This window comes from Vulpes lagopus, chromosome 1 (assembly GCF_018345385.1).
Source record: "Vulpes lagopus strain Blue_001 chromosome 1, ASM1834538v1, whole genome shotgun sequence".
NCBI lineage: Eukaryota > Metazoa > Chordata > Mammalia > Carnivora > Canidae > Vulpes > Vulpes lagopus.
The window spans coordinates 111,313,698-112,396,078 of NC_054824.1; the positions used below are offsets into that span (position 1 = coordinate 111,313,698).

The following is a 1,082,381-nucleotide window of genomic DNA, read 5'->3' on the forward strand; positions in this document are numbered from 1 at the left end:
CTGCCCTGTCCCCTCCACCCAGTGTAGGATGGGACCTGAGGCCTCATGACCTTCCATCTGACTGGCTGTGACCTCTTCTCCAGCCAACTCCACTTGAGCCTTCATACCCTAGGAAACAGGACCCCCATGGCTCACCCAGAGGCCAAGCTGTTTGCACCTGCCTGCTTTGTTCATGGGGTTGGCCCTGCCCAGTCTGGCTTTTTCCATGGAGCCTAAAGACTCCGTTTACCATCATTTCCTCTCTGAAGGCCTCAGGGCCCCATCGTGACTGGGCTGGGTGCTTCCTTATGTATTCTCCTGGCACCAGGTGTGCGGGTCTGGCATATTGCTTAAAATGCTACATTGTATGTTCCCTCCTCCTCTGTCTCTTACCCCTCATAGAGGCTGGGAGGCTCTTGAGGTCCTTGGGGATTCTGCAACCCCAGTGCCCAATACAGATCTTAGTACTGGCAGGAGCTCAACAAATGTTTGATTCACAAATGACCATACTCTACCCAAAGGGGTTTGAAGGCCAGATGGGAGTATTGCATTAGCCTGGGTCTGCAACTTCGCAGTTGAGTGATCTTGGTTTTCATTTCCATAAAAGGAGATGGTGATTTTTTTTTTAAGATTTTATTTATTTATTCATGAGACACACACACACACACACACACACACACACACACACACACAGAGAGAGAGAGAGGCAGAGAGAGAAGCAGGCTCCATGCAGGGATCACAACTTGGGACTTGATCCCGGGTCTCCAGGATCAGGCCCTGGGCTGAAGGTGGCGCTAAACCGCTGAGCCACCCAAGCTGCCCAGAGATGGTGATTTTAACTGAGTTCATGCTTGTCCCATGATTAACTAGTAGCTGAAACTCAGTAAGCATTGTTATTGATGGGGGTGTAATCTAGATTCCGTGAGTGAGGATCTGTTTATCAGGACATTAAGGGGAAGGAGGAGAAAATGGCTTTGCCACATGTCTGAATGAGAAGGGAAGAGGAGGGAGAGGAAGGGACAGGGAGACGGTAGTATAAGGGAAATTCTGGGAAAATGTGTAAATAACATACCTTTGTTTAGTCAAGAAGAGGTATGGCTCTTGCTCTCAAAAGACTCAACCTGTTTTTTCCAAGATGATGACAGTAGGGTTGAAGATGCAAATAATCGAAACTAGGTTACCTTAGATGACTAACTTGCATATTTGAAGATATAATATCCCCGCCTTCAGTCTCTGATTAGCTTAATGAATCCAGTCTTCTGATGACTCTGAAGGAAAATGTATTCCTGAGTACAAAGGATGGTCAGGTTTTCATTACCTTCTGGAAATAGGGTGTCCATTGAGGAAAGCTGCATCTGCTGAATAATTCACCAATGAAGAAAAGAGGTTTAAAAGGTTTAAGTGGCCTGATACCAGTTTTTGTCATCCAAGGTGCTAGAAAAAAATTCAATACATAGCCTCATCCTCAAAATATGCGCCCCTAAATTTACCAGTTTATTCCTTCCCTATCTTAAAAATGCCTCTGGACAGCAGTAACTGGCCCTAGCCTCTTTCTCTCCTACTTATTCTACATCTGAAATAGAGCTATCTTGACATATTTGAACAAACTCAAAGTACAAATATAATTTATCCTAAAATGAAGGCCAATTTCCTAATTTTCTAGAGAAGACTGTGAATTTTGTATTAGTAAAAAAAAGTCATTTTTAATGCAAAACACAGAATAAAAATAGTTCCTGGGGCACCTGGGTCGTTCAATCGGTTAAGCATCTACCTTTGGCTCAGGTCATGATCTTGGGATCCAGGGATCAAGCCCTGGTTCGAGCTCCCCGATCAGCAGGAATCTGCTTCTCCCTCTTCCCCTCCCCTATACATACACACACACTCTCTCTCAAATAAATAAATAAATAAAATCTTTTAAAAAAATTTCCCTGATATACCAAAGCAGACCAGATACACTACTTTGATAATGAACATGAATGTCCCCTCCAAGAATCTTAAAATTAGCTCATACATTTTGTCTACTAGCAGCACCTGGCAGCACAGTGGTGGTTTATGTGCTGGAAACACTGCGTTGAAGTGGCTGACGCTGGAGGCAAAGGCAGTAAAGGGGCATGGACACGCTGTGTCAGAGAAGAGTATCAGCTGAGCAAAGACTAGCCCACATTTTCATAAAAGGGCACACTGTAGTTTTTCCTGTTGATCAGTGAGAGAATCAGTAGCGGCTGGGCTTCCTAAGACTTCAAAGCACGTAGTGACTCATTTGATCCTTCAGTTCTGCTGGTGGGAACTCCTTAGCTGCCAGTCCTGGTCATGGGAATTATCCATGTGGTCTGTTCCGAGATGGGAAGACTTCCCAAGCTTGGCAAGTCCCAGAAGATGGCACAGATCCACTAGAATAGTGGTATTTTTCCTTCTGGGGAGAATAGGGGGTTTGAAAATCACTATGCTCTGGGGCAGTCTTTAGACTGTGGGAAAGGGTGGGCCCCTTCATGTACATAGACGAACAGGTTACAGTTTAGTGTACATATTTGACGTGCATTTTCTCAGTTAACCTTCCCAGCCAACCTGTGGAGCCAGCGTTGTTACCTAGGTTAACAGATGAGGAAACAGGCTTTGAGAAACTAAGTGGCTAGACCAATGACGTGCTGATAAACTGGCACACAAAAATATTGTTCTGAGATAAGACCACTCTGATGTGCAGCTTTTGTGGGTTTCCATGGCACAAAAATATCCCCTTTCTGGCCAGTTTCAAGGTACAACCAGTTTACCACTGGCTCACAAAACTCATGCGTATTTAACTCGCAGCTCTCCCAAGCTGATGGAGCTCACTCCAGCATGGCTCTGACTGCTGCTTGAAGGCACTTCCGAATAATCCCTGGACCCCACATCTTACCATATTGCCTTGACGTAGGTATACGTGGGTTCTGTGAGGGCAAGGCCAGTATTCGGAGCAGCTCCCCACTAGATGTAGGAGCGAAGGATTAATGATTCTCTAATTCCTACAACAAACATTTATTGTTTCTGCCGGTTCACAGGATAACCGAGGCCAATAGGATTTTATTTCCTGTAAAAGGATTTTGTCGGATGCAAGAGTGACAGATTTTACTGCCTCGTGGAGGGCACCCCATGGGCAGCTGTGTTGCTGGGGGCTGCAGAGCACAGGGGAGCAGAGGAAACGCACCGAGAAGGGTGGATTCCATGCTCCGTGCCTTGACTACCACCTGCCATCTGGCCATCCAGGTGTTATTTTCTACGTTACCCTGTTAGCGTCATCCGCCAGTGCTGACAGCTTAGTCTTCTATCCAATCCTAAGTTCCTCAGCAGACTCAGAGAGTCAGCCCACTGAGTACCCAGCTCAGCATCTTGCACAAAGTACAGGCTCAAAAACCAGTTAAGGTCCCATCAAAGTGTATACGTATTTCCATAAATGTGTTTTGTTTTGATGATGCCCCAGACAGGTTTTGTGTTGGTCTCGATTTTCCAGCTAAGAACCATCATGCACAGAAAAACTTGTCCCTATCATGATTCGAAACAGGTCACAGTGAAAAATGACCATAAGAGAGCTTGGGTTGAGGTGACCTGACCAGTGTTTGCAATTCCTGTGTCCAGCCTGGCTCTTGGAACTCAGATGTCCTTCCCTGGAAACTACCCAGCAGAGCAACAGTCAGTCCCCGATCAGAGTCAGAGTTGTCCCCCCTTATCTTTGGGGGGGTGGGAACTCTCAGTGGATGCCTGCAGAGTATAAAGAATCCTCTATATACTATGTTTTTTCCTATACATATGTACCCGTGATAAGGTTTAATTTATAAACTAGGCACAGTAAGACATTAACAACACAATAATAGAGCAATTGTAACGATACATTATAAGAAACAATACATTATAAAAACTGGCCAGAAAAGGGATATTTGTGCCATGGAAACCCACAAAAGCTGTGTGAATGTGGTCTTCCTTTCAAAATACCTTATTGCACTGTACTCACTCTTCTTATTATGATGCTGTGAGATGATAAAATGGGGTCAAGCGAGGGCAACCATTAGCCTGTGATGTAGTGTTAGGCTACTGTTGACCTCCTGGTGATCTTTCAGGAGACTCATCTGCTTCTGGACAGAGGTTGATTGTGAGTAACTACAACCACAGAGAGTAAAACCGTGGGTAAAGGGGGACTATTGTACCCCCTCGTCACAACAGTGGAAAGCAGTTCCAACTCTGGAACTTGTTAGAAGGCTGGTATAATGAGGACCAAAAAGCTAGGGGGAGCACAGAGCTCCCCAGATCGGCTGCCAACTGCTAGATGAGCTTCGTGTCAAGGTGGGCACCCGCTGTTCCAAAACACAAGTGCCTGCAGCTGGTCTCCATAGAGATCATGGCAGGAGTCCTGCCCCTTGCCCAGACGAGAGCCCGGGAAAAGGGATGCAAACCTCAGTGCCGACTCAAGCACTGTCATCTCTGTTTCTGCAGCAGAGCCTCGGTTTCATATTGTGGGGTTGATTTCTTTTGTGTCTTGTCAGAGTATCACAGTCCTTCTTCTCAGATGACAAGGCTGAGCCTATTTTGTTCTGGTGACAGCTTCCAGAGTGGTGGCCAAAAGGATGGAGCCAAGCATATGGAGGTGAAAGGCTTGTCTCTCCAGGAGAACTTTTGGGCAAGTCAGTTGCCAACATACCGAGTGGGCTCTCTTGCCAAGTAAGAGTGATGGAACTTTGGGTTAGAGCCTGGCCACAGATGCGGTCGTGGTTCCTCTTTCTCCAGGTAATTTATTTGGCTCATAACCCAGCAGACAGAAAGGAGAGAAAGACAAGCGTTAGGTTTGCATTCACATTGAGTGCCATGGGAATTCAGCAAATAGGATGGAGAAAGGGGTTTTGGTGGCTCTATTCTTAGGAAAGATGCAGGGCAATGCAGAGCATTTTTCCCCTCCTGTTTACTTCATGTAACGTTGTTAGCTCTGATCCCCACAGAGAACTAGGCTGGATAAGAAGACATGCCAAGTCTGGGAGCAAGGAAAACATGGCTCTGATTCCATCACATATCATGACTGTGACCCACTATTAGGCTCAGTATCCTGCCTGGCTCTTTCAGGGCAGCCAGATGACTGTTTGCTTCTAGAAGCTTCTAATCCTTTCTGGAGACCCCTCAGACTATCTTCCAAGCTCTTGTTATTCCTTCTTTCCTTTTGTCAGTCTTTGGATCTCACAGAGAGACAAATCACCAGTGTCTTGTTTCCCGTCTATTTGATCCCCTCCTCTTTGAACTACAAAGGGAAAGTTCAATGAAGGACTTGCCACCAGCTCCTCCCACAATGTGGACTCACCTTAACAACATTAACGACCATGTAACCAGCTGCCGTGAAGTGAATCATTTCTAAGGGTAAATCATAACTCTGCTCCCTGACACAGGTTCCCAAGCCCAAAGCTTTGCTTCTGGTGCCATGAGCAGAAAGCTGCGTCATCCCAGACCAGTGACTGTCACTCTCCCCGCCTGGTTCCGTGGCACCGTATTCCTAATGTACACTCAGGTCAGAGAACTGGCCTGTTATTGAGAAGAGGCTATTCTAGCGATGTGCTGATATTGAATGTGCTGGGAGGAACCATTTCGTTGCTTCCCTGCAGGGCCTCTGTTCACCTGCTGCTCTATTTTACAGTCCACTTCCATCCTATTCCAATCGATAGACACATCAGCATGTTCTGCTGCAACCAGGCACATCGGCAATCTGGGAGGTGGGCTCCCAGAGGTCCCTGGCATGGCGCATTAGGCAGTGGGCCAGCAGGTTCACATCCGAGAAAGCTCTCCATCTCATTAGCTTCTCCCTGTACAGCAAAAAGCATGGTCATCTAGGTTAGAGCAATTAGGGCAGAATTGCTTGCAATTGTGATGGCAGATGCACCAGATTTCGGAGACTTTAGACAATGCTATTCCGTGAACTGTCGAGTTTTAGAGCAGAGCTAATGCAAGGATGGGAAGCGAATTTATCCAGCACAGGGGTTTTGGTTCTTGCTACCATGTTCTGAATGGGCAGCAGAGAAATGCTTACAGGTGTCAGCACAAGATCAACAATCTCAAGGAAGCTCTTGGCTTCCCAGCAGAAATGCCATGTTCCAAGAAAAAAAGCAGAAAAATGTATTTTGCTCTGCTAGGAATCCTCGTAGGAGCTTTAAGAGTCGCATAGCAGCCGGGAGCCAAGAAATCCCTTTATCTGTATGGTTAATAAACTGAATCTGAGGCTAAGGCTCAAAGTCCCACGGTGTCTGGGCATCTGTGGATGGACAAGGGATAAATTGTTTCATGAGGCTATCATCGATCTTGCTGTTGATCTAATTTTCAGTGATCATTCATATTCTTAACTGAAAGAAAGCTAGGGAACCAAGTGAGTAGATGATAGGGTTAACCTTTGTGAACACATTATTTGATTTCTCTGGATAGTTCGGTTCAACACATTGAGAATCTGCTAAATTTCAGCCACGGTGCTGTGCCAAGATTGGTCCTTGAAAACTCCCAGTTGATGAGAAGGCTAGACAGACGCTGAAACATAATTTCAAGGTAATGAGAAATACCATGGCAGTATGCACAAAGGGCTCTGTCAGCCCTCATCCCACTCTGGGGACTAGAGAGCCTCCTGGCTGGAGTGGAGTCCTGAGCTGAGGCTTGGTCTTGACCCACAAAGATTTCCAGCCACGGGCTGGGAAGGTTGTTTACTGGGTGGGTTTGGTCCAGCTGGTCCAGTGGCACCTCCTGCTGGTGGCAGAGACTCAACACTGCCACCTGTTTACAGCAGTTGGTGGAGCCAGGAGTGGAGGCTTTTGGAAACGGACTTTCATGGGTGGGATCTAGGGTCTGGGGGCTGAGTGAGAGATTTCTGGAGAAATCTGCAGGGGGACAAAGTCAACACATGTAGAGGAGATCCCCATTATGCTACAAGGAGTCTGTCTTCTTTCCCATAGGAACCTTCCACCTTGGGACTACAAGTGAACTGTTTTATAGGCTGAAGGGCCCCATGCAGAACTTTAGAGGCGGTTTGCCTTTAAGTCTTTATAAAATATGCAGGGATTCCCAGGTCTCCCTCTTTTGCCTTTCTGGCCTCAGGTGGGCCTTGTGTGGGTTGCGTGAGTAGAGTCTAAGCACCCTGTGTGTGAAGTGGTTGGCAGAAGGACACACTTCTCAGTGGTCCTGGTCCAGGTGCCTTCCTTCTGTTTTCTCTCTGGAGGGGTTTCCTGCAGAGACAGCTGCAATGCAAACCTCAGCCCCAAAGGCCTCAGGGCGAGCTCCCTAGATGACCAAAGGGCGGCCAGGAATGCAGACGCTGGCATTGGTTCAGGAACGGTGGAGACTCAAGGGGAAGTTCTCAGAGGCCCTGAGGGGGAGAATTTGTCCTTGCTCTTCAGAGTGAGCCACTGCAGGGGTGTTCATGCCCCCTGGGGCTGGGGCGGAGGGCCTGAGGCTGGAGCCCCTGTAGCGTTGTCCCCCCTGCTTAGTCATCGGGAGGTCGAGGCAGGATGGACGGAAACCAGGAGGACCTCACAGGCGGGGCGAAGCCAGAGCCTCCATCAGCAGCATTTTCCCCAATTTGGGTCCATCAATCCAATCCCAGCTGTGGTTGAAGCTGATTCCAGGGGACTCCTGTTTGTGTCCTCAAAGCATTCTGATGGAAGTCATCTTTCTCTCACTGAGCCTTTCAGAGCTTCATGACTTACCTGACTTACCTGAACCAGCCCGGCCTCCCCGTGCACCCTGCACACTCGCCCAGAGGGAAGCGCCAACACGCACAACTGCCCTGTCCCTCTCCCCAGTGACCATGGCCCACCCGGGTAAGTGTGGGCCTTCCAGATATGTTCTCCACTCTTCCACCACCTGCCACCGACCAGCTGCTCCCCAGGGCTCCTCATGCTGGTAGGCTTTGGAACGGGCAGGCGTAGGCTGCACGTTCATCCACTGCTCTTCCTGGGATGTCCTCCCCTCCCCACCATTTGTGGGATGACCAGCCCTCTTTGCTTTCCCTGGCTTGGCAGTGTGACCTGGGCAAAGGACTCTCAGTGCCAACACTGAAAAAGCCCCAGGCTCATCGGAATGACTTGGTTGCCCTACCTCTCCACCCTGTGGACTCTTGCCACAAAGCCCAACTTGATGTCCCTTGTTCCATATAGCAGAGACGGTGGCCCACCAAATATTCAAATGCTCCTTATCCTGATGCCCAAAGTTCTGCTCTTTCTACCCTATTAGGCAGCTTCCTAACAACTACCTGGCCTAGCTATGAGAGTAAAAAGAATAAAACAGGATGTTAGAAGTAAACATGTGTTTAGAAAGTCTTATACGTTAGAAGGTATTTGAAATTCCCTGTCATGGAGTTGTCTTGCTCAGAACATGAGTATGATTTTCACCACATTGTTAAGCTTATCCATTTTCTGTTGTGATAAGGAAAAAAGTGCTATACATTCAAACTAGTAGAGACCAGTGTGGGTACTTGTAATTTATATGCAGACTTCTGTAGTGGGATTGGAAACCGTGGCCTTTCCATAGTTCCTATACACCCCCCCCACCCCCGCCCCATGAGCAGAACAGTCACATCATACTAGCAAGTGTCCTTTGGCACACTCCAATCTAGTGCCAATGTGGGTGACTGATGTCTAGGATACAGGTCTATTAAAAAATGCCTAAGCTCTTGGCCAAGAAAATAGAAGAACATAAATCACATGTTGCTTTACACAGAAATTGCATGTTAAAAATTTAATAACCACACAACCCTCCTTCTTCCATTACATTGTGGGGGCAACATTCCCACCTCCCAGCCCTGAGAAGGACTGGAGATTGTCTGGGCCCCCCAAAGTGGTATAAAAATAGTAAAGGCCATCAATAGTGATTGATTAATTTCAATAACATAAATAATGGTTGTAATTGCAATTGAAAGAGAACTGCTTTCCTCTTTGATTAATCTGACCCCCTGGGCCACCGTTAACACAAGCGCATTAGAATGCTAATCAGGACAGAAATGCAACAAACAGCTGCACCACCTCAGGACTCCAGTTCTACTGGGCTCCCCCCACACCTCCCCTGCACTCCATCCCAACCCTGAGTTATATCCCACTGCAGCCCAGAAAGTCCCGCTCTCAGCCTGGAAACATCCCACTTCAGTTTTGAAGCCAGCTCCTCTCTCAGAGCTATCACTACCACAGAAGCATCTCAGTTGGTTGGTACTTCGAACATTGCCCTTGGCGATTTTAGAGCTCTGTGTGACCCCCGGTGGCTGGGTGGCTGGGTGGCTGGGTGGCTGGGTGGCTGGGTGGCTGGATGGTTATCCCCATTTTATAGAGTACTGAGTACAGACGCTGAGAGGTGAGGTGACATCCCCACCCAGCCAGCAGTGGGGAGACAGCCACAGAAGCAAATGTGTTCCTCCACCCTGTATATTCCAGCTGGGTCTCCCCAAGAAGCTGCTGAAGGCTCTCCTGGGCTGCTTGCCCTGCTAACCGACCTTACCATTGCTTCTTCCTGGATCCTCCTCAGGGCTCCTGGGCCTCTCATACCTCCTTTTGTCCCCACCCCTGCCCCACCTGTCACATACAAGCCTGCAGAGTCACTGCTTTTTGATGAGCCATCTGGGTCTCTGAAAGTTCCTTTTCCTATAGCAGTAGGCAGGTCTTTCCCATCTTGACCAAGGAGGCCAGCCAGTTTTCATTGCTTGTGGGCCTGCTCAGGAACACAGCCACTCTGTCCCTGCTCCTTGAGAAGGATGGACCCAAGTGCGAGTCGCAGTAGAAAACGGAAACGGGCAAAATGCAAGCAGAGGAGACCTGTGACCCAGGTGTCCTCACACCTCCCCTGCCGGCTCTCTCCCACATTCTGTTCTCAGAGAGTTCCCTTCCTCCCTGGTTGGCTGCAATTGAAAAGGAGTTCAAGTCTAACCTGAAGAAAACCATCTCCCAATGAGAACATTATGGATCTTTTTTTTTTTTTTTAAGATTTTATTTATTTATTCATGAGAAACACAGAGAGGAGAGAGAGAGAGAGAGGCAGAGACACAGGCAGAGGGAGAAGCAGGCTCCACGCAGGGAGCCCGATGTGGGACCTCGATCCTGGGACTCCAGTATCATACCCTGGGCTGGAGGTGGCGCTAAACTGCTAAGTCACCGGGGCTGCCCCCATTCTGGATCTTTAAGGGGAGAAGGCATCATAGGAAAAAGAAAAGCCAGAAGTTCTTTTTTTTTTTTTTAAGATTTATTTATTTTAGAGAGAGAGAAACAGAGAGAGGGAGAGAAAGAGAACAGGGGGAGAGGCAGAGGGAGAGAAAGAATCTTTAAATGGACTCCTTGCTGAGTGCAGAGCCTGATGCAGGGCTTGATCCCAAGTCCCTGAGATCATGACTGAGCCACCAGAGGTTCTATTCTATTTTGAATGTGGAAGAGCAGACTGGTGCTGTGGGCTGGTTAACGGGAGGACCAGAGGCACATCAGCCCTGGGAACACTTGGAAGCCCTGGGCCTTCAAGGCACCTGGGAAAGACCATGCCCAACAGATCCTGGTCCTGGAAATGCTTTTACAGGAGGTAAAAGCACTCTTAGCACAGGTGAACTATTGAAATTCCTTTTTGAGGTAATCCGTGCCTGAAATATCTTGACTTGAGTTCTAGGCAAATCAGGGCATGTATGTTTTCTTAACCTGTTCCCAGAAACTGGAAACTCTGGATCCCTCCAGAAAAAAAGTGTAGGGGCCACTTGAAAGGATGAAATATCTTCCTGTTGCCAAATTGTCATTACATGTGTGTACTGGTGCTGTGTCAATGTCGAAGCTCTCTTCTTATCTAAACACATTAACAATTGCTTTTTGATAACTGGTTCAAACTTTCAGCAGCTTATACATTCTGGCACCAACTGTCTTGTGGCTGATGGACACTCTGACTGGGTTCTAGAGGATGCCAGAGAGCTGGTGGTGCCAACTCTGCAAACACCCGGTTAGAGTCCTTTCTTTGTTGTAGTGATGGAGAGAGAAGACTCTTACATCTCTGCTTTCAATGTCAGGCCTAAATGAAACCAGTTTTTGTTTTTTTGTGCAGTGAATTCCTGCACTGCCACTTTTATGTGCATCTGCCTTCATCTTTCCCTATCCAGGTCTGAGCCTTTCTCCACATCTGTGTTCACTTCTTTTCTTTTTGTTCTCCTCTCATTACTGTCCTCTTCCATGATCACAATATAAATATGAAATGTATTAAAACATTTTGCTTTATTTGTTTTACATATTTTTCTAAAGTTACAAAAGTTGAATGGAATATTTTTATTCCTCTTTCTGTCCCAGAAAACAAAACCCAACAACTCCATAATGCCCCATCATCATAGAGGCATTATGTGGCCTCTGATGGGGTCTCTACCCATGAGTCAGCAGCTTTCTGGAGACTGTTTCTTCAATTACAAAGGGACACTTACTAAGTATATCTGCTAAATAGTGGAAAGGCTTGAGATTTTCTCAGACATTATTTCCAAAAGTTATGGAGTTGATAATACAACAAAGAACAGGTGAGCAGCATGTGAGATATCCTCATTCAGGTGTTAGGGCCATTAGGAGTTTAGATCACTGCTCAAGGAGCCAGGGAAGGATTCAGCTGCCTGTTTCTCAGGATTGTGTTACATGAAAATACCCATTTATTGCTTTTTTTCTCACTGAGCCAGGTTCTAGCACTGTAGGGAGATTACTTTCCCAAGAACTGACTCTACATGGAAAAACTAGACAAAACTTTATCTTTCTCAGTCTGACTTACTTCATTCAGCATAATACCCTCTAAGTCCATGCACAGTCACACATGGCAAGAACTTACCCTTTTTATGGCTATGTAATATTCCATTGTGTGTGTTTGTGTGTGTGTGTGTGTGTGTGTGTGTGTGTGTGTATCACATATTTCTCATCCATTTGCCTATCAGTGGCCACCTAGGTTGCCATATGTGGAATCACAACAACAAAACAAATGAATTAACAAACAAAAACAGAATCAGGTCTGTAAATACAGAGAACAAACTGATAGTTGCCATAGGGGAGTGGATTGAGGGGTTAGGCAAAACGGGTGAAGAGGAATGGGAGGTACAGGCTTCCAGTGATGGGATGAAGAAGTCACAGGAATACATGGCGAAGCGTAGGGAGTGTGGTCAATGATGTTGTAATAGTGCTGTATGGGGACAGACAGTAGTGACACATGTGGTGAGCACAGCAAATGTATAGAAGTTGGACCACTATGTTGTACACCTGAAACTAATGTAGCACTGTGTGTCGACTACGATAAAAAAAAACTAAAAATAAAATTGAATTTCATAGTAATGGGAAAACAAACTAGATAGAAATGACCCTTCCCACCACACTCACACATATTGTTCTCTATCAAAGGTCTCAAACTCTGAAAGGGGACATTGTGTCCTTTACCTTCATATCCAAGAAGCATAGAGACTATCTTCAAAGCTTGTTCCTCATGATTCATGTCTGCTCTGAGATCCAGGGGTGCAGGAACAAAAATCATTATTATGTCACCGTTGGAGAATGCCAGCTTATACAGTGACCCTGAACACCAGTAATTTGCAGGGGATAGTTATCAAAGGCTGAAGTTAATTCAGAGATTTGTGCCATATTTCTTTTTTTTTTTAAATTTTTTTTTGTGCTGTATTTCTTTTGGTAAGTGAAAACATATATATAATATATATAGTTATTCAAATATATATAATATAATATATAATTATATATATATACTATATATACTATAATATATTAATATATACATACATGTATATAATATATACTATATATAATGTATAATATATATAACATATAATATAATTATATATAGTTATTCAAATATGTTCAAATATAAAAATATAACCCTCTAATATTGAACATATTTGAATAACTATATAATATATGGTTATATATTATATATTATTGATTATATATCAATAATATATTATAATATAATAATATATTATATATTATTATTATTGTAATTCATCTTAAAATTTAAAGTCATTTGAAATAATTTTCTTTCAGGAAGTGACAACCATGACTTGCCTTGCCTGATGGGCAGGTTGGCCACCCCCATCATTTCTAGCAGTTAGCCCCATTTTCCTGTTATAACAGTGCACAGAAAGTGGTGTACGGTTTTCTGCTTCACAGGATGAATTCTCACTAAACCATGGGGAAATGCCTCTAGCATTGACATGATTATTTTTTGTTACCATCAAGCCAACAAAAGACAATTTTTCAAGATCACACTTATCTATGCCTTAGATTTCTTGTGTCAAATTGCAGTAATTTCTTCACAGAGTGAAAAATATTCACTGCTCAAAAATAACATTAAAGTTTTTTTTTTTTTTTTCTCCTTTCTGGGCAATCGCTAAACTTCAAATAGCCACTGGTGAATAGCTTTCCTCCCCATCCTCCTGTCAGATTAAAAATAAAACAAAAAACAGAAAAACACCTTCAACTAGTAGGAAATATGACAACATACCCTGAATTTAAATTCAAGCAAAGAGAAAAATCTAGACTGTATATTTTATTCTGCCCAGGGCTAAGGAAAGTACCTTAGCAAATAAATGTCTCCTATAAATAAAACATTTTCCTTCCTTTTCCAATAGTCAACCTCCTTGGGAAAGGGGATTTCCCCCCAAAAGTTGGAGTACATTACAAAGAAATAAGGCCAGGATATTTTTCAAGGGATATCATTCCAGTGAAATGCCACAGTTCTTTACAGCACAGCACTGCGTGGAAGTCACCTAAACATAAGAACTGCACTCCTCACTCTCAGTCCTGAAGTCTCACAATCAAGAATCTTAGCAATCTTCCAGAAATTGATAGGTTAAGTTTCTAGCTGCTTCCAGAGTTCCTTGTTGCATTCGTTCGTTCGTGTGCCGTCTCCCCTACCTGAAACATCCTTTCCGCTGGTCACTTGCCTCGAGGCAAGGAGTTCTAATTTAAGGGATTGATTTAAAGATTCCATGGTGACTGAGATGTTCATCTCCTGAGGGACACAGTCCGCATCGCTCAAGGAAATGAGCTGAATGCAGAAGCTATTCCTTGTGGGCAGGTCATCAGCTGTGTGACCATGATGGGGAACAGCAAGTGGCTCAGCCTGTCCTGGAGGGGTGCCTGGTTCACCCAGAGAGTGGAGGCTGGGAGGGGCAGGACCCAGCTGATCATTGTCTCAGCTGGACTCACTCAGTTCTGGGACTCCTCTCCAGGTCAGAGCGTCCTGAACTCTAAGGTGCATAAAATCACCAAGTCTTGTAAAAATGCAAACTGTAATTCTGTGGGTCTGGTAATCTGCAGTTCCTAAAGGCTTCCAAGTGATGCTGCTGCTCCTGGTTCTTGGATACTTTTTGAGGAGCTAGGTGTCAGAGGAGTGAGGATTGCAGGGTGCTCCTTGAAGTATGGCCTGTGGATCACAGCACCCCTGAGGGCTTGTCAGAAATGCGGATTACCCAGCCATGCCCAGACCTACAGAGCTGGAACGTCTGGGTGTGGGCCCAGCTCTATGCATCTAACAAACTGTCCCAGGGAGTTCCGTGTGCCCTGAAGTTTGAGAAAGTGCCTTAGAGCCATGCCACTTGGAGATGGTCCTCACTTGGGTAGCATCTGTGTTAACCTAGAAGCTTGAGAAAAATTCAAAATCTTAGACTCTGCCCCAGATATTCTGCGTCAAGAGTCTGCATTTTAACAAAATTCCCTGGCGAGTGGTCTGCTCTCGAGGACTGTTTCAGATAAGAATGACAGCCTTGAGCATTTAAGGTGGGAACAGCTGAAACCTGAGGTGTGGCAGCCCTCCACTGTGTCTTGGCCCACCCATGGCCTTGTCCCTTGTCGGCCTACCTACAGCCTTGACCCTGTGTCAGCCAAGATGGATTTCTCCCAGCACCCACACTGCTCAGAACTAAGCCTCCCTGTCGGGTAAAACTGGGTCCAAGAGGATCACATGTATGCTTAGCCCCGTGCCTCTCCCACCACAGCCCCCTTGGCACCTGCATCAGCTAACTAAGCCAGCAGGCCACCGGCCACTGGGCTATGAAGCTTTCACACTGATGCATTTTCTTCTTCATTTAATATGAAGAGTAAGATATGTCTATTGTAGGACAGCGACAGTATAAAGGAGAGAAAGCCCCACGTAATCCCATCCCCCGGGGAGAATCATCCTTTCTTTATACTTTGCTGTATTTTCTTCTGGTCTTTTTTCCTATTCATTGTTAGAACTTTACCTCTTGTCACTTAATATTGTTTTAGGCCTTAAAAGGGCTTTTTATAAACATAATCTTAATGCCTGTAAATGCTCAACTGGAATAGCAGAAATTATTTTTTTTTAGTCTTAATGTTAGACATTTGGGTCATTAAAATTTTTTCTTTCTATACATGCAAGGATTGCACCTTGCCCTCACAAGCTTTGAATACTACTGTTTTTGGAATATTTGCTAATGTGATGAAAAATACTGTACCATCCTGCTTTCCTGCTTCTTTACGTGATGATGGACACTGTGTGTCGTCACAGCCCACTGTTGTCGAACAGAACTGTTGGAAACATACATTCGAAGGCAATTTTACGTTTTTCCCCTGTGTGTCCTTGAAAAGCTCTCCTTGTTTCTGGGCACCCAGTGGCTGCATCCAGCCTTCTTCTTCAGGACCTCCCCAACCCTCCAGAGCATGCTCTTGGGGAGTTCAAGCTGACCACAGGCCAGTAATTATCCATGTCAGGTTTACCTCTTGATCTGGACCTGATCATGGGCAAGTAGCTCCCAGGCCACCTCTTCCTATAGGTCTTTAGTTCCAGGTGAGTGTGAGTGTGAGTGTGTGTGTGTGTGCGCGCACCATGTGGGCATGTGTGGGAGTGGCATTTGAGAAGAAGTCTTTCCTTCTGAGAGATGTAGCTCCCATAGCAGGATGTGCCAGGCTTGGTGAGGAGACAGGTCTTGATTTCAATCCCCACTTACCTATTGACCAGATGTCCCCGTACAGGGTCGACCTGCATAAGCACACAAGGCAGCCCCGAGATAAAGCTTTCTGGAGGCTTCTTCATGAAAGCTACTAACTAGATTTGAGAAAGTACTCCTCTGTGTCCCAATGGTGGAGAGTCTCTTTCTAGGAAACCTTTCCTCTGATCTTTACATTGCAACAACTCTTTCCCTTAACTGAGTGCTGAGCTAAGGACAACGTGCATAGGGAATTTCTCTCACTTTCTTTTGGAATCAAGAAATCGCTGAGACAACCGGAGGGTATTATGCTGAGTGAAATAAGTCAATCGGAGAAGGACAAACATTATATGTTCTTATTCATTTGGGGAATATAAATAATAGTGAAAAGGAATAGAAGGGAAGGGAGAAGAAATGGGTAGGAAATATCAGAAAGGGAGACAGAACATGAAGAGTTAGTTTCTTCCCTAACTCTGGGAAACGAACTAGGGGTGGTGGAAGGGGAGGAGGGCGGGGGGTGGGGGTGAATGGGTGACGGGCACTGAGGGGGGCACTTGACAGGATGAGCACTGGGTGTTATTCTGTATGTTGGCAAATTGAACACCAATAAAAAATAAATTTATTATTAAAAAAAAAGAAATCGCTGAGACAGACACTCATTTTCACTTCTTGTCACACATCTTTATCACCTATTTGTCATGTTTATCACCTTCTCCTTCTAAGTTAGATCTACTTGTTGACGTTGTATCTGAATGCCTTCCTCCCCCTCTTCCCCCTCATCTGCTGCTCCTGGCCTGGGAGCTGGACCAGCCCACATCTCTCTTGGGAAAAATACAGATGCCATAGCATGAAGGGTGCAGGTCTCTACTTGAGCCTGAGAAGAAGGATAAGGAGGATGGTATGGGGGGTGCTGGCTTTGGGAGAAGAACCACTGGTGGAGAGACTCTCTCTGGCTTGGAAGAAGAGCAGGGAAAATGGAGACATCATGAGCACCAGGTCTAAGTGCCAGTCACTTAGAGGAGGAACTCAGTAGCAGCTTCTTCCTGGTATTAAAAACCATCAGAAATAAACAGAAACGAGAGTGCAAACCCTGCTGCTATCATACCTGAATGTGAGAGATATGCCTCTGAGACACTGACAAGGATCTAAGAGTGGTGGCGGCTATTTTACTGCCACGGGCAGCTAAAAACAGTACAGAAAATTGTTAGGGTTATGCTTTTGTTCCATAATTTACTTTTTTATATATTTTTTTATTGGATTTCGATTTGCCAACATATAGTATAATACTCAGTGCTCATCCCATCAAGTACCTCCCTCAGTGACTGTCACCCAGTCATCCCGTCCCCTCTATCTCCCCTTCCACTACCCCTTGTTCGTTCCCCAGAGTTAGGATTCTCTCATGTTTGTCTTCCTCTCTGATTTTTCCCACTCATTTTCTTTCCTTTCCCCTATAATCCCTTTCACTATTTTTTAATATTCCCTGTATGAGTGAAACCATATAATGTTTCTCCTTCTCCGACTGACTTACTTCATTCAGCATAATACCCTCCAGTTCCATCCACGTCAAAGCAAATGGTGGGTATTTGTCCTTCCTAATGGCTGAGTAATATTCCATTGTACATAGAGACCACAGCTTCTTTATCCATTCATCTGTTGATGGACACCAAGGCTCCTTCCACAGTTTGGCTGTTGTGGACATTGCTGCTGTAAACATTGGGGTGCAGGTGTCCCAGCATTTCACTGCATCTGTATCTTTGGGGTAAATCCCCAGCAGTGCAATTGCTGAGTCGTAGGGCAGGTCTATTTTTAACTCTTTGAGGAACCTCCACACAGTTTTCCAGAGTGGCTGTACCAGTTTACATTCCCACCAACAGTGCAAGATGGTTCCCTTTTCTCCACACCCTCTCCCACATTTGTTGTTTCCTGTCTTGTTAATTTGCACCATTCTCACTGGTGTGAGGTGGGATCTCATTGTGGTTTTAATTTGTATTTCCCTGATGACAAGGGATGCGGAACATTTTCTGATGTGCTTGTTGCCACGTGTATGTCTTCTTTGGTGAAATGTCTGTTCATGTCTTTTGCCCATTTCATGATTGGATTTTTTCTTGGGTGTTGAGCTTAATAGGTTCTTAACTGATCTTGATTACTAGCCCTTTATCTGATACGTCATTTGCAAATATCTTCTCCCATTCTGTAGGTTGTCTTTTAGGTTTGTTGACTGTTTCTTTTGCTGTGCAGAAGCTTTTTATCTTGATGAAGTCCCAATAATTCATTTTTGTTTTTGTTTCCCTTGCCTTCATGGATGTATCTTGCAAGAAGTTGCTGTGGCCAAGTTCAAAAAGGGTGTTGCCTGTGTTCTCCTCTGGGATTTTGATGGATTTTTGTCTCACATTTAGATCTTTCATATATTTTGAGTGTATTTTTGTGTCTGGTATAAGAGAATGGTCTAGTTTCATTCTTCTGCATGCGGCTGTCCAATTTTCCCAGCACCATTTATTGAAGAGACTGTCCTTTTTCCAGTGGATGGTCTTTCCTGCTTGTCAAATAATAGTTGACCATAGAGTTGAGGGCCCATTTCTGGGTTCTCTATTCTGTTCCATTGATCTATGTGTCTGTTTTTGTGCCAGTACCACATTGTCTTGATGACCATAGCTTTGTAGTACAATCTGAAATCTGGCATTGTGATGCCCCCAGCTATGGTTTTCTTTTTTTTTCTTTTTTTTTTTTTTAAGATTTTATTCATTTATTCACGATAGACATAGAGAGGGAGAGAGAGAGGCAGAGACACAGGCAGAGGGAGAAGCAGGCTCCATGCCGGGAGCCCGACGTGGGACTCGATCCCGGTACTCTAGGATTGCACCCTGGGCCAAAGGCAGGCGCCAAACGGCTGAGCCACCCAGGGATCCCTGGTTTCCTTTTTAAATATTCCCCTGGCTATTCGGGGTCTTTTCTGATTCCACACAAATCTTAAGATAATTTGTTCCAACTCTCTGAAGAAAGTCCATGGTATTTTAATAAGGATGGCATTAAATGTGTAAATTGCCCTGAGTTGTGTAGACATTTTCACAATATTAATTCCTTCAATCCATGAGCATGGAATATTTTTCCATTTCTTTGTGTCTTCCTCAATTTCTTTCAGAAGTGTTCTGCAGTTTTTAGAGAATATATCCTTCACCTCTTTGGTTAGGTTTATTCCTGGGTATCTTTTGCTTTTGGGTGCAACTGTAAATGGGATTGACCCCTTAATTTCTCTTTCTTCAGTCTCATTGTTAGTGCATAGAAATTCTACTGATTTCTGGTCATTGACTTTGTATCCTGCCACATTGCCGAATTGCTGTATGAATTCTAGTAATCTCAGAGTTTCTATGTACAATATCATGTCATCCACAAAGAGGGCAAGTTTGACCTCTTGGCCAATTTGAATGCTTTTTATTTCTTTTTTGTTGCCTGATTGCTGAGGCTAGGACTTCTAGTACTATGTTGAATAGCAGTAGTGAGAGTGGACACCCTTGTCGTGTTCCTGATCTTAGGGGGAAAGGCTCTCAGTGTTTCCCCATTGAGAATATTTGCTGTGGGCTATTCATAGATGATTTTTAAGATATTGAGGAATGTTCCCTCTATCCCTACAGTCTGAAGAGTTTTTGATCAGGAATGGATGCTGTATTTTGTCAAATGCTTTCTCTGCATCTATTGAGAGGATCATATGGTTCTTTTTATTTTTTTTCTCTTGTTGATGTGATCTATCACGTTGATTGTTTTACAAGTGTATAACTACCCTTGCATCCCAGGGATAAATCCCACTTGGTCATGGTGAATAATCTTCTTTATGTACTGTTGGATCCTCTTGGCTAGTATCTTTTTTTTTTAAATTTATGATAGTCACAGAGAGAGAGAGAGAGGGGCAGAGACACAGGCAGAGGGAGAAGCAGGCTCCATGCACCGGGAGCCCGGTGTGGGATTCGATCCCAGGTCTCCAGGATCCCGCCCTGGGCCAAAGGCAGGCGCCAAACCGCTGCGCCACCCAGGGATCCTCTTGGCTAGTATCTTGGTGAGAATTTTTGCATCTGTGTTCATCAGGGATATTGGTCTATAATTCTCCTTTTTGGTGGGGTCTTTGTCTAGTTTTGGAACAAGGTGATACTGGCCTCATAGAGTGAGTTTGGAAGTATTCCATCCCTTTCTATCCTTTGGAACAACTTTAATAGAATAGCTATTGTTTCTTCTTTAAATATTTGGTAGAATGACCCTGGGAAGCCATCTGGACCTGGATTTTTGTGTCTTGGGAGGTTTTTGATGACTGCTTCAATTTTCTCGCTGGTTATTGGCCTGTTAAGGTTTTCTATTTCTTCCTTTTCTAGCTTTCGTAATTTGTGGTTTTCCAGAAATGCATCCATTTCTTCTAGATTGCCTAATTTATTGGCATATAGCTGCTCATAATACATTTTTAAAATTGCTTGTATTTCCTTGGGATTGGTTGTGATCTCTCTTTCATTCATGATTTTATTAATTTGAATCTTTTTTCTTTTTAATAAGGCTGGCTAGGGGCTTTTCTATCTTAATTCTTTCAAAGAACCTCCTGGTTTTGTTGATCTGTTCCACAGTTCTTCTGGTCTCTGTTTCATTGAGTTCTGCTCTGATCTTTATTATCTCTCTTCTTCTACTGGTGTAGGTTTTATTTGCTGTTCTTTCTCCAGTTCTGTTAGGTGGGAGGTTAGCTTGTGTATTTGAGGTTTTTTTTTTCCAATTTTTTGAGGGATGTTTGTATTGTGATGTATTTCCCTCTTAGGACCGCTTCTGCTGTATCCCAAAGATTTTGAACGGTTGTATCTTCATTTTCATTACTTTCCATGAATCTTTTTAATTCTTCTCTAATATCCTGGTTCATGCATTCATCTTTTAGTAGGATGCTCTTTAACCTCAAAGTGTTTGAGTTTCTTCCAAATTTCTTCTTGTGATTGAGTTCTAGTTTCAAAGCATTGTGGTCTGAAAATATGCAGGAGACAATCCCAATCTTTTGGTATCGGTTGAGACTTGGTTTGTGTCCCAGTATGTGGTCTATTCTGGAGAAAGTTCCATGTGCACTTGAGAAAAAAATATGCAGGGGACAATCTCAATCTTTTGGTATTGATTGAGACCTGATTTGTAGTTATGTTGCTTTTTTTCAAAATATCAACACAGACCAGAGATGTGCTTTATTTACATTTTGTATATCATTATGCTTATGCTCAACAATTTTAATTCTTTTGAATCATTGTATAATTCTTCCTTACCAGAAAGTAACACTTGGATATAACACAGAATTCCATTAGAACATAGTAACAGAAGCAAACTTAAAAGATCTGTAGATCACCCAGTCACTGAAGAGTGTTGATTAAGTACTGCATAGAGGTGTTTGGGCGGCCTTTTATGAAAAGCAGAGAGCCACAGTTGGAAGGTCAGGCCGACCACTACCCTTTTCCTGAGGGACAAGCCCAAATCCATCCCTACCACAGTAAGTCCGGAGACTACTGATGTGCAGAAACCTATGGTGAATGGGTATAGAGGAAGGAAAGTGGGGGATGGAGCTGAACGGTGTAGCACCACCCTATGATGGCAGGAACCACATTTCTGCCTGCAACTAGTGGGGGTGGGGGTGGGGGCAGATTTTACAAGGTTTTCCTATGATGGCAAGGACCAAGACTTCGGCCCAAATTTTCGTTTGACATGTGGCCAGGTGTCAACTGCAATATCGGAGTCACCAGTGCAGGAAGACCAAAGGAACCAGGTGACAAGCCATTCTGGGCAAACAACTACATCAAGTGTGATGTGCATTGTCATTTTGGCCAAATTACATTTCAAGTCCCAGGGGCTTTATGCACAATGACTTTGGACTTTTCAGAGGCCCAGAGGTCTGAGGTATCATGTCTTTCAGGAACCCTAGGGAAAGGACTCTCTTGTCCCTAGGCCAACATCAGCCCCAAAGAGGAAATTCCTGCTCTGAGGTTGGCATTGAGCCTCTAAAGGATTTCCTCTCTGGTCAAATATTCTATTGTAAATCACTCTGAATTAACGTTATCATGTTTTTTTCTCTTTTTGACTTAAAATTTATGTTTTGTTAAACATTAAATTGTTTGACTTAAGTTTTTTGAAACTTTCTATTCCTTGGCCCTACTGAATCAACCCAAAGTATAGGCCTGCTTTGTCTTCTTTTCAACTGTTTAGAACAGCTATAATGTTTAAATAATTTTCATTTTCAAGCTTAACACATGCAGTTTTCTCAACTTTTCTTCCTGTAGTATGGACTCTGTTATGGGCATTGCAACTAGACAGTCCTGATTGGAGACCTTGAACAAATTACTAAATCTTTCTGAGTCCATGTTTTCTGTTTTGTAAAATGGGGATAGTAAGGCTGTATTAATTATTTATTGTTTCAAGTGTCATGGGGGAAAAATCATTTATTTAGGTTTATGGGTTCTTCTTGTGTAGGCTGAGCTGGACCCTCTTAACTGGGCTTGTACATGTGTGTGAGGTCAGTTGACAGGCTGGCTGTTGCTGGCTGGTCCAAGGTGGCCTCACTCAAGTGTGGTGGTCAACTGTGGAAGAGGTAATGAGACCATATGCTTCTCAGATCAATCAGGGTTTCTTTACCTGGTGATAATGTTCTAAGAAGCCTCATTACCTATGCCTGTTTGAAGCCTCAGTTTTTACTAACATTCCATTCACCCAGGTAAGTAACATGGCCAACCAGATTCATGGGGTGAGGAACTGGACTCTGCTTTTGTATAGGAAGGGTCAAAAATTGTGGGAGTCTTTATCATCTATCCCCAAATGTTAACCACATAGTGGTGACACAAGAATTAAATAGCAGACAAGATGCAAAAGGCTGAGTGCAGAGCCTGGTACATAGTAGGCATGCAATAAATCTTGGTCTTCCTCCTCCACGACTCGTCATCACCTGGTGAGTGGGGAGGGCCTTGCAGAACCCCTGTCCTCTAAGGAACTTACCCGTCAGAGATGATGATGGGATTAATTAGATTTTAAAAATGCCTGGTAAAGCTCCATTAATTCTATAGAAATATGCAGGATGTAAATTTAAGGTGTTATTACATTATTATGGCTTTCTCATCCTGGCTGGGGCTGCAAAATCAAGACTATCAAATATTATAGGTACTTCATTCTATTTTTACTATTAGAGTACTGGATAATAAATTTAAATGGCACAAACTGGAAACTAAGATGACCTCTTTCCTCCCAATTGTATCTGTTGAGAATTCGGGTCTAAGCTTTGAGAACTGTATCTTTTTTCCACAGGGAAGAAATGACTTGGCAGTTCAGATTCACATACAAGGCTTTCTGCAAATGTGGTAAAAATAGCCTGTCTATGGAGCTGATCCTTCCTTGGGAAATGTTATTGAATGAAATTTAATGACGACCAATCTGAGCCGGACTCGAATTTTTTTCCCCTGTATTTTTCCATTGTGTCTAAGTACATATCTTTCTTGTTCTCTTCTATTTCAAAACATGATTTTAAAATATTGAAGTAATATTTCTCTTTCCCTTTAAAGATACTTGTTCCAAGCTGACAACTTAAGGCTTCTTTTTTCTCCCAGCATTTAATCTGTAATTTTGTAGGTTACACTCATTTGCAGATTTTAGAAAGTGCCTTTTATTCTTCTCTAAGTGTTACAGCTATTTAGATTAATGGGCCTCGGACTCTTTGATACCCGTTTTTAAGGCATTTCAAAATGTGTAGAAGATGATATCCCTTCATACGTGATAAGTAAAAATCTTGGCAGACAGAAGACTTTTTTTTTTTTTGTTTTTGTACAAAAGAAATCTTTGGAACTGCAGGAAAGACTCAGAAAAGAGAGAAAGGTCTTCTGTATTGTAATTTTCTTCTCTTTTTCCCCGTGCTTTTGGAAACCTCTTTGCAGCTGCTTATAGGAAATAAGAAAGGGGTGCAGTTGAGGTCAGGCCCACAGAGAGGAGACAGAGAGGAGGCCAGGTTGCTGCTCATCAAGAGCCACCCCCATGCTCTTCCCCTAATGGTCACCACTTATTCCCAATATGGAATGTTTATAGAGCTTAATATTCCACCTCATGCTCCCTTCATTAGTACAGGATGACTCTCTGTGAGTACCAGTGTTCTCCCATAAATAGTGACCCAGGCCCCTGGAGGGTAGGTTGGCTCATAGATGCACAGAGCATGGTCCTGAGAACCTGGCTTTTGTGTAGTTCCAGTAGCTGGAGCTTAGCCATGGGGGCAAAAAGGTGTTTACTACTGCCAGTCACTTCCTTTGATAAGGACTATCTGATCCCGGGTCTCACTGCCCTTGAGGGGGTGCTGAAGGGAGAGCTGGCTGCATTGCTGCTCTGCTGGAGCTCAGCGTACCCCTATATCTGTGTTCTGTGTGCATGTCTTTCTGCCCATTGTCTGGCTGGTTGTAAATCTGGTTAGTGGTGAGGAGAAAAAGTGGTGAAGAAATCACACATTTGTTTGCTATACTTGGTTGCTGAATCAGCCTTCTTATTCTTTGGTTGAGACAAATGCAAGGATGTGGGTGAATTATAATTTGGTGCCTATGTGAGCAGAAATACCCCAGCCAGATACCAGAGGGGGCTGTAATTAACAGATATTGGGGTGGGGGGGCACATTCTTTTTTATGGCTGAGTTTTATTCCATTATGCATCTATATCTATATCTATATTTATGGCTATGTCTGTACACACACACACACACACCATCTTCTTTATCCATTCATCCATTGATGTACACTTGGGTTATTTCCATAATTTGGTTATTATAAATAATGCTGCAATAAACATTGGGGTGCATGTATCCTTTTTTTTTTTTTTAAAGATTTTATTTATTTATTCATGAGAGACACACAAAGAGAGAGAGAGAGAGAGAGAGAGAGAGAGAGGCAGAGACACAGGCAGAGGTAAAGCAGGCTCTATGCAGGGAGCCCGACATGGGACTTGATCCCCGGTCTCCAGTGATCTCACGCTAAACCGCTGAGCCACCAGGGCTGCCCACATGTATCCTTTGAATTAGTATTTTTGTATCCTTTGAGTAAGTACCCAGTAATGCAATTGCTGGATCATAGGGTAGATCTATTTTTAACTTTTTGAGGACCCTCCATACTGTTTTCCAGCACAGCTGCACCAGCTTGCATTCCCACCATTAGTGCAAGAAGGTTTCCCCTTTCTCTACACAAGGATATCACATTTTGAAAGATTTTGTTTATCAAATTGCACAGTTTTGTTGGAACTGGGGACACCCTGGAGCCTCCAAAAAGTTGAAAATCATAATGCATCTCATTTTACTGATAGGCTTTTAAATTTAAATTTAAAAAAATAAAGTAAATGTTTTCTTTTATGTTAATTAAAAAATACCAAGGATTCTGGGTAGTTGAAGTAATAGCAGCTGCATAAATCTGAATTTCCCAACATATCCTCCAAAAGTCAGCTGAGAGCATCCAGAAGAGCAATGAAACCCAGCTCTTAGCAGAACAGGAGGACAGAGAATGCTGGCGGCTTTGAGAAGAAAAGCAAACGCCAAACTTCAGCAAGCTATTTTTCAGGTTCCTACCTCAAGATGGTGGGAGACAAGGGTACTCTGGGAAAAAAAGCATGGAAGAGAGAAGAGGGAGCCTATTGGTAGGAGTAAGGTTGACCTAAACTGCTAAAAGAGAGTCTTCCTGAAGAGCAAAAATGCCTGGTGAGCGAGCATGACCAGAGGGGGCAGTCTTCAGGAGGTGTTGCTTTGGGGTGGGGTAGGGAAGCTATAAAGGAAGGGAGATGCACCCTTTGGAGGATGGGTGGCATGGAGGAAAGAAGGCAGAGGGAGAAGAGCACCTGGCTGGCTCAGTGGTTGAGCATCTAACATCAGCTCAGGGCATGATCCTGGGCTCCTGGGATCGAGTCCCACATCGGGATCCCAGCAGGGAACCTTCTTCTCCCTCCACCTATGTCTCTGCCTCTCTCTCATGAATGAGTAAGTAAATGAAATATAAAAAAAAAAAAAAAAAAAGAAGGCAAAAGGAGAAAAGGGCAAGAGGGCAAGAGGGAAGCCAAATCTACCTCCCTCAAAAAATCACCAAGCAGGAGTTAACTGTAACAGCACTCAAATTGAATTAAATGTCATCAAACAAGCATTTTAGAATCCAAAGTCCTGCCTTGAAGCAGAAATTCAAATGCCACACCTAAAAACAGACAAAAAAATAGGGAGAAGTGAAAAGTGATTGATCTCAGAGAAGAAAAGGAAGAAAAAGATGAAATGATCTCAGAAATGAAAAAAGGAGTTGTAAGGCATGTCAGGGAGAAGAGGCTCAAATGAAAATTTAATCAAGAGCGCTGAAGAAAAGTAGGAAAGTAGCTGGGAGAATGATAATGATATAAAGAAAAAAGTCAAAAGGCTCAGAGAGAAAGAAACCAGAGTGTGAGAAAGGCAGACAAAACACAACAGACATAATTGGAGACCACGAGGAAGAGAAACAAAACAACAAAAACTAACATCTAAACTGATAAAACAAGAAAAAATGCCAAGTAAAACGGAATCTTGAATCTGGGTGTTGAAAGGACCCACTGAGTATGAGGCGGGAGGGACCAAGAACAGTCAACTCTGAGACACTATCCTAGAGAAATTATTCAAATTTAAAGATTTTTAAAAATCAAGGTTTCCGAGAAAAAGAACATCATTTACACCAGCAGGAGAATGAGACATGCTTCAGAGTTCCCCAAAAAGACAAGGAAGGCAACGATCAAGCTGTATTTAAAACAAAAAAAGTCCTGGAAAATATGAATGAAAGATGTTCCATCAAACCAAACTATTCTTTAAGCGTGAATGGCCCGGAAAATGTTTCAAGCAAACAAGAAGGTAGAGGATCCTCCGTCTGTGGGGCCTTCTTGCGCAAGCCCTGAGCCAGGAGCGTCATCCAGGCAGGAAGGGAAGGGAGAAATTCTGGAGGGGTGGTGGCCACCCAGATGTGGGGAGTAGGGACTGCCCCCCAACCTTTCCCTCGGCTCTGCCCCAGCTCCTTCCTTTGCCTTGAGCTGGGAGGGAGTCGGGTCTGTCTCGAGGGGCAGGTGCCGCAGGTGGCCCCTCTGCTGGGAGAGGGGGGCAGCTCCATCACTGACCTGCTTCCTTCCCCCCAGCGGCTTCCCCAGGACCAGCCCCACGGCCCAGACCCCACGGTTCCAGGCTGCCCTGGAACTTCATCCCCGACACCCCGTCTGCTGGCAGATGGCCATGCCGAAGCTGCAAGACTCCTCGGAGAAGGGCGCACCTTCCAAAAAGGGAAGGGCCCGAGGACAGCCCGGAAGGACACTCACAGGCCCGGAGCACCCAAGGATTTGCCTCCCCACACCCCTCAGTCTCAATGTATGGCAGCTGCGATGCATACACCAAGTGTAAGGTGGGGGGGGGGTGACTGTTCCAGGAGCATGGGGAGGAGAGCAGCGAGATGGGGCTCAGGAGCCAAGAGGCCGTGCTCACGCGGCCTCCGGCCTCTGGGGACGACGAGGCCTGGGGGCTGCCTCCAGACACCTGCTCAGGAGGTCCGCCCACAGCCGCCGCTTGCTCATTTTCGCCAGCCTGACTTTGAAAGCAAGATTGAACTGGCAAAAATCACCGCAGGGTGTTTACATCCCTTGAAACGGGAACCTGGGAAACGCTTTTCCCCTGTTTACAAGATGGTGAAGTTGCAGTTGGTCTTTGGTTTTGGCTTAGTCTCCAGTTTGGGTGCCTGGGCACCAGTGTCCCTGATGGTGGCTTTGCAGAGGCCGGGTCTGCCGTGACATCTCCTGCCTGCGACCTTGCTGCCCACAGCTGTGGCGAACAGTCCTTCCTTTGCTCCTTCCATCACCTCCCCTCTGCCACCACCCAGGCCCGCTTCCATTTCTCCCGCTGGCAGGTGCTTTAAGGATTCTGACTTCCGAAGTACCAAATTAAAGCACCCCTCCGCCCCCTCCCCCTGCCTGGGAGACTGAAGGGGACGATTGAAAGGAGGGGACTTGCAGCGAGTGCTTCATCCGTGTAACTGTAGGTCCAGAAGTCTGGTAAGTCAGAATGAGGGCTGGAGGGTAGTGGTCTGCATGCTGTAGGTTGTGTTATGTGCTCTGTATTCTCACCAAAGAGAAATAATCCAACCAACAGTGGAGAAGGGAGCAGAAAAGAAAGCAGAATAAGCTCACTGATTGTCAAGGAGGCAATCAGTAGGGAACAAAATAAAATAAAATACATAGAGACTAGTGGCAGTTAAACAGGTGTGAGTGCAAGAGGTACCCACTAGAACAAACGTTGACCCGTCCTAAATGTTGTGCCCAAGATTGCGAATCCGAGAAACCACCAAGGAGCTGACACCGATGCAAACACGCGAGGGTTTATTACAAGCTGGAGCTTGGGTCCCAGTGAACTGGACACAGTGGAGCAGGGACTTGGACCCCGAGACTACGAGGCGTAGCAGCTTTATAGGGGCCAGTGGCCAATGGGATTGTAACATACGCAGAAAGTTGCACAGTCACGTCCGTCCACACGAGGTGGCCGATTGAATTACATCTTACCCTATAGTATCCATGTGAGCTGGCCTATTACTTTGGTCAGAATCGGCGCAGTTTTGGCGGGCACAAGGCGGGGTTACATTGTTATGAGCCCATTTCCGATTAGGGTGTGCCCAGCGGCTTGACTAGGGTGGGGCAGCGCCTTAAGCAATAAGCAGGTCATGTGGGGGTCATACAGGAGGTGGCAGGTGCAGCACAAAACGGAGTTAGTCCTGCTCTGCTTGTCCAAGGGTAGGGGATTTTTGTTAAATTTCCTGGGTCCCACACTAAATACCAGAAGAAAATTAAAAACTGCAAGAACAAAGGAAAAGAACATCACATGGAAAAAGAAACATAGCACCTGCAACATAATGTGATTTTAACCTAAGATAATATAAAAGAGTTGAGATCAAACCCAGACTTCTGCCTCCAGAACAAATATTAAGATATCCCTTGTTCTGGGCTAAGGCAACTCGGCAATATAAAGACCGTAAGTTCGGTTTTAACTTATAAATTCAATACAATCCCAACAAAATAACTACAAGCTTTTAAAACCCAGCCAAGTTGATACTACAGCTTATATGAAAAAATAAACATACAGGGATAGCCAAAATATTTTTTAAAAAAAGATATGAAGAGAACTAGCCCTCTCGGACATTAAAATATTTCTGTGTAACCTTTATAATTTAAATGGTTATACTGGTGCATGAGTAGACAAAAGCAGCTGTGGAATAGATCAGAAGTAGACCTAACTACGTGTGAAAAATCTAATCTGTGATAAAGGTGGCACTTAAATCACTGGGGCAAAGACAGACTTACTGGTAAATGGTGCTGGAACAACTGGTTAACATTTGGAAAAAGGTAAAAAAAGGAGATCATATTTCATGCCATCCAGAAAAAGAGATGGGGCAAGGGGTCCAAATGTAGACAGCGAAATCTCATAATAACAAGAGGAAGACATGGATGAATTTCTCCATAACCTATAACCTTGGTAAAGGGAAAAGCTGTGTGTCTATCACTCAAAAGCTGAATAAACTAAAAGAAAAGGTTGGTTAAGTTCAACTACATAAAAATAAAAAGAACTTTTGTGTCTCGAAAGAATATAAAAATCTGGGAGAAAATATTTGCAGCACATACCACAGATGAAGGGCTGATATGATATATACATATGATAGCAAAAATAGGCAAGGATTCAAACAGTCACAAAAATATATAATACTGTTCCTTAAATGTATGAAAGAGTTTAAAGTAGTTCTTAATAACAGGAGGGCAAATTAAAATGAATTAAAGTATACTATTTCTCACCTATCAGATTGGCAAAGCTAAAGTGTGCTATGGTCCAAAATTCAAATGTTGAAAACCATCCCCCAACTGATGGTCTCAGGAGGTGGGGCCTCTGGGGGTGATTAGGTCATGAAGATGGAGCCCGCATGATTGGGGTTAGTGCCCTTAGAATAGAGACCCCAGAGAGCTCCCTCTCCTGCCTCCTCTGTGAGGACACAGCAAGAAGTCTGCCACCCTAATGGGGCTCTCACCCAGCAGGCAGGTATTCAATCTCGGACTTCCAGCATCCAGAACTGTGAGAAATCAATTGTTCTTCATAAGCCACCCAGCTTGCGGTATTTTGTGACGGTGTCCTGAGCAGACTAGGGACGTGTGAGGACACATTCTGTTGGCCAGACCGTGGGGCTGAAGGATTTACCTCCAAGTTTATGAATGTGGTTGTTGATGGGCTTCCATTTCTCCTAAGCTAGTAGGCCAAGGGTTTCATTCCTCACCGTGTCATGTAGGGCTGCTCACCAAACAGCAGGTTGCTTCCACCTGTGTGAAGAATGAGACAGGGAGAGCCAGAGACACAGAGAGGTAAGGTGATGAGGAAAAGGTAGTAACATGTTAGCATTTGGGGCATACGGGTTAAGACATATGAAAGTTCTCATTCTTGCAACTTTCCTCTAAGTCTGAAGCTCTTTTGTTGTTTGTTTTTTCAAAGAAATTATTCTGGAACTATACAAAATTTACCAAAGTACCAGTCAAAGCCTTTGACCGCCACTGAGCTGCCACAGGGCCTTGACATACGTTGAGCACTGTTGGGGCTCACTGTTCCTAAATGCCAGGTGTTCTAATGTGACTGTAAAATCTGAACGTGGGGTGATTTCAGGAGGACCGAGGATCTCAGACTGGGAGTCAGGATTAGTCCCTTCACTTTGCAGATGAAGACAAAGAGGGGGTGTGCCCCTGTCCTGGAGTGAGCCCCCTACCATGCTGACACACAAGGGGATGGAAGGAGAGGATGGTGCAGGGTGGCTGGGCACAGTTACTGTCACCTCCCCAGGAAGAAGTTCCCATCCAGATTGCCTGCCCTCAGTTTCCCTGACCTTTCTAGTTGGAGGGGTGAAAATGTCAGATTTCTCCTACTCTGTTCCATGCTCAGTTCCACCTCTAGTTGCCCCTATGCTAATATGTAACCCAAGGCCAGAGCTAACAGATGCACAAATGTTGGCTCTCCTGAAAGGGAAAGATAAACCCAACTGATTATAGTTGTCCTTGACAAGATTGATGTGTTTAGGGAATAAGCACAGAGTTCCAACACGGTAGTGATGGTTAGTGCCGTAGGCCCCGCCTGTGGCTTCCCCCAGACCTCCTCTCCTTCCACTCCATAGTTCCCTCAGCATCTTTTTAATGTTCTATTTCTCTCTGAACTTTCTGCACAGGAGAGGTGAGAAAATGGGGAGTCGTCTACAACTATTTACCAAGAAACAGTGCCGAGCTCAGTAAATTTGTTTGGATTGGCGCCCTAGGGTGGCTCAGTGGTTGAGCGTCTGGCTTCAGCTCAGGGTGTGATCCAGGGGTCCCGGGATCAAGTCCCACATCGGGCTCCCTCTGCCTCTCTCTCTGTGTCTCTCATGAATAAATAAATAAATAAATAAAATCTTTAAAAAATTGTTTGGATTAATCTCTTTTATTTTTTTATTTTTTTTGGATTAATCTCTTTTAAACATAAAGTATTTTAAAATTCAGAATTTGACTTTCCTCCACTCCTTCCTTGCCTCCCCACTGTTCCTCACACTGCGCCCCCCCTCCCCCCACACACACAGGGGACTCTGGAGGCATTGAAGCGGGTGGCTTCTTCAAGCTGCCTGGCCTTGGCCCCTCAGAGTGACCTGAGTTGGCCTGGGATGGGAATGCTCCTGTGCCAAGGCTGCCATTTTTTAAAAAATTTATTTATTTATTTATTCATGAGAGACAGAGAGAGAGAGAGAGGCAGAGACACAGGCTCCATGCAGGGAGCCTGATGTGGGACTCGATCCTAGACCCTGGTGATCACACCCTGAGCCAAAGGCAGACGCTCAACCGCTGAGCCACCCAGGCGTCCCTAAGGCTGCCATTTTGGAAAACAACTCAGGGAAATCCCAAGCACCATTTCTTCACCTTTAGAAAGCTGGTTTAAATAGCTCTCTATCTGTTGTAAAGGGGCCAGCTAAAATGTGATTGTTATATTTAAGAATTTTTCAAAACTATGTTTTGATTTTTATTTATTTTGCAGTTGGGTCAATAGGAACATGTACTCTAGGATAAGGGATGCCCGTGTTTTATGATGGTTCAAAGGTCTCTTAGTCTTGGGTCTTTACAACCATTTTGAGCAATGCTGCCCACCTCTTCAGGTCTACCCTGTGGGACTACAGTTGGATTTCACTCAAGCTGCTTTACACTTTGAGGCCTCGGTTTCCTCATCTGTAAAATGAGTGGAGAGAGAGTGAAAGTAAAAAGTCCAAGACTTGCATGACCTTTAAAAACCTGTGATGTCGACGTCTGGATGAAGTGTCAGGCCCCTGCCCTCTTCATCCTGTCTGTCTGTGGGCACAACCAGAGGGTCGGCTCTTTCCTACAGCATCACCCCCTCCTTGTCCTCCTACCCATTTAGAAGATCTTTCTTATTCCTCCTTTGTGAGCAAACAGGTAAACATCTTTGGGGCCCATACCAAGATTCTGACCACAAACATGGAGAGGCTGACGTGGATCTCTGAGGTGACTTCCAGCTCTGATATTCATGGCTTGTTCACTCTGGCTTTGAGCTGCCCACTGCCTGTGCCAAACACATGTTTTGGAGAGATTAAGACTTCATGACAGACTTAATGGTGAGTTTAATCCTTACACTTGGTTGTGCAGAGCCCATCTGTACATGTGTTTTCAGCATATCCCTTTTCCCCTCTGGATGATATAAACACACGTCATATATGTGTGATACAGTCAATCTGTACTATGCTTGGTGGTGGTTAGCATGCAGGCTCTTGTCCTGACTGTCTCGTTGTGTCATGTTAGTCTGGGGCAGCACAGCAGTAGGCAGGTATTGGTCTAAGCAGTTCAGCTGGGCCGGCTAAGCCTGCAGCTCTCCAGAGCTGATGGAGCTGGCTTTGGAAGACCAGGCCCCAAAGGCTGTTGGCTTCAGAACTCAGCCACCCTCATAAAAATAGTCAGGGTGGATCCCACCTGGAGACAGGAAAGAAACAGAAATTTGAAAGCTTAATGGAAAGAATCATGAAGTATTACAGGGGACTGGTGTAACAGGAGATTGGCTGGTAAGAGGTGAAGAGGACAAAGACCAAAGATCACAGACAAGGAAGCAGTGAGAAGGAAGCTGAGAAAGAACACCCCAGGAGGAGGCCCCACCCCCGGGGCTGAGATGCAGACCTCACTGGAGGTGGAGGGCATGGTCGCGGCTCAGGGGGAGGCAGAGATGTGACAGAGGTGCTGTCCCAGCAGAACTGGGTGGGAATCTGCCCTCTGGGAAATTGGGGGAGCTTCTGCAAGGAGGGCCTGCATCTCAGAAGTCATTGCAAGGCTATGCTCTAGCAGCTGTCCTCAGAGGCCCTGTCCTGGAGGAACTGCTATCACAACCCCTGTGAGAGATGCGCACAGACACAGAGAGAAGACACCTTCCATGTTCCTCATCCCTCCAGCGCCCCCCACTGGCAAGGAGTATATCAGCCAACCCCAGAAAGATATTTGCAGGGCCCAGCTCCATTTGTTCAGAGCAGACAATAAATTTTGAGTTTGGAACTGAGAGGCAATAATTGATCACTGGTCAAGAAGAGCGAGGTATGGGAAAGGCAGAGATACTTTTCCTTCCTCCTCTCTTCCAGGAGCCAGCACCTGAAGAGCAGGTCATGATCAGGAACGGGATCAGGGCTGCTCTGTAGGGCCACCTAGCCTAAGTACCCATAACTCCAGGGAGTCCATTCACGAAGACTTCATGGGAAATGGCCCCTTGATGTACAGCTTGGCAGTCCTAATTTGGAGAAGTAGGTCATGTTGCCAGATGAGGACCAATGATTCCTAAGGTAGGGACAGAGTTAGTGGCCGAGTCAAGGTGATCCATCTGGGTTGAACAACACCAGGCCACAGTTGTGATGACAGAGGGTAGCCTCAGTTTACCTCGATGAGACTGACTAGTTGTGTGTTCTTGGGGAAGTTACTCCTCTGGGCTTTGGTTTTTACAACTATCAACAAAGGAGCTGAGGCTAGATACTTTTTTAGGTCCGATTAGCTCTGCAAGTATATATGTTTGCACTTCATTTACCCATTCATTTATTCATTATTTATTGACTCAGTGGCAGATTTACTGTGAAGCTATTGAAGTTGAAATCTCAGGGTTTCTTGCTTACCTAGGGCCCTTCCAAAGCCCTGGGTTTTTTTGTGTCTGTAAGTTTCATTCTTTTCCTTCAAGTAGACTCTCCAAATTGTATAAGCTTCATGTCTCCAAACACCTAGGTTCACTTATGACTTCCAAACCTTTCTTGAGCACTCCCTCCATGATTAGACACTGCACCAGTGATGCTAGGGCAACTCCTGTGTCTGCACTGCCCAGAGCAAGTTCTCATCTATAAAGGGCAGGTTCCTGTGAGGACCCCACAAGGGAGCACATGCAAAGGCACTGGGCACTGAGCAAGTCCTCCAGCAATAGCAGCTCTGTCCCCATTCTTTGGAGTAAGGGGATGCTCTGAGAAGTTTGGGCAGGAGGCTCAGGGCTGAGATGTATGCCATAGTGCACAGAGCTGCAGGGGAACCCCTGGGGTGCAAGACGCAGAATTAGCTCCTGGGTAATATGTCAAAGGACCCCTGAATTGCACACACAAGGGTGGTTGCAAATGGGGATCTGGGCACCCCCTGTGGAGGCCAACCTTCTGCAGAGGCTAAGATTCTTTCCTGAGGGAGCATGGAGGGAACCCTGGGGGAGAGCCGGATGCCCTACTAAGCTGGACAGTAGTAACCCTGTAATGCGATCTCACTGATGGTGAATGAGAACCACATGCCTGTCAGGAGAGGGGACACAGGGAGGTGGTCACCAGAACCAAGAGCAGAGGCCAGCAACAGTCTTTCCCAGGCACAGGATAGGTCCCAGAAATAACCACTCCTTGGGTGGGAGGGTCCTGGGAAAATAGTTTTTATGGGGTTTCTGCCTATATCAATACTTCTAATTAAAACATAGTAGAAACTCAGGCCCAGGGACTGTTGGACATTTAGAATAATGGGTGGGAGGAAATACCTCCCTGTGCGTGGCCTGGTCAATGTGTGCTAGGATGCCTTGTAATATGCCGGCACCGTTTCCTCATGTTCTCTCTTGTCATATCCCCATTCCTGGTTAATGTAATAGCTCATTTTGAGAAAACGTAGCCACACATCCCAAAGTCTCAGTGCCATGGCTCTGGGCACCTGTTTGGTGGCACAATGGAAACCTCTTTGCTCTGTGGCCCCCAAAGATCATTTCTGTGATGCTGCTGCAACACCACTCAGGGGCTGCAATGTCCTCTCACTGCTAGTGTGCTATGGACTGAATCGTGTCCCCCCCAAATTCCTGTGCTGAAGGCCTCACCCCAGCACCTCAGAATGTAACTTTATTTGGAGATATGGTATTTACCAAGTTAAAATGAAGCTACCAGGGCAGGCTCTACTGCACTATGACTGGTGTCCTTGTGACAAAGGGGAAATGTGGAGTAAGATTCGCATACAAAAAGAATGCCATGTAAACATGAAGATGGCCCTTGATGAGCCCGGGAGAAAGGCCTGGAATAGGGGTTTCTCTCAAAACCCTTAGAAGGAGCACCTTGGTCCTGGACTTCCAGTCTCAAGAACTATAAGATCAAAAACTTCCACCATTTGAGCCCTTAGCCTGTGGTATTTCATTACAGTAGCTCGAAGTGATTCATACTGGCTTCCAACCACATCTCTCCTGACCTACTCAGGCAGAGTGCTGCCTCCCTAGAATGGGATCTCTGCCAATGTTGACTCCTACCTTAGTTCTTAGTCCTTTTGGTCTGTTATAACAAAGTACTGCAGACTGGGTGGCTTATAAACAGCAGACATTGGTTCTCATGGTTCTGGAGGCTGGAAGTCTGAGAGCAGGGTGTCAGCATGGCTGGGTTCTGGTGAGGGCCCCTCTGCTGACTTCTCAGTGTGTCCTCACGTGGTAGCAAGAGGACTGAGAGAGCTCTGGGGTCTCATTTATAAGGACACTAATCCCATCCATGAGGGCTCCACCATCCTGACCTCATCACCTCCCAAAGGCCCCATCTCCTAACTCTGCCTTGTGGGTTAGGATTTCAATATATGAGTTTGGGGGGGAAACAAATAGTCCATAACAACTGTATCAGGGATGTTAACCAGGGGCCCAGTGGAGCAAGGGAATCAGTCCCATCCTACGAGGAATGCTTGTCCCCCTTGTGGCACACACAGCTCAAGACCAAGCAGGAGGGCAAGATGTCACTACATTGATGGGGGAAGGAGAGGATACAGATCAGAAGGGCCCATGGGTTGCAGGATGATGGCCTCTGAAGGGCTGGGGGGAGGGTGTGGGCACCCAGAGGCCCCCTCGGTGGTAGTGGGGAGCACCCACCTGGATGCCAATGGTGGTGGTGGACGATATGGTGAAGGATGCTTGCGGCCACTTTGCTGCTGCCCCCTTTGCTGCTGTAATCCAGAGGGAGCAGGAATAAAGTTCAAGGCAAAGTTCAGGCCCGAGGACAGGAGGTAGGCGGTCTCTAACCTAGAACTTGAACTTTTCCTGCGTCCTATGCGAGAGAGTCCCTCATAACTAGTGTGTGAGCACCAGCTGGCAGCCCATTTACACAATCCCACACAAAAGTAACTCCAGGCCAGCAGGAGTTGTGAAAGGCACTTCTGGTCCAGGGGGTCCAGCCCTGGGGCCTGGGACAACCCCGTAGGCTCCAGTTCTAGAGCTCCTTGGGGCATCTGGTGAACCCTTGCATAGGAGAGAGGGTCAGAGAGTACCCAGAAAGGGAAGTGGAGATGGGGTCCCGGCGGGGCTTGGGCATCCTGCCTGGACGGTGCTGCTGCCCTTGGCTGGACCCAGGCACCGGATGTGATTTAGGCAATCTCCAGGGAGGTTTGGCTGGTGACAGGGTCCTTGCGGAATCCATTTTGGGTGCCTGCCCGCTACAGGGTGCTGATGGCCTCAGCTGGCTGCGCCCATCAGGGGGGCTTAGACAGTTTCTAGGTAGGTACTTAGACCCTCGCAGGACCACCCGAGCACAGGTTCAGGGAGCCCGGCCCAGACCACCTGTCGGCCTCGGTTAGTCCTGGGCACAGCAGAGAGACGGAAATTCTTTTTTCAAGCTTCTAATTTCAACTACCTAATTTATTTTTTCCAGCTTGATTGAGGTATGATTGACAAATAAAAATTGTCTATATTTACCGTGTACAATGTGATGTTCTGCTATACATATACATCATGAAATGATTACCACAATCGAGCTATTTAACATTTCTATCCCCTCACACAGGGGTGTGTGTGTGTGTGTGTGTGTGTGTGTGTGTGTGTGTCTGTGTGTGGTGAGACCGTTTAAGCAAATTTCAAGTACGTAGTGTAGTATTATCAGAAACGGAATTTTTAGAAAGTCATTCCACAGGGAGGAATGGCAGGAGGGCAGACAAGCCTCCCACAGAGCCAGCCTGGGGCCGGGCTTCAGCTTGCCTGGGTGTAGAGGAGGTACAGCCTGTGGCTAACTTGAATCAGAGATTTAGCGGTCACAGCATGGGCTTGACATTCAGACACGCCTGGGTGGAGACCTGACACTTAGCTCTGTGACCTGGTAAGTTAACTCAGCCTCCCTGAACTTCGGTTTCCTAATGTGTCAACCAAGAAGAGAAATCATACCATTGGCTCCAGGGGGGCTGAGTGGGCATGATCTGGCTCTGACTGCCTGAAACTGGACTCGGGCTCTGTGGTCATTGGCTACCTGTGCCAGCTGGGCACATTACTCAGCCTTTCTAGGCTCCGTTTCCTCACCTACAGAGTGAAGATAATAACAGGGCCTATGTAGTGTGGTTTGTGAAGTTAGTTAGTGCAGTAAAGAATTGGGACACACAGCACATAGCAGGCCCCCACTCGGCATCAGCTGTTGTCACTGCTACCTGGGGACGATGGCAGGATTCCACGTCGTCTTGCATCAGGGCAGCTTACACCGTGCCTGGCACATAGTAGGCACTCAAAGGTCGGCTTGAAAGGGCCTCTCAGCCCATCCCCCAGTCCGTCCCAGTCCATCTCCATGGTCGGTGGAGGGATCCCCAGGCTGGAGTGGGAGATGGCTTGAGGACAGGTGTGTGAGGTTGTGTGTCCGAGCCTGCACTTGGGGAGGCTCTACTTTCTTAGGAGTCACACAAAAGGAACAGAAGGCCAGAAACGGGTGTTGGCCTTCCTGACACCCAAGCCTGTCCCTGCAGAAGTGTTTTCCTTGCTTCCTCTTCCCTTGGTGTCATTTAAAATATAACAATAAGAGCAAATACGTAAGGCCAGATAGAGTTCAAAATACAGGTATTCATTCATCGAGTCCCCTGCACAGCCCTGTAAGTTGTGTGATGATTATTCCCATTCTGCAGAGGGATAAGTGGAGGCCCAGAGGGGATGTAACTGGTTACATACAGTCCCTCAGGAAGCGGCAGGGTTAGAATTCAAGCCTGGCCCTGTCCCCATGCCTCCATCTATGGCAGCACTCCATGCTGGGGGACGTGATGACTTTGGCTTTGTTATTGTTGTTATTTTTAAATTGTATTAGCAGCTCATTTATTTTATACCGCAATAAACTGCTGTTACTTGATGAAAAGGGAAGCAGAATTTCTGTGGCTCTGTAGTTTGGGAAGTTTACTGGTTTGATTGAGATTTAATGAGTAGAAATTAAAAAAATACTTTCAGTATATATACTTATCAGGTAATATATATTCTTTTTTTGTTTGTTTGTTTGTTTTGGTAATATATATTCTAAACGGCATTCAAAAATTAAACATCTGCTTAGATACATTAATTTGTGTGGGAAAGTTATTGCCTCATTCTGATGTAAACTTACTAACAAAATCCGTCACTCTGTATTTACAAATTGGCTTTCAAGTTCTGGGCAGAGGAGCCTCCCTCTGGATGGATGAAGTGTGCTATGTGGCGTCAGTAGGCTAAAATGTCATTAACCCCAAGGAAGGCAAGAATGGTAGCGAGCGGAGCTTTGGGTACGATGGTCAAGTTATGAGCACGCTTCACTGATGGACCGGCAACTTGTCCTGCATGGTTGCTACTCCAGTCAGCTGGGCTCCTGCTCTTGCCAGCCAGAGCTGTGTCCAAGCTCGAGGAACTGGATTTCAAATCACATCAGTGGTGTTGTGACAACTGGTGACATGAGTGTGCTGCTGTAATTAGTCTCTCAAGGCAGACAATTTTATGGCTGAGGACAGGGCCACCCATGTGTCACTCCCAGGATGGCAGCCTGGGCTGGAAGGCATTGGCTGCCACTGTGGGAATGTCCTGGTGCCCTGAAGACCTGGTCTGTTTAGAGGTACACAGTCCTTTGCCTCTGTAGCTTGGCTTGGCCCCCTCGCAGGGAGCATGAGGGCCCAGCGGAGTGTGAAAAGAGGAAGCTTGCGGGCTGTTCTCTCTTTCCAAGGCTGGTAGACTCCAGGCCAGCCATGAATCACTTGGGAAGTAGGTCTGGAATCCATGCTTCCCCAAGAAGACCCAACACTTTCTTGTACTGCAACATGAGGGCCCCAGTGAGGATCGGGGTGTCTAGTTCAGGGTCTGTGGGGAGCCTGGGTGCAATGGAGCTTCATGGAGGAGCAGAAAGATTCCTATTTCCTGCGTTCAGTTTAGAGGAGAGATGAGGTTTGGAGCCAATACTTTATATTACTGTAGAAATATAAATAGATCTACAGAGAGAGATATTAGCTGTTTATCTAATATATCTACATATCTAATGTAGAGAGTAATATAAAGAGGCTCATTTAATGAGACTCACTATCAATTATCCACAAGACATTGGGTGCTGGTTATGCATTATGTGTCCTATAGGCTCTGCAGGAAGTAAAAAAAAATGAGGTCAGTATGCTCCCAACTTTAAGGAGAACCCACAAGGCATATGGACAGCCAGGTGGTGACACCGGTGATGTGCAAGCAACACGCAGGCAAATGTGGAGCTACCTGCCAAGGAGCATGTGCTCTGAGTTGCGAGGAGCCAGTGTGATGGCCACAGCAGGCCGAAGGGCTTCCTGGAGGAGGTGGGACACCTGTGCACCTTGAGTGGTGGGCAGGATTTGTATGGGCACTAGACCCGCTGGAGGCCTTTCTTCCCTCAACCTCCTCTCAGGAAAGGGGTGTGCTGAGTCACTGACTTCGAGTGTGCTGGGTGGCAGAGTGGAAGCTCTGGGCAGCGGCGATGATGTGCCCAAAGGATCCAGAGCAGGCTCACAGGCTCACCTGCTGCCACTGCACAGAAGCTTTGCTTTGAGTAAGAGCCACATTGCTCCAAAAGTCTCAGAAAAGAGGACAAGGGAGAGGAAAGGAGTGGAGGAGACTCACCCTCATTCACAGGATGCATTTTAAACTGTTGAGCTGATAACCGTAGCTACAATTTATTAAGTACTTTTTAGGTGCTTTTCATACTCAATCTGAGTGTTTTGGGTTGCAAATGACAAAACACACTTGAAGCTTGTTGGAATCAAAGGAACGTTATGGCTCACATAACCAAAATAGTACTGGGGTCAGATGTGGCTTAGCTGGGTTCTTCCTCCCTCCCCCCTTCCCACACCCCCCCTCACCCCCCCCACCCCGCCACCCCCATGGTGGGCCTCCTCTCCAGGCCGGCCTCCCTGGCTTACTGGACTCACAGACTCTATACATCAGGACCAAAGTAGAGGTCTCTTCTCCAAACCTTCCAAGTCCTGAGCTTCGCTCTGATTAGACCATCCTAGGCCACATGTCCTGGGTCACATGCCTGGGATTGGGCCAATCAGTCCGGACACGGTCAACGGTGCCCAACGACTTGGTTGACCCTTTAAAAGGATGCCGGGGGGCAACTGTCGTGAAGGGGGCCTACAGTGTGCACACGATCTCATTGAATCCTCCCATCAGCACCATGGCGTGGTTATTAGTTTTCCTCTTTTACAGACGAAGACACTCGGGCTGACGGGCGAAGTAAAGTACTAATGTAGGAACAAGTTAGGGGCAGACGTGGCTGGGCAGGGAAAGGAAGGGAAAGGCCCCAGAGCCAGGCCCCTACCCATCCCCAGGAAACAGAGATAAGACAGTAAAAACAGGAAAATCAAACCTGGCTCCCTAGCTCCAATTGTTAGGGAGTCTCCCCCTTTAATGGCTACTAAGTAATCACAGAAATCCCAGATGTAGGAAATGTTACCGAAGAGATAGTAACCTGAGAGAAGGGAATACCTTGGTTGGGCTCCTGTCATTTACAAAAAAAAGAAAAAGAAAAATCTTGTTTGTTGCTATGACAATTACAAGTCCACGTTTGTTGTAAATATCCACCCTGATATTGACAAGAAATGGACCAAGTTCCCTGGCCAGTTTTCTCTAAAAGGCAGACCCTAAAGGCCCTCAGTGGCAACCCTGTGGGGACCCCCTCACTCCTGGGAGCTGCCTCTGTGTCTCTGCTTAATGAACCTCTATTGTCCCTGAGATTCATTCTTCGGCTCCAGGAGACAAGACTCAAGCTCTCTTGAGTCTCTCCCTGGGCGAGAAGACTGGTTTGTAAGGGAAGAGCTTGGACTGAATCCATGTCAGTGACCCCCCAGCTTATGCTTGCAGTCTCCGCATCTTCTTGTCTCCCGTTTTAGAGACAAGGTTAGGTGCGTGGCCCCGTGGTGGAAACAGGCTGGAGAGACTCGGAAAGGGGCACTCGGGGAGAGCAGCAGCAGGAGGTGGGAGAAGGGTGTGACCAGGGTGGGGGGCCCGGAGGTCGCAAGAACCTGAGAGTGGGGAGTGGCTTCGGAGCAGGTGCAGGCCTGGGGAGGAGGGACGGGGCCACAGCACAGTCCCTGTGACTGAGCAGTGGGCAGGGGGAGTGCGAGGCCTGGGAACGTATACTTGGGGGTGAAATGTCCTAACCATCGATTCTATATACCTGCTTTGTGGACCACTGAATAACACTGCCACTGACACTGGCGTACTGCTTTTTTAGCACTGCATAGTTTTAGATTTCTTCAAAGAGCTTGTTTGGGCTTCATGGACATGGATTTTTATCATATGTCACTCTTGTGCTTACATAAAATTGGGCTAATCACTGAAATACATCAGTTGGGGTATTTCTAAAACGTCTCCCCATTCAGCATCAACCTCCAACTACATGGGATCTGCTTTGGGTTCAGGGTACAGGCCTGTGTTTCCCACGGTGACTGGGCCATCAGGGCAGGAGAGTGTGACATTTCTTATAAAGATCTTTTCAGGGTTTGCTGATTTCCTGCCCTTTGGCTGCATTTCTAATGGAGATAGGCAGTCCTTTCTCTGAGAGCACCTTCCTTTGTTAAGTCACTTGGCGGATGCCTTGCAAGAGAACGTGGAATTGCATTGTGAAATATTTGCTTCGCAAATGAATGAGACCATAGAATGTTTGTCCTTCTCCAACTGACTTACTTCACTCAGCATAATACCCTCCAGGTCTATCCACGTTGAAGCACATGGTGGGTATTTGTTGTTTCTAATGGCTGAGTAATATTCCATTGTATACATAGACCACAGCTTCTTTATCCATTCATTCATTTGGGGAATATAAATAATAGTGAAAGGGAATAGAAGGGAAGGGAGAAGAAATGTGTGGGAAATATCAGAAAGGGAGACAGAACATAAAGACTCCTAACTGGGAAACGAACTAGGGGTGATGGAAGGGGAGGAGGGTGGGGGGTGGGAGTGAATGGGTGACGGGCACTGAGGGGGGCACTTGACGGGACGAGCACTGGGTGTTATTCTGTATGTTGGCAAATTGAACACCAATAAAAAATAAATTTATTATTAAAAAAGAAAAGAAAAGAAAATAAATATTTGCTTCGCTAACATCAGTTTCACACCCCACTGCTCTGTGCCCATGCTCATCACACGCGTGGTATTTTCTCATTTCGAGGCCGAGTCCTAGTATAATATTTTTGAGAATATTTTAAAATAGCAATTAAACTCACTGGGGGCCGTAGCAGTAACGCCAATAACTCAAAGTGATGACCGCAGGATGGAGGTTGTCTTGCCTGTCACTTGTCTTGTGAGAAACGTCCTTCTCTGAATCCAATAATACATCTTAGAATTGACTCGGTAGTCACGTAAGCATGTATTACCAAAGGTGGGAGAGCGCCTACGGAGATGGGAGTGAGAGGGCTGTCAGTGGGTCTAGCTTCCACATTAGAATCACCTGGGGACTTTTAAAAATGACCTATGCCCAGGCCATATATCCAGAATTCTTCTATACATATACATAATAGGTCTAGAATGGGGCTCCCTGCATCGGAAGGGTTTAGAAGGTCCCCAGGGACGTCGATGTGCTGCCAGGGATCCATGTCAGTTGACCATGAGGTTCTAAGGTTTCTGGGAAAGGAGGAGAGTGGCTCCTATCAGGGCTGCCCCTGCTGCCTGAGTGGGCTCCCAAGAGCTGGCTTCATCCCCGCCCCAATACTGTGGCCAATCTCTACCAAAGCACAAAACCTCCAAGGGTGCATGCAGCCGTACCCCTCAGGATTCTCTGCCCAAGGGAAAAGGCAGATTGTCCCTGTCACTTGCTCTGTGGAGCACCTGGAGGAGCACCACAAATGATCCAGGACCAGAGGTCTTTAGGTTCTGTTTTGTGGCCCTGCCCTCCATGGGGGACCAGACACAAGACATTTGTGTGGTCTTCTTTCCACTTTACCCCTTCCCCCAACCTACACACACTCATATGCACACTTGGCTCTGCCCCCAGGTATGCACACCTGAGGACCCATTTCTCATGTGCAAATCACTGTCCACAAAGATGCCTGACCGTCAGGGCACAGATCCTCCAGCACACGTTGCATTGGCACTGCCCCAGCCCCCAGCTCTCTGTTAAATCTAGGAGGACCTTGCATTTTCTGCTCAGATATGGCAGATCTATAGGAACCCTCCTGTCTCAGATGAGACCCTGGCTGGTCACAGCACTCTTGCAGCCCAAGCTGGGTAGTAGCTGCAGCCTTGGTCCGTTCAACTGGCTCTGCTCTTAGATGGAATTATGTTCTGTGCCTGCTGAAGCCCTTCTGGGGCACGGAAACTAGAAGAGTTAGATTGGAAACTAGGGTCTTGGGCAGCCCGGGTGGCTCAGCGGTTTAGCGTCGCCCTCAGCCCAGGGTGTGATCCTGGAGACCCTGGATCGAGTCCCACGTCGGGCTCCCTGCATGGATCCTGCTTCTCTCTCTGCCTGTGTCTCTGCACGCCCCCTCAACTCTGTGTCTCTCATGAATAAATAAATACAATATTAAAAAAAAAAAAAGGAAACTAGGGTCTCTGACTCCCTGACTAATCCCTGGGGAAATGGGAAAATGCTTGTGTTTAAATGAGGATCAACGTGGGGCCCTGTGGCCAGAGCTACCAGTGATCAGAAGGGGAGAGGCAGGCATGGGAAAGACCCCGGTGAGAATGTGTGAAGGGCAAGCTCTCCTCTCAAGCACTTCTTTGTTCCACCTGCTGTCACTGACCTCTGTGTCGGGGATGGGAACCATGTGTTCTGCTTCTAACCTCCCAGGTTCTTCCTCTGCAGAGGCCTTGTAAATCCCCACGGTCATCTTTCTGCTGTGGAATTCAGTGTTAGCGAAGTTCCAAATACAGACATTCGGCTTTATGTAATTGTCAAGCCAGAAGCGATTATTTGCTTTCTTCAGCATTTCGGCCATATAAATCTGATTTACGACTTTTGGGGGAAGAAATTAATTATAGCAGAAATAAACCTATGGTCTAAGTAAGAATGGGCTTCAGGGTGTCCACTGACATGAAAAATGTAATGTTTGTGGGAGTGTGCAATTTTGTTTTTTGATTGGGAGAGTGTTCAAAACTTTTTATATTTTATTTTAATTTTTTTTAAGATTTAATTTATTTATTCATGAGAGACACAGAAAGAAAGGCAGAGACACAGGCAGAGGGAGAAGCAGACTCCATGCAGGGAGCCCGATGTGGGACTAGATCCCAGGACTCTGGTATCACAACCTGAGCCAAAGGCAGATGCTCAACCACTGAGCTACCCAGGTGCCCCTCAAAACTTTTTAGATTCTCAAATGGGTTGGTGATCTCCAAAACGGTAAAGAAGTCTTCTGTACATAGAAAGGCTCATTTGACTTTGGGATCTTACCTCTGACATTGATGTTAGAACTCATGTTGCTTTGGCAGTTTAACCCAGTTTATTGAGGGGCCATGATGCGGTCCAGTGTTAGTCACAGGGAAGCATAAAGTAAACATGGATGAGGAAGAAAAAGAAAAACACATAACTGGAGCATACAACTAAGACCCCTAAGGCTGATAACAGCATTAGCTACAATGGCTAAGAGGTGGGAACAACCCAATGTCCATCAACAAAATGTGGTCTGCATGTACGAGAGGGTATTATTCAGCCTTCAGAAGGAGATTATGACCCGGGCTACACATGCAGGAACCCTGAAGACATTCACTAAGTGGAACAATCCAGTCACAAAAGAACAAATTCTGTATGATTCCACTTCTCTGAGTTACTTAGCGTAGTCAAATCTACAGAGTATGTGGAGTGGTGTCTACTGGGGGCCGGGGGGAGGGAGGCAGGGGAGCCACTAATGGGTGCAGAGCTTCGATTTGGGATGAAAAAATTCTGAAGGGGGATAATGGTGATGGTTGCACATAATGTGAACGTACTTAGTGTCACAGAAGTGAACTTAAAATGGTTAGAATGATTAATTTTACGTTACATACATTCTACCACAATAAAAAAAAATGAAAAGAAATAAAAAGACTCTTGAGGCCAATGTCAAAATGCCAGCATCCTATTGGTGTGTTACCAGTAGATTGCAGATGGGGCTCTAAGCTTCCCAGCAGCCACGTATCAAGCATTTTTCCTTGGAGAGTGAGGGGCTTACCTGACTTATGAAGCAAAACACTTTGTTATAATGGCCACTTAAGTACTGACAATTAAAACCAATACCCATTACACGGTCATTTAAACGTGTGACAATTTGCTAATGCTTTTATAAGCTAATGGGATTGGAAAGAGAAGGTGAGTTATGTTTAAATGGATATATATAATTTAAAATGAGCGTAATATCCAATAAATTGGTGTTCTATGAAATAGATGGAGATGCTGGGAGAGTGTCTGGAAGACGCGAAGACTTGGGCAGGCCGGTACCTTCCCTCGTGAAAGCAGCAGTGTGTTCCCTCCGTGCTCTGCCTTGGGTCAGGGAGGGACAGCCAATGCGTGGGTTGCAAAACCCCAGATCCAATAGGTTTCCCACCCCAGGAAAACCTCTCTGCAGCCTGGGGGAGGAAGTACTAACTAGCTCCTCCCCACTTTGAACCCAATGAGGGGCGGTCAGGTCTGATGATCCGGGATCTGACAGGCCCTGGAAGGATGCAGAAGCCCGCACACAGCACGAGTTGTGCATTGTCTCCCCAGGGCCGCAGCCGCCCCCCTGGGAAGCACAGCTGTCCCTGCTGGCCTGGCTTCAGCACAGAAGTTCTGCAGGCTAGACGCCCACCTGGGGGGGCCAGTCCTGTATTGTCCCTACTGGAGTCACCCCTAGGGGGAGGTCTAGGCTGATGTCTTGTGTCACCAGCCCATACTCTCTGGGGCTGCCTAGGAGGCCCCCAATGCCATCTGGGAGCAGCAGTGGTCCAGGGATGCCAGGGTGCTCCCTCATGCCAGCTGCGCTCTGGGCCTGGACTCTTAGGACAGTCCCTTGCCTGTCCACCTAAGAGATGATTCCTGCAGCCCCACCTCTAGGCTAAACCCACTGTCCCGATTCAGTGCTCGAGGGAAGACCGCTCTGTCGAGAAACTCGTCCTCAGGTGCCGCAGCCGAGGCCAGGGCAGGGATTCTCTGCCTTACAGGAGCTGCATCGCCCTGGCCTGTGGCTGATGGATCCAACCCCGCATCCCCTGGGCTTCCTCCAAAGGAGCAGGCGTGCAGGCCAATGCACTAGCTCAGCCGCAGAAACCCGTAAGGGGAGAGGCCCCCCTTTGCCTCCCCACTGGAGGAGGCCTCACTGCCAGCATTCCTGGCAGGACCACCACTTCTCCATCCTTTGCCAAGGTCAGGGAGGAACGAGGAATGGGTGCTGGCACAGGGGGGTGCAGTGAGAAACCAGGGCCTGCCAGGTGCAGGAGGTGAAGCTGCCAATCATCAGCCTTTCAAGTCCAAAGGGGCCCCTCTGTGCTGCCCCACTCTGGCCTGAGAGCAAAGCAGAGGGTCAGAGTGTCTTTGCAACACTCAGGTGGCCAGGGGACTCTGTAGAAGTCAGAGGCTCAGGAGTGCCTAGCGTGCATGCCAAGGTCTGAGCTGGCATGAGAAGCCCAGGGTGAGCTCTGAACTCTGCTCCTGCTCAGGGCGCTTCTGTCGTCGTAGTGTTCCAGGGCGTGGGCCTTCCAGGCCCCCAGTGCCAGTGCCTCCAGGCAGTGTGCGTCTGGCCTGCTTTCCAGAGCCACTCTTTGACTTAGGCTGCAGTGAAAGCTTTTTCCCTGGCATTCGTCATGTGCTCACAGGCTCGCTGATCTGAGCTGCCTTTTTCTTCATCCTAAGAATTAGCTGCAAATCCACTGTGTCCCACATGGGAGCAAGTGAAAAGAGACGCCTCTGTGGAAATGGTCTGGGGTGAGCCTGCCAAGGCTGTACTAGTGGCGAGACAGTGGTTCACTTTCAACAAAGGGGGAAGGAAGGGTGGAAAAGAACCCACGTATCTTCTTAAAACATGCCAGTTGCCAAGAAGCACCTGATTGAATTGTCTAGATGCGGAAATTGAGACAGAGAGATTAAACTGCACAAGATCAAACAGCCAAGGAGCCGAGTGGCCATGACTTGAACCTAGCAGGCTGGCTCCAGAGCCCAGGCCCTCCAGGGAGGGCCCGGGGGACACATGGGTACAGCTGGCCTGAGTTCAAGTCCTGCCACAACCCCTTGGCACTGGTGCAACTTCAGGGAAACCACAGGATCAGTTTCTGCGCCTGTAAAATGGGGCTGATAAAAGCAGCTTCCTGGGGACATTCTGGGGGACTAGAGGTGCTGTCTGCCACAGAGCTGGTGCAGACAAAGAGCTCCAAGTCTGGTCTTTTGTACACCAGGAACAAGGGGCAACTTCCAGAGATATTCTTAATTAAGTTGCTATGGTAATTACGTTTTCATTCTATTATTTATATGAACATAGAGGGACAAAGTGGCATCTTAATGTTGTTTTAATGAACCAAGAGAAAGCGTCTGCAGACGCCAAGCAGCACATCTGCAGCCTGGTTGTGGTCTTATCTCTGCTTATGGGCCCAGCCGGCTGCTCACTAAGCTCCAGGCCCAGGAGCCCATCTCATTCATGGAAACAGTTGGGAGAGCCCAGAGTCCACGCTGGCATTGCTGCCCAGCTGCTGCAGGGAAGAGCAATTTCTTCCCATGCCCACCCATCGTAGCTACTTCCATTAATGATCATTTTCTTTACCACAACTTTTCCTTTATCTGTGAGAAATTCTTTGGGTAGATCCTAGGTCTGATACTCATATCAGCTGTGGTTTGCATTCCTGGGACTCTTTCCATGTTTACCACACCTTCCTATTTCATTTTGTTCCACGCCACATCCTTGAGAGAAGGAGAGGGAAGACCCTGCCTTCACACAGGTCAGGGAATGGAGGTCTGGACGTGGGTGGCGAGGCAGCCCTCCTTTTTTTTTTTTTTCACTTTTTGAAATATATTTAATTTTCTATATTAAAAGTTATACTGAACCTGTTGTATTTTTATATATAAATTTATTTTTTATTGGTGTTCAATTTGCCAACATATAGAATAACACCCAGTGCTCATCCCATCAATTGCCCCCCTCAGTGCCCGTCACCCAGTCATCCCCACCCACCACCCACCTCCCCTTCCACCACCCCTAGTTCGTTTCCCAGAGTTAGGAGTCTTTCATGTTCTGTCTTCCTTTCTGATATTTCCACTCATTTTTTCTCCTTTCCCCTTTATTCCCTTTAACTTTTTTTTATATTCCCCAAATGAATGAGACCATATAATGTTTGTCCTTCTCCGATTGACTTACTTCACTCAGCATAATACCCTCTGGTTCCATCCGCATCAAAGCAAATGGTGGGTATTTGTCGTTTCTAATGGCTGAGTAATATTCCATTGTATACATAGACCACAGCTTCTTTATCCATTCATCTTTCGATGGACACCAAGGCTCCTTCCACAGTTTGGCTATTGTGGACATTGCTGCTAGAAACACCGGGGTCAGGCAGCCCTCCTGGGGGTGGCAGGTGGTGGCAGTGGCAGGTTGTTTCATTTCCATCTGGCAGTGGGCATCAGGGGCTCTGGAATAGTCTCTGTTCTTGGGAGAAGAGAAAGTGGAGTGAAACGCTGTCTTTTTTTTTTAAGATTTTGTTTGTTTGTTTATTTATTTATTTATTTATTTGACAGAAAGAAAGAGAGAGCACAAGCAGAGGGGAGGGGCAGAGGCAGAGGGAGAGGTAGGTTCCCCGCTGGGCAGGAAGCCTGACATGGGGCTCAATCCTAGGACCCCAGGATCATGACCTGAGCCAAGGGCAGATGCTTAGAAAACTGAGCTACCCAGGTGTCCCTGTCTTGTTCTTTTTGCAAATATACTCAACAAACATCCAATGACATTGGGTTTCTAGGATGACCCATGACTTAAATGGTGGATCAGATTCTTACAACTCAGTAGGATTGAGTTTGGCCATACAGTTTCTCTTACAGGAAAAGGTGAGGGGGTCAAATGGTTACATGCCCCCCACTCTACCCCAGTAGCACATGATTATCCAATCATATTGAAATGACTCTGTTAGGTTGCATCTTTTACTTAGTAGGTTCTAGCTCGTCACTATCACAGTAGCAAGAGCTGGAGGTTCAAGGCCACCGAGTCAGAGACAGCTGTCTCGTAGAAAAGATACATGGAACAGAAGTCCTTGCAGATGGGGAGGATTTGTCACAGGAGCTACTATCCAGTCTGTTTGGGGCTGACATTCACATATGCTGCCTGTCATGGAAGTTTCCTGAAGGATGAGACCCTACTGAGAGACAAAGTGGGGACCACAGGGATCCTGTGGATTGTGGTGAGCTGGAATTATTTGGTCAAGAGGGTCTAGAGGTTTCCACAAGCAAATGTCCCATCACTGTTCTTACCAGTCACCTGCATTTGTTGCTTCATGATGTTCAGAAAAAAAAAAAAAAGCACTCTGATTCCCACTTGAAATCCTATAAAGGCAAACCTAAAATCTATGGGAGCTCTATGCAGAGAGGAAATTCAAGGCCAGAGAACCCTAGAGCACCTGCAGAGGCAAAGGTTGTGATTGGTACTAGGACTGGGTGCGGGGGTGGGGGCAAGTAGTGCACACAGAGAGGCCCACAGGGATTGTTCAATGTGTGCAAGTGGCGGGATGGGAGCCCAGCAAACTCCTCAGACTGGAAGATGCCTCTTCCACGCATTTACTTCACCTGGAAGGGAAGGAGGACATGTTTTTGTTTTGTTTCATATTACTGTGTAAAACTATCCATGGCAAAAATGTATCATTTTAAGCATCTTTTTTCTGGTTGGGTTTTTTTAAAACTTCCATAAATTCAGATAAATTTTTTCTTGCAATATGATTGAAATAAAACCGTGTGTTTGTTGCAGGTGTACAACACGATGTTGTATGTATTGCAAAATGATCATTGCAGTAAGTTTAGTGATACCCATTGTCACATATATATATTTTTTTCTTACTATGAGAACTTTTAATATCTACTGACTTAGCATCTTTCGAATGTAAAATATAGTATTGTTAACTATAGTCACCATGCTACGTATCACATCCTCAGGACTTATTTATAAGTGGAAATTTGTTCTCTTGACCTCCCTCACCCATTTCAACCACCCCCCACCCGTGGAAGTGATGGTTATATGACAATGTGAATGTACTTACTCCTGCTAAACTATACATTTAAAAATGCTTAAAATGGTAAAGCTTATGTTATATGTATTTCACCAGCAAAAAGAAGAAATACACAGTATGTATAAGAAACCAAACCTTGATTTGGGCACAGAGCGGGCAGTTATACAAATGGTAAAAGAAACAAAAGCAGTGCTGTTGTGGGATGTGGTGCTCACCCTTCTGCACAGGGGCCCAAGGACAACTCCCTGGAACAAAATTGGAAAACACCTGAATTAGCCCAATCTCCTCAATTTACAGTTTAAGAAACTTTAAGTTATCAATAAGCTCATTCTTCCAAACTACCATTCTTCCAACTCCTTGGAACAAAATTGGAAAACACCTGAATTAGCCCAATCTCCTCAATTTACCGTTTAAGAAACTTTAAGTTATCAATAAGATCATTCTTCCAAACTACCTCCCCACTACCAACTTTAATTCTGATCAACCAACCACCACCCTGCTCTGGTTGAGATTCTACACTGTTGACCAGAAGGAGCAAGTCTTAGATCTGTTTGGTGAACCCTGGACCCCCATGGGGCCATATGCCCTCTACTTTTGAAGTATCACTGCCTCTAGCCTCTAACTCCCAGCCTCTGTTCTTGATCACCTTGAGTGGAAGGCCAGGCAAGAATGTTCCTTAGGCCACAGCTGAGCTATGCTTCCTGATAGGCCTGTTGTCATGAGTTGACCTGTGTCCCCCCAAAGATATGTTTCAATCATAACCCTTAGGACCTGTGAATGTGACCTTATTTGGAAATAGGGCCACTCCAGATGTAATTAGTTAGGATGGAGTCATACTGGATGGAGTAAGGTGAACCCTTAATCTGAGTGGTGTCCTTAAAAGAAGAGAGAGACACACAGATCCCCTAGAGAAGACAGCCATGTGGTGACACACAGAGATTGGAGTGCTATAACTACAAGCCAAGGAAGCAAGGAAGAACCCTTCCTTACAGGTTTCAAAGGGAGTATGGCCCTGCCAACACCTTAACTTCATACTTCTTGCTTCTAGACCCAAGACAATACATTTTTGATGTTTGACACCTCTCTGTGGTGCTTCTTTGAGGAACTTAATTCACTGTGCTGGGGCGGGGGGCTCACATGTGGACAGACCAGCGGGCAAGTTCAGAGCTTCACTCATTTGTAATCCACTGTGAGGGTGTTGATTGCATCCCAGTGATGTTATTTACAACGTAGTGTTTTAATTGCCTCACTTTTTAGTGTTAAATATCTTTTCAAAGGAAGCTATATAACCTGTAGTGCATCAATCCTGGAGACAATGTCTTGGTGATTGATGGAATCACGTCATTAGACAGATCAGGTAATATGACAAAGCATTAAATTTGGAATGTCAATGTAAATACATGGACTTAAAAGAAGTACCATTGACAGTTATTTTGGAAAAAGTGTCTCAACAACATCAACAGAAATAGCATTGCTTCCAACATTGGCAGCTCACACACAATCGTGGGGCCTACATTTTGGTTTCTTTTTTTTTTTTAAAGATTTTATTTATTTATTCATGAAAGACACACAGTGAGAGAGAGAGAGAGAGAGAGAGAGAGAGAGAGAGAGAGAGAGAGAGGCAGAGACACAGAGACACAGGCAGAGGGAGCCTGACGTGGGACTCGATCCCAGGACTCAGGATCACACCCTAGGCTGCAGGTGACTCTAAACCACTGCGCCACTGGGGCTGCCCTACATTTTGGTTTCTAACACTCATCTCCAATTAAAATGAAAAGACTAAATTGAGGGTTGAATAAGTGTTTTGGAGAAGAATAAAAAACATCTAAAGTATAAAAAAAGGGAGTTATTCCAAGAAAGGGTGGGCTCAATGTCATAGGCCTCCTCCTTGTTATTTTTAATAATGGAAAGTGTCATCTATGCTATCTGTAGGTACCATGTTGCTTTGGTGACCATGTGTCTTTCTGTCAGCTGTAGATATGGACCAGCATACGCAGGATGCAGTGACTTCAAACTGGTGATTCAGCCAAAATAATCCCAGTATAAAAGGGAACTGTACCTCAAACAAGAGAGCAAGTGGGAAGTGAAGTAGCCGTTGGCCAGCACTCATGATCCCACACAGTAACAATTAAAGAATACCCAAATATAGATAACAAATTAGCCAAATGCCCTTAAAAGAAGAAAAAGCAAGCTGCAGACTTACTCCCTTTTTGCTCAAGGAACAAAATCCCTGGATAACTCCACTAATTATCATGAGATAATAAGACCTATGTCCCCAAGCTTCCAATTATGGGGATAGACCAGACCAACAAATCTCAGTTATTGCACGATAAGTAGATGCCACATATGAAACCTAGAGACCAGTTCATTATTGGAAAAGACTTCGAGTCTCAAAGTCAACATTGCTAAGGAAGAAAGGAAGTGAGATGTCTCATAATATAATACCTACTGCTTCTTTCTTTGCATCTGCAAGAAACTCACCCTGATAACCAATGGCTCAGGTTTGAAGGTTTGAATGAACTTGGTCTGTCCAGCCACGTCCCAGCAGACAATCAGTAAGTTGCCAGCACAAGGCCTGCCATCTCCCAGTGGCATCAAAGTGATATCCTCTTACTCTGGAGTCTGGTAAATTTCTAGGGTCCTAGAAAGGTGTAAAATATCAGTTATTGAACTGATGGTGTTATCAAAATCCTAGGACAATGTAAAGCATGTGATACTGGGAATATGCAAGGATAAAATGAACAAATTAAAGCCACGGAACCAGTATCATCATAACCTCTCCTGGTGTAAGGGCATTAATCAGTTTCACATTTCTTGTGTGAACATTTGGCATTTAAAGAGTCTTAGCATATTGAGGGGGAATTAATACGTTAGATGCAAGATTTTAATTAAATGTCTAAAAGTGCTGGGTTAGGTTTGTAATCTAGGGTTTTTTTTTTTATTGATTGGGACCATTTATTTTGTTAAATCTATAATTTTTTTATTTATTAGTGTTAAGTAATTGTAAATATTTAGGGCAATGTTGGTTGTTTAGTATCCAGAAGTATGCTAATTGTCTAATAAATTCCTAAGATTAATAGTTGGAACATCGCTTGAGTTACAATTAGTAGTGAATATTCGTCTCCACGCACAAATGCCCCTCAGACACTAAGAAATCAATCAGCACTGAAAATGGAAAACCAGTACTTTTCTAATACACAGTAAAATAAATTCAGAAATGTTAAAAAAATAAATGTTAATCTTTGTGCCAGCTACAATCATCTCCTGAACCAGCTATGGTCTATGTGCTATACTTTGGGATATAACACTTTTTTAAAAAGATTTTATTTATTTACTCATGAGAGACACACAGAGAGGCAGAGACACTGGCAGAGGGAGAAGCGGGCTCCCTGTGGGGAGCCCGATGATGGACTTGATACCAGGACCCCAGGATCATGTCCTTGGCCAAAGGTAGATGTTCAACCACTGAGCCACCCAGGTGCCCCCTGAGATATAACACTTGCGTAGAAGGTTCCAGAACCTAAGGGATGATATAAAGCCTACATTGACCTACATCTTTACATTTCTAAGCTAGACATACTTCTTTCTGGAACCTCCTGTTAGGTACCCAAATTGGAACCCAAGTCAGAGATACTGAATTATCCTTCAAAATCTAAGCTAAAAATAACAAATATTTACCTTGCAGAGCTTCTGTGGGTGGGGACTCTGGGGGCAGCTTAGGTGGGTGTTTCCAGCTCAGTATACCTCATGAGGTGTAGGCTGGGGTGGGGTCATCGGAAGGCTTCCCCGGGGCCGGAAAATCCTCTTCCCACTTAGTCTACAGATGATTGGCTGAGGACTCAGTCCCTCCCTGGCTGTTGGTTGGGAGCCTCAGCTCCTTGCCAGCAGGGGCCTCTCCAAACAGGTGTTCCTCTGGCCATCTGGCTGTCCCCCAGCCCTGCCCGATGAGTGGTCCACGAGGGGTCCAGGACCCCATGGTGCGTTTTCAAGCCCTCATCTCAGAAATCACACCACACCTCCACTTGCACTTCATCCCATTTGTGAGAAGCACGTCTGGAGAAGAGAAGTCAGGTGCCACCTGTTGCGGGGAGGCTGTCAGAGGCTCTGTGAGCCTAATTGTAAAATCACTGCAGCTCCCTGTCCACGGGAGAGCCAGGGACGCAAACTGGGGTCGTTAGTCTGAGCGGGGGATGCCACAGCCTGTGCCGATGTCCCCGCACACCTCGGATTTCCTGGCGGGTGTGTGGCATTGGGCTGAGACGTGCTGAGTCACCGCCGTCATTTAAATGCCATTAGCTGGAACAGAAGCAGAGCGAAAACGACACTGTCTGCTAATTGCCTGGGTTAGAACTCGTGCTCCTTTGGGCTTTCTTGTTCTCCCTGTGTCAGGGCCAAGATCAATACCGTTGTCTCCTTTCCCTTTAGCGCAGGTGAGCTGGCAGTTTCTAGCAGTTTCTCAAGTAAGAGCACATATTTTTGTTGTGGGATGTCTCGGAGTTTGTGAGCCCCAGGACGGAGTCTCTGGGCCTGCAGGACTTGCCCGTGCCTTCCCAAGCGCGGAGCCCCTTGTCTCTCTGTTCCTTCTGCAGGTCCCAGCACCACCGTGTGGCGTGCCCCGGGTCAGACTCCTCGCCCCCAGAGCTCCTGTCTGGGGGGGACACCACATAAATGGGTAGAGAGGGTGCATGCAGGGTTAGGGTTATAAAGGAGATGGGAAGGTCCTAAGAGGAGGAGCAGTCTAGCCTGCAGGGCCAAGGAAGGCTTTCTGGAACGAAGCAGGATAACTTTTAGAGTTGGGGTCACCTTCTAGTTGGTTTCCACTACTCTTTCCTCATGGAAGCAGGGACCGAGGAGCTCCATTCCTGGCCCTGGGAGGTCTGTGTGGGTAGGAGGAGAGCAGAAGTTGCCCATGAGACCCTCCCACTGGAGCAGTTGTTAGGGGTGTCCTGGGGGGCGTGGTAGGGGGGTGCAGAGGGACATTGAGAGAAATGATGGCTCAGGACTGCATGGGAAGAGAGAGCTGCGGATTCCTGGAGAGCCTGTGGGGGAAGCTATGCAACCCAAGGCGGTGGCAAGACCCCAGAGGGGCTGACAGTGTGATGCTCCCAGAGACAGGACCCTCGATGCCTGGCTGCCCAGATTTCCTGTGTCCTGTGGCTCATACAGGTTGACCTGGCCTGATAATCATGTGGGCTGGACAAGTCCTTCCTGGCTGTCATGAGCACAGGCGGCAGAGGAAATCCTAACTACACAAGACTGGGGATTTTGTACAATCTTGGGGGTGGGTAAAATAAAAGCCTCAAGAAAGATTGAGATCTTGGTGGGGTGGAGAAGAGGACAGAGGGGAGAGCTACTAAGGGGGTGGTCTGACAAGCTCAGGCTTCCTGATTAACCCCCCCGGGGAACAGGGTATCTGTGAGCAGGAGCTCCTAGAACAGAGAGGAAAGAAACCTGCCCCTCCTTCCCACCCGTCCATCGGTTGAACGGTCCTGAGCCCGGGACTTCAATGATGGCTCCTGTGCTCAGGACCTGTCTTTTGAAGGATTCTTTCTTTGAATTTGGTAAAAGAAGTGAGAATGGACATGGAGATAAATGCATGTTTAGCTGTGAGAGTGGACCATTTATTTTTCCAGGGAACTAGGTTATAAAGCTATTGTTGTTGCCGCCTAGGTAGCTTGAGTGCAGAAAGTCTTGAACTATTTGCCACGGAGAGTTAGTAGGAAAAGATGGATCCCAAGAATTTACAGCAGCACTAGTAGGCCCATTGTGTGATTTTCTTCCTACCAGCCTTAGTAGCTTGGGTATATTATAGGAAGCAGATGGATTGGTTTCTTTCATGTTCAAAGTGGGTTTCTTGTAGGCAGCATATAGTTGGGTCTGTGACAATCTTTGGCTTTTAATTGGGGGATTTAGCCCATTTACATTTTAATGTGATTATTGATATAGTCTAGTTTAAATCTACCATCTTGCTCTTTGTTTTCTATTTGTCCCATCTGTTCTTGGTTCCATTTTTCTTTGTCATATTGTGCTTTCTTTTGGATTGAGTCTTTTTTATGATTCAATTTTTATCTCCTTCATTCGTTTAGTAGCCATAACTCTTGTTGTGTGATGTTAGTGGTTGCTGCAGCGCTTATAGTATCTTTACTATAATACCTTTAAGATTCTTGAAGATAGACATTCTTCATGTATTCTAGAAGAATCTTATCGGAGTATATTTCCATTTCTCACCTCTCTGCCTTTATATGATTGTTATCATACCCTCTCTTTCTACCTATGTTATAAACCACACACTACATTGTCATTATTTTTAAAAATTTAAACAGTCCAATATCTTTTAAAGATATTTAAATAATAACAAAAAGGGCCTTTTGCATTTAGCCATTAGTTACTCTTTCCAGTGTTCTTAATTTCTTTGCATAGATGCTGATTTTTACCGGAGACTTTTGACTCATTTCTTTTTTATTATAAATTTATTTTTTATTGGTGTTCAATTTGCCAACATATAGATTAACACCCAGTGCTTATCCCGTCAAGTGCCCACCTCAGTGCCCATCACCCAGTCACCCCCACCCCCTGTCCACCTCCCATTCCACCACCCCTTGTTTCCCAGAGTTAGGAGTCTTTCATATTCTGCCTTCCTTTCTGATATTTCCACTCATTTTTTCTCCTTTCCCCTTTATTCCCTTTAACTTTTTTTTATATTCCCCAAATGAATGAGACCATATAATGTTTGTCCTTCTCCTATTGACTTATTTCACTCAGCATAATACCCTCTGGTTCCATCCGCATCAAAGCAAATGGTGGGTATTTGTCGTTTCTAATGGCTGAGTAATATTCCATTGTATATATAGACCACAGCTTCTTTATCCATTCATCTTTCGATGGACATCGAGGCTCCTTCCACAGTTTGGCCATTGTGGACATTGCTGCTAGAAACATCAGGCTGCAGGTGTCCCAGTGTTTCACTGCATCTGTATCTTTGGGGTAAATCCCCAGCAGTGCAATTCCTGGGTCGTAGGGCAGATCTATTTTTAACTCTTTGAGGAACGACATCTTAAAAGCCATCTACGAAAAGCCCACAGCAAATATCATTCTCAGTGGGGGAGCACTGGGATCCTTTCCCCTAAGATCAGGAACAGGACAGGGATGTCCACTCTCGCCACTGCTATTCAACATAGTACTAGAAGTCCTAGGCTCAGCAATCAGACAACAAAAAGAAATAAAAGGCATTCAGATTGGCAAAGAAGAAGTCAGTCTCTTTGCAGATGACATGATACTGTACTCCACCCCAAGATTGCTAGAACTCATACAGCAATTCGGCAGTGTGGCAGGATACAAAATCAATGCCCAGAAATCAGTGGCATTTCTATACACTAACAATGAGACTGAAGAAAGAGAAATTAAGGAGTCAGTCCCATTTACAATTACACCCAAAAGCATAAGATACCTAGGAATAAACCTAACCAAAGAGGTAAAGATCTATACCCTAAAAACTATAGAACACTGCTGAAAATAAATTGAGAAAGACACAAAGAGATGGAAAAATATTCCATGCTCATGGATTGGAAGAATTAATATAGTGAAAATGTCAATGTTACCCAGGGCAATTTACACATTTAATGCAATCCCTATCAAAATACCATGGACTTTCTTCAGAGAGTTAGAACAAATTATTTTAAGATTTGTGTGGAATCAGAAAAGACCCCTAATAGCCAGGGGAATTTTAAAAAAGAAAACCAGATCTGGGGGCATCACAATGCCAGATTTCAGGTGGTACTACAAAGCTGTGGTCATCAAGACAGTGTGGTACTGGCACAAAAACAGACACGTAGATCAATGGAACAGAATAGAGAATCCAGAAGTGGACCCTCAACTTTATGGTCAACTAATATTTGACAAAGGAGGAAAGACTATCCACTGGAAAAAAGTCTCTTCAATAAATGGTGTTGGGAAAATTGGACATCCACATGCAGAAGAATGAAACTAGACCACTCTCTTGCACCAGACACAAAGATAGACTCAAAATGGATGAAAGATCTAAATGTGAGACAAGATTCCATCAGAATCCTAGAGGAGAACACAGGCAACACCCTTTTTGAACTTGGCCACAGTAACTTCTTGCAAGATTCATCCATGAAGGCAAGAGAAACAAAAGCAAAAATGAACTATTGGGACTTCATCAAGATAAGAAGCTTTTGCAAATCAAAAGTAATAGTCAACAAAATTCAAAGACAACCTACAGAATGGGAGAAGATATTTGCAAATGACGTATCAGATAAAGGGCTAGTTTCCAAGATTTGTAAGGAACTTATTAAACTCAACTGCAAAGAAACAAACAATCCAATCATGAAAGGGGCAAAAGACATGAACAGAAATCTCACAGAGGAAGACATAGACATGGCCAACAAGCACATGAGAAAATGCTCCGCATCACTTGCCATCAGGGAAATACAAATCAAAACCACAATGAGATCCCACCTCACACCAGTGAGAATGGGGAAAATTAACAAGGCAGGAAACAATGAATTTTGGAGAGGATGTGGAGAAAGGGGAACCTTCCTGCACTGTTGGTGGGAATGTGAACTGGTGAAGCCACTCTTGACTCATTTCTTGTACTCATGAGTCTTCCAATGAATTTTTTCAGTTTCCATACATCAGAAAGCATTTTTATTTTACCTTTGTTTTGGGAAATAGTCTTACTGGGTATAGAATTCTAGGCTGACAGTTTTTAATCCATGCAGTACTTTAAATTGTTGCTCTATTATTTCCTGTCTTTTGTTGTGTCCAAAAAGAAGTCTGCTAAAGTTTGTGCCTTTCTCTACTTGCAATATATTTTTTCTCTGGCTGTTTTCCAGATTTTATTTTTGTCATTGGTTTTTAGCAATTTGATTATGATGTATGTCAGTGTAGTTTTATGTTTCTGATGCTTGAGATTTATTGAGCTTCTTGGATCTGTGCATTTATGATCTCCATCAAATTTGGAAAATTTTGCCCCTTTTCTTCAAATATTTTTTCTGTCCCTCTATTCCCCTGCTCTGGGGAGACTTCAATAGTTCACTGATGCTTTGTTCAATTTTGTTCAATCTTTTCTCTCTGTATTTTATTTTTAATGGTTCCTATCAATGTCTTCAAGTCTACTAATTTCTTCTACATTCTAATCTGCTATTAATCCCACTGATACATTTTTTATCTCAGGTTTTGTGATTTTCATCTCTTGAAGTTAGGTTTATATCTTTTTTTATATCTTTCATGTTTTAGTTTAAATCTGCTAAGTCTTTAGTTTCTTGATCATGTAGAATCATATTATAAAATTAGGGCTTTAACGTACTGGTCTACTAATTCTATCATCCCTGTTCTCTTTGGGTGAGTTTTGACTGGTTGATTCCCCCCCCCTTTTTTTTTAATGTGTCATGTTTTCCAGCTTTCCTGTTTTGTGTTCTTAGTAATTTTGGATTGCTTGCTAGACACTGTTAATTCTACTTTCTTGGGTACTGGATATTTTTGTATTTCAATAAATATTCTTGAGCTTTGTTCTGCGATGCAGTTAAGTTACTTGGAGACAGTTTGATCCTTTCAGTTATTGCCTTGCTAGGCAGGATTACAGCTGTGTTTAGTCTAGAGATAATTTTGCGCCACTTACTGAGGCCAAATCTTTCTGGGTGCTCTATCCAGTGGGAACAGGAGCTAATCTGGCTGTGTGTGAACTCTAATTGTTGTTCCCTCTAATTTTGGTGTGGTTCTCTCTTTGGCCTCAGATAATTTTCTTCCATGCTTAATATTATCAGCTCTTAATGGAAGACTCGATGGGGGATCTCTGCAGATGTTCAGAACTCTTTATACAGCTCTCTCATCTCTGCTGCCCTGCTCTAAAAACTAGCCACTTTGATTTTTGGAAACTGTCAGATCAAATAAGAGAACTCTTGTTTCAAAGGGAAACCACTGGGCTATACCTGGCTTCCCTGCCTGCCCCCATTGTCTGGAAAGTCTCTCCAGGCTATAAACTGGTGCAATTCTAGGGCCCACTTAACTTGCTTTCTGTTTTTCCTTTACTAGTTGATGTCCAGTGTCTTGAAAAGCATTGTTTTAAGAGTGCCTGGGTGGCTCAGGTGGCTAAGCATCCAACTCTCGATTTCAGCTCAGGTCATGGTATCAGGGTTGTGAGACTGAGCACCATACCAGGCCCTGTGCTGAGCATGCAGCCTGCTTAAGATTTTCTCTCTCCTTCTCCCACTGCCCCTCCCCCCACACTTACGATCTTTTTTCTCTCTCTCTCTCTAAAAAAAAAAAAAAAAAGTAAAGAAAGCATTTTTCTTTTTTTAAATATGTTTTCTCCCAGTTAGTTGGGTAGGTGGGTAAATCTGGTCTTTGTTACTCTAGCTCGTCTGGGATTAGAAGTATTGGATGAATTTCTCTAAAACTGACCTTTTATAGGATAGATAAGATGGCAGGTGGTGGCCAACCTCTCAGATGGCCTCCAAGGATTCTCACATCCTGGGATTTGTGTCCTTATGCATTTCCTTCTGTACTAAATAGGGCTGACCTTTATAACCAATAGGATATTGTGGAGATGGCAGAGAATGAGACTTCCAAGGTGAGGTCATAAAAGAACTGTTGGGTTCTGCCTTGTTCCATCTTGGATCACTGGGAGAGGCTGGCCCCCGTGCTGCAGGGACACTTATACAGCTTGCATAAGTATGAGGGCTCACATGGAAAGGAATTGAATCTCTGGACAACAGCCAGCATCAACTTGCCAGGTGTGTGAGTGAGCCATCTTGGAAGTCGGGCCCCTCCACCCTTTAGGATCTCAGAAGACTGCAGCCCTGACCCAACATTGGAACAGTCCCTTAGCGAGTGACCTTAGAGCCAGGATCACCCAGATAGGCTACTCCTGAATTTCTGACCCATAGAAAATGCATGAGATCTTAAGTATTTATTGGTATTTTGAACATTTCATTTTAGAACCATTTGTTTTTCAGCAGTAGATAACTAATGATGATTTTTGTACCTGGAACTGGGATGTCTTCACAAAACTTAAAAATAGGGTATGAGTTTGGATCCAGACCACAAGCAGAAGCCAGAAGGATAACAAGTAGAGTGCTGGTGGGCAGCTCATCCACACTGTTACTACCAGCTGGTTCACCTTGTTGGCACATGGCAGTGGTGTGGCTGCAGCTGTTCCCACCTTTTGAGTGTGAAAACCATACAGCTGCTGCCTCATTTCTGCTTCTGCATCTTGCACAAAATGGCCCCTGGGGCTCAGCTAATTGGAAGTACAGAGAGAATGGGAATTTGGGAAATAAGTTCAGTGCAGCCACATATTGCAAAGCCACTTTAGCCTGTACACTGAATTCTGTTAAGTAGTTCCCGAGCAGGACCATGTCAGGAAGCTAGGGGGCAGGATTTCCTGTGTCTCCAGCCTTTGCAGGTGTCGATAGTCTGGGCGGCTGAGGATGCCACTGTAGAGGAGAACCCAGAGTACTGAGAGAAGAAAGAGAAGGGACGCTGAGCCAAGGGATACTTCTTTCCTTGGCAAGGGGCAGAGACTTACTCTGTGTGCTGAAAGAAATGAGAATCTCAACCATGCTGCAAGGCCTCATGGGAAATCGGAAAAAGCCACACAATGTCCCTTTTCTTCTATCACTATTTCTGCTAAGAAGTGAAACCAAGTGAAAGAAAGAAAATTTGAGAGACTCAAAAGTCTAGAGGAAACTACTGGCCTCAATATGAGATGGGGCTTGATCCCTACAAAATGGGGTGAATTGTCAGACTCCCAAATCTCAAGCCACTTCTGCGCCAGGCGGAGGTGGCTTATCTTTTGGCTTAGGGCATGAAGATCCAAGCCATGACTCTGTAGGAGAGAACTGAGGGCATCACGCTTCCCCACCTGTCACAGGCTGGCTGGCCCACAGTGGGTACAGCTTTCCGCATGTCATCCCTAGTCCTGTATCTGGGGGAAGCCATTTTGAAGAGGTATGCAAAGAGCAGTTTTTAACATTTTAGGAGTTTAATTGAAGAGAATTGCGTGGGGATGGTGAGAGGACAGTGTATGGGAGGAGCCCAGCGGTGAGGCATTTAGTCTGGATGCCCAGCTCAGTGCTGGCCTGCTCTCCTGGTTGTGGTGTCCCATCTCCTTCAGGGGCGCTGGGCAATCCCTCATCAGGGCATAGCGATCGTGTCCTCACAGCTCAGCAAAGCACTGCAGGCCTAAGGTGCAGGTGTCAACCTCAGTCCCCTGGGCAGACAACCTCTACTCTTGTTGTCCCTACTCACCAGGGTCCTCAGAGCAGGCAGGAATTCCTGTCAAGCCTCCCCATTTTCCGGAGGGGGTGATGGGTCCCGTATCTCCCTGTCTCAGCAGGAATGGAGTTTCCTTTCACTGTGTGTTGTATCAAGGGTGCCTGTGCTTCTGCTGCCATCCTTCTGCCTCCCCAGGCCTGGAGGCACCTGGCACTGACCAGATGGGGTGGCTTCGGACAAGTATTTGATGTCTTCCAACCTGAGTCTCTCGGGCTGTAAGACGGTTCCATCACTGTCGCAGGGGGGAATGGCTGCCTGTTGGGAAAGCACCCTGCATAGTTTCGGATGCAGAACTGGGTGTCTGGTAAAAGTTCACACTCATCGTCGGTTGGAAGTCACTTAACATAACCCGCAACTCAGTTTGACCTCATATAGTCAGTGCATGGCCTCACCTCCTCCCTCAGAATCAGCCAGAGGCCCTGAGGAGCGAGGTGCAGGCCACTCTGCATGATCGTTCTCTCGGCCAGGGACTGTCTTGTTCAGCTTTATGTCCTGCTTAAACACAGATTTGTGTCCTGATCCTTTAACCCCTTATAAAGTGTTCTCTCAGTTCTCTTAGCAAGTTTCAGGTTTGAATGAAGCCTGGAGAGGACAGAGGTTACCCCACTGACCAAGACAAAAAAGCGAAAGGAAGAGGTTGTCCTGGTCAGGAAGTCACGGCCCTGGGACTGGCCTCTTGCACTCTGCAACAGTTGTGCCCACCAGGTCAGGGGGCAGGCAGCTCCTCCCCCACCAGGGAGGCTCCCAGGATGGGCCAGGATGTCTCACGGACAGAAGTTCTCTCTCAAAAATCCCAACCCTACCTGCTCCAGGCCAACAGACCCCATCTGTCTGCCAGGGGCCTGCGGTGACCGGAGCTGCCCCCCTCGCCGGGGCGCTGGGACACCAGGAATACAGCAAGACTGGTCACGCTCTTTATTTATTGAGGAAGAATTCACACAAGGTCACATCATACAATCAATCATTTCCTGCGCTTCATAAAAATGATTGTCACTCACTGTGCTTCACAAAAATTTCTTTTAATGAATAAATAATTTGATGGAATCAAAAATATTTACAATATAAACAAAGGGAGAAGCTTTGGATCTGTGAATCTCATCATCGAGCTTTGCATTTTTGAACTGACTTCTTCCCAAGCTTTTTCCCTTGGAAACAATACAAATCTGATAGAAACAACAACTCATACAGCGTATCTTTGTTCGTTATATGTTTATCTGTTAGTCTTGGAAAGGTACAGAAGCTTATATTATGCAACATGTTAAAATACAAATATTAACTAAAATAATATATTATCATAATGCCAGGTAGCATTCTCCACAAAACAAAAATGTACACTCAGCCGTAACAATAACAAAGGGTTCACGGGCCACAAAATAATACCCCAAAGGTACAAATTCCTTCATAAGAATATAATTGTGCTCTTGGGTTTACCAGATGTCTACGCTGCTCTAACAAGCCAATGCCGAGGAGGACAGTATTTGATGACTGTGCTGTGTGTGTGCTTCTGTCAGGCAGCAGCATTGCTGGGAGTTGGGCAGTGCAAAGCAGTTTCATAAACGCTTTCTTGGGCTCTTAAAAAGAGCCAATTATGCAAAGCAAAATAAGCATATTGAGAAGTCTTCATCTCATCTACACAAATACCATGGAACGTCTTGGCTTTGTGGGATGAAAGGGTTGGTTTGCAGCGCTGTTTATGCCATCAGCCAGAATTCAAGTATTCCAGGGCCACCTCATAGCAGAACTTGTACTGATCCTAGAAAGCGGAAGGGAGAAGATGTCAGCTATGTGATATCCAAATGCTGGTGCTGTTAGAGCAATTATGCCAGGTTAGGGTTTTAATTGGAAGAAATAAAACTGAGAAGGATTTGAATCAGAAATGAATCAGAAAGTCACGGTTGGGAGCCACAAACATCTGCTGTCTGGAGACATTCCCCACAAGTTGTTTCCCGATGAAAGGTATTTTGACATCTACCTCTTCTAGAATTCCTGGAAAGCTCTGGACAACTGGAACACATATATAGATTTGTCCACACATAAATGTTTACCTGTACATCAACATCCTGAATACAGAGTATGGGAAAAATCAATCAAGAAGTAGAAGGGAAAAAAAAAAAAAAAGACTTTCCCCAAAGTCTGGGAGAAATATTTTGTGATTCGCTCATACAAGGTCCTCAACATATAAATGCGTCACTCCTGGCCCAGCTATACCCCCGATGTCTTCCATTTTGTGAGAATTTACAAGCACCTCTTAAGTACCAAGTACTTGACCTGGTCCCTGACTTTGAGAATTCCATGGTCTGACTAAGACCACTACCCAATGATAACAAGGCTCGGCACGGAACAGGGCCCCCGAATGGTCCCCCAACCTGGGCGTAGAGGGGGAGGGAGCATAACTTCCTAGGGAGGACCTGTAAGAGGCAGCAGGTACCTACAGGCATTCCAGGTAGAGGAACCATGTAACGAAAGGCCCAGAGGGGAAGTGTTGGATTCCCTCTGGGAACCACATGTCAGTTGTTAATCAGGCAGCAAAGTCATTTTTCTTGAGCACAGCTTTCTTAGATCATGGACCTTGGCCTGAGGGAGACCTGCCTGAGGTTCTGGCCCTGGTGGGATCTCAGGTGGTAGGAGAGGGCATTTGCACTTGTGTTTGTGTGGTGTGCTAATGGCACGCTCATCTTAGTGTGGTCTCTGAGCCAAGCAGAGGGACACAGCAGCTGAGGATGCTTCTATTTGCCACCTGGCAGCAGCCTGGCAGCTGAGACAGAGTGGCTCAGCATCTAGAAGGCTCTCTTCCCATCTCCATAAGAGATAAGCTTTCACAAGTTGTTAAGTGTGTGCACCACTGTCTCACTACCCAACACAATGGCCAAAACCAAGGAAATGGATCACTTACTTTGAGTTTGCCAAATTAATTAAAACTAAATTTCCATCTTTTGGATATGTGCCTCTTAATTAGTCATTGCAGTCTTCTTGTCTTCACCTACATTTTGTTCTCTGAATGTCCCACTAGTCCAATCTGTTTATTTGAAGACAAAGAGCCATATTTTATCCCTTTGCATGTAATACACCAGTCTTTAGCACAGAACCTGACATACAGTTGGGAGTGTCAAACGTTGGCCGTATATGTAAATGATAACAAAATATGGGTTTAGCAGCATTTGATTCAACCCAATAAATATTGAAGGCTGGAGACCAGGGATTTTAAGATACAGCTTTTGTTCTTTGGGACTTTACGATCTGGAGGGGAAGACAGGAAGCAAACAGACCATTTCAACATATTAGAAGTGCCACAAGATGAAAATATCAGTAGCATCCACCAGGATGGCTAGGATTAAGAAGACAGTAACAAGTGTTGGTAAGGACGAGGAGAAACTGGAACCTCATACGCTGCTGGTGGGAATGTGAAAGGTGTAGCCACTTCAGAAAATCATCCAACAGTGGAACTGGAGGATATTATGCTAAGTGAAATAAGTCAGTCGGAGAAGGACAAACATCATATGGCCTCATTCATTTGGGGAATATAAAAAATAGTGAAAGGGAATAAAGAGGAAAGGAGAAAAAATGAGTGGGAAATATCATCAGAAAGGGAGACAGAACATGAGAGACTCCTAACTCTAGGAAATGAACAAGGGGTGGTAGAAAGGGAGGTGGGCAGGGGGTGGGGGTGACTGTGACGGGCACTGAGGGGGGCACTTGATGGGATGAGCAATGGGTGTTATTCTATATGTTGGCAAATTGAACTCCAATAAAACTAAATAAATAAAAAGAAAAAAAGAAAAAAAAAAGAAAAGAAAATCATCCAACAGGTCATCAAAAGGTTAAACAGAAGAATTGGCTGATGACCTGGCAACTCCACTCCTAGGTATATGCCCAAGAGAACTGAACATGCATCTATCAAAGATTTCTGATCCATATTTCAGGATTTGATACTTTTATTTTCAAAATATTTAAAAGAAACCATTTACATTTCAAAATTCTAAAAGGCCATGTTGTCAGATGACTGGGCTGAAATGTTGGCTATGAAGTGGTCAATCCTGTTCTCCTGTTTCCTTCACAGAGACAATGTTTTTCATGGAAATCTGAGAGATACAATTACTTATTGCATAAACATGGTCTCGCATAAACCTAACTGTGCAATTTTGGTGACTACTACAAACCATCCTTTTGATGGTTTGTAATATATGAACATGCATCTAGAGGGTCATATAGCCACTGGCCTCCAGCCACAACCCCTAAAAGGATTGTGGGCTTCACTGAAGGGGTTGCTATGTTAGAATCACTGAAGCTGCCCTGTCCCAGGCACGACTATAATTTTCAAAATGAATTTGCTATCATCTTATCCCTCCTAAGCAAACTGTCAATCCCAGTAGATTCTGTGATGACTGGTTTCTGAATCAGCAAAATAAAGGGAAGGAGAAGGAAGACCATAAATTGTTGTGTGGCCTCCCCCAAGCACCCCAGGAAATGCTGGAAAGCAACTGATTACCCTTGATCACCAGGTACAGGCCTGTCTTCTGCAGTTTCCTCTCTCAGCTCACTTGCTTTGGAAGGTATAATTAAGCCACATGAGCTATCTCTGTGGTTCCAGGGGAAAAAAAAGAACATTTCTGCCTGGATCCCACATTCTCCTGATTTGGGCAACATCAGCTGGCTTTGGGCATGCAAAGCCCAAACACGAGCATGGGTCATCCTTGGATAAGGTGGGAACCAAGGTGGCCAGCTATTCCCCTCTAAAGCCCCCAAACCCACCTTCACGGCAGACCCACCTCTGGTTCTCATGAAGAGGGCAAAGTGACATCTAAAGAGGCATCTAGGGCAGCCCCAGTTTAGCGCAGCGGTTTAGCGCTGCCTGCAGCCCAGGGTGTGATCCTGGAGACGGGGGATCGAGTTCCACATCAGGCTCCTTGCATGGAGCCTGCTTCTCTCTCTGCCTATGTCTCTGCCTCTCTCTCTCTCTCTGTGTGTGTTTCTCATGAATAAATAAATTTAAAAATCTTTTAAAAAATAAAAAATAGGGATCCCTGGGTGGCGCAGCGGTTTGGCGCCTGCCTTTGGCCCAGGGCGCGATCCTGGAGACCCGGGATCGAATCCCACATCGGGCTCCCGGCGCATGGAGCCTGCTTCTCCCTCTGCCTGTGTCTCTGCCTCTCTCTCTTTCTCTCTGTATGACTATCATAAATAAATAAAATTTAAAAAAAAATATAAAAAAATAAAAAATAAAGAGGCATCTAAAAGCGAGGTTATGTTTTAGAGCTCCCCAACTCCCCACACCGCTGTTCACTCAGGGAGTACATCACGAGGCTGCAAGGCCTGCAAGTGGCTTTGGGGAGCTTCCTGAAGGGCTTGAGCTGTGCCCGTCTCAGCACATGCTGCCTTGTGTCTGAGGAACCAGGGGTCCTGCGGTCACCCTGGGCACTCGCAGTTCCCATGCTGCCTGTGAGTGGGAATCTCTGACACGATTCAGAGAGCAGTATGCACAGTTCACCTGGGTAACCCTTCTCTCCCCAATGCGCCTGCTCTTTGAACCTGAAACAAATTTCACAATTTCACCTGGGTCCTGGACTGATAGGTCCTACAGTCTGGAAAAAACCCTGACTAATGGCCCTGGCCAGAAGGTCAAGTGGTCCCCAGTGTGCCAATAATCATGAGTGGGGCCATCTGTGTCAATGTTCCCAGGACATTCCCAGCCAGGGACACCCCTCAATGAGACAGCGGTGTGTCTCTGACAATAGACAGAGTGCATCATTACTTTCATCTCTGCCTTGAAAAATGTAGGGAGAATGTTTTTCCCTCAAAGGAAGGGAAGTTTGTGCCTGGTTTCCTACTGAGACTCATCAGTGTGTGGTCACAGCCTCCCCAGGTTCAAGGGCAGCGAGGGGAAGCTCTGTATGGGTGAGGGTCCCTCAGTGCCTGTGTCCTGGACCCCTGCCCCAAGCCAGTAGCTCTGCTGCCTGAGCCAGTTCCTGACTCAAGGAAGTCAGAGTCTGGAGTGGGGGGCAGGGGGAAAGGGCACAGGGCTTTACTGGAGATTACTTTCTGCAGGGTGCAGGAAGACTACACCTGGACTTCCACAGGAGGACTCGGGGAGAATGGGTGCTTCCCAGAGGCTGTGTGTCAAGCCCAGGCCCAAGCCCAGGCCCAAGGGAAGTGGAATGTCCTCAAGTGTCTCCAGAGATGGGCCACACTGGGCCTCTCTGACTCCCCGTCTGGGGCCTATGTCCTCCACTTCAGCACTCGCACATACCCACACCTACACCTACTCCCCCATCTACCTCTATGTATGCGTGCACACGCGTGTACACATACATACATATACTCACATACACATACCCACCCCTATGCATGCACATACACACACGTATACACATACAATACCCGTCGCATATATATACTCACACACATACCCACCTCCCTACACCTACTTCCCCCTCCATCCTTACATATGCACACACACACATCCATATATATGCTCACATACACACGCCCACCCCCCACACCACTATTCATGCCTACACACACACTGACACACACACACTCACATCCACCCCTGCACATGGCATGTACCCCCCCTACACACCCCCACAATCTACTCCTAAACATGTATACATGCACCCCCAATATCCATACACATGCACACCCACCCATACCTACACACAGCCCCCAACATCCACCCATACACATACACATGCACCCACACTTGGTCTGGGGCCTTGGCTTTTGTGACAGTGCCTCAGGTAATTCTGACGTATGGCCCTGGCTGGAGCCATTCTAGACTGGGCACTAAGCTTCTTAACCCTACCACATACTAGAATTACCTGGGGTGCTTTTAACATCTGGCTGCTGCAGCCAGCCCCTAGATCAACTGAATCACGGCCACTGTGGTGAGCCTAGAGCTTAGGATTCTTTAATGCTTTCATTAAAAAAAAAAAAAAAAAAGCCAATTTATAGAAACAGAATAGAATGGTGGTTGCCAGGAGCTGGGGTAGGGGAATGAGGTGATGTTGGTCAAGGGTACACATTTTCAGTTATAAGTAGTTCTTGGGATCTAATGTACAGGCAGGGTGACTACAGTTACTAGTGATACAGTATTATGTATTTGGAAGTTGCTGAGAATAGATCTTAAGCATTCTCACTACAGACTCACAGGAGTCCAGTATGTAGCCTAAGCGGGGTGATGGATGTGTTAATTATCCTGATCTTGGTAACCTTCGACAATGCAGATGTATGTCAAATCCCATCATGTTGGCCAGAGTTCCCCCACCTTCCAGGGGACAATGTTTCTTTAGGAAAGATCTGTCCCCCAAAGGCTGTTTCTCTGTTCAAACAGAGCCCTGGGGGGAAAAAAAACAAAAAAATCATAACGGAGCTCTGGAAACGCCTAAAAGCCAGTGAGGACAAAAAAAGAAAGGAGATGTTTGTTGAAGCAGCCCATTTCCCTAGAAACTTCAAAGGCGCTCAGGCACTGGGGACTCCATCTGAATCTAACCAGGCCAGGAGGAGGTGGCGGGTGGGGGGGGTGGCGACTGAGCCTCCTATGGGACCCAGTCCCTGGCCCTCCACACCCCATCCCCTCTGCCTCCCGACCAGCCAGCACAGAAGTGCGCTCCAGGACTTTCTGGAACACATTTCATCATTCTAAGAAGATGCAGCTAGGCAGACTCAGTACCCTGTGCTTTTCAGTGGCTCGTACAACATTTTGTGCTTAGGAGAGGCTTGGGCTTCAGATGGTCTTCTATGCCCAATGAAATTGTATTGGGTTTTATCACCTGGACCTGAATTAATTAATTCCCTCAGCCAAGGTACACATATATGACTACCAAAGTAACAGAAATTGTACTTGTAAGCAAAAAACAAACAAATGACAGGAGTCCTCATTCAATTCAGGAAGCTTCAAGCCCTCTGAAAAGAGCCCTGTGACATTTGTTCCTCTGGTCACCAGATTTTACCTATTATTTTGCTAACAATCACTGTCACAAATGTATCAGACATTCTTCCAGGAAATTGAAAATACTTTCCTTATATTTTTCAGTACTGACCTTATCCTAAAACTGGTATTGACCCTCAGAAGTTTGGGCATCCAAAGATCTTATTTTCTCTATTAGAGCAACCTAATCACAGAAACTCCTAAATTATTATAGAACAGTGGGCTCTCTGCTGGTCCCACCACCTGCATGTCCATTCAGTCCACAAAGAATCACCTCCATCCTTTAGTCTGTACCACCAATGTGGAAAAAGCTGCACTGTTTCTGCACATAAAAATTCGTGAGTGATGAAAGCTACAGCCAGAGCCATTAGTGGAAAGCCCCGGAAGGGTCTATTACTAATGACCTGCTTAATTCCGGCTGCGGTGAGAGGGAAATGATACATATATTTTTTTCATCAAGGTCAGCTTTGCCCAACTACCAACCAAAGTTTGGAAGCTACACATCGGTCCCTGAATCCCAGAGGTTAAATGCCACTTAAGTCAGAATATTTTAATTTAGGTATTTGCTTCCATCTTCTGCCCACCTTCTTATCTTTTTTTTTTTTTAAGATTTTATTTATTTATTTATGGGAGACACACAGACAGAGGCAGAGACACAGGCAGAGGGAGAAGCAGGCTCCCTGAGCCAAAGGCAGATGCTCAACCACTGAGCCACCCTTCTTATCGGTCTTAAACTCAGGCCACCTCTGATGGCCCAGCTGCCCTATCTCAACTGCCCCCACCCAGCCCCGAAGACGGAGGATTCTGGTACAACTCTTCCAAATTCACGGGTGATCCCAAGGAGTGAGACAGTTCTCTGCCTCTGGGAGGGGCTGGCTCTAGGGACGCCTGCACACGGGACACGCCAGCCAGCCTTAGCCTATTCACTTGAAATCTGCGCCTCTGTAAAAGCCACTGAGTGTGTGGCCTGGCACATATTAAGCACCATGTGAATGACAGCTGCTTGCTGTCATCATGCCACCTCATCCTCCTCACCCAACCAGCTCATATGTACCTGCTGGCTACAGGATGCCCAGTAAACACCTGCACCCTCAAGAACCACTTTCTTACCTTTGCAGTTGCCAAAACACTCTCACACATACTGTCTAGCGGGATCACTTCAACCAGCCAACGTTATCCCTGGTTTACAGGACTTGGGGTCAGGAAAGCTAAGTGACTGGCTCAAGGAGACGTGAATTGCCAGGTTACTTTGTCTGAGGTCACCTGAGTTGAATGAGTAGCAGAGCTGAGAGTAGATTTTGGGTTTTCCTGGGCATCCCCTAGGGCGGGGAGGAGAGGTCAGCAGTCTGGAGGGCATGGTCCTTTTCCACAGAAGCCAAGGTACTAACTGCTGATGGTTCTGGAAGTTGGCACCTGACCAAACAGAGCCCCTCCACCAAATTCTCTGGGCAGCACCCTGCTTCTTGGAAACAGAATAACCCATCAAGCAGGACATGTGTACCTGGGGGAAGCAAATGCCCCAGGACAGTGACTTGGGCGAAGGAGGATGTGTCCCAGGAGTGGGTTGGCAATGGTGACTGTCATTACACAGCCTGGGGCACTGTGATGACTGGGACCACGGCGACTTTCTCAACTTTGGCTCGAAGCTCCATTCCCTCTTTAGTCCCTTTCTTATACGTTAGATTTGAAGCCCACTGACCCAGTGCTGAGGGCCAGGCCATACAGGCTTTCCAGGCCTGTGGTACCAGCCATGTCTTCCTCCCTCTCCCTACCCCAGGCTGTTCTCCTGACCTTGGGATCATCCCATCGTTTCCTTCAGATCCTTCTTCCATCAACACAGAGGTACAAACACCGAATCTGAAAGCTCCCCCCCTTTAAGCTATTCTACTGCTTGCAAGTTGCGGCGGTTGGCATTTAAATAGCTGCACACAAGAAAGATTTCCTGAAATACTCTAATAATTGCCCCTAATCCTTTCTTTCTTGGCTCCTTCATCCTCATCTGGGATATGGCCACTAGACTTAAATGCAATATTTCAATGTCAAACTAAAATTCACAGCTTTGATAAATATTAGATGATTAAGCTATTTATAAAATATATAATTTGAAAATCTAAAAAAAAAAAAAAGAAAATCTGGCACTTGGTGTGCTGTGATTATGTCTTCCCCGTGAAGACTAAGCGCTTAGCCATGTGGAAGGCACTGCCAGGAAGGGAAATTAATAAGGGTGTTCACTTTTGAGTCTCGCCTCTTTCCACAGTGCCAGTGTGTGGAGGTGAAGTCACCCTGTGAAAAGCCAAGTGAGAGAGGGGAGGGAGGAAGGCCCTCGCAAGCACAGTGATTCTACTATGCTTCTGCAGATGAGTCTCCTCGCCCAGGAATCAGTTTTACCACCAACTACGCCAGCCAAGTGGGAAGACACCCGGTTCAGCAGGCCAGAGTGAGGGTCCTACCAGGAGGTCCACCATGTTGGGCTTATTGTTCCTCAGTGTCTTCACCGCATGGAAGACATCCACCGTCCTCTGGTGCCGGAGCATCTCACAGACGATGCTGATGGCGCAGAACGTCCCACTGCGGCCTCCTCCGTTCCTGTTGGAAGAGAAATCAGATGGTCCCATTGGCCCTCACACTGCAACCTCTCGTGGTGCCCAAGCCCAAGCAACAGGTAATGGTGAGGGCCTCAGAGGCTAGGGGAATGCTCCACCTGGGCGGATTCTTTTAATTAAAGCAAATGGTGTCAATGAGCCCAAGCACTGGGCCCACGGGTCACCTGACTGGAGGCGATGATCAACTGGCACGTTCTGCTCTCCTAGCTACGCCTCTGCCCTGGATTCTATAATCTGATATGGCGCCCTATCAGTTTTATTCAGGACCCAGGGCTGAAAATTTTCAGGGAATAAACACCTCATCTAGTATTGGCCATGAAAACTCGTGATGAGTGTTGGGTATGTTCAAAGACGGACTTGGAAAAAAAAAAAAAAAAAAACAAAGACGGACTTGGCCTTAAAACAATCCATGAGTATTTCATTATTTATCTCTAAAATGTAAGGGTTCTCTCTGAATAAAACTTTTCATTCTGAACAAATTTTAGATGTGCAGAATCATTGCAAACACAACACGGCGAGTTCCCTAGCATACTCACCTTCCCCTGATACAAACACCTCTCATAGTCATAGTATGTGATCAGGACCAGGAAATTAACACTGGGGCAGTATTATTAACTCAACTACAGGCCTAGTCCAATGTCACCAGTCAAATGTCACCAATGTCCTTTTTCTGGTCCAGGATCCAATCTCGGACCTTGCCTTGTACTGACTTGTCTTGGCTCCTTAGTCTCCTTGTCTGTGACAGGTCCTCAGTCTTTCCTTTTTTTTTACCTTGATACTTTTTTAAAAAATATTTTTATATATTTATTTGAGAGAGAAAGAGAAAGAGAGGGAGAAAGAACATGAGCAGGAGGAGAGTCAGAGGGTAAGAGAGAAGCAGATTCCCTACTGAGTGGGTAAGCCAGACATGGGACGTGACCCTGAGACCATGAGCTGAGCCAAAGCAGATGCTTAACTGACTGAGCCATGCAGGTGCCCCAATCTTGACACTTTTGAAGAGTACTGGTCAGTTATTTTGTAGAATACAAAATATAGAACGCACCTGTAGACAGTAGCCATGGTCTCCATTCACAGTTTGAGAAGTTATTACAAAATACAAATTGTGGACTGTCCCTTCATTTGGGTTTGATGCTTTCTCATAATTGAGAATGAGGTTATGCATTTTGGCTAGAAAACCACAGAAGGACTGTCCGTCCATCCCTGTAGGGGTTCACGATGCTGAATTGTCTTATTGCTGGTCATGTTGGCCTTGATCACCTTTTAAGATGGTGCCTTGCAATTTTTTTTTCACTGAATAGTTATCTTTTCCTTATAGTCACTATCTTGGGAGAGATACTCTGGAACACTGCAAATGCCTTGTCTCTCCTCAAAGTTTCACCCATTGGCTTTAGGATCTATTGGTGGATTCTGCCTGCAACAATGGTTACTGTGCTGTTTGTCGAATTGATTTTCCACTTCCCTCTCTCCAACATTCTACTGTAAGAGAGAGCTGCCTTTTCTCTGGCATTTGACTTATTTGCTTACCTCTTTTATCTTATTATTTATTTAGAAGTCCATTTAGACTTACACATGTTCATTTTATTCGATGATCTAAAATCCAATAGTATCAATCTTTATTTTGTTGCTGAAATTGTTCTGGTGTTGGCCATTAGGAGTTCCATCAGACCTCCATTCTTTTTTGAGTACTTTCTTACTTTCTGGAACCACAAGGTGTTCCAGACTCATCTTGTACCTTCCCTGCACCAGCTCTGAGATCAACCATTTCTCAAGGAGCTAAGGGATTTTTTAAAAAAATAAACACAGTATAATTATTATATCTAAAATAAATATTACTATATTCATATAATTGAATTTCTAGTCACTGTTCCAATTTCCCAGATTGTTTCAGACATTTTCTTACAGCTGACATTTTCAAATCCACATCCAAGTAAAGTCCACACATTGTAATTGGTCGATATGTCTTACAAGTTTATGTTAATCTATAGGTTCCTCTTTGCTCTTTTTTTTTTCTTGGCAATTTATTTGTTGAGAAAATGGGGTCATCTTTCCTGTAGAGAACCCCATGTCCTGGGTTGTTCTCATTCATTGCATTTCTGTGAATCATTTAACATGTTTCTCTCCCTCATTTCCTATAAACTGAGAGTAAGCTCCACAGCTTCATAAGAATTACATATTCTTTAAGACAAGGATACTTTACAAGTATACTTCGTTGGGAAGCAGGCACAAAATATCAAGTTGTTCCTTGTTTTTGTGATTTTAGGATTGATCATTGTGCTGGAATGCCAGCTTTATCAGTTCATAATTAAGTCCGAAATCAGTTTTTTAAATAAAGTATAATGTACCTACAATTAAGTCCACAAGTGGTAAGTATATATTTTAGTTAATTTCCAAATGCATATGCCACTTAACCATCATTCAGATCAAGATGCAGACCACGATTAGCCTCCTAGGCCTCCCTCAGACTTCTTTCTCATCAATATCATCAATAACTCAAAGATGACCTCTGTTCTCATTTTGGGCATCATAAATTTCTTTGGTCTGTTTTTGAATTTTGTATAAATGGAATCCTGCTATTTTGCTTCTGGCTTATTTTACTTAATATTATCCATGTGAGAATCATCCACCTTTTATCAGTGGTTTGTTCTTTTATATTGCTCAGAAAAATCCCACTGAATAGATACACTACTGTATAATTTATTTACCTATCAGCAGAGGAATGTTTGGGCTGTTTCTAGTTTTCAGTATTCTAAGTAAATCTGCTATAAAAATGTCTCCTGGTGCATATATGACTCAATTCCATAGTCACGTACCTAGGAGGGGAAGAGCTCAGAGAATATATTTATATTTAGCCTTCAGCATTGCTGTCGAACACATCCAAAATGGCAGTACCATATTTACTTCCTGCCAGCAGGGGATGGGAGTTCCCGTTACTCTGCAGCTTCACCAACTCTTGGTATTTTCATTTATTTGTCTTTTCAATTTCACCCATTCTATTTTTTATTAAAGATTTTATTTATTTATTCATAGGCACAGAGAGAGAGGGGCAGAGACACAGGCAGAGGGAGAAGCAGGCTCTCTATGCAGGGAGCCCAATGTGGGACTCGATCCCGGGTCTCCAGGATCACACCCCAGACTGCAGACTGCGCCAAACCGCTGCGCCACCAGGGCTGCCCTATTTCACCCATTCTAGTGAGTGTGTAGGGGGCACCTGATTCTGGTTTTAGTGTGTATTATCCTGAAAATGAATAATGCTGAGTGCCTTTTCTGTGATTACTGGCTATGTACATCTTCTTTGTTTATAAAACGAATCTCTCGTCAAGTCTATTGCTCAAACAATTGGGTCGATCTTTTCTTATTGGCTTGCAGTAGTGAGGCATTCTGGCTGTGAGTCCTTTGTCGGATGCATGTATCACTCGACTCTTTGTCCACTCTCTGTCTTGCATTTTTCACTCTCCTTTGTGTCTTTTGACAAACAGTAGTGCTTAAATTTAATGGAATCCAATTTTTCCACTATTTTCTTTTGTAGCTAGTGTTCTGTGTCTTGGATAACATCATCTTTGGTTGCCTCATGGTCATGAGGATTTTCTCCTGGAAGCTTCATTGTTTTCAGTTTCACATTTTGGTCCATGATCCATCTGGAAATGATTTCTATATGTAGCATGAGGAGGGAGGCCAGGTGCACAACCTGTCTTTTGCTCCTGCCCTGCAGTAGGTATGTTGCTGTGGGGTCTTTGCTGTAATAAGGTGATCGTGACGTGTGGCTCCATTCCAGGATTTTCTCTTCTGCTCCATTAGCCTACTTTCTGTCTCTGCACTGATACCACACTCCTTTTCCCCCACCAGCTTTTCACCTGATGCTTTCAGCAGCTGTTCAGGACCACTGTCTACATCCATTATTTTTGCAAAATGGCAATCCCTTATTTCTATCTATTTCTTCTGGTTTTATGAACTGGGAGATGTATAAAGAAAAAAAGAACACCCCTATTTGCTCACCGTGAGTATATGTGAGGCTCGAAGAACCATCCCAATTACAGCACCTGGAGGTCTGTCTGGGGGCAGGGACTGCTCTGCCCACAACCGTTAGGTGGCACTACGCTATGCTGAATACAATGTTCCTACCTCAGAAATGAACAGCAGAGAGCTTCCGTGGTTCAAAGCATTCTTTCCCACCCTATACTGGAGGATACGAGTTCAACCTAACTTTGTTTCTCACAACTAAAAGATTTATAAATCTAAACAGCCATAAACAGTCTTACCAGGCATAGGTCTCATGTCCACCCTGATGCCAAGAGAGCAAGAGGCAGCCCTGTGGCAACCATGGGGACTTCAGAATTGGGGAAAATGTTTCCCAAAGAAAGATCAATTTCTCCTATCAGAATAGGGGTGGGGTGCTGGGCTGGCAAGAGGACATAAATGACAGGCGCCCACCACTGTACACGATAAAGAACAGCCTGCTGTAGACATCACGTGGAATGGCAATGTGATTGCTTAGTTCTGGGGTCACAGCTGGGTCTTGGGAGGGTATAGTCGGTGGTTGTCTATAAGGTGCAGTAATTTAAGGGGTCTCTGTATCTTTCCCGCAGGCCGTCCCAGTGCCTCAATGTCCCCCAGTGTGACTAGTCCTTTGGGTTATAGCACTGGTCCTTGTTAGAAAGCTGCTGATCAAAGGAGGTACCATGCATGCATTACATTCCAAGTTCCAGACACTGACACACTCCAGACACAGATATGGGGATCTGCAGACTGTTTTTAGTTTTTCAAAAGACCTTACATATAATACAAACCTTAACTAAAATGGCAATTTTCCTTGCTGGGTCTTTATCAATTCACACTGGTGACCCCCTCCCCCCACCAACTGTATTCTGATCAGAAGTTATATCTGCACTTAGAGAAATAAAAATGGGGGTGTGTGCTGCTAATCAATCCTCTTTGACATTTTCTTGGTAGAAATGTTTTTAATGAACTGGGTCTATAAGAAGGAAGGGAAAAGCAGTAAGCAGGGAGGACAAAGGATTGGGGCCTCTGGTTGAGGCTAAGTGTGAATGGGTTCAGAAGACTCTTCTCAAGGGACTGTCAGTTTCTTAGGAAGAAATACTGCCACCTTTCGACTCCTGAGAGGCAGGGCACAGTTCTGAGGTACCACAGACCCTCCTGGGCCCCTGGGCAGGTGGCAGGGCATGAGGGATGGGCCTCAAGGTGAGGGTAACCCATGTCCTTAGGCAAGCTTATCATTTTAACTAGGGTTAGTCTGCCCAGGGTTAAACCTCATTTTCCCTTCAATTTGGGAGAGATCTCACTGTGTGCTAATGACACTCCGCTGAAAAGAGACATAAGCCTATACTTGAAGTTTCAACAAATTCTCTAAACATTTTCCTTAACTGCATGACTTTCTAATTGCTTGCTCCATTAAGCCAATCCCAGCTGGCTGATTAGCTACATATCATCACCAATGAGAAACTGCAGGTGAAAGTGCTCCACAAAGCATGGCTGTCTCTATTCAGTGACTCAACCTTGGCCGCATGTTGAGATAATCTAGTAGTCTGCAAAAACATGGATGTCTGGGGCCTCTCCTCAGGGATTCTGATAAAGCATATTGCTCTGGGTGTGGCCTGGGCACAGTTATTTTTTTCTTTTTTGTTATTGTTGTTGTAGTTTTTAAAAATCTCCCTAAAACACCCTCAAAGTGCAGCCACAATTGGGAAATCACTGCTCTGTAGCAGGGGTTTCTCCCTCTGAGCACCTGCTAGATCTGCTGGCCTGGAGACCATGCTTTGGAGACACCGGCTCTAACCAAATATGTATACATAATCACATATATACACATTCCCAGGCAAAAAACAAGACACAAACAAAATTCTCTCAGAAGACAATTCCTTTGAAAGACAGTTCCTTTGAAACTTCTGACATGATTTCCTAGAGTATTATCAACTAGTGTGATGGTAGGGCAGCTGTGCTATCACCAGCTTTGCCAGGTGGGGCAGGGGCCCTGATTTGCAGCATTTGCTGATGTAGAGGATGTAAATACTTCCACTGTGGATGATTTCAACTTACCAACAGTTTAATAATCAGCTCAGGAAATACCCCTAAACTTAACACTTGGCTCTCATGAGCTGGTAGGAGCCCAGTGAACCCACTCAGGTGTTTCTTGGGAAGGGTGGGGTGGGAGAAGGGCAACACAAGGTCAGGGGTTACTTCTATAGCAGTGATACCTCATGCAATGCAGAATGTGCCTCTCGTTTTCTGCAAAGCAAACCAAATCCTTAGCAAGTAGACAGATGATCTGCATTCACCCAGACCTACTTATTTTCTTCTCCATTTATAGAGACACAAGGGATAGTAAACTAGGGGGACAGTAGACCGTGGCCGGGCCCCTCTGAGGTGCAGAGCCCCTCTTAGCACTTACAAGCAGTGCACAACTGTGCGGCCTTCACCACCGTTGTATTCCTCCTGCCACTTGTCCACTTGGCGAATGAGCTTCAAGAAGGAGCGCTTGGACACCGGTGTATCCCTGTACATGGGCCAGCCCAGGAACTGGAACTGCTGCACCATCCGGTATCCATCCTGGGGCTATAGGGGATTTGGCGACAAGCAGGGAGTGGAAAGAAAAAAGGCATCATTCACGTGTGGAATTCCAGCAGGCTGATTCCACCTGCTTAGACTTCTCAGAAAGCAGCCCGTTAGTAGAGGAGAGGCCTGCCTATAAATAACCCAGGAGGCTTCCACTGGCCTGAAGGGGTATGAGCTTTAATCTGGGGCTGTTATAAAAAACTAGGAGTTTTAAGTGACAGACCAGACAAATAAAAGTGAAGCAGAATGCTTACAGGGTTGTGCAAAAGCCAAGTGACAAGTAACACACGATGTGAGGCACCGACCCCGTTGTGCAGTAAGGGGTAAAATGGGTTGACTTTAATTGTAGGTAATTTAAGGGTAAAGGAAAAAATTATAATCTGGAGATGTCTGTGAGCTTAGGGGGACAGAGGTTTCACAGCGTTGATTGAGCACAACATGGTGTTGCATACTGGTGTGAATCTTGCTACAATGTCCATAGTCAATCTTTACTTAAAACTCAATGGAATTGGAGTATTCCAAGAAAGTGTTAGAAACGTGGCAACGGTTGTCATCTGGCCGCAGCTAAATCACTGGATTACATCTCCCACGGCCTTTGGCACCTTTGACCTGGGTGATCGTTCTCGCTCTCTGAGCCTTTCTTCACCTAGCTGTCTTTCTCCACTCTCTGCCCTCTTCTCGGCCCCCTTTCTCCCTGACCTCTTGCTGATGGAAGCCCAGGTTCAGTCCTCAGGCCCCTTGTCTTCTCTCTCTCTCACCTGATGAGCCCACTCTGTCTCATGGCTTTCAAGACTCCAATAAGTCATCAATTTACATGTCCATCAGTTTACATGTCCAGGGTGCCTCTTCTGAATTTCCCCTCCTAGATCCAGGCCTACTTGACATGTCCACCTAGGTGTCTAAGAGCCATTGCAAACCTGGTCTGCTTCCCACCCTTCTCTCTGGGAAGGAGAGTCCTGTTATACCCACAGCTGTCCCCAACTAGGTTATTGTTACTTCCATTGGGTCATTTCTCAGGGCCCTAATCTTGAGACACACCTCACTACCCCTTGGGATCCAGCCTATTCCCAAATCCCATTGGCTCTGCCATCAGAATCTATCAGGATCTCACTATCTCATTACCTCCAACCGCTGCCACTTCATCCTGCTGTTGTCGCTTCTCACTTGGAATTTTATAATGGCCTCCTGACCTGTTCTCAACCCAGAAGCTAGAGGACTCCTATTTATTTATACTCTATTTATTATTATTTTTTAAAATTTAAATTCATTTTGCCAACATATACTGTAACACCCAGTGCTCATCACATCAGGTGCTAGAGTGTTCCATTATAAAGGTAAATTATATCATGGGATTCTTCTCTACTCAAAATCCTGCACTGACTTCTCATTTCCTTCACAGCAAAAACCCAAATCCTAGCAGTGGCCTGTGAGGCGCTACATGGTCTCTGTCCCCCAGACCTCCCCAATTCCTGGCTACTTTCCCTCTACGTGGACAACTCAATTAGCTACTCTCACCTTTGCTTACTGCGTTTTAGCCACATCAGCCTCCTCACTGTTTCTGAGGAAAGATAAGGCCTTACTTCAGGACCTTTGCACTGACTATTGCTTCTGCCTATAAAGTTGTTTCCACAGAGAGCCATGAGGCTGCTCCCTCACGTCGGTTGGGTCTTTGCTCACAGGGCACATCTATTTAAGACAGGGACTTGTTCTCCCTTCTGTTCATGGCCGTAGTGCTTTCTATCTTCCTATCTTTTCCCACTAGCATTTATTGCTTCTAACATATTGTATCTATTATAATATCTGTTATATCTATTATTTATTGTGTTTTCTCCCATTGGAAATGTAAGCTCCATAAGGTCAGGGAACTTTGTTTTGTTCACAAACACCTAGAATGTATTCCAAACTCCTAACCAGTGACTGACACAGAGCAAGCACTCTAAATGTTCAGTGAATGAGAAAATAATGAACCCGGACATAAGTGACGCTGGCTGATTCTTACCCTGGCTGCGTTATAAATACGGAATATCCTGCTGATGATGTCCTCTTCTAAGTCAGCAGAAACAAATTCCACTTGGATGGGCCCATGTCTGTGAACTCCGTTCTCTGGCCAGTACTGCGGACACAACTGAGTTCACAACACAGAAACGCAAGGTTAATTATAGGAATGAAAGGACTCCTAACAGCTTGGAGGAGGTCACTTTTGATATTCAGTAAGTCTTAATACTTCCTTGATTCACTTCATTTTCTTTCCTCTCCCTCCCTCTTTTCCTCCTGGCAAGTAGATTTAAGGACTTTCTTGTTGGCTGATTCCTCAGCTCCACCTGTCCTTCTACTTTTTTCTTCATTTTCTTAGAAAGCATCTTTAAGCCACAAGCCATTCTGCTTTCCAAGGAGGCCATCTGGATGCTGTTCAATGCATCCCATTGTGAGATCCCTTCTGCATGCCTTTATCAGGCCCTGGGGAGATGGCACTGGCTGCCATTACAAGAGTTAAGATACTTGAGATGGTGCATGTACCTGCTGGCACCCAAATCTCCATCCTCCCCCATGTGGGCTTGCTTTGTACTTTGTAATCACTTTTGGGAATAGGGCCATTCAGTGACAAGATACTGGTAACAGTGTTGGGTTATATTTTCATGATCTGGTCCAAACCCTCTCAGCTGAGATCTAGGAAACCTGATATAATCAGAGCAAAGGCCTTTGTGTTTTACCCGGAGGTGGTTTTAATGAAAATCACAGTTTCCTAGAGTCTCACACACCAGGTATTGATGACACCAGGTAACTGAAACTGTGTGAATGTGATGCACACCTTAGTGTGGAAGAAGGGATGCTGGGAAGGGTGGCTTATGACAGAGGCATCTTAGTTTGCTACCACCCCACAGAAATACTAAACTTGCAGAGAGATGGGGAGAACCCCCACGACTTTTCCCTCTCGTAGACCTTTGAGATGCCTTGAGAGCCTTTAAAGTCTGAAATTAAACTTTTTAAAAGATTTTATTTATTTATTTATGAGAGACATACAGAGAGAGGCAGAGACACAGGCAGAGGGAGAAGCTGGCTCCCTGTAGGGAGCCCGATGTGGGACTTGATCCCCGGACCCCAGGATCACACCCTGAGCCAAAGGCAGACACTCAACTGCTGAGCCACCCAGGTGCCCTGAAATTAAACTTCTTTTGGGACTTGGTATCCAATGATGCTTTTGGGAGTAGAGTTTAATTTTTATCTTTCTGATTTACCAGAGGGACGAGTGGCTTATGGGAGGCAAGAGGGAATTACTTCATTATCTATGGTTTCTATTGGGCCAAGAGCAGATGAAAAATCTATCTCATTTTAAGCAGAATGATGTTACCACAAAAGGAGAATTCACATGTTGAATTTCCTTTTGTTGAATGACTTTTATTTTCCAAGGTACCTAAAATCTTATTGACAGAGGTTGTAAAGATTGATTTACACCCAGGATTGCAAGATAGTTTTCAGTTAACAGTGGGTCAACTGAAACAGCAATCTATTACAAAGAAGTTGGAGGTTTGAACCTTCGTAAGAATGAGGGCGGAGTAAACTAAGGGTACTTTTTACGTTAGCTAAGTCTATAGTATTTTAAAAGTTACATTTATTTATTTTAAAATAAGGCTTCCATAAACATTTCACTTCCTTCATTTCCTGGTGACAAGTTCTAAGACTGCCTTGTCAAATGACAGCACATTGATGTTTATTTTCCCTTCCTAACCAAGTGTACCCACTGTTAAAATTAACAGGCATTATGATGGGAAGTCGAGATGGTAACAGAAGTCCTAACATGCACATCTGAACTGTTCTGCCCATTTTTCTCCAGACTGAGCTGGCTCTGTTTTCTGCTTGCTTTCTCAGTTCAAGCCCTGATTAAAGCTTATCACTTACACCGGAGAAATATGAATGGCCCGAGCCAGCAAGTGGTGCTTGGCACGCTACATTCTGCACTCAGCCCAAGTAAACCGTGTAGAAAATGGCTTAAATGGTGCATAACACGTCCATGAACTGGACCTATAAATACTTAAAATAGTTGAGTGCTATTCTTGTACAACTGCAGAGACTTTAAGTTCAAATGCTCAGTTTAGTGTTTTCTAAATGACTGTGTCCCAGGAGCCTCTTTCTCTCACTCTGAAAATCAGCTCTGTCTGTTGAGTGGAATTGGACTCTTTGTCTTCTCCCACCAGGGTCGGCCAAGGCTTGGTTTGAATCCAGACAGTTAGGGTTTAGAATGCAGCTTTAGAATTCCAACATTATCGTTCTAAAAGAACATGGGGAAGTCACTAATGCCTGATTCACAGATATGAAAAAAGCACTGTATCACTACATTTCAGGATTCACATTAGGGGAAAAGGGATGATTCTGAAGAGGAAACAGTCACTTGTCCCCTAATGGTCTTTGACTGAAGAATCTTGAATTAGTGAAATTTAACCCATGGCACTGTGAGTTAGAAGATCAGGATCCCTGGTGCTATTTTGAGTTGGGCCTTTGAAGTTCCCTGAATTGTAGTGTCTGCTGGTCTTTAAAAATGGCTGCAATCTCTCTTTTGGAGGGGATCAATGTGGAAGACTTCTAAAATATTTAAGCTTCTTAAGTAGAAAGGACTAGATGAGGACAAGGATTATCATTATTATTTCATTCACTAGCTTTCAGGCTAGAGCCTTAACAATATCATGTAGGGCCTCAAACATAATTAAAAACATTAAAGAACTGAAGTGAATGTCCGTGGAACTTATGGCAGATTGATGACAATAAAATGGATTTCAGGAAGGAAAAATCTGTCCAAGTTGGATGCTAAAACTCTTCAGGCCTCTTTTTTTTCTTTTTTAAACTTGTCTCTACCAGATAGAAAATTAATTCAGTTTCAGAACAAGTTTATTCTTTTTTTTTTTTTTTTTTTTTTTTTAGAACAAGTTTATTCTTAAAACACAAGAAGTCCACAGTTCCCATAACACCCTCTGACACGGTGGTTAAGTGTGTAATCGGTGTAGCTGTACCCGAATGCAATAAATTCAGCTCCTAAAGGGCCACTGTGCCAATGCTTGCCGACAATTCCCTTTAAGGGAATGTTTCTAACCCCATTACTAGTACCTAGGCAATACAGCCCTATTCTTTCTCTTTTTATGTGTAAGGACAGCAGCTATGGGGAAGCCCCATTTATCATTCTGAGCTTCTTTTATGTTCAAGTCCCAGTTTTATTTCTTTTTACTATCTTTACCAAAGAGTTGACAAAAGTAATCGTTGTCCCTTAAAATCACTTGCTGGTCTCCACTGTCACCCCAGTGTGACCATCTCGACCTGCAGGCTCCAGTGAGCCATGCCAGGAAGTCCACTGCTGCCCTTGAATGGGAGAAGCTCTGTGCTGGGTGCTGCTGTCCTTTCCTCGGGGCTCCCTGGTTTGCTGGCTCTGTTTGATGCAGGTGTGTGACATTCTTATCCCGCAGCTCTGACTCCACCCATGACCCTGTATCTCCCTCTGGTTTCTATTTCCATCTTTTGGGAATAGCCAATTTCTGACCCTGTCTTGCCTGTCACTTTATGATCTTAATCTTTTGGGTTTCAGATTTCACCCCCAACCCTAATTCCATCTGCTTTTCACATTTGTGCTTTCGCTCCAGCTCCCACCCATCACCTGGCATTTGTGATCCATGTTCTCATTGTGCAAGCAGAAGAAACCCAGATTTGACTCTGGGCACAAGCCTCACCTGGGCAGGATCCACATCATTTAGCATAACCACAGACGTGCAGTGATAATCCAGGACCAGTCTCCAGAAGTCTTTCACTGTGTTTGGCAAAGGGTGCTGGGTGACTATAAAAGCTGAAGGCTGTTTATAGCTCTGCAAACACAAACAAGAAAGATCCAGATATACCCAGGAAAAAGAAAAGGGGGGAAGGCTTCAGTTATCTTGTGCACATGGAAACTTGTGACACAGAACTCTGGGCACATTTAACAACTGCTGAATCCCAGCAGCACTGTCAACACCGAAACAGACTAAATATAGACTTATCTGCAGAATACTAATCATAAAGTATTCTCACATCGACACCCAGAGACCTTAATAAGTAGCTCTTACAAATTTTTTGATGTATCTGCTAGAAAGGCAGTTATCGGCCCTATAGGTAAGCGTCTTAACGGAGAAAAATGTAATTTAATTTGCCAAAAACGTACAATGAAAATACTTCCGCTTTTCCTAAAATTTGTTCAAGGGTCATTTGTATGGGTGACGGCATTACTAATTCCTGCCGCAGAAGGATGCACACGCCTCTTAGGGCTCTGGAGAGCCCTCAGGTAGACTTAAGTACCTTTTCACTGATATCACACCAATAGAGTTTCCATATTAGCCCTGAAAATACCCATTTACTTTTCCCATCAATCGGACGGCAAATGTTCATTCGGTTAGAAGTAAGCGTAGGGACAGAAGGACTGAGTCGTGCGCTACCTGTCCTGACTGACCATTTCCCCACGTTGATTGCTGCCTGAGCTGGGAGGGTGGGGGAGGAAACAACGCTGCGATCCGTATCACCCCCTTCACCGCCTCGCTGCCCTAACGGCTGCCTCTCCGCGGCCGGCGGGTTAAGGCTTTCAGCGCTCGGGCGGTAGCTGGGACGTGTCTCACCGACCAGGGGGTCCCGGCAGGTGGTCTCCCAGGGACCCAGACCCGCGGCATCGCCGCAGGAGCACGTGGAATCCGAAGTGGGCCTCGCGGGCAAGCTCGCTGGCGTCTGGGCAACCAAGGACGAGGGCCGGGAGCGGAGGCAGCCCAGGCCCCGCTTGGCCGCCGCCCGGTGGAGCATCCCCTGGAGGACCGGGACGGGCTGCCCGAGTCCGCGGGGCGGGGCGGGGCTTGGGTCCCTGAGGGCGGGGCTTGGGTCCCTGAGGGCGGGGCTTGGGTCCCTGAGGGCGGGGCGGGCTTACGTCCATGAGGGCCGCGTTGATGTAGTTGCTGCTCTCCCCGTCGATGGTGATGAGGAAGGGCAGGCAGCGGTCGGGGGGCAGGATGTCCATGCAGCGGTTCTTCTCGTGGTTGCGGGGCAGCAGCGCGATGCTGCAGTCCTCCACGCGCAGCGTCGGCGTCACCATGTTCAGGGTCTGCGCGCAGCACACGGGCGTGGGGAGGGGCCCGCTGCGGGCGCACCGGCCCGCGCAGTCTCCGGCCGGGCCAGGCTGCGCGGCGGGAGGTCTGCGCCCCTCCGCTGGCCACCGGTGCTCCCCCACGCCGCCCCCCCAGCCCCTCGCTTATTTCCCTTTCCTTCCCCTGGATTCTGTCCGCAGCCGGTGCCCATCAGATAGAAAGGCCACCGCCGAGGTCCGAGGTCCGGGGACGGCGTGCCCTGTGGCCTAGGGCTGCGCCCCGGGGGGGCAGTGAGAGGCTGGCTATGATTGACTTAGCGCCCCCTCCGCTGGGACGGGCGTCACGATGGGCCTGCAGCGAGGAGCTCCTGCCCAGCGAGCACTGGGAGCGCACCCTGCTCGGTGGGGCGACACCCCCCGGGGAAATAGCCCTGCTACACCACTGGCTCTCAACCAGGTCACCTGGCTCCCACAGGCCACTGGCAATGTCTCTACACAGCGGTTGTGTCACGGCTCGTGAGGAGGTCTCCTGGCATCCAGGGAGGAGAAGCGAGGGGTGCTGCCAAATATCCTACAGGATAGCACCCACAGCCAAGAATTATCCAGCCCAAAATGTCAGTGACGCTGAGGCTGAGAAGCTCTGTGTTGGCTCAGGGGTTCCATAGCTGACTCTGAGATACTTCTGGAGGAGCAAAGCCACAGCCCACGGTTGCCTCTCCCTTTCACAGGACTTACCCGGAATTCCTCTTTGATCTGGCTGGAGTTAGTCTGCGGATCCAGTTTGTTCATGTCATAATACAGAGACCTGACTTGGGAAGCGGGGACCGAGGTGTCTCCACAAAGACAGGCTTCCAGGATGGCATCATGGATAAACACGTACTGCTCCTAAAGAAGCAAAAGGGACTAGTTAGAAACCAGGGTGGGTTGGGAGAACTAGAGAAGAATGGAAGACAGCCAGCCCCCTGCAGACAGGAAAAAGGGACAGCGGTCCATCGTGGACAATTCATTCCAGCCACAGCGAAACCAGGTGTAAGGACCTCACCGCTGGGAGGTGGGGTCCCGCTACCAGAGTAGTGCAGATGCCCACGTGGGATGGCTGGCGTGTATGCTGACTGCCACGTGTGCAGCGCAACAGGAGGAAGAGACACATGGGCTCAATGCAGAAGCATGAAACAGATTGATTAAAACCACTCAGACACTGATAAATCCCAGAGCAAGCACTGTCATGCTGCACCGGCTGGGGCTTAACCACCTCTGTAATTCTGATCCCACGGGTTTGAGACTCAGTATTTCAGGTGAGGAAAGGAGCAGAACCTTATCCGTCCAAAATGGAAAGAGGAATTTGCTAACCAAATCAACAGTGTGAAGGATGTCCAGAGAAACTGGGCATCACTATGAAAATAAATAGTTTCCAGCACTTAGAACTACTTATTTTGAAACATTAATGTGATAATGACAAAAGTCCTTAGGTGTCCAGAGCAGAGCTCTTGTATGTATGCACCAGTCCACAGTATACACAAGGGCCCTCTCATTCTGAATTGGCACGGACTTTCCCTACAATTAATCAGTAGAGTTCCACCATATTTATTATTGATCTTTAATTACAGGAGATGCAAAAAGAGTCTCATTACTTTTTATTTTAATTTCTATAAATTACTAGGATGCTTAATTCTCAAAAACAGACCAGTCCTATTAAACAACACCTCAGGAACAGAGAGCCCCGTGGGAAAGGGGACGTGGCAACATTTGAGCAGCTGTAAAATACACTAAAGAATACATTATTATCATTATCTTCAAAGCAAAGAATCTCTATTACAAAGAAAAAAGATGACAAGAGCCTTTAGAGTTCCTGCTATTTTTTATTTAGGTTATTTGAAAATGGAATTAGGTTCCTGTAAACTTGAAACCAGTGGCTTTTGTAAACTTTAATGTAAAATCTGAATGGAAGGGATTCTTACTTATTCTTCCTTCTGCCTTATGAATCATTTTTTTCCAGGTGGTGGGTGTAATGCCTCCTTAAATCAAGCAGATATTAAGTAAAAATATGAATTTCCTCAGGGCAGGATGTAATTCTTTTCCTCAAACATTTAAATTCCTGACACACCGTGAATTCTAATTTATAGAAGTACTAGGCGGTACGGAGTACTTCCACAATGTGTGCAAATTCCCATGATGCCAAGCCACCGGGCAGAATTTTTAGGGATAGGAGAAGAAAAAAGTGTACAGAGATTACCCTTAAGCCACTTGGCAAATGCCTGGCTATTCTCAAGGAGTCATCTTACTGTGGTTACTAGCTAGTTTAAAAGACATAATAAAAAAAAAAAATAGTACTGAATCCCTGAAAGCTTAATGTAGAGCTTCTACTGGGGCCATTGATGCAGAAGCATGGTCATACTTAGGCTCACTGCAGATTGCTACCTGGGAGACTCCTGGCCTTTTCTGTTAATGAAAGGAGAGAGGGAGGGAAGAAGAGGGAAAGAGATTGCCAGGTGTATCCCTTTTTCTTCCGAGGAGTTTTGAAGAGAGAACTGTCAGTGTTTCTTCCCCCCTTGGCTCTGGGAGGTGGGGTGCAGGGGGCCCAGGGACGAAGCCCAAGTACCTCTGTCTGCACCATGTTCACTCTCCGCGACCGCAGCTCCCGCACGCAGTTATAGATGTCAACCACGCCTTCTCTTTCTGCCATGTCCAACATGATATCGATCACGATGAAGCAGCCAGTCCTCCCTGCACCCGCACTGAGGGAAAAGAGGGGTCTGTCAGTGGAGAAAGGAGGACCCCTGTGCTTCTCCCTCTTTGACCTGTTTGCTATGGTGAAAGTCATCTAAATGAAATAACCATTTTGAAGTATACAGTCCAGTGGCATTTAGCACCTTCATGAGGTTGTCCAACCATACATCTATCAAATTCCAAACCATTGCCATCACCGCCAAAGGAGCCCCTTTATCTTCTGCCCACCGTACTTCCTTTGAGAGGCTCTAGGCACTCTGCTTACCTGCAGTGTACCACCAATGGGCCTGCATTGGGCGGGCTCTTGGATTTGACCTGCCGGACGAACCCCAGCAGCCCTGTGGCATGATAGGGGACCCCGTGATCCGGCCAGCCGGTGAAGTGAAACTGTCTGATCTCTCGGATCTCGTGAACACCTCTCTGCCATCAGTCAATCAGCACAGCAAGGAAGAAAGAGAACAAACGAAAATAAATGATGAGCAACCAGAAGAGCGTCAAGTATCCCTAAGCAGTCAGTAAGCCTAGGGCTAGGAAGCTATGCATTGCTGGGAGGAAGGTCATTCTTAGATTTAAAAAAACACTTGGGAAGCCTTATTCCAGGTAGGAAGATATTCGTGAGGGTGAAAGGGAGGTGACGTTGGGGGAAAATGTCCATTTATAGGTGCAATTGCAGCAAATGGATGCACTCTGATTTCCTTGAAATTCCCTCTAAAGTAGGCTCTATCAACAGTGTGTGTCACTTAGATCCCATGGTGTGAAGTGCAAGTCCACAGAAAGAGAGGCACAGAACAGGGACCTGATGGTCTTCAAGGGTATTTGTGGTCTCAAGACCAGCGACTGAAATGCAGGAGCCTTCTTTAGCTCTTCTGGGTTCTGGTACCTTCTTGCACACACTGTGGATGCACAGAGAATGTCTCTGGAAAAGTGAATGGGGACCAGTGTCCAACTAGATAGGCCAGAGAACTCATGTTCATGTGCATCTCAGGTTTGTTAGGTTTCTCCTTCTATCTATCTATCTATCTATCTATCTATCTATCTATCTATCTATCTTTTAGATATTCTATTTATTTATTCATGAGAGACCCACAGACAGAAGGAGAGACAGAGGGAGAAGCAGGCTCTCACAGGGAGCCTGACGTGGGACTCGATCCCTGGACCCAGGATCATGCCTCAAGCCAAAGGCAGAGGCTCAACCACTGAGCCCCCCAGGCATCGCATAAGTTTCTCTTTCTAATTTGGGTAAACGTTTAATCCACTCATCCAATCACCAACAATCTGAGTGAATGCGATGCTTCAGGCATGACTCCAGATGCTGGGGTCACAGAGCTATGGAGACAGAGTTTCCTGTCTCCATGTGGCCAACACAGCTGGCTTGTGACAGACAGGCAGGGCAGCAAATGTATACCATGGAAATCAAGAGGCATTTTTGCTGGAATTCTACGTTAGATCAGTAAATTGAAGAAGGAGGGTTACGTCCCAGTGAAGTAAAGTGAAGACAGAAGGAAAAAGACTTGCAGAGTTTTTTTCTTTTTAATTTACTCTTGTTTTGAAAATAATAAAGTTGATTTATATCCATCAGTTTTTTTCTTTCAAACTATCAACCTAGATATTAAGGATGTGTTGCAAAACAAAAATCTGTTTTGAAAAAAAAACAAAAAACAAAAAACACATGACTTCCAGAATAAGGCTAGATGGTAAATCTGGGATCAAGTTTGACTTCTCTTTTCCCTTATTTGATGAGCACTTACTGAATACCATCTCTGTGTTGGGCTCTGAATTTGGTTTTACTGTTATCTTAACATTAAATACCCATTACCCTGCTCACTATCACATTGGTCATTGTTTGCATACACTTAGCAAGCAAGTATATTCTTAGGAAGCAAGTAATTCTTCTTCCTAAGTAATTCTTAGGAAGAAATTCAGAATTTTTTTGTTTTTTAGAAATTTGGAATTTTTAATGTGCTTGGAAAAACTAGAAGAGGCAAACAATTATAGATTTTAAGATAAGACTTGTATGCTGCCAACGTGTTAATATGTCTTAGTTTAATAACCCACAAATGCTGAAGCTTTATTTCTCTTTGAAAATCATGCTATTCTTTAATGGAGTTTAAGCACTAAGGAATTAAATCATTCAGGGATTCAGAAATGCAAATCCATACTGTCATCTACTAAATATGCTCTGTGACTCCAGAGTAATACTACTGGGTGGTTAGGAGCCCTCATCTCTTACCACTGAAACCATGGTAACATTTTGGCCAGTCCCAAAATCTCCACCAGAAGACAAACGGTTGAGCCTGTATCACCTTCTAAAGCCCTGGAGAGCCCCTCTGAGCTTTACATGTGACACCTGGAGCAGGGGTAGTTCCATGAAGTGGGAAAGCCTATAATAAATATTTATTTATTCCAAAGAGTACATAGGGCATTTGTTTCTCCCATATACTGTTTTTGTTTGTTTGTTTTAAATTTTTTATTTTTTGAGATCTTTACTTCCTAGCTTTGGTAGATTTCAGCCCCAGCATCCTCCAAGTTCAGAACCCCAGCCACCAGGAGAAGGGCCCCGAACTGAGCTCTTAAGACTCATTTTCTGAGCAAGGTAAATGTCAGTTTCTGGCATGCAGAGACCGTTTTCCTAAAATAAGCCTCTACCCTCTAATATGTTCACTATTGACAAGATTAGCAAAGGCAACTGCTTCTGAGCCAATTCTTGTTTGTGGATGTGGCAATTTCTCCTTTTGCTGTTTTGTAACATATTTTGGTGAAAAGATCATCAATGTGATCGCTGATTGCAGCTCAGATATCCCAACTTGATATCAATTATATTTTTTGTTTACTTTTCATTGTAACAAGTATTAATGATACATAAAAAAGTGACATTTACTTCATTTGCCAAGTAAATACAATAGGAAGGAAGAACCCAAGACGTAATAGTGCCTCGCTCAAAGTGGGTGCTTAATAAATAAGTCTTGTGGAATGAATCAGTCACCAACTACCCTTTCTGCCCTTAAGCGCGCAGGATCATATTTCCACTGCCATCTCTGAGGCACCTCCTGAGTAGAGAGATTTTGGTGGCCAACGTCAACTTCCTTTCTGGCAGGACAGTGAGCGAGAGATTCACCAGGCTGCCTAGATTCATGGAGACTTCTGAGCTGTTTTCTTCCTGACACGATGACAATTTTATTATTTAAAATCTATTTAGCTTTGAGTCATCAACTGCAGGAGAAAGGAAATATGACAATCCCATGCAAAACAAGAACTCGGCAGTTTCAAATTGCAATGTGTCTTCTTGTCTGCGTGTTTGGGGGGTAGAGCCCAAATCCATCTTTCACCTTGAGTCCCTTGGTGCAACATACTCTCAAAATAGAACCTGAATTGCAGGCCTCGCAAAGAATATACTTGACTGTTTTTCTTTTTTTCTTTTTCCTTTCTCTTCTAAGGAGAAAGTTTAAAATCTACAAGAAGTGATCCACAGAAGTACTAATGATTTGTTTGCCTTAAAGATTTCAATTGCCCAGTTAGGAAATCACTAACATGTCATTTTGATTTCCGCCAAATCCTTAATAGGCTCCTTACTCTCTTCCTTCCACCAACTTTTGCTGGTTGTCTGAGGACTAAAATAACTGGATATTTCAGAAACATTTCTGTGCAGCTGGGAATGTAGGAGAGCACAATAAGAGGTTAAAAAAAGAGCAAAGAAACAAACAAACCCTTCCTCTAGCAACAGAGATGCATTTTCAGCTTATTAGAGAGCTGACTATTGTTCAAAGAACTCCATGTTTAAGTGATGGCTTCGGATGATTTTTTTTTTTAAGAAAAAAATATTGAGGGTCTTTTATCACTATCTGTTTTAATGCAGTTATTCATGAGCGCTCTTGCCAAGAGCCATACAAAAATCCTCCACATTTTTTTTTCCAATCCTGCCTAAGAAGAAGAAGAAGAAGAAAAAAAAAGACATCAAAGTGTGAGGTTCAGAACTTGAAGAATTGAGTCAACCAGAACTCCACATTCTTTGAAGTCTCCAAGCCTCCTGCCTACTTATTAAAAAAGACAGGCTAAGGAAAAAAAATGCTAAATAGTATGAGAAACAGATTAAAATAAAGTCTTTTCAGCCTTGTGATTCTATGACAAATATGGATTTGAAAACCGGGATATGTAGTTGAAAACATCAGGGTAAATTAGCCAAAACATGGATGCTGCAATTTCCTTGATTTTCCCAAACTGGTGTTGTTAATCCAAAAAGTGCATTTAGATGCGATGAAAATTAGAGAGGAAGGTCAGGAGCCAACGGCACAGCAGTGCACTTATCACCTAGGTCCTCCAAGGCGACCTGCTGCTATTGAATGAGTGTAGGCTTTTACTGCACCAATTTGTGACAAAATTGTTAGGCCCAGGGCAGGGCTCAGTTATGGGGAATCGTCTCTTGATGGAAAAGGCTGTGGACCTCTGAGACAAAACTGTGTGTCCCCTTCATCAAAGGCAAGATGAGGATCAGAAGGCAGAGTGTTTCTCAGTCACATCACTTCCACTCTCCCCACAGCCTACCTGTGCCACTTCTCTGGATGGACTGCAGTTTGCTTCACCTCCGGCCCCTCCCTATGTCAGCAGAAAGAGGGGGAATAAGGAAATTCCCTGTTATGCCCTACAGTGTGCTTCCCAGAGAAGAGGCCCCATCCATGCACATGGGATGAGGCAAAGTAGAGCCACAGCACAGCATTCATGACCCAACACCAGCAAGTACAAAGGCTGAAACCAGTATGAGAATGAGTATGAATGAAGGGACTAGTGCATGCAAGAGTGTCCTGTATCTGCCTATGTTTCCAGGTAGGTCACTTCCACCAGGAAAAATACACCAGTCCTCATGGAGCCATAGGCCTGAAAAGCCTCAAGGAAGTAGGACCTGGGTCTCAGCACTGACACTAACTCACTACTAGGAAACCCATATGGCTGGACAATATGAAGGACATTTATCGAAGTGTGAACAGAAAAAGAGAGATGGGCCGAACAATATCAACTAGGTTAAACAGAAAAGGGAAATAGATCGGCATTATCTTTTGATTTAGTAGCATAATATAGATTCTTATGAAATGGGAATGATTTGCTTTGAAGATGGAACCGAACCATTATAGAATCGGAGGCAGGATGCAATCTTGACACATCACTAGGCAAAGCCTCCCTGCATTTAGGTGTGACCACATATAAATTATCCAAAGGAAGTTAATGAGGCTGCTACCACTAACATCTGACCATAACTTTTCAAAGTGGTGTGAAAACTTACCTTTTCAACAGCAAATGTTCTTATCACATATTCTGCTAGTAGTTCTGTTTCTATTAGGGTAACTTTAATGTCTTTATATATCTCTGTGTCATCTGGCCAGTACTTGCAGCATTTGACCTTTAGAAAACACAAAGGAAATGAAGGGTTTAGAGGGGATTTTTTTTTTCTTTTTTTGTTTTCTCTTTTGGAGCTACCCAAATGATGGGTCACAGTGCGATTTACAGGATAAAATTTGCACACAAAAACAGAAATTTAGCTCTACACTTCAGAATGAGGTTTATTTATTTTTTAGATCACCTGTGTTTCTTTTCTCACCCTCAGAAGAAAACAAAATTTGAATTATAAGGGTAGTGAAGCCTAAGAAAATTGTCTAAAGTTCACAAGTTGTATTTAAATAGCAAACATCCCAGTTACCATGACCATTCACTTCCTGTTTATCTCTATTCAGGGAAGGGCTTGGAAAAATAAACGATAAAAGGTAGTTTACAACATTTTAGCTCCTCTGAATTTAAAATTCCTTCTAGGACAGAAGTTGCCTAAACAATTTTGAGATTTTTTTCTGGCAAGGGAAGATTTTTTTCTGGCGAGGGAGATTTTTTTCTGGTGAGGGAAGTCACTATGTGGTTTTCCCAAGTTAAAATTACACCTTCATTTTAATCTAAGTAAATTCTACATACAAAACTTGGTAAAATATGAGCAGTAGTCTTTCCACATTGCCAGAAGCCTCTAATCTAAAGATTTTTCAGGTGTAAGAAATTTGTTAACTTGGCCCCCTTCTAACGAATTGATTTTTTGTCCTGTAGCTCTTCCAGACCTCAGTGAATGCCTGGAAGGAGGGAAGAGCAGGAGGGAGGCTGGGGGGGCCAAGGTGGCTGATAGGGGTGGGGGTGGGGTGCTCTCTCCTTAGCATCTGTGATGTAGGAACGAATTAAAGGCGACGGGGCTGGGCAGGGAAAAGTAAGGGAAAGGCCCCAGAGCCAGGCTCCTACCCATCCCCAGGAAACAGAGATAAGATTGTAAAAACAGGAAAATCAAACCAGGCTCTCTAGCTCCAATTGTTAGGGAGTCTCCCTCTTTAATGGCTACTAAGTAATCACAGAAACCTCAGATGTAGGAAATGTTACCGAGGAGATAGTAACCTGAGAGAAGGGAATACCTTGGTTGGGCTCATGTTATTTATTAAAAAAAAAAAAATCTTGTTTGTTGCTATGACAGTTACAAGTTCATGTTTGTTGTAAATATCCACCCTGATATTGACAAGAAATGGACCAAGTTCCCTGGCCAGTTTTCTCTAAAAGGCAGACCCTAAAGGCCCTCAGTGGCAACTCTGTGGGGACCCCCCCTCACTCCTGGGAGCTGCCTCTGTGTCTCTGCTTAAGGAACCTCTATTGTTTGCTCTCTGTTGTCTCTGAGATTCATTCTTTGGCTCCAGGAGACAAGAACCAAGCTCTCCCACATCATCTGCTCTTCTGTCCTGAAGTCCTAACAGCTTTATCCACTCCTGTTGCTCTTCCTCTGTGGATGACTGCTCTACCTCCAGCCCTGTTTCTCCAAGTGCTGAATTTAATTTCTGACTTGTTTTGTGGGCATTTTCTGTGGAAATCTTTCCAAAGACGAAGTACAAAGCCAGTACGTCTAAAACCGAATCCTTGGTCCCTCATGCTCCCACCCCATCTGAATCCCATGGTCAATGACACCATGATTTCTGCAGTTACCCAGGCACAAAATCTGCTGATTCCTTCTACAAAACCATCTGCCAAGTTTTAAGAGTATTTTCAAGTTATTTCTCAAATAACATTCTCCAACTTGTTATTCTCTGTCAGAATATTAGTTCAGGTTCTGGTACTTCCTGCATGGGCATTCTCCCCATACCACCCAAGAACCCTTCCAAAGTGTAATCCCAGGAGCATTCACTTGCCCTGCTTAAGAAGCTTCTATTTCCAACTACAACCCATGAAATTAAAGAGAAATTAAATTTGGCTCAGCATATAAGGACCTTTTATTTACTTGGCCACAACTAACATTTTCTGCTATATCTTTTACTACTGTCCTTTTTATCCACATATATTTTATGTTCAAAGATAAGTGGCTCACTCAGATCCAAACTCCTACTCATGCCATTCCTTCTGCTTGGACTGTTCTCTTCCAACTCGTACCTTGTTCCAGCTGAAGATTTTATTCATTCTTCAAAGTACATCTCAAATACCACACCCCTTCAAAGTCTTTCTTCTATAGATGAGAGCTTTCTCTCTCTCTCTCTCTCTCTCTCTCTCTCTCTCTCTCCCTGATCCTCTGATAACACATGCCTGTCCTGTTAATAGGATCCCTTCTTACACTGCTTGATTCTGCTTATTACCTGTCAGCGTGAAAAGGGTGGTGTATTGCTTTTTTTTTTAAAGATTTTATTTATTTGTTCATGAGAGAGAGAGAGAGAGAGAGAGAGAGAGGCAGAGGGAGAAGCAGGTTCCTCGCAGGGAGCCCGATGTGGGACTCGATCCCGGGACTCCAGGTTCAAGTCCTGTGCCTGGGTGCTAAACCGCTGAGCCACCTGGCTGTCCTGTATTGCTTATTTCTGTAAACCATGCAACATCTGCCACTGTGTCCCGTACACAACACCTAAACATGCAGTAGATCCATACAGGATTGATCTCATGGAGAAAATCATAGAATTGGCATAGGACGTAAAATCCCAGATTGGGAGAGTGCTGAATTTTATTTCTGACTTGTTTTGTGGGCATTTTCCGAGGAAATCCTTCCAAAGAAATCCTTTTTTTTTTTTTTTTTTTTTTTTTTTATAAAAAAAAGAGATGACCTCTTCCAGAATGCCAAACACCTTGGTACACTAATGTTTCCAGTGTGGTACGTGGCTGGTCATTATCTCAGCTGCTTCTTCAAGAAACTTTTTGGCAGCTGATTCGGTATAGTTCTACTTAAGCCTTATTAGCATTACTTGGCAAGATATAAGCCAGACACATTAGGGTTTGGGGATACAGTGGAACCTAAGACAAAGATAGTCCCTGTCCTCATTAAATTTTTAGTCTTTTTTGGGAGTCTTTTTTTTTCCCCCCTCATAGGAACATTATCTGTGACTTTACAGAGTATAAATATTTTTAAGTATTATGGCTTATATATAATGTTTCGAAGATTTACATTATGGATACCTTTGCAGCATTTAAAATACTCTGTGTGAGAAGGAGAATTTCTCTGGTTCCTTTCCTTGGCATAAGGTGAATCTGGGCAGATCATGCATATTTGCGATGATGTCTAACTTGATACTAACCCTAATTTCACGTATAGAATGCCTAATTACTTTCACAATGCTAATTAACAGAGATGCTTAGGTTGTATAGATGCTTAGGTTGTATATACTAGAGTCCCTTCTATATTGGGAGATTTGCCTTTACCTAGAGATTCCAGTTACGCAAGCAGAAGGTAGTGGATAGGTACAATGGGAGTATTTAATGTGTGTTTCTAAAGTTAAACGGTTTTTATTTAAAAAAGGTTTTATTTATTCATGAGAGACACAAAGAGGGATAGAGGTAGAGACACAGGCAGAGGAAGAAGCAGGCCCCATGCAGGGAGCCCGACGTGGGACTCATCCCGGGACTCCAGGATCTGGGCCAAAGGCAGGTGCTCAACTGCTGAGCCTCCCAGGCGTCCCTACAGTTAACCAATTTTCAATAGAATGAATATAGAATCCAAACCCATGTATTTCTCAGAAAATTACAAGAGACCAAAACACACCCACACCTGCATCCTATGCTGTACTGGGTGCATCGTATCTAATAAAGATACCTTATTAGAATGCAATCAGTGTAGGACATATAGCCGGTCACCTTCTATTTTAGACTCCTTACCCTCCCCATCCCAAATTTTCAACAAATATGGGTGCTAGCGGCTTCAACGCCTTGGAGTCAGGGACACCAGAAGTCCTTGCAGTGTATTGAAGGCTTAGCGTTCCATTTTGGGATCGTTCTCCCAACTCCTTGGGAGAGCTAGGGTTCCGCGGGCACGGCGACCCTGTCGGGCCCTGCCCCATCCCCTGTGCGCCCCGCCGGCCAGGTGCAGCGGGGCGCCCCCACGCGTCGGCTGCAGGAAGCGGGGGCGGGGTCGGGGGGGGGGTCGCCGAGGGTCTCTAACTACAGCCCCGCCCCTGCCGGACAGGTGCCACCGCCCTCCCAGGGAAGCGCGTGAGCGGCGAGAGACGGGGGCGCTCTCGGATCCGGCCGGATGCATCACAGGAGCGGTGATTAGCAGAAAGGAAGCCTTGGGGCTGCTTCCTTCCAGAACGTGTTTATGGGTCCAGCCTCTCCGTGCAGAGGCACCTGGCTGGGCGGCGCAGAAGAGGCGGACGAGCCATTCCGAAGCCCGCCCTCTCCATCTCATCTCCCGGAATATCCTGAAATGGCTTGCCACATCTGTTTTTAGCCTACTAAAAACCTTTCTAAATTGGGTTCCTTTTAGTGTCTTTTTAACTACTTGGACTAGTGTCAAGTTACTATTTCGCTAAAAAAATAAGAGGAATGCATCCTTTTCTAGAGCCAGACTTCTTCCTGGGGGCAAAACAAGTGGTGCCTGGGGAATCTGGCCCAAGTCACCTGCTGGCCTCTAGGGTCTGCATACAGAGATGTTAAGATCAGTGGTTTGGGGGCACCTGTTAGAGCCCAGGAACCGCAGAACCAGATGCTGCTTTCCTCTGATCGTCTGCCAGGCTTGGCTGCCTTTTGTAGCCTGGCGCTACCTGCACAGCTTCCAGGATAGGCTGTGCCTCCCATGCATCCCAATTACCTAAGGTAACAGTTTCCATCCTGGAAAGCAAGGCTCTGATCAGGCTCATCTAATGACCTGGATACCTCGGTGATGGTTCCACTGGGCAAGGCTGCCAGCCCATCACCTGGGAAAGCTGCAGGGGGTGCATGAGGAAATCCCTGTCTCCAAGTGTGAGGTAGTCTTTGTTGGCTTCAAAATTCACAAACGTGAAACAGCACAGAAAATAACAATTCCAGGATTTTTAGCAGTCTAAAAAATAACATTCTTCGAGGTTGGTCATTTTTAACCAGCAGCCCAGAAGATCCCAGGTACAATGAGGTCCCAGGACCCCTAGGGGCTTTCTGCACCTTTGGCCAGCAGCACATTACTATTACCATCCGGGCCTCTTGACTTCTCTTGAGCAGGTTCTCAAACTTCAGCAGGCATCAGAATCCCCTGGAGGGCTTGTTAAAACAAGCAAGTCTCCACCCCAGTTTCTGATTCAGTGTGGGGCCCCAGAATTTGCATTTCAGACAAACTTCCAGGTGATGCTGCTGGCCTGTGGACCACACACTGAGTAGCAAGGATTCGACAACATGAGTTGACTGCAGAGGCTGGCTGTCTCATTAAGGTCGATGTGAGGATGTGAGTCAGGCAAGGCACTCAAGTTTGCTCAACTTTTGACTTTCATCTGCAGGGAGGGGCTGATTTTAGTCCCTTTGTCAGAAGTTCTAAGATTATAGTTAGGGGCTGCCAAATTTGCCTGCATATTTGAATCACTCAGGAGGGTGGTTATTAAATTCCCAAGCCCAGGCCACGCTCTGTGCCAATCAGATCATTATTTCTGGGGGTGAGGCAGAGGCATTACTATTCCTTTATATTATAGCTCCCCGGGGTGACTCCGAAGTGCAGAGAGTCTGGGAACCACCGCACTAAGCACTACAATGCAATTAAAACATTTGCTCCAGTGATGTTTCATCAAAAAGGGGAATATCAAAGGGATATTCCTCTTTTCTTTGTATTATTAAGTGCTGATTTTGTGATCTGGACTACAGGTGACCGCAGGAGTTCAGAGAGCCAGAAGTCCACGAAGGTTCTAGAGAGGGGAAAGGGAGGGATTGTCGGGAGAAGGAAGAAGGAAAAGCTTTGACATATGTGCCTGGTTTCTAAAGGGAAAAGAAACAAATAGAAACTCCAGTGCTTCCTCCACTCTTCCCTCCTGCAAAAGGTATGCTGGGGATCCAGCAGACTTGGGAGCAGTCCACTCTTCCACTAGGGTGGCTTGGTGAACTCTCAACAGAGTTTAGGAAATGGTGTCCATGATTTGCAGGGAGGAGATTGCTATTCACCAGAGCTGGCAGGGAATCCCAGAGATAGTCAGGTTCCAAACACTCATTTTCAAGATCATTATAACTGTCACACAGAAGGCTTTTGTACTTGGATTTCAGCACTTGGATTTCACTGTGTTCTCCCGACTGTGGCTGCACATAGTGGCTCAGGGAGGGCGAGTGGTTGGCTGGAGAGAAAGAGCCGGCATGGGCCAGGGCCTGCCTTGGTTCTGTCCTCTTCGTTCCTTCCATTGCTTGTGTCCTAAAATGAAGAAAGGGAATAAAGGGAGGCGCAGGGAGGGCAAGTGACTTGCTGCGGGTAATGAGCTGGATTGGGGTGAGGGAGAGGCTGGAGACTGGACTGTGGGCCCTGGGTCCAAGGCTCTCTGGGAGGAGGGAACTCAAGATGGATTATACTTCCTTCAGTCTTGCCAGGTCTGGCTTCAGGGACTGATACCAGCTGGGAAGCCTTGCAGTAGTTTTATCTACCTTGCCTTTTTAGGAGCAAGAGAGGGCATGACGGGCGCTGGGGGCCAGCGAGAGCAACAGAAGCACACTATTGAAACCATTGCTTATTTTGATCTGGGATCATGAATTGCTACTTTTCTTCTGGTGTCTTCTGTATCACCAACTCTAGCAGCTGCCAGGAAGGTGCCTGGGGCAGAACGTGAAGGTCTGTTTCTGTGCACTGTGCATGGGTCCCAGGACTCATTTTATTAAGAAACTCATAATTAAGAAGGCTTAAGGGATTGAATGTTAGTTCTTAAACTGGGGGCACCATAGTGTGATCTAATAAACATGATTGTAAAGGGGTAAAAGGGAGGAAAAGGAAAAAGTAACTGTAAAAAGTTTGATTCGTCAAGAAGTTTTCTTTTTTTTTTTTAATTTATTTTTTATTGGTGTTCAATTTGCCAACATCTAGAATAACACCCAGTGCTCATCCCATCAAGTGCCCCCCTCAGTGCCCATCACCCAGTCACCCCCACCCCCTGCCCACCTCCCTTTCTATGACCCCTTGTTCGTTTCCCAGAGTTAGGAGTCTCTCATGTTCTGTCTCCCTTTCTGATATTTCCCACTCATTTTTTCTCCTTTCCCCTTTATTCCCTTTCACTACTTTTTATATTCACCAAATGAATGAGATCATATAATCTTTGTCCTTCTCCGATTGACTTATTTCACTCAGCATAATACCCTCCAGTTCCATCCACATTGAAGCAAATGGTGGGTATTTGTCATTTCTAATGGCTGAGTAATATTCCATTGTATACATAAACCACATCTTCTTTATCCATTCATCTTTCGATGGACACGGAGGCTCCTTCCACAGTTTGGCTATTGTGGAAATTGCTGCAGGTGTCCCAACGTTTCACTGCATCTGTATCTTTGGGGTAAATCCCCAGCAGTGCAATTGCTGGGTCCTAGGGCAGATCTATTTTTAACTCCTTGAGGAACCTCCACACAGTTTTCCAGAGTGGCTGCACCAGTTCACATTCCTACCAACAGTGTAAGAGGATTCCCCTTTCTCCACATCCTCTCCCACATTTATTGTTTCCTGTCTCGTTAATTTTCCCCATTCTCACTGGTGTGGTTTTGTATTTCCCTGATGGCAAGTGATGCGGAGCATTTTCTCATGTGCTTGTTGGCCGTGTCTATGTCTTCCTCTGTGAGATTCCTGTTCCTGTCTTTTGCCCATTTCATGATTGGATTGTTTCTTTGCTGTTGAGTTTAATAAGTTCTTCAGAGATCTTGGATACTAGCCCTTTATCTGATAGGTCATTTGCAAATATCTTCTTCCATTCTGTAGGTTGTCTTTTAGTTTTGTTGACTCTTTCTTTCGCTGTGCAGAAGCTTCTTATCTTGATGAAGTCCCAATAGTTCATTTTTTGCTTTTGTTTCTCTTACCTTCGTGGATGTATCTTGCAAGAAGTTACTGTGGCCAACTTCAAAAAGGGTGTTGCCTGTGTTCTGCTCTAGGATTTTGATGGAATCTTGTCTCACATTGAGATATTTCATCCATTTTGAGTTTATCTCCGGTCTAAGGGAATGGTCTAGTTTCATTCTTCTGCATGTGGATGTCCAATTTTCCCAGCACCATTTATTGAAGAGACTGTCTTTTTTCCAGTGGATAGTCTTTCCTCCTTTGTCGAATATTAGTTGACCATAAAGTTGAGGGTCCACTTCTGGATTCTCTATTCTGTTCCATTGATCTGTGTGTCTGTTTCTGTGCCAGTACCACACTGTCTTGATATCCACAGCTTTGTAGTACAACCTGAAATCTGGCATTGTGATGCCCCCAGCTATGGTTTTCTTTTTTAAAATTCCCCTGGCTATTCGGGGTCCTTTCTGATTCCACACAAATCTTAAGATGATTTGTTCTAACTCTCTGAAGAAAGTCCGTGGTATTTTGATAGGGATTGCATTAAACGTGTAAATTGCCCTGGGTAACATTGACATTTTCACAATATTAATTCTGCCAATCCATGAGCATGGAAGATTTCTCCATCTCTTTGTGTCTTCCTCAATTTCTTTCAGAAGTGTTCTATAGTTTTTAGGGTATAGATCCTTTACCTCTTTGGTTAGGTTTATTTCTAGGTACCTTATGCTTTTGGGTGCAATTGTAAATGGGATTGACTCCTTAATTTCTCTTTCTTCAGTCTCATTGTTAGTGTATAGAAATGCCACTGACTTCTGGGCATTGATTTTGTATCCTGCCACACTGCCAAATTCCTGTATGAGTTCTAGCAATCTTGGGGTGGGTGGAGTCTTTTGGTATCATGTCATCTGTGAAGAGGGAGAGTTTGACTTCTTTGCCCATTTGAATGCCTTTTATTTCTTTTTGTTGTCTGATTGCTGAGGCTAGGACTTCTAGTACTATGTTGAATAGCAGTGGTGAGAGTGGACATCCCTGTCTTGTTCCTGATCTTAGGGGAAAGGCTCCCAGTGCTTCCCCATTGTGAATGATATTTGCTGTGGGCTTTTTGTAGATGATTTTTAAGATGCTGAGGAATGTCCCCTCTATCCCCACACTCTGAAGAATTTTGATCAGGAATGGATGCTGTATTTTGTCAAATGCTTTCTCTGCATCTCTTGAGAGGATCATATGGTTCTTGTTTTTTCTCTTGCTGATATGATGAATCACATTGATTGTTTTATGAGTGTTGAACCAGCCTTGCATCCCGGGGATAAATCCCACTTGGTCATGGTGAATAATCTTCTTAATGTATTGTTGGATCCTATTGGCTAGTATCTTGTTGAGAATTTTTGCATCCATGTTCATCAGGGATATTGGTCTATAATTCTCCTTTTTGGTGGGGTCTTTGTCTGGTTTTGGAATTAAGGTGATTGTCAAGAGGTTTTCAACAGACTTTTTTTTCACAAGAGCCATCCAAAGAAATAGTGACCCCAGTTATATTAATAGCTGTGTGCTGGGCTAGCCCAGTATAGCTTCGATAGAGATCTAGGGTAGCAAGTGCTAGAACACTGCTAGAAGCACAGTTACCAAAAAGAGCCCCAGCCAAGAGCAGTTGCCAGCCAACTTTCCAAGAGAACAGACTTATTATAAGCAAAAAAAAAGTTTACAGTGCTCATAGCAATAAAAACATTCATTCATTTAAATACCCTGAAAATATAGGTTGCTTAGGTCTGTGTGATGATGTCATATGGACAAGCATTTGCTTTCTTCCTTGCTAGCTTGTGGTGTTGCAGCCAGTGACTTATACCCTGAGTCTCAGTTTACTCCCGCCATCTTCTGCAATAATAGCACTGATTTTATAGGAAGGTTGGGAAGAGTATCTGACATAATATATATCAAGGCTTTGCATAAGTACTTGGCTTCTAAGAGGTTTCATAGTTCCTAGTTCCAGACCTGTTTTCTTTGGCCCTAGGGTCTCCTTCTGACAACATTCTTGAAAACCATTTGAAACTGGCACTAAATCCGGAACTTCTGGAGGTCTGGATAATTTGAAGTTGGGAAAAGTGGCCAGAGGAAATCCCCCTTTCTCATCTTCAAGCTTCTATTGAACATCCCCTTGCCCAAAGTTCCTGGCTTTCTATCTGGTTTTCCAACTGCACCCATTAATTAATATTATATATGATACTTGTAATAAGGTACAAGGTCCTGCCCATATGCATTATCATTTGTTTTCATCAACTGCAATGAAATGGATGGACTAATAGGGAATTGTAAGAGTACTTTTACAGACCATCTGAGAAATCTGTCTTGTTATTTTTCTCTCCACTTCATGTGGATGAAAAGAATCCTACCCAACTATATCATAAAGCATCAGCTTTTCCAGGGAACACATATGTCCAAACTCTTTGTTTCCACCTTATCCAGTAGATTTGGCTTTGACTTTTAGCCATTTCCCTAAGTTAAGTCCTCCTGCCATGGAAGATCCTCCATCACTGAGGACAATAGGAATGTGTCACGTACTCTAAAGATCATTCTGAAAGATGAGTTTAAGAAATCTTTTAGGCGATAACTTTATATCTGAGTCTATATCTTTGCCTACATCTATATTTATATCTATATATCTCCTGAGGGCACATTTCTTTTTTTTAAGATTAGTTATTTATTCATGACAGACAGAGAGAGAGAGAGGCAGAGAGGGAGAAGCAGGCTCCATGCAGGGAGCCTGATGTGGGACTTGATCCCGGGTCTCCAGGATCAGGCCCTGTGCCAAAGGTGATGCCAAACCCTGAGGGCACATTTCTTTAGAGTGAAATCTGATATATCTTTGAGAAAAAGGATCCATATTTTCTCTCACGGAGGTAACAATTTAGATTTACATAGGAGTTTTCAGGTTTATAGAAGTTTTAAATCTTTTGGCTTTGTGCAAGTCATGAGATAGCTCTGACTAGACCATATGGAGGTTGTAATTATCCTAAGTCCTAGAAGGATCTGATTGCATGCCACTTCACCTAATTTGGGGGGGGTTGTCACAGTATTATCTCTATTTTCTAAACACATAATCTGAAACTCGGAGAGATTAAGAGACAGACTTGGAAATTTAAGGGCTCTACATTGTGCCTTCAATGTGGCCAAGCCTATGTCTGAGCTCAGGGCAGTGGTATCTAGGCTGTCCCGCCAATCATTCAGACAACCCCAAAAGCCCATGACGAGCAGAACCTAGTCCAGGCATTGCTGGAGTACAAGAGAAGAATGAACTATGGTTTTAATGCTCATGAAGAAACAGGTATATAAATAACAAATTAAGTCAGAGCAGAATGAGAGGCAAGGTTAGTAGTCATGAGCACATTACCCAGAGCTACACTGTTTGGGTTCAAAGCTTGGCCTCATTTTTCAGCTGTGTGACCTTGGGCATGTTACCTAAGCTCTCTGTGGTTCCATTTTCCCATTTGTCCAATGGGATAATAATAACAAAACTTTGTGAAGACTAACTAGATTCCTGCTTGCAAAGCTCTTAGAACATGCTTGGTTGGCATAAGTAAACGTTTGCTAAAATTAACAAAATGAAAACTGCTATTGGAAGTCAGAGGAAAGAATATTAATTCTAAAGGAAGAGATTCAAAGCTGCACAAGGGAGCCCACATTACAAATGAGATCAGAAAGATGAAGTTCTGGTTCTATGGATGGATGGAACAGGGGAGGGGTTCTAAATGGAAAAAGTTGCAGAGGCATCTCTAGGAAGCTTGCAAGGTCCTGAGTTCCAGTTGGGGTGGTGATGGGGAGGGGGCCTTGGAAGGATGGGATCTGCCCCAGAGTAGTAGGAACAGTCTCCGTTTCACCATCCCCAGCTGCTTCTGACACTGTCCTGGTTGAACTTTGGTTCTATGTTTTAAAATAGCAGAAATGGTGTTGGCATAAGAAGGTGTATATCGAAGAAGAGGAGGAAAATGCAGGAACTGGATTCCTGCAGGACTTACATTTTTAGAGGGTACTAGTCCCTTTGTGAGAATGTGTGTAGCCCCTAGTAATCAGGGCTGGGTTTGGGGGATCTCAGGGCAGGTGACTGCCCAGGTCCATGTGTCAGGCATCTTTGTCACTAGCTGCTGAGTAGATAGTGGCCAGCTGCTTGCAGAAGCCAGATGGGGTGATTACCATAATGGATACACCTCAGGATTCCTAGAGGTGAGCTCAGGGACTTGGCCTCCTGCCTCTCCTAGGCTGCCAGGATAGGACTTCTCTGGCTTATTTACAGACCAGAAATGTTCTTGAAAACACTACTCCCAATACACACAGACATGCACACACAGACACACATACACATACACATTTTTCTAGGCAGAGGTATAAAATTTTATTTTGAAGGACCACCAATAAAAAAGCTTTTATAGCCTCTTTAGAAAATCACATTTAATGATGACACACAGCATTGGTGTGATGGAAAGGGGCCTGGTTGGCATGCAGGAGAGCATGGGGCTAATTCTAGCTGTATTACAATCTAGCCATGTGACCTTGTACAAGTCACAGAAATATTCTGGTCCTCACTTTGCTTATTTGCAGAAGAGGAGAGTAGCTCATATGACTGTTCATATTATCCCAGGTCTGAGAATTATCCCAATTACATGACTCTAAAATGAGGTTTTTTGGAAGCCATATAGCATAGTGGTCAAGAGTATGGTTTTGGGGTTCTCATCGTGAGCTGACAGTTGCTGGCTTTCAAACTTTGGGCCAATTTCTTAAAGTTTGAAATCTTCATTTGATTATCTGGGAGGTGGGGGTAGCATAATGCTTACATTGCAGAGCCGTGGTGAGGGCCTAAAGACCCACCACATTGGCTAGCATATGAGAAATGTCCACTAGCTCTTAGTGGTAGCTGTCAGTTGTGTCCCCTCTCCCATTTGCCAGCACCTCTGTGATTCAGAAGGGAAGAGCTCGCAGTGTAGCATGCCCTGGCCACATGCTCTATTGGTTACCACAGCTCGCATACTATGGTTGATGCCAGGATTGGGAAGACAATGAGCTTTAATCTCAGAAACACAGATCTGGGCTAAATTCCTGTGAGATAGTCTGAGGATATGCACCTGTTCCAGTGAATCTCTTCGGGAAGGTAAATGGCTCTAGGGGTTCAGGAGGAACATATGTGAGTCCCTGGTTTCCCTGGGACTTCAGTGTCTTCACCTGTCCTTCTGTCCTCTTCCTTAGGTTATGACAGGAGTTGCTAAACAGAGCAAGAGACTTTGAAGAATTTAGGGACACGGATAGATGACCGACCTAATTCCTGACTGAGCATCATAGAAATTATCCTGAGTATGGGAAATATGTGATTCAACCAGTTGAATGAATTGGAACTCACACAAATTCACTCTTGGTTTTGGATTCTCTACCCTATGACATCAGAAAGTCTATGTTTGGTGAGATGATGAATGCACCATGCCAAGAAACTCTCAATGGATGAGAATTTTAAGTTATCAGGGGTCTGTTTCTAGCTCAAAGGAGACAATCTGAAGTTAAGAGATATAAACTCAAAAAGAGAGAAATTGTGTAGATTGATAAAACCACTCAATGGACTATTTTGCCTCTTTGGCCCTCTTCTCTGGGAGGCCCCCAGCATTTACTCACATATTTATTTAGGCAGATAACCCCAGGCCTTTAGGGGAGGCCAGAGCAAGGCCTCAGAAGATGAATGAAGTTAGCCTATCTAGAAAATAGAGAAGGGGAAAAATTTTGCATTCAAGATACGACAGCACTTACTGTGGGTTTCAAAAAATTACTGAGGAATAGGATATAATAGCAGTGTGCAAACTGGGGGAAAAACCAATTTCCAAGTGCTCATGTGAGCAGAACAAAGGTGGAGGGCTACTGCAGCCTTGAGATCATCCCATACTGCATTCAATTACACTGCCAAGAAACTACAGCTGTATGCTGCCCGTGCAGGTACAAATGTGACCGGGGCTGTGCTATAAAACTCTCATGCTAGGATGCTCTAGTCCCGGGTGCGCTGTCCATCTGCTGCACATTCCAGCCCTCCATCCCCTTAAATGCTTTACAGACACTAAGGCAGGTGATCACTTACATGCACCCCAAAGACAACTGCAGATAAAGTTAGTGGTAACAGAGTGAGACAAGAGAGGGTCCAAGGCCAGGCCAGGAAAGCAGTGACTATTCAGGAAGCCCAGACACAGACGAATGTGAGGATATTCCAGGGCCAGTCAGTTGCGGCAACACAGCAAGTGACAGGGCTTGAGAGGGGTGACCATGAAAGCCAGCACCCCCACCAGTCATCTCCATGGGTTCGGCCAGAGAATGTTAAAGAGCTGGACTGCACGACGCATGCAGTTACCCAGGGAGCCCAGAGAGCATGTTCTGAGAGACACCTGGTATTCAGACCTGCAAATTTGCTTTGATCCTGCAATATCCTGCCACTGTGGCAGTACTGGAGATGGCTGATAGGAAAGCATCAGATACCTTATAGCAGGTGAGGCATTGGCTCCAAAGCCTTCTTTATAATCCATCGTCAGATAAAAAAAATCACTTTTTTTTTTTTACACGGACATGATGGATTAGGCTGAACTGTGAAGAATTAATACAAAAGGGCTAATCACGTAGGCTAAATGTAGATTTATTTCTGTCATAACAAAGAGAGCTGCGGTGAACTTCATTCACACACATAATGACCTAGTTGTACATACATGTGTGACTTTAGATTTCAGCCTGTTCTCTCAACATGGAAGACAGCAAGAGAAGGAGGGCAGGAAACAGAAATTCCACTATCTTATATATTCCTTCTTCCACTTTTTCAAAAACATTTATTGACTACTTTCTAACACTTTCTATGTGTCTAGCCTTTCAGGATTCACAGGTGAGATGAGATAAGCTAGTCTTTGCTCACAGGGACCTGTTGCCTGGGGGACAAAATGGTACCCAATGTTCCTTCTTGAGCACAATTGTATGTCATGCCTCTAATATTGGATTGTAAATGTCTTAAAGGCCGGGATCCTCCCATTTATTTTTCTGGCCCTTACCTACAGCAGGTTGAGAGGTCACTGGATACCCATATGTTAACAAGTTGAACAAAAACTCCAAGGGGTTAAGGTTTTTAATGTGGACAACAGTGAAGAAACAGGACATGCATGAAGAAGATATGAGCCAGATCCTGTCTTGCCCTCAGGAAATTCATTAGTTCACTGTGACAGTTCATACCGAATGCAGAAGAAAGACACAGTGGTCTGCACTTACAATGGATGGCAGTTGGCTGTTCCCAACAAGGCAGAGGGCATTTCTGAAACTGAGGTAAGGATGTGTGACTGAATGTGTGTGCGTGTGTGTGTGTGTGTGTGTGTGTGTGTGTGTGTGTGATGAATATATCTAGGAAGAACCTTTTATCAGGTGCAAGGACTGTGGAAGTTGTAAAAGAGGTTTAGTCTAGTTACCCATGTGAGCAAATGTGAGGGGCAGGAATATTTTGCTTTCAAAAAATGCAAGTGTGTACAGACACACACACACACAGATGCACACACACTCACTCTCTCACACAAACACAAATATTTATTTACAGGAACACTATTGGAATAAATTTTCCAGAAATTAGGGTTAACACTGTAGGCACCAAATTTTACATAAGAAGTCTCATTACTAAAAAAAAAAAAAAAAAAAAAAAAAAAAAAAAAAAAAAAAAGAAGTCTCATTACTTTAAGGCTTAAAATGCAGCAGTTAGTATTTAACTTAAAACACATAGGGCAGCCCCGGGTGGCTCAGCAGTTTAGCGCGTGCCTTCAGCCCAGAGCCTGATCCTGGAGACCCAGGATCGAGTCCCGCATCGGGCTCCCTGCATGGAACCTGCTTCTTCCTCTGCCTGTGTCTCTGTCTCTCATGAATAAATAAATGAAAAAATCTAAAAACAAAACAAAAACCCCCACATAATAAGCTTTCAGTAAGACTGAAGAATAAAGCGATGTGGTCCTCTCCTTGCTTTCTTCTGAGAGTATTTATTTTCCTTTCATCTCACATTTTTCAGAATGGTCACCCATTTTAGTGGTCAATAAACTGTTTTTTAGTGGGATGAATTTGTTTTACAATTCTATCTGTGTTTTCATGTCCTTTATACCACAGTTTACCTTTCAATTAAACAGATTTGCTCTCCAAATTGGATTGATGGACATTAAGTAACAAAGATGATTCTCTAATGGATTTTGGGGGAGTAAGATAACTATTTCTATGCACAAGGAGACAGTCTTCCAGATGCAAAAGTCACACTTGCAGCTACACAGAACAAAGCGGGGTTGTGCATACATATCTTTATTAAATGATTGCAAGAGTTCTCTAAAGGAATCATATTCTCCTCCAAATACCTTTCCTGCTGCATGCAGGAGACAGAGGCAGTACCACTGATCAGAAATGTGCATGGATGGTGCAAGAGAGTGGTCTAGTTTCATTCTTTTGCATGTGGATGTCCAATTTTCCCAGCACCATTTATTGAAGAGACTTTCTTCCAATGGATAGTCTTTCCTCCTTTGTCGAATATTAGTTGACCATAAAGTTGAGGGTCCACTTCTGAATTCTCTATTCTGTTCCATTGATCTATGTGTCTGTTTTTGTGCCAGTACCACACTGTCTTGATATCCACAGCTTTGTAGTACAACCTGAAATCTGGCATTGTGATGCCCCCAGCTATGGTTTTCTTTTTTAAAATTCCCCTGGCTATTCGGGGTCCTTTCTGATTCCACACAAATCTTAAGATGATTTGTTCCAACTCTCTGAAGAAAGTCCGTGGTATTTTGATAGGGATTGCATTAAACGTGTAAATTGCCCTGGGTAACATTGACATTTTCACAATATTAATTCTGCCAATCCATGAGCATGGAAGATTTCTCCATCTCTTTGTGTCTTCCTCAATTTCTTTCAGAAGTGTTCTATAGTTTTTAGGGTATAGATCCTTTACCTCTTTGGTTAGGTTTATTCCTAGGTACCTTATGCTTTTGGGTGCAATTGTAAATGGGATTGACTCCTTAATTTCTCTTTCTTCAGTCTCATTGTTAGTGTATAGAAATGCCATTGATTTCTGGGCATTGATTTTGTATCCTGCCACGCTACCAAATTGCTGTATGAGTTCTAGCAATCTTGGGGTGGAGGCTTTTGGGTTTTCTATATATGTTTCTCATTCATTTGGGGAATATAAATAATAGTGAAAGGGAATAGAAGGGAAGGGAGAAGAAATGGGTAGGAAATATTAGAAAGGGAGACAGAACATAAAGACTCCTAACTCTGGGAAATGAACTAGGGGTGGTGGAAGGGGAGGAGGGTGGGGGGTGGGAGTGAATGGGTGACGGGCACCGAGGGGGGCACTTGACGGGATGAGCACTGGGTGTTATTCTGTATGTTGGCAAATTGAACACCAATAAAAAATAAATTTATCATTAAAAAAAAAGAAATGAAAAAGAAAAAGAAATGTGCGTGGAAGGTAAGACTGCTTGATTGTGCCTATTGACAAACCTGTGGATGGTTATAGGCAATTCTGAGAACTTTAGAAAAGAATATCTTCTCTCAAAATAATAATTTACTGTAGTCAGATCGGATCATTTTGAAAAGAAAGTTTATAAATTATAGACTGAGCATCTTTTACGGTCTGCATAAAATAAATATAGATAGAACACCAACAGAATTTGTCCCATCGGTACCTAATCACACATTGCAATATTCCACTCTAGATCTACACAATTCATGTATAAGAGTGTGGAAGAAATAGGAGTGGACAGCTCTCTCCTGAGGAAGCGACACTCATGTCTTTTTACTGAATCACTCCCCTTTGAAAATCCAGACTCCATACTTTCCTCCTGCTGCTGGTGTTCAGAGCCAACACAGTGAGTTCCAGGGAGGTGCCAAGGCCATGGGCATTAAAACAGAACTCAGCTGCAGATGCATCTGTTATTCAAATAGATCTTGGAGCCAGAACATAAACAATAAACATACAAATATTCTTCATATAACCATAGGATTTTAGAGTTCATTGGGTCCATTTCCCTTCATTTCGAGTACGCATAAACTAAGGATGCTAGTGAGAACCGGTTGGTTTAGTCTCTGAGAAATGCCCACAATGCCCTAGTGTGTCGGTTCTGCGAGGACTCTGGCTCCTGGCTGTCCCAGAATTCCTGAGTAGCCTGGCCCTTCTTGCTGCCAACCGAGTCTTGCTTATTCCCTTCCCTATTCTTACCTTCTTCCTAAGACAGGAGCATGTCAGGTTCTACATCAAGCCAACCTCCTTCTCCTGAGCTCTTGGGCCTCCCTAAATAGCTATTTCCCTAATCTCCTCAAGTCTTTTAGCCCATGGCCTTGCTGGTACCATGATCCAGAAAACGAATGTTATCAGGAGAGGGTGCTATTGCCATTGCCACAACTCAAAGTCCATGTCCTCTCTCACTGTGAGTTTTGCTCCAACCTGACTTGTCTCTATGTCTTCTGTCACCTTTCTAACCCTTTCTGCAGTGGATACTAGAATTATGTTTCAACAACACTAGTTAGAACATATATGATTCACCACCTTGATGTCTTCCATTAAAACAACACTACCCACTCCTTGTCTACTTTTACCTCCTCCTCGGAAGGCCATAGCTAGCCTTCCAGCCTCAGTTAGCTGACCTTTCCTATTAGTTCTCTCACACTTGCATCAAACCACTTGTTCTTTCCCATCTTGCCATTTATTCCTGTTCTGTGTTTTTCCTACAATGGTGCTGCTTCGTTTTGCCCAGATGGACCCAGCTCCTTGCTGTGTTCTCATGATGTCTTCTATGTTCCCTCAGGCAGAATTTGGCCTGCACTGGTGCTGTCATCCTTGTGATTCACATGTATTATAGCTCATTGCTTAAATGGTTATGTATTACCGTTTTTATGTTCCTTGAAGACAAGTGCATCATAAACATTTTTGTATTTCTTAGTGCCATGGATACAATAAGTATATTATTAAATGTTGGAGACATTATGCTGAGAGGGAAGTAGAAAGCCTACTTTTAGGGTAATTTGTGAATAAGACAAATTGGGCTCTTTCATTAGTTTTTCTTTTTAAAACATTTTAAAGAGGGGAACTGAGAAAACCTCTGGGCAGAGAAAACCTCAAAGGTCCAGTAGGGCAGCTAGGGAATCATCCTTTCTGGAAGAGCTGGCTGGCATGGAGGGTCCATAGAGGGTCCCTCTCCTCTCTCCTGCTGCTGATAGCTCAGTACCAGCCAGTGCCTTGCTTCCTGGGTGATATACTAGGGGAAGGTGATATGAAGTGTGGTAGTACCTGGGTGGGAATCATCACAGGCTACAGTGCCAAATTACTCTTTTCCCCCCTAGTTTTGTGATAAAGTTATGGAGGGAGATAAGGTTTGAATCAGCTACGTTAATATGATCATTGAAATGGCTGATGGTAGATTGAAATGGAGAGGAATGTCATTGAATTAGTATAGATTAATCAAAGGCTCATACTATAATTACCCAGGTCACAAATTATCAATCATAAATATCCAGTTCATTAAAAAAGATCTATAAAAGGCAATAATGAGAGTTCAAGACAGAAAAATTTTGGGAATGTCTATAAAAAGAATTTGTCTCTTCTCTTTCAAGTATGAGTTTGATGTCTTAGAAGAACTTGAGAGATTTTGTACAAATATTATTGGTATTTTGTACTGTTAGGTATTACCTATGTTATTCTTATGATTCAGCATTATTTCCACATTTTATAAAGGGGTAACTTTGCCTCTCTTTTGCTTCTTCCATTGATCCTGGATCTGATGGCTTTTGGAGAGAAGCAGATGTTCTCTGTTGTATGTGACAAGGGCACTTGGAATCTTAATATACCTTCCTTGCATGTGAATTAGAAAGTTAACTCTGACATTTAGTGTTCATCTGAAGCTTCTTTCCTTTGTTACTCTTTTAGTAACAAGTGTTGTGAAAGCAATCATAAGTCAACCTCTTTGGGTTGATAATAACCTTTAAAGCATCCATTTTGATGGTTTCATGCATCTTCTACATTAATAGAGTTTAACATCTCTGGCCTTGACTTCTCTTAGCTCCAAAACACTATCACCTGTTATCAGAACTCTTTAGAATAACTCAAAAATAATTTTGAGTCCTATATGACTATAAGAGCTCATTTGGATTTTTAATAAACAGTCACATTCTAATGAGGTCTTCATAAAACTGACTAAATGTGTTTAGAAATCATTAGCTTAAATTACCAGTGCAAAAACCTCCTTTGGGAGGTCCGCAGATTTGGTTATAAGATTTTTGGCAGATGGATTAGTACAGCAACCCAACTGAGTTTCTGAATCTCCACACAAACGGTGTAAATGGGAATGTCTGGGAAACTGGCTACTGGATAAAAAGCTAAATGTCCCTCAGGTGGGTTCATTAAAGAGGGAAAACAATCATAACACATTCCAGAGCAATTTAAATGCCAGGTGTGCAGCCGTCGGCAGGTGCCAGGGAAACTGACAAGGGTCCCTTCCCAGAACACATGGGCTGAAAGGGGATGCACAGTGGTGACAAGGAAGTCTTAGATAATGACAGGTCCTGGCAGATGTACCAAGGACCCCGCTGGAGGGAAGTGCAGCGTCTGTGTCTTCTGCACCAGGTGCTGCGACAGGGAGGGCTTCCCAGTGGCTCCAGCACCGGCAATTACAGCCGCCTAATGCTGAGCGCTTCAGGGCAAAAATCGGGAAAGCGGGTTCCCAGCTCTGACTTAATGAATCAGCAGCAAGTCTGTGTAAACAAACAGGCATCCGCCTAGCTCATGCCTAATTCATGAAGGACACACCATGTGCAGTAAACATGTTAAGTAGGTAGTTGTTGCCCTTAAAAACCATGTCATTTTGATTTCTTCGGTGGTTTGCTGTTGCTGTTTTTAAGCATGGAAAATGGGGAAGTAATCTCTAAACAAATGTGCAGGATTAACAATGGGAAGTGGCTTGGAAAAAGGGTAGTGCGTTTTCCGGAGGGAATGTGACCTCTTGTCAAAACCCCCAAATCATGCCAGGCATTTCAAGGACAGATGCCATTAAATTCATTACTAATTGAAGACAGGCAGATCCACGGGGCTGACGGTAATGAGGTGAGCGTTCTTCAGTGTTGACCACATCCCCACAAACCTGGTAAGGATTTTTTTTTTCAATAAGCTTACCAGACCTAAATTGCTGAGTTTCTTTAAGCCTATGGGCTTCCATTTATGGGTAAACCTGAAACCTAGTCACTCTCTCCCCTTCAGCTGCATACTTTTAGCTGGGACTTCCATGGTTACTTGTCCGAAGGAATAGTTTCCATCAAAAAACCAACAGTGACTACCCTGGATAGGATGGGTCCAAGTGCCTGATGGAATGAACAGACCACCACCACATGGACTTTATTTTTTATTTTTCCAAAGCCAGGTAACTTGAAATGAAAATAGGCTCCCTGCCACATATGCCATGTCCAAGAGACAGTGGGCTTTAGCGTATCAGTTTTTTTTTTTTTTTACTACAGTTATTTTCCAGCACAATCTTCTTTTGATCTTGCAGCCAAAGAACTATGCTGTCCTCATCTTTCCCCAAAGTTTATGGGTTTATCATATGAAAATAGCTTACTTCTTCAGTTACTGGGTCTGGAGAGTATATACTTGGGAATTTCAATTAAGCAAGCAAAGAGCATGTGTGCCTTTATTTTATTTTTAATTCAGTAGTATCTGTTACTTTTAAATTCTCTACTTCTCAAATAATTGATCTTGGGATTATGTTCAGTAAGCTCTGATGCAAATATGTAAAATCTGAGGTGGTGAATAACTTTTAAGGATTATGGTGATGGTGAAAATATGGCATTATACCAGTAGTCTCCAGATTTCTCTCTCCTTATCATACACAGGCCGTCAGCAGATATTTGTGAAATGAATGAAGGATTCAGAATCCATCATACATACATTTCAGGGAAAGAAACCCAAGTACATGAAAACAGAGACAATCTTTAGCTTAACTCTTTCACGTTAACCTAGCATAGGCTAACAGCTCTCTGACACTAAGTTGGAAGAAATCTTCATTCATTTCATTATGCAGTTACTGAGTCCCAGAAGGCAGAGACCAAAAATTCTGGTGGCACTGCTCGTTTTTTTTTTTTTTTCCCCAGTAGCCATTACTGCTTTCATAGCAAGAGAATGGGACGAGAAAGGTAAATTATAGACATCACTGTAAGTCTTAGGTAAGGGTGACACTAATCCCTATATTTATTAAGTCCTTAGAATGGGCTGGGAACTTCTCTAACCACCTGACATGCAGAAATTCCCTTAATCTTTACAAGAACCCCATGAAGCAGGTGCTGTGACATCCCCATTGCCCAGGTGAAAGGTGGGTGGCAGAGAGGTTGGGCAGCCCCTTCTATGCCAGGTATGCAGTGAGCACCTGCCACCCCAGGCTCTAAGCCAGCTCCCCTGCTCTGTCTCCCAGTGGAGGGAACTGAAAGACAATAAACAGGTTTTGTTTTTTCAGTACATAAAATATTGCTTTGTAAGTTTTTATACTTTACATAATGGTCTCCTAACTATCAACCCATTGTCTTATCACTTTATATCTTTTATCATACAGAAAGTTTTCCATTTTAATGTGGTCAAATTTTCCCATTCTTATCATGTTGCACTTTTGATATCTTTGAAACATTCTTTTTTAAAAAAAAGGTCATAAATGTTTTCCTTCATATTTTGTTCTAAGTCTGAAAGCTTAATTTAATTAGGTTTTAAAGCTTAATTTAAAGTTATATATTTTGGTCTTTATTTGGTATTCATTTTTGGGTGTTTTATGATTTTTTTTTCTTTTTTGTCCACATGAACAATCAAATGTCCCAACTCATCTGATTGCAAAGCTCATGATTTCTCCACATATGGCCACAGTCAACATCTGGGAGATTTCTCTCTTTGTGGTACCTATAATTTTCTGTTTTCCTATGTTCTTGTCTGGTTTTGATATCAAGGTTATACCAGTCTTCTAAAATAAAGTGAGAGAACAGTTTTGCCTTTTCTTCAAATAATTTTTATTAGATTATCTATGCCTTGAATTTTTAGTAGAACACACCTGTAAATACATCTGGAACTGGTGCTTTTCCATGGGTCACTTTTTAACCATAATTCACTTTTTAACCAAGGCCTATTCAGAATTTCTGTTATTTTTTGAGTAAGTTTGGGAAAACCAAATTTGTTAAGAAACTTATTTAATTTACCTCAATTTTCAAATTTATTGTTAGTCATATCACCTATTATGATAAAAGAATCTTTATCCTATTCCAAATATTGAGAGCTTCTGGCTTTCTATTTATGTTAGATTGCCAGATGTCTGTCTATTTCATGAATATTTTCACAAAACCATTTAGATTCTGTTGATTTTTTTATTATTGTTTCTGTGCTTTATATTGAATGCTTTTCTGCTCTTCTATTTATTTCCTTTTTTCTTTAGTTGTACTCTGTTCTTCACATAACTCCTTGAATTATATGCTTAGTCTCTCTTCTTTTTTTGCATAAGATTTTATTTATTTATTCATGAGACACAGAGAGAGAGAGGCAGGGGCAGAGACATAGGCAGAGGGAGAAGCAGGCTCCTTGGGGAGCCCGATGTAGAACTCGATCCCAGAATCCCAGGATCATGTCCTGAGCCGAAGGCAGATGTTCAACCACTGAGCCACCCATGCATCCCAGTCTCTTTTATTTTCTAACAGCATTTAAAAACATATACACCCTTTTAAGTCCTAGTTTTTTTGCATCCTACAAGTCTACTCTGGTACTTTATGATTCACAGTTTGAACTCTGTTCTGATTTCTATCAGAGCATTTTATTTTGACCCATGAGTTAGTGGAAGTGCTTTCTCGCCCAGACCCTCAGTGAACTGATTTGCCTGCTTGTCAAATCCCTCTTCTGCTTCCCTCCACTTCCCCCTGGACTGACCTTTCTCTAAGTGTTTACCTCTTGCGGGCTTAGGTGTCATGTGGCAATCTCAGTTCAAATTCCTAGTGCTATACAGGCCTAAGACATTATCTCCTGTTCACAGTAGCCTCTAACACCCAAGACCCAAAATCATTGAGGCTGAGGCCCCCCACCCTCCCTCCAAGACTGACCCACACCACCTGCCCAGCCCCTGGAGAACACTGGCAGTGTCCACTCTTGTCTCCAGTCCCACTCTTCTGGTTTCTAGTAGTTTCCATTTTTGGGAGCTAAGTTAAACATTTTTAGCATATATATTTACATTTATACACGATTTACACATACATTATATACACACATTTAAATGTATACTCATATTTTACCTAGAATTTCTAGATGTTTGTAGGAGGAGGGTTTTGAGATTACTTAGTTTGCTATTTTTGCTAGAATTGTAGGTTTTTCCCACTTCTTAATGTCTCTCTTCTTGATTTGCACCTCCTGATACTTCTGAAAATTCTTTTTTTGGAAACAGCTTTATTGAAGTATAATTGATGTATAATTGACCATATACAATGGTTCATGTGTATAACTTGAGTTTTGACACATGTGTACATCCTGATGGCATCACCATGATCAAGGCAGTAAACATAACCAGCACCTCCCCACGTTTCCTGTGTCCCTTTGTTGTTTCATTTTTGTAAGAACACTTACCATGAGACATAAGCTGTTAACAAATTAAGTGCACAAAATTGTATTGCTAACTACATAAGCACTATTTTCTACAGTGGATCTCTCGAATTTATTCATCTAGTGTAACTGAAACCTTAAGCCCACTGAACATCAACTCCAAATTTCTTCCTCCTCCAGCTGTTGGCAACCACCATGGTATTCTTTGCTTCTATGAATTTGACTATTTGGGATAATTTGTATAAGTAGAATCATGTATTCTGTGACTGGTTTATTTCATTTAGCACAATGTCCTCTAGGTCCGTCCATGTTGTATGTGGCAGGACTTCCTTCTTTTTTAAGGCTGACTGAGAATCTTAAGAAACCACCCCTTTATGGTTGCTGCCCCGGTATTTCACTCCTAGGCTAATCTTCTAGGCTACCCTTACTGCTGAGGGTCAGTCTCACAATGACGACCTTCTCTAAGAATTAGTGGGTTCTTGAGTTGAGCAGAGCCATGGAATTGACCCTGCTACAAAACAAAGTGATTGCACCCTGTGTTTTTTCTCATTTTTAAATTCAACTCTGTAATAATCTTATAGCATACTAAAGTTATAACTACTCAAGCATTTCCTGGTTAAATAAAATAGCTCTCATGACCAGTTCCTCCAGATAAAGTAATACAAGACTTTGGGGGCAGGTGATGATCTCTGTTTTACAGGTTAAGAAACAGAGGACCAGGAAAGTAAAATCTAAGCAAGAGGAGATGCAGGAATGCCACATAAAGAATTGCATCCAGAGTCAATTTTCCTGAGTTAGGGAATGCAGTCATGTCGAATACAGCACCTATTGAGTTTTGACACCCCACAACAAGTGTTCATGCTCAGAGGTGTTTTTGTGTGCTCAATATAGCCAGATAACAACTGCTTTTAAATCCTGAGTGCCTTTCCTGTCTGTTGCTATCGCAACAAATGAAAGCAATTCAGTCTATGTTTACTGATAATTTATAAGCAAGTGCAGCAAGCGATAGGAGGAGGTACATTAGTTAATGTTTTCTGGAGTACACATCATACTTCAAAAGCCTACTCTTCCCTTACTTCATGTTACCAACTGAGCAAGGAACAGTGGCCATGTAGGTGGATACCCCACTTACCCTTCCTACTTCCACCAGGTTGGTCACCATTATGATGCTTGCAGTGTTTTCGTGCCACACCATCCTCCAGAAGTCATAGATGGTCTCTTGCATTGGTCCTGCAGTGAAACAGAACACAAAAGACTTAAAAAAAATGTTTGTAAGTTTGCAACCAGAAGATTTCTGGGGCTTGCAAATAAACCTGTTAATATCCTCATTTTGATAGATGGACTTGGCTCTCCTTTCTAGTGTTGATGTAAATGAGGACTCTTCTAAAACAGCACCTATAGAAATACTGACTTTTTCATTCACGGTTGAATTTGCTCATGTCATCAAATGTATCTGCATTTGAGCTCTTTTTACTTACCCTTCTTAAACTACTGCTGTGAAAGTTACTTCTCCATCATTTAGCTATTTATCTCCATAATACTCAAGAGTGAAATTTTAAAAAGTGGATAACATTATTCTTCCTGCTAACAATTGGCAGATATCCCAGGGAAATGGTATATAGAATGAAATGAGCCTCTATAGGAAAAATGGCCTTTTCTTGTTTCTAGTATTTTTCTTATTCTGTGCTATCAGATGAGTCCTTATTTTTTTTCACCTGACTTCCAAAAGTGAGAAAGAAGTTAGACTTTTAAGGCAGTTGAACTTCCTGTCACTGAACATGATCAGCATCTTGGGCTCAGCTCAGCTCTTGGGACCTGAGTATTCAAAAGCTCTTTCTTATGGACTGGGAAAAAAAGGGAGACAGGCATGACAAAATATCATTTCTATAGGTACTAGCAGGTACAAGGAGGTGGAATATAAAATTTCTTTGAATCCAGATTTGTAAAACCCTAATCTCTACCTTATGCTCATGCATATTTGAGGGGGTAAGTGTCACAGTATAAATCTTCCCAAGACAAGGAGAAATGCAAGGAAATGAGAGGAATACAATTTCAAAGGCACAAGAGTCACATGATATGTGTGCAATCATACCAATGTTCAGGCACATGCTGGGACCAGGACCCAGTCTTACTGTAGGATCTTGACATTGCAGATTACTAGATTTGAAGTTCAAATATTTGAATTTGAGATTTGCCTCTGCCTTTTAACTGGTTGTGTGATTTTAGACAAGTTAGCCACTGTGAGCTTCAGGTCAACATTTTCCTTTTTCTACATACTGATTTCAATAACACTTCTCAGGGTTATTTTGAGGATTCATGGAGTTAATGCATACTCAGGCATTTTATAAAGAGCAGAACATCTGAACAAAGAAAAGGTGTGTTTAAAGATATTTATGAGTGGTCTTTCCTTGGCTAAGGCTTAAACACTGTGCAGTGTGTGGCACACCTGGAGGCCCCCTTCAATTGCCTCCCATTCCTCTTGACCAACTGTCAGCTGGTTCTTGTGTGATTTTTCTTCTCCTGCTTCACCATCAAAACCTCCTTCCCTTTTGTCCACAACACAGGCTTCTATCATTTTTCCTTGCTGCTCTGACTACATGCTCACTCTTCCTGTGAAAATTGACTCCACCTCCTGATGTCTCTGAGGCTCGTCCCTTTATAGGACCATGTATACCACCTCTCACAAAGCTGTACCTGCCATTTCAGCCCATGTCCCTTGGCATGTGTGTGTCATTCTCCTGATACACGGGCTGAAGATTTCAATGACGCAAATCTAAGGTTAAAGAGGGGACAAGTAAACATTGGATGCTATCCATCGCTACTTTCATAGCTGGTGGAGAGGAACTTTCACTGTGTACTGAACAGCTTGTCACTTATTCACAAGAAAAAAAATACCCTGAGTCTATCTTTGTGTAAACAGTTTTCCCAGCATGACCCCCAAACAAATGGGTGGCCTCGACACTTCCTGCTTCCTTCAGTACATACACAGGCCTGTGCCACCTACTCTGAAAGTTCCAGAGAAAGTTCTGATGACAGTGGCTGTCGTGGATGACTCAGATGTTCCAGCATCATGGAAGGCGTGTGCCTGCAGAAGAAAAGCTACCTCTCCCTTCTGTGCCTGACAGCAGTCACCCCAGAAATATTCCAGGCTAGGGGCAAGTTCCCAAGTGCAGTTTACTTACCCTTTCTTAGGTTTAGACTCCCATATGGTTACTTAATTCGAGCTCCCCCTGGAGGGAAACATGGCTGTTGTGCTTTACTACAATATCCTTAGTGCCTTATGGACTACCTGGGACATAGCAGGAGCTCAATGAATAAGTGAATCAGTCTGTATGTCTATGTATGAACTGTATTATTATTATTATTAAAATGTATTAAAATATGTATAAATATTAAATAATGTTAATATATTTGTTCAAATCCTCTCCCTGACTGATATTTCAGAGATTATCTGTAGAAGCTAGAAAGCACATTGACTTTACTCCTTTCCAGTTCATTGAAGGGGGGGGGGGCATCTTTTGCAAGGATCTCTTCAGAATGAGAGTGATGATCACACAGGACTCAGGGTGCTGTGATAGAACTGCTCCCAGCCAATAAGCAAGTCACTCCTGTTTCCCAGACTCAAGGTTCTGTATCTCAACTTAACTCAGCCCATTTCTTAGGTAACTAGAGTGCCATCCTGGCCTCCAGTTACTGTTCTCTACTGAGAGCCATGGTTCTCAACTGTGGCTGCATATTACAATTACTATGTAGCTTTTAAAAAATTCTGAGATCTTCTAGTGCCACCCATGTCATTACAAATGGCAAGATTTCATTCTTTTTTTTTTTTAATTTTTTTTTTAATTTTATTTATTTATGATAGGCACACAGTGAGAGAGAGAGAAGCAGAGACATAGGCAGAGGGAGAAGCAGGCTCTATGCACCGGGAGCCCGACGTGGGATTCGATCCCAGGTCTCCAGGATCGCGCCCCGGGCCAAAGGCAGGCGCCAAACCGCTGCGCCACCCAGGGATCCCGATTTCATTCTTTTTGATGGTTGAGTAATACCCCATTGTGTGTGTGTGTGTATATATATATATATATATATACATATCACATCTTCTTTATACATTCATCTGCTGATGGACATCTGTGCTTTTACCATATTTTGGCTATTGTGGACATTGCTGCTATAAACATTGGGGTGCAGGTGCTCCTTCGAATCACTATGTTTGTATCCTTTAGCAAATACCTAGTAGTGCAATTGCTAGGTCGTACAGTAGCTCTATTTTTAACTTTTTGAGGAACCTGCATAGTGTTTTGCAGAGTGGCTGCACCAGCTTGGCATATGCTAAGTGAAATACTTCAGTCAGAGAAAGACAACTACCATATGATCTCACTCACATGTGGAAGTTCAGAAACAAAACAGAGGATCATAGGGGAAGACAGAGGAAACTAAGAGAAGACAAAATAAAAAAAGGTGACAAACTGTAAGAGACTCTTAACTCTAGGAAACAAACTGAAGGTTGCTGGAGGGGTGGTGATTGGGGGATGAAGTAACTGGGTGACAGGTATTAAGGAGGGCAAATGATATAATGAGCACTGTGTTATATGCAACTGATGAATCACTGAACTCTACCTCTGAAACTAATAATACACTATATGTTAATTAATTGAATTTAAATAAAATAAAATAAAATTTAAAAAGTTTTGAGATCCTCACCTCAAAGACTGATTTAATTGGTCTGGGGTGAGGTTAGGTCTGGGTGTGTTTCTAAATCTTTCCTGGTGGAAAACCATAGATCCATAGCATCAGGAATATTTGGCTCCACCTTCTGACCTATCAGGGGGTGTCATATGGAGATGTAACTGTGGAACCAAAGATTTGTTTGTTTTGAATCTACTGATTTGTCTTACTTTGTATACCAGCATTTTGAATCAATGAATCCCAATTCTCTCTGATTTAGAAGGAACTTCACTCATAGAGTATCATTGAGGAACATGGCTGTACCATCTCACTAAGGGGGTGAGGCAGTTTAGGTAATTGGGTGTTGTTTTGTTTTGTTTTTTAATGTTTACATAGGAAAAGATTAGAATAGAAAAATGAAGTAGGTCATTGTTCTTTTCAATGCTAAAATTAGGACAGGTATCCAGAAAAACCAAAACAGTTAAGGTCTGAAAATGAATTTGAGCACAAAGATTATTCTAAGTCGATCCCAGAAGGAAACAAACGGCCATGCAAAGCGAGGGTCCCCATCTCCCCTGGTGTGCTTTTCCTTTGGTCTTCCTCATCTCTTCTTCCCTTACTTCACATGGTACATGTCCTGTGAATATTTGAGAGCAGCCCTTTCTGACACACAGCTTGACCTTCTCCCTGACCTGGTCACTGGTAGTTCACCAACCAAACTACTCAGGGGCGAGCACTAGAGATTCTCATCTTCTTGACTAATGAGTCAAGATATTTTCATGAATGCTTATTCAAATCTTGTTTTTTGTTTTTGTTCATTTGAGGGGGAAGAAAAGAAATGCGAAGACACCTCAATTTAAGGTTTCTAATGCAAAATTGGTCAATCCTAGTCTTCTTTTCTCTTTTAAAGTAGTCAGATTCTACTGAATAATATATTTCAAATTATTTCCCTGAGACATGGAGAAATTATGACTCAGGAGACATATGTCTTCTAACAAAATCATAAAGCAGGCCAGAGGCCAGGTAGGCTTTACTGATATCAAGAGTCACTCCCTTTGATTTTGGCAGCTCCTGGTGGGGTCTAAGAGACCCCACGGCATAAGCTTACAGAAGCAGGCCTGGGACACAAGGCAGCTACCCCTGGGGACCTGCACCCTCACAGGGCTGAAATTTGGGGAGGAACACCAGGCCAGGGTCAGTATTCCTCTGCCTCTCATGTCCCTCTCCCAAAAGCTGGTGTGGCAAATGTCCTTCCCATGAGGACAGTAAAAGGTTACTGGGGAGTGCTCCCAAGCTGGACAAAGGGCTCCCAAGATGAGGAATCTACAATAGCAGACAATAGACTCTGAAAAACCTCCCTCACTCCAGGGACGAATAGCTGTGACCCACACCCCACCGTCTGATTCCTGCAGTTTGTGGCTGGGTGGGAGTCTGAGATTACCATGGCTGTGGATTTACAGATGTTTGTACAACAGGCAAAAGGTTATTCTCAGCAGTCGTCCCCTCGAAGGACTAAAGCGCTTGTGAAAGGTAAGGTAACGAAATTTCAGTGGTATCAGGCCAATAATATATTCCATTTCCCTCAAAATAGCTGGCTTACATGGGCCTCTGCTGAGAAGAAAATGTGCTCGGGGGTCATTCTGATCACCCCCAAGCCCAGAAGGAACAGCAGAGAAAAAGGTCAGGGAGGACTAGAGTGAAATAAAAAAAAAAATTAAAGGCAATGAAAAACATAAGTGAAAAGACACTCAAGGATGGGCTCTACTGTGTTCAGATGAGTTTTCTAGTTCATGGGAAGTAAGAGATATTAAAAATCACAATTTCAGATCTTGATAGAAGACTTGTGTCTCTTCTTTTCACATTCTAATTTCTCTATTCAGCTCTGTGTTAACTAGAGCTGCCGAGAGGTCAAGGTCCTCAGCTCACAGTGGCATATTAGAGTTTTTTGAAGGGAAGAAAGATAGTACAAATTCACATTGTGATTCATGATAAATAGAATAATACCTGACTTCTTCCTGTTTGAAGTATTTTATAGGTCTTATCTCATTAAGTTAAAAAATTGCAGTCCTATGTAATTGGGGCTATGGTTCTCCCCCATTTTGCTGAAAGAAGAGGGGGCCTGGGGAAGTCAGGCATGTGGCTAGTGGGCTGTAGAGCTGGGGTTGGAGGTCCAACTCACTGTGTGACGCTGCCTCTATGCCAACGTCAAAAGCATCTCAGAAGGGTCCTAGCTGACAGGTGTGTGTGTGCAGTCAGCGTAATCCTGGCAAGAAGATAATAGAAGAAAACTCTTGTCAACCACCTGAAACTACCTCTTCAAACATGTGGCTGTTGTTCTTTTTTTTTTTTTAAATCAGGTTGCTTCCTACCTTTAAACCTCCCCTGGGTCCCATTGCCACAGAATCAAATCCAATTTTATGAGCATGGCCAACCCCAGTCCCCTTCTCCACATCCCAATCTCTCTACGTCTTGAGCTGTAGTCACTCAGGAGCATTTCCAGAGCAGAAGCCCTCCTCCAATTGTTATCACTCCCCTCCTATACAGGCTTCAGTTCAAGCCTGCAAGTCCCTCTATCTCAGCTTGGCCCACTGAAGGTCAGCTGGTCAGGCAGGTGTTCCAAGACCTGAGCCATGGCTCCCCATTTCTTCAAACATTTACAGTCAGTTGTGATGCCAGTGTGTTTTTAATGCAGGTCTTCCTCGTTGATCTGTGAATGTGGACCTGCCCATTCAGGTCATTGGTTCTCCGTTTCTAATGGTGTTATACCTAGCTTGTTTCCCTTGTTCATACCCCCTTGCTGGCCCTTGGTGGGACTTTGAGTGTGTGGCCTGTAACTACAGGTGAGCATTCAGCTTGCTCGTGCCAGGCACTCTCAGGTATAGAAGGGACGCCAAGCGAGTTATAGAAACACATCCCCTACTCTCAAGAAGCGAGTACTTATATAAGGTAGAGATAAGTCAAGAACATATTACACTCTCATTTAAAGGGCAGTACGGTAAATATCCTAGGATACTTGAACTTCAAACTGAGCTAGCACACCTCTGGAGTCACATGGAGATATTCCATGGGACACATGACTAGTTTTAAAATGATTCATTTCTAGACATTTAACTCTATATGGATGCTACCAGAACTCATCTCCCTGAGAAAGAGCCCCCATGCACAGCAGTCTTTCTTGCACTTCACAAAACCCTCACTCACCTCAAATACTACTAAGGGGCACTGCTCAGGTATACAACCTACAAGTCTGAAACAAAGCAACTGACTGATATATTGATTCTGAAAACACACAGAGCTTCCTGCCTTCCTTGTCTGAAAGATATTTCTATTACAGGTAAAATCTGATGTTAGAAATGGGGCATATATTTTTTAAATACTAGGAGAATTTTATTTGTTAAAGAATGCCATTCAAGCCTGTACTTGATCATATTAGAGACTGATTCATGTTGAGATGCTCTGAATTCAGAACACCTGAAGCAGTAGAGGCTAGTAATGCAGCTGCTGTTGCTGCTTTTTATTTTTTTATTTCTATTTTATTTTTAAAAAGATTTTATTTATTTATTCATGAGAGACACACAGAAAGAGGCAGAGACACAGGCAGAGGCAGAAGGAGGCTCCATGCAGGGAGCCTGATGTGGGACTCGATCCCAGAGCCCGGGGATCATGCCCTGAGCCAAAGGCAGACACTCAACCACTGAGCCACCCAGGCATCCCAACTTCTTTTTTTTTTAGGGGGTCGAGGAGGGACAGAGAGGGAGAGAGAGTTTTAAGCAGAGTCCACATCAACTGTGGAGCCTTACATGGGCTCAATCTCACCACCCTGAGATCATGACTTGAGCTGAAATCAACAGTCAGTTGCTTTACTGACTAAGTCACCCAGGTGGCCCTGGTAATGCCTATTCTTATAAATGCAAGTGGAATGTTTTGTTGGACCACTGAATTTTTCTGAATGAAAACCATGGCTGAAAGTTTCATGTGTTTTCTTTCAGGTTAGATATGCTTCAATCTGTAAAGCAGCTGAAATATGTTTATCACATATCAAATATTTATTCTAATTACATTTTATCTTAGAAAATATTTACTATTGTTTATCTGCTTTTCACAAGTAGGTCCAGTGGCTGGAAAGGTGAGTCTAGCTACCAAATGGGCAAGTCCAGAGGGAGCCGCTGAGCTCTTCTGTAGGACACAGACACGTATGTGTCCATAGTGGAGGGACCTATTTTATTTATTAAACAAAAACTCCCAAGGATCAGGACTATGTTGATAACAAATAGTAAAAAAGAGTAAATAAAGTGATGGTGCTCTACATTGATTAATGAGAGGGAAACATTCTGAATATTTTACCCTAGATATATTAAGAAATGTTAAAATATTCCAAAGATGGCTCTCTGGGCATGGGGGTGTCTGGCAGAGACAACAGTGGAAATGTCCAGGCGTGGAAATGTCTGGAATCCCAAAGATTGTAGCAGTGTGGATCCAGGTGAGCAGCATATGGAGTATGAGGATGGGAAGGTCAGAACGGTGGTGGGCAGCGAGACAGGCCTCCAGGTGGCCTCACACAGTTGACACACTCAGGGTCACCTAGAGGAGAGACGAGGCTCACATCTCAGTCAGACTGGGGAGACTGAGCTCCCCTGGGGGAAGTTCTGGATGAAACCGAGCAGGATTCTGGCTGCTTTGGTGCAAAGGAGCCAAGCGAGGGCCCTGGGCTGGAAAGGGGATCCGGGAAAGGGAACAACAAGGATGGTGAACAATGAACTGAGGCACAGTGATGAGCCCCTCGGGTCAGATGTGCTTTATGTGTACCCTCCCATTTATTCGCCACTGCAACTGTATAAATTTCCATTTTAAGAGGAGGAACAGTTTTAGGAGAATAAATGCCCTAGAGGCTGGGATTTACAATCCAGAACAATCCAGTTGCACTTTTTAACTTTCAGAATGACCTAAGCAGACTGGGTGAGGCTTGTTAGTGAACATCAATCAGTCCTCCACTGTGCTGGGACTGGTCCTGGGTGCGGGGATCGGGGGTGGTGGTGGCAGTGTGTGGTGTGGGGACCATATTGAATGGAGGCAGCACAGAAGGAAGGAGTGGGGACACTGAGGGCACAAAGGAGCTGCAGAAAACCCAGGAGTCCTTGCTCTGGGCACTGGCCTGGCTTGGGCATCGTCAAGTCCTTCAGCATCTAGTTCACCCCACTAGGATTGAAGACGACTGAAGGAAGAATACAAATGTGGAAAAAAGATGAACTTAGGATTTATGCATTTATTTTAAAGCTCTTGTTCATAAATAAAAGTGGTCCTAAATTCTGATCCGTTATTGTTATTGTTCCTGCTGGCAATAATCGAGAATAAGTATTATAGATGTTAGTTATTCAACGTTCAGAGCATTAGATGTCCCTTCAGTGGGTTCTGAATAAGTTTTTATTACAAAACTTTATGTGATTTCTCAATGTGATACTTCCATAACACGTCTATAATTTTACATTTAGTAGCTTTTCATTTGTGCAGTAGTGAAATGTAAAAGGTAAAATATGCCACCATGTTTTATGGACTGAATCTGCCTCACGTGTCACAAAAGCGATAATGGTGACATAGACAATAGTCAAATTCTGCATTGATAATCCTTAACAGCACTTATTTAATAGGCGCATTTGCTCTCCCCTGAGGCTACTTCTGTTAAAATCATGGAATTTTTATGAGTAATTTTTGGTTTCAGCTGCAGAAATAGAAATCAAAGTTGAGATGGCTGGGTGCATGGGATGTGATATGCTCATCTGCCTGAACTGCTAAGAATACCTGCCCCCCCCCCTCGAAATTACCATTTAAAAGAAACAATATAAATCAACTAAGAAATTAGAAGCAAACACTGAGGATTGTTTTATGGGGAGAAAAACTTGGGAATACTTTATTTAACTTAAATTAAAAAATATAGCTAGTAGCATGTTAAAATAGGATTTCTAAGGATAGCTCTTACGTGATGTACCTTCTACGTCCAGAATTACAGGGTTCAGAATGTTCACTAGTCTATTGGAACTTTCATTTAGTGACAGTAAAAGAGAAAACAGGCACTGGAGCTATAATAAAATACACCTATTTAAAAATAGTGTCAAAAGCAATGACTTAAATAATGACATTAAATAGTGTTTTCAGCTAATAATTTTAGTGGTTCGCACACAAAGATAAATCCCTTCTTACCAGGGAGTAGGCTTTCCCACTGTGAGTCTCTTCCCTTTGCCCGGCCCACTCAGGTTATCAGCTACTTGCCAATTACCCTGTTTCTTCTAAATTGGCTCACAGGTGTGTGTTCTTCTTATAACCTAAAACCAGGCACACACTTCCTGCCATATTCATGAGTAACAGTTCCCCTCAAACACATAATCCACATGTTGATGTTTACACTTCACTCATACCATTCCCTAAAATTGTCCTTTCAGGCTGAAATAACAAAGTGTGCCAACATTGACAGTGCAAATATCCGTGGCTTTCCCTAGATGATTAGTTTCAGGGAATGTTGGTTTCCAGGTGCATTACTAGAACATATGCAATCCTGATTGGATACCAAAAGGTCATGTCAGATCTAATTAAGAGAATATTGGTACAAACCAAACACTAATGCACAAGCTGCACACAGATTCTAAAACAGCCTGGGAAGCTTCTCTCTGTGGCATGAGTCACAACCCCTCAAACATTATTTTTTTTTGTTGTTGTTGTTGTTAATAATGTGTCTTTTGTCTTATTCAGTTATTCAATTAAAGTAGTTAGAAAATATTTAAAAACAAAGATGATCAAGAATAATCTCATAGATACTCCCTTGGTATGTCTTTTTTTTTTTTTAAAAGATTATTCATGAGAGACAGAGAGAGAGAGAGAGAGAGAGAATGAGGCAGAGACACAGGCAGAGGGAGAAGCAGGCTCCATGTGGGGGAGCCCGATGCGGGACTCGATCCCAGAATTATACCCTGAGTGGAAGGCGAGCACTCAACCGCTGAGCCACCCAAGCGTCCCATCTTTTGCTATGTCTTAATAAAGATACACTTAATCAATACCTATTTTCTGCCTAAGAAATATAAGGCACTTGGTATTTTAAAATTTTAATCTTGGGGATCCCTGGGTGGCTCGGCGGTTTGGCACCTGCCTTTGGCCCAGGGCGTGGTCCTGGGGTCCGGGGATCAGGTCCCGCGTCGGGCTCCCTGCATGGAGCCTGCTTCTCCCTCTGCCTGTGTCTCTGCCTCTCTCTCTCTGTCTCTCATGAATAAATAAATAAAATCTTTAAAAAAATAAAATTTTAATCTCTCCTTTCCCATTTTTCATATTCATATTGTCTAGTACCTTAGTTCCAATGTGAGTTCATCCAACCTCGATAAGTCATTATTATAATTCCTTTCTGTTATAAATTTTTATATACCTTCATCCTTTTTATTCTGGTTTTCTCTAATTTACCTTTGCTAAGATAAAGTTCCTGTATTTTCACACCACTGTTTTTTTATTATTAAAGATTTTGTTTATTTATTCATGAGAGACAGAGACAGAGAGAGAGAGAGAGAGACAGGCAGAGACACAGGCAGAGGGAGAAGCAGGCTCCATGCAGGGAGCCCGATGCATGACTCGATCCCAGGCCTCTGGGATCACACCCTGAGCCTAAGGTAGAAGCTCAACCACTGAACCACCCAGACGTCCCTTCACACCACTCTTAACTGTGTCTCAAGTCACAGCAAAAATAAAGGAGCATCTTTTAGAAAAAGTAAACTGAAAACAAAATGAGTCAAGTATTCTGAGTACTTTCTTCCTTTCCCCTACCAGGAATTTTAAGACTTTTAAACAAGGAAATGAAAATAGAGACTCTGAGACCTAAGTTTGTCATAATATTTTTAGAAGTTTTCTTTCTCCTTAAACAAAAGCTACATGTGTTAAGGTTAATTTAAATAAAGCATTTAAAAATAAAATCTGTAAGATCAGCTAAGGGAGCCTTCAAACAAGTAATTGCTGACATGGAAACACATATATTTAACCGTTTAGATATATTAGTGTAGAAATAAAATCACAAATAAAGATGAAAAAATAAAAAGCCATTCAAAAAGTAACTCTGGTGGCTCTCAAACCACATATGCCATATGATGACTTAAATTACAATCATAGGTTTTGTTTAAAAGAAAAATGCCAACATATTTTTATCTATAAAAATGTTGGCACACAAACTCAAAACTAAAAAGTTTTTTGAAAGTAGTATAAATTTTCTGTTAAGAAAATTTAGAAAAGGGGATCCCTGGGTGGCGCAGCGGTTTGGCGCCTGCCTTTGGCCCAGGGCGCGATCCTGGAGACCCGGGATCGAATCCCACGTCGGGCTCCCGGTGCATGGAGCCTGCTTCTCCCTCTGCTTATGTCTCTGCCTCTCTCTCTCTCTGTGACTATCATAAATAAATAAATAAAAATAAAAAAAATTAAAAAAAAAGAAAATTTAGAAAAAAATCTATTTGTCATACAGAAACAGAATGAGGTGATCTGATTTTGTCGCTAGGGAATTTGTTTTGGAAACTTGTTAATAAATTACTGGCGAAGAATTTTAATATTCTGTTTGCTTTCCCCTGTGTGAGTAGTGAGGCTTTGGGTGTGGGTCAGCCACCTTCAACTCAAAGCCAAGGGCACAATTACTCACAAGTGTAGGGTCTACATTTTCTTGCCTACATGTAAATAGTTCATGGGGTATCTAAATATTTTTTTAAAGATTTATTAATTTATTTTTTCATGATAGACATTGAGAGAGAGAGAGAGAGAGAGAGAGAGAGAGAGGCAGAGACACAGGCAGAAGGAGAAGGTAGAAGGTTTGGCAAGCGCCAAACCACTGAGCCACCCAGGGATCCCCTGCATATATATTTTTTAAAGAACATAACTGGTTATGAAACGGTTACATAATTTTAAAAAGAACAATAATTTTTAAACTCATTGTGCACCGACTTGACTGTGGTCCTTTTCCTTATCTGACATGCAGTGCTTGGGGGACACCTGCATTTTCTGGGCCTCTGCTGTGTGGAATGGATTTCAGAAGTGGTCTGAAGGAATTTCTTTTGGTTCAGCACCACACTGTCCACTATCTCTTTGGAGTAGGTTATAACTAACCACTTTCAGGCATCTGGTCAACCTCTAGCCGAGTGGCAGGTGGTTCCTGGTACCTGCCTAATTAACCCCAGCCAACACGTGTAGGTTGAAGGAGACCAAGAGCACACATGTTTCCCCACTCTGCAACTCTGTCATTATTATTCTCTTTCCTCCAAGATCATTTCTCAGCCCTGTTTGTTATCCAGTGGCTTCTTAGCCTTCCAATACTTCTCTCTAAGATATCCTTGTATATTCTTATCTCAGAAATTGGTCTGGACAAAGCCTATTGTGAAGAAACTTGTCTGGCCTTTGGAATTAGTGGTTTTTACTTCCGTGTAATCTGACCCCATGTGTGCTTCAGGGAAGCCTTCAGAACACCAAGACTGGTGCCCTTTGCTGCTATCAGAGCTGCTCAATTTCTGCAAGACTTTCAAAAATGGAAGAAAAAATAGATTTCTCCAAGCTTGTTATGTAGCTTATTGTCTTTCTAACCCACGTCTGTCCTTTGTTTCAAAATGATGATAATCTTTATACTTTGAGGAGGATGCAGGATATTGGTGAAAAAGTAAGTGGTTCCTTTTGCTACATCCTTCTGGAAAGAAGCATGAACAGTGTAGAATTATTAATTTTTGTGAAAACTATATGGATATACACTATACCTGCATTAAAGCCTGAACTGCCTACGTGTTACTAAAAGTATATCTTTTGGTATCCACATGAGGATAATGATAGAGGATAATGATAAGAATTGCAGCTAATATTTATTGAGTAATTGCCTGTGGAGCTGGCATCTGAGCCGAAACAGTCTAACTCTGGAATCCACTCTCTTTAGTCTTTCTTCTCCATTGCCACTTGGAGGGGAAGTCTTATCTTAGCCACTGACATAAAAAAAATATTTCTATATGGAAAGAATTTTGGGACCCCAGTTTCAAAGATTTGATCGTGGCCATGTTGCATAAGCAAAGCAGTATGTGTGGTAGAGCAGATTATTGCCACACGCAGTGGGGTGATACTTAGTATGACCTGCACTTGGAACTGAAATGTTCCAAAGCATTTCTGGAAACCCCATCTACCTCAATGAACCATTATTTGGATTTTGCTATTTGTGGACTATATTCAACCCTCCTCGAGAATCATGCCTCCCTAGCAGTTACATAAACATTTTCAGCTTGCAGTGAATGGGAAGGCAAAGGCTGCTATTATTTCTGATGTGGAAAGCTGAATGATAAAGGCAGACAAATCAGATTTGAGTGATGGGGGTAAAGATTAGGCCTCCAAAGAGAAACTCTTGAATAGAAAAGAATGAAAGGGTTGGTAGGTAGCGTGTGGCAATAATCTGCTCTACCCTGTGGAGAGAGAGGCCCTGCTACTGGAGGGACCTATGGTCCTTGATCCCTGGGAGGGGTTGTATGGCAATATTGCTTGAAGAGCTGGGAAGAGGCACATGAGAAAGTGTTTGTAGCCTCAGATGGGAGGAACATGACAGATGTTCACACCACAAGAGCCTCTTGCTGGCTGAGTCACAGAGCATTCATCAGGCCTGTCTCTAAAGAGAACCCTCATAAACTCATCTTGAGTACTTGTTCATGCTGTAAAGAGGGGACCAGAGAGAAGGCAATCAAGGAGAAAAAAAGAAGAATGGCAGCCTTCAGAATGGAGGGGTTTGGTGACCCAAAGGATCTGGCTGTCTTCTGTCAAGGAGAAATAAAGCAAAGGGAAAAACCTATATTCACATGCTTCAGGGGCCACTGCCAGAGAAATAAAAGCTTCCATTAGTCTCTCTATTCTTTAATTAAGCTTTTCTCAGTATACAAGTGGGATCTTCTTTTATTTAGGAAAAAAGAGAATAAATCTAATAAATGAGTAAAATAGAGATAAGTTAATTCCCTAGACATTCCTCAGTGTAGGCAACCTCGATTTTTCAATGGCAGCATGGGGCACTGCATCAGAGAATTTCCACAAGCATGCTTTGGAGTAAGAAGGCCAGGCACAAAAGTAACTTCCAATGGCCAGAAACTTCCTAACTTGTCTGCCGCAAACTTGTTGAAAACTGAGTGTGTGATAAAGGAACCTGATCACCAGAGTCAGGAAAATGGCTCTGGACCTGCCCTGGGTCTCACTTTTCCACTTGCTAAGGAATATGAGCAAGGGAGAGAAATAGCCTATAGTAGTTCCCAGATCTGGTCTTCCTGCAAAATCAAATTAGTTCTGGTTGTTTATATCTACAACAGCACCATAGAGTTCCGGAGGTAAGTGCTGTATTCCCAACCCCGTCTGAGCCAGACACCTGGTAGGTTCACAGAAATATCTGTTCAGTTTTGGATGAATTAGGTCTGAGAGCAATGTCTTTGCTTTGAAAAAGTCCACTATGTTGCAGGTTCCAGAAGCCAGCACCGGGGACTGTGGCTCTGGGTATTCAGCTACAGCTCTCTATTCTTTCAAAGGGCCAAACCCAGAAGGAAGATGTGACCTCATACTTTTCCTCGATTGGACAAAAGACCCCTCAGGAGACTGGAAACACATTAGGTTGGACACTGCATGCAATCTCTGAAAATATTCATGAATGTTAATCCATACAGTTTGCAAATACTTTTGTATACATGACCCATTTGAACTATATGGATGAAAGTCACTTAAATCAATTTGTGAGTTTAGTTCCCACTGTTTCAATGACAAAACAGGGGAGTTGGACTTCAAGACGTTTAAAGTTTCTACCGGTTTGAAAAGATTCTAGGATTTTCCACTTCAAATGAGCAATACCAGTAAATTATTCTTACAGATTCAAAAAGCATTTTAAAACAATCTAAAACCGGGTGCCTGCTTGACAGCAGCATTGTTTGTTTTCAAATTATTCTGTGTTGGTTTAGATTCCATTACTCGAGGGACATGCTTCCGCAATGGCATCTATAACAATAGGGGTGGATGCCACCTACTGCAATCTATTTTTGGTTTCATCTTTTAATTTGCAACCTGTCTTTAAACATTCTCACTACTAATGAGCAGGTTTATTAAGAGCAGAGGGTGAGCAATGTCTGTGATCTGACCTGTTGGCTAATTGGCCAGTCTCTGTTGAAATTAATCTGGTGAAGAAAAATTATGGTTTCAAAGTAAGTTTGTGGGTAAGCTGTTAATTGCAATTGTTCATTCTTCCTGGAAAACTGTACAGGTAGAGGTAATGGAGAGTTTGGCACTGGGCATATGTAATATGTGGACTTCATGAGGGGTCACTGTTTGGCTGGGTGTAAATGATACTTCCTCAAAGCTTCCCTATTCAAATTTAAAAACTAGAGAATACTCCACTTTACCAGGCAAGGAGTTTAAATTAACCTCAAAGATGATACAATAAGTGAATCCAAACATAGTCTACAATCCATTGGCAATATGAGGACAATGTAAGTGGGAAGAAATGTCAGCTACTGTACTTGTACACACTGGTATTCGAGTGAATAAAAACAAAAGTTGTTTACTGAAGGCTTAGCTTTTGATTAAAACTTTTTTTCTTCCAATTCTACTGAGAAATAATTTCAAGGGTTCATCTCCATCTGGGGGCCAGAATGCAGGAGACAAAAGCTTCTTCACAGAGTATGTAGAACTTGCATTTACACTGACAAGTCTCTGCTCCAAGCGTGACTTGCCGAGGAGAGTTAAGTGTACCTATTCTAAGCACCATTATTTACTGCTTCAGAGGCCAGAGGGAGAATCTGGAGCTAAGAAAATATAAGCCACATTTATCTTTCTGAAAATCCTTATGAAAAATGTTCATACCACAGGGAATATGTGGAAGACATGAAGAAGGAAACTAGATCAAGAGCAAACGGAAGAAAGTCACTCTAGCAAAATTTCAGCTGTAGCTGACAGTTGGGAGGTGTGTGTGCTATAAAACTTCACTGCCCAGGTTTTTGTTATTTTCATGTTAAAAGTTTGCTTCTGGCTCAAGATCTCTGGAGGACATTTATTTTCAGGCTTCTCTTTTTCTCTTTTCCAAATTATCAATAAATAATAATTATGGACAAATAAAATTGATTATATACAGTGTATAGGGGAGGAGGAATATGCACAAGTAGGATCCGGGCAGAGATAAGCTAAAGCGTTTAACAGGATGGGTTATCTCGAAAACCAGTGCCTTGATTGGCTGGCACATTAGAAGAAAAAGTGCTCATAAGAATAGGAGTTGACTAGCTTTAACTCAGAAAAGAAATAGTTGCAGAAGTTGGAGATCATGACCCCCAAATCCACTCAGGTGAGCAGATGCTGTGTCAGGCCAATACGAGATGTCCTTTATGTTTGGTTGGAAAGTTCTATTGCCTAACTGGTGTCTGGCACAACGGTCACCCCAATGCGTTCATGTATCCATTTCTTCCCTCACTCACTCATTCTTGTAATCTCACCGGGCATCTGCTTCGTGCCAGCTCTCCACAGGCAGTGGGTACGGACCTGTTGAATTAGTAAATGAACTCTGGGGCCCTTCTGATGCCAGAACATGAAGTCACCTGCCAAGGCATCTTCCTCTTTAGCTGGCCCACAACGCAGGGTGTCCTTGCCAGGCAGAAGGCAGTCCTGCCTGGCACACAGTGATATTTCTCATAGTAAATAACTATCTGGTAGTTGGTTTTCTTTATCAGCCCCAGTATGACTGCATCCAGAAACATGACACTGGGCAGCCAGAGTTTCTGTGAACAGAGGACGTGCTAACTTCAGATTGTTGAAATCTACATATTTAATTCTTCTTGAGGACAGGTGCCTCTTGACATCGATTTTGTCATTTATTTTGGGGGGAGGTATTGAGCTAATTTGACAGGCCAGGCTACCCCACTGGAATCCTGACCTCAGCCTTGATCTTGCTGCCTTGTCGGCATTAGCTCCCAAGACTGGCGGGTCTCTAAACAGGTGCCCAAGGTCTGCTGGGGAGGGAGACTCTGGAATCGTAGTGTCATATTTTAGGACACCTAAGATAATTTAAATAAGAGGTATTTTCAGATATGACTATATCATAGAAAATTTGTTTTTTGAGGGGAGCAGGATCATAACTTAGAAGGAAGGGACTGGATTTTGAAAGGTGAGCTTCAGTACAGGAGAAAGAGCACAAGCCCTGCGCCTCTTATCCAGGGTGAGAATCACAGGGAATCATGCAGCACTAGACACGAAAAGGCGGAAAAGCATCTAGAACCTTTGTGGGTGCACTGTAGACACTCAACTACATGTTGGTTTTGTTTTCAACCCCTGTTTCTCCCCAGGGCCCTCTTTCTTCCATCTATGAAATAGACGAGTAATACCCAAATTAGTCAGAGGATAGAAGAAAATTAATTATACTAGAAAGTCTAGCACTCAACAGGCACTTAATGTTTACTGAATCAATGGACAAATTAAAATGCTGAGTTTCAAAAAGAAGCATATTATAGCAGGCAAAACTACAAATACAGAAAGAAAATATATTTATCGCTTTTTATTGCATGAGAAGGAACATCCTTAAAAATCAACCGTTTTGATACTATATTTAATATTAGAAAACAGATTTTGGTTGTATGCAACTTAGATTATTGGATAAAAGCGACAACTGCCTTGCTGTCATTATTGTTGTCTGAATCATTTGTGTGTACCCCAGATTTTTGTTTGTGGTTACTCTCTGTTACCTTTGTTTCCAGTTTTCTCTGCAGGATAATTCCATACTAACTCATCTTCTTAAAATACTGTTTTCACCAGCACTCAGAAACACCCATCCTCTCCCATCGCTGCCCTTCTTCCTTTCATTAAATAACACTCAACTCACAGCCTTTATACCAATGTCCTCACCTTCCCCATCAGGCTTTCTTACCCCTGTAACTCAGGGCTTTTATTTTTTTTTAATCTAGGGTATATATATATATATATATATTTTAAAGATTTTATTTATTTATTTATTTATGAGAGACACACAGGGAGAGGCAGAGACACAGGCAGAGGGAGAAGCAGGCTCTATGCAGGGAGCCTGATGTGGGACTTGATCCCAGGATCCTAGGATCACGACCTGAGCCGAAGGCAGATGCTCAACCACTGAGCCACCCAGGTGTCCCCTGGGGCATAGAGATTTTTCAGGCTAGATTTTATTGTCTGTGAATGCCTGAATGCCTATATCAAATTGTGTGTCTGTGTGAGTTTTTCCGGAGAGAAGATCAGCAAGCCACTGAGAAGGCCCAAGATGCCTTGGAGGTGAAGACCCTTCCTATCTCAGACCCTTCCTGCTTATCCCCTCTACCTTGGCTCCTTGCTCTTCTCTGACCTGGCCAGGCATCCTGTTCATCCCATCCTCCATCCTCTGACACAGGAACCCTCCTTCAAGGCTTGCTGAAGACCTGCAGTTTGCACTCACACCACTGATGCCCTTGACCCCTTTCCTGGCTCCCAGAAATTGCAGTCAAGTGCTAGCACACCACCACATGGCTGTGACATGCCCTCTGGATTTCCTGATGCCTGTGGGCTCCCCTGAAGGAAGGACAGGCAAGTTCCTCTCGTAGGACCCTCCTGTATTTGGGTGCACCTCCAGCCCACAGATGAGTGGGACTGTGAGGAAGAGGGGCTGAGTGCCAAGCAGGCTGTGTCCATCTCAGACTGACCTTCCTCAACTAGCAGATGGCATCATTTCTGACTTTTCTATAGCAGGACTTCTGAAGTCAGTTTCTTTCTTTCTTTCTTTTTTAAGATTTTATTTATTTATTCATGAGAGACACACAGAGAGAGGCGGAGACACAGGCAGAGGGAGAAGCAGGCTCCCTGCGGGGGGCCTGATGCGGGACTTGATCCCAGGACCCCAGGATCATGCCCTGAGCCAAAGGCAGATGCTCAGCTATGGAGCCACTCTGGCGTCCCCTGAAATCCATTTCAAAAAGAAAACCAAACAATAGTAAAAAGAATATTTCTTCAGGCCCCCATCATTTGCATACTACGTGGCTGGCAGGTGTTCCCTGAGTCATTTTGGGGGAGCGGTTCTAAACGTGTGCAGCTTCCTCTAGCTCATGGCCCACACTGTGGTCTCCATGGGGTAGCTTTTGATTGTGAGATACGATCGGTTCTGGGCAACCCTACCCACCTGCGTACTCATCTGCCCCTCACTGTGCGCCCTGCTTTTGAAATCCCCACTCTGAGTACAGACATGCAGTTAACAGACAGGACTTCCTCTTCTTTGATTCCTGGTGTGCCAAATCATAAATCCTGAATGCTACAGTTGTATTAACGGCTGGTCAGGCAGATATGATGAAGTGAGTATGGTCACTGATCTATTAGCTGCAGACGGAAAACAATTAAATGGAGCAGGGGAGGGGGGCAGGAAGAAAATACTAGAAAAGCCACAGATCAGGCTTGATTGCAGTCCCTTCAGTCTGTAGAACCATTACCGTCACCCTCAAAGGTCAAAATAGTTACTGGTACAAAAATCAATAAAGTTGAGGTGAGGGAGGAAGAGATCGAAGAGATAAATTCATGACATGTCTTCTAGATTGAAGGGACTTGGTGAAAATCTACGTATTTTAAGCTCTTGGGGATAAAACTGGTTGTCAGTAAATTGGATTGTTCATGTAGTTTCATGGGTTCCTGCTATGAATAGGGTTTAAAGAATTAGATCAGTGCACACTAGGAAAGAAAAAGAGCAAGGAGAGATTTTAAAATTGCACCTGCTTTATTACCCATTTTGCTGAATTCTTAGATGTTTGTGTTTTTGTTTTTGTTTTCGTTTTTTTGTTTTGTTTTTTGTTTTTTACGAAGGCCAATTACTGCATAGGATCAGAAGTCCTCCGGCAGGCTAAGGCTATCAGGTACATTGTGTTTGTGTAATATACTAGAAAAGAGATTCTAACTTTTCAACCCAGACGTCATGGTCGGAATGCATTACTCTTAACATGATGTGTACTGTCCTGATTGAATGTTATACTAAAAAGATTTGCTCATTTCTGGGGTGCCTGGGTGGCTCAGTTGGTTGAGCATCTGACTCTTGATTTCGGCTCAGGTCATGATCTCAGCATCCTGGGATCGAGCCCCGCATGGGGCTCCATGCTTAGTGGAGGGTCTGCTTCTCTCCCTCTCCCTCTGTCCTCTGCGCTCACACTCTCTTTCTCTCTCTAGAAAATAAATACATAAATCATAAGCAAAAATATGCTCATTTCTGCCCCTCTGCCTGCACCAACAGCAGTGACGTAAGTACTGCCAGTTTTGGAAGTGCAATCCCGCTCCGGGAAAGGTGCCATGCTCTGGCAAACAGGACATTATATAGCATCCTTCTCCATTAAGGGCACATGGGTGGCCTACTGCAAAGTGATTACATTTGCCATTTCTTAGCTGCCAACAAATGTATTTACTCATTAACACTCGATAGGTTGAATGCTCCCAGAGAGGACTACTGAGCAATTAAGTATGATTCAGATGAATTCTGAAGACACCAGAAAGTGACTTCTCTAATGGCAGTTTTGTTTTCAAAGCATTATCTCCCTCTGGGAGAGAGGGGCAGAGAGGAAGAGCAATGGAATGCCAGGTGAGAGTTTGCACATAGGCCTTTGGGGGTTTTAATCTCTACTTTGGTTGGCTGTTCAGTCACATTAATCTAGAGGTGTCCTCAATTTTGAAAATTCAAATAAGATTTAACTACAGTCATGTTATTAATAAAAACATGGGTTGATAATTAAGAACTCACTAGTATTTTGTGTATTTTATCTTTAAATTTTCACATATACTTATAAAACTGCTAATTCTAAATTATCATCAAATTTACTAAATCAGATCTGTTATGACTCTTACTGTAGAGTATTCTGAAATCCATTAGCAGGGTTTTAAGGAACTAACAAAGAGATCCTTTATTTATTATTATTATTTTTTTTCAGAGAGATCCTTTAAAAGCATTGATTGATTCAGTTTGGAAGCAGCAGGGTATAGGAGAAGGCAAAAAGGATTGGACTCAGAGGCCCTGGACACATGTCCTTGTTTTGTCCCATCAGGTAGGAGTTTGCACCAGATGCTTGCTCTCTGAAGACCTTAGCAACTCCTCTAAGGATTTGCTTCCTGTCAGGTTCAAGCAGGGCATGCTCCATGCGACCTTTCTTCTGACTAGCCAAGTGACCTTGGAAGGAGCCATTACTGACTTCATTTCAGTTGGGGAAACATACTGGAGGTTAAGTAGGTCACCTAAACCCAGGTGTAGAATCATAAATGGTGACACGAGATTGTGGACTCTATGTATGGTGCCTCCCAGGTTCTGGCTGAGGCTATTAGGGTTGGGAGGACAGAGCCCCACAGTGGCTTCATTCCAGCCATACTTAGAGCTTTTCTATGGCAGGGCTCTGCTGTCCAAAACTACCAGTAGGGAGTAGCCAAATGAAGCTATTTAAAAATCAACACTAAAATCTAAAATTCAGTTCTTCATTCACAGTAGATACTAGTATCTACTAGTGGCTACCTTATTGCTCAGTACAGATATGGAAGATTTCCACCATTATAGAAATTTCTACTGGATAGTGATGTTCTGTGTGTTGGCACTCTGCTCACTGACTACAACCTATGATTCATTAACTGAACCTGACCTTGATCCTTTAGCTACTTCTCTCTTCTCGTGGTCCATCAAACACCTCCAACTATCCTGCCCCTAATCCTACATTTTCTAGCCATGATTTTCTTGGTATCCTTAATTTTCTTGCTCCTTGCTCCCCTGTCAATCCCTAATCATTGGCAATTCATATCCTTTTGATTTCCCTGCTCCTGGTTTTGGGGTATCATGCAATACTGGAAACAATGGTATAATAATATAATGAAGAGAATGCATGCTCTCAACCCTAACTGGGTCCTCCCTGCTGCTCAGCATTTCTTCAGGTCATCCAACAGATGCACAAACACATCCCTTATGATGAATTTTTCCCAACACCTCAGACCTCTCATAGTCCTCATTTTCCCTAGATGGCCCACCTCACAGTCAGTGTCTCAGGAAGATGCTATAAAAGCTGTGGCCCCTACATGTTCCTCTAGGTTTCCCGTCTCCTTTAGCCAAGGCAATCCACCATCTACTTTCCACCCAGGAGCACTAATATCCTGCTTTCGGATCTTGCTCGTGATGTCTCTGCCATTCAGAAGTTCTCCACCCAAGCCCACCGCTGCCACAAAGCAGTTTTTGGATCATCCCATCTGAAAGCAACTTGTGTTTTCTCCAAGTTTTCCTAACATTTTCTCTGCACCTCTCCCACAAATTTCTAACTGGTTAGTGTTGTTTATAATAATGGACCTTCCCCACTAAACCACAATGTGAGAGAGGGTGCTTGATGGATTCAGCCGCACACCTGGCAGCAACTAGCACAGGTCTTTGTATAGACAGCACTCAGCATATATTTATTTAGTGAATATCTATGTACCTATTTATGAGGATATAGGCTTAATTCCTAAGGTAGACAGACTTAATTCAATAATGAATTGATGAATACACTTCTGCTAACAATCACAACACGAAGTTCTAACTAAATGATTGCATTACCAGACCTTCCAACAGGAAAACAAAGCGGGGGAGGGAGGGCGGGGCGGGCGGGAGTGTATTGATGACAAGAACGGCAATAAATAGGACTGTGACAGTGGGGAATATCATTCTGGGGGGGGGGGTGACACACGACAAAGTGATAGAGAGGGGGCAAACAACCAAACAAAGACATCAAAGCTGTAATAGACTTACCTTGGGTAGCAATATAGTGATTGGGTCGATGATAACCCTAAAAATAAATGAGAAAGAATATTTGACCAACTCGAAATCGATAAGCAGCATAGAAGTCACACACTAAGTCTGCCACAATAAATGCACAAATACCAACAATTGCATTAGTGGGAACTTAAATGACCGGACCCAGCACCAGAATTCCTTGTAAAAAGCACCGGTGCATCAAACATCACAGTTTTGCTGCTTATACAGGTGGTGGGAGTAACTTAATCATAGACTGGCTATGAGATGATGGGTGAGCAATAAATACTAACAGCTTATGGATTCTCTCAAATAACATGAGCACGACTCTTATTAGATCGCGAACAGGCTGGGGATGTGCAATAGGATTTCATTTGTGTTTAGGATGTCACTGGCAACATGCCAAGGCGTTAACACATATTCTGTTCTACAGGTATAGGCAGTTCCATCAATAGTAATACTGAACATCATTCTTAAACACTGTTAACTCCATGGCATGCTGCTCTAGCTATGGCCAGAAATTCTGCAAGGCTCCTTCCTTTTATCATGACCCTGTGAGAAGAAAAGAATGAAAGAAGAAAACTGAGACCAAAGAAAGAAAGGAACAAAGAACCCTGAAGGATCAATATCCGGGAAAGAGAAAACCAATGTAGAGAAAATTACATGCAGGTAACAGAATATCAACATGGACCTTAATACTTTCCATTTCTGTCGCCTGAGATGACCCAATATACTGTGCCCAAAGCTAGATGGGAAACAGGAAAAACTTGGAGAGGAAATACAGATTTCTCAGACAATTTAAATGCATATGCTAGATTTTTTTTTCTCTTAGGAACAAGTCATTGAAATGAATAGCAAAAGAAAACACATTCTTTTATGCAACTGACCTGCTGTGGGTCTCAAATATGGACTCTTTGACAGATATTAAATAGGATTATTAAATGCTCACTCATTCCTTGCCAGCTGACAAGCTCCACAAAGCAAGACCCTGTCTGACGTACAGCTCCATGTGTCAGTCCTAGCAAGGCTAGGAGATAGGAGGAACTCAATTTACAAGACAGTCCACGAATGACCTGTGCTGCTAAATGCAGTGGTCATTTTTCAGTTTTCATCTCTGTGACCTATCTCCACCTACTTACCATGATTAATCCCCATTGAAATACTTTCTTCTTTGGCTTCTAGGATATGATCCTGGTTGTCTCCCTCTCCCTCCCTGGTTTGTCCCCCTCATTGATTTGCTCACTCTTCCTCTTCGCCTTGATGTTGATGTTGGGGTGTTCAGTTCTTGGACTCTTTCGTCACCTACTATGGACTCCCTTGGTGATCTCATCTGGCTCCGTGGCCTCCAGTGCCATCTGTATACTGATGGGTTCTGTATCCTCACTTCCAGCCTGGGTTTTTCCCCTCAAAATCCCCATGTGGTATCAATTTCCTCTTTAGCACTTCCACTTGGATATCTAACATATACTTAAGGATTAACATATGTAAAAGTGAATTCCTTATTTCCTCTGTCCCTCCCACCCAAATCAGCTCTGCCCTCAGTCTTCTTCCCAGATAATGGCAACTGCTTCTCAAAGCCACCCTGACCCCTCTCTTGCTCATACACCCGGTAGATAATCTGTCAGCAAATCCAGGGCTCTGTGTTCATCATGAATGCGGGATCCTACCATCTCTCATCTTCCAGTGCCACCACGGTCTGCATGTGATGGGAAATGGTAGGAGGTAGCAGCCCCCCTCTCTCATTGCTCCTTTAGCCTCCTGGAAGGTCCCCTGCTTCTGCTCTCACCCACTTTGGGATCATATCAGCCCTGTGCTCAGATCTTCTGGTGACTGCCGCCATCTCATAGTAAAAGCCCATGTCTGCATGACTGCTTACATTATCTGGCCCCACAATCTCTTCACCTGCTCACCTGTGACTCCACTCCCTCATACCACTCCACCAACCCTTGTCTGCTTACTTCATTTCAACATTGTCAGGCATGCTCCACAGCAAGGCCTTTTCATGGGCTTTTTCTCAGTCTGGAATGCTCTTTCCTTGATTATCTACACGGGACAACCTTTTATTTTCTCCACTCAAATACTACCTTTTCAGTAGAGCTGACCAGCCACTGCATTAAGAAATTACAATCCACCTCCATACTGGTACTTCTGTTATGGCTTTCATTTTCTCCATCATATATAATACTATCTAATATACCATATAGAATTAACTGGCTTAGTTCATTTATTGTCTGTTTCCTCCGATTAAAGCACCAGCTCCATTGAGTCAAGAGGTTTGCTTTTGTTTTTGGTCTGAATGATTCACAATTACAACTCCAATACCTATAACAGTAACTGACATCTAATATAATAGGCTGCTCAATAAAATCTTACTACCTAAGTAAATAAAGGGGCCCTGAATATTGACTCTTTTCTTTGTTAAAATTAAAACTAATTAATCTGGTATTTTCATTACTTTATGTCTTTCCTCCTCTACATCTCTACCTGCCCATTCTTTAAAGCTTAGTTAAAATCACTTCTACCACAAAGCCTAATCTGATTATGTTTACGACTTCTGGCAGAGATTCATCAAACACTTATTAAGTGCTTACAGTATTCAGTATTTCAGTATTCAGTATTTCAGGGTTTCAGGTCTGTGCCAGGTACAGGAGATACACAGATGAGTTGGATACTACCCTGTGCTGAAGGACTCTGCTAGGGCTCTAGAAGCTGGGACTGGAGCATGAGCAGTATTCCCTAGACTCTCTCAAAGGACAGAGTTTTATGAAGAAAACGTTTCTTACTTTAGCTTCTAAACTGTGAGGTCTTGGGGAGAAGGTAACAGGTCTTGGACACCTCTGTATTCTCCCACAAGGTACTCACTAAACATCTGCTGGATAAAAAAAGAAGTGCAATGTACTTTAGGAAGAAATTTTGCTTTAGTAGAAAAAAATCTAACTTGGGTTGGGTATGTTTTGGGTCATTATGAAATGTAGCAGTGTAGGGATCTTCATTTGAGGAATGGGATCTGAATTATTCTTCAAACAGTCATCCTACAGGCCCCACCCTCAGATCCATAACCAATGTGTCAAATCCTTCCAAATTGTACTAAAAATAACATTTCTTCTTGTTATTTTTAGATAACCTTAGAGACTGTGATGCTACTTCTAGTAGCATCTGATTTATATTCAACCAAGATGTATATGAACATATATAGACATATATATATGGTAAAACCTGTCCATGGAAGTATTGATAGACCAGAAGACAATGTGACGGCCCAGCACAGTGCCTTGGGAACTGCAGGAGAGCTAAAGCCTGTTTAATGTGAACCTGGGTCTTGAAGGTAACAGTGACTTTCCCTTCATTTTCAGGCTACTTTTGATTTCATTCATTCTTTCAAATGAAAACATGCTGTCTGCTCAGGAACTTATTCTAATGTAAGACATTAAGTTAACATGATGCAGAATGAACAAAGAAGCCATCTTCAATAATTAAACAGCCTACATATTTAATGACATGTCTTGTGTGCATTAGATGTCCTGGTTAACTAACAGCTGCAGACTACTTTGAAGGCAACTTAAAAGTGCAGTAATGACGAGAGATTGCAAATCATCGAATTAGGAATTAGAGAGTTTTATCCTATTAATATGTAAACAGATTTTTTTAAGTGTCAAATAATCTAAGTTGTTGACTCAAAAATGGAAATAACATTTTCTTGGTCCATAGGAGCACAGGACATCAAAGAAAGCACAGAAGGTTGCAGAGGAGTTCACCAGCCCATGGGCTGACTTGAGAAAAGGAGTGGCCATGTCTTCACTGTACAGTTCTGTAGGGTGTGGGGCGACATGAATGTGTTTTCTCTGGAGCTGGAGCAATGTGTGCCCACCAATATCACAGTAGATACATGAAGTGGAGTGTGTCACAACAGTTGGGCTTACTGACAGTTTCAAAATACATACATCAATATAATTTCCATTGATATAGTCTGAGTTGGTATCTCCTTCTATGGTCTGCAGCCTCACCCGCGAATGATCATCTGCAAAGAGAAAAGAAAACAATGGTTAAAAGCAATCTGTTGGGCTGTGCAGAGCCTCAGAATGTAAGCATGTCACACAGAGATCCTCCACATCCACGTTGCTTTAAAGATAAAGAATTAAATACTACACACCTTCTACATTTCCTATTTTGCTCTTAAAACTAGGAAGGATTTATAATTATTTGCATTTTACAGCAAATCTCATTAACTTATTCTTTGATCATTTACAGACATGAAGCATTGGCAGAGGTATGAAACTTCCACATTTAATCCTGTGAATCACAACAGAATTATTTCTTGGATTGAATGTGTAGCAAACTTCACTAAATCACATACAAAACCTGAGATTTTGACAGCTGCCTATGACATCCACCTTGACAAATGATGGTTATAAACCATGGCCCAGCCTCCTGGGAGGTGCAGACATGGACCCAACCTGGGTTGTCCCTGAATGCTCTCTGCATCATGTGTATGAGGTCCAGAGTTAGGTGGATCGGGAGTTAGGTGTGCAAGTGAGAATCCGCCACTCAGAGTTTGGGGGGATTCTCTCTTTGGGCTTTAGTTTTTCTATCTGTAGACTGGGGATTCACAGTGCCCACCTCATTGGATTATTGTAAGCATTAAAATAAAATAGAAAAGAAGATGAGAAGAGAGCCTGGTATACAGTAAGTGATGGATAAATGTCGGCTGTTGCCACTGTCACATGCCATGTGACAGACATGCAGGACTGTTCTTCTCACTATCTCTACAGCTGATGCCCATACAGAGGGTAGCAACCCGAGAATGGGCCCATGTGCAGTCAGAAGCTTTCCTCGTGGAAAGCTAGCTCTAAGATCTAGTTTCTCAGAGTACATTGTGCTTAAAACCAGAGACCCCCCATCCGTATTTTTGCTGGTGGCATGGGGGAGGTGAGTCATTGGGGTGCCAGGGACGTGTGGATTGTTCAGGCTTTTGTATTTGTTAGGAGAGCCAGCGCACACACACAGCTGCTACAGAGCAGGGTGGTAAAGCAATGCCAGCAGTAAAGCCATTTGAGCCTCCCAAATGAAAGATGCTCCAATAGACCTGAATCATGGCTATTCCACACACATCAGGCTTTTAGTCAGCTTTTCCGAAAGGAGATTAGGTCTGCCTTCCTGTACTCTGTGGCTTTCCCTGGGCAGTTTTTTAAAAGGCAGGCATCACATTAGAGCCTCCCAATCTTTAGAAGCAGTGTTGTCTTAGGATCTATTGTACCTCCTTGTCAGAATCCTCCCTCTTTCACACTTTATTTTTCTTAGAGGTTCAGGATGAATGCAGCCCATTCCCTGTAATTTACCACCGTTGGGCTTCTCAGATTGTTCTGGAATGTTCTGCAAAGGCACTTCCATCTCCGATAAGACTGCACTCTCATTTCCCATAAACAGGGCCTTTGAAATAGTTTCCCCATCATCTCCCAGTGTTCATTTGGTTACTTCTCTCCCTCCATCTTTTTTTTTTTTTTTTTTGACTTGGCTGCCATTTCTCCAGATTTAATCTTTTCACTATCCTCCTCATGGGGAAACCCACAAGACATATGCAGGGCATATTTCCTAAGCAGACTGAACTTGGTTTTACTTCTTTTTATAAGCATGGTAGTATATTCTCCTTATTCTAAAGTTGATTCCATTGGATTATAACCTCTTGGGGTGAGAGACCACATAGTGTCCATTCTGAATATCCCTATGAACGCCTTTCACCCAATGCCCAGCCCATGGCCTCTCTTCACAACACAACCACATGTAGTGGTCGCAACACATAGCAAGTAAGTACAACACATTTAACCCTTCACCTCACAAACAGACACCAGGTCTTGGTCATCACTGTCTCAATGGAGTAAGGGGCTAGTTGTGGTCAGGCAAGGTTCACTGGGGCTTTCTGGGATGCTGGTAAGGGTCCTGTCATGGACTTGCTTAGTGGTTTTATGAGTGTTTGCTTTACAACAAATCTATTAAACTACATTTGGATGCTTTATACCCTGTTCTGTACCTATATTTCACTATTTAAAAATAAAAATGAGGGTATTATGCTCTTTGAAACAAGCCCAACACAGGGCAAATACTGTATGATTCCACTTACATGAGAGATGCCCAGAGAAGTCAAATTCACAGAGACAGAGAGAAGAATGTGGTTGCCAGAGGCTGAAGGGAGGTGGAGGACAGGGAGTCACTGTTAAGTAGCTACAGATTTTCAGTTTGGGAAGATGAAAAAGTTCTGGCAATGAGTGGTGATGGTTGCAATGAACTTGATGACAGTGCAAATGAACTTACTGCCACTGAACCAGACACTTACACAAGGTTCACGTGGTTAAGTCTCATCTTATGTTTATTTTACAATTTTTAAAAAACTGGGAGTGGACTTACTTTCTCTAGCCCTCCCTTGTAGAATACCTCCTCAAGTTCCACTCTAAGCCTGGATGTCCTGAGAAATAGCACTTTCAAAAGTGGGAAGGGCAAGTCAGGGACTCACATTCTTGGAGCCCTTGGGAACTCCCCCTGCTACTTCCCTTTCCATGAAGAAGTAAACTAAAGTCAGTGGTGGCAATGACTCTAGAGTTTGCCACTAAAGGACAACTCTCATGCATTATTAATGTGTACTCCAGAGATGGTTTAGGAATTACTGAAACGAGGCTTAGGAGGTATTTTTTCTTCTAGCGATAAAATGTGTGACTATTGATAAGTCAGTGTATCTTAAGGCAGGGAGAGAGATATTTTAGCAGTGAGAATGGGCTTAATCTCTCAGAGGAAGGAGTCAGCTGTGGAGGAGAGCAAAAGGATGTGAATTGTGCCTGGTGAGAGGAGGCTGGTCATTGCACTATTGCCCTCTTGGCTGCATTTAGCCTGTACTTATCAAGGTACTTATCTGCCTTCTAGCACACCAATGAGAGCACCATCTTTCCTCAACAGCAGTAAAATAAAAAGGAAAAGTCTCACAATCACTCATGCTGAATCAGAGAAAATAAATACAAAAGAAGTAAGATGATCTGTCCCTCCAGCCAGGAGAATTTTCCCTAAATTCCTGCTCCATATCTGAAAATGCCTCGGTGACAGAAACTGGGATTCTGAGGCATCCTCTTTTAAATCAAGCTCAGTTGGTTATGAAAACAATAAATATAGACTATTGGGGAGCAAATAAGTCAGTACAGGTAGGCCCTCTACCATCTTTTCTTGAAATCTCATTTACCTTGAGTCATAAGCCAATTAAGACTATCATATATCATACATCATACATCACACAGTCTTTCAGGAAGCTCAACTCCTTCTCCTGGGGCAGTCTGGAGGTGAAATAGTATCAAACAACTATGAGGAAATGCCTAGAGGACATTTTTGGCATTTGGCAAATATGGGAGACACTCAGGCAAGGGATCCGCAGAAATGCCACTGCCCATTGATTGAAATCTCTATCCTTCCACTTTGTTTTGGAGGCTTTCCCAATACCAGGGGCTATGGCTTGGGTTGAAAGGAGGAAGGTGTTTGGAGAACTCAGCTGTTCAGGTATAAAAGTATGGGAAATCCAATGAGATTTGTGGCTAACAATAGGTCAATTGTTCATGAAAGTCACAGGGTCAAGACTATATGGACCTGGTATTTCCAGGAGACACAGCATAGTAAGGTTGAAGAGACTGGATGGGGCAAATGGGTGATGGACATTAAGGAGGGCACATGATGTAATGAGCACTGAGTGTTATATGAGACTGATGAATCACTGATGCCTGCCTCTGAAACCAATCATACATTATATGTTAATTAGTTGAATTTAAATAAAAAATAACAATTAAAAAAAAGACTTGAGCTTTAGAATTATAAATTGCCATTCTTGTTTCTCCTCCAGTATGGGTGTTTTTGATTATTCCAAAACCATTTCATGTTGATACTATGTAGCGTTTAGCTTTGGTGTCCCAGAGACCCTGATTTGAATACTGGCTCTACTACTCCCCCAGATTATGAACTTAGACAAACTCTGAATTTCACTGAGCTTCATCTGTAAAAAGAGGCTGATGATGGACTACCTTCAGAGGATCTTGCATGTGAGAAGATCCTCTTGCAAGTGAGAAGTACATGTCAAGTACATGGAATATGGGAGAGTTTCCATTAATTAGGAATTACCCCTCTTATGTAAATAAAAGTGCCATCCTTGTTTAGCAATTCAAACCACAAAGATGCTTGTTTGGAGGTCAGCAGAGCAGGATAAAACTGCATACCTTAAGCAGTCAATCTTTGGGAAAAATGAGTTTGAGCTGGTTTTAAAGAGGAAACAGAAAAAAGGTTTGGAAACAAATAGCTCCTATATCTTAAGCCCCTGGCATCTTTTCAGGAACTTGTCTTTTTACTTAAAATTTTTTTCTTAAATCAAAGTATAATTGACATACAACGTTAAATTAGTTTCAAGTGTACAACACAATGATTTGATATTTGTATATATTGTAAATATATACACACCACAATAGGTCACTAGACAAAGTTACACATTTTTTTTTTTTTATTGTATTGAACACTTTAGGATTTACTCTCTTGGCAACTTTCAAGTATGTACTACAATATTGTTGACTATAGTCACCATGCTTACATTACATTCCCATGCCTTATTATTTTATAGTTGGGATTTTGTACCACTTGACTGCCTTCACCTACCCCTCAACTCCTCACCTTCTAGAAACCACAATATTGTGTTAGTTTCAGGTGTTCAACATAGTGATTCAATATTTATGTACATTACAAAATTCTCACCATAGTAAGTCTAGTTACCATCTGTCATCATACAAAGCTGATATAATACTCCCTTTGCTGTATTTTTTTTATCCCCATGTCTTATTTATTTTATAACTTGAAGATTATACCTCTTAATACCCTTCACCTATTTTGTTCTTCCCCCTCACCTCCTCTCTTCTGGTGAATAACAGTTTGTTCTCTACATTTATGGGTCTGTTTTTGTTTTGTTTTGCTTTGTTTTGTTTTTTAGATTCCATATATAAGTGAAATCCTACAGTATCTTTCTCTGCATGACTTAGTTCACTTAGCCTAATACCTTTTAGTTCTACCCGTATTGTCACAAGTGGCAAGGTTTCATTCTTTTTTATGGCTGGATAGTATTCTATTATATATAGATATATCTATATCTCCCTATCTATATGTATATCTATTTATATCTATGTGTATGTATATGTCTATACATCTACATCTATATATCTATCTATCTATCTATAAAGATCTATCTATCTATCTATCTATCATCTATCTATCTATCTATCTATCTATCTATCTATCTATCTCACATCTTCTTTATCTTTATTCATTCATTTGTGGAGGCTGAGAAAAATTAAGGCCATTCCACCTCAAGTTTAGCATTAGCACAAGTACAGCCATCTTAGGTCCCTGGGAATAAGAGCTGTACTTTACAGGAAAAACTGCAGAATGTCCTAGGCAGGGAATCCCATATTGGAAAGACAATAAAGCTCAGAATGCCCTCGGCAGAGAATCCTGTATCAGATCTTAAGAAACTCCCCCATCCTTTCCCCCATATTGGAATGGAAAAAATTCCTTCACCCCTTCTGAAGATCCCCTAGACCAGCCCATAAAAAACCCAGCTGTAACCCACTTCGGGGTCCAAGCCCCTGCTCTGCTGTATGGAGTACACTTGGACCCAAGCTCGAGCTTGTAAATAAACCCTCATGTACTTGCATCGGTGTCAGCTCCTTGGTGGTTTCTCAGATTCGCAATCTTGGGCACAACACATTGATGACCACTTAGGTTGTTTCCATATCTTGGCCATTGTAAATAATGCTGCTGTGAACATAGGAGTGCATGTATCTTTTCAAATCAGTGTTCTTGTTTTCTTTAAATATAAATACCTAGTAGTGGGATTGCTGCATCTTCTGGTAGTTCTGTTTTTAATTTTTTGAGGAAGCTTCATACTGTTTCCACAGTGGCTGCACCAATTCACATTCCCACCAATAGGACATGAGGCTCCCCTTTTTGCCATATGCTTGCCAACACTGGCTATTTCTTGTCATTTTGAAAACAGCCACTCTCACGAGTGTGAGGTGATATCATTTTGTGGTTTTGATTTGCATTTCCCTGATGACTAGTGAAGTGATGTTGAACATTTTTCATGTGCTTGTTGGCAATCTGCATATCTTCTTCAGAAAAAAAAATGTTTATTCAGATCTGTCCATTTTTAAACTGGATTTTTTTTTTGCTAGATTACCTGAGTTATTTATATGATGTGGATATTAACCTCATATCAGATATATGATTTGCAAGTATTTTCTCCCATTCAATAGGTTGCCTTTTCATTTTTTTGATGGTTTCCTTCACTGTGCAGATTTTTATTTTGGTGTAGTCTCATTTATCTATTTTTGCTTGTTGCCTTTGCTTTTGGAGTCAGATCCAAAAAGTCATCAACAAGGAGCTTATCACCTGTGTTTTCTTCTAGGAGTTTTATGGGTTAAAGTCTTATATACAAGTCTTCAATTCATTTTGAGCTAACCTTTATATATAGTGTAATAAAGAGGCCTAGTTTCATTCTTTTACATGTGGTTTCCCAGTTTCTCAACACCATTTATTGAATAAACTATCCTTTCCCATTGATATTCTTGCCTCTTCTGTTATAAATTAATTGACCATATAAGTGTGGGCTTATTTCTGAGATCCCTATTTTGCTTCATTGATCTATGTCTGTTTTTATGCCAATACCATACTGTTTTGATTACTACAGCTTTGTAACGTAGTTTGAAATTAGGGAGAATGATGCCTGTGGCTTTATTTTTCTCAAGACTGCTTTGGCTGTCCAAGGTCTTTTGTGGTCCCACACAAATTCTTAGAATGTTTGTTCTTTTTCTGTAAAAAATGCCATTGTAATTTTGATAGAGATTGCATTGAATCTGTAGATTGCTTTGGGTAGTACAGACATTTAAACAATATTAATTCTTCCAATTCATGAGCACAGAATATCTTTCCATGTATTTGTGTCTTCTTCAATTATTTCATCAATGTCTTACTGTTTACGGAGTATAGGTCTTTCACCTTCTTGGTTACATTTATTCCTAGATATTTTACTGTTTTTAATGAAATTCTAAATGTGATTGCTTTCTTAATTTCTCTTTCTGATAGTTTGTTGTTAGTGTATAGAAAAGCAAAAGATTTTTGTATGTTGATGTTGTACCCTGAAAATTTACTGAATTCGTTTATTAGTTTTAATTTTGTGTGTGTTTGTGTATGTGTATAGCCGTTAGGGGTTTCTATATATAAAATCATGTTATTCATAAATAACTATAATTTTACTTTTTCCTTTCCAATTTGGAAGCTTTTTATTTCTTTTTATTAAGCAATTGCTATGGCTAAAACTGCTAATACTTTGTTAGATAAAAGTGGCAAGAGTGGGTAGGCATCCTTGTCTTGTTCCTGATCGTAGAGGAAAAGTTTTCAGTTTTTCACCACTGGGTGGGCTTTTCACCATTATATTAGCTGTGGGCTTGTCATATCTGGCCCTTATTATGTTGTGGTACATGCCCCCACACCCACTTTGTTGAGAATTTTTAACATAAATGGTAGTTGATCTTTGTCAAATGCTTTTTCTGCATGTATTGAGATGATAATATAATTTTTATCCTTCATTTTGTTAATGTGGTGTGTCACATTGATTGATCTGTGGATATTGAACCATCTCTGCATCCCTGGAATAAATCCCACTTGATCATGATGTATTGATTCTTCTAATGTATTGTTGAATTTGGTTTGTTAATATATCATGAGGATTTTTGCATTTAAGTTCATCAGGGATATTAACTTTTTTTTTTTTTTTTTTTTTACCATCTTTATTCTTATACAGTGTAACATAGGGGTAAGGTCACTGGCTTTGGAGTGTGAATCCCTGAGTTTGAATCCCAATTCTTTCCCTTTCTAGTTATGTGACTTTTTAAAAAAATATTTTATTTGTTTATTCATGAGAGAGAGAAGCAGAGACACAGGCAGAGGGAAAAGCAGGCTCCATGCAGGGAGCCCGATGCGGGACTCGATCCAGGGTCTCCAGGATCACACCCTGGGCTGATGGCAGTGCTAAACCTCTGAGCCACCAGGGCTGCCCTAGTTATGTGACTTTGGACAAGTTTTTTAACCTCTCTGTGATTTAGTTTCTTTCTTTCTTTCTTTCTTTCTTTCTTTCTTTCTTTCTTTCTTTCTTCTTTCTTCTTTTTTTTTTTTTTTTTGATTTTATTTATCCGTGAAAGAGAGAGAGAGAGAGAGAAAGAGGCAGAGACACAGGCAGGGGAAGAAGCAGGCTCCATGCAGGGAGCCTGACGTGGGACTTAATTCCAAGTCTCCAGGATCAGACCCTGGGCTGAAGGCGGCACTAAACCGCTGAGCCACCCGGGCTGCCCTGATTTAGTTTCTTTAATTGCAAAATGGAAATAAAAATAGTGCCTACCTTCAAGAGTTTTTGTGATGATTAAGGGAGTTAATATAAGTAAAGCATTGGTAAGTGGCACATAGGAAGAACTAAGCACAAGTGAGCTGGTTGGTTTTTTTTTTTTTTGTATCATTATTGCCAATAACTTAATTCAAGACCTGGTGACTTATCCCCTGAACTATTTCATTTTTGCTTTCAGACTTTTCTTTCTCTACTGAATTCATGCTGAGGGCTGCTTTTCTAAAACACAACTTACTGTGTCCCCATCGAGTTCATACCATTCAAGAATATTAACAGGAAGTCATCAACAGTAGTCTCTGTTGCAGAAGGTCATCAAAAAGATGTGACTGGTGGTTGACCCATGAGCTGACCTGGACATTTGAAGTTCCTTGCCCATTCCCCATTATCCTTGGAATGTGGGTTCTGTTTGTTTTTCCTGCTCCCTGGGGCTATTCTAAGGACATAGTCTCGAGAGAGTGATATGGTATAGAGAACACTTGCACAATAGAGGTAATTGGACCTAGTTAAGATATCTTCATAAACCTTTAAGTTTGGCAGGCAGACGCAGGGATCCACTCGTCTTGCTGCTGCCCAAGACAAGCCTCGTATCTAAGTTCCCTTTATTTATTAAAATTCCCAACTACCATCCTGGAGTGCCCTGCTTCTTTCTTTGGTGTCTCCCTTCCCTCTGTGTCTGGGAGCTGGTTTCCCCAGGAAGCTCGAAGAGGGTTGTGAACCAAGTTTCATAAAAAAAATATGATACAATCATCAGAAAGTATCACTACAGCTTTAATTTCTTTACCTGGGAAGATCTCTGTGACATATTTTGGAGTGAAGAGGAGGAGGTTATAAAGAATGTCTTGTAAGAGTCTGTTTATATGAAATAATTGTGTATGTGTGTAGAAATGCATAGTGGGAAAAGTAAAAGAGTGAGATTTCTGCTGGGTGGGAAAATTTGGAGTGATACTGATTTTCATCTTTCTGATTTTGTGTACTACTTTGTCTACACAGTTTATACTGTCTTTATAATCAGAAATAAAACAATAAACCTATTTAAATTAAAAATATAAAGCCAACAACTTCAAGGCAGAGAATAGAAAGAGATGAAAGAAACAAACAAAAAAAAACTTTAGTAGGGTTTGAATTTAGTTGGTGAAGTTCTGAGCAATTTTCCCCAACTTTTTGCTACTGTGTAATTTTTCTTTAATGTGTATGAATTGTTTTTATAATTGGGGAAAAAGTTGCCAATTTAGCCATGGATGACTGGAATATGATCAAAATCCAAATAATGTTCATATTATAATCACAATTCAATGTTAGCCTATGACAAAAGATAACAAATTCTGACATGTTGGGAAATCTATTTTAGAGATCTTGGCTATTCCTCTCATTCCTTTCAACAAATCTTGGACTATAAGAAATAGGGCAAAATAATATGTTTGGGTAAGAAACAGGCACATAAAGACCTGGTCTTTACATAAAACGCATAAAAAAACCTTTGCTTACTACAGAAAAATTATAATCTGCTGGTGCATGGGAAACCATGCGTATACTTACATACGCATGTGTGCATGTATTTATCTGTGAATGTGCGTGGGTATTTATGTGTGCGTATTTATGTGTGTGCATGTGTGTTTTTATGGATGTGTAAACACATGGGTTTATGGATGTGTGCATTCATACTCTAGAGGTGGGGTCACCAGACATTTAAAGCAGGTCTCTATGCTTTACTCTATGTCTCTAAAAAGGGTCAATTATGCCCTTTTTGTCATATAACATTATATTTAGAACACCTCTAAATAGTCTCAAATATTTTAACATTTTCATTTTAAACATGATGGATATGGGCAATAGCCTTGCAACTGTCACTTGTATGTAATTAGGTATTACTATAGCAGTAGAAGTGGAGTGTGTCATTGATAATATTTCACCTCTAACCAGTTTTCTCTTTCTGCTAAATATTGATGACGTGCTTAAGGTAAATTGGAATCACAATGATCTAAGTAACATTTGCCCTCTGAAAGGAGACTCAAAATTAATTTTAATTACAATTGATTTCTGCAAATAATGGCTTTGCTCCTCCTGTGGTTATATACTTGCCAAGGACTGCTGCTGCACTGGTTTCAAGGTACAAGATGCAGAAGAGACTAGGAATGGATGGGAAGCGCTCAGTGACCTATCCCTGCACGGCCTGTGTGTCAGCCTAGTGTCCCTGCTTGGGAACACCTGGATGCTCAGGCCATGCCAGTTCTGAGCACCAAGCGTATACGGAATATTCAAGTTTAGTTGTAGGTGGCTCCGTGTTACTATTTGTTTTATGTGTTACTTAGTCTTGCTGTGTTTCTTGTTTACACCTAGACCTCCAATTACAGACCCTTACTCTTTTATCTTCAGTGTCTTAGCAGGATCCATGACTCTTATTTTGCCTAATCTTTCTAGATGTTTTTCTTTGCTTTCCTAAACATATTGTGTTGATTTGCTTCCCCCTTATTCTCATCCATCTGATTTATAATCCCAAAAGCTCTCCCTGCCAGCCCATACTTATCCGGCTAACCCTGTTCCCACCATCCTCCCTTCACCTGCCTTTATTCCTTCACTGGATCATGATTGTAGTAGATTCCTGAGAAGTGACACTGTTAGAGGGGCTCAACTGGTAGAGGAAGCACAGTGCTATGAAACAAAACCTTGGAAGAGTGGTCCTCAGTATGAGCATCAAGATTGGGTCACTGATTAAAAGAATCAGGTAGGATAGATTGGATTAAAGGTTTCACTCTCCTCTTAGACACCTCACTATTAGCTGGGAAAATGGAGTAGGATGGTATGGGTTCCACAGTGAGGATGAAAACTAAAGCTCAGAAGGGACCCCCTTCTTTTCCCCTTCAAAAAGTTGTCTGTCCTCCTGTCATGTCCTCATTCATTGCCTCCTCACCCCTGTCCACTCCAAAGCTCTGTTTACTAATTTCATGAATAATTCTCATGTTGTTACATCAGAGTCTTTACTGCACTAGATCCTATTGACACCCTCTTTTCCCCATGAGACAACGCTCCTTTGTACATGTTAGTCATTATTGTCTCAGTATTTCCCATCATTGAAGCCTCTCCAGGCTAGGTACTAGGCTATCTACACTTCCTCCATTATTATGCCAATGGTTTCAACTACCATTCTGTGCAAGATTCAGTAGTTTATATTTGGGCCCAGATCCCTTGCCTTTAGACTTCAAAGTAGTCTATATAACTGCCTATTGAATATCTCATTTGAATATTTCATAGGCATCTTGGTGTGTCCCCAGATTCAATTTATAAGCTTTCCCTGCTACTGCCAACATCATGCCTATCCCTTAGCTCCCCACCTAATCTGGCTCCCTTATAGTGTTCCCCATTGGAGTAAGTGGCCCATCCTTCTGTGTATACATTCACCATCCATGTACCACTCATCCATCCATCCATCTATTCTCCTAAGAGTCAGAAACATAGAAGCATCTCTGCCCCTCTGTCTTCCTTACTTCACATCCTATCTATTCAATTTAATCAAGTATTTCTTTTTGGAATCCATCTATTTCTCTTCTTTCCAGTCTATATTATCATTGTTTCTCACTTGGGCAATTGAAAGAATCTCTTAAACTAGTGACCCTTTCCAATTCATTTTTCATTTTGCAATCAGATTAAATTTTCCAAATGCAAATTTGATGACCAACCCCCTCCCTCACCCCCACCCCCCAAAAAACCTTTTGATGAGGTTTCCCTTTGTTTTTATAACAAACACTAAAATCCTTAACCTTCCCTAGCAAGCCCTGTAGGCCTGGATTCCACTTGCTTCCCCCTCTCCACACTGGCCTACTCCTCCACACTTCCACCTCTGGCTACCTGGTCTTCCTTTAGTTCCTCAGACCCTCAAGGGGTTCTCTCATATGAAGGGTGTGTTCACAGGATGCACCCCCTATCTGCAACACCCTCTTGCTCTACCCTTTTACTCAATGGTCTTCCATTTCACATCCTCAGGGAAGCCTTCCCATACCTCTTGAAGTCAAGCCCCACATTACAGAGTCTCACATAGCACATGCCTCTTCTTTGTGGCCCTTAACTTTATTTTATTTATTTCAATAATTATTTAATTCCTTTGTATAATTATGTAAGTCTCTCCTCCCCTGCTCCTTCCCTGGAACACATGGGGGCTATGTCCATTTTGGGCCACCATGGTCACCCCAGGTCTTCACATTTCCACCTTTCCCCTTGCTCACCCTCACCCTGCTCCAGGGTCGCCAGTCTCCTTGCTGTGTCCCATGCTGACACAGGCCTGTCGCCCCACCCTTTCGGCCTCTGCCTGGCCCTGGCTCCCTTCCTCACCTGTGTTAGGCCTTGGCTTGCATCTCTCAGGGAGGCCTTTCTTGACCACAATTTAAAACTTGCAACCTGGGGATCCCTGGGTGGCTCAGCGGTTGAGCTCCTGCCTTGGGCCCAGGGCGTGATCCTGGAGTCCCGGGACAGAGTCCCACATTGGGCTCCCTGCATGGAGCCTGCTTATCTCTCTGCCTGTGTCTCTGCCTCTCTCTCTAACTCTCTCTGTCTCTCATGAATAAATAAATAAAATCTTAAAAAAAAAAAAACCTGCAACCTTTGCCCCACGTGATTCCTTTCCCTGTCACCTGCCTCACTTCCTAACACACATATTATGCGGTGTACTTAGTGACCTTTTCTATTGCCCCCATGGGAATGTCAAGTGCTATATGGGCAAAAGATTTTGTTCTATTCCCTGCTCTGTCTCTGACACCTGGGATAGTGCCTCGCATGTTAATAGGCACTCAATAATATCTGTTGAAAGGATGCCTTTAGCTTGGCACAGAGCCTGGCACACGGCAGACCAATGTGTCTTTGTTGAATGGACTACACAGAGTGGGGAAGGAGCCTGGGAAGGTTCTGCAGATTTCTGGCTCCTTATCTTCAACTGCCAGCCCCCAGAAAAGAGGACCCCAGGCTCCAAGGGGTTCCCGTTAGCCAGGAAATTTGGTGTGTATCTTAAGCTCAATGTTAATTATAATTAGGAACTACAGAGAAAATCAGGAGGGCTGTTTTTGTGGTGTGGTTTATATTTGGAAAGGACCAGCTCAGCAAATTCATAATGTAAATAAGGGAAAAGTTTAATTCACTAAGAGCAAAAACCAATAAACAGTTTTTAAGCACCATTAAAACCATTTTATATGCAAATGATGTTGCCAAACAATGAATGTGATCATTACCAACAGGAATGTTCTCTGAAAAGCACTAAAGAGATTTTCTAAGATAGATGGACTGAACCCCCTAGTTCCTCCTCCTGGTTGGTGGTCATTCTGGATGCCTAGGTACTGGGAAGCAGGCTTCTCTGGCAGCAAAACCAACTTTTTTACAATTACACCATTTCTTAGGATGGAAGGGGATAGTAATACTTTTCCCCATGCCTATAAAGAAACTGAGATGGGTGCATACGTAAGTGGGATTTGGGTAAGTATTTTTATTCTTTTTATCTCAAATCCTTCCACAAACTCTAAAATATTGAAGACTTATTTTCACTGCTGTAACTAAAGATGCATAGAGTCTCAAACGAAGCAGCTCCCATATGAAACAATTCCTCAGAACAACCTGGGGCCACTCCCCTAACGAAACAGCACTCAGCCTGCAAGCCTGACTTGGAGGCTGGGTGAGGGTTGGCCCAGGGCAGTTCTGAGATTCTTTTTTTTTTTTTCTTAAGATTTTATTTATTTATTTATTTATTTATTTATTTATTTATTTATTTATGAGAGACACACAGAGAGAGCCAAAAACACAGGCAGAGAGAGAAGCAGGCTCCACCCACGGAGCCCAATGCAAGACTGGATACCAGGTCTCCAGGACCACGCCCTGAGCCAAAGGCAGGCGCTCAACTGCTGAGCCACCCAGGCATCCCCAGTTCTGGGATTCAAGGCAACAGCAGTGGTGTTTCTGCAAGCCACTGGTGGTATCAAACTATCCTACTTAGCTGGAGTGAGTTGTCAGTGGTCTCTAAGGATTTGGATACCCTACTTAAAAAGCATTAATAATTGTCTGTCTGGAGAAGGCCTGCTATCTCAGGATATGCCAGCACAGAGCATCGTACAGAATTACATAAATAATCACAGACAGTTCTAGAGGGATTTTAGAAAACAACAGAAAACTAGGTGAAAAGATGACAATTTGCAACAATGCAGAGGAGCCTTGGAGGCCTCGTCCTAAGTGAAATAAGCTGGGCACAAAAAGAAAAAAACTGCATGATTTCACTTATATATGGAATCTACAACAGTGGAACACAGAGAGAAACAGAGTAGAAGGGCGATTCCATGAGTGGGCAGGGGAAATGGGGGGATGTTGGCCAGAGGATACAAAGATGCAATTATGAGGTATGGATAAGTCTAGAGATCTTATGTATAATGACTATATTAAAGGAGACTGTATTAAATACTAGAAATATGCCAAGAGAGTAGATTTCACGTGCTCTCACTGCACACACACAAATGGCAACTATGTGAGAAGATCTGTTAACTAGCTTGATTATAGTGATCCTTTCCTATGTATCTGTATGTGAAACCATCATGTGAACACAGCATAAGGAACACACACTTGTCTCATGGCTGTGTTGTACACTTGGAACTAATGTAACGTTGTGTGTCAGCTATACTTCAATAAAAAACAGAATAGAATAGAATAGAATAGAATAGAATAGAATAGAATAATTCTGCACGTAAAAGATGATACATGTACACAGGGAAAGGCTTCCAGATACCACAGAAACCGAGAAGTTAGAATAGGAGACGGGATGATAGTGTAGACTTCTGTAGACAGAGTTTTCATCTTGATGTTGTCTTTAGAAAAGCCCAAGAACAAACAATGCAACCGGATGAAGAAATACTGAAAGACGGGAGGGAACAGGATGGAGGGCAGGTGAGAGGCAGAAAATTAGCCAGGTGATAGCCAGGCAAACTACCCAGAAATGGAGCCCAGAGTCACAGCCTGTCAGGAGCCGGGTCACTGTGCAGTGTCGAGTTAACAATCAGGGAGCAAGATGAGGCCTGCAATTACCTACCAGCTCATCCTCTGGAACTTGAGGTTTCCAAATGCTGATTTAAAAAATTTTTTAAAATAATTTTTAAAGATTTTATTTATTTATTTGTTTGAGAGAGAGAGAGAGAGAGAGAGAGAGAGAGAGAGAGAGAGCACCCAAGCCACGGGGGAGAGGCAGAGGGAGAAGTGGGCTCCTCTGCTGAGCAGGGAGCCGATTTGGGGACTCGATCCCAGGATCCTGGGATCATGACTTGAGCTGAAGGCAGATGCTTAACCGATTTGGGCACCCCCCAAATGCTGATTTTTAAAAGAATTTTTAGATAACCTACAGAATCTTCTAAGCTGAAGAGTAAAGAACAACACAGGAAAAATGGGGAAGATGTGATTTTTTTTTTCAGCTGACAACAATCAGTGTTCTTTTATGTCACATTTAAGTTTGTTTCCATAATAGATGAAATTCTGAAACTGACTTTGAGAATGTTCATGACTGACCCAAGGTCACTCAATTAGTATATGGTGAGGCCAAGACCTCAACTCTGTCAGCTAGCTCCAAATCCTGTGTTCTTCTCTTTTGTCCAAAAGGTCTTTCCTCTTTAGCTCACCCCTCACTAGTGTACCTTTTTCCAATCCGTCCATGCATATCTTGCTCTGCTCTGGCCCCCAGACTGTAACGTCCTGGAACAGTCACTGTCTACACAGGTGGGTATAAAATCATCGGTCCTAGGTGTGGGGTCTTGAGGGCTGAAGATGATGATGGTGGTGGTAGAAGTGTGCTCTGGGTGGTAGAAATGAGAAGCTGTCCCAGCACTATCTGTTCTTCATGCCCGATTGTGTTTAATCATCCTTCTGTAACAGTGCCTAGTGTGGTGTCTCACAAATAGGACGCGATCAGTAAATATCTGTTCAATGAAGGCATAAATTATTTGTCTATCTGACCACACATTCTCAGTCCAGCCATGGGAAGAAATCAGGTAGAGGAATGAGATTCAACGCTTCTATGGAAAACAGCTACACACCCAATATCCAGAAGGTCAAGGTAGAGACAAGGTGGGTGGGGCTTCTGGAAGCTGAACAGAATTTTATAGGAGAGAATCTACTTGGAATGTCACGGACAGCCTACAGACTTTTCACAGAAAGAAAGCAATCAATGTAGGCCATTCTTGTGTGTGCCTGGAGGGGCCATCCCTCTACCTAGGTCTATAAAAACAAACTTTCCTAAGCAATTAAATTAGAGAAAAATATTTTTTTACATCACAAAAGGATGACTACCTCTTCATGAGATCATAGGCACATTATTTTGTCTCTCTGTGCCTCAATTTGAAAAGGAGAACAGCACACAGTAGAATTAAAATATTTTATATTTGTTTAGGATTTGTGACTTTTCAATGCCTTCCAAAAAAAGACAGCATAAATTTTTATTTCAATGATGTTGGGAGGTAGGTTAGTCCACGCTTATCTTTTGTTCTGTTTCCCTGCCTACTCTATGTTCCAGTGTGCTAGCCCCTGCCCTCCAGCCAGTGGTCCCCTAGGCTAGAACAGGGGACCTGGACTATAATTAAATGTCCTCTGACATCCTGTTCCTCTCAGCACCCATTCTGAGCAAGGGGACAATGAATGGTAATCACACTCTTTGACACTGCCTTCTGTGTGCACAGCAGGGGCCCACATCTGGGATATTACGGGGACTGCAGGTCAAAGGCCACCATCATCTCCTTCCACCTGGCATGGAGGGAGGCCCAGGGCATATTGAGAACTCTCCATTGTACCTTGTGAAACCCCCTTGGAGCTGGCTGCAGTGCTAAGAGAGCTCCTGGAACCCTTTAAGCCATTATGAGAAATCTGGATTCTTCTAAGTGCAAAGCTTTAGCTGCTCCCAGAGAATATGAAGGAACTTGGAAGGATCTATATCGGTCAACCCATTCTTCCCATGACCACTCTCTGGCAGGAAGTCACGTTTCCCCTCCCTAATCTGATGGCTTTGCACATGCAGCTCCAGCCCAGCACTGTGTCATCTCCTGGTACCGGCGTCACAGTGCTCTGTTACCTGCCTGCGTCACCCTGTCCTGAAGGTGAGCACACCATCCCTGTCATCTTGGAATCCTCACTGTGGGCCTGGTGCTGGGTGCTCCGTAAGTGTTGACTGAATCCACTCAGGAGCAACGAAGCCTTAGATCTTAGGGAAGCATCTTCTGCCTAACAGAGACTCTGATATTACCATTCAAAGCACTAAGTAACTGAACAGAAAAAACACTCGAAGCTAGAACTTGTCACCTGCAAAACCAGGGGTGGGGACTTAGGAGCGGTCAGAGGGAGAACAGGGCATGCTCATGTTCAGTGGGGATGGTTCGTTCCTTTTATGTGTAAACCCCACCCCCTCCTTTTTTCACGATAAAACACACTGTTGATCTGCACTGTCCAACAGTGGGAGCCACAAGTCTCAGGTACTATTTAAATTCAAAATAATTATAGTCAAATACAATTTCAATCTCAGTTCATCAGTGGCATCAGCCACATTTCAAGTGCTCATGTGGCAGGTGGCTACTGTTTCAGAGAATGTAGACTCAGAACACTTCTACAATCACCGAAACTTCTATTGGCAGTCTCTGCTGTCCTTCCAAGAAATGTTAACTTGGACAAATAAAATTTCACTGCACTTTCACAATCAATAAAGCTAATACATCGTTCCCTGGACTACCCCAACATTTCCAGTGTGTTCTCTCAACAGCTACATGATGAGCTACAAGCTCTCCAGCTCTATTCCTGCATTGTTGTTTGTTTGTTTGAATTTATGTATCTTCAGAAGTGGTATTAATTCTGTTAGTACCTGTCAGCACCTTGGGGCAGTCCTGTGTGACTTGGAGCAGTTTAGCGCAGGGGATGGATGGCTCCAGCCCTGGGAGAAGGAGGCTCATCAATCTACCATGCGTCTCAGCATTGTTACAGAACATTAATGAGGTTGGGCTCGATTTAAAAACCGTCCAAGGCATTACGGATTGGTAACATTCAGCTTCACAGGAACTGGGAATTTCTGAGATACAATCCTCACTCTTTTGCTAATGAGTGTTGTGATATGGGGACTATCATTTAACTTCTGAGTTTCAGTTTCCTGTCTTTAAAATGGGGCTATTACTGACCTACCTAACCCAAGTGTCTGGAGGATTAATTTGTTAATGCTTGCTGAGAACTCTGAGCTCCTTGCATTAAGGAGTGTTGCACATCATTATTTCTATTCATTCTCATGTAGCAGCTGGGAAACATTAGGACTATTATGTTTACTCCTAAAATGCATTTTCTTTCTCAGCATTTTAGCATTACCTGTGTTACCCAAACCTTAAATCTGAAAGTAAAACTAGCCCCGCAGCAAGACACATTGACGTAGTGGGGGTATTTAGGTAGTTTTCCCTTTCTTTAATATGAGCATAACACCGGCTTTTCCAGAAAGATGAAGGTGGTAATTGCACTGTAAATTCTCACTGTGTGAGGCTGGTGGTCAATCTTAGCAGATGCGAAAAGAAAGTTATACCACAGCACAATTACACTGTCAACACTTACATGCAATGATATTCCCATATCTGTTCTTCATTCTGTTCTCATCTTTCTTGGCGGAGTCCCATGGTGCAGACTGCCCTTCAAAGAAGCTCTGGAAGAAAGAGAAAAGTGACACAAAGAATTACAATTCGGTGCGGTAAACACAGGATCTTAACGATGGAGGATGTTTTTAAGAAATGTACAGCAAAGGTCAAGAAGGGAGAAGGATGTTCACAGGAATGAGAGGATGGATTAAATACCTTGTTTTGCTTTTTGTTTTTCTTTACTTAATATATTACACACACAGATGGGGGCTGAAGAGTGAGCCCACAATTTATCATACAATCCATTAAAATGGTGGTGTTCATGCTATCCTACTTTAATTTAATACAGAAAAAATTAACATGTCTCTCAATTTCTTAATTATATTGCCATTTTTCAATATTCTCTTAAGAGATACAAAGATACTGTTTTTTCCTCACAACCGCTAACCAAAAGAATGTTATTTTTGGTTAAAACTGTGAAGGTGGGGGAAACTATGACTTCATGCCTTCAAGGCTCAAATCCTGTAATAACTTCTGCCAGAGTTTTCTCTTCATTTCTAATGGAGCTTAGATGTCCATTTATTTAAGGATTTGGCGTTATTATGCCCAGGATCTTTAATCTTCATGTTATTAGTCAGATATATATTTTTTCTGTTTCAGTTAAAATGAAAATGTCCTTTGGTATCAGTTGACAAGTGAAAAAAAATCTGGGACTTTTATTTCCACTTTAGTTCACATTCCCTTCTATCCTTGTGTAGCCAAGCATATAAAAGGCAACAGGAAGAAGGATGGAAGCAAGAAGCAGTTAGTCAAACTGATTTCTTGTCTTTGCCACAGCTACTCTTATACTTCTTGGTATCAACTGGGAAAGAAGAGAGGAAGAGAAAGAAAACATAAAGGTAGAGCTGATGAAGAGAGCACCATTCTGAGATGCTTCAGGGCCAGAGAACATGGTGGTAGGAACTCACACCCTCAAACACACCCAGAATGGCATTTCAAATTCTTTTCTAACCGAAGCTCCCAATTCCTGTCTCTCTTGGAGTGTTGGGCCATCTTGGCCATTTCCGACCATTACTGATATTCAGTGATTAGTCTGAGGTTTAACAGAACCTATTTATTATCCCTTTTCTATGGGTCCAGTTTGGCCTATTAGTTAAACCTCACAGCTGCTGCAGCAGTGAGTACAGCATCTGTTTACAGACTCCACAAGGGAGCATCCCCTGCTGGCATGCTGCACAGACCTGACCACGCTGTGGATGGTGCTCGGCTCATTTCAGTGTCTCTGCCACCAGTCCCTGAGACTCTACAGGGACTATAGAGGACTGTGTGCTTGTCACTGTTGTTTGTGCAGAGCCTATGCCTCATGGGAGGAATCCAGTAATTAGTTATTACGTGAATGAGCCATCACGGTGTTTGGTGATGGTCTCAAAATGAAGCTTTACTTGTACAGCTCAAGTGTGCAAGGGGCTCAAATACCTGGACAATCTGCCTATTACAGTTTGTGAAGTCCATGCCTTTTCCATGATCTGATGTGTGTTGATCCTGCTGTTACTGTATAGGGATAGCTCAGTGCCCATTGGAGAGTGGCTGGAAGAGAACCCTGTCCCAGCACCAGTCCCTTCATGCAAGAAAGCAGGAGGACCTCCCATTTTATGACATACGAGAGCAAAAAAATAACACTGTGACCAGAAGTGTTACGGTTTTAAATGGCCTGTCTTAATTTAAGGTACCCGAGTCACAATCATCCTTGACACCTAATTACCATAATAGTTTGTGCATTATATTTATCATTTCTAAAAAATGTGGTGGCAGACCAAGATCAGATGTACTATATATCTACAGTTCTATTAATAGAGTCACACCACATATTGGTAATTGAAGGGTAAATACTGCACGATGCAGGGCAAATATAAGGAAAAACATTTCCAGGTTATTAATAAATTAAGTCAACAGAAATACTAGCAGTAAAAATCACTAGTTAATTCCCTCAAGAACAAGACCATCATATGATGAAGGATTTATTCAGACATGTAACTTCTATTCTGTTATGAAATATGCATTTAAAAATAGCTTCAGGGCTTTTAGAGTCATACTCTTTTTCTGAATAGTGTCTTTGTTACTCTATAAATGACAATTATTTTACAGTTGAGTAATAACTTTTATCTGACTGCCCTCATAACAATTTAATTCCACTTTGAGTGTGTCGTGATGTAATTGCCAATTTCAATTCCCTCTGCCTTTTCTACCCATCTAAAGGTTTCCAGGTTTTGTTTTTTGTAGGAAGACGAAGAAGGGAATAGCCTCTGTGGGGGACCTTTAAGTCTTCTAAGAGAATCTATGGCCCTTGGTGAGCATGATCACAGGGCACATGTGTATGTGTGCACACACACGCTCATGTGCGTGTGTGTGTCTGTGTGTGCATGGGTATGTGTGTGAGAAAGAGGAGTATCAACAGTAGACTAGGGGGAGAGGCACTGGTACAACTAGTAAAGATAATGCTCCCAGGTCACCTGAGGCAAAGCCACATGAATCTCTTCCCTTCCTGAGAAGATGCTCTCCTATGGAGATGGTATGCACATCACAGCTGTTTCTTAGCATTTATGACAACCTCAGGTCTTCCAATACGATAGCCCTTGTTTTGACTTATTTTTATTTATTTAAAATGTTTATTTATTTTTAAAGATCTGTTGATTTATTTTTAGAGAGAGAGAGAGGCTCCAGCAGACATCCTGCTGAGTGTGGAGCCTGACCCAGGGCTCTATCTCATGACCCTGGGATCATGACCTGAGTCAGAACCAAGAGTTGGACACTCAACCTACTGAGACCCCCAGATGTTCCATGATAGCCCTTGCTTTTACAAACAGTTATTTTAATCTCATTGTTTCCATGTAACTGGTGACCAGGAAACAGACAGAAACCAACGATGAAACAATAATGATCCCCTGTCACTGAGCTCAGGCACTGTAGCTCATGGCATGTTTTCAAAGGTGGGGCCCAAGCACTATCCGACTCCAAACACTTGCTGCAGTGCACTTACTAAGTGCTTTCTGAATGAACAAGTCCACTGTCTCAACTAAAGCTCATGAGATTGGTCGGTCCGGCATGGAGGGATGCCTCCCTGCTCTAAAAGCAGAGGGACATGAGATGTAGAGAGAATGCAACCAACTCCTAACACCTGGGCCTGGGTCAGACCTCAATGTTTTTTTGACTCTTGATCCACTTCTGTACTACACCTCCCCTGACCAAGACTTTCAAGGAGAAACAGTGTTAAACCTACTTAAATAGACGGGGCCAACAATTGCTTTCCACACCTGATCACATCTCCTTGTCTCTAAATGAAGGATTACAACAAGAGAATATAAAAGATGTCAAGTAAACTTCATTTAACTGTTAATTACTTTTACAAAACAGGAAATTTTCTTATCTCATAGGATAACGTGATCGTGGCAGGGAAGCATTAGCTGGAGAGCAGAAGTGGGAGGGTATCCTTGCCATAATCCTCCCCAATTCCCTATCCAGGAATTATGTGAATTACTTTTAAGTGGCAGATTGTATTTTTTCTTAAAAGCAAAACAAAACATAACAAAAAGAGTTGCTCCAAGGAAAAGATGAAATGACGAGTACCATCCATAGTTACCTGACTCCCTATGGACATTGTGACCAGGTCTTGCATTTTCTGGAACAATTCTGCTTCTAATATATAGCCAACTCCTCATGAATACATTTGCAATTATTAGAAACACATGTCCTTATCTTTGGCTTGGAAAATACGTAATGTACCTATGCGGAGCACAGAGAGAGGAAAAAAGAGCTTTCTAGACTGACTAATTTGGCTTTTGTTTCCTTTTGTTATGGTGATTATTATTATTTTCTATTATGGACCCAGTTTTAAATATTAGAGCTTTTTGTCAGCATACATTATCTGTTTAAATTTCTAGTTAGAAAATAAAATTTTATCTATAGCCCTAGAGCCATTGGGAATTCCCAGAAACTGTGACATGTTACATTGGCCTGCCACACTGTGAGCCCCTCCTTTCCTGGTTTAGGAATTCTAAGCAAGAATAATCACCAAGGCAGGAAGGCAGTTCATTGAGGCTATCTGGTCCACAGGGAGGCCTGGCACAGCTGTGTGACTCCAGAGGCAGCAGATATACTTGCTTCCTGTACTCCTCATTATCCCAAGAGACTGAGACTTTCTGACTATCTGTCACCCACTTCTCTCTCTTTCTTTCCTTTTTGGAAGACTACGAGATGGACAGATGATCACTGATAAGCCCATCAGTGAAACATATCTGACGAAAATTAAGTAATTTGACTATGCAATCATTCTATTATGTCCTATTTCACATAACTTTTGGCTTTTAAGTATTTTTTTCTTTTTCCAGTTTTACTGAGATATACTTGATATACAGCATTATGTAAGTTTAAGGAGTACAGCATAATGGTTTGAATTACATATCTTGTGAAATGATTACTGATGCAAGTTTAGTTAGCATCCATCAACTCATATAGGTACTTAAATATTTTTTAATAAATTAAGAAAATCAACACACATTTTATGTGCCTTTCTTCTGTGGATTTTCTTCTTTGGACAAGGTTCTTTAGCTATCTTTTTTTTTTTTTTTTTTTAATCTTCAAGAAGGTCAAAAGTTTTACGTGGCCTTTAAAAATTATATAAATTGCCTGAATGTTTTAAGAAGAATTCTACTCTGAACCAATTTTTTGGCACGTGAGTAATCACTATATACTTTATGTGGTACCTAGAGAAGGGCTGTTTCTATCAGATTTTTTTAAAGTAAAGCCCATGAAGTTTTGAATTCTCTTAGTGCTGAGAAAATAGAACTCTGGTCCCTTACAAACATAGTGGTCTGAAGGGGCACCTGCATCCCAATGTTCATATATGCAATGTCCACAATAACCAAACTGTGGAAGGAGCCCAGATGTCCATCGACAGATGAATGAATAAAAAAGATGTGGTACATATGTACAATGGAATATTACTCAGCCATCAAAAAATGAAATCTTGCCATTTGCAAAGACATGGATGGAACTAGAAGATATTATGCTAAGCAAAATAAGTCAATCAGAGAAAGACAATTATCATGTGATTTCACTCATAGGTGGAATTAAAAAAATTTTTTTTAAAGATTAATTTATTTATTCATGATAGAGAGAGAGAGAGAGAGAGAGAGAGAGGCAGAGACACAAGCAGAGGGAGAAGCAGGCTCCACGCAGGGAGCCCGACACGGGACTCGATCCCGGGACTCCAGGATCGCGTCCCAGGCCAAAGGCAGGTGCCAAACCAGCTGAGCCACCCAGAGATCCCCTATAGATGGAATTTAAGAAACAAAACCGAGGATCATAGGAAGTGAGGGAAAAATAAAATAAGAGGAAATCAGAGAGGGAGACAAATCATAAAGACTACTAATTACAGGAAACAAACTGAGGGCTACAGGGGTAACTCGTGATGGGCATTAAAGAGGGCATGTGATGGAATGAGAACTGGGTGTTATATGCAATTGATAAATCCCTGAACTCTACCTCTGAAATTAGTAATACATTATAGGTTTAAAAAAAAAGAAGAACTCTGATCCTTGAAGGAACCAGAGGATTCCTAAGCACACGTCAATGTCTGGCATCTGTTTGGGGGTTCTCTGCTAACTGTCCCTCACGTTTCCCTGAAATGTTTGTCTGAGACAAACCCTTATAGTCAAGTTGAAGTACAACCTTTAACTCATTCATCTCTCATCTTATAGTTTCTGCTTGATGGTTATAAGCAGATTGGCTAAAATCAAGTTCAAGCAAAGCACAAGCATGCTTTTGCAAAAGAGGTCCAATGAGAGATAAAGTGATGGGCAAGGGAAGAAGAACACAGCTAAAATCATCCTGTAGCAACCAATGACTTCCTATCCTTTGGGCAGCCACATAAGGACAAGCTTGGGAGACAGACAATGACAGCCCATGCTCCCAGGACACTTTCTATAAGAGGAATTTAAAATACAATATGGACATTTAGGCAATATTTAATGCTTAGTGTGGATTTTTAATATGCAGATACAATTTAACATGCCAATGCTGGACTTTTTATTATGAAAAAACACTTTATGTATTTTGGGGATTTAAGTTAATGGTCTCACTGCGCCTTCTGTTAGAATTTTCATAAATATACTTATGCTTTGACTCTACTTAAAAGGTAATTAAAGTGTTTCCTCAGACTACTTTAGCTCATATATACTGAGAAAAGGCAGCAAACCTGGGAACCACTCTGAAAGAGTAATAAGTCTCGGAAACAATAAAAATGAAACCAGGCAAGCTCCAGTGAATACCAATGACTTTTCCACTTTAAGATGCTGGGCTCTCCATGGGCGCAGAGCAGAAGGAAATTGAACATCCCACATATAGTCATTTTTTTCTGAATGGGAAACATGTTTTTGTGATCCAATAACCTCCTTCCCTAGCCCACACACCACTATCATTTTCCACGGGATATAATTATCCATCTTGGTTGCCCACCTTGAGAGAACGTTACTCCAAAATGATGCAGTCTGTTACAAATGCCACAGCTCCTAGATATTAAAAAGGAGAGAAAAAAAATCCTATTCAACAGAAAAGCTGCCAGGAAGAAAAGGATTCAGGTCAAGGCTGTACATAATGTACAGGATGTTTTCAGGCAGTGCAGGGTCAAAGTTTTTTTAGAAGCTTCTGAAATAGAATTTTTCCTCCCTTTCTCGTATGAATAAAACTGGGTACATAAGATGATTGAAGCCATCACCCTGAAAGACAGAAGATGAACTCGCTGGGGCATTGCAAAGTCTCTGAACTTTCTTTGTTTTCTGCACATACTTCTTCTGGTTCTTCCAGGCATTGCATTTTATTAGGGCCATATAAACTATTTATTGCTATTGTACTAAGGCAGCTGAAGACACCTAAAATTGCCTGATGGGCCCCAGAATGGAGTGCTGATGGGAAGGTGGCCCGAAGATCTGCCCCCCATGGTCTTTGGTGACTTTCATTAGCCAGTGTCCTGGACAGAGGCAGCCAGAGGGAGCGTGTGACACTTTACGGGAAAAAGATGTGGGGGGCAGGGCAGAAGAAGCCAGAATCCAGATGCACAGACTGTGTCTAAACCGACTGAAATCTAAATATGAACATTTCTTGGTATTTTTAAAGAAGGCTGCTAATCGATCTCAGTACTTCCAATGGCCATGTTTTACTAAAACTTTGTCCAATTCCCAATTTTGCAGAATTTTTCTATTTTGCAGGATGATCCAGGCGTGTGATGATCCTGCCAATAGTCATATTGTATTTATTTACCTCACATCTCTTTCTCTTTTGATAACAGAATTGAGGTATGCAGCCTGAAAATATTATATGATATGTTTTCATGCCCAGAAACAACCTCCCTGCCCCTCTGACATTTGGTTGGGTTTTAGAGCATGTTTTTCATTCTGCTGAATATTGCTCTGAATGAGTGACTTTTCACAGTCATATACTTCCTGTTGAAAAATATATGCTTATGGGGTTTTTGAAGATCTCTCAAGTAAGTCTTCATATTCCTATTGCATAGATGAAGGAATTTAGGATCAAAGGCATGATGTGGCTTGCCTGAGATCAGGTAATCGGTAAACAGAAACTAGGGCCTGGATGCCAGACCATCTTTTGAGCTCTGGGCTGCTCCCTCATGGCCACAATGCTGGCGGAGAACACGTGGCTCTGTGCCCACTGCGTTGCCCCGTGCACTCAGCTTTCTGAAGTCACTCTGGCTGTGGGTCATAAGCCATCAAGCATTTCTAGTTTCCACTTTTTTATGGAAGAAGTTCATTCGATTACACACAGCTCCATCCTATCTGCACAGTGAGTTCCCAGGAATGTGAAGCTGTGCACACTCTGGAGGGACCCTCAATCTACCTGCTTTTCTTTCAATGTGCCCAATTTCAAAGTTCCCTTTCTTTCCACCTTCAGAATACTGCAGTAGTAAGCTCCCACTAATGATGTGACACATCTCTCTAGTGCACTGAAGCAGAAAAAAAATCTGAAAACCACTGATCAAGTGGCCAGAAAGACAAATACTCTTCAGCTGAGTGATGGAGGAAAAGTGGTAAAAATGGTAACTGGGCAGTACTGGCTGTTTCTGAACATTCATTCCATGGATGGGTCCAATATCCCATAGTGCTATAGAGACTGGCACATAGTCAGGTGGTTTTAAAAGGGGGGCTATTTTGGCTAAGAGACACATGAAAAAATGCTCAGAGTCACTCATCATCAGGGAAATACAAATCTATACCACCTCATACCAGTCGGAATGGCTAAATCAACAATTCAGAAAACAGATGTTAGCAGAATTATGGAGAAAGAGGAACCCTCTTGCACTGCAGGTGGGAATGCAAACTGGTGCAGCCACTCTGGAAAACAGTATGGAGTTTCCACAAAGAGTTAAAAATAGAATTACCCTATGACCCAGCACTTACACTACCAGGTGTCTATCCAAAGGATGCAAAAGTGCTGATTCGAAGAGGCACATGCACCCCAATATTTATAGCAGCGTTATCAGCAATAGCCCAATTACAGAAAAAGCTCAAATGTCCATCAACTGAAGCCTGGATAAGGAAGATGTGATATATGCAAACAGTGGAATATTACTCAGCCATCAAAAAGCATGAAATCTTGCTATCTGCAGCAATGTGGATGGAACTGGTGTGTATTATGCTGAGCAAAATAAGTCAGTTGGAGAAAGACAAATATCATATGATTTCACTCATGTGGAATTTAAGAAACAAAACAGATGAACATAGTTCAGGAAGGGAAGGAAAAATAAAATAAGATAAAAGGGAGGCTATTCTGATGTATTTAGGGCGAATTCCGGTCTTGCATTGATTTTAAGAGGCAGAGTGTAGCTGCTCAGGGATATTCAACCCTTTATGGCCTGCATCCCTTTTCTCTTTGTTCCCTGGAAGAGCACTTAATGACAAAGGTCTGCATTCTCAGCAGGGCCCAGACACCTTTCCCGCATGTCAGTTGCCTCCTCAGGGACAGATGCCTGTTCTACACACATGATGAAGCTCTTACCCACTGATACTGCAGAGAGTGTTCAGAGTTTTGGGGAGTCTCTGGTTCCCTGGCACTTGTGCCTTAAGCTGACCGTGAGAAGACATTCCTTAGTTTGAAACTCCAAGGCTGCTTCTGCAGGTGAATTTTCTAGATGGTCCTGATAGGGCCTATGCTGTGCACATGCAGTGGAGACTGGCATGACAGGAGGGCTGTACCATAAGGGGTTCATAACACTGTTTATTCCAGTATCTAAAACTTGGTCAAAGTTTACTTCTTTTGGGCATTGCCTATTTCTTGACCATGGGGGAGATCATGAGATTAATCAATTTTGCAAAGACTCTGGAACTGGGACTTGGCCCTGTCCTCACAGCAGTGCCCCAGCAAGTCCGAGGATGCCACAGTCATTGGGTGGGTTATCAAAAGAGCGATGCCAGTGAGTGCCCTTCACAAACAACACCAACAAGAGGACAGCTTTATTTTAAAAGCAGGTGAAAGCATCTGATTCAACTGCTTCATAGTTTCTTTAAATCACTCTAGGTTTGAGTCCTTCCTCCAGGATTGCCACCCATAGTCCAGAGAGAGCAATTTTCATTTCCTCTCTGATGCAGATCTTGCCAGGGTTTGAGATGTTAATACTTCTCCAGAGCTGTAATTTCCTCTGCACCTGCCTTGAAAGAATGATTTGTCAGGGAGCCTGGTCTAAAAGCACCCTGATCTTCGGAGATGAGCAAGAGTCCCTTTTGGGAAAAAGGAATCTTTAAAACATCTAGAGAACAAATAGATGCTTTTTTAGTCATATAGCTGCTCCTTTGTTTCTGAGATAGAAAAGTTGAGTTCTATTTATCTCTTGCCTGTATTATTGCAGCAGTAAGTTCCTATCTGGGTGCTTCACCACTGACCTGTTTATACATTTCTTCCAGAGTGAGTTTTTAAAAACACACCTGGGCACCTGGCACTCTCCTATGTGAATACCCAGCCAGGCCTCCCTACTGACAGCATAGCAGTCACAAGGGGGAGACACTGTGTGTGCAACACATCTAGTGCACAGTAAGTGCTCAATCAGAGCACTAGCTGCTACTGCCCAGGTTCTGATATTAAAGCTTCAGGCTTTGATGACAATAAATTCTTACTGACTTTGCTGCCATTTTTGTTACTGTCACCCTGACAATAATCCTTTCTATTTTTTTCCCCTCTAGTGGGTCTATATTTTTCCTCCACTGATTCTATAATGTGCACAGAAGTGGGGCGATTATTGCTTTGTTCTTGCTCCCTGTCTTAAAAAAAAGCCAAACATCTTTCCCATGGAGTTTCTTGGAAAGCTGTGAGTTTTAAAATGTGCTCACCTCAGAAATCACAGCACATAGACTCCATCAAATGTGACTAAAAATCCAAGGATACATTTTTAGACATGACAGGCTTGGAAATGAATAAGCGTAGCAGAAAAAAGAAATTTTAATGAGACGTTTGTGGCTCTCTTTTGACATCTATTAATTTATAAAATCTATCAGCACAATTCCCAGGCTCTTCCTGCAGTATCTAAAGTCATGAAGATTAAAGATAAAAAATTTAGAAGGGAGGATTTAGAAATTTGGAAATCAAGGTTAGAACTAACTTTTCAAATATTTTAGGGAAGAATAATTGCATTTCAATTTGCACTGTCAAAAGTTCAATTTCTACTCTTAAAAGCAAACATTTTTATGGAAAATTATAGCCCATTATGAAATTAGAGTCCTAGCTGTTTTCCTTTATTGGCTGATGTTTCACCAAACACCATTTGTTTTTATTTTTTATTTTTTATTTTTTTACTTTTTTAAAAAAATTTAAATTCTCTTTGACAACATATAGTAAATAAGTCAATCGTCAAACATCATTTCTTATTGAAGACTGGAGACACCATCACTTTAGAGGTCCACAGACTACTTCTTGTGAGGCAAGTCTTTGCTTTCAGCCCTAGACTACTATGGGTAGGAGGAAAAGATTCCAAACAAAGTTTAAAACAATGACCCTTGCCAGGCACAGAACGGAAATCCTGGCATGGCAGAAATTTCTACAAGTTCCTGACCACCACTCCTCATCCCCTGCCCTGAGTGACAGAGCCACTCAGAGCCTCCATGGGGAATCCTGAAAGAACTACTTCATCACTCAAAACAGATAGAATGAGATAGAATGTTATTGGTTACAACTGTCTTACCACAGACCTTGGGTGGGATGCTTTGTTTATCTGAATGTACTCCGGACTAACTAATCATCTCATGAAGTTGCAAGTGGGTGAAGGGAAAGATGAAACAAGAATCTGGAAGGGAAGCGATGCTGGGGGAGGAACCAGCCACAATCTGCAAGTTCTTAGCAATCTGTGTCTCTGTGTACCACCTTCACTGCTTCCTTCACCCCATCCGTCTTTCCTCTAATTTATTTAAGGATTTAAATTTAATGCTTGTACATTTAATACATTTATTTGGAAATTAAACTTCCTATCATTACGGCAAATGGAAAAAACCAAGACACTTGAAGCAGGTAAAGATAATAGAAGTAAGTAATGAAAACAAAACAAGTGGTGTTAATTCCAGCCTGGCAATACTGCTCAGATGTGTTCTGAGTCTTCTTTGGGTGAGAGATGCAGAAGACATGCTAGGCCCAAATCAAAGCTCACTGATGAATCAGGACCAAAGAAGATGAGATGATGCAGAAGACATGCTAACCCCAAATCAAAGCTCACTGATGAATCAGGACCAAAGAAGATGAGATGATGCAGAAGACATGCTAGCCCCAAATCAAAGCTCACTGATGAATCAGGACCAAAGACCGAACTGGACAGGTAATCACTTGCCCACCCTATAATTCGGTGCTGTAAAGTAGGCCTCCTAGAAAGTCACATTGTACATCATTGGCTGTTTGCATCTCAGGCTTGGGGAGAACTCTGAACTGACCAGCAATCCTGGTGCACCACACAGGAAACAGAAGAGGAGAGAGCATGGGATCTAGGACAAGAAGACGGGTTGAAATCCCAGCTCTGACTGATACCTAATGTGACCACAGGTTAGCTACTGAATTTGATTTTTAATTTACACAATAGGAATATTCTAACAGTTTAAATTATTTAACAGGATGGGTTTTAATATTAAAACCAATGGATTTCGGTTAAAAGAACATGTAAGGAGCTCATGCATATAAAGTGCCGTACAACTGTCATGTTATCAGTATAATGCATGTAACTTGTAGAACTTTCACAGAAATGCACAGGGCACCAGAGCATGGTCGGCTGTCTCTAACCTGACCATGAGCCCCACTGGGGAAGACTGAGTCTCTACACATCCTCAGCACTGAGCATCTCTCCACCAGGTAGGGGCAGCTGCCTAATTATTAATGAATCAAAGGTGACAATGACAAATTGGAAGAGTCCTACATCATTAATTTGAGTTTAATTATTTTTGAGGCTGGTTCTTTAAAAAGTTTTTTAAAAATTATATGCTCGTATCTAATTTTAAATAAATCACCATCATGATTGTGGGACCCAGGAAATTTAACAAAATCCCCTACCCCTGGACAAGCAGAGCAGGACTGAGTATTTTGTGCTGCACCCACCTTGTGCTGACCTGCTTATTGCTTAGGGCACTACCCCACCCTAGTCAAGCCCAGGGCACACCCTACCCGGAAATCCCGGCTCAGTGATAGGCCAGTTCAAATGGATACTTTAGGGTAAAATGTAATTCAATCGGCCACCTGCGAGTGGACCAGCATGACTGTGCAACTTTCTGCGTATCCCATTGGCCACTGGCCCCCGCACAACAATGATTAAGAGTAATACTGAGAAGGCACAGTTCACCTGGAGGGCACTGCACTCAGAATTCTGAAAAATTCCTCTAATGTTTTATACCATAGTTTTTGTTGTTGTTGCTTTTAAGAATCACAATCTGCTGAGAGGACAACAATTAGTGTAAGTGAATCAAGGTCAGATGCTAAAAGAAAGTAGCCAAAAGTTGTATTTACAATCTGCTGACACTTGAAAAAAATGAAGAGTTGGCCCTAATTCAAGGAACCAGATATTAGATTAAAACCTTGGGGGCACATAGTTCAATTTTTTTATTTAGGCCTATAAGGTTTGAGATTGAACTGAGAATAATATGCTTCCTGAATTAGAAGTACTGCCTTCAAATATTTTAGAGAAGGCAAGAGGGTCGAAAGTAAATAAAAGTAAATTTGAGGGTCAGTTTTGAAATGCAAACAACAAAGATCTAATGCCCTTGGAGGACCTCTTTCCAGCTCCATCATAAAACAGAACTTTCACACAGTATCCAGAGACTGTTGATTCAGCAAAGAAAATTCCTGAAAGGGGATCTGAATTTTTGCCAAGATGTGGAATAAAGAAGACTCTTCGGCTCAAAAGATTTTGATCACGTAAGAATTCTAATGAAATCACAATAAACTATCAATTCCATAGTATCAATAAGAACAACAGATAATAGTAGGAATAGACCAGATGACATTAATAATAGCATAAGACAACAAGTGCAGCATACTTGCTACGTTCTAAATACTATTGTAGGTGCTTTACCCAGAGCCTCTCATGCATTATTATTATTATCCATAATAATATCACTCTTCCTTAAAACATTGCTGATTTCTTGGATTATGGCTCAGCCAAACTCCCTAATCAACCCAAAGTGGTTCTAGCCTTGCCGCCCAGGCCTCAGTTACCCTAGCCATGCTGAGAGTGCTCAATGCTACAAATGGCTAGTGGCCACGGAGTGCTGACCTTCTAGGAGGGGCCGTGCTCCATTGATGCGGCAGTCATGACTGCAATCCCTGCAGCACACATCCGACTGTGGGCGAGAAGGACAGAGCAGTTCTAGGGGCAGATGGGAGAATGAAGAAAATCTTTGTGGCTCTGCAGGATATGCAAGAGCCCAAGGTTGTACTAATGAATGACAGGAAAGGCTGAGGAAGGAATAAGAGAAGCAAAGAAGCTCAGCTAACTTAATAGGAAGATATTGAAAGTAACATTACTGTAGGTCCAAGATAAGGGCATATTAACAGTTGTTGTCATTTCCAACGTTCCGATTCTGGGGGACACGCTGTTGCTCTGGGCGGGGGGCTTGCTCTCCTTGCCTTGCCTTGAAAAGTTGATGAGCTGTCACTCAGCTCAAACCTACTCCTTTGAAGGATTTTCTTCTCAGACTTCAATGATGTTCATTTTTTTCCCTCCAAAATTCTATTGCATCTATTAGTAGGTGCTATTTAAGTTTTATTTATAGATTTGATATGTAATGTTTTGTTGCCACAGTTAGATTATGTGTTGCCTGAAGAGAGGGTCTATGTCCTCACTTTTAACCCACATAGCATAGAGCTGGGTACAAAGCAGGGGGCTGTAGGACGCTGGTTGCAGGGTTTCCTTAATGACTACTATAGCCAATGAGCATGGCACTTACAGATGTAGAAGGTCAGTGGTTCTGTGATGATAGAAATGTACTACGTTTGTGCTATTCAGTACAAGGACCACCAGCCACTTATGGTTATTGAGCACTTGCAATGAGGCCAGGGTGCCTGAGGAAATGAATTTTAAATTAAACTTAATTTAATTTAGATTTAAATAGCTACATGTGGCTAGTAGTTACCATACTGGACAGCTCAAGTGATAGGGATCGATGGGGTTGATGGCCAGTACTTGCCAGATGATTCCCTGGTCCAACCTCTCAGGGAAATCTCCTCGGATTGGTCTCACATTTCAAGATCTCTCAAATTTCCTGAATAAGAAATGTGAAGCCCTAATTCCCAGCACTTCTGAGTGTGACTATATTTGGAGGCAGGGCCATTAAAGAGGTAGTTATTTTATTTATTTGTTTGTTTAAATTCTAGTTAGTTGACATACAGTTCTCTTTTGGTTTCAGGAGTAGAGTAGTGGTTCATCATTTACATTTAACACCCAGTGCTCATTATCATCAAGCATCATTAAGTGCTCCTTAATGCCCATCATCCGTCTATCTAGCCCATCCCCCCATCTCCCTCTATCAACCCTCAGTTTGTTCTCTATAGTGAAAAGTCATGATTTGTTTCCCTCTCTTTCTTTTCTCCCTCTCCCTAATGTTCATCCATTTTGTTTCTTAAATTCTGCATATGAATGAAATCATATATATATATATTTTCTCTCTCTGACAGGCTTATTTTGCTTATAATACAAAAAGGTAGTTAATTTAAATAAAGTCAGATGGGTGAGTCCTGATTCAATATGACTGGGGTCCTTAGAATAAGAGGACATTTTTACTGAGGGATGGCCATATGAAGAGGCATCAAGAGGGTGGCCACTTGCATGCCTCAGAGGAAACCAACTCTTCTGGCACCTTGACCTTGGACTTACAGCTTTCAGAGTTGTGAGAAAATAAGTATCTGTTGTTTAAGCCAGTGGTATTTTGTGATGACAGCCCTAACATTCTAGTACACTCAGCATACTTAGACATGAACTGTTCCCAGTTATGGATGCACAGATATTAACTGAAGTGACTCCGATGTGTAACCCAGAATGCCACTGTACTAGTTTACAATGGGGATATTCTCTTTCTGAGTGTCTCTTATGCCCACAGTGCCATGTGCAGTGGGGCACACTACCTAGAAAGCCAATTGTCATGCTGAGGCTGGTTTGGTGCCCACTGGGTGGGAATAAAGCAAGTGGAGGTTTTGGGAAGATAAGTCACCTCAGTGCAGGAAACTGAGAATGCCTGGTTCTGGCAGACACAGCTCTCCCTCTGCAGGCTGACATTCAGTGCTGGATATGCACATGCAATTTCTCCTTCTCTGAACATCCTCTTCATAGTGAACATATAGTGAACATTTGTAGTCTTAATCTTGGCGGGGGGGCGGGGAGGTGGTTGTTATCACTGATTTCTTAGTCAAGCCATGGTTCATGCAAGGAACAATACTTTCTCAATACTAAAATACTGTGACATGTTGATTAAAAGAGACCTACTCACAGAGGCAGACACACCCTACTGCCACAGCCGTCAACACACAGCGTCAAATGAAAGGCAATGTGGTCCGTTGGCTTACCATGGCTATTAACTCACTCCTCAGGTAGGGCTTATTTTGTAATGATATACAGTGGGCTACTCTGGCAGCTAGAATTAATTAAGAACTACATGGGGATGCCGAAGAGCCAGCAGCAATCTGCAGGGTCTTAGCAGTTAATTAAGGGTCAGAGAAGGGCCTTCCTTCTTTCTCCAGCTTTGTCTGCCATGTCGGGCCTCAAAGCTATGAAGTCTTGCATGTGCCGCCTTTTCCACTTCAGATTCCTAGTAGCAGAAGATGACCCAAGAGAGGTCATTACTGCATGGCCATCCTTATAAAATGCTCACATTTAGATCATCCTTGACAGATGGGAACATTTTCCTGTATATATGATCTTTGAAAAAGGCAATTTCACAACTTTCCTAAAGAGTTGGTCTATGTAGACACATTTATAAAAAAAAAACCCTTTGAAAGAAGAGTCAACAGTGTATGTTATCTACATAAACACATCTCTGGGCAGAAAACCAGGTCAAGAAAGTGAGCAAACATCTCAGCAGATGGGAGGGTCTGGGATTAATCAGGATAGACAGGTTTGAGCAGCAGCTCCAGTGGCCAGCCCTGAGCCCATCACGTCCACGGGCTGTACACAGAGTTCACCAGGACACTGTGCGGCATGGCCCCTTTCTTATTTTCAGTGGCTTTTTTATGTGTACCCAAGAACTTCAAATGAACTTATAAGCAATTACATTTCCACTGAAATGTATGATGTGATCAGGTCTTTCATTTATTTATTTTTTCATTTTGCCTCTGCTCTCACTGACGACTACAGCCATCCCTCAATCAGAAGTGAAGATTGAGGTTTAATGACTTGATGTATAATTTAGTTTTCTGCAATAGGCCTCTTCACTTTCTGTTTTGCATAAGCTGAGGGAAGGATAGCAGTTTATCAGATCTGCAAGGACACTGAAGATGTACATTTCAGCTCTTCCTTTTTATCCTCCAACATCCTTAGTTAGAGCTGTGTAGTCACGTGAAATTAGCTGCTGTAAAATATGACAAAAGTTCAGCCCAGGAGATAGCAGGTAGTTTGGCTTTACACTGCTCCCCAAAATAAACATTTTTAGGAAGCTCTGGCTGCTGCTGTATAAATATTATCTTTACAAAGATTCCAGGACTTTCTTTTTCATTAGATCCATGGTTTCTCAGATTGTGTATGGGGTATGACCCGAGCAGATGTAAGATGTTGGCCAAAAAAGAGCTAAGGAAATAGTGTGTCCAATCCATTCAGAATGCCAAAATGAGATGTTTTGTATTGAGAAACCAAAATTCCACCTGCAGACATCTTCATGTTTTGACATAGTTATTTTCTTTTCATATTTTATTTTCTTCCTACTCATGTGAAATTATAGGCACACAAAATATACTAGTTTTTCCATTTGAATCACTGTTATCTGGATGCTTTAAAAGCCATTTCAGTGCTAGAAACAGAAAATAGTTAAAAAGCTGTAGCTCAAAAAAAAAAAAAAAAAGCTGTAGCTCTTCCAGCAGCACACCTGTGATAATCAGTAGAATATTTCCAGTTCGCCATGCCAAGAGAGCTTTAAACATGCAAAAACACATATGCACACACATAGTGCACACACGTGTACAAAACAAGCTTTTACAAATCTTGATCAATTAAAGCTTTGCATTTACGCTGGGGGATTTTAACTAGTAAGATTCTGAGAGTTCGTATCATTGGGAGATTGCCTTTTGAAATATGTTTATTTCTACATATCAAACATTGACAAATAATTTCAAAGTCTTCTTTCTACTGTTCCTTCACTTGATCATACTTACTTCCCTTACTGGAAAACAGCGTTACCGTGTTTTGGGTGGGACATGCACCCATTGGTGGCCAGTACCAGAGGATGAACCCACCTCCCTCTCTTTAGCTTTCTTCCGTGGTGCCTCTTGGGTGTTGACTAGAGCAAGTCTATACTCAAGTCTGACTTTCAACACTTTCAAATAAAGTGAAAAATATACATATAGAACAAATAGAGCAAGGTCAGTTTGCAAGATAAAAATTCTTACATCAACATTCTATAGTCATGTAGTCAATAAACAATTTCCAACATTTCTGCTATTTGTTTATATTTTAGGAAATTGTGATCTGCCATTCACAATTAAAAGAAGGTTGCCGAGGATTCTGCATATCTGGTGCAAACAGAACTCCTTTTACAACTGTCTCATTTTCTCCACCCTTTTAGATTTTACAGGTCCAGAGTATGAAGGAGACCGTGAAGGAGATTTCACTTCTTTGCTATAGCCAAAAGGTGGCATGGGCTCTATAGTCGGCTGTCTGGGTTCAAATTCCACACCTTTCATGAGTTTTGCAACACAGGTATGAGACAGAAATCTTTAGGCTTTGGATTCCCCATGTCCATAGTGAGGAGGGTGTGAAGAGTTCTATGTGAGGAAATGCTTGGCCCAGTGCCTGGCCCACGGTTGATGCTCAGGTCATGTTAGTTGCTATTGTGATAAAAGGGTTGATTAGTTTTACCACCATGAAGATGTTCACCACTACCTGGTTCTAATAATTTTTAAAACCATGAAACTATAATGATTAGATTGTTAAACTTCAGCATCTCGGGCCTACATTGACATACCATAGGACAATTCTGTAAAGAGTTCCTTACCCTAATTATTCAACCACTGTGCATACAAGGTGCTATGCAGAGTGCTAGACACTGTGGAAACACACCAAAGAAGAGAAGGCTTCATCCTTGGGGCAGACACAGCTCAGCTATAACACTCATGAAACAGCAAACAGGATAGAGCAGGAAACAGAGGCCAAATTACATGGCCCGGACTCTCACGTGTGGTAAAGGTTTGGAGAAAGGAGAGATCCATGAGGACTTGATGGGTGAGTGAGGGAAGGCTTCACAGAGATGGTCCAGAGATGGTCCTAGGAGAACCAACCGGAAGAACATGGAAGGGGAGAAGGGATTCAGAAGTGGGTTCCAAGCAGAGGCAAGCAATGCCAGCTACGAAGATGGAGCTATGACAGTGAGTGAGGGTGAGGGAGGGGATGATCTGACCTGAGTGAAAGATTTTTACTACAGAACAAAAGGCTATATGGAGAGGTGCAGCAAAGCTTACTGATAGGAGGTCATAACCACCCAGTCATAACCTCCCACACACGGGAGGTTTCTTTTTTTTTTAATTTTTTTTTTTTATGATAGCCACAGAGAGAGAGAGAGAGAGAGAGAGAGAGAGAGAGAGAGAGGCAGAGAGAGAAGCAGGTTCCATGCACCGGGAGCCCAACGTGGGATTCGATCCCGGGTCTCCAGGATCGTGCCCTGGGCCAAAGGCAGGCGCCAAACCGCTGCGCCACCCAGGGATCCCCCACACTGGAGGTTTCTAAGCACAAGGGAATGTATATTTCGGTGGGTGAAATATTATTCAAGACAGCAAAGCCTGATGGTGGTGTAATAACTGATTCAATTAGAGATCGTGACCAGGTAGCTCTCGCAGTGACCCAAGAATGGAATGCTGAGTGAAATACGTCAATCGGAGAAGGACAAACATTATATGGTCTCATTCATTTGGGGAATATAAAAAATAGTGAAAGGGAATAAAGGGGAAAGGAGAAAATATGAGTGGGAAATATCAGAAAGGGAGACAGAACATGAAAGACTTCTAACTCTGGGAAACAAACTAGGGGTGGTGGAAGGGGAGGTGGGCAGGGGGTGGGGGTGACTGGGTGACGGGCACTGAGGTGGGCACTTGACGGGATGAGCACTGGGTGTTATTCTATATGTTGGCAAATTGAACACCAATAAAAAATAAATTTATATAAAAAAAGAATGGAAGGACCCAATTTGAAACATAGTAAAAAAAATCTATTTATGCATGCATTGAAGTGTGTACACAAAATTCCATTCTCACGACAGTCCTTTGAAGGAGACATTAATCCCCTTCGCTAAATGAGGAGTTGGAGGGTTTAAGAGGTGCACCAATGGCAACCAGAGCACAATGCCAGAGGATGCTGGGAGACGGCTTGAGATTTTAAGACATTCTGCCTTCATTCATCCCTTGCCTAAACATCAGAGTCATTTCTCTACCTACCTGCTTTCATATTTGCTTTTCTGCAAAAGTCTGAACACAAGAGACACTCTTGGAACCATTACAATCCTATTATTAACCTCTTCATAAATCAAATGGACATATCTGAAAGAGGATGCTCCGATTTGTATTATCCATTTAATCACAGTTTTAAAATCTACTACTAATTTTTTATGTAGTCACTCTTATAGCTTCTACCAGTTGCAAACTGCAGAAAAAACATGCTTTCCACAATGATTGTGGGCTGAAGGATAATCACGTGTCCCATAAATTAAGGGGAGACCCCACTAGTAAGCCTTCAACATGAGATGTTAGAACGGCATCTGATGTCAGTCAAAATCCCAGTGTGTTCTTCCTTGATTAGTTATGTATGCAAGCTCTTGCAGGAATGCTCCCTGAGGACAGAGAACTTCTAAACTATCATCTACCCTTGCTCTGAGTTTTCTAACCTTTCTTAACAGGGTGTTCTGGCACTTACAGAGGTATCCAGAATCTGTCTCCAAGGCTCTGAATGTCTAATGGTACTTCTGAGGGTCCTTGTGGGAAAAATGTTTATAGGTCTAATTATTTAACAAATGCTTAGAGGAATGTCATACTGAAAAATGGTCTTCCGCGAGCAATGCCAGCACAGCTCAAGCACTGATTAAATTGTTTTGACATAATTGCCAGTTCATAAGAATCATGACAGCCACTACTCAAACAATTTTGGAGGGAAAACTATTGAAAAAAATCACATGGGAAAAGCTTTGGAAAATCAATTATGAAGAATCATTTATTTATTTTATGAGAATGCTGATGTCAAATACTGGCATTTTTTAAGAGCACCAAAGTTATCTGACCAAAGCAGTAATCGTGGCTAGAACTCAAACACATAAATTTAAAATTTTTATTTAGTGCAAAATAGATCAAATTCCATGTTCTCCAACCTACCCTATGTTCTTTAAAATGGTTAGGAGGTCAATAATATTAATGAGACCTGTGCCAGGCTATAAACAAAAATTTGGACAAGGAAATTGGACATCAAGACTGTACACAAAGCATAAACCACTGAAGACTCGTGAAAGATTTACTCCCCAACAAAGCAGGGAGCTGCCCGACAATAAGCAATGGCAGCCAGCATCGGTGCTCTGAGCACAGTGACAATGGTTGCAGGCCCGTTGGGAGCAGGCCAGCTGCCCCACCATGTAAGCACTGGGTGCTGAAACGAAACATTTATAGGACCATGTGCTAACAGAATATCCAGAGGAATTTCAGAAGGGAGGAGGAAAGTGAGCAAACCATACAGGGCTCTTGAGCAAAGCACTTTTCCTTTTATTTTAAATCACTTATCCAGCTTCATTTTCTCCTCCTTTCTGCTCATCAGACTTACAGTACAAGTTGTATTGTTCTTAAATTCAGGCAGCTTTGAACTACAAACACAACAAACGACAGACCCACATCCACTAGCTATTGCTGCTGTAGCTCCTGGTTCCCCCTAACCTCTGACAACGGGGGATATGTTTCCACTGGGATGATCTTGTTAGACATGAAAGTTTTTAGACAAGGACCTGAGAAGTAGAAAGAAGAGGTAGAGGACTGGGAGCTGCAGTGGGAGACTGTGGGCCTGGCTGTGGGCCAGGCTGTGGGGCAGCACCGAGAAAGAAGATGAATGTTGAGCCCCGGGAGGCAGAAGAGAAGAGGTGACTGAGCACAAAGAGTGGAACATATAACTCCAGTTTCCAAAACCCTTGTGACCATTGAGGAAAACTGAGCTGGCAAGGTGCTCACACAAATGATCAAGACTGGAGAGATCTGGAACTTTCCTGATAAAAGAAAATCAGGGGTGTTCACTCCATTTCATATGTACGTTCTATGTGGAAAGGCAAGGAGCAAAACCAGAAGGCAAAGAGGTCAGGGGTCTGGTCTCAGATGAGAGAAATGCAGTGACTGGCTCTGGCAGAAAGCATTTCCAATAATGGAAGAAGAAATACATGACAGCAAAGGATAGCAGAGGCCCAGGTTCAAGGGAGGCATGGCTGACGTTGTTACCAACAACACTGCAACCCTACAACCACTGGAACTATGTGACAACCAGGTGGAAAACATGATTTTAGGACATAAGAAAGTTATGCAGCCTTGCGTGGGTTCCTAGGTACTCATAGAAGAGAAAACAAAAAGAGATGGTCTTAAGGATGGAAACCAATATTTCGTCATCTTTTTAATTGCAGGGCCTAGCTTTGAGGGTCTACAGTAAACACCTGCTGATACATGAACGAGCAAATTAAAGAAATACTACCTTGTAGATGCTACAAATCCCAGGAATTCTGGATTGTCAGGAATTTCCTTATGATGAGATATTTAGACAGGAAGAAAGATATCTATGAGGATAAGGTTAAGCAATTAAATTAATCTTAGATTGTAAAATTGCTAAAATTTCTATAGTGACTGATAAAACTAAAGAGAGTATACAATTTCCAGATTAGTAGAGGAAAAAAAGCGGAAGGACAAAAATATAATTAATTAAAAATAGGCAAAAAGAAAAGAGTGAATGGAGAGAAGAAGAAAAAGGAGAACAAACATAAGGTGATAGAAATGAATTCACATATATATCAGTATTCACAACAAATTAGAGCTGTTCAAAGGAATAAATTAATAGAGTTTAAAGGTAAAAGTGTAAGACTTCATTGAAATAATAAAATCCATCTATGAGTGACAACTAAAATAGAGAGGTTGAAAATATATATAGGAAAATACTAATTAGAGGGAAATTGGCATATTTATATTGAAATTAGGCAAAATAAACTATAAGATAAAAATATTATGAAAGAAATAGCAGTGCAGCCTAATGATGTAATGTTCTATTCATCTGGAAGAGATGACAATCCTAAACTTGTTTTTCCCTGATAACTTGCTGGAAAATATATGACCTCTTTTAACATGTCTCTTTCACTAACTGTTAGATTAAATGGACAAAAAGCTAGTTTAGTATACAGAAACTCTAAACACCAAAATTTTTAAAAAGCTTTATCTAAAGACTATAGAGAACAGTGCACTCAACACTGTTGTTAAAATACACAAAATAGTTAAGAAAGTCAGCCATGTGTAAGGCTCTACGTAGTGTACACAAACGTCGATGAATTTCCTCTGCTCATAGTGTAATTAAGTTAGGAATCACTAATAAGAAGGCAATATAAAACTTTCCTATGCACTGATAAATAAAATACACACTCACATGCTCTAGGTAACTTATGGTCAAAGAAGAAATGATGATGAAAATCACAAAATTAAACACTCAAAAATCAATGATAACCATACTCACTCTTATGGAGAGAAAGAATGAAGAGTAAATAAATATTTACATTAGAAAAAAGAAAGCTTTAAAGTTAATGTGGTTAGCACCCCACTTAAGAATTTAAAAAAAGAAACTAAAAAAAAGTAGAAGAAAATTAATAAAGAGTGGGAATAGAAGGAATCTTTAAAAATGCAATATTCAAAATCAACAAAGCCAAAGGTTATTTCTCTGAAAAGGTGAATAATAAAATTAAAAAACCTCTGGCAAGAATATTCAAGAAATGAGAAAGACAGAAGTTGCAAATAAACATCATTAATAATGAAAAAAGAAAAAAAGGAAACTGAGTACAGATAAATTAGAAAGATAATAAAATATTAACACATATGTGCCTACATAACAAAGTTAGACAAAATGCACAAATTCCTATGAAAATATTAACTGGGACTATTGAAAAACTAGTAATTAAAAATTTTAACAGGAGGAAATTGCCAGATTTAGTCACTGCCACAGGCTACTTCCAAAGATAATTTGAATCTTACAAAAGAAAAAAAATACAGAGTGCTATCCCATTGATTTAAAAAAGTACATATACTTTTCATTCTAAAATGTAAAAAAGGAAAATAGAAGGATAATTAAGGGACTAGTCTCATTTATGACATAAATGCAAAAATCATTAGTGAACAGTATTCAGCAATGTTTAATATGTGTCATGACCAAGTCAGGTTTATTCCAGGAATGAAGAGTCGGTTTAGTATTAGAATATTAGTTATATTAGTGAACTCATCATGCTAACATATTAAATCAAGTAATTATTTTATATAACAATAAATGCTGAAAGAGCATTCTATCAAATTCAATATCTAGCCATGGTAAATAATATCAGTAAACCAGGGATGGAAGGAAGTATCACCAGCCTAATCCCAACTAATTATTAATCATTAAAAGAATTTTCTCTTAAAATCAGGACCAAGACAATGATGCTTACCAACCTAAGTTTTATTCAATGTTGTACTGAATGTTCTAGTTATCTTTATAAAATAAGAATAAATGGATACGATGAAGAAACAAATAGTCACTAATGAGAATAGACATGATTTCTCCACAGAAAACTCTAGAAAAATCTACAGACAAATCATTGAAATAAGGATAGTTGGAAAGTATTTCTGGACATAGAAGCAAAATACAAAAGGTAATAGTATGTGTGTGTATGTGCGCATAAACATATACACACCCACATATATACATACACACATCTTTCTATTTATGTGTATATTCTATATACTTGCAATAAAGAAAATGTAACTTTATTAAAGATTTTATTTATTTATTTGAGAGAGAGTGAGAAATAATGAATGGGGGGAGGGGCAGAGGGAGAGGGAGAAGCAGACTCCCCACATTGAGCAGGGAGCCTGACGTGGGGCTTGATCCCAGGACCATGAGATCATCACTCTGAGATCACGACCTGAGATCATGCCCTGAGGTGAAATCAAGAGTTGTGTGGTTAAGCAGCTGTGCCACCCAGTTGCCCAAGAAAATGTAACTTTAAAAGATGCTATTGCCATAACAAAAAAACTACACATAGCTAAAAGATGTACAGGATTTTATGGAGAACTTTTTGAAACTTTACTAAAAAATATAAAGGAAGATCCAAATAGATAGAGACATAAATCATATTAACAAATAGGAAAATATAATATTGCCAAGAGGTCAAGCAATTCAAAACGAAATTACACAGTTTTTCATAAAGGCAACTGTATAAAATGTCCACATTTTCTAGGGACAACATGATGTGTGGATCCTGGAAGCACAAAGCCTAAGGACTGCCAATACATTTCTACAGAAGAACAAAGGAGGCCATAGAAGAGCTCCTACAAGTCAGGAAGAGACCTTAACGCCTAGTGAGAAAAAGAGGCAAAGGACATGAATAGTTCACTAGAAAAAATTTTCACAAGGCCAGTAAACATACAAAGACCTATCTGGTTTTAGATGGAACAATAATGAGATACTCTTTCTCCACCTCTCAAACCAGCAAGGATTAAAAATAAAAATGGACTATCATTCATTGCAGCATGGGTGTGTTGAAGAAAGCATTCTCATGGAGACTGCTCATGATGAGTGTGATTGGTATAATCTTTCTGGAAAGCAAGGTGTTAATATGCATGAAGAACCTTAAGCTCCTCATACACTTTGAACCAGTGATTCCACCTCTTGAAATCTACCTGTAGAAAACAATGGACTGGGGCAGCCCCAGTGGTGCAGCGGTTTGGCGCCGCCTGTGGCCTGGGGAGTGATCCTGGAGACACCACAGGATTGGGTCCCACGTTGGGCTCCCTGCATGGAGCCTGCTTCTCCCTCTGCCTGTGTCTCTGCCTCTCTCTCTCTCTCTCTCTCTCTCTCTCTCTGTTTCTACGAATAAATAAAATCTTAAAAAAAAAAGACAATGGACATAAACCCAAGGAATTAATCATAGCAGTGTTCAAGACAAAGACTTTGGAAACATTTGTGGTACAATATTAAGTGGGAAAACACAGTATGAAACTATATAATGATTTTAATGCATTAAAATACTCAGTGTGCAGAAAAGGACTAAATATTGATGGTGGGTTTATGGGTGAGCGCTATTGTCTCTTTCTTTACAATTTTCTTAAAATTTCCAAATTTCTTTCAAAAAGTATGTGTTGCATTTATTTATTTATTTATTTATTTATTTATTTATTTGAGAGAGAGATCGAGAGAGCGAGAGAGCGTGAATGTGTGCAGGGAGGGGCAGAAAGAGAGGGAGAGAGAGAGAATCCTAAAGCAAATTTCCCACTGAGCCGGATGCAGAGCTCATCCCAGGACCCTGAGATAATGGCTTGAGCCAAAATGAAGAGTTGGACGCTCAACCACCTGAGCCATCCAGGTGCCCTTGTGTTGCTTCTAAAGGAAAACAGCAATAAAATCTGGACTTGGAAACCTTTCAAAACGTATTTTGTTACTCTGTATCCTACAACTATTTTCACCATTAAAATAGAGAAAAAATAAAAGCAAGCTTTCTCTTTAGGCAGATAGATTATGTTAATTGGATTTATAGTACATTCTTTTCATGTTTTGAGAAATAGGCTTAAAATACACGTAGTAATCAGCCAAGTGAAATACTTTGGCTATAAAATTGGTAAAGAACTCAAATGCATAATTACCTAAAGTACATAAATACAATATATATAAAAACATACGCTGTATATTTATAATTAACAATGAAGACATTATAACCATTCAGTATCTTTCATATAATTTCCTAAAAGTAAACAGATAAAAGGTATCGCTAAAGGGCAGCAATAAAGAGGGTGAGAAAAAATTTTAAAAGTGTAAGATACTGAGTAACATGGGCAAATTCCAACATGGATGTCAAATCACTTTTATTTCAAAAGATGCAAAAGAAGAAATTGGAAAAGTTAGCACATCTGCTTTCTTTTCAGTGATATGGCAAGTCAAAAAAATTATGGGCTCTGATTCAATATTATTTTGGTCTGAATAATACATGGAATGATAATGTGAAATGAAACAATGTGAAATGTGAAATAAATGAAGTAATTCAGAACATTTAATCCATATATTTCCTTATTATCCATGATCCTTAAAAAACTGGGACAGTGGGGATTAAAGATATATTGGAATTATGATCATGAACACATTTCAGACAATGTAAGGGCTTGACAGAAAAGTGTACTAAAATTGTTACCATATCCTCTCAATTCAAAGTTCTCAGTTTTTGGAAATGGGGTGGGGTTAGAAGAGTGAGAAGGGGTTGAGTTGGAGGAACGGAGGGGAGGAAAAGATAGAAATGTCCTGTTGGGATGGAAACCATCTCATTCAGAAATGCTGAATAAATTCACAATTGGCAGGGGAGAGCCAGAGAACTGCCTGTGGATCCTGAGCAATGGCACTCTACACAGCAGTGACTGCCAGCTGTGGCTCTTAGGCTGCCAGTCAGTGCTGCCCACTGGAAAACATTCCACCCATGGAAATATGTCAACCAAACTAGAAGTCTGGCATCCCTGAGTGATGGCACTACTGATGTCAGAGACATATAGTGAGGACTTGGTCTTCACAACTGATTGAGTTGCTTCAGGGAAGTTGAGTCATTTGCTGGAAGTTCCAGCATGAGGTCTCAGCTGACTCTTCAGTAAGGTGACAGGTCAAAGGCTTGGGACCCATATCCTCTGACTGGAAATCTATTGTGCTTTCTACCATATAGCACTACTGTTTGGAAAAAAATGATTGACTTTTCATATTATGTAGTCAAAGCTTAAAGGTGTTATCTTGGTTCTGCCTGGAGGTCATACAGCCAGTTAACAACACTGTCATCCTTGTGCTGTATCATCTCATTAACAAGAGATTCAACATCTTCCAGAAAAGATCTTTCAGAAAACCTTGGGCTTTCACACACAACTCAAGTTTACATATTCATTTTCTCCCTCCCTTCCTACCTCTACTGGGTTGGATGGCAGTAATAATCCAGGGAAACAGCATATAAAATCCATGATCTCCAGAGATATTGTTTGGTTTTAGCTTATCATTGGTCCTGGTGGGTTTCCACTGAGCCCGGCTGCCTGATATCTGCAGAATGAGTTTCCTATATTTCTCAACAATGAAAAACTAGAGCAGGAGAGGGGCAATGTTGGAGTGACCTCACTCTCAGAGCTGGGGCACCGAGCGAGATTAATGGGCAGCATCTGCTTCTGCCGAGATGAGGAAACACAGAGTTGGCACTGATGCGGGGACCCCAGGGCTGGATGGGTCCTCTGCCAAAGGACAGAACACTTCACAGCAAACAAAAACACAGAGAGGAAAAATAACACTCCTGCCATGAAATCACAAGTCAAATCAATAAAACACAAGGTTAATTTCCATAGGTTTGTAGCTCTGTGGTGTTGCATGCAGCAGTGACGGCATAATGGAAAGAACATGGGCTTTAGAGTCAACAGAGATGGGATAAATCCTACCACTTGACGGCGGGATGGCCTTGGGGAAGTTACTTAAATTTGGCATCATTTCCTTGTCTGTAAATGGGCATGATAATGATGTACTAGCTTTGTGGTTAGAAATATCCCTGTGCATGCATGCGCGTGCATGTGTGTCTCTGTACAGTGCTGAACACATTAGGTGTTAGACAGAAGTAGGTACCATCAATATCATGATCAAAACTCTCAGAGCCAATTAAGACTTTATGAAAAGTCAGCTCCTCCAAACCTTGCTCCCTGCTGAAATATGTCCACGGCAGCACAAATTACTTTTATGAGCTTTCAAACTGTGTATGATGATGACATATAGTTTCTCTCTCGGAACACGCATGTTAAAAAGCCTCACCTAAATAATTTTACATTATTTCTATTGAAATTAAATAAGAATTTTAAAGCAAACGTGGTTTACAAATATGATCCTAAAATTTTCAAACACATGGTTGGCATTCAGTGAGTAGAATGATTAGCTAGACCCACATCCATTAGTACCAGTTTAATACGATCGGTTATTGGTAAGGTCCAACTTGGTCAGCACAGTTTTTTCTCATTGGCTGTTGCTAACTCACTTGATCCTGTTTGATGGTTTACATCATGGCGAGTATTTTGTTGTAGTTCTATCCATCTTTAATTTCATCTTCCCTTCTAAGGGTATATGTGTTTAAATACACGGGAATTAAGTGAGCAAATATAAAGTAACTTCTATTTAGTAGTGTTTGTCAAACATCTATTGAATGAGCCAATTAATAGATAGCCTACCATATTATCAGTTAAGATACTGCCTGCTGTATTACCAATTGATGTGTTGCCTACTATGTTACTTGAACTCAGAGCCATGAGACTGTGGAGGGCCAGGTTGTCTCTGATGGGAGAACCGGGAACGCTCTTGGAGGAGGTAACATCTGAGTTGGGTCTAACAGAATCAGTCACATGAAGAGGGAGCTGGAAGTCAGTGTAGGCAGAGGTCACAAGGTGAAGAACTGCCAGAGACATGAAGATTCTTGGGGCATGAGAGATGAGTATAAGGCACATGGTAGAAGGTGGCCGCAGTCACAAATCAAGCCTGAAGGGCAGGCCAGAGTCAAGTCATGGAGGTCTGAGTATACTATGCTAAGGAGTTTCTTAGTTTTGGAAGGAATCCACAGCAGGGTTTTGAGCATCAAATGTGATAACATCTATGTTTTACAAAGAAAATTGATTGCAGAGTGGAGAAGAAGACAGGACATGAAGTGTGGAGAGGTAAGTTGGTACTGTCATGATGGTTCAGGAAAGGTGAGAGGACCAGGCAGTGGGGTCAGAGAGGATTCATAGGGATGGAACTGGGAATGATCAGGAGGGTGAACATTCTGGACTTGTAAGCTGCTGATGGGGTGGTAAGGGTGAGGGAGGTGGCAATGATGGCCTTGCTGAGGCTTGCTAGAACAATTTCGTGGGTGGCAACATCATCCAACTGATCCCAAACACACGAGGTCAGCGAGAGCTAGGACACAGGCACATTTACAGTCCCTCTGGGCCAGGTCCTATGACTAATGCCATCCGACACTAAAAGCATGTTAACAAGTGGGAAAAGTACTCAACTTCTCCCAGGGTAGAAAATTCTAACAACCAGCATCCAAATGGAAACCAGACAGCTGACCAGAGGCGCTTCAAACAAACTGGTAAATGTCTACCGCCATCAACTCTCATCAGAGAGAAGACATAGTGTTGTAGGAAGTAACAATCTTCAACCAAATTTTCTGAAGTTTGAGCTTGTACGTGATATTATCAGGGGCATGGGCAAAAAGCAACTGAATTAAGCCAGCTAACACATAAGAGGTCCTGAAAGCAAGCAGGACAACATGGAGCATGCAATAAATAGAACAGACACTTTTATATTCACAGTTCAGAAAAAAATAAACCAAATACTCAGTCAAATCAACCCTTTCTATTGCATTATTTAAAAGTATGCAGAAACTTTTATCTACTAAGAAAGTTTGTATCAACACATGCACTTGACTTGCCCCAAATAGCTGGAGCAACTTCAAAATTTCAGGTAGAAGGGTTTTTTTTTTTTTTTTTTTTTAATCATTCTCTCCTGGACCAGCTCAGCATCACCATAATAATTAAAGGAAGAAACATGTCAAAACTCACTTGGCTGCTAGAGCCATTGGAGCCACAGCTGTTGTGATTCTTAATGCATTTACAGTGCTTGCCAACGCTCCTTCTAACTCCGCATCCTTAAGCTTTCAATGGTTGTGCTTTGTTTGTTTTGTATCCTGTGGAATAGAAAATAACCTGCACTGATTGTGGCAATTGATTGACTCAGCTGGTGCCTCAGAATATGAAATGGGAACTGAAAAGCACATCTGAAAAGTGTGTGGGCTGGAGGTGAGCAGGAAGGGGGTGCCTCCACCCCAGATTGCGCGCCGAAGCATGGAACCAGCTGTGTCAGGCAATGGTTCTATCAGCTAAGTAACACAAAGTACCTTTAATTCCACCTGCCCCTTCCTCTGTTTTCAGATCTCAACAAAGATGCTGTGGCGCACCACGCCATTCTTAAAACTTTTCTAGAAGTATGTACAGTTCTCCCTCTGCCAGCTAGCCTCCAGCAGGGGAGAGATGGGCATCCCTGGGGAGAGCTGTCCTCCCCACGCTCTGCGGGTGTCCCCACTGAGCATCCACGTCTGTCTTCCCATCCAAGGGTCTGTCTTGTCTAAAGGCATCTGAACCAGAATGAGGAATTACAAGTGCAAGGTCCACAGAGTGGAGGCAGCTTTCAGGGGGTGGTTTATCTTTAAGTTTTGTTGGGTGTCCTGAGGTAGGACGCAAGTAAGCAAAAAATAGACTTGGAAGGGCAATTGAGATGTTTTAATAATAATTCCTTCTTCACTTGCTACAACTTCGTCAAATATGCACACAAGCATCCAATGTTAACATGGTGCTCCATTTAACAAAATTGGCTATTTTACTTAGAAAAGAGGGGGAAGGATGAGAGAGGAGAACTTTTTCTTTGCTACCAGGAGATGGACATCCATCCATTTCTTTGCTACCAGGAGATGGACATGTTTAAAGAAAATCAGGGTTTCAGAAAAATGCATAGGTTGTACTTTTTTTTTTTTTTTCATAGGTTGTACTTAAGCCCGAAGATTCTGGCATAATATCTTCAATTTCCCAGTTTAAATTGAGCTGAAAAACAGTTTCCATGTTCAATTATACAATTAATCACCAGTGCTTGTACCCTTGAGAAATATACAGGAGAAAAGTAAGTGGGATGAGAATAATACTTTTCTAAATATATTTAGATATATATGTACACACTATTTTTTTTTCAAGAGCAGGCTGCAAAGAGTTACTTAGGTTGTAAGTTCTAGTGCCAGCAAATGGAAAATAAATTTTTGTGCCCCACAGCAATATTATTAGCTAATGAAACAGTGCCATCTGTGTTTTTCAGGATGCCCTGTCTGGGAGTAGTTTCGACGTGCTGTCCTTTTATCTGAATTCTACAATGATCACGAAATGTGTTCTTTCAGATTTAAGTGACTGTGGTCCTACGGAAGGTCAACGTCTTTTCTGCTTGGATCCCCAGAGGGACTTTCAGTCATAAAATAGAGAAGGAAAGAAAGACTTTTGGGGACCCCAGAGGGGGAGGAATTTGCTCTCCAAGCCCGCAGGGTCGCCCCTGAGGCTCCCTGTGGCAGGACGCAGCAGCCAGTAGCTCCCACTTCCGGCGCAGTGAGAAGGGACAGGGCCCCAGACACCTGCATCTAGGATGGGGTCCATCAGTTTAGGGAGAAGCAGCAGAGTCACCGTGACTCCAGAGGACAAAGGCCCAAGTCTCTGGGGGCAGGATGGCCCCGTCCGACTTGTGTTCCTCATGGGCAGCTATCTCCTTTCTCCCAATTTTGGTAAAACCACAGCTGTTCCCCCAGAGGCTAGCATAGACTGCTCTCTGCTTGCTGGGAGGAAGAACACCTCCTCTTCTGCAGCAACATAAACAAACTTGCCCTTTCTGCTGGGTCTTTCTCCAGAGAGCCCTGATCCACTCTCCGATGACAACCTGCCATTTTCTGTTCAATTCAGCATGTTTACTTTTTTTATTGTGATTCATGTCTGAGTTTCTTTTGAATCAAATTACTGCATCTCCCTGGTGAGATATGCCATATGACGATCTTGTTAGAACAAAATCAAATATAAAATTTGCACTCAGTGCTACTCAGTCTCGTACCCACCACATGTTTTCCCTTTTGTTTGGACACACTTCTGTCAGCTACTTGAATGGTAATGAATCCTTCCAGCGCCTAGGACAGTTTTCAGACATTTCTGTCTTGGAATAGATAAAGACAGACTGGTTGAAATGGTGTCAACAGAGAGAAAGTCACTATTTCAAAACTATTTTACAATGTAGATGGCTAGTTTTTCCTGATATACACGGACTGAAGAAACCCAGAAAGACCAACTGATTGAGCCTGGTGTGTCAAGGCACTCACTGGAAACTTTCTTAACATTTTATCCTCAGAGATGTAACATCGTTCATTGCTTCAGTGAGTCATGAAGCCAAGCATTCCATAGCTTTTTTTTTTTTTTTTTTTTTTGAATGGGAATGGAGCAATGTAGTTCACATTATGCTTTCCAGTGAATAGTTTCCCTCTCCCCTTTACGTTTCTGGGTGCTGGTATTGTCTTTCAAGCAATTCCTGTGTGCCTCATACACATAATGTTTAAAAAACTAGATGGTTGCCAAGTAGTGCAGGTATGAGTCTCCATCCAAATACAGGAGAGACCCATGTTACCTGTCTTTCTTCAGTTACCATGACTTCCAGAGTAACGTTCAAACTTCTTGGTGTGATGCTTTGTGATCTGAGCCTGACCACCCATGACCCTTCGTCCTACCGCCATTTCTAAGTATATCCCATTGTCTAGATTTTGTATCTACCTGGAATCTGCCTTTTTCTACATTGACCTGGCCAACTCCCTAGCTCATCCTAGCTCAGTCTGGTGCCACAGACTACCCAACATGCCTCCAGTGGCCTTGAAAGTCCTGCTGCAAATCTCTCGCATGGGGTTTAACTTGACAGGCATGTTGTAGTCCCTGTACGGCTGCTTCCTCTAGTGGGGCGAGCTTTCTGAGGTTGAGGGCAGGGCAGAAAGTTCTCTGCATTCCCCAGTACCCAGCAGTGTCAGACTCTGAGCATGTATTTTAGTACACACTGGTGGACTAATGGGCATAGCAACTTGTTAAATTAACTACCTCTCCTCCATCTTTTGTTGCCAAGACACCCTAGAACCTTTTTAAGAAATAAACAGTATTTGGTGGTCGACTGTCACAACATTCCCTAGGACTTTCCTAATTTCTATATGAAAATATTCTTTTAGAAATAAAAGGGGACAGAATATATCTTGAAATACTTATTTTCTCAAACTCCTTGTCCACAGAATCAAATGTATCTACCCATTTAAGTTACTTATTAATGGGAACTTTTGATGATAGGTGCATGGCAAGGAAACCATCGAGTGTTTTAGATGAAGCAAAAATGTATGGAGCCATAAAATGACTGGCTCACTCTATCCTCAGAGTGCTGAACAAGAAATGACAGAGATGTACTGAAACCACAAGGTGACACAGTCCCCCCAAAAAGAACATGGTGTGAACTTTTCTCTTGGATCTTATCATAAGTATTTTCCTCTTTTACTTAGTTAACACTTCAACTAAATGCCAGATTCAATTCTAGCACTTATGATGCTAAATGAGTTTATCTCCACAACAAGCTTATGAGGTGGACACTATAGGTATTCCATTTTACAGATGAGGAAACTTAGGCCCAGAGAGGTTAGGTACCTTGCCCAAGGTCACACAGCATAGAAGATGCAGGGCTAAGCTGGAATATGGGCAGTCTGGGATCAGAGTCCATATCCCAAACCACCACAAGATTCACACCACACCAGTCAGGGCACTCCTGACTTCCAGTGTGGATTAAATGAAAGGATGCACACTTAGCTGCCAGGTTCATAGGGCTGTGTGTGGAGCACTAGGATTAATCCCTACAAAATCTTCCATTTCATAATTCTCCTCTTAACCTTCCTGTTTGTTCCTGCTTTCCTTTCTAGCACATGTTCTTTTTAAGTTTTTTTTTCCTTTCTTCTTCTTTTCCTCTTTAAAAAAAACAACAAACTGATAACGGTTTTGGTGTTTAAAAGCACTTACACCACCAGTTTACTGAGATATAACTGACATGTAACATTTTGTCAGTTTTAGGTGTGCAATGTGATATTGGTATATGTATATATTATAGTCTTCTCTGATCCACTGAACAGCTAGGATGAAAAAAAGAGTTTTTTTGAAACATAATTAATTAATACATTTTATTTCAGTGTAATAACCCTTAATAAATCATCAATTAGAATATGCTTCAAATGAATATAAACTGTTTTAGTTTGTACTTATAAATCATATTTCTTCAGGAGATATGAATGGGAAATGATTTTTGGGTATGCTTTCAAATATGCATCATCTATAGTGTGTTATAGGAAGTCTCAAGGTATTTTTACATAGTCCATGAAAAATTGGACTCAGGTGATTTTATGAATTGTTCTTTGAGCCTATAACTAATCTCTTTGACATGAACATCTTTAATAAACATTTGAGCAATATCTGCATTCAGAATATTGGATAGAACTAAGACATCATTTCTATTCATTAGGCTTATATTTTCTCACTAACCTAATTTTGTCTTTCATAAGATATTAATGCTTTTGGAAGTCTTACTCTTAATCCTATTAATTCCTAAGCTAGCCTTTAAAAGTGCATGAGGAGATATGCAGAGGCAGTCAGTTTCACCAAATTACAAGCTAAATTGCTAACAGTAGATCTAAGAAGTTGGGGGTTGTTAAAATGCAGAACTTCATCTGAAAATATTGCCTGGACTGAAATCCAACCCTAGAGGCCTTAGTTTCCTTGGCGCAGCAGCCTTCTGAGCCGAGGTTATAGGCAACACAGGAGGACGCTCCGGTCAGCCGAGCAGAGCATGTCTCCGCTGGCCTAAAGACCCAGACTTAAAAGAGGCATAGCTGTGCTGCAGCTCTGACTGCTGTAATGAACTCTTTGGTGATTCGGCTCAGAAACGGAGCTAAACCCAAGACAATGCAGCATCTGGGGCATGAAATGAAGTATCATGAGTGTCCCCGAGAGGAGAAAGAAGCAGAGTTTGAAATAAGCAGAGTTTGAAACTCGTAGGTTATGGAGGTGGTAGGAACTCGTCTTTAAAATACTTTTTTTATATTTTATTTTTTTAAAGATTTTATTTATTTATTCATGAGAGACATACACAGAGAGAGAGAGGCACAGACACAGGCAGAGGGAGAAGCAGGCTCCGCGCAGGGAACCCGACGCGGGACTCGATCCTGGGTCTCTGGGATCACACCCTGGGCTGAAGGTGACGCTAAACCGCTGGGCCACCCGGGCTGCCCTAAAATATTTTTTTTTAAATAAAGATTTTTATTCATTTATTTGACAGAGTGAGAGAAAGAGAGAAAGAGAAAGAGAAAGAGAGCGAGCCCAAGACAGCAGAGCAGCAGGCAGAGGGAGAGGGAGAAGCAGGTTCCCTGACAAGCAGGGAATCATGACCTGAGCTGAAGGCAGATGCTCAACACCTGAGCTCCCAGGCACCCCCTAAAATACTCTTAATTCCAGACAAAATGTTTCCCAATCATGAGCTGGTTAGGTAGATGTAGTGCTAGAGACACACTCTAAAATGTCAAGAGCTATACATCTATATAATCTTGTTTTTACTGTACACAAGCTGATACTTTTTCATCATCAATGAGTGTGAACTAATTTTATTTAATAAGGTAAAAAAAGAAAAAAAAAATAAGGTAAAAAAAGAAGTCCAGCCCTGCTCGCTTCCTCCCCTTCACTGGCTTCGCCCATATGCACACACTCAAGTGATGGTACACTTCTTTGAATCAGACTTCTTCAAATCAGTTAATTCTCTCCAGTTCTTGAACGACTTTCCAACAGAATTAGCTAATGACTGAGGTGGTAAAGTGAGCCCTACATTTTAGAAAAGGTGAGAAAATACTGCTGTGCTGGAAATGCCCCAGAGAGCTGCCCACCCTAGATCCCGGTATAGCCGCACTCTCTCTGGGCTGGCAGGACAACAGCTGTCACAGCCGTGACACTAGCCAGCCCCTTTACAGGGAACTAATCTCCACCACATGACATCACTGGTTGGTCTGTAATTGCTTTAAGTGGACAGTTTCTTCCTGGATAACTACCACAACACTATTAGGATTTAACATCATAATTACAGAAAAAGCCAAGAAGCATAATCATGAGTGAGGAAAGAGCCTGGTAGGCCTCTGTTTCATTGCATATTTATGAGGAATAATGGAAAAGGTGAATTGGGCCTCCTTTTTCCATTTTATGCACGTTACCTTCCCGGTAATAAATCTCATGGCCAGATGGGAACAGACCCCAGGATGACATGCCTGGTCCCTTTCTGGCAGCCCTCCCGGGTCCCGGCGGTCAGCTGCAGGAGCTGGGAGCCCGTCCCTGGCATCACGTCCAGGATGGCAGAGAAGGAGCTGTGGTGCGGCGCTTGTGCTCACCTCGTACTCCTCCTTGAAGCCATAGCTCTCAGCACACTTCATTTGCGTGATGTGTTGAAGCAGGTCTGCCACCCTGATGGCAGGGTGGAGCTGCCCAGTCTGGTAGGGCACATCAGCCGGCTCCCTCTTCTTGTAAGTGTGCGACTGCACCAAGCTGCTGGTGTCGCTGGCCATCGTGTGGCTTTCGTCTAAGGAAAAGAAGGCCATGATGGAAGTGAGGGGGACCATGGGCTATGTGGGGGTCACTGAGAATGCTAAGAAGCTGCTGCTGAAACCCCCTCCACCTACAGCTTCAATAATCCCTACGGTGGCTCAGCAAAAAAAGAAAAGTTAAAATGTTTAGAAATTTGAATAGGATTGGCAATACTGATAGGAATGAGGCAGAAATCTTTGTTTTTTTTACAAAGCAGTCCAAACGATATATTGGTTTCACAAAGCTAGTCAGTAAGAACTCTTTAGCCTTTGGGCACTCCAGTTTATAGAAGTTTCAGTCTGAAACTTCACCAAGGCCTGGCCCCAAACCAGCCTTGTATCCTTCCAAAGATTGGTTAACTAGTTTGTATGATGAAGTAAATAAACTCTGTACAAATGTTCTGTGAGCAAAAGAAAAGTGCACAAAATGGGTTGGCTTATAAAGCTAGCAATGAAAATGTGGGCTCAACACATGAACTCCAAGGAAAGCAGAACTAGGAAACAGACTGGGTCTGATGAATCACTCGCATGCTCCAGTGTCAGAAAGCTTGACAGAAGACTGGGGACCAGCACATCACACATGGAATGTTCTACAAGAGCTAACATGCAGGCCGACACACAGCAGAACCAGCTGGCTTTGTCAGAATCTACAGATAAGACACACACTCCCATTCATTCCCTTCACACCTTTTCCATGGGCGAATGGGGGAACTTACCATTTATTGGCACTTTTAAGAAGGTACATATCAGGAGAAAAGAGGAGAAAAAGGAAACAGGGCATAAGCAATAATACCGTGTGAATAATTACAGGTAGTCTTTTGTCTGTGCTTTCCTTTGATAGTTAAGTTTTCTATCTGTAGGTGCTCAGAGGTCAAGGCCTCAATTCTTCCATCACCTTGGGATGGGAGTGTTTAATATAAGCACTCAAAAACAAAAAGGAGGTTAAAATAGTATCATAATTGCTCTTCATTCCCCATGAACTAAGTAATGACTAACTAAGTCTTATTTGTATTCGACACATTTTCTTGTTTAAATTTCCTGAACAAGTCAACCAAATTGTACTACAAAACTAATGTCAAAATTTGGTCAAAAAGCCTAAAGAGGCTATATTTTAATGGAAGACTCCTAGCAAATTAGATTAATGAACTGCAGAAATTGTAGCTATTAAAAAATATCTTATGCAGGAAGGAAGGTGCTATTAGATTAAGAGTTCCACATGCTACAGGTTAGCTCATTATAATGCTGAATCCCTTTAGCTGTTTTGTGATTAAGGATGTGTCACATAAAATATGTTAACTTCCCTTAAAAATGAGAATGTTAAATCAAAATTGATTTCAGGTATACAGAATTAAAGATTATTAAAAAAGTGTATGCTCATTTTTTAAAAATTACCAGATTGTTTATCAATAGGGACTTCAGCTATGGTTATTCTTTCTCTTTTCTTTTCTTTTCTTTCCTTTTCTTTTCTTTTCTTTTCTTTTCTTTTCTTTTCTTTTCTTTTCTTTTCTTTTTTCTTTTCTTTTCTTTCTTTTCTTTTCTTTTCCTCTCTCTCTCTCTCTCTCTCAGAGATTCAGCTCCAAGGGAAATTTAGTTCAAGGACACTTGGTTAGCTGGGCCTGTTATCTGAAACCTCAGTTCTATCTGCATCACAAAGCACCTGGGGATGCATGGTATGAAAGGTGGTACACAAGTGTGTAGCTATGTTGCTGTTGCTGAAATGGGACCTGTATCACTACAAGGTGGCTAAAGACACAAGACAAAATAAAAAAGAGTGGTAAGTTGATTTTATGATTTTGTTTTTCATTTGGATTTGCTTTGAAATTAGCCATTCATATGTTCCCATCTTATTATAACAGTCACAAATAAACTGGGAAATTTCCACATCAGGTTTGCTTGCTGGCAACTGCCAAGCTCATAAAACGGGATACTGAATCCATTGAGCTTTTAGCTATTCCAGCAGGAAGTTCTGTTCTTTATACTAAAATAAATGGAACATTAATTAGTTTCCCCCCTGTGCCTCTTCTCATTCTCTCAGTTTTGTACCTTTTGGGATGAACATAATTAAATGCCCTCCATTGTGGACTGACCTTCTAAACTTCCCCTAAATGAATCATTTGGGTCTTTCTTTGTGGAGACACCACAACCTGGTAGGGCTCTGGTCTTAGGGCTAGGCATTCTTGGAAGGTGTAATTCCCAGAGTGGCCACCACTCTTCCCATCGTACCTTAGCACACCCCACTGCATTATGATCTTGGCCTCATTACTAGTGTGCAGGGCCCATCTTAAAGCATTTAAACACTACTGAGACCATCTAAGACATGAGTGCAATTATCAAGTACATAGATATCAAAGAGGGAATAGAAGGATTCTCGTGCCATCTGTTCTATGAAACTGGGTCACCTACACTATTAGAAATTCTGGATTTCACCAAAATTAGTGATTAATCAGTTCACTCTGACTTAAAAAGAATTATTACTGATAAAATATATCATTTGTCATTGACTTCCTGTATTTATTTAAAAGTTACCAACAATTATTTCCACTAAAAATTATGCCTAGAAGGAAATCAGAAACAAAGCTTCTCACAGTTCTGATGGTTTTTGAAGAATTTGTGAACCTATATTCTTTAATAGACTATCTTCAATTCTCAACAAACCAGCTGAAAAATCTAGAATTGAAAAGAGTGCTATGTTTTTGAGGTGTGTGTGGAGTCTTCTATTTACCTATCTATAAATATCTATCAACATCTATTTATCTATCTGCCTACCTACCTACCCTATCTACTTGTTAATCTCCCTCCCTTTTTTTGGGGGGTGGGGGGTAAGAAAATGATGTAAAGGCACAGTAAAGCTCTATACATTATTAGGCTGGCACCTTAACACATAAGAATAAAAGGTGGAGATAATAAAGGATTTAAGGGTGCCAAGCTCCAAGTCACAATAAAACGCTCTTGTCTTAATGTAAGTTGTTAATAGTGCTGTTTCCCAAAAGTGCCAGAGTAGATGTATGTACAGCTTATCTTCTTCCCATGGTGTCAAGGGATCACCTCATTAATCCTTACTATGCAATATACAGATTCACATCTGCACCAAACACCGTGGGAGGAACGGTTCCCGAGCACTGCCATTTGCTGCATTGGTACATCTATAAGCCAGACGTGATAACAGTTATTTGTCAATCTGGCTGACTTACTCTTCACAAATGTGCATCATTTCTGCTACTTGAATTGTCTGTTCAAGTGATTCCCTTTCGGTAAAGAAGCCTAACCAAATTTAAAAGATGTCATTAGTGTTCATAATAACAAAGCAGCGACTTTAAAAAATGATATTTGTTTAATAAGCTTATCTTAATCCTGCTGTGCAATCTGAACATTTTCTTCCCTCTGACAGTACACATCTCAGCCCTCCCCACTCCAGCTTCCCCAAGGTCAGAATATCTACTAGAGGAGCTGTAGAATGAATGCCGTGGCACACAAAGAAATCGCAAATCTTTGCCTATCAAAAGATGCTGCAAATGTCATCTGCATGTAGATGACATTGTTCGGGTGCCTAAAATTAGCCTGTGCCCCTTACTTACGAAAAGAATAAAAAGGCAGCCTTTCCTCCATCTAGCTGGTATTAAAAGGGAGGAGGGCTTTAGTGAGCTCTGTTTGTTAGCCTGCAAAATGATGCAAATTTAAAAATTAGGGTTTATGTCCATTCTTTAACTTCTGTCTGAGTTGAGTTGTAACTCAGGCAACAAACTTGCTTAAGGTCAGAAAACACCGTAAGGAAAACACATCACCCTCCTAAGGAAAACACATCACCCTCCGTACAAAAATCGTAACAACTTAGAGAAAAGAGAAGCACAGGGGGAAAAATTATGTTGCAAAGATATCAACCCTTGTAAAGAGAATTAGGAAGCAGGAGTTGAAGAGCTGAGGATGGAACTTTGGCTACGATGAATTGGTATATACCTTGAAGTCGTTTGTGTTGTGCTCCTTTTCGGTAAGGTTAGTAGTAGAGAGAGAACATAGCCGTGATACACTTGGGTTATTGATGCATCTCAAATGCAACAGCAGCTCATGCTTGTTTGATTATCAGAGCCAGGTAACGCCATTTCCCCAAAACCTTCTTACATTGGACAAACGGAAGTTCCTTCAGCTCCCCAAGGGAACAGTTCGCATTTTCAATGTGTTCTGCACCACTGGGCTAACATTTTATTTCATTTCTAGTGACATCTGACACATAATAAACCATGTGATTATAAAGTGCCATCTTGTCACTTTGCTGCTGAGAACATCAGCTCCTTTGAAATTCCACTGTGTGACAGACACTTGGGAATGCTGGGGGTGCCCTGAGAGGCTCTAAGGAGGGGTGGGGGACCCAAACTCCACTGTGATCATTTTTTTCTGCATAACATTTGGCATAATTAGAAAAATGCTATTTTTGAAATTGAAGTTTTTAGTGCTTAGTGGTAAGTGAAAATAAGCAGCAGCAATTTTTACTTTTACGACTGTCACATTACAGAATTCAGCTTTTGGAAGTACACAGCGGAGTGATGACATACTGTGTTTTCCCTTGGGATCAAATCTGACTTTAAATTCCGAACACAGAAAGGGAAAATACTAGAGCCAGGATAGTTCATTTGAACCTTTGGTATCATTACTGATATACACGAGGCAAACCCTTCTTATCAATGGAGACTGTTTGGAGAAAGTCTTTTTATTAACTATGCCCTCCCGCCAGGCCACCCACCACCCCCTTGTCCTGCTTACAATTACTGCATCATACAGAACAGAACTCCAGGCTTCTATAGAGTGGCCACTGACTTTCTAAATTACTCCTGCAATAAACTGTGATAAAGGGAAATGTTCTCACCTAAAATTGCAGTTGGCACAAATGGGTCTGTCATACATCATAAGCGGGTCAATGCAGAGAAAGTAAAAAGAGAAAGAACAGTAAATGATTGATGAAAGGCCCCCCCACTTTTCCCGCAGAAAGCCATAGAAAGCATCGTGTTACAACACATCAAACGTATTAAGCTCCTCAAGCATCATGGACAGCAAAGTGAGAGCGCGGATTGATTCTGATTGCTAAGGGGTTATGAACGCATGAACAATGGAAAAATCTGTTACCTGGGTAGTAGGAATTGGGCACCGATGTGCTCAGTGTATTCGTTTTCATTGTAAAGGACGAGGGTGAAGACACAGCTGTAAAAGAGAAAAGGACTAGTCAGCAGTTGCAGAGAGGCAGTACCTGAAAATCCTGCCCTCTGAAGTTGCTCAGGACACCATGCTGGTAGAGACTTGACTGAAGAAACGGCTTACATCTATTGAAATCTATATGGTAAATGCTATCACTCACCACTGTCTCTGGGGAATTATTTGTACTTCAGAGGACAAGCACCCTTTTGTCCCCTAAAAGATTTTCTTACCCTACACATGAAGAAAAATCCCCATAACCTTTGCGGCCATTTTGAATCGAGAAATTCATTAGACTTCTAGCCTATGCTTGTAGAATTCTAGTATTATGCCATTTTTTGTTTGTTTGTTTGCTTTGTTTTTATGGCTAAGGGTATGAGAAGGTGTCTACACTTTTTGGAGAATTTTCTGAAGGTTGATGTTGTTGCAATTTGCCAACTCCTCTCTTTTGTCCTATTTTGGATATTCTGAGAACTTCCTATAATGTTATGACCTGGTTTACAAAAAATAAAGGTGATGTTTCATGTGCACTGTATTTAAGGTGAAAGTTTCATGCCTACATATTGTTCTATTAGTCTTTCAGTCTTTATAAAAATGCTCATTTTTCTTTGAAATACTCCTCTGATAGACTCAGGATTTAACTACTAGACCTCTTCTCCCTTCATGTTATTGGGAGGGAAAGTCAATCCATCCAATTAATCTGATTTCAATGAACGTAGGTATTTCCTTTTTTAAAAGTAGTCTGTGAACTCTCTTAAACATCTTAATTGATTAGTGCTTTAAAAATCACCTTAATTTCATTAAAGAGGAAGAATAAATGATTTAAATGTGCTCAAGTGTTCAAGTTGGTTAAACATAAGTTTAAATCCTAACTTTCAGATGCAGTTATATGATTTATTTGATGCTAAAGTTCTGATCAGGACACTAATACCCAATTACATCATTTTATTATGGGAAGAAGTACCAAATCCCTGTGGCTATTGTATGTTACCTTTATTCTGCTGACATATTAATTTTTTTTAGCTCTCCTGGAGAAGTTCCTTTATGACAGTGTTTTTTTACATCTGTTTATATTTTTAAAATGTAGAATTAATAAATGACAGACAAAGAACCAGAACCCAGTCTGTCTGTCATTCATATGATATTTTTCTGAAATAGAGAGATATCATATTTATAATGCATGTTTATGGTCGATGGCCAGGAAAAAAGAGAGCAATTGATGAAAATAAAACCAAAAACCCTGAGTACTTATAAAACATGCTAGGGTCAGTAAGAATAATGTCTATTATCTACAGACATTTTAATGTCATTGGTAAGAGGGTACAAAGCAGATACAAAATAGCTATGTTTATTTTCATCCTTTAAAAATATATTTTAAATGCTTTGATCTTTAGTATAAAAATTAAACCCATTCCCTCTCTACATATCCAGTCCCCTCCTTTGTGTAATGTATTAAAAGAAGATGGTACGACTCCCATTTGCTTTGGTGAACAGATTATTCCCCATTTTCATAAATATGTCCATGCTTATTTTTAAATTCTCCAATTTTATTTTTCTTACTGTCTCATTTCTAAAAGATACTTATCTCCCAACCCTAAAAGGCCTCACACATACTCAGACTTGTAATAGGTTCAGGGTTGGAAGCTCAGGGATCTAATGAACCCCTCTCCTGCACGTTTCCTTCCCCAGTAGCTCATCTCTTATTTTGAAGGCACTAAGAAAGTAACTATGATAAAGTTTAACATCAGGGGCACTCCTGAGGGTTGGGGATTGGATGGCACCTACTCACTGCTCACAGAGGGGGAGGAAAATGGAACGCCTACTGCTGTGCTTCCTCTATCGGCTGTATTGATGGGAGGCATAAAATAATGGCTCGTAGCAGATGAGCCATGGAAGCTGATGCTGGTTTCTGCAGCAACCTGAGCATTTTTGGATTTCCACAGATACGCTCACTTTTTAAGAAGTTACTTTAAGAAGTAACTGCCAAATTGAATTTCCTGTCCAGAGGCAAATATTCCCTGTTGTTCAAACTTCAAAAGCCTAGAAACTACTCAAGTAGGTTTCTACTCTGGGGAGGTAATTCCTAGTAAATTTATGTGTGAGGAATTTCACCATGAAATGGGAAATTTGGAAGATTAATGGGTTATCCTAGAAAGTGAGAACATCTATCTGTGCGGCCCCTTCCATGATGATGTTGAAGAAGTAACCACTTCTACCAAGATTCTAACCCTGTTGGTGATAGGCAGGACTCTTTCTATCCACCCCACCTCCAGCCCACATCAGTGTATCATAAGTTGCTTTATTTTGGCCATTAAATGCATTGTACATATACACATATATTTGATGTAGTTTGTGGGATACTAGAGTACCAAAGATTATGTCATTTACACTGAAAATGCCACCAAAGGGCAAAGAGCAATGACCAAGGATGAAGAGAGCCACCCTTCCCACTGGGGTGACAATTTAGTGTTTGCTAAACTCTTGCTCCACTGGGCCAGTTGTGCATATAGATGAATAAATGTAGTGCCTCGAAGTAGGAAGAGGTGGGCATCCGTAGCCACCAAAAATAGAAAGCAGAAACTCTCTGGAGCCTGGATGAATGCAGGAGAAGGGCAAAGCATGAGGGAGAGGGGGACACTGACCATGTAGAGACCAGAGAGAGGATGGGCAGATGGGGTGCCTGGGGCTGCAGTAAAAGAATAGGCCGAGCTGGTAGTCAGGACACAGCACACACTGTCCAAGCTGGTATCAGCCCTCTCCCCCAACCCCTGAAACCTGATTTCTGGGCTACTTGGTCATGGTTCCAAACTTTGTGCATTTTTATTAATGATGGTGATGGCTGCACTTTTGTTCCATCCTCCTGCTGTCCAACATGTTAAGTATGAGACTAGGGTCAGCGGAAGTCTGTGGACATGGATTTCACAAAGTAAAGAAACCTCTGGGCAGCCCCGGTGGCGCAGCGGTTTAGCACCGCCTGCAGCCTGGGGTGTGATCCTGGAGATCCAGGATCGAGTCCCACATCGGGCTCCTTGCATGGAGCCTGCTTCTCCCTCTGCCTCTCTCTCTCTCTCTCTCTCTCTCTCTCTCTCTCTCTCTGTCTCTCATGAATAAATAAATAAAAAAAAAACTTAAAAAAAAAAAGATCTTTCATCCATTTAAAAAAAAAAAAAAAGAAAGAAACCTCTGCCCTTGAGCCCACCGTGGCCACGAACCACAGAATCAGGCACTCACATGGATTTACTTCTGGTCTCTGAGAAGATCACCAGGGACACAAGAACTGCTCGTCTTGCTCTTCATATTTTAAATCAAACTGTTAGCTTTTTAAAATAATGCCTGGTACCTGGAGCACAGGTGGCAATATGGGAAGGCATTAGCTGGAGTTTGGTTTACAAACCTGGTGTGAGATGTGAGGCTTGTGAAGCGGAAATACAGTTTAACTTATTAATTGCCACTAATAGCCCTATAATAGAGGCAGAACCTGTAAGCTAAACAAATAAACAATTAACTTGTTCCTGTCATTTAGCAAGCTGTTTTCTAACAGGCTTCCCTGTGTAGTTCCACACCTGGCTAGCTCATAAACAGGATCTCAACAGCAAAAAGGATGATGCGAAGCAGGTGCCTTCATCTTTAAGAAGAGAAAAGTCTTCATGGCAATGTTAAGGCTTCACAGAAACTTACTTGTGGCTTCCCCAGTGCTCCTCGGCTGGCCCTATCATCTCAGGCATATCATCCTCTCCTAAGCAACTCAAGGTACCCAGAGAAGTTTTCAGAATTGCTGAAGGGGATGGAGAAACCACCAGGGCCTAAGAATTCTTCAGGAGGTTTCTCTGTCTGTCTTTCAATCCCCCAGTACTATCCAGCATTCTGGAAAACCAGAGAAATGTATCAGAAGCTAAGAAATGCGTGCACTTACATCTCCCATTCAAATTGTGCGTGTCCATGAACGAGAATGCCTCGTCGCAGTTGGTGCCTTGCTCGGCATAGCTCTTGTCCATTGAGTTCACCATCACAGTCATCTCCTGACGCGTGCTGCTCATCGTCTCCTTCCGCTTCTTGGCTAGTTTCCTTAGGACAAAGAGTTCATTATATAGACATGCATGAACATGGTAAGTGAGGCCTTGACACGTGTACTGGGTCTTGATTAAGAATGATTTCTACTGAATTACTCCTATTCATCCATAACATCTATTTATGATGCCTTCTCGAGGTCAGGTCCTCTGCCAGCTGCAGAGCCACAGATGAAAAGCATCCACTGCCCATCCTCAAAAAACCCATGGAGATATTAGGAATGTACAGCCTAAAATATGACTTTCTGTTTCTCCTACTATATGCCAGATTAAAATGACCAATGGCCCTAGACCAAGGCAATCACAATCTTTTTATTGATAAGCTTCTAAATTTCACTAAATTATTTTCTACAACCAGTGGCAAAGAGTGGATTCCCCTGGTAAATATCTGCCAAACAAAAACTGAATAATCCAAGGATGCATCTCCATGGCATACTGTAGAACTAAAAAAAACAAAAGTAGGCAAGAAGTGAAGAAAGTAGGATCAATGGAAGATGTGCAGGAAGGGAGCTGGCCGTGACAGACAGCCTACCCAGGGCAAAGGGGCTCAGGCCTCAGGTGCACAGGACAGTATATCCTGACTTCTCAGGGAGCTGTGACATGACTTAATGCCACATGACCCCAGAGGACTTCCTCACCTAGGCTGGTCAGCAGAGCAGAAGGTAAATAAATTTCAAGTTGTTGGCTTCCCTTGGAGAGTTTAGCAGCAGAGTAAGTCCCCATATCTCCTCCCTCCATTGAAAAGAATGCAAAAAGGCCAAGGAAGGTAGATTTCCAATTCTTTTGGAGACACAGTTTAACTCTTGCCTCTGAATCTTGCTCTCTGACCATAAAGAACTCATAATCTTAAGTTATAAATACCTGGACAAAGTCATAAAAACATAATAGACCTGCTATACAAATAAACAGATAAAGCAATTTTTTTTTTTAGCTCTTACTACCGGAGGTTGTTTTATGTACCTGGGACAGCCAAGAATAAAATGAGAGACACTTAAGGAAAACATATAAAGTGAGGTTTAAGACTATTGCACCATAATGCCAAAAATATTACGCCCTAAAACATTCTAATTCTGGCAAAGCACTGGTGGCATTTACAAAAGACGACGGCAGCCATTTCTAGTAAATCATCTTGACTCTGATTGACCTAGGACACAACAGAATTTAAAATGAGCCACATAATCAAAATCACGCCCATATTAGGTGATTGCTAATGCAATGTAAGACATTGACAACATTAGACCATATGGATAATCTTTATTGTCATTTCCAAATGCCACATAATCCAAATGCTTTCTTGCCTGTAGTTATAATAATCTTTTAATTTCATACTTCGAAGGCAGAAGGGTTTCATTAATAAGTTGCCCTTTTTATTACTAAAAGTTTTTTTTTAAAAAAATACATTTTAAACAGAAAAGTGAAAATCATCTCTAACTTCTATGACAGTGTTAACGTTGTAAAGATTTGATGAAGCAACCCAGAGTAGCTTCTTGGAGAGCTGGCATTCTTCTCTTGCCAGCATGCAGACCGTGGACCACGATGGTCTTCTTGAAACCACCTTTCAGCTTTGCTTTTTTTTTTTCCAGCCAGCCATGCTGGTCTGAGCTTGGATGTTCTCAACAGGTGTTCTGGACAGAGATAGCAACTGGGCTCAGGCCTCTCAGTTGCGGCTACAATAACACATTTTCTCTCCACTTCTGAACCTGCCAGCTCATTGGGAAAGCATTTTTTTTTTTTTTTTTTTAATTTTTATTTATTTATGATAGTCACAGAGAGAGAGAGAGAGAGGCAGAGACATAGGCAGAGGGAGAAGCAGGCTCCATGCACCGGGAGCCTGATGTGGGATTCGATCCTGGGTCTCCAGGATCGCGCCCTGGGCCAAAGGCAAGCGCCAAACCACTGCGCCACCCAGGGATCCCTGGGAAAGCATTTTTAAGCCAGGTCTCTCCAGGAACACTGAAGTGGAGGGCTGAGATAATTAGCTCCACAATTCAGGCAAAAAGTCCCCTTTCTGCTGGAATTTCTTTGATTTGCTTTGGACTGATTTATGCAGATGTCTGCCTCCACATTCTCTTTTGTTCTGCCTATGAACAAGGGCATCATTAAGTTCACCAGACTTCTCTCATTAGTCTTTTCTTGCTTGTGTTCTAATCCAATCCTTACAGGTTAGAAAGGACAGTGAATGTGCTGCTAGTGTTGGTGGTGGGAGGTGGTGGGGGATGGGGGAATGTGTGCACCAATAAAATCTAATCTCCTGGAAAAGCTCTATCTCCTTTCTAATCCTCCATGTGGGTGAACTAAGTTCAGTGATGTCAAACTATACACTTCATTTTTGCCCCCAAAGAAGCCCATTAAGGACCCAAGATAGCCTGCTCAAATCAGAGGTCCTGGCAGAGACCTAGAGCTTTAAGTTTATATTAAGCACATACTCTGTTCATGAACCTTCTTCAAAACCTGGCTAACCATGTTCTCAAGTTCCAGCAGATGGATCCCCCATTGGAGGTCACAGACACTGTAAATTTCAGGAAAAAATAGAAATCCGATTTTATGTGGACTTCTTTAATTTTTAAGTGTTGTTAAATAATGCAAATTCAAACTATTAACACCCTAAGTGGTCCCCAAACAGCATGTTTATGGTACTTCTGCTCTCCATTAATATAATAGCACTTAGGTACTTAATTAGTATTGGGATGTGAGTGGAAACTAACATGGAATGTGCAATAGATAGTGAATGACAGTACTCTACAAGTATTATCTCACTTAGTCTTAGTAATGTTGTAAAAGCCCTTCCTACTTCCTAATTTACAGATAAGGGAAATGGGCCTCAGAGAAAAAAGGTGATGTGTCCAAATGGTAGAGCTGAGATGGCACTCCAGATCTCTTGACCCCAAAGACATTCATTCTAGAACAATGTGTTATTTCCAGTAAAGTATCTCATTACATTATGTTTCCTTACAAGTTACGTTATAATTACCACCAAATTATATGAATACTCTACCTTCTCATAACTGAGAATTATGCTTTGAAAAAGTAAGATTAATTTACTAGCACCTAGCCATTTACACAAAGAGATGGCATTCAATATGCTTGTTAACTGAATTAATCATTATCATACCACAATATTATTAAGGAGAGTTTTTCTACAAGCTGCATATCACAAGTAGCTGGCTTGGTTATGGAGGTTTTGAGTCATTGTGGGGTTGTCATTTGTTCTTATACACAGCTAAATGTGGTAGCCCATAATTACAGAGGGCTGAGGGATGCTGGATTTAGAACTGAGGCTTGGGAATGACTGTGGATAAATGGAAATTTTCACTTTCTCTTTTTTCTATTGCTCTTTTAAGCTTTGTGTTTCAGATTTGTATTTTTTTTAATGAAAACTTTTAAAACTGTGAGAAAAACTTTGTGAACATAATGAAATAAAGTATTTTGTGCAGGGAAACCCCTAAAGTGAACGGAATTCTCTTTGCAATCTTATCTAAAGATACAAGGAAATTTATGTTCCAATTTGATTTTTAACAAATTGTTTGCCTAATGTATTTCAATTTCCAGTCTCCAAATTTGGACTGCATGAACCTCAAAGACCCTTAATAATGATGATGATGATGATAAATTCTTACCAATATCTAAAAATGGATCATAAAAATTAGAAGACTTCTGGTTTACAGTCCAACATGTAAAGAGCTTGGAAGTCATCACTCTGTTCTAACAAGTAAAGAGATGAACAAATTGAAACCTGGAAACTCTTCTTAGCTTTGCCAGATAATTGAGGTCACAAGACTAGCTGCTGCTAGTCCTAATAGAGACTTAATAAAGACCCCAGAGACAAACAGGTGATATAAGGAATCATGACCCACCAGAGCAGAAGTCCATGAGCAGAAAGCTCTGTGAGAACCAGCTCCAGAGTAGGAAAACCTACTCTGTAGGTTCCTACAGAGTTTCTGGAGGCTCAGGTAGACAAGTCTGAGACTTAAAAACTCTAGAGGGCATCAAGTCTTTGGGGGATTCCCCATACTTTTGTGAGTTTTATTCCCAAGAGCCCTATCAGGTCCTCAAAGTAAAGATTGGAGGAAAAAAATACAAACCCTTACTTGTTAGAACAGAGTGATGACCTCCAAGCTCTTTTTAGAAGCCAAAAAGCTTCTAGTAGAAGGAGGCAAAAGTCAGCCATTTTGAAATATACCCAGAACAGAGCATTTCTATGCTTTTTTTTTTTTTAAAAAAAAACAAAGATTTATTTATTTATTTGAGAGAGAAATAGAGAAAGTGAGCACACAAACAGGGGGAGTTGCTGAGGGAGAGGGAGAAGCGGACTCCCTCTTGAGAGGGGAACCAGATGCAAGGCTCGATCCCAGGACCCTGGGATCATGACATGAGTTGAAGGCAGATGCTTAACCCACTAAGCCACCCAGTTGCCCCCATTTCCATGCTTCTTGTAAGGGCTCACCCTCAAGAGGAAGTATCACTATAGCCTAACCTGCTAGGGTTTTATCAAAGCCTAACTCAGTCTAGGGGAAGAGAAATACCCAACTCCAGCTTCCTCTAGCTATCCTGTCTCACTTAGTGGTTTGGCTAGTTACTGAGAAGCACTGGTGAAGGTCATAGCCCAAGGGCACAAATTTACTAGAAGACTACAACCTAATCACAGATCTGTAGAATGCCTTTCCTCCCCCAATACTTACTATCACATTACTAAAGGACTATTTATAGCAGTTCCTTTTATTCAGTACACCAAGTCTGGATGTCAATAAAAATTACAAGGCAAATTCAAAGGCAAAAAACACAGAAGAGACAGACCAAGCATTGGAATAAGACTCAGATGGCAGGGATGTTGGAATTATCAGACTGGGAATTTAAAATAACTATGATTAATATACCAAGGGCTCTAATGGAAAAAATAGACAACATGCAAGAACAGATGGATAGCAGAAGCAGAGATGGGAATTCTAAGTAAAAAAATCCAAAGGAAACAAATTGAAACCTGGAGATCAAAAAACCTGTAATAAAAGTGAACAATGCATTTGATGAGCTCATTCAGAGAGAAGAGATGACTAAAGAAAAAAATCTCTGAGCTGAAAGATGTGACAATAGAAATTTCTAAAACTGAAAAGCAAAGGAAAAAAAAAACAGACTGAAAAAAGAGAGAATATCCCCAAACTGTGGAACAACTACAAATGGTGTAATGAGAAACCAGAATAAGAAGAAAGGGATAGAAACAATATCTGAAGCAAGAGCGATGGAGAATTTCACCCAAATTATGTCACCAAAAGAGATCTGAGTAGCTTAGACTATACCAAGAAGAATAAATGCCAACAAATCTACACCTAGGGATAACCTAGTCAAACTGGAAAAAGTCAAAGATAGAGAAAAAAATCTTGAGAGAAGCCATAGGGGGAAAAACACCTTACTTATACAAAAGCAAGAGTAAGAACTGTATCGGATTTCTCCTCAGGAACCATGCAAGCAAGAAGATAGCAGTGTGATATATTTAAAATGTTGAGAGAGAGAGAGAGAAAAAAAACAAACCTAGAATTCTGTACCCTGTGAAATTATCTTTTAAAAAGGAAGGAACAACAAAGATTATCTCAGATAAAAATTGAGGGAATCTGTTGCTAGTAGACCTGCCTTGTAAGAATTTTTAAACAGAGTTCTTCAGTAAGAAGGAAAATGATATAGATCAGAAACTCAGATCAACATAAAAAAAGGAAGAGTATTATAAAAGGAATAAATGACAGTAAAATAAAAACTTATCTTTTTCATATTCTTAATTGATCTAGTAAATAACAGTTCAATACAATAATAGCAACAATAGAGTTGACAATAGTTTATGTATAAGAGAAATGGATGATACTAATTATACAAAGGATAGGAGGGAGGAATTAGGAATTCTTTATTATTATAAAGTACTTATACCATCTGTGATGAAGTATAATGTCATATGAAAGTGAAGTTGGAGGGGCGTCTGGGTGGCTTAGTCAATTGAGCATCTGCCTTCAGCTCAGGTCATGACACCAGGGGCCTGGGATCGAGCCCCATGTTGGGCTCCCTGCTCAGTGGGGAGCCTACTTCTCTCTCTTCCTCTGCCACTCCCCCACTCCCCTTACTGGTGCTCTCTCTCTTAAATAAATAAATAAATAAATAAATAAATAAATAAAATCTTAAATAAAAGAAAGTGGAGTTGGATTAGTTGTAAATGTATATTGCTAACCCTAGGGTAACACTCAAAAGAGCTAAAGAAACTTAAAAAAGGAAAGAAAATGGAAAATGCTCATTTAAAACTACTAACAGAAAAAAAATTGAAAAACAAAAAAGAAGGGCAATGACTAGAAAACAGTAACAGTATGGTAGAAAATAATTCAACAATCTCAATAATCACCTTATATGTTAATAATTTTTTAAAAAGATTTTATTTATTTTTTCATGAGAGACACAGAGAGAGAGGCAGAGACACAGAGGGAGAAGCAGGCTCCCTGTGGGGAGCTTGATGTGGGACTTGATCCCAGGATCCTGGGACTACGACCTGAGCCAAAGGCAGATGCTCAACCACTGAGCCACCCAGGCATCCCAAGAAATCCACTTTAAAAATGAAGATACATATAAATTAAAAGTAAAGGGATGAAGAAAGATATGCAATATTAATATTAATCAAAAGAAAGCAGGGAAAGCTACATTAATTTCAGACTGAGGAATGTCAGAGCAAGGTAGGTTATGGAAAGTAAAGAAGGGCATTCAATAATGATAATGGGTCACTTATCCAAAACACCCTCTCTTTAATGTGCCTAAAAACAGAGTGTCAACCCATGTGAGGCAAAAACTGACAGACTGCAAAGAGAAATAGATGAATCAACTTTCATAGCCAGAGACTTCAACACCCCTCTATCAGAAATGGACAGATCCATAAGGCAGAAAATCAGTAAGGACATAGTTGAACTCAATAGCATCATCAATCAACTTGATATAACTGACAGATATTGAATACTTCAGTTGACATAATATTAGAATACACATTCTTTTCAAGTTCACAGAGAACATTCACAAAGATAGAACATGTTTGGGTCACAAAACACATCTTAATAAATTCAAAAGAACAGAAATCATGCAATGTATGCTCTCAGACCATAATAGAACTAAATTAAGAATCAATAAGAGAAGATAGCTGCATAATCCCACAATGCATAGAAATTAAAGAACACTCTTTTTAACACATAAGTCAAATAAGAAATCTAAGGAGAAAATTAAAAATATTTTAAATGACATGAAAATGAAAACACAACTCATCAAAATTTGTTGGATGCAACAGAGGGAAATTTCCAGAGGGAAATCTCTGGCATGGATGTAAATATTAAAAAGGAATAAAGATCTAAGTCCAAATATACAAAGAATTCTTAAAAGTCAATGGCAAGAGAACAACCAAATTAAAAAATCAGCAAAAGACCCTAACAGATGCCTCACCAAAGACTTGCAGATCACAAATAAGCATATGAAAAGATGCTCCACATCATCTGTCACCAAGGAGTCGCAAATTAAAATAACAAGATATTGTTATGAATCTATTCAAATGGCCAAAATCCAGAACACTGACACCACCAAATGCTGATGAGGATGTGGAGCAACAGGAACTCTTATTCGTTCCTGGTGGGAATGGAAATTGGTAACAACCACTTTGGAAGGTAGCTTAACAGTCTCTAACAAAACTAAAAATGCTGTTAGCATATGATCCAGCCATCATACTTCTTGGTATTTACCCAATAGAGGTGAAAACTTATGTCCACATAATAACCTGTACACAGATGTTTATAGCAGCTTTATTTATAAATGCCCAATCTTGGCAGCAACCAAAATGACTTTCAGTAGGTAGATGGACAAATATGTACTGTGGCACATCCTGGCAATGGAATGTGATTCAGCACCAAAAAGAAATGAGCTATCATGCTATGAAAAGACACAGAGGAAACAAATGCACATTACTAAGTGAAAGATGTCAATCAGGAAAGGGTCACATATTCTCTCATTCCAACTGTCTGTCATTCTGGAATAGGCAATACTGTGGCGTCAATAAGAAGATCAGTGTTTGTCAGGAGTTGGTGAGGAATAGCCATGACTAAGCAGAGCACAGAGAATTTTTAGGTCAATGAAACTATTCCATGTGACACTGTTAGAGTGGACACATGGCATTATACAGATGTTTAAAACGACAGCATGACACTACCAAGAGTGAACTCTAATGTAATCTGTAAACTTTGAGTTATAATGACAGGACAATGTAGGTCTGTCAGTTGTCACAAGTGTATCACTCATGTGCAAAGTGTTGAAAGTGGAGGAAGTAGTATGCATATGGGGCAGAAGGTATAGGGGAAGTCTCTGCATTTATTGCTCAATTTTGCTATACCTGAAACTGTTCTAAAAGTAAAAGAAATTTACAATAATGCCTAGAATAAAATTAAAAGGAGAAAAAAATGTTAGAGCCCTAAAATAAAGGTAGGAGGGAGAGAAATGTGAGATGAATTCAAATTAAAAGGATGGTCCTTCATTCTCATTATATTCCATTATTTCTCTTACATTTCCTGGCATAAAAATAAGAAAAAAACCATGGGATGGGGGTGAAAGAAATGGCAGAAAACTTCTTGGCAACTTATTAACTATGTGACAGTATGAGTCGGAACTGGTAGAGAAAGCATGTGATGAATGAATTCTTTAGTGATGTCCTACAGAATGGCTGCCAGTCAGGACTCAAGTGCATCATGGCTGCAAAGTGGAAATAACTCTTCCTCTCTGAAACTAAACTGACTGGAAATTGTGAGATGGAACACACCACCAGGATGGAAGGGTATGTTGTTACAGGTACCAAGCAAATTCAAAAGGGAAGGAATCCAAGGCTCAACCTCAATATGGACCCAGCCACTCTGATTTTTGTGACTCAGGGTGGTAGGACATGGTTCACTAGATAGCATGGTGCTACCTCTCCCAATCCTATTACAGACCCTGCCATGTTGGGTTATATCAACAAAGATGGAGACTGAGAAATTACTTAGTCATTGTTCACTTGAAGATCAATTGTTGGCTAGAGAAAAGATGTCTTCATTTTTTAAATTATTTGTCATTTAAAAGTCTACTGGGATAGCAGAGCTTGAGGATTTTCAAGTTGCATACAGACATAAGAATGAAGAGGCAAATGGCTTTCTGGTCCTGGCTTCTACAATTAAGTGTGTGCTCTGACTTAATTAAGGACTGGGGCAGAGGCTGGAACCAAGAAGAAGTATTTAATTTTTCTCACAGTAGGTATGAAAAAGATATTGGCTGAATCAAAGAATGCATAGATTATACCAAATTGCTAAGATCCAGCTGAATAAACCTAAGCGAATAAGGGACTGTCTCCTTAAAGATGGATCTGTGAGAATTACCAGATAATGTTGTTTATAAAGGTAAAAAAATTAAGGGTAAAAAGAATAGTGGTCTGACATGTAATTAGTTCAATTTGAAAGAACTAGCAGTATGAAGACTAACAAATTACTGAAGACAATAATTATAAAAACTTATTAGAACTTTAGAGAAGCTAGGAATTTTATGTTCATTAAGTCTCTTAGTTCTTACACAGCCCAGTAAGGAAATTACTATTATTTCTCTTATATTAGGGAGAGGGAAACTGAGGCATGATGGCATTAAGTTGCTCAAGGTCACCTGTGTGGCATAAAATCACCTCCATGAGAGTGTCATTGGCATCACTGATCAAAATTTATCTGTTGCTTAAGTCTGGATGATGAAAATAAAGGCTATTTACTTTGCCAGCTGGGACTTTATAGTTGTTGACTGAGGTAAGAGTGTTCTTCCAACATCACTGCTAACTGTATCACCATTTGAGAAATGCACTCAATCTGTCCCTAATAGACATAGTACTGTAAAGTACACTCATTGCCTCCCTGGGTGTCTTCTGGTTTTCATTGGCTAGTAAACATTGACTAGTAGACATGGCATGTGTTTATCACAAAGAATACAGTTTCATGTTAGGACAAGTCAAGATTTTGCTCTTTGTTGGGTCTCTTCAGAGTTTGCCTTTTGACTATGTGAGGAGATAAGATGTTTGGCCAATGTGGCTAAAGTAAGACTTGTCTGACATACTCATCTTCCTACCCTGGAACTGAAAACGAATTGTACCAACACATCACTTTAGGCTTACAGCTTTATTTTGGGTGACCTAGTGGTGAAGATGACCAGAAATGCCTCCCTGGCAAGTGAAGGCAGCTGCAAAGGAACATATGTCAGCAAGAGAAGTAAAAAACAATGTTCATCTCTTAGACAAGTAGCTGTCCAGATCTTTGTACACACACACACAAACATATACACAAGCATATGCACATAGCCATATGTATTGAATGTTTAAGAGGTTCAAAGAACAGGGTTCTAATACACAAATTTAATAAAAAATTAGTCTTTCTCTCTCAAAATTAGGTGTTGAAAATGTAATATTTGGAAAAGATGGACTTCCTTCTAAAATAAGTTGAACTTATATGAATTACAATCTCAGATCACTTCAAAATCATGACCTAGACCTTTTGTATGACAGGCATGAGAGCCATTATCATGAGTTATAATAAATAAAGAAATCAGAATTCTTACATTATTTATTGCAACAAGAGGCAGGGACTTCTAAGTTATTAAAACATATGGGAACAAAACAAAATTTTCAATATCCTTACATATTCAACAATTTTTATTTTTGGAATTAAAATTAAGAATAGAGGCTATTTTCTGGAGGGAGACTGAGTACCTAAAGTTTTTGAAAAGGAGAGGTTCAACTGATGAAAAGTAAAGTTTCTCTCAGCCTTGAATTTCAAAGGAACTTCTGATTAGAAAGCATTACCCATATATGGTTTGGGAACCTGTTTTTATAACTCAGCCAACAGGTATTTTCCTATTTCTTGGCAAATGTTAGTGTGAGCTGCTTGAGGCCAGGGCTTTGCCTCTTCTGTTTGCTGTATAGTCCCTGTCCTAGAACTGTGACTGACATATGTGGTAGGCACTCAACAAATACTTCTACTTGTTCCTAATGTTTTAAATGTCTGATTAATCATAATTTCCTGATCATAAAAATACAGGATGAACATAATTGTGAGTCTCTCTCTTAGAGAGAGAGAGAGAGAGAGAGAGAGAGAGAGAGAGAGAAACTGATACATATTCAATAATTTTGAAGATTCCTGGGTTAGAGCTTACAGATGACCCATTTCTCATGGCTTTAAACACACAGCCAGTTCATGGATGTAGATGTTTTACCTTTTTCTAAGTCGTGAAAAGGAATTTAAAAAAACCCACAACTTTAAAAAAGTGACTTGAATTTAACATTATTCCTATAACAACCTTGGAGGAAAAGCCTTTGGGTCAATCCTGAAATGCACTATATTATCATGCCCCCTCATTTCTACCTATCTGCTCAGGCACTTTCCCCACTTCCTTAGGTCTTTTTTCTTTCTTTCCTTTTCTTTTCTTTTTTCTTTTCTTTTCTTTTCTTTTCTTTTCTTTTCTTTTCTTTTCTTTTTTTTTCTTTTCTTTCCTTTTCTTTCCTTTCCTTTTCCTTTCTTTTTTTGTTTTAAGATTTTATTTATTTATTTATTTATTTGTTTATTTATTGTTGTTGTTGTTGTTGTTTTCTGTCTTTATTTGGTATATTTTTTATAGGAGTTCAGTTTGCCAACATATAGCAAAACACCCAGTGCTCATCCCATCAAGTGCCCCCCTCAATGCCCATCACCCAGTCACCCCATCCTCCCGCCCACCTCCCTTTCCATTACCCCTTGTTTGTTTCCCAGATTTAGGAGTCTCTCATGTTCTGTCACCCTCACTGATATTTCCCCACTCATTTTCTCTCCTTTCCTCTTTAATCCCCTTTCTGTCTTGTTAATTTTCACCATTCTCACTGGTGTGAGGTGGTATCTCAAGGTTTTGATTTGTATTTCCCTGACGGCAAGTGACGTGGAGCATTTTCTCCAATGCTTGTTGGCCATGCATATGTCTTCTTTGGTGAAATTATGTTCATATCTTTTGCCCATTTCATGATTGGATTGTTTGTTTCTTTGCTGTTGAGTTTAATAAGTTCTTTATAGATATTGGATACTAGCCCTTTATCTGATATTCACCAAGACCAAGTGGGATTTATCCCCGGGATGCAAGGGTCTTTCAACACTCATAAAACAATCAATGTGATAGATCACATCAACAAGAGAAAAAACAAGAACCATATGATCCTCTCAATAGATACAGAGAAAGCATTTGACAAAATACAGCCTCCATTCCTGATCAAAACTCTTGAGACTGTAGGGATAGAGGGATCATTCCTCAGCATCTTAAAAGTCATCTACGAAAAGCCCACAGCAAATATCATCCTCAATGGGGAAGCACTGGGAGCCTTTCCCCTAAGATCAGGAACACGACAGGGATGTCCACTCTCACCACTGTTATTCAACATAGTATTAGAAGTCAGCAATCAAACAACAAAAAGAAATAAAAGGCATTTAAATTGGCAAAGAAGAAGTCAACCTCTCCCTCTTCGCAGATGACATGAACTCTAAATAATAAACCCAAAGACTCCACCCCAAGATTGTGGAACTCATACAGCAATTCAGCAGTGTGGCAGGATACAAAATCAATGCCCAGAAATCAGTGGCATTTATGTACACTAATAATGTGATTGAGAAAACAGAAATTAAGGAATCAACCTCATTTACAATTGCACCCAAAAGCATAAGATACCTAGGAATAAACCTAACCAAAGAGGTAAAGGATCTATACCCTACAAACTACAGAACACTTCTGAAAGAAATGGAGGAAGACACAAAGAGATGGAAAAATATTCCATGCTCATGGATTGGAAGAATTAATATTGTGAAAATGTCTATGCTACCCAAGGCAATTTACATATTCAGGGAAATCCCTATCAAAATACCATGGACTTTCTTCACTGAGTAGGAACAAATCATCTTAAGATTTGTGTGGAATCAGAAAAGACCCCCGAATAGCCAGGGGAGTATTGAAAGAGAAAACCAGAGCTGTGGGCATCATAATGCCAGATTTCAAGCTGTACTACAAAGCTGAGATCATCAAGACAGTGTGATACTGGCACAAAAACAGACACATAGAACAATGGAACAGAATAGAGAACCCAGAAATGGTCCCTCAACTCTATGGTCAACTAATATTCAACAAAGCAGGAAAGACTATCCACTGGACAAAGGTCAGTCTCTTCAATAAATTGTGCTGGCTAATTAGACAGCCACGTGCAGAAGAATGAAACTAGACCATTCTCTTACACCATATGCAAAGATAAACTCAAAATGCATGAAAGATCTAAATGTGAATAAAAAATCCATCAAAATCATAGAGGAGAACACAGGCAACACCCTTTCTGAACTTGGCCACAGCAACTTCTCACGAGATATGTCCATGAAGGCAAGGGAAACAAAAGCAAAAATGAACTATTGGGACTTAATGAAGATAAAAAGCTTCTGCACAGAGAAAGAAACAATCAACAAAACTGAAAGACAACCTACAGAATGGGAGAAGTTATTTGGAAATGACATATCAAATAAAGGGCTAGTATCATTTATTTATTTGAGAGAGAGAGAGAGAGAGAGAGAGAGAGAGAAAGAGAGAGAGAGAGAAAGAGACTCCCTGCTCAGCAAGGAGTCTGATGTGGAGCTCCATCCCAGGACCCTGGGATCATGACCTGAGCAGAAGGCAGATGCTTAACTGACTGAACCACCCTGGTGCCCCTTCCCTAGGTTTTCTTTCCCATCCAAGAAATTCCTTGTGAGCTCCTCAGGCCCCCATGTGCCCCGCCTTGTTCTATATTTGGCTCATGTGTCTGGATGGTGAGATCTCCTGTTTGTAATCATCTGACTTGTGTTTTAAGCTGAATTGCTCTGAACACATGCTGCAGCAAGGACCAACACACACTTACATTTTGTTCTCTAACATCCACCTGCGGATAGCACCCTCCTGACAAACACATCCTCCTCTTGGGAGTAACTCACAGCTCCTATGAGCACCTAAGGTAATTTCCCAAACCAGTGTAAGGTTTTTAAACACTAAAAAAAAGCCAGCAGTAAAAATAATAGATGCAGTATCTGTCATCCTTAGTAATATTTTGTTTAGTTTTATTCTCATATCAGGGCAATATGGATCCAGAGGGACTGAATCAGTACAGCACAGAAAATATGAAACGGGTACAATCCACAATAGCGCAAAATGGGAATAAAGTAACATTAGTGATGGTGGGTCCCCAATCATAGCCAGCTTATGTTGCTGAATTCCATGTGTGCACATTATCTCGAAATTTAATGGTTTCAAAAATGTCACTCTGCAGCAAGACTAAATTGGTGTACTGTTGATCCTCTATCAGACTATAAATACAAGTGAGAAACAGAAATTTTTAATGTGTATCATATTGGAATAGTACCTCCAGTTTCTTCTTGATGAAGTTTGTTAAGCTCACTAAAAAATTGGAATGCCTCTGTCTAACAAAAACAGAGCATGCCATTGGTGTCTGCACGTAGGGAAAATAGAGACCAGGGAAAAAGATAACTGTGTGTTCTATACTCTAATTTAAGCAGTGACATCATCACAAAAACCAGGTGACCCCTCGAATATGCAGAACTAATTACCCAAGAAGCTCATTTATACACATGTGAAAACTTTGAACAAAATCATTCTATTCCAAGTTTAAAACACAGCTGCTGGTTGACTTATGGAAAAGTAAATGTAAGCTGTTTCTTTAAGGGCTCTAGCAACCATCATGGAACGGAGCAACGAAAAGAGATTATTCCAGAAGCACTAGCTTTAACCCAGAAAGGGATGTCCCCCAGTGTGTGGATTCAGATGTCTTTCCCTAAGCAGAATGACCCCTTGAAGATGTCCACTTCCTAATCTCAGAACCTATGAATATGTGTTACGCTACAGGCAAAAGAGAATTAAGGTTGCAGATGAAATTGAGGTTGCTAATTAGCTACATCAGGTGGCCTGATGTAATCATAGGACATCTTACATAGCAGTAGGTCAAAGAGATGTGGTGCGAGAAGAGCTCTACCCACTCTGGCTGGCTTTGAAGGAAGGGGTCACAAGCCAAATAATTAAGTGGTCTCTTGAAATTGAAAAAAACAAGGAAAGAGATTCTCTCCTAGAGTCTCCAGGAGGGAATGCAGTCATGCTAACACTTTGATTTGAGGCCAAGGAGATCTGTTGGGCTTCTAATTTATAGAACTGAGAGATAATAACTTGTGTTGTTTCAGCCACCAACCTTGTAGTGGTTTGTTATAGCAGCAATAGGAGAATAATATAACTGCATTTAACCAGCATCTAGGATTTTATTATAAATATTATCAAATTATTAAATATTTAATACTACAGGCATTTCTGTGGTCATTTGACTGACCATTTATTTGGCTTTTCTAAAACATATATTTACCAATCATTCTTCTCAACCCAGATGTACAGTTTCTAATTAACTTATATGATGGTTGCTTTATCAAAAATACAGATTTTAAAAAATATTTAGGCCTCTAGTAAGTATATTGACATATAAATATTAAAAATATTTTCTTCAAATCTATAGCTTGTATTAAAATGTGTTTATTGGCTTACACAGGTTTATAATTTTGATATATTCAATTGTATCAATTATATCTATTATAGTTTTGAGGCATTCTCTACCTGAGGTCATAAAGATATTCTCCTATATTTTATTAGATGCCAACAACCTTTTTCTTCCTAATGACAAAGACAAAGGGGATGAATTAGATGTTGGCTTGTCAGATATGGTAGAAAGATAAGCTGACAACAGTGTCAAAGATGGTGGTGAAAGTAGTTGATGTAGATCTAGAAGCAACAGCTGTCTTGATTCAGTGATCATCCTTTGCAGCCAGACTGTGGTCTCTAAATGCCATTTCCTACTAAAAGAAACCAGAGTTTCTTGAAAAATTGGCTGATTCCAGGCATGGGGAAGACAATGCATAAAATGCACTGAGAACACCCAGTCATGCCAGGGGAATAGGGGAATTCTCAAAGATTTCTGGAGTAATCTCAAAAGAACACAAGAGACAATAAGAAGGGGCTTCCATTGGCCAAAGGTCAGATACTTTGAACTTCCAAACACAAATTACTGTGAAGTAGTAAAAAATATCAAACATGTTAAAATTCGAGTCCATAGTGATACTGTTGGCCAGTATACACAACTGCTATGACACCAATTCACTCTGAAACTGGAAAATAAAATAAAGAAATCAAACATTTATCTTGAGTTCCTATATGAACTATATTTCAGGGTAAGCAAACAGTTAAGTAGAGAATGGCACTTAATAAATACAGACAGAATGATAGAATTAGGATGTCAGCATTTTGAAACCTCTAATAAAATAATAGATCTAGGGAATCATCATCAGTAGCTTAAAAAACCATTAAGTGACAGGACGATGTGGAACTTTATAATGGATGGGTCAGATTGGCAAAAGCACCTCCCACTAATCAATCTGAGTTATGTACTTCCTGATGCAATGTATTACAAAGCATCACCTATGAACAAACAATTCTTACCAAAACAAGAAACCCAAATCTAATGAAGCCTCTAGTTCTTGCTCCAGTTCATAGGAACTACAGATAATAAAAGAACACGTTAAATGACACTACCAAATACATCAGCCAAGTTCACAAGTGGGAAATTCTATGGGATGAATGGTTCACTCAGCAAACAAATAGGGTAGGGTATAACATATTAACCTATGTTCTGAATGAGGAATCACATATATGAAAAGCTAGGTGACCAGAATAAAATCCAGGTCTCCCTTATCTTGATTTATTGTTTCTAATACATTCTGACCAAGACCTTGAGCTTGACAAGCTCATCGTCAGAACTAACTTTCATACAGCCAGTTTGGTTTCTCCATGCTTTAATGGAAATCTGTAGAAATAGGAATTGAGATGCATATGCCATATGAAGCTAATGGACAGATTGTTCCAAGTGCAGGGTTCCAAAAGTAACAATAAGCCTGATTTTTGAAAACAGAAAAATAGCTCTTCTTTTACTTGAGCATTTCATCCTGAAAGGGTGTTCTCCTTTTCCTCATCCACTGTTTTTCCCCTTTTCTTGTGATCGAGCGGTCACACAATTTAAAAACAGAGAAACTGAGCCTACTCAGGTGATAGCTGTGCGATTCTTAGGAGCAAATAACACAGACATGAAAGACATTTCCTGAAATGTATAACAGACTTTCAAATTATCTTTTTCTAACTAATTAGCATTTTAGAAAAATTGAGTTTAATCATTAAAGAAGCCATCTGCTTATCTGGGAGCTGTCTGGTGAACAGTGCTGGCAACATCCAGGGGATGTATACCCAGCAGGTACTGTATTTCCTTTTGATTTTTGAAGCAAAGAGAAAAACTCTACCATCCCCCTCTGCACCCCCAACTAATTCAAACTAATGACCTGTCTTTGTCGTGCTAGGGCGCTCTTCACTCACATCAAAGAGTTAAAGGGGAGTAGACATTGGGTAGAAGGTATTTGAAAGCTTTTCCTGCACATACTATACATACAGAGAAGAGATTCGTGGCTTTGTTTAATTTCTAAAGGAACTGTTTTTATTTTTTCCCCTTTTCATTAAATGGCATGACAGCAGACATATATTGACATTTGACATAAGTCCCAAATGTATGAAGTGTTGTCTTGGGTAATTTGAATAGTTAAGACTCCCTGGGGGTGGAGGATACAGCAAAGATGGGCCCCATTACATGGAGATTTCATTTTCAATCATGTCATTGTGGATTGCTTAGTGGCTGTGCAAGGCTGTGTTCTTCTGTGAAGGGTCTCCTCACTGAGTCAAGGAAAATCCTCAGGAAGTCATTCCACCAATGACGTTTAGAACTAAAAAATTTATGTGAAAAATATCTGTGACCCATATATTAAGATTAACAGAGTTGGAAACCTTTTGCTAAACTATCCATTGGAAAGAATGGTTAAATTTCTATCCAGCAACTCAAGGCCAATGATCTGAAGCCCTGTTAACATTTCATTCTGACAAGATACAATAATTAATTGTTACAATTGCTATTTTATGGCTATGAATTTCAGAGCTCATTTATAGAAAGTCAACCAACTTTCAGGAAAACACATAAGGGATGAGCTGCTTACGGTGAAGCCCTGCAGTCTCTCTGTGGAGGGCTTTGGAGGTGAAGCTGAGAAGTTGGGATGTAATGCTTAGACAAAAAGAGTTATGCGGAGCAGAAAATAATATAATAGGGATTACGTTTTAGGAAAATGAATTCTTTCATTTTCTCTTATCTTCTCATACCTCCACTAGCCTTCCTGTCAGATGCATGCTTCTTATTTCACCGAGCAAAGAGCAGCAACCAGAGGACAGCCCCCCTCCTCCTATACATACTTGATTAGTTATGACTTTCCATGTGAAAGACACAGAAACTTTGTCTTGGTTTCCCCATATATAATAGGGAGAGGGAGAGGATACCAGCCACATTGTAGGATGATCAAGAGGGTTAAATGAGAATACCGGTAAAACACCCTTACTTATTTGCTGAGGACTCAATGAATAGGAGGGAAAAATGAGACCAAACCCTTTTCTAACAGCTGAATATTGTTTATATAATACTACTGTTTCTTCGTGGATATCTGGCTATCCACAAGAGATGTCTTTCACTCTTTCCCACCATTAATTCATTCAGCATTTTATAAACACCCTCTGTTAGCCTAGAAAGGTGCCAACCTCTTAGGAGACAGGGTAAAGATGAGAGTCTTTACTTCAGAGAAACATGCAGCTGCTAGAATAGATGGGCATGCGGAAAAAGCCAAAGCAGCAACCAACAAAACGTGTCATAATACAGCCTCCAACAAGTATCAAGGCACACAGGAAAATGAGGGAATATACTCTGGATTATCATTTGGATAGTGCTTTCCTTCCTGTCCGTTCCTTTCCCACTCTGCCATGGCAAATTCTCCTGATAGCAGTTTGCAGAATAAATATCCTCTCAAAACAGCAGTGGCTAAAGGGAGAAAAGAAATACAAAAAAAGAAAGAGTTCAAGGTCAAGGTAAGCAAAATGCCTCAATTCTCCAAGGGTAATCACCTGATTATTACTTCATCTGATTATTCTTACTTTGTTCATTGGGATCTACTATCCTAAGGGTTTGGGGAAGTATTTGATGAGTAAATTGCCCTCAGTTTGATGGTTCTTGTGAATGACTATAAAGGTGATGTAGTGCTTAATAACATCCATCAGTACCTAAGTGCTTACATTTAGTACAAAGTAAAATTAGGTATTAAAAGCATTAATGATCTTTGGATAGGTAACTCAGGGATGATCAAAGAAAACACTCCTACTATATGGTGAACCAGTAATTACGGTCATAGGTATCAAAACAGATATCTACGGGCTAGATTAAGTCTTGGCTTTTTTCCCCAAATGAGTCTTATTCAGGAGAAACTATAGCTGTCCTAATAAAAAATGATACGGATTTAGCGAACCCATCTACTACATGCTGTTTTATTCCCCCTAATTCTCTCCTGACAGTTACTTTTAATGGGACAGGTCTCCATGGGAAATGCCCAACCTGGCCAATGGGAGCTTCCAGTGTAAATTTCTTAGCTTTTTCAAAAGAGAAAATGAAAAATGGATCTCTTTGTGTGCATGTGTGCATGTATGAGTGTCTGGATGTGTGTATAATGAAAAGCAGGAGTATTTTTTGACTGCCCTGTGCTATATAAAAGGATTCTGATAAATGGCTGGCATTATGTAATGTCTGCATGCCCAAAAAAGCAAGTTGGTATGCATAGTTGAAGGACATAAGTTCAGAAACAGTAGAAACACTTTAAAGCTCCTGAATGCATTATTCACAGTTTCCACATTTTCTTGGTCTTGTTTTCCCCTCCTTCTTCCCCTTTAATCCACACTGTCTTTAATAATTTCATATTAAGTTTCACAGTTCTTCTTCATAGCAATCTAATGATTGTACCATGTAATGCTTCTGCAAAGCTGTACAAGCTGAGCAACTAAAGACCAGGAGTGTCTACAAACTGAAATGAGAAATAATGCCTTCACTGCAAGTAAGGCTGAGTTCAAACATCCTGTGAGGATCCACATTGCCTTGATGAGGCAAGGAGGCCCAGAGCTCAGCAGCCCTTGTGCACTCTCAGCATGGTGAAGGAACTCCTGACTTTGATACTTTATGGAGAGTTTTTTCCTTCTTGAATTCGAAGGGCCGATTGTCATTTCTCTTTTCCCAAGGACAGATTCATGGGGCTGGAGTTCTGCATATTCTTTGGAGAACAATAATCATGCCACTGTTCCAAATGAGAACAGCCAAGAGAAGGACCAAGGTGGGTCCAGAACAGGTGCTTCTGTTCTGCTCCTTAGGGCTTTTCCTTTATACTGGGACAAGGCCCTGACAGCCATTCCCGATGCTTCACATTCAAAATGGTGAAATGTGGAAGACAGAAGAAAATGAGAACCAGAAAATTGTTATTTTCGTGGAGCACCACACTGCCCCTTTGCCACAGCTCCCCATGTCCCCCACAAAAGTGCAGCACTTAATCTGCTGTTTATTCGAAACCACCTAGAGAAGTTTAATAGACAGTTATGAACTAATTGAGTGCGTCTGTGCTGCTGTCTCCTCATTCATCTTGCTTATTCAATTTAACTCCCTTAGTCTTCCATAAGGCACAGTGTCCCTGCTGCTCAAAACAGTCGCTGGCTGCAAGAAAAGCCCTGGAACAACAGGAAGCTAATAGTTTAACTGTTCCTCTAAATTTGTTTGACAAAACTGACATTTAGAGCATTATGTCACGTTGTCGGTAATCTGCAATTTACCCCTGGGCGTGCAGTGGATGCTCATTTTATTTACCTCTCATAGTTAAAAGCGTAATTAATATTCCACTCTGTAACAAAGATTAGAGATTTGACAAACATTGTAATTTAAATTCTCCATTATAGCAAACATTAAAATCAAACATCTTCCACACGCCCCATTGCATAAAGGACACGTGTAGCTGTAATTTAACTTTTTAGTTTTTAATACCACAAACTAATTTCTGCTGTCAGTTTAATGAGCTGGAAAACACAAATCTTGCTGCTCTCCGTGTGGGCATGGACTGTGAGAGATGAACCGAAGGGAGGGAGCACGCCAATTTCTTTCAAAACATATTTCTAAATGCACCAAGCAAATTGTGTATGTGTAAGCTAGTAAATGCAAGGTGATACCATGGATTCCTAGAACGATTTTATAGCTGTAAGAAAATAGCTGCAAAAATAAAACATTTCAAGAGAGAAACAGAGAAACTACTCTAATATTTTCTAAAGTAAAGGTGTGGATGTGTAAGAGATACACGGAAGCAGAGGTGGATACTGAGCACACATAGAACCAAACAACAAAGCCACAATACCTTGTGCAATACATTGAGACATGCTGAGCAAGGGAGTCACTATGATGTCCATTACTGACACAAAGTCCTTTCCAGACCACCAAAGTTGGGAGGAGGTGGCCAGCTTGCTGAAGGAGTTCTCAGAGAAACACTATTCTAATTCATGCTAATTTTCACTGGAATCTCAGCTTCATAAATTTTATGTGACTGATTAAAATTATTGTATGTAGGATACCTTCAGGCAGCTAAAATGGCTCATTAAACAAGGAAGCTAGCTGGGAATTATCAGTAATGTAACAAATTTGTATACTATGAATTTGATGTCTTTAGAAAGAATGTAGGAGGAATATTGAAGCCCCCTCCCCGATCATAGCTGGGCTCAGAGGGAAAGGAAGAAATGCCTTCATCTCAGAGAGGCTCGGCTGCTCCTGCCCCTCCTGCCTGATACGCAGAAACCCACTGGCTTGCCGACTTCTGCTCGAGACTTCATTAGTCACTGCCAACTTCAATCTGCTTCAGTTATTTTGCATTCAGATCCCGGGAGGAAGCGTACTCTCTGGTGCAATTTCAGGCTAAACCAAAGATAAACTGATTCACTTTAGAAAACGACAAGCCAGCATGTCCCAACTTATACTAACATCTCACAACATGGAGAAAAGTATGCGTAAATATTATTAACCTTGCCAAAGCATTAAATGAAAAAGATACATATATTGCCAAGGAAGAAGGTTTCCAAATGGCCTGAGAGTCAAACATTCCACACAAAGCTGTTTCCATAAACAACATGGCTCTAGAATGAAGCACATCCATTTCCAATCTCCCAGGGGGTATGCAAGGGCCCTCCTGGTCGATTTTTTCCAGAGAAAAATTGGTTATTTTCCCAAGCATCCCATCTTAGCTGAAAACTCCTGATGAATATTGATAGCATATTCAAAATGAAAATCTCTGCTACTTCTTGGTAAGAAAAAAAAAAATCAGCCATTTCTATGAAGTGCTTGCAATTTCTTTCAAAGCGCTTAGGAATGCCCGTGGAAATAATCTGCCACCATATGACTCTGAGACAGTCTTTAAACCAGTTGGGTGAAAAATTAAATCAAAATGTACTTTGTATTTAAAAAGAAAATTTTGGAAAACAGTAACCAAATGAGGGATTTGGCCATTCAGGTTATGACACAACATAAAACAAAACCATCCACCCAAAAAACCATGAAAAATGAGTGAAAACAAACTGAAATAGGTAGATTATCAACACAATCACACTGCATCAGAGAAAGAGTGTCAGAAAGAAAAGAATCAGCAGAGTATGTCTTTTTTACCTTCAGGATATTGTGAGGTTTGACGTATCTGAATTGTTATTACTGTTGGATAGATATGACTATCGTTCTAGAAATAACTTATTTATTTATTGAAGTTAATTAAGATAGGATGCCATGATCTCTTTTCAACCACAAATTCTCTTTATGCAAAATTTTAGTTCACCGAAATTTCTATCTCCAAATATCTGAGGTCTTGGGGAGAATTTCAGGCAGTAGATACCATTGGCCAGACAACCCTTCCAGGAATAAGTTAAAAAAAAAAAAAAAAAGAGAGAGACTTGGGGTCGGAAATAGAAATCCAAGGTAAATTTAAAAGTGCAGCAGAAACAGAGATTTTTGCTATAAAACCAATCAACATGGAGGAAAATGAGGAAGAAGGCAGGGCCACAGAACTGCACTCTCTGCAAGGGGGGCACCCTTGGCATGTGCCTCAGCAGAGGCTGAGTACCCATGGTTAACAGATCGGGGGAGGTCATGGGAAGCATGTTGTAGGCTACACAAAGGTTATTCCAAGCTGTTTTCATTGAAAGCAGCCAAGTTACTCTGCACCTCAGGTAACCAGACAAGGAACAGGAGGTAGGCTAGAGGGGAGAATTAAAATAAGGAGAGAATAAGTGAGTCTTAAAATCAGAAAGGTTTTGAACAATTGTCTATAATGCCTGACAGGTACGGCAATGGCTCTTAATATGCATATTCCCAGGAATTAGGGAAAATGCTTTTACAAGTATCTTCAGGAAATTTGGGGAATGGTAGATCCTGAAAAGTTCCTGTGGAGCAAGAGATGGTAAATGACAATTACTGCATAATATGGGTTATTACTATTTAAAAAAGTTTACACAATTGAGGTCCATTTGTGTAGTGCTTCCGTGTTATACCAAATATAACTCTCTTAAGGATCATAGGTCACCTCTTCCCACTGGTTCCTAATCTTGTTCCTTAACCACAAGGTAAAATTTTAAACAGCATAACTTTCAAATTTCATCCTATTTGCTAGGGTTAATGAGGTGGTCAAAATGGTGTCATTAAAGAACATCAAGTTTGATCCTACAGAAACATCTGTTTAAATCATTAACAAAGATGTTCTGGATTTCATAGACAAAATACAAACCAACCATTGAAAACTCAATTAGAATTTGGATTTAAAAGTCTAAAGACATGGAGTTACTGCAGATTAAAAAAAAAAAAGGATCAATTAAAAAAGAGAACACAGAGTGCTAAAAAAAAACCAAAATTATCACTTAAGACAGAATGTATTTTTTCCCATCATGGGTAATAACCAAATCTTTTAACCAGTTTAATAAGTGAAATAAAAAACAACCATTACTCAAACTTTTGAAGTTGTGGTTCAGAAACCGCTACCTAATGTTATTGCTGGGATCCCTGGGTGGCGCAGCGGTTTGGCGCCTGCCTTTGGCCTGGGGCGCGATCCTGGAGACCCGGGATTGAATCCCACATCGGGCTCCCGGTGCATGGAGCCTGCTTCTCCCTCTGCCTGTGTCTCTGCCTCTCTCTCTCTCTCTCTCTCTCTCTCTCTCTGTGACTATCATAAATAAATAAAAAAATTAAAAAAAAATCTTTAATGTTATTGCTGATTAATATTGTCACTGTGTCCTTACAAATGTACCACCCAACAGAAGCAGACCCTTTCTTATAGGACTCTAGGGGTTATAGTTTTATCTAGCGACTATAGGAGGACCAACTTTCTGCATTACTAAGAGCCTCTGTGTGCCTCTCATGAAAAGCTGTGCTCATAGGATTCTGGCTCCTAATGAGCCAACTGCCACCACCCCCAAACTCTCAATGGGGAACTGGGGGCTGGTATTTTAAGTGTGGGAGAATCCCAGGGACTTTGGAAATTCTTTCCATCCCCACTATTTTGTGGGCCTGGATTTGGAATAAGGCATGACTAATCTCCATTTCACAGTTTAACCTGGTCAAAAGTAGTATAAACCTGGGTGACAAATATCTGACTCTTGTTGATGACCTGTCATTTGTGAAGTATCAAAAGAATGCTGACAAGGAATCCATTTTATGAAATCTCTTGTCAAAGCCCTGCCACAGAATGTGTGCTCAATGAATGCTAGGCGAATGAGAATCTGACCATCCTGAACTAGATAGGGTAGACAGATAGCAAGCCCTGTTTGATCAAAGTCTGTGTCCCATGGTCTCTGAGTAGGCCAGCAAACATGTGTTTACCAGGCATTATTTACTCTTTCATCTTCCTATGAATTGCATTCCTTGCCCTTGAAGTCCCAGGCCCCTAACTCAGACTGACATATATACCTCACTGTGCCTGTCTTTGGAATTCCCATGTCTGTGTGGACTTCCCATACATAGGAGATTAAATTTTATTTTCTCCTGTTAACCTGTCTCATGTCAATTTGATTATTAGTCTGGCTAGAAACACCTTGAAGGGGACAGGAGATTCTTGCCCCCCAACACTTGAAACCCAAGTTAAACGTAGTAGAGTTTGAGTTTTGAATTTTCAAGTGGGCATCCTGGAATACTGGCAGACAGAGTCACTTAAAAGCCAGAAGATGCAAAATTAGTCAAAAAGTGGCTAGGAAGAACATTCAAGACGTCAGGGAAAGGAAGTTGGAATGATGATGGCTGGTGGGCAGAGGGGGAAAGAGAAACAATGTGCTTTTCCTCTGTATTTATAAGATGTACATGTAAGTTAAAAATCATATATAAATGTATAAAATTTATACAGTAAATTTTTATATAGAAAGTACATACAACAAATTATACACACAAACATAGATACAGGAGAGTGTTAGGAAGCATTACATTTGTAATTAAGCAATACAGTAGTTATTATTTATAATCCTGGAGAGTGAAGGAGATAGTTGCTAGATGTGTTAATAAATGCATTGCCTGCAGTCCACACGTTCATTGTCATCCCTGGGGTCACATTTGCACATGCTGTTCTCTCCATGTACCTGCTATCACATTTCCATTCATTCTTTATGACTTCCTTTCTGAAGTTGTTCCTGGTCCCTGTTTCCCCTTGGCATAGGAGACCTTCCCTCCAATGGGAACAGTCCCATTGTCTCTTCCATGGTCCTTTTTCATAGCGCCAACTGCTTTGTTTTTAGGATTCTTTTCTTCAATAGACTATGATTTGTTTGAGGTGGCAGTTTCCTTTTTCTTTAAAAAATTTCTCCCTATTCATTCCACAAGGTCTTCATATCTTTTCATGTCCTCACTTCTCTTCTGAGCTGGGTCACATCTCACAGCCATCATGACAATGGCTTCCTCATGAATTCAGCCACTAGGCTCCCCAGCAGCTCCATCATATCCCAAAACCCCACACTGAATTTCAGTCTGTGCTTCTGTCCTCCCATGGCCCCCTCCTTGGGTCTCTCCACATCATCTTCCCACTCTATCAGCTTGTGCCCAAATTTTTCTTTTCATAAGGATACCAGTTGTGCTAGATTAGGGCCCACCCTAATAACCTCATTTTGATTGGATTGCCTAAAGATCCTATTTCCAAATAAGGTCACATTCTGAGCTATGAGGAGTAGTAATAAAATCCTTAGGAGGTGAAAGCCTTTTTTACTGAGAACTATAAGACAGTGTTGAAAGAAATGAAAGTAGATACCAATAAACAGAAAGGCATTCCATGTTAAAGGACTGGAAAAATTAATAGCATTAAAATGTCCATACTATCATGGTCTATTCTTAATATCACAGTTACATTTAGTTTTTAAAAAGAAACTGAAGTATACAAAATGCTTGTGTTTTATTTTTTTTATTTTTAATTTTTTAAAGATTTTATTTATTCATGAGAGACACACACAAAGAGAGAGAGAGAGAGGAGAGAGAGAGAGAGAGAGAGAGAGAGGCAGAGACACAGGCAGAGGAAGAAGCAGGCTCCACACAGGGAGCCTGACGTGGGACTTGATCCCAGGACTCCAGGATCATGCCCTGGGCCAAAGGCAGGTGCTAAACTGCTGAGCCACCTAGGGATCCCAATGCTTCTGTTTTAAAACAAAAATGGAACACCACTGGTTTTTAAAAAATTAATAAAAGCTAAGGTCTTCACAATCCCTAATATGCCTTGCATGATTCCATTAGCTTGTGTATCAGCTCTCAGATCTTGTCTCTCGACATCCTTCCTCTTGCTCCTTCTGTTGCAGCCCCACTGGTCTCCCAGCTATTTCTCTGCCTTAAGTCTCTTTCCCTTGACACTTTCAGGGCTCACCTCTCTAGTCACGCACTCAAAATGGAGACCTTCTCTGGCCATTCTATTTACATGTCTAACCTCTTCCAACTTCTCTCCTGTCCCCTCTGCTCCCTGTCTTCCTTCCCAGCTTTACTTTCCTTGAGAATACAGATAAGTTATTTATTTTCTTTATGGTCTATATTCTCTCATCAGAAAGCAAACTCTACAGAGAAGGAATTTGGTTAATTCTGGTCTGCAGAGCTTAGAATACTGCCTGGCTCATTACAGCTGCTCATTTGGTATTTGTTAAATGAATAAAGAACCCATATTTAGCATCTACATATGTACTTGCCAATGTGAATGTGTTTATTGTAGAATTAAGATGACTCAGTTGCACTGCAAATGTGTTGTATATTGAATGAAGTAGCTGTACAAATGAGCACACATGAGATCAGGACATGCATGAGTTTGAACAGACCTTGGCCTGTGATTGTGGGTCTAGCATTTGTTGTTTGTTTAGGTTCTAACTCCTTGTTCATTTCCTCTAAACTTGGCATTTTCTGCTTTCCCTCCCATGGATAACGCTTAAGCTTTTTAGACATAATATCTAATTTCTGAATATTTATTGATCAAATACATATCTTTCAAATTGCTAAGCATTTTTAAAAGGTTCTTTTTTTTTTACTATGACTTTTTTTATTTGTTGCGAAAGCTAGCAAACCAAATAATGGAATAAATATTCAAATTTTGTTCTGCTACTTATTATCATTTTATTATTTATAAACATTTGCTAGAGCAAAAATGAAAAGTTTTATCCTAAAGTTATGGTTTTCCTTTAGTTTTTATTTGTTTGAACATTGTGTTTATACAGTTGGCAAGGCTCACAGTAATCATTAATTAGGGTCACTTTCTCCTTCTTTATAATAAATATACAGGTATATTTCAAGTAATTGATAGAATTTCAACCAGAAGAGCCCCCAAAGAGATTTTCACTCATCTGTCATCTAGGATTTTGCTGATATTTGATGATAACTATTTAAAAGCAACCAATGGATCTGAAATAAAGGCCTGAATAACTTCATCAGTCACTGATGTTCTCAATTGTTGAGATGTGATGGTCACATGTTGACATATTAGCAGCTCAGGCCAAGTATGCAGGGGCCAAAGATGACTCTGAAAAGGACATTTAGTTCTTAGTACTTACAAAGTCATTTGAAAATAATTTGTGTGTAAATATCTGACGGGAAGTGTTTTTAAATTTTTATTTATTTATTTATTTATTTATTTATTTATTTATTTATTTTTGGACTTTTTTTTTAAAATAATTCCTACCTTCACTACACAAGATGGGTGCCACTATAGCTCTTTCTCTATAATGTTTTACATAGTTTAAACCATGCTGGTTCCAACAAATTATGTACATTCTTTCCTATACTATTCCAACCCCCAGTACCATTTTTGGCCTGGGTGTGTAAACTCTTCTTTAAGTGCCTTTTTGGCCTCCAGACTGTGGACAAGACCCAGATCTTTTTCAACAAGGTCTCCATCAACACACACACACACACACACACACACACACACACACACTTTTTATTCAGCAACTTCATTTCATTAACGAGTCCAGGGATAACACTGACATCTACTGATTTATAAGATCCCCTCTTTGAGGCCTTATCCTAACTATCTCATTTGTCCTGTTTCAATAAATTGCTAAAATAGATGAAAGTTTAATATGTTTTTTTAAAGAGTTATTTATTTATTTATGAGAGAGAGAGAGAGGCAGAGACACAGGAGGAGGGAGAAGCAGGCTCCATGCTAGGAGTCCGATGTGGGACTCGATCCCGGGACTCCAGGATCGCGCCCTGGGCCAAAGGCAGGCGCTAAACCGCTGAGCCACCCACGGATCCCCTAATATGTTTTTTCTAAAGATAATTAATTTTCATTAAACAGAATCTAGAATATAGAAGGTTAAAGAAAGTACAAACCACTCATAATTTTAGCACTTAGAATAACAATTACTAATGCTTTGAGATCTTTTAATCCAATCTTATTTTGTTTAAAAGCTATATTTATTTTAGAGACTCCTGGGTGGCTCAGCGGTTGAGCATCTGCCTTTGGCTCAAGGTGTGATCCTTGAATGCAGGGATCGAGTCTCACATCAGGCTCCCTGCATGGAACCTACTTCTCTCTCTGCCTCTATCTCTGTATCTCTCATGAATAAATAAATAAATAAAATCTTTAAAAAAACAAAACAAAAAACCATACATTTATCTTAAATAAAATTTGGATTTTACTGTTCCATTTAATTTCTATGACTCTTGCATATCACTAAAATTTTTCTGAAAGCATAGGTTTTAATGACTCAGCACTACTTACTAAAGTGACATTTATTTATTTATGTCACTATTAGAAATTTAGGTAGCTCTCAGATTATTCACTGTCATATATAATCCTATGATGAGAATTTTTATCTATAAATCTAAAAATTCCCTTAGAGGAAGTTTCAAGCAGCATTGGGTTAATTGTCACATCCATTTAAAATAGCAGTAATGCCAACTACAAACTACTTTAAAGACTTGCTTACCAATTTCTACTCTCACCAGAAAACGTGTGAGGGGTCCTTTGTACCCTACCTTACTGGATTTTAAAGGTTGTCAATTTGATATGAAAAATAAAGAGTGTGTAATTTTCTAAATTTGCATTTTATTATTTATTAATGACATTGAACAGCTTTGAGTACATATATTGATGGTATGCATTTTCTTTCTATAAACTGATCATTCCTATTCTTTGCCCACTTTTCTATTAAAGTATTAGTACATCACTCATGGATGTGAACGGATTGCGGTAGGAATATCAGACATTCATCGCTCACAAAATGTTCAACTTGCATACGAGTCTTCATTGCCTCCACTGCTCTCTCTCCATTCATCTCTCTATGCATTTGCTCTCTACTCCATAACATCTAATCTTTCCCATCCTTCAAGGCTCAGTTCCCTGATGCCTCTGATCTTTTCGTCCATGGTGACCTCATTTGTCTCCTTCCTCCGAAGCAATCATCATCCTCACCTCATCCTGTCTTAATTAATTACCTTCCAATATATAGGATGTCTTATGAGATTCTTGAAGTCAGAAACCATTTCTCACACTTTACGGACTTAGCACATTGCCACTATACAATAGTGATCCTAATCATTGGGCACTCAAACATATTGTAGTGCCATAAAAAAGAAAGGCATGGATTTTAAAAATGTTATAATTTTCCTCTCCCAGAAGTATATTTTCCCAAGGAAGGAAAATGTCATCAAATATAAACAACTCTTAGATAATAGAAATTCATTATGCATCTAGATGAGATTATTTTATATTACATAGTACAAGCTGACATTATGTCCTGAGATGAACAAGTAAGTAATTATGTATGAAAGCTAGCAGTGTGTAAATGGTAATATTTTTGGCAGACATGATATCCACTGAACATAGTGGATGTGTCAAATTATTTTTATAACTCAGGCATAACATATAATTCCAAATATAACTATATATAGATCACAGCAATATAACATATTGCTGTATTCTAAAATGTCAAAATATTGAAAGTTATAAAGTACATAACTAATTAAACATATAATAAAGAAGAAAGATGGCAAATCCACAGAACTTGGTGTAGTTCATTCCTAGTAATGGAAATCATATGCATGTTTGGTAAACATTTCTAAAACTGAAATATAAGCATAACTTAAGACCATTCATGCATATAGGAAAAATAAGGATGTTTAGAGAACCTACACGATGACCTAATGGTATTTGTTTTTAGTATCAAATAGTTAAACTTGATATATTTTCCTTTTATGGACAGGAATGGAATTTATAGCAGTAAGAAATGACTGTTTCTTTGCATATTAAGTGCATAATTCTTAAAACTTTCCACTAAGTAGTTTAATATTTCAGCATTGAACTTTAGATCACATTCTTAATATTTTTATGATGAACATATTTTGTTCCCAAGGCTAGAATGGTTGTCTAATTGTCAAGCAAATTAGATGAACTGAAATCATTTAGCCACACAATATTTTGGCTGATAACAATGTAAGAGCAACTCTATAAAAAAATCTAAACATTTAACCACAACTTACACACAATAAAATACCACTTTATGTTCGCAAATGCCTATGAAAGAGAGTGTGGCACATGCTGATAACCCAAATTTTTTCCACCCTCTGACCAGAAGAATCACGAAACTGGATACACTGGAGAGAAAACAAGAGGATATAAATTCTCAAAAAAATTTCTGGTTTTATGATGGGGAGTATTTTTTTTTTTTGAAGTTACCACATAAGGACTACTTATGAAGAAGAGCTCTCAGTCTAGTCATTTTCAGTATGAAGTCCAAATGCAACTTGGGACAACTCTTCAGTGAAGCAAAGTACAGGCAAAATGGCCCTCCTGCCACACTACACCCTGGCGCATTAGAGCTGCCCTACGTGGAGATGGTTGTCAGGCTGTGGGCCAGTTCCCTTCACTTCCTCCCCAAAGCTGTAACTGACTTCAAGACATAGGCTTCATTTTTCTTCTCTCCCCTTCTTGGGGTATTTTTTAAGATGGCATGATGTTTTCAAAACTACTCTTCTTTCTATTTGTGTATCAATTAAATCCCACTCAACTATTTCAGTAAACAATTAGAGGAATTTACAAAGAAGACAAGCCTATTTTATTTTAAAATGCTAAGAGCCAAATCACCTTCCCACACAATTCAACACACACATGAAGAAGAGGGTAAACGACCTCCCAAAGTGTGAGAAGTGATGACAAATAAAAAGCATCACATAGGGGCACTGCTCTTCCCAAATTCCGGGAAGTAAGGGATGTACAATAATGCAGCTCACCCTTCCCCCATTCCATTCTGCTTAAGGCAAGAAGTGACACAGCAAAAACTGGCCATATTTTTTAAAGCATTTGGTGTCAAGTGATTTACATTTCTTGGGTTCATTTTGTCAAGAAATAGCGGAGAACCTCTTGCAGTTAGCTGGTGGCTTGGTTTAATTTTGCACATGTGAAATGATCAACACCATGGAGGATGCAGGGGAAGGCCGGTAGGGTGGACTTTCCACCCACATTTTGTAAGATAAGGTCTCAGGTGTGCTGGCCTCCCCCATTGCCACACCCTTTAGTTTGCATCTTGAAGTATAAGAAAAATCTTGTATTTATCAGTAGGAAAGTTAACTAAGAAACCAGTCTTCCCCTTATTTAGAAGTATTAAAGAATGACAAGAATTTCTGTGTAAGAGCATACATATGAGCATATGTATACACATGTACATACAAATATACACTTATCCTGCTGAAGCATTCGACCTGTTGGTCGAAGACATTATGACAATGTACCCTACTACTTCAGCATGGCTTACCTAAGAACAGGGAATTTTTCATAACTTTAGTATTATTACTCTTAAGAGATCTAACCATGATACAAAAATATTATCTCTATATATATGCATATTCAAACCTTCCAAATCATCCCAATAGTGTCCTTTATAGTTGTTGTTGTTGTTGTTGTTGTTGTTTTGTCTTGTTTTGTCTTGTTGCTTAAAAATCAATCAAGAATCATGCACTGCATTTACTTGTCATGTTCCTTTAGTCTCTTTCATTTAGAACAGTCCCTTAATTTTTTTCCTTACCTCACACGATCTTTTTAAGAATACAAATCAGTTGTTTTATAAAAGCTTCCTAGAACCTGTTTTTTTTTCAAATATGACATAGATTGAGGAATTCACTCTATAGTAGTTTGTACCATGCTTCTCTGAGCTCCAGTTATCTAAGAGAGCAAAGGAACTCCATGAATATTAATATCTCCAATACCGGTTGCATTGTGTTACCTTCATAATCTGAGAACGGTGCTATGCTAGGAGCTGTATATCAAATAACCACATCAGATGGGAGTCCATGTATTTCCCCAAAATCATCTGAACTAGCAGTAATTACACAGATGCACATTTGATTTAATTCACTGTAAACAAATACATATATTTAATATTTGTAAATTAAAGCACAAGCTCATCTTTAGGGGTGATGAACAGGAAAGTAATCCCAGCTATGTGCTGTCAGAGGTAAGCAGGTCCCTCACGTGGGCAGAGGAATCCTGAGGGGACTGGTGTACAGGAAGGGAGAGGTATGGTAAGTGAGACAGGGAAGTTTTTCAGGTTTAAACGAAGGCTGACCAGAATTATGTGCAGCTTTAATTATGTTTTATTAAGATAAGGAGACCGCCCAGGAGAAGGGGAAGGACAGCACAGCTGAGACAGCATCAAGGAGAAAAATCCTTAAAATAATAGCATGACAGTCTTGATCTTGGAAGAAATAAAATGTTGTTAGAAGACAAGGAACTGATACGGCAGACAGGTTACATAAATTACCAGCAGCAAGCTAAATGTCGGAAGATTGGTGAGAAATCTGCCAATTTCTTATCATTTCCAAGATAATAAGAGAAGAAATGAAAACATGAAGGAAGAATTATAAATTTGACTGAAACCAAACATAAGCATCTTAAAGGCCAGCACTATTCTAGATATATACCAGCCTGTGTTTTTTGGGGTGTGCGTGTGTGTATGTGTGTGTGGGTTTGTATATAGACCAGTTCCTGCATGTGAACAAAAAAAAAGTAGAGGTCCTTAGTGGATGTACATTATTGAGTCCTCTTTCTTTTAAGATTTTGTTTATTTATTTGAGACAGAGCGAGTGCATGCACATGAGCAGGGGGAGAGGCAGAGGGAGAGAGAGAATCTCAAGCAGCCTCCATGCTGAATGAAGAGCCTGACATGGGGCTCGATCTCACAACCCTGAGATCATGACCTGTGTGAAAGTCAAGAGTTAGATGCTTAATGGACTGAGCCACACAGGTGGCCCATTCAGGCCTCTTGGGGTTCAAATTAGATCCAACACAAAAAGGGCTGCCTGGATGGCTCAGCCAGTTAAGCATCTGCCTTCAGCTCAGGTCACAATCCAGGGTCCTGGGATGGAGCTCTGCATTGGGCTTCCTGCTCGGCGGGGGGTCTGCTGTCTCTCTCCCTCTGCTGTTCCCCCTGCCTGTGTTCTCTCTCTCTCTCTCTCAAATAAATAGATCCAAAATAAAGAGGCTATGATAAATCTAACACAGCATAGAGAAGGGCCTCCCCTTCAATATCACTTCAAAATATTTATTGTACAACAGGCTTGTATCATATTTAAAAATGTGACTATGAGGCACTGCATGGGAGGATCAGAAAAGTAGGATTGTTATTATTACTATATTGAAAATAATCAAGAGAGTATGCTGCTGGGGGAGGGAGAAAGTAACTGGAGTATGTCTCATCTGACCTCTCCAGTGGCCTGACCCCTGGGGGGTCCTTCACATAGCTGGCACAGGTGCCTCACATCTTCTTGCTTACCATCCTTACACAACCCACTAATAATTGGTAAATTTGAACAAGTTAGTCCAGTCAGCCTAGGTAAATACTCCAACTTAATGCTTTATTTTATTGTTATTTTTTAATGCTTTATTTATAATTGATTCTGGAATCTGGCAGTTTTAAATCTTTTTTAAATTTTTATTTATTTATGATAGTCACAGAGAGAGAGAGAGAGAAGCAGAGACACAGGCAGAGGGAGAAGCAGGCTCCATGCACCGGGAGCCTGACGTGGGATTCGATCCAGGGTCTCCCGGATCGCGCCCTGGGCCAAAGGCAGGCGCCAAACCGCTGCGCCACCCAGGGATCCCAAATCTGGCAGTTTTAGAGGCTGTCAGTAATTGAGCCTATCTAACAGGGTGGGCCATGCTATACTCAACAGAGATACTGAGGCAGAGGGCTATCGAAGGAGTGATGGCCATGAGGCTAAGGCAGAAAGCACTAGTTTCACTACTCAGAAGCTATAACCCCTCAGGATATGTTCTGTGTAGACTGTTCCTCTCACCAGTGTTGAACCAGCGGAAGCAGACATCCAAGTCCAAGTAGGTGCTCAGGAAACATCTGCTGAATGAATGATTATTGTGGCTGGTTTATTCTGTTATAAATTGGAGGCATGTCTTTAATTAAGTAGACACAACTTCAGTTTAAAATTATGATCCAATTTCTAATAATCACTGGCAAAATTTTACTTTAGTGGAACGAATGCACTTCTCTCCCTAATTTGCAGTCTAGCCAAAGGAACCAATCTTCCAGTGGATATTTGGTTACTAAAAATTCCAGAAGCAGCATGTACATATCGGAAAATGTGGGCAAAGCTTAGGGATGACCTGTTTCCACCCATTAGACCTGCAATGTTCTCATTCTACCAGACTTCTTAGTGATCCCATGGAGGCTGGAATTCCTGGAATGAGCTGCCAGCAATTGGTGAAGTCCTGCGTGAAGTTTCAGTGAGAATGTGTTTGGCAGCCAAATGCCTTGGCTCTATTTTCCTATCATGGAGTTAAAGAACATTATCTTGTTCACCAACCATAACAGAAAAGCTAAACTTCATCTTTAATTATGTCTGAACATTTGCCTGTTAGGACTGCTTACATACTGCTCTGTAAGGCTTTTTGCGTGTGGTGTGAAAGAGAAAATGCTGATGTAACTCAGAACTATATTAGTGAAACCACAGGACAGCATGTGGCCTGATTAATCTCATGAACTCAGCATTAACATATTGCTGGAACATAATGCAGATTATAAATTTATGAATGTTCAGTACCAACTCCCAATAAACAGAAAAGCTTACTCCTAAGCAACTTCCTAATTCTGTTTCTCTTAACCTTGTCCTATAAACAGAAACTAAAGTGCCAAAGTAGGGACTCATGAAATTCCACGAAGCAAGAAAAAGTAATAGTTTTAGTTTTCCCATCCTTTCATTGTAAACATGTCTTTCTAATAGTTTAAGGGTGGCTGACCACATTATAAGTTACATTGAACAGTCAGTTGAGTGATTATCAATGATACTCTAAAGATGGCTAACTTAGTGACACAGCATCTGTGGAGTACACTATTTTCCATGAAAACATACGCTGGGTAAATAGGAACATTACACCTAAAATAATACATAAGAACCTTGAAGGATTTGCCTTGTTTGATGGGACATCAGCCTAAGCTGATGAAGAAGCCCATGAAGGCAACATTATCTAATGCCTTGATATTCACTCAAATAATCAACAAATAGTTTTGCGTGCTTTCTGTGGGCACAAACTATTCTAATCTCTCAAAATAAATTAGAATCCAATATTGTTCATACCTTAGAGTGCTTGACTGGGCATTTATGTGGCTTTCTGGCTAACATACTTTCAATCAACTACTTGGAAGAAGAACAAAATTTAGAATTACCAATGGCCTTCCTGTTCGCCTGTTTCCATATGCTCAGATCAAATTTTTGTCCAAGGTGTGATACAGATATGCTGAGGGCTCTTTTAATCCTACTACACACCTCATGCAGATCTGAATTTCTGAGTGCCCATGGCCATCCTGGAGTGTTCTCAGTGACGTCATGGTTCAGAAGGACAGTAGCTTCTAATTGAACTAATGATAGGGGAGCCCAGGCACAGTATGGGAGGACAGCAACATTACACATTGTTTAGAAATATCCGTGCCCAAGTCCCTCCACCTGACAAAAATTTCCTCAGACTGCTTTTTGACATTAGTCTAATGGTCTTTTGGATCATAGTTGCCATCAAAGTTGAAAAATAATACGAAAGCCAACTAGAATGAGAATTTTCTTGTCAACCCCCTTACTGGACACTCATCCTAGATAGATGAACATTGTAGGCAAACATTGTGTACAAACAGGACACTTTCTGGGTATCGCAGAACCAGTGTGCCGGGGTGTCGTCCACCCATGGGACTGACGTTCCCTTGTATTGACAGAGCACTTTTCTCCCAGGAGACAAAGACTTACTCATTTCACTCCCTCCTCCTGCCACCTTGGCACGGTCAGAGCACTCAAGAACAGAGGGATAAAGCTTTACCCCAAGAAGAGAGGGACCTGACACCTTTTGCTATGCTTGTGGTAAAGACCTCTGACTGCCCCAAGTATCCTAAGGCAGGCTTACTTACACCCTGTGGGAAGGCGTCACATGGAAGGCCTCATCCCAGGGTTCATAAGAGATGCTAGTACAAGGTAACCCGACAAGCCAACCACTGGTGCTGGCCAACCCAAAATCCAGCCCAAACTCTGGACGACAGCCAACTCAATGCAAGCAGAGGCTCTGTAATTCTAGATTTTGAAGGACTTCCCCAAAGTCAGCCAAAGCCAGTCAAAGAGCTTAACAGAAAAAGAACATGAGCTAGTAACACGAAATTACTCAAGCTTAGCTCAAGATTCAAATGTGCCCTTTTCACTTTTTCTCATGCAATGTCAAGACTGATTTCATAATTTTTCTCTACTGTCCCTTTGCCTTTTCAAAACGGAGAGCTGGCATGGTGCTGGCAGTGCCTCTCCACGTCACAACAAAGGCTGAGCTTTGTCCAAAGGCAGTCACCCTTTGCTGACTTGATGCTCATTTCATGTGCAAGGGAGCCACAAAGCAAAACAGACTCTTGCCACCAGAGACCAGAATTTGCTTAATGGAGTCCATCTGAAAGGCCTCTGCTTTTTGGTTTTCCTGAAACACATCAAAAAAAGGAAATTCTAGGGGCACCTCAGTGGCTCAGGGTGTGATCCCTGGTCCTGCACTGGGCTCCCTGCAGGGAGCATGCTTCTCTCTCTGCCTGTGTCTCTGCCTCTCTCTGTGTTTCTCATGAACAAATAAATAAAATCTTTTTGTTCTTTTTTTTAAAGATTTTTGTTTATTTATTCATGAGAGACACAGAGAGAAAGAGAGAGGCAGAGACACAGGCAGAGGAAGAAGCAGGCTCCACGCAGGGAACCCGACATGGGACTGGATCCCGAGTCTCCAGGATCACACCCTGGGCTGAAGGTGGCTCGAAACCGGTGAGCCACCCAGGCTGCCCATCTTTTTTCTTTTAAAAAGGAAATTCTAAGCACTGAGAATTGAGAATTTCGACTTCTTTCCATTCTGGCTCTACCTCCCAGGGCCCCTGGACAAGTGTGGGTGGCAGCACCGTGGCCCCTGACAGATTTCTGTGCAGAAATATCAGAGTCAAAACAGAATGTGTTCAGCGGCGGAGTCCTGTCCTGGCGTGACTGGGTCCTCAGGTGGCTGACAAAGGTCCTCCCAGGAGATCCTGCCTCCGGAGAGGAAGGGTTTGTATGCCCCATCCCCCCCTGGTGATAACAAGGGCCCACGCAGCTCAGATCTGACCAAACAGAGATACACAATCCACATCTTGGTTTGGCTAACACAATTTCATCCTGGGGACATGGCATTCTCAAACAGGATGGCACTGAACAACACAGTATTTCAAAAGCAAGAGAAATAAAAAAAAGCAGCACAAAAATGTCATTGAGAAGGAGATTTCTACATTTATTTTGAACAGACTGGATATGTTGGATGAAGGCGGCTGTGGCTACACTGTTTCCTGCTCATGTCATTTCCAGAGGCCTACGCCATAAATCACGTTGCTACTGCAATCACGATAATAAATATGACCTAATGAAGGAACACCCCAGACCAATCGGGAATTTCCTGCTGGTTATAGGGATGGTTTGTGTGTTGCTCTTACAGGGCCTTGGGCACAGCCTTCCTTTATGAATAAACTTCCACAGATAGAACTTTCTGGAGACAGATAGACACTTATTATTAAAAATTTTCTTGCTTTCTGCATGTTATCTCTCTGTCCTGAACAATTTTCACATACTTCTCCCATCAATGTCAAAACACCACTGGCTAACACCACAGATTTCTCACACTGGTCACCATAGATTGGTCACCATAGATTGGTCACCAAAGGTTATTATGTTGGCTGTGTGACCATTAGGGATGTATGCAGCCTCAGAAACAGGGGAGGGGAGTTAGTGCCAGGGGAGGGGATGGGCATAAGGACAGAAAGACTAGGAGAAGGAGAAAGCCATAAGTTTTAGTGCTGAATCGAATATTCTAAATATGTTTTTAACTGCAATGTTTAGACATGTAAAATAAGGGGGAAAGTTTGGCAGGCCGAATGGCTGGAAATAAAAGTTGTCGCTCAGTCTCATGAATAGTCTTTTGGAACGAGGAGGAAATTTGTAGGAGTGTGACATTACAGAGGGTCCCCAAGAGAAGATGTTCAGGGTCAGTACAAACCAGTTTTACCAGATCAGTATGACCTTTCTTATTATGGCACCCGTGAGAATTCAAAATCTAAGATCTGGTATGTCTGCAACAATTTAAAAAAAACCCACAGTGCTCTTGTAAGGCAGGCCAAGATGCCGAGAGTGGGCCACAGGTGGAGGGCCCTGCCTCTCCAGCCTGAGTTTGGAATGGAGTTGGTGCAGGACCATCCTTCCAAATCCTGGGGTGCAGCCCTGGTTTCTAACCCAAGAAGCCCCGTGTCCCTCCCTGCCCTCTGCAACTTAATCAAAGCAGAAGGCTGCCAGCTGTGCACTGCTGTTTTCTGTTCCCTGCTCCCCACATGTCAGGCCCCCATGACAAAAACACCTTGAGTCTGCATAAGAAGAGGTGCTGGGGAGGGCAGCTGGTCTCGGGCTGCAGGGCAGGGAACAGGACACTGCTTATGCTCATTACCTCTGCCCCAGAGCTCACTGCGGGAAGGAAACCCTTGGCCTGTCATCTGCTCAGATTTTTTAAGGGGTTTGGGAGGTACACACATTTCGTGGACTTCACTTTTACACTGGAAAGCATAAAACCAGAAAGAAGAATAAAAATAACATGAAATCAATTTAGAAGCATCTAGAAGAGAAAATGCAGCTCTCTGACTATTATTCGATGGCTTTCTCCCCCTACAACTTTTATCTTGAAAATTCTCAAGTCTATAGTAAAGGCAAAATAATAGTACAATATACATCTGAATATTCTTCACCCAGACCCAGCAGTTGTGAGCATTTGCTTTCTCTCGCTTTTTCAAAATCTCTGTGTATCTGCATCTTATATGGTTTTTTCCCAGAAGCATGTGATAGTTTTGGATATTATTTCTATCTCTAAGTACCACCCTAGAATGCGTTCTCTACATAACCACAATCCTATTATCACCACAAACGAGAAAAATAATGATTCTATAATGTCATTTAATATGTAGCCTGTATCCATTCAATATCTCCATCTGTCCCCCAAATGACTTTTTAGGAAAATCCTGCATCCAGGTTCAAAAACTGTTTTTGGTTATGTCTCTTTAGCCTTCCTTAATCTAGAATAATCTACCAGCTTTTTTTTTCCTTTTCAACAACACTGAGTTTCTGAAGAGTCCAGGTGAGTTGCACTGCAGAATCTCTCTCCTTCTAGAGAAAATTTTTTTTTAAATTTATGATAGTCACAGAGAAAGAGAGAGAGGCAGAGACACAGGCAGAGGGAGAAGCAGGCTCCCTGCAGGGAGCCCAATGCAGGACTCAATCCCAGGACCCTGGATCACACCCTGAGCTGAAGGCAGACGCTCAACCTCTGAGCTACCCAGGCACCCTAGACCCTTCTAACTATCACATTAGGAGGCAGATGGTGATGGTGCCACTACTGGCTTTGCTAATTTAATTAGTGAAGCATCGATCACCAGATCTTTCCATTGAGGAGGCTCCATCTCCCCTATAGTGAGATAATCTGCAGGGTGACAATTTAAGGTTGTGTGACTATTTTGACTCCCAGACTCCCTCTCTGCCAGTCTTTTGAAGAAGCACTGATGGTTCTCATCTCAATCAATTATACTGGGTTTTGCAGAAGGTGATCTCTCCTCTCACCTCTACATTTACTGACTGGTATTACTCTGTAAAGAAAGACTTCCCTTATCCCTTTCTGTTTATTCCTTTGTATTTATTTTGTTTTTTTAAAAGTTTACCAAAGATGCATGAATTATAAAAAAATTTGAGGTGTTATAACCAGTTACTGTCATCATTCTTTTGGATATCAAATTATCCTTAATTTGGCCTGTGGCAGCCCTTTCAAGCTGGCTCTTGTGTCCTTTTGACATCATCTTTTTTAATATAACCTTGCTTTCTCGCATAAGATGCTATAGGCTCACCTGATTTTTCCCTGACCTAGACCTGGAAACAGTCATTTCTCTAAGAAACCTTAGTTTTTGTTTTCTGTTTTTCTTTAAATTGGGGAATAGCATTTAGAAATCAAGATCTTGGTGTTATGAATGCCCATAACAATTGGGAGTTTTATTGTATCTAGCTCATTTGAGTGAATAAAACTTGGGGTATGTTATATGTATTATATGTATTATATATTGTATATATTTAAATTATGACATACTAATATGACATCATACTAATATTTCCAACTCAAATTTAACATTACAGAGATTCTTTTCTTTTTCTAAAAGTCTCTGCATCTTGGGCAGCCCGAGTGGCTCAGCGGTTTAGCGCCGCCTTCAGCCCAGGGCATGATCCTGGAGACCTGGGATCGAGTCCCATGTCAGGCTCTCTGCATGGAGCCTGCTTCTCCCTTTGCCTGTGTCTCTGCCTCTCTCTCTCTCTTTCTGTGTCTCTCATGAATAAATAAATGAAATCTTAAAAAAAATTTAAAAGTCTCTGCATCTTTTCTTTTGCAGTGAGAACTCTGATCCTAATTACATTCATATATTGGCTTCTTTGCTTTATCCTGCTGCATATAAAATTTTTTAGAATAACAATACCAGTATTACTATGAAAAATAAATCTACTAAAAAAGTGTAAGATTTCATTTTAGATCTTTTCATCCTTAGACCATATACCACTAAAAATATATAGTCAGAGCTGTGTTCAAAGTTACTTGAATTCTTTTTCTTTCTGGGTGGTAAATTATTAATTTGATATATACTTAGATCATATGTTTCCATTCACATTCAGTCTCAGGCCTAGCTTGCTTCATATTTTTAATTAATTTTTTTGGATTATGCAAAATATTTACATGATTCAAAAATAAAAACTGTATAAAAAATTATTCTCAGAAAAGTCTCTTGCTTATTATCTTTTATACCCTCTTCTGCCCCACTGCCATTCACCTATTCATACAGGTAACCATTTTCAGGTATTTAGGGCTTATTCTTCTCGAGTTCTCTTTGTAAAAATAATGTGTGTGTGTGTGTGTGTGTGTGTGTGTGTGTGTGTGTGTTGTGCTAATAGACAAACATACACGTTTATTTACTCTCCTTTCTTTCTTACTTGGAAGGTATCACTCCATATACAATCACTTGAGCCTTATTTCCACTGACCTTTTCAAAATGGTAGCATTCTAATCCTATCATCCCCTCCTCCTTTATTGGCTGTCATCCTGCTATAAAGATAAGATTTTCTTCTGTTTGTCTCCTCTGGAAATCACTACATGGGCCTTCTGTTCAGAGAAGTAGTTTTCCATCGCTTTGCTAGCTGTGTAGCACTATAATGTACATACCACAGTTTCTCACAGCTTTTCAATAAGATGTACCATTCAGATGGTTCTAGAAAGTTCCACCACTAGCTTCTTTGCTGCAAGCATTGCTGCTGCATAACTACCTGGCCTTAAGGCAATTTTGCCTTAAAGATAAAAAGAATAACTGGTTGACAGTTTGGCCTGGCAGTTTGTTGGTTTCATCAACTAGTTGACAGTTCGGTTTCATTTTGCTCTTGCTATAGTACTCCCATTTTTCTTATATAAGCAGCTGTCGTAATGGTCTATAGAATGGTACATACTTTTGAACCCACGTTTTCCACAGAGCTTTGGAATGTCTATCAAGGGACATGTGACAAATACACCAAGAACAAACAACAGTGTAGGCTTTTGCAGTGCAATACACAGTCACAAATATGCCCCCTAGTATTTGGAAACTGGTATCTTTTTTTTTTTTTTTTTAGATTTTATTTATTTATTCATGAGAGACACAGAGAGAGAGAGGCAGAGACATGGGCAGAGGGAGAAGCAGTCTCCTTGCGGGGAGGCTGATGCCGGACTTGATCCCAGAACCCTGGGATCATGCCCTGAGCAGAAGGCAGACACTCAACCTCTGAGCGACCCAGGCATCCCAGGAAACTGGTATCTCTTTCAATGAAGGAAGAAATTTTAGTGAGAAAAGAAGTGCAATGGTGAATGAAGAGATGGATCGACCAGCAAAAAACCCCAAACTGTATGGTATTAACAATGAAAGACTTTGGGGCACCTGGGTGGCTCAGTGGCTGAGTGTCTGCCTTTGGCTCAGGTCATCTTTCATTAATAAATAAAATCTTAAAAAAAAAAAAGAATGAAAGACTTTGAAGACAAGTGCTTAGGTACAACCCACAAAAATATAGTTGGGTATCTGCACAGGACTGCCATGAATCTATACCCATCTTAAACGTACGGTATTCAAATACATTATATTTTGCCATATAGTCTTTAATTTTGTCATTAATTTTTCAATTTCTTTATGCCCTTTTCCTCTTGACTGTCCCTCTTTTATTTTTCATGATTTTATCTCTTATAGCAAAATTGCCTTATGGCCAATTAGTTACATGGTGAAAATCCTGGTGGCAAAAAGGCTTGAAGCAAAGATGCTTAAGGTGAAAATACTGGGTATGTGTTCAGACATCCTCCCGTGTTCTACCAACCTCAACCTTAAACTCCACCTCCAGGCACCCTGATTCAGTACCAAGTGGCACAGCCTACACGAAGAGCCAGCAACCTGAAGGGTGTCCTACCAACACCAGGGCTGCAGGTGAACTCAGGGTGGCCACCTGGCTGGCTGGCAACCTGTAAATAAGCTCAGTGTGACTGCTGCCACTTGCATAGAGCCCGCAGCCTCCCTGGAACGTCCTTACTTGGCAAAGGCAGACCTTTTCAGAGGTCCACCTGCTTTCCTGCTTTTAGTAGGCATCCACCTAAGAAGACATTAATTAGTCTCTTCTATGCCAGCCTTTGAGGGTTAAGGTATGACCCATTCCACGTGACATTGCCTCCTGCACACCATTTCTTTTCCACTAAGAGGAAACTCAAGTCTTGTTGTAGGAAAAAAATCTGCCATGACTAAAGAGTCTTTTCACATTTTTCCACCTATATTCTCTGTCCTCAATAAAGCAATCATTTTGTATGTTACCTTTGAAATCTAGGTATTGGAAGTCTGATTTATCTGTAAATTAATTGCACTTTATAGGGAGTTACTACATATAAGGAGAACATGGATTTATTATTTTCAAACAGAGTGGACTGAAATATAAGAGATTCAGATAAAATTTAACTACTGATTCTTAGACACACTGTATTATCTTTATCTTTCTAAAATCCAAGGAAGTCTAGAACAGACACTAGAGAAAGTATGTTAGTGGCTGTAACTGTGCTATCGGTTTCAGAACGAGATAAGGTAAACCCAGTCTTACAGGGTTGGGACTGAGTATGTGTTTCAAATATGGCATTATCAGTTGTGATTTTTTTTAAGTAAACAAAGGTAAAAAAGCAACTGTAAATAAAGATGGACATATTCTTGACAATTTATAACACAACCAATTTATATGCCAATAAATCACACTTACTAACAGTATCTCACTACATCTTATAAGATAATTCTTTAAAGTGTCTGGGCAATGAGCAAGTTGCCCTGGTCACTCTGGGGGCAGGGCAGTTGAAGAGGTGACCCATGGGCAGTGGCAGCCTCCACACCGCTCAGGCAATGGGTTACATTTCCTCTGCTCCACTTCAAGCAAGGAACAAATGAAGGCCTCACACAGCAGCTTTGAGGGATGCCAATCTCAGGCAGAGACACAGTTCTCAAACATTGCCTTGTTATGATCTCATTTGGGGCTGAGGGTCCAATAAAAAAAAACTGGCTGCCTTAGCAGCAGAAATGCCTTAGCTCTCCCAAGGAGGTCTGAGTGGACACGATACCATCCACGCTGATGTCTACAGATCAGTCACTACATCCTTGTCCTGAACATTCAGAAGTATCAGCGACCGCCCCTGATGTGAGCTGATCTCTAAAAAACAGGGGACGCTTTCTTCACTTCCCTTTCAATTCTGAGATCTTTGAATGAACAAAACCAAAATAACTTATACCTATCAATCTTCAGAAAGGCATTTTCTGAAAGATTACTTGACTGTGGCCACTACCTCTTGTCTTATTGATCTGGTGGCTTTTAACTGGGAGCAGTGTAACTTTTTTTATATTACACATTTTTAAACATGCTTGTGCACCATCCCTGGAGATTCTTAGCAGGTCAGGGGTGCCGTATGAACCTGTTTCAAAAAGAAAAAGTTCTCACGGTGTTTCCAATGTACACCCCCTCATTTTAAGAAAAATCAAATTTTGTCCATTAAATTGGCTATAGTGAAACTAAGAGAAATTTCACAGTGAAGATCATCAGCTTAATAGTCTTTACTGTCAAGTTATTTGCACTCACCAAATTTCAACAAACAGAGCATTCTTTAACCATTGGCTTTCAAGGGCTCAATGTAAACAATAGATATGCCAACCCCGGTGACCTGGGACAGATCCTGAAGACGGGCGTTTCTTTAACATTATGGTAATGCACTGACTTGTACATGGGAAGCATTAGGTGCTCTTTTCATTATAGAACAGCATTATTCACTTAAATATCTCCTACAGAGTTTGCTTCAAAATTATGAGTTGTTTCAGAGTTATAGTGTGCAGAAAAATGTTGGCTGCTGTTATAATGAAGGACTGTAAAAATCCCAGCTGTGTGCATCCTTTGTATAAAACGCAGGAGGAACCATCCTTTGACTATACAGTATTCAAATTTTATGCACAAATGTGGCTAGCTTTATGCTATAACTGCGTGCCTCCTGGACTTGTTTTGTTTTGTTTTACCTTTTAAAAACGAGACACTGCTGAACATTTCCTTTCTACCTCTCCACAAATACCTGGGAAATAATTAATGTTAGCAAGTTTAATTTATTTTTTGGATTTAGAAGCCTACACTTTCGGACAGTTTCTTCTGTTTCTGTAATGAAATATATTTTTAGCTCATGAGATGGAAAGCTTGTATGCTTTCAAGAATGGCTGGAAAGAAACAGAAAAAAATAGGCTATTAAATATAAGCATCTGAAATTGTCATCTGCATACAAATCTCCAAAAGGCAAATGGAATAAAGCATGATGTATTGTTCAATGCCCACAGGAGAGCTGTTCTTCAAGGGTAAAGCGGCTCACAAAGAAACGTGTGTGATTCTCATGACAACCGCCCTGAAGTCCACACGCTCTCCAGGTGGGCACAGATGCCACATCTGGCGTGCGACTTGACTGCCGTATTTTGGCCAGCTTGGTGCACAGCACCGACATTCCTTCTCCGAATGCCTCGCCCTGGCTGCCTTCTATCCAAGTCCTGTTTATTTCACCTCTTAAATCTGTCCAGTCTTCTCCGGCTCCTCGTTGCCAACTGGTGTAGGCTTCTGTTTTCACTTGCAACTGTTCCCTACAGGACTCTCCAAGCCAGACTGGCCCCACTCCAATCTGCTCTCCACACCATCACCAGAGACTGCTTTGAAAACAAATCTGTTTGCATGATGCTCTGACTTGAAACACAAGAGTGGTTTTCCTTCCCTTTCAGAAGAGATGAAAACTCTCCAGGTCTGACCCCCAACCTAGAAGGCATCTTGCAGTGGTTCTACCCTGCCACCCCAGCCTCCTTGCCTGCCAGGTTCTGCCTCCCTCCCAGAGAAGCCTCTCTCAACCTGGCCTCTTCCCAGTTACTCAGACTTGCCATGTTCCCTCTTGACACGGGGCCCATGGCAGATGTTTCCACTGTTTAGAATGCTCTATCTTCAACTTCATCTCATTAACTCCTTTCAACTTGGAGATCTCACTGGAGTCTCTTCTTGAGTGAAACCTTCTCAGATAATGCTAAGTCACTCCCCCTATTATGGGGTTGTAGATAGAAGACCCCGTGCCTTGCTTTCTGGTACATCATTCACAGAGCATTTACATGTTCATTTTGTGATTAGTTTATTAGTACCTGTCTTTTCAACTACAGTGTGAGGCCCACAAAGGCAGGCATGAGGCCACCTTAGGCTTTCACTGTATTTCACTCTGCATTGTGCCTCACCTGTTGAGTGTAACATGGTGTTAACCAGATATTCTGGAGTTGGCTGCTTCAGTTCAAGAGCTAGGGGCATCATTTGTCAACTCTGTGACTTTGGAAAGTCACTTAACCTCTGTGTACCTAAGTTTCTCCAGCTGCAAAATGGAATAAAAATAGAGTTTTAAGGATTAAACAGTTACATAAAGGGTTTAGAATGATGCCCAGCATATAGTTTTATAGAATTGTTTGCTATTCTTGCCCCTACCACCGTTTCTCCTACCACAGTTACTATCGTTAAAGCCATCTAAAATGCTGAATGAATGATCTTCTAGGGAATTCTAAAACATTACAGAATATTCCTATTGAGGTGGACTAGTGTCACTGATGTGGAAACAGAGGGGACAGCTGTCCACGGAGAGCAACTTTGTGGGCCACACATGGGAGTGGTCATTGATTACAATGAAATTGTTGAATATAATTAACTCTTGGTGTGGCAAGGTGGTTTGTGAAAAAAAATGAGCTATGTTGGACAGACACTCACATGTACCCATACGTGTGCACATACATGGCGATATATGAAAAGATGATCATCAGAATAATCGTTGAACTCTGGGGTAGGAGGGAAGATATTAGATTATTTTCCCATTTTCATGGTGCTTTCCTTCTCTGAATATTTTATGCTACACACGGGTTAGCTTTCTAGAGATGAGAAAGCTATCAATGCCATCATGTAATCTGTTATTTTACATGTCTAGCATGTGCTTTTGGGTAGAGGATAGCAGTTTCCAAACAGGATCACCTGTGGTGCTTTTTAAAAAATAAAGATCGCTGCTTATTCTTTATTTGGGGAAACTTAAAGTAGGGGCTAGATATCTGTGTACCCTTAGATGATTCTCATTTGGAAATAAATCTAGCAACAAGGCGATTCAAGAGAAAAGAGAACTCTAACTGGTGCAATTTTCATAACAGGTCATTTTAACTTTAAAATGTTTAAAATAGGGATCCCTGGGTGGCGCAGCGGTTTGGCGCCTGCCTTTGGCCCAGGGCGCGATCCTGGAGACCCGGGATCAAATCCCACATCGGGCTCCCGGTGCATGGAGCCTGCTTCTCCCTCTGCCTGTGTCTCTGCCTCTCTCTCTCTCTCTCTCTCTCTGTGACTATCATAAAATAAAAATTTTAAAAAAATAAAATAAAATGTTTAAAATACATGAATTTAGCTAAATCAATCTCAGAGCTCCAGCCCTGCCTCGGAGGTGAACACTTCTTTAAAATAAATCAGATAAGTGTGATTCTTTAATAGATTCAGCAACTATAAATACATCCTATTCAATTTTGCACTACAGTGAACAAATCCAAGGGCCTTCCTTTCATGATGTAATCACAGCACAGGAAGCATAATTAAATTAAAATAAGGACTAAAACTATCAAAGGCAGCTCATAAGGTGAGCCAGAGACCCAGTATAATTAAAGCCCCCAAACTAATGCCGCTCATTATCATTCTAAAATTGAATCAAAACATTTTAAAAAGAATAAGCTCCCTTTGATTTACAGTTTCCTCTTTTGCAGGAAATCTTTTTTTTTTTTTTTTTTTTTAAGATCTGATTTATTTATTCATGAGAGACACACAGAGAGAGGCAGAGACACAGGCAGAGGGAGAAGCAGGCTCCATGCAGGGAGCCCGATGTGGACTCGATCCCGGGACTCCAGGATCAGACCCTGGGCCGAAGGCTGGTGCTAAACTGCTGAGCCACCCAGGTGCCCCTTAGGAAATCCTGACAGGCTGAACTACCTTTCGGATGCTCTGCAACGAGAGCGATCTTTGCAACACTGCCGGCGCTGATGAAGGGAAGTGGGTCCTGAACTGGTAATGTGGGGCAAACCTGGGGCAGGTCCACCTTCCCGCGGGGCCCTGGGTTTGCTTGATGCAGCCGAAGGTCACAGGAAATAGCCAATGGAGATATTTCCTAATGCAATGTTACTTTCCTGTGATGCACGAGCAGCAGCAAATACCTGATTCAGGCAGAATCACGGCTGCTCAAAGCCGTCACATTTCTGGCACGAGGTGGGCTGCCTTTTGCACTTAGTCCGGTTCAGCCTCCCTGCCCCTCTGCACTGCAGTCCAGGCTTTGGTACACTTGGGAAGCCTACTTGCTCCATGCCTCTGCCGGGCCCCCCGCATCTCCCAATGAGGCACAGCTCAGCTCTGGGTCACCTGCTCTTACATCCCCATCGGCAGAGGCCTCGGCCTTCTTGCAACAGGCTCGGGGCCGGGGGCACAGCTCTGCCAGAGGATGCCTTCTCCTCCCGCTGTCCCATCTGCTCCTGCATCTGTGCTCCTTGCCGGCCCTGCAGAAACTCTGATGCATCTCTGCCTCTCACCACGGCCGTGCCTCCTAAGGGCTGGTCTTTGCAGACCATGGTCACATAGCCACCGTCCACCACAAGGAAGAAGATTGGGGTATGCATGGAGAAAGGCAAAAGCCCTCTTCACTCTTCCTCTTTCCTCCCTGATTACTGCTTATTATTGTAAAATTTCTAAGGTAATTTTTGAATTTCCAGAGGAGTCAAGATTTCTGTTTATTTTGCTCACCGCTCTATTCTCGATGTCTAGAACAGTGCCTGGCATGTAATGGGTTCTCAATTTGTTGAATGAATAAATAAATCAAGAGGCATGGAAAACTTTGTAATGAAATGTTAAGGAAACTGCTTATTTTGTTGAGTGGATGATGGGCTGAGGAAGCATACACCACAAGGCTAAGAAAGCTTTTCATGCTTTTAAAAAGGTACAAAAAAAAACTTAAAATAATTTTTCTTGTACCCCAAGGCTACCAGTATTTGAATGAATAAAAAGAAAACACATCTCCCCTCAGAAAGGCGGGAGAATATGGAGTTGATAGAAAAAATGTAAAAAGAAGTACAAAATAATGAAGTCAGGGTACAGAGAAAGGGCAGAAGCGAGAAGGGGTAGAAAGAAAAGATGAAAAACCTGAAAGAAAAGATCAATCTGACCCAAAAGTAATTAGAACTGAAGCCATCACGAGGCTTTCAAGAAGCCATGATGCAGGGTATTATTAATCAATTCTGCATGTGTGTGTAGTACTGAGAGAAGGCAACAGCCATCATTTATTGCTGAGGTTAACTTCCCTTTCGGAAGGTTATTGGCCTTGATCTTTTCTCCCCCAACTGGCCGTTGGTATTTTGCTAAATCAGAGCAAAATCTTTTTTGAGGAACAACAGGGTATGTCTGAAGCTAAGCTTCGCATGACCTTTCTCTTAGCCCTTTATGCAACAGTCATTTGGAAGTTCAAAAGACATCACAAATTACCATCCTACTGGTGATGATGTGCACTTTGGTTCCCTTTCTTATTATTGGGGTTAAGCCTAGTAATTGACAGCAACATTCTATAATGGAAGTGCTGAATTGGGGATCTTTTTTTTTTCACACAATGACAACTGGAATAAAGAAAATCATGTGGTCCGGATTTATATTTGCACGAATAATTATGGGAATTACAAAATGGAAGGGACTTAAGAAGTCTCCAGATCTAACTCCTTGCCTCTGGGCATATCACTCTGAAGTCCCTCAAGATAGATGGTTATCCAACCTATTTTTAGAAGTTGCAATGGATAGAGATTACACAGCCTCCTTTGTTAGCTTGTTTCCAAAAAGAACTTCTAGATTATGTCTAACTGTACTCTTTCTCTCTATTATACTGCCACACAACAAGCAATTCATTAATCGCTCAAAATATGGGATGAATTTGCCCTTAGGAAACTATTAACAATATAAACTCATACATTTTAAATTTCCCATTTGACCCTGGATGGACTAAATCTTTAATTTTTAATACTTTGTGAATATTCCTTCTCTTAATTAACATGCAAAGCTCCAAACTCTAAAAACGTGGCGATCCCTCCCTTCTCTGTCATAGGAATAACACAGGCTTGTCTTTTCAGTCTTTGGCATTACAGAAATGAGGAGCAAGGAAGAAAACATGTAGCAGTAAGGGCAGACAGCTCACAAATAAATCTGCTTTACAGTTTCAGTGAGAAAATGTAATTCTCTGCCTGTGAAACAATCCATGTTAAAATATGCAATGTTTCAAAGTGGAAATCCCTTCAGTTCTAATTCTAAACTATGTGCAACCAAAAAATTACCTTCAGATACCTGTTTGACTCAGCATGCTAAACCACGCCACCTTGCTTAGGGCTATTTCCTTCACAGAAAGCTGAATATAACCAGTCACAGTTCGCTGGCTTTAAACATTTGGCCTAAGGTATTAATAGGTGGAAGACCTTAAAACAAGAAAATTATACACTGTCTAATTAAATTCCCAATTGTAAATGTCGCAAGTTGGTACAGGAGGGAATATTTCAGATTGCTGGTGTGATTATACTGTACTATTGACAGAGTAAAAAACAACATCTTCCAAAACCAACACGAAAAATAAAAACAAAGTAATTACACATTGAAGTTTTTATAGGAATTCTGGAGTCTTTTTTTTGGGGGGGGGTAGGTCTAAAATTTCAAATATATGCTTTTATATCTAATTTCCTGATGGGACAAATACTGATTAACTCCGTTGTATAAGTCCTTCTCGAGCACAAAACATCATTTCCTTAGTTTACATTCTAGGTCACTGAAAAGCCAGAGAATAATATTAGAAATTAATTTTTCTTGACGATGCTATAACAACCATAATTAGCAGGCAATCCTTTGCCCGTTTGCATGTGCTGAATTTTCTTTAATTACTCTGCAGTCTAATTATGAAGCTCAGTCTAGAGAGGAACTCAGAAAGCGGGTGATGTAGAAAGCAGAAGGCCACTTATTCCACCTCATGGATTTACTGCTTCGGAATCCTATAGCAAACCATTTGGAACAAACTCTATTTGTGCAGGCATTAACATGTAAACAGTGTCAGAGAGGAGATGCAAGGCACTGAGCGGCCATGCTAATGGAGAATGATACTGAGTTTACTAATTCAGATAGAGGCACCCAGAATTGCTTTCTCTCCAAAGCACAGGGACTGTCAGGGAAACAAATGCGTGGCCCATGTTGCAATTAATTTGATTCTTGTTCTTTTAAGGCTCTCCTTGTAGATTTAATTAAAGCTTTCACACACTGGGCACATTCAAGAAGTATGAGAGTTTAATGGCTTCTTTTGAATGAAACCAGCAGTTGGAAGTTATGATTCAAACAGTAACAGGCAATCATAAGACAAACCTATTTTTAATAAGAAAGTGCGTTCATTCTTACTCATGGAGAAATTCATTTTTTATTTTAAAAAGGGGTAGCAAATTGCACTTTCTCCTAGGGTATTTTTCCCCTCTTCTTACTCCTTACTATTTCTGCATTGAAGAGTTTCCTACGCTCTGTGGAATTACACTTGTACTGTTAGGTCGATAATTTCTTTCATCAAGTTAACTCTATTACCCATTCTGATGTCGTGAAACCCAAACCCACTTGTCTTTGCGTCAATCTTTAGGTTCACTTCCCCAGTCACACTCATTTTGATTGTTTGCAAATGGACCAATGTTCCCTGATGGAAAGCAGTACTCTTCTGATCTGACCTGTTTTAATCACTCTGCACCTATACTGACATGAAATGAGCAAGCTAGGTGCTCTGTTACAGCAAGTGCTATGAAACACTATGAAAATGATCATTATTAATAATAATACTTCAACACATGCTGTTTTACATTTTTTTATGTTTGAAGATCTTGCCATTTCCTCTTTATAGTTCTCATAATCCCTCCACCTGAAAGAAAGTTTTCCTTCGGAATTTGCCAAGACTTTATTCACATATTCTATGGTGTTTTATCATTTTCAACCTAATATTGAGTTTATGTACGTGGCTTTTGTTTCTGACTAGCCTATAATGCTCTTGAGATTTTGGGTTAGTCTGATATGTATTGCTTCCACAACTCCTAGTGTGTGCCCCAAATAAGCACGCACTCAAGTATTCACTGAATGATTCAATATGTCACTCTACCATTCCTAAACCCTGAACTGAGTACAATCTCGTATCAAGAATGATGAAACAGGAACATCATAAATCAAGAAAAAAGTATATGTGCTTAGTGTGTATATATACATACACATATGTACACACATATATGCAGGGCTTTGTTTTATGTATCATCATGCTCTGGTACAATTAATGACAGTGTCAAGTGAGTCCATATGGGCCTGATTCAAGACTAGTTGTTGACATACCAAAGGTGTTTTGCTATAGGATCGTCACACAGTACCAGAAAATCAGAGCCACAGGTTTCCTTGAAATTTCCCTTCTGCTCCCATAGGCTATCCTTATCCATCATATAAATCAGAGTGACATGAGGAAAAATATCTGAAAATGTATTTATCAATCTTTGTTTATTAAATCATGTTTTCCCTTAAGCCCATGATGTGATGTGCACTATGCTGGAACAGCAATAAATCCTTACTTCTCTAAAAGAAGTAGCTGAGGGCAAGAGCAGGTGTACAGGAGACTAAAATAAGTTCCAGACTTTATTTGTAGCCAAAATGTGGACTTTATATAACAGGAAACAAGCTTCCCTATTCATTTGAGGCTACAGATCTGACAGGCTGGAGTGAGTGTCACAGAAATGAACAAATCAAATAATTGGACTAGAGTTCTCATAGGAGCTATCCTTGTTTTAATTTATTTAATCTACTTCTTTGTTGTGAAGATCAGAGCTGGTAATGTGAGAATCAGGTATCAGCAGTGCTAAGCAACCAGAAACATTATCTGCAGTTCTTGTGGACTGAACAGAGAGACTAAGAAAGGTTCTACGACTTGCCGGAGGTCATGGATGACTGTGACCTTACCAGGGCTAAAACCCAGGCCCTAGACACAACTCAATGCCTGTTCTTCCAAACCAGGATAAGCTTACTCATTTTCTGAAGCAGCTTAATAGTTTTTTATCCACTAGGATTCCCTTGAATGACCTGCAAGAAAACTCCTGTCCTATAAAATGGGTACAAATAAATACGTACAGTCACTATGGTTTTAACTTGACAAGAAGAGGTATCACTTCTTTCCTTTAGCTTTCAGCTTCTTTTCTAGGATCAGCTACTAAGGACTGGCCTGGGGCCAGACAGAAAGAATTACATAAACAAGATTTCCAGTGATATCACCTACTCCATTCCAAAAGTATTTAGAGGGAGCTGATGACTTTCAATTTCACATTGTTAAAAATTAATCCAGGTTACACTGAACATTTAGTTATTTTGACAGAGAACATCCCCACGGACATGAATCCTTATGGACTTGAATGTTCATCTTTAAACTCACAAATTTTGTTTTAATTGGCAAGTAAATTTGCACAGAACTATGCCAGGCCCCTTTTCATTGCACGTGGCTCTTGGCCAAGTGCACTTAGGCACTGGTCAGGATGGGCCATGCAGAAACAAGAAAGCTCTGTAAAACAGGACAACTAGAAGGTTGTCTTATCAGCAAAGGGGATAAAGAGGTACAATCTTTCAGTTGTAAAATAAATCAGTCACGGGGATGAAAAGTATAGCACAGGGAATATAGTCAGTAATATTGTAATAACTTTGTACAATGACAGATGGTAACTACATTTACCGTGAGCATTTTGTAATGTATATAAATGTCAAATCACTGCCCTGTACACCTGAAACTAGTATTTTTTTTCTAGAAAAATAGATAAAACAGGACAACTAGAGATATTTTTTAAAATACCAACTTTAAAATAAAATAAAATAAAATACCAACTTTAAAAAAAATACCAACTTTTAAAATCTTAAGCAAAATAAATTGGATGATACTCAAGAAAGTGTTGGAAGTTGAAGTAATTGCTCGTAGAGAAGAGGAAAAAAAACTTCTCTAGCAATACTTGTCTTTTCCTAATGAGAAAAATCAAAATTTGAACTTATAAGTTGAAGATTTTTTTCCTTGAGAAACAACCTCTTGTCCTGACATTGGTAATTAAAAAAATGGGGGGGGGGGGGAGGAGTTGGTAAGGGTTCTAAAGTGTTAGGAAGGAGTCTAATTGTCAGGGCTCTCACAGTGACACGTAAGATTCTCATTCTGAAGACACTGTTTTCTTCGCAAAACTCCGCTAGTTCAATCCTGATGCCAATTATCCGATAATATTGTTGAAAACAGGAATACAGCAAAAGCATATCCAGTGGAATTATAGGGCCAGTCAGAGGACTAACACTGGCCAACAGTAATGACCCAGAAAAACCTCAGCCCCTATTCCCTACCTCCAGATTCAGATGGTTTTTCTGGAAAATCAAAAGGGCCCTGGGCTAGACACAGCCTCCTATTATTCTAAATGAGCATAGGACGTGGATGCAGACACATTTATACGAAGCCTGCCATGTTTCTCTTGCCTGTGATTTGCTTTCACTCAGGCCCCAAAGTGTTCCCCCCTCACAGAGGTCCTAGCTGTTTACCAAGCAACATTTCCTCATTTCTCATAGTCCCACATTCATGGCAGACCAGTGGCATCTGGTTCAATATTTCATTAAATCCTCCTGAAAACTAACAGTTCAATCTATTAGAAAAGTACAGTCCCTAAGCAACATAAATTACCTAGCAGGCTGTGGTTGTAGCACGCCACACAGCCCATTTGCTGTGGAGACATTTATAGCTGTAGACTTTCTGCACATTCTAGATTCAGGAAGCATAGCCTTCATAAGCCTCCCTCAGACAGTAAACACTGAAACTTAAAAAAAAAAAGTTTTTAGCAAGAAAAGGTTATTTAGGTGTAGAATGAACAGTTTCTGTTTTGCCTTAATTATCCAGGAATTTAATGTAGACTCTTTTCTTGGGAATGAGCGTGTTTTGGCACCTGTAGCCCTAGATCTTCCACTTCTTTTTTTGCCCTGAGCAAAATGACTGAAGAGCATTAGCACAATGGCCCCATTGAAGACTGCTCAACAGAAAATTTAGAGCTAATTTATTGTTGCTTCAGGGCATCTGCAAGTTATGTGACTTAGAAGTCAGTCTGGATGAACAGTTTCATTCTGGACCAGTTTTGACAATCAGTGGTCAGTCCACACCACCTGCAAATGTTGTTGCCACTTGAAGAGTCTAGAAGCAATGGACATCTTGGATGGCTCTCAGGAGGGACCTGAAATTTTTTATAATAAAAATCCCAGGACAGACAAAATTAAAGTGCCTGGACTGGCCCAGAGATTGATTCGTCAGGAATCTCCCTGTAAATTTCTGCTTTAATGAGTTTCTCCTCCTAGTCTGGGCTACGAGTCTGGACTTCTATTTGCGATAATGAATGAAAAGGTAAGCAAACCTTTGTGTATTACTTTGACGGGCCCCAAACAAGCTAGCTTTAGCCCCAAGACTGCCAATAAGTAATTTTGAAGACTGCTATCTTTTTTCTGAGCTTAATGTTACAAGTTTGTTGCGTAAACAGTACAATGAAGCTCCAAGAACCACGAATGTTCAGCTCCTGCACGAATTTATTGCACGGTAGTTTGAGGGAGCTGACACTGGTAACTGACTGTAATTGTGTGGCTGGCACAGCAATCAATCACAGCTTGGCCTTTTCCAGACTGAGCACTTTCTCCAGGCATCTGGGGCCTGTCACAGATTAAGACTTCTTGCTTGGTGGAGCTCACCTAGCTGCACTAGAAAAATACAGACGTTTTCAAATTAATCGTGTGGCCCCTGCTTTGTCAGTGACATGTCAGGAAATTAGCATAGCTGACATCATTCAGTTAAGCAGTCTCTAGAAAAGTCACGTTAAAGCAATCTGTGCAGAAATTGCAAATTGGGATTCACAGCTGTGGTTACCCCCCCACCCCCCAAAGCATTTAACTTATCTGAGCTTCTGTTTTCTCATCTATAAAATGAGAGGTTAGGAAGAGATGAACTCCAAGGTTCCTTGTGGCTCTTGAAATTCTATGCATCATTTAGTTTGAACAATCTTGTGCATTAAATGCATTCCAAATGATAGTAATATAAAGTGAATACTTGCATACTAAATCATGTTTCCAAATTACTTATGCTGTCGTTTCAGGAATAAGCACTTACAGAAAACAAAACAAAACAAAAAAAGGATCCAATGTAAAAAAAAAAATCACATTTCAAGGAATTAGTATCCATTCAGTTATGTGAATATAGAAGCTTTGCAGAAAAAAAGACATTCGCAACCAATCCATATCATTCCTCAAGACTAAATAAAAGTGCATATCCATGTACCACACTCGGTTCCTACCTCGGGTGAAATTCTTACCAATCCTCAAATCATATGGAATCTCATGATAGCTCTAGATTAGACATTTAACATTTTTTTCTTTATCGTTGCTAATGTTTCTATGTCTAAATTTCTGCTATCCAGGAAAGTTACACGGAGATACACTTTATGAAGTGTTCAGAGCATGCACTCAGCGAGGGAAGTGAGGGAAGTACCTTTAAATAAATTCACTACATTTACCCTTGCTTTACCTCCTCAACAAACAAAAAGTTTCTGTCTTCTTATTTTGATAAGGGATAATTGCCTTCTTTGACATGGTATTTTTAAGGTTGTCACTTGTAGGGTAGCCACTGCTACATGTGTCTGTCATAGACTGCAACAGAACTTCGTAAATTAATTTTTCTGGGGAAAGGAGAGAAAATAATGAACATAGAATGATATGAGAACATTGGACTCTTGTCTCTTGTGTTTCTCACTGTGATATGTCAATGACATTTATCGTTTTTAGTCTTCATTTTCTTCCCATACACTTAGAATATTTCTTAAAGGAAACTATCTCTAAGGGGGTTGATACGATATTTATAGAGAAATTTAATTCCAAAGTCAAACAGGAATGCAATATATTTTATTTAACTTCTTTCATGGAGTCTAGGTAGAGCTTACATGTGTGATATTGCAGCGAATCTGGATTATGGGTAAGCAAACGCCCCTGTCTATACACTAACTGTGGTGACAGGGGATCTGTACTATGGTGAGGCTGGATGCCTGACCAGAGGCTCTACTGCGAGGAATTTCAACGCAAAAGGATTTGTTGTTATGTAGATTTGTGTTACTAAGAGAGGGGTAAGTGGTCCATAAATCAGCTTTGTTCTATAAAATTCAGCACTTTCCCCTTATATAAACAATTTGTGATTATCCATTGTTTTATCTGGATCTTTTCTGTCCCCCATTAACACAAATAATTGAGTGTTGATTCTACTCATAAAGGGAACTTTAGAAAATAGTTATTTTAAGAAAAATGGATATGGAGCTAACTTATTTTTCTCACTAATGAAAAAGAAACAGTCTGCAAATTACCAAATTTAGCAAATTTGCAAGTGAGAGAAAGAGGGAAAGATAATTAAAACTAAGAGTACCACACACTAAATGTAGTCTATGCATTTATTTTTGCTAAGTTTAATTTAAAATAGTTATCATTGATACTTCAAAGTACATTTTGTAAGAATAACAAAAGATGTTATGAAGACCTACCATAGTTTCCTATTACTTAGTCTTGGCCATAAAGCAGTCTGGGGCTGCCAGGTTTAACGTGAAAACCAAACAGTTTGGCAAAAAATTGAGATTTAGATGTGATGAAAGATGAAAATATGTCCTCATCAAATTCATTTAAAAATACTTAGTAGCTCTCAGGAAATACCTTTCAGGCTAAGATAAATTCTATAATATAATGTTGAAATAGATGAAAAAAAAGCATACAGATGCCAGTAAATATTTTTAACTGAGTGCTAGAAACATACCCAGTGCTGTTCAGAGCTGGGAACCAGAGACCATTTCCTGCCCAGCAGAGGAGGATACAAATGGGAGTATTTACAACTGGGAATAAGCAAGGAAGGGCACAGACCCGGAAGGAAAATCAGTTCAGGGCCCCAATGCCAGCCAAAATGGCAAAGCATAAATCATTTCAAAGACTTAACTTCTTATTTCCCTACATCATTGGAAGATATATTTATCTCAGTGTCAGATGCCATACTATGTCAGCAAAGACAAAAAGAGAAAAAGAAGAGCTGCTGTATCACATTCATCTATGCACCTTTCCACATTTGAGAACCACACGTAAGCAGCCTTGCCTGTTCCTTCAGGAAGAGTTCCCAAGCCTGTCCAAGAGCACCTGTATCTGGCTTGCTGTAGTTCAAACCTCAGACCACACCACATCTTTTTGGCCAGGGCACTAAACTTCTTGCCACAGGTGCCTCTAGCAACTCAAGCAAGAGAGTCTTCTCCTCATGAAATACAGAGCTAGGGTATGTTCTGTCCACAACCTGTTAGCCTTACTTTCTTCTCTCAGAATCTAACAAGTCAGCATGTAAGAAGTGACAAAGACACAGGTGGAGTCTCAAGTTCCAGTCTTTTCTGTGGGTTGGAAAGAGGGTATTAATTATGGTCTTCTGAGTCCTAAAGGTGGGCCCAGCTGTTCAAGGTCATGCTGAGAAGTGAGGAGCCTGGCTCCCTTGGATAATGCAGTGTAAATGCATTAAAAACAGGTCTTGTTTGTGGGAGTGACAGGCTTTATGACACAAGGGCTAGAAGTGGGGGGGAAACTATCAGGATTTCCATACCGAGTAGTCACTGCATTTGGGTGAGAGAGGCTGCCAGATCACCTTGGGTTTCACAATGTGTGTATTGTGGGGCTTGGAAATCAGTTACACATGAAGACAACCACTCATTTGTTGTGTATTTCAAGCCTGTGGAGATGCTTGCTGTGTCAAAGGTGTCTAAAGGAGCCTGAGGTGTGCAAGTCCCCTCTCTGCTTCCCAACCTTCCTTGAGCAGAGCCGATATCTGGAAGCAGCTTCGAGACTGCCTGCCTGGCTCTGCAAGGTTCCTCTTTCACACAGGTATGGTTTTCTTCTTTTGCAAAATCTGAGGTGAGACATACTAGTACAATAGAGGTCAGGTGATTTTCTTGTGGCTTCTTTCCAGCTCAGTGGGTAAATACTAGTTCCATCTTTTCCTATTTCTATTCCATCTTGACTAAAGAGCATAATGGCTCAGAACGGCAGCTCTGGAGACAGGTGGCCTGGCTTCCCTTCTTGGTTCTATAGCTTACTGACCCTGCCCCCTTAAACAACTTACTTTCTCTGTGTCAGCTTCCTGGACTGTAAAAACAGGGTCATGGTCCATATGTCATAGAGCCTTTACGAGCCTAACTGTACCAATGCTCATAAATAACTCATAGTGGTGCCCAGTATGAGGCAAATGCTGAACATCTATTGGCCAATAATCATTGTTATAATAGTTGTTGTTGTCATTATTATTATGTAAGTAACAAGTAATACAAATGGAATGACTACTGCGAAGAGTCAACTCATGTTCACTCATGGATGTGTTCATTGTAATTTACATATTTGAAGGCAAATTGTTTTTTATCTTTTTTGGGATCACAATCATCTCTTTTGGTTAATAAGCTTGTTCCCAGGGAAGACAGGCTCTGTATGAAGTTTCTTACAGATGCCACACATCATACATGTAAACATATAGTGCCTCAAATAAGATAGTTGAGCAAAATCCCATGGATAGGGCTCTGTCCTTGTCATGGTTACTTCAGTTAGTACAAGGAATTCAGGGGAAGGAGTTCTGTTGGGAAAAGAGAGTGGAAAGCAAGAATGGGCCTTGCCTCTTCCCTCAGTAACGACAGGAAGCAAAAGTGTGGAGTCAGCCAAGTCTCTTTTAGAAGCTGGGGGGCTGGGCCATTTGGTAGGAAGAACACTAGGAGGCTCACATATGGTAGGACCTGCTGTTTACCCATTTATTCAATGATCCACAGACAGTTATATAGTTAGAAATGGCAGATGATTAAACCACAGTTCCTGCCCTCAGAGAATCTCTAGTCAACTCAGGGCAATTTGGAAAGGCTGCTTAGAAAGAATCAAACCAGAGAATAAATCAGGATCTGCTAATTAAGCTTCATTTAACCAAAAGGAACCCTAGCCATAAGTTTTAGGGAACATATACTGAATTTGTTTTTTTAAAATAAAATCCATAAGACTGAAATTACACAAATTGTGAGGCCTGTCTATGGGGAGCAATGTGGATTTCACTAGAAGCACTGTTAGCTTCTAGAATGCTGGACACATTCACATTCTGTTTGTAGGTGATCTCTGCCATAGCACCATGACTAGTAAAGAAAATAAAACAATTGACAGTCATGTAAGCCACTGGCCTGGCACTACCTGTATTTCACTCTATGGCATCTAAAGATAATGCAAGGGAATATTGTTTTCTTCACTCACAAGAGAAATACCCAGTGCAGCACAGTGATCTGGGCCCATGTGCCCTGGATGGTTCCAGGTCGATGGCCATCCTTCCTTGAGTCAGGAGTATTCTGACAACAGTTAAAGGAACCATTTTTCCAAGGCATGGCATGGTTTTTTCACAGTCACCATGTAAGTAAAAATGCTGGGATACTTCAGGCTGCACACTTCAAATGTGGCTTGATGTATTTCTGTGGCTCCCCAGCGTCAGGTAAACATGCACCAATGGAATGGTATCAGTGTTCTCTAGCTGTGAGCTGCACTGAGGAACCACTCTCCAGCCCGCAAGGCTGACACTCCATTACGAGCCCCATCTGCAATGCTGTAGGGTGGGCTAGTGCTCTGAGGCTGAGCACTGATTAGAATGGTGAGGGTGGTGCTGAGTTCAAGACCTGCCTACCCATCATTCTCTCCACCAATAGTCAAACACTGTTAATTGTGATTGAACATACATAGCACAACATTTTCTAACTTTACTGTTTTAAAGTGTCAGTGGCATTAAGTGTACTCATACCATTGGGGAACCAGCAGCCCCACCCATCTCCAGAACTTTTTCATCTTTCCAAACTGAAACTTTGCACCCATCAAACAATGCCTCCTTATTCTTCCTCCCCTCAGCCCCTGGCAACCACCATACTGTCTCTATGATCTGAATGTTCTAGATACCTCCTATTGGTGGGATTGTACAGAATTTGTCCTCCATTACTGGCTTATTTCACTTAGCAAAAATGGCTTCAAGATTCATCTGTTATAGCCTGTGTCAGAATCTCCTTACTTTTTAAAGCTAAGTAAATCACATTGGATATATATATCACATTTTGTTTACCCATTTATCCATCGGTGGACATTTGTGCTGTTTCCACCTATTTGGTTATTGTGAATAAGGCTACTATGAATACAGGTATACAAGTATCTGTTTGAGTTGTTTTCAGGGCTTTTGGGTATATACCGAGGAAGATGTTTTTATAAATAGAAACAGTAGGGCTGCATTTCTGGGTCCCAGTTAGTACATTTTCCATTTCATGTACACCTCCAAAAGGGACTGCATGTTGCTAGAGAAATAAGCTTAGCAGATTGTGCCTGCCAAATCACAAAATTAACTCAGGAAGAGACTTCTTCCAGTGGGCTCAAGTCATCATAATACACAACATGTTAGAATCCAAAAATCTAGTTTGTATTTCTCTATTCAACTTAGTTTCTCTCTTTATTTATGGGTCTTTGTTACGGCTATTTCATTTACCTTAGCTTAACTTGATTTGTTACTTGCTCAGAACTCCAGTTTGATTGTAGTTCTTCACATATTATCACTAAAATTAGTGTAACTTCTGAATGAGAAATGATTGCCAAGTGCCCTCAATTTAAACTAAAAATGATAAAGCTAATGCTCTGGTCAGGATAGTAATTAAGAGATATTTTGAGAATTCAAAATTTTATAAGTCATAGAACACATGGTATTAAAATAATTGTTGGTAACGTCCTTTAGCTCTCTGTGTTAGCAAAAGGACCTGAACATCAATAAAGAGTGTCACACTGCACATAATCAGATCTATAATTCTGACCTTTGAAACTGAACTTGTTAATGATGTTCATTAATCAACCACATTCTTCCTATAGTTGGCTTCTCCCTTCACATAGTGATTTATTAGTAACTGTTAGTAACTTATAACTTCAGTTAGGTTTTGTCGTCTCTTGTTCTGTATATCAATGTCTATCAAAAAGGCAAAAAAGCACACGGAATAACTACCATTTATTTCTGCTGTATGCTTTTGCTCAAACATTGTCAGGGCCTCTGTGCTCGGCAGGCTTCCCTCGGGAGTGATCACTAACAACCTGGTATCAGCTGTGGGCAGCTGAGGGACACTTGAAGCTGACTATGGAGTAACAGAGCTTGAACCTCACCACTGAGATCCTGATAGGTATGTCCGTCCTTAAGGGGACACTCAATAAGCTAGACTTGCTGAAGTTCCAAGTTAAAAAAAAAATCAGTCTTAGACTATAGGGAGAAATTTAGGGACAAGAGTTAGAAGCTATCTGGAGATCCAAGTGGATGGGTCATTTAAGCCCAGGCACCAGCAGAGCAATTAGGACATAGAAAATTAAATTGTTCTTGAAGTGAAGTCAGTGGAGCTCAGGCACCTGAGCAATTTCCTGCCAAGGAGTGAAAGTAGGTTGGCCCGGCCCTTGGGAGCAAGCTGTGGCATGGCTGTGATGTGGCACATAGGCTTCTGTGGGCTCCTCAGAAGGAGCTAGGTGCAGGCAGAGGAGGGGGTGGCAAGGCTGTGGGGCAGGCCTGCTAGATGTGCCACGGGGGCTCTGGTATTCACTGCAGACAAAAGCGGCAGAATGTTTTCATCACTGTAGCCTGATTTTGAAACCAAGTGGGGTCACCATGCAGTGGACTGGATGTGGGGGTGCCTCAAAAGCTACAAGGCATCAGAAATTGTTTAAATTTGGATTCTCTTTCTTAAATACAGGTTATAAAAGGGTGTGTATGTGTGTGTGTGTGTGTGTGTGTGTGTGTCCTGGGGCAGCGAGCAATGATATATAGGGGACATCTACTATCTCCTTATTCTCAGATTATAGCAGACTGGTTAAGTATTACTCCTCAAACTCAGCATAAGGGACTCAATAGCAATACTGTCATGGAGCCACAGAGCCTGTTCACATGATATCCATGTTTCCTGGCTTTGTTACCTGGGCTGGACTAAGCAGCAGGAGAACCCAAGCACTCAGGGCACATTCCATCAGGAAGTCACTCTAGGAAGGAAGGTCTTGCTCATGTGGGCCGGCTTCCTTCCCAAGAACCCACTGCAGGGGGTAGTCTTGTACTCTTTCTTACACTGGGCGAATTGTTTTAAAAGAGCAGAAAGATGATGAATATGCAATCTTTTCGTGAAAACACTCTAAAAGATGTGACTACCTGCAGCTCATCTAGAGTCCAAAGATCTCAAACCTGGATGAGACAGAGAGAGAGAGAAAGGGAGAGAGAGAGAGAGCTCAAGCGAGTGAGCTGGAGTCCACAGTATTCTAAGTGCAGAAAGCAGGAACAGGTTCTAGTTATAAACTGGGGGCATACTGAATGCACACCACCTGGCAACCTCACCAACAAGCCCAGCGAAGCTTAAGTTATTGTGTGTTTCCAAGTAGGAACTACCTACTCACAAAATCCTTTGCAGGCCAATTTCACTATCTGAGGGCATCACAGGTACTAATGATAATGTGGGCAGAGAAAAGGGTGGGCAAGGAGTCTGTTGTCCTTTTCCGATGTAAAACAATATCTATAGCCAGAAACAGGTGATAAAGAATTTTAAAATGTGGTCCTTAAATGTCTTTTGCTTGGTTTATCTTACCATCAGGAGTCACAAATTGGTGACCGGGTACCCATTTTATTTGGCCAAAGTTTAAAAATTGATTAGTTGCTAATAATTAAAAAAATGAGAAGATTTAATAAAAGAAATGAAGATTTCTTGCTTCCCTGTGGATTGGAAAGAGCAGAAAGATGTGTGTCGCTGCAACCGAACCTGAAAGGCAGGTGCTTTTTTGAAACACACTCTTCACCAAGGGCCTCACCTTTACTCACCGGGGTCATCTTTACAGGCCCCACAGGAAGTGCCCATTGTGACTCTTAAACTATACCTACTGCGATCTTTAAGACCAGAACTCTGAGCCAACCCTAGCTTGAGAAATTATAGACGGAAAAACCTCAAGTACTGTATCTACAAAACTATACAAAACATCCAATTTCATTGAAGCCATTCTCAGCAAAGACACTCTCATGAATTTCCAAGTGTCCCCTGAGGGGGCAATACTATGCCCAGATGACAGCCACTGAATTAAGAATTTCAGTTAATGCTATGTCAGCATTTCATTTTCAAAATCTTAATATATTTCTGAGATTTCCCTCCCTTCCCTTTTAGTAAAGGTTAAGGCCATCCCTGAGAATTAGGCACTGATACCTGACCTATTCTCTTTAAGGAGTGGCCAGTTCTTATAGGACAGGGCGCTGATGCCAAACCTATCACCCAGGCTTTTAGGCAAATTAGGAAAAAAATAAAGGCCATTCTGAGAGTTCCCAGTAACTATATGCTTACACTAAGCTGTTCAGTAAATGGCTTTTTCCTGATTTTGTTTCTGTTAATGTTTTCTTTCTGATATAAAGAGAGTAAACCAATGTTTATTATACACACATTCCTATCAAACACACACTCCTTGGCGACACACAATTCCATACAAGGAGGCCGTCGGAGACCTATTAGGAGCCCAAGGGCTGCAAATGAGAAAACCCGAATGAATTCCAAAGAGCCCTGGCTTAGCTACAAAAGATAGGAGCCTGAACATTTTCATTGTAAACCTACTGAACAAAAGACCTAACAAATCAGTATATTTTAATTTATTTAGGATATGCCCATAGTATAAAAGAAAATCATCCTGAAGCTGTTTATTCATTTTTTGAATATGATCATTTTTATCTATATTGATGTTGATTGTGAAAACTAAAGGAGTACATGCTTTATAAAAAATGTTTCAGAGGTGGTTTAAAAACAAATAATAATTTAAGCTAATGACAGTTAGGGATCCATCTTTGCTTTAATTAAGCTGTATCTGAATTTAAATATGTCCCTGATCCATTTAAACTATTTTAATATATCAAATCAACAATGTAAAGAATTGTTATTCAAACTACTCAAAATAGGGAATCTGGCCAACAGAATGCCTACACAGCAAACTTAAAAAATATCTTATGCTATCACAAAACTTACATCTCCCCCAGTAAATAAGAAACCAAAGCAATTCAAAGTCCAGTGAATTGGATTCACTGCAAAGGCCTTGCATTAAATAGGAGTTTTTGTTTTTAATTGCTAAATATACTACACACCCAACATCACAAAGCATCTTGCAGGGCACGAGAGCAAGGTGTCAGAGATGGAAAAAAACAAAACAAAACAAAACAACAACACATCACAGCCCTAAATATGTTATAATCTAATAGAAAAGACAGATGGGACCCAGGTAACTCAAGAGCCTGCATGCAAGCAGAGTGTACGTGAGTGCTGTAATGAGGGGGTGAGTAGGGAAGCACCAAGCCCCAGGTTCCAAACTGGAATTCTGACTTTCAGGCAGGTGTTGCTTCAAGCCACCTGGGGACTACGATTTTAACCTTTGGAAGTTGCGTTCACGTCTGCGTGAGCGTCTGAGCGATAAAATGGACCATTCTTAGATACGACAACCAGGGCTACATTTTTTTTTTGTCAATTTTCTGTTTGTGTTGTTTTCACAAATAAATAGAAGTATGCTGAATTTAATAAGGAAGGCAAGTTTTGCTTGCTTCAATAAAACCCATTCACTTCAGTTCTACCACATCAGGTGCCGACAGGGAAACAGCATATATGAGAATAACAGCAACAAAAACTATTTCCAGTGGGTCTGGGGAAGTCCTGGGTGCTTTAAAAGGCACACTCTGTGGGGGCCCTGGGCAAAACCACCCCTTTCCTATTCACCTTGATACACTCTTTCATGCAGTGTTGCATCTGTAATGCTGAGGTCTGCCCAAAATAAAGAGAGAGAGAGAGAGAGAGAGAGAGAGAGAAAGAGTGAGAGAGAGAGAGTGAGATATTCTTTCTTTTCCTCATTAAAAGGAAAGAGAGGACAGTCATCCCTCTCTATCCTCTTTAAAATTTAACTTTATGTAGTTTTCTACAAATGAACCTAAGTCTAAGACACCAGATATAACTCCTTTCCCTGTTAAAAAGAAATTTAGATTTATGTTAGAACAGGGGTCAGGCATCTTGACTAAAGAAGTCAGGTTAGACAATGGCATACTTGAAAAAATATATATATGTTTGTCTATTTCTCCTATGCTCTAGGTATTTTTCTTTATTGTCTCACTCATCAATACAAAACAAAACCAGAAAGAATTGAAGAAGAGATCCTACACTAAGTTTGAATTCCTAACCAAGGTGACAGGTTTAAAGTCATCCTGAGCTTTCATGCCCTTAGTATTTTCCACTCTACAAACCAGAAAGTGAAGGCATGTCAACATAACTGGAGATATACACTGTCTACAGAACACAGAGAGCGGGCAGCCCTGGTGGCTCAGCGGTTTAGTGCCTGCCTTCGGCTTGGGGCGTGACCCTGGAGACCCGGGATGGAGTCCCACATCAAGCTCCCTGCATGGAGCCTGCTTCTCCCTCTGCCTCTCTCTCTGCCTCTCTCTCTCTCTGTGTGTCTCTCATGTCTCAGGAATAAATAAATAAATAAATAAATAAATAAATAAATAAATAAATCTTAAAAAAAAAAAAAAGAACACAGAGAGCTGGGGTGGGACTCAATGGGGACAATCCACGTGAACCACTGGGGACACCAGCTGTGGAGAACAGTCAATTTTAGTAGTAAATATGCAACCCCTTCTTAACACCCTTCTAGGTTCTATGAGACTTGAGTTTCAGAGGCAAGAAAGGCCGAAAGAACAAATTTTAAGAAGCTATGCTAATGAGCATAGGACAAAAATGTGCTATGTGAGAAAGTCATGGCCATCAAAAATAGAAATCAGCAGGACAACTGTCCCCTGAGAGATCTGTGAAACACCCTGTTCACTGTGTGCAGGTTTGGAGCTGGTGCCTGGTAACAAGGCAAGAGGGTCCACACTCCAGATGGCTCCAAAAGCTGACCCTAACCTGTGGGAATTGAGGTAGTTGGCTGAGCAGGATCTAAGGCAGGTGCAGGGAGTCCACACAGATGTACAGTACTATTCAGACACTGAAGAGAGTAATGCTGGCCTTTTGTTCTGACTCCAGAGGCAGACCACTGGGTCCCTCCCTGGACCTGGGTCTCGGAGGTCTGGGTCCACAAAGTGTCTGTGTTAAATGCCATGACCACTCAGAAGAATTTGGGGCTCAGGGATAAATCTCCAAGAGCGGTAGTATTGATGTCTTGAGACTTTGGCTTCCTTCTGTGTAAGCCACATGCCAGCCCTCCTTTCCACTGAGCAGGGGCCTGAGCAGAAAATACAGCCAGTCTAGCCCAAGAGCGGTTTTCCTTTGTGTCATCCTGCACGAAGGCCCAGCTTCTGACAATAGGACACTGAGCTGCCTTACTCCTGGTAGCTGTGTTCCCTTACTACCCTCATGATTCAAGATCCATGTTCTCCATGGGCAAAGGAGAGGTGGACTCCCTCTAAAGGAGAAACAGCCCCTTGTCCTGGCCTGTCTTTCGTGTATGGAAACAAGAACTCTGAAACATGTATGGATGGTCAGCTAGAGCTCATATATAAAAGTAGCAGATCATGTATATTATTAATATAGTTAATATTTATCAGGGCTAGTCCTTTGTTGGTAAGAACTCATTTTCTTCTAACATTCTTCCAAAGTAAGCACTATTGTTATGCCCTCAGTATCCTGGGAAGACTGAGGGACACAAAGCCAAGCAGTGTGCCCATGGTCACATGGCTTGGAAGCCATAGAGCCCAGGCCTGCATGCACGCAGGTGAACCAGGGACTGCTGGTTCCTGCACTTGGCTCCCAGACTCCAAAGTTTGTCTCTGAGGAGGAAGGGCAGGAGTAAACACTCCCTTGCTTCATGACTTGCTGTCAAACTTAACAAAGTTCTCTTGGTCACTAAACCAGACAAGGACAGAACACCCTTGCTATTGTGAGTTATCCGAACTCCACGTAACAGCTGAGAAAATGACATGAAATACACGTACTTGAAAGGATTTACAGAAACCATCTGTGAAGGAGGAAGTGGAAAAGCCTTTATTTAGCTATTTTCCCATGATGGCTCAAAAAGAACACTAAAACATGATGGAAGAGTTTCAAGTATTTGCACACTTACAGCAATGGTAAACTGCAGCAAGGCGATGACTCTATAGTTTCCAACTAATGGATCTGGACACTACCTGAGTTTTAACAGAGCAAGAGGCACCTCTGAGTTGAGTGCTGTGGCTGTAAGCTGTGGAGCAGAGTGGTGAACAATCAGACAAGCTTGAGTTATGCTAGGTTCTTCCTGTACTTGGACACCACCTTGAACAACTTTTCAAACTTCTGGGCTCCTATGCTATTATTTATCATGCACCAGCTATGTATACGAGTTATCTTACTCAACCTTTGTGTTCCCTTATGAAGGACCAAGTAGCATCGTCACATTTCCCATTGCAAACTGAGATTAGACAGGATAAGTGACTCATCCATGTTTACTCTGCTAAAGTAGGAGCTTGGCATTCCAACCAGGTCTGTAAGATTCTAAAGCCCAAGTGGCCACCCCTTACCACTCTGACACTTTTCTCCTCTAAAATAAAAATAAAACAAAAACTTGGGTGTCCTTATTCTCCACCCTTCTGTTTATTTTATTTTATTTTATTTTTTAGTTTATTTATTTATTTATTTATTTATTTATGATAGTCACAGAGAGAGAGAGAGAGAGGCAGAGACACAGGCGGAGGAAGAAGCAGGCTCCATGCACCGGGAGCCTGATGTGGGATTCGATCCCGGGTCTCCAGGATCGCGCCCTGGGCCAAAGGCAGGCGCCAAACCGCTGCGCCACCCAGGGATCCCCACCCTTCTGTTTAAAATAAAATCTTCCTTATAAACAGCTCCCAAAGAACCCTTATAGAACATAATAGAACATAATCACACCTTAGGTTGAATCCAGAAATTGTGGCTAACATAGGAGCTATTAGGATAATCACATAAAGTCTGGGTTAGAGGAGGCCTCAGTTTGTTTAACTTAGCCTCTGTCCCACAAGCCCATCCAGTTATCATCTAGAAAACTGAAGGACATTAGCTGATTGATAGATTAGGATGACATATCCATACTTATTTGTGTATACCCAGATATCCACTTTCATGCATGCCGAAGGATGTGCTGGAGTAGAAAAGTCTCAGTATTCGGTTATTTATATGGCAGCATATCAAGCACATGTATTTTAAGTGATAATCGCAAAGAAATGTCTACATATGACTTTCTTTTTTTTTTAAATTTTATTTTATTTATTTATGATAGGCACACAGTGAGAGAGAGAGAGAGGCAGAGACACAGGCAGAGGGAGAAGCAGGCTCCATGCACCGGGAGCCCGACGTGGGATTCGATCCTGAGTCTCCAGGATCGCGCCCTGGGCCAAAGGCAGGCGCCAAACCGCTGCGCCACCCAGGGATCCCTACATATGACTTTCTTGATGTGGTTTCAGAAAATGTGATTTTGAAACAAGATTTTGAATAGAGCACCCAGACTTAGGACATTTTCTGCATAAAACTCACACTGAGCTATAGTGGAAAAAAATTATCCCAAATGTAAACAGGTATAGCAAAAGAACTATAGATAATGTCAACTTGCCTCCAGCCACATGCTGCAGGCATCTCTTTGAAAAGTGGGCTTTCATCAAATTTTCTCTTATCTTTTTTGTTTCGTGATGTCTTCAGAAATACTTCCTATTTTTATTAAGATTTTTTCCCTCAGTATCAGTATTGTTTAAATATAAGAGAATAGGTTTTAAATATTTAATGATATGTGCTGCATTTGCAAAATGCACACTTGTTAAAATGTGTTCTGGAAAGGAGGTAGAGAGGTATAGGGCTTCAGGATTAAAATAGTCACATTTACCTGTAACAGGTGTTCATGAGTTGAAAAGCTAACATTTGCTATTTTGACCAAGAATGCATATCTCTTTAATTATTTTCATATGGACACAACTTCTGTATTTTCTATTGACCATAATAGCTGAGACAGGAATGTACTATAATTAATACAAATGTCCTTAAATTTCTAAAAGATCTATAGCAATTTTAGAAACAATAGTAAATATAATTAATCAGGGTAAAATTGATGGTGCTTGTATGCTAAAGTCTGTCAAACATGTTATTGAGATAAATTATTCCCTATGAAAAATGTTGAAAATGCAGGTATTCTCATTTACACAGATATATTTAATTATACATAGATGAAAAATGATACATACTAAGTATCTCCTGCTCAACTTATTTTATATTAATTTTGAGAATACAACTGACCCTTGAACAGCACTGAATTGGGTAGGTTCACTTCTACACTTTTTTTTTTCAATACAGGATGGTAGCATAAATGTATTTTCTCTTCCTTATGATTTTCTTAATAACATTCTTTTCTCTAGCTTACTTAATTGTAAGAATACAGTATATAAAACATACAACAATAATACATACAAAGTATGTGTTAGTTGACTATGTTGTCAATTGACAGTAGGCTCTCAATAGTTAAGTATTGGGGGAGCCCTTATATTTGGAATTTTGACCACATGGGGGGTCAGTGCCCCTCACCTCCATGTTGTTCAAGAGTCAACTGTATGTTGTCATATGACTCTATATGAAACTTTAATATCATATCCATCTTAGACCTTTCTTAACATTTGTTGCATCAAAGCACTGCACGCTCAAAGAATACATATTTTGGGGAAAAATAATAAGTTGCTTTGCTTATCAGATAAAAATAAAAATAAATGTAAAGATTTTGCAAAATTTTTAAGGAAAAAGTGGTTTCATATTATATTAATCAAGCATGGCTCAAATGGGTTAATATTCATAAACAAATTAACAACATTCATTTGTGATAGGTTTATAAAACAGAATAGCCAACTAAAACTAATGATTCTCTTAGTTTTTAGTCATTATTGTCTATATATAAAAGAATTCCATGAGTTAGCATGAGTTGAACAGATTTTATGTGTTCTACTGGAGGTCTACCTTCAGCAACTACTTTTTGTAGATGGCCAGTCCTTCAGAAAGCAATACGATCTTAGCTAATAATTGGCAATGCTTCCCAATTAAATATGCTGTCCCCCCTGACTCCAGGGAGCTCAGGCCCATCTGGCCTGGCATGCCATCAAACAAAGATGGTAACCACTGACTTCCTCATCAGGACAGACTTCCAACCGTATTTCCAGAAATATTGATGAGTGTGTTCCACCACCCTTTCTCCTGGGCCCAGTCTGTCTTTATGACCAATGGCACATGTTGGTGTTTGCTGACGCAGAGCACTGTGGGCAGAAGCAATGTGGGCTAACATGCAGGAATGGAACTCAGAGTCCGATTAGCATCAGGCTTTAACCAGCAAAAATGACTCATGACATACAGAACCCCACACCTGGGGCAGTTCTTTTCCTTCATTCCTTCCTTCTCTCTCTCTCCCTCTCTCTCTCTCTCTCTCCCCCCTTCCCTGTTTTCATTTTTCTTCCCACTCCCTTCTTTTAATTAAATGCTTCCAGTCTGATGGTGGGAAACGGTGCTAAGAAGATAAGTATTCTCCAAGTCATACTTTTAGACTTGAGCTGACTGAACAAAGATAGCCTTTGGAAGAACTACAGGCTATGTTTAAATAATGAAATACAGCAATGAAGCCACCCACTGTACTTCTAGAATGACACACATACAGTGTCACCAGAGGCTGCTATTTAGAGAAAACCTGGTATTTTGGAAGTGGGAGGAACTTCAGAGGTCATCCAGTACAATTTTCTCAATATACAAATGAGAACACTAAGGCCCAGAGAACTACGTATATCACAACTGTAGTTAAAATACAGGTCTAGGAATTCCAAATCTGAAGTTCGTGTTCTCCTGGGGGTCGTGGGAGGTGCGCAAAGTGGGGGAGGGGATCAAAAGATGGTGAGAGGTGTAACTAAATTTATTGTGGTGATCAGTTCACAATATATACAAATATTGAATCATGATACTGTACACCAGAAACTAATGTAATGTTAAATGGCAGTTAGGCCTCAATAAAAAATCAATTCAGTGTTCTTCTAACCAAACAATGTGCCTTATTACATATCAATAATACTCCTGCAATTTGTTCATGATTAATATCATGTATTAATGATTTAAAAATACAGTTTTTAAAATTTAGACTAAAATTTTGGAGAAAACCCCCCAACAATTAGAATTTTTAAGAATTCCTACTGAATATGGAAGTTTGCACCACATGACTGTTCAGGTCTAAATTTTACAAGTTTTGTATTTATGGGCATGATGTATTGGCAAATTTACCTTCCAGAAAACATATTCTGGATTTCATAAAAAGCAAATACAAAAGTGGTATATGCTTTGAAAACAATCCTTTTAAGATTAGTACCTAGTAAATAATCATGTAAATTTGATAGGAGTTATTGGTATTTAGTCTAATATATCAAGATCACATGTTAACGTAGGCAAGCTCTTCAAATGCATAATTTATAACATTACCTCCATGACTACCAGAGAGATCTAGGTGGAATAATGAATTAATCCAGCAGAAATAGACCCCTGGAGGATGAAATGACATTTAGCTAAGGTCACAGGGCAACTGGATTAGTAGTCTCAGGATACTCCTCATAGGGAGTTTGCCAGATGACACAAAAATCCAACATATTCCCTTAACTAAAAATAAATCTCTTCAAAGTGTTTAGTTTGACTATCCAGGCATAGAAAGGCCTGATGTTGCTTCAAATTTATATTGAGTAATATTAAAAAAAAATAAAAAACAGGACCAACTACAAGTAGCAAAGATAAGCTATCTGCATAAGCACTGAGTTAGGGTGCAATGTAGAGCATCCAGGAGAAAAATACTTAAGAGGTGATGGAGAAGTAAGAGTAGAAGAAATTAAAAAAAAGAGAAACATGGAGGAGGCAAGAACTAAAGAGAGAAATAGCTAGAGAAGAAGAAAAAAGGATAAAGAAAAGAAAGTTACAGAGAAGTGAAATGAAAAGAAAAAAAAGAATTAAAAATGAAGAGACTTCCATTATACAACTAATAGGTCATGGGATCTAATATACAACATAGTGACCATAGTTAACAATACAGGGTTGCCTATTTGAAAGTTGCTAAGAGAGTAGATCTTCAAAGCTCTCATCACAAGAAGAAAAAAAGGAAAGAAAAAGAAGTAAAGAAATGAAATGATGGGTCAAAGAAGAAAGGAATCAAGGATGTAGAGCAAATGGGAAGGAACAGCTCAAATGATGGGGGCCCATTAGTGCCACGTGCAGCTGGGACAGAGGGATGGTTTGTCTTGAGGCCTAGGTAGAGCAATAAACATCAGGTGAAGGGAAAAGCAAGAAAAGATGTATATGTATGCATCCATGTGGATATGAACTCGCCCTTTAAATACTGTGCTACCCACGGTCTTCTCTTCATCCTTAACTTCCTTCTCACTCTACAGTGACTCTGAGCAGCCTCATCCAAACTTAGGGTTTCAGCTCGGCCAAGGCCAACGACTTGGACTATGGAAAATGTTGTTCCAAATCTTTACCAGGGCATCCAACTGCCCAGTGGACATTTCCACTGAATCTCACAGGAAGAGTGAACTGAAAAAGTGCAACATCTACCTTTCCAATCTTCACTCTCCAAATATGTTCTCCTTTACCTATTCCGCATTTTCTGAATACTAATATCTCCACAAAGTTGTCTAAGTCAGTAACTAGGTTCTTTCTATGTTGCTTCTTCTCCCTGGGCTTTTGCCTCCAAATGGCCTCTAAAATTTACCTCCTACTATTCCTAAAGCTGCCCCCTCTTCATCCAATTGCTCCTCCTGACTTGAGTTCTTTTCCCTCTTCATGAGGGAAAATCCTAACATCAGAGTGATCTTTCTAAGATTAGAATGACATCACATTACTACCTACTTGAAGGCCATCATTGGGTCTTAGTACCAAGTCCAGCCTCCTCAGATGACAGACAAGACCTCGCTTTGCTGACCTCTCCATCCTAACCTCCTATCATCCATGCCCTTACTCCCACTCTGTAATTGTTTTGAAACTACAGAGAAAAGGATTAAGATCTGAGTATTATTTCTGTTTGGGAAAATTTAAGCTATCACTTACTATCTATATTTTTATGTTGATAATTATATAAACTGAACACTGTACCACTAAGTAAGTTTTTCCTCATTTCCACAACACAAAGGACGCTGTATATTTTTCAAGTGTGGGAGGCAAGGATTGCTTATTACAGCCATATTGGACTTTCTCCTCCTGCAAACCACCCCTTGGCTAGACAGAGCAATCCGACAACACCCAATGTGCTTTAGTTCTTGTCTTTAGTCATACCACGGCCTGTGCTCCTGTAAGGCTGTTTGTTGAGAGTCTCTTTCTCATGGGGTGTTGTAAATTCCTAGCATGGTGCCTAAACACAACATGGGCTCAGTAAATTTTATCATCACCATTATCTTCATTATAATGAGCAGGAAAATTCTTCTTTCTCATGTCTTTGAGAGCATCAAATGTGTTAGTACATCAGTAATCACTAAAAACTTTCTGATTAGTAAATGTCTAAAGATTTTGCAAAGCTTTATGTACCGTTGTGTGGGAAGACACATAGTCTTACATTAAACTTGGCATGGTATGCTTGGCATAGCCATACAACACCACAGCTATTACTCTAAATTTTGTTTGAAAACCTTGAATGCTGTATGAGGAAAAACACCAATAATCAGAGTCACAGGTGGGTCTTGAAAACCAACCCAATAATTGAATATTTTCATACACATGAAGCAACCTGGCAAACAATGGGACAGAATCACATCCCTGGCAACAGCTAGGAGCTCACCTTTTCTTCATTACCAACACAACTCCAAGGAATATGATAACGAACAGCAAGATGCCAGCAATGACTCCAGCAATTTTGACTGTATGGTCTGTTTCCTTCTCAGGTTCTGGGACTGGCTTTGGGGTGGCAGCTCCTGAAGATGGAAAGAAATGAAAAAGGACAGACGGTGGGTAAGAGAATAAAGATGTTACATTTTTAAAAATTTTGCTGCATTCAACAGAGTAAGAAGACTTATCAGAACCAGCAGACAGACAAGCTTTTGATTTTTTTTCAACAGCTTTCATATGCACTGAAAGGAGGGTAATTGCTCACATTGTTCTTCAATATTTTACGAAACCATAACAAAAGTTGGATAGTACACCCACGCCTGACCCTTTTATAAGAGACTCTTCTCAAACAGTTTTTTATATTTTATTATCTCTATTGGCTCCCTGCTCTTTCTGCCATTTAAAAACTTGCTAACAACACAATAGCTATCCTAAGCCTTTATCCACATTTGATTTGCTGGAACATTTTCCTCAATTATTTTTCATAAGTGAAGCAGTAATTCCATAACATATTAGCCCAAACACCTGGAAAAGTGAGATAAGCTCATTTACCATGCATTTTACCAGCAATTGTTTTTTAACACAATAGAGATTTTTCCCCTGCCTTTGGAAATCTAAATCTAGGTCACATCTGGTAGGCAAAAGACTCCTTCTAAGCAATTTATTCACAAAGTGGGAAGCAGCTGATGATCACACTACTGGCACCCACATTTAATATCTGTTTAAATGAGATAACCAGAGCCTTACAGTGGCTACTGTCTTAGCCCGCCTGCCTTCCCATTTCCAAAACATCATTTGTCCTGTTTACAGTATAATGTGATGGAATGTCAAATCCATGTCTGATGAAATATCCATTTCCTCTGCTAAATGAGCTAAGGATGAAAAAAAATATTAGGAATGTAATGTTCAATTCACTAAGCAGAATCCATTTTTTTAAGGGTTTCTACCCCTTTAATCAGAACGTGACAAGTGCTGAGTGTCTGAGCCATCATGCGACCACCTTTGCTAGGGGGTCAGGACAGACCATTCTGAAAGTAGGGATTTTCTGTTGAAATTTCTCACCTTGGGATTTTTTCATTTTTGTTGGTAAAAAAATATAATTAAAATTGAATATTGATACCAGCCCTTACTCCCTTTCATTGGGTTTTCCATTCATGGTTCACCTGATTTCTTAAAAAACTTAGCTATCCTTGTGTCTGGTGCATTTCAAACTGGGCTAATTCTAAGATGAGTCATCTCAGGGAACAGGGAGTGTCAAGCTCTAATTTTCCATCTGTTCCCATTGGAAACATATAAACTACATTTCTTTCAAAAGTTATTCATGTCAAGATTTTATATGAGATGCTGCATTTTGAACCCAGCTATGGCCACCAAACTGATGAAGCTGGTTTAGACTGGGAAGAAACACAAGGCAGAGATGAGTTTCCATCTACATGTGCATTCCAAAGTGACAATACCAATGAGAGAAGCTATGATGTAAAAAAAAAAAAAAAAGTCACTCCTTATTAAATATAAACCCTTCTGCATAACCTATTTTAGGCCATTTTAATTTCTGATAACTTCAGGAGGATATCCTGCTATTTTGTTTGAATGAATATCCCTCACACTAGTTATCCAGATAAACCTTGAAACTGTTAATGTTTACTATTTTTTAATGTAATTACATCTTAAGTATATCACTCCAATATGCCACTGGAACATACTACCAAGTGGTGGATTTGCAGGATATTGATACTTTAAATAAACTGCTAAGAAAGATTTAAAGATAAAATGTGTGTTATAAAAAAATAAAAAAATTAGTATAAAAATAAACATTTAAAATTCAAAAAAGTGAAAAAGGGGGCAGTGTTTTTCAACTTTGATTTCCTCTGTTCAATTAGAAAAACTTAACTTGAAAAAAATAAAATGAAATTGGTTTTATTCTTCCAAATGTTGGCATATTGGGAGCCATTCCATTAATCTCACTAGTTAATAGATTTCAAGTGCTCCAAATATATTTTCTTTTTTTTTTTTTTCAAATATATTTTCTAAATAACTGATTCACTGAGTTTCTCTGTAACTAAATTATGCCAGTAAATACAACACCTGGGAAAGAAATACAAAAAACTTTAGTTGGCCTAAAATACTGAAATGTGAAAAACAACATGGACACAACCCATACATCATAAACACTCAGTAAGGAACAAGTCTATCGTGTTAATGGTCACATTCGCTTCTGTTAACTAAACAACTGGTTATGTTTTACTTTAGCCAAAATTTTGTCTGAGCTCCATGAGACTGGTGAATACTCTACACATCTTTGAGTTAGGAACAGAGACCCCCTGGAAGCCTTTCATTCCCCTTGGGAGGCAGACAAGCACCATTGTTATGCAGCCAGCATAAGCTCGGTATTATTATTCTTTAGCACTTACTTTTAACTCATTTCACATTGCAGGTCAAGAAAATGAAATGTTCTATCTCTGCAGGACACAGTTGCAATGTGATTATGGTGGCAATCATGCAGAATGGGAGAGCAACTCAGAAAAGAGAGGAGGGTGGCCCTGAGCTGTCTGCTAGTGACCCTCTCTTCCCTCCCTTTGCCTGCAGCAGGGCACAGCCACCAACCAGATCGCTGTGACAGAGCCAGAATGAAGGGATTGATTGGAATGTCCGGGTTTAGGACTAATCCAGGAAGCCTCAATGTAAACACGCATCGGGATGAAATAAATCATCACGCTGAGATAATCTCACAGGAGGTGTGCGTCATTAATTCCAGGTTCACTCTGGGTACCCAACCCGCCATTCCCGCCTTTGTCTGCCTGCCCTGTCTCTCCAGCCTTTCCTGAAATGGGTATCTTTATGGATTCCCTTCCACAGGATGCTCTTTTCTTCACTTTTGTTTTTTGGAAACGTGGTTGTGAGCTGTCAGTCAGCCTGGGACAGAGGATAATTTGTGACAGAACATGGTTGCAAATGATAGCTTGTCCCCCCCCCGCCAATCTATGAATTTAACAGTATAATTTACGAACTGCTTGGCAAAAGAGTTGTTTTCATAATATTTTCTCCTCTGTCTTGTTATTTTCTTGCCAGGTTTCTAATGGTATGAACTTTTATTCTTTTTTTTTTCTGTATAAATTCTAATTCTTTGTGGAAAGGCAGTTTTTTCTTCTTCTGTGCATTCTGTTTAAAGTTTACTGCACGTTTAGATGCTTTTAAAGGGAATAAATTCAAATATATGCATTTAATGGAGGCATTATCTAGGCTTGAACATATTCGTTAAAATGATGAATAAGCTAAATATTTCATAGATTGGGGGTGACAGGCTGCTAAAATTGTAGAGCATAATCTTTACAGATGCCCTCTGCTGACTCCTAGTGATAACTTTGGGTGTTTTGTTTTGCTTTGGTTAACGACCAAGATAATTAAAAAGGGATGGTATTTTTTTTTAAGATTTATTTATTTATTTATTCATGAGAGACACAGACTGAGAGAGAGGCAGAGACATAGGCAGAGAGGAGCAGGCTCCTCACAGGGAGCCCGATGCGGGACTCGATCCCAGATCCTGGGATCATGACCTGAGCTGAAGGCAGGTGCCCAACCGCTGAGCCACCCAGGTGTCCCAAAAAAGGATGGTATTTCAGTGAACTTGCACTATGTAAGGTTACAGATATAACATTTTAATGTGAAAAATCTCAAAAGAAATGGAATCCAATAGAGTATTTGGTTGGTTTTCAACTTAGTAGAAAACAGTGACTTTTGGCCCAGTGTCCCATGTTAAATTAAATAACAGCAGCAGACCAGGCTGAGAACATGGTGTACTCAGCCACTGGTTTGAGGTTTGGGCCCAATTTTTGACTACTGAACTGGCTACAGAAATTTTTCCAGAAGACCCAAGAATGCAAGCCCAGAAGGCCAGGAAAGCCATCTGCCTGGAGCTACTAACCATAGTGGCCACGGTAGCAGGACTGCCTAACCTTGAGAAAACAGGAAGCTTTCCTAACAGGAATAGTGAAGATTAGGAATAACCCAGGGAATAAGCCAGGGCAGCTTGGCTGCCCAGAATGTCTGTGCAGTGGTGACTAGTGCTAGGCTGTCCTTGAATGTGGGAGAAAGTCAGCAATCGTCTTCATTTATTCAACAAGAATTTATTGAGTACCCCAACTGTGCCATGGACTATTGTAGGAATACAACAGTAAACAAAAGGATCAAATAAAAACCTCTGTCCTCATGAAGTTCTAGTCTTGTGGGGAAGGTCAGACCCAGATGGAAACAAATATTGTCAGCAGGATGTTAATTAGTGCTGGTCTGCAGAGAAACCTGCACATCAGGTGGGGACTGCGAGGGTGAGGCAGGTGCTACTCAGCTCTTAGACAGGGAAAAAGGGGATCAGAAAAGGAACTGCTGAGAAAACAATATTTGAGCAGAGACCTGAAAAAGAGAAGGGAGGGAGCCCTACAGACACCCAGAGGGGGGTGTTCTAGGTAATGGGAAGAAAAAGTTAAAAGATACAAGATGAAATCATGGAATATGGAGGTGAGTCTGCAGTGGACTGAGCCAGGGAGATGGTGGGACACATTGTCAGAATTGGGGGCACCTTCCTAGGTCACCGGGAGGACTTGGCCTTTTCTCCGCATGAGCTATGGGAGGATTCTGAGTGTTGGAGTGACATGATCTGGCTTGTGTTTTAGGCCACGTATCAGTGTGGACGAGCCAAAGAAGAAGTAGGGATCAAGGGAAGTTTGTTTGTTTGTTTGCTTTGAAGATGGGGGAATGCACACCATTTCTGAATGCTAATGCTTCTGATCCAACAGAGAAATTTTGATGTGAAAGAAGATTGCTGGAGCAGTGTCCTTTCTTGGAGGGGAAGGAGAGGATGGTCTCCAGTGCTCCAGGGAGGGGCTGGCTTCAGCCACAGGACAGACTTCACCCAGAGAAACAGGAGAGATAACCAAGCACAGGCACAGAGGCCTGAGGGTGAGCAGATGTGGGGGTCCCGTGGTGGAACAGTTGACTGGGCTCTTCTGACTGCTTCATTTTCCCAGTGACGGAGGAAGCAAGATGGTAAGGTGTGACTGTGCATGAGGAAGGAAGTGTGGGTAATTTGGGGAGAGGAGAAGTTTTGAAATAGTTTCCAGTAACAGTGGGAAGGAGACGGGTGAAGGATGGAGTAGTGACTAATCCGGAGTCCCAGAGGACACAGGAGGGTTCCAAGCAGCAGAGAGAGTAATGAGATGGGGATATGCTAAGTGGTACAGGAGTGAAGTCCAGGAGAAGAAGGGAAGCTAGATACCTGAGCTTGCTAAGAAAGGCATAAGGCAATGAATCCTCATGGTTTCCAGGCAGAATGTGATGGTGAGATGGGAAGGGTTGAGGGAGGGCTGAGCATTGATCCAGGAACACAGAGCTCACTCCTTATAACTAGGATGAAGAAGAGGAAGAGGAAGAGAAAGAGGCAGAGGATGTCACTACTCAGTTATATCCCAAAGGTGGGGAGAGATGTAAAAGTGGTCAGGAATTAATGGTGGAAGCATTTCTGGAATGGACACTTGCTTGAGTATGTCAGAGTGAATCTTGGTTTTCATAAACTTCAAAGTCACAACTTTTCTTTTTTAGGATTTTAATTATTTATTCATGAGAGACACAGAGAGAGAAGCAGAGACACAGGCAGAGGAAGAAGCGGGCTCTATGCAGGGAGCCCGACATGGGACTCAATCCCAGAACTGCGGGATTGTGACCTGAGCCAAAGGCAGATGCTCAACCACCGAGCTACCCAGGTGCCCCAAAAGTCACAACTTCTTACTGAGTACCTCTTATGCTCAAAGTGCTGTAACTTGCATCTGCAGGGGATTCGAGATGAGTAAGAAGACCGACATCTCATCTTCAGTGCACAATACCTGAAGGCACGTGAAGTGCCATGGGGGAGCTACAGAACCCAATGTGGGGACAGTGGACAGGAAGGCTTGGGAAGGCGCCTTGCCAGAGCTTGTAGCACGAATGGGCATGAAGGACGGGGAGGAATCCAATAGAAAGGTTCTTCATAAGCCAAGACAGAGAGGTAGAGAGCACAAAGACGTCTCTGTGATCAGATACTCCTTTAGCTGGGCTGAAGCCCAGGTGCAGGTTGGGGAGTAGTGGAGGAGAGGCATGGGAAACTGAGGCTTTATGGTTTCCTTACTGGCTTTGCTTACTGGCTAGAACAGCCTATACCAAATATAAGAAATGAGGAGCTGCAGAAGACAATGGAGCTGTGCCTTGAGAGGAGTAAGTGGGCGACACTACACAGGCTCATGGGGGAAAGGACAGGCCAGGCATCTGGGGACCATCAGGAAGGTTCCTGCCTCACCTGGGACTGGAGCCTCAAAGTCTGATCTAAAGTGGGGAGTGGACCTGAAAGGTGAGGACGAGGGGCTCACAAAAGGCACGCCGCCAGCTGCACATGGGTGCGCACAGGTCTCAGATGCCCAGTGCTGGGTGGCTGCTGGGGCCATTCATGGAAGTACGTGGTTGGTTTCCTGCCAGGGAAAATATGTCTGGGTTCAATATTTGAACTGAATCTAAGCAACAAAATGCTTCATTCCTACCACACACAAACGGTTTCAGTGGCAAACCGAACACTGAAATATTACTCTTGGTACTTGGAGGCAAAGAAGAGAAAAAAAGTTGGAGACAGCAACCATGGGAACCATTAACAAGAGAAACTGTTATGCTATATGTTGGCAAATTGAACTCCAATTAAAAAAAAAATAAACCTCTCCAACATTTGGTGCTGTCAAAAAACAAAACAAAAAACAAGAGAAACTGAGGAGGCTAAGACACCTTAAAAGATGAGGTCATGAGGAAAAATAAAAACGAAAAATAAAATGGCAGGTGTGGACATTTGTAAGAGGACAGTCTCCCCAAGTATGCTTCCTGCACTCGGGTCCCAAAAGATGTTCTGAAGCATCAACTGAGGAAGCCTCGGCCACTTTATGCTAGCATTTTAATGACTTTATGGACTACAGAAGCTATTTTAATTAATTTTTATGGGTTTTGTTTTTGTTTTTGTTTGTTTGTTTTTACCATTTGCAGAGATAGATTTCTTTTCTTTTTCTTAAAAATAGCAGTGCCCTGGTTTTAAGCATGACTGTGAGACAGTTCATTCATGTCTTGTTCAGAGAATTAGAATTCCTTGCAGTCTGTTTTTAGTTTTTTCAGCTGTACCTTAATGTTATACATAATCGAGAAACATCTCCAAGATTTTTCATTTAAATTACATATCATTGTTATTCTTTCCGGGAAATGCAAAGTCAATCACTACTCTGGAATAATCTACATTCACGTTTTATGTATTATTTGTAACCTGATTATGCTTTTGAATTTATAACTCTTCCTTTGTCCCTAATTTCCACTGTAGGGCATGCAGAGTGTGTACGGCTTACAAGTAATAATCAGAAATATAATTTCTCATATAAAACTGAGATACTGGATTGTTTGATATATACGGTCTCTAAAAAATTAATCTACTTTTTTATTTTTGTTCTAATTTCATGACAGTTACTGCTTTCATTTATTGATGTGGCCAACACCCTGTGGGTAAGATGATCTATCAAAGCCCTACCACTTACTATCCGGGCACTAAAACTTTCAAGAGAATTATTAGTGCTGTTACTATTCTGATGAAATAGCTTTATTTTTTTCCATTTGCATTTCTCAAATCATGGTCAAGTAATAAAGTGAGGAAACAAATTGTCAATAATAAGGTATCAGCTGTGCTCACTTTTCATACAAAGTGAATTATCCATAAAGGGAGTGCGAGTGATGTTTTTAAGGATGTTTCTGTTAAGAGTGAGTTTTGCTTGAAACTAAGCTTTAAAAGCATTAAAATAAAAATCTCCTGTCCCTCTAATTTTCTTCCAGACTTTGTGTCTTGGGTCATGATCTAGCTAGCTTATGTTTGGCTCTTAAAAATCATTCCTGTGGGAGAGAGAATTACTACGGCTTCCTGAACAAAGTAGTAGCTGTTTGCCAAAACCCCTTGTAGCTTTTGTTGCTGCTAAAATTGTTCATTCACTATTTTATCAAGAAGTAAGTGTACCTCATAAATTCTATATGCTTGCTAGAAGAATCAGTATTTCTGAGATTAAAAAAATGTACAGAGTCTAGCAAACTGAACGCAGAAACATGATATGTCTTTCACAGAGCCAAAAGGTAACCCTCAGAAACGTAATGAGGATTCCTGGGGTTTCAGGAGAGAGTGGGGTCATATAATTCCCCTATACTCATTTAGTAAACATACTTTTCCTTAAACAATGAAGTTCTTTAATAAACAAGGCTTATATTAATTGTGTCATTTTGTTCAATATTTTCTAGAATAGTTTCTCCATTCATAGATAGCTTAAGAACATTTGGAGAGTTTTTCAAACATGATGATGACTAGATTTTCCAAGATTCGGGATCAAAGGTCTGTGGTAGGACCCAAGAACCTATATGTAACACCCTAGGTGATTCCCTGCACAACATAAGAAAAAAAATCCCACTTGAGAACCTCATTGGTGCTAAATATCTGTGAGGAAGGTTTTCACAGACTATGGCAGCATGAGAAAAACATCTAATTGGTTTGTTATTTTTAAAACACCTCTGATATATTAATACTTTATCAAATAGCAAATTTATTTCAGTGTACTATTTTAAATGATCCTTTTACCCGACTAAGAGGCAAACCTCATAGAATCAAACCCTACTTTTATGAGTTGCCACAATGGTAGAGATTCCTAATTGTAAAAGAATTTAAGGAATGCCAGGTGCTACTACAACATTCCATCAGAAGGAAGAAGGCTTACATTTTAGAAGTCCTACTTTATGTATCAGTTATCTTACCTAACTTTATTTAATATTACACCATGAGGTATAATCAGTACCATTTTACAAATGAAGAAACTAAGGCAGCAGAAGCAACCAGGGTAGGTAGCTTGTCCTCAGACAGTAAGAAGGGAGGTGAAGGAGTTAGAGGCTGAGTCCAGGGGTGTCTGTGAAGCCCACTCCTGCTTCACTGCATTGTAACTTTCCCTAATAACACAGCTGACACAGAGGACTACTGCTCATACTCTGAATGACAAGACTCGAGTTTAAAATCATCTTGATAAATTGTAAAGACGAGAGCCTAAGAAAAGAATGAAAATTAACAAAGGAAAGGTGCAGAATAATGCAATAAGGAAAATTAAAATCCTCAAAGAAGAATAGGATAAATATATGAGGACATGTGACTTCCTGGGCCTAAGTGCAGAAAAGAAAGTCCTGGTAATACAAACCATGTGATTCTTTAAATGAATCAGAGGAATGACATGCACATAACCCTTCCAGGGCGCAATACACTGGTCAAGGTAGAGACAATGGAAAGGAATCAAAGGGAAGAGACACAACCAATAGGGGAGGAAAGAAGGATGACACAAAAAGAGGCAAGGAATTTAGATCATTTATCTAACTGAGGAGACCAGTAGGTGCCTGATACAGTCTTCCACTGGAGCTTTTCAAAAGTAAGGAATATTTCTTATCCACCTTTGACTTCTAGTGATTAACACAATGCTTTAGTAACACTTAGTAAGGCTTTACTGAATGGATGTCTTAAAACATATAGGAGGCATTTACAAAGAGAATCATGACCACGTGTGATCTGTGTCTGTACGTGGAATCTTTTTGAATAAGAATAGTAGCTCAAGGTTTTACAGAGAAAAGCTGTATGTTTTCCTCTCTAGATGCCTAGAATGTAGCATGCACTCAACATTTTTCAGAGAACGTAAATGAGTTTGGGTTGTATATAAAGGGTGTTTTAACCCTCAGCATATAAAAATGAAATATGCTACCAAGGAGGTTTATGCATTCTATCCTTGGGTTGAAGAATAGGTACCTGACATTTGACAGGTAAGTTCTTACCTCCTCACCTAATCTTTGAAGAGTTAAAAAAAAAAAAAAAAGAAAGCTATACTTTCTTCATGTCTTCTCCACTCTCGTTGCCATGAACCTGGCTTATTTCCTTTCTGGACTTTTGTACATGACTCCTGGATAGACATTCCATCAGTTTCTTTTACACACTGTAGCCATACTGGTCTTCCCAAAGAATTGCTCTAATCAGGCCTCTCTTTCACTTAAAAAACACAGCAAAAAACCCAAAGAGTTTCCTAATGTTTCTTTAAAAAGGTAATCAAGCCCTTCCATGAGCTAACTCCAACTCCTTTTCCTAACTATATGTTCTTTTTATACTTTCCTTCATCTACGTTCAAACCCAATGGACATGTTGTTTTCCCCATACATCCAACATTTCCTCTTCTCAGGACTCCCTGGTCTTTCTCAATGGAAACATTCCCCTACTCACTTTTCATAGGTTCAGATTGTACCCATCTTTCAAAGACCACCTAGCCCAAGTGTTGCTCTTGATTCCTTTGTAGGAAGTATTTCCTGTCCCGCTGAACTGCTATAGAACCTTGCTTTACCCCTCTTGCACAGAACTTACTTTCTACCTTCAGTTCAGTTATTTTTGTACATTCTTTACATTACATTCTAACATCAGTTCCTTGGGATAAAGCTGTTTTGACTTTTTGGTGCTCGTATGACCTGGCCTAGTATTCTAAAATGTATCCACAGTACCTGTGAGAACACCTTTGCTGCGTTGAAGATCTCTCATGATTAATCTCATTCTGAATCACACTCTATTCATAACTGGCCTGTTCTTTTTCCATTTATGTTGAAGTTCTCAGAGAGCACAATGGATATAAAAGGATAAAAACAAGAAAAAAGTGGAGTGGAAGTAAGTAAAGACAACAACTGGCCCAGCGTTTTGGTCTTTCCTCCACGGGCCCCCAGGATGTAGTGAGGGGATTGCAAAGGAAAGAGGCATCTGCAGCTACTTTCAGATGACCTTCCATGGGCATCCAGACAATATCCCAAGAAAGAAGAAACATGTCTTAACACTGGTGCCACCGAGTATACCGAGAGACCATTAGCACACAGAAGAAGGGTATTTCTCAGTATGCTGATGACAGATAAAAGTCCTTACCTGCAAATTTACTGACCAAACTTTCACCAATGATAAAATGAGATTAATAGAAAGAAAGAGCATGGAAATAAATACTAGTGGCAAAATGTTATATTTTCAGCACCAAAGCAGTGAAATATATATCCATCAATGACGAGAAAGTTAACTGGGTACATATCAGAGAGACAGGAAATGAGTATCTGTCAAGAATAAAGTGTTATGAACTCAATACTTGTAATGATTAAGTAGCTATAGACTATTTTTCACCATTATATATGGAATTTGTTTTAGAAGTCTTTAAACTAGGCAAAATTTCTGCTGGAGAACAATGACAATGGTCTGGGGCTTTTTAGAAAGAAAAAAAGAGAGAGAGAGAGAGAGAAACTTGTTAAGATAAGGCTAACATGATTCGAATAATTGAGAATCATTGGATTTAATAATTGGTTATATCATTCCTGTGATCCTGCTTTAGAAGTATTTTTTAACTTCCTTGTTACTCACAGAAGAAACAAGAAAGAAATCTGAAAATTCTCTTTATTAAGCCTCTATTTTGGCTAAGAGACACATGTAACCCACTCTGATGAGGTCTTTACATGTTTGTCTGTGTGAGCACATATGTACATAAATATACACCAGTACCTGAGGAAATTATTCAGACATACAAGGAGAACCCACCAAATTGGTAATATTTTTTAATAATAAATTTATTTTTTATTGGTGTTCATTTTGCCAACATACAGAACAACACCCAGTGCTCATCCCGTCAAGTGCCCCCCTCAGTGCCCGTCACCCATTCACCCCCACCCCCTGCCCCTCTCCTCTTCCACCACCCCTAGTTCATTTCCCCAAGTTAGGAGTCTTCATGTTCTGTCTCCCTTTCTGACATTTCCCACCCATTTCTTCTCCCTTCCCTTCTATTCCCATTCACTATTACCAAATTGGTAATGTTAAAGATAGTTTTCTTTTTTATCACATTTACTCTGAAGTCCTATATAATCTTGAGTAAATAAGTAAAATTAGACTATTGCAAAAACCAGCAAGATCATAGGCAAAAGCTGATATGCTGGTATGAGCTCTGACCAAGAGCTCCAATTGAGTCAACTGTTATAATTAATAATAAACCATAATTAATAAGTGCATCATTAGCAATACCAATAAGTAAATTAAACTGAACATCAATTACATTGCTAAAGTGATGTATTGCTTGAATATTTACTAGAGTGAATGGGAAAACTCATCAGAGATCTGATAGGTGGGCTAAACAGATGCCATTTCTTAACTTCAAGGCAGGTGCCAGGCTTACTTGCAAAGATTGTTTCTCAGAGACAGTTATTTACTGTCCTAAATGAAAACAGCAAGTGAATGAAAACCTGAGAAACACTCTGTATTTTTCCAACTTCATATTCAATGTCTAAACATGTTATTCAATGAGCTAATCTATAAGCTTTCTTAATGGAGTTCTATTAAACCGAATCCTCTCGTGCCCCCTTCGAGAACTGATGTAACCAAAGAGAGGTGTCCACGTTTAAACCAAGGATAGTGAGAAACAAAGGAACCCCAAATGGCCAGGACAACAAAGGGAGCCCAGCATTTTATTCCATGGTGCAGGGCTACAGGGAAGAGGAGAATAGGTTATACACTGCTTTGGGCTATTACTGCTTCAAATAAAGTAGTTGTCTTTGAAAATGCAGTAACTTTTTCATCATTATCATCATCACCATCATTGCCAGTAGCAAGATAATAGCCTGGTCATGCTGATGCAGTTCATATCCCAAAGACAGACAAATGGAAAATATCATCTGTGGGTGACTCATTACAGGTCTTGACATATGATGGAATAATAATGTTCCTCTCATGCTCTGATGCTCCTGGAGCCCACAGCATGCACATAGTGTTCATGTAAATAACACCCTCCATAGCATCAAGAAATCCATTCTTTTCCCCAGAAGTTCAATTTTGAACCACTCAGAAGGGCCTCCACACTCAAATTGGGGCATGGAGGTGGCCCGGATTAATTACCTAGTTCTCTTGAAAGACCGAAGGGCCATAAAACAATCTATTGAAATAACAACAACAGAGCTACAAAAGAAGTTTCTAGCAACTGCGAATTTCTCCCCTTTACCCTGATCCAGCTTTGTGCAGGTCCTTTATATCTGTCACTGTATTTATTCTCCCAAGGCCTACCATGAGGCTAAGAAAAGTAATCTCTCTGTTTTGCAGATAGGGAAACTGAGATTTAGAGTTGATGGATTTGCCCAAAAAGCCTGGACCTTGGACTCACTACTTTCTATCTGAAGTAAATGCAACAAACAAACAAACAAAAACGAAAGTTTTCTATGTTATGATATGTTTTCTATGTTATGTGCACCGGGATCCAGAGTTCCTGTGTGAACTACCCTACTAAAATCTGATACAGAGATTCATTGGGCCTAGATTCCCACCAGATATGTTTAAAAATGACCCTGGGAAATCACGTGGTTTTGAAAATGATCTGGACTCTACACCCAAGGGCCCTCAATACACTGTTCCCCATGAGCTGGTCAAAGGGACTCATGATTCTTATACCTTTCTGTTGTGTGTACATATAAGGGCAGATGAGAAAGGGCAAGAACCAGGGCAAATCTGAGGTTTATTGTAAGTGGCCTACCACTGGCAGGAAATTTCATTGAAGTCTGTTGTTCAGTCTTTTCAAAAAAACCCATGCAAATGTTGCATTTTACTTTGGGACACACTGATTTTTAATAAAATTACTGTTTTGAATGATTTATCATCAAGTAAAGTGATACCCCTTGGATTCCCATTTGACAAGCATATGCGATGGGAAAGAGGCAACACAAACACTACAGTTTCATGAAGGAGAGTGACATCTATTCCCCTGGCCTTTAGGACAGCCTGCCCAGAGAGAGAACAGCCACCAGATGAAGAATATACAGTGGCTACCCCGAAGGAGGCTGGCCAGACATAAAAATCAAATAGAATAACTGATCCTAGACTAGATCCTATAGTGGAGGAGGGAAAGGTCACAAAGGGCATTTTAGGTTCACTGTCAAACTAGAACAAGAACAGTAAAGTACTGAGTTAAAGCAAATCCATCAGGTTGATTACTGTGCTATGATTACCTAATAGAATATCCCTATCCTTAGGAAGCATGCACTGAAATATTTAGGAGTGAAAGGTCATGACATATGTAAGTTATACTCAAATCCTTCAGAAAAAAAATAATGTGTGTATGTGCATGCTTGTGTAAGGAGAGAGAGCAAATGATAGAACAAGTAGAGTAAAATGTTTACAATAGGTGAATATGATAAAGGATATACCAGCATTCTCTGTGATTTTTTAAGTTTGCAGTTTGAAGTCTGACATTATTTCCAAATAGAAAGTAAATGTGTTTCCTGCCCAGAAAAATAGTGAAAGGAAAAGAATATATGGTAGCTAAGCTAGAAATGCCATGGTTTGAGAACGAATCAAGTATCCCCTGAGATTTCACCTTGGCAATGATGACAATTCTAGAAGTTGTGTGTGTGTGTGTGTGTGTGTGTGTGTGTGTGTGTTGGGATGGAGTGGGATGGAATTTTAACATGCTAGAATTTTAGAAGCTTTGGCCTTCCTTTCAGCCCTTTGGAGTCACTAATGAACACATCTTGGCATTATCAAGATAGCAACTGAAACCTGTCCTTGTTGAAAGGACTATGCTTTTTCTCCTTTCATTTGCCCATCCTGACTATCCCCTGATTCTTTTACAATGTCAATAAAATATTTAAGAATTCTTTTTTTTAAAAAAAGGAGGTTTGTCTATTCTAGATCTGCTGCCTCTTCTATAACCCTATTGCATCAAGATCATGAAGGAATTTCTGAGTCCTTCCCATCCTGATTGCATATCTTAGATCACACCTGTAAGTACCTAAAAAAAGAAACCCTCTCACAAATACTTAGTATTTTACAGTATTCTAAAAATATTTATTTACTAAAGAGACTAGTCCAAAGCCAACAAAAAAAGTTAATTGTACAACAGCAGAACATGGCCTTTTACCTACAAATTCTGAATGAGATTCATGGATTTCTTAGACCTAAAACTGTCAGAATCAATCTTGATGCCTTATATTCTAAATTGTAGTGACATTTTTCTGAAGCAAGGGACAAAAATCAAAATATCATGATTGGTATTTATCAACAAGTAGATACTGCTGAACAGCACCTATGTGTCTGGTTCTATGCTGGACACTTGGATGAAGAGAAAGACCTAGAGAAACAGATAGTGTCACTCAATCTTGATAAATATTTTAAAAATATCCAGGCCTTTTCCATGTTACTCATATCAAGGATGAATTAATTTAATTTTACTATAAAATTTAAACATATCTTTCCTTATTAAAAAAGGCAAGACTAATTTAACTCATTAATATAAAATCTTTCACACACAAATCTTAAACCATTTTGTAAACTGTAGGCACTTTGTTTTTCACAGTATATTGAATCTTTTACCAAAAGTTTGGTTTATTTTGAGTTCTAAGCTTTACTTGCAGCATCTGTGCATGTGTTGGACATGTACAATGTACCATATTAATATTGAAATTAAAAGGTAGATTTCCTAAAATATAAAATTTCAATTTGTGCTTTTCAAGACAGAAAGCTAAAAAGACCGTTAAATACACTGTTTTATTTTCCTTTATCACTCTGCTGGTAGAAGGGAAAACAAAAAAGGATATTGAAAAATGAAGTTGTTTTCTTATATTGAAAACTGTTACATAGAAATTCTTAAGTTTATGTAGCAAAAGTGGAAAACAATACTATTTTGGTGGAATCTACATCTTTTAAAATATATTATTTCTGAAACTAAATGCTTAACATTTGACTCAGTATTTCCTTCCCCAAAATGACAAGGAAAAAGCAACAGAATCTCCCATGGCAGTCCTGTATCCCCTCACCATTTCCTTGTAACTATACTGTTTTATAGATGAAACTGCCATAGCAAAATGACAAATATAACACATAAAAGAACAAAAAGGGGTAATAAATCACCAGTGACACTACAGCCCATTAAAATGCATTCAGCTGGTGTTGCAGAAAGAATAAAAATTTCCCCCTCACTTTACATTCTTTGCAGCTGAAAAGGAAATTTTTAGAATCCTCAAGCAATACTTATAAGACATGCTGAAATTCCAACCAAATTCTCCCCTCACTAACTTTCTATATTGGCCTCTATGGCAAAAGTATATGTAGCACTGATACAAACCCCCCTTCACTGTTTAACAAAAAGTGCCTAAGACAGGGCAGCATGTGAATTGCTAACCATTCATATTGATATGAGAATGCACCTGAAAAATCAGGATACCTAATTAATTGGAAAATAGTAGCTCTAATTCAGCCACCGTTTCCGAAAAATAGATTATCAGCTTCAATGAAGAGTTTGGCTATTTTAATTTATGAGAAAGCCTAATGGAGACATTATCTTCCCTTTATTTTCACCCAAATTTTCTCAAAAGATTTAATCAAAGCTCTTGTGACACCGAGAAGGACTCTGATACCATACAGATACTATGTTCTGGAGCACAACTGAATATATGCTAACTTATTTCATTACACACTTATCATTATTACAAATGGTTCAAGATGTTAGTAAATTTTGTTGGCATGGAATATTTAGTCAACTGTTTATGTTGGCTTTAGCGAAGATCCTTGGTATAAATTGCTTGAGAGCAAAGAGTACACATTACACTTCTTTAAATTCTCTGCATCTTTTAACACAGAGCTAATTATTACACATCAAGTTTCCCAAGGAGACAAGATGAGAAGCTCTTCACATAAGGGATGAATGAGAGATGCTTCTCTCCTAAAGTATGGACAGTGAACATGTTTGGAGCAAGACAGAGCCTATCTCCCTAAAGCTAAATATTTCAATGATGGCAGAGTTGTAACTTAGTCCTGTCAGAATGGAACTGTATGTCCTAGTTCCTAACTGAGGCTGACCATGGGATGGTCATGTGATGCTTACTCCACCTCCCTGAGTCCCATTCCTCTTAATGGTGGTCATAGTTGGGAGTGCCTCTGTGGTACAGATATTATTTTTCCTCAAAAAAAGGGTGTGGAAATTAGTTCCTGAATTCATCCCATCAGAAATTTATAGCTGGTCTCTGAGCATCTTTCAAGTGCCAAGCACTGAGTGGCAGGCTGTGGGAAGTATCAGGGTAAATGAAATAGAGCCCCTGTAGTGGTAGATAAAATATTTCTACACATATTTCGTAGTCAACAAAATTAACAATCTCCAATACAAGACTTTATGAGTCTAATGACTCAACTCTCAAAACGGGCAAAATATAACTGTCTGCAGCTAACAGTGCTGAGATTTTATCTGAGTGACCATATATTCAAACAACACTGCTGAGTTTTATTATCCTTTATGTTCTTTGTCAGTTTTGATTCATATGAATACCCCAGTAAATAGCTCTCAAAATAAATGAAGTGGATAACTCAGGCAAGAGGTTGAATGAAACCATCCCATCTCGAAGGTACTTACAGTATCCCTTTGCTATGTTTGAACTTGTCCCTGAAATTCCTTACCTTGTGCTCTGCTGTGCTGACTGCAGATTATCAAGACCCCAGGGCCGGAACTTAAGCTGTATCATTTTCCTGGCATTTAGCTCTTCTGTTCATACCTGCTCCCTCTGTCTACGAAATATTTCATTTCATAGAGCTTTATTCCAGTCTTTTGATCTATTTCATCCACCCTCCAAAGTTTCTAGTGTGGCTGGAGTGTACAGGACAAACTTGAACCTGTCCACCTCTGAAAATACCCCAATTGCTACCCATTGCTTGTAGGATCAACATGAAAGTCCTTAAGGTAATTTCTGAGGTCCCGGTCATCCTCTGCCCACCTATACAATCTGACCACTCATACTTCCTTCTTGCTCTCTGCTCTCCAGCCATGATGGCCTTTTTCTTTTCTTTTCTTTTTAAAGATTTTATTTATTTATTCATGAGAGATACAGAAAGACACAGGCAGAGAGAGAAGCAGGCTCCCCACAGGGACTGTGGGACTCGGTGCCCCGACCCTGGGATCATGCCCTGAGTCAAAGAGACACTCAACCACTGAGCCACTCAGGCTTCCCCATGATGGTCTTTTTCACAAATATTTCATTCTTGGTCATGCCACTTCCCACCACTGGACCTTTGCACTTGCTGTTCCTGCCACTGACTAAACTCAAGTTCAGTAAACAATCATGCCATCTTCAAGCTGTATCCAGTCCACTGAGACACTCAGTATGACTAAAATATGATTTTAATTACATTTTCATTTTATATAGAGAGAACCCTCAGTCCACAGAAGGGCAAATGCTTTGCCTTGTGCTTAGGCCTGTCGCAGCTTATTGCTCCTAAAGAGTACCAAAGATCTACTGGCTGAGTCTGGCAGGTGGAGGGAGAGAAGTGGTCAGATGCAGTCTGGGGAGTGGAAGGAAGCAGATAACGTTGGTGTGAGTGGGCAGGCCATTCTCAAAAACAATTAAATTTAAATTAAACCTTTCTTATGGTTCATGCTAAAATAAATGGCTGATTGAAACTGTCCTGTTTAAAAATGGGTTGGAAAATCACGAGTCTATTTTATTTGCAGTGTAGAGGTCTACTGAATCAAATATATATTTATATATTTTAAAGAAGAGATGAATTTTGCAACTAACATAAAATCAGTCCAAAGTAGGCAAAATAAAAGACACAAAAGCTTCCTGCCCTCATCAAAATTTATTCAAAATTTCCTAACGATATGATGAAAGCTACAGAATACCTAGCACTATATTTAACAAGAAAGGTCATCAACTGTTCAGTCATTTGGTAAATAATGTGGAACACCTGTGAGGTGCCCACACGCTACACTGGGAACAGGACAGATGAAACCCTGCCTCCCCCACATTCTGGGAGGAGGCACGCAGTCATCAGGCAACTTCACAAAGAAGCAGAGTGATGGGCAGGACAATGGCCGGGGACCAACAAGACACCTGCGCTTCAGGATGGTGGTCTAGGGAGCCTTCTCTGAAGGAAGTACCTCCACACTGAGTCTTGGACTCTGAGAAGGAGCTGGAAATATGAAGATTAGGGGAGGAGTTGCAGTCAGAAAGAAGAGGAAATGCAAATTGCTGGTGCAGGATCCAGCTTGGTCCTTTGAAGAGAAAGGAGATCAGTGTGGAGGGCAGGAAGTGATAGAAGGCGAGGGCCGGGTGTGAGAGGGGCCAGACCCTGCACGTCCCTTTGCTGTGATGTGATGTTTGGAATTTACGCTGGTGCAGTAGGAAGCTATTCAAGAGCATCAAGAAGAGGAGTGATGGAAGGAGACTTCAGTTTCCCAAAGTCAATCCAGTGGTCATGTGTCAGATGGGTCAGCAGGGAGCCACAAGAGTAGTCAGAATGTGTGTGCAGTGGTTTAGGCTGGTGTGCTGGCGACGAGAAGGTGAGAACCTAGAATATGTTTTAGAGGGAGACCTGACAAAGCCAGCTAATGCAGAAAACCCCAAATCTGTATCACAAGCCTTGTAACAAGATTTGAATTGATGGAGAGATTTATCATATTTCTATAGTCATGATAATGTATAAATTTGATAAAAATTCAATGAGAACCTCACTGGTATTTTTGGAACCTGACTGCCTGGTGTGAGCTTGGCCACCTTCTCAGTGCCTGGGATACATCAGAACACAGCAAATGAAGATTCTTGCCCTCAGGGGCTTGTGTTCTAGGAGGGGGAGAAAGATAGTAGCAAATATAAATAGCACATAAGTGTTATAAAAAGGAACTAAGGAGCATCCAAAGGGGACAAATTGTGTGGAGAGGGTGGGGAGAGGTCTCATGGAAGGCTTCAGTGTGAAAAAGGGTGAGTTGAGAAGGTAGATCTGAGCAGAACTTGTTGAGCAGGTAAATCTGAACAAGGACTACAGGAGGCAAGAGGGTTGGCAAAGTGGGTATCTGAGGAAGAATATTCCTAAGTAAGGGGAAGGTGGGAGTGAAAGGTCAAAGGAAGGAGCATGGCTGGTGTGGCCAAAGAGCCACAGGGAGGTGAGGGCAACTAGTGTGGAATGAGGCAGAGGGAGGAAGGGAGAGCTCATCAGGGGAATGGGGCAGTCATCTAAGGCTGTAGGCCATCGTAAGAACTGATAAGTAGACAAGGAGGGAATCAGCAGTGAAGGATTTTTGACAAAGAATATGGAGAGAATTCTAGTTTTATTGTATAATAAAATATCATTAAAAACAGCTTAATAAAAAATGATGATAATAACGTAGGACGACCCTAAGAAGACCCTAACAAAATCTATACATGTATGTTAATATATGACAATATGGTGTTTCAATTCTGTGAGAAAATAATGGTTTATTTAATAATGAGAGCCAGACTAACTGTTGTCTATCTGGAAAGAGCTAGACCTACCTCTCCCTTGGCAATAGACCACACTCTATTGGTGGTGATTTCTAGATGGATTCAAGAGCTGAAATGCAGGAGAATGGCTGAATAATCACAGATGTGAAGCCCTTCTCAAGCAAAATAAAAACCTTGGAGAAATAGAGGAAAATGGGAACATATTGGTTATCTGAAAATGACAACTTCTTGATGCCAAAAGACACAATGAAGTACAAAGAATAGCAATGACTGGAATAAGTATGAACAAATGGAGAAGAAAAAATGCAAATGGCCAATAAACAGAAGCAAGGATGCCCAGCTTCAGGAAAAGTCAGGAGAATCCCACCTTCGTGCACCATACTAGAAACATGAGGAGGTAAACATCCAGTGCAGGTGGAGCTATGGGAAAGGGGCACTTAGCAGGTACTGGATGGAAGGATGAGCTGCTGCAATTTGGAAGGAAAGGAATATGGCCAGTGGTTCATAAAAAATGAACTTGCTCTTTGACCCATATTTGGGAATCATTAAGAAAGAAATGTTAAAATGGAAAGAATATATACAGAGGGTTATTTATTCCAGTTTGTGGTGGAGACTGTTGTTAGCAGGAAGAAAAAAAAACTGGTGAAAATCCGAATATCCATTAACAAGGACCTGGGTGAAAAGACCATCATACGGCCCTACAGAGGAACAATATTGAACTAGGAAAAAGAATGTCTGAGATTGATTTGTATTGGCTTGAAGGAGAATTCATGACCCAGTAAGTATAAAATGCTAGTAGCAGAGTTAAGTATACAAATGGTGGTGAAAAATTCTGAATATATTTGTATATTTTTATGTAGAGAGAAAGATAGCTATTATAGGGGCTGGAGATGAGATCAGTATTAGACATGGGATAAAATTTTTCAGTATATATGAGGTTTTTTTAATATATAAGCTTTGTTCATTGAAATATCCCAAGAGCTTAGCACAGGGTTTAGCATATAGTAGGCACTCAGGAAATACGTGCTCCAAGAATCGATGAACAAATAAAAAGGTTTGCATCATTCCCATAAGTGAAAAGAATGTGTTAAGGAAGGAAAACAGTTATAGCTAACATTTATTCAGGGCTTACAAAGTACTTTACTTGTTCATTTAATCCTGACAACTTTACTGTGAGTAAAACTATCTGTGCTCCCACTTCACAGATGAGCAAACTGAGGATCAGAGATTTGAAGTAACTTGCCCAAGGTCACTCGGCTGATAGGTGACACAGCTGAGATTTGAACCTGACTGATTTAATTCTAGAGCCTGTGTTCCCACCTGCCATGCTACCTATAACTGTTCTTAAGTGAAATTGTCGCCCAGCCGAAAGGCCTGTGTGAGATGTAGCTCCTGCGGCTTTCCCATGGAACCCCACAGAGCACTGCTTAAGAATGACTGGACCAGACAATTTATAGGGCTCCCAATGCTGATGTTCTCTGGCAATTGACTAATGAGCATCTGTGGGATGAAGGATTTGAGATCCTCGCCTTTCCCAATGTACCTCTCCCCACAGTCACCACCAAATTTAGATCCTAATTTGTGGTGCCGGCCTAGTGTCAGCCCTCGCCTAGGGCTCAAAATCCATGAGCTGAGACATGTGGCATCTAGCACTCTCCTTCATTCTTTGTAAAATGGCAGGATAAACGTGTTCTGGAAAGATGGTGTTAGGGCTTTAGGGTATACTTAAATATGGTATTTGCTGATACCTACTCATGAACCTACTCATCAGAGAGAGTCCAAGAAATCTCCTTGGGCTGTTGCTGGTGAACTTCAATTGCAGGTTTTCTTCCTGAGAAATAGGTGTCCTTCTCTGTGACCCAATGGCTAAGACCCCCAGGGGTGTCAGGATGGTCTATCATGCCGCGGCTGGCAAAGGGCTGCCTGCCCAGTAGAGAGGGCCCAGCAATGGAAGTGGAGGCCTGGGAGAGCCATCTGAGGGCTCAGCCTGAGAGAACAGCTGGGTGGGAGTGGAGGGCATCTTTCTATCATGGCAAATGCAGGAGACACTGATCAGAGGAAAATACCAAGGCAAGGGGCAAAGCACACATCTCAAGTACAGTGAATCTTCCTATTCTGCCGTTTGTCAAGCAACACCCAGAAGTATGAAAGCAGAAGCCCAGAAAGCAGGTGATGGGATTGTCTCAGGTTGGGGACCAGTATATGATGTGTGATGAGGGCAAGGTGGCAGGGGGCCAAGAGGGTCCAGGTGTCCATAATACCCAACTGAAAGGGCTGCACAGGGTGCCAGGGCCAGATGGGATGCAAGTGGCGTCTGAGGGGCGCAGGAGGGGAGAAAGGAGAGCATGGAGGGCACAGAGGGCACAAAGGGAGAAGTTCAAACAGACGCAGAGGTCAGAGGAGCCCAGGGCTCAAGTCACAAAGCCCGGAATCAGATTCTGGTCCCTGACTTGTCCCTGGGGCCCGTGGAGGTGTTTCATTCCTTTCAGCTTTCTTTTGTCAACTGAAAAATGTGACAACATTCTCTCAAGTGGCTGTTGCGAGACTTAGTGAAATACTGCCTGCGGAAGTCTCTAGCACAGCATCCAGAACACAGAAGTTTCTCATACACACTCAGTTGCTTGACTGCCTCAGTAGGATCTAGTTCAGTGACTTCCATGTTTTAGATCGTACTTTAAAAAAAAAAAAAAGATTCTTGGGATGCCCTGGTGGCTCAGTGGTTTAGGGCTGCCTTCAGTCAGCTCAGGGCATAATCCTGGAGACCCGGGATCGAGTTCCGTATCAGGCTCTCTGTATGGAGCCTGCTTCTCCCTTTGCCTGTGTCTCTGCCTCTCTCCATGTCTCTCATGAATAAATAAATAAGATCTTTAAAAAAATAAGAAATAGGGGATCTCTGGGTGGCTCAGTGGTTTACCACCTGCCTTCGGCCCAGGTCGTGATCCTGGAGTCCCGGGATCAAGTCCCACATCAGGGTCTCCACAGGGAGCCTGCTTCTCCCTCTGTCTCTGTCTCTGCCTCTCTCTGTGTCTCTCAGGAATAAGTAAATAAATAAAATCTTTAAAAATAAATAAATAAATAAATAAGTAAGTAAGTAAATAAATAAAATTTAAAAATTAAAAAAAAAAAACTCTATTGGGATGTTGGATCGCTCAGTTGGTCAAACATCTGACTCTTGGTTTCAGCTCCAGTCATTGTCTGAGGGTCAGGAGAGTGAACCCTGTGTTGGGCTCGCCTCCAAGAGGAGTCTGCTTGAGATTCTGTCCTTCTCCTTCCCCCTCTGCCCCTCCCCCAATATGTGCATTCTCTCTCTAAAATAACTAAATAAATAAATTTTAAAAACTAATTTTAAAAAATCTTTATTTGCTTTAAGAGCCACATTAAGGAGAAAAAGGAACACTTTGAGTTGTATTTCATGATCGCTTTGTCTACACACTGGCAAAGATTCTCTCTGTAACCAAACTCTGGCCAGACTCCTCTGAGCCCTTCCTCCCCTACGCCTCAACCTTGGCCTGTAAAGACTTGAACCCTGATGGTTTCTAACTGCTCCCGGCTGCATCCCTAGGTGACCTGGTCCCCCTTAATCTGCCTGCCTGAGAAAACTGAAGGCTACCCAAAGAACTGATGGTCTGTTCCAATGACATCTGAAGACAGGGCCCCTGTGTCCCAGCCCCTTGGGAGAGGGGAGCCGCCTAACTTGGATAAATGCCGGTTAGCAAACTAGATGGGTGCTTTATGGGCCAATACACCTTTCCTGATCCTTGTAAGTTTTTACTACCCTGACTCCACTGAGCCCCTGCTCACATCATCCCTTCCCCCTCATTCTCCCTTTATTTTATTTTATTTTTATTTTTTTTCCTTTTTTTTCATTCTCCCTTTAAAACGCCAGTCCCCTCTGTGCAAATCAAAATGGAGCCTGCCTCTATCCTCTATAGTCAGTAGTTAGTGCATAAAATTTGTTTTTACAGCTTTAATGTCCAGCTGTGTTTATCTTTGACAGTACAGACATATGCTACATATACATTTTTCAAAACTTGAAACTGTGTAGGAGTAATCTTTGGCTAGTTCTCTCTCTCTCTTTTTTTATTACTAATTATATCTAGCAAGTAATTCTACATGCTCTGATATATCTGATCTGTACTTGAATCCCAGAAGTCACTTTGTTTATAAATATTCTAGGATACAGATCTTATCGTATTAGATGTATGTGTTAACCAAAACGGATGATAAAAAATTTGTTTAAGGAAAACATTCTCCACAGGATTTCAGAGTTGGCTGGGTTATTAAGTCACAAACGAAATATCTTAATATAAAATAAACAGCCTAGAGATATTTATAAAAATCAACTAAAAATCTTAAAGAGAAATTTCTAGCGTGTACAGATTTTAATTTTCTTCCCAAAGCAGTACTATATCAGAGAAAATTAACCACAAAATAAAAGGAACAAAGTAAAAACCCGAAGCACTTCCAGTTTCCAGGACTTTTTCTGTGTGTACTCTTTAGAGTGGTTTTGAGGTACATAGGGCCTTTATCACAGTTACATATTCTGTTTCCTTTTATAATCTCCTAAATCCAGTGGTTTAGTAAAGCATTTTTTAAATCTGCAGGTTATAACCCAATAGTGGGAAATTAGTTTAGTAGGTAGTGATAAGAATTTTTAAAAAATGAAACAAAATAAGATGGACCGGAATAGAACAAATCAGAGTGAATCTTATTCAGTGAGTAGTCTTGGCAGTATGACTCCTAATGCCTTAGCTTCAGGTAAATAAACATGTATGCATATTATGTGTATTGGATAATGATGCAGTCTCAAGGTTGGCTGAAGACAAAAAATTTTAAGGAACACTCCCCAGTGCAATGACAGGCCTGCTCATCCTACACACTAGCATTCTGTAATCTGATCTGCCTTTGTTCAATGAATCAGCTAATAAATATTAGCTAATGTTTATGAGCATTTTTCTGTGTCCAGGACAGTCCTGGTGATGAAATCAGGTGCATGTATTCATTGGTGTTAGATGGGAGGTCCCATCCATGCCAAGGGAAACACAAGAAGCATGGGCCACATTCTGGGACAAAGGGACTATGCTGCAGAGGACTATCTCACCAAGGTTTCCTAGTGTAAGTACAGCCTTGAGTGGCACTTGGAGGAGCATGATGTCAGCACAGTCACAACAAAATGAACAAAAACACTGCTGAGGGCACTTCAGAATGTATCCCTCATGTGTCTCCTATTGGCTTCTGGAAGGGACCATATTGATCTAATAAGCAAAACCACAACTGTTCAATGGGGCACAGATGTGCAATGTTCAGAATTGTCCTAATGGCCATTTCCTAAGCTGCTCCACATGACGAGAAAGGTTTGGAGATCCATGTCCTTTTCGCCTGCTAGTTACAAAACTGTTGTCTTGTCCTAACTGCTAAATGACGAGCACGATAGTAATTTTTCATTCCTAAGAGCATGTGTGTATGTAGGTTTTGATGTGACTAATGCAAAATGCCTGATGCCAAGAGCTTGGGCAACCATACAAAGTAAAGCTTTTTATAAGAGTTAGTAGATCTATACCTGGCACACAGAGGGTGCTCAATAAATGTCAGGTAAGTGATTAAATGCAGTAAGTCTCAAGCTTGCAGCATGACTCATGAATAAATCTATTAAAAAGACAGTGTTACTGCTATCAAAGTTGATGGCTGATGCAAATGGAAAATGCAAAAGAAATATTACTTTATTTTTAATTTATCTGGGTTAGATTAACCATCATTAAAACCAGCAGTAAACACTGAGAAAAGCTCAGGAGTAGTTCTTTTTTTACTGGTTTTTGAGGCTTATTGGTTTTTACTGGTTTTTGAGGCTTATTCTAACACTGGTTTTTGAGGCTTATTCTAACACTCCATCATTTTAATCTCTAATAAACCAAAGTAAATGACGGAGATCTCCTGCATCCTTTAAAAGAATGGCAGCCATACACCACAGCAATGTAAGTGTCCTTCACAGACTAGTTCCCAAATAACAAGATACACTGGATCTGAAAGCATCATGAAGGCGGCTGATTTATGAGGTAGCTTCTTAATTTGCAAGTTTTAGAGAGAAATCTGTGTTCAGAAGTTTCACTTATTTCATGCCTAGTAAATAGCATGCTTAATATTGAAGTAGTAGGTAGAGGTAAAGCCCGAGAAGGGGGTTATTTAGCTACATTTCCCATAAGCACTTGTTTTAGGATAATGGGGCCAACCCAGTTTTAAAGTTTGCTGACAACAACTGGTGCCAGCCTAGACACAGTTGGTGGTCAGACTTGCTCAAGCATCTCAGGTCATCTTCAGGACACCTAACCGGGCCATGGGCCCGTCCTTCAACATGAAGGTGTCAGAGCAGAGGACTTGTGTTAAGAAAGACACTATCATGTAAGGACTTCTACTGTTGGGAAGAGCACTTTAGAAGTTCTGGATAGCAAAGAGTCTGTAATGAGTAGAACTTCCATCAGTAAAAGAAATGTGCTTGGAAGCGACAGAAGTAGCACTGTTAATAATAACTTTATAGCTTTTGGGCCCTGAAACAGGGGATTGAAAATATGTATATATAACATTAGGCTAGAATTCCAGCAGAGGAAGAAGTAGAATTAGCCTACATTTCTTCACCTTCCAAACTCAGTCTATACATTTCCTAAGTCTCGGTTGCTTTTATTTTCCAAAATAATAAGCTCACAGAACAACTTAAACATTTATGAATTCTTACGATGAGTTAAGCTATACTTTTTTTCCCTTAAACCTTAAGAGTACATTCCTTCGTTTCACACACTTAAAACAATTGCTGGAGTGGAAATTCTATGGAAAGTAGCTGAATGTTCTTAGTCAGCTTGAACCACTACCTGCCACAAACTATGATGTCGATGATGCCTCTGAAACCAGAATTTGAATCCTGCCCATGTAATAATGTTAGGAAATCTTGACAATGAGTTGCTTTTATTACAGGACAAAACTTTGTCTTCTGGGGTTCTCTGGCCACTCACCTTCAATCTGGAGTCATTTATTGGGCTCTTATGAGTTTGTGTAGATGTGCATACACCTCTGGAGATAGTATGGATGGACAAGCTAATACCTCTTAGCTAAGCTTGCTTTCTGTGTGCTGTTTCTTCTATAAAGAAGCACACAGTTCAAGTCTATGACTCTAAGCCATTCAATTTTTCAAAAAACGTCCCTAAATTATTCAGTGCATTTGACTTGCAGATGTGCCACCGCTTTACGTAAACACTTGGCTTTGAAACAAGGATCTATAAGGAATGCAATCAGCTCTGTTCCAGTTGTACATACACGAAAAACTGTTTGAACAGTGTCACCCCAAACAGCTTCGGGTGACTTTCATTTCAAGATTGTGCATTGCTACATGGGCGTGCAAACTAGACCCTACAAGGGTGAAAAGTAAACCTCGCTCACCCTCACATTGAAAAGCCTTTTTAGGTGAATTTGCATAAATGGGCATCCATCTTTATGGATTTTGATTGAAATCTGCTTGATGGCATTGCTAGGCAAGTCCCAAAAACTTCATTCTGTATAACATTAGGCTAGAAAGGGACACACAAACAGACAAACACATGATGAAAACATGCAGTGGCATTGTGCGTAATGCATGGGTATAAATGTGCACACAGAAGAGGCCAAGCACATCACTTGATTTAATGCGGGCACAGGTCTGTACCAAGAGTCTGAAACATTATAAACAAGCCTTAAGCAAAGGAGGAAATGTAGAGGGGAAACAAAGCTGAGAAAAATGAGCAGGAAATGGGCAAGATGACTCATCTATACTTGAACGTCTGACCTGTCAGTTGGTCGTCGCCTGCGGCAGGGGCGATGCGAATGTAAGGTGTTGTAAGCTGAGTCACGATTATCGCAGCTATGGCAAAGGAAGATCCCCAGGTCAGCATGCATGAGGGAAGAAAAAGCCAAACTGAGGCTAGGCTAGCAAGGAGAATCTCGATCAGTAAATCACATCGTCCCAACTTTGTTCCAACAATGACAAAAAGAGAAGAAAAGCAAAAAGCAAAACAAACAAACAAACAAAAAATAAAAATAAAAAAAAAACCAAAAAACCCCCAAAAACATAGCAAAGTGTCGAATTTTCAGAATTCTTTTCCCTTAGATAAGCTTTGTCAGGCAGTTAGATTTCTAACTATGACACAGTTCAAGCTTTGGCTGAGATTTGGGTAGATCAACCGAAGGGGGTAAAAAAAAAGGAAAAACCAAACCTAAGTCTTAAACAAGACTCAAGACTGAATAGTGTTCCCGACCATTATTGAGCGTCTGTATAAATGATTCCTTGCTAATTCTGATGATCCCAACTTTAGGCTTTTAAAATTTATTAGGTTACTTCAAATTCTGCTGCTGAAGTCACAATATTTCCTCTTCTTGCTAAAATCACTTTTGTGAAGCACATTATCTTCTTTCACTAAAAACAGTTTTAGGTAGAGAAATTTCTCTGATAACTAAATTTTGTGTAGAACATTTCCATTTGGGAACCTTAGTTTGTCACATTAAGGGACTGAAAAAAATGCATCTCAAAGCATTGGTTAAAAAAAGGAAAACCAGTAATTGCCTTTGCTATAGTTGTCATGGTTCACATATGACCAAAGACATGATTAAGATTCTTGAAGTGGACCAGTCAGGCTTCTTGGTTTGCCAATACAGCTCAGCAGTTGTGTTTAAATGGTTAACATTTACGACACACAGATATTGGGGAGGAAAAAAAAAAGAAAATTAAAACGTCAGTTCTAACATGATACAGCTGGAAAATGATGCAAAGAAAAAATATTCGAAAATTAAGGACAGGCTTACATGAAAGATTACTAATTTACATGGAACAGCCTGGGTGCTATTAGAAATGTGGCAGCGAGTAAGGAAAATAGATCATCTACCATCTGCAGACAATTAAACCCAAAACTGCTGCTGCATAATATTTTGAAATATCCCTCTGCACCATTCAAACGGTGCTGCTCCTTGTAACTAGACAACTGTAGCAACTGGGTTCGAAAGTGGGAAAATTATCTTTCACACATTATTAATGAAAACTTCCTAGTCTTGCTAAGTAAGATGAATAAACTACCAGTTGGAGAAGATGGAGGACTCCCGAGGTACTACAGAGATAATTTTCTGGGTAGGATATAGTATGCAATTTTGCATACTGATATAGTCAGTTGTAAACAGTAAAATGTGATTTCTAAGACTCATTAAGAAGTTGATACCAAGTTTATACATATAACATTTGCTTGGTCAGAGACCATTGTTGAAACATTCCTGTATGGTTTTCCATTACTTACAGGAAAATGTGACCTACTCTGCTTTCAAGACCAATTATAATATCTTATCAAAAACAGAGATCTACCCAATACTGAAAAAAGTTAAATAAAATGAACAAAAAGTTACTTGAGAGTGGCTATGTTGGGCAGCTACGTATTTACAACTAAGTGAAAGGCAAATTGCAATCGGAGGCTCAAAACCCCGATGGAAAAAGTATATATAATAGATATCAGGAGGGATTTTTTTTATGATCTCTATGTTCTGCCTTCTGAAGTATTTATTTTTGACTATTATTTTTAGTTACCAGGAAAAAACTTGATTCTGTTACAAAATACCTTAAAATAGGAGTCAGCCAGCCCAAGGCTTACTTTTGCAAATAAAGTTTTATTGGAACACAGTCAGACTTAATTGCTTACACAACACTCACAGCTGCTCTTACACAGCAACAGTAGAGCTGAGAAGTTGTGACAGAGACCATATGAGGTCTGTGACCCTAACATGTTTACCATCTGCCCTTTACCTGAAAATCTGCTGCACCCTGTCTTAAAATAACAATAAAAATGCATTAAAAAATAGAATACTGCTAAATTTGGTTAAGATAAAGTAAGAAATCCTAAACCTATGCTTTGAAGACAATATCTGATAGTAGCTGATAAATGTAGGATCTCTTTTAGGTCCAAAGGTATGTATGAAAGGTAAAAAGTGGATCAGACTTCTGAAGCATCGTTTCAGCTGCATGTAATGGGGTCTTCTGGAATGTGAGGAAGCAGTATTTATCAAACTCTTTCGCATGACTTTCATGTTACTTGGAAAATTAGTTTGGGTCAAATTATTTGGGAAGTATAGGGTTGAACAAAATTAAACAGGTTTCTTTTCCTTAGTAACTTCTCAGGGGCCTGGATATACTCATGATGTACATTAGGAAGACTATTTAAGATCAATCAAAGAATATATTTTCTCTACAAAATGCTGAATGACAAATGTAGATCATATCTATATTTCTCTTTCTAAATCCATAGCTAAATGATAACATATTAGCATAGATTAGTGGTCTTACTATATAATTTTTTTTCTCCTGTATTGAATATGAATAATTAAAAAGAATCTTAATTAGCTTTGCATGTCAACAGACATTCTTTTCAGCTCTTTTGTTGGTGGGTTTTCATTTTGTAGCATTGTGGCCTAGAAACTATGGTATTTCTTTGAACAAAACAGTGAACAGGAAAACAGTCTAGAGAAACTTCTCAAGGGCCTATTGATTAAAAAGAGAAACATTCAAATTTCTGAATCTAGTTAGAAACTGTATCAGGACAATGGAAATCCTTCACAGTTTTCTGAAGGTCTTCTAGCAAAGCATATGCACGTTGCAGGACAAATGTTAAGTTAAATAAAATACTGAGCTTAAAAACAGTGAATCATTTTTTGCACAAAAAATCCACCTTAAAATATGACACCAGAATAATGGTTTGTTTTCTTTTTGTTTAAGACTTTTAGTCTGACTCCTATAATGCTTTTGGAAAGGATTTAGTATGTGTTCTCATGAAGTTTTTGTTTCAAGTTCTGGTTACACTGCTGTTAGCCAAATCATAGCAAAGAAAGGAATAAATACACACATATGACTCTAGCCCTCATACACTGAAAATAAAGGAACCAAACAAAAAAGCCCTTCAAAACATCTATGAACTCAAAATCCTTAAAAATTTATAAGTGATATATTTATGTACTAGGACGTCTCACAGATTATCTCCTAACATTCAGTAGGTGCTCACATACATTTTAAAATAAATTTATAATAGGAAAGCCCCAAAATGGCTATACTGTCAAGGACAAGGACAGCTGGTATAATGTTATGGAAAATATTATTTTATGGAAGATTGATGCAAAGTATACATTTAAATTGATTATTAAGTCAATTAGAATGGATATACCTCATTTAATATGAGAAGTCTTCCTACAAGACAGATTTTGATTTTTAAGTGTATCCTGTCCATTTAGAATTGATAATCAACAAAGCCTTCTAGAACTAGCATAAAAAGAGTTTCAGCCCTACCACTGACCAACAGGCAGCCATAAGGTATGCAAAAGTCAAAGAAAATACATATACTAACCGCTAAGACAGTTGGACCAAGGTGGTCTTGAAAGGAATCCAACTATAAAAATGTGAATGTGATTAAAAATCAAAATAAAACTAAGAGAATCTGAGAATACCTAAGAGCTATTCTATTCACTTCGCCATACACATGGAGGGTAACATCCAAACATCATGCATATTCTATTATTGCATGGTATCTTTATCTTTTTAACTCAAGAGATAGAATATTCTGTGATGAGTTTGCCTATAGCCTATAATAAAAAGAGTCACATATACCTATGAGAAATCTGGATGTATAAATTAAAGGGTATAGGAAAATATAGGCAATCCCCCACACATATGGAAATAGGTAGGAACATACCTTGGGTATTTTTCCCATGTCTAATTTTTATGAGGCTTTATATTTGAGATGATTAGTGTCAAAATATACCCATGGAATATGATTAAAATAATCACAACATTAAATTTATAAAGAGTATGAAATATATCTTTAAGAGACATAGCCATATTTGAAATTACAAACTAGATTCCTGTGAAAACAAATCCACCTCCATATTTTCTCTCTAAAGATACTTGTCAACAGTTGTTTCATGAGAACATCGACATCTTTGTAAATTCAAAATGCTGCTTAGGAAAGTGGTTTAGTGCCTGGAAATTCAATTAATGCACCACACTGTCAGCCATATGTGGCAAAAACACAAAAAGTTTGAGATCTTTTAAATTTCAAGCATCTTTACTGCAAGGTACCAATAGAATGATTAGAACTGCCTATTTCTCTGTTTTGACTAAGTAGTCAAGATGGAATGGCTTCCTCACTGCTGAAAGAATTTTTAGTATGGATAAAGAAAAATGATCTGACTGTAGTGGGGGTGAAACATTAGACTGTGCTGTAAAGGAAGTTCATTGAATCTGTAAATGTAGAACATAATAAAATAAAATAGTGTCGGACAGTGCAGTTCCACCTGCAAAGAGATATTCTCCTGTAGTGTCCTCTTGTATTATGCTCTCATGAATAGAAGTGACAATGTTATATAATGACTATTAACATTCGTTCCCTTCTTTCCCCAAAAGAGTTGATTTGGATAGAGTTTGTTGCTATATAAATGTTTGTAAATGACTCAGAAAATATGAGTGGGGAATATTTAGTCAATCAGGTCATCTGATTACTTAATCATCCTTGGGTGAATTGAAAAACAAATGACATTATTGATTAAATCTAGCTGATGGAAGAAAATGATCCAAATCACCATCTAATTCAATCTATTGTGAAAACAGCCAATGTCAGATTTCTAAGTCTCTACAACTGTGTTACTTATATAATTACTTAGCTATGTAGCTGAACAGGATGACAGATATTTCACCACTTTCAAAGTAAACTGGGCAGGGCCACAATTTAATAAAGGGGAGAGCAGACACTTATACAATGCAGTACTATAACTGGCCAGAGTTCTGCTGGATTAAGGGCTGTGAGACATAATGAAACACTGAGGATCGGAGTTCAAAAGTTTAGAATTAAACCCTGACCCACAAATTTGCAGCTGAGGGACCTTGGTCAGTCAGTTCATCTCTAAAAATATGCGTTTTATTCATTTAGAAAATAAAAATAGCAATACCTGCCTCCTTTCTCACAGTAATATTGAAGAAATAGATAGTGCGTGTATAAAAGTGCTTTCAATTTTTTTTTAGCTATGATATTCAATGTAAGGCATTATAAATTAGGCACTGTGGAACTGGATTTACTCTTTCTGAACCCAAGGGGAAATAGAATTCACTCCAGCAACTGGAGCACGGGCAGTGGTGTGGAGGTCTCAGGATATCAACATCTCATTGAAGGGCTTCATAATATCATAATAAATAATAGCTAAGAGCCTATTACAGTTTGTAAAACATACCAATATCTGTAATTTCATTTATTATTTATTTACTCCTAAAAATAAAGGCAGTTAATCAGGTACAATCATATATTAAAAAACTGAGTGTTTCAAAATCAATATAAATAGATTGTTGGAAACAGAACTATGAGGCCATGAGGACCAACAAAATACATATGATGTGAGTACCTGACACAAGGCTTGGCACATACCATGAAACTAAAAAATATTTGTCAAGCTAACTGAATAAAGAGGTCATGTATCTTTACAAAATAAGAATTCAATGAGAATTTTGAAAATGCGGATGGAAGTCCATGACATATCAAACTATGCTTCCTGACAGGGAAGCAACAAAAACATGGTATTTTTATCCAACAGAACTCAAGTGATTGCCTACGGCCCGATTATGTCTAGTACCATAGACGTACAATGCCTTCATGCCATCATTTCTAAATTAAATCACACAGAACTTCATCATGCTCAGGGTCACTCTGATGGTCTGAAAGGGTATGTTCAACTACAAGTGTTAATTTATAATGCCTCATTTTAATGCAGGATTTTACATTTCTTAAAGCATTTTCTCATACATGTCCCATATGCTGGTTAAAACCACGCTGCAAGGTTGAGAAGATGAGGTTACAGCTCGAGCACACACACAACTGTACTCTCTTCTTTAGGAGGTTGTGTGTGGTGAGCTTGTGGTGGTTCACCTAGCCACTTCTACATCTGGTCCCTGATCACATTTTCTTGGGACTTTAAGCAGACTTGGGAAACAAAGATCTACTAACATCACCCAGTTACTGGGTTCAATAGACCCGCTGTCAGTGAAAAAAAAGCACCTGCTCTCCACCTGGGAGAGCTCTTGTCACTAGGTACTTGCTTAAAAATAGGTCATATTTTACTACTTTGCACATCAAGATTCATTGGTCATAGTATTCATTTGGTCCTATAGTTAAAAAAAAAAAACGTGTACTAAGATCCATAAACATTACTTTTATTGAATTTTGAAAAAGCTAACCATTGAAAACTGCTTGGAATGCAATAATATGATTCCTTATTTTAAAAAGTATCTACATGAAATAGTCAATGTTAACTGCTAAGACTCTAGTACATGCACACACACACACACGCTTCTTTCAATAAAGTTAACATTCCGAGAAGTTTTGAAATACCATCTAAATTTATAAGGGACATAAACTGGGAGAACATCCCACAGTTTCAACCTACCTTTTGTGGCCACTCGGACACAGTCTATTTTGGTTTCCTGTGTTAAATAAAGAGGGGGAAAAAATCACTATTCGTGTTTTATTTAAAATGAATAAAAATATCTCTAGTTCTATTTACATGCTGATAAGGAAAGATCTCATTGTTCCGAGTGTGGTGTTAATCACACAGTGATTACTCCTGGAACCCCGCTCAGATACAAGTTCCCATGATGATTACAGAAACCACACTCAGATACATTTTCCAGCTCCAGAGCTGGTGGCTGTAGGCATTTCTGGAGCGGATGGTGAATGAGGGGCTACATACAAAATACCTCTGCCTTGTGGCCCTGGCTTCTCCAGATCCTTGCTCACTCTCTGTACAGATACTACTAGAGGATAACTCCAGAGTCCTGGATTTCCCCCCTTTTCACTGGCAAAAGTTGAGTCAGTGAGGATATTTGGACCCATGTGGTGAAGAAGGGAAACCATCATGGTATCTGGAAAATTCCCACTTCTTTCTAAAGAGACTTTAATATCTTACCAGAGTTCTGGGTTGGTCTGAACAGGAGAGGGGGAAAAAAAATTCGGGAACAACTCCGTAGTTTTTGTTTTCATCGCATTTTTCTAAAACTATTTTCTCTTAAGAAAAAAAACTGAAGATACCTAATTTAGTCACAGCTATAGGAAGCATAAACTCTCGTGAAACCAAAGAAATGGGACAGAATAGGCTGAAAAGACAGATGTTGTGTATCTCACAAAATTTTAAATGAGCTGAATGTATGTGCTATAGCTATAACTACTTCCCTGCAAAATAGTAAGCTAAGCAGAATTGCTAGCCAACTTTTGGTAACAAGTAAAAACTGAAAATAAAAACCATCATGTTGACAATATACTCTTCCTACCAAAACAAATACAAATATATTCATTTCTTTCCATAGATTTCTCTAGGTGAAAATAAGTTTAGAAAGAGAAAACAAAACCCACATTTGTTCCAAGTAAAAACATACAAAAGCATGCCTTTATTTCTTACTACTATCTTCTTTACTCTATGTTCACATTAATAACTCTAAATAGACTAAGTAAACAGCCATCTATAAAACTTACCCCATTGGCTCTACTAGCAGCTTGGAAATAAATTCTGTAGCTTTTATGGGGGAGAAGGGGAGTGTTCCAGTATCCATTGTATGTCTTATTATCACCAATAGTAAAAGGCTGAGCAGCTTGGAGGCTGTTTGCTGGGAATTCTGCAGCAAAGTAGTACTGTGAGTTCAGTATTGATGCATTCTGGAAGTGAATTGGCACAGGGTAGCACTTTAGGATTTCTGTTGTCTTTTTAGTTCTTCGAGGACGTTCTTCCTCAACAACTACTTGATAGACACTAGGGGGAAAAAAACAGTATTATCAGTGATATTTTATGATAATTGGGCTGATACCCTTTGCCTTCAATTGCATGGGGCCCACGGGATATCCAAAATAAAGAATGCACTGGATATCATCAATAATAAGTGCTTAATGCATAATGGATACTCACTTAACAGTTGCTCAATACAAGAGGGGGAAGGGGCTTAATATTTTCCCATAGAACTCTCTCACCCCACCCCCCAAAACACAATGTATTGAGGGAAACAAAGTTCATCAAAATTACAAAAAAATTATCTAGCAATCTCTGCTGTTTATGTGAGCAGGACACTAAAATTTTTTTCACATGCAACTGAAGATGAATTTATAGAAAAATTAACTCAATTTACCTAATGAGTGAGTAAATGAAATTATAAATTATATTCACTGTAAGTTTTTTTTTAAAAGGCAATGTACTATTTTCTTCAATGACATCTGTATGAATGCACATGAAGTATTAACAAGTCAAAAAACACAATATGTAATGATTCATGTTTAAGGTTTAACTTCCCATATTTTCTTATATTCCTTTGCCCTTCACCATATCAGATCAGTGGTAAGAGATGGTGTAAGGAGAGCAGAAAAAAGAGACTGGAATTTCAAAAGCCAAGGACTTGGAGTTATAAGCAGTTTCTAAGAGTAGATCATGAACTGGGTCACTTTAATCATACATGAAGATAAGATGGGGATGAGCATGCTCTGAAGATGCCTGAACAGGTGTCCCAGCACCTACCCCCTTTCCTCCCTGTCCCCTTCCAATGTCTGAATTTCAAAGTAGCCACAGGAGAATGGGACAAACCTTGAAGGGATGGATGCTTCTACTAAGATATGTATTTTACCATAATGATGAATATTTGTGCAGTTTGGGTGGGGAAAAAAAAGTTTCTAATACTGAGCAAAAACTAACTCTTGACAGCAGCTTTCAAGAACTGAATCCAGAATAGATGGATCTTGTTCTCACCGTATCAGAAAAGCACTGTGACTCCCTGGAACAATGCTGCAATCCTAGAGTTGCTCATATAGACACTCATCAATGCCCAAGAAGAGCAGGAGAGAGGTGCCTAACATCCCTATCTGCCTGGGGAGGGCCTGGAGAGGTCCCTCTTTGGGTCTTGCTCTTGTGAATGCCGAATGTGCACTCAGTGAAATCACCTATTTCTGGGAATACAACTACTTAGCACATTCCATTACAGGAATGCAATGCAGCAGCTGCTGCCCAGTCTATAATTCTGTCCAAATAAAAATCAACTGCTGTAGGACATCAGAATGACTACAGTACAATGATAAAGCAAATTCCGAGTATGATGTAAAGTTAAATAAATAAAAACCAGAAATACTTCCTAACCTCCTAACATCAGACCTGATATTATTGGTTATGTAAGACATTCCCCCAAATCTGGTAGAAATCTCACTGTGTGATGGATATGACACAAAAGGATGTATTTAGGAAGAATCATCCTCTATAGAAGACAAGGAACACATATTGAGATAAAGTGGACTTTAATTTCTTGCCCCCTTCTTCCTGACTTCCTACATATATGGTTAAATGTGACAATTTTAAAATATATCTGCAAATTCTGATACTTTTCCCATCAGGAATGGGGCTGGCCAACCTTAATGACAACATACAACCAACAGAATGTAACAGTGGGACAATGGATAACTCTCAAGGCGCTGGTCAGAGGAGGCCATGCATCTTCAGCCTGGCTCCCCAGGAAGCTTTCTAAAAGAAAAAGCCAGCCACCACATACGTGGTCCAATGACTCTGAACCTGCCATACTGAAGAGGTCACATGCAGGTGCTCTGCTCTGCAGTCCCAATGAGCTCCCAGCCAACAACTGGCATCACTGATAGCCATGTGTGTGGGGCATTGTGGAAGGCCACATGACTGACCTTCAGCTGATGGCTGACCTAAGACCCCAAGCTGGGACTGCCCAGCAAAGGCTTTGCTGCCCACATAATCACAGCAGAATAGAAATGTTATTTTCAACTGATGAGTTTGGAGTAGTTGGATATGCAGCAAATATTAAACAGAAGGTCAGGCCATAGAATAGCTAGAGTAAGGGATCAAGGTCAAAGTAAAAGATAGCACCACGCGGGGCAGCTGGGTGGCTCAGTTGGTGAAGCATCCGTCTTCAGCTCAGGTCATGATCCCGGGGTCCTGGGATCAAGCCCTTCGTTGGGCTCCCTGCTCAGTTGAGATTCTGCTTCTCCCTCCGCCACTCCCCCTGCTTGTGCTCTCTCTGTCTTGCTCTCTCTCAAATAAATAAAAATAAAATCTTAAAAAAAGCACGATGCAGACAACAGCTGATTGATGGAGAAGTCTAACATAGTATGCCACTAAATAGAAACAGCACTAAGAAAATGTGACTATTCTCTTGAAATGCCTTTCGTAGGGGTTGGGGGGAGAGGGGCATGTGCATTGATCTATGCTCTAATCCTAATTCTGCTAACAATTGGGGTTTTAGATTTTATCTATTTACTTATTTATTCATTTATTTATTTGAGAGAGAGTGTACATGAGCTGGGGTAGGGGCAGAGGGACAGAAAATCTCAAGCTGAATCTATGCTGTGCAGAGAGCCCAACGTGGGGCTCAATCCCATGACCCTGAGATCATGACCTGAGCCAAGACCATGAGTTGGATGCTTAACTGACTGTGCCACCCAGTTGCCCCTCAAAAAAAAACAAAGAAGCTATAGATGGTACTTTTACCTTTGGCCACAATTCATACTCCTATCTCTCTGCAAGTCATTAATAATTTCCAGGGAGGGAGCTCCTGGATCTGCAGTGAGGCCAGTGCCCGGCTGGTATCCTCTCTAGCTCTCAGTCCTAACCAGAAACTATTGCCAGTGGTACCAGGATAGTAATCACTCATTTTTCATTTCCAGATCCTCCAGATGAAATAGTAGCACAACCACTTCCAGGCTGTCCAATCCCACCATCTTGAATTCTCCTATTACAAACACCTTGTCCTCTATTACTTCACCCTGGCCTGGACCCAAGTTTGTTATTTAAATGCTGTTCTCCCCAACACACAGAAATCTTTTGTGACTCTCAGCAGATGACCCAACCTCACAAAAAGATTGAGACCCTTTTATGAACCTTTTATCAGGGGCTTATGATCTGTTCCCCCATTTTGATGTACTCTTGCTCTGATCCACACTCATAAAAATATATTTTTTTTGTAAAGACTAGTACTCATTTGTGTCTATTTATCAGTATTTTTAAAAACCTCACAAGTTCCTAGAGGAAAGGTCTATGATTTAGTCATCTCTATCTCAGCACAATTCAAATGAAGTCAGCCATAAGGTACATATTTTTGAAAGCATAATATAATCCAAAAGTAATTTCCATTTTATATACATTATATGTAGTGGCAGGGAAGAAATACAGTGGTGATCACAAATATGCTCTGCTTAACTAAAATTTAATACTAGGTTTATTTTGTATTCATTTCTTGAATACTCAAGAGCAAAGAGAAGAAATGATCAAGAAACAGGTTTCATGATGATAAGATGCTGGTTAGATTGTAAGTTTATGCAAGATAACCCACGATTACATAAAGAGCCCTGAAAGAATCAAAAGCTGCCTCTCTGTTTTTCTACCCTCTTCCCACACCTTCATCTCTTACCTCCCATCCATCTTTTCTCCAACTTTGGTAGTATGTGCGCTGTGTTGTGTGTATATTTACTCACTTATTAAGAAATGTTTTTGAGCACGTAGTATGTATCAGGCATTGCCCTATCTTAACAATACAGTATTTGACATTCTCTAATGAAAGAAAATTTTGTTTTGTGATTTAAATACCATCTATGTGAATATGGGGAAAGGAAATTAATTTTTCCAAGCAGAAATTTTGTGAGGATTAGATGAAAAATTGAGAATTAAATGATCATTTAGAGGGCCCCCATTTGAGCCAGCTGGTATGTTATACACTTTGCTCCACTCCAGATATATTACTTTTTAAATGGCTACCATCTACTCATCTTCAGATATATTAAAGGAAGAACTAAGTTGACTAGAGCAATTTCAAACCCAAAATGTCTTTTCATCCCTGCTCCACAAGAGAAATTAGATTTGCAAGCATCCAGACCTCAAATCTATTTGCTCTTTAATAATTTAAGCACTGAAAGGTCAAGCAGCTCTTTTCCATTCCCCTTTATCAACGTCCAAGCGCTAATGAAAAATAGCTAAATCCTATCTGCTGCCCAATTGCCACACATTGCTGTCTTCCGGATGGAAATTAACGCATTATTGGCACCTAGGTCAATGGCACCTTAACAGAACTCTCTGACACATTTCTCATTGGTGCAAATAACATCACTTCGCTAGTGAATTTCATAAAATCTGCCCAACCACAATTGCAGTCTCAAAAAGCAGCTTTGAAAATCGTACTCTCTGAATGGTTTTTCTAAAAAGATGATTAAAAAGAGCAAGTTCTTGAGGATGGAAAACCAAGCAGAAGTTTCTAGCTTAGTGAGCTGAATTAAAATTCTATTATTCTTTTAATGTATTACTCATGCTCCCTTTGTTTATTAAAGTTACACCACCCTATCCTGATTCCACCAATATTCTGGAATTTAAAGTAACATAAAATCTTCCTACGGCATTTGCAATATGAAGGCACAATCCATAGTGAAGATGAATCTGCCAAAAATGTGACATCACTATATCATTACTTTCTTATGGAATGAAATTTAATTTAAAATTTAATTTATGCGAGGCTTTCCTACAGCAAAACTCTAAGGCTTTTACAAGGAGAATAAGAAATCTGCATTTATATAGGCTAGCACATGAAGTATAACTTAGAAAAGAACATCGGAACATCTTTCATGTACTCTGTTAAACCTGAAAGTTCAAATGTGATGAGATACTTTTTTTTTTTCTCTAACTTTGAAGACATTGAGGGGAAGCCTGCTGCAGAGTTGAAATTGACTCTAAAATTTTGGTCTTAATTCATTTCAAGATTAAACCCTTAGTTGTAAGTTCATTTTTCTTATCCACTTATTCTATTTCTTATCAGCATATAATACTGGAGGGTTATCCAACCAGATAGCAGGACAGGGGGTAAGGAGGAGGGGGGAGAGGGAGAGAAGTTAATGATCCATTTCATTGTTGCTTTGGCTAATCCTTTAAAGTCTACACTTCTGATCATTCAAGGACTTAGAATATTGTTCATCTCATGGTACCTAAGAGTTCTTTTTAGTTTGATTTGCAATTTTTGGTAAAACTATTCTATATGCATAAAGAAAGAATAAAGGCTGGTATTTCTATCTTCCTGAAGATTATTTTTGGGAGGGAGGTGATAGAAAATGAAAGTATAAATTAGATGCAAAGCGTGTAAAAATGTGTAATTAAAGTTTATTGCCATGCAACAGCACAGAATTTATTTTCTTCCTGTTCTTGGTATGGTCTTTCCCTTTTCCTAAACCTGTCAGCACTTACTGAAATGATACCCCAATAATTCAAACAACCCAGTACAACTTAACTAAGCTTTAAAAATACTGTTGCCTTTAAAAATACTGCCACCAGGGATAAAAGGTCAGTTCAATATGTTCAACATGTTGATGATCATGACTAGGATTCTTCAGAGTCCTTCATGTATCACTAGCACTGAGAGTTGTGGACCTAATACAGTTCTGTTCATTAAGTCACAAATGACGACTGATAACTAGTTTTACACAGATAGTGGGCAATGGGTAACACACCGCACAGCATAAATAGATATGGGGTGGGGGGTGGTGTGAATATTTTATGTTAGCAACTTTAATTTCTCTTTGTCCTGCTCTGTTCTAGATAAGACTGGCCATAAATCGCTTTGGAATATTTTGTGGGACACCACAAATATATTTTATGTTCTCTCAGCCATAATTCATCACAAGGAGCTTGCCTAGCATCCGTAATTACTGTTGTTCAGTGTGTGTTGGCGCCCATGCGTGTGTGCCTGCATGTGTGTGTGCATGGGCAAGCATGCCTGAGCATGCAGTCCAATACCCTGCTGCTCAGCTAGTTAGTGATAAAATCTGATATAATAAAATATTAATTACAGCTGAAAGGTTGGGTGAGAAATATTAAGTCAATTACAGTTCCATATCGTGAACAAAGGGCAGGAAGAAAAAAATCCTTTAGTTATGGAGGTTTGGGATAATAAAAGCAAAAAATGAACTATTGGGACTTCATCAAGATAAGAAGCTTTTGCACAGCAAAGGATACAGTCAACAAAACTAAAAGACAACCTACAGAATGGGAGAAGATATTTGCAAACGACATATCAGATAAAGGGCTAGTTTCCAAAATCTATAAAGAACTTATTAAACTCAACACCAAAGAAACAAACAATCCAATCATGAAATGTGCAAAAGACATGAAGAGAAATCTCACAGAGGAAGACATGGACATGGCCAACATGCGCATGAGAAAATGTTCTGCATCACTTGCCATCAGGGAAATACAAATCAAAACCACAATGAGATACCACCTCACACCAGTGAGAATGGGGAAAATTAACAAGGCAGGAAACAACAAATGTTGGAGAGGATGCGGAGAAAAGGGAACCCTCTTACACTGTTGGTGGGAATGTGAACTGGTGCAGCCACTCTGGAAAACTGTGTGGAGGTTCCTCAAAGAGTTAAAAATAGACCTGCCCTACGACCCAGCAATTGCACTTTTGGGGATTTACCCCAAAGATTCAGATGCAATGAAACGTCGGGACACCTGCACCCCGATGTTTCTATCAGCAATGGCCACAATAGCCAAACTGTGGAAGGAGCCTCGGTGTCCATCGAAAGATGAATGGATAAAGAAGATGTGGTTTATGTATACAATGGAATATTACTCAGCAATTAGAAACGACAAATACCCACCATTTGCTTCAACGTGGATGGAACTGGAGGGTATTATGCTGAGTGAAATAAGTCAATCGGAGAAGGACAAACATTATATGTTCTCATTCATTTGGGGAATATAAATAATAGTGAAAGGGAATATAAGGGAAGGGAGAAGAAATGTGTGGGAAATATCAGGAAGGGAGACAGAACATAAAGACTCCTAACTCGGGGAAACGAACTAGGGGTGGTGGAAGGGGGGAGGAGGGCGGGTGTTGGAGGGGAATGGGTGACGGGCACTGAGGTGGACACTTGACGGGATGAGCACTGGGTGTTTTTCTGTATGTTGGTAAATTGAACACCAATAAAAATTAATTAAAAAAATAAATAAAAGAACAACTAAAACATTAGACTCAGGCTAAGAAACTCTGTAAAAGGCCACCTGTTATTAATCTTCACAACAGACACCAAATTTCAAGTAAATTAGTCTTAGATGGAACCTCTTTAAGAATGATTTCTCCCCATTTTAACAAATGAAGACATTTTCCTTTGCAGATTTCATTTCACTTAAGCTAATCATAATTTAATCATCACAATTTCATAACAAACACAAGACTGTAAAAATTATAATTTAAGGTCAGCTACTATTATTCAAGTATGTTTTCTTAAATAGCACTAGTGATTTGAATAAGAATGGAAATCAAATACCATCAAAGCTACACTAACTGTTTTCATTACTCCATGTCTGTGTTATATTCAACTCAGAGTCTTTTGGTCCCTAACAGGAACAATACTGCAGACTAGGTGAGCTGGAATATAAATGCTACCATCCAAAAGGAAGGCAGGTGAACCAAACAGGGGTGCCGTTGAGAGACCACTGAACTCAGAGTCATCATACACAGGCAACTGGGTCCAGCTATACCACTAAATCATCTACCAACCAGTAAGGTCCTTTCAAGATCTAATATTTTATAACTCCTGGCACAAGACCAGGCAAGTCTCTACATCAGTACATGAGAAGAAAATTATTTCATTCCTGTAACCTCCCTCTCTAAGCATTGTGCCAGGCATAGGAGAAGAATAAGAGGAGGAAGCAGGTACAGACTGTCCCTGTCCTTGAGAAAACCAGCCTAAGAGTACTAGAAATAGGTGGCTCAAACGGAGAACTACTGTGATGAGAACCTAAAATGGGTTTGTACAAAGTGTAGGGGAATGCAGGGGAGGAGTGACAAATGTTTATGCCAGTCTCTGATAGCATCAGTTAATTGAGGACATCCGGGCTGGACCTAGTGTCTAAACATTACCACCAGAAGACTGCTGTACTGCCTAAGGCCACCAGCTTTCTTTTTTCTTCCTTTCTTTTTTTAAATTCTATTTATTTATTCATGAGAGACACAAAGAGAGGCAGCACACAGACAGAGGGAGAAGCAGGCTCCCTGTGGGGAGCCCGATGTGGGACTCGATCCCAGGACCTTGGGATCACGACCTGAGCTAAAGGCAGATGCTCAACCACTGAGCCACCCAGGCGCCCCGGACCACCAGCTTTCTCTCCAAATTAGAAATAAAGGCATGACAACAAACAAAAGAGCTAATGTCTTTAGATTGCCTATATAGTCCCCGTTCTCTCCAGCCACTTGTGCTAACACAACCCCACCAAAGCTCCAATAAGCTTTAACATCATACTCACTAATGACTGCTTGTGACAGCTTCCAAGAAGCCCTAAGGACCCTTTATCAATAGTACAGAAGACTGAAGGTAATGGGTTATGCCCCAGGTCAGATACATCCGGAAGTTCCAGCAGGCATGCCCCAAGAGCAACCCCAAAGTGGCAGGGTTTCCCTCACAATTTTGATACTGCCAGCTCCTGGTAAAACTGCATTAGAAAGTATGACAAGCAGGGCTCTCTGTCTTGACCCCCACAGCCACCCGTGATGTCCAAGGTGAGGCCCGAGAACCCAGCTGCCTCTGCTCTCTGTGGGCAGGTGGGGAAAGAAGCCTACCCACACCCAGTCCTGGGCTCTGCTCTGCTCTACCTGTCTCCGAATCACTGTCAGACAAATTTGGAACTACTCTTTCTGTCTTATATAGTCAATCCTCAGGTTACAAGATCCATAATTTCTCAATTTCAGTATTTCAAATGATATCCATGGTTTTTTAAAAATTTATTTAATTTTTTTTTTGATATCCATGTTAATCATTAAGGTCACATCAAAACACTTCAGCTGTGTTTTGGGGGTGAGGGTTTTTGCAGAGTTTGGCCCCAAGGGCCATTTCCAGCTGTCCCCCGTCCACGGACAGCCTCTCTGCTCTCTGGAAGGCTGGCTGCCATTCCCTAAGCATGGGGACCTGTGCTTGCTGATGCACCTACCTACTGTGGAGGCCCTGGTAATAAGACCGGAGCTCTGCTTTAATACATAGAATGCTTCAGAGGAGATTATTTTGAAGAGAAGAAAACTTGAAAAATAGGGGAAAGAAAGCTATGAACTATATTTTCATGCACAAAAGCAAGTTTGAAACGGAGTTTGAGGGAAAGTTAAATTAAGTTTCATTGTATAAATGCTCAAATACATCTACTCTATTATTATTATCTTCCCCTGCCATTTTTAAAGCTTCTTTTCAAGGGTTCTTGAAGAACAAACTTAGTTTCCAAAATGAATTTTCAAAGAGATGACTGACATTGTCATCATAGAAGCAACATTAATAAAAAAATGATCTTTGTTTCTTGGCAGTAAAGGAATCCAGAGTATTATTTTTTAATACAATAAAATTCACCTAAAATCAGGTGGGGTAAGGATGGTGGTGGTGGTAATAATAGATTTAGTACCTTTTGTTAACACACACTGTTGCAATTCAGCTATAATAAGTAATTAAAAATCCAAGCCAATATAGTAATATAAAATTGAAATTTTACCACTGAATGACATTTTGGTCTTTGATTCCCAATGAAAAATATCCTGTATATCCCAATGAAAAAAGGAAAAAAAAATTAGGTTGGAAGTCAGATATTTAGAGCTCTTTTCCTTAAACAATTTTAGCACCAGATAGAATCTTTCAAAAGATTTGAACACTGACAAAAGAACATTTAGCCCACCAAATTTATGATGCTCCTGCAGTTCACATTTCTTCAAGAAATAAGAGGGAGCAATTAAAAAACCACTATAAGCATTTCAAAAGAGCTGGTATCTTTTTTCTTGATTCTCTGGAGACTATTAAGGATGGAGAAATGAAAAAGAACACACATGTCAACAAAGAAAGACTGATTAATTTGATTAAAACAATCTAGCACACTAAACACATTTGTTTAATCCAAGTCCTTCAAGTACTCAAACTGTAAAGCTAAACATTAAATAAATTGTAATGGGAGTTGGGCTTCACCAAAAAAAAAGAGAAAAAAAAGTTGGTTTCAAAATAATAATGAAGAAAACAACAAGAAAAATAATCCCTTCTAACCTCTAAGAAGTAATAGTAATAAACCCCAAAGATTCCAATGACCATAATCTAAAAATCAAAGGTGCAATTAACATGTTTTCTAAATGCTAGGAGAGACAATGAAGAGAAGATATTAGTTTGTGATGTGGCCCATGTCTGCAAAGGAAAGTGTAACCAGGTGGGTTCTGGAGAGAGTCTACTGGGAAGAGGTCTGCAGGCTGAGGAGGGAGGGAGACACTCCTGGGAGGAAGCACGTGTCTGATGTGCACCTGTCATCACTGGTCACATGATGCTGCACAGGCCTAGTGTTGTTGTTCACCTCGCTGGGTCCCAGGACCTCCTGTGCAGAAGGATGCTGGCATCTGATGAGGATGTCTGCTCTTGACAGTTAGAAATCCTCTCATAAAGGTCTGAGCATCGGCCTGGCACATGATAGCTTTTCAATCCAAGTCACAATGATCATTCATTTTTTATTATCAAAATTATTACTCCTGTATGACAAACTGCTCAGATCATAACTGAGGTTCAGGAGTATTCTGGGAGTACCTGGAAGGTTTCCTAAGACATGGACAGAAGAAAAGGAGCCATCACATCATCTAGTTATTGTTACTGCCATCATTATAGGCCAGAATAGTGTCAATACTAAATAAGAAAAGCTTTCCTAGTTGAGCAGAAAGTATTTGTGTTAGATACTGAGTGATTTGCTGTCATTAATTCTCTCAGCTGTCCTCTGAGGTAGATTATTACTCATCCCTTACTGAGAGGAATGGGACTCAAAAAAGTTACAAGACTTGCCCAAGTTTCAGTGCAAACAGGTATCAGGATTTAAACCCACAACCATCAAACTGCACGAGATGATTGGCTGCACTGTTTATGATTCTGAATACTTTTGCATCTTCTTTCCCAGGAAAGAGCTGTTATTTGCAGCTACTCCAACCAACAGTGGTTGACGGAACAAAAGGTCTTCCAAAACTGATGATTTTATGAGATGAACATACAGTATTAATACTACACACACACACAGTTCTTACAACTTCCATAAAATTATTTTCAAAATAAGGGTTACCTTTATTTATTTATTTTTTCTTTTATTGGAATTCAATTTGCCAACATTTAGCATAACACCCAGTGCTCAACCCATCAAGTGCCTCCCTCAGTGCCCGTCACTCAGTCACCCCAACCCCCTGCCCACCTCCCCTTCCATCACCCCTTGTTAGTTTCCCAGAGTTAGGAGTCTCTTATGGTTTGTCACCTTCTCTGATATTTCTCACTCATTTTCCCTCCTTTCCCCTTTATTCCCTTTCACTATTTTTATATTCATGGGTTACCTTTAGAACATAGATCCTACTTGTTATTTTTTTAAGATTTTACTTATTGATTTAGAGAGAAAAAGAGAGTGCGAGCAGGGGCAGAGGGAAAGAGAGAGAGAATATCAAGCAGATGTTGCATTGAGCATGGAGCCTAATGCAGGGTACAATCTTCAACTCTGAGATCATGACCTGAGTTGAAACCAAGAGTTGGAGGCTTAACTACCTAAGCCACCCATGAACCTCTAAAACATAGATCCTATTTAAGTGATAATCACAGTATGTGGGCATAAATATTAAATAATAGTGATGATTAGAAATCTGAAGTTTATTATCAAAAACAGGGAATAAAATAATAAATCCAAACTATAGCAATCTAACCAACATACTTTAGTAAGCAAATCCTGATATGATAGTTTTACCCTTTTTGAGCACTTCAGTGAAAGAGCTTTCACCTGAATTAATCTTCATGACAAGGCTGTGAGATAGGTGGTATGTACTGGACTCCAGTTTTAAAACTGAAGAAAGGCTCAAAGTTCACAGGATGGCCTAAGGTCACAAACCCAAGGCTTCTGGTGCAGGCTAAGTGTTTTTTTAATTAGATGAAGTCCTATGAATGATTTACATTGGAGACACCAGATTTTACTAAGTAAAACTGTAGTCATTTGGAGAAAACTCAGTGTACCATAGAAGCACCTGCGAGCCGCCTCTCACCCAATAGCCCCTGTGATTGGTGGGGGCCATGGACAGAAGCACTCATCTAGGCGACCTGTTAACTTTCTGCCAGGAAGCCTCATGAGTCAATTTTCCTTCTTCTGTGGCCCTGCCCTGGTAGATTGACCCAATGTGCAAATGCAATCATATTTCTACCCCATTAAAAATCCTACAGTCCTGGGGCACCTAGGTGGCTCAGTGGTTGAGCATCTGCCTTTGGCTCAAGTAGTGATCCTAGGGTCCTGGGATCAAGTTCTGCATCAGGCTCCTGCAGGGAGCCTGCTTCTCCCTCTGCCTGTGTCTCTGCCTCTTTGTGTCTCTCATGAATAAATAAATAAAGTCTTTTAAAATATCCCACAGTCCCATCATTTGTGTGTGTTAGGGGTAGTGGGTGGGCAGAGGATGAAGAAAGAAAATTCCATGCTAAAAACACATCAACTGCAACTGGCATATTCTCAGTGCTGAGAATTTACATCTTTTTAACTGGGGTAAGGACTGAAGGGGAGGCTGACCCAGGAAATTACTGGATGATACATACTGTCCATGTTAGTCTGGATATATCCTGAGGGCAATGGAGAAACCCTGATGTAATATGAAGCAGGAGAACGAAAGATCCCTGCAGCCACACTGTGCAGCGGTGACTGGAGAGCCAAGAAAGATAAAAGTATGAACTATAGCAGTGATGGGAGGATGGAAAGTAAAGGAGAAAAGGGGGGGTGTCTGAGATCTAAAGAGATGAGAGGTAGGTTAGCTTCCAAAGGAGTCAGTACAGATGTGCAAGCGTATAGGGACCTTCCTGAGGGAATCTGTATTTGCAGTAATAGCTTATTTGAAGTTGCTTTTCTGAAATTCTCTTCTAATTAAAAAAAAATAACAAATTGATTCAAGGGTAAAGGTAGGGTCTTTTTTCATGTTTCTATCCTATATGGATGGGACATGGTATTTAACTTTTATTTAAGGATGAAAATATAAATTCGAAATCCTTCTTGTTCCCGATACATCCAACTAGTTAAAAAGGAGATTTCTGTCCTTCAGTTCCTTATCTATAAAAGTTTTCATGATAATTACTTTTGCTCACAAGAAAAAGATGAGGTTCAATCCAATAAACATTTATTGCACACTTAATTAGGTTTGAGGTACTGAATGATATTCAGGAACTAAATTATGAAAATCATTTTGTGATCATTTTGCAGTTCCTATCACATTTACATACACTTTACATAATGATTAGCCTAGGAAAATGCTCACTTTCAGCATTAAATGCACAAATCTAATTAATACTCTGGAGTGCTGGTCAAACCTCATTTACTATGTGTGTGTTTCTAATTGTATTTACTAAGATGACCACTGTTTACATCTCTTTACTTTCTCTTCTCCTAGGCTTTTCTCCAGGTTGTCCCTCTCTTGGGTGGACCTACACCTGCGTCCAGCCCCTCACTGGCCACTTCCTAATTCTCTTTCGTGTTTCAGCCTAAATAGCATATCCTGATCCCTGGTTGAGATTTTGTCCTCGATCTGATGCTCTTGGAGCACTCTGGACTCTTCTATCCAGCTTGATCACCATCTTAGCACAGTTACTTGAACATAAAAGTGCTCAGTAGATGGGGCACCAGGGCGGCTCAGTCGGTTGGGTGTCTGCCTTTGGCTAAGGTCATAATTCCAGGTCCTGGGATCAAACCTCTCACCAGGGAGCCTGCTTCTCCCTCTCCCTCTTCCTGCTGCCCCCCATCTCATGCTTTCTCTCTTTCTCTCTCTTTCTGTCAAACAAACAAACAAATAAATAAATCTTTTTTAAAGAGTGCTCAGTAGATATTTGGTGAATGAATGAAGAATGAATGAACAATAGCCAAATGTCAATTGTGAAATTTCCTATGGCACTCTGCATTGTTACAAAGGGTGAGCATTTTAACTGGATACTAATATTGCAGAGAGCTCTTACTGCTTCTCACTGAGCAGAAAACACTTGCACTGAGACTGGTCAGGGAAACACCTTCAGGTTAAAGCAGAGAAATGGAATCACTGGACAGAGAGAACCACACAGAAGCCATGGGGTGATATGGAAAAATGCATATTGTTCCCTATGGTTCTGCTACCAAACAGGCTGACGAGCTGAGTATTAATTAAGTAGCTGAAAACCAAAGACAGCTGACCATCAAGCATCATATAATAATATATTTAATAAAATTATTTCTGATGAAACAGAAGGCATGTCAGAATTTTTATGTGCTTTAGTATTATCACCCTTAACAATTTCATTGAACATATTTCTAAGTGCTGGCTGATGAACTGCTCTGCTGAAGAGGATGACGGAAAACCACATTCATGATATGGCTATGCACACCCCCACAATATGATTAAGAAGTGTTGTCACAGCCAGAAAGTGGTCAGATCCTTTCTGTGTGGCTCCTCAGCTCTGAAAGCTTGTGGCTCTAAGTAGCACACTGGGTTGACTTGCCCTATCTGCTCCTTACGTGACTTGACCAGCCTCTTAGAATTTGGGATCTTTTCTCTCATATCATATATGATTTTAGCACTTTAAAACATAAGAGTGAGGCATCTGTAGTTAAAATCAATTAGTCTCTGTCAAAATTTCCAAGATCTTTGCTCCCAGAAGCTATTAGTTTTAGCTCAGAATGCCTCTAGAATTCATCCCTTAAATTCCCTGGAATCAATAACTGTGATTAGGAAGACCAGCAGCTCCTGAGAGCGAAGGGCATAGTAGCTTGGAGATTCATAACGAAGGTGATGCAGTGTTCAGTTCAAGGCATTTGTAACCTTCTGGTGCTCTGGGTTTACAACTAAGACTACTCGTAAATGATTCTACTGTTGACATTCACAGATGGTCCAGATAGATGGGGTAAAGCAGCATGTGACTTTCTCTATTGTCAGTGGAAAATGAGACCAACCTGTATGTCTACCTCTGTCACCTGGATGGATGGTTTCTGGGAGGCTGGTCAGTCTGGTCAGGGAATGCATAGGACTACATGCTCCCACCTCCAGAGAGATAGTCATGCATAACTTTTGGCTTCCACTGTACATGATACTCAAAGGCTTTCATGTAATCTGTAGTTCCAATCTCAGACACCTAGTTTTTCCCTGCATTGACACCTAGTTTTTCAGAGATAACCATGGATTCTTTAGGGCACAGCAGAAAGGAGATATAGTATGATCAAACACTTGGGTCTTCCCTGGTCCCAGCCAAGAATTAGCCCCAATCATCCACTAAGCATACTGGTGCTCAGAGAAGCCTTAGCACTTGGCTTTCAGGAGGCTAAGACAACACTGTGTCCATTCAACAGGCACTGCATACACAACCCAGTACAAATTATAATCATTACAAAAGCACCTAGCACAAGGGCATGACAAAGGGGTTAGGGTGATGTAATAAAAGGAAGGTAGAGAAAAGCAAAAAAGAGACAGATCCAGAAGCTTCTCAGCAAGATGGACTAATAGTACCACATTTCTACTGCTTATGAAAATTGAGATTTTAAAAATACTCATACAATTAGTAATTTCCAATAAATTACTAGATAGAGAGTCACTGCTAGGATAGGCTTTCAGTTTCTAGTGTTCTAGTGTCCACATTAACAATACTCTAAACAGTTAATATCATCAGTTGCTTGGGTTAGTCAAAACATTTTTCCCCTCTAAAAAGTACTAAGTGGTTTTGATCCCTTTAAATCCTGTCTCTAATAAAAAAAATTAGTATGTGACACTTACAAGATCTCTTCCCCTCATGCCTAAAGGTTAGCTATGTCTTAACTGGACCCAGTGAAAAGGAACAGTGGGAAGGCTCAGTATTCCCACCAGCCACCATTCCTCTGAAGCTCTTCCCATGCCCTGTCCCATCCATGCCCCACTGCAGGGCTGATCTTCCTCAAAGATTTTTCCTTGCCTAGAGCTCCTGAGTGATCTACTCTCTGCCTAAAGGCTACATCTCTACTACTTAGCATGGGGCACAAGGCTGTTCATTCTAGCCCTGAGCTCCCTTGGAGCCCCCCACTCACTCTACTTCTAACATGCTTCTCATTCTCAGATCAGACCAACTTGCTCTCTGCTCTTTTGGAACTCATTAGTCTTACCCATTTATTTCCTGCCACACACCTAACCTCCCCAGCAAATACTTCCCTATACATCACTTGGACAATATCCATCGCAAGATTCAGCTGCTTGGCTTGGGAGGCGCTCTTCTTAAGTCTCACCTGACCTTCCTGTGTACAACCCCTTCCCTTGGACTCTCTGTGCCAGTCCTCATCCCTGCAATAGGGTACCAGATAACACGCTGGTCACTTGCACTTAAATTGCTAACTCCTGAAGAAGAGAGCCCATGACAGTCTCTGCAGTGTTCCCAGGACTCAAAACAGTGCTGGAAACCTAGTTAGTACTTAATAACTATAATCCTAACAACCCCCTGTGAAAAGGTCATATTACCTTGCTCTGCAAAGATGAAGGGCCAGAGGTTTAGAGATGTTAAGGGATGAATAACAGTCACAGAGCTAGTTGTTGAGAGAACTGGGACTTGAAATTAGGTTTATTTTAACTTCAGACTATGTTCTTTTTCTATATCCTGGGGCTCGTTTTAAAAGTTAGGTCCATAATTGATGTAACCCATAAAACAGAGTAATTATTTGAATATTACTCTATCTTCCCTAGAATATGCCAAAGGAGGAAAGAGTGAGTCTGCCTGCCTTGCCTAAAAGGCTATGCATGACACCTGACACTATCTTGTGTCTTTGTCTACAATGGTCTTGATTATTGACAGATTCAATAATTTCTAATTAATTTAAAGCAAAGCACTGTTTATTTTTTTTAAGATTTTATTTATTTATTCATGAGAGACAGAGAGAGAGAGAGAGAGAGAGAGAGAGAGAGAGGCAGAGACACAGGCAGAGGGAGAAGCAGGCTCCATGCAGGGAGCCCAATGCGGGACTCGATCCTGGGTCTCCAGAATCACATCCTGGGCTGAAGGCGGCACTAAACCACTGAGCCACCCGGGCTGCCCAGCAAAGCACTGTTTAGATAGGGAAATGATACACTGATTTATAGTAGGCTAACTTAAAATTATATTACTTTAAATTTATATTACAGGATGTTTGGATCTTAAAGCCAGCTCTGCATTGTGAGGTTTTACACTATAGTTTTCCTTTCTCAGAATAATACTGTCATTCCAACAATAAAATAAAATGATGGCATAAACTTTTGGGGAATAAGTAATAAAAAATAATTTGCCAACCACTACTTAACTGGTTCCTCTGACCCAAGATCAAATTCTTGGAGAAAACTGTTCTGATTAAAAAGATAATGTATAGAATCTAGAGAATAAATTCTAACACAATCATAATGATTAAATGACCATAAAATTGTACTTGAATCACAAGTAAATATATAGATATATATACACGTATATATATGTGTGTGTGTATGTGTATATATCTATACATATATACGTTTATATGTATATATACGTATATATATATCTATATATATACTTGTGATTCAAGTACAATCTTATGGTCATTTAATTGACATATATATATATATATATATATATATATATATATATATACACACATATTTTTAAAGAAATGGTTAGAAGAATTAGATTCTTCAAAGGTGAACAGAACATTAGACTTCTTCGAGCCAAGCAAGTTCTGTGTCTCACCGACTCTCCACTACATCATCTTATGAATTTCACTTTCAGGATGGTTATAAACAGAAAATCGGTTTCCTTTTGTTCTACAGTTTAGTTTATTTGGTAGAGATGACCATAACCATCATTAGCTAATGATTCAGGAGATAACAGGGAAACATCTAACCTTTTTAAAGAGCTGTACTACAGAATGGGGGCAGGGAAGAGTTCATTACCATTTTTTAATATCAATTTCTAAAAACTTGCAAATGCAGAAACATATAGGAAACAGATGCAATCAAATTTCAAAATGTAGTAGAGATACTAGAATTTACTGGAATTCTGTTATTTATGATTTTATTGATACACCTTTGTTAAATCCTTAATTTAGTTTTCATGTAAGATTAAGTTTTTTGTGATATCATATTTAAAATATATATATAAAACGAGACAAACAAAGGAAAAGCTAGAGGACCAGAGTTAGTCCTATGAAGAAAAGAAAAACAACACAAACCACTTACTGACACTGTTTGAAAGTGCTACCATAAGAAAAAACACTCATACAGCAGTTAGTGGATGTAAAATATGGTTTGGAGTATTTTTTTTAAACAAACAAACAAAAAAAACCCTACCTCTTTTAATCCTTAGAAGAACCTCACAATGTTGATTTGCTCAAAGGCTCCTTGCATATTCAGAAGAGAATGGGATGCCCAAGCTGGTGGTATTCAGGGAGTGAAAATGTCTTTCCTTGGATGTACTGATGGCAGACAATCAAATGGATTGCCGTTGCCTTAAAATAACTTTTTAAAAATTAATATCTGGTCCATACTTCCTAATCTAAAGCTTCCTAAACCATAATGAATTATATGCCAACAAGTGTAATTTCTACAGGAAAATTATAATGATCTCTTTCCTTGCTTTTACTGTTAAAAGATCTGTTTTACTGTCCCATCTGAGGTGGTAGTTTTCATAGATCCTCAATATTCTCCTGCTGAATCCCTTTCATAAGAACTTCTGGGTCCAAGCTGATGACCACAAAAAGAACAAATTCCATTTTCCATACAGCTCCAGAATCAAATCAAACATTTTTAGGAAGTATAACAAATTCTCTTAAGATAAATACAATTGCTTTACTGACTATTTATCCTCAATGGAATAGAAAACCTGTCCTTAACCTTGGTCTAAGAATATAGCAGAGAGTTTTCAAAGGACAAAGAGCTCAGTTATGAGAAAAAAAAAATCGTATCCTTTAATACACGTTTAATTTTATATCTGACTTGCTACAAAATAATATTTAATTAGTAGTTTGGGCAAATCAGGAAATAGAAGTGAACAATGATGGTTTCAGATCCATCCACGTTTTGTTGACTGCCTACCTAAGGCAAACAGACTCAGGCAAAAGTGACAAAAAGGAGTAAATGAAAACAGCATACATTTGTCAAGTCTACCATGGTAATGAATTCAAGGTGAAATCTATTTAATAAAAATCTAAACATATTACATAAAAATAAATAAATTCTTGATTTATACATGAAACTGAAGTTTTTATATGGTACAAGGCTTTTCTTTTTAAATCAAAAGTATTTTGGATGAATAAAACATTTATGCCTGCCTTTTCCTAACAGAAAATATTCCCTGTCTCATTTGAAATTTTACTTTTCAGGAACATGCTTTTTAATAAAATAAGGCAAAATATTTCTTCCATCCCTTCTTTATAGCCTCATCTCTTCCTCATTCATGATGTAGTGAAGTTCCTATTTGTTTTAAGATTGTGGCCCTGATTCTCAGCAACCGGAACTATTTGCCAATTGCTTTTTAAATATAACTATTGAGGAAGCGTTCATTGTGAAGACAACCATAGTGTAAGAAGTTACCAATGACAGGAAAAGCTCGGTGTTAAAAATAATTAGGACTGCCTTTGTTAGAAGAACAAGGTGGCTGCCATCCATTAAAAGTCTATTCACACATTTGGGCAACAGTTGTAATGTTTTGGTTGTTGACTGTGATTGGTGCCCACCTCCCATCCCCGTGGACAGGCAATTTAATAGATGTTTTCCCCCACTCGGTAGTTTCTCCTGAATGAATGAATCAAAGAATGAGTACTTAAAATGGTAATTTTCTAACATTTCACTGAAATGAATATCAGAATGTTTAATTAACATATTCAAGCACTGAGTTTTAATTAAGAAGACATATAGCTCCAAAACATTTACAAATAAATGGAAACAACAATGCCTAAGGAACAAAAATGAGAGTCTTTTGAAAACACCATCACCTAAAGGCTCAACAGTGTGATGGAGTCTCCTGCTGTAGACCATTAGAACGTATAAAACATCGTTAATGAGGGACACTGCCCACAGTACAAGTGTAAAATCACAGAGAGAATTTTTGTTAGTGGAAGAAAAGCACAGAGTTTGTGGAAAATTCATTCTTTGTTTAGAGCTGCTATTTTACTGGCAATTACAAGGATTTTCTCTGTTGGATTGTGTCTGTGTGTAATGAACAGTGGAAAGGAGAAAAGAGAGAAATGAGGTGATTCTAAAGAAATAAAAGAAAATTAATCTTTCTCTTGTCTTATTAAAGAAAAAAAATTGAATCCATGAACAGACAGTAAAATTCTGTCCTAAGTGCTAGCTTACTAGCCAGAATGATGGAATTTGTGTTCTTCCTGGCCATCTCAGGATTTAAATAATTTTATGTGACAGAGCTGATGTGTTGATCAATAAAAAGACAACAATTGTTTACATTGAGAGTTTAGTGCAATTTTAAGAATCTGCATTAAGCAATGCTAAGTGTTTTGTAGTGAAATCCATGCAGAACCACCTTACTTCATGAAGTACATAAATGAAGCAGGACTGAGATTTTAAACCTAATGATTATGGATTAAAGAAAAATCAAATCAATTGAAAGAATTGGCTTTGGAAATCACACAATAACAGTATTTTTGAGCATATAATACTGTGCAAAATCCAGGAAAGGAAGCAGATGTTCACTTCCATTTCCCTCCTTCTTCTAGTATTTATCTTATCATTTGGGAAAAGCTTTCTTGTATTGCAGTTTGATTACATGTGCATTTTGCAAATTTCCAGATGTGTTCAAATGTTTTAATCTATATTATGGCTTTATATTTTAGGCCCCTATGATTCCCTAATCAGAGTTCTTATTTCTCTAAACATTAAATGAAACCGAAAATTTTAATATACCTCATTTAGTTTGAGAGTATTATGGACATTTTTTCCAAACTAGTCTTTCTAGACATATTGGTCTTGCATATACTCAATAGATAATAAGCCCTATTATGTTGTATTGTAATACCAAATCCCTTGATAAGAACATTCACTTTCTGCAAAAACCAAAACACAATAATAGAAAACAACTTTTTGACAGCTGGGGTCAAGATAGTTTCCATTCTCAAATTTATGCCAATAAAATTTACCCATTTAAGATAAGTATCCTTCTAGTTAAGGTGGTATCTGTGGTGGGTCTGCCTGCAATACTTTCTGAATATGTCCCAGAAGAACTGATCTGGATTCTAGCATAGATTTAGATAATGAACATAGTACATTTATTGATTTCAAGATGCTAATAGTGTGGCTCTAAGAAGGTATAATAAAGACAGAACGAAAAGCAACTCTGGCAAATTCAAGGAATGTTTAGCCAATAATAAGATAATGTTTAATCAAAGTGGAACAATAGTGAGTTTGGAAATAAGGCATCACGACAGCTGTGAAGGAAGCTGTGATAACATAAACTGAAACCTTAGCAGAGTTAGAGGCTGGCCTTCAAGAAATGATGTGGTGAAGCTGTGTATTTTGGACACTCTGACAAGCAGTTGAAAGAGTATTTTTATAACATCAGAATAAAAAGCCCAAGGATATCCATAATTAAATAACCAGTAAGTCTCCAGTCTCCAAAAACTGGAAAGTTTTGAAAAGAAAACAACAAGACGATGCCTTTGAAAGGCATACTTAGAAAATATCAATCGTAGTTTGTTTTTTTATTTTATTTTTATTTATTTATTTATTCATGATACATATATGTATATATATGTATATATATATGTATATATGTATATATATATATATATATATATATATATAGAGAGAGAGAGAGAGAGAGAGAGAGAGAGAGAGGCAGAGACACAGGAGAAGGAAGAGAAGCAGGCTCCATGCCGGGAGCCCGACGCAGGACTCGATCCCAGGACTCCAGGATCGCGCCCTGGGCCAAAGGCAGGCACCAAACCGCTGAACCACCCAGGGATCCCCTCAATCGTAGTTTGGAATGCAAGAAGCACTTTAAAAAAATAAGGAAAGGAGAACTGGGGAGGGAGATGATGTCGATTGCTCAAAGGAATATTATTTGAAAACTCAGACTTGGAAAGATCTAGACACAGACATGGATGAAAATCCGACTGAAAGAGTGTGAAGGAAAGAGGCAAAAAGATCAGAAAATGAAAAGGAGTTTATATGGGAATAAAGTAGAACAGGGACTAACCCATTGTTTTGGAGAAATGGTTAGGATTTCAGATTCCTTCCGTTTGGAGGTGAGTGGTCTGTACCCTTTCATTTGATCGTGATGCTTCTGCCCGAGAACCCTGACTCCCATCCTAAAAGCTCACATTGCTGAGTCTAGGCGACTCTTAAATTGGTCACAAGAAAATGATGCTCTGGCCATGGTCAGAGCATCAATTTTCATTTAATAATACTTCAGCTTTCTGGACTGAAAAAAGTCTGACGGAAGGCCACAGATACACTCATTAGATCTTGGCCAGCCATCTAATGAGTATGTGTCTGGGGTCATGCGGATTAGGGCAACCCCCGGGTGCTGCATACAGGTCACCCCAAAGGGGCGAGGTAGTGTCAGTGGATACATATCTTAAATTTGGAATAAAGCTTTTACATATTTCATAGTCTTCTCATGGAGTGCACTTATGAATGGCCATCCTAAATCCCTTAGATGAAAGTCTCTTACTACTATGTTGAGTAAGTCAATAGAGTGAACTAAAAATTGTCTCCTTAAATTTTGTAGATTTTTCAACTAAAAATTCCTGTGATTCCACCCTAACTTGACCTTACTATCAACTAATGCTGTTCTGTTTTTACTTCTAACTATGTGAAATGAAACTTGTACATATTTTATCAGGTACAAAGAAGTCCAACTGATTATCCTATGATACTGTCGTGAAAACATGATCAAATAGAGCCAAGTTTCAAAAGGTTAATGAAGTAAAATTCTAAACAAGAAATATAGAAAAAAATATAGCCTTAAATGGGAATGAAAATGTTTCCTCAGAGCATGCTATTCAAAATAAGAGGTTATTCTGAAGGGAATCTATTCTTATAGCACAGAATATCTAAATCCCTCTGAAACAAGTAGAAATTTCATTTATATAGATTAATGAGCTTATGACAAGTTCATACTCAAGAGTTATTCAGGCATTCCTTTGCTCCTTTCTAGGAAGAATAAATTTATTTTATTCATTCACCGTAGAAGTTACACTTCGTAATTTCTTAGCTACATAAATCATCATGGAATGAGAAATGGGGCCTACATGTTGGTAATAAACTTAAATATGTTCAAATGAAGACTTCACAGTGCTCCTTCCAATCGTCTGTTTCTTAAAAAAAAAAAAAAAAGTAAATATATACCACATAGTCATCAGAGAAATAAGCCAATTTCCCAAAAGTTAACTGACTTAAAAGCCCAGGTAAACAAACAAACAAACAAGCAAAACCTGAAGGTCCATTTAAAGAATAGAGCTCAGGATAAAAATAGCATCTGCCCCTGGGTAACTAAATTGCAGCAAGCAATTACTTTTTAGGAGTAAAGCCACCTCTCTCAACAGACTAAGGCATTCGTTCCTTATCTTCAAAGAACAACCCACTTGCATCAGAATCAAACTCTACACAATACTTGATCACCCCACATCAAAGCACTTTCCCTTTCCTGAGTCATTTCTTTTAATTAGAGCTCATAAAAATATGGGTTTACAGGCTGACTGAGGTTCATAGCAGATCCCTAGAAAACACAGCCAAGAAATGAATCAATTTTGATTTTAGGGTCTAATCTCTCTAGAGCCAGTCCACCCCTCCTCTACTCGGTACCTGACAGGCGCGCCTCGGCTGTGGGCAGGTTTCAGCATGACTGTCACTGTATTGTCCGTTTGATTCAAGGGGGTCTCAAGTTCATAAGCCGGCATAGACGGTGCTGGGGGAAAAATGTGTGAGATGGGAGACTCATTATTTCTGGTTGATCTTTTCAAATCAAATGGTGAGTTCCATTTGCGGAGAACATGAAAAACACAGTGAGCTTAAATTGCAGCTATGAACCGACCACGGGCAGCCTTTGTGTATACACCCTACACAGACTATCAGGAACCACCGCTAAAACCAGTATATGTTGACTTCTTTGATTTGAAGCTGGGAGAGAGAATGAGGGGGCTCCTGAGGTGTTAGTAACATTGTGTCTCTTGATTTGCATTCTTGCTAAATGGGTGTAGGTTAGCTTGAGAAAATATATCAAGTCAGATACTTATAATTTGCAGACTTATTGGTAGGTATGCTTTTCTTTAAAAATAACTTTAAATGCATATTTAAGAAATAATCACTAATATCATAAAATGGAACATTACAGCTCTCACATCTAAGTCAATAAGGAAAACTTGTGTGGACCACAGATCCATCTAAGGATCTGAAGAGGCCTTTAGGTGCCTGTAGAAGGCTTGTTGAAATTAGTGACCACCGGCGGGCTCTCAGAGAGAGCAGGAAGGTGGAAAAGATAAAGGAATTGGAGCAAGAAAGGCTTGAGTTTGATTTTTGTTGTTTTGTTTTAATCAGCCTAAGAGCTTAGGCACATGAATTGTCTCTGGAGCTTCAATTTACTCTTCTTTCAAAATAGGAGAAATTATCCCCTAGGGTTATTATGGGAATTCAAAGAGATAATAGAGCCAGGCAAATATAATTCTACAAATGTTACTTTTTTTCCCCCACTTCATGCGAATCCTATTTCCAAGTCCATTTCCTGGCATTCTTTGTTTTCTAGATTGTTCAGTCTTAATCATGAGAAGATAATGACAAAGCTCTCCAGTAATCTTGTCTATGCCATGGACTAGAGAGATCATTTCATGAAGCTGTGATGTGGGAGGCACATGGTCTTTTGAAGACTCACAGGTGTAGGTACCTAATGAGAACACTAGAGATCATTTTTTTTTTTACAAATATATATAGTTTTTTACATCTCTTACATATAAAAAGCTTTTATGTAAGAGACATGGGTTATATCTCATTTCCATTTATTGGATTTTCTCAGCATTAAAAATTAACTCCAATTCTATTAAAAATTAACTCCGATTCATAACATAGAATTACATTTTGTAGAGAGAATAGTTTTTTATCTGAGGTCCATGAAAGTAGAAAATTGGGGCCCGTAAACTGTAATTTTCTCTGAACTATAGAAATCAAATAGTTATTCTTCATGAATCCATGCAGGCTAACTAAAATGTCAACTGTCTTTGTTTTTGAATAGAACTGTATGAAGCTGGTGGTCAGACTCCTATCAACCAGAATTTTTATATAACAGAAATGGTAAAAATGAATTATCTTTTCTAAATGAACATCCTCTTCATATTTGAAGCCATATTTCAAGGATTATCCAAATATGAAATGTTTCCTCTTTAGTCTCCATCATAAATTCAAGCACCAGATTATATCATCTTAATCACATCCAGGTATCAATGCACTTTATCATGATCAGAGAGGGAAGGCATGGACAATTACAACTAGAAGCCAGATTTTCTGATTCCAAGTCTAGCAGTGTCTAGAAATGTATGACCTATGCCATTTCTCTAACCTCCCAAGGACTTCTTCCTCGTCTTCCAACTCTCCTTATTGTTCTCATTACTGAACTCTTCCAAAGAAATATCAAGTGTCTGTTGGACTTCAAGTTGAGTTTGTGATCATAAACAAAATATTATATGATGAAAAATTTCCCTAGAAGTTATAATTGCCTAAAAACAAAATTCCAAACTTCCCTCTCTGAAAACCTAATCAAGTGCTTAGGTACTCTTGTTGTAGCACTTCCCTGCCTCCAATTCTAAGCAAAAACTTTCTAAAAACTAGAAATGAGGACCATAGATATGAAAGCAAGGCTATTATTTAGCTAACACCGATTGATTAAAAGCGTTATTTCCCCCACCTGCCTCCTGCTCATCTACTCCCCACCAAAACACACAAAGCCAAAACTCAAATACTTCCCCACTTATACCCAAAGGGGGAAAAATGGAAAAAGGAAATGTCCATGGGATTGTGTTTATTGGTGTTATATATCCCACAGCAGATGGCAACTCCATTTCCTCTAGTCCGAAGCACGAAGACATTTTCTGCACAGTTGCACATGCCCAGAAATACTTCTTGAATTATGTCTTTGGTTGGATGGCATAATTGAGTCTCTACCAGCAAAAAGCTGGAGGCTGTAAGTGCCTGTTGCCACCCCTCTGTCATTGCAGAGGACAGGCAACTACTAATGGTGAAAGTCCCAAGGATGGCTGATCCTTCTGGAAGCAGACTCCATATAATGCTGTCTTTCTGTTGGGCACTCAATCATTCATGGCTCATTGCAGAGATCTTTCCAAAGCTGCTGCTCTGGTAACCTGAACTGTGAAGGGGACAGGAGCATGCAGACCAGAACCCTCACTCATGCTCAGGCCCTCCAATGCAAACTGATAAAACATAGCTACTTCCTAATGCAGGAGGATCTTAAGCTCTCAAATTTTAAGTATTTGCAGCATCTCATTCAATTCCATGAGTCTGATTTTCATAAATGCCAAAGTGTTCATCTGAAAACAGTGTGTAAGTTTGGATGAGGTTTGTATCCTTGACAATAGGAATGAGAAAGTACAAAACTGCTACTTGTGATAAAAGACATAACTCACAAATGTTTAATACCTGATATTTTGGTGGTGAACTGATTTGTCGCCGGAGGTCCAAACCCCTTAGCAGTGCTAGCTCGGATGGTAAAGGAGTACGTGGTCCCGGGATACAGTCCAAAGAATAGAAAATGGGTTTCATTCCCCAGTTTTGAGACTCTTCCACTTTGATTGGATAAGTCTATTTCTGGGTCAAAGGAACTGACTGCTTTGTAGGTGATCTGCAAGAGAATAAGAATGTGATAAAATATCTGGAGCAGATGGACTAGGATCACATCTTTATCCAATAAACCCTTGTGATGTATGCACTGTCAGATGCTTTATGATAAGCTCCGCTATTCACTTAGACTTTTCAAATCCTGGATCCGGTGAAAGGGCGCAGGAACTCAGCCAAAACTGCTATGAGTTATTACTTTTATAGACAGAGGAACTGAGAGCCAGTAGATTAGAACATAAAGGATGAGTTCAGGTTTAAGCTAATACCTTAAAGTTGTTTGCTTTCAAAATGTCACTTTGGAAAACTACATTACAGTTGGCTTAAAATGACATCACAAAATGTAAAAGTAGCTCAAACAGATAAGGACCTGACAAGGAGAAGGCCTCATCTTTCATCCAGGGGCCAGTTTGATTTAGTGCTGAACAGGATTACTGTCTACTGGAAACAAGGGTACTTTTAAGTGTTTTCATCAATGTGGGCAAAGATATCTGCTCTCAAAATAAATCCTAGACACGAGTCAGTAGTTCTTGACCACGGTGCTCATGAGAGGTCATATTTGCTTCTTTTCTTTAGAAAAGAAAGTTGTTCTTTAGAGCAACACTGTCCGATAGAACTTTCTAATATCATGGAAATGTTCTATTCTGTACTCTTCAGTATGGTAGCCACCAGCCCCAAGTGGCAACAGAGCACTTGAAACATAGTAGTGAGATCGAGGACCTGAAAATTTTATTTGATTTTAGCTAACTAAAATAAAAAAAAATTTAAATTTTTATTTATTTATTCATAAGAGACACACTGAGAGAGGCAGAAACATAAGAAAAGGGAGAAGCAGGCTCCCTGCAGGGAGACCAATGGGGCACTCAATCCCAGGACTCCGGGATCATGACCTGAGCCAAAGGCAGAAGCTCAAGCACTGAGCCACCGGCACACCCCTAAAATTTAAATCACCATGCCTGACCAGAAGCTGCCATTTGAGGCAGTACCACTCTAGAATCTCTCATATGTATGCCACATAACAGGTGTTCAAGGCACATTGGACGAACCCGGAATGTGTCAAAATAAATATATCATAGGTGTCTTTAAATTTGCCCTTTCAAATGATTTTTGAAAGAATTTCAACATAAGTAGTTCATCAACTATTCACGAACATGCATTTTAGTGGTGATTACTAACTTCTACTGGTTGTAATGATATAATTTTTAAATGCGGCATATTCAGAAGTTTTAAATTGCAAAACTGAGCACTTTTCTTGCTTTTAAATGGGTAAACTTACTTATAATTTATGTGCGTGAACACTAACACTGTTATTATACGGAGTGATAATTGACATTCTTTCTTCTTATATTTATACCATGTCATTATAATTAGGGAGACCTCTCTGAAAGAATATTTAGATTGAATCATCTAAGCTTTGGCAAGAAAATGTTTGTTGTATATATTAATCACTACAGTGCATGCCATTCTCAGAGTTAGGCAGCATCTCTGTCATTAACCCTCTAGCTAACTTCCCTCACAATATTACTTTGAGTCCAGAGACAAGACAGTGTCTACACCAGCTGCTCTGGAAGGGACTTCAGCATCGTCACCACTGTGTGCTTAGTTGCTTACTTGGTCCTCATTCTGACACTTCTATAGAAAAGGGTGGTTCAGAGAGGGTAGATCTAAGCTAAGCTATGAGGGCTTATTTGCTCCCTAAAGCTCATTCATTCATTCTCCCATTCTCAAGATACTCATTGCCTGCCTCCAATGAACCAAGCAATGTGCTCTGAGCTGGTGCTCTGAGCTCACATGGTGGATGAGACATAGAACCTGTCCTGGAGGAGGGACCGATCTGGTGGAGAAGTAGAGAAGCAGTTCAACAGTTATGATACAGTATAATGAAAATGAGGACTAGCACTGCCCACCCCAGAGCTAGGTACACTCCCTTGTTCATTTCGTTGTCTTACTAAAAACTGTAATGGGATACAACTGTATATGAGACAAAGTCCAAACTCCCTACCTCTGGGTTTACGAACTGCCTACGTCTTCTCCAAATTTGTTTCTGAATACTCGACACAATGACATTACATTACCTCCTGTCTTAGGGAACAAAGATTTTCTGTACCACTGACACTGCTTTTACTCATGAACTTTCACTTGCCTGGAATGTGATAGGGCCAGCGTGCCCTGTTTTCTCTCCCTACTCAGATTCATTCATTCCATTCAGATATTGATGGTGTGAACACAGACTCTGTAAATACTACGGTCAGTGGGTGGACACAGGCCATGTCCTCAGGTGGCTAAGAATCTGGACTGCAGTGGGTGGAGCTGGGAGAGATACACGGTAAGTAAATGAACCATTTTAAAATACTAAAGTTGAGTAGATGAAACCCACACGGTGCTCAGGCAAAGAATATTGTAGGGCAGAGAGGGATGCATGTAGAACTACCACGGATGGTTGCAGAAGCAGCCACTGAGGGGATGACAGTTAATTTGAGGATATTTGAACTTGAGTTTGGGAAAGAAGAGCATGGACTAAGGCCGTGAAGCAGGAGCATTCTGCACATAGTTAGTGGACAGAAGGAAGGCCTGTGAAACCGGGGCCTAGCAAGTGAGGTGAGGGTGGTCCCTCGAACAGGAGCTGGAGGAATGGGCAGGGCCATATGTGCAGCACTCCATACCCTAAGATGAGAAGTCAGGATGCATACAAGGGGGAGCCTTTGAACATTTTTCAGCCTGAAAACCAAATGATCAAACTTCCCTTATGAAAAGACCATGCTAACGGCAGGAGGAGCAGTGGTTTGCTGGAAGGAGGCAGTGGGCGAGTAGGGAGGTCACAGGGTACTCCCGCAGTGACCACGGAGGACCTACACCCTGTGATGGTGCAGTGGTTGGGACGAAGGTGAGCATAGGGAGGAGAGCAGCAAATGAAGAGAAGTGGCATATCTGAGAGTCAAAGTGGACAGAAGTCAGTGATAGGTTGAATGTGGAGGGAATGATGGAGGAACCAAGGGTAAGGTGGCATATTTGGGGCTTAAGCAAAAGATGGCCCTGCTCACTGACATGCAATGGAGTGAATGAGGGGAAATGAGCTGTTGGCTTGTGGCCATGGTGTGCATGGTTTAAAGCTGGGATCTGAGAGGTCTGGTCCAGGAATAGAGATGTGGAGGTGAGTGGCACTGAACTATTATGATTTGAGAATGGATGAGGCCATTGGGGAAAGGATTTGAGAGAGAACACTGACATTTAATATAATTAGTGGTGGAGGAGGAGAAATCAACAAATGAAGCCAGAAATGCCAATAGACAGAGCTGTCATGGAAATCAAAAGAAAAAAAAAAAGGAAAGGAAAAAAGTGTCTTAAAAAAAGGAAATGCTTTCAAAGACGCTGGGAGTTCAGGCGAGATTGGAACAAAATGTGTCCACCTGCCCATGTCTGAAGCCAGAGTTCCCATTTTACTTTTCAGTAAAGCCTTCCAAAGGAGGCCTAACAATCACTGGATCCGAATGCGTGATGTTGTGACTGTGTTCATACAGTTCATTTGGTGATGCATCAGGGAGTGCTGTAAAAGCTCTTGTGTAGTCTTAAATCATGATTTAAATATGCCAAAGGAAATGGAACTTTTCACGTAATCATATCTTCTTTCTGAGGAGAGACTGATGTCTTATTCTTCTTTCTGATCCCAAGGTGATCAGTAAATATTTGACACTCAGCATATTATTTTCCTAAAAAGGGCACTGGGGAGAAGAGGTGTGTGCATGTGCTCCCATAAATGCTCACAGTATGGCAAGGAGGATGTTGCTGCTCCCACACTAACTATAGAGCAGAAAGCAAATGCTTTATCTAAGGAACCTGTTGCTCCACTAGGGTTGATGGGTTTGTACTCACCTATTGCCATGGTCATACAGGGTAAGCTAGACTGGGGATCTGTAATGGGTGTTTCAGTCACAGCCCTTCAAGAATTTGCTAGGATTATTAGATCCTCTCTCCCCAACCCATAAAAATTCATATACATGCTAATTTAGACATTCTTAAAATTATGGATCCTCTCTTTCACTTTTTTAAAAAAGATTTTATTTATTTATTTATGTGTGTGTGTGTGTGTGTGTGTGTGAGAGAGAGAGAGAGAGAGAGAGAGAGAGTTGGGATGGGTCGAGGGAGAAGGAGAGGGAGAGAGAGAGAATCTCAAGCAGACTTCATGCTGAGCAGAAAGCCTGATGTGGGGCTCTATCTCGTAACCTTGAAATCATGACCTGAGCCAAACCAAGAGCTGGATGCTCAACTGCCTGAGCCACTCAGGTGCCCCTACTCTCCCTCACTTCTAACAAATCCCTAACAAGCCAGTATGTTGTACATATGCAGATGCAAGATGTCAGAATGGTTATTGATCCTCCTCAAAGCCATCCAGAGCCCTGGGAGTTTGAATACCAGGAATAAAAAAAAAATAGTTCCTTAGGAACAGGAGGAGCAATCCACTCTAGAATCCACTGCCTGTGTGAGAGTGGATGCTCCATCTACATATATCTGAGCAGCTGTTCTAAAGGACACCAAAAAACACCTCTATGCTCACACCCAAATGTACCGAGTCCCTTTGGCATTTATTTTTTCATTTGTTAGTTTAATGCATGTTTATTAAGTGCCTATTAAGTAAAGCAGTGGGAAACTCCCAGAAGGAAAGTTTGGGACTGCTTCCACACTTGCACTGTATCTCTGGCTGAGGGCCAAGGCAATTCTAATGCAGCCTCTATGAAGAACACTGACATTCCACATTGGGCCTCTGCAGTTTTATGGGATGATTTCCAATTCATACGTAGGTGCCTGAAATTTTCTCAAATTACTTTCCCTTCTTCTACTTACAGTCTCAAGTTCTGAACTAAAAGATTCATAGATGATCAAAATAGAACAACATGCAATTTGGGGCCAGGAGGGGATTAAAAATCTTCTACAGAGTGGGACTTGGCTGGAATCTCAGCCAGTGTTAGATACAGTCCTTTAACGGAGAGCCAAGCAATTGGAGGAAGTAATAATAAAATCTGATATCGGGGGAGGAAAGAACCTAGGATACTTCAGAGAAAAGTACGATATTTGGATGAAAAACTGAGAGCAGCAAAGGTCTCACAGGAGGAGAGAGGAGGCAAAAGCATCAGGAGGAAAGAAGAAATAAGAGCACGTGGTGTGATAGTTCAGAAGATTTTCAGATAAAAGAAAATTCTATATATATATAGCTCATTAAATTCTAGGAGAAAAATAATAGGAGATGCAGTAAGAAATTTAAATTGGAATTAGACGGGGCAGCCCCTGTGGTGCAGCGGTTTAGCGCCGCCTGCATCCCAGGGCGTGATCCTGGAGACCCTGGATCAAGTCCCACGTCAGGCTCTCTGTATGATGCTTGCTTCTCCCTCTGCCTGTGTCTCTGCCTCTCTCTCTCTGTCTGTCTCTATGAATAAATAAATAAAATTAAAAAAAATAAAATTAATTGGAACTAGATTATGAAAGGCCTTGAATACTGAAATGAAAATTCTTGACATGGCCCTTAAATTCTACTTCTTTCTACATTCTTACCATCTCAATCAATAGTCATTAATTAAGCCCAGTTATCCAGGCTCAGGATCCTGGGGTGTCTCCAACTCTTGAACGCCCCCATCAGTTGACAAATCCAGACTATTCTACTTTGCTATGTGCCCACACAACACTGGACTTTACACACCTCACATGTTAAAGTGATTTGCTTTTGGTACTTATTTCATTCTCTCTATAGTTAGTTGCTGTTAGGATTGCTACTTGTAGTAGAGAAGGTACAGTACTTTGTTCTTCTGTCTTCTTACATGCACACCATATATATATATATATATATATACATATATATATATATGGTTTTTATTTAAATTCTAGTTAGTGAATATACAGTGTAATATTAGTGTCAGGTGTACAATATAGTGATTCAACACTTTCATACATTACCCAGTGCTCATGATGACAAGTGCACTCCTTAATCCCATCCCCTATATCCCCCATCCCCTACCCATCTCCCCTTCTGGTAACCATCAGTTTGTTCTCTATAGTTAAGAGTCTCTTTCTTGGTTTGTCTATTTCTCTCTCTCTTTTATATACATAATATAAAATTATAATATAAAATATATAATATTATGTGTGTGTGTGTGTGTGTGTGTGCGTGTGTGTGTGTGAAAGCTTGCTGATGCATTACTCTCATGACCAGGAATCTGGAGTTCACTTACTAGGCTTTTGAGTGAAAGCCATATAAAGTTAGTGAGGTACAATGAAAATACCTGGACACACATATATTCCTCTGTATTTGGAAGTATTACTGGCTGATAAACTTCTAGAAATAAGCTTCACGTGCAATGTTTAAATTTTGATAAGTTCCCCCAAATTGTCTACTAGGGGAAATGCATCAGTTGTAAGGGATGCAAAATGTACATTCCCATCAATAGTCTATGCGCACATGCATTTCCCCACATCATTGTTTAACACCTGATATTACACAAACTTTTTGTAGCACTTGTTTTTATTTCATTTCTCAATCATTAGTAATATAGGGTAGATATCTTTTCACATGTTCAAATGCTACTTGGACTTTTTTCTATGAGTTGTCTCCTCTTATTCTTTGCCCAGTTTTTCTAATGGAATTCTTTGTCCATTTCTTATCAACCTGTATCAAGTCTGTATATTGTGACCAACAGCCTATTAAGTGCTACCAATTTTTAAAATAATTTCTTCTGTCTGTATTTAGACTTTCCTAGTGGTATCTTTTGTCGTTCAAAAGTTTAAATTCTTGGGATCCCTGGGTGGCGCAGTGGTTTGGCGCTTGCCTTTAGCCCAGGGCACGATCCTGGAGACCCGGGATCGAATCCCACATCAGGCTCCCGGCGCATGGAGCCTGCTTCTCCCTCTGCCTATGTCTCTGCCTCTCTCTCTCTCTCTCTCTGTGACTATCATAAATAAATAAAAAAAATTAAAAAAAAAAACAAAAAAACAAAAAAAAACAAAAGTTTAAATTCTTATATAAGTAAATCTGTCAATCTTTTAAAATATAACTTCTGGGGTTTATGTCAAGCTTTAGTAAGATACGTTACAGAAATATCTTCCTTGTTTTCTTACAGTATTCTGTGTTTATTTTTAATTTTTAATTTTTTAAAGATTTATTTATTTATTCATTCAGAGAGAGCGAAGAGAGGGGCAGAGACACAGGCAGAGGGAGAAGCAAGCCCCCCGCAGGAAGCCCTATGCAGGACTCGATCCCGGGTCTCCAAGATCACAGCCCAGGCTGCAGGCAGAGCTAAACAGCTGCGCCACCGGGGCTGCCCAGTATTCTGTGTTTAGAACATGAATCCATTTGGTTTTTGTTTTTGTATGATGTGAGATATGTGTGTGTCTTATATGGCATATTATTCTTACAAAAAATGCTGGGTTTGCTAATATTTATTAAATGTTATCGATCTCTATTCATAAATGCACTTGCACTATAATTTCTACCTTGTAAAATTCTGGAAGGTCATGCACCCAGTTGTAATAGTTGTTACCTCTGAAAAGTGAAATTGGGAAGCAAGAATATTATTTTGAATACTTCTGTACTTAAAATGTTCTCTCAGAAAGTGATACTACATTTTTAATTTAATAAAATCGAAATTTTGATCGCTGTTGAGGTAGGCTGTAATTATCAGTCTAGGTTTTAGGCAGATGGCTCTGATTAAAATAAAGGGCTGATGGAGAGGTAAGGGACAGGAAGGGGTAGAGCCAGAACAAAGGTGGGGAGAACAGAAAGGAAAGGCTGGTTAAAGAAGACTGAAGATGGTTGTTAGGGGAATGAAAAGGAAAGGCAAAGGATAAGATCAAAAGAAAGCTTTAATGCTCTCAACTGCCATGACTCCTGGCAGAAAACGATGTCAGCATTTTCCAATGAGTAAAGGTTTGGTTTATTTTTCCCAAGAGGTAAAGGAGAACTTGAAAATAACCTGAACCCATAGCATTTCATTTACAACATCTACAGCATCCAACCTGTCTTCTCTTTTCTCCTTGCAAAAATGATCCAACTGTGCTCCCTGCCCTAAAGAAACACCTGTATCATTTATCACTAAGTTTTTCTCCAGCTCTGATCATTTATCTCACCTTCCAGTGTTTATCTATAATCAAATGTGTTTCTATGATAGAACATACTGTTCCTAAGGTCCCAACTTTTTTGGGGGAGCAACTGTTCTACTTCCCTAGCATGGCATCAGAACCCAGAGGCTGTGGTTATCCAGAAGGGACTGAGTCTGGAACCTGTGCCTGTCACTGACTCTGGCATAGTCTAGGCACAGCATGTACATCTTAGCTTAAGAAGAGCCTCCTCCTGAGATGCCACCTAAGAGAGAACAGAAACTCCCCCTTCCTACTTTTGGAAAACATGGGGGAAAGAGAGAGAAAGATCTGGTGGCCAGAAAACTTGTATTTAATCACCGAAACCTGATTCACACATTTAACATTTTCCCTTACGTATCTAGAAAAATAAACCAAACTGCTCTACTTACCTATATCTGAGTTTTAAAACCCTGATTTATGACACATCCAGGTATCCCCACTAAAACACATTTAGATCAGTGTTCAACTGGGAGACCCTGGCTGCTGAATTCAGAGATTAATGGGTTCTTCTTCTTCTTCTTCTATTTTTTTTTTTTTAGATCTTATTTATTTATTCATGAGAGACACAGGCAGAGGGAGAAGCAGGCCCCATGCAGGGAACCCGACATGGGACTTTATCCCAGGTCTCCAGGATCACGCCCTCAATGGAGGGCAGTGCTAAACCGCTGTGCCACCCAGGCTGCCCAATGGGTTCCTCTTTTGAATTATTATTACTATAGTTTTCATGTTAAAGTTACTTATTATACAAAGATGTATGTTCTTGGAACTTAACATTGGCTGTTATCTTTCCTAGTAAAATAATCTGTTATTCTTAGGTGGGAATATCCAAAACTGAGACCAGAAGATGGTCTTGGGGCCAAAAATATTAACTAAAAATTATGATCACTGAGAAAAAATATGAACTTGTTTGATTTTAAAAATTACCTTTTTAAAAGCTGAACTACAGATTTTTCATAACACTGAATTCTTTCAAAATGAAGCAGCCAATGAACAGCATCAATAACTTATTAAATCAACTTCTTCTTCTATATTTTCTCTTACTTTGTTTAGCTTTCAATTAAAAACATTATTTTTTGCATTTCAATACCAATTTTCAAAAAGTATAAGGAAACATAAATGTGAGGCTAGTTGGGTCAGGGAGGGGGTTTACCAGTGATTACTGTCTGACAGCTAATCTGCTCAGGCTTTTGTCATTAGCTCTGAAAGGTATTCAAGCCGAGGTTCCCGAGGAGGAATTGCCTCAATTTTTAGAAACCTAACAACATATAATTTTGTTAAATTTGCATTCAAATAAATGCTGGCTTAAAAAAATGCACCTGCTTGTTTCTATGACAATAGGTACAGTGAAATGATGCTCATACAGATGTGATGATGACTGTCACCCCTTGTTACTGCTGTTATTTTTTTCCTTGAACAATTCATCAAATTCTTCTCTGCTCTCTATCATTCAACCATTTGATATGCCTCAGTAGACAAAACTATGTCAAGGAAGTCTAAACGATGTTTTGCTAATACTAAGAAACCAAAAGACATTATTCTATTGTTACCCCTGAGACAATGTCTATTGACTTTGCTAATTGGATAATCAGCATTCTTCTATAATCCAGTAGGAAAATATTTTATAGCTAGCAAGAATAGGATCATGTGGTTGCTTCATAATCAATGTACACTTCAAAATACTTATTGTTTTTAATACAGGTGATTTTTTTAATACTATGCTGTCTTTACATATAATAACATATAGTCTAGAAACATCCAAATCATTATAAATATACGTCCTGAAATGATACATAATTGAAAAACTCAGGGTTTTTTTTTTTGCTTCTATGCAGTAACCATTGTAACTACCAAAGGCATTGAACTTCTTAAAGACATGATGCCATTATGCATTTTTAAATACTAGACAGTCCGACTATCACATAAATTATAATGAAAAATTAAATTTTTTTTAAAAAATTAATTTTTTATGAAAAAAATTAAAATTAAATAAAATTACTAATGAATGTATACACTACCTCATATAAAGTGATGACACCATATGTTTGGATTGGTTCTCGCCATTGAAGAAATATTTTCTCTTCAAAAGTACTTCCTTGAATGGATTCAGTAGGAACAGCACCTGGCACTAAAAAGGGTGAAAAATTAATAAATGTTTGAGAGACCACCCCCCCTCCAAATTAGATTTTTCTAGACATATTAGATTTTTAACTCTTAATTGAGATACAATATTTAATAGTCCAAAGGCACATTCAGTTTTCTTTTAAAAATCTAAAATTTAAAACCATTTTGGCTACACTGTTCTTATAAAGAAAATAATTTCATCACTTTTTTCTTTAAAGTTTGAATCAATTCAATGAAGCTCAAAAATCACCTTTGAACAGAACTTTTACATTCTTTGGAAATAAAGAAAGATATAGAGCAATAAGAATTCCCACACGTTGCTTGTGGCAGTGGAAACTGGTATAGTCACTTGGGAAAATAATTTGGTAATATTCAGTAAAGTTAAAGAGGCATGTATCATAGGCCCTAATAATCCCACCTCCAGGCATATTTCCTAGTACTATTCTTGCACGTATGTACCAGGAGACATATAGTAAGATGTCAATATACGATTTTTAATAAAAATAACAAATTGGAGACAAACTGAATGGCTTAAAAATTGTTTTATATTCACATAATATAATACAAAAATGATTGAGAGTGACAGCTATACACATTTTCATGGATGAATTTTACATTCATAATTTTATTATTTTCATATGTTTTATATTTATAATGTTGAGATAACAAGTATTGGTGAGAATGTGGAGAAACTGAAACCCTTATATACTGTTGGAGGGAATATAAAAATCATACAGCTCCTTCAAAAACAGTTTAGCAACTCTTCAAATAGATACACATAAATAAATTTACCATGTGAATTCCACCCCTAGGTATATATCTAAGAGAACTGAAAACATATACTACTCAAAAATTATACAGAATATCAATACTAAATTTTACACAAATATTAATATACTAATATTAACAGCATTTTCATAATAACCCCAAAGTGGAAACAACCCAAATGTTCACTAACTCATGAATGGTTAAACATATCTCAATAAAATTATAAAAGGGGATTGGAGAATATTTTAGAGGATATGAACAGTCCTTTAAGGGTTGTTAACATCTCCACAGGTTAGAAAGACTGCCTAGAAATACAAAAGGACACTCACAGGTAGTACACATTTTTTTAGTTAAGGGGCTACTGAGGTAGATGTAGAATTTTCTAGTTATTTTAAATAGAACTCAATATAGCTTGGCAGAAAAAAAATACTGATTCTGATGGGAGATCTGGGTTCTGATTTGACACTTCTCAGAGATTAAACTGTGTAGTTTGGGCAATTCATGAACCTCCCTGGGTCTCAGCTGCCTCATATTTAAAATGAGGAAGTTGGACTAGTTCATCACTACCATCCAAACTCTAAATGATATATAAATATGCAAATATTTGTTTATCTTAGGTTTAAAGAATCGAGATGAAACTACATGGAAGTGAGGAATGCCTGGGTGCTCAGTGGTTGAGCATCTGCCTTCAGCTTAGGGCGTTGTCCCAGGGTCCTGGGATCAAGTCCCACATCAGGCTCCCTGCACGGAGCCTGCTTCTCCCTCTGCCTATGTCTCTGCCTCTCTCTGTGTGTCTCTCATGAATAAATAAATAAACTAGTGAAAAAAAAAAAGAACCGGAACTAAAGAAAACCAAGGTATTTAAGAAGTTATAACACTAATGAGTTCTAAGAAAATTCAGATTCCAGGGTCAAGTTGGAAATATTCATCAGTCAGAAGTTGGACTAAAATGGGCCATGCCAGAGATAAACTCTACTTAGTCTCTTCATTTTGAACTTGAAAGTATTCATTATGACACCATCATCAGTTTTCTCATAATATCAAGATAAATATGAGTGGCTCTATTATTTTGAGATGATATTTCCTAATTGAAAATACTTATTTTTTTAAAGATTTTATTTTTTTATTCATGAGAGACACAGAGAAGCAGAGACACAGCCAGAGGGAGAAGCAGGGTCCATGCAGGGAGCCCAACATGGGACTCAATCCTGGGACTCAGGATCATGCCCTGAGCCAAAGGCAGACGCTCAACCGCTGGGCCACCCAGGAATCCCTGAAAATACTTATTAATCTATGTGCAGATGTAAAGAGGTAAAGACTTGGAAAAAATAAATCTTTGATTTCATTCAGTTACTCTAAATCATAGTGAAATAAAAAGGGGAAATAGTTAAAATTTTGTGGAACAGAGGAAATCTTTTAAGATTACCCTAATAAGGGTAAACTTATTAAAATATACTAGAGATTCTGTAATTGATGGCCCTGTGGAAATGCTAACAAGGATATATATATATTCCACATACATATATCCAGGAGCAGACAAAGTAAACTAAAATAAAATATCTGAAGAGTTAAATAAATTAGAAATAATAGTAACTCACAGGAACTTAGGTCTACTACCTGTTTTTAGGAGTTCTTAGAAATTCAGGATTTGAGATAAGCTTCAGTTTATTTTTTAAGATTTATTCATTTGAGACAGAGAGAGCTTGCGAGTGCACATGTACACATGGAGAGGGGATGGGCAGAGAGAGAGAGAGACTCTCAAGCAGACTCCTTGCTGAGTGTGGAGCTCAGTGGGTCTCGATCTCATGACCCTGGGATCATGACCTGAGTAGAAATCAAGAATCAGATACTTAACTGACTGAGCCACCCAGATACACTGACAAGCTTTAGTTTCTAAGTTTGTGGAATTAAGCCCTATTCTTCCTTGTGATACCTTTAACAGTAATAAAAAGACATTTTTCCCCCACGCACTTGCTCATGAAATAAACAATATTCAATAGAAATATTACACCATAGTAAAGCTCACAATATTCAGTGGATTGTAGTGTTTTATAATGGTAGATAGGCAGAATGACACCATTATTCTTTACTCTTCAAACTCGGTATTGACAATTATTCTATTTTTGTCTTTTCTCTCTCTCTTTCTAAGTCGTGTTATTGTTGTTATTAGGAAATATAATTTAAAATAAAAGTTTTTCTAATTAACTGGATGCAGGGACGCCTGGGTGGCTCAGTGGTTGAGCATCTGCCTTTGGCCCAAGTTAAGATCCTGGGGTCCTGCAACTGAGTCCCACATTGGGCTCCCCATGGGGAGTCTGCTTTGCCCTCTGCCTATATCTCTGCCTCTCTCTGTGTGTCTCTTATGAATAAATAAATAAATAAATAAAATCTTTAAAAAAATAATTAACTGGATGCCAGAGTGCAATGAAAATAATAGATTTTTATTTGGAAGTCATGCATGCCCTTATTTTTGGGACTAGCAAGACAACTAATAGAAAACGATTAGTTATTCTGATCTCCTGTTTTGACAGAACTTAACAGAACTCCTAGCTCATGTCCTTTCTTAATCTGAAACCCAAAAGTGGTGAGTGGGTTCATGCATGACAGTTCGTGAGCAAGACACACCTGCCCATCTCTAGAAATGACCACATGTCATTGTCCCCCTATGATTGGTTAAAACATTAATGCTGATTAAAACATAAATGAGATGATTTTCCACAAATTTTATTGTTTAATCTAAAGTTTTGAATGTTTTATTATCTACTCAGTATCATAACTATTTTTATAGAGGAATAGAAGGCGTCTTCTTTATAGTTTATAGTTTAGAAAAAAAGGATTATATATAAGATATAGAGCAGGGAAAGGTCATAATGAGCTGTTTTCAGTCATTAAAACAGTAATGATCACTTTTTAAAGGCCCCTCCCTGAAGCTACAAACAGCTATGTAAACTTCTTCTAACTCTACTACGGTTGAGAACTGTTACTATTCTCACTTCTCAGATGAGGGAATTAAAGCCGAAAGATTTAAAGATTTTTATTAAGTGCAAAGGAGGTCAGAAGGATGAGAGTGCTATGGGCTGTAAGAGTGGGAAGCAGCTTTTTGAAGGACGTGAAGGCTGAGGAGCCCTTTGGTGGGCAGCTGAGGAGATGGAAATGAAGGCAGTCAGGTGGAAGGCAGGAGGTGGAGGAGAGTAGGCTCTGAGAAAAAGCCTGGAACGGAAGGAGCATGGCCTATGGCACTGACGCCAGGGTGACATCTTTGCAGAATTGTGCACTGAAGGAAAAGTCACTGGTTTTAAAGAATGACCCAGGAATACAGAAAACCTTGAAAATTAAGATTTAAATTAAGTCGTTCAAAGTTCTGTGGAGAGAGTGACATGATGTAGGTGTATTTTCTTTTATTATTAATTTTTTTAATTCAAGTATAATTAACTTACGGTATTATATTACTTTTAGGTGAACAATACCATAATTCAACATTCTATATAGATTTCTCAGTGCTCATTAGGGTAAGTGTACTTTTAATCCCTTTTATCTATTTCACCTCTCTTCCTGCCCATCTGGCAACCACCAGTTTGTTCTCTGTATTTAAGAATCTGTTTTTTGGTTTGTCTCTCTCTCTCCTTTTTTTTCTTCATTTGTTTTGTTTCTTAAATTCCACATATGAATGATATCATGTGATGTTTGTTTTTCTCTAACTTATTTCACTTCGCATTACACCCTCTATGCCCACCCATGCCATGTGGCAAGATTTCATTCTATTTTACAGCTCAGTAATATTCCATATATTATCCATCTATATGTGGACACTTGGGTTGCTTCCATATCTTGATTACTGCAAATAACGCTATAATAAAAATAGAAGTGCATATATACTTTTGAATTAGTGTTTTCATTCTTTGGATACTCAATAATAGAATTACTGGATCATATAGTAGTTCTATTTTTAACTTTTTGAGGAACCTCCATACTATTTCCCACAGCAGCTGCACCAATTTACATTCCCACCAACAATGCACAAGGGTTCCTTTTTCTCTACATCCTTGCCAACATTTGTTATTTTTTCTGTTTTTGATTTTAGGCATTCTGACAGGTGTGAGTTGATACCTCATTGTAGTTTTAATTTGCATTTCTCTGATGATTAGAGATGTTGAGCATCTTTTCATGTGTCTGTTGGTCATCTGGATGTCTTCTTTGGAAAAACATCTATTCAGGTCTTTTGCCTATTTTTAAAATTGGATTATTTGTTTTCTTGGTACCGAGTTGTGTAAGTTCTTTATATATTTTGAATATCAACCCAATATCAGATATGTCATTTGCAAGTATCTTCTCCCATTCAGTAGGCTGCCTTTTTTTTTTTGTTGTTTCCTTTGCTGTGCAGAAGCTTTTTATTTTGATGTAGTCCCCCAAATTTAATTTTGCTTTTATTTCCCTTGCCAGAGGAGACATACCTGGAAAAATATTTCTGTAAGTGATGTCAGAGAGACAGGACTCAAATAAATAAAATCGGAAATGAAGGAGGAGAAATAGGAACCAACACCACAGAGACACAAGTGTTTTTATGATTAGTTTTGTGTTTTTATGATTAGTTTTGCCTATTTTTATAGAGGAATAGAAGGCGTCTTCTTTATAGTTTATAGTTTAGAAAAAAAGGTGTGTAGGCAACATAAGAATGGGGTAAAGCTGGAAACCACCAAAGAAGGTTAGAAATTTCAGCATGAAATAGGAGGATCTGGATATAGGTAATGAAAATTGAGAAAAAAGAACAATCTAATATTTAAAGTAGAAACAATAGGAGTTAGAACCAAAGTAAGCATAGAAATGCAGCAGGTGGGGAAGAGTCAGAGGTGACCAACTCATGTTGTTGGCACTTTCTTTTCACTTATCAGAGAGATAAGGAAGAATTGGAAGAAGCAGAGACAGGGCTTCTCATCTCAGTCCTGACTGGGTGACCTATAGCAAACTGATATTCCTTATAAAAATAACTCCAATAAGACAACTACTTGAGAGCAACCATCAAGGTGGGACCTGCAGGGCTCCAGAAAAAAGAAGAGGAATTTGTGGGATGAGTTCCTCCTTTACCCTGGCTGTTCCCACGTTTTCCTTCCACAGCAATATGATGGTATATTGTATAGGTAATAAACACTCAAAAATACTTTGTCAGTTCTTTAAATGAAACAGTAAAGTGCTGTAAACATTTAATGCATGTTATAATCAGTAATCAAGGATCACTGCGTAATCAGCTGCATAAGAGAAAAAAGGGTAATAGCTCTTTTTCCCAGGAATAAGTAAATGTATTCATTTGATGGGCTTCTCAAGTTCTTTACCGCTTATTCTGATGCCTGGCAAATAGGTTTTAGGTCAAATATACAATAGGCTACCACTGTATTTATGTGCCATATGTGCATGTTTTGTACATGGGAGTCACCTGTATAATCAACATAAAAGCTCATTTATGTCTATGCTATGGGATTCAATGTATAATTTTACTATTTTAAATTATTTTAGAGGTTTATTGCAATTGTGTATTTGTTTTTTTTTTTTCATGAGTTGCTGGTGACATGTGCTGTCTATTTGTTAAATCTTTGTTTATCGAGGTAATATCCAATTACAATATTGTTTCTATGGGAAAGTATGATCTATTACAAGGCCACCAATCTAATGAGGTAATTTCTTAGCACTATGCTGAAAAGCAAGAGCAGCCTCTATTTTGTGCTAAATTTTTATCGGTACCATGAAATATGTTTCAGAATGCTATTTAAATATATTTAAATAAAAATTTCATGTAAATAATCTAATACCCAAGCAACAACTCCTAAGTCTAACATAATAATAAAACTTGAATAAAGAACTATTTAGAGCAATATAGCATAATTATATATAGATAGAAAGGTAACTCTATGACTCATAAAGAATTAAAATTCAACATCTTTATTCATTTTCCTTTTTAAATCAATGCCTAAGTTCACAAAAGCATATTTTTATTATTCAATAGAGTTACTGGTTCCTTCATTTTCATTATAGAGACCTCAATTTAAAAGAAATAAAAGCTGCTTTTCTGAAAGCATATATATTTCATATAAACATATCATGTAAAAGTACTCACAATCTTCATCCGTCTGTACTATGAGTTCTTGACTTTCCTTCCGTCCTTCAGGATTCATGAGGATGAGTTTCACACTAACATTGGTATATGGTGAAAGGTTAGTGATCGTATGTTGAGGGTGTGAATTATCTGTGTCCCAGCTTACTTCTTCTCGCACTTGTTCCTGTCCTCCAACTTGGTAACAGTAGTGGACTGTGAGATTATAACTATGGCAGCGAGTTACGTTATATCCAAATGGCTCCCAGCGGATAGTGATTTGTCGAGATTTGACTTCTACCACTTCCAGTTTTCTTGGGCCACGCATGGGATCTAGTATAGAAAAGAAAAGGAGTAACAGGAAACATAAGAGAAACGTATTATGAGAGTTCTGGTGAAGCTCAGAAGTCACAGATAGTCCTACTTGTCCCAATAGCTGGTCTTCTCTTCTTCCATAACAACGAAATCCCTAAATCCTAGCTGGGCATAACACCACCCAGAATAAAGACTAGAATTTTCAGTGTCTTCTGTGAGGTATGACCATATGCCTAAGTTCTGGTGAATGGCATACGAGATGAGATCAAGAACAGTTTCTGGGAGGTATTCTTAGAAGGAAGTCTCACCATCTTTTTTCCTTCTTCCTACCCATTAGCTGGAGTGAAGATATGTCGTTTTTTTGCTCATGCCACCATGATGGACCACGAAGCACTTAAACATCAACCATTCAAAGCAATAATGAAAAAGGAGGCAGAATTTCTGATAATCACTAAGTTACCGAACTATCCCTGAACTGTCTACGTCTGAAATTTTCATTAGAGAGAAATACAGTACTTTTATTTAAGGCTCTTTTCCTCTGAGGCTCTGATACATGAAACCAATCTTGATGTTAATTGATAAATATATCTTATCTTTTTAAATTGATTCATAATTATGTAATTGGAAAAAATAAGAGAGAAAGCTTAAGAATGCAGCATGAAATAACATAATGATTAGAGAGCATAAACCTCTGAGCAGGACTCCAGGCCTTCTCTGAGTTTTGATTCATATAGAATTTCATGGAATTACTGCTCTTTCCTAGCCCTGACAATGTCTTTGTATTACTCCTGAGCCCAAGCTCCAGATACAGAGTTTCAAGCTTAGAAATCAAAGTGACAGGCAGGAAATATAAACATCATAAATGGCTTAAAAGAAAGAATATATCAGAGAAAGTGTAAATTTCTTTATGAAATGATGATGAAAATACAATAATACATAACATTTACTGAGCACTTACTATGTGCTATATACACTTTTCTAAGAAGTTTACCTTTCATAGCTTTGTGGAGAATCTAATCTTAAAGGCTCCATGTTGGAATATCCACAAATATACTTACTCCCTATATTCTGATTTTTTTCCCCTGAATTGCGGTCATCATACATGAATGTAAAGAGATCTACAACTGGTAAGAGAAAGTCAGCATGAAAACTTAAGAAATAATAGCTACCATTTACTGTATGTGCACTTACTATGTGTACCTTGCTTCATATGTAGCCCCCATTCCTTCAAACAATCCTGTGAACCAAGTACCATTCTTCCCAATACATAGATGAAAAAATTGCAGCCAGCATTGGTTTAAGAACTTGGTTCAAGGTTTGATTGTGGCTATGAATTCATACGTGTCTGACAGTGAAACATGCGGCTTTAACTCTATTGCAGTGTCTCCACCAAAGAAAAGAAAATCAGAAAAAAAAAAAGAAATTAGAATGTTCACAATACACAAAACTCCACCTAAAACGTGACCAAGGAATGTAAAACATAATAAAGATCGCATGTATTTAATTTTGGAGCAAATGTGCCATGAAGTCTCTTTTCTTTCTAATACCATAGAAGAGGGTTCTATTCTATGTTCCCAGTTCAGCTTTGGCAAATACCCTCCCTATATTTGGCTGCTGGAAATTTGTCTGGACTGTTACTGGAGTTCATTTCTTGATTTCCATTTGTGCATAAATTCCTTGTCTTCTCCATCACTTAGGACTAAGGGAGAACCTAAAACTACTCCCTTAACTGTGACCTCCAACAAATGAAAACATTTCAACTGAAATAATGCTTTAGTTTTATATATGCAAGACGGGATTTATCTGCCAGATACCTGCTTGAACCATAAAATGAGGTTAATAATGATCATTCATGCTACTCCATCCTGTAATAACTCTAGGAGCCAAGGATGAGTGAGATGAAAACTCCCCCAGGGACTCTTGAGTGGCATTCCCATGAAACTTTTCTTACTATTAAATCAATTTTTTTTATATTTAAATTACTAGTGTTAGGGGAAATGTCGTAAGTTATTTGGAAATAACTGAAGTTTTTTTTCTAGTCTAGTGACTTTTTACAATGTAAAGGAAATGTCTAACTTTATATAATGCTTCATTAGTTGCATGTTTACAAAAACTTTGAATAAGCTCCAGATCCCTTATACATAAACAGGTTAACATTCATCTCTTTGCCCCTTTCCTTATTAATCACAGGTATCCATAAGAAGTGTACTAAAGCAAAAAATAAAAAAATAAATATAAAAAAGTGTTCTAAAGCATTTTCCCAAGGTTTTCATCAATTTTACTTAATAAAACTAAATGTTTTAATAAGTATAATAAGTTAATAAGACTAAATGTTTTAGAGTTTAAACAATGTAGTTCTAACTTAATTTCCATAGAAAACTACTTTCTACTGCATAAACAAGCCTGCTTCAATTCAGCACTTCTTAGTCAAGAAAATACACACATGAACGAAGTTCCAGGATTGAAAAACCAAGGGTCCTGTCTGCTTACTGCTCAAGTTTTCTTGGAATGCATGCTAGCTTCCTTTCTGTCATACCTCTACAAATTCCATCATGGTAAAATTATGTTTCAAACTTTCCATAACTTTGCCAAATAAAATAGTTAAGCATAGCACAAGAGAACCGTATCTAATGACTAAGGTTCCAGAGTCCCTGCTGTCAAGAGTGGTAATTAGCAGACTAGAGATAGAGGTTGTATGAGATCTAAATCTTGGATAAAAAGGAGCTTCTGTTCACTGACTTGCATCTTCAAGATCCTGGCTACCCAAAACAAAACAATCTTACAGAAGCTGTTACACACAGAACATCTCCATTTATGTTCTTCCTGCTCCTTTGCTGAGGGTGCAGTGCTGTTGTGTTTCCTACTATGTCCGTACCAAAATGGCAGAGTAAAATCATATCAACATGGGGCAGGGATGAATGACACTTTAACTACCATTCTATCCCAGTCATTCCATGACTGCTTCTATTGGTCAAAAGCTTAAGAGAGAAGTTGAATCAATACCATGACGTCAGCAATAGAGTCCACCTTTATGGAGGGCTGTCATTTCTCTCATCAGGACCAGAAGGTAAGGGTTAGTTAAGTGAGAAGAGAAAATGATGTCTGATAACATAACTGAATGCTGTACCCTGCCAAGTACCTGTGATAATGTCCTCTTTTGAGGGTATTGTTGATAGGTAAGTCTAATGACTCAGGGAATCTGAAAATCCTTTCAACTCATCCCAAGGAAATGGCCTGATTTCATCGCTTTTTTCTTCTCTTCTGCTATTCTGCAAATTGTACTCTGCTCCAGAAATGGTTTACATCTTAAGTTAGCATTTTATAGTACCTTTATCTTCAATGTTTCTGTTGGAACCATTTCTATTAGCATGCCGCTAAGTGTGAATGAGGCATTCCATGGGGACATTTACTCTCATGAGTTATACTGATGCTTGCTGCAGACTTTGAAGGGCATTGTTGCAGAAATATATCACACTCTAGGCAATAGATGGCAACTTCATAACCAGAAATGTGTAATTTCAGTTGGCTAATTACAACTCATACTGCATTTCTAGGAGCAGAATGCAAGCACTGCCAAAACAACGTGGAATATATGACTACCATTATATGTGCACAATATAAATCTCTTAGGGTTAGATAATGGGGTATTAATTATACTCATAGGACCACTCATTGTTGGATATTTGCTTCTTTTTCCTCAGAATCCTAGAGAACCTATTGAGGATGTGGGTTACTTCCAAGGCCATTTATCTTCACACTCATACCCTCACCGGAATGGGTCTCGTGACAGGCTGCCACTGGCATGAATCATGAATCATCAGTCTGGGCCCACCGACTCACAATAAGAGACTAGAATGGACTCCCTAAGAAGCACATTGGCTGTCTCGCCTGAAGCTTCGTCAGGGAGTTCTTACCGCTTGCCAGGCTGGTGGTAGCATTTTTCATTCTGTTCTCTTTCTGCCAGTTCCAGCCAGGTTTCATGCAGAGAAGCCTGACAGTCGCAGCCCTGACCTGAGGGACCAGTAAGCCCAGTTCTGGCCTCCAGCACTTTAGCATCCTATTTAATCAGTGATCCTGGCTCCCTCTACACTCAATTCTGTTTTCCTATGAATGAGGGCAGAAACTGACAGGTAGGATCAATTTCTATTGCAGGTTCAATTCACAGCTCCTTTCTCTGGAACTCTGCTCTTTACTCCTATTACTACTATGGTTCTTTTTCAGAAACTCAATTTCAGAACCTGTGAGAGATATTTGAGTGTAATTTTAGGATCCTGTCATTGATCATCAAAAACACAGATTACAACCAATGCTCCTGCTAACAGGTTCCTCTTTCCTCCCTCTTCCAGAACTATCCAGAAGTCTATTGCGATAAAAGGGATAACAACCAGAATGGCCTGGTGGGCCCCACGCTGGCACCTTTATCTAACTCTATTTCTGCTTCATCAGTCAGACAAAAGCAGACAAGACAATATCCCAACAGCTTTTTTTACTCGTCAGTTAAATCAGAGCAAATACCTGATTAATTAATATTATATTGGCTTACCCAATCATTCAATATTCCTATGCAGCAAGGATTCCAGGGTCATGGCACTGTTTTCAAGTGACACAGCTGAAGTTTTTGGATTAGCCAATGTTTTCCAGAGTTTAAAAAGTGCCCCCTTGTCAGTGAGGCTAAACATTTAATTTATAAAATTCATAAAATTTAATTTATGTTACCCTATAATCATTCTATATATCTGGGATGTAACTGAATAAATTAAAAGTTGTTGTAAGAATTACATGAATTTGAATAGTCTCGTCCACCAAAATACTTTTCACAGGTATTGCATGAATTGTTTTTGGAATATATCATAATTAAAAATCAAGAAATGTACTTGAAAGTTGTCTAGTTTTCTTAAATATTTCACACGATCCTATATGAAAGAATTAAAAAATTAAATTAAAAAAACAGGACTAATTTAAGAGATGAAAAAACAGGCTTACTGAATAAATAAATGAATGGAAGCATAGCAATGGCAAGCCTCACACAAAATCAAACATTCTGCTTTATTCCTTGGTTTAAGATGGACATACTCTTCACGGTGCCCCTTGTGTTTTCCAAGTGTGGGTTTGAAGTTAGCCTAAATGATAAAGGTATATAATCTACTACTGCATGTTGCTGGAAAATGGACTAACCACCTATCACTTATATTGATAGTTTTAATTCCATCACAGCACAAAGCTGGAATTGATATTCATGTTTTATGGAAAATGTAAAGGATTCTTACATAACAAAATGAGTAGGATATATATGAAGGTGAGAATTCAGTCCCTTTTAGGAAGAAGGCTAAGGCTGCACACATACTCTAAATAGGAGCAACCACTCTTTTGTTTTGTTTTGTTTTGTTTTGTTTATTACTTTCATAGCAAAGAGCTGAAAAATGTCAGGTCCCACAAAGGAGCAGAACCTGACCCAAGGCTCACAAGGCATCTCCACCCCACAGGGGTGTGGGCTGGGCCAGGCAGGGCTGAAGGCAGCAGGAATGGGAGTAAGAGACCAGGCCCGCCAGAGAGGCCCTGCTAGCAGACCAGCGGGGGAGATGATGTAGTGTAAGGACCGGACAGGCAAAGCCTCTTTAGGTCTTGTTGAGCATCCAGAGCAGATCCAGAAGGCTGAGAGGGTCATCAGTATATATTTCAAGTCTTTGGCTAATCGCCCAATGTACATGCTTTTTAGGATAATTTGACAGGTCCTTCAGGATAATATATATTTTTAAAATATTTACTTATTTATTTTAGAGAGAAAGAGCACAGCACAGCAGGAGAGGCAGAGGGAGAGAGACAGAGTCTCAAGCACATTCCCCGCTGAGCATGGAGCCCAACACAGGACTAGATCCCATTACCCTGAGATCACCTGAGCCAAAGACAAGAGTCGGATGCTTAACCAATCGTGGCACACAGGCACCCCCAGGGTAATATTTTTTAAACAAAAAATTTTAATTTAATGTTATTAAATAAAGTATGTTGAAAGGTGAGTGGAAAAAAGAGGCAATGAACATTTAACTGTTGACAACTTCTGAAGTAAAGAAATGTAGGCATTGACAAGTTACTCAATGGCAATAACATTTGTCATATTTTATTCTTCCTGGATTGATTAACTGCACAAAATAAGGCTAGAAGTCACACAATGGTTGAAAGTTGTTATTCTGGTAAACATAAAGTGTTCTTTTTGTTGGCATTAATTTAAGGTCTTTGAAATTTTAAGCAATAAAACCTTTTGAAACACATTTAAAAGGACCAAATGAAACAATTACTTGTGTCCCTACTAATATCAAATGTTAACATTTTATGTTTGGCTTCAGACAGTTTTATTAAAGAAATAAAATATTGCTCATTCAATTCTTCTACTTTCCTGCAAGCAATCCCAAGGTTATTATGTTTTACCCCCAGATATCTTTTTATACTTCTATTACATATATCTGGGATGCTTACAATTTTACATAAAAGCTACCATTCTTTGCAATTTAGAATTCATTCTATGTTAGTCAAGTTGAAAAATATAAATCTAGTTATAATTTTAATTGGTGTATAGAATTCCATTAAACAAATAAACCATAGTTTACTTATATATTCTTCCATTGAGGAACAGATAGGCTGAGTCTACTTTTTCTCTATTACAAGCAGTGTAACAAGGAGCATCCCTGCTTATATATCCCTTAGCCAGGGATGACTGTTGGCTTGTAGAGTTAGCATGTCTTCAAGTGTACTAGATAATGTCAAATTGCCCTCCAAAAGGAAAACAACATTCAGATAGTCCTTTCCTCCCAGTGAAATCCTATTTCAATGCCATAAACCTAAAACCTGTTCCTGAGGAGAGATCTTGAATTACTGGTACTAGTTCCAGTAAGATATAAATAAGCAAAGTCTAATCTGGGACCAGTTTATGAACTGTCTTATGTATTTGACATAATCTTTGAAATGGAAATTTATGTACAGAACTGTTTTTCTCTGGCTATAGTGTTTGACAAGTGTTTATGTTAGGAATCTCTCCCAATTACCATTCATTATATCCTATTATATATATGTGTATCAAAGAAAAATAAAAAATTCAAACTCATCAGAATTAGATAAACTGATGGATAATATATCCCTAAAATAATAAAATAATCATTAAGTTTTCAGATTACATCAAAATGGCATATAATTCACTATGAAGGACTCTCTCACTTCAACACAACCAGATCCAGCATAAGATATATATATATATATATATATATATATATATATATATATATATATATTTAATTGCACAGACCATGATGTATCTCCAGTGGCACCTTATATCATGTTCCTTGTCTAAATAAAATAAAAGAAAAGAAAAGAAAAGAAAAGAAAAGAAAAGAAAAGAAAAGAAAATGCTAAATGACTACCTCAGCTCTGCAATCTAAAGAATAACCCTTGGGCACAGAGCAGGATAGGGAAGCTAAACCTCTAGCTCCAGGTTAATCTCAGATACTTGGAAGTAGCTAAAGCATCCATAGTCAGTACTGCCTCCTGGATCCCAAGAGACAGGATTTGTGTTTACAAATTGTCTCTGAACAAAATCATCCTTAAATTATGTCTCCTGTTTTGAGATTAGGACCAGCCAAATATGAGCTCATTAGCAGAGATCACACACACACACACACACACACACACACACACCCCACCAGAAAACTGCCACCAGTGAGAGTTAGCAGAAATAGGAAACAACAGATTTATATCCCCAAGACTGTCAGATGAAAAATATAAATTTTGAGTAACACTTTCAAATTTAAAAATATAATCACCAAAATGAAAATGCCATCATGAAAAATGAAAAGTTGGATTTTAAAAACAATATAACTTTTAGAAATAAAAAATTAAACTATAACAAAAACTCAAAGGAAGGATAAAACAGCATGATTGGACACAGCTTAAGAGAAAATTAATGAACTAGAAGATAGGTGAGAGGAAATTATCTAGAATGCAGCACAGAGAACCAGAAACAAGGAGTGGTAGAAAATAGTAATGAGGCAGCCCTGGTGGCTCAGCGGTTTAGCGCTGCCTTCAGCCCAGGGTGTGATGCTGAAGACCCGGGATCGAGTCCCACATTGGGTTCCCTGTGTGGAGCTTGCTTCTCCCTCTGCCTGTGTCTCTGCCTCTCTCTCTCTCTCTCTCTGTCTCTAATAAATAAATAAATAAAATCTTAAAAAAAAGAAAATAGTAATGAGAGATGCAGAACAGAATTTGAGGGTCTAACTTGTCTGTAATTGGTATTGCAGGAGGAGGACAGACAGAACAGAGGGGAGGCACACTACCAGCAGATAGAGTCTGAGGAATTTCCAGACCTGACAAAAGACATCAATTAAAACATAAAGAATATATAATATATACAAAAGAGGGTAAATGATATTAAGTCCATACTTAGACATAGTGTAGTTAAACTACAGATACTAAAATCAAAGAGAAGATCTTAAAAATACCTGGAGAGAAAAGTCATATCACTTATAAAGTAATAGCAATCAGATTGAAAGTAGGTTTCTCAATAGTATCAGGGGAAGGCAGAAAATGGGAATAATATATCAAAAGTGTGAGAGAAAATATGTCAACTTAAAATTGGAAACTAGTAAAGTGATCTTTCTATAAGTAAAGGTGAAATAAAAAGGATTTCAAAGAATCAAAACAGAGTGAGCTTACTACCAGTAACCTACATTAAAGGATAAACTTCAGAAAGAAATAAAAATTATATATCTGAGATGCTACGAAAAATAAGATGAGTAAAAAAAAATCTAACTCTATATATGTAAAATAATAATAATGTCTAATCTGAGAGGTTTCAGAAAATAGCATGGAATTTAATTGTTGACTATTGTAGCATAAGTAATATAAGTAGGGAAGGCAATGCTTAGATTTAGAATAGTATAAGACCCTTACATCATTGGGAAGAGGGGGCAGTTTAAGATATTAAGTATAGGCTTTTTAAAATATGTACAGTAGCTTTATTTTCTATGTTAACCACTATAATAATAGCAGTAGATTGATATTTTGCAAGAGTAAAGAATAACAATTTTTAAAAGCCTAACACACTCAGAGGGGAAAAAACCCCAAATACTAATATGTGTAATTCTACTTGATAGAAACACATTCAGATATATTACAAATCACAATACATGTAAATGAAACTTTGTCAATTAAAAGATCTGGGGAATTACACTCAATGTAAAATCAATATCCTGCTACATATTGTTTATAAGAAATAAATCTAAGCCATATGTACTTGGAAATTCAAAAGAAAAATAATATAAAAATGGTAACTGCAAAATAATCAGAAGAAACACAGGATAGTCGCATTAAGGGAACACAGAGAATCATTACATAATGATAAAAGTTTCAATTCATCAAAAAGATAAAACATTCACCAAGAAGATATAGCAATTATAAATTCTTATGCACCCCATAAGATAGATAGCCTTAGAATACATGAAGAATTGATATCTTAATACAAAACCAAATAAGGATATCGTGTGTGAGCAACATATTTCATTCATGCACCAACGAGTAAATTATGAACAGAATATTCAAATCTACTCATATATATATATAAATATACATTATATATATATATATAAAACTGACAATACTGCATTACCAACTTAGATTAATTAGGATGATTTAACGTAAAATGTCTATAAGTGTAATTCATCACATTAACAAATTAAAGAAGAAAAACCATAGGATAGTTTTAAATAAATGCAGAAAGTGTATTTATTAAAATGTCCATTCATAATAGGAAAAACTTTTGGCAAAATAAGAACAGAATAAAATTTCACACACCTAATCAGCAAACATTGTTCTGAATGGTAACACATGAGGGAAGAACACAAGGATGCAAGCTATCACTGCATCTATGAATATTTTCCTGGAAGTTCTAGCCAAGATGGTTAGGAAGGTACAAAGCATAAAATTTGATAAGGAAAAAACAAAACTCTAACTAGACACCACTTACATGTCAGCACACACACAGGTTTTATAAATTCTAAGAAGCACCAAGTATTTAGCAAGGTGGCTAAATATAAATCATTGTTAAAATTCTTTGTATAGAAATCCATCAATAACAAACTGGAATACCAGTTTTTTTTTTTGAATACCAGTTTTAAAAAAGATATAACTTACAAGAGGACCAAAATATATAGGTGACCCAGGAACAAATCTTACAAAAGAACAAAAATAAAATCCAAAAATGCATTGAAAAGCATTGGTGAGGATCAGCATAACTGTAGAGCTATATCATGTTCATGAACAGGCACACTCAGTATTATAAAGCAATCCTTTCCCCCTAAAGTAACCACTGGAATCAGTGCAAGTTCAATCAAAATCTAAGAAGAGTCTTGAGAAAGGATGAGTTGATTCTAAAATAAATACAGAGCCAATGCCCCTAAATAGTCATAACACCTGTGGCCAATAATGGAATAGAGAAGCTTCTCCAATCAGGTATCAGGAGTTATTTATTTATTTATTTATTTATTTATTTATTTTAAGATTATTTATGATAGACATAGAGAGAGAGAGGCAGAGACACAGGAGGAGGGAGAAGCAGGCCCATGCCGGGAGCCTGACGTGGGACTCGATTCCGGGACTCCAGGATCTCGCCCTGGGCCAAAGGCAGACAGTAAACCACTGAGCCACCCAGGGATCCCCCCCCTTTTTTTTATGCCACAGAGAGGGACTTATTCTTCCAGGAAATAAGACTATAGCACTCTGAACTATTTAGAGCTGCAATTCCATCCAAGATTTATGTTAAGATTTTTCTCTTCACTCAAAAACAAGACTCCAAGAAAAAAAACATCGCTCAGGGAAAAAAGCTGAAAGCCCTCCAGAATTATTTTGTTTACATCTGGAAATAAAGGCAGATGTTACCACTTTACACTGACAGGTGCCACACCATGGGCTCATCCACACAGGCTCCTCCTTATACAACTCGTACTGCACTTAAAGTGATTTGACACCCAGAGCTCTCCCTTGAAGGCACAGATAGCTACAGTGACCAAACAGTGGTAATGCTGAAAGAATAGGCATGAAGCTGCCTAGAGTGCTAATAAATGAGAGAGCTGGAAGTTCTTATTCTGACTACTGGAGTAAAGACAGTTAGCACTGGGAAACCTGTGTATCCACACTGGGAAAAAACAAGTGAAAAAAAAACAACAAAAAAAAAAAAACAAAAGAAGGACCAAGTGTCAATGAAGAGCTTGATTATTTATACTACATTACAATCAAGAACATATATATGTTTATTAAGCTGTACCACCAAAGAAAGCTAATAAATAAGCTTATTCTTGGGAAAAAAAGAAAACCAACCAAATAGACTATGGACAAAAGATATAAATAGGTATTTCACAGAAAAGTATACAAGGTGCACCAACAGACAGAAGATCTTGGCAACCATTTGAGAAAAGAAAGATATCCAGGATACACACTGAATGCCCATGGATCACAGGATAAAGGGTGTAACTCAAAAGAGAAATGGGTGAAAACCACAAACATGAGTCTCAAAGAAGAGGGAAAATATACCATAAACATAAAAATATGTTCAAGCTTCATATTAACCTAAAAAAGGCCAAAAAGTAAGGTTGTAGCAAGATTCCATTTTATACCAATCGGACTAGTAGAAATTGAGAAGTCTGGTCATACTAACCTTTGGCAAGATGTAAGTCAATGGTAAGTGTTATACACACACCCCACGAAGGAGGGCGTTGAGTGGTACAGCTACCTTGGAAGAACACTTGGCAGCATCTTGTAAGGTAGACAGACATTCAAATACTCTGTGACCTAGTAGTTATATTTACATCCTAGAACACCACTTCTAAACTTCTCTGATGATAAGAGTTATCTAGAACACTTTTAAAATATCAGGCTTCCTAGGCCTTTCCCCAGAGATGCTGATTTGGTGATCTTGTAATGAAGCTGCGAAATTTGCATCTTGGAGATGCAGCCCAGGTCAATCTAATCCCCAGAGAAGTTTGGGGAACAAGCCTAGAGCTCTGCTACTCAAAGTTTGGTTCTCACACCAGCAACAGGGCCCCACCTGAAAGCTCATGAGAAATGAAGATGCCCAGGCCCCACTTCTTGCCTCCTAATGTGAGTGTCTAATGTGCATCTGCACATTAAAGCTTGAGAAACTTTAATTTAGAGGATTATTTTTAGAGTACAGGCTGGGTCCCTAGGTCTTACACTCAGACTAACATTTGTTTTGGTCCAAAGGTGAGGACTGTATGGTGCAATTTTTGTTGTAGCTATACATACACACTCCTTTGCAAATTCCTAGGAGTCTGTGTAACTGTGATGCAATATAAAACATATTTCACACTGCAGTAGAAGAGTCTGAAAGACACATCCTTTGAGCCACTGTTCCCTGTGGGCACCAAGAAATACCTACAGAAATGTCTTCAGCGCATTGTTGACAAAGGAATACAGAAGAAAAGTGTAGAAATAAACCAAATGTCTACTGACTAGAACGCAGATAAATACACAATAGAAAATTATACTGTAGTGAAAATGAATAAAGCAAAAATGAATCTTAGAAACACAGAATTGAGTGAAAAACTCAAGTCACAGAAGACTACTGGGATATGATTTAATAAAACTGAAAAACAAGGGGTGCCTGGGTGGCTCAGCTGGTTAGGCATCTGACTCTTGATTTTGGCTCAGGGCATGGTCCTGGTCATGAGATTGAGCCCTGCCACAGGCTCCTTGCTCAGCGGGGAGTCTGTTGAAATTTCTCTCTCCCTCTCTGTGTCTGTCTGCTTCTCCCCTCATCTCTGGATCTCTCAGTAAATAAATAAATCTTTAAAAAAATGCAAAAAACCCAAAACTGAAAAGCAAGCAAAAGAGAATTGTTTAAGAATGCATACATATATGATAAAACCAACAACTAAGACAAGAGCAAAGGTAAACTTTACACCAGTTCCCTCTGACTTGGAGGCAGAGGGATAAAATGGGAAGCAGCATGCAGTTAGATCAGACACAAAATTTCTAGGGATGGTCTGCTTTTAAGCTGAGGAGTCCATTGATCTTATGTTACATAATTTATGTAGGTTGCATGTATTCTTTTGTTTAAATCAAATATTATACAATAGCTTCAAAAAAGATTATTATACAGAAGGCATGAATATTCCAGCAACATTGTTGAACTTTCTGAAATCTCCTTTCTGGAGAATAGTTGATCTTTGTTTTTCATGGGAAAAAGACTATGGTTACTACTAACCAGACTTGAGGGAGCAAGACAATGTCTCATTAAAGATTTAACTCTTCTGGATGCATACCCATGGATGGGATCTGTGACCTCAAAAGCATCATAAAGCCCTTTACCCATAAAGCGTCATGGGCTCCACAGCAGTAATGTCCTCATCCCTAAAGCCAGACCTTTGGGGCCTGCAAGCTGTGTCTCAATCCTTTGCTCCCCTTACTCTGACACTTACAGTCTTTTATTTATTTATTTATTTATTTATTTATTTATTTATTTATTTATTTATTTCATTGTCCTTGTCCAAGCTTCTGGACTTCACTCTCCTTCATTCTTGGATACTCACAGTGAGGTTCAAAACAAAACTCAGGACCTCCAACTGTAGGGGAGAGCTGCTAGGAAGGCAACTGTACAAGGCCATGGCTAGCCTGAACAGCATCTTTATGTAAATTAGAAAGAGCACCTCTTCCTCAAGGCACTTTTTCTCATCTGTTGTAAAGGCGCCATGAAAAATACATACATCTATGAGGCTTATGCTATGAATGGGCACTGTGTGTTTACACATCGCAGCTGAACTGTATGCCATGACCATGTTTGAATCTGTGTGCCTATATAGGTGTGTATGTTTGTGTGGTGTTCAAAATGTGCAAGTTACATGATCAAAAATATTTGTTTCTAGCATACATATGTGTGTACATATGTATGTATATGTACACACACATATGTTGCACACTAAAAGGAACTTATAGTTCTTGGAGAAGACATTTTTTTAAAAAAAGATTTTATTTATTTGAGAGAGAGAGCGAGAGTACAAGCAGTGGGATGGGCAGAAGGAGATACAGGCTCCCCACTAAGCAAGGAGTCTGACGATGGGCTCGATCCCAGGACCCTGGAATCATGTCCTGAGCTGAAGGCAGACGCCTAACTGACTGAGCCAGCCAGGCATCCTAGAGAAGGCATTTTTTTTCGTGTGTGAAAAATTTCAAAACTTATGAAAAACCAAGTCCGCAAAAATAAGTATGCTGTGAAGCATGACCTGAAGCATGCATGTTGACAGAGGCATATGGATTTTTTTTTCAGGCAACTAATACCATTAACTCATTGACCAGATTTCAATATTCATATGCACATGTAAAGTACTAAAATTGCTTTTCTTGAAGGTACCAATTCCAGGTACTCATTTCTAATCTTACCTGTCCCTCATGCCATTGCCAGAATGCCTTTCATACGTGATGATTCCTTTGAATCAGTCAGAGGGAATCTAATTGATGCCTCCTTATCATATGAGCCAAAAAGAAAATGTTTCCATTATTAGTTGGAGCTATCAAACAGGTGACATAATCATTCCTGCTTTCTATGCCAGTCAGGGAAATCTATCTGCTGTCCCCCAAATACAGTTCTCCCTCCAAAGTAATCTATCTGTTTTCACTGACCCATATACATACAGTAATAGTCACCTTCTTATCTGCCAGAAAAGGGACTTCCAAACTTGGTTCCTTTCAAACTTGGCTGAAAATCAATCTCTTTCACAACTATTTCTTTTTAAAATAAAAACAGACTTTCATCAGCCCACATGGTCAAAATCCCACTGTTCATAACGTTGATTATGTTTCTATGTTTTATAGGGCTCTATAACAGTTAGGTGTGTTGAATATTGCTCTCACATCTAATAAGAATGCTTTGTCCTAGAAGATGCTTATATTTGCTATTGACACATTTGATAAAAGGATACTAATGCAGAATGATAAATGACAAGTATCCAGCTCAGTTATTTCATTTTCATAAGCCAATTCAAGGAATGACTCATCTTCTCCAGTATTTACTAATGTTTTACAAGAAGTCCTTCCAAGTTCTGTGTTTTGACTTGCACCTCTGTTTTACTTTATTGCTTTAAAGAAGTTGCACTATAAACTTGGCTTTCACTAATCCCTGGCATTGTCTATTTTGGCTTGAGCTCCTCGGTGACATTTTCAAAGTGTAAAGTTCATCCCTGTAGAAGGAACACTATCACTCTACAGCACAATTAGAATCTTCAATTGTTTTGATGCACTGGCACAAACAAAGTGCAATTCATCCTATAGATGAACTTTAGAAAAAAACCTTTGTATGAAATAAAAATGAGTCTGCAGTAAAAGACTGCCTTGGTATTTCTTGCAGACTATATCAAATAGGAGGTGGCAAAATGATTTCCACAGAGTTTTAGAGAACTGTCAAAAATTGGTTTCAAATGGGTTTTGACCTCTTCTGACCCTTATTAATCTGTGATACCCAAAAAAGCCTTGGGAGTTTGGATCTACTATTCTATCCAGAGCTAAAGAGTACTGTGGCCATTCACTCTCGGTTAGAGAAGTAATGTGACTGATGTTGGACAAAAGCCAGTCATAATAAATAACTTTAGTTATACCTGTAATAATCATTCCCTCTAGTTAATATTAAGCAGAGAAATGTTATTTAAAACATTTTGATGTGTTCAGAGCCTCCTATTTTGGTATTTACAATTTTTTTATAATTGCATTTTTCTGTTTGAGGAGTCTGGGCCAATAGTTCCACAAAACACCATACTCAACTATGCTAGACTGATCACTGTACTATGAGTCTTTCTAGTTTTCATCAACAACTTGTTTGGGGGGAAAAAACTTTCCTCAATTTAAAGTTACATATAATTGATAAGGTTGTATTTAAAAACCCAAGTTTTCCATCCTTCTAATCTTCTATGGCACCTAGAGAATGAGAGGGTAGAAACACAGTTCTAGAAGGATAGTCAGCTGTCAGCATCCTACTTGGGATTATAATAGCAGGGCTACAGAGGGATTACTATAGGAAAAAAATGAACCACTTTCTTTTATTTTAAAAAGGTAAGAAGGAAGAAACCAAAAATCATAGCTTGAAATTATTTGTTTCCTAAACAGCAAAGAAATTTTTAAAAATGCTCTTTTTGTAAAATGTAGTTTACTTTTCTGCTGGATTATCTCCAGAATTCACTATCTTATTAGCACCACAGTAGCATGCTATTTACCCTAAAAGTAGTTTTTGTGTGGCGTTAACTCCATTTTCCCATCTTTCTGATTTTGCAATGTTCTTTTTTTAAGGTTTTATTTATTTATTCACGAGAGACACCAAGAGAGAGGCAGAGACATAGGCAGAGGGAGAAGCAGGTTCCCTGTGGGGAGCCTGATGTGGACTTAATCCCAGAACCCCAGGATCACCACCCAAGCCAAAGGCAGATGTTCAACCACCGGGCCACCCAGGTACCCTGAAATGTTCTTTTTCTAACCTTTCCACATAGTTAAGTATAGGGTACTATGACAAAGCTCAATTTTCTGATTTAAAAATATGGGAAGTTTCCATCCATGTCATTGTGAGCAGCAAGATTTCTTTCTTTTTATAACTGAGTAAAATTCCATTGTATGTAAATATACACCATATCTTCCTTATTTTATATATATATATAAAATATATATATAACTTCATCAGTCCATGGACACTTGGGCTGCTTCCACAATTTGGCTATGGTAGATAATGCTGCTATAAACACTGGGGTGCATCTATCCTTTTGAATTAGTGATTTTGTATTCTTTGGGTAAATAGCTATTTGTGAAATTGCTGGATCCTAGGGTAGTTCTATTTTTAACTTTTTGAGGAAACTCCATACTGTTTTCCACAGTGGCTGTATGTTAACTAACTGGAATTTAAACGAAAACTTAAAAAAAAAGATACACATACACACATATGCTGGAATATTAGTCATAAAAAGGGATGAAATTTTACCATTTGCAACCACATGGATGAAGCTAGAGACTATTATGTAAGTGAAATAAGTCAGTTAGAGAAAGGCAAAGACCATATGATTTCACTCAAATGTGAAATTTAAGAAAACAAATGTGCAAAGGGAAAAAGAGAGAGAGAGAGAGATGCAAATCACAAAACATACTCTTAACTAGAAAGAACAAACTCATAGTTACCAGAGGGGAGATGAAGGGGGTGATGTGTGAAACTAGTGATGGGGATTACGGAGGGCACTTAATATGCACCAGGTGTTATATGAAAGTGTTGAATCACTATATTGTACACCTGAAACTAATATCACACTGTATGTTAACCAACTGGAATTTAAATTTAAAAAAAAGAAAAAATGGAAAGGCAATGTGGATTCTTTTCTTTGTTTTCCTGGAAGCCAGAAAACCAATCAATTATTTGTTGAAGATGAACTGATTCATAGTTATCAATTCCAACATTTTTGCAGGTCTGTCACCTGTTCCATATCCCCTCGAGAGTAGTCTGTTACATTTATTTATGAATGACTACTCCAAACTTCTCCTTCAAATAACTTTGTCTCTAATGTCAATTGGAAAAAAGAGTTCTAAATATGTTCATCTCCACAGCCCACAAAAACAAGGAGGGGTGGGGTCAGAAAGCCCCTCCAGGAATCCCTTGCCTTTTCATGGCACCCCTCCTACATCCCTCCATTCAGACATACAGCCACTTGTGGGGAAGGTGGAGGTGGTGGGAATCAGGGTAAAGTGGGATTTTATAAAGCTCCTGGAGTAATCTGGAAACCACCTTCAACCCACCTGGTAAGGAGTCCCTAATTACAGACATGTGCACACATACACTAGTAATTTAACACTGAGAGAAAGGATACTGTGTGACCAGTATAATGCAGCACACTTTTATTCTTAGGTTATTGGTGCTAGTTTTTCTTTCTTTTTTTTAACCTGCTGTATTTTCTAAGAATAATTTCTTTAATAAAATAACAAGGGAACTATCACAAATAAGAATTGTTATAACAGCTAATTCATCACTCAAAATTTAAAAATAATGACTGATACACATTTTTCATTTTTAATTATTTGCCACAAAAAATTTAAAAAATACTGACAAGTATGTTTCCTTGAATATTGCCTGGAAGTTGATTAAAAACTAAAATCTTAATAAGGCAGATCATTAATTTGCCATCTAGTGTTCAGTTTAGTTATAAAATACTCATAATTTGACAATGGAATGGTAATCAGAAGAAAGAATGAAATCCTGCCATTTGCAACCACATGGATAGACCTAGGAGAGTATAATGCTAAGTGAAATAAGTCACATTGAGAAAGACAAATACCATATGATTTCACTCATGTGTGTAATTTAAGAAGCAAAGTAAAGAACAAAGAAAAAAAGAGAGAAATCAAAAAACATTATAGAGAACACACTGATGGTTACCAGAGGGGAGGTGGGTGGGGGGATGGTGAAACAGGTGATGAGGATTAAGGAGCACACTTGTGATGACGACTGAATAAGTTATAAAATTGTTGAATCACTATATTGTATAACTGAAGCTAATATAACACTGTATGTTAACTATACTGGAATTAAAATTTTAAGAATAAAATAAAATACTCATGGATCTTACCATGTTGAAAATGAAGTAGGCATTTTCATAAGGTTTCAGAGATAATGATTCTAATAGGTTACTGTATTATATACAATAAACTGAAATAAAGTCTTAGCTTTCTTCAGCCTTTCTGAAGTTGAGTTATTAGCAAAGAAAAAAAATCTTCCAGAATTTAAAATAATGTTTATTTTGACTTGGTGCCCATTTTCCTATATTCCCAGACATTTCTCACTTACTAATAACTTGGAGCAAGAGCACAAGTGTCAGATATAGTAGGGACCTACCTGGACCAATGTGAGGTGGTGGTAATGCTTAGTTTTGATGGGAAAGTCCAGGAATCTGGATTTTGAAGACAACCATCTATGCTCTGAATGATGTGCCCTGACAAAGTCAATTTGACCACACTGGCAATACTGTGGAGTGATAGGTCCCAAAACTAGACCTTAAAAAACCTTAAAAAACCTTAAATTTAAAAAAAAGAAAGAGAGAGATGAGAGAATACAAATGGTGTATATGAAAAGATAACAGGTTCCAGCAAGGAAACCACATCATGGAGAACCTATAGAAACACAGATTGGGGATGGTGGTGAGGAGGTCGTGGATAAACTATCACATTTTCTCCCCAATTGCTCCCCTCTCCATGCTGGGAATCAGTTAAGAAAACTAAATACAAGAGTCTGGATATAAGATATAGATGCGGGATCCCTGGGTGGCGCAGCGGTTTGGCGCCTGCCTTTGGCCCAGGGCGCGATCCTGGAGACCCGGGATCAAATCCCACGTCGGGCTGCTGGTGCATGGAGCCTGCTTCTCCCTCCGCCTGTGTCTCTGCCTCTCTCTCTCTCTCTGTGACTATCATAAATAAATAAAAAATTTAAAAAAAAATAAGATATAGATGCAAGATAGAGACAAGATACAAGATAGGTGGTCTTCTCAGCTTTGCATAAGTATGTTGAGGTTGAGGTTTTAGGAAGTCTGTCTTCTCTTTCAGGTTCTCAACTGAGAGAGACCCAATGACAGGAGAGTTGTGAAGATCAATCTGTCAGGTTATTACTGATAAAGGTGACTGAAGAAAAAGGCTTATGTCTGTGACCTGATATAAGCTCGCTACTACGTCTACTCCTATTGTTCCTCATTTAACTCTTTTTATAAAGCTTTTATTTATTTATTTGAGAGAGAATGAGCAGGGGGAAGAACAGAGGGAGAAGTAGACTCCCCGCTGAACAGGGAGCCCAACACAGGGCTCAATCCCAGGACCCTGAGATCAATGACCTGAATCGAAGGCAGATGCTTAACTGACTAGGCCACACAGGTGCCCTCATTCTATTCTTTTTAAAATATCTTTTTGAGCTTTAATGTCATAAAATACATCCCTTTAAATTAAATGATTCAATTTTTTTAGTATATTCACAGAGTTATGTAAACATCACCGCTAAGTTAAAATATTTTCATAATCCCCCAAATAGACTCATCACTTAGCAGTCACTCTTCATTTCCCACCAATCCTACTACTTACAGCCCTGGGAAAACATTACTCTATTGTATAGACTTATCTCTTCTGGACATTTTATACAACTGAAATCAGACAATATGTGGTCTTTTTTAACTGGCTTCCCTTTACTTAGCATAATATTCCCACAGTTCATCCATGTTGTACATGTATCATTATTTCACTCCTTTTTATTGCCAAATGATATTCTATTGTATAGATACACCGCCTGTTTTTTTTTTGTTTTGTTTTGTTTTTTTGTGCATTCATCACTTGATGGGAACTGTAGATCGTTTCCACTCTTTGAATGTGTTACTATGAACTTTCATGTACAAGTTTTGTTTGGGCATGTTTTCATATGTCCTAGGTATATTCCTGGGTCTAAAGCTATGAGTGGGATTATGGGGATGTATGACAACTCTAGGTTTAACCATTTGAGGAACTGTCAGACTGTTTCCAAAGTAGCTACACCATCTACATTCCCATCAGCATTTCTATGAGGGATCCAGTTTCTCCACACCATTAGCAACACCTGTTAATTTCCATATTTTTTATTTTACCTTTTTCTTATAGCAATGCTAGTGGGTATGAAGTGGTATCTCATTACAGTTTTGGTTTTCATTTTTCTAATGGCTAAAGATGTTAAGCATTTTTTCTTGTGCTTACTAGTCATTTGTATATCTTCTTTAGAGAAATGTCTACTGCAATTTTTGGCCCATTTTTGACTCAGTTGTCTTTTTTCTAATTGAGTTGTAGGAGCTTTTTATATATTATACATGCCAGTCTTTCTTTTTTTTTAGGATTTTATTTATTTATTCATGAGAGACACTGAGAGAGGCAGAGATAAAGGCAGAGGGAGAAAGAAGCTCCTCATGGGGAGCCCTTTGAGGGACTTGATCCCAGGACCCTGGTATCACGGCCTGAGCCGTAGGCAGACGCTCAAACACTGAGCCACCCAGGTGTCCCCGAAGAACAAACATTTTAAGCTTCATTATGTTGAGTATATTTTTTCTTTCATCAATTGTGCTTTTAGTGTCATATCTAAGAAACCATTGCCTAATCCACATGGAGGTCACAAAGATTTATGTACTTACGTTTTCTTCAAAAATTTTTATAATTTTGGGTCTTATATTTAGGTATATGATTTATTTTGAGATAAGTTTTGTAAATGTTGTAAAGAAGTTGTCTGACGTGATTCTCTTGCATGTGGATGTCTAATCATCCCAGCATCATATGTTGAAAAGACTGTCCTTTCTGCACTGAATGGTCTTTTTGCACTCTTGTTGAAAATAAGCTGACCATAAATATAGTAAGGGGTTATTTCTAAACTTTCAATTCTATCACAGTGATCTATATGTCTATCTTTATGCCAATACCACAATGATTTGATTACTGCAGGTGTACAGTAAATCCATTCTTTTTTTATTGAAGTATAACTAACATAGTGTTATATTAGTTTCAGGTATGCATTATAATTATTCAACAATTCTATACAATTCTCAGTGCTCATCAAGGTAACTGTACTCTTGATCCCCTTTATCTATTTCACCCATCTCCCCACTCGCTCAACCTGCCCTCTGGCAATGACTAGTTTGTTCTCTGTAGTTAAGAGTCTGTTTTTGAATTAAATTCCACATCCCCCTTCATTCACTGGGAGATCCAAAAACTCTTCACTCCAACTTAGGAGGAGGTCAATTTATCTGTGGTTATAGAAAAGAACAATTATGTCCTGAGAACCATACCCAGAAGGAGCTGATCACATATCTTCAGTTCGTTATTTTTTAGAGATAGAGATTGTGAATGTGCATGCAAGCCAAGACAGGTGGGGGAGGGGCAGAGGCAGAGAGAGTCTCAAGTAGGCTCCATGCCGGCCATGCAGTTACACACAGGGTTCAATCTCACGACCCTGAGATCATGTCCTGAGTTAAAATCAAGAGTTGGACACTTAACTGACTGAACCACAGGTGCCCCTCTCCTCACTTCCTTTTTTGAAAGTCATCATTCTGAGTCACCACTCCTCACATGGGAAGGAGTGAAAGTGACAAAGATTCTCTCTGTGACCAAACTCCAGCTGGCTCTGCTGAGCACTTCCTCCCCCAGCCTCACTTTGGCCTATAAAGACTTGAATAAACCCTAACAGTTTCCAACCACTCAAAGCTGCATCCCTAGGTGACCAGATCCCGGTTAAAGTCCCTGCCTGAGGAAACTCTAGGCTACCCAAAAAACTGATGGTTTGTTTCAGTGACACCTAAAGACAGGGCCCCTTTGTCCCAGTCTCTGATAGAGGGCAGCAGCCCAACTTGGATAAATGCCAGTTAGCAAACGAGATGGGTGTTGTATGGACAAACACACTCTTCTAGATTTTTGCAAATTTTTGCTTCCCTAATTCAACTAAGCACTTGCTCAACCCCTTTCATTCTCCAGTTATCTTGGAGCAAATCCAAGTTGCGTTTAGTTCTTGCTGGACTCTTTTCCCTATTACAATAGTACATGTTGGATTAAAATCTGTCTTTACCACTTTAGTGTCTGGCTTTGTCTGTGATAGAGGGAAGGGCTGAGGACCAAGTCCTTTTCCCTCTATGGAAGAAACAGGAATAGAAAATGGACATTCCCCAAACATGGATGATCTAAAAAAGAACTAACAAACAAAACAAAACAACAACCCAAAGCAAAACACCCTGAAAAACTAAATAGATAACATAACTTAAAAAAAAAAAGAAAAACAGAAAATCAACATACTACATACAAAGCTGATTTCTAATGTAAACTGGAAAAGCATATATTACGTGCAATCATATATTATAAAGAAATTAGCATAGGACCAAATAATAGAAGAGATAATCTAGGTAGAGTGGACCACTGATAAATGAAGACATAATATCAAGTGATCACATAACCATGCCTATTCAGCAGACTAAAACAGGGTGTAAAGTTAATATAGAAAATTCTATAACACTGACTAGCAAAATCCTAGGCACAGAATGGGATCCAGGAGAAATATGAGGCATATTAATAAGAAAAGATTAGGTTCTGCAGCATGATAGGCATCTAGTTGCTTGCCATGAAGTGTGAGTTGAAATCTGATCTGCTCAGTTATCACTGGGGTAAAACAAATTGACAGTGCAGCCAGAGCAGAGGAATGAAGTGATGAACTGCATGTCTTGTTCTAATTTCCCCTGCATGAGGTCTATAAAGATCCTGGAGACAGTGCAGGATTAGGGGTACAGCTATGGGGAGGAGAGCTCAGATGAGCCTCAGAAGCAGACACAGGTAACCAGCAGAGGACAGACTGGAGAGGGAAGGGTGGAAGGCTGGAGCTCCCACAGGAGGACTCTATCAGCAATGGTGAACTCAGACCGTACCAGGAGAATGGCAATCTGGGAAACACAAATCATGAAAGGTAGTCCATTAGATGGTTAGGGGTGGTAAAGATGGGTGGGATAAGAGCAGAATAAGAAAACAACTTGAACTGAAGGCAGTCTTGCCAAGACAGTGAGACAGGAGAAGGGCTTGGGCTGTGATGTATCTGATTGTTCACTGCCTGTGTCATATGCATAGAAGGATAACCAGTGTGAGTGTGGCACTTAGGGTAAACATGAAGCTCAAGGTCACAGGGTTATACGACTGTTCAAGCCACTGATATAGATGGTGGTTCCATGGAAACAATTTACAAGGATGAGAGAAATAAAAGAAAAGACCTCATTAGCTGAACTTTATTTTATTTTGATTTTAATTTTTCCTTTTAAGATCCTCAAGGCATTTGCCCTCCCATATGAAACTAACAGTAATGAGATATTAAGAGTCAAAAATTTTAAACCATTCATTCTTTGATACATGGCACTTTTGATACATTAGTTTACAATAGGTTTTACTTGAGTTTTAAAAGAAGGTAAGTTTTTAGTCAGGCAAAGAATTTTCAACTCTGAACTAGAGCCAACTGGCATTTGGATTTTTATATTAGGTACATACTTAATAGTTACACATTTTAGAGAATGCCTCATTTAAATTCTAATGTATTTTAATAAGGAATGAAAGGAAATATCACCCAGTATATTTTTTTTTCTTAAATTACCCCTAGTGCTTGATTACTCCTCCACAATCAAAATCATGTCTTAAATATGAATGATACAAAACAAGACTACATACAGCCTGAATGTCTAACAGAGAGATTTTAACTGCTTGTTTAAAATGACATACCTAGCTATTCAGTAATCACTTTATAATAACCCCTTTCATTTCCAAATCTACTTAGCCATCAGGCAGTAGTGAGCAAAAAGCTGGCAGCAGTTTTTACAACTGCACATTAGTTTTACATTTCATGACAAGCTAATTCTAGAGAGTTCTAAAGAGAGACAAGCATAGGTCCTTGTGATTTTCTTTCCTTTGCATGAAGGAAACATGTGTCTAGATTCTAAATGAAAGATAAAAGACTACAGACATATACTTTTCACTTCACCCTTATGTCAGAGACAATTTGCCCCAATTGTACCCCAGGTACGTGGTACATATCTAAGTCAACAAAAAGTAAGTAGGCTGACAATTACTCTTTGACTCAAGCCAAAGAGTTGCAGGGGTGCAGAAGCCCAACCACAACTGAACTTAATCATGATAAGATGATAGGGTCTTCATAAGAGCTCCTGGGTTTTTAAGTGCTGCATAAACATAATGCAAAACTTCAACTTCCACATTTTACTTCATTTGTAAAGATTTATTTATTTATTTATTTATTTATTTATTTATTTATTTATTTATTTATTTATTTATTTGAGAGAAAGAGAAGAAGTGAGAGGCAGAAGGAGAGAATCTGCAAGCAGACTCCCTACTGAGTGCAGAGCCTCGTATGGGGCTCGATCTCATGACCAGAGATCATGACCTAGGATGAAACCAATGGCCTGATGCTTAACCCACTGAACCACCCAGGTGCCCTGCAACTTGCATACTTAGAAGGCAGAAAATGTAACCACATTGTACTGAAATGACAAATATGCTTGCCCATTTTTAATTTGGTCACACAAAAGGTATTTCGATGCAGGCTAACTAACTTAGGGTCATACCTTATGATAACTCTAATTAAATTCAAAGCCCCGTCAAGTGTCTCTATATTGTGCCAAATGGATAAAAGAGTAAACTGATTTTTAAGGCATTATTTAAACTAATCCACGATCCATACCTGAGCAATACTTTAAGCTCCAGGTTTAAGCTTTTAAGGTTGCCATGAAAATCACCTGGTAAGATGATAAACCATGGTATAAATCTTCTCAGATTTTAGTTTCTCCATCCTTGTCAGGAAAGCAGAGGCACAGATGTTGTTTATAATGTACAAAAATAAATGGGATATGCTATTTCATACATCAGTCTGAAGAAGATGTAGCAGGACATCCTTGCTATCACTGCAGTCTACATCTGCTAACAAACTGCATTAATTCAAAATCATTATCCCCAGCAATGTTAGCTAAATCGAGAATTTAAGACAAGACTTTACTGAACCAAAGTGACAAGAGTGCATGGCCATATAAATCTATGCTAAAGAAATATTATCAATTAACGCCACATGGCTACATAGCAGAGTTAATTTTTTTTCTAAAAGGATACATTCTGATATGTATAATCAACCTGAGCCAGGGAATGTAGAATGAAATCAGCAATGGTAAATTAACTCGCAAATGCAGGAATTGATAAATGAACAATATTCTCCAGATCAACTAGTGAAATAAACTTTGAACTGCTCGTTGCATTCAGACCCAGAATGAACAGAAATAGCTCTCTCACCACAAAATTATGGTTAACTGTTCATCTGGCAATAAGAGCAGAACAGAGCACAGATGTGAAAATTGCAAAACTTAAGATTAAAAGGTAACACATGAAAAGAAATTCGCTTTTACTTTTTGACTGAATCTTACTCTTTTTCTATTTCCCTATATATAAACCCATATCGCTGTTCTCAAAAAACATGGATAGGGGTTTGGGCTAAACAGGTAACAAGTGTTAAGAAGTACACTTGTGATGAGCCCCGGGTGATGTATGGATGTGTTGAATCACTCTATTATATACCTAAAACTAACATTACACTGCGTGTTAACTAGAATGTAAATAAAACCTTAAGAAAAAAAAAAAAAACCTGTGGTTCTTTTCTTTTAAATCCTACCACTACCAATGACCTTGAAGTATATCTTATCCTATCAACTCTAAATCAGCTCTTGTTGACTTGCTACATACTTTTAAAAAATTTTTTTATTGGAGTTCAATTTGCCAACATATAGCATAACACCCAGTGCTCATCCCGCCAAGTGCCCCCCTCATTGCCCATCACCCAGTCACCCCAACCCCCTCACCCACTTCTCCTTCACTACCCCTTGTTCATTTCCCAGAGTTCCATACTTTTAATGATAGCACACAGCCTGCTGGCCCAATGCAATCTTATACTTAATGGAACTCAATCACAATACAGGAGGTAGGAAGGAGTAGCTGGCTCTCCATGTGGGGAATCACCCAAATACAAAAATAAAGATGAGTGCAAACACTATTTAGGTGAAAACGGGGAGAGCAAGATTCATGCCTGGCTGCCACACATTAAAACACATGGTACAAATTTAGAGAAAGTATACCAGCCAGCACCTTCCCAATCTTCATGAGCTAATATGCACTCTCCAAGTTTTTGCTACAATCCAGAAGCTTGGGGTGGTCACCCATGAGGCTACAACTGAAAAAGGGATTGCAGTGGGTAGCAAAGACACCACATCATCACTCGGCAAGGGTTCTAAGGACAAGAGGAAGCTGCCCTGAGTTGGCAAGATAGCGGACATGCCAAAGCCTGGGGAAAGTGTACATGAGAAAGAAGCAGTCAAGTGAGGGAGAGGTACCCACAGTGTATGCACCCAAACCTCAGCTTATGGTGAAATTATCGATTAAAGCGTCTATTCTTTGCCATTGCATAAAAATCATTACTTCTTTGGTAAAGCTATGAATGAAAAGGATTTAAATTATTAACCCTAACTTGTTCTACCAGTTTGTAAAATATCCAGAAGAAATTTTTCTTTCTTTTTTTTTTAAGATTTTATTTATTTATTCATGAGAGACACAGAGAGAGACAGAGAAACGGGCAGAGGGAGAAGCAGGCTCCATGCAGGGAGCCCGACATGGGACCTGATCCCCGGTTCCCAGAATCACGCCCTGGGCTGAAGGCGGCGCTGAACTGCTGAGCCACCCGGGCTGCCCAAGAAATTTTTCTTCTCTAATTGGAGCCTTCAGGTTTTTTTGGTGTTGTTTTGTTTTTGCTTTTGTTTTTTATTTATTTTTATTTTATTTGTTTTTATTGAAGTTTTATTTGCCAAAATATAGTATAACACCCAGTGCTCATCCCATCAAATGCCCTCCTCAGTGCCCATCACCCAGTTACCCCAACCCCCACTCACCTTTTTTTTGACTAGGGTATGGGTATCCACAACTGCAGGAAGATCCTTCAGATCATCTCAGGGTGTTAAGACCTTTGCTAGCTTTTCTAAACTGCATACTATCTCTGAAAGTCTATCCCAGAAAAGATAAATATAGATCTAACCATGTATCAAGTACCATATTTTAGAAAATAACATTAAAGGCAATACCACCATTTTTGAATATTTATGTTCTAGGCAGTATTCTAAGAAAGTATACAAGTATATTTTTATTTTATTTTATTTTTTTAATAATAAATTTATTTTTTATTGGTGTTCCATTTGCCAACATACAGAATAACACCCAGTGCTCATCCCGTCAAGTGCCCCCCTTAGTGCCCGTCACCCAGTCACCCCCACCCCCCGCCCTCCTCCCCTTCCACCACCCCTAGTTCGTTTCCCAGAGTTAGGAGTCTTTATGTTCTGTCTCCCTTTCTGATATTTCCTACCCATTTCTTCTCCCTTCCCTTTTATTCCCTTTCACTATTATTTATATTCCCCAAATGAATGAGAACATACACTGTTTGTCCTTCTCCGATTGACTCATTTCACTCAGCATAATACCCTCCAGTTCCATCCACGTCGAAGCAAATGGTGGGTATTTGTCGTTTCTAATGGCTGAGGAATATTCCATTGTATACATAGACCACAGCTTCTTTATCCATTCATCTTTCGATGGACACCGAGGCTCCTTCCACAGTTTGGCTAATGTGGACATTGCTGCTATAAACATCGGGGTGCAGGTGTCCCGGCGTTTCATTGCATCTGAATCTTTGGGGTAAATCCCCAGCAGTGCAATTGCTGGGTCGTAGGGCAGGTCTATTTTTAACTCTTTGAGGAACCTCCACACTGTTTTCCAGAGTGGCTGCACCAGTTCACATTCCCACCAACAGTGTAAGAGGGTTCCCTTTTCTCCGCATCTTCTCCAACATTTGTGGTTTCCTGCCTTGTTAATTTTCCCCATTCTCACTGGTGTGAGGTGGTATCTCATTGTGGTTTTGATTTGTATTTCCCTGATGGCAAGTGATGCAGAGCATTTTCTCATGTGCATGTTGGCCATGTCTATGTCTTTCTCTGTGAGATTTCTCTTCATGTCTTTTGCCCATTTCATGATTGGATTATTTGTTTCTGTGCTGTTGAGTTTAATAAATTCTTTATAGATCTTGGAAACTAGCCCTTTATCTGATACATCATTTGCAAATATCTTCTCCCGTTCTGTAGGTTGTCTTTTAATGTTACCCAGGGCAATTTACACGTTTAATGCAATCTCTATCAAAATACCATGGACTTTCTTCAGAGAGTTAGAACAAATTATTTTAAGATTTGTGTGGAATCAGAAAAGACCCCGAATAGCCAGGGGAATTTTAAAAAAGAAAACCAGAGCTGGGGGCATCACAATGCCAGATTTCAGGTTGTACTACAAAGCTGTGGTCATCAAGACAGTGTGGTACTGGCACAAAAACAGACACATAGATCAATGGAACAGAATAGAGAATCCAGAAGTGGACCCTCAACTTTATGGTCAAATAATATTCGACAAAGCAGGAAAGACTATCCACTGGAAGAAAGACAGCCTCTTCAATAAATGGTGCTGGGAAAATTGGACATCCACATGCAGAAGAATGAAACTAGACCACTCTCACCATACACAAAGATAAACTCAAAATGGATGAAAGATCTAAATGTGAGACAAGATTTCATCAAAATCCTAGAGGAGAACACAGGCAACACCCTTTTTGAACTCGGCCACAGTAACTTCTTGCAAGATACATCCACGAAGGCAAAAGAAACAAAAGCAAAAATGAACTATTGGGACTTCATCAAGATACGAAGCTTTTGCACAGCAAAGGATACAGTCAACAAGTATATTTTTAAGCAAAACTTAATAAATGCAAAAGGAATAATTCTAAAATCATACTTAAAACTTTTTGGAAATAAAAGATTGGATTAAACCTCCTTTAATTTAAACAAGGAAGCAGAACTGAACAAGTATCAAATTTTTGAGGAGAGAAATATAGCAATCTGTAAAAGTTCCCAGAACTTCTTATGAGGCTTCATTTCCTCATGGATGTTTTATATGCATACAAAATAATATACAAGATTTAACAGGTATTTGCAACACTGACAACCACATTTTATTAACTTCAAAGGCTGGCTTCTAGACAATAAATCTGGTATGTTCTAATAATGTAGGTATTAAAAATCTGCTACTTACAGAATTATGAATTTGGTAATTACTTCTGAGTTGCAGGAAATCATAAAATGTATCTGGTTTTTTCTAACATAATTCCAGCAAAAAACAAACTAAAAAAATAGTTTCAGTTCTTTATTAAGACCACTTCAAGGTGCTACAAGGACATGTTTTTACCATGGATTATGTTCTTAGAACTAACTCTAGCAAATATCCTAATTCTGGCCATGTGTATAACTTTAATCACTTTCCAGTTCCACAGAATTAAAAGGGGGGAAGGAGGAGGACTTGCCTGATAAAAATCACGAGGCTGACTAAATGGGTACTGGAAATACTATTAATACTGTGGCAATATTATGATTAGAAATATGGCTATCTGCTAAAAATTCAAGCAGCTAACTGCAGAGAGGGGGAAAAAAACCAAAAAGCTAGTATATATTTTTAAAACCGTGTAGGCTTTCTTCTTTCATCAATCCATGCAGCTGTTTCCTTCCTCCTAAAACCAATGAGAATTTGATTACCGTGACCACGAATCTCATTCTAAGTTACAGAGATGTTCTCAGAATCAGGTGGAAGGCAGATGTAGCTACACCTCTCTGTCTGAAGATTCACAAGAGGCATTTGGGTGGAAATCTTCAGTCATTCAATGAACATTGTTCATTGTAATTGTAAAAGTGTATAAACATGAAGAACACAAGGAGCTCAGAGTCTTTTACATTGGTCATACATAAACTGTCTTAATACAGAGTAAGAATTTTGGAAGTACAAATTCTTTTCCTGTTTTTTCAATGGGGACACATCCCCATTGTGAGGCGAAGGGAGGGGGAAGAGAAACCCAAAAGTATTACCAGTAAACATTGGTGACCTGGAGCTAATAGAAAACACTGCAGCTCAGGACCATGGCAGACACTGTGTAGGTAGGTGGACTTTTCAACCGGGTCCAGTCATTATTCCAGACCTCCTCTTGCTCGACTGGAAGTGCACTGCCACCCAGTTACACTCAGCTTCTAAAAAGCATTGCAGAATTAACTGAAGAGAATACAATTCATTTATAAGTTTTATAAATCTGAATTGGATTGAGGAAAAAAAAGTAATCGGAGAATTAGAACCCAGAAAGATCTGTGATACTATTATATTAGAATACATATATTGACCATCCCTGACTTACGATGGTTTGACTTAAGATTTTTCAACTTGACCATACGCAAAAGCAATACACATTCAGTGGAAGCTGTACTTCGAATCTGCAATTTTTATTCTCCCCACTGAGCTCGAGATATGCAGTAGACCTTCTCCCGTGATGCTCGGTGGTGGTGGCAGCTCCCAGTCAGCCACGAGATCACCAGGGCTAACAACTGAAAGGCTTAAAACCATTCTGTTTGTCACTTTCAGCACAGTATTCCATCAATTGCATGAGCTATCCAACACTTGACTGTGAAATAGGCTTTTATGTCAGATGACTATGCCCGGCTGTAGGCTAGTTTAATGTAAGCTAGGGCTACACTGTGAAGTTTGGTAGGTTAGGTTTGTTAAATGCATTTTCAATTTATGGTACTTTCAACTTCTGACAAGTTTATCTGGACATAACCCCCAGTGTAAGTTGAGGAAGATCTGTGCTTATGGGAGTGGAGAATTCAGACCGCTTTATTCACATATACACTTAAGTCATTTCTTAAAATGAGAAATTTAGTAAACCAAGTGAAATGGGTATTTTTTTTAAATAACTTCAGTTGACTAAATATAGGCTTGTGACACTTGATGTTGAATTGGCAACAGAAAAATGATAGGATGCTGCCTCAATAATAAAACACTAAAAAATCATATTTGAAAAGAAGAAACTCTCAAACATCTAAAGATGCCATTATCGGAGGCACAAAAGATTTTCCTCATAAGTGCATTCTGAGAGCCAGGAAAATTAGTAAAGATTTAAGAAATCTATATAAATTGAAAATGCTACTTTTATAAATTTAATACACTTGTACTTTCTAGTTTGTATCCCATTGAACTATAATATTTTTATTACAATAATGATATAATGTGTTCTAGTATGGGTGGGTCACATCACCCTCTTGTGAATGCTTCTGTTTCAAAATTTTTTGGATTAGCTTCATATGTCTCTAATACTCCAGATAAACTTTAAAAATATTTAGCAAGTCCCTGAAAGTTACTGGGATTTTAGTTGAAATTATATTAAATTTAAAAGTTACTTTGGGAGAACTAACCGCTTTAAAAAATTAAGACTTCCTCCATTTAATTATTATTTCTTGTTAGGTTTTGTCCTAGGCATTGTATATGTTTTTGGTAGGTTGTAAATGGCATTTTCTTAGTTACATTTTATTCCAAGATTATGGTCAAGCTGGGAATAGCAGTGAACACAACAGTAACAGCAAACATTTATACTGTACCGTGCAGCAGGCACTGTTCTAAGGCTTTACATATAATCATTTATTCACAAATGGGGAAACTGAGGCATTAGGCAACTTGCCCAAGTTTCTATAACTGATAGATAAGCATCAGAGCTAGAATTTGAGTTCAGGCAGTGTGGCTCCAGACTTAGTGATTTTTATATATTTTATTTTCTAAGCATGTACTGGTCTCTCAATAGTTTTAATTAATTTTCAAGGGCTTCTTCCACATTTTTTAAAAAAAGGTTTTATTTATTTATTCATGAGAGACACACACACGCAGAGAGAGAGAGAGAGAGAGAGAGAGAGAGAGAGAGAGAGAGGCAGAGACACAGGCAGAGGGAGAAGCAGGCTCCATGCAGGGAGCCTGAGGTGGGACTTGCTCCCAGGTCTCTGGGATCAGGCCCTGGGCTGAAGGCAGCGCTAAACTGCTGAGCTACCGCGCTGCCCATTCTTCCACATTTTTGAGTGAGAGAATACCACGAAAAAAAGTAACAGATAATTTTATTCTTTTTTAAATATTACCATTCATTTTCCCCTTAATTTATCAAAATAGTACACAATTCCTGAATATTAAAGAACTGCGAATATATATATATGTATATATTTATATAATTTTTTTTAAACTCTAGAACATCAAAGATTACTGTATCAGGTGTGTTTTGCATGTAATAAATGCATCCCAGTTATCCTTTTCTCGCTCCTTCTACCCTGTTGGCTAATTCAGGCCTTTGTCATCCTTTACCAACTCTGGAATGAGACCAAGCTTGACTAGCCTAGGAAAGACTCCTTATTTGTGACTCCTGAATTCAACTACAGCACTGTTACATCACTCTCTTAATCTCCACACATCTGCCAGAAACTTGTTAGTGTCCCTTTAATGGCAAGGCCACCTCTTCCTCCTTCACCCACCTTTTTTTTCTCTTGGTATCAGAGACTGCAAATGTGCCTCCATTGTAACTCTCCTTCATTGTCTTTCTGGAAGGCATTCACTCTGGATGCAAGAGGAAGACCCTGTTCGCTCTATTTGCAGCACTGGCTTGCTGTCCGGAATGCTTTGTTTCTGGCATTTTCATTAATTCCACGCATATTGTGTCTGACAGAATTACTGCTGTGTTTGTTGACAGGACCCTCTGGCCTCCAAACATCAAATGCATGATGTTCCTATCAAACTTGACACCTGTTTTTCATTCCCAGGCATTGATTTTCTACCTACTAGCCAACATATTTCATAGAAAAAAACTGTTAGCACTATCTGCAAAGTATTGATTGCTGCAACACTGAAATCCCTACCTGAAAATTTACAGCCTTAAATTCCAGTAGGTTATATCAGTTATCTACAAGTGGGTGAAGATTTAAGAGTGTGATCAGCATGTGCTAACTGAAATGTTTACTACAGAAAAGCCTACACAACTTGAAACTTATGACAAAATTTGGAAAGACAGAAATAAATACTAAGCAATTGTTTGATTAAGTTCCTCAAAGATCTGATGAAATGGCCACTGTTTTCCAAGGAAAGAGTAGAAATACATACAAAACATAAACTCCTTTTTTTTAAAAAAAGGAAAAGAATCCAAAAATCAAAAGAAAATGTGAGCATCAATGATGCGGTTTAGGAACAAAAGACTGGGTTGTTAGCAGGTAACTTTTAACATTGGGGGTAGAAAGATTCAATGAGCTCATTCATCACTCAACAGTCATATATTGAGGAAGTACTATGTGCTAGTTATTATATTCAAAATTTCATTTGAATACTCTCATCTTGTCCTCACATTATTCATAAGGTTGAAACTATTTTTCACACTTTTGGAGAAGGAATACCTCATTTAGGAATTCCCTCTGTGTTCTATTAAAGGGGAGACACAGAGAAGGCTTTCATTAATGGAATTAAAAGGACAAAATATTTCAAAAATGTATTATTTTATTTATTTTTGTTTTTTAAGATAGATTTATTTATTTATTTATTTATTTATTTATTTACTTACTTATTTATTTATGATCGACATAGAGAGAGAGAGAGAGAGAGAGAGAGAGGCAGAGACAGGCAAACGGAGAAGCAGGCTCCATGCCAGGAGCCTGACGTGGGACTCGATCCCGGGACTCCAGGATTGCGCCCCGGGCCAAAGGCAGGCACCAAACCGCCGAGCCACCCAGGGATCCCCAAAATTTATTATTTTAAAATAAACAGATGACCTTTAAGAGAACCCCAGGGTCAGCATGCCAACCTATTACTATAGAAATGTACACTACAGAAACACTATGAACACATTCATATGCAGTATTCTATACATGAGGATTTGAATAAATTCCCACTTTAAAGCAACATGGTAAGGGAAGAATCATTGGACAGTTACTTTGAAATGACTTTGGGAGGTCAATGGATCAGAGTCTAGATCCATGAAACTTTCTCTTCTATTCTACCTATAGCAATAATTGCTGAATACCTAACTATTAGACCCAATAGTGTGTTCAGTGCTGTTAGGAATACAAAGGCAACATAAGGTACAACTCCTACTGCTCAAAAGTATTTTTTTTTGTGGTGGATATGAATCTAATATAAACAGAACATGCAAATGAAGATGGTATATAATGTCCACACTGTACTATTCTAGACAGACATGATATAGGCTGGAATTGGTTACAAACAAATGGCTTACAAACACGGTGGTATCTAGGCTCTTGCTTAAAGGAAGAGATGGTCTGAACTGTTCATCAGAAGAAAGAATGCATTCTAGGCAAGGACATCATCATTAGCAAAAGCTTGGTGGGAGATTAGTGTGTCTGGATCAAGGGCTAAGACCAGGTGGACATGCTGCCTCAGCCACAAGAAAGATCAAATCAACCAGGACTGCACTTGAGGTTAAACTTCAACCTTTGGACATCAGGAACACGTAAGGAGGAAAACATTCAATTCAAGAAATATTTACTGAGGGTTTACCCTGTCAGGCATTATATTGATTTGGAGACATAAAATTGAGTAAGACATAATCCCTACTTTCAAGGAGCTCACATTCAGTCGTGAAGACTGAAATATAAACTTGTATGAATTACAAAACAAAATATCAGGACAATAATAGAAATAAGTATATTCAAGGTACAAAAAAGCACAGGAAAGAAAGAATCAATTCTGAATTGGGAAATGAGGGAATAGTAGGGATCAGTGCAAGGAAGGCTTTTCCAAGAAGGTGATATGGGAGCTCGGGGTAGAAGAATAGAAGATGGTGGCCAAGCAAGCAAAGCTGGAAAGGACATTCCAAACTTGACAAAAATGTCAAGGAGGTCAAGATGGACTTGTGAGGGAAACCATATTAATGAAACCAGAGAGGAAGTCTTCCCAGATTCCATTTGGGAAACACATGCATAATCCAGTGTATAATGAAGCCCAGCCCAGGGCTTTGGAGAAAAAGAGAAAGCAGAATCTGCACTTTCATTTTCTGGAGGATTTAGGTGGATTACAATGTTCTATAACTAAAAATCAAAGGGCATGAATTGAAATGTTTCATCATTTGAGATGTTACTGCCAAATTATTAAAAGGCATAATAATGAAGGGGACTGAGTTTCAAGACTGAATTCACAATCTTCTTTGCACACTTTGTCTACCTCCATTATATCTTCTTGGTAGAAACTACTGCCATTCAACCAGTTGAACAGGCTAGAAATATACAAGTCAACTTTGATTCCTTACTTGTTCCCTCTCTCTTCCCCTTGTATGCAATTCCTCATCAAATTTTGCATTTTATCTCCTAAATATCCTCTGAATTCATCAGTTTTTCACCATATCAACTTCTAACATCACAAAGTTACCATCTTTTACTTAGAGTATTACAATCACTAACTCCACTATCTATATATAGTAGGTACTTTACGAATACTAGTTTCATTAATGAATAATTTTTTGAGTAAGGGAATTGCTAAGCAAGGCTCTAGGAGGCAGCACAGACAACAGTGTATATATGGCTTTAATGGGCAAGTTGGTCATGTGCATAAATTAAAAACACATTGAAGGCACTATCTATAAACATAGAATTGCCTATTTTGTATCTATATTTTTTTAATAAATTTTCTTACAGTAATACAAGGTGCCAAAGATTATGCTAGGATCTACTTGGTCCTCTCCAAGAAAAAAAAAAATAAACAAAGCAAAAACAAACAACAAAAACAACAAAAACCCAAAAGAACAACAAAAAAAGATAAGGCTATTGGATTATGGATCTCTAGATCTAAGAATGATAATCAGAGTGGATAATCAGAATGGATTATCTAAGAGTTCTAAGATCTAAGAAGATAATCAGAATGGATAATCAGGGGTGCCTGGATGGTTCAGTGGGTTAAGCATATGCTTTGGGTTCAAGTCATGATACCTGGGTCTTGGGATCAAGGCCTGAGTTGGGCTTCCTGTTCAGTGGGGAGTCTGCTTTTCCCTCTCCCTCTGCCTCTTTCCCTACTCAAGCTCTCTTTCTCTCTCTCAAATAAATAAATACAATCTTAAAAAAAAAAAAGAATGGATAATCAGATTGGAAAGTGTTTAGGAAGAAAGAGGGAATAGCTCTGTTAAGTACCATAAAGACAACCAACCAATGGGAAGTGCTACAAGGTAACAGAGAAGGATGAGGAAGGAATGGGGGTTGGAGAAGGAAGAAAGGGGAGTAGATGGGGCTGGAGGTAGAGCAAGTGGTGGACAGATGAAAAGAAATATTAAGATAAATTTTAATTTTTATTTACAAGTTTTTCAAATATAAGACATGTCTTTGTGTCTAGTCAACTGTCCTCAAACTCCAGAAAACCTATCACTTTATACTTGGCTTTACTTGTCAAATCTCCCATACTAATTCAGAAATTATGTTCCTCTTTTAAAATCAAGCTTTAATAGGTTAAGCTCCTTCTAGTTTTTTTTTTTTTTTTTAAGATTTTGTTTTTAAGTAATTTCTACACCCAACATGGGGCTTGAACTTACAACCCTGAGATCAAGAATCGAATGTTTCACTGACTGAACCAGCCAGGCAGTCCACATTCTTTCCAGTTTTATGTTGCTTTGATTTTTGTTTTTGCATTTATTTATTTATTTATTTATTTATTTATTTATTTATTTATTTCCTATTTTGTTTTGTGGAAAGTCTCTTTAATGTCTGACTAATAAACATATTTTTATACATGTATATATTTGGTTATGAAATATGTTAGCAGAAATGTGCAGAATCTGAATAAACAGAAATTTCAAAATGCTCACAAAGGTTATTCCCTCACAAATATACACATTTCCATACAAAATATGTTCTAGAGGAATGTAAAATCCTATCAACTCTCAGATGCCAAAGCTGTAGGAACCTCCATTTTTTTTTATGGGATAAACTTCTCATTCTAGAATACAAGATAATTAATTATCAAGCCATCTCTCTAGGTAAAAATTGATTGCCCAAAATAATTGTCTAACTTATTTATATTAAGGTAATAAATGGATGGAACTATATGTCACTTGAATTCTAAGAGTCTAATCCTTAAATGGATAGATCAAGACTTGATCAACTTTAGCAATACTTTATAGTGTTTTGTTAGAAGAGAATTTTGTTTTTTAATGAAGAAATGAATATTATCAAATTCATGCAATACCTTTCTATTTCTTTTTTTATTTTTAAAAGATTTTATTTATTTATTTGAGAGAGAGTGGTGCGCATGAGAACACAAGTGGGGTGGGGGTAGAGGGGGAGGGACAAGCAGACTCCCCACTGAGTAGGGAGCCTGACTCGGGGCTCAATCTCAGGACCCTGAGATCCTGACCTGAGCTGAAGGCAGACGCTTAGCAGACTAAGCCACCCTGGTGCCACAGGGTTTTCTATTTCGTATAAATAATACAGAAGACTATAAACTAGTATCAGTGAATATTTGTGTACTATTAAATTCAATAATTTTGGGTATTTGGTATCTATGTTTTAAAAAATTATTTGACAGAGGAAATAGTTTATTTATGAATGTATCACCAGCCCCAGAAGCTCATGTCTTGTAATACAAGACACTCAGCAAAGGCCACATAAGTCGTATTTTTAAATGACATGCTTTGATCTATTTTAAGTATGCCAAAAATTTGCAAATATGGTAACTAAAATACTAGTTAAATAATATTCCATACACTGAGAAGTCAGCATGAATTAAGTAAATATAACTACCATTATTGTTCATTTTACTTTTCTTGAGACTCTTAACACTGTGTGTGATTTTCGATACTGTTTTTTTGTCCTAGTATATTCTTATTTCAGTATATACTCACAAGTATGATTTTAATTCCTATATACCACACAACTTAGTTATAACACAAATTAAATAGCAGAAAATGATTCAAAGAATTGGATTTGTCTAAACAAGTGAAAAAAGAAGTCAATATTCAATCCCATCTGCTTTCCCTTTTCTAAATCGCCCTGCCCCATGGCTGTACATGGTACATGTACATGTACATGGTATATGGCTGTACCATTCTCAGACTGTACCTACCATCCATGGAGGCAAAAATATCTTATAAATTTGTGATCCAGAGGTGTGTCAAGATACCTTGCTTCTGCAACACCAAAGAAATTGTCTTCAACACCATACTTTAGTCCAATGCAGCTCTGTGTCTGATTTTAGCAATTTTTCTGAAGATTTTTGAGTGGGGATATTTTTCTTCCATTTGGTTCTTGGTAAATTTCTTCCGCTGATGAATCCTGTGATTGTTTCCAAGGGCACTACTGCTGACCGCCACTCACTAACAAGCACCTTTTCCCCATGCTCTCTGTTATGAATCTTTTCACACAGGCATTTAAGTGTAAAACAGGCTTGCTGAAGTTCTCAGGGAGAACTTCACAGGAAGGATTTTATAACAGACTGTATAGTAGAGATCTAAATATTAAAAAGATATCGTTTAAAAAAATAAAAAGATATCGTTTGGTTCCTTATGAACCTGAAGTTCATCCCTATCTCCTCTCCCTCCTCCCATCTTCAAATCTCTGTTTGTACTTGAAATGGGTTAGCTATCATTTCCTTGGGACCTGAAAATCAATGGCCTAAGGTTCTACATTCTACAGAGGTGTTTTCCCAAACTTCCCTCCCTAATCTGGGGCCAGCTATTGGAATAATTCATTTCTTCTGTTTATGCAATAGTAAACTACTCTATATTACATGATACAGAGACATAGCAGATAGATACACAAATGTATTTGTTGAATGAATCAATTACTACCTTCTTTGAGTGTAAGTACCTTTTGCAGAAACTTGAAGGAGGTGACATTGATTAAGTCATAAGGAGAAACCTCTTGTTCCAAATCAGGAGGATTTTCAAGAGAGAGTTTCAAGAGGTAGGTAGTCTTCCCATCCCTCCAGCCACAGCCTTTATGTCCCTATTAAAGGCTAGAGGTGATGGAGAGGTGCCCCATGTTTCCAGAACAGAGTCAATCAATGTTTCTCAGCTTCAAAATCTAAGGTCACTTAAGTCATTTCTTTTTATATATTCAGACAAAAGTACTGCCCACAAATGGAAGAAAGAAAAGAGAGGTTTGAGGAAGCTGTAATAATCAACTTGTTCCAAACATGGTGCTTCTCTGGACTCAAAATTTTATCTTAAAATTATGCAAACTTGGGATTCTCTTCTAGAGTTTACAGGTTCACTTTAGCAAAGAAAGGTCTTCAATGGTCAGCTCAGCTTGAAGTACTAGAGGGACAAGCTGGTATTGTCCATAAGCAGGAAGGCTTGCAATGGATGTCTTTAGTTGGTTGAAGCCACTGTTCATGCTCTGAGGTCATGGGATAAGGGTGTCGTTGACAGGGGTCTGTGGATGGGTGGGCCTGCTGGCTCTGCTTCACATTCAAATGAGGCTGCTGAGTTGGGTCCCTCTTCTGGTGGGGCTGCTGTCTGTGCTCCATGGTCAGCTGGGGCTGCTAGCTGGACTCCGCAATCACTTTTGTTCGAACAGGTCTGCATGCTGTGTTTCCTGGCAGGACAGTGCCTCAGCATGGATTCCATGATGGGGCAGGACTGCAGGCTGTACTTCACAATGGCTTATAGTCAGATAGGGCCTCAGGCTGTGTTTCCCAACCAAATGGTGTCACTGGCTAGAATCTGTGTTTAGGTAGGACTGCAGGCCAGGCTTTGAAGTCAGATGGGGACTCAGGCTGTGGTATGTAATAAGGCAGGGCACTATAGGCCATGTTGAAAGTTGGGTGAAGCTGCAGTCCAGACTTTGTGATGGGTAGGCCATTGGTTATGTTCTGTTGCCAGATGGGGTCACAAGCTGTGTTCTCTCTTCAACAGAGGCCTTTAGTTGTCCCCCATAGTTGGATAGTTGGGTGGGGCTGGAGATTGTACTCTGCAATCAGTTGGGGTCACTGCCCAGGTTCTCTAGTTGGGTTGGGCCACAGGTTATGCTCCATGATTGTTTGGTGTCACTGAAGAGGATCCTGCCTGAGCAAGGTTCCAGGATGTATTTAGCAATTGGGCAGGATCACAGGATAGGTTCTGGTACTGGGTGGTGTTGTGGGCTATATTCCAGGGCTGGGTGATATTCTAGGCTAGGCTCTGAGGCTGCTCATGGTGACTGTGCAGGCTCCTAGTCATGCAGGGCCACAGGCTACCCTAAACAGTTGGAGAAAGCTATTGTCTTGACTCCTTGTGTGGGTGGGTAATAGGCTGTGGCCCCCTTTTCCTGTGGCCACGCTTCCCAGAGGGAATACTATACTTGACCGTTGGGTGGGGCTGTGAGTTTACTCCTTTGTTTAGATGGACTCCATAGCCAGTATGGCCCCCTGGTTCAGGATCTAAACAAGGAAGTATTTCCAACTAAGTCCCTTAGCCAGACAGGGCCACCAGTTCAGCTCTACAGATGTGTGTAGCCACTGGCTGGGATTTCTGGGTGCTGCTGCAATCAAGAATGCAGTCTGCAAAGAACTGAGGGCTGGTAGCTATAAGCCCTGCTCCTTTCTCTGTGTCTATCTGATCACTAATGGTTAAGCTCTGAAGATACCCTCAGTGATCCCCAAAACATGGTATCCAAATTGGCCTACCAAGAAGCTTCTTGTAATGCTGGGAAATCTGAATGTCCATCTTGGTTCTCTTTTTCCCACTGGAGAAACCATATGCCCAGAGAGGCTTTCTTGGTGTGGGTCTGTGCTGGCCTGTGGGACAGGCATTTGGTCAGGCTATAGGTTTTCCTCAATATGGTCCTTCTCAGTCTTTATGGTCTGGGGGATGCTTCAGCTTCATGCCCAGGTTCTAAGATTTTCAAAATGGTGTCCTGTCTATGAATAGTTGATAGGTGGTCTTCGTGGAGGGGGACTGAAATAAAAAATGACCTATGTCTCCATCTTGATGATTTCATACCACTAAAGTTTTTCATTTAATTTCATTTAATCTTCACATAATTTAGTTTAATTTTGAGAAAGAACACCAGAATGCTCTAAAACTATTCATTTATATATCAATTTACTGCAATGATCTATAAAAACAAATTTAGTGGGCTCTTAGAATAAAATCCTTTGTGTCAAATTGTGAATGCACACTTACATATGCCAACAGTACTTAAAATAAAAACGATACCTATTATTAGCTTAAGTTAAATATAGATAACATGATAAGTATGGTCTGTTTTAAAATCAATCAGAAGACACTACGGATCTTTTATGTTAGTATATGATTTCAGTGATCCATGTTCCTAAGAACATATAAGTAGGTTTTTATCACCTGGAAATAATGTACCTTCCAAATTCACACTTGACAGAATCTTTAGTTTCTTCAACTTACCCATTTCTCTCAGGCTCTTCACCCTTTTCCTTCCTTCTCCTTCTTTCCCTTCCAGCTAGGATGATCTGTTCATCCCATGAATGACTCTCACTGTTACTCAAAACCCCTTGACCATTGTCTTCACTACCTTCACACTGCAGACCCAAGTCCTGTGTTGGGAGTTTCCAGATTCTGACTTCTTGCCCCTGTGTTGGAGACTCTGTAACTTGCTGGGAGTTCTGAGTAAGAGGATGGTGCCTGAGATCGAGTGCCACCCACATCAAGCTCCTGGCATGGAGCCTGCTTCTCCCTCTGTCTATGTCTCTGCCTCTCTCTCTCTCTCTCTCTCTCTGTGTGTGTGTGTCTTTCATGAACAAATGAATAAATAAAAATCTTAAAAAAAAAAAAAAGAGGATGGTGTCACCTCAGACTGATGATATCCTATCTTCCCAGGTCAAGACCTCACTAGGAAGTTTCCACTTCTCTCTGTCCTCTCCCCTTCCCTCAGAAATTTGATCAGATTTAACATTGCATATCCCCAGCACTTCCACAATGCCTAGTAAAATTAAGGCACTTAGATATCTTTAGGTGAATAGCAGAATGGCTTCTTACATATTAAGGAACTTGGGAGGTAATGCTGAGGGATCGGACTGATTTTACACTGCTCCACATGGAAAGCGTGGGCCTTGTGAGGAAGCTTCAGAGAGCCAAGCTTTAGATTAAGAAGAGGGCAACTCAGAGCCACTTGCACGTCACAAACTCCTAAGGAGCAAACTTCCCAGCCCTATGTGTGCTTTAGTAATGGTGGCGGCTCTCTGCTGTGGTGTCTGTACAGACGGTCATGGCTGAGGAAAGAAGATGACCTTGAGAAGTCCCTCCAAGAGTCAGATTCCAGACAGATGTGCCATGAGCTGTAAAATGATAGGAACTATGTATGGAGAGTAATGAGCAACAACCAGAATTGACAGAATTTTTAGTAGAAAATGCTTCCCAAGATTCCTTGCTTTCTTTGCATCACATTCCCCAAGGAGCTGGGTACTATGCTTTTGCTGAGGTATAGTGGAAGTGGGGCTGAGAAATATGAGGAGCAACGTATCACCATATGAGGAAGCCTTAGGGGGTTTGGCCAAGTTCACAATTAGTCTTTCTAATGGCTCCTGTCTACCAGAGAAGGGTGTTCCAGATTTAACCTTATTTCAAACATCTCTATCCCTGGGGGTACAACTTGGGAGCTGTGGACAGCCTCTTAATCATCTATAAGATCTATAGGGAAGGAGACAATAGCCCTCAGAGAGAAGAAAAATGAAGAGAGGAAGCAGAGATGCAAGACAGAAGGAGAGTATGAGTTTACATTCCACACAGGTTACAGGGCCTAATCATTCCTCCCCTTGAGGCCTGTCTATATTCTTCCATCTAGGTCTCTGTCCTACTTTTGTGCTTATCACCTGCTTTCTGTGTCTTGGAACCAAAGTGGCTTAACCATACCACATAGCTCAAAAGACTGTAAGACTGCTCAAAGCAGCCACCTCACATCAACCAAGGCCTAGGTCAGAAATGCTCATGTGTCACCATGAACAGAAACTAAGTATTTCTTATTGCCCAGAGCAGTTTTCCGACAGAGCAAGGAGCAGGATGGTCATGGTGTGTTGCTACCTAGAAGACTGCCAACCTCCTAACAGCTTTTCTCTAAGCCTTCCTGACGGGTGTTTCTAGCCAGGATATCCACACATTTATTATCTAGAATTTATTTAGTTACAACCAAATCCCATTACTGCAATGGAAACAAAAGGCTCAGAAAATGCCACTGGATCTATGCCCAGGAAGCTTCGGTGATCACGAGTGCTAGAGCTTTAAAAAAAAATCATAGTCCTATATAGAACTCTTCCAAATAAGACTTTGCTGAGCACATTCAGATTCTGCGCTCATCTACTGCATAGAAACAGTATGCAAAATGGGTGTTTACTGTGTTGGATGATTGTCATCTTTTTCTTTTAATGCCACCAACGAACAAAACTGTCCAACAAAAGTGGAAGAAAGAACCCTGAAATAATAGCATATAGAACAATATAAATATACCATAATTGGGCTGTGAATGCACTAAGTACTAAGAGATCAAAAAGTGATTCTGCTGATGTAGCAAAGATAAGCCCAATCTTATGTAGCACAGAGAGTGCCCCATGTTCTAAAATGGTTTTTAAAATTCTCATGGGATCTATAAATATTTTCAAAAGTATCTTCACCTTACTCAGATGTCATTTCTTTCTTTCTTTCTTTCTTTTTTTAAAAGCCCATAATCTGGAACATTGCTTAAGTCTTAGACTTTCTTTTCCCCTCAAATTCTGAATATTCACAGGACCAGAAAAATTCTTTCTAATCATAGGCATTATCCTTCAGACACAGTCTACAGTAATGCTGCAAGGACTGTGCCTTGGCTCTTTCTCCTTTGTCAAGCCACAAAGACATGTGAAGCCACAAACAATGAGAATCCCACTAGTATGACTCAAATTAAAAGAATGGTTACTTGGACAGAGGACTGGAATGACTTTGGTACAGAAAAGCACACACACACACAAAAAGATGGGTAGGATGTAGTTTTGTTAAGTGGAGAGTAATGAACACAGATACTTCAGACATTTTCTGCCAGAAGATACTTCAATAAAAAAAATCTGATGAGGATCAGAGTCAACAGTTAATTATAAATGATTCATATATTAAAACTCATCTTTAAGGCTTCTCCTTGATAACATTTTTTAAAGTTTTAATTCTTGTTACCCTAGATTATTGAAAGAAAGTAATAAGTGTCCCCTTATTAAATAATAATCAAGTTTCTTGGGTGGATCTTTTCTTCAGTTACTCTAAGTCACAAGGATTTAATTCACAAGAACAATCTCAACAGTACAATGTTTAGATATTCAATATATACTTCAAGTCGGTCTTCCAAAAGTAAAACATGATCTCTAATCCTCCTTGTTGAACTCCACAGCAGTCAACAAGGGATAAGAAAGAGCAGTGGAGATAAAATGTGTTTCCTTTTCCATGGCTGCACAGTTTAATATTAAGTAAAGTCCGAGAAATGGTAAAAAACACAGAAATAAGGACGAAAGTACAAGTACAACCATACCATGCTATGGTCTACCACATTATTTTGTTACCTAGCTAGGACGGCAATGCTTTTTATGTGTTTTTCCACATGGGCCAAATCTAAAGAGAAATTACAGTAGGGTTATCTGATTGTGAATGCTACTAAATGTTGTAATAAATTAACTTACCTCATTTAATTCTTAGTAAGTCTGAGTTATGCATGTTATCTCTAGTTCTATAGGATAGAACAGGCTCCCCCAAATTAAGTCACTTGTCCAAAGTCATACAAAGAATGAGTCACAAGTTCACTCCAAAGTCAATCCACTTTGCCTTCCACTGCACTTCTTCCTTCACGAACCCAGTTTTACAAAGGGAATTTACATTCTATAGTCAAGTTTAAATGTACTTCTCCTATAAAGAATGAAGAGAATCGATGATATGTTCTCTGGAAAGCTTTTCTGTTGTGTTTTTATTCAGCACTTTTCTACAAAGTCTAAAAGGCTGTCATGGACATTACATTATTATTCTTCATCATTTATCTGGGTACACTAGTTTTGGATGTTATTACCATTGTTATTACAAACAAGAAAATTAAAATGAGCACTGGTGAACAGGAATGCCAGTGTGTGAATGGCAGTTTGGACTGGAAGTCTTGCCACCTAATACATAATCCAGAGCCCTAGCCATTAAATCTTACATTTTGTGATACACAAGGCCAAGCTACTATTAATCTTTAATGAAACCAAATGTCAACTATACCATTCTGAATCATCATTCAGTTTCTAGTATAATATTCAGTATATATTCAGTCTTATGACCACATATTCATACATAAAAGTTGAAAGAAAATCCAATTTCCCTCTATAATTACATAAATTATTTTTAACATGTCACAACAATTTTACATGAGAAAGGAAAATAAATTTATCCATCAATTCACACTCAAATATGTTTTTTTTTTCTTGAAGGAGTCAATCCCCTGATATTGTAGCTAATTATTTTTCCTTTCCTTAAAGAATTCCTACAAAGAACAAAGTTATTCTTATGAATGGCTCCTTTTCTGTTCATCGGGAGCAGATGTCTGTGTCTGCCTGGAGGATAAGTCTAATGCTCTGTGACACTGAGGGAAGGAAGCATAGCAAAAGGACCAGGAAACAACTTGCATCTCTGCTCAAACTGGGTTCACAATACCGTTTCCTCTTTGTACAAAGGCACGGCAACTACAAAACTGCCATTTTAAAAAACTTCCTAGAAATTTCCCAATAACCTCTAATATTATTATTGATCATCGGCCTCCTATTTAATTTGGATTTGGATCAAAAAGGCTATCTTTTATATGGTACCTTAGTAGAAATAACAATTATTTAAGAAAACCACATATGTCAAGGTCCAGCTGTAAGCTCTCAATATATGACACATCCATCTCACTTAATGGATTCACCTCAATACTTCAAAATAAACATAACAAGTATGTCAACCCCTCTGTGTTTCTCTGAATGTCACTTCTTCAGGCTGGAACATGCACCTACTCTTCTTATTTATCAGGAACACAGTCTTAGTTATCCCTTAAGGCTTGGCAGAAAGATAGCCTTCCTACCTTCTCCAGCCAGCCTCTGCCGGTACACCATGGGATTGAACACTGGCTCCTCTTGGGTCATATCACACGTTAGTAGTTCCTCTATTAAACAGGAAGTTCCCATTCACTACCTAATAATTGATATGCTCATCCTTTCTAAGGCTATGCACTCCTTGAGAAGTGGGGCCAGGCATATAGTTATCTCTGTATCTCCTCAGCACATTTCCCTCTGTTTCTCAATATGTGAGCCATGAATGTTTGGCAAATATAGTCCAGAGACCCCTTGAGTTATAAGACTCTTGGGTCTAGTCAGAGCTCCAATGGCCTTGTACAGGGGGTATCACCCACCTCACTGTATAATGGGCTGATGACACCCATTTCTGGGAAGCTGTTTTCCTGACCCCAAATCAAAAATATGCTTTGAAAACTGTTTTTCTAGATCAATATAAAGTATCATGTCCATGTGTGTGTATTTTTTAGACGATAAAATGTTGCAAACTGTGTAAAACACTTGAAATGATAAATACATGGACTGTATAATAACATATTTGATCCACTTCAATTATAAACACACTCAAAGAGAATACTCTTCGAAACCAGCAGGGAATAGAACTACCCAACTGGTGTCTAATTTATAGATGAACAGAGAAGAAAAAAAATTCATTATAGATGAATATATCCATTCCCATAATAAACATCGAACACTCTACATGACTACTGTAGTGACTACATAACCATGAGTAGCAAAGAAGTAACTATATCTATGTACCCAAGAATACTGGGCAGCAACAGAGATGGAAGACAGAGAAGAGAGGTAGAATCATTGCCTAAAACCCTCCCTTGCACTCTTTGTTTAGAATGTGTGATTGTTTTCAGGTTAGTTATATGGACAGAAATGTTGTTTTAAAAAATGAGTGTGCATATCCAGTGATCAAATTGTATCAACAACTACATTAATTATCTGCTGTTGTCAACTCTCCTCCTGTCCTCTAGCTTCTGTGACCACACACTTAGTTTCTATTTTGTCCTGTATCTACCAAATGCACAAATCATTACCTTTAGAATGCACCAGAATCTGCTATAGAAGGAGCTGATAATGCTCTAATATTTTTCTTAAGTTATTTGTTTTTTATTCAGTGAGGAAAATCAAGGTGTTTACATCAAACTCTTAAGAGCAAAAACCCAATCATGTGTTTTCTTTATTCAGTTGGCAGAATTCTAGTTCCTCTTCTTTACCTGTCCACCCACCAGCCCTTCGACAGATGATTTCTTCTTGTAGTAATAGCACTCCAGGACTGTCGCAAGTTTGCTCCAATATCTCATTTCAATGTTCATGCACAAGAAAAGGGATCCTAGTTAATAGACTATACTTCTTAGAAGACATTTTAGGCACTATCTTTTGTTAATTGATTATACTTATCTACCTTGGAAGCTTTTACAACTAACTTTAGTATCATTGCAAGGTTAATTATGGCAAATTCAATTTTTTTCCTATCTCTAGGCACTGAAAATGTTGTGGATTTCTTTTAGGGGGGGTGGAGGTGGGGGAAGAGGAGTGGCATTTTCAAATATAATTCCAATTTAAAAGGCTTTAAAATGATGAATGGTCAAGTCCACACTTATCTTGAAAATAATTAGTAATAATCTTCTTTCAAAGCTTAGGAGCATCCATATAAAGAACATTTCCTTCTCTGACACTTAAATATTTAAACATTCTTATCACAGATCCCATGGAGGGGATTTGCCCTATGCAAATTTTAAACTAATAATTTTAAAACTATCATATTAAGTCAAGTACAATTGTCCACCTGCTTATCCATGGTTTTACTTTTTTATGGTTTCATTTACACGTGGTCAACCACAGTCCATCATCTACCGTTCTACATATTGTCACATGCTTATGCCATTCACTTCATTTTATCTCATTACATAGATATTTTATCATCTCACATCATTATAAGGAGGGAGAGGGCAATACAGTGAGCTATTTAGAGACCGCACTCACATAACTTTTATTACAGTGTATTGTTATAATTATTCTTATTATAGTTATTGTTAATTTCTTACCCTGCTTAATTTATACATTAAACTTACTCATAGGTAAGTATGTGTAGGAAAAAAAAAAGCATACATTGGGTTCAGTACGATCTGTGATTTCAGGCATCCACTGGAGGACTTGGAACATATTTCCCATGGATAAGGGCAAAGAGGAGACTTAAACTCTATGTAAGTAAGCTAGTTGCCAATTATAGTGATTAGATTGCCAGAGATTCAAGTCCTAATGGGTTATTCAAAGTATTAGGGACATTTTTCTTTGCGGATTTTGAAACAATGTTTCACATTTTGAATTGAGTATGAACAGTTTTAAATGAGAAGATGTCATTTAATATAAAAACAAAAAAGCCCCCCAAAACAAAAAACCTCCAGGGGTTTGAAAAGCATATTCAAAAAAAAAAAAGCATATTCATTCTGTCATGTTTAAAAAAAATTGCAGAAATAGGATAAGCAGTAATTTTTCATTTTGTCTTATACCTGTTCTTTGGACAGGGCCTTTGTGTTAGGGCAGAAATTGGGGTCTGTGCTGAATTATCTATACCCCATGTATTTGTCATCATGTAGAAGTGTTGTGCCATTTCTTATGTTGGCTGAGCCAATGGTAGTCTCATTGAACTACATACAAGCGTGGATTCATTGAAAAGGATGATTTCTGAAACTCAGTGAGCTTGTCACAAATGAGTTCTGCTGATGAACATAAACAACACTCCCAGACATCTGAAGAGGGGGCTGAGATGAGAAAAACCCTCTTCTCTGAGGCACCAGGTAACTGCTGGAGCATGAAAAATAAATTCTGTAATTGATAAACTCCTCTGGATTCACAGCAATGCACTATTGGAAAGCAACTGAAAGGATGGATCATTATGACGGACTGTTAAAAAGAGACAGCAGGCCCAAAATGGAGTCACTTACGCTAAACCCCACCAAGACTTTAATATCTAACGTAACTGCAGCTCCAGCTTCTCCCAGAAATGTGACCTTTAACACACCAGCCTGGAGTTTACTGGTCAGCACTGAGAGGTTACCCTCAGACCCCTTCTGTTTCCATTAGGAGTGTGGTCTTACATAAAATGAAGCATCATTTCCTGATAATTTCCTTGTTTCCATTGTTTCTCTGTCTTTAAAAACCTATCTCTTTCTGTAGCCCTTTGAAGCTCCTTTCTATTTCCTAGAGAAGTCAGATCTTTAAAATATACTCAGCTGAATTATTATTATTTAACAGATTTGATGGCAGTGGGACCAAAGGAGACCTCCAATGGCTTTGAGGACGAGAAGAAACACAGACGAGATACCCAACGAACACTCTGAGTTCATTGTCTTTCTCACCATTTCCTGGGGCTATAGTATGTTACCTCTAGGTTCTAAGTTCTGCTTTCTTTCTGTTGAGCCCCCGATCTAATTGGCTTTTCAGTCTGCAATTGCCAGGTTTGTGGGTGGAAATCCTCAGTTCTTAATTCTGTCCTGAGATCCACTAGGGGATCGTTAGTGGCACTGTGCAGCTTCCCATCTGCAGTCCCTACTTATGGAGGTCTGCTGGGTTAGTCCTTTCCACAGTCCCAGCTTCCATGGGAATGGCCGGTGGTGAGTACAGAGCCTACTATAGGCCATTGTGCAGTAACTGCTATACCCCAGAACTTGGTTCTGTCCTCCTCTTCCATGCTGGGGGCTGCTGGGAGCTGCAGTTCTCAATTGGTTGGGAATAAGTATGTGGTCCCTATTGTGTGAGGTCTGCTGGTTCAATCCTCTCCATAGTCCCTCATTTTTGGTTATCATTGGTATCTGCAGCTTTGTTTTCTCCATTACTGTTGGTTGCTATCATTGTGCACATGGGTATAGGTTAATTGCTAATGGGGATCTCAGAGGCCAAAAAGCCACAAAAATTGATGGTCGTGGGTTGAACATTCAAGAGCTGTTGAAGTACTTGCCACCTAATCTAAAGACTCCTGTGTTAGGGTAAGTTGGTCATGGAATGGGTTAGATTGACATTTGTTCACCTGCCAACCTTAAGAAAGTATCTATACAATGAGATATATCATGCAACACTACACAAACCCAACCCCCTGGCACATTTCTCTTAAGTATTAACCTGGCTCTGACTAACTATAGATTTATATACTATTAAACCTTTTAACCAAAGACATACAAATCAATCAATTGATTAATCAATCAGATCTGTAATTTCTAAAGAGTCAAGTACCCACATCTGGCACACCTGCTTATTTCATGTTTAGGAACTATAGTCTGGAAAGCTATAAATATCTGTAAAAATGGCAAAATCTTATATTGTCCTGAAAGCCTGGCTTGGTAACTAACTACTGGGTTGGGGGCCCCAGAATATGACAGAACAGAAGTGTGGGCTAAACTCCATTCTCAGCTATGAGTCCTACTAAACTCCTTCCTGCCCTCAAGGAAATTACAATGGCCATTATGACAAATGCTCCAATTATGTAAGATCATTTAAAAACTGCACTTAAAAGTCAGGGTTCCCAAATTAAACAAACAGAATGGGATACCTATCTTAATTGGTAAGCTGAAACTTCCAAAAGGTCTCAAAATTCCAAAATAGTTTCACTGAAAGATTCATTATAAAAGGCTAATGACAGATTAATGATTAGAGGAACCTGAAACAAGGGACTGTAAGACTGAGGTTGTTCCTATGCTTCCCTCTGGTCTTCTTTTTCTGAATATTCAGCCTAGTTATCCTCCATCGGAATTGTCTTTGTGGGACCATCTTTATTTTTCATAAATAAATTTATTTTTTATTGGTGTTCGATTTGTCAACATACAGAATAACACCCAGCGCTCATCCCGTCAAGTGCCCACCTCAGTGCCCGTCACCCAGTCACCCCCACCCCCTGCCCACCTCCCCTTCCATCACCCCTAGTTCGTTTCCCAGAGTTAGGAGTCTTTCATGTTCTGTCTCCCTTTCTGATATTTCCCACTCATTTTTTCTCCTTTCCCCTTTATTCCCTTTCACTATTTTTTTATATTCCCCAAATGAATGAGACCATATAATGTTTGTCCTTCTCCTATTGACTTATTTCATTCAGCATAATACCCTCTATTTCCATCCATGTCGAAGCAAATGGTGGGTATTTGTCGTTTCTAATGGCTGAGTAATATTACATTGTATACATAAACCTAGTCTCAGCAATCAGACAACAAAAAGAAATAAAAGGCATTCAAATTGGAAAGAAAAAGTCAAACTCTCCCTCTTTGCCGACAACATGATACTGTACCTAGAAAACCCAAAAGACTCCTTCCAAGATTGCTAGAACTCATACAGTAATTTGGCAGTGTGGTAGGATACAAAAATCAATGCCCAGAAGTCAGTGGCATTTCTATACACTAACAATGAGACTGAAGAAAGAGAAATTAAGGAGTCAATCCCATTTACAATTGCACCCAAAAGCATGAGATACCTAGGAATAAACCTAACCTAAGAGGTAAAGGATCTATACCCTAAAAACTATAGAACACTTCTGAAAGAAATTGAGGAAGACACAAAGAGATGGAAAAATATTCCACACTCATGGACTGGAAGAATTAATATAGTGAAAATGTCAATGTTACCCAGGGCAATTTACACATTTAATTCAATCCCTATAAAAAAACCATGGCCTCTCTTCAGAGAGTTAGAACAAATTATTTTAAGATTTGTGTGGAATCAGAAAAGACCCCGAATAGCCAGGGGAATTTTAAAAAAGAAAACCATAGCTGGGGGCATCAAGACAGTGTGGTACTGGCACGAAAAGAGACACATAGATCAATGGAACAGAATAGAGAATCCAGAAGCGGACCCTCAACTTTATGGTCAACTAATATTTGACAAAGGAGGAAAGACTATCCACTGGAAAAAAGACAATCTCTTCAATAAATGGTGCTGGGAAAACTGGACATCCACATGCAGAAGAATGAAACTAGACCACTCTCTTGCACCAGACACAAAGATAACCTCAAAATGGATGAAAGATCTAAATATGAGACAAGACTCCATCAAAATCTTAGAGGAGAACACAGGCAACACCCTATTTGAACTGAGCCACAGTAACTTCTTGCAAGATACATCCACGAAGGCAAAAAAAAACAAAAGCAAAAATGAACTATTGGGACTTCATCAAGATATGAAGTTTTGCACAGCAAAGGATACAGTCAACAAAACTAAAAGACAACCTACAGAATGGGAGAAGATATTTGCAAATGACATATCAGATAAAGGGCTAGTTTCCAAGATCTATAAAGAACTTATTAAACTCAACACCAAAGAAACAAACAATCTAATCATGAAATGGGCAAAAGACATGAACAGATATCTCACAGAGGAAGACATAGACATGGCCAACAAGCACATGAGAAAATGCTCCACATCACTTGCCATCAGGGAAATACAAATCAAAACCACAATGAGATACCACCTCACACCAGTGAGAATGGGGAAAATTAACAAGGCAGGAAACAACAAATGTTGGAGAGGATGTGGAGAAAGGGGAACCCTCTTGCACTGCTGGTGGGAATGTGAAATGGTGCAGCCACTTTGGAAAACTATGTGGAGGTTCCTCAAAGAGTTAAAAATAGATCTGCCCTATGACACAGCAATTGCACTGCTGAGGATTTACCCCAAAAAGACAGATGCAATGAAACGTGAGACCACGTTTATTATGTGAGGTCTACCAAGGTAATGAATGTCCTTCCAGACACCCCTATATCCACCTTCAAAGCAGGGGAAGCCCTCATATGAGCACCCCTTAGATTTGAAGAGACTCTAAGGAATTTTCTGGTAAACTGCTACATTAGTCTCGTTTAATGTTTGGCTGTTTAAAGCCAAGGGAAAACTAAAGTTTAAAAAACAAACAAACAAAACAAACAAACAAAACAAAACAAAACAAAAATAAATAAAAAAAATAAAAAACAAACAAAAAACTTTGCCAAATTCTAGTAAATATCAGAGGTGTGGTCTCCACCTAAAACCCCACTCAGAAGCTAATGATGGAAGCTACAAGCCCACTAAAGACCTTCTTCCATAAGCTCAATGTACCCAGAAGGAGAAAACAAAATTCCAATATAGATGGGTATAGGTCCTTTGACATCCAGGTTACAACCTAAGTCCTTGAGAAATTAAAAGCAACTGTCCTAAATCTTCCAAGTCTCAGTGAAACTAGAGATGCAGTTTTAGAGGTAATTCAAAGTTCACCTATTCATTTTACAGATCCCCAAATCTCTCCTATTTATCTCAAATGCCTTGTTAATTACTGGCCTTAAACAAAAATCCCTCTTGGGGAAAACTGCATCCTTTCCCAGTGCCTCTGAGATGAAAATATTAGAAGTACAAGCCTCAGGGGTAATTGCTATCAGAAATAAAATAATAGGGTGAAAATTCATTTGAAATTTACACAAATGAAAAATCCTCTGTCTTCAAAAAATTTTTTTTTCTTTAAAGACTTTATTTATTTATTCATGAAAGACACAGAGAGAGAGAGGCAGAGACACAAGGCAGAGGGAGAAGCAGGCTCCATGGGGGGAGCCTGACATGGGACTCGATCCAGGTTCTCCAGGATCACACCCTGGGCTGAAGGCGACACTAAACCGCTGAGCCACCCGGGCTGCCCTGTCTTCAAAAAATTAATAGAAAATACTTTAGCTATTAAGCAGGTAACCTTAACTTGTTTCATTTGCTGGGGAAACAGTTTGCACCCAACTGTTCCTTTATAAATGACTGAGTTCTACATTATCATACCCATGTTACGGCTAAAAATTTTAAAACAGTAACTATAAGGTCTGTATTTATATGTTTATGTGTATCTATATACGTATGTTATAAATGTGTGGCATTTTCCACCTCTGAATGGTATTGCTAAAATTAATTTGTAAAAACCTCTACTGGGACGCCTGGGTGGCTCAGCGGTTAAGCGTCTGCCTTCAGCTCAAGGCGTGATCCTGGGGTCCCGGGTTCGAGTCCCACATCGGGGTCCCTGTGTGGAGCCTGCTTCTCCTTCTGCCTTTGTCTCCGCCTCTTTCTCTCTCTCTCTCTCTCTCTCATGAATGAATAAATAAAAATTAAAAAAAGAAACCATAATAAAAAATAAAATAATAAAATAAAAAGCTCTATTAATTGGCTTAAAAATAAACACAATAAATTAAGTATTTTCCAATCTCAGAAATAGAATAGAAACTAACCCAAATGCTATTCAGATTCATGTGATCTGGGAAGATATTTAGTATTAAAGCTAGTTTAGGCTTGCTGGTTTAATTAAAATATTAATGTCTTTATAGTTTTCTCTGGCCTGGGTTTACTAATCAACTAAGTTCATGTGTTCTCTGTTACAAAAGGTCAATGAAACATTAGCTTGGGACAATGGCTAATTTCATCTCACGAAGCTTCTGTGGGTAATCTAAACACAATAGTTAAGAACAAATACATTGGGGAAATAAAAAGAAAAAATAAACTGAATAGATTTAAGTAGTATAAAAACTTGTTTAAGTAAACTTCTTAAATAGTTTTCCTAAATCTTTTTGGTAACTTGGAACCTTAAAGTTTAGCTAAGGTGATGTGTTTAAGTTAAAGTCACTGAATATCTAGATAATTTCCAAATAAGATAAAATATGGAACCATTAATTACTGAATGTGGATTTATCCATTTCTGGCTTTCTTTTAATAGAATAACTAAAGGTACTTAAATCTGTTAGTAAATATGTTTTATGCCACACTGAGAAATTTTCTATGAACACATTTTTAGAAGTCATAAGAAAGCATTTATAAGTCTGCCAATTTATACAATGCTACTGTAAAAGGCAGTTCAAAACTGTTTGGTTCCTAAGAGTTAAGAATTCTAATTAATATATGTAATTAAAGTGACTAGAAATAATAATGAAAACATTTCAACATGCAAGAAAAGTAAGATGTGTACTTTTGGTAGAAGGTATGAGGAATGGAAATGCATTTTTCATTTAGGGAAAAGAAAATAATTTTGTCCTAAAGCGAGGCTGGTTATTTTGAGGAAAAACATAGGAGAAAATCTGAATGTAAAGGACAAAGTTGTAGAGGGTTTGTTTAGAAGGAATCTTTGAAAGGGAATTCTGACATGTGGCCAAGCTGGCTAATATTAAAATGAATTTACTTAAAAAGGAGTTTTACTATTTAAAGTACACTGTGCATAATTAAAATTTGGTTTTTCTCTCTTAAAAGTACAAAGTTTTGGGGCACCTAGACAGCCAGCTGGGTAAGCATCTGCCCCTGGGCTCAGGTCATAATCTTGGGGTCTGGGGATCCAGCTCACTTCTCCCTCTCCCTCTGCTACTCTTCTTGCTTGCGCGTGCGCGCGCGCGCTCTCTCTCTCTCAAATGAATAAATAACATCTTTTTTAAAAAAGTACAAAGTTTTTGGTCTGCTCTTAGTAAGAGATTATAACAAAAGGTCTTATTTTTGTTTTTGTGTTTTTTACATTTAATGTTATCTGTCTAGAAAAACAAACATTTTATGTTTTGTCTTTATTAGGTCTTTGCTTACTTAAAAAAAACCCAAGGCTTTTCAATATTAAAAAAGCTAAGGTTTAAAAGAAAAAAAAAAAAAGCTAAGGTGTTTGTGTGTTTTTTTTTTTTTTAAACAACTATTTAATTTTCTGTATTTGCCTGCAAAGTCTTTAACTGTTACTTTGGTTAAAGCTTTAAGAACTCAGCATTGTGATGAACTGTGATCCAACTGAACTAAGAGTTCAAACCTTTTGATATTTTTGACAAACTTCCCAAAAATCAAGTTCTAAATGAAGTCCTTTTTTGACCTTGAACTAACTTCCAAATTTCCCAAAGAGTGTCTGCAATATCTAAAAGGATTCATTTTCTCTTTTTATAAAAAGACAGAGAGAAACTAACTAGGCTTAATAGATACATTAAATTACATGAGAAGCACTGTGAACAAGTGACACGATGCCTTCTTTATGTTGTCTAGGTGTGTGTTATAAGTATTCCAGACATTATATGAAATTCCTGGAAATCTGGTATGTCCCGGTATAATGTTAAATCAGTTAAGATTCTAGTTATCTTAAAATGTTGTATGTTACAGAAGTGACCAAATTTCCTCGTCAATTCTATCATAATGAACTCTCATCAGATCCCTAATGATAAACATTTTTTAAGTCTTCTGTCATTTATAGACAGTTACTGTTTTATTCAGATGCATTTAATAAAGGGTATCTGTAAAATGGTACTTCATCTTCAAGGAGATTCATGCACAGGACTTCTGACAAATACAGGTTTCTGATAACCTTAAGATAATAAAACTCAACTGAGTGAGGATTTCTGGAGCTAGAGGAAAAGCAGACTCAAGCAGAACAAGAATAACATGGGACTGAAGTAACTGAGGAGGATGATTATAATTTTTATGACTGTTTGAAACCCTGCTGGGTTTCTGATGTTTGTTTTTCCAGATTTAAGGGAGCTTCTTCTCTTAAGCTATCTATAACTTATAGCAATTTGGTAAAATATACCTTTGTAAACAAAGATGAAACATTTACTTTTTCTCCCTCCAAAAAATGGAAACTCTTGAGTATTCTTTTCATGGCAACACAGTTGGCTATTTGCATAAGTTTAGTGAGAATCTGTTCTCCTTGTAACAGACACAATTGGAAATACCAGTTATGTTACCAAGATTTTCCCTGGATTGCCATGTCTGAGAGAGATGTACATAGACTCAAACATGATCACACAGCTTTAAGGAACTGCTTAGAAAAACTGGCCGGGTAACTTGCTTACAAGGTCCCAGCAAGGCAGTCTTCAAAAGCATTTATATGGTCAATCACTATTCTTGCTGCCCTCTTGTAAGCAACCAGCCAAGTTTAATTCCCATGAATTAGTTTTACTGTGACTGTATTCAGTAAAAAAATGTGGATGATTGTAGAGAGAAAAACTGTGTTTGCACCTTTGTCTGTATCAGATTCTGATCCCGTTAATTGTCTTTGAAGTGTTGATATATACCTGTAAACTGTACCGGGTCCTGAATTCTTCCTGTTACCTCAGATGTCTGGCTCCAACTCTCCAAACTACCATTTCCAGTTTTGCATAGCTGGGCAATGCCTAGCTTACCTAACTGTGCCCCTGACACTGCACAAGCAAAATAAGACCTCTCACTGGCGGGCTCCTCTGGATTTACAGGAAGCCTTCATGCCTCAGGGTGTGATCCCTTTGGCAGGGCCATACTTCCAAGATATTGCACACTGATCGGTAAGACAGTGACTGCCCTTCAAAAAGCCTTATACTCTCCTCAGAGTTGTTCTTGATTATCTTTTAGCTAAGCAAGGAAGTGTTGTGCTGTAGCCAACAACTGCTGTCTCTGGATTAACACTTCTGGGGAAGTGCGAAACTTAGTGACATAAGATCACTGAGCAATCCACTTGGCTTAAAAAGAAGACTCCTTCAGTGGGGTCCTTCTTTGACTTATTTGATTTTGACTGGTTCAGGTCGTGGGGACCAGGATTCTGAAGTGTGTTCCAAACAGTAGGAATTATTGTGCTTATGATAATCACCATCGTCTCCCAGGTGCATTGTATTCTCTCAAACCACACTCACAAGCCACCAAGCAAATGATCTCCCTCTTAAGAGTAGATCGTCAGGGGGACACCTGGGTGGCACCTGCCTTTGGCTCAGGTCATCATCCTGGGGTCCTGGGACCCAGTTCCACATCTGGCTCCCTGCAGGGAGCCTGCTTCTCCCTCTGCCTCTCTCTGTGTCTCTCATGAATAAATAAATAAATAAATAAAATCTTAAAAATAAAAGTAGATCATCAGAAAAGGAGCAAAGAGAATGACTGACTTAGAGACTGTGAACCTGAAGCTGTTGCCTGTGAAGTTCAGAGATTAAAGCAAAAAATGTCATGACCCAGGAATACCACACAAAGAATCAACAAAATTTCACAAAAAGATGCAGGTACAGCAAAGCAGTATATTTCAGAGTGAGACGAATGTTGTACATTTTGATCACACTTCTCAGCTGAGAGTCTGATCAAAATGGGGGAACTGTTCAAGGGAGACAATGGGCCCAGAATGGAGTCACTTATGCTAAATTGCACCAAGACTTAAGACCTGACCTGGCTGCAGCTTCCACCTCTCCCAGAAATGTGACCTTTAACAGGCCAACATGAGTTCCCTGGTGAGCACTGAGCTTATCTGCTGACAGACACCCTTCTATTCCCCTTAGAAGGGCGACCATGCCCCAAAGAATGCATTCTTTGCTAGTAACTTCCCTGTTTCTCCTCCCTCCCTGCCTTTAAAAACCCTTCTGTAGCCCCAAGGAGCCTCCTTCCATTTGCTGGAGTTCCGGGATGCGACCTCATTCATGAGCCATCCAATAATGCCAATCAGATCTTTAAAATATACTCCTTGATTTTCTGTTGTCTAACAGGATAAATTCCATTTGTTTTCCACCACAAAGTTTTGACACTATGTATAGACTGTTTCCGTGCATTTGGTGTATGTATATGTGTAAGCACATGTATATGTATAAATTAAGTATACACACAAGTCTCACACACGTACATATGCGTGCATGTATATTCTTAACTTAGACCTATCTACAAATTTTCAAACAAAATACAATTTCCTTTTTATTTAGATGTATTCTGTGCATTATTCTTTAGTCTAATACACACTTTAACATTTCATTTAGCAGTAAACAACTGAAGCATAATGTGTCCATAAAAGGCAATTATCCTAACAGTTCTAATTATGTTGTAACACTTGCTCTTTTTTCCTTAAGTGTATGCGTATACAAATGTTTGCTTTCTTTGAGACACAAATTGAAAAAATGTAGACATGAAATATGTTTAATAAGTCACTCATTCAGGAGAATGTTACTGTTCCAGAACAAAATTAAAAATCTTTGGAATCTTAAAATATAAGAAATAAAATTTCTTATAAACCAGTCAAAAAACCAGTTTAATGATCAACCTAAGTGAATCCTTGGCTTAACATAAGCTTTCTCAATAAAAAAATTGTGTGTGTGTATATATATATATTCATATTACATGATATTTTTGAAAGTTTAACTATGTATATTTCTGGTGATAGGTAATCTTTCTTAAAAAAAAAAAAAACTGGCCCCTTACTAATTTCTTATATCCTAACTGGTAAAAATATACCAAATTTCCTCAAAATCTAATTAAATACTCTACACCAAAATAAAATCTCATCCTTCTTACACTGCCTGGATTAAAGAAGAGGAAAACTGAACTGCTTCTGAAACTTTTGGTTTTTTTCACTTTAACTTGAATTTGTTGTTTATGACAAAATCTTAAATTTCAAGATGGCATGTTTAAACATAATTTTCACTAATGGATGTAAAAGAACTCTGTGCCTAAAACATATTTGTATTTTTCTCTTGAAAGACCTACATTTTTAATGCTAAGGAGTATAATCTCTTTAAGTGAAGTGATGGAACTCCTACAGTTTCATAATTTTGAAACTGTAGAAAAACTTTTAGAAGCCCAAATAGATTTTCTTCCCCAAAGGAACATGTGGCCATTCAACTAGGCCCCTTACTCTGGAATGAATGACATTCCTCCATCAGGGATGCTAACAAAGGGTGGTGCCTCAGAGGCAGGGTATTTTCTAAACTAAAAAGACTAACATCTAGAATTTTTGTTGCTACAAACTAAAAAAAAAAAAAAGCTGTTCTTTAATACTATTTTCATACTGTTTTCTGAAAGTTCATGCTGTTGAAAACTGAACCAGTCCTAAACATGAACGCACTGAGAGCAGTGTTTACACCAAGGTATGAATTTACCCACACAGTATGGCTAGCTAGCAGAGCTTCCCTCCCTCCCTGCCATATACCCTGCAGGGAATGGGGAATGGACTTTTGCTTCCATTCCTACTCCTTCATCCTGCCCTGAAGGAGCACCAAGAGGCTTATACCATTCACCCTTGAGTGGTCTAGCTCTTTTGTGCATATCCCTTGCATCCATACTCTGGTTTAAAACAACAACAACAACAAAAAACTATGTTTTTGAGAGACACAATATTGGATAAATTGTGATTCCCTTTGTTCACAAAGAGCATTTCCAAATACCACAGAGGTGCTCATGCAAAGAACACAGATGATATAATTGGAAGTCTGTGGAATGCCAGAGGCCATCCTGGTGGAAGCAAAGTAACCATTCTCAAGAAATTCCCCACAACTCCTCAACTTATCACAGACATGGATATCCTTTAGCGTTTCAGGAAACAAACAAACAAGCAAAAGGATTTTTGTAACAACCCTTACGTTTTAAATAAAAAGCAGATGTACTATTTTCCAAAGTTTATGGAATCAATAAAGAAAACTTTGCATCTAAAACAATAAACTACCAGAGGTCTAATTACCATTTTGAAAGAGATGAGAATCTCCTATAGTGCTGCAAGTCTCACAGATTAGTATTACCTCACAGTCATATCTCTTCACTCAGGGCAACTGTGATTCCATAGTCTGATCCACTAGAGAGTAGCCACGAATACGGAAACGGAACCACGGCAACAACAAACCTGATTTTCTTTTCTAAGAGAGGGAGAAAGAAAATCTGAGAAAGAAAAACACGGGGAAATGTTTAATTTTCTACTTATTCCTACACCTCTAAGTTTGGTCATTTTACTAGAAATGATTTTAAGGTGAGTACTAATAAATGGATATTTCTTCTTTCAGTGGTGAACAAGATATATCTGCAAAAACCAAGAGTTAGCATTAAATCATTGTTAATTGCATTGTAAACGCACTACTTTGAACTTTGTTCTTGGTATTCCTGTTAAGTTCACTGGCTGCCACAAATCCTGTACATCACCTGTGATAATTTTCTTCAGCAATTATTTACTAATGGCTAAAGCACGCCTTTGCATTTGAAAGTTCAGGAGGAAGGACCACAGAAAGGAATTGTGGAGACAAGTTTTGTATTTTTGCAAAAGTCCCTCTAGGTTACCATAATTTGCTTTGGGCAGTGACTTAGACCAAAGAATTAGAATTATAACTCACTGAAAATTATTGAATCTTTAAATGAGTCTAAAAATGGGTTAAAAGAAACTGACATGAAGTGAAACCATGCAAGAGTTTTTACTGGGACTAAAGACTGCAGATGGTTGGCCATGAAGAACTGATCATCAGAGAATGTCCTGCCCAGTCTTTCCCTTACAAGGAAAGGCTTGTTTGCTTCCCAACATCCTGCCAGCAAGAAGGCCCCAGTCTGGAAGTTTGGATCATCAATGTTTCACCTATGGTTTTCCATTGCCAACATCTGTCTCCTATCTCCCTTCCAGCCTGAACTGTGGACATGATCTGGTCTTTTCCATCTTTCCTCTTACAATTTCAACCCAATGAAGCCCTGAACTCCAATATTCCTTTTGTTGTGCCCAAGATTGCGAATCCGAGAAACCACCAAGGAGCCGACACCGATGCAAACACACGAGGGTTTATTACAAGCTGGAGCTTGGGTCCAAGTGTACCCGACACAGCGGAGCAGGGACTTGGACCCCGAGACTAAGAGGCGCAGCAGCTTTATAGGGGCCAGTGGCCAATGGGATTGTAACATAGGCAGAAAGTTGCACAGTCATGTCGGTCCACACGAGGTGGCCGATTGAATTACATCTTACCCTATAGTATCCATGTGAGCTGGCCTATTATTTTGGTCAGAATCCGCGCCCAGTTTTGGCGGGCACAAGGCGGGGTTACATTGTTATGAGCCCATTTCCGATTAGGGTATGCCCAGCGGCTTGACTAGGGTGGGGCAGTGCCTTAAGCAATAAGCAGGTCATGTGGAGGTCATACAGGAGGTGGCGGGTGCAGCACAAAACGGAGTTAGTCCTGCTCTGCTTGTCCAGGGGTAGGGGATTTTTGTTAAATTTCCTGGATCCCACACTTTATTTTCTCCAATGTCCCCATCCTTTCTAGAAAACCTGTTTTATTGGAAACAGACACTTCCTTTATTTCAATCTGGATTTTCCTAAGTGAAATATTTTCCTTGTCCTAAATATCCTAGATTATGGGAAAGGATCTTGGGTTGGGCTTTATAGGGCCTCTTCTGGACTTTTATCTTAACACCATTTTTCTTCCATTTCAAGATACTATTGCCAAATTACTTCCATGGCATCAAACATCTTCCAGCTCACAGTCTTCTCCTGCCCTTCATCTCCTACAGCCTATAATCTCTGTATCTATAAGAGCCACATTCAAGGTTAATCTTGCTCAAGGAATCCCAAGTCCCTCCCTGTCTCTTCTTTTTGACCTTCGATTCCAGGAACATCTTCAGCCTAAAGTATGCTGTATACATCCAACATCTTCAGTTTAGATTTCACCCTTCCTGATCCTAACCTCTCACCATCTTCAGGGAGTCCGTAAATACTTTGACCCTCTGTGTTTGTATGTCCCATCTACATGCTGCCACACACCCTAGGGAGAATCAGAATATTAATATCTTGATATTTCCTTCTCCATTCCTGCTCTTTTCAACATGGTGACTCCTCTTTCTAGAGCTGAGTCTTTTGTGATGGAGAGAGTCTGGCTAGGCTCAGAGCCTGCTGCCAACAAAGCCAGAATGGTATGAAAATCAGGATGTATTTGAGGTCTGTGAGTTAACCATGTCTGAAGGAACAGAAATTTCATCAAGGAAAATAGGAAGAGAGAACACTGAAAAGAAGGTGAACCCAGATAAGAAAGCCCAATGCTTTGTACTTAACCTGTGAGACAAAAGTCACTGAAGACTTTTGAGCAGGGAACTGACTTGACCGAAGAAATTTTAGGAAAACGGATTTGGTAAGAGCATCAAGGGAAAGGAAGACAACAGAAATCATCTCATGAAGGATAAAGTGACCCTTATAATATCCTTTAGTCTTGAACGTCCCCATCTCTGCCTTAGGTGCTCTTATAGGCATCACATCTGCCATAAAGCATTTCTCAAAATAGACAGTCTCTGATTTCCTACTTTGTGTGTTTCAGGATGGAATAGATACTTATGTATAAGAAATGCCCAACAAACTTGAATCTGTATACCTGTTCTTGAAATTTCATTCCCAAACAATTTAGTGTTATGCTATTAACAGGACTGTAAAGCTAGTTGACATTCAGATAGGTATTACAGTTTAAATGAAAAAAATATAATTCAGGAAAAGAAATCAGTAACATAAGCTTAATTCTATGATCCCAGTCCCAGTTTCCTGCATTCATTAGAGCAGAGTGAAGTGCTCTGTTTCAAAGTAGAAGGTGCCCTGATGTTATTTAGTCCAACTGACATGCTTTCCATGGAATAAAAGTGGGGCTTAAAGCAAAGGTGATTTATTTGGTTTCTTAGCTAATTGGTGGAGAACAAGGATTCAAACTAGAGGAGTAGGTGACCCTCTCAGGCTCTGAGCATAATAATGATAATAATAATAATAATAATAATAATAATAATAATAATATAGAAGCCGAGGAAATATGATTGCTTTATTTACTGTCTTAGGATGCCTCATCTTTTAACCATAATCCTTCAAAATGACAGTTAATAGCGATTGAGCATCTTCTGTGCCAGACATCATGCTCCATGCTTTACGTATTTCACCATGAAATCCCACTCCGCACACAAGATCCGTTTATAAACGAGGAAGGCTATTGTAGATGCTGCCTTGTTTGAAAGGTCCTTGGTTCCCCCCACTCCACTTATCTGGCCAATATCTCTCCAAGTGCTGCCTGCCTTTCAAAGCTCAGCCTACGTTCCAAACCCTCTGGGAAGCCTTCTCCCATGACCACCGCTAACCGAGCATCCACAGGGCTGGAGTCGGACCTGTGGGCAGTACAGTGCCATTCATCCCGGGGCTGAAGCCTCCTTACATTCTTCTTAAGCATTTAATTTTTCCCCTTTGCTTTTCCCTCTAGACTCTAAACTCTGAGTGGGCAGGATTTAGCCCTTGTACCTTTTTGTATTCCCAACACTGAATAATTTATGCACAAAACTAAGGCAGAGGAAGGGAGTGACATCAGTGTGGATCTCTAAGCCCCTGCTGGTTTCCATGGATTTAAGCAGGAGGAAGAGGGCATCCAGCAACAATGCTTTTGTCTTAGCAAGCTTCCAAAACTTCAGAGGAAAGAAAAAAGCAACATTCACGTCCAAAGCTATGAGAAATCAAAAAGAACAATCCATTATTTTTTTCTCTGTCAACCAACCACATTATTAAACCTTAAATCACCCCCAATAAAAAAGAAATAACATTCCTAGTTATTTAAGCTGGGAACCAAAGCATTCAAGTGTTAGGATACACAACTTTCTTTTTTTTCTTATTCTTTAATTACCTCTTCCTAAAAACAATAAGTAAAGACATTTTATTTGAAACTGTAAAACAAAAAGGGGGCTTTTCTCTTAAGATTTTGAAGCTGAAAGATCTAACCTTTCACCAGCCTTCTTCGTCAGGCTGTAATTTTTCCATAGTTAGTCCTGTCAGCTACTGTTTATTGATTTCTCAGAAATTTATTCTAGTATAGTGGAGCACTGAACTGCCGACCTCCCACTGCACACGTACTCTGCAATTTCAGGGTGAGGAGGAGGAGGAGGACCAGAGATTGTGAGGGAGCAGGGCACTACACGACCATGTGATTAGAGAGGCACTGTCTCTAACACAATGCCACTTCAGTTGCTTTTTCATTCTTCAAACAAAGCCACCTGCTAATCCCTCATGGGTAGTTCAGGAATAATTTCCACAGAAACAGTTCTTAGATATTACATGGACCCTAAGGAAGAGGCAAAGACATGCTGTCACATTACAACTGAGGACAGCCACACAAGTGGGAAGGCATGAGGCAGCCCAGGCATCAGAAGGCAATTATCGAGGGGAATTCAAATTACTGAAAAGAATCAGGATTCTTCTCCTAATATCTTTAACCAGGAGATAAGAATCTATCACCAGAAATAATCACAATGTATCAAATAATTTAATATACAGTTTTCCACTCAGTGTTAACTTTCAGTGTTTAGAATTAAGATTCCTGGTGGTCAGCAGCAGATTTCACCTTGCATTTCAAACGCTGGGTCCCACACCACTATTCTATACTGTTAGCTCTCTTCATTCTCCATAATACTGGACCTCAACCACAGTGTCTCAAATACTCCACTAATCCCAGGTTCTCCTTACTTGTTAAATCAGGATGAACAACTGGTTGAGAAGGCCCCTTTTGGATCTATTCTCACCTGATGGATGGCAAGGCACCCATAGGCAAGTCACTTGACTTTGCTATGTTTTGATTTTCATCTGAAAAAGAGATAAACTATTTACCTGACTCATTTAAGAATGTTCCAACATTAAATATAGGCTTCAGCATCAAGTGCTTCTCATCATAAGCTAGTCATAAAAATTAAAGGTAGTATTTATGTAACAAATATTTGCTCATAAAATTAGTCCCATGGTCCAAGCTTGCCTGATCCCAAGAACTCCTACTAATTGTGAAAGTACAGAATCCTAGGTCCCACCCCTGAGATCTGGAATCAGCTCCTTGGATATGGTCAAAGATAATTGTGCAGAGGGTAGAGGGACAAATATATTTTCAGTTTCTTGGTTCTCGTGGAATTTAATACACAGCCATCTGGTAATATTGTTCAGTTTTTTTTGGGGGGGGGTAGGATCCAGTGTTTCCATTTCAGTAAAGATGACAAGTACCCTAACAGAGAAGTGAAATAGCAATTAAACTCATAAAGCATTTTGAGAACAAAATAATGTAGGTTATCTAACTGGAATGAGTTTCCTGAAATAAGATTTCAGAGTCTTGACTAGAATCAGATGACTTCTCAGAGAATATCCATATTCAAATACACACTAAGATGAGAACAGATAGAAAAGACACTTACACCTTTGGACCACATTTGGTTCATCTCTTGAGGATGCACATGAACACTCTGGAGGCACAGGAGGACCGAGAACTGTGACAATGTTTGGTGTGACTCAGGAAGCCTACTTCTTCTATGAAGGGGACCCAGCACTCCACAGCAGTCATAAAATACCATGGTTTTAGGAATACAAGGTCATCCTGGATTTTGCCTTCATCTTTTGAAAACAGGGCCAGAGGGCAGCCCTGGTGGTGCAGCGGTTTAGTGCCGCCTGCAGCCTGGGGTGTGATCCTGGGGACCTAGGATCGAGTCCCACATCGGGCTTCCTGCGGGGAGCCTGCTTCTCCCTCTGCCTGTGTCTCTGCCTCTCTCTTCGCTCTCTCTGAATGAATAAATAAATAAATCTTAAAAAAAAAAAAAAAAACAGGGCCAGAAACATACCACCTTCCACTATCAGAGAAGCCAACAGATAAGAGGAGTAAGAGGGGGATTTGCCTTCGCCAAATACACTTTTGCCCTATATCCAAAACGATGTTTGATACAAGGACTTTCTAATGTATTTGTGATTAATCAAGAATAGGAAGGCCAGACAGGAAGCCTCATCATGTAATATGCAAATATTTTCTGCTAAACATTCATTATGCCAACAGGACCATGGCAACTCATGTGGGCCTCACTCACAGAAATACCAGTCACAGCTGAGTTTTCCCCCATACAACATGTACAACTGTTACTCTTAAAGTTTTATAAGGAAGTTGACATTTCTCTGACATCTCTTCAAAGTACTTATAAATGTTTACCTATAAATGTTTACTTGAGGCAAGAGGGCATGAGCTAGTGGTAATCCACAGAGTGGTAGCTATTAGCCATGTAAATCTCACATACCTAAGTCGCCCTAAAATAAAATAAACCCAGGTCCTGCTTATAGGTAGAGCTCCCCAGATCCAGCAGAGGGGATGCTCAGAAGGATATCCCCCATCTCCAATACATGTTGTCTGCTGGACCTCCTGAAATCACTTGTAAGGGGGAAAAAAGCCACTTATTCCATAAATTAAAAGGCTTACAATACAAGAGACAGATTGAGGTGGTGCTTAAGTATAAATGAGTTTCAGCTGCACAATAATAATATCATAATGATAATACAACTATTGGTAACTGTAATCAGGGGGCTCAAGAAAGTGGGCAATCCGGGAAGCACTAGGCTTTTAAAATGGGAGAGGCTGCCCCTGATGTGACAAAAAGGCTTCTCTTCTACAAAGAGAAATGCCACTGGAGGTGGTGGCAGGAGTCTTGGAGAGAGGTCTGTGACCCCATTCACTTGTTAAATGAAGGGATAAGTCTTCAATTTGCTGAAGCACAGTTTATCCATCTATACAGTGGGAACCATGTCAAACACAACTGTATCTCTGGGAGTTAGATGGAATTACTTACGTAAAAGCATTGAAAGTATACAACCATGTATCGAAGGGAAGCAGTCGGTGCATCAGAAGGCTAGAGCCTGGGAAGAGAAACCCCACACAGACAGGTTGTCCAAAGCGAGCCTGTTTGCTTTAACAGGATCAAGACAAGATGCAGTACACGAAGCTATTTTAGTTATGCAGCTATTAAATTGGTGGCTTTTCCCAGGAGGCTTTTGTTTGTTCCTAACACAGCTGACCTGATTATCAGAGGGGACTCCTTAATTGAGGTCTATCTGCTCCACGGCTTTATGACCCTGCCATTAGGTGCACTGTCATGCAACCCACCCGCTGTGCCCCAAGGACCATTCTTTAAAAAGCTCTGAAATAAAATGAACCTTTAGCTATTACAAGCTGCAAACATGACTTTGGAAAATATAGAGTATGCTCATCATTTACATAACCAGGCAGCTGGAGTCTACCAAAATGCATATTTTGCATTAAATGCACCAAAAACATCTTTGTTGAAAAGCAAAAGTGAGGGGGAAGCATCGAAGGGAAAAGACTTAGCAACAAATGCAAGGCTGAAGTAAACAAAAACAAATTCAAGGTTCGTGTAGAAGTAGGACAGGGTCTGAGTTTCTTCATATGATTCTGGGTTTACTCCAACTCATGCTACAAGCCATGAGCTGTCCTCATAGTTCCTTCTAGCTTTGTGAACTTTATGGCAATTAGTTGTTAAAGCATCTCTTCTCACCCCAGTGCTACAGGCTTTTCCTCATTCTGATTCTCTTCTCTCATGTCAGATGTCAGCCTTCTTCAGAACTGTACTACTGGGGGCTGCAAAGGACATTGACTCAGGCCCACCCTCTCCCCATCTTTGTATTACTCAGTTGCAAGCCTGTGAGAACACCTTTCAAGTTTTCTTCTTCTCTTTTTTTTTTATAAGTCCACTAGATAAGGCAGGCAAACAGCCAGTCAAAATATGATAACTAGTGCCAAAAAGTTATCAATATGAACTGCCTGAGCAATTTTTCTATCCCATTCCCTACAAGATAGACACTAATTCACATGGCAGACACACACACACACACACACAGACACACACACACACACAATTTACATAAAAACAGGGAAAATCCACGAACTACAAAATCATAGTGATTCTATGCATTTCTTTCATTAGTTTAAAACCAGGGGCTTATATAACACATAACCTCTCAACCTTCACTCTAAATGACTGGCTGCTTTCCATTTAAAGCCCAAATCACTTTTAGCCTTCAAACCAATCCTCGATTCACCCTCAAATCAGAGAAAGTGATTTGGATTAGAGAAATTCAATGCACAGCTGAGACTCCTCACTGTCCTTTGCTCTGCAGGCCACATGGGGCCCATGGAGGTTAACCTGAAGAAAGAATTACCATTTTTCCAGAGGTATGTATCTTCCACACAGGCAACACCTGACCATCAGAGAAGTTTCAGTAAGTGCTTTTCAAGTCTGGAAGAATTCACTCAGTTCCTATTTGCCAGAATTATTATTATACTCTCGGAGCTTCTAGCAGGAAATGAGTGACTGAACTTGGCGCTCCCCTAGGGAAGAAAAGGAAAGTGAATATTTCTCTTCTTTTTTCCATAAGTTTCCTTCAATAGAATGGTCACAGGCAGAAAGCCAAGAAGTAGCACAAGGAGTACATAATAGTTAAGGGAGGCCACCTTGTATGGCACAGGCCCTGAAACATATATTAAATGAAGCTGTTGAACTAATGGTGCACTTAGGCAGATGCAAAGAAATACACACTCTCTTAAAATCCTTAATGCTCATAACTAATTAACTGCCAGAGATTTAGTTTACAGATTTGAGCCACAGCTATGACTGTTTTGCTGGAGTTTACATCTTGCTTTGTCTCTGTAATCTTCAAGATGGCACAAGGGGGGCAGCCCCGGTGGCTCAGCGGTTTAGCGCCGCCTTCAGCCCAGGGCGTAATCCTGGAGACCTGGGATCGAGTCTCATATTGGGCTCCCTGCATGGAGCCTGCTTCTCCCCCTGACTGTGTCTCTGTCTGTCTGTCTGTCTCTCTCTCTGTGTGTGTCTCTCATGAATAAATAAATAAAATCTTAAAAAAAATATATGGCACAAGGGAAGAATCTGGTCAGGCCTTCACTGAGCAGATGTAAGAATTCAGAGGAGATCTTCTGCAAGTTTAGGAACCATGTGCTCTGGCAGAGGAGCGTTCCTTTCTCTCTAAGTGGAGAACACTGGTTCTGTTGTCTAGAAACGGGATGTCCACTTTGCCGGTTCTCTTAGCCGTGGCAAAGTAAGAAGCACTCTGGCTAATAAATGCCCCAAAGCAAACATTAGACTATTTTGTACATTTCACTTCACTCTTTGATCCTAGTAGACAATCTCTAGAGGATATTACTTCATCTTTCAGCTTTTAATAGAAAACTTTGGAATTAAAAAATACTCCCCAAACCCGTTAGTCCCTTGACTGCTGGCCGTGTTGGTGAGTAGAGATGCGTGAACATTTTTTACGGATTGAGATCATGGAAAGATGAAGTGAAATTCGCTTTATTTCACCTATGCTGAGAAGTGATTATTTTTTGGTTCTCAAACTTTAGAATGCCTCAGAATCACTGTAAGGACTTGTCAGTACAACCTGGTGGGTCCCATCACCCAGAGTCTCTGAGTTGATGCCTCTGGGCTGGAGGTCTGAGAATTTGCATTTCTTGTAAATTCTCACATGATGGTGATGCAGCTGGTCTGGGGACCATACTTTGAGAACCTCAACCTGATAGAACATATAGAGCTGGTCCTCACAAGAACAGAGAAACAATCACCCAGCTCCTCCCAGCCATGCCTGTATTTCCTACCAGGATTTTTCATCCCATGTCAGGCATCAATTGACCTAATGTTGTGACATTTCTGTCACTGGCTCTGACTCCTACCTCCTCAATAGCAGGTGCTGGTGGGTGCTAAGGAGTTAGCATATGTTTGGGTCAAGTCCTAGCAGGTAAGGAAGTGCTTGCTCTGCTACTTGAATGTATCACTCTCAGGGCAGGATATTCATTTCCTTCTCGGTGCTTGCTTTTCAGTGTTAACAAGGTTTTTAGAAACCAAACTCACATAAGAAAAAAAGACAGAAGCTACATGTATATATGTATACCTGGCATTCAGGCACCTAATGTCCATTAGCCACCCTTTCTAGATGTGCGGTTTTTCTGTCTTGGGGTTGGCTTCATAAATCTAAATGTAACCTAAATTTGAGTGAGTAGACGACCTGCAATTTTCCTATTACCCATCCCATGTGGTCCACTGATGGCCAAAATAATCAAGAGCAGTTTTCTTTTTCTTTTCTTTTCTTTTCTTTTCTTTTCTTTTCTTTTCTTTTCTTTTCTTTTCTTTTCTTTTCTTTCTTTTCTTTTCCTTTCTTTTCTTTTCTTTCTTTTTTCTTTTTTTCTTTTTTCTTTTTTTTTTTTAACTTAACACTTAACAATAACTTGTTTAAAATTCTGAGTCTTAATGACATGAGCTGAGGCAGCCGTGCTCAAGGAAAGGAAAACATCAATTATAATGTACGGCAGGCACTGACTGTGAACTCTGAGCTAGAGACAGCAATGTGTGTGTTAACAGTAGTACGTAGATTGGTTCAGTAAGACCAATCTTAAAGCCTTCTGCCTATAGGTTTTCCATATACCTGACAGTCACCTGACACCAGCAACGTCACCAGGCCAACTTGCTGCTGGGGTTCAGCAAAGAAAGGCAATCAATGGGGACACTGCTTGGCTCACCGAGAGAAGATCAGTGCAGAGAAAGGGGTGTGTGTGGCCCATGAGCAATGAGGACTTGCCTATGCAATTCTTGGAATTATTCCATAATTATTTCTGATTTTGTTAGATATATCTGATAGCCCTCCAAAGTCACAAAAGTCAGTGTGCATGTAGACTGGTAAGCAAATCCCAAACCACACCTTTCATCCAGACTTGGATCAGCATAGAAACCACTGCCTGAGTCTAGGCTCCCAGGTAATATTGTTAATTTCCAATAGAATTTCCAGAAAACTGTTAAGGTAAGTCACGCACTTGTGCGCACGCACACACACACCATTATCACTATAGTTTTAGTCATTCAAAGCTTGAGGAGGGGACAGTATTTGGCAGCAAAAGCACCAACACCTCCAGGCAGAACCAGACCTCTACCCTGGAATTTCTGAGAGGCCCACAGTTTTGTGCTAATCAGGACACAGGAATGAAAAGTGCCAGCTCTACTCAGCAGACAGCTCTGATGGCTCACCTGCTCACCAATACTGGAAGTATGGAAGGATGCAGCTGTAGGGCTAACGAGTTCAGGTACGTACTGAATCAAGCACACCACGCTGTTCTCTAAAGCTTCCCTTGCCTACTCTTCTGCCTCAGATCAGACATTTCCAGCTTGTTTAAAATGCCATGTTTTGGGATGCCTGGGGGGCTCAACAGTTGAGCGTGTGCCTTTGGCTCAGGGCATGATCTTGGGGTCCCAGGATCGAGTCCCACACCAGGCTTCCTGCCCGGAGCCTGCTTCTCCCTCTGCCTGTATCTCAGCCCCCCCGCCTCTCTCTCTGTCTCTCATGAATAAATAAATAAAATATTTAAATGAGATAAAATGCCATGTTTCCCTATAGATTTTGGAAATGGTATTCTCTTTCCTTGGTGCCCACTATGTTGTTCACCAATTTATTAGAACCACCATTCTTCATGTCTTGAAACTATTCGCTGTATTCTGACCAAGATTGTGATGGTTAATTTTATGTGTTGACTGGACCACAGGATGCCCAACGTTTAGCCAAACATTATGCTTCTAAAGAGTTTGTTCATCCTGAAAATCTGAAACGTCACCAATATATCTTATGATGGGTTATTTCCTACATAATTTCCATAAATTATGGGCTTTCTACTCGTGAGCATTTACAACATTCACTGCTCATGTTTTTCTGGACCACATGAACCATCAGCACATCAGCAAAAACTTTAGTGTCAAACAGTTATTAATGGAAACAAGCTCTCCTGAGTTAGGCAATTAACATCTGATTAGTTTAAAACAGAACCAAACCAAAGACGTTCTAAATGAAGTTGCTAGAATGGGTTGCTACCGGAAAATATAAAGCTGCTTAATGCAGTTGGTCCCTTTCTTTAAGGAAAAGTTTCTGCTGCAAGGATGTTAATGAAATTAAGACCCTGGCTTCTATTATGTGCTACCTAACCTTGCAAGCAAATATTTGTTTTACTTTAATAATTACTTCTAATGTGGTTTATGTATACAATGGAATATTACTCAGCCATTAGAAATGACAAATACCCACCATTTGCTTCCACGTGGATGGAACTGGAGGGTATTATGCTGAGTGAAATAAGTCAATCGGAGAAGGACAAACATTGTATGGTCTCATTCATTTGGGGAATATAAAAAATAGTGAAAGGGAATAAAGGGGAAAGGAGAAAAATGAGTGGGAAATGTCAGAAAGGGAGACAGAACATGGAAGACTCCTAACTCTGGGAAACAAACTAGGGGTGGTGGAAGGGGAGGAGGGCAGAGGGTGGGGGTGAATGGGTGACGGGCACTGAGGTGGGCACTTGACGGGATGAGCACTGGGTGTTATTCTATATGTTGGCAATTTGAACACAAATAAAAATAAATTTATAAAATTTTTTTAAAAAAGTTACTTCTAGGCAGTCTTGGTGGCTCAGCGGTTTAACACCGCCTTCAGCCCAGGGCCTGATCCTGGAGACCGGGGATTGAGTCCCACGTCGGGCTCCCTGCATGGAGCCTGCTTCTCCCTCTGCCTGTGTCTCTGCCTCTCTCTGTGTGTGTCTCTCATGAATAAATAAATAAAATCTTTAAAAAAATAATAGTTACATTATATGGTCTCATTCATTTGGGGAATATAAATAATAGTGAAAGGGAATAAAGGGGAAAGGAGAAAAAATAAGTGGGAAATATCAGAAAGGGAGACAGAACATGGAAGACTCTGGGAAACGAACCAGGGTTGGTGGAAGGGGAGGAGGGCGGGGGGTGGGGGTGACTGGGTGGCGGGCACTGAGGTGGGCACTTGACGGGATGAGCACTGGGTGTTATTCTATATGTTGGCAAATTGAACACCAATAAAAAATAAATTTATTATTAAAAAATAATAGTTACTTCTGAAGACTGCCTTAAATTCATGTTTGTCCTCTCTCTCCCTTTCTTCCATTCTTCCTTTGGTCCTTCCGTCTTTTCTGCCCTCCCCAATCACGAGCCATTGTCTCATCATAAACAATAGTAATTCCATTAATGTTACTGCCAAAGTCCCTACAATCCTCCAGGGGTTAAAGGCACTGTGTCACTGGAATAAAATCTGTACCCTCTATTTTGCATTATTCCTCAATTAAAGAATGGTGTAACCAATGGACTTGGTCTTTAAAAGTGGGTGGGGTAAGAAGGGTTTTCAAAGTGAATTTCTTTTTGCAATATCCCCAATTCTTTCATAATCTTCCCCCAGAAGTCAGGGCATAGGTAGAAAAGCAAATTAGGAATGTCATTCATGGTTTTCTCATTCTCAATTTCAATACATTGATATTAACTGGGAGAATATAGATTCACTGATTCCACTGAATTACACTCAATTTTACTGGGTCAGTAAGCTTCAAGCAAACTAGGAGCTTAATCTGAGCCATTTCTACAAGGCCTCCATTAGCTACAATAATCATTCATGTAAGAAACCATTAAAAACACCCTGTCTGTCACCTATAAAACCTGGCACACTGAGGTGAGTCTCCTGCAATCCACCCGTACCCCTGCCCCCAAGGCCCAACCATCATTTATATCCATGGAAATGGGCTGACATGAACACAGAGCATATTCTTGAAAAGGACAACTTATAAAAAGGCACTGTGCAGGGGAAGGAACTCCTCCATCTAGGTGATCAGTGTAGACTGTGTGCTTGTAATCCTTCTGTGTTAGACTATAATCTCAGGTAAACTGGCTGCAGTGAAATACGGAGAGAACCAAGCACAGTACATACTTAGCACACACATAACCACACACATAATTTCAACTTATTTAAATCCAATAAATATTAATTAAATATTTATTAATGCAATAAGCAAGGTATATATAAATACTTAAGAGAAGGTAACATTTTCTCTAACATTTAGGAGTTAGAAATAGTTATTTACTCTGCAGTTGATCTTCATCAGGCTTCCACTGAATTCAATCAACCTAAAATTTCATGGGGCCTAAATTCAACTTATATCAAAACCCTTAGAATCTGAACAGGTTCTTGTACATGAATGTTCATTGAAGCACTGGAAAGAACGCAGATGCCTATCAATACATGAACAGATAAACAAAATCTGCTCTATATATATGGTGGAATATTATTTAGTCATAAAATGAATGAAATTTTGATATATGGTACAACATGGATGGACCTTTCAAATACTATGCTGAAACAAAACAGACACAAAAGAACAAACATTGTATGATTCTACTTCTATGAAGTATTGAATAGGCACATTCGAAGAGACAGAAATTAGAATGGAGGTTACCAGAGCCTGGGGGTGAAGAAAGAAGTGGAAGTTCATGTTTAATGAGTCCTTTAGTTGAGCATGATGAAAATGCTTTGGGGACAATAGCAATGTTGTGGGTATAGACAGTGGTGATACTTGAGCAATGCTGTGATTGTATTTAATGCCACTAAGTTGTACACTTACAGTTGTTAAGATGAGTATTATTTTATGCATATTTTATCACAATAAAAAAATTAAAAGCCTTCACTAAGGATTCCTATGACTTTTTTTTATTTTTTAAAAGATTAAATAAATAAATAAAATTTATTCATGCCAGACACACACAGAGAGAGAGAGAGGCAGAGACACAGGCAGAGGGAGAAACAGGCTCCATGCAGGGAGCCTGATGTGGGACTCGATCCCTGGTCTCCAGGATCATACCCTGGGCTGAAGGCGGTGCCAAACCGCTGGGCCATCGGGGCTGCCCTGACTTTTCTTTTAATCAGATTTAGAGCAATTCTATTCACTCTATTCAAACTTCAAACTTACAAAAGGGTTACATTTGCTTCACTAAAAATTTCAGATGATTGGAAGGATCTCTAAATAAATTTATTTTCAAATATGTATTTGCTTTTGAGGATGTCAAGGGAGTAAAAAGGCTTTTTTACTTAAAATTTCAAAAATAATCAATTAGGCATTGTGAACAAAAATGAATCATAATAAAACACTGTTTTTAATCTTTAATGATATGTTTTAAAAACTAGCATGGTATTAATGAGAGCATTAAATGCATTTGTTTTTCATGGGTTTTTCTAAACCAGTTAAAATAGAAATCGGAACACCACACAGATCCGTTTCAGCATCAGCCCTCACTGTGTCCTGGAGAATGGGGCCCCACTTCCCATCCTTTGTGCCCCAAGCATCACTGACAGCTGCTGGCTGCGGGTCTGCCCTCTGCTCACTGCAAATGGTTACATGGTAGAAGGACAAGAACACTGCCAAGAAACATTCAAGACTGTTCTTCCCCATAACTGATTTTCATGTCTATTATATATTAAGTATTGTGAAGTGACAGCTTATGCTATTAATAATTTAAGAACAATTAGACATAGTAAATATTTCTCACCGTGTTTCTTTACCAGTGGCTTAGACAGCTTCAACTGACTCACATAATCACAACTGAGTCAACCTTCTTGTAATTATAATGTAAGAATAATCCTTATAAACTCATATTTAAACACAACCTAGCAAAGGGTTTGCATAAACTTTTACACAGGTTTCTCCAGAGGCACATTGTAGGGAGTAGGGAAATATATACAGTTTTGGGGGTGCTGCTGCAATGTGAAAGCTCTGTTTAATGACAGTCTCCATGCTAGGGTTACCAACCATGTTAGTTTGCTAGGGCTACCATAGCAAAGTACCACAGACTGGGTGGCCTGAACAAAATAAATTAATTCTCATAGTCCTGGAGCCTGGAAAGTCTAAGATCCAGGTGTCAGCAGGGTTGGTTTCTTCTGAAGGTTCTCTCCTGGCTTGCAGATGGTTGTCTCCTACACTCCACATGTCTGTGTCCTAATGGTCTCTTCTTATAAGGACACCAGTCATACTGGATTAGGACCTGACCTAATGACCTCATTTTAACTTAATTACTTCTTTTTTAAAATCCCCATCTCCAAATAGAATCATATTCTGAACACTAGAGGTTAAGACTTCAATGTATGAATTTTGGGGGAAGGTGATTCAGCCCCAAATACCTACTCAGAACACCACTATCAATTACTATAAAGATATTTTCTAAGTTTGAAAACTTCTCAGTTTGGACCATCTCACTCCACACTTCACCTCCTTTGCTTATTGATGTCAAGTTAACTCCAGCCCCTGCCCTGCTGTTGAATCTCTAACATCATGGCTCTTACACATAGGGGACTTGGCTGGGGATGTATGTCCACTGCTCCCACCCGTGGGTTTGAGCTTCCGATCTTCCCTGAAACAATGCCAGTTCTTTTTGGCACACAGAGACAACGGGAAACACTGCCCAGCTGATGGCTGGCAGTCGCGGATTCGAGTAAGTGCCACTGTGCTTCTCTGTTGCTCTAAGAATGGACCAGAACCAACAAAGAGAAAACATTCCTAAGGCAACCAGGTACAAAAATGTAAGGAATCTGCTTTTCTCTTTCCAGAGAAAATGAAAACACATTTCAAAAACCCTACAAAAGGCTTTGATTCTGTGTGTGTTAGACTGAGCTAAGCTGCTTTAAACCCTATTACACAGTACTGAGGACTTGAACTATAGGGGATCTGTTATCACATTCATTTCAAATTCTTTTTTTTTTTTCATTTCAAATTCTGATACACTCTCTAGAATTTTTTAAAATGTTTTCAGCCCCTCTATTTGAGCATGGGGCCTCAGACAGCTCTCCTTTTATCTTCCAACTTCAAAGAATAATTTTGAAATAAAGGTTTACTTTCCTGTGAATTCTGATAGTTTTATACTGTCAGGGACAATGGGTTGACGTTTTTAGAAATGAATCCCAGACTCTGAAAGAACTTCCATCCGTATTCCCATTCCTCTCCCTTGGATGGTGGTTCGGACTACAACTATTCCAAGGGCTCACCTAGTCCGGACACAATGTGAAGTTACTCTTTGGATAGCAATCGCGATGGGAGATACTCTAAATATTGCCTAAATTTGTATTAATTTGAAAAATTTAGTTTGCTAACAGTGATGTAGCTGTGCCCTAACAGAAAGAACCTGATCTGGAGCCAGACACATAGGAAACTGTATCCCAGTTTTGTGTGTCCTCTGAATACCACCGAACTTCTTGAAAACTTAGCTTCCTGATTTGGAAAATAAGGATACTGTTATCTATCTCACAATCATTTTGGGGTTTGGGTAAAGAAAATGGGTGTAACAGTGTCTTATAAATTATAATGCGCTTATCATGGTGCCATTGAGGGCATTTTTCTTGAGTCTTTCATGACTGATTGTTGGTCTTTGTTTAAAACCACGAGGTGGCCTCATGGCATGGGACTACTTCCTACCCGGTTTTCCTAGAAGACTAGTCCATAAGGAATGCTGAAACACACTGCTTTCTAGACCACACTATATTCTAACAGTTTACATTATTATTCATCAAGTTAACAGTATTTCAAGGCAAACTGATCACCTACCAACCTTGATAATGCCGATTTACTATTATGGGTGGATATCTCAAATGTCTCTTGCTCTTTAGCATTAAATATTGAGTGGAAGTGGAGCTTTTATTGACAGCTTTATTACTTTATTTTACTACCACACGTTTTTATGTGATAGTAAAGCAGCTAAACACACATTAAATACGTGCTGAGATAACTTGATAATGACATTCCACAGATTATTTTCTCCAAAAAGGCTGGTGGCAAAGAAGACAGAAAAATGCATTAAAAGGAGAAAGGAGCCTGACCTAGACAGAACTAAGAGCTAAGAGTGTCATATGTGCCAGGCACTGACACACACGACATGGAGAGATACAAGCCTACGTTTTTGTCTTCTTCCTATACACTAAGGATGGAGCCAGGGACAGGAAACATTCTGAAGTCCAGGAGACTCAAGTGAACAAAGATACATTCAGAGTCTTATGCAGGACAGGAGCAGGGCATTAGTCTATGTGGTGGATGTGATAAGGACTCATAGTTTATACAAAGGATGTGCTAAGTGTTTGACAAGTAGAGAAGAAGAAAGCAATTTCTGAGAAAGGGAACAGCATGTGATAGAAAAGCATAGAGAAAACAGCATAGAGAGATGACAAAGAATGACCAAAATAAAAGCTGCTGGGCAGGGTCTGGTCAGGTGCATAGAGTCCTGAATATTAAGATCCTCTCAGGCCTTGCTAAACATTCCCTGGTTCCTACAAGCTCCAGAGAACTTTCCATATACTTAATACTCATTTAGGCGTAGGGGTTGTAACATGACAGCCACTCCTCAGGAGGCAGGCTGGGGTCAGGGGCCTTCAACTGGGATATTCAGTCTGTGAATGAAGGATGGAGAGATGTGGGGATGGGACTCACTGCCCTGCACTTTCACTGATGTAAGTGGTTTCCTTGAGAAAACAAACGAACAAACAACCTCTTCATTCACCGCTCATTAGATGCTAATCCAGACTCTAAATGACATGGATTTATTCACTGAATGTTGAGAGCCCAGCCTGGGCAGGTGCTGCATGTGTATCAGTGAGTAAGAAAGATACTACTCTCGAAATCTGGAGGATTCCAGGGTAGCAGAGAGATCAGATGTTTAAAAGAGTGCAGGGGAACGCAGGGTTCCCTGGCCCAGGGAGAGCTTAGGGAGAGCCCCCTGAGGAAGGGATGAGAAGCAGAGATGGAAGGGCAAGCACCTGGGGCCACAGGGGGAAAGCACTGGCGTGGTGCTTCATGGGCCTTCTCAGGCAGGGAGATGCAGCTCAAACGCAGGCAGGTGAAGCAGGTACATGACATCTGAAGCCGAGACAGCAAAGTTTCCCCTGTGAAACTCTGCAGGGGACCAAAGGAACTTGGGATGATGAATTGAAGGGCGCATAGAGAGCTGGGATGGGTGGCTGATACCAGCGCCTTGGCATTGCAGATAAACTTCCAAAAGGGCCACAGGTTTGGGAAAGAAGAAGGGGTGGGGTTTGGAGATTGGTTCCATGTACGAGATAGAATAGTGGAAAGAGTCAAGGGGTGAGTCCTATTTTTCTGGCCAGAGTGAGCGGACAGTTTGTGGAATTATTTATTGAGCTGAGAGACCCTGGAAGTAAGATATTTATCTGGGGCCGGGGTGGAGGGAGGCTGTCAGACAAGAGGGGGATGCCCGGTTGCATTTTAGGGATGAGGAGCTGGAGACACTCCGGTAATGCGAGTGGGGTGTCCAGCACCTGGCCGCCGTAGCACACCCAGTGGGCACTGAGCCCCTCGGGGCTGGGATGAGGGCAGGGCCCAGGAGACGTGCACACATGCCCCATGGACGGGCTGGTCCCCTGCCCTGCGGTCATTCTCAGCTGTGAAGAGGAAGCGGGTCCAGAGAGGCTCCAACTGAAATGCCAGCGCGGCCCATCCCACCCCGGCCACCAAGGCCCCAGCCTGTCCTGTCCTGGGTACCCTCTGTGCTCTGCCAGCAGACTTCACAGTGACAAGAGGACATGAACCACAACAGCAAGATGCCGAAGCCTATGCTTCCCCAACCTCATTTTTTACTTTCTATTTTATTTCTGCTATTAATTATTCAAAACGAAATCACTTTCTGAGCATAAAGTGCTGGAAAAAGATAAATAATGCAAATGTATTAAGGGTTCTATGCCCTCTTTGGGAGAAGAAGGTTTAATTTAAATGTTGTTCATTTGGACTAATAAATACATTATGTAGCATGTTAACTATCTGTCTCAGATGAAACACCAAGATTCATAATCTTTCACAAAGAATGATTTAGGTATACTCTTTCAAATCAATTACGAAAATGCTTCCAAAGTACCCAACTGATGACCTTATCAGAAAGAATTATAAACTGCTAATTGCCGGTATCTCTGCTTCTGAATCTGCAATTATTTTATATACAGAGTCATCTATATTGTTGATTTCTTTTAAAGTCCTCAGAAACCACGGGATTCTCTCCTAGAATAGAATGTTTGTATGTCTTATACACCTGGGCAGGATAGACAGAGGCGGCGGGACAGGAAAGCCAACACAACAGAGGGCCGATTTCCTCTGATGGCTGGGCCCAGATCATCTGCAGAAATCATCACTCTGCCCTCACTGCTGTTTTCACTTAGGCTACGGTGAGAGCCTCAATAGTCACAATGAAATTAAAGACCCAGCTTACAGATAGGTCACCCAGGTAACATTCAATTTTCTTTGCCACGGACCTACGGCTCAGTGAAAACACAGGTGTAGAGCCTAGAGCCATGTTCTGTCAGCTTCCATGGTGAAGCATTGCTTTTTAAAAGGTACTAAAGCCAATTCTGAAAGCAGAAAGATGTGTCTTTGTTTTTAAAAAAATTATGAAACAGTATTGGAATTTGTATGAAAGATTACTCTGTCCCCTGCTTATAGGCCTTTCATGATAGTTAATATCTTAACCTTACTATTATGATATAAACCTTTTAAATAGTTAAAGCTGAGATTTGATCAGTCTGCTCTAAGGGTCAGGCATGATATTGATGAAATATAGAACAAGAGTTAAGATTTCATGGTGCTATAAAGAAATTCTTTTTAAAGCAATAAAAAGATACATGCTGATATTTCAAAACAAAAAGAGAAGTATTACCAATGTCCACTTCATAAATGAGCAGAACAAGTTTGCTAATCTGAGAGTTTAACTGAGGATGAAATATTTAATGTGATCATTTTACTATGTCTATATATCCTTAAGGCTAGAAATCATGTTTAATACCTGATGGTCAGAGTTCCACTTTATAAATTACAATAAATTGACACCTGGCCTCAAAACTACAGCAACACGCAAACACACAAATTGAGGAGTAATAGAGAAGGTCACCTAATCTTACATTGTAGTTGTTAGCAGAGTTACAGCTTAAATGACCCTGACCAATAATTATCTTTTATTCCTTCAAGTTATCTCTTAATGCTGAATAACTGTCAGTTTATATCTATATGCTATATACAACTAACCACCCCCTGCAGTTTATGTCAATTTTATCTGATTCTATCTTGAAATGAGAGATGTTTATTGTCCCATCACATCCTTAAATCAACTCTGAACCAGGGCTGTAGGCTGACTCACAGAGCCAGGTTTTGTACTGAAGCAAAAGCAAAGTGCACCTCGAGCTGCAAGCACTGGCTCAGAGAGCTGCTTCTGCAGCAACAGACTTGCTATGCACTTGTGCCAACAGACTGGTTGTGCACTGGTGCAAATAGACTCATCTCACTTGTACAAACATTTTTATAGACTTACTATGCATTTGTGTCAATAAACCCACTGTACTTATACAAATATACCCACTGTGCACTTGTGCAGACTCATTGTGCACTTTTATAAATAGATTTATTATGCATTTGTGTAAATAGACCCAGTGTACTTGTACAGATAGACTCACTCTGCACTTGTGAAAATAGATTCGCTGTACACTTGTGCAAAAAGACTCACTGAGCACTTTTGCTGACAGACTCACTGTACTGTGCAAACAGCCTCACTGTGCACATGTGCAAAGAGATTTGCTGTGCACACATGCAAGCAGACTCACTGTACCTGTGCACACAGGCTTCCTGTGCACTTTTGTAAATAGACTCACTGTGTACTTATATAAATCGACTCACTGCACTTGTGCAAACACTGTGCACTTGTGCAGACTGCTATGCACTTGTCCAGAGACACACGTGACTTGTGCAAAAGGGCTCACTGTGCATTTTTGTGAACAGACTAAGTATACACTTGTGTAAATAAGCTCACTGTGCACTCGTGCAAACAGACATGCTGTGCACATGTGCAAAAAGACTGGTGGTACGCTTGTGTAAACGGACTCTGTGCATGTGTGCTTCAGCTTTTCACATCTCAACTTCCCTGTCAACAAAATATAAGAACTCAACCTTTTTCTTCTAAGTACATTCTGTCAGGAACTATGAAGGATCTGAGATTTTACCCTCCTTTTAAATTAACAAGTTATCTGCCCCAGTTTCATAGCTGTCGGCAGAAGAAGATTCCTGTCAGAAACAAAGGACTTCATTACGAATGATACGGCAAGTAGCATGAACTTCCAGCTACCCAGGGCTCCCCTTGCCCCCAGAGTCCCATGGTCCACATCATGCTACACATGCAGTAGGTCTGTGTTACATCTGAGAAACTGTGGGTGTAGGGAATCCAAATCTTTTCTTATGTATATAAGGAAACCTGTCTGCTTTTTGCTCCATAAATATTATTTTTACTGTACTGAACAGTGAGACAGCTTATCCTCTGCTCCAGAAAGAGGCACTAACTGTATCTTCCAAGGCTGTTCACTTTCCAAACATCCTTGAAAAGATAGCCCAGAACAAATGCCACTGGTGACTCTGCTGGCAAGACATGCAGAAACAGGAGAGGCCCTAAGAAAACTGCATCCCAACATCCTCTAAACAGTTCAGGTAATATAAATTTCTCTCATTAAAACTGAACTGAAGGTTAGATCAAAACTGAGTATAAAGAATAATTTCCTATATTAATCCCTATAGTAAATTTTTCCAGTATCTCTACTAAACTCAAGGTTGTTTTTTTTTTTTCATTAAATGCAGCATTCTCCATACATATATTTCTGATCAGATAATATCTACCAGATAATTCTGGTTGATCGATAGTACTTAACATTGGGGCAAGATCAGAAACAAACCTTGCCTAATTTCTCACTTGTAATCTGACTACAAATACTTCATTCATCAACTTGCATTACGCATCCTGTGGGTTCTTAAAGAGCATTCATTCTCCTCGGTCCTTTCTAGTAGCTCCCCAAATCTCTATTTTTTTTAAATTTTTTTTTCTTAATTTATTTATTTATTTATTTATTTATTTATTTATTTATTTATTATAGAGAGAGAGAGAGAGAGGCAGAGACATAGGCAGAAGGAGAAGCAGGCCCCATGCACCAGGAGCCCAATGTGGGATTCGATCCCAGGTCTACAGGATCGCGCCCTGGGCCAAAGGCAGGTGCCAAACCACTGCGCCACTCAGGGATCCCCCAAATCTCTAATTTGATTCAGCTTTTGTTCTCTATGCTTTGTGGCTCAGGGACAGCTCATCCTACCTCTAGACCCAAGGATATACTTTTGTCCTTTTTTTAAAAAAACTAGTTTTAGGTTCACAACAAAACTGAGCAGAGAGTATAGATTTCCCATATAGGCCTGCCTCCACACATGCAGTTTCCTCCATTACCTCCTCCTACCACAGTGGTACACTTGTTATAACGGATGAACCTACAATGACACATCATTCTCAGCCAGAGTCCATAGTGTACATTAGGGTTCACTCTCTGGTACATTCGATGGGTCTGGAAAAATATGTAATGACATGTATCCACAATTACAATATCACACAGAGGATTTTCACTGCCCTAAAAATCCTCTGCATTCCACCTATTCATCCCTCCCTCCCCCTCTAACCCTCAGCAACCACTGTTCTTTTCACTGACTCCATAGTTTTACCTTTTCCAGAATGTCATGTGGTTGGAGCTATACATACATAACATATACATAGCATCCCATAGCAAAAGTGAAAAAAAGATAATTTTTCCTTGTACATCATTAAAGAGCAAAGGAATCCTTCCTAGAAGGCTCCCCAGCCCTGTGATCTTCCCTGACAAAACTTTTACTTTTTTTTAAAGATGTTTTTTAAGTAATCTCTACACCCAATGTGGGGCTCAAACCTACAACCCTGAGAGTTGCATGCTCTACTAAGTGAGCCAGCCAGGTGCCCCCTTCCCTGCAAGGCTTTTCAAACACTTCACAGACTGAAGATCTAAGTGTAAAAATAAACTCTTTAAAATATTGTTCAAAGACAATGTGGAAAATACCTTCTAAAGTAATACTGGACAGTGAGAAGCCACAAAGAAAAATAAGAGTTTAAGAAGCAAATGTTACATCATATCTGGCCATCTACTGATAATAAATTTATTTGTATTTGGCCTGATTTAAATTCTAATTCTAATGACACTTTTATCATATATTAATAGATAAAATGGTATATCCCTAAATGATATGACTGATACATTTAACTATATAAATTTAAACATTTTTCTTTAACAAAATACACCATGAATAAAGTCAAAAGGCAGATAGTAGAATGAGGGAAAATATTTAGAAAACATATGATAGGTAAATGGTTAACAACCCTACTACAACTAAAACACTCCTACAAAATGAAAAGGGGAAGAGTGGAATAGCACCCTAAGGATAGAAATAGATAATTTGATGATGAAAAAAATATTAAAAAGTCAATGAAAACATGAGAAAAAGTGAAATACAAATTAAAATAGTGACATACCATTTCTAAGCTGATGAACTGGTAACAAAATTTAATAGATCATTAATATGGAATGCTCAAAGGCACATTCAGAAACCAACACTGTCACACCTTGCTAATGCTAATCTTCTGAAGTGTAATCTGACAAGATCAACTAAAACCTTAAATGAATTTATCTTTTGCCTACCAATTCTACCTTAGAAGTTAAAACTATTTTAATATAAGGAGATATAGATATTTATTGAAATATTCATTTTAACATGAAACAACAACCCCGCCCATCAAAATGAGGAGAGGTGAGTGATTAGGGTATCCATATTTCAGAACAATAAGTAGCTATTATTCAGAATGAGTTAAATCTCTATATATTGCACTACACTCTAGCAACTAGAGATGATCACTGAATACTGACAGATGTTAAATAAAGTTGCAAAATATATAATTCTATTAGAATTAGCAGTAAGGAACAGACCTGGGACATATATGGATATTTACTTATATATCTAAGTGGGCATAGAGAGAGATGTGCAAGGAAAATACTTAAGTATTATTCTCAGGAGAAAAACTGAAAAAAAGATGGAGGAGTCTGTTAACTTCTGTATTGTTGAACCTCTTGTATGGAACCTATTATTTCAGTAATTAAAACAGATAAGTAACAAGATATAAGCATTAATGAATAAAATGTTATTTCTGATGAATTCGTAATACAACTTAAAAGCGATATAGTCTATCTCAAGAATCGTGAAATAGCAACATATAGTACTTAAAAGAAATATATATTAATATCTGTATCTTTTCTACTGGTAATTTAAGCTACAAAGGGTTTTCAATGCCAACTATAAATCTGTGTCTACTGCCACTTCTCTAGATCTACATGGAAGAAGTGCTACAATTTGGTCAAGAGAAATATTTTACCTGAATAGTTATATTTCTTTTTATTACTCATTCCACATGTGTAATAACATGGTTGGAAGATCAGCAATTTTGATATCAAACAGTTCTATTATCATTCTTATTTTAATAATAGGTGTAACCATACTTCCTAATAAGATTTCTTGTATTTGTAGTTTTAATTTCATTTATATGCATTATTCATTTTTAAAGCTTTCTATTCACTTGCAATTTATTCTAATAGGTAATGTAATTACCAGTTCTTAATATTCTTAAAATTAATTTATAAAAAATATTACCCAAACAAAGGAGCATGGTTAACCGTCATAAACTAAAATCTTGACATATCATCAAGGTTTCATGATCTCTTGTCATTACTGTACAGGTCTTAGTTCTCATTTATTTTACTTCCATTAACTTAGTTTTTAGCAAGCAGCTTTATCCTTACAGAATGGAGTAGGCAAATTCTAAGTAGAGGCCAAATGCCATAGAATGTGCTCTGATGAGTTATCTGTCCACATGAACGGGGACAGGTATGGCAAGAGCTGGTTTGATAAGAAGAGGAGGAATCTGGGCATGCTTAGGGAAGAATGGCTAGAAGCACACAGGAGCATGAGGTAAAAGACTAAAATTCATCTATTTACCGTCTCATGACATTGCTGCATCAGAGGGTCCAGGCACAAACATGTGGTATATCCTTTAAGTTAAAAGGAAGTGAACTTTTCCTAGTATGTTTTGGAGACAAAGGCCCTCCTGAGGCTAGGTCCTTCTGTTCCTGAGTCCAGGGCAGAGGATACAGGTAAGTGTGTCTTGAAGCAGTCTTCACAGTGGAAGATTCGATCTGTGTACTTGCGTTCCTTAGATCCAGAGCATCAGAATCCTCATCTCCAATCTCATTTAATAAGGATCCTCAACTTTCCTGAGGTCCATGGGTAAATATGCAAAAGGAAAGACATCCCCCGCAAAACACCCAGTCTTGGCTGCCTTGCTGTGCTAATCAAACTGTGGTTGTCAAGTATTGTGTGTTCTGGGCAAACTTAGAGGTGTCAGGGTCTGCAGCAGTACTCTTCAAACAATTAAAGTGTCAAAAGCGTTCCTCAAGTCAACAATAATTGCAACCCTATCACGGAATAACAATGTCTCACATGTGATAAAGCCTTCATAGTTACCCTCTCTTCTTTGCCACCCTTCAGTGACTCTGGGTCATATATGCTTTTCTATCTTGACACATGAAAGAGTCAAAAATGCAATGTTCTCCCAGGTTCCAGTGGACATCCAATCAGTTTTTGACATTAGCTTGAGGATATACATCCATTTTTTGTTTTACCTAAAGCAAACTGCAACTTGATCTTTGTGTGTCAAACAAAACCCAACTTACTCAGCTTAACAATTCTACTGCAAGGTTTTGCCATAGTAGTACATATCTTCAGTTGTGATGAGTTTATTCATTTTATAAATAGATCAGAATTTGCTAGCAAGCCTACTTTGAATTCACGGTGTATCCGGTGACCAAAGTACTCCACTAGCCATTTTTCGTGCATTAGCATATTTAATTCTCCTGGTGCTGCTACGAAGAGGAAGGTGCTAGTATCAGTGGAAAACTGACCAGAATTATCTGTAAGCTTAGGTCCAGAATGGGTATTTGTTGAGCTACTTTTAGCTATTAGTATCAGAACCAGCATTCACCTCAAGTCAGTCAGACTTTAAAGTGAAAGAAGTTCACCAATACGCGTTCTCTTCTCTGAATTTACCCAAAATATTTGCAAAGGCAGTAACAAAATTACAGACCTTCATAATTTAGAATGATCAATCATGCTCTGAGTCCTGTCAAAAAAACTTAAGCATACAGTACATACTGAATACGCATGGGGACTCTGGTAGATTATAAATCCTTACACAGAGACCATAAGAAACAATTTGATTGCATCATAATTTGATAAAGAACTAAGGCATTTGCTCTAATAAAAATTATAATTTCATTATCAGTACTCCTTTTTTTTTGCCAAATATATGAAACTTGGAGAAAGACTTGGATGACCCCAGGAACTCTTTAAAAATTGTCCAAAGGGAAAAAAAAAAAAAATTGTCCAAAGAAGATTTTTAGTGGTTGTCTTCCTTTTCTAGAAGATACTGGTGTGGGAAGCAGCGGCACTCTCAAGCATTCTGGCGGCTTTAGGACGTCACTCAACATACTGTATTTGGTGCTCAATTAGGGGCTAACACTGATGTTTCTCTATGATAGCAAACCCCTCTGATAGAGACTGATAGATCAGAACACTGGAACAAGGAACCTGGTCAAGCCCCTAACTGACAGATGTACAAAATACACCTGAAAGGTTTTGTGATTTCCTTTTTCAGTGTTAAATGGCCCACTAGACACAGCTGGGAGAGGCCAAAGGCCATTGCCAGATAACCTCCAGAGTCTTCTCTTAATTTCTCAACCTCCTTGGTTTATTCGAAGCTACACAGGAAGCTGCCTACAAAGGTTTCCAAATCATGCCAAATCATGCCTGGATGTATTGTTACCATATTCATTCTTCACAGCCCAGAGACCTGCTTAACACCTTCCAGAGAACTACCAGGGGACTTTAAGAGTCACTGGATAACTCTAAAAGCAAACACTTCCATCTGGTCTTTCTGGAGCCCCTTCCAAACCTCTGCTACAAAACCACTTGAGTAGTTTTACCTTACACTGCCCCCCTCAGATGCCATGCACTTAGGTTCACACACAGGGAGTGTGCTGACCCGATGTCTAAAGGCAAGCAGGATTTGAGGCTTAGGTATCACAAAGCCTCTGGGCAGAAAGACTCACAAGGAAGGTGCTGAGTATATTATAATAAAAAAGGTGCTGCATTGCTACAGTGTTCCTGTCCTCCACCCAAATGCAAGGATGCTATTCAATGCAATGTATTTACATCTGGAGTCTAATAGGAAAGATACTTTTTATGACCTTTTAATGTCTATAATTAAAAAAGGTTCTTAATGGTTTAATGTGTTGGAAATGCATTAAAAACATAATGCCCTTTGGCAGAGCTGTTTTAGAAGTAGAATTAGAACACTTTAATTTTTTTCCTGGTAAATAAACTTAAATTAAAAATAAATTCTGTTCCATTCAGTGAGGTCTCTGGCCTGTCTTCCCTGTGAATAACAGCCATTGTTAGATCTTAGAAAGGCTCCCCGCCTGCCCCCAAATGCCCATGAGCCAACCGTGTTAGTCCAAACAGATATTCTAACACCAGTGGCAGTTTGGTACGGAAAAGACAAATCAGGCTATCCTTGATTTAGAAAGAAAATAAATCAGGTTTGGGAAGGGTTGAATTTCAGATCAACCTCATTCAAACCAGAATGCTTCTTTTTTCTCCCACAAGAAGAACCAAGACTAATAAATTAATAGACACGGGGAGGCTGGCCTTCAGTGGAATGCAGGTATCACATAGGGTGGCTGGCCTTCATGTAAGGCCCCTTGGCTGAGAAGATATCACTTCTCTTTGCCCATATGTGAATCTTGTTCATGTGTATTTTAAATGAGTCTCTCCAGGGTCATGTTCAGCAAACATGAGAATCAACATTTTCAAACCGATATTAGACTTAGAGTAGAACAAGTAGGACAGAGGGTGCTACCGTATAAAGCAAACTAAAGATGTCCTTAGGGTGTGTGATGAAACACAAAATGATGCTCTAGCCCTGTAGTCAGCAGAGCATTCCCAAGATCAGGGCTGCTGATCCTTTACTCATGTATGCACATGTTCATCAAAGCCCAAGGCAAGGACACAAGAGAGCAAATGGATATGAATATATTTGTTCTTATGCAACCACATGACTCCTGCCACAAAGGAGAGGAGATACATGAAAACATTCCATACTGGATTGGACACAAACTCAACCTCTCCCAGACCAAAGAACTTCAGAAGATACAAGAGACTCTGAGCAGATGAGAAATATGTCCCACATTTCATGTCACTGAAGGTGCTACAGATAAGATAGCTCTAATTGCATGGTATCAAAGCAACTGAGTAGAACAAAAATAAATTTAATGTAACATAAATTCGAAGTTTCTACTACAATTACATAAAAGGTTCTAACAAGGTATATATAGACAAATATATATATATATATATGCAAATAGGAATAAAAGTATACCCACTGTATTAGTTTCAAAGAATGGTACATTATAAAAAGCACTCTAATTTCTTGTATCACTCTTTATTCTTGACAAACAGAAGGCCAATAGTTGACAGGATGGCTGTACCATTCTGACACAGTACTTCTAGGGTACTTATTTATCCTTTGACTCTCTGAAAGCACACTACTCACTTTAGTAGGCAAGATTTCCACAAGTCATAAAGATGGAACATTTTTTTTATACCTTGAGTATTATTAATTTCATTGAAAGCCCAAGTTGCTACTTAAAGTTTCAAAATAGTTTACAAAGAATCACATAAACTACATATACACAGTACAATTATCAGAGTAATTAAAAAGGTACAATCACACATGCTATAATATGAATGAATCTTAAGGACATAATACTAATGGAGTAAGCCAGTAACAAAAGGACAAATTTTACATGATGCCATTTATAGGAGGGACCTAGAGTGGTTAAATTCATAGAGATAGGAAGTAGAATGGGCCTGCAAAAGGTGGGGGGATGGGGAATTTGTGTGGCTACAGAGTTTCAGTTTTGGAAAATAAATTAGTTCCAGAGATTGAATGTACTCAACATTATTGAACTGTACACTTAGAAATGACTATGATGGTAAATTTTATGTTATATGATTTTACCACAATTAACAATAAAAGGTAATCTAATAAAAACTCTCCTGCTTCTCTCCATTCTCTCTTTCTGTATAGCATTTATCATAGCATATATATATGTATATATATTTGTTTATCGACTGCACATTTCATCCCTCAAATACCCCCAAGTGAATCAACTTTAATGGTGGATCTTGTCCTTTGCTCTACCCTCAGAGGCAGGAACAATGTCTAAAGATGGGTGTTCAATAATTATTTCATGAGTAAATTTTTTAAAGGTGCAATCATTCTTTTTTTCTGGATTTTTAGTTATATTAATTCTATAGAACACATTTCAGTTTGGCTTTTTTTTTTCATTCTCACTAATCTTAATTGTTAGGTTATTAGTTTATCACCATCCTTCTTTAACTCCTGAACTTATTAGCAAATCACTTAGACACAGTTAAACAATAACCAGGATACATAAAAAGCAACATCCCAAAATAAAACACATAAAAGGTCTACTGTGGGGCCGCCTAGGTGGCTCAGCAGTTAAGCATCTGCCTTTGGCCCAGGGAGTGATCCTAGGATCTGGGATCGAGTCCCTCATCGGGCTCCCTGCATGGAGCCTGCTTCTCCCTCTGCCTGTGTCTCTGCCTCTCTCTCTCTCTCATTCTCTCTCTCTCTCTCTCTCTCTGTGTGTCTCTCATGAATAAATAAATAAAAATCTTAAAAAAAAGTCTACTGTGAAAATTAATCTAACAACATTTCCCCATTTCTCTTTTTCAAGTAGCTACCACTTAATGGCTTGTGATACCATAGCTGCACATAATTATAAGAATATAAGATATAATAGAAAACACAAACTAAATTATATTTTGCTTAAGTGGCTACTGAAGTAATTTCAACTCTCCGAGGTTACTCAACTATAGCTGAACTGCAAAATTGGAAAAATACCTGGATATGCAGATAAATCTTAAAACTAGCTCCTTACTATAATCATTTTTCAAAAAAATACTGTGTATAGGCAGAACATTTTATCACCTGCAAAAATACCTTTACAGATAATACCTAACCAGATCTTCAAAAACACCTCTGATACAGTCAGGGCAGGTGTCACTGCCCTTATTTAAAGATAAGGAGATAGAACCAGGGAAGCTAAGTGATTTGATCAAGGTCACATGCAAAGAGCCTATGCATACATTTGAAAATAATTTTCAGAAACATAAGAAGCAGGAACTCTGGAAGTGTGCTACCATACAATTCTTGAAAGAAATCTGACCAGGTAATGAGATTGTGTCTACCAGCCACACACGAAAATCAATTCCATTGCTCAGAGAAGGACAATAAATACTGATCTTGCCATTTTAATGCAAGAAGCAAAATACATTTTCATGGGTGTCACCAAAACATGATAGGCCAGGTCTCTCTGGTATAGCACAGAAATGAAAACAGAGAGCTTGTCCAAAAGAAACCGATTTAATAGAAGAAATGAGAGAATGACGTGTGTCATGAATGCAGTGCTCCACTGCCGAGAACTCCAAGAGCCCTTAATATAAAACTGGTCCTCAGATTTTCAATTTGCCAGGTATGTAATATTTGTAACACATTTAGGGCAATGAAATCGTGTTGCTAACATCTGATTATTTTGATTGAAACTGTTAGAAGATTTTTTTTTTTTTAATGGTGGTTAACGTTTATTGGCCATTTGCTATATGCAAGGTTCTGTTCTAGGCACCTTATACACGTTGGCTCATTAAAGCTTCATGGCCACACTATGAGATATATATTTGTATCATCAGCCCTGTTTTATAGATAAGGCAACAGAAGTCAAGAGAAGGTAAGCACTTTTCCCATGGTCACGTGTATAGCTCCCAGCAGAGCCAGAACTCAATCCCTGGCAGCATGATCCCAGAGCCTGTGTCCTCCGCTGCTGACTCTTGGTTCTAGTAACCTCCAGCATTATCATTTCATAAAAGGGATACTTTCACACAAAAATCAGGCAGCGTACAGCATATCTCAAACTAAGAGTCACTTCTTCAAATGTTATCTATTTAGCAGTATTAAAAACTCACTACCTCCCCCCGCCCTGCCCTTTTGCTCAGCCTTTTGTAAATGCCATCACTGACCTCCCTCCACTGGTTTGTGGAGCAGGACTTGACATGCACAAGAATGGAGTTTCCGGACAAGGATCAAATAAAAGTGAAAGTCAAAGACTTTCAGGGTAGAAACATATGATGGATCATCTCTTTAGAAAGAGAACAACAGGGCAGCCTGGGTGGCTCAGCGGTTTAGTACCACCTTCAGACCAGAGCGTGATGATCCTGGAGATCCAGGATCGAGTCCCACATCAGGCTCCCTGCATGGAGTCTGCTTCTTCCTCTGCCTGTGTCTCTGCCTCTCTCTCTCCCTGTGTCTCTCATGAACAAATAAAGAAAATCTTAAAAAAAAAAACAAAACAAAAGAAAGAGAACAACACATGAATCACAGAATCTTCATGTCGAAGACACCTGCAGGGTCAACCAGTTCAATCATTTTCTGAATATAGAAATCATCTTCTGCAATGTCAATGGATCAGCCATTGGAAACTCACTATTCATGATTCGGTTCTTGTCAGATTTGTACAGATCCTCTGTTCTTCTCCATCACCTTTCTAAATTCTTTCCATCATTCCTCATTGGTGGACCAAGGTTCCAGAACCTTTCCTAACCTGGTGCTATCCCTAGAGCATAGTCCATTCTGTACTCTCTTTCTTAAAATGCAGGGAGCAGAAATAAGTGTGATAATTTATTTAGAAGATTTATTTAGAAGATCTCCCTCCCTCTCAGAGGGAGGCTAACTAGCACTGTAGCAATAAGACTATCACCTCCTTCAACATGGGCGTTTGGCTTTCTTAATGCAACCTAAGATTATAGTAGGTTTTGTGTGTGTATGTGTGCAGTGGAGGGGGGGATGGTGGTAAGGAAATAACAGTACAGAGTGATACAGATCATACTGTAGATTCGCATGCATTGAAGCCACATCCTCAATCTCTTTTGTATATGCTGCTGCTAAATTTTATTACTCTAATTCCACAGTAGTACTGTTGGGTTTTAAACCGCACAGGATGAATGTGCAATTATTCCTCCTGCCTATCACCCTATTAGATTCACCCACTGTTCAAGCCTGACCAAGGACAATTTCCTTCTACTCTGCGGAATACTTAGAGGCCCTCCCAGCTTTTGAGCTCCATGACCTACTCTCTGTGAGCCCCAAATGCTCACCAACCATCCAAGTGACAGTCTGGGACCATCCCACACCTTCTAGTCTATAGTCTGCAGTACCTGTGTCCTTCCTTGTACCTCAGGCCTGCCCTCCACAGTGTCCCACTGCTCATCGGCCATGACCACCAGGCTTATCTTCACATTTTCTCAAAAGCGTCAGGTCAAGAAAGAGTGAAACTATATATTTTTTCATACAGTAAAGAGAAATTTGTCTTCACATTCCTCCCCTTCTTTCAGCTTTGACTCTCTGACCTCACATACGCTTGTTTCCTAAGACTGACTTGTCCAACAACAACTCTCTCGGCCATGTTCAATGTCCACGCATGACACTCCAGAAGCAGTGCTCACCTCAGGGTGCAAACAGCTTAACAGCATCCTTTGTCGTTAGGCTTCCTTGCTTACCTGAGGCATAATACTTTTTCAGGCCTAGCGTTGGCATGCAAATGTCAATTCAAAATCACTTTTAATTTCTTTAAAAGACTGATAATCTCTTATAAAAGGTATGCGGTCTCTTTGAGAGTTACTTATGTACATATTCAGCAGCAATAAAAAAAACAAGCATTATATTCACGGAAATGTATTTAACAATTGTGTCAGGAGCTGAAATGTACAGGCAAGAGACAAGACAAAAATCTGTAGGGGAGGACAGGACTGGAAACATTAAGTAGGCGGGGTAGTTCGTGAGGAGAATGAAACAGATGGTCTCCTCTCTCCAGTCTAGACAATGGAATTCTAACCCTTTTTTTGGACAGAGAGGGAGACTATATATTGCCATGCCCAAAATAGAAGTCCTTAAAATCACACCAAAGTGAAATAACACTGAACGCATTGCTCAGGGATCATGCCTGGAATACAGAAGGTCCTGTGGGCTCCCGTCTCCCCACTGGTAATAAGGGGGTGACAGAATCTGCCCTGGAGCCTTCACAAGGCAGTTATCAAATCAATAACAGGTTTGAAAGCAATGCCTCTACCGTGAAATGATAGATCTGGCATTCTACCTCGCTACTGTTTGCCCAGCAACAGACAATAGGATAATATAAGAAATTATCTTACAAAAAAGGAGGGCAGTTTTATTCAATGAAAGAGAAAGAGGAGATGCCATCATCTGGCAAAGTGAGGGAGAGAAAGAATTTTCAAACTTCTTTCTCCATGGACCCAGCAGCCAGGGCTGCAAGAACGGCCAGTACAGAATAGCAGTTCGTGCTAGAGATCCAGCACGGTGAGTGACATGAGTCCCCAGCAGCAGTGGATCTGGGAAACAGAGGCAGGGTTGGCTAGAACAGGCCCATGACACAACCCCGCAAGAAGGTAGCTGTTCTCTTTTCTAATGAAATTAAATACCAACACCAACAACATGAGGACAGAATTTGCCCATGAGTTTTGAACTTGTGGAAGCAATGTACTCCATATTACAGGGGGGGGGGGGGGGGAAGGAACATCTATAACCGTTCAGGCTTAATAGTTTCTCCTACCACTTTGCCTCACTGTGCTTTGAGGATTTTGAAAACTTAAAACAGACATGAAACATATTTCTGTGCCTATTAATAAATACTGCTATCTGAAGAATCAACTAATTCCATAAAATGTACTGAATTGCCACCCCTCGGCTCACCATTCAATACAGAGATTCTTCATTTAAATGAGGAAAGAACACTTGGGTATCCTGCAATATTATTTCTCTCTACTTCCCTAGCAGAAAGGAGCCATACAGAAACAGCACTATCACCTCTCATGGGAGCTTGCTTCAGGTTTTGATCTTTAGAAGACACTACATTTCTCCCTCCATCAACCCTACTTTATTTAAGCTGCAAAACGGGTTCAGCACAGTCAATTAGAGCTTTATAATCTCAACCTGAAGACTGCACGCAGCCCACAAATCACCCTTGCTTATTTTACAAATGGGCCCTGTGTCACTGGCAAGCAGCCCCTCCATTAAATATCCATCAATAAAAACACAGCTTTAAGGCCATCTCTAAGATGGACTCTATTATTCCAGTGCCCCTCCAGGCTCAAAGCACATCAACCATGACCATAAAACAAGGGGACCAGAGTGGGAGGATCTGACCTAGGAGCAAATGTCATTAAAGTAGTCAGTTTCTGTCAACTGTAGGGAGATCTCCTATATGAACTAAATACTCCCAGGCAAGTATAAAGAAAAATTTGGGAAAAAAGGAGGTGGAGGTTGCCCAAAGATACCAAGCCTTGAGGTTCTAAATTCCACAGGCAGGTGGGCTACTACTCACAGGTAAAGGGAATTATTCCTTTCCACAGAGGACACTGACCGAGCTGGGGAAGCATATTAAGCACCCAACAAACACAACGCCCAGAAAGACAGTGGTGACCAGTCCCAGGCGTCCCTTACTCACCAGCACATTTTGTTCTCGTTCTGAGAGCCGGCCCAGGAGACCCAGTGCCACCCTCCCCCGGCCTGGTGAGCAGCACGCTGATCTCATACTCTGTATCCGGGTCGAGGTGCCCAATCTTGTAACTCGTGGAATCCACTGGCTGTCGGTCATTCCAGCTTCCGCTAGCTGTGCAGTATTCCACCTCTCGGGCAACAATGGGCCCATCCCCGTTGATGGAGTTGGCATTTAGTTGAATCCATAGGTAGGTGGCCCCTACAGAGGCGAGCTGAGGTGGAGCTATGGGAACAGGGGGCTCTGGAAGGCAAATCAGAGAGTCATCTTTCAGAAACTTTGTGCTTCAGTTTTAAACCAGCTAAATGTACATCAATTATTACAGTATATAAGCCATGAATGCATCAGGAATGAATTGGTAAGGATGGGTTTGTTTAGGTTATTAAGGAAAGGCATACTGGTGAAGTTTTTCACAGTATTGAAATTTGCGAAATAAACTGTCTTAATATCTAAGCTTTCTTAAGTAGGCATACCCCACAGTTTGTTACAGGACATAACTAATTTTTCTCAGACATCTACACAGGTATCCAAGGATTTTTTTTCCCTACTAAAAGTAAGTTGCTAAAAGCTCTCTCCATGATAGCCCTTAAACTCCAGGAGGCTTTCTATGACCAAATTCCTTATTGAGAATGTCTTCAAAATCATCAAAGGTGCTAGTTATCTAGCTCATTAAGTCCAGTTTCCTCATCCTTATTACTCAACAGATATCATCAATTTTAAAACATGGTAGAAATTATAGTTTACCTCTTCATAAATGCATTTCCAGGATGACTTGTTGCTCCAAAAGCCATCCTAGTGGACTCATTCAGCCACAGAAGAAGGAAGACCTCTGTATAATAAAGCCCACCACTGCTGTTCAAGGAGCCACCAGTAATGAGTCATATGAAAGCAGTGAGGAGAAAGAAAAGCTCTAAAGCAAAGTGCAAGCCATGCCCAGCTTGATTAAATTCTAAGCGATCAAGGCAAATACTCCTTAAACCCAAGAAGGTCTCTTTCATTGTTTAAAACTTGAGATGGACTTTTTTTCTACACCGTTGTCTGAGAAGGGAGAAATAGACAATGTCATTTTAAATAGTATTCCCAGTATGTGAGTGAGGTGTCCGTTGAACGGCTTGCCAGACACCCAATGAAGGCATTCTATATGCCCATTGTCACTGTAAGTGGCACCACACATGATACCGGGAAAGGAGATAATTATATAAAATAACATATTTCTATCTTAATGAACCTCTACCTGAGGAAAAACCCCCCCTAAGATCTAGTGATTTTTTTTTTAGTTTCAGAATTAGAGTTTAGTGATTCATCAGTTGCATATAACACCCAGTGCTCATTCTATCACATGCCCTCCTTAATGTCCATCCTCCAGTTACCCCATCCCCAGCCACCTCCCCTCCAGCAACCTCAATTTGTTTCCTAGAGTTAAGAGCCTCTTATAGTTTGACTGTCTCTCTGATTTTTTAAGCATGTTTCCGCAGGTGGTTTATGTCTTTTTGGGGAGTGTGTGAGTGTGTGTGCGCGTGTGTGTGTGTGTTTCAACTCCTCAGGTAGGGCATATGAATGCACAAAAAATAAAGCCTGCTATGTTCCAGTACTGGCATACACTAGCCTGCATGCTGCAAATTTTGTCACCACAGAAGACACAGCCAACTGATGACTGTTCTGTTTCCTGCTGAAATGAATCTCACGGCAGCTAGGACCATCTGACATTGGTCATTGAGACCATACCTGGTTGATCCCTAGAATAAGCTACCAGTAACAACAGTTCTCTTTGGTGCGTGGGGGTGTCTTTGTCCTTTTTCTGTAGTCAAGGTGCAATGAACCTTACTGACTTTCAAAAATAGCTGGGAAATCTCATTAGACTAAGTCAAAATAGGCACTAAAGGATGACTTGTATTTGGAAGACTACAGAATTCATGTAAATGTACTAAAATATTATTCCTATTGTTTATATACTACAACTTTGTGCTAGCTCTTCATTTCTTTAAACAGTTCTTACTCAACTCATAATGATTTAACATCAATTTATATCATTACGCGATTCCTTGAACCGAGACAGGAAATGGGCCTTTTATAGTATATCCTAAGGCAGTTATGTAGCCAGGCTGAAAGAGCAGTTAATTACTTTGAAGTTGCAAATGCTAGCAAGGGTTGCTGAACTGCCATTCAAAATATAACTCAGGGGCAAGGCCACGAAGGTTAGTGAGTGCGCACCAATTCATTTAGGATATTGTTACTATATCCTAAAATAGACATGACTTTAATGCTTGTTTGACCTGAGTATATTTTCTCTATTAATTCCCCATGAAGAAAAGTATCAGATATGGGAAATCAAATGAAAGATTCAACTGGAACCTGGAACAATTATGATAGATGTTCCAAGGGACTTTCAGGTTGCTTAAAGAGTCCGTACAAGAATAAGTTTATATTAACATTTCGGGTAATTTTCCCCGAAGTGAAGGAAGAAAAGGCAGGATTTGGGGGCTGGTGCCAAATCAGTGTATGACCTTTAGAAAGTTACAAACTCCATGGATTTTAGTTTGTCCAATTTTTAGAAGATTAACACCCCAAAGTAATGTATATAAAAAAAGAGTTAATTTATATACAAGTGGCCAACAAAGTGTCACTGTATATTTTAAAGTAATCATCTCGAGGTAATAATATTTCAGTTAAGTATAACATGCTAGTACAATTCAGCATGTTATCTAATTTTAAAATATAAAATATATCTCATCTTAAAATATAATATATATAAAATATATTAAAAATAAAAACATATAAAATATATGAAATTTGGCTATAAAATTATAAAATGGAGGAAAAGTCAAATTTCAGATTTGAGCCACAACAGCAAGCCAGCCGTCCCTGGCTTTGGTCATGCACAGGAATGAAAAGAGGTGCCTGGACATTTAACACAATCACAATAAGCCAAGCTGCCATCATGCTGTCCTAAGGCAGGAAAATGTGCTGCATAAATGTGAATAACAACTCGTTCATTCTTTGTGTTCACATTTGTTCTGGAAGACTAGACATTTATGATTTACTTAGGCCACTCAACAAATGAGGCAGTTTTTAGCAAGGTTACTAGATTTACATTATACTGATAATGAAGCATGATGCCTCAAGAACATGGCTGGTCACAGTGAGATGCCCTGACAACTATCAATCAGACAATGGGACACAGTCATGAAGAACTGAGCCATGATGAATATTCAATAATAATAATTATCATAAAGAACTCAGCTATGGAACACCGAGGCTGCTGCTTTACTGGATTTGTTGGTAAACGGTGTCCATTTTCTACACGGTGAGTCCTTGCTTCTTTACAAAGTAGGGTGTGCATTACTGTGAAGTGTTAGTTTTCTTTTTTTTTTCTTAAAGATTTTATTTATTTATTCATGAGAAACAGAGAGAGAGAGACCAACAGACAGAGAGACAGAGAGAGAAGCAGGCTCCATACAGGGAGCCCGACATGGGACTCGAACCCAGGTCTCCAGGATCAGGCCCTGGGCCGAAGGTGGCACTAAACTGCTGAGCCACCGGGCTGCCCAAGTGTTAGTTTTCTTATAGCTATTAAGTCTAAACTCAAGGACCAGCCAGACCAGCAGAAGTTTCAATACAAACCAAAATTCCTATGAATCTGCTGTGGCAAAATATATTCATGGAGCAGGTATTTCAACATGTGCAACGTCAATCACTGATGCTGCTCGGGGGCAGGCTCACACCAACACAATTCTCTCAGGAGCCAGGAGTGAATAATATTGGCAGGAGTGATTTCACAACAGAAGCATATGCCCAAACCACCTATAGATTCTGTAACAGAGAGTGTGTCCCCAGAGATTTTCATTCAATGGGTGGTAATATCTGGGCAGTCATTTATGTCTTAAAATTTGGAAAGAGGGGGGGTGCCTGGGTGATTCAGTTGATTAAGTGTCTGCCTTTAGCTCAGGTCATGATCCTGAGGTCCTGGGATCCAGCCCTGCATTGGGCTCTCTGCTCAGCAGGGAGCCTGCTTCTCCCTTTCCCTCTGCCTGCTGCTCCTCTTGCTTGGGCTCTCTCTCTCTCTCACTCTTTGTCAAATAAGTAAATAAAATCTTTAAATTAAATAAATAAAATTCAGAAGGAGAGCAATGACAAATGAGGCAAACTGATGTACAGGAGCAGAGGGTAAGAATCACCTTGCCCTCCTCGTCGTCCTCATCTTGGCCCTAACAGGTGCTGGCTGCTTACTATGTATACTATTCTAAGTGCCATTCATATATGTTTTGCTTGACTTTCCTGATCACCCTACAGTGTAGGTGACCTTGTTCATGTCTATTTTACAGACAGAAGCACAGAGCTGGTAAGCCACTGGCCCATGCCCACATAGCGAGTTCTGGGTCTTTAAAACTGCTTGCACAGAGAAATTTGCTGATAAAAGGAAGAACCCATCCAAAAGAGATCAGTTTTATGTTTCATATTTAAACAATGCAGGGGGAAAAATTTCAAAAACAGGCATCATTCTGTTCTCCTAGGATAAAACAGCAATGGCCTGACACAAATGATCTAAAAATGCCTCATAGTACATCCACAAGTCCAAATTATTCTGTCTGGGATCAAGAATTGCCTTGGCAGTTTAATACCATAAACTCCTCAGTCCACAAAAAAAGCATTAGACCAGCAAAGGAAACTTATTTCCCTTCTTTTTTTCCCTTCAAACCCCACCTTCCTGAATATAATGACTCAATTTTTCAGTCATGCAAAATATACTAATGGAACCTAACTGCGACATTATGAATGTTAACTCAGTATTATCAATATGGCTTGTGTGATATGAGTGAGCATTTTTATACTGGCATTGCTTCATTTTATTAACCACCGTGCTATCATAAACACCCTGGCTGGTGAATATTTGCATTTTAAGTGATTTTCTATCAGTAAAAAAAAATTCATTCCTTAAAAAAATTTATAGGTTGCGATCTCTGTATACACAGTTGGCAGAAGAACTTGCCAAGAGCACATTCAGTGCTTTGTATGCAACTAAACCGATGTAAATAAAATACATTTTTCAAAAATATTGCTCACGTACAAAATTTGTACTTAAAATGCAATCCACTGAACTACTCTGTTACCAAGCCACTGTTCTGAAACAGACAAGGGTAAATTTGAGCTTCACACAAATAATGAACTGACAACCATCGGACATAATGACTATTTAGGGGTATAAAATACATTAAATACCTTTAACTACCAATTCTGCATAGTTTGATATTCCAACACCTCCTTCAGTGCGAATCATGCAGCGGTACTTTCCAGCGTCTCGTTTTGTTGTATTTACGACATTAAATGAAGCTATGAATCGCCGGGAACTAGTCACCTTTATTTCCTTGAGTGGAGCATCCCGCACATCAATGCCCTGTATAAATGGAGGGGTGGGGGGGGGTACAAAAAGAAACAATATCAGCTGTCAAGTCGAACCAGTAAGACACCTGATGGCATATTATCCCTGTTCTCTCCATGTGGGTCTTGGTTCTGTTGTTGATTACCCATGGGCACTGGTTCCAAGAGAACAGCTGGCCAGGAAACTAAAATCCTGCCATGATCAACACTTTCACGATTGAGGGATGCAAAATTAAGTGTGCAGAAAATGTCTTGCTCTGTTTTTTTTTGGCCTTCAAGATATTAATTATGTTAAATGAGCTCACCAGGAGTAGAAAAATGCATATGGAAAAACATTTTACTCCCAAACGATCATCATTTGGTATTTTCATACCACTTTATTTGAAGTTGTTATGCCTGGCTAGGAAACAGAATTAATTCACTTGCTACCATATTGCTGACCTCATTTTATTTATGAACAAGGAGACAATTTATTAAGAATTACATTAAAAACATAAGTAGGTATTAGCATATTCCTTACCGAACAGGTCTGACAGGCTATTCTAAGCTTTATGATGCTCTTCCAGAATAAAAACACCAAGTAGATGCTTAATGTTACCTGACGCTGAAATGCTACAAGAAACATTTCTCCCCTATCCCAGAGTTTCAAAACCCACATAGAGCAGATTCCCTCTGTGTGGCAGCTTTGTCTTACACCATCGCCAACACTTTGAGTATGTCTTTTTATGTAGCCTTATAAATCTATTCTATGTTTCCTATAGCTTAGAGTATCACAAAAAGGCTAGAAATTTTAGTTCTTAATAGTTGTTCACAATCACCAGGAAAGAAACAAAAACCAAAAAACAATCACCAGGAAAGAGGCTATCTTTAATAGGGTATTTGCAAGCATGGAGTAAAAAACAATGGGCACAGATCTTGTGGTTAATGCATGATGCCAGGCACTCTGTCCATTTGTTCACTCTGAATCCATTTTAGGGGCCAACCAGGTGCTATCAACTGTGTTAAGACACCAGGCTCGGTGGTGAATGACAGAAGCGTGGTTGTGGTGGCCCTGGCACTCTAGTTAGTGGGACGAATAGGCTGGAAATGAATACAGAATCACAAGTGACGGCCAGTGTGGTGAAGGGACACATCAGATGACTAGCAGAAACCACCATCTTCAGCTATGGTGGCTGTGGGAGGCCAGTTTGAGGACATGAGCTGAGATGTGAAGGGTAAGGAGAGAGCGGTGGGAGAGAAGGAGGATTCTATTTAGCCAGAAGAAACTGGAAGGAAGCCTGGGATGGTTAGAGAGAACTGAATGCTCTGGGTGAATTTAAGGCAGCCGGTGGAACCAGGGAAGTAAGGAAACACCTGTGCATTCAGGGACTTGCAGGCTCTATTGAAGTGTTTTTATATAAGAGTATGAAAATGCTAGGCTGAATACACATAATGAAACTCATCTATATCCCTTAGTGATTTATACTATGCAAAGTCTTTTAAAAGCTTTTCTCTGTGATTTTTTTTTTCCTTTGGCACTATGCCCTAATGGACATGGATTTGGAGCCTGACTGACCAGGGTGCCAAAGCTTACTGCAAAGTGATTTACCTTCCTAGCGCCTCCTTTCCCTCATCTGCAACAAGGAGATGACACAACTCATTTGCGGGGCAGTTGCAAAAATGTAAAGATATATGCAAGCACACTGGCTTAATGGCCAGCACCACGTCTCCCCACCCAAACTCTGGACCAACTGCATGACAAGGTCAAGGAGAGAGGCGGACAGACTGTCACTGTACCACTTTTACTGCCTGGGAAGCTGGTTTCACAGAATACTGCTGATGTGCAGTAACAATGGGCTTGCTAGTACTTAGCAAGAATTAAAGACTCCCCCCGCCCCTCCAGGCACAGGCCACCTTAGAAACCACAAAGGCCTCCCACATGTTGGCTGCTGTTGTCCAACTCACAGGATGGAAGAACAGGGCTCCTATTGGGGGTCAGCTCCCGAAGAAGGGGCTGGGCTGTGCATGCTCACAGCTTCCTTCCCAGGCAGCTTCTGCTTGGGCAGAGAAAAGGCAGCAGAGTGCTGCACTGGTACAGTTCCTGCCACAGGGAAGGAAACATCAGGGGCAGGAAAGAAGAGTTCCCCCAGCATCACCTTCTCTGCTACCTGCCACAACAGCTTTGGGAATAGCTTCAAAACATGACATTCCACATACACCTTATGCGTCTTAGGTCTGTCCTGGTTTTTACTGAAGCCTCTACATTTGGTCTGCGCCAAGCAGTCAGGAGAGCAGAACAAAATAAAATCAATCTGGCATGATTAATTAATACAATGGGGGAAGGCATTCTTCTCTGTATTCCTTACATTCAGGCTCCCATCCTCTCTTGCAAATAAACAATCAAATTCTACCACAAGGAGTAACCTCAGGTCTACCAATCCTCTATAGTTGTTTGTCTTTTTCCAAACTAAAAACAAAACAAAACAAATCTCCAGTTTTGAGAAAAAACTGGAGTCCTAAAGAAAGGCAGATTTCATATCTGTATTTGTTTTATTAATAACAGCAACCAAAACCAGGCTATCTTATTTATTTGCTCCCTTGCAGCACGAGTCCTGTTAAGAATATACTTTTGTAGTAAACCCATTGTCTTTTGCCTACTAGAATAAACCTACTTCAAATGAATGTTCATTTAAAAGAATCTTAAAGTATGCACTTAATGATCACTCATGATTCAAGGCTGCACTGAGGGCACTCAAGTTTAAGAAAAGCTCTGTTTTGGACGTATAGATATGTTGAGAGGAGTATTACTTCATAGCTATTGTCTTCATGCCACAGATTTATTCTTTAAAATAAATAGCCTTAAACTAACAACTCTACACGACTCTAACATATGACCTCCCAGGACCCGGGCTTTCTTTCTGAAGCCCATGTATTGAATCACACAGAAAGTTAGATTCAGTTTCTTCAAGAGAAATACTACATAGGAAAGAGAAACCAAGGGATCAAGAGAAGTACTACATAGAAAAGAGAAATCAAGCTAAAACTAACAATCATTTTAGCTTAGAATCCATACCAAATTGTATATCTTGCTCAAATATGCAGGTTATTTTGTCTTCAATCATTCAAAGGTACATGGATCCAAGCATTCATTTAACCAACATTTAGTAAAAAATCTTTCAGGAGGCAGGCGCTGAATCATAGCCAGGGAGAATGGAGCTAAAAGCCCAATCCCTTACCTAACTGAATTTCCAGTCTGGTTAGAAAAAAGCAGACAAGTAAGGCAATGATTATAGTACAGAGCACTAAACTGCATAGCAAATCCAGAAAAAGGGGACCGCACTGAAGAAGGGGGGTGAGTGTTGGATCAGCTTTCTAGAAAGCACTGCTTGAGGCCAGGCTGGAGGATGCTGGGAAGGAGGAGATATGGAGCCCAGTGAGTGAGAAGAGCTCTGCAAAAAAGTCAAGAAGTCAAGAGAACATGGAATGATCTAGGAAGTACAACTGATTCCACGCAACTAGAACAAAGTGCATCTAGAATGGCAGGTGATGAGGTTATAAAGATAAGCTCATTATGGGTTGCAACCAGGAATGTGACATATGGAGGATTATAGTTTATCCTGACTCCAGGAATGGATGGATTTTAGGTAGAGGGGTGACATGAACATATCTATGACTACAGTAACAGACTGAAGGAAAAAATGTGGTATCCCAGGTGGTGTCAAGGGAAACTGGTAATTTTTAATTTTTTTAAATTCATTTCTAATCAGCAAACAACAAAAGGAGGAGAGAGAGGAAGAAAGGATTCTAAAGGTGTTTAGGATTCTAAAGATATTTAGAAACTAAAATGGATAAAAAGTGTGTTATACTACAGTAACATCTTCCTCTTACAGCAGACTATAATGTCTTTCAAGTCAAGAAATGGATCTTATTCATTTGGTGTACATGGATGCATAAGATATAAAACTCAATAACTTAAAAAAAAACTCAGTAACTTTGTGCTGACTCTAAAAATAATAGTCCCAGTGGAAAAAATGTTTCATAGGTAGAAGAGAAACATGGATTGGCTAAATTGACAGATTTACACTCCACATCCTAAAACTGGACAATTAGTCTTTTGCTCCAAGGGAGACCAATAGGGAAAATAAAGATACTTTAGAGATTCTGTGTGTCGCTCAGTCACCAACAATGCCCACTCATCATGATTGAGGTAGGCAGAATAACAGTCCCCAAAGATGTCTACTGACCAGTACCCAGAACTTGTCAATATGCTCCCTACACACAGCCAAAGGAAGTTTGCAAATGTGATTAAAATAAGAGTCTGGAGATGGGACGATTATACTAAATTATCCAGATGGGCCCCCACTGTAATTACAAGGTAGGAAGGTCAATGCAGAAGAAGGAAATGTGACCACAGAAACAAAGGTAGGAGTGATGTGCTTTGAAAATGGAGGAAGGGATCATGAACCAAAAAATAAAGGAGGTCTCTAACAAACTACAAAAGGTAAGGAACAGATTCTCCCCAATACCTTCCAGGAGGAACCAGCCTTTCCATCACCTTATATGATGCTTTCTGACTTCTAGAATTATAAGATAATAAAGCCATTATGTCTTTAGTAATTTGTTAAAGAAGCAATAGGACACTAATATTGTAACCATCAAGATATTGAAAAAACCTGTGGCTTTTCAAAGATACACAGCAGTCATGAATCCTGATTTGTCATAACTACAAGCAAATCTTTAAGATAGGTTTAGATCTTAAGGACTGGTGAAAGTTCAATTCACAGGTCATCACTGTAGGCAAAACAAACAAAGTTGAAAGACTCACACTTCTCAACTTCAAAACTTACTACTACAAAGCTATAGTAATCAAAGATATAGCATAACATTAGCATAAGGACAGACACAGATCAATGGAATAAAGAGCCCAGAAACAAACTCATACGTGGTCAGTGGATTTTCGATAAGGGTGCCAAGGCCACTTAATGAGGAAATGACAGTATTTTCAACAATTGGTGCTGGGAAAACTGGATATCCACAGGCAAAAGAATAAAGTTCGACTCTTATCTTTCACTGCATACAAAAATTAACTCAAAATAGATCAAATGTCTAAAATTAAGATCTAAAACTATAAATATCTTAGAAGAAAACAGAGGGGAAAATCCTCATGATGTTAGATTCAGAATTGATTTCTTAAATAAAATACCAAAATCACAGGCAACAAAAGAAAAACCAAACTGGACCATCAAAATTAAAACTGTTGTAACTCAAAGGGCACTATTAAGAGATTAGAACAATGGAGAATGGGAGAAAATACTCACAAATAATATACATGATAGAGATTAAGATCTTGAATACATAAAGAAGACCTTCAAACCAACAGCAACAACAAGAAACAATCCAATTTAAAAATGGGCAAAGGATTTATGACAACATGGATGGTCATTAGTCTAAGTGAAATAAGTCTGCGAGAGAAAGCCAAGTACCATATGATTTCACTAACATATAGAATCTAAAAACCAAAACAATGGATAAACAAACAAAAAGCAGAATCTGACCTGTAAATAGAACAAATTGATGACTGACAGAGGGAAGGAGGTAGGGAGATGGGTAAAATGGGTAAAGGGGAGTGGGAGATACAGCCTTTCAGTTATGGAATGAGTAAGTCATGGGAATAAAAGTCATAGCATAGGGAATATAGTCAATGATACTAGAATAGCATTGTATGGTGACAGATGGTAGGTACACTTGTGATGAGCATATTCTAACATGTAAAAAAGCTGAATCTCTATGTTGTACACATGGAACATGTATCAACTGTACTCAAAATAATTTTAAATGGGCAAAGAAATTAAATTGACATTTTTCCCAAAGAAGATGTACAGACAGCTGATGAGTATATGAAAAGATGCTCAACATCTATAGTCAATAGGGAAATACAAATCGAGACCATAATGAAATACCATGTCACATCCAGCAGATGGTTATCATTCAAAAAAATTAAAAATTATAAATAACAGGTTGTGAAGGATGTAGAGAAACTGGAACCCTGTGCATTGCTGGTGGGATTATAAAATGATGCAGTCACCGTGGAAAACAGTTTGGCAATACTTGAAAAAAGTTAAACAGAATTATCATATTACTCAGTAATTCTACTCCTACATATAACCCAAAAGAATTGAAAACAAGTACTCAAACACATCGCGTACGTGCCAATGTTCATAGCAGCATCATTCGCAAGAGCCCAAAGGTGGACAACAACCTAATTGTCCACTGATGGATAAATGGATAAACAAAAGGTGGCCTCTACAGACAATGGAATATCATTTAGCCTTAAAAAGCAAGGAATTTCTGGGAAGCCTGGGTGGCTCAGCGGTTGAGCGTCTGCCTTCGGCTCAAGGTGTGATCCTGGGATCTGGGATCGAATCCCACATCGGGCTCCTTGCAGCGAACCTGCTTCTCCCTCTGCATGTGTCTCTGTGTGTGTGTGTGTGTGTGTGTGTGTGTGTGATGAATAAATAAATAAAATCTTTTTTAAAAAAATGAAGGAATTTCAGACACACGCTATGACATGGATAAACTCTGATGACATTATGTGAAGTGAAGTAAACCAGTCATGAAAAGATAACTGGTATGATTCTACTCATATGAGGTATCTAGATTAAACAGATTCATGGAGACAAACAGTAGAATGAAGGTTACTAGGGGCTGGGGAAGTGGGAATGGGGAACCCAATATTTCTTAATGGGTTTTGTTTCAGGTGATAGAAAAGTTTTGGAAATAAATAGTGGTAATAGTTACATAACATTGTAAATGTACTTAACCACTGAATTATGCTCTCAAATGTGGTCAAAATGGTAAACTTCATGTTATGCATATGTAGTCATCACTATCTACTACAGACCAATAGCATGAACTTCAGCTTTTTGCACTTTTCTTCGAAGACTGCCTACTAAAATAATCTGGAGTGTGGGTTAAAAATGTTTGTAAAAAGTAGGTAAAATGTACTTGATGAGTTAAATGGAGAACAGAATGAGAGATGCAAAGCAGACATGATCTTTCCAAGCAAGGGCAGAAGAGGAAAGCAAGAGAAAAAGCGTTCAATCAGCCAGGTATGGGGGAGCCAACATACAATCCTGATTAGACGGCAGAGCATTATAAATGTCTGCAAGACACCAGATACAATCGGCAAAGGACAGACCCACACAAAGTATATTCTTAGGGACAATAAAAAGAGATATGGAGTTTTAAAATCTAATGCTTCCTAGAGAAACCTTTTTTTAAATATAAAAATAAAAATTACAGACATTTAAAAAACTACACATAATTCGATCACTTAAAGATAAATATGGTAAATATTTTAAGGTATTTTAGTTTACTTTTCTCTGATGCATTATTTTCATTTAAATAAAATTTAAAATGGTAGTCATATATGTGTTTTTTTTGTGTGTGTTTTATCTCCATGATATCTACAGACTTGTGGATACTCTTAGATGGTTTCAAAAACATGTTTTTTATTGTTTCCCACTTAATAGCTATAACCATTATTTCTGTATGTATTAATTTATCATTATACATTTAAATTATTTCCATGTTTCACTATTATAAATGATTTTAGGACAATCTCTATTCCTAAAATTGTTGGTTTAAAAGGAATGAAAAATTTTAAGGGTTTTTTTTTTTGATGAACAACATAAATGGCCCTACAGAGAGTTAATATCTATTTATAAGGATTGTTTTATTAACAAGAGTTCAGATGGCTCCTAAAATCAAATTATTTTTTAGCTCCTTTCAGATACTACAAACAGATGAAATAGGACAGAGAATTGGCCTGAATCACTGATCTTTTCTTACAATATTTTCAAAACAGTATAAAATGGGGGGAAATCTTCAGCTTATCTTGGGTAAAAAAGTAAATATTCAGAAAAAAATTATATTTATTTTTGTGGTACTGCATGGCTTCCATTGAACAAATTCAGTAATTTTCATTCAAATGCAGTCATAGATAGTATTTTAAAACTAAAATGAATCTCATTTTAAAAATTTTCAAGAATGATAAATTCCCTGTAACATTCTGAGATGCAGTCTACACTGGCCTCTTTCCACAAGACAAGAGTATTCCTTGAAATTCACATCTTTAATACCCATAAGTGGATATTTCTAAAAATGGAATAGATAAACCATACTAAATGAGATTGAGTGTGCTTAAGATAATGTAACTGAAGAGTGTGTAGCACTACTAAAATGTATACTTAGAATCAGGGCCGCATGGCAGTTTTTAAATATCTATAAAATAAATCACTCAAATTGATGCACATCACTTAAATTGGTAGCATCACCAGTAATTTTACACAGGCAGAAAAATCCCACTTTGAAAATGGAAATTGAATAGCTGCCTAAAGACTGGCAAACATGGGGACATTGCTCAATGTGAACCAAATGAACAGAGAACAAACCACGGAAGTCTAAACAAGGCAGGAAAGCAACAGGAGAAAAAGGTGTGAAGACGGAAAGAATAAAAGTAAGAAAGAGGGAAAAGTGACAAAGGAGAGAAGAAGGGAATTAAGCCATCCCTGTTTATCTGCGGGGGGTGTGTTCCGAGACCCCAGTGCACGCCTGAAACCACAGATAGTTCTGAACCCTAAGTATACTATGTTTTCTCCTACACATATGTACTACCTACATCTATAATGAAATTTGATTTATAAATTAGGCACAGGAGATCTCTGGGTGGCTCAGTGGTTCAGCGCCTGCCTTTGGCCCAGGGCCTGATCCTGGAGTCCCAGGATCGAGTCCCGCGTCGGCTCCCTGCATGGAGGCTGCTTCTCCCTCTGCCTGTGTCTCTGCTTCTCTCTCTCTCTCTCTGTGTGTCTATCATGAATAAATAAATAAGATCTTTATAAATTAGGCACAGTAAGAGATTAACAGCAATGACTAACAATATAGAACAACTATAGCAACATATTATAGTTGTTGTTACGTGAATGTGGTCTCTCTCTCTCAGAATAACTTATTACACTGTATTCACTCTGCTGGTGATGCTGGGGGATGAGAAATTGCCTACGTGATGGGATGAAGTGAGGGCAATGATGTGGGCTTATGATGCAGCATTAGGCTGCAACTGACCTGAATATGTGTCAGAAGGAGAACCATCTGTTTCTGGATCGTGGTGGATTGTGAGTAACTGAAACCATGAATAAGGGAAGACTGCTTTAGTGCAAACATAGAAACTCAGAGAGGAGTGGAGAGATGTTGAGTGAGGCAACAGAAGAGTGAGGGGGCATGGCAGAGGAAGGGATCAACAGAGGGATGGAGACAGGCCAAGGCACAGAGATGACAGCAGACCAAATGCTCAACCTTGAGAGGAAGTCATAACTCACACAGGGAGGAAAGACCCACTTCTTGGACAATGTTTATGTCTCCTTTGAAATTCTACATATACGTTTTAATATTAGCCTCTTTGTTTCCTGAAGCTGAGAAAAATCTGTCCGGTCCAACGGTGACTTTGGGTTCTGTATTAGCTCAATGATTGACAACATGCATGAAGAAGCATTGGGTTGATGGAGGAAACATGAGAGAATGTCCTTGGATAACAGGGGAGGGAGGAGGAGGAGAGAATGCTCACCCTTCACTTTGTTAGTATTAAATCTGATTTCTTGGGTTGTTAGAGGGGAGGAGGACAGAGTGTTTATAGCTGTTGGCAGGGCACCAGGCAGCTTTGCCTGTGACATCTTCGTAGACAAGAGGAGAACAATATGGGACAGATGCCAGGAGGACTGGATAGACTAGGAGCCTGTGAATGACCACACTCTATGGCCGCTTGTCAGCATGGATGCTAAAGCACATTTCTGAAGCCTGGGCAAAAGTTACATCCTTGACTTCTCCAACATGTCTACTAATGTCATTGATAGAGTCGTAGTTGTGTTTGTCACATGTACAGGTGACAACCAACCAGAGTAAAATGGGATAAAAGATATCCACAAAGCCTACCAATGAATTTAAATTAATGAGATAAATATCAAGCAAAATAAATGTAAATCAATCCTGTACTCCCTTGACTTTACAAGTGGGTAACTGGAGCCATAACTTAGAACTGTTTTCATCACTTACAAGTATCCAAAGATGGTGAAGTGGGTTTTTTTTCAAACCTAATTCAGATTTTTGTTGTTTTAATAAAGTATCTGGAGAGGAGGTTCCAGGAGACACCCCCAGAAGATAGCATTCTGTTCCGAGACCCCCATTCTCTGCGTAGCATATGAGAAGTAGGCTTGCCCAGAGGAATGTGGAGAGGATCTCACATGAACATGCATCACTCATCTCTACAGGGTAAGAGTTGGTAAACACCTGCAAACAGATGACTCAAGAGGGAGAGGACAACTGTCTTCCAAAATTGCAAGACCAGACAAGTAAAATAGGAACTGCATTTGAGTGTCATGGCCATGGGGCTCTCCCGCTTATCTGAAACTCTTTGGGTAAAGTATAGTTCACAATTCAGATTTACTTTTAATTTTAAAAAGGTTTCTATGCTGTATATTATTTGATGGTGCCATGTATCATCACATAATAGCACCCCATAACCAAGGACACTAATATTTCTGCATCAAATCATGTGACTATGACTATAAGGAGGAAAAACAGCAACAGGTTTCAGGTCAGGTTTCGTGATCTAACAAATGACAAAAGTGGGCAGGTTTTGCTAAAAATGGAGAACTCCCATTTTTAGCCTTTGGAATAAGAGTGACCTCCAAGGATGTACACAACCAGTCCTACCCACCTCCACCCCTATGCTCTGATGCCACCCTACCATGACTCCCACAAGTCTGTTGGATGCCTGAGCTCCAGCCACAACAGGCTCCATGCTGTCACTTTCTCACCCTGGCACTCTACCCTCAAGGTCTCTGCCTTCCTCCTCCTGGAGGCCCTCCCCAACATATTCCCATAGCCCATGCCTTCACCTCCTTCCAGTCCTGCTCAAGTACGTTCTCAAGGAGGCCTCCCCAGGCCCCAGATTTAAAACTGAAACCTCTCCTGCATGGCCCTGCCAATGCTCTGTGTCCTGCTACTCCTATTAATGCTACTGATCACTTTTTGACATACCACATAGCTTACTTATTATGGTCATTGTCTACCTCTCCCCAGTAGAATACAAGTCTCACAGAGGCAGAGATCATTCTTTTCACCCCCTATTAGAATACAAATCCCACAGAGGTAGGGATCTTTGCCAGATTTTTAACTGCTATAAGATCTCTAGCACAAAAACCATCCTAGCACATCCAAGGAAAGGCTGGTGGCACTATGAAAGGGATTTATTTAGGCATTGAACAAGTTAATCTTCAAGACGCCTATTGGTCCACAGATAGGCTTCCTGAGGTCAGAATTAAACAGGGAGTATGGGGGATAGTGGCCTCTTTTCTCTGATTCAGGGAGGTGTGAAAAGACATATGATCCTTTTCCCCATGTGTCCTTCCCCATGACAGGAATGGCGGATAGGACAATGTGTTCAGAACCTCTGGTACTTCCAAGCATCTAAGAGCCTATGGGATACTTTCTGTTATTCTGGCAAAATGAAATGATGAAAATGTACACCGGGTAGAGACAGTGAATTTGTCAGCTAGTTTTCTCTAAATTCTCACAGTTAGAAAGAGGTGCTCTCCCAAGGGCTGGTGCCCCATGTTCTCAAAAGCATTACAGCAAGACAACGTGGCATTGCCAAGGATGGGCATCCAGATTGTTCTTTAGAATATTAGAGTTCTCAGTGAAAGAGAGCCTAGGATATGACTGTCAGGAACAAAAACCCATACCTGATGCAGAACCTGGCACCTGAATGTCCAGGGTTGTTAAAGAAATTGGTGACGCATCTTTTGTTAACTTAATGAAACAACCATAATGGCCATGTCTGAGATGAAATGATCTTAAGTGGGTTAAATATGGCTTTGTATAAAAGCAAGAGTATCTTTAAACATGCATATATTTCAATCTGAGCATGCTAGGGGAAAAAGTGCAGTGCCTGATAGTCTTTTAAATTAGGCTTACAATCTCCTTTATGCAAGGGACTGACTGTAGGACTTCTAAATGAGCAGCAATTTACCATCAAAAAGATACATATTAAGTCTTTTGGAAATCAGAGAAATGATTGAAAGAAATTGAGGTCTGGGATGTTAGCAGCACTTGGATCAAATTAGTCAATCCTGGGCATTTTGAAGCTGCTCTGAGAGCACAAGCTTGGAGGAGATACAGGCCAGTCACCCTTCCTTAGCCATATCCTTGGGGATCAACTGCACCTTTGTTTATTCAACAGGGAATATAGTCTGTATTATTCCACTTGCATTCATTTGTATGACACTGACTGAAATTCTTACCACTGAGATCACATTAATAGCAGCAAGGCCTGGAATAAACGTATTGAAAACATTTTACATAATCTAAATCCAATAATAATTGAGTACCTCAACAAATCTACCTTCTCAAACCTACACACACACACACACACACACACACACACACACACACATATATATACATATATACATATATATTTTAAATAACTAAAATACTGTTGACTTTGGCCAAGGCCATAACCAAGCCAACCCAAATATTTACCAGTTTGGAAGAGTAGAATTAGAAGTTCATACTTACGTTACCATATACTATGAATATACATTGACAGGCATACTTAAATTGGCTAAAACATATCAAGATAGCCAAAGTAACATGCAGATAGCCAAAGCTGCATATTCTTTCAACATATATATAATAGTCTTCCAGTCATTTTCTTTTTTTTAAAAAGATTTTATTTATTTATTCATGAGAGACACACACACACAAAGAGAGAGAGAGAGAGAGACAGAGAGAGAGAGAGAGAGGCAGAGACACAGGCAGAGGGAGAAGCAGGCTCCATGCAGGGAGTCTGATGTGGGACTTGATCCTGGGACTTCAGGATCACGCCCTGAGCCAAAGGCAGGTGCTAAACCACTGAGCTATCCAGGGATCCCTCTTCCAGTCATTTTCAAGTAAAAATCTGATTATAGAAATTTCGAATCTCATGCTGCTATTTATGTGTAGTCCATTTCACTATGTATTTGTAATATCTGAATGTTATTTAACCAACCTTTGCTCAAATTTCACAGAGAAGTTTGTCCAAATAATAGATATACACAATGCATGCAGTAATTAGAAACCAATGAAATTAGAAGTTCTTTAGTCTTAAAATCAAATATCTCACCGTTGACTAGATTAACTGAGCCTTGGGGAACTTAGAGGCCTGACACTGACAAACATTTCCTGTTACTTTAAAGCTTTGGGTTTGCTAGGCAAAGAATCGACCCTGTTTCCTTCAAAACTATAATAACGACTCTCTAATGTGAGGAAGATGGCAGTGCCTGCATAATCGTTCACCATTAAAAGACGGGGCTAGTCTTCAGCATGGCTGGCTAAGAACATCACTTTTTCCCCAATCAATATGCCTTAAAGTACACAACTTTTTCTGAAAACATAGCTGAAAATGAAGCTAAACATGCAAGAGAAAGCAGGCTGAAAGCCCAGTGGTTCTGAATTTCAACTGAAATTATCAATATGATCTCAGGACATGTTTTAAGTGTGTGTGTGTGTGCATGCACATACATATGTATATATCCTTGTTCTGCCCCATGGGAAGATCCAGAGACAAAAGAACGTAGTAATGAGCACCTCTTATGCTCAGATTGTAATTTGTAATGACCAGTTCCACTAAACAAGAACCAGGGTTCCCTGGAGAAATTCTAGGTCATCAAGGTGGAAAATGTAAAATATAAGCCTGGAATGTATTGTCCCACCAAAAAGTAAGAAAGCCATGTCAGATGACCCCAGGACAAGAGCCACCCACCTGAGTAAGCCCCGTTCATGAGCAGCAATAAAGATAATAAGTGTGATGGATCAAAACACATCAAACATGTTTAAATCCACAAGCTGATGACAATGACAACAATGTCATGACGATGACCATGACGTTGGCAACAACAACAATAATACTAATAACCCCTTCAATGACTTCTAGGTGATGCCAGTTAACTACCTCATTATTTTTGAAAACTTGCAAAAAAGGACAAAGTATTTATACAATCTTCCCTTTATATTTCCATATTAGGGTAACCCAATTGATACACTGAGAGTTTGATACAAGAGAGTTTTTCTTATTCTAGCTACTGAACCAAGAAGTACTGATATCACAGAACCCTTCTGAAACCCTTAGTGAATTAATGAATGTAGGAATGGTCTTCAGTGGCTGATAACATCACAAAAAGGAACACAATTTGCAAGAAACACAATTGGTAGAAGAACACATTAAATGACACCCTGGAGGGTAACGAGCAAAACTCAAAATATGGGAAACTGTACAGGACAAGCACAGTTTCAGCAACAACTACCATCACCACAAAAGGGGGAGGGGGAGTGGATAAAGAACCTAAAGATAAAGAGGACTTAAGAGACTCATTATCCAATTGCAAAGTGTAAACTTTATTGCTATCACAATTCAAACAAACTGCTAAAAGAAATAAGGTTATAAGACAGTCAAGGAAATCTGAACACTCACAATTTTTTCAGGGCATGCATGGTGCTTATTATTATTATTTTAAGGGCTCTTATCTTTTAGATCAGAGGTCTGAGGCTAAATCCAGCCTGTCACCTGTTTTGTACAGCTCAAAAGCTGAGACTGGTTTGAAAAATTTTTTTAATGATTAAAAACACAAAGCAAGAATAATATTTTGTGACAATGAAAATCATATGAAATTCAAATTTCAGTGTCCACACACAGAGCTGCATTGAAAACGGCCACTCTCATTCATGTGTGTGTTTCTATGGCTGCTTTCCCACTACAACAGCAGAGCTGAGCAGCTGCAACAAAACCCGTCTGGCCTGCAAAATTTACTATCTAGCCCTTTACAGAAAATGTTTGCCAACCCCTGTTTTAGAGAAACATTTACAAGTTAAATGATACGATGACTGGGATTGCTTCAAAACAATCAGAAGGGGAGCAGGTGGAAACAGAGATGCAGCAATTGGCCACATATTGTTAGGTGTTGAAGTTGGACGCCAAGTGTATGAGGTTTATTACATTATCTCTCTACCTCTGTGTGTATTCTCAACTTGCGTAAAAAAAGTAAAAAGAAATTTTTCTTCAAGGAACCAGTTAGAAAATAATCGCTCATTTTTGTACTTCTGAATAGCTATCTTAACCATCATTATTTCCCCAAACGATTCTGCTGCTGACTTATAAATACCCCAATGCTGCATAAGTATTTTGTCTAGGTTTCATCCACTTCCTGTGAAAGCATCAAGCCATCTATATGGTAAAGATACCACTACCAGTAGAAGAGAAAATGCACAGTGACAAAGTGAAGCCATTAGTAGCTGGTTCTTTGGCAACAACTGCATAACTAATATACCTAGTGTGTGGAGTGTGTAACAAACATTTCTTGAGTGAAAGTAATAACGGGTTTCCAAATCTTAAGAATAAACAGAAAAACCATTAGTCAGTCACTTGTCCTTTGTGCTTAGAGGACATCACTTCTTATAATAGAGACAAACAATTTTATTACACTTGGACAAGAGCCAATGCCCTTTCTTTTGAATGAAGGGAATGAAGGATGGCAGTTTCATAAATAGGAGAGATGCAGAAGAGAATAACAATCTACTTTATGATTCCAAAGTTCATCCTCTGTAGGAACTGCCTGGCTGCCGCTGCATGCCAGTCAGAGATCATCCAGGTCTTGTCTCACACTGAGTCATACCAGGACTAGGGGGGGACATGGTTTGTTCTCCGTTCCACCTCTATAGTCCAAAAGACATTTTTAAGATTAAAGCCCATCAGAAGTTGCCAATTTTTCTTTCCAACTCAAGGAAGGACTTAAGTCAACTTCTCTCTCTCCTTCCTCTGTGTGTGATGCCAGATTATGAGACCAAAAACATCCTGGGACTCTCAAGGCCACCTGCGGCGGATACATAAACCTCCTACATGAAACATTTTCGGTTTTCCCCTCCTTCTGAAAACAAGAGGTAGAAGAGGAAAAAACTAGAGATTCTAATAGTATCCAAACTTTCCAGGGCCTTCAGTCCAAGGCCTGGATCAGTAAAAGGAAAAGAAAGATAGAAAGGTATTCTCAGCCCCTAATCACAGAAATTCCAGAGCACAGCCACCTCTATCTTCTCTTCTTGTGACATACCTATGGATTTTTGGAAGCAAGAAAAACAAATGAACTGTTTGATGTATATGAGAAAAGCAACAACAACAAAAAATGCTTTCACAGGATTTATGGTTCTTGGGGCCAAATAAGAAGCCCTTGAGAGGACTAGATGCCTTTCTCTTCTCCCCTCCAAACTGAACCGTCCCGACCTACTGTTTTCAAGTACCATTTTCCGTCCTGGCCTGGAGGCCTTTAGACTGCTGGGGAGGACAAAGCTCTCCAAATGCTGCTCCAGCTTTTTCTAGGGCATCCTTCTCAAAGCGCCAGCAATTTATATCTTTCTTGATTGAGTTAGGTAACATCACAAAATAATATTTATTAATTAATGCCTCCTGGAATCTCCCTCAGTAAGTCATACTGTTTGTCAATGTAAAAGAAATCTTTTCCTTTAAATTAAGCTAATCCAAAATCACACTAAGTTAAAACATATGGTATATGCTTTGAAGGCTTTTGGTGGTTTCAATCTGAATGTTCATGTTGCATTATATATATATATGGATATTCAATTGACTAAAACAATAATGGATGTAATTTCAACCACTCAAAGTTTTAAGGAGCAAATGGTTCCTATAGCAACTAAAGACAGTCCTCTTTGTGTATTCCTGGTATTTTCTATGATGGTAAGTGATGTTAAATTTATGCTTTAATATATATGGTGTAAAATACCCAAGTTAAGCTTGCCAAGGGCACTATAATTTTACATCTTTTCAAATCATTTTATGGCTTTTATATATAATAGCAAAATTGGTCTGGTATACAGTTCTGATTTCCCCCCCTCATCATCTTTAAAGGAAGCTAAAAGCCACCAAGAAAGGTTGACCAAACATATACATTCCTTAACAAAAAAGCCAAGGCAACATCTACACACATGAGCAGAATTTTAATTTTAAACTCTGATAAAAGCTATCACTTAAATTACTACAGTATATTAATGAATCCACAAGGAAATGCCTGAGTCTTTGTACTGTGCAAGAGGCAGTATAGTTAAGGATGTATGTTCTGGAGTTAGATGGCTTGGTTCAAATCCTAGCTCTTGTTACCAGCAATGTGCTATTGGAAAAATTACTGAAACTTCCCAAGCCTATTTCTTGTTCTATGGGCATATAAGAGAGTGCTCCTATGGATGGGTCCAGAGAAAAAAATGCCCAAACACAGCCTAGCAGAGTATCTGCCACACAGCAGTGCTCAGTAAATGGAGTTGTAATTCTTTTATCTCAAACACATCTGTTGAAGTCAGTGATATAAATACTAATAATATAATTTACAATTTATTCATTCATAAATAAAATTCTATAAGTCAGAGTATTCTTCTGAGAACCATTTTAAGTTGCAAAAATCTAAAAGATTTTCCGTTTTCTCTCTCTAAAAAACCCCACAAAGGTCTAAAAATGTAGCTCAGAAGAGAAATGTGAGAAATATATTATTCAGGTGAAAAATGCTGTTTTCCCAACTGGGTAATTGAAGTGAAATTATATATCAAACTCTTAAAAGAAAAAAATAATTTCAAGGTCAACAGCTATAAAAGTTTTAATCCTAAGTGAACATTATTCTTATAAATTCAGTGTTTCCAATTTAAGAGCTCATACTGAATTACATTTCACACACACACACACACACACACGAGTGAGGTGGGTTCATCCCTCAATTACTATGACACAGGTTGTTGTCTTAGTGAGGACTCAAACATGTTAGCCTTGAGAGGTATATTTCTATTACCTTTAATTGAGGTCCTGCGGTAAGAATTTTTTTTCTAAAAAAATGAATTAGAGAACAAAATTTTATAACATGGGAAAAAAATACCTAAGGGAAAGGTATAAGAAATGAAGGCTTAGAAAAGATGACATATTAATAACCACATTTGCTTCCAAAATTACTCAAACTCTGCATGATATTGCTTCATACTCTGAAATAGTAAAAGGGACATCAGTAGGTTCTATATGCCCCTTCTCTCATCAAAACCATCCCTTGGAGGTGAACAACTGTATCTATAAAACAGGCATCCCAGAAAGACAGATGCTGTGCCTGTTTTTTTGTGCCTGTTTTCCTGGTCCAACTATGGGCCTCTGAGACTCACCTGGAGGAGACACATGATTTGTTCAGGCAGTCAGTAAACTAAGTGCCATAAGTAGGTATTTACTAAGTATCTCTTATGTGACAGGTACTATTTTAGCAGCTACATTGCAACCAGTGTTTTCAATAGAGTCCTTCATAGTAACACCATCCAATTTCCTTTTCTATTTCTTTGAACACATGTTATGAAAGCATTTAAAAATGTTATTCTGGTGCCTCACTTCTAATGAACACTAAGCCCCATTTGATAAAAAAAGTAAAACTCAATGATATTGTACTATGATGGTTCCAAAGTTAACACAGATATTTTCACTGTAAATCTGAGTATATTTGGTTAAAAGACCACTGTTATTTAGAAGTACTCAATGAAGAAAAATATCCACGTGGTAAAATTCACTTATTCATAAATGTATATTTATAATCGACTTTACTAGCAAATGAAATTGTATGGAGGAGCCTCCTCAATGATTAAAAATGAATTAAATACATAATATACTATTGTGTTAAAGTTTCCTACCTTTCCTGGGCTTTCATTTTCTCATTAATAAAATGAGGAATTCAATTTGAAGACTGATCCACATCCAGATATTATATAATTCTGTGATTCTAAAAAGTAAGCCATTGAAAAATGATAGGGGTCTCTATCTGTTGAGAGAAAATTATTATTTTCCAGGCTTCCTTGGCCAGCTACTATTCACCCAACTTGCACATGCCAATTCCTGGCTTGATCAAAGCTGCCATTTATCTATTGTTGAAAAGGCATCTCCACAGCCTCCCTGCTTTCTGCCATGTGTCCTGGAGGCTGAACCACTTTCACTCCCCACTCATTTCTGGGTTTGATATGGTAGCCAAATATCGTAGATCGAATGTTTCTGTTTCTCCAAAATTCATATGATGAAACCAAATCTCTGATGTGATGGTACTGAGGTGGGGTCTTTGGGAGGTGATTAGGTTTGGGTGAGGTCATCAGAATGAAGCCATCCTGATAGAACTGGTGTCCCTACGAGGGGATGCCTAGCCCAGAGCTCTCACTCCACATATGAAGATGCAGTAAGAAGTTGTGTATAAACCAGGGAGCTAGAGCTCACCAAAAACTTCACCACAATGGTATCCTGATCTTGGACTTCAGTCTCTAGAAGTACAAGAAATAAACGTTTGTTGTTTTAAGTCACCCAGCCTGTGATAGCAGCCCAAACCAAAGAAGACACTGAGCAAGAAAGTGAAGGAATTTGGAGGAGCCACCACAATGATTAAAAAAGAATCAAATAGCAGAAGTTAAAAAATGCCCAAACTACATAGGTGCAGGGGAAGAAGACAAGGTGCCCCCCCCCCCCCCGTGTTTCCTGGAAAACAACGTGCACAAGCCATCTCCAGATTTATGACCATCAATACTAGGTCTGGTGATCATGTTTATTTATTGAAAAGTGAAAATAGGCATTACAAATATTAATTCTCAGGGGAAACAAATGTATGTAGGAAAACGAAACTTAAAATACTTAAGAAAGAACAACAGTAATTTTAATATAATTATACATGGCTTAAGTGATTTTTAGGACTCTGTAAAAAATACATCTCTCAGAAATTGCTCATCAGCATGTAATATGTAAGTATGAAAAGAAAAAACTAAAATTCCATTTTCTCTTCTCTGTATCTTATATATGTATAGATATAGAGTATGTATAGATACTCTAAGATATTTTCAAAAGGTAGGCTCACAGTGATCAGGAAGTTGATAATAACAGGCAATACCATCATGTTTTGGGTACTTGAATGATTTTACACTTACATTTCATCTGAGTGTATGCCTCAGTTATAGTCCCTGCTGTATTCATAGATGGTCAAACTGATAGCACACAGCAAGTACATTCAACAAATGCACTGCACATCAGTTTTGTACTACAAAAAAAAAATCAGTTTTGTAGATGCGATCTTCCTACTGTACCTTGTTTGGAAGGTATTTTAAGCCTTTTGCTGCTATACTAATGGATGCTCATTTTGTTATATTGTTGTTTTGTATTCTAGGAAAACCAGTTCTATGTTGACAATAACCCGTAGTCCACAGATGAGACAGAGAAAATGTAAGCAGATGGGACACAACTTGTTAATCATAAAGATTTCTTCATTAGTGTCATCATCAGATTTATATGTGATGTGCTTTGTTTTTGTGAAAGGCTCTGACAGTGATTATATTTAATCTATATTTTAAACAATCAAACCACTGGCCATTTTCGCAGAGGTGGATCAATATGGACATGTAATACATATGGACCTTTTTGTTTGTTTGTTTTTTGGTTATGATGGCTCCTTGATGTTAATCATGTAATGTCAGTCACAACCAAATTATTCCAACAGTATGGTAAGTGCATACTATCTATTCACCTAGAACTGTAATATAGGAAGATGCCATAGGACAGTGGAATCAAGCAGGTGTTAAGTAAAAGAAACACAGGTATACTATCCTCAGCTATGCCATTTACCTTTGTGACCATGAACAATCCTGCACCTCAAATTCATCTCTAAAAGAAATAAAAGACCATGGGATACACCATGCACCTGCCTTTGGTGGAACTCAAAATATGGTAATACAAGTAACACGAATAATTATAAATGATTATACTCTGAAGCATCAATGTTCCCCAAATAAAAATGTATTATTAGTTTCTAAATCTTAACTTACTATTGAGAAGATTCAAATAACAGAAAAGTCTAAAAATATATTTCTATGAATTTTTCTCATTCTCAGGGTCTCAGAATTACTTTAAAGACACAAGTGACTTTTTACTCAGACAAGCATTTTTGAAACTGTGTAGATTGGCGGAATGAAGAAATGCTCATATTTATAGGTCTCCACTCGAAAGACCTGAGCCATGATTCCAGGTTTGCTTCTCCCCACAACTTTTAAAGAATGACCTCAGGCAAAGGCCAGGGCATGGGCAAGGGGGCGGAAGGGCTCTATGAAACCATCACCTGCCACAAATCCTCACTGCTACATGAAGCCACTCTGCACAAATACAATTTAATAAAAACCATTCTTGCAAGTGAAGGATGCTAGTTTTATTTCATTAGCTATTAATAAACATTTCTCCACAGGATGCTTACTCAACTAGAGGAAATAAATCATTTAACAGTGAAATTATTCTAACATCACGAAGATTCACAAATTCCATGCCATGTCCAGGACAAACTAAGTTTCACTTAGAATTTCAAAGGACATGATCATGTGAAAAGCTACAGGGCAACAGGTAGTCATCAATGACAAGAAGGGCAAGGCAGATTGGGTAATAAAGAAAGACATCAATGGATGAATTATAAAAACAATTTATCAACACTAATGATCAAATCTAATAAAACAAAAGCAAGAGAGTCTGGGAACATGGGAAATTCAACATGACAGCACATCGAGGCTACTGAATACAGGTATCACTATACCTTGGGTTTTGCCTTTTTCATTCCTTACTTGGGAATGTGTTGTGCTCTGCTTCAGACCAGTGACTGTCAACCCAGGATGCACCCTGGAGTCACCTGGGGAGCCCTGAATGAGGCCCTATCATAGACCAATTAAATAAGAATCATGGTGTAGACCAGGCATTTAAAAAAAGAAAACAAAAACAAAAACTCTCCCAGTCATTCTAAGTGGAGTGAGAGCTCAGACTTTGCATTTAGACCTGTTTTTTTCAAAATAGCAGCTAGCTTTCTCCCAATGACATGACAGATTCTCTTTAAAAACAAAGTCTTCCATTTTGTAGTAGGAAGTAGTTAAAGATCTCCAATGCCAAAGACAATGCTGAAGTCCAACCATGACCATCCCAAGCCCAGGATGCAAAAAGAGAAAATTGTATTCTCAACTTGCCTATAAATTCTTGAGAATATCTAAGACTCTGTTGAGACGAGTGTTTAGACTTACATTGTGTTCTCTGAAGTAAGATTAACACAAATATCAGGAGCCCAAAACTATTTTCCATGAAAAATTAAGATTTCTAGAGATAAATCAAAGATGACAGGATAGTGTCATTTTTAAAAGGTAGTTAATGCATTGTGGAAATTATCAATGAAAAATGTCTGTCTCATCAATTACCATACACAGTCCATCTTGATCAAGTTAAATACCAAACAACCACTAAGAAAATAATTTTCAGTCTCAAACATCAAGATTTTAAAAGAACTAGGAAGTGGGATATACAGGAAAAATTGAAGTCAAATATAGAAGAACAAGGTTGAGCACAGTACTCATGAGTTGCAAAATTTCTTACAGTAGTGAGTATAAAACTTTAAGAGAGAAAGAAACAGTAAAGATGAATCTGGTGCATGAAAACTCAGTCCTCTGCATACATTCCTCCTTCCTGGCCAGGGGATGTTCTCGCAGGGCAGGATGATGAGAAAACAGTGACATCCAGGTAGTAAGGTGAGGAATTGTGCAGTGGATCCAAGCGTATTAAGAATCTTCCTCCAGAATGTATTACCCAGTTGTCAACATATTATTGACTACTCCTGGGATGGCACAGTTGGTTGTTTTCCATTTTCCCCAGAAGTAGAGGAATAAAAATGACCATTTATTTCAGCTGTGATGATGAAAAGGTAAGGGGAATGTCAAAGTTACAGAGTGTCATGCAAATGTGACACATCACAATCACTAAGACACTGTAGAAGAGGAAGGACAATACGAGGTGGAGAGGTGACATCAGAGAGGAAAGGTCAGTGTGCGTGAAGTGAAAGTCACGGTGGGATGGAACAGATACACAAAGAGGTTAAGTCATGAAGCAGCTCTGCAAACTAAAGTAAGTAATAATTAACCAAACTAAAACAAAACCACCAAGATCTACAAGGAATGAGGGATGGGTGGGAAGCAACACTAGGCACAGTAAAGAATGAGCATCCTGCACATCAGTGAGTAAAAGATAGAAACAAGAATGGGAGAATGCCACAGCCTAAAGAAGCATGTGGTATTCTGGTTAGAGGGGACAGGTCACTTCATCCCACTCATTCTCTCAGAATCCTGGTGACTGTGGATAAATCCATGAAACAATTTGCCATGCAAAATACTTATCGTGGAATTTGAAAGACTGTAACACAAGTACACAAATTATGATTACACTAAAAATGTCTATTTAAATATTCAAAAGTAAAAGATGTGTTGCTATTTTCTAACTTGAGGCTTTTTTCTCCTTGTGGGGATTCAAATTATAAAAAGGTGTACATGTGTTGCACACACATGTGTGCACGTGTGTGTATGTGTGTGTGTGATGCTCTGGCTATTTCTCAAGAGGAAGAGTAGGGGAGAGCTCTATATTTGATACTTTAATATCGTGCTCTAATAGTAATTTCACAACCATATCTTCAAAGCAAGATAGCTAAGTAGAAGCAAAAGGAAAGAACAGAAATTAAAAATAAAAAAAGGTCTGTGAAAAAGAGTTAGCTTATCTAGAACTCTTAGTAATCTCGCAACTTATCACTAAAGGAGGACAGGGACAGAGACAATTCACAGGATCAATTTTCCATCAGTACCCCTGGGCCCTTCCCCAGTGGCATGCACCTGTCCCCGGGCTCTCCCTGAACAGGCGACGGTCAGTTACTGTACCTGCAACCACAGCTTGTCCCCCGCCACAGTCCGGCCAATGGCACTGCACTGGAAGGTGGCAAACTGGCCGGCATTGACCTCCACATTCTGAATCCGCAGGAAGTGGGGAGTTCTGGCTACATGAAGAGAGAGAATTAAAGACATTAGAAGTGGAGATCTGTAACTTATAATGTGTCTTTTTTGAATCTATCTGCAATTTCAGGCCCTTCCATTCTGTTCACCTTTGAAGAAAACATCGCTTTTGCTTATAGGAATGCTTTCAAGATTTCATTACAATTGTAAAAGGTATCATGGAAGGCTTTGGTGTGCTCTGTGAAAGAACAGAGAAGCCAAGCATTCTGGGATAGAACCAAGAAGAAAGAAGATATTTTATTGTTCCTGCTGTGCAAATTATCATAGCTCAGCAGTCTTCTCGTAATAACAGATCTGTATTAATAAAGATTACACTGAAGCCTAATTGATGTTTTGAACAAAAACATATTAGATATTTATACTAACAACATGAAAAGAACAGTAAGAAGTTAAATGGTGTTGTCAAGGAAACTTTTTAAGCCAAGTACAAAGCTGTGCGTAATATATATTTTAATACAACTAATCGGTATGCAGCATTACTTATGTAATATTTCCCAACTACCAAAAATACCCCATAGACAGGTTCTGTGGAATTATGTTGGGACTGCCATAGCATGGCAGTTTCTGCTGATTCTTATTCCCAATTCAAGAAGAATGATTCCAAATGCTAAACAACAATAAGTCTCATAACATACATTGTTCATGGGGGACAGCCCTCTGAATAAAGGATAATTCTATTTGATCTGAGAAGCACAGACCAAATCTCTGCAACAGAGCAAAAACATGTGGTAAGGAACTAGAATGACAGGTCAGAAATTAAATTTTATGATAACTTCTATTTTTTAAAATATTTTATTTATTTATTCATAGAGACACACACACAGAGAGGCAGAGACATAGGCAGAGAGAGAAGCAGACTCCACGCATGGAGCCCGATGCCGGATTCGATCCTGGGTCTCCAGGATCACACCACCCTGGGCCGAAGGCAGCGCTAAACCGCTGAGCCACTGGGACTGCCCAACTTCTATTTTTTTAGGAAAAAGTCTCATCACAGCAGTAATAGGGTAAAAGTAAAGGGCTGGGAAAGGAAGAGGTTAGGGAGTAGAAAAGGGAGAGAACAGGATGCTAGTGTTTTCTGGGAGGGATGGGTAAATCTGGACAATAACTAGAATAAATTTCTTCTGCCTTTCTGGCTTGCCCTCACTTTCTTTCTTTTTCTTTTCTTTTCTTTTCTTTTCTTTTCTTTTCTTTTCTTTTCTTTTCTTTTCTTTTCTTTTCTTTTTTTTTTTTTTGACTTGCCCTCACTTTCAATGTGTCTTTAGGCCATGCCTACACACTTTCAAAGAATGGTACCCCACTACTGAGTACCCAAACATGATACACCAGCACTACTATCAGCCTGTGCAGAACATAATTAGGAATGGAAGTGGGTTACTACCCAAGAACAAAGAGAAATGCATTTTAATATCAGTAACACATAGGTAAAGTCCATTACTAATTTGAGGGCCACTAGTAATTTGAAAAATATATTCATGATGCTTAGCATGCAAAATGTCCTAAATAACTTCTTTAAAAAAAGCAGTATAACTATGGGTCATTGTTTCTAATGGTAATATATTAATTTAAAGCCCTATGACCTAATTTTTCACTAATTTAAATTATCCTTGGCCAAGAATAACATGATGTTGTGGTTTTTAAAGACCTCTATAGAAAGTTCCTGAATCAAATTTCTCTTCTAGTCTCTGTTCTCAAAAAGCTGAAAGATGTTTTATTTTTAGAAAATGGAAAAAGGTAACATTTTTTGAGCATTTGTGTGCCATAAACCTTTCCACTGAACATTCACAAATGTTCTGTGAGGTAGATATATTTTCCATTTTGTAGATGGGAGAACTTGTGGACACTTGCCTAGTAAGTGTCAGAACCAGAGTGTGAATAGTTCCAAAGCCCAGGCCCACTGAGTTGAATTCATATTATTTGAAATTAATAATTAAATTATTTAAAATTAATAAAATCCTTATTATTTCAAATTAATCAATAAATGGGGCGCCTGGGTGGCTCAGTTGGTTAAGCGCCTACCTTCGGCTCTTGCCATGATCATGGGGTCAGGGGACTGAGCCTGTGTCAGGCTCTCCACTCAGGGAGGAATCTGCTTCTTCCTCCCCCTCTGCCCCTCCCCCTACTTGCGCTTCCTTTTTCCTCTCTCTCTCTCTCTCTCTCTCACTCCTCTCAAATAAATAAAATTTTCAAAAAATAAAATAAAATGAATTGATGAATTACTATTTACATTGAATTTGTATTATTCAATTAACTTGATTTTATATTCTTTAAAATTGTTTACTTGCAATTCCAACTTGCATAGAATGCTACTCTCCTAACCTCACCTCTCCTAACCTACTCTCCTAACCTCACCATAAATGAATACACTTTTGCTACACAAAAATTCCTAACAATTATTATTTTAGATTCACCTATATTACAGGTTCCCCATACTAATAGAGATCATTAAGAATTTGAGATGTGACTAAATTAATAGGACTACACTGGAAGCAAAAAAGCTGTATGTTTGTCAAGAAAATAGAAACAAATAGAATATTCTTTTTCTTCAAATCCAACACAATACTTCCACTATAGTATACCTGTCATCAACTGGAAACTTCTTCAACTGTTTTCCCCCTATAAAATAATTCTAAGCACATTACCCCTAGTCACATGGACATCAGACTATACTGTTTACACAGCATTCATGAAAGGAAGAAAGATGATGGAAGAGGTAAGCCCTCTGTTCACTCGTGTGTTTGCACAGCAGTAGATTTTAGCTACTTCACAGGAATTCGAAGGTAGATGATCAGAGTGGTCTATGCTCTATAGGCTTTCAAGACACACACACACATGTACAGACACACACACACATGCATACACACACGTACACACACTACCCTGCATTCCTGGCTCCTTAGGGAGCAGCTAAATACATTTCCTGTCAACCATCCTTAGCCATTGGGGGTCCCCTTTCAAGAGGGTCCCTGTCACACAGCCTTCACCATCTATAGAAGTTGCTCTCCTCAGATTACCAGCAAGCTCCTAATTGGCCCAACAGCCTTCTTTCCTTCTTCCTCCTGATTGTCTCCCAAGGAGAAAAGTTATCAGCCACGCTGATCTTTTTCTAAAACTTCCCCCCAAAACTTTCAAAATTCTATGTTCAAAGTCATTTTCCTGGAACTTCTGCCTTTGTTCATTCTTCTTTATGCTCCTCCCCTACATGCAGATTTGTCTCAGAATTAGGACTCAGCTCACTTTCTCTTCTGGAGTGTGTGTGTGCACCCTGGTACAGGCCCTCTACCCCCACAGAGCTACATCAGATTCTTAGAAACAAGGAACCTGTGACCCTGTCACCTCACTACACTCTTGTTAGCCACAAAGGAACTTCTCTATTATGGGGAGCCTCAGAGCCACTCTCATTAACTGTGAACCCCCACAGGGGCAGACAAGCCCTTCTGGAGTCAATCCTGACATGGCACCACACCCCAAACAGAGGGCATCCAGACCACAGGAAACAACAGCCACTGGATTCCCCACTGGTCAGCTGAGGGCAGGGGGAGCCAGATCCACTGCCGGAGTCACATCAGGATGAAAGCTCACAAGCCAGATGAGCTCAGAACTGATAAATACTGCAGGGAACTGTGTCCTAAGGAGCACAGTTAAAAAAAAAAAAAGTCAGACCCTTCAGTCCAGTGAAGGAAAAACTGGGTCACAGGGGAAAGGCAGGGGCAATTGAGAATGATGGCTGAGTTCAGATTTTGTGCGATGAACCCAGTATGCAGAGGGTACAGAGAGGCATGTTTCCCTAAGGGTAAAGAAGAGTTTTCTAACAGAACATGATATGAGCTGGCTAGTGAGGGAGCCCTTTATAGATGTGGAGTTGGCAGTTGGCGGGGCAGAGAGGTGGGTAGGCTGGGAGCTGGGCTGCCATTTATGACTGGCACCCTACAGACGGTTGCCAGCTCTCAGTGGCTCATTCAAGTCCTAATGAGGGCTCTTGTCACCTTTCCCCCATTGCCTCGGTAGCACTCCCTCTGGAGTAACAGAGTCCTTGCTTTCTTTCTCCGTGAATATTTTGGGTACAGGGACTGCATCTTCTGCGCCCTCTGGAGACAACTCTTGCATCTATGGGTAAGCCATAAAAAGGCTTATGGTTTGAGTCATATTTAGAATGAGTGGACTCTCTGAAGCTGGGTTTGAATCCCAGGCTTCTTTGTTTGGCAGGTGCCTCTTCGGTTGGAAGCTCTTCAGTCAGGTTTTGGTTCTTGCCTCTCTCTTCTGCCTCTCGGGTCCTGCTCCTCTCATGGGAACTGCTCAGTCCACTGGTGTGTTCTTTTCAAATCCCTCATACCTACCTGCTCCACTAGTACAGGGCTAACCACTTCCTTTCCTGTTTGTGTGACTTCATGAAGGATTATTTAGAACTTCAATTGTTCTTTTGAGAAAACCTCCCAAGCTGATTCCCACATACCCTGAGCACCACCCCTACTTTCATACTCCTGTGGGTTGTTGAAGACAGATTATCCTGCTCCTTTGACTGGCAGGACATCACACTGATGACGTTGCTCTCTCCCATCCATGTCATGGATGTCATGGCTCTGCTAGCCTCTTGATGAAGGCCACTGTAACAAGTTGGATCCCTAAGACAAAATTTTTGAGTGTGTAGCCATCTTTCATGATGACTTGTGGTAAAGGGGTATTGCAGTCAACGTGCTATTCTGCAGCTTCACCCCACTTGGTTAAGCCCAGGGTCAGTTCCGAGACTGTGCTAAAGGATTGTGGAGTGTTTTGAGTATCATCCCTGGTATTTCCTTACATAGTTAAGCTACTAAAAATTAAAAATCAAAAGTTTCCCCTAAAAATCCATTGCAAAATCTCCATCTGTTACTCATGTATGTCTTTGGCCTTGGCTTCTTATCCTGCACCCCACCTAAGACTCCTTCTCCTCTCTCCTTTTACTCTCTCTCTACTTTAAGGTCCCCAAGAATTTTCTCAAAATCCCTCTTGCTTTTCTTATGCAGCACAAGTAAGTTCTCTAAAATTTCTCAACCAGAAGGTCTAATCAAAGCATGTGGAACACCACAGCTCAGCGGCCACCCCTCCTCCCACAGATACAGAAATGCAAGAAAGATTCTCGTTCCTATAACATTTCCCTTCCTGATATAACCATTAGAGATTTTCAGCCCTTCAAAGGCTTCTACACTTTCTGAGTGGCACAGGGGAAAGCTAAAATACATTTAGTTTGAACATCAAGAGTACGCTTGCCATAGGCTAAAATCATTTACAGAAAATGAATTTTAAATCTTGAAATTTTTAATTTCATTCCTTATCTAGCATGGCAGGAGAGTTATTTTGGAAAAGCAAGGGTGAGATATTCATATAGTTGTCTCTTTCTCTTTTAAAATACTATAGCATGTTTCCAAACTGCCCAAGAAATAATATAATTCATTTTCCCCTAGATCTGAATGGCATCTGAAAACAACTACCTGGACCAACTTCACTTACATGCTCTTCCTACTAATATGGTTAATATATTTCAAAATGTCCAAAATATTGGAAATCAATTTAATTCTTTTTCCTAGGATTTGTGATTTAAATAATTTATTTTTCACTTTTAGAAGATATTTTCAATAACAAACATTAAAAATAGAGAAATACGTAATTTTTAATCATAAAAATTTATCTCTAAGAAGGAATTTTTGAAATACGCATATATTTCTGCACATTGTTATAAAAAATGGAACATATCCTATCACGTGTTGAGGAGACACATAGCATGTTGACCTAAAACCTGGGCAACCTGAGGAAGGCTGGGAAAGTAAACTTTGATTCATCTAGAGTTAGAGTGAATTCAGGAATGTTCATAAAGATTATTTATTGCACTAGGTGAGGAGACAGATGAAAAGCCAAATCATGAGAACAACCAGAAATTATGTAGGTATGGGGAGAGGGTGGGATGAAGGTTAAAAAAAAAATTCCACTGGAACCAAAAAAGGAAGCTTCTAGCACCTAGTAAATCCCCTCTTGTGGGGGCATAGTGTGGGCAGCTATGTTATTCATGGGTTGTTCTGAGGTCTCTGGTGGGAGCTTCTGGCTTTGTATCACATTATCAAAACAACCCCTTGCCATTAAGAAAACTAAACACATCTAACACAGTCTATTGGTATCTTTCTCTTTTTCTGTGGCAACCATGCACTTAAAAAAATTAACAAAATATGGTCAGCATTTTCCTGTCTTAAATATTCATCTAAAACTATTTGAAAATCTGCCTGATATACATCAATGGTCCTCAATTGTGGCAACACCATCCCCAGGAAACATCTCACAATGTATGGAGACATTTTTGGTTGTTACAACAGGGGTAGAGAAGGAGAGGGTACCACTGGTACATAGTAAAAATAAGACATGGATGGTGTTAAACATCTGCAGTGCACAAGATAGCCCCCCGGCGCGCCCCCCCCCAAATTACCTGGTCCAAAAGGCCAAAAGAGTCGAGGTTGAGAAGTCCTGATATACATGATACAGACATACTAAAGTTTACTGGATCATCCTCTACTGCTGAATATTTGGGTTTCTTATACATATGCCAAGATAAAAGTTTTCATAATTAAATCATCATATAGACTTTCTGCTTTTTCCTTAGGATAAGTTTTTAGAAATTGAATGCAGTAAGACAAAAGAAATGCATTTTTAAAAGACTTTTGACACAAATTGCCAAACTGCTTTCCTTAAAGCATATAACAATTTGCATCTCTACTAACACGATATATAAAAGAGCTCTTTCACCACCCCCTCAAAAATACTAAGTATTAATTTCTGTAATCTGTATTGAGAAACTAATGATATATATGCTCTCTGCTCTATCAGCTAACTTTAAATTAATAAATAATTTGAATATCAGAACTGTCACTAGTTCTGTCCTTGGTCTGCTCATCCACTGGAAATCCACCCTAGCAAGACTGCTTTCCTATGGGCCCTGTTTCTAGCAATGGCTAACTGAACCAAAAAGAAAGACACATAAAAACTCATTTATCAATACAATCTAATACCTACTGCCTCCAGGGTTTTTTTTGTTAGGATATAACCTATATTTTTAATTTGGAGGCTAAAGATATGATTATGTGACAGTTTGTCTTTGTTTGCCCCCGTTCCTAAAGATTTATTGGACAGAACGAAAGTTATTACTTTTGCCTTAGAATTGTTTTGATCTTCAATACAGCTTTCTAAAAGACTGTCGGTGCATATTACTCACAGAGTAAGGTTAAAGGGTTAAGGAATTTATACTTCTGCTCAAATTGTATTTTGGGAGGGCCCTTCTCTGGAATGGATTGACTGTCTTTGCTTTGGGAAATAGCATTGCTTAGTTGAGAAAAACACTGCCAGAAAAAAAAAATCTGGCTAATATAATAAAAGCCACAACTCAAATGCAAGCCAGATGAACACACACAAACCTATTATGCATAAATGTTTTTATAAGCAATGTATCTTTGTCAGATGAAACATAATTGATCTAAATGGAAGACAGTAACTCATCCACCAGGGTGAACAAGACAAAGGTACTGTGGAATTCTGTTTTCCACATCAGTTTCTTCTAAGAACATGGAAGTCAAAATTTCTAATCATGGCATTTATAGGGACGCCTGGGTGGCTCAGTGGTTAAGCATCTGCCTTTGGCTCAGGTTGTGATCCCAAGGTCCTGGTATCAAGTCCAGCATTGGGCTCCCCCGGGGGAGCCTGCTTCTCCCTCTGTCTGTGTCTCTGCCTCTCTCTGTGTGTCTCTCATGAATAAATAAATAAAATCTAAAAAAAATGCATTTGTAAGTTTTTTCAGTAAATGTTAAAGGCCTATATAACCTTTCCAAAGTTATAAAATGCCTGGATTCTTCTTGTCCAGTGATCTGAATTCTAGAACTGTTTCCTTATTGGAAGGCCAACACTATTTTAAGATTTGGATTTCTGCCACATGTGTTCAAGCATCAATATTTCAGCCCATTACTACCTCTGAACAAAAGTAAAAGTTCCTCACCCCAAGCCTTGGTGGACATTATCTATCTATCTATCTATCTATCTATCTATCTATCTATCTATCTATATTTGTAAAGCAGCGATTTTTTTTTAAAAAAGTACCTATCACATAGGGTTGAAAAAAAGATTAAGCAACATGCTTCCAGGAAGCTATTCTGTGTGTGCCTGGTACCATCAAAAATGTTCATTAGTATTTAAAATAACTAATGTATCACTGGAAACTGGAAAAGATCCCAAGAAAAAAAGCTCTACAGCCAGAAAAGTTCTGATCTCATGCTGAGCTGTATGCTCTGAACCCTGCCAAACTATCTTAATTGTAACACCAGGTATAGGACCGTTACAGTAGGAAATTTCAATCTATCCCATATTCAAAAAGAAAAATTCTCTCCCTCTCTCCAAATTTATAGGCCCATTTGTCTCCTAGATACTCTTTCAAAATGCTATGCCAGCTTTCTTCCAAAATAGGCAGGAGTTCTAAAAACTAAGTATCTTCCATGAATATCAAACAGGAATTTTACTACAACTCTCCTCTTTTCTCATCTCTGCCATATTCTGTTGCTTCTTTTTTTTTTTTTTTTTTTTTATTCTGTTGCTTCTTATTAAGAAAACAGTTTGTAAAAGAAGAGAGGTTTTCAGGTATTAATTGATCTCAAATCAACCTCTGATCCCAAAGTCAACTATTATTGACCAAGATGCAAATCCCTTCATAGATGTTTTGTATTATTGATCCTTCAAAGCCCGCACCAAAATGCTAACAACAAAATCAAAGAACAGTAATTTGTGAGATCAAAGTGCGAACTGAAGGAGGGCAAAAGAGGAATGAGTCCTGACCCTTTTATGATTTTCATTTGCATTTTAATGGTAATGGCATAGGTTGAAATGAACTGGAAGCTTTCTCAAACTGCCAGAACAAGCAGTCAATTCTTTTATTTGTGTAGCATGTCATCACAAACAAGGAAACCAACTTCTGCCTACGAGAATAGCTTGGGACTGCCCACAATGAAAAACAGTACATTCTGCATGCATTTTTCTTTTTATATTTTTAGATGGACACTGATCAATTACTCCATGTAAGAAATCAATCAGTTTAGCTACTTAATTTGCAGCTAACTTATTCTTGTGGGCCCATATGGGTGGAGTGCCTAAAAATAATAATAACAGCTAACATTTATGGGGCTCTTAGAATGTGCCAAGCACTGTTATACGTTCTTTATGTACATTCTCATTTAATCCTCACATTTACTCTGTGAAAGCATCATTATTATTATCCTCATTATATGAATGTGTTTATAGGGCCAAAGAGGCCAAGGAACTCTTGAGACAGAAAGAAGCAGGAAGCTTTGCTCTTAACAGGTTACAGGACACAATTATTTTTGTTTTGCTTGAAAGTTAAGGATGGATTTTTTAAAAAGATTTTATAATTTTATTCATGAGACACAGAGAGAGAGGCAGAGACATAGGCAGAGGGAGAAGCAGGCTCCCCACAGGGAGCCTGATGTGGGACTCAATCCCCAGACCCAGGATCATACCCTGAGCCAAAGGCAGATGCTCAACTGCTGAGCCACCCAGGCATCCCAAGGATAGATCTTAATGAAATAATTTTTCAAGTGGCAAAACAGATTCAACATTCTTATCATGGAAAAAAAAGTTAGGTACTATACACAAGTAACTTTTATAAGTCATTCATATCTCAAAGAAGAATGACATTTTTGGAGGAGAAAAATCCAAGTTAGGTTCCTATGTGTTTAAAATGAAATGTCAGTTCTGAATTCTATGGGCCTTTCAACGGAAGCATGTGATCTGTCATTACTCAGCAGTACATAATTCAGAAAATAGTTCAATAGTTCAATAATTTTTTGTCACTATTATTCTTATTTTAATCACACTGCTTAATGTCTTCATAAAATACATGAATTTAGAAGCAGGCCAGCAATATTTGGGTATGCAAATAAATCAGTGAGTGAAAAAATTAATTTTGTTTTATAAAATAACTTTGAACTTAAGATGCTGTATTATGAAGTCAGCATGTCTTAAATGTTTAAAGAAAAACTGCTAACTTATTTCATATTCCAAAGTAGTAAAACACCACAGTATTGGATTTTGTATTCACTTTATACAATATATGGCATGTAGGTTTTTGTTTTCAATCTTTTTCAAAAGAGTAACCTACTAAATAAAAGATATTTGAAAATGATATATCCAATAAGGGGTTGATATTCAAAATATATAAGGAACTCATGAAAAGATGTTTAACATCACTCATCATCAGGAAAACACAAATCAAAACCACAATGTGAGGTATCATCTCACACTAGTCAGAATGGCTAGTATCAATAACACAAGAAATAACAAGGGTTGGCATGGATGTGGAGGAAAGGCAACTCCTGTGCACTACTGTTGGAAATTGGTTGAGCAACTCTGGGAAGTGGTATGGAGTTTCCTTAAAAATTAAAAACAAAAATACCATATAATCTCATAATCTCACTGCTGGGTATTTACCTAAAGAAAATAAAAACATAAATTTGAGAGATATAGGCACCCCTAATGTTTCCTGCACCATTATTTATAAAAGCCAAGACAGGGAAGCAACCCAAATGCCCATTGATATGTGAATGGATAAAGAAAATGTTATATACACATATATACACAATGGAATATTACTTAGCCATAGAAAATGAAATATTGCTATCTGTGACAACATGCATGAATATACAGAGTATTATGCTAAGTCAAATATGTCAGATGAAAAAAAGATAAATACCATGTGATTTCACATATATGTGGAATCAAAAAACAAAACAAACAAACAAAATAGAAACAGACTCTTAATACAGAAAACAAACTGGTGATGGCCAAAGGGGAGGGGAGGACAGGTGAAATAGATTAAGAGTTACAATATTCCAGTTATAAACAAGTTACAGGAATGAAAAGTACAGCATACAGAATATAGTAGATAATATTTTAATAATTTTTTATGGCTACAGATAGTAACCATACTTAATTGTGAGCATTCCATAATGTACTGAATTATCAAATAACTATGTTGTACACCTGAAACCAATAAAACAATGTATGTCAACTATACCCTAATATACCTTTGGCAAATGCCAAAGGGAGTTCTTTGATTGGAAGTCAAAGGATGCTAATTAACATCATAAAAACTTTAAAAGGTAGAGCAAATCTAACTGGTAATGGTAAATTTGTAGTTATAGTTAGATTTTGCAATATGGTAATAGTGGTGCACAATTTATTTATAATTCTAAGTTATAGAAAAAGAACATGGTAAAAATAACTATAAATAAAATGATCTGTTGTTAGTTACACGATATAAAAAAAACATAAGTTATACCAAAGAACCTATTTTGGTTTCTTTTCTTCATGATTTTATTTATTTATTTGAGAGTGTGTGTGTGAGAAAGAGAGAGAGAGATCATGACCAAGGTGAGAGGGAGAGGGAGAAGCAGACTCCTCACTGAGCAGGGAGCCCAATGAGGGACTCAGTTATTAATGAGGTCATCCTGAGATCATGACCTGAGCCAAAGGCATATGCTTAACTGGCTGACTCACCCAGGGGCCTGGAATCTATTTTGTAATAATCTAAAGTGTGAGGGGAAGAAGAAGTAAATAGTGTAAAGCTTCTAAATTTTATTAAAATTAGGTTGTTATCAGTTTAAAACAGGGTGTTATAAGTTTAAGATATTTTATATAAGCCGTATGGGACTTATATAAAAAAATTTTGTAGTAATTTCATGGAAGAACAAGACAAAGTTAAAGTATATTGAAACCAAAAACTCTGAAACACACAAAAAAATACATCAGAATCAGAAACAAGGAAAAATGGATCTACAAAGCAAACAGAAAGAAATTAACAAAATGGAAATAGTGAATCCTTTCCTGTCAATAGTTACATTAATTATAAATGGATTAAACGACATTATCCATTATGTCTAAATGGATAAAAAACAAAAATAAGATACAACAATGTGCTGCCTACAAGAGAAGCATTTTAGCCTTAGAGACACACATAGTCTGAGAGTGAAGGGATAGAAAAAGATGTTTCAAGCAAATGGTAAGAAAAAAAGAGAGAGAGAGAAAGAAAAGAAAGAAAAAGAAAAAGCAAGCAAGCAAGCAAAGCAAAGCAAAGCAGGGGTAGTTATACTTAGACAAAATAGACTTTAAGTTGAAAATGGGAAAAAGAGGGGCACCTGGGTGGCTCAGTCAGTTAAGTGTCTGCCTCCGGCTCATGTCATGACCCGAGGGTCAAGGGATTGAGCCCTGTGTCAGGGTCCCTGCTCAGGAATCTGCTTCTCCCTCTCTCTCTCTCTTCCCCACTCATGCTTGTGCTCTCTCTGTCTCAAATAAATCAAAATATTTTTTAAAGTTTTTAAAAATCTTTAAAAAAAAATCTTTAAAATCTTAAAAAAAATTTTTTTGACATGATAAAAAGAGACAAAGAAAGTCATTCCATAATGACAAAGGAGCCTAATCAAGGAGATATAACAATCAGATGTTAACAGGAAGATATATGTATACAATGGTGAAGTACTCACATACAATAGTGAAGCACCCACATAAAAAAAATACTCCTAAACTTCAGAAACTTCTAGAAATAAAAGGAGAAGTAAACAGTAACACAATAATAGTTGGGGATTTTAATACCCCTCTCTCAATAATGGATAGAGTGTCTGGACAGAGCATCATTAAGGAAACAGATTTGAACAACACTATAGACCAAATGGACCTAACAACATATATAAAACATTCTATCCAACAACAGCAGAATATACATTCTTCTCAAGCACACATGAAATATTTTCTAGGATAGACTGACTATACGTTAGGCCAAAAGACTAGTCTTTGCAAATTTAAGAAGGCTGAAACTGTATCAAGAATCTTTTCTGGAAAAAAAAAAAGAAGAAGAATCTTTTCTGACCACAATGGAGTCAAACTAGAAATCAATAATATGAGGAAAATTGGCAAATTCATGAACACATGGAAATTAAACTATTCTATCCATTAAACAAATGGATCAAAGAAGACATTAGAGGGTAGAAAAAGTTCTTTAGATAAAAATAGAAACACAAAATACCAGAACGTGTGGTATGCCACAAAAGTAGTTCTGAGAGGAAACTTCATAGCAATAAATGTCTACATTAAGACAACAACTTTCTGAAAAAGAAATAAAGCAGTCAATCTCATTTACAATAGCATCAAAATACTATAATACTTGGGAATAAATTTAACTAAGGAGATATAAAGATCTCTACTACCCATTGATGAAAAACATCTTTGAAGACACAAATAAATGGCAAGGTAGTCCATGTACTTGGACTGAAAGAATTAATATTTTTATCTTTATTAATGTTTAAAGATTTTTTTATTTATTCATTTGAGTGAGAGAGAGAGAAAGAGTGAGATCACAAGCAAGGGGGAGGGTCAGAGGGAACAGAAGATGCAGACTCCCCATTGAGCAGGGAGTCAATCCCAGGTTACCATGATCATGACCTGAGACAAAGGTACCGACTAAGCCACCCAGGCACCCTAAAATTAATATTTTTAAAATGTCAATACTACCAAAAGCCATCTATTGATTCAATGCAACTCTTACTGAGATTCCAATAGCATTTTTTTAAAGAGGTAGAAAAAATACTCCTAAAACTTACATGGAACCTCAAAAGACCCTGGATATCCAGAGTAATCCTAAGAAAGAAGAACAAAGTGGGAGGCACCACACTTCCTGATTTCAAGCTACAGTATAAATTTATAGTCATCAAAACAACATGGTACTGGCATAAAAATAAACAAATAGATGAACAGAATTGAGAGCCCAGAAATATACCATAGCATACATACTCAACTAATTTTTTAAAAATAAGTCAAGAATACTCAATGGAAAAAAAGACAGTCTTTTCAATAATGGAGTTAGGATAAGTGGATATTCACACATATAAGAATGAAATTTAAGCAGAAATCTTAACATCATATCTTGTAACATCACAGAAATTAACTTAAATGGATTAAAGACTTATACGTGAGACATGAAACCATGAAATTCCTGGAAGGAAACAAAGGAATACAGCTCCTTGGCATGGGTCTTAGTAATGATCTTTGAAAATGACACCTAAAGCACAAGCAAAAGAATAAAAAATAAACAAGTGGGACTACATCAAACTGAAAAATTCTGCAAAGCAAAATAAACTATCAACAAAGTGAATGACAACCTTATGGGATGGGAAAAATATTTGTAAACCATATATCTGATAAGCGATTCATATCAAAATTATATTTAAAAAACTCATACAACTTAATGGAAAAAAAACCTAACTAAAAATGGACAAAGGACCTAGAAAGACATTTCTCTAAAAAAGATACATGAAAGATCAATAGGTACATGAAAAGATGCTCAGCATCACTAGTCATTAGAGAAATGCAACTGAAAACCACCATGAGCTATCACCTCATGCCTGTTAGAATGACCATCATCAAAAAGACAAGAGGTAACAAATACTGGTTTAGATGTAGAGAAAAGGGAACACTTGTGTGCTGCTGATGGGAGTATAAATTGGTGCAGCCACTATGGAAAATAGTATGGAGGATCCTCAAAAAATTAAAAATAAAACTACCATATGATCCAGCAATCCAGCTTCCTAGCAATCCAAAGGTACTAAAAACACTAACTGGAAAAGACCATCCTCACACTCATGTTCAGAGAGGCATTTTTTACAACAGCCAGGACATGGAACCAGCTTACGTTTCTGTCAACTGATGAGTGGATAAAGAAGTTGCAGGATCTGTATACAATGGAATATTATTCACCCATAAAAAAACAAGGAAATTGTACCATTTGTGACAACATGGACATTACACAAAGTGAAATAAGTTAGACAGAAAAAGACAAATACTGCATGATTTCACTGACATATGGAATCTAAAATGCCACAAACAAACAAGAAAACAAACTTATGGAAACAGAGATCAGTCTCGTAGTCACCAGAGGTGGAGGTTGTAGGGAAGGGAAATGGTAGAAGATGGTCAAAAGAAACAGATTTCCAGCTATAAATCAATACTAGGGATGTAATGTACAACATGATGACTACAGCTATCCCTGTCATGTGATATACAGCAAAGCTGGTAAGAGAGTAAATCCTATGAGTTGTCATCACAAGGAGAATATCTTTTTTCCTTTTCTTTAATTTTATTATATCTATATGGGATGGATGTTAGCTGAACCTATGGTGGTAAACATTTCATAATAGATGTAAATCAAACCACCATGCTGATGCTTTAAACTCTTACAGTGATGTATGTTAATTATTTCTCAATAAAACTGAGGAAAAAAGATAAATAGCTCAATTAGAAATGGTGATAAAATCTAAATAGTCATTTCTTTAAAAAGGTAAATAAGTGGCCAATAAACACACAAAAAGATGCTTAACATAATTAGACATTAGGGAACCAAACTCACAAAGAAATACCACTCCAAAGCCACTGAGGTAACAAACAAAAAAGAAAAAAGAAAGAAAGACAAATAACACATATTGGCAAGAGTCCACTGCTCCTCAGAACGTAAAATGGTGCAGCCAATTTGATAAACAATTTCACTGTTACCCAAAATGCTAAACATAGAGTTATTCTGTGACCCAGCAATCTTCCTCCTAAGTATGTACCAAAAGAATTGAAAAAAATGTCCACACAAAAGCCTGTAACAGAAATGTTCATCACAGTATTATTTTCAATAGCCCAAAATTAGAAACAACTTGAATGTCCATCAGTTGATGAATGCGTAAAGAATATGTGGCCATTCATACAATGAACTGTTCCTCAGCTTCAAGAAAGAATGAAGTATTGAAACACTCTAGAACATGCATGAACCATGAAATGTGCTAAGTGAAAGAAGTCAGGCAGAAAAGGCCATGTATTGTATGATTCCATCTAAGTGAATTATGAGAAAACAAGCAAATCTATAGAGGCAGAAAGTAGATTACTAATTGCCTAGGGCTGGGAGTAGAGGCCAAAGGAACAGAGACTTGACTTTACAGTGAGTGCAGGGCTTCTTTCTAGGGTGATGAAAATATTCTAAAATTGATTGTGGTGACAGTTACACAATTCTGTGGATATACTAAAAACACTGATTTGTACACTTTAAGTGGGTGAATTGCATGATATGTGAATTGAATTATATCTCAATAAACTTGTTAAAATGTTGCGTGGCTTGTAAGACATAAAAATACATGCAAGGAGTACAAGGTTATAACAGAAATACCCATACACGTATAGCTTATAACCTGCTTAAAAACAGGAGGCAACATTATGAAGCTGATAAAATGCTTCTTCAGGTTCTCCTACTAGGATTATTGGGCCAAATTCAAAATATATTTTTAGCGTGCATACCAAATAACAAAAATTATCTGTGTTCATTAGAAGTGGGCTTAAGCCATCGAGCTGCTGATTCTGCACAGCCATATCCACATTTCATGCTGATCCTGCATTTTATTGTCACTACATTAAAATCAATTTTATGAGCAACTGTATACTCTTAACAGAACAAGTACTTTAAAAAATATTGAAATACCTACTCATAAACCTATATGAATCCAAACAGGGGCTTTTAGAGTGAAGTAAATAAAGTTCAGCAGTTTTGCATCTTTTTGGAAAGCATAGTTTTAGTTATGAAATATTTATGTTCCCTTGTGATTTAAATCTAATGACCATCATGATTTAAAAATAATTGATTATTATTTAGAAATCTTGCTGGGAAATCCCTTAAAATATTGCCTGCAAAGCTTTACATTTTAAGACCAAATATTGCCTTCTTTAAAATCTTTATTTGCATGTTTTCCCCATAAACTTAGAGATTCAGGAAAAAATAACTATAGAAGGGCCATCATCAAAACCATTTAAAGTTTACAGTTCAAAATACTGTTGCACCATACATCACCTTGGTACAGAGCCTGTTTTGCAATTCTGTGTCTCTTAAGAGCAGTTTGCAAAGCCAATTAGGTATTAGCACCAGTATTCTCCAATGGAGGGATCATAAATACCATTTCTATGGCTATAGGCAGCCGGGCTTGGAAGAAATGAACAAAACTCCAAGAGACACATTTCAGGAGGCTCTGATTGAAGGACAAGCATTAAGTAAGTCTTTAGATCTTGCTGAAGACAATGACTCAAATCCTGCAGAATGGGAGGAGCCACTCTTCAAGAGCTATTTTATTGGCCGATGACCAGATGTAGAACAAACCCAGGACGCAGAACAGGAGACACCCCTGCAAACTTGGTCTCACCAATTGCATCTACAACAGGACAGCAAAAACATCTGCCTTGGGGCAAAGGTTGCTCTGAGTAAAAGGGGGTGCTCACCACATAGTATGCATGCATCATTATTCTATTTCCTTTAACCACCTGGTAAGGTAAATCTGAGGCGGGATCATTTATGTACATTAGAAGATCCCATGGCATTTTTCCAAGCCCAAGGCTATTACTCCGAGAATATGGTCAAGTTCCAACTCAGGTAATTATATTCCACTTCCTAAATTTGCCCTGCTGTTCCAATTAGGTACAGTGTTGTTCATTTGCCTGCCTTTCCAGAAAAAAAAAAAAAAAAGAGGAGAAAATCTTCTTGAACCCACTAGTCTTGGTGACAGAAGAAAGGCAAATGCAATGTGTTATAGAAGTAATGTCTGCCTCAGTAAGGAACAAGATATTGTGGCGTTTCAACTTTGGTGTTGTGGCAAGCTCTGAGCATCAGATAAAGATCTCAGAGAGAGCAAAATCCCTCTGGAAGGAATCAGACGACTGTGCCATGATACCCTCATCAGGTTAACAACCACGAAGGGCTCTCGGTAACTATCACAGGGAATGAGCTCATGATCTCTTCAATCCAGGCAATAAAAGCAGAGACACATGTGCAAATGTTTGTGTCTCTAATATCCATTGCAAATATAACCACTTTCTCAGGAATTTGGGTAGGGACCATTGGCAGAAATCCGGAAATCTATGAACCAGCCAGTCTCTCTTTAATGCTAGGGACCCTAAAAATAAAGCAGGCAGCCCTCCCTCACCTGGCCAAAGATTTAAAGTCTGACAATATCAATTTTGGGTAAGGTTACAGGGAAAATAAAACTCCCATGCATTGCTGGTGGGAATATAAACTGGTTCAGACACTTTTCATAGCAATTTGGCAGCATCTAGTAAAACTAAAAGTGTTTCTACCCTACATCCTAGCAAATCTGCTTCTAAGAATATACTCTACTGAAATTCTTGTACATCGCACCCAGAGGCACTAGCATAAACAACTGGGAGAAAAAAAAATGTTCATGGAAGAATAGAAAAATAAAGTATAGTACATTCATATGATAGAATATTATGGATTGACCTAAAACACATAATGCTAAGTGGAGAAAAGAAAATACAGAGTAATTTGTACTGCTGGATACTATTCATTAGAACTTACAAAAAAAAAAAAAAAGAACTTACAAAAGGCAAATACTATTTTTGTACTTTTTACGAACCACATAGTGATTATGGGAAGAAGCACACCTACATGCATGCACACACACATGCACACACAGATGTTTGCCACATTTTGCTTGCTCAGATCTCAAAGCACTATTCTGTGGTTGGGAAATTCCCCATTGTATGTTTTTTGGTAAAAGTCTTGCCTGACTCCCAGGATAGAAGGAGAAAAAGCCACAGTGGGCTTTCCTAGATAACTTTGATTGCTAGCAAGGGAATCAAGCACACAATCTAACTTGTCAATCCCTGACAATCCCACTTGGGTCTTGAGCCTAAGCCTGAGGAAGCAAAGGTGCAGAGACAGTGACAAAAGTTCAGACAGGTGGCAGGGGTCAGGTGGCCAAAGAGCAGGATGCAGCACTCGTGCTCCCGAGGATGGCCTCTCAGGCATAGCAGTCACCTCGGTCCTGACTGTAGAGCCTCCCTCTGGGTTCCCACCCATTCCCAGAGCTTAGATCACCAATGTTCCCCATGATTCTATCTGCCACCAATCCCCTTTCTATACAAAGCTTTTCTCTTTAACTCTGCTACATCTGTTTCTGCCATTTGTGCAATGTGAGTCTTACACATACAGGGGGCAGCAGCAACCTCACTCCTATGGTGGCCCCAAGGGAGGTAGGGGAGGAAACAGGACTGGCTAGGTGCAATATTTTATTTTGATTTAAGGACAATGGTTCTGGTACAAATATGACAGCCTGTTAATAGCTGTTTATACCAAGTAATAAAAAGAAAAGTGTGTGTTTATCATCCATTGGCATTTTTCAAGTGTTAATTTTGAAAAGATGAAGATCAGGCCATTTCTGGGGCTCCCGAGTAGTTTAGGTAGATTTCTTGTATTTGATAGATCCCAGGCCTGTTTGGGGCCATCTTGTTTGAAAGTATGTCAGTAATACACTGAACTTAGGGGCAAAATGCATAGATTCTCAATGTTTAACTTTGTGCTACTATTTAAAAGGGAAATCCACAGATCTTTGCAAGGATAGTTGACTACACCAAAGTAGCCCATTAGTCCCCATTCCTGATCTTCATTTTAGAGACACTTGGTTACATACAATGAATGACACATAAAATAGATGTTTTTGGACTTCTAAAGACTTACTGGGAAACTCTTTTAGCAGGACAACTTTTCCCTAGGCTTTAGCATCTTCTCTGTAACATAAATATACCCCCAACAATGGACCCAAATGGGTAAGAGTTGAGGCAACTTACTGCATGGATGTCCTAACACCTTCACTTCATCAATAGCGAGGTAGCCTTGATGTCCAGAAGTTATCACTTCAAAAATCACCTGGAAAATTAAGAAAGATTTATAATATGCACTCATTTTGTCAGAGTTTTATTAAATGTCTCCTATATAGAAACACTTGGTTCATTCATTTATTCATTTATTCATTCATTAGTGTTTCCACAAACATTAATGGAGAGCCTAGAATCTGCCAGTTAATGTTCCAGGTTCTATGACAAAGATAAAAAAGATCCCAAGCCAGTTTTCAGGGAAGTTATTGGGAAGGGATACGTCAGACAACATCCTACCTCAAGACTCACCTGGTAAGGGGGTAATACCATGGTTAAGAGGTGATGTTTGGAAAACAGAGGCATAAAGTCATTTACTAGAGACAATGCTGAGATTTAAATTGCTTTAAGAAAATATATTTTCTGGTCAACTCCTTTGAAGGGATTCTATGACCATGCTGAACCATGTGGGACCCTGGGTTTTATACAACTCAAATTAAAAAAAAAAAACCCTACTATATAAGTGCTATGAAAAAAAAGTACAAGGTACTGGAAAAACATATACCAAAAGGATCTCCCATGAGGAGGTTGCATTTCTTCTAACAGCTGAATATGAAGGAAAGAGAGTAAGGCTTCTTCTAGGGTATATGCAAAGGCCCTGAGGTGGCCATGGCTATGAAGAGCAGTACAGGGAGCTATTGCTATAAAAGTCAGCTGTGACCAGGTTAGAAGCTCCTCTTATAGGGCAGAGAGCTCCAGGGAAGACACTATATTAGTAACATAAAGATGCTATGGCTGCTGAAATTCAGATGGCAGAGGTATGACGAATTAAGAGGACAATGATATAAAAATCTCTACAGGGATCCCTGGGTGGCGCAGCGGTTTGGCGCCTGCCTTTGGCCCAGGGCGCGATCCTGGAGACCCGGGATCGAATCCCACATCGGGCTCCCGGTGCATGGAGCCTGCTTCTCCCTCTGCCTGTGTCTCTGCCTCTCTCTCTCTCTCTCTGTGACTATCATAAATAAAAATTAAAAAAAAAATCTCTACAGTGGTAAAATCAAGAATTCTTTGGCAACTGCTCGATCATGGGAAAAGTAAGGCAAGAAAAGAAGGGCAACATACTCTGAAGTTCTCAGAATGAACATTTTTGAGATTGTAGAGCCACTTCAGAGAAATTGAGGTTACAGGAGGAAAAAGAACCGGTAAGAAATTATCAATGTTCTTAACATGATTGTCTAAAATTGTCTATCAGGATATTATTAAAAAGGTTCACATGACATGACTTTACTCTCCATTTACACATGCCTGTCTCACCGAGGAGACTTTGGCTTACGCAATGCAAATTTGCTAAGTCTTAAAACAACCCAGCAACTGCACTCTTAGAGAAATGAAATTTTTCATTCATATGAAAACCTATACACAAATGAGAAGCTGTATTTACAGGAGGCAAAACCTGGAAACAGCCCAGGTGTCATTCAATGGTAAATGATAAAAAAAGACTATGATATATCCATAGCACAGAATACCACTCACCAATACCAAGGAAGTAACTATTGATATATCCAACGATTTGGATGATCTCCAAAGAATTATGCTGAGTGAAAAAGCCATCATAAAGATTACATACAATAGGATTCCATTTATATAACATTGCATAAAGTCAAAATTTTTGAAGGGAGGACAGATTAGTGGTTGCCAGGGCTTAAGGATGGAGGGAGAATGGATGAGAGGAGAGGGTTGGTTACAAAAAGACAGCACAAGTGAATAATCCTTATGATGTTGGAACTTTTACGGTTTTCTCTATAATAGTGGATGCACAAACCTCCTCAGGTAATAAAATTGGATAGCTCGTAGCAGCTTTATTTGCAACAGCTAAAACATGAAAGCCACCAAGCATCCATTGATGGATACAATGGAATATCATTCAGTCTTCAAAAGGAAGGAAATTCCAACACATGCTATGATATGGAGAAACCTGGAGGACATTATGATGGGTGAATGAAGTCAGCCACAGAAGGGCAAATACTGCTTGACCCCATGGATGAGTTACCTGGAACAATCAAATCCAGAGAGATAGAAAGTAGAATGATAGTTGCCAGGGGCTGGGGGAGGAGGAATGGAAAGTTACTATTTTATAAATGCAGAGTTTCAGTTGTACATGATGAAAAGAGTTCTGGAGATGGATGCTGGTGATAGTTGCACAACATTAAAGAGGTATTTAATGCCACTGAGCTGTATACTTAAACATGTTTAAGATGATCAATTTTATGGTATTTGTATTTTTACTATAGCAAAAAAGTAAAAAAAAAATTGTATAGAATTAAATACACACACAGGCACAAGTTCAAGTAAAAGGGGACATCTGGAGAAGCTCTGTAGATTTCAACCATGTCAGCCTCCTAGTTGTAATGTTATACTTTCAGTTTGTAAAATATTACCATTGGAGGAAATGGAGAACTATGTACACAGGAATCTGTATTACTTCTTACTGCTGCATCTGACTCTACACTATCTCCACAAAAATTTCAACTTAAAAATGTAACTAGGAAGTACAATTTACTAAGCACATAGTATGGTCCACTCACCAGGCAGATATCACTCCATTATCTTACTTGTCAGTTCATGCAAAAATTCTTCAAGGATTAATATTTCAAAAACAAAGACATTAAGATACAAAATAATTGCTAAAGACCCAGTCTTTCCAATTCCGGATATCATGTTTTCGCTACTACACATTGCCTGAACAAACACTTCAACCCTAGGACTACATTATTGATGTGTGTGCAATGGATGTAAAAATGGAGAAAGCAATCAGAAGAGCCCAAAACAGAAAAGCTCAGGGGGCTCCCTAGATAAGAAGTCATCCCAGAAAGAGCTGCTAGACTAGATGACACTGCATCATAATGCCACTACACTGAAACACAAAACACACAGGGGACAGGAGAGGCCCAACGTAGAACAGAAATGAAATAACATTTTGTCCTGTTTATAAGCAACAATTTTGTTCACCGATGACACTGAGAAAGGAAGAGATGCATGCATATTATTACAATGGAATCTTGCATATTTAGCTTTCTACCGAAGTCTAGAAGAGGACAGTTGGGACAACAAAAAGCAGATGAACACGGAGAACAAGTAGAGGAAAGAGCCCTCCAGACACCCTCAAATCTGGGGCCCTGAGGTAAAGTCACATCCTGCCTGGCAGGAGCCAGCAAGGGCAGGAAGTGCGGGAACCAGCCTGCTCTGGTCAGGATGGCCACTGCACCACCAGCTAGCCGAGAGCTCATGAAAAGGGTATTTTGAGAGTCAAAACCAGAAATGTTCATCCATCCTTCTTTCCTCCCAGCTGATCCTCTCCTCCTTCTTCCCTCCTTCTTACACATTCATTCAATTCAAGTCTCCACCGAGTGTCCTCTTTATTCCAGGCAATGTGATAAGTCCTGTGATAAGCCTCATGAACACAAGAGATGCAAAACTGTCCTTCTTAGAACAAAGTATATTTTTACTTTATCAACTACAAGGGTTGATGTTTCTTATAAAAATGGAATAATCCTTATTTTTGAAGAGAGATGTTAACTCTTAGAATATACTGTACATATAAAACATGTTCCTGTGGATCTATTTTTGAAGCCAACATATGTAAATTTAGCACACTGTATTTCATTTAAACCAATAAAGGACCATGGTCCTATGAAAGAACAGGAGAGAAAGAAAGGAGGGGAAGAAATTAGAGACCTAGAGAAGTCACCCTAAAACCTCTGAACCTCTTTTGTCATTCATCACATTAACCTTAAAAGCTTTACACTCAAAGCTTCTGAGTCTTATTGTCCAAATATTTATAGGATATTTACTGTAAGCTCTGAGAGGAATCCAAAAAAAATAGATAATTTTATGAAATTTAAGCTTTAGATCCACAAAAAAATAAGGAATACAATGAACAAACAGAAACAGACAATGGCCAAATAACAGGGGGGAACAATAAAGAGCTCACAGGACTGTGATCTTTCTTCACCACAGGACTGTCACCTCCTCTTTACCAAACCAACCAGGACACTTCGACACAGCCAATACAATCTTCAACCCAATTCTCAGCCTGCTCATTAAACTCACAGATGCCCCAAAAAGGACCTACAAGTTTCTCTGCAGGACCAGAGGCAGTGAGAGTCAGCAGCAAGTCCATGCATCCCAGGTTCCCAGCAGAAAGACCTGCCAGTGAGGCCACAACAAAAGAATCAAACACAGGCTCATTTCTGAAACTTTATTTGCTCCTCTCAGTCTCCTAGCTGGGATACCAAGAAGCATCTGATTGCAAATACACCAAGAAAACAATGGACCTTTCAGTAATTAGAAATTTTGGAAAGGAAACTTCTAAAGCTTGGCAGGTTCCAGCACTGATTTCATTTAATTTCTCTAACTGCAGAGACAAAAAGGACAGAATAACCTTCATGGGTAAGTTCATGTGCATACTGCGCACGCACGCACACACACACATTGATATACAATATACCAAGAAAAATTCTATATGACACATTTAGGTATTATACTGGAGAAGGTGGATTATGTGCTACAGGTTTGGAAGCAGTAAATTCCATGTTTCCTTCCAAAAACTGGAGCAAGTTTTTCAGAGGACCATTTTCCACCTTTTATTTAGCAATTTCAGTAAAAGGGCTTCTGAGTACCAGTTTTATTAGCTACTTCATCAAGTGTATTATTTAGTATATAAATGTTTCAGCACATATCACAATTATAAAGCAGGTCTGATTTGTACTGACAAGTTTGCTATTTTGAAAGAAATACGATTAAATGAAGATAACCTGAATTTAGGTGCTATAAAAGCACCTCTGACTGGCTACTCACTTGGTTTGAACATCTGACCAGAAAGAGCTTCACCCTGTTGCTTCTAACAAACACGAGGGTTGAGACATGCCACTGAAACCATGAGGCTGGTTTTAAACAGGTCTCTTAAAAAACAGATTTTAAAATCCCATAAAAAAGTTTCCTTGCCTTGAATTCTTGTTATCTGCTAAGTTTTCCATTTTGTACTTTTTCCTAGCAAGTGCCCTTAACCAAGAAAGCTTCAAAAGCAAAAATATTTTTGTCAAATAAGAAACCGCTCTATTCAAAGTACAGGTATTACTCTAGTGAAGTATAACAACTGTATGCAGAACCCAGTGGGGGTCCCTGGGATGTCTGAAAGTGCCAGAATCCAGGGCCAAAAAGATTGAGGTCAGAAGAAAGAAGCAATAACACAAGAACACCAGTGGCATCACCAGAAAAGGAAAAAGAAATGTGAAACAAGCTGACTTACAAATGTGCCCATGCTTACTTTTAGCAAATAGGACAGAGTGCACTGAAGTCTAGATAAGAAGTGAGCTTTGGGTCTCTTTAAGAAATGCATCAAGTCTTTTCTTTTTGGAAAATTCAAAAATTTAAAAATCACTTATATATTACACCCATCTATGCCTCAGGTATATTTTAGTTATATTATATAATTTTCCCCAGTCAACCATATGAGGTGAGTGAGTAAATTCCCTTTTAGGGAATGAGGAGGCTGACTCAGAAAATAATTAGGTAATTTTTCTGAGATCACACAATTAGTACATTGCAGAGTCAGGGTATAATTCTAGGTCTATTTTACTTTTAAGTATGGACTCTATATCATGAAACTACTTTAACTAGTAGGCATGAGAGACTACATATATGTAGAATATATGTACATATACCCGACCTCTACATATATACATGCATATCTATCTATACACACAGACACATAAATATATAATACACAACCATGCATGCACACACATATACAAATATACATTCTTGAATTCATACACACACACACACAAACATACATACAAGTTCTAAGATTTTTACTTCCAGATTTAAGTAAGGAATGTGGTAATCATCTACTTGACCTAGTAATGTAGATGCGAGAAACAGTTATATGACATAGTTTTAACAACATCAATTCTAAGACAAGGGTCAGCAAACTATAGTCAACAGACCAAATCTGCCCCAACCTCGGTTTTTGTGTTACCCATAAAGTAAGGATGGGTTTTATAATTTTCAGTAGTGGCAGAAAGTCAAAAGAAGAACCATATTTAGCAATATATGAGAATTATACAAAATTGAAATTTCAATGTCCACAAATAAAGTTTTATCATAACACAGTGATTCTCATTCAACTGTATATTGTCTAGGGCAGCTTTGCACAAGAACAGTAGAGCTGCGTAGATGTCACAGAGACCATCTGGCCCACAAAGCCTGAAATAATTATGACTACCTGGCTTCCAGATTTAAGAGAAAACTTTCCTGTTTAGCTCCCCAACAACTGCCATTACTCTGGATAACAAGAAAGAATATATCAAGAGCAACTGTTTGTCACAGCCAAATACAACATGCCCTGCACTCCCTGTGGGAGCCTCACATTCCAGCAACAGCAGGGAGGAACCCTCCCCTGGCTTGACTTGCTTCAAGTGTCCCACATGGGTACTGTTTACAATACCCTTAAGCTTGTAGTATCATTACCATTTTTTTTTTTTTTAAAGATTTTACTTATTCATGAGAGACCCAGAGAGAGAGACAGAGACAGAGACAGAGGTAGAGGCAGGCTCCTTGCAGGGAGTCTGATGTGGGACTTGATCCCAGGGCCCCCGGGATTATGACCTGAGCCAAAGGCAGACGCTCAACCACTGAGCCACCCGGGTGCCCCTCATTACCATTTTTTTTAGAAAGCATAATTGGAATATGCCAAAATAAAACCATAGAAACTAATTACTTCATAGGCATCAAAACACTGTATAAAAATTATATCAAACTAGGGCAGCCCCAGTGGCACAGCAGTTTAGCGCCTCCTGCAGCCCGGGGTGTGATCCTGGAGACCCGGGATCGAGGCCCACGTCAGGCTCCCTGTATGGAGCCTACTTCTCCCTCTGCCTATGTCTCTGCCTCTCTCTCTCTCTGAATAAATAAATAAATAAATCTTTTTTAAAAAGTATATCAAATTAAAAATAAAATAAAACCAAACTCATTGGGGCACCTGGGTGGCTCAGCGGTTGAGCGTCTGCCTTTGGCTCAGGTCATGATCCCAGGGTCCCGGGATCGAGTCCCACATCGGGCTCCCTGCATGGAGCCTGCTTCTCCCTCTGCCTGGGTCTCTGCCTCTCGCTCTGTGTCTCTCATGAATGAATAAATAAAATTTTTTAAAAAACGTATTTAGCAGTCAAATCTTCTACAAAGAAACTGAACTCTTGAGAATGTATAACACTTTATTTATTTATTTATTTATTTATTTATTTATATTATTATTATTATTTTTTTGTATAACACTTTAATATTAAAACCCGACCCCCCAACTATGGGATTCTACACAATGTTCTTTGGCAGGAGCTAGATTTCAGTGAAATATCTTTGTTTGTATTTACTGAGACACACGACTTTGGAGTGGTTTTAGTGGTTAAACCACTAACCACTAACCATTAAACCTGCACATCCCAGCTGAGGTCAGTGAAGGCAAAGCTCTGTCTTTTGATTCAGTTCTCATACCATAAACAAGGGTCCTTATCCCAGTCTGTTCAGTAATGCATTTTTCCTATTTCTGTGCCTTTTATTGGTGATGCCACTACTTATAATGGCACTCAACCACAGTCCTGAGGTGTTGTCTAGCATCCCAAAGCACAAGAAGGCTGCAATGTGCCTTATGGGGAAAATACATGTGTTGGGGAAAATATATGTGTTTGGGAAGTTTTATTCAGGCCTAGGCTATCGTGCTGTTGGTTGAGTTTAACATTAAAAATCAACAGTGTCCATCAAGGAAGGGGTCTGTCACAGAAAGACTCATAAAAAAAGGTTACATGTGTTGCTCAGCTGATGAAGATGTTGAGACCACCCCTTACAGGACTCATCCCTTACATCCCCCGGAAGCAACAGTTCAGTGTTCAGTAAGATAAGCAAGTCAGCACTCACGGTGACTTCATGGAGCATAACAACCATGAATGAAGATCAACTCCATTCGTGTGCCTGGATTCACACTGAGTCCCCATTTCTATCAAAGTACTCGGGCCCAGGAAGGATGCAAAACTCATTTTTACTGATGGTTCCTGGATATTATTTGTTGTCATGGGATGTAAAGGAATGTAGAATAAAGAGAATCAATATTCACTCAATATGTCAACAAATAACATCTCAGGAGATAAGATGTCAGATCCCCACCAGAGTGTGGAGACTTGAGGAACAGCCATTGGCTCTCAGGTAACAAAGAAGCAGTTAAACCAACTAGAGCTCTTTCGTTTGCTTGTGAAAAGCCTTCTGGAGGTTGGCCTGTGAGGGGCTTGACATCAGGCTATCCTTCAGAAGCCTGCCAAATAGGAGATGAAAGCAGTTTAACACTGCAGCATCCCTGATCCTTCCTGCTTCAGTGAAGGGCAAAATTAGATTTCCATGCTGCCACTTTTCCTTGCTATGTGTGAGCAAAGAAAAGGGGTTTGCTTACCAACACAAACGCTCACCACGGAAACTGTGTTGGTGGAAGTCATTTGTCAATTCCCTGGGACAAAGGGGATTAAATAGTATATATCTGCCCTCCCGCTCAAAATCTGGGAGATCCTTTCTGGCTTTGATTTAAATAAAAAGCAAAGGTGGACCTTACTCATTCACAAAAGCATAGATAGTAAAAGAAAACTTTCTCTAATGTTAAAGAGTCAAAGCAAAACCACAACCTTTGTGGCCTTAAAAAACCAGCAACAAAATGCTGAAATATTTGTTTATATGGACGTATTAACAGAGGAAAGTAAAAGCCCACCTTACCAAAGTTAAAGGTATTCAAAGGACAGCAAGATTCTCCTTGGAGTGAATTATTGGTGCCTCGCGATGGCTACTCATTTAAGTCATTCTTACATGATGACTTCACCTGCTTTTCAACCAATAAATATGACTTTCCTCACTTTTGTTTTTCCTTTCATGTTTAAAAAGAACTAGTATTCTTTTCAAATCTTTTCTAACAAGAGTTCAAACATTCACTCTTTAAGATGGGGTATGGAAGAAAATGAAGTTTGGGGGGAAAATAGGAAAGTCACAAAGGAAAGTGCAGATAAGCAAGAAGCAACAGACCACAGCAAAGTCTGATATATTACCCCAGAATAAGTGCCTATCCTTTATCATCAAATAATACCTACAAGCTGAGAATGAAACTTAGAGATGTGGTAAGATTTTAACAATAAATGAATAAAAATAGTATCTTTGAAGATGAAAAACCATCTCATGAATTAATCCACTTCCCAAACACAGCCCTAGGTCCACACTAACGTGACAGCCACGTGTGTCCCCACTGATTTCTCAAAACACACTGTTCATCTTCTTTAAGCAAAAACTGCAGAGGACAAGGACTTCCCGTAAAGGCAGCAGAGTAGGAGGACCCTAAGCTCACCTTGCCCCATGGGTACAGCTGGATAGCATCCCATCAGTGTCAATAACCCAGAAAACAATGGAAGACTGACAGGAGAGACTCTCCACAGCTGAACAGAAAGAAGATGCCACATTCAAGAGGTAGGAAGGGTGAGGGGGTGCTAAACACACCATCATCACACTCTCCATGTGCAAGGTGCAATGTCTCCACCCCCGTAAAATTCTACATGTCCATCTTGCTGGGGGCAGGTGGATTGTTTTAGCTTGAGCATGCTAGCACACCCACCCCTCAGGCCCCGCTGCCAGCACCCAAGGGTTTTCCAAACTCTCCTCTCCTGAGTTATCTGCTTCTCCTGTGGCTAGTTTATCCAAGTTTGTTCAGAACAGTATAGGCAGACCCACTAGGAGCTATGCTTCCCACCTGTCCAGCTTCCTGGGCATTTGCCAGGTGAGTGGGAGCAGTTGGCCGGGGCAGCCACAGGGGATCACCCATTCTTTCCCAAGTTGACGGCCGAAAGAGGTGGGTAACTGTCTTTGGCGAGCCAGCCAGGAAGGGCGTGCTGCTTTGGTGAGTGATCATCTGCACCAGGTAGGAGCCTCAGCCCCTCCCAGTGGCTGGACTGATTTCTGAGGGGCAGGCAGGCCAGCTGCAGAGACCGCTTGCAAGGAAAGGTCTCTATCCTGCCCTTGCTGACCCAGCTTCCCCTTTATATGTGATTGGAAAACAGAAACAGATTTGGGAAGCACGGAGCTTCAGGTTTCTGGAGAAGTTATACCAGTGCTGACCAGATTCTCTGTTTTCTACTTTTGGGCTAAACCGTCTAACACTTGGTACCCAAGTGAAACCACAGTTATATGACCAATAGTCCCAACTCTGTCTCACCAAGGATTTTGGCTTCCCTCTGCAGGAATCTGGAAGAGCACTCTGATTTGGTTTCTTTCATTTCCTTCTCATTCCTTTCTTCCCTTTCTGGGGTGGGAAAGAAAGGCTACTTCCATCCCCTTTGACAGTCCCCCTTGGGGTGCACTCTGGCAGCACCATCCACATACTGCTATAAGCCAATGACTAGATAAACAGTTTTTTACTGCAACATTGCTTGGCTCATCTACGTACTAGAATCAGAAGGAAAACAGGACTTGGAGTGGGTCAGTAAATTACCAAACTATCCTCCGATGAGAATTGTTTTGTCAAAGGTCTGGTCAATGAAATGAGATTCCATATGTTCAGCCTTTTATGCTGTTAGGTAATAGACATTCAGCACATAAGGGCTCTAAGGTTGAGATGCAAAGAATGGCAGAGGTTAAAGTATGTGAGGATACTGGGCCTGCTGAGAGAAAGCCAGAGGTGAAAGTGTGTGAGGACAGAGGTCAAAGGAGGAAAACATGAGAAACTCAGCTTGTTAGAATCTTCAAACCCCCTGCCCTGGGGAATTCCACCGGCCCCAAACATAGACATTCACAGAGCCGCATCTGCTCCAGTTTCTCCTCCTCCTAGCTATGCTCCTGGGGGCAGGACTGGTCTCCCCTTTCAAGACCTTCCAGGACACCAAATGTGGTCAGGAGGCACCCCAATTTGGAACAGGACATTTCCTTTGCAGCACTAACCTGTAGGGATGAATCCCCAGAGACAGCCTGCCAGATATTATTAGACATACAATCCTTTCTCTACCTCAGACCTTTTAGATTGGAAAAATTCAAACCATACTTTGTAGAGAGGATCCTCAGAAAATGTCTGAATTGTTCACTACTATTTTTGCCACCAAGAAGCCTTCTTAGGCAGAAATGCAGACTCTATTAAGTATGTTCCTGACAGTGAGCATCTCCTAGTAAGTGACCGATAAAGCCCATAAGAAGGCTTGGCATGTGTATGACAAAAATCAGGGTAATACTCCCTTACCAGCAGGGGCAATCCTGGTGGACAAACCTCGTTGGGACACAAATGTTGCTGAAGAAATGGTTCATCTGAGCCACTGATGAGGGTGTATGTTAATGGGACTAAAGTGAGCGGTGCCAAAGCAAAAAAGTCTTACTAAAGTTGGGGAAACTTAACAAAAATTAAATGATGATCTCTCCAAGTTTCTGGAGAGGATTTCTCAAGCCTATCAAAAATATACCAATGAGGATCCTGAGGCTCTTGAAAATCTGAGAATGGTTAATTTGATCTTTATTGGACAAAGTCCCCATCCACCCCTGATATAGAAAAGATGCTGAATAAGGTCAAGGGAGCAGCAGGTATGAACTCCTCTCAGTTGGTGGTCATTGCTTTTAAGGTATTCAATTTTAGGGAGGAAAAGTTTGTGAAACAAGCTCTCTATTTCTCATAGCCCACAGTTGACAAGAAAAATGGAGAAAATGAACCATACTTTGAAAAAGACCATCATGGGCAGCCCTGGTGGCTCAGCAGTTTAGCGCCACCTTCAACCCAGGGCCAGATTCCAGAGACCCGGGATCGAGTCCCACATCAGGGTCCCTGCATGGAGCTTGCTTCTCCTTCTCTCCCTCTGCCTGTGTCTCTGCCTCTCTCTCTCTCTCTGTCTCTCATGAATAAATAAATAAAATCTTTTAAAAAAAAGAAAAAGACCATCACATGGGAATTGAGTCTCACATCTGGCTCCCCAGGAGGAGCCTGCTTCTCTCTCTGGGTATGTCGCTGACTCTCTCTCTCTCTGTGTCTCTCATGAATAAATAAATAAATAAAATATTTGAAAAAGATCATCACAAAGTAAAGAAGCTCATTTAACATGAGATAGGGAACTGGTGCTCAGCCTTCTCCACATAAGGGTGGCATGTCAGAGTGGGCTCAGATGGAGCCCCTATGAAACTGTATATGAAGATCATGCCTGGCCTATTGTGTTTCACCTCCCCCAACCTAGATAGGACAGAAACAAAAATTAACATCATGTCAAACACTTGAAGCAAATATTAACCATTATTCATAGTTTGCTTCCTCTAGGGTGGCCTCCTTGCTGGAAGAACCACTGCACCCATTTCAACCTGGGGATAGATCTTAGTAAAAACTTGGAAAGAACATGAACCTGATCAAAAATTAACTAAAAATGGATTGGACTTTATGATGTTCTATGAATCACTCATTCCTCCTTGAAATTAGGCACAGGAAAGCTGTGAATACATCACACAAGAGTTAAACCAGTGACCATAGGTAGAAAAGGAGGAGATAGAAGAGACCACCACACCTTCCTACTGGGAAAGTCACTCTAATTAGGACTTAAAATACCTCTTTAGAAAAAGAATGCATAACAACTATGTTTATTCTGTGCTCTGTATAAATCATGTTTTCTTTCTCCCTAGGTTGGAAAGATAACACACTAGTTCGAGTAACTTGGGCTTTAGCCTCAACTATATGTGCTGTTGATTGTTGGATATGTCATCCAAAAAACAGTTGGTGTTGGACCATGGACAGCCTTTGGTACACCCACTTTATAATACCCCAGAAGTTTCTGAAGCCAACTGCTTTCCAATTGTTAAGGCCCAGGCAACTACCTTCCAATTGTTAAGGCTCAGATGATATGTATAGGGTAAGAATAGCTAGATTTTCCCACAATGATCATGAGACACCCCCGTCTTACTGTCCCACTAATTACTATCCTAAATCAGGTAATTTTCAAAACACAAAAAACATGCATATATTCCCCAAATAGATAGCACATGAAGCCAAAAAGGACCAGCTCCCTATGTGGAAACAACAGTCCATTTCTTTTCCAGCCATGGATGATATTCACAGCCAGGTTCAGCTGGGCAGAGGCTACCATTTAGTGGGCTGATGCTAACTTTTTGTCTTTGTGCTCTGACTGGGTTTGTCTTTATTTGAAAATTATATGGCATCCCCTGGGCTGTGGACTGCGTTACAAAATCTATCCCAACACAGCATCTCTCTCTCTCTCTTTTTTAAATTTATTCATGAGACACACACACACACACACAGAGAGAGAGAGAGAGAGAGAGAGAGAGGCAGAGACACAGGCAGAGGGAGAAGCAGGCTCTATGCAGGGAGCCTGATGTGGGACTCGATCCGGGTCTCCAGGATCAGGCCCTGGGCTGAAGGTGGTGCTAAACTGCTGAGCCACCCAGGCTGCCCCCAACACAGCATCTCTGATCACCTGGGTGACTGCCTTCGCCCTTCACCCTGCTCAAGAAACAAAGCATTGGGCCAGCTCCCTGCAGGTATTTACCAGACTAGATCATGACCTCTCTGTCCTGGGGAACATCCCTGATGGGAATGCATATTTCTTTGGTTATTTGGTTGCCATGGTGGAGGCAGGGGATGGGGGTGGTTGCTGCACATCAACACGGGCTCACAACTTGTCCTGAATTCTAATCAACGTGACTTATGGTCATAAATCATTAGATTCCCCTGCTAAAGTCATCCTGGTAACCATAGGGCTCTAGATTATATCCTAGCTGAGCAACAAGGAATTTGTATCATTGTTAATACATCTTGTTATGTCCATATTAATGTTTCTTCAAAGGTTGAAACAAGCATCAAACAAATTAGATGGCCAAAGTACATGGTTACAATAACCATGGGCCAAGCACATCCCTTTCTTGGATAGAATAGGGGAAGGAATCAGAGATTAGTTTTCATATTTATTTTCAAGGATTCCAACAGGTATAAAGTCTCTCCTCAAAGAAAACATCAAAATGGGCTTGACCATTCTACTCTCTCTATCTGGGATTTAGACTCACCCTGTGGCACACACCTAAGCTATATTCTTTCAATTCACATGCTTTAATGAGTCAGAAATAATCAATACAGCAGCAGGTATATTCTTTCCATTTTGAAAAACCCCTTCATCTCTCTCCTATCCAGCAGGAAGTAGCCAAATTCAGAATGGCAGCCATACTCCCATAAGAATAGAAGGAAATACTGACAGTGGAGCAAAGTCAGCAAGCCTTCCTGCTCAGCCAGAGACTCCAACAGAAATAGACCTTTTAACTCATGCTCTAATTGTTCCTATTTTTTAATTTAAATTATTTTTTTATTCCAGTATAATTAACATACTTTGTTACATTTCTTTCAAGTATACAATGGAGTGATTCAAATATTCCATATATTACTCATGTTAATGTGCCTCTTAATCCTCTTTATTTCACCCACCCACGCCCACCCACTTCTCCTTTGGCAACCACCAGTTTGTTCTTTATAGTTAAGAGTCTGTTTTTTGGTTGCCTCTTGTTTTCCTTTCTTCATCTGAAGTAAATGAATTCAAATTCCACATATCAGTGAAATCATATGGCATTTGCTTTTCTGACTGGTTTCCTTCACTTAGCGATATACCCTCTTGATTCATCCATGTTGTTGCAAATGGCAAGATTTCATTCTTTTTAAGACTGAGTAATATTCCATAGTGTATATCTATCACATCTTTATCCATTCATCAATCAATGAACACTTGGGTTGATTCCATATCTCGGCTGTTGTAAATTTCACTGCAATAAATGTAGTGGTGCATATATCTTTATGAATTAGTTTTTTGTTTGCTTTCTTTGGATAAATACTGAATATCAGGGTAAATACCTGGTAGTAGAATTCTGATTTCATTTTAATTATTTTTTAATCTTTTGAGGAACCCCCATACTGTTTTCCACAGTGGCTGTACCAATCCGCATTCCCACCAATAGCACCTGAATGTTCCTTTTTCTCCACATTTTCACCAACACTTGTTTCTTGTGTTTTTGATTTCAGCCATTCTGACAGGGGTAAGGTAATACTTCATTGTGAGGTTGATTTGCATTTCCCTCATGACTAGTGATGTTGAGCATCTTTTCATGTGTCTATTGGCCATCTAGATGTCTGCTTTGGATAATGTCTGTTCATGTCTTCTGCTCATTTTTTAATCAGATTATTTGGCTTTTTGGTGTTGAGTTGTAGAAATTCTTTATATATTTTGGATATTAACCTCTTATTGGATATATCATTTGCAAATATCTTCTCCCACTCAGTAGGTTGTCTTTTGGGGGTTACTTTTATTGTTTCTTTTGCTGTGTAAAAACTTTTTACTTAGATGTAAACCCAATAGTTTATTTTTTATTTTATTTCCCTTCTCTCAGGAAACATAACTACAACAATGTTGTTATGGCCGATGTCAGAGAAATTATTGCCTGTACTTTCTTTTTGAATTTTTATGGTTTCATGTCTCACATTCAGGTCCTTAATCCATTTTGGGTTTATTTTTGTGTATAGTGTAAGAAAGTGGTCCAGTTTCATTCTTTTGTATGTAGCTGTCCAGTTTTCCCAACACTTTTTGTTGAAGAGACTGGTTTCTTTGCATTGCATATTCTTGTCTCTTTTCTCAAAGATTAATTAACCATATAACCATGGGTTTATTTCTGGGCTTTCTATTCATTTCCATTGATCTGTGTCTGTTTTTGTGCCAGTACCATATTTTCATTACTACAACTTTGTAGCATAACTTGAGATTCAGAATTGTGATGCCTCCCGCTTTATTTTCTTTCTCAAGATTGCTTTGGCTGTTTGGGGTCTTCTGTGGTATGGAAATTTGAATGGACAAATTTTAGGATTATTTGTTCTAGTTCTGTGAAAAATGCTGTTGGTATTTTAATAGGGACTGCAACCAATCTGTAGATTGCTTTGGGTAATATGGACATTTTAACAGTATTTATTCTTCCAATCCATGAGCATAGAATTCTATTCTCATTTTTTATTCTTTTTTCTTTCTCCTATGCAGCTTGATTGCTTTCCACTCCTCTTGTATCCCGGTTCACTGATCTATTCTTCTGCTTCCTTTAATCTACTATCTATTCCCTCTGGTGTATTTTTAATTTCAGTTTTGAGTTCATCTCTGGTTGTTGTTGTTGTTGTTTTTACATTTCCTATTTCTTTGTTGAGGGTCTCACTGAGGTCTTCTTTTCTCAGTCCAGTGTGTATCGTTAAGATCATTACTTTAAATTCTTTATCTCTGTTATCTCCATTTCATTTAGTTGCCTTACTGTTATTTTGTCCTGTTCTTTCATCTGGGAGATAGTCCTCTGCTCCTCATTTTGTCTAACTCTTTGTCTGTTTCTATGTTTTAAGAAAGTCAGCTATGTCTCATGTTCTTTAAAATAGTGGCCTTATGAAAAAGAGGTCCTGTACTGCTCTGCAGTGCAATATCCCATGTTTAACAGAATATGGCATGTCAGAGATGTCTCCTATCTATGTTGTGTGTGCCCTACTGTTGTGGCTGAGCTGCATTTGCCTTCAGTCTAGTCATCTGCAATGGCTCTTTTTGTCTGTCATGGGCAGGATGCGGTCCCTGTGCTGCTTGAGTTGGGTCAGAAAAGATGTTTGTCAAGCTACCCTACCATTGCACCAGTTGTCAGGTTGCTCTCCTTACACTGTCCCCTGAGAGGCTTTCATTGGGGGTAAGGTTTGTAGTCAAACCTCATGTCTGCTCTCAGCCCGCTGTTGGGGTCATAGTTGAACTGGTGTGTATCATCTTCCCCTATCCCCAGGTCAGGAATCACTTCAGAGTGGTGTTGTCCCCTGCCAGGGCTGCTGGCACAATGCCAGGCCTGGGGCACCACTTTAGATGGGCTCCTATGGAAGGTGGGTTAGAGGGGACAGGTCCATAGGAGAACGCAAGTGCAAGGCATGTGATGTTAGCAACATTTGCACGGGTATGCTTGTGGGAGACCTGGGTCAGTCTGAAGAACTGTTTTCAAAGTGGCTTCTTCTCCACAATTAGCTATTGAGAGCCTTTTCTGCCAGTCTTCAAGCCATTTTCTGGATTATTTACACTTAGGTTTTATCTAGGTGTATCCATGGGATGTGGTGAGCTTAGGATCCCCCTACTCCACCATCTTCCCCAGAATGCAATTCTTTTTTTCTACCCAACTGTTCTTATTTCCTAGCAAACTTTCTTGAAGCCCTGATGAAAACATTTTGTATTAACTGGAACATTCCAACTGCCAGACCAAAAAAGCCTTGATACCAGCAAAATGCCTAGAAGACCACATTCCACATGTCCTCTTCCCTGTCCATGATCACACGCTGAACACACTGACCCCTACCCATGATCACATGCTCTCTCTGTACTCTCTTGCATGTACCTGATTCTCTCCTGGTAAAACTCTAGGTGTCCACTGTGGGCAGATAGACCAGTTTGTAAGGCTTGAGCTTGCCACCTCCCCAGGCTGCTGGCACCCAAAATAAATTTCTCCCTTCTCTTTTCCAAACCTTCATCTCTTGAGTAATTGGCTTCTCTTGTGAGGAGTTTATCCATGTTTTTTGGACAACAGTGTTGGCAAACCCAGCCAGGGACTATGCTTCGATTTGCCTACCCGCCCCCTGGCCCCAGGATTTCCTGGGATAGAGCAGCTGGCCATAGCAGTGCTCAGGACTCACCCATTTCTTTCCTGAGTTAGTGGCTGTGACAGATGGATTGATGATATGCGTGGCAAATGTAGACAGAACTGATGCCACTCAGAATATCCTTCCATGACTTTCTAGCAAAGTAAGTGGGCTGAAGGCAAATACAGCAAAGAATCCAAGGCAGCTTGACAGGGAATGAAGGTTGGAGTTTAAGTGAAAAGATGGAATGATCCAGTCATTCCAACTACCTCAGCAATTTATTTACCAGGAAAGATGTCAGACTGGTAAAGGGCAGGTTTTTTGTGGGGTTTTTTTTTGGGGGGGGGGTATTTTTTTTATTGGAGTTCGATTTGCCAACATATAGATTAACACCCAGTGCTCATCCCCTCAAGTGGCCCCCTCAGTGCCTGTCACCCAGTTATCCCACCCACCCCCAACCCACCTTACCTTCCACTACCCCTTGTTCATTCCCCAGAGTTAGGAGTCTCTCATGTTTTGTCACTGACTGATATTTCCCACTCATTTTTCTCTTTCCCCTTTATTCCCTTTAACTATTTTTATATTCTCCAAATGAATTACACCATATAATGATCGTCCTTCTCCGATTGACTTACTTCACTCAGCATTATAACCTCCAGTTCCATCCACTTTGAAGTGGGTATTTGTCCTTTCTGATGGCTGAGTAATATTCCATTGTATAGAGACCACATCTTTTTTATCCATTCATCTTTCGAAAGACACCGAGGCTCCTTCCACAGTTTGGCTATTGTGGACATTGCTGCTGTGAACACTGGGGTACAGGCGTCCCAGCATTTCACTGCATCTGTATTTTGGGGGTAAATCCCAAGCAGTGCAATTTCTGAGTCGTAGGGTAGCTCTATTTTTTTTATAAATTCATTTTTTATTGGTGCTCAATTTGCCAACATATAGAATAACATCCAGTGCTCATCCCATAAAGTGCCCCCCTCAGTGCCTGTCACCCCCATCCCCCTCACACCTCCCTTTCTACCACCCCTAGTTCGTTTCCCAGAGATAGGAGTCTCTCATGTTCTGTCTCCCTTTCTAATATTTCCCACTCATTTCTCTCCTTTCCCTTTTATTCCCTTTCATTATTTTTAATATTCCCCAAATTAATGAAACCATATAATGTTTGTCCTTCTCCTATTGACTTATTTCACTCAGCATAATACCCTCCAGTTCCATCCACGTCGAAGCAAATGGTGGGTATTTGTCGTTTCTAATGGCTGAGTAATATTCTATTGTATACATAGACCACAGCTTCTTTATCCATTCGTCTTTTGATGGACACCGAGGCTCCTTCCACAGTTTGGCTATTGTGGCCATTGCTGCTAGAAACATCGGGGTGCAGGTATCCTGGAGTTTCACTGCATCTGTATCTTTGGGGTAAATCCCCAGCAGTGCAATTGCTGGGTCATAGGGCAGATCTATTTTTAACTCTTTGAGGAACCTCCACACAGTTTTCCAGAGTGGCTGCACCAGTTCACATTCCCACCAACAGTGCAAGAGGGCTCCCCTTTCTCCACACCCTCTCCCACATTTGTTGTTTCCTGTCTCGTTAATTTTCCCATTCTCACTGGTGTGAGGTAGGATCTCATTGTGGTTTTGATTTGTACTTCCCTGATGGCAAATGATGTGGAGAATTTTCTGATGTGCTTGTTGGCCATGTCTATGTCTTCTTTTGTGAAATTTCTGTTCATGTCTTTTGCCCATTTCATGATTGGATTCTTTGTTACTTGGGTGTTGAGTTTAATAGATTCCTTATCGACCTTCGATACTAGCCCTTTATCTGATAGGTCACTTGCAAATATCTTCTCCCATTCTGTAGGTTGTCTTGTAGTTTTGTTGACTGTTTCTTTTGCTGTGCACAAGCTTTTTATCTTGCTTAAGTCCCAATAGTTCATTTTGGCTTTTGTTTCCCTTGCCTTCATAGCTGTATCTTGCAAGAAGTTGCTGTGGCCAAGTTCAAAACGAGTGTTGCCTGTGTTCTCCTCTAACATTTTGATGGATTCCTGTCTCATATTTAGATCTTTCATCCATTTTGAGTGTATCTTTGTGTCTGGTGTAAGAGAATGGTCTAGTTTCATTCTTCTGCATGAGGCTGTCCAATCTTCCCAGCACCATTTATTGAAGAGACTGTCTTTTTTTTTCTAGTGGATAGTCTTTCCTGCTTTGTCGAATATTAGTTCACCATAAAGTTGAGGGTCCACTTCTGGATTCTCCATACTGCTCCATTGATCTATGTGTCTGTTTTTGTGCTGGTACCACACTGTCTTGATGATCACAGCTTTGTAATACAACTTGAAATCCGGCATTTGTGATGCTCCTGGCTCTGGTTTTCTTTTTCAATATGCCCCTGGCTATTTGGTGTCTTTTCTGATTCCACACAAATATTAAGATGATTTGTTCCAACTCTTTGAAGAAAGTCCATGGTATTTTGATAGGGATTGCATTAAATGTATAAATTGCCCTGGGTAATATTGACATTTTCACAATATTAATTCTTCCAATCCACGAGCATGGAATAATTTTCCATCTCTTTGTGTCTTCCTCAATTTCTTTCAGAAGTGTTCTGGTAGTTTTTAGGGTATAGATCCTTTACCTCTTTGGTTAGGTTTATTCCTAGGTATCTTATGCTTTTGGGTACCATTGTAAATGGGATTGACTCCTTAATTTCTCTTTCTTCAGTCTCATTGTGAGTGTATAGAAATGCCACTGATTCCTGGGCATTGATTTTGTATCCTGCCACACTGCCGAATTGCTGTATGAGTTCTAGCAATCTTGGAGTGGAGTCTTTTGGGTTTTCTATGTACAGTATAATGTCATCCACAAAGAGGGAGAGTTTGACTTCTTCTTTATCAATTTGAATGCCTTTTATTTCTTTTTGTTGTCTGATTGCTGAGGCTAGGACTTCTAGTACTATGTTGAATAGCAGTGGTGAGAGTGGACATCCCTGTCGTGCTCCTGATCTTAGGGGAAAGGCTCCCAGTGTTTTCCCATTGAGAATGATATTTGCTGTGGGCTTTTCATAGATGGCTTTTAAGATGCTGAGTAATGTTCCCTCTATCTCTACTCTCTGAAGAGTTTTGATCAGGAATGGATGCTGTATTTTGTCAAATGCTTTCTCTGTATCTCTGCATATCATTCTTGTTTTTTCTCTTGTTGATATTATCTGTCACTTGATTGCTTTATGAGTGTTGAACCAGCCTTGCATCCTGGGGATAAATCCCACTTGTTCATGGTGAATAATCTTTTTAATGTACTGTTGGATCCTACTGGCTAGTGTCTTGGTGAGAATTTTTCCATCTGTGTTCATCAGGAACAATGGTCTATAATTCTCCTTTTTGGAGGGGTCTTTGTCTGGTTTTGGAATCAATGTGATGCTTGCCCCATAAAATGAATTTGGAAGTATTCCATCCCTTTCTATTTTTTGGAATAGCTTTAGTAGAATAGGTATTGTTTCTTCTTCAAATGTTTGATAGAATTCCCCTGGGAAGCCATCTGGCCCTGGGCTTTTATGTCTTGGGAGGTTTTTGATGACTGTTTCAATCTCCTCATTGGTTATTGGCCTGTTCAGGTTTTCTATTTCTTCCTGTTCCAGTTTTGGTAATTTGTGGTTTTCCAAAAATGCATCCATTTCTTCTAGATTGCCTAATTTATTATCGTATAGCTGCTCATAATAGGTTTTTAAAATCATTTGTATTTCCTTGGTATTGGTGGTGATGTCTCCTTTCTCATTCATGATTTTATTAATTTGAGTCTTTTCTCTCTTCTTTTTAATAAGGCTAGCTAATGGTTTATCTATCTTATTAATTCTTTCAAAGAACCAACTCCTGGTTTTGTTGAACTGCTCTACAGTTCTTCTGGTCTCTATTTCATTGAGTTCTGCTTGGAACTTTATTAACTCTCTTCTTCTGCTTGGTGTAGGTTTTATTTGCTGTTTTTTCTCCAACTCTTTTAGGTGCAAGATTAGCTCACGTATTTGAGTGTTTCCAATTTTTTGAGGGATGCTTCTATTGCGATGTATTTCCCTTTTAGGACTGCTTTTGCTGTATCCCAAAGATTTTGAAAGGTTGTATCTTCATTCTCATTAGTTTCCATGAATCTTTTTAATTCTTCCCTAATTTCCTGGTTGACCCTTTCATCTTTTTTTTTTTTTGTGGTGTGCTTTATTTATTTATTTATTTTTATAATAAATTTATTTTTTATTGGTGTTCAATTTGCCAACTTACAGAATAACACCCAGGGTTCATCCCATCAAGTGCCCCCCTCAGTGCCTGTTACCCATTCACCCCCACCCCCCACCCTCCTCTCCTTCCACCACCCTTAGTTCATTTCCCAGAGTTAGGAGTCTTTATGTTCTGTCTCCCTTTCTGATATTTCCCACACACTTTTTCTCCTTCCCTTATATTCCCTTTCACTATTATTTATATTCCCAAAATGAATGAGAACATATAATGTTTGTCCTTTTCCGTTTGACTAACTTCACTCAGCATAATACCCTCCATTTCCATCCACGTTGACCCAGCAATTGCACTGTTGGGGATTTACCTCAAAGATACAGATGCAATGAAACACTGGGACACCTGCACCCCGATGTTTCTAGCAGCAATGACCCTTTCATCTTTTAGCAGGATGGTCCTTAACCTCCACGTGTTTGAAATCCTTCCAAACTTCTTCTTGTGATTTAGTTCTAATTTCAAAGCATTATGGTCTGAGAGTATGCAGGGGACAATCTCAATCTTTTGGTATTGGTTGAGACCTAATTTGTGACCCAGTATGTGGTCTATTCTGGAGAAAGTTCCATGTGCACTTGAGAAGAATGTGTATTCAGTTGCATTTGGATGTAAAGTTCTGTAAATATATGTGAAATCCATCTGGTCCAGTGTATCATTTAAAGCTCTTGTTTCAGGTAGCCCGGGTGGCTCAGCAATTTAGTACCACCTTCGGCCCAGGGAGTGATCCTGGAGACACGGGATCGAGTGCCATGTCACGATCCCTGTGGGGAGCCTGCTTCTCCCTATGCCTGTGTCTCTGCCTCTCTCTGTGTGTCTCTCATGAATAAATAAAATCTTAAAATAAAATAAAGATCTTGTTTCTTTGGAGATGTTGTGCTTAGAAAATATGTCATTTGCAGAAAGTGCTGTGTTGAAGTCTCCCAGTATTAGTGTATTATTATCTAAGTATGACTTCACTTTGGTTATTAATTGATTGATAGACTTGGCAACTCCCACATTAGGGGCATAAATATTCATGATTGTTAGGTCCTCTTGTTGGGTAGATCCTTTAAGCATGATATAGTGTCCCTCTTCATCTCTTACTACAATCTTTGGGATCAACTCTAATTTATCTGATATGAGGATTGCTACCTCAGCTTTCTTTTGAGGACCATTTGAATGGTAAATGGTTCTCCAACCTTTCCTTCTCAGGCTGGAGGTGTCCTTAGGTAAAAATGAGTCTCTTGTAGACAGCAAATAGATGGGTCTTGCTTTTTTATCCAGTCTGAAACCCTGCATCTTTTGATGGGATCATTTAGCTCATTCATGCTCAGAGTTACTATTATATATGAAAGATATGAATTTAGTGTCATCATTATAACTATTCAGTCCCTGATTTTGTGGATTATTTCTTTGGGCTTCCTCTTTCTTTTACAGGGTCCCCCTTAAAATTTCTTACAAAGCTGGTTTGGTGGTCACATATTCTTTCAGTTTCTGCCTACTCTGGAAGCTCTTTATCTCTCCTTCTATTCTGAATGACAGCCTCACTGGATAAAGTATTCTTGGTTGCATGTACTTCTCATTTAGGACGCTGAATATATATCCTGCCAGCCCTTTCTGGCCTGCCAGGTCTCTGTGGAGAGGTCTGCTGTTAATCTAATATTTCTCCCCATATAAGCTAGGGATCTCTTGTCTTTTGCTGCTTTAAGGATTTTCTCTTTATCTTTGGAATTTGCAAGTTTCACTATTAAATGTCAAGGTGTTGAGCAGTTTTTATTGATTTTAGGGGGTGGCCTATCTCCTGGATCTGAATGCCTGTTTCCCTCCCCAAATTAGGGAAGTTCTCAGCTATTATTTGTTCATGCTTTCTGGTCCTCTGGCCCTCTCAGTGCTCCCTGGAACCCCAATTATACGTAGATTTTTCCTTCAGAGTCTGTCATTTATTTTCTTAACCTTTGTTCATGGTCTTTTAATTGTTTTTCTCTTTTTTCCTCAGCTTCCTTCCTTTCCATCAACCTGTCTTATATGTCACTCACACTTTCTTCTACCTCATTAACCCTTGTTGTTAGGACCTCCAGTTTGGATTGCATCTCATTTAATTGATTTTTAATTTTGGCCTGATTAGATCTAAATTCTGCAGTCATGAAGTCTCTTGTTCCCTTTATGCTTTTTTCCAAAGCACCAGTAGCTTTATAATTGTGCTTCTGTATTGGCTTTCTGACATTGTATTTAAATCCAAATTCTGTAACTCTGTGGCAGAGAGTACTCTTTCTGATTTGTGTGTGTGTGTGTGTGTGTGTGTGTGTGTGTGTGTGGTGAGTTCTTCTTTCTAATCATTTTGCTTAGTGTAGAGTGGTTGTATGAGCAGGCTGTGTTAAGAATATGAACCACCACCTAAGTAAATTTCACTCTAGATGATTCTGCCGAGGTCAGAGACCAGAAATTGAAAACAAAGATCAGAACAAAATAAAACAAAAGGACCACTAAAGTGAAAAGCAAATTTTAAAACAAAGTAGTAAAAAAATAAAATGCCATGAATCCAATTGAAGAAGAGGGGATAAAAAGAAAAGAAATAGAAAGAAGAAAAAAAAGAAGAAGAAAAAAAGGGGGTACTGGGAGATGGTGGTGGTGAAGAAGTTGTAGTGGAGGGAGAATGTAGTCTACCTGAGGGCTTCTAGAGGGTGATCCTCTTGTTTCTGAGTATGTTAAGTTCTGGATGTTAGAAGATGCTCATTCCCAAATTTATATAAACCAGAAATACTTGTAGAAAGCCCCAACCAAAATATAAATGAGATAAAAGAGGGGGGCAGAATGGGCATGAGGAATCTCACAGAATAAACCGGCACAGTATTCCACTTGGTTCTGGGTGCATGCTGGTCATGTTTTAGAAGGTATTAACTTCTGCCATTGTAGAACAAAATGAGGCAGAGAAAACACAAAACACAAAACGACAGCAAAAAAACATATCTTGTATATCTCCCAAAGTTAAGTTGAGTATGTTGAAGGGAATCTAGAAGTGGAAAATATATCTAGGACCTGTAATTGTAGAAATATGAAACTCAAAATGGAAGAATCTTAAAAATGAAGAGGTGGTAAGATATTGTAGTTAAGGTGGGAAAAGAGAAAAAAAATGGAAATTTACAGTCTGATATAAAAAAGAAGTTGTACTAGAAAAAGGAAGAAAAAAAATTCGGAGGGTTATCCTCTGGTTCTATACACTGTAAATCCCTCGGCTTCCCCTAGAGCTTTCCAGCACTGCTTGGTCAAGAACTTGCTCTTCCCCTGTCCTTCCAGTGGGTCTCTGGGGGAGGGGCTGCTGTGCTGATTCTCAGGTGTGTGCACCTGGGGGAGCTGCCCCGCCCCCTGCCAGGTGCAGGACTCAGTGGGAGCTGTTTATCCTGTGAGGCCGCTGCTCCCTGGCGGTCCCACTCCGTCCCAGGCACAGGGTGACACCAGGAGGAACAACAACAGTGGTGGCGGCCAGCTCTCCAGCCCTGGAGTCAGCTCCCGCAGTATGTACTGCAGCTCCCAGTCTGCACTGGCCTAGGTGCTCTCGGGGGGCAGGGGCACTGACGCAGCTTGGGGGCACCTGGCTGCAGGAGCGTTCCCTCTGTCCTGTGTCCTCCCCACCTCCGTCTGTCCTGGGGGAGCGCAGGATCTTGGGCTGTGTCCCCCGGGCCCTGGGGTCCAGGGCCTGCACTGCTGGAATCGTGCTCCTGGGGCGCCTGAAGGCAGCAAGCCACAGCTCCCTCCAACCGGAGCCCCCACCTGACCCACCCAGCTTCTCCCCAAGGCCCCGCCAGGTGCGCTCCAGCCAAAAGGGTGGATCTTGGTTTAGCCTCTCCCAAAGTGCAAGATACTTTGTGTCCTCATTCCACAGAGAATTTACCACAGGTTTTAGCTGAAATCCATGCCTCATCTTCTTCCACGACCCTTCCATACATCTAAAAATTTGTTTTAACTGGGAGGCTCTAGAGAAATAGTAAGACTATCACCATTCTGATTTGATCCTCATATCTCTTATCACCACCCACCCACCCCCAGCCCGCCCTTTACTGAGAGGCATGGGGAAAGGGACTTCAAAACCATCTGTGCATTTTTTTCTTTTCAAGGCAACCATTTATCTTAAAGATCACCACTTCCTTTGCCTCTCACTAGATTCATTATCACTATATTGTGCTATTTTCATTAGCACAATAAAGCAAGAAGGTGCTTATGAGAGGAAAATACTATTCTTAACATGGCAGGAAATCAACGTCTAAATCAAAGGACTTGGTCCTGCAGCCCAGGTGCCCTTATGAAAGCAGGCAGCCAGCAGTGCTCACTGCTGCCACCCAACAGAGGAGCAGATTCTAAATAGCAGCAATTAGGACAAACAGTAATTAAGAAATTAAGCATGTGTTAATCACCAAATACTTGACAATTTATGTTTTAATGAGCAGCAATTAGCCTAAAATTAAGTGTGTTCCATGCAGGTTACCATTGTGATTTGTACCTGTAGAATACTAAGAAAGAAAGAAAGAAAGAAAGAAAGAAAGAAAGAAAGAAAGAAAGAAGAAAAGAAAGAGAAAGAAGGGAAGGAAGAAAGGAAGAGAAAGAAAGAAAAAGAAAGAAAAAGAAAGAAAAGAAAGAAAGAAAGAAAGAGGGGATCCCTGGGTGGCTCAGTGGTTTAGCGCCTGCCTTTGGCCCAGGGTGTGATCCTGGAGTCCCGGGATCGAGTCCCACGTCAGGCTCCTGGCATGGAGCCTGCTTCTCCCTCTGCCTGTGTCTCTGCCTTTCTCTTTCTCTATGTCTATCATGAATAAATAAAAAAAAAAATTAAAGAAAAAGATTAAAAAATTAAAGAAAAAGATTAAAAAATTAAAAAAAAAGAAAGAAAGGAAGGAAGAGAAAAGCTACATGAAATGAATTACAATGCAAGAATACTTTGCTAAGAAACATTCTGAAACTCAATAAATGCCGAGTTAAGATAATGTTAGGGGAAAGAGTAGGAAAACAAAAGATCCCCAAGGAAACTTACTATTTTTTTTTTTTTTTGGAAACTTACTATTTAGAGAAAGTACACAGGGTAGTTGTGTCTACTTTTAGCAAAAACCTCTCCAAATCCAACAACTGCAAAATTCAGACTCTGACCAAGCTGAGAAACAACTAGTGTGTAGTAGCCAAAACCCAATTGCCATTCCTAACAAAAAGAGAGAGAGAGAGAGAGAGAGAGGAGAGGACAGGGGCAAGGAGCCCAGTGTGGCAAACCCTGGAGTTATGTGGGGCCCTTGCTTCCCATGGTACAGAGTCCAGAGCAGGCTAATACCAGGAACACTCAGGAAACCTCACCTTGCATTTTTGTATGACAGCAAGGTCTGGAAAGTTCTGCTGGAAAGAAACCGGGTTCACTTTATTTCACCTAGTTTCATGGAAGGATTCATTCCTGTAACCCTTTTTCACTGAGTATCTTCAGCCATTCCACTAAATACATTTAAAGAGTGACTTAGGAGGAAAGCACTCAAATATTAGCTATTTCCCTTGTTCTGTCTACTATAATCTTAATCTTAATAAACTACCATTATTTATGGAAATGCTAGCACACCCTAAATGTGCTTTTCCATTTATCTTTACACCATGCACTGCCTCTCTATTTTGTTCCATAATTAGTGAGGTTCCATAGGTTTAAGTCAGTTGCCCAAACTTACAAGTAAACAAGGTTGATACTTAAGTCAGTTCTGCTTAACTCATGGTATATGTTCTACTATACTATGATGCAGCCTATTTCCAAATAATACTATAATATGAAAGTCCTTTATAACAGTTAATTCTGGGGGGATTCTTGGGTGGCTCAGCAGTTTAGTGCATGCCTTTGGCCCAGGGCGTAATCCTGGAGTCCTGAGATTGAGTCCCACATCAGGCTCTCTGCATGGAGCCTGCTTCTTCCTCTGCCTGTGTCTCTGCCTCTCTCTATTTCTGTGTGTCTCTCATGCATAAATAAATAAAATCTTTTTTAAAAAACAGTTAATTCATCAATCTTAACTCATATCAAAACTATTAATAAAGTGTAAAAAGCATCTTTTAGAAATAAAGGGCTTTACAGACAAGAAATATTTTAATATGCTAATATTTCAAGTATATGTCCACTCTACAGAAATGTTTTAGATCTCTCTAATGTATCTTGCAGCCTAAATTCACTAATGTAGAAGTGATGTCTGGGGGAAAGCTGATTTCCAGTGCACTGACAGAGGGTCTCCCAAGGGTCCCAGTTCCTTCAGATGTTCATGTCGTACTATCTTGCCCTTGGCTTTCTAATACGGAAATGGTCTGTCTATATCGTAAAAAGGCATCATTTAGAAATTGACTCTTATGAACTATGCTCACATGACACCAGAAAATATTTTTAAAATTTTGTTATTTAAAATGTAATACTGCTGACCCCTGAACACGGGTATGAACTCTGTGAATCTGCTTATACCTGCATTTTTTCTCAATAATTACAGAACAGCACTACAAACATTTCCTTTTTGAAGTGAAAGGCCTGTACTTGGAAAACTATAAAACACTAATGAAGGAAATTAAAGATAACACAAACAAATGGAAAGATATCCCATGCTCATGGATTGGAAGAATTAATATTGCTAAAATATCCAAATTACGTGAAACAATCTACAAGATTTTTTTTTAAAGATTTTATTTATTTATTCATGGAAGTACATACAGAGAGAGAGACAGAGACAGAGAGGGAGAGAAGCAGAGACACAGGCAGAGGTAGAAGCAGGCTCCCTACAGGGAGCCTGACGTGGGACTCGATCCCCGGTCTCCAGGATCACACCCTGGGTTGAAGGTGGCGCTAAACCACTAAGCCACCAGGGCTGCCCTGCAATCTACAAGATTAAATGCGATCCCTAGCAAAATACCAACAACATTTTCATAAAACTAAAACAAATGATACTAAAATTTGTGTAGAACCACAAAGGAGGGCAGCCCAGGTGGTTCAGCGATTTAGCGCCGCTTTCAGTCCAGGTCATGATCCTGGAGATCCAGGATCAAGTCCCATGTCGGGCTTCCTGCGTAAAGCCTGCTTCTCCCTCTGCCTGTGTCTCTTCCTCTCTCTCTCTCTCTCTCTCTCTCTCTCTCTCTCATGAATGAATAAAAGCTTTAAAAAAAACACAAAAGACCCCAAAAAGTAATCTTGAGAAAGAACAAAGCTGGAGGTATCATCATTCCAGATTTCAAGCTATAGTAATTAAAACAGTATGGTATTGGCACAAAAACAGACACAAAGATCAATGGAATAGGATAGAAAGCCCAGAAATAAACCACAACCTATATGGTCAATTAATCAATAACAGAGGAGGCAAGAATATAATGGGGAGAAGCTCTTTAAAAATGGTATTAAGAAAGCTGGACAGCTACATGCAAAACAAATGAAATGGGGCTACTTTCTAATACCATACACACACACACACACACACACACACACACACACACACACAAATCAAAATGGATTAAAGACCTAAATATGAAACCTGAAATGTTTTCTTAACATTTTTCTGGCTTATTTTAAGAATATAATATATAATACATATAGCATACAAATTTGTGTTAATCAACTGTTTATGTTTTTGATAAGGCTTCTGATCAATAGTAGGTTGGTTATTAGTAAAATTTTAGGGGAGTCAAAAGTAATGCATGGATTTTTCCAGTGCATGGGGGGTTGGCACTCCTTACCTCTACAATGTTCAAAGGTTAACTATAGTCACATAGGGCAGACTCACATCCTTAGACTAACAGAATTTCTGATAGATAAATCGAGGTGGGAAATTAACGCAAAAGCAGATGGGCTCACACATGATTCACGTTTTTAAGAGCATCAGGATATGATAGCCATCTCCTCAGTAAAGGCAAGCTGACCCAAAGAGCTAAGGACTGCATTGGGCAAGGAAGCTCTTTCCTTGGGCAGGGCTGCCCATGCACAGGCAACTTACTTTTCTGTTTTCTGGTCATCTTCAGTTAGGTTGACACCTTGGGCCAAGGGTAGGAATAGGATTTGGTTGATGTTCTCCTTCTTACTTGCCTTTGTTAATATGGTTTGCCTTTCTCATTCCAACTGGGAAACATCATTCAGGTCTTCCATGGTGATTTTAAGCCCTGTTGTTCAGTGTCTGGAAGGTTTCCTGCTGACATCTCTATTATCTCATCTACAGAGTGCCGTTTATCTGATAGCTTGTGTTACTATTAGAGTAATGATTTCAGTAAGTTCACTGCCCAGCAGATAAAGAAGAAATATGCCTTTCACTATGCCTTTAAAACTTTAAAAACTAATGTTTGGTGGTAGGGCTCAGAAATTAAACTAACAAGTGACCTTTCAGTGGATCCAAACCTTTTACAGATGTTGATCACCAGATTCTTAACAACCTAGCAATGCTGTATTAAAGAATCTCTACAAATCCACTTTTAAATCAAAAGTAGAAAGCTATTCCTAATGAATCAACCAGTGAACCAAAAAGAAATAGTGATTATGAAACAAACAAGGGGTAGTGAAAGGGGAGGTGGGTAGGGGGATGGGGTGACTAGGTGACAGGCACTGAGGGGACACTTGGCGGGATGAGCACTGGGTGTTATACTACATGTTGGCAAATCGAACTCTGATAAAAAAATATACAAAATAACCCCGCAATAGTGAGAATTAGGTTCTGATTCAACTTGATAAGTCATGTACTGCTCATTATGTAAGAGAGGTTAGAGCGGGAAGTAGGTGGATCTGGGGGGTGGGGGTCAGAGGGTCATAATTGGGGCGGCTAACTATTTTATTCAAAAGAGCCCAAGAAAGGAAGAATTCATTGGAAATCACAATGGCCTGATATATAGGACCACCTCACTTTCAATATAATTCCATAATTCCTTTTTAAAGGCTGATCTCCTAAGATCATTAAACTAAATCATTCCTCTCATTTAAACTGTCTGAACTAGATGTGCCAAGGCTGTTAGGGACTGAATGCTGTGTCCCTCCCCAGTTTCATATGTTGAGGCCCTGAACCCAATGTGATGATACTTGGAGATGCAGCTTTAGGGAGGCAATCTGGTTTAGATTAGGTCATGAATGTGGAGCCCCCATAATTAGCATCCTAATAAGAAGAAGGGAGACAAGAGCTCTTTCTCTCCATATGCGCACACAGAGGAAAGGCCACTGAGCACACTGTGAGAAGACAAGAAGGAGGCCATCTAAAAGGCCCTCACCAAGAATTAAATCTATGAGAATCCTGCAGGAGGACCTCCAGGTTCTACAACCATGAGAAAAGAATGCCTATCATTTGAGGCACCCACTCTATGGTAGTTTGTCATAGCAACCTGAGCCTAGACAAAAGCAAAATACCACTGTAAGATCTGGATTGCAGCCAATGTCAAAACTAAACCAATGCATTGGACTCCAGAGGCGTGAGGGGCCCAAGGGTGTTCACCCCTAGAGATTCTGGGTGGGCAGTGCTAACGTAAAAGAGAGGAAAATCGGAGCACAGATGAGCAGACGTACCTTCTGATCTTGCCTACAAGTTTGTCCCACTGCCTTTATCCAGCATATGCCTGGAGTCTAAGGCAGAACCAAATGCACGTTCCAGAGGGACAATGGGAACATCATAGACCTATGTCTTCTCTATTTTGGTAAGGTCTCCTCCAAAAAAAGTTTCTAAAAGCACAGCTTCTTAGCCTAGTCCATCATATAAAAATTTTTGAAACCTAGCTTAACCAAACTCACTTCCCCTGATTCCTTTTTAAGACTATGGAAAAAGAAACTTTGTCCCAGAAACAATTTTTTTAATTATGCCACTGATTGCTAATCTAGTTATTAAAAAGGTTATTTGTTAAATAGGGTATTTTCCCTGTGGAAGAAAAACTTTTTTTTTTTGAGATTTTAAGATCTTATCTACTTATTTGAGAGAGAGAGAATAAGCAGTGGGGAGGGGTAGAGAAAACAGAGAGAGAGAGAGAGAGAGAGAAGCAGATTCCCTGCTGAGCAGGGAGCCCAATGCAAGGCTTGGGACTTGGAGATCATGACCTGAGCAGAAGGCGCATGCTTAACCGACTGAGCCACTCAGATGCCCCATTCTCTTGGCATTTTATGAATAAAACAGAACATATACATTGGAGAAAATTTAGAATATGACAGATGGTAGAAAGAAAAAAGATCATATCACCTGTTACCCTACTAGCTAGGGAGATATCACTTTTTAATATATTTATTTCAGCATATATTTTAGTCTTTATTTTATAATATATATTATACATTATTATATATACCTTATCATATAAACATTATTTTAAAATTAAAAAAACATAATATATAAAATTTAAACAATGGGATTTATCATTTTATACCAGTTTTTCCCCTTAGCAACATAAGCTTCAAGAGATCATTAAGTGGCTTCCCATGACATTATTCTTAATTGTTGCAAAATGCATTTTTGTATTGAGGTAACATAAATTAATTAACGTTCTAATGTTGGAAATAATACTGTTTCTGATTTTTCATCATTATAAATAAACTGCCATGAAAATCCTTATAGTTAATTATTTGCAACCATTTTTCCCTACTTAGGATGAATTCCTAACAGTAAATTGCTAAATTTAGACCTACCTAATTTTTTATTTTATTTTTTTTTTTTAAAAGGATTCTTTTTTTTTTCTCTAATTTTTCTCCATTCATGATAGTCACACAGAGAGAGAGGGAGAGAGGCAGAGACACAGGCAGAGGGAGAAGCAGGCTCCATGCACCGGGAGCCCGACGTGGGACTCGATCCCGGGTCTCTGGGATCGCGCCCTGGGCCAAAGGCAGGCGCCAAACCGCTGCGCCACCCAGGGATCCCTAGACCTACCTAATTTTTAACACTCTTAAAAGAAGTGTGCTTTTAGAAGACTTTGAACAATTTATGTGTGTACTATTTAACAATTTACACATGTACTATTCAAGACACATGTATCTCTCAATCATTAAATTCTAGAAATTGTTGCAGGTAAAAGGGTAGAGAGACAAATGAGGCACAACAGTGACAGCCCATTTATTCCCATTATCAAATCCAGGGGGAGAGGAACTAGGATTGATGCATCTTTCCTAATAAACACCAAACCTGCAAAATGGATTCCTGGGTGTTGTGCCTGCCATTAGGAAGACGAGCAGCCCTTGAGAAGACTCAGATTTCCCTTCCCTGAGTCTAGCCAAGCACCTCAATTAAATATGAGAGATGATCTTGGATCTATGTTCCAGCTGGCTCCTAAGTAAGCCAAAGGAATTAAGGAAGAGAGAAGCAAAATATCTCAATCCTCTTAATGAATCCTCTTAGCTTGAAATTAATTGAGTATTTTTCTCAATATCAAGTTATTTAAAGGTACTGTGGACAAAGGTGTGTGGGGGGGGGGAGCACCAAATGCCATTGTCACTAATTCCCCACCTTTGATCCTGAGACAGGATGATCTTGTGATACAAGTCACTCTCCTCCAGAAGAGACATGACATCAGGGTTGCTTTGGTGCCACTTTTTAACTATTCCTGGCCTCCACTCTTTAGTTACTCTAAAGGAGAACTCCACATGGGTAACGTGGCTCTTAAAAGAATATCCCAAGTAACAGGACAGCAGCCCCTCCAGGACAAGGACTTAGCCTATATATGTTATTTTCTTTCCACTGGGATGCGAACAAGGAATGCACCTAGCTAGCTGGTCCACTGAGGCTCACTTCTTAATGACATTTACTCCTGTGAGAAAACCCATGAACAAAAGGGGCTTCCTCTTTTAGAATCAAGTGCTATGTCTCTGTTGGTCAGATACAACTTATTTAATATAGCACTTGCAGATAACGTTTCCTGCCCTGCTGTAGGTCACTTAAAACAACATTTTTGTTTTTATTTTTCTTTTACTTTCTTAAAACAACATATGCATAAACAAGTTTGAAAGGTGTTCATTACTCATTTTTCAAGGTAACACACTGAACACACTCCTTACCATAAGGAAGCATAAGGTTCCCTAACCTCGATATAAAAAAAAAAAAACCTATACTTTTTTATAGTCTCCAATTATACTAATATACAAACTATATTTTCAGAAATTAGAAGATGCATCAAAAACAGGAAATGAAAACAAAGTACATACCTGATAAAAATTAGGCCAGAATGTACTAATGGCCAGTTCTGCCCTGTTCCACGTGCGGGTAGGGTCTCCAGATATGTTCCAGATAGGATTGCCCAAAGGCCCGTTATTAACCTTCACGTAGACATTGAGTAACCCGGGAGCAGCGTTATTCTTGCTGGACACAAAATAGTGAAAATCAATGCAGTGGGTATCATTTTCTTTCAGCTGAGGTAAGAGGAGGTGGGCTCTCTGGCCCTCAGGTCTTCCAGATGTGTTCACCAGCATGAAAGAGCCTGTGGAAAGAAAACAAAGGGAAGTTACAGCCTGAAATACTAATTTCTAGTCATTTGTCAAGCTGCCATCATTTATGTGGGCTGACATTGCAATACACCATGTCTTACTTAGGCTTTTAGAGTTCCTGTCTCTTTCATACCTTTTCACCTCCAAGTGTTTGCCAAGAACAGTGAATAGAAAGTTCCCTTGAAGTTACTGCAATTAGTCTCCTAAGCAACAAAAATATGCATAATTTGCTGCCCTGCACTGATTATCTGGTAGTCACTAGCCACATGTGGCTATTTATATTAAAATTAAGTAAAATCTGTAATATTAAAAGTCTAGGTCCTGAGTCACATTTCAAGTGTGGCTGGACATATGTGGCTCATTGCTCTCACATTGGCATGCACAGATACTGAACCTCTCTATAGAACCTCAGAAAGTTCTATGGGACCATACTATTCTCTACTGGTACCACCATTTGGTAATTGCAGCCATTTAATATTCTCATGTAACCTAGAGAGAGAGAGAACAGATTTGCCTAATTTGTGGAATCCTAGAAAACTTCACTGGCCCTGTGATTCTCCTTTTTGTCAATACAATATAATTCTCTTGCAGTTTAGTGCTACCACCCCTTCCCCATTGCTTTAACAACTGACTTCTTGATAGTGGAGATGTTTTCATGACAGATATGACAGCATGTACTGATGCAACCATTGAACCAAAGGGTGGTCATTTGCAGAAATATCTATGAGCAATTTGTATCTTTATATCCACAGCACTAGCCTACCCATGACTGCTGAAGAATTTCCACATGGATTCAGGCTTTCAGATACCTTGGCATCAACTGTGTCACTCAGGCCCTCCCCATGTCTAAGATCAACAGAAATGGCAATTAAAATAACTATATGAATTGTATATATCATTTATTTTGCCTTTATCTTCCTTATGTAAATATAAAGGAAGATAAAAGCAAAATATTCTAAGATAAAAGGGATAAAAGGGAAAACAGAACATCATAAAGCCTTTTTGGCAGAGAGGAAAAATGTATTGAAGCTCTAGGGGAAAGAGCACCTAACTTTGGAGCATAAAGATGAAAAAGGAAAGTATTACTCACATATGGTTGGACTCACGATTTCTACTGGATGAGGATACTATTCCCGCAGTTGAATAGTCTTTTTAAAATTTCCCCTATTGTGAACCATAATTTTCAAGGACACACATGTATGTATGTTTGTGTGTGTATATATTTTAGTACACACCCAACAGATATCTATAAACATACATACACTACTAGAAGAAGTGTAGTTTTTCTTTTCTTGTCTACAAACTGTGATTCCCTAAATAGCAAAAGGAGAAGATCACCTTTCCCAGAGAATTATTACAAGGACAAAATAAAAAACATAAATGTAGTTATATCTTCTATAAATTAATAGGCACTGTTAAGGAAACAATATTAGACAATGTTTACTGAAGGCTGTTAGTAAGAGGAGCTAGTAGTGTTAATGACATTAAAGACAAACAGGAATTGAGTCACAGAGAGATTAGGAAGCAGTTTATCCAGGTTTTAGGATGAGTTAGTGGCCACAGCAAAACTTTGAGCCTCTGAGCTTCCAGCCCATTACTCACCCTGCTACACTCCAATAACCCCATGTTTCTTCATGTGCCATTTGAGCATATATGAAGAAAACAAAGCCCTTCACGACAGTGAAGGAAAATTATAGTCGCTCTTTGAAAACAGAGCAATTTTTCAAGAGATGAATGTTATGCACCTGGAAATATGAAAGCCAAGCCACAAGGGAAGGGTTATCTATGGAACATATATTCCAATAATAAGGAAGAACTACAAATGTGATTTAAGAATGAGTTGGGGGCTCAGAAAGGGAATAAGTAGCAAGGGAATATCACTGAAATGATTCGGGGTTAGCTACATTCTACAAAATGTAAAACACAATAACAAAAACAAAAAACAAATCTTCAAAATAGGCAGGGTCGACCAACCCCATCACCACTCTAAAGCTGGCTGTTGGTGTTTACAACACAAGTTCAAAATCGTACTTTTCTCTTTGTAGTAAATCTGATCAGTTCTATTCTGTATTTGATCAAATGGGGCTCCATCACCCACAACATAGTTACAATGTGTATTGTGACACGGCCCACCATGATGTGGCCTTGAGGCCAATGCTGAATCAGCAAAACATGTAGTAGTGCCCTAAGGCCAAGGAAAGTACTTCTTGCAGAATTTCCATCAGTGAAACTCAGGCAGCCACGGTGGTAAACATGGAAGCATGGTAAAATGTGTATTTCCTGTATCCTGTGACATCTAGTTTGGATGTCTGGATGAAGCTGAAACAGAGAAGTCTCTTTCCACATGTTGGTATAAACTGGATAGCTTCCTACCATTACTGTTCAGGGAATCACCAGGAATCCCAAAAATATTATTCTTCTAGCTGAGCCACCGATCCTCCACTATACTCCGTTCCAGCACAAAATGCTGTGTCAGCTTTCTGAGCTGTCTAATGTATGCAGAAATTCTTAACTTGAGGTCAAAGTGAAATTTAGGTATTGTAAGTTATAAACACTCAAATGATCATAATTTTTATACTCCTTTCTCCTTTTTAACCTTTTCAAGCCAAAAAAATACAGTCTGTTTTGTTACCTGGGGTGCTTCTGAAATGCAGGTTAGCTCAAATCAGATTAGCAATTAGGGGCATGACATCCATATAACACTAAAGTCCCTCGGGTTCATGTGTGACTTTCTGCAGGACCTAAAAGTTATCAAGCGATCTCAACAAAGGGCTTCATGATGACCTTTTAAACAAAACTACAGTCCTGCAGTGGTGACTTCACTCAGGGGAAGAAGTGGCAAGAAGTTGAGTGGTTTCCAGAGCCATCCTCTCCATTCTGTGAAGCTGCCTGGGAAACTGCAAGAACAGAAGAAGAAGCTGTGGAGCTTCTGCCCCCCTCCCAAGTTGAAAAGGAAGAACATTGACTGATGGAGAAGACAAACCCTGAATCCTATTCTTAAGTTAGCAGAAAGTGATCTCTATTAGAAGGGACTTAACTAAAAAAAAAAAAAAAAAAAAAAAAAAAAAAGAAGGGACTTAACTGTAGCAGAAGGACAAAGCCAGAGCCGTAGGGTACAGGGCTGAGGACGCAGTCACTGGGATTCGGAATGCCAGAGAGGAGTTGATAAGACTAGTATTTTTAGAAGCGTTGTTACTGTTTTTGTTGGCTCTCCAGCTACAGAGCTGCCCAGCTTTTGAGTGGTCAGCCCCAAACCCGTTTTTCTCAGAAAATCTATCACTTCCAAGTATGTGCTTCTGTGAAATTAGTCAGAGATCTTCCAAGAACATGGGTGTGGTGTTGCTGGAAGTGCCAGCTCTATCCATGCCACCTTCTTCACCTGTTCTGGCCTCAGAAAGCAATTATGCCTGGACTGGTCACAAGTAAAGTTGTTCTTCCTTTTGACAGTAGAGAAACCGCCTGAACGCACTATGGTCAATACACACGGTTTTTAGGGAAAAGTCTCCCTTTAACCAAGCACCTTCCCTGGGGTATGGTCACCTGAGAGTTCCTTTTTGTTTTTCCATCCAGAGTCTCTCCATTGGGATTTTAATGTAGCTCCCATAATTAATGTTAATGTATAAAGGCACTTAGGACCATGCATGCCATATAGCAGAAGTACAAAAATTGTTGGTGATGAGTATTATTATTACTTTGTTTTTCTCATACCTCAACCAAATGTGTGGCTTCTCTAAATTATCTGCAATTCCTTACCATATAGCTTGATCTATTTCCACCTGTCCTCTTCACAGCCTCCTGGTCCTATTCCTATTTCTCTAAGTGATAATTTCTAAGTTTCTTCTCACGAGAGAGGAACATTAGTATTGAAGGGTTACAAAACCTTTAACACACTTGATCTTGCCCCTACATTTAAGCTTTGGGAAGAAGATCTTTATTTCTGTGTGTGGTCCTGAGGTCTTATCTCACAGCTTCGAAGTACAGAAGATGACATTTCAGCCAACACAAGTATTTCCTGACAGTTCTACTTGATTGTCTTATGGTGAGTTTACATGAGAAAGTGTGAACACTTACGTTTAGCACACTCCGGCAAACCCAGAATCCTGGGGGTGAATTCACAATTGTGAATACAGAAATGGCAGGTAGGATGGAAGAGATGTCTTTTAACTGAATTCATCACCTATCGGCAATGAAAATAAAATTAACTCGCCAATGTTTAAAGGATCCAAGGCATTTATATTCAATTTTAGACTATTAAGTCTGTTTTTAAAAATATCTCTGTATGGCTGAATGTTTAATTTTCACTTCCTGCTTCAATGTTTTGGCTGTGAGGAAATGCATTTTCAAAGACTAATTGGGTCTCCCTCAGTAGGTGCTTCCTTACCTCAGTTTTTTTTTCCCCAACAAAAAAACACTCCAACTGGGCAAATAAATAAAAGAAATCAGAATTCAAATTAGCATAGAAATTCTGCTTGTGTTCGAATAACAAAACACCCTTAAGTCACAAGTGTAGAAGTTGAGAATATAACATTGCAGGCAAATGAAAAGAGCTCCACGGAACAGAGCTGGCTTCAAATGGGAGAGTTTTAAAAGCACCCTTTGAAGGACTTTAAGAATCCTTATTTTGGATTCTCTGGAAAGGAAAGACTCTTACAAGAACATGAAAAATGCACATTCTTAAATCTTTGGGTGAATTAAATTTAGCTTAATCATATCTACTGGCAAATGTTTTTGACTGGACTATCTTCCATCATTGTTTGTGAAAGCAGCCAGAGCTACATATAATTAGTTATTCCCCTCTACCCCGTCATTAAAATTTGCATTGTTGTGGTAAAAACTCTAGATTTTTAAAGGCGAAGGAAACTGCATGAATTCTCCTCATACATTTCAGAAACTTTGTGTGCCCAACAAAAAAGGAGCGTTTTCTTTCATCCAGTAAGAAGAGAGTATTAGGTGTTATTAAATACTCTGGCTGGTGGAGAAGCAGCATTTTATCAACTTGAAAAGGAAAAGATTTTCTACCCCAATTGTGTCTCTTTGGCATGGGGATTATTTTAAGCTGGCTATTCTTTTTCCCTCTCTTTTTAAAAAATTATTTATTTAAATTCAATTTAGTTAACATACAGTGGATTACTAGTTCTACCCCCCCTGAAACTAAGGGGTAGTATTTAGTGATTCATCAGTTACATAAAACATCCAGAGCTCATTCCATCAAGTGCCCTGCTTAATGTCCATCATCCAGCTATCCCATTCCCCAACCCAACTCCCCCTCCCCCCCGCAATGACGCTCAGTTTATTCCCTATAGTTAAGAGTCCCTTAAGGTTGACCTTCCCTCTCTATTTTTTGTCTTATTTGTCCTTCCCTTCCCCTATGTTCATTTGTTTTGTTTCTTAAATTCCACATATGAGTGAGATCATATGGTGCCCATATTTCTCTGATTGACTTATTTTACTTAGCACAATGCCCTCTATTTCCATCCACATCATTGCAAATGGCAAGATTCCATTATTTTTGATGGTTCAGTAGTATTCCACTATGTGTATATAGTATTCTACTGTGATCTATCTATCTATCTATCTATCTATCTATCTATCTACCTACCTACCTACCTACCTACCTATATCACAACTTTATCCATTTATCTATCAATGGATATCTGGGCTCTTTCCAGTTTGACTATTGTGGACACTGCTGCTATAACACTGGGGTGCAGGTGCCCCTTTGAATCACTATGTTTGTATCCTTTGGATAAATACCTAGTAGTAGCTGGTTATTCTAAACAGCAGGCACAGGAAGCTCTCAAAACTGAGTAGAAGTTAGCCTTGCATAAGAGACACTTACCATGGGAAGCTCTATTTGTAACAGTGTCTCCCTTCCCGTACCAGGAAGAAGGGGAAAACCACATTTCTAGAAACTTATCAATGGAGAGGCAAATACTTAAATGTTCACAACAACCTTACTCTTGTTGACTGCTTTTTCTTCCCAGACTCACCACCTCCAACATCCTCTGTCTTTAGCTGAAGATAGTATTTAAGATGATGGTTTCAGCCATTTTAGGGAGTTCCTGTTCTAGGGTCTCTCCCATGTATACAGGAAGGGTACATGATATTAAACTTCTGATTGTTTTCTCTGCTTAATCTGTTTTATATTAATTTAATGATTAGACCAGGCAAAGAACCTAGAAGGTGCAAAGGGGCAAAATTTGCCACCTCAAAGTGTGTCTCTGACATATGGATAATTTTAGGCAGATTATTTTTAAGAAATGGAAGGCTCAGGAAGAAACTTAGACCTTCCCCCTAAAAGAATTTAGGTAGAGGAGCTGCTCCAGAAAGTGAGCCATCATCATAGATAATTACTATATGAGCTAAGTGTGGTAGACAGGCAGGAACTTACAAAAGTCTGTTTGTTAAAATTCTTCTCTATGTCCCATTGTTTCTGCATGACCCAGCAAACAGCTACTTGCCAAACATTTACTCTTTTTTCATCTTCCTGTGAAACATCCTTCTTCCCTTTGAGGTTCTGGATGTCCACCTCCTTTTCCTTGGTTCTGGATGGCCTCTAAGCTTCAACTGCCTAACTGCTTGAGGGCCTGATAGTCTTACAAACCCCTTCCCCTCTTCTGTACATATGTAATTAACTTTTATTTTCTCCTGTTAATCTGTCTTGTGTCAATTAAATTCCTAGACCAGCCAAAAAACCCTTGAGGCACAGGAGAAATTTTTTCCTCCCTAACAAAGGCAAGAAGGGAACATTACCCACCCCCACAAATTTTAATGCCATTATAAAATTCACTTCTTAAACCTCTTAATTTTAGTAAAAGCACATGGATGATCGGCCTTTCTCTTACTTTGGCTGTTTTGTCTTTTTTTTTTTCCTCTATGACCATGTCTTCAAATGTATAGACTTAAAATCCAAAAGCCATTTTGGATTTTGTAAGTTCCATTTTTGCTGGTGTACATCTTGCCTCTAGTTAACATGGCCATTCTTTCTTCTTCTAACCCATTATACATACCAGTTGTAACAATTTAGTTGTCTGGAGAAGTGTTTTTTGAACACTCTATGATGAGGGGCCATTTTTTAAAAATATCCAATGCATCTCATCAAATTTACGTAAAATGCAATAAATATGGACTTTCACAAAAGAATAAAAAGACTTGCAATATGCAACCCCAAATTTGTTACTAGATTAAATAGATGTAAATCACTGTCAAATTTCTATAAAATTTTCTAATGACTTGCTCTTGATTTCTATAGCGGTCATGGGCAGGATCAATGTGTTGACCAGCTCTGACGTGCAGACCACACCAAGTGGTATAGGCTTAAGGTTCACATGAAATAGTATACTGGTTCCCAAGTACCCACATGTACAGTTTTTTCTTAATGTGGTAGGAAAATACTAAGACGGACAAATTGAAAGAAAGGAAGGGGAAAAAATTCTCTGGTTTCTCAACCCAAGGATGAAAGCTATCAGGCCAAACCCTTTGGCTGTGAAAGAAATTGGCTGAAGAAAACACAAAGGGAACATAGTAAGTGAATGGAGAGAGAAGAGGCAAACACGATCACAGGGAATGGAAAGACAGCACCAAGACTAAATTCAGAAAAGAACTAGCTTTGAGGCAAGGAAGAGAGGAAGAAAGCTCCAAAAACACATCTTGGCTATTCTTGAGAAAAGGAGAATGCAGGGAAGTAAACTGTGCCACCCAGTGCCTGGGCTGGGTTCTATATCTTTCCCATCTCCTTAAATCCTCGCAACAATAAAGACCCACAGATACACAGAGGACAGTTAATTCACCAAAGGGTCGACCAACAGCATCCGACGGAGCTAAAAGGAATCTGAATTTTTCACGTTCAAACTCTCAATGCAATGCTCTAAAACCAACGTTTTTCAAACGCTTTGACCCAACATAGAACCAAATACATTTTATATTCATCCCAGCACACACATCTGATGTTACATGTGAATACACACACATACAAAACTTGTATGAAGAAATGTGTGTCACTATTCCTCCTGCCATGTGTATGTGTATTATACTCACATTTCCCATTCTATTCTGCTCCATTTTGCAACATACGTAAGTAAAACAATGCTGGGCACAACCCACAACAGATTCTATACCCCATTCATGTATGCTTTCAGGTCATACAGCAACTCCTTTCCCAATCACCAAAACGAACAAGATCTATACTGTGCTCCATCCACTTCCTTCATAAGAGTGCTTTTCATTTTTAATTTGTAATTTTAAATTTGATCTCATCCTTCAAATACCAAAATATATCCCTCCTCCTGTTCCCTCAGCCAGCACTAACAATGGTCCTAAGGAACATGTCTTTTCCAATGAGAAACCTCACAAAATAAGGAAGTTGAAGCCTGTGGAGAAATAAATGAACTCAGGGAGCAAGGCTCAAAGGAACAAAAGCCTCTGCAGGGAGGTGCCACCACCACTTTAAAAATACTTATTAGCACCCATTTCAGCCTGATAAAACCACATCCGCAGCCACATCCATATTCTGCAGACCAGATGTCATGCATCCTTCATCAGCTACTGCCTCTTCTATGCCCCTCTCAAAAATTTCACCCTGGTACAAATGTGAATACTTATTTTGCAACCCCTAGAGAGTAAAACTTTAATAAAACAATGGTCTTTTCACCCAACAATCATATCTGCTTTTCTGTTTTGCCCTCTCTCTTGTCTTTCTCTTGGATTCTTAAATATTACCAATGGCAAGACCATTTGTTAAGTGCACTACTTTTTGCCACAGTCCTAATAAGCTGGTGAAAATACCCCAGATGGTAAAGAAGTAACATCACACCACAGGAAAGCCCCCCAAAACGATCTAACTGTGCCACTTCTTCATTTCCTGAGTCTAGGTGGCACTCTGCTGGGAGAAGAGGTGATGGGCTCATCTGGCAGGGGCCTTCCTACAAGTCAGACTGGCTGGTACCCAGCACTCTATTCTCCCCAAGGGAATGCCACATCAATCTAGGTGCTATAAAATTAATGATAAGCATAACTAAAGCATAGCATACACCTAAATAATAAGCATCATAAGCATACCATATACCAAAAATGTGCATAAAGCACTTCCTTCAAGATATTTTAATATAAAAAGGCTTAAAAATACACAATTGTCAATTTAGTGATTCAAAGCATAACTGAATGGGTATTTTTACCATTTATTATTCATAAAAACACTGAGCTGACCCAAATAAATTCATCTGCCTTACCTGGCCACTTTTAGCCACAGCGGGGTACATCTGAGTGTCCATTATATACTGGGCATTTTAAGAACTATGAACAATAAACCCTGGACCAATTCCTCCAGCAAAAATCTCACAGCTCAGCTGTAATTGTATTTTAGATATTTCGTATTCAGCACAGAAAGAAAAAAAATGCACAGAATTAACAAACCCAACCCATTAAGTTTACCAACATTTACATAACCACAACCTCAAGGGCCTGTAAAATGTGTAGATTTAGAACTGTCAACTGGTAACTCTTTTTTTAAAAGAGTTTTGAGACTGGGAAGGAAAAATAAAATGAGGTAAAATCAGAGAGAGAGATAAACCATAAGAGACTCTTGACTCTAGGAAACAAACTGAAGGTTGCTGGAGGGGATGTGGGTGGGGGGATGGAATAACTGGGTGATGGGTATTAAGGAGCGCATGTGATAGAATGACCACTGGGTGTTATTTGCAACTGTTGAATCACTAAATTCTACCCCTGAAACTAATAATACACTATATATCAATTAATTTTTTTTTTTTTAAAGAAGGAATGAAGAGGCTCATGGCAAACGGAAAACATCCTGGAGGTTCCATCCAGAGAAGTAATGTGCTCTCCTTTCATAAGAAAAGTCAAGCTATTTTGAGAACTAATTCACGTTACAGTATGTCATCAAAACTCGCTTCAGTGACTTAGCTGGAAAATACTATGTGTGCGCTTTATAATTTACAAGTAAAAAACACAAAGTAAAGCAAACACAACCTTTTAACTATCTGCTGACGCTAATGACTGTATCTGGGGAAAAAGCCATGAGTACAATGGAGAAGTGACAGGTATACTGTTCAGAACTTTCTTGAGAGACTGCTTAATTTCCCATACGTCAGGTTTTTTTTTTATTGATTGACATCTTTAGAAACTAGTTCAGTTTTGTTCTAAATCTCAGAATGACACAAATCATCACAATATAAGTGTCTACTTATTTTCCCCGTAAATTACTGTTGACTTAGAGATAATTTTTTTTCACATGTGTATCTGCTAACAGACTAAACTTTGTCTTGCTTTAAGAAGAAATTACACAGTTAGCTTCTATGTAAAATGTAAACCAAACGTAACTGTTCTTCAGTTTAACAGGAGCCTGCTAGTGGTGCTCAAAAGGAGTTAGCTAAATCACTTTGTCATAAAAAAATATTTCTCCAAAACACTGTACGTATTCTGTTAGCATCCATAATTGAGAGCTCCCCGTAATCCTGAAGAGGGAACCAAAGATTTTGCTCAAGATGTTTCATGAGCCTGGCAGAGGGTCAGAAGCCAAAGCCCCGCAGGGACTTGCGCTGCCTGGTCAGAGGGGGAGAGAGCAGAAATAATCCAAACTTGACAAGGTTAGTCAGTAGAGGAAATTAAACTGGCCTCCACATTAAATGGAGGATACATATCAAATTTATAAATGATCAAAATGGTCTGGAAATTAAGGAATCTGTTGGATTAATTCATCAGGAACAACATTAAGATATCAATAAATAAAGCTTTTTTAAGATTTTTTTTTTTATTCATGAGAGACACACACGGGGGGGCGGGGAGAGAGGCAGAGACACAGAGGGAGAAGCAGGCTCCATGCAGGGAGCCTGATGTGGGACTCGATCCCAGGACTCCAGGATTACACCCTGGGCTGAAGGTGGTGCTAAACCGCTGAGTCACCCAGGCTGCCCTAGATATCAATAAATATATAGCAAATGATATGAAAAGGCAATTTGCATTAGCAAAAATACAATTAGTAAAGAGAGGTCTGCGAAAATATTCAGCTTTACCACTAAATCATAAAATTTAAAATAAAGTAAATGTTGGATACAATTTCAAATGTAAACGTCTTAGATATGTAAAAATTTCAAAGACCAAATGTTTGTGAGGTTCTGGTGAAGCTCCTGCAAGTGTTCAGAAAGGAAGCACTGTCATTTATTACAGAATTCCAATAGTAAAGATCATAAGGACAGTCATGCTCTTTGCCCTTCTAGAGCAGGTGAGGAAAGAAATCTCACCTACAAATCTTACTTAGCGTCAGGTGACCTTATGAAAGGTCTAAACCTGAGTTGACTCATGTATAGTGTGACAAAGGAAAATAGGTAAATATATTGGCTACTAATATGGGGAGTAGAACAGCTAACAGATACATAATATTTAATATGTACCAGGCATTCTTCTAAGTGCAGTATATATATTTACCCCTTTAAATCTTAGAGAAGAAAAGAAAGCTGAAATGTAGAGAGGTTAAGTAACTTGTCCAAGGTTATACAGCTAGGTTAGTAAACACGAGATATGATCCCAGGCAAAGTGACTCAGTCTGTGCTCATGGTATGATACCATGCTTCCTCTCAGTTTTGAAGCAGTACATTAGTTAGATTCGATTTGATTTGATTTTTATTTTTATTTTTTTTTTTTTATTAACTTTTATTGGTGTTTAATTTACCAACATACAGAAAAACACCCAGTGCTCATCCCGTCAAGTGTCCACCTCAGTGCCCGTCACCCATTCCCCTCCAACACCCGCCCTCCTCCCCTTCCACCACCCCTAGTTCGTTTCCCCGAGTTAGGAGTCTTTATGTTCTGTCTCCCTTCCTGATATTTCCCAACATTTCTTTTCCCTTCCTTTATATTCCCTTTCACTATTATTCATATTCCCCAAATGAATGAGAACATACACTGTTTGTCCTTCTCCGATTGACTTATTTCACTCAGCATAATACCCTCCAGTTCCATCCACGTTGAAGCAAATGGTGGGTATTTGTCGTTTCTAATTGCTGAGTAATATCCCATTGTATACATAAACCACATCTTCTTTATCCATTCATCTTTCGATGGACACCGAGGCTCCTTCCACAGTTTGGCTATTGTGGCCATTGCTGATAGAAACATCGGGGTGCAGGTGTCCCGACGTTTCATTGCATCTGAATCTTTGGGGTAAATCCCCAACAGTGCAATTGCTGGGTCGTAGGGCAGGTCTATTTTTAACTCTTTGAGGAACCTCCACACAGTTTTCCAGAGTGGCTGCACCAGTTCACATTCCCACCAACAGTGTAAGAGGGTTCCCTTTTCTCCGCATCCTCTCCAACATTTGTTGTTTCCTGCCTTGTTAATTTTCCCCATTCTCACTGGTGTGAGGTGGTATCTCATTGTGGTTTTGATTTGTATTTCCCTGATGGCAAGTGATGCAGAGCATTTTCTCATGTGCATGTTGGCCATGTCCATGTCTTCCTCTGTGAGGTTTCTCTTCATGTCTTTTGCCCATTTCATGATTGGATTGTTTGTTTCTTTGGTGTTGAATTTAATAAGTTCTTTATAGATTTTGGAAACTAGCCCTTTATCTGATATGTCATTTACAAATATCTTCTCCCATTCTGTAGGTTGTCTTTTAGTTTTGTTGACTGTATCCTTTGCTGTGCAAAAGCTTCTTATCTTGATGAAGTCCCAATAGTTCATTTTTGCTTTTGTTTCTTTTGCCTTCGTGGATGTATCTTGCAAGAAGTTACTGTGGCCAAGTTCAAAAAGGGTGTTGCCTGTGTTCTCCTGTAGGATTTTGATGGAATCTTGTCTCACATTTAGATCTCTCATCCATTTTGAGTTTATCTTTGTGTATGGTGAAAGAGAGTGGTCCAGTTTCATTCTTCTGCATGTGGATGTCCAATTTCCCCAGCACCATTTATTGAAGAGACTGTCTTTCTTCCAATGGATAGTCTTTCCTCCTTTATCGAATATTAGATGGCCGTACATTTCAGGGTCCACTTCTGGGTTCTCTATTCTGTTCCATTGATCTATGTGTCTGTTTTTGTGCCAGTACCACACTGTCTTGATGACCACAGCTTTGTAATACAACCTGAAATCTGGCATTGTGATGCCCCCAGCTAAGGTTTTCTTTTTTAAAATTCCCCTGGCTATTCGGGGTCTTTTCTGATTCCACACAAATCTTAAAATAATTTGTTCTAACTCTCTGAAGAAAGTCCATGGTATTTTGATAGGGATTGCATTAAACGTATAAATTGCCCTGGGTAACACTGACATTTTTACAATATTAATTCTGCCAATCCATGAGCATGGAATATTTTTCCATCTCTTTGTGTCTTCCTCAATTTCTTTCAGAAGTGTTCTATAGTTTTTAGGGTATAGATCTTTTACCTCTTTGGTTAGGTTTATTCCTAGGTATCTTATGCTTTTGGGTGCAATTGTAAATGGGATTGACTCCTTAATTTCTCTTTCTTCAGTCTCATTGTTAGTGTATAGAAATGCCATTGATTTCTGGGCATTGATTTTGTATCCTGCCACGCTACCAAATTGCTGTATGAGTTCTAGCAATCTGGGGGTGGAGGCTTTTGGGTTTTCTATGTAGAGTATCATGTCATCGGCGAAGAGGGAGAGTTTGACTTCTTCTTTGCCAATTTGAATGCCTTTAATGTCTTTTTGTTGTCTGATTGCTGAGGCGAGGACTTCCAGAACTATGTTGAACAGCAGTGGTGAGAGTGGACATCCCTGTCTTGTTCCTGATCTTAGGGGAAAGGCTCCCAGTGCTTCCCCATTGAGAATGATATTTGCTGTGGGCTTTTCGTAGATGGCTTTTAAGATGTCGAGGAAAGTTCCCTCTATCCCAACACTCTGAAGGGTTTTGATCAGGAATGGATGCTGTATTTTGTCAAATGCTTTCTCTGCATCTAATGAGAGTATCATATGGTTCTTGGTTTTTCTCTTGCTGATATGATGAATCACATTGATGGTTTTACGAGTGTTGAACCAGCCTTGTGTCCCAGGGATAAATCCTACTTGGTCATGGTGAATAATTTTCTTAATGTGTTGTTGGATCCTATTGGCTAGTATCTTGTTGAGAATTTTTGCATCCATGTTCATCAGGGATATTGGTCTGTAATTCTCCTTTTTGGTGGGGTCTTTGTCTGGTTTCGGAATTAAGGTGATGCTGGCCTCATAGAACGAATTTGGAAGTACTCCATCTCTTTCTATCTTTCCAAACAGCTTTAGTAGAATAGGTATGATTTCTTCTTTAAACGTTTGATAGAATTCCCCTGGGAAGCCATCTGGCCCTGGACTCTTGTGTCTTGGGAGGTTTTTGATGACTGCTTCAATTTCCTCCCTGGTTATTGGCCTGTTCAGGTTTTCTATTTCTTCCTGCTCCAGTTTTGGTAGTTTGTGGCTTTCCAGGAATGCGTCCATTTCTTCTAGATTTCCTAATTTATTGGCGTACAGCTGTTCATAATATGTTTTTAAAATCGTTTGTATTTCCTTGGTGTTGGTAGTGATGTCCCCTTTCTCATTCATGATTTTATTAATTTGAGTCTTCTCTCTCTTCTTTTTAATAAGGTTGGCTAATGGTTTATCTATCTTATTAATTCTTTCAAAGAACCAACTCCTGGTTCTGTTGATCTGTTCCACAGTTCTTTTGGTCTCGATATCATTGAGTTCTGCTCGAATTTTAATTAACTCTCTTCTTCTGCTGGGGGTGGGGTCTATTTGTTGCTTTTTCTCTAGTTCCTTTATGTGTAAGGTGAGCTTTTGAATTTGAGATCTTTCCAGTTTTTGAATGTATGCTTGTATTGCGATGTATTTCCCCCTCAGGACTGCTTTTGCTGCATCCCAAAGATTTTGAACGGTTGTATCTTCATTTTCATTAGTTTCCATGAATCTTTTTAATTCTTCCTTAATTTCCTGGTTGACCTTTTCATCTTTTAGCAGGATGGTCCTTAACCTCCACGTGTTTGTGGTCCTTCCATATTTCTTGTTGTGATTAAGTTCTAATTTCAAGGCATTATGGTCTGAGAATATACAGGGGACTATCCTGACCTTTTGGTATCGGTTCAGTCCCGATTTGTGACCCAGTATGTGGTCTATTCTGGAGAAAGTTCCATGTGCACTTGAGAAGAATGTGTATTCAGTTGAGTTTGGATGTAAAGTTCTGTAGATATCTGTGAAATCCATCTGGTCCAGTGTATCATTTAAAGCTCTCGTTTCTTTGGAGATGTTGTGCTTAGAAGACCTATCCAGGGTAGAAAGAGCTAGATTGAAGTCACCAAGTATAAGTGTATTATTATCAAGGTATTTCTTGAGTTTGGTTATTAATTGGTTTAAATATTTGGCAGCTCCCACATTCGGGGCATATATATTGAGGAGTGTTAAGTCCTCTTGTTGGATAGATCCTTTGAGTATGAGATAGTGTCCCTCTTCATCTCTCACTATAGTCTTCGGGGTAAATTTTAATTTATCTGATATAAGGATGTCTGAAACCCTGCGCCTTTTGATGGGGTCATTAAGCCCGTTCACATTCAGAGTTACTATTGATAGATATGAGTTTAGTGTCATCATATCTATTCAGTCCTTGTTTCTGTGGATTGTTCCACTGAACTTCTTCTTAAAGGGGAATTTTAAGAGTCCCCCTTAAAATTTCTTGCAGAGCTGGTTTGGAGGTTACATATTCTTTCAGTTCCTGCCTGTCTTGGAAGCTCTTTATCTCTCCTTCCATTTTGAATGAAAGCCTTGCGGGGTAAAGTATTCTTGGTTGCATGTTCTTTTCATTTAGGACCCTGAATATATCCTGCCAGCCCTTTCTGGCCTGCCACGTCTCTGTGGAGAGGTCTGCTGTTACCCTAATATTCCTCCCCATAAAAGTCAGGGACTTTTTTTCTCTTGCTGCTTTAAGGATCTTCTCCTTATCTTTGGAATTTGCAAGCTTCACTATTAAATGTCGAGGTGTTGAACGGTTTTTGTTGATTTTAGGGGGGGATCTCTCTATTTCCTGGATCTGAATGCCTGTTTCCCTTCCCAGATTCGGAAAGTTTTCAGCTAGGATTTGTTCAAATACATATTCTGGCCCTCTGTCCCTTTCCGCGCCCTCAGGAACCCCAATTAAACGTAGGTTTTTCTTCCTCAGGCTATCATTTATTTCCCTTAATCTATCCTCATGGTCTTTTAATTGCCTGTCTCTTTTTTCCTCAGTTTCCCTCTTTGCCATCAACTTGTCTTCTATGTCACTCACTCGTTCTTCCACCTCGTCAAGCCTCGTCGTTAGGACTTCTAGCTTGGATTGCATCTCATTTAATTGATTTTTAATTTCTGCCTGATTAGATCTAAATTCTGCAGTCATGAAGTCTCTTGAGTCCTTTATGGTTTTTTCTAGAGCCACCAGTAGCTGTAAAATAGTGCTTCTGAATTGGCTTTCTGACATTGAATTGTAATCCATATTTTGTAACTCTGTGGGAGAGTGGGCTGTTTCTGATTCTTTTTTTTGAGGGGTTTTCCTTCTAGTCATTTTGCTCAGTGCAGAGTGGCCAAAAACAAGTTGTATTGGGAAAAGGAGAAAAAGAGAGAGAAGGAAAGAAAAGAGAAAAAGAAAAAAGAGAAAGAAGAAAAAATTAGGGGAAAAAGAGAAGAAAAAGAAAGAAAAAGAAAGAAAGGAGAAAAAAGAAAAAGGGGGGGTGGGGGAAGCAATCAGAAATCAAGAAGAAAGAGAGAGAAAAAAAAAAGCACAAAACAAAACAAACAAACAAAAACAAAAACAAAAACAAAAAAACAAAAAACAAAAAAAACCACGGGGGAGTATCTTCCGATTCTGTGTAGTTTAAGTCCCTTGATTTCCCTTGGAACTGGTCCGTCTCGCTGGTCTTCTGGGGGAGGGGCCTGCTGTGCTGATTCTCAGGTGTTAGCACTTGGGGGAGCTGCTCTGCCCCTGTCTGGTGCAGGGCTCGGTGGGGGTTGTTCACCCCGTGAGGCCCCGGGAGGAAGCCACAGTGTCGGGGGCAGCTCTGGGACCCTGGAGTCAGCCCCCGCAGAAGCTCCAGGGCTCTCCTTCTGCAGGGCCTGGGGGCTCCGGGGCGGGGCCGCTGATCTGCTCAGTTCCAGGCAGGAGCGTCCTTGCTGTCCTGGGCCCTCCCGGCCTCTGCCTGTCCCGGGGGAGGCCGGATCCTGGGCTGTGTCCCGGCGCCCTGTGCTCCGGGGCCTGCGCTGTTGGATTCGCGCTCCCGGCGGTGCAGCCCCCTCCGCGGAGCCGCCGCCCGAGCCTCTCCGAGCTGCTCCCGGAGCCGCGCAGCCCCCTCCGCGCGGAGCTTCTTCCTCTGCGCGAGCCGCCGCCGCTGAGCTGTTCCCGGAGCCGCGCAGCCCCCTCCGCGGAGCCGCCGCCCGAGCCCCTCCGAGCTGTTCCCGGAGCCGCGCAGCCCCCTCCGCGCGGAGCTTCTTCCTCCGCCCGAGCCGCCGCCGCTGAGCTGTTCCCGGAGCCGCGCAGCCCCCTCCGCGGAGCCGCCGCCCGAGCCCCTCCGAGCTGCTCCGGGCCCCGCCGAGCGCTGCAGCCCTTAGGGAGCTCGGCGCACTCTCCAGGGCGCGGTTCCTCTGTTACTGTCCCAGGGAGCCCGAGGGCATCCCCGCCTTTCTGGGGATCCTGCTCCAATTCCCCGGGAGCCCCTTTCCGCGGGGAAGGTTGGTGCAGCTCCTGCTCCTCCGGGACGGGGCTCTCCTGTCCTGGGGACACTCGCCCCGGCCTCAGCCCGGCTCCTCGCAGGGCCCCTCCCCCTCGGAGGCCTTTTGTGTCTTTATTTCTTTTTCCCCGTCTTCCTACCTTGATAGAAGCGCGAACTCTTCTCACTGTAGCGTTCCAGCTGGTCTCTCTTTAAATCTCAGGCCGAATTCGTAGGTTTTCAGGATGATTGGATGGTTTTCTAGGTAATTTGCTGAGGACCAGGTGACCTGGAGACCCTACTCCTCCGCCATCTTGCCCCTCCCCCCCTGATTTGATTTTTAGTTAGATACTTTTAGGAAGAACACTATAGCCTCTTGAGTCAATACATATATACTGTACGCAGTGTATATAGTACTTGTATTTCATATATAATATATATACACAGATATATCTATAGATCTAATCTATCTATAAAATATACACACAAATACACATACATGTGTATATAAAGAAGTAAAGTCCGAATCTGAGAAACTTAAGGCTACAATGGAAAAAGGAAAACTTGCTCATAACCAGGTGAACAAGTCCTGGCTAGCCTGCTGGAGGAAGGGGACCCTGTGAAGCAGAGATCTGCTTTCCCCACCCAGGCCCCAGTCGATCCTACAGCTTATTGCTGCTGCATGAAGGAGCCCAGGCAAGAACAGCCACACAAAGCCCCCAGATCAGCAGAACCACTCAGCTGAACCCGGCCCAAATAACTGACACATAGAATTGTTAGCTATGGGTATTATTTTAAGATACCAAGTTTGGGGAATACCCAGGCGGCTCAGTGGATTAAGCATCTGACTCCTGATTTTGTCTCAGGTCCTGATGTCAGGGATGTGAGGCTGAGCCCTGCCTTGGGCTCCATGGTGGGTGTGGAGTCTGCTTCAGATTCTCTCCACCTCTCCCTCCATCTCTCCCGCCAAAACAAACAAACAAATGAACAAAAAAAGGTACCACGTTTGGGGACAGTGTGTTATGCACCCAAAGCTAATAATGTCTGAGGACATTATTAATGAGGAGGACACAGAAATATGCTTTCTACCCTATGTATTATAAACATTTTAATTATAAAAGTTTTAAATAATAAAAAATGTTGATAAAAAGCTAACAGTATCTTCAATGGCCACACACTTATTCCACTGAGGTAGTAGTGTATTTCCTGCAAAACTCTATACATACAGGTGTGTGTATATATATATATATATATATTTTAAAGATTTTTATTTATTCATTCATGAGAGACACAGAGAGAGAGAGGCAGAGAAACAGGCAGAGGGAGAAGCACAGGCAGAGGGAGAAGCAGGCTCCATGCAGGGAGCCTGAAGTGGGACTTGATCCCAGGTCTCCAGGATCAGGCCCTGGGCTGAAGGTGGTGCTAAACCGCTGAGCCACCCGGGCTGCCCCACAGGTGTATATTTATATACCTGAGGTGAGTCTTTTTTTTTTTTTTAGCCTTTTCTTATATTTTTCAAAAAATAATAACCTGACACATTTCTCTGCAGTTTGTTTTGCTCTTTATTCAGTAATATAATGTAGACAATTCTTTAGGCCAAAATGAGCATAAGGACCCAGTTCTACATTTTTAATACCTGCCACTACAAAGTATCCTGCAATAAAATAGCCATCCATATGAACACACTGCCGAATAGGGTCCTGCTGGCCCAATTTGCTGGCCAAAAGGGATATATATTTTTAATTGTCCAATGTTTTGAATTAATGGATATAAATACTAAACAACTGCTCCGAACATGAAAATAGTTGATTTTTTAATTTATTAATGATCATGGTCAGTGCTTTACATAAAGTAGCCCTGTTACTTTAGCTAACAGCAGACTGGCTAATGGGACAGTGGGTTTGAGGCTTAAGGAAGCTGTCTCATGGCTTTCTTGGTTCTAAGTGTGGCCAATGACCATACTTCTTCTTCACATTCTTACTGTTGTCACTAAATCTCCATTATGTGCTTGCTATGTGCTGCTCACTGTACAAAGTACTTCTTAACCATTCTTTTATTTGAACCCCTTAATAATGCACTGAGATGAGTATTATTATTTTATATTCAGAAGTGTTAAAAATCCTTCCCAAGGTCATACACAAAAACAGGATTTTAATCCAATCAATCTGATTCTACAGCTGATATTTTAAACTGACATATAATCAAGATTTTGTAGCACATTGCAGAGTCAACCAAATATCTGTGGTGTATGCTCTCTGGAGAAAATTAAAAATAACAACAATAACAACCAAAATATACTAGAAGTTATCAGGGTTATCTTCAACTTCGAATTACAACTCTTAAAAAATAAAATGAGTTGACTCTCAAATCACATAAGCTATTCTCTTCTTTAAAAACAAATTAAAACCCACTATGCTCAAGATGACAGTATGGAGCCAAAATTAGTTCTATTATTTTTTCTCAAGTAAATGAGGCTTAGTGACAAATGCAAAATAGGGAGATAAGAATTGAATCTATTTCTTTGAAAACTACCAAGGTTCACTGGAAAATATGAATTTTAAATAAGACATTTAATATTGTATAAACAATTAGATCAACCCCTGATCTCTTCAGAAACCCAGAGGATACTGTTTATTCTTGTTGCTTCCTAATGCAATAAAATGATACAATAATACTCATATGGCTTTACTTAAAAAATGTGACTTAAGGTCAAATCATTCAAAACAGATGTCCAATTTCCTTAGTTTACACAACTCTAGAGAAGACAAACATCATCTGCTAAGTGCTAAAAGAGTCTGGGGGTCAGAAACATTCATGATGATTTGCAAAGCTACTTGACGATGCCAAGTACACTCTATCTTCTTCCTCGACAAAGAGTCCCCCATTCACACGTTTTGTCAAGAGTCACCATGAGAACCACCTGTACAAATAATACATTCGTGACTGCTGCTAATGTAATGGGAAGAAATGGAGAAGAGTTTAGGACACTGATTACCTTAGGTATTTTTATTCCAGTCTCTTTCATTTAACCAATGTTTTTGTGAATAACTCACACAGGTATTCTTCCTAATTCAGTTGAAAAAACAGATTGGGTAGACATAAACACACTGAATAGAATTGCAAAGTGAAGTGAATGTAAATGCACAATGTTATAATTTTTGATGTTAACATGTAGGTGAAATATTAGGAATAGCAGATCGATGATGGTAGACCAACATAGGGCAGTGATATGGAGGAGTGGAGAAGGATAAATGGGACCTTTAAGTTACAACCAAAGGATTTGATGTGTGAATGGGTATTGGGAGGCTAGAAAGCTGAGGGTGTCCAATATGATTTTTAGCCCAAATGATGTAGAAAAACAATGATTCCATATTATGCTGACAACTGAACTCCACCTGACAAAAAGCAAAACAGAACATTTTGTACTTCTTCATTCCCAGCCTTGCAGATGACCTGGCATATGGAAGGCACTCTGTTAGCAGCAGATTAACTTCTAGATTACATTAGAAACAAAAAATGCAATGGATGTATTTTAAAATCAATGTATGTACCTTACTGGTAGGAATATTTTTTCTTTGATTTTTTTTTTCCTTTTTATCCTTTATATAATTAGCACTCTAGGAAGAAAGATCGAACTTTAGGCATTTTGCAAGTACCTCGATTCTATTCTGAATTTCTGAGCAAAGCATTCAAGATCTAACCAGTCTATAATTACAACCTTATCTTCTTTCACTTCCTAAATCAATAAACATGTATTGATTAACTACTGTGTGCCAGGCACTGTAGTAGGCTTCATTGATTCAAAGTTGAATAAGACTCAAGCCTGATTTTTTTTTTAAATATTTATTTTGAGAGAGAAAGAGAGAGGAGGGGCAGAGGGAGAGGGAGAGAATCTCAAGCAGATTTCCTTCTCAGCATGGAGCCTGATGTGGGATTCAATCTCAAGACCCTGAGATCACGATCTGGACTAAAACTAACAGTCTGACACTCAATAAATTGAGCCACCCAGGTGCCCTGGGCCCCATTATTAACTCTAGCAGGTAAGCCAATAATTATATTATAATAGTGTAAACAGTGATGGAGCTATTCTAAGAATCATTCAGGGCATAGAGAAAACAGGTGCTAAAGCGAGTTCAGGGAGGTAGGTGTTTAGTGATGGCCCATTAGAGGAAGAGACCTCTGGGCTGAGTCTCCCAAGACAGGTAGGTACTGAGCGAGACCACTGGTGGAAAGAAAATGGCCTAGGGAGTCTGCATTTGTTCATTCAGCAAACACTTGGGAAGCCCCTATAAGTAACAGGCACTGATATTGAGCATGAGGAAGACATATTCATGGCCATTCAGAAGTTTCAAGACTAAAGGGGCAGGCAACAACATAATTAAATAATCAGAGTAGAAAGTTCTAAGTGTATGCCAGACATACACTCCAAGCAGCAGAGAAGCAGAAAAGAGTGGCTAACGTAACTTTGGCATTACTGTCAGGATCATTTAAGAACTAAACTGGACCATCACTGGGGAATTTTAAAGCACCACAAAAATATAAATAATGATTCTCCTTATCTGAACAGATGGAAGGATACTTGCAATTCACTTTATTCACGGTGCAAACTGTGCAAAGGACCAACATTCAACAACTCAAATCAAGATGCAATCTGACCCCACAGGGAGCAGTATCTCTACAGCTGTTTTAGAAATCACAGTGTGTCTTTCCAGGAAAGCAACTGAGCTCTTCCAGAAGTAATAGTGGCTCACATTAAAATGCTTTGTTCTTTACAGCTTGGTTCTTTGCTTTTATAAAACTTCTTTCAAGGGCTGTATTTGCTGACTTAAGTGGTCTTCCAGAGAGTTGAACTCCCACCTGGCACACAAACAGGTCAGAGCTTTAAAACTAAACATCACTCTGAGGGTTTGAAAGGTACTTTACCCCCACGAGAGTTAACTGCCAGAGAGGCAGTTCTTTTTAGAGCATTGTAGAGAGCATCTTTAAACCTTTTCATTAGGCAGAATGACTTCCACACCCAGAGGATAAAACTGAACTGAAGGCAAAGAATACTTAAAAATCATTCTGGAAAAAACTCAACTTAAATAATATGTTCAAAATCATTCAGCTGGTTTTACATTTAAAATTATCTATCTGACTTTATATTCTTTGGTAGGTAGGGAAATAAAGAGAGTTATCTATGAGCAACAAGAAAAATTAAGTCCTAGAGAGTAAGAATATCGAAACAGAAAGACTGAATAGGCAAACAGATGTCATCCAGGCCACTCACTTATTCTATCAGGCACCCGTGAGATTTGAACTAAAAGTGATCCTAGATCTATAACTGTGAAATGTTATCATTGGCAAGATAACCAGAATACTGGCTGCACTTAAACCACAGAAAGCATTCAATAAATATTTACATTAGAACATGCTCAGAGAAATTGGCACTCCTAAAAAAGCCTGTGGTTTAATAACTACCATTTACTGGCTACTTTAAGAAAAACAGATCACTTCTTTCCTAGGGAAGCTTAAAATCTAAAAACTTAAATCCTCATCATTTATCTACTCAGGCAAAAGTACCAAGCCCAGGTCAATTAAATCAAATTTGTATTACCTTTTTATACTTAAAAAAAAAAAAAAAAGACAGACAGTTAAGTCAAAGGGTGGTGAGATTCTGATGACTTATGCTATTGCCAAATTTATTTTTTCTACCCAAACCTAATGGCAGAAAGGTAAGTACGACTATGGGAAACTCTACTGAGTTCCTATAGATATCTCCATCCTTCTTCCATAGAAATAACAGGTATGCACATGTTGCATTTTTTCCTGGCCAAAGTTTTATGGAGACTTTCAATAACCTAATCTACATAGAGGTTGTAGGGTCTGCCTCCTTAGTCCTGCTTTAGGAATTTACCCAGGCAGGCTGCACACCAAGACCTCTTAAATTCAAATGATGGTGAAATTATTTAGAGATTTGCTCAGATTTACTGAGGAACTGCACTTAGCCTGTTCAAGAGCAGGGCCACAGTATAATAGTCTTAGCAGAAAGAGCCCCAGCAGAAGCATCAAGTTCATCTTTTACCTTCCTCACCCCATTTTACATTTCCTACCCTCCACTTCCATGCCCTTCCATTAATTTATTTAAGAATTTCTTCAACTAGGGACATCTGGGTGGCTCAGTCAGTTGAGTGTTTGACTCTTGATTTCAGCCCAGGTTATGATCTCATAGGGCTCCCCACTCAGAACAAGTCTGCTTGGAAATCTTTCCCACTTCTTCTCCCCCTTCCCTACCTTGAATGCACAATAAATAAATAAATAAAATCTGTTTTTAAAAAAGGATTTTTTTTCAACTAAAATCAGAAAAATCCCTAGGAGGAGGCCATGGAAAAAATTCTGAGGATATGTGAACTTGCATGAAAATAAAATTATATTTTAATATTTAATACCTTCTGATGGCATGTAGCATTTCTTTCAAATATAGGAGATATACCACAGTCATGTTAGTAATACTGTGCCTTTATCATCAGATAGAAAAGTATAGAGATTCTCCTATCATATGACTGTTATATTAACTACTTTGAAATTACCAGAGTAAATAGATGTATTCGTTGTTAGCACAGTGATAATATAGAGGCATTCATATTATATCAGTTTTTTAAAGATTTAGATTTCTTCATTTCAATTTAATTGGTTCCATTGTAATTGTATGGATTTTATCTTATGTGTTCAGAACCATCATTCTGAGAAAGAATCTGAAGGGTTCACCAGATTGCTGTGGAAATCTATGTCATAGAAGCAATTATGAACTTATGTACTAGATGTTCATATCTTTCTATGATTCCCCCTTCCTTTAAGCCCATTTGCATTTTAAAGATGTTTTCAAAATACACAGAATTTCAGGCACCTAAATATGATACAAATATGGAGGAGAAGTTTTCTCCCCAATATTCAATCGAACATATCACCTACAATTTCCTGTCTACTTTGGTTTTTTGTTTATTTTTTCCTGGTAGGTACATTGCTATCTGCATCAGGACTTTAGCTTCCTGAATATATGAGGGTTCTCTCTCTAACACAGACACAGACACAGATACACACACACAACTTCACATACACACACAATCTCACACACAATCATATACATATACCCCAATACCAGAGTATCCATCCTAAGGGTGTGCTAGGTTGTAAGCAAAAGGTAAAAGACCTTTCTGTGTAGAACCTCTGTCCACCAGAGGACCCAAGTCTGTATGCCCAGTTGTATATTGACCTCCCCAAACAGATCACATTCTCAGGAGAATCCATTGTCACTTCCACACACAAGTTAAACAGAGGCCTTCAAAGTGTGACAATTTTTAGACTTGTTCTATGTATATTTTGTAGTTTTAAGCTCATTTCAATTTTTCCAAAATAAGCTGTATAAAATGCTTATTAGGTACAAGTATAAATATTTTAAAATATTACACTGTCACTTGCGAAGCCCTGCTACAATAAGCCAGATTGCATTCAAATATTAAAGACATGAAAATCCTCGGTGAAAAATGGTTAGCCTCACTTAGTTTTCACATTACTATAAATACTGAGTGTGTTTCATTTTAATCATTATTCTGTTTACTTAGAAACTTAAAAGCACAAAGCATGAATTTCTTTAGGAGATTTACTGAACTTCTAACTTCCAGTTTAAAAAAAAATCTTGCAGGGAAGGCTGAGAGGCCAAGAAATCATACATTCAAGTTCCTCATAATGCATTTCCTAATAGTCTAGATATGAACTAGGAGCCAGATTTAGAGTGGACAGGAATGGGATCTGGGCCTCCGGGACCACTATCTATCTCATTCTACAGGAGAATGCAGACGTATCTAAAGCATCCTAGGAATACAGCAGGGTAGGATGTTCAGAGGAAGCACAAAGAAGAAGGTAAGTAGGAAGGATTGAATAGGAGGTCAGATCAGAAATGGCTTCTTTCTCAGAGGAGGACTTTTTAAAGGATGTGTGTGCCATCTGAGCCAGAAAATCACAAGAATAAGGATTCAAGTGGGAGGCAATTGAGAGCACTGGTCAGCATATTTCCTTGGAAGTAGCAGGGGCAGAAACTAGAGGGCAGGAGCTGGCCTGTAAAATAAAGACTGACAAGTTGAGATACATTTAGGAGTGGGCTTTCCTGTGCTCAAGGGCATTGCAATCTCAGGGCAAATTTGGTACAAATCACAGATCCTTACATGTCAAATAAAATTATTCTTCTATAATATACATCTCAGATAAGTTCCCTGCATGGTGGGCAAACCTTGTGTATGCTACATGCGGATATTCTAGAAGGACAACAAGGACAAGCTGAAATGGTGGGAAAAGAGGCTGAGCAGGTGATTCTCATGTGGAAAAACTATTTATTCTCTGATTTTAGTGGCGGGATTTTCCAAATCATGTGTACTAGGTCTTTGCCTGGGATTTGAGGCTTGAAGGAGACAGACTCTTGTTCTGGCCTCCCTGACCACATGAACCCATCGTTTATCTGAATCTGCTTATCCCTCCCACATTAAGAGAAAAAATGAAAAAAAAAAAAAAGTGAGAGAAATACATTTCAACAAACATGAGAAAATTCTCCAGAAGTTTTCTCAAATATGAATCCCAAATCCACCTCCACTTCACACTGGGGTCCCCAAACACAGGGCCCAGAGGGCTTCCTGGCTTGCACGGGGAAACAGTGAGGAAGGCAGGAGGGTGGGGGAAAGGCAGCAGGAGAGCGAGAGAAGGGAGCTGGTGGGTCACTGGCCCTGACAGTTTGCACTCACCCCACAGGTCAATTAGCTGTAAAAACACTCTGAATCTGCAGATTGTCATCAGGGAAGAATTTATTTCCTAGTCCCGGTCTCCTCCAGTGGTCAAAGTCAGCCTCATGGGCACCAGCCCCTCATATTTCTGATTGGTTTGCTGCTCCCTTAGTGGCCAAGGCCCACTGCAGAAGTGGCATCTACTGTGAGGTTCGGGCTTGCAGAGACCATCAGCAGGTCACAGGGAGCACTGACCCTCAGAGGCACAGGCAAGCCCAGGTGCGTCCAGTGAAAATGCTGCTTCTTGATCACAAATAATGTTGGAGTGGAGGACAATCATGAGAGGGGGCCTGGCTGGCCCAGCAGAGATGCCATGATGGCATGGCCACCACCATGAAGCATCAAGGGGAATCTACCCTCTATGGCTACATAAAGCAGCAGACGTCAGGCAATCTCCCTGGAGGGATATCAGTGACGTGGAGCAGAAAACTATGGCCGGGCCAGGAGGTGCCTGGAAGAGGAGTAAACTGGGTCCAGCACCTGTACATTAATGTTCATACCACATATCTATACATACATGGACATCTAATGCAGACATTAAACATTTGGCTTCCACTTCAGTTTTTACGATTCATGTTGCAGAAGTTTAGACATTACGCAGGACATGGGGCCTTGGTGGAGGTGTTCTTCCTTCATTCCTGTCATTACAACTGTGGGTGAGGTAAAACTGTTCAAATCTCATCTACATGCTTGGATTTTACATTTCCTATACTGTGGAGAGGATTCCAGAAATGAAATACATGCCTCAGGGACTCCCTTCTGTAATCAAAGGATGCAGTACTTTAAAGCAGTCACGTGATTGGAGCAACAGTTAAATTAAATCATAAATTGTTCCTCTCTTGATTGAAGATTGATTGGCTGCTTGTCAACTAGCAGGTCAGCTCCAGGAGGACTGGTTCACAGGTATATCCTCAGCATCTCAACACACCAGCCAGCACCTCCCAGGTGCTTAGCAAACAATGTCACATTCTTTGTCTGGTGTGTGGAATGCAGGAAGTTAGCCTACAAGGATCATATTGATCTCCCAGTACAGTAACTGTACTTCTAATTCTTATACCAAGATTTCTCTCCAAAACATTTCCGGGCATTGTGCAAAGTATTTTACATATATTAACACTGTTTTTAAAATAAGTTAAATCATGTTATATGGGTAACTCCATTAACAAAAATAAAAATAGTTTGCCACCAGGACTTAATTTTGCAGTTTCTAAGTGCCACATTTAAAACAGTACTGGGGATCCCTGGGTGGCGCAGCGGTTTGGCGCCTGCCTTTGGCTCAGGGCGCGATCCTGGAGACCGGGGATCGAATCCCACGTCGGGCTCCCGGTGCATGGAGCCTGCTTCTCCCTCTGCCTATGTCTCTGCCTCTCTCTCTCTCTCTCTCTGTGTGTGTGTGTGTGTGTGTGTGTGTGTGTGTGTGACTATTGTAAATAAATAAAAAATAATAATAATAAAAATAAACCAGTACTGGATGGGATGCCTGGGTGGCTGAGTGGCTAAGCGTCTACCTTTGGCTCAGGCCATGATCCTGGAGACCCGGGATCGAGTCCCATGTTAGGCCTGCAGGGGGCCTGCTTCTCCCTCTGCCTGTGTCTCTGCCTCTCTCTCTCTCTCTCTCTCTCTCTCTCTCTCTCTGGGTCGCTCATAAATGAATAAATAAAATCTTAAAAAAAAAAAAACAGCACTGGTGACATAATCTGCACTCTTTCAAACTGTGACCTTCCTGTACCTCACTTTTATTTACCATATTTGATCAGAAGAGTAAAGTCGACATAAAATTCTTAATAAACTCTAAGATGAACGTAAGCCTAATGGGCTCTGACTTAATATTTGGAGTACTACGAACCACATAGAAGAAGTCTTACAACCTGAGAAGTCAGAAAGATTCAAATGGAAGATGCACCCTCTCCTTCTCTACTAGTAGCAGTTTTAAAAAGACATTAAAATAAGTAAGATCCCTTCTTCTCTTTGCTCCATTTTTGTGAGGGTCCCATGGTCTGCTTATCTACTTCCATCTGTTGCTATAAAGAATGAATAGTATGATGTAATCTTAGCTTGACTCCTGCCCATACCTCCAATGTCAAGGCATTCAAAGGCATTGTCCTAGTGCTATATTGACACAGAAAAGTTGACTGTGGAAGCAGCTACACATGATCCAAACAGCAGGCCTACTATCGGAAAGGTGACCTGATGGAGTCCTAGGGTGAGAGGAACACCTCGGAGGAGGCAACGCAGTAAGGACACCTGCTTAGAGACCTAGTGGAAGAGACTGAGCTTTCCTGCCAAAGACCCACCTTTCCAGCCACAGATACTCCAGAGCAAAATGTAAACACAAGTACAGTCTCATTCCTCTCTCAGCAAATTAATTGTGCACTTGTAATAATTCTTTCTTGTAATTTTCAACCCTGGCATGAAGATCTTCCTTCATGCGGATTCCCTGAAGCCACTGTCCCAGCTGCATAGCAAGGCTACCTTAGCACAGTCATTAGATCACAGTGCCAATGACACCTGGGCTGCTTATTTTAACACAATCTATAACATTTAATCTGGTGACTTTATTTTGAGGTTTAAAAATCTGGTTTCCCAGCTGCTTAATCAGATAAAGCCCCTCATCTTTCTTGTGGCACAGCGGACCCTTCAAACGGGGCCCCGGCTACCTGTAAAGTGCTACCATCTGTCACGTGCCTCCACTCCTTACAGACTCCTTCCATGGGTCTTTGAGAGCAAAGAGAGGCCTTGCAGGAGTCAAGAAGTTTCCCAAAAGAGATGGCATCTGAGCTTTAAAGATAAGAAGGAAAGAAAGAGGAGAGGAACTGAGAAGGTATCTGGACACAGGTTCTCCAAAAAGTGGCTTCAGGAGCAAAGGCAAGGGTGGTCAGCCTGGAGATAATGCTCCTACCTGTGAGTTATTTAGAATCAGATGTATTTGAGATGAGCATTACTTCTGCATAAACACAGGAAATATAGATATTGCCCCGGGTCCCCTGAAAATGTACCAACTCACTATAGCTTAGACATATAAATGACCCTTTAAGAATTTTTTTCATTGGTCTGATACTTAATAGCATCGCTTAAAATATTTTTTAATTTCCACTTTTAGAATTGTTACTGTAGTTGTATCACATGTTTCTAAGTGTGTCTGCATAAAACATGATGATGTTTTTAAACCTTTGCTATCAGGACATATAGCTATTGTTATCAAGGCCACCATGATACAAGCATACATAAATGAGAAAAGAGCAAGTACCAGGAAAGTTCTCTATTCACGTGGAAAGTAAAAGGAAATCCAGAATATTGGATTATATTAACCTCACTAATCACATATCCAGTATGACTCAGTATCTGAAAGGAAGCTGAGGATATCTAGCACCCATGGGGCTTTATACACTTTGAATAATTTAATAATTAAATCGAGCTAATGACCAGTATTATACCCTATTTTGCAGAAGCTGAGAAATGGTGAATAACTTGCTCTGGGTCACCAAGGCTAGTGGAAATCACATCCAGGTACATTGGATTCCCGAGTCTGTGCTTGTTCCATTGTGACCTACTCACTGAGGATGACACTTTCAGCCACGTTCCCAGGCAACATTAAACAACTGAATTATGGCCATTAATTCTCCTTACTCTGATTCTGTGTTCGCTAAATTACCCAAATGTCTCTTTAAGTGTTAGCCAGAGGAAACTAGTGTCCTCTCTGATTGATGGATTTTTTTTCATTGCAAAATAATAAACCGGAATTTAACTTTATATAAGTCTTTTGGGAGCTTGATTACTAAGCTGATCCATTCTCATTTACAGACAAAAACCTCACATAGTCATAAGATGCTGTAAGGTGAGTTTCCATTTCACTAATGATATAGTAAGATATAGTGAGAAGTGGTACATTATTCATAATTATTCAGCCACAAAGGAGTGGAGATGGGATCCATAGGCAAGTCAGTTTTTGAACTGACTAGTTTTGGGTCTAGAGTTGTACCATGGCCACCTACTTTATGTGGGTCCCACTCCCCAAGCATGGAAGGGACAAAAGAAAAAGAGCAGAGTGAAGCTTTGTAGGTGGAGAGCAGTCCCATAGACAGAGGCACGCTAGGTAGAGACGGGTCAAGCAGTGATTTCCAAGCCGTAAAACCCTAGTCCCATGCCGACAACACCAGATGTCACCATGTCTCATTAATCACTGTTTGCCACACACATCAGTTGCTCAGTACAGCTGAATTGTTTTTTTTTTTCTTTTCCCTTAAGATGAGAACTTTTAATATTTACTCTCTTATAAACTTTCCTATGTATCATATAGCAGCATTAGCTATAGACATCATGTTGTATATCTGGTCCCTAGTGTTCATCTTCTAACCGGAAGTTTGTATCTTTGGACAGCCTTTCTCTATTTCCCCTACCCTCCGCCCCATGTAGTCACAAGTCTGGTCTTTTCTGAGTTTGTTTTCTGTGATTTTTTTTTCCAGATTCCACATAGAAATGAGATCATACAGTATTTAGCTTTATCTGTCATGTTTTAATTAGCATGCTTTCAAGTTCCAGCCACTTCCACCCAGGTTGTTGCAAATGGTAGAATTTCCATTTGCTTTATTGCTGAGTAGTATTCCATTGTATATAATATATACCACAACCTCTTTATCCATTCACCCATCAGTGGACACTTGCTTCACTTCTCTATCTTGCCTATTGCAGATAATGCTGCTGACTTGGAAGTGCATGTACCTTTTCAAGTTCATCCTTTTGTTTCCTTCTGGAATTCCAATAATGCAAATTTATTTCTTTTCATTATGTCCTGTAATTCCTATAGACCTTCTTCAGTCTTTTTGTTTGTTTGTTTTCTTTCTTTTTGCTCCTCTTATCTGTAATTCCAAATATCCTGTCCGCCAGTCACCAATTCTTTCTCCTGCATGGTCAAGTCTACTTTTGAAACTCTATTGAACCAGTTCAGTTATTGTTTCTTTAAACTATAGGAAATTTGTTTGTTGTTACTTTTGTAAACATTTATTTATTTGAGAGAGAGAGAGAGAGAGTACAAGTGGTAGGAGTGGAGGGAGAAGGAGAGAGAAGCTCAAGCAGACTCCTCGGTAAGGGTGGAGCCCAATGCCGGGCTCCATCTCACAAACCTGAGATCATGACCTGGGCCAAAACCAAGAGTCAGATGCCTAACCAGACACTCCTATTTGCTTGTTTGTGATGGTTGCTATCTGCTGATCGAGCTTCTTGTTTTCTTCATGCATTGTTTTCCTAATTTCATTTCATGTCTGTCTCTGTTTTCTTGCAGTTCACTAAACTTTCTTAGGGGATTATTTTTAATTCTTTATCTGGCAGTTCATACATCTCCATTTCTTTAGGGCCAGTTATTGGAGCTTTATTAGTTTCCTTTAGTGGTGTTATATTTACCTAGTTTTTTTGTGTTCCTTGATTCTTTACCTGTGCATTTGAGTAATCAGGCTCATGTTCCAGACTTTACAGGTTTGCTTTGGCAGAGACTGTTCCCCAGTCAGCTCAGCCTTGGTTTCTGGGTGTGTCTGCTGCTATAGTTCTTGTGAAGGGGCAGGGGAGGGGAACCTACTATTTTATGGTCTAGTTTTGGGTGAGGCAACTTTTGGAGCTCTGAGGATGGGAAGTGGGTGATGCTGCTGGCTGACACCAGGAGAACAGTTAGAAAGGATTGCAGGCTTGGTGTCCTTCCCAAATGAGGCTGTAGAATGGGCTCCATGGTTACCTGGATTGTCTGGTCAGGCTTACTAGATGGTTGGGACTGGGTACTATATTCAGCAATAGACAAAGCTAGGAATGAGCTTTCCTTCTCTGGCAGAGCAGCAGGCCAGGACCCAGGGCCTGTATAGTTCACTGGAGACCTGGATCAGACCTGAGTGCACACTGAACTTCCTGGCCAGTTAAGGCCAGTGGTTCTGCTCCGTGGATGGGGGATCCAGGGGCTATTTGGTCTATACTAGTGCCACTGTACAGTATAGGGCTCCCCTGTGCTCTGCTTAGGATTCCTGGTCAAACTGGTTAACAGCTGTATTCTGTGATGAGCTGGTATACAAACTAGATTCCCTGCTCAGTATAGCAGGAGAAACAACTCTAAAGCAAGTAAAGCTCTTTGTATCTGTCTTAAGTCAAGAAGACCACCACCCTAAGTTCCCTGACCAAACAGGGCCATGGATTTGCTCTGTAAACTATTAGCCCTGCCTGAGCTTCTCTCTGCCCAAACGCTGCTGGGCCACTTGGTTGTTGCCAGCCCTTCTGGTCTGATGGGGCTGGGCCCCCTAGCAGGTGGTGCTATGTCTCAGCCCCCTTTCCTGGGCCAGAAGGGGAGGGTCTTCTTCAAACTACCCTCGATTTCTCAGTCTCCTAAGCCTTGGCTATGATTTAATCCCGTTGCCTGTGTGTAGCAGGGTTAACCTCCACACCCAGGACTGGGCTTTGCTCTGGAGATCAGCTGGGACAGCATCCCTGCTTGTGCACTACTAGGCCACACAGTTTCCAGAAGTTGTCACAAGCCCCTTCACAGTGCATGGGGCTGTGATTCGGCTCTTTGCATGTGCATGGGCGACCAAGCTCTAGGACCAGCAAAACTCACCTTTTGGGATCCAAATAAAGTAGATCTGTATTGCAACAAGTTCCCCGGTGAGAACGCACCCCTGACTTGGTTCTGGAGGTGAACAAAGCTATTGGTTAGAACTACTCCTTGGGCACTGCAGGCATGAACTTGGTTTGCCAAGATCCATGTGCTGGTTGTTGCAAGGCTCTCCCTGTCACAGTCAGATTCCCAGTGGTTCACAGTCTGATTCCCAGATTCCCAGAGCTCCACAGATTCCCCCTCAATTCCTACAGGGCCAAATCAGAACAGGTGCTTCTAGAAACTGATCCACAATGCTGGCAGTGGGCTGGCTGTCCCCCTGAGTATTCTTTTCTCACTAGAGAAGCCACAGGCTCAAGGGAGACCTCTCTACATGGTGCTTAGTGTCCTGGGGGAAGAACAATGTGATCAACATGGAGCCTTTTGGGGCACCTGAATGGCTCCATGGTTGAGTATCTGCCTTTGGATCAGGACGTGATCCTAGGGTCCTGGGATGGAGTCCTGCATCAGGCCCCCCGCAGGGAGCCTGCTTCTCCTTCTGCCTATGTCTCTGCCATTCTCTCTCTCTCTCTCTGTGTGTCTCTCATGAATAAATAAAATCTTAAAAAACAAACAAACAAACATGAAGCCTCTCTCTTCTCTTTCTAATGCAGGCTGTCTTGGCCTCCAGTGAAGGACTGCTTTAGCCTCACCCCTGTCTTCTAGAATTCTCTCACTGGTATCTTGTCCTTGAATAGCTGTTAGCTGTTCTTCTTATGAGCAAGAGTGAAGTCAAGAATGAGCTATTTTGCCATCTTGGTGACATCACTCCTTGTGCTTATATTTTAATTACAATTGCAATGAGACAGAATTTCAGGAGAGAAAAGGCAATACTGCTGAACTTTAAGCAAAGACCCTTATGCACAGCATTCTAATCATTTATGAGGCTATGTACATAAGGCTAATAACTAGCTCTTCTAAACTGAGGAGAGAGAGTGAAGTAAATGGACACTGTAGCAGGAGTCTCTTAGAGTATGTGTGTGCGTGTGCGTGTGTGTGTGTATGTATATTCTCAAGAATATCCTCATAGCAAATAAAGCTGTAAATTTTCCCCCTGGAAGTTCTCAACATAAAGTGTGCCTGTCTGTCTAGGAGTTTGGTGGGTACGCTCATGCCTGAAGACAGGGGATATTACCATTGACCCTCCAGGGTGTATGTATGTAAAATGATTAGCTATTGAAAATTATGTCCTGGGAAGCAAATCCATCAAATAAAGATCAAAATCTGGTCTTCTGGGTGAAGAGATAGGAAATGAAGCTTCTCTTCCATACTCCTTATGTAATGTTTATACAAAATAAAATTCTAGGTCATTAAAAATCCCTTCTTAAAAATGACATATCAGCATATAAAATGGTCATATTTCTGAAGGTTAAAAAGTAAAAAAAACCAAAAGTCTCTCACTCTCTCAAACCTTTAATTCCGTGTGTCGGACATGACCAAATGCTAACAAGATCATATGTGCACTCCTAGATACTAGATTCATCTTTAAGCAGTATTTTAAGTTTAGGAAGCAAGCTTAAGAATAGTTCTGTTCTGGTACCTGAATTTTCAAGTAGTTGCCAGTATTTTATACTACAAATTTTCATCCCAGAATGGAGTTTCAAGTAAAATGAAATTAGATTCCATTACATTTTCCACACTACATTTTTTTGGACAAGAAACTGTCGAGATTTTACATAGAAAATTCTCTTGATTCTTACAAAAGAACCTTTGCAGAAGGTTCATTATTTCTGCTTTAGCCAAGAGAGAATAAAAAGAAGTATGAGACCAGATCTAGAAATTCATCGAATTCTTTCCCTAATATGCTCTTATTTTTTCTATATCTCACCAATAAAAACCAGAGGTCACATGGTAAAAAAAGAATGACATTTACTGGAAAATGGAAGACAATCATTTCCTTAAGAGTAACTCCATCAATCATTTCCTTTAGCTAAAGGAATTCTCTTTCTTCATTCTCTTATGGCATATACAAACTAAATATTGCTTAAATTTTCTGTTTTCTGGAACTTCAGGGGGAAATCCTGAAAATGCATCATAACAAATAGCCAATTCAGCAGTCTAGGTCCAACACATAGAGAAAGATAATTTTATGGCTCATTTTCTCTCCAACACCTGCTCTCATTAGCTAGGCTTCTTTGAATGAAAAGACAACTAGACTGAAAACGTAATCCCACTGACTAACAATTTAGAAAATCAGTTTTCATTGAAGTTCAAAGCTGTAAACCTGATTAGAAAACCGCTCCTTGATTGAAGCTGTTTATCTTGGTGGACATCGGCAGTTGTAATGAGAATCAGCTTGGTAAAGAATGTTATTTTAAGTTCTTTTAAGAATATTTTTTCAAATTCCCTTCCAAAGGCACCTCCACATCTCCAACATTTCTTGTCAATGAGGATGCTTCCTTTAAGCAATGAATAACCAGAATATGGGGTACAAAATGAAGAACAGATTCAAGACCTACTGTGATTTTCTTTACATTCACATTTTTGATGCACTGGGTGGGTGTAATAGCAAAGAATAGCGAAGATGGGCTTCTCACTCTTCTTGGATTTCTTCATTTTATCCAGCTACTTCTGGAGCCAATGTACTTCTGGTAGGATTTCTACTGATATACAAAAGCAAAGAGCCTTACTATCAATTCTGGATTTTCCCTGGAGCTCCCAGGTGTGGCCCACTGAGCACCATGTTCAACCCCTGGCAGAAGCAGACCAAGTCTGTTATCTCTCACCTTACACCAAGCCAATCTCCCTTGAAAGGGATGAGGAGGGATCCCTGGGTGGCGCAGCGGTTTGGCGCCTGTCTTTGGCCCAGGGCGCGATCCTGGAGACCCGGGATCGAGTCCCACATCGGGCTCCCGGTGCATGGAGCCTGCTTCTCCCTCTGCCTGTGTCTCTGCCTCTCTCTCTCTCTGTGACTATCATAAATAAAAAAAAAAAAATTAGAAAAAAAAAAGAAAAAAAAAAAGAAGGGGATGAGGAAACAGATGACATGGGCTGATAGCTTCAAAAAGATGGAGCCACCATCAATATTTTCCCAATGCCTGGCCAGCTATCTGCTCTGCCTTGGGCAATCCCATTCTTTATATTGAATACCAGAATATTAGGTAAAATAACACTTTCATAAAATTTGAAGTTAGGCTATTAGGTAGACAATATGTAGAAGGATTCTATTTTCCAGTTATGTTGAATTTTTTTATCACTGGAAAGTTTCCTATTGCTACTAATGCTTCTTGCCTTAAGTCAACTTTTTTCTGATTTCAATTTAGTATCTCAGCTTTTCTTTGGTGTAGACATACAACATTTATTCACCCTTTCTATAGCTTAGTATTTAATATATGTCATTTTTAAGCAATAAATAGGCTTTATATCCCTATCCTTTTTATCCATGCTGGCAATCTTTGTCTTGGCAGAGATCTTTTTTGCATATATTTAGTATAATTTTAACTATATTTGAGCTTGAACTTTCTGTTGAGCCACCTGTTCTTTGATCCTTTTTCTCCCCTTTACTGGCCCCTTTTGGATTTAGTAGTTTTAATATTTGAATGTCCAGACTGGAAGCTTGTTGTTTACTCATTTTCTTCTCTGTTCTTTTCATGATTACTCTAGAGATTACAACATGGCTCCCTGAGCTACTAAAGCTCAGTATCAATTTGTACTTATAATAACACTTCCCCAAACTCAAGAAGTTTAAAACACCTTTAATTCCCTTTTGTTTTTCCTGACTTATGTGCTGTAGCTGCCATGCATTTTAAATCTCAAGCAGAATTCCCACTGAGTGCAGAGTCCAATGCAGGGTTCAATCCCAGGACTCTAAGGCAAAATCAAGAGTCAGGCATCCAACCAACTGAGCCATCCAAGCTCCCCAATTTTTACTCAGACTTTTTTGTTTTTAAAGATTTTATTTATTTATTCATGAGAGACACACACAGAGCGAGAGAGGCAGAGACACAGGCAGCGGTAGAAGCAGGTTCCTTACAGGGAGCCCGATGCGGAACTCAATCCCAGGACTCCAGGATCATGCCCTGGGCCAAAGGCAGGTGCTAAACCGCTGAGCCACCCGGGATCCCCTTCACTCAGATTTAAGCTCAGATTTACCCTTGCCTTTATTCCTCACTGCTTCTTGCACCTTCATGTTTCACCTAGGATCTTTTTTTTTTTTTTTTTTTTTGTCTAAAGAACCCTCTTTAGCATTCCTTATAGTACAATTGTGCTGGTAATTAATTTCCTCAGTGTTTTATTTTATTTTTTGTATAAAAATAATTTTGTTTCATCTTCCTCAGAAGTAGAATTCTGCACTGATTAAATATTCTCTCAGCACTTTACAGGTGCCATTCTACCATCCTTTTTTTTTTTTTTTTTTTTTATGACAGGCACACAGTGAGAGAGAGAGAGAGAGGTAGAGACACAGGCAGAGGGAGAAGCAGGCACCATGCACCGGGAGCCCGACGTGGGATTCGATCCCGGGTCTCCAGGATCGCGCCCTGGGTCAAAGGCAGGCCCTAAACCGCTGCGCCACCCAGGGATCCCCATTCTACCTTCTTTAATTAGCTCATATCATTTTAATTGGTAGGTAGCTGAAAGCCTTACTTGCTCCTTTGAAGGTAACATGTCTTACTTTTCCAGCCGCTTTTAAGACTTTTTCTTGTCTTTGTATTTTAGCAGTGTGACTATGGTGTGCTTAAATTTTCTTAGCATTTCTCATGCTAGGTTTGTAACTCCACATTTGTGGCTTGATGCTGTTTGTCAATCTTGGAAAAACTATTGTTGTTACCTACTCAAATATTATTTCTGTCCTTTTGTCTTCTTCCTTTCTGGGATGCCCATGATGCATACTAGACCTTCTAGGTACTATGTCTCATGTTTTCCATGCTTTTTTTTTTCCCTCTCTGTACTTGAGACTGTTTTTTCTGTTCAAATTTTGGTTATTTGAGTCTTTTAGGTATGAACAATCTTCTGTTAAACCAACCCCTGGGTCTGTTTACGTTTTTGTTTTTGACAGAGAGAACAAGCACACACATGGATGAGTGGGTAGGGAAGGGGCAAGGGGAGAGAACGAGAATCCCAAGCAGGCTCCCTTCTCAGTGTAGAGCCAGACACAGGTCTGACCTCATGACCCTGATCTCATAATCCTGAAATCATGAACTGAGCTGATATCAAGAGGTGGATACTTAACCAACTGAACCCCTCAGACACCCCTAACCCACTGGATTTTTAACTTAGATTATTATAAACTTTCATTTGAGAATCTCCATTTAATGGGTTTTTCTTTTTAAATAGAATCAGTTCCCTGAAATTGTTCCATATTGTCATTCAGTTCCCTCAATATCTTAATTATTGCTATTTTAAAGTCTTCTGATTAATGTTGTATTACAGTTAAATAACTAAAACCTGGACTACCTAGTGGTTTCTACCTTTATGATTCTTGTCCTATTGATTTTCAGTTAAATGGTGTGTTTTAGGGTACCTGGTTATTTTTAATTGCATGGCAGTCCAAATGATAGATTATTGAGAAAAATTGAGGGTCCAGTTGATGTTATGTTCCTCCAGAGAGCATTTACTTTTGCTTCTGGCAGATGGGTGGGTTAGGAACAGATTATTTTATTCCAGTCACTGTGCAGTCACTGCCCTCCTCCAGACTCACCCCTATTCTCTTAGTGAAACCTTTTGAGGCCTCAACTGAAAGCTGGGCTGTTTCCCAGCCTCCTCTGCCCTAGCAGGACATGACTTCCAAACCCTCTGAGTTTTCCACAGGCTCCAGTATACTTCTCAGCTCCCAGATGACACTTTTAATTCTGCAAGTGCCTGAGTAAGGAGACTTGCACCAAATACTAGGCTCACCTTTTTGGGGGCACCTTCCCTGGGATATCAGCCCCAGAAATTCCTGCTATCTTATAAATCTCAACACTTTCAAGTGGATATCCTTCACCCCTTCCAGACTGTCTAGGTGTTCTGATGAGGAACAACAAGCTTATTGCCACTATTGGAAATGGAATTCTTATACTGTCACTTAAAAGCTCAAGAATTGGGCAGCCTGGGTGGCTCAGTGGTTTAGCGCTGCCTTCAGCCCAGGGCCTGATCCTGGAGACCAGGGATCGAGTCCCATGTCAGGCTTCCTGCATGGAGCCTGCTGCTCCCTCTGCCTGTATCTCTGCATCTCTGCCTCTCTCTCTCTCTCTCTCTCTCTCTGTGTGTGTGTGTGTGTGTGTGTCTCTCATGAATAAATAAATAAAATCTTAAAAAATAAAAGTAAATAAAAGCTCAAGAATCGGGACACCTGCGTGTCCCCACAGGCTTGGGGGCTGAGCAGCTGCTTTCACCTCAGGGTGTGATCCTGGGGTTCCGGGATCAAGTCCCACATCAAGCTCCCCACAGGGAGCCTGTTTCTCCCGCTGCCTATGTCTCTACCTCTCTCTGTCTCTCATGAATAAATAAATAAAATCATGAATAAATAAATAAAATAAAATATATACCTCAAGAATCAAAAGCCCCAGAATTTTAAGTTCTCATTGCATTTTCTCCCAAATTGCATATATTTTAAAATATACCTTAGGACAAATTGTTGTAAACGTGCATCTAGAATCCAAGTTCTTATTCCAGATGATGCAAGGGTCTATGATCTACCCACTTCTGTGGAGTATCAAACCTCAAACGTTTGACCTCAGAGAAGTTACTGAAACTGTTCATCTATTTTACTATTTATCATTTTACCACCTGTAACACAGGGAGCTGTGACAATAGTAAATAAAGCTCCTGAAAGCATAGGAAAGTATGTTCCACCATAGGGAGTGAAAGCTCAACAAACATTAGCAAACTCATAATAATAATAATAATAATAATAATAATAATAATAATAATAATAATTAAAACAAGTATTAATGTAAGTAGCATCTTTCATATGACGCATTTGTAAAGGCAGTTCCTTGGTTTATACTAGTAGTTTCTCTCTTGATATTGTTACTTCTGATGACTCCCTTCTGTTCCCATACTTTGCTGAATGAAGATACACTCCTCATTGTGGTTTTTGCAGCATGGTCAGCCTGTTCCTTGCACTTATTCCTCCGCAGTTTCACCTGCACCTCACTATTTTAAGGTGTTTCCATGTCTCCATTTCATAGCCACAAAGGAAGATATTAACAGAAAGCCCAACTATATTCATTTCCTCTAAATTGAGACAGACTAAAAGCTCAAAAAACACCTTGTAGTTGGTGATAGCCAACCACCCATCCCAACCCCAGCCCCAAGGAACACATCCATCAGCATCCTCCCTCAATTCCTACTCAAGGGTTAGAGCTAGAGTTTTACATTTTTAGAGATTTACCAGATCTGACTACTTCAACACAATTTTTGTGACTAAAACTCTAAAATGGACAAATCTAGAATTCATTCTCTTTCCTTTTTTTTAAGATTTTATTTATTTATTTATTTATTCATGAGAGGGAGAGAGAGAGAGAGAGAGAGAGGCAGAGATGCAGGCAGAGGGAGAAGCAGGCTCCATGCAGGGAGCGTGATGCGGGACTCAATCCCGGGACTCCAGGATCACTCCCTGGGCCAAAGGCAGGCGCTAAACCACTGAGCCAACCAGGGATCCCCTCATTCTCTTTCCTTAATAAAGATAGCAAGGGCAGGGAGTGAGCATGGGGCGCCTGAGGGAGGCACAAGGAGAATGTCATTAAAACACACAACAGATTTCTCCACAAGGAGAATGCTTTTTTGATAACTTGAAACATTTTGGATCCCCACTGAAATCTACAAGACTCTCTACCTGCAACCATAGATGTATGGATTTCACCCAAAGTAAAATGAGCAAAACATCACAGTCGGCCACTGGAGGAAAATCTATTTCCCAGTAAGAGGAAAATTCAGAATCATTCTGGGTGCAATACATTCTACAAAAAAAAAAAATAAGTATGTCTATATACTAATGAGGCAGATGCCACCTAAGAACCAGCCAAATAGCCATATGCTCCCCTGTGACACTGAGGATGAAAAGAACTTTCAAATTCCTAAAACCAGAATTGAGGCCGAAACATACTTTGAGAGTTTATTTGTAAGGAAATTTGCCACATTGACAATGAAAGCTATTTAGCTTCCAGAAGTTAATGTGCTACTTCACACAATAAATTATCACAGTTTTAAAAGAAAATGAAAAGATTTCACTTTAGAAGCAGTGGGTTTATCCTTACTGTGTAAAGTAGGAGCGCTCCACAGTGAATTTTATTCCTAAGTAATTCCTTATAATTTAGAACTTCATGAAAACAAAGACATGAGATAACAGTAAACCACATTTTTTTCCATGTAAAATATGGTGGTTTGCCTGTTATTGCATAAGGAAGGTTTAGCAGAAGCATAGCAACCTGCACGGTTCAACTCAAGCAAGCATTTTTCTTACTGTTGCATCTGACTACAAAAAAGACAAAATCTCTCAGAGCTGCCTGGCCAGTCTGGCTCTGAAAGAGTCTACCTATTTAAGTAGGCATGCAAATAGAAACTTGACACTAGTTCCAGTTTATCCAGCAGATAGCTACCTCCTATAGGCTGGGTACAGTACTAAATGGGGAGAGGAGGGAAGGGGGAGACCAGCTCCAAAAAAGAGGTAAATGTGACAAGGTAATAACTGAGGCAAGCCTATGGCTACATATTTTGAAAAGTCATGTATTTGAAATTCTGACTCATTAAGTCATCGGCCAGAGGGACCTATAACATGAAATGCTCATCTATCTTCACCTTGTCCATTTCTCTCTTGAACCAGCTCTCTTTATGTGAACAGCCAGTCTCCCTCTTTGGTGACAGATGACACTTGTGTTTGCCCAGCATATTCTCCTTGGAGGAGATTCTCCAAATGCACACAGTCTATGTCAGTGTCTCAATCAAGGTGCAGATGCCTCAGGCTGGCAAATAAGAATTTTCCATCCCCTAGTAATGTTGAGGAATTGTTTGGATTTAGGTATGTGATCCTCCCCATGAAATGTGTAATATGAATGCTGAGAGGAAGAAAGGTGGCACCTTTTCCCTTTCAATCCTGAGTTGTAGAGAGATAAGCTTGAGGTCATCATTAGCCATCTCTCATACCATAGGGAGAAACTCTGCCTAAGAATAAAGCCACAGCATAGAGGAATTGAACTGAGCTACAGAAAAGGAGAGAGAGCACTTGGCTGATGTTGTTTAAGCCCCTGGATCCAGCTGTGCCTGAGGTCATTCCTTATCCCCCTACTCCCAAATATACGAGCCAATAAATTTACCTTTATGATTAAGATAGTTTTGAGTTTTGGAAACTATCATCAAACAAGGGAATGAGAATACCCTTCTACATCCAACATTAAATGGTACTCTGTCAGTCAAGAAGCAACTATTAGATAACTAGCTACAAATTAAATTCTAAGGGACCTTCAGGGACTCCTAGCTTAGACCTACTTGGTGCTCTGTCCTTGAAAATAATGTGATACTCTGAATGGGTAGAGAGGGCAGGTTCATTCAAGAAGTATCAGAAATCATGGGCAGCCCGGGTGGCTCAGCAGTTTAGTACTGCCTTCAGCCCAGGGTGTGATCCTGGAGACCAGGGATCAAGTCCCACGTCAGGCTCCCTGCATGGAGCCTGCTTCTCCCTCTGCCTGTGTCTCTGCCTCTGTGTGTGTGTGTGTGTGTGTGTGTGTGTGTTTGTGTGTGTGTCTCATGATTAAATAAAATCTTTAAAAAAAAAAAAAAGAAGTATCAGAAATCAGCTAAACTAGGAGCAGGAGCAACTACTCAGAATGGCTGAGTGGAGTTTCAGAGACAAGAAGGAAAGTAAAATAATGCCTTCTTTACAACAGCTACCGGAGGCAGGAGCCAGTCACGACACATTTGTGAGCACCTTCGAGTGCTGGGTGCTTGGCCAGGCAGATGAGACAAGATTAATGAAACATGGCCCAAGCCTTCCAATCCACTGTGGGACAAGGACACGTAAACCAGTAACAGCAACCTTGTACGCATGCTCATCATGTTATGCACAAGTCCCTGCTATGTCTGTGGATACGTGTGGGAGCCCCACCTTCTCAGACCAAAAGATGAGGGCAGAGAATGTAATAATACCCTAACATCACAGAGAAAACAGTTGTTCTAGTTGTAAGAAATACGGAGAAGCCCTCAAAGGTGTTTCATTTTATCTCTGATTCTCATAGAAAGAAGTCATCATTTTATTTGCTGCATAATGATATAAAGATAATTCTTTCTTGATTTAGAAAAAACTCAACATAAAAGACCATCTGTTCTATCTCATGAGAGATCTACCACTAAGGCATACAAATAATTCATCTGGTCTTCCCCCACCCCATTCTGCCTCACATGTATGTAACAGAACTGCTGGCCATTAGCTGTTGAGCTCAAATAGCACCTGGGCTGGAGAGTGTTACCTTGCCCAAGGTAACCCACATCTATGACTGATCAACACAGGGGTATGAAGACTCAGCTTCCTTACCCCCAACTCAGGACCACTCTGAAAGGCCATGAGACTTCAGGTGCTACACATGGGGTTGGCTGAGGTCTTTGCTGAGACTGTGTTACAGGAATAGGCAGAGGGAGAAGGAAGGCTGTTTCCTCCCTTTCCCTTCCCCAGATTCTGATCCCAAGAGCATCTCTAAAGGAGATCCTGCATGCTAATCTAGATCCAAGGGAACCCAATTTGCAACAGTGGGCCATTACAGACCCCAGGAAACACCACAGGGATTCTAGAAAGAAGAAAAGAAGTTTTTGTTTTTAAATTCTCACTACTGAAAGATGAAGGGCAAGCATAAAAAGGTACTATCAAATTTATAGTAAAAGGGAGATTCGTCTGTGACTATAAAAAGGAGAAATCAATAGTAACAGAAAAATATTGCTAATCAGGCGATTTCATTTATCCCATAGAAATTTTGGTTATAGTGTAGTGAAAAGTTTTCACAAAATAAAAGCTTTGATCATAAGAAAATCCCACAGGACCTATGTGATCATGAGAAGATGAGATGCTTTACACATGAGTGAGAATACAAGCAAAATTCTATCACTTCATAAAAAAGTAACAGAACATATAACCTAACTTAGGTAAAGCATCCAGGTCTGGACATTTTACATGTCTTCATGAAGCTTTCAAAACTGTTGCACATTCATCTGAGACATACCCAGTGCAAGCTCCCATAACACAATTTTGAACTCGATTGGCCACATTCTAACTGTTGCTTCAAGGAAAAGCAATTTCAGAACCTCAAACATTTCCAGTTTAATGCTCTTATAGGACAGATGATAATGAATTCCACCCAGAGAACAACTTTCAGTAATAAAGCCAAGGGTTCATTTGCCCTTTAATAAAATCTCTGAAAGACGTAAACCAGAATGCCTCAAAGATTCTGCCCATAACACAGTGCTGGCTCTCCACATCTTGAAGGTGACATTCCTCATCAGAAGTTCTAGGGCTTATCTCAAAGAGATGACTGTAGTTTTGTCTAAACGAGTGAACCTCAATTCAATTCAGACCTACCAGGTCTTTTTTAAAAGATTGGACCAATAGAAACACTGAAAGCTCAGACTAAAATGGACAGAGATGGTTCTGATGAAAAGAGACCATTGAATCCTCAAACTACTACAAGTAGATATGAGGCTGGGGAAAAGACTCAAAAAAAAGGTCACTTATTATGCAAGGAGAAGAAAGACTCAGACAAAAGCCAAAAGTCATGGGGAATCATTTCTAGATAGCAGGACTGAATCCTAATCAAGTAGCTGCATCGCCTGCCAGGCAGTGTTTCAGACTTTCTGTGAACCAGTAACTCCTGCATGTTTCTTATTCCAGCCTGTTCCAAATAGAAGGCCCCACTTTACAGTGGCTGTCCCACTGCTGTATGTTGAGGGTGGTGCACATAACTTGTCTTTTTAGTTCACAGATCTTCAGACTGAAGATACAAAATTTTATAAAACAAACACACACACACACACACACACACACACACACACACCAGAGGTGGCTCTTCTGCACCTGAAGCTTATTTAAATGGTGAGACCTTAGACTCTGAGCCTATGCTTTGATGAAACCAGACTTCAGCTCTTGGGGGGGGGGCAGTAGGTGAGTGTATTTTGCACATGGAAGAGACATGATGTGAACTGTTGTAGTCAGAGGATGCTGGGCAGGTTGTATTTTCCAACGATGGCCAAATCAATATGCGTTCTCTTTCACATGCTCTTCCTAAAAGGTGATGTTGACACATGTCCACTGAAAGGTGGGGTCTATGTTCTATCCATTTAAACTTGGAGGGCCTTCCCGGCTGTGGTGGAATTGATGCTACTGACGTCCAAGGCTGGTTCCTAAAGTGCAATGCACTTCCCACCTTTCCCTACAAGATGCTTGCCTTTGCAACCTGATCACCATATTGTGAGGACTTCCAGGCCACGCGAGGAGGCCATGTGTACATGCTATAATCAGCAGCCTCAGCTAAATCTCCAGCTGACAGCCATTAACTGCTAGACATGTGAGTGAACAAACCTTCAGATGATTCCAGGCCCTGGCCTTTGAGACCTCCAAGTGAAGCCTCAGACATCATGGAGCAGAGATAAGCCACTCCCACTGTGCCCTGTCTGAATTCATGACACTCAGAAATGTTGAGAGATGATAACAATTATTGTTTTGAGTCACATATATTCCTGTGATTCAAAGTATGAATCTTGATTATAAATTCCACATAAAAATTTACCTCTCAAAAAAAATTACCTCTCAATGTACTATAAAAATAAGTTTTGAGGTTTTTTCTGCCTAGCAGAGTATTACTTTCAGAGAATTACCCCTTTTACTAGTTTTAAAACATGCCAGCCTATTGCATCATGTGTGAATTAGCACTAATTAATGATGACAATGATAATCCATTGATAGGTCTGGAGTAGGTCTTCTGTTGAAAAACTTCCCATAAATGCAAACAATGCACAGGGATATTCCTCATATGCCCTGAGCACATCTTGTAGGAGGGCAACTGAAGAATGCCTAGTCTGCACCAGAAGTACGAGTGGCCCAATATCATCCACTACAAAACTATCACAAAGGCTTTGATTGATGCTCTCTAACAGCAGAAAACTGTCAAGAGTCTCAGAGGAAGTAAGGCCAGTTGAAACAAAAATCACATCAGGGTTTTTGTTGTTTTGTTTATGTTTTTAAGGCACAACAGAACTTAATGGTAAAGAGCTCGAGCCCCGGCGTCCAAAAATCCAGATTCAAATCTCATCTTTTCCATTTATGAGTTGTGTGACTTGACTTTTGATAAGTTAATTAACCTCCCTGTGCTTTCATTTCATCTGTAAAATCAGGATTGCCTGAGTCAGGGTTCTCCAGAGAGACAAAACCAATAGTACATATCGGTTATATAATAGAATATATCAGAGACAGAGACATTTCAAAGAACTATCTCATGCAATTGTGAAAACTGGCAAGTCCAAATTTCATAGGGCAGCAGGCTGGAAACTCAGAATTTCTAGTTTGCAGTCTTAAAGTAAATTCCTTTTTCAGGAACTCAGTCTTTTAAAGCCTTCAGTTGATTCAATGAGGCTCACCCATCGTATGCAAGATTATCTGTTTATTCAGAGTCCACTGATTTAAACGGTGACCACAGGGCAGCCTGGAGGGCTCAGTGGCTTAGCACAGCCTTCAGCCCAGGGTGTGATCTTGGAGTCCTGGGATTGAGTCCCATGTCAGGCTCCCTGCATGGGGCCTGCTTCTCCCTCTGCCTGCATCTTTGCCTCTCTCTCTCTCTCTCTTTGTGTGTGTGTGTGTGTGTGTGTGTGTGTGTGTGTCTCATGAATAAATAAAGTCATTCTAAAAAATTAAAAAAAAAATAAATGACCACATCCAAAATACCTTTACGACAACATCTAGGCCAGGCTGTGACCAAACAATTGGGTACCACGGCCTAGCCAAGTTGACACATACCATTAACCATCACAGGAATTAAAAACAAACAAACAAACAAACAAACAAAAAACAGTAATTACCTGACTGGGTTATCATTGGGTTGGAGTGAGATAATGCCCATAGGTGCTCAGCATAATGCTGGACAGAGAGCAAATGCTCCATGCGAGCTAATTATTACTGGGATAACCATCATCATGTCCTGGACACCCTTTGTTTATACCCATTGTTGTTACATAATTATAAAGAGCTCCCTTGTGTCCCTTGGTTATTACTTACAAATTAATCTTGTAAGCCAGAGGATCACACAGCCTCATGCTTCTCCACCACACCTGTATGTGAGTATCTCTAAAGGAAAAAGGAAATGGAACTGCTAGGCATTTCTAAGAAAACAGGTCAAGGGCATCACCCTTTTTAGGTCCGGATGCCCTCACTTGCTTGGGACATTAGACCTATATTCATGCTCGTCACAGCAACTCACTCTATGAATTATGAGTCTAATTCAAAACGTTGGTGTTTAATGTGTTAAACACTTATTATGGTGACTCCTTTCCCAGATTCTTGAAAGTTTAAATAGTATTTACTCTGGTAACATCAGGACAGTTTAAACTGACCTAGGCTATTAAAAGAGAGAGAGAGGGAGAAAGAGAAAGAAACAACATAGTATACATCATCTTTCTATGCCCACAGGATAGGGAATTTCAAAGTGTAAGATGGTTTTATTTTTTCTACCCTGTTCCCATCTCCCACTCCCTCGCCAAGGGGCTCGTTTTATAAATTTTCTGAACCTAAGGTTCAATTTGGCATTTGATTCTCAAATCGTCCAGCAAAGGACATTCACATCATCAACAGCATTAAGTCACTTCCTTTCCATGATTATAATCATGTCAGAGTATTTTAAGCAACTCTGGTGCCAGATAATCTGCAAAGTGCTCTCTGAATAAGCAAATGCTGAACATGCCTCTCATTAAGCAATGATTTGAGCCCAAAGTGTCCTAATCTGTCTGACCTAAACTTAGAAATACAACAATCCTGCTTTTATCAAGAAGCATTAAGCAAAAGTGAGGTTTCAGAATAACCCCTAGATCTTTCTGAATTACACAATTTTGTTATGTTATGATCACGTACATTTCAGCATGAGCTTCAGCACTGATAGAAACCCCTTCAATAGGATCTGCCTTTCCACCTTATAAGAAACTTAAAATAATGCCATGTGGCTATAAAATAACAAGCCTGATTCCTGCCTGTAGCTTCTCCAATTACTTTCCTTGTACTTTACAAATTACATCTTGTCCTTTCATCTCAGATCAACTTGAAATTAAAAAAAAAAAAAGAAGTGAAGCCTGTCTTACACAACAGAAGTTCCCATAAAATTTATATGCTGTTGAATACAACAAACACATTGACCAAAGCATCTTGGATTTTCAAGGGCATGTCAAAGCCAAACAGTAGCAGCTTTCTGGAGTTACAACAAAACAAACAAATTCTGCAGCCAACTGTTGCACCATATGTTTCTAATGGCTTTTATTCTACATAAAGCCAATCCATCGTTTGAACAAAACCCAACATCACAGAGGCACGTCACTGACGGCACATTTCTGACCATTTGTCAATTTCTTGCCACAGCGAGCTCTGAATTCTGAACAGGAAGCTGAATCATGCCAGAGAAGAATGGACACCCTGCCCGTGGCTTTTCCAGCCTAGACCCTGCCAGAGCAATGAAAAATTTGGATTACTTTCCCTGTCGACTTTTGGAAGTAGACCTGTGATTCTCACAGACCCCAGATGTCTTTCCCAAAAGCTTGAAGCTACGATACCTTCAAAGGAACACTCTGCCTGGTGACTATACATGCACAAGTGCCCTGATACGTTAATTTAACTTATTTCCTAACTAATCACATGCAATTTTTTTCCTTGTAAATTATCCAGAACAAAATTTAAAACTCGAGAAGCCTTTCCCCACCAGCCAGTAATCCTGCCTGGAATGTTAATTGGAACATGTTCAGAAAATAAATATACTTTTGTGCTGGCATAAGACCGGCATGAAAAAGGAAGGCAGAGTTGCACCCTAAGGGTTTGATTACAAAGTAAAATATGAGTAACCTTTGGCAATATTTAAGACCATGGCTCTACTTCCTGGTACAGATAATCAATAGTTGACACCTGCAATCCAGCCCTTGTTGAAAATAAAAGGGATATGTATTTTTCCTCAAAACTAAGTGCAGTAAGATTGAAGACAGTGATTTTCTAGAACCTGTAAGAAATTTAAATTCTTCCCCACGTTATTCCACAATTGTGCCCAGAGCTATTCTGGAACCTCCAAGTCAGTCCCTTACAAATCCTATCACTGCAATTGACATGTTTAAGTAGTGAGATGAGAGATTTGGGATAAACTCTGCACCTCACCCTGTAAACACATAAAATCCAGTGTCTATTCTATTCAGGGGTAACAGAAAACCCAAATCAAACTAGGGTAATTCGAAAGGGAAATATGCAGAATCATTAACAGACCCAGGAATGAAAAACTCCCAGATACTAGGTGAAAAGGATTCAAACATTCAAACAATGCCTCTGGCTGAAATCTCTGTCACTCAGCTCTGTCCGGCCTCAGCCAGAATGACTGGCAACCATAATGGGCCTATCTCCTACCTACTCAAGTACTCAAGGCCCATGGGAAACAGCTTGTTTTCCAACAACTATGACATAAGTCTCACGATTCACTCTAACCAAATAACTCAGTCTCTAAATAAGTAGTGGTGGCCAGAGAGACAGGATTACAATGACTTGCAAAATCCCACCTCTCAACCAACCTTTATGGCTGGGGGAAACAGGCTCCGGCCAGCCCTGTATGACATGTCCCACTGCTACAGTTGGAGCAGAGTCTCACTGGAAGCATAGGGTTGGCAATAAGACAGGTGGGGCCCAATGAAAATGTGGGTTCTAACACTGAAAGGAAGGGGAATGGATAAGAGGACACAAAACATTTTTTAAAAAAGATTTTATTTATTTATTCATGAGAGACACAGAGAGACAGGCAGAGACATAGGTAGAGGGAGAAGCAGGCTTCCCATGGGGAGCCCGATGTGGGACTTGATCCCAGGATCCTGGGTTCATGGCCCGAGCTGAAGGCAGACGCTCAACCACTGAGCCATCCAGGTGTCCCACAAAACACAACATTTGCTACATTGTGTGGTGTTACATTTATCAGATCCATAAATTGTATCAAACTATGTTATGAGATTTAACTCATGACAGTTGAAAGAAGGGAGGCATTCCATTAGGTCCAGGCTAACCAGAACACTCACTCTACAAAGTACAAGACAGCACTTGTTAAATGATTATTTAGTTACCACCTGAAAATAAAAAATGAAGATAATCAATACTCAATTACTAAAATGCTCAATACCAAAATGAAGGCAAAAGTGAAGAGATAAATGAGTAAATAAACAGAAAGAAGAAAAACACAAATTCCCAAGGGGGATAGGATGCTGGCTAGATAGTTCTCTCCCAAGAAGGAGTAGTCTAGTTTCCACTAAAAATTAAAAAATAAAAATAAAAATTGAGAAGTACCACATAGAAGTTTTTACTCTTCCTCTCCATGACCCACTGGAAGAATTCCACTTCATGAGACCCACAATTGCATATATTCAAGGGTCTTGCAAATGCTCTTGCAGATCCTTCATGAATTTCTCAAGATTTACATGTCACACTGACATATCTTTGAGTGATCTCACAGCCAATGTTTTAAAATTTCAATAACACAACACAAACACATGTTTTGGCTACTTATACATACAATTTTTCAATTGATATTCTGTATATCTACAAACCTATGATACAAAAATGCCACTTTACATTAGCAATCTAGTTTTGGCCACCTATCTTTAGAATACAAATACCCAGATTAGCTAAGATGGAATATACCAGGATTTTCCTGGAAATAAAATATGCATCTATTGTTATCTTGAATGTGAAAAGAGTGTCATCTTGAATTCTAAGGCAGGCAAATATATAATTATTATGTACTCAGGTATTCAGGTGTCCTGAAAATATTATGCACAAAGCTGTCTAACATTTATATATATTATTTTGTTTGTTCCTCTCAACACAGAAGTGCTCTGAACCAAGCACATCATCGCAAAGATATCACTATTATTATCATCACCTATATTCAGGTTTTCATTATTTATAATAAAAATGGTACAGATAATCCAAATGGTAGATAATAGAAAAGTTATTTTATTTTGAATTCAGAATACAATTTGGTCTTGACAGTCAATGCACGCCTTTGGTATCGTGGGACTCAGCGGCACTGAATGTGAAGTGCTGGAATTTACTGGAGGCCAGACAAAAAGAAGAAGAAAAATGATTCATTATTGCAGTACTTAAAGAATTCCATCATTCATTTCTGCAATCATTCTGCCTTTTACAAATATTTTTCATGCCTATTACTTCATTTATCTTTTCAGGAACAACTAAATACAAGGAGCACAGGCATTACCTCAACTGTAGTACCAGCAGGACTTCCACTTCCAGTTTTCCTACAGGGCTCCCAAAACACAATTTCTCTATTGCATTGGAATCATCCTTTCACTACCGTAGTCTTGCTTACTTCTTATTTCTGTCTAGAAAAGCAGAGCATCCTTCCCATCATATGGATAGCATGATGCACTCCTGTCACCCTCAACCCAGCTGAACGGGAACTCAGGAGTGAGGTGCCTTTCCAGCTAGAGGAGGGGTACAGGCCAGACCCTCTCCATGTGAGGAGGCATCAGATATGGCCGTGTGTAATGGGCTTTACACTTTTGTCACTTTCAAGTTTCAAGTTCCCCTCTCAAAATTTTCAAAATTCCGTAAGAATTCTAACTCAGGAGTCCCTAAGCCTTGTTGCTCATCAGAACCATGAGGGAAGCTTTGCAATTCCAGATCCCTGTACCCATTTGATTTTAGTAAGCATGAAGTGGATCAAGTGTAAATGTGACAGACATGTGCCTATTTACACACGCACAATTCTCTTAAGATTTCCCAAGTGATTCAGATTATCTGCCAGGATGTGTCAGCCATTGTCATGCTGCTCTGGATTACAAATGGCCTATAGTCATGGAATCTACTTGGCTCTTCTCTATAACCCTGACGCATCTGGTAAAGCACCCCATACAATATGAGCAGATTATGACTCCCATTTGTTGGCAGGTGACTGATCCACAATCAGTGTCCACAATCAGTTAGAAATCATGTTTGCTGATCATCTCAGGACCCATGTGCCCACTATGGATATGCCTGCACTGCCACGGGCACATGTACAACCATGCAGATGGGTCCTGATAAGGAGGCATGCAGATTCCCCAAAGGCTCAGTGCAGGTGTTGATTCCCCTTTGGCTTCTGTTGTAAAAGTCTAGGTGATCCTTGGTGTTCAGTGATTGTGCCCAGCCAAGATCACGGATGCCCTGGAGCAAGGCTCTAGCAAAAAGGAGATGTATACATTTATTGAACGCTTACCTCTTTCCGAGGTTAAAAAGATGGATAAGCCATAGTCCCTAAGCTCAAATAATTTGCTCAAAAGGACAGAGATTTGTAAACCAGAGCACAGATCTAGGAAGCATTATAGCAAAAGACGAAACACAGGACACATTTTCTTTTGCCTCTGCTATTAAATGAATTTTAATAAAAATTTGAGAAGAGCTACACACCACAGCTATCTTTAATGAAATCAAGTTCATGGCTGTGAGGAAAAAAAAAAGGAGGAGACAGATTAGAGGGGGCTTATGGTTGAGAGGAAGTATTGGGTTGGTTTGTTTTTAAGATTAGGGAGATAGTAATTTGCCTCTTTGTATATCCATATGAATGGGAAAATATGTCTATGCTACTTTGCACCAAAGTGCAACCATGATGTCCTGCATATAGTCAATGCTTGGTAGATTTTTATTAATGGAAAGGAAGCAGATCATTGCTAAGAAAAAGAATAAAAGAAAATACGCCAAAAGGTCAAGAGTCATTTTCTTTGGATGATATGATTGGAGTTACTTTTATTCTATTATATGGCTTTCTGCATTTTCTATGATGAGCCAGTATTATCTTTATTATGGGAAAGAGAATAACAGCATGAACTTTCTGTATTTCATGGAAATTTCATTTGACATAACCAACAACCATCTAACATCCTTAGTTGCTGTTGATTTCTGCTTTTGTAGGAAACAACTGAGCCCCGCAACATACGGAAAGAAACCACTGTAGAACATCCAGTTGATGCTTCTGAAGTCACAGTGCTTGACTTCACTGGACAGCAACCCACAAGCCAGCCACTCTTCATCATGATCAGAGGAGAAGCTTGGCTGGCACTGCCAGTTTTACATCGACCTCAGACGTTGTGTTTAGTGCAAGCCCTACAAAGACACAGGAACAGGGGACATGCCCATTGTAAGGCTTAACATTTTGCTAATGCAGCTTCCATTGAGTCTGAAAAATGTACATGGAGATGAGAATGCACTCAGAACATTTTTTAGAGTCTAGAAAGTGTGTAGTTTGCTGGGAGGTAATATCGAGCAGGGTCATATCACCCTATCAGAGCATCACACAGTGCTAGATGTAAACAGATCGATGGAGCATGTTTCATTCTGGTTCTTGCTGCTGCTGTTGTGCCTGCCTGCTATCAGATTAGTGAGGATGCAGTCCAGTAATAGGAGCAGCAAAATGGCCTGAGAGTCATCCTTTACACCAGACACATGTAAATGGCCATGATAATTATGCTTATGAAAAAAAATTTTGTGAGGATTAAATGAATTAATAAATGCAAATCTTTTAGAGCAATGCCTGGCTTGTGGTAAGCACCAATAACATCCTATTAAATATTATTCCAGAAAAATATAAGCTTCAGAACATCGGGGATTCCCATCTGTTCTGCTTACTGCTATCTCCTCGTGGAGGTGGCAACCAATAAATATTTACTGAGTGAACAAATAAAGGCTAAGAATAAAGAGGTGAAGTGCTTGGTTGGAGGGGTTTAGGGTAGTGGTGACCAGAAGGGACAGAAGTGTCAGGTCTCACACAGTTGAGAAAGCATAAAGAGTCTGGAGTCCAGAGCACTGTATCCATCAGCCAATCTGAAGCCTTTTACACAAAAGTCATTTTGACCCAATTGCTCAACTTCCAAATCTACGTTTTTCTCCTCTTTCCTCACCCTCCTTCCTGCCACTCCGCCATTCCTCATAATACCTGGCCTTGAAGGACCTCCAACTTCCTTTAGAGCAGAAGTTCCCAAGATTTCTTGGTTCGTGTCACTCAGTATTTCAGTGATTTTTTTGTATGGCACCCTTTGGCCAAAAGAGCCACCTTGTTTTGCATGCTGTCCAGCTGATGTTGCTGTGTTTCTCTTGACCATGTAAACATCCCGCAGTACCCCTGTAAATTTTTCGCAATGCTCCACGGTGCCCTGGCACACAGTTTGGGGACCAGAGCCTTAGCAACCCAGCTCTATTCTCTTCAACATAGACTGCAACTCATTTAGGAATGCCATTTGTTCAGATCTGTCTCTTGCCACCCCCTTGTATCCAATTTCCTCCTTTAATACCGGGGCAGAGCCCCTGATCCCAGCAGTACCGTTAACCACCACATGTGAAATGGCACTGACCTACACCAACTGAAGCAAGAGAAGATCAATATCTCTGGATCTTTAGAACAGACAGCCAGCCACATTTAAGCATTTGGCACAGATCCATGAAGAAAAACCCAAGTCTGGAAAGCAGAGTAGTGATCTGGGTCACCCAGGAACCCCAGCAAGCAGCCAGCATCATCTTGAGTAGCACAGGCTTCCCAAAAAGCTCCTGGGCCAGCCTCCTTCACCTGACAGCAAGTGCCTAACAAGCTCTGAGTCACTTTAGGCAAAGCATGCTGGGACAAGGAAGTCTTTCCCCTTTTACTACATCCCAAGAGGGAGAGCCATATATCTAGGTTGTGTTTTGTTTTATTATAAATGGCAAGGCAAAGCGGCTAACCTTTGTAATGGGAAAATGTAACACACAAGTGAATTTAAAAACGTACCTTGCTGAGAGAACTAGTCTTACTAGTTAGTGAAAGCAAAGGGGAAAAAAAGAAATGAGAAGAAAACCCTGAAAATTATGCAGAACAAAAATGAGCAATAAAGTGAATTAAAAAAAATAATACTAAAGAATCTTTTATCCAAAAGGAAGAGAGTGCTATTGGGCAAAAATCAAAACAAAATAATCGCCACCACAAAACTGCAACTGCTTCCAAGTGGTGTTGGGAGGGTTGGTAAGGACCATCAGACCACCATGGTTGTTCATGTTTCCACCATAACCGGTGAGCAAGAGTCCAGACTGATACTGCCTTGGAGAACACTGAGAAATCACACTTTCTCTAGAGAGTTTATTCTGAAAACTGATGCTATGCATGTAAGTGTTGCATAGGAAAGTGAGGCCAACCCTCAGGGTCTAGATCCTGCTCATAGGAGAACAGCTGTGGTCTGAGCTCGGGGAAGCAGAATGGGGAACCACCATGTCACGTGCATGAAAATAGGGATTTCTCTGAGAGGTGGAAGTGGGCTGGAGTGGGGATAGAGGATGTCAGAGAGGGAGGGCTTAGGGGCATTTGCTGCTGAGACTCTTGTGCAGACCAGTGGGAGAAGCCAATACAGACTGATCAGCCAATACACCTGACTGGGGGGCAGGGCTTAGGGCCCCTTTGGTCCAAGCTTGAATTTATAGCAGCCTGCTAAGGGCCACTCACTTTGACATCTGTCATAAGCAGCTCAGGCTGCTGTAACAAAAATACCATAGACTGGGTGGCTTAAACAGCAAGCATTTCTTTCTTACAGTTCTGAAGACTGTGAAGTCCAAGAACAGGCGCTGGCCAATTCAGTTCTCAGTCAGGCCTTCTTCCTGGTTTGAAGAGGAACATCTACCTGCTATATCCTCACAAGGCAGTGTGGGTAGTGGAGGTTTCTGTTCCCTTATCTCCTTATCAGGATGCTAATCCCATCATGGGGGCTCCAACTTCATGACGTTATCTAAATTTAAAGATCTCTCAAGCTCCATCTCCAAATACTATCACATTGTGGATTATGGTGTCAACATATGAATTTGGAGGTTGGGAGGGGCACAGACATTCAGTCCATAACTGCACCTTTCCATCTATGGAACATAATGCATGTGAAATCATCACTCTTCTCCTGCTCCCACATGAGATTCTTTTGTTTTCTTAGTCGTTCTCATTAAGTTTTTGTATTATTGCCTTCATGTGTGTAAACATTACCATGTATCATCCTGTGTCTTTGCAGAGAGGAAAGGCAAGAGCAGCTCTGTGTGTGTGGGGAGGGTGAGGTGGGGTGCTTTACATATCCCACCAAAATCTCAAGGCCTGAATAAGGCATCAAAAATAGAATGGATACTATAAATGTGAGGGACATTAGGACAGTGGTTCTCAACCAGGGCAGTTTTAGCACCTGGGAGACATTTTTTTTTACAATGTGTACAGAAAACTTTGATTGCCATGAGTGTTACACATTTTTTTAAAAATTTTTTTTAATTTTTATTTATTTATGATAGTCACACACAGAGAGAGAGAGAGAGGCAGAGATACAGGCAGAGGGAGAAGCAGGCTCCATGCACCAGGAGCCTGACGTGGGATTCAATCCCGGGTCTCCAGGATCGCGCCCTGGGCCAAAGGCAGGCGCCAAACTGCTGCGCCACCCAGGGATCCCGAGTGTTACACATTAAGATGCATCTACTAGATGACAGGGATGCAGCTAAACATGCTACATTGCATGGACAGCCCAGAATCTCACACACACACAACTGTCCCTGTGAAGTCAAGTCTGGACCACAGAACTGCTACAGGAAAGAAAGTGTGAGGGGTCATGTTGTCCCAGGAGACTGAACATGTCAGCATGTGGGACCTGAAAATTAAGAAAAGATTAAGCTGCATTTGGCCATTTTATTTATAACTTTCTTCAGTCCAAAAGGGATTTGAGGCAGTTGGAATTGACAGTTTGAGGTTCACAGTGGCCTGGAGAGACTTCAGTGTAAGGGTAGTGACAAAAACAAAGGTAGTCCATGAAGACTTTGCTCATTAAAAAAAAAAAAAAAAATGACAATGATGAAAAAGATGGAAGTGACATTTCTATCTCACCCTTAGACCACATCAAATCAACAGCTTCAGCTACTTAAACCCCACCTAGAAATCCTTACTTGTACATACCTTTATGTCATAGGCAACATTCTTTGGATAATCTATCCATTGGAAAAATTATAGATATAATTCTATAAGTACACAGTATATAAAGTACCATTTAGACCAGAAACTGTCAAGTCAAACACAAATTAATGAATTCTATTACAATGATGCTTTTTTTTGGTCACTAGAAATCATAACAACTCAAATCAATCTCAATAAAAGAAGAAAATATTTCCATATTATAAAACAGGACAAGCATTCCAAAGCAAACTATTTCTTTTCATTTTTTGTTTTCTGAGTTTGTCTCAATAGCTCAATATATATGCCTACAATGAAACTGGTTAGAGAGAAAAAAATACTAAAATTGATAGAGAAAATATAGTTCAAAAAGTACAGATCATGGCAGGGTGTTGCCAATAAATATAAATGAAACAAATTATTTGATGAAGTAAAGAAATATAAGTGGAATCACACTTCAAGCAGATATATCTATGAAATGTTAATACTCTATCTTATCTCTATCCATTTGTCCCATAAACAAGCCATAGAATACTTTACATAGCCACCTAACATAGGCTGCTTTAGCACATTAACCACTGGATAACAAGGCCTTCTTTGTGTGTCTCATGGAATTTTTCTAAATTCTAGACGACACAGCGTGAAAAGGAACAGTCCAATTTATAGTTAGACTGTTTGTATACTTCACAGGGATGTTGAACTCCAGAGAACCCAGACTATGGGTAGTGTGCTCATGGCTGGGTTATTATGTAATTGCCCTGCTAGGGCCGCAGAGCTAAACCAAACTCCCACGAATCACTACTGGATGGGTTTTCTGCTCATCACTTATCCTGAGATGAGTCCTAGCAGGACATGTGGAGGTAGGATTTGGACCAGAATTATAGAAGACCCTCTCTTTTCTAGAGTCAACATTCCCCTCAGTCTGAACTGGGAGAGGCTGACTTGTGGAAGGCTCACAGTTGTGGGAAGGAAGACGGCCCCTGTCACTAGAGGCAGGCTGGAGCCAGCAGGAGCCCCCACAAGGAGGTCCTGACCTGCTGCATTTCTCCTATGCTGCACCGAGGCTAAACCTCTGGTGAAGTCACACTGTAAACGGGAGCCCAGTCTGCCACCAATAAGGGTCTGACCGACATTTGAGACAGAGCAGCCGAAGGGAAAATACACTTACTCTTCCCCACAGGTCACAGTGGACACACTACAAGAGTCACTAATAGAAGTGGCTGTGCCCAGAGGATCGGCAGCCTGGCAGCATGAAAAGACTGGAGGCTTCGGAGAGAACATTTCTGCATGGAGGCAGCGGAGCTCCCCAGGGAAAGACTTCTCAGACCTGGGGGATACCTCAAAGGGGCCGGTTTCTAGTGGGAGATCTGGGGGCTCCATCATCATGACTTCTTCTCCATTCAAGATCAGCATCCAATGCAGACAGATTCTGAGTATTCTTTTCCCAGGAATCACACAAAAATAAAAGCAGCAGGTTTAACTGTAGAGAGTGAGTAGCTTCCAGGACTACCTTATGAATTCTGAGGCCACATTCTAAGATGAATACCTTTGGTTTAGCTGGTGATACCAACCAACAGGAGTGAACTGGAGTAGCCAAAATCCAGATACAGCATTTCATTTCCCCCTGAGCAGGCTCCGCCCCAGCCAGGGCTCAGCACAGCAAGGAGCTCAAGTCGGATGTGGCTAATGTGAGACAGGGGAGTCCTAGGGCAGGTGGACATAGTAAAGGAGACCCACCTATTTCTTCTCCAGGAGGATCCTGCACTGTCTCATGCTGGTTCCAGGTGTAGCAACAAGTATAAATCAAGTATAAATCAGCGATGTGTTTCACCAACAGAAGTGGGGAGCCATCTGGTACTAATTTTTCACAAATATCTGACCATGCCCCACAATACTTCAGGAAATTCTTCCACGGCTCCTTTTGTGGAAGGGCTTGCTTTCCTCTTCCCTCTCCTTTACCCCTTTTCAACATCACACCCTAAAAGTGCTAAACCACCTTGAAATCCCTCAAGCTTATTACCTTTGCTCTGCCACACTGACCATCTAGAAAAGTTTGATATTCTTTCCTCAGATCATTGCCCAGGCCTCATCTCTCCTGAGAAACTTTCTCAACCCTAACCTTTAAAAGAAATAAACTTTTTGCTCCTGAGTCTTCCTGGGTCTCTAATAAAACCCTTTCACCCACTGTGCTTCCACCATGAATTCCCAGGTGTCACTCTACTGGGACATGAATCCCCCAGGGTGGCGGCTCACTCACTCCCTGCATATTATAGCACAGAAGTCAGTACAGCACACACATGCATTCCTGCATTCATGCCATCCCTAACACTAAGGATGGCAGTTAATGTTAATTAAACATTCACAGGCACAGGCACAGTGTAAGTACTTCCTAGACATTTAACTTATTTCTTTTTTTAAATTTAAATTCGATTAATTATCAGAGTATATTACTTATTTCAGAGGTAGAAGTCAGTGATTCATCAGTCTTATATAATACCCAGTGCTCATTACATCCTGTGCCCTCCTTACTGTCCAACACTCAGTTGCCCCATCCTCCTGCCCTTCTCCCCTCCAGCAACCCTCAGTTTGTTTCCTATGATTAAGAGTTGAACATTTAATTTTGAACCATAACTCTGTGTGCAGTGTTTATTATTATTTCCACTTTGGAGGTGCAGAGACTTACTCCAGAGAGGTAGGTAACTGCCCCCAAGATATCTAAGCTACAAAATGCAAGCAATGGTTCAGAGGTGCTTGGACATTTAATTTTGACCACAACTCTGTGTGCAGTTTATTATTATTATTATCTCCACTTTGGAAGTGCAGAAATCTACTCGAGAGAGGTAGGAAACTTCCCCCCAGATATCACAGCTACAAAGTGCAAGAAAGGGTTCAGAGGTGCTTAGGACCTCTTTATTTATTATCTCCCAAAATCCACAACATGCCAAGTTCTATGGTAGATACAAAGATAAATAAAACCCAGAGTCCAGAGGGCAAAGACAAGATACATTACAGTTCAACTAAGTGTCATAGGCCCTAAGATGTCACTCTGTGCCTGGTAAGATGCAATAGAAAGAAGGGAGGGATGAATTTTACCTTAAGATGGACTTAAAATTGTTCTCAAAAGATGGAATGAAGTAAAGAAAGTGAATGTGGTTAGTTATACTTTAAAGCTCTCATTGAGCAGCAAAAATATCCAAATCTAGCCCAGGATACTGATAATGTTTTCTTCAGTCTCTGAATTAGTTTTCACCCTAAGTCTCTTAAAAAAATAAGTAAATATAAACCAAGTTAGTTTAAGAGAAACTGTACCACTGAACAGAATCATATTCCCCAGAAATTAAGTTACATCTTTCCCAGACGTTAGTTAAAAACTTCCTCCAAAGAGGCTGTTGGCCATGACAAAAGCAAACTAATTTCATCCTGGGAGAAGGTTGGGAATAAAGTGTAAAATCCCTAGGCCAGTGTGACCTGCGAGTGTGAGGTTAAGGACAGACACCACTTTTCACCTGTACCATCTGTGTGGCAGAGCATTCCTTTCCAGCATGAAGGCTTTTTCATCCTTAAGCGCTCAGATAGAGAGGTCAGTAGCCTCAGTCCCTACTGACTTTCCTGCAACTCATTCCAAGTGAAGACCAGCAGGGAGATTAACACAGCTCAGAGTAGCGCATGACAGACTGCCTTGGACCTGTGCCCGAATTTCATGACTTCTGAGAATCACATGATGCAAAGACAAGTCCAATTTTACAGCATGACCCCAATTATCCTATCAGAGATGGTTCTATCCATCATACAGTTACAGGACAACAGAACAGCCAAAGTGCATCTCAACATAGGTGGATATTATTTCACAGAATAGATATGAAAAACAGAAGAGAAATCATTTTGTAAATTGAATCATTTAAAATCCTTCACAATGCTAGGAATCCTTTTGGTATAATAAAAAACCATAACTTTTATCCATTGTGCAAGTTTAGGCTCATATAGTAGTCAAACTGTCACAATTACTACAAAAGAGCAGGAGTAGTACAAAAGTAACCCAAAATGATACCTAATGCTATTATATATCTATCTCCACGCAAAAATTACAGTTGTCTCTGAAATTCACAAAACTTCAAATTAATTATGTACAGAAGTCACATGTAATTATAGTTATATCAACTAATTTCACATGATATATAAATATTTTAGGGGTTACCAGTGCATGTTTTTAATGTTAAATTTACCTTGGATTATCAATATGATCTACTGACCTGGTCTTACTCCATCAATAAATAATTATCACCTAGGTAATTAGACTAACTAGAAAAAAAAAAACAAAAGACCCTCTCTTCTCAAAGAGATACATTTCAAATAAAATTTTAGTCATTATGTTGAAATGTTATTTAATGGTCCTTTATATATTTATGTTGTTTGATCAACTGTGTGCTACAGATAATTATGACAAGTGAATCCAGAAGCATTTGATTTTAAAACATAGAACTTTAATGTCATGAGAAATTTTTTAGAAGTATTAATTTAATTTTATGTTTATTTTATATGTAGATAAACAAAATAGGGCGATCCATAAATGTGTTACAGAAGCAAGCACACAACATATAAGATAAATTCAGCAAGGAAAATGGAATAAAAATATGATGCCAACAAGAAAGAAGAAGAATGCAAAATTCCTCAATGTTGAAAAAGAATTTGTTCATGATTTAAAATTTAAAAAATGGACTTCAAATTACTATGGTATTTAGATTCCATGTGATATATTTAAAGAACAATTGAACCATATTTATTCTGAATTAAATTATTCTGAATTAAATTTTATAACTTATTGGGAATTGGATCCTCTATACATATTATAACTTATGATGAGAAACTCTAAATATCAAACTATATAAAGGGGAGTATATTATTGTTTAAAAGCAATTCTAGTTTGAAAACAGCTAGACTGGAGGATCTTTATGTCAACTCTATATGCCATGCCAACACTGAGACTCTCACTTTTAAGGATTCCCACTTCAGACAAATACTGCTTCGTGGGGACCTGGGTGGCTCAGTGGTTGAGCATCTGCCTTTGGCTCAGATCTTGATTCCTGGGTCCTGGGATCGAGTCCCACGTCGGGTTCCCCATGGGGAGCCTGCTTCTCCCTCTGCCTATGTCTCTGCCTCTCTCTGTGTCTCTCATTAATAAATAAATTTTAAAAATCTTTAAAATAATAACAGCTTAATTAACAGGACACACTTTCTCTCTTACTACAGTGGCATTTTCCAAAGGCAATGCTAGTCCAATTAGAGACTCCTTGGAAAAAAGGGTTCTATGTTCAAAATCTGAAAAACACTGCAAAGGGAAACTCTGCTTGCCACAAAGATGAAGTAACAGGCCCAAATTAACCATCTTGTGTGAAACAAATAAAATGCATACAAAATATACAAAACAAGTTTACAAGACACAGAATCCCAGCAAATGAAGGACAGTGATAATTGAAAAATGGGAAGCAAATGAAGTGAAGCCTACAACTACCCCAACTTAGTCCCTTAAGAGAGTCACCAGGCTACATGTTGGTAAGAGGAATTCAGGCAGAACCCAGCAGATCCCAGAGCCCAGCAAATTAAGAAGAGAGAGTTCAGAGAGGTCAAGGCAGCTAGAGTTTGCGGAAAAGAGTGGTGGAGAAAAGTGAGCTACAGAGAAAGAGAGCAAGCTCTGGAGATCCATAGTGCATTCTCTGAGTATTTCAGCTGAATACTTATTAACCCAAATACATAAGGAAACAACCCAAGCCTGGAAAAAGAATTGTTCAAAAGGATTAGAGGTGACAATATCCACACTGGGTTAGGAACGGTGCATATTCCCACTAGCCATTCTGAAAAACCTTTTAATTCACAGAGTATTGTGCAGACCCAGGACGGTTCTCCCTTAGTAATGGAGAATAATTAACCCTAGAGGGCACATTGCTCAAGCCCCATCTAACAAGTCTTAAAAGCAAGATGAAAAAATAATTGTTTCCAAGTAACTTAACACCTCCTAGAACAAAGCTGAGCAATATTTACAGGAATACAAATATATCTGGTACCTAATACTGTAAGGTCTACAGTGTCTGGCATTCAATCAAAAGTTATCAAGCATCATGGGGTGCCTGGGTGGCTCAGCAATTGAGCATCTGCCTTTGGCTCAGGGCGTGAGCCCAGTCTGGGGATCGAGTCCCACACTGGGCTCTCTGCAAGGAGCCTGCTTCTTCCTCTGTCTGTCTCTGCCTCTCTCTCTCTCTCTCTCTGTCTCTCATGAATAAATGAATAAAACCTTTTTAAAAAGTTATCAAGCATCCAAAGAACAGGAAAATAGGACCCATAATGAGGAGATAGATTAATCAATTGATATGAACCCCAAACTTAGAGAGATACTGGAACTAGTAGACAAAGACATTAAAATACTTATTATAGCTATATCCTATATGTTCAAAAAGTTAAGTAGAGACAGAGAAGACATAAAAATTGCAGAAATTCTAGAGATGAAACCCACAATGTATGAGATGAAAACTACCGACATTTCAGAATAAAAGATGAGGGAACTTGAAAACATAGCAATAGAACACAAAGGTCATAGTAAATATATTATGTTCTCAAGGAAACAGAGAAAGAGAAGCAGTGAATATATATATATATATATATATATATATATATATATATATATATATATATATTCCCAAGGACAAAGAGAAAAAGACACAGAGAGAAATATCATTTTAAAGAATAACAGCAAAAGTTTCCAAATTTGATGAAAACTTGAAAACAGCTTTGATGATAAACACACCAATCCAAGAAGCTCATGAACCTCAAGCACAAGAAATAAGGAAAATATAAATAAATAAACTATGCTGAGGTGCATCATAAACAAACTGCATCAAACTAGTGATAAATGGAAAAATCTTAAAAGCAGCCAGAGGAGAAAAAAGATACAATACTTGGAGTAGATGACCAAAGATAAAGATGAAAGCTGATTTCTCATCAGACATGATGTAAGAGAAAAGAAAGCAGAGCAGCATATTCAAAATATTGAGAGTAAAACTGTCAAACTAGAATTCTATATCCAGAAAAAATATTTTTCAAAAATAATGAAGGCAAAATAAAGCCATTTTCAGAAATACAAAAGCTGCAAGAACTTATTACCCACAAATATACACCTTAATAAGTGAATGCAGTACTTTAGGCAGAAACAACAACAACAAAATACCAGATAGGAATACAGATCTACACACAGGAATGAAGAAGAGCAGAAATGGTAACTACAAGGGTAAATATATAGTATTTTCCCTATTTAAATCTCTTTAAAATAAAAGATTGCATAAAATAAGAGACTGTATAAAGTTAAAGGTAAAACAATGTATTGCAAGGTTTATAAAAGACGCAAAAGGAAAATGTATGTAATGACAGTATAAAGACTGAGGATAGAGAAATAGAAATTCATTACTGAAGGTTCTTATATAACATGGTATATGATCACTTGAAGATAGCCTGTGGTAAGTTAAATACTTACACAATCTGAATACTATTAGAGTTGCAGTGGATAAGCCATCAAAGAAAATAAAACAGAATTATAAAATATAATATAAAAGAAGAAGAGAGGGAAGTCAACAAAAAAAGAGATGGGAAAAAACAAGACAACAAAATAATAGATTTAAGAGTAGCCATATCGATAATTACAATAAATATAAATGGTATAAATATGCCAATTAAAAGACAAGAGAGTACCACAATATATGAAAAAAAAAAAAAAAAGCAAGTCCCAATGACATGGTGCCTATAAAAATGCACTTCAAATACAAAGATACAAGTAGGCTAAAAGTAAAAAAGTAGAAAAATGTATATCTAATACTAATTTTTTTTTAAAACCTGGAATGGGGCAGCCCGGGTGGCTCAGCGGGTTAGCACCTGCCTTTAGCCCGGGGCGTTATCCTGGAGACCCAGGATCAAGTCCCATGTCAGGCTCTCTCCATGGAGCCTGCTTCACCCTCTGCCTGTGTCTCTACCTCTCTCTCTCTGTCTCTGTGTCTCCGATAAATAAATAAAAAAAATTAAAATAAATAAAAAATAAAAATAAAAAGCTGGAATGGGGGCAGCCTGGGTGGCTCAGCAGTTTAGAGCCACCTTCAGCCCAGGGAGTGATCCTGGAGACCCAGGATCTAGTCCCACATTGGGCTCCCTGCATGGAGCCTGTTTCTCCCTCGGCCTATGTCTCTGCCTCTCTGTTTCTCTCTGTGTCTCTCATGAATAAATAAAATCTTTTAAAAAGTAAAAATAAAATAAAAAGCTGGAATAGTTACAAGGTAGACTTCAAAATAAGAAATATTACCAGGGATAAAGAAGTCATTTCACAATTAGAAATGACTGACTCATCAAGAGAATGTAACAATCTTAAACATTTGTGCACATCATAATAGAGTTTCCACATATATGAGGGAAAAAAATGATAGAACAACAAGGAGAAATAAACAAATCCACAATTATAATCAGGGATTTCAATATCTCTTGCTCAGTAAATAACAGAATAATAGACAAAAAATTAGTACTGATAAGTAAGATTTTAAAAATATTATTAATCAACTTTACCTAACTGACGTTCATAGAACATTACAACCGAACAGCAAACTATACATTCTTTCCAAAGGCACAAAGAACATTTGCCAAGATAGTATATATTTCTGGGTTATAAATAAACTTTAATAAATGTAAAAAGGACTCATATCATGCCAAAACGTGTTTTCTGATCACGGTGGAGTTAAATTTGTTATTAATAACATAAAAATACCTGGAAAATTTCCAAATATCACTTCAAAGAGAGAGGACATATGTTGACATCCTTCTAACAGTGTAGCACAATACACAATGAAGACGCTCCCTTACACTGAGAGATTTTCACTGGTTTTGTACTAAAACTTCATTTTGCCTGTCTTTATTGATTTCCCTTCCAAACATTAAGTCCATTCCTGTACTTTAAACTATAATGTCTTCCTAATCTACTGCTTCACTCTGACCTTTTCCCCAAATTCTAACTACACACTGGACATCACCATGAGAAAAGCTTACTATTAATAAGATAGAAACATGCCCCAAACCAAATTTATCACATTTCCCTACAATCAATTTTTCTGTCTTCATGGAACAAAAGTATAACTTAGTTTATACTTTATCAATGGTTGAGATAAGGGTGGTAAGAAAGAGGAACAGAGAGAAGTGGACAAATCTGAGGGATACTTAGGAGAAAGAATTGTAACTTTGAACTGCCTGGATGAGGGGGAAGGGAGAAGGTGAGACCACTTCCTAGTTTCTAGCTTAAGCAAGTGGATGGAGATCAGAGCATGTATGGAGTAAAAGAAGTCTTCTCATACTTGACAAATGTGTCAACTGATTTCATTTTTTATTTATTAGTTTTATGCCTCTTTAGTGAAATCGATGATGCAGGTTTCCTGAAATTTTGTGCCACCTATCCTTTTGTCCATTCAGTTCCCTGAACTTAAATTGCATTCCCTCACTATCTGCTGTTCAAAGTTCATCTCAGAATCCTCCAAAGAGAATTATTTATTTCCCTTGGTTCGATGTAACTCATTCCTTTGTTGAACTCCCATAAAGCCATAATTTTAATGTGGCTCTTATTTTACTGGGGGTACTCAAAGAGATAAAACCCACCTGGCACAGTGAATGCCACAGTGTGAGCAAGATTGCCCCAGAAGGCTGCTGACACCCTGGAGGAATAGAAATTCCCAAGGTGGCCACCAAACACCCTTCTCAGTACCTGTCACCCATAGTCTCTTAGCTGAAAACAAATATAACCTCACAGATTGGGTAATATTAAACATCAAGATGCACACACAAAGATTGTTAAACATTTGGATAAAATTAACACCGAGAGAGAGGCAGTAAATACAACAAGTCATAGAAGTAACACTCCAGCAAACAAGTATTAGAACAAATATTTTAAAAGGGATCTGAATGGAAATAGACTACCATGTTAAAAAAAAAGTGATCTTGAAAATGTTAAAAACAATGATTTTTTACTTGAAAAACACCATAGTTGGTCTAAACAGGAAAAAAGGATACCATTGAAGAATTACTAATTACAACTTAATTACTAATTAGTAGTACATTAGCAACCTGGAAGACAGAGCCAAAGGGTTATCCTACAAGGCATCTCCTTCTCACCAAATGAAAAAGGGGGGGGGGGTGAGAGATTTAAAATACGAAAGAAAAGTTACGACAGGCAGGAAGTTTTAACATATGTCTAGTATGAACTTTGAAAGAGAAAACAGAGAAAGTAACAGAAAAGACCAAATAAATAATAGAAGAAAACGTGCAGAGTTGAAGGCACATGTCCTCAGTCAATAGGGCTCGTGAAATTCTAAGCTGGATGAAGGGAACAATGACTCATATCTGGATAAGAAGCTCCTGAGAACCCGGTCCTTTGTCTTAAAACACTTGAATATTTCATATGTGGCTTCCAAAAACATTACATTTAAACTATAGCATGGAAGGAAAAGCCCAAAAATGAACGACTGATTCAGTCTTTGAGAAATGGTCTTTCTACTGAATCCAAGCTTTTCCCCTTTGTCAATTTCTGTAAAGTTTCTCCTGCAAAATTCCTCTTTAAGATCATAACACACTAATAATGTGTATCTACTTATCTTTAACTCCCATTCCTTCTCATTTTATGTTTCTCTCGCTCTCTCTCTCTCTTGCCCCCTCCCCACTAGTACTTACTCTCTCCTACTTCATTCTCATGTGAAACTATGGGGATGTAGTCTTGGCATATGTTTATCTTCATGGGAAATTGTGTAAGAGGCCCTCTTGAAAGGAAACCTCACCAAAATGAACATAATCTGCGATCATATATAAGTCACAGGGATTAATTCATCAGTACAATGTCTCACAGGAGAGGTGGCTAGAGCATTTGCTAGTTGCATTCTACATGACAGTGCAAATAAACTACAACAGGTTTTAGAAATGCTCCTCTTTCTGCTTTAGTCTCACCTGAGATTGACAAGTTTTACCATGCACCCCTGTGCTCCTGCCACTCCTTATCATTTCATATCGCATTTACACACCATATAGTGGCACTTCATGCTCACTCTTCAGAGAGCTAGACCATCTAGACCCAATTCTTCTTTTAAGCAAAGGTACTTTGAACAAGCATCTCTCTAAAAGAGAGAAAATAAAAGCATCCTTTCCAAGGCTTGGTTTTCAACATTCGGTGGTTAAGTTGGCAGCTGGACATTTTAAATTCTGGACTGATTACACAATTCTCTCATCCTACTTTGTAGAGTTTTATTTTCATACAGTGCCATGACAGTCCATCATATTCTTTCCCCTAAGGAAGGAGAAAGAGCTTGCCTTTTATAAATAGCTGCAGGAGATTCCTGGGGCACATCATGCCCCTCCTGCACCAAACCCATAGAGCTTAAGATCTAAGAGGCTCACTTCCCACTGTGAAAGAGCATTCCCTTTCAGTCCCACGTATGTTAATGGGGCCATCTCTGGGTACCTGGACTGGAAAGAGAAAAGCAGCTTATAAGAAACGCTCCTGCTTACAGAAGGGGAGAGATAAAAGGACAGGAAAACAGCATACAATGGACCCAATAGAACCTACAGCCTAATTGACATAATAAAAAAAAAGTTAAAAGTCACTTGAAAAACTAAAATGAGGGGAAAAGCAAGCCTTAAGGAAAGTGAATGATGGTCATAGAGGAGCTGGACACTGGAGGAATAGGTGATAGTCACTCAATAATATCTCATTTATTAATGTCATCACAGAGATAGATTTGCTAATGAAAATACATTCATTTGAATTTGGATTTAATTTACTTTTTCTTGATTAGGAATCAGTGGGTAAGAGACCGATGGATGTAAATTATCATACAAAAGGTTTCAGATTCAGGGTTTCACCTTCAGCCCAAAGGCATATGCTATAAATTAATTTTACAAAAGTAATCCCCAATATTAAGCTATCTGGAGTCTATCACAAACCCAGGCTACCATAGGTGTACAGAATCACCCTCATTATATAAACTCTTTCAAGTATTCAGGATACAGATGGTAACTGACCCACAGTACTTTCCACTGAAGTTCTGAGATGCCTGTCTGGATGACATAACATCACCGAAGGGAAGCCAGACCCTGTGCCCCTCCCTTTGGTGCCACGCTCAAACACCTGGCTGCAGCCATGGTGCAGACACCATGACTTTTTGAGTCTTCCCAGCATCCTGTGCAAAGCCAATGCTAAGCCCCTCACTGGGGATGTGTAATCAGGGCAAATCTCTCCTGCAGAAGGACAGGATGCCAGGGAAACTCTCACCATGCTCTGAAAGAGGGTGGCTTTGATGGAAGCCAGTTCAGGGCTGGCAATCACAGGCTGTGGACCCTCTATCAACTCCCACTTCTACTATGTTTCCTGCAGAAATTTGTTCCAAGAACCTTCTCATTGTCTGCATATGTTTTTTCCCCACAGGATTGTTTCCTGAGGCACACGACGTGCTTACGCTGCAACATGACTTGTGGAAATGAGCCCTATACTGATTGAAAGAAAATCTCTGCACAAAAGGTAGACTAGGGCAAGTATTCACTTGTTCAGAAAAACTGTTAACCATGGATAAGTGTTGATTTTATTAATTTAAAATGAAGTTAAATTAATATCTTCATTCAAAATAGCAGAAAATAAAAAAAGAGTGTGCTTTGGTAAAAAAAAAAATCTATATATTTCAAATAAGAGAAAACTGCTAAGGAAAATAAATGCTCCAGTGAAAAGGTATTTCATATAAGATAGGCTTGTCAAGTACAGTGCATTTTATTCAGGTACATTAGCAATTTTGCTAAAATTTAATGCCCCTCATCAAACTCAAGATAGTACCTTCCAAATATCTATTCAAATCACAATCTCTCCCTCCATCTCACAGTCTCTCTCTCTCTCTCTCTCTCTCTCTCTCTCTCTCTCTCTCTCTCATGCATAACACACAGCAGGTGTCTTTCAGGCTAATAAGGTACTTAGCTCACACTATTTTCATTGCACCTCTAATGCTTTATGAGTCAAGTGCTAATGCATATAGTCTACTGCTTATAAAAAGGCTTTGCTCAAGAAATTCATTTGTAAGCAGGCTACCTAAAAATCGTTAATACATGTTCTTATGAAAACTGTGTACTTCAAGTGATTTGCATCTCCAGACTGTACATAATGAGCCACCAGGGCACACTCCGTGTCTCATGGAACAAGTGTACTACTGAACCTAACTACTAGATTAGGAAGTGCAGTTTGCCTTGCATTGTGGGGACTTATCTGTAGCTCTGCCCTTATTTGCCAATGGGCAGATCTCGAGGTCCAGAGGAACGGGGGCTAGAGCCGAGGAAAGCCTGGAAGGTGGAAGAAAGGCAGCAGATAGATGGTGGGGTCTTTTGCTCCTGTAGATTCCCAAGAACAGGTTATTTCTGATTCCAACTGGTTCTCCAGTTGCCTTTTTTTATCCCCCCACCTCCCAGGCTCCACCTGTGTCCTATTATTACAAAGTTACCATGTCCTGCAGCAGCTCAGGACCACTGACTTTCCCTGGACAATTCTCTGCCAAGGGTACCATCACAAGTCCATCCCCAAAGGAAGCACGCAACCTGTAGACTTTTGTAGGAAATGGATTGCTAGTCTTCTCAGGACACTTCCCTCTTCTGTTCTTACCCTCATTCTTCCCTCTGGTCTGCCACCCTCCCCTCTCACTCTAAACTCTAAGAACAGGACAAAAATCACATGAGGGCTCTGGTAAGATTTACCTGCACTGTAAAACCAACATGAGCTCAGATTACCCAAAGCACTTGGTCAATGCAGGGCTGGTTAGTGGGCAGGATTGTGTGACCGGGATGCTGAAGAAGGAGTGCAGTTGAGTCCGAGCTGTAGACTCAAGATGAGGCATAGTAACAATGGGACGGCAGTGACCAGAGCATGGACAGAGGAGCCGCAGACAGAGTTACCCCTCTCCGTGCACCCTGCCCTGGCCTGGGAGGTGTGCCAATGAGGCCAAGAGAAGGTGTGAGCAGAGAAGGGCCAGTAGCTGCCCACAGAAGGGAAGTGGGAAGGGAAAAGGAAGGACAGAATTGCTGAGTGCTTCAGAGACGTCCATAGAACATGGGTCAGCCCAGTGGACTGACACTAGTGCTCATGCCTCCTTACCGTCCAGGGTCCCTACCTGTCCAATGTGGGTAATGATTACTAAGAATTAACTGCACAGGAAAACATAGAGCCGCATTAGTCGTAGAGCTGGGACTCTGTAATTGGCCACTACAATAATTATATGTATGTAATTATAATTATTAAAGTCTAGAAGTCTTGGCATGGCCTCCATCTCTTCCGATCAGTAGAGTACAACAAATTAAAATCAGGAAAATACAAACAAATATCTTCACACTCAGTTTATTCACTTTTAATTTACAGAACATCAGAGATTTACATTTTGGAGGAAATTCCAGAGATAGTTACAGTGTCATACTGAAAAAGCTAATAAAATGTTACATATTCAAAAAATTCCTCATCCCTCCTATTTAGAGCCTAAGTGCACATCCAAAAACTTCCTTTAAGAGTAGCTGAAATCTTTTATGACTGCTCACGGAATTCCAACATTTCAGCCTCAGTCCTTCCTCCAACAAGAGATTAAGCGCAAGGGGATCAAAGTCTAAAGTATGTTACCAAATTCAGGCTCACTTTCTACCTGAATCCAGTGAAGAATTAAAAATTAGCAAAATCCTTTGCTGTAAATCTCATAAAGGTACAGTTTCCTGAAAAGATGCAGTCCATGCTTTCCCTAAGTGGTTAGCTTCGTTCGTTTCAATGAAGTAAGACACAGACTTTGTCTGGAACCACCACCCAGAGTCTCCCCAGGAATGGGGTCCAGCTCCCTGCTGGCACTGAATCCCTCTGCAAGGTCTGGGACCAGCCTCCAACACCAGCACGCCGGCCTCGGCTGCCCTCTCTGCCTTCGGCCCATTGCTTTTAAGGCATTTTATCACACGTGTCTATTTCTTCAGAAGACTGTGCAAAGTTATAAAGAAGGAAAATTAAATTCCACTCTGTCAATTTTGTTTCCAGTTCACAGATCTGATGGAATGGAGAGGAAGAAAGAAACACTGCCAAATGTGAGGTTTGGGAAATGCCTTCAGTGTGTTCCCAGAAGCTCCTCCCACCCCCTACCCCCCCCCCCCCCCCAGACAGACTGCAGAATGTCATTGACAGGCATAAGTCAATAGGACACAGGAACACGTGTCTTTTCCTGGGATAGCCAGAAAGATTTACTACTTTAGCTTTACACTTAGAAAAGAATCTTAAGTATCTGACACACACAAAAAAATCAACCAATAGAAGGCTATGTCTGTGCCTCCAGAGTAATGATGTGAGGCGAAACCTATGCCCATGCAATAAATGGTAACACTGCAGAGACTCTCACACTGAGTTAGATACAAAAATAAAGTTAAAAATCGCATATATTCATATATGTCTATTTCCTCAAACACATAAAACCACCCCAAATCAACTATCAGTCCTAGCAGATGACACTGTGCTTATTTTTCATTTCTCAACATAGCATTGCACTTGTTTGTATAGGAAGCTTCTGGGTACTAAAAATGAAAAAAAGTAAGATTATAATGAAAAAGAAGAAATGCAAACAACCACATCGCAGGCACAGATATTTTTTTTTCAAATGCCATTTTGGTGTTCAAGTAATAATTTAATTAGACATCCCAAATACCTTCATGGTGCAATAAATGAAATACGGAAGGGGATACATAGATGGATATGTAGGTAGGTAGCACACAAGCTCTTTAAAAATCTAGAGTTATTGGATGTTGCTGTTATTGTGTTTAATTTAAGGTGCCAACAAAAGTGTTACAGGACTGCCTAATATATATTTTAATAAACTTTAGTCAAGTTAACGTGTAAAAAGTTAGTTTTTCTGTTTCCCATTTCTGCTGCCAATATTCCATACTCAGGATAAACGGAAGTAATCTTTCCTAAAGGAGAAATTTCAGCAGAGTTTTTTTTTTTTAATCTACTCTGTGTCAGCACCACAAGAAAAATAATGACATCACCAACAATTTCAGCTCTTAAAATTGGAATCTGTGAAAAAACATGAATCCTTGGAAGCAGACCCAGGTTTATCAAAGGAGAAAAAGCTGGGAATACAGAAAGAAAATTGCTTATCTTGGATTGGCATGCCTCCCAAAGCAAGACTCTCAGAAAGGAGCACTGCCAAGGTACTCGAGATGTGTTAGATATCACTTGTTGCTACCTCAAGCAGGGTCAGGGGAGGAGTGGAGAGGACAGTAAACACCTGGCAGAGAATACTGATGTTAGGGAAAGGGGGGGAGGGAGGAAGTATTCCATCCTATAAAAAGCAACCTTGTTTCCCACAGATTCTCTCCTCTCAATCACTGGAACAAGGTTAGGCACCATATCATCTTACCAATATGGTAGCCCTGTCCTTCATGAACAAGGATGACGACTTCCATCTCTGTATACACAGGTAACAAAAATAAGGTGATCTAAATTTTTTTAAGCATAAAAAGCAATTAAGCATGGAGTTCTGAACCTGTGCCTATCAAATGTCCCATGTCTAGTGGAAAGGGGGCAAATAAGTGAAGAACAAGCAACCCTGAGCAGCACCTTCTATCCACTGGGCAGCCATGGTCACAGCCCAGCTCTGCACAAATCAACAGTGATGTGGCTTCACACCTGTCTCCAGTATACTAACCCTCTCCTTGCTATGTTTGGTCCATTCTTGAACCAATATATTGAATATTTAAAAAAATTGAACAGCTCTATTTTTATTTCTAGATTATCCTTCTCCAAAGCAGCTTGTGATTTCTTTTTAACACTTTCATTGTGCCTTGCAGATTATATTCCTTTAGTATTTATTACCTCTAACTGGATCTGATTTGTCGTACCTGCTGATTATACCTATGACAGTGGAATTTTCAGATGTGCTTATAATATTCATCTGTGAGCTCATAATAATTCAGAATCTGTTCTCCCCAAGGAGGCTGCATGAGGTTCGTGGGTTGCAGACATAATCTTGATGAAGTCCTATAGGTTTATTGATTTACAGACCAAATTTCATGTTAGTTCCTGAACTTGGGGCTTCCATATGGTGACAATTTTGTTCACCAAACAGGAAAGGACAAGCTGAAGGCCCAATTTCCAACATGGATTGAACTAAGGTTTTTCCTCTGGGTCTTCCCCACCCAAGTCTAAATCCATTTCCAGTATGCCATTAGGTATGAAACCTGCTGTCTCCACTGAAAACTCTAGACCCTAAAACATACATCCGTTCAAGTTGGTCCCCATTGCGGTTCAATGCTGTGTCCCCCTTTCATTCCTGACAGAATTGCTGAGTGCTTCAGAGACGTCCACAGAACAACGGCCAGCCCAGTGGGCTGACACTAGTGCTCGTGCCTCCTTACCGTCCAGGGTCCCTACCTATCCAATGTGGGTAATGATTACTAAGAATTAACTGCACAGGAAAACATAGAGCCACATTAGTCGTAGAGCTGGGACTCTGTAATTGGCCACTACAATAAGATAATCGTTTTTCAAGTCTGACCTTGACTATGTATTTTTAAAATCTTTTGAATATTAAAACTTTGATATGTTTTTCTAGACCTTCCACTGATTTAGGAGTGGAGGGGGCTACTCACATTAACTGGTTCTGCCATCTTGAAGAAAGACAAGTTTCTCACCTAACCTCAAAACTCTCTTTTATAATCTTTATATGAAGTTTACTGAGCATAAACCTTTTATAAAGATCAGTTCTTAGTTCCATATATATTTTACACCGTAAAGCATAAACCATGCTTTCTTCCCCCAAAAAACTTATAGTCCACACCAAAAGATAAGACAGTTGCCCACAGAATGAGTAAGTATCAAGTAAATAATGCAACCCCAAGGGTTAGGAAGGTAAGAAAAACTGCTTCCAAACCTACTGTCAAAGGAGCGTATCAGTTCCTAAAACTCATTGAACTTGAACAGTTTTTAAAAAATTATTTCATTTATTTATTAATGAGAGACACACACACACAGAGAGAGAGAGAGAGAGAGAGAGAGAGAGAGAGAGAGGCAGAGACACGGGCAGGGGGAGAAGCAGGCTCCATGCAGGGAGCCTGATGTGGGACTCCATCCCGAGTCTCCAGGATCATGCCCTGGGCTGAAGGCGGCGCCAAATCGCTGAGCCACCCAGGTGCCCCTAACTTGAACAGTTTTTAAGAAAGTTTTTTTTTTTTATCCCAGTAGTACCAAGGTTGAAGTGAAAGGGATGGGGACAGAGTGCTGCAGGTTATTGAAGAGGTTCAGAAATCTTATGAGAAACTAAATAGGTCAGTAGCATTCATTCTGGAAAGAAACGAGCAGAAACTGAAGGACAAATGGCCAGCTTTGGTGGTTGTATGAACATGGGGAATGAGTTTGAAGGAAATTAGTGATAAGGAGGTCAGTTCTAGAGATGCTAAGTTTACAATAAAGTGTTATCCACAGATAAATGTTTAAAACAAAGCTGGAAACATGGAAGTAGAGAAAGATGACAGAGTTGGAGGTGTTTCTCCAAGTTATGTTCAGAGAAATGGTGGTAAAGGCTGTTGGGAATGGCAGTGCCCAAGAATCGAAGATAATACAAATGGAGAGCAATTTCAAGTGTTTTTCACTTTTAACATAAATAAAACCAATCAGAGAAATAACCACGCTCTAATATATTTTCCATTTGCTCAATATAAAATTGCACCCTTAGAAAAGTAAAGATGGCCCATTTACAAATGTTAAGGTACAAACGACAGAAATGCTGGGAGCAGGATGTCATTACATGTTCGATATATAAAGAACACAGGAATTATCCTAAAGCACATCTGTATTTAAATGAAGATAATGTGACTGAAAAGACTTACTGGAAGTGAGATTAAATCTGCTGACAGAGACTGACAGAGACAGTTGCTTAAGGGAAGAAAGTGATCTAAAATAAAAGCATGATTTTATTCCATTTCTTATGAAGTTTAATTAAATATTTCCATTTTCAAAGTCAGGCAAATGATGTCAATTACCAAAAGCCTTGGCGCTGATTTTAAATGATAATTTTGCAGAACACAGACATGTACATCTTAAGATTTCAAATCCAGGTCCATAAGTAGAGAGCAATCAGGCATTAGCAATAACATAGTAGATTTCAGATCCACACTGATGATAATAAGTGACAAAGACATTTAAACAAGGCACCCATCTGAGCAATTTTAATTGAAATTTGGTTACAAAGCTCAGTACAACTCTCAAAACATACTGTTACTTTCAGAAGTGAACTTTCTAAATATCAGAGTAGACGACAAATCTTAGTCAGGTCTGCCCAGTTCATATTTCATGTCTTCCTGGCCACAGTGATTATACTTTAGGAATGAGCACCGTACTCAAAGTGGTCCAATGAGACTCAATTCTAGGACTTCCACTTGAATGACTGGCCAACCCTTAGTGCAACAGCGACTGATGCAGTAGCATCAGAGCCTGGAGTTATTGTTAGACTTCTTATCTCTGCAAAGGAAGATCCTGATGTGACGGACAATGAAGCCAATACAGTGGGGAGCAAGGATGGCATTATATGAGCTCCTGGATCCACCGAGGCCTGAAAGAGTATCCTTGGACATTTCACTTTCATAATTCAGTAATCCTCCTGTGTGGTTGGGTCCACCTATGTTGAATATTCACTAGATGGAAGAGTCCTAACCCAAATATTGATCAATGTTTTGAAGAGTCTGTCAGCATATACCTTTCAGAATTGTTTTTAGTGTTCCGTCAACATACATTTTTTTTCTTACTATTTCCTATTTCAGATTAAACTCTGGTAATTCTATATTAATTAGTTACAATGTATAGTCAATGAAGTAGGCATGTGTTATGACTTAAGAGGCTCCAAGTGTGGACAGAGAAAGTTTTCAGTCATTCAATTCTGATTATTTCACTCTTTAATGGTTCCTCATTTTCCTTAGGGTGAAATTCAATCATGTTTTCATGACTTCCTTCTCCAGCCCTTTCTTGTGTTATTCGTTCCCTCACAAAGGTAAGCATTTTGCTGTAATTGACAAAACACCACCTTTGCCTCACTTCCAATAATGTCCATGTCCTAATCTCCAGGACTCCTAATACCCTAATCCCCCAACTGTGGGAAGCTGTAAAACCACACAGAAAAGAGGAACTCAGGTTACCAATGGAATTAAGGTTGCTAATAAACTGACCTTGACATAGGGAGATTATCCTGGATTATCAGATGGTCACAAGAGTCTTTACAAATGGCAAGAGCAGACAGGAGGTCAGAGTTAGAGATGTAAAGATGCTAGGCTGCTAACTTTGAACACGGAGGAAGGAACCACAAGCTAAAAAACAGCAGGTTGCCTTGAGAAGCTAGAAAAAGCAAGGATATGGACTCTCCTCTAGAGAGTCTGGAAGGAATGCAGCCCTGCTGACACCTTGATTCTATTCCAATGAGATCCATTTTGGTTACTTCTTTCCTCCAGAACTGTAAGATAATTTTTCTTATTTCAATCTTCAAAATTTATGGTAACTTGTTACAGCAACAACAGGAAACTAATTTATCTGTCTAAAACATTATTTCTTCCCCCACCCTCTCACTATAAACCCTATCAACCTTCCAGTCTCATGTTAGACATCACTTCCTTTCTGAAGCACTGTATGAACACTTAATATCATGTACCTTTCTTCTGTGCTACCATAACACCTGATATTCTCAGCATTGGTTTTTCCATAATTCTAACTGCCATGAAACACCTGGAATTACCTACATAATGGTCTATATCCCTCAATAAATGGAGGATTCCTTGAGGGTTTGTTTACCCTTGAATATGTACTACACCAGAGTGCCTGATACATAATAGTTTCTCAACAATTATTTGAGAAAATGATGTAATCAGTGAATGAATCAGTGAAGAGAGGGATTTTCTCTAGAATTCAAATAGACCAGCTCTCTTATTATAGGCAGAATTTAATTTATCAGGAGATTGAGTTTAAAAGTAATGTCATTGGTAACTAAGTGCTCAGATAAGTCTACAAGTCTTTACAAATTGCAATACAGATTAAATACTGTTCATCTGTAATAATAGCAATGGGCTGTTATATACAAACATCAGAAATCTAGGCAGAAATGATAAACTATACTTCTGATACTGATGCTGAAGAGTATACAAGTACTCTCTTGCACCAAGTCTCCCCCTTCATCCCTATCATCTCAGTGATAATCGTCATTGGCCAATGTTATGCCCAATCTTCATAGGTCCAACGATTCACCCAGGTGATTTAAGCTCATCTCCACTGTCCCCATGCCTTTTGAAAGCACTGAAACATTTTACTGGGTGAATAATGCAATTCCCGAACCCGGTGGCCCCATGGACAGAGACAACACACTTACTCCCTTTTCCAAGTGACAGCAGGAGGAAGCAGCAGGATTCCAAGTAAGCAGAGTAAGAAACAGAGATGGGTGGCCAAGACAGGTTGTTCATGGCAAGGGTCCTCAGGAAACAATGCCAGCAAATGTGTCTAACAAGCTTTCTAAAGCTGGAAAAGGTAAAAGCAAGCCTCAGAGAGATGAGAGTGGCAGAAAAAAAAAAAGTTTTTCTGGCCAAAGACTGCCAAACTTAAGAGAAGGAAAGAAAAAAGATTATTTCTAAAAGTGCGATCTCTACTGCACAGGTCCATAGAGTAACCATTAACTGCATCTGGCTATCTAAATTTAAATTTTAATTAATGGGGGATCCCTGGGTGGCTCAGTGGTTTAGCACTTGCCTTCAACCCAGGGTGTGATTCTGGAGTCTCGGGATTGAGTCCCGCATCAGGCTTCCTGCATGGAGCCTGCTTCTCCCACTGCCTGTGTCTCTGCCTCTCGCTCTCTCTGTGTCTCTCATGAATAAAAAAACAAACAAACAAACAAACAAACAAAAAACTTTAAGATAAATAAATAAATAAATAAATAAATTTTAATTAATGAAAAAAAATTAGTTCTCCAGTTGCACTAGCCAGATCTCAAGTGCTCAGTAGGCACATGTGGCTAGTGACAGATATAAAACATTTCCACCATCACAGAAAGTTCTATCAGGTAATGCCATAATAGATGTAGTCTATGATTTTTGGGTTCACCTGCTTATAGAATGTAACTGTTAGCAATTTGGGAGGAGGGAAATCTAATGCTTTCAATTTTGCATTTAAATAGTTTCTCATCATACTAATAAGATGCACAATTAATTTTAAGGATTTGGGGTAATTGGGACAAACTTATAGACTGGGATCAACTTAGACGCATATTTGTAGATGCATAAATCCAAACATCTCACACCACTTAAAAGATTTGGGGCAAGGTAGTATCATCTCACATTCACAGATACTTCCTTGGAATGTTCCCCAATCACGGATGAGATCAACACTAGGGGAATCTCAGTGATTAATAAAGATGCATTGCAATCTTTCCTTTGTAAGATCAAGAACAAGATAAGGAGGCTATGTATATGGAAAGTCCAAAAGAATCTACAGAAAAGCTTCTAGAATTAATTAGTGAATTTAACAAAGTAGGTGGATACAAGGTCAACAAACATTTGGAAGAGGAATACATTTCTATGTGTCAACAACTGTTAAAAAGTAAAAATTTTAAGTGTAATATTTAAAACAACATGAAAAAAATATCAAGTATCAAGAACAAATGTAACCAAAGCTGTTTAAGGTCTCTCCAAGGTATATTATTAAATTCCCCTGAACAAAAACAGAGAAGACCTAAATAAGTGAAGATATTACATCATGATTAGTGATTAAAAGAAATGGTTTATTTGATATACTGAATCTCTCCCAAATTCATCTATGGATTTAATACAACTCCAATAAAAATCTCAACAGGTATTTTTATAGAACTTGACAAGCCGGTTGTAAAATATGAATGGAAATGCCAATAGTATCTAAAATATTCTTAAAGTACTTGCAGACAAAGTAGGACTTGGTCTAGCAGATATGGAAACATAGCACACAATCATAGTAGTCAAGACTATAATTATTGGTGCAAGGATGAACAAGCTGACCAATGGAACAGAATAGAGAGCCCAGATACATAACTACAAATATGTGTATAGTTATATAGTTATGCCCTTATATTAATTTATGAAAAGGTAGTAGAACAGCGAAGAAAGAATGGTCTTTAAAGTAATGGTGTTGGAGAAATTGGGTCTCCATATTGAAAGCTGGCAGGAAAGAAAGGAAAGAAGGAGGAAGGAAGGAAAAAACAGAATTTGACTCATACTTCAAATCATGAAGAAAAATAAAGTCTATGTAGATTAAACAACAAAAATAGGAAAATACATAGAGGTTTTAAAAGATAATATAGAAGAATATCTTGTAGACCTTGGTATATAGAAGGATTTCTTAAATAGCACACACAATGTCTTTGTTCTTATAAAAGAAATTGTTTGACTGAGGTAAGAATTGTATTCATTAAAAGACACCATGATGAGACTGAATAATCATAGAATAAGAGAAGATGGCTAACACACAACTAACAAAGGGCTTATAAGAATACTTAAGAAACTAAAAAAAAAAGAATGTTTAAGAAACTGGGGCACCTGGGTGGCACAGTCGGTTAGGCGTCCAATTTATGGCTTTGTCTCAGGTCATAATCCCAGCATCCTGGGATCGAGCCCAGCATGGGGCTGTGCACTCAGCATTGAGTCTGCTTGAGATTTTCTCTCCCTCTCTCTCTCTGCCCCTGTCCTCTGCTCTAAAAATAAATAAGTATATGTATTTATTTTTAAAAAGATATTTAAGAAACTAACAAAAACAGTGAGTAAATAGCTTCATAAAAGAGGAACTCCAAGAGGTCATAGGTATACAATTGTGGAACTTAATTGGAAATATGGGAAATACAAATTTGAACTGCAATAAAATTCTATTGCATATCTGTCATCTGGGTTTTTAAACTGACAACTTAAATTGACAATACCCACCATTAGAAAGATGTGGCACAAGAGTACTTCTCATGTGTTGTTACTGGGAGTGTGCATTCATACAACCATGATGGAAAAAGTTTGTCAGTAGTAAAAATAAAGTAGAAGTCACGCATCCTATATCCTTAATTCCAATCTCTATGTGATTATATTAATTAGGATACATATGCAAGAATATCAGTAGCAGCATTGTTCCATGGCAGCCTGAAAACAGAAACAACCCCAAGGTCCAGCAAGAGTAAAACAGGAAAACAAAATGAGTATATTCCTACACTAAGCAATGTAAATGAACTAATGCAGCTATATGCAACAATCTTGAATCATGAATAATACTGAGAAAAAGAATTAAGACACATGCTAATGTAGAGAGTGTAGTTCCATTTTGACAAAGTTCAAAAGCCAGTGGAACGAAAATTGGGTGTAATCTATAAATAAGTGTTAAAACTACTTTTACAAAAACAATGAAGTTATTCATGTAAAATGTAAGATATTGGTTACATATGGAGAGAGGAAAGCACTGTGGTGGGGAAGAGGTATCTAGGGGTTTCTTTGATATAGACAATATTCTGCTTCTTGACCTGGGTGATAGTTAAGCAGATGTCAATATCAAAACTATTTAACTATACATTCATATTTTACTCATGTTTGTGTTATAGCTCACAATAAAAAATGCTTTACAAGAACCAAAGCTTCAATGAATCACATAAATATGAAAGATCCTACACCCAGCCACCCTGAATACTGCATACTTTTCCTCAAATTTCCTGAGAAATTTGAAGTAATTAAAAGACACATAAAATAACAATGATGAGTGATTGTGTATCATGGGAAGCACATGGTCAAACACTGTCTGAAGTGCAGGTCTTCAGAAAGGCAAACCAGAGGCACAAAATGAGAAGCTATGAAAGTATGAAATATGTCTGATCTTATAAATAAAAAAATTAAAAAAAAAAAAAAAAAAAAAAAAAAAGGATGAAGGGATCCCTGGGTGGCGCAGCGGTTTGGCGCCTGCCTTTGGCCCAGGGCGCGATCCTGGAGACCCGGGATCGAATCCCACATCGGGCTCCCGGTGCATGGAGCCTGCTTCTTCCTCCGCCTGTGTCTCTGCGCCTCTCTCTCTCTCTGTGACTATCATAAATAAATAAAAAAATTAAAAAAAAAAAAAAAGAAAAAAGAAATATGTCTGATCTTATTGTCATGATTGCCATATATTACATAATTAAAATGATTCACATTAGAACATGGCGATTTAAAGGAGCCTAAGATAGACATGGTTAGAATTTTTCCTATACTAGGATGTGAAGAGGATCTGAGAACATTTATAAGTCTTAGAGACAAATAATGGACACAAGCTGTTCTAGACTAAAACATATTTTTTAACCTTAAATATGTCTCTGAAAAGATGTTGCCTTCTCAATCACAGTAACATAAAGGAATCATTTAATATGTCCATAAGCTAGTCTTTCTTTTAATTCAATCACTTTGCCAGGTTTATGACTACAGTATAAGGCACATATTTAGATACTCTTTTTTTTACAGCCATAAGAACTGATAACATGAGCATTAAAATCACTATACCACATAACTGCAGGATAAAAGAGCTTTGAAATATCTAGTCTAATTCCTTTATTTTACTGCTTGGTTGAGTTGTCTGCCCTTTTCTGGGAATTACATTGGTTGAGCTAATCTATAGAGCTACCTTAAAAACATTTTTAAAACTCCAAACACTTATTTTGCCACAACTGCATTCCATGAAGACAGACTGAATGGCTCAATACTAATGCACTTGCAATATTTTCATTTTCAAAATTGGATTGGCAATGAATTTTTGTCTAATATAATTAATTGAAAGAATATTAATATACTTTAGTTAGATTTTTAAAATACCATGAAGTCTTATACGAATGAGCATTTTAGTTCTGCTTAAGGCAATAGATAAGCCGTTATTTCTCATTTAAGTTAATGGTCTCACAAAGCAGAAAATAAGGACCTATAGAAAGGCCATAAAGAAAACTCAAACTATCTACCTTAGCTGTCATTGTCAGTACCCTGGTTATATCCTCCTAGACATTGTCTTTGGTCCTTTAATTTTATAGAACACAATCAGACCATATATTTATAATCCTTTCCCTTAGTTAAAATTATGTGCAGTTTTAAATATCAATAAATGTATATCTGCAGCCTCCCTTAATGGCGCTAGAGTCTTCTAATATGTTACATACATGAATGGTTCATACAGAGTACAGCCAGTCCAAGATTGCTAGACATTAAGATTTCCCTAAGTATCACAACCATATATGCACAAAAAATAGAGAACAGGTCTAATCGTCTGATGACTAATTTAAATTTTGTTTCAAAAGTAATATTACCCATTTGTGTGAAATGTCCAGAACAGGCAAATTCTTAGAGACAGAAAGGAAATTAGTGGTTTCCAGGGGCTGGAGGCTAGTAGAGAATGTGGCAGGAGGATGGAAAGTGACATCGTAATTTACAGGGTTTTCATTTGGAGTGATGAGAATATCCTGGAACTACAGAGTTGGAATGGTTGCACAACAGTGTGAATATATTTTATCACAATTTAAAAAAATCTTAATACTAGAACTTAGACACAAGTTCTTTAAAAATACCCACTAGAACAAAATATTGCCAGGTGCTCTATGGTGCACCCACATTCCTCTAATTTTATAAATCAAACCCCAAAATGGGTACTTGAAATACTCATTTTTAACACTTTGTTTTCTTGAGCAGGAGGTGTTTTCAGTAAATTTACTAGAGATTGGCAAAATCAAGACATGAACATAAATGCAATATTGAACATCTTGAGTCTGGAGTATCTGTCTAGCAGGCTACTAAAATTAGAGGTCTCATTATAAAGAAAAACATAGTCTAAATATTTATAACAAGAAGTCAGAAGCCTACTGATGATAAAAGAACAATGAAGAAGATGAAACATTACATTATTTCATAAATTCTTACTAATACAAAATATCAAAATTATTATAAGCTATTGGTAGACAAATTAACTTCTACACATATTGATTGCATGGGTTTGGAGAAGCATATTTTAGCCTACTGAGATGATTAATAAATATGTTTCTGGGTTCTAATTCATCACTAACCATTGAAAACCTGGAAAAGGCTTTGAGGTGATTTTTCAGAAATAATTAACATTTTTTTAATTGTGATAAATTACACATACATGAAATTTACCATCTTACCCTTTCTTAAGTGCATAGCTCAGAGGTATTAAATATATCTGCGTTGTACAACCAATCTCTGATTTTTTTTTAACTACCAACCTTCATGGGTATTTTATTTCCCCTTTTTTAAAATTTTATTTTATTTTTTAATTTCCCCTTTTAAGCTAAGACAGCACATCACACACACAGGCATTTCTGTCACTCAGGGGAGTTCTAACCCTAGGGTTACTATAACCAGCAGACAATAGGATGTTAATTCGAGTCTTAAATTGAATGGGAGGGTCCTCCTCTGCTGGGGTGAAAGGAACCTTGGACTTCTGAAGGCAAGGCAGACATCAATGTCTAAATCAAAGCCCAGAGGCAGTACGAAGATTCCCCAGTCCAAGGGAGTGGTCAGTGGCAGGAGCAACTATAGCAGCAGTAGCAGCAGACCCTGAATTTGGGATCAGCCCCTTCCAAGACTGTGGTTAAAGAACCCACTAGACTGCCCAGAATACTGTAGAAGCCACCAGACCCTTGCCAGGAAAAAGGCTGGCTTCTGGCAGCTTAGTTCCCGGGAATTCTGCTGCTCCTGAGATCACACATACTCTCCTTGGCAGTGTTCCCTTCGATGGGGAGACCAGAGGAAGTGAGGGTTATGCTCAATTAGGTACTTTCCAAGATACCAGACAATAGCCTCAAAACCTACAATAGTTCACATGCATTTAAGTAGCTGTTAAGCTACGATCTGCATAATTAGTTCTTCTCAGTGCTGTCATCTTCAATTACAGAGGACCACTGAATGTTAAACAAACAAACCTAAAGGCCAAAGATGGGGCTGCTCTGAGCAGGGGCAAACCCTGGGTCACAGGAAGGGACCACTACAGGCATCAAAGAAAGAAGGGCATTGCCATAGAAATTTCAGCAGGAAGCAGAAGGAGCACACAGTACAGACAGCAAACATCTTCAGGACATCAGGAAAAGAGGGGGAGTCTCTGCGGGGGAGAAGGAGGGTGTCTTGAGCAGCAAAGGTGTTGGAGATAAGGCCAGGCATCTAACTGCAAGGAGTTCAGGACAGCAAGGAGAGCAAGAAGGGAGGAGGCCAACTGTACTGACTTTACAGCGCATCTGGACACTCAACCCACATAGAAGGCATTTCCACCTTCTTTTTAGAGAACCCAGAGACCTAGTGACTCAGCAGAAAAAGGACAGAGATGAGTGGTGGCAATTCTCTCCTTGACATTTGGCCTCATAAAGCATTTAACACTATCAGGTGATCTCCAGCAGGTGGTCCACCAAATGGGGCAATTGCAGAGGAAAGGGGGCTGAAGCCATTTTATTTACATGCATTTCACAGATCCGGAAATAATAATAAAGAATGATGTTGTTCAGTAATCCTGGGATGTCATTGTTAGGATACTAATAACTGTTTGGCTCCTGAAAGTTATATATACACTATACAGGTACACGGGGGTGGGGAGGTGGGGAGCAGATCACAAGAACATTCCCCTTGGGAGTGGCATTCTCAGGCTCAGCAATGGCCTTTGGTCTAACCCCTCTTGTAGGAACAGTCTGGTGTCTCAGGGACATTCTATTTAGTAGGTGACACCACTGCCCCTGCTGAGACCTCTCAGGGTGAGTGAAGTGAGCTCTGACTTCCCTCCTCCTAGATTACTCAGGTCGCACCTGCCCTTTCTGAGCCTTATGGTCAAAGTACACACATGTATGGAAGCCTTTTTGCTAAATCTAAAAGGTTATGCATGTGTACGTTTCTCTTTGCTCTCAATTCAAAGGGACCTATAATCTGATCCACAACCCGTCTGCGACTTGAATGACAATAACATGCACCTGCTGCCCAGAAGCACTAAGCTGGCTCATCTCTGCCAAGTTCAGAGAGGTTCGCAGTTCACAATGGTTGATGTGCATTTATATCATCATCTTTCTGCTAATCACATATGTTAAGTCTGTCATCTTTTTTGCTATTATGCAGTACTTTATCTCAAATTTGCAATTATGGATCCAGGTTTCAAAAGTGGCTTATTAAAATAAAAAGTAATGACAGAAATAGTCACAAACTTTACAGTTCAAAATAATATCTTGTTGAAAAAAAACCACAACGCAATATACAACGCAAGTGAGTATGTGCTCATATAAGAGCATCTAAAAGAGAGATGGTACCTTACAGTTTGCCAAAATGGATCAAGTGCAAATAGGGAGATGATAAATATCTCAAAGATTTAAAAAATAAATAAAAAAAAATATCTCAAAGATTTGACTGATCCTGTGAGTAATGCATTTGCCCCAGTTTTCAGGAAGCAGACCATCATAAAATTTTCACAAACAGTGGCTCAACAAAAAGTTGGCAACATTCTTAAAGTGGCAACCCTGGGTAATCCAACAGGGATTTTCCAAAACAAACACGTTAATTCCCTCCATAAACCTAAATAATGCTGTCGGGAAAGGAAGGGAAGACCCTCAGTTCCAGAGGCACCATTCAAAACTGGTCTCAAAGGAGAAACAATAAGTACACAGATTACACTTTGACACCCTCCTGAAGCCAGCTGCAAGGTTGATGAACCATATTACGCGCAGGGAGAAAGCAGAAGAGTCTCCCGGCAGAACTCCTGCATCAAATGACACTGCCGGCCACCAGTCTCCTAACAAAATATAGTGGCAACAGAAAAGTCAAAGTCATACAAGAGAAAATGACAGTTGCTCTCCACAATATCTCCTGGGAGAAAACCACGAAATGTAGTCTGTGAATCAACTATTAGAACAGGTGGAGCTAGAAGGAAGAGCTACCCTACATCTTTTGGTGGCTTGACAGGAGTAGAGCATTTTGTTTAATGTATTTGAGGCTTCTTTTGTGAGGCATGATGCAGACTTGGAAAAGTGCTCTGAGGTCATCCTACTGGAGCTCTAGCCAGGCTTCCATCAGAAGGGCTTAGAGCTGCACCTGGCTACCACCCCACACCCTGATTTATTATTCATTGGCACCAGTTGGCACAGAGCACCTGAGGATCAAAGAGTTCCAAGCCAGTGCTATTTTTGAAATCTCTGGCACATTGAAAAATGCAGCGATGACAATATACAATTTTAAATGGTGTTATTTTAAATATTTAACATATGAATACTTTAAACATTAAAATATAATGAAAAAAATTAAAAATATAATGCAGTATACTCATGCTATTCATCATATAATAAAATAGATCAAAAATACTAACTTCCAGCACATCGTAAGCAGCATGATCCAGCAGTGAGGCACAGATTTGGCCATGTGATGAACACATTCTACTTTCAACCCTCTTCACATGTCTCTGTGCCCTAAAGCTTATCCACTTTTGAAGATAATGTTGAAAGTCTAAGTGTGAGGCTTGGGCCTTCCTGTCCCTCTTGTCCCTCCACCTTCACTCCACTGACTCACACTCAGGGACACTCAACATCATAAGCCTTCTCATCTTGATTCACTATTGAAGAAAGAGAGAATGGGGAAATGACCACATTTTAGCCCAATTTCCAGCACACTATGTGTTGGAGAAAGATGACTCCTTGCTGCAATGAAATGTCTTGGATGGCCACAGACAATGTCAAGAAAGATAGTCTATGATTTCATGTGACCAACTCAAGTTGTATATTTCAGCAACACTTCAGTATTTTATAGTCTTTTTGTTTTTTTTAATGGATGGAATATTTTTTAATGCAAGCGATAACAATAATAAAAAAGCATCCATATTTTTGTTTCTTGCTCTGAGCAGTTCATTCAACAGTGTTAGAGATTTTAATTTTTATTATTATTTTTTAATAGTGCTGGAGGTTTTAAATGGCTTTGTATGTGAAAGTCTCTGTAAGTCTCTGCATTTGCTTATATTAATACTAGCCCTACTTTCTGAAATGCAGTTTAAAAAAAGAATTCTTGCAATCTTACTCATCCTGACCAGACTTTCCCCAAGGTGGTGGTATTGGATTAAGAAACTTAAAAAAAAAAAAAAAAAAGAAAGAAAAAAGAAACTTCAGCCAAACTGTTTCTGGCATGGCTGCTCCAATATTAAAGTAACATTTCCAGGTATCATTTGGAGATAACCACCCCTAAGCATTCCCCATAAAAGCTCTAGAAACCTAGAGAGTCAGGTTCTAGAGAGGCTGGAAACACATTCAGTATTTTGAACAGCCTGTCATTCTATAACTGGGAGATAAAAAGGAGCCCACATAGGCCCTAAGTTAACTCAATGGAGAAGTGGTGTATTAGTTTGCTAGAGCTGCAATTAAAAAATACCAACAGCCGGGATCCCTGGGTGGCACAGCAGTTTAGCACCTGCCTTTGGCCCAGGGTCTGATCCTGGAGACCTGGGATCGAATCCCATGTCGGGCTCCCGGTGCATGGAGCCTGCTTCTCCCTCTGCCTATGTCTCTGCCTCTCTCTCTCTGTGTGTGTGACTATCATAAATAAATAAAAATTAAAAAAAAATACCAACAGCCAAAAAAAAAATACCACAATAGAAGTGCATTTTCTTGTAACTCTGGTTTGGAAGTCTAAGATAAAGATGCAGTAGGGTTGCTTTATTCTGAGTCCTCCTCCCTGGCTTGCAAATGGTCTCTTCTCATTGTATCTTTACATGGCTTTTCCTCTGTGTATTCACATTGCTGGTCTTTTCTCTTCTTTAAGAACACCAGTTACATTGGATTAGCTTACCCTAACAACTTCATTTTAACTTAATCACCCATTTAAAGACCTAAGCTCCAAATGCAGTTACATTTAGGTGTTAGGCCTTCAACACATGGATTTGGGGTAAGAGGGACACAATTTAATCCCCATCAGATGGGCACCAACAAATGGGACTGATACTTTTGCATATATATGTGTAAATTATGATGATTATCATCATCATCTTAGACCCTTACCTCACACCATATATAACAATTAACTTTTATAGATACTAAATGTAAGATATTTAGGATGAAAGTAAATCTAAAACTTTTAAAAGAAACCATGGAAGAAAATCTATGTGATCTTGAGATACACCACCAGAGGCATCCTCCATGAAAAAGAAATGAATAATTGGATACTGCACAAGACATTGTCCTAATTCTCTCATTGAAATCCTACAACAACATTATGACATGAGTTGTGATTTCCACATTTTACACATTAAAAAAACTGAGGTTTACCGAGGTCAAGGTCATAAGCCACTATTTACAAAGAGCTCTCTGTAAGTAAACTAATAGCAGTTTTCCTATTGAACATATTACAGAACAGAAATAAAATCCAAACCTAATATTTCAGTAGAATAAAATTTTTCTCAAACTGAATACAGCCAAATTGTGGTGTGGGAATCTATTATTATCTCCCAAGTTAAAATATCCATACCTCCATCCTTCAATTGTGGATGTTCCTTTAACACAGCCCAGGCATAGTCTGCTGGGTGAACTCTCAGGGCCCAGCTATGCAAATAGCTTGAAAATAATGTTAAAAAATCCTTTCTTTGGAAAGAAACCGTTTTTATTTTTATCAGTTTAAAATACAACCTTTCAAAATTAATTTTAAAATTTGTGATTGACATTTAAAAAAATGTATTAAGTGTCAGTCATACCATCAGTGGGCACCAAAAGCTTGAGAAACACAATCTCCTAGGAGAGGTACAAGCCTCAGAAAGACGAGCACAGATGTCAGAGGGATGGTAGACAGGAGATCAGCAAAACCACATAGCACCGAACAGAACAGAACAGAATGGAATGGAAGTGCCATGTGCTCTGCATCCTCTAGTTTTCCCACCTAGAAAGAGAAGTCAGAGTGGTCTTTATATACCTCTACAATAAACCACTTCTGCTATGCCCAAGGTTAAAACTGAATTTAATATATTGCATCAGAACACCATGAAGAATAATCTATAAAAATTATGATGATGTCATCTGTAAATACCTATTGGTATCAATAGCTTTAAATTATGAGTTGGCATTCTGGTTTATTAGGAAGCTCCTTAAGATGTATTAAAAATCTGTTTACTCTTAGTATTGATTTTTTTGATAAATATATTATCCAGAGAGGTTATATGCAGTGATTTCTCTGGAAAAGCTGACATTTATTCAATGATATTTACTTTACTGAATTAAGTAGCAGTATATGCTCATATATCTTGCTGTATCTGGAAAATTATCTTCTCAGAGTTAAGGTAAGGTAAGAGAATATCTGTTTTATAGAAATATTAGAGCATGGTTTAATAACATAAAGCTTAGGAAAATCTTTAGGTGGGTAAGTTATGCTTTCACTGACTTTTATATGAAAACACCACAAAACTGAAGAGGATTCTTAAAACTTATTTTGGTCGGGGCAGCCCGGGTGGCTTAGCGGTTTAGTGCTGCCTTCAGCCCAGGGCCTGATTCAGGAGACCTGGGATTGAGTCCCACATCAGGGTCCTTGCATGGAGCCTGCTTCTCCCTCTGCCTGTGTCTCTGCCTCTCTCTCTGTGTGTCTCCCGTGAATAAATAAATAAAATTAAAAAAAAAACTTATTTTGGTCAATTAACTGGTTTTCTTAAAGGCAGTATCCATTTTGAAGAAAAGTCATCATTATATTCAAGTTCAAGTAATTTTTTTCTTGTAATAATTTACAAGGATTATGGACTTTTCTGAAAATAAAAGAATGGCAGAGGCTGCTAGCTAGTCACTAAATGTTCTTTTTTTTTTTTCCTCCTGGGCATCCAACTAAACTATACCCCCAGCTGCCCCTGCAGGATTCAGGAACCACATGACTTTATTCTCTCTACTTCTGAATTTGGCCCATAGAAACTTCCCACGTGGATCTTCCACTTTGTCCTTTGCTACCCAGATGTCCACTTGAGGGCAATCTTGGAGAACACATTCTAAAAATGGCAGTCCTTGCAACATGGATTGTGTACGTGGAAGGGCATTCCTAACCCCAAAACCTCCAACCTAGAAGCACTCTAGACTACTACAGGAATGGAAAATAAATGTCTACAGTGTTGAGGCCACTGCAGTTTGGGGATTTATTTGTCCCAGTATCTAGTACATTTTTTGTATTCTATAAATTCTTAGCAAAAAAACAAAGAGCTTCATTTTCTTTAAGAAAGCTCTTTAATCTTACAGTAAGGATCTAGATCACAAGGCCTATTGAATTTGGACTCTTCCTATTCTCAGAACTCATTCAATAAGTTAATAGACATTTGTAGAATAATCATTTCATTTGCTCTTACCAAGACTTACGAAGTAAGTGAAAATGTCTCCCATGAATGTAATTAATTACTTAGCTTGGAAAACAACCTATTTATAAATTGTATCTTCAAATTACAGAGAAAGCCTAATAATACAAAAATATGATAAATTACTAGCTCCTTAAAGAACAATGCTTTTGGTCACATTTTGTTGTTGTTCTTGTTGGTTGGTGAGTTGTTTTCTGTGTTTGGTTTTTTGTGAACCAATTTTTGTTTCTAATTCTTAAGGGTGAGCAGCTACTCCCATGAATTACCTCAGGATATTATCTTTCTTTTCTATTAATGTACTGAAGGAAAGTTCATCAACTTAGAAAGTACTGGACTTAGAATCTGAAAGCCAGTAATTTACCCTCTGAGTAGTAGAAACAGCAAGAAAGGCAGGAAATGCAACAAATGGTGACTCTAAAAGGACTTCACAATAATTAATATTTTTGAAAGGTTTTGCTGAATTTGTCAAAGATGAAGTCTTAGAGATCTCTTCCTTGATCTACCTGAACCTAATGGTATAAGCTAATCTAGAAAGAAAGGAACTATTAACTTGAATCGGAAGATCCCTTGAAACCAAGACTATTTCAAAATTCCTCTCTTTAAAAAAAATAAAAATAAAATAAAATAAAAAAAAAAAGAAAAAAAAAAAACAAAATTCCTCTCTTTGGGTGAGTTGAGCATGTAAAGAGGCAAATGAGGATAGCCTCTCTCTCTACTCCCTAGGCTGACTTCAGAAAATCTGGGACCAAAGTTAACCCTGGTGGCTGAAAAAAGATCTGACCTCTGGGATTTTACTCTGAATCAAAACATGGGCAGGCTGTGAAGGGAAAGAATCACATAGGATTTAAATCTGCCCCCCTGGAGCTCCAGGGGCTCTCTGTTCTTTGCTTTGCTGTGAACCTGTCACTAAAGAAAATAATTGTTCTTATCCACCGGGGAAGGTCACTAATGATAAAGACCTTATGAAACACAAGAATAAATAAGAACTCTTAACCTAGCCAAAGGAGAGGAGGAAGGAAGTGCACAGGGCATATTCATTAGCTCATTTGCAAAACCTGACCCTGCAACTTAACTAGAGAAGCATAGTGTTGTCACCTGGGGCAAAAAGCAGCCCACCCAATAAAAGAGCAAAGAATTAAATGTCTCCATCTGCTGGGGGACTCATGGAATTACCCAAATTAGAAAGTGATTTGGCGGGCAGCCCAGGTGGCTCAGCGGTTTAGCGCCACCTTCAGCCCTGGGTGTGATCCTGGAGACCCTAGATCGAGTCCCACATCGGGCTCCCTGCGTGGAGCCTGCTTCTCCCTCTGCCTGTGTCTCCGCCTCCCTCTCTGGGTGTGTGTGTGTGTGTGTGTGTCTCACGAATAAATGAATGAAATCTTTAAAAAAGAAAATGTTTATCTATCATGCCTTTGAAACATTAACAAATGCTATTAGAACTCCTATCTTTGGATTTATTATGTGTTATCTTACATAATGTGGCTACTGGTGTAGGGGAAATACGTGACTGGTAGGTTCACCTACAGGGTTTGTTATCAGATCATATGTAGCTTCTATCAAGCACAATTTCCATGTCTCCCTGCATCATGTTCAGCCATCTTTATATCACTTTGTCACTGCACATTTCATAATAAAAGGAGTTGAACTTATTTTATCATAACAATGTATGTGATAATTCTGCAGTTAAAAATCTCAGCAGTAGCACTACCGATGAATTTATACACCTTCCCTACATACAAGTTTAAATAATTCACTTTATCCAACCATTTGCTGTCCAGAAAGCCTCCAACCAGTTTCAAATATATGAGTATTAATTCTACTTTTATAGTTTTCTAGAGCATGACATTTAATAAACCTGACCTTCGTAGAATTTGTAAAATTCAGTTATGTTTTTTTGTACGATGTAATTTGGGGAGATTATTTTATTTTAATAAAATATTTATTTTTATATTTATATGTAATGTTTAATATTTTTATTTAATAAATTAAAAATAACAAATATACTTTATGTATTTTTAAATATATAATATTTATATTAGATTTACACTAATAAATGCCTTTTAATAATAGGAATGAAGTATTTATATTGTCTTTATTCAAAAATAAAAAGTGAGTTATGACACTCAGATACCCTTTTGGCAGTATTTCCAGAATCTTTTTGTCTTCCTTTCTCCCCTCCACCCCCCAGAGCTGCCTGAGCCTTTAATTGTGAATTGCCAGCGAAGGCATTTCACTTAAGATAGTCTAGGTCAGCGGTTCACAAAGTGTCTTCCAGGGACCCCGGAATCCCCAAGACCCAGGAATCCACAAGGTCAAAAAGGTCAAAACAGTTTTCATGATAATTATATGACATTATTTGACTTTATTATTTCCATTTCAATCTCATTTACTAACAGATATACATTGGTGCCCTGATGGCTAATGAAATGTGTGTTTATGCACTGTTTTCAAAATTTCTCAGTTTTAATTTCTAATCCAGAAAATATAAACAGGTATTACCCACATGAACAAAAAGCTGTTTAAATGTCTCAAAAAAATTTTTTTAAAGAGTGCAAAGGGATCCTAAAACCAAAGTTTGAGAACCACTCAACACAGAACTGCAAAATCTCAGTGGCATAACTTCTCTAAGTCCCCCTGGTGCTGCCCCCTGTAGTCAACCGAGTAAGTTTGGGGGGAGGGGGAAAAAGTCATTCCTACATTTCCTCCCTCAGGCACCCAGGCTAAAAGCATCCCAAAGCTTCCACAGTTAGCATGGCAGGAAAAAAGGGAAGAGAACAAGGGGAATCTCAAACTGGCTGTAGAAGCTCTGCCTGAAAGTGACACATGTCACTTCTACTCACATTTCACCAGCCAAATCAGGTGTAGCCACATCTAAATCAAAGGGACAGAAACACACAATCCTCTCATGTTTCTAGAAGGTGAAAGCTGAAAGCAGTTATTCAACAACACTACTACCTACCACAAGGACTATCTCTTCAGGCAGCTAATGTCTTCCTGGCATCTTTTCCTAAAATTATTCACCCTCATGACCATGTACTCAGGGGCCCCTTGAAGCACATTTCAGGAAGCACACAGGGAAAAATATTTAAATATGACACATTCAAGTTCACATATTTAAGATTTTCTTTCAAAATAATTGAGAAACATCAAATCTCAACAAAACATATTATGGTACACTTGCCTAAACGAGTGTATATAGCACTATTATGTTAAAAAGGCTTTCTAAAAGGCTTCATTTGACTGACGTATAAAACCAATTATTTATAATAATTTGTGCCACTAACAAATGTCCAACACCTTTTCATAAGAGCAAGACCCAAATCAATTCAAATAAATTAACATTCCTGTCTGAACTGACTCACCCAGCCCAAGTAACAAATTCACATGTCAATGGTGGGCTGACCCAATGACCCATCTGCTGAAAAATACAAACTGTATCATTTTGTTTTCTAAATAACAAGCATTGATTGCAGTGTTAGAAAGGTCACTTGTCATCGGCTGGGTCACTGACCTGCTGGCAAATTGCAGCCTGTCACTCCACAGTGAGCCAGGACCATCAGGAGGAACTAAGGCATATTGTGTTTATAAAGTACAATTGGGGAGGTGACACCATTTTTCACCAGATGTGTGTTTAACGGGATGAGTATCACAGTCAACAGAGATGGAAAGAGAAAAGATCATGAAAAGGAATAACTATAAGGGATATTTCGTAATTTTCCAGGATGACTACGGGAAACCTCACTGATGTATATCTGCTTTAAAATGCATTGAATCAAACCCAGTCTATGTCTCCAAGTCTGATGCTAAGGATTTCAATATTTTGTACATTTTCTATGGGTAAAAAAGTAAATACAAAAGATGTCTCTTTCAAGTTCCCTAAAAGGAACTGGGGAATATAAAATTAAGAAACAACCCCGTATCAGACAACCTAAAGCATACAAATAAGGATGGGCCCTTTGAAAAACACGTTTTCAATGATATCCTCTAAGAATGCCACTCCAGTCACATGTCACCCCACATATCCAATTCAGACACTGCTGCATTATCAGTGGTCTGGATTTGTCCGCCCACCAGAGAGAGGCATCACAATTGTCCAGCTGACAATGAATTAAATAGCCATATTTATTTCTCTTTCTACCATTAAGCTTTTAAATATCACTTTAAGATATAATTTATCACAATCTCCTAGAATAAAGTATCAGCCAACTATGCATTAAAGGCCACTTATTTAAAATAATGATCTGCACAATAATTTCATGGGGTTTGCCAAGAAATGCATGTATGGTTTTTTTTCTGTATTCAGTCCCATATCATGGAAAGGATACAAATGAATGCAGGCATATATCCAAAAATAAAATTTAATAATTCCTTACGCATCTTCTTACAAAGTGCAGCTAGCCACCAAAATACCTACCAATAGGATAAGGATCTTTATACTTGGTACATGCAATGAGGCATGATACCCCAGTGTAAAGCCTGTGTCCTATTTTAGGGAGTCCTAAAATGACATCTCTGAAGTTTGTCACTCTCAATCAGAGCATCGGATCCATGAGACCTCTCCAACAGAGACCAAGGAATCAACCTGATATGCTCAGAAAAGGAAGATATGGGTCAACTTAGGTTTTTCAAATTTAAATCTAAATGTTTTCAAGGCGATGTGACAGGATGACATTTTGCCTAAAATGCACCAGTGTACAAGAACTGCTTTGGCACAGCACCAAGCTGGTGTTCCTCACTCCAGTGCCCTGTGTTTCCCCACATACACAGTGTATTTTGCTTGGTTTCAAAACTACAGAACAGTTTTAAAAAGGCAGTATAGTAAATACTTATATACACTTGATCCAGACTTAACGATTGTTAACATCTTACCACATTTGCACACTCTCTAAACACATGCACATACACATACTTTATTTTCTACACAGACATTAAGTCACCCCTAAACACTTCAGCACCGATCTCCCAAGAACAAGGGCATTCTCCTACAAATTCATATGCTTTATTCAATAACCAAATTTTCTAATTGCATGTTTTCCTGATACCTCCAAGGAGAAATTTGGAATTTTCTTCTATGTATACACAGTCAAATGATTTCTTTTTTTGCTCCTTGCCAGAAATCAACAAATGGCCTCTTTCCTTTGCTTCTTCACCAGCTCAGTACAGCCTTTAAAAGTAGTTTTTCCTCCAGGCTATGATGTCGGTAGCTCCCTGATCCTCTGCAACTTCCTGAGCGGTACTGTGAGTGCATTAGCTCCCCAACCTCCACTCACTGTCTCGTGACAGGATGTTCCTTCAGCCCCTGCTCTGGCCTCATTCCTCAGGCTCTCATGGCCCCCCCTGGGAGCACCTCCTCCTGGAGGCCTTCTGCTTGCCCTCACCCACCAGTCTCTGCCTGGGCAGCAGCCTGGCCCCACCACAGCACTGGCCACACCACTTCTACATCCCCTGGAAGATGGGGCACAATTTGTGGCTTTATCTCAGTGCCTAGAACATACATCCCCAGGGCTTCACACACACAGTTGGAGCTCTAAAAGAGGACTTCCATTTCTTCCTGGTCTTCAGGTAAAAAGAATAACCCAGGCTTAAATATTTCCTATTTAAATTTATTCATCTGTTGTATTCCTTGGACCATGGAAAGTCTGAGAGGCACTCAGGGTAGGATCTGCATCTGTGAGGACACAGGCAGCAGGAGACGGGGTGAACCAGAGCCTTCAGGCCACACAGAATTTCCAAGGCCCCTCTGTGCTGTGCAAGGGCAACTTTAACCTTTTAGCAGCCATGCACGCTAGTGTATCAGTAGCCTACCCAAGATGCAAAGATCCTGCTGCTTAGCAGCCCCAGACCCAAGCAGAATGTCTCCCTCAGGCTTCAGGCTCTCTGGTCTCTAGAGAAACTTTTCAAATCAGCCCCATCCCTACCCCCTCACTGCAGGCCCAGTGAGGAATCTGCACTCTAAAAACCAACACGGAGTTCCACATCAAAATCCACTGACCCTTCTTTTGACTTTTAGGCCAAAGTGGGCTCCTCTTTTCCACCTCCAGGGGGCCCTGCACACAGAACACCCAGTATGTGAGAGCTGCCCAGCTCCTCAGTGTGATTTTCTCAAGCTGGCTAACATAATGGCCCTATCGCCTGCTCTGAACCCTTCTTGAATCCCTTCTTCTACTCAGATTCTGAGAGATTTACATCTCTCATGATTGGCCTTGTCTGTTTATTCCATTACTAGGTTTCACATAACTCTTATGATGTCATATAATTTTGGAGGAAATCAAGAAAGAAACTAACGTATTTTAAAAACACATCTTTATATATATATATATATATATATATATATATATATATATATATATGGACTCATTTGTATCTTTTTTAGGAAATATTTAAAAAATAGCTAGCCACTGTTTTTACCTTTTGTTACAGTTTCTGAATCAGCTAAGACAAGAATTTGGAATGAATTTAAAGGAGGATATTTGTTGCACACTGACTATGAATGATTGAAATATGTGATCATACATATTACAAATGGCCTTTGGTCCTCTTGAAACAACTATTAAAAACCAAGACACTTTTCAAAAAATAAACAACAACAAAAACAAGACCGCTCTAATCTTTAAAAGCTTTGCACATAAAAACTGAATCATTGAAAACATTATGTCAAGTTACTGGCTTGACACAGGCAGCAGGAGATGGGGTGAACCAGATACAAAGCCAGATACAAAAGGCCAAATACTGTATGATTCCACATATATGAGGGACCCACAGTGATCAAATTCACAGAGACAGAAAGTAGAATGGTGGTTACCAGGACCAGGGTAGAGGATAGGATGGAGTATCTAACAGGCACAGAGTTTCAGTTTGGGAAGATGAAAAAAGTTCTGGAGATGGACTGCACAACAACGTGAATGTATTAGTGCCACTGAACTCTTAAAAATGGTTAAGATGGTCAATTTTATGTTGTTGACACCCATGCTAAAGTGAGGCTACTCAGAACCCCATCCTGTTTAATTAAGAACTCCCCACAGATCACTGATCTGAAATGGGTTTTTTAAATTACAATCTAAAGTTATTTTTCTCAATTTTATAATTTAGAAACTACTGAGAGACTACAACTCCAATCCAATTTCTTTCACTATGTCTCATCATTCACTGTTTAAGAGCTAACTGGAAACCCATCCCAAGCCTCACCAAGGCTATCTGAGTGAGATGTGTAGAGTGTCTATCAATGACTATTTTACATCAAGTTGGCAGGCAGGTATTTTTCTATAGGACACCTGAAAGAGGTTCCCAAGGACAATGAAACTTTTTTTCCCCTCAGTAAGATGACTGGAAATAGTCAGAATCAACCCAAAAGATGCCAACTTAAAGTCTGTCCCCTAAAAAAAATTCAGTGTTATTTTTGATTACAAAGATATACTTGATCATAAAGGAAATGTGTGACATAGAAATGATAAGGCAATTACCCCCATCCTCCCATCCTAAAATAAATATTGTCTATATTTTAATGGACTTCTTTCAGCTTGCTTTTTTAATCTATTAAAAAATCATATGAAGGTCTCTATCTATTGCTTCTGAGTCGATACCATTTGGAAGAGAAAATAAGAACTTAGCATGAACTTTACTCAGAATCCAAATTAAGTAAGCTAAGAGAGAAATTCACACCAATTTTGTTCCTGAAAAATTACTTCATAATAATAAAAGAAGGACATTCCTTGCATACTGTGCTGGGCCAGGTATGAGTTCCCAAAGTGGATTATCTTGTCTCACCTGGTCAACAACCCTAGGAGGCAGGTTCTAAACACAACCTTCGGGACCACCCCACTCCATCTGTCAGAGCTCACCTCTGCCCCAGGCTTGGCTCCTGCTCTTCCATCTGCCCAGATCACTCAACCTCCACATTCTCCTTGTACTGGGTGGGATCCTGGTCTCTGCCCCAGGTCACCTCTGCAGAAAGGCTGATCCTGTCTACTGCTCCCATCACTTACTAGACCCTTCTCCTGATGTTGCTTTTCTCCACAGCCCTTAGCACATCTCCCCATCACAGTGCATGTCTCTGCCTATTAGCTCCTGCCCATCTCTCCCAAGGATGCAATCAGCGAGGGAACAGGTTTACTACCACAGCTCCAGCATGGACAGCCAGGCCCACAGCTGTCACCCCCACAAACATACATTACTAACTCATAGTTTACAGAAGAGGAGGCTGGGAAACTGAGAGCTTAAGAATCTCCTCAAGGTCAATGCCTGCAAAGTGACAGAGTCAGCATCTGACCTGGGTGGGACCCACAGCCCCCACAATGGATAAGCCTTCATGTTCATTTTCAGAAGATGCAGAAAGTTGCCCCCCTGGGAGGAAGACTATCCCCTAGGTGCATGTGCTCATGTGGGAAGATCACACCTCAGTACTCAGGAGAGCAAAACTGGGAGCTGCTCTCTGACCTGTAAGCCTGGAGCAGGTTTAACTTCTCTGAACTTCAGTCTCCTAAGGTATAAAATAGAGATAATGCCTTCCAGTCTTCCAGGGACCCCAGGAAGATCAAAGACACACAGCAAAGAAGCAAACTTTGTTAACTGCTAAGAGTCATTTACATGTATAAAATTCCTTTGTTTGATAAAGGAGAATGCGATCAGAGGGTGCCAGGCTGCTACTTGCCTGCAATATAGATTTTTTTTTGCCTTTGTTTTTATTTTTTTGAAGGGACAAAGCATCCAAGAAAGCTACATTTGATGCTATAGCATGCTGAGTCTGATGAACCAAATTTTGTATTACCTTTTAATATTCAATTCCAGAAAATCGTTAATAAGTCAGGGAATATGTGGTCTTAAAGGATAGAATCTTTTGGCAATCCAAGAACAATCTTACCAGACTGATAATGAAAAGTCCACCAGGGAGAGGTCCTTACTTGGCTCCCTCGGTGATGAATCCCGATGTGATGAATAACAATGCCTAGCATATTGCAGGTGTTAAGTAAATATTTGTTGAATGTTGACAGATTCAAAAAATGAATGAAATAATTAGGCAACTGTCTGAATATTCTGTGCCAAAACTACTACTCACTAGATACACACTGAAATTTAAGGAGCAGGGACGCCTGGGTGGCTCAGTGGTTGAACGTCTGCCTTTGGCTTGGGTCATGATCCCAAGGTCCTGGGATTGAGTCCCACACTGGGCTCTCTGTAGGGAGCCTGTTTCCCCTCTACCTATGTCTCTGCCTCTCTCTCTCTCTCTCTTTCTCTGTGTGTGTGTCTCTCATGAATAAATAAATAAAATCTTAAAAAAAAAGAAATTTAAAGAGGAAAAATGCCTTTCAACCCCAAAGTTGTTTTCTCTTCATCACTCACCAAACCTTGCATAAGCCCTGAAGTGTGAATAAACAGGCAAGTCTTCCCCAGCACAAGGAAAATATGCCTGATGAATGCACCCAAACTCTCATTCCTTTGTCCGTCAATCCATCATCTTTCCCAAATGTGAAACTGACCCTACCTAAATAAATGCAGTCATTTTTTCTATTTTCTGGGTCATCACACTCAAAGTGCAGACTGCCCTTCCATCCAGCACTGCCCTCTCTCTGCCTTTCATAGCGGCACCCACAGAGATGATTCAATCCTTAGTCATAGCGTCTCTGTGAAGATCAAAAACACCACCATTCCCAGTTTGCAACATATAAACTAAGTGTAGATGGCTACAGGAGCTTTCCCTAGCTTTATCCTATACATGCTTACATGCTACGCTTCCCAGAAAACATGTTAAGTTTTCCTAGCACCGGGACCAAATTCACATAATTACAGCTTTGCTAGGGCACAATTTCTTAAGGGGATAGTGTCAGCTATAAATAAATGTCAATATTATGAGTTATCAAATGGCTATGGTTATAAGTTACCTTTACATTTTTAATATTACAAATAGGTTTATTGTTTTAATTTTTGTATAAGATAAAGCTGCATTTGTTTGTACATCAGATATGGAATTGGTTAAATATCCATTTTACAGAACTGGAACATGAAGGTACAAAGAATATCCTTTAATGATATGAAATGAGATATAAAAATATCAACTGCTGTCAAACTGTGCAGGTGTTTTTACAAGATAAAACACTTTTCAATCAATACTTCTTCATACTCTGATAATTAGACAACGTACTGCAGTACAGAAAATGGTAGAATACAACAGTGCTAACAAAATGTACCAGGTTATTATTTGGTTACTTAATCAAGGGTTCTTGCACTCAAAGTAGTAATCTTTAAGCAGAAGTCTAAGAAAGTTCTCCATTCCTGATGGAGATCAATTGATAGGAAATGAACTACATGCTTACCAATAAAGAGGAACCATGTATGTATGGTACAGTTTCACCAACAAACTAACTAGTTCAGAGCTAACTGCACAAGTATAATCTGTAACATAAATGTCAGCTTCAAATACAAACACTTAAATGGTATTTGGTCTTTATTTGCCCTAAACCTTTATTTCTTCAGCCAGTGTTCCAGCCTTAGGGTAGTTACCAAGGCAGCTTATTTAATAGCCCAGACCATATTTAAATTTTTAAAATATGGCTAAAAATAACCTCACACAGGAAGATACAGAGAAACAAACCTTAAACACACTGAAGCATCCATCTAAAAAAAAAGGGGGGGGGGCCCAGAAAAAATAAAATTTTAATCAGAGCAAATTTAGAGTAAAAATATCAGTCTTTCACTGTCAGAATTTTAAAAATCATCTTGATGGATTATTTGCTTATTAGAATCACTATAGTCCAACAAGGATGATGCTATTAAACAATAAAGGAAATCACAGCACTTTTTATTTTTTAATTTTTTAAAAAGATTTATTTATTTATTCATGAGAGACAGAGAGAGAGAGAGAGAGAGAGAGGGCAAAGACATAGGCAGAGGGAGAAGCAGGCGCCATGCAGAAAGCCCGATGTGGGACTCGATCCTAGATCCTGGGATCCACCCTGGGCTGAAAGCAGACACTCAACCACTGAGCCACCCAGATGTCCCGACACAGCACTTTTTAATAGAAAACAACTTTATGAGAAAGAGAAAATCCCTACTCATCAAGTTTTTTTCTTACTGATTTTAATGGCCTAATGTTTGGAAACTATATCATCTGAAAATACAAAATAATACTTGGGTATTAATAATTATATGAATACAGAAGCAATAACAATAACTGAATCCAAACCAACAATTGTAGATTGATGCCAAAACGGTCTAAGACAAGGGTCAGCAAAATTTTTCCATAAAGGACCAGACTGTAAAGATCTGGGCTTAGTGAACTGTCAAGTGTCTGTGGTGTCGGTTCTTAGCTCTGCCACTGTCTCTCGAAACCAGTCACAGATGATATTTACTAAAATGTACAAAGCTCCATGCCAGTAAAATCTTGTTTATGGACGCTGAAATTTGAATTTCATGTGTCACAAAATATTACTATTTAGATTTTTTCAACCATTTAAAAACATAAAAAGTATTTTTAATTTTTGAGCCATCCAATAACTGGCAGCTGGATTTCGCCTGTAGGACACATATGCCAATCCTTGGTCTAAGGTATCACAGGTCTAAGGCATTACATACTAAAGAACACATAGAAATATACATGTGAGAAAAAAATCCAATAATATATGAAATAAACGTTTAAAGAAATTAGCCTTCAGAAAACTTTGGTTGTATCTGCTTTTGCCACCCAATTACTCAGACAAATCCATAACACTGGTTTCTGTTTTGGTGGAGGAGGGCCAGCTTTGGAATTTGTTTTTGGTAACAAATAAATCATGTTACACACATTAATGCAAAAGGAGGAGGAAGAGGAGAATACCTTTGTAACTAAATAGTATTTAAAGCAATTCATGGTTACATTGTCTATATACACTGGAAATTCTGTTTTAAAATCCATACTGTAGGATACTATATGAAAAGTTTTTATAAGATGATATTTCCTTATTCCTAAATAATGAAATCGCATTGAGAATTTAACTTCTCACTGTAGGCATATAGGTCAGTTGAGCACCAGTCCACAACCTTACTACCATAGGGGCTGTTGCTTTTATAACACTTCCGGTCTACACAACACTTAATAATATCGGACTTAGATTGTTCACTATATTTTTGTAACTCTCTTTCCCAAGTACATAAGTTCCTAGAGAGAAAGATTTCATTTCTTATAACATTTCATGCCCCACAGTAATCAGCATCATGATTAGCATATAGTAGGGCTCAAAGGAATTGTTTTTAATGGCTAAAGTTTGTTTAATGAATGGGAGGAAAAAATACCATTATTGGCAGTTCTATGTGTTATGGCAAAAATTCAGTCTGATGGAACAACTACCAATTTTCAGAAATTTCATCTGGACCCATGCCCACTGACGTCGTTGGAAGAAAGAGGAATCAGACTGCTACTTTTTCTCCAGCTCCCTCCAGACCTCCTGACACCCAACCACCCACACATCCCCCACAATCACAAGATAATGAGAAAAGGCTGAGTGCACTCTTGTGGAGAACTCCCCCAGGACTAAATTTGAGCACCTTCCCGCTATCATGGCCTCAAGCCATCCCCAGCCTTTCTGGACACAGGCTGGGTCCTCAAAAGATAACAGGCAACACCCCAAAGGCCTTTTGGGATGAGAAGCCTATTTGGGGAAGGACAGCTCTGCAGCAGGAGCTCTGCTATGCTCCTCTTCTCTTTCCCCATTCACTGGTAGGCATGAAAGCAACAGCTGGAATCTGTAAAAACAACTACAGTACCACTGATTCAAACACAAGTCATATTCAAAAGCAGACACACATAAAAGAGAAAAGGAGAGCCAGAAAAAGAGAATGTCAGCTGAGGGGAAATAACTAAAAGCTAGAAACATTTGAAGTCCAGCAAAGCCACAGTGCTAATAAGGAGCTCAGCATTCCCTTCTTCGAAGTTATAAGGAGTTAAATGTGGGAAGGAGAGGGCAAGAACATGCAGGGCATCATAACTGTTAAAACTTAGTGAAGAACAACATTAAACTCTACTTTCTACTTAAAAACTACCATTACAAGATGACTGATGAAATGCAATTAGTGCTACACTTGGGTGTATCAACAAAGAATTTTACGGTTACAAAAAAGTCAAAAAAAATGTACTTTATCTAAAATCCAAATCAGAATGTTTTGCAGTTTGAATCCTGACTAGGGCACACTCAGCACCCCTTTGTAATGTGAATCAGCCTATCTAAACTCATAGAGTGATGTCCAACGCCACCACCTGCAAAGGGGTGGTGACCCTTTAAAATGACCAAGTTCCAATGTGATTGATATTGATTGGCTCATCACCACCTTCCCACTCTTCCTTCAAAATAAGAAGTAGAAAAAGAAAAAAAAAAAGAAGTAGAATTCTTGCTGGTGTTCGATGGAACAAATGCCTTCCACTCATTGGAAAATTTACTGAGCACTTTTACAGAAAAAAATGTATCCACATGGGTGCATCACCATTTTATCTTCGGTGCCAAGTGAGCCCCTGAGGCTGACAAAGTTTAAGTTATTTTCCAAGGTCTTCCATTTGATGGAGACTTTGTTATTTGGATTTCCCAGCTATAGTTCCATCCACTAGACACATCTGCCAGAAGACACATCCATCTATTTCCTGTATCTGCTGCTTGGGAAAGGATCAACTGGAGAATGCCCATTAATCTAGCTCAGGTGTACCCAAAGATAAAGGAAATAAACTTTAATTAGGCTTTAAAGGAAGAGATACAAAGGTAAATTCTTTGTACTTTGGAACCAGTCCTCTTAATTGTACTATTCTCGCTAGTTAATCACCTTGGACGGCCATGCTCAAAGACCAACCTCCTCACTCACCCTGCTAATACCCAATGAATATTTACTGTGATTCAGACTCTTATGAAGTTTCGATTTGAAAAAGAAAATGTAAAACTACATGCAAACCTGATGGCATCCATGGATCAGAAGTTGGTTTGGTCAAGGTGTTCACCTGCTCCCAGTTGAAGTCATCATCTTCAGCTTGACTATATCCACAGGTGCTATACGGCTCATCAAAGAGGCAACCACCTAAAATGTAAGAATGAAAAGTAATGTAAGCAACAGAAAGACCTCAGGAATAAGCTATGATGATGATGGCAGGTAACTGTAAACCTACTTGATACTACACTAAATTTGATTTGACCCTTGTGTCCATGTAGTATAGATCTTGACCCTAGTGTACCCTAAGGGCTAACCAAGCTGAGTAACCATGCCTTGCCATACTGCCACACTATACTGTTCCCACAAAGAATCCAATCTTTGTAGAATCCAAATGAAAGTAGACATAAACAAATTTATAATTCATATTTTCCAGATTTGCAAGAATTTGGAAAAAGTGATCTTGTGTTCAAAACTTTAATAGGATTGCCCTAGGTATTCAACATGTTTTTAATAGAAAAACATAATAATGTTGAAGAAACCCCACACCCCCGCCCCCGTGAGTGGGACCAAGCCTAACCCTGATGCAGCCCATCCAGGCGCCTCCCATGAATTCAAGCAACAAAAACATTCTGTTTTTCCGAGATAAGAAAACTATCCCCCCCCCCTTCGCCCTGACTGGAAAAGTCCCTGAACATGGTCGTGTTGACCTTCAAAGAAATCAATCATGTCATAACCCGAATCCTATGCTACTCCCGCGGTTTTTTGCCTTTAAAAGATGCCTGTAATTGCTAATCGGGGCTCTGCCACCTCTGAGGCGGAGAGCCCGTTTGCACAAACGTCCAATAAACCCTCTTGCTTGTTGCATCTGCCTGTCTGGGGTCTGAGTCTCTGGGGCGTCCACCGGGACACGTTGGCACCCGTGAGCAAGGGTCCAACAATGTGTTCAAAAAATTAAAAGAGAAATGCTTTCACCATAACACTGGCACAATGTTGGGGTAGGGGGAGGGGAATGCAATAGAGACCATGAACATAGTGTACAAAATATTTTTTTAAAGAATTATCCTAAATCTAAGATAAAAACAGGTTTCACTTAACACTTTGGAGATCTGAGGTCTCAAATTTAAAAGAGATTATAAATTTGCTTACAGTCCACACAATTTTTAAAGGCAAGAATAAATTCAAAACTAAACATGTGGTAAACATCTGCTTAATTCTGGTGCTAGAAATAAAGCTACTTAAAGAAACAAAGAATAAAAGAAGATGCAGTTTTACAAAGCAATTCAGCTGTTTCAGCACCCTGGGGCAAACTGACGATTTTAAGTCCCACCCACATCCTCTTAAATGTCTCCTCTTACTTTGAATTATTATAATATCAAATCTTTTCACCAGTGTTTCACATCGCAAGGACTGATTATATTGACCATATTATTATGAAAATTCTAATATCCATTATATAATGCTATTACTTATATTAATTAAAACTATTAACTATAATTACTTTCCAATGATGAGAATTAAGGGTTCTGGTCAAGAAAATACAAAAAGAAGAATGTTATTTCACTATGTCTGCAATGTACGCCCTGGCAGTGAGAAGATAAATAAAATAGCAAGTACAAACTCAGAGGTAAAGACAGATGTTAGAGGTCATCTGGGCCAACCTCCATCCAAATGTTTACATAAATTCTACAACCTTCTAGATAGACAGCTTTGAACAGGTGAGGCATTCAGAAAATTGAGAAATGCATCCCTACTTTGTAGACAATTCCCCCTTTAAAAAGGCCCAAACCCTGCTTCTTCAAATCTATACTCATTTATTTTAGCTCTACCCTATGAAGAAATAGTAAAAAAATAAAAACAAAAAAAAATCTCTGCTCTCACACAGGAAAGCTGATTATTTCAAAAGAGCTGTCATGTTCTAAGTCTTCACTTCTCCAGACAAAACATGCTTTGCTTTCCCCAATTCCTCTTGTTAGAAGGTTTTCAGATTTTCACTGCCCTGGCAGGTGTTTTCTGGATAGTCCCAGGGTTATTACCACTCTTCCAAAACAATGACTGCCAGTATTGGAGCTAGAGTTCAACTGGCTACTTTTTCAGACCTCAAGTTCTTTTATGGGAGACTGATGGTCCATTCCAAGCTTTTGTGAACCTCAAGTCCCATACATCTTTTTCATTCCACTGCCTCTCTTGCAATAAGGGAAGTGACCTTCTGAATTTGAACTCAGGGCTGTACATGGGTCCTTACTAAACCCCATCTCCTTGCTTTCCATGCATTACTCCAGTCTGTTGAGCGCTTTGGGAATCCCAATTTTATCATTCAGATGTTAGTACCTAGATTGGGTTATCTGCAAATTTGATAAGCATACATTCTATGTCTGTCTCCAAATCGCTGATAGAAAAGTGTTAAACAGGGCCGAGTCAGGGACTTCAGACCATTTAGGAGGTCTCTCTCAGTTTTCTGTCTCTGTCTTAGCTATTAGCTCCAGGCATGACGGTGAAATTAGTGATCCTGGACACTGTCTTCTGTGACACTTTAACAGAACTGGTCAATTAAACATTCCACTGAGAACAGAAACTCATTACAAAGATACAGCACTAGCTCAATATTTCACCTTGACAACAACTGGTAATTTATACTTCCCTCCTACTCAGCTTTAACAAGTTCAGAAACAAAGTGGATTTGTTTAAAAGCACATAATGCTAACAACTTTCCAATTTGGGGTAAGAAATGTTAGAAGACTATGCAAACATCTATGAGAAATATTTTCCTTCAGTTGCAAACCCTAATTTTGATGTAGAAAATAACTTCAGTTCTGTAGAAATAGGCTCAAACAGCAATAGCACTAATAATATTCAAACAGAAAGAAACAACCATAAATTTTGACAGAAAAGGGGCTCCCCGATAGAAACATAGATAGCACTCTGATGAAAGTCCTGCAGTGTAATCTTAAACAGTGAAAATAGCTATAGGCGACCACAAAACAACTCAATGCTGGTTAAAGATCTGGTTTACAAAACAACCATTGGCACTGAAGATATAACCAAATATAAAGGCATAAAAGCATGTATGGTGGATAGCAAACCCCAAAGGCTAATACAATGCTGGTGTAAGAATATAATTTCCCATTATATAAAGCTGTTCTTATCACTTGAAAGGAAACATAAAATGCATGATATGGTTCTTTCTGGGCCCATGTATGATTATCAAACCACTGGAAAATGGGATAGACTCTGAGTTTCCTATTGCTCAAAGATATATTCCCCTGCACACCAATTTTCAGAGCCACCGCTGGCCTTTATCCAAGAGAGTTGAGACCCTAAAAATAGCTAAAGTGGTTTATTGAGCTAAAATGAGATGAAATTAAGGTGTTTGTATCTGAATTAAAATAACCAATTAAAGAGAGAAAAATTAAACTTTGGTTTTCAAGGCAGCTTTGTGCAATGGTGACGTGAACAGGATCAAACATGTGGCACATCCCCATTCTTCCACTGCTGGCTTTTTGACTATAGACAAATCACTTCAGCTCTCTGAATCCTGGTTTCTCCACCTATAAAATGGAGGTAACACATACCTCACATAATATTTCTGATGATTCAATTAGATAGCAAATGTTAAGTTAGTGTATCATGGTGTCAGGCATGTTAAATTACTATCAGTTACTATTGGTTCTTAAATCCTACTTACAATTACCCTCATGGGTTCATTTCATTGCAAGTAGTTGGAATATGTAATTGAAAAATTTTAAAGTGTGTGTCACAAGAAGGTGAAGAGCCATAAGCATTTATGCAGGCACACTCCTGTGGGCTCCTCTATGGAGTCATGTAGGAGCAAAGAACAGAGGGTTGCTAGAAATGCTTTGGGGCCAATGAAGAACGTGATAAGAAAGCAAAGTCCTTAGATGCAGTAAAATGAAGCACTTCCAAAAATAAACCTTCTTGATTTTCAGAATAACACAGCTTTTGTACAGGAATATACAGGGATGTGGTCAGCAATAGAATAGCCACGGTTTCTCCCAAGTTGTCTTGTTTGGACTAATGCCCAACAGTTCAAGGCTGGACCATATTCCTCTATCAAATCAAATTAAATTATTTATCTTTTGTGGATAGGAATCAGTACTAAACCAAAAGTCATGCACAAGATGGAGCAAAAGTGATGCAAGCTGGATGGGATGATGTTCTTCATCATTCACATTCTTGCTCTCCCTCCTCATCCGGCTCTAACTACCCCCTCCTCTCTCGGCTGCCTCCTCTCCCTCCTTCTCCCTCTCTCTCCCTGCCCACACGTACACACTAACACACACACGTGTGTGTGTGCCTATGTGCCCTCATCAGACCTTGGGAAAGACTTTTCCTTAGCAAATTTTTTAAAGATTTTATTTATTTATTCATGAGAGTCACAGAGAGAGGCAGAGACACAGGCAGAGGGAGATGCAGATTTCCTGCGGGGAGCCCGATGCAGGACTCAATCCCAGGACCCTGGGATCACACCCTGAGCCAAAGGTAGACACTCAACCACTGAGTCAGATGCCCCTCCTTAGCAACTCTGAATACAACACACAACATGTGCTAGATGAGGAGAGAGGTATTATGCAAAAGGAAGTGTCCATGGGTGTCAAATACTCAGGTAACTGACAACAATGATGCCTTCTGTACAATAATGATGACTACATGGCTTGTTCCAGGACATGCAGAGCAGCACAATGACATGAACATTAAATTAATGAAATCAAATAAAAGCTAAAGGTTCAAAAGCAAGGCAAGTAAAGCACTGAAAAACAGGACTAGAAGATTATACCAGGAATATGCCTAGGACTCCACCATCACTGCCAAGTAATAAAAAAATGTCACAAGCCTCATGAACTGGAAGTTAGCCACAAAGCTCACTTTAAGCTCTGGGGTAACCAGTGCAGAGAGAAAGATATCACTGATTACATAGTTCACATATCTATGAGACCATGATGTTACTACGAAAACTAATAATGGAAGCTAAATGTGATAAGGGCTCTTTTATTGAGGGCTTGTTTATTGAGGTCTTTTATTGAGGGCTCCTCACACCAGACCTATCAGATAGATACTATGATCCTCATTTCACAAATAGATACTATGATCCTCATTTCACAGATATAGAAACTGAGGCACACAAGGCTGGTTATACAGCTTACACAGGTCTCAAAGCAGCAAGGTACTGAAGCAGAGGCTGGAACCCAGCCATCTCGTCTTGAGAGCCCATTTTCCTAACACTATGTGATAGTATCTTCCAAGCTGAAAACCCAAAAGACACCTGACTACTCCTAATCCTAAATCCAGAGAGAACTGTCCTCCCTAGTAAGAAGTAAAAAACATAAGTTAACGAAGAGTTCTCAAAAGCATCCACTAGAATAAAACGTGCTTTAGGGTCTAGTTAGAAACATGTTATGGTAGTATGTCCCCAAACTTCGATTCGGTGAACTTGATTTTATGGGAGCTCAGTGCATTCTAGGACTAAAGCTCTAATATCCTGTAAAATGGTCTTTATGAATATTCTTTTTCTCAACAAAGCCTTAGTGGGCTACCATGAGTTTGTGTACTTACTCCCCAACTAAAAATTGCAACTACTCTGTGTTATGACTAAAACATAAAGCCACATGCTTTAGAAATCAGATGAAATGGCTGCTTGAGATTCTCTCTCCCCCTCATGATCTCACTCTCTCAAATAAATGAATAAATCTTTAAAAAAGAAATCAGATGAAATGGCATCAGGCCTTATCCTTTTTTTTTTTTTTTCACAAGAATTGCAGAGCTTAAAAAACAAACAAAAAACAGGTGCACGAAAGCATATAGATAGAGTAGGAATTCTGTGGAAAAGTAATTATTTTCATTATAACTCTGGTCTTAATCAATTTGGTACTCTCTAGAACTCATATATTGTAGGGACCCAATAAATGCTTTTTAGAAAAATGGGTAATGAATTCCCCCAAATTCTATGTAGAATTTGGCTGCAATAATTTTGGCTGGAAATGTTTAAAAGAAGTATAATGTAATATCGACTTGAACAATGAAAGCAATCTCAATATAGCTCCACAAAATAGCCAGCCATCCCTGTCCTGGTGTATTCCAAGATGAGTAAGTTATAAATGTGACGAAATCAGTGAACATGTTCATTTTTATTATGGTTGAAAACTATAAGCTGGTTGAATGTTAATGAAGTCTCCACAAATTATGGCTCTTGCTTTAGAAAAGTTGAACTCTTTTTTTTTGGCAGTAATTAGATAGCAAGGCTAGTTGTCTATAAAGGTCATTCTTGATTTATGAAAATAAAATATTATCATTTGCATATTGAAGGGATTTATCTCTCTTTGTTCTTTGGAGTAGCATAGAACTATTCAGTGGATACACGAATAGTATTACATCATTGAGACAGAAGCTATAAAGGAGAGGATGGTCCAGTTTGTCTCCAAAGGAAACCTTTTAAGATCTGTCATGTAACTATTCTATGTCCTGCTGAAGCATCAGCCCAGGAGAACAGACAAAAACAAATGGACAAGGGTTAAAGCCCACCATTTAGAGTAGTATTTGAGTTTACCTTATTTTTATCTATTGTTGAAGTGTAATTAACATACAGTATGATTAATTTTAGGTGTACAATATAATGATTCAACAAATTCTATATATACATCCTGACCCACATGGATCATATGGATCATATGTTGACCCAGCACACAAACATGTACATGTTACAAACCAAATTAATCTCTACTGAGATACACTGATATTATTCATCTCTATTTGGTTTTGGAAAAGCCTAGTCCAGAACCACTAAACTGACTTCAGGATCCTTCAAAGGTTGCTACCTGCAGTCTTTACGGTTTGGGAATGAGAACCATGACCTGGCACTGTTTATGTGTCTGTTACATAACAAAACCATGCATATGTTTACATGTATTATTTAATTTTAAAAACCCTAAAGGCAAACACTGATATCCTTTATGCCAGGTATCAATGTATCACCTCTCAGTTCTAAATTCACTTGTCCTTGCTTGCTCTGCAAAACTGTAGCCAAGCCCTCTAACTATGTTTCCTGTTTGCAGGTGGCAAGACAGTAAGCTCTAACAATAGAGGGTTCTGGAGAGGCACTGTAGAAGGAAAGGACAGGCTTGCAGGGTACCCTAGAAGGCTCCTCAGCCCACAAGGTTTCTCCTGACACACAATGCAGGAGCCTTCCCAGCGCCAACACCCCCTGAGCAGTTTTGTGGTGGGGAACCCCCCAGAAAGATCCTTCCCATGAACAGCTTCCCCTGCTACTCTAGAAGACACTGTTTCTCCAAGGCCCCACAGTGACTTCCCGGCCATCTACTGAGCCCTAGGTCTCAGCTCTAGAAGGGTCTCCTCCTTGGACCCCCTATTTCTTCCCTGGAGCAGTGTCTGCTCCTCCTATCTGCTATTCCTTTATTCTTAGAGGAATTCTTTGTACTAGCCAATCTCCTATATTCCAGTCCACTATTACAGTTAATTATTCTTTAAGTGAAACTCTCTCTCTTCCAATTACTGTGTGGATCTGTCTCCTGTTTTTATACATGGGAGTCTGGAGTGGTCAAATATCTTGTCCAAAGCCACAGAGTTAGATGTAGGGCTAGTAGTTCACCCAAGGTCTGAGTCCAAAGTTCATACTCTTTCCAGTCTGTACATTTTTATCCTAAATGCACCTGTATAAAGTAAACAACAATGTGTAATATTTATATAATGACTGTTGCATGAATTGCATTGCAAATAAGCTCTTCAAAGTGCTGGTTCTAAGAAGCCGGTGGAAGACAATCAAATGTTAATTTCATAAACTTACTTATAAGATACATAGATATTTTGAATTGTTCTGCCCTTAACAGGTTAAACTGACTTATATACTCTAGCAATCAAGTTCTTCTTGTTATAATTACAGTCCATTTAAAGTTATTTTGTGAAAAGACTGCAATACTCCTTGAGGAGATTTCTGGAACATTTTTCTCATTTGTTCTAAATACAGAATGACCTCATTTAAGGCAGCCTTTACCAAATGCATAAAGTATTAAATGGGTCTCTTTACAGAGAGGGCAAATCGCAAACTAATGCAAAAGTACCCTACAAAAAAATTAATGTTATATGTTCTATTTTCCTAAAATACATGTAATCTCAGGTGGTCTTATCCACTTATTTCAAATTAAAACTGTCAGATAAATGGTTATAAATTAATACATTTCAAACTATAACAGAAAGTGAGCTATAATATATATAATTGTTTTAAGCATTAAAAAAACAAACCTACACCAAGATAGTGAAACCACCGATTTCTTCTTATAAATCAATCCCAGTGATGTGTACGTTCAATTGCCTGCCAAACAACGCAAATATATAAAGCCTCTTAAACTTTGAGTGCCCCAGCGTTGGTTAGTGAATCAGACACTAAGCATTATAGAATTGTTCTTCTACATAATTTAATCTAGCAAGCAGTTTTTACACATTGCACAGGCATTTAAATGGCTAATGCTATGCTCTATTGTAAAAAGTGCTATTTGCCGTTGGATATATTTTATATAATTCAAAGGAAATGAGTTGTCTTGTTCTTAAAGTTTCTATGGCTTATTATACTTACTGCATACTTCATTTTATATCCATCTATTGATTCCTAATTGTAAAAAAGGCCTGACTGCAACAACCATGCATTTTTCTTATTGATCTTAAAATCTTCTTTTTTTCCCAATGAGTAAGAGTGTCATTTCTATTTCCAAATATTGTACAGATGCATCCAAATCATTAGGGACCTCAGTTTTCCATTCACAAATAAGGATCTTATAGAATTACTACAGAATTTAATTAAACCACTCATATAAACTCCCTATAAATTCGGGTCTACCTGAAGCTAACGCTAGCCCTCTTATTGCACACACCAATATTGAAAACTACAGTATGAAAAAAACAGTTTTCTGCCTCTATCATAGCAACAGCCATAAAAAAGGAAAACAAGATGACACAATATCTCCAAGAACTGTCTAGAGGAGAAGATGGTCAAATCAAGATGAGCATTTATCACTTCATCTTCAGAGTTGCCTGGGTCCTGGCTCCCACACTCATGCAGTGGTTCTCAAAGTGGATCCCTGGACCAGTAGCATCACCTGGGGTCTTGTTAGAAATGCAGATTCTCAAGCCCTTGCTCCCACTCTACTAAATGAGAAACTCTGGGGTGGGGTTTTGTGTTTTAACAAGTCAGACCTCCAGGTGATTCTGGTGCTTACTAATGTATGATAACCATTGTTCCAGACCGACCTATTTAACCAGACTCTTCTGGGAACAGCCCCAGGAATCTATGTTTAAAAAAAAAAAAAATTCCCAGAATAATCTAATCATTGACCCATTTTTAGAAAAGTGCTCCTAAAGAAAAAAAAAAAAAAAAAAGAAAAGTGCTCCAGATCAGTGGCTTCAGACACTTTTAAGAAGATATTATCAGTTTTCTTAAAAAAGTCACAACCATCCTACGTTTACTTATTTATAAATTATATAACGCAGATTATTATAGACACACACACAGCTGACCTTTTAAAGTGTGAACTACAAAGTAAATATAAATTGAAGTTCAAATATTTTCTTTCATGCACCAAAGGATTGTAACTATACATCTCAAAGGGTTTGGAGATAGCCTTTTGGAGATCATTGCTCTAAATAACTCTTTTTAGTCATAAATATCTTTCAGGTGAATAAGAGCAACTGAGTAACATTGCTTGATCAAAGCGTTGAATTCTATGCTCTAATTTCATGCTAAGAACCCCCCCAATCTGTAATTTTTTTCTTAAGAGAGTGCAACTGCTCAACAAGAGCAGATACCCTAGATAGAAAATGATCCTGGTTGTTGGTCAGAGAAACCCAGGAAGTTAATAAAACACACACACACACACACACACACACACACACACACACACAATTTCATTTTATGCCCAGTAGCGCTCCTGCCAGTTTAGAATGATTTACAAATCCATCTCTTGATGATTTTATTAGCACAAAATCATTATCTGGGAAAGCTGATAAAATAAACTCCTGAATTCACCAGTATACAGTACAGCCAAGCCATGTTATTCAGCTTAAAACAGGCAGCCAATTGTTTATTTTTACTGGATGTTGATTAACCTAAACTCAACTAAATGTATTTCCCTCAATGAACATTTTTTCTACACATCATGCTCATTGGATAGAATCAAATTATAAGGAAAAAGTAAATATAATTTCCTATATCCTCTTGGTAAAACATTCATTCCAATTTCCTATCATTACGAGTAATTATTCTAAAACAAAAATTGGTAACTTGTAAGACTGACTCTATTTAATTGGAATCTGAGACCCAGGATACATTAAATCCTGGATCTGTCAACTACCTATTCTATCTTAGCACAAGTCATAGACTATGTGTCTTGTTCTCTGTGTGAAAAGGGGAGATGCAAGGCTCACATTACAGGACCAATAAATGTACATGATTTCAATGATGAAAATGGGGGGATTATAATACAAAAGTCTTCCATTTAGTTCAAGAGCCTAATACTAATATGGCCCCATGAGCTGGAAGTGAGAAATACTAACTGGTGGCCCCCATCCCACCCATCAGTCACTGTTCCTTTATCCATTGTGCCTTTCTTAGAGGGTATACCACAATGGGTTTGGTATAATTCTCATTTCCAAAGATTTGCATTTTTTTATACAACATGGATCTGAAATCCAAGTCTCCTACCAATATGGTGCTCAAATGAGGAAACAGCATCTATTCCAGTGCCAACAGTCGGGCAGTGGCTCTGCTGGGCTTACTGAGAAACAGTGCACTGGTCTTCAACTCAGAAGTTCCCTAAAGGATTTTGGGGGCAATTCTGACCTCAGGCAAATCTCTGAGGATTTATGTCCTATAGAAGATATGACTCTTTTGTACTCTTTATTACCTAGGGAAATGGTGCAGGGTGAACTTGGTGGGGTGTGTGAAAGCATACTCACTGTTACAAGATGATGAGCATCAAAGAAAGCCACAGCCGTGTTTGGTGTATGCTATCCAAAACATGAAATTAAAGTGACAGACATCTCCATGGTTACTCCCTATGGTGGCTGAAGCACCATAAATCAGAGGCTCAAGCCAAAAACCTGTAAGTCAACCACCTCTCTTCCCAACACTTTACCCCTCAAACACCTTCTCAGATGTTTTTTTCTGCCATTCCTGCTACTCTCAACCGTTACACAACTTGAGTTTCATCTCATGTCCCCCACTGACCTTGACCTATCCCCTCACATCTAGACTCTTCCTTGTCCAGTATATACTATACATGACCAGCTAAGATGACCTTTTATAAGACACACAGCTAAAACTGGCCTCTCCCTACTTAATTCATGGGCCCTTCAGTGCCCATGAGAAAATATTCAAGTGTTATCATGTAACATAGGAGGTTTTTTTGGATTTGAACCTTGTCATCTTCTTTATTTTCATTTCTTGCTATCACTTCACTGTAACAATACATTCCAGTAATTCCTGACCATCTGTAGATTCACTCCAAGGACTGTGTTGCCCACATGCCACATGTTTGCACACACCATCCCTGCATGCACACCCAAGTCTGGCTGGCACCATTCAAATACCAGTTCACATGCTACCTCTCTTGGGTACCCATTTCTGATTCCTTTCCACAGATAAAATCAATCCCTCCTTCCTATGTACCATCACTGCAAAATATACAGGCCTTCTAGATGATCTTATCACCTCATACAGCAAAATGACTGTGGACATGTTTGTCTTCTCTGCTGCATCCTGAGTTCTATGGGTCTGAACAATGTTCTCACCTCTGTATCCTCAGTCCTAGAGAGTTGCCTGTTTCTCATTAAATATCTGCTAGATTTAATGAATTTTGTGAAGTTTTCTATAACAAAGGTAAGCACAAAAATCATCTACTGTTCTATCTTTATTAGAAATGAACACTGAAGGAAAAAAACACTGACAGATTCTATTCACTCAATACTCTGACTATACCAGAAGAAATTTTGATTCCAGAGTTCTTTGTCTTTTTTATCTGTTTCATGGCATCTCTTTCTCTCTCTCTTCCCTCCTTCCCTGTCTGCCCAATTCCTCTCTACTGTAGACCCATGTGCTAGGCACAGGAAGGGAGAAAGGGAGAGGGGGTTAGAAGAAATACATGGAAGAAAAAAAAATCCTTGTCCTCAGAGAAGATAACCTGGGTAGGGGGGGAAGGAAGTTTTTTAAAGGGAAGAGAGGAAAACTTCTGTAGGAGCCAAGTGAAAGACCCAAAACTCATCCTGAAGGCCTCCTGTCCCTAAATGGTCCAGATAAAAAGAAAACCAGAGAGTCAGCAACTAGATGTAAGAATCTAAAATATCCATGGCCTGTTATTCTAAGAATCTGCATAATAAGGCTGTTATTTGGCAGACCTCAGCATAAGTCAACAAAAAGCATACGGATTTTCTGTGTATCATACTGGAACTCTGGTTTTAATGCCTCAATCGGGTGTTTGGATTTTATGTTTCAAACATAAAAAGAATGCTAAGGATTACATGTTATATATCATTCACCTTGATGAAATGTAAAAGTAGTGAATAAGAAATCAATATCAAACTTCCCAATTCTCAGGCCATAAAGAAACTAAACTTTGAAATAAAATAGTTCATTGTGTAATTTTTTAAAATAAGAAGCTGTATTCTCAAAGCTAAGAACAATATTCACATAATATAAAAATGGCTGTGAGTCAGCTTCCCTCCAGCCATTTTACGTGAACAATTAGTTGCTAAAATATAGGAAACTAAGAAAATGAACCCCTTCTCAAGGTCAACACAATCGAAGTGTCTTTCTTCTTGTGAGTATTTACTCAATATTCTAGTTCCCTTTTTAACAGGTATTGTTTTGCCACTGGCTAAAGAGAATAAGTAGTCTAAGGGAATAGCCCTGGACCAGGAAGGAGAATGTCTGGTTCCTAGTTCTGCCCTGTCTGTATGTGGCTTTGGGCAAAGCAACCAGCTGGCAACATGGAGATACAGTGGACAGAATGTAGATTAACCATCAAAAAGACGTGAGCCCTATCCAGTTGGAAGCTCTCCTCACATATTCATGTGTAAAACCATCTATCTTCTAGAACATTATAAGAATTAAACTTTGTATATATGTTTATATACACACATTTTATATTATCTATTTGCTGATCTACCAAACCGATATCCACTTCCCTACCCCACTTACTCTCTGTCTAGTAAATTGGTAAACGTTGGCTCCCTTTCCCTTCTGGCCCTCAGTGTCTCATCTATACAAAATAGCCTAGATAAACTAGATCACTGTTCTTTCAGTATGACTCTCAGAACTCTAAGGCTCTCTTAGGCTGCAAAAAATGAACCTGTTGCAGGCCTTCCTAAAACTCTGCTTCAACCTCTTGTGTTCAACATTTGTTTATTTTAAATATTGGTGTTCCATGGGCAATAAAAGAATTGTGCCCTAAAAAGCTAACATTTAACAATATTTGACAACTTCAGGTCTAGAGGTCTAAGGTAAGATTCCCATATTAAGATTATACATTCTATGATTTTTCTCTCTCTTCTCATAAATGCAATATTTCTTTATCGGGAACATGACAGAGATTAAAATCTGTCAGTATGTATCCAGGTGTTTGATAAAAAGGAGTCTGATTATAATATAGAAACTAAGAAGAATAATGTCAAATAATATAAGCAAAAAGGACAGCGGAGCTCAACTTTAAAGAGAGAAGGTTAAGGCAGAGGTGGTGAAGAGGTGAAAAAACATTTTGAACATCTGTGCAATAGCTGGCCAGGTTCCTGGCCTAGGAAAAGCAGAGGACACAAATTCACAGGACTGGGTACCCAGCATTCTCAAACCTGTGTGGGCTGGAACTGATCTGAGGTGATCACTGCCTTCCAAATCAACCCCCAAAAGATACGCATCCTATTTGCCAAAAGGATTTGAGAATATCTAAGTTCGGTAGAACTCTTCTCAACCTGCCCCACTCCTCAGTAACTACTTACTCACGTCTAAAAGCATCTGAATCCATTTACATTTTCTACTACAAGAAAGAGGTGAAAGAGGCTCAAAATCTAAAACTCTACATGAAAATGAATGCATATGACCAGTCCTGTAACCACATGTACTCCAGTAAAAATATTTATTTAGACCATATTCAGGGCCATGCAACCAATCCATACATACAAATAACTAGACGTTAGATACAGATATTTCTTATTTTGTTTTTTTTTTAAGATTGTATTTATTTATTCATGAGAGATAGATTGAGAGAGAGAGAGAGGTAGAGACACAGGCAAAGGGAGAAATAGGCTCCCTGCAAGGAGCCTGATGCAGGACTCAATCCCAGGACTCCGGGATCACGCCCTGAGCCAAAGGCAGACACACCCAACCGCTGAGCCACCCAAGCATTGCAGATATTTCTTATTTTGATAAAGATCACTTTAGGGCATTAAACACAGGAAAAATTGATGGGGAGCAGGTTCACAAAAAGATAATACCCCAATTCAGTGACTTCATAATATATCCGGGATGAGTTCTATTTGCTTCAGAAACTATTCATTGGGAATTATAACATAAAGCCATAATAATATCCTGCTTCTCAGGATTATTTTTTAATTTATTATTATATTTTAATATAGCTAGCTTGTTATAAGAAGCTGTGGTCAAAAAAAAAAAAAAGAAGAAGCTGTGGTCAGTCAGTGGGATTACTCAAAGTGTCACCATATAGTTGTTTTTAAGCAACTGAGTGTGTGATTTTATGCTTGATTAAATATGGCCTGGATGTCTCTTTCTTATGGGATGCTCTTTTAGTAAGCTTATCATTGGCCCTTGTCCATACTGGACACTTAACCTGTAACAATATCTAACCTAGCACTGAGTACTCCATGAATTGAGAATAAACCTTGTGGATCAATATAATATTGAGTGGATTTAAGAAACAGTAACCCTTTGGGGCAGCCTGAGTGGCTCAGTAGTTTAGTGCCGCCTTCAGCCCAGGGTGTGATCCTGGAGATCCGGCATCAAGTCCCACGTCGGGCTCCCTGCATGGAGCCTGCTTCTCCCTCTGCCTGTGTCTCTGCCTCTCTCTCTCTCTCTTTCCCTCATGAGTAAATAAATAAAATCTTTACAAAAAAGAAAAAAGAAACAGTAACCCTTCATGGGGGAAGAAATGTGCCTACAGGAAACTTCCCAGGCCAACTTTATTTCTATAACATTTAAGCCAATGATCAAATGTGGACTCTGAGACCCAAGCCTCACAGCTAAGAACAAGCTATGGTTAGCAGCGGGTTGCCCAGCCTCAGCCCTCACCAGGAAACACGTTTTTGATCAGAGCCCCCCCACCCCCCCGCCAGAGTTCCTGGGTCCCTTCTGCGGTACTGATTTTGCCAGGATAAACAACATGCTCTCTTTACCACTGGTTTAGGAAAAAATGAGGGAGCAGGCTCCACTTTTCAGCAGCTCACCTGACTGACACAAAAGTTCCTGAGTTGGGAGTAAAAACCAAATTGTATCAATATCAATTTTTTTCCATGTGCTCCATAAATTTCAGAAAGATGTTTATCATAGAAATGCAGACATGACTTTAACCCCAGGAGAGCAAACTGTGGCACCATTACTAATACTTCTCAATAAAGACCTTCATTATACTGAACTTTATATACTGCTAACTTCAAAATTAAAAAATAAAACCCAGGAGAAACCAGAAGAATTAATTAGGTCAGAAAAAAAAATTTAAGCCTATTACAGATAAACTGTTAAATCACTGGCTCAACCAAACATTATATCTTCTTCAGACACTGAGATATGAACCCAAATATAAATCCCAATTTACAATCTCTCAAGGGTTTACATAGGGCTCCTGAAAACACCAACTTTCCCTGTATCACAGAACATTTTTTAAAGGTTACTGATCTCCAGTATTCCTACCATGGCATTGTTCCCATTCTGTATAAGCTTAAGAAAAGCATATAAACTTTCCTCTTACCTCAGTGATTCTTAAACTTTGGGGAGTTTATAGATCCTTTTGAGAATCTGAACAGAGCTATCCATGATCTGTCTCCCAGAACAAATGTGTATACGTGCAAATTTTATAATTTGTGTTTACAACATTCTTAAGAACAATTCAACATTTACTCAAAGGGCAGTTCACTGACCACCTGTATCAGAATCACTGGATAATTTCTTAAAACACAGATCTTGAGCCCTGCCCTAGATCAATGGAATCAGAATTGCTGCGGTGAGGCTGAGGCTCTGAGTTTTAGGTCCCTTCCCAATCATTTTGCTGCTGGTTGAAAACAGGTTAAGATCCTCTGTTCTGGCCATTTTCCCTTCCTCTCATGGTATCAACTGGTTTGGAAACAGATGCTCCCCTGGTACCTACTCACCACTCCTGGCACAGCCTCTGTCATCTGCACCTGATCTAAGAGCATCTTCCTCAGCATCTTCACCCACCTTGCATGCTCCACTCACAATCACCCCCACTTCCATGCACAACAGGCTCCTGGACTCTTGTGTACCTTTACCATCCACTTCCTACCCAACCTCCAGCAAACTGTTGTTCACTCTTTCATTAAGATCCATCGATGCAAAATGTACTGGTTTCCTCTCTCTTTCTGAGTTAATCAGCTCATAATTCTCCCCAGGCTTACGGCAGAAAGAATGCCTGGCCGTCCAGGATGCCTATTCCTTATCTGCTTGTAGTAAGCCTGAAGGATGCCTGTCTTACCTGCTATGCAGGAGCATGTATCATGTCACCCCTCCAATGGCTATGCCAAAAAGACATTAGACATCCTCCAATATGTTATATTATAAGGAAAATGAAGCTGGGGGCTTTGCCTGCTTTGTCAAAGGCATTCCAGTCACCATATGGTAAGTCCAGACCCATACAAGGGCACCGCTCAATGTGGCAACAGATGGCAAAACGCAGGGTCCCGATCCTCAATTTCAGCATACTTAAGCAATATAGGACAGATGTGTGACCAACTCTAGTTCAGCCCTGTGATGAGAAGGACACGTGGTCCCAGAGATTCGTAAGAGGCTATTTCAGGTTAGGAAGAACAGGGGGGAATTCACAGGGGAGAAGGCATTTCAGATGTGGCTGGGAAAGATGGGTCAAGTGTTGGGGGGGCAGAGAGAGAGAGATTCCAGACAGCAGAAACACCCAGGTAGAAGGGGAGAAACACACACTTAAAAAAGGCATGGAATCAGGGCTCACCTCAGCATGAATGATAGAAAGAGGGGCTGAATCAGGCTGCAAAGGCAGACCAGAGCAGGACAGTGCCAGGCAGGGTACACCATGGGCAGGAATGGGATTACCGCACTGCCATATTCATGATCCCATAAGGTCACCCACAGCAGCCAGGTGACAAAGGAGGGCAAAAAAGATACCCCATCGTACAGACAAGGGAGGAGGTCAAGACAGTGATCTGACTCACTTATAGTAAAGAAGCAGGTAATGGCAGAGGGGGAAGCTGATCCTTGGTTTCCGAACCCCTAAGACGCAGGATTCCTGTACAGTATAACTGCTATACACAGTCACAGGAAAAGGACTATTCCATGGATGCTCCTCCCATGTTTACTACTTAAATGAATTGCACTTTTGCTAAAATGAACACGTTAGATGTCACCCCTGAATATCATCCTCAAACAGCACTGACATCTTAATGCCACTGAAGATCCTTTACACACTTATTAAAAAAAGATTTGGTGGCAACAATATCAAGTTAATTAAGGGAAGGCAGGGAGAAGTGAGATTTATCTCCTTAAGTAGATATCAGAGAAAAGTCACTCCTAGAATCAACTACCGATAATTCTGCCCAACAAATCGATCCTTTACAAACTGTAGCATGTTAAGCAGGAGCGCTCAGAGAAGCAATACACTGAGGTAGGCATGTTTACAGCAATATGCAGAGACATGCAGAAATAACTGCTTGTTTGCTTTTTCACTTACGTTGGAAATCTGACCTTACATGAAAAGCAGCCACAGTGTACAAGCTTGAAAACACAGACACTGAGGCAGGGTGCTAGGAGATCAAATCTCCCTTCAAAATTGAAAAGAAATGATAATGCACTCCAGCTCAGAAGTGCTGTGTCAGAAAGGAAATTAATATTGGAGCTGGAACAGCATCTACTGTTCCACCTGCAGGAAGAAAACAATGGTGTTTGGTCAAAAAGTACAAGGAAATGTAGGGGTCTGATAGGAATAGAGGAAATGAAGATGGACCTGACAAAGAATCCAAAATGGAACAAAGCTGCCCAAGTGAAACTCCAGCGGGAGGGCAAGGCTTATGTTGAAAAGGCTGTGATCAGAGCCATCTCTCAGTGTGAAATTCAGTGGTCTTGAAACTCTTACCTTGCCTCTTACTCTTGCCTCCCACATAGCAGCAGACATTTGGAAAGGGACTACAAAATTTAAAAAAAATGTAGAAGAGCACAAGCATAATTAATTATATCCCATCGTTTTCTGAAGGTAGGACTTTTCTATTTAAAAGATCTGGTCATAACACTGGGCCAACGATATTTAAGAAGAGAAAGAAATGGGAGAGATTGTTCTCATCTCATTTTATTTTGAATCACCTTAAAAGCCAAGTGAACACACAATGCACAAAATTCTTGCACTGTCTCAAATCCTATTTTTGCTTTGGACCCAAATTCAATCAGCTACTAAGCATTCCAATTACCCTTCCATCTGGACCAGACACGTTCTTCTCTTCGCTGTGGCAGGCAGATTATCCTTGTCCATGCCCTAAGACAGTGTGTTTTCATTTCCTTATTTCTCTCCTCAATTCTAGTCCTCCTTCTCGCTATGAAAAAGAACCATGCTCGCTGGACAAATTACAACATCTAACTCCTCGAAGGACCTAGGAAATGAAAACCACACTTGCTTTCTTCTTTGCTAAGTCCTCTGATGTTCAGCCACAATCTTCCATTCTCACCGTTAATAGATCCACTTTGGCTCCTTCTGGCTGGCCTTTTTATTTTCAGGCCATCTACCCTTTCCTGTAGGGGGACATGTCCCTCTATTACTGGTAGTTTGTTTGATGTGCCTGATGTTTATATTCCCATCCTGGGATCCAAATATCACAGAGCATAGCCTTGTCAGTCTAAACAGGAGAGCAATTCATCAAAGGGTGAATCATAAATGGCAGATTGGAGAACCATGCTCTTGCAGGGACCTAGAGACGAGAGACAGAGAGGAGCACAGGAGCAGTCTGCTCAGGAACACAAGACTCTCAAGTCACTCTGTGCTCTGCAAAAGCCACACCATGAATCATCACCATCTAACCCCACTGTTCATTCCTCAAAGTTCCCGTTTCCTGCATTTAAGCTTCTCGCTGGCTGCGTGTGGCCAATGAATCACATTCCAGCTACCAGGGAAAAGACAGAGGGACTTTCCACCTTGCTTTGGCCCCTTCACAGGGAGATGAGTCCTGTCTCCCACTTGTCCTGAGATCCCCCCAACCACCGCTACCTAGCCCCACTGATTATCCCTCAAGAGAACAGATCATGAAGAGAATAAAGCAGCACTGCTATAAAGATGCTATCACAAGTAGTACAACTGCCAGTCCAATGGAAGGACTTGTTGCCTCATTTTCAAGTGGCACAACTGCCTAGCAATTATTCTAGGTGATGTGGAAGGGAGCCCGATGGCTCAATAGTGAGAGAAAATGAAGAGAGTGTGCAGGGAGGTAATATCTTGGGAGCTAAAGTCTAGTCTACAATCAATGATGCTCATGTGTATTTGTTTACTATTTACACATACTTTCATTTAAATATTTGTTTGGACTATGTGTCCATATTTGTGTTAGTTTCAAGCAACTAGAAGATGACAATTCGTATTCTATGAAATTCTTCATAAAATAAGCACAAGGGAAATGGAAGGTGATTGCACAGGGTTGCTTTACACTGCTCCATGCAAGGTCCAGCACGGAGCCACACACGTAGGATCCTTAATAATCATTCATTGCAGACAGAAACTATATGATGAAAAGGGTAAAGAAGAAATAGAACTAAAACACAAATATACAACCCTGGTTAATGTCTAAAATGTTAACTAATCTATACTCAATAACATGTTCTAAGGCATTTTCACATACTTGAAATATAAACTTGCCATTTTGAAAAATAAAAAAGAATAAAAAGGAATACTGCCCCATTAAAGATGTATTGGGCAGAATTACAGCACACGCGTGAACAGTTATGTTAGTGATGCCAAAATGAAATAGGAGGAGATGGGCCAGAGAGGAAAAGGGGGGGAGGTGGAAAGGTGAGTGGAGCCAAAAATCCAACAGTGTAATGGGTCCTGAAATGAAATAGTATGCATACAGCCAAAAAAGAAAATAGAATTATAAATTAAGCCAACAGAAAATGGTATGATTCCACCAAAAACATTAGCAAATAGAGCCAAAACCAAATGACAGGAACAAGAATAAAAATGGCATTTTAAAGAGAAGCAAATTTAACCATTTGAAACTTCTTGAAAGTAGCATAGTATGGTAAAATTACCCTGCCAGTCATATATGAACTAACTAGTTTTGTTGATTTAAACCCTGGTTATATTACATGGAGGGAATGAGAAAAGAATCTGATCCTTACTCATCTTGCCTACTATGTAGCAGTTACTTATCATATCACACTTAATACTCCCAGTCAACAGCCCTACCAGGAAGCACTGTGCTTGTTTAACTGATGAACAAACCACGGCTTAGAAGAGAAGTGTCTTGAGATTATATAAGCAAGTTAAAAACCAGAACTAGCATCAAATCAAGATGTGCCTGCTTTTAAAATCCATCCACTTCATTTTCTTCCCTTCACAAAAATTGCATTTCGAGATCACTGGTCACCTCTCAATAAATGTTTTATAAAATTACTAATTTTCCCAAACAGTTTCAATCAAATTTATATGGCTATTTATAGAAAAATATCGGTATCCTCTTCCAAAGGAGCTTAAGTCTTCTACTAAAGCACAGATTTGTAAACTGTTCCCCCATGTCTTGTTCATCGCAACATTTCTAAAATCCACCCTTCCCCAATTCTTAAGCCCCTAAATGACTTTTTCCTTTAAAGAATGGTTAGAAAATCAAGAATGTTTACCCACACACACACCAAAAAAAGCAAAATAGATTTTTAGCCACGAGCACCCATCAAAGTAACTGATTAACTTAGAAAACACATTCTTTGCTAAGTGGCCACAGCTGAAAAACCAAAATAGCTGAGTTGAGTAGGTAGTTTTCTCTGAGTACTGTTTCCATGGCCTACAAGTTCATGTCCAACATTAGTAAATCCTAAAATCAACCATTACTTTCATATTTCCTACTTGTAGAAGTCATATAAATTTTTTAAATGTACCCATGGCCTATCATATGTACTTTTCTAGAATGTTGTATAGTCCAAGCACAAGTGGAATTCAAAATCACACTACAAATATAAGATCCAGAAAACACAAAAATGCATTCAGCAGAACTCAACTGCATTTATTAACTTAGGAAACTTGGCTAATCCTTACAGTAAGAGATTTTCAATAAGAGTCAAAACCAAAAACCCTGAATTCATTTGATTATAAATATATATGCGTATGAGTTGGAGGGGGAACAGGAGGGAAGAAAATAATTTTAAAAAGGTGCTATTAGGCTTGGCAAATGCCAGATGGAAAAGTCATTCACTCAACAAATATGCACAGGCACCAGGTACGTGCTGGGCTGTGTACTAAGCGTTGTGATATGGTGGTAAACACAATGTAAACAGAGCTCAATGTGAATATCAAGACTCCACCACCTAGTGAACAAGACTGGTCTTTTCTCCAAAGGTCTGTTTGAGAGAGTCATGATCTTGTGAAGAAACGAAATGTGAAAAAAAAAAAAAAAAAAAAGAAGAAGTGCTGCTCTGGCCAAAGGATAATCTAAGACAAATGAATTCAAAGATGAATACCACCTTCCTCCATCTGACTCTTCCTCTCTGCAGGCAGCCATAACAGCTGTGATGGTTTATTTTACGTCACAGTGGCTAGATCATGGGGCTCCCAGATATTTGGCTAAACTTTATATCTGGGTACATCTGTGAGGGTGTTTCCAGAAGAGACTAGCATTTGAATCGGTCGGCTGAGTAAAGCAGATAGCCTTCCCAGTGTGGATGGGTATCATCCAATCTATTGAGGGCCTGACTAGAACAAAAAGGTGGAGGAATGGAAAATTTATTCTCTCTGGCTGACAGCATGAGCTGAAACATCAGCCTTCTCCTGCCCTTGGACTTGGACTTACACCATTAGCCCTCTGGTTCTCAGAACTACACCACCAGTTCTCCTGGGTCTCCAGCTTATAGATGATAGATCACAGAATGTGTCAGCCTCCATAATCATGTAAGCCATAAAATATATTAAATTATATATTTTTATATAAATAAATAAATTATATGTTATATATAGACATATATAATTATGACATAGGCCCCCCAAAAAGCCAGTATATTAGTCAGAGTTCTCCAGAGAAACAGAACAAATCGGCTACATATATAAATAGGGTCAGAAGATCAGGCTGGAAACATCAGCTGGGGACAAACTGATATTGGCTTGACTGCTGGGCACCCAGCCTTCCTCATATCACAGTACATACAGAAAACAAATAGCTGTACATTTCACTGGAGTAGAGTGGGACAAGCCCAGTCTCTGTCCTTTTGGGAGAAAAATTACCCCCAGGGCCCATCTGGGACACATAGGTTGGCAAGTTCTGCTCTGCCATAGAGACCAAGAAGAAACTATTTTTGTTCCTATCGCAAGGGGAGTGGCTTCCATCTTGATCACTTCTGCCTTGGATGCTCAATTCTGGACATTGAAAAAGGCTGTTATGCTGGGAGTTCAGTTTTACTGGGACCAGAGACAGTGAAGGAGATAATTTTAGGTGGACAGGGACTTATCCAAAAATGAAGAAATGAGATTGAAATAAACTGGTCATTTGATGGCACATGTTTGATCCAGATTTGTGGAGAAAAGAACTGTTCCAGAAGTGACCAAAGGTGGGAAGGATAAAACAGGGATGTGGCATAGTTGAGGTAAGAATGTCAGATGTTCAAGTCCTGGAGGGTCCTACATGTCAAACAGAAAACTTTTATTTGCTCTGATGGTCAGTAACAAGCCTTTCTGGACACCTGAGCAGAGACTAACATGAGAACAACTACTCTATCCGCAGCTGCACAGTATGAACCAGAACAAAAGAGAGACCAAACATCACCAAGGAGCACACTGGCTTCAAAATTAGGAAAAAGGGTTAAATCCACCAAGTATCTTGGAGGAAGATCTGGCAATATAAAAGATAGTATGTTACAAAATAGCCTATAACAAGCTTGTTTCACTAAGAGGCTTAGAAATCATTTGAATGTTATTTTTTAAAAAAATAAGGGGGCCTGAGTGGCTCAGTCAATTAAGCATCTGCTTTCGGCTCAGGTCATGATCTCAGGGTCCTGGAGTCAAGCCCCACGCTGGGCTTTCCACTCAGTGGGGAGTCTACTCCCTCTCACTCACCCATTGTGCGTTCTCTCTCTCTCTCAAATAAATAAATAAAATCTTAAAAGAAAAAATTTAAAAATTAACAGAATTTAAAAGCGAACACAAGTTATAAATTTAAATGTAGATTATCGGAACTAAACTTATCCCCATGGTATTTCCTTTAACAGTTATTAAAATAACAGAAGAAAATATCCTTTAGTCACAAAACTATCCTGTAATTCCAATTTTCTCAGCAAAACCTAGAAAGAGATTATGTATTTGGGGATTATACGGAAACCCTTATCAAGTTGGATACCAAGTCTGAGAAGCTAAAGTGAATAGGGACCTTGTTTAAGAAGTCAAAAAAGAAGCAGTTAACCAACATTAATTGACATTATAACACTAGATACCAGCCTTCTTAAGCCATCCTCAAACACAGGCTTTTATCCAACTTGCTTTAAATGAAATTATTAAATGCTTGACAAAGCACAGACAGATCTGGCCTCACCAGGCAAACAACTTCACTTAAAACCAGAATTGTTTAACCTTAGGGATTTCTGCAAAGGCTTCTGTGGAGGTTTTTTGGTTGATGTTAATATCCCTAGCATGGAGATTGAGAATATACATCTATGCTTTATAAACCACAAAGCACGAGATACAGGTAAATCATCGTTAAAATGAGTGACTCTCCCAGCAAGCCCCATCTTCCTGCCTGTGACCCTGTAAGCACAAACCATATGTCAGCCCATTACGACGGCTCAGGCTATTAGGAGCCAATGGGGTCAGACTGTAATTAACTTAAATAGGGCTCCAAGTCCTACTGCAGGCAAGACATGCATTTCCCACATGGTCCCAAGGAATTTTCTTTAACGCACCCATAATCTCAGTTAAAATAAAAATATTATTGGCTTACATCTCTGGATATTCCAAAGTATACAAGGAGACCATGCAGGTTGTGGATTGTAGGGAGAAATGCAATTAATGAGCAATTACTATTTAAAGACCAAATCCCTGTCAAAACAGCTTGACAAAAAAAATGGTGGTTTTTAACACACACAGCTTGCAGTAGTGCTGCCAACAAAAACAGTGGGTGGTAATTCTGCCAACTAAAATGGTGCTGTAGTGGGGGCAGGGGAGAGAAGAACCATTCTGCTCTCTCCCTTGGACCCCCTTCCAGCAGCAGTTCACGTGATCACATCCCAGTCCTGTTCCTGCAGAGCCCCCTGGTTCTTAACAAGGCCATCTGGGCAGGTAACCCCAAATGTTCCAGCAGCTAGTAGACCTTCAAAGCATGTCACACTAAGTGAAACTGCTCCTCAAATACAAGCAGTCTCACCCTGAGCAAACTGAGACCACTTAGGTTGTAATCAGGAAATATCAATGGATGAATTCTAAAATTATCCTGGAGTGAAACATGGGCAAATTGCTTTAAACTTTTTAGTGAACAGAAATTTCCAGGATATCTCATCCATTTTGGAAGTTAATTCCAATGGGGGTGGGGCTAAATTGGGCCTCCTTAATGGTACCTTCCCCAATCATGGGAATAGAAGGGTAGGGGTCCCTAAGTCAAGAACTCTGCTCCCGTTGGTTTGTTTTATGGCGACAGCAAGGATTTGGAGTGCCATAAAATATTAATCTATCATCATCACTAATGAGGTTGGGAAACCATACTTGGCTTTGGCCTCCTGTATTAATTAGGATTCGATTAGTCAAAAAAGGTAAGAAAACAAAATGGTAGTGGCTTAAACAGGACCCCAGAGTATTTCTTTCCCAAACAGATGAAGTCTGTGTTAAGTAGCCCAGGGCTGATATGGCAGCTGTGCTCCAAGGTGTCCCCAGAGACCCTGAACCCTCCAAGCCTGTGGTTTCACAGTCTGAAGGGATAGCTTTGATCCTCCCTGTCAAGATGAGTTCCAACCAGCCCTGTTCACATTCCATGAGAAAGGTGGGAGGAGGGAAGATAAGGGCACAAGCCTCCTCTAAAGGCACTTGGGGAATCTGTGCAGGGCATTTCCACATACAGCCACAGTGGGGGGCTGGGGGGCTCAATTCAGGGTTTCTAGCCACATGTGACTACTTCCACTGAGGCCTCATGCTTGTAAGATACCCTGGAGTCATACAAGTCTCTACTGTCTTCTCTCTGTCCCTTGACTATGCCTATACAGCCTCTGACACCTTTCTGCTTCTCTCCACTCTCCCTCGCTGGAACAAGCTCTCTATGGAAATTGTCACCAGACATTCACCAGAAATACAGAGAGGGGCTTCATCCTACTGTCAAGGCCGTAATGGGATGCAAAGGCCGAGGGAAGAGGCGCTCGAGGTATCCCGAAGTGGAACTCCAAGCACATGATTTCACAGAAAGATCACTGTACATGGTGGTCAGGTTCTACTAATTTAAAATATTATTCTGTGGGTCTATTTAAGGTTCTAAAGAATTTAGTGAGCTGATAAAATTTTATATGTCTGAATTATGTCCTCACTTTTAAAGGCTATCATTACTGAATACAGAATTCTAGACTGGCCAAATTATTTCAGAACTTCAAAAATATCGTATCACTGTCTTCTGGATATGCCATTGTTTCTGTTGAGAAATCAACTCAAAATCTCACTGTTGCTTCTTTGAAGATCATATCTTTCCTTCTCTGTCTGCTTCTAGCATTTTCTCTTAGTCTTTGATTTTCAGCAATTTGACCTTGCTGTCCCTAGATATAGTATCCCTTGTGTTTATCTTCTTGAGGTTCACAATTCTCCCAAACCTTTTGCCAAATGTCTTTTATTAATTTTGGAAATTCTCAAGCACCATCTCTTCAGACATTGCTTCTGTTCCATTCTTCTCTCAGCTTTTTCTCTACGTCCATTTAAGTTTTTTTTGTATCCATCATGTCCATATGTCTCTTAGGTTCTTTTCTGTATTTTTTTTAATCTTTGTTTCTCTTTTCGTCAATCTGGATAATTTATTCTGTCTTTTCACTACTTTTCCCTTCTTATGTTTAATCATCTATTAAGTTTTTAATTTTAGCTATTGTACTTTTCAACTTCAGAATTTCATGTAACTGATGTCAAAATTCTGATGTCTTTTAACTCTTCTAACATATTAAATCATAGTTATTTTAAAGCTCATACAGCTCAACTCCTATTTTGGGATACCCTGTAGATCTGTTGCTACTGTTTGTATTTTCTCTTGGCTTTTGGTCATAGGTTTGTGTCATCTCTTCATAAGCCTGGTTATTTCTGATGGGCTTCCAACAGGTAGACAGGTTTGAGGTACTAGCAATTTCAGGTCATCTTAATCTAATCAGAGATCAAGATAATTTGAGCTGGTCTACTTCCTACTTACCCTAACATCTAGGATGTGGCCTCTGGGGACCCAAAGACCTGGGGTATTTATCTTCACCTTGGCAAGCCCTAAGTTTCAGTCAAGTTGCCCTAGCCCTAGCCCTAGCCCTGTGAGTCTCTTGAAAGCTATGCTCTTTAATATCTATTGTCAGTAATCAAAGCACAGGCTGAGAAGTGTGATACTCAGTCTTGAGGAGAAAAGTGGTCCCAAATGCAGGACGCACAGATCTGGGCCTCCTGGATTATACTACTACTCTCTGGCAGACCTTTATTTAACATCTCCAAAAAGATAGCTGTATATATATGGTCCAGTTCTCTAATTGTTCTCAGCAAGAGTTGACCTAAGACAAATTAGTTCTAGTGCCACTGACTTATGGGCTGATAAACTTTTATTTCCATTGTTACAACTATAGGAAGTACTACTCTTTACTGACATTTTATAGGAGAGAAAATGAATGTTTAAAGAGTTTTGATAATTTACCCAGTTTATCAGCTACCGGTGTCATGATTTGAACCAGGTTCTGTAGGTCTTTAAAGTTGAATCTCTTGGGGCATCTGGGTGGCTCAGTGGTTGAGCGTCTGGCTGCCTTTGGCTCAGATTGTGATCCTGGGGTCCTGGGATCGAGTCCCGTATTGGGACCCCCGTAAGAAGCCTGCTTCTCCCTCTGCCTATGTCTCTCCCTCTCTCTCTCTCTCTGTGTCTCTCATGGATAAATAAGTAAAATCTTAAACAAAAAAAAAGAGAAGTCTTTTAACAACTCCTCACTGTACTTTCTCTTATTTGATCCTTAATACAACCTAAGCAATAGAGAAACTCACAAAATGACATGCTAAGGTTCCAAGCATATTCTGACTTCAATAGCTGATTTCAAACTCCCAACCTTACGATGGTCTTTCTATTGGAGTTCAGAATCTAAACACATTGGAATTTGTTTTCTCCTATAGCAAAATAAATGTGAACTTCAAACAAATGACATTTTGATATACATCACATTTCAGTCGAAAATAAGATATTATCTATGATCCCAGTTATCCTCATAGTTTCTCCAGGAAAATGGAAGTGGTGGTGATGTCCAACGTAGTTCTCATTTTTTAGACAAATAAACTAAAGACTACAAAGATAAAGACCTTGGCTACTGGTTCATTTATTCATTCAAAAATGTTTTACTATTACCTACTACATGCCAGGCATTGTTCTAGGCCCTTGAGATATATTTTAGCAGGTGAAACAAAATAGAAATGGAAATACTGCAAATTAACCAATTATACAAATCCTAAATTCGTTTTTTTTATTTTATTATTTATGATAGTCACAGAGAGAGAGAGAGAGAGAGAAAGGCAGAGACATAGGCAGAGGGAGAAGCAGGCTCCATGCACTGGGAGCCTGATGTGGGACTCGATCCTGGGTCTCCAGGATCGTGCCCTGGGCCAAAGGCAGGCGCCAAACCGCTGCGCCACCCAGGGATCCCACAAATCGTAAATTCTATGGGGAGGGGGAATAGAGCTGTGTAAAAGGATTGAGGGGCCATGTCAGGAAATAAAGAGCAGATTGCAGGACTTCACTTTTACATAAGACTTTCTAAACTACAATAGATAACTGCTTCACCTCACTCCCCCTCTATTCATCATAAAAACATGCTTCTTTATAGACTAATTGAGGCTTTTTTTTTCCACCTGCAAATTCAGTTTCCTGTCATCCTTAAATGCCTAGGATAAAACCTTAACACTCAAGATTCATTGTGAGTAGCTACTATGTCTTTACGACTTACAAGAAAACAAATACACTAATTATTCTTTTGCAACAGAATCTAATATCCTCCACACTGTGGACTTTTTCAGCCCCAAATCTGCAGAGAGATGTGGTCTGATTTTTTCAAGCCTGATTTTATGTATTTTTCACAAAACCTTTTAAAGAAGCTCTACTGAGTAATTCTTGAAAATATATAGTCTGGTTTAGGCTTTAAAACGGATTTCCTCAGTCAATCTAAATAACATAAATCCAAGTGTGATGCTTTCCCCCTAATTGCAGAAAAATCTAAGTCATAAGCCTGATTTCATGGTAATCATTGCCATTTGTTTGATGAATTTTACAGTTATTTCAGAATACTCACGAAGCTTCTCAGATAAGAACACACTAAGCCCAGAATAAGAGCTACTGAATAATGTATTCCTGCTTTTATGTAAACAAAAGTATCATTAATGTGATAGCTTCTATGGATGTTCTTAATCTACAATTTATTTATTTTTTTTAAATCTACAATTTAAAAGAAGAGCATAGGTTTCTATATAAACCAGTTTACAAATCAAGTCGCATGTAATAATTTATACTACATATAAATTCCTCTTTTTAATTTTATGTCCAAAATATTTAAGAGAAAATTCACTGACATTAGCCAGTTACACACTTAATCCTATAGTGCTAAAGCCCTATATCTACCCTTTAAATAAGACAGGAGTTCTGTTTGTCTAGCTGGTTAAAATACTGGGTTTTAGCCAGCTTTTTTTATTTTATGAATGTTATTAAAAATTTTTCAAGTAATTGTATTTCTATCACTCTAGTACAGTAATCACTCATCGAATACTTAGGAACAAATTCACAACTCACTGACATTAGGACAGAAGAATTTCTTAAACTGTTGTTAAAGATCCCACTTAAAAATGCAATGCGGGATCCCTGGGTGGCGCAGCGGTTTGGCGCCTGCCTTTGGCCCAGGGCGCGATCCTGGAGACCTGGGATCGAATCCCACGTCGGGCTCCCGGTGCATGGAGCCTGCTTCTCCCTCTGCCTGTGTCTCTGCCTCTCTCTCTCTCTCTGTGACTATCATAAATAAATAAAAATTTTAAAAAATTCTTTAAAAAAAATTAAAAAAAATAATAAAAATGCAATGCAAGGGCACCTGGGTGGCTCAGCTTGTTAAGCGTGTCAGACTCTGGGTTTCAGCTCAGGTCATGATCTCAGGGTCCTAAGATTGAGCTCTGAATGGGCTCTGCGCTCAGTGGGGAGTCTGCTTGAAATTTTTTTTCTCCCCCTCACCCTCTGCCCCTCCTGATGCTCAGGCTCCCTCTCTATCTCTCTCTAAAATAAATAAATAAATAAATGGTTTTTTTAAACATGCAAAGGAGGTAAGTATATTAACTTTCATTTACATAGCACAACGCACTGCACTAAACAATTTTTACATGCATTATTCCATAACATCCTCACAATAGTGTATCATGTTTGATAAAACAGGTATTACAACTCCCATTATAGGTGATAAAAATTAGGCAAGGAAAAGTTAAGTGACAATTAGTGGCTACACAGGTGGTAATACTGAATTGGATATCTGGACCCTTTTCCTTTCTACCTGTTCTACCTTGAACAACCTAGATTTGAATGCTTCAGTTAAATGACGTGTTGCTTATTGCTTTTGTCTCTCTCTTTTCTCATCAGTTGAATGGGAATATGATCACTGGTTTAATTGCACTGTTATCAGAATTATATCAGAAAAAGTATATACAGCATTGTGACTGGCACCTGGGTAATAAGCAAATACTCTTCCATATAAATCTATGCATCTTAATTTGTAATTTTCAGGTTACGTTTCTCCTTTTGGCAGAAATTATTAACAATTTTATAAATTTAGGCTTATCACGCATAATCCATCTCTGGCTATGTCTCACACTTCCATCTTTTAGAATTCAAGTATGCCTCAGAGTCTTGTTCAGTGCTTGAACTCTGATCTGCTACACAGAATCCTCCATCAAACCAAAGCAGTTCTTTACTTGTCTTAACAGGTTGTTTTTAATTCAAGTATAATTAACATACAATGTTCTACTAGTTTCAGATGTGCAATATAATGATTCGACAATTCTATACATTACTCAATGCTCGTCATGGTAAATGGACTCTCTTAATCCTCATCCCCTATTTCACCCATCTTCCCATGCTCTCCCCTCTGCCAACCATGTGTTTGTTCTCTGAACAAACTCTATTTGAGTCTGTTTTCTATTTGAGTCTGTTTTCAAAGTAGTTCTTTAAAAAGATTGAACTTAGTTTCTCAAATATACATTGTTTTATCTATCTAATTTCATAATATAATACCTTAAGTAGAAATGAGGAGCAAGATAGTTGGGTGAATGGATGTGAAAGGAGACGTCAACTGTCTTCCATTCCAACCTCCGTCTGTACTTTCTAACTGATTAAGTTCTTTCCAGATTATTTCTTAACTCGGGCAAAAGACCTGCAGACAAACATCCCCTGACAGGAACCCAAACTACCCCGTCAAGCAATAAGGACTACTGCCATGAGCCAACAGACCCCATGTAAAGGACCCCAAGACAATGACCAACTGGAACTTCACAGTCCACTTACATGTACCCACCCACCTTTGTCCATATTTTCTTTATACAAACCTGGAAGTATTTTCAGCACTTTGGAGATAGTTTTTGAGACATCTTCCAGGTGTCAGCCTCACTGAAATAAATCCCTTTTGTTTCACCACTGCTGGTTTCTCTGTCTTTGGATTTTGTCAGCAGTGAGTAGTTGCACCAGGTCTGTTTAGAACCTCGGAGCCAGGTGCTCTTGTGCCTCAGTGACAAATGAGTGATGAATGGAAAGACACATCACTGGATAGGAAAAATCCAGGGACTCAGCTATTTTGCCTAATCAGTGGGAAAATCCCAGGACCTTAGGCACCACATAAGAAAAGAAATTAAAAGCCCATTTTTGCACCCAATTATTCCCAATTCGTTCTAAGATTATTTTTTAGAGTTGCTAGAAATAGCTAACATATTTTTCACTCACTGCAACTTAATGTATACAATACCTTAAAAATGGGAAGATGAAAATTCTATGTAGGATTCACATTGCGCTATCACAGATCACCTTTTTCCAGAAACTTCCAAGTTTATTACCTTTACTTTTAGCTATTTGAAGATATCTACCCATGCCTTCCCACACACTCATATCTTATCTCTCTTCAAAATCGAGCGAAGGACAGTGGGGAATAATGTGTTAATGACATAAGTAATCAAGCTCTAAAAGATATAATGTTTTTTTATAGAACCGGGAGGAATAGAAGGTGGCACATCAGAATAACAATAGCTCTTGACAAATGGGTGCACAGTCATTCCAGTAAACAGGAACTTCCCTGCAGGAAAACTTCCCCCCACCCCTGGGACCTGTAATTTGGCTGTTGCCTTTGAGAACTGATGAAAGCAATTACAGGACAGAAAGGCTGATTTCCTTTGCATCTGTTCAGGCGAAGCCTGGGATAGGGCTTCATTTATACTAAAGGAATTCATGGTTTCTTTCAAAATAGAGCCCTGAAAGATGAAACCAATCTCATCAGAAGCACAGACATCTTATTGAGATGAAAACCCCTTAAGATTTAGTTTTCCAGCCTTAAAGGTCAAGCCACTTACTAAGAGTTATAACAGTTTTGTCAAAAGTGGCCACCTTCAGCACTTCACAGAAGCCACAGGGGAAACACAGAGCCATCCCTGTGTGTTTTCATCAACTGATAATATTAGTGACTGACAAATAGAATGTTTTATTAAAAAGCACAAAGGAAATTGTGCAAGACAAAATTAATCTCTTGCTGTCCATGTTTTCAAATGCTCTGGGCTGGGTGACCTAGCTCCATGGCAATGACAAACATTTGCTTTGGAATAAGGCAGGCATGCCAGCAGGTTGAATAGGCTCTCCCCGTCTTCAGTAAAACTGATGCCACCCCTGGGCTGCAGACCAGGTGGCTGCCCACCTCCTTGCTGCAGCCTGAGTACAGCCAAAACGAAGAGGTATGCACTCCCAGGAGTAATGCCCACTGAACACCTACTGAAAAAACATTCACTGAACACCTGCTTCATGGCCACTGCTGTGGTAAGAACTTCTCATGAAGTTTCTCATTTTGTGTTGAAAACAACATAATGTATTCTATATATTATGGTTATTCCCATTTACCGATAAAGTGAGGCTAAGAGAGGTTTGCATCTTGCTCCAGTTCATGAAGCCAGGTACTTAAACACCTGTTTATATACTTACCACTACCCCATGCTGCTTCCTCTGCAATTGCAATAAAAATAGGAATAGCCACAGGAGTGACAGCTTGGAGCTAAGGGTGGGGTGGAGAAAATCAGACCCTCGAAGACTTGAGAGCAGTCCTGTCTTTATAGAACCTTCTCTGATGCTGGAAATATTTAAAACTGTCCAATGCATCAGCCGTATGTGGGTAGGGAGCACCTGAAATGTGCCTAGTGTCGCTGAGGAAGAAAAATCTTATTTTTATTTAATTTTTATTCATTTAAAGAGCCAAAGGCAATGGCTAACATATTGGACAGTGCAGCCTTAGAATTTAGGAGAGACCAAAGACTTTTTTACTGAAGTGTCAATACAGGACAGGAAATCTAAAGCAGTAAATTCTCTGAGACATTCAGATGGACCCCCTTCCTTTTAAGATTCAAGGAAGAAGACATTACTTACACTTATAGAAAATCAAAGTAGAACCAACCACAGCAGCATAGTGGTACAAGCAAGAAGAACATTCTAAGCAATGGGAGCATTATAAGCAAAAAGTTAACTCACTGCATAAGGTTGAAAAGTCAGAAAACAAAAGGAAAATGGTCTACAAATCAAGAGAAAAGCATCACCAATACACAGGAATGAAAAATAAAATTATGTGTCCAAGGCAATAGATTATTCTAAATTAGAGGCAAAATATATTGAGAAAGCATGTTTGAGAATTGCAAACAGTTGATGAGTACGGTCACTGGGAAGCCACAGAGCCCACAACTGGGCACAAAGGGCAACACTGGGCATGCCAATGGGTAGCCAATAGCCATTGCCTGAAGTTGGAGAAGCAAAGGGCCAATGAGGTACCAGATATCTGCCTTTCAGTATGTCTCATCACAACCCTACTGGGAATGCCATGTCCCCATTAGGGTCTGGGCCCACACTGGCCTAAAGGGTACATTGGATGAGGACCAGGGCAGAGAAACTATCTGGGACAGGTTGCTGCAGACCTCAGTGTCAATCACACACAAAGCTTCCCCAGGAGCACCAACTCCTGAATTTACTGTTTTAGCTACTCATCAACAGATCCACAGATACAGTAACATTTTAGATACCAGTTCCATACTGGTTGAAAATGAGGCCTGGAGTCTTATCTCATCTGTGGGGTCAAATGAAAACCTTCCACCACAGGACAGAGAAAAAGTGAACAGTGACCTGAAGACCATACTCAGGCTTCATTTTGCTCACAAAGTGCTGAACACCCAATGCTCTTTATTTCCTGTGAATTACTTGGCTGCACAGAGAGATCAGGAAACTTCAATTTAAAAGGCCAGACTTGAAAAAAAAATAAATAAAAGGCCAGACTTGGGCTTTTATGGAAACTCAGAAGACCTGGTAGAAGTAGAAATGGGGCCATTTATCCACCTGGAGCTGAGCAGTGGTGTCCCCTCTTACACCTGGCTGCTTCACCAACTAATGTCTCTTGTCCTTTGCATGAGAGGCCACCTGAGTTTGTGGCCCTTGCCATGGAACCTTAGGTGCCCATGCTATAAAGTGGCACTGCAGTTAAGACAGGAGCCAAGGTGAAGCAAAAATAAATACCCAGAGGAAGACAGGTAATCTTTGTCTTAATGAGTTTGAAACCATCAGTCTTAAGAGAATTAAGGCTTATTTTCCCTAATATGCCAATGGGGCAACCACAGACTATTTTTAATTGAACTTGAGCAATGTTACAATAGCTCCTTCCTGATATCAGGAAGGCTTTTTCAAGCAGTAGGAGAATTCCATCCCATTTTCTCTCCTTTTCTAATTAACATATACAATTAATCTGTAGTCTGTTTCTCTTAAGAAACGACAACTCTGATAAATTTCAAATATCAACTCTACAAGAAGCCATATTTGCATGCCCGTGCCCCCCAAATTTTTTTCTGTTCACAAAATTACACGACACTCTTCATTTAGGAGAACACTATTAAAAATTTAACTATCAAATTACACTCTTAAGGATACATAAAATCACAATTATATAAACATATTCCAGATTTAATAGATAAGCCAAAACCTAATTTAAAGCTGGAATATCACAGGGAATGGGTGAATGCACTGCATTTATATTGCAACCTCATTTATTATGTACGGGAACAACATACTGCCTTGTTTCTTCTTTTCCTACGAACCCCTCTCCAAACCCCTCCCCAAACCATGCCACCTCTGACACATGCAGACATGGGGCGCCCACCCTGTCCTTGTTCGTGGTGCCTGACATTAACATTAATCATTTATCCTCTGAGCCCACTAGCTGGACTGAGCTCATTTGGCCTTGCATATAGGTGTGGAACATAAGGTGGGGAGTTTCCGGCCTTTCATAGGTATCAGTGTTTAGTGCAGATATCATTTTTCTTTTGGGGGAGAGGGGTTTTATGTTGAATGACTTTATTGTACTGTGAAGGTCCTCAAACACAGCAGGAAGCTAGCTGCCTATGGAGCCATGGAAAAGCTCTGGATACTAATCCACAAATTTTATGCCCAGAGATTCGGATTCGGTGGTTCAGATATGAGACCCAAGAGTACACACTATGAATATATTCCCCAAGAGTTTCTGAAGATTAAGCAGACTAAAGAAACAACGTCCCTATTGGTTTGAGCTGCACTGAACCTCCCCTCTCAAGGATAAAGCAAGGTTAAACCTATGGGGGAAGCCAGAAAAGGCACTTGGAAGATGGTGCATGAATCCAGAGGAAGAAGAACTAATAAGGGTCCAGTTGGGGAGAAAAGAAGCCTGCAAATACAGGTTGTAACAAATCAAAGCTTCAGAGAGACCCTTTCCCTTTCTCTATATCAACAGCCCTGTATCTTAAAAATAGGCTGTTACCAGTAAGAGGCCATGGACCTAGAAATCCTTCCCTGGGTCTGACTTTTCATTGAACTGTATTCTTCACTTCAAGTAAGAGACAATCAAAAACAACTGAGAAATAAATATAGGGGTTCCCCCAAAATGGCATTGATAGATGGTTCTAGGGCATTTACACAGTACTTTTCATTTTTTAGGCTCTGAAAGAAAAAAAGAAAAGAACTGGCCACCGGCAAATGCAATGTCTCCAAACATGGACTTTATAGACAGAATATAAGTTGGAGAATCTTTAATGGTGCCACTGGACACCAATGGCAAACTTAGGCCAACAAAAAAATGGCAGACTAGACGTTCAACTTCAAATAGTGTAATGCATCAAAATCAAACATAGCAATGCAATCTTGATGTAGCTAGACTTCTTGCTCCCTAGAACTTTCCAAAATTAGTCCAAATTTTCCAGTCTTCTTTGCAGCAGGATGTATTCCTATAACAGTGCTAACCAACAAAAATAAATGTAAGTGGAAGTATCATGTGGCTGCTCCCAGAAATCCACTTATAAACCACCTCACACTGGCCTGGCACATCCTCTCTCCCTGCAACTCTTCTTCATCACTTGTACTTAATGCTAGCTAAAATTAGCACATGATGGCTGGAGCTTGCACAATCATCTTGAGCCCTGAGTTGTCACATTAGGCTCATACGGGGACCAAGAGAAAAGAAGGCTGCCATACCAGTCACTGGTCTTATTTCTGCATTCCTTTCACTTAGAAAATATAATAAAATTTTACTTGCTTAGTTCATGCTTATTTTGTGTTTTCCATGACCTTGAGTTGGATCTAATCCTAATGAAAACATAAGGCTTTATACCAATAATTTCCATCAAGATGTTAGGAAATGTTTTCTTATTGGATTTTCTTGCTCCTTAAAAGGAAAACTTAAAACATAAATAAATAAAAGGGAAACTTAAGTATTTGGTCTTCGCCTCTGCCATTATCCAAGATGGCAACATACAGCAAATCCATTAGCAAAATTTATAAATTTTTCTTCCGCTCACAAGTGTTAATTAAACAAGCTGGAGAGAAGCAAGAACAAGGAGTCTTCTCCTTTCCCTTTCTCCCCCCACATATTTCTTCTTTAACTCAACATTGATGGTATCAAGGTTTTAAGGTCACATTACTTCTCACCGTGATCATCCTTCCCCTTGCCCTTAAATTCCCAAAGATACCAATAAGACTTGAGTTTCACAGAATCCATGTAGAATTGATAAATGAAGATCTATGGTGGGGACGGATGAAAAGAAAAGGTGTCCCTAGAAGTCAGGAAACTGCAATTGTATCCCAGCACTACTGCAAATCATCTTGAGAGCCTGTGACCCTCATTTACCTCCCAGGGCCCAGTCTGTGAACTAAAGGCACTGGATGAGAACTTTAAGTGCTCTTTAAGTCTAGGGCTCTATGGTCCTAAAATAATACCACCTAAAGTTTCTTTAAGGGCTCCAAATTAATACTTGCTATACCCCAAGCTTACATCAATTCAGAACATTTAAGAATAAGTGACTATTTTTATATCATTGTATCCTAAGAATGCATTTCCACTGCTATTCTACTAAATCGGTACTCTGTTAAAAACAGAATGGGGGGGGGGATTGAGGACCACAAAATCTCTGAAAAGAATTTCCTAGATACTGAATGTTTTGGAACAAATTTCAAAATCTCACATTGATAAACAGAAAGCAAAACCTTAATGAAGAAGTGTTAGTCCTTTTTAGAGTGTGTAAATCCTGTAAGATAAAAGTTGTTAAATACAATGTAATCCACTCTGGAGTACAGTTAAATAGATATGATGGATGGCAGGTTGTCTTGATCTTTTCCATTTGTTAAATTATGATAGATGAGTGATGTTCACAGCTGAATCTCCAGGCAGAGCCTGTGTTTGAACTCCCTGTCTTCATCAAGAGCTTCCAATCAACAACTGTTCTGAATCTGTCTCCATCAGACCAATGTGACACTCCACAATTATGATAAAGGGGAAGGCCAGAAACCTTACAGAATAAGTCCCACGGTATTTTGTGTGATGTGAAGTGCAATCAAGATGTCAGTGAAGTGAAACTCAACACATCTGCAGTGTTTTGGACATTGAAATAGGCTTTCTAGGCAATCCTAGCCCCTGCCCCCAAGGAAAAAAAAATGTTCCTGGCTCCATAAATATTTGCCTTGAGGGAAAGACTTTACTGAGATCCTGAAAGAAAAATTTTGTACTTTATGTTCCGAGAGTAATGCAACAATAACAGATAAATGACTTAATTTTTTAAGATTTTATTTATTCATTTGAGAAAGAGAGAGCATCAGTGAGAGACAAAGAGAACACAAGCTGGGGGCGTGCAAAGAGAGAAGGAGAAGCAAACTCCTCACTGAGCAGGGAGCCTGACGTGGGACTCGATCCCAGGACCCTGGGATGCCAGAGCCCTGGGATATGACCTGAGTCAAAGGCAGACCCTTAACAGAATGAGTCACCCAAGCGCCCTGATAAATGACTTTTATTACCTGGTCTAAATTTGAATGAAAAGTGATACAGAACAGCTAAACTGTATGTAATCCAAAAAATAATCATTTGGACTTTGGTACCAATATAGGTGTTGATTTAGTTTGTGCGTGCATGTTTCTAACTTGTGTGGTTTATCCTGACACTTCCTTGCCATAAAAGCATGAATTTATAAGGTGGAGAGGTAATGAAGAAACTATCAGAGAGACGACTGACAGTTTTAAAAACATACACAGGTAGAGAAAATAATTGATGTACCAAATTTCTAAATAAATAAGTTTTAAATGCTCAACAGAGGAAAAGTGAACATGACATGGTTAATTTCTATCATCAATCATCCCGTGGTGACATACTCTCAAAAACCTGGGAATACAGATTCTTTAGATACGTGTTTCAGCATAATACTGAGTCTACTTTCTTGGTCCTTACAAAACAGATCTTATTACATAAGTACCAAATATTTCTAATAATGGGACCCTCCACATCTACATAACTATAACCTAAAGTTACAGTGAGGTTTCAGGCATAATAAAGATATAGGGGCAAAGCGGAGTATTTTTTCCATAAATACTTGACACTTGAAAGGCATTTCATATGAACATTACAATATGTTTAGAGTATTTTTTTAAAGATTTTATTTCTTTTGAGAGAGAGATAAAGAGCATGTGCATGAGTGGAGGGAGGGGCAGAGGGAAAGCAAGAGAGAATCTCAAGCAAACTCTACACTCAGCGTGGAGCCCGACTTGGGGCTCAACCCCCATGACCCTGAGATCATAACCAGAGCTGAAATCTACTGTTGGGCACTTAATTAACTGTGCCCTGAGTATTTACTTTTCACTAAATACACAAAAGATAGCATCACGGTCTAAAGCTTGACTTTAATTCATTATTTTATCATTAAGATAAGAAAAGAGACTGGGATTTAAAATTGGATTAGCTCTATATGATTCTCTCTGGTTAAAGGTTTTAAAAATCTATACAGTTATGGTATCTAAAAAAACTAAAGCAGCTAATTGGGATAATAATTTAAATAATAAACTCAAATGTGTGCTCTGGGACAAGAAGGAGAAAAACACCTAGAACAAACAGTTTTAGAACAAACAGTAGGGAAAGTAAAACAGAGTCCCAAGATCATTTTTAATTGCTTTACTTCGATGAATGTTACAACATCCTTTCGGCAGGAACTCCACTTTGACCATATTCCTTTGAATGTTTTTTTTACTGTTTGCTTTTCTTTCAGCCTCACTACAAAATAGATGCTATTTTTAAGTACAATAGAGATTTTGCTTATAGCAGAAAATTAAAGAATAAGGGGAAAATGGGGAAACAGCTAATCCTGAACCCAGGGCCTAGCTAGCCTTAAGCATGATTCTGTAAGTTTGCCCTGTGATGATCATCCACTTCTTAGAATCAGGGACGTACAAGCATCCTTGCAAAGTCCTCTGGGGAAAAAGTTAATAAGTTTCTCTATTTCTCTGATGCACAACAAAGGTTAAGGCATTTCATTCAAGAACACCTCATAAAGAAAGTTGAAGGGAAAATAATTTTCAAAAAACAACTAATAGCTAATTTCTTGATGATCCTTTGTTTTTTTCCTTATGAATATACATTTAAATTGAAGTAGAATTCAGAAACAGTCCAGTGCACAGATAAATTATTCCTGTCTCCATCAACTAAAAGAGAGAAATGCTGCTATTTTGAACATTAAATAGTCATGAAAAAATAGAATAATTTAACCCAATGAAATACTGTAATGTGATTTAGAAGCAATATTTTTAAATATCAAAATACCTGACTGTTAAGGATCATCTCATATCATGGTACAAAAGAACTGAAACTGGAAGAACTTGGAGAGATCTTAGAACAAAAGGCCTGTGACTGGAGACAAGATTTGGGTTCTAAGTCCCAATTTGTTACTCATGCTTACTGATTCTGTGACCTTGACCAAATCACCCTGAACCCTGCTGCCCTTGATTGTAGAGCCTAGAACGCAGAAATGATTCGGCTACAGTGCTATATCAGGGATTACATTTCTAAAAGATAGCATTTGTAAAACACTCAGCACACAGCAGATGATCTTAAGTAATAGATATTTTTCAACTACTTAGCATAATTCTTTGGGGTTAAATTTCTCACATTTTGGGTTTGCTGCAAAATTGCAAATGTTTAACAGCACACAGGAAAACCTATTTATCCATTCTCCAGTTATTCTAGAAATAAAAGCCAAACACATACTCACTTTCCCATATCCAAATTGGGGAGAAATGGTAATTTGGCTGTTTATTTGGATTTCTATGTCTGCAAAACAGCTTTCCAACATAAATTCAAATTTGACATGCTATTGGCTTGCTACAAAAAAAATCAGCTACTTGGCTGTCTCTCAAAAGACTCTACTAAATACAGCTGTGAAACTTGACCAAAAAAAAAAGTAGGAATACCCAACTAAGCAAAATTTATCTGAGTATACACGTAAATTCATTAAGGATTAATACTAAAGACAGCATATTTTCCTTACAAGCTTAAAAATTTTAGGGAAAAAAATGCCATCTTTTGAGGTTTAAAAGTATCCAATGAAAAAATAAATTGAAAATATAATCTCAGAATTCACACAAGCACAAAATGAACTGGATTTTCTCATAAGTATCTTTGGCATATAATAGAATTAGAGGAGAAAAAGGCTGGTCTTAAGAGTCCCTCAGTCCAAAGTCCCTCCTGTTCAAAACTCCCTTCTATCATCTCCCTGACCAATGTTCACCCAGCCTCTGCTTGTTTATATATTCTCAATGACAGGGAACTCAGCACTTTTCAAATCACCCATTTCATTTTTTGACAGCTCTAACTGATACAAAGCTCTTCATTAAAAATAAGACCATCAAAATATCATATGATTTCACCCATAGGTGGAATTTAAGAAATAAAACTGATAAACATGGCAAAATATGATATGATTTCACCCATAGGTGGAATTTAAGAAATAAAACTGATAAACATGGGGGAAGGGAAGAAAAAATAAAAGTAAAACAGAGAGAGAGGCAAACCATAACAGACTCTTGACTCTAGGGAACAAACTGAGGGTTGCTGGAGGGGAGGTGTGCCTGGGGGGATGGTGTAACTGGGTGATGGGCATTAAAGAGGGCACTTGAAGTAATGAGCACTGGGTGTTAACAAGCAACTGATGAATCACTAAATTCTACCCCTGAAACTAATAATATAATATATATTAACTAATTTGAATTTAAAATAAACAAATAAAGCCATCAAGAAATCCCCAACAAAACAAAATGAAGCCAAAGCAAACTCTGTCCAACTAACAGATTATAGCTAATAAGCTAACCAAAAAAACCCAGGTCTTGTCATATGAACTGTCATATGAACTGCAATCACAGCTGATGCCCTGTGTACTTTAGTCATATACTGATTCTTCTTAAACTAGAGGCATAGCTTTGCATTGCACAGATCTGTTATTTCAAGGTAAATATTAGAGCTCATATATTTGCAAAAAAAAATAATAAGAGTTGAATTAAAAAGTAGGAAGTAGGAAACAGAAATAGAAAACAATGTCAAGTTCAAAAGAGGTGATGGTCCCAGTGTACCTACACTAGTGATGTTGCATCAGAAATATGGTTTGGAACATCACTCTTTAGTAAGGGACAAGGGCAAATTAGCACTTTCAAAGAATGGCTATCCTCACGCTTAGTGAGAGATGGCAGGATTTGAGACTCCACTGAGGAAAGAAGTATATTTAGTGTGGTTAGAAGTCTTAGAAGGAAAGTAAAGATACATAACTACTCATAAACATCTACTGAAGACCTTCTAGGTATCAGCACTGTGCAAGTCACAGATTAGTAATCTTTAAATATTTGAAGACCTATGAGGGCTAAAAAAAAGTTAGAAATAATACTAAGTATTGTTATAATACTAAAAATACTCTCAACAGCCCACAGAATGAGAGAAAATATTTTCCAATCATAGATAATAAGAAACTGATACCCAGAATATATTTTAAAAACTCTTAAAACAAAATAAGAAATAAACCCAAGTAAAAATGGGCAAAAGCACTGAAGAGACAATTCTCAAAAGAAGATATACAAATGGCCAATAAATCCATGAAAAGATACCCAACATATTCAATCATTATGGAAATGCAACTCAAATGCATAATCAGTACCACTTCTCACCCACTGGGTTGGCAAAAATTAAAAAAAAAAAAAAAGATGGGCAGTAACAGAACTGGTGAAGATGTGGAGAAAATGGAGCCCTCATACATGGCAGGTGGGAATGAGAACGGTGCAATTTCTTTGGAAAAGTCTGGCAGTTTTTTAAAAATATAAACATAGAGTTACCATATGACCCAGAAATTCTACCCCTATGTAAGTGAATTGACAGAAAGGAAAACATACATTCATACAGAATCTTATATACTAATATGGATAGCAACATTATTCATGAATAGCCAAAAAGTGAGAACCCAGAAGTCTATCAACTAATGAATCGATATATAAAATATGGTATATCCACACAATGAATTATTAAACCATAAAAAAGAATAAAATACTAATATATGCCACAGCATCAATGAAACTAGAAAACATTATACTAAGTGAAAGAATTCAGTCACAAAAGACTGTATTATTCGATTTATACGAAAGGCCCAGAATAAGCAAATTGGTAGAGACACAAAAGTACATGCTGTTGCCTAGGGCTGGGGTTGAGGCGTGGAAATGGGGTTTAACTGTTAACATGTATAGGATTTCTTCAAGGGGTGATGAAAATGCTCTAAAATTAGATTGTAGGGATCCCTGGGTGGCGCAGCGGTTTGGCGCCTGCCTTTGGCCCAGGGCGCGATCCTGGAGACCCGGGATCGAATCCCACATCAGGCTCCCGGTGCATGGAGCCTGCTTCTCCCTCCGCCTGTGTCTCTGCCTCTCTCTCTCTCTCTGTGACTATCATAAATAAATAAAAAAATTAAAAAAAAATAAAATTAGATTGTAGTGATGGTTTTACAACTCTTTGTTTCTACTAAAACCATTGAATTGTATACTTTAAATCAGTAAATTGTATGGTGTGTGAATAATATACCAATAAAGATGATTTTTTAAAAAAGGAAAAATGACACTCAGTGTCATTTCAGAAAGCAGACCTAAACATCAGTGTTCAGAAGAATGAGAAAGTTAAATTTGGAGACAGAATAAAGTGTGACAATCCATCATTTACATGTAGCCAATAGTTAGAATGCGCTCTCTCACTGCTAAAGACAGCAAGTTCAGGGAGAAGCTGAATAAGTTTCCAAACTAGCTACCATGGATGGACTGTCTACAACTGAGAAAAATCATCTGGATCTGTTAAAATCTAGACTGAAATGTAACTTCTAAAATACTAGCAATGTGTGTAATGAATAAGAACCTTAACATTTTAATTCAACACTTAATCTTCAATAACACTACTATTAACAATAGTTTAAAAATAAGAGCCATAGTCCCATTAACCTAAGAATTTAAAAGTTTATTGCAAATATATGTTTATACCAGGGACAGCCAACAAACATTTCATACCGCTTTCTTAATCTTTGCTAATCTCTGTCTTCACATCAAGCAATATATGCTGCCTTACTGTTAATTTGGCCTGTGTGTGTGCTCTGACCATGGGGAATTGTATAAATCTGGTGTACCCACAATGGAGTTAAAAAATAATAAAAGTTCACAGCTGGATTCTGAAAAATCCATACAGTCAAGATCAAGTAACTGATCCTTGTAGAAAACCATGTGGCAGGATAATGCAATGCACCAGCATGCAGAGATGTGATCATGACTCACTGAATCCATCTTCCTCTTACAATAGTCACTACCTGCAAAGGGCCAGGTGCCTTGTAGGCTTGGTCTAATTCAAGTTAGGTTTTACTGGGTCAATGTTTTTTCCATATTTTTAATTTAAAAATTTTAAGTGTAAAAAAGTAAAGCCACACTTTTCCAACAATAGAAACCTTCGTGATGGTTATTTGATTTGGAACTCCTAACATAATAGTTGATGAACACAAAAAAGAGAGAATTTATAAACATCACACTAGTACATTCAATAATGATGATATGAAAAAGCAAAGTATTACTACTTTCCATTCAACAGATATGTAACTGAGTAACAGCTATGTACAAGGCTCTTGTACCCCTGGAGGGTCACATGTTTTTGTAAAGTCGAGCTCATACTATACATTTTAAAAAGAGCATATTACTAGAGTACACAGAAAAAAATTACAGTAAGTTTCGTGAAAATAAATAGAAAATCATAAAAATACTAACTGTCAAAAACAAATAAGAAATAGGTGGGCAAGTCAATAGGAATTCAGAAATAGGCCACTTTTAGAAGATGGTAGGGGTAGAGCCTTGACACAGAGAATGTATTGCATTTCAGTCACTAGAAGTATATGTAAGGGAGCTTGCTCTCACATTGCATTAGACAACCCAAAATTCCTGTACATTTTTATAAAATGTACTGATTCAATATAGCCTTGGAATAGTTTTCTAAAGTATCAGGATCTACCCATTTCCGATTTTTATCTCCCCATTCTAAAATGAGAACCCTGGTTCTCAACATCAATATATTTAATCATTTACTTTATTCAACAACACACAAATATAAATCAGAATGCCTACACCAATACCCCTAAGTAAAAAGTTCAAGATCGCTTTGCAGTTGGATGTTTTTTCCTATAGAGAATTTATTATGTACAGAGCCCAACATTTAATAATTTGGCTTTCAATTTGCCTTTGTGCATGTGTGTGTTTATGTCATCATCAGATGCATTTGCCTAACCTTAATTCTCTGGCTTTAGATTTGAATATTTAAAATATTTCATCATTTCAAACTCTGAACTACAAAAACAGTCATATAACCCTTCTGTACTTTGTTCTGGAATACAGCTAAGTTCCTTGGACACAGTTTGGACCTTTCAGGTCTTGCATTAATGACTTGTTAGGTGGGTTTAAATAGACCTCAGTCTGGGATTAATGATTCCTCACTTCTGGGGACTCCTGAGTGGCTCAGTGGTTTAGCGCCGCCTTCAGCCCAGGGTGTGATCCTGGAGACCTGGGATCCAGTCCCATGTCAGGCTCCCTGCATGGAGCCTGCTTCTCTCTCTGCCTGTGTCTCTGCCTCTCTCTCTCTCTCTCTCTCTCTCTCTGTATCTCTCATGAATAAATAAAGTCTTTAAAAAATGATTCTCCACTTCTGAGTCTAGATTTCTCTGTCTGCTTGATGGGAACAAGCACCACTCACAGGACCCTGTTCATCCCAATCCTTCCTGATGGTTCATTTCCTAGACTGGACAAGTTTCCTCACCGGTATGCACTGAGCTGCTGCACAGTGGAGGGGCACACTGTGAATCTTCAGGGTGCCCACTCTGGGTGTCTCTCTCCCCTCCAATGCTCTATGCTATGAACACCAGCTGTCTTGGTCTCTGCAGACTCCTATCTGTCTCCTCCATTCAGAGATTCCACTGGGCTCCACTCAGACTGCCGTTCCCTGAACCATGGTCTGGAAATTCTCCCCATAAGTCAGTAGAAGCCATTATAGGGCTTGCCTCCTTTGCCTGCCCCCTTTCAGGGATCACTGTCCTTCCTTGCCTCATGTCTGTGTCTTGAGAAACACTGTTCCATTTTATCTTTTTTTGTTTGTATTTTTGTCTTATTTTTGTTGTGTTTATTTTTGGGGGGGAAGGGAGATGGTTGGTTCAAATGTTGTTTCATTTTGGGGAGATGGATATTCAGGTTAAACTCTAAGGCCTGGGATTGCTGGGTCCCAGGGTAGCTGCATATAACATGGTCTTACTTTGGGTTCTTCAGAAGCAGACCTCATGACCAAGAAACCAATGTTGGCAAGAAAGGGTGTTCTGCTGACCCCGCTGCCCTAGCTGAGACAGGTGCTTAATCCTTAAGGGAAACCCTGGGAAATGGTGCAAAGAACAGGCTTCAAAATTAAGTCACCTGAGGAATTACATCAATTCATGCTCAGGACTCACTGGTTGACAGTTTTTCCCAGGGAATATTAATTTCCAGCCTGCCATGATGGTAGGCAGAGGAAACTTTCAAGGTTCTGGGGGTGGAAATCTCATAGCACACTGAAACATCCATGGGCAGGAGGGAAAGGGCAAAGACAGATCCTGGAAGGTGATTCTCTTTGACTTTGCCTAATCTCCCTCCACCGGGTGGGTACCATCTTGTATTCACACCAGCAATGTGAGGGCCTGTTTTGTCTCAGCTCGGCTGATAGAATTTCTCAAGATTTTGAATTTTTGCCAACCTGTTGGATGAAAAATGGTATCTCGGTGTAAGAGCTGCTTTAATTTGCATTTCTCTTATTCTGAGTGAACTTGAACATCTTCACATAGGCCTAAGCCATTTCCATAGCCATTTCCATGAACTGTCTTTTCATGCCTTTTATCCATTTTTCTCCTGAGTTTTGGTCTTTTGCTTTGATTTTTAAGAATTATTTAATATTACGAGCCTATCCATTTATTTTTGACATTGTAAGTATTTTTTTCCAGTGTGTCATTTCTCTTTTGATTTTGCTTAGAGTGGTTTTTGTCATGCAAACTTTTTCTTTAATTTTTTTATGTTGTTACAAATTCATCAATCTTTTCTTTTACTCCATCTGGCTTCTAAGTCATGGAAAGGCTTTCCTTATATGCAGTTTATAAATGCATTCACCCATGTTTTATTTTAGTATTTGTCTGGCTTCATTTTTAACCCTTGATTTTTCTACCCTTAAGTTTTTCCTACAATTATATCCCTGACCCATTTGAAGTTTATTTTGTGGTATGGTGTGTAATGTGAATCCTATTTTATATTTTTTAGATAATTATCCAATTGTCACAACACCCCTTATTAAAAATATTTCCACCTACCTCTTCAAGGAATCACAGTAAAGAGCTAATGGTTTATCCTCCCCATGTTTCTTAATCCTCTATCAAACCATCAAAAGACATGGAGGAACTTCAAATGCATATTGCTAAATGAAACGAGCCATTTTGAAAAGGCTACATACTATATGATTCCAACTATATGACATCCTACAAAGGGAAAAACTAAGAGATGAAAGGGGAAGCAGGGAAGACAAGGGGAAGCAGGGAAGACAAGGATAAATAGGTAGAGCACAGGAGATTTTAAGAGCTGAGGAACATCAAGTCCAAAATCAAGAACTACCAGACTGCCCCTTTTGACAGCCGCTTCCCCAACCAGAACCAGACTAGGAACTGCTGGCAGAACTAACTGCTGGCAGAACTACCTGGACTTCCACCGCTGTGAGAAGGCAATGACTGCTAAAGGGGGTGATGTCTCCGTGTGCGAATGGTACCGGCGAGTATACAAGTCCCTCTGCCCCATATCCTGGGTGTCGGCCTGGGATGACTGCCGGGCAGAAGGCACATTTCCTGGGAAGATCTGAACTGGCTCCACCCACCTCTCCTCTGTCCTCCATCCTTCTCCCAGGGTGGTGAAGGGGGACCTGGGTACATGGTGATCCCCACCCTGGGATCCTGAATCATGGCTTAACTAATAATAAATGCTCATTGGAAAAGTGTAAAAAAAAAAAAAAAACCTTATATTTTAGGTTTAGGAAACCTAAAATTAGGTTTAGGTTTAGGTTTAGGTTTAGGTTTAGGTTTAGGTTTAGGAAAAAAGAACCTTATATTCTATATAAGGTTATGAAGGACTCAAGTCATTATGCATTTGTCAAAACCTAAAAAGTCTACAGAATATGCAAAACAAAGAGTGAATCTTAAAACAACCTATGGACTTAAGTTAATACTAATCTATATTAATCTATACTAATACTATACTAGTACTAATCTATCAATGTTGGCTCATCAATTGCAACACGTGTTGCAATTCCATTAATGCAAGCATGTTAAAAATAGAGGAAACTCAGGGAGAAAGGGTATGTGGGCACTCTGTACTTTTTTTCTCATTTTTTTTTTCTATAAAGCTAAACTACTCAAAAAATAAGGTTCTTAGAACAATGAAATGAGAATAGACAGCCTAGAAATAAACTTTCACATATATAATCAAAAGACTTTTTATAAGGGTGATAAGACCTTTCAACGGGGAAAGGATGAAAACTGTATTTCCACAAGCAAAAGAGAATGAAGTTGGACCCTTACCTTACACCATATATGAAAATAAACTTGAAATTCATCAAAGACCTAAACATAAGAATTAAACTATAAAACTCCTAGAAGAAAATCTTGTAGAAATTGACATCACATTTGGCAATGATTTCTTGGATATGACACCAAAAGCACAGGCAACAAGAGAGAAAAAAAAAAAAACTAGACTACTTCAAAATTTAAAACTTCTGTGCATCGAGGCACAATCAACAGAATGAAAAAGCAACCTACCAAACGGGAGAAAATATTTACAAATCAGGGATCTGGTACAGAGTTAATATACAGAATATATGAAGAATATATACAATTCAATAACAACAAATATTAAAACCTGAATAAATGACTTGGATAGATATTTCTCCAAAGAAAATATACAAATGGCCAATAAGCACATGAAAAGATGCTCAACATCTCTCATAATTAGAAAATGTAAATCAAAACCACAATAAGCTACCATCTCATGCCAATTAGGATGGCTACTATTGAAAAAATAAATAGTAGTAAGTACTGGTGACAAGGTAGAGAAACCACAAACTTGATCCACTTTTGGCAGAAATGTTAAATGTATACACCCCAGAAAAATTGAAATCAGGGTCTCAAAAGTTTTTTTTCACCCATATTCATTATAGTGTTATTCACAATAGCCAAAGGGTGGAAGCAACCCAAATGTCCATAACAAAATGTGGTCTATACATATAATAGAATACTATTCAGCCTTAAAAAATAAGTAAATTCTGATATCTTGAGGCCATTATGCTAAGTGAAGTGAGCTAATCACAAAAGACAAATACTGAATGATTCTATTTATATAAAGTATATAGAGTAGTTAAATTCATACAGATAGAAACAAAAAGAGTGGGTGCCAGAAGCTGGGCTTGGGAGGATAAGGAGATGTTACTTAATAGGTACAGAGTTTCAGTTTTGCAAGATGAAAAGAGTTCTAGAGATTGGTTGCAAAACAATGTAAATGTACTTTACTGAATTGCTTACAAAAAATGGTTAAGATGGGAAGTTTTATGTGCATTTTATCACTATTAAAAATAAAACTAAATAAATAAAACCTACTATTTTTTTAAAGTATATCTTTTCCCACTGATTTGGGAATCCACTTTCATCATACTGAATTTCTGTATGTCCTTGGATCTATTTCTGGATTTTTTCCCCCAGTGGCCAACTCCTGTGTTAGCATCACACTATTTCATTACTGGGGCTCTGTGAGTATTAGAAAAAGCAAACTCTCCATGACTCATCTTTCAGGTTTTCCTAGATATTCTTGCATGTTTATTTTCTATATGAACCTGAGAATCAAATGGTCAAGCTCAAAGTAAAAATCAATCATTTTTACTGGTTGTACTTACTTTTTGACCTAAAGATAAATGACATCTTTATCATGTTGAGCTATCCAATTCAAGAAGAGGTTATAACTACCTATTCAAGTCTACTACCGGATCTTCCAGGAAAGGTTTGGAGTTTACTTTTCTTTTTTAAGATTTTATTTATTTATTCATGAGAGATACAGAGAGAGGTAGAAACACAGGCAGAGGCAGAAGCAGGCTCCTCACCTGGAGCCAGATGCAGGACTTGATCCCTGGACTTCGGATCATGCCCTGAGACGAAGGCAGATGCTCAACCACTGAACCACCCATACGTCCCAGTTTGGAATTTTCTTATAGAGTTATTGTATATGTACACTTAATTTTACTTCCAAGTATTTTATTTTCCTATTGTTATTGTCATTGCTGTCATAAATAGGATTTTCTCTACCACTTTATCTTCTGGTCGATTAATATTTTACTTTTATAAGCTATATTATATCCTGGTACCTTACTGAATTTTTTATTCTTTGTGTTACTTTCCTCATCAATTCTTTTGGATTTTCCAGGAGTCACCTGCAAAGAAATAGTCCCCACTCCCTATCATACAATTCTTATGCCTCTAATTATCTTTCCTGTCTGCTTTCATTTACTAATCCCTCAAATATAAACAGAGATGAAGATGCTGTCAACCTTGTCTTATTGGGGCCTAGTGAGAATGATTCTCATATTTCAACATTAAGTAAGATGCTGACTTTCTTCAGTCTAAATATTTTAGCTAATGTGACAGAATGACTTACCAATTCCTATTTTATTGAGTGGTTTGGTTTTGGTTTTGGCTTTGGTTTTTTAAAAAGTCAGGAATGGGTGCTGAATTTTCATACAGGCCCTCAGCATCTATAAAGAAAATCATAATAAAAATCTTGACCATAATCCCAAAATCTCTACAAAGGCAGAAACATTGGCTGCATTTTCAACACTCTATCTAAAGAATACTCACTCATAAAGTTTAGTATTATTTGAATAAATGCATAAATGAGCAATTTTAAGTTCCTAATTCTTCTGTATATCAATTATTATATCATTTTCTAGTGTTTATAATATACAATGAGTGCATTATAACTATAACTTGCTCATCTAATAAGTGGACCCAAGAAACAAAGAAAAAGTAACAGTGGGAAGCCACAAAATTCATCTGTACAATTTAAGCTTTAAAGCATTTGATAACAATTCTACCTTTATACTAAGAGACTTGTTTCTTTTTTTCTCTCTGGAGGTCAAGAGCAGCAACAGAGAGCTAATCTAAGCTTATTTTAAATAATCTATACCAGTTTCAACATTCATTATGCTCTCATTGTAAAAATGTTCAGGTGAAAAGCTCAGGGCATCTAACAGCATGTTGAAAGCTTTAATTCAGTGGGAGTAGGGGACACCATAAGCCAATAATAGAAAAGCCTTTTTAACAAAGGATGTTATTTTCTTAAAGTAGTAATCTATAGCAAATTACACAGAATGAACTTGATTATAGTTTTCAGTCTTTCAGAAAAGAATAATTTAATATGAGTTAAAAGCTGATTCATTTTTGCAAGGGTTTTACTAGCTGTCAATTATAATCTTTATGAACCGTGTCCACTGAGTTGATGTATAGTTAAACACAGACTGGAAAACATTATTTGGTTACAATTAAGGCTTTCAATATGATATTGTAAAAGTCAGATATACTACCAAAAATATATATTCTTAATCCCCTGTTTAATTTCTATTTCTATAGTCCAGATACTCACTTTCTTTACCTTTCCGTGTGCTTTCTGAAAACTAACTGAAAAACTGAATATAGCAGTTGGGTATAAATAATCAAAAACACTTTTAAATAGCATATTCCACCATATTCTAGTGCTAAAGTAATTCTCAATAGAATGCTGGAAAAAGGTAATACATGGGGTCTCAACATTTGGGATCACTGTGTCTGAACACACAAATACAATACTATAGTAGCAAGGACTCTGAAGATCACTAATACACGCTGAAAATCACCTCCTAATACATTCAACCCCTTCACCTAATAGAGAAAAAAGTGAACTCAAGGAGGTCAAGTGATTTTCTAAGCCACATATCCAGTGATTGGATGCTGTCTTGTTTCCTAAAAATGTAGCCAGAACTAGTTTTGGGTTTCCCCATCAAGTATGAACTCCACTTTTTCTGCTTCTCTCTCTAAACCACAGCTAACACAAGAGAATGTGGGACACATATTGTAAAGAATTACACGGTGTATTTTTAGGTAGCTGGCACTGGATGTCAATTTATATTTTGCTTAAAGACCTAGAGGAAAAGTTCCCTTAAGTCATTTTAAAAGAGCCTGCAGGTGACTGAAAATATATTTTTCTTTCTTTCATGATTTTAATTTGTATAATACAAAGTTAAAGGAATAGTGTCTCAAGTAATTAATAATGATTTATACCCACCTAAATTTATAAATGTTCTCTCAGAAATGACGTAGGTTTTTATTTTTATATATTTTTTAAGATTTTATTTCTTTATTCATGAGAGAAAGAGAGAGAGAGAGAGAGAGGCAGAGACACAGGAGAAGAAGGCTTCCCGCAGAGAGCCTGATGTGGGACTTGATACCAGGACCCTGGGATCACGCCCTGAGCAGAAGGTAGATGCTCAACTGCTGAGCCACCCAGACGTCCCCATGAGGTAGGTTTTTAAAACTGATTCCACAATTATTTCCAAAAGGAATTCAAGAATCAAGAGACACCAAATATCAATGATCTAAAAATTACCATTGTACAGGCCAATTACTTGTATTTATTCAAATCCCTTCCTCCCCCACTCCCAAATCTTTAACAATTTTTACATGGCTAGTCTCAAAAAAAAGTACTTCATAGGAAATGTTTCAAGGCTGGTTGGCTAATAATGCATAGTTGCTTCCTATAATTTTTTTCTGTTTTAAATCATAACTCATCCCCACTACTCTCAAACTTCTCAATATGTGCAGTATCTATTTTCAGAATAATCTCTTTTACATAGGTGGAAGCAAATTTCCTTTTGGCAAGAATAAGGGTGTAGTTTGCATTGTGTTCCACTGGGACAGTCTGTTCCTCCATATCAGAATCTTGGCTTCCAGTCCTTTTAAAGTTGTCTTCTATTTGAAACAGGCACCTCTCTTAAGCTATTTTTAAATCTCAATGAAAAAAATTGGCACACACAAACCCTCATCATTGCCTCATTCTTGACATCTCTCACACCCTCATGCCTATAACAGATGATCACTACATGTCATCCTCAGATGATCTGGGCCCAAAGCAATGTCCCTTGGTTATCTAGACAGAAAAAATATATATAAAAAGAATTACAGCAGATTATCATAAATATAGCTATTAAACAAAAAAAGATAAATAATATTTATACATTCTATGTACTGAATAATTAATATAGTGCTTCTTTCTCCTTTGAGTTTATAAAGAAATTTTATTTAAAAAGTTAAAATTATTAACTGGAATTTAAAATACAGAAAAAGCTTCATCTTAATCCTTATAATCAATGAAAAAACTATGTACCAGATACAGCTGATTGGACTCTGACAATAACGAGTACATCAAGCTGTTGTGTGTGTTAAGTATTACATTATAATGCTCACAATATTTTTTTGTGTTTCCTCCAATGTGAAATTTGGTTTTTTCTAAAAAAATCATAATCTAACTTTGAAAAACTAATAAAACAGAGACTAATGAAGAATATTTTAAAACCACACAATACTAACAACCCAAGTACAACCGCTATTAAATCTTTGAGGTATATATGGAAATAAATATAGATATCGATATATTTTCAAATATTTTTAGGTATAAATTATTTGATTTATAAAAAGAGATCATGCTATTCAAATTTTATAATTTTTTTCATTTAGTATATTTGTTTTATTTAATGTATGTTTTCATATCAGTTGACATATTACTGAAACGTTGTTTCTAGTGACTAGATAGTATTCTATTATTACAGATAATAATCATCCCATGTTTGACATTGATTTTCAACCTGAGCTCTTAAAAACACTGCAACAAAAATTCTGTAGCTATATAAATATAATTTAAATTACTTCCTTAGAATATATTCCTGAGGTAAAATTGCAGGCTCAAAGACCTTGTACAATTTTAAGGTCTTTGCTGTCTTGTTTCCTAAAAATGTAGCAAGCAATGTAAACTTTTTTTTTAAATTTATTTATTTATTTATTTATTTATTTATTTATTTATTTATTTATTATAGTCACAGAGAGAGAGAGAGGCAGAGACATAGGCAGAGGGAGAGAAGCAGGCTCCATGCACCGGGAGCCTGACGTGGGATTCGATCCCGGTTCTCCAGGATCGCGCCCTGGGCCAAAGGCAGGCGCCAAACCGCTGCGCCACCCAGGGATCCCAAGCAATGTAAACTTAGCTAACTGTGAGACAGTTATACGTCCTAGGAGTCTTGTCAACATTATTGGCCTTTATCTCAATTTGATGGACTGAATATATAATCATTGTTATTTTAACTTTAATCTCTGTAATTATCAGTAAAGTTGATTATTTGCATTCATTCCCTATTTGTAGTTTTCTTCCAAAAAATCATCTTATAGTTCTATTCAAGTCAAAAATGCATTAATTTCATCCATAAGCTTTAGTGACAATTTAGGTGGGTATAAAATTCTAGGTTAACACATTTCTTCTTAGTACTTTAAATTCCAATGTCTTCTATAATCTATTATTAATAACAGATCTGTAGTCACTCTTTTTGTCTTTTTTTGGTCAATAATCTGCCCATTCACTTTGAAAGTCCTTAATATTCTCCCTTTCTACCTGTAGTGCTTTGTAAATTTTTACCATCTTTACTACAAATTATCTTCTTCTGGGGTCCCAAATTCCTTTGGAATGATTCTATGGTTGTCTTTACCCCAGACTAATGTGATAAAAGAGTACTTGTTCAGATTTTATGCTGGTTTCTTAGTCCAGGGCTTCACCAGCAAAGGAAGATAAGGGAACCTTCCTTATCAACTCCCTCTGATGGCATATCTTAATCTATACATTTTCAGAAACAAGCTCATGATGTGTACAAAATTCTGTATGTCTATATAGTATCCCACAATGAAGGCAGCAAAATAGAGTGATTTATCACAACAATGACATTTCAGTGCAATGGGGGAAATGATGGTCTTTTCAATAAATGGTGATGGGTCAATTGGATATGGAAGAAAGGAAGACTGACCTTACCTCACACAATTCACAAAATCAATTCCAGGACGACTTCAAATATAAATGTGGAAGATAATAACATATTTATAGGAAAACATAGGAGAATATCTTAGTGACCTTCGTATAGGCAAAAAGTTCTTTTTTTTTTAAAGATTTATTTATTTATTTATTCAGAGAGAGCGAAAGAGAGGCAGAGACACAGGCAGAGAGAGAAGCAGGCTCCACGCAGGGAGCCCGACATGGGACTCGATCCCAGGTCTCCAGGATCACACCCTGGGCTGCAGGCAGCACTAAACCGCTGCGCCACCAGGGCTGCCCTAGGCAAAATGTTCTTAAACAGGCCACAGAAAATGTTAACTATTAAAGAAACAACTTACAAGTAGAATATATTAAAATCAAGAGTTTCTGTTTAAAAAATATTATAAGATAGTAAGAATGAAACACAGCAAGTGAGAAAATATATTTTAATTAAATATATCCAACAAACCACTTAAATCCAGAATTTAGAAAAACTACTACAAATGAACATTTAGAAGATAGGATATCCAAAGGAAATATGGTCAAAAGACTCGAATACACACTTCACATAAAGATATTCAAATGGCTAATAATATGAGAAAAGGTGATGAGCTTCTTTAAGTCTTCCAGGAATTGCAAACCAGTATTGCAATATTTCAAAACTACACAGTCACCAGGATGTATTACAATGAAAGTGACAGACCAAGTGTTGTGTAGAAAAACTAAATCCCTCTTACATTGTTGAAGGACTGTAAATTGATACAATAACTCTGGAAAACAATTTCATTTGTCTATTGAAGCTAAGCATATGCATACTCCATGACTCATTAGTTCCACTTCTACATATATACCCATCAGAAAATAGTGATGGTACTAAAATGTTAGTAGTCTGATACAGATGATATATTTTAGGCAATTTTCCCACAAAATGGTTAAAATGCAAAATTTTGTATTTAGTAAGTTTTAATCATCCAAGAAAATTCTACTCTTGTTATACATATCCTTCCTTTTATCATGATGCTGGAAAGATAATGTACTTGTATGAATTATAAGATGCTTACTGCATTGAACTAGGTAAAACTGGAAAATCCTGAGATTAGGATAATGAGTAATTTGAGCCAGAAGATATGTCTCTGGAAAGCTATTATAGGGGGGGGGGGGGGGAAAGCAAAGCAAAACAATACACCATATAAACAAAACATCACCTGCAGGGCCAGTTAAGAGTAAGGGTGGACTCATACCATTAATATTCAGAAGAAACAGGAAAAACAGAATATAGAGGTATCTTGCACCCTGCCTCTACAGTTGACTACTAAGCATCAATAAGCAGGATATTCAGAAATTCAAAAATCCCTGTCTTGTTCTCAACCCTCTCCAGCAACATCTTGCTCCCAGCTACTTACAGCTATAAGGGATACACCAACTAAGTAGTTCTTTGTTGGGAATGCTAATGTTCTTTAAAACCAAAGCAGCCAAATAGGTAAATGGGCAAAATATATTAAAAAGAAGGAATAGAGAACAATAAAAATCCCAGCTGAGGTTCAAATTCACTATTAATCTATAAAAATAAACTCCCTTCCACCAACCTACTTCAAGAGCAAGAATTCAGTGGTAGACAGTCTGAATTGGTGCTCTGGACACATTCCTACATTCCACAACTATTGATCTATAAGTCCATTATTAGTCAATAAGTGAGCCTCCTAAAGTCCTTCTGCATGTTAGATCATGTCATAGTATCACTTCTGGTCTGACGTGTCTGCTTGCCCAGTCTTCTCAACTGTCAGCTCACCAGGAGGCAATAAACAGTATGCAGGGAGTCCACTAACAGGGACGAGCAAAGGCAGAGAGGAAAGGAGGGAAAGAAAGCAGCAGATAGAAAGAAAGGTAGAAAAAAGTTGTTCAGTATTATATTTGGCAAAATGCCCACAACTGTAGATGCCCCTACTACCACACAGGCTGTTAGCCCTAACTTACAGCCTCTTTTAATTATGTGTATTTACCAATGGTGTACTTTTTTCTTCAGGGTGACATCTGGGATCAGAGGATCTTAACAACCTTCTCCTGCTAGAGTTATATACAATTCAGAAACATAAAAATGTTTATAGATGATTTTATTGACTATAAATTCTTTCATACATAGGATGTGTATGTGTGTGCACACTTGTGTGCATACATGCACGCACAAGCCCCCGAGGCACTGGGGTTTGGTGCATTCCAAAGCTACAAAGTAGCAATTCGGGAGTAAGAATGTCTGAAAATCAAAGAAGCCAAGTATCAAAAAAATGGGTCAAATCTTTAAATCCACACTGTTAACATAGCTGATTATTTTAAACTGCATACATTTAGGACATAGACCTAAAATGTCTCAGAAACATAACAGTTGCAAATATATCATCTCCCTCTGCATCCCTCTGTAGGCTTCCTCCATAGCCCACTTTTTAATACACTAACAGGACATATATTCTGCTAAAACACATTTTTAAAAGTGAGGGATCTGCCTAAATTTGTCTATTGCTTAGTGCATATTAATCAGTATTCATTACTGATCAATTTTACTCCTTCAAGGGCAAGTTCCATTAGCACCTCAGTCAGGCATTTCCTCCACAAACACGTGTTGTGCACCTACAATGTGTGAGGTGCTGGGAATGCACAGCTGAGTAAGACAGATCCTACCCTCAAGGAGCTCATCGAATATATAGGAGGCAGAAAGTTGAAATGCTATGGGATATGTGCATCCTTGGGGCCCGGAAGGGGCGCTAGACTCTGAAGGAGGAAGCTCCATCCCTTGGAAACGAAAATGTGAAGGCCTGACCTTCATTTTGAAAGGCTGACAAGGAATTCACAGGACAAAGGGGGAAGCATCCTTCAGGTGGAATAAAAGGCAGAGAGAAAACCACAGAAGACATCACAGCCTGCTGTGAGAATGTGGGGAAAATGGCAGAAGGCCATGGGGGTCTTCCCAAGAAGACTTTTATGGAAGGGGAGATGTGTGCACTGCACAAATGATAGCAACAAAGACCAGTTAAAGCCTACTTCAAAGGCCCAGCTGGGAAGGGGGCTGCTCTGGGCCCATAGCCCTAGGGGGCTAGAGAACGGAGATGGGAGGAGGTGAGAAGGCAAGAGAAGCAGCAGGACTTCTGTGGGAAGAGGAACTTGTATTCAGTGCAGACTTTGTCAAGGGAGTATCTGTATGGGGTGAGGGCTGAGGAAAGGACAGACCATATTCGTGGTTTGGGAGGGAGTTTGCTGAGGTCGTTTTCAAGCGCAAGTGATGAGATTTTGTGATCGACTAAGTTTGTCCAACAAGCACATTAAATCACTTATCTCTTCCACAGCATTCCCTCTGCACTCGTCTGTACCTCCACCATTCAACTCAGGAACTATCTCCAGATATTATTTACTAACGCAATTGGTCACCCCGATGACAACGGGGCCAAAGGATGGCAATGTACTTTCTCACTCTTCTTTCAGCCTTTGGCACCTGGCAGTGACTGGAATGGAGGGGAAACTGAGAGCACTTTCTGAGGAACAAATTTTCCTCCATCCAAGTACGACTTTTGAAGATCTGTGTCTTCTCCCTCCACTCCCATGTACAGAAAGTAGATGGGCATAATGTCCCCTACTAGTGTCCAACAAGGACACTACCATGCCAGATCAGGGTAGCCTCTCTAGGTTACTATTTAAATAAACTGACTTGCCAGATTATTAGAACACAGTATTCATAAGAATTGAGCCTTGCATAAAGGCTTGAGAAGGACCAACCTACTGATTTAATACCCTCTTTTCAACTACAGAGCTGTCCAATAATGAGAAAAGTCAACAGCAAGTCAGTGTCATGACCCCAAGAAATATGACAACGGCACCACAGTACTCTTCTATCACCCTACTAGACAAGACCCCCATTAAACTCCCTCTTAAGAGGGTGTACCAAGCTTCCAGTAAGACTGAATATGCAGGAGACCCTCAATATCTGCTAATTTTATTTGTAAATAACCTTTAATTCTTTTTAGAATTTGGAGAATATTTATAAAACAAGAAGCAGGAGTTTAATGAAGAGGTGCATTTTAACTCTGGCAAGACCAAGTAACCAGGTACCTGGTATGTTTAGAAACCCTCCAGATGACTGATGTTCAGGATCTTAAAAATCTCTGTTGCAAACTGCTCCATCGATATCAACTAAAATCAGCTCTGGAAAGAGATTCGTTAGTTGTGATCCTTTGCTGGATTTTATTCATTTCCCTTCCTCCTAACACACCCCGACATTCAATAGTGATGAAGCGGCACATATGGATAATGCTGTTTGGTATATGCTAACAATCTTGGCAGGTTTCCCTTTAATAAACCACTCCAGATGTTAGTCTGGAGTAATTATGCCTGCCATCATTCAGCTTTAGGAATGAAATACTGCTGTTAGAATTCCTTGTTTGTGTTTCTATGGATCATCTGCAAGTATAAAGGCTGCAGAGTAAAGACAGCCCCATGAATGGGCTCTGCACAGAAAGGGGCAAAAACAAAGTCCCAGCAATAGAATGACCAGTGTGAACTGGTAACTATAAAAACACACATGCTATTAGAAGTTTTCAATGATTCCTACATAGTACATTTGTATATCTATAGCTAATGAAACATTTACACATTCCTTTGAATTAATATTTCAAAATATGCCAGTAAAGTGATAAATCTGATTCAAACAATAAAACAGGCTATTGTAAATGAAAAGACATCGCCTCTGAAAACCTGTTTCTAGGAAGATTTAAATTGAGATAACATGTGCTAAACTTTTAAGAGTATTGTTAGAATCAGGAAAAAAAAACAAGACTTTTCGTTTTCTAAAGGTTTATTTTGCAAAAAAAAAAAAAAGCTCTTTGGTGAGCTTATTAAGAAATAAAATAAGTCAAAATAGATCTATAACTCAGTGTCAGAACAATAAGCTACAATGATTTGATTTAAAGAAAAATCCCTGAAAAGGTATGTCTGATGTTACAAGTAATACAATTTTCTTGACTTTAAAATGAATCTACTTGGTGAGGAATAATAAATCCAATCTTTTGGGATATTTAAATGATCATGCTGAAAAGCCAACATTAACCATTAAAATGATTAAGCTGATACTAAATGACTGCTGACATTAGAATATTGAAAAGTATTAATAAGGCTGTCAGTGTCACTGAGGCACAGAGAAAGGAACTTTTATAAAGAACTAATTTTATATTAAGGAGTTTAAGCAACATTTTTATCTACTTATCCTCAAACCATCATGAGAGCAATGTCAATATTCCTGTCAAAACCCATTAGCTTCACTGAAGGTATAAAGAGAAAACTTGCACTTGGATGGGAGCTTGGCCACAAATTGTGAACCACACCACTTGAACTACTTAATAAGCACCATGGCACCAGACACCAGAAGCTGACAAAGCCAGAGATGCTAAATCTATAGAAAAGCCATCTAAGGTAGATAAAATCCAAGCAAGGAATACCGACTAAAAAGAAAATAAATAACTATATGTCAGAGATAGACAGGACATTTTTAATGCTTACAATTACCTGATGATGTGCAGAAATATCAAGGAAATTGTCTGAAACCTATTACATAGCACATGCTGCTGAATGCACTCAGAACTTTCAGAGATGACTGCAAGGCAGCAGACCCACCCACCAGCCATAGCTCGTCCCCTCTGTGCCTTCAGGGCCACGGCCTGGTGCACGGTGCTGTAGCACAGAAGACAGCGTGGCAGCCTGTCTCTATCAGCTGCAGGGAACCAGGCCACATGTCCCTGCACTCATGCAGACACGGCCAGCAACCGAAAAGGCGAAGTATTCTCAAAACCAATCTGACACTGAAAAATTACCTTTTTATATCAAGAGTAACTCGAAGGACCTGGGGCTCATTTTTGGTTTGTAGGTCTTATTAGGGGATTTCACTGCCATGATAAGCTCTGATTTCCTAGCTGTAGGGGAGGTTAAGCTAGAGAACAACAGCCTCTGGAGTAAGGCCACGTGGGTTCAAGCCCCTGCCCTGCCACAGAGTAGCACTTCCAGCACACTGGTCCAAGGGACCAAACTCCCGAAGCCCCTCTTTTCTCATTTGCAAACCATTTGCAAACAATGACACTTCTGGCTCAGGGCTACAGTCAGAATCAAATAAGACAATGCTTAGGAAAAACTAAATCAGGGCTGCTCGCAGAAGCCTCCAATAAAGCTTTGTGTCGGTTTCTTTTTTCTTTAAGTTTTTTTTTTAACCTCAATTTTTAAAATACTATCTCAAATGTATACATTCTGACCTTTGAAACTTACCACATTCGTGTTACATTTCATGACTATATTCTTATATCCCGTTCCTTTCCTTTATATTAATACCATGTGGAAGGAGTTTCCTTCGCCTGTTGCTATTAACTATCCACACCTGATCAAAATCAAAGTGTTTCCCCAAGCATTCTTATGAGGAAGAATAGTCATTAATGTCTCACAACAGTGCGCAGAATGGAAAATGACTATAGAAACATGAGACACGTGGAATTTATTAAGACTAGAATACACACCCTTCCTATGTTCTGGGGCTGGTGAGGCCTCAAATTTAAGGGAAGTTGACAAGGGCAAGGGAAAGGGATAGGGACAGAGTGTTCAGTACAAGACCCAAAAAGACCAGACCCCATGGAAGCAAGCCACCAGGCTTCTGTGATCACCTGTGCTACTCCTAGCCTGGCACAGAAGAGGCCAGGCATGCCTAAAACAACCAGCCCCCAAAGTTGTCTGTGATACACTATGGCCTCTAAAGAGTGACCTGGGGTCCTGTGGCTTTCTAAGATCAACACCAGTCCCATCTCTCCTTTCTCTATACTTATTCCTAATTGCCCCCCCTCCTTTAGGCTCACCCCCTCAACCCTAAAGCCCTAGTCTGCATCTGTGATAGCCCTTGCCTTCCAGAACCCGGTGCAAATGCCACTTCCTCTACCACACCTTCCCCCAATTCTCCTTGGGTGCAATTACTCTCTCCTTATAACCTTTAAAAGGCACCTATTTTCCACCTGAACTAGAGTTCTTCACTGATATTCTAGATTGCCTCTATTATACTCTCCTGAACAACAGGCCTGCAGGGGATTTGTCTTCATATTTTTCACACAGCATTACAAATAGTAGAGAGTCAATATACTGTTTTTGGTGGAAGGAGTGGATTAAGTTAAATGTTATACCAATGTACCATGTGTTTCTGTTTATTTCTGTTCATCAGCCTTTTAGTATTTCTAAAACAGGAGGGCATTACAAAGTAGTAGGAAGGTCAGTCTTTGGGATTGGACTGCCTGGTTTCCAATCCTAGTTCTGCCACATATTAGCTGTGGGACTAAGTCACTCCCAACAACTGAGGCATATATCAAAGTGGAAGATAAAGCTCCTACTTTCATAGGATGGGTAGAAAGTGGAATAGATTATGTAGTAGTAACCCTTCCAATGTTAGCTATTAAGATGTTTATAAAAACACATTCACATAAGTCACTAGTTTCTCTCACACAAGAATAAAAGCAGCAATGTCTGTAGCCCATGTCAGCCTGCCAGCAGAGTCATCTTTAGAGTGAGCCCCTGTAGTATTTACACTAGTTCTGGGTAATGCATATTTGATAAGATACTGGTGTGAGCTCCGTGCTCAGAAAAACTACTTTCAAAATATAAGCAAACTAATTCCAGGAAATCTTTTTTCCTTCGTATTCTTCTGTAACTTTCACGATTTTGTTCTCCGACTGTCTCTTTCTTGCTGGAAAGTTAACTGAGGAAGGATAAATATACCTCCTCCCACCCAAATCTCTTGTGCATGTATACTATACAATAATGTCATTTCTAGAGGATCATGGCATTTCTCTCCAATTATCAAGCAATCCATGTCTTTTGGTGGACACAGGGATGCATGTTCCTGGCATAATTAAAAAACCAAAGAAGCCCCAGTGGCCCAGTGGTTTAGCACTACCTTCAGCCCCGGGGTGTGATCCTGGGGATCCAGGATCGAGTCCCACATCGGGCTCCCTGCATGGAGCCTGCTTCTCCCTCTGGCTATGTCTCTGTCTCTCTCTCTCTCTCTCTCTGTCATGAATAAATAAATAAAATCTTAAAAAAAAAGATAATTTGGTTTTAACCAGCAAAAACAGAGAAAGGACTTTGTGACTGGTGATACTCATCCATGAAACCCAAGGATAATCATAGTTGGCTTCCCAATCACTTAAAGTTTCTGATTTCCCAACTGTTTCCACATAATGTTTCAAAATGAAAATGTTGGTGACTCTTAATAATGCCATTATAGAAATACATTTTCTGCTCCCATGAAAACATTCTGCTATCCACACTCTGACTTTTAAAAACTATTTAATACTTCTTAGGCTTGCTCAAGAGCACTCTCATAGATTTTGACATAAGATTGGAACTACATGAGGGATAGTTTCCCAGAGAAAGGTAAAGTAATATATAATGTGGACTTCAACATACCTGAGTCAATTTTTCATAATTCATTCATTCTACAAACATCAATAGTTCCTATTATGTGCCCAGCTCTATGAAAGTCATTTTGGATAAAAACTAGAACACAGTCTCTTCTCAAGGGGATTGCAGTCAGAAAGTGGTCTAGTCTAACAGATATTTAAATTTCAAAATATAAACACAACCCAATTCAATTTCTTATTTAAAGCACTGTTCAAAAATTTCCATATTGTTCCCATATGTTCAATACAAAAATTTTTTTAATTTTGCTTCCAATATTTCCAAATAAAAGCACTCTAGGGATGCCTGCGTGGCTCAGTTGGTTGACCATCTGACTCTTGATTTCAGCTCAGGTCATGATCTCGGGGTCATGGGATCAAGCCCCACATTAGGTTCCATGCTCAGTGCAGAGTCTGCTAGGGATTCTCTCTCCCTCACTCTTGGACCTTCCCCTCACTCCCACATATGCTCTCTCTCTCAATGAATAAAAATAAATAAATAATAAAAATAAAAGTACTCTGATTTTCATATTTCCCCACATGGAAGTTGGCTGGAGTAAAGATCTCAAAACTACCAAAATGTATAATCAAAACATTTATACTAAACAATTATCTTTTTAAAAACTACTTGATTCAGATGTGGCATATAAGAAATATCCATTGCGGGCAGCCCGGGTGGCTCAGCAGATTAGTGCCACCTTCGGTCCAGAGTGTGATCCCAGAGACCCGGGATTGAGTCCTGCATCAGGCTCCCTGCATGGAGCCTGCTTCTCCTTCTGCTTGGGTTTCTGCCTCTCTCTCTCTCTCTGTGTCTCTATGAATAAATAAATAAAATCTTTAAAAAAAAAAAAAAAGGAAATATCCATTGCAAAGTGAAAAAAGGTAAATATTTTTCTGGGTTATAGGACAATGCTTTTGAAATCTATTATTAAAAAAAAAAAGAAATCTATTATAAATAGCATTCTTTCCATTCCACTAAAATTCCAGAAAATAACTCAACATATAATCATAATTTAATTTTCCATTGGATTAGAAAAGAATATAGAGTTGAAGAAGGCCTAAAACCCCAGTACTAACCCTTCATTTCATATCACTGTGCAGCTGAAGAAATGTTAGGCTTCTCCTGAAGGGTTTATCAAGGCAATCAGAATTAATGAAGTGTAGGTAATGACTGTAATTTTAAAATACTGAGCTGTACTGCTTACATATGGTCTTCAATTTACCTATTCCAGGAGTATTTTGTGACTTCCAGACTTGGAATTCTGAATAGTTTTCTCCCTTGAAAACATTTATACATGTAGTTCACTAGAACTTACAAAATGTCATACACTGTCAAAAAAAAAAAAATTGTATATGTCAGAATAGGCCTGAGCACTTTCTGAGACAAAACATCCCCATTCAGGGAACTCTCAGCCCAATAAGCAATACAGACAAGTTAAAGCAGGTGTAATATAAGGCACTACATATAATAATGTAAATAACACATAAGGCAGAACAATGGAAGAAAATACAGCGGTTAAATATGAGCTTTGGTGCTAGCCTCAGAACCGAATCACAGGTTTTTTCTATGAACGTGATTTTTCTGCATAAACCATTCCAAACAACTAATGAATTAATTACAGAAACGCGGCCTTCAATGCTCCACACTGGGAGCCACCTGGGACCACTGGGAATCTGTATCTACTTTGTGTTCTTTTCCAGGTAGGAATAGTAGCAGGGACGTCTGGCCTCCAGGAGCTTCTGTCGTAGAGAGCTCACCTTTCACAGCTCAGGGTTTGCTCCTGAATGACATTAATTTCTACAGCTATTAATAAAAGATCTTGATTGTACCCATGTGGCACATGGCTCCTCTGATTTCTGCCGATCCATGACCGACAAACTAAGTGTCAGTACAATCATCTTTTCCTCAAGTATATATCCCTAAGGTACCTGGATGTGAAAGATAATGTAAATAGAGCTGCTTGACAATTATTTAATTGGGCTCTTTGTGGTACAATGATAAAGGAAAATGATTTATCACCTTCAAGGTCAATAAGCCCTTTTTAGGAAGGCACATTATTTGGTAAAAACACTGGCTGAGTATAAAGCACTGATATGAAGTAAGGAAATTATTTTTAAAAAATTAAAAGGTACTTACTACTAATTACAACTTTAATGAGCACAATGAAGAAGAATAAAGCCAGGGATGTTGACTGACAGGGAAAGTAAATTCACTCAGCAGGCATTGCTGATTACTTATTTTCTGACATTGGTCTGTAAAATTTTCAGGAGATCCTGGTTAATTTTAAGTCCACATGTGTACTGGTCACTCAACTCCCTCACGTTGAAACAGGACCCAACAGGTTTGCTGGTCGGTGCCAGACCCCTTTGCTCCTGGCCACGACAGGGAAACAACACACAGCGGCTTGCGCTCCCAGAGCATGGGGCAAGGCACACACTGTGTGCTGAACTTGCTGGCTACGCTGTAGGAAGGCCTAGGTTCTGACACTTTTTAACCAGGGAAAATTTCCTTATCTCTAAAGTATGAAGCTGAGGGAAGCACATAAGCCATTTGCTTCCCACAAAGCCTGGTGCTTACAAATGTAATAAAAGTGTGCTTCTAGGGATACCTGGGTGGTTCAGTGGTTGAGCATCTCCCTTTGGCTCAGGGTGTGATCCGGGGGTCCCGGGATCGAGTCCCACATCGGGCTCCCTGCATGGAGCCTGCTTGTCCCTCTGCCTGGGTCTCTCTCTCTCTCTCTCTCTGTCTCTCATGAATAAATAAATAAAATCTTAGGGGAAAAAAGTGTGCTTGCATTTCCTCGTTCCTGCTCTCTGTACAAAAACTGCCACCCCATCACTTATTCTGAAACCTCAGTCATGTAACGGTCTCTCACTGCAACTGTGTCAACTTGTAACTAAGCTCAGGAGTGTCACCTGCCCCAGAGGTGGGTTATCAGAAGAATAAAAGGGGATAACTTATGAGAGAAGGCTCTACAGTCCCCAAAGGGTGGTCATACTGCTCATGGTAGCATTCCTGTGCTGACGGGCAACCTGAAACACAAGTTAATATCAATGTTCTCCAGGCCAGCCAGGTGGGTGAGACGTGGTTATGAACCAGGAAACCACAAGATTCCAAGGGCTGGACAAATAACTCCAAAAGATATGCCCAGAGAAAGAATCCACAAAATGATGAGATCTTCCTGGTGATCTTCAGATCTAAGATTGAGTCAGTGAAAAGGGCACATGGGAAGTCAGAATTATAGGCAGAGTAGGGAGGATTTAGAGCTTATGTGTTTGTGGAATATTTCCTATGTATAAGGAGACTAGCAGGTTTCCCAGGTGGGGAAAAAATCCAAAAGCTGCCTCAAAGACAGGGATAAGCAGGGTGGGAGGAGGCTGCTACCATAGGCCCAAGGGCCACGTGGGAGTGGGTGGCACAGCACTGGCAGGCTGCAGTGGTGAGCACAGGCACTCAATGTGGCTGGGCATGAGACCTCATTCCAGCACCAGGAATCCAATCATTCATGGTCAGAGGTCACGCTGCCCAGAGCTCAGGTACAGATGCTAGTTAGCTCTGTCTTGTTTAACTCCTCTTCAATGCATCAGTTCCCTGGTCCAATCTGTTTTCAGATGGATCCTACTTAGATCAAGTCACTGCTCAAAAGCTTCCAGTGGCTCCTCATTGCCTTTAGTGTCTAAATTCCTTACTACATTTCCTTCTGCCTTCTTCCAAAACATGACCCTAAGCAACCTTTCTGAATACCTCTCCAGGCTTCTTTACACAATCTATACCCCAAGCATACCTAACAACTTCCTTGTCCTGCATGTTCCTCCCAACCCAGCTATCCTACATGCACAGCCGGCTACTACGGTCCATGCACCCTGGAATTTGGCACCTTTCCCATGCTGACACCCTTCATACAGTCACCGAGAGACACATTCACTTCAGGGCACCCATCTTTGTCTCCGGAGACCCTGTGTCATCATCTCTCATTTTCTTAACACCCAGAGCCCTTTATATGATTGATGTATGTCTAATATAGTGCTTACACCTAATAAATTCTCATTAGGTTTGTTCAGTGAGTAAATGCATTTTAACTCTTTTCTGGAATCTCTTAAAGTACAATAGCTTAATTACTTGATCTGTTTCACATGCTAGGGTACAAGCTATGTAAGAATAGAATATCAGTCCAATTCAGTATTCTTCATAGCACCTAACAAAACCTGCCAATTATAAGCATTGAGGAAATAGCTGCTTAGTCAGTGATGAATGTGGACTAGACTGAGACCCTAATTTTAGCCTCATACACTAAAAGTTTGGCGTTTCAAATCAAGCCTCTTATATTGTTAATATATTGAATATTACACGCTTATTAAATGTGCATCAAAGTACAGCAGAAAAACAAAATTATCTTCAAGGATGTAAAATAAGTTTAAATTATGCAGCATTTATAATATTTTTTTATTTTTTTATTTTTTATTTTTTATTTTTATTTTTTTTAGCATTTATAATTTTGAAAACCTTTATTTTAAACCTAAAAATAAATACAATAAAAATTCAACATTAAAGATACATTTACTTATCAGCATGTAAACCTTAAAAAACATCTCATGATATTATTAACTTGTGGTTTCAGTTGCAAAATATCTCGGCATATTATTAACTTATAGCTTTGATTCTGTTATTTGAGGTCTGTATCATTCCATAACTTGTGCTTATGAATTATTCAAATAAAACTACAATAAGAATAAAAAATGGGAACTGCTCAGTGTCTGATCAACAATAGCAGAGAGAGCCAACTATAAGTAAATACCTACTGAATCCCATTGAATTCTACTGAATTCAGTCATGCTGGGTCCATCAGTGGAATGAATAGGAGAAAGTTTTTCTCCCTCTAAAAATTATACCAGTTTCTTTCATTTTGCCATTCTCTTTTTAAAATCTACTATTTCTCAATGATCAGTTTTCCCAGAGCTTACCCTCCTCCCCCCTGACACACAAATACACACACAGAGGTTAAATTGATAACACATTGGCTCATTTAAGCCTGATTCAAGTAAACCTAGTTAGGTGAAAATCTACACCACATTAATTACTTACCTATAATTAGGAAAGTTACTATGATCTTTATATTTTGTTCACACTCTCTGAGAATTATAAAGTAGTACATCATGCTTAAAGAAGATGACAGCATGACAGTTAACATCATGCTCCATGGTAAAAGCTGAAAGCTTTTTCTCTAAGACTGAGAACAAAACATGAATGCTCACTCTCACCATTTTTATTCAATATCATACTGTAAGTCCTAGCCACAGCAATTAACCAAGGAAAACAAATAAGAGGCATCCAAATTGAAAAGGAAGAAGTAAAATTTGCAGATGTCATGATATTAAATATAGGAAATCCTAAAGACTCTACAAAAAAAAAACTATTAAATTCAGTAAAGTTGCACGCTACAACATTGACATAGAGCAACCGGTTGTATTTCCATACACTAATGAGCTATCAGATAAAGAAATTTTTAAAATTCCATTTACAATTGCATCAAAAAGAATAAAATACCAGGTATAAATTTAACTGAGGAGGTAAAATATCTGTACTCTGAAAACTATATCATATTCATGAAAGAAATTGAAGACAACAAATATAAATGGAAAGGTATTCCATGCTCATAGATTGGAATAATCAGTTTTGTTAAAATGTCCATACTATCTAAAGCAATATATATATTCAACGTGATCCCCATAAAAATGCCAATGGCATTATTCACCAAACTAAACCAAAGAATCCTAAAATTTGTGTGGGATCACAAAAGGCCCTAAATAACCAAAGCAATCTGTGGAAGGTATCATGCTCCCTGACTTCAATCTATACTATAAAGCTGTAGTAATCAAAAGAGCATGGCAATGGCACAAAAACAGACACACAGATCAATAGAATAGAACAGAAAGCCCAGAAATAAACCAGTGCATATATAGCCAATTAATCTCTATGACAAAAGAGGCAAGAATACAAGATGGGGGAAACGGTCTCTTTAATAAATGATGCTAGGAAAACTGAACAGCTTCTTGCAAAAACCTGGGCCACTATCATACACTATACACAAATATAAATTCAAAATGGATTAAGGACTTGAATATAAGACCTGAAACCATAAAACTAGAAGAAAACACAAGCAGTAAACTCTTTGACATCAATTTTAGCAATACTTTTTGGACCAGTTTCCTCAGGCAAAGGCAACAAATAGGATTACATCAAACTCATCAGCTTTTGTACAGTGATGAAAACAATCAATAAAACAAAAAGGCATCCTAATGAATGAAAAAAGATATCTACAAATCATGTGTCTGATAAGGAGTTAATACCAAGTATATTAAAAAACTTACATAACTAAATATCCCAAGAAACAAGCAATTTGATTTAAAAATGGGCATAGACTTGAATAGACATTTTCCCAAAAAAAGACATACAGGTGGCCAATAGCATGTGAAAAGATGCTCTGCATCACTAGTCATCAGAGAAATGCTAATCAAAACCAGAAAGACATCACCTCACACCTATCATATTGGCTATAACCAAAAGGACAAGAAATAACAAGTGTTAGTAAAGATGTGGGAAAAAGGGAACCCTGTACACTGTTGGTGAGAATTGATACAGCCACTATAAAAACAGTATGTAGTATGTAGTTTCCTCAAAAATTTTTAAAATAGAACTCATACAATCCAGCAATTCCAATTCTGGGTATTTATCTGAAGAACATGAAAACATCAAATATAAGAGCTGAATGTGTCCTATGTTCACTGCAGCATTATTTACAATAAGATAATATGGAAACAACCCAAGTGTCTGTCAATAGATGAATGGATAAAGAGGATGTGATACACACAAACACATACACACAGACACATATATAATGGAAAGTTAGTCACCAGAAAGAATGAAATATTGCCATATTGCTTCTAGGATGGAGCTAGAGGGTATTATGCTAAGTGAAGTAATTCAGAAAGACAGGTATCATATGATTTCACTTACATGTGCAATCTAAAAAACAAAACAAAATAAATTAAACAGAAACAGACTCATAGATACACAGGACACAAACTGCTGGTTTTACCAGAGTGGGTAGGGGTTTGGGAGTGGGCAAAATAGGTGAAGGGGATTAAGAAGTAGAAATTTCCAGTCACAACATAAGTAAGTCACAGGGATGTAATGTACAGCATGGAAAATACAATCAATAACATTGTTTTTTTTTTTAAGATTTTATTTATTTATTCATGAAAGACACAGAGAGAAAGAGAGGCAGAAACACAGGCAGAGAGAGAGAGAAGCAGGCGTGGGACTCGATCCCAGGTCTCCAGGATCACACCCTGGGCCGAAGGCAGCGCTAAACCGCTGAGCCACCCGGTCTGCCTAATAACATTGTAATAACTTTGTATGGTGATAGATGGTAGCTAGACTTATTGTGGGGATCATTTCGTAATGCATAAAAATATCAAATCACTCTGGCATACACCTGAAAACTAATAGGGTAGTGTATGGACACTATATTTTAAAAAAAAGACAACATAAACAATTAAAAATGAGAGTTTTAGTGTTTTGTACTTTTCTGCAAAAATTTTTCCCCTTTTCACCATCTGCACCATATGAATTAGATGATCATGACCCTCAGTGCACTTAATATGTGATCTTCACATGGACCTATCAAGGGGAGTTAAATGAGATCAAGATAATACATGACTCCTTCAATGTCTTTGTGTTTAGAGTTACCAAAAAAATTCTGATACAAGTGGATTTGCAGAGAAGTAGTGAAAATAAAAACACTATTACTGTACTTGCTTTGACTTAAGATGAAAAGTCAAAAAATCCTCCAAGGAAACCATACCTTCCTCACTTTGGTAAAACAACACACATGCACACACACACACACACACACACAGAAATTTTAAAAACAATTATTTACCAACTTATCCAACGTGTATGGCACAAGTTTGTGTAATTCAACATATTTTATGACCTTTTTCAGCAAAGGAAAAGGATTAACAGATCTCAGACGTTGTACACACTCCACTAGCTTTTACCTACAATTAACTAAACTAATGCAATGCAACAATAACTTCATCTTCAGATTACCAAGAATCAAGCAGTTAAACAGTATAACCTTTCTGCTTTAAAATTTCTCTACTTAGCTCCAATATTAGATTGAGCATACAAAATTATATGTGAGTTAAGAGCATATTTTATGACATTTTCTTTTTAGGGTAAAGGTGACATACAGGAGTTTGTTCTTCTGTAACAGCCTTCTTTTATTCCTAAAACAATAACTATATTTATCATAGCTTCTCAGTATCTGTATTTGTTGGATTCACTCCAGAAAGTACAAGACTTTCTGTGTGATTCCTCACTAGCTTTGTTACCTTTGTAACATATTCTAAGGGTTATATTTTTTATTATTGCATATTTAAAGAATACATATACAATTTTATTATTTAGGAGTTATTACGAATGACAAAAATGTTCTTTTAGAATTTTAATACTATCCTTTCACGCCCTTATTTGTTTTCCTATAATAAATAATTTTCTTAAGAACATCTCTCCCTTGTGCTGTGTGGGGGCACACTTTTTAACTTGCTTCTCAAATTAAAAATGGTTCTCTGCAGCATTTCTGAATTTTGAAATAACCCACAATATTTTACAGAGTAATATACAAAAATTCTGAGCTAGCAGTGTGTGATGAATACCAGAGGCAACAAACACTCTATATATGAACAATATATGAAGTAGACAAGCCAGGTCACCACACACAAAGAGGAGAGGTAGGATCATCCTGAACTGTAGGGTTTATGCCTGTCTCAATCTCAAAGGCTTCAGTTCTCCATTCAAAGATCCATATTAGGGTCCTAGTTTGTTGACAAGATTCCTTTTCATTTTAAAGCCTCCTATGGCACAACTTCTAGTAACTTTATATATTTTAAAAATATAACACCATAAAGGGGTGATGAAAAGTTATCATAGCTCAGGGTCTCCATGGTTAGGTAAATAACCACTCCTCCTCCCTACAGAAGAGAGTATCAATAGACTTCTTTCCCTCTTTGTAGATTCTGTGTGTTCAGTATCCTTCCATCTCTGGAAGTGCTTTGGAGAGTCAGGAAAAATCTGGGTGATGAATCCCTCCAATTACCTAGCCATGTGCAGAAGAATGAGATGCATGAGTAAGGTTTTATAAACTATTATCAGTAAACTTCCTTTATAATTCATCATGCTTTCAACTATTCATCATAACATGGAATGATATATAAATTTGTGCACTTCCAACTTTTACATAAAGTTTGGGTTCGATATTCTCCACTAGCTACCAAATCCACCCCCACCTTCTCTACCCTTCTACCACTCCCACGAGGCCAACCTACATGGGCTCTGCCTCTGGTTGGGGTCCATGAACATGGGGCTCCAGGAGGAGGCTCAAAGGCTAAAGGAAGGAGAGATCTGGCATTTTAATTTGTGGCTTCCATCCCTGAAGGCTCTGGTTTGGCACCAGCTGAATTCATCTATGACAGTCATAGTTCCTGTGAGCTACCCCCGCCCCAGTGACTGTTGCCTGTCCTGATGCTCCCACAAAAGTAAAACGTACAGGGAAAGATGCACAAAAGGCAATTGTTATCACCCAACACAAATCCTTATGGCTTGGAAGTGTCTGGACTGATCTCTTCTTGACTTCTGGAAGCACCTGCTTCAGTTGATACCTTACACATAAAGGTATCAACCTTCATCTACAACTTACTGCCTCATCACACATGAACCCTGGGATTCTCTTGAATGCCATCATCTGGGATTTCTTTTTCCCCAACACCTCTACCTTGTATCCAACTTCCAATGATAGGCCGAAGATACTCAACAGCATTGAAGCTTGGGGGAACAGCATCCCCAGAGCTTTTCTGGAAGGACTATCTCTGTATTTCTGACACCATCTTTCCTTTGGAGATTCTCCATCATTCTATCTCCTTTCTTCTAGTGAGAGCACATTCAGAGATTTCTCTAGCATTTCCTCCCTATGGAGTAAAACTCCCTGGAGGGGAACCACTGTTATAAGCAGGAGAGGGTGCTGTCTTTCAGGCATGGGACACAGACTTGGAAACATGGCATTGGGGCTTCGGAGAAAGAACCATTCCCGCCCATCTTTCCAGGAAAGAGTCAGGCATAGGTCTTCCAAAGTGCTACTATGCTGGAGAAGCAGCTTTCACTGGAGCGTCTTGAGAGCTGACAAAACACGATGTCATAACTTCATTTTGCTTCAGTTTGGTTCCATGAACACACTTCTGGGGAATCTTTTTTAATGCTTTAAACTCTTATATACCTCCCTATTTATGGCCCATACAAATATAGAAGGTACATGTAGTCTAATGTAATTTCAGTCCATCTCCATTACCATAAAATATGAAGCATAGTATTGCTTGATGTCCATTAAGGAAATTATCATTCTACATGAACATAAACATCTTCTGTTGCCAATACATACTTTACTGTGCTTAGATGTGCATTTTAAATGGAAAGTTAAATTATTCTAGGGAATAAAATTATCATTAGGAAGGTTTCCTAAAGCAATTACGGTAGCAGTGGATTTTTAAATTATCATCTAACAGGCTGCTGATATCAGATAAATTAGAGTAAATCAAAATAAGATTAAATGTGTAAATAATGTGTTGCTTCAATTACACTATAGGTATAAGTCATTACATGCATTACATGGAAAGGTTTTTATTGAAAATGGAGAGTATTCACCAAAAGTGATTTTTTCCCCCTGGTGATTTTATGCTACTATTGTATCTCCTTGCCAGAGCACAATTAAATCTCAGATTTTCTCTAACTCACCAATGAACCCCTTTTTACCTATTTTACCCATTTAGAAATCTCATACTTCATGCATAAAAAATCCCATACTATTAAAAGTAATGATTTGCTCTTAACAAAATTACATTATCAATATTTAAAACAGTTTTTGCAATCTAATAGTAAAACTGGTCAGTTTTGTGCATACCCAATGCACACATTAAAATTTTACTTTAAAACATTTATTATGAGATTAGATGAGGTTATAAACTAGAACAAAATAATTTTGAATAAGTCAGAAGAAATAACCTTATTTTACACCAATTCTTTCTGCAGAAGCTTATATTTGTTTTATAAAACAGTCAAAATCTTTTTGAAACTATTACTTCTTTCAGGAGCTTTCTCTTTGATGTCATTAACTTTGGCCTCTTTTTTTATCTTCAATCTTAAATTAATTCCCTGGGAAGCATATAGCTTGTTGGCTGGTCGGAGGGATTAAATATAAGGGTTTATAAAGAAAAGCAGCTTTTGATACAATGCTATTACAACATGATCACTTACCCATAAATTGTCAAATACAGAGGGTTTTTTATGTTAGACACAAATGTTGTTCATTTTAAAAGCTATTATCAGGCAACAAATAGAATGGGGATTATTTTTGTAGTTTGTATTCATTTTACAAATAAATAATCAGTGAACATGACTCCAGGACAACAAACAATGCTTTCTGCTCTTGTGTTATTTGCTGGGATTTTTTTTTTCTTTCTTTTTTGCCACAGGTTTTCATTGTCATATGCTAAATGGCCCCTTCATATCCACCTAGTCAAAGGATTTCATTGATATTATGCGTATCAGGGAATATGCCTGAAATATTCTAATTTAACATTAGCTTTTGGGGGCTTTGGGTTTCTATGATTTAAGACAGCAATTGTGTAACAATAAAAAACTGTCTTGTTTAAGGCAGAAGTGTGTTTTTTTTAATCACCACTCAATATATTTTTTTAGAATAGTTTTTGAGAAAGCACTTTAAGCAAAAAGATTTCAGGGTGAAGGTCGGCTTTTTGTCTTAGAGCTTTTCCCCAGCATTTACTTCCTCTGTGTCTGGCAAACACACCCTGAGTTCCTTCAAGGTATGTATCCCTCCATCAGTGGGTACAGACTTGGAGCCCCTCCCTTTCTGCAGAAAGGTCCATGAATGTTTCTCTTCAGTCTTGATGAGTGTGGTACCTAGAAAGAAAAAAGGATTCCATCTTGTTGCCTGCAGCATGCCCCAAAAAGACAGGGCAGTAGTTAGGTAATAAATCTTCCTAAAACTTCTTTGGCTCGCTCCTGACAGTCACTACCCTGAGTCCAGGTTTCTAGCCTGCCACTGGATTCTGTGAGCTTCCTGATGTCCTTAGGATAAATTCTCCTGCTTTAAATTAACTGTGGTCCAGTATTATTGCTTGCAGCCAAATAATTCTAACTGATACAGATGCCCTTTTCTGAGATTATCCCTATGATAAAGTAATGAATACTGACTTGATTTTAGCCATCAGGTGCTGTTCAAAGAGATGAATTATTGCCTGACCTTGCCTGGTGGCCTGGAAGAGGCCTTAGGAGGTAAATTCAAAGAAATCAATAGCCTTAGGAGAACTGCTTCTAAGAGTTTTGCTGTTGCCAAGTCACCCTAGGACTTGGTAACTGATCACCTTGGTAATGTTATGTTTGCCCATTTATATAATGGACCTTCTAACTTATGACCTATAATCTCAATTATATTTGTAAAAACCCCAGGTGACTCAGTTCCACAGACTCATTCCCACAATAAAATAAGCAACGAATTGACCCATAATATGTTTCTATCTCACCTATTAGACACATTAAGAGTCTGGATATAAACAGTTTGGAAAGACCTGAACAATGTTCTCCCCTCTTCTAATATGTTCACAATTATCTTTAGGAATCTCTAACACCCTTTGAGGCATCAAGATATAATGATCATACTTCAGCTAAAAATTCTACCTACAAACTTCTTAAATCAAATGAAACTAGCCATCTCTGCTGAAATACGATGTTAGTTGGGTCACACAGGTTTGTGCTTATTCCAGCAGAGCTCAGACAAAGCTAGGAACACTTGGAGGCATTCTGAGATATCCTTTATGGTGGGTGGATTTCTAAAAATGCACCCACACCCACCCCTAGATACCACACCTTGTAGAACTGGAGAATATGACATATCACTCCTGTGACTTGTTCATTATTTTGCATATCATCATATGTATACTTAGGATTATGATAACATGATTATGCCATGCTTTTTATATGGCAGAGTAGAGCTTAAGAGTGAGACATTCTACCCTCTGGGGCTGATCTAATCTCCTGAGCTCTCAAAAGTGGGGCGCTATCTCAGGCTGCTAGCAAAAGGGAGAAGTCAGAAAGATTTGATTACATGAACCCTTGCTGGTCCTGGAGATGGAGGAGCCATGAGAAGGATGTAAATAGCTTTAGACAAGCTGAGAACAACTTCCTGCTGAATACCAGCAAGGAAATGCAGTCCTCAGAGCCCAGCCACAAGCAAGGGGGTTCCACCAGCAATGAACATGGAAATGAATTCTTCCCCAGAGCCTCCAGATAATCACTCAGCCAGGGGACATCTTGATCTTGGCCTTCTGGTGCCCTGAGCATACAAAGCCAGCCCAGCCTTCTGACTTGGGAGAACTGGGAGCTATTCAGTGCCCACGCTCTTAACCTGCTACATCTATGGCAACATGTCACACAAGAACAGAAAGCAAAGACAGCCCTTGATCAGGAAACTATAAGAGTGCATGGGTGACTCAGTCATTTAAGTGTCTGACTCTTGATTTCTGCCCAGGTAATTCATGATCTCAGGGTCATGAAATTGAGCCCCGCGCAGGGCTAAGATTCTCCCTCTCCATCTCCTACCCCTTCCCATCTACTCCCTTGCCACTCACAGTCTCTCTCTCTCAAAAAAAAAAAAAAAAGGTTTTAGGGGAACCTGGCTGGCTGTATTGGTTGAGTACTCAACTCTTGATTTCAACTCAGGTCACGATCCCAGGGTCATGGGATTCAGCCCTGCATTGGCCTCCACACTCAGTGGGGAGTCTGCTTCAGATTCTCTCCTTCTCTCTCTGCCCCTCCCCCTATTCACATGCTCTCTTTCTCTCTCAAATATATATATATATATATATATACACACACACACACACACACATATATATACACAAATATATATATATATATATATATATATATATACATATACACACACACACACACACACACACACATCTTAAAGGAAACTCTTGATCAGCTAAAATTATTTCTCATACCAGGGCTTCTAGGTGTCTTCCTACAGAAAAGAAAGTGTCTGTGGGCAATTATTCTCTAAGTTCCTTTGCCAACTCCCCATACCCACTAAGATCCTCTAGCTGTCACGGAAGAGACAGAAGGAAGGAACAGGACAGCAACAACGAATGAGTGATAATTCAGGGCCAGGATGTTACAAGTAGTCTTCATTTAATGTGCACAGCAGTCCTAGTAGGAGAAAATGCATCCTCGTTTCACAGAAAAAGAAACTAAGCCACCACAGATAGTAGGTGACAGAGAAGGTCAAAGTACACAGCAGCAGGTGAGAGGAAACATGAAACAAATATTCTCCAAACTGGGTTTTCACTGTTAAATTTATCCCAAATTATACTTACCCAAAAATTACCGCAGGACACTAAACCATAGGACACTAAAGAAACCCAAACAGTAGTGTTCAGGCTTAGGATGCTCTGGCCAATGAAACTCACACTTCTCCATCCCTGAGACAGAAGGAAACGATGTTCTCACAGAGCCTTTGAAATAAAAACTTCTAAACAACTCCCCCACAAGCCCCTGTAGCAAACTATTTGTGAAAAAAACAAAACAAAACACTTGTGATTTCTTATAAATAAATAATATCTGATTTTTAAGCTGCATTTTAAAAGTAACTTGAAGAGGTCATATATCTTCATCAACCCTACAATTACACCACAATGAGTCTTTTTTTATTTTGGTTTTTGGCACCTAACAAATAGAGCTGTTTAAATACTTTCTGCTTTCAAATGCAAGCCAAGAAGACCCTGCACCAATCATATAACAATTGTCCCATATCCTTAGAAAGCTGGAATAAATCAGGTATAGCATAATAAAAGGGAACAGAAGTGAGTAAAATTTAATATGCCACAGTCTTTTCTTCTTTGTTTTTTCAAGAAAATTTATAATATTTTTTAAAGATTTTATCTGTTTATTTCACAGAGAAAGAGAACACGAGAGCACAAGCAGAGGGAAGGATAGAGGGAGAGGGAAAAGCAGACTCTGCTGAGCTGGGAGCCTGACTCAGGGCTCAATCCCAGAACCCTGGGATCATTACCTGTGCCAAAGGCAGATACTTAACCACTGGGCCACCTAGGAGCCCGAAGAAGATGTATAGCATCGATGATAGAGCCCCATAGCCAAGTAATTCTAAATAAAAATGCCAGTTAGTATGTATTCAATGCTATGTTTCATATACATTCTTATGGATTTTCCCCTGAGATAGCTCTATCTGAGATACTCTCCAGCCAGAATATTTAAATACACGTGAACCAGGATAAGGCAAAAATCCAGCCTATGGTTATGAACTGGAACTCCAGAAACTGACCAACTGTACTGGAATCCCAGCCATTCCTACCTGAGTGTTCTTGAGAATGATACACAATTTCAGCCTCCTCTTCTGGAAAACAGAGATCACAGTACCACCCATAGGATGGTAGAGGTGAAATAAATTAACATTCACAAAGTACTTATACAGTGTTTACTAGGTGTCAGGCATGATTATAAATATCAGTTCTGATGAATGTTTTGCTCTATTATATTTATACACTCTCCTCTACAGCCACTGTCAGCACTTAACAAACAACCAGAAGAGACTTCTAGGGTCTTCTTTTCCAAGGACCCCCATCCCTACATATTCCCAATTAAACCAGAAATATACTAACTCATAGGTATGAGAGGACCACATTTTTAGTACATAAATATAAATGTAAAATTACTGTAAAGTGAATTTAAAATCTCAGAGTTGTTATTAAAAGATAAGTAGCCAACAATCAAGCAGGTAATGTGGCTAGTAAAGTGGTTGTGGTCATCAGGAAGGCAGAGCAAATTAGCAATATTTAGTAGGTAAACCAGTAATGTGTTTGGAAGCTCTTCTTGGATGTGAATAAGGATTATTTTTTAGGAATGTAACACTAGGGGGATCCCTGGGTGGCTCAACAGTCTGGCGCCTGCCTTCGGTCCAGGGTGTGATCCTGGAGTCCCGGGATTGAGTACCACATCAGGCTTCCTGGGTGGAGCCTACTTCTCCCTCGGCCTGTGTCTCTGCCTCTGTCTCCGTGTCTCTCATGAATAAATAAAATTTAAAAAAGGAATGTAACACTATTTTAATTTCTGAACACAGTAGGTGAGAGAGTACAGAATACAGAGATATGCATTAAACTGATGCTGAAAACAAAATTATAAGGAGAACACTTGATGGTATATGCCAATAGGCTCCACTTGCCCATTAACCAATAATTACAAATTTGCTCATTAAGAAAAACCACTTTTAGCAAAGTTCTATAAAATGCAGATTTGGTAGGCAGACAGACTCTACTTTCTGGCTATGATTAACCTTGGCAAGCTACTTAATTTTTTAAATTGAAATATAATTGATAAACAATATTCTATTAGTTTTAGGTGTACATCATAGTGATTTGATATTTTTAGACATTACAAAATGATCCCATTGGTAAGTCTAGTTGCCATCTGTCACTATACAAAATTATTACAACATTATTGACCATATTCCCTATCCTGTACTACATTCTTATGACTTATTTATTTTGTAACTGGAAGTTTGTACCTCTTAATCCCTTCTACCTATTATGTGAACCCCCACCCCTCCAACACCATCTGTATGCCTTCTTTGAAAAAATTTGAGTCCTGTGCCCATGTTTTAATTTGATTGCTTAGGGGTTTTTTTATATTAAGTTTTGTAGGCTCTCAATATTTTAGATATTAACCCCTGCAAATATCCTCTATTCAGTAGAATGCCTTTTTGTTTTGTTGATGGTTTCCTTCCCTGTGCTAAAGCTTTTTAGTTTGAGGTAATCTCACTGGTTTATTTTAGCTTTGTTGCCCATGTCTGAGGAGACTAGTCCAGAGGAAAAGAAAATTAGGATCCCCTGCATAGCTTAGTCGGTTAAGCATCCAAATCTTTATTTCAGCTCAAGTCATGATCTCAAGTCATAAGATGGAGCCCAGCATTGAGCTCCATGCTGGGCAGAGTCTGCTTAAGATTTTGTCTCTCCCGCTGACCCTCCCACTGGCTCCTACTCTCTCTCTAAAATATATATATATATATATTTATATTTATATAATTTATATTATTTATATAATTTATAATATATTATATAATATATATTATAGTTATATAATATATAATTTAAATTTATATAATTTTATATTTACATAATTTATATATAAATATAAAATATATAAATTATATAAAATATAAATATATATGTTAAAGAGTTCATTACCTAAGTTTTCTGCCAGTTTTACGGTTTCAGGTCTTACATTAAGATTAAAGTCTGTATTCATTTTTAATTTATTTTTGCTTATGGTATAAAGCAGCTGTATATCTACTGTAGGATTTTGGTTTGTGGTTACCATGAAGTTCCTATACATTAATATGTGTGCTTGTGTGTATACACACATATATATATTATATTATATCCTTCACCTACTTTTAGTTAAGTTACAGTTGATTTCACCATTTTTGCCTTTGAATCCTCCCACTAGCTTTGTAAGTAAGGCTGATCCCTACTTTATGATACATTTGCCTTTACCAGTAAGATTTTTTTCTTTCATATGTTTTCTTATTCCTAGTTATGGCCTACAATATTTTTGTAAGGCCAAGCTAGTGGTAATGAAATCCTTCAATTTTTTCTCGTCTGGGAACTAACTCTCCTTCAAATCTAAATGATAATCTTGCTGGGTAGAGTATTTTGGTTATTAGTTTTTCCCTTTTTAGTACCTGCCACTCCTTTCTGGCCTGAAAAGTTTCTGCTGAAAATCAGCTTATGGTCTTATGGTGTTTCCCAGATATGTGACTATTGTTCTCTTACTGCATTCAAGGTTCTCTTTTTCTCTTTAACGCCTGTCATTTTAATTATAATATGTCTCGGATGTGGATTTCTTTGGGTTCATCTTGTTTGGGACTCTCTGTGAATCCTTACCCAAGTTAGGGAAGTTTTCAGCCATTATTTCGTCAAATAAGTTTTCTGCCCCCTTTCTCTCTTCTCTTTCTAGGATCCCATTATTGTGAATGTTAGTCCATTTGATGTTGTTCTAAAAGTCCCTTAAACTAACCTCATTTTTTTAAAAGATTTTATTTATTCATGAAAGACACAGAGGAATAGACAGAGACATGCACAGAGGGATAAGCAGGCTCCCTGTGGGGAATCTGATGGAGGATTCGATCCCAGGATTCCAGGATCACACCCTGAGCCACTGAGTCACCCATGCGTCCCAAACTATCCTCATATTTTAAGCTCTTTTTTTAAATTTTTGCTGTTCTGACTGGGTGACTTCTACTATTCTGTCTTCCAGGTTGCTGATCCATTATTTGGTATCATCTGTTGAATCTCTAGTTTATTCTTCATTTTGGTTACTGTACTCTTCTTCTATGATTGGCTCGCTCTTATATTTTCTAACTCTTCATTTAAGTTCTTACTGTTTTCTCTCATTTTTCTCCCAAGTTTGGTTAGCTTTTTTATGGCCACTGCTTTGAATTCTTTATTAAGAATTCATCTCCATTTCTCATTCTTTCCCAGAGTTTTATCTTGTTTTTTTTTTTTCATTTGGAATATATTCCTCTGACTCCTCATATTGCTTTCTGTGTTTCTTTCTACAAAGGATGAAGAACAGCTACCTCTCAAAGCCATAGCCCTATGTAAGAGTATTCCCTGTATACTGAATGTGACTGGTGATTTGGGCAGTCTGACTGGAGCTGTATGGACACAAGCCATGGGAGCAGCAGTGTGGGGAGAATCCCAGAACCTGCCATCCCAAGGCTGCCTTAGGATGGTTGGAACTGGACCAGATACAAGCCAGGGGCCCTGGGTACATTGGGTAGCCCTAGCAGGCCAGCAAGGACATCTATACCCTGCTCCCATCAGTGTTATCAAGGTAGAATGGGAGCATAAAAAGTGGCACCAGAGCCTTTAACCCCAGAGAAAGTTCTAGCATTCCCTTTCAATTTGGCAAAGACTGTAGGGTTAGTTAATGGATTTTCTTTATTTATATTCTAGTTGCTCTTTAAACCACTGATTTTAATCTATGCCCCAGGTTGGGCAAATCCGCAGTGAGCCCTTTAGTGATATCCCTCCTTTACAAAGGTTGCCGTATCAGAAGTGGGGGTCCCATCATTATCATTTCCCCATCTCTCCTACTCTTCTCTATTAGTCTCTCTGTCATTTGTTGTGCAGAGTTGTTCAATTAGCCGCAGTTCTTCAGCAAGAGCTACTCTACATGTAGGTGTAGATTCTGTGTCCAGGGGAGAAGGTGAGTTCAGAGCCTCACCATTATGCCATCATGGGCTGCCTTCCTGGTGAAATACTTTGAACACTAAATCTCAATTTCAACAAAAAGGGTAACAGGAGCTACCTTCTCATAGCTATCTGAGGATTATATGAAATAGTGCATAACAATTTTTGAGAAAGACTCATTAAGTTTATCCATCATTTTTCAGCCAATTCTGAGATTCACATTTTAAAAAGAACAATATTACAAAAGGAGGGAAAATCCTCAAAACAATTATGGCTTTTCTATACATGTTAACCTTAAGAAAGTTAAAGGTTTCTAAAGCACAGTGTCGTTTTTTTCTCTGAGCATTCACTTCACTCACATTTCCCCTTGACTCCATCAACCATTCCATGTTGGATTCCAAGATTTAAGTATGTCTGCAACCATTAGAGAACAGGGGGAAGAGTTACATCCCAGGGGCTAGGCAGGTTCACTATGGATTGAGCCAAATGTTGAACCAGCCACTCAGGGCGGACACAGAATAAGAGTGGCTATTCTTAGTGGGTAAAGGAAGGAAGAGTAACACCTGGCACATCACTCAGTTAGCTGAGGTCACAGCTGGTGCAAGTTGTAAGGACCAAAAAGGATACATTTCATTATTTCCAAGGAATACTTAATACCATAAAGTTGTAAGATAATAGGTACTTCTTCAGCTTTCTCTGTGCAAGCAAAAAATGCCCAGTTTCCTAGGTAAAAGAATTTCCCAACGTATTAGTCCCTTGTCTGTGTGCATTTGGACAGAGGACACAAACAACAGTTCTAACATGTGGGAATATTCCTCGAAAATGTCATCCCTCACAAGCATGATGTGCAATAACACAATTCCCTTCATCACTACCAGACAACAATGTATTTTTATGTTGTGCTGCAACAATTCAAGTATCAATCAATGAAGTTTTCACAATACAGCAAGGCCCTTGGAGACAGAAACCTGCCACCTTGAATAGAGCTCGCTGCTGTAAGCAAGCTGTGTTCACATAGTCGCCTTTGGTTTAAGGGATAGAAATGCCATTTTAGAATAGCGCAGAATCACATGCAGCCAAAGGACACCACCGCTCATTAACCTGCCCCTCTGCATCATGTCTGAGTCCTTCATATTTGAAATATTTAGAATTCATAGCTTCCACTAAATTATATTTCAATAATGGGTTAAAAAAGCTTATTGCCAAAGTTAACTATTAACTTAAAAATTACATGACACATGAATACATCACCGTCTTCCATATTACTTTCTTGTAAAAGATTTTATTTTTTTATATTTAAATTTTTTAAAAATATTTCTTTAGAGAGAGAAAAAGAGCATGTAAGCAGGTGAGAGGGGCAGAGGGAGAAGGAGAATCTTAAGCAGCCCCCATCTTTTTTTAATTTTTTTTTTTATTTATTTATGATAGTCACAGAGAGAGAGAGAGAGAGGCAGAGACACAGGCTGAGGAAGAAGCAGGCTCCATGCACCGGGAGCCTGATGTGGGATTCGATCCCGGGTCTCCAGGATCGCGCCCTGGGCCAAAGGCAGGCGCCAAACCGTTGCGCCACCCAGGGATCCCAGGCAGCCCCCATCTTAGCACAGAGCCCAAAACAGGGCTCAATCTCATGACCCTGAGATCATGATCTGAGCCGAAAAAAAGATTTAGATGCTTACCTGAGTCACCAGGACACTCCTAAAAGATTTTACTTCTTAGAGCAATTTTGTTATACACCTAAAATTTTTTTGAGGTGTATGTAAACATTTTTGAGGTGTATGTAAAAATACACCTCAAATTTTCAGGTGTATACCAAAATTGAGAGCATGGTACAAAAATTTCCTATGTATTTCCTGACCTCCATTATCATGCAAACCTTCCCCCATTATCAACATGGTAACTATTTTCCCTAGGATGAACCTACACTGACACATCACAATCACCCAAAGTCCATAATTTTACATTACGATTCATTCTTGGTGTTGTAAATTCTATGGGTTTGGGCAAAGTATAATAACACGTATCCATCATTGTAATACAAAGAATATTTTCACTGACCTAAAAATCTTCTGTGTACATCTCTCCATCCACCATCCAAGCCTGGAAACCACTATGATCTCTTTACAGTCTCCAGAGTTTTGCCTTTAGCAGAATGTCACTAGGTGATACCATACAGAATTGATTTCTTTCAGGTTGGCTTCTTTCCCTTAGTAATATGCATTTAAGTTTCCTCCATGTCCCTCCATGGCTTGACAGCTCCTTTCTTTTCAGCTCTGAATAATATTCCATTGGATGTATGTATCACAGTTTATTTATTTATCCATCTACTGAAGGACATCTTGGTTGCATCTAAGTTTTGGCAATTATGAATAAAGCTGCTATTAATATCCAACTACAGGTTTTTATGTGGACCTAAGTTTTCACAAGGAGTGTGAGTGGAGTGCTACATGGTATGGCAAGAGTATGTTTAGTTTTGTAAGCAACTGCCAAGTTATCTTCCAAAGTACCAGTACCATTTTGCTTTCCCATCAGCAATAAATGAGAGTGCCTGTTACTCCACATCTTCAACAGCATTTGGTGCTGTTAGTGTTTTGGATTTTGACCATCCTAATGGGTATATAGTGGTATCTCACTGTTGTTTTCATTTGCATTTCCCTGATGACATATGATGTTGAACATCTTTTTATATATTTATCATCTTTATGTCTTCTTTGGTGAGGTGTCATTATAGTCTGTGACCCTTCCATATCATTTTAGGCTCATAAAGTCTATTAGAAATAGTCACAATTCACTATAAAACTTTGAATGCCGGGATCCCTGGGTGGCGCAGCGGTTTGGCGCCTGCCTTTGGCCCAGGGCGCGATCCTGGAGACCCGGGATCGAATACCACATCAGGCTCCCGGTGCATGGAGCTTGCTTCTCCTTCTGCCTGTGTCTCTGCCTCTCTCTCTCTGTAACTATCATAAATAAAAAAAAAAAAAAAAAAACTTTGAATGCCAAATATAGATCTGAGAAAATAAAAATATCCCCAATTGTAAACCCTGATCTGAAAGTCCCTTATTACTCATACTTAAAATCATATGTGGAAAAATGTAAAAAAAAAAAAAAAAAAAGAAAAGAAAAAAAAGGTCCTTACATGTTAAATAAGTCACTCAACATGGCATAGGAAGATGGATTCAGATTTTTTAAAATGTGAACAGTGTGTTTTCCTAGTTGTCTAAATTTTATTTAATGAATATTAGCAGTTTTGGTAAATGCTACTATATTGAAGTTGCAGAATGCATCAAAATATCTGACTATGTGTAAATACATGCTTAAAAATAAAGGGCAAAAATAAATATAATCTCATTTTTTACCTGAAGGATTAGAAAAAATAAAAAGATTTAAGCATCTACTGTTGGCAGAGGTGTGAGAAAACAGGAATGCCCCTATTGCTACAGGGAGAATGAATTATACATCCTTTAGGGAAAGTATCTGGTGATGGCAGTTAAAATTTAAAATGCACATGCCCTCTGACTCAGCAATCCTGCTCTCGGGAATCTATTCCATAGAAATAAAAGTATCAGCATTTAAGGATAGATATAGATAGGTATCTTTTGTTTAAAAAGTATTTGTAATAGTAAAAACTAAAATAGCTTGAAAGTACATCACAGGAACATGACTGAATCAATGATGCTACATCCACATACAGAATATTAAGCTGCAATTAAAAAGAATGGAGGAGATTGATATGTATTGACCAGCAGAGATGTTTTGAGATGCTAAGTGAAAAAGACTTCGATACGTACTGAGTATGACATAATGCCGTATCTGTAAAACCTCAAAAAATTGGGTTTTAAAAAGAAAGATTTAATTCCTCTAAGAGCAAGCCTAAATTATTTTGTAATAAAAATGAGAAAAATTGAAAAGTATAGGATAAAGTTCAGACTGACATACTATATCTACTATATATGAACATACACAGATATAATGTTTGAGTTAACTATTAACTGCTACCTATAAAAATATAGCCCATGTGATCTTCTTCTTAAATAACTGCCCGATACTGACCATTCCCCACACTCACGATGTACTTCTTGTCATGCCCTGTTAGTTCCTAAATTTAACGGCACAAGCTTCCTATAAGTAGGTTACTACCACCACCAAATTGTCCCAGACCCCCAGAGCTGAAACTAGCCTGGGTGAGAGCTTGCAGGATCAGGGGAAGTGAGAAGGATGGGAGCAGTTGGCTTGCATGGATCATGTGGACAGTTGGAATCAACTCAGATCACTATTGTTCTTGAGTCACTGCTGAGTCTCCTTCCACAGGACCTGACAGATGATGTGATAGTGCTTGCTGGTCCATAGCTGCACATGCTCAGTGGTTCTTTGAGGGAAGACCTTCTCACTCCCCTGAGGCCCTATTCAGTCAAGGATGAAACATGCTTGTGTCCCAAAAGTCGCTTCTCTTACTGCTTCCGACTTTGAGTTCTCACACACAGAACAGCATCCCTGGATGCAATCAAATCTCTTAAGTAGGATGACCATGAGATTTCTCTTGATCTGTGATGTGCTAGCATCTCAATAAACCCATTTTTAGCTAAAAATAGCATCAGTCAAAGATGCATGTAATACACCCAACCTACTGAACATCATAGCTCAGCCTCACCTACTTTAACTATGCTCAGAACACCTACGTTAGCCTAGAGTTGGGCAAAATTATCTGACACAAAATCTATCTTATAATAAAGAGCTGAATATCTCATGTAATTGATCGAACACTCTACTGAAAGTGATGAACAGAATGAATGTACGTGTACAGAATAGTTGTACGTATGTCAGTTGTTTATCCTCATGATAGCATGGCTGACTGGGAGCTGAGACTCCCTGTCACTGCCCAGCATCACAAAAATACTTCACTGCATACTGCTAGCCTGGGAAAATATCAAAATTCCAAGTTAAAGTATAGTTTCTACTGAATATGTATCACTTTCACACCATCATAAAGTCAAAAAATCATTTAAGTGGAACCACCATAACTTGGGGGAACATCTGTGTATCTTATAATCCAACCAGGGAAACTTTTAAGGATGAAAAAGGGTGTCATTAAATATTAAGCTGGAAAAAAAGATGTATGTCAAGACTACTCTAAGAAAAAAAGAGACATATAGCCACCCTACCCATGACCCTTGAGCCATGACTGGCTAACCACCCCTTTTCCTCAAGATGTCCCCTTTGTAGGTATGGGTGCCCTCCCTCATCCAGTATAATGACTACCTGCTTGCTAAAAGATGATGTCTGAAGCCCTTCCTCATCTAGGTGCTAGAAACATCACATCTTCCTCACTCATTTGTTCATCCCCAAATACACACTGAGCATCTTGCCTTCTTTGTTCATTCCTTCTGGTAATAACCAAGTACATACGCATACACCCTGTCTTTGTGGAGGTCACATTCTGCTTGGGCTGGACACACAATAAAGAAATAGATATGTAATAGGTTAAGTGATAAGCCCACAGAGAAAAATAAGTCAGGGTAGGGCATAGGGAATGTGGGTTGAAAGTAGTGGGAACTGTTCTCTTTCATATGGAAGGTGGGACTGTCCTCTCTGAAAAGGTAGTTTTTTGTTTGTTTGTTTGTTTTTTGTTTTTTAAGAAAATAGAAGTTTGTTGAATACAGCACAAGAGAATGGTAGGCGGGGCAGCAAAGGAGAGGCTGTCTGCTGAAAAAGTAGTGTTTGAGCAGAGATCTAAGGGATGGAGAGCAGAGCATTTCAGGTAGGAGAAATCACTGCAAAAGGCTCCAAAGGAAGAGCATGGTACTCAAGGAGTAAGCATGAGGGAGGCAGGGGGCCTGTTCACACAGGGGAAGACTTTGGGTTTTACTCCAAGAAACCGGCCAAGGACCATGTGCCAGGAACTCTGCCACATGATGATCAGAAACAGAGCAGCCTCTGTCTTAATGGAATTCATGTTTGGGAGTGGGGGCAGTGAGATATTAATCAACCAGAGAGAGAAAGGCCTTCTAAGGAAGGTGCCTCTCACCAACTCCCTTTTCAACTGTGGTCCATCTGCTTCTCTTGTTCAAAATAAGAGGGGTAAGTACTGGTGGATTCCATCTCTATGTCTAGATAGTAAAACTTAACTGTTCTGCTGTATTTGCTAAAACATACAGCCATTAAAGCCAGTAACCACTTGTCATTTTTGGTTGCAAGAATCCAACGTTACTACGAAAAAGTAAAGTAGTTCTTTTACACAATGCACTTATTGACTTCCAAACAATTCCAAAAGCCTGTCTTCAGGGAAGAATCTGGTGGGGTTTTACAAACTGTAAGAAATTTGTAATCATTGGCTGATTCGGGGCAATTCTAAAAACAACATGTGGGTTTTACACAACTGGTTTATCAAACTGGAAAGAGAAAAATATTTGGAAAAACGGGATGAGTAGGACACTCAATGTAGTCTGTCTAGAAAGTGTTAGCATTTTAGGTAAAGAGAAAATGCCACTCCTTAAATCCCAAATTAAATTCCCGAATAATTTTGACATCTGTCCCTAGACTTGGCTTATCAGGAATTCATAGCCAAAACTGTGCCAAGCACAAAAAAATAGTATCAGTTCAAAGACTTACAAGTGCCTGTCAAAGAACTAAAAGAGTACTTTTAAAAATATTTTCATATTCTCAGGACTTAACAAAAATCATCTTGTTCATATTGTTTTAGTTTTTAAATAATCATCTACATTCAAACCAATAGAACGCTTGTCAGTAAGAATTGTGCAGTTAAATCTTTAGATTGGGGGGGGGGAGCTCGCTTCTAAAATTCACACACACACTGGACTAGAATCACCCTCCAGCTGATGGAAAACTTGCCCAGATGGGACATCAACCAACTATTTTGAGACATAAAATTTTCATGAGGGGTGGAAGGATGGTACTTTAGATACAAAAGTCAGTGATGCTGATGTTGGCTACATATTAATCCTCTACAGTGGACCTTTGCAAGCTAGAGACAGTATAAATCGGGCTAATGCACAAGGATGAGATATGAAGTTCAAGCTCACCAAAACACTGGACAGAGGGAAGGCTCTGCCCCCATAGGTGGAACTCATGAGTAGGCACAAAACTTTTCTTTTTTTTAACGCCAAGGCTCTGAGATGACCAAGAAGTTATCTGTTTACTAACCTGTCACTAAAGAAGATAGTCAGGAGACAAAATAATTTTTCCAAACATCACAACAATAAATGATTTCTGTATTCGAATAGCCAAGAATGAAAAAGTAAGCCAAAGAAGATGTCTTTGCTTCCCTGGACTTCTAGAAGCCTCGACGACACTTCTTGAGAACAAGAGGCCAAGTATGTCTTCATCCCTTGATGCCTAGCAGAGTGCCACAGTTAATTTCACAATTTAAAAAAATGTAGTGAATGTGAGAGTAAACAAATTTTTTTCCATCACCCGCCAAGTTTTGTGTCATGCTAGTTATCTGCAAAAGTCAGTGTGTGGAGAAGGGTCAGACATGGGGTAAACAGTACCCGTATTCTTTACCAAGTGATAAGAGGATCAGGAAATTGCTCTGAAAACATGTTCAAGCAACAATCAATGTTCATTCTGTCCTCGCCACTGGAATGAAAAGAAGTTGTGACATCAGTAAACATCCAGAGACGTTTCAGGCTGTATGGGTTGGATTTAATTTTTATGCACGTATTTATTTTCTTCTCACTGCACAGTCTCTGCATGGGCTCTTCGTGGACGTCAGCTCTGGTGTGCTTTCGGTGTGCCCCGTGGATGAGGGCACTCTTGCATCCAGGGCTTTTCAGCCTTCCTTGAAAATGTCACAATGTCCTCAGCATCAAGGACAGCTTCTGGCAAGTTATGTGAGATGATTTAAAATGCAAACTATCTGTGCAACTGAAAAGGCACTAAAAGAACGGAGGCCTGAAGCTAAAAAACTAAAATCTCTACTCCCAGGACCCTGCCAGCAAGACCTAACAAAAAGAGTAACTTTCTATTTGTGATATTTACAAAGCGGGATTGTTTTATTAAAACTGATTGAGTTTATGTCTCCTGCCAAGTTGACTAAAATATATTTCTAGATGCAGCCTGAGTGCACACATTGTTTCAACACTTAATTACTATGGTGCCAACATGCTCTCTACTGCAAACCACATACTAGTTCTAGAACATACACGTCACCCTAGGGAAAGAGTTAGGGCCTTGAGCACTTACTACTTGTGTTTTTGAACCAGTAGGACTAAAAGTCATTTCTTTCCATTTAACTGAGCAAAATGATAGTGTCTGGCTTCATTTCTGCAGTATTCACAGAAACAATGCCGAGCCTCGCCAAAGGAGATTAAGACAGAATTTAATCTAATGTGTTATTTTTATTTATTTTACTTCCAACAGCGTCGATTCTCTGTCTTATGGACAAAATGAGAGTACCTCAGGAGTAACTAACTTCTCTACTCTTCACAGGAAAACTGACTGCTCTCTCATTTGTGTCGTGCTTTATTTACACCTAGGAAGGACAAGGAACGCCTCTATGAAACTATGACCTTGAACTTCAGCCTCTCAACTCTGCCCGCCCAGCCTCTGGGTTCCTCCCTGGTGTTCTCCTTCATTCCCCATAAAACTGCTGCACATTTGCTCCTCCTCTCCAGACCTTCCCATCTTCCTCCCAGCACATTCTTCCACCTTCTGCACCTTCACAGAGAAAACAGAAGCCAGAGCAGAAATCCCTTTAGCTCCCATCTGTCTGAAAGTGTTCCCACCACTTCCTGCAGCCACAATGGAAGAGGAAATCCTACTCTAATTTTGGGATAATCCCTCCATCAAGCTTAGGATCAGTTTACCTCTCATCTTCTTGGGATGCGGTTTCAACTTTCCTGAAAATGGTTTTCAAATTCAGCTAGTCCTTAGAATCATCTGGGCAGCTTTTAAAAATCCCAGCACCAACCACATCCATTACAATGGCAGGGGAGCCTTTGTGGGTAGGACCCAACGTCATGCTTTTAAGGAAAAAAAAAATGTGTTTTTTAGAAGATTCCAGGTGCCTCCGGTGCACAGATAAAGCTGAGCACTGCTTTCCTCTGTCTTCTAAGAATGTTTAAGTACATGCAAGTTTCTCCCATCTTAAAAACATACCCTCTCTAAATCTCATGTCCCTCTGTAGGTACATCTATAACCCTTCGTTTCCTTCATGATGAAATTTCTTAGATGATTTGTCTATGCTCTTTTCACCTCCTCACCTCGACTCACTTCTCTACCCAGTTTATTCCAGCGTCTGCCCTACTGTCCTCCTGGTACAGCTTTCACAACAGCCAGCAGTGACCCTATTGCCAACACCAGTGGACTCCCCAGTCCTGCTTCCCTTAGCGCCCTTGACCACTCGGCAATATATTTTGTCTAATTCCTACTTCCTAGAGTTTTTTTTCTAGTAAACAGTGTGCCCTTCTGACTTCCACACACAATCTTTCTTTATCAGTAACATCATCTCCTACTATGCCTTTGAATATTTTTTGTTCCCATCTCTTACTCTCTTACTTTCAAAAAACCAAGCAAATACGTGATAATCTTTTGTCTTTCAGTGCATCCTCTTCAGAGAAATCATTTCTATCAGATTTTTTTTTTTTTTTTTTGTAGGAGGCTCTCAAATCTGACCGGTATATCCCTTGTTTTTACTTGTGTTTATTATTGTTTGTGGCTTCTCATGTGGCTTTCATCTTTAAAATGGTTTTATTTTTCTCTCTCATTTCTTAACCATGATTGATTGGCTCAGCTTTTCTCTCTCTCTTCTGTCTTCTTTCACCCTAGGTATCTTTTCTTTAAACTTTTTGTTTGTTTTGTAGAAAACCCAGCTATTATTCTTCCTTGGAGACCACGAAGAACGGAGTCAAAATTTGTCTTCTGTTTGAGATATTTTGTCTTCTGATATACATTCTTCCTCTACCTTTTGTCTGTGGTCCTTTCTTCTCTGAGTTTGCACTGTCTCTGCCAAGGTGTGGTATTTACCAGAAGGTATCCATGCTGGAATGGAGACAATCAGACACGTACCAAATAGTAAGAGAGTAGACTTGCAAGCTTCAAATCCAGAAAGGAATTCCAACATTCTCTCCACCTCTTTGTACCCTGGGAGTACTTCACACTGGAGTTTTCGGTGTGACTCTCTCAGCTTATGCAAAGTCATTAGAGAGAAGTTCTTCATGTTACAGGCTCTCTGTGTGGTCATCTCATGACCACCACTACCTGACCTCTCTCCCAGCCTCATTTGGAGCAGTCCCATATTTTTGGGATACTACTCATTCAAGTGGCATGTGATCACCATGGTAGCCAACATAGGCACACAAATTGGGCACTCACTCCAGGGAACTCCATTCACATAGACTTTGATGTTAATGGAGTCCCTAGAGTTGCTTAGGGCACAACCTGTCCAATGCTACCCAGTGACTCTTCTGCTCTATCAGCTCCAACATAGCTACTACAGAAAGAGTCCTCCTCCCCCATCTTATCATTTTAGGGAAGCCATTTAATTTTTATAGGCCTGACTGCTTGAGAAATCTGCATCCTGCCCCAAATTTGAGGACTGTGTAAGCTCAGAGCATCCTCTCTTCTTTGGTTCAAATTTTACTGTATTTGGCAGATATTCCTTGTAGTTTGTGATCTGAGGTATAGCTACTTAACAGGAGACAGGATTTTCTTCTTTATTTTTCATTCTCTTTGTTCCTTTTGGGAGCTTCAGGCAGAAAAGTGGAATAAAAATTCCTTTGCTCCACCATCTTTAAGTTTCTGTTTAATTTTTAAACAGTTTAAACTAAGGCCAATACCCCCCCCCTTTTGGGGGGAAGCCAACCAAATGCTAACTATCTAAAAAAGTCTTATTAAGTTGATTAAATTATAAAAGAATCACTTAGGCTTCAATTTGCTATTCTGAATATTTCCAGACTGGACTCATTCCTAAAAGACAACATATTTTACTATGTTACATTGTGTGTAAGTCATAAATATATATTTTGCTTTCTACTTATTAACAATCTCAATGAGAAAAGGCTCCCCATTTCAGTGACCATTGATTCCAACGCTTGTTGAGCTTAAACTCCATTTTTAAAAATGGGTTCTTGAAAAACATGCTTGGAAGATTATAAACCTTACCAATGCCAGGAATTAACTTTCATTTAACTTGATCCTGAATAAATTCAGGCTGAGTGCTTTGAGAAGGGTAGGTTCTTCCCTGAGAAATTACATCTAAAAGTTAAGAGTGATGATCAAAGACAACCACCTTTCTCTCTTCACTCTGCTAAGTGTGAATCCAGCTTTAACCATCTCCATCACTTGTGTACTTTGGTATACTAGCCAATATAAAATTCTAAGGTTGTCACCATTTATGTAAGTTTTTTATTTATTTGTTTCTTTTGTAAATCATGTCAAAATTAAACTAGATCAACTATTTGGGCTTTTAAAGATATTATTTATTTATTCATGAGAGACACACAGAGAGAGGCAGAGACACAGGCAGAGGGAGAAGCAGGCTCCATGCAGGGAGCCCGACGTGGGGCTCAATCCCAGGACCCCAGAATCATTCCCTGGACTGAAGGTGGCACTAAACCGCTGAGCCACCCAGGGATCCCCCTATTTGGGCTTTTAAAAGCCTAGCTTTCTCTTCCACTCAGCTAGCAGAACCTCAAATGTAAAATCACGATCAAGTACAATGGCCAGTTATATAACATTGACTTAGAAATGATCACTGATTTTCTCTAAATTGATTACTTTCTTTTGGCAGAATACTTAAAAATAATAATATGTATTCTATATTATTATATTTTCCACTTACACAATACTGAAACATTCCTCTATTCCATAATATAAACATTAACTTCATAAAAAGATGGTTACCTAGGCATAAAACATTTGGACATATTATTATATATATTTTTCTAGTTAAGAGTGACAAAATGAAGAGCTGATAGATTATGACCCCTTGGAAGCAAGTTATGTAGTTGGAACGGGTAGGGGTTGGGGGGGGAAGTCTGGGCAAAGCATCTCTCAGGACCAAACCACATGTCGTGCTAATGGAGGCAAAGCAAGAAATGTAACCTGACAAGTGTTCAGAGACTGAAGCAATGTTCCATCAAGTGTTTTTAAATTCAGTTCCACACAAGTCAAATCAGTTTTGCCCAGATATTTTACCAGACATTTAGCTGGTGTGCATATAATTATCTGTCTCTCTGAATCATTGGTGGGGAGGGGCAAACACGACAAGGAGGGGCAAAGTGATTACAGAAGTGAATAAACTAGAAGACCTGATGATGTAAAAGAGAGCTAAGACCCATTCCAACATTAAAAATGCCCTGTTTCATTTTAACATCTAAGCAACATGTTTTTGTTGTTTTAAATCTAAAGGTCATTACCTTTGTTTTGCTCAGAAGATTGAGAGCAAATATGTAGGGTATTATTCCTGATGGAAGACCTACCTTGTTCACCATCTTTATCAAGACAATGCTGTAGGATTCTCAGCATGTGTTACAACTTCCCATCATTTTTCATAGCCAATCAAGTTGCTTACCATACCACAAAGCATCCTTAGAATATAATCTTCAGAATTCATTCGGGGTCCTTAATAGCTAAAATACCTTGGAAGAGATCCAAGACATAACGGCTGTATGTAAGTTTCATCTCAGTTTTGAAATGATAATCATATTGCAAAATACAAAAGAGCAAATAGTACACCAATTCTTCAGCCAGACCTCCACAAAGTCTCAAGTATCAAAACAGAAACATATCAGACTGCTGCATGAATGTTTTTATAGTCCCCACTTCTTATTTTCTCTGCTTCTATATCTATTCAAAGATATATCTTTGCTACTTGATTCACCAACTAATTAAGGTGAAATACAATTGCTAATTGTACAATTGCTAATAACTACATTCATGATTAGCTATAGAAAAATACACATTTTCTTCCTGTGTTTCAGTCTGACTTTATAACATCAAGCATGCTGAAACATAATTTATGGACTGAAAATATACTTTGAATCAAAGAAAAGTTTTTTAAAGAGAAAGTGGAAGCGTGAGAATCTATAAATAGTAAGTTTTATATCTCATCATATACTCTTATGCACTGTCCAATATAATAGCCCTCAGCCACATATGGCTATTGAGTATTGAAAGGTGGCTAGTCCAAGTTGAGATGTAAGTATAAAAAATAAAATACCAAGTTTTGAAAGCTTAGCTAAAAAAAGTAAAATATCTCATTATTTAATTTTATATTGATGACAGATTCAAATGATAATATTTTGGATATTCAGGTTAAATAAAATATATCAAAATATATAATTAAAATAAATTAAACTTTTTACTTTTTTAAACGTGGCTACTAGAAAATGTTATATTATAATTACAGTTCACACGATATTTCTACTGGACAGTGTGGTTTTTACAGTGATTTGAAATAGTCTGAGGCAATTCAACCATCCACTAAATTAAATGAAGCTATAAGATGACATGCATGGTCTCCCTAACTCTCCTGTGTGTGTTGCAGGGGTAGGAAACAGCATAGCTGTCCATCAAGAAGGCTACTGAAACAAAGGATTCAACTCCTTGCCTTTAGCCTGATCTCTGACATTTAACTCTTCCAAAAATGTCCTTCACCTCACAGTTGAATGCAAGCAGGATATCAGCCCAAATCAGGCCATCCTCGCAATACCCATACCACACGTGTGGTTCTCATCCTAGATCACTGCCACCAAACAGAGGCCTTCTTTCTATGGAATTGGTCACCACAAAGAGTTAGGGAAATGGGTCGTATGACTGTGCTAAATTCTAGCCCTAAGCTCACTTAAGCTCTCCACTGCTTCCATTGCTTTGTACCTTCCTGCCCTGGCTTCCCTAGATTTCCACAACTGGAAACTGTTGGTCATGGAGCATTCACCACATGGCACCTGGGCAGTCTCTAATACACCTTGGGGGCAGGAGATGTAGCATTTTCACGGAAGAGTGTCATGAAATACATACATTCATTCATTCAACATATACTTACAGAGCTCCTACTATGTGCCAGGCATTGTTCTGAGGCACCTGGCATACACCAATGAACAAAGAGACAGTGATCGATCATCTGTTCAAGCAAGTAGACAGAAAATAAACAAAGAACATAATAGGTGAATTACATAGTATCCTAGGAGGTAATGAATGGTAAGCAGAAAAGACACAGTGTGGGGTAAAAGCAGGGAAAGCCTAGGGCTGAGGGTATTATAGTTATATGGGTGGTTGAGAAGGTGGGGTTTATACAAAGTACTCTAAGAGTAAGGAAGTGAGCAGAGCTGGCATCTGGGGACGGGGCTGGAGGCAGCTATATGGAGAGCAGGGCGGACATGGTCCACGCACAGAAAGGAAGCCAGTATGGTAGCAGTCAGCTGGGTGGGAGGCTGAGTCACAGGCCACAGAGCTAAAGGCCAGACCAGGCAGGATTCAAAGGCCATTGGGAGGACTTCAGTTTTCACTCTGAGCCAACAATCTGCTGGAAGGGTTTAAGCAGAAGAATGATTTGCTCTGAGTGTTCTTTGAACTCATCATCCTATCTGTTGTTCTAGATACTCCAGGAGTCAAGGGTAGAAGCAGAGACTATTCAAAAATGTGTTTAATATTGTCACAACTGGAAGCTAAATAACAATTAAGACAAAGAAAAATAACAATCATGGTTTCTGATCTGGTCTGTGGGAAAAGAGGCTATGAGTGGTAAAGTGGGAGATGTTAGGCAAAGCCTGTCTTGGCCAAGACACGAAATGGTGTCCTTCTGACTCTGCACTAAAGAGCTGGTGTGGAAGGAATTCAGAATGTCTTCAGGCATGCTTGTGGTAAAATATCTTGCTGCTTCTTCCTTTTATATTTTTTTGAGGATTTTATGTATGTATGTATGTATGTATGTATGTATGTATTTGCAAGAGAGAAAGAGAGAGAGCAGGGGAGGGGCAGAGGGAGAGGGAGAGAGAGTCTCAAGCAAACTCTGCACTGGGCACAGAGCCCCACGCAGGGCTCAATCTCACAACCACAAGACCATGACTTGAACCCAAAACAAGAATCAGATGCTCAATCGACTGAACTTCCAAGTGTCCCTGCTCCTTTCCTTTTAAAAAAGGACTGCTTTAAGGAGAGTTTGCCTTTCTCTTTTTTTATGAAAGAAAAATTTTCTCTAGAAACAAACTATAACAACAGAAAGAGAAAAAGATGGAACACAACTGACCCTGGGAATTCCAACCTGATTTAACATTTTATGTGGATTGCCTTTAGATTACCTCTAGCAGGAAAATGTGACCATGTAAAGAAAAAAAAATTATCTGTATAAACAAACATTAATACAGAACTAATTTTCTTAGTTCTCATTTCACTGAATAATTATACCTTTGGGCTAATATGAATAATTTATTAAGTAGCATGCAGTTTATATGTAGCCCTGCAACTTTTTGCCCTCATTATACAATCATTTGAAATCATTCTAGGGTAAACCATGGCTGAAAAGTGACTTCCATGCAAATGTCCTTCTCCTTTTAGCCTATGGATAGTTAAATAAATGTCTCTTCAGGTTAATAAGAGCTATTCCAAAAGCTTTTTAAAAAATTTCTGTCTGGTATTTTAATCTCGTCAAGCCTTTCCTGAGGTAAAAAAAAAATTTCTATCTGAAATATGTTCAAGAATTCATTTAAGTTCTAAAGTACTAAACTTCTTTTTTTTTGTTAGATTATGAATTCTAATCCTTAACTCAATTAAACTTTTGAGTAATGTAAAACTATATATTTGTTCCCTGGCTTCTCTATGGTTATCAAAAGTAACCTATACTTCCACTAGAACCATTGTTATAATAATGTCCTCCTAAAACAATGGTGGCTTGGGACGAAAGGCCCTCAGAGAGTTCCACTTCCCATTAAAACTGTCTCCATTTTTAGCTGTTACAAAAAAGCCAATGCGGAATGAAGCACTAGTGCATTAATCCTCAGAGGTGACCTGTTTAGAGAAGTCTCCCACTGCAAAGAACCTTGAGTGGTCCTCCTCATTTTTCTTCTTCACACTCTCTGGTATGTTGCAGATCATCACAAAATGGTAATCTAATTACGACAACTCTTAATTATGCTCATGATTAATTTGAAATACCCAACACAAAATGTAAATGGTATGGTAAAAGACAACACATAGTCTTAATGAAATTCTAACACCTGAAAGTGTTCAGCATCATTATCAGTCAAGCAACTGCTTAATTTTCTCTCCGCTGAGCATATTAATAGAGTTGGCCCTGGTATTATTTACTGAAAATGTGCTTCAATGCAAAACAATTAGTGTGCACCTGAACTGTGGCCCGGACCTGCAGACACTCTTTGCCTATGAGCCTCTCAGGCCATGCCTAAAATAAAATAATTAGTCCCTGGCTTTTGACTTGCTCTGAATATCTTCTCACCTACTTCCCCCAACATCCAGTTCCTCAAAGTCTACCAATTGCCTTGAAATCTCCAAATACAATACAATTTACCCGTATTAAGTAAACTACTATGCAAAATTTTTATACTGGAATAGTGGGGAGAAAGTTGGTTGAGAAAGATAAACAAAGACAAGAAGGCGTAGCTCAAAATACCAGGGATATAAAGACTGTATTCCTGAGATATAAAGTGGAAGAGTATAGGACCAGGGAAAAACCATCTGCTGAGTGTCCAGAAGACTCGGCTACAGGAGGCTACAGGAGATGGAATTAAATCTGTATGACAGCTCTGAGGGCTGGGACAAAGTGTTGTGAAGATTATGTGGGCATTGGAGCCTTTCCATTAATTAAGCTAAAATAGACTTATTGACCAAAGCACAAGGCTGCCCTAGTGTTTACCCTAGCAAGAACACCCTGGTAACTTTACTCTGTGTCCAGGTAGTGACAGGGGAAGGCTGAGGTAATACAGATATGAGCAGTATTATTGGTCTAACGTGGGATTTCTTTTCCACCTACTTTACAATTTCCCCCACACAAGCAACAATCTTTGTCCTGGGAAGGGAAGAGAACAGAAGCCAAAGAAAGGGAAGGAAAGAGAGAAATCAAGGGAAAGGAAGGGAATATATACAGAAGATTAAAGGGCAAAGGGTGGAAAAGAGAGAAAGGGGATGCTGAATCCAGGAATAAATATTTTTAACCAAAACGTGCATGAATAGTTTAGCCTCGTAACACTTTTTTTTTTATCAAAATATTCTTTATTTAGTGAAATGTATCTTAATGATATATGTTTGAAATGTCTTATGGCACGTCTTTCTCCTAAGATGAAAACACACCGTGTTTCCATCAAACAATTAATCTTGTTGTTTCAATCTAATAGCGTATTTCTCATCTATATTCACAGAATATTAACAAAAGTTAAATAAATCTGCTCTATAAAACCCTGATTCAAGTATAGGTAGGTTAAGCATACACATTCAAGGAAAAGCTACAAAGATTCTAATTTAAATGCTCTTTTAAATTATAATACCTTCAAAAAGATGCAGATTGCCTGGAGACAGCAGGAGGGATAATTTGATCTCCCATCTCCGAAACACTATTAAGGCTGGAGCTGATACTATGTCTGATCAAATGTACAAGTTAGTATATAAAATGCAAACAAATACCTATTTAAATGAAAATCTGAACATCTTAAAATCTAGATCAGCTATAATAAACCATAAATGGCCAATATCTCAAAGGAAAACTCATTGGCTGAGATTTCTAGAATGTAATGCATATGTATACACACATGGGAACACCAAAAACCCTTAAAAGGAAAACTGGTTGCCTGAATGAAAGTGTGTTCTATCCAAACATACAGGATGAGGAAATGTGATAATAGCATCTACTTATTCATCAGTCTAAAAATAAAAAGAATACTCACCTCAATGTCAAAGTAGCTACATGCATGAGGGGACTCTTGCCAGGAAATATTCACTCTCTTATTGCTGTCTTGGTGGAACTACAAAGTTTTTTATGTCTAACCTAGACCCCTCCCACAGACATCAGCCTATAGGTGTAATTGCATACTCAGCGACCCCACTTAAATATCTATTTGACACCTCAAATTTAAAATGCCCAAGCCAAACTCCTGATTTTCCCTATCACCCTTCCTCTTTCAAACCTATTCCTCCCATGGTCTTCCAACCCTCAACCCTCAGTTAATGGCAACACCATCAATCTGCCGACTTGGGCCAAACACAAAGGAGTCACTCTTGACCTTGTCTACTCCTAATGAAATTCAATGTCACCAAATTCTACGGTTCTACCCATAAACATATATCCAGAGGATAATCACTCCTTTTTTTTTTTTTTTTTTTTGGATAATCACTCCTTATTACCTCCATTGTTTCCAGCTGGTCCAAGCATCTATCAACTCTTGCATTAAATATTTCAAAAGCTTCCTAATGGGTCACTCTTTTTCCACCTTTGTCCCTGTACAATCTATTCTATAAAAAGCAGCCAGAATGATTCTTTAAAAAAATAAGTCAGACCATATGACACCATTGGCTCAAAAATTTTCAATGGCTTTCCATGTGCAAGTAAAAGCCTTAGAGTGTCCTATAAGACTTTAAATGATTTGTCCCTGTTTCCTTTCTGAACCCCCCTCCTGCTACTCTCCTCCACCCTCACTTTGATTCTGCCTCTCTGCTTTCATAATTCACTCCAGACCGGCTTTCTCTTCTGTCTGGAACATTCTTTCCCCAGATATCTGCATGGCTCCATCTCTAACTTTCTTCAAGGGTCAGGGAGGCATTACCTGGCCACACTATTTAATGGTACAAACCACCTATCCCCATCAATGCTCTCCTTTTCCACCTTTCTCTGCCTTACTTTTTTTTTTTTTCTTCCACAGCACTTCTCCCTGTCTCATATATTATCTTACTGTGGCAGGTTGTTTTCTAAAAATAGAGGTCTGACAGTACATCCAGACCCACATGTTCCTCTAGAACCCTGCCATTTCCCTATCAAGAGGTGGAATCTATATGCTCTCCCCTTGAACCTGGGTGGGCCTTTGTGATTGCTTCCACTAACAGTGTGGTGGAAGTAGTTCTATGTGATTTCCAAAACTAGCCATAAAATGCAATGCAGCTTCCGCCTGGCTCTCTTGGGATACTTGTTCTTGGAATCTAGCCACCATGCTGCAAGGAAGGCCAAGCCACATGAAGAGGCTCATATGGAGAAAAATCAACCCAGTCCAGCTGAGAGCCAGCACCAACTTGTACACCACCAGAGTGAGTCACCTGAAAGCACTTTCTCCGGCCATAAGGCTCCTGACGGGACTCCAATTTTGTCACACAGGGACTTGTACTCACAAGGGCTTACACTTGGGATTTAATGCTCTGTGGCCAGTGTTGCACTTCCTAACAATTTTACTTTTGAATCTGTATTCTGCATGTGAAGCCTGATGGGACAATGGAGCATGAGTTGGGGACTTGAAGCCTTTGCTCCCTTGTGGTCCTTCATCTGTGGGACATTCTTAGTTATCCACTCCCCCAACCACTGGCTACCCCCCCGCTCACTGTCACACAGTGACTTCTGCCTCCTCTACCCGAGGCAGGGGCCTGGGTACAAACATAGGAAGGGTATCTGTAACATTTCAAGGTACAGCATGTCAAGAGCCATCCCCACCCTGAGCTGGCAGCCATGGTGAGTATGACAAGTGACTTGATGTGGGCAGGCCCTCTTCCATCCCCAATCCAGGTACCAAGCACAACCTGCATGGAGGCTAGACTCCCTTGAGGGCCACCAGTGCACTACCAATTTGGTGTTGGGCCCAAGGGAAAAGGCCTGCCTTGACCTCCCCCATCCCTGGCCAGATCACAAGGTGCTTGTCCTCTGGCTGCAAGCCAGTGGGCTGCATGTGCTGAGTGGCAAGGCAAAGCCTGCAGTTGCACTATTCAGTACGATTCCCCAAGCCCAAGGGAACTCAGCATTACAAAGCAAATAACAAACACCATGTCCTGTTCAGGAAGAATCTAAAAAAAGGAGGAACAAATGTTCTGAATTTTAATATTTTAACAGCCCCTTTTGCTGCCCTTCCAACAAGGGGCTCTGAATTTCACTGTGCATACGCCTGCTGTGGCCTTCACTATGAATTGCCTCTGTAGAGGCCCCATGAAGCCAAGATGAGCCTTCCCCAAGGATTTCTGCCCAAACCACTGATTCCTGAGCAAGAGAAACTTTGCTATGCTTTTTAGTCACTGAGCTTGAGGGCGGCCAGTTGTGCAGTAAAAGCTAACTAGAACACTTACTTGGCTGTTTACCTCCTGACTCCTGCCCCCACCACACGTGCGTACATGTACACACATGCAGTGATGTTGAGAGTGTTTTTTTTAGTGCTGTACCTCCAGTACCTAGAACAGTGCCCCACATAGTAGCTGTCCAATAAATAACTTGCCCAATGAACTGAAGTCTCATTCTGATGAAACTTTATCTTTAGATGGGGCTACAAATAAGCAGGTGACTGGTACAGGAAAATGTCACTAGCTTAAAATACTGAGGGTGAAGTAGCTGGGAAAATGTGCAGTGCATCCCTGCTGATGGCCAGTGCTTAGGAAGTCTGTGGTCCTTCCTCCAGCCATTAGTGACCTGGTGGTTCCGGGAAGAGGGCACAGAGTGAGCACTCTGCAGACAGGACTGCCCTTCTCCATGCTGACCATCGGCTTACCCCACAGAATATAATGTCCTGGCCTGTGACCACCGTAACCACAGTCCTGCAGGGAGGAGCAGAGGGCAGAATGCATTTATTTTGCAAACATGGACAAAATGTCTACTACATGCAAAGACGTATTCCTGGCCATTAAAGGAAGTGAAAACATGAATCAGAACTGGCCTTTAGCATTAATCTTTTATTAAGATTATATATGTGAACATACTTGGCAAACTATATGGCCACGTGAGAACAAAACTATTAATGACAGTAATGATTATTATTCAAGTGTTTTCCATACCACATTGCCCCTCATTGTCAGATGTCAGGTATTTATCCAACTAGAACCAAGAAGGTATACAGTAGGAGTCTACAAGGAGTACCAGATGATGACAGTGTAAGTAGTTTTCCATGAAGCAGGAGCTACAAGTCCATAGTAGGAACACCCTTACCTTTCCATAGGACAACTGGATATTTCTGGACCACCCAGATCATTTCAAATCATGACTTCATTTTTATGAATGGTTGGATAAATAAATATATATATATACACACACACACACACATATATACATACACACATATAATAAACAAATAAATAAATAAATCTATACTTCTGACCAATTATAGATTATGTTTCCATTTACGAGCCTGGAAATTGGCAAGAGACAAATTTCTCTCTCTTCTTGGCACATTCATTGTCACTGCCTTTCCAAGGACTCTTCCCAACCTTTCCCTACTGAGAACTCAGTCCGGGCCAAGATCTTTAGAGCAGCAAACTCACTGGCAAGAATCCCACATGAGCGTCATGAATGGCTCACAGATGCAGCTGATGCAAGAGACAGAACCAACTGACAATCTCGGGTCTTCTTTTCTCTTGGAGGAATTCAGAAACTGAACCACACTATAATGAGAGCTTCTAAAAGTCACATCGGTGCTACATCTTTTCATTTCTCATGAAAAGAACAGCTTTTTAAAAATAAAATTCTGTTGCAAATGCATCCATGATTTCTTGAGCAGATCTTTCCCTTTGCCTCCTTGTCTCTCTGTCCAGTGCAAAGATGATCCTGTTCTCCTGCACAGATTTCTACTGCTGCCCCGGTGATTCATCTCACCATTAAGCTAACTTGGGTACATTAGGAAGTGACTCTACTGTGGTATCAGGAAAGCCAGCTGGCTCTTCTTGAGAGGAGGACAGAGCCCATGCTCTCCTTGAATTGTATAACCTGCTGAGGTTAGGTCTCCAGATATTTGGGAATGATCTAATGTTGTGCTTAAGAATTTTTGGGGTGCCTGGGTGGTACAGCATCCAACTCTTTGTTTTGACTGAGATTGCGATCTTAGGCTGGGGTTAGTGTCTCAGTCGTGATGCTGCACCCATGCAGGGCTCTGCACTCAGCAGGGAGTCTCTGTGAGATTCTCTCTCCTTCTCACTCTGACCCTCTCACTCATGTTCTCTCTCTTTCAAATAAATAAATCATTAAGAATCCTGCTTGTCTGTGGACATCCCTGCAAAGGTTCCTGAACTTCTCCTTAGAAGCTTCCCTTCTATGGGTGCTCTGTAGTCTGCCTTCTTGTGTGCAAGTATAGCACCTTCCAGGGCCCACTGGCACCCTCTAGAAGGCTGGGTGGAGAACTCTTAAAGCCATGCTGTCCAAAGACTACCCAACAAATGAGGAAAAATGACAGAAACTTTAAAATGAGGCAGAAGAATCAAAATCATTGACTTTCTGGGATAATCTAAGGCTTCTCCATGAGAACAAGCCAGTCTGGAAAGACCAAATCATTTTTCTTTGGTGCCAGCCTTCTCCACTAATCTAGCCACACTTGAGTTTCCATCATCCACAGAGTACCCCAAGGTGAAAGAAAAGACATGCGTCACAAATGAGAAAAAGAGATTATTCAATGAGGCTGCTCTATGAAGAATGAGACAGGGAAGATGGTGAGTAGAAAGAAGAACCAATCAATGCCCCGACTACTATTTACTGAGCATCTACTCTCTGCCAAACACCACTGTAGGTTCTGGAATGTCAGCTAAGTAAGCAATAAGATAAGCAGGCCCTTCCTCACTTGGAACTTTCTCTTCACTTAGAGAAAGTAGAGGCAGCTGATAGTTAAGGAAACAAATAAACTTTGTATTGTAGGCAGAAAATGAACTGAGGCAAGGGAGAGGATGCTGTAGATAGGGTGGTCAGGGATAGCCACCATGTACTCATTTAGACAGTAAATATTTACTAATTTCCTCAGTGCCACGCATTGTTCTAGACACTGAGAATTCAGAAGTGAGTGCATAGACAGGAAAGAGCAAAAATATTCCTGAAATCATGGACTCATATTCTAGTAAGAGACAAACAAAATAAGAGACAAAACTAAATAAACATTTAGTATGTATGATGGAAAAGAATCTGTGGGGGGGAAATAAAGCAAAGGAGGGGGTATATGGAGTATGTGTGTGTTTGTGTGTGTATGTGTGTGTGTGTACATACTATTTTAAATAAGGTCACCAAATAAGACCTCATTAGCAACCATCTACCATTTGTTTTTTGTTGTTGTTGTTGTTGTTGTTGTTTTTTAAGATTTTATTTATTTATTCATGACAGAGAGAGAGTGAAAGGCAGAAACACAGGCAGAGGGAAAAGCAGGTCCCATGCAGGAAGCCCGATGTGGGACTCGATCCTGGATCGAGCATCAGGCCCTGGGTTGAAGGTGGAGCTAAACCGCTGAGCCACTGGGGCTGCCCCCATCTACCATTTGAATGGAGATCTGCACGGAGAAATTTTGCCCATTGAAGAACCAGAGGTAAAGCTTCAAGTAGAAAGATAGGAAGTGCAAAGGCCCGGAGACGGAAACAGGGTTAGAGCATTAAAGACTAGAAATGTCATCAGGGTGACTGAAGCACAGAGAATGAGAAGGGAAACAGATGAAGCCAGAGAGGTGACCAACATGAAAGCATTCCTGGAAACCAAAGGTGGCCCGAAGAGAAAGAAGACACAGCTTCTGTAAACATTCACTGTTCGATCTACTTATCAGGAAAGCTTCACATGAGACAAACAGCACATTCTCATGCCTTCAGCTACTCACTGAGTCAACCAAGTAAGACACCGAGGACCTACAATGAGTAAGACACTGTGTGCTGCATTTTCTCTGTTGGTCATGTCATACTTCAGGCCCTACCTGCCCCCCATCCTCCCCATATATAAAGTCTTTACATAGCGGAGAAAGCAAGCACTCAAAGCAGAGTAAGTGATACAACTTACTAATACAACTGGTGACTGGCATGTTGAAAATAGGAAGCAGAGAGGCCCATTGATTCAATCCAAGTCTGAAGCAGAAATGCCTGGACAATGTCTGCATTAATCACCGAGCATTTCTGCTACTCTCTGCACTAAGCTTATGTACTTTTTAAGTACATATGTTTATGAAACAAAGCTACCTTTTTTTCTTAAGAAGGTCTAAAAGTTTTAAATAGACATTCAGGCCTCCTAGGACTCGTTCTGGAGATAAAGAAGCAAATTCTGTGTAGCTACATTTGAGTCACCCCACAGCCTAGAAGAGCATTCAAGAATAAACAGCAGCCATCAGGGTCTTCTTCCCAAAGGAATGCAACTAAAAATCCTCATTGTTCTTTCCTGGGAAAGAGGCTTGCTGATAAACACCGCAAGCCCATGCTGGCAAGAGCAAAACATAAATGAAACACCTTTTTGTTTCATGGCTGCTTTTTGAGCAGGATTGTTTCATGAAAATTTCTGTCCGTCTTGAATGATGCCCTGCACAAGGCCAGCATACAATTAAAATCGTAATGCCCCTTTCATGGCTCAGCTCATGTAAAACCCACTGTGTAATTTGACTAGAATATAGCATATGAAATGAGTAATGGAGCTTGTATGTGTATCCTGTCATTCTGTATTACTGCTGCGTAAAGAAAGGAGGATGCAAACAGTTAGTGATGAGCAGGGTGAAGGAGGGAAATGAAAATGTCAGGAGCAGGAAGAAACTGTTAAATGGCACCAAATGCCCGGGCGGGGTGTTTGTCTGCCCATGTGCTGCCTGTCTTCCTCAATCCATCATCAGAAAGGACAAGCCACCTCAGGAGGCATGAATGTCCTAAGTCAGGAGGATGGGGGGGCCTGCCTTCCCCGACTGCCTACGGCAATAGCATGCCCGCCCTAAACTGTCAGTTTAGGGGCTTCGCTCTCATCTGGCTGCTGTCAATGGGAGATCCAGAAATAGCAGCACACAAGGACCTTGGCCTTCAGACCCTGCCGATGATTTGGGCAACGCTCACTCACGCCGGAGGGAAGGGATGATAATTTGGTACAGGGACATGGACACAACTATCTCCTCTCAATCTTTTGTTCAATAAATAGTTCTAATTTTATGAATTAATCCATGAACCAGCTAGTCAACTCTTGGTTTTAAAAACAACAACAACAACAACAAAACCTCTCCATTACGTACTTTATATTAAACACGGGGAGTGGAAATTGAAAGCTGCAGAAGTAACACACAAAACCTAGCTGTTCCAAAAATAAGCAAAATTTACAAAGAAAAAGGTGGTTAAAAAATGCTTAAAATCCAACCCCACGACTGAAAATGTGGGGCCAGTAAAAAGCAGAAAGATTCCAAATGAAATGAAAGGAAAACAGGGAGTCTATCACTGTCCACATTCTCTGCGGAGGAGTCCAAGCTGGGGCAAGACCACGAGATGCTGTCCAAGGGAAAGGTGTTGCTCCCACAAGCTGACTGCTCCCCCCACCGGGGGAACAAGTCCATTGGAGAGAAGAGGAAACTGCTTGCACAAGGGAATCCTCTCCCTAAAGAACGAGACAGAAAAACAACAAACTTCTCCTCGTTCTCTCAGAGAACAGGGCACAGAAGCATCCAATCACCTGTAAACAAGCAGATCACCAGATGGCCACAGAAAAGAACTACACCTCCAAAAAAGGTTCTTCATATATGTTAACATACTCTCATCATCTATATTCTTCTGTTGCACTTCGGCTCAAAAGCATGGACTTTGTTCTCTTTCCAGTGAATTCCTGAATATGGTAACAGGGTAGGCAGCAAAGGGAAACATGAAGAGAGTATATTTAATCATACCTCATAGTGGTGATTCAATTATCTCAGGTAGTTGGTTTACTCAGATTACTTCCAGTGTGCATTTCAAAAGCTAGCCCCATTGTACTATTTTATTCTTTAGGCCCATGTGATTTTTTTTTTTTGCTTTATTTTAATTAAGAGACTTTATTTTTTTGAGGTTTAGGGTTATAAATTGAGCAGAAAGGACAGGAAGTACCTACCTGTTTCCTCTCCCTCCCTCCACCCTTAGTTTCCCAGTTATTAACATCTCACACTGGTATGGTACGTTTGTTACAACTGATGAACTAATATTGATACATTACTATTAACATAGTTAACATAAGAGTTCACTTTGTGGGGGCGCTTGAGTGGCTCAATCAGTGAAGCATTTGACCTGAGGTCAGAATCTCGGGAGTCCAGGGATTGAATCCTGCACTGGGGGCTCCCCGCTCAGCAAGGAGTCTGCTTCTCCCTCTGCCCCTCATCCCATTTGTGCTATCTCTCTCATTCTCTCTCTCAAATTAATCAATAAAATCTTTTTTAAAAAAGGTGTTTTGTGTTACACAGTTATGTGGGTTTTGTCAAATGTGTAATGTCATACATCCATTATTACAGCAATTTTACTGCCCTAAAAATCCACTTTACTCCCCCCTAATTATTCCTCCCCCATCCCCATCCCCATCCTCTAGCAACCACTGATCTTTTTTTCTCTTGGTTTAAATTATGATCAAATATGCATAATATAAAATTTATAATCTTAATAATTTTAAGTGTACAGGTCAGGAGTGTTAAGTACATTCACCTTGTTGTGCAATCAATCTCCAGAATACATCCATCTATTGAAGGACATTTGGTTACTTCCAGTTTTTGGCAATTATGAATGAAGCTGCTATGATAGTTGTGCACAAGTTTTGTACAGACATAAGTTGTCAACTCATACCTAGCAGCACAATTGCTGTGTCATTTGATACGACTCAGTTTAGCTTTGTAAGAAACTGCCAGACTGTCTTCCATAGTGGTTGTACCATTTTACATTCCTGCCAGCAATGTGTGAGAGTCCCTGTTGCCCCACAACCTTGATATAGCCTTTGGCATTGTGAGCATTTTATATCTGAGTCATTCTGATAGGTATGTGATGGTATCTCTGCTATTTGAATTTGCAATTCATAATTATGTATTATATTGCACAAGTGGCTTTTCATATACTTAATCTCTATCTTCATATCTTCCATGGTGAGCTGTCATTTCAGATAGATCTTTTCCCACTTTTCATTGGATTGTTTGTTTTCTTATGGTTGAGTTTTTAGAGTTCTTTGTATACTGTAGATACAAGTCCTTTATCAGATATATGTTTTGCAAATATTTTCCCCTAGCATGCGGCTTGTCTTTTCATTCTCTTAAGAATGCTGTCTTGCAGAACAGAAGTTTTAACTTTAATGAAGACCAACTTACCAATCTTTCACTTCATGGATCATGCTTTTGTTAATGTTATCTAAAAAGGCATCATCAAATCCAAGGTTACCCAAATTTTCTCCTATTCTAGGAGTTTTATAGCTTTGCATTTTACATCTAGGTCTATGACCATTGTGACTTAATTATTATGAAAGGTATAATGTCAGGGTCTAGATTCATTTTCTGGCATGTGGATGTCCAATTGCTCCAGCACCATTTATTGAAAAGACTCATATGTTTCATAAAGTTCCTTCAACTTTTTCTGCTTCAAATGTTGACTGAATAAGATGTTTCAGTCCAGTCTGGATCGTGGATCTCTATATCATTTTGATACTGTACACAAAGAGGGGCCTTTCTAGTAATAAGAATGTATGGGTCAGTCACAGACAAGGGTAAACAAAAATATTATTGCCCACTTCAGATAAAGTATTAAGAATCTTTAAGAATTCAATATTTTTAAACTAAGATATCTAAGCTTTCCTATTAATTTTTAAGTCTTCTTGCCAAAAACCACAATAAATTACAGTTTGGAAAAATTTGCAATGTCTATGCTATTTCAGTAATAGACAAAATATACAATCAAGAACTTTTTTTCTATATGTTGGCAAATCGAACTCCAATAAAATATATATATATGCATATATATTTTTTATACATACATATACACATAAAAGAACTTTTTTTCATTAAAAACTTCATTGAGGGGCAGCCTGGGTGGCTCAGCAGTTTACCACTGCCTTCAGCCCAGGGTGTGATCCTGGAGACCTGGGATCAAGTCCCACGTCAGACTCCCTGCATGGAGCCTCCTTCTCCCTCTGCCTGTGTCTCTGCCTCTCTCTCTCTCTCTCTCTCTCTCTCTCTCTCTCTCTCTGTGTGTGTGTGTGTGTGTGTGTGTGTGTCTCATGAATAAATCGATAAAAAAAAAAACAAACAAACATTGAGCAAGAGGCACCTGGATGGTGCAGTCAGTTAAGCATACGGTTTCCACTTTTGGTGATCACATGCTCCTGAGATAGAGCCCCAAGTCAGACTCTACCCTCCATAGGGAGTCTACTTGAGATTCTCTCTCCCTCTCCTTCTGTCCCTCCTCCCTCCCACACTAGCTTACTCTCTAAAATAAATACATCTTTAAAAAAAAGATTTTACTTATTTATTCATGAGAGACACAGAGAGGCAGAGACATAGGCAGAGGGAAAAGTAGGCTTCCTGTGGGGAACCTGATGTGAGACTCGATCCCAGGACCCTGGGATTACAACCTGAGCCAAAGGTAGATGCTTAACCATCGAGCCATCCAGGTGCCCTGATAAATACATCCTCAAAAAATAAGAATTTCATTAAGCAAAGCAATCACTGGTTTCAGACACACTGAATGGTAGGTTTTAAAACATTTTAAAAAAGATTTTATTTATTTATTCATGAGAGACACAGAGAGAGAGAGAGGCAGGGACATAGGCAGAGGGAGAAGCAGGCTCCATGCAGGGAGCCCAATGCGGGACTTGACCCTGGGTCCCCAGGATCATACCCTGGGCTGAAGGCAGTGCCAAACCGTTGAGCCACCCGGGCTGCCCATGTTTTAAAACATTTTTTATCCTTTTATTTATAAAAAGGCATAAAGCTAATTTAAGGAGATTGAAATCCACCTTTTATTCCATGAATATCATAGAAACTTAGCTTACAAAACATTTCGACATAGCTACCAATACCAATGGTACTCTAGATGTGGTACACAGACTACTAGCATCACTTGGGAATTGGTTAGAAATGCAAATTATTAATTCCCACCCTAACTTTGGGGATGGGTCTGACAATTTCTGTTTTAACAAATATTCCTGATAATTCTGCTGTACTCTAAAGTTTGAGAACATCTGATCTATTCTATATGACCAGCTCCACCACCCTTTGAAGTCAAAGAAATGTGTGCTGTGATCATTACTTGTCAGATTGCAATCTATTAAGAGACGGGCTTTAAGAGGCTTCCTCAAGAAATTTAAGATGGGAAAAAAAAAAAGAAATTTAAGATGGAACTACCCTACATTCCAGTAATCGCACTACTGGGCACTTACTCAAAAAATACAAAAACATTAATTCAAAGGGAATGTTGTTCCCCTATCTTTATTGCAGCATTGTTTACAATAGCCAAACTGTAGAAGCAGCCCAGTGCCCATCAAATGATGAATGAATAAAGAAAATGTGAGACAGATTTCATTTATAGATAGATAGATAGATAGATAGATAGATAGATAGGGATAGAGAATATAATACTAAGTGAAATAAGTCAGAGAAAGACAAACACCATCTGATTTCACTCAGATGTGGAATTTAAGAAGCAAAATGGATGAACATAGAAGAAAAAAGACAGAGAGAGAAGCAAACCAGAAAACTGTCAACTATAGAGAACAAACTGATGGTTGCCAGAGAAGAGACAAGCGGGAAGTTAGGGGAAATGGGATAAGGGATTAAAGTGTACATTTATCATGATGAAAAAAAAAAACAAAATTAAAAAAAGAAAAAAAAAAAGATCCTATAGGGAGGCTAGGAATAAAGAAACAGCAGTGCCACCTCCCTCGTCAGGACAGGGAGACATTTCTGGTACCATGACAGAGCTGTTGAGACCTGCCTCCTGCTTCAGACTCCCACTAACTCACAGCCAAGTGCTATGCAGAGGAGGTTCTAGTGTGAACAAAGACCATGTCACTAACAACAACTATGGCCACCAACACTGCCAATTTGGATCCCCTCTAAGAAAAGTGATAGCAGAAGGAAGAAGGCAGCCCTCACGTAGGCACATGGGGCAGCCATGGAGGAAGCAGGGGTATCCAGAAGGTAATGAGGCCAGGCCCAGGGACGTGCAGGTGGATAGAGGACACTGCCTGCCTCTCTGCAGCCTCCAGGCTTCCCTCTCTTCAACTCGCCTCACTCTCAGCACTGGCCTCCTCCTGTGTCCTTGGAGCTCCCTCCCTCCGCATCTCTTGGCCTCTGTACTCTGGGTTTCTCTCCCACCTGTGCTCTTTGCCCCACATTCCACATAAGTCAGCCCTTTCTTCCTTCTGGTCTCAGATGGATGTCAGGTCCTCAAAGACCCCAGATGTGGTTTGATGCCCCATCCCATGCTCTCAGATGTGTCCAAGATGCCTCGCGCACAGACTGTATACTCTGTAAGGACAGGACTTGGGCTTGCACAGCTTATTATCAGTATGTGCAGGATGCAGGAGGGGACAAGAATGCATTACTGTTAATGTGAACATAACCCCAGCCTAAAATCTGGGTGTATGTTTACAAAAGAAACTCAAGCCTTCCAGTACATTCCATTCCCTGCTTCCAGGCTCACCAAGAACAGTGTGATTTAATGGGTTCCCTACAGAGCTACCAACAAAGAAAGGCTGTCCTGACTAAAGGCTGTGGGTGCCCAATTCTTTTAAGTGGGCCTGACTTTCACATTATAAGTAATAAAATACCAATATGACTCCAGTTTGGGAGACTCAATCTTGGTGAACGGACAAAACTGACTTCTTCTTCTCCAAAGACCAAAGACTCTGGATCTTAGCAACTTCATAAAGGAGACACCGCCCTCTCCAGCTTATCTGGGCAGCTAAACAGTATATTCCCTTACAATGTCACTCACTAAATGGACTTTTAATTTCCGCAGGCGTTATAAATCCAGAAGAGAACAGCACCATGGACTAGTCTTTATCTACGTTATATAGTGAATTATTATTGGTCTGACAGCCAAAATGAGCAGGATTCCAGTAGCAAAGAAGAAAGCTCATGCATTTATTGCCTCTGAGACTAGATGGTTGGTATTAGCCTTGTGCTTTTAAAACTATACAACAACCAAGGTACATTTTAGCATTCTCCCACTAAAGTGGCTGTAAGTTTTACTTCACAGGCTTTCTCAAAATATCTTTTTTTTTTTAATGATTAGATGTGATCCAATCAAAAGGAAACCAAAGCTTAACCATTTCGATATAATAGGTGGATCATGAGGCAATTTCATTTCCAAACACTAAGGATTTTCTTTGAATTGTGGACATGGTTACACGATTAGAATTGAAACATGATTAAATCTTAGGCATGCAAAGTGCATGTGATACTGAACTACACCCTAATAAATAGTGGCAAATGAGGTTGCTGATTTAACATCAGATTTCATATAATTAAATTAAAAGCTGACTTTAATTTTAATTAAATACTTGCTGGGTTTCACTTAAAAACATAACATTTCTGTAAAATTACTCCAAAGTTTAGCCATATAAGTATTCGAAGAGTTTTAGGGAGAAACACATTTTTTTTCTATTTAACTACTTTAATATGACAGAAGAGTCACACCTGTTTAAAAGAGTCGACAGAGGTTTTAGGGAGACATATTTACTGAAAGGAAGCAAACACATACTGAATATAACAATCAATACAGCGATAGGCCTCTTGTTCAACCCGAAAGAATGATTAGTTCTTTTAGTTAACTGGAACTTTAAAATTCAAAAGGGAATTTTAAAATAATAAATTAATTAAACAATTTATTTTGAACTGTAATGATGTAAATGTACATAATTCTCTCATTTCATGTATGGCCAGTCTTTTCTTAGAGTGTAGGTCTGCTGATCAGAGGTCCCATTCCTTTGTTTTGCATCAACCTCACCTACTTATGCTTTTTCTCCAACTTCTGGATTAGATTTCCTCCAATCCCTTTGTAATTTTTTTCAACTGACTTGCTTACCTTAATGCAATAGCATTATTTTCTTTTTCTTTTTCTGAAGCAGCTCACCTTTAGTGTTTCCAGAAAATTCATTTAAATTTTTGTAGGACAACCCCCTCTCTCCATCTCCGACTCAATTTCACCAATTTTCTTGGTAGGGTAATTTTGCAAACGAATTAAATTGTAAACACAATTGGCATAAATAGGGTTGAGGACATATACAGATGACTCTTCTAGGCAGACAATGCTATTGCGCATAGCTTGGGGTGGACATTAGGTAGGATGTTTTACTGAATTAAAAGAGAGTATTAGTTGGTCAACTGTGTTATTTTTTAAATGTTTCCACAGTAAATAAAGATTTTCTGATTTGGAAATAAAATAAGTAAAAGTGTACTTCATGCTAAGAAAGGATTATCCAGTATAGAACTATCGAAATTTATAAAAACAAGTAACAGGGTATTTGTTTTAAAAAGCCATTCGTTACTTTGTAAAAGAATTCATCTCATAGCCTCTTTAGTAAGTACAAACCCCAAAATGTTATAAAATATTCTATTTATGGCATTTCAATTAATATGCAACATTTAAAAGAAAAACATTCTTATTATAATAAGTTACATTAGCATACAGGAAGTCTGTTTAAAAACAAATTCCTACACAAATTACTATGTTTAAATATGCACTGAAAATTTATGGTTATTACAAGTTTTCTTGCCATTTAGCTTTTTAAAACTTGATTTCATCAATATTAAATTGTTTTAATAACAGAATATTTTGAAAATAATCCATAGATTATCCATTCATAAGCTGTGTCTACATATACAAATAAAATGGAAAAAAGAAAAAGACAATCTGAGTAAAAATGTAAAACTTTTCTTTGGGCTGTAAAAAAAAGCCTCGATTATTTTAAATTGCATATTTGCTTTACTATTTAAAGAAACAGTAATTTGGATTTCATGGTTCATTGAAATAACCTGAAAAACATGGATTCACACTAAAAATAAAGATCATAAAAAATCATAGCTTTGAATCTTAAGAAACAGAGGTTTTCCAATCATAGCATTTATTTCATGCTATGTCCATAAAAGTTTTATTTTACAAAGTATTGTACAAAATACAAAATAAAAGTATTTTACAAAGTAAGGAAAAATAAAGCACAAATAATCGAAAGGGAATATCCAGCCAATAACCCATGAGGGGACACATGTTTTCGCTGTCATGAACACCCCCATCTCATGATTTTGTAAAAGAATCTGTCTTTGCTCTTGCAACAGAGCATAAAGAATACCTAGTTTAAGAGAAGAATATATTTAAATTTTATAAAATACTATAATAAATATATTCCTAAATATTGTAAAAAAATAAGTTTTATCAAATCAGCAAGTGAAGCTCATTCTCCATATACTAGCATCCCAAATATGGAAAGTATATTAATATCTCATTATTAGATGATAAATTATACAAAGATGGAAGGTTTTTTTTTTTAAGTGATAAAACATGAAATGAGAAGCAATTTCTGAAGCCTTTCTCTTTCAAATGCTGTCAGGTTGATGTGGCCACAGGTAATTAAGCAGAAGGGTAAAAATCACCCACAGATTTTATGATAATGTTCACATTATCATAGTACACCAAATGACCGCATACTATGGCTTCTCAGAAATAAATTCAACGTTTAAACACTGTTATCCGGACCTGATGCTGCAATGAAATAAGAAGTACAAACTGGAAAAAGAAAAAATACAAAACAGGAGCTCATTGCTGTCTTTTATTTCCCACACTGTGGAATAATTTTTTCCATTCCCAAGATGATTTAAGTTGACAAATTGGTTCTTCTGGTTGCCTAGCTTCCTGACCTCAAAAAGTCCATTTTCCAACTCCTGTCTTATCCAGCTGTTGACAGGCTAATGCCACCAACCAATGTAATAAAAGCTCCAAGGGATTAGGATAGGGAATTGTAACAACAGTAGAATAATTAGATGTGAAGTCTGCCCAACTTTTAAGACCTGATCTTATCTCTAAAAGAGAACAAATAGAAAAAAGAGAGAGAGAGAGAGAGAACAAATAGTTCTCTGGAAGGAGGTTAATGTATATTCCATTTCTCCCAGGGTGTAACACAGTGGAGCACTGCTCTAGGAAAAACAAAAACAAAAAACAAAAAAAACCTGGTAGCTCTTCTTACCTAAAACACTTCTCGAAAGTCGATACAATTTAAAGGCACTCTCTACTCTGATACAATTTTTCTTAGAAACAAATGTCCAATTTTCTTTTCTTCACAGAGCTACAAGTCAATAAGCCTCATACAGCTACTTGCTTTCAGATTCTAAGATATTTGGGGCAATGTCTGCCATGGATGCAGACAGAAAAATGGGTAGTTGAGAAACCAGATGTCTGCCCGTCCATATGCATCTTACACAGACAGCGCCCAGGGCGGTCCACATCCCATAGTACCCAAGGACATAGGTCAGACCTGCACCCACCTTAGATCATTTACTGACCTACCAAAGGCTCAGTTTCCTCATCTGTAAAGTGGGGTATTATCTACAATAGTACTCACGGATGGGTGGGGAGAGGCGTTAGAATGTCTGTAAAGCACAATACCTGAACTAGAGCAAGTACTCAATAAAATGTTCACCTATTTTTTTTACTGCCCTATTCTCAAACCCTAATTGAAGCCTATAAATGAAAGTCTCCCATTTTAAAATTACCTTTGATTAATCATTATGTTCTCAGTATCATATCAAATCCTATAAGAAAGAGTAGTGATTACAGTTATCCATCCAATACAGAAATACAGCTCTGGGTAATTACCCTCTACTTAGGATTCATGCTATCCCTCTGGTTTTATGTATGGGGTATGATTAAACTATATCCATTTCTGTTATTAATATCTGGAAGATATGTACGTCTTATTGAGAGAAACAGTCTGTTGTTAATGTGACAGCAATCATATCTTGATATATTATGCAGTTTTGATTAAGGCTTTTCTTCTTTCTTTCTGTCCTGATAGTATGGAATATTTATGATCACATTTATAACAATCCACCAAGAGTAATTAGAAAAAATCAAATGTAAAACTGAAATACATACACATAATAAGCACATACTTATTTAGTATATAATACAAAAAAGCAAATCTACTGGCTGAAATAAAACTTTTTTTCTATTTTTATTTTTTGTATATTTTTTATTGGAGTTCTATTTGCCAACATATAATGTAACACCCAGTGCTCATCCTGTCAAGTGCCCCCCTCAGTGCCCATCACTCAGTCACCCCATCCCCCTGCCCACCTCCCCTTCCACTACCCCTTGTTCGTTTCCCAGAGTTAGGAGTCTCTCATGGTTTGTCACCTTCTCTGATTTTTCCCACTCATTTTCTCTCCTTTCCCTTACAATCCCTTTCACTATTTTTTATATTCCCCATATGAGTGAAACTGTGGAAGGAGGCTTGGTGTCCATCGAAAGATGAATGGATAAAGAAGATATATATATATATATATATATATATATATATATATATATATATATCTCATACTCAGCACTGTACATGGAAAAACAGGGAATTCAGAAAAACTCAAGATGAGCCCTGCTCTCAAGGCACTTAAAATCTGGCAAGCAAATGGGAGCATCTATTAAAATGAACAGAAAGTGCTCGAGACGATGACAATAGGTCCCTAGAGAGGGAAGGCATACCATACACTGGCTGGAACAGATGAGGATATGTTCCATGAAAGGGCCAGGACCAGCAGCCCCAGACGGGACACACAGGGCCATGATCAGGTTTGCTGTGGGATGAAGAGAGAGGCCTAAGAAAACAGATCATGGTTTGCATGTTCTTACAAGTTATTTCCACCTCATTGAAACACATACACACACACCTTCCAACTGTTTTAGCCGATTCATGCTTTATTCTGGCATATGTTTATTACATCATTGACAATGAATTTGTTTTATAAATGCCCTAACCTCCAAAAGACTGTAGCTATAAGCTTTTATTGGCATTGAGTCAAGGCTTTGGAACCCACATTCCTAGGTGCCCTAAAGTGACAACTAAATATGCAATTTTCTCAACTAAGAGTTAGGAATCCTTCTAATCAATCCAGCCATCCTACAATGTATTAAGGTTTTGATGGAAATGACTCTAGCTTTAAAGTCCAAAGGCCAGACTCCACCAGCAATTCTACCATTATTCTAGGTCATTTGCTTCCTTTTTCAGAGACATGCTTGTCTCCCTGCAGGTAGTTCTAGTGGAGTTGCCACCATGTGTCCCTCCCCCATCACATCCTCAGAAATGGGGACGTGATCTAAAATTATGATACCTGTCCCCTGGCCACAGCAATGAGAGCTTCACATGACCCAAAGCAGGAAAATCAGGTTGTTTCCTGTTATTTTCAATGCTGCCACAATATACAGGAGAAAACTCTGCTCTTTTCTTATTGGGATGGCTAATCTGGAATAGGCTCCCTTGCTACTCTTAATAAAATTCTTAACTGCCTCAGGGACCTGGTGGAGAAAACAAAAAGCAGATGCACAATTGTATACTAGCTTGTAATCTTCTTTTGCCATTGCAGGAGAGAAAGGAGAAACACTGACAGAAAAGCCAAGCCAAGTGTCTTGGCCATTCTAATGAGGCACCAAATCCACTCCTAGACTTCTCAGTCGTATCAATCAATCAATCTCTCTTTCTCTCTCTCTCTCTGTCTCTCTTTTTTTTTTTAATTAATTTTTATTGGTGTTCAATTTACCAACATACAGAAAAACACCCAGTGCTCATCCCGTCAAGTGTCCACCTCAGTGCCCGTCACACATTCCCCTCCAACACCCGCCCTCCTCCCCTTCCACCACCCCTAGTTCGTTTCCCAGGGTTAGGAGTCTTTATGTTCTGTCTCCCTTCCTGATATTTCCCACACATTTCTTCTCCCTTCCTTTATATTCCCTTTCACTATTATTTATATTCCCCAAATGAATGAGAACATACACTGCTTGTCCTTCTCCGATTGACTTATTTCACTCAGCATAATACCCTCCAGTTCCATCCACGTTGAAGCAAATGGTGGGTATTTGTCGTTTCTAATTGCTGAGTAATATTCCATTGTATACATAGACCACATCTTCTTTATCCATTCATCTCTCGATGGACACCGAGGCTCCTTCCACAGTTTGGCTATTGTGGCCATTGCTGCTAGAAACATCGGGGTGCAGGTGTCCCGACGTTTCATTGCATCTGAATCTTTGGGGTAAATCCCCAACAGTGCAATTGCTGGGTCGTAGGGCAGGTCTATTTTTAACTCTTTGAGGAACCTCCACACAGTTTTCCAGAGTGGCTGCACCAGTTCACATTCCCACCAAAAGGGCAAGAGGGTTCCCTTTTCTCCGCATCCTCTCCAACATTTGTTGTTTCCTGCCTTGTTAATGTTCCCCATTCTCACTGGTGTGAGGTGGTATCTCATTGTGGTTTTGATTTGTATTTCCCTGATGGCAAGTGATGCAGAGCATTTTCTCATGTGCATGTTGGCCATGTCCATGTCTTCCTCTGTGAGATTTCTCTTCATGTCTTTTGCCCATTTCATGATTGGATTGTTTGTTTCTTTGGTGTTGAGTTTAATAAGTTTTTTATAGATTTTGGAAACTAGCCCTTTATCTGATATGTCGTTTGCAAATATCTTCTCCCATTCTGTAGGTTGTCTTTTAGTTTTGTTGACTGTATCCTTTGCTGTGCAAAAGCTTCTTATCTTGATGAAGTCCCAATAGTTCATTTTTGCTTTTGTTTCTTTTGCCTTTGTGGATGTATCTTGCAAGAAGTTACTGTGGCCGAGTTCAAAAAGGGTGTTGCCTGTGTTCTCCTCTAGGAGTTTGATGGACTCTTGTCTCACATTTAGATCTCTCATCCATTTTGTCTCTCTCTCTCTTTTAAGGTTGCTTAAACTAGTTTCAACTAGGGATTCTGGCCTTGCACCTGAGGGCATCCTAACACACAACAACTTTGAAATTAAACTTCTTCAAAGCTCAGTTTTCCTCATTATCACAAAATTCCTCCCACTAAGATACTCTCTAAATCTCTAAAGCTCCTTTCATACAATCATTTGTTTCAAATTATGTAATTATCCTATACTTTAGAATGGTATAAGTATTTGTAACTAATTCTTTCAACTGGACACTGGGGAAAAAGCTGCTTTCTGCAGCAAGTTCTGATTTTCCAACTGCCTGTGTATACGGCTACACAGAAGAGAGACCCCCCAAATGCCAGTTGTTGATATAATGATGTAATATTTTTCTTGACCTTCTAAGATAGCTCATTTTAAGGATTAGTCTCCTTTCTTAGGGCAATATCTGTTCCTGCCAATTATTCTTCCATTCTCTCATTCATCTTTCACTATAGACCACTGTATCTACCGCCACTATTCACCCCAAATAAATTACCCAGAAAAGACTAGTTATTAATTTCCATTGAAAGACTTAATAACTTGTATGTGGTTACAAGTCAAATAAAGCATAGTAACAAAGCTCTAATCCACCCATTAACATGTGGCAGCATTCTCGGGTTAAGTTAGCAAGCACTGATATATTCTAACTGGAAAAGAAAACTAATGTAAAGACAATCTATTTGTTCATGGGAAATGAGTCAATGGAAACAACAACATAAGGACAGGATTTGCTTGCTCAACATACATAAGAACTAAAAGCACTTAGAATAGTGAAAGTCAATCAAATTAGAAAAAAAAAATGCTTTGAAAGTGGAAATGAGATACCCAGTTTACATGGATCACCTGGAAACCAAGAAAATTTATTACAAGTTAAGTTTATTTAAGAAGATCAACTTTTCTGCTGTGAGAAAAGAGTTTATAATGATCATTGCCTGTGGAAGAATTTAATATTTAATTGAATTTAGAAGTGTTATTAATGAAATCTGTCTTGTACCAAGTGATTAAATCTAAAGAAAATCATTTTCTAAAAGACTATGAGAATTTCATATGCATTATGGACTACATAAATTATTGCTGAATCAAGAGAAAAAAATTAATACTTGGCAGACACAAGCATATCTGTTAATAAATCTAAAATTAACATAAGAATCAGCCTAATAATACTCAAATAACAAATGGATTAAAACTACGATTCTAATTTAAATAACTTAATACTGTAATGTAGCACTTTGTGATTTTTTTTTTCCTCCAAGGACAGTCTACATAACATTCTCAACCAATGAAAATGAAGTTAAAATCATTAAAAGACTGGAATAGACATAAAACGTAGATTCTTACAAGCACTACCACTAGACCAAAGTTTAGGAAATTATAAGCCACTGAGAAGTTTATACTTCTCAGGGTATAACAACACAGGGTCGGCAGAAACATGGATAGTTCTCAGACTTTGAAACTTAACTGTAGTCATATGGTATCTTTCTCCATTCCTGAAAACTTGAACCTTAGACCAAAATAATAAGTATACACTTAAAAATGAAACAATTAGATTAATCACATAAAGTCAGAATTGTTAATCTGCAACTTCTGTCTTCCAAAAGAGTTTCTGCTTATACATGCAATGTTCTTCATGAGGTATTTACTCTGGACTTTGTTCTACTAATCCGGCTTTGCTGTGTCTCTCCAATAAATGTGATTAACTGGGTGTTTAGAGGTGGGAAAGAGGAAACAAATATCCTGTGAAGTTTTAACTAATAATATTTAGTTTTATTTAGTTGACTTTTTTTTTCTCATCTTCAAATCAGAGCTGAAATGGGTAAAAGACATTTTAGCATTAATAAATGTGTAAAGAACTTTAAATACATATTCTGGTAAAAGCAAAAAAAGTCCTTCAGGCTTAAATTACTACCAAAACCTTATTTGATGGCGAGGTGGCCAAAATATAAAATTATATTTTTTAATACTGATCTGGTTCACTTATGGAATCATGTATCACATTAATGCAAAGCACAGAAAAGTTTCAAAAGTAGTAAATGCATTCCCTTGTATGAAGCTCTATGACACACAGTGTTTAATATTTGCACTCAAGTCCAAAACCATAATGGCATTTTCAATAAGTTCATCTTGCTTATTAATGCCCTAATTCCCTTCTGAGATTTTTAAAATATGTACTTATTTGATAAGAACTCCTATATTCCCCCCAAAGAAACTTTAATGGAGTAGAAGAGAGAAAAAGTTCTTCAGATTTCTCCAGCTGTACACAGTACCTCCTGCCTCCGAAGGCCCTCAGCAGGTAGCAGGCCTTCTGTCCCAAATGGACATTGTTATGAGCAGCTCCTGTTCCCTCTGAGGCTGCAAGAACCTCAAGAAAATGCAAACCTTTCATTCATGTTAGCCCCACTACTGCCTGGTAAAGGGATTCTCAACTCTGAGATACACAGTGTTTTTGCATCCTTGAGGGAATACATAAAATGAATATAAACATGACAGGGAAGATTAGTTGTACTTGAAAATACATGGCATCATAGAATGATGATGTAATGATCAATTCCATTCATTGATTTGAAAATGATTTTAACCTTCCAGCAAAACACAGTCTTGGGAGAACCAAATGAGGCTTCAACTGAGCCATCTCCTTAGAGCAAGCTACCTCCTCCACCTGGACTACTCATTTGTCCAGGCTGTCACCCAGCCAACTGACAATGCCTACTATACTCTTGAGTCCTGCAGACATTCATGGGTATACAAAGAAGAACCTGTTATAACCAAGGTCCCAGCTCGTAAAGACCAATTGCTCTCATTCTAAATGTGAGGCACCCAGGCAAAAGCTTTTGAAAGGCTCTCTTTCTCATGTGACTACACAGTCAGAAAATAGAAGCAGTTGTCCGGTGTGCACAGTCTCCAACATTCTCTTCTTTGTCATTCCTACCTCTCTCTAAACAAATGGAAGCCAAATGAGTCATTAACCATAAATAAACTGAGTAATTAATCTTAACCAAATGGGTAACTCTTATCAAATTTAGTTGAAGTGGACATTCTATGGGTTTTACAGTACCTTAGAGCTCTCTGAACACTGTAATATATCCCCTGTTAATTTAGTAGAACTGCCTCAGCAAGGAAGCCACAGACAGGCAAATGCAACTTCTGGTTAGTCCCCAGGGGCTCCCTTCTGTCTCCAGTGGCTTTTCTAGGATCATTTAGGAATTAACTTGTCTGTGCTCAAGCGTTTCCACCATATTTGGGCCCAGTGTTATGGAACATCAAATAATCAAAGCTACTTAAATTTTAAAAGAATGTTCACAAGTTTATTATTTATTCAGCAGATAAATAATTTATCAGTCCTTTACAATGTACAAAATTCTCTACAGTCTTAAAATATACTTTGCTAGAAAAGACATATAAAAATAAGTATGACATAAGACAATGTATGATAAATGAAAAGTCAAGAAGGAGTCCAAAGAGTCGAAAAAGGGAAGGTCACTTCTTTATGAATAATAAAAGCTAGCATTTATTGAGTGTTTACTATATATTAAGCATAGAGTACCATGCTAAGCACTTTACACAAAATATTAGTGCATTAAATCATCAAGTACTACTTATCTGGTGGGAGGTCAGACAGGAAGAAAATGAGATTTGAGCCCTGCTCTGTAAAATTGCCTTAGCCATTAAAGTCAGAATAACTTTAACTACTGGAATATTTTTAAAATGTTGATTTAAAAAAAAACCAGAAAGTTCATTTTATTTGTTTCCATAATTTTATAAAAATGTTTAAAACCCTAACATGTATGAAATATTCACTCCAATATTCCCGGAGCATATATATCAAATATATTGCAAAATTTTAGAGGACTCAATGCAAATGTAACAGTTTTTTTTCTTTTTAATTAAAGATTTTAAGTAAAAATACTCATTTTTCCCTGGAATCCTAAAAACACCCTATTAGCGTCCTATTAAGACCAATTTAGCTTTTATATATATATATTTTTTAAAAAAAAACAAAAGTGGAATAAGACATATGCCTATGTGGTACATTAATAATGCATTGTTTATTATCTTAGAGGCATTTAATATGAAAATAATACATTCTAATTTATTATATGCATGTTATTTCTTGTTCAAGTAAATAATTCATACAATTCCCATGCTAATTGAGATCATTTGAAATATGAAACTTAGAGCTGTTTCAGTAAGTAAGCTGGGTAAACATAACGTATAAGGTGATAAGTAGGAATACAACAATCAAAAAGGAAACAAAAATAAATCCATCATCAAGGAGTTTTCAAGGATAACGAGGAAAAAGTTTCACAAATAGCTTATGCAAGGCCCAATGGGATTGATGCTGTGTAAGTGGTAGCAGAACTCAGGAGAAACAGATACAATTTTATCAGAAAGAATGTAAGACATTTTTCTCTGGATGACGATTGAGTTGGGCATTACAGATAAGGCACAGGCCTTTCACAAGCAAAAATGAGGAGAGAGATTTCCTGCATCTACTGCCCTTAGTCAAGGCAAAGGCAGACAAGGCAAAAACCTGAAGGGAGGTAAACACTCAGGTATGGGGGGGGAGGGGTTCCTGTGAATGTCCTAACAGTAATGGCCTGAATTCAGCAGGGAACCAGGCCCTAAAGAGAAGACCAAAGGCCATGATAAGAAGCTAGAACTTTGTTTTATTGGTCTACATTTCTCAAATTGGAGAGGGGAGATAGGAAGAGGGAGACAGGGGAAACAGATGTAGCGGCAAACAAAATGAGAATAAAATCCTATTCTTTACAAAGGTGGAAACGTTCTCATGGAAGACAGACATCTAAAACACAAAAAATAAATAAAAACATGATATGGTGACATATAAGGGTAGATATTTTAATGTGGGTTGACATTGGGCCAGAAGAAATTGGAAGAAGCCATAAAGGATATGGAGAGTGTGTATCTCAGGCAGGGAACAGCAAGGTAAGTTTGAAGGATGAAGTGTGTGAGGATGTGCAAGGTATAGTAGGACCATGTGATGGAGAAGAGAAGAAGAGCTATACAGTAGAGAAAAAATCAGAGGAGTGTTGGGAGCAGGTCATATAGCACCTGTGAGGCCTTGACAAGGATTCTGTATTTTGCCAAGTGAAATGTGAAATCATTGAAGGTACCATGACCAGATTCGTATTTTGAACGTATCTCAGTAGACCATCATAGGACAACATGGAAAGCAGGAAGGTCAGTTCCTAATGCAATAATCCAGGAGAAGAATCACGCCAAGAAGACCTAACTGATGGCAGGGAAGGTGGCTGGGAATATTCTGAAGGTTGAATCACCTGGGTTTTGCTAACAGGTTGAAGGCGGGTATGAGAGAAACAAAGGGAGCAAGGATGACTTCAAGTTACTTAGCCTGAGAACCAGAAAAAAGGTATTGTTATTTACTGAGATGGGAAAGAAGCAGGACAACCATTTGGAAAGAAAGATGGGAGAATCAGGAGTTCCAGGTGAGTGGTCCTGCTCACTCTGGTAGGATGCCATAAAGAGCAGGTCAGATCTGTCAAACTCCAGTGCCTAAATGCTCTACTCAGCTTTGATGGAGGCTGAGATGCAGGAACAGATGGGTGACAACATGAGGAATTCTGAGCAGAGCAAAGGGAAGATGGGAGAGTTGACAAGAAAGGGAAAGTCAAGTTGAAGGGAAAGTAGCATACCAGGAATGAGGGAGAAGAAGTGTTCTGGGGACTCACAGAAACCAGAAAAGATGTGGACTGTTTGCTGAATGATTCTCCTATAGAAACCACAGAGAGGAATGAAAGGAAGAACAAGAACATGGAGAATGCTGCTCAAATAGAACATGTTCATGAAATAAATGATGGAGGACAAGTTTCAGCAAGTAATGGTTGCACCATCTGAACTGCTTTGAATTCAGCAGCAATATTCCTCTTTCCAGGAGGCACTTGGAATGTCGTTTTTACAACAATGTCTCATTAGGACAACAACTAAAAAGCCAACTTACCTCTATAGAGAGGAAGAGTTCATTATAAAGACCCCCCCTTGGTTATGCGCCACATTACGTAGCATTCTGAATTGAATGAAGAAGAGGAACGCACTGCTGCTTTGAGAGAATTATTGCCCTCCCATTCTTCCGTTTCCAAGTGCTGTCTCAACACCACTGCCGTAATGACATGCTGTAGTGCGATGCATCGGTGGCTAATCCTGAGGATTCTCTATTATCTCCTGCTTTAGGATGTGCAGCATCAGAAATCTGACGGATTAATGAAAGACTGTTAATGCTAATTGCTGACATAAGACTATTTAGGGCACTGAGGCAATCGCTGAATTTTTTTAGATGTTTTCACAGCTTTTCAGAGCACTGTACTAATCAGTCATGCTAATTCCAACAGTAAACAGCACACAGCTTTGGTGAGAGACCATTAAAACTCTCTTTTATCATTTCATCTCTGTAACTCCTTCCCAAACACCATCCTTAAATCCAGATCATTTGCCTTAGATCATTTATCTGCTGTATTCACCCTATCCAGACTTCAGACACAGTTGATGGCTAGACTTTACATGTTCCTAATTAGAACAGATGTGGCCACCCTGGCTTAGACACACCTCAGCAAAGTGAACCAGATGCTCTGCTCATGGAAGGGCCATCAAGTGCTGACACACTTAAGTTTCTTAGAGATGATTGGTGCCACTGAAGACCTAGCGGCCACCCAAATGTTAATAGTATAGCACAGTGAATGGAAACACAGCCCTTGGAATTAAATATGAGCTCCAGTTATAATTATGACCATTATTATCAGTGCAACTTTTAAGCCAATTACACCACCTCTCTGAGCTCCATTTTGCTCTTCTATAAAAATGAGGTTGTCACTTCATGCCTTTGCATATAAAATGTCTAGTAGAGAACTGCCAGAAAAATGGAACAGGCCACTGATTCAGAAAACACTGGTCTGGTTCCTACCAGAAGTGTGTCACTACAGAGGAAATGGATACACTGGTCAAACAGCTTGATGACAACTGGCCATTGACATCATCCCCGTTCCATACATAACCAACCTTCTAACTTGGCTTCCCTTTAGATTGTTTAGATCTGGGTACAATGTGCCTTTCACAGAATGCTTTGTCACATTCTCATTGTAAACTGATAGATTAGCATTTGACATTTGGATTTTTATACATATGCACCTTGTGCTTTTGTTTAACTGGAGTACAATCAGCACAGGATATATTGACAATCAAATTTCATTTACATCCAGAACCTGGAGGACATTACGTTAAATGAAATAAGCCAGACACAGAAAGACAAAGACTGTATGATCTCACTGATACATGGAATCTAAAAAAGTCAAACTCACAGAGGCAGAGAGGAGAACGGTGGTTGCCAGAAGCTGGAGTTGGGGGGATGGGGGTGGCAGGAAATGGAGAGGTACTGGTCAAAGGGTACAAAATTTTGGTTATTCAAGATGAATAAGCTACAGAAATCTAATGCACAGCATGACTATAGTTCATAATACTGTACTGTACACTTGAAATTTGTTGAGAATAGATCTTAAATGTTCACCCCACAGAAAAAAAAATAACTATGTGAGGTGATAGATGCATTATAATTAGCTTGATTGTGGTCATCATGTCACAATGTACATGTATATGCATGCTTTAAATACATACAATGTTTGTCAATTATACCTTAATAATAAAACTGGAAAAAAAATAAATAAAAAGAAAAAAAAATAATAAAACTGGAAAAAAATTCATTACGACCCACAGCTACTATTACTACCTCACCCTTGACAGATATGTGGCACTAGAACAATCACCAGGAAAAGTCTAGACATGGGAGAAGGGAAAGGTGTCAGGGAAATCACCCATCTATCTAGGAAACAGTTCTGTATCTCAGGACCATTATCTAACTCCCAAACTAGACTCTCAGTAATCCTCAGAAGCACCCCAATGAATCCCCTGGTGTATCATGAAATTTAAAAGTTGGCCTTGTGTTAGTTAACTCTCTGTCCATCTGAATACAAATGTTCTCTTACAGCCAAGTTAATAGGAAGAAATATATCTTATCACAGTTACTAAAGTTGAAAATCACTGCTGTAGAAAATCAAGTTTATTGATTATTTTTAAAAGGAAGAGTCAAAACAAAGAAGGAAATTAGCACAGGTTTTGATGAGGCTCGGTTATATTTTCTCAGTGGGATTCAGTTTCAATTTAAAGCTGAAAGGACTCCCAGCTTAGAGATATTGGGTGATTTGGTTAAAATTCCAGAGGATTGGATTCAAGATTACTTTGTAATCTCATGACTTTAAAACCTTCTTAATTAAAGACTTACATTTGTTTTAAATGAAATGGGACAGGGACTTACAGACCAGAAAAGCAAATCAGTGTGAGGGAAAAGGTTCTGAATGGTGGTCCCTGAGGCTCCCAAATTTAACGTGATACTCAATTTAAGAGGAAATTCAGGTCCTGGATGTGGGTCCCCCTTCATGCAGCCTGTGAAACGGGCTGACCTCAGGCCCCCCAGCACAGATCCACTGGCTCGCATTAGTGCTGCAGCATACATCTGGAACCATTCTCCTCTTCCTAGATAAGGCAAAATGTGGTGTTAACAATGTTTCTATCTTATCTCGAGGAGAGAAAAACAAAGCCTTAGGTTCAAAAAAAAAAAAGTGCCTTCATGAGGACTCACTTGTGTACAAGCTCGGCCATGGAAATCCATCATCCTCTCAAGGATTTCTTCAGAGTTCACAATAGAAAACATTTTTAAAATAACAAAGATGAAACTTTAAAAGCATCACTCCAATTTTTTTCTTTAATCCCCTCACATGCCAACTCTAAAATAAATCAGCAAACCACAAGTCTGTTCCATTTTGTTAAATGTTCCAAAACTCCCTTCCACATTTTCTGCAAGCAACTGTCCTACTTCTCTGTTGCTCTTCACAACCCCATTTCTCAGGAGAATGGTATGCCAATCACCATAGGTCCCTCGCCCCTGAAGTGACTACAAGCCCCCGGCACACATCGGGTGCCCAACCAAGTCCCTGGTGGCTCCAGGCCAGGTGCCAAAGGCTGTTCTTCTTAAGCTCTGTCTTCCCTCCTGTCTGGACCACCTCACCATCTTGGAAGGCCCTCACTTCCCAGGGCTTCCTGTGTTTCTTCCTCCTCCACCAGGTGTCCAGTGTCAGGAGGGTCTGCACTCCTCCCTGGATCCTCTTCTAGCTCTCTTCTTGCTCTCTAGATATTTCATCCATCCCCTGGCTTCAGTAGCCTGGCCTCCCCTTCGGCCCACCTCGGCCATCTCCACAACTTAACTCCCACACATTCAAAACATCCCCACAGCCCTGGTTGTCCTCCTGTGTTCCCTTGGTGAGTAAATGGCATCTCCCTCCAACCTCAATTTTCCCCTTTCCCTCACCTATTTTATCCAATCTATCATCAAGCCTTGCTGATTTTAGCTCCCAAATACCTCACCCTGTTGTCACTTACCCAGAATACTGACATAGTCCATGAACCCATTTACCACCACCCATACTTGCTCTCTCCACCACATTTCTAAATCCATTATCTTTACAACCTGAGTGATCTTTAAAAACATTATGTGTATTTGTGTGGGAATGTGCATACACACACACACACACACACACACACACACAATTGTGTTAGTCCGTGTTGCTCTTGGCTCAAGTAGTTTCCAACTGTACCTGAGATACTTCACATGGTTTAGAAGACTCTCCCATTTCTGGTCCCCACCTACATCTCTACTCTTTCTAATAAACCTTACCCTATTCTCTCTGTGTTACAGACATGTTGGCCTTACAGTTTCTAAAACATTCTATACACCCTGCTCAAAAAAATGTCTTTTGTACACTGGTGCCCTCTGCTAAACCACTACCACCACCACCACTTCTACCCTGAAAATGGATCATCTATACTGTTGATTAAAAATCTGGATGATCAGGCCTCAGCCTAAACCTAAAGAATCAAAACATCTCAGAGTAGACCAATACATCCTTCCAACAATGACCACATGATTCTGTTAAGTAGGTTTGGCGACCTAATATAAATAATTATCCCTCCAAACACTTGACTGACCCCTCCTGATCATATCCATGGGGCCAAGATCACCATTAATGAGGCAATCCACTCATACAGACAGGTTCGACAGCTCTTCCTTATACTGGCCTGAAACTTGTGCCCCAGAACTTTCTACCCATTGGTCTACTTCATTAATTCATTAAAATCTCCTCATAGGACATGTTGACATCCCACCATCTAAATGTTTTCCCTCTGAAGCTGCTTCCATGCATCTACTATTTTTTTAAGACTTTAAATTTCTAGAGCACTTTTAGGTTCATAGCAATTTGAGGGGAGGTTTCTGAAATTTCCCATGTACCCCCCTCTGCCAACTGGATACCCAGTATCAACATCCTCCACCAATATCAGACATTTGTTGCAACTGATAATTTACAGGTGCACTATTATTGCCCAGAGTCCATAGTCCACCGCCATTTTGAAGTGTAGTTCCTAAAGCCAAATTTCAATGGTTCCAGGCCAATTCTTCATTGAAGCTAACTTAGTGGTTCTCTCTCAACAGCACACTGGTCATGAAACCAGTAGTGGGGAAAATGGATATGCACTGGAAACCTAGCCTGTCACTTAGGAAGGCTCAAGATTGCAAGCCACACCAAGTCTCTGCTTCCTAATTTGCTAAATTGAAATAGCAACAGTGTCTTCCTCTTTGGGCCAATATAAAGATTAAAATAGTTCATGCATGGATAGCACAGAGCTTGGTGCCTGTCACACAGAAATGTACATAAATAGATGTGAGCTCCCTGAAGACAGAGCTTTATGACAATTTTGTTTAGCACTGCCAGCATTCAGAATACTGCTTGACCCAGAGTGGGCATTCAATTATTTGTTGAATGACTGAATCATTAACAGTGGTGGGCAAAAGCAGAATTTAAAATAAGAAAATACAGGATCCCTGGGTGGCTCAGTGGTTTAGCACCTGCCTTCGGCCCAGGGCGTGATCCTGGAGTCTCAGGATCGAGTCCCACATCAGGCTCCCCACCTATGTCTCTGTCTCTCTCTCTGTGTCTCTCACAAATAAATAAATAAAATCTTTAAAAAATAATAATAAAATAAGAAAATATTTGATTTTGAAGATAGCTAAAAAAAAAAAAGAAAAAACTAAGATGGAAAGGAATTCCAATTTAGTTTTCCTTTTAAAGTATATTCTTTAGATGACCCTTAAAATGCCAACCAATGGTTTTGACCAATCATATAGTGATTTAAATGTTTCATTCCTTTAAATAAAATCGAATAAGAAATGTATGATTTAGAATCAAGACTTTGTACCTTATTCGCAATTTTTAGGAAACTGTATTATCTTTTTCCAATCTCATTTCAAAGACAGTATCTACCATGCAACAATAGTACACTAGGGAGTAACAGAAATGCATTAAATTGGTTGCATTAAGTCAAATCATTAAACTACTTAACAATTTTTGTTTCTGAATTATTTTAATTCATTAATATTAAAGTGAAACATGGTGAATGTCTCAGACATTTAAAAAACCCAATCTAGTATACAGAAACCCAATAGTGGCTCATAGAATATGTACCCCGACATACATATTTCTTATATAACTATGGAAATATATACCTTGTATATATTTGTCACATGGCCATTTGAAAATTCTCAAAAATCTTTTAGAAAAAAAATAGCTGTTTTTTTTTTTTTTTTTTTTTCCAAAAGGAGAGCTACCCACACTAGGATTTCCATTTCCACAGGGCCTCTTACTAGTAACAAATGGAACTCTGCTCAAGCATGGCCACAAGTAACATGCTTCCTAACTAACCTCTACTGCTGGATTCTGTGCTGGTCCTTCTATGCTCAAGCATGGCCACAAGTAACATGCTTCCTAACTAACCTCTACTGCTGGTTTCTGTGCTGGTCCTTCTAGAGGAAAAATAACTGGGTTTAACTTTGATTCTACTCCACACCACAAAAACTTCCCACCTGAAATATTTAAGATGGTATTTAAGGTAAGCATGGCCCATGTACTTGGCCTCTGGTTGTCCCTGGTACATACCAGAGGCCTCATATTCATATTACCTTGGACACAGCATGAGGCGGGGAGGGAGCAGGTGCTTCCTAAATACTTGCTGGAAAGAACTGAGCATCATCACAGGTCCTAGGTAATCTATATCCTGATGGATCCCTTCGTGGTACCTCAAAGCCCAGAGTCCAGCCCTAAAACACTAGGACAAAGACTATCACAACAGTCTGATGGGTGCACAGTCTGTCTGGCCAGTGCTCTTCTGGGCAGACAACGTCTCCCTCCCAGGGAATATGAGGGTAAGGACAAGATGGCCCAGAGCAGGACATACAATCCACATTAATGAAATGTAAATGACTTCCCTGCTCAGCTTCTTGGCTTAACCAGGTCCCCCAGGGAGGGAGCCATGACCCTGATGAAGGAAAGGCCAATGTCTGAGGCCCAAAAGGACTGTGATGCTTGGTGTTCAAAAATTGAAGAGAGAAAATATCCTGCTCAAAGTGAGGACAGAGTGGTTGTGCAAATCAGTGGGGTCAGGAGGGGAGTACAAACAGCACGGGACGGAGACAGTGACTTCCAGAAGGATTCCTAATTCCACTGTTCCATTAGGCATCATTTTGGAGCCTTCAGAGGGAATTCCCTCTGTAGACAAGGAAGGACACCAAGCCATCTGCATAGTTATGAGGCCTACAATGCTCAAGTAAGGGGCAGTCGAGTATAATTAATTCCCAATGGGAGATGTAATCAGACTGAGTATAAGAGCTTGTCAAAAATCTCACAATTATAACCCAAGTATGAAAGCTGGAAGAACACAGGTTAGGCTTAGACCCTGAGCGAGGGCATTGGGGTTGTACAGATTACAACTTCATGACTAGCAGACCTCTTATGTTCATAAAGCCACCAGCTTCATTGCAGGGATGGGGGTCACGTGGAAGGTAATAATGCTAGTAGAAGCTATCTCTATGCTCCCTCCCATTCCCTGAGCAAATTATACCATGCCCCTGGTCCCAACATGTTCTTCTGGCCATCTACCCACGGGTTGACAGTTGAACTCATCGAAGAAAACTCTGACAGCAGTTTTTAGGTCCCTACGTACAAGACTGAAATAGAAAATTTTCTCTCTCCCTTAAGTCTGTGTGTTAGGCCTATATGGACCCTGCCAAAGTCCAAAAATTGTTAAACCTTTAAATGGGGGCAGGGACTAAGAGCTTTACCAAAGAAGAGTGCTTGTCTCACAGAGGGCACACAATGTCCTATGTCATATCATCTGATTAGACAGTATCAGAAAATAGCCCACTTTAAAAAACAAACCTAGAATGTAGTCTCGATAAGAATTAAGCTTGGTCTATGGACAGCCTTCCCTTTGCCTTGGTCAACATCCTCAGAGGAAAAGATGCAAAGTCAGGGGAGTATTTGCATTAGGCAATCTCACAAATGTTAATTCATTCAATCCTCACAGTAGGAAGTATTTTCTCTATAAAAGAAGAAAGAAGAAAGAAAAGAAAGAAAAGAAAGAAAAGAAAGAAAAGAAAGAAAGAAAGAAAGAAAGAAAGAAAGAAAGAAAGAAAGAAAGAAGAAAAGGAAGAAAGGAAAGAAAGAAAAAGAAAGAAATGAAGCCAGGACGCTGGGTGCCCCCCAGCTGTACACTGTGGATATGGATTTCAAACCAAGACCTATAACTGCTAATGTCACACATTAACATCAGTGGCCTCACTGCAACTTTGTCAGTGACTGATGAGAACAGAATAAGTGCTTCTTGATGATCCCAGAACCTCTGCTATCTCTCAATGTTTTCATTCAAGAAGGCATGGAAGAGGGGACACCTGGATGCCTCAGTCAGTTAAGTATCTGTCTTTGGCTCATGTCACGATCTCGGGGTTTTGGGATGGAGCCCCATATCAGGCTTCCTGTTCAGTAGGGAATCTGCTTCTCCCTCTCCCTCTATTCCTCTCCCCTGTTCATGTGCTTGCTTGCACGCTCTCTCTCAAATAAATAAATAAATTTTTTAAAAAGAAAAAGAAAGCATGGAAGAGTTATAGTGTATTTTCTTTCTTTCTTTCTTTCTTTCTTTCTTTCTTTCTTTCTTTCTTCTTTCTTTCTTTTAGTGCATTTTCTATTCTCTTACCTCAATATAATTTCATCACAGGGCAGGGATTAGGTCATAGTCCTTTTTCATTTTTAAGACAAAAATAGCAAAACTGATTCAAATTTCATGTGACTTTTACAAAAATCTATCTGCATTCACTATGATAAAGAGCTGGAAAGTAACTAGTAGGTAAAACCAAATCAGGAAATCTGAAAATCTCTGACTTCTTGATATGCTATTAGGTTGTTTTTAATTTTATTCCAACAACTTTCATATCAGGAAATAAAGGAAACAATTGTGATGACATTCTACTGCTTGCTTAAAAAGATATTTAAATCTGGGAGTTTTCTTAACCTTCTAAAGCTTTTTTACACACTTTTATCTCACTACTATCCTTAAATATATGTGCTCAATGACAGCAATAGGTATACTCCATGCTCCTGTAAAGTCTCTATAAATTTTGTTAGAGGCAAAAATTGATTCTGTCCAGGTCCTTGAAAATGTTAGCCAAAGGAAGGAAGTGGCACAAACATAATGGCTGGTTCCCCAGACAGCAGCCATTCACCTGCACACACCCGCAAGTCCTAGGAGCCCTGCACATGCTCTCCCGTATCATCTTCACAATAACCTTGTGTGGTAGATACGAGTCTTGCCTCCATTTTACAGAAAAGGAAATGGAGGCACAGAGAAGTGAAGTAATTTGCCCAGGCCACATAGCTAGAAAATGATAGAGCTGGGATTCCAAGCCAATCCCCCAGTACTGTCACCCTTGCACTTCAACAAATACTGACTGCTTTCAGACTAGGTAACATGGGGGGAAGTCCCTTGTGCAAGATGCAATCTGACCTCATTATGAATAGAGAATTAGGACTTCTAGTTCTTCATTCCTTAGGAAGCCTGGAGAGTCTGGAGCAGTGCAAGGAAAGAATGAGGAAGGCCAACAGGGGTTATGGTCCTACTCACACCTATAAATATTCACTTGTGTAAATCACAAGACCTTGGTTTGTTCTAATTTAAAATACCAGAAGCCAGGAAACGACGGCTGGTAGGAGAGTTTACAGTATAATATCTGAGCTGGTTTTAGATCTTCCAATATTGGCAGGTTTTTGTTTAATCATGATGGTTCCCATACAGTTTTCAGAGCTCTTCTCTCACCACTCAGTCCCCACGTTCTCCATGGGGGATTCGTCGTGGAACAGGGGTGCAGTGAAGAACTGAGGCTTCGCCCAGTAAGTCCTGGACTCACATTCACAGCCCACTAGCTGTGGCCACTGGATTGATTTGACTACTTCTCAGGGAAAACAATACCACTCACCTCCTATCATCGTTCTTGGGGCACATAAAGGGTCCAGGGCCTGTTAACACACAAGGAGCTGTTTTTATTACTCTAGGCCTTAATCATCTCTTACCTAAACTCTCAAATTAATGAAAACATGGAACAAAGACACTCGATGTAGCATTAATACTGAAGTACTGCTAATGACCTAAATGCCCAACACTAAGAAAGGTAAGAGAATACACATTGTGGAATAGTATTAAAGTCATAGGCAGCTATTAAAAATCATATTTTCCAGAATGATTTCTCAGAATGAAAAAATAATGATGATCTTGATCTCTGAAAAAGGTAAGCTGCAAAAATTGCATTCATAACATATTCACTATTGTGCACAGGAGTACACATGTACAATACAGATAGACACATGCAGGGAAAGCTGGAAAATATACAACAAATTGTTAATAGTGCCCTTTGAGTAATTTTATCATGTTTTAGTTTCTTTTTGAAACTTTCTGGTATTTTCTGATTTTTCCTACAATGATAATGCAAGATTCATATAATCAGAAAAAGGGTTAAAAATATAAAATGATTTTTGACAAAACAAATATATATTTTTCCAAAAAAGTTAGGATTTACACTAAAAGCAAAACCATTTTAAAGCCACTAAATTATACAAGAACACCCCAGTAAGATATCACCTTACATATAAAAGAAAAATAAAAAAATAATAATTTCCAGAAATTCAAATAGCATTAAAATAAGCAAGCTACACATACTGAAGATTTAAAAATAAAAAAGGCATAATCAAAATTTTATACAAGTTACTGCCCAGAATCACAGAAAAATCAGAAATGGAAAGTTTTAGAAAATGATTTTTCCTCTTATGCCTGGAAAAAATATCTTGGAGGGATTATGGGTTCAGAGGAGAACTTGGCCGAACTTTGGCTTGTTTCAACAACCCCTTTTTTTGTTCTTTTTCTCTCTCCCTCAACACACACACACAGACTCACACAAAGCCAGGCCTCGTCAAGTATTTAACTCTTGACTTGCTCAGATTAAACCCGTCCAGCTTTCCCTAAAGGTCTCACCCACTGCATGCCTGTCCTCTTCAACGTTGCAGTGGGGCTTGCTCTCTCTCCCCTGCCCCCAGCTCAATGACCACCTCCTACACTAGCAGCAGGGCTGCCACCCCCTCTTAGGCTTGCCTCTCTGTAAGCACCCTATTTATGTGGGGCCTTGCCACCGTGCAGCCCAGAGGGGATGTGCCAGCCAGGCCAGTCTCGGCTGCATTTGTGCCCATAAAGTTCCACCTGACAGCACCTCACAAAGACTGACAAGGCTCTGGCATGATCCCATGACAGCTCCCTGGGGGGGGTCTTTTCTTCCAACTGGCAGAAGGAAGAAAAAGAATGTTGGAGGTAAGCTATAACAGGAGGGGAAAAAAGAAAGTCAAGAGAAAGGCCAATCCCCCCATGAAGTTGTTCTCATTCAGGAACCAAGGTCTATCTGTCCCTGACTTAACATTCACCACATCAGCACAGCCTAAGGTCATGAAATGTTAATGGAACTCTTGAGCACACTTCTCTTCCTCAAGAAGGATCTAGCACCTTGTGGCTTATGTCACTCAGGGTAGGCCGAGTTATACAATTACAAGATACTGGGGAATGCATCACTTCTCGCCCCCACTCCATGCCCACTGTAGGTCAGCCAGGGGCTCTTTCCAAGTCATCCTCACTCCTGGAGCCAAAATACGGTAAGCTGCCATGGCAGAGGCCACAGGGATTACTGAGACGCATACTGGCTCTTGGTGCTTCTGCTCAGAATTTGACAATGAATTAGCCCAAGTCATATGGCCGCATATGGTCAAATGGACAGAAAGTACAGTCCTCCATGCCAAGAGGGAGAGTCAGAATATTTGTGAATATCCACTCTTCTGGAAGATCCCTCAGAGCTGCTTTCCACCTGCTCAGTAAAGAACACAATCCAGAAACATCTCCACCATGGTCCCCGGATACTGCACAAAATGATGAGACAGTATGAAGCAGAAGCTTCAACTGGCTACAAGACAAATTGTGACTGCATCTCCCCCACCTCTTGAACAAGTGCTTTCTGAAAGCTAACTGTTAAATAGTACAGAGCTTAAATAGTTACTTAAGATTCTACATCATCATCACCATCTCGTATTTTAAATACACACACGTGCATACAAACACAAGCAGTCACTGCCAACCATCTGTACTGAAAATAAAATATTCTTTTTTTTTATGAATAACACTTTTCCAGGATTGGAGTCCCCAGTGAAATGTTTCTTTACAAAGCTCAGTCAAATCCTAAGTGAAAATTCTTTCTTTCTTAGAAAATGTCATCGTCTGTAAATGTTCCCTGGGGCCCAGCTCAAGAAGGCGCTCCAGAGCTGCTCCCAGAACTAAACCTTCCGTGAATCAAGCTTTTAGATACTCTCCACACTTTTGGCATCCAGACATTCATACAACGCTGAATTATTTATTCACCAATTTTGCACAACTTCTTAAACACCAATGGAGACCAGGATGGTTTTAGCTATTTGATGCTACATCTTCTCAAGTGGCTAAAGACGCTATAAAGCACCCCATTGCTTAAGCCTGCCATCTCAGTTCCATTAGCGGTAAAGACCTCTCTATTCAAACTGCTAAGTAAATCCTTCGAGAGCCCAGGGACTGTTTCATGCTTGAAAGCAACTGTTAAGAATTTGACAACAACCAAACTGTTCCTATTTAATCCTTCTCCCAAGGTAAAAAGAATTATAGGTAAACATATGCCTTCATTATTTGCTTTGCTGCATTTCAATACCCAATCCCACACAAAATTGCCAGCCAAGGATTTAATGCAATCACTTTCTGTATTGCAGAGCTATTGCCTTTGCAGAATGGAAAAAGCTTAACAAGCGCTATAGAGCTGGTTAGCCAGCTACTGTATTTTGTGTAGTATACATCTTAAATGTCACAGGGGTGACGTCCAATCACAATGATGCTTTTCATGAGGTCTGTTGAGGGGATTCGAAATAACAGCTCCAGGTTGGTTCATCTTAGCTGGTACGAAACATTTCATTTGAATACAACCCAAGGGTTACACTAAACTATGAAAAGAAGAATGGAGAGAGATGTGGTAGGATTGACATTCTTATTGTATGCGTTTGAGAGATGGTCGCTATGGAGTATTTCTTTGGGGGTTCTTTTCTTTCAAGTTGTTTTATTTTTAGCCTCTACTAATTGATATGCCTGTAAACCTCCTCAGAAAGAACCAGGGTGAGGCAGGCCATCTACTCCAGTGGAGGACTATTTGGAAAACCAGTACATTAGAGCAATTTTTTTCAACTGCTCTACAATGCCCAATACCTCCCTCACCACGTCCACAACCCAGCAACACACACATGCGAACAGTCATCAACAGTCATCAAGATTGTTGGAATGGAAAGGTTTCCTTCATGGAAAACATTGTAGCAAGATCATCAGGTGAACCACTGATGACATCCCGAGTTATATTCCTACATTTTGGGGGTGACCTCTCTTTACATACCCACTAACCAAACTCTTCTCTAATTACTGGAGACGATACCTTGGTATTGCTCTCCACAAAATCCATTTCTTCTGTCAGTCATTTAAAGGAAAAGCTTCTATGTTACTTCTGTTGTGGAGTTTAAAGAAAACAGTTGGTAACCTCCTGGAATTTGGACTTAAAAAACAGTAATGATGCACTAATTCAATAATAGTTTCTCCTATACAAACCTCCGTAAAGAGCCTCTGTACGTCTTATGACACTAGGACACAATTTTCTCCAAACATACATCCTCTATTCTTTGGGGGATTTTTTTAAAAGATTTTGTTTATTTATTTATTTATTTATTTATTTATTTATTTATTCATTCATTCATTCATTCATTCATTCATTCATTCATTCATGAAAGACACACAGAGAGAGACAGAGACATAGGCAGAGGGAGAAGCAGGCTTCTCACAGGGAGGCTGATGTGGGACTACATCTCAGGACCCCAGGATCACGACCTGAGCCAAAGGTAGATGCTCAACTGCTGAGCCACCCAGGTGCCCCACATCCTCTGTTTTTGACTGGGGTTTTAGAGGTGGCTTCTTTTAGGACACACTCAGTTGGCCAACCAACAGCTGAAAGACATCCTTTAGAAGAAAAGAGAGCATTTTCGAATCAGGTTAGAACAGCTACTTCTGTGGTTTTTACTTCCAGGTATTCTATAGGTCAACAATCAAATACACATCAAGACTTCCTTTTTTCTTTTACAGCCTTTTATATTGGTTTTGCTTCTAACAGTATTAAGATTTTACTATAGAAGGGCACCTTCTAGCTTTGTCATTATGGGCAATGAATGAAAATTAAGTGCTTATTATTCCTGACCAAGAGATTCAGGAAGCACCCTACTAAAAATTGGAGATTTTCTCAATAATATCCTAACTACAAAGACTTCCTATTTGATAAGGTTACCTCATGATTAAATATACATTTTTAATTCTAATCTGGTTTTTCCTACTAATGTATCACATTTGGGGACTCTGCTACCCTTAATCTATTTTAATTTGACAAACTGATTTGGATATTAGGCCAAACTAAAGTAACTGAGAAGGTAAGTGAGCTTCGATTGTCATTATTTAAATTGTATTATCCTCGTTGCTGAGAATGACCTGTCTGCTAGGAAATGTGCTTTCTCCCAGTGAGCCAATCCTATCCTGTTGACTCTGTGCAGTCCAATGTGCCACACAGAAGAGAAAGGCTGAAGGTCTGTGTGTGGGCACAGTGCACCTGACAAGTGCCAGGGAAGACGACTTGTCTGCAGGTTTAAGGGCCAGAGAACTATAATCAAAAGCAAAGGCACAATAGCAAGGCTCAGGCACAATACCTAGCCAATCTGCTCACTCGATCTAGGTGTGACATCCTGGATTTACAACTCCTACTAAAGCTAATTTTATTAATGTGTTAAATAGACATTCTGAAATGTGTTATCACATCAGAGTGAGGGGGGAAATACACCCCCAAAAATGGATTATTCAAGTAGAATAAATAGTAAATCCGTAAAAGAGAAGGGGCAGTAATGAGAATTTGGAAAAACAGAGGCATGAAAATGTACTTGACGGCAATCCCCTTCTATATTTAAGCTTGTTAGCCCTCCTCTCTTCCCTCGGGGAAGGAAAGACAACATTTTCTTTATCGTAGTGTTCTACTCAACTGTCTACGAAATGTGCACTATTAAGTAATCACTTCCAGAAAGCTTTTGTGGGTTTTGTGGGGGTTTTTTTTGGGGGGGGAGGGTTGTGTTTTGTTTCAGGATTTTTGGCTACATTATTAGCAAGCTGCATGTGAAAATAAAACATATTCATTAACAGTGGAAGAGTATTTCCAACGTGGGGCTGTCAGCAAGGAGACAGACTCAGGGCAGCATCTCAGAACACAGATTCCAGTCCACTGACTTCTCATGATCCCAGTCCCTGAAGCTCATAATTCCAGCAGCTACTTCTAGCATTCCTCCTCCTCAGAGCCAATTCACACAGAACCAAAAGTCCAGGGCAGCGTTCCAGATCTTGCAGACCAAGAGTAGGTAAACCAAATTGAAACCAGAAATGTTCACAATTTATTCAACGATGCAGCATTCCTGAACCTCCCACTTCCCAGACATTCCGCCACACTAACTCATGTGGTTAACGATTATTGTCTTCTCACGAAAGGCTTACAGTGAAATACAAATATATATTTATATCTATTCCCAGTGTTTAAGCTTGATGCGAACCCTCTTTAAAATTGGTTTTTTAATTAAAGCTTATCTTTTTTAAGCAAATAACTCCTAAATTTACTTAGGAAAACTCTATGTTTCCCAAAAATGGAAAAGAAAGACTATCTGATATATTTTGACTCCATTCAATAAATCTTTGTTGAGTGTATAATTTTTCTCCAGGGAAACAGAATGGAAAAGGGGAAGTTATGCCTTCGAAGAGCTTACAGATTAATAGAGGAGAAAGTCATTTAAACAAAAGCAGTACATTCTGTCGTGTACAATGGTCATATGTTTTGGGCACTAGAAAACCATCAAGCACGGCAACATTAGTTCCAGTCAGGAAGAATCCAGGGAGGCTTCAGGGAAGAGGTGACATTTAAGCAAGGGCTTAAAAGCAGAGAAAGATTTTAATTTTTTCAACTTAGAAATAAAATTTTTTGTCCCACCGTTTCAAGTCTCCCATGTTTCCTTTTCCAAACTCACTTTAAAATTGTAACAGCCCCCTTCAAAGACCTGTGCTTGGAATCATGACCTCCATACACCCACTGACATGGCTGGGTGCTTTTCACACAAGCCACACATGACGCAGTGTAGAGTTCTACTTATCTTGTACTGCGAGGGGCCCCATTCAGCTGTGAACTATTTCGAAAGCATCTACCCAAATACATTTATTTTAAACTCCCCTCTGCTTCTTGTGAATACACAACCTTCCTCTCTGTACTTCTTTTGATCGAGGAGGTGCTGATGGTGAGAACAAAGTCAAATGACCCAGCACAGCCCAGCCACTCACATGTGGAAACACTAAGAAATCTCCGTCTTGGGCACCAGCCAGGAAAGCAGACCAGACAAACAAGAGACACCAGGAACAACGTAGCCATGTGAGTGGTGAGAACGGGCGGGTCTCCTTAGGCCTCCCGTAATCCTCTCCCCAGAAGCCACCAGGAGCTCTGCTGTCCTGGGAAGGCAGTCCTGAGGGGAAGCAGGAGGAAATACTAACACTGGGGAAGTGGGAGGAGACTATGCTTTTCTCCAAACACAAACTGGCTGCTGGCTCTGGAGTGTCCCTAGGAGGCCAGCCCTGGGCTTGGAATAAAGAGAAAAGGGGGCCCAAGGCATGAGAGCTATGCCACCCACCCACTGCCCAGGCTAGTACCTGGTGAGGGGACCCCAAGCTCTGCAGAGCAACCGAGGGCCCTCCTAGGAACCAGAACTAAAAATGGTTCTTTAGCTGAACTCAGCTAAAGAGTCTCAACAACCAAAAGACATGAGCACATAATCCCCAAGGCTTTGGGGATGTTACCTGGGGTCAGGCCTATGGCTATGTACTCCCTGCAGAAGGGCATTTGCCATGCGTGCCTGTAACAGAAGCCACATCCCCGCACAGGAATCCAAGGAGAATTTCATTAAGTCCTTTACAAGAGGGACAGAAGGATTCTTCAAAGGAAGAGAGAACGGGCACTGCTCCTTCATCCTCTCTCTGCTCCAAGCAAGATGGCAGGCACAGACAGGCCTTCTGCACCCTTCCTTGTCCCCTCTGATGTGAGAGATGGCCCCTCAGGTCAAACAGAGAAGGCTCTACTCCCGGGGCTTCATTTCACCGAGATGGCAAGGTGCGAGTACTGACACAGTCTTGGCCCTAGTCCAAAATTCTGCTTCATTCCATTACATGAAGTCTTTCTTCCTTTTTCTCCCTATTTCATCAAAGCACATGTCTGACTTTAAGGTGAGCCCCAAGGCTCACCACCTCCATGCACATACTTGGGCCACCTACCTGGCCAGTGGACTGCAGCTGGTGGCAGGCAGCTATTATTCGGTCACTCCAGCATATACCAGAGTGTGTCCTGAGGGACACCAGCCAATCAAGGGCTCCGCAGTGAGTGTGATTAGGATATGCTGCAAACCATCACTGTCTTGGAGGGTCAGATGCTCGTTGCGCACCCAGGACTTCAATAAAGAAACCTGGTCAGCCCTGCGTCAAACACATCTTTCAGGATCCCTGGGTGGCGCAGTGGTTTGGTGCCTGCCTTTGGCCCAAGGCGTGATCCTGGAGACCCGGGATCGAATCCCACGTCGGGATCCCGGTGCATGGAGCCTGCTTCTCCCTCTGCCTATGTCTCTGCCCCTCTCTCTCTCTCTGTGTGACTATCATAAATAAAAATTTTAAAAAAACACATCTTTCACAAAAACAACCAACTTTTTTCTCCTGTGAAACCTATTACCATACCCCACGTAACATAATAGAAAAACAAACTCATTCCACCTGTGGAATGCACTGCAAGAAAATACCTTGCTGCACTGGGCACAAACCTGCCCCTTTATCACCTTCCACCAGGGAGCCCAGCTGTCCCTCCTGAAGCCACAGAGATCAGAGACGCCCTCTTTAAAATGCCTGCCTTGGGATCCCTGGGTGGCGCAGTGGTTTGGTGCCTGCCTTTGGCCCAGGGCGCGATCCTGGAGACCCTGGATCGAATTCCACATCGGGCTCCCGGTGCATGGAGCCTGCTTCTCCCTCTGCCTATGTCTCTGCCTCTCTCTCTCTCTGTGACTATCATAAATAAATAAAAATTATTAAAAAAAAAAATGCCTGCCTTGAGGACACCTGGGTGGCTCAATCGGTTAAGCATCAGACCCTTGGTTTCTCTCAGGCCATGATCTCAGGCTCCTGGGATGGAGGCATGTAGGGCTCCACATTCAGCGGGGTGGCTGCTTCTCTCTCCGGCCCTCCCCCCACTTGCATGCACATGCCAGTCTCTCTCAAGTAAATAAATAAATCTTAAAAAAAGAAAGAAAAAAGAAAAGAAAAGAAAAGAAAAGAAAAGAAAAGAAAAGAAAAGAAAAGAAGAAAAGAAAAGAAAGAAAATGCCTACCTAGAGAACTCTGAGGAACTCCCTTGTCCCCTCTCAATTTTGGTGGTGGTGGTGGTGGTAGATTTTAATTTGTGCTATAAGTAATCTAATTGCTTCTTAAGGACAGAGACTCTTCTGACACATTTAATGGCAGGTCTTCAAGGAACTGCATTTTTATAACACTCATAGAAATAAAGAGATGAGGCTTTAAGAATAAAGGCTGTCTCTAAAAAGATCAGGTCGTCTCAAACTACTTCCAGCTCCTCAAATAAGCAACATGTGGAGAGTCTGTTTATCAGACATCCTTTGAAGAGAGGCCCCTATACTTTGAGGAAGGTGGGGGGTAGCCCAAGGCTTTCTGGAAAATATTCTGAGCTGGACAAAGGAATCCATTTCAGGTGGGCCCATCGCTGGCCTGAGGGCCTGTCTGCCCAGGGTCTACACCTCCCCAACCCCCTTTCCACTGCTCCATTCGCACTCTCATTGGACCCCAACCCCCATCCAGTATGGACTTTTGTGCACCCTCCTCTCACAGTTAGTGGTGCCTGTCTCCTCATCACCCCCCCTCCCCCCGTGCCTTCTGCGGGATGTCACTAGAGTGCAATGGAAAGAGAACTTCAGAGACGGAGGAGACAAAAACAACCTCCTTTTTTATTTCAGAATCAGAATGCAGACGTAAGAGGGCTGACAGAGGGAGGCTCTATGATGCGAAAAACAAACTCAGGCCTTTGCTGAAGAGAGTTAAGTCAGATTTGGCTGACTTGGTTTGATGGCGAGGCCTGGCTATGCCAATTAGGCTTTGTAGCTCCAAGGTTTTTGCAGAAAACATATGTATGGAAAATAGTAATACATAATATGTTTCAGCCCACAGTGAAAAGCTTACAAGTCAAGATTGTTTTATGCAAATTTCTGAAGCGCACCACCACAGGAAATGCCACCCTTCACGCCATCCTTCATGCAATGATGATTCCTTGGGGGAGGGCCATCTGTCCCCAGTAGTCCTGTATTCTTGGCACCCTCAGCCTTAGACATTCCAGGAAGCGCTGGCGTCTCTCCCCCTGTACCAGCCCAACCCTCAACACCAAGCCAGTCATTCCTATTTTTATGTCAAGGAATAGTCACAGATAATCTGCAGGGCCAGGGTCACCTCTCTCTGCACTTGACATCCACTCCTTGGGTGTTGAGTAGGCACACGAAGAACAAATAAGATGGAAGAACAAAGTATGCAAAACAAATCATGCTCAAAAAAAAAAAAACCAGAATGGAAATAACTCACGATTAGTGCACTTCTATTAGTGATAAGAGCATGGAGAGCATGGGTGATTTTTCCCCCTTAAGAGTTCCCAAATTATCTCTATTGTTGTAATGAAATTGTAATTAAGTGTCTTTAAATGAGGAGGGTTTTTTTTTTTTTAAGCAAAATCAAACCAGTTCCCCAAATTGAAAAATTATCAGAGTTAAACAAGGGATTTTGAAGATAACCTTCCTTAGAGTTCTCAATGTTAACCTCTTGAAACATCAAACTGAAATCTTAAAATAGAGAAACAAACCATTTACTGAATTTTATTATAATACTGTATTGGTTGGGGGTGGGCAGACAAATCGGGTCAGAATTAAAGCCTCAACTCATCCCATTTCAAAGTAAAAAACAATGAAAAACTGCTCATCCCTCTTAAAAATTTAAATAAACTTCTAAAAATAGTCGTTAGAATGAGTTTATTTATGTGTTCCCTGGAGTGAAGAACAATTCTTTCAGCAAATGCACGTAGAAGCCACGTTATGGGATAAACACAACTGATGCAATATTGATCCTGTGTCAAGCTCATTATCTGTTTGTCAACAGCAGCTGACAATTTCTAAATGAAAAATGAGAGGGATACTGAACCAGGCTTTCACATCAGGCAGAGAAGGCAGGAAAAATTCATCTGGATGATTTGGTTGGGTCTGATAAAATTCAGATTATTAACTAGATCAATTGCCTATAAGTGATCCAATTTTCTCTAAAGAGAAAGACAACCCTTCAGAGTAACAAGCTATTTTGTTCTTTTTAGGATCACTTATCATTTGCTCCCTATTACTAAGCTTACAAGAAGCCCTAATCACCTCAAACATGAACATTCCGGGTTCTTTAATATTCCTTCAGTTCCTTAGCTTTGAACTGATCTTTGATCACACAGAATCAAACTTCTAGCATCTTTTTCTGTTTCTGAAACCGGCATTCCAGATGTGCTCTAACTATTGCCTTGCATATCCCAAAGGCTCATTACCCCGTGTGTACTTTATTACTATGGCAACGCCAGTTTTGCCTCATGTTTGTGCTGTTTTACGCTGAGTTGGCGGTTTAAGTAAATTTCCACAATAACCCTTAAATCATTTGCACAATTAGCAGGTCTGATTTGGATCTACTGAACACACGTTCTCTGGTTCTGCTTCTTACCCTCAGTTTTTCTAGGGAGGGTGGAGGTTTTCATCCACTGTGCTCCATTCATTGCCAGCAAATCAGATCCAGCAAGCTCCCAGTGAAGCATGCATGTGTTGCCTTCTTTTTTTCCAACACCTAACCAGCATGCCCAATAAAGCTATCAGGGAAAATTCAGATTTTTCACTCAATAGGGCCTTTTCCACCTAAACAATACCTCAATTTATCTACCTGGTTTAAGTGAAAAAAATTACAGGTTAGCCCTGCTGGAGCTGACAACAGTAATCTGCTATCCCAGGAGATTAATCAAATAGGGTCACCTCTTTGTTGCACTGAAAGCAACCAAGCATTTATTTCCTGATCAATAACTGCATGGGAAATAGGGCAACAGGGTCCCAGCTCTCAGGGGAGTTTCAACTTCTTGGAACAGACACGGTGGTTAGGTCAGCATCAGCCGCAAGCCTGATTTATTGAGCGCCTACTGAATGAAACAAAAGTAAGGACAATATATAATTAAGGGGTAAGTTGTGTTTAACCCTAACATTAAGAGTTGATCTTGATTTACAGAATACATAAAGACCCAAAATGTCTACATTTAATTATTTTTTAGGTTTTATATAGAGACCCAAAATACAGATTAGCTAGCTAGATACAGAGTATCACAGACTAAAGTTTGAAAACCCCAAATTGTCCTTTGAGGTCATAAGCAAAGCTATTTTCTTACACACTGGGGATGATAGCTCCCCTAAAGAGGAAATGCATTACAGTGGCAATCACTAGCAAAAGGTAGTAACATCACAGAGAGGACGCTGTTTCCCTTAGGCAGGTGGGAAGGCAGTGGCTGTCCTGTTCTCTTGAGGAGAAACATGGCAGCAGCCTAGGGAGTTCAAGCAAACACCTTGAAGGCAACCTCCCAGTTGAAGCTGAGTAAATTCTACTTCGTTAACCCAATTACCTAGTTGCATGGTTTTTTTTTTGTTGTTTTGTTTTGTTTTGTTTTGTTTTTTTATCAAGGCTTGTTGGGGTGGTCCAGCATCATCCATGCCTCACAGAAAGAATTAAAGCACCCGTGAGGTCACAATGGAAGGGACAATGGAAATGAGTGAGAGCCACTCACACGGAGTGTCTCCTCCTTCTCATGTGTCCAATTCTGCAGGATCTGGCATGAACATACGATTCCTTTTTTTTTTTTTTAAGATTTATTTATTTATGATAGACACAAAGAGAGAGGCAGAGACACAGGCAGAGGGAGAAGCAGGCTCCATGCCGGGAGCCCGATGCGGGACTCGATCCCAGGACTCCAGGATGGTGCCCTGGGCCAAAAGCAGGCGCCAAACTGCTGAGCCACCCAGGGATCCCCTGAACATATGATTCCAGCTTAGCCTCACTCTCACTTACCACAGAGCCATGAGTTGGTACAAACATCAAGGTATGGTTGGGATTTAGATGGGTGGAAGTGGAGACATTTTAAACGAAAGGTTTAATATGAACCAAGGCTCCAAGGTAGATAGAATCAAGGTGATTTTGTGGGACAGGCCTGACAAGCATGGTTAAGAGAAGCTGGGACATAGCAGAAAGTGCAATGGACCAGAAAGATGAAATCAGTCTAAGGAAAGTCCAGAACCCAGACATAAATTATCCGATGCAGTGAAAAGGGAGTCAGTGAAGATTTTCCACACAGAATAAGGATCGTGTGTCCTTAAAGGGACCCCTCAATGTGACCAGCACTTCAACTACAGCTTCCATGTACATTTTGGCTATTTCTTCAGAACAGAGAGCAAAAGTAAATTGGAGAATACAGAAGGCCATTCTGTCCCTCTCACACACATACACACAACGCACATTAGTTTCCTTTACTTTCTCTGTCTTCGAAAAAAAAAAAAAAGAGAGAGAGAGAGACAAATAAAGATGTATTCCAAACGTATAAGAGAAAACCATGCTATCTATGGCATTAGTGATTTTGATATTTCTCAAAGTCAGTGTTTCTCAAGTCTGAATAAGGTTCAGAAGCCTTCTGAAGATATCTGGGACCCAAAGAAATGTCCTACTAAAGGGTTCTGGGAGACCCTGGCTTGAGAAACACTAATTTAAAACTAGAAAACTGGGTTGCTCAGTGGTTGGGCACCTGCCTTCAGCCCAGGGCCTGATCCTGGAGACCCGGGATCGAGTCCCACATCAGGCTCTCCGCGGGGAGCCTGCTTCTCCCTCTGCCTGTGTCTCTGCCTCTCTCTGTGTCTCTCATGAATAAATAAAATATTTTAAAAAATAAAAAATAAAAAGATAAAAAAATAAATAAAACTAGAAAACTTGGGCAGCCCCAGTGGCTCAGCAGTTTAGCGCCACCTTCAGCCCAGGGCCTGATCCTGGGGACAGGGGATGGAGTCCCACGTGGGGCTCCCTGCATGGAGCCTGCTTATCCCTCTGCCTGTGTCTGTCTCTCTGTGTGTGTGTCTCTCATGAATAAATAAATAAAAATCTTTAAAAAAAAACCTAGAAAACTTAAGACTTCATAACTGATAAAATATAATTTAAGGCATCAGATACAGTTTACAAGTCCTGTGGAACTTTCACCAACTAAGAATTATCATCCGAACACAAGCTTGAGAGCCCCACTGAGGACAACTATGCAAAAAAAAAAAAAAAAAACAAACAGTAATTTCTATCAAACAAACTGCTCTTGTCAGTTTGTTCTAATTTCAAGGTTAGTATAAGAAAATGTTCAGTTAGGGCACCCAGGTGGCTCAGTGGTTGAACATCTGCCTTTGGTTCAGGTCATGATCCCGGGGTCCTAGGATCGAGTCCCACATCGGGTTCCCCAGGGGGAGCTGGCTTCTCCCTCTGCCTATGTCTCTGCCTCTCTCTGTGTCTCTCATGAATAAATAAAGTCTTTAAAAGAAAAAGTTTTAAAAAGAAAATTTTCAGTTCGAGGAGTCTTTATGAGACATTTCCTAAAATGACCATTTACCCTGTCAAGTTTTCCAACTGCCAAAAGAATTTGTCTCGTGCCTCTCACATCCTCCTGTATCTGTCTAAGGAGTCTCTCTGTTGTCGGTAATTACCACTTTCATTAAAATGTCTCCCAATCCCCTATACTAACAAAGAAGTGGGTGTCATTTGTGTAGGGCTTCCCTAGAGAAATAGAGTTGTCATCATTCCCCACCAGCAACATGAGAAGTATCTTTGTTAGCAATTATCACTAGTAAAATTCTCACTATTTGGTGAGGCCAGTTTCCCCCAAACCACTAGAAATGCCCTGTAACTACCGTTTTACTTCTGAGGAAATACTTTCCCTAACCTCAGGCTAATAACCATAACTGAGGAATAACCAGAAATCCCAGAAATCCCCCAGGGCTTGGGGTTGCTCTTCTAATTCCAAAAGATCAAAAGTTATGTTTTTTTCCTTAACTGGGAAGGGACTGGGGGCCCCAATAGGACCTGAGGGAAAGTTAATTTGGATGGCTATCCTATGTATGTATCACATACACACATTTTCTAAACTCAGGCTCCATATGAAGCTATTTGAAGACAGGACTTCCCCTGCTATTGAAAGGGGGGGAGCAGGTTTTTGGACTGCACCGCTATCCCAAAATTCATTCCACGGCAAAGAATTCTGCGTCTCTGCAAGAGGAGATGGTGGCCCTGGTTAACAGGCAGCCAGTGGCAGCAGTAGGAACAGAACAGTTAGGCCTGTGCCCAAGGCAATGTTGCATACAGGACCCACCTGTGCACCAGTCCCCACACCGGTTGTAGCTTCTTAGTGAGATGAGAACTCAATGTCGTCATCAAGAATCTCCCATCATTTTACAACAAGGAGAAAAAAAGAATGTGAGGTCAATATTCACTACAATTCTAGAAGACCAAAAATCGCAGAAGAAGAAAGAGAGCAGGACAGAAAAATCTCAAGAACTCTAAGGACTACAGAATTATTTTTAGCTTTAAATGACATTAGCCAGGAAATATACACTAAGAAGTCTGTGTAATCATTTAATAATAGCATAAACATACCCTAGGGGAGAGAACAGGAATGACAAAGGGCATCCCAGACAGCTAACCTTGACATCCTCCTCCATTGCTTCTGATAGGCTGACTTTCCAGGGTGCAGGGGACGAGTAAGCACTTCAGTGTTTTCCAGATGTTGCCAGAGTTGCTCTCTTTACTTCTTACATCTGTTCCAACTGGGAGAGGCTACTCTTTAATCAGACTGCTCCAATTCCCACACCATTACCCTACTCTTCCAAGAGAGTTCATCTAAAAGTTCTCAAAGCTTTTTCAGAGCCAGCAATACTACTAACAGTTTTTCCACCTCCTTCAGAACAGTGGAAGGCAGGTGAATGCAGAAGCTTCAGTTCATCCCCAAATCTGCATGGTTCAAGAATGGGCCACAAAAATGGAAACAGCCCTACATGGGAAAATTCAGTGCTTTATTCTGAAAGGCTTAGGGGGTTAAGTGGAAAATCCAAAGGAAATTTGGACTCCAGATAACCACACATCAACTTAAGTCACCTAATCAGGGATGGCAATTGCCATTCTCCTTTTAGAGTCCTCAAAACCTCACTGATAGTAATGACATTAATTCCAGAGATCAGTGTGGAGTTTCAATGGAAAAAATTGAGATAACCAATAGTTTCTTGATGTAATCTCACAGATCAATGAGTGTTTTCTACCTAGAACTCTGAAATTTTTCATAAAAATGGAATGTAAAAAATTACTAGAAACCCTCCTTATCTTGAACAAGCTGTATTCAAACGCGTGTGATGTCAGGAATGTGCAGAAGCATGCCAGCCTGGAATAAAACATAAATCAGGAAAAATGATTCTTCATCTCTCCAGATTATCCCTGCTTCTCATTGCCATCTCATCTCATATTCTCATGGTCCTTCTATCCTGCCATCTCTCTAAAAAGCCTACTCAGAAGCAAAGGGGATGCTCATTCCTTTGATGTGAATATCAGTTGATGTGTGCCTCTGTCAGGAGCTCCGGCCTTTACAGTCTCTTCTCTAACTAGGGAATGGAAGGCTTGATGGTTTCATTCACTACTGTAACAGGTGGGAGAGTGATCCCGCAGAGCAAGAGGGTCCAATGTCCCTAAAAGGCCAGCAGATGGGCAGCTGATAAGGCTAGCAAGGGCAATAAGCCAGCTACTGAGCTGCTCCCCATTCCTCTCCCCTCGGGCCATTCAGGATTAAACATCAGATGGTGGGCAGTAGAAAATCATGTCTGTGGTGGGGTAGGGCGGGGGGCGGGCACTGCTGGGCCATCCACAGGGCTTTGCCGTATGTAGAGAGGATTACCAATTCTCTGAGGACTGCAAGGAGAGGAATGGGCAGCTTACCTATGGCATCCAGGATTCTTATTTTAGGAAAGTGACATCTTAGCATTCGGCAGGCAGTCAGCAACTTGAAACTTCACAGCCTAGAGGCTATCATAGAGAAGGCCCCACAACCCTATCCTCTAACAGATCAAGCTGGTACATGCAGAAGTGATGTTTGCTCATTTTCTGGCAAGAGACTACTAAAAGAATACTCAAATGCTTAATTTATTTAACTAATATCTCTGATTTCTTATGTTTTTTAAGAGAGAGAGAGTGCATGCTCGCATGTATGTGATGGTGGTGGGAGAGGGGAAGAATTTTAAGTAGGCTCCATGCCCAGCACAAAGTGTGACACGGGGTTCATATCACAACCCTGAGATCATGACTTGTGCCAAAATCAAGAGTCGGATGCTTAACCAACTGAGCCCCCAGGCACCCCCCAATATCTCTAATTGTGAGGCATGGACAGGTTGAGTAATTTACCTATCATCACACAGCAATTCAAGGAGCCAGAAATCTGGCTCCAGGGTGTAAGCTGTGGTCTAAACCTCAAGATAAGCTTCCTCCCTCAGGTGGGAGATGCACCCGAGGAGACAGCTTGGCACACCAGAACATGTCACTCTCAACACAATTTATCTCCATGCTCTTCCACATGCAGTGAGCAAAGAAAGGAAGCACCAACTGCTGCGGTGAGAATTTCTGTAGGAAATACGCTGAAGGATATCTACATTCCTTACAGCTCTGAATCTCAGTTTCTGCATCATTAAAATGGTGGGAATGGCAGCAGCTCCCCTTCAGAGCTGGTGCGAACATTTAGCGAGGTGGCACCTGTACAACACTGCACTGAGGGCTGGCACACACCCAGCTCCTTCTCCACCTGCCAGAGGCCACTGGTAAAGTCCAAGTACAAGACTCCAGGTGCGGGTTAGGAACCTCCAAGGTAAGGCAGCTGGTGTTTGCAAGCAGCAGAAAGGGAGGTCAGTGACAGAGTAGAAGTAAAATTCAGAGAGCCACCAGATGAGCTAGCAGGTTAGGGGACCTCCAGCAGAATGGTTTCAATCAAAAGAGATAAAAGGGAGTATGCAGAGACACCAAGGCCAAAGTCAGAAAAGTATGCTTCTGAGGGAATCCAGGGATCTGAAACTAACAAGGAAGCTTCCTCCAGCATCTTTGGGGCAGACTGAAGATTCAAAAACAATACAAAACTCCCATTCCTTCAACTAAAGTCAGGGGCTATGTCTAGAAGAAAAGCTTGGGAACTAGAATGATAAGAAAGGTCAAGAGAGCCCAAATAGCCAATTCCTGCTCTAAACCATATAAACTAGTCATATAACTAGAGTTATTTTGCTCATCTCCACAAAGTAGGTCTTGGAAAATACCACCACACTCTGCTACCATGTAGTATGAGTACTGTATGCATGCAGGATACATAGGAATCATTCACCCCTTGGGTGAACACAACCAATTCAAAGCCAGTCCTGAAAACAAACAAAAAACATCAAAAATGATGTTTACCCTCTCTACTGACTTCAGAACCAGACCGTAGGATAAGAAGTCACTGGGATGCCTGGGTGGCTCAGCGGTTGAGTGCCTGCTTTTGGCTCAGGGCGTGATCCCGGGATCTGGGACTGAATCCTAACATCCGGCTCCTTGAGGGGATCCTGCTTCTCCATCTGCCTATGTCTCTGTCTCTCTGTCTCTGTCTCTCTCTCTCTCTCTCTCTCTCTCTGTCTCTCATGAATAAATAAATAAAATCTTAAAAAAAAAAAAAAAAAGGCAGCTCTTCACCTCCACATCTGATCTGTGGGAGGTGTTGAATGAGAAGCAGTGTTCCTGATGGTCCCTCCCCATCTGGGGGCCACCCATGCAATACCAGAACCTGAGTCTGATCTGTGTCCTTCGAGGAAGGAGGGTGATGGTTACTGAAGCAACCAAGTGAGAGTGATTCTTCTTTCTGGAGTTGTGCAGACGCAAAAAGCCCCCTAAATCATTTATGTGCAGGGAACTAGGAATGACAACCACTGAATTCTCCAGTCTCAACACCATTAGCCAGAAGAGTCTTCTCCAAAACACCCAAACCAGGCCTTTATATCCTTGGGAGTTTTAGGGATGGTCTGTCTTTAGTTAAGAGAGAAGGCAGGTAGCTAAGCAACAAGGCAGGTAGGTAGCAAGGGCAGGTAGTAGATAGCAAGACAGCCACCCTGCAGTCATGGAAGGAGCAAACGCCCCTCCCTACTCCCTGCCTTGCTCCATCCAGAGGACAGCTGAAGGGAATGACTGTTCTGGGGGGGCTTTACCTGGTTCCAAACCACAGCCTCTCCCTATCTATTCTGTTTTGCAAAGGTTTATCGCAGGATAAGAACCAGACCCCTCGATGTACTGACTGACCCTGTATCATCTCTCTGTTTATGCCCAGGTAAGCCTTGGGTTGCTGGACAGGACAGGCTAGGCTGGCAACACAGCAGATCCCTCCCCAAATCACTGCCACAGGCCTCAGAGCTGATACATGAAGGCCCATACATTGCAACCTATGCAAAATTGAAGCTGTTCAGAAGAAGTGACATCAGAATGAGCTGTGCATGGTTAACCCTGATGCCGTCCACAAAGTTCTACTTTACAATGTAACCCAGGAACTAATCCTTAGAATAACCGAGAAGATCTGGCTTGATCCACTGCAAAGTCTTGAAAAGACAAGCTGATTTTCACCTTGCCTCCTTTACAATTCTACTGGAAAAAGGCATGTTGATGGGCTATGAACAAGAACATCTTTTCCTTCCTAAAACTTTTTGCTATGAAGCTTACTACCAAAAAAAAAAAAAAAAAAAGTGCATGTGGAGGGTGGCATGTGTGATATTTTTGCTGATTTCTAGAAAATACAAAATAAGGGGATGAATATGGCTAATTTCTGAGACATTATCACTGAAATTTTACATAAGCACAAACCTTTTGGCTATATAATATTTATTAATATTCTAGTGAGTAAAAATGAGTTAGCTTATCACATTAAAAATTCATCTGTGTTGCACTGCAAGTTTTTCTCAGTATTCCAAATTATACCAAAGTGTCAGCCCCAAAAGAGAAGAGCCAAAAACACTATCATAGGAGCCCAGGAAAGCTTTAATGGAAAGTAAATTGGAAACTGAAAACGTAAATTCCTGTGTAATGCGTATTACTGGGTAATGCCACTGAGAATTACGAAAATATCAGGACTACTTTTATCATCCAACCAAAACTAAATTGAAAAAAATCTTTCTATTCCAACTCCAGCTGAAGGAACCTGTGCCTGCCCTGTGGACTCACACCCATATTCCCAGGGCAACGCACACGCACCAGATGAACAGGATACTTCATGGGCATCTCTCAGGAACCAAACCTTCCCCTGCCTCTATCTTCATTTACAGTTACTTCTAAACCATGCATTTCACAGGATGGAGATGTCAAAATAAAATTTTAAAATCCTTTTGTTTCCTCCTCCTGAGTGCACATATTCCCTCACTATTCATACATTTGGCATTGCCAGCAATACTTCGCAAACACCAAATTTCCCCCTGTAGCTCCTAAGGAACCTACTTCAGACTAATTTGAATTGAAATGAGTATTTCCAGGTGCTACCACTAAAGCCAGGCACTTCATGGGATTTCCCACACCACAGAATCTTGGTTTTCAAGATATTAGCACATATTCCACTGGAATCAGGTGGAGGGTTTTTTGTTGTTTTGTTTTGTTTTGTTTTGTTTTGTTTTGTTCTGTTTTAACAGAGCAGCAGCTATGTCCAAACCCCTTCACGAACCCCCAGCCTTACCTCCTGGCATCTGGCATGTAGCCAGGCCGCCACCATGTCTCACTTTTAACTCTCCGGATCCTAAATCTGTCTCCTGAGGTCCCAAATTTAGCATGGAGACTTGCCAGGCACGAAAAGAATTGGAACAACTCATTTGCAACCTGGATCATTTTTCGGTCTCCCCAAGACAGAGGCAATTTTAGTAATCTCAAAAAAGAGAATAAATGGATCAGGCTCAGTTCGCAGTAACTACACTGATCAATACATCAACTGCAAGCCATTTCTTGTATGAGGAAAAAAATCAGCACATGTGATGCAATGTGATGATTTCATAAATGATTATGTTGGCATCAAAAATCTATGAGGGAACTAATCACCACCTTATAAAGACTGGAGATGAAGGAGAAGCAGGCCCCTGATTTAGCTATAAACAGAAGCCAGCATGTCAGATCTAAACACCCACTGAAAGTGCTTTCTGACCGGAGCTCACGCTGAGCTGCACAAGTCTGGGTGCCACTCAGCCACAGGAATCAATGCTCCATTGTGAGCCGGCGGGCTTAGCAGAAACTCAACAGGCTACTGTGTGTTTCACAGCAAGATCCCTTAAAGGATAAAAATCACTAATTCTGAACCAGGGGAGCAGGAGGTCTGTCCACTTTAAAGCCAAAGCTACAGAGGAGCCGTAGAAAGACTCGGAGCTAGAGGAACATGAAGAATGGGCAGGCCTCAAACAGACCACCGGACACAGCCAAGCACAAGAGGGAGAAGAAGACAGGAGGTTCTGGCCTGCTCACAGCCTGCCTGCCATGCTCTCCTCACGCTCATCTCACAGACCCCCAGCAAGGGTACAAGCAAACGCCAATGCCAGACAGGCAGAGGCCTGGCACATGTTAACAGGCAGGAACCCAAGGCAAAAGGTAGCTTAACATCCAAGTCAGACATATCCGGAAAGATGCAAAATGATTCTCCTAAACTGGAGTTGCAAGAAGGTTATTTCCTGGAGTTTTGGAGTAGACCACAACCAAACAAGTTCCCAGTTAAGGAAAACTCTATTTCTTTATCATAAAGTGAAAGGTTAGTATCAACAGAGACTATAAAAATCATTCCAAAGAAATTATTCTTAAATACTTTCATAATAGCTTATCATCTTTCTCCTAATATTCATGTCAAATATTGACATATATATTTAAACTCACTGAAGCGGTAACAGGCATTTTTTTTTTTTATTCCATCAACTTTAAGGTACCAGGGTTGCAGTACAAGGGGAAATGGGGCTAAATGAATAAAAGTACCATTTAAATTTGTATAGTGTTTAACAGCTTATACAGTGCTTTGTGTAGAAGCTCTGTCCCAAATTTCCCCGATCACCCAAACATCTAGTCCGACAAAGCCTTTCTCCAAAGCTTCTCACGGGCTTTCTTTTGATTTTCCCCTCCTTACTAATCCCCTCTTCAAAGTCCCTTTACTGGGCAAGACTGAAAATCAAGTTCATAGAAGTGAAGTAACTTGCCCATGGTCTTATCATCACATAAGTGTTGGATACGAGGACCCCTGCCCAACCCTGACTGGTGGCCACCTCTCTGCAGCTGGGAGAGTCATTCAAAACAGACTCTGAAGGTGGCCACCAGGAGTGCTCTGCTGCTTAGGCCACCAACTAGATAAGCAGATCTTAGCAAGTTACTGACATGCCCCGGGCATCGTCACCTCTTTAGGAAAACGGCGAATGGTAGGGCAGTGAGGGCTGTGCGTATCACAGTACTTAGCACACAGCAAGGGCTCAAACACTAGACTGCTTCTGTAATTGTCATTATTCTCTCTCCCTCAAATATGAAAGATGCTGGGCAGCAACCAGATTACCTTAAAATTAACGGACACAAACAGCTTATGAAATTCATACACTGCAACAACACATAATCCTGTAAACTCTTACTATCCTTCTGTAGTGGGTTGAGTAATGGCCACTCAAAGATATCAAATCATAATCCCTGGAACTTATAAATATTACCCTCCTTGAAAAAAGGGGGTCTTTCCAGATACAGTTAAAGATCCTGAGATGAGAACATAATCCTGGATTATTCAGGGTGGGCTGCAGATTCCGGTGGGCCTCATTAACTACAGTTAATGAGGGTTCTTGAGAGAGACTCACAGAGAAGAAAGAGGAAGAAGCAGTCAGGTGAAAGGGGGGCAGGGAGGGGAGCCATGCGGCTGCAAGCCAAGGACAACCACAGCACCACAAATGAAGCCAGAGGAAAAGCGTAGAATGGTTGGTCCACCAGGGCCTCTAGGAAGGAGTGCGACCCTGCTGAGCTCAGGGAGCCACCTTGAACTCAGATTTCTGGCCTCCAAAACTGAGAAAGCAAGTGTCTGTTGTTTCAAATCATCAAATCAGTAAGCTACCACAGCAGAGAAAACGCAGTCATTTGTCAAGCAAGAAATACAAGGAGGAAGAATTTCCACAGCTAGAATTATACATCTTGCAAAAAATGCTAAAGGGAAGGAAAAGTGGAACAAGATGTGGCCCAAGATCCAGGAAACTATTTAGAAACTCAAGTCTTGGGAAATGGTCATTTAGACACTTTGGCCAGTTTTGTCTCTTCTAAGAGGTAGGAATGTGCCATCTGTTCCCTTGCAGGGCAGAGCCCCAGAACTCAGGAGCGGAGGCTCTGTCTATGCATAGGTGGTCTTTACAGGGTCTCCTCCTGTGGACGGCTGTGCCTCTTCCGGAGGAAACCAGGCTCTGGTTTCTGTGATGAGCTTGTTCCTAGGCAAGCAGTGCTCACTGCAGATGAAGGAGCAGTTTCCTCTGAGGCAGCACCGGCAGGCCCCAAGAGATTCAAGTGCAGCTCCTGGAAGCTGCCGGCACCTGTCTGGGGACAGGAGGAGCAGTGTGGGTGCAGAAGCCAACAGCCCACAGTGCACTCGGCCAGCAGCTGCCACAGGTGCTCCTCTCTGCAACTTATGAGGACTCAAAGGCAGGGCGGGCATAGCACGGACACTGCTTTATGAGCAAGGGAAGTATGTCCTTCAGGGAGGCTCCAAGGGGTCATGAAGACATGTGTTCTGGAGCCACAGACTGCTGAGGTCTGGTGACATCCAAGCCAGGAACTGTATTTGCAAGCAAAGTCAATTCAATTCAATGCAATCAACATTTGCAGAACGGTCAGAGGGAGTGGTGGGTTACATATTGGAAATGGACGGGAAGACAAGATTCCTGCCCTCCAGGTCTCTGGACATGGAGGAGCTCTGTAGGTTGATGATGAAAAGGTAACATGAGAGACAATCACGAAGGCAACGTCTGACCTTTGCTGCATGCTTCTCACTTAACAGTCCATGTCCTGAGTCTTACATATTTATTATTTCATTCCATCTTGCCACAAACAATGCAGTGGCCACTATTCTCCCACTTTGCAGGAGGAATCTGAGGGCCAGAGAGGTTAAGTAACTCACCCTTCATCAAACAACTAGAAAGGAGTAGCCAGACGCTTGAGCTCCAGAGTCCTGCTCTTAGCCACTGGGACAAGTGTGAAAGGGGACAGGGGATGCGACTAAAGCATAATGTGAACACTGATAAGAGGGTGGCTGCCATCACACCAAAGTAGGGTGTGTTGTGGGAGAAAAGTATAGTACAGAGAAGTGGTGACATGAAATTAGACTTTGGAAGATGAGGAGATTGCCAGGAGGGAGTGGGGTGGCCCCACACTGAAGAACTTGGGCGAGAGAATGGGCTGCAAGGTGACTGTCAAGGGCACATGAGGAACACCACAGCCATCTCTAGGAGTGCCCCACAAAATTCACCAAGTGTGATGGGAAAGGAGGCCAAATCAGCCTCCGACCACCAAAAAAAGCATTTGCTTTCTCTCAAGAGGCCTTCATGAGCACCTGAAATGTTTTGTTTTGTTTTGTTTTAATTCTAGACTTTCTAGTTCTCTTTCCAGGCTCCTGCATCAAAACTGTCCAGCTCTCCATGCTTTAGCAGCCCCACCACCACCAGATGACACTGTGAACCCTAGGGGGGTAGAAACTCTGCTGCGGTAAATGGGACAATTGTAGCAATGGTCCAGGCAAAAGATGGGAGAGCCCCAATTAGACAGCAGAATTTCCATATAGTACTTCTTATTAAACTTGTAATTGTACAAATTGCAGAATCATTTGAGACTAAGTAGGCTTGCATTAGTTCTCCTAGTACAATCTATGCTTTCACTATAGCAGTTCAGCTCTTAATTACAAATTCAATCTGTCTTAAGAGTAGAGCCATTTTTTATTTCAAGTTTGAACACTGCCCTGTGGCAATTAAAAATATGTATTTTAGCCATATCTCAAAACAAAGCATAATGAGTACATCTTATTTTCTAAACAAGACATTAAAGTTCCTTTTTTCCTTAACAGCTCTTAACAATAACATATTTACAAAGCTTAACAGTGGCTGAAGAATGACCTCCCTAAACAATAACCAAGTTAAAACCCTCTGAAACAGGCTGCAGCCAAGAAATTCTAAACACTGGACTGCACTACTCAAGCCACAGAGAGCCACTGCATTTTGGAATGGCAAAAATTAGAATGAGACAGAATATTTTTATGTGGTCTAAAACTTAGTAACACTTTAACATGTTCAGAGTTCCAACAATTCAAGGGTCCCTACAGGGAATATAAAGTTTATATCCTTTAGGAATAAGACTTGCTTGCTAAGTAAGTGGGCATAAATCATAGTAAATAGACTACTGTACCAAGAGACACACACAGTTGCTTGCTTAGTCTTCTATGTTGCTTTAAAATAAACCAAAACAAAAGATTCAAAATTGGATTCTCAGGTCAAATAGTAGTTCAACAAAAAACAAACACTAAGATAACAGCAACATTTAGCAGAAAAAAATTCTACCATGAGACAAAAGTTGAATAAGCAAAAAACACTTCTCCCAAGAAAGTGCTGACATCAACAATGCTATTAACACAGCAAAGCTCAACAATGGTTGGCAACCCTGTTATAAAAGGACACAAGATTAGCACTATTTTATGTCTGCTTCACAGATAATGTTACTTAATTCTAGAAAATTCTCTGAGTACCTAATTTCTTCTGCCTCACCCCAGAGAACTGAGCACTGACTTGAACAACAGTAGATGATCCATAAACACATGTAGAGATAATGAACACCACACAAATTTGTCTTAACATCAGACATTTGAGTTTATTCCTAGGAGAGTATGTGTCAGTTCAAATACAGTCACAAGCACTTAACTCAGATTTCAGTTAGTTAAACATAGGATCATAATTTTGAACCACACTGTTTACTAGAAGATATTACTTAGCTGTCACTAGTAAACATTCTGAGTTTTGAGAAACCAAAGATTTTCTGGGTAATTCTGGGCACAAACACAAGAAATGCCTAAGAACATATATTCTGATTAACTGCAAAAGGACTTCATTTTGTTTTACTTGTATATATATATAGAGTTTCTTAAAATACCAGCCTGTCATATTGAAGAATCTGATCTAATGTTGTATCTAAAACTTCTCATTAATTTCAAAAAGGCTCTTTCTATAAAGGCCATTTTTGAAAATGCAAACCATCCCATTTTGGGAATTGCAATACATCGTTCCAAGGTTTGAACATTTCAGTGTTCATTAATACTAATGTGTGTTATTTATAAATGTTCTGACATGTAATCCTAAACTGCCCATATCTGGACAGTTTGGGGGAAGAATCTTTTCTCCTACTGTCACATTTTTATTCTTTGCAAATTTGCATACTTTTTTCAAACAGTTGTGGTTTCTGAAATCTCTGCAGAAAAATCTAATGCTTACATACAGCTAAACAAGCATTTTACAAAAGATCTGGACTAAAAGCTAATATTGAAAACCTGAATTATACATCATCTAGGTCCACGTACATACCATAATCCATTCTGACTGTCCTCCCTCTTCCTGCTGACCAGTGCAGCGTAGTGGAGAAGATCAGATTGGGAGAGGAGGCCAGAAACTTCAGCACAAAGAAATAACTTTCTAAGGAACTCAGCTGATCTCCACATATAACATCTAGATGATGGATGAGGAAATGACTAGCATCCACATCTGAGATGGAGAAAATAGCCAAGGAAAGGAAAAGACAGCTTTCTCCCAGCCCACTCAGCCCCTGTCCATCACTACCCCAAGGCCTGTACTGCTGATCACAAAACACTTCTTCATCCACACTCATCCACACATGTACACAGTTGAGTTTCTCTATGTTAAGAAAATGATGGGAACTAAAAGATAAATAAAGGAAACCAGGGGAAAATACAGTTGACCCTTTAACAATACGAGGATTGGGGTACTGATACCCCATGCAGTTCGAAAACCGTGTATAACTTTGACTTCCCAAAAACTTAATTACTAATCACCTGTTGACAGCCTATTAACAGATATTGTGTATATTATGTAGTCTATACTGTATTCTTACAACAAAGTAAGCTAGAGAAAAGAAAATGTTAATAAGGAAGAGAAAATACATTCACAGTACTAAACTGTATTCATCAAAAATTCCACATAAAAGTAGCTCCACACAGTTCAAACCTATATTGTTCAAGGGTGAACTGTTGCAGAGAAAGGTAAATGACATTCCTACCATGAATTTCAACAAAGCAATAAATAAGATGATAACTCCATAGAAAAAAAGCAAAGGACAAGTCAATATATAAACACAAATGGCTGATAAACTTTACCAATATTTTTTCAATACATTTCCAAGGAACACTGTCTTTTGTCAAACAATCTGGCAAAGATTAAAATATTTCTGGTGTGTTTTGGGAGTATGAATAGAAATAGATACAACCTTTCTGAAGGGTAGTTTGTCAAAAATCCATGAATACATTTACGGTGATTATTCTATGTAAATAATAAGGCATGTGCAAAAAAGTTGATGTGTGTGAAAAAAATGTTAATCACATCACAATTTAGTATTTTGCATAATAGCAGTAGCTTGGAAACAATATCCAGCCCACAAAAATGTTGTATAACAAGCATGTTCTTCTGTAACAAGGAGTATTATGCAGCCAAGGAAATACATGCTCTCAGAGGTCTTCTTACATTTTAAGGACACAGAAAAGTACAGTTTAAGATTGTTTATGGTTAATTTAAGGTCACAATTTAAGATTAAGTTAGATTTTAAGACTAAGTTAGAAAAAGAAAAAGATCAAATTATATACATATGACTTTAATTTTTTAAAATACACATGAATTGCAAACAAGCAGGAACAAAATATATTGAAGTATAGTAGTGATGAATGACAGCATTATTAACTTGCCTCTTCTTTATATTTTTCCTGTTTTCCAAACTTGCTGTATCGAAATTTTTAATTTTTAAAAGTTTTTTATTTTATATATTTATTCATGAGAGACACAGAAAGAGAGTCAAAGACATAGACAGAGGTAGAAGCAGGCTCCTCATGGGGAGCCCAACGCAGGTCTTGATCCCAGGACCCCGAGATCACGACCTAAGCCAAAGGCAGATGAGGCACTAAGCACCCTGAAAAAAAAATAATTTTAACAAATAAGAGTCTAAGGGGAGGTAAATTACACAATATATAAAAAGTAAAGAAATAAGTTAACATTTCTACTAAAATATTCATAGTAAAATAACATTTCTACTAAAATATTCCTAGAAAATGTAAATTCAAAATACATGTCCATATTCATTTAAAAGGCTATCTACAAATGGAATTTCCACTAAAGAGGTTTTAAGGTAAAAGGTAAGCTACACAATGCTGTAATTTATGAAACGTATTCACTTATTGAAGAAATAAGAGGCTGACACATGCCACACGCCATTTTAACCATTAGGGACACAGAAAGATCACATTTTGCAGCCACTCTGGAAAACAGCATGGAGCTTCCTCAAAAAGTTAAAAATAGAGCTACCCTAAGACCCAGCAATTGCACTACTGGATATTTACACCAAAGACACAAATGTAGTAATCCAAAGGGGCATCTGCACTCCAATGTTCATAGCACCAATGTCCACAATACCCAAATTATGGAAAGAGCCCAGATATCCATTGATGGATGAATGGATAAAGAAGACGTGGAATATTACTCAGCCATCAAAAAAATGAAATCTTGCCATTTGCAACAATGTGCATGGAACTCCAGGATATTATGCTAAATGAAATAAGTCAATCAGAGAAAGACAATTATCCTACAATCTCACTCATATGTGGAACTTAAGAAACAAAACAGGATAATAGGGAGGAGAGGAATAAATTAAACAAGACAAAATCAGAGAGGGAGACAAACCATAAGAGACTCTTAACTACAGGAAACAAACAGAGTTGCTAGAGGGGAGGGGGGGATGGAGGATGGGGTAACTGGGTGATGGGCATTAAGGGAGGGCACATGATGTGATCAGCACTGGGTATTATATGCAACTGTTGAATCACTGACCTCTACCTCTGAAACCAATAATATGTTGTACATTAATTAACTGAATTTAAATAAAAAATAAAGTTTTTAAAATAAAAATAAAAACAATTAGTTTAATTATAAACTAAGCACCTGCATGGCAAGAGCCTTCATCAGAATTATTAAGGTTCACCCGCCTACTTAACTGGGGAGAGGACATAACCCCTTGAAAAAAGTATATGGATAGAGAAAAAAAAAATACAATCTAGTGATTACCTCCAAAATGAGAAAAATTAGGCCATTTTCTAAAACTGGCAAACGGGATTTTAAGTCAGTAACATTTATCAGTTTTTTTTTTTTTTTAAACAAACTCACCCACTCTAAGTATCAAGTTTATGTATTTAGTCCCAACTTGGGGTTAAAAATTCAGTGAAAAAAATTCAATAACTAGAAGGCTAGAAAGAAATTACACTACAATATTTTTTAAAAGTAACTTTAAAACTAATTTATTATATTTTTATTACCTTTGTTCACTTTTGGGTCACTATTTCAGTATCCTTAATCCTTTCAAAGCAAAAGGTTGACTTTGCCATTTTAACACATGAGTATTTATTCTCCTAGTCTCTATCAAACAAACAACTGGGGGAAATAATTCTGTGACGTTTTCTTGACACACTGTCATTACAGCAACAAGAATGATCATCCCAAAAGTCAGTTCTTCAAGGAAGCCTTCCCTGATTAGCCCAAGCCTTCCCCATTACATAACCTCCCAGTTTATAATCATCTTGCTATGGCATTCGGCCTGTTTTTGTTTGCCCCCTTCACTGAAATGCAAGTCCATGAGGACATTGCTCACTCTTGATCTCCACTACGCAGCATAGTATTAAGCATTCAGGAACTAAAAAGATAGGTAAGTAAAAGTCACAGAGTCCTGGGTGTGAGAAGACTGAGAGATTACTCATTAAAACATAAGGATAATTAGGTCCCAAGTTTTCTCAGGAGTTAGATTAGCTTCATTCCAAGAAACACACTACTCTCTTCTCTAGGCCAGATGGGGAACAGGCATTGAGAATCAGATTCCTATTCCAGATGAGGGCTGCTGTGGGACCAGGGGAAGAATACTGGATGTGCCCCACAAAGGCCAGTGTTCACATCCCAGGGCTCTACTTGTTACTAGTCATTCCAGGCCTAAGTTTATTTCCCTCTTCCTAAAATGTGAGTGCTATTACCAGTCTCATGGGATTATCTTTAATGAGAGAATTAATTTTTTGAGAGAGGAAAAAATAAAAACTGCACAACTATAGAAATGTTTTATTATTATCTTGATAAATGAAGACTGTACTGTTTCAGCCTCCTGGGACCTCAGGACAGAAGATGCCCACCATATCCAGATATTCACAGGTGAACAGCAGAGCAAGTCAAAGACCTGAAAATGGGCCCCAAAGTATTCATTATATAACCAAGGGGAAGATCTGCATCTGTTCCTGACAGTAAACATATTAAAAATGAAAAAAAAACATATTAAAAATGTGGATAGAGCAACATTGTTACTAAAGCATCTATGCCACCATGTTCTTCTCTCAGTGTAACCAACTGACACTGTATAAAATGTATTTGACATCCAGGCCTCCCTGGCAATGCTACATGCTCCTAGGATAACACTACCACGAACTGATGTTCCTTCACTTAATTACTGTCCCCCCAAAAGCAGATGAACATTAACTAGGCCAGAACAGAAATCAACTGCTTGATGGATATTCCCCAACACTTAAGTATCCAATAAAAAAGTCATTCCACACTCAGGTCAATCTGTTTCACTCCTAAAGGGGCCCTTGGCAGCCAATTCCTCCTCAGAGGCACATCAGGAAGGCACTGATGTTGCTTAGATTTCAGTACTTGATGGGCATCTTCCTGAGGTTTTCCCACAGCCATGGTGACTGCCTGGGTACCACCTGCTCCAAAATCCTCCAGGCAAAAACCATCTCTGCCATCATCATTGGGGGGTGGGCGGTGGCGCTCTGGGATCACAGCCAAGACCTGCCTGTGCCTGAAGAGAACCCTGGCTCCTGCCCACATCCAGCCTGGCTGACGTCCTTGGACAAGCCATTCAGACAGTAGAAAGACCCTAGAACTCCAAAGCACTGCGACAATACTGCTGTGCCCTTGACTCAAAATTCAATGCAGAGAAGTGAGCTTCAAGGATGATAATTTGAGAAACAAGCAGTTTTTTTTCACTCTGCTAGGTATGTATGCTGATTTCCGTCCTTAAATCAAATCAGCCCTACATCATCTTTGTGCCCTATAGTTGCCTTCCCTGGGCTGTTTTCAAGTTATTCCTTCAATTTGGAGGTCAGGTTGAAAAAAGGAAAGAGCTGCATACATTTTGCCGCTACAGTGACACTGAAGCTGTTCATGAGCAGAACATCCCCCACCCCCACCCCGTTATGTCACTCAACCTCCTGACAAGAGAGCCTTGGGTGGATGGAAACCAAAGAGCAGCAAGCATCTTCACAAACCAGTAGTTCATGGTGTACACCTTTCTGTTTCACTCTGAATGTTACTACTCTTCTCTCATCCTTTTATGCTCCACTTAAATTAAATGAAACTGATTTTACTATTTCTTCTATACGCTTCTTTTTTTTTTTTTTTTGTCTTTTGCCAATCCAAAGTATCTGTTGCTTCCCTAACATCCACAGGAAGTAAACTGAGGAAAAGGCAGGAGGAGTGTTACAGAGAGACAAAGTTAAGACCTAATTCTGCCTTCAAGGAGCCCTCAAAAAAGGAACAAGATGAGTACACCTGACTAAAGAAGTTCTGGGTTCAAATCCCTACTCCACCACCCACTTGCCACCAATTCCTAGACAAGCTATGCAGGTTTTCTGAATCTTGGTGTCCAAGACTTGCGAGTATGGCCTTCCTCACCAAGCTGCTAAGATTCAGGACTCGTAGAACAGACACAAGCAACTTATAATGTGTAAAGCACTGTATCTGAGAAAGGTCTTTAACTCATTAATACAGAGGTTCAAGGTCAAAGGCCTGCCCAGTAAAAGTCCTGCAACACTGTTTCCTGCAGCAGGGACCGGGTGGGTAGGAGGGTGGGAAGGAAGTGGACTTTAGTGATCGCTAATGCATTAATGATGGACATGTGGCAGCGACAATGAGACACACAGATGCAACCTGACATTAATGGAGAGATTTGCCTGTGGTCATGTATGTGGTGGGGGGGGGGGATGGAGGGGGAGACCCACTGCCTCTTGCCTTTAACTTGTGTATGAAATCAAACGTCAGCCAAGATTAATTAGAAGCCTGGAGTTTCATTCTCCACTGCTGATAGGAAAAGTAGATTTCCATAATGTGAGGAAACGTTTACGTGGGACGCAAATCCGGCTGACACTGAGGGAAGGGCTGCTTCATTGTGAATGCTGCCTGTGTGGTGCTTGTCAGGGCAATTACTTTCCGCTCAAGTGGCTTGCTTTTTAACATTTTATTATCTTAACAACAAAAAACTCTGGAAGCAATGATTATTTATTATGTTAATTCTTTCCCTTTCTTCCTGAAATTTCTGTAAGACCATTAAAAACTAGCTGTGCCCTTGAAACAAACCATGAGTTTATTAATACTCAACCAATTAAGGGGGGAAAAAGCAAAGTAACAGAACACTCCAGACCAGCAATTATTAACTAAGCAGTCAGTTTGCACTCTCCTTGCCACCCATTTTATTCCAGGAAGCATCCTATATATTTAGCTGACTGAAAAAAATAAGTGAAATGTGTTTACATCATGACAAGGACCTAGAAAATCTGAAAGGAACTTGCTGCATCTATCTAGAAAATGTTCAAGTCCCAGTTATAATAAAAGCCTATTCCTTTTTCACTTCTCACAGCTATGGAAAGCCACCTCTCAGTGTGCTTTTTCAACCCTCTAGGGATGGCTCCAAAGCAGAGGGCAATTTTATCTTCTTATCTCAATTCCCTTTGCTCAGCATACACCCATGCACACACACACATTATACCACCCTTCTACTTCTTAATTAAACCCCTTTCTTCTAACATGTGCTCCAATCCGTAGGCTTCCCCATTCTAGGACCCTGCTGACTGTCAGGCCAATTCCCCAACAAGCCCAGAGCAGGGGCTACTAAATAAAGGGCCGCTGCCAATGCCTCTGAAGCAGTGCAGGCAGCTGTGAGCCAGGACCTGGGTGTGGGCCCTCCGCCTCAGGAGGGCAGCGGCCCACCAGCCCAGGAGCAGGAAACATCCAGACCAGGTGAGACACAGTAGCCGGAGACAGAGAAGCCAGGCCACTAGTCTGGTCCATGCCTGGGGCCATAAGGAGCAGGGCCTCCCACACAGCCTTCGAGGCAGCAGAAACAGCAGAGCCCACCTGGAAGAGGACAGGAAAGTGCCGGGGGACGCCCTTGGGACATCTCCATAGATTTTCGAAGTGGCACATGGAATAGAGCTACCCGAGAGTGGAGAAGGCAGTACCACCTACTCCTCTTTCCTTATTTTTCTTATTTACCCTTCAAGCCTAAGTTGTTTGCACAAACGTGACTACGTAAAATTTCAAAAATTAGTCGTAGCCTTTACTTTTCTATTTTGCAGGTTACCCTAAAAACCTGCAGAACTGTCTGATCTAAAACAACAAGAAAAACCCTCTGAGTGGGGTACAGTGGAACTATTAAGAAAGTAAAAATTCTGACTCTTCAAGGCCTGAAATAGTTTTTTGTCCTTAACAGTGTATCAGTATTTCTGACTTCGAAACCACTAAAAGACATAACCCAAGGAATCAGTGACTTTAAGTCAAACAACAGACTGCTGAAATTCTTTACTTCCAGTTCCATTACAACTGTGATAATGTTGAGTAAAAATTTTCTACTTTTTTTGGGAAAAGAACACCAGTAGGTATGTATAAGCAATGGGACACACAGAGTTCCCAGAGGTCAGTGCTAATGCTTCCTCATCTGCTCTCCCAGTCCCCATTGCTTGCAGAAGAAAGCAGCCACCAGTCGTGGTTTTTAAAAATCAGTGTACTTCAGGCTATTCCCATTAGTTCTCAAAATCGGCATGGTCCAATTATATTTCCTGACATTGTTTCTCTAAGCACAAATACCTGCAACCTGGTGTCTAAATATTAACATAGGCCACCAGAATTAAAATCTAGCTCTCTTGAGATTTTGTTAACTCTTGCTCATTTCTTTTCGCTCAAATAAAGCAAATCCTAACAGAGCTAAATAAAAACAAGGTGGCTCTCCCTCTCTCAGGGTCTGTGTCTTTCTCTCTGTCATTACTGGTGTTTAAACATACAAAAGAGCTGTTTTGTGTGCATTAGAATATTTCTGAACTTTTAGCAGTGAGTTTTTCAATCTGTGTTGTTTTATTTTTTTTGGGGGGGGGGTGCTCAATTAGAGCACAGACACGCTTGTTAGCCTCCCTCAGCCCTCCCTCCTTCCCTCTCTCCAACCACTGGCAGGCTGCTTCCCTAAGCTCTCTGATCTAATTCTGCACAAATGCTTAATAAGGTTGTAGAGATTTAATACAATTAAGAGTGTTGCTCACAAATTAACCAATCCATTAACACTCTAGCAAAGAAACAATTCCAGAGGAAAAGCCAGCCAAATGAGGATTAGAAGACAACTGGCTAAGGGTACAATCTGTTTTAAAAAATCACACTGTGGTGCACGTGTTTTCACATCTACACTTACATGATTTATACTTTATACCTTTCAGACCAAAGAAAAATCAGATAACTTATGCCACCTGAGAATTTTCCTCTTTTCCTGTTCAGGTTCTAGAAGTGGGGGGATGATCATCACTTTGCCAATTCATACGCACAAAATCATCATAGTTCTTTATTGAGTTAAATACTTATGGATTCCACTCTTATATAATAACTAATATGATACATATTAATAATATTTTAAGTCACTTTCTCTCATCATAAAAGGGATATATGAACACATAGAAGGAAATCTGGCAGAGGCAGGAAAGCTAAAAGAAAGCAAAAATAGAAATAAATCCACTATCAAGAAATAACCACTATAAATATTTTGACTTTTATTTTACACATTTCCATAGATTTTTTTAAAAAATATTTTTAGTGATGCCTGGGTGGCTCAGCAGTTGAGCATCTGTCTTTGGCTCAAGGCGTGATCCCAGTCCCGGGATTGAGTCCCACGTCGGAGTCCCTGCATGGAGCCTGCTTCTCCCTCTGCCTGTGTCTCTGCCTCTCTCTCTCTCTCTCTCTCTCTCTGTCTCTCATGAATAAATAAAATCTTTAAAAAAATAAACATTTTTTAAATCACTGATATTAGCATTCTTCTCTTCTTCTATTTTGTCACTTGTTTTTGTCCCATACTATATTGTGATCACCTGACATCCTTAAATATTCTTTGATAAGATTCTTAGTGGCTGTATGGCATTCTATTACATGAATATACTGTGACTTAATGTACTATCTATTGTTGGATATTCAAGTTTTTCCATTTTTCACTATTGTAGAAAATGCCTTAGTGAATATGCTTGCAGAGGACTCTCTGTACACGTCCACTTTTATTTCCTTAGTATAGATTTATCATATTTTAATAAAGCCCCAACCTTTTTCCGTCCTAATGCATCATCTTTCCACACCCCAGGTGTGTACACTCTACTTCAGATGATCCATCACTCTGGAAACAAACACAAGCCAATGGGTTGATCTTGGATAACCCACTATCATTTCCATCTTTTTCAATCCCACTCAAATAATATTATATTCTCATGTATGAAAATTGCTAAAATCCTTACAAGATGCTGATGTTGTATTGTCTGAAAGAAATTTAAAGGAGAAATGTGACTGAATATTAGTAAAAGGATAATGTGCTTCATCATTTTCCTAAGTAGTACATTACAAACGATTGGCCGCCTTGCTTTAAGAACTCCTGGGGAACCTGAGCTCTGGCTCTTTCTGAGGCCTGAACAAACCATTTAACCTGTGCCTCAAGATCCATGTAATAAGATAATTGCCACCCACTTCCCATTAAAAAAAACCATGAGAAAGACCACACTGAGTGTACAGGGAAACCGTGGAGACGCACAGGCTGTGTTAAGCATCTCGACAGCTTTATGTGCCTCTTGTTCCCTCACATTCTGCTTCTTGGAACAAGGTGAGAATTCAACCGGAAAGTGCCAATTGTCTGGAAGATTTAGTTACATAATGGGAAACGATTTTTTTTTCTTCTGCAAGATTCTTTCAGGTCAAATTGATTCTTTCAGGGCAAATGAGTTTATTCCATTGTTCTGTTTTCCTATAATTATTAATGACTCAAAACTGAAGTCCTAACATCTAAATTATTTTTAAGTCCTAATGATCTGGTTCAACTTCAGAAGGAATAGTTGAGGGAGAGAGGCATGAAATAGTTGTCAAAGTCACGGAGTAAGTCAAGGCCAGAACTGAGTTACTATAAACCAGGGATCACCAGCTTGGTTTCCACCTTTTCATGTTGGGGGAAAGAGAAGAGTTAAACAGTCAGAGCACGGAGGATTTTTAGGGCGGTGAAAATACTCTGTATGACACTATAATGGTGGATAGATGTCATTATACATTAGTTCAAACCCACAGATGTACAACACTAAGAAGACAGAACTCTGATGCACACTGTGGACTTTGAGTGATAACCATGTGTCAGTACAGGTTCATCGATTGTTAACAAATATTCCAAATGGTGGGGGCTCTTGATAATGAAGGCGGCTATGCCTGCGTGGGGGAAGGGGCATGAAGGAAATCTCTGGTACCTAACTCTTTAGAATTTTGCCAGGAATCTAAAACTGCTCTAAAAAATTCTTTTTTTTTTTTTTAATTAGGTCTCTAGAAAGAAGGCGGCAACAGATCCCTAGCCACCAGGGTTCCATGGTTGGTGTAGAAGTCTCAACAGAGCTGCAAACCAGTAGACCTCTGCAGCCACAAGAAAATTAAGGGATACACAGTACAGACAAGAGAAAGGGCACTGATTTCCATCCTAGATTTAGATAGGCTCTGCTTTCCTGTCTGCCCTTTCTCAACAGACCTCACACCTTACAAAACGAAGGCGCGCCTCTCTAGTGTAAAAACGTCCCTGGCATCAAAGACACAATGTGAGCTATTGCTCTCAAGGAAGCATTCTTTAATGATTAATCAAACACCAGACACTCACCGTGGGGCTTCATGTCTTTCCCTGTCATATCCATATTTCATTTAAGGGTAAAACAATGTACTAGAGCTAGAATATTTCAGCCCTTGTGGAATGTGATAAAAATCAGGTATATGACACAAGTTAACAACCACAGATCTTCCTTCCCTTGACCATAAAGGACTCATTTCACAGCTGAAGAATTGGTGAAATTATGAAAAGGGTGACATTGGTAAATATTAAATGCAAAAACATTACCTTTAAGTGTACCTAAATGTAATAATTCTTTTTTAGCATGTATACTCACACTCACAACATGACATCAGCTGGAAGTTAAAAGAACCTTCAAACAACTGGAAGTATGCATGTTCCTGACACTGATTCTTTTAAGTGGAATTTCAATGCTTTCCAAAATTTTCAAATTATACAGGAAAAATTCACAAATAAAAATACAAAACATTTAGTTTAGATTCGGTGTGCATTTTACAGCAATATAACTAAAATCCACTTTATCAAACATTCCTTCATGAAGTAATTTGCCCAATGAAAGTCAACCCTCATCTTCTAAAATATCTAACATCTTCTACCTCATATTAACAAAAATGTGCTATGTCAATCTGCTGCTCTGCCAGTTTATTTTGAGCAGCTATACTGCTCTTTTTAAAAGACATTTAAAAAGTTGGATTCTGCTATCTTTAGAAACTAATATAGTTATTTCTGAAAGTATGTCCATGATTCTTATTTAATTATCCCCAGAAGTCAAACACCAGAGTTCAACACATACATTCATATATTTATCAGAAAAACAGCATGCTTTTTTGTTATAATCCTCACTTTAGAATACCTCATAATTTTAAGTGCCCCTTATATTACATTCCTATAAATTAATGAGAAACAAAATAAATTTGCCATGGTTAAAGGAACTTATACCTGATATAAAATATAATTAATTCCATTAAGTCTACATTGTTTTAAACTTGACTGAACAGCTTTTAATAATCCACCGTATTATTTCTTTTCACTGTTTTTTTTTACACTTTTCCCCAAAATGCAAATTAACACTTATCTGAAATTAAAAACTAAGTTAGATCTTTTTTCATAGAAAGTAAAGCTGATGTGACTGCCAGCTTTGATGAGGACCACTATACTAACTAAATCATATAATAGATATTTTTCATTCAGGATTAGCCTAAGTCTTCATCTCTAAAGTTTGACAAAAAATATATAAAAATGTATATTTATATATACGTACATGTACTCAAAGTATATAAATGTATGTAGATGTATATTTAAAGCATACATTGGCTAAAATTTTAAAATTAATATTTTTGCTTTCAAAATGATTTCTGTATATTTCTGTATTTCTGGGTTAAACAAGATACCTTTAAGTTAAAAATAATAGATGTAATTAACAGGCATTGGTGAATCTTGGTTTACACAGTCGGCTTGGATTTACTTCCTAGCAAACACGAAGATGCATGACTGGACAGCAAAATCTTTACAGACTAGTCAGTTTCCAATTTTTGGCTTTGAGCTTTTTTAAGAATGAAACTATTAAACTGGTACAGATATCTCTAATGCTAGAACTCAATATGAATCTTTGTATGTAACTTGAAAAGAATTCAAAGGGACAGTGGTATAACAAACATTCTCCAGTACTGTCTACCTATATATATATGAACAAATTTCTCAACACAGATTTATAAAATAAAAAATGGAAATAGGGGATGCCTGGGTGACTCAGTGGCTGAGTGTCTGCCTTCAGCTCAGGGCGTGATCCCAGCTCCTGGGATCGAGTCCCACATTGGTCTCCCCACTGGGAACCCGCTTCTCCCTCTGCCTATGTCTCTGCCTCTCTCTGTGTATTTCTCATGAATAAATAAATAAGATCTTTAAAAAAAACGGAAATAGAATTTGGGTTCAACCCTATTTAGCAGTAATGTCAAAATGTCTATCCACAGATACATGAACTAATTCTTTAAAGCCCAGCTGATATCTAAAACACTATTCCAATATATTTTAACCATAATTCAATTGTATACAAATAATTTGAGGGATAACTGAACTAGATAAAATTCAGCACTTACAGCACTGCTTTACAGTCCCATAAAATTAAAGATAGAATTAAATCTCAATTTGTACACATTGTTGTTGCAGAAAAGTTTGGTAAGCAATTATTAAAAGATTCTCAAGCTTAACCATGTTGTAACAGAGTAAGATTCTATGGGGAAATAAAATGTAAATACCAGTTCAAGAAAAAAATTAAGCATGTAAAATTTCTCTCAATTACATACAAGCTTGTTCATGTATTTTTCAACGGACAATGGAGAGAATCAAATCTCTTTGGTATTTGTGTGTTGCTTCTGAAGGATGTCTTTAAAGGACTGTTGTACATTTTACCTTAAAATGTCAATATTTATTGTAGAGCATAAATTCCCTCCTTCTCAATTGTATAAATTTATGATGTAAAATTTCAGATGTGAACTTATCAATGTTCAAGGAAGTGTCCAATTTTTTAAAATTCTTGACTGGATACACAAGTCTGAAGATGACCCGGGACAATGGCCAGGGATCATGGAACTTACCAGCATCTGCCCTGGTTCAAGAAAACCATTTCTCTAGAGCAAGATCTCATAAAGCAGTAACTATCCCTAATTTTGTTCTGGACTCTAACAGTTTTGTTGGTTATATTACAACATAGTCTCCAGAATGAGTAAACTCGTCCATTGACTCTGTTTTGAGTCATACTCCAAAATAAAAAGACCAGCCTAAGTGTCCCAAGAGTTGGCATTCTCCTCTGTTTGTTCACCCTGTCATTCAGGGTCCAATGCCTTGTACATGTAGAGCATCCATCCACCTACCCTGGGGGTCTTGAAACAGAAACATGTCAAGTTCATCGTGTGTGTTGAGGGCTTCTGTGTTTGATACAAAGAACTGGCAGGTACTATGGCTTAGTGGCTTTAGGTTCAGGCTGATCAAGTAAAACCTTAGCTTTGCCCTTGCAACTTGTCTGAGCTTGGTCACTCTGCTAGGCCTCTGAGCTTATTCCCTGGCTTGTAAATAGGTTAGGGTAATTTAGGTGGTTATCAATTTCAAATCAGGTAATACATGTAAAAAAAATCACATAAAATAATACCTAGACATTTTAAATATTCAATAATAATTACTTGTCCTTTTGTTCTAATACTTGTACCCTTAAGTACTGCTGTGTCGATTAGAAATAAAATAGATAAAGCACCAACCAGACATGGTAATGGTTACACTTTTACTTACCATTTCTCTCTATTTCTATCAATATTCACTGTCCTATCCATATCCTTCAGAGGAGAAATAGGATGTCAATACCTGTCTCTGATAATTCTAATACAGTAGGAGCAGTAATGGTCCAGGGGGATACAGATACCTGCTTAATTCACCACTGTCTTTTAAAATCCACCTACGACATGAGATGAAGATGGAGGATGAGAAAGGAGGAAAGAAGAAAAAGAAAGCCTAAGACCATAATACAGGCATGGGAATAAAAGAGAAGTCAAATTTTTTATTCCTGAACCTTCCCTAACACCCTGCACTTTTCCGACTTCTGGCCAAATTTCCAACCTATACAAACTCATCCTTATATACAGCAGCAATTAAGATCTACTGCTTAGAGACAGAAGGGAAAGATGCCAAGTCACCAACAGCATGATCTTCTAATTAAAAGAGAACAAAAAAACATGAAGTTTGTTCCTCTTTCCAATTTCCCAGGCCTCTTCCCTTCCACATCTACTGTAAGTAGATGACTACTACCTCAAAAACTCACTTACAGATGATAACTAGACTTATTATGATCATTTCACAATGTATATAAATGAGCCACCCAGGTATCCCTATATGTTATTTATTCTTTGGAAAAGAATATGCCCTTGAAAACACTTCTTGACTATTCCTCCAATTATTGAGGATTTCTCACCTTCCTGTTCAATTTTAATCAATAGAACTAAAGCATGAGAGAATAACCTTGGGTCCAGTATGGAAGAAATAATATGCATTCAGAAAGCATCCCAGGAGAAAAAAAAAATGCCAACTTGATAGCAATTTCCTATGTATAAAGAGACAGAGAACAATCACCTGGTGCTAGTAGATTTTTCATTTTCACTTAAAGCAGGCCTAGCAGGAGGGCTGCAGGGCAGGATGAGGAACACAGGTGAGCTCTACAGAATGTCCCAACTCCAGGTGTGTGGCTCAGCAGTTGAGTGTCTGCCTTCGGCTCAGGGCATGATCCCGGATAAGTGATTTTGACAAAAAACCTAAATCCATAACTTTTTTAAAATCACTGTGAAAGATGTTAATATTCTCTTATTATTTACTTACTCTTCTTTATTTTGGTGTAATTGCCCCTAACAATGTTGCAAAAAAAAAAAAAAAGTGATTTAAAGCAAAGCACAGGGATGCACGGGTAGCGTCCTGCCTTTGGCTCAGAGTATGATCCCGAAGTCCTGGGATCGAGTCCCACCCACATCGGGCTTCCTGCATGGAGCCTGCTTCTCTCTCTGCCTATGTCTCTGCTTCTCTCTCTGTGTCTCTCATGAATAAATAAATAAAATCTTAAAAAAGAATAAAGCAAAGCACATAATTATGGTAAACTATTATATAACAAATAGTTCTTTCCCATGGTGGCTACAATAAGACCTAACTCACTAGATTGTTTTAAATCCTTCAAATGTGGATCTACTTGCTTCCTTTATCTTTGTCCAACCTCAAAAGAAAATGCAATTTGTACTACAGACTGCATTTAACATCAATTTCCAAAGACCAGCCCACCTCCACCTGAAGGGAGTGGTTTAAAAATAAAATTGCCACTGACCTTAGTGGCACTTTGCCCCTGAGACCACTAACACACACAGATAAGAGATTTACAAAGGATTTCACACTTCATCCCACACATATCCAGATGTTAAACACAAGAAATTATAAAAACATAATTCAGAGGCGCTGAAACCCCAGAGAAGACAACATTCTACCTTCCTGTGCTGGCGAAAAATATGGATAATGTCTCTCATCAATTAATTTCATTCAAGTTACTTAGAAGCTAAGTACTTTTCCTCCTAATTTCCTGTTTCAGAGAGCTGTAAAACAGCAATGGCTATGGTGCACTGTGAGCTAAGCCAAATTTACAACTGTTTTTAGCATCAAAATGAGAAACTGTACCAAATCAAATAAGCACAGGTGGAAATGATGGCATATATTTTGGGCCCACAGGTGGAGACAAGAGCACAGGCTTTGGGCTTAAGGGGCATTTGGAGGAATGGAGCACTTTGAGGTGTACATGCCATCTGTGCAACACTTAAAATGTGTTGGGCCCTCCGTTTCATAAACTATAAAATGGCAGTGCTACCATTTCCACCTTATAGGACTACTCTGGTGATCAAGAACATGCAAAGGACCCACATGTAGGTAGGATGTGATATTCATATTTCCTCTGCCCTTGCCCTTGGGAAGGCAGAGGAAGTGGCAGCAAGTTTGTGAGTTGGATTACAAATGGAAGAAAATCTGGGGCTGGGGGAACCACACCCTCTGGGGTTTGCAGACAGAAAGGAAACACACCAGGCAATGACTCAAGGTCATTCTGTCGTCATAGGACTCTGAGAAAAATGACAACATCTCCAAAAGACCGGGCACTATGTTTTCCATAGGATGACCAGGGAGGCAGACATTATCCCCTCTTCGTACATAAAGAAACTGACTCCAAGAGGCAATGTGACTTTCACCACTGATAAATGACACATGCAGGATGACAGCTCAGGCTTCATCAGGCTATAATCACCTTCAGAATACACCCAGAAGTACAACGGTTTCCGAAGTTGTTTTTTTTTTTTTAATATATCCCATGATCATATTTGATCTCTAAGGCAAACCTATGAATGAATCAGAGTGCCACTGAATGACCCTAATTACACATAAGGAACTAAGCTAACTTAGGTTGAACAGCTTCCTTTTCAGATGACAGTGGCAGGGTGGACCCTTGAATACAGATCTTTCAATCTTAAATTCCCTTTTCTCATGCTACTAATGATTCCCCAACTTTGTTCTACAAAGCAGAGGCATCTCAGAGCACAGACACTGGGGCCTAGTAGACCCTATGTGGGGTCTAATTCTCCACCTCTCCTTGTATCCACACTATTTACAATGTAGTCCTGCAGCCCCGCACAGCAAGGGCTGAGGTTTATATCCCTACCCTTGTCCTAGGCTGGCCTTGTAGGACTGGCTTTGACCAAAAGAACAAGGTGAGAGGGATGATGTGCTCTTCCCAAGCACATTTCTGCTATCTTTGGAAACTGCCAGCTGGAGAATAAAGAAGTACATGAAGGAAAGAGCAGCTGTCCCTGCCAAGGCCATCCTTCAGCAGCCTAACCAACCTCATAGACAGACCCCGGACAAGATCAGCTAAGTAAAGACATACACATGAAGCATACCAATCCCAGTTCAGATCAGCAGACTTCCCTGCCTAAAGCATGAAAAGTAGAAAATAGTTATTGTTTTAGGCCACCAAGTTTTGGGGAGCTTTGATACACAGCAATTAGCTAACCATTATACCTTGTTTTCCAATTTGGAGAGTCCTTTGTTTTAATCTCCCCACATAAAATTTTGTTAAGCCCAAATATTTTTGGGCTTTTTCGTCTATGTAATATTTTATTTAATGAAAATATTCTGGTGCTTAAAAAAACAAGTTGGAGAAGTACTACAGTAGACTATAGTAACTTCCCTACCATCTTCTTATTCCTGTGTTCTTCACTTTCAGTGAGCTTTGAATGTGTTATGTGGTGTCACCACGAAGTAAAAGAAATGCACACACACAAAAGTTGCGTTTGGAACACTGAGTCAGGTGTTAAGATTTGGAACCCATTTATTTTCTGTCACCACCACTCTCTTCAACTGGTCACAGAACCCATTTTTCCATGGATAAAACTCCATTTCCTCACTCAGGTTCTGTGTGATGCATGTAGGCTGGCCACATGCCTGGTCCAGTGGGCAGGTCAAGTAGTGCATGAGGTTAATGGGAAAGCAGGTGATATAACCTGACTCAGCCAGCCCACCAGCAGAAGTGGTGTGTACCTTGGGGGAACAGAATCTCTTTACCCACGGCGCTTGGAGCTGGAGGCTTCAGCTGCAACCCCTTAGAAATACCACATAAAGAGGAAAGATGTTTAGAGAAGAAGACCCAGAACACCGATGGCTATGTTGAGTCCCTTGGGACCAGCTGTTCCTACCCACTGCATTCTCAGTTTCAAGAGCCAACAAATTCCCTATTTGATGAAGGCCAGCTTTGACTGAGGCTTTCTGTTCAAAAAAGTTCTTACTATGACAGAACACACATTTGAATCTGGTATTCCAGCAGCCAACATAAAGAGGAAAAACTTGATGGGTTATACAATTCACTATGTTCACAAGAAGAAACTAAGTACAGAGGAGAATCACCTGTTTCTAGAACTAAGACCCAGAAGGCAATCTCCCCAGATGGCCATTATAAAGATTCTATATCATGTACTAAAATATCACTCAACATCTTTCTAACAAACACAACACTCTATTTGAAATGCTTCTGCACAGAGCACACCTCAATACAGATGGATGGCATCAAATCAAAGCGTAAATCAGGGAAAGGCAACTCTGTACCTGTGTGTATAGGGAGGGAAGATACATGGTGCATATACCCCACACTCAGATGACCTGGCTTTGTTAGAAATGGAGACAGCTTCACCTCCCGAAGCTTCTATCAGTACTCACAGTCAAGTTTTTATTAGCTACTGTGTGGCAATGGGTTTGAAAATATCATATCCTCTCAGCATGGTATCTCACACATAATTAGTGCTCAAAGCACGGTTGTCACTTATTACTATCAATTCCAACCCCCTCAAGTAAGGCCTATCTCTGTCACCTCAATTTAAGTAGAAAATCACAGCCTTCAGCCTCGTTGCCACATAGCCTTTAGTGACACTTATGAATGGCAAACACATTCTCAAGTATGGAGGAAAAGAGTGAGCTTCATTTGTACAGAGGCAGCCTACGGCAAATGTGGGAAGCATCTAAAATCACTCAGATATCCCTTCAACTTCCTCTTAACAAGCAACTTCATGAAAAATCAGGTACTCTCTTAGATTAGACCCAATGTTCTAGACATTTCTCCCATCCCCATCTATCAAAAATAACCCATTAATTCAGGTCTCACTCTCTTAACACTATGCTATCTGAAAAATTAATTTGAACTAAGATGACAATCCTCATACTCTTCGAGTGATTGGAGAGACCTTATAGATCCTTGAATCGAATGTCTTCATTTTAACAAGTAAGAAATCTGACATCTAAGGATGTCAACTTATCAAGGTGACAGCTAGTTGGGGATGTCATATTAAGATGACTTAATGAGCCACCTCTCCCAGACATGACATTTCAACAAGCACCTTTCTTCTTTGGTCAAAATGATGAGCTGGTGGAAATTTCTAGTGTCCTAAATAGACTGGTATGCCCATGTTGAGGTTTGTGAGTCTTTTAGGAACTACTACAATCAAAATGCCAAGCTTTTGGTCCCCTTATGGGACCCCTAAGACCAATTATTCTACAGTGTCCATGTTTCAATGAACAGGAGATAAAGGAATAAGTACTGGAAAATATTATTCCCAGTGCCATCTTGTCTCATTCTGTTCTGTGAAAGTGTCATCTCAAAATGCAGCGCAGAGCTGCAAATCTGAAGATCTAAAGTCATCATGTTCTGATTACTCTGAAATGTCTTTATTCTTTTATTATATCCTAAAAATTCCAGACTGATAGCACATTTACTATAGGTCACCAAGTTGAAAGATAGATACAAAACAGCCAAGTTTCTATGAAATGCCTTGTTTCATAATTCACGTTCTCTTCCGACACCAGAAAGCCTCTGCCTCATAAAAGAAATATTCTTTGGTCAGTTAATAATCTGGTCTAAAAATCCATGTGATGATCTTTAGATGCATTCTTAACACTAATCAGAGAAGATGTGGTAAGTTCTCCAAAGGGCAGGGTCTCCGAGCCACTGTTACTTTCTTAGTTAACAGTCTTTCAACTTTTACAAGCATCAAGATCATCTGGATGTTTCTCCACCAGTTTCTGCAGCCCCTTCCAGAGAATCTGACTCAGTGGGTGTTGGGGCCAAGAATATGAGGCCTGGAGTCCCATGTGACTTTAACGCACCTACGTAACACCACTTTCTATGCCACTGAGTAGTGCTGGCTTTGCATGGTGCCAATTCTGAGGTGATTATTTTCCCATTTTCGCTTTTTCTTTTTTTTTTCTAAAACATAATAGTGGCCATGTACTTTATCACATATGTATGTGTACAACCACATCGACATAAATGTCATTTATATAGCCTCCGGGCACCACTATCAACACTCAAGACCCAGAAAAAGACTCTATTAGCTTGAACCATATGAAACTGTCCATATTCAACTCCTTCTGACTTACTAGAACAGTGGGTTCACATGGTTAAACCTATAATGGACATGGATGGTGCAGGACCAGCCAACACCTTCTCTTCTTCACAGACAAGGCCTTGTCACCTCAAGAGGCCTTCTAATGTCACAGCCTTGGTTAGTCTTTACAATAATCTTGCAAGGTACTTTTCCAGAAAAGAAAACGAAGGCTCAGAAAAATTAAGTAACATACCCAAGGCAGTGAGGCTATTCAGAAGCCTTGTTGCAAAATCAGCAACACCTGATTTGCCTGGGGGCCTCTGTCCTTCTTTCCAAACCCCAGGGAACCCACAGTTGACGTCAGAGCCTTAAGGTCCTCCAGCTGTCCAAGTCCCCCTGTGACTGGGAAGGCCCCAAACCTTTCGAGGGTCAGCAACAGAGGGCTCTCAATAAGCTTGCAGCTCCTTGCCCACCCAGCAACACTGGAAGAAAAGGGAGGGGCTCCTTAAAAAGCCACGCAAATGGGATGAAAATGTTAAATGACAAGAGAAATAGGACAAGAACTCCCACAACATTACTCTCAGGACATAATGCCACTGGATAACCGTGGAGATTTCACACCATATTCAGGGGTCTAGATTTCAAACGTCAAAGAAGTAGAGAACACAATTTATGAGACTTTTGTCCCCCTCGTGACCTCTTTTAATGAAGTATCATCACTTGAGTATATACCAAACTGAATGAAAAAGGATCTAGAGGGGCACCTGTGTGGCCCAGTGGTTGAACGTCTTTGTTTTTTTTTTGTTTTTTTTTTAATTTTTATTTATGATAGTCACACACACACACAGAGAGAGAGAGAGAGAGAGAGAGAGAGAGAGAAGCAGAGACATAGGCAGAGGGAGAAGCAGGCTCCATGCACCGGGAGCCCGACGTGGGATTCGATCCCGGGTCTCCAGGATCGCGCCCTGGGCTAAAGGCAGGCGCCAAACCGCTGAGCCACCCAGGGATCCCGGTTGAACGTCTTTGGCTCAGTCGTGATCCTAGGGGTCTGGAACTGAGTCCCACATCGGGATCCCTACAGGGAGCCTGCTTTTCCCTCTGCCTTTCTCTCCCTCCCTCTCTCTCTCTCTCTCTCTCTATCTCATGAATAAATAAATAAATTTTAAAAGAAAAAGAAAAAAAAGGAACTAGAGCACACTGGCTCTACTAAAGATGAGCCAGACGTTAATGTGAGAAAGTGAGCTCTATGTAGGTATAATTAATTACATTCTGAATCAGAAATACAACCAGCAGAGATAATATATATTACTCCTTGTTATGGAACCTTCTTATCAGTGATGCCATAGTTCTTTTAATTTACCAGCGACTAAAATCAAATCCCCCTAGAGTCATGACGATACACCTACCACATGATAAATTCCATTTTTGGCAAAATTGTCCTTTATAACATAACTGATTCATAGGTTCCTATTATACCTGACAAAATCACAGGCTCACTTTTATATATTTAAGTAACAAAAAGTAATGCTTTTTCCTTTAAATTTAGCAACTAAATATCTACATGCCTATAAACTGCTAAGGGTACTAAGCACAAAATCCCCAGCCCGGGCCTATTATTAACATTATTCCAAATGCTTTCAGAAGTCAAACTTGATAGAAAAAAAAAAAAGCAGCAAGCATAAGTACTTTGATATAAGTACTTTGATATTTTTCCTCTCCAGGGGAACTTCACTGTATTCATTCAATAAATATTATTATTAAGCAATTAATATGTGCTATACATTGCCCAGTGATTCAATTTTTATTTTATATATCATCAGTAGTTTTGTTTTTGTTTTTGTTTTTGTTTTTGTTTTTGTTTTTAGAGAGAGGGAGGAGGGGGAGGGAAGGGGATTGGAAGAGGATCTTTTTTTTCTCCTTTATGGAATCATTTCTTTCCATGTCAAAAACACTGCCAATTTTTTTTTTCTTTTAAATAAAGTTAGTTGGGATCCCTGGGTGGCGCAGCAGTTTGGCGCCTGCCTTTGGCCCAGGGCGCGATCCTGGAGACCCGGGATCGAATCCCACGTCGGGCTCCCGGTGCATGGAGCCTGCTTCTCCCTCTGCCTATGTCTCTGCCTCTCTCTCTCTCACTGTGTGCCTATCATAAATAAATAAAATTTAAAAAAAATTTAAAAAATAAATAAATAAATAAATAAATAAATAAAGTTAGTTAACATAGAGTGTTAGTTATTAGTTACTAGTTTCGGGGGTAGAATTTCATCAGCTGCATATGATACCCAAAGCTCAATTCATCAAGTGCCCTCCCTAATGCCCATCCCCTAGTTACCCCATCTTCCCACCCACCTCCCCTCCAGGAACCCTCAGTTTGTTGCCTAGAATCAAGAATCTCTTATGGTTTATCTACCTCTCTGTTTTTGTCTTATTTTATTTTTCCTTCCCTTCCCCTTTATTCATCAGTATTGTTTCTTAAATTCCACGTATGAGTGAGATCATATAGTATTTGTCTTTCTCTAACTTATTTCGCTTAGCATAATACACTTTAGTCCCATTCACATTGTGACAAGTGGCAATATGTCATTCTTTTTGATGGCTAAGTAATATTCCACTATATGTGCACACAGACACATACACACATATCTTTATCCATTCATCCATCAATGGACATCTGGGTTCTTTCCATATTTTGGCTATTGTGAACATTGCTACTATAAACACTGGGGTACATGTGCCCCTTCAAAGCACTATTTTTGTGTCCTGTGAATAAATACATAGTAGTGCAATTGCTGGGTCATGGGGTAGCTCTATTTTTTTTTTAATTTTTTTTTTTTATTTATTTATGATAGTCACAGAGAGAGAGAGAGAGAGAGAGAGGCAGAGACACAGGCAGAGGGAGAAGCGGGCTCCATGCACCGGGAGCCCGACATGGGATTCGATCCCGGGTCTCCAGGATCGCGCCCTGGGCTAAAGGCAGGCGCTAAACCGCTGCGCCACCCAGGGATCCCGGTAGCTCTATTTTTAACTTTGTGAGGAATCTCCATACTGTTTTCCAGAGTGGCTCCACCAACAGTGTAAGAGGGTTCCCCTTTCTCTGCATTAAGTAGGCTCTGTGCTGGACAGGGCTCCATCTCACAACCTTGAGATCATGACTTGGGCCAAAGGAACAAGTTGGATGCTTAATCGACTGAGCCACCCAGCACCCCATCAACATTTATTTATTTTCAAAGTCACACCTTGTTTTTGTATCCAGAGATTATACAACGAGTTCATTTCAAGCATGTGGTTGGGACATGAATTAAAGTACCTCAAAATACTCCAACTAAGAAGAGAGATCAAACAGGATCCATCAAATAGCAACTGTAAACAGGGTGTGGTCCAATTCCTGTCTCCTGCTGTCAGAAGCCTACCTGTGAACCTGCTTGGATTCCACAGCTGGAAGCTGGCAAGAGCGAATGGGGCCTTTGACTTCCACAGTAACGCAAACTAAAACACATTCTTCTCCTTGAATGCAATAAATCTGCTTCCTGCATACTGAATAGGAATGAGAGCAAAATGAATATTCACCCATCTGAAAACAAACTGATGCTCTATAAGCTTTTATGCTTTGCAGCCCATAAAAAGCAAAAGCTTTGCTTCTGCTTAGGCTGTTGTATTTTGAAATAAATCAATCTGTTAAACGGTGGCCTTTTCTTCTGAGGGAGATTCCAAAAACACATCTGTTTTGACAAGTGCCTGACAACTCTGCTCTCACTCATCCTCTCCCTCACATGCTGCATTCACTGCTCTCCAGCCTCCAGGTCATAGCCGTCCCCATCAGGCGCAGATAGAAAGTGAGTGACACTGCCTTCCATCAGGTCCTCCTCCCTTCCCTTCCCTTGCTTCCAACACTTGAGTTTCATACAAAAAGTTTTTAAGGACGCATTAGTCGTCTGTGTTCTGAGCAGAAAAATACCAGAATCAGATTTCCAATGCTAACTGCAATCACTTCCTGAACTCTATACCTAAATTTGACAATGCCGTAGAAGTATAATCTCTGGCAGAGGTAATCACAGTACACAGGCTGCTTCCTATCCATGTTACACACCTGCCCCTGGCCATCCATCCCACTGTCTTTTTGGGCCTCTTGCTAAAAGGCCTGATCAAGAAGGGCCCAGAAGTTAACATGAACTCTTACTTAGTTGGCAGATATATACTACTACTTCTAGCTCCACTGCTGTATACAGAAATAGCAACAACAGACAGAGCAAAAAAAAAAAAAAAAAGAAGAAGAAGAAGAAAACGAGAAAGATAATCCCAGATAAATTTCAAGCTGTCTTTGGGTCAGTGCTGAACCTCCTGGAACTACACCTTCCACTAAAGAGTTTAATTTTACGGAGAAGAGTCAGACACATGGAAAAGCAGATGAAGATGCATTAAATACAGAGCATGCCTTCCTCCGGTCTTAAGCAGATGAGTGCTAAAGCCTTGGTGGGTAAGGCTGGGCCCCTCCTGTAGCAGGCAGGTGGGTTTAAGGAAGCAGCTACACCTAGTGATCAGCTGGATCGCAGCAGGAGGAGCGGGGAGCAGGCCAGCCTGCCTCGTGGGAAGCGCTCGGAGCCTTGATTCTTTCAAAGTCTGGCGACAATGTTTTCAAGATAAATCTGTTCAGTAACGTCAAGGATGGCTTTTCTTTACCTGGGGTGTTAAATGACAGACATGGCAATGGCTGTCTTTTGTGGATAACAGAAATGCAAGGCTCTATTTTAGGACATGTGCTAGCAGTACACTGAAGAGATGTACAATTGAAAATCTTTTATTTTCTATCAGGAAGTCTGAGTTCATTTCCAAAAATGTGAAACCTCCAGTTTCACATTTCCACATTAAAATTCCAAATTTTATGTACATTAATTTCCAGCTCTCTCCTCAGAAAGCCCTTGTTTCTAAGTCAGTGGATTTTGAAACTTTTAATAAATGGACAAAGAATTGGTAACTGTATCTTTCTTATCATTGCCTACCACCACCCAAGCGCTCCCCTATAAAGTGGCTTTACAAACAAGAAGTGCTCAATAAATATTTATTTGAACTCAAGGCATTATTTTGTAGGCACATTGGACTATGCACTTATTACAACAAAACAAGTATCTTCTAGACACAATATCTACCCAGAGAAATTTCCAAAGGCTCATCATTGCTGCAAAATTTAATTAAAACTTTATGTTGTGGTAAGTAAAATTATAGAAAACTTTTTCTATTTAAGTTTTACAACTGGCTGGATCCAATATCTTCCCTAGATAAGACTATTATTTGAAATGTCACACTGGCGGTTTCACCTAACAGGCTGAGAGTCATAGCATCAGCCTGTTCATAATTTTGGCTGTGTTCATCAGGAGGCTAATAAGTGTATGAATGTGAATTCTATTTTTACCCCTGGTTCTCTTTCAACTCTCATCCAAGGGAGGCTGATACACAGAATAAGGATCCCAGTTCTTTCGGGAAAAGTAGTTCTAGTGAGCATCACAATGGCCTCGAGGGCTTGTTCCAACACAGACAGCAGCCAGCTCCCCCTTACCCATCCTCCAGATTCAGTAGGCCTGCAGGCGGGGGGAGGGGGGTGCAGAGTAGGCATGTTTAATAAGTGCCCAAGTGATGCTCATGCTTCTGGTCTAAGGATAACACTTTAAGAAGTACTCTTTTAGATCAACATTTCTCAAACCATGGCCACAAACCAGGATTCCCTGGGGATGCTGTGAGACCTTCCATGAACCTTTCCCTCCAGAACCACCATCGGTCCACCCCAGAAATCAACAGCTAGAAGGGCCACTCCAGGTGATCCTTGGGCACACTAAGTTTTAAGAAACACAAGTCTTTTTTTTTTTTAAGATTTGTATTTATTTATTCATGAGAGGACACAGAGAGAGAGAGAGAGAGAGAGAGAGAGGGAGAGACAAGGGCAGAAGAAGAAGCAGACTCCCTGAAGGGAGCCCAATATGGGGCTCAATCCCAGGACTCCAGGATCAGGGCCTGAGCCCAAGGCAGACATTCAACCACTGAGCCACCCAGGTGTCCCACGAAGCACAGGTCTAAACACAGTTTGCACTCAACAAGGACTCAACATCTCCAGGCCCTCCCCAAGGCCACCTAAAGCCACTCACCTGCAAGATGTCAGCACAACCTATGTATACACTTGTAATCTTTTGAATACCTCTTTCTTTTCCAGAAGCTCCATTCTTTAAAAGCAAAGAGAGTATAAGGGCAGTGACAACTCTCCTCTGCTAGGACCTCCAGAATTCACATCACTGATGCCTGAGCTCCTAACACTTCTCTTCTCATGCCTGTTTTCTTTTATTGGTCTCTTACATACTTCCATTCCATGGTGGGGGGTACTATGGACTCCCAAGGTTGGTGACTAAAGCTTTCCTGCTCCCCACCCAACACCGGCTCTACTTATTTTCCTCTGTTGAGTTTTTCAGAGCTACAGAGCAAGCTCAAGCTTCCTGATGACTAAACTGGAAACCACAGCAGTATTTTAGCAATATTTCAGGAACCCAAGAAGCTGCATTGTCTTGTGAAGGGAGGTTTATATTATTTTGCATTTTTTAAATGTTTCACTAGTGAGTGTGAAACACGTTAGTTGTTAAATCCTTTCTCACTTACAAAATAAACTTATTAATGTGTTATATTCGTAAAGATAGTAACTGAGATATGAAACTTAAAGTTTGTGGGAAAGTTGGTTTTCAAAGACAGGAACCTCAGAATTAAACTAAAGAGCATAGTGTGGTAGACAACACCCTTAAGAAAAATGTTATACTGCCAAAAAAAAAAAATCCGCAACTACTTATTAACATGCCTGACCCCCAGTTGAGACCTATGTTTTCTGATATTTAATTGATACATACTCCTTCTAGAAAATTTCATGAATCCCAAAACAAAAAGTGAAAGGAAGCAATACTCAGTTCAAAACACAGTTCCCCTACTAAAATATACACAGAAAGCCCATCAGCTCCTAGAATTTCCTAGGTTATAGAACTATCATGCAAAAAAATCGAAGAAAGCCACCAACTTCTATATAATTGTCACAGAAACACTTCAGTTCTAAAACCAATTTTTGCCAAAACCAAAGGCTATGCTTCTTTCATCAAGGATTTATACAATCTGAAGGCAAAAAAATCAGATTATTTGTTCATTAAGGAAAGTTCTGTTAAAATTACAGAAGTTATTGACACACTCATATATCATGATATGTAAGTAAGTTCACTTCTAAAAAACTGCATAATAGCCCTTTGGAAACATGGGAGACTAAAATCTGTAGTTTTCCAGATCAGAACAATTTATTACACTCAAGCAATAAATACTTCCCTACATACGCATAACACTAAAAATGTTATAGTAATTTCTTGGCATATTTCTTTCATGCTCACTGATTTAAATTTGAAGTATTTGCTCACAATGAATTACCAGTCTAGTTAAAGCACCATAAAAATGTAAAATGTCATGACTATAGTTATCTGAAAAAGAAAAATAAATGACACTGCTAAACAAATCTATTCCCATTCTTTGTAAAGGGTACTTTAAAATATTTTGTATTTTAAAATAATCTTACCAGAAAAGTTGCATAAAATAGTACAGATTTCAAGCTTCACCCACCTTTCCCTAACATTTACAGCTGACATAACCCTCACAGAATTCCCAAAATTAAGAAATTAAACACCAACTAAACTACAGACTTTATTCCAATGTTGCCCGTTTTCTCACAAATATCCTTAAAGAGTATTTTTTAAATAATTTTTTCCACGAGAGTCCCAAATTCACAAGGTTATGTTAAAGTTTAATTTATTCCAAATACTGTAGAAGAAACAGGGCCAAATCTGTTTCTATTTCTATCTCTGCAAACCAAAGTTTGCTTAAGAGACCTTAACACATCAGATCCATTATAATGTAAAACTAAACACTTTGTCGGATAATATGTATTACAAGTCAGCTTTTAAGAAACTGGGTCAAAGAGGAATGACTTGCCAGTTTTTGGCTTCTCACCATGGAAAAGAGAATTTCAAGCAAAAGTAAAATGATTTTAACTTCCTTGAGTCTGACTCGATTCCTTTTTATAAAAGTTATTTTTAACGATCATTAAAAGCCTAGAAGGCAGAAAGTAAGCCTCCAAAGAATACAGGCATCAGAAATTCCCAGAATATTAACAAATTAGAAATCGTAAAGATGGAAAACAATTTTTAAAATGGAATCTTTATAGTAAATAAAGTTGACATGAACCACAAAAATCTTTTTTTTTTTTTCCAATAAGTTTAGCATTCTATTTCTGATCTCTGGAATCCAAACTCCCCATAGTCCATTTCCAGGAATGACTGATTAATAACTACATAAATTCCAAACCCCTCTCAGAGAAGACAGGAGATTGAGAGCACTGCAGAAGGGAGAGCAAACTCCCGTGTGTATAAATCTTAAGTCACACACACGCAAAAAAAAAAAAAAACTCACCACTGAACACATTAAAATCTCATGATTTAGGTCACCGGGTGGCCTAAGGAGAGACCCCATTTCAAACTTAGGGAAATGCCCCCCAAGTCTAACTTCCTACAATTATCCCTCTCCTTCCCTTCTGTGTCAGGTAATTCAGGTACAGCATGAGTGTTTGCAAAATGATCAGCATTCACATTCCCATTTTATTCAACACACTGTGATTGCCTGTTTGATCTAAGGCTTCATGCTAAGTGTTTTATGGGGGACCAAGAAGGAAAGAGGAAAAAAATATTGGCTTTGCCTTCAAGGAGTTTGCAATCTATCTCCTCTATCTCTAAAATTGATTATCATCAAGTGTGTCACGTGAAAAGCAGTCAATTATTACAATTTCCAGAAGAATCCTCAAAAAAAAAAAAAAGTATCAACGTCACTCATAAGGTCACTCATAACTTTCCCAACATACACAAAGAAACTGTCTTTTCCAAAGCATTAAGAGCCCCACTCCTAGACTATCTTAGTCTAATGCAAAGTGGAGGGGGAAAAAAACATAATGCACAGCAACATGTCTGATCGTTCATTGCACAGAAAATTCACCAACTTCAAACATTTACAATTTCAACATTTCTCCGCAATCTCTTAGACAGTGCTCATTCCCCCTTTAGCCACTAACATACTAGGATAACTCAGAAAGCACACCCCAGTTAATGCTATAATAACAAACAGGATGATCCATTTTCTCTGCAAAAAATTATGGCAAAATTTTGGTAAAAGTCTCTTTGCGTTTGACAGTTTAAATCAGCTTTAACGAGGACATAGGTCAGTACTACCTAATGCTGAAATCCTTTTTAAGGCTGAAGGGCTGATGCTTTAAATAAGCTCCATAAATATTTGTTTCCATCCCCGTGCACACAACTTAAAAATCCATCCAAACGCTATTTGACAGGCTTAACTTTAAACAATTCCCAGGCAGGGAGTTATGAATCTTAATAAAGAGAAAACCATCACTAAGGCCCTCATATTTGGCTTCTAACACTAATGAGTTACAAGGCTCTAAAAACCGGGGAATCTATCCCATAATTTGTTAATAAGAAAGAACGGAGGCCAAAATCTGCATCAATTTTATAGCAGACAGCAGTGTCTCGTTTTAAGTCCTCTGGAGCACGTGCAATTACCAGACAGTTAAGGAAATATTAAACTTAGGGAAAGGGCATTTCTTTATTGAAGTTGACAGTTTGCATTTCACAGTACAGAGCAATCTGCCAACCACAATCTCATTTTCATCTCTGTGGCCAGCTGTGGTCAAAGGTCCTGCAGCTCAGCAACACACAGTAACGCCAGCATCTGTGCCTGTGTGTACCTGGGACTGCGAGAAAGTAAAAATTTATGTTTCCACAGGCCAGTCAGCCAAAGATCTCCAACGTTTAGATTATGCATTTTGCAGTCAGTGAAAACCCCTTCATAAATAAATAAATAAATAAATGATTTTAAAGGTCCAACTTAACTCATTCCTCCCTAATAAACATAGAAATCTACTTTGCAACCCAAGTTCATGGCCAAAGCGTGCGAGTTTTATTAAAATAAAAACAAGAGGGGATCCCTGGGTGGCGCAGCGGTTTGGCGCCTGCCTTTGGCCCAGGGCGCGATCCTGGAGACCCGGGATCGAATCCCACGTCGGGCTCCCGGTGCGTGGAGCCTGCTTCTCCCTCTGCCTGTGTCTCTGCCCGCCCCCTCTCTGTGTGACTATCATAAATAAATAAAAATTAAAATAAATAAATAAATAAAAACAAGAATCCTAGTTCACCGTTACACGTGGACCTTAATGAGCTGCGTGTGTGTATGAAAGTGTGCAAGTGTGCACGCCGTGCGTCCACTCGGTGTGTTCCAGGTGCCGACGACAGCGCAGACTGTGCTGGGCCGCACCCTGCCCCCAGCCTGGGGTCCACAGGTGGTCGCGCCGAGGGCCGCCCCGGGCCCTCCGCCCGCGCGCCAGCACACGCGGCCCCCGACACACACTCGCACGCACGGCCCGTTTCCTTCCCACCCGGGACCCCGGGCGGCCGCGCTGGGCTCACAAGTTGCCACCGGCCCCGGCGCTCGGCTGGGGCCGAGGGCGAGTAGCGGGGCCGGGGCAGCGCCAGGCCGCGCGGGCCTGGGAGCCCGGGAGCCCGGGAGCCCGGACGCTCCCTCCCGGGCCGCCGGTCCTCCCGCTGGGACTGACGAGGAGCGCGCGCCCGGGCTCTCGGGAGCCGCCGTGCGCCCGTCCGGGGGGCCGGGGTCCGCGGCCGCGAGGGGCGGGGGGGGGAGCGCAGGGCGCCGGGCGCTCGCCACCGCCGCCGGAGCCGGAGCCGGAGCGGGTCTGGGCGAGCGCCGCGGGCGCACTCGGCACCCGCGGCCCGGCCTGGCCGCTGCTCCGGGTCGGAGGCATCGCGCAGCGCCCACGCCCGGCGGCCCGGGGCTGCGGCGCCCAACTTCAAGCAAAGTTTTCCGCGGGTCCTCTCGGGGCCGGCCGGGGACTCGCCGTGGCGCGGCCCGCCCCCAGCACCAGCGCAGGCCGCGGCGGGGCGGGGCGGGGCGGCGACGGGACGGGGGTCGGGGCTCCGCGGCCAGCGCTCGGCGCCCTCCCGCCCCGGCCGCCCGCCCGAGCAGCCGCGCCTGCCCGCCCCGCCCGCCCGCGCGCCCCGGCTCGGACCCGCTGCCCCCAGGCTCCCCAGGCCCGGGAGCTGCCGGCGTCCCCGGCGGCGGCGCAGACGGCCCCGCTTACCTGAAAACGTCTCCCCCGCCGCAGTTAGCAAAAGTCCGGCCAAAGTGGCCAGGCAGGTCCCAAGCGTCGTCATGCTGCCCGGGGCGCGCCGGGCGGGCGCGCGGGGGCGGGGGGCGGACGGGGTCGGGGTCGGGCTCGGGGTCGGGCTCGGGGTCGGGGTCGGGCTCGGGGCTCCAGGCGGCCGCGCGGGGAAGGTGCGCAGCCGCGAGCACAGCCGAGCCCCCGGGCGCCCGCACTCGCCGGAGTCCGAACTCGGCAGCGCCCGCGGCCGGGGGCGAAGGGCCCGGGTCCCGCTGCCCGGCCGCCGGCCCCGCTCGGCAGCCCGCGCGCCGCGAGAGGCAGCGGAGGGCGCGCCCGCGGAGCCCAGAGCCGCCCTCCGTGCCGCGCCGGCGCCTGCACCCGCCGCCGCTCTCCTTCCCCTGCTCGGGACCCGAGGCGCCGGCGCCGGCCGTGGCCGTGGCGGGGGGCGCGCGCGTCCCGCCCGCCGCCTGGTCGCCGCCAGCCGCGAGCGCAGCCCCGGGGGCGGCGGTGCGCCGAGGGCCGAGGGCCGAGGGCCGAGCCCGCGCCGGCTGCGCGCGGGGCTCCTGCTCCCCGACTGACTGGCGGTGCCCCGCAGGCCGGCTGGAGGGAGCGCCCACGTCACGGCCGCCCGGCGCCGCCGCGGCCCGCTAGAGGGCGTGAGCGCCCGGCCCCGCCGCCCGCGCCCCGGCGCTCGGCCGCCGCCGCGCCTCCGGGCCTCCGGGGGGGAGCTCGGCCGCCCGCGCCCCGCGCCCCGCGCCCCCGCGCCCCCGCGCCCCCGCGCCCCCGCCCCGCACGGCTCGCGCCTCCCCCGCCTCCCCGCCTCCCCGGCCGCCGCGTCTGCCCTGCGCCGGGCTCCCGGCCCGCGGGCCGCGCCGGGGCTGCGCCTCCGCCAGAAGTTTGTCCGGGTCGCGCGGGCCGCTCGCAGTTTGCAGGAGCGGCGGCTGCGGCCCCCTCCCCCCTTCCCCGCTCGGACCCGAGCCGCCGGGCGTGGCGAGGCCGCAGCGCCAGGGCCGGAGCGGGCCGGGCCGCGGCGTCCGCGTCGGGGCGCCGGTGAGGAGGGAGGGGGCCGCGCCGCGCACCGCACCGCGTCTTGAGACGCGGAATTTGCCCTTCTGTGCTCGGGACCACTCTTGCTCATCTACGAGTGCTCCAGTACAGAGGCCATTTGTCAGATCACTAGATTAGTGTCCACCCACCGACAGGCTCCTCCGTCTCCCCCAGAATGAGCACACGGAGCCCGCACCCAACAGTGCAGACGCCGCTCCTCGCTAAGTCAACGCGCTTGAGGGGCTTGGAAAGACCTGAGACCACAGTGACTGACGGGCGACACTCGGGCCCCGGGGCGGACGCGCGCGGCAGGTGAGCGCCGAGCCCCCGGGCGCCGCCCCGCCCCGCCCCGCCCCGCCCCCGGCTCGCAAAGGCCCCGGGGCGCGCCGATCCCGCGCTGAGCCCCGCGCCGCCTCCCGGGCCCCGCGGCCAACGGACGAGAACCTCTCCGCGGCAAATTCAGGGACTAGAGGGCTTTTGCTTTCGGTGTCCCAACCCCAAATTCCCTTCTCTTCAGGAATTCCACTTACTGGATCCTTAGGAGAAGTGCGCTTGGGAAAAGGCTCCCTATTAATCATTTACTTCTGAATGATTTTTGCATCATCCCGCTACTTCTCACCAGTAGGTACTGGTCGAGCCTTGTCTTTAAATGCAAAATGAACGGGGCAAGCGTCAAAGGGGGAAGGGAGGCGCATACCTCAAAGGAGCAGCAAGTGAGGATGCTGCAATCTGCAACCTGGGCTTTCCATTTATTAAGAGCACGTGCGCACTGGGACCAAGCCTAAATTTGCCTTTTTTGAACGGTAATGTGCTTGCCAAGGGAACTTTTATGCTACTAGATGCATGGAGCATCCAGACGAGGAGGCTAAAAGTCAATCGAGTTGCTTTCCTTCCGAGTAACTTGTTTAAATTGGAAGAAGTTAGCATGAAGGTAGGATTTCATTTGCGAACCGCGTTAATTCTTTCAGCAAATATCTGTTAAGGCCCTACTTCATGTCAGGCGCTATGGTGCACGCTGGTGGCTGTCATAGGCTAGGCTCCCCTACAAGCAGACCTGGAGGTGGGGATATATGTGCAAGTGATATCCTCTGGGGCAGTTATCCCAGGAAGCGGCACAAGAGGAATTGGAAAATGAGACAAAGGAGAAAAATAAAATAAAAATAATATAATGAAATAAGCCAGTGTGGGTATATCAATGAGCAGATTACCACTGTGGGCGCCTGGGACTCAATCCCCTGGCGGCCTCAGGAAGAAAGTGAGGAACAGCCTTAGAGTGGACACCCGCGGGCAGGGAATGTGTAAGTTGGTTTGGTGGTGGGTTGGGAGGCAGCTGCACTTGTAGCTTTTCCTTGCACTTAAGGAAAGAAAGCCCCGCAGAGATCCCAACTACGGCTACCCTGGTAACCTGAAGATACCCGGTCCCTTCTTCCTGTTAAACTTAGTGGAAGGGTCAAGGAGTTGCATTATCTCTGTTTCCTAAAGGAGGCTACAATGTTAAGCTTCCACCCATATTAGTCTGCAATCCACATTGCAAGCAGTGACGGGTGTTACCAGCAGCTCCTTCCCTTTCCATTTTTTGACAACTGTCTTCTGTATTCCCTCTCAGGGATAGGTAACTGGTCAAAGCGACTGTGAGCCCACAAGGAAGGCCTCTATTGACAATGAATGGATTAGAGTTTCCCTAAGGAAGGGACCCTGTAGGAATCCTCCCAGCGGGACATTTGCTTTCACTTCTTTTTTCAGCAGGAAAGATTTTTTTATTTTAGTCAAACCACAGGATACTCATGGCTCTCTGGGGACAATAGTGACATTTACAGAATGGCTGGTCAGAGTTAGGGCTTTCAAGCCAGTCCCTCATATTGATGAGCTTGGGGCAAGAGGATGTAAATGGAGACACATCATATGTCAATATTTCAAAGTTATTAATCAAGTTATAGCTCTGTATCTACCATTTAACATTATTTAATTTTGCAACATATTCCTCAATCACTGTGTTCAACTATATGCAAATACTATCCTAATGTGTAACTTTCCAGAACCATGGATTAGAACATGAAGAGAAGCAAGAAAATTGATGGTTGGCACCACTCCTAGGAAAAACTCGTTATTAAGACTATTTAATATTCTTGCTATCTGAAAGGGAGGACTTGATTTTTAATTAATTTGACTTTTCTTTTAACTAAATGTCTCTCCCACTACATCATCCACACAGCTAGGAGTGTCCATCTGCCATGTTAGGGCACACAGAAAACCTTCACAGTACTGTTTCAAGGCCATGGGACAAGGATTGTGAAATTTCTCTGGGGACTGAACAGAGTTGGTTTTGAGATTGGATGTTTAGGGTTATGTTTCATGCTCTCTCAGCACTGAGCACCAGATCCCTAGTGACAGAGGTGACCATGTGTCCCTTAATAAATTCATTTGTATAGGTTGTGATAATCCGTGCCCTGTGAGGCACACCGCCAGAGCAGGATCCCATTATGCAGGGTCTGCAGGCAGATCTGCCAACTATCCTTATGGAATGATGATGTCTTTAGCAGCAATTACTCAGTTCGTGAAACTTGTCCAAACCCCATTAAAGTCAAAATGTAAACTAAAAAAAAAAAAAGAAAAAAAGAAAACTAATTTGACCATAACCCATCCTTACCTATCTGAAATGTTATGTTGAATTTGGAGGTTAACCACATGCAGAAAGTCCCTACTCCATCCAAAGTATCACACCGCCAAAAAGCATAGACATAGACTTTTAAATACCTGCCAAGATCACTTAATTGGAGCTATCATGATCCAGCAGAAAAGGAAAAGAAAAGATTGTCTTTGTTTCTGCTACTCATATTCTCATTTCCAGGCCTCGCTGTAGTGATTAATACCCATTTTTAGAGATGCACTTAGATTCTGAACATGTATTCTGAGATAAGAAATGTAATAAGCACGCTTGTATAAGTTTCCACAATGATATACTGTATTATCTTTCATTGATGAAGGATAGTGTGTCCTTGAAAAAAGAGAAGAATAAAAAGAAAGAAGGATAGAGGGATGGATGGATGGATGGATGGATGAAGGAAGGGAGGGAGGAAATATGAATGAAGGGAAAGAAGGAGCAAAAGAGAGAGTCAGAGACAGAGAAAGCTAGCTCAGAATTTGGAGTCCAACTTGACTGAGTCCCAACTGTGCAATTTAAATTAATTTAAGTTAATTTCTGTTTCCTGGCTTGTGAAAATGGTATTACATGTGAAAGCTCTGTGTGAACTGGGAGGCACTGAGCAAACCTGATTATGTATTGCGTTGATCTCTGGGTAAGCAAGGCTTTAAGCGAGCATCACATCACAGTCTCTGCTCCCCACTGCCCCACTTGTCTTTGCCTCAGGGAAGCGTGAGCCAGGGGGTAGCAGTGGGGAAACTGGGCACAGCTATACAGAGCCCTGCACTATGCACACACTCACCACTGGAGTCTACTCTACTTGGTTTCAGACATGAGAGTAGCAGAGAGAACTTTTCACCCAGGACTTCACAGGTTCGCTCACTTTTGAACGTGTAACTCATCACATAAGCATTGTCTCATCTCATAGCATCACAAGAAGGATGAGTTCAGTACAATAGATATTTTAAGAGAGAGAGAGATCACATTCACATAACTTTTATTACACTATGTTGTAGTGTTATAATGGTTCTATGTTGTTGGTTATTGTTCATCTCTTATGGGCCTAATTTATAAATTACATTTTTAAAGATTTTATTTATTTATTTATTCATGAGAGAGAGAGAGGGAGGCAGAGGGAGAGGCAGGCTCCCTGCAGAGCAGGGAACCCGAATCAGGACTCGATCCCAGGACCCAGAAATCATGACCTGAGCCAAAAGCAGCCGCTTAACCAATTGAGCCACCCAGCTGCCCTGTAAATTACATTTTTAACATAGATGTGTATATATAGAAAAAACATAGTATACATAGGACTCTGCACCATCTGTGGTTTCAGGCATGCACTGGGGGGCTTGGAAGGTATTCTCATACCTGGAAAATAAGGGCTGGGAGGAGACTACTCCACATGAGACCAAAGGGAATGGGATGAAAATTTAAAACACATCATTAGTTTTTCACAAAAGTCAGAAGAAACCAGGTCATTTAAACTTTCACCAATGAAACCCTGTTCTCACCTGAACAGAAGAAGAAAAGAACAGGGGCAGGTACCCTTTTTTGTAGCTGTTTATATCCTACCTAAGGTCAGAACCTGTCACTGACAAAAGGCAAAGCTCATCCAAGCACAGTTCAAAGCCACTTTTGTATAAAGGCTTAAATCACTAGGATGAATTTTTAGATGCCCCAGGAATTCCTTCTCGTGGCCTAATTAAAAGGGGAGAAGTAATAGGTTTTAGTTCTTTGCTTTGCCCACAATACCCTCGGAATCTAAATTAATCTCCTGAAATGTTGATACTAGGGCAATGCATTTGCATGTTTTTTTAAAAAACCTAAACCCTCGTGCCATTAGTCTGTGTGACATAGAACAAGTCATTTAACCTCTCTGGGTTTCAGCTTCTTTATCAGTAAAATGAAGGTAATAATTGTGCCCATTTCACAGAGTTATGAGAATTAAATGAGATAATAGGGGATCCTTGGGTGGCTCAGTAGTTTAGCCCCTGCTTTTGGCTCAGGGTATGATCCTGGAGTCCCAGGATTGAGTACCGCATCGGGCTCCCTGCATGGAGCCTGCTTCTCCCTCTGCCTGTGCCTCTCATGAATAAATAAATAAATCTTTAAAAATAAATACATGAGATAATAATGTAAAGTGTCTAATACAGTTTCTGCTGCATTATTAGTGACATGTAAGTTCTTGTTATTAACCGCTGATTTTAAAATCAGATACTAAAGAGAGTCCAGTATGCACAGAGTTCTATGCTGGGGTTCTGTACAAGTAGGGATGGGGTGGAAATATCGAATTGGGCCCAGATACCAGTTAGATGGCAAGACCTTCAACAGATATTCCTGTTCTTCCATCAGAAGCTTCTTCGGGGGCATACTGTGGTTCATCAGCTGCCAGATCCAACAGCAGACTATGCGGTAAAACTACATGGTTTATCATGGCAGGTCCTTCTTGTTTGTTCATCTTCAAAGTGAGAAGAATTGTTTCTGTCTTGTCTACCCCTCTGCACTGTGAGAGAGTTGATGTCAGTAGGCATGAACATTCTTTATAAACAGGTTCCTAATTAATGAACTTAAAGTTTATTATGTAGCTCTTCTATGCCATTTTACCATATGAGGCTAAAAGTTCACAATTTACAGATTTAGCTCATAGTTCTTTAAAAATCTGTTTCTGATTGGAACTTTTCCCTTTTCATTGTTTTTGGTAAAATAGGTAGGTAGGCTGATAGTCTCAAAATCTCTCTACTTAGGGGATCCCTGGGTGGCTCCGCGGTTTGGTGCCTGTCTTCGGCCCAGGGAGTGATCCTGGAGTCCCAGGATCTAGTCCCAGGATCGAGTCCCATGTCGGGCTCCCTGCATGGAGCCTGCTTCTCCCTCTGCCTGTGTCTCTGCCTCTCTTTATGTCTCTCTCTCTCTCTCTCTGTATCTCATGAATAAATAAATAAAATCTTGAAAAAAAACCTCTCTACTTAGTCGTGGGGGTCCCATAGCAAAGTGGATCCTACATGGCAATCTTAATAGACTAGAAGACGTCATTTTTCCAGCTACGTCCAAACTAGAGTTCCCAGAATAGTGGCTCTAGGAAGTGATCTGCTGGAGAATCCCTGCAGCAGTCTGATTTCTGTGGGTTGTTTTGTATACTACTGTGCAGGGACGGATGCATCCCAGGGTGACTTCCCTGCTCTGTGTCGTCAGGACACCAGGGCTACTTCACGCTGTGGGGCCCTCTAGGGAAGCAGGTCATGCAGTGCCCTTTCCTTCCGCTCCTGCCTCCTGCATCCTGCCCCCCCACAGAAGCACCCCTCCGACCAGAATAGCCTGTGGGCCCTGCCCCTCGGGACAGGAGAGCCAGCAGCAGGCTACATCCTGTCTGGAAGCTGGGCTCCATTCACGCAAGCAGCAGCACCGGCCACATAGTGGACCCAGGGGCACCGCCCCCCCCCCCCCCCCCGCACACACACCCGGGGGTGGGGGGGGTTCTCCGGCTGGTGCACTGCATATGGGAGAAGACAAGGGAAGACATCGCTTTATGAGGGTTCTATCAGAGTCCCAGGCGGTCACCAGACAGTCACGCTACCTCTTGTGTCTAAGTCGCCCAGAAGTCCTAGAAGAAAACGTCTTCTGCAATCTCTTTCTGGAGCTGGGGAGCGTCCGAGGTGTGCCAGCTCACTCGGAGAGCCCAGAGCATGAGATGACACTTTGCTGCCTGAATCACGGTCACTTCTAAAGCACCCGGCCCCAGCTCCCCACATAGCAGCGACTTGCCACGTGGGGGTTCATTACAGGAGAGAGTAACTGTCTTTGTGTCCCTCTTTTCTCCGCCAGAGGCTTTGAACCCATGTTTCATATTAGTTCTTGTGCCTTTTGTAAGATAACTGTTTTTCTCGGAGCACAGTTTGGAGGTTAGTGAGGTGCTTCCAAAACTTGGAGTGGAAATCATGTCACTGTACCCTGTTCCCACAGATTCTTATTTCCTTTCTATTTCACTGTCTTTAAAACAAATCCTTTGAAGTCAATAGGTATGTTCCTTAAAGCTCTGCTTGACTAATACTATTAAGAAACGTTACGCTAACAGTGTCAGCCCTACCTCAGATTAAATTATTGTAACAATGGATTCCTGCGTCCTGTGATCTGTAATAAAGCTGAGTTTCCTGGAGAATATGAAAAAAACATTTCACCGCTAACATCAAAGACAAGATCATCTTTACTTTCTCTTCATCTTAGATATTTTAAAGTTTCCAAATGTTGCATTGTGAATTGAAGATTTCTAGACAGTCATTATTGTCAAGTTGAGAGAAGCCTTAGAGGAGAACATTCAGACTTATTTCAATATGATGTGGGGCCTGATATTCACTGAAGACTTGCTATGAACAAAGCATCTTGCTAGGCCATTAAAACTCTGAAAGATGGGTATTTTCATCACGCCCATTTTAGAGATGAAGAAACTGAGGATTAAAGTAGAATGACTTCGATCTTATAAAGATAAGATGATAAAAATAGGTAAGGTTAGCTAAGCTATAAACTGGGAGAGCTGCAATTTATGGGCAAAGATTCTAATTTCCTGAGCTCTTCTCCTGACCACTCTGCTGCATTTCCATCTTCATTTGTCTCTCCTTTCCGGCCATACATTCTTTATCAAATTGGTTTTATTTTTTTAAGGATTTTATTTATTTATTCATGAGAGACGCACAGAGAGAAGCAGAGACATAAGCAGAGGGAGAAGCAGGCTCCCTGCAGGGAACCCTATGTGGAACTCTATCCCAGGACCCCAGGATTATGACCTGAGCCAAAGACAGAAGCTCAAACACTGAGGCACCCAGGTGTCCCTCTTCATCAAATTGTTGTCTAACTTGCCATCCTTTGGCCACACACTGCGCTCATCTTTGTTTTATATCATGATGTGAAAGCTTCCATCCAAGCGTTACTTCAAGGATGTAGTTAGGATTGCAATCATCAACCGTAACAGAAAACCCAGCCAACACTGGCGCATAGAATAATGGCTAAAGGTGTAGGAATAAGTAGCACACTGCTGGAGTTCAAAGTTCAATTTCTGCACTCACTGAGTAACTAGGGTAAATTATTCAACTTTTCTATGGCTCAATTTGGTCATCTAAAAATGGAATAACAATGGGACTCACTCTTTTAAGTTCTTAAGAGGAATAACTAAGAATTTAAGTCAACTGCTTAGAAAATGCTAATAAGTCACCAGTATCTAGTTTCTCACATAGAGGTAGGGAGCTCAAGTGGTGTAGCCATATCACCGAGCCATTGAGAACACAGCTTTCTCTTGTCTTACTGCTCATTCTCAGCCTTGCAAAACGTATGTGCCTCCCTCTGCATTACAGAAATAGGAAAGGCAAGGGACCAAATGACCTCTTCTTGTGGGCTTGTGGGTTTTATTGGGGAAGGAAAGGCCCTCCAAATGACTTTCTCTCCTACATCTTGTCAGTAAAAATGGTGTTATATGGCCACATCTCACTTCCGTGGTGGCTGGGATTTTTAGTTATACTTTTTCCAGCCTCTTGGGTGGAGTAAGGCAAGGGAGAATGTGTTTGGGGATGACTGTTCAGTGGACTGACCTCTAATACCACTTGAAAGACCGAGCTCATAGTCTACCTACATGTCTATGCTAATCACCAACTTCAAGGACATGATTTATACGCTTCCTTTGGAATTATTTTGTGATTCTTTCTGCTAGGAACCATTCTTTTACATGGTTGGTTTTATCTCAGCCTTTGGGTTCCAAATAATGCCCTCTCTATGGAAAGCAATTCTCTAACCATTTCAATAAATACAGGTCTCTCCTCTTATCTTTTTAGGTAGCACTTTGTTTATTTCCTTCAAAATGCTTCATTCAATTGCCAAGGTTAAAGGGATGGTATTCTTTATATTTCCACAAAGGAGGGTTTCTCCTTGCCATACCACTATGACCCCTACTAAGAGGACAGAATGGTGTCAACTTCAGGAAGGAGGAGAATATACTATGGAAATTCATGTCAAAAAGAATGGGAGGTGGAGAACCATCCCCTTCCAGCTTCAGTGAAATGTTGGAATTAAAAAGGACCTGAAATTAGAGAGAAGGGGCTAGACATCAAGGCAGGGTACCTAAGAACATTGAGGTCAATGGCCCAATTTCTGAGAATAGTCTGAGAAGATGGCATACCTCTCACAAAAATCTCAAATTTAACATGGCACTAATCAGAGTCAGCCACAATCACTCAGTAGCTGCACAGGAAAGCACCTCAATTTTGTTGAATGAATGAATGAATGAATGAATGAATGAATGAATGAATGAATTTTTTTGGGTGATAAATTTTAACAGGATGTGAGTATCCTGTATTTTCATGGGGTATGAGAGCTTGAGCTCACTACAGTATAGCTAGAATGTGATGTTTTGTTTCCTCAAAAGATGACGGCTCCTTCAAGGCAGAGACTGCATTTTTCTTTTTTTCATCTTCTTTTGGGTCCTCCTAAGGACCCATGGATCTTTGTTAATTGATTGAATATGGGGCTGAAGAGAAAAAAACGACAGAATTAGAAAGAAACAAAGCATGATATGTCCCAAAGTTACCTGTATTTTTTCTTCAGCAGAAAAGAGAGATCTTACTTGATACTGTCTGTTCACTTCAGGTGTGGCTGCTACTTTGATATAGAAGAATGGTCATAAAGGTAGTAAGCTGCCCAGAGGACAACTAAGATAAGAAAAACAGTATTTAACCTTAAGAAATAAGGCTTTGTGCTTAGATAATGGCTTCTGTCATATGCATCCTTACCAGGGAATCTAAGATGATGTCTGAAAATCTTGATTCATTTCTAGTTTTCTTACCTGGAATTTTTTAACTGTTGGCTTGACAGAAACCAGGATCTTTTATCCCTGTTAAATATCCTCATTTTTGTTAAATTATGTACACTTTTTCTGCTTCCAGAATCAACTCTAGTGCTCTCTTGCTTTCCTTGTCCTCTGTTCATTCAAATAGTTCCATGAGACCATGTGACACACAGAAGCTGTGCGTCTGTCTCCACCCCTTGCTGGCATGGCGACCTCTGGGCAGGTGCAGTGCCACCATCGTAGGTTTCCACTTAGCTCAAAGGACCAACAATATCTGCAAAAGTATCAGGAGGATGAAATGAGATTTACGGGAAACATTTTATATGATGTAAACTGATATACAGATGAAAATTTTTGTATCTTATAAATAGTATCATGAGCCTATATCTCATCCCTTTTTACATAAGATACTGAGAACAGAAAGGCCAACACATTCATCAGTCCTTTGGGTTAAAGATGTTATATCAAACCCACACTTTTATTGTTGCCTCCTCCTGAAAGCCAAAAATAGTGATAATGATAATAAAGAAATAGGCAAAAAAAAAAAAAAAAAAAAAGGAGTGGGGTGGGGTGGAGTGGGAGTAACTAAGCCACATAGACAATATGGCAGGGCAGGCAATGCCAACAGAATTTTGAAGTGGAAAAGAAGAACGAAAACTGACAACTTAACCAGAAAGACAAGGGAAAACAGATCCTAAGCTGGCATTTGAGAAACCTGAGAAGCGCCTCAATCTGTATCACTGAAGACCCAAAGGCTTCAGGAAGTGGTGTCTATGTGGGCTCCAAAACAGAAGGATTGGTTACTTTGTTTAAATGTAATCAACTGCCCCCTACCAGCTCATCATTTCTTCCCCTAGCCAGCTGACTTCCTCTGATCTGCTCTGGCCAAAGACTAGATGATGCCCTGGCAAAGTCCTGACAGGCGATGTCTGCACTGCTTGGGAATGTCAGGTACACGTGAGAATGGGAATTACCATGTTGAAGATGGAGCTTAAGTGGCAGGGTGAGGAATGAATTTTGAAACCCCTTTCTCCCACTCAGCTTCCAGAGAATTGACAATCAGGATTTTACTCTCGAGATAAAAGATTGGAAGATTCTTCTCTGAGGACTCTGACCAGACCAAGAGAATAGACGTAAATTCTGACATTGCGATTCTTGCATTGAAACCATACCAGTAGCTAAATAAAGATGGCAAGCCTCACCCACATTCTGTGAACTTCGTGTCAGCTGCATAACACCCCTCTTTTTTTCTTTTGTCTGTTTAGAGCTCTATTGAGGTAGAGTTTACAACCATAAAATAATGTCTCACTTTTATTTAAATTTTTTCCAGGATTTACATGGTTTATGTCACTGTTGGTCTAAATAAATCACTGAGGTTGGGGAAAGCTGGGAGAGTAAATTAAGTCTCAAGAATTTTGTCCAGTGACAGTCTAATTAGTGAGGCCCTGTTACTGAGCAGGGAGCTGTGGAGGGCGCCCCAGTAACCACAGGACATGCATTGATGTTAAAAACCCCTTCCCATGGAGCATCTGGGTGGCTCAGTGGTTGAGCATCTGCCTTTGGCTCAGGTGTGATGCCGAGGTCCTGGGATCAAGTGCCTCATCAGGCTCCCTGCAGGGAGCCAGCTTCTCCCTCTACCTGTGTCTCTGCCTCCTTCTCTGTGTCTCTCATGAATAAATAAAGAACATCTTTAAGGAAAAGAAAAGGAAAGACAGAATTTTCAGGAACTATAGTGTAGGGAGGTCTCAGGATGAAAGCTTGCTGAAAACTCAAGGAAGACTAGATTGAGTCAGCAGGTCCACAAGAGATAGCTCTAAGAAGATGAACTTAATAGGAGACTTTAGTATATCAAAACATACTGAGAGGAGATTTCAATATTTGTAGGTAGAATTTGTAATAAATTGGTGATAGAAATTAAATAATCAAAAATTAAGCCAGGAAAAAACAAGTTTATTATTAATTACAAAAACTTGGGAAGAAGAGGAAATATTATCATAGGATACAATATGTATCAGCTGTGAACAGCATTTGGTTGTTATAATAATGTTAACAATAAATATTTATCAGATCAAAATGAGAATGTAACTGTATTGAGAAGATGGGAGCACAGAAGTGTGGTAGTTCTACTGTATAAGGGGCAAAGGGGTAGTTCTACTGTATAAGGGTAAAGGGGTGTTGAGGGGTGATAGTGAAAGAGCTAAATCTTTATCCTCCAAGGTGGACAACCAATAGCAAGTCTTAAATTAGGAGTATGTAAATGGGATATTTAGATATGTGAAGATAAATAGCAAAAGAAATGCCCAAGAGATGAAAATGATTGCCCCTAAGAACAGGAAGTGTGTGTGAATAGGTGTGTGTGTGTGTGTGTGTGTGTGCGCACGTGCGTGTGTGTGATCATAATGTGCTCATCAGGACAGATTTTATGCATATGTAACTGTAATACAACTATAAACTAACTTTCTCAAAAAAGCCAACTAAATTACCAAACTATATTTTTTTGTTACAGGGGACAATGTTATAGTTTCTTAACCCTAATTTGTTCTTTGTTCATTGGATTACATGACTTGCCCATTTCTAAGCATTTGAAACACTGAGTTTATAAATGGGCAACGGTCAGACCAAATATAAAAACAGAACTCTGACCCACAATCTGCAACAATCAGTCCAGGAAACTGACCCATTACCTACTGCATCCAGCCCAGGGAGCCAACTCCCTGTGAGACTTGCAGACGATCAGACCATTACCTCTTGTAACAATCGGCCCCAAATGGCCAGAACTTGATCAATAACTGACAGCTTAAAAAAAAAAAAAATAACTGACAGCTTCTCTAATTTTTGTCTCTGCTTCCAACTAGGACCAACCAACGAAAGCCAAATTCGCACCCCTAAACATTCACAAAGCATGCGTCTTTTCTAACTAATCTGCATACAGTTGCCCCATGCCATGATTCACCAAGCAAGGCAAACCTGAAGCCATTTCTTTTTCCAGCCATAAAGCTTTCCCCTACCTGCCTTGGAGTCTTAGGCAAACACAAGTGATGGTATCTGACACTCTTGCTACAGCAAGATCTTAGTAAATACCCTTTGCTCTCATTAGGTTGGTCTTCATTTGTTTCCACACACTATTTTGAGGCATTGCAAATTTTCAAAGATTGAAAATAATTCTGTCAAGAATTAATGCCAACTTGACATTGCCCTTAGCAACATGCTTCTGATACGTCTCTTTGGGCAAGGGAAACAAAGGCAAAAATAAACTAGTAGGAATACACCAAAATAAAGATCACAGCATAAGAAACAATCAACAAAGTAAAAAGGCAACCTACTGAATGAGAGGAGATATTTGCAAATGACATGTCTGATAAGGGGATAATATCCAAAATATATAAAGAACTTTTGCAACACCAAAAACCCACAACTAATCTGATTAAAAATGGGTAGAAGACCTGAATAAACATGTTTCCAAAGAATATATGCATACAGGTGGCCGACAGACACATGAAAAGATGCTCAACATCACTAGTCATCAGGGAAATGCAAATTAAAACCACAATGAGATATCACCTCATACCTGTTAGAATGGCTAGAATAAAAAAAGACAACAAATAAAAAGTGTTGGAGAGGATGTGGAGAAAAAGGGACACTTGTGCACTGTTGGTAGAAATACAGATTGGCACAGCCACCATGGAAAAGAGTATGGAGATTCCTCAAAAAATTAAAAACCGCAATACAGTATTGTCCAAAGAAAATGAAAACACTAATTCAAAAAATATGCACCCCTATGCTTATTGCAGCATTATTTATAATAGTGAAAATATGGAAGCAACATGTGTTTAATTTTTTTGAAGATTTTTATTTATTTATTCATGAGACACAGAGAGAGAGAGAGAGAGATTGAGAGAGAGAGGGAGGCAGAGACACAGGTAGAGGGAGAAGCAGGCTCCACGCAGGGACCCTGACGCAGGACTCGATCCCGGGTCCCCAGGATCAGGCTGGGCTGAAGGCAGCGCTAAACTACTGAGCCACCCGGGCTGCTCAACATGTGTCTATTGATAGATGAATGGGTAAAGAAGATGATGGGTAAAGAAGATGTGACATATATAAAGACATATAATGGAATATTATTCAGCCATAAAAGAGAATGAGGTTTTTGGCATTTGCCTAAACCTAGAGGATATTATGCGTAGTGAAATAAGTCAGACAGAGAAGGACAAATACCATATGATTTCACTTATATGTGGAATCTAAAAAACAAACAGAAATAGTCTCATAAATACAGAGAACAAGCTTGTGATTGCCAGAGGGGTAGGGGATGGGAGGATGGGTGAAAGAGATGAAGGGGATTAAGAGGTACAAACTTCCAGTAATAAAATAAGTAAGTCATGGAGATGAAAAGTACAGCACAGGGAATAGAGGAAACTGGTGGTGAATGATGGTGACACCCATGGTGGGCAATGGCCTGACAAGTGGAGTTGTTGGATCGCTGTGTTGTGTACATGAAGCAAGTGTGGTATCGTGTGTCAACTATACTTCAATGTTAATTAACTACTTAATTAAATATTCTAGGAAAAACAGTAAATCTCTGATGTATCCCAAACATCTATAATGAGTATTTAATGAGAACTTATTGAATTAATAAATTAAATGATGAAGAATTGTACCACTGGAAAAGAAAAACAATTGTGGGCTAACCAACAATCCAAGTTCAAAAAGTCTTAATAATATTTTGACAAGTCCTTAGGCTTATTCACTCACATATCGTATGCTGTTTCCACATGTCAAGTACGGCACTGGATGTCATATGTTCTAGAAGATACAAAGAAATTTAACTTTTTAAAGATAAGTTGTGTATTTAGACTTTCCTAAATTCAGACAAAGTTATCTTAAATTTGGATAAGTAAATTAAAGCTATATTCATGCTTTTGAGGAAATAAACACAATTTTTAAAAAGCAAGCTGCCAAAAAAATAAAAAATAAAAAAATAAAAATAAATTAAAAAAAGCAAGCTGCCTGGGATCCCTGGGTGGCGCAGCGGTTTGGCGCCTGCCTTTGGCCCAGGGCGCGATCCTGGAGACCCGGGATCGAATCCCACATCGGGCTCCCGGTGCATGGAGCCTGCTTCTCCCTCTGCCTGTGTCTCTGCCTCTCTCTCTCTCTCCCTGTGTGACTATCATAAATAAATAAATATTTAAAAAAAAAAAAAAAAAAAAAAAAAGCAAGCTGCCTAAAACAGAAATCAAGTTAGTGTTATACTTTTTTTTTTTTTATTTAACTTTTTTCACAAATTGCCCAATTTAAATTTTCTTACTTAACTATCTTGGCAAGTATCTAAAATATATTTTTTAACCCCCTTGAAATCTTATCATGTTTACTAATACAAATATAAATGTTAAATGTCATTTACACACATCTTCCTCTTTGTGCTTTAGAATTGAATTGCAGATGTTCTATTAAGGGGCACATATATGATTATGGAAAATTATTCTATTGAAAATAACAGTAGTTTTTATAATGATGTAAATCTGAGAAAGCAAAAGAAATCGAGGTTGGGAAAACAGATGTATTCACTAAAAAACCACTGTGTGCACGTGGCAAACTAGTTTTTAGCAAGATTCAAATAATGCAATCAGTGGGAACTTGACTAGTCCATGGAGTTGTCAAAGGCATGTGGGATGTACGAATAATAGCTGGAAATTTGTTGTGGACACGAGGCTATTAAGCTTGTCTCCTGCTGCATTCAATATGGTAGTAAAAACTATTATTAAATAACTGATTTTATAGCAACTGTTAAAATTATTTGGCCAAAGTATAAATTAAAGTTTATGACGGATGCAAATGTATGTCTTAAAATGTAAAATACTAATTTAGGTTCCTTTCCCATTTTAAAATAACCACTCAGACGAAAGAACAGTGATTACCAAAATAAGAGCAAATTAATAAGGCTGCCAGGAAGGCTTCACAAAAGTCTGAAACATTAAATGTGACTTTGCTTTTCAAACCCAGAATCCCACAATTATCAAGGACTCTTCCCTAGCTGAGTGCACATAACTCCCATTAGCAGTAATGGGGTTGACACACGTGAAATCCTGAGGACCGATTAAGGTCGTGCAAATGATGTTCTGATCGCCTAGACCCTTCTGTGGCACCTGCGGATGTGTGGACACCCACTCCATGAAGAGGGGTAGAATTGTTAACTGATGAACCAAGTGGTGTTGGTTAACCTTTTAGCCTTTGTTTCTACCTAAGCAGTCCTTGAAACAAAACTTGTCCATTTATAAAAGACAAAATTATTTAGCAAATGAAAGGTCTCATCGAGTGTGTCATTCTGTCTATCATTGAAGCTTTTTAGAGATGACAGGTTCTTGGGCCCCACCCTGTATTTCCCTCTGGGAGGCTGCAAGCTGGGTGTGGTGTTAGCTAAACTCCTCAAGTGAGTGGAGATTGAGGGCTCCGCAGGGTTTGAGAAGTAGTAGCAACTGCCTGGAATCTAATTCTGTTTCTGGCAAAAAAGTAAACACGTTACGTATATTTGAGGCAAGATCCATTGTAAGGAACGTTTTAAAATATATGTACTGTTCAGGAAGCAAAAATTCTTAGAAGCATAAGATACGCTGGAAGATGCTCTAGAAGTCATACAATCTGATCTTGAATAGTTAATTGGTCAGATCCTTGGGGGAGGAGGTTTGTAGAAAGATTTGTGAAGTCTCCTACCTAACTGCTGAACCCAAATTTCTGACAATGGGCCCTAGAATTCTGCACGGTTTAAAATTTTGAAAACACATTTTAATACTTAGGAATCATAAGTTTTTTCACCAAGAGTCCTTGTTCTTTCAGCACTGCCTTGATGGCATGGTTTCCTGCCATTCATCACCACATCACTGTTTTTTGGACCAAAGTCCATTTACTTGGTTCTCACCAAGTACAGTCAGTACAATGACAGCTAGGGACATGAGGGCCGTTGTCATTCCCCCAGGTCTGGACTCCTTTGATCTGCCAAAGAACCATGATTCAGTTAATTCTTCTGGTAGCTTTTTTCAGATTTTTGGGTCATGATAATCAAGAAATCAACCAAAATTAAGTGGATGGGTTTTTGTTTTTGTTTTTGTTTTTAAGAAAGTGTTGTTAATCCATAGTTCTTCATCTTGGATTTGTGAAGCTGAATATTAATCTAAAATAGAGGCCTCTTTAAATTGGGTTTATTCGATTTAGTTCAAAATCCAGGTTGTCGGTTTCATTTTGGATTCAGCCATTCAATGTATAATCTTTGTCTCCCCCAGCTCATGTCATACTTGATTTTGATCAACATACCACCTTGGCCTGATTGAAGTTATTAATAAGCATGTTAAAAGAAAGAGAACCTTTGACAAATCTCCTAAGGACTTCCCTCTGGGTAAACATTGGTCATGAGCCCCTTAATCTAGTGTGTGCTCTGATGGTTGAACAAGGAAGGAGAAAGAAAGACCTTAATTTCTGAGTGGAGAAACTCCTTCTTTGTGGAAAAGTAGATCAAGGCTGTTAACAAAAGTTGGTCTGTGTTATTGCACCTGACTTTAGGATCCAAAATTTTTTTTGCCATGTTGTGCCTTTCCTTCTGGAATTGTAAGTTGAGAACACAATGCTAGTACCTGTTTACACTGTGAAGTGGATATTGTTACAGAGAACACACCAGAGCCTTTCTCCCTGTTAAGTAAATCATGCCCGTGTGAATGTATGATCTGTGGAGAAACCCCTGTAGTTTTTACCTGCTGATGCTGTCTGTCTTGTTGCAGAATAAATTTTGGATGTTTCTTTTTCTTTCCCACAAAAAAAAAAAAAAAAAAAAAAAAAAAACTCTGGTCACACACCTGCTCCATGTCTAACTGCTCAGCCCAGGCTCCTCCATCTTATTAACAGAAATGCTATAAGAATCTTTCTTAAAGCCACCTTCTAAAAATGAAATCTTGAAAGCTACACTGTTTCATATTACCCCAAATCTCTCTATCTGCAACATGTCTTTTATTTTATATGCTCAGAATATTTGGTATCAAAAATGTTAATTGTCAATAGATAGAAAACATACAAAAGAGATAAGTTTAATTGTCAATAGCAAATGGCCCACCTTACAATTTAACTTCTTAAAAATTATTTTCTCTTTGTATAGAACTTTGCCAATGTGAAACTGCTTGTGACTCTTTTCTAAACTTTCACCAACATACGCTGTCTCCTCTCATGACAAGATGCTAGCTGGTCCAAAGGTTACGGTGTCTGACAGTAATTCACCGAGGTACCACATTTCAATTGCTTCGGCACATTTCAATTAAGAAACCTTTGAAGTGAGAAAGGAAAAGAAATAGAGTGGGAGTCAGGTGATGCAGAAAGAAAAACAGCATGAAAGGAGAGAATAAGAAGCATTTCTGGACAATGGAGAAAGCAAAAAAGCCCAACAGGACTCAGGGAAACTGGATTCCACCTTTGACTCCGAATCAGTGTTCATAAAAGGCACATGCGTGTATTCCAAAGTATTGGGTTTAAGTAGAAAATTTCCAAACCCCTATGATTATGAAATGGGCCTAATGTGAGGTACTTTTCTAGAAGATATGCTCTAATAGTGGAGACATAATTTATGCTCGTCCTTCTCTCAGCAAAAGAAAAAAAAATCTGGCTTAAGGAAAAGGGGAATTTACTGGTTTAAATAACTGGTCCAGAAGCTGGCCTCGCTTAGGGCCTGAGAGAATCCTGAAAGGATGTCATTTAGGTCTCCCCTCTGTCTGCGTTTGGCTCTATTTTCTCCTGCTGGTCATTCTCAGGCAGATATCCCCTTGATGGCAAGATGTCTGCAGACCACATACACAAAGCCCGAGTCCAGAGTAAAGTGATAATGTTTCCTCTCATTAATTCTGCCCAGGTAGGTAGAGAAGGCTGAACAATGGCCATCTGAAGATATAAGGTCCTAATTCCTGAAACCAGGAAATACTATTCTAAAATGAAAAGAAGGTCTTTGAGGATATGATTATGTTATAAATCCATGGGCACATTATCCTGGATTTTTCAGCTGGACCTTAAAAGCAATTCCAAGTATCCTTATAAGAAGGTGGAAGGAGACTACACACACACACACACACACACACACACACACACACACACACACAGAGAGAAAAGGAAAAATAATGTGACCACAGAGGTACCACGGTGGGGATGATGTGACCACAAGTCCAGGAATGCTGGCAGCCACCAGAAGCTGGAAGAGGCAAGGAGCAGATTCTCCCCTAGAGCCTCCAGAAGGAGCCTGGCCCTGCTGACACCTAGATTTTGGCCTCATGAAACAGATTTCAGAAGAACTGTGAGAGGGTGAGTTTTCTGTTGTTTTTACCACGTTTGTGGGAACTGGTTACAGCAGCCATCGAACCTAAAACAACAGGTTCACTCTGGACCATCCTGAGTCACATGACAAACTCTGAGCTAATCGCTGAGAGTCGCCGAGTCAGTCTGGATCATTCCTTTCATTCTTGCAGCATGGGCAAAGCCTTTCATAAGGCCAATGAACTCCAAGTACAGGAAGAGGGCATTACTCAAAAGGAAAGCACCTCTGCAAATAGATATTGGCTGGGGAGAGGAGGCAAAGAATAGCATATAGCCATTTCATGTTTGAAAGAAGACAGAGGGCAGTGGAAATTATTATTTAGATGCAAGACTGTTATTAATGTATTTGAACTTGCTTTGTGGCTGTGATGCTGTTGTTAAGCAACATGTGATCACAGATACAGTGAGTTGAACAGATATCAATTCCTAAGAGCAGATTTGTTTTCACTGCCAATCACTGCACCTTCTCCAGCTCCAACATATCTTATTTTGGAAGAAATGTACATTAAGATCACACCTATTACTCCAAACTGAAATGTACTATGATATTAATATAAGATTTATTTGCTTTCTAATATTCCTTCTGATATGTCTAAAAAATTGTATAACAATGTTTGCTAGAGTAAGAGCTTGTGCCAGAGTCTGAGATGTGGAGTCCATAATACATTTCATACCTCTTGGATTAAAACCGACAAGTCTCTGAAGACCGTCCAAGGATGGCTCAGCCTCTTAATAGCTCTAGGACTTTGGCTAAATGACTTACACTCTCCTGACACTAGTTTCTTTACATGTAAAATGAGAACAAATAATTTTACAGGATTTATTTTGAGGATTATCTTAAAAATATGTGTGAAAGCAGCTAACAGGGTGTACAGCTCAAAGTAAGATGCTAATAGTGTCCCGTGATAAATCCGTAACCCAACAAGCACCGTGTAGGTCATTATTCCTATAATTTGTCCTTCCCTATCCAGACTAAAGCTCTCCCAATGACTCGTTTTAGTTTCAAACAATCTACCTTTAGTTTCCAATTAGGCTTAGCCCATTGATTCACAGGAGAGCTTGATGTCAAGTGCGTGTTTAGACATTCTACTATATTTCCAGCTTTTTGAAGCTTTGTAAAATTTAAAGTAAGAATCAGTTTCAGTGCTGAACCATGTGGATCCCTGCCTGCTTATTTATTCCCCAACTATTTTCAATGATAGCAAAATTAAGGAGCCTCAGTGTCTATCGAAAGATGAATGGATAAAGAAGCTGTGGTCTATATATACAATGGAATATTACTCAGCCATTAGAAATGACAAATACCCACCATTTGCTTCAATGTGGATGGAACTGGAGGGTATTATGCTGAGTGAAGTAAGTCAGTCGGAGAAGGACAATCATTATATGGTTTCACTCATACGAGGAATATAAAAAATAGTGAAAGGGATCATAAGAGAGAAAATGAGTGGGAAACATCAGAGAGGGTGACAAAACATGAGAGACTCCTAACTCTGGGAAATGAAGAAGGGGTAGTGGAAGGGGAAGTGGGCGGGGGGGTGGGGGTGACTGGGTGATGGGCACTGAGGGGGGCACTTGATGGGATGATCACTGGGTGATATTATATGTTGGAATATCGAACTCCAATGAAAAATATACAAAAAAAATTTCTTTGATAGGATGGAATATCACAGTCTCCCCAACCTGAAATGGCTCATTTGCCTTTCTTTTGAAACTGCCAGATTTTATTTTGAAGGTTTAAATTCATCAAATCTATTAATTTTCTCTTAGCCTTTTCATTATTTACTCTCAAAAACTCTTGTGGATAAGTCAGGAATAATTTCCCTTTATGTAATTTTGCTGGAGGGCAGAGGAAAGTTTGGCATTTTTTATCCCTAGGGAAGAGATATCCTCACTAGGGTGCAGATTAGCCCCTGGGTTCCTATGCCTATGAACCTGTGTCTTCCCTAGTGAGCAATACCATGGCAGCTCTAAATTCCCTTGGGCCATTTGGGTAAACTGTGGCCAGGTGTGACAAGATTGGGGGCTTCATATTACTCCATCTTTGCGTAAGAAATTTTAGAAATCAGTTGCAAGCCCTCCTAAGCATTTGATTGCCAACCATTGTTATCTGCTTATATTCAGAGTGGTTGTCATTCCAAATATAAACCACATCAAAAATGACTTGGGCTTGAGGGACTGAGGGAGGCATAGAGGTGAAATACAGAAAGATGACTTTTATAATATAATTTAAATGTTTGCTAAAATTCAAATAATGGAAGCTTATTATTTAATGAGTTATTGTTTCCACCTTATATTTATAATTTACACCTTGTTGAATGTCACACGATTTCAACTATGAATACCATGCATTCTGGAAATAAGTATCCCAGAACCCCACATTTTATAAATGGTGGAATTCTGGTTATGGCAATTTTTATTTTTTTATTTTTTTATTTTTTGTGAGCAACTTTGATTTCTTTTTTCTTAAGCATATTGCCTGAATTTTCATAGTTAACAAACATCCACGATATGAAAAATTGGCATACCTCAATTTATTATTCTTTGCAGATATTGTGTTTTTTGTTTTTGTTTTGTTTTGTTTTGTTTTTACAAATTGAAGGCTTGTGGACAACCCCTGCATCAAGCAAGTCTGTTTGCATTATTTTTTTCCTACAGCATTTGCTCACTTTATGTTTCTGTGTCACATTTTGGAAATTCTTCCAATATTTCAAACTTCATCATTATTATATCTCTTATGGTGATCTGTGATTAGTGACTATGGCTCCTTGAGAGCTCAGATGATGGTTTGTACTTCTAGCAATAAAGTATTTTTAAATTAAGGTATATACATTGTTTTTTAGGCATAATGCTATTTTTTTTGGCATAATGCTATTGTACACTTAGTAGATTGCAGTGCAATTGGAGCATAACTTTTATATGCATTGAGAAGCCAAACATTACATTGCATTCACTTTATTGCTGTGGTCTGGAACTGATCCCTCAATATCTCTGAGGTATGCCTGTAATCTTATCAATATTTTTTAAAAAGAAAGAACTTTTAACAGAAACAATCATGAATATGTATCACAGTGTTAGTTTTATAAGTTAAATCTGGAAATATACCCAATAACAAAGTACATTTAATTAAAGTTTTATTCTCATATAATGAATGCATTGTCCCTTACTTAACAAGCATTTGCATTTAATTTTTTGGAGGGAGGGATACACTACTTTAGAAATTTATACCTATTTTCCCAATCATCTATTTTTCTCATTGTTTGGCTGACAAGGCTTCCTTTTGACTCAGTTCCAGTCCTTCCCAAAAATTATTGTCTTCCAGTATCCAGATGGAAGGCTTACAACAATGAGAAGCAAGAATGATGTTAATTAAAAGAACACCAATTTACATTTTCACTTGGTTCTTCTAGGAGTCTGACTTTACTGCTAAGAGCCCAATTGAGACTGAGATGAAAGAGCTCTTTGAATGGTGAGGAATTAATATCATGGACATAGGGACATCCCAACTATAGCTCAAAGTGTCTGGAATTCACAAGTAAACATGAGCATGAGAGGATAGAATATTCATAAGTATTCTATCTGTAATGTTGGATAGTAAAAAATATAGTTTAAAGCACTGTGAATGATTGTAAGTTATGGGAACTCAGAATTTAACAAAGCAATTCCCATGGTTAAGTCCATTTCCAGTGAGTGAGTGATACACTCATGTGGTTGCCAAGTAAGCAAACCAATTAGAAGGACAGTACCATTTCCATGGGGGTTGTTGCCTTCTTAGCTGGGTAGAGGAATTCCAGGCCCTAGAAAAGAAGATGTCCAGAGTCTTCTGAATGTCATGCAGTGTCATCCAAGACCATGACTACAAGGACAGGATCAGCCAATTGCAAGCACAGATAAGGAACCATCCACAGTAATTAAAGTTAGCAAATAAAACAGACTTTGTCACTTGAAAGCAGAATAGACCAAAGTGGCAAATGTTTACACCCAGTGCTCTAAAGTCTCCAAGCATGTGTAATGAGTAAGCAGAACTAAAGTAATTCTGGGCATAGATAGAAATTCAAACTGATTGGAGTGTTCATTTTCTATTTAGCCATGATGAGAAAAATAAATTTATATTAAATGTATTTGCCAAAGTTTGATGATTATAAAACTTACTCTGCCTTAGTGTAAATATTTTTTAATGTGTTCTCATTTTTATCCTATTTTTATACCAAGAAATTAGTATAAATGAATATGCATATTTATGCCATTATTTTCATAGCATTCCATTCATAAGAAAGATCACAATTATATACATTATGTACTATATTCTTGCTTATTCCTACTTGCCCCTACCTGAAAAATCTGATCAGTGATCTCTGTAACCAAAGCCAGACCCCATCATTCACCCAAAGGGAGCCTGGGCCACATATCAAAAATGGAGTGTAGTTAATCTTCCTGGTTTTATCAGTATGGTCTCTAAGCTAGCAAGCCCCTTTGGAAGGGATCTAAGTAATTCATTCTCTGTGATCTTTTTAATCAAAACTAAAAGACTTAGGCTTGAGGAGAATGGCACAGAATTTTTAACCCACTATGGCTATGTTTTTACATTGTTCTTACAATCTTTGTTTCCTAATTCAGAATCTATTCCTTTCCACTCGATCGGGGCTACAAACCAGTAGACCTCTAATGTGAAATGAGAGTTCATCACAGCATCACAACTTCCCAGAGTGGCATGGTTCCAAAGAGAAACTTCTATTCAGTTTAAATATCAAAAGAGACTAAACTTGGCTTCCACATCAACCATGTCTATAAAAGACACACTTCCATATTAAGTCATCTTTTGCAATTTTAGGTTCTATTCTTTGTTACCGAAATAGGCTCAGAGTTACATAATACTGGCCCTAGAGAGGGTCTTTGTTTCTTTCCAGGAGCTGAGTCTAAAACCCATGTGGGTGCCCTTGACTATAGAATGATATCTCCTTTGGGAAAGGAACATTGTCAAGACCCACTCCAGGCATGGGTAACAGGGAGGACCATAATTCTACCATCTCCTAAATAGATCTAGGAGATCTATACATCTTGGTGTTTTTCTTTTTTTAAGATTTTATTTATTTATTTGAGAGGTAGAGAGAGAGTGTAAGAGCAGAGAAAGAAGTAGACACTCCACTGAGCAGGGAGCCAGCCCAATGTGGGGACTGAGCCACCCTGGCACCCTCTTGGTGTTTTTCTGATGTCAATAGTGAATATATAAATGTGTGTGTGTGTGTTTGTGCGTGTGTGTGTGCATGTATGTGTATGCATGTGTGAGACAGTGTATAAATGGTCACAATTTAAATATAAAATCTAAATTATGTTTTTTCATTTCCTCAACTCCATAGAAACCTTTCAAGTAACAATGGAATATTACTCAGCCATTAGAGATGACAAATACCCACCATTTGCTTGGATGCGGATGAAACTGGAGGGTATTATGCTGAGTGAAATAAGTCAATCGGAGAAGGACAAACATTATATGGTCTCATTCATTTTGGGAATATAAAAAATAGTGAAAGAGAATAAATGGGAAAGGAGAAAAAATAAGTGGGAAGTATCAGAAAGGAAGACAGAACATGAAAGACTGCTAACTCTGGGAAATGAACTAGGGGTGGTAGAAGGGGAGGTGGGCGGGGGTGGGGGTGACTGGGTGACGGGCACTTGGTGTTATTCTATATGTTGACAAATTGAACACCAATAAAAAATAAATTTATTAAATAATAATAATAATAATATACAGAAAAAAAGAGAAATCTTTCAAGTTAGTTGCCTTATAGGCCCCAGGGGATGCTGACTGAGTTTGAAGTCCCTCATGAAGTCCCATTTCTATGGCTTTGTCACTGTTTGACTTGTCCCTCAGCTTCCTGGAAAAGCCCCATTCATAGGATGTTGTCATTTTTTGACTTGACACAGAACCCCAAGAGCAATTTTCAAAAATAAGCACCAGTAATTGTTTAATATTATCTCTACTTGAGGCCATGATACTTCACAGTTGGGGCATACAAGAGGTCACCAAAAAAAAGTTAAAAGGAAGATCTGGGGATTGAGATGTCCAAAGGAGTTTTGAAAAGCTTTGTCATACCGCTGGGATGTTGGAGGCCACACACATGGGTAGGGCTGTGTGGATGTCTAGGAAAGACCTCAGAGAACTGAAGTCTTCTAACCTGTGGCCTTGAGGCCTACACAAACAGAAGAAGTGGGCTAAGGCAGACTTTTCAACTGCCTGAGTGGTGAAAGTGATGCCAATACACACACACACACAGAGCCCTTCACGAAAGGGTGGGAAATATGTTGGTTCAGACCAATAAATTGGTTCAAGCCAATTAGTTGAGAAGGTCTCTGACCAATATTATCTGACCACTAACCTAATTGAGCAGATTTCAGTGGCTGCACCCCACAGGGAAGAAAGAATTAATCCAGGAAAGTCATTAAAGAAATAGCAAAAACAGCAATGACAAGAACAACAACAAACACCCTATAAAATAATAATAAATGTTTGTGGGACAAGGGAAATAGCTTATTTCCAGAATTACCACATTATACTATATAAAATGCCCAGCTTTGAAAAAAAAATTATAAAACAGGCAAAGAAATAGGAAAGTGTGGCCATACACAGGAAACCAAGCAGTCAGCAGGACTGCCCCTAAAAAGGCCTAGATGTTGGCTTTACTAGACAAAGATTTAAATCAGTTTCAGTAAGTATGTTCAAAGAACCAAAGGAACCAAATCTAAAGAATTAATGTACAGTGTGACAACTGTCTGTGGATACATAGAGAATATAAGTGAAAATAAATGATCAAAAGAGCCAAATAGAAAGTCTGGAGCTTAAAAATACAACAAAGAAAATTAGAAAGTCATTAAAAAGTTTCTACAAAAAAAAATTTGAACTGGAAGAAGAAAGAATCATAAACCTGAGGATATGTCTATTAAGATTGTACAGTATGGGCAACAAAAAGATGAAAGAATGAAGAAAAATGAACAGAGCTTCAGAGACCAGTGATATAGCAAGAAATGTACTAAAAAAATACAAAATAAGAATCTCAGGAGAAGGGAGGCAGAAAGAATATTTGAAGAAATAATGGCTGAAAACTTCCAAAATTTAATTTAAAAAAAGCCAAACTTCACATCAATAAAAGTCAGCAAATTCAGACTTGATCAATTCAAGCAGATCTGTATATAGTCACATGGTCAAACTGTTGAAAGACAAAGACAAAAGAATCTTGAAAGAGCAAGAGAAAAATAATTCATGATGTACAAAGGATCCTTAATGAGATTAACAGCTGCCTTCTCATCAGAAAGTATAGAAACCAGAAGGCAGTTGGAAAATGTATTTATGTGCTGATAGAAAAAGACTGTCAATGCACTCTTATATCCAACAACATCATCCATGAAAAAATGAAGGAGAAACAAACAAAACTGAAAATTTGTTCCTGGCAGATGAATTCCTACCCTGCAAGAAACAATAAAAGAAGTCATTTAAGCTGAAATGAAAAGGCACTTGTTACTTGAATCCACATGAAGAAATAAAGAGCATCAGGAGATGTAATTGCATAGATAAATATAAAAGGTAATATTAATGTATTTTTGTAACTCTTTTCTTCTGATTAAAAGAACTGCATAAACAATATTTACAAAACTATGTTGTTGGACTCATAATACACAAAGATGTAATTTATATGCCAAGTATAGCACAAATGAGGGGAAAAGGAATATAGATATATTGAAGCAAGTTTCTGTATTTTATTGAAATTTAGTTAGTATTAAAACCAACTTGATTTTTTTAAGTTAACGTAGAACTTATGGCATACAGTTGAAACAATGCTTAAAAAGAAATTTATGGTTGTAAACACCTATATTTAAAACAAAAGAGGGCCACCTCGCTGACTCAGTCTGTGGGGTATGTGACTCTTGATCTCAGGGTCACAAGTTTGAGCCCCATGTTGAATGTAGAGATTATTTAAATAAATAAATCTTTAAAAAATTTTTAAAAATAAAAGAAAAATTTCAAATCAATGACCTAAGTCTCCACCTTAAGAAACCAGAAAAAGAAGAAAAAACTATACCAAAACAAGTATAAGAAAAAGAATAATAAAGATTAATACATAAATGAGTGAAATAGAAGGTAGAAGAACAATCACGAAAATCAACAAATCAGAAGTTCAGTTTTTAAAAAGATCAGCAAAGTTGACAAAACTTTATCAAGACTGGCAAAAAAGAAAGAAAGGAAGGAAGAAAGACTCAAAACTACTAAAATCAGTAATGAAATAGGGGACATCACTACTACCCTTACAGAAATAAAAAGAATTATAAGGAAATCCTAGGAAAAACTGTAAGTCACAGGGACTGTGGGATGAGTGACAATGGATGACACAGCGGGAGATAACTCCCACAAGTGGACAGATAACTTCTGATGATTGGAGGGGGGGGACCCTCCTCTTCACACACACACACAGAGACATACACACACACACAGACACACACACGATTCTTTAACACTGCATAAGGCCCAGAAGCTTGATTAAACATGGGAGGTGCTCCAGAGTAATTAGGGAAGAGTTCCTACTAGATAGAGCTGGTGATTATATTAGACTGTAAGAGAAAATAAAGAATTATATTATTTCTTCCACATTTGAGATTCATACATACTACATTATCTCAACAAATGGGAATTATAGATAATTTCAAACAATAAAGTCAAATCATTCATAATGATAACACCTAGAGTGATAGCTACCATCACTATTATAGAGCATTTACTCTAGTCTTTCTCTGTTCATATGTTGTGTGTAGAAATCTCAGATATGCAACAAATATAATTTTATTCTCCATAACTCACCTTAATTTTTATTTCTAACTCAGTCTACTGGTAGCAGAAACTAATCTCAGTCAATTCATAATTTTTTCCCTGCTGTGGCATTGCATCTACAAATTCCAGGGAGCTTACATGGATTTACACTCCTACCTGTCAGGTTCTCCTGCTTGTCCATATAGGAATCATGGCCATACAGTCTCTCCAGGTCTGGATCTACCTCAAGAACTTTGGGCAGGTTGCCTCTGTTGTTCTGGAGTTTTGGAAATCTCTCATGGTCCAAAGTCTTTCACCACAATTATGTCACACCAGGGATAAGGGTAAATTATGCTCCCTGCTTTATACTAGAGCTTAGCCCAGATTTACCCTGCAGATGTTTCTTCTGTCCTTTATTTATCAGGCAAGGAAAAATCTGACCCATATCTAGCTCTCCTGAGGTTGGCCCTGATTTGGAGACACAGGTCCCCTATGAGGTCAGATCTCCAAACTTGTCCAGGAGTTTTATCATAAAACATCATTTCATGGTATACAAGAAGTATACATTCTGCATCCATCTCACAGTTTTGTCCCATCTTTGGCTTCCAAGAGGAGACAATTACATGCTGGAAGCACCATCTCTGCCCTCTTGTGATAAGATTTATCATAATTTTTTAGTATGTAGTAGGTGCTTGTGATTTCTCATAATTATCACATAAGGATTGAGCATTTCCCATCCAGCACACAAACTATTACTCTTATCACCCAGGGAATTCAGAATTAAGCACCTGCATACATTCATTCTTTTTCCAACGGACTAGACTGTTTTACTAGACTCCTGTTCTGAGTATAATTTTCTGAAGCCATTACACAAGAAATATAGATAACTTCCAAATGAAAAAGTGATTTACATTCTAGAAGTTTACTTCTAAGTTAGGGCTTTGACACTCAGAACACATTTCCACATAGAAACAATTCTAAAAACATTGACTCTTCATGCAAATCAGCCCACAAAAGTTACCGGAATTGATCCTCAAAGAATTTAACCAGTATTTATTTTTTCTGTGGGGGGGAAAAAACTTTTCATTCTTCAATTTGTGATGTTAGGAGCTCAACATTCTTCCCAGAAAAACTGACTTCTTCGGCAGTGATATTGTGCATCAGAGGCTCCACTGAATAATGTACTCAGAAAGAAAAAAAATCCCTAGATGCTTGCACCATCTTATTTTGTTTTGTTTGTTGCAGTTTTTGGTGTCTGGAAAACCAGTTATTCTTATGTTGGATCATCTTGTTCTCTCTTCCATGTCTACTAGCTTCTCTCTAGTTACTTTTATTTTATCCAGATTCTATAAACATCATTATTTTTTTTTTTTTTTTTTTTTTATAAACATCATTATTAACCAAGCATTCGTCACCTTAGATATTTCATTTGCTAGAAATTCTAAATGGAAATAAATGGCAATTAATGCTACAGATAGGTCAGTGCTCAGACCTAGCATCTAAATTTCTTTAGCTTTTCGTATACTGTCATTAGTAAAGGTGACGTTACTAATGTTAAAATCAGAAGGACTGATAATCAGAAGTTACCTGTGATTTTTAAGACATCCCACCCATGATAGGCGGGTGTTTTTCTATTTGGAGACAAGTCATGTACATAAACCATTCCAGTAGGTAGATTGAGAGATAACTTAAATGATGTGGTATATATAGAGAGATGATATGATAGAGACAAAGGTAATCAGTTACATAAAAAAGTAAGTGGAACAGACAACACATATTTTAAGAGTTAAGAAAATAAAACTAAGCTTGTGCTTGGCTCAACCATTCAACAATTCCCAAATGTGTGAGTAATTTCCTTGCTGATAATTTTGTCTCTTCCTTGTAGATTTCTTATCCCCCATCTTGACCATCTCCATATATCTAAATCTTATCTGCCTTTATGGCCCAATACATGTGCATACTTTCTAGAGAGCCTTCCTTGACAGCCCCATCTTGAGATGATCTGCCCTTCCTCTCATTTCCTGTGGCAACTCATCACTATTTTTCTTACAACATAGTGGAATGAAAATGGACAGATATGTTCAGAAAACTGCAAGGATGGTCTTCAAAACCCATTTTTAAAGTAACTGATGAGGTAAGTTGAGATTTCTCAAAAAGAAAGAAGCAGGGAGAAGACTTTCAATATGGTAAAGGTGGTAAGAGAAGATGATGAACAAAACATCGAGGCTGGGAGTCAGAGGGATGGCTTTCTGGAAACAGAGGATTCCTATTGAACATGGCAGGAGGTAAAATGTTCAAAAGTAGCTGGGGAGCAGATGGTGTGGGGCCTTTCACAATGCCTCAGGGATGAAAAACTTGGACTTCATCCTGAAAGCAACAGGAAGCCATCAAGCACACTGTTAAAGTAGGCATTTAGGAAGATTAATTTGACAGTGGTGTGTAAGATAGATGCAGGGAGCTTATTAAAAAGATATTTTAGTAATATGAAAGTAGCAGGTACAAATTCTAAAGGTCCTAGTCAAGTGTGCAACAACATAAACAAGACCCATAACTGTCTTCATTTTCTAGAATTCATTTTAATTTCTGGTGCTAAGCCTCCATTTCACTCACTGGAGGAAATTTACTCTAGTCACTTCCAGGTAAAAATAAGGTCTTCTCTGTGTTTTTTCAGGGTTTTTTTTTTTTTTTTTTTTTTTTTAGCTTGATTATTTCAGGACTGGGTAAAGGAGTGGAATGGTAGACATGGGAGATATTCATTGTCACTTTCTCCACATCATGGTGGAGCCTGCTCCCAAGCTCATTTCTCTTGTTATCCTCTGTGTAGGTGTGGGCCTCTCACTGGGAGAAGAGGCTGTCCATACAGAATCCTCCTTATCAGAAGTTCCCTTATTTTGATCGTAAGGACCTTGTAGGTCCCTCTCGGAATGACTCCAGTCTCCAGAAGTGGAGGGCTGTGGGAGATTTCAGATGCCATCCACACCACTCCAACCTGTGACACTAGGTGGATTGTCTCCAGTTAGCCAAATGTGAGCCACCTTGCAGGTTCTTCTGCATGATGGCAGCATGAGGGGAGGTGTGTGTGGGGGGGAGATTTTGTCTCCCAGTTTTACTGTCTGCCCTACTCCATCAGACCAACATTCTATTTATGGGTCCTCAAACTTAAATAAGAGGATCAGTGATGTCCTCTCTCAGGCCTTATCATGAGGGAGCAGAGGGCAGAGCACAACTCTCACACTCATTTATTTCTTTTTCTCTGCAAGCCTCTCCCCTCATTGCCCTCTTTTCTAGCTTGAGGATTCTGTTTTTAGTCTAGGTTAGAAAGTCCCATATGGGGATCTGTATCTTTCAGTATCACCTCCAGGGTGATACTGAAAGTCTTGATACTCAAGAATCAAGACTTTCTACATTTTCTGGTTCTGTAGTGAATCCACAGTGGCAATGGGTGTCTCCTGTCTAACTCATCTGGAGGGGGGCTCTGGGGGAGCAAATGAGTGATTTAGGTGGAGTAGGAGTAGGCATGGGTAATTATATCAATTTGTACTTGGAAATACTCTGCCACCACAGAGTTATGATATCCTCAAGGCCTAAAATTTGGAAGGAAGAATTAGAAGGAAAAATTAGTTGGTTGTGATAAGTGTCAGACTATGACGTAGATTAAGAGAATTCAAAGAAAGTTTTTAAGAGTTTTGGCCTGAGTGGATGTAACATGAATGAAATTGAGGGGATTAGGGAAAGAATGGCAGACAGGCAAATCAGTTGTTTATGCCATGAGACTTGAAATACCTGAATCTGAATTAGAGCAACACATGTAGAATATATATCAATTTTATTAGCAATTTAAGATGAACAGATTCTAGAGGATCAGTCCCCTTAATGCAACTCACTAAGTCATCTGGCAATGAGCATACCCATTCATTAATTTACCTTGGGGATTATACCTTAACAGGATGACCATAAGAGGTCATTTGTACATGGCTACTGGGCCACTCAAAGAGGAGTTGGTGCTTGGCCATCAGTTGGATCAGCAGGTGAACATAGACTAAAGAACAGACTCGGCTGTAACTAGGGGTTATCCAACTATCAAACAGGATGAATTGCTCTTCTTGGTCCTAAGACTATTTCTAAGATATCCCCTAATAGTCTTTAGAATCAGCAAGTTTCCTTCCCCGGAGATTGTGACAAATTCTATGATACCACTCATTTTCTATACTTTTTATATGTCATTTAAAACCTCTGTCATTTCCTATGACAGTTTGCAATTTCTTAAATTACTGCTAATCTTCTACTAGTTACATTTTAAATCGATGACTTCCTTTTTAGGGAAGCATGCTAGACCCCTGGTGAGACGTAGAAAGCACCCTGGAATTGCTAGCAATATGTTTGTGAATCATCTCTTGGGTGGCTTATTTCCTGCCATGATTCCTGCAGATGGCTAATCTTATCCATTTTATGTTGATTCCTGTTAGCACTAACCACCAAGCATGATAATATCTGACTCTGTCCTAATTTTAGATTAAGCTTTTTGGTTTTTTTGTTGACATTGTTACCCTTCAGCTTTCTTTTCTAAATTTCTGTATTTCTGGCACTTGCCAGAATTAAAAAAAAAACTGCTTTCAGTTAAGAGTATATTGAGAATTTGATATGTATTCCATATTGAGCTAATTAAAATAAGAATATGTTAATTGTAGTCCTGCTTCTGCTCATACCACAATATCTATCAATATAATGTATTGAATATACTTGCTGGTGTTTCTTTTTTCCCTACTAGACACGAAGCTTCACAAAGATTGTTGTTCATCTTAGTGGCTGGCTTATAATAGGGACTCAATATATATTGAATAAACAAATGTAGGTAAATTATACATTAAAAAAGTTAATTGTAGCAGCTTAGGGATTCACTGCATAACACATTTTTCTTTCCTTCCCCAGTTTTGTTTTCCTTCCCGGATGAAGCATTAATACCCAGGAATTGGACAGAGAGAGATAAAAAAAATAGCAGCTTCGTTACTTTGTCCCTAGTGCTCAGAAGAGTTCCTGGAACACATAAGTAGCCATTGAATACTTGGTGGATGAACAAATTAGCAAAACCTAGATTGAAGAATGTAGCATAATGGACAATCAAATTGGCTTCCTGATACTTCGTTTCAGAATTTAAGTAACCCATCCAGTTCAAGGAAAATCTGAACAACCCTAAACCTTTCCTGCAGAGATGTAAAGACTTCCTACCACAGCAGCCTCCTCTAGGCAGCTGGTTCTAAGGGCAAGTGAGAGCTTGCCTAGCAGGGCAGAGTCACCTTTCCTCTCAAGGAAAGGAGTAGGTGAGAAAGTTGAAAGAAGTCCCCTCGTAAAATAAAAGACCATGGGGGGAAAAAAAAAGACCATGGGATGGAGTCTCCTTTGTAACATTTCTAGCTTCTGGCTCCTTTACATCGCTGAAACTTACAGTTAAATGTATGATCAACGGAAGCTATCCAGCCCCGGGAAACACAGGCAAAAGAACTAGAAGGAAATTGCTTTTTCTGTTTTTTTTTTTTTTTTTTTTTTTTTGGTTGTTGTGTTAAAATATGTAACATAACATAAAATACATAATGTAATGTAACATAAAGTTTACCATATTAACTGTTTTTAAGTGTGTAGTTCAGTGACAGTAAGTACCTAAGTGCATTGATTTCGTTGTGTAGCCATCACAACCATCCATCTCTAGAATCCATTTTCATCCTGCAAACCTGAAACCACATATCCATTAAACAATAACTTCATATTCTCCCTCAGGCACAGGCCTTAGCAACCACCGTTCTACTTTTTGTCTCTATGGATTTGACTATGGCAGAAGGAGATTTTTTAAAAAATCAGTATTATCACAAGTAAATACTAGACTGGAGGATGAAAATTAGATGTGTGCCTACAGTAGGCTTCTTAACTCTAAATAACTCCAGCATTAAATGCACTCAACCACCTGCCAGGCACAGGTCCCTCTCATGCCCTGGCTTCCCCCACAGAGACAGAGCAGCCTGGGAAATGAGAGTACCTGTTAGCTCACTCTGTGGACAGGTAGTCCTTGAAGGGTGTCCAGAAGAGCCTGATCGGAGCATGTCAATCCTTCTCTCAAGCTGTCCAGGGAGGTGTGACAAGTCTTCCCATGGAAGTGAAGGTGGGAAAGGCCAAGAGCCTTACTCTGATGGAATCCCTCCACAGGCTCCTAAGGCCAAAGAATATCAGAAAATATGGAGAGAAGACAGAGAAATTTGATCTCACTTTCACATTAATTGCTGTCCAACCAAAAAGAGGAAGCCAAAGCCAAAGCTAGGACATATTGAGAGGACAATGGCAATTAGCTGAAAGTTATATCACACTATCATCAAGTCATGTTCATCCATCTAATATTATAAATTAAAAATCTGACTGCCTTAGGACTTCACTACTGACAACTTTCATATATATGATTGTTTCTAAGTTTGTGTGTGTGTGTGTGTGTTACAGAAAGAGTGAGTAACAATTCTACAATCACAGACTAAAGAGATTGTTGTCCTCAAGAGATCACTTTTTCAACCCAAAGTGAATCAGTGGCCTGTGTCAGCTGCTGTCTAGATAAGCTATGGTAAAGCGTTTGCCAAAAACAGAGACAGAGCTAGGAGAGGGAGGGAATGAGCCAAGTAGACTTTCCCTCCTATTTGCAGGCCTTCTTTTCTCAACAAATGGATACCTGAAGCACTCCTTCGCACATCTTGTCTCCCAAAATTAGTCAAAATTGTGCCTGCAGCTGAAGCCAACCGAAGATGCACTAAGGTAGAGAGCACTTTGTATGGGCTCTAATGAAGCAGGCATTTGCGCTGCAAGAAGCAGTGTCTTTTTGTTTTAGAAAACTCTGACTGAAAAAAAAAAAAAAAAGAAAAAACTCTGATTGCTTCTATTACTAACATGCTGAAAACAGATAACCTAGGTACTTGTTTGGGTTTTGGTTAACTTTTTGGTTCACTGTAACTGACTGTGATTTTTTTTCCAAAAGCTATTAGGGTCTTAAGATTTTCTTTAGCCCTCTGTAAGTTGGAATTTGCTAATAGTCCAAGGTTGGAAATCTGACAAGCCAGCAGTTGGAGGACTGACTTCCCTGGAAAAATGCCCAAGGACCCTGAATCTCTCAGACAATACTTGCACAGGTATTTAATCAGCTGTCCCGAGGTTTTACTCCCCTCTCCTCAGAAGATTGTATTGCATTTGGCATTCCAAGAATCTTAAAAAAAGAATAGGTGCCTTGCTGAGGCGATGATGTAAAAAAATATTTTGCATACAAGGAAAGCTGTTCCTGTGAAATCCACTTTTATGGGCCACCCATGGTGCCCCCAAAATATTTTTCTGACTGGTAGCCCTTTAAATATGGTTCTGACATTCTTGTATAGAAACAGAAGATATTTTATCTTTAAACAGAAACCAATGCTTTTATACCTTGAACATTACCCTGGGACAATAAGAATTCTTGCCTAAGACCTACTTTAAGAAAATCCAAGTGGAATTTGCGGTTTCTCTGCTCTGCGATGCAGATTCTGTTCTCTTCTTGGAAGATGAGAATCTGTCTGCCTCTTTATTCATTTCTCAGGCTGGAGAGGGAGGAGGGAGCATAAACAGATGAGTAAGCCCCCTCTGGATATCCTTCCTCCTGTCCCAGAAATGGCTTCCTGCTGCCCATCACCCCCTTATTTTCCCAGCCTTAGGCACTGCTTATTGTTCTTCCAGCCCTTCTTAGGAAAACTCTAGAAAGCTGCAAGGGAGCTGACCTCACAGGTCCTGCTGGCAGATGTGCTTTGCCTCTGTAGGCCTCAATTTCAAAAATCTCTGAAGGCAAATCTTATTAAGCATTTTATTCTCTTGAAAAGTACTGATACATTTTGTACAATTCCCCTTCTGAAAAAGGTTATTTCACCATTAGTGGACTTTTGAAGCTGATCCGTAATTCAGCTAAACAAATAAGTGGTGATAGAAAGCAGGCTTAAGACACATGACCATAGAATCAAATTAGTAATTTGAAAACTGTGGCTTTGGTGGGGGGTGGGAGGGCCGTTGCATTTCTGTTGTCTACCGGGCTGAGAATAAGACTCATTAATAATTGCTGGTGATATTGCTTCACCTGCAGATATATTTTTTTCTAGGCTTCGATCTATTCTTTCATAGGTAGTTAAAAGTTTTCACTTAATATGGATATTATACTCAGAGTGTCAGTAGACTTGGGTCTTAGCTTCTTTCTGCCAACCTTCGTGGAGGCAGGTGTCGTTTAGCTCTGATGAGGTACAATAAGCACAGCAAGAATGGCTTTGAAATTTTGCTGCTTACCATTTCTCTGAAGATCAGTTTCCTTATTTCTGAAGTGAGAAAAGTAATATTTACACATCCCAGAAGGCATTTCAAGAGTTAAATGGTATAATACATAGAAATGTGGTTAATTGGCACCATAGTCGAATGCAGTAACTATGAATTCCAACAGTGAATTGGGAGTCAGTGTTCCTGTTCTAATGCCCTCTCTTCTACTTCCTCGCAGGGTGACCTTGGCATAGCTACTTAAACATTTTAAGCCTCAGTTTCCTCACCTGAAAAAAGAGAACCTAGAAATGAGACATTCGTATGTAGAAATGGTAGGTGCTGTGTTAATCTCAGGATAGTTTTCTTTTTTAAACAGCTTTATTGAGATACAATTCACACACACTGCATCCAATTCTCTCATTAAAGTATACAAGTCAGTGATTTTTGTGTATTCACAAATATAAGCAACCATCAACATGGTCAATTTTAGAACATTTTTAGCACCTCAAAAAGAAATTTCTGATCCTTTCTTTATTACCTCTCTTTTCTCTTACCCTTAATGCCCCGTCCTAAACAATCCTTAATCTACTTTCTATACCTACAGATTTTCCTGTTCTGGACATTTCTTATGAATGGAATCATATAATATGTAGTCTTTTTTGTGTCTGTGTGTTCTTCCAGTTATCACAGTTTAATCAAGATTCATCTGGGGCTCAGTGACTGTCTTTGGCTCAGGGCGTGATCCTGGGGTCCTGGGATCAAGTCTCCCATCAGATTCCCTGCAGGAGCTTGCTTCTCCCTCTGCCTGTCTCTCTCTCTCTATCTCTCTCTCTATCTCTCTCTCTCTGTCTCTCATGAATAAATAAATAAAATCTTTAAAAAAGAAAGATTCGTCTAAGTTATAGCATGCATCAGTACTTTAATCTTTTTTCAGGCCAAATAATATTTCATTGTATGGCTATACCACATTTCGTTTAACTGTTCTCCATGTATCTGTTCAAATGTTGGGTTGTTCTCACCTCTTGGCTCTGACAAGTAATACTACTATAAACATTTGTGTAAAAGTTTTTATGTGGACCTATGTTGTCATTTTTCTTGGATATATACCTAAGGAGTAAGGTTGCTGGGTCAGATGCTAACTCTTTATTTAATGGTTGAGGAAAACTGCCTGACTGTTTTCCAAAAAGGCTGCATCATTTCACATTCTCACTGGCAATGTACAAAGGTTCTTAGGGGCTTTGGAACAAGTCTGCCAGAATGTGCCACTTCAGCATGTGGATTATTTTGAGTGGAAGACAATCAAGACCCAAAAAGCTCAGGAAAAACTTTTAACCCCACCTTTAACTGCTAAAGAGAATTTAGATAGAGGGCTTGGTTCAGGGAAGAGAGCTATCACCAGAGATAGCTGCAAAAAGTGCAGGCTAGGTACGAAAGCTGGAGGGAGCTCCACAGGTCCTGTTCAAATTCTTTTCGGCGTTCCATTGTCTGCACTCCGTTACCAAACATTTGCTCTTTCTTTATGTGAATTGTCTTCCTTCTCTTTGAAGCCCCAGGCTCCTTTCCTCTTCTCCTTAGCTCAGGATGGCCCTTGCAATCTTAGTTGCCTGACTGTGAACCTCTCATGTCTCTGTGAAGCTTTCGTATTTATAAAATTAAATTAATTTTTCTTCCATTGATCTGCCTTATGTTGATTTAATTAACAGGCCAGCCAAAAGAACCTAGAAAAGGAAATAAAATGTTCCTCCTCTGCAGCTCCAATTTCTTCTCATCCTTGTCACTACTTGTTATCTGACTTTTGATTCTAGTCATTTCAGTGGGTTCAAAGTGGTATCTCGTTGTATGTACACTTGATTTGCATGTCCCTGATGATTATGATATTAAATATCTTTCGATGTGTTTTTTGGCCATTCTTCCCTGAAGAAATATCTATTCAGATACTTCTCCCATTTTTTTTTAATAATTTTTTTTTTGATTTTTATTTATTTACGATAGTCACAGAGAAAGAGAGAGAGGCAGAGACACAGGCAGAGGGAGAAGCAGGCTCCATGCCCTGGGAGCCCGACGTGGGATTCGATCCCGGGTCTCCAGGATCGCGCCCTGGGCCAAAGGCAGGCGCCAAACCGCTGCGCCACCCAGGGATCCCACTTCTCCCATTTTTAAATTGGGTTATTTGTCTTTTGTTATTGAATTAAAAGGATTCTTTATATATTCTAGACATGTCCTTTATCAGATATACTTTCTAATTTTTCTTCTATTCTGTTCGTTTTCTTTTCCTTTTCTTGATAATATCTTTCGAAGCACAAATTTCTTTTTAATATGTGATGAAGCCCAATTGATTCATTTTTTCTTTTGATGCTCATGCTTTTGGTGTCATATCTAAGAATCATCTGCCAAATCCAAAGTCATTAAAATTTGTTCCTATGTTTTCTTGTAAGAGGTTTATACTTCTAGCTCTAATACTTAGGGGTTTTTGACTTAATCCTGTACATGGTGTGATATAAAGGTTCAATTTCATTATTTTCTATATGAGTATCCAGTTTTCCCAGCACCATTTGTTTAAATGACCATTTTTACCCCATGGGATGATCTTGACACCCTTGTTGAAAATCAGTTGGCAACAGATGTATGGGTTTATTTCTAGATTCTCATTTCTACTCCATTAATCTCTATGTCTATTCTTGTGTTAGTACCACACCAGCTTGATTAATGTTACCCTGTAGTAAGTTCTTAAACTGGGATGTGTGAGTTTTCCTACTTTTTTTTTTTTTTTGGCCAAGATTTTTTTTGCTATTCTGGGTGCTTTACAATTCCTATGAATTTTAGAATTAGCTTGTCCATTCTTATTAAGAAGGCAGCTGGGATTCCGATTGGGATTGCCCTAATCTACAGATCAGTTTGAAGAGTATTTCCATCTTAACAATCTTCCAATCTTCCATCTTCCAATACATGAATACAAGATGTTTTCTAATTACCTAGATCTTTAATTTCTTTCAACAACATTTTGTAATTTTCAGAGTATAGCTCTTATTCTTCTTTTGCTAAATTTATTCCTAAATGTTTTATTTTTATGCTATTATAAATGGAATTGCCTTCCACATTTCATTTCAGATTGTTTAAGTGCAGAGAAATACAATTGATCTTTGTACATTGATCTTGAATCCTGATCTTGCAGAAGTACTTCACTAGGGTTCGTTTTTTTGTTTATTTGTTTTAGTGCATTCCTAAGGATATTTTTGTATACAAGATTATGTTAGCTGCAAATAAAGATCGTGTACTTCTTCCTTTCTGATTTAGATACTTTTTCTTTCTTTTGCCTAATTGCCCTGGTGTGAACTTTAAGCACAATGTTGAATAGAAGTGGTAAGAGCAGACGCCTGTTCCTGAGATAGGAGAAAATATCCAGTCTTTCACCATTAAGTATGATGTTATCTGTGGGTTTTTCATATGTGGTCTTTATCATGTTGAGAAAGTTCCCTCTTTTCCTAGGTTATCGAGTGTTTATATTATGAAGTAGTGGTGGATTTTTTTTCGTCAAATGCTTTGCAAATTATTAAGATAATTGTGTGACTTTAAAAATGTCTGTAGATATGATGTATCATGCCAATTGATTTTCAGATGTAGAACCAATCTCACATCCTTAGGTTAAATCTCACTTGTCATGGTGTGCAATTCTTTTTATAGGCTGCTGTATTCAGCTTGCTAGTATTTTGTTGATTTGGGGGGTCCAAATTCATAAGAGATATTATCTTTTCTCTTCCTAGAATTGCTTAGTTTGGTTTTGGTATCAGGTAATACTGGCCTCATAAAATGAGTTGGGTTGTATTCCCATCTCTTCTACTTTTGGAAGAGACTGTGAAGAATTGGTATTAATCCTTTGAATGTTTAGTAGAATTCAGCAGTGAGGCTGCTTCTGGGTGTGAGCTTTTCTTTGTTGGTAGTTTTTTTTTATTGAAGATTTTATTTATTTGTTCATGAGAAACACAGAGACGGAGAGGCAGAGACATAGGCCAAAGGAGAAGCAGGCTCCTTACAGGCAGCCCAACATGCGACTCAATCTCAGGACCCCAGGATCATGACCTGAGCCAAAGGCAGATGCTCAACCATTGAACCCAGGCACACCTTGTGGGTAGTTTTTGATTATCAATTAAATTCCTTCTTTTGTTATAGGTTTATTCAGATTGCCTATTTTTTAGTCAGTTTGGTAGTTTGTATTTTTCAAAGAATTTGCCCATTTTACTTAGTTTATCTAATTTATTGCTGTGTGGTTATTCATAGTATCATTTTATGATCCATTAAAACAATTCTGTAAGGTCAATAGTAATGTCCTCTCATTTGTTTCTGATTCTAATAGTTGAGTGCTTTCTCTCTTTTTTTCTAGGTCAATCTACCTATAGTTTTGTCAATTTTGTTAATCTTTTCAAAGAGCCAGCTTTCTGCTTTGACTGATTTTCCCTATTGGTTTTCTATCTTCCATTTTGTTACTTTGTGCTTTAATCTCTATTATTTCCTGTTTGCTTTAGGTTTTGTTTGTTCTTTTTCTTTTCCAGTGTCTAAAGGTGGAAGATTAAATAAAGTCATTGATATGAAGTCTTTTTTTCTTAATATATGCATTTACAACTATACATTTCTCTTTAAGCTGTGCTCTAGCTGCATTCCATTCGTTTTAATATATTGTATCTTCATTTCCATTAATCTAAAAGTGTTTTCTGATTTCCTTGTGATTTCTTCTTTGACTCCTTGGTTATTTAGAAGTGTGTTGTTTAATATGCACTTATTTGTGAGTTTGCCAAATATTTTCCTGCTATTACTTTTTAATGTCATTTCATTGGGGTTGGAGAACAGACTTTGTACTTTATTATGCTTACATACTTTGTATTATTTCTAGCTTTTAATTTGCCTTACTTTTTACTTCATAATATTATGAAGACTACCTGAGATTATGGACTGTTGAATCTTATTTCCCAAAGGGTTATGACGCCTGTATTATATGGCCCAGCATATAGTTTATCCTGGAGAATATCTTTTGCTGTACTCGAGAAGAATGTATATTCTGTTGTTATTGGGTGGGATTGTCTATAGATGTCTATTAGATCTAGTTAGTTTGTAATTGTTTGAATCTTCTATTTCCTTGTTGATCTTGTGCCTAATTTCCTATTCACTATTGAAAGTGATATTAAAGTCTCCAACTCTTGTCGTTGAATGGTCTGTTTTTTCTTTTAGTTATGTCACTTGTTGGTTAATGTATTTTGAGTCTCTGTTTTAGGTGCATATATGTGTGTATATATATCTATATCTATATCTATATCTATATCTATATCTTGCTTCATACCTATCATTATAAAATGTCTGTGTTTATCTTGAGCAACATATGTTTATTTTAAAGTTAATTTTGTTTGCACTGAGTATAGTGACTCCATCTTTCTTGTGATTGCTGTTTGCATGATATATCTTTCTCTATCCTTTTACTTCAATCTATTTGTATCTTTGAGTCTAATGTGTATGTCTTACAAATAGCATATAGTTTGAGCTTACTTTTTAAAATGGAGTTTGGCAAAAATAAAATAAAATACAATAAAATAAAGAGTGGCAATCTCTGCCTTTTGATTGGAATCTTTAATCCATTCACATTTGGCATTATTATTGATATGATTGGAGTAAGGTCTGCCATTTTTCTTGACATTTATGTCTTATGTCTTTTTCTTCCTCTAGCCCTCCTCTACTGCTTCCTTTTATAATAAATCAATATTTTGTAGTACAGCACTTTAATTTGTCACCATATTTCTTGAGTTGTTTCAGTAGATGCTCTGGGGTTTACTATATACATCTTAATTTATAAAATGACATTGGAATGACAGTGGCTTTGATAAGGCTCTAGTCTCCTATTTCTCTGACCACAACCAGTTGTTAAACTTTAGTAACTGCTGGTTGATCGCTGTTGTGTTTTCAACAATGCCGCGGTGCATAACAATTTCACTAATATTTTGAATCTCTTTTCAATTGCCTTTCACCACAACCTCCACTGTTCTTGAGAGGATGTTAGGTTTAAACTTATCCATCTTTGTTGTAAATTAAGTCAATATATTTAGGAAGCGACTGAGAGCTATGGGTTTTACAGCCTCTCTCTCCCCGAGGCAAAATTTCTAAAACAAGAATTGGGAGCTTGAAGTGGAGGTGATGACAACCTTCTCTTTGATTCTGCTTCTCCAGGGGCTGAATGCTAGGTGGACTGAGAAGTGTGCAGAGGGGCAGCAGCCTGAGCTTCCTTCAGCTTGTTTCTCCTATCATGGAACCACAAGGTGAAGGAAAACCCTCAGGGCTCCAGAGTGTGTGGTGAGCTGTGCCCAAGGTAAAGCCCCCATCCCATGAGTCAGAGCTGTTCAGAGGAAGGGAGTTCCCACCTCTCAATCACACTTGCCTAGTACTTAGCCTCAGCATCAGGAAGTGGCAGCAGGCGATGGAGGTGGGTGAGAAATACTGAGTTTCTGTCCTCTTGGGAAGAATCCCTCCTACTGGAAGCTGTGGGGAGAGACTGGCCTGTGCTCTTGGCTGCAGCAGGAGGGGAGAACAATCTTGGTTCAAACACCACAGACTCTCATCTTTCTTAGCAAAATTTCATAGATTTTCTTGAATTTATGTTTTCTTTATCTGGTCTTTGCCCTTAAAACCATTTGCAGAGGCTTTAAATAGTTGTCTTTTCATGGTAAGTATTTAATATATGATAGCCTTCCTTTTACCCCTATTTGCAAAAATACAAAAATTCCTTTTACACCTATTTACAAAAGATGGAAAGAATCTTGGCAACCTCTTCTAGCCAACTTTTATTTTAGTATTTCCTAATTATTAACTGCCTTAGAAAGAATACTTTGATCATCTCCTATTTTCTTGTGATGTAATTAAGGATCAGCTTCCTTCTTTATAGTAGGTAGAGTCAAGAACATTGTAACAGATGATAAGGAGAGATAATTTAATACTATCTTTTTTCCTGTCGTCCAGAACCTTCACTATCCTCTAAGCCTTTATATTTTACCCAGTTCCTGGGGGGTATTTCTAAATAAATAATGACTCAGCACTGCTCCTGGGTTATCTCAAAAGCAAGCCAGTTGATTATTTATTCATAATGGCAAATTCTCAAGAATCTTAGTGAACCATAATAACATTCCTTCAGCACCTTTTGCTTACTCCACTACTATCATATTTTTTTCCACAGTACAATTAGCACTTCTTTCTTACCATTCAGGTTTCTTCTGACATTATACAAACATCTAAAGTTTATACCTGGGTGTATTCAAACTGCCAATACAATTTTCCTGCCCTCCAGCTTAGTGGTTTCAATTCCTGGTCATGCTGGTCATGTTCTAGTTCTTGTATCTACTTTCTGTATAAATGCAGGGTTTCATTATTACATGATCAAGCCATAGCTCTGAGCAGCTATACAGCATGTGTAAATCACATTAGTGATATTCTGTGTTGAGGGTTTTTTTGGACTCCTATCAAACACTTTGAAGTCTACAAGAGCTCAAATAGGACTATGGTGAGAAAAAAAATAAAAAATAAAATAAAAATAAAAAAAAGGACTATGGTGAGTATCCCTTTCTCACTTCCAGATTTGACAATTTGCCATGTTTTCACTTCAGAATATCAGGAAGACTACTTGAGATTATGGACTGTTGAATCTTATTTCCCAAAGGGTTACAATTCAAGTGTCCATTATAATTGAGAATGAGGAAAAACATAGAAAATAGATTAATATATGGTTGGTAGAGCTACAACCTCAGAAAGCAAATGTGATTCAGAAAATAAAAAAGAAGAGAAGAAGAAAACTCATGAGAGAAAGAGAAAGAAAATACATCAGCTGAAAAACTAAAATTAAAAACAAAAAATCCTCTGAAATTTTACAATAATTTTTACAATATTGCAAAACCAAACATCTTGCCAGATCAAAATGCAATCCCTCATAATATATATTGCATGATCGCTAACCTCTGTTTATGACATTTATCTTTATGAACTTATCAAGTTCATAATGGAGAAAGGCTAAAATAGTATTGGCATTATCTTGCTTCTCTTCATGAAGAGAAATGTCAATGTCATAATAAAAAGGAGATATTTTTTACTGATACTCCTTTTATATTATGTAATAAAATTACAATCTTAAAAAATCAGCCAAGTTTTAAAATGTTCTGATTAATAAATGCATAAGGAAAAATATCTTCATTTTTATTGAAAGGCAATAGCATGAATATTAAAGATTATTTCTATTTGGTTTTGGAAAATAAATTTTGGACTGCAATACGAATGTGAATATATTTGTTATTCAGGGAATTCATATCAAATGAAATACTGAGGCCACATTGTGAATATCTACTCAGGAGGAATTAATAAAGTCTCCACATTTTACTTATGGCTCTCTGATAGACCGCAGCCCACATTTCCCTATTTGCAAAGGTTGCCATCACCTTTCCCTCTTAGGCAAAGCACATTTGCCTCTCTCTAAGCTTGCTTGTCTGTCAAACTCTCAGCTTTCCCCGGGGTCAGAAGAGATAAATAAGTGGGTTTTTTTGTGGTTTTGTTTTGTTTTGAAAAGATTTTTTGGTAGTCAGGAGTCAGAACCTGGAATATTTTTCCTTCTGGGTTCTGCAGGCTGCATATGTAATCAGGGACAGTGACAAGTCGATAAAAGAGTTCAAAAGAGAACAGGGCCAGTGGGAGAGATTGTGATGCTTCAGGAATGAATAGTGGATCATTGTTCTCCAAACTGGTCCATAACATTTGTTAAGCTGCTATTATATGTATACTCACATTTCTGGTTATGTGTTCATTTCTCTGTTTTAGATAGTTTATACCTTCCACAGCTAAGGATGCTCCTCATAGCAATGAGAGAAAGAAACAGATGGGTATATACACAGCGACCTGCACAGAATGGCAGGATCCTTCACCATGGGGCTGACTTCTAGGGGCAATCTTGCCGATGAGCTCTTCGACTTCAGCTAGCTGAATCTCTTGTTGCTTATTAATGACAAAAATCAAAGATATTTCCCATTTGTGTTAGACACATTCAAAATTAAAAAGAACTCCAGAGTCATCATATCAAGGACAAATTCTAACATTCTATGGAAAGCTGAGTATTGTTATATCAACTCAATGAGAGTATCGTTATTAAGTTTGATTTTCCTCCTGATGGGTATCTTACCATATTTTTCCAGGCTATTTTCCCCGCAAGCATATGCTTTTCATTTGCATCAGAAGTTCCCTCATTAAGACGATCGTGTCCAGTGTTCACTCCAGCTGGTGTTGAGCAACAGACCTGCAGACTAACTGCATGAATAAGGCTCCATTCAGGCAGAAAGATGAGTTCCTTTTTATTTTTTCTTTGCTTTTGTGACTAAAGGAGGAAAACAGTGATATGTAGCTTATGTTGCCGGTGATTTGAAGTTGAAGCACATAACACAGACAGAAGCTGAGTATAAGAACAGAGACAAAGGGTCTATAAAGCATAAAAGGATCAAAGGAGAATGTCAGCGTGAAGTAGATTGAGAATAAAGAAGAAAAGGAAGAAGTGGGAAGAAGAAGAGGCTGCAAAGGAGAAAGACAGCAACCTGCCTGCAGCTGGGGAGGGCCAGGCAGTGGGAGCAGCGGGTGGTGCTGGTAGGAGGGATGCTCGGACTCAGAGCAATCAGACGGAGGCTTAGGGTAACAGGCCATTCCTCCATTTGAATAGGCCATTGAGCAAATAGTTCATTGAATTAGTCTTGCGAAATGAACACCATATATCATATTATAATAAGGAAGAAAATGACTCTATTTAAACCAAGACTGGATCTAGGAGAAGGAGGGAGAAACACTTAGGATTGTAAAGATCTAGATTAGCTCGGAGAGACGGAGCATGAATCAGTGTTTCCTGACTTTGTCACTTTCAGAACTTGTCCACATGAAGTCAAGATGGGAAACATTTTATCTCATAACAAATGTGCAGAAGTGATTTACCGTCTTCAGTTCCTGAGAACAGATGGTTATAGATCATACACAGCAGGCATTAGGAGGAGATAAAGTGAGCGGTACCTGCGTAGCTCAGTTTGAGGAACCTAATGGGCACCCTATTTCAAAATACCAACTTCTTGAGGCCTTCCCATTCCTAAAGCTTCACGACTCTGGTTCTGTTTTCCTTTGCTGTTAGCAGGAATTGATGGTCGGAATGTGGGGATACAGCACCAGGTACTAGGGAAGGACCAAGTTGGGAGGGGAAAGAAAGAAAGCCACTTAGAAAACTATGGGGAGATGCCTGGGTGGCTCAGTGGTTGAGCATCTGCGTTTGGCTCAGGTCCTGATGGAGTCCCTCATCAGGCTCCCCGCAGGGAACCTGCTTCTCCCTCTGCCTGTGTCTCTGTCTCTCTCTGTGTGTCTCTTGAATAAATAAATAAAATCTAAAAAAAAAAAAACAAAAACAAAAACCAAAAGACAAAAAAGGAAAAAAAAAAACAAAACTGTAAGGGGGTTTCCTGGGACTTAGGAAGTGTTCCCAGGGCTAAACATTTTTCTTCTTTTCTTGACCTGAATTAGATCCTTGTCACGATACTTTTTAAGATACAAATTTTATGGAATTCCCGGGAAGTCAATATTCAAGAGTCTCCACCAGGGTGATGCTCTCCTTCCCCCTCCAGCCGCGGGAAGCAACGTCGGGAAGGCTTTGCGGTCCTCCCGCTGGGAAGGCGGTGCTCCGGGCACCTAGCGGGGGAGGCCAGAGATGCTGCTCAGCCTCCAACAGCGTGGAGGACAGCCCCCCCCGCGAGGAATCAGCCCCCCGCAACCGTCAAAGGTGCCCGGGTTGAAAAACCCTGGTGGACAAGTAGGCGAACCCGTTGGTTGGTCCACTGGCTCGCTGGCATGCGCTCAGGGAGGAAGCTCGAGGCTGGGGTGCGAGGTCGGGGCGCACAGCCTGTGCCTTCGGGGATTCGCCCCCTCAGCGAGGCCCTGGGCCGCAGAGCAGCCCCCCCGTGGGGCGTCGGGCACCGCGGGGTGGGGGCCACCCAGAGGGGTACCCGCTCTCGGAAGGATGGAAAGGAGGAAGCAAGTTGCGGAATGGGAAGCAAACCCACCGACGAGATCCCAGCCAACTGGGTGGAAGGCAGTGTTGGGAGGCAGGCAGCCCGACTGTGTGACTGTATGAGGTCAGGTTTTGTTGCTGTTTGTTCATTTATCTATTTGTCTTACCGCACCTTGCAGGGAGGGGAATCCATTGAATGGTTTGGTTTTGTTTTTGAGAGAGAGAGAGAGAGAGAGAATGCACCAGAGCAGGCTCCAAGTCCAGCATGGAGCCCAACACAGGGCTCCATCTCATGTCCTGAGATCATGGGCTGAGCTGGAAAGGAGAGTCCAGCCCTTAACCCAGTGAGCCACCAAGGGACCCCCATGGGTTTTGCACAGGGGCATGCCTTCACCAGAGACCTAGAGTTGAAGCACTGTCCTAGCAGAAGTGCATGAGTGGTGGCCTTTGGAAAGCTCCTTGTATGTCCTCACTGCTCCCTCTACCAGTGGCCCTAAGTCAAAGAGCTCAGCAAGGGCCCTGTTCTCAGCCTGGGGGCTGGCAGGCCTCCTCAGCCTTTCCCAGACACTGATCTTGTCACTTAGCTCCCATTTCCTCCCTTTATTAGTTGTTAGGATTTCATCTTTCTTACTGCTTTTTGAGCCATGACTCTAGATCTTCTGTTTTTAATATTTTATTTATTCAGGAGAGACACAGAGAGGCAGAGACATAGGCAGAGGGAGAAGCAGGTTCCATGCAGGGAGCCCAATGTGGGACTCGATCCCAGGACCCCGGGATCACATCCTGAACCAAAGGCAGATGCTCAACCACTGAGCCACCCAGGCGTCCCCCTCTAGGTCCTTTTAATGACAGAATTTGTTTCACAACCCCTGCGGATCTCACATGTCAGCATCAGAACCACCTGGGGACTATGAGGGTGGGGGGGCAGGAGGGAGGGATTACCAAGAGGTAATGAAAATATTCATTCTTGACTGTGATGATGGTTTCATAGTGCGTGCTTATGTCAAAACTTACCAAATTGTGTTTTAAATAGGTGCAATTTGATGTATGTCAATTATACTTCAGCAATTGGAAAAAAGAGTCACCTGGAGGGCGATTTTGCATTTCTAACTATCTTTGAGAGGCACTGCTCTATACTGACCTTGAATAAACCAGTTCCCTTCTTCTCTCTGCAGGATTTCCAGATCTTCCTATCATGATCCCTCTTGAGGGGCCGTTTAGCACATACAGAACTTACTTCATCAACTGCTATTTATCTTTGGTCATTGCAGTCTGGCTTCTGCCTTCTACCACTCTAACAAGATCGCTCCTTCAGGGGTCACAGATGATAATAATAATCAACATGCACATAGTTCTCACATGCTAGTTTGATTCTACACACACGTATATTAACTCATGAGTCCTCATAACAAGCCAATGAGATAGATACTATTATAGTTTCTACTCTAAAGTGGGAAAAGTAAGGTACAGGGAGGTTTACCAATGGGCCCAGGACACAGAGCTAGTGAGCAGTGAAGTCAGACTCGAATTCAGGTAGTCTGGTTCTAGAGTCATGTTCTTAACCACTCTTGTCTGCCCTTGACATTCTGAAGCTGATTGGTCCCTTAGGGCTAGGTTATGTTATTCTATTAAACATAAACATCCTCACAGACCAGTAACCTCAGAGAAGGCTACCCTTAGACCATGATAAAATGAGCCAAAACAAGGCCACTTCATAATTTTGTTTGATAATAGACAATAGCAAGATCACTGTGCCATCATAAAATATGAAACACCCTCTCTTCTCAGCCAAAACAAGTGACTGCTTATTGTTAACCAATTACAACTTTATTTTCTTTCTAGTTTTCCTTCCCTTTCGATAAGATTTACTGAGATACCCAATCACAGAACTGTCACTGCAATACCCAGTTCACAGTGAGCCCCTTGAGCCCCTGCTTCCTTAGAAGCTTTCTTAGACTCCCCCCACCCCAATCACTCATCCAAAGCCCCAATCCCATAGTAGCTTCCAAAACCATTTTACCAAGAGACTTCATGGTTCTTATGGTGTGTGCCTTCCCTCCTGCAAGAAATAATACACCCAACTTGTTCAACTATAGGTGAGTTTCTGGCAAACTTTGGAGGGTATTGATACTGCTGTGCCATATATGACATCTCATTTTTTGAAATCCTCTTCTTCCTTGGATTATAGATAATGTTGCCTCCTGATTCCCCTCCTATTTTTTGATGAGTTCCAGTGATTTCTACCTCTTGGTATTCATGTCCTTTGTAATATCTTCCCTTTGAAGAGGGGCTGGACCAAGTGACTTCCTGCTAATGAACAGAACACACAAAAAATAATATGATGTCCTTTGTGAGATTAGGTTACAAAAAGACTCCAATTTCACTCTTACTTGCACCCTCATTTGCTCATGCTGATGGAGCCAGTTGGCATATAGTGAGCTGCTCTGTGGAGAAGCCTACAGAAAATGGGCATCCCACAGAAAAGCCCAGAGAGAAGTGTCAAGGGACTGAAGTAGGCCTCCAAGCAATAGCTGGTGAAGAAAGGAGTCCTGCCAACAACCACTTGAGTTACCTTGGAACTGGATCCTTCCCTAGTTGAGTCTTGAGAAGACTGCCATCCCAGCTGACACCTTAATTGCAGCCTTGAGAGAGACTTTGAAGAGAGGCATTCAGCTATCCATGCTGGATTCCTCACCCACAGAAACTCCTAAACTTTGTTATGTGAGGTCTAAATTTTGGAATGAGTTGTTATGCAACCATAGATAAACTATTGAAGACTTCTGTAATACAAAGATATTTCTATAGCATCAACCTAGTTATGTCACTGGCAGGGAATCTTTCATGGCTGACCACTGCCTCTAGGATAAAGGTTCACAGTCGGACCCAAGGTTGGACATGTGCTTTGCTTTAGCTACAAAGTCTTTCCCTCGGTCTTTCCCTCGAATATTATACATACTGTCAAGTCTTCCCAAGAGCTTTCATATCAGAATTAATTGCTCCTCCCTTGGCTTTCCAAAGCTCAGAGGAACAGGTAGAAATGGGCAGGAAAGATAAAGCACAGAGACAAGAGGAAGTAAAGAAAGGTAAATATGAAAACCTAAGACACAGCAGCTATAAGGATGCTAACAGAAATTCATTGGTTCCTAAGAGAACAGACTGCACTGCTGCAAAATGCAGACTTGCCCACGAATGGGATGGAAGACATTCTCGAAGGGAATCACTTTGATCCTTAGGTTGGGAGTTACATTTGTAGCTGGGGGGAATGATGGTAGAAGCCTAGGTGAAAACTTGCTGTTGCTATTTTTGGCCAATCAACACAAGCAGCCCGAGGCACAGGCAAATGCCTGGGGCCCTGCTCCTATGGGTGCCCATCATTCAATAGCCTCTGGGTACATTTACAAATATGATTTTTCGATGTCATTTTAGATTCTCAGAACTTTTGGCTATCAGACTTACTTCACTCCCCACCTTTGAATTAGTTTTTTTCCTCCCTCTGCAGAATATTTATGATAGGGGAGCCTGGGTGGCTCTGTTGGTTAGGCATCTGCCTTTGGCTCAGGTGGTGATCCCAGGGTCCTGGGATCAAACCCCACATCAGGCTCCCTCTCCTCTCCCCTTACTTGTGCTCTCTTGCTCTCTCTCTCTCTCTCTTTCAAATTAAAACAAAACAAAACAAAACAAAACAAAACAAACAAACCACCCTCCAATATCTATGACCAAACCAGATTAACTCTGCTGCAAATTGGTATCGAATCTTTTCAGAATCTTGTTTTTATTTTTCCTGTTGGAGTCTCGGCCATTTGCTCTGATCAAGTTTATAGGGGAGAGACCTTTGCTAAAGGCAGCAGAGTTGAGAAATATTTAACAGTATGCAAATCCAGCAGGCAGCTTCCAGACTACAAGGGAAGGGAGGGGGCTGTTCTACTCTTATGAAAAGGAAATGTATTAAACTGCAGTCATTAACTGGTGGAGTGTTCTAGAATTAGCGGTTTCCTACTGGGAATTTGGGTTAAGTTTCTCTGGGGGTGTAACAAAACTGTGTACCCTCATGGGAAGCAGTAGAGTGTGGATCTTCTTAGCACAGTGGGGCTGAGACAGGAGCAGCACTGCCTTCCCCTTCATTATTCTGATGGAAGGTGGGAAAGGTTGCCTGTGGCTGAGACAGGTAAAAGTTGTAGTTAACAGCAGGAGAGCAGGAATACCAGGGCTAGCCAGCGGCCATGTGTTACTCATTTATCCTACAAGCATTCTGACACAGTTAAGAGTGTGGGTAAATTTTAAAGGAGCGCCCCAATCACTGTTTAGGACTACAGGTAGTTGATTAGAAGGATAATGCATTAAAGGAGAATAAGACACACAGAGTATCTGTCTCCCTGTCATTGAGCCATGGATTTTTAGGTCCCAGAACAGGCCTGATGATAATAAGATTTCTTACTTTGATTGTCTAAGGTCATAAAGAAACTTTTTAATACGAAAAGCTTGCTAATATTTTATCTAGCTTATGAGTGCCTAGAACTAATATATGTAACCCAGAGTTGTCATTTTAACTTTTATTTACATGGCTTGTTGGTTTGAGTGCCTGCCTTGCTCCCTCTCTGCTTCCTTCCACCCCCTTCCTCTGTACTCCAGGAACACATTCAGAAATTAGGCAGCGCCTGTCCTCTGGGAGCTGACCGCAGACCAGATGCCTGTAAGCCCAGACCCCAAAGACATGCACTGCTGCATGTTCCTCTGTATCAGCTGAGGGCAAATCAACCTTCCAAGGTCTTCAGTTGCTGTTGGCTCCCATAGCTGGGGCAGCATCTCTATGCATGGGGAGCTCCCCCAGTCTGGGGTGTCCTAAGGTTCCGACTCATCACACCTCTCACCATCCTGGCTGCCTCCATCACCATCAGAAGCCCAAGCCTCAAGATGACCATCCGTGGCCACATTGCCCTAATGTGCCCTCACCTTCCACCCTTCCTCCTCCCAGATCATTCCTAAAGGTCCCTTTGAAATTCAGAGTCCATCCCAACAAAGTCCCAGTGATTCTTCAACCTCTTGCCTGAACATTCTTCTTGCTCTAACCCAGGTCCTCAAACATTTCCTCTCTTAGACCAGGTAATACCTATTTTAGGCTTTGCAGGCCACAAAGCCTTTGCTGCAACTACTAAACTTAGCCATTCTGGTGCAAAAGCAGCCATCAAAAATACATAAACAAAGTGTTCCAATAAAACTTTCTTTACAAAATCAGGGACAGGCTAGATGTGGCCCAAGGGTAGTAGCTCTCCAGTCTCTGATCTAACAAAAACCTGGCCACCCCTACAAGACTCCTGTTTTCCTCAGCTTTAAGGCAAAGGTGATTTTTCCCTCTTACAACCATCCAAGATCACAGCTGTGAATTGCTGATCTCTCTGCTGTGTTCCTTTACTCCTCAATGTCTTGAACACTTGAGTCACTTTGCTGACAACCTTACCACCATTCTTGGAGACTTCGTAATTTAATAAATTGTCCATCTAACACACTAATCTCTCAGTTCCTAAATCATTTGCAGCCACTAATCTCTTATTCCACCTCATTTCAGGCACCCACTCACAAAGCCACACCCCAGACCTTGTTATTACCAAGCACATTCCCAGCTTCTCAATTTCAAACATCTCTCCAGATATAACTTCCCAGTCTCCTGAATATCTAGTAAGCCCAGCCCAGGAGCTCTCAGATTTTAATGAGACCTCAAATCACCCACCACTTCCTGAATGTCCCCACTTCTCTCCTAGACTTGATCTCACGGTGTAACCTTTCCCCAGAACACACACAGCCCTCCTGCTGCTTGCTCTGTCTCCTCATCGTACTCCAACCCTGGCTAAACCCAAATATATTCTCATTCTGTGCCTGCGGCAGAGAGATTCAGTGTGGCAGAAAGGAATCACAGTCACACAGACTGGATTCACTGTGGAATAAATATAGCAAAGCCACAAAACTCCCAGTCCTCATGGAGCTATCACTCTAGTGAGAGAGAAAAGACAATAAGTAGGGTAGATGATTAAAGTATATAGTAAGTTATAAGATGGTGAAATCCAAGGAGAAAAAAAAAGCAGGGAAGGAAGTTATAAAATGAGGGAGAGTGATGAAATTTTAGATAAGCTGGCTAGGGAAGGCCTACTAAGAAGATGCCTTTTATGTGAAAACAAGAACTGAATGAGGGCACAAAGCCATGCATATATCCTAGGAAAGAACATCTCAAGCTGAGGAACATAGCAAATGCAAAGGCCTTGTGATGGGAATGTGCCTGGCTCATCTGAGACACAATGAAGAGGCCTATGTAGCTCAAGCAGAGCAGATGATGAGGACAGTAGGAGGAAATGTGTTCAGAAAATAAACAGGACTACATTTGTCATGTATTGCTGCTAACAAATTGCCACAAACTTTGAGGCTTGAAACAATACCCTTTCATTAGCTCACAGTTTCCTTGTGTCAGGAGTCCATGCTCAGCCTAACTGGGTTCTCTGCTAGGTCTCTGCTAGGTTCTTTCCTAGGTCTCACCAGGCTGCAGTGAAGGTATCAGATGGGTGGTGTTCTCATCTGGAGGTTCAACTAGGGAGGGATCCACATTCAAGTTCATTCAGGTTGTTGGAATTCATTCCCTTGCTACTGTAAGAATGAGAGCTGTAAGGGTTTCTTCTTGGGCCTCAGTGGAGCCCACCCTCAGCTTTAAGCCTACCAGATGGCCTACTCCATAGGAAGTTCACAATATGGCAGCTTGCTTATTATTCAAGGTCAGCGGGAGAGTGAGAGAGTCTGCAAGCAGAGGGAGTGTAACATGAAGTTACAGAAATGTAATTGCAAGAGTGTCATCTGACATCCTCTCTATATGCTTTGGTTGGAAGCCAGTCACAGCTTCCACCAATACTCAAAGGGAAGGGATCACACAAAGGCATGGACACTAGGAGAGAGGATCATGGGACCTCAGATCACATTAGGATATAAGGGCCCTATAAGGACTTTGACTTTTTCTCTGATTGGCACTGGTAGTCATCAGGAAGTTTTGAACTGAGGAATGACAAGATATGATTTGTGTTTTAACAGGATTGGTCCAGATGATGGATTGAGGATAGACTTCATGAGGCCAAAGACAGAATTAGGGAGACCAGTCAAAAGCTAATCCAGTAATCCATATAAAAGTTGACAGAGGTGGGCAGCCCAGGTGGCTCAGCAGTTTAGGGCTGACTTCAGCCCAGGGTGTGATCCTGGAGACCTGGGATCAAGTCCCACATCAGGCTCCCAGCATGGAGCCTGCTTCTCCCTCTGCCTGTGTCTCTGCCTCTCTCTCTCTCTCTCTCTCTCTCTATCTATCTATCTCTATCTCTATCTCTGTGTCTTTCATGAATAAATAAATAAAAGCTTTAAAAAAAGTTTACAGAGGTAAATTTGGGGTAGCAATGGGGAAGAAGCATATTCTGGATATATTTTGAAGGCAGACCTAACATGATTTGCTGGTTCATCAGCTATAGAACATGAGGAAAAGAGAGGATTCCGGGCTTCTCCCAAAGTCATTAGCCTTAGTTTTTAGCTTTAGAAGGATAGAGTTGCTATAAATCATGATGGGGAAGCTGGAGGGAAAGCAGGTTTGAGGGAGAATATCAGGGGCTCTATTTTTTATGTGTTTGAACTGCCAACCACTTGATGGGAGGTAAATTACACTGGACACAGTCAACTCTGGAAGGAGAAGAGATCTGTCCTTATTGAAACTGATGACTGTCCTAGATTTGGGGTTGTATTCCATGCCTGAAGCACATCTGTAAGCACAGTGGTCTGGGTACATATAGGGTGCTTCATTTATAGGCATGGGATCCCAGATAACATTGCCTTGCATGAAAGGGTCTATTTTATGGCAAAGTAAGTATGACAATGGGCACATGACCAGGAGCACAGTGGTTCTCCCACATATCTCATTACCTAGAAAGAGTAAGGACATTGGAATGGCTTCTTCAAGGTCTCAAAGAGGCATGAACCTGGGGATGTCCTTCAGGATGGGGCACCTGCAATGGACTACTCACTGGTACAGAGCACTCCATGTCTGATAGCTAGACTTCATGGGTCCAGGAACTAAGAGACAAAAGTAGGATTGACTTTCTCACCATCACTTTCAGCACCCATCCATCCTGTGACTCTAAGTTCTAATGGATTGAAAATTCTGGTTGCAGAAGATGGCTCTGACTTGGGAACAGTATGGGTTCCATGGAAGCTAAACTATAGTGAGTCTACAGCCTGGGCAATTTGGTGTCCAAACTGGAGACTGTCAGGCAAGGAAGGAATTCCTATACTGGCAGGAGAAATCAGTTCTGATGATCACGAAGAGCTACTGTTGCTGCTGTAATATGACAGGGAGACACATATCTGGAATTCAGAGAATTCACTGGGGCATCATGTAACTGCTCCAGGATGGGTGAGTCCAACTGAGTGGATCCAATCTGGACATGAGTAGGTCTGACAGCTGCAAGAAATTAGCCAGCAGACATGCATGGTGTCCATAGCACATCCTACCTCCTGCCTCCGGTTTTGGCTGCAGGAGCAGTGGACAGATCCCATGTATGCTGCAGTGTCCTGTCTCAAGCAACTTTTTTGTCTCTGATTCTTACCTTAGAACTTCCACTGAAGCTGCATTAGCTCATTCAGGTGGAGACACTGTAGCTGCAAGGCTTAAGGGATTTAGTGCCTTCAGGAAGAACCCTGGAGAAACAGAAGATGGGACCAAATTGATAATGCCCAGCCTCCTATCTTTTCTTTTCTCCAACTTTTACTGAGATATAATTGACATTTAACGTTATATTAGTTTTAGATTTATAACATCATGATTTGCGATCTATACATATAGTGTAATGGTTACCATGATAAGGTTAACATGCATCACCAGGCATACACATTTTTTTCTTGTGATAGGAATTTTTAATATCTACTCTCTTAACAACTTTCAAATACACAACACAGTATTGTTAACTATAGTCAGCAGGCTGTACGTTACATCCCTAGGACTTATTTATTTATAACTGGAAGTTTGGTATCTTTTGACCATTTTCATCCATTTTCTTCACATCCCCCCCAACCCCACTCATTTCTGGCAACTACCAATCTGTTTCTATGACTTTGTTTTGTAAGGCTCCATATATTTGTGAGGTCATGCAGTGTTTGTCTTTCTCTGTCTAACATACCATTTAGCATAATGCTCCATATTGTTGCAAGTGGCAGAGTTTCCTCCTTTTTTATGGCTGCATAATATTCGTGTGTGTGTGTGTGTGTGTGTGTGTGTGTGTGTGTGTGACATCTTCATTATCCATTCATCCTCTGATAGATACTTAGGTTATTTCCATGTCTTTACGGTCGTAAATAATGCTGCAATAAAAATGGGAATGCAGATACCTCTTTGAGGTTCTGTTTTCATTTCCTTCGGGTATATACCCAGAAGTGAACTCCTGATAGTTTTATTTTTAAGTTTTTTGAGGAACCTTCATACTATTTTCCATAGTGGCTGCAAAAATTTATGCTCCTACCAACAGGGCATCAGGGCTCCCTTTTCTCCACATCCTTACCAACTCTTGTTATTTCTTGTGTTTTGTGTGTGGTAGTCCTTCTGACAGGTTTGAGGTGATATTACGATTTTGATTTGCATTTCCCTGATGCTTAATGATGTTAAACATCTTGTGTTTGTTTGCCGTCTGTATGTCTTCTTTGGAAAATGTCTATTCACTTCCTCAAATTTCCTTTTTTGGCTATCAAGTTGTATGAGTTCTTCATGTATTTTGAATAGTAACCTCTTATCAGATCCAAGATTTGCAAGTATTTTCTCCCATTCAATAGGTTGCCTTTCATTTAGTTGATAATTTCCTTTGCTGTGTAGAAGCTCTTTAGTTTGACGTAGTTTTTTTTTTTTTTTTCTTTTGTTGTTTTCGCTTTTGGTGTCAAATTCATAAAATCATCCCCAAGATCAATGTCAAGGAACTTACCCTCTGTTTTCTTCTGGAAGTTTTATGGTTTCAGGTCTTATGTTCAAGTGTGTAATTTACTTTGGGTTTATTTTTGTATTTGGTAGTGAGATGATCCAGTCTTATTTATTTATTTATTAATTAATTTATTTATTTATTTATTTTTGCATGTGGCTACTCAGTTTTCCAAGCACCACTTATTGAAGAGGATGTCCTTTCCCCATTGTGTAGTCTTGGCATCTTTGTCATAAATGAATAAACCAGTCTCCCATCTTTGGTAGGACAATTTAGAGCTACTCTCTGCATGGGGCTTCAGGGAGTTGCTTACGATAAGCCTGAGCCTCAAGTGCTGAGTCAATAGTACACAATGTAGTGGTTTGAACTCCTCCTGTCTTTCCCACTTTACTTCCTTCACTTTTGCTTCTGGGGCTCACCTCGAGTGTGCCCAAATCCAGCCTAAGACATTAGGCACTCAGGCCTTCAGCCTCTGGTCTATGAGCACAGGCCAGGTGAGTTCCCCAGGGGCAAGTGTAGGCCCTCTGTGGGCAAAGAGCACACTCTTCCTTGTTCTAAGAAGAAACAATGACCCTTTTCTCAGGTCATCATTTCAAATCACAGTTTGCTATTTTAGGACACAGTTAAGGAAAATTCTGTATTGATTAGAAAGAGTTGAAAACTCCCTCTTGAGTAGAATTTAAGTTGTACCCCTAGCCTCTCTAGTTTCACCCCCAGATAGACTGTTATTCCTAATCCCTAGCCTTAAATCATTTTTGACTTGAATTTGATGTAAATAAGGCACTGCATATTCATGAATTGGTTTATTGCTTTTATGCCATAGTTCCTGTTTCATTTACATGATTTCCACTCAGAATGGGCAGTTCCTGAAAGATAAGAAATAAGATGTGTAAGTCTCTTTGATATGCAATTAGGTGCTTACCTAACCGAATGTATATCTTTTTTGCTAATGGAGAAAATATTTCTTTCCTCACGTGATGATGAATGCTCTTTCTTCTCATTCAGTTATGACTATGGATAAATATATCATGCATGATAAAGAAACCTTTTAAAATTATATGCATTCTTTCTCATCTAAATCAGTTCAGAACTATCATTTTGATAAATGTCCTAAAGTATTAACTGACCTAATTTTCCAGAGGTCAGGATGTGGCAGAAAGAGGAATGAGCTGGAGGACATTGGGTTAATGGCCTCACAGGCTTGAATGAGAAAATGGAGGGCCTTGTATGCAGCAATGACACAGAGGTGCCTGTCTTCCCACACTTCATCCCAGCTCAGATATTATAAAAAATGCCAACTTTTATGAGATTTCTTTTTTTTTTATGAGATTTCTAATGGATTGTTAGTAGTTCAAGCACGGGAGTGTCCCTTCTCATGGTCTTTCTTTCAAATAGTACATTTCTTTTCTTTCTAACTAATTGCCCTACCTCATAAGAATGAAGTCAGTGGTTCATAGAGCAGTGTATGCCCCGACCAAATTAAATCAATAAAGAATCAGAAGATTTCCCTAGGGCAATCCAATAGCCCATCCAAATAAAACAACTTCTTCTGGTAACTGACAATGGTTGTACAATCTATGAGCAGAATCCTTTCTAGCTCATGTCTTCCTTTTTCTCATGTCTTTGACACGTCACGCTGGGTTTCTGGATGTGAGAAGGGAGAACAGCACCCAGGCAGCATATCCAGACAGTCCTTTGTCTGCTTATAAGCACTAATTCTCTGAACTAAGAATGTTCAGAAGATTCTCTGAACTAAGAATCTAACAACAGAGAAGTATTTTTTTTTTTTTTATTAAGTGACACCCTGTTTAGGGTCAAAGAAAACTGTTAAAAGTACTATTTCTGGGTTACCTGGGTGGCTCAGTTGGTTGGGCATCCAACTCTTGATTTCAGCTCAGGTCCTGATCTCAGGGTCATGAGATCAAGCCCTGCCTTGGGCTCCATGCTCAGCACTGAGTTGGCTTGTCCCTCTCCCTTTGCCCCTCCCTCTCCTCACACTCTTCTTTCCTCCCTCTCTCTCTAGAATAACAGAATAAATACAATATTTTTTAAAATGAAAAGTAAAATAATATAAAATAAAAGTACTGTTTCTGGGGGCACCGGCTGGGTCAGTCAACAAGAACATGTGACTCTAGATCTTGGGGTTGTAAGTTAAAGCCCCATGCTGGGTGTAGGGATTACTTAAAAATAAAGTCTTTAAAAAAAAAATACTGTTTCTGTGGGGTTTTTTCTTATTTAATGATACAGATTTATTACTTAGCAGGCATATATGTAAAATAAATATTAGGTTTGTTTATTAATCAGTGTAAGAATGTGCTTTTGGGCTTTTCTGAGCATTGGCTGCTACTTGCATTTAAAAATAACAAAGAGGGATATCTGGGTGGCGCAGCGGTTTAGCGCCTGCCTTTGGCCCAGGGCGCAATCCTGGAAACCCGGGATCAAGTCCCACATCGGGCTCCCGGTGCATGGAGCCTGCTTCTCCCTCTGCCTATGTCTCTGCCTCTCTCTCTCTCTGTGGGTGACTATCATAAATAAATAAAAATTAAAAAAATAAAAATAACAAAGATTGGGGATCCCTGTGTGGCTCAGCAGTTTAGCACCTGCCTTTGACCCAGGATGTGATGTTGGAGACCCTGGATCGAGTCCCACATCAGGCTCCCTGCATGGAGCCTGCTTCTCCCTCTACCTGTGTCTCTGCCTCTTGCATGAATAAATAAATAAAATCTTTTTTAAAAAATTACAAAGATTAAGTCAATGAAAAAAATGCACTGGTTTTTGTTTGATTTGAGGTTTTTAAAAAGATTTTATTTATTTGAGAGAGAGAGAGAGAGAGAGAGCAGGAGCAGGAGGATGGGCAGAGGGAGAGGGACAAGTAGACTCCCCACTGAGCATGGAGCTTATGTGGGGCTTGATCCCAAGACCCTGAGATCATGACCTGAGCCAAAGGCAGATGCTTGACTGGGCCACCCAGGTGCTCCAAGGCACTGTTCTTTATTATAGGTGGTGTCAAGGCAAGCTGATGAATTGAATTTCTCTGACTGCACAATTGAGGAAAGCCTGTTAGAGATGAGGGCTCTGTAACCTTGTTGAGATTAGGTCAAATTTGCACTGGAAAGAGGCTCTCTTATGTGGAGTCCAGGACTGGGAAATAACAGAAACTCAACAGTAGATGTTTGAATGGATGGATTGATGGAGGAGAATGAATGCATGAGACTGAGAAATGGGGTGGCACAGTTCTATGGTGATTTAGCTAGTTTGGGGATGGACTTTCTTCTCAGCTGAGTTACCCTAGGAATGGTGGAGAGGTCTCTGTGTTCTGACACCATCAGCGGTAGGAAGATACTAACCAGCAGATGGCTTATTGTCTATTATTGTATCAAAGAGACGCGTATTCAGCACGCTTTTGAAATGAAATATAAGTAATCATCAAAGGAAACAGACCAATTTCTTTTTCCAATTGGAAAACCCAAATAACATGTATAATAATTTTTTCTATTGTATTTCTCATATTTATAAAAGAAAATAAAATTCAAAAGAGCAAGAGTTCAGATATCAGCACTAACGTTCTCCCAAGCTATCATCACACACTTGGAGATGTTTGGTGTATGGTCCTGCCATTCTGTTATAGTTTTACTAAGGTTGGTTCATGAATTTGAAGTGCCTATTGTTTGGAAGTCACATTAGTTCCAAAAGTTCAGTTCTTTAAAGATAAATTCTTATTTCAAATTACTTTTACTCTTTTTTTTCTCCTAGTGAAATAAATTTGGCTTAACTTGCCTACATCCTCTGAATTATATACTAAATGATTTTTAATTATTTTATTAAAAAGATGGAGGAAAGATTTTCAACAAGTAAATGTGATCAAATGAAATGTTTACAAAGCAGTAAACTAACCTCTGTATTTTCATTTTTAAAAGATGATGTGAGGTTTTTTTCTTAAAGTATAATGAATATACAGTGTCATATTAGTTTTAGGTATGCAATATAGGTGATTCAACAATTCTAAACACTACTCAGTGCTCATCAAAATAAGTGTACTTTTGGGGATCCCTGGGTGGTGCAGCGGTTTGGCGCCTGCCTTTGGCCCAGGGCGCGATCCTGGAGACCCGGGATCGAATCCCACGTCGGGCTCCTGGTGCATGGAGCCTGCTTCTCCCTCTGCCTGTGTCTCTGCCCCTCTCTCGCTTTCACTGTGCGCCTATCATAAAAAATTAAAAAAAAAAAAAAGTGTACTTTTAATCCCCTTCACCTATTTCACCCATTCCCTCACCACTTACCCTCTGAAAACCACCAGTTGGTTCTCTGTATTTAAGAGTCTTTTTTTTTCTTTGTTTTGTGTAGAATTTAAGAAACAAAACAAAAGAACAAAACAGATGAGATGAGTTTTGAATTAAACCTTGGTCTGCTCCATGTCTGGTTTTGGTTCTATTTAGTTCAATATTGTCAATTATATATTTGCCCTCTCACTCTCAGATCACTTGGCTTGGGGAAATCATATTACAAGAAACCCTATGGAGAAGCCCATGTGGAGAGGAAGCCTCCTGCCAATGTCACGTGAGTGAGCTTGGAAGTGGATACTCTGGCCCTAGTCAAAAATTCCGAGACTATGGCCCTAGCCAACGCTTGATCACAGCCTTATGAGAGACCCTGAGCCAGGCCATCCAGCTAAGTCATTTCTAGCTCCCTGACCCTCAGAAAGCATATGAGAAAATAAATGTATGTTGTTTCAAGTAGCTACTTTTAGGGTAATTTGTTATGTAGCAGTAGATAACCAATACAGAGTATGAAAAACCTTATATTTTCCACCATGCCACTATATTTTTTCTTACTCTGACACTCAGTCTATTTCTGGTCATTTTGGAAATGTGATTTTTATTCACCTTTGTGGCCTTACCTCATCTGTGGAACTTGACTTTTGACAAATTTTTCTTGACCTTGAACTTTTGTTCCTTTCCTCAAACTGGGATCCAGTGTGTCTCCTTAATTATTGTCCTCTCAATGACTTTACAGTTCAGTGCAGACTCCTTGGTTCATTTGGGCTGCGGTATGGGAACCATTTCTAGATCATTGATGTCAAGGCCTGTCAATCAATATTTTCAGTAGGAAAACAAGGTGAAGAATTCCTTAGAAAAAAATACTTGCTATGTTTTTATAAATTATTCTTACTAATATCATTACCTTATTTTAAGCCTGATATTAAAGAATTTTAGAGGCAGGGAGGAAATTTAGAAATGGCATAATCTGACTACTAGATTTATTTATACATGATAAAATGAGGCCCCCGAGGTTAGGTGATGTTCCCAACATCACTCAACTAGTTACTAAGTTCATTAATAGTGAGAAATACTATTTATTTATTTAGATTTTGTTATTTATTCATGACAGACACAGAGAAAGAAGCAGAGACATAGGCAGAAGTAGAAGCAGGCTCCCTGTGGTGAGCCTGATGTGAGACTCGATCCCAGGACTCTGGGATCACACCCTGAGACAAAGGCAGATGCTCAACCACTGAGCCACCCAGGTGCCTGAGGAATACTATTTAAATGCCATAGGTATGTGGAGGATAAGTAAAGTGAAATAGTGCTTTTGGAGAGGTGGGAGGCTAGAGTAGGGTTTTGCTGAGGATATCTGTGGAGCTCTTCTGCCTGAGTCCTGGCTCATTAGCAGAGACTGGACACTGAAGACAATGAACCATTGGTATGACTCCGGATGGCTGGGTCAAATAGCAGCTACTCAATGTGAGTATTGAGCCTCTATGGGAAGACATAAAAGTTTTTTATCTACTGATTATGAACTTTATTTTGATTCTATGGATCTGTATTTCTTCTGTTATTACAGAGACAGAGAAAATAAGCCCTAAATAAGTCTTGGGGAAAAGAAATTAGAACAGGTTGACAAATGTATAGGAACTGAATGGATAGTGTAGATGGTAACGGCTTATGAAATTAGTGTGGAGAGACATGAGGAAAGGTGTTAGTGTTTCATTCTATATACTTTGATATCTTTAAATCTTTTATGGTAAGAATGTATTTGTGCATTTCTTGTGTAATTTTTATAAAGTCTTACAAATTTTTACCAAAAAAATTTTAGAAATTGGGCTTGGAAGTAGAATTTGTGGTTATGTGTTACATGCACATAACTCAACAATTGTTTCTGTCAAACAAATAACACAAGTGGATTATAGGTAAGGAAAAGCCAAAAACAGTCTAGAAACTGAGACAAATGCCCTGATGGAAGTGAAAATCACAGGTAATAGATTCAAATACAGCTGATTCCATGAGAAGAAATGAGGTGAAGTTATGGCTTAAGAGATTCAAATGAATTGTAATGAAAAGCTTCTTTATAGTAGAGCTATTCAGAGCAGGAAGGAAATTTAGTAACAGATTATTTGGGCAAGGTAGGATGTTTTCCCTTGGATATTTTATAAATGGAGTTAAAAATCACTTGTTTCTGACTAATTGGATATAGTTCAGCCTATGGGTTGAATTAGTCAACATCTTCTCTATTTGGTTAATAATAGAGGAAAAACTAGTAGCAACTTTGATGATCACAGTCAACATGAAATCATTTTACATTTTTAAAAAGATTTATTTATTTGAGAGAGAGAGAGAGAGAGAGAGCAGGGGGGAACAGAGGGTGAAGAGGAGTCTTAAGCAAATTCCATGCTCAGTGTGGAGCAAGATGCAGGGCTCCATCTCAAGAACCTGAGTCAAAACCAAGAGTTCGAAACTTAACTGTGCCACCTAGGCACCATGATATGAAATCATTTTAAAATAAAATAAAGGTGTGTGATAAATCTGTGTGTTCTAAGTACTTAACTAAGTCCTGAGAAATAAATTTCATTTTAATATCTCTGGTAGATGTCTTCACTTTATTTCTCACCAATGGCTGAAGTCCAGACCTCTAAATTTTTTAAATGTTCTAAAATTTAGCTATATTTCCTATTTTTCTATAGTGGACACATATTGTGTATAATTAAAAAAATATTAAAACTACAAAGGAGAAAAGGCAAATTTCTGGAATACTTGATAGAGTAAAATCTCACTATTTTGGACTGATTGGAAAAAAACAGAATATTTCATTTTAAAATATTTTAATGCCTTAACATAATTATTATGCATAACATAAACTAGGATAAAAAAATAGTTGTTTATAATGAACAAATAAGAGTTATCTGACTCCAAAATATGTGGAAGCCAAGCTTGTTTATTATAAATGGTTTAAACATTTTATCTTGATTAAGCTATTAATTTATTCTAGCAGTAAAAGATGACTGACTTGTTTGAAAAATCAGCCTCTATCCACACGTAATCACAGTTTTCAAATAGAACCTGTTTTCCCCTGGTGGTTTTACTTCCTGTCTTTCTTCTCTCTGTGAAGTGACAATCTCAGTTTTTGATTGTGTAAGGGAAAGAGGCTGAGTCAAAGAAAGGAAGGAGGGGCAAACGTCATGCCTAACTTCTACAAAGGAGCTTAGCAAACCAAATGCCAACAATTAAATGAGACCAGTTTTCACACATGATAATTATTTGGCATAGCTGATTTGCTTTAAAATTCATTCCTCAAGGAGTATATTTATCACTCCCAAATGCTGATATCCTGGTCAAGAAATGACACAGGGTAAGGGAATCTTAAGTTAGTCCAAATATCATATTGGAATCTTACTTATTATGAAATATTAAAATTACTTAAAATAATGGCTATTTTTCATTTGAGACATTTTCACTCCCCCTTTTCTTTGTATTGTGATTTTTAAATGTGATATTTTGTTTGCTTCCTGTTTTGTTTGCTTTAGTGTATTTTCAATTATTAGCTCAAGAGCCATATTAATATTTAAGGATAAAACAATTTTACGAATGGTGAATTTATAACTATTCAAATGCTTATTTTTATCTTGCATACTTTGAAATGTTTTCTTTCAAGTTTTAAACTAATGAGTATCTATTACTTTTACAGTAAGAAAGAAACTCTACATTAAGAGTTAATAAAGGAACAATTGATTCAGAACTTTGTATCTTTTGTGGGAGGGGAGTTCACTGGCTGTGCCACCCTGAAATCCTATCTGAGGAGAGATGTGGAGATTTGTGTCCAGCAATCTCCTCCAAATTATGAGGCAAGCAGATGATCTGAAAAGGCCCCAGGCTAGAGTGAGTGTCCACTCCTTTTTTCTAGACTATGCCTGGGGAGACAGAGATCTCTCCTGCATTTCTTAAAGATTCATGAGAAGGAAAAAGAAAAGGAAAGACCTAGTGAGACACAGTCTTTCCCCTTAGCCACAGGGGTTCCTTTCCAAGACCCCCAGTGGATTCCTGAAACTGCAGGGAGTACTGAATCACATACAGTTGGCCTTTGAAAACCATGGGAGTCAGGGGCGCCACACTCTGCACAGTCGAAAAATCTGTGTGTAACTTTTGGCTTCCCAAAACTTAACTAGGAAAAGCCTGCTGTTGACTGGGAGCCTTATTGATAACATAAACAGTTTGCTAACTCCTACTGTGTATGTTATATGTATTATCCACTATAGTCTTACAACAAAGTAAGCTAGAGAAAAATGTTATTAAGAAAATCACAAAGAAGAGAAAACACATTTACAGTACTGTACTGCATTTATTGAAAAAAAAAAAGTCTGTGTATAAGAGGACCTGCACAGTTCAAATCGGCACTGTTTGAGGTTTAACTGTACATATCTATGATGAAGTTTAATTTATAAATTAGGCACAGTGAGAGGTTAACAGCAACAATAATAAAATAGAACACTTAGAGCAATATACTGTAGTAAAAGTTATATGAATGTGGTCCCTTTCTCAAAATAGCTGGAACTGGAGGGTATTATGCTGAGTGAAGTAAGTCAATTGGAGAAGGACAAACATTGTATGTTCTCATTCATTTGGGGAATATAAATAATAGTGAAAGGGAATATAAGGGAAGGGAGAAGCAATGTGTGGGAAATATCAGAAAGGGAGACAGAACATAAAGACTCCTAACTCTGGGAAAGGAACTAGGGGTGGTGGAAGGGGAGGAGTGAGGGGGGTGGGGGTGACTGGGTGACGGGCACTGAGGGGGACACTTGACGGGATGAGCACTGGGCGTTGGTATGTATGTATGTACGTATGTTGGTAAATTGAACACCAATAAAAAATTAATTTATTAAAAAAATAGCTTGTACTATAATGCAGTGACACACAAAGAAATTGCCTACGTGATGGGAGGAAGTGAGGGCAATGATGTGGGCATGTGATGCAGTGTTAGGCTGCTGTTGACTAGACTATATGTCAGAAGGATGATCATCTGCTTCTGGATTGTGGTTGACTGTGGCTAACTGAAATGTCCTCCTCCCACTCCTCCATGAAGAAATGAGTTTAATTTAAAAATTTTTCATGAGGCACAGCAAAGGAAACCATCAACAAAACAAAGAATTTCTCCCTACTAAATGGGAAAAAATACTTGTAAATCATACATCCAATAAAAATTAATATCCAAAATACATAAAAAATTTACATATTTTACTATCAAAAAACCCAAACGACCTGATTAAAAATGTGCAGAGGACTTGAACAGATATTTTTCCAAAGAAGACATCCAGATGGCCAACAGACCAATGAAAAGATCCTCAACATCACTCATCATCAAGTAAATGCAAATGAAAACCGCAATGAGACATCACCCTCCAACTGTCAGAATGGCTAGAAACAAAGAGATAAGAAATAATACTCTTAACTATAGAGAACAAACAGAGGGTTGCTGGATGGGAGGTGAGCATGGGATGGGCTAGATGGGTGATGGGCATTAAGGAGGGCACTTGTGGTGATGAGTGCTGGTTTTATATGTAAATGATGAAATCACTAAATTCTATTCCTGAAGCCAAGATTATACTATATATTAGCTAACTAGAATTTAAATAAAAACTAAAAAAAAAAAAAACTAAAAAAAAAAAAGGAAAAACAACCGATGGCAAGAATGTGGAGATAAAGAAAACTCGTAAAAAAAAAAAAAGAAAAAGAAAACTCGTGCACTTTGGTGGGAGTGAAAACTGGTATAGCCCCTGTGGAAAATTGTATGGTGTTTCCTCAAAAAGCTAAAAATAGAAATACCATATGATTCAGCAATTCTACTTCTGGGCATTTATCTGAAGAAAACAAAAACACCACTTTAAAGAAATATGTGTACCTCTATGTTTATTGCAGCATTATTTACAATAGCCCAGAGACATGGAAGCAACCAAGTGCTCATCACCTGATGAATGGATAAAGAAGATGTAGCATACATACCACATGGAACATTACTCAGCCAGAAAAAAGGAATGAGAATGAAATCCTGCCATTTGCAACAACATGGATGGATCTAGAGGGTATTATGCTAAGTGAAAAAAGTCAGAGAAAGACAAATACAATACGATTTTACTCACATATGGAATTTATTTATTTATTTTTTAATTTTTATTTATTTATGATAGTCACACAGAGAGAGAGAGAGGCAGAGACACAGGCAGAGAGAGAAGCAGGCTCCATGCACCGGGAGCCCGACGTGGGATTCGATCCCTGATCTCCAGATCGCGCCAAAGGCAGGCGCCAAACCGCTGCGCCACCCAGGGATCCCCACATATGGAATTTAAAAAACAAAACAAAACAAAACAAAACAGAAAGAGACTCATAGATACAGAAAACAAACTAATGGTTACCAGACAGGGAAAGGGTTGTGGGGATGGGCAAAATTGGTGAAGGGGCTTAAGAGGTACAAATTTTGGGTTATAAAGTAAATAAGTCATAAGACTTTTTTTTTCACAACACAAGGAATGTAGTTAATAATATCATAGTAACTTTGTGACAGATGATGACAGGTGGTAACTAGACTTACAGGGAAGACCATTTTGTAATGTATAAAAAATTAAAAAAATCTACTCACTATGATGTACACCTGACACTAGTAGGACATTATATGTCAATTATGCTTCAATTCGAAAAAATCCATTAGGAAAGCATTGTAAGCAAAAAAGTGTATGTGTGCATTCACTCATTCATTAATTCGTAGTGGTTGCCTCCAGGGAGGATAACAGGGTAGTGGCTGGAGATGGAGGAAGATTTACCTTCCAGTGTAGACAGATGCTTCTGTACATTTTGACCTTTCAACCATGTATCTATAATATCTAGTCAAAAGGTATTTTCCTGAAGAAAGAGTGAGAGAGAAAAATGCTTTTTATTTTTTCCTGAATAACAACATAAGAGGACTAACATTAAGAGCATAAGAAAATACATAACAAAAAAAGAAAGAAAATACATAACAGTACCATGCTGAGATGTAATTATTTGTAGGTAAAGAGATTCAAATTATTTTCCCTGTTTCCCTTTTTTGCTTAGTTGAAATTGACCTGTTTTCTAAAGTGAACCTACTTTGCTTGTGTTATTAAAAGAGGAAGTAGAGCAAAGTATTACAGTAGACTGTTGTGAACACTTCCTCTGCATTAGGAAGACTTATATAATTTTATGAGCTAGATATTGTTTGAGCATCTGTCTATGGCAACTAGGAAATCAGAGAAACCAAGTACCTGCTCTGGGTCATAGCAAGTCCAGGAGATGTAGGCAGTCCACCTGAGAGTGTGCTCTTACCCACTCTACTCTACTGCCCCATACTCTATTGCTTCACAGCAATGGACTGCAGCAATGGATAATTAAAAATTATATAAGAAGGAAAAAAAAAGGAGTAATATGATTTTGACTTTACAAAATGATTGTGACTTATAAAATAGGCCAAATATATATATACATACATACATATATGTATATATATGTATTTTTTAAATAGGAGAGAAAACCCACAGTGTACTTCTTAGCTCAAAGAGAGATGAAGATTTTCCCTTACTCTTATGCCAACTGTGTACAAGTGACACGCAATCATTACAGACAACTCAAATAATGTGGAAAAAGTATGAAGGTGAAATGTAAAACACTATTTTAAGTCTGAAAAATACTGCGAAGTGCCATTCAGTGGGCCTTTTTTGTAGACATCTGCCCATGCATGTGCTCAAAATGGTGGGCAGACAGAAAAATGGAGAATAGATGGAATATTTTTGTTTTTAATAAAAATAGTACTCTTAATTTTACCTGAATTTCATAGAAAAAAGGAACTGAAGGGAAATAAAAAAGAATTGTTGGCTTTTCTATAAATATGTCCTTCTCTCAACATATATTGTTTTATAAAATTTTTTTCTGGAATTAAGTAAAAGTAATTATGACAACCATTCAGCATTATTGTGCTATTAAAAATCAACGTGTTTCAGATTTAGAAAGTATCAGTGGATTGTCCCTTACTACTTAGCAGGGTGAGGATCAGCAATGTCCCATCTCCTCCCATGTCTGCTCCCCATCTCCCAATTTCTTCCCAGCAGGTGTTTCTGTAATTCTTCAGTCAGAAAAAAGGAAGAAAAAGATTTGTGATACTGTTTGCTTCTCTCCAGATGTGGAAACATTTGTGAGACTTTTCAGGAATATATTGACTTTCAGTGTGGTTTCTGGTATATTGGACAGGATTAGAAGCCTGGTTCCACATCTCTACCTTCCTCTTCTGGCCAATAGAGTTAGAAAGTTTTGCATTAATGTGTGATTATGCATGCATTTATGCACACACACACACACACACACAGAGGCATGTGTGTGTGTGTATATGTGTGTTTGTGTGATAAGTGGCTAACACTGAACCATTTCCCCACTGATTCAATTTAAAATAGTCAATTTGATGATCATTTCATCACAGATTTGTAGCTCTATGCCTTCCTTTTCAATATTTATATATTCAATTGCTTTAAAAATCTTTTTATTATGCTGGCTACAGCTTCCAGAAGCCCTAGAATATGGTTAAACAACAATTATTGCTTTCCAATCTTAAAAAAAATCTTTTGTGGTAATGTAAAAAATTCAAAGTCTGGAGTGAAAAACTAAGGTTCTCTTAATTCTCTTAACCTCCCACCCTAGGTAGCTATTATCCTTCCAGATATTCTTATTTACGTTTATTACATATATACACACACACAAACATGATCCTAGTTATTTTTTACAAAAATTAAAACTCACAATATACGGTTCCATGATTTGCTTTTCTTACTTAATATTTCATGGAGATCTATCTCATTCTATAAAAATCACCATTTTTTTAAACAACTACACTGTATCTTACAATATAAATGTTTATAAATTGTTTCTATATAGATGGGCATTTTGGTTGTGTTTAATACATAGCTAATTAAGGCAATGATGCAATGCTCAACTCTATACAAAAGTCTTTGCATATACTCATCAATTCTTGTGTAGGGGAGTGTCCTATAAGTGGAAATTCTGCTTATACACATACATGATTTTGCTACTGCCAAATCATCTTCGAAACTGGTTGTATCAGTTTACTTCTTCTCTGATTTTGTGTAAGTATGTCCATTTCCTCATCTCTTTCCAATGCTTTCCTATTTTAACCATTGAATAAATAAAAATTAAACAAGTGCTATTAGACATTAGCCTTCTCAACCAGAAAAAAAAAAAGAGTTGTTCACAGGCAAATTGACTTACTCATGATTTATCTGAAGATTCCTACTGACAATCCAATAATGATGTTAATAGTTAATGAAATCATCAGTGACAAGTTACTTAAGTCGATGGAAGATAAGAGACAAAGAGTGGGCAACAGGCCACTAACACCATTCATAGGAGAGTATGGCAGGGAATGCTGGGACTGTCCCTCACTGCTTACATGCTGTCACACATCTGTCTCTCCTCTACAGCACCCCCACTAACGTTTTGTACGTGTATGATGCCTGGATTTGTAAGTCTTTGAGTCTAAACATCTGTGTTTTCTGCTGCCACGTAAGCTCCATGAGGGCAGAGACATTCTCATCTTGCTCATCCTTTCCCCCCAGCATCCCTCACAGTGCTGTCACAGGGAGGAAAGAGTTTGAACTTTATTCAATGAAAGTTCAATTATGTGTCAATAAATGTGTCAATTAAAGCCTTTCGTTGTTGTTATCATCCCCATAACAGAGTTACATTTCACATAGCTAGAGAAAAGGTGAAAGCCTGATACACTAAGACCATTGGGTTTTATTCTTCTTGGATGTACTTGATCCTCAGCACTGCGTGGCTAGCTCTCCACATTTACTGACTTCTATTCAATGTCACACACTTTGCAATGGTATAACCCTTTGCTACAATGAGTTATTCTTAGGAGTTTTTTTTAAGATTTTATTTATTATTTATGAGAGACAGAGAGAGAGGCAGAGACATAGGCAGAGGGAGAAGCACAGCAGGATTCCTGCTGGGAGCTTCATGTGGGACTCGATCCCAGGACCCCAGCATCACAACCTGAGCTGAAGGCAGATGCTCAACCACTTAGCCACCCAGGTGCCCCCTTAGAAGTTATCGTGACTAAAAAAATCCATTGCCTTTCAACACAGCTCACCTCCCCCCATACTTGTAGATATAGACTTCCAACCTGGCAGCCAGTCAAGAAGATAGAGTATAAGAATCTCCTTGATTCTGCCAGGAGAAGGCTTTCTCCTGCCCTCCAGGATTCAGCTCTTAGTAAATGGCAAAATCTTACTCTACACTTGGAGTCTGTGCTTTTTAAAAAATTTCCCTCAAAGTGTAGGTAATGGAAAATCCAACTCACATTGATAAAACAATGAAAATTCATATAACTTACTTTAAGTGTTGGCTTGATTCTAGTAGCTCAAACATGTCATCATGGATCTCCTTCCTTTCCATTTCTCCTCTGTCTCTCATTGTGTCTGCTTTATCTTAAGATTAACTCCCCTCATGAATTTAAGATAACTTCCAGATGTTCTCAGTTGCTTCCTTGCTAGAAGAGAGAGAGTTAGAAGTAGAATTAGTACTACCAAAACCACATGGTTTCTACCCAATGGGGAAGAGTTGGAACAAATGCTGAGAGGTTGTGACAATATCCTACAAGTCAATAATAACTGGCCTAATATCACACTTAGTGATCACCTACCTTTGGTCAGGGAAGTATTACTCTCCCCAATTTACAAATAAGGAAATTAGAATATGTCCAAAATTGTACAATTAAGAGTGGAGAAAGCACTAGAAGTCCAGATTTAGAGTTCACAATTACACTTGTTACACAGAGTGACTGAAGGATTTTTAAGGTGGTGTGATATGTGTAAAGCAATGTTTTCACCGCTTTGGAAGCACACCATTACATCTCTTGATCAATTGTTAAATTTCCTTACATCACCAATCAAAGCATGTTTAGACCCCTGAAAAGTGCTCCTCCCTCTCTCCCACACCACCTCTCCAGTACTCTAAAACAGGCATTCTAAAGTATTTAAAATATTAAATCTTTTCATCATAACATAGCCAACAAGAAGCATTAGATACAAATTCAATTTAATTAAAAATAGAAAGTACAGAGAACAGAGACAACATTATTAACTTGAAACAGGAAACAAGTAAAACCTAAATAATCCCTCAAATTATTAGATAAAATTGTCCTCTTTAACACAGTCTCCAGTGATTCTCTGGATCCTATTGCCTCCTGTTTTCAGGAAGTTTTCTCCTGTAAGTATTTCTTCCTGCTTTTGTGTTTTCAAAACTCTTCCTGTACTACCCCATTCCTGTTGGTATGAAAGAACGCTATCATTTCTCTCATTAAAATGTCCAAAACCCCCACATTCCCTCCAAGGAATAGTGTCTGGCTTGTGGTGTGTACTTACTATGTATCTGATAATGAATGAATGAATGAATCAGTGAGTGAGTGAATGAATGAATGGCTTGATAGTCCTCCTCCTTCACTCTCTGCATCTGCGAAGTCACTCATAACTGTAGATTCTTCATGATGCCTTTCATGCCTATCCTTTCCTTCTCTTTTCATGACCACAACCCCAGGGGACGTTCTCCAGACCTCTACCTCCACTCAGTCCAGTCCTCAGACCTGCCCAGAGCCCTGAAATCACTTTCACTTACAGATTAAATAGGAAAGTATGTAGCCTCTCTCTCTCTCTCTCTCTTTCTTCATCATGATATTTGAAAAGCCAAGCCAACTCTGTTGCCTTAAATATAAGTATAAAATCCTAAGCTCAGTTTTCGATGGACTTCATGTTATGATATCAAAATATTTTCCAAACTTGATTTCCAGTTATTCTCCTAACAGAATCTCTCTTTCTACTATCTTTGGACCACCCCAGTGCATACCTAATTTCAGACCTTTACTCCCATTCTTGCTCCAGACTCTCCAAATCTGGCCTCAATTACAAGGGTTATCTTGAATCTCACTTTATTTTATGAATTCTTCCTCCAGCCCTGCAGCCCAGTGACACCTCTTTGAATCTGGAGCCCTCATTCACTTACGGTTCATTTGGTCACATGATAAGGGCTCAAGAAATTCTTCTACTGTATTTATAAAACATTGTTGCCTAACTTTCCCATGTCAGTTATATTTTAAATTTTGTTTTGTTCCTCCTAGGATGTGATATATTAGGTTCTTTGTTAATTAAGTCATTAATTTGAATATTAGTCAGTATAGACTAGGTTATGCTGCAGTAACCCAGTGACCCGTGGATCTCAGTGGCTTAAAAGAGCTGAAGTTTCTTTCTCATCTGCCCTCCTTAAGCTGTGGGAGCTTGCCCTTCATGGGCTCTCAGAGACCCGGGCTAACAGACACTACAACCTTCCACAGGTGAGTTCCATACTCCAGGTCTTAATTTCCTTCCATCAGATGTGACACTCATCACTCCCGCTCACTGCCTTTTGACCAGAGAAATGTACATGGCTGGCTCCACCTAACTGCAAGGGGAGTGGGAAATTGAGACAGCACATAGATATTGAAGCAAACTATTTATATCATGAATAATGCAATAGATAGCTACATAAATTGTGACTTTACTTAGAATGGACCACATAGAAGATAAGTTTTAAGACAGTAGCTGTTTCATGCAGCTGAAAAATGTTATTCAATTTATTTGCATATTGAGGATAGGGACTTCATTACGTGTGGTTTAATTTAAGGCGAAAGCTCAATTCAGGGTCAAGCCATAACGAGCTTATTGTTCATGCCTTGGAGTTAAGTATCAACCGGTGGTGATTCTTTTGTACACAAAGCCATTATTTTTAAAACTTACTTGCAAAGTCTTAAAAGATTTTCATAGATCCCAGGATGACTATGGAAATCATCTCTTTAAGATGTGGTTGATGCCTGGCTAGAAAGAAATGTCACTTTCTTAGCATCTCTTACTAGCAACCAAACAGGGAATTGTGACACTTGGTGTGTCACTGTCACTCAATCTGTACCGAAGGATTTTCAGGTCAGAAGTGCACTTCTCAGTTCCCCTGCTGAAGCGACAAGATCTATAATCAGTTAATGAAATGTTTTCATGATTCATGACTAGGGTATCTCACTCAGATGTAACTGAAATAGCACAGCCTATTCTGGCTTGAAAAGATAAAGCTGTGTGCGAACTTATTATGCAATAAAGAATACCTTCACGTTCATTACCTTCAAATCACGCTTGGTAGACTAGCATTTGGATACGTCAAAGTTAGAGTAATGACTGGGTTACTTTTTAAGATGTAGATCTGTGGGATATTAGGCAGGCTTTTAGTAGGCACTGCTAAAGTCCAAATAGCTGTTCCTGACTATGTATCAAGCAATATGGCTGTTGCCTTTCAAAGGCAAAATTTCTAATTGCAACTTTCCAAAAACTTTTTCTCATCAGGTGAAATAAGACTAAAGTCTTATTTAATAATCTCTGTAATCTGCATGTGTGGCAGATCCCTGCTATATCCAGCACTCCCTTTCTTCCTTATTACCTCCTTCTTCCTTCTCTCTTCTTTTTTTTTTTTATTTCCACCTTGGGTACAGAGGGTTGACATAAGCATTCATTAAGCATTAATGTTCGTGGATGTTATTATCACTGGCCCTTATATGGCCTTTGTCTCATTTGTTGATAAGCAAGTGAGTGAGTTTATTTTTGTTTGATGTCTCTTATCAGCAGACTCCACTACCTTTCCCGTCTCACCATTACTAGCAAATATTTAAATGTAATCTGCATCTTTGTATTTGCATACCTTCTTGCCAAGTGCATATTGCTTTTTGTATGTATCACTAGTTTATGTAAATAGTATTTTCAATCTCATTCTCGTTATTGCCATGTTTCTTAAGTCCACATACTTTGACGTATGAACTTCCATTGGTTCTAATAGTTACTGGTAGATCATGGTGTATATCTACCGTGGATTGCTTTCCCAGTAATGGGAACCAGGTCACCCCCAACACTTGGCCACCACAAACAATGCTTCAGTGAACATCCTCATGCAGGTCTCCTGATGGCCATGCATCAGAATTCCCATGGCGCTAGAGTAGAAATGTAGGACTTAGCCATGGCATGTCACTGAGATAGGTGTGCAGCACTGTACTGTGACTCCCCCTCCCTATCCTCATGAATCTAAAGCAGCCATAGCATTAGCACCATTTGATCTTGTCTCTTCACCTCAGTTGGTTTATTTTTTTATTTTTTATTTATTTTTTTTTACCTCAGTTGGTTTAATCAGGGATCAATATTGGCCTCATGCAGGGCCAATGAGTCCCAGGGCACTGGAGCTCACTTAAGGAGGGTTAACTTTGAGGGAAGAAGGAATTTCAGTGCAAGTCAGGGCAGTAAGACAAAAGCCCGACTCTAGGGACAGAACACTGTCATGGGAAATAAGGGGGAAGCTGATATGTGGTGAATGGCGGGGGGCAGTGCCTGGGCTCAGTAGATTCCTAGCTTAGAAGCCTGCAGACAGGCCTCCCCCACGTCAAGACCCCCTGTGCCTCAGCAGTTGGTGTCAGAGCCATGTGGTGAGCAATGATCCAGTTTCAGCAAAACATCATCATCTCTCACATTAAATTAATGATGTTAATTTGAATGTTATTGCTTTTGTAGTTCTGCTTGTAATTAATTTGTAAATTTGTTTTGGTTTTATAACTGTAAACGAGCCATGATCATAAGGACTTTATACCTAATTTTATGTTACTTTATATTTGAGTAGCAATGCGATAAAAAAAAAAATTAAAATCAACCCTGAAGGGATCCCTTTGTTTCATGAAAGTGCGGATTTTGCAATGCAGGCCAGGGAAGTGTTGCTCAAGTCTGATTTCACAGAGTTGGCTCTGGGGTCCAACTTTAAGGCAAACACATTTATTCCTGTTTGATATCGTCTTGTTAGGTTCCAGTCCTGGTGATCTTTTTTACTCTTAATTCTCTCATCCCAGAGCTTGCTTTCCTTCCAGCTTCATGCCTTTGGCAGATTTAAAAAGTATGCTACCAGTCAATGTTCTCAGTTGCAAGCAACAAAATCAACTCTGGCTGATGTAAATAGAGAAACAATTGATTGCAAAGATGTGGGGCAGCTCCCAGAATCACTGGGGAGGCCACAGAACCCTGTGCCATGGCAGGGAAGGAGCAGTCTGAGCAGCAGGAAAGACGCCACCACAGACCAGGGTACGAGACCCGACTGTGGAGGACGTCACTGCTTGTGCCTGGATGGCCCCACCTGCCCAGCCTGTGGCCCTGGACCATGGACGCAGGCCCTGTGATGTGCCGGTTCTGCCTGGAAACCCAGAGCCGCTGCCACAACCTATCTCTGCCATGGAAAGGATTTGCCTCTATCATTCTCTGAGTTCCCATCCTCTGGCTCAAAACTGAAGGTGCATTAGCCTGAGTGGCAAGTCCTGGGTCACCTACCTGCACCCTAGCTGGAAGCGAGCTGGGAATGCAAGTATCTGGTACTTTCTGGATCTACTATTGGAGGTGAGCTCTGCCTCCCATCAGGGCTTGTTATACAAGCTATTCCCCTAATATAGGAAGGAGGTTCGGGGGATTCTGCGTGACTGAGGCAGCTAAGCATCTGCCCTGGGCTCAGGTCATGATCCCAGGGTCCTGGATCCAGCACCTATATCTGACTCCCTGCTTACCAGGGTTCTGCTTCTCCCTCTGCCTGTGTCTCTGCCTCTCTGTGTCTCTCATGAATGAATAAATAAAATCTTGAAAAAAAAAAAAAGGAGGTTCAGATGCCAGGCAGGCAAAACAAGGAATTTATATGCTCTATGCCTACTTTTTTTTTTTTTATCCAAGTAATTGTCAAAAGTGGAGCATAGGACCAGGGTGAGTGAGGACAGCTAGAGTTGGCAAGGGGCCTTTCTCCTGCAATTCCCCTTGTACTGATGACCGGCAGGATGCCGAGGGCTGGGACCAGGCAGCAAGTGACGTTTGCCCCAGCTATCTGCCTCATGCACAAATAGTTTCTTGGGTTTTCTCCCAAACTCACATTCCCGAAAAGGAGGAGGAGGGAGGAGACAGGAGGAGAGCATGTTAGTTCTTGTTTTGTTTGAGTTCTTTCATCTGGCTAGATGCATTTCCAGTACCATGTAAATCAATGGCTTTTTTCATTACTGCAATAAAATTTGCCTTTGTACCTGACTCCCCAAGGAGCTGGAACATAAGCAGAGCTCTAAAATTCACACTTCACCACACTCGGGCGCAATGTCTTTGTTAAGACTCTGTTTGATCATTTTGCTTTTGATCTGCCTGTTTGCTTGGAAAGAACCATCCAAGTCTGCTGAGGGCCCTCCTACGGCAAACTCTCTGAGAGGGTCCTCTTAGGACCCATACCAGTTCCCCCCGGAAGTAGTTCTTGTTTACTTTGGCTCATCACTCAGTCTTGCCTTGCTCTATGGCACCAACTTCACAAAGCCAGAGTGCACGGGAAGTCCAGGGCGTGTTTGTCAATGCACTTGGCTTTGAGCCCTCAGGTGTAGGGGGAGGTGGGAGGTAGGAGACTGAGGAGGGGTGGGAAGTTCTCTCAGGAATCCCAGGTGGCTGGTAGCTGGTCAACAAGAGACAAGTTCTTTTCTGCTTTGGAGAGCAAGAGAAAGAGGGGGAGCCCAGGGAACACTATTTTCTTTCTTGGTCAGGAGACAGTGCTAAAGTTAACAGACATAAAGGGAGCCCAGCAGATGTTAATCAAATAAATGTACCTACACTAGTTATCTATATATTTACAGACAATAATGGATCACCAAGATTTATAACAGCAAGTGCAATCTCAGACCAAAATGCAGGCAATTGTTCCCTTTCACACAGAATGAGTTATAGGAGCCCAAGTCTAAATATGGTGGGGGAAGTTCCCAGGAGAGCTGGATAGTATCATAAACATTTTTGAATGATAGCTCCTTGGGGGCTGCTTACCCAGTGGTCCGACAGGCCGGCAAAAACCTTTATATGGTAAGAGGCAGCTGCCAGCACACAGGGCTTGGGCAAGCCCAGCATGGCATCCTTCCTTCCCAGACAGGTGGTCCTGTCCCCTGGGGCTGCACTGTGGGGCAGCTCACAGAGCCTTCTGCAAGCTGAGATGCTCTAGCTCCCAAACACTGAAGGAAGAAGGGTCTGACCCATCTTTTCTCTTCCCCAACCGCTTCTACTCAATTTGAAAGGGAGGATGGGTCGTCACATGTTCATTCTACAGATAAGTAAGGCATCTTCTAAGACGAAATGGACCACGATCTGTAGAGAGATGCCTAGCCAGTTGTGAGCATTTAATTATTTTTGAATGGTAAAATGCGGGCCACAAGTATGATTTCTTAATTATGTTATAGAAGCTGTATTTAGATTAGGCCTTTACATGTGGTTAGAGGCTCCACTGGAAAACTCTTGGCCTTTTAAGCTGCATAGAAAGGCAGTGCAGCATATGTTTGTTGCACTCATCATCAAACACTAAGGTACTTTGATAAGGAAGCCTTTTATCCACCCTTGTTTAATAGAATTAGAAGCAGAGATAGGAGAACTGAACCTACTCAGAGTTGCAACTATCTGGCCTCAGAATACTTAGATAATCAGAATGATTATTATTATATACACGATAAGCAAATTAATTGTGTGTAAGTGCAACTGCATTTATTCTCTCTTTAGGGAAAAGCAAATGAAAAAGTTTGCCATTAGATGATAAGAAGCCAGGCCAGAAAAGTTTCTCCTAGTTATTTGGGTAGTCTTCTGTCCCAGGTCTTTGTGTGCGTGCCTTTGGTTCATGCTCATTTATTCTGGGCAGTGGAGAAGGAGTTCAGAAGGGCTTTTTGGGGTATATGGTTGGTGAGAATGGGGACCTTTCTGGGATTTTCTCAACTTCCACATTAACTTGCAGTGAGGTCATTCACGCTGCTGAGGACAAATAGCGTAGCTAAGGAGTCAGTCTCAGGCTGGAGTCCTGCCTCTTCCTGAGTGGTTATGGAGCCAGAGAAGTTAGCTCCCATGTTTCATCTAGTCTATAATGAGAACAGAAGCAGTACCTACCTCATAGTTCGTTAACAAGACAATCCATCTAGAATGCCTGGAATGTACTAAATTCCCTGTAAAAATAATTTATTATTATTTAAATAATAGTCCTTGTTGTGCCTTTATCTGGCACGATCGTTGAGAGGACATGGATATATCAATGATCATTTCTGTTACAAATATGTAAGGAATAGACTTTCAGATGTGTAATAAAAAGAATACTCAGTATTGTTTTTTATGCCTTCATTTAGGAATAAGTAGCATATTCTTAGATTATGCTTGGTTTAGGAATGGTGAGAAATCTGTGAATTCAACAGTTTTAGAAACATTCAAAGAACATATTTTTTAACCAGAACAGCAAAAGCCTCCATTAAAAAAAAGTGATGTATTTTTATTGTTGAATCTCCAGAACATTTGAGTTTATAAAGTCAGGCACACTAACTTCTGTTAGTCTCTTACTAGACTCTAGAAATATGTATCTACCAAACTTCCAAATCTAAGGTCAAGTCTGCTTACAGCCCATCTTTGTAAGGATATCTTCCCAGCAGATGGATTCTCTTAGCATGGACTTGATGTTATGCATTTCATGATGTATTTGAGGGCTTTGAGGGTCTAAACATTTATTTCTCTCAATTAATAAAATAATTTCTTCAATTACTATTCATTCCCCCAAGTATTTTGATGGCTTGCAAAAAGTTTTTATTAGAGATACAATTAGGAAAGAGGAATGAATACCATAAATGCTGTCTAACTTCTTCTAACATTATTGCTCTGAACTTCCTTGCAGTGAACCAAAAGGAAAACAAGATTAGTTACAATATTCACATTGTTTTGAAAACTAAATGCCCACAAGTTTCTTACAAGAAGCACATTTTGTCTTGGTCCTGAGACCTGAGAGAAATTTCCCCACTGGGTCTCATAAAAAGAAAATTATGCAATATAATTTTTAGAATATTCAAAAATATCCCTGAAATGAATGCAGTACTGAATTTTATGTGATTGTCCTTACATAAGTGGGAGACATGATACAAAACCACAGTTTGGTAAAACCAATTCTATAAAAAGCCATGCAGAAATAACTGCTCAGGGACCCACATGCCATATAAGCCTGCCCTTCTTCCATCATGGACCCAAATCTAGTTCCAGAAAGCCTTCATGAGTAAGGAGATAACTTACCCCAATTTCCAGTAGGTTGGTGACAGAGCCAGAGAACAAGATAGGGTTTTCTCCATTGAGATCGACCTAGCAGCACTTCTTACCCAAAATTATCACCTATAGGACATATAATACCTTCCAGGGCAGTTGTGTCCAAGAAGGCTTTCCGTGATAACTGAGATCTTCTATGATCTTCTACGTGTAGATACTTGGTACCGTTCAATATGGCAGCCACTGGCCACATGTGACCATGGAGTATGTGAAATGGTAAGACTGAGGAACTGAGTTTTAAGCTCTATTTATATTTAATTACTTTGAAATTTGAAAGACCACAGTGGTTAGTGGCTGCTTTCTTGGACAGTGCAGCCCTAAAGAACCATGAGATGGCCACCAAACTCAGCTTATCCTTGCTCTAACTCTGGGCTTCTTGTGTTGCAGTTCTGACAGGGAGGAAGATCAAAAATTGCATTTGTGTGAGCAGTGGTTCTGAGCATGAGTTGGCAATGGCTTCAGTCAGAGACGATGGGGAACGAGAAATGTTGTGGCACATGGGTGAGATGTCTTAATTGGCTCAAATGCCTGCAGAGCCCTACAAGCTCGCAAGATGGGCTGCTTCTGCCGCACCCATCCTGGTGGCTCTGCCCAGAGAGGAGATGAGGAGATCAATCTGGGATCGAGGGGCCTGATGAGAGCCAGGCTGAGTCCATAATGGAGCTCTGAGCTCCAGGCTCAGCTTCATTTTTATTTCCTTTTCAGGCATGAGATATGGAGTTCCTCAGCTGAGGAACCACAGTGCTGATGAGTGATAATGTTTTAATTCATTGTAATTGTGCTGCTTATACTACAATTCCTAAGCTTAAATTTTTTCAAAATTAAAAAATATATATTTTACATAATAATTTCCAAATTTTAAAATTAAAAAAAATAATGGTGAGAGGTTATAAGAAATAAATCTCATCTCATAATACAGGTCCAGTTAAGGAAAGTAAAAATAAACCAACTTCTATAGTGTCTTACTCAACACAAAATGGGTTTATAGAGCAACAACATGACAAGTAGCTCCAGCATATTCCAGTAATTTCTGAAATGTTAATTCCCCAAAGAATATTCTTTGGTGACGCAGAAGAAGATTTTACAACAGTGGCAGACATTGCACTCATAATTTGAAAATATATAAATTTAAAATAAAAAGACTAATGCTAATTAGTCTAAGACTAATGCTAAGACTAATGCTTATAACGTTTTTTTTTTTCAAAAATATTTTTTTTGCTGTGCAGAAAAACGACTTGCTCAGGAATCACTAGTGTAATGCAGTTCAAGTAAAACCCTTTTTTAACACTGGCTTAAACCGGAGATTTCTTTAACTATGATTATGTGATTTTTTTCATAATGATTGTAAATATCAAGGTAAATGAAAAACCATTACTCTCCCTTTTGTACTAATATATTGTGTTAGCTAAAGAAAGGGATGCCAGATTCAAGTCTAATTACTTCTATTTCATTTCAGCTATATTTCTGTTTTCTTTATTGTTTTGCTATCTGGGCTTCCAACCATTTCTTAAAAGATGCAATATTTCTTTATCAAGTAGCAACAGAAACGAGGTAAATAATTCCTTACAAATTAAATGAAGTCAATCATAAGAGTAGAGTGAAACCAATTATTACTCTCTTCTAACAGCAAGCATGTGGGGTGAGGAAAAAGAAGTATTAAATAAGAATGGCTCAAATCCAGGTCTTTCTGATAGTCCTCCTGCTGAGGCTTTCATGCTCACCTGGGAAATAGTCAGGGCACTAGTTTCTTTAACGTGTCTAAACAGCTTGGACCTATTTTTATTTCCTGCTACTCTCACTTTTATGGGTAGGGGTTACACAGCTTTATCATAGACTGTTAAAAGCTGTCCCTCTTTTTTATATTGAAATCAAATTGACATATAACATTGTGGAAGGATCAACAGTGCTGGACATGTTGATTTGATATATTTACATATTGCAGTAGGATTACCACTATAGCATCAGTAACACCTCTATCGGGTCACAGAATTATTTGTTAGTTGTTTTTGGTTTGTTTGGGGGTTCTTTGGTAGTAGGAATACTTAAGATCTAGTCTTTTAGGTACTTTGAAGTTTAAAATATAACTTGACTATAACTGACCATAATCACTATTTCTTACTTGTTCTCAATTTTAAAGTGCATCGGGGATGCCTGGGTGGCTCAGTGCTTAAGCATTTGCCTTCAGTGCAGGGTGTGATCCTGGAGACCCAGGATCGAGTCCCATGTCAGGCTACCTGCATGGACCCTGCATATCCCTCTGCCTGTGTCTCTGCCTCTCTCTCTCTCTCTCTCTCTCTCTCTCAGTCTCTCATGATTTAAATAAATTAAATCATAAATAAATAAATACATAAATAAAATAAAGTGCATTGGCTTTATCCACATTACTCACAACATTAAAAATTATATTCATGAAGTCCTGCATTCATCTTTTCTTTTCTAGATGGAGAGTCCCAATCCTTTCTGTGTTATTTCTGGGAGGGAATTCTGCTTTCTGATATTTTCTTGAGCTCTCAGAAATTGAGGAAATGGAGATTTAGAAATCACTTTTGCACAGTGGTGGTCTCGGCTTTATTAGGAGGCCAGTAGGTAGGATTTCCCTGGAGTTTGATGGGTGCAAGGCTGATATTTGCAATGCTGTGTAACACTGAATCCTCCTTCTGCTACTGCATTCCTTGGGGAATAGCTTCACCTTGCTCTGTTTCAGGCTTCTTATGTATAAAATGGGGCTTTCTCATCAACTAGAGTGTGAAGTTTTCATTGGGTAGGAGGTGAAAAGCCCAGACCCATAGCAATCACTCACTCAGTAAATGACAGCCCTGAGGTCCCCAGCTGGAGTGACACAACAACGCTAGGGGAACAGACAGCACACAGCAAACAATGTTGTCTCTCCTTCCTCCATGCAGTTCTCACAAACTAGTGTAGACAGTGGTGGCTGACAGGCTTGAAATGGTGGCACTTAAACCGAGTTCTCAAGCCAGGGCTTACTACAGAACCTCATTGCAGTTGGATCTCCCCCAGAAATGTGGTCTTAACTGATCAGTTAGGAATATTTCCATCAATACTAGTGAGTCTGCTACTTGGGCCCTGTCCACTCCTCCCCTCCCCCAAAGAAGGATGAGGTCATCTGCACGATAAGACCTCCTTCCTTTTCCCTTAAGGGAAAGCAGCCTTGTCTGGAACCATCCTTTACTTTTGCTAATAACTTCCTCGGCCCACCCTCCTTCTATAAAAACCTTCCATTTTGTACAACCAACTCCTTGGAGCACCACTCTACTTGCTAGATGGGTTGCTGTCTGATTTAAGAATCGTTGAATAAAGCCAATTAGCTATGCTTTTTAAAAAGAAAGGGAAGAAAGTGGGCAGTTCCTTTGAGTTCTTGGCTGCTTGAGAGTGTCCTCCCTCTATACACAAAGAACAGAGTGGCTCCTTCAACAGTGCTGGTGTAGTGCTCTTTCTGCTTCAGAATGTGGCAGGCATGGACCACTGTGCTGGCACTGATGGTGGAGGAAAAGCCCGAGGCTCCTCCTCCCTCCTTCTTCCCCATATGTGTGTTCTTCTGCCTGGATCTCCATAAGACTCTTCTTGAAACTGAGGTTCTGTAAATTTATGAAAGTGTATCTCAGCATTGGTTATTCTGTCTCATTTTTTCCCCCAAGACACAGGTTTGTTGAATGAATTCATTCATCCAGCAAGTATATATTAAGCACCTACCGTGTGCTGTGAATATGACAGTGAACAACACAGACAAAAGTCTTGTCGTTGCAGAGGTGACATTCTCATGGGAAAAGACAATCAGTAGGCATAATATAAAGAGTGAATTAATCACTGTTTGGAAGGGCGATCTGTGCTCTGAAAGAGGGTAAAGAGCCTACAGGATGGAGGTGGATTGCAATTTTAAATAGGCTGATTCAGAAAGGCCTGAGTGAAAAATAACATTTGAGCAAGGAGGTGAAGGAGAGGAAGGTGAGAGGCCGGTGGTTATTCTGGATGATGGAGGGTCAGGCAGGGGGAGAGGGAGAGCAGAGGGGAAGTCTCAAGACAGCCTGTGTGGTAGCAGAGGGGATGGGAGGAAAAGGAGGGGAGACTGATGAGTCCCCAGGCCTTGACCCCACAGGACTCTGTGGCCAGCAGGGTTATAGGATTTCTCCCTGAGTGACATGAGAGCTATTGCAGGGTTTGGAGTGCAAGAAAAACCTGACGTGTGCCGTGAAAGGAATATTTTGACAGCTGTGTATAGAATAGACTAGGGTATGGGAAGATCCAGCTCCTCCCTTTCTTCGGAAACACTTAAAAAAGTTCATTAGATCTTTCATTGTGTTTGTTCAATGTATCCTGTAGTTTCTTCAGAAATAAGAGTTACACGTATTTTGGGTTTCTTGGTCAGTATCTCACATCACTCATCTACCACTTTTACAGATCGCTGCTTTCCCATTATCTTGGTAAGTTTCCCTCAAATTCATTCTCTGTTTATTTACTTGTTTGACAGATAGTTATTCAGGCCTTTGAGTGTGTTAATCACTGCACAAGACTGAAGTATCGACGAGAGCAGATGGCAAAGCCCCTGCTCTGTAGACACTTATCTTCTAATGGTGGTGACAGACAATACACCAAATAGACAAACACACATGATGATTTCACAACACAAGAGTGCTATAAAGAATATAAAATGGGAGGAATGTTCTAGAAAGGAATGGGGGAGGAGCATTAGATACTTGGGTCAAAGGAGGTCTCCCCGAGGTGATCTCCAAACTGAGACCCACGTGATAAGAAGAAACCAGCCATACTCCTAGGCAGGCAAAGATGCACCGAGGCAGCAGGAAGTTTAAAGAGGTGAAACACGGGAGCAGACTTGGCATGTTTGAGGATTGAAGAGAAGACAGCAAAGAGTGAGCAAGGGAGCAGTGGGGCAGCAAGTTCAGAGATGCAGGCAAGGAGGGAAATTGGCTTTCAGATTCACAGTGAAGGTAGTCATTGGAGGATTTTAAGCAGGACATGGATGTGGTATGATTTACATCACTTTCCACAGGCCAGGGTAGAGCAGGCTTTTTTAAACAAGAAAGACATAAAACGACAAAAAGAAAAGACATAAAAAGCAAATCATAAAGAAGATGTATAAATCTCACTGCATTAAAACTAAAAAATTCTATTATCAAAAACAAGATTTAAAAAGTGAAGCCGTTGCAGCAATGTCTGTAACAGCTCAGATGTCCATTGACAGACGAATGCATTAAGAAGATGTGGTATATATATATATACAATGGAATATTACCCAGCCATCAGAAAGGATGAATACCCACGATTTAATTGATGTGGATGGAACTAGAGGGTACTACGCTGAGTCCAATAAGTCAGTCAGAGAAAGACAATCATCATATGGTTTCACTCATATGTGGAATACAGGAAACAGCACAGAGGATCATAGGGAAGGGGGTGGAACCGAATGGGAAAAAAATCAGAGAGGGAGAAAAACCATGAGAGACTTTCAACTCTGGGAAACAAACTGAGGATTGCTGGAGGGGAAGTGGGTGGGGGGATGGGGTAACTGGGGGACAGGTATTAAGGAGGGCATGTGATGTGATGAGCACTGGGTGATGTATGCAACTGATGAATTATTGAACATTACATCTGAAACTAATGTGTTGACTAATTGAATTTAAATAAAAATAAATAAATAAATAAATAAATAAAAAGTGAAGCAACAACCAGAAAACTAACCAGTGATTAGTGTATAATATATACATTTTTTCCCCAAAAATCAGTAGGAAGGAAAAAAGTCAATGGAAAAAATGGGTTGAAGATGTGAAACTGGAAGTTAATAAGCATGTAAAAGATGCTCACTGTGATTGGTATTTATTTATTTATTTATTTATTTATTTATTTATTTATTATTTATTTATTTTTAAAGATTTTATTTATTCATGAGAGGCACAGAGAGAGAGAGAGACACAGAGACACAGGCAGAGGGAAAAGCAGGCTCCATGCAGGGATGATGTGGGACTTGATCCTGGGTCTCCAGGATCCTGCCCTGGGCTGAAGGCAGCGCTAAACCACTGAGCCACCTGGGCTGTCCGTGATTGGTATTTAGATTTCAAAAGGCACAAGAGGCTATTTCACACCAACTGACTGTTAAAAATTATTAGGCTAACAATATAAAGTGTTGGAAAGGATTTAGGGCAATAGGAGCTCACATGCTGCTGGGGGCTGATAAATTGGTAAGACATATTTTGGAGAATTGTTCAGTAATCTCAAGAAAAGCTGAAGATGCTCATTCTCTTTAGTCCAGGAATTTTTTTTTCTTTTCTTTTTTTTTTTTTTATGATAGTCACAGAGAGAGAGAGAGAGAGAGGCAGAGACACAGGCGGAGGGAGAAGCAGGCTCCATGCACCGGGAGCCTGATGTGGGATTCGATCCCGGGTCTCCAGGATCGCGCCCTGGGCCAAAGGCAGGCGCCAAACCGCTGCGCCACCCAGGGATCCCTAGTCCAGGAATTTTACCATGGAACACAGGTCTTAGGGAAATTCTTGAGCATGAGGCAGGGAAAGATCTTAAATATGTTCATAGCAGGTGCCTCAGGCTGTTTGGGCTGTTATAACAAAGCACCGTAGACTTTGTGGCTTGTAAATGACAGACATTTATTTCTCATAGTTCTAGAGGCTGGAAGTTAGAGATCAGGGTGCCAGCATGGTCAAGTTTTGGTGAGAAATTTTCTGGTAGCAGATGCTGACTTTTTGCTGTACCTTCACATGGCAGAAAGGACAGGTGAGCTCTCTGGAACCTTTTTTATAAGAACATGAATCACATTCAGGATGGCTCCATCCTTATGACCTAATCATCTCCCAAAGGCCCCACCTCCAAATAACATCACCTTGGGGATTAGGCTTCAACATACAGATTTTGGGGGCACACAAACACTCAGGCAATAGCAATAGAAAGAATTGTTTGAAATAATGAAAAAGAAAAAGAAACTAAATATCCACAGGAAGATGGATAAATTATTTTATATGTTTGGAATGCTATACAGCAGTGAAAAATGAATGAATGAGTCATAGGTATCAAAATGGCTTAATCTCATGAAAACACTGTGGAGTGCAAGAAAACTGCAGAAGAATACACTTAGTATGCTACTCATAAATAAAGTTTAAAATATACACAAATTATGTGATGTTTAGAAAATCAAACAAGGATAAAATATGCAGAAATATATATGAATGACAAACACAAAATTAAACTTAATGCTTACTTTTAATGGTGAAGAAAGGAAGAATAATGAGGGGGCTACTACCCAAAGGCTTTCACTAACTTGAAATATTCTATTTCTTAAGCTGCTCTATGGGTATATGGTAGACTTGGAGGGTTTAGGCTCTGTTGGCTTTACATTACAAAATGTTACCATAAGGGAAAAAGGGGAAACTGAATGGGGAAAAATCAGAGAAGATAAACCATGAGAAACTCTCAATTATAGGAAACAAACAAACAGGATTGCTGGAGGGGAAGTTGGTGGGGGGATGGTGTAACTAGATGACAAGCATTAAGGAGGTCACGTGATGTGATGAGCACTGGGTGTTGTACACAACTGATGAATTCTTGAAAACTACATCTGAAACTAATGATATACTATATGTTGGCAAATTGCATTTAAGCTTAAAAAACAAAATGAATTATTATCATGAAATATTTAAGATCCAGAAACAGGCATAAAGAGAAAAGATTCCTTAATCCACTTGTGGAAAGTGACAAGCAAGAGTGAAAGTGGAGATGACCAGTGGAGGATTGACTAGCTCATTAATCCATGCAAGAAATGGTGGAGATGGGGAAAAATCAAGGTAGTACCTACCAGAGTTGGTAATGCATTAGTGGAGTGAGTTGAAGAGAGAAATCAAGCACAATCCCTAGAATATTGGAGGAAGGGAATGGTGTAGGAGCTCAAGAGATAAAGAGGTTTAAGGTTGCATGCAGAGCAGGAAGCTCAGTTTAGAATACATTAAATTTGAAATATTTAGTAGACATCCAAGTCAGAATGCCAAGTTGACAGTAGATATGAGTAGAGCTCAAGGACAGATGTATGCCTTTGGGAGTCATTAACATGTAGATGGCATGAGAATATCTGGAGACACATGCTAGGTAAAGTAGAGGAAACCCAGGAATGATGGATGGACATTCTACCATTGGCTGAGGAGGAGCTAAGATAGAAACTTAAAAAAGAGGTAAATGACATCAGAAGTCAAGTGACAGAATGATTATCAAGAAGGAAGGGGTTAATCTCAGAAAGGCAAGTAAAATGTGGACATAGAAGTGGTTGGATACCTTCACAAGAGCTGTTTCATTGTTGTGATCAGGGCAAAATAGGGACTGGATTGATCTTAAGAGTAAATGGGAGGAAACAAGGGTGGATCAACCCACCTATAAAAAATAAACAGCATACATATACAACTGAGGCCTTTTGTGATACCCCTACCTCTATCACTTCCCTTTCATCTCAGAGTGAATCACTGTTTTGAAACTGGTGATTTTTCCACCATGTTTTTTTATTTTCATATGCATTTCATATGCATTTTATGCATATTTATGCAGTTAAGATGATTTGTGTTTCTAAGGTTTGTACAGCGCTGCTACCATATTTGACATGTCCATGTGCAACTTGACGTTTTTTACTTTGTGCAAAAATATTGAGATATAGTTACATGGCACCTGCAGATTTGTAGATTGGCTATTTGTAACTGCTTTATAGTGTTCTATTTATCAATATAAGATAATGTATTCCTTTATTCCTCTATTTATGAAGAGTTAGTTGGGTTTCCATTTTTGTTGTACAGGACTCCTTGGACTCACATTCAAAGTTTCTCTTGTTCACATACCTAGAACTTGAATTTCTAAATTTCTATATTGTAGGTGTCTTGGTCTGCTCAGGCTGATACAATAAAATACTGCATACTGTTGGGGAGGCTCAAACAATGGAAATTAATTTTCTCACAGTTCTAGAGGCCAGAAGCTGGCGATGAGGCCAGCATGGTCACTTTTCTGGTGAGAGCTCTCTTCCTGACTTGCAGACAGCCACATTTCTGATGTGTTTTCACATGACAGATCTCTCTCTCTCTCTCTCTCTCTCTCTCTCTCTCTCTCTCTCTCTGTTTTTCTTACAAGCCACAATCCTACAGGATTACAGCCCTACTCTTATGACTTCATCAGGTCCTCATTAGGGGTTAAAGCTTCAACATCAAAATTTTAGGGTGGCTAGAGACATGATTGGGCATTTTTAACTTCCCTAGATATTACCTAATTGCTCTCCAAAATGTTTGCGCTAATTTACACTCTCATAAACAGAGTAAATACTTACCCTTTTAAATGGGACATGAAAGAAATAAAAATTTTAAATTTCTGTAACATTTTGGGGCAAATTGATACATGAAATTGGAAACTCCTAAGACATGAATATGAATGGGATTCCAGATTCTAGAAACGGTGAAATAATAGGGTGTACAGAACTACATCTCTGGGAAATACTTCAAGTGATATGCAGGCAATTTCATAATCAGGTAGAGAGAGCATCCAAACACCACATGAATGTTGAATATGCAGCATTGCCCAGACATCATCCCATCATGGCACTCAGTTGACCTGGCACACCTAGACTGTCTCATGAAGACTGCTCTGTGCAGTGCAGGCTGGGAAATTCTAGACCAGAGCACTGCAAAAGCAGACACCAGCCCAGAGTCTCAGATACCCATATTCTCAGCCCCTGGGACACACATCATGTCGTACTGATCAAGACTGACCATGTCATACTGGGTCAAGAATTCAGGAGGTTCAGAGATCACTGAATGGAGATGTTGATCCTTTTCGGATTTGCTGGTTTCTTGCTAAGGTTCCCACTGAATAGTACCTTGTAGCCTTCTTTTCCATACTTGGGTCCCTTGGTTTTATATCAGTTACTCCAGCCCTCTTGATCTTCCTTTTGTTTCACGGGCTAGAGTCCTGCCCACCTGGTGTGGTCTTCTGACAGCTCCCACATACAGCCTCAGTTTCCTCTTTTGCCTTCAGTGTATCCTGGCTACTTTAGGTCTGACCCATGCTGCTGTCCAACCCATTTAATAAATTGTGTGATGGGTTCCTACTGAAAGTTATGAAGTATGAAATGAACAAGAAACACAGAAGTGAATTGTGCACTCAGACATGAAGGATGGAGGGGGATAGGAGAGATGGCCAGGCATTCTAGGTGAGAGCCTAGCCTTTAGCAAAAGGGTCATGGTTCTGGAATCGACGAGGCATGGTAAGCTACATGAAGCCGAATGAGAAGGCTGAGGACAGCAACTGAAGGACAGACCAGGTGCCAGGTGCTATCAGAAAAAGCATCGATCTAGCAGGCTAGTATGCATCTCTGGAATGGCTGGAATGTTGGTGGCAATTAAGGTAAACAGTACCCAGTTAAAAAGAGTGTGGTTTGGATGACATAGATGGCATAGCACAGGGTCCTAAGTGGTGGAGAGGAACAGTACCAGCGGGATGCAGGGCAGGTAATCCTCAAGAAAGTGAGGCCACAAATGGCTTTGGGCAGATCTGTGTGAGGGAGCCATCCCCACCATCCAGCTGGGGATTAGGAGAGAGAGGCTCAGGCCCTCAGAGTAGAGGCGGGAAAGTAAAGGTCCTTTCAGGAGTCACAGGCAATGAGGCAACTCACCAGGAACTCACGTTCCACGTAGAAGAGTGGGAGGCACAGGGTGAGCCCGGGACCCGGGCCACGCTGGGCCTTAGTAGTGACCCAGAGCACCCTGGTAGGAGTCTGACTACAGTGTGGTCCTCAAAGACTGACATATGTGTCATTTTCGATTTGGATGGTCCTGGGGAGATGGGGGTGGCCCTACCTGCAGGTGGGGATCAGTAGGTCACAGCTGTGGCTGGAAAAGATGCCATGGCTGAAACGAGTCAAATGGTGACTCATTTCAATGACTCAGGGGACCAACTCCACTCTGGGGTTCAACAGACCTACACACAGATCCCCAATCCTCCCACAAAGGAAGGTGTTTTTGCAGTTGGGAGAAGCAGGAGGAGACAGATGTTAGTAAGAAGAGCAAATATGTTGATAAATACGATTAAAGTCAGCTAAATAGAAAATGTTGGAAGTCAAATTGTTTTCAGAAGCAGTTTGCAGTGTTTATATACACTGCCACAGCCTTATGGTTGTTTTTCTAATGTTGTGCCTTGACCAACATAGATCTAAGTATGAATCATATGTTGTATTTCTTAAAATATAAAAGCAGGGGCATTCTGTAGGATCTGGTGACAATTACAAAAATGTAGTGCAATACTGACAAGTTCTTTGCTCATCTCAGCATGCTGGGCTGCCTTGCATAGGCATTTCAAGACTTTAATTGACCTTAGAGTTAACTAAATTGAGAGCACTTTAAAAAATAGCTTACTATAGAAATACTGTCTATGGGTTATATCAACCACAAACTTCTCTGAGATTCTGGTAGCTTCTTTTATCAGCTTCCCCGACAAAGGGTGGAATAGATGTCACATGAAACAGGGAGGTGTTTACTGGGGACCATAATAGGGCTTTTGGCATATATGAGCCCTTTTGCTCTTTTCTTCAATTCAGGCATTTCAGTGACTTTAAATAATAATAGTAATTATAGTCTATGTCTAGACAGCAGCCTTCCCCCTTTGTGTAATGAGAACTGTGAAAGTCTTTTGACTCTCACGCTCCCAATTCCTCTGGAAATAAGAGGAAATATCGGTTGCCATGCAGAGGTTCTCATATGTTCGGGGGGTGGGGAGGTAGCCCATGACCCTGACCTGCAGTTATGCTGGGATCTGGATCCTCTGTACAAGTGATGGGGGTGCCACCCCTTTGCCCAAGCACTGCTTTGCATCTACAAATTTGCTGTTTTTGATTAAATCTAGGATGCTGCTAATTGTAGAATGTGCCATTATTCTATGTGCCACTAATTTAAAAAGTTGCTACCAGTTCTAATTGTAAAATGCTATCAACACTCAAGCACACCCTGCTTTCAGGGATGTGACTATGTGAAAATGGGAAGAAGTGGAAATGGATCTGAGAACCAATGGAAAATAGTATTTCTGCTATTCTGTGGAGTGTCCTGGAGGTAAAGAAGCAAGAACCTTAGCAGAGCCTGAACTTTCAAAGAGTTGCAGGAGAAGTTACAGTTCGGTACAAGTCCATAGGAGCCTGGAGAAAAAAACCTCAGTGGGTAGGATGAAGGGGTTTCTGAGGACATGACCTAAGGAAGGCCTGAGGGTCAGCGCCTACTGGAGTCTCTCTGTGATGTGGAGGAGGGGCTGCCATGAGGAGAGGGTGGCTGTTGGCCCCTACCTTGAGGTCAGACAGCAGCAGGTGCTTCTGAAGGCAAGGTAGGGGCAGAAGGCAAGCTCCAGACTGGGCTTAAGGTGGGCTTTCACGGGCCCTCTCATCACCCATAACTCTCTCCAGGAACCTGATCCTAGCTCTTCCTCCCCACCATCGCTCCAATCAGAAACCAGCTTTCTTATAAGTTCGTATATTTTTTTTTTAATTTTTTTTATTTATTTATGATAGTCACAGAGAGAGAGAGAGAAGCAGAGACATAGGCAGAGGGAGAAGCAGGCTCCATGCACCGGGAGCCCGATGTGGGATTCGATCCCGGGTCTCCAGGATTGCGCCCTGGGCCAAAGGCAGGCGCCAAACCGCTGCGCCACCCAGGGATCCCAAGTTCGTATATTTTTTAAAAACATTTTGAAAAATTATTTCTCACAGGTGTCCTCACTTGCTTCTCCCAGGATTGGATACCTCCTCTTCTCGGATATATTACTGTAAGTCTCTGATGAGCTGGCTCACTCATGCACCTCTGTCCTTAGTGTCTGATCCACATAGGGCAGGGACTCAATACGAGTCTATTGCATTGAACTAATATTTCCTTTGCTTCCTTCTTGCATCCGTCTTTGCGGGACTTGCTATCAGGCTGGCCATCGGTGAGTCCTATGAGTAAATAAGCCAATGAGACTGATCTGCAAAGGGAAAGAACGAGAAAGCTCTCTCATTGTCAGGGACATTGTAACAATGGTCTTGGAGATCTTCCTTCTCCATGGTGGGAAACACTGGTGCTTCCAGTCAAGGCCAGGAAAAGGAAGGGACTCATAGGAAAGGTGGGGCTGCTCTAGGGTTCAAATCTCATGCCCAGGGACCTGCCAGCTTACAGAGCCTATGTTTGTGCTCCAGCAACAAACTCTGCTGACTCTCTCCAGCAGAAAGTCTCATGTTCGGAAAGCCTGTTGGCAGGTCACCTTCCCCATGGTCTTTTTGACACAGGGGCTATGTGTTCTAATTTAGGGCCAAGGCCTACGCAAGCCGATGGCGCACTGCTTAGTTAAGGCCTTGCATTGGTCAGGACAAGCAGAATCAGACAAAAACAAAACCCAGGTTTCTATGTGGAAAGGACAGTCCAATTAAAATAATTTAGAGCATTTTTGGGGTAAAAAATCCCCCCAAAACCAAAACCTGACCCCAAAACAATAAGCCCCTGTCCCCAAAATGAAAATCCCTGGCCTCTATCTGCATGAGTTTTCATCATGTCCTTTCTCAAGGAGAAGGTGCAGAGTCTAGAAAGAGCAGTGTAAATCCCTGAAATAGATGGGAAAGGGCCTCAGGGAGCAAGGGCCCCTGGGTGCAGAGGCCAGCCTTGAGGTCAGAAGGGCTTGGCTTGGGACCTGAAGTTTGCTATCTGCTGACTGAGCAGCTCCTGGCAGGTGCCCTTATCCCTCTGAGCTGCCATTTCTCCTCCACAGTGATACTGCTAGACCTCTCATCCCGAGAGCAGACTGTGCCAGGCCCTACGCTCAGTGAGATGGGTTTTATCAAGCTCAGGAGTGGGCACCTGGAAGGCTCAGTAGGTTAAGCATCTGCCTTCGGCTCATGATCCCAGGGGCCTGGGATCGAGCCCCTACATCGGGCTCTCTGCTCAGCAGGGAGTCTGCTTCTCCTCCCACCACCTCCTCCACTCCTGCTCTTGCACATGCACTCTCAAATAAATAAATCTTAAAAAAAAAAAAAAAAAAAGCCTTGAAGGTAGGTAGCATCATACCCTCATTTCCCAGAGAAGGTGAAAACCTGCCCACGTCACCCTGCCTCAAATGTAGTCAGTCCACGCCCTGGCAGGTATAACATCTACTATGTAGAGCTGCAGTGGAATAGACCTAAAGCATCTGGCTTCTGGTAGGACACTCGGCTGTTACCTACCACCTAACACTACCCCACCTCTGCCACTGACCAGTCCCTCCTTTTGACTGGTTGTGTATGTTTGAAGAAAATGAGGAGCTATGAATCTGCTAGCACTGATAATCAGAAGAGCTTCCTCTTGATTATCTATAATGAATCAAAGGTGTCACTGATTTATTGCCTGTAGCTTAAATTCCATTTAGAGCGCTGAAAATTAAGCATTGGGAAGCCGTTCACAATCACATCCTCTCTTGGTAAGATAAAAAGTTATTAATTTATTAAGTTATTAAGTTATTAATTTCCTAATCCTGTCTGGTATTTCAGACACTGGATGTAGCAACTTTGTCCACACAGAAAGCAACTTTGAGAGACAGGTAGTTCCTTCTTCTGATATAAGATGACACTCTGTTTTGTCTTTAAAAAGGATCTTCCTGGTAAGGAGCCCTTAAGACTGTATTGTGAAATGAAGCCAGGTAGCAGCTAGACTGGCAGCCCAGATATCTGTGGAGAATTAACTTGTCAAAATACAACCCAATTATTAGACATACTGCTTTTGTTTCCCTCCTTTGTCTTTATACCATTCCAAATTTAAACCAAGTCAGGCAACATGAAAGGGGGTTTAGGGGTGACATGAGCAAGTTGGTAAATGAAAAGAGTCTCTCCTAGCCATTGCCGAACACTTTGAAACTTTAAAAAAAAATTAAAGCGAATCAGTCACTTTTATTTCAGGTATACATGCTCTGCCCACATGCGTAAGAACAAAACAAAATAATACAAACAAATAGAAGGCGTATGACACTTAACTATGTGGTAGTGTTTGTTGTTTGGGTTGTTACAACACACAAGACTTCCTGAACTTAAAAAATTATAACAAGCTATGTTGATATGATCACACCTTCAAATAAGCAACTGGATGATTTCCCTTTGATTTCTGTGAGCTTAAGAACTTAAAATTATCCCTAGCTCCCAGGTGTTCGTGCTTGTAAGTCAAACATCATTTGACCTTTGCATACTTCTACCAGTATATCCTGTTATAATTGTTCTTACTGAAGTATGATGGATACAGAATTGAAACTCTATAACTAGCTGCAAGTCGTGCATTGATCCCATCTGAGCCTCTGCCTCCAGCCCCTGGTGGCGGCTCCGGGCTCAGCCGAGCAAAGCTGCTGTTCTGCACCGTGAGTGCTCTCCGAGCTCAGAGCAGAGCCCAAGTCACTAACGGGGCACCCTGCAATGTGCACCAGCCGGAGAGTGAGCTGCACCCAACGATATTATCATGGAATGTGAATGGCTGTGACTTCCTGAACTAGAAATAGTGCCCTTTGCTAAACGGCCTAGAGAAAACCACCTTTATTTAACCATATGTTTTTCAACTGACAGAAAATGCATCGCTGGTTTCATCTAATTACTTAAATATTGATCATTTGTTAAATTGAAAAAAATTTTAAGGCACTCCTCAAAAAATGACACCATTGTCTAACACGTTGGTGAGGAGTAACATATATATATATATTTTTTAAAGCGGCTTGTGCAACCATAATGGAGAGCATCACAACCACGCAGTTTTAGAAAACACGTGTTTGGGGTTTTTGTTTTTGTTCTCATATTCAGACCCTTTGTCCAACGCGCAAGTTCCTGCTTTACTTCCTGGAGGCATGGATACGTACTTCCTTAGAGCTGCTTCCCTGGGAGCACAGAAACTAGCCGGAATCCAAACAAATATAAAATAATAAGGATTTCAGATCAGAAAGGATTTGTGGGCCACCCTGGTTGGGTGGCCAAGATGACAGAGAGGCAAAGAGCCCTGGACAGCCCCGCCTCCTTTCCAGAGATGCCTGCAAAAGCTACGTGTCCCAGGCTTTGATGCTCAGTTACCCAAAAAACAAATTGCAGAAATTATTCTGCACTTGCAAGACTACAGACAAGCAAGCTCCAGAAAAGGAGGCTTCCTTCCTGCAATCAGGTTTTGCTCCCAAACCATAGGATGGGAAACAAAATATTTCAGCAAACCAGCTCCCCAAAGAAGAGCTTTCTCCCTTCTTCCCTCCGGGGCTCAGTCCCCTGAGTCTCGCTTGGTTTAATCACAACGTTTTTGGATAATATGCGTTCCGTTTCCATGTGCGTGCTTTTCCACATATGCTACAGATGAGCACCGGAAATTTCTCTGAGCACACAGATTCTTTCAAAGGAGACAGAGAGAGGGGATCCCTGGGTGGTGCAGCGGTTTGGCGCCTGCCTTTGGCCCAGGGCGCGATCCTGGAGACCCGGGATCGAATCCCACGTCGGGCTCCCGGTGCATGGAGCCTGCTTCTCTCTGCCTGTGTCTCTGCCCCTCTCTCTCTCTCTCTCTCTCTCTCTCTCTCATAAATAAATAGAAATTAAAAAAAAAAAAAAAAAAACAAAGGAGACAGAGAAACAAGGTCTATACAGATTTGGGAGATCACTCCCTTTTTGCCCACATGGGAGATTGATTACCTACTTAAAACCGCAATGTGTGCGGAGCATTCTTCATTGTAGAACAAGCAGCTGACATGCCACTGCTGGTGTTTGCAGGGCCAAATATCACGAAGACAGTAAAGAAAGGGACTGTCACTTCAGATAGAAGATGTAATCTGCTCTCACATTTTTCCTCTTGGCAAAGGTGTACACATTTTATAAGCAGGGGTAGATCCTGCTAAAAGCCCTCTCCATGCCGTTTTAGAAACACTGAATAATGGTGTATCTGGGCCTTTTCGTACCATTTTCTGCCATTGAATCCAGTTGGTATTATCTTGCGACTCATTCCAAACACAAGTCAAAACTGCTGTTGCAAAGATCGCAATTTCACTCCTGCAAAGTGTTCTCAAACTTGTGTTTCTCTCCCGTTTCTAAAACACAGTGTGAATGTCTTTGTGGGAGCTTTAGTATTGAGAGTCTGGCTGAAGCAAAATGAAACGGCTTCACGCTGGCTAGAGTTCAGCATTTAACATTTTTGAAAACGTCTTTAGAGGGAGCGCAGCTGAAATAGACAGGAATGTACATTCCCGGGCCATCAAAGGAGCAGAGGAGCCCGCGCAGGCCTCAGAAGGCGCCCGCCATCCACGGGAGCGCTGGCGGGGGGAGGGGGAAAGAAAAGCTTTCTTGGGGCTGCTGTTCCAGAATTTTTGACTGGGCATACAAAGAGACAAGAGAAACTGAGCTCTGACAAGGACATTGCTACAGCAAACCCAGCTTCAGGAGACTGCTTTATATGGGTCTCTGCTGTTCCTGGGAGAGGGGGGAGGCTGATTTACATGCAGGGGAGGGGGGGGGTGGGAAGGGCTCCAGCCCAGCACCCTGCCCACGTGGCTGGAACGGAGCAGACACTAGATGTCTGGGGCCTTAGGAAGGAAATGCGGGCCTATGAGGTCTGTGCCTTTGAAACGGCCAGGGTTGCCTGGCACGCATGCGACAACAGTGAACGGGGCACATGGAGTTCTCTGGAAGCACCGCGGGTGCTGCAGGCTGTGAGGTCCGCTTACCTGTTGCCTGTCCACAAAAAGACCTGGTGGTTGAGCCCCGCAGCTCTGGAAAGGCTAACGAGGAGCAAACGTCCCTGCTGCTGTGCTACTGGTGTCTCTGCCGGGCCTGGGGCTGTCGCCTTGTCACACAGGCAACTCTCCACTCCTGCTCACACCTGAGCGCAGGCAGGTGAGCGAGAAGTAGCCCAGGGGGCGGCCCACGCGGGTTTAGGGGCCGCCACCTCCCCGTGGGATGACAGAGAACACTTGCCTCCTCAACAACGGATAAGGACATTTTTACCTCCGTGCTCAAAACGAGATTTAACAATTCTTGGCAAGTGACTATTAAAGAAAGAGCAGATTTAAATATCAATGATTTTAAAAGGAAAAATTAGCTGACCTCTTAGAAAAGAATTGCGATGAGATGGGAAGAGGCCTACCTCTTTAGAGAACTTGCTGGAAAAGATTTCAAAGGGTTATTGTCGTGTTTTTGTTTCCAGTAATAACAGCTCTACAAAAGCAATGTAAACTATGAATAGAAATAATAATATGGAGTAATCCAGTCACAGGGAGAATGCTGGAAGCTCATAGTCCCGTTTCCTTTTGGTCCAATTTTAGATTTTCCTATACAAGAGAAATAACAAGGATTGTGGTGAAAACTCTTTTTCTCTCCCCCTTTCAAAAACATTTACTCCATAATTAGAATTTTTGATTCCATACTAATGAAGTGATACGGATGCAGGGATATTTGAAATTCATAGCTAATTCATAAATATTATCTTGCCAAGAATTTCAGTCTCTCCCCCAGGAGACCTCTTTATATAGAGCACAAGAACTCAGCAAACCTGCTTCGGGCTTGGATATTTTAGCTTCTTTGTGCCTGATGTTGGGTCAACTGACACAGAAGTGAATCCATCAGAGTCTTGGCCCCGTTAGGTGCCACTTTGGTGGGCATTGCTAGAAGCTGAGTCCTAGTGCCAGTGGTTAGGAAATTTGGGGGTATGGGGGTAGAATCAAGGCTGGAGAGGTTGGCAAGATTCTAATTCACTTCTAGTAAATATCTATTTCCTCATTTCCAAAGGAGGTCATGATCATATTCCCCCTGCCCTGACATTTTTGCCTCCCAGAACCAGCTACCAGATTACTAGAAACCAGAACCCTGTATAGCCCAGCGACCACTGAAATTATTCAAACTATCCAACCCTAAGTTCACTTAGTGCACCTACCCTGCCTTCCCCATTCCTTCTCTGGAAAACCCCAGATGGGCCCTAGACCACACTCTGCTCCCTTCATTTTTGTCTCCTGATGGACCTGGTGCTTCTCACGTGGCTCTGCATGACTCAGTGTGTGTTCTTGTTATAGGGATCCGTGAGTGTAAATTTCTTCCTTCATGACAAATCATTTCTGTGTCTGCTGTCCTATTATACTTGATTGAAACAAATCAGTACATTTTAACTCCACAGGGTGACTGATCACGTGAGGCCCAGTGGTGGCTCCTGTCTGTCCTGTTCCTACGTAATGCCGTTGTGGAAGATCAGGTGTGCAGACCCTTGAGCTGCAGTTCCAGTAATGGGGATGGGGGGTGGCATCAAGGAATTTTCATGTGATTCTGCTGAGGAAGGTCTGAGTATCAGAGCTGACAAATGCAGGATGACAAAAATCTAGCCATGGGAAGCAGAATTGGTAGAGTCAGGTCAAGAAGAGAGTCCTCACTTAAAATATACCTCCTTTTTATGCAGCAATTCCAAGTCTGGAAATTTATCACAAGGGAATAACAAGACATGCACAAATACTCTTGAAAATCTTTTCATATTGCACATTATTTGTAATAAAAAGAAGGAACTAGCCTAGATGGGCTGCGATTGATTTGTTAAGTATGTAATGATACAGTCATATGATGCATTACTTAGCAGGGTTTCAGGTCATTGAAAATAATGAGATATGTTAATTAAAAATCAGTTAATAATACAGTATTAAGATACAATCCCTTTTCATAAAATAAACATAGAAATATACACAGAGTTTGAAAACTGGGGTTACTGCGGGGTCATGTCATTACACTTATTTTGTATGTGTGCTAATTTTCCTGCATTTTCCAAATTCTCTATAGTGAACATGTAATCATAATTTGACTCAATTATTCTCTGGCATACAGGCTGGGTTATTCCTAAAGCAGAATAGGAAAACCCCAAGTACCTAGGAGATGCCCACAGAAGGAATGCAGACAATGAGATACCCTTCCCCCAAAGATTGGAGAAGTTCTATATTGATGGCTTTGTAAATAGTGGGAGTTCAATAAACCCCAGGCAGTGTGGTCTTAGGACAAAACATGGTACAAGTTTATTTCCAAACCCCACCTGCTAGCAGCTAAGAAGTGCCTATACAGGGAGGGCTTCCTGGCTCTGAGATGAGGCCCGGTGGCACTTGTGACAGGAGACTCCCTGGGCCACGGAGGTGTTACTGAGCCCAGGCAGAGACTGGTGATGCTGTGGCAATGCTCCAGTCGGTGTAGAGAACTCATAATTAGCAACAGTGGGATTAAGAAGCAAGGAGCCCAAAAAAAGAAAAAAAGGGAGGAAACATAACCTGCCAGCCAACGGCAAGAATAATCCCCCCACCAGATCATCCATCTCTTAATAACCAAGGGGTGATAATACTTATGTTAAATACACTTTAAAAGGAATGAATGCAAAGAACACAATGATTTGTAAAAAAAAAAGGGGGGTCAGCATAAGAACATAGGGTAGTTAATCGTTCTACAAGGAAAGGAAATCAATACTGATCAATTCATTTCAAGGTAAGATCTCCATTTTCTTTTTTCTTTTTTTTATTTATGATAGTCACACACACACACAGAGAGAGAGAGAGAGAGAGAGAAGCAGAGACATAGGCAGAGAGAGAAGCAGGCTCCATGCACTGGGAGCCCGACGTGGGATTCGATCCCAGATCTCCAGGATTGCGCCCTGGGCCAAAGGCAGGCGCCAAACGGCTGCGCCACCCAGGGATCCCCAAGATCTCCATTTTCATCGGGAATCAAATCTTTCTCAAATTTAAGGACGTGGGTAGCAGTGGCTCTTGCTTTTCAATCCCTCCAGGATGCTCAGGGGAACAAAAAGACCTGGGAAACTCAGAGGCATATGAAATGAATGCTCAGCAACTACTTGTTGCATGTGATTGAAGTCATGTTTATTTTTCATACTTACTAAGAATTATTATTAGAATGTGGGTCCCCCATATTTTCAGTCTGCTAGATTCACAAGGCAGCAACTTCCTGACAAATAACCTGTGACAATTTCATAACATAGGGTTCTGAAACCTCATTAGACTACACGCGTGGTGCAGCTGAAGCGCTCACTGGTTTCCAAGGGTTTGCGAAAATGTAATTAGGCAAACCACAGGTGTCTGCAAATGTGGTGCTTTTGCTCCAGATGGGTGGAGTCTCAGGGTGCCCCAGCGCTTTCACGGGGATGGTTGACTCTTAGTGTCAGCAACTCACACACCTAAGATGGTCTTTTTGCTCTTGCAAGAGAAAGTGCTGCCAAATGGATGGATTAAATGATGGATGACTACTAGGTTTGGTTACACCCCTGCGTGTGCCATCAAATGCTGGGACATTTGGGGGCTACAAAATGGATGCATGGTTGTGGTCACTGATGCCTGTGCCTTGGCAAGACGAATCTGTCAGTCAGACTGGCTATAGGTTCTCAGCAGAAAATACCATCTGTTGGCCATTCTTACAGGATCAGAAGTGAATCTTTTGATGGATGTTAGATCTACATGCTGGTGAAGCAAATGGTAATAGGCAGAAGCAGATGAGGTACCAATACGCTGTCCAGACCATGCAAGTAAAGTTCCGGGTTAAAAGGAACCATTGCAATGTGCTATGGTGGAAGAAAGCATAAGCTTTGGAATCGGACAGATCTGAATTGGGCTCTGGATACAACATCTAGCACCTTTATGATCCATTTAGATGCTATATATTTACATCTCTGAGCCTCAGTTTTCTCTTCTGTCAAATTAGGGTAATAGTATTTTCCTTATGAAGTTTTAGTGAGGATTAAGTGGCATGATATATGACAAGATTATTTTGAGAATTAATTGATGTGTACACCAAAATTCTCTCTCTCTCTCCTCAATCTCACGCACACACACACGTACACACTGTCTTATACCTTGTTTATGTTTTAATGATCAGATAATACTGAGGCCTCTTAGCCCCAAATGAAAGTTGAACCAGGAAAAAGAAGAGGTCAAATTCTTGCCTTTTAATGCAAACAAAGCAAAATTGAATGAAACAAAAACAAATAACCCTCACCAAGGGAGAAAATTTGCGAGTACTTGTTTGGTCAGGTCTGCTCTCAGCCCTGACCTGAATCTTCCCAGTACACTAGTACAGGGGTAGAGCCGACAGGGGCATGTGGATCCAAAGAAGATCCACTGGTCCACTAGGCACCAAGCCTCAGGGGACAGAATTTCCCCTCTTGAAGTACAGAGGCTGGGCAGTAACTGTGAGGATATTACTTGCTTCTTTATCAATACTAGCTTTTCTCTTTCTCAGCCAGGAGATTTTGCTCCTCAGCCCATGTCCCCTCCAAGTGGGCCTTTGGCATTGTCTGACAATTTTGATTATCACAACTTGAGGAAGGGGGAGGTGCTTCTAATATCACATGAGTAGAAGCCAGGGATGTGGCTTGATATCCTACTATGCACAGGACAGCCTCCTTCTTCCACAATAAATAATTATTGGATCCAAAATTCTAATAGTGTCAAGATGAAAAATCCTACTCTCAATCAGTAATTTGTAGCCTTAGTTATAGGTCATAATCACATGGGGGAATTTTAACAAAATGTGCAAGCCCTGTTCTCTGGGATTCTGATGTGATTTAGGTGGGCCCCATGGTTTTGTGTTTTTTTTTTCTATTTTTGTGTATATATATGTATTAAAATACACAAGACATAACATTTGCCATCTTAACTGTTTTAAGTGTACAGTTCAGTGGTGTGAAGTCCATTCACATGGTTGTGCAGCCAACACCACCATCAATTTCCAACTCTTTTCATCTTGTTCAACTGAAACTCTCCCTATTAAGTAGTAATTCTCCATTACACCCTTCTTTCAGCCCCTGGCAAACACCATTCTACTCTCTGTCCCTATGATTTTGACTATTTTAGATATACCTCATACAAGCAGAGCCATATAACATCTGACTTCTTACACCTGGCATCATATCCTCCATGTTCATCTATGAGTAGCATATATCAGAATATCTTACCTTTTAAAGTCAATTGTTTAGACAAACATTTGGTGCATCTGTTCATCTATAGACGAGGGTCACAATCCCTGGGACCAAGCAGCATGTGGATAGTACTTAGAGAGAAAAAAATTAATTTCCACTCTCAACTTCTTTGTTCTTTGTCTTGGGGGGAGGAGGGGTTTGTCAAAAAGACACCTGGAGATATCTCTGAGAACGACCTGCTCATCAAGTGAGGGAAATGAACTTTATTTTATAGGCCACAACATTTTCTTCTGTGTGCTTAATAATGCCCTGAAAAGTTTACTTATGTTGGCTCATTTGGGATTAGTTTACTTCCAAAGTGTAGCTCCTTCACCCTGGATCCAGATCTGACTCTCTCCCTGGGGACGATGCTGGAATCTAGTCATCACATTCAGACATCCCAGCTAAATGACTCGCAGGTAAATATTGTCATAGTGGGACAGATTCAACACTTTGCTAGAGCAATGATTCATAACCTAATAAATTATGACCATCCATGCAAGCCTGATGAAGTTATGGACTTGCTCCTCAGAAAACCACTCAGGTGCCCCCTACACACCTCATATTGTCTTTTCCAGATGGCAAGAATGCATATTCTCTCTGATACACTAACAATTGCATCTTGATTAAAGCACACACATGCTTCTTTGTCTCTGTATCCTGTAATATTTATTTCATGAAGTCATGAATAAACTTTAGCCCTTCTCTAGCTTAACTTTCTAAATTACCCTGCTGGATTTTTTGACAGTTGGGTAAAATAAGATAGAGGAGAATAGTTCAGTCTGACTTTCAGACAGAGTGCTTTATTTTAATGGTTATGGACTGGTAAATTGTAATACATTTTTCTTCTCTAATATCTATGCATTGAACACGTCTAAAATACAAATAGTTATTGCTGATGTTATTGCCCAGTTCATATTGTTTCCAATGGGGCATGAATTCTGTGGGTGAAAATAACCTGTTCCTCTTTCTGCATATCTTGACTATTACCTAAAAAAAGTCCTGGAGGTAGATTATAATCTTTTCCTTCCATGGTATTCTGGATTATTTTGCTGCAATTCCAAGCTTCATTCTCAGGATATAAATGAAGTTTACTGCAAATGAGACCATTATAAAACCTTTTTAAAAGACAATCTTAATGGGAAGGCAATTATTTAAGAAAAAATAAAAAAAGCTAATCATATCCTCCTATGGAAAATGGATAAAACTGAGAAACACTAATGGATTATAGAGTTTATCACTTGCAGCTCACATGGCCCAGTCCTATCACAGCCAAAAGTTAATCACATTGCTTTATAGCCACTCTGCTGTCTCTATGGTCTCAGTCCAGCTCCTCATTCAAGCTCCTGGTGTTATAAAATCTATTGTCCACTGCCACTGGCTCAGAAGGGAGCAGTCATGGAAGCTCAGCCATTTGCCCTTTCTCTCAGTGAGCACTTGAGGGTAGGGTTTTGGCTCATTAGTTGTAACAGTCTATGGCCCTCAGCACACAGTCCCTAAGTAAGCAGAAACTGAAGGAACTTATTCTCCAGAGGTTCCAATATAGCATCCACCTCTGGAGCCAAATTCATTCAAAATTCCAAAAGAAAAGCAACTCATCTTCCATTATGAGTACAAGTTGGTGATCTAGGTAAGAGTCAGGACTCCCCACAGGATGGAAAATGTGGCCATCTCTGAAGTCTGTCAGTTGCCTTTATAAGCTAACTTCTTCAGATTGGACAATTCAAACTTTACTGGAGTCCCAGACACAAGCAGTCAAGGGGGCTGATAGAGAAGAAAGGTGTATCTGAAAGGTAATATTTCCAAAGAGTCAGAGCATTTATAGTAAGCATTCTAGAAGCAGGGAAACCTGTCTGGTCATGAGATATTTGGAGCAGAATAAGGTTGGTTATGTTTTTGTATAAAATAAGTGTTATGTATGACTTGCTAAGAAAATGAGAGTCAGTGTACGTACATATGATGGAAAGCACAAACTCCACAAACAGACTGCTAGTTTGAATTCTAAAGCTTTCATCTCTAGTTGTGAGATCTTAGGCAAATTAACTTCTCTGTGACTAGTTTTCACATCTGTAAACTGGGGCGTGCATAGTACCTGTATTATTTGAGTCACTTAAATTTAAGTGAAATAATATATGTAAAATATTAGAGCCTATAGGCAGTGCTTCAAACAATCACTCACTCAACACATATTTATTAGTGCCAATGATAGATGTTGTGCTTGGCATTTGGGAAATAACAATGTACCAAAAAAAAAAAAAACAAAACTAAAACAAACTCCAAATCACATACATATACACACACACCTCAAAAGCTCATGGAGGTCATATTTTTTGTAGTGAGTATTCAATAAATATTCACATTTTATAGCAAATATAGTCAATAATGGTGCTATGAAGAATCTAATTGATTTGTTTCATCATGGATACAACATGACTTCCAGGAAGCCAAAACTCTGTTTATCCAAGGCACATTGCTCAGGGATATGACCACCGTGGGCTAAGTTTCCTGATTTTCTAATGAACTCCTTCTCTTTCTTGACATTTATAATATTGCTTAAAATATGGCCTCACCCACGGCCGAGGAACTGGAGGATTGAGGCTGTGCTGAGAGCCTTCAAGTCTTCAAGGCCTCTCCTGAGGCCTCTCAGCACAGAGCTGTCTCCAGAGGTCAGAGAGGCCCTGTTGGCGTGGTGATCTGCCCTGGTGGCTGCAGTTGCAGGAGGTACAAGTTTTGGCTTCAGTGTGACACTCGAGCTCGTCTGTCTTGATAGCTATAGTCCCTCTTGACCTTTAGTGTGCCTCTGCCCCTACTTAGTGTGTGGAAGCATGAATAAAGGCATTGTTGGTGTTTCTGCTTGTCTGACTTGGAGCATGCTGGCTGATACGGGCTGAGCCCATTGTCTGTCTCCGACAAATCCCAGAGGTAAGAGGTGTTAGTTAAAGAGACCCGACACCTGAGACATTGCCTCCCCAACTCCCATGGGTAACAAACCAACCAAAGTTGCTGACCCCTCTTCCAGCAAGTTCCAATTCACTACTGTTAATCTTTTTCACATTTAAGATTGCATGAACATCTATGCAAATTAGCAGAGGTTTATAAGCTCAGGATTTGAAAGAAATTGAGCTCATCTAAAATGGGTTGATGGACAAGCTTAAAATTTAACCAAAAAGTTAGAATATACTCCACAGCCCTGGAAAAATGGTTTTGCCTAACACCAGGGAAAGACTGATTTTAAAAAGCACAGGAAACGTAGATACATGGTTAAAATGTCTTTGTATAAAAGTTTATAAGCTATCTGTGAGGTATATATAGCAATATTACATATATCTATATACATACATACATTACACATGGTTTAAGTTTCTGAAATAATATACAACTTTGCTGCATGAGCACCATTTATACTAATATGACTATTGAAAAATAAAACCTACGTGGTTAGTTTTAGAAGATGATATGTCCATACTATCTTTTAAATGAGATAACAAATAAAAGCTAGAGATTCATAGAACTGATAGGTAAATCAAATAACTATCAGTTTGGTTGAGGTTCAGACATTATTTTCATGTTCCAAAACAATGTTAGAAAATGTTCAACTTTGCCATTAAAATATATATTTCTCATTGTCTTTAGTTTGCTGAATGGGTTAAATTAAAAAAAAAAAGTCAGATTTGATTTAGACTGAAGCTCTTAAAAAACTCCTGTGACTTCTTTAGGTTCCATTAAAGAAGCTGCTGCCAAAAAAATCCACAAATTTCATCATTCAAGTCTTATTCCATTAAAAATTTCATAATAGGGGATCCCTGGGTGGCGCAGCGGTTTGGCGCCTGCCTTTGGCCCAGGGCGCGATCCTGGAGACCCGGGATCGAATCCCACATTGGGCTCCCGGTGCATGGAGCCTGCTTCTCCCTCTGCCTGTGTCTCTGCCTCTCTCTCTCTCTGTGACTATCATAAATAAATAAAAATTTAAAAAAAATTTCATAATAATGAGTTGCAAAGTGGACTTCCTTGACTTTTCCTATGAGATAGCGGATGATCATCAAGAGAAGAAAAAAAGTTATATAACCCACACACTGGATCAGAAACCCTCAAACAGTTGAGTTGTACATTTGTAAGATTTATGTCTCCAAAGTTAAAAACTGTTAAGAATTAGAAGAAAATGTAGAATTATCACTGAAAAAGCAGAAAAGTACTTTGCAAGTTTGATTTGCCTCTTCTCTGAATACTTTTCCTTATTAAAAGAAAGTAGATGATATAATAGTTATATACTGTCTTGGAACAATATTACAATTTCCTCAATGGGTCATCAGTTTGCAATAGGATAGACTTGAGAGGGTTCAAGTCTTTTTCTGTTTTTCTTCTAGTTTCAAAAGTAAGTCTTAGAGAATTCTATTTTTTGGTATTAATTGGTTTCAAAGCCTCTTGAGATAAAAGTGACCCGGAGGCTGAGTTAAAATATTGCAGCCTTAAAGAAAAAGTAAACATAATACTTCCTTCAGGGAAAATTGTATTTTTCAACAAGATACAGAGACATTAATGTTGTTTACATTTTTATGAATTTTCCCCTTAATTTTCAAAGTAAGGTCACAGTGACAGAATCAAAAAAAGAAAGGTTAAAAAGAGCCAAGAAAGACAATTGAACTGTTTGTCTCAGGCAACCTCAGTGAAAGGACAATCTCTGCAAGAGATATGGAAATCTATAAAATATTTCTTTTACAAAATTTCTATTCTCTCTTCTTATTCCAGTTGCTTACGTTGACTTATAACAACCCAATCACTGATGTTTTAAAGGCCTTGTTTACAGTTAAACAGAGATTCGTATATCAAAATTAGTTCACACATTTTTTGGCAATGTCATCTTAATTACCTGCTTTATTTACCCTTTTGCCATTGTTCCAAACTGTTGAAAAGGTTTACAACAATTTATGTAGAAATATTTTCAAAGTGCTTAAGAATAGCGACTGTTCTCTGGGTCTGCAAATCAGACCTATCTGTCCAACTTAGCATTAGGAAAATAAAAAGGACACAGTATCTGTCCTCTGGGATATTTACAGATGGCCTATACAATGTATATATAGGTGGTACACACCGTAGCACAAGTTTCATTGCTGGGATATGGCTTTCTAGGGAAAGAGTTACACAAGAGTATTTCGAGATCATTCAGTTCTCCCTTCTCACCTTACTGGGGGAGCGAAAGAGACTGCTGGGCAAGTGGAATCACTCACCTGAAACCACACAGGTAGAAACTACCTGATGTAGCCCAGCATTCTCTCCGCCACCCCCAGGAACACACACTTACTTAGGCTAACACTTGTAGCTATCAAACCTGCGTAGTCGGATGTGCCAGAGAAAAGAGAGGGCCTATCTGATCTCCTCACTGCACCCCTTCTTCAGATGCTCAAGAGCTATCTGCTTTACTTCAGCCCTCTCTGTGCACCCTGGCATTAGAAAAACGAAAAAGACAAAGTACTTTAGTGAACTTGTGAATGACATGGGCACTGGAAGGCGTTCAAAATAATCCCAATACTTCTTTAGAATCCTGTAGCCATTTCTTACTCCTTGCTAGAAGTGGATACAAACAAATGCCTGCCTTAAAAATAATTGTGGGGAAAACAAGTAAAGTGGTTGCCTGTGACTGTGGGTGGAGGGAGGGGGAAACTGTAAAGGGACAGGATGAAATCTTTTGAGAGTGATGGAAATATTCTGTATCTTGTGGTGGTGGTTTCTCAGCTGTGTAGAACTGTCAAAGCTCATGAAAATGCACACTTCAAACAGACTCAGTTTTTGCACATACATACTTTATCCATAAAGAAAAGTTTGAGAAACTATACTAGGAATCCTATTATGAAAGCTTCTAAATCATTATTTCTCTTCTTATGTGATGAATAAAATAGATTCTATCATTGTTTTATCTATATTTATAAGATTATCATGAAGTAATTTTAGGAAAGCAAAACCACCTATCTATGACGTGGGAAATGAAAGATTTCTGAGTATTGGTACAATTTAAAACTGTAAGACTGTAAGAAAGGTGAAGAATTTAATTCAAGATTCTTCCCTTTCCTACCCTGGAAAGAACTGGAAACTGATCGTCATTGATGTGAGAAGGAAGAAACCCTATCTTTTTACCTCTTGGCTGGCCAGAGTGTCCACCTCAGTCCAAAGGAAAAAACAAAAACAAACAAACAAAAAAACACAACACCTTTTAAAAGCTTACTACTTTCCTATACTTCTTTTCCATTTGACCTTACATCTAAAAATAATACAGCTATCCAGTAGCCCCCCTTTCTCCATAACAGCAGATAATTAATCTACAGCTCTGGTCAACTATCTTAAGTTCGTCAATTAACTTCTATCTTTAGGCATGCCATTTCACATCACCTCTCCAGAGTCTCCAGGGAGAATGTCTAAATGTAGTGCCCTATTTTCATGCAACTTAATGCTCCTGAACCTGATACTATCTCTTGAATCTTGGATTGGGCTTGGTGTGCAAGGCACAGAGTCAAAGGAGCTCAAGAAGCTTAAATATTTCTCTTGAAATGCTGTGGAAAGCGTATGGTGCTATCTCTGCTTCTGTGATCTGAAATGAAAGAATTATAGGTCTAAGACATTAAATGGAATGGGTGGAATTGCACATTGCCAATGGTAAGACCAAGTAGGCCTTCTGCTGATTCTGTTGGGTCCTTAAATAACAGCAGAGCTCCCTCTGGGGAAGATGCTGCCTCCACACAGAAACAGGGCTGGATTGGGCAAGGAGGAGTGTGTCCCTCAGCAGCTCGCTGAGCAGAGCACCCATCCCTCCTGCGCTGAGCAGAGCACCCATCCCTCCTGCGCTGGCTTCCTCTGCTCTCTGCCAGCCCGGGATGTCTTCTTTCCTGTACTTGCTCACCTCTTCTCCTTTCCTGTAGCAGCTGTCCCATTTATAAGTATGACTCATGAGAATCCAGGACGATAAGTAATTTAATGACCAGATATTAGGAAAACAAGCTAGATTTTTCTCTTGCTGAAGCCCTTCCTCGGGGATTATCACGGATTCTTTGTGTGGTGCTTTACTTTTCCCTTTCATCTTGTCTATTTCCATAAACTACTGTAATATTTTATGTTATCTCCCCATACATATATTTCATCTATGTACATGAAGAATACAAATAAGTAGGGCTGTGCCTGAGGGTGCAATGGAGATCAGAAAGGGGACAAATGTACAAATTATGGCAAATGTCACAATGCAGCATTGTCGCATGTGTGCTGGTATTTAAAAGAGGCAGAATGGGGCTGAGGACTCTGAAGTCAGACTCACATGAGTATGAATCAAAGTACCTACCTGTTAGGTGACCTTGGACACGCATGCTACCTTACTCAAGCTGTTTCCTCATCTGTACAGAACTATTACCTCCTGCAAAGTTATTAAGACAATATAATATATGTAAAGCCCATAGTCAATAAACTATGGTATAAAAGTCTCATTAATTGGAAACTTGCTGGGTTGACATCTCAGTCCTTAACTTCTAGAGACACTTTTAAATTCCACTATCCTGCTTGCTTGAAATAAGGCTTATTCTTTTATTATGAGAATAGACATATCACACTGTGGACATGAACAAATGCCCCTTTGGGAATTGTAGAGCATTGTTCAGGGAGGCAGTGGAGCCTGGAGGAAAACAGTTTGGCCTTGCAGTCAAAAGACCTGGTCATGGCCCAGATCAGTGCCATATTAGCAGTATGACTATGTAAAGATGTTTTGTCTTATTTTGTTTTCAATAATAAGATTACGTGTCCCTAAGGCTCTCTGTAAAAAAACAAAAACAAAAACAAAAACAAAACAAAACAAAACAAAACAAAAACAAAACAAAAACAAAACAAAAAAACAAACAAACAAAACCCAGAATTTTGATGTACAGATTTGGTTTTAAGGAACCACTAATACCGAACTAAACAAGAACAGCTGTTAACAATTCAGCAACATCTCAGTTGACAGCAAATTAGAATCAAAAGCTCACAATATGGAAGTGTAAAGAGGGATGAAATGTTATAGGAAGAACTTAGAGATTTAACTTGGAGGAGAAGGAAAGAAGTAGAAAAAAATGCTCATCATTGACAAAGAAAAGAAGCTACATGTGAGGCATTTGTAATAAGAGTTTAGGTTTAAGTGAACAGGGATTCTCCAGAGGAAAGATTAAGTTGTGTCGCTGATGCAGGACAGGGGTGAGGTCTGGAGAGTGGGGTCCAATGCACTACCCCGAAAATTCACTGATGTCAGACATTTTTAAAATATTCACTAGAAAGAAAGTAGTAAATTGGCAGAATATTTGAAATTTTAAATTTTTGCTTTATAATTGAAAGACCAAACTCAACAATATTTAGTAGCTGCAAATAGATCCCAGTGGACACAGAAGAAATGAATAATGGAGAGATGGTAGAAAGTCTCAGAAAATAGCCAGTCATGCCAACCGGCATGCTTGCCTTCAGTAAGCTTATGTGCTGAGGGTGGTAGTTTTATATTAACTGCATATAATAGAAGCACATTTTTCTGCTAAGGGGATCATGATCATGGCATTTATTGAATGCTTACTATGTGGCCTGCATTGGGCTAAGTGTTTTCTTTGTAAAAGGTTATCTAATCTTCACGAGAACCCAAGATATGGTTACAAGTTTGTTTCCCACTTCCGGGAGGAATATAATTGAATGACTAAGTGGTCCAGCTGTGTATCCCAGGTCACAGAACTAGCAGGTGTTTGGGGTATGAACCCGTGCCTCCACATACCCAGGACTGGTTCTTAATATCTACCTGTCCAGTTCCTCATTGCCATACTTGTCTTCTCTGACAAGATTTGGGGGGAAGCATGTAGAAGGACATATGTGAGAATGCAATGAAAACAAGCTAGCTTGCCAGTACACTTCCCAAGCTGACTGGATACCGATCACATGCTAGCTGAAAATAATTTAGAACTTTTTAGAGATTTGAACGCATTATAATTTTCAATATTAAGATATTTTAATTCATTTTTATAGACCTAAGAGAGCTTATTTAAATCAAGCAAATAACTACCATTGAGAAAGTGCGAGTCTTTACCAATGTGGATAGATCTCAAGGACATACTGTCGAGCAAAGAGAAAAAAAAGAAAGTAAGTTGTGGAACGCTATGTACCATTTTTTTTAAATACAAAGTGGGGGATCCCTGGGTGGCACAGCGGTTTGGCGCCTGCCTTTGGCCCAGGGCATGATCCTGGAGACCCGGGATCGAGTCCCACATCGGGCTCCCGGTGCATGGGGCCTGCTTCTCCCTCTGCCTGTGTCTCTGCCTCTCTCTCTCTCTCTCTCTCTCTCTCTCTCTCTCTCTCTGTGACTATCATAAATAAATAAAAATTAAAAAAAAATACAAAGTGGTACCATATATTATATGTGGATAAATACACATTTAGTAAAATTATGAAACCATGGATCATGTTGAATTACATTCATATAATACCAGCTGCTGCTCTAACAGATAAGCCCTGAAATTTTAATGGTTTTAATGCAATAAATGCTTATTTATTTTCATTTATATCACAATCTAATGTTGGTGCTCCTCATTCCTCATGGCCATTCAAGAATCCTGGCTATTTCCACCTTGTGGTCTATCTTCAGGTGGCAGATGGAGAGAAGGACCAGGTGCAAGGCAAATCTTCAGGTCCTTACCTGGGCAGAGAAGTGACACGATCACTGATGCCCACTGTCCAGGGGCCACCACTCAGTCACAGGCTCACACCTAACTGTATGGGAGTCTGGGAACTGCAGGTTAACATCTGGCCCAAGAAGAAAATGTAGCTGATTTTGGTGATTTGCCACAGATGGGAAGGGTACACAGTAACTTGTGAATAGTTGCTATGTGGAGTCAGGAAAAGAAGAAAAGTAAAGCAAATATCCAAAATTTAACATTGTAATTACTGGGTGAAGGGTACCTGAGTATCCTATTATTCTCCATCCTTCTCTTTATGTTTAAATATTTCACAGTTTTGAGAAGAACAAAAAGGGTGCAAATGGAATCTTTTCTTTGCATGTTACCTGTGTGTGGTCTCTAACTGACACAGAGATGGCCAGCGAAAGCCCACAAGCCTTACTTTTCCATTTCTAAAGGATTGTAATCAAGAAGAAGAAAAGTGTATGACAGAGACTGTGTACGGCCCACAAAGCCTCAAATATTTACCATCTGGCCTTCTGGGGGAAAAGAGGAGGTTGTCAACACCGTGCTAAAACTAAAAGAAAACATGACTTATTGTCTTAAAATATAAATGAAAACTCATGGTATGCCAGGCATACATAATTTTTTTTTTTGCAATTTACTTATTGTAAAGCTCTTTCAAGTAGGTAAACCGGAAATTGAGGTACAGAGAAGTTAAGCAACTTGCACAAGACCACATAGCTTTTAAAATTTAGTGGCAGTCTGGTTCCAGAACCCTTGTTCTTTGCTGTTATACTCCTCTTTATTCCTAATTTATATTTTGATTTCTCATATTTCAGAGCATTTTCTGAAGAAATGATTTTCTGAATCTTAATAATGAACTAATAAAATTACCATTCAGTTAGTCATATGGTTTCATTTGAATTTTACTTGACATATACTTACACGCACATACACACATATGTATAGCTGCATCTTTCAGCAAATGAGACTTGTACCAGGCAGTGATGTCATCTCTGCCTCAGGACAGTAAAGGGAGTGCTGTGAAATGGTTGTTATTTAAAATGGATGTAAGGTCTGCTGCTTTGGGAACCACTGCCATGGAGGGGAGGAAGGGAAGGGTTGAGCTTGCCACTGTAGGAGACACAGGATTAAGGGCCATGGGGGCAGGAGGGGAACATGGTAACAAGGAAGTCAGTGCAGGAGAGATGTGCAAGGTATGAGGTGTCTTGGTTTCTTGGAAACAGCCTGAAGTGGAGATTCTGGGGCAGGTGATTTGTTAAAGGAGTGCTTTTAGAGAAAATCTATAAGGAGGTGAGGGGCAAAGGATCAACAAGAAGCGAAGTGAGGATGGGAGTTAGTTACCATCTGGCCTCAAACCAACCCCATGGAACCCTCTGGGGCATGACCAGCCCCCACAGCATCAAGGCAGCCTTTTCAGCCAGGAGTCATATGTGCATTCCCATCAGCTCAGAGCTATTCTCTGGAGAGGCACTTTGCTGTGAGCCCTCAGCAATGTGGGGAGCACCCAGAGGAAGAATGTATAGCCTGAGGAAGGGCCCCTAGGTGGGCCATCCATAGCATTCCCTTGGCATCTGCTGCAGCCCCAGTGGCTGGTAAGATAGAGACTAAAAGTGTTCCTTGGAGAAATCAAACACAAGGTCATGCTGAGGACAAGTACAGCTAGAGCAGTGTGTGTAGAGGCATTGGGAAGGAAATCTGATTGAATCAGGTGGAAGACTGGAGGTGGGGACAAGAAGTTTAGACCACATTTTTAAAAACTTGGATTGCAAAGGAAATCTGAAAATAAAGTACCAGCTAGAGGAACATGTGGAGATAAACATTAAGTTCTGAATACGTCCTAGGCCATAGCTTCTTCCGAGCGGTTACATACCTGCAGGTTGCCATGTCTTGTTCCTGCTCTGGCCACATCTAATTCAATCTGGGATGGGTGGGTGTCTAATCTATATAGGTTGCCATTAGTCTGGCAAACGAGTCTTGCTGATGGCATAAATGGTGTCTGACCAAACTAATCTTACCTTTACTTTTGGGGATCTTGAATGTGAGTCTGACTTTGTAGAGCAGAGATGGGACAGCTGAGTCATGAGTTGGCACCAGAGTTGCTTCTAGACCATCTGCACTGTCTTGAATCATTAGAGCACCTGCTGTTCACCAATGAGCCACAACTTTCCACTGCTCCTGGTGGGGCACTGCTAGGACTGTTTCCTCCCTTGGTCTGTGGTGCCTTATACTAAATCCTCATTGACTAAGATATCCAAAGGATAGGTTCCATTTCTGACCATCTTGAAGAGCCTAACCCATGGCAGGTGTTATGGGGGGACAGAGGAGGGATTTGAATTGTGTTGCATCCAATCTAAAATACCATCATTTGTAAGGCACACCCCCATTTTATGTTCCAAGAAAGAAAAAAAAATCTTCCTTAAGAATAGCAAGTTGTAAGAAACATCCTGATTTCAGAGATGCTAAGTGTGAAAAATGTATATCTTAGAATTGATGAAATACAGCTTATTCAGAAAGTGAGACCTGGGATGTTTATAGATTGAGTGGAGGAAACTGTTCGACAGACAGAAGATGAAGATACATCAGGAGGGAAAGTGGGATAAATAATCAAACAAGGTCCCCACAGAAGCAGGGGGAGGCAACTCAAGGACACAGAGGAAAGTCTCCATCCTCAGGAAATGTACGGTGGGGCATGCAGACATGTGTAGGCAGGGGAGAGAAGGGATGTCTAGAAAGCTTGGGCCTTGGACCTCTCTTTTCTCAATATTTAGGAGCAATTTTGTGTTTCATTTTGAAATTATATCAGGGTGTTTTTCATGAGTTCTTTTATAAGCCCAGACTCATGTTTCTGGGTGTTAACTGCATTTTACCAGTGATTTTAAGAGACGGCTGAAAACATAAGGATGTAGAATTTAGTGTTTAATAAAGGACAAACTCCAATACAAGAATGCTGCTTATGTGATCACCCTGCACTTCAGCAGAATTGTGAAAAATAAATTTCATACGATATTACCGAATGATGTAATTGCAGATTATAATGTTTAACAAAAATATTGAGAGCTCAGAAGTGCAATGCTAGAAAAGCTTGAGTCCATGTAAGGCTTATTACATCTCCAAAGGCCAGAGAGTTCAGCTGAACCCATCACTTGATGTATAGATGAGACAATGAGGCCAGCAGGTGATATAACTTGTCTGGAGTCACAGACAGTGTGGGGAACCAAGTCTTCAGGGCTTCTCTTCCGGGACAACAGGGCTATCCCCCATGCCACTCCAACACTCACTTCGCAGTTTTATAAATTCTCTCTTCAGATGAAGTGTTGGCATTTTTGAATAAAGTTACATGTGTTCATGGTTTGCTTCCTGTAAAGACAGCCATTTTACTAATCTTCAGCTCAAGGTAAAGAGATTGTTACATTGGGGAATTTGACCCTCAGTGCACCAGCATCACATTGGTACATGACTTTGGTTTATTATCAGTGGACATTAGCTCACCACCCGCAGAGACTGTAAGTGTGCTCTTCATTCTGTGCAGCTGGGTCTTAACCTCAGGGCCATACCTTACTTGGAGCTTAGTTTTGTGCGACTTTACAGATGACTGAACTTTTGGATGTCCCATCATCTCAGGGAAAACCACCCTCTGCTAAGCTGGCTGCTGAGGATCTCACAAATGGACTGAGAGAGGCCTTCCAGGCATGTTCTTCAGCAGTTATACCCAAGGCTTAGGTATGTTGTAGCATCTATTCTCTGTGTTCTTGCTAATGTCTCAGGCTGGTAGCATCTCTACCTGCCAACCTCTCCAAATGCCTCTCCAGCTGCAGAACTGCCCAGTAGTTAGCAGATGACTGCTGTTTATAGGTGCCAAGGTGGGTAGGCATTGGCTTCCAGCAGAGCCCCAAAACATCCTGGTCTCTGGCGTCGGGGTTTCACAGTCCAGTGGAAGGGAAATAGAGCAGATGCACATACAGAAATCCTACATCACAAATAACTGAAACGGATCGTTCTGACATGGAAGAGGAGGGGCAGTGATGGTAAATGGCATGGAAGGTGCCTCTGAGCAGGTTAACACTCAGGATGACACCCAAAAATATTTTAAGCTTCTGTGATATCCACATGTTCATCATTTTCAGCAAAAATCTTGGCGTTTCCAGCTTGGGACATTCTGTTTATGGCGTTCCCTTCAAGAACCTCCTTTTCACCCATACTACTGCCTCCAAGAATTTTCTTTTTCATCTGACCTGACCTGTTCTTACTGTATTCTCAGCTTGGATGCTGCCTCCTCAGAAAGCCTTCTACGAGCTTCTCCTTTCAGTGCTTGGGTTTGGTGCCTCCTTTTGTGAGTGCAGGGCATGTTGTGCAAACTGCTGTCATGGCACTTGCTACATGGTGCTGACATTGCCCATTCAGCCACCGGAATGGCCTCTCCAACTCCATTCTTCAAAGTCAGGAGCCAAATTACCCTTGCAGGTCCAGCCTCTGGGCTAGCATGTGGTATATAAGAAGGCACAGGGCAACTGTTCTTGGATATCCATAATTTATTTACCCAAATGGTCTGAGGATGCTAGAAAGTTACTCTCTCAGTTGTTGAAACACACAAGTATAGGAAGAACATACATCTCGGGTAGAAGTTGGCTTGGATGTGACATTTGTTTTAATGAATGTTCATTTGTCTGTATTAACAATTTCAAGACTCAGGTAACATGTCTGAGTTTGGAAAATCAGACTAGAAGCCAAGGGGGCGAATGGTGCAGGAAGAAGACCACTTGACATGCCATCACACAGTCTTGGCCCATTGTCCAGCTCATATCCTTTCCAGCTGTGGGCCTCAGGCAAGCAACTCCACTCCCTGGTGCCTCATACTCAGCATCTATAACAGTGGAAACATATCACCTACCTATCTCTCTGTCTGGGGATTAAGGGAGGCAACCCATGTAGTTGTTGTTTATCACGGTGGTATTTATTATGTATGGAAGTAATATTACAAACTGTGAAAATATGTTTTCTCAAAAGCCATGAGCCCCTCAACTCTTTTGTTTTACTATAGACCCTAATAAGTATTTGGTTTATATCATATGGCCTGAATTTTGATAGCCATTAAACAAATAAGCTGGTATATCAATGGAGCCTAGGTTCTATGTTTTATGGGAAAACATTAGAGGTGGACAGGGCCAGTCATTCACTTAGATGCTGTTCCTTTATAAATTGTAACATAAACTTAAGAACTGTATTTTATACCCAGAAAGTATTATTTAAAGTCTCACAAGTGGGGCACCTGGGTGGCTCAGTCAGTTGAATGTTCAACTTTTGGTTTTGGTTCAGGTCATGATCTCAGGGTCGTGAGACTGAGCCCCGCATCACGCTCTGCACTCAGCATAGAATCTGCTGGACATTCTTTACCTCTTCATCTCCATCCCCTTCTGCTCCTCCTACCACTTGCTCTCTCTCTCTCTCTCTCTGTCTCTCTGTCTCTCAAATAAATAAATAAAATCTCTTAAAAATAAAAATAAAGTCTCACAGTGCTGAGATAGGCAGAGGAACATCAGAGAGGGTCTGAGAAGGGGATTTCTAACTGGGTTCCTTGGAACCCTGGTTCCGTGGCCATTACCTAGAGGTCACGTGGTGTTTGTGACTACAGTGTCATTTCCATGGTCCCATCTACGTTTTTCCATCCTTCTATGTGCCACCAGTACCTCAGGTTCCATTAACAGACTATCTTGGGAATGGCCTCTTCTTGTCTTAAAGCCGTCATTATACATGTATGTCTATGCAGTTCCTTGTCATTCCAATGAATATACGTGAAGGTCTGGCCTGAATATGCACTGCAAAATGTTGATTGTTTCCTTGTTACCCCTATCTATATCCTTCATTCTCTGCCTGGCCCTCTCCAGCAGGTCCCTTTGTGTCCTTGTTTTATGCAGGATGGTCTCAACTAGATCAACATTCTGGAGGCTTGGAACCTCTGGAACTCCATTTATGCTGAACTAGAATCTAAATTGAAAATGACCAGGGCATGGGTGTAGGCACATCTCCATCTGTGATGGGTCAGTGTGAGGGTAGGTTCAGTTAAACCATGCCATGTCCCATGTCCAGGAAGCCACAGGAAGACACTTGGCCATTATTTAATTCATTAAGTAAGAAATTGACTCCATTTATTTTTCTATGATTAAATATAGTTAGGTTGAGAGTTTTAGTAAATAAAACTTTTAAGTATGTGTAATTAATGGCAAATATTTTGCTCAGAGTCTCTCAGCAGATCATTTGTGATTAATCAGTTGACTCTGAAGGTTAATCAAATAAAATAACCACTTTTTCATTGACAACACTCTCAATACATACATATACACACATACTCATGTGCACACACTGGCATTTCACATATTTGGCCCTAACCAAAATTATTTCCTCCCAAGTTTGCCACTGCAAATGTTTCTTGAAATCATAATTCATTCTTTTTCCATGCCCCATGACCAAATTCCCCATCTCTCCTCTTATCAAATATCAAATACAAAATGATCTGAAAACACAGTTTTGCATCAGAAGCAGCTTTCATTTACAAGATGTAAGTGTAATATATATCAATATATGTCAATATACCAGACCTTGATGTAGAAATGTTTGGCTAGGACACACGGTGCTCTTGTCCAGTCTGAAGGCAGGCTGGGTGGTGATCTAGGGGATTAAATGCATCAATTGGATTCAAATGGTTGAATTTAAAATAACAGGATCCATTTTAAGCCAATTGTTTTTGCTGTTCTATAAACTCACAACTGTAAACTCATAATCCTGAGATTATTTTGCTAATGCATTAGATACAGAGAGAAAAATGAGTAAATTGGTCCTTTAACTTTAATCTTCCATGTTGAGGAAAATTCAGAAAGCCTAAATGAAAGCTCTTTTTAAGAAGTAGCCTCATAAATTTTAGCAAAGTTTATCTTCTCCCTTGTTGTAGGAGGAAATCTATAGAATAAAACAAAATGGCAAAGCCTGTGCCTATTTTGAAGCCCATAGGGACAACCTCAGAACCAGGGGCAAGGAGGGGGTGTTGGCATCTGGCAGTGGTTGTCTCACAGCAGCAGAACAAAAAGCTCCCCACTCTCCGTCTCTGCTTCTGCTCTCAGCCTGGCCCCTAATGTAGCCTCTCCAACTTATGGGCCATTTACAAACCAAGTGTTCTCAGACTTCTAATTGGCTTTAAGGTTCCTATAAAACTTCCATCCGTTTGTGGCAGATTTCAGAAAATGGACATTTATTCATTTAAGATTTTATTCAGGAGAGACACAGAGAGAGAGGCAGACACACAGGCAGAGGGAGAAACAGGCTCCCTGCAGGGATCCTGATGCGGAACTCGATCCCAGGACCTTGGGATCACACCCTGAGCCGAAGGTAGACACTCAACCGCTAAGCCACCCAGGTATCCCAGAAAATGGACTTTTAAAAGAAGCCAAAAAAGGCTTCTTTGGAGCCTTTAAGTAGCTTTGAAATAAAATATAAATTCTCAGCTCTGAACGAATTATCTGTGACAAAAATGACAAATATAAAACATTCCATCCTTATCCAATTGTTCTGGATAATTTCTGAAGCATCATCAACCATTTTTCCCTTACATAATATCCTTTCAGTATAATTTAACCTCTCTTAATAGTGAATCCAAAACAAAGATTATAATAGTAATCAAAAAAGGAGAAGTAGCCTCAAGGTAAAAGTAGTATTTTTAATCCATCAAATACTTGACATCTACCTTGCCTACCTAATTTACCAAGATAAATACTAGTACATTGTGAAATGGTATATAAACATAAGGGACTAATTTCATGTTATGGTTCTGATTTTTTTTATTATTATTATTCTTACTGTGGCTAGGAGTTTGGTGTGGGCCTGTAACCAGCCAGAGAATCTGTTAGAAGAAGTAACAGATGACTACCTAGAATTGCACAGGAAAACACCAACCGTTTCCTTTGTGCCTTCCCTAGCGTTCCTGAAGACTGTCAGATAGTACTCCGCTTCTGTGAGTTCCATTTGATTATTGTACTGCTTTCTTTAAATCTCACCAGGTAGGAAGGCTTCTTGCAATATTATTCAGCAATTCATTCACCAAACATTTCTGGGTAGCTGCTTGTGTGCTAGGGCCAGATCTATGTGAACAAAACAAAAATCTCTGCCATTATGAAATTTGTAAACTACAGGGGACAGACTATAATCAACATAGATTGAAACCAGGTGGATGAGTCAGTTAGAAAATGATACATAGGTCTAAAAAATAGAAAACACAGAACAGGTTGAGGAGTCTGGGAGAGTGGGGAGTGACCAAGACAAGCTTCACTGAGCTGGTGACATTAAAGCAACCACCAGAAGGAGTTGAAGGAGAACCAAGCAGTTTCCAGGCAAAGGAATAACCAGTGCAAAGAGCCTGAGGGGAGAGCCTGCACAGCTTGCTTGAGGAGCAGTGACAAGGCCAATTTGGCTGGAACAAAATGAGTAAGAGGTGAGTACAAGGAGATATAAACCACAAAGACTGAGGTGGATTAACTAGGAGTAGTTACCAGATCTTGAGGGCCTTCTAGGCCAAGAGGACTCACTTTTTAATTTTTCCTCTTAGTGAGCTGGGATACTTCAGAGTATAGAGGAAAGGAACATTATGATATGATTTGTCCTTTGAAAGAATCCTCCTGGTCATAGTGCTGAAAATAAATATGGTAGTGTGTAATTTTGGAAACACAGAGACCAGCCAGAAGGGTATTCTAACAATCCAGGCAATATATCATAGTATCTGGCCTAGTGTGGTGGAGGAGGAAGTAGTGAGCAGTGGTACAATTCTGGATATAATCGGAAGGTAGAACTAACAGGACTTCCCTTCAGATGCGATGTGGCATGTTGGATGGGCAGTAGGCAGGGGCCACTCCCAACTGATATGCCAGTATGTTTCCTACAGGCAGCTTCTTGGGAACTATGATGCAGAGTTACTGAAACATCTTTAGGTTATTTTGTTAAAGAAAATTTTATCAATTGACCTTCCCACCAACTGTTTTAATTTGGATTTGTTTAATCAGTACTGAGTTTGAGCTTTTTTCATGTATTTATTGGATATTTGTTGTTTTTCTTTATTGTATACTCAGATGTTCTCCCATTGATACAAATGTTAACTAGGCAATATACTATATTCCCACATATCCTGGGCTGACCACTACCTATTATTTTCAGCCATTTTATGATTATTTCCATGTGTTTATTTTTTTTCAGATAAAATATGGAATTGTTTTGTTCAGTGATGTCATCCTGTTGGGAATTATACAGAAATTATACATATTTAATTTATAGATAATTACGGAGATTTGACATCTTTCCTTTTAATATTTTATTTTTCAGTATTTGTTTTGTAAATGATCACCTCATAAGCTTCCTTATTCTTCCTAATTTTTGTTCATATGTTCACCCTAGGTTTTCAATATGTAAAAGTGTGTCCATAAAAAATAACCATACTTTTGCTTCCTTTTTTCCATTGTTAATAGCTCTTATTTCATTCTTTTTGTCTAATTGCACTTGTCAGCATGTTTAAATTAATGATAAAAGAAATTTGTAAATCCTAAACTGATTCTCATTGTAATTCAAAGGATACTGTTTTTTTGTTTTTACCATTATGCTTGCTGTTTCTTTTTTTTTTTATGCTTGCTGTTTCTAATTTATATATAAATACATTTAACAACAATGTTTCAGAAAAAATAAAGAATTCAGAAAATAGTTTCTTGACATCAATTAAAATGGTCATTTTTCTCTTTTGTCTAACTGCCATGGTTGAACATCTTTGCATTTTGGCACTTCGGGATGAATCCCATTTGATTATTACTTTTAAAATATAATTAATATCTTTCAGTTAATGCTATAAAGAATAGTCACTTAGCAAATCAGGGCAACAACATATTATTTCGGCTTTGCTTCCAGTGGCTCCCATTTGTTAAATTAATAATGAAAACTATCTACAAATAAAACACTGTGTAAGGAAGTTCATAATATCATGGACAAAGTTTACTCTTACATTTTGGATAATTTTGAAAACATGATTGGCAGCAAAATCTTAACACTTCAACTTTTTGGCACGAACTAAAAAATGAGATGAAATCCACTTGAGGCTTTAGAAATAGTAGGGAATAATTACAAAATTTCTGTTAGAATGATTAAAGCAAAAGCATGTTCCATCCTTAACTCCCATTGAAAAAGGCCAGCAACCAGGAGCTACTTGGCATGCCTTCCTTTCCCAAATGGATATGTTTAAGTGGAAAATTCAACATATCAAATGGTATGTTACTTGGCATTAGTTGCTTTATCTTTCAACCTCAAAAGAAGAAAGAAAACCTCTAGGGGACATATATTTGTAGGGGCCAAATCACATTTACTTTCTCTCATGTATGATAATTAGATCAATGTCAAGGATCTAGTTTTGATTAAAGAAAAAAAAGGCAAGGTCTGGGAAAAGGGATGTATAGTGGGGCACGGAGACTTTTAGGTCAGCATAAATACTCTGGATGGTGAATATGTGTACTATAGTGTTGTACATTTTTGTCCAAACCTATAGAGTGGATGTGAGCAACACGAAGACTGAGCCCTAATGCCATGCAGGGACTTCTGGTGATGATGGGTCCATGTAAAACCTGCACCCCTTTGGTGGGGGATGGTAATAGTAGTGGAGGCTGTGCATGTTGGGAGGTAGAAAGTATATGAGAAATTCCTGTACATTTGGCCCAGTTTTGCTGCAGTCCTAAAACTGTTTTACTTTATTTAAATTCTATTTGTCAACATATAGTGTAACACCCAGTGCTCATCTCATCATGTGCCCTTTTTAATGCCCATCACCCAGTTACTCCATCTGCCCACCCACTTCTGCAACCCTTTGTTTCCCAGAGCTAGAGTCTCTCATGGTTTGTCTTCCTCTCTAATTTTTCCCCATTCAGTTTCCCTTCTTTCCCTTATGGTCCCTTTTACTATTTCTTATATTCCACATGAGTGATACTATATAATAATTGTCTTTCTCTGATTGATTTATTATTTCACTCAGCATATCTTCCAGTTCCATCCATGTTGATGTAAATGGTAGGTATTTATCCTTTCTGATGGTTGAGTAATACTCCATTGTATATATAAACCACATTTTCTTTATCCATTCATCTGTCACAGGACATCTTGGCTCCTACCACAATATGGATATTGTAGACATTGCTGCTTTGAACTTCGGGGTGCAGATGTCCCAGCATTTCACGATATCTGTATCTTTGGGGTAAGTACGCAGTAGTGCAATTGCGTGGCCATAGGGTAGCTCTATTTTTAACTTTGTGAGGACCCTCCATATTGTTTTCCAGAGTGGCTGCACCAGTTTGCATTCCCACCAACAGTGCCAGAGGGTTCCCTTTTCTCCACTTCCTCATCAACATTTGTTGTTTCCTGTCTTGTTAATTTTAGCCAGTCTCACTGGTGTAAGGTGTGAGGTGGTATCTCATTGTGGTTTTGATTTGTATTTCCCTAATGGCAAGTGGTGTAAAGCATTTTCTCATGTGCTTGTTGGCCATGTGTAGGTCTCCTTTGGAGAAATGTCTGCTCACATCTTCTGCCCATTTCTTGATTGGATTGTTGAACTTGATAAATTCTTTATAAATCTTGGATACTAGCCCTTTATCTGATATGCCATTTGCAATATCTTCTCCCCATTCTGTAGTTTCCCATTTAATTTTGTTGACTGTTTCCCTTGCTGTGCAGAAGCTTTTTATCTTGATGAAGTCCCAATAGTTCATTATTGGTTTTGTTTCCCTTGTTTTTATAGACATGTCTTGCAATAAGTTGCTGTGGCCGAGGTCAAAAAGGTTGCTGCCTGGGTTCTCCTCTAGGATTTTGATGGATTCCTATCTCACATTTAAGCCTTTCATCCATTTTGAGTTTATCTTTGTACGTAGTGTAAGAGAATGCTCCAGGTTCATTCTTATACATAGTTGCTCTCCAATTTTCCCAATGCCATTTATTGAAGACACTTTTTTTCCAGTGGATATTCTTTCCTGCTTTGTTGAAGATGAGTTGACTATAGAGTTGAGAGTACATTCCTGGGTTCTCTATTCTGTTCCATTGATCTATGTATTTGTTTTTGTGCCAGTACCATACTGTCTTGATGATCACAGCTTTATAATACAGCTTGAAGTCAGGCAGTGTGATACCCCCAGCTTTGGTTTTCTTTTTCAACATTCCTCTGGCTATTAGAGGTCCACACAAATCTTAGGATTATTTGTTCCAACTCTGTGAAGAAAGTCCGTGGTATTTTGATAGGAATTGCACTGAACGTATAAATTGCCCTGGGTAGCATAGACATTTTCACAGTATTTATTCTTCCAATCCATGAGCATGGAATTGTTTTCCTATCTCTTTGTGTCTTCCTCAATTTCTTTCAGAAGTGTTCTATAGTTATTATAGTACAGATACTTTACCTCTTTGGTTAATTTTATTCCTAGGTATCTTATGGTTTTGGGTGCAATTGTAAATGGGATTGATTCCTTAGTTTCTCTTTCTTCAGTCTCATCGTTTGTATATAGAAATGCAACTGATTCCTGCGCATTGACTTTGTATCCTGCCACATTGCTGAATTGCTGTTTGAGTTCTAACAGTTTTGGGGTGAAGTCTTTTGAATTCCCCATATACAATCATGTCATCTGTGAAGAGTGAGAGTTTAATTTTTTCTCTGCCAATCTGAATGACTTTTACTTCTTTTTTTTGTCTGATTGCTGCGGTTAGGTCTTAGTACTATGCTGATCAACAGTGGTGAAAGTGGGCATCCCTGTCATTAAAACTATTTTTTTTAATGTCTTAATAAAACAAACTGAAACAAGCAGGGCTGGTGGGGAGTCCTGTTTTGGCCTCCTCAGTCTTGGTTTTAGCTTCTTTTGGCCACAATTTCTCCCCAAGCATCTCAAATCTATACACTTGGGTCTCTAGCCTGCTTTTGTAAGATTCTCTACCTTTAAGCCTCTTTCTGGAAGGCCTTATTTTATGTGAATTTATGTATTGCCTTTGGGACTGCCTCTCTGGTTTTCAGAGAAGGAAACCAGGGACAATAGACACGATGTAGAAACCCACAGACCAATTGGACAGGGATGAAGATGAAGGAAATCTCAGGTTCTATTAAAAACTGCATTTTAATATTTATAAGGCCAGAAAATGAATTCAATTTTTCAACCCTGAGTCCTAGACCCTGATCAAGACAAAGAGGAGATGTTGCATCTGCCATCTCGAGGTCTCTAACCTCATGCATACATGCAGGCCCACAGTTTATAGCAAATCTTCCTGCAAAGGGACCTACCTATCCTACTAGCAAATTTTGTTTCCCAGATCCTAAAAAAAAAATTTCCCTCCAGAATATGTATTTTTTATCTTCCAATTCTGAATAATTCTTGCGAAGGCTCTTGTTGGGAGGATTTCCTCAGCATTTTTCACATACAGTGAATCATTCTCTCTCTATGCTGCCTGACATTTTCTAATAAGAACTTCCCCTAGGCCTCAAGATGACTCTCCTGGTGAGAAGTCATGACATGTCTATTCATCTTCTGTCTTTCCAGAGTCTCAGGGACACCTGGTTTGTTGTAAAGAGGTACAAGTCTTGTACTTTCTGTCTCAACCACAGTGACACAATGAAAAGGGCTCAGAAATGCCATGAGCACAATTCTAGTAGTTGGATCTCGGAGTTTTTCACAGTGAAAGATACAAACCTCTCTAAGCTTATGGGCTCAAGTGGAGAATATTTCCACAGTGGGCATGCAGGTAGGTGAACCTCCTTTTTGTAATATAAAAAGGGATTCTATATGTTTACATGATGGTGTGATTTCCTGGGCACCATTTCTAGGGATAATTTGTTCTTCATTTTATTCTACTCCCTCTTTCTCTCCTTCCCTGCATCACTTCCTTTACCCCTGCTGTCCCTTCTTCCTCCTTCTCTTCATGGGATACTTCCCTAGTGCCTCTCATATGCTATGCTAGGCTCTGTGGATGCAATGGTGAATGGAACCACCATATATGTTGGAGCTCACAGCCTAGTGAGGGAATAGAAATTAATCAAATGATTACATAAATCAGTATGTAATTAGAGACATAATAACTACTGAGAAAAAAGAGAGAGTTGTGTAAGACCCACACTAGGAAATCAGGGGAGAGTCCCCTGCAATGGCTGAACTAAGGTCATTTGAACTAAGATCATGAAAATGAGGAGATAAGTAGGTAAAGAAGGGAGTAGGGAAGCCCTTCTACCCTGAGGGCCCTGCATGTATGAAGGACAGAGGTGAGAGTAACCTTAGCTTAGAAGAGCCTGGTGAGGTATGCAGGGGCCAGATTGTGCTGGGCTATGAGATCAAATTGAGGATTTTAGTTCAGAGCAAGGGGCAACAAGAAACCACTGAAAAGTTCTTGGTGGTGTGTGTGTGTGTGTATGTGTGTGTGTGTGTGTGTGTGTGTGTGTGTGTGAGGGGTGGGGTGCTGAAGGGGTCAGGTCTGCATTCTTTTCTTTTTTTTTTTAAGAATTTATTTGAAAGAGAGAGAGAGAAAGAGAAAGCAGGGGAGCAGAAGGAGAAACAGACTGTGCTGAGCAGGTAGCCATACATGGGGCTTGATCCTGGGACCCTGAGATCATGACCTGAGCTGAAGTCAGATCCTTAACTGACTAAGCCACCTAAGTGCCCCTCAGGTTTGCATTCCTGAAAATCATTTTGTTGCTGTTTGGGGAATGAATTAGGGAAGAGCAAGCATGCTATGAAAGGCCAGCTTGGGGTTCACAGCAGGATCTCCAGGGATTTGACCCACACTGAGGAGCAGTAGAAATGGAGAGAAAATGCTGGATTTGACAGAATGCAAAGTCTGTAGTTCTCTGCCAAAGGTTAGATATGGAGGAACAAGAAAAGGAGCTGTCTAAAGAGGACTCCTGCCTTTCTGGCCTGCACCAATGGATGGTTGCTTATGCTATTCACTGCAAGAGGCAAGTGTAAGAACACAGAGGTTGTGGTGGTGTTGGTGATGGTAGAACTTGTCATTCATCCAGTTTTGGACGTAATGAATTTGAGATACTTTTGAGAATACAAAGAGAGACATACAATAGAAGATTGGATCACTAGTTCTGGGGCAGAGAAGAGGTCTGGCCTGTAGATCTACAGCTTGGGGTCAGTGGTACAGCATAGCTGCTACTGAAGTCAAAGGTATTGATCAGATTGCCCAAGAGGAGAGATGGCCTACAGAGTGAGGCAGAGGAGCCCAGTCCTGAGGAAGTCCTACATTAATCACTGGGTGATGCGTGGTGAGTGCACAAAGACGACAGAGGAAAAGGTGTGGCATCATGGAAGCCAGAGGAAGGAGGGAGTGGCCCATACTGGAAAATACAGGTGACAGGCCATGTAAAGTGAGGACTGAAAACATCGGGTGGAATTATCAACATGGAGGTCACCGAGGACTTTGGTAAACTTTGTAACCTTCAGCTTACCCAAAAGCATAAAATCACACATTGTTCCATGGGCCACTGAGAAAAGCAGGTCCTAAGTAGAAATGCAAAAACTTAAAGTAACTCATTAACAGGGATGGTTTATTTTATAATGACTTCTTGAAACAAAACAAAATAAATGAAAAATGATAAATAATACATTGGAATCATTGAAATCTGAGAAGATACAACTGCAGACATGTGTTTTCCTATTTTGTATTTTAGTTTTGTATTAACATGCTATCTTTTTTTAAGAAGCCGAAAATAGCCAAGGGTCCTGTTGAAAACTGCAGCAGAATACATTCAGTAGTGGCTATAAAACAACCAGCCGATCAACCAAACAAAAATAAATAAAAAACAGAAGATATTTTCAAGTGTGCAGGCTTAGAAAAGATTCTTGTCAATTAGTGTTTTCAGCCAAAATAATCTAGGTTGATATCAAACAATTCAATAGCAGTGTTATTTTAAATAATGCATAAAAGCATGTTATTAGTGACTTGTGACTCCTGCCCAAAGATATTTTTCTCCTAAAAGCAACTGATGAGATCCTGTTTCTCCCATTTTTAGGCAGATGGGATTTCAGTGAACATCCTTCCTTTATTCTTTATGCTTGGATCTAGGGACGCTATCTGGTCAGTACCTTCAAATGTGTAATCAACGATTGTTCAATATTCCCCCTTGCCCCAAATGGCCCTCTTGGATAAGCTCTAAAAGTATTCTTCCCATGAAGTCAGTGGAATTCCCAATTTTCACGTCTTATGCTGTTCACTATCTTTAATGAACTTCCTGGAAGTTTGCTATTCCAGAGATCTGGTCAGTAATGGGGGAATTCCTCTAGACCAGAGATTAGCAAAATTAAGCTCAAAACAACCATATAAATAGATATTCATTGTTTTAATTTTAAAGATGGATAGACTCAAAGGTCTTAAGTGCTTTACACAAAATCATTCACTGTATCAGAACAGGACTTGAACTTGGATCTTCTAATACCTAATAAATACCTAATTTCCTCATGTCACTATTGACTGCTTCCTAGACCGAGTAGTTGGTGGCTTTCTGAGCTGTCGCTTTTATACAGAGGGTTATCTCTGGCATTAATACTGACACCACCCTGAAGAGAAAGCCCTTTGTTCTTGGTCCTAATCTCGTGTAGGCCAGGAAGCAGTGGAGTGCATTGGAGGTTTATTCATATTCCCTCTGCAGACCTTGGCTAACCCTAGGCTGCTCTTCAAGATGGTAGCCAAAACATTGCAAAGGAGGGCAGAGTACAAATTGTTCCAAGCACTGAAATCATGGCTGAGGAGAGCAGATCACTGGCAAAACTAAAGACACAGAAAAAAAGTTTCTTTGAACAGAAAGGAAATAAAAGATAGGAACGTGGAATGTGAGGGATGAAGAAAAAACAGCAGAAAACATAAAAGTTGAGGGTAAATATTACAGACTATCCTCTTCAATTTTTAAAGCTATATTAGGTGATTGAAGCAAAAATTATAAGAACATGTTATAGTTAATTACACTATGAAGGGGAGAGAATTAACATCTGATAAAGCAGACTTTAGAACAAAGAAACCTTTAAGGGTCAAAGAGTACACTCATGCATTGGCACGTAAAGGTGGAGAAATCTGAATTGGGTCTGTGGGTTATACCAATGTCAATTTCCTGGTTTTGATAGTGTGCTTAGAACTATGTTTCTGTTGATGTTAACATTGGGGTAAAGGACCTTTCTGTGCTATTTTTGCAACTTCCTGTGAACCTAGAATTATTTCAAAACAAAGTTACAGAAACACTGAACAGCAAACTTAATAAAAATTATCTTCCTCCCTCCCTAATACTCAGCTTCAATATGATTTAGGTTTTTTATCATCTTTTTCTTTTTTTTGTGTAAATATGAACATATCTGCAAAAAGGTTTACCATGTTCACACTTTTTTTTTTTTACCATTTTTTAATTTAACAATATGTCATGAGTAGGTTTCCTTGTTTAAAAATTTTTTTCCTGTATTATCTTAAAATGTCTAATTGGTATTAAATAGATGAAAACAACCTAGTTGTTTTTCAAACTCTTTTAAATAGCAGAAGACTTCTTAAACCCCAGGATTAGAGGGAGATAAACATAAATGTAGAGCTGCTCTTTTCCAAGTGGTGGACAGGAGACCCAGGAATAATCTGTATGGTCTTTTCAGTTGTGTCCTATAATGGCCCCTGACACATCTCTAGCAGACCTTAAGGCTCTGAGAATGCAGGTGAAAAAGTGTGTCATTTTAAAAGAAGAATGACAAAAATGCTGTATTAGATACACTTAGTGCTACATTTTTAATTGTGAACTTTATCCTTACACTTTACCAGATGTGGTAGTCACCTTGGACTCATATTTCACTTTAAAAGGAAACGAGAAACATAAATGTTTGAGATGCAGTCGCTATGGTGATAAAGAGTTGGGGGAATGAGTTAGTTGACCTTGTTTGTGTCTCCCAGAACTTTGCATTTAAAATTCCTACTTTCCTAAACTGTGTCGCTATAGACTCAAGCCGTCCATCTTGACAACTGAGTGTTACACAGCAATATATTTTCATCTAAAGAAATTAGTTATTGGCATAACACTCCTAGCAATGCAGAGTTTTTCTTATTGAAATTGAAAATATGTCAAGACCTCCACAATCTTTCTGGTTGTAATTAACCTAAGCATGCCCTATATGGTTTTTGCTAGTATAGATAATTTGTAAATATGGCACAATTTCTTTAGAAGTTTGAGCATTTAACAAAATAGGCAACTATGATATATAGATCTAGCTATAAAAAATGCCTCTTACAAAGGCACGTACTAAAAATTATATTTAGACTGCAGCTTCCTAAGAAAACAATTAATGCACCATATCTAGCAACACATACTTTTGCTGTAACCGAATGGAAAGGCAATGTTCTCGCAGCAAGACACGCCTTTGGCAATTCATCCCATTTGCAGAAGTCTCAGGTGCCAAATTTGCTACTAATCAGGTTTTCTATCTCAGCTGACAGTCCTGGTGGACTGCCATGCTTTTATTTTCTTGTGCTATTTAATGTCACGATTCAGAACTTGAGAAAAGGTGGGATTGTCTCTACTTGGCACACAATGTGAAAGGACAACCAGGCTTGTGTTGCTCCCCGTTTTCTGGAGAAAACTATGATTGATGCAAACTTTAAAAATCATTCCCAGATGACTCTAGCAATCATGCAAATATTAGGGTGTAATCACTTCAAGGAGCACCCCTCCTACAGTTTATCAGAGCCCGCAAGCCCCCATCTCATGCCATTCTTTGTGCAAATCTCAATTACCTTGCTGTCTGGCCTAAAATGCAGTTCCAGGGGGTCTCAGAATTTCAGGGTGGATGCAGAGGCGCCTCAACCTCATTATTATTTCTTGTGACTTCCCATTAATTGTGTTCCATTTCAAGGACTGGGGCAAGTGCTTTCTGAAAAGCAGTCCAATAAAGCAATTAACAAAACTGAACCATTAACTCAACACATTCCTGTGCGATCTTGATTAGTGAAAGCAAGTAAATGACAAAAAAGCCCGGACAAAGATGATGATGCTGGGGTGCCTGGGCTTTGCTGGACTTCTGGGGGCCTTTGTTGCTTCTCATGTGGAAATGACACGCTTTTCTGTGGACACGTGGGAAGAGGCATTGTACCCTTCTATACAAAGGCAAAGTTCATTCATGTGGTTTGAAGTTTCCTTCTTAATGCATTGGGACCTCCGTTTCCCATAAGGCAGGCAGATAATAGAGCAATTGCTCATTTGTGAGATCAGGGTTCTTCGTGTGTAGTTTGATTCAGAAGCAAGAATTGTGACAAAGTGAAAGAGGGTCTGTGTGTTCTTAGTGAAATAAAAAAAATGGATGTAAATGATGTGCCAGGTAACTTGGAGTACACTAAGAGGCCCTAACCACTCAGGCTGGGATTTGCATACTGGGGCCAGGCTCCATAATACGAATTTGATTCACATTGTCCTCTCCTCCTTCTGAGCTCCCCGTGAACTACAATATATGGTCATCAATTTACAACCAGCACATCGTGTATTCTGAGCAGTTCACACTGGCTGCAACACAAAGCACATACTTATTAGTGACATAAATCAAGAGTTTCTGTGCCTGAATAAAGATTAATCTGTAATCTGCACCCGGAAAAGGAGAATGGGGAAAGCAGTGTTGGTTATCCCCACAGTAAACACAAACAACTCCCTTCCCTGCTGCACAGTGTGGATTCTGTTTCCCAGGAAGAAAAGGCAAACAGTAAAATCTGCCCATGGTTTAAATCAGTTAGGACCTCAGAGGACACCAGATGTGAGAGCTTTCTTTTTCTTAACTCTGATATATCTTCATGATGAAGGACACCTGGAAAAACAGAGTTTGCGACCAGCAGAAAGATAACAGGGAAGCCTTCTGCACGAATAAAACCTCTGTCTGCCAGATCTTTGCTGGGGATAGAGCTAAGTGTGATTTGTCTCTGCAAGAGACAGGCATGATCTAGGTGAGAAACATGGGCTTGCAAATGGCTGCCTCCTGGGCAGCAAATGGGTTAAGAAAATGTTAAATGACTTGTAAGGCCCAGTTGAGTCAATCAGACTTTGGATGTCAAATATTCACACAAGGGAAGTAAATAAATGCTCACAGGGCCTCTGAAAAGCACGCAGGTTCTTGGAAATTGGGGGCAGGGGGAATGTATGGAATTTACTGGATGGGGAAAGCCGTCATCACCTGTTCCTGGCAGACCCTTGGTTGGGTGGGTTGGATGGACCATAGTGCTGATGAGGCCCCGCCTCCCAGATCTCCAGAGAATCAGTGGGCAGCGCTGTGGCCCAGGGCACAGAGCCATACCTGCAGCACTGGACAGGCAACTCTCAGATGTGATCTTTACCTGCGGTGTGAGCACATTATGATTTCTCATAGGCTCAAGTCCCATCATCTCCAGGAACTCTACCCCACCCACTAAGAGGATTCAGTTATGCACATGAAAAAAAGAAAAAAAAATAGGTGTCTTTGGGCACTGTTTGACAGCTGTCGAGTAAAGTGCCTTTACTTAAAGCAGAAAGCAGGGAACATGTCATTGTGAGTGGCACATAACAACTGCAAGGTCAAAAGAATAAGCTGCCTGAATAAAGGCATCCCCGTCCCAGGAACATAGTTCCCAAGGCTGTGATCTGTCAGGGATTTGAGAGGTTAAGCATGTTAGTACAGAGGGTATGTGTGCATGCACGTCTTTCTCCTAAACCACTTCTTTGGAACTCCCTGAGAGGCTGTTAAGCTTTTCCTGATGTAGTCAAGTGCTGAATCCACGGTTTTTTTTGTTTGTTTGTTTGTTTTGTTTTCTCCTTTTACCTTTATAATATTCTGGGAAGTAACTAACTTTTTGTTTATTGCAAGAAGCATTAAAATGTTTATGGCTATCACTTTCAGCTCCTCTTTCCACATACATTTGTTCACAAGATGTCTGCGCAGTTTAATCAGGATCATACTCGTCTAGTTTGTTAACTCTATTTCTAGGTTTGCATTTCTGTCTTTCAATTTCCTTCTTTTACAATGCTGTGTCAAATAATAAATAAATAAATAAATAAATAAATAAACAAATAGACTAGTCTCTCTCACTCCCAATGAATCAGATCGTCTCCCATCCATCCCGTTAACTAAGACCATCAAATCAGCATCAATGAAAAGAGCAAGCTTCAAGCTAATCACAGTTGCACTGAGAAAACAAGACAGTGGAGGGACATTGCATCTTCACAGAGGCCCCAGCTGGCCCGATGAGCTCCTTCTTCCGCCGTCACTACAGCTGAACTGTCCTCACTCCTATCCCAGGCTGGACTCTCCTGTTGGGCCCCTCTTGTCTACTCGGGGGCAACTCTCCACATTCTTCCTTCCCCTGTTCCTTTGATCACAAACAATTTTCCCTCCCATGTAGAAGATGAAAGAAGACAAAAGAAGACGAAGAAAAAGGAAGAAGGAAGAAGAAGGAAGAAGAAGGAAGAAGGAAGAAGAAGAAGAAGAAGAAGAAGAAGAAGAAGAAGAAGAAGAATCATCTCTATGGACCCTATTCCAGGTTCTGTCTCATTTTCATGTTCCCTTTACAGAAAAACACCACAAAAGAATGACTGATTCTGTCTCTCTCCCTCTCCTATTCTCTTAAATCTGATTCATTTGAGCTTTTGTCTCACTGCTACCCCACAACTGCTCTTGCAAATGTCACCAGTGAACCTCCCGTTGTTTACTTGGACTATCAGTAGTGTTTGGCACAGTTTCTTACTCCCTCTTCTTAGAAACTCTTCACTTGACTTTTGGATACCACATTCTGCTGGTTTCTCTTCAAACTCTCTGCTGACTCCCCCCCACCTTTTATCAGTGTTCTTAGTTGGACCCTTTTCATCTTGCTGACCTCTTGCTTCAAAAGCCCAGGGCTCCAAACTTTGTGATCTTTTCCACTCTCATGACTTTAAATACTGTTATAATAACCAGAACTTTTATTTTCTGCATGCTGATGCTTTGACCTCTAGGGCCTTGCTGACCCTGGTAGGTCTGCTGCTCTCAGAGCTAGCCAATTCCTGGAGACAGTAAACAACTTGCATGCCCGTGAACTTGCCTTTCAATGCAAACCAACCAATCCAGAGCCACTCTCCCCCTACCCTGATCTTCCCCCGGGCCAGGTGCCAGACCTAGAGATGCAGCTATGGGCCCTGTTGAAATTATTCCAAATAACTGGTCCTTTCTTACCCCGCTTACCTTATCTTATCCATCCCTTTCCATGAATATCACAATAAAGGCTCTTGCTCGCAATTTCCCTCTCTGTACCTCCACCTCAATGTGATGCTTCCTTATGCGGCGCTGTGTGCTGTGCCTCTTGTTACTAGAGAACTGTGAGGATGACAAACTTCTTCTTTCATGATAGTCAATTTCCGTATCTGCATGTCTTACCATACCTATTTTTCTAAAAAAAGATTTTATTTATTTATTTGAGAGAGACAGTAAGAGAGAGTGCCTGAGCAGGGTCAGGGGCAGAGGGAGGAGAAGCAGACTCCTGGCCACTGAGCAGGGAGCCCGATATAGGACCCCAGGATCATGACCTGAGCCAAAAGCAAATGCTTAACCACTGAGCCAGGCAGGCATCCCTTACCATACCTGATTTATAGGTACATGGAGTCCTCAGCTCCATGTACCTATAAAATAGTCATAATCACACACACATTCATAATTTATGTCTCCACTCCAGACTTCTCCTGTAAACACCTCATATGTCTATTTGCCTTGTGAACATCCTCCCTAGATGTCAAATAGTACCTCACACTTAACATAGCCAGAGCCCAACCTTCCACCTCCCAAACCCACTCCTCCCACAGTCTTCCCCACATCAGCTAATAACTTCCTTCCTATTGCTCAGGCCAACAATGGCAATGTCATCACATACACCTCTCTTTTTCTTGTTTCTTGTATCAAGTCCAACAGCAAATTTTCTTGGCTCTACCTTCAAGTGATATCCAGAACCTATCTTTCTTTTACAACACATGCTAAAACACAACCCCCTACAGGGGCACCTGGGTTTTGTTGAGCATCTGTCTTTAGCTCAGGTCGTAATCCCAGAGTTCCGGGATCGAGTCTCACATCAGGCTCCCCATCAGCTCATGAAAACATACCCAGAACACAGTCATGCTCAATAAATATCTACTGAATGACTGTCACAGTAAGTGTATTCTACTTATTTTATGGTCTGATTAATTGATAAATTAATGTACATCCTACATTGCTACAAAAGAGGATAATACAATGTTTTATTTCAATTTTCTTAGGCTTAAGGAAAGATTAAATTTTATTGTCCCAATGTAAGCTGAATCCCTGATGAGATGGCTTCAAGTCCAATTCCATTCTCTGTAGAAGTTGGAATCTCTTTCAAAGATTTCCATGAATCTTCAAGGGACTTTGATTCTCACAATCACATCTGATGCCAGCTTCCATGGAAACGGGCAAGTCTATGGGTGGCCTTGCTGTCCTATACCCCCTTTGACTCTATGACATGGAAGTTGACGCTGGACTCATTTTTCACTTTCACAAATTATTTTGAGTATAGCACAACTTGCTGAATAATTGTGCTGCATAGAGGAGGGAATTATATTTCAGAAACATAAATGGTTTCAAATGGAATACCAAAGTCATTGTTTTCTCAACACAGGATATTTTAATGCCCACTTCGCTCTATATGGTCCTCAGCTCCATGTACCTTTTCTTTCCCTGCCTCCTCCATCCCCTCCTTCTAGGTTGTTAATCTACTTCCCTTTAAAATTCTTCTCATTCTTTTCAGGAACAGAAAAAAAAATTGGATATTCCCTGTTATCCTGTTACACGATCTTCCACCTAAGATGGTAGTTGTGGGTTTGATTTGTTTTTATTATGAATTACTCTTTATTATAAGAAATTTCAAAACATAAAAATATAAAGATTAGGTCAATGAACATCCATGTATCACACCATCCAGTCTAATAATTGTTAATATTTTGTCATAATTGCTTCATTTATATTTTTTTGCTGAGTCGTTTTTAAAAAAGATTTTATTTTTTTTTAAATAAAAAAATGAGAGACACAGAGAGAGAGGCAGAGACATAGGCAGAGGGAGAAGCGGGCTCCCCACAGGGAGCCTGATGCTGGACTCCATCCTAGAACCCCGGGATCATGACCTAGGCTGAAAGCAGATGCTCAACCACTGAGCCACCCAGGTGCCCCTTTGCTGAACCATTTTAAAGCAATTTTCAGATATTATGGCATTTTGCACCTTTAGCGGCATCTTCAAAAAATGACATTCTACTACATAACCACAATGCAATTTCCACATCTAACATATGAACAGTATTCCTGAATACCATTTAATGCTGGGTTCATTCTCAAATATTTCCACTTGCCCCCAAACATCTGTGCTATGAAATCACACTTTTATTTATGTATTTCTTTGGCCAGTTAAACCTGTATTTAAAACAGCATTCCATTGTAATGAAACATTTTAATATGGTTGCACGCTTTCCCTAACGCTTTTCTTTGTACAAAGTGGAGGCAAATACCAGTAGCCAAATTTGCTCTTTATTAAATTACCTGTTGGAGTAAACCAATACTATTAAAGTGGGGTCTCTATTTTACACAGCTGTTTAATGGCATAAGATGTATGAACTCATTTGTTAAATTGGGATCTGTAAACAAAAACAAATGGGAAGAAGAACAGCAGAGACAATGAGTAATGGAAACAGTTTCCAGACTGCAGAAGCCAGGGCTTTAGTAGGAATTATAGGCAGCCCTGAGGAAAGGCTTTCTGGGGTCCCTGTGTCTGTTACCTAGCAACAAGCCCATTACACAGGGGCACACTGGAGTCCAGTTAACAGGGCTCAGGAGGAGCACGTGGGTAAGAGGACCAAATTTCTTCTTTTATACTATGTTAATAACTCAGGTCTCCGGCAGTCTCTGACAGGGGTTGAGTGTCTGAAGAAATCATCCTTGTATGATGCTTTACCCACATTAAATCCCTAAAGGAAGAAAATGACTTTAGCTTAATTTACTGTGCACATGTCATTACTTATTTGGCCATATATCCATCTGATAAGAGTTAAATATACCATATGAAAAAGAAAATCACCCAAACTCAAATTAGTTTTGATTTATAGTGTAAGTCTGTAAGACCCATCCAAATTCACTCCTAATAGCAAATGAAGTCTGTGTCACAGATTTACTGCTATTATTATTCTTTTTTTCTTTTAACATTGCTTTTAAGTAAATTACTGCATTTTTCAGGTTTGCCCTCTTTCTTCTATTCAGGTGTTAATCTGAACCAGCAGGATAGCTTCTCTGTCATCTGCTTTTGCCTAAAATTTGTCAGGGGAAAAAAATTTGTTTCCATAGTACAGTGTTTTAATAATGTAATTATGCTGATGATCATTAATAACAATGCCATCCTTTAAAAAAATGTTCAAAATACTTTTCTAGTACTGCTTCTCACGTGTGTTTTAACTAGGTTATGCACTAAAACCAAAGTCAGGACAGGAATTCAAGTCTCCTGAAACTTGGTCTAGCTTTCCACTACTTACCTTGTATTTTTCACTTTTGTGTGTGTTTTAAAGTTTTTAAATTATGACAAAATACACATAACATAATGTTTATCATCTTCATCACTTTTTAACCATACAATTCATTAGTGTTAAGTACATTCACCTCATTGTAAAACTAATATCTAGAACTTTCATCTTACCAAACTGAAACTCTATACCCATTAAATAACAACTCTCAATTTGCCTTTGCCTTCAGCCCCTGACCCCACCACTTTACCTTTTGTCTCTATGAATTTGACTTCTCTAGGTACCTCATGTAAGTGGAATCATACAGTATTTGTCTTTTTGTGACTGGCTCATTTCATTCAGTATAATGTCCTCCAAGCTCATTCACGTTGTAGTGTGTGTTAGAATTTCCTTTCTTTTTAAAGCTGAATAATATTCCGTTGTATGTATAGACTACATTTGTTAATCCATTCACCAGTCAACGGACACTTAGGTCACCTCCACTTTTTCAGTATTGCGAATAATACTATGAATGTAGATATACAAAAATATCTCTTCAAAAGTGTTTTCAATTATTTTGGGTATATACTCATAACTAGAATTTATGGATCATATGAAAATTCTTTGTTTAATTTTTGGAGAAATGGCCATACTGTTTTCCATAGGGGCTATACCATCTTACATTCTCACCAGCAGTGCGTAAGGATTTCAATTTCTCCACATTCTCCCCAAAACTTGTTATTTTCTGCCTTTTTTTTTTTTATAGTAGTCATCTTAGCAGGTGTAAGGTGGCATCTCAATGTGGTTCAGGTTTGCATTTCCCCTCACTACTAGTAATGTCAAGCATCTTTTCATGTACTTATTCATTCTGTTCAAGTTCCTTGTCCATTTTTAAATCAAGTTGTTTGTGGTTTGGCTGTTGCTGTTGGTTGTAGGAGTTCTTTTTATATTTGGTATGTTAGTCTCTTCTCAGAGAAGAGATGTATGGTTTGCAAATATTTCCTCCCTTTTCATGGGTTGCATTTTCAATGTTGATTATTTCCTTTGATGCATAAAAGTTTTTAATTTAGATATAGTCCAATATATTACATTTTTCTTTTGTTGACCATCATTGTGAAATCCAATATAGTGAAGCTTTTCTTCTACATTTTCTTCTAAGACTTATAATTTTAGCTCTCATATTTAGGTATTTGACCAATTTTAAGTTAATTTGGTATATGTCATAAGATAAGGAATCAACTTCATTCTTTTACATGTGGTTATCCAGCTTTCCCAATAATAGTTCTTGAAAGGATTGTCCTTTCCCCATTGAATGATATCTTCCTCAAAAATAATTTGCACATTTATTAAAGGGTTCATTTCTAGGCTGTTTTATTCCATTGGACTGTCTGTCTCTAGACTAGTACCACACTGTTTTGTTGATTTCTGTAGCTTTGTAGTAAGTTTTAAAATCAGGAAATGTGAGGCCCCCCAACTTTATTCTTTTTCAAAATTGTTTTGCCTATTCAGAGTCCCTTAAAATTCTTATGAATTTTAGGGTAGATTTTTTTTTTAATTTCTGAAAAAAAATCATTGGGATTTTGATAGAGATTGCATTTTTCAAATGTTTTGAGGTTGTGAAAACTCATTTGCTTAGTAGTGTGCTATGAAATCTCAAAGTTCTACAGATGATAAAAGTAGGACTTGGAACTTATTTAAAGGCAATGCCCATATTGGCCATATTTCCATTTTTTTGGAAAAGAATTCTTGATGTCCAGGAGACTCTAACCTTCCATAATAACTGTAAACTTTTATATAAGGCTTACTATTCTCTAGGCACCATTCTAAATGCTTTACATACATTACGTAATTTGATCCTCACAAATCTGTATCTGTTTCTGTAGTCCTATGGGATACATACTACTGTAATCTTCATTTATAGAAAAAAATCCAAGGCACTAAGAGTTTAAATACTTTGCTCAGAATTATCCAGCTACCAAAGGACACAGGTGGGATCTGAACCTAGGCTAACCTAACTCCCAAGTCTGCACTCTTAGCAACTACACTGTCGTATGACTTCACATTGGCGGTTCATTCATTTCATCCAACACATGTTGTTGCAAGGTGCTAGAAAGTCAATGGTGAGCAAGGTAAACACTATTCCTGCCCTCACAGGTTTGTCCTCATGACTGATGCATATAATAGCCAAATGCTAATGGTTGTTGCTGTCCTACATCACCCTGGTCATACCAATTATCATAAACCTCCAGGTAAGTCACTGCCAAATTGTCAAGGACTAGGATTTTCATTAGAAAGATAAGATTCAATACTCATTCATTGATTTACTCATTTACTGGGGGTACACTTATTATTCACCAAATGCTGGTTCGAAGTATGTTGAGAGAAAAGGGATGCACAAGAATGTACCCATGTGCTAAGGACCACCAGCAGGGTGTTTGGGGAGCATAGAGAATACTCCAGCTGGGGTGGGTTAAGGAGGAGGGATGCTGTGAGGAAAGGCTCCTCATCCTCCTTTGCTGTCCATCTGTAGAGGCATATATAGATAATTGGTGTATCACTTTTTTTCTTTTTCTGTAGGACCCACAGAATAATGCCTAGGAAACTTTTACTCAAAGCCCCTCTCAGGTGTGGCTCTCCCCTGTACAGACCACTTAGCTATTATATTTTCTAATCACTTTGTACTCCTCATCCACATAACTTGGGACGACCATTTACAAGCATAGCTAAGCAAAGAGCCATGTGACTCTAAATTTCATTTAAAAAGTTGTTGTGATATAGAAATTAGAAGTTATGAAAGATCATCTCGGGCTATGGTACCCTACCCATATCCACTGCCCTCACAACCTTGTGGGGTGGGGTTTTCAGCAGCCAGCACCTACAGTTCTTTGCCTGAAGGCATTCACTGGCCTCCAGAATGAACCCTGTTCACTCAGAGAAGAAGTCAAAATGCCACGGGATCCAGTCCTGAGAGCAGCGCTTGTATCCTACTGGATACAGGGGACATCCATAAGTGCATTTTCTACACAGGTTCCCACATTTCCACAGCAAAATACAGTCCAAGGCACCACTGTGGGAACTACTTTGTCCTTTGTCAGCCACCTTTGCTTTTAGGCTTGCTTACTTAGAGTGCTTATAGGTGCTTCCTGGGTACCATCCCAAAAAAGCTTACTGCACTTGAATCTTTGTCCTGAAGATTATTCTGGAGTGCTCAAACGAAAGGCAAAGTCTGTGAATTCTCTCACAGAGGCTTGAAGGAGTCTGGGTACTGTACCCATCAGGTCCTTCTCATCCACATGTGCATCACAGACATAGCTGTTTACATAAGATCTTCATGCAGAAAGCATCATGTCCTTTCTAGAGCAGTGACCAAGAAGCCCAAATGTGCAGATATTCCTTTTAGAATCTTTCATTCTCAATTACTCCCAGCACTACTTGGCCTTCCCATTTGTTAATTCATTGTATTCCAGATGCATTGTTTTGAGAGTCCATTGTGTGTCCTTCATGCTGGGTCATGAAGGAGCCCAGCAGATTTGCTTTCAGCACCTCTGGTTAAAACATCTTGTGGGGCAAGGATTTTTTTTTTTTTATCACAATAGGAATCTCTCCTTAAAGTTACTTTCTCCGACATGCCAGCAGTCTGCAGATGCGTTTCTCCTATATGTCTCCATATCTTCTATGATGGGGAAAAATTGTGCTGGGTTTAGAGAGAAACATCATAACATTCCAGCACACATTGATATATATATATATAGCCATATATATAGCTAATATATATATATATTAGCCAGAACATCATCAGTCTGGCAGGAGATGAGATGTACTGTGCTAGTAAATCAAGAAAGAAGGCAAATATCTGAAGATAGGAATGTCTGAAAGGTGGCAGGGGGTGGTAAAGTTTACACAGAATAAGAGGGAAATTGACAAAGAGGGGCAGGGAAGGAGAGAGACAAGCAAGGGGTAAGACCAAAAGAAGAAAAATTCAAACATGTTTTTTGCTGGCTTTACTGCTCTGCATTTGATGTCTGTGCTTGGAAAACAAAAGAAAAAGAGGAAAAAACATTGATGATCCAACGGCCTCCAACGCTACAGTAGACAGCATGCCCAAGACTCCATACAGGGCTTCTGAGTCATTCTTACAGAACTTCAACTGCTCCAATAATTACTGCCCTAATAGTTTTCCTATGATTTTTGATTCTCATCACATTCCACACAAACTGACAGTGTCAAAATCAGTCTGTTTTAGACTCTGGGTTTATTAAGTGGCTGCTTGAAGTTTTCTTAAAAAATGGGAGGTAGCCAAGACTGGCATTTGGGCTCTATCTTACAATTGCATTATTTTACATATTTTCCTACACTTTCTTTCTTTTCTTTTTTCCCTCAGGGCTGGAAAATGACAAAATGAGTTTTATCTCCCTACCTCTTTGAATACTATTTAACCAAAAAAGTGAATTGCAGCAAAGTAGAATGCTTTCCTGTTTTCAAATTTGCAGGCATCCTACCATCCAGGAAAGTCAATTTCATCAGCCTGATGGGAAAACACCAAGTCCTTTTGAAATGGAATCGTCCTCTCTGAAACCAAAGTTCCACAGAAGCAAATTATCAGCTGTGCTGGTGCTGGTGCTGGATTAAAGATGAGGATCCTATCTTGTATTTCTGCCACCCCCTCATCATTTCTAAGTCACCGACACACAGAGGCCGCCTGATTTGCTTCTCATCTGAGTCTCTTCAAGGGTGGGAGAGTAATGGCTGGGAACACAAAGTGCACACAGCCCCTGCACTTCTGTAAAAGGAGCATCCAGCCCAGGGCCTGGAATAAATTTTGTTCTGTGGAAATCACCCTGGGATATTAAATGTCCTCAAAGAGCAGATGGGAGTCCTGCCTCTCTGAGGTCTGGTTCCAAAGACCTGCCCCCATGCACCACCAGCAGCAGCAGGGTGAGCTCTGAAGCAGAGAAGGCAGGAAAGGCCAAGTTGACTTTGCTTCTGTTCCAGTCTGAGGTTTTGGCTCCAACTCACTCAGAAGGGAAGGAAGCAGCCTTGGGGGTGGGGGGTGGGGAGGAGAAATGGTTCTATTTATAGCTCTACTGCTGGTGTGGCTGCCCCTGTCACTCACAGGAACTCCGTTCCCATCTGCGAAATGGGGCGAGGATGCTGACCTCAGATGATGATCCAGGTTTAACTGGTACGTGCAGAGCTTTGAATTCTAGAATAAAAAGTGTAATCTGAACATAACGCATGTACCTATTTCTCCCCCACTGCTGCCGGCACTCTGTTCTTCCTCACCATAGACTATTCTCTAGGATTTTGTTCAGAAACTGTTGCTGCTCCCCAGATAACACCCTCACCACCGAGCCTCTGGCTTCCCATGCCGTGCAATGGGTGGCTGTCCTAATGGCATGGTATTAGTGGTATTTTTTTGCTCATTAGTGGTATTTTTTGCTCGTCACTTCAATGAAAACTTTAAAACACACACAACAGCAGCGTTTTCCCAAAAACACTGGGAAACTTTCTGCTTTAGAATGAATGCAAAAGACCCCTTGCATTTTGTTTCAACCCAACAGCAACGTAGGCCTGTTGGTCCTTTCACCTTTGTGAGGAACCCACGGCCGGATGGGCAGGACACCGTGTGCTGGGATGTCAGCAGCGCTTGGAGTTTGGGAGGATGGGAGGTTGCCAGTTATTCGGGACCACGGAGCCCGGAGGCTGACAAAGGGAAAGGAGTCTCTTTACTATTACCTCGCATACACCGCCTCCCTGAATACCTTATTATTACTTCCGCTGTATTTATTTATTTATTTATTTATTTATTTATTTATTTATTTATTTTTAAATTAATTTTTATTGGTGTTCAATTTACCAACATACAGAAAAACACCCAGTGCTCATCCCGTCAAGTGTCCACCTCAGTGCCCGTCACCCATTCGCCTCCAACACCCGCCCTCCTCCCCTTCCACCACCCCTAGTTCGTTTCCGCGAGTTAGGAATCTTTATGTTCTGTCTCCCTTCCTGATATTTCCCAACATTTCTTTTCCCTTCCTTTATATTCCCTTTCACTATTATTTATATTCCCCAAATGAATGAGAACATACACTGTTTGTCCTTCTCCGATTGACTTACTTCACTCAGCATAATACCCTCCAGCTCCATCCACATTGAAGCAAATGGTGGGTATTTGTCGTTTCTAATGGCTGAGTAATATTCCATTGTATACATAAACCACATCTTCTTTATCCATTCATCTTTCGATGGACACCGAGGCTACTTCCACAGTTTGGCTATTGTGGCCATTGCTGCTAGAAACATCGGGGTGCAGGTGTCCCGACGTTTCATTGCATCTGAATCTTTGGGGTAAATCCCCAAAAGTGCAATTGTTGGGTCGTAGGGCAGGTCTATTTTTAACTCTTTGAGGAACCTCCACACAGTTTTCCAGAGTGGCTGCACCAGTTCACATTCCCACCAACAGTACAAGAGGGTTCCCTTTTCTCCGCATCCTCTCCAACATTTGTTGTTTCCTGCCTTGTTAATTTTCCCCATTCTCACTGGTGTGAGGTGGTATCTCATTGTGGTTTTGATTTGTATTTCCCTGATGGCCAGTGATGCAGAGCATTTTCTCATGTGCATGTTGGCCATGTCCATGTCTTCCTCTGTGAGATTTCTCTTCATGTCTTTTGCCCATTTCATGATTGGATTGTTTGTTTCTTTGGTGTTGAGTTTAATAAGTTCTTTATAGATCTTGGAAACTAGCCCTTTATCTGATACGTCATTTGCAAATACCTTCTCCCATTCTGTAGGTTGTCTTTTAGTTTTGTTGACTGTATCCTTTGCTGTGCAAAAGCTTCTTATCTTGATGAAGTCCCAATAGTTCATTTTTGCTTTTGTTTCTTTTGCCTTCGTGGATGTATCTTGCAAGAAGTTACTGTGGCCGAGTTCCGCTGTTTTTAGACCTAGTTTATGGATGCGGTTAATGCTGTATCTGAATGTGAAGGGAATTCCTATCCTTGTTAAGATTCTAACCACTCGGGGAGAACTGCTTAGGCTTCTCTTCTCTCTGCAAGAAAGACATCTGGTGGATGGCAAGGGACTTCCCTCTCCCCTGGACTCCTGGAGCGTGCCGGAGAGCGTTCCCTCAAACACTGAACGCCCTTCAAGGCTGGCCCAGGAAGCTCATCATCCCAGGCTGCCGTTTCGGGGCAAAGTACGGGGAGCCCTACTGGAGCGGATTCAGCCCGCAAAACAAGGAAAGAGCGGCTAAGACAAAACTGAGAGGGGGCCTGTGCGTGCGGGGCCACCACGGAGCACCAGCTGTGTGCCCACCCGGGCCCAGACCGGCGGGTCTCTGCTTCCGATGGTGACTAGCGGTGGGCGACAGCTGCACTCACTGTGGGGCTCTCGGTCACACGGGCGGGGGCTGCGGCGCCGGATCCTGAGGGCGCTGAGCCATCCTCTGGGCCACGGCGGTCCCTCCGGAGGGTGGTGTGGAAGGAAGAGGCGCGCACCCAGCGGTCAGAACGCCCACCGACCGCTCCCAGCGGCCTGGGTAACAACGGTTCACACGGCCACGAGAACAGCCAAGGACGCCCGTGCGTGCGTGCGTGCGTGCGCATGCGTGCGTGCGTGCGCGCGTGCGCATGCGTGCGTGCGTGGGACTTTTTCAGAACTCTTCCCGCCCTTTAGAGCGTGCGTGCGCCCGTGCGTGCGGGGGGATGTTTCGGCCGCTCTCCTGCCGGCCCTTCGGAGCCTCGGATGCGGTGGTTCGTCCCTCCTTGCCCCGTCGCGCGACGTCCTCGAAGCCAGCCGGTCCGTTTCCCCGCAGGTCGGTTCTGCCCTTTTCCGCCTGGAGAAGGCCCGCGGCTCACGTGCCAGCGGCCCGACCAGAGCACCGCCGCCAGCCGGAGCCCTTCCGTGCCCTTTGCTCCCGGCCGTCCATGAAATGGCCCGGTGGTCTGGGTCTGTGCACCCCCGCTGTTCTCCGCTCCGACTGCCGCCGCCACGCCGCAGGCCGCCGTGCTCGGCTACCGGGATCGGGATCGCTGCTGCAGGCCTCGCCTGGCGCCTCGCATCCGTCCTCACCGAGCACAGTGACATGTACGGTCGCACCACCTTCCCTGGGGCTCTGCTGCTTTCAAACAAGTGTCAGGCTGTGTGACGTTGACTCGGAAGCCCCTGGTGGGCCGACTGCGCTCGCTCACCCTTGGAGCTCCAAACACCTGGCTCTGTCGAATCGCTTGCAGTTCCTGAAACCACCCTTGTCCCTAACGGGGCATCTGCAGATATTAATTTTACTTTCCAGAGCAATCTTCCCCGCTCTACGCCTACTTCGAATTCAGCCTTCAACTTGTGGCTTGGATGCTCCTTCTTTCAAGTTCTTTCTGCACAGAGATCGCGCAGGATACCTTTGCACTCTACTGCTGGTACAGTGCTTAGCCAGCAATCCTGAGCCAGGGGTACAATCAGTCCAGGGATTGTAGAGAGACGGAGGGACCTCCTGCCATGGGAACTTTCCCTCCAGCCTTCCCACAGCCGGCCCCCCCCCCCTTCCTGAAAGGACCTGAGTAGTCCTTGTTCACACGCTAGCACCTCCCATTTTACAGCACAGAAAAGCAAACTCCTATTGTGCTGCGCTGTCCTGGCCCATTTACCGGCAAATCCCCGTCCCAGGCGATGTGCTTCTTGAGGGAAGCAGACACTGCATTTTGTTCATTTATTTCATTCCCAGCATAGAGTACAATTTCAATCACCTAGCAGCATTTAGATATTTGTTCTGAACCCAGGTCAATGGTTTTCAACTGTACTATGCTTTCCCTTCCTCCATTTTTCCTACTTGCCTTTCAACTCTATACTTTGCTGCTCAAGCTGATTCATCTACATAGGCTCACAGCTTTATACCCTATGCAAATCTTGGTTCATCTTACTCAACTTAAAAAAAAGAAAAAGAAAATAGGAGCTAGGCAGCAGCAACAATGGTGATTGGCACCACTTAGGGAGCACCTGCTGTATGCCAGGCACTGTCCTAAGCTTACATGTGCTATTTCATTTAATTCTCACCACAGTCCTATGGAGGAGGCACTGTTCATGTCCACATTCCAAAAATAAGGTAACCGAGGTACAGAGGAGGGATGTTTCTTCAATATTAGAAAGTGATAGAGCCAGCATGCAACCCCGGGGAAGACTGACTTCATTTTTTTTTTTTTTAAAGATTATTTATTCATGAGAAACACACAGAGAGAGGCAGAGACACCGGCAGAGGGAGAAGCAGGTCTCCCTGCAGGGAGCCTGATGCAAGACTGGATCCAGGACTCCAGGGTCACGCCCTGAGCCGAAGGCGGGCGCTAAACTGCTGAACTATGCAGGGATCCCTGGGAAGACTGACTTTAAAATCCAGCCTTTGAATCAACATGTTTTGTAGAGTTGAAGAATTGAAATATGATACAATGAATGCTTTCTACTGAGAATTTTCTCCAGTGTGAATGAAATAGTCCCATTAAGTTTGTGTTATTAACAAGGCATAGGAGTGACTGAATTTCAAGGATCCCTTCCTTTCAGGGGAAATGATCACTTTCCTCTGAGAATCTGGAATGAAGAGGCCAGTTACATGTTCTGAATAAAGGCTTTCTGGGTCCTTTCAGGACTAGGGGGGGTTGGCTGTGGTGAAAAGGTTTTTGAGAGACATCTTCCTTTTTTTAGGATGTCCCTCCCTATTTCTAGCCAAAAACCCTTTTGATTGACTTTACCACTAGTTCAGGAGTGCAATGTGAGCCGGCACTGCAAGCATTGACTATTGAGTGTGAAGATTAAAAGAGAACTTAACTTCTGTTTACCACCAAATGTGTTGGGAGGGAAAATCCTTGGCCCGAAGAGTTGTGCATACGTTGGGGCCTGAGATAATGCCCAGAGGGAAACTGCCTGAAATCCTCAGGGACCAGGCTGCACAGAGGGTGGGTACAGTGATCCCCATGGGAAGCTGGAGAAGACGTTACAGGGAGTCCAGTCTTCTGGCTACCATTGCCCACATCTCAACTATATCCAGTATAGAAAGGCTGTGAGAGGATGGAGCCATTCCATGCATGGCTTTTTTTTTTTTTTAAGATTTTATTTATTTATTCATGAGAGACACAGAGAATGAGAGGTACAGACACAGGCAGAGAGAGAAGCAGTCTCCATGCAGGGAGCCCGATGTGGGACTTGATCCCAGAACTCCTGAGCCAAAGGCAGATGCTCAACTGCTGAGCCACCCAGGCATCCCCATGCATGGCTTTCCCCAAGGAGTTGACTAGGCCTGTTCCCTGCCCATCTTATTAAATGCCAGAAGCCTTGCTTAGAGATATCCTGCCTCCTCTGATAATCCCTTCACTAATACCAGGCCTCCTAGGAGCAAATCTGCTTCTCTCTTACCCCTCTTCCTACCTTTCTTCAGTTCTCAGAGACAAAAGATGTGAGAAAAGGGAGAAGCAATAAGGCTTCTACAGAAGCCACAGTCTTCTGCCTGTTTTCAAGGTTCAGCTCTATCTGCTCCCAAGGTAAGTAACCACTCTGACTCCAATGGAGGAAGGATTAAAAGCCTTGATTAAAGCTTTAAGGTTTTAACCAGTGGGCCAGGCTCAAATAGAAACACTAGGCTGATCTCTGATGCTTTAATGCCAAAATGTTGGGCCAACATTTCTACCAGGAAAAAATGGCTTCCAGACGAGGCATCTGGCATTTGAGCCCATAGGAGCATATGTGTTTACTGTGTCCAGATAAGTCAACACTTTGACTGAGCACCTACCCTGTGCCCAGAACTGGACGGAGTCAACTCTGAGTGTCTGGCAGCAGCCCTGCATATATTTGCTTTTGCCTTATGACGGCAGAACAACAGAAGGCAAGAGAAGGCAGTTGTGTTGTGGAGACAGAGTTTGAAAGAGTTCTGGTGTGTACACTCTTCCAGCTCATTGGCAAAGTTGCTTCCTTCAATATATTAGTTATTGCAAGTCTTACTCCTGCCCTAGGTGAGGCTAACAGAACAATGCAAATGGGCATCATGGGACCCTAGAAAGGAGAGATCAAAATTAGGCAGCCCCTGGACATACGGCTGGCAGAGACTTTTTTATTTTTTAATTGGCAACACACATTGCCTAGTTGCTGGTCAATGTTAAGTATATACCCATGTTTGTCCATAACAGCCCTTTGAAGTATTATTATTATTGTCCCCATTTGATGGCTGTAGAAAGGTTAGAGAGGTTAAGTAAGCAATCCAAGGTGATGCCAATGTGAATTTTATTCAGCTAATGATATGGGCCAAATTCACTTGCCAATATTTACAAATTTGGAGATTTACACAAAAGTCCAGATTATGGTGTTTCTTTAAAAACTGGAAGATCTGATAATACTGGGTGCTATGGTAAGCAAAACTAAGCTGTAAAATGTAAACATTTATTAGTGAGCATGCATAAAAACTCATACCTGTTGTGCAAATTCTGCAAAGTTCCCACTCTTTTCTCAGCAGACGCCCTGAAGACAAAAATGACACAGTGTCCTAACCACAGATTCAACTCTCTTTCTAGTGAGATTAGGCAAGATTAGAATTCCATAAATTATGAGCCAAAGAATCAAATGGAGCTCCAGACCAAAGATATTCCTCTCAAGTTGTTGGGCTTCTGGGCTTGTAAGATTCTCAAATCCCATTCATGCAAGGACAAAGAGCATGCATAAAATTTACTAGTTACATCTATAAGAAATTATGTCTAAAGATCAGGGTAACTGTATAACCTGTTGTCTAAATTAGGACTCTTGCGGTTGTTTAAGTGGTTGTCTGTTTCTCAGTTTATTGAAACTTGTCTTCAAATCCATCCTTCACTGCTAGCTCTGCTATAATATAGGTGAACCTATATTGTGAATATTTCTCCTTAGTCAACTGGAATGTGGTGATGCTTTGTCAATATAAACACTGGAGGAACACTAGAGGAGGAAGATGCACTCCTCTCCAGGATTTTGCATGTAGAGTTTCTCTAGAAGCTGGGTCTGGTGGCACATGGTGGCCAGTGATGCCCAGTGGACAGCAACTTCCTGCAAGGAGCCCCGTGAGCAGCTTTGCAGCTGAGTGCCATCAGGGGGTTACCTCTATAACTGTTATAACCTCTATAACATGACTTCCCTAAAGAATCCCCTCCCAGCTTGTAGCAAAGTTTTGAGGCACAGCACCTCCTGAAGGACAATTTCCCCCAGCACTTTAGAAGGTGGAATTCCAGCAAGTTCCACTGACCTGGTACTATAGTGATTGATTTCTCAGACAGCCAGTAAACCACAGGCATATCCTCTCCTCCACAGAGGCCTGGAACCCAAGCCTGGGAGGTGAAGGGCTGTGTCTCTCACCTGGATGGTATATTTCAGCCTTAGGGTCAGGGCTGTACTTTACATCTGCAATTTTGTATTTTTCTGGAATTTCCCTTAACTCTCATCAATTTCCCATTGTGCCAGTCTCCTGTGACGAGTTGTTTATATTAAAGTTTCACTGTACAAATTACTATGTGCTTTCTGTTTTGATGGGATCCTGACTGATAAACAGTTGGAACTTAGAGTGGTCTCAGGAGATAGACTTGCACAGATGGGACGTGGGGATTGGTTTGGTGGTACCCTTTGATTTGAGAGTGCTGCCGAGCTCCTTAGCAGTGGGAGATGAGATGCTAGTAAGCCATGGTGCAGTGCCATCACAATTAGTCAAGCTAGGACCTGTGGTAGATTATGATGAAGTGCCAATTAAGCATGTGCCTTGGGAGCACAAGTGGCTGCTATACTTGGCCCTTATAGTAAGAGTGATGACTGTAAGATCTGTGGTGTGAGATGGATGGATCCTTCTGAGTGCATTTGAGCATGGAAAGAAAGAAAATGACAGGCTCAGGGCCCTTGGCTTTCAGCACAAGTCACATGGTCTGAGAGATGGGAGCTTCTATGAGAGCCCTAAAAGAATCTGATTTCTGGTTGTAATAGGGCTCACGTTGCTAAAAATTAAACACAAAATTTAATTGCATTGGTTGCTGAATTACAACAGTTCTATTCACAATCTCATCAAGTTTCTCATGTGAAAGCCAGAGCATTGGATGAGGGAGAGCTACATTCCTGAGACAGAAGGGGAACACCTGGTGGGAAGGTTTGTCCCCTGAAACTGGCATCGAAGTCTTACCAGTAGAAGTGGGGCTTTGCCCTGCAGTTTCCAGGGACACTAAATTTTTTGCTTGAAAACTGTAATAACCTCACCCATAGGACAGATGTCCTGAAAAGTGATGCCTGTTCTCTGCAAGACCCTCCATAACCACCGCATGGTGCCACTGGACCCATAACTAGGCTCTATCTCAGCATCCTGCAGGGGTATAGGCACACTCTGTGGCCTGGGGAGAAATAGCTGATATGCCAAGAGGATTGCAAGACTTTTCTAACAGGGAAACAAATGTGGGGCTGCATTCTAAGGGTGTTAGACTAGACAGGGAGGCATATAATAGCAGAAAAGTTCATTGCTATTGGTACACTTACTGGTTTTTGGATTTCACATGTTGGCTCCTGCCTTTGGAGGTGGCTGTAACAATGAACTTGCTTGGTTAACTGAACTTGGGACTTGGTAGTGGCCTCTATTTCATGAAGTTGAGAGGCCAGATGCTCCCTGGCATAAGATAGAGGAGAGAATCCAAGGACTTAGGGAGCTGGATTTATCATGTGTGACCTGCACAGGGGCCTAGCCCCACAACTACCATCAGAAGGCCAGGAAGATAATGCCTTCCCTAAGGTATTGAGAAGGATGAGGCGAGTGCGTCTACCCAAAGCTCTGGGGTTATTCTCTTTTACAGGCCAGATATGACCCTAGGGGATTCAGTCATGCAAATGGACTCTCCGATTTCCATGGTGCCCATGGGATCCTGAAGTGGCAGGGAACGTGCACTATTTAGATGCACTGTGTGCAGTTATGAGAACATCAGATGTAAACCAGCAACACCAGGAGGTAGAGTCACCCTATTAATGAACCATGTAGTGCAGATTCAGAGAGCATGTCTGGAATGTAGACCTTTGGTTAGGGCCTTTCAAATGGTAACTAACCACCCCTGGAGTATGGATTTCTAATTTGAAGGATGCTGCAAATGTTAACTAACTGCACCTAGGCATAGATTAAAATAGAATTGTATACACATACGTATCACAAAGAATGTGCTGAAGTATTTCGGAGTAAATTATAAGCAATATAACCAACCAACACCCTTTCTCACATGATCACAATCACTGCGGCTGAGTGCCTACCACTCTGGTAGGTGGGATATGTGGCTCCACTTCACTACAGTCCCTGCCACCCCCTAGAATCTCCCCGCAATAGTTGCCATTGCCATTTGTCAGCATGTTTGCACTGTCATCTTTTCTCCTAGATGTGTTAAAAAAGGAAAGTGGGATATATATTGTACTACCTCTCCATCAAAAGAAGGAAAATGAAAAATAAACCTCTATTTCAAGAAATTTGGAGAGAGTATAGTTATTATTTGTACAAAATATGTCAATGCAGTTAATGTGCAAAGCAAAGTGAATGCGTTTGGAAAGACACAAGTTTAGACACTGCGGTGGATTGTTTTCCAAAGATGGCTGCGATGGCCTTGTCTCCCCATGTTTTTCTGTAACGTGACCAGTCACCCCTCAACAACAAGTGAGGTTTACAGATGAGGAAATCCAGGTGAAAAATCTTGCTGTGAGGCCAGCCAGATTATCTACAGCACAATCTTATCCTAGACTTGGTTTTTCTGATTCCAGTACAATGTTCACAGAAAAGTCAAAGTAAGCTGAGGAAAAGGGGTCTCGGAAGGTAGTTGTCTTCATGGAAGACACTGGACGTAAAGACCAGAAGTTCAGGGATCCCTGGGTGGCGCAGTGGTTTAGCGCCTGCCTTTGGCCCAGGGCGTGATCCTGGAGACCCGGGATTGAATCCCCCGTCGGGCTCCCAGTACATGGAGCCTGCTTCTCCCTCTGCCTGTGTCTCTGCCTCTCTCTCTCTTTCTCTCTGTGACTATCATAAATAAATAAAAATTAAAAAAAAAAAACCGAGTTCAGTTACAAGAATGCAGGCACTAAGAAACAAAGGTATCTGAGTTGATCTTGGTGATTTGCCTGACCAACAAAATGTGGAAGTCACATTCTGGGACTTTGATTCAGGTCAACCCATGGAAACAGAGGAGAGAATAATAAACTGTTGCCTTAAGCCCGTAAGCCTGGGGTGTGGTTTGTTATATGGCAGTTGATAACCAAAATAGACTCCTTATGAAATAAAGCTTATTTTCTGCTTATTATTACATTTCTGCCTGGGACTAGATAGGCATGGGAGTTTGAGACCTTTCACTTTAGAGTTTTGTCATGGTCGGACAATGATTTCCCATACCTGTCTCAACTAGCATTATCTATCACAAATATTCATGATACAAAAACACATATTCAGCTGGCTTCTGTTGAGCAAATGTTTCTTTTTGTTTTTGTTTTTCCTAGGGGAAGAAGAATAATCTGATCATTCTCCAGCTGACAGATAGGTTCCTGGGACCTTCAGGTGCCCCTAATGACAGGAATGCAATTGATATAGGAATAGTGGTTAATCCATTTTTTACTGTAACAACTGGATTGGCTTCAAGAGGTTAAATGATGTTGTTTCATGATGGGCCACAGCGGCCTTTCTGTGGCTATACATGGTGGGTTGGAATCTAGGCCTGTCACTCAGGCAATGACCTCGGGGGCCCCACTAGGAACTAACATGCCAGCCTCCTAACAGCCCTGCATCCATTCTCACCTCTCCTGACTTTGTTCCTTTCCCTTACTCTGTGCTCTTGCATTTGACCTCCTTGTCTTCACCTCCAATGGATCCTTTCCAATCTGACTGCCAATTCCATCTCTCTCCCCCTCCCTTCAACAGCTCGCCCACACCGACCAGGGACCACCCTGGAAACAGCTTCCAAGAGTCCCTGTTGATCGACTTTTCCATGGGCACAGTGCTGTGAGTCAGGACTGGGCCTGGGATCTGGATAAGCTGGGTGGCCTCGGACCCAGACATTTCACCTCCTTCTCATTTGGAGAAATGAAGGACTGCTCTCATTCCTGGACTGCTTCTCATGCCACATTCTCACTCCCACATTTGTCTCCCTCATTCTGCTTTCTTGGCCTGGCTCCACAGGCTCTGCGCTCCTCTCACACGCCTGCGGGCTGCTCCAGCCCTTCCTAGGCCAGGCGGGCTGTTTTGCCGATGTATCAGGATGAGGCTGGGCCACGAATATATTTTATCCCTCTCTTCTCAACATATTATGTTGCACTTTGACCTTAACTGTTTCAGAAATCCCAGTGAGTGTCTGCAAAGATGAAACCCAAGCTGGTTGCAATTTTGTTATTTCAGGAAAGCAATTGCTTCATCTATCACTTAGCTCAGTTCCACACTAATCAGATCAGGATCACATAATAACCTTTCTCATAACGGGACAAAATAGTTGAGTTCAAATAATGCCTTTACCAAGCCTAGAATCCATTGTTCCAAACAATTAAACAGCATTCCTATCAGAGAAGGCCATCTTTTTCCTGCCCGGGGCCAGCGGGCCCGACTTTGGGAGAGACACACACAGACGGGAAGCCACTCCTCTTCCTCTTCCTCTTCCTCCACCTGGCCTTGGGGCCAGGACCTGGCTCCGGAAAAGGCCTGGTGGCCCTAGCTGCTCTGGCCGCTTTGCTTGGCAGGCCCAGGGGTGAGCCTGGAGCTGCCGTGTCGCTTGAGGTCTCGCCTCTGCACAGAATCCGGTCACTGAGAGGGAGGCCTCCCACTCGGGCGTTTATCTCCTTCTTTCCCCCGAGAGCAGGCCCTGCCGGCACAGCTCCCCAGTGCTATCAGCATTCTGCTTCTGCCCCTGCAGATAGGCTGGGAACAACTTCTGAATATAAAGACTTTAAACAATGAACAGCGTTTGAGATAGAATTAGGGCTAAGTCCTGAGCAAACAGCTGGATGAAATATGTCTTTATCTGTGACTGTCTCTAATTTAAACAACCCATAAGATGTTTGTTCTAAATGCTGGCCCTATCTGGCTGCGCCTGTCTTTACGAATCCTCCCCCCAACCCCCACCCCACACCACCACCACCCCCGCTGCTGGGAGAAAATGACGTTTTTTCCCGGAAAGTCCATGACTGTTCCCTGTTGTCAGGATGCTATTCTCCCCCAGAGGCGGTGCTGGGTTGGCATTCTGGGGGTCTCTGCTGCGCCCCACTCAAGGCTGCCCTGCCGGTAGCTAGCAGGCATTTCCGGGTGGCACAGTGTGGGGCTTCACCCCCTGCCCCCAGTCACGAGGATCCGTGGCTTAGCCCTGTCTTTCCAGGCCTTCCTGATCTCAGATATCTGTTCAGCTTTAATGGAATCCTTTGCAGAGTTGGCCAGGGAGCAAATTACAGGGAGAAAGTGGTGGGTGTGATATTTACAAGTCACTAATGAGGCACATGAGGGAGCCAGGTGGAAAGCCCTAGAAGGGGAAGCTGAGAAAAGGGAGCCCCGATGCACGGACAGGGGCTGGGAGCACAGCCCTGGGCAGATGCACACTTGACGCTCAAGTTTCTGTCTGAAGCAGGCTGGAGGACCCCTGAGAAGGAGGAGGAATGCTCTCTGAGGGTGTGAGATTCCCTGCGCCCCTCCACTCTCCTCCCCTCCCTCCACACCAAGTCAGTCCCAGGGTTCTCCTCCCACCTTAGTGCTCCCTTGTGTCTCTGCATAAAAGGAGAAGGTGTGCCTGCATTGGGGTGTCTGTGTGCGACAACCTGTCATCTTCACCGCCTCGCTGTAGACTCCTAGATCACCACCTCTCTACAGAGGTATGCTCGCAGCCCTCCTGTACTCCCCCCCCACCCCCGCCTCAGTGGAAGCCTTGCCCAAAGGCTGTCCGAAGACTCCACAACAGGGCCAGGAGCCCTGCACAGCCAGGGATGAGGCCGGCCCACAGGGTGATACGATGGCCTCACAGGCCTCCTTTCTCACCTGCCGCTCATGGACTTGTTTCCAGATCCCATCTTCTGTAGGACTGGTGTGTGAAGAATCCTGACAGGCAGCCATGGCCTCCCCTCAGCAGGGTGTCTGAGGCTTGCAAACTTCTCTGGGGGTTGTTTCCCAGAGAGATAAAAGGACCCAGCTATAGTCCACTTCTTCATCTCCGCCCCCCCCCCCCAGATTTAGAAATATTTCAGGGAAACGGAGTTTGGTGGCAGAGCAGAACAAGTGCATAAATATAAGGGACCTAAGATGTCAGGGCTGTAAATACGCCAAGTGCCCTTTCACGCTACTGACTTATGGGCTTTCCTGTCTGCCTGTCATGGTAACTCAGCTACACTTGATGAGCAAGCCATACAAAGCAGCTATTTTGTAGGAATAGGTGCTTGGCTCTATACAAATGGCTGTAATTATCAAGTGCTGATCACAATATAGTGGTGCAGCACGAATATTCAAGTTCCATTCAGAGAGCACCCTGAAAATCGTCACATTGCTAATTATAAATGTGGCTGCCAAGACCCCAGCTTCCTTCTATTCTTCTTACATCCTGCAGATGGCCAAACTTAGGAACTAATCACCAGATTCCCCTGGAATGGCAGCTGGTGGCTTGATAAGGCAGTGTTTGGGGTTTGGACTGTGGCAGATTCTGTGAGACAGAGTCTATCATAGCATGGGTTCTATCTCTAAAGGGTCAGGATGCTGTGGAAGCACATCCCTGGGCCCCAGCATGGAGCCCCAGAGCAGAGCACTCCAGGTGGATAAACAGGCCACCCTCTCTGACCCCTGGGTATCCCTAGCTCTGCTAGAGTTTTGTCCCAAAGGACCTGTCCTCCTTTTAATGTGCCTCCCCAGAGTTGGGAGGGTGGCATAGAAAGTGCATCATTTCATCAGGGAAGAGGCAAAGTTGTATATAAGTGTGTAGACTCAGTCTAGAATAGCCTTTGTTAAAAGTAGAGCGTGGGATCACCTTTCAAGAAATATAGCAATTGACTCCATCCGATGCACATGGCAACAGCTCAGCCTCTGCTCTCCTCCCTGGGTATGGGGCATTGGTCATTGTGCCTTACAGCCCTGGGGCTCATAGGTGTTAATAGTTCTGGATTTCTTCTTCATTATTATTTTAGTATGGCTGTAAATCTGCCTGGCTGTAAGTGTCCAGCAGAGAATCAAAATGAGAAAACATATTATATTATTGGTCCAGGTGTCTGGGAGCACTGGAAAGGATCAAGGGACTTGAAATCAAATATGTGCATCATTGGCCATCAGCCCCTCCCCTGCTGTGTGACCTTGGGCAGGTCACTTCATCATTCTGGGCTCCAGCTCTTTCTTCCTACGAAATGAAGAATGTACCAGAAGCTTTTTTAGTCATTGATATTTAATATTAAATCATGTAAGAGTTATTGGTTTTCCACCTGAGCTAGGCAATGTGCTGGTTGTTGAAGAATATTAAACTGCTGCCCTCACCCCTCTCCCTGCACGTCTGGGTACAGGTCAGGCCACAAGCAAACAGCTCCCCCAGCACAGCAGAAGGGGAGATTGCCACCAGCCCCCCACTCTGGGCAGGTCGTGCCCTTACAGTGACTCAGGGAGGCCTGGGGATAAAGGCCAAGGCGGGACGACTCAGGGCCCTGTTTGCTGCAGAGCTCATGGGCTGGGCTGAGGCTTTGCAGGTGCTGAGTTACACTGGACCTCTCCCCGTCCCCAGTCCTGCTCTGCCCTTCCTCGCACAGATGCCTGTCCGCAATCCACATCTTGTCCTCCAAACTCCATCATGGCCTACAGGCCCCAGAGACCCGACCACAGTGCAGCTGGAGAGCTCGTGTGAGGTCCTGGAGGCAACTAGGCAAGAAGCAAGCGGGGCCCTTTTCTTATTTCTCCACTGAGGTCATGGACGTGGAAGGGTTACATCCTGAGCACCTTTGGTCTTAGTTGGGGTGCAGGGGCTTTGTCAGGTGATATACAATGAGCAGGAGTAGGAAGTGGGGAGAGTAACGTGCTGATGAAAGAAAGCCACATGGTGGCTGCTGTTGAGCTGCCCAACCCTGTGGGTAAGGGCTTGGTCTCCCAGAGATCCACTAAGGAACACACAGAGCATGCTACAAAGATTCTCCTTCTATTTCCTTCTTTCTACTCACTGACTCCCAACCTTGTCAGATAAAGGTTGCTTCCCCATTCCTCCTCCCTCCACGCTGCTGCTGGGCTGCCTTGTTTTCGGAGAAAGACCTGAGAATGGAGGAAGGGAGAGATGCAGTGGGCACTTGAAATGGCCCCACCAACAGCATCAAGAAGACCGTTGCCCACGGCAGTAGTTGAAAGAGATGGGGCCAAGAGCAGGGTGGCATGTGGCCCAGTGGAACAGACTGCATGCAGCCTGTTCACTCCTGCCCCAGTCTTGGGCTGCTACCATTCCCTGCTTGGGGACTACCCTGATCTCGCCAGGGGGTCCACAGATGGAAGACCGAGGCCAAGCTGGGCTGTGGAGAGGCTGTTCAGACACAGCATAGGGAGGGCAGTAGTGCCTTGCCCTGACCTGACAGCCTGGTACACAGTCCCAGGGGCTCTTTGCTCGGGCTTAGGAGCCAAATGATGTGGCCTGGGTCCTTGCTTCATTTAGGAGCTAACGTGCCATTTCTCTATCTGTGGAATGTGGATCGTCAAAGTGCCCACCCCAGAAGTTGGTCATGAGATGCCCACGACATCAGGCTGGAAAGCACTTTGCAACAGGCCGCACAGGGAGACTGAGGCCAGGACTTGTTGGCCATTAGTGTGATGAGATCTTTAACTGAGTGTCTTTCTTGTCGTGGGAATCTGAACACTGAGTGCTCAACCAAGCACAGCTCTGGGTATTTACTCCATTGTCCTTATAATAACCCCTGCCACAGCAAGCACAGGAATGCAGACATAAGAAGTAGCCCTAGAAGTATTTCCTTATCTTCCAGGGTGTAAAAGGGCAAAAGGAGCATTGTTGTAAAGAATAGACTGTGCCCTCCACACCTTCTGCTTCCTGGGCAAGGTCTGTTGCTAACTTGGAGCCTCTCTGAGGTCACTTACATCTATAATTGCTTCAGGATAACTGTTTTAGTGCTTGCCCCCAAATCACCCTTTATGCTCCATGAAACAAAATGCTTTAAAGTCATCTTTCAGCAGCTTTGTTTTGTGTTTACTAAATTACTTATTCTACAATAAACCCGATGAGAGGCATGCTTCATTATTCTTGAGTTGTGCCCTGGCAAAAGTATAATAATCGCAGATCCAAGCACATTTGGGCTGTCTCAATGTTTCATTCATCCTCTAACTCTCTCCCTCCTTGCCACATCTTTTGTTACCCTCGTCACTGGCACTCCCCCATCCTGTGGTCCATCCTGTTGCGCCTGGGCTCATTTGTGGGAAGAAACCTTCCCTGGTCTTGGTGGCTTTCATCAACTCTCTGAGGGATAGAAAATAGGGACAACAGTAAAGTAAGTAGTAGCACAAGGCAGTTGCCACTGACCCTGACGCAGGCTCGAGTTCAAGGACTGACTGTCCCTTGGGAAGGAATTTCATGGGTGTTAATACACCCATCCCATTGTGTGAAGCTCTTAGTGCAATGTCTGATGAACGCTGACCTAAAGACAACTCCTGTTGAAAGTAAACCATGGTATATTGGAACTAATAAAGGTTTTGAATTTGGACACGTGTGGGTGAAGTCCCCAATGGACCACACCTAGCATGTCTTAGGTTTGAATTTCCAAACCCTAATTAAAGCTCTTAAATTTGCCTTCATAATGAGTGTGCTCTCTCCAAGGGTATTTAAGGGTAAATCTAGAACCTGATCAAAGGCCTTTTAAAATACTGTCTAATATTATTATAACTGTTCATTAATATGTCCAGGCATGACAAAGGGGAGAGATAGAGAAATGTGTGAATTGAATGGGAGTTGAGGGGGTATGAGCTAGGCAAGGGCCCACAGCTTCTCTGCTGGCTGTGGCTCAGTTTGGATCATGGTAAGAACTTCTCCCAGGAGAAAGAATGCTCCGGATGGTCCTCTGAGCACAGACCGGATGAACAGAGGTGCTCCTCAAAAACAAAAGCAAAACAGGCTAGCAAACACCACATTTGGAAGTACTAGTTTGTGAATATGCGCCATTTTGGAGGGGTGTGCTCAAAGTTGGTATCCACTCCGACGAGGTCATTTGTCATCGACTAAAAGCCAGATGTCTGGAATATTGGTCCTCTGTTAGGCACTCAGCCTGTGGTGGCAGCTGCATACCTCCATTTAATCATGGAGCCTTGCAGCCTACCTTCTCCACACTCAGGATCCAGTTCTTGATGTATTATTAGGGCAGGTGAGGTAAATTTGGGGGGCAGGTAGTTTTCAAGGACAGCAGTAGTCCCAGTTTCTCCTTAAATGATGACCAGGGATTGGGTTCCTGTCACTGTACACTCCATCATTATGGGACTCACACATAGGAAAGGGAGAAGAAAGCAAGGAAGATCATTCATGGGATGTTTTTGGCTACCCTGGAAGGCAAAGATACCGTTCTCACATTCCATCAGCCAGAACTCAGTCACATCCTCCCAATCTCACTGCGAGGTAGGCTAGGAAATGCCAGCACTCAGTGCTTGAGTGCCAGGACAAGGACACGGCAGGGGTGAGCATCCAGCTAGCTCTGACACTCTGGACATGTCTTCAGGCCATCACTCTCCCAAAGAGTTAGCTAATGCTCTGCTCTGCAAAGATCTTGGGTAGTTTGCAAATTATGAATTTGTATTCAGAAGAGAGGGATGTGTGGGTGGCTCAGTGGTTAAGCATCTGCCTTTGGCTCAGGGCATGATCCAAAGGTCCTGGGATTGAGTTTCACCTTGGGGTCCCCACAGGGAGCCTGCTTCTCCCTCTGCCTGTGTCTCTGCCTCTCTGAATAAATAAATAAAATCTTTTTTTTTTAAGAGCTAAGTGAAGCAAACATTCAGGTTCACAGAATTAATTTTTAAAAGGTAGACCTTCCTAGTTTTTCAACACTCAATTGAACCAGTCAAGATACAGAGGCAACGTTATAGCAATAACCTCCATGTCTTAGCAGCTTGAGACTCAAAGGTCCATTTCTCCCTCCAGATCCCGTGGTGATCTGGAAAATGATCCAGGACACCACCCATTTTACAGCAGCTTCTCATGTTGAGCTGTTTTGATCTTTTATTTCCTTCTTCTCACCATAGGAATTTCTTCATGATTCTGGCTGCACAGGAAGAAAATGTGGGACATCGCACATTGAGTCCTGCACACCTCTACTCATGAGTGACCCACACCACTTCTCCCATTTCAGTGCTCCAAGCAAAACCACGTGGCCCCACCTCAGTCAATGAGGCAGGAAGTGGGATCTTCACAAAAGTCCAGGAAGGGAAGGAAAGAGAAAACCTCAGTGAGCACTAATAACCTCATACATCCCTGAGGTACTGAGGAAAGAGGCTCAGAAAAGCTCGCTCAGCCCAATTTCAAATGGTCACTTATGCTGCTCCTTATTTCTTTTTAAAAAATATTTTATTTATTTATTCATGAGAGACACAGAAAAAGGCAGAGACACAGGCTGAGGGAGAAGCAGACTCCCTCTGGGGAGTCTGATGTGGGACTCCATCCTGGGACCCAGGGATCATAACCTGACCCAAAAAGCAGACACTCAACCACCAAGGTGTCCCACTGCTTCTTATTTCTATCATTAGTTTTTCAAAGTGTAGAAACTTGAGTGTCTTGGACCCTAAGAACCCTGGTGCTTTCTATCCACCCAGTACCTTCTTTCTATATTAGACTCTCTTATTTCAACTCCTGATGGCTCTGGTGGGATTGTGTGTCATGAGTCCTTGCCTTTGCCTTATTTAAATCAGGATAGGTTCAGTTTCTATAGAATTAGGACCTGAAAGGAAAGGGCTTCAGCTGACAAGAGCCACTTTCTCAATTCCCCTCTGAGGTAAGGAAGCATGAAGACAACAGGTGACAGGAAGCAATGTTAAATTAGACTCACACACACACATGCACAGACACATGCACAGTGGGTGTAGAGGGTGTACTTTGCTGATATTGTTGGGACCCTGAATCCAAATACATCTGATGCCACCTACCCTTGGCCTTCAGAGTTACAAACCAAATAAAGCCCCAGTCCATACTGGTTTCCCTGGGTCTGGGTTTGAGTTGAATTTCCTTCACACACAAACAAACAAATCCTCATCATGTCTTCAGATATATAAATTTTTTCAAATAGTCTTCTGGAGAACTGCATCCCTGAAACCTGGCTGGAGGAGCAAGCAGGTGCACAGTTGTAACTATGAGAGAGAAGCTTGGCCCTTCTCCAGATGAAGAGAGACATGTAAGAATGGACACCATGTCCGGATCTTTGGCTAAGGACTGGGATAGGGTTAGGAGTAGGAGGACTAGATGTCATGGTTTGCCAGAGAGCCTGAAGCCATTTAGGGAGAGAAGGCTCCCAGGATGCATCCCGACGTCTCAAGTCTGAGCAGTTATAGACAGCTTCAGAAACTTGGAATCGGAACGATGATTTTCTGTGTCATCTCTGGCATGAGGCATAATATAGGATATTTCTCATGGAACTGAGTCTAAACCGCACATTATCTGTCCTTTAGTTTTTATTATAATTTTACTAGTTAAAGTTTAAGAAACAAAAGAGGTCCTTTCTGAAGGTGAGTGTTAAGATTGCAAGCATACTCAGCTTCCAGACCTTCTGGATGCTTGGGCAGAGAAGTAGTCAGGTCTTATCTCTATGTGAACAGAACTCTTGAGGAGAACAAGCCCAGCAGAAAGGAAATGAGAAAATGAACAGATCTTTGGTATTTATCCTGCTCTAGGTGCCTGCTTTCTGCATATGTAATATGTTTAATCCTGTAAGATCCCGAAAGGAAGTTTACTTTTTAAATGAGGCGATGTAGACTAAGAGAGCTAGCATGCCGCAAAGTGTGATGGGAGCAGACTTTCTCTGATTCCAACACCCTTGAACTTTTCAGAGAACAATGATGGTTGGGGTGAAGACACCCTCCCTTTCCCACTCTGACCCACACTCTTGTTTACACAGTTCTGTTATACAAACTGAAACACGAAATAAAGCCTTTAATTTGTCATAAAAAACAAAACTCCTTTAGATTTTGAATGAGAGAAAGAGTCCAAAAATCAGAAAGGTTTGTGTTCTTGGTGACAGACTTCATATATTTCGTAATTTTGTGTCTGGTGGTGTCAAGTCATGAGGTCGAGGGCCAGATGCCAGCGTCCCTGAAGTAGGAGTAAAGTATGAATCAGCCTGGGAACTCTGCCGCAGCCCTGCTGGTAGGTAAACACTCAGCTATATACAAACGAGGGAACAGTGATAAGGCTCTGGGCTTCCAGAAAAAAACAGTTTCCATTTCATTTTTACCTCTGTAATAGAGAATGAGGAGGAGATAATAGCAGATAAAGCAAAAGGGTAATATAATAGCAACAAAACCCACAGGCACAGAACAATATTTTGGAAAGCTAACATTGGAGAAGGTGTTTCCTCTCTTGAAATGCTCTGGAATCAAGGGGGTGGAAATGAATGGTGGGCACTGAACTAGGCCTACTGGCTTTATAAATTTATAAAAAAATTTATTGTGGTAGATAAGTTTCAAGGACAGCAAGTTGAGTGGGAAGTCATATACAATGGAGTACTACACAACAGTGAAAATAATGAACTGGAGTTGCAAGTAGCTACATGTTTTTGATGAATCTCAAAAACATAATGTTGAGTATAAAGGTTGCACATTGTATTATAGTGTTTACATAAACTTAAAAAATAAAAATAAGCAAACAAGTTAGTTTTATATTCTGTTTAAAGGTATGTGCACATGTCAAACATGGGATCGATACCAAATCCAGGATTGCTGTTACCTCTGGGTGGGGAAGGGACCAGATATTTGGGATGATGAACAATACAGGGAGTTCCTGCTGTGTTTGTTATGTCCATTGGTTAACTGAAGAGGGGACAAATTGATATTTGCTGAACTTGTCTCTGCATGTTTTTGATGTCTGGAATATTCCCTAACAAATAAGACAAAGGTGGATAACAAAGATTATTTTAGCATAGGAAAGTAAAGGGCAAGGGATGCATGGGGCTGAGGAAGGACTCTAAGATTCCCTTAGAGTGGTCTGTCTAAAGTGTGGGGTTCTGCTGTACTACATATTTGGCTAAGAGTTAAAGACAGCGTAAATATGCCATTTGGAAATTGTTTTTGCTGATGAATCAAATACTTCACGTGTCTTAACCTCTCACTTGATGCAAATATGCCAGTCACACAGCAGAAAGATCCCTTGTGGCTGATTCATTATGGGAGCTTGATCTGTTTTCTTTTCTAAGTCTTTTTATCTTGGCCAAAGTATAAATATTTTAAATATCAAAGAAGAAGAAGAACAATGCCATGTGCAGTCCTTTAGAGGAGATAGCTAATTCAACAATAGAAGACAGTATTCAGGATTGAAGAGAGTATTGCATTCAGTTGTAGCCAATTTCCATCCTTGCAAACTGACAAAAGTAGAAACTTGCATTATTATAACCTAATAAAACAAAACTCCTTTTATTTATATCTATGGTTTGATTTATATTTATATCATATCTATATGATTTATATCTATTGATTAAAATATCATAATAACCTTTACTACACAAGAGCTTTTATAAATCCAAAAGGATACAGACACTCGAAATTTAAAAAAAACAGACAAGTAATATGAGAAGAGAATTTACAAAAAGAAACATAGATGACCAAAGACATCTTAAAATGTTAAATTCCATTAGAGATATACAAGGTAAAAACATTGAGGCCTCATTTCCATTTTTCACGCATCAAATTGTGAAAGATTACAAATTGAAAAGGCCACTTTTTTATCAGGAAGTTCAGTGTTAAGCTGTAGTATATTGTTTTCCTTAAGACAAACACAAGTTCCATATGGAGTGGGAAATAAGTCTGAATTGTCTTTGCAGAATGACTTGAAGTGTACTGAAAAACCCTACAAAATTTCTTCAAACTAGATTAACACAGACGATTAAATTTCTTCTGCTGCTCAATCTTTAGAAAAGATGTTCGAGGGTTTTATTAAAATGCAGCATATTATCTGGGTGTGGCAAGCCCCTAGCCATTATCAACTATTTGATACATTGTGAAAATTAATTTATCAGATTAGCTGCTAATGAGCCACCAACAAACCCTTTTTCTTCTAAATGTTTGTAGTTTTGAGCAGAAAATACAGCTGTAATCCCAGACCACCAGGCAGATAGATATATAATAAACTATGGCAAACTATATATATATATATATATATATATATATATATATATATATAATATATATACACATGCACACATAGTGCAGCATTGTAGAAATTATTAACTTTAGGTCCCTCTCCATAATAAATACTCCTTAAATCTTAGGAATGAAATGAAACTTGTGATCAAGTTAATTTGGCACATTCAGTGAGATACATGGCTATTTTTGTGCTATGCAGTAGTTAGTTACAAGTGATAGGAAGTCCATAAAAAAAAAAAAAAACAATGAATCAAAAATTTAATCTTCTCCTTTCTTACCTTATTGTTTCAAGTATCTATAATCAGTATCAAATCAACACTTTAATACAATTAATCAAAGAATATTTGACCTTTGACCCTCATACACATAATGTCATTGATTCTTTTTAAGAAACAAAGGTTTTCTATGAGGCTTCCTAACCCTACCTGTTCCCCAGCTTTTGGCAAAGGCCTGAAAGCAGGTATTCAACATTATCAGGTGTCTTGGTGTGGAGGAGTTTGATGGAAAAGTAATCTTGGCTTAAAAAGTTATGGATGGTAGACTTAGAAGGTGAGAGGAAATATCTAAATATGGGTTGGTGTCATGGAGGAAGAGAAGGACCATAGGAAGAAAAGAGGCTGAATCCTCCAAGACAATGCATTTTGATAGGTATGAAAGATGGGAATGGACAAACCAAGAAAGGGAAGAAGATGGACCCACAGAAATACCTTCCCATTAATAACTGATTCAGCATTGGAAGTCACCCTAGAAAGCCTATAACATGTTTATATGGAAGTCTGAGCTTAGATGTTACTTGGTATCAGGGCAAGCCAAAGCCTGGTCCTGTTGCCTCTTCACTGCTCCTGTTCCTATCTTCTCCCCATGGGCCAACTTTCCTTTAGTTGCAAGCAAAGCCAAATGATGAGGATTAAATATTCAAATAAATGGAAGAATATACACTCTATGAGAATAATGCAGAGTTAAACTCCAATTCATTCATTGTAATATGTCTTACTGGAGGGGAGGACAGGACCTAGATTAGTGGGGTGGGTGCTGGGAAGTAGCAACCTCAAGACTGGCCATGAGGAGAGGGGATGGAAGACAAGGATTCATACTCAACATTTCAAAACAGATAAGGAAAATGAAAGTTATAAAAGGTACCCAAAAACTCAACAACTGGAGAATTCTTTCCTGAAGAAATGAAAATAATAGAGAAATCTAAAAGAATTTAAAGTAAGTGTGGCAGTATCTTCAAAGAGGATATAAAAAGAAAAGGAGAAGCTTTATTTTAAAAAATACAAAAACTGACAGATATTAATCATTAGTAGATGATACGAAAAAACACCAATTAGAAGCCAGGAAGTTAAATGAAAAAGAAAAACCTGGTGCCTCAGTTGGTTAAGTGGCTGACTCTTGGTTTCAGCCCAGGTTATGATCTCAGGGTTGTGAGACTGAGCCCCAATTTGGGCTCCATGCTCAGCAGGGATTCTGCTTAAGATCTTCTCCTTCTCCTTCTACCCCTCTCCCTGATGTTCTTTCTCTCTCTCTCTCTCTCTCTCTCATTCTCTCTCTCGCTCTCAAAATAAAAAAAGAAAAAAAAAGAAAAGGAAAGAAAGGAAAAACTCAACAAGTTATCAAATCTACGTAAGACACAGCCCAAAAGAAGATGTAATACAATGAATTAAATATTAAGGAATCTACCCAGAAAACAACACAAAGACAATAAGAAATGAAAGGAAAATGAAAAATGCTGAAACACGTGAGAAAAAACAAAACAAAACAAAACAAAAACAAAGAAACAAAAAAACGCCTCACCATACATGGATCAGTGATTCCAGAAGCAGGGGAGAGAGGAGTGGTGGGGGGCAATACTCAGAGCTGATGCCTGAGGATTTTCTGAGTAAAGAAATATATAAGTTTTCAGATAAAAAGAACACAGAGTACTGCCTAAGGTAACAGATAATCAAATAACTGCAGATCATCAAGAAAAAGAAAAATTATTAAAAGATACCAAAGAGGGGGAGAAAACCTAAACCCACAAAGGGCTAACAGATTGAGAACATCCTTTTTCTGTCAGAAATAGTAGGGACCAGAAGACAATGGAGTAATGTCATCCATAAGCTAAAGGAAGACATGGTCAACCTGGAGTTCCACACACAACTAAATTATTACTCAAGAACAAGGTTAAATAATTTCTAAGCTACAGACAAAGGATGTGCATCTTCAAAAAGAAATAAATCTAGAAGGAAGCAGCGAGATCAACACAGCATTGGTCACTATAGATAATGCAACAAAGACCAAACTCTCATGTTGACAATGCCAAAATCCCAGAAAACACTCAGCATGTGACATGGCCTGCTGGGATGATACTAGACATCAGAGATGTGGTAAATGAAAGTAAAAAAGCAACTTCCAATTAAGCAAACTTCATTACTGTGTAAGGAAGGAAGGGAGGCAGAAGGGGTGAAAGAAGAAAAACAGGGGCCAGGGAGGGAGTTCATCCTGCTGTCCCTTAGAATTCTCAGAAAGCAGATAAATGAGGTGCTCTTGAAGAGATGTGATTGGAAATGAGGAGGGAGCTGAGTTCTGTCACCTGTACCTCCATCCCTGGGGTCTGTGGGGTGTGGGGGCCAGAGGACCCATGGAGATGGAGAGTTTCAGACCATATAGGAATACATGTTGTGTGTGGCCTGAGAGATTTAGCCTAAGTAATATTGCAACGAATTATGTTCAGGAAAGATAGCCCCCGGTGCTTTTTCTGTCTTTGACCAGGAGAAGAGGGCAGCAAGATGAGGGCTCTGTAGAAAGGGCAGCCTGGGGGTGCAGGCGGGACCCACACCTTCAGGGAACCGAGGCTGGGAGTCCTGCAGAAATTTCCCAGAGCAAGAGGATGGCACTGAGGTCAGAGGTTCCTGTTTGGAATCAAGCCAGCCTGCAATCGAGGGCACCCCCAAGGCTAGGTGAGAAGTGCAAGTGCAGCTCTGTGCCCCCACCCCACCTCTGTTAGGAGATCGAGAAGCCAACTGAGGCAACTGCTGTGCTATGAGTGGGGCTTTGGGGCAATACATATGAACGAAGATTTTTAACAAGTTTACTCAAATTTTATGAATGAAATCCCTTCTTCATCCTCTTTGAAAATTCATTAAGATGTTAAAATTGCTTTTATTTATTTATTTATTTATTTATTTATTTATTTATTTATTTATTTTGCTGTACGACCAGTGTTTCTTTGGAATGCAAATCTATACTGAGAACTTGAAAGTCTCGCTTTATTCGGATTCTATACATAACATTTAACACTTCTGTCAGAGAAATAAGCCCGTTGATCTTCCTGCCTCTCAGTTTCAGCCTGCCCATGCATCTAGGCTAAAAGCCCACCATCTTAGGACCTTGGGCTTGGAGGGCCAGATGCTGGGCCAACCCTGACCAGAGAGCTTTCCCAGTGTCTCACAATGTCTCATATTCTAGACTTCTCTCCTCAGTAGTCCTGGCACCAGGCGTTTCCTCCATGGAGACCACATTCCTCAGTAACCAAGAGTGTAGCGTGCTAGAGGGTTGGGCCAGAGGCCTGTCCTTACCTGTCACATGCCACTAAAAGTCAGTCCCTACAAGAAGAAGGCTTGAGACTACGTTTGAAGCCTAGAATCATGCGGAAATATTTGTTAAGTGAAACCACATGGATGGAGGATATGCTTTGACATACCAGCTTTTGCATAGGCTCTCTTATGAGTATTCTTTTATGAAAACTCTTAAAGAACATGCATTACCTCATAGAGATGAAATAAAAGTTGGGGCTGACAAACCTAAATATCGCATAAGGCTCAAACAAGCCAGTAAAAAATGGTTTTGAGAATTAGACAGGTTTCTGGGTGTATTTTTTTTCTCCCCTGAGTGCATTTTAAGTGGCAGAGAAAAGGAATCCATGCTGTCTGCTGTCTGAGAGATTTAGTCTAAGAAATATTGCTGCTCTGTGAAATTAATTCCTATCAGAAAAGAAAGCCTCCAGTGATTTAAAATTATATTGCATATATCTATGTAGTATATTACATACAGTACACTAGGAAAGTTAAAGTAAATTAAAAACCCTAAAACAATCCACATATTATTTCAAGATCCCTGTGGCATATTAATTATGCCTTCTATTCTATTCATTTTGTCTCTTTGGTAAATATAGTCAGTCTCAGAATTAAACCACTTGCCTAATAAGGACCTTTGCATAGAAACAGCCATTAATTCTCTGTTATAGGGCTGTGGCCACCCAAGGTCCTGGCTACTGCTTACTCTCCCAACACCACAGAGCTATGGCTTGAGGAGCCCCCAGGGCTGCTTTCCAATTTCCACTTCTCCTTTTTTATGCCTTAAGACCCCCAGCACTCAGGTCTTTGGAATACCCAGAGTAGTATCCCAATGGTGTCGATGCATTAGGCGCTTGAGGCTAACCTACGAATCTGCTCACTGGTGAGAATATTTGGATCAATTGTGAGTCTATACAGCATAATTATTAAGACACAGCGGAGCAGACAGGCATCTGTAAGCCAAGTAGAGAAGCCTCAGAAGAAATGGACCCTGCTGATACCTTATCTTGGACTTCTAGCCTCCAGGATGACGCAAAAATGAATGTCTAGTGTATAAGCCAACCAGCATGTGGTACTTTGTTATGGCAGCCCTAGCAAATGAATGCTGGTACTTTAGAAGGTTCTGTGAAACAACATGAGTCAAATGCTTAGAAAGGTGCATATGAAAGCAGGCATGTGATAAATGTCAGCTCTCATTATTATGTAGGCAAACATCACAAATTCTAAATAACTTTTTGAAGAATTAAGATTAAGATCACAACCTGTTCATATTGTGGGTACCATTATATTAGAATTACCTTGAAAATTGTCTCTTTTATGTTAAACATTCATCTGTTTATTCATTCCTAAAATAAACTTATCACTAAAATAAACTTAAGCCGGCAAAGTTTGACGCTAGGAGTACAAGATGGGTAGGACACACAGCTTATAACCCTTCCTTGAAGAGCTTGTGTTATCTGGAAATGGTCCAACATGGCACTTGGCATCATTAGAATGACAGAGTGATGGCAGGAGGCCAGTAGGGTTGAACATAGCAATAAAGGAGAACAACTGTGTGTCTGCAGGACAGGCAAAAGACAGGCTTATGGACCTATGGAAACTCAGCCCAGCTGTTACAGTGATGTGGGCTTTCTAGGGAAATTGTGCAGTCACTGGGTGCAGACCTGAAACATCCAGAGAAAGATGGCTGTGTAGTCTAATGGGGAAAAGATGCTGACACCAGCCCCTCTACTCTGCCACACGCTCTGGCAGAGAAAGACTAGAGGTGTTCACTAGGGAGGTGAACTGAGGTGCTCTTTAGGGAGGCTACTTACATAGCTGGGTCAGATTTATTTAAAATTATAATGTCATTAATGTGTTTCATAATTTTTTGATTTTCTCAAACCACTTTATTTGGGTATAATTCATATACAACAAAATGCACATATTTAAAGTGTAATATTTGATATTTCAGTACATGTATTCATTTCAGTACGTGTATAATTCATATACAACAAAATGCACATATTTAAAGTGTAATATTTGATATTTCAGTACATGTATTCATCAGTGAAACATGTGCCATGACAAAGACAGTAAACATATCCCTCATGCCCCAAAGTCTCCTTGGGCCTCAGTGAGCCTGCCTCTCCCACCACTGCCTGCATGAAACCACTGATCTATTTTCTGTCTATAAATTAGTTGGCATTTCCTATAATTTTATGTAAATAGAATTGAATAGTATGTGCTTTTTTATCTGTTTTTTTAAAGATTTATTTATTTTTTAAATTTTTTTATTATTTATGATAGACACACAGAGAGAGAGAGAGAGGCAGAGACACAGGAAGAGGGAGAAGCAGGCTCCATGCCGGGAGCTCCATGCAGGACTCGATCCCAGGACTCCAGGATCACGCCCTGGGCCAAAGGCAGGCGCCAAACCACTGAGCCACCCAGGGATCCCTTTATCTGTTTTTTTTTTTAATTCAATATAATTATTATGAGATTCACCCATGTTGTTAGTGTGTACCAATAGTTCCTTCCTTTTTTGTTGCTGAGTAGTAATCCTTTGTAGGAATATGCTGCAGTTTTGTTTATCCATTCACCTGTTGATGGACACACGGGGTCGTTCCCTGGTTTGGGCTTTTGCAAATAAAGCTACCATGAACATTTGTGTACAGCTCTTTGAACGGACATATGCTTTCTTTTCTCTTGGGTAAACACCTAGGCATAGAATGGCTAGATCCTACACCAGGTATATGGCTACCTTTTTAAGGAACTGAAACTGTTTTCCAAAGTGCAAAGTGCTTGTATCATTTTACATTCTTACCAGCAGTGAATGAGATTTCCAGTTTCTCTGTATCCTCCTCAATTTGTCCAATCTCTTCTCATTTTTGTCATTCAGTAGTCATACAGAGGCATATCATTGTAGTTCTCATTTGCATTTCTCTAATGACTAATGATAAAATGTCCCTTCAGATCTTTTGCTGATTTTTGTGTGTGTGTGTGTGTGTGGGGGGGGGGGTTATTGGTTTTCTTATTATTGCTTGGAGAGTTTCTTCTATATTCTGGATTCAAGTCTTTTATCAGACATATGCTTTGCAAATATTTTCTCTCTGTGGCTTAGTTTTTCATTCTCTAAACCATGTCATTTGAAGAGCAGACTTCAACTGTAATAAAGTCTAATTAATCAATTTGTTCTTTTATGGCTCATGCTTTAGGTGTCATATCCGGGAAATATTTGCCTTACTCAAGTAACAGACTTCCCCCCTCTTTTCTAGTATTCCAATAGCTTTAGGTTTTACATTTAGATATACAGTCTATTTTGAATTAACATCAATTAGGTCAAGCTGGTTCATGATTGTATCCAAGACTTTTATTTTCTTACTGATTTTTGTATTTAATTGTTCTATCAGTTACTAAGAGGTACCAAAATCTTTGACTGTAATTATGGATTTGTTTACCCTTCCCTGTACATCCGTCAGTTGTTGCTTCCGTACTTGAAGCTCTATTATTAGGTGCATATTGAAGATTGCATGTCTCATTGATGAATTGACCCCCTTATCATTATTAAATGACCTTCTTTATACCTGGTAGTGGTCTCTGTTCTGAAATCTAGTTAGTCTGAAATTAATATCGGCATTTCAACTTTCTTTTGATTAATATAAGCATGGAATATATTTTTTCTTTCATTAAATCTATATCTTTGTATTTAAATTGTGTTCTTTGTAGGCAGCATATAGTTGTGCCTTGCTTTTTAATCCAATCTGGCAATTCTGGCCTTTTGATTGAGGCATTTAGAGCATTAATGTTTACAATGAATATGGTCTATATCCATCATCTTGCTGTTTATTTTCTATTTGTCTCTTCTTTCTTCTATTTGCCTTTTCTTTTTTTCTTCTTCCTATGCCCTCTTTTGTGTTAAAATATGTAAAAATAAAAATATTTTTGGTACTTTATTTATCTCCTTTGTTGGCTTGCTAGCCTTAACCATTTGTTTTATTGCTTTAGGGCTGAAGGTATACATCATTAATCTATCCTAATTGACCTTCAGGTGACATTACACTACTTCACATTTTGTCTTAGACCGTTTGGGCTTCTGTACCTGTCTAATTCCATATAGACAGGTACGCTGAAGCAACAAACATTTGTTTCTCACAGTTCTGGAGTCTGAGAAGCCCAAGATCAAGAGGCTGATATAGCCAGTGTCTAGTAAAGACACTCTTCCTGATTTGAAAATGGCCTTCTTATTGTGCTCCCACATGATGGAAGGGAAGGAGAGAGAAAACAAGCTCACGTGTCTGTTCTTATAAGGACACAAATCTTATTAAAGAGGACAGACCCACAAGATATAATTATTTCCCAAACGCCCTTTCTCCTAATATCATCACACTAGGGTTTAGGGTTTCAACATATGAATTTCAGGGGAACCAAGTATTCAGTCTGTAAATATGTGTTAAATAAGCCATAAAGAGTATATTCCATTGTGTGTACAAAACCACAATGCATTGTTACTATGTTTGTTTAAACAATCATCTTTTAAGCATATTTAAATAATAAGGAAAAAAGGACCATATATTTAATCACTAATTACCACTTCTAATGCTCCTTAATCCTTTGACTAGATCCAGATTTCCATCTGGCATTATTTTCCTTCTGTCTAAAGGACTTCCTTATTTCTTATAGTTTGGGTCTCCTGGGGTGATGAATATTTTCAGCTTCTGTGTGTTTAAAAATTTCTATATTTCGGAGCATCTGAGTGGCTCAGTGGTTGAGTGTCTGCCTTTGGTTCAGGTCATGATCCCGAGGTCTGGCATCAGGCTCCCCACAGGGAGCCTGCTTCTCCCTTTGCCTATGTCTCTGCCTCTCTCTCTCTCTCTCATGAATAAATAAATAAAATCTTCTTTAAAAAATAAAAATTTCTTTATTTTTCCTTAATTTTTTTGAAAGATATTTTCACTAGGTATAGAATTTAGGTTGACTTTTTTTTTCTTAAAGACGTTTCTCCACTGCCTCCTTTCTTACACTGCCACTGACAATCAGTTTGCTGTCATCTTTAAATATGCACCTCTGTGCACACCTCCTGTCTTTCCTACTGACTTTTAAAGTTTCCTTGTCACCGGTTTTGAGCAATTCTAGTTTGATTTGCCTTGGTGTAGTTTTATTCATGTTTATCATGTTTGGAGTTCATTGAATTTCTTGGGACTCAAATTTATTGTGTTTATCAAGTTTGGGAAATTGTTGGCCATTATTTATTTAAGCACTTTTCCCCTTGCTTTCCTTTGGCTCATCTAATGCTGTGTATATTAAGGTGCCTGAAGTAGTCTCACAGCTCACTAATGTTCTTTTCCATTTTTAAAAATAATTGTTTCTGTGTGGATAGGTTTTATTGCTATGTCTTCAAGGTCATTAATCTTGTCTTCTACATTAGCTAAACTGCCATTAATTATATCCAATGTGCTTTCATCACAGACAGTTTAGTTTTCATCTCCAGAAGTTGGACTTGGTCATTTTTTTTAATAAATTAATTTTTTTATTGGTGTTCAGTTTCCCAACATACAGAATAACACCCAGTGCTCATCCCGTCAAGTGCCCCCCTCAGTGCCCGTCACCCATTCACCCCCACCCCCCGTCCTCCTCCCCTTCCACCACCCCTAGTTCGTTTCCCAGAGTTAGGAGTCTTTATGTTCTGTCTCCCTTTCTGATATTTCCCACACATTTCTTCTCCCTTCCCTTATATTCCCTTTCACTATTATTTATATTCCCCAAATGAATGAGAACATACACTGTTTGTCCTTCTCCGATTGACTTACTTCACTCAGCATAATACCCTCCAGTTCCATCCATGTTGAAGCAAATGGTGGGTATTTGGACTGGTCATTTTTTTTAAGGAAACTCTATCCTCAGTGTGGGGCTCGAACTCACCACCTCCAGATAAGAAACACATGGCCCACCAACTGAGCCAGCTAGGTGCCCTGGATTTGGTCACTTTTTTAGTCTTATAAATCTCTACCTAAGTTTTCAACATATGAAATACAAAAAAAAAATATGAAATACATTTATAGCAACTGATTGCCCTTGTCTGATAATTCTAATATCTGTGTCACTTCTGAGTCAGTTTTGATTGCACAATTATTCTCTTCATTATGAATCATCTTCTGCTTTTTTGCACTGAAATTTTTTATTGGATAACAGAAATTGTCAATTTTGCTCCTTTGGGTACTGGATAGTTTTGCATTTCTTTTTTTCTTTAAGATTTTATTTATTTATTCATGAAAGACACACACAGAGAGAGAGAGAGAGAGAGAGAGAGGCAGAGACATAGGTAGAGGGAGAAGCAGGCTCCCTAGCAGGAGCCTGATGCAGGACTCCATCACAGAACCCCAGGATCACACCCTGAGCCAAAGGCAGACATTCAACCACTGAGCCACCCAGGCACCCCAGTTTTTCATTTCTATAAGTAGTTTCATGAGCTTTGTTCTGGAATGTAATTAAGTTACTTGGAAACAGTTTTGTACTTTCAGGCTTGCATTTAAGATCTATTAGGTGGGACAAGAGCAAGATTGATTATCATCCACTATTGAGGAATATTCCTCTGAATGCTTCACCCAGTGTTCTATGAATTATGAGGCTTTTCAGTCTGACTGGTGGGAATAGTTACTATTTCTGGCTCTGTGTGAGTGTTAAGTACTATTCCTTCTTATCCTTTAAGATGAGGAAATGTGATTCTTTTCTCATCATTGGGTTGTTTTCCTCATCCATGCCCTAATGAATATCCAGTTGAATATTCAAGGGAACCTTCTGCAGATCTCTGAAATTTTCTCTCCATACAACTGTCTCCTCTCTGTTCTACAAAATCTAACCACCTTCTTCTCCTAAATTTTCTCCTTATCTCCTCAACTTGGTGAATCTGCTCCTCCTTGTCTCTCTCCCTCATATGCTTGCCTTGGAAACTCTCTCAAGGAGGTAAGCTCTGATGGTTGCAAGGCTCACATCATTTGCTTCCCATCTCTCAGCAAGCACATCCTTCATGACTAGTGCATTGTATATTTCATTTGTACAAAAAAAAAGTATGGTGTCTTGTGACTTAGTTCAGAAGTTATTTTTTAAAGATTTTATTTATCTATTCATGAGAGACACACAGAGAGAAACAGAGACATAGGCAGAGGGAGAAGCAGGCTCCCTATGGGGAGCTGGATGTGGGACTCAATCCTACGACCCCAGGATCATGCCCTAGGCCGAAGGCAGATGCTCAACCACTCAGCCATCCCTAGTTCAGAAATTATACTTCACCATTTCTATAACACCCTGCTAGTGAGAAAGTTACCCTCTCCAACATGTGTGTGCTGGGAAAGCGGGGGGCGAAGGGGGATGCGAAGAGATACCACAGGGCATGAATGATCCTGAAGTCAAGGATCACTGGAGTTGGTCACCACCCACAAGAAATGAGTGAATACACTAACTTAGGGAGCAGGAAAATTAGGTTGGATGGGCATGGTAGAGCCAGATGATAGCACTCTAGAAAGAATTTTGAAAGAAATAATTCCTTTTTATTTTGTATTCTGTAAACACCTCCATCTCAATTGAGCTTTCATCACACTGTTTCACTATTATTTAAGTGCCAGTCTCTTCTACTAATCTGAAAATTTGTTTAAAGGAGAGATTATGTCTTATTCACCTTGGTTCCCCCAAGCTCCTTGTATCATGCCTGGGTTGTAGCAGGACCTCAGGCATGATCTCTTGAGTGGAATCAAACTGAATGGGCTAGAACAATAAATTTACCAATATCTATTTCATGGCCCTAAATGTTAGGTATGCTAAGCTGAAAAGTGGCATATTGAAAATGGTACTTCAGGAAAGCTGATTAGAACCAAGGGGTTAGGGAGAGGTCTAAAAGTTCTATTTCAAGGCTAATGTGGCAATTCAGGGATAAAATGGTAAGGCTTGAAACAGATGGAAATAAAAAGTAACAATAAAGTAGTAGACTTGAATCCCAGGACCATATGAAGAAAATAACTGATAAAATTTATAGACAGTTGGGTTTGAAGGGAAGAAAGAGGTAAAGATGAGTCTAGGGTTTCAAGCCAAAGACACTCAAAAATTGTGGTGTCACCGACAAATTAAGACAGAATTCAGACTGGATGCACCATTTCTCTTCCAAAATTATACTTCTTCCTTTATTTCATCTGAGAGACCTAAGCTAGAAGTCTTGGAATTGTTTTCAACTTTTCCCTCTTCCTTATTTATGAATCAAGTTTGCCGCAGTTTGTCGTCCCCAAGAAACAGACTCAGATGGAGTTTAGTGTGTAGGATGCCTATTAGGGTGTGCTCCTGAGATCAGCCCCGTGGAAGGAAGGTGAAGCAGAAGTAGACAGAGGGAGTATTCAGTCAAGCTGAATAATGGAGCTAGAACAGCCCTCAGAGTGTCCCCAAATTGGGTCTAGTTGATCACACTTTCATGTCCTTATTTCATGTAGTCATTGGACTACAACAGGATGGGAAGTGGCCTCAGATGAGAAGCTCTGTGCAACCCCTGCCATTCCTAAAGGATTGGCAGTTGAAGACCATCTGCCCTTCACATTCCCAGCAATCAGGGCCAAAAGTCCTTCATTTGGGTGGCACATCACAGTGTCCATCCATGTCACTATCACTCCTGAGTCTCCATCCTCAGCCTCACAAGTTAGTTATTTGAAGTTTTCATTTCTTTTTACCTGAATTGTTGCAACCAGATCCTAGTTTTTCCTTCTCTGCTTATTATCTTCACCTGTCTCCAATCCATTTCCAACTGCTGCTGCTATGATCTTTCTAAACACAGACATAAATCATACCACTCTTCATCATGAAACCATTCAAGGGCTTCTTCTCATCACTTGTGGGATCCAGTCTGGACCTCTACCCAAGCTTACTCTGGTCCCCCAAAAACTTACCAGAGTTGGTGCTGGGCTTTCAAATGTCTTCAGATTCTTTCTCTGCAAGATGAGTTCCCTCTCTGACCTGATTTTTTGGTTAGCTAACTCCTCCTACTCTGTTCTTCCAAACTCATCCTCTTTATAAAAACTCTATGACCCTGCTAGCCTGGGTTAAGTAACATTTCAAAATGTTAGTACAATCCCCACTATTTGCCTCTTTGTAGCATTTATTGCACAATTCTCCAAATGTCTGTTACCAGAGACTCATCTCATTGAGTGTGCAGACAGTTCTCTCTTTTTAACCCAGGATCTAGCGCATAACCCTTCACCCATGGGAGGGTGCTCCTAAACATCTGGACAGTAAATGAATTAATCAAATAAAATAGTTTTTAAAAATACACTTGCGTAATTTTATTCTCCTGATTACCAAGCATCCTCCTTTGGACATCTGGAACAGAGTTTTTCAAAGGCAGTCTATCAAATGAGGCTTATTTATGGATCAGCTCTGAATTTCCAGTAAAAAAAAAAAATTGCCTTCTATGAACTTTAGTCAAGGAGCTACTTTGGCTCATTACTGAAGATCTTCTCTGTGGCTGCAGATGGAGGTACTGCAGGGAGGGGACTGCTGACTGCTCTGAGCCCCTTCTCCAACTTTCCCCATGCCCTCTCCCTCTCATTGCTCTGGAGAAAACCCGGGAGCAGAAATAGGAGCGAGACATATGTTAATCTCCCTCCCCAGGAATTTACAGAGCTGTATGGATGTCATCTACCATTGGCTTCTGGGTTCCAGATTTCTAAACTGGATGAGAAGACATGGTATCATGTTAAGAGTCCCTTTTGTCCCCAACCTCAGCCTGGTTTTTCCCAGATTCCACCCTCTCACTTGTCCTTCTTTCCTGAAGTAGGGGAGAATCTAGATTCCTCCAGGCCCCTCTGGTCATTAGCAGACATTCAGTGCCCACCTTAGCTACTCGACACTGAGCTCTATATGAGATTTAAGCCATTATATGGAGGGAATGCTGCTCTCGTGGAACCTTCTGGTTTCCCCAAGTCACCTATGTGCAAGAGCCTAGAAGTAGTTGTATGAATGACAATGATCTTTCAATAACTCTCACACTGGTTGATTACTTCTAAGAGGACCCTTAAACAGAATCCCATTTGGGCTTCAGACACCGTTGGTTTTTTGGAAGTCACAAAAACATCTGGGAAATTTTAATTTATTTTACAAGGCCATCCCCTGTCCTGGGAGGTTTTCATGTTGGATTCTATTAACAGCTTTTGTCTTCTGTTAAAATGCATATATTAACAATTAAAAGCCATTTTAAATAATTGATTCAATTCACTAAAGCCAACAAATTAATTAACTGATGCATAATTAATCAGAGCAGCAAGGCATTCCTTCTTAAGGGACCAGATAGGAAAACCGTGATTTGTATGTTCATGAACAGAGTAGATACAGTCAGCTGTGCTCTTGAACCAGATACTGATACGATCAGGGTCATAATTTAAGAGCTGAAGGCTGTTCAACCCACAGAAGGAACACTTGGCCTCCACTACTGTGCTCAACATGAAGTGATAGTCTATACCCGGGCTGAGTCTTAAGATAGACACAGCATGATTGGATGTCAGATTGGGGCAGGGTAAGGGATGGTTCTTGGGAAGCATCGTGTCCCTTGCCCAACATGTACCAATGTAGTCGACTACAGTGTAAGGAAGGTGCTTGTCTGCAAATTGTTTCTAGTCCATGAGGAGATGAGTCCAGAAATTGAGAGTAAGCATACAGAAACATTTATAGGAATTTGCCAGGGTAATTTTATGTCTGTTCAATTTAATATTTTAAATTTGGGGCTTGTATTTTTACATCCTTTTTCATTTAATTATTCTAGTGGTTAGTTTTTATTGCATTTGAAATAAATATCAGTATGCAATAGATTATGAATTGTAAAAAGCAAAACCAAACTAAACCGTGGTCCTTTCCATGTATATTTCTAGAAGTACTGCCTTGGATCATTCTAGAAATTCTTAAACCCAAATCTTGCAAAATACTGTCTGGCCTGAACATGTTCTCAGGGAGATAACATGAGCTCTAATATCCCTTTGCAACTGAGTTGGAAAACAGGATTTGAGTGCCTTGCAATCGCCTCTGGAGGAACTCCTGTGCTCTGCAGAGTCAGTGCTATCTAGAGAGCAAGATGAACAAAGATATATCAAAGCCATGTAAGCTGTAAATAATATAGCTTCACTGACACTTATTTTGAGCATGTGCCTACTGAGAGAGGGTCATGAATTAAACCGTGAAAAGTAATATTGTACAATCACCAGCCACAGCTGGGCATTAGAGTATACCACAATGAATTAATGGCCCAACTCCCATAACAAAAGTGGCAGCAACTACGGATCTATATCCTCTGGGATAGTAGGAAGTTGATGAACAGGTTAGAAAAGAGATAGTTAGCCTTATGAAGACTTTACTAATAAAAATAGAGCAAGTACCACCACTTACTTGAAATGCAATAGAGACTGGCTGAGCCTGACTCAGTTATCCTTGGGTCATAGGAATTAGAATACTTTCTAGCATATATGCCTAAAGCCTTTTTTGTCCTAACATGACTATAATAGCTTTTGTAGTTTCTTCGATGGGATTCAAGTTGGGCCTGTCTTGGCCTTTCATAGGTTGCTGTATATGCACATATAGACCACATGGGATAACTCCTCACAAGAGCCTTGACTTGGGAGTGAAGAGAGCCTGTGGTTCAGTTTTTGTGCCATGAGTAGTCTCTGAAATATGATCTGAAGGTTTTGAAAAGTAACATTGCTATTCTGAAAATAGAAGTTGCTTATTGCAAAACAACTACCATATTGCCTTTTCAGAACAAAAGAGAAACTTCTTCACCTGAGATCATATGTGACATCTATTTAGTCATATGAATGGGGACAAGTCTAATGTACCAAATCAGGAATGTTATACTTCCCCAAACCAATGAGCCACTCATATAGCATACCTGATACTTTCGGCATCACCCAAATGGCCATGGACGAACGATATCAGTAGTAGAGAAAATCAGACAGATCTGGGTTAAAATTCTCTACTTTCTGACTATATAAATCTTGGACACTTTACTTGACTTCTCTGAGCTTTGGGTTCCAAACCCGTAACATGGAGATATTAGCAACTACCCTTAAAGGCTAATTCTTATAGAACACTTCTTATTCGCTAGTCCCTGTGCTAAGTATTTACACATATTTTTTCACTTACTCTCACAGCAAATATTTAAAGTCACAAACTGAGATAGGCTGATATCCAAGTACAAACACTCAATCACTACGGCTTTAGAGATAAGATATGTAACAGACTGAGGACAGTGCCTGGCATATAGTGGGTACTTGGTGAACAGACTTCTTAGTCTATTATTACTGCTACGACTGTTCAGGGTAGCAACAGGGGAAGTGAAAGCAAACATTGCTTTTGCTCTGCATTTTCCCCTGCACTGGAAGGATCCATGACTGCCCAGCTTTAATAGCGCTCAGAGGCAGCCCAGGCTCCGGGGTTCTTAGGCCCCAGCCCTAGCCCAGGGTGCACCAGTAAGGAGAGTGGGTTTGCCTTCAGGGCAAGCCTTAGGCAGAGAATAATTTTAGGGATAACTGGAGGGCTCAATGACCTCCCAAATATCTTCCCTAAGGCCTGAATGTTACCTAGAACTCATTTCAGGGAAGTTATGCCAGTCATTCCGCTGGGATAGCAAGAAAGCTCAAATATGCAAAATCCCCAGGAGAGGCCACACAAGAGTGTGAATAAATTTCAGGCAAACAGTATAAAATGATATCAAGTCTTAATAGCTGTGACAGGAGAGACTTTAAAATATAGAAAAACAATGGTCACCTGGTATTGGTTAGAAGATGATGTTATTTATTGAGAGAAAAGCAAGGCTGGAAACAATCTGAGGAGTGTCTCAGTTTTACAAGTGGCTGCTCCTGCTTATCTTCACCTGTGGGCCAAGATGACACATGGCGAGCATAAAAGAAGCTTCTGGAAGAAATGTGCCTGCACCTCAATGCACCCCAGTGGGGGACTGTGCTTGCCCCTGAGGCCTGGCAGGCTCTCTCCTCGGGCCACAGGCCTGAGCATGCATAGTTGGCAACTTCCCCTCCACCCCCTCTTCTTCAGCTTCTCACTGCAAATGACACAATGGTCATTAAAATTAGGTTGCCTGGGTTCAAATCCCAACTCCCCTCTTACCAGCTGCCTGACTTTGGTCAAGTATTTAATCTCTTCCAACCAGGAGGTCGTGGAGGTGTGTGAGGTTGAAGTGAGCCCTGGAGCTAAAGCACCCTGCTCTGTACCCAACCTGGGGTAAGCAACATCCCCACTCATGTTTGTGACCCAGGGAAGTGACCAGCCAGCCAGTCAGGCAAGTGCCAGGTGGCCTCTGTCTTCTCAGACCAACTGTGCCATGCACAGCTGTGCATGGAAAATAGGTATTCATTTACAGAGACTATACAGTTTCCAAATGTTTTCTTTCTGCTTCACATCGTTACAAAGCAGTGACTCATCTCTTTTACTTGAATGTTTGTCTTTAAATTACAAACAACTGAGGGTTGGAGATAGGAGTTCTGATGGTCACGTGTTTTCTGTGACCCCGGGGGAGTCACCTCACCTATTGGTGTCATCTGGGGTCCCTCTGAGGGAAAAGGGAGAGGAAGAAGTGGAAACCTTTCAGAGCTTTGCAGTAACTGGATATGGTCGGGGCTGCTGTGCAAACTCATGAGACCTGAGCCTCAGTGTGCCTATCTGCAAACCGAACTATCACTGCCTCAAGACAATTTACTTTATATAAATATCAATGAGCTGCATATTCCCTTTCCAGTTTTCTTGAAGCATCTCACATGCCATGCTCCCTTAGCCCTATCTCCCACAATAAAAAAAGGGGTGAGACATTTAACTAGCTTTTCGGGGGACTGCAGTCTGCTGGAACCATCTGATGACAAAACCAGTGAGGAAGTTCAGTAAATAAAAATATCCAAAAAGGCCCATGGAGGGATCACATAGTCAACAACTATCTGTGGAACATCTCTCAAGTGTGAAGTTCCTTGGATAAAGTGAATTCACATTCTTGTTCTGAGGGGTTTACAGTATATTACGGGGAGATAAATACATAAAGAATCTGAATAACTATAATTCAAGTTCAGAAGGGATAAGCGTCCCAAAAGAGACATCCTGTGAATTCCCAGGAGAGAAAGTTACCTGTGAATAGGAAACCAAACCCCTTTACATGCTACATTCTTATAGGAAGACTTTGTGGAGGAGTTGGGGGAGATGAGTTCTGAGGGTGGCCAAGACATGGATCCAGGAAGGAGAGGGAGAGGAATATTCCAGATCAAAGGCATGGAGGGCAAAGGAGAAGTTTAGGATGGATCTGTGGACAGTGGTGGTGCCATTTGATTGGCCTGATTCTGAGCACTGAGGTTTTAAGTGTTGGCTGAGATCTCAGAAAGCCTCAGACTCTAAGCTAGAGAACTTGTGCCCTACTCTTGAAGACATTAGAAAACATTGAAAGTTCTGCAGCAGGGAAAGATAGATAGGATGGAATGGAAGGGGCTAGGCAGGGGAGAGAGAGCTCTGTGAGGAGAATAGGGTACTAGTCCAAATTAGAGGGAGCAGGAGCCTGCATCAAGGCACTACTTGTGAAGGAGAGAGAAGATGTTTGAAGATGGAAGAACCACACAACCCTCTGGTTTCCCAGGGATGCTGTGGCTTTATCCAGTTACTCTGGTGTGATTACGAATAACACTCTCTTGACGAATGTACCAATTTATACAATAAATCGTGTGACCTCCCTAGTTAAAAGTTATGTTGAGTTGAGTGCCTGGAAGGGTGGACAGAGAACACTAAGGTTCTGGAAGAAAATGAGGCTGGTTGTAGACATAAATTTAGGTAGTGTTAGGGCTTCTAAGTGGAAAAAGATATAATGGCCAACATGTCTTGAGTGCTTACTCCATGCCAAGCATTAGCCATCTCTTCTTCATGATAAAGCTATGAGGTAAGCACTATTATCATCCTCATTTTATCTGGTGAAACTGGGCAGAGGGAATCATACGACCAGTAAACAGCTGAAAATTCAGGCCTTGACCTCAAGAAAAAATTCAGAATACACACAAGCATCTGGGAATTAACCACCAACAGGAAGTAGTGGAGGCCAAGAGGTTCAGGTGGGTTGCCCAAATACAGAGTGAAGCAAAGGATGAGGATCAGGAGCAAAAGTAGAAATAGCAAGAGGAAGAGATCAGGAAAACCAAAAGAGAGCATTCAGTTAGAGAAGTGGAGGAACCAAAATAACAGCATCATGAAAACCAGGGCAAGAGAAAAGAATGACCAGCTCTTGAGTGCAGAATGCTCTCGGGAGACCGGCAAAATATGTGGGATTGACATCCTCTGACCCAACAGTATGCATGTAAATCTCTCCATTGTCAAAAATGTTTCACTTGTACCAGATTGTTCTGTAACTACGTAAGGATAGATGCCAAGCTCCTCTTGCGGTATGGAGACCGCTTCCTAGCCTTGTGCTCTTGGAGGGGGAAGCCCATTCAGAGGCCATTGCTGGCTCTGCAAGGCAGAATGGCTGAGGCAAGGTGTAAGAAAGATCCTGTTTGGGGGCGAGTCATTTCTGTCTAGAGCTATTGCGAAACCAGCCTTTTTAAAAGAAAAGCGTTCAGGGTGGCTCAGCCTGTTAAGCATCTGCCTTCAGCTCCAGGTCATGATCCCAGAGTTCTGGGATTGAGCCCGGAATTGGACTCCCTGCTCAGTAGGGAGTCTGCTTCTCACTCTCCCTCTGCCTTGTGCTCTCTCTCTCTCTCTCTCTCAAATAAATAAATAAATTATTAAAAAAAAAGAAAATTGTTCAGAATCTAAGTGGAGGTAGAAGTAAATAAGAAAGAGCTGTGAGGTTTACCTACCTTTGGCTATTGAAAGAAATTCCCTAACCTCCAAGGATAGACCTTCACTAATCCATAAGCCTAGCTAGGCCTGACTCGCCCAACTGGAGACAAGACACTCGTTATGTGTGCCAGGTGGGGATGAAATGAGCTCTTCCTGCGTCTGTTGTATCATGTGCCCATTGGTATTTTGAGCATTTGTTTTGTGTACTCTTGAGAGTAGGATGCAATTAGCCACGAATCTCTTGGTTTCCTCAGCGTTAGATATAAGAAGTTACTGTGCTGAAACTGCTAGCACATCAAAATCTTGAGTAGGCTAGAATTTATTTTCTCTCTCTTTTTGGATTTATATCTTCTTTCCATCAGCACTACCTTCCCCCCTGAGGACTTCGGTCATTTTATGATGAGCCTATCTTTTGATTCGGAAGAGAAATTAAGAGCTTCCAAGCCTCAGCAGTATTGACATTTGGGGGCAGATAATTCTTTGTCGTAGGGGTCTTGCTTGTGCACTGACTCACGATCAGCAGCCTCCCTCATCTCTTCCCACTCTATATGGATAGAAAGCAAGCCCTCTCCCCAGGCTGTGCCAATCAAAAACATCTCCAGACATTGCCAGTTGTCCCTGGGAGCTAAGTCTCCCCTGTTTGAGAACCACTGTGACAAGCTCATTCAGACTATGATGTTAGTGACTTAACCTGTTCTTCAAAGAGTATTCCCACTTTGAAAGTGGAACAAAGTAAACACAAAGCAGGCAGGCAGAGGTTGATTTTCTACTTTTTTGTGACCCAGTTAATTTAAGTTTCTTAATGGCGGAAATGCAATCCATGTAATGAAGAGCCCTGGTCATCCTCAGGACTGGATTCAATCAGTTCAGTTCAGGGCTACTCACTCAGTCCTGGGGCATTTGCACAGGACTGTGATGTCTGCTAGGAGAGCGCCCCAGTGGATGCTGGGACATGGCTTGCCTGATGCTAGGACTCACTGAATCACGCACACGTCCCCCTGGTTCTCTGATGGGATCACCTCTGCAGGCCTCCACTGGACCTCTACCATCCTCTCAAGCAGGCTGTCGCCACACTGCCTTTTTCTTGTTCTGACCAATAGGCCCCTGTAAGGACACAGGAAACATGCAAAAGCTCTCCCTAGCTTTTCTGAGACTGAGACAACCATCCTGGCCTGGACCTGCCTGGCCATGTTCCTGATCTACTGCTATCAATGCGTGTTGGTGTGATTTCCCTTTGTCACTGGGTCCTTGTGCCCAGGTGGCTTCTACTCCTTTCCCCTCCCTCCATGGCTAGCAGAGGAAGCAGCCAGTGGTTCCCTCTCTTGCTGTCCCTCTTCCCAAGCTTGGAGGAGAGGCACAGAAAGAGAAGTCTCTTGAACTTAAAATCCAAGAATTTACTGCCTTTGTTTGATTCTGCAAGGCAACTTCCTCCTAGAACAGGGATGAATCATTGTTAGCTGCCTGGGCTGGAGGAAGGCCCTTGGGACTTAATAGAGAAATTGACTGGAAAGGGAACACATGGCTTAATGTTCTCCTTTACCCTCCTTTCTTGGCACTCCTCCGTCTACAGGTACCATAGCTCCGAATGTACACACAGGGTAGTTTTTTCCAGTCACTTCAGAAGCTGAATGACATTGCACAAGGCAACTGAATTTATTGAGTTCCACCAGGCTCTTTGATGGGTAACTGTGGTGCCAGAGGTACAGAACCTTAAAAAAATCCATTTCTCATCATCTATCATCAAAACTACATTAAAATATACATTTTAACATAATGTCTCCTCAACATCTCTATAGACCTGAGGAGTACGATGGGAGATCTGGAAGAGCGTTGATATGAAAACAAACATTGCTGAATGTGTGCATGTGACCTATAGAGAATAATAATACCTTTTATCCTGGGGACGCATAAGACAGTGAAAAACACCATTGCCTCCCCACAGCTTACAGTTTAAGAATAAATAGCATCAAGCATTGGCCCAGCACAAAAGAATATTATGTGGTCTTGCAATTACCAAGATAACGATCTCAACATATTCTTTCTTTAAGAATCACCTTCTACCCAGTCCTCACTCTCAAGGATGCACTTGCTTCTGGTTTCCCTGAGGGAACCTGCAGGCAGGCACCCCACAACCCTGCACCTGCGCCCCCTCCTGGCACCCTGCACAGGCCAGCTACCCCTCTTCGCACCACACCCCATCCTCTCCCTTCCTAAGAATTCCCTCATGCAATTAATTATGATCCTCCGGGTTCTTTTTGTCTTGTCAAAACCTGCCTTTCTACTCTTTTTTCCCCATTAGGAAAGTAAATACACTCTTCCCCCCTTTAATACCAAAGAAAAAAGTAAACTGAAAGGCATCTCTGGACTGTTCTTGTCCTCCACACCCACGCCCCCCCCACACACACACACCGATATGTCTCCTTCCTGTTACAGCAAACTCCACAGAGCTGCCCCCACTCATCTCCCCCATTCTTCTACCAACCCACTCCAGTCACTCCACCACCCAATTCGCAGAAACTGCTCTGATCACAGGCCCCCATAACCCGCGGTTGAGAACTTCAAAGTCGCTGCTCAAGGCTATGGCCCATTTTCCCTTCTTGACCTACTTGGAGTCCACAGCTCTTCTCTTCCTCCCATTCCTTCTCAGTTTCCTTTGTAAGTATTTCTTCTTCTCTTCTACCTCCGCATGTTACAGTGTCTTTGGATGTATGGCTTCGTCTATCCATACTCGCTCCCTGGGATCCCCTAGCCGGTTGCATTACTTTAAATGCATCTAGATGCTGTTGACACCCCACATTTGTATCTCCAGCCTGGATCCTTCTCTGGGACCTTCCCTACATGTACATCTACCTACTTGAAATCTCTACCTACAGACGTCTAAGACGAATCGTGTCCAGCACGGAGCTCGTGATCTCCCACCACCACTCCAAACCCCTGCCCCCTTAAGCTTGCTTCCCCCAGTCCTCTTTGCTGTCATGAATGGCAATTCTATCCTTCTGGTTGACCAGACCAAAACTGAGGAGGAGTTGTTGACTCTTTCAGATCTACAAGTGGTTTGTCAGCAATTTCTGTCAGTTTCACCTTTAAATACATCCAGAATCTAAACACTTCTCAGTTTCTCCACTGCTGCCGTCCTATTCAACCCAGCATGCTGTTAGTGATACTGTCTCACGAATATCAACATGATATGTGGGTTCCTGTTCAAATATCAACATGATATGTGGGTTCCTGTTCAAATCTGTGTTAGGCCAGGAGTTCTCATGCCTTCGGTCAAAGCACACAAGCACTTTGTGTGCTTACAAGTAAGGAAAGGTCCCCCAAACCTTTTGCCATGTGCATTCTATCTAATGGTATTTACTGTTTTTTATAAATTAAAGCCAAAAGCTTTAAAACAATTAACTCATTAAAAAAAATAATAAACCTATTGCATCTTAACACGAGTAACATTATTCTAGGAAAAATAATTCTTTCCTAAAACAAAGTGAGAAAAGTAACAGTGTACATTTTGAAAAGTACATTTTGCAAATCTCGTTAATGTCTATCTTAATAGAATATAAATATAAATGGATTCTCCTACCTGCTTCTCCTTTTACTCTGTTATGTCATGCAGCCTCTAGAAAAGCCCTGTATAGTCATGAGAAGATGAAAAAGAAAAGGGCAAATTATCTCTTGCCTTACTATGAAAATGTTTTGAACTCATCATGGTCCCTGGAAAGGTCTCAGGGACTCCCAGCTCTCCCCATACCAAACTTTGAAAAATGCAGAGTTAGACCATATCACGCCTCTGCTTGGAACTCGGCAATGCCTTTTAGACACAGGGAGAATAAGTCCTTATGATGGTATTCAAAGACCCACATCACTGCCCCCCATTACCTGTCTGTCTTTAGCCCCCTCACTCTCTCTCTTCGTGCCAGACTGTTTTCCTTTCCATTCCTAAAATATTCTGGGCTTGGGTTCTGTCTCAGGACCTTTGCATTCTCTGCTTATTCCAGAACATTCTTCCTCCTGATATTTTGGTGGCTTACTCCTTCATCTCCTCTGGGATTTTACGAAAATATCACCTTTTTTGCTGAGGTCTTACCGGGCTACCTCTCTAAAATTGCAACACTGGGGCACCTGGGTGGCTCAGTAGGTTAAGTGTCTGATTTCAGCTCAGGTCATGATCTCAGGTCCTGGAATCAAACTCTAGGTCTGGCTCTGTGCTCAGTAGAGAACCAGCTTCTCTCCTTCTTTCGTCCTTTGCCCCTCCCCCACTCATGCTCACACTCTCTCACTCTCTCTCTCAAATAAATAAATAAATAAATAAATAAATAAATAAATAATAAATAAATAAATCTTTTAGAAAATTTTAAAAAATAAGACAAAATTACAAGATTGTCCCCTCTTACTCTGTCACTGCTCCTTTCTTACTCTGTAACTCCTCCCTCCACTTTACTTTTCCTTAGCATTTATCTCCATCTGACTTATTACTTATTTTACAAATGACTTCTGTTTACCTCTCCTCTACCCTCAAACACATCCTACAATGGTTTATGATTTTAAAAACATCTAAATGAATGAGAAATTGAATAAAAAATATGACATCCGATCTCTGTGTCTCCACAACAGCATAGGCAAGGAATTTGGTTCTTCTGTTCACTGTTGTCTTCTCAGCAACTAGGATAGTTGCATTCAGTTCAATAAGTGAATGAACTAAATATACAAACAAATAAAGAAAGAACTCTGGGGCACCTGGGTGGTTCAGTTGGTTAAGCATCCAACTCTTGGTTTCAGCTCAGGTTATGATCTCAGGATCTTGTGATTGAGCCCTGTGTTGGACTCCAGGCTCAGTGGGGAGTTTGCTTTTCCCCCTCTCTCTCCCCTTCCCTATGCCCCTCCACCCTGTTTCTCTCTCTCTCTCCCCTGCAAATACATAAATAAATCTTAAAAAAAATAAGTGAAGACTCCTGTGATGCAGACATTATTATGTCTATGTTCCAGTTGAGGAAGCAGAAAGTTAGTGAGAAAGACTTCCTCTGAGTCACAGATTTAGTGAAAAAATAAGTCATGGGTGACTCAGTTTAACCAATGACAATTTGGTTCGATGATCTGTGTTTGGAGTAATTCATAGGGAACTTTCCCACTTGGCTTGGGTTGACAATGTCACAGTCACACTGACTGGCATGGTTTTGCTACATAGACACATAATATTTTCATGGCTTGGTGACAAGTCAGGAAACAGACTGCTTTAGTGCCGCAGAACCACCGTCTTCATGGTCAAGGCTCAGCTGCTGGGCGCAGGTGCCCAGAGTCTCTGCTTGACCTGCTTTCCTAAGGGAAGATGATTAACACTGACCACACACGTTCTTGTCCATGCAGAGCACAGTGCTTGGTTTTTTACCCACATTCATGATCTTGTTCACTTCTCAGTACAATCTTGTGAGCTAGTTATTATTATAATTCCAACTCGGGCTCGGAAGGGTAAGTAACTTGATTAAATTCAGAAACCCATGAGTGAGGAAGCCCAAAATGGTACATATATCTTCCTGATTCCAGTTCGTGTAGGTGCACAACACACCTGCCACTTTATAGGAAAAACAAGGAAACAGGCTCAGCCTCCTCCCATCCAACACCCCCTCAAAGAGGGGCCAAGAGAGAGGAGAGGAAGGAAGGAGGTCTTATCTGGTGGTGTTTCCTTAAATATCTCTTCAAAAGAATTAGAAAGTGCCAGATTTGTTTAAAGTACTCCAGGAAAAAAAGAGAGAGGTGTGCGTGTGTTGCGAGAAGGGAGATAAATGTGACAAGATCGACAAAGTGTTGATAATTTTGAATCTAGGTAATGTAGATAGGGGTTTCATTATCCTATTCTCCTTATTTTGTGCATGTTTGAAATTTCCCATAACCAAAAGGAATTAAAGACCTAGCTGAAAGAGTGTTCATCTTATTACTGTTCATGATTGCAAAATACAGGAAATAATAAACAACAAGGGGAATGTTAAATAAATGATATTACAGCCGATCTATACACTCACAATAATGTAGATGTAATTCATTGATGCAGAAAATATCCACAGTGTGCTAAACAAAAAACAAAAATCAATCTACAGAAAAAGATGTCTATTACAATTTCATTTTGACTTTTTAAGGGTGTGTTTATATTTTAATGCTTGTGTTTATATCTACATTGGAAATACTCTTTGAAGACTTCATATATTTAGGTAATATGTACGCTTTCAAAATAAAGATGTATCACCATTGCAATTAAGGTTTTTACATTTTTTAAAAAGAAGATCATAAAACATGTGTAATATGATCATATTTTTATTTTAAAAAGGGGGGGATGGCTTTGTGCCTCAGCAATTGAGTGCCTGCTTTTGGCTCAGAGTGTGATCAGGGTCCAGGATCAAGTCCCACTCAGGGCTTCTTGTGGGGAACCTGCCTCTCTCTCTGCCTGTGTCTCTGCCTCTCTCTGTGTCTCTTGTGAATAAATAAGCAAAATCTTTAGGAAAAAAAAAGGAGAAAGGAAGGATCAGAACTAGAATCTGGAAGTAGGATGCTGATTATATCTCAAGTTTAAGGACCAGATCTGATCAGCCAGAGAGAAAGTTTGGGAGGAAAACCTTGGAGCATATACATTACTGGTCACACAGACCATGACTCTCAAGACTGAGAAGGGGTCTTTAGTGCCCAAAGCAATGCAGGGCTCAGCAAGTACTCACCAATTTGAAAGCTCCTCTCTGCTCTGCTCTGGGAAAGTGCATTCCCTCAACAGAGGGGGAGTACTGAGCACATTATTTCTTAGATTGGAATGTTCTGATGAAAGAAAGTCTCCTTTGAAGAGAGAAAGGCAGCAATGAGCAGAACAGCAGGGGAAATCACTCCGGAGACTACTACAGGCATCTGTCTAGTGACAGCTCTGCTGAGTGTCGCGAAATGAGATGAAGCACCTTCCAGAGGTGAGGATGTGGGCACTGCCAATGCATGTGTACTGGAAGGGAAAACCAGAGGATAAAATAAACAAGTGCATTAGAATGCTGCAGGCACTCAAGGGGGTTGTAATTGTAGACATAATCGTGGTAGCAGATTCACGTTGTCCGGCTAAATGGAAAATCTGTAATTCAGAACATGAAGTAGGCAGCTGGGTTTGTTGCTTGAGATAACATAAATCTGAGGTCAGAAATCTTACCCTGGATTTGCTACAGTGCAAGGCTCTCATCCGTATCCTTGTGCCATCAAGTACAAAGATAAGCTAATATGTCAATGCAATACTAATGGGACTCTGTGGATTCTATTACTCAAGTGCTCCAATCAGTTAGGGGTTTTAACTTAGTCATCCCAACATAAATATCCTTTAATACCAATTAAGGCCACTGTTCATCATTGTGATGGCTTTATTGTGGTAAGTGGGGTTTTTTGCTGCTGAAATTTTAACAGGGAGGGAGATAAGGCATTTGGGACTGAGTAGAAGATTCCCTAGCCCCTTGACCCACACCACCATCTGGGAATACAGATCACATCCATATTCAAGGCTTCTTGAGCTCAGGGGAAGGGAGGCATTCACTGGGACAAGTATTTTTTGATAACCCATTTTAAGTAAAAAACCCTGCTAGGCTCTGGATTTTATTTGCTACAATGAATAAATAAATGAATGGAAAGCATATCATCTTCGGCCAGGGTTCTCAAAGTTAAATAATGTCAGTCAATGTCTAAATGCTTTAAAAAAATGCCGATCGCTTTTAGACATTACAATCTGTGATTGAGGCTTGAATTGCATTTATGGCAAAGAGAAAAAACAATTCTACATTTTCCCCTTGTTCCTATTGTCACATTCTTCTGCCTTCTCCCTCATATAAACACAGACAGTTGAGGGGGGTGCTTTTCTGTTCCACTTGTCCTGCAACGACATAATCTTGCTATGTGAACATTCAGCATAATCAATAAATATTATCTGAAGAATAAAATGCCTTTAAGCACTTTTAATTGCATTCGGTGATAAAAACTTCCTTACAAACTTCCCCCAATATTTATATTTATTTAACCAGTATTTTTTTTTTAATCTTTTAGGGGAATGTTCTCGGTTCTCAGAATCCCTAACATTCATGCAAGGACACCCAGTGAAAGGAAACATAACCAAGCACTGTAGGTCCATCCATCCCTCCACCTACCCACCCACCTGTTCATCTATGAAATTCCTGGTAACCCATCTGTGAAATTCATGTTTACCCATCTTAGAAGGGGGAAATTGCCCTGATATTGGGAAGAATCACTGGCAAATGCCAACTGACATCATACATATATTTAGATATAAATACTCATTCAAAAGTTATACAATTCAGATGTTGAATAAAATATTCCGATCCACACTTCCCAAACATTTGTATTTTACCTACCTCCATAATAAATGTTAAGCACCCGCAATAGATACACAGATATTCTATATATTTACATGCCCCATTGTGTTAAAATATTATGAACATTACAAAATATGCATGTTTCAAAGCTGACTTTAACTTAAACATAAAATCCTGATCTTTTCTTCCCTCACGCAGTCATCATGTTGTCTGTTAGGTGTATCCATTCCAACACAGAGGCGTCGGGTTTGCTGTAAGTTTGTGCTGCCTGCTGGTGTGAGTGGCACATCCCAGATTCCATACTTGAGCAGCTGGAAGAAATAAGCACGGGCAGCTCCATTTTCTCCTGGAATTTTTTTGAGGAGATGATACTTCCCTTGTCTTTTCCATATAAGTCAACAGTGTTTCTCTGAGACAAATGGGTGCGTTCAACCTTTTTCTGTGTTCACAAGTTTAGTTCTACAGTACTGAAAGCGTCATGATCGTAGGTCAGTGTGCCCATACTCCTGGGGCCCAGTGGCTAATCTGGAGGCAGACGTGAGAGGGTGCAGCTAGCAGTGTGCCCTGAGGGCACGGTTCTAGGCACCGCAGGCCTGCCACCTCCCTCCTTCCCCCGGATCACTGGAAAGATCCAAGACCGCAACCTCGATAGGTAGTCAACATGCCTCAATCAACTGTGGCTTCTTTGTCAACTTCAGTTAAATCCCAAATTAAACTTCAGCACCGGCACTTCTGTGTCACGTACCCACTGAGCTGCATTGCTACGATTCTTCTCTCCCTTCACTCGTTCTCACCACTATGACCAACAGCACACCTCTTTCCACAGTGGGTAGCAGCAGCTCTATGCCAGTGTATCAATCCCAAGTGGGAAATTGAGACCACCAGTGACTTTTAATAAAGCAGAGTCGAGCAGGAGAGCTTTGTTATCTCCAGGAAGAAAAGGATACTATGACTCATTTTATTTTGCCTCACATAGCACAGCACCTGGCACATGATGGAATTTCCGCAAACACCCAATGAAGGCATACTAGACATCAGTAGGTCTCCGGGATGCAAATGAGTATAGAAGTGAAAAATTAGGTCAAGGACATCTAGAGATAGCAATAGAGCTTGGAATTCTATAGAGCTGAATGAACGCCTGGAAATGATGCTACATTTTTGAAGCCAAGGTGTGAAATAATTAAAGTCACTTTTGAGAAAGAAAACAAATAGTAATATTATCACCTATCTCTACCAGGTGTCAAGGTGGTGTCAAGGTATCATGGCTTCATCTCGATTAGTTAAAAATCAATCTTCACAGCAACCTTGTTAACTTTCCCTGTCATCCCTTCATAGTTGGGGAAACTGACTCACAGAGAGCATGAGGAACTCAGACACCAATAAAGGGCATGGTGCTCTTGCCTATCCGCATCCAGACCCTGCCGCTTACACCAGCCTTCGTCTCTGGGGCAGGTGAAGTCCGGTAGGAATTATAGGTTGGGGAAAACCCAAGCAAATGGGCTCCTAAAGCAGCATGACCCTGGGGAAGAGGGGATACTTGGAGGGGTTGGGAAGAAAACCACAAAAGACACAAAGAATTCCCTCTTGTGCCCAAGTCTATTTTTGCTGGGTGCCTAAGCAGTCTTCATGCAGATTTTCCTGGATCCTCTGCACGTCGTGGGGAAGTCAGGATGGCGCAGTCACCGCGGATTCCCCACCACTCAGCATGCACGCCCGGGACACCCGCAAGCCTGGCAAACCTAGCGGGTCGCATTGTCCTGGAACGCTTCAGCTGCAGGAAAACAGGCAGGGCTTCTCCTGGAGGGTCTTCTGAATACAAATTGATTTGATTATACCTAAATGAGTTTTATCCAATCTGACCTTAGCAAAGCTCAGTGGCAGAAACATTTGCAGGTGTTAAATGACATAGCAAACAGTCTATTTAGAGAGCAAGCAAATCGTTCCTTCTGTAGGGAGATTTTGTTCTCCTGCAGTTCTTCTGGAGTGGGCCAATGTGATTTTCGTAGCTGCTAATGGATTTAGAGCCACCTTTATATGCCAGTTTAGACACTAGTGGTGAGTTTGGTGGGTTTTTGTTTGTTTGTTTGTTTTGAGAAAAATAAAGCAACCTAAATATGTTTGTTGCCTTTTTAAGGGTTCTTAGGTCTGAAACCCAGCTCTTTTCTGCTTCACTTCTTCACTTTGTGTCCCCAAGGTATGATATAGATGTGACCACCTCAGACAGCTGAGCCCTGTCTTTGTTCCTCTGGTGAAAGCACTCAGCATACAGAGGAACCATCAAGGGAGGCCAGCATCCCACTTCACTGCCTTCTCAAGCCCACAGAAGCCCCAACACACACTTCTTAGAGAACGGCTTTGCAGGACCTTTTGAGGAACCCCGTGTCTCTGGCCTGCTGTAATCCATGTCATCTGAGACCCTGGCTGCTGACAGAGTTTCCCCTGCTACCATAGTTCCCTATCCCCCCCACTCACCCACTGTACCTCTGTTCCTTTTATTCACCAGTTTTCCAGGTTGGTATAATTCTCCTGCAGAGCAGATGATGGCTGTCCCAGGAGAGTCAGGAGGCCATGGTGTGGAGAGCAGAGACTGTGGGCACACACTGGGTCCCAGGCCAGCTCTGACCCACATCAGAATAGGGCCTTGGGCGAGTACCTCGTCTCTCTGAGCTTTAGTGTCTTCATCTGCAAAATGGACTAAGTACTAACAGTTCCCTGTACTATTTGGGTGCCCTTCTGTTGCAGGTGATGTAGACTCTGCTCAGGTTGGCTTAAACAGAAATGGGGGCATTGACTCACAAGCTGTGAAGCCGAAGTGGAGCTGAGCACACAGGAACCGGGGCTTGAACCTCTGGCCTTTCTGCTCCCTCTTCACGTGGTCTTGTTCCCTCTGAGTGGGCCTTGTAGGCTGACAGGCCGAGGCACAGAGAGCTCACATCCTGCCAGCTCCGGGCCTGAGACACAGAATGGAGGGGTCCTGTCAGCACCTTCCACCAGGGCCCAGAGGGAGGAGTCCACCCAGCAGGCTGGCCTGGGCCCCAAGGCCACCCCTGAGCCAAGCATGGATCAGAACTGTGGCCTACTCTGATGGTCCCATATTCCACAGGAGCCCCAGTGAGGGTCGGGGAAGGAGGAGCCCTGGGCTGGCCAAGCTGGCCGAGATGGCAGCCACCAAATCACCCTACAGTGACATAGAGTGATGTGTACACAAAGTACCCGTGCACACTATCTAGAACAGAGTCACCAGCCAGGGTAGGTCATGGTTATTAAAGGGGCAGGTGTGGTCTCGAGGCACCACCGCTGGGGAGCCCTGGGAGGCAGGGGAGGGAGTCTGCAGTTGGTGGGGATGGGCCAGGGCCATGCAGCCCCCAGGGCTTGGGCAGGCCATAAAGGGGTGGTGGGGCTTTACAGGACTGCCTGGAAATCCTGATTTCCCACCCACTCACACTTGCACACACTCACATGCTGGCTCAGACAGGCTCACACACGGGTGTACACACAGGCACACAGACTTGCACAGCCACACACCTGCTCATACTTGCTCCTGCACTCACACACTTGCACATCCATGCTCACACACAAGACCATACACTCACACCCATACACACTCACAGACAGCCTGTCCCAGCATGGACTGAGCTGCACTGGGTCACAAGGACAGGGAAATTGTCCCCTGGGGGTTGACAGCCTCCACCTGAAGGCATCCCACAATATAGGTTTGTATCTGTCAGCGTATTGTTGGAAAGAAGCAGTACCCTCTAAAGGGGGGACCCAGGGGCCTTTCCTGACCAGATGACTTGCCCTAGTGAAGCCCAGTTTTGGGAGCTCAGGAACAGGTGCTGGGGCCCTGGGTCTGTACCAGCAGAGCCGCGCACCTGCCTCAGGCCTCAAGGGGCGCAGGAGGGATTGGACCCCAGCCTGCTGAGACACTGGGAGCAGCAGGACAGAGCTTGGTCCATGGGAACTGGGCCTGTGTTGGAAGAACCAAGGAGGGGTGCCTGGGTGGCTCAGGCGCTTGAGCATCTGACCATCAATTTCGGCTCAGGTCACCGTCTTACGGGTCCTGTGGTTGAGCCCCGAGTGGGCTTAGCCAGGAGCCTAGTAGAGACTCTCTCCCTCCTTCTCCCTATCCCTTTCCCCTCCTCCCACTCACGTACACTGTCTCTCTTTCTCACAAATAAATAAATAAATCTTTTTTAAAAAGAACCAAGGAAATAAAGACTCCTTAATCTCACTTTCGTCCCCTCCTCCAATCTCCTGCCATGGAGCCACCCACTGGCCCAAACCCACAGCCCCCAGAGCTCAGAGCAGGTGGGGAAGGTGGAGAGGGGAAAGGAGCCAGCACTAAACTCGCAGAGAGTGTCTCAAAGAATGGAAGCCTCTCCTGACAGGCCTGGAGATCAGTTAGACATTCTGGTGGCACTGCAAGCTAGTTCTCAAGACCTCAGATACACAGCTAACTCAGGAGACCGTTGACCCCCATCACTCTGGGACTTGGGTCAGAGGTCGGGGCTTGTCCTAACTCCATCCATCCGGGAAGCAGCCTGGGGGCCTGGCAGTGGTCAAGGCTTAGAGGCTTGAAACTAATTGTTCTGGAATCTTCCTCTGCTATGTGACTATGGGTAGGTCAGCTAACTCTAGAAGCTCATTTCCTTCTCCATAAAATGGGGATAATCCTACTTCCTGGGATTATTATAGGGGATTAGGTAACAGGTACAGTTTCCAGGACAGTGCTGGTAGGTGATCAATGTACAGCGATTATCATTAGGTTTAAAAGGAAGAGTCGCTTTCCTAGTAAAAATGTAACTGGGGCACAAGGTCCAAGGGCATGTGTATTCTGGGATCCCAGATGGACCAGGTTTGGCCATTTGCTGCTAGTAAACCCAGAGGCAAAGAGATGAGTAGAGGTGGAACAAAGGAAGGAATTTATTTTTGTGAGGCCGGCATGAGGAAAACAGCGGACTGGTGTCCCAAAGGTTGTCTCCAAAGTGCTGAAAATACTTCCAGGCTTATAGAAGGAAAACATGGCACCCAGGTTGATAGTTATGCACAGCCAGGGAGCAAAGGTCAGGCCAATCATTGTTCTGGGGTCAACCCCGAGGGGTCTTCTGTGGTATCAGGGCAGTCCTTATCTCTTGAGGGTTAGTTTTGGTGCCCTTCATGATGCTTTGCTGACAGGTCTTTTGCCTGAGTTGAAAGATAGGCTGGAAGAAGGAACTTCATCAGTTAGAAAGAACTGGTGACCTCACATGGTGAGGTCAAAATGGAAGTAGATAAGGCATCAACAGGGTCCTCTTTTAGATACGTGTTGGACACTTTTACAGCTTCACGGATGCGAGGGAAACCTTCTTCTGTGGCTTGACGTACGTCAGCCTCCACTGCACATTTTGCCTGTAGAGGTAGCACCTGAAACTGTAACCAAACTAACATGAGTCCACTCCCTGGGAGTTACAGGTAGACACCAGTGGGAGTTGCTCCACAAAGGGAACTTTATCTACAGAACGATCACAGGGAAGAACTTTCAAAGCCCCCAACTCCCTGAGCAAGAGTGAGTGGGTTCCTGTTCTCTAGGGTTAGGCTGAGCATTCAGAAAGGTGAGTTTTATCATCACAGGTAAAGGCTGGCACAAGGTCACGCAGGCACACTTAGAAAATATGCCTATACGGGCAACCTTTACTATTTATGTAAATGAAGCTGCTGCTCTTCCTTGGGCGGAGATTTTAAGGCTATCATGAGGCAGAGGCAACTGTCAAGGGCTGGGCGGGGGCTCTGGGCAAGTTCCTGGAGCCCCGATAAACTGGATGGGGTCTTGGGCTCTTTATCTCAGGTAAGGAATGCAGGGCTTTACTTGTTCTTAGGCTGGAACCACTTTAGTTGACCTTGAGTTCAGGCTTCTGCAGAGCCAGCTAGTGGATTTGTTACAGGGATCTGAAAAGACACAACCCTGATTAGGGGGAAACAGGTTTCTGAAAGACAAACTTTAAAGTTAATGCTAAAAAAATAAAATAAAATAAATTTAATGTTAGTTTTAACCTTATTTGGGGCATGGTCTCAAAACTTCCCACTAACTTTATTCACTCCTATTTCCACCAGGTGTATAAAATTCTTTGGTACTCTTATGTCCAGCGTGCATGGAGTAATGTAAATATTTCCACCTCCATAGAGAATCACATAATCATAGAACTTAGAGCTGAGAGGAATGCTAGAGACTGATCAGTCTCCCAATTTGCAAAGCAGAAACAGGCTGATAGGGGTTGAAGGTGACTATCGACAATGCAGGGTGACACCTGTTCTCTCCTGACCTCCAGGCTCACAGCCTCCCCTGCCAGACCTCTTCTTGGCCACAGCTCCTCTGGAACGTTCCTTCATGGTACAGGGGCTCTACTCTTAACTGTCAGAATCGCCTGGAAACCTTATTAAAGATCCCTGAGCCCACCTGTGAAGATTTGCATTCTTTAGATCTGGGGTCCAGCCTGGGCAGCTGGGTTTCAGAGGATGTCCCGGGTATTTCTTTTCTTTCTTTCTTTCTTTTTTTTTTTTAAGTAATTGGGTTTTTTTAATTAATTTATTTATTTATGATAGACAGAGAGAGAGAGAGAGAGAGAGAGGCAGAGACACAGGAGGAGGGAGAAGCAGGCTCCATGCCAGGAGCCCAACGCGGGACTCGATCCCGGGGCTCCAGGATCACGCCCTGGGCTGAAGGTGGTGCTAAACCGCTGAGCCACCCAGGGATCCCCTGTCCCGAGTATTTCTGATGCTCAACCAGGTGCATAAATCACCAAATGGTGCACCTTTAGGTCCACATAAGATAATGGAATGGATACCCAGATCCTTATTGATTCAAAACAGACTGGCTGGCTTTTCACATGGCTTTTATATTTTAGCATCTTTTCCTGGTCCAAATTGAGGGCATTTTCATACCTGCATCACATCACTTTCCGGCATTCTTTCATTTGACTGTCAACTTTTCTAGGAGGATGTACTTGGGCCAGTTGTCTACCAAGGACAATTGTGGCTTCATGACTATAGCACAAACCAGGGGTTGTTACTCTGCATTATGGCCTTAGGCCACTGTTACAGATTGCCTGGGTTAGGAGATGGTGCTGTCATTCTTGAACTCAGTGCTTCTGCCCTCTTTGGAGACGTTGGAAGATTTTCTCCTTTTCCACCTTGTGTTAAACCCACCTTTTACCTTGTACCTAACAGGGAAATAGCATTCTGCACATCTGACCCTAGCCCCTACCACCTTCCCCCTCTAGGCTGTTTTCTTCTGTCTCATCCTGGGGAACTCCTGGGGAACAGAGTAGTGAGTATCCTCTTTTTTTTTAATGCAAACCAGATTCCATCACTCTTGTGCTCAACCCTGGGATAGATTCCCTTACAATTTTCTAAAATATCTGCCCCCCTAAATTCCTCTCCCACCCCCACCCATCCCCCCAGCAGTTTAGGCTTCTTTCTGCTTCTTGAACTTGCCAACTGTTCTTTAGCCTAGAGCAGGAATTGCATCAATTCTCCAACATTGGTTCTCCAGGGGATTATTCCAGACCCTTCTTGGTAATTGTATTCCCCTTGTCAGGGATTAGCTTGGATGGACAAGCCTAAACCAAATTGGACTAATGAGAAGGTTGGGGAATTCAGCAGAGGTGTGTCTGGGAAGGTCTTCACTTCTAAGACATTGCTGAGGGAAGAGGTGGGTGTAAATAAGGCTGTTGTCAGCTGTATAGGATGGCAGACGGGCTGAAATCAGTGCAGAACATGGCCAAGTAGAGAGAGAAAGGATCTCATCATATTGTTAAACTACTAAATCAACCAACTCCAATGTTGGGCCTTTCCCTAGATTGGCTGTTATGTGAGAGGATAAATTTCCTTATTACTGAAGGCATTTTTTTTTCTGAGTAGAGGTTTTTGCTTATCACCAAAACCATCCTAAATGTTCGATGCTGTTCTCTCTGCCTTGGATCTTCCCATTGCCTGTATATTATCATGATTCTAATTCCCTTTTTCAGACAGACCATCCCCATCTGTCTTAATTAAAAACAGCAGCTCCTATGCCACACAGGAATCGCTCTGTGACTTCTCTTTATGCCTTTCATAAGAGACACCTATTACCATCTTAAAGTACATTATTGTTTATTTAGTGTCGGTCTTCCCTGCTAGATGTAAACTCTGTAAGGGCCAACACTGTCTCCTGTTCCCGGCCAGTGGCACCCACTAGAAGGGTGATTGGTACATAGTAAATGCCCAGCAAATGTTTGGTAGGTCTTTACCCAACAAACATTCTTCTGTGAGCAGAGCCTTCTGCCCAGTGCCGCATGTGGGCCAGAGCAAGAAGGAATACAGCAAGCATGGGAGGTCTTTCTTTCCTATTCTGGAGAGTATTCAGAAGGTTGATTGGATTTTTAATAAATCTCTGTTAAAAAAAATAAAAATTTAGAGCAGTAGGCTATAAAATATTGTCATTGGGTATATTAATTAGTGTTTCTTAAACTTTAAATCCATGCTTCCTTTAATAAACATACAAGTCTCCCAGCAGTACCCTCTCTGAGCCATGTATGACACACGCACACACAACATACACACACTGAGGATCCTTTCTGGGAACTCCTGAACCTTAAGGAGTCAACTGAGGTTTGTTACTGGTTGTTTGCATTGCAAATCTGATAGAGATGCTCTTCCCTCTTACCCTTTCCTGTTTCAGATGCATCATGTGGTTGAGAATCACTGGTTTTTAAGCTAGCCAAGGTTTGGGCGCACGCCAGGAACAAACGTTTTTCTATTTTGTGTCAGGAGCACAACTGTCTTAGCTTTGCAGAGAACTTGGTCATTAAGTGCCAGAAGGACAGTGACTGCCTATGGATCACTTATGACAGGCCAGGCACTGTGCTTGGCTCTTTAGCTGCTCGATCTGATTTCATCCTCAAAGGAAATCAAATGGGGTAGGTAACAACAATATTTTAGATGCAGATACCAGGCTTAGACAGATGCCAACTAACTCAGCCAAAGCCAGGCTGGCACCAGTCCTGAACCTACCCTCTGAGCCATTTCTCTGCTGCTCAAGTGTTGTATGGGAGCCCAGGGCAGAGCAGAAGCCTTCTCCGGAGGGGAGGGAGCCACAGGTTGTCTGCTGGGCATCTCGCCCCTGACGTACCGTGGCCCATCTCTGGAGGCAGCTGCAGGAGGCTGGCCTCACTGCGTTGCAGGGGAAGGTATCCAGGGAGCCATGCAGCAGGCCCGCTTGGAGAGTGACAGCAGTGTAGTTGAGATAAGAAATAATGCAATTCTCCAGGCAGAGCTGCAGTCTTCCAGCCCATATAAATGATTCCTTTAGTAATTTTGCCAAGGATTATGCGTTATGTGTGATTGGGGAGCCAACACAGCCTGAGAATCCGTCAATATTTCTAAAGAAGGGTGCATGTCATCAGTAGAGCATTTCCCCCCCAAAAAAATGTAGTTAATGATTTTAACAGCAAGTGGTTTTGAGTATGAAAAGATTCAACTATAGTTTTCACTCCAAGCACCCCTCCTCCTTCCAAGATTCACCCTGAGCAATTTCTAAGAGAATTAAAATGAAATGTTTCTGGGGTAACAAATCATCCAGTCTTATGGCTTGGAGCTTTATCACTTTCCAGCTAATGAGTCTGAAGAGAGATTTCAGAAGATTCTCGAGACTGCCATAGAGACCCTGCAGGAAGAACACAGGGAGCTGCTGTCAGAACATAATTGTTTGGGTTACAAGTTAGCCTCTTGATACTGCCCTGGGAACAGCAGGGAAAGGGCTGACAATGAGGAGGGCATTCAGGGAAGGGGTCACTCAGTCCAAGTGGGGCACGAGGGCTGAGGTGTGGGGGGCAGAGCTCGAGGAGGAGGGGCTGGCATTCGCTCACCAGGGGCTGACTGGTAACTCACTAATCTCTCCCTCCGTTAAGCATCAAGATCTGGCTTGGTTTATGTAATGGCTATGTTAGCATGGAGCCATTCATCATTTTGTGAAGGACCAAAAGTGGATATCTATCCTGGAAGTCACATTTTCTTTGGAAAAGGGGGTATGATGATTTATTACCAGGTTACTGTACTTTGGAGCCTCTATTTTTGTATTTGTAGTCCTACAGGAAACATTACTGACAGAACCTTACCAGTTTCTGGAAAGTGTCCATTAACGCCTTTGCAATCAGAATTATCTTTGAAGGGGAAAGAAGAGAAGTGTAACTGAAGGCTAAGAGCAGAGCCAAATGACCACCTCAGGGACCAAGATGAGGTTATTACAAATGGCTTTGATCTTGATTAAATGTCTCAGGCATCCATGAGAAGGGCACCCCCTGTGAGCCCTGCTGGGAGTGGGTTCCAGCTTCCATGGCTTCTCAGTGATCTGTGCCTCTTCTCCATCCATCCTGGGTCTTGTCATACCTGCTAAAACTCACATCAGAAATCAATACTCAGGTCTAAATTCCTATCCTCCCGTGGGGCCTGGGCCTTCACACACTGGATGTGCGGACTCCTGTGTGCCATTGACCATTCCTCCCTATTCCTTCCTTCTCCAACCTAGACCCCATGGCTGTCCCACCATCTGTTTTCCCTATTGTACCAGCTGAGATTGCCCTTAGTTGTATGTAATAGAATCTGACATCAGTGGCTTAGTTTTTCCTCCATAAAAGAAATCCACAGGGCTGAATGCTCCCCACAGGCTCTTTCTTCCTCCTCATTGAGTCATGGTTAACATCTGCCTTTTGTCCCCATGCTTGTTGCCTCATGGTCACAACGTGGCTGCTCTGTTTCTAGTATTGTGTCTGCATCTCAGGAAGGCAAAGGGGAAGGATGTAGAGCACAGGGCATGTGTAAGTTGGGTGTGCCCACAAACACACAAATTTGTAAAAAGCCCTTTCTTACAAGGACCACTCAGGAATTTTAGCCAATATCATTGGCCAGTCACAGGCCACCTCTGGGTACAAGGGAGGCTGATATGTGTAAGTGCTTTCACTAGTCACATTGCCTCTCTAAATAGAGCAGGGCTGTATTAGTAAGGAAAGTGAGGAGTGGATGATGATTTATTACCAGCTGTCTCTGCACCCCTGCACCCTGGGGCTGCTCCAGAGGAGAGCCACTGCACATACATGGTCTCCTGCTCAGCATCTCCCTCTCTGTCCTCTGAGGCTGTCCCATACCTCAGCACTCTCCTCAAGCCCTCTGCCCAACGCCACCTCCCTTGTTGATCCTCTTTTGACAGGAACATGCCAACCATCAGGCAAGTCCCCACATGTATAAAGACATGGACATTTTTCTTTTATTAAATCTCTGCAGAGGAGCTCTCCTCACCACTCCCTCTGTCTGTGCTTCTATATACCGCCTCCTTGTCCACTTGGCCCCACTAAGCTCTTCAACTTCCTCCTCTCTCCTGGTTGTCTTCTCACAGCCTTTCAACATGATAGTACTTTCTATATCTTGTAGTGAGGCCCACCTGAGTTAATACGTGTGAAGCGCTTAGAATAGTGACTGACCCATAGAAATAGCTCTACAAGGCTTAGCTGTTGTGATGATTATTCTTAGAAAAAGAAAGAAAGAAGCAAAACAATACAAACATTCTCCTTTGTTCTCTCTATATATATCTAGATCTAGATCTATCTATATATAGATTAAAAATCTAGATCTAGATCTAGATCTATCTATATAGAGAGTAAGAAGTTCACTAGGTTCTTTCTCTAGGCACTTGAATATTCTAGAAATACCAGCTTTCAGTATGTCCTAAACCAAGATCACTTTCCTCTTCAGGCTAGCTCACTGTATCAGGAAATGGGACCAATACCCAGTTACTCAAACCAGAACCCAGAGGCGATTCTTAGTTTCCTTCTCTCACTTTGCCCCAAGCCCAGAAATCATAAAATCAGTCAAGTAAACCTCCTAAATATGTTGGAGTTGCTCCTTCTTCTTCACACCTAGGTGAATCCAGCAGCATCCTGGTTGATTGGCCTTGGAGCATAGTCCCCTCGAAGCTCTCCTGCACACATCGCCTATGCACCACATAGGATGCAGGCTTGCTCATAGCACTCTGCATAGCTGCGTGGACAGCTCACAGGAGCAGGGCTCATAAGCATTTCTCCTAGAAAGCTTACCTTGATGGCAATTAAGCAAAATTTAATTAAGAATTTTCTTTTTAAATATGGGCTTTTTTTCTAATGGAAAAAATAAAAGTAGAATGCATTTCTCCCATGTGGTTCTAAAGGGCTGAATCTAGTTCTAGAATTCAAGCCTGGTCTATTTGGCATAAGTGATGGAGTGCCAGGGCAGCCATGCTGTGGCCACTACCTCCATCTCTGTCCTTTTCTACCATCTGCCACAGCTGGTTCTCCCTTCATCTGGAAGTTCATAATAATAGGCATTCCTTCCTCTCTGGAAGGTCAGGATAGAGCTATAGAGCCCAGAGCTGGAACTCAAGGTATTTATAAATCTTTGTTAAGCCAGAAATCATCCTTGTAGGGATGAGGAGAGAACCTTGTCTTTAAGTGGAAACATTTTGTCAAAGAGCTTAAAGCTTTTTGATCCCAAGTCATTTTTCTAAAGTCTGTATTAGGTCAGAAAGGGGCTGGGATCATTATTGCTACCTGGTATTCTGTAATACCAGAAGGGAAGGTTTGTAGTAGCTTGCTCACAGTGGTGGATCAGATGGATTTGAGCCAGATTTGATACCCATACAATGTTCTCTTCACAGCTTACACTTAGGTAAAATGCAGTTTGCCATAAATCTGCTCATCTAGACTGTTGCTTGGTGCTGGAGGGTGAAAGGCAGAGAGTGGGGTAGTCATGCTTTCAAATTAAGATTTTCAGGACTAATGGGAAGAAAATAAAAAGAGAGGCAAAGGTATAATATAAAAGTCAGGCTTGGGCAGCCCCAGTGGCCTAGTGGTTTAGGGCTGCCTTCAGCCCAGAGTGTGATCCTGGAGACCCGGGATCAAGTCCCATGTCAGGCTCCCTGCATGGAGCCTGCTTCTCCCTCTGCCTGTATCTCTGCTTCTCTCTCTCTCTCTCTCTCTCTCTCTCTCTCTCTGTGTGTGTGTGTGTGTGTCTGTAATGAATATATAAATTTTAAAAATCTTAAAAAAAAAAAAGTCAGGCTTCTTCCACTCTCATACACTGTCTGATGACTCCTTATCTTTCTGTTTGTGACCTTATTGCTTCCATCAATATACCTAACACAACATCTTTATGTTTGCCCAGAGAAAGTGCACTCTGGTTTTAGGCAGAAATGGCATTTTGAGGCAAGGGGTGAAGATCAAACTCCTCCTAGGGGTCAGCCCAAGGCTATGGGGCCCAGGTCTACATAGTGCTCCCTTGTTCCTGGGCAAGAGAAAATGCACAGGTGTCAGGTTATAATGTACAAAACCTAAGGATGGAGGAACAGTGAAAATTTGATGAAAACATCAATCTATGCATTCAATAATTTTAATGAATTCTGAATAGAACACAAAGAGATCCACAGCTGGTCATATCATAGTCAAACTGTCAAAAAACAAGCCATGACAACCATATTCATATCAGCACTATTCATAGTAACCAAAAGGTTGAAACAATCCAAATGTTCATTGATGAACAAATGGATAAATAAGATTACACATAAACCATTGAAAATATTTTAGCTTTAGGGATGCCTGGGTGGCTCAGTGGTTGAGCATCTGCTTTTGGCTCAGGTGGTGATCCCAGGGTTCTGGGACAGAGTCCCACATTGGGCTCCCTGCAGGGAGTCTGCTTCTTCCTCTGCCTATGCCTTGGCATCTCTCTCTGTGTCTCTCATGAAAAATAAATAAAAACTTAAAAAAAAATAAAAGAAAAATTTTTAGCTTTAAAAGGAATGAAATTCTGATACATGCTATGACATGGGTAAGCCCTGAGAACATTATGCTAAGTGAAATAAGCCAGACCAAAAAATGATAAATATTATGTAACTCCACTTACATGAGTTACCTAGAATAGTCAACTTTTTAGAGACAGAAAATAGAATGGAAGTTTCTAGGTGCTGGGGAAGTTGGGAATTATTGTCTAATGGGTACAGAGTTTCAGTCCAGGAAAATCAAAATTCTGGAACTGTATGGTGGTGATGGTTGCACAAAAATGGGAATGTAAATAACATCACAGAACTATACATTTAAATGTATAAATTTTATGTTATATATATTTTACCACTGTTGTAAAAGAAAAAGACAAAAAGAGGATCTTGAATGCAGCAAGAAAGAAATGACCCAACACATTCAAGGCATTTTTGAAAGTTTAAAAACTGATTTCTCTTTAGAAACCATGGAGACCAACAGTCAATGAGATGATATACTCAGGTAGTGAAAAGAAAAAACTGTTAACCAAGAATTCTAGATCCAGCATAACTACCATGTAAAAACAAGTGAGAAATTAAGACATTCCCAGAAACAAAACAAAAACAGAACACTTGTTTCTAGTTGACCTGTTCTGCAAGAAATTCTAACGTCTTTAAGCTGAAATAAAATAAAGTTAGAAAATCAAATCTATAAAGAAACAAAAAAGTTAGTAAACATAAAAATATAGCTAAATATAAAAGACAGCAAAAATGTATACTTGTTTTTAACTCTTTATTCTCATAGCTGATGTAAAAGAAAACTACTTAAAGCAATAATTATAAAATTGAATTCATTTATAAGATATAAAGATGTAATTTGTCTGACAATAATAAAAAGTAGGAGGGAAAGGAATGGAGCTATGTTGGAGCAAATTTTTCATACTATTGAAATTAAGTTGATATTAGTCTGAGCTATGCTGTCTTAAGATGTTAATCGTAACCTCTAGCACAACCACTAACAAAATAATTCAAAAGTAGTTATTAAAATAAACAGCAAGGGAATCAAAATGATATGTTAGAAAATATCTTTTTAACACAAAAAGAGGCAGTAATGGAAGATTAAAAGGACAAAAAACACACAGAAACCAAATAGCAAAATGACAGACAAAGTCTTATTTTATAGTAATTACATTAAATGTAAATGGTAGAAACCCTTCAACCAAATAGCAAAGATTGGTAAAATGGAAATAAAAAACCTTATCTAACTATATACCATCTACAAGAGACACACTTTAAATTAAAAATCACAAATGGGGATTTTTTGCAGTAAAATGTTGGGAAAATATACCCTCAGACAGTACCCAAAAGAGAGCTGGAGTGGAGCTACTATCAGGAAAAGTAGACTTTAAGACAAACATTATGACATAGAGGAAATTAAATTATAATTACAAAAAGATTAATTCATTAGGAAATTAGAACAGTTATAAACATATCCCCCAAATATATGAAACAAAACTGGCAGAATTGAAGAGATAAACAATTCCACAATAATAACTTGGAATTTCAACTCCATCTTCAGTAATGGGAAAGAACAACTTGGGAAAAGACCAACACAGAAATAGGAGACTTGAAAAACACTCTCAACCAACTAGACTAACAAATATATATATATACATACTCTACCCAACAACAGTAGAATTCTACATTGTTGTCAAGTGTATGTAACACATTCCCTAGGCTAGACCATATTATAGGCTATAAAGCAAGCTTCAATAAATTGAAAATTATTGGAATCATAAAGTGTGTTCTCCAGCAATAATGGAATGAAATTAGAAATGAGTCGTGGAAGGAAATTTGGAGAATTCATGAATATGTGGAAATTAAGTAACACAGTCCTTAATAACAGATGAGTCAAAGAAGAAATCACAATAGAAATTTAAAAATACTTTAAGAAGAATGAAAATGAAAACACAATATATCAAAATTTGTTAAATTCAGTGAAGGCAGTGCTAAAAGGGAAATTTATAGCTATAAATAACTATTAAAAAAGAAGATTCCTCAAATCATTAACCTTTCCTTATACTTTAATAAACTAGAAAAACAAAAGTCAACTAAACCCAAATCGAGCAGATGGGAGGAAGTAAATAGAAGAGTGGAGATAAATTAAATAAAGAATAGAAAATTGATAGAATGAATCAATTAAACCAAAAGTGAATTCTTTGGAAAAAAATCAAGAAATTGGCACACCTTTAGTTAGACTGACAAAAAGGGAAGACTCAAGAGAAGACTCAAAATATTAAAATCAGAAATGAAAAATGGGACATCACTATCAACCTTACAGAAATAAAACAAGCTATAAGGGAGTCCTATGAGCAATAATAAGGGAGTCCTATGACCTAATAAACATATTAGGTATCCTAGATTAAATTTAAGAATGCCTAGAAAGACACAAACTACCAAAATGGATTCAAGAAGGAACAGATGTGGGGTTCCTGGTCAGCACAGTTGGTTAAGTGCTGGCTCTTGATTTCCACTCAGGAAGTGGGATAGAGCCCCTCCATGCTCATTGAGGAGTTTGCTTAAGACTATCTCTCCCTCTCCCTCTGCCCCTCCCTGCCCTCTCAAATAAATAAAATCAATCTTAAAAAAGAAGAAACAGATGTGAATAGGCCTACAAGTAAATAGATTGAGTTACGAATCAAAAATTTTCCCATAAAGAAAATACCATACTAGATGGCTTTACTGTTGAATTCTACCAAACATTTAAAAAAGAACAGACACTAATCTTTCACAAACTCTTCCAAAAATAGAAGGGAGGGGGCATTTCTCAATTCATGCCTTGATACCAGTATTACTCAAAGCAGACATAGAAAAAAAATCACTATAGGGCAGCCCCGGTGGCGCAGCAGTTTAGCGCCGCCTGCAGCCCGGGGTGTGATCCTGGGGAGTCCCGCGTTGGGCGACCTACTTGGAGCCTGCTTCTCCCTCTGCCTGTGTCTCTGTCTCTGTCTCTCTCTCTCTCTCTCTGTGTCTCCATGAATAAATAAATAAGTAAAAAATCTTAAAAAAAAAAGAAAAAATCACTATAAATCAATATCCTTTATGATATGGATGCAAAATTCCCAACAAAATACTAGCAAATCTTTTCCAGGAACATATAAAAAAGGATTATGCACTATAACCAAGTGGAATTTATCCTAACAATATAAGTTGATTTGCCATACAAAAATCAATGTAATGCATCATATTAATAGAATAAAGGACAATAAAATAAATGATTTCCTCATAGATGCAAGAAACATTTTTACAAAATCCAATATCCTTTCACATTAAAAACATCAACCAATTAAGAACATAAGAGAATTTCTTCAACTTGATAAAACCCAGAGCTAACATAATCACAAAATAATAAACATAGTGATTATGCTAAATACTCCCCCCCCCCCCATGATTAGGAACATGATACGATCGTCCACCCTGATCACTTCTACTCAACACTGTACTTGAGGTTCTAGGGAAATTAGGTGAGAACAAAAAGATCAGCATCAACATTGGAAAGAAAGAAGTAAAACTATCTCTATTCACTGATAACATGATCTTATGTATGGAAATTCCCAAGGAACCCATAAAAAATCTATTAAAACTAATAAATACATTTAGTAAGATCACAGGATATAAGACCAATATACAAAAATCAAGTATTTCTAGATGCTAGCAATAGACAATTCAAAAGCAAAATTAAGAAAATCTCATTTACCATAGCATCAAAAAGAATACATCTTTAACTCAAGAAGTGCAAGACTTAAACTGCAAACTACATTTTTCAGAGAAATTCAAGTATACCTAAATAAATAGAAAGACACCTTATGTTTATGAATTGGCAGACGTAATTTTGAGAAAATGGTAATACCATTACTCCTCACAAATGACCCATGCTACAAGCCATCCCAGTCAAAATTCCAACTACCTTTCTGCTGAAATTGATAAGCTGATCCTAAAATTCATATGGAATTGCAAGGAATCCAGAATTACCAAAACAATCTTGAAAAAGAAGAACAAAGTTGAGGACTCCAAACTTACTAAAAAGTTGAAGTATTGAAAACCTGTGGTATTGGCACAACAATAGACAGACTTATACGTAAATGCCATAGAATTGAAGGTCCAGAAATGAAACAGCTTGTCCATGGTCAACTGATTATCAACAATATTCAACCACAAGAATGCCAAAGAATGAAGGGGGACCACTGCTTCACACCCTATACAAAGTTTAACTTAAAATGGATCAGAGATTTAAATTTAATGGCTAAAATTATAAAACTCATAGAAGAAAACCTAGGCATAAATCACAGTGACCTTGCATTAGACATTAGTTACTTAGACATGACACCAAAAGTATGAGCAATGAAAGAGAATACAGACAAATAGACATCATCAAGATTAAAAACTTTTGGCTTCAAATGATGCCATCAAGAAAGTGAAAACTTACAGAATGAGAGAAAATACTTGTAAATCATATATCTGATAGGGGACTTATAAGTATAAAAAAATCCATAAACATAAAAAGACGGTCCAGTTTAAAAATGGGCAAAGGATTTGATTAGCCATTTCAAGAATGTATAAAATGGCAATAAGCACATGAAAAAATGCTAAACATCATTAGCCAATAGGGGAATGTAAATCAAAATCACAGTGAGATACCATTGCACGCTCACTAGCATGGCTTCTTCCTTCTTCTCCTCCATATTTCAGGGTCCCTCCAGAGGACTTCCAGCTGCTCAGGAAGCCTCTCCAGGTCCTGCTTCCTGCCCTCCACCCCAACCTTCTTGCTCTGGGATTGTCTTGCTTCTGTCTGTTGGGGATCGCCAGTGGGATTGCCAGGCTCACACCCTGCTACCTATCTGACATTCTATCTCTGCCTACTTAGTCTCTCACCTGGGGCTTCTGTTCTGGTTTCATGTCTGGCTGCTGCTTGCTGCACATCCTGTTTTTCTTGGAAGGAGTCACCCTTGCATCCTCAGCCAGCCCAGACCCCCAAATCCCAAACCTCAGCCTGGAGTGCGAGGTGATGGAGGGGCAAAAGATGCAGATATAAGAATCCCAATGACTCAGTCGGGGGAGGGACCTTCAGGGGGAGAAGAGTGTAAGAACGCTTGCCATGTACCTGACATTATGTTGTGCATGTTCTATGAATTCCTCATTTAATTCTTATAACAACCCTGTAAGATAAGTACAATTATATTACCATTTTCAAGATGAGAAAATCGAGGCTGAGAAAGGTTAAGTGACTCAACTAGTACGTACAGAGCTGGGAGATACAGACCAGGGGCCACTCACAAAGGGAGGTATCTTCTCAGAGGCCGGCAGCAGAGGGTCCCTCTCTTGACCTGAGCAGTGTGGGTATTACATGAAGGATGGAGGTAAGCAGTGATAGCACCACACTTATTTCTGGGTCTCCATTAGTTTGGATTTTCAATCTCAGTCTCTCTAGCCTCAAGCTCCGGATTTGCTAAGGGCAGAGAGAAAGCAGAGTTCCAGCAGGTGTGGCACCAAAGCCACATTTTTTTCACTGTGATTAACACAGAAAAGAATAGCCCATAAGAAGTCTGTTTTGAAAACTCAGAATGCTTGCCCCTCCAGAAACACCGAGCTTTGGAATTCAAAACAACAGGCTTAGATGTCTTAGAGCCAAAAGGGAGAAAATTAATCAGCTTATAATACAATATATATCAAGGCACCTGCAATCTAAAAAGGAAGGAAAAAACCCCATGGATAGAATTGACCCTACATTCCCTGTGTGATTCTGATAGATGTGTATTGTCTGAAATGAATTATTTGGGGTTTGTTTTGCCTTTTTTTTTTTCTGAGAGAGAGAGAGAGAGAGAGAGAGAGAGAGAGGAACCATAGTCCTATACCTGTCAAAGCTGCCTTGGGATGATGAGAGTCAGGGGCCCATTTTCCTTATGCTTTTCTGTTTATCTCCCCAAAGCTTACATGGGTGATGGAGCAGGGGCTGGGGGGAGATCTGTGATGCTTAAGTGATTTCTTTATAATCTTTCCCAAAACACATATCACTGTTCATGATATCAAAGTAAAAGCATGTAATCCGTTCTATATTGATATTTATATTAAAGGCACCACAATTGGGGAACTAATGTGGAGGGGATACATAACTTGATGATCAAATGATTCGGATTTCACAGTGGAGAATTGATTTCCAGATTCTAATTAGGACCAAAATGAGCTGTGTGGATTCTCGTTAACACACATGGATTATCTTGTACATTATAATATTAATAAAACTCTGTTTTCCCATCATTTCCAAAGGAGTCAGGGAGCCCAGACTGGCAACCAGGGAGATTGGCTTTCTCCTGTGAGCCCCCAGGGCCTGAGGACAGACCTGTGCATGCAGACAGCGGCCACCAGAGATGCCCATGGGAAGCTGGGACTAGGCATCATATGGCATCATATGGCAGCTGGACAGGCAAGCTTAACCTCCCTTCCAGCTCCACAATGGTTCTTGAAGTTACTTGTCCTGTGACCCTCCTCCCAGGACCACTCCCTGCTTCACAGGACAGGGGAGAGGCAGGACGTGCTGTTTCTGCCTGGGGAGAGGATCCTTTCTTGGCACTGGAAATTGGCAATCATCGGAATTGCTATTTACTTAGGTATTCTTCTGTCTGGCCACAGAGATTTTCTGGCTTACTCTTTGCACACTTTTACTTAAGCCCTTACCATAAATTTCCCTGTGCCGAAACAAACCAGTGCCACAGCCAACTGAGCGAGAGGATTTGACCAATTCACCTGAGTCATTAGCACTAACCAGTCTCAGCTCCTCTGAGTAGGACCTAAGTCTTCACTTCACCCAGGGAAAAAAGAAGAGAGAAGGGAAGCAGTACTTCTTGGTGGTTGACTAGCTAGGCCCTGCACCACTAGTACATATGTCTTCTCATTTAATGCTCCCAAAACCACACCAGATGGGCATTGCCGCCCCCACTTAACAGATGAAGAAACTGAGGCCAGAGAGGTTAAGCAATAGGCCCATGATAACACAGCTCTCATTACAGAGCTGATCCAGAGAACCAACATCCATTCAGTATAGGCCTTCAACAAGGTGATGTGGCTCTCTGTAGCCATTACCTTTTCCCATCTGTCCTGAGGAAAGTAGCTCCCCACGTCCTGAACAGGAGACCACTCATGCCATGCTGGAGGAAAGCTTCAGCCATAAGCACCAATCACAGCCCTTCCCCGCCCCAGGAACTGGGCAGCTGGCAAGGCTTGTAATGTGGACCCTCCCTGTCCCCCACCCCCTCTTCCACCTCCTCCTCCTTGCTCTTTGTCCACTGCATCGAGATGTGAAAAGGCCATTGAGAAAACAAACGTGTTTCCTGAAGTTTGCTTGTTCTCCTGTCCCGGCAGACTGTGCGTTGTTCTCTGCAGAGGACAGGTTTCATATAAATAAGGGATTCAGTGTGACTCCTTTCACCAATGTTAAAATTCCATTTAAAAGTAAATTGACTTCCTGAAATATATGTATTGGCAGCAGTGGCCACCACAGCTGGGATTACATTTTACATTTAACATAGTGCTGTTTTGCCTTGACAGATTCCATATTTTTTCATACATAAATCAATAGAGTGATGTTTGAAGAGCTTGAATCTATCTTTCATTGTTCCCCACCCCCTCCAACCCTGCATTCTGAAACCCATAAAGAAGTAACTTTCTAGCAGGTGTCATTTAGTTGGAGACTATTATTTATGGCATTTGACTATAACACCATCCACTGTGAATTCAAACAGGAAATGCTCCCAGGAGCCAGGAATTTGCTTCTGGAAGGAAGCATTCTAAGGGTATTTTTTAAATCCCATTTCTGTATGTGTGTGTGTGTGTGTGTGTGTGTATGCCTGTATGTGCATGTGTGTTGTAAGACCACCGTGTGTACTTTTTTTCTGACCCCTGACTTGACTTAAGTGGATGTGGGTGTGCAAGGAGTAGCCAGCCAAAGCAAGAAGCATCCGGCTAAAAAGGCTGGAAGAAGCAGGGAATGAGCAATGGTGGGAAGTGGGTGGGTGGGTAGAAGCCAGAGTACATGTGATGGGAAATGAGGGCATACATGGAAGCTCAGAGAAGGTATGAATCTGCCCTTTCCTTGTTCAACAATAGCACCTTATAAGATTGGCACTTGGCTTTGAAAAGGAAGTGAAGTAAGTCAGTCCGAGAAGGACAATCATCACATGGTTTCACTAAGACAGGAATATAAGAAATAGTGAAAGGGATTATAAAGGAAAGGAGGGGAACTGAGTGGGAAAAATTAGAGAGGGAGACAAACCATGAGTGGCTCCTAACTCTGGGAAACAAACAAAGGGTTGTGGAAGGGGAGGTGGGCAGGGAGATGGAGTAACTGGATGACGGGGACTGAGGGGGGCACTTGGTGGGATGAGCACTGGGTGTTATACTATATGTTGGCAAATTGAATTTAAATAGAATTTTAAAAAAAAGGAAAGGAAGAAAACCACTTAGGCCCCTAGCCTCCATGAAGCTCCTTTACTAAGTATGGTGGAAGGGGGTGCTGATCAGAGACACTCTCAACTCTAGGCTGGAGATTGGGCTTATTTTCTAGTGGATGAAGCTTAGGGATATCCAGACATTTGTGCAGAAAAATGCAAGTCTCGTTGGCCCCATTTTTTTTCTCTAATGTAGCAAGAAAATAAAATTTTGCTAGGATCTTTTTTTTAAAGACTAATGATTCATAATTTGTTGTTACCATAGAATGACATGATTTGTAGCCTTATTTTCCAGAATTAGTTGATCAATTTAAAACAAAAAGTAAGTCAGGAATTCTCTGGGACTTACTACTATTCACCATCTTAGACAAAGCAGAGATGCTGAGTCATAATAGTGGTAGAGGAGGCCAATAAGCAAAAGGAAGGACACAATGGGTAGAGGCAAGGCTTTGAGCTAGGAGCTGACCCAGTCATCCATATTTGCATGGCCTAAAGGACAAAGCCCAGTACAGAGCGGTTGTAATTCTGATATTTTGGGAAGTCCCTGCTATTCCTCTTCCCAGCTTGCTTCTGAAGAAAAGAGTTTCCTACTTTATTTTAACGTGAAACATTCTGATTGTTCACATATATGAAAATCCACAGACTATTTTACCTCTCTCCCTGGGCTTTGTAGTACCTAGATTTTTAAATCGCTTGTTCTTTTCAACAAATGATATTCATTCAAAAGAGAATCCTATGTGATTCAACTTTTATTCCTTTGCCAATGCATGTATTCTGATTTGGGGGTCAGAAATGAGGGTCATCCCTGGGATTCTCTAAGGAAGAGTTGTCTCTGTGCCCTTGACTCCACTGTCAAGAAGGAAACCTGCTGGCCCAATGGATAAATCCATTTTTTCACGTGGATTGAGCTTGATGATAGAGATAAGCTTTCACGAGGAAATGGGAACTCTCTATTCCAGTTCTTATGTGTCACAAGTGTATATATTGCCCTTTCTTTTGGAAGCAGTATAATCTGAAATGTAGGTTTAAACTAGAGAGAAAAGTGGCTTCATAGACCTCAGTCCTGGACAAATGCGTGTTTGCCAGGATCCAGCCCAGCCCTATTGGAGTTCTGCACTGAGATTTGGACCATGGCCATAGACAACACAAATATTCCTTGGTCCTTGATTTGCTAATCATTGTCCTGATCCTCAGAGACTCAGGAGGGAGTTGTGATCAAGGGTGGGGTTTTCTTGTCCCCTTGAGCAAGTGGTCTCAAAGTACCATCTGATAGCTTCCAATCAGACCATATAATAGCTCTACCAGTAAGTCCCATGACGTCAGTGATTGGAGCATAAAGAGAATTCAGTTAGCCAGGATGCATGGGCTAAGAATTGAATCAGAAGAACCCCATTTAGATTTCCCAGCCAGAAGATTGTAGAGAGAAGCTTGATAGAGGCAGAGAAAGTTAAATCAGGTTACTGACTGGTCCTTTGTCTGTCCAGTTACATGAAAGTGGGGGAAGTGTGTAAGCAGCAGATTGGCTCCAAGGAGATCTCTGATGAGTTTCTGCCTCATAGTGCTGTACTCTTCCCCTACTAGGGAAGCCACATCCTGCCCATACCACAAGGCCCAGGTCAAGTCCAAAGCCTTCGTTTTGGTGTCAGGCCCTATGGATCCTTCCAGGCCATTTGGAACACAACGCGAATGCCCATTCTGATTCCTAAGTTTTTATTGTTACTTTGGATGATTTCTCAACTAAGTTACAAACATCTTAAGGGCTTTCACCAAATTTTATGTTTCTCTGTACCTTCCACAGAACCTTGCACGGTGGCTTGTATATAGCATGTGCTATTAATGGATTTTTGTATGGATAGTCTATAAGGACCAGGAACAGGAAAACCTTGAACTTTGAATAAAAAAGGAAAACCAACTCCTCAAATCTTTATGTGCAAGGCTACTCCTGAATTGCAATGAGAGTTTCCTTTGACACCTTCTTGGCATGCTCTGACTCCTACCTACTTATTATAAACTGCAGTTAGTTACAAAATAATCTAATTTTGGAAAGGATGTGGATACTGTATTCCATCAATTCATTTTTTAACACTGATGGCTGTTGTAATTGGCAGTATTTTTTCCTTTTCTTAGTGTTATATAAAATAATAGCACTTCAAGAATTATAATGGATGATGACTTAAAGCTAATAGAATATGGTGTATTTGTATCTATCATTTGTCATATGTCTATCCAGAAATTCATCTATAACTCCGCGCAGTGGCCTTTACTTGATGAATGAATGTGGACGGAGACCATAGCTTATGTCAAATGTGAGTCTCCTACCTTGCTGCCACTGTCATGCATGTTCTTAGGTATACCCTTAGAGCTTTTAGGGTGTGACTGGACCCAGAATTGGAGGCAGTGAAGGTTGCATAAATAGACACAATAAGGCATGTGTACACAGAGGAAGACACTCAGACATACTGGTTTGTTTTTCATTTTACCCTCCCTTTACTATTTCTTTATGCTTATAGGGCCTGAAATTTCTCCAGTCTGTGATTGGAAAGCTGGGGGTGGAAATAATTATCTAACACCACAAATTTCTAAGTTACTGTCTTATCAGTGTTAATGTGCTTTAATCTAGGTATCTCCTTCTTGAAAGTCTACTGGGAAGAGCAACATCAAGGTGGGGCATTGTAGGAAAGAGAAATGTGTGGTGTGAACTTGGGGGACTTGGATGGCTTATTCTGCACTAGTCTTAAAAATATGGGTTTTGATGTGGCTTTAGTGAAAGCCTGGGTGTGCTGGAGAAGAGGACACAAGGAGGAGGAAGTTGGAGGTTTAGAAGCTGGCCTTCTACAGAAAATGGAGAGAGCACAGTGCCTATTCTTGCTTCTTTCTCTAGCACATGTGTGGTGAATAGGAGTGCTGTGCTTGACTGTCCAGCCTCCATCCTCCTTTCCTTTTCCTTTTTTTTTAAAGATTTTATTTATTTATTCATGAGAGATACACACACAGAGAGAGGCAGAGACATAGGCAGAGGGAGAAGCAGGCTCTCTGTGGGGAGTCTGATGTGGAGTCCCCATCCCAGGACCCCAGGATCATGACCTGAGCCAAAGGCAAATGCTCAACCACTGAGCCACTCAGGCGTCCCTACATCATTTTTATAATAAGAATTTTTTTTTTATCTTGGGAGAAATAGCTGACTTCAAACAAACTTTTAGAAACCAACCTGTCCATCAATTCTAGGGTAATACTGGCAATTTTTAAATAATAAGTCATTGATATGTACCAAAGAAGTGAAAAATCTTTCCTATAATATTTCAAAAATTTGAGAATGACATTGTATCCTGAAGTGATATATTAGATTAAAAGGGAATATGACACCCTGAAATATAAAAATGCAAGACACTGAAGTAATTTATGAAGTGCTAGCAGCCAGCTTCATGTTAAATCTCACTGTGTGGGCACTAAATTACTTTGGACACTGTGGTGAGATGTTTCAGTACGTCGTTTTATGAAAGCACCAGGTTCAAGGTCCAATAGTCACAAGTGGCCTCCAGCCCAGCTCTCGGTCCTCCCAGTGTATGTGGAGAGTGAATCCATATAAGCCCAATCTGGTCCAAGTAGGGGGACCCAGGACATCCAAAGATTGAGATCCATTTGATCCAGGGTGGTCCTAAGGGATCCATGGGTAGTCTTCACCATCACATAATAAATAAAATAATGATAGCAGCCAATGATTTTAGAGAATTTTCCAATTTACAAGATTCTTTTAAAAACATAGTTCAGTTGTGCTCCAGGGAGGTGTCACTCTGGTTCTCCAGAAGCAAACAGGTAAAGGTCTCACAGCAGAGCTGGGGCTCCAACAGATTTTCTGACTCTCAAACATAAAACTCGAGTTTATTAACTACTCCAGATATTTCCAGTACATTTTGCCTTGAGCTTTAGCAAGAAAACTGAGATCACTAGGTGTGAGTTCCCTTGTTTTCTATCCTCTACATTTTAATGGCTCTCTGAAATCTTCTGTGCCCTCTTCATTTTCTCTTGTCTTAAAAGAAGGGAAAGATAACCCCTGCAAGTATCTAGAGTTAGTTTGTTTGCTTCTGTTAATCCCTCTGCTCTGCTTCCCTAGATCATTTTTTACTCCTTTGTCTCCCTCCTCTTTCCCTTTTGTCTCCAAATGTGCTGAACTGTGCTCCATACAAAAGTCAAAACTTTTATCTGTGGTCACTATCCTTATTCTTGCGCTTCATCTCCTTCCATCCCTTGTCTTTTAGAAAAAGTAATCTCTCTCAAGTATCTGTCTTCCTTCTGCACCCACCCAACCTCTCCTCTAAAGTTGTTAGTTCTAGTTTCCTCGTGGCTCTAGATTTCTTTCTCCTTCCCCATGCCCATGGAAGCCATCCTAACTCCAGCTCTTATTGCCTATGTTATGAGCTGAATTGTGTCCCCTCCCCCAAATTCAAGTCCTAACTCCCAGTCCTGAAGAATGTAACTCAGGAGACAGGGCCTCTAAAAAAGTAACTCAGGTCAAATGAGGTCATTAGGGTGGCCCTAATCCAGTATGACTCTTCCTTATAAAAAGAGATTAGGACACAGACACATAGTGGGAAGACAACACAGAGATGGAGAAGATCTATAAAACAAGGAGAAAGGCTTCGCAAGAAACTAACCCTGCCGACACCGTGATCTCAGATTTCCAGTCTCCAAAACTGAGAGAAGAGAACTATCTGTTGTTTAAGCACTCCAGTCTGTGGTAATTTGTTAGGGCAGTCCTAGCAAAATAATATAACCGCCAGTTCTAATCAGCTTACTAACCATTTCCCATACACTCAGATTCTTCCCTTCCACTGACAATAATTTTCCTAAATCACTGCATCGACTACAGCATTTCCCTTCTCAAAAAATTCCAATGGCCCCCTTCTACCTGTAGAGTAAGTTTGAAACTCATCCTAATATTCAAGGTCCCACAAGTTTACCATCTCCCTTTCTAGCTCCGTCTTTCTTACCTTCCCACCTGAATTTTCTCCTTCTTTATACTCAATTGTTTTCCATACTCTATCTAACATGCTTTTTCCTGGGTGTACCCCTCCCCTGCTGTGCCTTCATATCTCCATTAAGGGAATTACCATTTCAAGGCCAATGCCAATTGGCCCCTCCAAAAAGTCATTCCTTAATTTCATTTTCTTCTAAATACCACAGGAAAATGGTATGGATTCTATTTATAGGACACAGAAACCATCTCACCGAATCTTATAACTACATGTACACTGGACACAACCTCACTCCTCAACTAGATAGACTCTCCTCTCCTGGAGGACAAGGATTAATGTTTCATGCTTTTTTTTTTTTTTTTAGTATTCTTTATACTTTTTGCCAGAATGTTTTATACATAGCAAGTTTCAGTAACTATTAGTAATAAATTAACAAGTCAAAGTACGGGTTATTGGGAGTACCTATTGTTTCTCACTCCTAGGTAACAGAAATAATATTTTGAGGGGTAGAGAAATGTGGGATCTAGCTCACTGTTCTACAGTGAACTTTATTTATTTTTATGTACTTATTGCCCTGGTTTTTATTTCCCTATCTCTTGTGTCTTACCTATGGATTGTTTTGCTTTTTTATCTATCTATGAAGAAGTGTTGGTATAGAATACTGCTCTTCTTCACTTGGGTTCTCACTTAATTACTTCTGTAATGTATTCATTGCATTATTTGTAGTAAGCAGTTTCTGCATAAGTTCAATGGTTGAGTGTATTCATTTCATAAAGATTAAAAATGGATAGCAAACAATTTTATTATTATATATGTGTTATTAAAGAAAGTATGCTGGGGGATCCCTGGGTGGCTCAGCGGTTTAGCGCCTGCCTTTGGCCCAGGGCATGATCCTGGAGTCCTGGGATCGAGTCCCGCATCGGGCTCTCTGCATGGAGCCTGCTTCTCCCTCTGCCTGTGTCTCTGCCTCTCTCTCCCTCTCTGTGTCTCTCATGAATGAATAAATAAAAAATCTTAAAAAAAAAGTATGCTATTGCTTTGCAAAGTTTTATTCAGAAAGAATTTCCTTTTGTTTATTGTCCCGTTGCCCACCCTGACTCCTCTCCAGAATAGCTATGGCTTTGGCAGTACTTGCTGGCTAGACAAATATATCACTGCGATTGGAAAAATATCACAAGAGGGACAGTTCCAGGTTTGAAAATAGGGCAATTAGCTCTCAGCATGAAAAGGTGTGTCAGATGTTCCTGAAACCGAGTGACAGATAATGTTGGCTTCAATCAGGCATAATACCAAGGGCTGAAATGGCCAGGTAGGATGCCTCCCTGCATGCTTCTGTTGAAGAGGATCACTTTTGAAGTGACTTCCACTACTTGCCCCTACAGGAATTGCCAGTAGGTAATTGTGCAGAGGGGTGTATTTTATGGGGTCAAAAATTCATTCTCCTCATCATCTCCTTTATTAATAGGGGGATTTCTGCTGCAAAAATGGCATGTTGACTACAGAAAAATCACCATAGTAGGTACTTGTGGGCATCAACAGTAGCCCCTTCCCTTGGAGAATGCTTTGCCTCAGTTCTTCTTTCTGGTGGGGCAACCAAACATGGTTCCTGACAATCTTCCTGGAGCTTCACAGCACCAGCCCCGAACCCAGTGATTGGTCACAGCAGTGAGTGTGTCACCCATACCAGGTCAGTGAGAGGGCTCCCCTGGGAATCATAACACTGTAGCAGGAAGGAGAGGCTCCTTTCCTCTGGGGTTGCTACACTGACCTGACATAAGTGTTGCCAAGTGCACAAATCTGTTTGGATTAGAAAAGAAAGAGGAGGACAACTTACCAAGATAAGCAAGGACAAGCTGGAGAGAGAATAATTTGGATCACTGTATCTAGCCTTCCCTCAAACCATTTCTCCTACTGTCTTTCCTGTTCCAGGAGCAAACAATCCTCTTTTCATTCATGTGTGTGTTAGGCTGAAGAGCTAGGCCCCCAAGGAGAGGGTGGTAGTTGTGGGTGTGGAAACAGGGGACACTGCTTCACAGGGAGATTGTCTCTTTCCCTTCCTTGAACAGGAGTTGTCTTGGATATGCCAGGGAAAGCTGGAAAAGGGTCAGAAGTGGCACCATGGTATCCTGAGTCAGTCTCATGGGAGCTGGGCTGCCAGGTAGGATACCCATGGTGGTTGTGTGTGGCTCTCCAGCATATCGTATCTGTCCAAGCCTATTTCAGCTTAGTCAGCAAAGTGAGATAAGATACTCAGAAAAATAAAGAACCATTTGGAGCACCCTGCATCAGCCCAGCAACATTCATGGCCTCCTCATTGGTGCTGTAGGGCTGTGCAGAGGAAGAGAAAGGTGGGGCTTGTGGAGTCACTGAGGGTTCTTGGTGGCTGTGGTCCTTGATCAGGGGCTTGGAAGGCTGCATGGAGATTATAGTTAAATGACTCTTTAAGTACCAGGATTACATTATTCTCCTCACTCTTTAGACATTTAGAATTTGTTGAAATTTTCTGATCCCCACTTTTCTTGAAAGCTTTAGGTTTTTCTTTTTTGTCTTACTCTACTTGTCTCAAGGATGATCAGGGCGCTCCCAAAAGTTCAGGGTAGACTCCACACTAACTCTGGTCTTCACCAAACTGATACACCTAGCTCTCACAGCTGCAGACGAAAGTGTGTCTCTTTCCAATGTGGTCAAATGAGGGCATGCTACCACCTGCTCTAACTACCTCACAGTACTATCGTGACCAACCAATGGGATAACCTGGTGATAACACTTAAGAAAAACAGACAATAGGTATTATCAATCAATACCTCTCAGCTCTGACACCAAATTTATTACCCAAATGAATGGTAGCCTTGCAGATTTGGTTTGCATAGTTCAGCATCATGGTCCTTGCTCCAGAAATGCCATGACCAGACTAGGGAGCCTCCATCCAGACTGTTATTCTGACAAATGATGCTAACAGATCCTTTTACTTTTCAGCATTTAAGACAAGAACTTGTTCAAGAAATGGTGGATGGGAAATAATAATAAAGCACCTATTTAACCACCTGCAATTTATAAAATTATTTTATATTTATAAATTCATAAAATGATGCATATTTAAGGCAGATTAAAATCCTTTTTAAAAAAGGATAAAGAGTGGGGAGTAGAGAAAAGAGAAAATGTCTATTTGTGACAGGTACTGTTCAAAACAATTTAAAGTTTCAGGGACTACATTTTTTTCCGACAGATCAAGAGCCCCTGGGAGGATGGAATGGATGTAGCCATCTCAATACATCCCTTGTGAGTGCTAACACCTTGAGTGAGGTAGTGAACAGCTTTTAAAGAGATGAATCTTCATTCCAGGGGTGAATATTAAATTTCACATTTCATAAAAGTCTTGAGTCAGATCTACTGCATAAAAAGTGACTCTCAGTTAACATCCTCCGCAAGCTAGAAGCAGTCTCTCATGGCTTCTGACTTGGATTGCCTGGATCACACCAGCAGAAAAAGGTACTCATTTCTTCCTCATTGACACCTCAGCCATAGGTGAAAGATATCATAAGGATATTTTATTTCTGTTCCAGGACCAAGAGGTTTCTGAATCTATCAAATTTGTCTGAACCTAAATTTGGTTATCAAGAAATATAGAGAATATAATCTCTTGAGCCTCTTGAAACTTGTCTAGCTGATAAAGATGGTGAAATAAGACCAACACGTTGGAGAAAATGACTTTATGGTAGAATGTGTCTAGTGATGGACCGGTGCTCCCCCCATACCTCTGAACCAGCATGTGTTTGCTCAGGAAAGCAGAGATTGCTCTAGTTGGTCAAACAGGAAGGATCAGATAGAGGGAAGAAAATACTTATAAAACCAGTGGAATCCAAAGGAGAGAAAGTCTGGGGACCACCATGACTGTCGTCAGGCTTGCTGTCAGAGAGTTGAGAGCTGATATTGTCCTAAATCAAGAACCTACAGACGACTGCTGCAGGTCTCATAGATGATCCTCCATAGACACCAGGCAAAATGATATCAGGGCTGAACACTGCTAATAATGCATGTCTGGCAAGAATACAACCATGACTTCCAAAGCAAGAAATGTAATGGCTCCTGTCACCCTTCCATTTTCTGAATATCAATCGAGTTCACCTTATTTGTGGAATTTAAGGTGTATGGAGGGGCTCCTGGGTGGCATGGTCAATTCAGCATCAAGCTCTTGGTTTTGGCTCAGGTCGTGATCTCTGAGTCCTGGGATCGAGCCCCACTGAGCCCAACACTCTTCATGGAGTTTGCTTAAGTTTCTCTCTCTGTGTCTCCCTCTACCCTTTGCCCTACTGGAGCTCTCTAAATCAATCAATCAATCAATCAATCAATCAAGTGTATGGAGAACACTCCTCACAAGGGAGAAGGAGAAATGTAGTTTCCAAGTTTCTTGCCTGTGAAACATGAGAAGAAACATAGGAGGAGACATATTGTCAACAGTTAATACCCAGTCCAACCTCCTTCCTAAGTATTTCTAGTTTGGTATCTTTCCTTCACCAACCACCTGCCTTCCTAACCTGCAGCCACCACACAGTTCTGGCCCATTGATGCTCATTGTCCTAGGTAAATGCATTTCTTAATGAGAACCAATGACCGAGTGGTCTTCAAAATAATTATCCATTCACTTCTATTTTCTCTCCTTGGACCCAAACCACCCTAGTCCCTTCCACCTCTACTTTTCTTGATTTAAAAAAAATGCATAAATCAACATTCTAACAAAGAATGAGAATGCCAATGTGTGTCAAATTTATTAGATCTGACAACAGAGACTTTGCCATCATAATGAAAGCTGTTGAAAGTGTAGTAGCTATGTCTAGTTTAAAAGTGCATTAATTCAATTCAGCATTTCCATTTCCATTTAACAAAAGACCCACGGTGACATTTTGTCACACTTTTCCTACTCTTGTATCTGATTTTCATGAAAAGTGAAACCATGCTAAGAAACACGAGGATGTAACTGTGGGGAAGGGGTGGAGGGAAAAGATAGATTGAGGAAATTTTACTTGGATCTCCAGATAAAATAGAGTTCATAAGTTATGCTGCTTTTTGTGCAATTTTATGTCACACTGGAGCGGTCAAGAGAAATGAGTCAACTGACCACATTCTCCCCTCTAGACTGGAGCCATAGGACAGAGAACCATTGCCTCAGTCCTGTGGAGCTTCTGTCCTGCTCACACCTGGTGAGCCCACGGGGTGGGGGAGTGGAGTTCTGTGAGTGTGCCAGCGACTCAGCTGCTCTCCTCACACCTGCCCAGCGGGATGGGGACTGAACAGCAGTTGCCTCTCTCCCAGCCACGCTCTGCCAGTGTGAGGCGCTGTAGGGAGCCGGCAAGGAGGGGACTAGGGACTGGAGCATCCTGTCTGCTCCCCCATTCTCGGAGTGTTCCCTAACTACAGTTCATCCCCCAATGGCAAGTCTGTCACACTGGCTGAGTCCAATATCTGTTGTTGTTGTTTTTTTTTAAGATTTTATTTATTTGAGAGGGAACATATGAGAGAGAGAGAGAGAGAGAGAGAGAGAGAGAGAGAGAGAGAGAAAGAGAAAGAACAAAGAGGGCAGGGAGACAGAGAGAGAGAGAGAGAGAAGCAGACTCCCCGTTGAGCAGGGAGCCAGATTCAGGGCTCGATCCCAGGACCCTGGGATCATGATGTGAGCCAAAAGCAGATGCTTAATCCACGGAGTTCCCAGGCACCCCCAGTTCTTGGTTCTTACAACACTTGCAGAACCACCCTCCTCATATCAGCTCACAGACTAGCATTGACTGAGCAGAGCCTTCTCCCCAGAGGCCTAGACCCAGCATGGGGACCCCAGAGCCTTCACGTGTGATACCCCAGGAACAGGGTGGGCAGTTGCTCCTCTTGCCACCACCTTCAAAGCCTGCTGTTCTCCTTTTGTGTATTCAGTTATCTAGGTAACACCTTTATGCATAGTTGGCAACCTCTGAGATTACATTTTCTCTCGTAAGGTGTGGTTTCTGTCTCCTGGCTGGCCCCTGACTGATGCTATGAGCAGATAGCACTTTGGGAATGGAGGACATCTCATATTTGCTGAATGAGTGAATGAATGTATGAACCAGTGCTCCTAGTACTGTTCAGGAGCAGACCAGAGGCCAAGTTCACGCATGCTTAGGGAGAGTGAGGGAACAAAAGTGTCTCCTGGGAGGCCGGGAGGGTATCCCTGGAAATGCTCCCAGCATGCTCTCTTGCCTACCACCCCAACCCCACCCAGGCTTCTGGGAAAACTCTTTTCTGGCTCCCTCCTCTGGGTGCTCTAGCCTCAGACAGGGACAAGCCCTGTCTCTGCGCCCAGGGTAAACATGCCCGAGGCCACTTGGAGTATTAGCAGGGACAACCAGCTTTGCATGTGCATAAGGCATCTCTCTTGTCTGCCAGCCCTGCACTTTCAACTCCCAAACTCTGGTAAATCTCAAACATCATGCTCTGCTCTAGGAAAGAATGTAGCCAGGGGAAATGTCGGGTTGACTATTACCCAATTGAAGTAACACAGTAGGAAGCAAATAAACCTGATTAAAGAAAATGGAGTATATTTCTGGCTTGGCAGACAAAAAATACATATATAAATAAAATTTTAAATGCACCTGAAATTTTCCTGTTACTGCCCTGCTTCAGAGCTGGAATCCTAAATCGAGGGCGCCACCTGCTGTCCATTGTCAGACCTGAACCTCGTGGGTGTTTCGAAGCCCAAAGTGGTACAATCGAGGAGGAAGCATCCTGTGTCAACGTTGTGTGAAGGCATCTGTGTAGATTGCCCAAGTCAGAGTTCTCACAGGATCTTTGGCCCTGTTGAAACAGGGGAACTTACCACACGTCTAGAGTGATGCCAGGGGAGGTGTATTCTCGGGCATCCAGGTCTTTGAAAAAGTGCCTTTTCAGAAGCATGCCACGTTTTCTGGCAAAACTCTGGCAGATGAAAGAAACTGAAGAGGTGACGTATGGAAATAAGTAGTCATGGTTGTGGACTAGATTACAGGATAAGATTACAGGAACCCGTTCTATGGAATCGATGAGTGGTAGGATGTTGGAACAAGGAGAGTTCTTAGAATATTTTTTACAAAAGCCATAGCAAGCCTTAAAAGTAAGTGAGGTAGCTGACAGCTTAAAATGCCATCTTACGGTATTGGAAAGGTGGTGCCTATGAAAGAACTTTGAAAGCATAGAGTGGTGATAAAGATGATGATGATGATGATGATGCCGATGATGATGATGATGATGATGACGATGATGACGACAATGGCAAATATTTATTCATTACCCCCTTCTCTGGATGAAGGGAAAAGATCACCTTTCCCAATTAGTTTCCAAAAACCCTTAAGAAGAGATGTAGCTCTTCTAGACAAAATTGAAGCTGAGGATTGAAATGCAAATACCCCCGCCCCTAGAATACAAGAAAACACAGACTCACCTGTGTTACTCCAAAAGCAAAGTGTTTTAAATTAAGTTCTTTACTGAAACACGTCTTGGAGGGTGCATGTGTGTGAGGGGAGGCATCTAACATGGGTGAACTAGAGATAAAAAAAATTGGTGATGGTAATCAAGTCAAGGGGGCGGAAGGAAAAGGCAAAAGACTGAGGCAATGTCAGACCAAGCTCATCTCACTGTGATGTGATCAGGACAGGTGATCCCAGATATGCAGTCAGAAGGGGACATGCCTCTTGGTTTTCCTACCAGCTCAGCCCCTCTACACCGTAGGCCAGGAAAATGCAAGGAGAAGACCATGGTAGTCCCAATCCTGCCTGCAAAGCCGATGGTGTATATAACCCCCAGAATAACTTAATACTAAGGCAAGAAGGTAGTTCTTCCGTTTTCTCTTTTCAACTTTTTACTGCTTCATGTTTAATTCACGTGGAACAGATTTCACAACTTTGTGGTAGATACATGATTTATCCCCTGTCCTACCACTAATAAAATTCCCTGCTATGGTCCACATGTACTCCTGGTTTCTCTCTACTATCTAACCACGTATTCATCATGACTTTCTACTCTCAGGCAAATGAGTGGAATCAAGTGATGTTCACAGAGAGACATCACGAGATTCTATGGTGCTTCTGAATCATCAATGATTGGATTATGTTCAGTGAAATTTTAGGGTCAAGTAGATTTTCCTATGATCCAGTTTCCTAACAGCAGACACCAGCATTGCCCAATGTGACATTTGGTGACTCCTCGTTAACCAGAATTCCCTTTCCAAGTGTGCTTATACATTGTTTGTAATAGAAGCCAATGAAGTCAAATTAGTTTCTACGCTGATAAAACATTTTCATTACCATGATAATTGGAGGCTTTCTGGGTGAGACAAGTATACCTTGAGGTGAATCGCAAAAAATTATTAAGGAATATTAAAGCGTGTCAGTCATAATAGATATTTTCATGACAGTGATAGCACTGACTTCACGAAACTATTCGCAGAGCTTGCAGCACCTCCCACTTTGTCCCCAGCACCATTGGGGGTTCAGAAAGAGCATAGAAGATGTGACCTTGTCGTCTCTGAATACTTAGCCAAAAATTGCCTCCTTCTGCAACTCCTCCACGCCATGTTACTGTCTATACCATTAACCTGGATTTATTTTTCTTCATAGCAGTTAATACTATTTGGAATAACATTTGGTGGATATTCAGCAAAATAATGTAACAAACACACCATTATTATGCCTTTCTTTTCTTGGCTCTGTCTCTCTCCCAGGAGGAGGTAAGGTCCATGAGGGGAAGACTTGATCTCATTTGCTACTGAATCCTCAGTGACTAGTAGCATAAAAGTAGTGTTCAATAATTAATTGTCGATCCAGGAATGACGGTCAAACAGATCTATGTCAAGGAGGGGTTTTGTTTTATACTGGCTTCTTTTTTCCACTTTAAATAAACCCAGATGTTTCTGGCTTATACAAAATGATGACTGTAATTTATTACGTGCTTTAATTGCTATGTATGACTTATTTATAAAAATGAAAAATTTTAAGCCATATATACCTTTCTAACTCATTCATTTTCTGCCAAATTATGTGTCCCATATTATTGAACACATCCTTTGGACAAGTGCCTTTTACCTTCTAGTAACTGCCTCCTTCCACATTAAAATCCAAAACATGATTAATTTGAAACAGGTCAGGTCCTGGACATATATATTCATCATATTATGTGTAGCCATTTATTGAGTGAATACTGTATGCCAGAGGAGTGCCAGCACCTCGTATATGTCTCATCTTAACTATACAATAACTCTAAAAATAAATGTTATCCTCATTTTGAGATTAAACAACCCAGGCCGGTTTAGTAATAAGCCTGAGTTTTTTTGTTTTGTTTTTAGATTTATTTATTCATTTGAGAGAGAGAGAGAGAGAGAGAGAGAGAGAGAGAGCAGGGGGAGAGGCAGAGGGAGAGAGAATCTTAAGCAGACTCCACACTGAGCATGGAGCCTGACATGGGGCTCAATCTTACAACCCTGAGATCATTACCTGAGCTGAAACCAAGAGTCAGACATTTAACAGATTAAGCCCCTCGGGTGCCCCAAACCTGATGTTTAGCATCTAATAAAATGTTAGGTCTTGGGTCAAACTCTCCTTGTCACTGTTGTGTGGATATGAGTCCACGTCCAAATACACGGCTCTGACTCTGAAGCTCATGCTCTTGACCCTCATGCTGCAGTCCCGTTTTTTTTTTTTTTTTCCCTGCCAATCCCACCTTGGTCCCAGTTTGCATGCATGATTTCCTTGGTTCCCAATTCTGAGTGTCACAGGTTTGTCTCCCACACTACTGGTCTGCTTCCACAGTGCCATTCCTGCTCTTGATGGTATCCAGATGGATTAATCCAGCATTGGATTTTTTGTTCCCTGCAAGAGTAATGCTTCCTTGCTTCCTCCTTCCTTCATCATCTTCTCCTGTACATCATCTTAGTGGTTCATCTTCCTTTGACATTTTGTTCTTGTTTTAAAAGACAACATGGTTTTCCAAGGGGGGATGATCATTTGTCATTAAAATGTTTTAGTGGCTTAGAAAAACATGATTTCCAGCGAAATTTTAGCAGGAGGTTCACTTCCTTTGGTCTATAAGATTTTTTTTTTCCAAAGACACTCCTCCCTTTTCCTGTTTCCTTGTCTAAGAACACAAAGCTCCTGCCAGCACAAGAGGAGGAGAACAAGCAGGCCACATGCCCCTGTCCCCTCTTTGTCCTGAAAGAGCAAGGGGCATGCATATTCTTCTCAGTTACGAGTGTCCGTGGAGCTCACATCTATTAGAGGTTTCCTATCCTCACTGCCTGATGTTTCTGACCTTTTGTAAAATGTGAGAACCTGAAAAGTAACTGAAAAGAACCTGGCAGGATGCATTGTCACCAGGGCTCTTCTGGACTGTGTCCTCTCTAATTGTACTTAGATTGTGCTTTCTCTCTCTCCAGAATGTACCATTCTCCCTTCGATGCTCCAGAATTTTCAAACCGGATCTAATAACGGAAGTACTTCTCTGAGGAGGAGGAAGACAGATTTTGATTGTGTCAAAAAGTATAATCAGAGAGTCAAGGCATTATACTTCCTGTTTGATACAGATGCAGAGTGTCTGTATCAGGCTGGAAGTTGGGGAAGGGATGAAAGGGATGCCTCTGTCCTCCCTGGCAGCAGGATCACTCAGTCCTGGGGTGCCCACTGGGACGGGCCATCTCCTGAGTCACAGTGCTGGGGTTTGTGGAAAGTCTTTCCAAACCCTGGCAAGAGGGGGTTGTGAATTTTTTTTTTTTTTTGTATAAATGGATGATGATTTTAATGTGAGCTTAAGGGGAGGGAATCAGGCCTGCTGGACAGATGAACTTTTACAATTAGAAACCTTTGCATTTCCCTCCCCTCAATTTAAAAATTACTGCACCACTAGCTAACTCCAAAAGAACTGAACATTGGAAGTTTTAAGTATCTAAACAACAAACAGATAAAAGGGATGAATGATAATGACGTGATAAAGAATATTTCACCCCAACCTATCTGTGGATGAGGCACCTCCTTGGAGAGCGGATCCAGAGGGAACCCGATACTGTGCTTTCTCTTGGTCCTGCTCTCTCTTGGGAGCCCAGGGTGACACCCAGAGTGCAAAATGCCTGGTTAGTGAGACGGCACCCCCACCCCCACCCACCGCCATCATCAGCAACCACGTGAAATGCTGTCCCAGACACCCACATCACGACCCCATCAAAAGGCCAGCCCTGCAGGCCCTGGGGTCTGGCATCATCAGTACTCTAAGGCTCTAGGGTTAGCACCTGCCTGCAACAGCTTGGAGATCCCTTTTATCCCCTCGCATAATTGGGGTTATTTGAAATTTCTGGGTTTTAGGTGAGAAGGGATGTTAAATGAAACAGCAGAAAGAACTCACACTATTTGTAACTTGAATTAAACACACTACTTCAATAATGACAGCTGAACAAAATCTTTCAACTGCTGAGGGGGCTGGGTGGCTCAGTTGGTTGTGTCTGACTTGATTTTGGTTCAGGTCATGATCTCAGGGTTGCAAGATCAAACGCCACACAGGGCTCGGTGCTCAGAGGGAGCCTGCTTTAGATTCTCTCTCCCTCTTCCTCCATCCCTCCCTGTTGTGCTCTCTCTCTCCCTTAATAAATAAATG

General features: G+C 40.4%; 2 protein-coding genes and 1 pseudogene across 11 annotated transcripts; 2 read left to right on the forward strand and 1 right to left on the reverse strand.

Annotated features, from left to right (window-relative positions):
- Window positions 1-63,984: 63,984 nt before the first annotated feature.
- Window positions 63,985-774,070, reverse strand: PTPRM (protein tyrosine phosphatase receptor type M). Of its 9 annotated transcripts, XM_041774305.1 has the most exons (35): window positions 773,926-774,070; window positions 655,643-655,765; window positions 549,852-550,123; window positions 515,735-515,813; window positions 495,875-495,990; window positions 471,875-472,049; window positions 466,607-466,900; window positions 369,808-370,116; window positions 362,828-362,937; window positions 352,497-352,698; window positions 349,659-349,761; window positions 325,357-325,630; window positions 324,275-324,311; window positions 317,610-317,684; window positions 289,413-289,545; window positions 213,604-213,755; window positions 209,625-209,699; window positions 209,368-209,394; window positions 205,226-205,237; window positions 204,318-204,505; window positions 167,294-167,381; window positions 148,197-148,273; window positions 144,253-144,289; window positions 120,958-121,055; window positions 95,255-95,371; window positions 94,522-94,572; window positions 90,248-90,402; window positions 89,855-89,990; window positions 87,991-88,140; window positions 87,100-87,273; window positions 85,889-86,020; window positions 82,177-82,302; window positions 80,014-80,177; window positions 73,458-73,593; window positions 63,985-64,836 (listed from the first exon to the last, which is right to left on the reverse strand). In XM_041774305.1, exons 1-35 carry the CDS (start codon window positions 774,062-774,064, stop codon window positions 64,783-64,785), a joined length of 4,590 nt encoding a protein of 1,529 aa, XP_041630239.1. In that variant the 5' UTR covers window positions 774,065-774,070; the 3' UTR covers window positions 63,985-64,782. The 9 variants fall into 9 exon arrangements, with proteins under 9 accessions (XP_041630239.1, XP_041577590.1, XP_041630248.1 ...); XM_041721656.1 differs by lacking the exon at window positions 317,610-317,684; XM_041774314.1 differs by lacking the exon at window positions 209,368-209,394.
- On the forward strand, window positions 698,033-703,406 carry LOC121472204 (annotated as a pseudogene).
- A 197,278-nt stretch (window positions 774,071-971,348) lies between the features above and the next one.
- LOC121500172 (putative F-box protein At1g47300) lies at window positions 971,349-993,672 on the forward strand. 2 transcript variants are annotated; one of them, XM_041771690.1, is made up of 4 exons: window positions 971,349-971,434; window positions 974,119-974,218; window positions 984,370-984,507; window positions 992,977-993,672. In XM_041771690.1, exons 1-4 carry the CDS (start codon window positions 971,424-971,426, stop codon window positions 993,013-993,015), a joined length of 288 nt encoding a protein of 95 aa, XP_041627624.1. In that variant the 5' UTR covers window positions 971,349-971,423; the 3' UTR covers window positions 993,016-993,672. The 2 variants fall into 2 exon arrangements, 1 of the variants encoding a protein (XP_041627624.1); XR_005990320.1 differs by lacking the exon at window positions 984,370-984,507.
- The last annotated feature ends 88,709 nt before the right edge of the window (window positions 993,673-1,082,381 follow it).

Excerpts from the sequence above, each read along its gene's own strand:
- PTPRM (XM_041774305.1), bottom strand. The coding sequence starts at position 774,064 with ATGCAAACCATGATCTGTTTTCTTAGGCCTCTCTCTTCATCCCACAGC. Across the intron at positions 209,700-213,603 it reads GCACAATTTGAATGGGAGAT|CTGTGTCTTCACCCTCGTCC; the intron begins GTAAGTGCACGC and ends TCTCTTTTACAG. Across the intron at positions 82,303-85,888 it reads ATGATGTGGATCCTGCCCAG|TTGTGTCCGCAGTACTGGCC; the intron begins GTGAGGCTTGTG and ends TTGTGAACTCAG.
- LOC121500172 (XM_041771690.1), top strand. Across the intron at positions 974,219-984,369 it reads ACGATATCTGTATCTTTGGG|AAGATGAAAGAAGACAAAAG; the intron begins GTAAGTACGCAG and ends CCTCCCATGTAG. Across the intron at positions 984,508-992,976 it reads CTCTATGGACCCTATTCCAG|GCATCCTACCATCCAGGAAA; the intron begins GTTCTGTCTCAT and ends TCAAATTTGCAG.